We start from the raw sequence: 1,107,740 nt of genomic DNA, 5'->3' as shown, positions 1-1,107,740 counted from the left end.
ATAATGGTCACTGCTGCAGATGCCATCATGAAATCTCCAAAGAATGGATGGGAAAGATCTGGGCTGCAAATGGAAAGGTCAATGGCCAAATGAGACTCACAAGCCACACAGAAGTGTGTGGGAACACCAGTATTCAAGAGGCAAAGATTGAGCTTTGCAAGCAAGTTTTTGACAACTTTGCCACATCCAGCAGTCTTAGTTCTATCCCACAAAGGGTTGTGGGCACTGAAGTCACCATTAGGAAGAGTGTGTTACAGATAGCAGATTCTGGAGATATCTTCACACGAACAGCCACAACTTTCGTAGTCGTGTTGAGTGGTACGTGTTTGCTGCAGACGGAGTCTAAAATTTATGTGCAAACACCACCTGATGCTCTTTCAGTCAGTGTAATTCTTAAAATAACCCCAAAAGTCGCAGGGAGTAGATGTCTGCACTGCTGGGAAACAAGTTTCCTCGAGAACCATGGGGAAAAAAACAAAACAACAACAACAACAACAACAAGGAATGTGCACAAAGGATGTCATAGCTCACCCAAGTGGCGGAAAAAAACAGCTACAGTTCCGCCGGAGGGCCACACTACCAGGATCTCGTGGGTGCATGAAGAGACCAAAGAGGCAGGTCATGCCTCAATGCCACCTGCTGTGAAAATACACCAGCAATACACATTTGTTCCAAAACAAAGTGCACAGAATGGTCATAGGGCCCACCAGGAACACTGCTTCGGATACAGAGGTGGAACACACAGGGTCTGGCGACATGGGGGCCATCAGAATCTCCCCCTTTTTGGAGGACTTCAATGATTTAAACTTTTGCAAGGGCGCACCTGCCTCAGATTTTGGGACAGAGGAGGAATGTGAAGTCCTACGACCTGTAAACTGTAGCTCCTACAGGTCAGCAGAGTACTGGGAAGGGAATGCCCCAAGGAACCCCTTCCTGGTAAAGGGTGCCGGAGGGTGTTGCTTCTCTGGTTGGAGGTTGGGGACTGATGTCACTGCAGACAGGGAGTTGACATTCCCAAGAGAGCTGTGGGGGAAGAAGTTGGAAGAGGATGTGCAGGTGTAGTTGGGTAGCTCTAGGGTCAGACATAGAAGACACAGAGCAATGGCACAGTCACTAAAGTGGATGACGCCATCGTAGCGGTAGCACATGTCACTGTCATAGGTGTAATGTGTAAGTGACCATATTTCTTCTTGGCCCTTTTATACGTGGGGTTGTCAAGGGTCTTTTACTCCTCAATTTTCTTTTTGCAATTGAAAACAGTGCAGTCTGGGAACACTGAGAAAGGCATTCTCCAAGTTGACACAGATTCGAATGGTGGGGGATGGGTGGGCACAAGGAGCATTCGTGTCAACTGATGGCCACAGTCCCTACAGACTGGGCTAAAGTTGCAATGCAAAGACATGCATCTGAATCCCATGCATTTGCAACACTGCATAGGAGGAGGAATATACCGCTTTACAATCGCAGTGTTACATCATACCTCAGGCAATGAGTCACTTTCAAATGCCAATATGTAGGCTCCAGTATCCACTCTGTTGTCTTTTGGTCCTCACTGGACACAATGGATAAAATGTGCACCTTGTCGCTTCAAATTAGCAAGCAGCTCGACACCAATCTGTAATAGGAGGTCTTGATGGAAAATCATGCCCTGTATCATATTCTAACTTTTATGAGTGGTCGGAGTGACAGGAATATCATCCAGCTTGTCGCAGGCGAGTAGTGCCTGTGGAGGAGGCTGTTTAACAAAAATGGAGTCACTTTGAATTTTTGAAATAGCTGCCACTTCCCCTAACCTATCCTCGAGATGTTAAACAAAGAAAAAGGCTTTGTAGTCAAAAAGGAATCCTCTCCCACCTCAGAACAAACGAGGTATTTGATGGGAGTATTTCTCACCTTGTCTCCGAGTACTACATTTTCCCATGGCATAACCACAGGAGGGAACATTTTGTGATCATACCTCTTCGCATAGTACTACATCTGAGTTTCAGAAGAGGCTGCTGTGCAGCCATCAGCAAAAGAAAGTTTAATTTGCCTCGTGTGAATCTTCCACCATGGTACCAACTACTCTGAATGGGTGTTCTCCCCATGGGTGCCACCCACCCACAGGAGTGGCTACCTAGCCAGTAAACTGTTGCGCAGAGCCCCTGTGCGGCAGTCATGATGGGCATATACTCCTCAGCCTGAACTAGGAGTTTCCAGGTCAGGGCACCAACAGTGCAATCCCTGTATGGTCTGGGGGCTACCACTGTGCAGGTACTTGATCAACACCCCCCCCCCCCCACCCTCTCCCACAACAGAATGGCTACCGTGCTGGGTTTTGGCCATAGTACCATTGCAAGAAAGAAGCATATAAAGAGAGAATATATGCCATATATACAATATATGCCATGATGGAGGACTTTCCCTGCAAGATACACACTTTTGTAAAATTTAGAAAAGGAGTATCAATTCAGATCCAACAAGGGTACCATACAATTAATATCGAAAAGGCGCTGAAGGTAATAAAATGAGTCAGTGAAACACAAACCAGATCCAAGCACGATTGGCACAAAGAAGACCATTCAAAGGAAAGGCAAAGAGAAAAAAATAGTAGTATAAACATAGACTTGCAGCATGGAACTGAAAGTAGTGCTGCAAGGGCTGGGGCCCCATGGTGGCCAGGCGTGTACTCAAAAAACGGGATGTGAGCCCCTAGGGGGGTAACAAGAGGTAGTCAAAGCCCGGCAGAGGCTGCAGTTAAGATTTCCAAGGTCAAGGTGATACTGGGTGACCAGAGCAATGTTGGTTGATGGCTGTTTGACAGGTTTACTGCTGTCAACAGAGCAGATGGCATGGGAGATTCGTTTATGGATGAGCTAGATAGGATATTGTCTATCAGTAACGACTATGGCAAGGTTGTTGGTATCTTTCGACAATCCCTGCTTTCCACTGCAGACATGCCATCTGTGGGTGGTGAGGCTGTAAGGAAAAGATTTTTTGACACGGAATGGGTGACAGCTGTCAAAGTGGAGTTGGTGGATGATGCGCTTCATATGGGCAGACATATCTATGAAGCCATCTGAGAGGTGGGTGGCTACATACAGGAAGGTGGCTCAGTGAGTTGAGAAGGACCAGATGAAACAGCTTTGGGAAAAGGTTTGACGGAATGAAGAGTAAAGACTGTCCTTCCCATGTCGAGTTCGTGAAAATGTCATCAATGAACCTGAACCAGCGGAGATATTTCAGGTGTTGACTGGATAGGAAGGATTCCTCCTGTTCGCCCATACATAAATTGGACAGGGTGGTGCCATGCAAGTACCCATGGCAGTACCATGGATTTGTTTGTAGATTTGGGCTTCAAAAGTGAAAGAATTATGGGTCAGGATATGGTTGACTAGGTGCATTAAGAAAGAGATGGTGATTTTGGTATCAGTAGGGCATTGGGAAATCCAATGTTCCACAGCTGCAAGGCCATGCGCATGGAGGATGTTGATGTACACGGACATCACATTCACAGTGACCAACAAAGAGTCTGGTGGTAACGGGACAGGAACTGTGAAGAAAGTGAGAAATGTCTTAAATGCAGGGTGGAATGTTACAGACAATAGTTTGATGGTGTTGGTCAACAAAGGCAGAGGATTGTTCTGCGTACCAAGCCACAATGGGACAACACAGTAGGGAGATCTGAGGGGTTTTGTTTGTAAAATTGGTAAAAGGTATGAGTGCAAGAGGAGGGGAGGGGGGGGGGGGGAGTCAGGAGGGAGATGGATTCAGGTGTCAGGTTTAAGATACTGAGGAGCCACCTGAACACCTATTGGACTTTTCGGATTTGGATCACAATTGTAAGTTATGTATTAAGAGGTGCCAGAAAGTTGGTGAGGCCCTCAGCCACAGTCACTATAATTCATGATGACTATGGTGGAGCCTTTGTCTATGAGAAAAATAATAATGTCCCAATTGTTTTTCAGGTTTTATTAAAAAACTAAAAACCTGCCTCGATTGTGAAAAAAGCACCTAGTGTTAAGTGTTAACCCAGGTTTCGGTGTAGATAACTACACCTTCTTCTGAACAACAATAAAACCCACAAGTGCCTAAGAAGACCTTTGTCAATGATTAAAAGAACGCCGAAACCTGGGTTAACACTTAACACTTGGTGCTTTTTTCGTAATCGAGGTGGGGTTTTAGTTTTTCAATATGTTGAAGGGTCTTGTTTTTCAGGTTACGATCTTATCACCCACAACCTTATCATCCTTCCCACAGACAAAGGCAGCACCACAGTGGTCATATTTCTTAGTGACTTTGTGGCTGAGGCTCTATCAACTTCCTGGCACCTCTGCACACAAACCTTACAACCATGATCCCACCCCAAAAGTCCCTCAAGCAGCTCCTCAAGGCCTTACATCCAACCCAAAATGTGACACCGAACCCATCTCCTTCCTGACATCAGCAACCCCCTGCACTTCTATATTTTCCCCACTCCCTGAACTCCACAAACCCAACTACACGGATCTCCTTACTTCTTGTACCATGGTGGCAGAGTAAAATGCTCCCACAGAAAGAACCTCTGGCTTTGTTAACCAACATTTCTGAATCACTTTCCCTAACCTCGCACCCTACATTCAAGAAGTTGCTGATCTCCTTAACCACCTCTCCACAGTTCCTGCCCTGCCATAGGACTATGTGAGTTTTACAGTCTAATTGTTTCATTTTCACTTTTCATTTATACTCTAATCATTATTATTACCAGTTTGTCATATTTAAACATATTTCTTGTCTAGAAGATTTTCTATAATGAGTTATAGAAGCTTGAACAAGGCCAAAATTTTTGCTGAACATTAAGCAGATCCACATCTACATCTATATTCTGCAAACTACCATGAAGTGCATGGCAGAGAGTATGTTCCATTGTACCAGATATTAGTGTTTCTTCTTGTTCCATTCATGTATGGAACATGGGAAGAATGATTATCTGAACGCCTCTGTGCACGCTGTAATTATTCTAATCTTATTCTTACGATCACTATGTGAGTGATATGTGGAGGGGCGGGGGCTGCTGTATATTCCTGAAGTCAACATTTAAAGCTAGTTCTTGAAACTTTGTTAACAGACTATCTTCAAGAGCCTGCCAGTTTAGTTTCTTCAGTAGCTCTGAGACACACTACATGGATTAAACAAACCTGTGACCATTTGTGCTATCCTCCTCTGTATATGTTCAATATGCCCCGTTACTCCTATTTGGTATGGGTCCCCCACACTTGAGCAACATTCCAGAACTGGTCGCATGAGTGATTTGTAAGCAATCTCCTTTGTCGACCGACAGCATTTCCGCATACTCTACCAATATACCTAAATCTATCACATGCCTGCTGCAAATTATCAAAGTTCAGTGATTTCTAGTCAATCAATAAGTAGATGATGATTCAAATGGAGAAGAAATGAAGGACAATGATGACACAAATCATGCAGGTCATGCTCCAAATAAATATGTAAAAAGTTCTGGCAGAGTATCTTGCAGAAGCTCCTAGGCATTGTAAAACAGATTTTGCTAACATAGGCCGCAAACTTCAGGGAATAATTACTGCCAGGAAAATAATTCAAGAAATTTTTCACTTGTGAAATTGTTGGGGAAGTTGTCGACTATACAAATGAAGAAGATAAAAGAGAAAATGTATCTCTTACTAGTGATTCTGAAATATATGGTTTGATGTGAATTTTAATGGAGTTTACTGGGGCAACAATACTTTGCTACCTTATTTAGGGTCAAATTTATTGAGAACAGCAGTATATAGAGGAACTATGAGTTAGATACGAGCTTGTCAACTACTGAAAAATCCTCCTTTTGATGATAAGGGCACCAGGGCAGAAAGATATGTAATTGACAAATTTGTGCTGCTGTGTGAAGTATTTAGAAAACAGAAGTATTTTGGAAGGGGCATTTCATGCGAAATCAACCAATTAAAACAAAAAAAACTTAAAACTTGTTTTACAATTTTGTCATATTATTCTATCTTAAAATGGCTATATCTAAAAACTGTGACATACAGACCTGAAATTTATAGTTTTATGTAGTTTATTATAAGCTTTAGAATTAAAAATAATTAAAACACAATTTTTTCCAGACCAAACTTCCTTTAAATGCTGAAAATTTCAATATCGTTTTCTTTTTCTGTTTCGAATATCAATCTTTGGCAACGGCCTTGCCGCAGTGGATACACCAGTTCACGTCAGATCACTGAAGTTAAGCGCTGTTGGGTGTGGCCGGCACTTGGATGGGTGACTGCCCGAGTCGCCATACGCTGTTGCCCTTTTTCGGGGTGCACTCAGCCTCGTGATGCCAATTGAGGAGCTACTTGATCGAATAGTAGCGGCTCCGATCACAGAAAATCATCATAACAAGCGGGAAAGCGGTGTGCTGACCACACGTCCTTCCTATCCTCACCCTCACCTGAGGATGACATGGCGGTCAGATGGTCCCAATGTGCCACTTGTGGCCTGACGACGGAGTGTTTAATATATTAATCTTTATTACTCATACACTATTTCTGGGATTACAGACGTGTCCAATTTCACCAATCTGTTTTGACCCATGACACCAATATGGAGGAAATGACCATTTCAGCATCTACAATATGGCGCCTATGACATCACTGCATAAGCACGATAACAAAGACGAAAATACATATGGGGGTGGGGACAAGCTAAATATAAACATACAGACACATACACCAGGATCAAAAAGGACAACAAAAAAATAATGAGAAACACAAAATTCCCACATTACGCTACACCCACAAAATCCATAGGAATTGGTCACTTCCATTCAACTTCATAGCTCAACCCCAAGTGTTGATAAAAAACACCTACTAATACAAAAATTGGAATCTGGCACTTACCTTGACCAACACCTAAAACAACAAAAATTGGAACAGGACACTCCCTTAACCTATATAGGTCAACCGTAGGTGACGATACCAAACACAAACACCTACAACTGTGATAAATGAAACCAGACCCACAACACCTCAAAACCCCACAAAACATCACAACTCACAAACAACAGACCCACGAAAATGACTATTTACCAACAAATTCCAGCACTACACAATAAGTTGGGGAACACAACCCCCCCCCCCCCCCCGCCGAAAAAGCCCACAAATAAAAACCACAAAATAAACGAAACTCAATCACACATTAAAATTCAAAAACAACTGCAACAAGAAAGATCCTCTGCAACATAATCAAAACAACCCCTCAAACCCATCCACAACCAATAACCCCCCCCACATACCAAGCCCCTCAACTAACCACCCTTGGCCTTTACACCTTACTGCCCTCAGAAAAACACTAAAAATACATTAATCCTCAGGGACACACTTCCACCAGCAATACTCATCTAAATGAAATTTCATGTTAGAAGAGAGCCTCTTCTCCCTCCCTATGACTGATTTAACCGCCCCTCCCCTCCCCAGCATCTGACACTGAAGTACTCCCCTCTATACACTCTTCAATTAACCCCACAAATTCCCTCTTAGTACGCACCTCCGAAAACCTGAAAACACAATCACCATTCCCAACCCACAACATAACACCCCCCCCCCCCCCCACACACATCCATAAACCAACTGGAGGCTTATGCCTTTCATACTCCCTCTTCCCACACTGTGATTAGTATATCTCAACCACCACCCAGAGCCTGCCCAAATTACCCCTATACTTCATACTTAGAACACACTTCCTACAAAAAGATAACAATCTAACACCGTCCTTTCACTCAGGCCAGCCTCATGCACACAAAAACTAATCGAGGACCTGTAACAGAAATAGTACATCATCAAAACAATCTCTCTGATTCATAATCTAGATTTCTCGAACCAGGTACTGCATCTAAAGGAGCGCCAAAGGTTGTCCTTTCGACACCGCTACATGTACCCGTCCCTGGTTCGATACGCCAAAACTCTCGCCTACCTGGTATTTTCTCTGCAGCACTACATTTGACATTCTCTGCTATCAATCCAAACATCTGCAAAAACTTAATCATATCTGTAGTGTTGGCAGAAGAGCCAACACTGTGTTGCTAGAGGCGGCCAAAATGCACGCGTTTAATTACACGCTGACTGGCGTGAGGTCTGGAACAGTTAAGGGAATTAATAGTAGCAAATAAAGTACGTAGTTGATATAATAAACTTTAATCCACAATTGTAGAACATCTCTCATTACGGTACATGCTTATTGTTGTTGTGGTCTTCAGTCCTGAGACTGGTTCGATGCAGCTCTCCATGCTACTCTACCCTGTGCAAGCTTTTTCATCTCCCAGTACCTACTGCAACCTACATCCTTCTGAATCTGCTTAGTGTATTCATCTCTTGGTCTCCCTCTACGATTTTTACCCTCCACGCTGCCCTCCAATACTAAATTGGTGATCCCTTGATGCCTCAGAACATGTCCTACCAACCGATCCCTTCTTCTGGTCAAGTTGTGCCACAAACTTCTCTTCTCCCCAATCCTATTCAATACTTCCTCATTAGTTATGTGATCTACCCATCTAATCTTCAGCATTCTTCTGTAGCACCACATTTCGAAAGCTTCTATTCTCTTCTTGTCCAAACTATTTATCGTCCATGTTTCACTTCCATACATGGCTACACTCCATACGAATACTTTCAGAAATGACTTCCTGACACTTAAATCAATACTGGATGTTAACAAATTTCTCTTCTTCAGAAACGCTTTCCTTGCCATTGCCAGCCTACATTTTATACCCTCTCTACTTCGACCATCATCAGTTATTTTGCTCCCCAAATAGCAAAACTCCTTTACTACTTTAAGTGCCTCATTTCCTAATCTAATTCCCTCAGCATCACCCGACTTAATTAGACTACATTCCATTCGCCTTGTTTTGCTTTTGTTGATGTTCATCTTATATCCTCCTTTCAAGACACTGTCCATTCCATTCAACTGCTCTTCCAAGTCCTTTGCTGTCTCTGACAGAATTACAATGTCATCGGCGAACCTCAAAGTTTTTATTTCTTCTCCATGAATTTTAATACCTACTCCGAATTTTTCTTTTGTTTCCTTTACTGCTTGCTCAATATACAGATTGAACAACATCGGGGAGAGGCTACAACCCTGTCTTACTCCCTTCCCAACCGCTGCTTCCCTTTCATGCCCCTCGACTCTTATAACTGCCATCTGGTTTCTGTACAAATTGTAAATAGCCTTTCGCTCCCTGTATTTTATCCCTGCCACCTTTAGAATTTGAAAGAGAGTATTCCAGTCAACATTGTCAAAAGCTTTCTCTAAGTCTACAAATGCTAGAAATGTAGGTTTGCCTTTCCTTAATCTTTCTTCTAAGATAAGTCTTAAGGTCAGTATTGCCTCACGTGTTCCAGTGTTTCTACGGAATCCAAACTGATCTTCCCCAAGGTTGGCTTCTACTAGTTTTTCCATTCGTCTGTAAAGAATTCGTGTTAGTATTTTGCAGCTGTGACTTATTAAGCTGATAGTTCGGTAATTTTCACATCTGTCAACACCTGCTTTCTTTGGGATTGGAATTATTATATTCTTCTTGAAGTCTGAGGGTATTTCGCCTGTTTCATACATCTTGCTCACCAGATGGTAGAGACATGCTTCACAATATTAATTATCAAATGCTATGGCGCCTTGCTAGGTCGTAGCAAATGACGTAGCTGAAGGCTATGCTAACTATCGTCTCGGCAAATGAGAGCGTAATTGTCAGTGATCCATCTCTGGCAAACTCTGCTGTACAACTGGGGCGAGTGCTCGTAAGTCTCTCTAGAACTGCCGTGTGGTGGCGCTCGGTCTGCAATCACTGGCAGTGGCGACACGCGGGTCCGACGTATACTAACGGACCGCGGCCGATTTAAAGGCTACCACCTAGCTATAGTGTGGTGTCTGGCGGTGACACCACAATATCCTCCTCCATTTCCGCCCACAACCTTGCGTTACTGAACTACATCATATCCATACCTTACAAAAGAAGCCACACAAATTAAACGTCGTACTGCACCACAAACAACAAAGCATAACACGTATCTAAAACGCAAAAAATATAAATTTGGTAACTCACAAAAGAGTTTCAATCCTTCAGTCACAGCCACTGCCAACAACTCCACTCTGTCAACGTCAAAGCTCAAAATGAACCCAATACACACTCACAGACACACACAGTGCACCATCAAGCACAACAAGATGACATCTACAAACACAACCAACTCGTAAACTAAACTCCGGGCCATAATGACGCCACACACCACAAGACCCTTATGCCACAAGTCAAAGCAGACAGGTGGGATCAGATGCCTCTGTTGACCCCTATTTCCTAACATGTACACCAAATTTTATGATGGTATTCCGAAGGTAAAAATTCTCTTAACATTCATCACCACTGAATATAAATACCACAATCTGGCAGTAATTGTGTCAGTGGAAAGACAGTGAATGAGATACAAGTGCAAACGCGCGGAACTGCAACATTAGTGCTGTTGTGTTGGCAGAATGAAACTGCACTTACTTTCGAACATGCCTCGTACCTGGTCGTAACAACCTCTTGGAAATCCTGTAGAGGTCTAGGAAACCTCATGTAGGTCCTAGACTCTATGAGGGGAAACTTATTATCTACCTCCCTGTGGCAGAGGGACTAACATAACTATACAGTGAAGACATTAATTTATTTCTTATAAAGTTCTCAACCTATTCCTCAAAAATATTTTTATAATATAGAGCATGTTTGAGTTTAACTGAATATCCTGATAAAATTTTCATCTAAAGTGTCTATATCATTTATAATAAAAAGAAAAAAAAAAGAGAAAAAAAAAAATCTAAGGCAAGTCAGTTGCACCAGTCCTTGACATGTAAGATTTTCATGTGTCTTTTACACCCATCAATGAAAATAACGCTTCGTACAACATCCATTATAATACTATTACAATAGTAATATACAAATGTTATACATCATGTGTTAAAGAACAGCCTTAACATTTGTTGGTAAAATTCCTTCACTTAACGACCAAGAGCAAGTGTTTGTATACCTTTGTTAGTGCTAACAGACAAGCAACACTATGTGAAGTAACCACAGAAACCAATGTGGGATACCAGTAAGGACAGTGCTGCAAAATTTGGTGTTAATGGGCTATGACAGCAAACTACTGGCACAACCGCCTTTACTAACAGCACAGCATCGCCTGCAGTGCCTCTCCTGTGCTCGTGACCATATTGGTTCGACCCTACATACAACAAGAAGTAATCAAACAGCTGAAGTAATCCTTCACTGGCTTGAATTGAAAAGGGTAGTTCTCAGTTATGAGAAATCTAACACAATAAAAATAAATTAAGAAAAGCAAATGAACTGACCAACTTTGGAGATCTAGAAGTAAGAGTAGTTGAAAGTATAAGATTTTTAGGGGTAACTGTAGGCATTTGTTTTGACTGGAAAAATCATATTGCAACATAAGCAATAAACTTACTCAGACAAATTAAGCCACTAATAAGTGGAGATGATCTGCACAGGGAGTACTTTTCTCACTTCAATGCTATAATGAGCTATGGTATAGAAATCTGGGGTCACTCAATTGAAGCAGTTAAAATATTAAAATTACAAAAGAGAGCAATCAGAACAACAGAAAACATAAGAACAAGAGACTGCTGCATGCCTCTATTAAAAAAATATAAGATTCCATTTTTATACAGTTTGTATTTATACAAAATTTGATAATACAGAAGCACCCAATTCTGCCCATCTCCTTTGACGCATGACATCCCTATTCCCAGTATATACGATACCATAAAGTCACTAAATACACCCACGAACACAGATATTTAAACATAAGAATTATTTCACTTCAATAATAAAATGGAACTAATACTGATGTGAAAAGTAGAGGGTCTTGGGTGGGGTCAAGCTGAACATACAGTAAGAATGTCAACACACACCTCTCCCCCCCCCCCCAAAGGGGGGTGGGGGTGGCAGAAGGAAAAGTGGATGGTGTGAATGTCAATTTCCAAGCACTGATGATACTTCTGTTAAGCGGCTGTATAACTAGAGAATTTTAATTTTATATGCTACATTGTCACACACAGCAGCAACCAATCAATGACTAGTAAACTTCATTGTGACATCCATATACAGTAAAAAACTTTCAAACCAGCAACAACATGACAAACTAACATTTTCAAAACCAAAACTACATCGGTAGCCAATGACTAACAACACTGAAATAATACACGACCAAGACAGCAACAAACGCCAACGACATCAAATAACATGCAGTGCTAAGGTCAATACTGCATCAATATCATTCACAAATAATTTGGAAACAAACACCACACACTAGAGTGTGCCAACACTTACTCCAACATGCCATTTGCAAATAAAATCCATTTCTAACCGCTTCGCCTCAATGACGTTACACGACTGAACGCAGTTACGTCATGGGTCAAAGCAGATGGCTGGAATCGGACCTTTCCATTGACAGAAAAATTTCGCAAGTTGCTTGGGACCATAAAGATAAATTCCATGGAAATCAAGATATACACCACTACCACATCAGAAATCACACAAAATTACGATTTCCACAGAACAACAACACAACTTGAGAGAAGCAATGGTTACATGGCAGTAAAATTTTATAGCTGTTTATGAATGGACATCACTAACGCCAAATCGAGAGTCAAATTAATATATTTGATCAAACAGTTACTACTAGAAACTCCTTTATATTCATTCAGAGAATTTATCATGAAAATAACTGAAACAGGCAGAGTTTTGAAATAAAAATGTACACAGGAAGAGAGGAACATCAAAAGCAAAATGAGATGACTTCTAAAGAGCATTACTATACCTAAATGTCTTAACTTTGGTGGATTATAGTAACATTGCATTCAATTTTTTTATTAATGTAAACAAAACTGGTGTTAGAATACATACGGATTGCTTTACCATCTTATGCCTAACATCTAAAATGATGTAACCATAGTGTAGAACTATTACTATTGGATTTTCGTTTGTTTATCTTTTTTGGCTTTTTGCATCTAAATTATGTAAATTTACAGAAGTATTGTGGCTAAATTTATTAGTTATCTAAGCAAGTCTGCATTTTGGATTAGTAAAAGTAATGTTCTTTAAACTGACAAAGGAAAAATGTTTTTGGACATGCTTCACTGATACACCACAAGCTGCTTCTAAATACATAATTTCTGCAAGAAATACGTCCTACACCTCTGGCTACACGATAAATTAGACCAGTCTGTCAAAAACTTTGTATAAGTGCACAAGAAAAAATGTCAGTTATGTTCGTTTTCTGTTTATGCACATGTGACATCACACGTCATTACATTACAGGATGAATGTGACATCTGGTATTGGCACACTGAATTGATCCAAGGTTGGATCTGCGTATTACATAATGTACTCTTCCTGAATTAACATTCCTTGAAGTGTTATATAAAAACGAAAGAGCATTAATTTGGGGAGAATGTTCGATATGACGAAACTGAGTGAAATTTGTAAAAGACTGAACAAATCAATCACAAGTCAGAGCTCTTATATGCTGTCATGATGGGTGTCAAATAGGGATCAATTATTGACATGTCATGTAGGCTTCTGGCACATGAAATCTGCTGCTACTTCTACTTCACAATAAGATTTATGGGCTTTGCCATCAAATTACCAGTCATTCTATAACAATCCTGAAACAGCTAGGTACCTTAGGACATATGTTTCGTTATGCAATGGACAAAGTTTGCTCATTAGGTCCCCTACTTCGAATCTTAACATGAATGTCGTAGAAGTATATGCTCAAACCATTGTAACCGTTACAACTACAATCATCTGATGCTCCAATATGTAATTAACTCTTATTTCCGCTATCAAACAGTATTCGCCAGTATACTCTCAAACATGCTGATAAACTTTAAATACGCTCTCGAAACATCGCGGCTAAGTGCGTATTCAGAATTAGAAAATCTGACTGTATGCTTCGGTAAACAACGATTTAATTCTTATTACTGATGATAATTTGCAGATATCAACCCCATCCTCTAGCACTGCATTCAAAAACACACAAAACGGCACGATCAAATAAGTGTGCCAAGCGGTACCATACTAGACAACAATCCCAACAAGAACTCTTTGAACGTGGCAACGTAATGCAGAACAAGAAAACAATACGTAGAAAAGATTACAAAACGTACCTCGACGGGTGTTCGTTCTGCGTCTACCAATGGAGATCTCGGATCGATGAGTGAAATCCTGTCTGGTGTACCACTACTTAAGGGTGCAGCATTCTGTTTATTCTCATTCGAAGTAACTTCTTCAAATAACTCTTTGAGGCTGCTAGATGGACAATTGCCCATTTTCCTTCTCGTCCTCTTCCAAACGAAAGAGAACGTATCTTGCAGTTTCCGTTTAATTTTATCGGCACTGAAATTCTCACAACGTAAAACTGTCCTATTGCTTTAACATGCTCGTCTTCTGAAACAACAGAGTAAAAAGTAATTAAAAAGTGCCGGTGTCACTATACGCTATCACGGAAACTGCAAACGCTGTAGACTTAATTCATTTAATAAACTCACACGGCACTTCTAAATAAAACTTCTGTTCTCTTAATAATAAAAAGAAAATAGATTTCAAACTATATCACAAAATATCCACGCTCTTTTCTTTACGTTACTTAAGACACTTGTTAATTCAATGAAGCAAGAACATTCCCTTCAAATTAGACAGTCAAAATATTTTTCTTGCCCAACCGCCACGGTTTCAAATTTTACGCCAGAGACGTAACAGTCAACAACCAAAGATAGTTAACAACACCACAGTCTAACATAACAGTCGCGACACTTCGCCTCGATTTTGTTGCCTACAGCGCCAGCAGCGCCCCAAGCGGCTGGTAGGTTGAACTGTGAGTTCGGCGCGATCGTGAAACCGAATAGTGATTATTTATTTTGATTTATACAATGGTTTTTACCATCGGGAGCGTTTGTAGCGGAATAAATTGCAGCAACAACAGGAAGAAGACACCACAGCTGTCTTTTTTTAGGTTTCCTAAGGATCCTGAGAGGTATATACCATCATGTTACTAAACTGTATCGTCAGGATTCACTTGCAAACTATATGTGTATAAATGATGAATGTTTCGTTTTAGGAGCAGAAAATGGCTAGTTAATAGCAGACGAGAAGACCTTATGAAGAAAGACTCAGTTTACCTCTACAATAATATTAGGTTTTGTCCGCTACATTTCGAACAAAACCAGCAACGCAGACAATAACAAACTCGTGTGGAATGCAGTACCCACACTGTTTGACATTCCAAATAAGCCACCTCAACTGACGATGAAGAGGAAACTGCCACAAAGATTCGACAGTCAATCTAAAGCTGTAAAACAGTCCTATGACACAGAAGCAGCCAGTTCAACTCTCCATGTATCAGTGCCAGATTCGTGTGAACATCAACACAGACCTGCTTTGACGATGAAGTGGTTAGATTAAGTTCAGCTGTTCGTGTCTTACAAAAGCGTGTGAAGTGTCAGAATGTGCAGATCTAGCGAAACTATTACGGGACAAGGAAAGTGCTTACAGAGAGATTGTTTGAAAATTATTAAAATATGTGGTTTTTCGTGAAATGTAATGTAATCAGCTCATTATAATGTTTTCAGCATATTTCTCCCACTATTTGGCAGTTGCTTGTCCACTGAGAATAATATAGAGGTGAAGGTCGTACTTGTGGCAACAGGGGGCAATGACACACACAGTAGGCCTACAGAACGATAAACGAGCTGTCGATCGCTTTTGCATGTAGAGGTACATGTCTGTGCTTCTCACATGTGAATCTGTGTGCTTATATTCTTTTGATATCGACGTGGTAAGCTGCAATTCTGTCCAATGTCACAAGTGTTTCTTCACGAATGTGTTGTAGCTTGCCACTCTATTCATGGTTTTTGTCCATACTTGCGCTTATTTTAGAATCTTTTTTAGAAACATATATGCCTTCTGATGCTACACAAACTCTTGGAGGCAAGAAAATAACTCGAATAATTCGGAAATTATGTAGGAAATAGATGCAAACAAACATTATGCTTACGACGCGTCTGACGTTCACCTTACCAGCGACTTGGAGCGCTAGTGTCGCTCCATCTGTCAAACGGCAACAACTTTTACAGCAGTGAGTGTCGCGACTGTTATGTTAGATTGTGACAACACTAAGAGTGCAATACCAAAGCTGTCAAGCGGAACCATGACAGTATAAAATGATTTCTATGAATGGAACTACAAGGAACAAAGAAATATAAGCAATTTTCAGTTTGTAAAATCGAATTTCCACATGTAACAAAAGTGATGCCACAGCAAGTGACATGACGGCTGATGCGGCAAAGGTATCGTCTGCTGTCTTTTCAGGTTCGTCTGAGCAGTTGCCAGCGGGCTCGTGCGCATGCGCAGAGCTGAATTCGCGTATGAGCAGTGCCTTCCTCCCGCTTCTGGCTACTTGAAGCGTGGCTGTTTGCTGTATGAGCCGTAGCAGCAAGTAGCCAGAAGCTACCCGGAAAAAATTTTCTGGTGCGCCCAAGCTGCCAGATTCGCGCATGCGCAGAGCAAGCTGAGTTATAGTTTGGGGGAGGGGGGTCCTTCCTCATGTTCCTCACTTGACCCGTGTTCCGTGTATTTGTATATGTTTCGTGTCTTCGTTTACACTTTACAGCTCCCACGTCAAATGAACAAATGAAACAAAACAGATTTCTGTGGCCGGGAGCCATCAAGTGAATTAATATACATTCTCATAACCATGAAAGACCAAAATAAGTTAACAGTTTCCATTTTCTGATTTTATATTATTTCCACGTTATTAGCAATCAATCATTAATGTCTTAATGAAGCTAGTTCTGTCTGTTTTATAGAGAGATTTGCTTCAGTTAATTTTTTTTCTCCTGAGGCAGTTAGTTTATTTGAAAGGAAGTGCTTCGTTCCGCACTATTGACTACTTTCAACCTCGTTCAATTTAAAGTGCAAATTTTCATTTTCTGAGATGAATGACGTTATACCATAATAAAGAACCAAACATGAGTCTACAGTACTGGATCTCCAAGAAAATTGGTATCACGAAAACCACATGAAAAGCTGTATATCATGTACTTCAGAGGGCATCTGCACATAGAAATGTGCAATTAGAACGGAATGAAGCATTTTAGTATGGTTTATGAAATTCCGATGCTGCTGGAGTAGTCTCTGATGTCCTTTTATGACGCTGTAAGATCTCTTAATGCTATATACGTACGAACATACGTAAACATTGACTTGAAGCTGACTAACAAGGGAATGGTCAGACTTGTCATGCCGAAACATGTGTTGATTTTTTTAGCACTGTTATTTAACTGTGCAAAGGTTCCGTATGCAAAATTATAGCTGCTGACATGAACTGGAAGTCACCTAAAAAAAATCACGAACATGGCTGTGTTTCCTGCTGGGCGCTTGCAGTGACTTCTGGTCACCCCTGGAAATGGCGAGTCGCGAGTGTTGTGCGCATGGTCTGGAAGTTCGACCGTCTTATCGCGGCGTTCACTGAAGAGGAATATTGCTGCAGTGTTTTGGTGGGAAGGGGAAACGAATATTCGTTTCTGTGGCATGCACGTCCTTTTAATTTCTGGTACGTATTTCGAAACATACCGTCCTGAAACTGGTTAGAGATGTGAAACATGTTCTGTACAAGTTCATCTATACTCCGCAAGCCACTTTACGGTGAACATTCAATCTCCCCTCACATGTGATGGCGAACCCTGTAAATGTTTTTCTGCTTTCCATGGAGATATACCACAGACGCCAAATGAAGCAATCAACAGAAAACACGGGTGAAGATTATGTGTTGTGCGACATGGTTGTTAAACTTCTAGACGAGCATGTAAATGGCGCAGACATGTGGCTAGAAACAACTGAAACACTCGACATTGCAGACTGTGAATCTACAGACGGCGAAGACACCGACGGAAGTTGCACTCGTGAAGACTCTTGGAGTGATAGTGCCACGTACCATCATCAATTATCTCCGAACGTAACACCAGCAACTACAATTACCTTATCAGACAAAGAAAAAGCGGTGACGTATTGGTTGAACGAAAGTGGTAAGAAACGCCTACGTGTCAGCACTGTTCAAAATAAGTGTCGCTTTGTCCGCTCTGAACATGAATTGTATAGACGGAAAAAGAACGTCGCTGGACGACGTAAGAGTCGACTGGAAATTGCGACGGATATAAATGCGCGACTTACTGAGCTATTTACCGATGCCAGACAACAGTCATTTAGTGTCAGCGATACAACTTTGCGTGATTGGGCGTTAGAGATTGCCAACGCGATAGGCGCTAAAGATTTTACAGCTTCTCAAAGTTGGATTAGTCGCTTCAAAAGATCACATAAAGTTGTGGCAAGAAAAATAACAAAATTTGTATCGAGAAACAGGTCGGAAAATGAAGTGACACAAATCGAAATGATAGAAGCTTTTCTTACGAATGCAAAAAATAAGATCGCTAGTTTTAGTGAATCGTACGTGTACAGTGAAGATCAGTCAGGTTTTCAAAAAGAAATGCGTGCGAAAAGAACACTGTCATTCAAAGGGGAAAAACATATTGAGGCGATTGCGCAGTCCACGACTGCACTCACCTATTCATTCACTATAATGCCCATAATTAGTCTGGATGGTTCATTGCTGCCTAAACTATATGTGTGTCTTCAAGAACCAAGTGGACGTTTTGGACCACGTGTCAAAAGAACAATGTTCTACGCAAACAATCTTGTGGTAGACGCATCGAAGTCTGGAAAAATGGGAAATGAAAACGTTACACTTTTCATCCGTCATGCTCTTCTTCCGTTCTGCGGGAACAAATCTCTTCTCCTTCTAGATTCGTTGTCAGGTCATAAAAGGTCATTAAAAGCTGTATTTCGAGCCCACCCTGACAAAGAAGTAGAGATACTTCAGATTCCACCCGGCACGACGAATGCAATTCAACCTTTAGATAGAGAATTTTTCCGTCAGTTGAAGGTATTTCACAGAAAACTGACAGAGAAAATTATTGTGTGCAGATCACTGCAATTTCGTGTCTATAACCGTGACAATATTCTCAAGCTGCAATCAGTAGTACATTATCAATTTTCCTCCCCACGGTTTCAGAATTTGATTAAATATTCGTGGCACTCCTCGAAATATACTGTTACTAGGCGTATTCATTCCTAACACCAGCCCAGTTTTGTCTACGGACATCTAACAACGTCTGTGATTCGCAGGGCTGTCATATGTCGACTTTGCTTGCATGTTCTTGGTGCACAAAAAACCTATGTTTTGAACATTGTATCAATATTTCGCATTTTTGCGGTAATTACAAGAAATAAAATTTGGACGTGTTCTAAACCGTATATTTATTTGTGTCTATTTCATAGCTATTTGGAAAGAATGTTGTAGATAACATATCAGCCATATTTCTCAACGAATGTTTAATTATCATACGATCGCCTTCACTGGGGGAATCAGCTCTCTCGCTGCTGTAGCTAGAGAGCGGCGCGTAGCTGACGCCACCTTGTCCCTAGATGGCGATGGTATAACGTAGCGAGAGAGGTCAAGGTTGTACAAGAGGCAGCTATAAGCGCGGAAACCATGCGACAATAATGGCTTACTGCATAAAATTGTTTACAGACTTCCAGGTCATGTCAGCAGCTAAAATTTTGCATACTGACTTCTTGCAATGTTAACTCACAGTGGTAAAAAAAAAGCAACACAGGTTTCGACATGACAAGTCTGACCATTCCCTTGTAAGTAGGCAAATTTGGTCAGTAGTTTTGAATAAATATTTTGTTTAAAATATGACAGCTGCAGCAGAATTTTACAAATCTGCATTCTGTGAAAGTGTTTTTCGATCACAAGGTACTTGTCTAGTACCTCCTCTAGGCCTGAAGTTATTTCTTAATTTGTGTTTACATTTTAAATTTATAAAATGCCATTCTATGCTAAATTTTAGACTGGCAGCATACCGTGTTTTATCTTTTTTACTCCCCACATGGCTTCAAATTTATTCCTAGAGTAGAATATAAACTGTCAGTTGTACAGTTTCTTTGCCTCACAGACAACCATGTTAATTTTTTCACATTTTGAAATAGTCATGAAATTTATTGTCCTTTATTCCGGTGTGAGCTACCCAAGAAACTGTCTCTTTTTTTGTTGCAAGACATTTGTATTCCATCCAACTAGCCTTTTGCAGTGCTTTGTATATGTAAACCTGTTGGAAATGCTTCATAACAATATTGCAGAGTACGAATTAAAAAAAAAAAAAATCTGTCAAAGTCACCCCTTAGCAAAATTTTATGGTACTTCGAGCTGTGGAGTCTAATTTTAAAATGATATTTTGCCAAGAACTGCTTCCATATTTGCATCCTTTATCTGTGTGGGATATGATAAAACAGTTGCTCTAAGTACGATTCAGTATATCCTCCCAACAACATGCGGCACAGCTACACATAGTCACGTGATGCCCCACCAGAAATACGATGAAAAGGGTATGAGCAGAGCAAGCACCAAGCATGGGCTGCCTACGTCATCATAGCTGCGCATGCGCAGTACAGCCTGTTGTCTGGCGCTGTCTGGTAACTGCTCAAACGAACCTGAAACAAAATCCTCCTGTCAAAATCGCAGTTGCGCTGTTTTCAAAATGGCGTCAGCTAGGATTGTTCATAAAGACCTTGCTGTTATCACTCAGTTTATGGTATTAGAACTAAGCCTAGAATCGAAGAAGAAGAAGAAGAAGAAAAGAAAGCACAAATGTTTCATTAGAAGTTGGAATTTATGCATAAATAGCACAAAGGCACCAAACAAAGTAGCCTATGTAGCATTCAGAAACGAAGACCCATATGAAAAACAATTTCAGATAACAAAAGCTAGCCGTCCGAGGTGGATAAGCGGTTCAAGACGCTTCAGTCTGGAACCGCGCGACCGCTACGGTCGCAGGTTCGAATCCTGTCTCGGGCGTGGATATATGTGATGTCCTTAGGTTAGTTAGGCTTAAGTAGTTCTAAGTTCTAGGAGACTAACGACCTCAGATGTTTAAGTCCCGCTCAGAGCCATTTTAACCACTTTTTGAACAAAAGCTTATTTCAAGTACTTGTAGAGCCATAATTATTACTCTGTTAAAAAAAGTCTGATACATTAAAGATACATTCTTGGCTCAAGTAAAACTAGTAGTGACACTTCGATATTTGAATCTGGCGATCAATGTCCATCTTTGCAGTAATTAGGGCTCTATCAATTCTCAAAAGTACAGTTTCAAAGTTTTTGAGTGTTATGTTAGATACTATTTACTATGCCCTAAAGAATAATTTAAGAGTTAGTATATACACTCTTGCATCCCACATCAGTTAAATACTACGAAATATTAATCTTATTGAGTACCATAACGAATTTTGGAGCTACACTTTGTGCATCTGCACTAAGCGACACTGTAAAATAGTTGATTTCCTTTATCGAAACCTACACTAAGTCTGAAATAATACCGCGACCAGGAACCTTGCAACTTCATTTCTGAGCCTATTTTTCTTTCCTATATTGTTATTTTATCGCCCTTGCTCCATACACTCTTGCATCCCACATCAGTTAAATACTACGAAATATTAATCTTATTGAGTACCATAACGAATTTTGGAGCTACACTTTGTGCATCTGCACTAAGCGACACTGTAAAATAGTTGATTTCCTTTATCGAAACCTACGCTAAGTCTGAAATAATACCGCGACCAGGAACCTTGCAACTTCATTTCTGAGCCTATTTTTCTTTCCTATATTGTTATTTTATCGCCCTTGCTCCATATTGATGGGGGAGGGGTGGGAGGCCTGCCAGTGGCACAATATTCCGCTTTTCAACCAATAAAATTAAAAAAATATAGAAGGAGAAACAAAATTTGGGGCTGTTATTCTATTTTAAATTAATTTATTCTACTTAAATTAATTTATTCTATTTTATATTAACCAATGACAGACAACTTAAAAAGGAAAATATGTACATTTTAAGAACACATTGCAGAAATTTGAAATTCTTCTGATGAAAACAGTGACGCACTGCACTTTCTCTTAAAATCTGAAGGACCTGCACTGAGTGAGACGTATTGTCAGGGGAGATGTGTTCCATAGGGTTGAGTAGTGTAGATAAAGAGATAGAGATTGTTAGGTAGAGAAACGATGGAGATGATAGGTAGGAGGTGAGGCAGATAGTGGGTATACAGATGGTGGGAAAGACAGAGGGTGAGTATTAGTGTGGTGTGTGAGAGGGTAGTGGTTACAAGAGGAAAGGGATGGGGATGGATGGAGAGGGAAGTGAAGAGAGGGACCCTGATGTGGAGTGGAATATGTGGGGAAGAGTTCAAGTTTTTAGGAGGTATGAGTATTGGGATGGATGTCATTGTCTGGGTGAGGGACATGGTTGAAGTTGCATTGAGGTAGGATATGGAGCATGTGCAGATGTATTCATGAAGGCCTGGCAGCATCCCAGGGTTGGTGGTCAGAGGGGAGGCAATGGGGTTATTGGAATCTAGTTTGCAGATAGCACAGCAGATGTGGAGGTGTTTGATGTGGGTGAAGAGGTGTGGAAATTTGATAAGATGGTAGAGGATCCACTTTGGGGGAAAGTAAACAGATGTAAAAAGCGAGATGGATTGCATGGCATTCAAGGATTTGGAGGGAATTGTAGAATTTTGGTGGGGTGGAGATCCATACAACATTTACTTAGCAGAGGATGGGTTGTATCAGGCTGTGGAGATTCTGGGCTTTCTGCTGGTTTCTTAATAGATGAAGTTTGCACATAATTGCCGGTCAAGGGTTAGTACAAGATATTTTTGTATGTTAGTTGGGTAGGACGCTGATAAATAGTGAGACAGAAGTCATTGATGCAGGAGGTACAGGTAGTTCATTCTATAATTTTTGCCTATGTTTTGAAGGGTTTGATCTCGAGAAGCCATTGGTTACACCAGGAGGTAAACTGATTGAGGTGGATTTGGAGGAATCGTTGGGATTTCTAGAGTGTCAGGTAGAGGGTGTGGAAAGTGGTGTCATCAGCATATTGATGGAGGTGGACTGGTGGAGGTGATTTGGGCATATCAAAGTGTAGAGAAGATACAGCAAATGAGAAAAGATGGATCCTTGTGGTACTCCTACAGTTGAGGTGGAAGCTACAGGGATTTGTATTGCTAACAGTGACAAAATATTGGTGATTAGATAGGAAGGATACAATAAGGTGGACGTAGTAATTTGAAAGTGTGTATGTTCTATTTTATGACATGTTCCACAACCATGAGAATCATCTCATTATTGGGTCCATGGAACGAGAAATGAATCTACTCGAACATAATCTGGAGTTTGAAAAAGCGACCAGAATACCATGCACACTCGTAAGCTTACTTCAGATCGATGGAGGCAAAAATAGCGGAATTATGGAGCTGAATTCATGGGACAGGAGATGCGTGAGGTGCTGGAGCTGGTCATCAGAGGAGAAACGGGAATGGAAGCCACTCTGGTTAAAGGGAAGGAGATAGTTTTGGTTTAGGAAGTTGTGGATGTGAAGGGAGATGATGCATCTGAAGATCTTGATAAACAATTCCCTCGACAGCTTCTTCTTATATGGTGGAAGTGGTAGCAATCACGAAGACCATAAAGTTCTAGGTAACCCAGAATTACAAGAGGCAGATGAGGCACTAGGAGGAAGTATCATTAGTAGTTTCATGAGTTTTCTTTTTTCATTTATTTTACTTGGCCCTTAGGAGTATAACACTATTTAGCCATGTAGAGATGCAGTAACTATGATAAAACTGCACCTTCTACACAGCATTTTAGTAAACATAGACACTTCAGAAAGCACAGTTCACTCGTAATCCATTCTATAGGGAAAATGGTCATTACACTGTTTTTATAAATCATTGATTAAATTTTCATATCACTTCTTAAAATGAATCTTGCAAAACTGCGAAGCACCGTGCGAACTATGCATATTGTAGGCTAGAAATATTTAAAGCGAATGGAATCCCAAGATGTCCCAGCTCAGAGAGGAATTTTTCTCTATGTTGATCATACTTTTGGCAAACAAAGATACGATGATTTCTGTCCCCTATACCTCAGTTCATGCCGTCACAGGTGTCCAGAGTCCTAAAGTGAAGGTGGAATAAACGAACAGGAAAGCTTCTGTGACTGAATGTCATTGTTGTAATTGTAGAAATCACTCTTCTGTGTACAGACATATCGTGAAACTTAGATAATATTGGTAAGTGAGATTGTGTCCATTTATATTATTTGTCTTTATGTGCAGATGCTTGCCATTTCTCTTCCCACTGGGATCCGATTTCCATTTTTATGTGATGAAAAAGGTCAAAATAAGGTAGATGAATATTTAAGGTTTCAGAGGTTGCAGCTCCCTTGGCTGGTCCATAGAATCATTGTAGAACATACACTTATGAGCTTTGATTTACAGGAGAAAAATATACTTGTTACATCGAGATCTACCAAGGAGACTGCCTACACTATGCTTGTCTGTCCTCTTTTAGAATACCTTTGCACGGTATGTGATCCTTACCAGATAGGACTGACGGAGTACATCGAAAAAGTTCAAAGAAGGGCAGCACGTTTTGTATTATCGTGAAATATGGGGGAAAGTGTGACTGAAATGATAAAGGATTTGGGCTGGACATCATTAAAAGAAAGGCGTTTTTCGTTGTGACAGGACCTTCTCACGATACTCAAATCACCAACTTTCTCCTCCAAATGCGAAAATATTTTGTTGACACCGACCTACATAGGCAGAAACGATCATCACGATAAAAAAGGGAAATCAGAGCTCGTACAGAAAGATATAGGTGTTCATTCTTTCCGCGTGCTATACGAGATTGGAATAATAGAGAATTGTGAAGGTGGTTCCATGAACCCTCTTCCAGGCATGTAAATGTGATTTGCAGAGTATCCATGTAGATGTAGATGTGGAACATACCGTTATGTCGCGGGCTATGTCTATGACCATTTTGCTACTGTGCTTGTCCCAATTTATGGCAACAAGAATGCTCAATGAGTCCGAGATAGTTAGGATCCTTTTGTAATTCTGGGTTACCATGAACTTGATTGCCTTCATGATTGCTACCGCTTCCGCCAATAAGAAGAAGCTGTCGAGGGAAGCTTGTTTCTATTCATAGTGACCCGTTTGTAGACATTCTGATTCGATTCATGATCCATCAGTGTAAATTTGGAGAGCATCGCTCGAAGTTTCATGGAGGTGTGCACTTGCTATTGCTTTGTGGTTGCTGCTACAGCAATCACCAAGCTACAAGTAAAGCACTGGAGCGCGGGATGAGCACACTCAAAAAGGTTACTCATACATAGGAAGCCTTCTTGATCTTTTTCAGCGAGAAAAAACTTCTAAAAAAGTCTCGTGGGCAATATAAGAATATGTTGTTCAAAATAGTGTGTAGCCTATTACATTTATTGATTTCCAGGTGAGATTTGAGAGCCAACCTCTTCATTATATGTCTTGTTAGCGAGTCACACTAGAGCGTAAGATGTAGAGTTGATCTCATCATTCCTAAACAATTCCAGATTCAACTATACTGAAACATTTCTAACTTTTGGAGATACTTGACACTGGCATTCCCATATACTGTGCAATCATACTCAATCCTACTCCTAATTAAAGCTCGATAAATGATTAATAGAACACTGGGGTTCGCACCCCACAATACCCTAGTTAAAGATCTAAGGATGTTCATGACTGGAAGGCAAGTATCGATAATGGACTTGATTTCAGGAATGCAACTGAGTCTGGAACCAAACCACAATCCCAAGAAATTGGCTGATGGCTTAACATGAAATGAGTAGCCCTTGTGCGAATTTCGTTACACAGCACTTGGCATCTTGAAAATATAACTGAGGGTGCTGAAGAAGAGATTTCATGGCCACTAGCGCGTAAACAATCGCCCATTTCTAGAACTGCCTCTGTAAGATTGCTGAATGCAGGATCCTCCATGGATCCAGATGGGTATAGGCATATATCACCTAGATACTGCAGACTATAAACATTAGGAAGAATAATGTTTTGTTGGTTCCCAGAGTAAAGAATGTATAACAAGGGACTGAGAATAAATCCCTGGGGTAAGACTCTGGAAGGAGACATAGGTCCCAAAAAGTGGTTCTAATATTTTATATAGATTGATCTCTTCTTGAGGGAAGTATTAATGCAATATATCCAACTGATAGGAAGACCAATTATCTTCAACTTTTCGAACAGGGTGGAGACCTGAACATTATCATAAGCTGATGTCACATCTAAGAGTAACAGCATAAAAAAAATTCATGAACAGCAGGTAGACTGTCAGTGCTAAATGTTTTTAAGTTGGCCAATATTCCTCTGCCCTTGATGAAGCCAAATTGGGATCGATGTAATAATCCATTAGTTTCAAGTCAAGCCTCAAGACGGTTTTGACAAATCTTTCAAGAGATTTCCCCACACAAGAACACAAGGTAATTGGTCTGTAAGAGGTTTGATTTTTGGGATTTGCCCCAGGTTTCAATATAGGCATAAGAATTTACATAGTCCATTCCTCCATAAGCTCCCTTCTTCCCCATGTTTCATTGAATATGCAAAGAATAAGATCTAAAGTCTCCATTTTTATCATCCCATAATGAACACATTCAATTCCTGGAGCAGTATTTGTAGAATTTTTCAAATCCATCTTCAACTCATGTCTGGAGACTGAAGCTGATAGAGAATGATTGAAATCTGTTTTTTATGGATTAGCCATGGTGCCTTCAGAACAAGATGGAGGAGCTAATTTTGACACAAAGCCTTCTAACTATAGATGGGCCACTGCTGAAGATCCAACTGCATGAAGATGATTGAGAGAACGAATTGTCTTCCACACTTATCGTATATCAGAGTCCTTATTCAGTCCATTACAGTAGTTGATCCAAGCCACCTTTTTCTTTTTCCTTGAGAATATCCTGGTGTTTGCATCTGTTCTTATGAACTCCAGGAACGTATGCAGTGTCTATTCTCTACGATATTTAGTCAGTGCTAATATTCTTTTAGCCACAGCTTTGGAACATTCAGTATCCCATCAAAAGCACACGGTCTACCAGAGAAAAAATTTGTTTCCCGCTGGGGAACTGCATTACAACCTGCTAGATCAATGTCTGCCATAAGCTCCACATAGGCTTCCCATGATGTCCATGCTGGATGCAGTTTCCCGATTACTTCCTGTATAGTTTTCTCATATGTTTTCCAGCAGCATCCTTTTCTGCGTGGGCTGTTTGAGTAATATCTCCTTCTCAAAGTTATATCGGAGCCCAGCAGAATTTTAATGGCGCAAAGGTCTGATCCCATAGAATACCTTAAGCTCTCCAACTTCGAAATTTTGTGAAAATCCGGTAACACAAGACTCCAGTGCACTGCAGATGACTGTCTATAAGGGAAAGGTAACATTGTTGGGGATCCATAATTCAAAATGACCAACTCTAGATCATCAGTTGTACTGAAGAAACGACCACCTTCTGGATCGTTGACAGCATTGCCCCAAGCACTGTGGACGAAAGTTAAAATCCCCACAGACAAGGAAGGGTGCCTGAAGCTGAGTAAACAGTTGTTGCCAGATACTGATACGGGTTGTAGTCATGGAAGCAGTATATATGGACACAATACAAAAGTTACCAGGCAGTGTTTCTATTTCTGCTACTTAAAATGTTAAAGGCCACTCATTTACCATCTGGTTGTCTGACGTTACTAAATTATATCCTTTAAAATGAATTGGCGTTTGTGGTTTGAACCACATGTCATGTAGAACCACAATGGAGATATTTTGTTTACCTAGTTCTTTTTCCAGTATTTTCCTGTTCGAAACTTCTGACATAGCGTTCCACTGTAATATATTAAAGACCATCCTGAAGTAAAAAAATGCATCTTTCTGATCCTCAGCCATGTTTTATTTCTTGGATACCCATATTGTAAATTTCTTCTTGCTGTGCTTGGTCTGTATTGGAAGAGGTTAACTGAGTTACTAAATTTAAAATCTAGATATTAGCTTACCAATAAATGCATAGTTCTGTCCTCCCCTCCTAGAAGTTGTCCACATGTGTCTGGTAGCTGGGGAGCACCAGCATGATGATGTGGAGCATAAGAAGTCTCAATAATGGGGAATACAGGTAAATCTATATTAGCAAAGGGGGGGGGGGTGTGTAGGAGTTGGCATAGGTTTTATAGGCTTATGTCTGTTAGAGTGGATGATTGTCACGGATTTTTGCCATGTGTTTTGTGGGAGAGGAAATGCCCCCTCCCAATTCGGTTTACTTTTATCCTGGTTTCCTGCCACTAGGGCATACAATTTGTGGTTAACATATTCTTCAGCTTCTTTGAAAGAAATGTTGAGGGCATCTCAAGCTTTTCTAATGTCTTGCTGTTTTAGACACATTGGACAAGTTTTGTCTCTTGACTTGTGATTGCCTTTACAATGTACACAGCATGTAGTTTGGCATGAGCACATTAACTCCCCATGCTTACCTCGACATTTATTACAACACATCTCTGACTGGCGCTGATTACTTAAATGGCCATATCTTAGACATTGGCAGTGTTGTCTGACTAGAGGAATGTAAGGCCAAACTGAACATCACATACCATACAGTGGATTATATTCTAGTAAGAACTGTGATGTGAACTTGATAACACTTGTTCGTCAAGGGACATTGCTTACTGTGCCCAAGTGATTTATATTCTTTTGAACATTCTGCATACGTGAGTCATTGGGATTGAAGATTGAATTGCTGGCTTCAGCTCCAGCTCTGACAGATTAGCTTATTCATTCCTTACAACTCCCTTGTGGATAGTTCTGTCATTCAGTATATAAGCAACCTCATTTTCTTACCTAGAGGGTTATCTTCTAAAAATTTATTGGCAGCTTTCCTTGCAGCGAAATCAGTACTGACTCTTTTCTTCCCAAAAGCCTTGAGAATCGCGATTGCACTTTTAAATATGGCGTCTGAGGTGAATAATAATTTTCCCAAAGCCATGGGATGGTATTTCCAACATTACCATTGATTTCCTCGATAAACACATAGAAAGAACCATCAGTGTCTACCTATTATATGTGGTTTTTATTTTTATCATACTTAGTAGACATATTTTGCGAAATCGGAATTTATCTCTGAATGATTTACACTTCTCTCAGCACTTGTACTCTGCCTGAATTAGTCTCCAATGGCAGAGGTATCGTTTCTGATCGGGAAACGGAACTTCTCTATTTGTTTGTGGAATAAGTATCAGTCTGACCTGCATTCAGTGGTGTCTGCTTCGATATCTCGTTTGTTTGTTGATGAAGATGAGTTCGGATCGCCATTCTCTTCTCCCTCAGATCTTCATTCCAGTCCAGCGTACACTTTGGCGTTTGCTCTACCTCCGTACTCAAACTCACGAGAGCTTCTGCCCCCTGCAACTCGCGAGTGTGTATTTCAACATCGGGGAATGGACCTCCTCCCTCCCCATAAGGTCCACTGTCCATGTCTCTTGCGCCACCTGTTATCAGAAATTATGCAAAACTTGTGATCTTGATGAACAAAATAGCTCACACACTAAAAGGGCAAAGTGTAATTCGAGTTGTTTCTGTATTTATTACAAATTAACTTCGAAAAATTCGAGACAAAGATCTTATTTATTTGGTTGCCAAGCAAAGAACCATTTGAGGAAGTCTTCGCCTCAAAACCACATGATTTCTACAGTTGTGGGATGGGAAAGTTTCTCCAGCATTCGCAGACTGTTGTAAATAGTGAAGGAGAACATATTGTTGATAAATAAAGCCACTGTTATATTTGTATGTTGTGTTTATTCAAGTTATGGAAAAAATACCACACATTTTATGCTCCAACCATATTATAAACTGGATTTTCAACCTGCCAGATGTATAATTTTCTTTGACATAAGTTCCAGGACATGGACCACATTGAGATTTGTAATTCATTAAAGAGTTTTTTTTAATGACTCTGTATGAGTGGGATGCTTCTAATAATCTATCTCAGAGTATCGATTTTAATTTTCCTGCTAGTGTTGTGCTGGTGAATATCTCCTCTTACTTGATCTTTTTTTACATTCCCCTTAAAGTATAATGACAGACATGTATGTGTTATTGTTGTGGTCTTCTGTCTAAAGGCTGGTTTGATGCAGCTGCTACTCTGTACTTTGCCAGCCTCTTCATCTTGGAACAATATGTACATGCTTACAGTTGTACCTTAAGTTTTCCATACAGAGGTTGGAGCAGTTTTTCACATGCATCTATATTTGCTGCTAAATATATGAAAGTACTTATATTAACACATCGTTTACATTTATAGCGTTATTTATTTATGTATTTGTTATCACAATTTTCCCAGCATGTATGAATGTGGTTCAGTCAACTATTCCTGCAGTTTGTGATCTTGATATTCCCTGGCATTTCGCAAAGTCGTACAAACGAACCCCTGAGGGAGAATGCTGTTGTATGTGTCTACATTACATCAAATATTACAGAATATACTTCTGTTAAATTGATAAAAAAAGTCTCAGAATGTTTTAGAAATGCAAATCTGAGTAAAAAATATCTGCAAGCAGCAGAGGAAAGTCCAACCCCTTTAGACTATACAGTTCCATGGTTCCACATGCTACACATGGCACACATAACCCCTTTAGACTATACAGTTCCATGGTTCCACATGCTACACAATGGCACACATAACTTCTGGCCATGACTTTTATTTCCGGATCTCCTAACAACTTAAACTGTCAACAACATGTCGTTGACTGACATTTACTTATAACAAATCGCAACAAGAACGACTGTTTTTGATACAATTTCAATGCGCTGTTGCCTTTGAAAAGGCATACTTTCATAACAGGCAAGCTATAATATGAAGATAACAAAATGGAAAAAATTTTTAACTACCAAAGTTTAAGTGGTACTCTTTATCTATCATGTGAACTTGTGGCAAGAACTCGCAGCTCACTATACCATAAAACCAAACACAGTGAGCATCAACTTCGCATGTAACTAAACTTCTCGTATATTCTTCGGTCTGGGAGAGCCAGAAAGTATCTGCTGTCACAATTGAAGCTAGATTCGACATCATATTCACAGACCCATGTTTCATGATCTGTTATGACACACTTCGTTAGTTCTGTGTTGTTACTGACTTCATTTACAGATTCTTGAATAACTTGCACTCATCCCTATATTTACTCACAGTTCAACCATATTACAAAAACTTTAGTGTTACACATTTCGTCCAATATCCTTAGTGACTTCTCTGACTGTGATTCGGCTGTTGCTCACGTCATCTCTTTCGGTTTTTCCACAATTTCATCATCAGAAGAATTGTAGGGGTGTCCAAGACGCTTCTCATCTTCAGTGTGTTCATGGAGTTCTGCAAAACGCTTATAATACTTGTAAATTCTCAATTTATTCATAGCAGCTTTGTCAAAAGTACACATTTAACGTTTCTAAAAGTCTGTTGCACTTTATTCAATTCTTATAGCGAAATTAAAAACAATTCTATACAGATAAGTAATCTAAATGCCAATAATAGCAAAAAACATGTAAACTTTTTGACACTTGACAACAGAGCAAACGTATCGTATAGCTAATGGTCAATTAACATTGAGCGTCATGTCACTTCATATCGTGTCACATTCAACTAAATACCTGGGTATTACAATTACGAACAACTTAAATTGGAAAGAACATATAGAAAATGTTGCGGGAAGGCTAACCAAAGACTGTGTTTTATTGGCAGGACACTTAGAAAATGGAACAGACGTACTAAGGAGACTGCCTACACTACGCTCGTCCATCCTCTTTTAGAATACTGCTGCACAGTGTGGGATCCTTACCAGATAGGACTGATGGAGCACATCGAAAAAGTTCAAAGAAAGGCAGCACGTTCTGTATGAGGGAGAGTGTCACAGAAATGATACAGTATTTGGGCTGGAAATCATTAAAAGAAAGGCGCTTTTCGATGCGACGGAATCTTCTCACGAAATTCCAATCACCAATGTTCTCCTCCGGATGCGAAAATACACTCCTGGAAATTGAAATAAGAACACCGTGAATTCATTGACCCAGGAAGGGGAAACTTTATTGACACATTCCTGGGGTCAGACACATCACATGATCACACTGACAGACCCACAGGCACATAGACACAGGCAACAGAGCATGCACAATGTCGGCACTAGTACAGTGTATATCCACCTTTCGCAGCAATGCAGGCTGCTATTCTCCCATGGAGACGATCGTAGAGATGCTGGATGTAGTCCTGTGGAACGGCTTGCCATGCCATTTCCACCTGGCGCCTCAGTTGGACCAGCGTTCGTGCTGGACGTGCAGACCGCGTGAGACGACGCTTCATCCAGTCCCAAACATGCTCAATGGGGGACAGATCCGGAGATCTTGCTGGCCAGGGTAGTTGACTTACACCTTCTAGAGCACGTTGGGTGGCAAGGGATACATGCGGACGTGCATTGTCCTGTTGGAACAGCAAGTTCCCTTGCCGGTCTAGGAATGGTAGAACGATGGGTTCGATGACGGTTTGGATGTACCGTGCACTATTCAGTGTCCCCTCGACGATCACCAGTGGTGTACGGCCAGTGTAGGAGATCGCTCCCCACACCATGATGCCGGGTGTTGGCCCTGTGTGCCTCGGTCGTATGCAGTCCTGATTGTGGCGCTCACCTGCACGGCGCCAAACACGCATACGACCATCATTGGCACCAAGGCAGAAGCGACTCTCATTGCTGAAGACGACACGTCTCCATTCGTCCCTCCATTCACGCCTGTCGCGACACCACTGGAGACGGGCTGCACGATGTTGGGGCGTGAGCGGAAGACGGCCTAACGATGTGCGGGACCGTAGCCCAGCTTCATGGAGACGGTTGCGAATGGTCCTCGCCGATACCCCAGGAGCAACAGTGTCCCTAATTTGCTGGGAAGTGGCGGTGCGGTCCCCTACGGCACTGCGTAGGATCCTACGGTCTTGGCGTGCATCCGTGCGTCGCTGCGGTCCGGTCCCGGGCCGACGGGCACGTGCACCTTCCGCCGACCACTGGCGACAACATCGATGTACTGTGGAGACCTCACGCCCCACGTGTTGAGCAATTCGGCGGTACGTCCACCCGGCCTCCCGCATGCCCACTATACGCCCTCGCTCAAAGTCCGTCAACTGCACATATGGTTCACGTCCACGCTGTCGCGGCATGCTACCAGTGTTAAAGACTGCGATGGAGCTCCGTATGCCACGGCAAACTGGCTGACACTGACGGCGGCGGTGCACAAATGCTGCGCAGCTAGCGCCATTCGACGGCCAACACAGCGGTTCCTGGTGTGTCCGCTGTGCCGTGCGTGTGATCATTGCTTGTACAGCCCTCTCGCAGTGTCCGGAGCAAGTATGGTGGGTCTGACACACCGGTGTCAATGTGTTCTTTTTTCCATTTCCAGGAGTGTATGTTGTTGACACCGACCTACATAGGGAAGAATGATCACCATGATAAAATAAGGGAAGTCAGAGCTCGTACGTAAAGATATAGATGTTCATTCTTTTGGCCGCGACACGAGCTTGGAATAATAGACAATTGTGAAGGTGGTTCGACGAACCCTCTGCCAGGCACTTAAATATGATTTGCAGAGTATCAATGTAGATCTAGATGTAGATGCCAAAACATTCCAGAGTGCATTTCAAATGGCGATGTTCACACAGGCCATCAACGGACCGTTATGTCATGCCACGTGATGTCACGTGTTTCTCCAGAGGAAAGAAGTGACATAATCGTAGTTTACTAACAATGGAAATTAACCTATTTGCGTCGCATTCACTAAAGCTATAGTGGTGGTTTTTGTGCTTTTGTGACTTCTTAATTTTATTTTATTTTTGTGCTTTGTTCCCCTGGCTAATTGCAAATGTTCCGAGAATACTTGGCTATTTTTTCCATTCAGTGTTCTTGCAATAGCGAGGTCAGATATCTGAAAGCGAAAAATTATTTTGATTTTTCTATAACAGAACAGAGTTGATGAACACATTGTATATAAATAAGAACATTTGTTGTTGAAGCTATTTTCATCAAATAATATTGTAAGAGAGAAAGTTAGAGCTAGTGGAGGAGAAAAATTCGATTGTTTATGACGTTTTTAGTTGTGTAAGAAAAAGTAAATATGGTAAACAGGCTCTATTCATTATGTTGTAAATATGTTTGATGAGTTTGTGTGTATACATTCTTGCTCAAAAATAAATGTCGATGTTTTGAAATGTTGTTTGAGTTCTCAGCAGTTTATCACATAAACATGATCAACAACATACATTATAAAGCTTGCTTTGGCCATTAATAAACTATATTGTTGTTAGATGGACGATTTTAGAATCATACTCTGACTTTTTGTATCATTGATGGTAACTCATAAGCTTTCTTTCACTGGTGGTACTGGCTAAACGAATTGACATGTCATGATGTGATGGACAGTGCTGATGTTATGGTGCCATGATGTGATGTGATGTCACAGCCACTACAAATTGGCCTTAAAGCCATACAGATATTTTCATGACAGATTTACCAACACAACAACGAAAAATTGTGAAAACTGGATAAATACAACCCTCAAAATTACAATACTCCCATTACTTTTTGATGCCCCCCCCCCCCCCACATATATATCCATTGACACAATGGATTCCCTTGGCCATGAAAACAAATTATTAATTTGACTGTTATGACAGGTTTATTCGAGTGCATATTGTGACTGGTTATTAAACTATTTAGTCACTTCTGATGTTCAATGTATTGAAACATGTGTTATGTCCTGCTTATTGTCACCATAATACAGCAGAGAGGTGTCATCAGCAAAGGTGATATTTGGGAATTAGAAGGTTTTACAGTATCATTTTTGTTCACGAGAAAAATAAATGGTCCTTGTATTGACCCTTGTGGCATGTTCTGCATTACTGTTTCAAGCATAGACTGGATGACAACTTTTCTCATCCCATTTTGATAATTTGTGTTTGTGCTTGTTTATGGCGTTTTAGGTACTTAGACAGAAGTTTTTGCAAGAGAAGTGCTTGGTTGAGCAGATCGAAAGACTTTGTGAGATTTAAAAATATGACCACAATATTCTTTCCTTCACCTATATAGCTACAGACTTGGTGCAAAAATTGTGTGATAGTTGTTGGGATGCTGCGATCTTTTCGAAATCGGCATTGGGTTTGTGCTTTGGAAAACAAACTTCTCTGATGCCACAATTGATGAAATTTGTTTAACCACAACATTTGTGCATTTTTAATTACTGTGCTGGAAAGATGATCTGAACCACTTGAGGGTTTGTTTATTAGCTGCTAATCTCTTGTTCTTTTACTTCCTTGTATTCGCTTTATCTGTTGTGTGGCAGTGCCTTGAATAATGGCGATAGTTGGGAAACTAGAATGATTGTTAAGAATGTTATAAAGGGTTGTTTTGTCTTGTACCAGTTGACTGTTGAGCCTGACATTTATTGCTCTCGCTTCTGCATTCATACTTGTTTTGTGGTATTTGTGTCCTCCTGCTTAGCTGAGTGGTTACGTGTTTGCCTAACATGTCATGAACCGGGCCCGATTCCCATCTGGCTTGAACATTTTTCTCTGCTCGTGAACTGGGTGATGTGTTGTCCTCATCATCACTGATACACAAGTCGCCCAATATGGCGTCAACTGAAATAAGACTTGCAACTCGGCAGCCAAACTTCCCCAGATGGGACCTCCTGGCCATCACAATCACATAATCTTTCTTTTGTGGCATTTATTAATGAGGTTCTAGGAGGCATGACTAACATTTACTGACTATGCTCCTGATTCACTGTGGAGTTGTTTCATAGCGTTTACTAGTTCTGATTTACAAATTTGCTTGGTACTGATGTGCTTTTCTGTGAAAATTTGCAGTTGAGATGATTTCTGCAGTCTATAGCAGTCATGGATATTCTACCAGAACTTGACTAATTCAGAAGGAAGTTTTGGATTAACTCTTTTTCTCACTCATTGTTTTTGGTTTAACTGGACAACAACAGTCAAAATCACTCAACAAAATTCAACAGAAGTCATTTCATTTATCATCTGATCCTTCTATGTCATAGCCACTGTCCCAATAATTCTGTCTAGTCAGTGTGCTTTTGAATGTGATTATGTTGATACTAATAAGGCTTCGATTCTGTTGAATTATTTTTGCAATTTATGGAGGATCTACGTTTATGTACTCAATTTGCTGGTAGTAATGATCATAGAAGTGGAATTCAAAGTTACTGAACTTAACATTATCTTCATCATATTTACTAATAATGGCAAAGTCTATATGATAGTCAGTTAAGTTGTTATTCTCTTGTGTGAAGTTACAGTATATGTAAGATTGTATAAACTCATAATGTCTGATAATTTCAAATTAATAGCATTATAAAAGTTGCATTAAAATTTAGATCACCCAGTATTGTGAGGTCATTGGAGCCAACTTGGCCACTTATCTTACTGAGGCTGTTGAAGAAAAGCTCCAACTTTTCACACAGTGGGAAATAGATACAAACGACTTTGTGTTTCATTCTACTGTTCATGAAGATTTTATAATATACCACAATGCTACCAAATCCAAATGACTCTACCCCACCATAATGTTAAAGTAATAACAGTTTTTTCTTCAATATACTGATTAACATAAAGAGCTACCTCACCCCCTTTCTGATGCTGCCCATGGCAACTATGTGCTAGGGAATAGACATCTAATTTAAAGTGTATTGTTTCACTCTGGTTTTAGGCCATGTTCTATGATTTCTAGAACATGCATAGCATTCACAAAAACCCCCTGCAAGTGAAGTTCATTTCTTAGGTGTTATATGTTTAAATGAATCGGACAGAGTGGCCTTTTCTGTTCAATTTTACACTGTTTATTACAGCAGGAAGACTTATTTTTATACAGACAAAGTGAGTTCATCACATGATTAGTTTCTGATACTCTTTGCCCTAATGTGATTTGGCGATGGGACAGATGGCTTTACTTCGGGGGGCCACTCATTAAGTTCTTCTCTAATTATAATTAGGGAATTTACTTTCTGCACTTGTAGGATTCTAATGGGCTACTAATTGGGAGCTGTTATCTATGCCCACAGAAAATCCTGGCTATACACTGGAGGTTTGTGTTGTTATGTGAAAGATTTTGTAACAGCATCCAATGATGATGATCCAGACTGTAGTTGCATTTTTGTCATTGCTGTATTTTGTGCATCTTTGGATGTAGAACTTGGATAATTTGCTTTTCCCTCGTCCCTCAAATCTGCTTTCATTTCGTTGTTTGGAAGTCAGATAGAACTGTACAAGCTAAATCTAGTGCCACAATTTAAAACCGCTTTTTAAAAACTTCCAGAATTTTTTCACCTATATAAACACTGTACAAGCACTTTAATGTTACCAGTCGTCGAAAATCTGAAGAACAACATTTTGCAGCACATTGTAAGACGTCGTGGTCCCCTGACCTTCATTGCTTACATAGTCCGCCCTCACAATCATATTCTGGATATCAAGACACTTCATTTGATAAGATAATATAAAGTCAATGTTGTATGAATTCATGTAAACGATATGCAAATAACAAGTGCACACCGGGGTTGAAATACTCGAGGCTGGCGTACACACATACATTCCAGACACGATGGTCACAGGAGCTTTTAGTTCGAGAGAGGCAGACCACACACCGGGAGGCCGGTCCCTTCAGAGGATGAGTCAACCTCGGCCGCATGGGAAGCAGACAGCGTGTGCCTGAGTGAAAGGGGGAACAACCCCGTGGTCGGCTTAAAAGCAAATTCCGCTACATTGTGTGGGAGCATCCAACCTACGCATTCTTTACAGATAGCATGCAGTTTCAGAGAATTTCACAGGGAGACAGCAAGCGCCAATACTACAGATTTCCAGATAGGTCGCCTTAAACGAAACGTCATTCTCCCATTTTAGAAGACCAATTCTGATTGGCAGACGATATTTCTGACACCTTGAGCTGAAGCAGTAATGGAAGAGACTGAAAGATATACCCCTACACATCTGGTGTGGAGAGGCGCCGTTCCGTTGTCGCTCTTGGAGCGAGGAACAAGTCTCTCCTCAGTACTTCACTGGGAGAGCACCTCTGTCAAGAGCAAATCAAAGTGCGACTCTCTATATTGAGTCCTTGCGATTAAGCGTTGTTCACTGTGTTGGCCAACACAGTTATTGTGCGGTGTGAATGGACAGAGTTACAGTTAAACGCCTGCGAGCAAATTTTTGAGTGGCATTGTGGTGGACTGGTTATCTGACCGGTGTACTATGCCAATAGTTAGACTAGGGGCGAACAGGAATCCTTGACTTCATCAAGGCATAGGGAGAGTTTGATTGGCGAAGGTCAATCCAGATAGAACGAGAGTTATCTTATTTGTCAGCAGGGAGCGGCGCAGACAACAGTCATCGCAGCTTACGGTATTGTATGCTACAGCCATTGCAAGCCCCATATTTCCTCCACAACACTACAATTCGTACGTGACAGCCTCGACCATACCTAGCAACATTATAAAGGACAATTATTCAAGTTGGGTAGGTGAGCCTCTCAGCCATTCAAGTCAATAACAATCTTAAACTTTGTATAGAAATTTCATTAGCGAATCCTATCCTTGAGAGGTAACTTCACATTCGGAAAAGAACTAGGATATAACTTGTTCAATTCATAACTGAAAGAGCCATTGTGATTTCTCAGAATTTTTGCAAAATAAATAATAACTTTCGTTAGTTTCACGTTATTCTGACACTAACTAGCACTACTCCAGTACCCAAGTATCCCACTAGTTACATAAGAAATTTTGTGAATTTTTGTGTCATTTCCTTACAGCGGACGACTCCAGAAGATATTTATTGCTGAATGTTTTTCAGGCATTTCTCTTTAGAATGTTAGGAGCGTCTGTCTGACTTCTGTAGTAGTGTGGGGGTGGAAATTGCATCTTGTAGGAGCCACAGGGTAAAGGGTACATCTCAGATTAATCCGTTGCGCAGAATAACAGAATAGCAGATCAACCGCACGCTCACAACATGCATGTAGTTAGATGGTCAGTGAGGTTCTAGAAGATACCGACAGGGATGTGGAGCCATGCTGCCTCCAGTGTCACGGTCAGCTGTGCTACGTCTCTCAGTTGCAGATCCGTGACACGAAGAGTCTGATCGAGGTGATCCCACAGATTTTCGACTGGGCTTCAGTTTGGGGAGTTTGTTGGCCATGAGAGTATGATAAATTCATTCTGGTGCTCTTCGAACTGCGAGCAGTGTGGCGCACTTCATGTCCTGGGTGTTGATGTCATCATGCTGAGGAAAAACAAAACTGCCTGTAGGGCTGAACATGGTCCCCAAGGATAGACGCATACTTGTGTTGATCCATTGCGCCTTCCAGAACGATGAGATAACACAGGGAATGCAGCGAAAGCATTCCAGAGACAATCACTGTTGAAGGCGAGTTTTCTTTCAGACGTTTTACGTCGTGAACGCCTATGACCACCTGCCTGATGGAGCATAGAACGTGATTCGTCTGAAAAGGCAACCTGTCACCACCCAGTGGATGTCCAGCTGCGTGCAAATTCCAGCCTTTGTCACTGATGAACAGCAGTCAGCGTGGGTGTATGACGCAGACACCTGCTGCAGCGGCCCATATGCAGTAACATTGACCAAACGGCTGTTGAGGAGACACTGTTGACAGCCTCTTCATTTCCGCAGTCAGTTATTCAACAGTTGCACAGCTGCACTTCATTTTGCCTGTACACATCTCCACAGCCGTCATTCACACCTGTGGGTTGAGTTGTTTGGGGGAAGAGACCAAACAGTGATGTCATCGGTCTCATCGGATTAAGGAAGGATGGGGAAGGAAGTTGGCCTCATCCTTTTGGAAGGGGTTTCCTTCAATAAAATGAAGATTAGGGACCCTAGGCGGAGACCCAACCTGTTAAATAAAACTGCCCCTTCACTAATTTTCATTAATATTTAATAACTAAATAGTGTTCATGGAACTGATCACTACTAAACAAACAAGGATAGCATTGAACACATTTATTGAACACCAATCTTCCTAACATCAAACTGAACAATGACATATATTTACAAGTGATAAAATTAAAAAAATGATTCAAATGGCTCTGAGCACTATGGGACTTAACATCTGTGCTCATCAGTCCCCTAGAACTTAGAACTACTTAAACCTAACTAACCTAAGGACACCACACACATCCATGCCCGAGGCAGGATTCGAACCTGGGACTGTAGCGGCCACGCGGTTCCAGACTGAAGCGCCTAGAACCGCACAGCCACACCGGCCGGCTGATAAAATTAAGCTAGTAATGACAATGCCCTTTAAATTCCAAAACTAAATCTTAAGGTCGGATACGCATCTGTAATTGTTATTTTCTACTCTCTCCCCTTGTCAGACGGCATAAAATACGTCTGACAAACCTACTGCAGTTACCAAATTCTCAATAAGAGCGTGGCTGGAAAACTGAGCTCTGGTAATCACAGGCGTGCGTAATATCGGATTAAATGCCGAAACTGAGCATCACGTTACCAAATGCAGCATCGTGGACAGGTCAGCAACCTGCCGATGGCGTCTGCGTCGATGAGGAGCCTCAATTGCAACAAAATTAATTTACTTTCGCGAACAGGCTTCCTGTTCGTAAACTTCTATTCAAAAGCTAATTCTGCTTTCTTTCCAATCGTCTCCCACTCGTTAAGGCGGGACTCACCAGCCCAAAGGCCGAATCCAGTGACGTCTTTAATAAAGTGTGGCTCAAGGAAATTGCTCTGCTCCTGTCTGCCTCCTGTGAGACAGTATTCCCAACCGTAATTAGCGGAATCAGCCTGTCTCTAACAGTAAAACACGACAATTCCCCTAACTGAATACTAGTTTCAGTTGCAGCTGGCAGACTTATTCAATGTCCTGCACAGCACACTGAAAATAATTTACTCTCCTACAGCAGAGTCGAAAGCACGACATCCGCTCGCTACAGGAGCTAACATGCTTCTCCTCGATAACAGCTCCAAAAGCTTCCCACTGCAAAAACCAGCACCCCCACGCAATTTTTCGAGCTGGCCAATCCGGTGGCTCTAGACCAGCACAGTTCGCTCCCACTATTATTTCCTGGCTTCTTCCAGCCAATTAAAACATTCTGCGCCTAGAATGTTCTGGAACAAACTGAAAGTCCGTTCAAAATTGAACCCACCAGTCGTGTCTCTCTGTTCGCCCTCGCGCGGGAAAAGGCCATTGTACTAGCTTAACTGCGTTTCTTAGAAAGCCCCAGAAAACGTTAAGACTCGTGGGAAGGCTCCCTTAGGCGCCAGCTGATCTCGACATAGTGGCGTCGGCGTAACGCCCAGCGCCAACGAGGCGCCGTCCCTCGAAGGCCTGCCTGTGTTGTCTGCGCAGTGGGTGCCTACCTGCTCCAGCGGCGCGTCTCCCCCAGTGGGACGCTTTCGCATACCGACTCATAAAGGGCCGTCCACACGCAATGATCTGTCTGCGCACATCACATCTGCGTAGACAGATCGTTGCGTGTGGACAGAAGATTTGCACCAACCTGAGGTGTGTGCAAACCTGGAAGTTGGAGTCAGAGGTTTGCGCAAAACCTCTCAAATCTGTGGGTTCAAACCACATCTGCGCAGACAAGTTGGAGTGTGTGGACAGGAGATCGCCGCAAATCTGGCGCGAAATAGCTGTTTGCTCAGTCTAGTGTTTGTATTTGTGCGCACAGGGCATTAAATGTCTGATACTCGTCAGTGTAGTCGAGAGTTTGTTAGTAAATTCATTGGAATATACAGAAAGCTCTAACTGAAAATGCTCTAATTGAAAAATTGCGGGCAGTTGACGCCTCGGCAAACAGAGAAACAGTAATAAAAAAAAAAAATTCGTTGCGAACTGTTTACCAAAAAGAGTTATCCGAAGTTCACAAATCTAGAATATCTGGTGTAGGAGTAGATCAAGTATACCAGCCAATGTTATGGTATTTTTTTTTTCTTTATTGTGATTTCATTCCCCTGCCCCATATGGGCAGGGGAGGGCTGTCAGCGGCACAATCCGCCGATCTTCAGCCGAGTGACATGACAACTAAAACAAGAATAAAGTGATACATACATAACGAGATTAAAAAGGGGAACATAAAACAGAGTAGTGGGAGAAAATAGAGGTAAAATATACACTGACATGGAGACGTTCATGGGGGACAGTTAAAAAAGTCATCAGAAAGTTAAAAAAAAAAACACTTGGGGATTTTTAAAACACAGAGAAGACACTGGATGCGCAGGCACAGGTTAAAAGTCAGCCACAGTATTAAAAACACTCCGGAACAACACACTTAAAACCCACTTGGAGCACACACAACAAAGAATGAAACTGCCAGGCGGGACCTGCCGAGGGAAAGGGCAGAGAGGATGGAAAAGGAGGGGAGAGCAAGAGGCAGCAGGGGAAGCGGCGGGATGAACAGAGGAGGGGCATCAGTGGGTTCACGAAGAGGCAGGAGACACGTGGGGTGGGAGAGAAAGAGGGAAGACAGGGCAGGAGGGAGTGCAGAGACACTGAAAGGAAGCACAAGAGATGGAGGGGGAGTAGGAGGGGAAATCCGCTCAGAAGGAGGGAGGGGGGGGGGGAGGGAGCCCTGAGGAGGAGGCAGGAAGAGGGGGTTAGAGTTGGTAGGAAGGGTAGATGTCAGGGCAAAGCTCATCATCCGGGAGGGGTAGACGGTGGAAGTTGTGTTGGGAAAGGAGATGGAGGGTGTGGAGATGGAGAGAGGGAGGGACACAACGGTAAAGGTGCGGCAACTGGTTGGGAGTGGAGAGGAAGGGAGACACCAGGGGGTGAGGGGGATCAAGGCGGTGGACAATATATAGTGTGCGGATGTGTTCAAGGAAAAGGAGAAGGTGGGGGAAGGGGATGAGGTCATAGAGGATGTGCGTGGGGGACAGAAGGCGGATGCGGAAGGCGAGGCGGAGTGCATGGCGTTCGAGGGTTTGGAGGGCTTTATAGAACCAGGGAGGGGCGGAAATCCAAGCGATGCTGGCATAACAAAGGATGGGGCAGATCAAGGATTTGTAGGTGTGAAGGATGGTGGAAGGATGCAGACCCCACGTCCGGCCGGACAGGAGTTTCAGGAGGCGGAGGCGGTTGTGAGCTTTGTTTTGGATGGTAAGGAGATGGCGAGTCGATGTCAGGTGGTGGTCGAGTGTGAGGCCAAGGTATTTGAGGGTAGGGTGGATAGGATACTCTCACCTGCCACCGGCAATTAGAGCGACATATCTGGAACCTCCATACAGCAAAGAAACGCCGGGACTGGCGCCATGCATACTGGTCTGCTTTCCACCGCCTTACTGGTAGCCACCCCACCCCGCATTACCCCAACCTCCATGACGATCGACCCTTTCCTGACAACCTCAGTAAGGCTAACCATTTTGCTTCCCATCTATCCGAGGTCTTCTCCATTCTTGACGATCCCCATTTTGATTGCTCCTTCTTCCCCACCGTCCTTGACCGCACTGACACCTCTGTCCCCCCGCTCGCCCCTAGATTCCAGTACTTCGATCGGTTATCCCCCTCAGACATCAACACTCCCATCACCACACAAGACATCACATTCGTCCTCCACTCCAAACGCAACACCGCCCCTGGTCATGATGGCGTCACCTACCGTCACCTCAAGGAATCCCCTCCATCCTTCCTATCTGTCATTGCTACCCTATACAATGTCCTCCTCTCCACTGGATTTTACCCCGACCTGTGGAAGACTTCCCGTGTCCTGCTGTTCCTTAAACCTCACAAACCCCCCTCTGATACCTCTTCCTGTCGTCCAATCTGCCTCACCTCCGTGTTCAGTAAGGTCTTCAAGGCCATCCTCTTTCGCCGTATTCACTGCCACCTTAACCAGCACCGCTTCCTTCCTCTTACCCAATGTGGCTTCCGGCCTTCCTTCTCTGCCGACGACCAGCTCCTTAACCTTACCAATCTTCTTTCCCTCCAACTTAACTCCCGTCGCTCCACTATCTTTGTTTCCCTTGATCTCCAGAACGCCTATGACTGTGTCTGGCATCCCGGGCTCCTCTTCAAACTTCAGACCTATGCTCTCCCCATCAACTTCGTCCGTCTCGTTGCTTCCTTCCTCTCCCATTGTTCCTCCTATGTGACTATCCACAATTCCAACTCCCGTACTTTCTACCCCTCTGCCGTCGTGTCCCAAGGTTCTGTCCTTTCCCCTCTCCTCTATCTCCTGTACACTGCTGATATGCCCAAACCTCCCCCTCCTGTTCATCTTCTCCAGTTCGCTGATGACACCGCCTTCCTAGCCCTTTATCCTACCCTTCAACGGTCCCTCCAAACCCACCTTGACCAATTCACCGCTTGGTGCAACCAGTGGTTCCTCCGTGTTAATCCCTCCAAGACCCAGGCGATCATGATAGGCCGCACCACCCACTCTTTCCGCCTCCATGATTTCTACCTCACCCTCCATTTCTATATTTCAAAATAACTGAATTAAATTTTTGACGTTTACAGGAAGCGTAGTCACTTGCCACTGATATTTCTTTTCTACATGAACAGATGGCGGGCGAGTAGTAGATTGGGGTTTGTGTCGTGTGAACACACCACATTTGCAGCGATCTTTTGCATATACAGACATCTGCGCGGATGTCTGCGCAGACAGATCGTTGCGTGTGGACCGGGCTTAATGGTCGGTTGTAAACTTCCGCACCCCTCTGCCCTGCTGCTCGTCCGCTCCAGCCAAACTCCGTGAAAATATCACCTGAACCCCGACTTCATGCAACATGCGAATTTCTGAAGGTTAATAAGCGTCTTATCCTGTCTGATACTCCATACATTAATTTCAATAGGCTGATTGCCTGATATATAACATAATAAGCGATATCTAGCTCGTCTTTGCAACAGTTATTATATTACAGTAAGGTGCAAAATACTGCTACCTTACACTTTCAAAGGAACCATCCCAGCATTTGCCTGGAGTGATTTAGGGAAATTACGGAAAACGTAAATCAGGAAGGCCGTCCTCCTGAATGCGAGCCCAGTGTGCTAACCACTGCGCCACCTCGCTCGGTTCATTCACATCTTTCATCTATAGCCCATGGTGCACCGCAGCTTGTCCGCAGCTCGTGGTTGTGCGGTAGCGTTCTCGCTTCCCGCGCCCGGGTTCGATTCCCGGCGGGATCAGGGATTTTCTCCGCCTCGTGATGACTGGGTGTTGCGTGATGTCCTTAGTTTGTTTAGGTTTAAGTAGTTCTAAGTTCTAGGGGACTGATGACCATAGACGTTAAGTCCCATAGTACTCAGAGCCATTTTTTGAGCCATTTGCACCGCAGCTGCCTCAGTGCTTGTTCTGGATAGCGCCATTTTGCCATGCATTGTATACTTTAACCACAGTGGCGCATGAACAGTTAACAAACTTTGCCATTTCGGAAATGGTTACACTCTTGGCCGAAAAGCCAATGATCGCGCGCTCTGGACGTCAGACAAAACGCTCCATTTCTGCATAATGACAAGTACTGCACTCGACATAAAAGTTTTCTGGGTACAGTACCGCGTCATAATGTAAAAACTACTGCTGCTGGAGAAAAGCCAACGTTTCGGCCACGATTGCAGCGGTCTTCTACTGGGTCTAATGGAGCGTTCTAGCTGTGCAGTGTCATTTATATTTTGTTTGTTGTGTTCACTGCGCATGGCATTACGTCATAATTTTAAAAAGGTACTTAGTTTCATTGGTCACTTAACGCAGGAGGAGAGGGAACTTTATTTTAATAGGTTGTTGCGGTGCAGGGAGAATGTGACCTCTGTTGTCTATTGGCTCCTGTGTTGTGTACCATGATTGGTGGTCACCGTCGAATGAGGAGTTGGCTGCTGTTTACAAACTGCTGGACGTCGGCAGTTACTCGCCGATAGTGCTCGTGCCTCGTGTTGACAGTGCGGCCTGTTGGGCTCTGATTGCTGGCAGCCAAGGTGGGGCAAGCCTGGGTCCATCCTCCCTGTTCGTGTGTTTAAGTATTTCGATGGCCTCTCTGATTTTGCGTTTCGTCATAACAACAAAATATAAAGGACACTGCACAGCTAGAACGCTCCATTAGACCCAGAAGAAGACCGCTGCAATCGTGGCCGAAACGTTGGCTTTTCTCCAGCAGCAGTAGTTTTTTACATTATGACTCGATACCAAACCCAGAAAACTTTTATGTCGACTGACTCTGGCCGCGGAAGCCTACGCAATTATATAATTACTGCACTGTTATCTCATCACCTTGACATGCTTTATATCCTCTCCACTACTAGTGCTGCCAGCTTCCATAACGGTCATTGCATGTTGACATCTAACACAGGTGATGGACACATTAATGTGACTGGACCGCGCAGATTACCCAGATTGTTCAGATGAAGTCCACGTAATGTGTTGCAGCTACTGCATAATCTACTTACATCTACAAATAATATATTTGCATGTTTCTTACAAGTATTAAACATAACTTCATTTGCATTTCTTACTTCCAAATTGACACAGGACCACACAGTTAGATCATACTGGCGATGCAACGATAAACCTAGGGCATAAGTGTTTCTTAAATGGTGCAAGTAGATTAAAACTGAAGAAACTACAAAAAGGTGCTAATTTAAGGAGATGGGACCTGGATAAACTGAATAAACCAGAGGTTGTAGAGAGTTTCAGGGAGAGTATAAGGGAACAATTGACAGGAATGGGGGAAAGAAATACAGTAGAAGAACAATGGGTAGCTCTGAGGGATGAAGTAGTGAAGGCAGCAGACGATCAAGTAGGTAAGAGGGCTAATAGAAATCCTTGGGTAATAGAAGAAATATTGAATTTAATTGATGAAAGGAGAAAATATAAAAATGCGGTAAATGAAGCAGGCAGAAAGGAATACAAACGTCTCAAAAATGAGATCGACAGAAAGTGCAAAATGGCTAAGCAGGAATGGCTTGAGGACAAATGTAAGGATGTAGAGGCTTATCTCACTAGGGGTAAGATAGATACTGCCTACAGAAAAATCAAAGAGACCTTTGGAGACAATAGAACCACCTGCATGAATATCAAGATCTCAGATAGAATCCAGTTCTAAGCAAAGAAGGGAAAGCAGAAGGGTGGAAGGTGTATATAGAGGGTCTATACAAGGGTGATGTTCTTGAGTAGAATATTATGGAAATGGAAGAGGATGTAGATGAAGATGAAATGGGAGATATGATACTGCGTGAAGAGAGTGACAGAACACTGAAAGACCTGAGTCGAAACAAGGCTCCGGGAGTAGACAACGTTCCGTTAGAACTACTGACGGCCTTGGGAGAGCCAGTCATGACAAAACTCTACTATCTGGTGACCGAGATGTATGAGACAGGCGAAATACCCTCAGACTTCAAGAAGAATATAATAATTCCAATCCCAAAGAAAGCAGGTGTTGACAGATGTGAAAATTACCGAACTATCAGTTTAATAAGTCACAGCTGCAAAATACTAACACGAATTCTTTACAGACGAATGGAAAAACTGGTAGAAGAGGACCTCGGGGAAGATCAGTTTGGATTTCGCAGAAATTTTGGAACACGTCAGGCAATACTAACCTTACGACTTATCTTAGAAGAAAGATTAAGAAAAGGCAAACCTACGTTTCTAGCATTTGTAGACTTAGAGAAAGCTCTTGACAATGTTAACTGGAATACCCTCTTTCAAATTCTGAAGGTGGCAGGGGTAAAATACAGGGAGCGTAAGGCTGTTTACAATTTGTACAGAAACCAGATGGCAGTTATAAGAGTCAAGGGGCATGAAAGGCAAGCAGTGGTTGGGAAGGGAGTGAGACAGGGTTTGAACCCTTCACCGATGTTATTCAATCTGTATATTGAGCAAGCAGTAAAGGAGACAAAAGAAAAATTCGGAGTAGGTATTAAAATTCATGGAGAAGAAATAAAAACTTTGAGGTTCGCCGATGACATTGTAATTCTGTCACAGACAGCAAAGGACTTGGAAGAGCAGTTTAACGGAATGGACAGTGTCTTGAAAGGAGGATATAAGATGAACATCAACAAAAGCAAAACGAGGATAATGGAATGTAGTCAAATTAAATCTGGTGATGCTGAGGGAATTAGATTAGGAAATGAGACACATAAAGTAGTAAAGGAGTTTTGCTATTTAGGGAGTAAAATAACTGATGATGGTCGAAGTAGAGAGGATATAAAATGTAGACTGGCAATGGCAAGGAAATCGTTTCTGAAGAAGAGAGATTTGTTAACATCGAGTATAGATTTAAGTGTTAGGAAGTCGTTTGTGAAAGTATTTGTACGGAGTGTAGCCATGTATGGAAGTGAAACGTGGACGATAAATAGTTTGGACAAGAAGAGAATAGAAGCTTTCGAAATGTAGTGCTACAGAAGAATGCTGAAGATTAGATGGGTAGATCACATAACTAATGAAGAGGTATTGAATAGAATTGAGGAGAAGAGGAGTTTGTGGCACAACTTGACAAGAAGAAGGGACCGGTTGGTAGGACATGTTTTGAGGCATCAAGGGATCACAAATTTAGCACTGGAGGGCAGCGTGTAGGGTAAAAATCGTAGAGGGAAACCAAGAGATAAATACACTAAGCAGATTCAGAATGATGTAGGTTGCAGTAAGTACTGGGAGATGAAGAAGCTTGCACAGGATAGGGTAGCATGGAGAGCTGCATCAAACCAGTCTCAGGACTGAAGACCACAACAACAACAAATGGTGCAATGTTTCACTTAGAGAGTGCTGGAGTTTCCTTGTTTCATTTCTGTCCACATCCTGTGATGGTCAAGAAAATTGTAACACAGTTGAGACCCAGATTAGCCATAAGAGTTTCTTGCTGCCACAGCCTGGAAACAAGCTTTATCTTTCATTGTACTTGTACTTGTAATTCCCTGGAGATAGTCGTGGGGTGTTTCTCTCTTGGCTGTCTCCATACATATGCATGCACCCCTTTCTGGAATTGCGTACACCAACTGTTAACTAGTCGCTCTTGCTGGTGGTCATATTCTCTCAGATTCTTTTTCTGCCAGCAGATCTGACAAATGTCCAAAAAATCATTTAGCGTCAGAGTTTTTCAAGGAAAAACCTTTTAAAACTATTCTCTATCCGGAGTGGCCTAGTCTATTTGCGCCTGAAATAGTATTTCGCTCAGAATTGTTTATTTTGGTTGAGTGACGTGATTTCCTATAACAGTTATTAGGTTCATTTAGTTCACTTATAGAAGCATCTCTGTTGATTGTTACTATTTTATGCCTGCAAGATATCGCTTCTCCATTTTTTGTGCGTTTCCCATCGAAAGCGAAAGCGAAATAAGAGGTACATTCGAGCAGTTGCGACTTGGTTCTTCCATGCGCAGAGCTGAAGTCGACTTTGTGCAGCGCCTTCTACCAATTCTGGTTCCTTCAACTATAGCTGTTAATCGTTTGAGCTGTTAGTAGCAAACAGCCAAACCCTACCCAGAAAAATTTTTCTGGCACTCTGAGGCTGCTACATTTGCACATGTGTTTAGCTGTCTGAGTTGCAGTGGAGGGGTAGCCTCAACATGACCTGTGTTTACATTTTGTGATTTGCTCTTTTTTGATCATTGTATGTCCTTTAATTATTTTGTGTAGAACTTTTAGAACATTTTCAATATTTTTTCTTTATGTTTTTTGTTTTTTATATGTGAGAAAAATGTGGATTGATTGCTTTCATAGCGTCCCTGGTGCTCTTTAAATCAAATTCCGAAATTCCAAGTTGTTTGTCTGATATAAGATTTATTGGAATCAGAAAGTTTGATCATATCTTGCATCAAATGAAAACAACAGATTTCGAAGAACGACATATTTTAATTTTTTCATAAAGGTTTCTGGTGCACAATTGATTTATTTACTTATGGTGATCACAGGATAAGTTCGGTTCAGCGTTTTGCCATCACCAATCATGCTTGTTCAGATGGTATAATATTGCTCCTTATATCTATGTTATTCTCTCTACATAATTGTAGCACATTATGGTTACGTCTTACATGTTATGACATAGTCCGTTTGCATCTTGGAATGTAGGTACCAGTTGTCTTTTTGTTATGTTATGATCATGTAATTTCAATGTATTTTTATTTGTGTGACCATAATAAAATTATTTTTCACAGCTTTTTAACAGCTCTGGCTCCAGCGATGCTGCATGTTTACAATGGAAATTATATTTTTGCGGAAATTCAGTGATTACATTTTATTTTGGGGTAGTATTATTTGGTTCTTTAGACAATATATTCTCTAGTGTTAAGCATTTGTCATGATAATTTACCCTCTTTTATAATGCCAATAAAATTTTCCAGGTGCTTTTTGTATTTGTCCACTAATGATTTCCTCTGGGTATTTTTCTGTATGACTGTAAATTTCCATTTTGTTCCAAAATGTTCATTGTATGTCCTTTAATTATTTTGTGTAGAACTTTTAGAACATTTTTTATTTTTTTTCTTTATGTTTTTGGTTTTTTATATGTGAGAAGAATGTGGATTGATTGCTTTCATAGCGTCCCTGGTGCTCTTTAAATCAAATTCCGAAATTCCAAGTTGTTTGTCTGATATAAGATTTATTGGAATCAGAAAGTTTGAAGATACCTGTATGTGAAGATGGGAAGATATTATTTTATGTTGATTGTAATTTGGTCTTCAAGTTTTTATTCATACTAATTTCTACTCAAATTTTAGTTTCCTTGAACAAGTTGTTCAGCTTCTTCTATGTTTGGGCTATGCATGGCGTTTTGATGTAGATAGGTTTATTTGTGATGTTATAATTGAAAAGCTGAAAACCATAATGGTATAAGTGACATGTTTTGGCAATACTGTGTCCAGTGGAGCTCTGACCCTGAATGAAGGGAAACTTGTTAGTGACTGAAAGATCCAACCACCTGCTGTTAACTGCTGCCATCTAGTGGCACATAGTATAACTATGTTTGATGAATAACAACAGGTAGCCAACATTAGTATGGTACAAGATACAACATGTCTGGTGCTCCCAAGAACAACGGTTTAGGCTCTTAATTATTAACTAAACCTCGTTCAAAAATGAGTAGTTCTACCTTTCAAGATAGTCAGAAGGAGGCGAAGACTAGTATTTAACATCCCATCGACAATGAGGTCGTAAGAGACAGACACAAGCTCAGATCTGTCAAGTATGGGGACGGAAGTCGGCGGTGCCCTTTCGAAGGAACCATCCTGGCATTTGCCTGAAGAACTTTAGGGAGATCGTGGAAAATCTAGATCAGGATGGTCCGACATGGGTTTGAACCATCGTCCTCCCGAATGTGAGCCCAGTGTGCTAACCAATGCACCATCTCGCTCAGTAAGACAGTGAGTGTTATTCAGAAACAACTGACGAAAATTTATCAGATAACGATTCAGTTGCAGATTATCTTCCTGATCAAGGTAATTGTGTAAATTATTAATGTGTAAATTATTAATGACTTCTGTTGCCAACAAAAATGGCATAAAATATTATTTAGTTTACTAACACACTTTAACTAGCATAACAACGTTTTATTTCCAATAAAAATCATGCTCCTCGTGGAACAAAACTGTCACGAAAATATTTTCACTTATAATGGTATGTTACTGAAATGCTTAAGATCTTTAACGTAAACTCGCATTCATTGAACCAATTATATTCACCAAAATAACATGATTATGAAATCGCTCTGAGCACTATGGGACTTAAGTTCTAAGGTCATCAGTCCCCTAGAACTAAGAACTACTTAAACCTAACTAACCTAAAGACATCACACACATCCATGCCCGAGGCAGGATTCGAACCTGCGATCATAGCGGCCGCGCGGTTCCAGACTGCACCACCAAGAACCTCTCGGCCACTCCGTCCGGATGATTATGAAATGCTTTTTATGCATGAAACCGATTTTTATATCGATGCTTACTGGTATAATCATTTGCAGGTGAAAACGAAGGTCATAGCAAGTGAGAAACAAAACCTAACAATGACAAAATCTGAACTACAGCTGAAAAATTTTGCTTAGGAGCGCCTTGTGCAGAAACTGAAGAAAACTTTGTTTCAAGAAAAAGAAACAGAAACGTGGAGTCCTGGAAGGTGAATAAAAGAAAAACGCTAAGAAACCTTGGACAAGAATGTACACTATCTGCCAGGAAGTTTCATACCAGCGCACACTCCACTGCAGAGTGAAAATCTCATTCTGGAAACATCCCCGAGGCTGTGGCTGAGCTATGTCTCCGCAATACCCTTCTTCCAGGAGTGCTAGTCCTGCAAGGTTCGCAGAAGAGCTTCTGTGTTGTTTGGAAGGTAGGAGACGAGGTACTGGCAGATTTGAAGCTATGAGGACTGGTTGTGAGTTGTGCTTGGGCAGCCCACTTAGTAGAGCGCTTGTCTGCGAAGGGCAAAGGTCCCGAGTTCGAGTCTCGGTCCAGCACACACTTTTAATCTGTCAGGAAATTTGAAAATACACTACAGTAGGAAAAACTATGGACGCAAGAGTCATCCAACCATTTCAGCATCCCAGTCGAAATGAATACAAGACATTCTCAGAAGAAAGACGAAGAATTATGCATAATAATTATTGGAAAACTGCTTCTATGCAATAACAAACGTCTTTTATAGTAAAATGTGTTTCATCCTCCAAACCAAGATGTCAAAAACTAAATTGTAAGAAGTTTTGTGACTAACTGGAATGGTAACCGAGTGTGTAAGGAGTTATTCCTTAACACACTGACTATAACCAATTGTCGGTTTACCAGCTGCATTAACCAGACCAGAGTGGAAGGCCTATCTCCTGTTGACAAACGTGGTAAACACGTTCCAGCAATAAAACACCAGAAGACTGCCTCAGAACCATAAGGGACCACAAGAAGAGCTTTCCTTATTACACAAGTCACTATTCTTATTAACATAATCCTAACAGGAAATATCTGTCACCAGAGTTATCCATCTCAAAAATGAACAAGCTTTATACTGTTAAATGTGAAGAAGAAAAGTTTCGTCCAGTGAAGGCCTGGATTTACCGTTTGGTGTTCAATTCAAAATCTAATGTCTCCTATACAGGCTAAGTAGTGATACCTGCAATAATTATGACTGAACGCAGAGGCAGACACCATTAAAAGAAACAGTCTAATGCTTGAGAAAGATCACCACCTAAGAAGATTTGATCAAGAAAGAGCCACTAAGACAGGACATGTACAGAAATCAAAAAAAGGCTCAGCACATCCACACTACTGGCCATTAAAATTGCTACACGAAGAAGAAATGCAGATGATAAACGGGTATTCACTGGACAAATATATTATACTAGAACTGACATATGATTGCATTTTCACGCAACTTGGGTGCATAGATACTGAGAATTCAGTACCCAGAACAACCACCTCTGGCCGTAATAACGGCCTTGATACGCCTGGGCATTGAGTCAAACAGAGCTTGGATGGCGTGTACAGTTACAGCTGCCCATGCAGCTTCAACACGATACCACAGTTCATCAAGAGTAGTGACTGACGTATTGTGACAAGCCAGTTTTCAATTGGTGAGAGATCTGGAAAATGTGCTGGTCAGGGCAGCAGTCGAACATTTTCTGTATCCAGAAAGGCCCATACAGGACCTGCAACATGCGGTCGTGTATTATCCTGCTGAAATATAGGGTTTCACAGGGATCGAGTGAAGGGCAAAGCCAGGGGTCGTAACACATCTGAATTGTTACGTCCACTGTTCAAAGAGCCGTCAATGTGAACAAGAGGTGACCGAGACGTGTAACCAATGGCACCCCATACCATCACGCCGGGGGATACGCCAGTATGGTTATGACGAATACACGCTTCCAATGTGCGTTCACCGCGATGTCGCCAAACACGGATGCTACCATCGTGATGCTGTAAACAGAACCTGGATTCATCTGAACATATGACGTATTGCCATTCGTGCTCCCAGGTTCGTCGTTGAGTACACCATCACAAGCGCTCCTGCCCGCATCTCGTGGTCGTGCGGTAGCGTTCTCGCTTCCCACGCCCGGGTTCCCGGGTTCGATTCCCGGCGGGGTCAGGGATTTTCTCTGCCTCGTGATGGCTGGGTGTTGTGTGCTGTCCTTAGGTTAGTTAGGTTTAAGTAGTTCTAAGTTCTAGGGGACTTATGACCACAGCAGTTGAGTCCCATAGTGCTCAGAGCCATTTGAACCATTTGAACAGGCGCTCCTGTCTGTGATGCAGCATCAAGGGTAACCGCAGCCACGGTGTCCGAGCTGATAGTCCATGCTGCTGCAAACGTCGTCGAACTGTTCGTGCAGATGGTTGTTGTCTCGCAAACGTCCCCATCTGTTGACTCAGGGATCGAGACGTGGCTGCACGATCCGTTACAGCCGTGCGGATAAGATGCCTGTCATCTCGACTGCTAGTGATACGAGGCCGTTGGGATCCAGCACGGCGTTCCGTATTACCCTCCTGAACCCACCGATTCCATATTCTGCTAACAGTCATTGGATCTCGACCAACGCGAGCAGCAATGTCGCGATACGATAAACCGCTATCGCGATAGGCTACAAGCCGACCTTTATCAAAGTCGGAAACTTGGTGGTACGCATTTCTCCTCCTTACACGAGGCAACACAACAACGTTTCACCAGGCAACGCCAGTCAACTGCTGTTTGTGTATGAGAAATCGGTTGGAAACTTTCCTCATGTCAGCACGTTGTAGGTGTCGCCACCGGCACCAACCTTGTGTGAATGCTCTGAAAAGCTAATCATTTGCATATCACAGCGTCTTCTTCCTGTCGATTAAATTTCGCGTCTGTAGCACGTCATCTTCGTGGTGTACCAGTTTTAAAGGGCAGTAGTGTAGATAGAGCTAGAGACCTTTTTTTTTTGGTCATCAGTCTACTGACTGGTTTGATGCGGCCCGCCACGAATTCCTTTCCTGTGGTAACCTCTTCATCTCAGAGTAGCACTTGCAACCTACGTCCTCAATTATTTGCTTGACTTATTCCAATCTCTGTCTTCCTCTACAGTTTTTGCCCTCTACAGCTCCCTCTAGTACCATGGAAGTCATTCCCTCATGTCTTAGCAGATGTCCTATCATCCTGTCCCTTCTCCTTATCAGTGTTTTCCACATATTCATTTCCTCTCCGATTCTGCGTAGAACCTCCTCGTTCCTTACCTTATCAGTCCACCTAACTTTCAACATTCGTCTATAGCACCACATCTCAAATGCTTCGATTCTCTTCTGTTCCGGTTTTCCCCCAGTCCATGTTTCACTACCATACAATGCTGTACTCCAGACGTACATCCTCAGAAATTTCTTCCTCAAATTAAGGCCGGTATCTGATATTAGTAGACTTAGCTAGAGACCACTCGTCACAATTTGTAATATTGTAAGCATAAAGCGAAAATATGCATCGTCACTACTTTTGGTTCAAATATGCAATAACTGGTGACAAGGAGCCAAATATGCAAATGCACATGCAACAAGCAAATGGACATAATCCGGTCTCTAGCGATGACTGCTTCACCCAATTTCTGTAATAGCCCAATATTTCAAAACAGTGAATTTTTTCCAATAAACATGGCCATGTTAAAAACAAAGGTTTTTTTTTTTTTTTTAAACCATAATTTTTAGCACTGATGTGATGGTAAACCGATATGCCTGTTCTTTACTCAATTATCAGTTGAATATGAAAAAAATCCTGTTGTAACCGAAACCAAACAATAACCGAAAAATATTGATTCTTCAGCAGTCTAATATCGGTATCGGTTGTGTCTGGTCGTTTTTTCCCATCCCTACGTCACATGCCGAGAATCTTCTCTAGAAGGAGGGGAGGTCTAACGTAATTGAGAATTATTTCACTGAGAATGATCTGCGGAGATCTTCTGACGGCGCGAGATGCAGGATCTTCGCTCACGTTCGGCTTTAGAAAGACAGGCTGATGGTAGACCGCAGGATGTGAAACTGGGGGGAATCCCACACTCAGCCGGCTGTACGTATTGTGAAAGAGCGTCGCAAGATGGCAGGTGCTGCGAGCAGTGGCGCGGAACAGAGTCATCGTAGTACGGACCGCCACCCACAGAGGGCAGGCGCGAGCTGCAGAACGTAGAGTGCCAATGAGTCCCCACTAGGATGGACTTCCCTCGCACGTTTCTTCTGGCCGCCTGGACCCCCACAGCTCAACGCGAAGAAATCGATAAGCCTCGATGGATTTGCGATGACCCATCATCAATGGGTCTTTCATAGCTGAAAGCTGACCCGTCACACAATTCTGTTAGTACCTGTCTTCATTTTTCCCGATCTTCTGCATCTCAGAATAGCTGAGATTAGATTAGATCAGTACGTGTTCCATAGATCATGAATACGACACTTCGTAATGATGTGGAACGCATCAGGTTAACAAAACGTGTCTATGCGAGATATTACATTACACAAAATATTACGTGAGACTTAATATTTTAAATTTTTTTTTTTTTTTTTTTTTTTTTTTTTTTTTTTTGTGGGGTTTGGGGAAATTACTCACTTACTACATCCAAAAATTCATCTAATGAGTAGATGGAGTTGCCATTAAGAAATTCTTTCAATTTCCTTTTAAGTGCTATATGGCTATCTGTCAGACTTTTGATGCTATTGGGTAAGTGACCAAAGACTTTTGTGGCATCATAATTTACCCCCTTCTGAGCCAAAGTTAGGTTTAACCTTGAGTAGTGAAGATCATCCTTTCTCCTAGTGTTGTAGCTATGTACACTGCTGTTACTTCTGAATTCGTTCGGATTGTTAATAACAAATTTCATGAGTGAATATATATATTGTGAGGCTACAGTGAAGATCTCAAGTTCTTTAAATAAGTGTCTGCAGGATGATCTTGGATGAGCTCCAGCAATTATTCTGATGACACGCTTTTCTGCAATGAACACTCCTTTACTCAATGATGAGTTACCCCACAATATGATGCCATACGAAAGCAGACAATGAAAATTGGCGTGGTAAGCTAATTTACTCAGATGTATACCGTCAAAATTTGCAATGACCCTAATGGCATAAGTAGCTGAACTCAAACATTTCGGCAGATCCTCAGTGTGTTTTTTTCCAGGTCAACCCCTCATCAATGCATACACCTAGAAATTTTGAATATTCTACCTTAGCTACCGATTTCTGATCGAAGTCTATATTTATTAATGGGGTCATTCCATTTACTGTGTGGAGCTGTATGTACTGTGTTTTGTCAAAGTTTAATGAGAGCCCATTTACAGAGGACCACTTAATGATTTTCTGAAAAACATAGTTTACAATTTCACCAGTTAATTCTTGTCTGTTGGGTGTGATAGCTATACTTGTATCATCGGCCAAAAGTACCAGCATTTCATCTTCGTGAATATAGAATGTCAAGTCATTAATATATATTATGAACAGCAGAGGACCCAAGACCGAACCCTGGGGCACCCCATTCTTGATTGTCCCCCAGTTTGAGAAATCACCAGTTTTTTGCATATTATGTGAACTGTTTACTTCAACTTTCTGCTCTGATCCCATGTTAGGTGTGGCTACCTTTTCCGACATACGAAAAGTAAGAAAAGTATCTTCCTCATGCTTCCTTTCTTTTTGTCGAAGCTTTTGGTGCGCTCGCCTTCAACATTGCAAGTGTTTCAGGACTGAAACGAAAACGTGGATGTCACAAAGGATGGTTCTTTCCTTACCAGTAACAGACACGTGAAATGCTGATACAAGAAACGAAAGTAATTCACAGCCACACACACCATCACCACCTTTTGCAGTAAAACTTCTAACGGAATATTTTCTATCATATTTTCATCCCATTATTTTTATTTTAACTGTAAAAACTGTTGATATTGTAGCACCATTTAGACATAGAGCGTTGCCAAAAATGAAACGAAAGAACGAACCATCATTCGAGGAGTCAAATTAAAGAATAGGAAATAATGCTTTAAGAGGGCATAGCTACCCTTGGTTTGGCCTTAAATGGTCTTTCATACTCCTGCCTGATGCTCATGATAATGATATACAAACGCTATTTATGTATTGTTCCTACTACGGGCATTCAATAAGTAATGAAACGCATTTTTCTCTGAAAGAAGGTTGGTTTTATTGAGCATTCAAATACACCATATTACTCTTTTCTCTACAAATCACTGGAAGACTGAAGGTGCGAGATCTGGGCTGTAGGCTGGGTGAATAAGAACAGTCACAAAAGGAGTCGAAGTAAATATTCCAGAATTCGAATCGAGAACAGCTGCCAACATGAGTAACGTAGAAGTAAATATCTTCGGAGTAGCGAAGCAACTTAAATCATCTAATAAAAGAAAGGCTTCCGGTCCAGACTGTATACCAATTAGGTTCCTTTCGGAGTATGCTGATGCATTAGCTCCATGCTTAACAATCATATACAGCCGTTCGCTCGTCGAAAGATCCGTACCCAAAGACTGGAAACTTGCACAGGTCACACCAATATTCAAGAAAGCTAGTAGGAGTAATCCACTAAATTACAGGTCCATATCGTTAACGTCGATATGCAGCAGAATTTTGGAACATATATTGTGTTCAAATATTATGAATTACATCGAAGAAAACATGGGTTTAGAAAACATCGTTCCTGTGAAACACAACTAGCTCCTTATTCACTTGAAGTGTTGAGTGCTATTGACAAGGGATTTCAGATCGATCCCGTATATCTGGATTTCCGGAAGGCTTTTGACACTACGGTTGTTTGCAGATGACGCTGTCGTTTATCGACTAATAAAGTCATCAGAAGATCAAAACAGATTGCCAAACGATTTATAAGAGATATCTGAATGGTGCGAAAATTGGCAGTTGACCCTACATAACGAATGGTGTGAGGTCTTCCACATGAGTGCTAAAAGGAACTCGTTAAACTTCGGTTACACGATAAATCAGTCTAATCTAAAGGCCGTAAGTTCAATTAAATACCTAGGAATTACAATTACGAAGAACTTAAATTGGAAGGAACACATGGAAAATGTTGTGGGGAAGGCTAGCCAAAGACTGTGTTTTATTGGCAGGACACTTGGAAAATGTAACAGGTCTACTAAGGTGGCTGCCTACAATACGCTTGTCTGTCCTCTTTTATAATACTGCTGCGCGGTGTGGGTTACTTACCAGGTAGGACCGACTGAGTACATCGAAAAAGTTCAAAGAAAGGCAGCACGTTTTGTATTATCGCGAAATAATGGGAGAGAGTGTACAGAAATGATTCAGGATTTGGGCTGGGCATCATTAAAAGAAAGGCGTTTTTCGTTGCGACGGAATCTTCTCACGAAATTCCAATCACCAACGTTCTCATCCGAAAGCGAAAGTATTTTCTTGACACTGACCTGCATAGGGAGGAACGATCACCACGATAAAATAAGGGAAATCAGAGGTCGTACGGAAAGATATAGCTGTTCATTCTTTCCGCGGGCTGTACGAGATTGGAATAATAGAGAATTGTGAAGGTGGTTCGATGAAGCCTCTGCCAGGCACTTCAGTGTGATTTGCAGAGTATCCATGTAAATGTAGATGCAGATGTAGATGTAGAATGAAGTTTTGTGAACTCCTCTCGGTTGTGCAGACTTGTGTGAGGCCTTCCGTTGTCATGGAGAAGGAGAAAAAAAAATGTGTGTGAAATCTTGTGCGACTTAACTGCTAAGGTCATCAGTCCCTAAGCTTACACACTACCTAACCTAAATTATCCTAAGGACAAACACACACACCCACGCCCGAGGGAGGACTCGAACCTCCGCCGGGACCAGCCACGGAGAAGGAGAATTCCGTTTGAATTTTTTATGGTGACGAACATCCTGACGGTTCTTCAATTTTCGGAGGGTAGGGCAATACCTCAGAACTGATCGTTGCGCCATGAGGGAGGACATCAAACAGAAAACCCCTTCAGGGATTCAAAAGACGGTCGCCACAACTTTGCCGGTTGAGGGTGTAGTTATGAACTTTTTCTACTGAAGGGAGGTTGTATGTCGCCACTCCGTAGACTGCCGTTTTCTTTCGTGTTCGGAGTAATGAACGCATGTTCCATTGCCTGGAACGATGCTCGACATAACATTTTATCGGCCTCGTAACGCGCAAGCAACTCCGCACAGGTGGTCATCCACTGCTCTTTATACACTACTGGCCATTAATGTTGCTACACCAAGAAGACATCGAGATGATAAACGGGTATTCAATGGACAAATATATTATAGTAGAACTGACATGTGGTTACAGTTTCACGCAATTTGGGTGCATAGATCCTGATAAATCAGTTCCCAGAAAGACCACCTCTGGCCATAATAACGGCCTTGGTACGCCTGGGCATTGAGTCAAACAGAGCTTGGATGGCGTGTACAGGTACAGCTGCCCGTGCAGCTTCAACACGATACCACAGTTCATCAAGAGTAGTGACTGGCGTATTGTGACGAGCCCGTTGCTCGGCCACCATTGACCAGACGTTTTCAATTGGTGAGAGATCAGGAGAATTTGCTGGGCAGGGCAGCAGGCGAACATTTTCTGTATCCAGAAAGGCTCGTACAGGACCTGCAACATGCGGTCATGCATTATCCTGCTGAAATAGAGGGTTTCGCAGGGATCGAGTGAAGGGTAGAGCCACGGGTCGTAACACATCTGAAATGTAACGTCCACTGTTCAAAGTGCCGTCAATGCGAACAAGAGGTGGCCGAGACGTGTAACCAATGGGACCCCATACCATCACGCCGGGTGATACGCCAGTATGGCGATGACGAATACATGCTCCCGATGTGCGTTCACTACGATGTCGCCAAACACGGATGCGACCATCATGATGCTGTAAACAGAACCTGCATTGATCCGAAAAAATGACGTTTTCCCATTCGTGCACCCAGGTTCGTCGTCGAGTACACCATCGCAGGCGCTCCTGTCTGTGATGGAGTATCAAGGGTAACCGGAGCCACGGTCTCCGAGCTGGTAGTCCGTGCTGCTGCAATCGTCGTCGAACTGTTCGTGCAGATGGTTGTTGTCTTGCAAACGTCCCCATCTGTTAACTCAGGGATCGAGACGTGGCTGCACGATTCGTTACAGCCATGCGGATAAGATGCCTGTCATCTCAACAGCTAGTGATACGAAGCCGTTATGATCCAGCACGGCGTTCCGTATTAACCTCCTGAATTCACCAATACCATTCGATCTCGACCAACGCGAGCAGAAATGTGGCGATACGATAAACCGCAATCGCGATAGGCTACAATCCGACCTTTATCAAAGTCGGACACGTGATGGTACGCATTTCTCCTCCTTACACGAGGCATCACAACAGCGTTTCACCAGGCAACTCCGGCCAACTGCTGTTTGTGTATGAGAAATCGGTTGGAAACTTTCCTCATGTCAGCACGCTGTAGGTGTCGCCACCTGCGCCAACCTTGTGTGAATGCTCTGAAAAGCAAATCCTTTGAATATCACAGCATCTTCTTCCTGTCAGTTAAATTTCGCTACTGAGTACCCCACGCGGTGGACGAGTGTGCCGGCACTACCAACTGAGACGTCAAGCTGGGCAGCAAGGAGTTCCATTGTGATCCGTCCATCACCTCGAATGAGAGTGTCCGCACGTTCGAACGCTGCAGGAATACCTGCTGTGGGCGGCTGGCTGACACGCTGGAGATCGGACAGATTGGGATGACGACAGACGCCTCGCCCAGCGACTCACCGCGCTTTTGTTCACTGCCAGGTCTCCGTAGTCATTCCGCAAGCGCCCATGATTATTTGCGATCCTCTAGTGTTTCATCAAGAGAAAATCAGTGACAGCTCTCTGCTTGGAAGGAACGTCCATAACAGATGCTATTTTGAAGACTACACATAGCGCTGACACTTACCATCGTGAGACTATAGGGGCTGAAGCGAGTATGTTTCAAGATGTTCGACAATAAATTCCGCATTTTTTTCGACTGAAATTAGCAGAGAAAAGAAATGTCTTGCGTTACTTACTGAACGACTATCTCGCATCTGCCTCATGGTGACGGACAACTTTATTTTAAGCCTTAAATTATACAGGGTGTTACAAAAAGGTACAGCCAGACTTTCAGGAACCATTCCTCACACACAAATAAAGAAAAGATGTTATGTGGACATGTGTCCGGAAACGCTCACTTTCCATGTTAGAGCTCATTTTAGTTACGTCAGTATGCACTCCAACGTGATCAAATTGTAAATTTTCGCAATCGACATGTGTGGGCTGACGAGAATCCGCACGCAATTGTGCAATCACGTCATCGACACAGATTTTCTGTGAACGTTTGGGCAGGCATTGTTCGTCATGTCTTGATTGGGCCCCATGTTCTTCCAACTACGCTGAATGGAGCACGTTATCATGATTTCATACGGGATAATCTACCTGCGCGGCTAGGACATGTGCCTTTACAAGTACGACACAACATGTGGTTCATGCACGATGGAGCTCCTGCACATTTCAGTCGAAGTGTTCGTACGCTTCTCAACAACAGATTCGGTGACCGATGGAGTGGTAGAGGCGGACCAATTCCGTGGCCTCCACGTTCTCCTTACCTCAACCCTCTTGACTTTCATTTATGGGAGCATTTGAAAGCTCTTGTCTACACAACCCCGGTACCAAATGTACAGACTCTTCGTGCTCGTATTGTGAACGGCTGTGATGCAATACGCCATTCTCCAGGGCTGCATCAGCGCATCAGGGATTCCATGCGACGGAGGGTGGATGCATGCATCCTCCCTAACGGAGGACATTTTGAACATTTCCTGTAACAAAGTGTTTGAAGTCACGCTGGTACGTTCTGTTGCTGTGTGTTTCCATTCCATGATTAATGTGATTTGAACAGGAGTAATAAAATGAGCTCTAACATGGAAAGTAAGCGTTTCCGGACACATGTCCAAATTACAGATATGTTACAAGTTCTGTCTCATTGATACTCAGAAAGTCGAAAAAGAATTTTATAGTCACCATTGATATACAGGGTGGTCCATTGATAGTGACCGGGCCAAATATCCCACGAAACAAGCATCAAACGAAAGAACTACAAAGAACGAAACTCTTCTAGCTTGAGGGGGGAACCAGATGGCGCTATGGTTGGCCCGCTAGATGGCGCTGCCATAGGTCAAACGGATATCAGCTGCGTTTTCTTAAATAGGAACCCCCATTTTTTATTAGATATTCGTGTAGTACGTAAAGAAATATGAATACTTTACTTGGAGCACTTTTTTCGCTTTGTGACAGATGGCGCTGTAATAGTCACAAAAGTATAAGTACGTGGTATCACGTAACATTCCGCTCCCCCACCTTCTCCTTTTCCTTGAACACATCCGCACACTATATATTGTCCGCCGCCTTGATTCCCCTCACCCCCTGGTGTCTCTCTTCCTCTCCACTCCCAACCTGTTGCCGCGCCTTTACCGTTGTGTCCCTCCCTCTCTCCATCTCCACACCTTCCATCTCATCTCCTTTCCCAACACAACTTCCACCGTCTACCACTCCCGGATGATGAGCTTCGCCCTGACATCTACCCTTCCTACCAACTCTAACCCCCTCTTCCTGCCTCCTCCTCAGGGCTCCCTCTCCTCCCTCTCCCTCCTTCTGAGCGGATTTCCCCTCCTACTCCCCGCCCATCTCTTGTGCCTTCCTTCAGTGTCTCTGTGCTCCCTCCTGCCCTGTCTTCCCTTTTCCTCTCCCGCCCCATGTGTCTCCTGCCTCTTCGTGAACCCACGGTTGCCCCTCCTCTCTTCACCCCCCGCTTCCCCAGCTGCCCCATGCTCTCCCCTCCTTTTCCATCCTCTCTGACCTTTCCCTCGGCAGGTCCCGCCTGGTAGTTTTATTCTTCGTCGTGTGTGCTCCAAGTGGGTTTTAAGTGTTTTGTTTCGGAGTGTTTTTAATACTGTGGCCAACTTTTAACCTGTGCATGCGCATCCAGTGTCTTCTCTGTTTTTTCAGAATCGCCAACTGTGTTTTTTAACTTTCTGGTGACTTTTTTAACTGTCCCCAATGAACTTCTACATGTCAGTGTATTTTTACCTCCATTTTCTCCCCTTACTCTGTTTTATGTTCCCCTTTTTTACCTCCTTATGTATGTATTATTTTATTCTTGTTTTAGTTGTCATGTCACTCGGCTGAAGAGCGGCGGATTGTGCTGCTGACAGCCCTCCCCTGCCCATATGGGGCAGGGGCATGAAATCACAATAAAGAAAAAAAAAAAAATAACATTCCGCCAGTGCGGACGGTATTTGCTTCGTGATACATTACCCGTGTTAATATGGACCGTTTACCAATTGCGGAAAAGGTCGGTATCGTGTTGATGTATGGCTATTGTGATGAAAATGCCCAACGGGCGTGTGCTACGTATGCTGCTCGGTATCGTGGACGACATCATCCTAGTGTCTGGACCGTTCGCCGGATAGTTACTTTATTTAAGGAAACAGGAAGTGTTCAGCCACATGTGAAACGTCAACCACGACCTGCAACAAATGATGATGCCCAAGTAGGCGTTTTAGCTGCTGTCGCGGCTAATCCATACATCAGTAGCAGACAAATTGCGAGAGAATCGGGAATCTCAAAGACGTCGGTGTTGAGAATGCTACATCAACATCGACTGCACCCGTACCATATTTCTATGCACCAGGAATTGCATGGCGACGACTTTGAACGTCGTGTACAGTTCTGCCACAGAGCACAAGAGAAATTACAGGACGATGACAGATTTTCTGCACGCGTTCTATTTAGCGACGAAGCGTTATTCACCAACAGCGGTAACGTAAACTGGCATAATATGCACTATTGGGCAACAGAAAATCCACGATGGCTGCGACAAGTGGAGCATAAGCGACCTTGGCGGGTTAATGTATGGTGCGGCATTACGGGAGAGAGGATAAAAATGGTTCAGATGGCTCTGAGCACTATGCAACTTAACTTCTGAGGTCATCAGTCGCCTAGAACTTAGAACTAATTAAACCTAACTAACCTAAGGACATCACACACATCCATGCCCGAGGCAGGATTCGAACCTGCGACCGTAGCGGTCTCGCGGTGCCAGACTGAAGCACCAAGAACTGCTCGGCCACAATGGCCGGCCCACTAACATGGAAAGTCGTTTCGTCACTGAACACGATGCATTGTGCAAAAGTGTTATCATTGTCGATACCATCAAGAATCTCGCTACAAAATGCCACACGTTCTCGTCTGTCGTCAGGACGCAGAGCTTGTAACAGCTGTAGCTTGTACGGCTTCATAACCAACAGACGTCTCAAAAGAACGCCAAATTGTTGTTGCAGGCAGTTGTAACGACCGACAGACATGACGTGTGATTTTGAAGGACTATGTTGGAAAGCAGCTTGAATTCGTGAAACATTTTCTTCGGGAAAACGAGGGCGGCCAGGACTCTTTCCTTTACATACACATCCTGTGTCTAGAAATTATCGATACCATCCGCGAATGTTTCACCGTTTCGGAGTATCAATTTGGCACCTCAAGCTGAAATGTCTTTGCAGGGTTATCACGGAACTGCACCTCGCTAACTCGATTTCTGCTGCGGAGTAGCCACTTAAAACACATGACGGTTACCAAGCAAAACAGAAAACTGACATCTACCGGCTATTAATATAAACTACACTATGTATTCGTTTCTCCAACGGCCGAGGCGAGGCGCAGCAATCAATAGTTTGGTCAAAATACAGCACTGGCCATTAAAATTGCTACACCATGAAGATACCGTGATACAGACGCGAAATTTATCCGACAGGAAGAAGATGCTGTGGTGTGCGAATGATTAGCTTTTCAGAGGATTCACACAAGGTTGGCGCCGGGGACGACACCTACCACATCCTGACATGAGGGAAGTTTCCAACCGATTTCTCATACACAAACAGCAGTTGACCGGCGTTGCGTGGTGGAATGTTGTGATGCCTCGTGTAAGGAGGAGAAATGCGTACCATCACGTTTCCGACTTTGATAAAGGTCGGATTGTCGCCTATCGCGATTGCGGTTTATCGTATCGCGACATTGCTGCTCCCGTTGGTCGAGATCCGATGACTGTTAGCAGAATATGGAATCGGTGGGTTCAGGAGGGTAATACGGAACATCGTGTTGGATCCCAACGGCATTGTATCACTAGCAGTCGAATTGACAGGCATCTTATCCGCATGGCTGTAACGGATCGTGCAGCCACGTCTCGATCCCTGAGTCAACAGATGGGGACGTTTGCAAGACAACAACCATCTGCACGAACAGTTCGACGACGTTTGCAGCAGTACCGACTATCATCTCGCAGACCGTGGCTGCGGTTACCCTTGACGCTGCATCACAGACAGGAGCGCCTCCGATGGTGCACTCGACTATGAACCTGGGTGCACGAATGGCAATACGTCATATGTTCAGATGAATCCAGGTTCTGTTTACAGCATCATGATGGTCGCATCTGTGTTTAGCGACATCGCGGTGAACGCACATTGGAAGCGTGTATTCGTCATCGCCATACCGGCGTATCACCCAGAGTGATGGTATGGGGTGCCATTGGTTACACGTCTCGGTCACCTCTTGTTCGTACTGACACCACTTTGAACAGTGGACGTTACATTTCAGATGTGTTACGGCCCTTGGCTCTACCCTTCATTCGATCCCTGCGAAACCCTACATTTCAGCAGGATAATGCACGACCGCATGTTGCAGGGCCTGTACGGGGCTTTCTGGATACAGAAAATGTTCGACTGCTGCCCTGGCCAGCACATTCTCCAGATCTCTCACCAATTGAAAACGTCTGGTCAATGGTGGCCGAGCAACTGGCTCGTCACAATACGCCATTCACTACTCTCGATGAACTGTGATATCGTGTTGAAGCTGCATGGGCAGCTGTACCTGCACACGCCATCCAAGCTCTGTTTGACTCAATGCCCAGACGCATCAAGGCCGTTATTACGGCCAGAGGTTGTTGTTCTGGGTACTGATTTCTCAGGATCTAAGCACCCAAATTGTGTGAAAATGTAATCATATGTCAGTTCTAGTATAATATATTTGTCTAATGAATACCCGTTTATCATCTGCATTTCTTCTTGGTGTAGCAATTTTAATGGCCAGTAGTGTAATAATTTGTGATACGTATATTCTTTTTGAAATACCCTGTACGTCAAACACAGTGTATGTTTGACAAACATGTCAAGCGAAGCAGCATGCGCCTACATAATCTGTCAAACTAAGGTTAGGGAAGAAATTAGAACACCAGTAAGAAGCTGTACAATATAAACGAAAATTGGGAGGCGTGTTTCTACATCTGAAAGATGATGTTTATTCAGATTTCCCTCCAGACGGAGAAATGTGGCAAAGGAACGGCACTATGAGGATGCAAATCTGGTTTGCTTTAAATACACGCTGTGAGCGTTAGTTAGTTTTGACAATGGACATGATAATCGACTTTGGTGAAGAATGCCTTTAAGTTGACAGAAGACGCCATTATCAACACCTTGGTGACTATGAATGTGACCGTGCAATAGGGCTATGAGAAACTGGATGTGCCTTCTGCGATACTGCAGAAAGATTTGTCAGGGATGTAGCCACTGTACTTGATTTCTGGCAGCGGTGGTCGCAAGAATGTACGGTCGTAAGGGGACCAGGCTCTGGACGTGACGTGCCACTACCAAGAGGGAAGACCACTGTGGTCGGTGTACGGCTGTGGAGCATCGTACCGCACCTGCAGGAGCAATTTGAGCGCCAGCTGACACCACAGTGACACAACGAACTGTAGTGTGTTGTGGTCCTCAGTCCTGAGACTGGTTTGATGCAGCTCTCCATGCAACTCTATCCTGTGCAAGCTTCTTCATCTCCCAGTACCTACTGCAGCCTACATCCTTCTGAATCTGTTTAGTGTATTCACCTCTTGGTCTCCCTCTACGATTTTTACCGTCCACGCTGCCTTCCAATACTAAATTGGTGATCCCTTGATGCCTCAGAACATGTCCTACCAACCGATCCCTTCTTCTAGTCAAGTTTTCGGCTGTGCGTCTGAGGTATGACTTGTGAGGATCTCTTACCGAGGCTCTAATAATTATACCACAAAGGCCTATAACGGCCCTGTCTAAAATCGAAATACCTATTAGCACACCTTATACCATTAGGCATAAAAACAAATTCTCTGTATGCATCCCTAAACTGACGAATTAAATCATCAAGGTTTGGCTTATAATACCACAATTCTTCTAATACAATAACAGCTGCAGAATAATTTATTTTGTTGCCATAAAATGTAATAGCTAGTTCATCAATCCTTTGTTGATTGTTGGGAACTAGGAAAGCCAGGCGTAGGTCGTCCGGGTAATTTCGGATATGGTCCCAGCTGGCATAAAAAACCTCCAACGCAGACATTAGCTGTAAACAATAACCTTTATTCAGAACGTGTCAGTACCTTTTCTTTTACAAAAAGTCATATAAACTCTATTTCCAACAACATATGTTACGTATTTAACTTCACTCTGAACATTATCCGTTTTTTCTGGTTCATCACCAGCAATTTGTAGTCCAATATAAAACGGGTTCGTTCCTTGAAACAAACGATTCTTTGCTTTACACTGAGTCTCCAAGTCAGTCCATGATTTTACCTTGTCTACATCAGAACTTGTTTCTGGTTTAGAATACGTTACAAACTTAAATCAATTCCTACGACTATATTTACGCCATGGAATACCAGCTGAGCGCTTCTCTTCTCCCCAATTCTGTTCAATACCTCCTCATTCGTTACGTGATCTACCCATCTAATCTTCAGCATTCTTCTGTAGCACTACAATTTAACATCGGTAACAACGTCCTCCTGAGTAGTACCCCCCCCCCCCCCCCGGAAATCCGAATGGGGGACTAATTTACCTCCGGAATATTTTACCCATGAGGACGCCATCATCATTTAACCATACGGTAAAGCTGCATGCCCTCGGAAAAAATTACAGCTGTAGTTTCCCCTTGCTTTCAGCCGTTCGCAGTACCAGCACAGCAAGCCCATTTTGGTTAGTGTTACAAGGCCAGATCATGTCAGATTAAACTGTGTGCCGGACCGAGACTCGAAATCAGGACCTTTGCCTTTCACGGGCAAGTGCTCTACCAACTGAGCTACCCAAGCACGACTAACGCCCCGTCCTCACAGTTCTGCCAGTATCTCGTCTCCTACCTTCCAAACTTCACAGAAACTCTCCTGTGAACCTTGCAGAACTAGCACTCCTGAAAGAAGGGATATTGCGGAGACATGGCTTAGCCACAGCCTAGGGGATATTTCCAGAATGATATTTTCACCCTGCAGCGGAGTGTGCGCTGATATGAAACTTCCTGGCAGATTAAAACTGTGTGCCAGACCGAGACTCGAACTCGGGACCTTTGCCTTTTGCGGGCAAGTGCAATATCCTTTCTTTCAGGAGTGATAGTTCTGCAAGGTTCGCAGGAGACCTTCTGTAAAGTTTGTAAGGTAGGAGCCGAGGTACTGGCAGAAGTAAAGCTGTGAGGACCGGGCGTGAGTCGTGCTTGGGTAGCTCAGTTGGTTGAGCACTTGCCCGCAAAAGGCAAAGGTCCCGAGTTCGAGTCTCGGTCCGGCACACAGTTTTAATCTGCCAGGAAGTTTCATATCAGCGCACACTCCGCTGCAGAGTAAAAATCTCATTCAATGCCAGATCAGTCAATCATCCAGACTGTTGCCCCTGCAACTACTGAAAAGGCTGCTGCCCCTCTTCAGGAACCACACGTTTGTCTGGCCTCTCAACGGACACCCCTCCGTTGTGGTTGCAGCTACGGTACGGCTATTGTATCGTTGAGGCACGCAAGCCTCCCCATAAACGGCGGGGTCTATGGTTCATGGGGGGGGGGGTGGGGGCAACGAACTGTTACTAATAATCGATTATTTCAAGGACAGCTCCGAGCCAGAAGCCCTGGAGTGCACGTTCTACTGACCCCAGACCACCGCCATCTGGGACTTCACTAGTATCAGTCGAGAGCTCATTGGAGGACAGGGTGGCAGTCTGTTGCGTTTGATGATGAAAGCTGTTTCTGCCTCGGTGCCAGTGATGGTCGTGTGTTGGTTAGAAGGGGGCGAACCGCGGGCCTGCAGCCAACCTGTGTGTGTGTGCTGGAAACGCTGGACCTACACCTGGAATTGTGATCAGAGGTTGGATTTCGTGCCACAGCAGGAGCACTCTCGTGGTTATCCCACGCACCATGACTGCAAACCACTCAGTCCGGTGATTCGACCTGTTGTGCTGCCACTTGTGAACAACACTCCAGGGCGTATGAGTACATTAATGACCTGTCATCTGTTACATTACCAGATACCAAGTTTGTCTTATTTGCAGACGATACAGACGTTTCAATAAATAGTAAATCAAATATAAATTTAGGTAGGGCAGCTAATCAAATTTTTACTGACATTAATAAGTGGTTCATAGCCAATTCACTGTCATTAAACTTTGAAAAGGCCCACTATATGCAGTTCAGAACTTCCAAGAGATTTCCTTCTAGTGTGTGTATAAAATATGATGACATGGAAATAGGAGAAGTTGAGAGTGTAAAATTCTTGGGATACAACTTGATGATTAATTCAGTTGGGATCAACATACTAATGAACTGCTAAAGCGCCTAAACAAGTCTGTGTTTGCAACGATGTCAGACATAGGAGATATAAATATAAAAAAACTGGCATATTTTGCTTATTTTCACTCCATTATGTCATATGGTATCATATTTTGGGGTAACTCCACAAACAGAGAAAATTTGTTTAGAGTACAGAAGCGTATAATAAGAGTAATGAGTAGTGTAAATCCAAGAACATCATGTCGAAACCTATTCAAAGAATTAGGCATATTAAACACAGCTTCTCAGTATATTTATTACTTAATGAAGTTTTTTGTAAATAATACATCTCTTTTTCCAACTAACTGCTTAGTACACAGTATCAGTACTAGGAATAAGAACAATATACATAAAGATTTAAAATCAGCTACTCTTGCCCAGAAAGGAGTCCAGTATTCAGCAACGCATATTTCCAATACCTTACCAGCAAGCATTAAGAGTTTAGTTTCAGACAAGCCACAATTTAAACATAATATAAAAGAATTTTTGGTGGCGAACTCCTTCTATTGCATCCATGAGTTTCTCAACAAGTGCAGTAGACGATTTTAATGGAAATTTATTGTACTTTAATTTTTGACAAGATTTGGTTGTAACAGCGAAGTAACTACCTACTGTGTGAATGATGGATGTATGGAGAGCAGATGTAAGTCTTCAGTCTGTAAAGAGAGGAAGTTTATTTTTAAATCTTGTACATAACCTGACTGTTCTTAACTGAGGATCACTGAAATGAATAATTTACTTTAATTTTTGACAATGTTTGGTTGTAATAGCCAAGAAACAAGCAAATTTAATGAAACCTGTAAATATTAGAAGGTTAAATTTAATTCATACACCTAATTTTACTGTTTGTTGACTGAAGATCATTAAAATTAATGAAACTCAAGTTTTTCTAATTACATTTTTGTAATGTGTTTATCAGACATGTTCCACACCCAGGAGGATTCCCTCTTTTATTGGTCTATGCAATGAATAATTAATCTAATCTGATCTAATCAGGAAAGTCCGTGCAAAGTCCGAGAGATGGCACCACCGGCGCGTATCGAGGTCATGTTTAGTTAGTAGCAGCTTTGGAAAGAACGCACACCAAGTTTCAACCATATTGGTCTATTTCTTTGTGTTTGGCATTCGTGTGAATCAAGGAAGTCGTGTGATTGTCAAAAAATAGACGAAAAACAATTTCGTGTGGTGATTAAACATTACTTTATGAAAGGCAAAACGCCTGAGGAGAGTAAAGAGAAGCTTGATAGACATTACGGTGACTCTGCACCTTCGATTAGAACAGTTTGTAAGTGGCCATTTGGGCACAAGTGTCAATCAACGGATTCGTTGACCAATAATCTTTGATCCTTGCTTTTCTTACAGTTCCCATAAGGATAGCAAGCCCAAACCATGTTCGATGTTCGGGTCCTGTAACGTCGACAGATTTGGCATATTTTTTTTTTTAACCCAGTTTCCTTCTATTGAAATTTTGACTGTACTACTTGTTGGTTTCGTTGGTAATAAATTCAAATAGATCGTTCCCAATATATAATTGTACGATATCCTCGAAGCTCTGTGTATCTTTGGGAAATATGTTTAGACCCGGGGATCCTTCAAATTTGATACTGGTCCTCGGTAAATCAAAGTCTGACCACTGTGCAACGTCTTCTCCGTCTGATTCAGCCGAATCAGCTGCCAACCGTAAAGTTCGGCGAATTCTTGTTGGACGTATTTCATTATCTTCCTACGATTCTGCTTCACTTTCATTTTTTTTTTATATCCAATGTCTTCTATCCAAACGGCCGTCCGGAACGTCGGACAAGACGTCCGCGCATTCATCGTAAATAATCCTCGTGTCTCTTTCCTCCGCCATGATGAAAGGGCACAAGTACTTATAAGAACAAAACACTTGTTGACGTGTGTAACTTATTGTTACCTAAACAAAACACCAACAGAATGCAAAAGATATTAACGACGTGCTGTCGCCGGTCACTGTGCGATACTATGCTTACGACACCACTGTGGTGTCGCCAGACGGCATAGCGTTAAGCGTCCCCGTACTGAGCGACCTAAGTGCGAGAGACATGGAGATCCAACCCACAGACTGACACCTGGCACCTGTACAACACAATGCATGGACGCTTGCATTCAACATTCGAGCAGTTACGCGGGTTATTAAGTGTACCAGCATTTCACATGTGCAACGTCTTGTCTCGCGCTCTCATTAACCTGTGATCAGTTTCATATATTGCACAGACAGATGTATTCGCGAAATTTCATTTGCGATACACTCAGTAATTTTTGGGGTTATGGTTTTTTTTTCCCACCAGTGTAGCAAAGTTTGACAAACAGTTTGGAGACAGCGGTCGTAGTGCGGCATGCTACACGGTGTAAGGGAGGCCGCTACGTAATAACGCAGCTCCAGGCGGGCTGCTACGCGGGGCAGGCCGGTCCGGTATTGGACACGTGCAAACAGCGCCGCTGTTTACCCGCGGCAGATAGCGGAACCACTTGCCCGCCGCCCGTGTGTTTAATGGGGCCCGGCGATGGCTGCCCCTCTCGCTAGGTAAACGCGCCGAGCGCCCAACAGCTGCTGTGGCCGCTGCCCCGTGCCCGGAACATTCCCACAAAAGCAGCCCCCCCCCCCCCTCGCCGCCCTCTCCCAACAGCTCTGTCCCGCACGCTCGTCGCCGCCCACGCAATGGAAACGTACGCATTACGACTCGACGCGTAGTCACTAACTTCTAGTCATCACATCGAAAAACATCGAGCTTCAGCGATTAAAGTTGGTCATCGTGCTATTGTTCCTCTACATTTTTGAGCCTCCGATGCGACTGTAGTTCAATTCTTTTGTCTTGGCGGCTCGCGCATAGCCGCCCAGACGCGGGAGGTTGCTGCGTTGCCAGTTGTACGCGCCAAGAGAAGCAGCGCCATAGTATAGTCACAGTCTAACATAACAGTCGCGACACTTCGCCTCGATTTTGTTGCCTACCGCACCAGCAGCGCCCCAAGCGGCCAGTAACTTAAACTGTGAGTTCGGCGCGATCATGAAAGCGAATAGTGATTGTTTATTTTGATTTATACAATGGTTTTTTACCATCGGGAGCGTTTGTAGCTCAATAAATTGCAGCAACAACAGGAAGAAGACACAACAGCTGTCTTTTTTAGGTCTCCTGAGGATCCTGAGAGGTATATACCATCATGTTACTAAACTGTATCGTCAGGATTCACTTGCAAACTATATGCATATAAATGATGAATGTTTCGTTTTAGCAGCAGAAAATGGCTAGTTAATAGCAGACGAGAAGGCCTTATGAAGAAAGACCCAGTTTACCTGTATAATAATATTAGGTTTCGTTCGGTACATCTCGAACAAAACCAGTTCATGAACTCAGACAATAACAAATTCTTGTGGAATGCAGTACCCACACTGTTTGACATTCCAAATAAGCCACCTCAACTGACGATGAAGAGGAAAGTGCCACAAAGATTCGACAGTCAATCTAAATCTGTAAAACAGTCCTATGACACAGAAGCAGCCAGTTCAACTCTCCATATATCAGTGCCAGATTCGTGTGAATCATCAACACAGACCTGCTTTGACGATGAAGTGGTTAAATCAAGTGCAGCTGTTCATGTCTTACAAATGCGTGTGAAGTGTCAGAATGTGCAGATCGCTAGAGTTCGAGCGAAATTATTACGGGACAAGGAAAGTGCCTACAGACAGCGACAGGAACTGTATCAGAAGGATTAAGTGAACAAGGACAAACGAGTGTTGAAGACCGTAGGATCCCGATATTTAAAAAAAGATGCCCTTGACTTGTTGTTAAGCCAGATTAACATGCCATTGGAAGAGAAACGTGCTGCAAGATGGAAAGACGAAAATAAGCTGTTTGCTCTAAATTAAATGATGGTCGTACATGTGGCAACAGGCGACAATGACAAACACAGTAGGCCTACAGAACGATAAACGTAAGGTGCAATTCTGTCCAATGTCACAAGTGTTTCTTCACGAATGTGTTGTAGCTTGCCACTCTATACGTGGTTTTTGTCCATACTTGCACTTATTTTAGAATCATAGAATCATTTTTAGAAACATATATGCCTTCTGATACTACACAAATTCTTGAGAGGCAAGAAAATTACACAAATAATTCGGAAATTACGTAGGAAATGGATGTTAATAAACATTATGCTTAACACGCGTCTGATGTTCACCCTACCGGCCGCTTGGAGCGCTAGTGCCGCTCCTTCTGTCAAACGGCAACAACTTTCACAGCAGTGAGTGTCGTGAATGTTACGTTACACTGTGGTATAGTATAGTTAGCAAACTTACGTTTAGGGGGGAGCGCGCAGCTTATGAAGTAAAGCCACCACGGCCGCATTTGCTACAGACACGTGCTCCCCGCATTCCCCTCTGTGCGCGATTTTGTCATCACTGCACTGCTCGCCTGTGGAGACACACGGTGTTTCGACTGCTTTGACACACTTTATCATTGGATTTCACAAAACCTATTTAGTCCAAAAATTTGATTATTACACATCTTCTTGACTGATACCTTCCCCCATAAATGACTTAATTTTGTTTCAATGTTCAACGCAGTTATTGTGCAGCATTACATGTAGTAAACCACTGCACGAAATTTCGAAGAGTTTGCAGAGGTAAAAGTCCATAGTGTATACTTTCCGTATAGTCGATTTTAGTTGCCACTAGAAATTTCAAAAAATTACATTCAAACGAATAAATTCATGAAGTAAGAAAAATGGTTCAAATGGCTCTAAGCACTATGGGACTTAACATCTGTGGTCATAAGTCCCCTAGAACTTAAAACTACTTAAACCTAACTAACCTAAGGACATCTCACACATCCAGGCCCGAGGCACGATTCGAACCTGCGACCGTAGCAGTCGCGCGGTTCCGGACCGAGCGCCTAGAACCGCGAGACCACCGCGGCCGGCTTGAAGTAAGACACTTCGATATTGTTTGTAAATAAAGAAAATATTAGGTACCAAACAAAGTTTAAACTCATAACCTTTCGTTTAGCAGGCAAACCATTACACTAACGCAGGTCGTCATTTAACAGAATTCCAGGAGAAGTTTAAAAAAATTTCGCAAAATGCTGACAAACAATGTTGGTATGAAACTTACTGGCAGATTAAAACTGTGTGCCCGACCGAGACTCGAACTCGGGACCTTTGCCTTTCGCGGGCAAGTGCTCTACCAACTAAGCTACCGAAGCACGACTCACGCCCAGGACTCACAGCGTTACTTCTGCCAGTACCTCGTCTCCTACCTTCCAAACTTTACAGAAGCTCTCCTGCGAACCTTGCAGAACTAGCACTCCTGAAAGAAAGGATATTGCGGAGACATGGCTTAGCCACAGCCTGGGGGATGTTTCCAGAATGAGATTTTCACTCTGCAGCGGAGTGTGCGCTGATATGAAACTTCCTGGCAGATTAAAACTGTGTGCCCAACCGAGACTCGAACTCGAGACCTTTGCCTTTCGCGGGCAAGTGCTCTACCAACTGAGCTACCGAAGCACGACTCACGCCCGGTACTCACAGCGGTACTTCTGCCAGTACCTCGTCTCCTACCTTCCAAACTTTACAGAAGCTCTCCTGTGAACCTTGCAGAACTAGCACTCCTGAAAGAAAGGATATTGCGGAGACATGGCTTAGCCACAGCCTGGGGGATGTTTCCAGAATGAGATTTTCACTCTGCAGCGGAGTGTGCGCTGATATGAAACTTCCTGGCAGATTAAAACTGTGTGCCCAACCGAGACTCGAACTCGAGACCTTTGCCTTTCGCGGGCAAGTGCTCTACCAACTGAGCTACCGAAGCACGACTCACACCCGGTACTCACAGCGGTACTTCTGCCAGTACCTCGTCTCCTACCTTCCAAACTTTACAGAAGCTCTCCTGTGAACCTTGCAGAACTAGCACTCCTGAAAGAAAGGATATTGCGGAGACATGGCTTAGCCACAGCCTGGGGGATGTTTCCAGAATGAGATTTTCACTCTGCAGCGGAGTGTGCGCTGATATGAAACTTCCTGGCAGATTAAAACTGTGTGCCCAACCGAGACTCGAACTCGAGACCTTTGCCTTTCGCGGGCAAGTGCTCTACCAACTGAGCTACCGAAGCACGACTCACGCCCGGTACTCACAGCGGTACTTCTGCCAGTACCTCGTCTCCTACCTTCCAAACTTTACAGAAGCTCTCCTGCGAACCTTGCAGAACTATCCTTTCTTTCAGGAGTGCTAGTTCTGCAAGGTTCGCAGGAGAGCTTCTGTAAAGTTTGGAAGGTAGGAGACGAGGTACTGGCAGAAGTAAGGCTGTGAGGGCGGGACATGAGTCGTGCTTGGTAGAGGACTTGCCCATGAAAGGCAAAGGTCCCGAGTTCGAGTCTCGGTCCGGCACACAGTTTTAATCTGCCAGAAAGTTTCAAGAAGCAATATCATTAACATGGCTTTATGAGATTTTCTGCAATGGTATGAGCTGTGAGTACAGGGCGTCAGTCGTGCTTCGGTAGCTCAGTTGGTAGAGCACTTGCCCGCGAAAGGCAAAGGTCCCGAGTTCGAGTCTCGGTCGGGCACACAGTTTTAATCTGCCAGGAAGTTTCATATCAGCGCACACTCCGCTGCAGAGTGAAAATCTCATTCTGAATGTTGGTATGATTATGAATTACTCACGTTTCGTCGAAGTACAACAGGAAATAAACAATTACCGCTGTTCTTTATTGCGAAAAAGCGGTTAGTGAGAATGAATTTCTCTGCTTTCGCCTGAATCAGGATGCATATTGCTTGTTTGGTTTAATTAATTAATAGAATATGAAGCAATTGGTATAAAGAACGCTTTTTTTCGAACTTTCTTTTATAGAAAGTCTGCTATCAAGACATTGCTTTTTTCAATTACTTTATTTATGACTGAACGTTTCTAAAACTGAAGACACTCGTCCATCCTCTGCACTGCAGTCGAGCTCTGGCAACGTCGTTCTCTCTTCATTGGCTGACTGTGTTTTGTGATGTCAGATGCGCAGAACGAACCTAAACTCGGCAGCCGTCGTAAATGACGCGCTCTTTAGTCATTACTAGGGCATGGATTTTGATGACGAATCATATTTTTTTTCTGAAATATAGGGTGAATTTTGGAACAATTTATACACAAATCTAGGCAGTTTACTGTCGAAAAATATATTTTGATAGTGCATATGAAGTCATAATTCAACAAATTTTAGTAATAGGTCATATTGCGGCTAACTTTTAATGTGTGTTGTTGTTGCGGTCTTCAGGCCTGAGACTGGTTTGATGCAGCTGTCCATGCTACTCTATCCTGTGCAACCTGCTCCATCTCCCAGTACTTACTGCAACCTAAATCCTTCCGAATCTGCATAGTGTATTCATCTCTAGGTATCCCTCTACGATTTTTACCCTCCACGCTGCCCTCCAATACTAAATTGGTGATCCCTTGATGACTCAGAACATGTCCTACCAACTGATCCCTTCATCTAGTCAAGTTGTGCCACAAACTCCTCTTCTTCCCGATTTCATTCAATACCTCCTCATTAGTTATGTGATCTACGCATTTGATCTTCAGCATTCTTCTGTAGCACCACATTTCGAAAGCTTCTCTTCTCTTCTTGTCCAAACTATTTACCGTCCATGTTTCACTTCCATACATGGCTACACTCCGTACAAATACTTTCAGAAACGACTTCCTGACACTTAAATCTATACTCGATGTTAACAAGTTTCTCTTCTTCAGAAACGCTTTCGTTGCCATTGACAGTCTACATTTTATATCCTCTGTACTTCGACTATCATCAGTTATTTTGCTCCCCAAATAGCAAAACTCATCTACTACTTCAAGTATCTCATTTCCTAATCTAATTCCCTCAGCATCACCTGAGTTAATTCGACTACATTCCATTATCCTCGTTTTGCTTTTGTTGATGTTCATCTTATACCCTCCTTTCAAGACACTGTCCATTCCGTTCAACTGCTCTTCCAAGTCCTTTGCTGTCTTTGACAGAAACACAATGTCATCGGCGAACCTCAAGGTTTTTATTTCTTCTCCATGGATTTTAATACCTACTCCGAATTTTTCTTTTGTTTCCTTTACTGCTTGATCAATATACAGATTGACTAACACCGGGGAGAGGCTACAACCCTGTCTCTCTCCCTTCCCAACCACTGCTTACCTTTCGTGCCCCTCGACCCTTATAGGTGCCATCTGGTTTCTATACAAACTGTAAATAGCCTTTCGCTCCCTGTATTTTACCCCTGCCACCTTCAGAATTTGAAAGAGAGTATTCCAGTCAACATTGTCAAAAGCTTTCTCTAAGTCTACAAATACTAGAAACGTAGGTTTGCCTTTTCTTAATCTAGCTTCTAAGATAAGCTATAGGGTCAGTATTGCCTCACGTGTTCCAATGTTTCTACGGAATCCAAACTAATCTTCCACGAGGTTGGCTTCAGCCAGTTTTTCCATTCGTCTGTAAAGAATTCGCGTTATTATTTTCCAGCAGTGACTTATTAAGCTGATAGTTCGGTAATTTTCACATGTGTCAACACCTGCTTTCTTGGGGATTGGAATTATCATATTCTTCTTGAAGTCTGAGGGTATTTCCCCTGTCTCATACATTTTGCTCACCAGATGGTAGAGTTTTGTCAGGACTGGCTCTCCCAAGGCTGTCAGTAGTTCTAATGGAATGTTGTCTACTCCCGGGGCCTTGTTTCGACTTAGGTCTTTCAGTGTTCTGTCACTCTCTTCACGCAGTATCATATCTCCCATTTCATGTTCGTCTACATCCTCTTCCATTTCCATAATATTCTACTCAAGTACATCGCCCTTGTATAGAGACCCTCTATATACTCCTTCCAAGTTTCTGCTTTCCCTTCTTTGCTTAGAACTGGGTTTCTATCTGAGCTCTTGATATTCATTCGGGTGTTTCTGTTGTCTCCAAAATGTCTCTTTCATTTTCCTGTAGGCAAAATCTATCTTACCCCTAGTGAGATAAGTCTCTGCATCCTTAAATTTGTCCTCTAGCCATCCCTGCTTAGCCATTTTGCACTTCCTGTCGATCTCATTTTTGAGACGTTTGTATTCCTTTTTGCCTGCCTCATTTACTGCATTTTTACATTTTCGTCTTTCGTTAATTAAATTATTTTAATATAATAGGTCATATTTCCGTCAACTTTTGCCAAAAATGCGTTTACCGTTTTTCTCGTATCTTACGGGAAACACGAATAAGAAAATGAATATGTTGCTCACAAGACAATATTTAACGTGCTGTAATGAAAGATAAACAGATAAATTAGTACACAGTTTTATTTCTCAGGACTGTATCAGAAAATCGGTGTACCACAACAGTTGTTTCGCGAACAGAAAACATTGTTGCACACAGTCGACAATACGCTCTCAGAGCCAACAAAGGCGGCTTCTGTCGTAATAATAATCGCAGCCGCACAGGTGTTCCCAGTAACTAGTTCAACATACCTAAAGCAAAGTGCTCCGACTGCGTGAAGTTGCGAGGATATGTTCAAGAATTTAGAGAGAAATTCTTTAGTACTGATGGGAAAATATTATTTTGTAAGCTGTGTGAAGTTAAAGTTGGTGCAGAAAAGCGCTTTAATGTGCAACAACACTGTAATACTGCTAAACACAGCAGCTGTGTGAAACGAAGTGCTGAAAATAACAGCAGGCAAACGCCGTTATTTGAACAGACAGGTCAATCGTCAACTGTGGAATCATTCTGCAAGGATTTGTTTGAGATGATGGTGTCCTGCAACGTCCCATTGGAAAAGCTGAAGAATCCACGCTTCAGACGGTGCTTGGAGAAGTACACAACACATCCAGTTCCTGATGAATCTACACTGAGAAAGAACTATTTATCTGCATGATACAATGATGAGCTCAACAAAATACAAATTACTATTTCTGAGCAAAAGATCTAGCTGTAGATAGATGAAACTACGGATATTAGTGGGCGATGTATTGCAAATGCTGTTATTGGTGTTTCAAAAGTTGATGGCCCTGGAAATGTTCCGTGTGTAGCTCTCGATAGAGTAAGCAATTCGACGATTGCTACTTTGTTTGACAACTCTCTGAAGCTACTGTGGCCGAATGGTGTGAAAAGAGACAACGTTTTGTTGCTTGTAACAGACGGTGCTTCATATATGGTTAAAGCAGCCAAAGGGCTTCAGATTCTCTACGCCAGTATGGTGTACGCCACTTGCCTTGCACATGTGTTGCACAGAGTTGCCGAAGAGGTGCGATCAAATTACCCTGACGTGGACAAATTAACTTCCTGTGGCTAGAAAATCTATGTGAAGGCTCCTCTACGGGTGCAGAAATTCAAGGAACAAGCACATTCAACGCCCCTCCCACCTAAACCTGTTCGGGGTTCTTTGCTTAATGCTTTTGACTATTACTGCACCAACTACGCCCAAATAAAGACAATCTTCTGTGAGCTTGATAGCCTTAAATCAAGTGCTATCAAAATTGTGAAAGAAGTTTTTTACAGATACATTGTCTCTAAACTTGGCATACATCAACGCCAACTTTTCAGTGATATCAAAAGCCATCAGACGACTGGTAGCTGTTGGCTCTCAGCTGTGTGAGCCCCTGAGTATTGTGCAACATGTGCAGAATGAGTTGGGTCGAGCTCGTGGTCATGTGGCTGACAAAGTGAAAACCAAATTGCAAAGTGTTCTCCAACGGAATCCTGGATATTCTACACTGTGCAAAATTAGTGACAGTCTTTCAGGGAATGCCGCAACATTTGAAGACACTGAAACAAAGCTGAACTCCAGTGACCTGGCTGCCTTCAAATACGCTCCAGTGACGTCTTGTGAACTGGAGAGGAGCTTTTCCAGGTACCAAACTATCCTCAGTGACAACCGTAGATCTTTGACAATGGAAAACCTGAAAATGCACCTTGTGATCCAGCGCAACGTTGCAGATACTGAAGATGGAAATACGGTATTAAATAATGTGAAACGCTTTAAATACAATGTTGAAATAAAAACATTGTTTTATTGTTTCGATAGATGATCTTTTCACTGTACTTTGTGTTTAGAAAATAAAACATACAGGCATTCAAAAAATAGATGCAAATTAGCCACAAACTCTACAGAAAGAAAGAACTAACTTAACAATATTTTGAGAAGTGAATTTTGTGTTACTTTATGGTGAATAAAAAATTAAATAAATAAACAAGAATGCTTTAAATAAACTTCCATTAAGTCATATTTTATTTTTAATTTCATATTTATGTAAGTTTTAGGTCATAAATGCTTGCATATTTCACTGTGTTTTAGGTAATTAAAATCCGGGCCCTAGTCATCACGTCGAAAAAAATCGAGCTTCAACGATTAAAGTTGCATCATCCTGCTAGTCTTCCTCTACATGTTGAGGTCGGCAGGGGTGCGGCTTTAGCAGGACATTTTACGGTAGTGCCCAGCCAAGCATACAGGGGAATCACCTAAAATTTGAACTGTAAATATTGCGGATGTGCTGTTCTCTCAGAATGGATTGACTGTCAGGAGCTCATGTTGTTAGCCAGTAAACACGTCCCAATAGTAAAGGGTGTTACATTTATCTGGCGACCGCCCGTGCGGCGCAGTAGATTATTATTATTTAGCATATGATACACAACAATCAGAATAACACATAAAATACAGTAACAAAGACACATTAAAATACAGTTTACATCTTTATATACCAGGTGATCAAAAAGTCAGTATAAATTTGAAAACTGAATAAATCAAAGAATAATGTAGATTGAGAAGTACAAATTAACACACATGCTTGGAATGACATGGGGTTTTATTAACCATTAAAATACAAAAGTTCAAAAAATGCCCGACAGATGGCGGTTCATCTGATCAGAATAGCAATAATTAGCATAACAAAGTAAGACAAAGCAAAGATGATGTTCTTTGCAGGAAATGCTCAACATGTCCACCATCATTCCTCAACAATAGCTGTAGTCGAGGAATAATGTTGTGAACAGCACTGTAAAGCATGTCCAGAGTTATGGTGAGGCATTGGCATCGGATGTTCTCTTTCAGCATCCCTAGAGATGTCAGTCGATCACGATACACTTGCGACTTCAGGTAACCCCAAAACCAATAATCGCACAGACTGAGGTCTGGGGACCTGGGAGGCCAAGCGTGACGAAAGTGGCGGCTGAGCCCACGATCATCACCAAACGAAGCGCGCAAGAGATCTTTCACGTGTCTAGCAATATGGGGTGGAGAGCCATCCCGCATAAACATCACACGTTCTAGCAGATGTTTATCAGCCAGGCGGGGGATGATGCAATTCTGTAGCATATCGGCGTACCTCTCACCTGTCATGGTAGCAGTTAAAAAACCAGAATCTCGCATTTCCTTGAAGAAAAAAGGCCCAATAATGGAAGATGTGGTTCTAATAAAACCCCATGTCACTCCAAGCATGTGTGTCAATTTTTACCTCTCTATCTACATTATTGCATGGTTTATTAAGTTTTCAAATTTATACTGACTTTTTGATCACCCGGTATGTGAGCCATTCCTCCAATCTACCACTTCCGAAGCAACCAGGTTCGAACCCTCTAGATTTCCAGGGAAGGCACGGAGGGGGCAGTCCACTTCATTGTTTGTGGAACGTCAGCACAGTCACAGTATGGGGTGTCCACCCAACCCCATTTATGAAGAATCGAAGCACTTCTTCCCACACCACATCTGAAACGGTTAAGCCTGCTCCAAGTGTATCTTGGCAAGGTGAAGCCATTGAGTCTTACTGTTGGATTTTCAACTTTCAAGATGCCCTGTGGAGTAGATCTCCATTCTTTTTGCCAGCTGTCTTTGGGGTCGAAGTGGTTGCTTAACAATGCCACGGCCGTTTTACATGCCGGTTCACGGGACTTCAAACTGGATGATTCTAGCTGTCTCACAGCTTCTTGATATGGGAGTGACGAGTTATACAGTATTCTTGACCACAGATGACCGAGATGTTTTTGTGTTCTGATGTGATGAGGTGGTATGTTACACAACACCGGCAGCCACTGGACTGGAGTAGCAAGTAATGTTCCAGATATGATACGCATAGTGCCCACAAGGTGAGTATGGCAGCTATTAAGCTATACTGCCGAGCAGTACTCTGCTGAGGAATAGACGAGTGCTAGAGCAGATGTTCTCAACGGGTTGGCGTCAGCTCCCCATGATGAACCAGCTAGACGCTGAAGAAGGTTATTACGGCTCTTCACCTCGTGATAACTGAGTGTTAGGTTTAAGTAGTTCTAAGTTCTAGGGGACTGATGACCATAGATGTTAAGTCCCATAGTGCTCAGAGCCATTTGAACCATTTTTGAACGGCTCTTCAGTTTTGCAGCAGATTTACGTAACTGGCCTTTATATCTTCTGTTGAAACTTCCGGGCTGAGAGGCCGTGGTCGAGGTATAAAATTTCCACCTAACGTTTCGGCTCCATCTGCGGGAGACATCTTCTGAGGTCGTCCTAGTCAAAAAAGAGGTGTCATGAAAACCTTGGTGGACAGACCCAACATAATCTGTGGGCCGGCTTACTTACAAGATGAACTAAATCACTTACGGTCAGCCTTCATGAAAAACGGATATATCAGCAAGGAAATTGATCGAGCCCTCCATCAACGAAGAAAAGAAGCCAGAAGTCCAGAGCAACAACGGTCACATACTGGAAACGTTTTCCTACCGTTCATTAATAAAGTCACGGACCGTATCGGGAAAGTTCTGGCCAAGTATGGGATCGAAACAATCTTCCGACCCACCAAGAAGATTAAGGAATATTTAAGAACTGCAAAAGACGCCCGACACCCCCTTGCAACACCTGGGGTGTACAAAATTCTATGCAGCTGTCGACAAGTATATGTTGGAACAACAAAAAGAAGTGTAAACACCCGCTTAGCCGAACATAAAAGAAATTGTCGGTTACGACACATCGAAAAACCGGCCGTAGCTGAGCATGTTTTTCGAGATGGGAACCACGAAACTAAATTTGATGAGACAAGCGTTCTAGCACGAACATCCCATTGTCATGCGCGCATGTATAGAGAAACGATAGAGATTCACAAACACCATAACAATTTTAAAAGAAAAGAGGAAGTTTTAAAGTTAGACAAAATATGAATGTCGACGTTACGCCAGCAGAATGACAATCGATTACTCTTAGTCGAGAATGATGGCGTCTTCCAAAGACAGGCATACCGTCGGCATCACGTGACGAATGGTGCTGTCCTCTATGCGCTCTGTAAATGCGAGAGTTCCTGGAGCCTCAGTGACATCTTCTGACGACCTCAGAAGATGTCTCCCGCAGATAAAAGGGCAGTAGCCGGACGACATCAGAAGATGTCTCCCCCAGACGGAGACGAAAAGTTAGGTGGAAATTTTATACATCGACCACGGCCTCTCAGCCCGGAAGTTTCAACTGAATACAACCTACATTGTATGATGGGCTTTATATGTTAGGGTCCTTTCCAAAGTCATAACCAGATATGTAGGCATGCCATTCAACCATAATGCTTTCCCTCTAAAACTGGCTCTTGGTTGATAATCTGAGAGCCTATTGTCCAGGTGAAAAGTAGCTACCTCACTTTTGTGAGTGTTCGGTTTCAAACGCCATCTCTTAAGGTATTCATCCAGGAGTGCAAGGTCTTGGTTGAGGATATTCTCTGCTTCTGCAAAATTAGTGCGTTGAACAGTGAGGTTGATATCATCCACACATATGAATATGCGGGATAGTGTGATAGGTAGATCACGAGTGTATAAATTGAAAAGTGCTGGATAGAGAACTGAACCTTGTGGTAGACTGTTACTCAGTTTGCGGAATCGGCTTCTGCTGTTTCTGAGTAAACTAGTCTGTTACTTACCATATTTTCGATTTTTAAAGTTGATATCTTCACACAGGGGACTACCGTGGTCAGTTTTAATAAAAGCCCTTCCTTCCAAATGGTGTCGTAAGCTGCCATGAGATAAAGGAAGGCAGAGACGCTCTTCAACTTCTTCTCAAAACTAGCTTCCATAAAAGTGGTCAGTGAAAGGACTTGATCACTGCAATCACGACAGGGGCGGAATCCTGCTTGTTCAACTGGAATTAACTTTTCGATTGCTGGTGCTATTCTATTCAGTATCAGCCTCTCCAAAAACTTGTAGGTGACAGAAAGCAAGGCTACTGGCCGATAACTTTCAGGTAAGTTTGGATGTATTCCTGGCTTCAAGATAGCAATGATTTTGGTCTTCTTGAATATTGTGGGTAACTTCCCTGATTTCCAAAATGCAACTATAAAACAATGCCAACCATTTTTTTGTGGCCGGGTGCAGTTCTTCAGTCTCTCTTTTCTTTCTCTCATTGTGCGCAGGGTCGGCAGGGTTAAGTACGGATTTGGCATGGTTAATTTTAATGGGTGGCCGGATGCTCTTCCTGCCGCCACCCCATACCCCCTGGGACGGAATTACTGTACCCCAGCTGTCTGTGTCTAGTGTAAATCGTGAAACAGTGTGAATGTGTCTCAAATGTCTGCGAGTTATGTAACTGAGGCGGGATGTGGGGACCGGCCTGGTATTCACCTAGTAGAGTGTGGAAAACCGCCTAAAAACCACATCCAGGTTGGCCAGCACACCGGCCATCGTCGTTAATCTACATCTACATCTACATTTATTCTTCGCAAGCCACCCAACGGTGTGTGGCGGAGGCCACTTTACGTGCAACTGTCATTACCTCCCTTTCCTGTTCCAGTTGCGTATGGTTCGCGGGAAGAACGACTGCTAAAAGCCTCCGTGGGCGCTCGAATCTCTCTATTTTACATTCGTGATCTCCTCGAGAGGTATAAGTAGGGGGAAGCAATATATTCGATACCTCATCCAGAAACGCACCCTCTCGAAACCTGGCGAGCAAGCTACACCGCGATGCAGAGCGCCTCTCTTGCAGAGTCTGCCACTTGAGTTTGTTAAACATCTCCGTAACGCTATCACGGTTACCAAATAACCCTGTGACGAAACTAGCCGCTCTTCTTTGGATCTTCTCTATCTCCTCCGTCAACCCGATCTGGTACGGATCCCACACTGATGAGCAATACTCAAGTATAGGTCGAACGAGTGTTTTGTAAGCCACCTCCTTTGTTGATGGACTACATTTTCTAAGGACTCTCCCAATGAATCTCAACCTGGTACCCGCCTTACCAACAATTAATTTCATATGATCACTCCACTTCAAATCGTTCCGCACGCATACTCCCAGATATTTTACAGAAGTAACTGCTACCACTGTTTGTTCCGCTATCATATAATCATACGATAAAAGATCCTTCTTTCTATGTATTCGCAATACATTACATTTGTCTATGTTAAGGGTCAGTTGCCACTCCCTGCACCAAGTGCCTATCCGCTGCAGATCTTCCTGCATTTCGCTACAGTTTTCTAATGCTGCAACTTCTCTGTATACTACAGCATCATCCGCGAAAAGCCGCATGGAACTTCCGACACTATCTACTAGGTCATATATATATAGTGAAAAGCAATGGTCCCATAACACTCCCCTGTGGCACGCCAGAGGTTACTTTAACGTCTGTAGACGTCTCTCCATTGATAACAACATGCAGTGTTCTGTTTGCTAAAAACTCTTCAATACAGCCACACAGCTGGTCTGATATTCCGTAGGCTCTTACTTTGTTTATCAGGCGACAGTGCGGAACTGTATCGAACGCCTTCCGGAAGTCAAGAAAAATAGCATCTACCTAGGAGCCTGTATCTAATATTTTCTGGGTCTCATGAACAAATAAAGCGAGTTGGGTCTCACACGATCGCTGTTTCCGGAATCCATGTTGATTCCTACATAGTAGATTCTGGGTTTCCAAAAACGACATGATACTCGAGCAAAAAGCATGTTCTAAAATTCTACAACAGATCGACGTCAGAGATATAGGTCTATAGTGTTGCGCATCTGCTCGACGACCCTTCTTGAAGACTGGGACTACCTGTGCTCTTTTCCAATCATTTGGAACCTTCCGTTCCTCTAGAGACTTGCGGTACACGGCTGTTAGAAGGGGGGCAAGTTCTTTCGCGTACTCTGTGTAGAATCGAATTGGTATCGCGTCAGGTCCGTCGGGTGGATTCGATCCGGGGGCGCAGTTCTTCAGTAGTTCCGGATAAATCCCGTCTAATCCCGTCTAATCCGCAGTAGATGCCGGCTAGCTACCGCTCTATTTCCCAGCGGTCAGGTGACGTGTTGCCCGTCTACTGCTGCAGTACGACATGACTACATTCAGAACACAGGATGTTTCAGAAGTGATGGTCAATATTCAGGTATATGACAGGAATGATCATTCGAAACATAAAAGTCAAGTAACCAAGGGGTTTAAAACGCGTACCTTATGAGCTATCAGCACTTCACGATCATCGATACTTTCAAACAAATCTCTTCTACTGCAAGCTCTTTGCTTTCCATAGTTTCGAAAGCGGTAGTATTGACCAAAACAAGAAAAAAAGTCCAGTAAACATGCCGTCTCTACACTTTAAGAGCTATGAGAACTTGTTCATCTCCGCTACTTTGAAACACAACTCTTCTAATGAACAACTGCTCATAATAATTTTCTCATAGTGTTGGGCCGCAGTCATAACATATTTCTTTAAAGTCAGTACCGCCATTAGATTGTTTTTTATTTGCAGTGTTACGTTTACACGGTCATGATTTTGGCTTCAAAGTGCCATTATCGAATGTTTTAAGTGTTATACAGTGCCTAAGATGGCATACTGTCGTATTTAAAACACACTATTAGACACATCGTGTATTTTAAATAAGACAGTATGCCATCTCAGGCACTGTATAACACTTAAAACACTCGATAATTTTGTTGATGTTCATCTTATATCCTTTGATATTGACTACCACTTGTGAAACACCCTGTATAAGCAAATACACTTCGTTCTCACCCATGGTCGTCCGTCGTGACCGAGCGGTTCTAGGTACTTCAGTCTGGAACCGCGCGACCTCTACAGTCACAGGTTTGAATCCTGCCTCAGGCATGGATGTGTGTGACGTCCTTAGGTTAGTTACGTTTAAGTAGTTCTAAGTTCTAGGGGACTGATGACCTCAGATGTCAAGTCCCATAGTGGTCAGAGCCATTTGAACCATTTTTTTCCCCTTACCCATGTCATACAAGTAGACACTGGAACCACCTGCCATTATTTTCCAAGCATTTTTGAAATCTACTACAGAAATTATTAATCACATATTGAATTAACTGATTCACGAATATTATTCTCGAGTTTCTCTATCATGTGAGGATTTGTTGTGTGCACTTTGTACTCCTGTGGACCGCACAAATAAAAATAACACAGAGTTAACTCAAGACTCTATAAAGAGTCACCCTCCTTTAACATTACCTTTTTTTATATAAAGAGATAACCGATACCATGTATACTATCGCTCTTGCATAGATTAAAATTATCTCATCTGTTTCACTGAAACAATCCATATGATTTTGTATACAATGTATTATATTTCAGGCTAAAAAGTATAAAAAAGATATTAATATCTTACAATCGATATGTACTAACAGTTATAATTACTCTTCTTTTAAAAATATTAGAAATTACGAAATTTCTGGTGTACTAAAAATTTATATCATTAATTGCACAATCTACTGCTAATTATTAAATTTATTTCTAGATTGATTTACAAAATAATGATATATTTTAGCGAAGTATCTTCTTCGATAAAGAAAGTTCGTAAACTCTTTTGCTTTGCAAACTCTTTGCAATAATGTGAGTACCGCAGAATGTAGGTAGTGGTGGGCGCGCCTCAGATGGTAGTAGACGTTTTCTAAGTTTGTCACCAACAATGCAAATATCGTTTTTTTAATGTGGAAAATCTGAAAACGGCGTGATGTTGGAAGATGCGACAAAGAATAAAATTCAAGAATAATACAGGCAAATCTTCATCACTTATTTAGTCATCAAGAATCTAAAAAATCCAAACTTCATCTGCAATAATGTTCCACTACACAGGACTTGGAGCCATCGACAACAACAACGAGATAGTGAAGATAAGCAAAAAGTTATTCTTGTGTATGTCTTAACGCCTCTCGAAGCTTTCAAAATTTGTGCAAAGAATGAGAATTTTTAGTAGTCATGTGTGGGAGGATGAGATTACAACTTCTAACGGGCCAGATATTGTTACTAATCACTCTTTTGTCGAACACATAGTGAATTGCGTGCAGAGAAACATTGTCCGTATGAGTACTTGCCGAATCATATTGAATAAATGCGAAGCTTCATTCTGTTTCACTCGCTTCGTTAAGAAACGGTCGCAAAATATTTTGCGCATATCTTCCTCTTGTAGCTGTTTCACTAAAAAAAAAAAATGGGTCTTTTATTCTGTCACCACTAACTGCGCACCACACCCCTATTTTCTGATCGTTGATGATGTTTGCTTTGAGGTACGCTCAACTGCACGGTCATCAGCGCCTGTACAAAGTCCAAATTTTTATACAGCCCTGTTTGTATAGAACCAAATGGTACAAATGGCTCTGAGCACTATGCGACTTAACTTCTGAGGTCATCAGTCGCCTAGAACTTAGAACTACTTAAACCTAACTAACCTAAGGACATCACACACATCCATGCCCGAGGCAGGATTCGAACCTACGACTGTAGCGGTCGCCCGGTTCCAGACTGTAGCGCCTAGAACCGCATGGCCACTTCGGCCGGCTGTACAGAATCCAATCCAGCCACTGTCACGAATGATGATGATGATGAAATGATGAGGACAAATGAAACACGCAGTCTCCGGGCAGAGAAAATCTCCAACCCAGCTGAGAATCGAACCCAGGACCCCGTGATCCAGAGGCAGCAGTGCTAGCCACTACCCCACGAGCTGCAGATTTTTCTGATCGTCAAAGGGTTGCTCATGTATTGATAGGGGTGGGGAGTATGACATAGATGGTGACCTGGAAAAGATAGCCACTCAGGCTGGCAACACGAATGTGCATTTCGTGGAACTGTTTCAGCGTCAAATGGTTCAAATGGTTCTGAGCACTATGCGACTTAACTTCTGAGGTCATCAGTCGCCTAGAACTTAGAACTACTTAAACCTAACTAACCTAAGGACATCACACACATCCATGCCCGAGGCAGGATTCGAACCTACGACTGTAGCGGTCGCCCGGTTCCAGACTGTAGCGCCTAGAACCGCATGGCCACTTCGGCCGGCTGTACAGAATACAATCTAGCCACTGTCACGAATAATGATGATGATGAAATGATGAGGACAAGTGAAACACGCAGTTTCGGGGCAGAGAAAATCCCCAACCCAGCTGAGAATCGAACCCAGGACCCCATGATCCAGAGGCAGCAGTGCTAGCCACTACCCCACGAGCTGCAGATTTTTCTGATCGTCAAGGGGTTGCTCATGTATTGATAGGGGTGGGGAGTATGACATAGATGGTGACCTGGAAAAGATAGCCACTCAGGCTGGCAACACGAATGTGCATTTCGTGGAACTGTTTCAGCGTCAAATGGTTCAAATGGTTCTGAGCACTATGCGACTTAACTTCTGAGGTCATCAGTCGCCTAGAACTTAGAACTACTTAAACCTAACTAACCTAAGGACATCACACACATCCATGCCCGAGGCAGGATTCGAACCTACGACTGTAGCGGTCGCCCGGTTCCAGACTGTAGCGCCTAGAACCGCATGGCCACTTCGGCCGGCTGTACAGAATACAATCTAGCCACTGTCACGAATAATGATGATGATGAAATGATGAGGACAAGTGAAACACGCAGTTTCGGGGCAGAGAAAATCCCCAACCCAGCTGAGAATCGAACCCGGGACCCCATGATCCAGAGGCAGCAGTGCTAGCCACTAGCCAACGAGCTGCAGATTTTTCTGATCGTCAAGGGGTTGCTCATGTATTGATAGGGGTGGGGAGTATGACATAGATGGTGACCTGGAAAAGATAGCCACTCAGGCTGGCAACACGAATGTGCATATCGTGGAACTGTTTCAGCGTCAAATGGTTCAAATGGTTCTGAGCACAATGCGACTTAACTTCTGAGGTCATCAGTCGCCTTGAACTTAGAACTACTTAAACCTAACTAACCTAAGGACATCACACACATCCATGCCCGAGGCAGGATTCGAACCCACGACTGTAGCGGTCGCCCGGTTCCAGACTGTAGCGCCTAGAACCGCATGGCCACTTCGGCCGGCTGTACAGAATCCAATCCAGCCACTGTCACGAATGATGATGATGATGAAATGATGAGGACAAATGAAACACGCAGTCTCCGGGCAGAGAAAATCTCCAACCCAGCTGAGAATCGAACCCAGGACCCCGTGATCCAGAGGCAGCAGTGCTAGCCACTACCCCACGAGCTGCAGATTTTTCTGATCGTCAAGGGGTTGCTCATGTATTGATAGGGGTGGGGAGTATGACATAGATGGTGACCTGGAAAAGATAGCCACTCAGGCTGGCAACACGAATGTGCATTTCGTGGAACTGTTTCAGCGTCACGATCGGCCTCATCATAATACAGCCGTCAGGCGTAATAACATGAGACTTGGGGGTGCGCTGATGACAGAAGGCACGAGTCACATTTCAGTGTTGTCGGTGGAATCTACCAGCACGACGGGGTTTCACTAGATATGGTCTGCACCTCAACAGGTATGGGAAGGGGAGGTTGGCAAAGCTTATAGGTGACAGCATAGGTGGGGATGGTGGGATCACTCATGGGAAAATCCCTGCAGTAGTGGGTGTTAGAGCTGCACCTTTTTTAGACTGAAGTCAGCTGATAGGTATTCCTGCTTAAGGGAAGTCTCTCTAACAAAGAAACCACTTTCTACAAAGCTTGGGTATCCGATTAATGAGGGAATTAGTATATTTCATCAAAATATATAAGGTATTAGAGATAAAGTTAGTGAACTGCTTATAGATGTTGACTCTGAAATTATCGGTATATCTGAACACTTCTTAAATAAGGAGATAATTCAGAGGCTTCCTTTACCAGGATACAGGTTGGCTGGCAGCTTTTCTAGGAGCTCTTTGCGGTGTGGGGGAGTAGCCATGTATGTGAAAAAAAACGGTATCCCATTTGAGTCAATTGATGTTTCAAAGTACTGCACTGAAAAGGTGTTCGAATGTTGTGCAGGTGTGGTTAAATTTAGCGGAGTTAAACTTCTAACTGTTGTTATTTATAGATCCCCAGACTCTGATTTCACAACATTTTTGCTAAAACTAGAGGAGATTCTAGGTTCACTTTATAGGAAATACAAAAAGTTAGTTATATGTGGTGACTTCAATATTAATTGTTTAAGTGATTGTGCAAGGAAGAGGATGCTGGTAGACCTCGTTAATTCATATAATCTTATGCAAACCGTATTCTTTCCAGCGAGAGTGCAAGGGAACAGTAGAACAACCGTAGACAACATTTTTGTTCGTTCCTCATTACTAGAAGGGCATTTTGTTAGCAATAATGTGAATGCTCTTTCAGATCATAATGCACAAGTTTTAACTCTAAAAGATTTTTGCGCTGGAGCACATGTTAAATATAGTTATCAACTTTTTAGGAAAGCTGATCCAGTTGCTGTAGACACCATTGTAAACCTTATCAAGGAACGAGAGTGGCAAGATGTTTATAGTGCTTATACAGTAGACGATAAATATTATGCTTTCCTCAAGACTTTTCTCGTGCTCTTTGAAAGTTGCTTTCAGTTAGAACGTTCGAAACAGCGTACTAGCACAAACAGGCAGCCTGGGTGGCTGACTAGAGGGATAAGAACATCTTGTAGAACAAAGTGGCAATTATATCAAAACGTTAGAAACAGTCAAAATCTAAATGCAGCAGCCCATTACAAACAGTATTGTAAGGTGCTAAAAAAAGTTATTAGGAAGGCAAAAAGTATGTGGTATGCAGATAGAATTGCTAAGTCTAAGGATAAAATTAAAACCATATAATCAGTCGTAAAGGAAATGGCTGGTCTGCAGAGACAGGTCGAGGATATAGAATCAGTGTGTAGTGGGAATGTCCGTGTTACTGATAAGTCGCATATATGTACAGTATTTAATAATCACTTTCTGAATGTAGCAGGTGAACTAAATAGAAACCTAGTCCCAACACGGAATGATAGAGCGCTTGTAGAAAAAAATGTTCCGAGACTGTTACTTGAAACGCTCCTCCATGATACTGACAAGAGGGAGATTGAGTTAATAATTAAATCACTAAAGACCAAGAACTCTAATGGATATGACGGGGTATCTAGCAGAATACTGAAGTATTGTTCTAAGTATGTTAGCCCAGTTCTCAGCCATATCTGTAACTTTTCCTTTAGGAGTGGTCGGTTTCCTGACCGATTAAAGTACTCAGTAGTGAAGCCACTTTATAGAAAGGGAGACAGGGATAATGTTGACAATTTTAGACCTATTTCTATGCCATCGGTGTTTGATAAAGTTATCGAGAAGGTTGTATATACAAGGTTACTGGAGCATTTAAATTCACATAATTTGCTGTCAAATGTACAGTTTGGTTTTAGAAACGGTTTAACAACTGAAAACGCTATATTCTCTCTTCTCTGTGAGGTTTTGGACGCATTAAATAAAACTTTGCGAACGCTAGGTGTTTTCTTTGATTTAACACAAAAAAAAAATGGTTCAAATGGCTCTGAGCACTATGGGACTCAACATCTTAGGTCATACGTCCCCTAGAACTTAGAACTACTTAAACCTAACTAACCTAAAAACATCACACACTCCCATGCCCGAGGCAGGATTCGAACCTGCGACCGTAGCAGCCTCGCGGTTCCGGACTGCAGCGCCAGAACCGCACGGCCACCGCGGCCGCCGATTTAACACAGGCCACAAAATATTACTGCAGAAATTGGACCATTATGGAGTAAGGGGAGTAGCTTACAATTGGTTCGCCTCTTGCTTTAAGAACAGAAAGCAGAAGGTAATTCTGCGCAATATTGAGAGTGGTAGTGATGTTCAGTCCCAATGGGCCACTGTTAAGTGGGGCGTTCCCCAAGGGTCGGTATTTCTTATTTATATAAATGATATGCCTTCTAGTACTACAGGTGATTCAAAAATATTTCTGTTTGCTGATGGCACCAGCTTGGTAGTGAAGGATCTTGTGTGTAATATTGAAACATTATCAAATAATGTAGTTCATGAAATAAGTTCGTGGCTTGTGGAAAATAATTTGATGCTAAATCACAGTAAGACTCAGTTTTTACAGTTTCTAACTCACAATTCAACAAGAACCGATATTTTGATCAGACAGAATGGGCATATTATAAGCGAGACGGAACAGTTCAAGTTCCTAGGCGTTCGGATAGATAGTAAGCTGTTGTGGAAAGCCCATGTCCAGGATCTTGTTCAGAAACTAAATGCCGCTTTATTTACCATTAGAACAGTATCTGAAGTAAGTGACACTTCAACACGAAAAGTAGTCTACTTCGCATATTTTCATATGCTTATGTCGTATAGTATTATTTTTTGGGGTAATTCTTCTGGTTCAAAAAGGGTATTTTGGCTCAAAAACGGGCTGTTCGAGCTATATGTGATGTAAGTTCGAGAACCTCTTGTCGACCCCTATTCAATAGCCTGGCAATTGTGACATTGCCCTCACAGTATATATTTTCTTTAATGTCGTTTGTTGTTAGCAATATTAGCCTATTCCCAAGCTTTCACTCAGTCAATACTAGGCAGAAATCCAATCTGCATGTGGAATGCAATTCCTTGACTCTTGTGCAGAAAGGAGTGCAGTATTCTGCTGCATCCATTTTCAATAAGCTACCACAAGAACTCAAAAATCTTAGCAGTAGCCCAAACGCTTTTAAGTCCAAACTTATGGCTCACTCCTATTCTGTCGAGGAGTTCCTGGAAGAGCTGAAAAATTAAGCAAATTCCAGTGTTACATTGTTGATTTTCTTTATTTAAATTTACTTGTCACCTGAATATGTTTTTTTATATTTCATTTTATCTGTTTCTAATATCGTGTTATACGAGGTGCATTCAAGTTCTAAGGCCTCCGATTTTTTTTTCTGATTAACTACTCACCCGAAATCGATGAAACTGGCGTTACTTCTCGACGTAATCGCCCTGTAGACGTACACATTTTTCACAACGCTGACGCCATGATTCCATGGCAGCGGTGAAGGCTTCTTTAGGAGTCTGTTTTGACCACTGGAAAATCGCTGAGGCAATAGCAGCACGGCTGGTGAATGTGCGGCCACGGAGAGTGTCTTTCATTGTTGTAAAAAGCCAAAAGTCACTAGGAGCCAGGTCAGGTGTGTAGGGAGCATGAGGAATCACTTCAAAGTTGTTATCACGAAGAAACTGTTGCGTAACGTTAGCTCAATGTGCGGGTGCGTTGTCTCGGTGAAACAGCACACGTGCAGCCCTTCCCAGAAGTTTTTGTTGCAGTGCAGGAAGGAATTTGTTCTTCAAAACATTTTCGTAGGATGCACCTGTTACCGTAGTGCCCTTTGGAACGCAATGGGTAAGGATTACGCCCTCGCTGTCCCAGAACATGGACACCATCATTTTTTCAGCACTGGCGGTTACCCGAAATTTTTTTGGTGGCGGTGAATCTGTGTGCTTCCATTGAGCAGACTGGCGCTTTGTTTCTGGATTGAAAAATGGCATCCACGTTTCATCCATTGTCACAACCGACGAAAAGAAAGTCCCATTCATGCTGCCATTGCGTGTCAACATTGCTTGGCAACATGCCACACGGGCAGCCGTGTGGTCGTCTGTCAGCATTCGTAGCACCCACCTGGTCGTCATGCAGGATTGTGTGCACAGAACCCACAGAAATGCCAACTCTGGAGGCGATCTGTTCGACAGTCATTCGGCGATCCCCCAAAACAATTCTCTCCACTTTCTCGATCGTGTCGTCAGACTGGCTTGTGCGAGCCCGAGGTTGTTTCAGTTTGTTGTCACACGATGTTCTGCCTTCATTAAACTGTCACACCCACAAACACACTTTCGACACATCCATAACTCCGTCACCACATGTCTCCTTCAACTGTCGATGAATTTCGATTGGTTTCACACCACACAAATTCAGAAAACGAATGATTGCACGCTGTTCAAGTAAGGAAAACGTCGCCATTTTAAGTATTTAAAACAGTTCTCATTCTCGCCGCTGGCGGTAAAATTCCATCTGCCGTACGGTACTGCCATCTCTGGGATGTATTGACAATGAACGTGGCCTCTTTTTAAAACAGTGCGCATGTTTCTATCTCTTTCCAGTCCGGAGAAAAAAATCGGAGGCCTTAGAACTTGAATGCACCTCGTAATTTCATGTATTGACTCGTTCCATGACCATGGAGACTTCTCCTTAATTTGTTCCCATGGAACAATAAATAAATAAATAAATAAATAAAATGAATAAATAAATGAAGCACAACAGGTCTGTCTGCACTCCAATGTCGACAGTTTTGGGAATTAAAGATACCTATGTAAATGTAACCGAGCCTCGTCCAGGAACAGAATGAAGTAAGGATCCATTTCACTGTCATGCACTTGTTTTAAAACCCATTCGCAAAACGTAACACTGTGCGCAGGATCACCAGGTGGAAGTTCTTGTACTACTGGTACTCTATAGGGCCTTAGCCCAAGCAGCTTAGCACCTCTTTGTAGAGAGGTGCCCAATACTTGCGTCTGCCCCGAAAGACGTCTAAGAGACTTTTTAGGGGAGTTTTCCGGGCAGTACACAATGTCACTTAGATGACATTCTGTGAGCACTGTACATCGTCGTCTACGCTTCTTTTCTTGAACGCTTCCCATTTCACGAAATTTATTCACTAATTTGTGAACTGCATCACGATTCGGAACTCGAACATCTAGAAACTTCTGTTCAAGCAATCTCAGAAAAGTACGAGCGGACATTGTACTTACATACGAAACGTAAATAAACACTCGTTGTGCAATTAAATAATTCGCTCTTGCCATTGTTGCGTTTGCAGACTTCACTGCTACACTCGTGATGCCTGTTTCACTCCTCGAATGACTCTGGCAGACAAGGCGCGTATGTCTGAACGGCCTTCACGCTAAAACGCATAAGCGTGCCTTCCGCGGGCGACCTGGAGCCCTATTATGTATCGTTCATACCGATCAGTATAGTAGGTTAGTCTCGGATATTTATCGAAATATCCTATTCAGTAAGCTTCTGATACTTGTTACCGAAGGGTCCTCCCACCGATTTTACGACAATTGTACCGAGAGGTTTTCGATTTCGGTCTGGCCCTGTCGATCGGTGAGCTGTGGTTTATGTACACCTATAATTTGTTATTTGAAACATATTTAGCGGTTTTAGGTTTGCATTTAGTGATTGTGTTACTAAAGAATCACCAGAGGACGCATCCGGCTGGAAAGTGAGTTCATAATAGACTGTTTTCCTTAGTTAGAAATATGGTTAGGTTAGGTTGTTATTGTGAATGATTACATCAAATACAAAAAAAAAAAAGTTTTCGGTCAATATTCTCTCAAAATACGAGTTCTTTTTATACAAATAAGAGTTTAAAGATCATTAAACATCAAGACATCGGCACTCCTTACGCATGAGTGTGAACTGACGTTACTAGTGCCTTGTGTACTTTCTCCCACAAATAGGTTAGTTAGTAATTATCGAAACGTGTTTACAACTTTCAAGTAACAATGGAAAGCAATTATGTGAAGCCTGATATTGGAAACCTTCCAAACTATGACGCATTTATGACATACACAGCACCGTTTGGCAACGAAGTCAGCCTACGTTCCTCTAAACAATAATACAAGAATTGACCACTGCCTGTCTGTTGTTTGGCGTGGCCAAGTGGTTAGCACGCGGGAATGCGATACGAAATGACACGGGTCTGCGCATGGCTGGATGCAACAATTTTTTTTTCTTCTTCATATTTGCAACACTTTCTGAGACACTGTTATTCGTGTAAGCTAAGATTTTTCTGCAATATTCGTTTTTACTTACGTGTAAGTAATGATTTTGTGATTTCTGTGTGTCTAAAATGGGAAATATGAAATTATTGGAGATGAAATTGCTGTGAGTAAAACAACCGACAGTGACCTTTATATTTTTTCTTGTTAGAAATAATTCACCATTTTTTCCGAATATGTAGCGATTTCCAAGTATGCTGTTAGACAGGAATCTAAGAGCACTACTTAAATTACTGGGAATGTAACCAGTACCAGTCATCTTCATAATCTTGCTTGTCACAAGTACTTATCTGCGATTGAATACTCAACCACAGTAGACAGAGATGAAAGACCTCTGCCGTAATATTTTTAGACTGTAGCACCATATACGAAACATTTTCATTCATGAGATACATGTTATAAACTTCGCCGAACTACAGGAGCTCTCGAAAATGCGTTTTTTCTTCAGTTTTGTTTTTAAGACCTAAATCGTTGACGTATCATACAGGGAAGTGGGCTACTTAATCATCTGGATCTCTAGGAGAGAGTTATAACCACATTCTGTTTATCTTCTTATTCTTTGAAACTCTCAGATCAATTTTTCGGGTGTTTTGAGTACATTGTGGTACTACACACTATTCCTAACTCACTTTTCGAAACGTAAAATCCAAAGCACGATGTCAGTGTGAATGAGAATAATGCAGCATTTACGACAATTTGCAGAATACAGTCAAATAAGCCAGTGTTATTATGCATGCATGGAAACAAGCGGTCAGAGAAAGTGTAAAAATTTTTATGCTCATCAGCTGAGAGGAAATGGATATAGTGCGCCTGATACTGTTAAGGAGGAGGCAAGTGCGATAAAGGCGGGCACGTCAGCTCGATGGAATGCGGCGCCATGCGTTGTGGCAACGTAAACGCGGTTTTCGGTAGTTGGAAGAATAGCGCGCCTGTGTAGTCTGCTACCCGCTTTGTGTTCGTGGCGTTGCAGTGCGCATGCGCGGATCTGCGGCCGCTTGCTTTCGATTGGCTCGCGCGACGCGAACCGACAACAGCGCTTCGGTTCTCTAGCCCCGAACGGTATCGGTACCGAAATACATACTGAATAATGCACGGGCTCTAATTCGTGTACTAGACTGTTCGTTGCTCTTGAGTACCGAAAAGATCGGCACAATGGTGGAAAGATACAGAATAGGCACCCTGGAATACTCTGGGCAGGTGGCCGTCAGATAAATGGAACACCTGGTACTTAGAAAGTGTATTTTCTACACAAACATACACTTTTTCAAATGGAACAATGCTTATTCTTACTTTACTTCTTACTTTAGATGTGGCAAGGAGCACACCTGCTCTATGAGCCTCTTCCACTTCTGTCTGTCCAATGCGCTGTTCGTCCACTTGCTTGCTGTTGTTATCCCGCCATCTGATTCTGGGTCTCCCTCTTCCTCTCATTCCATCTATCGCTCTGCTGAATGCCATTCTCGGTAGTCTATTCTCTGTCATTCTTGCTATATGGCCTGCCCAATTCAACCTTCTCATCTTGAGCACTTCGACAACGACGTTACGGTGTTTGTACAGCCTTCTTTATTATTCATTTCTTCTTATTCTCCATTCCATGTTATTTTCGTCGTGTACAGGTAGAAAAATTTTCCTTAGGACTTTTCTTTCAAATATGAACAGTTTTTCTTGTAAGATGTGTATATTTCTATTGTCTATTGTCAAATCACAATTTATGAAAGATGCTTATATTTTATTAATAGGATTAAGTAGGAATAATTAATATTTGTTGTGTTGGAAATAATTGTGGTAGCAGGGAATGTCTGCACCAGAAAGCGTTGTTGGCAAGAAAGACCGCAAAGTGATATAATTTTAAAAAGGGCGGGAGGGACAGCGTATGGATACATTTTAAGAAAAGAGCGGGAAAGACTGCGCATTGATACATTTTGTAATGGTAGCAGGGACTGTCTGCACCAGAAAGCATTGTTGGCGGGAGAGACCGCACTTTAGCGTTCGTAGGAAGTCAGTGGTAAGCGAGAAGTGAAGCGAGTCGGTAGCAGGTCTGAAGCGAGAGGTTGAGAGGAGTAGTGTGCCTGCCAGCCACCAGCTGTGATTTATGAGAGAATATGAACGGATGTACAGAGACATCAGCTGACTGTTATCATAAGAGGAACTAATATCATTGAATTATTTTTTGAGAAACTCAAGACTACTGAAGGTATGATTGCGCATTGCTAGTTGTAAGATTATTGTAAAAAGTAAGTCCCATTTGAACGTTTGTAAAATCATTTCATTCAGAATATAACTAACTTTTGCCAGCAATATTGCATTTCTAATTATAATCCATCCCAAAAACCATCAACGTAAAACTTTGCAAAATTTTATTGTTGTCAAAAAAAGAGTTTAACTATGAATTACGTAACTTCAGTCAAATTAATTAAAGAATAACGTCAGATTTGCTATTAAAGTCAGTTTTGGTAATAAATACAGCCACTTATTATGACAGCCCACGAGCAGCTAACAGAGTAAAACAGTGTTAAGTATATTCATGTGGCAGTTCGGTGTAGCAGTCAGATGGCGATCCAGTAACAGTAAAAAAGGCAAGGAACAGTTTTGGGTTATTGCAGATAACGACTGCGAGCCACGACGACGACACGTTCTATGTTTCGCCGAAATAATCAGAAAATCACGTTTAATATGCAGCAATTAAATTTGTATGCGAACATTGAGAAAGAGAATAAATTTCATAGGGAAGATTGCATTTGTTATTACTAAGCAAGAGATAGAAATCCTAAGGAAAGGTTTCATAGGTTATTGTAGAAGGGAACAAAAGAGATATAGAGGAGGCGGGAAGGTTTCTTTCTTCATATTTCTTTCTAAATATTAATGTGTCGCATCCATATAACATCACAAGTATAATGGTCGATTGACATAAGCGGATTTTGGAGTTACTGCTAAGTCATCTTTTTCTTAGAATTTTGATGAAACAGTGTCTTGTTTTCTGTTCCTAAACAGGCATCTATTTCTATATCTGTTCTGTTATTATTACTAAAAAGATTTCCGAGGTACTTGAAGTGGTCAACAGTCTTGAAATTGAATCCGTCTACAGTCAAAGGTGCACTTTTCTGATTTTCTTACTTATGGGGAGGTATTCTGCCTGTTCTTCATTAACATGTTGGTAGGGTTGCTGCACTTAACGTAGGATCCAGTTAGCAACTAATAAATACACGAAACCCTCCATTGCCAAATTTACCTTTATTGTAATTTTAATTAGCGTGGAAGCCATAAAAACACCAAACATGGAGGCAAAATGTATGCATCTAAAGGCTACTTAAAAAAGGAATAAAATCACTTAAGTTTGTTTCCACAAGAGGAGAATACAACGTCCCAATTTGGACCTCGCTAACACTTACACTTTACTGACACTAAATATGATAAGATAAATAATCATACATGTGACAAGAACAATGAATAACACTATCAATCTTTACAGATGAGAATACAACTATATCCACGAAGGTTCTTAAAAGCAATTAACATGAAAAGGCACAACGCGTAACACACTAATAAAATATAAACGACTACTTCACAGAACTAGCTCCTCTTTAGGCAAATACCTCTAACCTATAACAAACTAAGGTACCGTGCAGTAGAATATCGCCTGGAGCTCATAGAATACTCAGTTTGACTTGCCTGTTTATAGGTCTTACAACTCAACTTAACAGTGTCAGCTGAAGCAAACCCGCGAATACAGAACTCGAAATATGACAGGAATAATGATTGAAGCCACTGAGAATGCTAGACTGCCACACAGAGAAGACAATAGCAATTTACAGCGGCACACGACCGAACTTACATCTCCAATTTAGTACAGTCAGAATAAACAATTTTGTGTATAATAATTACTTACAGTACCATGACAACCTCCGAATAACACTTATTACCCAAGGTAGGTGCTGGCATGGAAAGGCACCTTTAGTAATACAGAGTTCTAGTGTATTCATTTATTGGAAGGGTTTCAACTTTACATCCCTTTCCTCATAGCTCTCTGTTTACACACTTCTATAACTTCTGCAACTACAGAAGGGCAAATAAATGGACATGTAACTGACACAGAGTTAAGCACAATAAAACAATACCTTAGTATGGAACAAATGGCTTCATTTGCATTACAAGTGGGATACCTTCACCATTCAGTAATTCCGAAGTATATTCAACAACGCATGAGAGCAAGACGTCGCCGTGGTATCAGCTATTTGCTTCACATAATTTCCTGCACTTCCCCCCATGAACCACGGACCTTGCCGTTGGTGGGGAGGCTTGCGTGCCTCAGCGATACAGATAGCCGTACCGTAGGTGCAACCACAACGGAGGGGTATCTGTTGAGAGGCCAGACAAACGTGTGGTTACTGAAGAGGGGCAGCAGCCTTTTCAGTAGTCGCAGGGGCAACAGTCTGGATGATTGACTGATCTGGCCTCGTAACACTAACCAAAACGGCCTTGCTGTGCTGGTACTGCGAACGGCTGAAAGCAAGGGGAAACTACAGCCGTAATTTTTCCCGAGGGCATGCAGCTTTACTGTATGGTTAAATGATGATGGCATCCTCTTGGGTAAAATATTCCGGAGGTAAAATTGTCCCCCATTCGGATCTCCGGGCGGGGACTACTCAAGAGGATGTCGTTATCAGGAGAAAGAAAACTGGCGTTCTACGGATCGGAGCGTGGAATGTCAGATCCCTTAATCGAGCAGGTAGGTTAGAAAATTTAAAAAGGGAAATGGATAGGTTAAAGTTAGATATAGTGGGAATTAGTGAAGTTCGGTGGCAGGAGGAACAAGACTGTTGGTCGGGCGAATACAGGGTTATAAATACAAAATCAAATAGGGGCAATGCAGGAGTAGGTTTAATAACGAATGAAAAAGTAGGAATGCGGGTAAGCTACTACAAACAGCATAGTGAACGCATTGTTGTGGCCAAGATAGACACGAAGCCCACGCCTACTACAGCAGTACAAGTTTATATGCCAACTAGCTCTGCAGATGATGAAGAAATTGATGAAATGTATGATGAGGTAAAAGAAATTATTCAGATAGTGAAGGGAGACGAAAATTTAATAGTCATGGGTGACTGGAATTCGATAGTAGGAAAAGGGAGAGAAGGAAACATAGTGGGTGAACATGGATTGGGGGTGAGAAATGAAAGAGGAAGCCGCCTTGTAGAATTTTGCACAGAGCATAACTTAATCATAGCTAACACTTGGTTCAAGAATCATAAAAGAACGTTGTATACATGGAAGAATCCCAGAGGTATTAAAAGGTGTCAGATAGATTATATAATGGTAAGACAGAGATTTAGAAACCAGGTTTTAAATTTTAAGACATTTCCGGGGGCAGACGTGGACTCTGACCACAATCTATTGGTTATGAACTGCAAATTAAAGCTGAAGAAAGTGCAAAAAGGTGGGAATTTAAGGAGATGGGACCTGGATAAACTGACTAAACCAATTTCCTGCACAGACACAAGGCAGACGAAGCGTTTTCACATGCAACACCGGAGAGCATCACACATTTCCTCCGTCACGCCATAGACGTATCTCAATTTCAATGGCCAGCAGCAAGAACCTACACATGCCCTCGCAGCAGAAAATCCCCAAAACAAAACAGTGCACCACCGCGATACCAAACCCGAGGTCCCATCAAGTCAGTGCCGGGACCTCTCGCTGACCCTCCCCGTAGCGTACAGGCGTCGTCCCACAGGCCTCACAGGAAAACGTCAACAAGCCACCTCTGACCCTGTGAATATCCCACTCCGCTGTCTCTTTTCTCTCACCGTTAACCGTCCGACCACCGGCCTGACTCGCGGAAGGCCAAGATGGTGACCCTATAATCGATGGCAGCGATGTCGTCCTAAGCGCCAGAACACTGGCGCTGGCAGCGACACGGCTCACATGTAATCCTGTTTTCTCAGCAATTTTATAATAGTTTTGCATCATTCTGATTAATTCTGTTTTGGAACTACTTATTAGTGGTACATTATCTGCACAGGCAAGTCTTGTAATGTTCACATCCTGTAGGTCGACCCCTTGTGGTTTTACAAAATTCTCTATCGATCTTATTCACACTAACACACAATGCTTATTGACGCTAACAAAACAGAAGTATGGAAAATTAGAAAGTGAGTGGTGTTTGTTGTAGGATTTTAGTGCGAGTCGTTTACGAGATATTGTACCAGGTGATCAAAAAGTCAGTATAAATTTGAAAACTGAATAAATCACGGAATAATGTAGATAGAGAGGTAGAAATTGACACACATGCTTGGAATGACATGGAGTTTTCTTAGAACCAAAAAAATACAAAGGACAAAAAATTTCCGACAGATAGCGCTTCATCTGATCAGAAGAGCAAAGAGGATGTTCTTTACGGGAAATGCTCAATATGTCCACCATAATTCCTCAACAATAGCTGTAGTCGAGGAATAATATTGTGAACAGCACTGTAAAGCATGTCCGGAGTTGTGAGGCATTGGCGTCGGATGTTGTCTTTCAGCATCCCTAGAGATGTCGGTCGATCACGATACACTTGCAACTTCAGGTAACCCCAAAGCCAATAATCGCACGGACTGAGGTCTGGGGACCTGGGAGATCAAGCATGACGAAAGTGGCGGCTGAGCACACGATCATCACCAAACGACGCGCGCAAGAGATCTTTCACGCGTCTAGCAATATGGGGTGGTTCTAATAAAACCCCATGTCATTCCAAGCATGTGTGTCAACTTTGACCTCTCTATCTACATTATTCCGTGGTTTACTACGTTTTCAAATTATACTGAGATTCTGATCAGCCGGTACTTTGAAAAGTTCCCACACTGAAACTTGTTTGTGCCATTGAACCTCTGTAGTCGTCTGGTGCCTTGTTGCCACGTTCGCTTATCGTGTGCCCGTGTGTTTTGTGAACGCACTGCGACTTGCCAGTCAGTCAGCGTGTGACAACCCAGCAGTAGATCGTGAGTGAGTGATAATATCCACCAATGAAGAGAAAGCCGACGTACTCATGGTGTGTGGAGAGTTCCGGAAGAATGCACTTCGTTCTTGTATGGCGTACGCGGCAAGATAATCAGACATCAGCCATCTCGGCCATTGTTTACCAATCGGTGCAGCGAGTTACGTGAAAGTGGCAGTGTAACACCTAGAAAACGCAGCAGAAGCAAACAAGTGGCGACAGAAGAGGAGGGGAAATTAATGTTGTTGCTGCCGTTGCAGTTGATCCGCACGTTGCCTTCGGCACAGTGTCACGAGGAAGCGGCATGAGTCAGGCAACTGTCCCAACGCATTCCCCATCGACATACACTGCTGGCCATTAATATTGCTACACCACGAAGATGACGTGCGAAATTTAACCCACAGGAAGAAGATGCTGTGATATGCAAATGATTAGCTTTTCAGAGCATTCACACAAGGTTGGCGCCGGTGGCGGCACCTACAACGTGCTGACATGAGGAAAGTTTCCAACCGATTTCTCGTACACAAACAGCAGTTGACCGGCGCTGCCTGGTGAAACGTTGTTGTGATGCCTCGTGTAAGGTGGAGAAATGCGTCCCATCACGTTTCCGACTTTGATAAAAGTCACATTGTAGCCTGGCGCGATTGCGGTTTATCGTATCGCGACATTGCTGCTCGCGTTGGTCGAGATCCAATGACTGTTGGCAGAATATGGAATCGGTGGGTTCAGTAGGGTAGTACGGAACGCCGTGCTGGATCCCAATGGCCTCGTATCACTAGCAGTCGAGATGACAGGCATCTTATCCGCATGGCTGTAACGGATCGTGCAGCCACGTCTCGATCCCTGAGTCAGCAGATGGGGACGTTTGCAAAACAACAACCATCTGCACGAACAGTTCGACGACGTTTGCAGGAGCACGGACTATCAGCTCGGAGACCACGGCTGCGGTTACCCTTGACGCTGCATCACAGATAGGAGCGCCTGCGATGGTGTACTCAACGACGAAACAGCATGCACGAATGGCAAAACGTCATTTTTTCGGATGAATCCAGGTTCTGTTTACAACATCATGACGATCGCATCCGTCTTTTGCGACATCGCGGTGAACGCACATTGGAAGCGTGTATTCGTCATCGCCATACTGCCGTATCACCTGGCGTCATGGAATGGGGTGCCATTGGTTACACGTGTCAGTCACCTCTTGTTCGCATTGACCGCACTTCGAACAGTGGACGTTACATTTCAGATGTGTTACGACCCGTAGCTGTACCCTTCATTCGATCACTGTGAAACCCAACATTTCAGCTGGATAACGCACTACCCCATGTTGCAGGTCCTGTACGGGCCTTTCCGGATACACAAAATGTTCGGCTGTTGCCCTGGCCAACACATTCTCCAGATCTCTCACCAATTGGAAACGTCTGGTCAATGGTGGCCGACTAACTGGCTCGTCACAATACGCCAGTCACTACTCTTGATGAACTGTGGTATCGCGTTGAAGCTGCATGTGCAGCTGTACCTGTACACGCCATTCAAACTCTGTTTTACTTAATGCCCAGGCGTATCGAAGCCGTTATTACGGCCAGAGGTGGTTGTTCTGGATAATGATTTCTCTGGATCTATGCACCCAAATTGCGTGAAAATGTAATCACATGTCAGTTCTAGTATAATATATTTGTCCAATGAACACCCATTTATCATCTGCATTTCTTCTTGGTGTAGCAGTTTTAATGGCCAGTAGTGCACAATAGTACGTCAGCTAAAAACCGTTAACGTGTTGCGATTATCGTCTAGCCGCCTAAGGAGCGTATTGTGGGAGATTTGCAGTGTATTACCTAATTCCGCTTCAAAATCAAATTACTTTTGAAGCTCTGTTCCTCCCATTGCCCGTCTCTTTTTACGTGCTAAGTGCTGCCAGCGTCAGTGCAGGCTAGCTGTACCAGCTGACTGGCCAGTGCTCTCCAAGTTAAATGTGCCGGTAAAGCTGTTGTCCCGTATTACCGCTAGGTCGACGTGCGCGTAACGCACCGCACACAACATACCCATATTAACGTACTTGACAGTACTCGAAACAGCTTGGCTGCCGTCTCACGAGAAACGGAAATCCAATGCCGGCCACGGTGGTCTCGCGGTTCTAGGCGCTTCAGTCTGGAACCGTGCGACTGCTACGGTTCTAGGGGACTGATGACCACAGCTGTGAAGTCCCATAGTGCTAAGAGCCATTTCAACCTTTTTTTGGAAATCTAATGAGGTTGCAGCAAACACAGAAGAATACACAGTGCAATGTCTACATCAGGTATATTCCTACGGTGGACGGCTTATCGCATCAGTGGAAGATGGTCAGTTCGGAGGCTGCGATACTCGCACGCGTTCAGTGTTCCGTCTACGAAACACTGGCCTATGAGGTGATGGTTCACCATCCCTCACCACACGTTTACACTCAGTGGACGCTGATGTTTCAACTGTCGAAGCGAACAACTATTGTCAACAGATTAATAGTGCAAGTTCCGACGGTTTACCTGCTCATGATTGATAAATGTGGCTATATCACTGAACAAGGAATATCGTAAGTCGGGGGTATCCACGTACAAAATTTAACACAATTTTCACTGTCGTTTCCATGTAGCTCTTGATGGAGAGAGATGTGATAGGGATGGAAACTACATTACTGGCCATTAAAATTGCTACACCAAGCAGAAACGCAGATGATAAACGGGTATTCATTATACTAGAACTGACATGTGATTACATTTTCACGCAATTTGGGTGCATACATCCTGAGAAATCAGTGCCGGCCGCGGTGGTCTCGCGGTTCTAGGCGCGCAGTCCGGAACCATGCGACTGTTACGGTCGCAGGTTCGAATCCTGCCTCGGGCATGGATGTGTGTGATGTCCTTAGGTTAGTTAGGTTTAAGTAGTTCTAAGTTCTAGGGGACTAATGACCACAGCAGTTGAGTCCCATAGTGCTCAGAGCCATTTGAACCATTTTTTTTTTTGGGAAATCAGTACCCAGAACAACCACCTCTGGCCGTAATAACGGCCTTGATACGACTGGGCATTGAGTCAAACAGAGCTTGGATGGCGTGTACAGGTACAGCTGGCCAAGCAGCTTCAACACGATACCACAGTTCATCAAAAGTAGTGAATGGCGTATTGTGACGAGCCAGTTGCTCGGCCACCATTGACCAGACGTTTTCAGTTGGTGAGAGATCTGGAGAATGTGCTGGCCAGGGCAGCAGTCGAACATTTTCTGTATCCAGAAACGCCCGTGCAGGACCTGCAACATGCGGTCGTGCATTATCCTGCTGAAATTGAGGGTTTCGCAGGGATCGAATGAAGGGTAGAGCCACGGGTCGTAACACATCTGAAATGTAACGTCCACTGTTCAAAGTGCCGTCAATGCGAACAAGAGGTGACCGAGACGTGTAGCCGATGGCACCCCAGGTGATATGCCAGTATGGCGATGACGAATACACGCTTCTAATGTGCGATCACCGCGATGTCGACAAACACGGATGCGACCGTCATGATGCTGTAAACAACACCTGGATTCATCCGAAAAAATGACGTTTTGCCATTCGTGCACCCAGGTTCGTCTTCGAGTACACCATCACAGGCGCTCCTGTCTGTGATGCAGCATCAAGGGTAACGGCAGCGATGGTCTCCGAGGTCATAGTCCATGCTGCTGCAAACGTCGTCGAACTGTTCGAGCAGATGGTTCTTGTCTTGCAAACGTCCCCATCTGTTCAGTCAGGGATCGAGACGTGGCTGCACGATCCGTTACAGCCGTGCGGATAAGATGCCTGTCATCTCGACTGCTAGTGATACGAGGCCGTTGGAATCCAGCACGGCGTTCCGTATTACCCTCCGGAACCCATCGATTCCATATTCTGCTAACAGTCATTGCATCTCGACCAACGCGAGCAGCAATGTCGCGATACGATAAACCGCAATCGCGATAGGCTACAATCCGACCTTCATAAAACTCGGAAACGTGATGGTACGCATTTCTCCTCCTTACACGAGGCATCACATCGACGTTTCACCAGTCAACACCGGTCAACTGCTGTTTGTGTATGAGAAATCGGTTGGAAACTTTCCTCATGTCAGCACGTTGTAGGTGTTGCCACCGGCGCCAACCTTGTGTGAATGCTCTGAAAAGCTAATCATTTGCATATCACAGCATCTTCTTGCTGTCGGTTAAATTTCGCGTCTGTAGCACGTCATCTTCGTGGTGTAGCATTTTAATGGCCAGTAGTGTAATTAAAAGCAAGAACGATGAAAATTCGTGACTTAACCACATGGTAATTTTTCTGCATAAGCTGTGTGTAACGTAAGAGAGTATTGAAGGACTTCCCCGCCACTGAAGGTATTACTTAGACGCCTGGTAATCTCGCAGTTGCTTTCTCATCCGAATCCGAGAAATACATAACAGTTCTGGAAGTGTCACCTGCTACGTTTCGTAACGGGCCTATCAACAACAGTTCACTGGATCAAATGTCTCTGAGCTCTATGGGAGTTAACATCTGAGGTCATCAGTCCCCTAGAACTTAGAACTAGTTAAACCTAACTAACCTAAGGACATCACACACATCTATGCCCGAGGCAGGATTCGAACCTGCAATCGTAGCAGCAGAGGGGTTCCGGCCTGAAGGGCCTAGAACCGTATCAAGAACAAAATCCACGAAGCCACCCAGAAGCAATATTATCTCTCTTCTTTTACGACGAGCCATTCTGTAACCCGCCAGCGTTCGGCAGTGACGTTTGAAAAAGCTGCGTGCGTTAGTTCCAGTATGTCTTGTTACTTCTCGGGCCAAACCCCGCAGCTTGGCTCCAGATCAGTTCTGTTGGCTTCGTATTGTTATGGTACAGTAGAAAATATAAAAATGCAGCATTTGTAAGATGTGCTCGATGCGGTGAAAATGGTTGTTTTTCATGTTTCTACGATACTTATCTACCTCTGGGGTATAAAACGATGGACATAGTCCAAATAAAGAGGATTTAGTTTTTCATTTTTGCCTAAAAAAATTAAATTGTTGTTTTCTTAATAACAAATTTTATGAACAATCTTTCGTATAACATCGAAAATTAAGGATTTGTATTTGAAATGGAAACAGGAATTTCGCGTGTAATATGTTATTAGAAACAAGACGACGCGCATTATTCATAAAAAATTATTACGAGATGCAGGTATTTGAAACTGAACGAGGAAAAAAAAATACTGTGGTGATTTGAACCAACACAGAAAGAAACGCAATTAATTCACATTGCATTACGCTACCGACTGTGCTATACTTTCAACGAGTGAGTGTACGTCAACTGCATTATATACAACGGTGGGAAAACTTCAAAGCCGATTATCTGCGTAAATTTATGAAAAACATTAAGAACAGCCTATTTCTCGGCACTTTTTAATCGTGTTCCATGCGCGTGTTTCATTAAACCTTGCCATGGTGGATGCTCGTACGTAACTAACAGTATCACACCTGTACACCCACGCACACTGAGTAGTCCAGTTTGTTTAACGCCAAACGCACACCTTAGGTGCCGGCCGGTGTGGCCGAGCGGTTGTAGGCGCTTCAGTCTGGAACCGCGCGACCGCTACGGTCGCAGGTTCGAATCCTGCCTCGGGCATCGCTGTGTGTGATGTTCTTAGGTTAGTTAGGTTTAAGTAGTTCTAAGTTCTAGGGGTCTGATGACCCCAGATGTTAAGTCCCATATTGCTCAGAGCAATTTGAACCACACCTTAGGCATTCTTGTACGATTCATTTGTTATTTTTAGTCGACCACTATTACATTATGATGCTCACAGCGCCATCTATTGCTACATTTGCTAACTATTTATTTTTCTTCTTCTACACGTTTCCCCCCTTCTCCGATAATATTCCGTTGCAATTTGACGTCATTCTGACCAGTGGTTTGAAAGTTTCACTTCAGCTATAATCACCCTATATTTTGAAAACGAAAAATCAAATAACTTTCAAGTGGAAGGTGGCAGTGAGCACTGAATCGTACTTTGTAGAAAAGAATGTACAGCTCCGACTTATAGGACACGACGGGGTGAGCTATAGATCGTTCTGCTTTCAAACATGGTGTGAACAATCCTCTTATGTCTTTCTGAAATTTAAGTGTTCTGACAGAAAAGATTCTAAAAATGACTGCGGACACATTTAGCAGAAAAGTAACGATTATCAATATACATTATAAAAGTACAGTGTGCGTGCCGATAAAACTCAGAAAATAGCGCTGGTACGCTCTAGGGACTTACATAGTGTGGCAGCCCTCTGTCCCACATCTGTGAAGAAGGTTGTCCTCGTTTACCTGAAGGGCGTGCTTTTGAGGACATAAGATCTGGGTAGTTTCGCTCTCTAAAAATTTGTAGAACATTCCGGAAAATTCGAGAGTATTCGAGAACAATCCACTACAATCGAGGGTATCAGAGAACGTTGCACAATATTCCAGGATGTTCTGGAATATTCCACAATGATCCGGGATGTTCTGGAATGTTCGGCAATAGTTTGGAACATTCGGAAAGATTGCAGAATGTTAGGGAACATCCCAGAAAATCTCTGATCATTGTCGAACATTACAGGACACTCTCGAATGTTGTGCGATGTTCCGGAACAATGTGGATCATTGGAAGCCTTTTTGGGATATTCCACCACTGGTGGGGTTAGCCACCGGTAGGGGTATATAAAGCGAGAACCGACGTGGGTTCCAATGTCAGTTTCTTGTCAATGATGAACGGAGGAACCGAAAAGGTGGTGCCATGAGTGAATGAAATCAAACAGTGAAGTGTGAGTAGTCAAAGTGATACAGTGACTGAGTGTAAATCGAAAATAAAGTGTGTAAAATATTTAGTGTATGTGAAACTTCCTGGCAGATTAAAACCGTGTGCCTGACCGAGACTCGAACTCGGGACCTTTACCTTTCGCGGGCAAGTGCTCTACCATCTGAGCTACCGAAGCACGACTCACGGCCGGTACTCACAGCTTTACTTCTGCCAGTACCTCGTCTCCTACCTTCCAAACTTTACAGAAGCAAAGGCAAAGGTCCCGAGTTAAAGTCTCGGTCCGGCACACAGTTTTGATCTGCCAGGAAGTTTCATATCAGCACACACTCCGCTGCAGAGTGAAAATCTCATTCTGGAAACATCCCATAGGCTGTGGCTAAGCCATGTCTCCACAATATCCTTTCTTTCAGGAGTGCTAGTTCTGCAAGGTTCGCAGGAGAGCTTCTGTAAAGTGTGGAAGGTAGGAGACGAGATACTGGTAGAAGTAAGGCTGTGGGGACCGGGCGTGAGTCGTGCTTCGGTAGCTCAGATGGTAGAGCACTTGCCCGCGAAAGGCAAAGGTCCCGAGTTCGAGTCTCGGCTCGGCACAGTTTTAATCTGACAGGAAGTTTCATTGCAGGATTTGCTTCCCTGACTGTATGAGACGATCATGGAGATCGCAGCCTTTATAATTAGCGAAGAAGCTATTCCCGGTCCACTGAGGTCATACTCATTTTGTACTTTGTACTATTAAAACTAAACTAAGACCGAACAGACCTTGGAAGGCTCAATGGTACCGACCGGCCGCCGTCTCATCCTCAGACCACAGGCGTCACCGGATGCGGACATGGAGGGGCACGTGCTCAGCACACCGCCCTCCCGGCTGTATGTCAGTTTTCTAGATGGGAGCCGCTACTTCTCAGTCAAGCAGCTCCTCAGTTTGCCTCACAAGGGCTGAGTGCAGCCCGCTTGCCAGCAGCGCTCGGCAGAACGGATGGTCACCCATCCAAGTGCTAGCCCAGCCCGACAGCACTTAACTTCGGTGATCTGACGGGAACCGGTGTTACCACTCTTTTTATTGGCGTTTAGTCCGTGGAAATGTTGGAACACGTGAGGCAATACTGACCCTACGACTTATCTTAAAGAATAGATTAAGGAAAGGCAAACCTACGTTTCTAGCATTTGTAGGCTTAGAGAAAGCTTTTGACAATGTTGACTGGAATACTCTCTTTCAAATTCTGAAGGTGGCTGGGGTAAGATACAGAGAGCGAAAGGCTATTTACAATTTGTACAGAAACCAAATGGCAGTTATAAGAGTCGAGGGGTATGAAAGGGAAGCAGTGGTTGGGAAGAGAGTGAGACAGGGTTATGGCCTATCCCCGATGTTACTCAATCTGTATATTGAACAAGCAGTAAAGGAATCAAAAGAAAAATTCGGAGTAGGAATTAAAATCCATGGAGAAGAAATAGAAACTTTGAGGTTCGCCGATGACATTGTAATGCTGTCAGAGTCGGAAAAGGACCTGGAAGAGCAGCTGAACGGAATGGACAGTATCTTGAAAGGAGGATATAAGACGAACATCAACAGAAGCAAAACGAGAATAATGGAATGCAGTCGAATTAAATCGGGTGATGCTGCCGGAATTAGATTAGGAAATGCTGGGCTTAAAGTAGAAAATGAGTTTTGCTATTTGGAGAGCAAAATAACTGACATGGTCGAAGTAGAGAGGATATAAAATGTAGACTGGCAATGGCAAGGAAAGCGTTTCTGAAGAAGGGAGATTTGTTGAAGTCGAGTATAGATTTGTCAGGAAGTCGTTTCTGAAAGTACTTGTATGGAGTGTAGCCATGTACGGAAGTGAAACGTGGACGATAAATATTTTGGACAAGAAGAGAATAGAAGCTTTCGAAATGTGGTGCTACAGAAGAATGCTGAAGATTAGATGGATAGTTCATGTAACTAATGAGGTGGTATTGAATAGAAATGGAGAGGAGTTTTGGCACAACTTGACTGGAAGAAGGGATCGGTTGGTAGGGCATATTGTGAGGCATCATGGGATCACCAATTTAGTTTTTGAGGGCTGCGTGGAGGGTAAAAGTTGTAGAGGGAGACCAAGAGATGAATACACTAAGCAGATTCAGAAGGATGTAGGTTGCAGTAGGTACTGGGAGATGAAGAAGCTTGCACAGGATAGAGTAGCATGGAGAGCTGCATCAAACCAGTCTCTGGACGGAAGACCACAACAAGTAGATAAACTTCAACCCTGTTTATCTGTTCCGCGAAAATTAGTTACGAGGCAAAACTTGCAAGCTTCCACTTGTAGTAAGTGTGTGAACACTACATGCTCAGGGGATCTTAAACCGTTGCAGCTGCACAGTGCCTTGTGTGGTTCTAGTTCAGTTCCCCCCAGGGCACACCTCAAGTGGCTCCTGCTCCTGCGATACGGCTTAAGCTCAGATCGCTCACTCGAGTCGATCGCACGCCCCTCCCCCCCCCCCCCCCCCCCCCGCCTCCGCCCCCGTTTCCCCGTCCCGCCACGCTGTCTGATTAATTTCATTGCCGTGTTTGCTGGCGTCACAACGGTGTCCCCGCGATCTAATTTCCTGTAGTGGCGCAGCCAATCGGCGAGGGTCGCTTCGGCCCTTTCTCTCGCTCGCAGAGTAAACCATGGCCGCTTCCGCGCGGTCTCTCATTGTGGACTGGGCGACATTCCTGGGGGAATTTGATTCCTTGCGAGCGCTCGCTTTCAGATGAAATTCCAGTTTATCCTCCGGAAAGTCAACATCCTCAGGGCATGGAGCTGGGCGTATCGGTACCGCCGAGATGCTGGGCAATATTCGCCCCGCCCTCCCTCAGTAACAGGGGACCTTCGACAACTGCGAGCTTTTAAGTTACCCTTTATTTGCAGGTATGAGCGCATCTTACTTTATTTCCAGTTTTGCTATTGCACGTACGTGGAGTGAATATATCAGTGCTGCAGTTACGTAGGTAGTATGGGTAGAGCTGTAGGTTCCCAGGCTGGCTAGCAAAGGTGGTTGGCCATCTGGTGCTTTCAGGGCCGGTGGGATGAGGTACCAATGGTAAGGGCGCAGGGCTTCCTAACCTGCGGTCTGCCGAACCCTTAGGAGTCCGTCGGCTCTTTCCAGGGTTCCGCAGCCACCCTTCACCAAATCGTGTAAAATAATAAGTAAAATTATTGAATAAAAGTGTGAAAATCAAATTCATCACTATTGTTTTCTTCATGTGAAAAACTTGTGTACTTTTACTTCAGGTCGTATTCCCAAGCAGCCTTTGCGGTTCCTGAGTGAGAACGCAGACACAGTTTAGTGCCGGAGAATGCGGCTTCTCTGATCGGCTGTTCCGCAGTAATACGGGGGTCGTTTGTGCGCCGGCTCACGGCGCTACATGCGCTGAAACCTTTTTTACGCATGCGCGGAGCGAGCTTTGTCGACCAATCACAGCGCTCGCTGGCAAGTATGCGGCCCCAGGCATCATTAAATGTTAAACTTGCTTTGTCAGTGCACTATCTATTTCGTAAGTCGATTTTTGACCAGTTTACTACTTCCAACATGGATCGGTGGCTGAAGTCAGGATCATTGAAGAAGGCTGCAGTTTCTCCATCGCCTTCACAACAAGGGAAGTTTCCAGTTGAAATGAATGACGCGAGACGACGACCAAAGGAAAAACGATCAGAAGAAGTTCCACAGCCGGATTTATTATGTGACAATGCTGCAAGTACTCCATTGGTTGCAATATCCAGTGGAAGTGGAATAACCAACAAGAGTAAGTACAACGAAAGCTATTTTTAAATGGGTTTTATGGAGACAAAGGACGGTAAACCTCAGGGTGTAATTTGTGCGCGAGTCCTTCCGAACTGTTCAATGGTTCAAGTTAAATTGCGCCGTCATTTTAAAGGTACTCGCCAGGATTTTTTCAAAAGAAAGAGTGCCGAACTAGCTGCTTCTCAGCATTGCATGAAAACTCATGCAAAAACAGTTAATGAAAATTCATTAAAAGCTTCTTTCTTGGTTAGTTATTGAGTGGCAAAAACAGGCAAAGCTCATACCATTGCAGAAAATCTCATAAAGCCATGTGTTAATGATATTGCTTCTTGAAACTTTCTGGCAGATTAAAACTGTGTGCCGGGACGAGACTCGAAATCGGGACCTTTGCCTTCCGTGGGCAAGTGCTCTACCAACTGAGCTACCCAAGCACGACTCACGCCCGGTACTCACAGCTTTACTTCTGCCTGTCCTCGTCTCCTACCTTCCAAACTTCAAAGAAGCTCTTCTGCAAACCTTGCAGAACTAGCACTCCTGAAAGAAAGGATATTATGGAGACATGGCTTAGCCACAGCCTGAGGGATGTTTCCAGAATGAGAATTTTCACTCTGCAGCAGAGTGTGCGCTGATATGAACATTGGGAACATGGCACTTGCATTAAAAACTTTCAGTTCCCATGAGTTTCGCTCTGAGATTTAAACTTACTGTGCTCTTGACTCACTAGGGGCCCGCCATGGATTTTCGACTGAGGAAGGGGTCCGCCAGCTGAAAAGGTTGGGAAGCCCTGCTCTAGCGCGAATCAAGTAATTGTTATTAATAAATATTTGCTAACAAAAGTTGCCTTATGCCACTCTGACATTATGAGGAGTTTCAAAAATGGTTCAAATGGATCTGAGCACTATGGGACTTAACATCTGTCATCAGTCTCCTAGAACTTAGATCTACTTAAACCTAACTAACCTAAGGACATCACGCACATCCATGCCCGAGGCAGGATTCGAACCTGCGACCGTAGCGGTCGCGCGGTTCCAGACTGAAGCGCCTAGAACCGCTTGGCCACACCAGCCGGCTTAGGAGGAGTTTGCGAGTCATAAATATTGTTGTTGTTGTTGTTGTGGTCTTCAGTCCAGAGACTGGTCTGATGCAGCTCTCCCTGCTACTCTATCCTGTGCAAGCTTCTTCATCTCCCAGTACCTACTGCAGCCTACATCCTTCTGAAACTGCTTAGTGTATTAGCCGGCCGGGGTGGCCGTGCGGTTAAAGGCGCTTCAGTCTGGAACCGCGTGACCGCTACGGTCGCAGGTTCGAATCCTGCCTCGGGCATGGATGTGTGTGATGTCCTTAGGTTAGTTAGGTTTAATTAGTTCTAAGTTCTAGGCGACTGATGACCTCAGAAGTTAAGTCGCATAGTGCTCAGAACCATTTGAACCATTTTTTGCTTAGTGTATTCATCTCTTGGTCTCCATCTACGATTTTTACCCTCTAGACTTCCCTCCAATGCTAAATTAGTGATCTCTTGATGCCCGTGTCCTACCAAGTGATCCCTTCTTCTAGTCAAGTTGCGCCACAATTTCCTCTTCTCCCCAGTTCTATTCCGTACTTCCCCATTAGTTATGTGAGCTACCCATCTGATCCTCAGCATTCTTCTGTAGCACAACATTTCAAATGTTTCTATTCTCTTCTTGTCTAAGCTATTGTGGCCGAGGCGTTCTAGGCGTTACAGTCTCGAACCGCGCGACCGCTGCGGTCACAGGTTCGAATCCTGACTCGGGCATGGATGTTTTTGATGTCTGTAGGTTCTAAGTTCTAGGGGACTGATGACCTCAGAAGGTAAGTCCCATAGTGCTCAGAGTCATTTGAACCATTTCTAAGCTATTTATCGTCTATATTTCACTTCCATACATGGCTACACTCCATATCAATACTTTAAGAAACAACTTCCTGACACTTAAATCTTTACTCGATGTTAACAAATTTCTCTTCTTCAGAAACGCTTCCCTTGCCATGTCCAGTCTGCATTTTATATCCTGTCTACTTCGACCATCATCAGTTATTTTGCTTCCCAAATAGCAAAACTCATCTACTACTTTTATTAAGTCTCTCATTTCCTCAGCAACACCTGATTTAATTCGAATACATTCCACTATTCTCTTTTTCCTTTTGTTGATGTGCATCTTATATTGTCCTTTCAAGACCCTGTCCATTCCGCTGAATTGGTCTTGCAAATCTTTTGCAGTCTCTGACGGAATTACAATGTCATTGGCAAACCTAAGGTTTTTGTTCAAAAATTTCGGGCTTGCAGCCGGTCGTCGTAAACTTCATTGCATGATATTTCTGCTGGACAACTGCCAGTGAGCCGAACGAGGACTGACGAAGACATTCTCCGCTCCAGCTTACATAGTGCGCTGATGGTAATGCCGCCCATGCGTTGGAATGGCGGAGACGGAAGGACCACACCGCCCAGCGACAGCGCCCTCGCTGGTGGAACTGCACAAGGGAACCTCCCCATCGCACCCCCCTCAGATTTAGTTATAAGTTGGCACAGTGGATAGGCCTTGAAAAACTGAATCCAGATCAATCGAGAAAACAGGAAGAAGTTGTGTGGAACTATGAAAAAAATTAGCAAAATATACAAACTGAGTAGTGTGGTGTCACCGCCAGACACCACACTTGCTAGGTGGTAGCCTTTAAATCGGCCGCGGTCCGTTAGTATACGTCGGACCCGCGTGTCGCCACTATCAGTGATTGCAGACCGAGCGCCGCCACACGGCAGGTCTAGTCTAAAGAGACTCCCTAGCACTCGCCCCAGTTGTACAACCGACTTTGCTAGTGATGGTTCACTGAGATAATACGCTCTCATTTGCCGAGACGATAGTTAGCATAGCCTTCAGCTACGTCATTTGCTACGACCTAGCAAGGCGCCATTACCAGTTACTATTGATACTGTAAAATATGTACTGTCAAGAGCGACGTTCACCATTTATGGATTAAAGTTAAGTGTTCCACCAGCTACGTCCGTTTTTCTAAAGTCTAATTTCCATGTCCTGTTCCAGACCTCACGCCAGCCTGCGTGAGCTAAAACGGGTGCCTTTCGGCTTCCTCTAGTACCGGGTGTTGGCTCTCCTGCCAATCCACAACAAGTAGTCCATGCGCAAGATAGGCAACATCAAGGATAGTCTGAGCTCAGGAGCGCTGTGGCCCCGTAGTTAGCGTGAGCAGCTGCGGAACGAGAAGTCCTTGGTTCAAGTCTTGCCGTTAGTAAAACGTTTATTTTCTTTATCTTCGCAAAGTTTTGATGTGTCCGTTCGTTCACTGACGTCTCTGTTCACTGTAATACGTTTAGTGTCTGTGTTTTGCGACCGCACCGCAAAACCGTGCGATTAGTAGACGAAAGGACGTGCCTCTCCAATGGGAACCGAAAACATTTGATCAAATGTCATAGGTCAACCGATTCATCCACAGGAAAACACGTTGGTATATTCTAAACGACACTGGTGACGGCATGTGCGTCACATGACAGGAATACGTTGTCGACCCACCTAACTTGTACACTTGGCGAATGGGTGAAGAGATTCTTCTACCTTGCCCGATTTAGGTTTTCTTGTGGATGTGATAATCACTCCCAAAAAAGTGATGGAAACATAAGAGTTTGTCACATAAACAGCAACAAATGAATGCAACAGTTTCACAGTCGTACAGTTTTCCCTGTGCTCTGTCAAAACACATGTTTTTACGTTTTCAAATTTTTTCGTGTCTAGACCGCCAAATCCTGCATATGACCAAACAGATATGAACATGTCCTGGAATTTTAGAGAGCGAAGTTGATTATATAAAAAAATTAAACCTTTCACGCGAGGGAAGACTTGAACCAAGGACCTCTCATTCCGCAGCTGCTCACGCTAACAACAGGACCACGGCGTTCCTGAGCTCACGCTCTCCTTGATGTTGCCTATCTTGCGCATGGACTACTCATTTTGTATATTTTGCTTATTTTTTTCATAGTTCCACACAACTTCTTCGTGTTTTCTCGATTGATCTGTGTTCAGTGTTTCAAGGCCTATGCGCTGTGCCAACTTATAACTAAATCTGAGGGGGGTGCGATGGGGAGGTTCCCTTGTCAGCTGCCTTCGGTATTGTCGCTGACCGCAGTTATCGGAGTCTTCTGGTGTCTTCGTCTCGAGCAAATTTCGGAGATGACGGGATACCACGCGTTATTCAATTGGTAACCACTGTCTCGGTTAATTAGATTTCCCGCGAAGCGCATTTCAACGGATTCTTTGACAATGGAGTCCCAAAAAGTTGTTGCTGTAGACAACATCGAAGTTTTGTCATACTCCATTGAATGTCCGTCAGAAATACAATGTTCCGCAACTGCAGACTTAGTAGGTCGCGGTAGGCGAGTTCAACCTTGATGTTCTGCACAATGCTCTTCCACTGTACGCGTTGTCTGTCCTATGTAGGCCATACCACAGTGACATGGTATTTTGTAAATTTCCGCCTTCGGCAGTAACAAAACATCCTTCACCGATCCCAGCAAATCCGAAATCTTACAAGGCGAACGAAAAGCCACTTTCACATGAAAATTATTAAGAATCCTCGCTATTTTGAAGGAGATATTTCCAACGAAGGGAAGAAAAGCTAGGGAGGTGGTGGGCAGTGTTTAACGTCTCGTCGACAACGTGGTCATTAGAGACGGAGCGCAAGCTCGGGTTAGGGAAGGATTGGGAAGGAAATCGGCCGTGCCCTTTCAAAGGAACCATCCAGGCATTTGCCTGAAACGATTTAGGGAAATCACGGAAAACCTAAATCAGGATGGCCGGAGACGGGATTGAACCGTCGTCCTCCCGAATGCGAGTCCAGTGTGCTAACCACTGCGCCACCTCGCTCGGTGAGAAAAGCTAGGGACTTGGCTGGCGCGTTCTCCTCTTTATCCACTTCCCGGTTCCTGGCTCTAGTTGAGAAGGCCCTGTTTATTGTGGTGGTGTGTTGGGGCTTATGGGCGCTCAACATCGAGGTCATCAGCGCCCTGACGCACATTAAAAGGAACGAATGTGGACAGACCTAAGAAAACTAAAGCACACACTCAAAGAAAGCAGGAAAAGAAGGAAAATGCTACATAAGAAAGTAAAACCTAAGGCAGGGGGAAACATAGCAACAAGAATGTCACAGGAAATTGTTATTGGCTGGCCACTTACATAAAATATGGGCGAGCTTGTCACACGGTGAGCAAATTAAAATCCTCTCCCTAAAATCTTTGTAAAAACATTTGACAGGGCACAGAACTTTAAAACTTTAACCACATTCGTCCGAGTGTTGCCTAAAAGAGACGGCAGGTCCGCTGGCAAGTCAGCCGCGACCCGCTGGTCGAAAATAAAACGCAATCCAATAAAACGTGGCGCACAGTGACCTGGACGCCGCAAGCACCACACATTGGAGGGTCCTCTCGCCGGAGCAGGAAGCCGTGCGTCATAGGGCTGTGGCCTATCCGAAGCCGAGTGAGGAGAACCTCGTCCCGTCGACGGGGCTGAAAGGAAGTACACCACACACGCGTTGTGGGCTCGACTACACGGAGCTTATTGTCAGTCACTTCCAGCCACTCACCCTCCCACCGACGCATGACCCGTGAGCTCAACAGCGAGGTGAGTGCGTGCAACGGGACAGCACACTGAGATACTTGTGGGGCGAGACATGCCTCCTTGGCTGCGAGATCTGCCCTTTAATTCCCAGAAATGCCAACATGCCCCGGAACACAGCAGAAAGTCGCTGTAATCGGAGGAGGGCATCCTGGATGGTCTGGACAATTTTGTCTGCCGGATACAAACGTTGCAATGAGTGAAGGGCACTGAGTGAATCGGAACAGACAAGAAATTTAGGAGAGGAAGAATGTCTCATGTGCTCCAGTGCCCGCAAGATCGCAAACAATTTTGCATCAAAGACAGTAAAAGTCTGAGGCAGTCGGACCTTGAGGACACGATATGGAAAAACAACTGAGCAACCAACAGAATCCCCTTGTTTCGACCCATCCGTAAAAACAGTTCCATAGTCGTGGTGCTCAGATAAAATGGCAGGAGTGCAATCTCTCTTGTACTGCAATAAATCTAAAATCACTCCGGGCCCCCTGTTTATTTGCTGGGTCGAGTATCTATTGTCTCTGAAGACCGTCCTCAAATGTGCAAGTTCCTTAGGCAAATTCTCTACATCCGACACCGTATGTGCCCTGTCCACAAGGGTTTTAAGTACACTCATGGTTTGGCATGAATGACGGCAACTTGAAGAATGCAAGTACAAATCAGTGTGAGTGGGCTTACGGTAAACAGAATGTCCCACCGAGCCGTCACACTTCCGTTTAAACAAAACATCCAGGAATGTAAGGCAACCATCTTTCTCTAGTTCCATACTAAATCGAATATTCTCACGGACGAAGTTAAGATGATGAAAAAACTCCATTAACTTTTCTTCCCCGTGGGGCCACACTATGAAAGTATCATCGACATATCTCCAAAAAGCAGTTGGTTTACAGACCGCTGATTCGAGTGCTCTCTCCTCAAAATCCTCCATAAAGAGGTTAGCCACCAGAGGAGACAGAGGGCTGCCCATGGCGACACCGTCAGACTCTTCAAAATATTCCTTGTTAAACATAAAATAAGTTGAGGAAAGAGTATGTCGGAACAAAGCACTAATGTCCGATTCAAACTGTCGACCAATTAGCGTGAAGGAATCCGCAAGAGGTGCTTTTGTGAAAAGGGAAACTACATTAAAACTCACTAGAAGATGCCAACTACTTAAGTGGAGAGCCCCCAGTCTGTTGATAAAATCAGCAGAGTTATGATGTGAACATTTGCTAACAAATGGTCTCAGCAAAGACGCTAGATGTTTGGCTACATCATATCTGGGTCCGTCAATATTACTCACTATAGGCCGTGAAGGCAGACCTCCTTTATGCACTTTAGGAAGACCATACAGTGTCGGTGGTACGCTGCCGTGTGGTCTCAACCGCTTGATGGTCTCTGGAGCTAGCGAGGAAGAGTTCAAAAGTGCAAGGGAAGACGTATATAATCATACGTAGGGAATAAATGCAACTGTATTATTTTGTTTCATGTTTATAACTATTTTTATTGACGTATATTTACAATACACAAAAAAATGATTCAAATGGCTCCGAGGACCATGGGGCTTAACTGCTGTCGTCGTCAGTCCCCTAGAACTTAGAACTACTTAAACCTAACTAACCTAAGGACATCACACACATCTGGTCGTGCGGTAGCGTTCTCGCTTCCCACGCCCGGGTTCCCGGGTTCGATTCCCGGCGGGGTCAGGGATTTTCTTTGCCTCGTGATGACTGGGTGTTGTGTGCTGTCCTTAGTTAGGTTTAAGTAGTTCTAAGTTCTAGGGGAGTGATGACCATAGATATTAAGTCCCATAGTGCTCAGAACCATTCTAATTCCATCACACACATCCATGCCCGAGGCAGGATTCGAACCTGCGACCGTAGCGGTCACGCGGTTCCAGACTGTAGCGCCTAGAGCCGCACGGCCACTCCGGCCGGCTACAATACACAATCGAGCGCCACATCCTGGTTCGTGGGACAATTTATGACCCATCTCTTTCTTCATTCCAGATCACTTGGAAATCTAAGCATGCGAAAACCATTTTTGCCACCGTTAGTCCAATTAACAGCTGAGCTGTCACCCGTATTTACGGCAAATTCTTCAACACATTTAATGAAATATCCACTCTCGTCATGACTCGTATGCAGTGGCGGATGTTGTGTAGAATCACAAGAGCACGCGAACAGCCCAACTTTCGACACCTTGCCGATTTATTGGTTATTTTTCTTTGAATGCTGGGTTGAAATGGCTCTGTGCACTATGGGACTTAACTTCTGAGGTTATCAGTCCCCTAGAACTTAGAACCACTTAAACCTAACTAACCTAAGGACATCACACACATCCATGCCCGAGGCAGGATTCGAACCTGCGACCGTAGCGATCTTACGGTTCCAGACTGTAGCGCCTAGAACCGCTCGGCCACCCAGGCCGGCCTTTGAATATTGAAGCGGTACGAGTTGCTGTACAGAGAAGTCCCGGGAAATCGTGTAGAAAGGCAGCAGTGCAACTGGGAATATCCAGACGCTCCGTTCAACGCATTCTTAAAAGTGACCTCCATATGTGCCCATACAAGATGACCTGTGCACAGAAGCTCACTGAAGAAAACAAGCAGCAGAGACTACTGTTTGCTCAGTGGCCGGAGGATAGGGAAGAAACTCTCAACAACGTTTGGTTTACAGACGAGGCGCATTTTCATTTAGACGGTGTGGTTAACAAACAAAATGTACGCTTTTGGGCCACTGAAAACCCACAAGTGCTTCACGAACGACAAAATTATGCTCCGAGGATTACAGCGTGGGAGGCAATTTCCAGTCACGGACTTATTGGACCCTTTGAAGAAACTGTGAAGAACGAGTGTTATTTGAGCATGCTTCACAATAGCTTCATTCCACAGCTTCTTGCTACTGCCTTGCCCTTCAACACGCAGTGGTTCATGCAAGATGGAGCAAGGCCACATACAGCAAACACTGTGTTGGAGTTTTTACACGAGGATTTCGACATGCGGATCATTTCACTCAGGTTTCCAGGTCACTTCAATGACGGACAAAATTGGACCCCCAATAGTCCTGTCCTCGATCCATGTGACTTTTTTCTTTGGGGGTACCTAAAGGAAAAAATTTTCCCGAAAAGTGCACGTGATTTAATGGAGCTCAGAAGACTTATTCTTCAAGCTTGCAGTGGAATTACGGAAGACATGTGCCGTAGGGTAATCACTAACTTCAGTTTTCGTTTGAAGGAAGTTAGGAAACGAAATGGTGGACACATTGAGCATGTGCTGAGTTGGAACAAATCTCCACGGACGGCTCTTCATTGTAGTATACGTTCCTTTCAGATTGTATTGACAATAAAGTTTATATTCAAAAACAAAATGGTAACACATTTCATGCGCCACCCTGTATATCTGAACATTCACGAGAAGGTGTCTTACCGGTATCAATACATTCACTTAAATAAGGGGTTCGAAGGCAGTGTGCCTTTGGCCGTTATGGCTCTCAGCACCTCATTTGTATTCTAGTCAAGTGACCTTGTTGGTTGATAGTACTACCTGAATTTAACAATTTCCGCAAACAGCAGTTTATGTTTGAAGTTGGTTGTTTACTGTGCTGGAATCGGCTTTCCTGTGGAGTGTCATCATGAACTCTGTTGAACCTGTATAAAGGGCTAACAGAAAAGAAAATTACCATGAAAAGTTAGCGCAAAGGAAGTAGGGTCCCCCAGATCAGATCCGTTGTCTGAGAAAGTGACGACATCTAATAAGCTTGACTACGAGTGAACATATAATAAAGAAGTGTACAATAAGCGTAGATTCTTGTGTGGGTGTAACGAAAGAATGCCTGCTTTTCAGCCCGGAAGTTAATTCTTTAAGTAATAATTGATATATGAATTAGGGACATTGCACATTTGTCCGAAAAAAAATAAACAAGAACGAAAACACCCACTTACACAAAAATGCGAAACGGAAGTTACCGAAACCTTAAACATTATTTCGTGGTAATTATTTCGTTGTTGATATAACCTGTATTTAATTATGTACAAAACAAAAAAAATTCCTCAAGAACAATTTTTACTTTTTTCAGACAACTTATGGATATTATTAGTATTATTGCGGTTATCATTGTCATTATTATTATTATTAATATTATTATTACATACGTTACAGGCCTTTTATCAGACCATGCGAAACATTCATGGCTACTTGTCCTTCCCGTTCTTCCAGTACTCCTTCATTCGCTGACTAAAGGCTCTCTTCCTTTCTTCCGTCCAGTTTGGGCTTTAGCTGCTGTTTCCTCTGACATCACTTCCCACTTGCACACGTTGTGTCTATAGACACCTTTGTCCATGGCATCCGCTGAATCTACACTACTGGCCATTAAAATTGCTACACCAAGAAGAAATGCAGATGATAAACGGGTATTCATTGGACAAATATATTATACTAGAACTGACATGTGATTACATTTTCAGGCAATCTGGGTGCATAGACCCTGAGAAATCAGTACCCAGAACAACCTCCTGTGGCCGTAATAACGGCCTTCCATACGCCTGGGCATTGAGTCAAACAGAGCCTGGATGGAGTGTACAGGTACAGCTGTCCATGCAGCTTCAACACGATACCACAGTTCATCGAGAGTAGTGACAGCCGTATTGTGACGAGGCAGTTGCTCGGCCACCATTGATCAGACGTTTTCAGTTGGTGAGAGATCTGGAAAATGTGCTGGCCAGGGCAGCAGTCGACCATTCTCTGTATCCAGAAAGACCCGTACAGGACCTGAAACATGCGGTCGTGCATTATACTGCTGAAATGTAGGGTTCCGCAGGAATCGAATGAAGGGTAGAGCCACGGGTCGTAACAAATCTGAGGTGTAACGTCCACTGTTCAAAGTGCCGTCAACGCGAACAAGAGGTGACCAACACGTGTAACCAATGGCACCCCATACCATCACGCCGGGTGATACGCCAGTATGTCGATGACGAATACACGCTTCCAATGTGCATTCACCACAATGTCGCCAAACACGGATGAGACCATCGTGATGCTGTAAACAGAACCTAGATTCGTCCGAAAAAATGACGTTTTGCCATTCGTCCACCCAGGTTCGTCGTCGAGTACATCATCGCAGGCGCTTCTGTCTGTGACGCAGCGTCGAGGGTAACCGCAGCCACGGTCTCCCAGCTGATAGTCCATACTGATGAAAACGTCCTCGATCTGTTCGTGCAGATCGTTGTTGTCTTGCAAACGTCCCCATCTGTTGACTGAGGGATCGAGACGTAGCTGCACGATCTGTTACAGCCGTGCGGATAAGATGCCTGTCATCTCGACTGCTAGTGATACGAGGCCGTCGGGATCCAGCACGGTGTTCCGTATTACCCTCCCCTCCTGAACCCACCGATTCCATATTCTGCTAACAGTCATTGGATCTCGACCAAAGCGAGCAGCAATGTCGCGATACGATAAACCGCAATCGCGATAGGCTACAATCCGACCTTTATCAAACGTGACGGTATGCATTTCTCCTCCTTACACGAGGCATCACAACAACGTTTCATCAGGCAACGCCGGTCAACTGCTGTCTGTGTATGAGAAATCGGTTGGAAACTTTCTTTATGTCAGCACGTTGTAGGTGTCGCCACCGGCGCCAACCTTGTGTGAATGCTCTGAAAAGCTAATCATTTGCATATCACAGCATCTTCTTCCTGTCGGTAGAATTTCGCGTCTGTAGCACGTCATCTTCGTGGTGTAGGAATTTTAATGGCCAGTAGTGTATCTGAGCTCTTTCCAGATCAGTTTTTACTTATGTCATCCAGGGTGTAGTGGTCTTGAGTCCCTGGATGTACCTGAGGATTTTGTTGGTGAGTCTGGTTTGTGGGGGTCTGCTGACGTGTCCATAAAATTTTAGTCGCCTCTTTCTAATGTCTTCTGCGAACTTCGAGAACTTCTCTGTGGTGTCGCTGGAGTGAAGCCTATATCCTTCATCCGTAAGTTTTGGACCAATAATTTTCCTAATGATTACTCTTTCCTGAGTGAGAATGTTCTCAAGGTCGCCCTTTTTGTGTGTAGGTTCAGTGTCTCATTGGCGTATCGCACCTCATATTTGATTACAATGTTGTGGTGACGAATTGTGTTGCAGGTGGACAGACATTTCTTGTGTTTTGTATAAGGCTCCATTCTTCATTTTCAATGACCTAGTCTTCTGGGCAATTTTCTCCTTTCCTGTCGGTTCGAGCACTTCACCTATTATTTCTATTATTATTATTACTTTCGATTATTCCAAGTTAAAGAGAGAGTTTGAACTTGAATTCCTTTATGATGATTGTTTATGTTTTTTCTGAGCCCAAATTTTCTTCATGTGTCCACTGTGTTGTTTCTTTCGCTCCGCTGTCCATTTGCATTCTGGTCTCTTCTGTGTTGTGGTGTCAAATTTATGTTTTTTGATGAAGTTCCTGAATTCATTTCCATTTTCTGCATCGTTTACTGTTATGTGTGCTCCTCTGAAGTCCTCTTCAACTTCTTTTATCCATTTATGTTTTTCCCTTGCCTGAGTTGATGACTTTAAGAATTCGCTTTGAAATTCTGTTTTCATTCATCCTGTGGATATGTCCGTAGAACTGCATTCTTCTTTTTCTTATTGTATCCCTAATATTGTCTGTGTATACATATTGGTCTCTTCTTCCAGATTCCTTGCTCTTGTATCAGGCCAAAAATTTTCCTGAGAATTTTCCTTTCTTGTTTCTCTATTTCTTTGATTTTAGTTTGCCGACTTATTTGTGTTGTTTCAGATGCATACAGTGCCTCCGGAAGTACGACAGTGTTGTAGTGCCTCAATTTTGCGTTAGTGGATATGGACTTTTTGTTATAATAGTTCCACGTGAGTTTATATGCTTTCTGTAGTTTTTTATTCTTCCCTCATTGGCCTTTAGGTTGATCCCTGATGGTCGGATGATTTCTCGCAGGAACTAAAAACGTGGTACTTGCACGATTTTCCCATGGGTTGTCACAATAGGCAATTCGTCTTGTGGCACTCTTTCTATGTGCTGGGTTTTCTCATACGAAATTTGCAGGCCAATTCTTTGTGGAATTTCGTTTAACTTCTCTATGGCGTTAGTTGCTTGTTTTCTGTTATTTGTGAGGATTGCAAGGTCATCTGCAAAAGCTAAACATATTAGTACTACTACTATTATTATTATTATTGACACCAGCTGAAGTTGTATAAATACGTTGGTAAGCATAACTGTTATAGAGGAGATGCTATTAATTTCGCACTGTCATATTTATCTGAATTTAAAAATTCGTGAACACCCTGAATGTATACCTCCCAGTCACCACTGCTATTATGTAAATAACTATGAGTGTCCTATACTTTGGAGAAAACATGGCGGACAGTTCAGTTCAGGTTGTGGAATGTTCAAATGTGTGTGAATTCCTAAGGGACCAAGCTGCTAAGGTCATCGGTCCCTAGACTTACACACTGCTTAAACTAACTTACGCTGAGAACAACATACGCCACCATGGCCGACGGAGAACTCGAACCGACAGCTGGATGGGCCGCGCAATCCGTGACATAGCGCCTCGAACCACGATGCCACTCCGCGTGGCCATTTGTGACGTTAGACGTGGCAACACTGCACTCTGCGACATCGTTTGACGCAACAGTGTGTTTCCACTGTGGCTGGAGCTCAGTGTTCAGTGTTTAGTGACATTGTGCTGCTATTCTGTCCAAGAGCGCCTGTTTCCTGGGAACCAGTATTGGATTACTGGCTCCATTAAGACATGTCAGCGAATGTTTGTTGAACGGTTTAGTGGAGGAGACAAGTGTCTGGTCAACAACGAGGTCGTTGGGGACAGATCGCAAGCACGGATTAGGGAAGGAGGGGGAAGGAAATACACCGTGCTCCGTCAAAAGAACTATGCTGGCCCTTGGCTGAAGCGATTTAGGAAAATCGTAGAAAACCGAGATCTGGATGACCAGACATGGGTTTGAACCGTCGCCCTCCCAAATGCGAGTCCAGTGCGCCACCTCGCTCGGTGAACGGTTTGGTGACCAGCAGTCCAGCATATACGGTCTAAGTGCTGCATACAAAAGTTAGTGAACAAGATGGAGACCAGAGGAATGGCGGTGGGTCTTCACAGTAGGGGCGGTCTGAAATTACGATGAATTCTAGATCATTAGCTGCTTATGGGTGTTGATAAATGTCAATGGGGACAGTCGAAAATGTGTGCACCGACCAGGAATCGAACCCGGTATCTCCTGCTTATATGGCAAATGCTGTGTCTGACTGAGCCATTGAGGACACAGAGAATAGTGAGACTGCAGGAAGCTATCTCTGGCACGCTACTCACGAGACCCACATTACCAGCTTCCTGTCTGCACACTGCACTTATAGTGCCGTCCGCCCCCAGTAGCTGAATGGTCAGCATGACGGATTGTCAATCCTCTGGGCCCGGGTTCGATTCCCGGCTGGGTCAGGGATTTTTCTCCGCCCAGGGACTGGATATTAAGCTGTCCTCAACATCCTCATCCTATCATCCTCATCGACTGCAGGTCGCCGAAGTGGCGTCAAATTGAAAGACCGCCACCCGGCGAACGGTCTGCCCGATGAGGGGCCCTAGCCATACCATCAAATAAAATACTTACAGCAGCACAATACTCACTAGTCGCGGCAGTCAACCTACCGATTCCCATAAGAGTCTGGGCAACGTGAGTGCATCCGCACTGGAGAACATCATTGGTCGGTAAGCCTTATCTATTCAGGGCAGTCCATTGATAGTAACCGGGCCAAATATTTCACAAAATAAGCATCAAACGGAGAAACTACAAAGAACGAAACTCGTCTAGCTTGAAGGGAGAAACCAGATGGCGCTATGGTTGGCCCCTTACATGGCGCTGCCATAGGTCAAACGGATATCAACTGCGTTTTTTAAAAATAGGAACCTACAATTTTTTTATATATTCTTGTAGTACGTAAAAAATATGATTGTTTTAGTTGGACCACTTTTTTCACTTTGTGATAGATGGCCCTGTAATAGTCACAAACGTGCAAGTACGTAGTATCACGTAACATTCCAGCCGGCCGGAGTGGCCGAGCGGTTAAAGGCGCTACAGTCTGGAACCGCACGACCGCTACGGTCGCAGGTTCGAATCCTGCCTCGGGCATGGATGTGTGTGATGTCCTTAGGTTAGTTAGGTTTAAGTAGTTCTAAGTTCTAGGGGACTTATGACCACAGCAGTTGAGTCCCATAGTGCTCAGAGCCATTTGAACCGTTTTTTGAACGTAACATTCCGCCAGTGCGGACGGTATTTGCTTCGTGATACATTACCCGTGTTAATATGGACCGTTTACCAATTGCGGGAAAGGTCGATATCGTGTTGATGTATGGCTATTGTGATCAAAATGCCCAACGGGCGTGTGCTATGCATGCTCCTCGGTATTCTGGACGACATCATCCAAGTGTCCGGACCGTTCGCCGGACAGTTACGTTATTTAAGGAAACAGGAAGTGTTCAGCCACATGTGAAACGTCAACCACGACATGCAACAAATGATGATGTCCAAGTAGGTGTTTTAGCTGCTGTCGCGGCTAATCCGCACATCAGTATCAGACAAATTGCGCGAGAATCGGGAATCTCAATAACGTCGGTGTTGAGAATGCTACATCAACATCGACTGCACCCGTACCATATTTCTATGCACCAGGAATTGCATGGCGACGACTTTGGACGTCGTGTACAGTTCTGCCACTGGGCACAAGAGAAATTATTGGACGATGACAGATTTTTTGCACGCGTTCTATTTAGCGACGAAGCGTCATTCACCAAAAGCGGTAACGTAAACCGGCATAATATGCACTATTGGGCAACGGAAAATAAACGATGGCTGTGACAAGTGGAACATCAGCGACCTCGGCGCGTTAATGTATGGTGCGGCATTATGGGAGGAAGGATAACTGGGCCCCATTTTATCGATGGCAATCTAAATGGTGCAGTATATGCTGATTTCCTACGTAATGTTCAACCGATGTTACTACAAGATGTATCACTGCATGACAGAATGGCGATGTACTACATGACAGATGTTCGGCACGTAGCTCGCGTGCGGTTGAAGCGGTACTGAATAGCATATTTCATGACAGGTGGGTTGGTCGTCGAAGCACCATACCGTGGCCCGCACGTTCACCGGATCTGACGTCCCCGGATTTCCTCCTGTGGGGAAAGTTGAAGGATATTTGCCATCGTGATCCACCGACAGCGCCTGACAACATGCGTCAGCACATTGTCAATGCATGTGCGAACATTACGGAAGGCGAACAACTCGCTGTTGACAGGAATGTCGTTACACGTATTGCCAAATGCATTTAGGTTGACGGACATCATTTTGTGCATTTATTGCATTAATGTGGTATTTACAGGTAATCACGCTGTAACAGCATGCGTTCTCAGAAATGATTAGTTCATAAAGGTACATGTATCACATTGGAACAACGGAAATAAAATGTTCAAACGTACCTACGTTCTGTATTTTAATTTAGAAAACCTACCTGTTACCAACTGTTTGTCTAAAATTGTGAGCCATATGTTTGTGACTATTACAGCAGCATCTATCACAAAGAGAAAAAAGTGGTTGAAGTAAAACATTCATATTTCTTTACATACTACACGAATATGTAATAAAAAATGGGGGTCCCTATTAAAAAAAAAAACGCAGTTGATATCCGTTTGACCTATGGCAGCGCCATCTAGCGGGCCAACCATAGCGCCATATGGTATCCCCCTTCAAGCTAGACGAGTTTCGTTCTTTGTAGTTTTTTCGTTTGACGCCTATTTGATGAGATATTTGGCCCGGTCACTATCAATGGACCACCCTGTATAGGCGTTGCTGACCGCAGCGCCGTATTCTACCTGTTTACGTATCGCTGTGTTTGAATCCGCCGCTTCAATGTAACTGTAATAATAAAGTAATCTCCTCCCTCCCTCAGCCCTCCTGACGGGCGCCCTTCGCTCTGCCCCCCCCCCCCCCCTTTCCCTTTGCTCACCGACCGGTGACCAGTTCGCAAAATTTTGTTCCAATCCGGCTAGCGGCTTGGATCGCGCGGAACCGCAAATCGGGTGACCTCGGCCGTCTCCGGCGACGGCAGCGACGCGGTGCGGTCGCGCCCCGGAACCGCTCGCCGGGCTAACCTGTTGCTGCCTATGCCCGCTCAGTCGCGTCCCAGCCGCCGGCGGTCGAAGGTGGAAGGGGCCACCCGCGGTCCGCCCGTATGTGCATTTGTGTTCAGTGCCGCGCCCCGCGACGAATACGATGAGCGCTCGTAATGCGCGATCCGCGCTCTCGCGACATTCCCAGCTGCACAAATGGCACTCTCTGTAAAATCGTACACAACGGCACCCGTTCTCCGTTGAAATTGCGACTTTCTTCCCTATTGTTGTTTTGGAACCAGCGCCCCTGGCTGACCAGTAACTGACGAAAATACGTAGCTGGCTGACCGAACAGGTAAGCCAGACTGTATACACGAACTTTTTCGTCGTTTCATTTCCCTAGACAGCGGTTTCATTCACTACACAATCGTAACTAACACTTCCCAAAAGACAGGTTGACTCTTTCGTAGAGTCAGAAGCTGCGACATCATCGCGAAAAAACACAGTGACCCGTATATGTAATAAGTTTCTTTTAATTTACGTCTATGGTCACAGTCTTTTCTGTTTAACATTACAGGTTTCGGTCTTTAATGACCATCAGATCTGCACCAAAAATGGGAATATATAAATACGCTCTTAAACTGTATACAGCTTAAGAGCAATACATGGAGCATATTGAAAAGTAGTACTGACAAAATTTAGATTTGTGCGCTTTAAATATGAAGAGGCATACCTGTCTCATAAAAACAAAGTCCTAATGCACTGCAGCCATAGTGGCATAGTCAACTGTTAATGCGTACTATGCCATTATGGCTGCAGTGCATTAGGACTTTGTTTTTATGAGACAGGTATGCCTCTTCACATTTAAAGCGCACAAATTTAAATTTTGTCAGTACTACTTTTCAATATGCTCCATGTATTGTTCTTAAGCTGTATACAGTTTGCGAGTGTATTTATATCTTCCCATTTTTGCTGCAGATCTGATGATGGTCATTAAAGACCGAAACCGGTAATCTGTTAAACAGAAAAGATTGTGACCATAGACGTAAATTAAAGGAAACTTTATCTTTCGTAGAAGACAACAGCAGCCAACCACTTTTTACAATGCTGTTTATTTATTTAAATAGCGCCGTTACCGGTTTCGAACCGACAGGTTCCTTTTCAGACGTCTACTTCACGTTAAGATATATTTTACATTAGTTTTCGCTTTTTCTTTTCCCAACTGGTGAAATTTCCGTGGGAGGGTGGTGCCGATAAAAAATCCCCGCCATTACGTTCCAGCGCAGACTTTTGTGATCTTGCAGCATCGAAAACCACCACTCACACACTAAGAAGTTTCACAACAGGGAACATGGAAATAAATAAACATCATTGTAAAAAACTGGCTGGTTACTGTTGTCTGCTATGTGAGAGTCAACCTATATTTTGAACACAGCCACGGGCTCACAACGTCAGTTTCCGACAAAATGGCACTTCCCGAAAGACATTTGCATAATTGAAAAAGAAATAAAACCATTAATATGGACCAGCATCCCAACCATTTTCCGAATTTGGCTCCCGTGTTCGTCGTCTGTTAAATATTACGGAAATAGCGTAAAGTAGCACCTCTTTATTCACCGGTCGGAGACAATAACCCAGCCCCTTTTGTGCACAGGTCATTGATATGGGACGCTGTTTGAAAACTGTAGTAGAAGCACAAGCTGTACTCACAGATATTTGTTTATAGCAAGAGTTACACAATATACATTAAGAAATCTCTGTGTCAAAAATATAATATTTATGAATAATGTACATTCATGCAGAGACAGAAGCATGGCGTGTCAACTACAGTAAACTATACAAGGAATGCACAAAATAAAAGAACAATAAGCCTGAAACATTGCTTATAGTTTTGTTATAGTACGTAAAGCACAGAAACGTTGATCCATAGAGCTCATGGAAAAGGCAGAATTTTTTTCCCGTTATGCTTAAGAACCAAATGTCATTTTCAATACACAACTCGAAATGGAGAACAAAAAATATATTTAAAGTTTCTCTCGGTAGTTCTTACAAAGGTAATACTAGTCGTGAATCCCAGTTGATTAGAACTAAATTTACACATTAGCTAATTGCTGTTCATGATTGCATAGTGTATTCCATGGCTAGTTATTTGTAATTGACGCTCCATGCATCTACCTCTCCATGATGAAACGTTGTTTATAAGCATCATATTTGATATAATCTTTATATGTGTATAATTTTTGATTTTAACGAAAATCTGTTCTGGATAATGGCCTTCACTGAACAGCAGATTAAAGGGTTACATGACGCCATTTCCGCAATTTAGAAAAAATGCGGAATATATTCAACAAAAAATGTTTTGTTTGTTACTGGTGTGGATTTTAGTTACATATTATATTGCCCGAGATGATATATCCGTGGCGATTGAAAGGTTATGTGCCGAACTTTACGTTTTCCTTGTACACGTTCTACTGCCAGTGCACAAACAAACCAGACGCCTTCTCAGTATTTATTTGGGAAATTGAAAATAAATTGAAATCATTAATTAATGATCACCAGGATATTCTAATTACGTGCAGCCCATGGCGTCACTTGCGACTGTTCATAGCGTGCCGTATACAGGGTGTTCAGAAATTCCCGCTACAAGCATCTAGGATTTGTATAGGGGAGTAAGTACATATTTTCAGTAGGAACCCATGTCCGCAAACTCACCGTTTATGTTCTGTGACAGTTTCAGTTCACATGTTTAACTCATCCACCTCTGACAAACTGCGTATTGGCTTCCGTATCGGGTTGTTCGGCCGACGTTCATCTGATGGTTTTACTGACGTTTCGCCAGCACGAGTGGCTGGCATTGTCAAAGCTTCACCCTCCATTTCCGGTGGTGAACTGGAGCCGAGCTTGCGGTAGCACTGGCAATGGAGGATGAAGCTCTGACAATGCCAGCCACTCGTGCTGGCGAAACGTCAGTAAAATCATCAGATGAACGTCGGCCGAAGAACCCGATGCGGAAGCCAATAGGCAATTTGTCAACAAGTGGCCACGAAAGCCTTAACAATTTTGTGATCCGCCTCTGCTTGAGGAATTGAATTAGGCGTGATGGAGTACAATGACGAAACATCCATTTAGCACTTCAACGCGTTCGTTTGCATTAACACTTGAACATTACGTGTTTACATTATTCCGAAACATAAAAGACCCCAGCATACTGTACGTACAGAACATTACTGATGCGTTACAATAAGGGCTCGATGTGGCATACACAAACGTTGTAACAGACGTTGTACCTACGGAGCATGTTGTGGTACACACTCTCCAGCCCACCTAGTGTCTCTTCGTTTTCCAGTGCAGCGGCCGGAACTCTTGCCAGCAGATCTTCCTCTGCCTCTACAGGAGTCTCCTAGATTGAACTTTTAGTACGACCCCCCAAGAAGTAGACTCACGTATTACGCGTCATTCTCTCTACCCCATTGCATACCAGGACAAGCAGCCATGCGACATTTTCCCTCAGGAGACATGGACGCCATACACGTATGAACTGAAACCATCAAAGAACAGAAACAGTACGTTTCCGGACGTGGCTACCTATTCAAAATATTATGTACTCACTCCCCTATACAAGTCCTAGAAGCTTTTAACGAGAATTTCCGAATGATCTGTACGTATAAGAGTTTAGTAAAGTAGAGTCCTAAAGCGTTTACCTTAAGAGCTATGAGCACTTGCTCATCTTCGCTAGTGCACATTTGTTATACTGAACAAGTGGTTATAGCTCTTAAGGTGGGAATTTTTAGGATGCATGTTTCCTCTTCCCAAAATAAGTAAAGACCTTGCAGTAGAAGACAGGGAGAATCGAAGATGAACAGGTTCTCGTATTTCGTGAGGTATGCACTTTAGAGCCCTTGTTTACTAGACTTGTTTTGATGTGTGTATATATATATATATATATATATATATATATATATATAATATATATATATATATATATATATATTTGTTGTTGTGGTCTTCGGTCCTGAGACTGGTTTGATGCAGCTCTCCATGCTACTCTATCCTGTGCAAGCTTCTTCATCTCCCAGTACCTACTGCAACCTACATCCTTCAGAATCTGCTTAGTGTATTCATCTCTTGGTCTCCCTCTACGATTTTTACCCTCCACGGTGCCCTCCAATGCTAAATTTGTGATCCCTTGATGCCTCGAAACATGTCCTACCAACCGATCCCTTCTTCTAGTCAAGTTGTGCCACAAACTTCTCTTCTCCCCAATCCTACTCAATACCTCATTAGTTACGTGATCTACCCACCTTAACTTCAGCATTCTTCTGTAGCACCACATTTCGAAAGCTTCTATTCTCTTCTTGTCCAAACTAGTTATCGTCCATGTTTCACTTCCATACATGGCTACACTCCATACAAATACTTTCAGAAACGACTTCCTGACACTTAAATCTATACTCGACGTTAACAAATTTCTCTTCTTGAGAAACGCTTTCCTTGCCATTGCCAGTCTACATTTTATATCCTCTCTACTTCGACCATCAGTTATTTTACTCCCTAAATAGCAAAACTCCTTTACTACTTTAAGTGTCTCATTTCCTAATCTAATTCCCTCAGCATCACCCGACTTAATTTGACTACATTCCATTATCCTCGTTTTGTTTTTGGTGATGTTCATCTTATATCTTCCTTTCAAGACACTGTCCATTCCGTTCAACTGCTCTTCCCTTTGCTGTCTCTGACAGAATTACAATGTCATCGGCGAACCTCAAAGTTTTTACTTCTTCTCCATGAATTTTAATACCTACTCCGAATTTTTCTTTTGTTTCCTTTACTGCTTGCTCAATATACAGATTGAATAACATCGGGGAGAGGCTACAACCCTGTCTCACTCCTTTCCCAACCACTGCTTCCCTTTCATGCCCCTCGACTCTTATAACTGCCATCTGGTTTCTGTACAAATTGTAAATAGCCTTTCGCTCCCTGTATTTTACCCCTGCCACCTTCAGAATACACAACATGTGGTTCGTGCACGATGGAGCTCCTGCACATTTCAGTCGAAGTGTTCGTGCGCTTCTCGACAACAGATTCCGTGACCGATGGATTGGTAGAGGCGGACCAATTCCATGGCCTCCACGCTGACCTCAACCCTCTCGACTTTCATTTATGGGGGCATTTGAAAGCTCTCGTCTACGCAACCCCGGTACCAAATGTAGAGACTCTTCGTGCTCGTGTTGTGGACGGCTGTGATACAATACGCCATTCTCCAGGGCTGCATCAGCGCATTAGGTCTACGACTTTGCTTCCGCCTTTTCACAGTAGATAGCATTAGTGGAAAATAGTGGCGCAAGTCGTAGGCCGTGTCATACGGTAAGCTTAGGCATTTGAGAACATAACGCCATCAAAATATTAGTCGATTTTTGATTGCATCTTGAAGTTATTCTCGGCTGAGTATGCCAGCGTACGAGCCTAGTTCTCGTCATCTGCGGGAGGTTTTAATTTTCTCCTCTGATATGAAGGAATCTGGGGCTGAGGCTCAGAAAAGGCTGGGCAAGACCTATGATGAAACGCCTGTTAGTGACAGAACTTTGCAGAAAATGGCTTCCATGCTTCAAGAACGGTGATTTTGACGTTGAAGATCGGCATGGTTGTGCAAGAGAGAAAGCTTTCCATGCAACTGCAACCGACGGGAACTATCACAGGGGATCGTTATCGAAAGCAGTAGATATGTTTGGGCTGAGCACTGAAAGACAAACGGCCACACTACAGCGATAGACATGAAGAGGTGACTTTGCAGCATGACAGTGCTCGACCCCATGTCGCAAAATCCGCCAAAACATACCTTGGAACGTTGAAATGGGAATTCCCACTCCACCCGACGTATTCTACACACATTATTCCCTTTGACTGCCAAATTTTTAGTTCAGTTTTTCAATGGCACACGAACTGGCTGCCCAGCGCTTCCTGTCACATGAACAACTGCAAAATTGGATCGATGCACGGTTCTTCTCGAAAGACGCCCAGTTCTTCCGCCGCGGGATTCGTATGCTGCTCGAAAGATGGGAGAAAGTAGCGGCCAGCGATGGCCATTACTTTGAAATTTACATTTTTCGTAAGATGCTCACAATAAAGCCTCGAACTTTGTGAGGAAACGATAATATCGTGTATCTCCCCCCCCCCCCCTCTCCCGCCTCCCTCCGCGCACGCACGGAAGTGCCGCAACACGACGTGGCATGGACTCGACTAATGCCTGAAGTAATGCTGGAGGGAACTGACACCATGCATCCTGCAGGGTTGTCCATCAAACATCCGTAAGAGTACGAGGGGGTGGATATCTCTTCTGACCACCACGTTGCAAGCCATCCTAGATATGCCAATTAATGTTCATATCTGCAGAGTTTGGTGACCAGCGGATGTGTTTAAACTCAGAAGAGTGTTCCTGGAACCACTTTCAGCAATTCAGCACGTGTGGAGTGTCGCATTGTCCTGCTGGAATTGTCCAAGTCCATCGGAATGCATAATCGACATGAATGGATGCAGTTGATCACACAGGATGCTTACATACGTGTCACCTGTCGAGAGTCGTATTTAGACGTATCAGGGGTCCCATATCACCGCAACTACTCACGTCGCTCACCATTACAGAGCCTTCACCATCTTGAACAGTCCCCTGCTGACATACAGGGTCCACGGATTCATGGGTTTCTCTCCATACCCGTACTCGTCCAAACGCTCGACACAATTCGAGACGAGACTCGTCCGATCAGGCAACCTGTTTCCAGTCATCAACAACAGTCCAATGTCGGTGTTGACGGACCCAGCCGAGGCGTAGACTATAGCTTTGTGTCGTGCAGTCAAATCGTTCAAATGGCTCGGAGCACCATGGGACTTAACATCTGAGGTCGTCAGTCCGCTAGAACTTAGAACTACTTAAACCTAACTAACCTAAGGACATCACACACATCCAAGCCCGAGAAAGGATTCGAACCTGCGACCGTAGCGGTCGCGCGGTTCCAGACTGCAGCGCCTGGAACCGCTCGGCCACAGCGGCCGGCGTCGTGCAGTCACGAAAGCTTCACGAGTGGGCCTTCAGCTCCGAAAGTCCATATCGATGGTGTTTCGTTGAACGGTTCCCACGTTGACACTGGCCGATGGCCCAGCATTGAAATCTGTACCAATTTTGCGGAAGGGTTTCACTTCTGTCACGTAGAACGATTCTCTTCAATCGTCGTTGGTCCCTTACTTGCATAATCTTTTTCCGACCGCAGCGATGTCTGACCCTTATTGTTTTGCCGGATTCCCGACCTTCACGGTACACTCGTGAAATAGTCGTACGGGAGAATCCCCACTTCATCGCTACCTCGGAGATGCTGTGTCCCGTCGCTCTTGCGCCAACTGTAACACCACGTTCAAAGTCACTTTGAAACGTCCCCTTTGAACAATTATACGTGACTGTGCTTAAACTGACACACAATATTTTTGGCGCAACGCAATCTGACTTTCAGTAATCCCTACAAAACAATGGCCCTGACTAACAATAACCTATACCTTTCACAAATCACTTATCTCACAAAAATCTTCGTTACTCGAACTACTGCAATACAGCGAGCGCCACTACTGCCAGCTGAATAAAAGAGTCAAACTACGGAAGTCACTAACTACTGATAGGCATACTTAGCAAAATGAAAGATTTTGATAGAGAACAAACAATGTATTTACGTCAATAGTGTTCAAAAATGATAATATATATACAGCAGTTCATGACATCCATTCTTACAAATGTACTGTTTCTCATGGACACTCGTCCACATCATACGCTCTAAAAACTCCGCCATCTCACTTCCCCACATCCACCACTGCTGGTGGCTCACCTCCAACTGCGCAACGCTACGCCCTGTTAACAGCCAACTGCCCAACACTACAATAGCAAATTCCAACAATGCAAACCAGCCACAGACTGCACACAGCACAGCCAGTGATTTTCATACAGAGCACTACATGGCGTTACCAGCATAAAAACCTAAACAGCCTACTTACAACTTAAATTCTGATATCCTCTCATTGTAGCAGCAGTAACCGATCTAACAACTGCGCCAGACACTTGTTGAATAACACACACAGATTTTGTATATATATATATATATATATATATATATATATATATATATACTGTGTGTTTGAATGTATAGGACGCTACGATCAGTCACGGTTCCACGGTTAAGAGAAATTCCCCAATTATATCTCAGATAAGTACGAGGATAATTATTTTTGAGTTTAAGTGTGTCAGGAGTAACTGACCGGCTACATTGGCCCCCATACGAATTCCTCTCCTGTGCCAACGTCTTCATGTAAGAGTAGCACTTGCAACCTATGTGTTCAATTATTTATTGAATATATTCGAATCTCGGTCTTCCCATGCAGTGAAATATTCGTATGGCAGATATATGGGGAGATAACATCTGGATCGTTCGGCCGTCTGACGCATGTCTTTTTATTTGATGTCACTTTGGCGACTTGCAAGTCGTTGTTGATGATGATGATGATGATGATGATGATGATGATGATAGTGATGGTCATGAACTGATGACGAAGACGACAGACGCTCCAAGTCCCAAGCAGAGAAAGTCACTGACCCGCACCAAAATCGAACCCGCGGCCACGTCATCGACAGTTAGCAACACGCAATTACAAGACCACGAGCTGCCGATACCACTACAGTTTGTGCCCTCTGCCGTTCCCGTATAGCGTCATTAAACTGTTTACTGATGTCTTGACATATCTCCTATCATCCTGTCCGTTCTTCTTTTCAGTATTTTCCAAGTGTTTCTTTCTTCACTGGTTCTGCGAAGGACTCAGAAAGTTCTTCCTAAGATTAAGGCCCGTGTCCGATATTAATCCCGCTTGATCCGTCCGTCATGGGTTATTTTGCTGCCTAGGTAGCAGAATTCCTTAACTTCATCTACTTCATGATCATCAGTCCTGATCGCTGATCTCATTTCTGCTACTTCTCGTCACTTCTGTTCTTCAGTTTACTCTCAGTCGATATTCTGTATTCATTAGAGTGTTCACGCCATTCAACACATCCTGTAGTTCTTCTTCATTTTCACTCAGGATAACAATGTCATCGGCGAATCTTATCACGGATATCCTTTCACTTTGAATTTTAATCCTTCTCATAAACCTTTTTTTTATTTCCATCATAGCTTGTTCGATGTATAGACTGGACAGTGTAGGGCAAAAGACAACATTACTGTCATATGCCCTTTTCTATCTTGCTTTTCCACTCTTACTGTTCACTCTTGATTCTTGTACGTATTCTATCACTCTTGATTCTTGTACGTATTCTATATAAGGGATGGGAAAAACCGACCCATTAAAACCGATACCTGATTTTAGGTCTAAATAACTGTTATTTTTAGTTATTTGTTTGGCCTGTGTTATTATGGGTGTATTTTAATTTTTTACTAATAAACGGTTGTTGTGGTCTTCAGTCCTGGGACTGCTTTGATGCAGCCCTCCATACTACTCTATCCTGTGCAAGTTTCTTCATCTCCAAGTAACTGCTGCAAACTACATTCATCGTTCTGAATCTGCTTAGTGTATTCATCTCTTGGTCTCCCTCTACGATTTTTACCCTCCAACCTGCCCTCCAATACTAAATTGGTGACCCCTTGCTGCCTCAGAACATGTCCTACAAACGGATCCCTTGTTCTAATCAAGTTGTGCCACAAACTCCTCTTCTCCCCAATTCTATTCAATACCTCCTCATTAATTATCTGATCTACCCATCTAATCTTCAGCATTTTTCTGTAGCACCACATTTAAAAAGATTCTATTCTCTTCTCGTCTAAACTATTTGTCGTCCACGTTTCACTCCCATACATGGCTACACTCCATACAAATACTTTCAGAAATGACTGACACTTAAATCTATACTCGATGTTAACAAACTTCTCTTCTTCAGAAACGCTTTCCTTACCATTGCCAGCCTGCATTTTCTATCCACTCTGCTTCGCCTATCATTTGCTCCACAAATAGCAAAACGCACCTACTACTTTAAGTGTCTCATTTCCTAATCTAATTCCCTCAGCATCACCTGATTTAATTCGACTACATTCCATTATCCTCGTTTTGCTTATATCTATATTCATCTCATATCCTTCCTTCAAGACACTGTCCATTCCATTCAACTGCTCCTCTAGGTCATTTGCTGTCTCTGACAGAATTACAATATCGTCTGCAAACCTCAAAGGTTTTATTTCTTCTCCATGGATTTTAATTCCTACCTCAAATTTTTCTTTTGTTTCCTTTACTGCTGGCTGAATGTACAGACTGAATAATATTGGGGACAGGCTACCACCGTGTCTCACTCCCTTCTCAACAACTGCTTTCCTTTCATGCCCTACGACTCTTAACTGTCATCTGGTTCCTGTACAAATTGTAAATAGCCTTTCGCTTCCTGTATTTGAGCGCTGTCACCTTCAGAATTTGAAAGAGAGTATTACAGTCGACATTGTCAAAAGCCTTCTCTAAGTCTACAAATGGTAGAAACGTAGGTTTGTCTTTGCTTAATCTATCTTCTAAGATAAGTCGTAGGGTCAGTATAATCGTGTAAAAAACCGAAATATCAGTTGGCCATAGCAGCACTGCTAAAAACTGATGTTTAGATATATCCTTTTTTAAAAGAAGACTAATTTTTATTCGTAAAATTTCCACTGCCTTGAAATATTGCGTTGTAATAGGAAATGGGAGGATGACACGGCGGTCGGATGGTCCCGGTAGGCCACTCGTGGCCTGAAGACGGAATGCTTTAACAGGAAATGGAAAAAGTGATCAGTATTATTTTAATAAAAATGCCGACGTAATACAAATGTGTTTATTGCTCGCTTCTTATAGGTACAGCGTTGATGACACAATAGTTCGAATGGTTCAAATGGCTCTGAGCACTATGGGACTCAGCACATCACACACATCCATGCCCGAGGCAGGATTCGAACCTGCGACCATAGCGGTCGTGCGGTTCCAGACTGTAGCGCCTTTAACCGCTCGGCCGGCTGACACAATAGTGTACCATGTGCCATGGCCTGTTGCATAGTACGCGTGTACATGCGGTGTGCGAGATTTGCCTCATCTGGTCTTTATGAAAGTTTCTCCCTGTTGTAGGCAGACATCAGCTGCATTACAGAATGGCGCCATTAAAAAGTAAACTCCTCCCGAACAGGCCATGAAGGCCCAAGGGTACCGACCGGCCGCCGTGTCATCCTCAGATTATAGGCGTCACTGGACACGGATATGGAGGGGCACGTGGTCAGCACACCGCTCTCCCGGCCGTATGTCAGTTTAAGAGACCGATGGCACCATTCCAAAACTCGGAATATTTTACAAAGTGCGGTATCGATGAAGCACAAGGCTCCATTTGCTTGAAAAGATTAAAAACGGGTAGAGCCATAACCAACTTGCGACATTATATGACGAGAAGACTTAAAACTCAATAGTTTATTCATGGTTTATGGTAAAAATAGAAAGCATATGATCTGCTGCCTGTGTCTGCATAACATGCCCTTTATCTGCCTGTAGCCCTTGAAAACGGACAAATTAACTCGAAAATAGTGTTCTTCAAGCTCAAATTTCACCCTTTAGCTCTGACTATTAATAATGCCCAAATAATGGTATGATCCCCGATTACAACCTGATTTTTGAGCAGAGTTGCAAAAAATTAGGATCAATAGGAGAATACTGGTTTTTAGTTGCCAGCCACTTATCACTTGTCGAAAAAAGTAGCGAACAGTCGACGGACAAAGTTTTCCTATACTTGCCTATTTAATATTTTGATTCTATGTACTTTGGAAGTGAAGGAATCAAAATTTTTCAATCTTTGTTAGGTTCTACGTTTATTAACAACAGCAGTAAAAAACCGAAAATCGTTTTTTCAGAAATCGGTTATTTTGAGCGGTTTAGATAGTCAGGTTAAACTGGCGTTTTCAAAAACCGTTATAAGAGAAAACCGGTTGTTTCAGCGATAACTGCCATCCGTATTATACACTACTGGCCATTAAAATTGCTACACCAAGAAGACATGCAGATGATAAACGGGTATTCATTGGACAAATATATTATACTAGAACTGACATGTTATTACATTTTCACGCAATTTGGGTGCATAGATCCTGAGAAGTCATTACCCAGAAAAACCACCTCTGGCCTTAATAACGGCCTTGATACGCCTGGGCATTCAGTCAAACAGAGCTTGGATGGCATGTACAGTTACAGCTGCCCGTGCAGCAAGAGTAGTGACTGACGTATTATGACGAGCCAGTTGCTCGGCCACCATTGTCCAGACGTTTTCAGTTGGTGAGAGATCTGGAGAATTTGCTGGCCATGGCAGCAGTAGAACATTTTCTGTATCCAGAAACGCCCGTACAGGACCTGCAACATGCGGTCGTGCATTATCCTGCTGAAATGTAGGGTTTCGCAGGGATCGAATGAAGGGTAGAGCCACGGGTCGTAACACATCTGAAATGTAACGTCCACTGTTCAAAGTGCCGTCAGTGCGAACAAGAGGTGACCGAGACGTGTAACCAATGGTACCCCATACCATCACGCCGGGTGATACCCCAGTATGGCGATGATGAATACACTCTGCCCATGTGCGTTCACTGCGATGTTGCCAAACACGGATGCGACCATCATGATGCATCCGAAAAAATGACGTTTTGCAATTCGTGCACCCAGGTTCGTAGTTGAGTACACCATCGCAGGCGCCCCACTCTGTGATGCAGCGTCAAGGGTAACCGCAGCCACGGTCTGCGAGCTGATAGTCCATAGTGCTGCAAACGTCGTCGAACTGTCCGTGCAGACGGTTGTTGTCTTGCAAACGTCCCCATCTGTTGACTCAGGGATCGAGACGTGGCTGCACGATCCGTTACAGCCATGCGGATAAGATGCCTGTCATCTCGACTGCTGGTGATACGAGGCCGTTGGGATCCAACACGGCGCTCCGTATTACCTTCCTGAACCCACCGTTTCCATATTCTGTTAACAGTCATTGGATCTCGACCAACGCGAGCAGCAATGTCGCTATATGATAAACCGCAATGGCGATAGCCTACAATCCGACCTTTATCAAAGTCGGAAACGTGATGGTACGCATTTCTCCTCCTTACACGATGCATCACAACAACTTTTCACCAGACAACGCCGGTCAACTGCTGTTTGTGTACGAGAAATCGGTTGGAAACTTTCCTCGTGTCAGCACGTTGTAGGTGTCGCCACCGGCGCCAACCTTGTGTGAATGCTGTGAAAAGCTAATCATTTGCATATCACAGCATCTTCTTCCTGTCGGATAAATTTCGCGTCTGTATCACGTCATCTTCGAGATATAGCAATTTTAATGGCCAGTAGTGTATTTTCAATGTTTACGAAGTTGCTGCTGTCTTCTGATAAAACACTGAACCTATTTGTGCATACGAGACCGGTTTTGTTTGATGAATTTTGTTGAGAGAGGGTTACTTTTTTACTCGCTTTGGTAGGCAGTTCTTGAGAAACAGGGAAAAATGTTTGATCAGTATTTTCACTTTGAACTGTGTCTGAATTATTAACACGCTTCTGACAGTTGTAGGCATTATTTTCCACGATTGCACTGTGACGGTTTGTGAACCGGAGCTTCAAATCATTAGTATTTTTCCGTATTGCATTTTTAGCTGGTATTTTGCTTGATACCGTTGTTTGTAACTCGCAGTTTTCGTTTTTGAGATTAGTGAGTTCTCGGGTCAGAGTGCTTATAACTTTCTGGAGACTTCTTATACGTTAATTTATCTTCTCGATTTCCCCTTTACACTTTTCGCAGGCACCACTTTTTACAACGTAACTGTAACTTTTAGGAGCACGAATATTGTTCAAATTTGCACTTGATGCCATCTTGGAATACGCATATGATATCCTTCTTGCTTGTATCTGTACGAACGTATTGTCCACGTAAGTCTTCTCGAATAAGTAACGATAAATGTAATACATTGTATGGTGCTTGTGCATTTTAATGTCAACATTACGTCTTAATAGCTCAGCTCACGGATCAAGACGGGAGTTTTATGACCCGAATTAGCCGTCTTGGTCGCAATCTGTTTTGCCACGGCTACAGCCATTTCATTGAAATAATTGCTGTTTATATTTATTACATAGAACCTGCTTGATTTATCCTGATGAATCCCGATTTGCCGGTGCGAACAGAAATTGGCGCACTTACGATTTTAAATTTCACCGTCATAGAACTTCTAACCGAGCCAGGTAATTCCAGAGGTGTTATTATTACTTAGTCAGAGCACGAGAGAAAGCTATTTTATCTCAGAAAACATTTGTTACGAAAAACTTCAATATAGTTTTCTCTGTCAGCGATGTGGCTGACGTTTCATGTGATCTGAGAACTCGGTTCGCTAGTGAATCAATCCGGTTTTGGAAGTTATTTAATTTGAAAGATTTTTTATGTTTGCTTGCCTGCTCAAATTGCATCTAACGTGCGTTACAAGCTGTAGCGACTATTTCCGATTCTGCAGATGCTGGTTTCGCTCTGCGCGGTCCTTAGTTCGTTAATGCGACACGCTGCACCCTTTTAGTTAGATTGGGTGCGAAACAGTTACCAGCTTAATGTCTGAGACCATAACATTCAGACTTGGAAAATTTGGAAATTTGTGGTAAGATCCTATGGGACCAAACTGCTGAGGTCATCGGTCCCTAAGCTTACACACTACTTAGTCTAACTTAAACTAACTTACACTATGGACAACACACACACCCATGCCCGAGGGAGGACTCGAACCTCCGGCGGGGAGAGCGACGCGAACCGTGCCAGGGCGCCTGAGACCACGCGGCTAACCCGCGCGGCAACAAGATTTATCTTCAAGCGTACTGTGCCCCGTTAATCCAGCTGTTTCGACAAGTCAAAGTAACAACTGGCAATATTTTTCATTTGCATTGTTTAAAAGTTGACATACGATGTTTGGCCGATCGGTTCTAGGTGCTACAGCCTGGAACCGCGCGACCACTACGGTCGCAGGTTCGAATCCTGCCTCGGACATGGATGTGTGTGATGTCCTTAGGTTAGTTAGGTTTAAGTAGTTCTAAGTTCTAGGGGACTGATGACCTCAGCAGTTAAGTCCCATAGTGCCATTTGAACCATTTTGAACATAAGATGTTTATGTAAACACAATAAAAAGGGAAATAGAATTATTCGCATTTTGAAATGTTGGAATTCCCCCCTTAGTTTCGATAATCACACAAGAGAGAAATATTTCTGTTTCTGGGATATCGGACGAGCGACTGTTTGTGTTTAAGAAGCACTAGAGTGAAGCCATTACCGAACTGCGTGATACAGTTGTTGGTTGCAAACGAGGGATGTTTCTCTCCTGACAACTGGCCAAATGTGGGATTGCCAGTTGGCTTGCGTCTCACTTTGTCGGAACCTCCATCTCCACTCACTGGAATGTACCAAAAAATGGTTCAAATAAATGGATCGAGCTCTATGGGACGTAACATCAGCAGTCACTTAGAACTACTTAAACCTAACTAACCTAAGGACATCACACACATCCATGCCCGAGGCAGGAGTCGAACCTGCGACCGTAGCGGTCGCGCGGTTCCAGACTGAAGCGATGCCGGCCTGTGTGGCCGAGCGGTTCTAGGCGCTACAGTCTGGAACCGCCCCACCGTTCGGTTGTCACCGTGCCATCGAGGAATATCGCACCGATTATTCCGCGACTGGGCATCACGCACCACAGAGTCAGCCGTAGAGGGTGAAGAGACTTCTCGGTCGGGAAATGCGAGTTCTCAGTGCCCCAAATGAGCCAATTTTGCTTATTGACGAACCCATCCAATTGAAAGTGGGCTTCGTCGCGAAACCAAATTGCGCATACTGATTCCCATCATCCCCTGCGACCAAGCGTGCAGTCTGAGCGTCCTAATGCAAACTGTTCAGAAGGTATGACGATTTTATTTCATATAGTTCAATAATCGTCGCGCTGTAAGTGTACGTGTATTATGTAAAGAGGGTAAAATCTGTTAGCAAAGGTCTCGAAAAGTTCTTGATCGCGTAATTGAAAATTTTGACGATACACTAATAGATGTTTGTACGGATGTAGGCTAGATATTTTTTAATCCTATTAGTATTATTTTAGGGCGAAGCGTTGTTAGCAAATATATCGAGGGTCTTGACCGATTTACTACAAATTTTTACACGGTACACTAATAAGCGTTTGGACAGACATGAGCCTAATCATTTTTTAATATACAGTGACCCAAAAATTTGCAACACCAGAAACAATTAACGTAATCACATTTCAGGGCCGGCCGCGGTGGTCGAGCGGTTCTAGGCGCTTCAGTCCGGAACCGCGCGACTGCTACGGTCGCAGGTTCGAATCCTGCCTCGGGCATGGATGTGTGTGCTGTCCTTAGGTTTGGTTTAAGTAGTTCTAAGATCTAGGCAACTGATGATCTCAGATTTTCCATAGTGCTTAGAGCCGTTTGAACCACTTTTTTCATGTTTCAGGAATACATTTGTCTAGATTTAAGTATTAACATAGCTAGATCACAGGTCAATGTAGTTGTACTCTAAGCCATTGCAAATGTGAAATGCTGGCATGCAAACGTTCATACATTGTGTTGTACACCGGCTGGATGTCAGTTTGTGAGATGGAGTTCCACGCCTCTTGCACTTGGTCGGTCATACTGTATGTGGATGACATTGGAAGTGTAGTCCCCTGATATGCATGTGTGATAGGTCGGAGACAGATCTGGTGATCGAGCAGGCCAGGGTAACACGTCGTGATCTGTAGCGCATGTTGGGATACAACAGCGGTATGTGGGCGAGCGTTATCCTGTTGGAAAACATCCCCTGGAATGCTGTTCATGAATGACAGCACAACAGGTCGAACCACCAGACTGAAGTACAAATTTGCAGTCAGGGTGCGTCCTCTTGCTGTCACACGAAATCGCACATTAGCTCTAACTGTAGATCCAGTGTGTCTAGCATGCAGAAAGTTGGTTGCAGGCGCTCAACTGGCCTCTTTCTAATCAACACACCTCTTGCACTTGGTCGGTCACTGCAGGGACGGTTAATACTGTATGTGGATGACATTGGAAGTGTAGTCCCCTGATATCCATGTGTGATAGGTCGGAGACAGATCTGGTGATCGAGCAGGCCAGGGTAACACGTCGTGATCTGTAGCGCATGTTGGGATACAACAGCGGTATGTGGGCGAACGTTATCCTGTTGGAAAACATCCCCTGGAATGCTGTTCATGAGTGGCAGCACAACAGGTCGAACCACCAGACTGAAGTACAAATTTGCAGTCAGAGTGCGTCCTCGTGCTGTCACACGAAATCGCACATTAGCTCTAACTGTAGATCCAGTGTGTCTAGCATGAAGAAAGTTGGTTGCAGGCGCTCAACTGGCCTCTTTCTAATCAACACACGGCCATTAGTGGCACCGAGGCAGAACCAGCTTTCATCAGAAAACACAACAGATCACCACCATGCCCCCCTAGTGAGCTCTCGCTTGACAACACTGAAGTCGCAAAAAAATGGTTCAAATGGCTCTGAGCACTATGGGACTCAACATCTGAGGTCATCAGTCCCCTAGAACTTAGGACTACTTAAACCTAACTAACCTAAGGACATCACACACATCCATGTCCGAGGCAGGATTCGAACCTGCGACCGTAGTAGTCACGCGGTTCCGGACTGAAGTGCCTAGAACCGCACGGCCACCGCGGCCTAAAATCGCTAATGGCGGTGGTATGGGATGAGTGGAATGTATCTTATATGGTGTTTGGCTGAGAGTTGTCCTCGAAGTAACCGATTTGAAACAGTTCGTTGCGTCGCAGTGGTGCCAACTGCTGCTCAAATTGGACCTTCAGTACGGTGCGCAAGAGCGATACGCAGAACATCGTGGTCTCCCCTCCTGGTATTGGAGGCCAGTCTTCTTGTGACATTACGTTCTCGTGACCACTGCTGACAGCAATCATGTATATTGGCTACATTCTTGCCAAGTATTTCTGCAATATTTCAAAGGAAACATCGAGCTTCTCGTAGGCCTTTTACGCGACTTCGTTCAAACTCAATGAGGTGTTGTTAGCGGTTGTCGCCTTGAGGGCATTCTTTCCTCCCATCGACTCACCACGGCTAGTCACACAGCTAACACTCACGTTCTTACGCGAATGGCACCAACAGTGAATGGACGTCATCTCTCAGATGTAAACACAGGCCACCCAACTTTCGTTTATGCCGCACAACTCCTCATCCGTGTTGCGATTTCTTTCCGTTAGTATACCGTGTGATCAAAAAGTCAGTATAAATCTGAAAACTTAATAAACCACGGAGTAATGTAGATACAGAGGTAAAAATTGACACACATGCTTGGAATGACATTGGGTTTTATTAGAACCAAAAAAGAGAACAAAGTCCACAAAATGTCCGACAGATCTCTTGCTCGCGTCGTTTGGTGATGATCGTGTGCTCAGCCACCACTTACGTCATGCTTGGCCTCCCAGGTCCCCAGACCTCAGTCCGTGCGATTACTGTCCTTGGGGTTACCTGAAGTCGCAAGTGTATCGTGATCGACCGACATCTCTAGGGATGCTGAAAGACAACATCCGACGTCAATGCCTCACCATAACTCCGGACGTGCTTTACAGTGCTGTTCACAACATTATTCCACGACTGCAGCTACTGTTGAGGAATGATGGTGGACATATTGAGCATTGCCTGTAAAGAACATCACCTTTGCTTTGTCTTACTTTGTTATGCTAACTATTGCTATTCTGATCAGGTGAAGCGCTATCTGTTGGACATATTTTGAACTTTTGTATGTTTTTGGTTGTAATAAAACCCCATGTCATTCCAAGCATGTGTGTCAATTTGTACCTCTCTATCTACATTATTCCGTGATTTATTCAGTTTTCAAATTTATACGGAGTTTTTGATCACCCAGTATATAATTCATAAATACACTATGTGGTCGAAAGTATCCGGACACCCGCAAAAACCTAAGTTTTTTATATTAGGTGCCTTGTTCTGCCACCTGGTGCCAGGTAGTCCATACCAGCGACCTCAGTACTCATTAGACATCGTGAGAGAGCAGAATGGGGCGCTCCGCGGAACTCACGGACGTGGCCAGGTGATCGGGTCATACGTCTGCACGCGAGATTTCCACAATCCTAAAATTCCCTATTTCCGCTGTTTCTGATGTGATAGTGAAGTGGAAACGTGAAGGGACACGCAGCACAAAAGCGTACAGGCCGACCTCGTCTGTTCACTGACAGAGACTGTCGACAGTTGAAGAGGGTCGTACTGTGTAATAGGCAGACATCTATCCAGACCATCACACAGGAATTCCAAACTGCTTCAGGATCCACTGCAAGTACTATGACAGTTAGGCGGGAGGTGAGAAAACTTGGATTCCATGGTCGAACGCCTGCTCATAAGCCACACATCACGCCAGTAAATGCCAAGCGACGCCTCTCTTGGTGTAATTAACGTAAACATTGGACGATTGAACAACGGAAAAACGTTGTGTGGAGTGACGAATGAAAATACATAATGTAGCGATTCGATGGCAGGGCGTGGGTATGGAGAATGTCGGTGAACGTCATCTGCCAGCGTGAGTAGTGCCAATAGTAAAATTCGGAGGTGGTGGTGTTATGGTGTGGTCGTGTCTCTCATGGAGGGGCTTGCATCCCTTGTTGTTTTACGTGGCTGTATCACAGCACAGGCCTATATTGATGTTTTAAGCACCCTCTTGCTTCCCACGGTTGAAGAGCAATTCGGGGATGGCGATTGCATCTTTCAACACGATCGAGCACCTGTTCATAATGCACGGCCTGTGTCGGAGTGGTTACACGACAGTAACATCCCTGTAATGGACTGGCCTGCACAGAGTCATGACCTGAACACTATAGAACAGCTCTGAGATATTTTGTAACGCCGACTTTGTACCAGGCCTCACCGACCGACATCGATACCTCTCCTCAGTGCAGCACTCCGTGAAGAATGGGCTACCATTCCCCAAGAAACCTTCCAACACCTGACTGAACGTATGCCTGCGAGAGCGGAAGCTGTCATCGAGGTATTACTTGTATAATAATCTTTGTTTCTCTGGACGTTCTGGAAAACTACCGCAGATACACGCCCGGGACATTTTTTATCAGATTCATCAGAACAATATCAACAAAATAAATATAAATCGTGCTTTACTTTAACCTCGTACAGTTTTGCGGTATCTTCATATTAGCAAAATTGCTACATTTCGGCAACATCTTTTATCAGCCGTAACTCCTTATTAAACACTTGCGGACCTATGTTTATATGAACTTCTTTTCTTTAGTTTTAGTTGTAGAATAACATATCCAAACATTTGCATATCTTCGTGAATCACCCAGCATGTGAAAGGAACAGCAGAGGGCCTATTACAGTACCTTGTGGAACGACAGAAATCACTTCTATTTTACTCGCTGTCTATCCGTCAATTAATACGAACTGTCAGTTCCGTGGCAGGAAATCATGAATCCAGTCACGGAAATCACGAAGGAGGAGCAGATGGGGGGAAGAGGTTAGAGTTTAACGTCCCGTCGAGAACGAGGTCATTAGAGACGGATACAAGCTCGGATTAGGGAGCGATAGGGAAGGAAATCGACTGTGCCCTTTCAAAGAAACCATCCCGGTATTTGCCTGAACCGATTTAGGGCTCAAATGGCTCTAAGCACTACGGGACTTAACATCTGAGGTTATCAGTCCCCTAGACTTAGAACTACTTAAAGCTAACCAACCTAAGGACGTGACACACAACCGTGCCCGAGGCAGGAATCGAACCTGCGACCGTAGCAGCACTGCGGTTCCGGACTGAAGCGCCTAGAACCGATTTAGGGAAATCATGGAAGAGGTAGTTCACGATGGCCGGACTCGGATTTGGACCGTCGTCCTCCCGAATGCGAGTCCACGTGGCTCCCTGGGAATGGCGACTACTGGTACAAGACACCTCCGCCATGCCGTGTATGCGGATTTAGATGTACTTGACACGACGTGGAGTAAGAATGGAAAGTATTGCAGAACAGTAATTTCGATCTCGAAGACTGTGGGAGTAACACTGGGTACGAAAACATTTTCGGTTCCTGTCGGTAGTTGCCAGGTGAGAAAAGGTTCCAGAAATGTCCGCAGCGCGTCCTTCGTGATAAGTATTTGGGCAAATATACACACAGCTGGAGGCACACTAAGAGCCTACGACACACGCCACAAGACTGCGCGCGTCTTCGCCCTGTGCTGCTTACTGGTAGCCAGTTCAGGAGGTCGCGTTACAGCGAGTGATATGCCAAAAGGTTTATTGAAAACTGCCACTGCCTTTCTTTCCTTGTTCGCAGCTATCTCTCTCCGAACATGTGGTGGTGCTGTTCCTGCGAGGTTGTAAAGCCATTCGACTGGAGTGGATTTCGAGCAGCCTGTTACAATTCAGCAGGTTCCGTTGAGAGCTACATCCACCTGTTTGGTGGAATGGAAGTCGAAAGTTTCCACCAGGAACAATCTCCTACTGAAGCTGGCCGGATCACAGTGGCGTAGTCAACGTGAAACAATCCGAACACCTGCAATGGCACTACGCTATTCTGCAGTAGAGTATGCCTGTCCTGTTTGGTACAATTCAACTCGTGCCAAACAGATGGATGTATCTCTGCGGGAAATCTGCAGAATTACACTAATGGTCATTAAAATTGCTACACCAAGAAGAAATACAGATGAAAAACGAGTATTCATTGGACAAATGTATTATACTAGAACTGCCATGTGATTACATTTGCATGCAATTTGGCTGCATAGATCCTGAGAAATCAGTACCCAGAACAACCACCTCTGGCCGTAATAACGGCCTTGATACGCCTGCGCATTGAGTCAAACAGAGCTTGGATGGTGTGTACAGGTACAGCGGCCCATGCAGCTTCAACACGATACCACAGTTCATCAAGAGTAGTGACTGGCGTATTGTGACGAGGCAGTTGCTCGGCCACCATTGACCAGACGTTTTCAATTGGTGATAGATATGTAGAATGTGCTGGCCAGGGCAGCAGTCGAACATTTTCTGTATCCAGAAAGGCGAGTACAGGACCTGCAACATGCGGTCGTGCATTATCCTGCTGAAATGTAGGGTTTCGCAGGGATCGAATGAAGGGTAGAGCCACGGGTCGTAACACATCTGAAATGTAACGTCCACCGTTCAAAGTGCCGTCAATGCGAACAAGAGGAGACCGAGACGTGTAACCAGTGGCACCCCATACCGTCACGCCGGGTGATACGCCAGTATGGCGATGACGAATACACGCTTCCAATGTGCGTTCACCGCGATGTCGCCAAATACGGATGCGACCATCATGATGCTGTAAACAGAACTTGGATTCGTGCGAAAAAAAGACGTGTTGCCATTCGTGCAACTAGGTTCGTCGTTGAGTGCACCATCGCAGGCGTTCCTGTCTGCGATGCAGAGTCAAGTGTAACCGCAGCTACGGTGTCCGAGCTGATAGTCCACGGTCTGAAAAGCTAATCATTTGCATATCACAGCATTTTCTTCCTGTCGGCTAAATTTCGCGTCTGTAGCACGTCATCTTCGTGGTGTAGCAATTTTCATGGCCAGTAGTGTAATAAAATATTATTCAATTGTTCCATATCAGCACGTTGCAACTGTTCACGATTGGTTTAAACGACATTCTATACAATTCGAAAGAATGATTTGGCTGCGTATATTGGCCTACATGAATGCCATCGAACATTTATGGGACGCAATCGTGAGATCGGTTTGTACGTAAAATCCTCCACACTTTCGAATCATGGACGGCAATGGACCCTGTATGACTCGGTATTTTTTCCTTCTACATCTACATCTACATCCATACTCCGCAAGCAACCTCACGGTGTGTGGCGGAGGGTACCTTGAGCACCTCTATCAGTTCTCCCTTCTACTCCAGTCTCTTATTGTTCGTGGAACGAAAGATTGTCGGTATGCCTCTGTGTGGGCGCTAATCTCTCTGATTTTTATCCTCATGGGCTATTCGCGAGATATACGTAGGAGGGAGCAATATACTGCTCGACTCTTCGGTGAAGGTATGTTCTCGAAACTTTAACAAAAGCCCGTACCGAGCTACTGAGCGTCTCCCCTGCAGAGTCTTCCACTGGAGTTTATCTATCATCTCTGTAACGCTTTCGCGATTACTAAATGATCCTGTAACCAAGCGCGCTGCTCTCCATTGGATCTTCTCTATCTCTTCTATCAACCCTATCTGATCCCACACTGGTGAGCAGTATTCAAACAGTGGGCGAACAAGTGTACTGTAACCTACTTCCTTTGGATTCTTCCAATGAATCTGTCTGGCATCTGCTTTACCGGCGATTAATTTTATATGATCATTCCATTTTAGATCACTCCTATTGCCTACTCCCCGATGTTGTTGTTGTGGTCTTGAGTCCTGAGACTGGTTTGATGCAGCTCTCCATGCTACTCTATCCTGTGCAAGCTTCATCTCCCAGTAGTTACTGCAACCTACATCCTTCTGAATCTGCTTAGTCTATTCATCTCTTGGTCTCCCTCTACGATTTTTACCCTCCACGCTGCCCTCCAATGCTAAATTTGTGATCCCTTGATGCCTCAGGACATGTGCTAACAAACGTTCCCTTTTTCTTGTCAAGTTGTGCGACAAACTCCTTTTCTCCCCAATTCTATTCAATACCTACTCATTGGTTATGTGATCTACCCATCTCATCTTCAGCATTCTTCTGTAGCACGACATTTCGAAAGCTTCTATTCTCTTCTTGTCCAAACTATTTATCGACCATGTTTCACTTCCATACATGGCTGCGGCCGGGGTGGCCGAGCGGTTCTAGGCGCTACAGTCTCTAGCCGCGCGACCGCTACGGTCGCAGGTTCGAATCCTGCCTCGGGCATGGATGTGTGTGATGTGCTTAGGTTACTTAGGTTTCAGTAGTTCTAAGTTCTAGGGGACTGATGACCTTAGAAGTCCCAAGTCCCATAGTGCTCAGAGCCATTTTGAACCATACATGGCTACACTTCATACAAATACTCTCAGAAACGACTTCCTGACACTTAAAAAATATACTCGATGTTAACAAATTTCTCTTCTTCAGAAACGCTTTCCTTGCTATTGCCAGTCTACATTTTATATCCTCTCTACTTCGCCCATCATCAGTTATTTTACTCCCTAAATAGCAAAACAACTTTACTACTTTGCGTGTTTCATTTCCTAATCTAATACCCTCAGCATCACCTGCCCTGATTGGACTACATTCCATTATCCTCGTTTTGCTTTTGTTGGTGTTCATCTTATATATTCCGTTCAAGACACTGTCCATTACGTACAACTGCTCTTCCAAGTCCTTTGCTGTTCTGACAGAATTAAAATCCCCGATGGTTTATGGAATTAACTGCTTCCAGTTGCTGACCTGCTATATTGTAGCTAGCTTCCTTGCACCACGCCACACTGAGTCGGTGCACCACGGCGGGAAAAAAGGAGTTTGTGACACGATATTAGGAGGTATCCCGTTACGTCTGTCGCGTCAGTGTAGTCTGCGTGGCGCCTGGAGACCTGAACTTCAAAGACGTGTAGGCAAACTCTTAATGGGAGAGAGGTGATCCTGCTGGGATTGGTCTCTGTTACCTGCCGTCCTTCAACCACGGCCTGGAGTGTGGGTGTGGCATACCGTCGCGGAGTACCCATTTACTGGACTGGCGCATGTCAATCACGCCAACCATATGACGTCAGCGGCAATAGAAACTGGAATACCGAGCGACGTCACCTGACCAATCACGAGCTTAAACGCCACCAGAAAGGCAGACCCGTCATCTCTTGACGAAGAAGGCGATGTTAATCCTCGAAAGCTCGAGTCCAGATTTGACGCCCCCTGCGCACCGAGAAGATTTTATAACAGCGTTCCTAACCGTGTTGCAACATAATCTGGCAGCGACGCAAAGGGGTTAGAGAAACTGGTTCCCACGTGGCAGGATGGGGCATTACCTAGCGGGAGGGCTAAGCCGGGGAGAGGCGCTGATACGCACAACTGGTGTGAGCAAAGCCGATGCGCACACGCGCCGCCGAACAGGCGAATGCCGTGTTGTGGGGGAGGGGCGGGGGTGAGGTACACGCCCACGCAATTCACGCATCAGTACGCGCGGCGTGTGTACGGCGAAAGCGGCGCCCGCATCCGGTGGGCGCTGCGTCGGGCAGGTTGGAGCTCTCTCTCTCTCTCTCTCTCTCTCTCTCTCTCTGTGTGTGTGTGTGTGTGTGTGTGTGTGTGTGTGTGTGTGTGTGAGAGAGGGCGAAAGAGAGAGATCCAGACCCATCCAACAGTTACGCTCGAGAGCACAGACGGTGCGCTGCTAGAAAGGAGTGTGTGTTGTTTCCCTTTTTTTCCTTTTTTTTTGTTTGAGCCAGGAGCTTCTGCTGGCAGCGAATGCATCTGACTGCGTTTGTGTTACCAGTAGTTTTTTTTTTTTATACAGCGTGGTCCATTGATAGTGACCGGGACGAAATTAGCATGAAACGAAAAAACTACAAAGAACGAAACTCGTATAGCTTGAAGGGGGAAACCAGATAGCGCAATGGTTCTTCCGCTAGATGGCGCTGCCATAGGTCAAACAGATATCACCTGGGTTTTTTTTTTTAATAGGAACCCCTTTTTTTATTACATATTCCTGTAGCACGTAAAGAAATACGAATGTTTTAGTTGGACCACTTTTTCCGCTTTGTGATAGATGGCGCTGTAATAGTCACAAATATATGGCTAACAATTTTAGACGAACAATTGGTAACAGGTAGGGTTTTTAAATTAAAATATAGAACGTAGGTACGTTTGAACATTTTATTTCGGTTGTTCCAATGTGATACACGTACCTTTGTGGACTTATCATTCCTGGGATTGGGTTGTTTGGGGAAGGAGACCAGACAGCGAGGTCATGGGTCTCATCGGATTAGGGAAGGGAGTCGGCCCTGCCCTTTCAGAGGAACCATCCCGGCATTTGCCTGGAGTGATTTAGGGAAATCACGGAAAACCTAAATCAGGATGGCCGGACGCGGGATTGAACCGTCGTCCTCCCGAATCAGAGTCCAGTGTATCATTCCTGAAAACGCATGCTGTTACAGCGAGATTACCTGTAAATACCACATTAATGCAATAAATGCTCAAAATGATGTCCGTCAACCTCAATGCATTTGGCAATACGTGTAACGACATTCCTCTCAATAGCGAGTAGTTCGCCTTCCGTAATGTTCGCACATGCATTGACAATGCGCTGACACATGTTGTCAGTCGTTGTCGGTGGATCACAATAGCCAATATCCTTCAACTTTCCCCACAGAAACAAATCCGGGGACGTCAGATCCGGTGAACGTACGAGACACGGTACGGTGCTTCGATGACCAATCCACCTGTCTTGAAATACGCTATTCAATACCGCTTCAACCGCACGGGAGCTATGTGCCGGACATCCACCATGTTGGAAGTACATCGCCATTCTGTCATGCAGTGAAACATCTTGTTGTAACATCGGTAGAACATTACGTTGGAAATCGGCATACATTGCACCATTTAGATTGCCATCGATAAAATGTGGGCCAATTATCCTTCCCCCCTTAATGCGGCACCATACATTAACCCGCCAAGGTCGCTGATGTTCCACTTGTCGCAGCCACCGTGGATTTTCCGTTGCCCAATAGTGCATATTATGCCGGTTTACGTTACCTCTGTTGGTGAATGACGCTTCGCCGTTAAATAGAACGCGTACAAAAAATCTCTAATCGTCCCGTAATTTCTCTTGTGCCCAATGGCAGAACTGTACACGACGTTCAAAATCGTCGTCATGCAATTCCTGGAGCATAGAAATATGGTACGGGTGCAGTCGATGTTGATGTAGCATTCTCAACACCGACGTTATTGAGATTCCCGATTCTCGCGCAGTTTGTCTGCTGCTGATGTGCGGATTAGCCGCGACAGCAGCTAAAACTCCTACTTGGGCATCATCATTTGTTGCAGGTCGTGGTTGACGTTTCACATGTGGCTGAACACTTCCTGTTCCCTTAAATAACGTAACTATCCGGCGAACGGTCCGGGCACTTGGATGATGTCGTCCAGGATACCGAGCAGCATACATAGCACACGCCCGTTGGGCATTTTGATCGCAATACCTATACATCAACATGATATCGACCTTTTGCACAATTGGTAAAGGGTCCATTTTAACACGGGTTGTATCACGAAGCAAATACCGTCAGAACTGGCGGAATGTTACGTGATACCACGTACTTATACGTTTGTGACTATTACAGCGCCATCTATCTCAAAGCGAAAAAAGTGGTGCAACGAAAACATTCATATTTATTTACGTGCTACACGAAAAGTAATACAAAATTTAAAAAACTCAGTTGATATCCGTTTGACGTATGGCAGCGCCATCTAGCGGGACAACCATAGCGCCATCTGGTTTCCCCCTTCAAGCTAGACAAGTTTTGTTCTTTGTAGTTGTCCGCAGCTCGTGGTCGTGCGGTAGCGTTCTCGTTTCCCGCGCCCGGGTTCCCGAGTTCGATTCCCTGCGAGGTCAGGGATTTCCTCTGCCTCGTGATGACTGGGTGTTGTGTGATGTCCTTAGGTTAGTTAGGTTTAAGTAGTTCTAAGTTCTAGGGGACTGATGACCAATGACCATAGATGTTAAATCCCATAGTGCTCAGAGCCATTTGAACCATTTTTATTTCTTTGTAGTTTTTTCGTTTGACGCTTATTTCGTGAGATATTTGGCCTGATCGCGATCAATGGACCACCCTGTATATGTATAGCAACTGGTTCCACAGAGGAAGGAACGAGTGAGCAGTAAAGGGGAGGCTGTTGTACGTCGGAATACGTGTTGCCTCTAGCTAGCTCTGCAATAGGTTAATATGAAACTTCCTGGCAGATTAAAGCTATGTGCCGGAACGAGACCCTAACTCGGGACCTTTGCCTTTCGCGGGCAAGTTCTCGACCAACTGAGCTAGCCAAGCATGACTCACGACCCTTCCTCATAGCTTTACTTCTGCCAGTACCTCGTCTCCTACCTTCCAAAGCTCTCCTGCGCAACTTGCAGAACTAGCACTCCTGGAAGAAAGCACCGGCGGCATAGCTTTGCTACTGCCTGAGGGTTGTTTCCAGAGTTCGAGTCTCGGTCCACAATACAGTTTTAATCTGCCATTTAAGTTCCATATCAGCGCACACTCCGCTGCAGAGTGAAAATCTCACTGTGGACGTTAATGTATTTACTTATCCCATTTTTGAACGGTAGTATTCAAATCATTATACCGGCTTGTGGTGTACACAGTAGGCCGAAGATAACAGAGAAAGCGTGTGCAATGAGACAGAAGATGCAGTTACTATGGACGAACGACGAGAGTCATCTTGGGTATTAATAAACAGCTTCAGCTGCATTTAGTCCTTTATTACCTTTACTATTGGATCACTACCAGTTTCGTGACACCTGTAATCTCCCCTCTCCGTCCTCCCTTCTTCCATATATTGTCCACATTAAACAATACCCAGTCCAAGTAATTAATAAGCAAAGTCTTTTATGAAGATTTGAGAGGAGCGAAGATTACAATACAAATCAGTCCAGATACTGGCGTAAGCAGATGATATATAATAGCAAGAACCCAAAAAGCAATGGAAGAGACATTTACAGCTCTTGAACAGGATAGTAGGAAAATGGGGTTAATTATTAATGAACAAAAAACAAAATATGTGGCAGCTGGAAAAGCACATAGAGAAAGTATGCTAAATGTAATAAGAGTGGGCAGTTATACGTTTGAGAGAGTTGTGCATTTCAAGTACCTGGGCTCGACAGTTATGCATCTAAATGATACCTCCTATGAAATTAAGAATTAATACTAGCCAACAGAGCCTATTTTGCCCTAACAAGATTTCTATCCTCAAGGCTCCTGGCTCGTACCACGAAGTTAACTATGTGTAAATCACATATACGACCAGTGCTTACATATGCCTCTGGACATTAACAACTAAAGGTGTTGAAACACTGGATGCATTTGAAAGAAACGTACTCACACGAATTATCGGCCCAATCTGTGAAAGAGGAAGATGGAGGAGGAGATACAACCATGAGTTGTATACCATATACAAAGACCAACCCATCAGAAGGATAGTGAAATCATCCAGGCTGAGGTGGGCGGGACATGTGGCTCGCGTGAATGATACAGAGGTACCAAAAAGAATATTACAAGGAAAGCCAGGAGGGGGGAGGGGACGTGGTCGACAAAGAGCCAGATGGGAAGATGGAGTAATCGAACATCTCAGGAAGACGGGCTTTAGAAACTGGAGAGTATTGGCAAAGGATCGAGAGAAATGGAAGGAAATTGTGGAAGAAGCCAAGGCTCATCATTAGCTGTGGAGCCAAGAAAGAAGATGAAGAAGAAGATTACTATAAAGTTTACTTAGCTTGAAACACGTTAAGATGGCTCCTGTTCTTCTTGTCTAGGGACCTGATTCTTGAGGCTGAAAATGTAACATCAGGTCCTCACGGTTGGTTTGAACTAAATAAATCTGAAGATTGTTGTTGCAAAAGTTTTTTGACGTAAATATATTTCCACTAATTTTCTGACATTTTAGTACACCATACAGTATTTTGATATTTCACATTAACAAAGCCGAAATTGCATTGTTCGCATGTATCATACACAAGTATGTCCGATCACGTCAGAGGCAAGCCTACTACTTCCACACCCTGTGGAAATAACAATATTCAAAAGGGATTACAATTTTTCCTAACAAAATAATTTCTTCTAGTTTTCCTGACATTATTAATTTCGATTATTATTTCTTAAATGAATCCAGAAATAAACATAGTAAATAGTACCGGATTGGGCAATTAATAACAGAAATTTTAAGTTTGCATATAATTCGTAATTTCAAATGTTTCTAAAAAAAAAAAATTTTAACTGTACATTGAGAACCAGTACTTGTCGATTGTAACATGGAAGCTAAAATATAAAGTAATTCTTCTTCTTAAATTTTAGCTTGAAATATAGCATACTGTGTATAAAATTATATGAAAGTTTTCGGAAAAGCAACTGAGATAATATTCACGTGTCCCAAATTCGAAAAATAATACTGGTATCGACAACTACGGAGGATGTCCCGTTACACACTGAATGCCACATCCTCAGCTTTTAATCATATAGTTACCTGACGATGTGGCACTTAATGATCCAGTAATGAAGCGCTAAATACAGCTGAAGCGGTGTGTTAATACCCAAGATGAATACTCATAGCATTGCAAAAATAGACATAAAGTCTTATGGGATAACCGAAATCACTAGTTTTACCAATGTTATTTATAATCCGTCTTGATTGCATAAAATGTTTATTCAGATGTCCGGTTTCGGTTCCTCTAGAACCATCTTCAGATTTGCAATTTCGGTTTCAGGAGTAACCTGTCCATAGACAGCAACCTTCACATGCTACGTCACATGATGTGACTGCCCAAGTCCAAAGAAATTGGTACACCTGCCTAATATCGAGTACGCAGAACTGCTGCATCACGACGTGGCATGGACTCCATTTATGTCTGGAGTAGTGCTGGAGGGAACTGACACCATGAATCCTGCAGGTTCGAAAATGGCTCTGAGCACTATGGGACTCAACTTCTAAGGTCATCAGTCCTCTAGAACTTAGAACTACTTAAACCTAACTAACCTAACGGCATGACACACATCCCTGCCCGAGGTAGGATTCGAACCTGCGGCCGTAGCGGTCGCGCGGTTCCAGACTGTAGCGCCTAGAACCGCTCCGCCACCCCCGCCGGCCATCCTGCAGGGCTGTCCATAAATCCGTAAGAGTGGAGATCTCTTCTGAACACCACGTATAAGGCGTCCCAGATATGCTGAGTAATGATCATGTCTCGGGAGTTCGATAGCCAGTGGAAGTGCTTAAAGTCAGAAGAGCGTTCCTGGACCCACTCTGTAGCAATTCTGGTCGTGTGAGGTGTCGCATTATCCTGTTCGAATTGTCCAGCTCCGTCGAAATGCGCAATGGACATTAATGGATGCAGGTGATCAGACAGAATGCTAACGTACATGTCATCTGTCACAGACCACTGCACACGCCCAACACCATTACACTCCCCAGATAGCATGTAGGGTCCATGGATTCATGATGATGTCTCCATAACCGTACACGTCCATCCGCTCGATACAATTTGAAACGAGACTCTTCAGACCAGGCAACGTTTCCACTCATCAACAATCCAATGTCGGTGTTGACGGGCCCAGACGAGGCGTAAAGCTTTGTGTCGTTTAGTCGGCTGCGAAAGCCCATATCGATGTTGTTTCGTTGAATGGTTGACACCCTCACACTTGTTGATGGCCTAGCTCTGAAATCAGCAGCAATTTGCGAAAGGGCTGAATTTCTGTAACCTTGAATGATTCTCTAGAGTCGTCGTTTCTCCCATTCTTGCAAGATCTTTCCGCGGCCGCAGCGATGTCGGAGATTTGATGTTTTACCGGATTCCTGATATTCACGATACACTCGTGAAATGGTCGTACAGGAAAATCCTGACTACATCGCTACCTCTGAGATGCTGTGTCCATTACTCGTGCGTCGAGTATAGCAACAGGTTCAAATACACTTAAATGTTGATAATCTGCTATTGTAGCAGCAGTAACCAATCTAACAACTGCTCCAGACATTTGTTGTCCTATGTAGGCGTTGCCGAACGCTGCGCCGTATTCTGCCTCTTTACATATCTCTGTATTTCAATACGCACGCCTACACCAGTTTTTTTGGCGCTTCAGTGTACGCATTTTAGGAAAACGTCATTTTTCCAAAAAATATTGCTCTGTGATAAATCCGGCCCAGGCAGGACATGTTCTACGAGTAGAATACAGCATTTCTATACCATCCAACTGGTAAACGTCCAAGAGGTCGTCCCCGAAGGAGGTGGAGAGTCCGGAACTCAATGAACCTGAAAGAAGCAGATCCAACAGCCAGCACTGAAGATGCCCGAGACGGAAGTAAATTGGTCAAAACATGTTATAAGTTTCTTTGATGATACAACTATTTCGTCACGATTCGTGGAGGCGATCATTTCATCATGTTCTGTGTATGTTTTGTATTTGTGTATTTTTGTCTTCTGCCATGGGTCTAAATGGCTTGTATATGTTTAATAAATGGTTCAAATGGCTCTGAGCACTATGCGACTTAACTTCTGAGGTCATCAGTCGCTTAGAACTAATTAAACCTAAGTAACCAAAGGACATCACACACAACCATGCCCGAGGCAGGATTCGAACCTGCGACCGTAGCGGTCGCTCGGTTCCAGACTGTAGCGCCTAGAACCGCTCGGCCACTCCGGCCGGTGTCTAATAAATGATGACGATGGTGATCATACATCCTAGTCCTAGCAATGAGATTAGCGAAACGTTACAATAAAAAAATGGATCACGAAGTGCATGGAGTGACGGATGTCCGCTGCCTTGGATGGAAAACTTTGTGTGACGGACTGAACACGGAGGATAAGAGAATCAGTCAAACACAGGTTACCGACCAAAAGGAGTCTTCTGCTGTCAAACATCGGCCTTAATTTGAGGAAGAAATTTCTAGCAAGATACGGCTGGACCGAAGCGTTATACGAAAGTTAATTGCGGACTGTGAGGAAATTGGAACAGAAGAGAATCGGAGGGTTTGAGATGTGGCACTGTAGAAGGGTGTAAAAAAATTAGGTGGACTGATAAGGTAATGAATGGGGAGGTTCTCTGCGGAATCGGCGTTGAAAGGAAAATATGGAAAACACTGACAAAAAAGTGACAGGATGGTAGAACATGTTTTGTGACATCAGGGGATAAGCTCCATGGCATTGGAGAGACTTGTAGAGGGTAAAAACTGCAGGGGGAGGCAGAGATTGGAATAGATCAGACAAGTAATTGAGGACGTTTGCTACTTTGAGATGAAGAGCAAGTTAGATTAGGAGAGGAATTTGTGGCAGGCCGCATCGAACCAGTCAGAAGACTGGTTCTCTGGGAAAAAATTTCACTTATTTAATACGGCTGAAAGCTCGTAATGTGTGTTGGAATGAATAAAGATGGTTGGTATGTTTCTTCTAGCAAATCAAACCACACACAGGTTAGCCACTAGAAACGAGGATATGTTAGTGTGAATAGGTACAGGGAAGTGTTTTGGCTAGTGCGCATAGAAGCACATGACGGATTGTGGTCGGTACTTCAGTCTAGTGAGTAATTTTAGAATCAAATGGAGCAATGTGTGACAGACCGCCATAATCAGTTTTGTAAAGTTTCTACACTTCTTGTTGTTGCTAGTCACGAGTTTGTCTTTTACGCACAATGTGTTCTACATATCAAGTGTTGTACGATACATTGAAGATATCTGGAATATATTGATAATTATTCAACAACAAATTTACATGGCATGTGTAATTCCGTATATTTTTTCCGCTAGATACATATCCTGTGGACTGTTAAGCCACACTGCGTCGGTCGTGCCTTGAAACAACAGAAGCATGTTTCAGCAACCAAGATACACACATAAAAAAAAGTTTTGCATCACCTCGGTTCCAAGAGCTTCGGAAACTGTACAGAAATTGGGACAGAGATTAACATAACCATCATTTCCGCCCTTTTTATTGCTAATGAAAACCACATATTGCATGTTGTACCACCATACAGCGAGGCCTTCAGAGGTGGCGGTTCAGATTGCTGCGCACACCGGTATCTCTAATAGCCAGTAGCACGTCCTCCAGCATTGATGCTTGCCTGTATTCATCGTGGCACACTATCCACAAGTTCATCAAGGCGCTGTTGGTCCAGATTGTCCCACTCCCCAACGGCGATTCGGTGTAGATCCCTCAGAGTGGTCGGTGGGCCACGTCGTCCATAAACAGCCCTTTTCAGTCTATCCCAGGCATGTCCGATAGGGTTCGTGTCTGGTGAACATGCTGGCCACTCTAGTCGAGCGATGTCGTTATCCTGAAGGAAGTCATTCATAAGATGAGCACTATGGGGGCGCGAATTGTCATGCATGAAGACGAATGCGTCGCCAATATGCTGCCAATCTGGTTGCACTATCGGTCGGAGGATGACATTCACGTATCGTATAGCCATTACGGTGCCTTCCATGACCACCACTGGCGTAGTTCGGCCCCACATAACGCCACCCCAAAACAGCAGGGAACCTCTACCTTGCTGCACTCGCTGGACAGTGTGTCTAAGGCGTTCAGCCTGACCGGGTTGCCTACAAACACGTCTCCGTGGATTGTCTGGTTGGAGGCATATGCGACACTCATCGGTGAAGAGAACGTGATGCCAATCCCGAGCGGCCGGTAGCTGGTGGCCGAGCGGTTCCAGGCGCTTCAGTCTGGAACCGCGCAACCGCTACGGTCGCAGGTTCGAATGCTGCCTCGGGCATGGATGTGTGTGATGTCCTTAGTTACGTTTAAGTAGTTATAAGTTCTAGGGGGCTGATGACCCGAGATGTTAAATCCCATAGTGCTCAGAGACATTTGAACCAATCCTGAGCGGTCCATTCGGCATGTCGTTGGGTCCATCTGTACCTCGCTGCGTGGTATCGTGGTCGCAAAGGTGGACCTCACCATGGACATCGGGAGTGAAGTTGCGCATCATGCAGCCTATTGCGCACAGTCTTGAGTCGTAACAGGACCTCCTGTAGCTGCACGAAAAACATCATTCAACATGGTGGCGTTGCTGTCAGGGTTTCTCCGAGCCATAATCCGCAATTAGCGGTGATCCACAGCAGTAGCAGCCTTTGGGCGGCCTGAGTGAGGCATGTCATCGACAGTTCCTGTCTCTCTGTATCTCCTCCATATCCGAACAACATCACTTTGGTTCACTCCGAGGCACCTGGACACTTCCTTTCTTGAGAGTTCTTCGAGCAGGAAGTAACAATGCAGACGCGATCGGATCCTGGTACTGATGGTCTAGGTAGGGTTGAACTACAGACAACACGAGCCGTGTACCTCCTTCCTGGTGGAATTGCTGGAACTGATTGACTGTCGAAACCCCTCCGCCTAATAGAAGCTGCTCATGCATGGTTGTTTACATCTTTGGGCGGGTTTAGTGACATGTCTCAATAGTCAAAGGGACTGTGTGTTTGATACAATATCCATAGTCAACGTCTATCTTCAGCAGTTATGGGACTGGGGTGATATAAAACTTTTTTTGATGTGTGTAAGATATTTTCAAATTAACTGAGTTTGTATTTAACTTGTAGCTGGTTTTTGATAATACTTCTGCTTAATTCGATTTCACCCACTCACTATTGCTGTGTAGTAGCGCAATGTTGTGGCCGATGGACGATTAAATACAGTACTGACAAAATTATCACGATTAGAGCGTTTTTCATTTTCAACAGAATATTTTTTCTTACGTACATAACAATGTTGTACCGCGGAAAATGTTTTTACATTTGGAGAAAGCTTAACTTTCCGGAGTAATTTTTGCTGTTTCAGAAAAAGAAAGCAGCAAATACTGAAAGGTTACCACTTTTGCCCCTTCACTTCCGTGCACTTCAGACACAGCAGCAGGTCGTGATAGGTGCACATGGTTTCATTGTATTTGGTACAGGGGGAGCGATGTGCTATGGAGAGGGGATGGACAAACTGTGTTCTTTTATTTTTCAACACACATCCCTCACGAATCATCTCGTGTCCTCAGTGTCTCAGTGATTACGTTTATGATTTTCGTTTTTGTTTTCTTCTCGTGGATGGTTTGGCTCTTGAATGGCTTGCAGTGTGTTGTGTGCAGTCCCAACTTGAATGTTCTTTCGTGGATAGCAAAGCAGGGATGAGGGATCGAAGATTTGTACAGTTCTCCAGGTGTGGTACGACATGTTTGGTAGAAAGTCCAACCGCCTCTCCCCGACCACCACCACCACCAGCAGCACCTACCAGAAGCAGGACTGGTAGCTGCTGTCGCCATGCCGGGCAGTCGGACACAGGCACTGAATATGGGCAGCTGACTCTGGTATGTGTTACGCTAATTTTGCAGTCGATGAGAGTATTGCGTATGGAGAATGTATGTTGAAATACACACTAATCCATTATTATTTAAGAAATAATGCGAGGAAATGAGAGGGTGCTTTTTTTTTCATTTACTTGCATAGGAAAACTGGGTAGCTGATTTCGTCTTACACATAGGGCATGCTTTGCAACCAGGTTGGTGAATGTGCATGTCTTAACTCGAGATTATTTGCGTGTGGAATATAGAATCAATCTGAATTTTCTCGCATGTGAGATCATTTGAACGGTCAAACACGTATACACTAATGGCCATTAAAATTGCTACACTACGAAGATGACGTGTTACAGACGTGAAATTTAACCGACAGGAAGAAGATGCTGTGACATGCCAATGATTAGCTTTTCAGAACATTCACGCAAAGTTGGCGCCGGTGGCGACACCTGCAACGTGCAGACATGAGGAAAGTTTCCAACCGATTTCTCCTAAACAAACAGCAGTTGACCGGCGTTGCCTGGTGAAACGTTGTTGTGATGCCTCGTGTAAGGAGGAGAAATGCGTACCATCACCTTTCAGACTTTGATAAAGGTCGGATTGCAGTCCACCGCGATTGCGGTTTATCGTATCGCGACATTGTTGCTTGCGTTGGTCGAGATCCAATGACTGTTAGCAGAATATGGAATCGGTGGGTTCATGAGGGTAATACGGAACGCCGTGCTGGATCCCAACGGCCTCGTATCACTAGCAGTCGAGATGACAGGCATCTTATCCGCATGACTGTAACGGATCGTGCAGCCACGTCTCGATCCCTGAGTCAACAGATGGGGACGTTTCCAAGACAACAATCATCTGCACGAACAGTTGAAAGGTGGCTACACTGAGCCACAGCGCCAGAGATTGCGCCAAAGAGTTTTATTCCGCCGCCTCCACTCGCAGTGCTTGTCGAGATGTGGCAGTTGTCAGTGCTTGTTGAGAAATAGTAGGAGTCAAGTCGTTGTTGAGATGTCGTCGTAGTGAGTGCTTGTGCAGATCTTGCTGAGAGGATATTGATAGCTGTGCTATTTGTGGCCATGTTGTATGCAGTTGTTTGATGGGCTAGACAGCAGATGTTGTGCGAATGGAGATATTGTAATGATCAGAGTGCTTTTCGTCAATATATATGAAGGTAAAAAAAAATCCTTTTTTTTCATTACGTCTTAAACAATGCTTCGTCACAGGTTCAGTCAACAAAGCATCTGTCTCGTGTTCTTGTATTAGAGTGTAAATTCTGGTTTTCTTGCGCAATTATAGTATTTCTATTTTTTTAAATTACTTCAGTATAAATGGTATTTAAAATTTCTTGTCTTATTGATGAAGAACCGTGCCAGATGTGTACGTTGAATCACACTTCCACACACAGAACAGTTACACTTGTGCTTTGGTTTCGTACGTTTTACAGTTGCTGGGGACTTAAAAGAATACCTTCTGTAGAAATAATGTGACCAAGAAATTTCACCTGAGAACGAGCAAATTCAAATTTTTCCAAGTTCACTGTAATGCCAACTCTTGCAAAGATACGTAATAATGAATCCAAAATTTTTTTGTGCTCACTCCAAGAACGTTTAGCAACAACGACTGACTCCTACTACTTCTCAACAAGCACTGACTACTGCCACATCTCGACAAGCACCCTTGGAATTCTTCTGATTGTATAAATAGCAGACAGTAGTATAGTTGTAGTAATTCGTAGATTAGTAATTGTGACTACTGCCACATCTCGACAAGCACTGCCAGTGGAGGCGGCGGAATAAAACTCTTTGGGTGGCTACACTGAGCCACAGCGCCGGAGATTGTACTGAAGTAATTAAAAAAATAGAAATACTATAATTGCGCAAGAAAACCAGAATTACACTCTAATACAAGAACACGAGCCAGATGCTTTGTTGACTGAACCTGTGACGAAGCATTGTTTAAGACATAATGAAACAAAAGGATTTTTTTTTACCTTCATATATATTGACGAAAAGCACTCTGATCATTACAATATCTCCATTCGCACAACATCTGCTGTCTAGCCCATCAAACAACTGCATACAACATGGCCACAAATAGCACAGCTATCAATATCCTCTCAGCAAGATCTGCACAAGCACTCACTACGACGACATCTCAACAACGACTTGACTCCTACTACTTCTCAACAAGCACTGACTACTGCCACATCTCGACAAGCACTGCCAGTGGAGGCGGCGGAATAATACTCTTTGGCGCAATCTCTGGCGCTGTGGCTCAGTGTAGCCACCTTTCATATGCCCTTCCTCCACGGGCCAGAATTTGATGGTATTTTTGCCATCCTTGGTGGTGAAAATACCACCAAATTCGTCCACAAAAATATAGACAAAAATAAAAGATAATATTAACACGTAAATATCACATAATTAGATAAAATTTTGGCTTTGCACTGACCTTTCAATAACCTAATATATAAAATACAGTAAGCAATACAAATTCTTTCATACATGTGACTTTACCTACTAGTTTACACAATACACAAAAAATCAGTTTATACAAATGTTCACATAAAATGCTTTCAATGATTCAAAAAACAAGTAGTTGATAGTTCCAGCAGTAGCACCCAGCAATGGTCAACAGGTGCAAATACTAACAAGTGACATCATTTCAGTATAAGCAGTTCCACTAGTGACACCCAGTAATGTTGACAGGTGCAGACAGCAGTCCATAATATTCACTATCAGTAATCACACTGTTCATCAGAGTTTATCAGCAGAAATTAAACATGTCCTAGTGGCACCAATCATGTAGAAAAAGTGCAAGTAACAGTCCATAATATTCACTATCACTAATCACACAGTTCATCAGCAGAAATTAAACATTTCAAAGTGTCACACATCAATGTTGAACAGGTGCAGGTGTGAACAACAGTTTGAATGCACACACAATTGCTTTTACAAAATTATTATCAATGCTCTTACACTAAACATACAAATTATAATAAACACACAAATGACATCAGATAATTGTCATATTACTATTACAAATACACAAATATCAGTAAACCTATAATATTCATGGGTGTCAGTGTAAGCCACAACAAACAAGTAAAATAATATTTAGGAGATAGGTCGGTACCAATTATCTGGGATTAGGAAGGGAAAACACACAAAACACACTCACTCATCTTTCGTCCACATTAGTGCTACTGTGTAATTGAATAGTGTTAACTGTGTGAATGCAATTCTGTCAAAATTTGATGTTCATCATGTGTATCAAGTAGTAGTGGCAGCAATGTATAACAGTCAATAATAGTTAGTCAACGTCATAGTCATCATATCAAGACCAATGTTTGCCAAGCCAAATCAAAATATACGGTTGCTGAACAACTGTCAGTGTACCAAGATATTCAAATACTTCCTGTCTCCAAAAAAAAGTTAGTGATTTAACAAAGTGTGTGTGTGTAGACAATCTTCCTTCTACTTGAGTGTTCTAGTCTGCCATCTTCATCCTCCTTGTTCCATATAAACCAACGAAAAAAATATGCTCCTCACTTACTTTACCTCTTATCCACCAAAACTCCAATAATCATCAGCATCACATAATCTCAATACTTCAATAATACCTCTTACGTCGATACACATAAATCTTATCATCAGTATCATTTACCTTACCTCTTGTCCACCAAAACTCCAATAATCATCAGCTTCACACAATCTCAATACCTCAATAATACCTCTTCAATACGTCGACACATATAAACCTTAACGCCAATATCATTTCACTTCCATAACAACTCTTTCCTCTAGTCAGTCTCCTCGAACAGATAAAATCCTAGTGCAAACTTCAATTCATCATCCCATACAATCCGAAGACACAATGTCCACACACAACCTCTGTGTAATCCATCTGACCCAAATCTTCTACTCATTATGAATCATAAAATACATTTTGGTTACCTTGTCCATCATTAAATAAAAGAAATGCCTACATGACCTCTAACAGCCTTTAGTTCGAAGAACTTTCAGTAAGTAAGTACGATTACGGAGTGTGAATGATCATAATATTTCACAGTGTGTACACCACTTCAAGAATCATGGCAGAAGCAAACATGTGGAGTATTTTTTGTGTCAAGTGTCACTTGCTATTTCAATTGCTCACGAAGAATGCAGTGTAATAACTGTCAATGGTCTAAACCTAGTGTTGGTATGTCATGTCGTTAGCTTCCTTCCTATTAGCATAAATTTATACAGCTTTCATAAAACCTCCAGCTCATGTGACTTATATGAAGTTTCTTGTACTAATGTCGTTCGTCGAATTATAGCAGTTCATTTTCTTATCTTAAAAATATAAGGCACTGAGCGTAAGCAAAACATGTAATAGCGAGTAAATATACCAGTAGAGATCAGAATGTCAACGAGTGGATGCAGCACAATTCTTACAACGAGGCTCTGCCAAGCGAACAATAATTAATACCATAGCGTAACCTAAACTCTATGTTCGTACACTGTACATCAGCATTTCTATGTACCAAATTAAAGAGTAGTTATGACAACAAAACAGAAATGTGTAAATGTACAATCCATACGCAAACAGCAATTATATGTCTTACATAATAAACAGGTCATTAGCATCATATCAGCATAAGCAAATAAATGTTCATATGTAATCTTAATAAGTAAACATGAAGGCGCAAGCAGATAAATCACAAAGTATAACTTACATACATAACCAGTCAGCACAATTAATCAAGTGACAATTATAAATTAAATAAATAAGCACATCAGGCACATAATAAAAAAATATGACAACAGTGAAAAGGCACAGCAGCCAAGCGATGCATAATATATATAAGTAACAACCCTGTTCATTAATCAATCATATTCAAAATCAGTTAATGTACGCAAGGACGTCGCTTCACAAGTAAATTCATAGAACATGAAATTTACCACAAAGTCTGAATCACGTAATCGCTTACGTCTAAAGTACGTACCTAAGTGGAAATATGTTACCTGAAAAATAAACTCAATTAACAGTTACCTTTTTAGTTTATTAGTTTCTTCTTGGAAATTACATTCTTCCTGAAATTTTCTCGATAGCAAGTCCTCTTAACGTCGGACACACACAGAATTTACCTGAAGTTCTTAAATACACTCCTGGAAATTGAAATAAGAACACCGTGAATTCATTGTCCCAGGAAGGGGAAACTTTATTGACACATTCCTGGGGTCAGATACATCACATGATCACACTGACAGAACCACAGGCACATAGATACAGGCAACAGAGCATGCACAATGTCGGCACTAGTACAGTGTATATCCACCTTTCGCAGCAATGCAGGCTGCTATTCTCCCATGGAGACGATCGTAGAGATGCTGGATGTAGTCCTGTGGAACGGCTTGCCATGCCATTTCCACCTGGCGCCTCAGTTGGACCAGCGTTCGTGCTGGACGTGCAGACCGCGTGAGACGACGCTTCATCCAGTCCCAAACATGCTCAATGGGGGACAGAACCGGAGATCTTGCTGGCCGGGGTAGTTGACTTACACCTTCTAGAGCACGTTGGGTGGCACGGGATACATGCGGACGTGCATTGTCCTGTTGGAACAGCAAGTTCCCTTGCCGGTCTAGGAATGGTAGAACGATGGGTTCGATGACGGTTTGGATGTACCGTGCACTATTCAGTGTCCCCTCGACGATCACCAGTGGTGTACGGCCAGTGTAGGAGATCGCTCCCCACACCATGATGCCGGGTGTTGGCCCTGTGTGCCTCGGTCGTATGCAGTCCTGATTGTGGCGCTCACCTGCACGGCGCCAAACACGCATACGACCATCATTGGCACCAAGGCAGAAGCGACTCTCATCGCTGAAGACGACACGTCTCCATTCGTCCCTCCATTCACGCCTGTCGCGACACCACTGGAGGCGGGCTGCACGATGTTGGGGCGTGAGCGGAAGACGGCCTAACGGTGTGCGGGACCGTAGCCCAGCTTCATGGAGACGGTTGCGAATGGTCCTCGCCGATACCCCAGGAGCAACAGTGTCCCTAATTTGCTGGGAAGTGGCGGTGCGGTCCCCTACGGCACTGCGTAGGATCCTACGGTCTTGGCGTGCATCCGTGCGTCGCTGCGGTCCGGTCCCAGGTCGACGGGCACGTGCACCTTCCGCCGACCACTGGCGACAACATCGATGTACTGTGGAGACCTCACGCCCCACGTGTTGAGCAATTCGGCGGTACGTCCACCCGGCCTCCCGCATGCCCACTATACGCCTTCGCTCAAAGTCCGTCAACTGCACATACGGTTCACGTCCACGCTGTCGCGGCATGCTACCAGTGTTAAAGACTGCGATGGAGCTCCGTATGCCACGGCAAACTGGCTGACACTGACGGCGGCGGTGCACAAATGCTGCGCAGCTAGCGCCATTCGACGGCCAACACCGCGGTTCCTGGTGTGTCCGCTGTGCCGTGCGTGTGATCATTGCTTGTACAGCCCTCTCGCAGTGTCCGGAGCAAGTATGGTGGGTCTGACACACCGGTGTCAATGTGTTCTTTTTTCCATTTCCAGGAGTGTATTTTATACAAACGTATCCTGAAAAATACTGTACGTTAATAACATAATTTATCAAGTCACTATAGCTTTATACTGAATTTATTCGGAGAAATTAAACTGTGTATTTGTTTACGGCTGTCAGTGCATTCGCACTGAACGCTCTATCAGCTGTAGGTACGCGTGACGTAGGAAGTAATTGTTTGCGGTCAACGACTGCCTTGTGCGCCGCGCAGACTTGACTGTTGCTTTGTGTATGTGCCGCCGCCGGAACTCGGCGCAGTATCCTTGTACTCTCCGTGTGTTTACATGTCTGTTAGTTTCTCAAAAGTATGTCATTCCACAAAAATGTTTTACGTTCGATATATGATGTATTCCCTTAGAGCGCCGAGATTTAAGAGTTTCTACTTCGACAGTGTTATCATGAATAATTTTGCGAATTCTATATGGACCGTTATAAAGCAGAAAAAATTTGCGACACAAGCCTTTTCCTTTGTGCGACAAACGATGAGACTTAATTAACACCTTTTGACCAACTGACAAGGTTTTTAAACGACCAGGACGCTTAGCTGATTTCTCTCTTCTAGCAGCCGCAGATGCAATATTTTGTAGAGCCAGATTGACAACTTCGGAATGCCGCAGTTTCCGTGAAGGCGGAGAAGGAGCGATTTCAGAAATGCGACTTGTCGGTGCTTTATTTTTTAATATCAATATAGGCGGTAAAGAAGTTGAATCATTAGGGAGTTCATTCAGAATGTTTTGAAAAATATGAAGGTACTGATCCCATGTTCTGTGATTCTGATGACAATAAAGACGACACAATTTATTGATTTCCTTCATCCATCTCTCTGAAGCGTTAGATTGAGGGTGAAAAAGTGAAATGAAAATTGGTTTAATCTTACGACGCCGTAGAGTACGAAGCCAAATTTTAGAGCGAAACTGTGATCCATTATCTGATATAACCTTATCAACATGACCCACTTCTTTAAGAAAATGTTTGATGAAAGCATTAGATACTGAACGAGCTGTTGCTTTGCGTAAAGGTGTAAAACACTCATATTTTGATGTCAATTCCACTGCTACTAAAATGTACGCAAAACCATTAGTAGAACGAACCACTGGACTGAACAAATCGACTGCAGCCATATCCCTTAATTTCGCTGGAATGATAGGAAACAACGGTGCTCTGTGAGAAATAGTTGGCGGCTTAGCCTTTTGACATAATTGCATTTGGCAAGAACAGATCGAATACGTTTTTCCATATTACTGAAGTAGCAATTTTCTCGTAATTTATGAAAGCATTTTCTGGGATCAAAGTGTGCATAACTGAAATGTGTATACCAAATCAATTTATTAACCCACTCATCAGGAATACAAACTAACCAAACAGAGTTGTCGACCGATTTTCGTTTAAAAAGAATACTGTCTAATCGCTACACTTTCCTTTCTCCTCCACTTCTCCTTAATGTCCTTCCAGATTGGATCCTTATTTTGCTCCTTAGCGATGTCCTGGAGCGAAGACGAAATAAAATTCTCAAACGCAACACCTTGAATATACATCAAACAATAATGGTTTTCTTTGCAGTCCTCTTCAGCACTTTGTTTCAAACCCATAGGTGCACGTGATAAAGCATCAGCAATAATATTTGAAGAACCCTGTATGTAAACAATACTAAAATCAAATTACTGTAGGTACAGCGCCCATCGTGACAATCTGCCATGAGTTAATTTTGATGACATAAGAAATTCCAGAGCTCGGTGATCGGTGTAAACCTTAGTATGTCTGCCAAACAAAAATGTCCGAAATTTTGTGAAAGCCCAAACAACAGCCAAGGCTTCAAGTTCCGTAATCGAATAATTCTTTTCTGATTTAGAGAGAACACGACTTCCAAATGCAATAGTCTTCTGTACTACAACGCCGTTTTCTTCTATCTCTTGAAATAAATGTGCCCCTAGGCCTTTGTATGATGAGTCCGTCGCCAAACAAAAATCTTTAGATAAATCCGGATGTGAAAGAAGTGGAGCAGCAACTAAAGCATCACGAAGTTGTTCAAATTCTGACTGAGCTTCCTCATCCCAACACCAATTAGAATTCGTTCCCGACAGTTCACATAAGCGAGGTGTGGCCAAATTGTCCAATCTAACAAAGCGTCTAAGAAAATTAGACACCAAGGAAACTACGAACATCACGTTTTGTGGTAGGAACAGCATAATTACGAATAGCGTCTAGTTGCTCTGGATCAGGAAGAATACCTTCTGTAGAAATAATATGACCAAGAAATTTCACCTGAGAACGACCAAATTCAGATTTTTTCAAGTTCACTGTAATGCCAACTCTTGCAAAAATACGTAATAATGAATCCAAAATTTTGCTGTGCTCACTCCAAGAACGTTTAGCATTAAGAATATCGTCAACATATGAAGTAATATTGTCACGAAGATAAACAGGTAAAATATCGTTTAAACTACGAATGAATGCTGCTGAAGATACAGTTAAGTCCAAATGGTAATTTCCGAAATCACTTTTGGGTAAAATAGTCATATTCGGTTATTCTTTAACGACTCTCTAGATAGATTGATAGTTGAAGAGTTATTCTGATAGATACAAAGAATAGTAGAAGAGTAGGCAGCGGTGCAGAAAACTAAAAGGGAAATAGCACCACTACAGCTCGGGGCCCTGTGCGCGCTACGGCACATATTCACTTAGTGTAGTGAATCCCCTGAGGACTTTAATAGCCGCACATAAATTCTAGTTTGTGACTTAGTGGACAATTTAGTGGAAGTGCGTACATAACTTGATCTAACCATGAACATGGATGTATGTCATTCTTAGAATTGCGAAAGATCTTAAATTTCCGAACAGGTAAGAAGTGTTTATAGTCAAAGTTTTCTCCTCGTGGCGACAAAGACCTACCGCGTCTGTCCCAGTCCGAATGTCGATTATTGTCAAGTTCGCGCGCCTGGCGCTCTCTTGTTACATCCCGTAAATGAAACAAATTACTTTCTTCAAACCCTTCTGCTATCTATGATTCTAAATTTGTTTTGCTGTCTTTTCCTACGATTTCGCCTTCAATTTGTTTGACTTGCTTTCGTAGTGGCTCAACTTCCCTTTTAACACGTTCATTAAATTTTCCCTGATTTTCAACATGTTTATTTATGTTCTGATACTCTTCAGTTTCTGCAAATGGTAATGGAGCTGTATCATCCGAATCTCTGTCCCCATTTAAACTAAGACTTGTCAATTTATCTGCAATCTCCTCAACTCTTTCCGATAAGTCACCTATTTGTTCTTTCTGTTTATTTACGTCTTTCGTAAGTGTCGCGACTCGGATTTCAGTATTGACACATTTAGTAGTTCACTGTTCATACTGATGTGTTAGGTTATTTATTCTGTCATTTGGTACGGATTCCTTGATTCTCTCATTTTTCTTCCTTATCGTGTGCACATTGTAAATTTAACTCTGAAAATTTTTGTACTATCACGCGATCTTTTTCTTCCCGTTCTCTGTCCTGTTCCTCTTGTCTGATTTCTGTTGAAATTAAAGTATTATTGTGAGCCTTCAAAATCGGTTGTACTTCTTCTCTAATTTCTTTCTTTAATTCATCTTTCATGTTTTTGAAACATGTCGCTATTCGTGAGTCTAACCGTGTTTCCATTGTTTCCATCTCTGTTTTTAATTCAGATCCCAAATTTAATATTGCACTCATCAACTGCTCCATATCTTCTGTCGTTAACCACGTATTCTGAAAATTTTTCGATTGTGAAAAATTTTGAACTGTTTCCGGACTATTATCCCGACTTATTAAATTGTTTTCAACTTCATTATTCATCACACTGTTCTCCTGTGTTGGCGAGTTCGCCATGTTAACAATTTCGTCATTCTCACTATTCATCATTTTTGCCTTTTTCATCGATCGCGTAATCATTTACAAAACATACAAAACTCGTCACTATACGAAAATCACACACAATGACACTTTATCACCAACAATATCATTCACCCGAAATGCTTCCCTCAAACACGATTAACGAACAATTGAAATAATAGCACTAAATTGTCAAACCCGTAGACAAGACAACAAAAATTAAATTCTGCAAAAAAAATACCATTAGAAGAATGACAATTACCAAATCTACACATGCAATATAGACTACAATTACTAAACTACAAATTACTACAACAATACTACTGTCTACCATTTTTACAATCAGAAGAATTCCAAGGGACGATCCGAAGCAGCGGTCGCCACGTGCATGGGGGCTTAATTAAATAAATGAAAATAATTTTTATTTTTCGTAGCTGTATGTTCGATTACGAAGTCTCGTAAACGGTTGGCCCTGACTAGTTTTAGTACGCAATCTGACTGCATAGAATAACAACAAAGAATGAAAGAAAATTTTCGTTAACACAATTAATTAAGTCCCCAGCAACTATAAAACGTACGAAGCCAAAGCACAAGTGTAACTGTTCTGTGTGTGGAAGTGTGATTCAACGTACACATCTGGCACGGTTCTTCTTCAATAAGACAAGAAATTTTAAATACAATTTATACTGAAGTAAAAAAAAATAGAAATACTATAATTGCGCAAGAAAACCAGAATTACACTCTAATACAAGAACACGAGCCAGATGCTTTGTTGACTGAACCTGGGACGAAGCATTGTTTAAGACATAACGAAAAAAAAAGGAATTTTTTTTTTACCTTCATATACATTGACGAAAAGCACTCTGATCATTACAATATCTCCATTCGAACAACATCTGCTGTCTAGCCCATCAAACAACTGCATACAACATGGCCACAAATAGCACAGCTATCAATATCCTCTCAGCAAGATCTGCACAAGCACTCACTACGACGACATCTCAACAACGACTTGACTCCTACTACTTCTCAACAAGCACTGACTACTGCCACATCTCGACAAGCACTGCCAGTGGAGGCGGCGGAATAAAACTCTTTGGCGCAATCTCTGGCGCTGTGGCTCAGTGTAGCCACCTTTCACAGTTCGACGACGTTTGCAGCAGCACGGACTATCAGCTCGGAGACCGTGGTTGCGAATACCATTGACGCTGCATCACAGACAGGAGCGCCTGAAATGGTGTACTCAACGACGAACCTGAGTGCACGAATGGCAAAACGTAATTTTTTCGGTTGAATCCAGTTTCTGTTTACAGCATCACAATGGTCGCATCCGTGTTTGGCGACATCACGGTGAACGCACACTGGAACCGTGTATTCCTCATCGCCATGCTTAGAACTACTTAAACTTAACTAACCGAAGGGCATCACACACATCCATGCCCGATGCAGGATTCGAACCTGCGACCGTAGCAGTCGTGCGGTTCCGGACTGAGCGCCTTAACCGCGAGACCACCGCGGCCGGCTTTTGTTCGCATTGACGGCACTTCGAACAGCGGCAATATATTTCAGATGTATTACGACCCGTGGCTCTACCCTTCATTCAATCCCTGCGAAACCATACATATGCACGACCGTATGTTGCAGATCCTGTACGGGCCTTTCTGGATACAAAAAATGTTCGACTGCTGCCCTGGCCAGCACATTCTCGAGATCTCTCACCAACTGAAGACGTCTGGTCAATGGCGGCCGAGCAACTGGCTTGTCACAATGCTCCAGTCACTACTCTTGATGAACTGTGGGATCGTGCTGAAGCTGCATGGGCAGCTGTACCTGTACACGCCATCCAAGCTCTGTTTGACTCATTGCCCAGGCGTATCAAGGCCGTTATTACAGCCAGAGATGGTTGTTCTGGGTACTGATTTCTCAGGATCTACGCACCCAAATTGAGTGAAAATGTAATCACGTATAAGTTATAATATAATATAATTGTCCAATGAATACCCGTTTATCATCTGCATTTGTTCTTGTTGTAGCAATTTTAATGGCCAGTAGTGTACCACCTAGCTAGTAGCCAATATGTCCACCTTTGGCAGTGACAACGCCATGTCGCATGGAAGCAATGAGTCTTCGGTAGATAGCTGGAGGTAGAGGGCACCACATCTGCACGCACAAGTCATCTAATTGCCATAAACCTCCAGGGAGGAGGGCGATGAGGTTGGGCGTTCTATCACATCCCAGACGTGTTCGATCGGGTTCATATCTGGCGAGTTGGGGGGGGGGGGGGAGGGCAGCATATCAACTGGAACTCGTCACTGTGTTCCTCAAACCACCATCATATTGCTGGTATTGTGACATAGTGCATTATCTTGTTGAAAAATGCCACTGCTGTCGGGAAATACGATCGTCATGAAGCGGTGTACGTTGTCTGCAACCACTGTACAATGCTCCTTGGCCATTATGATGCCTTACACAGGCTGCACGGGACCCGTGGATGCCGATGTGAATCTTCCCCAGAGGATAATGGAGCCGCTGCCAGCTTGCAGCTGCCCCACAGTACAGGTGTCGAGGTGCTGTTCTCCTGGAAGACGATGGATTCGCGTCCTCCCATCCTCAGGGTGAAGAGGTTATCGGGATTCATCAAACCGTACAACAGTCTGCCACTGGGCCAGAGTCCAGTGCCGATGGTCACGTGCCCATTTCAGTTGTAGATGCTGATGTCATGGCGTTAAGATCAACACGTGCGCGGGTCGTTGGCTACAGAGGCTATGTTCGGTGCACTTGGTGTTCAGGCACGCTTGTACCCTGTATTACATTTTGATGTTAGTTCCAGTACAATTGGCCGCCTGTCCGTTCCTGTCTCACCGGTCTGCCCAGCTGACGACGTCCGACAACTGTAGTGAGGTGTGGCTGCCCAACCCCATGACATCTGGACGTGGTTTCAGTTTGGTTTTGCTACATGCTGCAGACGCTCACTAAAGCACTCCTCGAACACCCGACAAGTCGTACAGCTTCCTAAATGCTCGTGCCGCGGCTCCGTGTCAATCACAATCTGCCCTCTGTCAGACTCAGTCAGATCGCGCGCCTTTCCCATTCCACACTCGGACGGTACGCTCACTGCACCTTGCGTGTGTCTGACTAACACTCGCCAGGTGCGCTGCTATCCTCTGGACGGGTTTATATGGACACTACGTCGGTGTTCATAATTTTCTGGCTGATCAGCGTACGTGTTGAGTATAATGTATTCTTGGTGTCTGTGGCGAACCTCGTGACCGCTGGGTGCAAAGACAGTGATTACGGAGAGAGCGTGCTTTATCACAATTCAGTGGAACTTGGCGGTTGTAGTCTTAACTCTTATTACTCAACGTGTGGCATGATTAACTAGCTCATCAATTTTTAATTTGGAAGGAAGTATTATACTGAACTGCTTATTTAATTTTATTTCAGGTGGAACTGGGTATGTGTATCTGGTAGAAATTGCCCTGTTAGGGAGTGTGACAAAGTACTGGTACATAACAACCTGTTCTGGAACCGCGCGACCGCTATGGTCGCAGGTTGGAATCCTACTTCGGACACGCATGTGTGTGATGTCCTTAGGTTAGTTAGGTTTAAGTAGTTCTAAGTTCTAGGGGACTGATGACCTCAGATGTTAAGTCCCATAGTGCTCAGAGCCATTTAGAACAACCCATGTAAACTGCCAAATTAAGGGATACCGTGCTTCCGTCTCTAATGACCTCGTTGTCGACGGGACGTTAAACACTAATCTCCTCCTCCGATACCGTGCTTGAATATTACCAGTAGTCACATTCCTGCTGTGCTGTTCCTTACTTCTTCCGGCTCTATTGAAGGTAAAAGACCTTAGCGAGGTAGTGTTTGAACATGAGAGAATGTTTAATAATTGAGGGCATATGATTTCCCCTTTGCTTGTGCAGAAAGACAATGCGTAACAGATAAGTTAGTTTACGGAGAAAGTGAATAAACCTATTGTTTCGCTCCAACAGTGGGATTCGCTAAAATGACTGTCAGTAGTTTACGATACATGTATGACATCAGTAGTTCTTGTAGACGGAAAGCAGTTATGTTTCCCGCCAAGAGTGCCTTCTCCGAGTAAATAAGTATTGAAAGTGTTCAAACAAGATGGACGGACCTCCGTTTTGGTTTTCAGACAATACTTTGCACCAACTCGCGCCATTTTTTTTTTTTTTTTTTTTTTTTTTTTTTTTACCGCAATCGTCCCCACTATCAACATGGCAAGACCAGTACACGTCATGAGCGCGGAATAAGATGGAGGCGGGCACTCGAATAATACAGTGGGTGGCTCACTTTGTGTAACTTTTATTGCTGTAAATTAACTTACGCGTTATCCGTTGTGCGGCCTAGCTTTTGAACATCAATAGTAGTCTATGTGGCAGTGAATTCATTCAGGTTCGCTATTTGTACGATCTATATTTATTTCAAATTGCGAGAGGGGTATATAATAGTGAGGAGACCTCAGCATTCCATGTAGTCCCTGACACGTGTTCAAAACACGTCGAACTTGCCCACGTTTCCTATCTAAGGCATTCCTTGATACAAAAAAAGAAGGGCCTCGTTCTTGAGGGTAGTGATAAAACTTTGCCTGGGTAAAATATAGTCCCAGATCAAGTAAAAGCTTCTCAACAACCGTCTTTCAATTCAAAATGAGTGCAACATCACCATCCTCATCTTTCTTTCAAGGATTTGGCTGTCTCCTGTTCCTAACTCACAAACACAATCATTCACATCTTTTTCGAGTTCTTTCAATATCTATTTTCCCATTCGACTTGTAGTTCAGGATCTTCTGAGCAATTCTGTGACCTGGTATTCTCATGAGGTGTTGCCTCCAATCTTCACGATATTTTTGAATTTTGTCATTCATGCTGAAAATATTTAATTCTGTTCTAATAGCTTTCCTTCTAATCATGTCTCTTCTTGCTCAGCCCTTCGTCTTTATTAGGAACCTCATCTCTGCTCTTTCAATCTGATTTCCTTGCTTTTTTGTGGTAACCCAGTTTCCGCTTCCATAGGATAACACAGAATCCGTCATTATCCAATTTCGTCACGATTCCTTTTTCTACTTAGAACTTAGAACTACTTAAACCTAACTAACCTAAGGACACCACACACATCCATGCCCGAGGCAAGATTCGAACCTGCGACCGTAGCAGTCCCGCGGTTCCGGCCTGAGCGCCTGAACCGCTAGACCACCGCGGCCGGCAATATTCTAACAGAGGACGAACGAGTGTAGTGTAAGCTGTCTCTTTAGTAGACTTGTTGCATCTTCTAAGTGTCCTGCCAATGAAACGCAACCTTTGGCTCGCCTTCCCCACAATATTATCTATGTGGTCTTTCCAACTGAAGTTGTTCGTAATTTTAACACCCAGGTACTTAGTTGAATTGACAGCCTTGAGAATTGTACCATTTATCGAGTAATCGAATTCCAACGGATTTCTTTTGGAACTTGTGTGGATCACCTGACACTTTTCGTTATTTAACGTCAACTGCCACCTGCCACACCATACAGCAATCTTTTCTAAATCGCTTTGCAACTGATACTGGTCTTCGGATGACCTTATTAGACGTTAAATTACAGCATCATCTGCGAACAACCTAAGAGAACTGCTCAGATTGTCACCCAGGTCGTTTATACAGATCAGGAACAGCAGAGGTCCCAGGACGCTTCCCAGGGGAACACCTGATATCACTTCAGTTTTACTCGATGATTTGCCGTCTATGACTACGAACTGTGACCTTCCTGACAGGAAATCACGAATCCAGTCGCACAACTAAGACGATACCCCATAGGCCCGCAGCTTGATTAGAAGTCGCTTGTGAGGAACGGTGTCAAAAGCTTTCCGGAAATCCAGAAATGCGGAATCAACTTGAGATCCCCTGTCTATAGCGGCCATTAATTCGTGCGAATAAAGAGCTAGCTGCGTTGCACAAGAACGATGTTTTCTGAAACCATGCTGATTACGTATCAATAGATCGTTCCCTTCGAGGTGATTCATAAAGTTTGAATACAGTAGATGCTCCAAAACCCTACTGAAAACCGACGCCAACGATATAGGTCTGTAGTTCGATGGATTACTCTTACTATCCTTTTTAAACACTGGTGCGACCACAGACAACTTGGAATTTGTGTATTTTATTTTCAATATAACAGTCAAAATCAAAACTTACGGCGCAGTCTAAATAACAGATTTAAGACATTAGTTCTATAAATGAATTATCCAAAACAATTTTTGATCTGACGATATTTTCCTCGGAATGCCAGTATTTTTGTTTCGTTGCTAGAAATTTCAACATTGTACTTCTTGGAAATTTCGTTCAGCTGGTATCCTGATCTCTACAGCTCATCTTCGTCCTTTTCAACAACAACTATATCGTCAGCAAACAATAGTACATTCGGGTATTCCTCATTCGTTTTCTTAATTGGTTTGTTTACTTTACGTTTCCATTTGCGAAGAATGAAGTCAATGTAAAAATTAAAAATGGTAGGTGATAGTCCACACCCTTGTCGAACATCATGGTTAATAACTATTTCTTCTAATCGACTCCTACCTGTGTTTAGTACAATGCATGCGGTTTTGTAAAGACTTTTCACTACCTTTATTAGGTGGTGAAGACATCCACGTTCTGACATAATCTTCCATAACCTGTTACGGCTCACAATGTCAAAAGCCTTCTCAAGGTCGATAAAGGCAATATCGCTTTGTGTATTGAATTCACTGTGCTTTTATATGATGTTTTTAATTTCAAACACATTGCCTGTGCATGAACGACCTGATCTAAATCCATTTTGTTTTGAGAGATAATAGCTTCTGTGATATTCTTCATGCCTTCATTATCTTTGCGTATAGTTTGTAGCCAGCGTTTAGAAGCCACATGCCATGGCAGTTTTTACAGTCACTACCTTTCCCAGTTTTGAAAAGAGAGATTACTCCTGCTGTATACTAAGGGTCTGGGATCTTGCAGTTGGTCCAACATTCATTTATTAATTTTAAAAGTCTTATCTAGTGGTAACCTTCCATATTTAGTTAGCTCTGCATTCATTCAAATGGTTCAAATGCCTCTGAGCACTATGGGACTTAACATCTATGGTCACCAGTCCCATAGAACTTAGAACTACTTAAACCTAACTAACCTAAGGACATCACACACATCCATGCCCGAGACAGGATTCGAACCTGCGACCGTAGCGGTCACGCGGTTCAAGACTGAAGCGCCTAGAACCGCACGGCCACACCTGCCGGCTCTGCATTCATTCCATTTATTCGAGTAGCTCTTCTGTTCTTCGCCCCTTTCAAAGCCTCTTGTAGTTCTGCAGACAACCATGCAGTCAGGGTAACCACAGCTATGAGTATTTCCAATGTTATTTATAATTCCCCTCGCGGGGGCCCTATACGATATTAGGCAAGCGTACAAGTTTCTTTGCCTCTTCCGTGTATAGATGCTTGTTACGTACAAGCTAAATGAATTCCTGTAATTTGTAAAGTCATATTTATGAATATATGGACATTTCTCTCGTAAGCATATTTTGCTTAGTAAATGGTCATATTCATCATCTTGTAGCTCTTTGAAACAGTAAAGAACTTTTCTTATGCAGTTTCTTTCTTCTAGGTTACATGTCTCACAGGTGTGCATTTTATCTTGTTTCCTAGAAAATAGCAGATATCTACTTTTCTCCCCTGTTTCGTACACAATATGGTCTTCAACCTCGCGGAATAGTGAGTTTTAGTAGCCTATTGTCACTATCAACAGGTAGCTTCTCAAGTGTTCTGGACCCTAGACTGCACCCAAGTGTCCGAGTGTGTTATTCAGTAATGTTGCAGGCAGAAATGTGGTCAGTGTGGTTCAGAAAGAATGCCTAAAGTGAACCAAAGACTTAAAGTAAAATTGAAACAGCTCATTTCTCAATATGATGAGATAGTGTTCTCTGCTGTATGGTTAAATACTGTATTGTAAACTATGGGAGGTGGAGAAGTCATTTAACTTTCGGCAGCATGCAGCAACAGAAAAAGCACAAACTTGGACAGCAGGGAATTGGGAATGGAAAATGCTCGTAAGAGAATCCCACCAATCGTACTCACCATTCTGTGAAGGGCTTCGTACAGCTTTTCTTCGTGCTGATGCACTTCCATAAAATTCCCTAAATTCTTAGAAAAATTTACAGACAAATTTCTTCTTGATGCTTTCCCATTAAGAATGGACTACTGCCGCTAAAAGCTACGAAAGAACAATGCAACAAATCAGACAACGGGTTGCAAACAGAAAAATGTGGGTACCGATTCATAAAACCACAGACTTTGTGGGAAGATATATTGCAGAACTCATTCTGGAAAAAGATTATCCAGGCGAAAAGTTGTTAGGTCACGATTTCCGTACCAGTCATCTCCCATTTTGACAATTAGTGGTCCTATACTGATGATTGCAAATATTACTGTCTGAGCTTCAAAAACTTGAAAAAGTAATGGAGGAGAATCTTGGCGAGGAGCAGTTTGGCTGTAGACGGAATACGGGCACCAGAGATGCTATAGGGCTCCTACAAATCTTGGGAGAGAGGTTTATTGAAAAAGGAAGACACCTATATATGTGCTTCATCGATCTAGGAAAGGCATTTGACAATGTGGTTTGGGACAAGCTGGCGACTATAATGAGGGAAAAGAGAGTGGACTGGAAAACCAGAAGACTTATAAACTCATTATATCTTAATCAAAAAGTTTCAGTTATAGTGAGAGGAGAAAGTACAAACTGGATCAGACTAGGGAAAGGAGTAAGACAAGGATGCTGTTTATCATCTACTCTTTTCAACCTGTACTTGGAAAATATGATTGACCAATGCTCATTAGATGACAAAGGAGTAGAAATTGGAGGAAGAAGAGTAGGGTGTTTGAGGTTTGCTGATGACATGGTCCTACTAGCCACAGGGGAAAAAGAATTACAGGATTTGGTGGACACCATTGAAACTAACGGAAAAAATATGAAATGAAAATTGAAACAAATAAAACAAAAGTATTGGCACTAGGAGGAAATAAGGAAATAAAAATTATGCTGAACGGAGAAATACTAGAACAGGTGCAAAATTTTAAGTATCTTGGAAGCGGGATAGACACCGACTGGAAGTGCACCACAGAAAATAAAACAAGGATAGCGATGGCAAAAGAGACGTTTTATAAGAAAAGGAGAATTTTCTGTAGCGGTCTGGACAGAGAACTCAGGAAGAGACTCATAAAATGTCTTGTATGGAGTGTTCTTCTATATGGCGCTGAAACATGGACTATGAGGAAGAAAGACAGAGAAAGGCTGGAGGCTTTTGAGATCTGGACATGGCGGAGGATGGAAAGAATAAGTTGGATTGACAGAGTAAAAAATGAAGAGGTACTGAGAAGAGTGGCAGAGAAAAGACAGTTACTAGATGTAATAAAGAGAAGAGAAAGAAATTGGATTGGGCATGTATTAAGAAAGAACGACGGACTGATAAAAACAGTTTTACAAGGTTATGTAGAAGGGAAAAGGAAGTGAGGAAGGAAGAGATTCCAGATAGTGGATGACATGATGGACGGTACAACATACACCAGCCTTAAGAAGGAAGCAATGGATCGCAGAAAATGGAAAGGCAAGCGACCTGCTAATGTAGCAGAAATGGCTCTGAGCACTATGGGACTTAACTGCTGAGGCCATTAGTCCCCTAGAACTTAGAACTACTTAAACCTAACTAACCTAAGGACATCACACACATCCATGCCCGAGGTAGGATTCGAACCTGCGACCATAGCGGTCGCGCGGTTCCAGACTGTAGCACCTAGAACCGCTCGGGCACCTAGGACGGCAATGTAGCAGAAAACTGATGATCATGATGAGCTTCAACATCGTGAAGAGAATGACTGATTCATCCGATAGCACTGAAACCGCTTCAATTGGACTAGCTCAAGAATTAATATAAATGCTGCAATTTATGTAAACTGTCGTATATAAAATTAAATTTTCGCTTTATTTATGCTGCCATAACTACTCTGATACAATCAAAAGTACCACTAGTGAAGAAGCTAGAACAAATGAAAGATTGTAAATAAGTTACAAGCTAATGTTAAATACGAAGGTACTTTTCAATGTTTTGTAAAATTATATTTATTTGGTCACGGGCAGGCTTTCGGCTTCTTGGGCCATCTTTAGGTGACAACTGAACGTCGCAAACACAGATACTGATGTGCAACTTCCACAGATGTTGTATGTGCAGAAGATACAAATACGACATGTAGTGATTACGAAGGAAAACATTGCAGTTTTTTGTCACTGAAAAAATTGCATTAGCCGAACCGAGAGGCTGGGAAACAAAGTTTTTATCTGGAGATAAATTTAACAATTGATGAGAAATAAATTGAATTTACAATTTGTATCCGGCGTTTGCAACGAAAACTTCAGTCTGACAATTTGGTACTAAACTGGCATTCTGTGTCACGTCTTTCTTGATTGCCAGTATTTCAAGTACGGTGCTCTTTCTGCTTTTCTTAACTTAATGTGAAATTTGACAGTCGACATCACGTGAATGGTTTCCTGTTAAGGGCTGATCGGCAAATTTTGCATCTTCCTTCCTTAATGGCCAGCTTTTCTCGCGTTCATGTTACCTAACTGCCACAGCTCTGCGTGACTGACCAATATACACTTTTCCGCACTGTTTGCATGTCGTTTTATACAAAACCATTCTGTGTGAAAGGTTGCAGTTTGCCTTTACTACTGAACACAGATTTTGATATGCAGTTGGTATTATAAAGTGCAGGTCTGTTGTTGCAGGACTTCAAGTTTTTTTACGCGATTATCTCAAATGTTTGCAACGGCCTTGCCGCAGTGGATACACCTGTTCACGTCAGATCACCGAAGTTAAGAGCTGTCGGGCGTAGCCGGCACTTGGATGGGTGACCATCCAGGCCGCCATGAGGTGTTGCCATTTTTCGGGGTGTACTCAGCCTCGTGATGCCAATTGAGGAGCTACTCGACCGAGTAGTAGCGGCTCCAGTCAAAGACAACCATCATAACGACCGGGAGAGCGGTGTGCTGACCACACGCCCCTCCTATCCGCATCCTCAGCTGAGGATGACACGGCGGTCGGATGGTCCCTATGGGCCCTTTGGGGCTGTGGACGGAGTGAGTGATCTCAAATGTTGCCAATATGATTTTTCTCATAAATTGTTAAAAGTATCTCTACACAAAAACATTGATCTCCTCCCCTTTTTTACTTAATATAATTACATTTGTGTGGCAGAGAAATGTAATGTTTCCTATTTTTCCGAGCGAGGTGGCGCAGTTGTTAGCACATGGTCTCGCATTCGGTAGGAAGACGTTTCAAACCCGCTGGCCATCCTGATATAGGTTTTCCGTGATTTCTCTAAATTGCTTCAGACAAATGCCAGGATGGTTCCTTTGAAAGGGTACGGCCGATTTCCCTCCCAATCCTTCCCTAACCCGAGCTTGTGCTCCGTCGCTAATGACCTTGTTGTCGACGGGACGTTAAACGCTAATCTGCTCTTCCGTTTCCTATTTAAACTGTGGTGTCACCGCCAGACATCACACTTGCTAGGTGGTAGCCTTTAAATCGGCCGCGGTCCGTTAGTATACGTCGGACCCGCGTGTCGCCACTATCAGTGATTGCAGACCGAGCGCCGCCACACGGCAGGTCTAGAGAGACTCCCTAGCACTCGCCCAGTTTTACAGCCGACTTTGCTAGCGATGGTTCACTGACAAAATACGCTCTCATTTGCCGCGACGATGGTTAGCATAGCCTTCAGCTACGACCTAGCAAGGCGCCATTATCAGTTGCTGTTGATATTGTAAAGAATGTACAGACAAGAGCTACGTTCAACATTAATGGATTAAAGTTAAGTATTCCACCAAGTACCACCTTTTTTCTGAAGTCTAAATACCCTGTCATGTTCCAGACCTCACGCCAGCCTGCGTGAGCTTAAACGCGTGCCTTTCGGCTTCCTCCAAACTCCGTGGGTTGGCTCCTGCCAATCCACAACATAAACACTCCACATCATGTTTGTATCTTCTTTACAAACAATATCTGTGTAAGTCACATACCAGTTTTTATCTGTTTGCGACATTCGTTTGTCACATGACGATGGCTTAGAATTTCCTATTTAATATTACCATGTTCCGCTAATGACTGACGGGAAATCCAGTTAAATTAGAAGCTGTTTGTGGTAAAGTGGGAAAAAAGATTTTAAAAATGCAAAAATGGTTACAAAAAATGGATGAAAGCATAAGTGTATTCCATTACAGTGATTGTCGGTTAAAAAGTTGGCTCTAAATTATTTAGATTCAGATTCAAATGATACTGGCCATTTTACATATCCTCCTGTGTCAGGTGAAGTCGAAAGACGTTTTTCGAAGTATAAGGCTTTGTTGCCTGACAATAGAAAATGTTTTTTATTTGAAAATTTTCACGGCGTGTTCTTTATATATTGCTACTCACAGCTTGTAAATTGAAGTGAAAATGACGATCTGTGAAAAACCACGCCAGAGGTTATAAAAATACTATAACATCAAATTACGTAGTTTACATTGCTTCTCAAGTACATTTTATTATTGAGTAAGTAGTTCATTATCATAAACTGACTTAATAATTTATTCTAAAACAGAAATTTTACCTAATTTTAATACTTTTAGGTATTATTTGTATGTTGTTATGCATATTTTTGTAAATATTTGGCCACATATTTTATGCATATTATGGTGATTTGTAGGTCATAAAAATCGTAGCCTGACTCTACAGATACTCCTTATTACTTCCGTCTTTCTTCATTTTACTTTCAATCTATATTCTGTGGCCGCATGGGATTAGCCGAGCGGTCTAGGCGCTGCAGTCATGGACTGTGCGGCTGGTCCCGGCAGAGGTTCGAGTCCTCCCTTGGGCATGGGTGTGTGTGTTTGTCCTTAGGATAATGTAAACTAAGTAGTGTGTAAGCTTAGGGACTGATGACCTTAGCAATTAAGTCCTATAAGATTTCACACACATTTTTATATTCTGTGCTTCCATTCAAAAGGTTCTGTAAATGTTTCCCATTTTTACAGGAGATAGCACTGGTATTCTCTCACCACGAAACTTTGTCCCACTCCTTCCTATTGTTGAGCGATTTTCTATTCCGCATTGTAACTCCACCTCTTGTAGCGCCTCTTATGCAACTTTTATCATTAATCATCCAATACGTCCACCTGTTGCACCTACTATTACGACAGATTTCCTCATGTGCATTTCTTGTGTCCATCAGCCAGCATTCGTTCCATTTCATTTAGCACGCCACTGACTGAGTTCCTCTTCAATTTCCGTCACCAGTCGTACGTCATTAGCGAATCGAATCGTGCGGTTTTTTTTTTTTTTTTTGTGAAAGCTCTACAGGCGGAGCTAGCAGCAGCTGTCTAGGACGCTGGTCATACGATCGCATCGTATCGGCAATGGCGTCGCCAGATTGGGCTTATCTGCACACCGCAAGCCGGCCCCATTTGACGCAGAGTTTGCAAGTGCCCAACACCTTCGAGCCCTCCCTCGGGCATGGGTGTGAGTGTTTGTCCTTAGGATGATTTAGGTTAAGTATTGTGCAAGCTTAGGAACTGATGACCTTAGCAATTAAGTCCTATAAGATTTCACACACATTTTTATATTCTGTGCTTCCATTCAAAAGGTTCTGTGAACTTGTCCCATTTTTACAGGAGATAGCACTGTCATCATTGGTACTCTCTCACCACAAAAGTTTGTCCCGCTCCTAACTATTGTTGAGCGATTTTCTATTCCGCAGTGTAACTCCACCTCTTGTGCAACTTTTAACATTAATCTTCCAATACGCCCATCTGTTGCACCTACTATTACGACAGATTTCCCCATGTGCATTTCTTGTGTCCATCAGCCAGCATTCGTTCCATTTCATTTAGCTCGCCACTGAGTTCCTCTTCAATTTCCGTCACCAGTCGTACGTCATTAGCGAATCGTATCGTGCGGTTTTTTCGTAAAAACTCCACAGGCGGAGCTAGCAGCAGCCGTCCAGGACTCTGCTTATACGATCGTGTGTCGTATCGGCAATGTCGTCGCCAGACTGGGCTTATCTGCACAACACAAGCCGGTCCCATTTGACGCAGAGTTTGCACGTGGCTCACACCTCCTCCCCCTCTCCTGCATCGTGTCACCTCTCCTCTCCTATCCCTCCCTCCCCCGTCTCTGCCGTACCCCCCACCCCCCCCCCCCCCCACCCCTACCTACACAGATTACCACCGATCTATCCCCCTAACCCCTCCACTGAGTCGTTTGACTCGCAAATTCGCTTACATCGCAGCCTGCCCTACAAGCCACACGCTTTGCAACATATCCTGCGAGCGGGTGTGTGTGTGCGTACGCACGTCAGCCCGGGGGGTACGGGTCCTGTGTGTACGAAAATGCGCATGTGATAATGAGAGTTAGCCGCGTGTATGATGTAAATCTTGGTGGCGTGTGTCGCCGGTAGCTGATGAAGCAAACTCGCTTTCACATGATGGTGCCCTGCTGAATATGTTAGTTGGCCTTTCACTCCAGACCAGGGAAGAATGCGCCAAACGTAGTGTGTGTGTGTGTGTGTGTGTGTGTGTGTGTGTGTGTGTGTGTTTGGAGGGGAGGGGGGAAGAGGGGAAGCGAAGGGGTAGTACGGCTTGTGGCGTGATACACAACTTAACCGTGTGTGTTATCCTAAAAACACTCTGAGACAAAGGAAAAGAACGTACCACAAAGGAATTACCCAAATGGGACGGAAATCGGTAGTTGTGATTTACATGCACAGTCAAACAAATCATAACAAATTCAGAAAAACTGCATGATTTATTCGACAGATACACTACTGGCCATTAAAAATGCTACACCAAGAAGAAATTCAGATGATAAACGGGTATTCATAGGACGAATATATTATAGTGGAACTGACATGTGATTACGTTTTCACGCAATTTCGGTGCATAGGTCCTGAGAAATCAGTACCCAGAACATCCACCTCTGGCCGTAATAACGGCCTTGATACGCCTGGGCAATGAGTCAAACAGAGCTTGGATGGCGTGTACAGGTACAGCTGCCCATGCAGCTTCAACACGATACCACAGTTCATCAACAGTAGTGACTGGCGTATTGTGACGAGCCAGTTGCTCGGCCACCATTGACCAGACGTTTTCAGTTGGTGAGAGATCTGGAGAATGTGCTGGCCAGGGCAGCAGTCGGACATTTTCTGTATCCAGAAAGGCCCGTACAGCACCTGCAACATGCGGTCGTGCATTATCCTGCTGAAATGTACGGTTACACAGGGATCGAATGAAGGGTAGAGCCACAGGTCGTAACACATCTGAAATGTAACGTCCAAAGTGCCGTCAATGCGAGCAAGAGGTGACCGAGACGTGTAACTAATGGCGCCCCATACCATCACGCCGGTGATACGTCAGTCGAATACACGCTTCCAATGTGCGTTCACCAGGATGTCGCCAAACACGGATGCGACCATCATGATGCCGCGAACAGAACCTGGATTCATCCGAAAAAAATGACGTTTTGCCATTCGTGCACCCAGGCTCGCCGTCGAGTACACCATCACAGGCGCTCCTGTCTGTGATGCAGCGTCAAGGGAAACCGCAGCCACGGTCTCCGAACTGATAGTCCGTGCTGCTGCAAACGTCGTCGAACTGTTCGTGCAGATGGTTGTTGTCTTGCAAACGTTCCCATCTGTTGACTCTGGGATCGAGACGTGCGCGCACGAACAGTTACAGCCATGCGGATAAGATGCCTGTCATCTCGACTGTTAGTGATGCGAGGCCATTGGGATCCAGCACGGCGTTCCTTATTACCCTCATGAACCTACTGATTCCATATTCTGCTAACAGTCATTGGACCTCGACCAACACGAGCAGCAATGTCGCGATGAGATAAACCGCAATCGCGATAGGCTACAATCCGATCTTTATCAAAGTTGGAAACGTGATGGTACGCATTTCTCCTTCTTACACGAGGCATCACAACAATGTTTCAGCAGGCAACGCCGGTCAACTGCTGCTTGTGTACGAGAAATCGGTTTGAAGCTTTCCTCGTGTTAGCACGTTGTAGGTGTCGCCACTGGCGCCAGTCTTGTGTGAATGCTCTGAAAAGCTAATCATTTGCGTATCTCAGCATCTTCTTCCTGACGGTTAAATTTCGCGTCTGTAGCACGTCATCTTCGTCTTGTAGCAATTTTAATGGCGAGTAGTGTAGTTTCACAAATTAAGCAAGTCAATAACGCGTCGGCCCACCTCTGGCCCTTATGGAATCAGTTATTTTGCTTGGTATTGATCCATAGAGTTGTTGGATGGTCACCAAAAGGGATTCGTACCGACCCCTGCCCATAATGCTTCAAACGGTCTCAATTGCAGAGCGATCCGGCGACTTTGGTGGTCATGGTGGGATTTGGTAGGCACTAAGATAGAATCTTTCGCACTGTGCAGGTAGACATTATTTTGCTGAAATGTGTAACGTTGCGGGGGCTTTTGTTTTTGATTATTGTCGAATTGAGAATACTGTGTGAGGTGAAATGGCAAGTTTAATGTCGCAGTATTTCTCACCAAATTACAGCGTTTCACACAGTTTTCAACTCGCCAACATAAAAACAGCGCAATGGTTAACGCATCTTGCCAACATCAAAAAGTGAAATAAGTTTATACACAACAATGTTAAATATTGACTCTCTGAAAGAACATTAATCTTAAGGACAATATCATTAAAGTTTAATTAGAAGTTTCTTTACATTAATCCTAAGCAGAATAACAAGAAAGTTTAATTGGACGTTTCTTTACAAAATTGCTCCTACACACACGTTATGATGTTGGTCAGTACTACGAAAATCTTCCGATTCCGGTTCAAAGTTCGGTACTATATGGGGTGACAATCAAGTCTACGGTGGATGGTTAGTCAAGTGACAAATTTGAGCGCAAGATTACCCAAGGCCGCTCGAGTTTACAGTGGACGCAAGCTGGTGAACCAACAAAGTTTACGCCTCTGCACGCGGTATTTACCTTAAGCTGCGACGTGCTGCTGTCTGCAAGGCCGCCCTCTCACCCACTGACATTCCTACAAAACTGATCTGGCCTTTGCTGAAATTTCCAGCAGAAACTTTTCCTGTGTTCCTCGTTATGTGAGAAAACATGTAGTCAGCCCTAGTCTTATTATGTGGCAATATACACGTGGTTGAAGCAGCATGCATATTATAGTGCCCTCTCAGTTCTCGCAAGAACAATTAACTAATCTGGCTGGCTCGTTTCTCCACGGTTGGAGCTAAACGTTGCTACAGCTGATTTTAGCTGGAGTGCAGCCGATGTCAACGCAGTGCCCACACTAATTCCTTCTCTGCATCCGACGCCAGTTCAGAGAAGAGTCTTCCACAACATTTCTCTCTTGTCCTACTCTTGGCAGAACTGCCTCCCTCCACTTGTGTTCCTTTTCCACAGCACGGCTTTTTCCGACTGATAGGAGTGTTCCTCTCATTTTGCAGAAACACCCTCTACCAGTCGCAACGTCCCTTATATCAAACTGCATCGAAACTTCAGTAGTTTTCTCTTTCCTAGTGAGTTTCCGCCAATCGGCGTTTTGTGCCCGTTCCAGACTCCTTAAGTACACTGATCTTTCCGTGTGTCGCACCCGCTGGACGAAATTGCGTCACTTGGTTTTGTTTGTATCCCGTTGGAATTTCGAAACGCAGTTTTCTAAAGCTTTTTCTCTGCCCTTGTACCGATGCCCTCTCTACAGCTGGCCCTCCAGCTTGAATCACCTGGCCGGGGGTCGCTGTCCTCTTTCCTGCCACCCCTTTAAGTGGCTGCCGGCGAAACTCTCGCAGCGCGGCTTCGCTACGCCGTTTGTGGAGCTGGCGTTTCAAAACTAAAAGCGACTCGACTTGCGTTCCCTGTTCTACCTTCCGCTCAAAGACTTGCATTGTATAGGAATGGTCTGTTAATTACCATCGATTGACTGCCATCCCTTTTTGCAATACATATTGATAGGAAAATTGTTGTGTATATAGTTCCGCGTAGTCAGCGCGTACTCAACTTTCCCACTAGAGCGCGCCCCGCTAAGCACAACAGCGCAGGCGCAGCGCTCGTCCGTCTCCGCACTACGAGATGGCGCTGCCTTAGATACGGACCAAATTCTGCCTCCGCCGATCCGCGTGTTAATATGTAACACAGCCAATGGGATTGCTGCTAACGTAGAACCTTTTCTCCTCGCGGATCACACTCGCGCAGTGATACATGAATGCGCGAGGTATTATAATGAGTGTACAGACATCCGATTAGTCAGTCTGCATTTGTCTGCACCAGTCTGTACCAGTCTGCATTAGTTGGTACGAGTTCTACAGTTGTCTGTACCAGTCTATAGTCAAGTTTCAGTCTGCGCCTAATAAGATTGCCATATTCCTGTACATAGCCATGGAGTTAAATGTATATATGTGAGAATAAGATTAATGTACCAATACCAAAGGAACTTCAGATTGTCAATTGTAAATAGCGTCCAGAACCAAGTTAAGTAATTTTTATGCTTGTTGTTATTTTAATAAATGTGTGTGAAAATTAATCAAGTTCTGTTTAAAGTTGGTCACCGTCAATCTGCTACTCTAAGCGTGCAAGTGGCATTTCTATCGTCTGACCTAACGGCAGAAGATAAACACGCCACCAAAAGACCACGAGACATATTGCTGACACTCGCCTACTTCGTTAGAGTGACAAATCAAATAATCTGATGGTGTGTGTACCGAAGGTCTTACAGTATGGACACCACACAAATGTTCTCTTAACTGTCGATTTACGTTAGGTGCCATCTTCACCTTCTCATTGCGATTTGTAGAGGTCTCATATAAGGTGCGAATCTGACCATTTATTCTTCCACCTTACAAATGTAAGCCCAGGACGGCTTGACATGAATGGCAACAAAATTGGACGTAGAATATCTTTGACATACTGCTGTGCTGTAAGGGTGCCACACATGGCAACCAAATGGGTCCTCCCATGAAATGAATGGCACTCCAGACCACCACCCCTGACTGTCGACTCGTACGGCGGGTGAAAGTCAGCTTGGTATTCCACCGCTATCAGCCACGTGGTCTGGTGCGTGTTGTCACGGTCCGAACGGCTCCACCCGGCGGAGGTTCGAGTCCTCCAAATGGTTCAAATGGCTCTGAGCACTATGGGACTTAACATATATGGTCATCAGTCCCCTAGAACTCTAGTCTCTAGAGGAACGGAGGGTTCCAAATGATTGGAAAAGAGCACAGGTAGTCCCAGTCTTCAAGAAGGGTCGTCGAGCAGATGCGCAAAACTATAGACCTATATCTCTGACGTCGATCTGTTGTAGAATTTTAGAACATGTTTTTTGCTCAAGTATCATGTCGTTTTTGGAAACCCAGAATCTACTATGTAGGAATCAACATGGATTCCGGAAACAGCGATCGTGTGAGACCAACTCGCTTTATTTGTTCATGAGACCCAGAAAATATTAGATACAGGCTCCCAGGTAGATGCTATTTTTCTTGACTTCCGGAAGGCGTTCGATACAGTTCCGCACTGTCGCCTGATAAACAAAGTAAGAGCCTACGGAATATCAGACCAGCTGTGTGGCTGGATTGAAGAGTTTTTAGCAAACAGAACACAGCATGTTGTTACCAATGGAGATACGTCTACAGACGTTAAAGTAACCTCTGGCGTGCCACAGGGGAGTGTTATGGGACCATTGCTTTTCACAATATATATAAATGACCTAGTAGATAGTGTCGGAAGTTCCATGCGGCTTTTCGCGGATGATGCTGTAGTATACAGAGAAGTTGCAGCATTAGAAAATTGTAGCGAAATGTAGGAAGATCTGAAGCGGATAGGCACTTGGTGCAGGGAGTGGCAAATGACCCTTAACATAGACAAATGTAATGTATTGCGAATACATAGAAAGAAGGATCCTTTATTGTATGATTATATGATAGCGGAACAAACACTGGTAGCAGTTACTTCTGTAAAATATCTGGGAGTATGCGTGCGGAACGATTTGAAGTGGAATGATCATATAAAATTAATTGTTGGTATGGCGGGTACCAGGTTGAGATTCATTGGGAGAGTGCTTAGAAAATGTAGTCCATCAACAAAGGAGGTGGCTTACAAAACACTCGTTCGACCTATACTTGAGTATTGCTCATCAGTGTGGGATCTGTACCAGATAGGTTTGACGGACGAGATAGAGAAGATCCAAAGAAGAGCGGCGCGTTTCGTCACAGGGTTATTTGGTAAGCGTGATAGCGTTACGGAGATGTTTAATAAACTCAAGTGGCAGACTCTGCCAGAGAGGCGCTCTGCATCGCGGTGTAGCTTGCTCGCCAGGTTTCGAGAGGGTGCGTTTCTGGCTGAGGTATCGAATATATTGCTTCCCCCTACTTATACCTCCAGAGGAGATCACGAATGTAAAATTAGAGATATTAGAGCGCGCACGGAGGCTTTCAGACAGTCGTTCTTCCCGCGAACCATACGCAACTGGAACAGGAAAGAGAGGTAATGACAGTGGCACGTTAAGTGCCCTCCGCCACACACCGTTGGGTGGCTTGCGGAGTATAAATGTAGATGTAGATGTAGAACTACTTAAACCTAACTAACCTAAGGATGTCACACAACACCCAGTCATCACGAGGCAGAGAAAATCCCTGACCCCGCCGGGAATCGAACCCGAGAACCCGGGCGTGGGAAGCGAGAACGCTACCGCACGACCACGAGCTGCGGACTCGAGTCCTCCCTCGGGCATGGGTGTGTGTCGTCCTTACCATAGGTTAGTTTAAGTTAGATTAAGTAGTGTGTAAGCTTAGGGACCGGACCGATGACCTCAGCAGTTTGGTGCCATAAGACCTTACCACAAATTTTCAATTTCCCACCGCTATCTGGGCCTGGAGTCTCATTGACTGTAGTAGAATTCTCCTCAGTGACGAGACCTCCTTCCAACTGAGACCCGATGACCAGTAGAGACGTGTCTGAACAGCGGTTGGATAGCAACCTGGCTGTCATCCGCCATACGGCCTGACAACCAGCAGTCATCGTCTGGGTTCCCCATTCCTTTCATAACAGGACAGCTTTGGTTGTCATCCACGGCACTGTTACAGCACAGCGGTACCTCGACAATATACACAATGTGATCAAAAGTATCCGGACACCCCTCAAAACATACCTTTTTCATATTAGGTGCGATGTGCTCCACCTACTGCCAGGTATTCCATATCAGCGACCTCAGTAGTCATTAGACATCGTGAGAGAGCAGAATGGGGCGCTCCACGGAACTCACGGACTTCGAACGTGGTCAGGTGATTGGGTGTCACTTGTGCCATTCGTCTGTACGCGAGATTTCCACACTCTTAAACATCCCTAGGTCAACTGTTTCCGATGTGATAGTGAAGTGCAAACGTGAAGGGACACGTACAGCACAAAAGCGTACAGGCCGACCTCGTCTGTTGACTGACACAGACTGCCGACAGCTGAAGAGGGTCGTATTAGGAAATAGGCAGACATCCAGCCAGACTATCAAACAGGAATTCCAAACTGCATCAGGATCCACTGGAAGTACTATGACAGTTAGGCGGGAGGTGAGAAAATTTGGGTTTCACGGTCGAGCGGCTGCTCATAAGCCACACATCACGCCGGTAAATGCCAAACGACGCCTCGCTTGGTGTAAGGAGCGTAAACATTGGACGATTGAACAGTGGGAAAATGTTGTGTGGAATGACGTGGCGATCAGATGGCAGGGTGTGGATATGGCGAATGGCTGGAGAGCGTTATCTGCCAGCGTGTGTAGTGTCAACAGTAAAGTTCTGAGGCGATTGTGTTGTGGTGTGGTCGTGCTTTTCATGAAGGGTACTTGCACCCCTTGTTGTCTATCGTCGCACTATCACAGCATAGGTATTTATCACTTTCTTGCTTCCCACTGTTGATGAGCAATTCGGGGATGCCGATTGCAACTTTCAACACGATCGAGCACCTGTTCATAATGTACGGCCTGTGGCGTAGTGGTTACACGGCAGTAGGAGTGGCCTTCACAGAGTCCTGACCTGAATCCTATAGAACACCTTTGGGATGTTTTGGAACGCCGATTTCGTGTCACACCTCACCGACCGACATCGATACCTCTCCTCAGTGCAGCACTCCGTACGAATGGGCTGCCATTCCCCAAGAAACCTTCCAGTACCCGATTGAACGTATGCCTGCGAGAGTGGAGGCTGTCATCGAGGCTGAGTGTGGGCCAACACCAAACTGAATTCCAGGATTACGGATGCAGGGCGGCAGAAACTTGTAAGTCATTTCCAGCCAAGGGTCCGGATACTTTTGATGACATAGTGTAACACCTCTCGTTTTGTTGCCTTTCGTTTCATGCCATACCGAGCTTACTCTTCAGCAAGATAATGCCCGCCCGCTCACTAGGATACTGTCCGCTACTTATCTTCATTCTTGTCAAACCATACGTTGGTAAGCGAGGTCGCCGAATCTCTCTGCATTTGAAAAAGTTTGTAGCATTAAGGGCAGTACCCTCCAACCACTCGGTATTTTGACAGTCTAACGCGCCGATTGGACAGGATATGGTACGATATCCCTCAGGAGGACTTCCAATAGCTCTGTCAATGCCAAGCCGAATAACTGCTTCCATAAGCGACAGACGTGGACAAACGCGTTTATTGGCTTACTCAGTTTGTGATGCTCTTTGTCTTGAATAAATCATCAAATATTTCTGAAATTGTTTCAATTTGTTTGTATGTACACGAACATCACATCTACCAATTTCCGCCTCGTTCGGATAACTCCTTCGCGGTGAATCTTTTTTCCCCCTTAAAATGTGTCTTCATCAGTGCGGTTACGTTAGCATTGTACTTTCGACTCACTTGATGAGGTTCTATCTTACAAGCAGAGGACGCCTACTCGTCATCGCCGAATTCGTCCAAATTCATGGTACATGTAGGGCGTGGTGAGACAAGAAAGTGCCCCAAATGGGATCTTAAGATGGTCAAGCGTTTAGGAAATAAAAGGACTTTTGATACATATCTATCACCATGTGCACCTGTGACAGTGTGTTTAGGAAGCGGTGTTTGGCTCAGCAGTAAGGGAACGGATTCGTTTTGAAAGCGTTGCGGGTTCGACTCCACCCAGCTGCAAATATCTTCGTGCTCTGTGATCTGAGGCTTTCCCGGCGAATGTGCTGTATCCGAGGTTCTCGGGTGTCCAGCCGGGATCGTCGAAGTTCCAAGATATTTCGGCGATTAACCGTTCCGCCATCATCAGGTGGTGTTGATGGAATGATCTGTCTGCTTAATAATAATAATAAAGGATGGGGCCCCTCCACGCCCACACCAACGTGGTGACCAAACCAAAAGTTGTACTGTCACCTCCGTGTAACATGTTAGTTTTTGAGTCAGGCGTCACAGGATGCGGGCTGTGATGTTGTCCATGCGTCTGGGTAAGATTACTCATTAACATGGTCCATCAGGAGATAGAAGTGGTCGAAAACGATTGGGTTGTAAGGGCAGAGGAAAAAAAGTGCCAAGGCAAGCGCCAAGGGAAAAAAACCACTGCGACAGTAGGACGGGTAGTAAAGGCAGCAGCGGCTTGCTATCTGCGACAGTGCATGCAAGGTGTGGTTGTGTTAGTTCGAGGTATCGTGCATCGTTACCTTACGTCGTTGTTGGAGCTTGTTGCGGCGCTTGCTGCAGTTGCTGCGTCCCTGTAACAGTTCAAGGTCGTTGTACATTAGTGGGCGATCGGTCATAGGTCGGCTCACAGACAGTGTAGGGTGTGTGTGTGGCTGGTTTGCGTGCTGTGTACAGTACGGTTTCCCTGCGGTTGGCTGTTTTTCGGCTGGTCGAGCATCTGGTTCAAATGGTTCAAATGGCTCTGAGCACTATGGGACTCAACATCTTAGGTCATAAGTCCCCTAGAACTTAGAACTACTTAAACCTAACTAACCTAAGGACATCACACACGCCCCTGCCCGAGGCAGGATTCGAACCTGCGACCGTAGCAGTCCCGCGGTTCCGGACTACAGCGCCAGAACCGCTAGACCACCGTGGCCGGCCGAGCATCTGGGGTTACCAGTAGTAGCTGTGTTGCAGGGGCTCGCCGGTACTGTCGTGTTAGCGTGCTATGGACCACAGATGTTGAGTTCCTAGCCAGTAGTGTGTTTGATCTGTTATGTTTCCATCTATGGTTGTGGTCGTAGTTACCCAGAGAAAGGATAAACGGGTTGCGCGAGTGTCTCGTGTTATTGTACAGTCGTGTGGAGAGCGTGGTGTCACCGCCAGACACCACACTTGCTAGGTGGTAGCTTTAAATCGGCCGCGGTCCATTTAGTACATGTCGGACCCGCGTGTCGCCACTATCAGTGATTGCAGACCGAGCGCCACCACACGGCAGGTCTCGAGATACGGACTAGCACTCGCCCCAGTTGTACGGACGACGTAGCTAGCGACTATACTGACGAAGCCTCGCTCCTTTGCCGAGCAGATAGTTACAATAGCCTTCAGCTAAGTCAATGGCTACGACCTAGCAAGGCGCCATTAGTAACATTGCATGTATCTAAAGAGTCTCACTTGTATCGCCACAATCTCCAGATGTACCAAAAGGATGGATTAAAGTTAAGTATTACAGAAGCTACGTACTTTTCTTTATAGCATTCATTACGTACCCTGTTTCAGACCTCACGCCATCCTGCTTTAGCTTAGCGCGTGCCTTTCGGCTTCCTCTCATTGTGTCTAGGCTGTCTTGTCTAGACACAACAGAGAGTTTTTGGTATACCTGCAAGATGGTACCTAGCCGGTATTCCCGGTGAAGGTCCGCGATGCGTGTGTATCGTGGAGCATTGCTTATGATTTTGAGTACTCTGTTCTGTGTGAGCTGCAGACGGCGCAGGCGAGTTGGCGCAGCGTATCCCCAGACAGGGGCTGCGTACGTCATCAGGGGTCGGGTAAGTGTCATGTACGTGGGCCTTTTAAATAGAGGTGGAGCCCCTCCACGCCCACACCGGCATGATGGCCAACACAAAAGGTCTACTGCCATCTCTGCATAAGGGTTAGTATTCACTAAAGGGAGGTGTCGCAGGATGTGGGTACTGCGATGTTTGCGTACGTCTGGTTAGGATTAACCATTAATACGCGCTCATCTGGAGATAGATTGGTCGAAATCTGACGAAGGGTAGCGGTTTGAAGGGCAGAGGAAAAAAAGTGCCAAGGCAAGAGCCAAGGGAAAAAAAACCTCTGCGAAAGTTAGGTCGGGCGGCAATAGCAGTAGCGGTTGTCTTGCTGCCTGCGATAGGTTGTGCAAGGATAGGCTTTGTTAGTGGTGGGTCTCATGCATGTCGATACCTTGACGTTGTGCGTTTGTGCTGCTCGGCGGCTGGCGCTGGGTGCTGGTACAGAGTCCTCGTTCAGCGTCAGCAACAGTTAGGTTTATTATCGATCATGTGTCCGATAGGTCATATACCGGAAGCACAGTGTGAGGGAATGTTGGCGGTTTGTGCGTCTGTGGGCGAGCTCGTCGGTGTCCCTACTGTGGCCTGTTGGTTGGCTCTAATAGCAGCTGGTAGTTGCCAGTCAATGTTGCTGATATGCAGGGGCTTGCCGACGTTTGTCTCTTGTTTGCGTGTGTTAGTTTACCATAGGTGGTTATGCCCTAGCTAGCAGTGTCTTTGGCCGCTTGTGCTTCCACCTGTGGTTGTGATAAGTACGTGGACCTAGACACCCTCCTGTTCAGTGTGCTACGCCTGTTGAGCATAGGGTAGAGTTGTTTGAGCCTCGCGTTAGCTTTGTTCGTCACGTGTTGTATGTGGTCCCCCCCCTGAGTAGTTTCCTGTCCAGCCAGACACCGAGGTATTTGACCTTCTCGCGGAAACATATTAGGCGTGTGTGTAGTGTTATTGGGTTGCAGTGCTGATGTTTGCGCAGTTGCTTCGGTCTTCCAGTGAGCAGAACGGCCTCGCACTTGTCGACGTTTACTCTAACACGCCATTTCTGATCTGTCTGCGCTGTGTCCGTGGTATTTATGTCCGCGGGGTCCTGAGTCGTACCCCGGAGCGGACGGCCGGCGGGGCGCCGCGTTGTGGGAGGGGTGCCACGCCCGCTGGTAGGCGCAGCCCATCTCCCTCCCTCCGCCGTGGCGGAAGGATCTCGCGACCGCTCGCGCCGTACCTCCTTCATGGTGTTTAATAATGGTTTCCAGGCCTTGCTAAGTTGAAACCTGGTGTCCCTGTTGATGAGGTTATCTGTTACGCGAATTTCTATGACCTCCTTGTAGATACTGTCCCAGTAGGCACTTGTGGCCGTCAGGATTTTTGTCTCTTCGAATTTCGCTGTGTGTCCGGTTTCAATGCAGTGTTCTGCTAGGGCCGAATGGCTGGGATCGCGTAAGCGGCTGTGACGTTCGTGTTCCTTGCATCGGTCCTCGACCGTGCGAACTGTTTGGCCGATGTAGGATTTGCCACAGCCGCACGGGATTTTGTATACGCCCGCTTTCTTAAGGCCTACGTCATCTTTTGCCGTTCCTAGTAGGTCACAAATCTTTGCTGGTGGTCGGAAGACTGTGTCGTCTTAACAGTCTCCCTATTTTTGACGACACGTTGCCAGAAAACGGCAGAAACGCCCGAGCTTGCTTCTCTTCTCCGCGTTGTTCTTCATCTCGGTACTTGGTGCACTTCTGTTGTCGGAAGGCCCTTCGGATTTGGCGGTTGCCATACCCATTCTTGCGGAACACGGTCTCCAAGTGTTTGAGTTCCGTTGGCAAGTTCTGTTCATCAGAGATCGAGTGTGCTCTATGTACCAAGGTGTTGAGCATTCCATTAAGGGGAGCCGGAGGTGGTCAAATCCAAAAAATTACGATTTTTTTTTTTGCTGCCGAAATTAATTGGAACATTCCTCTTTAATGTAAACTTTGAATTATTGTTCTACTCGCCCTAGAAGTGGAGTTATTACCATTTTCCCCCACGCCTGCAGAGGAAATGGGCGGCCGCTGGATGCATCTAACACCCCCTCGTGACTTCCTGGCGAACTGCTTGGGATTTTCTCGGCCTGTTACGCATACAGCGCCTTATGTTACGCATACAGCGAGTGTGCAAGGGTTGGCTACATTGTTTTCTGTGACAAATGAATCGCTAAGAGGGATTTGGTAGTGGCATTAGATGGTTCCTGGCAAAAGAGGGGTCATAAATCCCTGAATGGGATTGTAACTTCTACTTGTGGTGATAGTGCAAAAGTGATAGACGTTGCAATATTATCAAAACATTTTAGGTGCAAAAATAAAGTCAAACGAGAGCACAGTGGAACTTGTGAGGCAAATTTTAGTGGATCAAGTGGAGCAATGGAAGTGAATGGATTGAAACTAATTTTTGAACATTCAGTTCCCAGATACAACGTTAGGTACAAATACTACCTTGGGGATGGTGACTCCAAAGCTTTCAAGACTATAGAGGAACTGAAACCATATGGAAATGAATTTGTAGTTGAAAAGTTGGAATGCATTGGGCATGTGCAAAAGCGTACGGGTGCACGGCTTCGAAGGCTCAAACAAACTTTGGGTTCGAGTAAGCTCAGTGATGGAAAGACAATAGGAGGGAGAGGCAGGCTTACTGATGAGGTGATTGAACGTCTACAGAGATACTATGGGTATGCTATAAGGCAAAATACTAGCAATGCTAGTGACATGCGAAAAGCAGTGTGGGCATTGTTCCTTCACACTGCCTCTTCCAATGAATACCCTCAACACAGCCTGTGCCCAAAAAATTCCTGGTGCAAATATAATGCAAAAAAGGACTACGGTCACAAACATGGTTTGCCAGCAGCTGTGATAAATGCAATAGAACCAATTTTTCACGACTTAGCACAGCCAGAATTATTACACAAATGTCTACACGGAAAGACGCAGAATCCTAATGAGAGCGTAAACAATCTGATTTGGAAAGTGATTCCCAAAAGGGTGTTTGTAAGCATAAAAACACTGCACTTTGGCATTTATGATGCAATAGCAACCTACACCCGAGGGAACAGTGTGAAGTGTGAAGTTCTGAAGGCATTAGGATTTACAGCTGGGGTGAAGACTGTACGAGCACTAAGAAATATTGACAGAGAAAGGATAAGAGGAGCAGAAAGAAGAGAAAGGCATATCAAGTATGATGGAACAACAGACCAGAAAAGAAGACAGAAGAGGAAGCTTTTGGAAGATGAAGAAGAAGACCCCGATAATCCATCCTATAGTGCAGGAATGTATTGAGAAACTTTGATAGCCATTTCCCGTAAATTAGAATTTTTCGAATATAAGGAACATTTAGTCAAAATCCGCTCAAGCTAGAGAGATGAAATTTTTATACAGCACTCCTAGTTGTCAAACTTACATTGTAACACAGCCATTTGGCAATATGTTCAGTAGTTTCATTTCAGTTTAATTATAAAGCAATTATTTGTAAAAAAAATTTGGGTCATTAATTAAAAAAATAATTGGAAGGAAACTAGAAAAGATACTCCAAAATCCCTCTGTCATAACTGCAATACTAAACCACTCTATATGTAAAAAATTCAAATTTTTCTATTTGGTAGTTTATTCATAAATGTTGCTCAAACTTAGTGATTTTAACATGGGCAGCATAGGCACCTCCGGCTCCCCTTATAAGCTGCGCTGGATGGTGGCAGCTGGAGGCATGTAGGTAAAGGTCAGTGTGCGTGGGCTTGCGGTACACACTGTGACCCAGTGAGCCATCAGACCTACGTTCCACTAGGACATCAAGAAAGGATAGTTTTCCATCTTTCTCAGTCTCCATGGTTGCGGAGTAATCATGTAGATGCAGCAGAGGGGTTGAGAGTGTTGGGAATCGTAAGAAATTCTCGGTTTGTTTTTTCTTGATAACACGCAAACGATAGCGTGTCACGGAGAATAGTAATAGGGTGTGATACGTGGGACATCTACGAGTGAGGTGGTTTCAAGAAGCCGAGCCCCCACCCCTCTCGCGACTTCTACTTTTTCGTATCGGCACTTCCAGTAGCAAGTCGGCGGCGTAGTTCTCTCTCAAAGAGCAGGCATCAGTTCACGGTCGGAAATTAGCGTCGACAGGGTGGGCAGAGCAAGCGGCCGTAACACGCCGGAGCTGGAGCGCTACATTGGCGTCACGCTCCGGCGCCCCTGGCCGGTTACGTGTGGCTAACTTAACGCACGCGCCGGTTTCTGCGACCTTTTTCTACCTGTCGTCGAGCGGAGGCTGCGACCGGCTCGCAAACGCCGACTCACTGCTAACTGTTATTGCCCGCCAGCCGACAAAAAGACGACCGCCGCTGCGCTAACCGGCTGTTTATGGCGCGTCGATACGCGCTGCCACGGGGCGCACTCGTTCCGGGCGAGGCATTATGAGCTACATGCACGCGCTTTAACCTCACCCACGTGTGCTGTGACGTCATCGTGAACGCGCAGTCTCCGCACTAGGGCTACTGATCTACACTTCTGGCCATCAAAACTGCTACATCAAGAAGAAATGCAGATGATAAACGGGTATTCATTGGACAAATATATTGTAGTAGAACTGAGTGATTACATTTTCACGCAATTTGGGTGCATAGATCCTGAGAAATCAGTACCCAGAACAACCACCTCTGGCCGTAATAAACGCCCTGATACGAGCTGCTCATGCAGCTTCAACACGATACCAAAGTTCATCAACAGTAGTGACTGGCGTATTGTGACGAGCCAGTTGCTCGGCCACCATTGACCACACGTTTTCAGTTGGTGAGAGATTTAGAGAATGTGCTGGCCAGGGCAGCAGTCGAACATTTTCTGTATCCAGAAAGGCCCGTACAGGATCTGCAACATGCGGTAGCGCATTATCCTGAATGAGATTTTCACTCTGCAGCAGAGTGTGCGCTGATATGAAACTTCCTGGCAGATCAAAACTGTGTGCGCGACCGAGACTCGAACTCGGGACCTTTGCCTTTCGCGGGCAAGTGCTCTACCAACTGAGCTACCGAAGCACGACTCACGCCCGGTACTCACAGCTTTACTTCTGCCTGTACCTCGTCTCCTACCTTCCAAACTTTACAGAAGCTCTCCTGCGAACCTTGCAGAACTAGCACTCCTGGAAGAAAGGGTATTGCAGAGACATGACTTAGTTTCATATCAGCGCACACTCCGCTGCAGGGTGAAAATCTCATTCTGGAAACATCCCCCCAGGCTGTGGCTAAGCCATGTCTCCGGAAGATCCTTTCTTTCAGGAGTACTAGTTCTACAAGGTTCGCAGGAGAGCTTCTGTAAAGTTTGGAAGGTAGGAGACGAGGTACAGGCAGAAGTAAAGCTGTGAGTACCGGGCGTGAGTCGTGCTTCGGTAGCTCAGTTGGTAGAGCACTTGCCCGCTAAAGGCAAAGGTCCCGAGTTCGAGTCTCGGTCGGGCACACAGTTTTAATCTGCCAGGAAGTTTCATAACAGCGCATTATCCTGCTGAAATGTAGGGTTTTCCAGGGATCGAATGAAGGGTTGAGCCACGGGTCGTAACACAGCTCAAGTGCAACCTTCACTGTCCAAAGTGCCTTCAATGCGAACAAGAGGTAACCGATGGCACCGCATACCATCACGCCGCGTGATACGCCAGTACGGCGATGACAAAGACACGCTTCCAATGTGCGTTCACCGCGATGTCGCCAAACACGGATGCGACCATCATGATGCTGTAAATGGAACCTGCATTCATCCGAAAGAATGACGTTTTGCCATTCGTGCACCCAGGTTCGTCGTCGAGCGCACCATTGCAGGCGCTCCTGTCTGTGATTCAGCGTCAAGAGTAACCGCAGCCACGGTCTACGAGCTGATAGTCCGTGGTACTACAAACGTCGTCGAACTGTTCTTGGAGATGGTTGTCGTCTTGCAAACGTACCCATCTGTTGACTCAGGGATCGAGACGTGGCTCCACGATCCGTTCCAGCCATGCGGATAAGATGCCTGTCATCTCGACTGCTAGTGGTACGGCGTTCCGTATTACCCCCCTGAACCCACCGATTCCATATTCTGCTAACAGTCATTGGATCCCGACCAACGATAGCAGTAATGTCGCGATACGATAAACCGCAATCGTGATAGGCTACAATCCGACCTTTATCAAAGTCGCAAACGTGATAATACGCATTTCTCCTTCTTACACGAGGCATCACAACAACGTTTCACCAGACAACGCCGGTCAACTGCTGTTTGTGTATGAGAAATCGGTTGGAAACTTTCCTCATGTGAGCCAACCTTGTGTGAATGCTCTGAAAAGCTAATGATTTGCATATCACAGCATCTTCTTCCTGTCGATTAAATTTCGCGTCTGTAGCATGTCATCTTAGTGGTGTAGTAATTTTAGTGGCCAGTAGTGTACTTTCGATACTTTTCCAAAACTATGTCGATATACACTGAAGCACCAAAGAAACAGGCATAGGCATGCGTATTCAAATACAGAGATATGTAAACAGGCGGTTACGGTGCTGCGGTCAGCAATGACTATATAAGACCAGAAGTGTCTGCCACAGTTGATAAGATCAGTTACTCCTGCTACAGTGGCAGGTTATCAAGATTTAAGTGCGTTTCAAAGTGGTGTTTTAGTTGGCGCACGAGCGATGGGACACAGCATCTCTGATATAGCGATGAAGTGGGGATTTTCCCGTACGACCGTTTCACAAGTGTACCGTGAATATCAGAAATGCAGTGAAACATCAGGTCTCCGACGTCGCTATCGCGCAGTGACGGTATTGACTGGTTTTTTTACCACTGGTGTACTTTACATACGACCAGAATCTCTTTGGCTTTTCTACCATATTTGAGGCAATGTTTCACTGTTGAAACTATTAAAAGCAACTCGCATTGTAACACAGCGAGACACTGTTGACCGATAACCGTGTTTCCGTCAAAGAAGAATGCGCCGTAAACAGATGATGGATATATCGCACAAAACACATTCACTTTGGGCGAACCTCGTACATGTTCAGTGGCTGCACGTGAGTTCTGCAGGCCCCAAATTCGAACATTGTGTTTGTTTACGTGGCCACTATCATGGAAAGTCGCTTCATCACTGAACACGATGCGTTGTGCGAAAGTGTTATCATTGTCAATCTCGTTTCGAAATGCCACACGTTCGCGTTTGCCATCAGGACGCTGAGCTTGTAACAGCTGTAAATTGTACGGCTTCGTAACCAACCGACGTCTCAAAAGAACGCCAAATTGTTATTGCAGGCAGTCGTAACTCCCGACTGGGACTACGAGTTGACTTTGAAGGACTACGTCGGAAACCAGTTCGAATTCGTGCAACATTTTCTTCAGGAACACGAGGGCGGCCAGGACTCTTTCCTTTAATACAGATGCTGTACCTAGAAACTGTCGGTACCGTCTGCGAATGTTCCACCCATTCGGAGGATCAATCTGGTACCTCAGCCTAAAACGTCTTTGCACTGTAATCACGGAATTGCGCTTCGCAAATTCGAGAACACAAAATGATTTCTACTGCGGAGTAGCCATTTTAAACATATGACGGTTACCAAGCAAAATAACTGATATCTAGCGGCTATTAAGATAAACCAGTTTTCAAGAAAGGTTGTCGAGCAGATGCGCAAAACTATAGACCTATATCTCTGACGTCGATCTGTTGTAGAATTTTAGAACATGTTTTTTCCTCGAGTATCATGTCGTTTTTGGAAACCCAGAATCTACTATGTACGAATCAACATGGATTCCGGAAACAGCGATCGTGTGAGACCAAACTCGTTTTATTTGTTCGTGAGACCCAGAAAATATTAGATACAGGCCCCCAGGTAGATGCCATTTTCCTTGACTTCCGGAAGGCGTTCGATACAGTTCCGCACTGTCGCCTGATAAACAAAGTAAGAGCCTACGGAATAACAGACCAGCTGTGTGGCTGGATTGAAGAGTTTTTAGCAAACAGAACACAGCATGTTGTTCTCAATGGAGAGACGTCTACAGACGTTAAAGTAACCTCTGGCGTGCCACAGGGGAGTGTTATGGGAGCATTGCTTTTCACAATACATATAAATGACCCAGTAGATAGCGTCGGAAGTTCCATGCGGCTTTTCGCGGATGATGCTGTAGTATACAGAGAAGTTGCAGCATTAGAAAATTGCAGGAAATGCAGGAAGATCTGCAGCAGATAGGCACTTGCTGCAGGGAGTGGCAACTGACCCTTAACATAGACAAATGTAATGTATTGCGAATACATAGAAAGAAGGATCATCCTTTATTGTACGATTATATGATAGCGGAACAAACACTGGTAGCAGTTACTTCTGTAAAATATCTGGGAGTATGCGTGCGGAACGATTTGAAGTGGAATGATCATATAAAATTAATTGTTGGTAAGGCGGGTACCAGGTTGAGATTCATTGGGAGAGTCCTTAGAAAATGTAGTCCACCAACAAAGGAGGTGGCTTACAAAACACTAGTTCGACCTATACTCGAGTATTGCTCATCAGTGTGGGATCCGTACCAGATCGGGTTGACGGAGGAGGTAGAGAACATGCAAAGAAGAGCGGCGCGTTTCGTCACAAGGTTATTTGGTAAGCGTGATAGCGTTACGGAGATGTTTAGCAAACTCGAGTGGCAGACTCTGCAAGAGAGGCGCTCTGCATCGCGGTGTAGCTTGCTGTCCAGGTTTCGAGAGGATGCGTTTCTGGATGAGGTATCGAATATATTTCTTCCCGCTACTACCGGCCGGAGTGGCTGAGCGGTTCTAGGCGCTACAGTCTGGAACCGCGAGACCGCTACGGTCGCAGGTACGAATGCTGCCTCGGGCATGGATGTGTGTGATGTCCTTAGGTTAGTTAGGTTTAAGTAGTTCTAAGTTCTAGGGGACTGATGACCTGAGAAGTTAAGTGCCATAGTGCTCAGAGCCATTTCAACCATTTGAACCTTCCCCCTGCTTATACCTCCAGAGGAGATCACGAATGTAAAATTAGAGAGATTCGAACGCGCACGGAGGCTTTCATGCAGTCGTTCTTCCCGAGAACCATACAGGACTGGAACAGGAAAGGGAGGTAATGACAGTGGCACGTAAAGTGCCCTCCGCCACACACCGTTGGCTTGCTGACTATAAATATAGATGTAGATTGTGTATTCGTTTCTCCAATAGCCGAGCCGAGGCGGAGCGATCGATAGTTCGGACAACTGAATATTTTGTAATCCGTATATTCTTTTTGAAACACCCTGTATTACTCCAGGCGACAATGAGCGACGCGCCATAGAGTACGACATAAAGTCACGACTGTCAGTGACCTAGGCTAAACTTGCCACACCATGTTATGCCGCGGGCATCATGTGCCGTCACGTGTTACCACCCATTCGACAGTACAGTGGTGGCATTTTGCAATAGTACAATGCTGCTCCATTCATGGTATATCCCTCTAAGAACTGTGTGCGTGATTTTGTGGTACTCCAGTGGCCAGGAACATCACGACGTGTTCCTCCAATAGAATGTGCGTTGGAGCACCTCTGTCTCAGTACCAGTATCCAGCATCAGCTAAAAGAACTGTGGACCAGCTCGCCTCAGGAGAGGGTACAGCAGCTTTCTGGCACCATTACCAGTCGATTCCGTGGACGCACGTCTTGATAGAAATAAATTATGTATATAATAAGATTAAAACTACATGGGACATACGCCTTCCTGAATGGGTTGAAAATAAATAAATCGCCAGGTCCTGATGGGATTCCAATTTGGTTCTACAGAAAGTACTCTACTGCATTGGCTCCTAACTTAGCTTGCATTTATCGCGGACCTCTAGCCCAACGTAAAGTCCCGAGCGACTGGAAAAAGCGCAGGTGACGCCTGTATATAAGAAGAGTAAGAGGACGGATCTTCAAAATTAAAGACCAATATCCTTAACATCGGTTTGTTGCAGGATTCTCGAACATATTCTCAGTTCGAATATAATGAATTTCCTTGAGACAGAGAAATTGCTCTCCATGCATCAGGACGGCTTTAGAAAGCATCGCTCCTGCGAAACGCAACTCGCCCTTTTTTCACATGATATCTTGCGAACCATGGATGAAGGGTATCAGACGGATGCCATATTCCTTGACTTCTGGAAAGCGTTTGACTCGGTGCCCCACTGCAGACTCCTAACTAAGGTACGAGCATATGGGATTGATTCCCATGTATGTGAGTGGCTCGAAGACTTCTTAAGTAATAGAACCCAGTACGTTGTTCTCGATGGTGAGTGTTCATCGGAGGTGAGGGTATCATCTGGAGTGCCCCAGGGAAGTGTGGTAGGTCCGCTGTTGTTTTCTATCTACGTAAATGATCTTTTGGATAGGGTAGATAGCAATGTGCGGCTGTTTGCTGATGATGCTGTGGTGTACGGGAAGGTGTCGTCGTTGAGTGACTGTAGGAGGATACAAGATGACTTGGACAGGATTTGTGATTGGTGTAAAGTATGGCAGCTAACTCTAAGTATAGGTAAATGTAAATTACTGCAGAAGAGTAGGAAAAAGAATCCTGTAATGTTTGAATACTCCATTAGTAGTGTAGCGCTTGACACAGTCACGTCTATTAAATATTTGGGCGTAACATTTCAGAGCGATATGAAGTGGGACAAGCATGTAATGGCAGTTGTGAGAAAGGCGGATAGTCGTCTTCGGTTCATTGGTAGAATTTTGGGAAGATGTGGTTCATATGTAAAGGAGACCGCTTATAAAACGCTAATACGACCTATTCTTGAGTACCGCTCGAGCGTTTGGGGTCCCTATTAGGTAGGACTGAGGGAGGACATAGAAGCAATTCAGAGGCGGGCTGCTAGATTTGTTACTGGTAGGTTTGATCATCACACGAGTGTTACAGGAATGCTTCAGGAACTCGGGTGGGAGTCTCTAGAGGAAAGGAGGCGTTCTTTTCGTGAATCGCTACTGAGGAAATTTAGAGAACCAGCATTTGAGGGTGACTGCAGTACAATTTTACTGCCGCCAAGTTGTATTTCGCAGAAAGATCACAAAGATAAGATAAGAGAGATTAGGGCTCGTACAGAGGCATATAGGCAGTCATTTTTCCCTCGTTCTGTTTGGGAGTGGTGGTACGAGGTACCCTCCGCCACGCACCGTATGGTGGATTGCGGAGTATGTATGTGGGTGCAGGTGTAGAAAATGACTTACAAGCTCGTGGCGTTCTCCATCGGTAATGCTGGAATTCAATATGGTGTTGGCCCACCCTTAGCTTAGCTTCCAGTCTCGCAGTCATACGTTCAATCAGGTGTAGGAATCTTTGTTAGGGAATGGCAGCCCATGCTGCACTGTATTGAGGAGAGGTATCGATGTCGGTCGGTGAGATGTTGCACGAAGTCGGCGTTCCAAAATGTCCCAAAGGTGTTCTATAGGATTCAGGTCAGGACTCCGTGCAGGCCAGTTCATCACAGGGATGTTATTGTCGTGTAACCACTCCTACACAGGCCGTGCATTTTGAACAGGTGCTCGATTGTGTTGAAAGATGCAATGGCAATCCCCGAATTGCTCATCAACAGTGGGAAGCAAGAGGGTGCTTAAAACATCAATGTAGGCCTGTGCTGTGATAGTGCCACACAAAACAACAAGGTGTGCAAGCCCCCTCCATGAAAAACAAGACCACACCATGAACACCACCGTCTCCCAATTTTACTGTTGGCACTACAAACTCTGGCAGATGACGTTCACCGGGCATTCGCCATACCTACACCCTGCTATCGGATCGCCACATTGTGTACCGTGAGTCGTCTCTCCACACACAGTTTTTCCACCAATCGCCCAATGTTTACGCTTCTTACACCGAGCGAGGTGTCGTTTACCATATACCGGCGTGATGTGTGGCTTATGAGCAGCCGCTCGACCGTGAAACTCAAATTTTCTCACCTCCCGCCTAACTGTCATAGTACTTCCAGTGGATCCTGATGCAGTTTGGAATTCCTGTTTGATAGTCTGGCTGGATGTCTGCCTATTTCCTAATACGACCCTCTTCAGCTGTCGGCAGTCTGTGTCAATCAACAGACGAGATCGGCCTGTACGCTTTTGTGCTGTACGTGTCCCTTCACGTTTGCACTTCACTATCACATCGGAAACAATGGACCTAGGGATTTTTAGGAGTGTGGAAATGTCGCGTACAGACGTATGACACAAGTGACACCCAATCACCTGACCATGTTGAAGTCCGTGAGTTCCGCAGAGCGCCCCATTCTGCTCTCTCACCATGTCTAATGGCTACTGAGGTCGCTGATATGGAGTACCTGGCAGTAGGTGGCAGCAGAATGCACGTTTTTGGGGGTGTCCGGATACTTTTGATCAAATAGTGTAGTCAGATGGCAGAGAGGACAGCCAGTCAGTCAGTGTACTAGATCCCATAACGAACTAAATGACAGTGTTGTGAATGATAATTCACAAGGTGCAAGTAGTTTTAACAATCACTTTCTAAACGTAGCAACAAATACACTGATCAGCCAGAAAATTATGACCACCTAACTAATAACCGGTGTGTCCACTTCTGGCACGGATAACAGCAGTGTTGGGCGTGCGGACATTTGCCACGATTTTACCTGCTCCGAAGGGTTGGGCCCCTTGTCTCCCCCTCCTCCTTATCGCTGTCGCGCAGTAAAGGTACTTACTCCGCTGGTTTACTTAACATAGGACCAGAATCTCTTTGGATTGTCCGCCACATTTATAGAGAGACTTTCGTTGTGGAAACTATCAAATGCATCTCGCATTGAAATCCGCACCAAATTTCGAGCCTCAGTAAAACTTCTCAAATCTTGGAGAGTTAGCGTTCGTCTAAATTATACGTGCCTTTTTCGGTGCTCCTGCAGCAGCTTTCTGCCGTTGTTTTGTGTACCATGAGGGACCAGTTCCGTCTCTTATTAATTTATTTGGTATGTACACTCCTGGAAATGGAAAAAAGAACACATTGACACCGGTGTGTCAGACCCACCATACTTGCTCCGGACACTGCGAGAGGGCTGTACCAGCAATGATCACACGCACGGCACAGCGGACACACCAGGAACCGCGGTGTTGGCCGTCGAATGGCGCTAGCTGCGCAGCATTTGTGCACCGCCGCCGTCAGTGTCAGCCAGTTTGCCGTGGCATACGGAGCTCCATCGCAGTCTTTAACACTGGTAGCATGCCGCGACAGCGTGGACGTGAACCGTATGTGCAGTTGACGGACTTTGAGCGAGGGCGTATAGTGGGCATGCGGAAGGCCGGGTGGACGTACCGCCGAATTGCTCAACACGTGGGGCGTGAGGTCTCCACAGTACATCGATGTTGTCGCCAGTGGTCGGCGGAAGGTGCACGTGCCCGTCGACCTGGGACCGGACCGCAGCGACGCACGGATGCACGCCAAGACCGTAGGATCCTACGCAGTGCCGTAGGGGACCGCACCGCCACTTCCCAGCAAATTAGGGACACTGTTGCTCCTGGGGTATCGGCGAGGACCATTCGCAACCGTCTCCATGAAGCTGGGCTACGGTCCCGCACACCGTTAGGCCGCCTTCCGCTCACGCCCCAACATCGTGCAGCCCGCCTCCAGTGGTGTCGCGACAGGCGTGAATGGAGGGACGAATGGAGACGTGTCGTCTTCAGCGATGAGAGTCGCTTCTGCCTTGGTGCCAATGATGGTCGTATGCGTGTTTGGCGCCGTGCAGGTGAGCGCCACAATCAGGACTGCATACGACAGAGGCACACAGGGCCAACACCAGGCATCATGGTGTGGGGAGCGATCTCCTACACTGGCCGTACACCACTGGTGATCGTCGAGGGGACACTGAATAGTGCACGGTACATCCAAACCGTCATCGAACCCATCGTTCTACCATTCCTAGACCGGCAAGGGAACTTGCTGTTCCAACAGGACAATGCACGTCCGCATGTATTCCGTGCCACCCAACTTGCTCTAGAAGGTGTAAGTCAACTACCCTGGCCAGCAAGATCTCCAGATCTGTCCCCCATTGAGCATGTTTGGGACTGGATGAAGCGTCGTCTCACGCGGTCTGCACGTCCAGCACGAACGCTGGTCCAACTGAGGCGCCAGGTGGAAATGGCATGGCAAGCCGTTCCACAGGACTACATCCAGCATCTCTACGATCGTCTCCATGGGAGAATAGCAGCCTGCATTGCTGCGAAAAGTGGATATACACTGTACTAGTGCCGACATTGTGCATGCTCTGTTGCCTGTGTCTATGTGCCTGTGGTTCTGCCAGTGTGATCATGTGATGTATCTGACCCCAAGAATGTGTCAATAAAGTTTCCCCTTCCTGGGACAATGAATTCACGGTGTTCTTATTTCAATTTCCAGGAGTGTATTTCTCGATTGCTGTTGACACTATTTCTTTGAACTGAAGCCACATATGATCTACACTTGCATAGTTTGGAACGATTGGAGACTGTCTCTTAGAAAGACGTCAAGCGAATTTTTAGCTGCTTTTATAAATAGATATTATTCGCATTTAGTTTTGGTGAATTTCTTTGTTACGGAAGTGCGCCTCGCTCGACTGTGGTTTCACTAATCCCTGTATCCGTCCTGATGCTCAGGAGTATTTGTGGCTAAGAGGTCAAGTGTGTTTTCGTAACCATTTACAATTTGAATGGCCTCGTGAATTAATTGTTCAAAATAATTTTTAAAAAAGCATTTAGAACAATTGCGGAAGTTGTTTTCTATCCACAATACGGTCTGAAAATGTATTTTTGTCAACATACGGACGGTAGATTGAAGTCAAGATCCATCTGCACAAACAGTTCGACGACGTTTGCAGCAGTATGGACTATCAGCTCGGAGACCGTGGCTGCGGTTACTCTTGACGCTGCATCACAGACAGGATCGCCTGCAATGGTGTACTCAACGAGGAACCTGAGTGCACGAATGGCAAAACGTCATTTTTTCGGATGAATCCAGGTTCTGTTTACAGCATCACGATGGTCGCATCCGTGTTTGGCGACATCGCGGCAAACGCACATTGGAAGCGTGTATTCGTCATCGCCATACTGGCGTATCACCTGGCGTAATGGTATGGGTTCACATGGCTCTGAGCACTATGGGACTTAACTGCAGAGGTCATCAGTCCCCTATAACATCCATGCCCGAGGGAGGATTCGAACCTGCGACCGTAGCGGTCGCGCGGATCCAGACTGAAGCGCCTAGAACCCTTTGGCCGCACCTGCCGGCGATGGTATGGGGTTGCATTGGTGACACATCTCGGTCACCACTTGTTCGTACTGACGGCACTCTGAACAGTGGACGTAACTTTTCAGATGTGTTACTACCCGTGGCACTACCCTTCATTCGATCCCTGTGAAACCCGACATTTCAGCAGGATAATGCACGACCGCATGTTGCAGGTCCTGTACCGGCCTTTCTGGATACAGAAAATGTTCGACTGCTGCCCTGGCCAGCACATTCTCCAGATCTATCACCAATTGAAAACGTCTGGTCAATAGTGGCCGAGCAACTGGCTCGTCACAATACGCCAGTCACTACTCTTGATGAACTGTGGTATCGTGTTGGAGCTGCATGGGCAGCTGTACCTGTACACGCCATCCAAGCTCAAGGCGGTTATTACGGCCAGAGGTGGTTGATCTGGGTACTGATTTCTCAGGATTTATGCACCTAGATTGCATGAAAATTTAATCACATGTCAGTTCTAGTATAATATATTTGTCCAATGAATACCCTTTTATCATCTGCATTCCTTCTTGGTGCAGCAATTTTAATGGCCAGTAGAGTAGATTCCCTTTTGTGTGATTCAGTTTAGTGTACCAGGTGGAGATTCCTTGGCGAGACAGCGAGGGGGTTGTGGGGGTGGGTAGGGAGGGAGATGGTCGGGACTTGACACGTGATGCTCCTTTGCCGGGCGGTGACCCGCTGCTCGCAGACAAGGGAAGACGTGGCCAAGGTGATCAATATTAGCCGGTCCAGCAAAATCGCGCCAGCCTTGGCATAATTAACGGCGCTACTTCAGCCTAGGGCGGTGGATGGAGTAGTGACGTAGAGGGAGGTGGCGGGGTGTGGGAGCCTGCGACGCCTGGAGGCGAGGATGACGTGGGGTGCGTGGCGCCTGCAACGCAACTTAGGCCGTAAGCTACGTAAGGCCGTCGGCGCGCGGAACGTGCTGTCGAACGTCAACGTTGTGCGTGCTGAGATCGAGCTGGTGAACGCTCAGAAGCGATGCGACTTGTGCATACGGTACGTGGGGCCCGACGTGGTCCCTTTATATGCTTCATGTGATTCAAAGGAGTTTGCCACTTCATCTAACTGGGGTGAAATTACATTAGGTGTTCCACAAGGTTCGATCGTGGGTCCCCTCCTGTTCTTGATATATGTGAATAACCTGAACTGACTCTGTTTGCTGATGATACAAGCATAATTATTAATCCAGTAAAAGAAAGTCCGATAGAAAATGGTGTGGTGTCACCGCCACACACCACACTTGCTAGGTGGTAGCTTTAAATCGGCCGCGGTCCATTAGTACATGTCGGACCCGCGTGTCGCCACTGTCAGTGATAGCAGACCGAGCGCCACCACACGGCAGGTCTAGAGAGACGTACTAGCACTCGCCCCAGTTGTACAGACGACGTAGCTAGCGATGCACACTGACGAAGCCTCGCTCATTTGCAGAGCAGATAGTTAGAATAGCCTTCAGCTAAGTCAATGGCTACGACCTAGCAAGGCGCCATTAGTAACATTGCATGTATCTAAAGAGTCTCACTTGTATCGCCACAATCTCCAGATGTACCAAAAAGGATGGATTAAAGTTAAGTATTCCAGAAGCTACGTACTTTTCTTTATAGCATTCATTACGTATCCTGTTTCAGACCTCACGCCATCCTGCGTGAGTTTCAGCGCGTGCCTTTCGGCTTCCTCTCATTGTATCTAGGCTGTCTTGCCTAGACACAACAAATGGTACAAATAAGATTTGTAGAAAAGTTACACTATTGGCCATTAAAATTGCTACACCAAGAAGAAATGCAGATGATAAACGGGTATTCATTCGACAAAAATATTATACTAGAACTGACATGTGATTACATTTTCACGCAAATTGGGTGCATAGATCCTGAGAAGTCAGTATCCAAAACAACCACCTCTGGCCGTAATAACGGCCTTGATACGCCTGGGCATTGAGTCAGACAGAGCTCGGATGGCGTGTACAGGTACAGCTGTCCATGCAGCTTCAACACGATACCACAGTTCATCAAGAGTAGTGACTGGCGTATTGTGACGAGCCAGTTGCTCGGCCGCCATTGACCAGACGTTTTCAGTTGGTGAGAGATCTGGAGAATGTGCTGCCCAGGGCAGCAGTCGGACATTTTCTGTATCCAGAAAGGCCCGTACAGAACCTGCAACATGCGGTCGTGCATTATCCTGCTGAAATGTAGGGCTTCGCAGGGATTGAATGAAGGGTAGAGCCACGGGTCGTAACACATCTGAAATATAATGTCCGCTGTTCAAAGTGCCGTCAGTGGAAACAAGAGGTGACCGAGACGTGTAACCAATGGCACCCCATAACATCACGCCGGGTGATACGCATGTATGGCGATGACGAATACACGCTTCCAGTGTGCGTTCACCGCGATGTCGCCAAACACGGATGCGACCATCGTGATGCTGTACATAGAACCTGGATTCATCCGAAAAAATTACGTTTTGCCATTCGTGCACCCAGGTTCGTCGTCGAGTACACCATCGCAGGCGCTCCCGTCTGTGATGCAGCGTCAAGGGTAACCGTAGCCACGGTCTCCGAACTGATAGTCCATGCTGCTGCAAACGTCGTCGAACTGTTCGTGCAGATGGTTGTTGTCTTGCAAAAGTCCGGATCGAGACGTGCCTGCACGATTCGTTACAGCCATGCGGATAAGATGCCTGTCATCTCGACTGCTAGTGATACGAGGCCGTTGGGATCCAGCACGGCCTTCCATATTACGCTCCTGAACCCACCGATTCCATATTCTGCTAACAGTCATTGCATCTCGACCAACGCGAGCAGCAATGTCGCGATAGGATAAACCGCAATCGCAATAGGCTACAATCCGACCTTTATCAAAGTCGGAAACGTGATGGTACGCATTTCTCCTCCTTACACGAGGCATCACAACAACGTTTCACCAGGCAACGCCGTTCAACTGCTGTTTGTGTATGAGAAATCGGTTGGAAACTTTCCTCATGTCAGCACGTTGTAGGTGTCGCCACCGGCGCCAACCATGCGTGAATGCTCTGAAAAGCTAATCATTTGCATATCACTGCATTTTCTTCCCGTCGGTTAAATTTCCCGTCTGTAGAAGGTCATCTACGTGGTGTAGCAATTTTAATGGCCAGTAGTGTATTAATTGGTTTTCTGCGAATGGGTTTGCTCTGAACTACGAAGAAACACAGTACATTCAATTTTCTGCTGCAAAAAGCATAATTCCTTCAATAAACATAACACATCAAAAGAAGTCCGTAGCCAGGGTAGAGCATACTAAATTTTTGTGTGTGCAGATAGATGAGCTTCTTAATTGGAAAATTCATATTTTGGATGTCCTGAAGCGACTAGGTTCAGCAACTTTTGCAATCAGAATAATTGCCAATTTTGAGGATGTATGTAAGCTAACATACTTTGCATACTTCCACTCTCTGATGTCATACGGAATAATATTCTGGAGCAACTCAACACTTAGGCAAAAGGTATTTACTGCTCAAAAGGAAGTAGAGTAATGTGTGGGGTTCATAGTCGCACATCTTGTAGGCATCTGTTTAAAAGGTTAGGAATTCTTACAACTGCTTCACAGTATATTTACTCAGTAATGAAATTTGTTCTCAATAACGTGGACCAGTTTAAAATCAACAGCGAAATTCATGATTACAATAGCAGAAAAAAGCAACACCTGCACTATCCTTTACTTAACCTATCTTTTTCACAGAAAGGGGTAAAATATGGTACTATAAAACTTTTTGATAAATTACCAGATGAAATAAAATATCTGACAGACAGCAGTAATAGTTTCAAAAACGAATTGAAATCATACCTCCTTGACAACTCCTGCTATACCATAGATGAATTCTTGAATACGAGTAAATAAATCTAGAGATATAATATATGTATTTTGTGCCATTTAAGGGAATGGGATAGATAATAGAGATATTTAGGTATAACACTATAATGTAAAAATAAAAAAAAACTTGTTTCCTGTGCGCATTTCTTGTGCATTTGACACGTTCCATATCATAACGGTTTTTCCGTTCAAATGGTTCAAATGGCTCTGAGCACTATGGGACTTAACTTCTCAGGTCATCAGTCCCCTAGAACTTAGAACTACTTAACACCTAAATAAGGACATCACGCACATCCATGCCCGAGGCAGGATTCGAACCTGCGACCGTAGCGGTCGCGTGGTTCCAGACTGTAGCGCCTAGAACCGCTCGGCCACTCCGGCCGGCGGTTTTTCCGTGTTATTGATCAATGGAACACGTAAGGAACTAACTAACTAACAAGCGATCACAACGCGCTCCAGCGGCAGTTGCGGGATGTTTCTAGCTCGTAAATCAGAATGTTTTACTAAAGGCGCGCACGTAAAATTTCTTACGTTAGCTCTATTAAAACGCACGTTTCCTCCACTGTCCATAGGCTAGTCACGTTTTTCTATATGCAATACACAGAAATAAAACCTTCAATATCCATGTACATGTTTTAAGACGAAAAGGAAAGTACCATGTTCAATCAATAAGGACGCAGGCTTATAAAAGTACCATTACAAACAGTGTGACACAAATTTGCAATAGTGAAACTTCCTGGCAGAATTAAACTGTGTGCCGGACCGAGACTCGAACTCGGGACCTTTGCCTTTCGCGGGCAAGTGCTCTACCAACTGAGCTACCCAAGCACGACTCACGCCCCGTCCCCACAGCTTTACTTCCGCCAGTACCTCGTCTCCTACCTTCCAAACTTTACAGAAGCTCTCCTGCGAACCTTTCAGAACTAGCAGTCCTGAAGGAAAGGATATTGCGGAGACATGGCTTAGCCACAACCTGGGGGATTTTCCAGAATGAAAGGCAAAGATCCCGAGTTCGAGTCTCGGTCCGGCACACAGTTTTAATCGGCCAGGAAGTTTCACATCAGCCCACACTCCGCTGCAGAGCGAAAATCTCATTCTGGAAATTTGCAATAGTTCTGCACATAAGAATAACATTATTTTATCATTCCAACATTTTAGTAAAACCCTAAGGCTATTCTTGCTTGATTACTGTTCCTACGCAGTAGCAGAATCTTTACAACATGTGAATTACGAAACTTAAAAGAAAAATGAACGAAATATCTTTATACGAGTAGCGCAAGCTGTCCTGTATATTAAGCCAATCGAACAAACTCACTCCTCAAGTAAAAGGTATATACTGGGTGATCAAAAAGTCAGTGCAAATTTGAATAAATCACGGAATAATGTAGATAGAGAGGTACAAATTGACACATGCTTGGAATGACATGGGGTTTTATTGGAACCAGAATAATACAAAAGTTGAAAAAATGCCCGACAGATGGCGCTTCATCTGATCAAAATAGCAATAATTAGCATAACAAAGTAATACAAAGCAAAGATGATGTTCTTTACAGGAAATTCTCAATATGTCCACCATCATTCCTCAACAATAGCTGTAGTCGTGGAATAATGTCGTGAACAGCACTGTAAAGCATGTCCGGAGTTATGGTGAGGCATTGGCGTCGGATGTTGTCTTTCAGCATCCCTAGAGATGTCGGTCGATCACGATACACTTGCGACTTCAGGTAACCCCAAAGCCAATACTCGCACGGACTGAGGTCTGGGGACCTGGGAGGCGAAGCATGACGAAAGTGGCGGCTGAGCACACGATCATCACCAAACGACGCGCGCAAGAGATCTTTCACGCGTCTAGCAATATGGGGTGGACCGCCATCCTGCATAAGCATCGTACGTTCCAGCAGGCGTTTATCAGCCAGGCTGGGGATGATGCGATTTTGTAACATATCGGCGTACCTCTCACCCGTCACGGTAGCAGTTACAAAACCAGAATCACACATTTCCTCGAAGAAAAAGGTCCATACCGTGACTTTCTCGTCGTACAATGAAGTTTCTACGACAGTTCTAGGACTTTCGGTAGCCCAAATTCTGCATTTATGGGCGTTGACAGACCCTCGGAGCGTGAAATGGGCTTCGTCAGTCCACAACACGTTACTCAACCAATCGTCATCTTCCGCCATCTTTTGAAACGCCCACACCACAAATGCCCCACGCTTCACTAAATCGCCAGGTAACAGTTCACGATGGCGATGGATTTTGTACGGATAGCATCGGAGGGTACGCCTCAGTGCCAACCAAACTGTAGTGTATGGAATGCCAGTGCGACGTGCGACTGCACGAGCGCTGACTTCCCCGTGCATAGACAAACCCGCTACAGTCTCCATTTCTTCCTGAACTGTCTCAGCAGCATTACGCCTTGTGCTCGGTCGGCCACTACGGGGTCTATCGTCTAAACAACCCGTGGCTTCGAACTTCGAAATCATTCTCGCCACAGCTGCATTTGTCAACGGACCTTTACCCGTTCGAATCCCCTTCCTATGGCGATAGGATCGTAACGCTGAACTAGCACATTCCCCATTCCGATAATACAGCTTCACTAAAAGCGCCTTTTCAGGTAACGTCAACATGCTGCGACTGCTGGCGCATCTGATTCTCTCTCTCATTACAGCTCCTTTTATACACGATTGTCATGCGCAGTCACTGACGTTTACCTGTCCAGCGCCATCTGTCTGACATTTTGTGAACTTTTTTTTTTTTTGTTCTAATAAAACCCCATGTCATTCCAAGCATATGTCATTTTTTACTTCTCTATCTACATTATTCCTAAGTTTTCAAATTTATACTGACTTTTTGATCACCTGGTATTTACATTAAATTAATAATAAAGCATCAGAACCTATTAAAAATGCGAATGTTAGGAAAAAAATATTTAGACGTAGTCAGACGCTAACGACCGCCATATCACGCTTTTCGTTGGAAATCGTTAACGCTACCCAACACGCTTTTTTCTCTGATATCATTTTGCTTGTAATTGTTCGTTAGATATGTTGGGGGAGGACGTATGACACCTGTTGAAGTTCATCGTTCTTTTCTTTTTTTTTTAATTTTAAATCTCATTTTGTTCGTTGCATCTGCTCGGGGCGGACGTCGTAAGACATCTGTTTAAGTTCGTTGGTGATCGATTATTACAGAGGGAGCTAACCCTCTGACCGAACACGCCGAGCTACCGTGCCGGCTGCTGAACTACGGTGCCGGCGTGCTAAACAGACAACTAATCATGTACGGCCAAATCTAACATATTGCCACTTGCTAAAAGCTTTAATCGTAGCTAGACGAGGTGCGGCTAGAAAAAAACCGGACTGATGCTGGAAAAAACATTTATTTACAATTATTTACAATTTCATGTTATCTCCTTCAATGTACTCTCCTCCTCGGTCTCTACACCGCTCCATACGAATTTTCCACTGTTCATAGCAATGCTGCAGATCATTCTCGGTAAGTCAATACCTTACTTCCGTCGCTTTTTCTTTTACTGCTTCAACAGTCTCAAATCTAGTTCCTTTCAAAGCTGACTTGACTTTAGGGAAAAGAAAAAAGTCACAGGGGGCCAAATCAGGTGAGTAGGGTGGATGATCTAAGATGGGAATGTTGTGTTTTGCCAAAAATGTCTTCACTGACAACGCACTGTGAGGTGGGGCATTGTCTTGGTGAAGGATCCGTGACTTTTTTCTCCACAAATCGTTCCGTTTTCTCCGTACTCGCTCACGTAGGGTAGCCAGGACGCTAATGTAGTAATGCTGATTCACTGTTTGTCCCTCTGGTACCCAATCAATGTGCACAATCCCTTTGATGTAAAAAAAAAAAAAAACAATCATCATTGCCTTGAATTTCGATTTTGACATTCGTGCTTTTTTTTTGTCGTGGAGAACCAGGAGTTTTCCAATGCATCGATTGACGTTTAGTTTCGGGATCGTAAGTAAAAAACCACGATTCATCGCAAGTAATAACGTTTTGTAAGAAGGTGGGATCACTTTCAATGTTTTCCAGGATGTCAGAACAAATCATTCTTCGGCGTTCCTTCTGTTCAATTGTGAGACACTTTGGAACCATTTTTGAACACACTTTGTTCATGTTGAAACTTTCATGAAGAATCTGCCTAACACTTTCCTTTTCAACTCCTGTTAACTCAGACACTGCTCTGATTGTTAAACGGCGATCTTGTCGAACAAGTTTACCGATTTTTTCAATGTTTGCATCAGTTTTTGCTGACAATGGTCTGCCAGTGCGAGTGTCATCACTGGTGTCTTCGCGGCCATCTTTAAATCGTTTAAACCACTCAAACACTTGTGTTCACGATAACCAATCATTGCCGTACACTTGTTGTAACATTACAAACGTTTCACTTGCAGATTTTCCTAGTTTGAAACAAAATTTGATGTTAACACGCTGTTCTTTCTGTGCACTCAACATTTTCCGACGCACAGACAAAACGTCAACTACTTAAAACAGACGCCACGGGCAGACTGAGTGCAGGAGGCAGATGAAACTCGACCAGTAGGCGGAGCGAGAGTCACGTGACAGGCCACGCGACTTTCAGCCTTATTGCATTCGTTTTATTGTTTCACCAGTACTAGACCGGTTTTTTTCCAGCCACACCTCGTATTACTAACAGAAATTTAATTTTAACAACTTGTGCTAAGAGCAATGTGTTTTTGGTGGATCCTCAGTGTGTCACTGCCCTCAAATGGCATACTCTAATAATACGCAAGTTACAATAATTCTTTTGCCACGAATATGATGTTTCTAATTATTTTATTGCAACGAATCACGCAGTTAACAACGGGTTTTCAATTGATTCTCAATTTGCTGGAGCCCAGAAACGGCATATATACGTATAAGCTTGAACAGAATGCCAATATGGCGCCTCACAGCTCTGTGCTGATGGGAAATGGAGTGCGTGTGACGTAGGTGGCGTTGTGCCATCTGATTGGTCAACAATTGGAATATCTAACAAGCTAGATATTGCTCTGCACGATCGTAAAGACGACAGAACGTGCTATTCCATCGAGGCCTACGAGAAAGATATGCCGCTGCTAGAGCTCCTAAAAACACAGGCTGGCGCATCCGCCATTATGTTTCCAAACGAATGCTAAATACAGCATGTCTCTTATGCCGACTTTGTTATTTTGTTCAATATTTCTGAAATATTTTAGAAGTGTCCTGCATAGAGCCGTAGGTCGTGCCATTTTGACCTTTCATTCCGCTCATGTTTACATCGCTTTGTGGATTAGAAACAAAAATCTCGCGTTTTATTTGCTTGTTGCTGCTTTTCATTGCTGCCCGAATGAAGAAGCAAGGTGTAAAAAACATGTATATTTCTGTGATAGAATCGCGTACTGTGTTTGTATTTTATTTTCGTCCCGGAATTCAAATTAAATATTAGATAATGACGTTCAGTAAATCATGTTCCGAGCTCCTATAAGAACGTGTTGGCGCGTCTGCATCCAACGAACGTATTTCCGCAATAACCAAGTACAAATCTGTCTACATCTACGTGGATACTCTGCAAATCACATTTAAGTACCTGGCAGAGAGTTCATCGAACCACCTTCACAATTCTCTATTATTCCAATCTCGTATTGCGCGCGGGAAGAATGAACACCTATATCTTTCCGTACGAGCTCTGATTTCCCTTATTTTATCTTGGTGATCGTTCCTCCCTATGTAAGTCGGTGTCAACAAAATATTTTCGCATTCGGAGGAGAAAGTTGGCGATTGGAATTTCGTGAGAAGATTCCGTCGCAACGAAAAACGGCTTTCTTTTAATGATGTCCATCCCAAATTCTGTATCACTTCTGTGACACTCTGTTCCGTATTTGGTGATAATACAAAACGTGCTGCCCTTCTTTGAACTTCTTCGATGTACTCCGTCATTCCTATCTGGTAAGGATGCCACACCGCGCAACAGTATTCTAAAAGTGGACGCACAAGCGTAGTGTAGGCAATCTCCTTAGTAGGGACGAAACTATCCAAACATGGCACTTCTAATCGAAAACTTGCTTCATTAAATTTCCAGGACGCACAAGAACACACTTAACACCTACACTACACAGTTCCTTCTCCAATGTAAAGCACAAGTTATGTGTAAATATGGAAAATGGCTGAAGTTGACAAAGGGTAAAATTTTATGTGTTTTTGTATGTTTGCTTTTCTTGAATGATATAAGGTACCTATCTCGGACAATACCAAATGCCCATTTCAAGGCAGAGTGCTACATACTACAGGCCTACCAACCCTACAGCGACAGCAACATACGTCACTGCAGAGGCACTGTCGGTATCGTCATTGTGACTTCTGGGAGCGATCTGATGTCGATGATATTATTGAAATACAAGCAAAATCGCTTAAAACTTTTGCTTACGAGGGTCAATCCAAAAGAAATGCACACTATTTGGAAAAATACAGTTTACATTGTGCATGTGTGAAAGTTTCACAGTGTTTAGATACATCCTACCCGCTTGTTTTCAAACTTAGTTCAACCGGTTCCCGTGAGTGGCGCCGTCACAGCTTGTCTTAAAGATGGCTGCTACACTTGACGTTCGTCAGAAGCAACGTGCTGACATAGAATTCCTGTGCTGTGAAAACGAGACAGTGGGAAACATCCACAAGCGGTTGAGAAAGGTGTACGGAGATGCTGCTGTCGATCGCAGTTCAGTTAGTCGGTGGGCGAGCAGGTTACGTGACGAAAGCGGGCACGGCAATATTGAGGATTGTCCTCGCAGCGGCGGGCCTCGTACTGCACACACTCCAGACAATGTGCAGAGAGTTAACGAACTGGTGACTGCTGACAGACAAATTGTCACGCTACGTTGGGTTAGGGGAAGGAAGTGTTTGCAGAATGCTGAAAGTGTTGGCGTTAAAAAAGGTTTGTGCCACGTGGGTTTCTAGGATCTTGACAGTTGCTCACAAAGAAACAAGAAAAACGGTATGCAGCGAACTTTTGGAACAGTACTAGAATGGTGGAGATGAATTGGTTGGAAGAATTGTGACAGGTGATGAGGCATGGCTCCATCATTTTTCAGCAGAGACGAAGAGGCAATCAATGGAGTGGAATCATGCAAATTCACCCAAGGAAAAAAAAAAATTCAAAACCACACCTTCTGCTGGAAAAGTTATGGCTACGGTGTTTTTCGATTCCGAAGAACTCTTGCTTGTGGACATCGTGCCAAGTGGAACCACCATAAATTCTGGTGCATATGTGACGACAATGAAGAAACTTCGAGCTCGATTGAGTCGTGTTCGACCACATCGGCAAAAGCAGGATGTTTTGCTGTTGCACAACAATGCACGGCCACATGTCAGTCAAAAAAACCATGGAAGCGATCACAAAACTCGGATGGACAACACTGAAACACCCGCCTTACAATCCTGACCTGGCTCCGTGTGACTATCATCTCTTTCGGAAACTGAAACACTCTCTTCGTGGAACAAGGTTTCAAGATGATGACTCCCTTGTGCACGCTGCCAAACAGTGGCTCCAACATGTTGGCACAGAATTTTACCGTGCGGGTATACAGGCGCTGGTTCCAAGATGGCGTAAGACAGTTGAGAGGGATGGAAATTATGTGGGGAAATGAAAATATTGTTTCTAAAGGATTGAATAACATCAAGGAGAGGCTACAACCCTGTCTCACTCCCTTCCCAACCACTGCTTTCCTTTCATGCCCCTCGACTCTTATAACTGCCATCTGGTTTCTGTACAAATTGTAAATAGCCTTTCGCTCCCTGTATTTTACCCCTGCCACCTTTAGAATTTGAAAGAGAGTAATCCAGTCAACATTATCAAAAGCTTTCTCTAAGTCTACAAATGCTAGAAACGTAGGTTTGCCTATTCTTTATCTTATAAGTTGTAGGGTCAGTACCGCCTCACGTGTTCCAATATTTCTGCGGAATCCAAACTGATCTTCCCCGAGGTCGGCTGCTACCAGTTTTTCCATTCGTCTGTAAAGAATTGGCGTTAGTATTTTGCAGCTGTGACTTATTAAACTGATAGTCGGTTATTTTCACATCTGTTAACACTGCTTTCTTTGGGATTGGAATTATTATATTCTTTTTGAAGTCTGATTGTATTTCGCCTGCCTCATACATCTTGCTCACCAGATGGTAGAGTTTTTTCAGGGGTGGCTCTCCCAAGGCTATCAGTAGTTCTAATGGAATGTTGTCTACTCCCGGGGCCTTGTTTCAACTGAGGTCTTTCAGTGCTGTGTCAAACTCTTCAGGCAGTATCATATCTCCCATTTCATCTTCATCTACATCCTTTTCCATTTCCATAATATTGTTCTCAAGAACATCGCTCTTGTATATACCCTCTATATACTCCTTCCACCTTTCTGCCTTCCCTTCTTTGCTTAGAACTGGGTTTCTATGTGACCTCTTGATATTCATACAAGTGGTTCTCTTTTCTCCAATTTTCCTGTTGGCAGCACCTATCTTACCCCTAGTGAGATAAGCCTCTACATCCTTACATTTGTCCTCTAGCCATCCCTGCTTAGCCATTTTGCACTTCCTTTCGATCTCATTTTTGAGACGTTTGTATTCCTTTTTGCCTGCTTCATTTACTGCATTTTTGTATTTTCTCCTTTCATCAATTAAATTCAATATTTCTTCTGGTACACAAGGATTACTACTGGGCCTCGTCCTTTTACCCACTTGATCCTCTGCTGCCTTCACTACTTCATCCCTCAAAGCTACTGATTCTTCTTCAGAAGTCCATAGAACTACTTTCAATTTGTTATGGCTGTACTGGACTGCAATAAAATTGAAATATGTCATAAGGCACCACTTCTTGTATGAAACGAGAACTGTTACGCAGAAGAGACTGCCATAAAAAAATGGTTCAAATGGCTCTGAGCACTATGGGACTTAACTTCTGAGGTCATCAGTCCCCTACAACTTAGAACTACTTAAACCTAACTAATTTAAGGACATCACACACATCCATGCCCAAGGCAGGATTCGAACCTGCGACCGTAGCGGTCGCATGGCTCCAAACAGTAGCCCCTAGAACAGCTCGGCCACCTTGGCCGGGATTCAAAGACTGACAACGTCTTATGTTTTAATGCACGCAGTTACAGTTCTATATACTAAGTTTTATGTATAATGCGCTAAATATATTTTTAAGGTCTTGCCAAAGAACTTGATCTTTAAGTGTGTACGCAACTACCCCAGTACTTCACACACATTAAGTACCTAATAAATTATAATGAACCATGAAATTTTACAGATATTTCATGTTGCGAATGTAACTCGTCAGCACTCAGTGTTAAGGCCGAGCGTTTCAACTAATCTACACTACTGGCCATTAAAATTGCTACACCACGAAGGAGACGTGCTACATACGCGAAATTTAACCGACAGGAAGATTAGGCTGTGATACGCAAATGATTGGCTTTCCAGAGCATTCACACAACGTTGGCGTTGGTGGCGACACCTACAACGTGCTGACATGAGAAACGTTTCCAACCGATTTCTCATACACAAACAGCAGTTGACCGGCGTTGCCTGGTGAAACGTTGTTGTGATGCCTCGCGTAAGGAAGAGAAATACGTACCGTCACGTTTCCTACTTCGATAAAGGTCCGATTGTAGCCTATCGCGATTGCGGTTTATCGTATCGCAACATTGCTGCTCGCGTCGGTCGAAATCCAATGACTGTTAGCAGAATATGGAATCGGTGGGTTCAGGAGGGTAATACGGAACGCCGTATCATTAGCAGTCGAGATGACAGGCATCTTATCCGCATGGCTGTAACGGATCGCGCAGCCACGTCTCTATCCTTGAGTCAACAGATGGGGACGTTTGCAAGACAAAAACCATCTGCACGAACAGTTCGACGGCGTTCGCAGCAGCATGGACTATAAGCTCGGAGACCATGGCTGCGGTTATCCTTGACGCTGCATCACAGAAAGCAGCGCCTGCGATGGTGTACTCGACGACGAACCTGGGAGCACGAATGGCAAAACGTCATTTTTTCGGACGAATCCAGGTTCTGTTTACAGTATCATGATGGTCGCATCCGTGTTTGGCGACATCGCGGTGAACGCACACTGGAAGCGTGTATTCGTCATCGCCATACTGGCGTATCACCCGGCGTGATAGTACGGGGTGCCATTGATTACACGTCTCGGTCACCTCTTGTTGGCATTGACGGCACTTTGAACTGTGGACGTTACATTTCAGATGTGTTACGATCCGTGGCTCTACCCTTCATTCGATCCCTGCGAAACCCTACATTTCAGCAGGATAATTCACGACCGTATGTTGCAGGTCCTGTACGGTCCTTTCTGGATACAGAAAATGTTCGACTGCTGCCCTGGGCAGCACATTCCCCAGATCTCTCACCAACTGAAAACGTCTGGCCAATGGTGGGCGATCAACTGGCTCGTCACAATGCGCCAGTCACTACTATTAATGAACTGTGGTATCACGTTGTAGCTGCATGGGCAGCTGTACCTGTACACGCAATCTAAGCTCTGTTAATGCCCAGACGTATTAAGGCCTCTATTACGGCCAGAGGTGGTTGTTCTGGGTACTGATTTCTTAGGATCTTTGCACCGAAATTGCGTGAAAATGTAATCACATGTCAGTTCTAGTATAATATATTTGTCCAATGGATACCCGTTTATCATCTGCATTTCTTCTTCGTGTAGCAATTTTAATGGCCAGCAGTGTTGTTGATGGATCGGGAGAAATGTGATACAACTCCTAGACAATTTATTTAGCTTCGTCGGAAACAAAGAGCCATGCCAATCGGTTCAGTAGATTTGAAGTTTCCATACCGCACGATAAATAAAAAGTCATTTCGAGAAAAACTCGTTTGAAGTTTTGACTGCATATAAATGCAATATTATCGGGGCACGTTCAATCTGCTATTCCGGGTCCATTAACTAGTCCTTCCTCTTCCTCACAGAAGTTGTTCTGGTCGATCTGGGCCATCCTGCGCTGCTCCAGAGCCGCTCGTACGGCCGGTGACAAGCGGTTTTCGGCCGCTTCAATCCGGTGGTCGTCCGAATGCTTCCCGAACTGCGCCGCCTTCATCTGTTCCATGCCGTAGGATTGCCAAGCCGTAGTGCGTCGCAAGCTCTGGCTACATCTACACCTACATCCATACTCCGCAAGCCACCTGACGGTGTTTGGCGGAGGGTACCTTGAGTGCCTCTATCGGTTCTTCCTTCTATGCCAGTCTCGTATTGTTCGTGGAAAGAAGGATTGTCGGTATGCCTCTGTGTGGGCTCTAATCTCTCTGATTTTATCCTCATGGTCTCTTCGCGAGATATACGTAGGAGGGAGCAATGTACTGCTCGACTCCTCGGTGAAGGTATGTTCTAGAAACTTCAACAAAAGCCCGTACTGAGCTACTGAGCGTCTCTCTTGCAGAGTCTTCCACTGGAGTTTATGTATCATCTCCGTAACGCTTTTGCGATTACTAAATGATCCTGTAACGAAGCGCGCTGCTCTCCGTTGGATCTTCTCTCTCTCTTCTATCAACCCTATCTGGTACGGATCCCACACTGCCGAGCAGTATTCAAGCAGTGGGCGAACAAGCGTACTGTAACCTACTTCCTTTGTTTTCGGATTGCATTTCCTTAGGATTCTTCCAATGAATCTCACTCTGGCATCTGCTTTACCGACGATCAACTTTATATGATCATTCCATTTTAAATCACTCCTAATGCGTACTCCCAGATAATTTATGGAATTAACTGCTTCCAGCTGCTGACCTGCTATATTGTAGCTAAATGATAAGGGATCTTTCTTTCTATGTATTCGCACCACGTTACACTTGTGTACATTGAGATTCAATTGCCATTCGCTGCACCATGGATCAGTTCGTTGCAGATCCTCCTGCATTTCAGTACAATTTTCCATTGTTACAACCTCTCGATACACCACAGCATCATCTGCAAAAAGCCTCAGTGAACTTCCGATGTCATCCACAAGGTCATTCATGTATATTGTGAATAGCAACGGTCCTCTGACACTCCCCTGCGGCATACCTGAAATCACTCTTACTTCGGAAGACTTGTCTCCATTGAGAATGACATGCTGCGTTCTGTTATCTAGGAACTCTTCAGTCCAATCACACAATTGGTCTGATAGTCCATATGCTTTGTTCATTAAACGACTGTGGGGAACTGTATCGAACCCCTTGCGGAAGTCGAGAAACACGGCATCTACCTGGGAACCCGTGTCTATGGCCCTCTGAGTCTCGTGGACGAATAGCGCGAGCTGGCTTTCACACGACCGTCTTTTTCGAACCCCATGCTGATTCCCACAGAGTAGATTTCTAGTCTCCAGAAAAGTCATTATACTCGAACGTAATACGTGTTCGAAAATTCTACAACCAACTGATCGACGTTAGAGATATAGGTCTATAGTTCTGCGTATCTGCTCGTCGTCCTTACAAAGTCGAAATTCCCGAAAAAAAACTGGTGTGCGAAAAAGGCTGATTTCGGGCAGGTGCATTTTTTTTGTTCAACCGCGAATAACAAGCATTTCCGTTCCGTATTAGGGAAAACCGTTTCAGTGGTGAATTCTAAACAGTGTTATGGATCCAAAAAATGCAATTAAAAAAAAAAACGATTTTTTGAGCCAAAAGATAGTAAACCTCCCCGTAAGTGCTAAGTGAAGAATGTTCTACACGGTCGTCAGGTTTACACTGTACTGGCGGGCCAACTGCATCGTATTGACACGGCGGTCACCTTCCACAATGTTAATCACATTTTTCTCAAAGTCTGGTCGCCGAACATATCGGGTATGTCCTTCATGATTTCCTGCTTCCTGAAACGACCCTGTCTCAGACGAACGGTGAAACACTATTGCAGACATTAAATGCTGTGGTTGTTGTCGGAGGGGACAGGTCTCCTGATAACAACCTTGCTTCCTGCCGCCCGTTGCCATTTGATTTCCCCAAGTAAACACGATGTCGGCAGGCTCTCGATTCAAATATGGAACCATTGCATACATCGCTGTATCACATCCACTACAAGGTGAATCAGCAAGAGAAGTGAATCCGACACAAAAATGCCAACTAGTACGGCAGGAAACGAGGATAATGGAATGTAGTCGAATTAAGTCGGGTGATGGCGAGGGAATTAGATTAGGAAATGAGACACTTAAAGTAGTAAAGGAGTTTTGCTATTTGGGGAGCAACATAACTGAAAATGGTCGAAGTAGAGAGGATATAAAATGTAGACTGGCAATGGCAAGGAAAGCGTTTCTGAAGAACAGAAATTTGTTAACATCGAGTATAGATTTAAGTGTCAGGAAGTCGTTTCTGAAAGTATTTGTATGGAGTGTAGCCATGTATGGAAGTGGAACATGGACGATAAATAGTTTGGACAAGAAGAGAATAGAAGCTTTCGAAATGTGGTGCTACAGAAGAATGCTGAAGATTAGATAGGTAGATCACATAACTAATGAGGAGGTATTGAATAAAATTGGGGAGAAGAGGAGTTTGTGGCACAACTTGACTAGAAGAAGGGACCGGTTGGTAGGACATCAAGGGCATTGGAGGGCAGCGTGGAGGGTAGTAATCGTAGAGGAAGACCAAGACATGAATACATTAAGCAGATTCAGAAGGATGTAGGTTGCAGTAGGTACTGGGAGATGAAGAAGCTTGCACAGGATAGAGTAGCATGGAGAGCTGCATCAAACCAGTCTCTTGACTAAAGACCACAACAACAACAACTACGGCAGGAAAGGGCGCTGGGGCGTGACCTATGAGGAACAGTACCACCATCTAAGAGCAAACCATACATACTGTAGCTATTGGTACATGGTACAGCGCATATTAGACCGCCGCAGTCTCTGTAACAAATTGTGATTGAATAAATGGCCTCTAGCATGGAAACCAGGTATTCCTGGACATAAGTTCATTCATGTTTTTTGTTCTGTATCCTCTCATACTTCAATCACTACAGTTTGGTTCAAATGACTCTGAGCACTATGGGACTAAACTTCTGAGGTCATCAGTCCCCTAGAACTTAGAAGTACTTAAACCTAACTAACCTAAGGACATCACACACATCCATGCCCGAGGCAGGATTCGAACCTGCGACCGTTGCGGCCGCGCGGTTCCAGACTGTAGCGCCTAGAACCGCTCGGTCAACCCGGCCGGCTACTGGAGTTTGTACATGGTGGAAAAAATCACCTTGTATAAATAAAATGCTGTTAGAATTAAGCGGTACCAATCGTTTCGCTGACGGGTAAAACATCTTCAGAAACTAAATATTATTTATCTTCCGTCATTTAAAAAAAGTGATCGAAGAAATTTATTTTTCCATTATGAAGTTCAGTTAGGCGCTAATGTTGATGATGGTAAGGACAGGGGCTAACTAGTTAATATGTGGTTACGATCAGGGTCAGTTTGGGAACCATATATATATATAATCAGTTCATGACATCCAGTCTTACAAATGTACTGTCTCTGATGGACACACGTCCAGAACATCCGCTCTCAAAACTCCGCCATCTCTCTCCCCACATCCACCACTGCTGGCGGCTCACCTCCAAAGGCGCAACCCTGCAATAGCAAATATTCCAACAATGCAAACCTGCCACAGACTGCACACAGCACAGCCAGTGATTTTCATACAGAGCGCTAGGTGACGTTACCAACAGAAAAACCTAAACAGCCTACTTACAACGTGTATATCAATGGTTCTCAAACTGACCCTGATCGTAACCACATTTTATATATATATATATATATATATATATATATATATGTAATGACTTTCGAACATTATTAAGGTAAATACATTGTTTGTTCTCTATCAAAATCTTTCGTTTGCTAACTATGCCTATCAGTAGGTAGTGGCGCTCGCTGTATTGCAGTAGTTCGAGTAACGAAGATTTTTGTGAGGTAAGTGATTCATGAAAGGTATAGTTATTGTTAGTCTGGGCCATTCTTTTGTAGGGATTATTGAAAGTCATATTGCGTTGCGCTAAAAATATTGTGTGTCAGTTTAGTGATGATCAGAATAAGTAAAGAGCGAAATGTCTGAGTACGTTCAGTTCTGGTCAGCTGTTTGAAAATCAAATAACGAAAGAGGTTTATCAGCACAGTAATTCATTAATTTTCCTAACGGGATGTCTCAACGTATAGGTGAAACAGTGGCGGCTGATGCTCATTTTTCTTGGTGGGGACAAGAAGAAATACAACATTATAACGGAATTGCTCCGATTTGTTTGTTATACACTGAAGAGCCAAAGAAACCGGTACACGTGCCTGATATAGTGTAGGGCCCCCGTGAGCACGCAGAAGTGCCGCAACACGACGTGGCATGGACTCGACTAATGTGTGAAGTAGTGCTGGAGGGAACTGACACAGTGCATCCTGCGGGGCTGTCCATAAATTCGGAAGAGTACGAGGGAGTAGAGATCTCTTCTGAGCTGGACGTTCTAATGCATCCGAGGTATGCTGAATAATGTTCATGTCTGGGGAGTTCGGTGGACAGCGGAAGTGCTTAAAGCCATGGGAGTGTTCCTGGAGCCACTCTGTAGCAATTCTGGACGTGTGGGGTGTCCCATTCTCCCGATGGAACTGCCCAAGCCCGTCGGAATGCGCAATGGACACGAATGGATGCAGATGATCAGACAGGATGCTTACATACGTGCCACCTGTCAGTCGTATCTACACGTATCAGGGGTCCCACATCACTCCAACTGCACATGCCCCAGAACAGCTTAATCATTCCCCTGCTGTCATGGATTCATGAGGTTGCCTCCATACCCGTACACGTCCATCCGCTCGATACAATTTGAAACGAGACTCGTCCGACCAGGCAACATGTTTCCAGTCGTCAGCAGTCCAATGTCGGTGTTGACGGGCACGGGCGAAGCATAAAACTTTGTGTCGTACAGTCATCAAGGGTACACGAGTGGGCCTTCGGCTCCGAAAGCCTATATCGATGATGTTTCGTTGAATGGTTCGCACGCTGACACTTGCTGATGGGCGAGCATTGAAATGTGCAGCAATTTGCAGAAGGGATGCACTTCTGAGATAGTGAACGATTCTCTTCAGTCGTCGATGGTCCCGTTCTTGCAGGATCTTTTCCGACCGCAGCGACGCAGGAGATTTGATGTTTTGCCGGATTTCTGATATGCATCGTATTGTTGTGGTCTTCAGTCCTGAGACTGGTTTGCTGCAGCTCTCCATGCTACTCTATCCTGTGCAAGCTTCTTCATCTCCCAGTACTTACTGCAACCTATATCCTTCTGATTATGCTTAGTGTATTCATCTCTAGGTATCCCTCTACGATTTTTACCCTCCACGCTGCCCTCCAATGCTAAATTTGTGATCCCTTGATGCCTCAGAACATGTCGTACCAACCGATCCCTTCTTCTAGTCAAGTTGTGCCACAAACTCCTCTTCTCCCCAATTCTGTTCAATACCTCCTTATTAGTTATGTGATCTACCCATCTAATCTTCAGCATTCACCTGTAGCACCACATTTTGAAAGCTTCTATTCTCTTCGTGTCCAAACTATTTATCGTCCATGTTTCACTTTCATACATGGCTATACTCCATACAAATACTTTCAGAAACGACTTCCTGACACTTAATTCTAAACTTGATGTTAACAAATTTCTCTTCTTCAGAAACACTTTCCTTCCCATTGCCAGTCTACACTTTACATCCTCTCTACTTCGACCATCATCAGTTATGTTGCTCCCCAAATAGCAAAACTCTTTTATTACTTTAAATGTCTCATTGCCTAATCTAATTCCCCCAGCATCACCCGACTTAATTCGACTACATCCCATTATCCTCGTTTTGCTTTTGTTGATGTTCATCTTATACCCTCCTTTCAAGACACTGTCCATTCCGTTCAACTGCTCTTCCGAGTCCTTTGCTGTCTCTGACAGAATTACAATGTCATCGGCAAACCTCAAAATTTTTATTTCTTCTCCATGGATTTTAATTCCTACTCTTAATTTTTCTTTTATTTCCTTCACTGCTTGCTCAATATACAGATTGTTAACATCGGGGATAGGCTACAACCCAGTCTCACTCCCTTCCCAACCACTGCTTCCCTTTCATGTCCCTCGAGTCTTATTATTGCCAACTGCTTTCTGTGCATATTGTAAATAGCCTTTCGCTCCCTGTATTTTACCCCTGCCAGTCAACATTGTCAAAAGCTTTCTCTAAGTCTGTAAATGCTAGAAACGTAATATTCACCGTACAGTTTTGAAATGGACGCGACTGTAACACCACGTTCAAACTGACTTAAGTCTTGATAACCTGCCATTGTAGCAGCAGTAGCCTACTTAACTGCGTCAGACGTTTGTTGCCTTATATAGGCGTTGCCGACCGCTGAGCCGTATTCTCTCTGTTTACATATCTCTGTATTTGAGAACGCATGCCTATATCACCTTCTTTGGCGCTTCAGTGTATACTGAGTTTGTCAATTCTAGGTGCATTTTCTTCCATCACGATGAAAATCGTGTGCATTCTGAACAGTGACTGAGAACAAGCAGTACAACTAGACTTTCCCTTATTTGCTTTAACTTCTTGCTGACCATAGCTTATTGTAGCAGTTGATCAACATCTTCCTTATGTTTCTCGCGTTCTCTGTTAAATTCACTCATGTCTTGTTGAGTAAAATTTTCAGATTTCGATGAGGAGCACAGATTTTGAGAGAATTCTCGGCAAGTACAACATGTGTTTCTGTTCTTCACGGTTCATTGGTTCCAGCCAGAAGTCTTTCAACCCATTCCTACCGAGTATACCACTCTATCCTGCGAAAAGGCAAAGAAAGCTGGAAAACCATTCATATAAGAATTACACGTTATTGTTAGCATAATTTATTTACGGAAGCTAAGAAATGTTGGCAACTAGTTGGAAATAAAAACAAAAAGCACTACACAAAATCTCAATTTGTTTTCGTTGCACCGGAGATAACCAGTTCTAATTACAATAGCCATCATCAGACAAAGATTTGAAGAATACATGAGGAGGCTATGCTTACGTGATCCGCAATTGCGCTCTGATCATGGTTATTGCAACTAAAACCGGTTGCCTCCGGTAGACTAGAAATAAAATCGAGGTTTACATAGTTACTTGTTATTTTGCGAAAGGTTGCTGGATTTTAATATAATTACCGCAAACAATGCCACGAAATATTTTATGTTACAAATTTGCAATAACTCATTTTGTCATACGGTATGTATGCTATTACGAAAATATAGAGATTTCGAAAGTCAGCGACATATTTGGTCCAGTAGCAAACGTAGTTGTAATTCCTGTAAAAGTTTCTTGTAGAAAATAGAAACGAACGATTTGAAAATCACAAAATTAAAACTTTGTTACCACAACCCGAATACAATTGAAACGAACTCCATATCCCTAAAAACATTAGACTATCTCAGCTCTTACGCATTATCTCTGTATAAAGTCTGCTGCTAACCTAAGCCTTATACGGCCCCTCCCGCCAGGGGTTCGAGTCCTCCCTTGGGCAGGGGTGTGTGTGCGTTGTTCTTAGCATACGTTAGTTTAAGTGGTGTGTAAGTCTAGGGACCGATGTCATTAGCTGTTTGGTCCCTTAGGAATTCACACGCATTTGAACACTTTTTTTAACCAGTCTATCTTCTCCTCCTTACCCTTATCTCCTTCATCTATCCTCTTTGCTTCATCCTTTTGTATCTGCTTTTTCTTTTACTCTTTGCTCCATACTGTATCCTCGTCCAATCTTCTAGTCCTTGTTATTGTCCCTTTCCCTTCTTCTTTTGATCGTACCTTCTTGTGCTTCTTGTATCTTTCTCTTCTGTTTCTTCTTCTTCTCATCACTTCTTCTCGTTCTTAGTCCTCTGTTCGTCTCTTAGTCCTTATCTGTTTTCCTGCCTCGTCAGTACCTCGTCTGTTGTCCAATAACCTCTTCTCCTGTCATCTCTTCCTCGCCTTTCTTCTCTATCCTCACCTGTATCCTCTTTGCTCTAGAGTATATCTGCTCTATCGTTTACTTTTTTCTGTATCCTGTAGCTTCTGTATCGAATTACTAACTGGAGAAAGAGACTAAGCCCGCCATAAAAAAGTTGATATATATATGTGTGTGTGTGTATGTATTAAACACTGGCAGAAAATAAATGCATGTACTTAAGCATTCTCTTTATTGTCGTATATGTCAAAATTTCATTTCAAAATTGTATCTTTTCTTACTGAATGAAAATTAAACTTTTTAAAATATCATCCGTTTTTAAGATGTTTATGGATAGCTTGCCTTTGTAGACAGGTTTTGAAAGCTTTACATTTGTTGGAGTATTCCTTAAATGAAAGCTGTTACCTTGTAGACCATTGATATTTATATTTCATTGAACTGTCTGTGGTGTAACTTAGCTGAAACTAAATTCATGATACATTCATAATGCAAAAGATGTTTTGCTCCTTTGAAACAACTTTTCCATAAGAATCATTACCAAGATTTTTTGCAGAATTTTGGCCACTAAGTTTTCTAATCTGTGAAGTCTTCTGTTTTCACGAGAACAACACGTTTCTCAGTTTTCTCTTGATACCAGAAACCTTGTCATCCCTCCTCCTTCTGAGGTAACTGGTGAACTGTACCTGTTCCTGGAGGGGCTTTATTGACTGTGGAGAAGTTCCACTTAGGCAGTAAACGATGGACTTCTTTGATGCAATAAAACGAATTTTGAAAATTTTGTACACATTACCTTTCTGCAGTTAATAATTCCCTTCTCCTTCTCGTTCCTCCTCCTCCTCCTCCTCCTCCTCCTCCTCCTCCTCCTCCTTACTCCTCTTCTTTTCATTATACATTGTTCTTCTCATCCCTCCTCCTTCTTCCCTTGATCAATCTTACTCCCTGTTCTTCTCATCGCTTCATCTTTTTATTTGCATCATTTCCTCTACTTGTTCTTCTCATTCCTTCTTCTTTCTTTCATCATTCCTTCTCCTTCTCTTACTTTTTTTATCCTCTCATTTCTTCCTCTCCTCTCATTTCTTTTTCTCTCTATCTTCTTCTTCTTCTTCTTCTTCTCACTCCTTTTTCTTCTTCTCATCCCTTATCCTTCTTCTTTTGATCACCCTATTTTTGTTCTTCTCATCCCTCCATCTTCTTCCTTTGATCAGTCCTACTCCTTGTTTCTCATCCCTTCATCTTTTTATTTTCATCATTCCTTCTCCTTCTCTTACTTTTATCCTCTCATTTCTTCTTCTCCACTCATTTCTTTTTCTCTCCATCTTCTTCTCCTTCTCACCCCTTCTTCTTCTTCTCATCCCTTATTCTTATTGTTTTGATCACCCCATTTTTGTTCTTCTCCTTCTTCTTCCTTTGATCAATCGTACTCCTTGTTTCTCATCCCTTCATCTTTTTATTTTCATCATTTCTTCTCCTTCTCTTACTTTTCTTACCCTCTCATTTCTTCTTCTCCTCTCATTTCTTTTTCTCTCCTCCTCCTCCTCCTCCTCCTTCTCATCCCTTCTTCTTCTTCTTCTTCTTCCTCTTCTTCTTCTCATCCCTTCTTCTTCTTCTTCTCATCCTTTCTTCTTCTTCTTCTTCTCATCCCTCCTCCTCCTCCTTCTTCTTCTTCTTCTTCTTCTTCTTCTTCTTCTTCTCATCCTTTCTTCTTCTTCTCATCCCTTCTTCTTCTCATCCCTTATTCATCTCCTTATTCTTTTGATCACCCCATTTTTGTTCTTGTTATCTCTCCTCCTCCTCCTCCTTCTTCTTTTCAGCATCTATTTCTTGTTCTTCTTATCTCTTCTTCTTCTTCTTCTTCTTCATCTTCTTCTTCTTCTTCTTCTACTTCTCCTCCTCCTTCTTTCTCTTCTTATCATTCATTTTTTTTGTTCTTCACATACCTCCTTTTCATAACTCCTCCTTCTTGTTCTTCTCATCCCTTCCTTTCTTCCTCCTCCTCTTCTTCCTCTCGTCCTACTTCTCGCTTCATCTCTCCCCCTGTTCCTCCTGTCTCTTCCCCTCCTCCACTCCTCTTCCAGCCTGCTCTTCGCTCGTATCCTCGTGGGCGGATATAACGGCTGCATTTCCTCGTCGCCTCGACACCTGCCGCAGCTCCCCCAGACGCGCCGAGGTAAGCAGCGCAGCGAGCAAGCCCCGCGCCCACGCGCCGCCTGCTGACGTCCTGAGACGGGGGCACCGCCCGTCGCTGCCGGCACCTCTGCTGACGCACGGCCGTGTGACGACAAAGAAGGCGGCGCCTCCTGGATCTTCCGCCACCCGCGGCGTGGCTCCAGCCGGGGGCTGCACCGGCGTGGCCCCAGTCACCGACAGCGCGTATTATTCACACGCCCTAGTTCAGTGGTTCCAAACCTGGGCTGCAATTCTCCACGAGGCATAGAACCTAATTTTCTGGGAGGTAGAAAACAAAAAGATTCAATTATATCGGACAATAAACTAAATTATTTTCAAAAGGTCGATATCGTTGTTACTATCTCGTATGGGCGGCGTCCATTAATTACGTCAGTCCAAAACAGAGGGGGCGCGTCCAACAAAATTTCACCAAATCTCATTTATAGGTCGGATCGCAATGAAATTATCACCAAAGCTATTAAATTGAGAGAACACTGTAGCAATGTGCACGTCAACGCTATTATTGCCAAATATTGCCGTAAAATATGGCTTGTAAACGGACGTCAAGTATACACTCTTCTGTGATCAACACACACCGCGCACGACAGCGTACTGTGTCTTATACACTACCGGCCATTAAGATTGCTACACCACGAAGATGACGTGCTACAGACGCAAAATTTAACCGACAGGAAAAAGATGCTGTGATATGCAAATGATTAGCTTTTCAGAGCATCCACACAAGGTTGGCGCCGGTGGGGACACCTACAACGTGCTGATATGAGGAAGGTTTCCAACCGATTTCTCATTCACAAACAGCAGTTGACCGGCGTTGCCTGGTGAAACGTTGTTGTGATATGGTTCAAATGGCTCTCTGAGCACTATGGGACTTAACAGCTGTGGTCATTAGTCCCCTAGAACTTAGAACTACTTAAACCTAACTAACCTAAGGACATCACACACATCCATGCCCGAGGCAGGATTCGAACCTGCGACCGTAGTAAGGAGGAGAAATGCGTTCCATCACGTTTCCGACGTTGATAAAGTTCGGATTGTAGCCTGTCGCGATTGCGGTTTATCCTATCGCGACATTACTGCTCGCGTCGGTCGAGATCCAATGACTGTTAGCAGAATACGGAATCTGAACGGCCTCGTATCACTAACAGTCGAGATGACAGGCATCTTATCCACATGGCTGTAACGGATCGTGCAGCCACGTCTCGATCCCTGAGTCAACAGATGGGGACGTTTGCAAGACAACAACCATCTGCACGAACAGTTCGACGACGTTTGCAGCAGCGTGGACTATCAGCTCGGAGACCGTGGCTGCGGTTACCCTTGACGCTGCATCACAGACAGGAGGGCCTGCGACGGTGTACTCGACGACGAACCTGGGTGCACGAATGACAAAACGTCATTTTTTTCGGATGAACCCAGGTTCTGTTTACAACATCACGATGGTATCATCCGTGTTTGGTGACATCGCGGTGAACGCACATTGGAAGCGTGTATTCGTCATAACTAGAGGTCTGCGCGGATAAGAAAAGTGCAAGCCGGAACCGCATCCCCAGCCGCAAGTTCCTTATGCGCATCCGCATATATTTAAGTTTTGAATGAGTAATTAATAGTAATAGACAGTAGTACTTAGAATTATGGTATGTAATGACATAGTTATTGTTAGGGTGCCATTTTTGCGACAACTTAACTACTTTTGACTTCTTAAATAACAGGAAATGCTCTATACCTACTCTAAAGCAGACCATTCCAGACACGAAAGCATCGGCGCTCCGGAGCACCCACAGTAGCGGCTCGGATCTCGTGAGATTGGAAACGCTATTTAAAAAAATAAAATTCAATGTAATAGTATTAAATGATGAAAATACGTGTATAGAAACAATTATATTTCGCTGCTCTTGTGCCAAGGCAGCTGTAAATGACGATAGTTTTAAACTGTTACTAGCACATTGCATCATTTACCGACAGTTTTTTTGTACTCACTGCTTGGGTGTGTCAAATTTTGAAGCCATTCATGTCAGCTGATGATTATATTATAGCTTACGGGTTCAGTCCTCGTCATTTCCAGGAGAAAATATTTACAGTATTAGGCCTACACTGCAAAACGCTGGAGCACCTGTGAAAAAGTTAAACTGCCAGCAATAATTGACGTTGTCTGGAAGAAATAACTCGTCTTCCGAAGAGTGTCAACAAAATCAGCGGTTACAGAAATTAGGAGTGGTTGGATGGGGCAGCAGTTGCTTAGCACTCACTGCACCGTACTTGGCCCCCACATCAATAAGAAACTGTGCCGTCTCGAGAAACCCAGATCCACACGCAACTTCGAATGGTAAAATGTCTTTGTTGACAAGATTGATACGTTTTTCTGTCGCGGCTATCTTCAAATTTGGCGGAACTTCAGGAACTTTCACGCCTCTCTCGGTATTTAAATAAGTAATTATGCTACTTTGTCGAGCCTCACACGAATCTTTTACCACATTTGAAGTTCCACTTTTGTGTCCAGTGTAGGAATATACTTTTTTACATGCAAAACAAGCCACTATATCTTTCATCTTTTCGTTGCCATCAAATACGTATGCGAATGTTTTCCAAATTGGCGATTTCAATTTGTTTTCCTTCACTAATGTAAAATCACCTTTTTTTCACCTTACACGAAATTGTATCCATTGATATGGTGTTCATTTGAAGAAAGAACTCTAACTGATATTTGCTACGATGCACGTTGTCACTCGGTCACTACAAAGCGCTAACTGAAGGCAGCGGAGAATTGCAACGGGCACCTGTCTGGTAGGCAGTGGGCAGGTTTTCCACCCAGAGAGCACTTCACAGGCCACACAAAAGACACGGTCGGGGGAACGGATTAGGCGCAGGTCTCTCGGGTTCAGCTACATCGGTCGTAGCCAGGGGCTGAGGGCAACAGACATCCGCTCTAACCGGGCCCTGCAAGATTCCAAGAATGTCAACAGACTTGAAGTTTTCAACTAACATTGCAACATACGTACTGGGCAGATGCCTTGCTCATTATCCGCACATGACCTGCGGATATCCGCGCCGGTCGCGATTTTATCCGCCAAGCAACAAATACCACGGATATCCGCGGATATATCCGCGGATATCCGCATCCGCGCAGACCTCTAGCCATAACCATACTGCCGTATCACCCGGCGTGATGGTATGGGGTGCCATTGGTTACACGTCTCAGTCACCTCTTGTTCGCAATGACGGCACTTTGGACAGTGGACGTTACATTTCAGATGTGTTACGACCCATGGCTCTACCCTTCATTCGATCCTTGCGAAACCCTACATTTCAGCAGGATAATGCACGACTGCATGTTGCAGGTCCTGTACGGGCCTTTCTGGATACAGAAAATGTTCGACTGCTGCCCTGCCCAGCACATTCTCCAGATCTCTCAGCAACTGAAAACGTCTGGTCAATGGTGGCCGAGCAACTGGCTCGTCACAATACGCCAGTCACTACTCCTGATGAACTGTGGTATCGTGTTGAAGCTGCACGGGCAGCTGTACCTGTACACGCCATCCAAGCTCTGTTTGACTCAATGCCCAGGCGTATCAGGGCCGTTATTACGGCCAGAGGTGGTTGTTCTGCGTACTGATTTCTCAGGATGTATGCACCCAAATTGCGTGAAAATGTAATCACATGCCAGTTATAATACAATATATTTGTCCAATGAATACCCGTTTATCATCCGCATTTCTTCTTGGTGTAGCAATTTTAATGGCCAGTAGTGTATGTATTGGACATTTTTTTTTTTACAAACATTCGGTATGCGAAGCTTGAGTGACCCTGCAGACGTCATAACGGTAACCGAAATCTTGCCAACCCGTCCCAGCACGGCAACGTGTTCCCTACTGTAACACGGCCGGTTCGTCGATGCTGCAGCTCCGTGTTCAGGTACCGACGAATGCTTCAGTCGTAGGACTTTACAGGCCGGCCCGTGTAGCCGAGCGGTTCTAGGCGCTTCAGTCTGGAACCGCTCGACCACTACAGTCGCAGGTTCGAATCCTGCCTCAGGCATGGATTTGTGTGATGTCCTTACGTTAGTACGTTCTAGGGGACTGATGACCTCAGATGTTAAGTCCCATACTGCTCAGAGCCATTTGAACCAGCACTTTCCACTCCGTCATTGGAACCATTTCGAGTTCACAGAATCCGACGCATCGATTTCTTTGCACTGCTTATGAATCTTTCTCTTACGCGCTCCACATTCACTCACACTGGGACGTCCGCTTCTCTTTGCCGGGCACAATCAATCCGACGTAACGAATTTGTTGTGCCAGTAGTAAATGGGCTTCCTTGTTGGTGGCTTCTTACCGTACTTGGTTCTAAACATCCGTTGAACAGCTGTAGCACACTTGTTTTTGCCGAACAACACACAGAAAGCTGGCTCTGCAACTGAACTCGCCGTGTGTGCGGCTAGCGCTGACTATCGGCAGATTACCAAACAACGATGTGGCGGTATACATGCATAAAAATTGACATAGTTTGATATTTGTACAATGTTTGCTTCTTGGGCAATATGTAATTGAAAGTCTTCCCGGACTTTATGTACACCCTTTAAAAGCTCCTGGCAATGACCATACTTGACTATCAAATTACACTACTGGCCATTAAAATTGCTACACCAAGAAGAAATGCGGATGATAAACGGGTATTCATTCGTCAAATATATTGTACTAAAACTGACATGTGATTACATTCTCACGCGATTTAGGTGCATAGATCCTGAGAAATCAGTTCAAAAAAAATGGCTCTGAGCACTATGGGACTCAACTGCTGAGGTCATTAGTCCCCTAGAACTTAGAACTAGTTAAACCTAACTAACCTAAGGACATCACAAACATCTATGCCCGAGGCAGGATTCGAACCTGCGACCGTAGCGGTCTTGCGGTTCCAGACTGCAGCGCCTTTAACCGCACGGCCACTTCGGCCGGCTGAGAAATCAGTACCCAGAACAACCACCTCTGGCCGTAATAACGGCCTCGATACGCGTGGGCATCAAGAGTAGTGACTGGCGTATTGTGACGAGCCAGTTGCTCGGCCACCATTGACCAGACGTTTTCAATTGGTGAGAGATCTGGAGAATGTGCTGGCCAGGGCAGCAGTCGAACATTTACTGTATCCAGAAAGGCCCGTGCAGGACACGCAACATGCGGTTGTGCATTAACCTGCTGAAATGTAGGGTTTCCCAGGGATGGGATGAAGGGTAGAGCCACGGGTCGTAACACATATGAAATGTAACGCCCACTGTTCAAAGTACCGTCAGTGCGAACGAAAGGTGACAGAGACGTATAACCGATGGCACCCCATACCATCACGCCGGGTGATATGCCAGTATGGCGATGACGAATACACGCTTCCAATGTGCGTTCACCACGATGTGGACAAAAACGGATGCGACCATTGCGATGCTGTAAACAGAACTTGGATTCGTGCGAAAGAAAGACGTTTTGCCATTCGTGCACCCAGGTTCGGAGCTGAGTACACCATCGCAGGCGCTCCTGTCTGTGATGCAGCGTTAGTGGTAAGCGCAGCGACGGTCTCTGAGCTGATAGTCCGTACTGGTGCAAACGTCGTCGAACTGTTCGTGCAGATGGTTGTTTTGGTAACGTTGACTCAGGGATCGAGACGTGGCTGCACGATCCGTTACAGCGATGCGGATAAGATACCTGTCAACTCGACTGCTAGTGATACGAGGCCGTTGGGATCCAGCACGGTGTTCCCTATTACCCTCCTGAATCCACCGATTCCATATTCTTCCAACAGTCAATGGATCTCGACCAACGCTAGCAGCAATGTCGCGATACGATAAACCGCAAGCGCTATAGGCTACAATCCGACCTTTATCAATGCCGGAAACGTGATGGTAGGCGTTTATGCTCCTTACACGAGGTATCACAACAACGCTTCACCATGCAACGCCTGTCAACTGCTGTTTGTGTATGAGCAGTCGGTTGGATACTTTCCTCATGTCAGCACGTTGTAGGTGTCGCCACCGGCGCCAACCTTGTGTGAATGCTCTGAAAAGCTAATCATTTGCATATCACAGCATCTTCTTCCTGTGGTTAAATTTCGCGTCTGTAGCACGTCACCTGCGTGGTGTAGCAATTTTAATGGCCAGTAGTGTAGTATCTTTGGTAGGGCAAATGTGTCTGTGAGCGAGAGAGAGTTTTGCAGTCCTCATCTGTCGCACTGGGCCAAACTGCATGCCCTTTCTCCCTTACCCTGTCAGTTTCTCTTTTCTGGCGTGCTGAAATAAAGTAAGAGATGCAATCAAATCAAAAATGAACTTTCGTAAACTAAGCCATTACGATACAAATCGGAAATCACCGTCTAAGGTGTCCGCATCTCGTGGTCTAGTGGCTCCCTCTGGATCACGGGGTCCCGGGTTCGATTCCCGGCCGGGTTGGGGATTTTTCTCTGCCTCGGGTCTGGGTGTTTGTGTTTTCCTCATAATTTCATCATCATTATTCGGGACTGTGGCTAGATTGGACTGTGCAAAAAAAAATTGGACTGTGTAAAAATTGGGACTTCGTATGGGCGCTGATGAACGTATAACGTAATATGCATATTACTCAGAAAGAAACGGTTGGCGACATACCGTAATATGATACACCGGATCATACATACACCTTTCCTCGCTGTATGCCTGAATTTAGACGCTTAACGCCGCTTTGCTCCATTTCATTTCTAGAATACGAAGCAATCAATAGAAAAAAATGCTTCTAGATCTACATCTAAGTCAATATTCTGCTGTTCACTATGAAGTGCCTGGCAGAGGGTTCAATGAACCACGTTCAAGCTGTCTCTCTAATGTTCCACTCTCGAACAGCGCGCGGGAAAAACGAGCACTTAAATTTTTCTGTGCGGAGCCCTAATTGCTCTTACTTTATCGTGATGATAATTTCTCCCTGCGTAGGTGGAGGGCCAAAAGAATGTTTTCGCAATCGGAGGAGAAAAACAGTGATTGAAATTTCATGAGAAAATCCCGTCGCAACAAAAAACGCATTTGGTTTCATGATTGCCACTCCAATTCACGTGTCGCGTCTGTGGCACTGTCTCCCTTATTTCGCGATAATACAAAAATGGTTTCAGAAACAGCTAGTATAAAATAGAGTCTACTGCAAAAGAAAGTTTTTTTCTGCATTTATGGAGCCTACTTACTGAAAAAAATGCGAAAAATCCCCAACACGAAAATCCTAAATTAGCCACTAGCCACGTAACAATAACCAAATTACGAACAGAAAGCACTGCGGTACCATCTTCCGCGCATGCGCGAGTTATCGCAGCGTAGTGCGCATGCGTGGATTGACGGCTGTCTAGTCTGGCGCGCAGATGATGTGTCTGTTAATTTCCGTAGTTTCACCCGTTTTGCCGCTAGATGGCTGTCGTGATAGAGCAGTACTAGAGAACCTGTATACAGACTGGCCATAGGTGGTGGTGTCCGTGATCGGTTTATTAACTTTGGCGCCATTTTTCTGGCAAACGTCTCTCGCGCTTCCTATGTTTGCCGTGCTTTTGAGTTGAATAGAAGTTCAGAGGACTTTTGGAAACGATTTAAAGGTATTTGAATTATTGAGATACTTGTTACGCGTTGTGGATGCATGTTCGATTTAGTTGTATATCGTTTTTAGTACGTAATTAGCGTTTGCGTGCATACTGGTAGCATCACAAGCTTTTCTGAAGCCAATATCTGACAGTCCTTGCTGGAAACGGGAAGTTCCTTTGAGTGTTGGGCCATGCTCATTCGACTTTATAGCGTCAAACTTCATTTCGTTCCGAATCAGAACACTAGGCATTATTTTGGTTTCAGTGTTATTGCCTGACTGTTGACGCAGGCAAGTCGTAAGCACGTTTTCCGCTGTTGTCGTGGTTGCTGCAACATTATTCGTAGTAAATAATCGTAGGTACGCTTGAAGACAGTTTCTAATAGGCCTACTTACTGTGGGGTAGAAGGGATACGGTAGTTTTCTTGTTATATTTGGTCGTTATTACAGTAGCCTACATTTAACATTGCCTGATTTTTGTAATCTTTTTCGTTTGTTATCCACGAGAGGTGTTCAGAAAGTCGTAAGCAGTTGTTTGCTTGTGACATGCAAAAACTTTGAAGACGTGACAAGAAGTACTAGTACGTCTCACACTTTTTGCATGTCACAAGTAAACAACTGCTTACGACTTTCGTTCATCTGACGTAATACAGGTACGTTAAATCTTTAGCGTTATGCACTTCCGATACAAAATAAATGCTATACACTATATTTATTTATTTTTTACGTTACTTTCATTACAATATGTCTAGTAAACGAACTTTAAAGGAGTAACGAATAATTTTTACAGCCACTGTATCAAATTTTCCTGTGCTGTACGTAGTAGGCTACTATGAGTATGTTTGTTGTTGTTGATGTGGTCTTCAGTCCTGAGACTGGTTTGATGCAGCTCTCCATGCTACTCTATCCTGTGCAAGCTTCTTCATCTCCCAGTACCTACTGCAACCTACATCCTTCTGAATCTGCTTGGTGTATTCATCTCTTGGTCTCCCCCTACGACTTTTACCCTCCACGCTGCCCTCCAATACTAAATTGGTGATCCCTTGATGCCTCAGAACATGTCCTACCAACCGGTCCCTTCTTCTTGTCAAGTTGTGCCACAAACTCCTCTTCTCTCCAATTCTATTCAATACCTCCTCATTAGTTATGTGATCTACCCATCTAATCTTCAGCTTTCTTCTGTAGCACCAAATTTCGAAAGCTTCTATTCTTTTCTTGTCTAAACTATTTATCGTCCATGTTTCACTTCCACACATGGCTACACTCCATACAAATACTTTCAGAAATGACTTCCTGACACTTAAATCTATACTCGATGTTAACAAATTTTTCTTCTTCAGAAACGCTTTCCTTGCCATTGCCAGTCTACATTTTATATCCTCTGTACTTCGACTATCATCAGTTATTTTGCTATCCAAATAGCAAAACTCGTTTACTACTTTAAGTGTTTCATTTCCTAATTTAAATCCCGCACCATCACCCGATTTAATTCGACTACATTCCATTATGCTCGTTTTGCTTTTGTTGATGTTCATCTTATACCCTCCTTTCAAGACACTATCCATTCCATTCAACTGCTCTTCCAAGTCCTTTGCTGTCTCTGACAGAATTACAATGTCATCGGCGAACCTCAGCGTTTTTATTTCTTCTCCTTGGACTTTAATACCTACTCCGAATTTTTCTTTTGTTTCCTTTACTGCTTGCTCAATATACAGATTGAATAACATCGGGGAGAGGCTACAACCCTGTCTCACTCCCTTCCCAACCACTCCTTCCCTTTCATGCCCCTCGACTCTTATAACTGCCATCTGGTTTCTGTAGAAATTGTAAATTACCTTTCTCTCCCTGTATTTTATCTCTGCCACCTTTAGAATTTGAAAGGGAGCATTCCAGTCAACATTGTCAAAAGCTTTCTTTAAGTCTACAAATGCTAGAAATGTAGGTTTGCCATTCCTTAATCTATTTTCTAAGATAAGTCGTAAGGTAAGTATTGCCTCACGTGTTCCACCATTTCTGCGGAATCCAAACTGATCTTCGCCGAGGTTGGCTTCTACCAGTTTTTCCATTCGTCTGTAAAGAATTCGCGTTAGTATTTTGCAGCTATGAGTATATTATAGTTGTAAAGAAAGGCATTTAACGAATGATTTCGCCTTATTGTCTTGTGGTTTTCATTCGGTGAGTGTGTACTCCACTACTCCACTACTGGCCATTCAAAAGTCCCGCCCGCGGTTTGGCAGAAAAATGGCCGCCGTATCGTCCTGTTGACCACTCTCTCCCTATACAGGCTCTCCAGCCAGTACCGTTCGTGGCGGTCCGTCGTGTAGTACCCGCTTAAGTCGGTGGACATGATGCTGTAGCTGATCGGTGTACACCTATGTACAAAATGAGCACGGACTTTCGAGTTCTCAGTTTTGACCAGAAACACGCTCGTACGTCGCATGCTCCGGAGGACATGGGTTAGGCCGGTATTACACTATCAAATTTCTTTGTCAAAGATTTGATCAAAGATGTGATCAAATATTTCCGTCAGATATATTTGACAAAGATCTTTGACGTAGCGCTAGAAGGGGTATTACACTGTCATCAAATTTTTCGTCAAAGTTCAAGATGGCTGACAACAACTTGTTATTAACCGCAGCAGTTGCACGTACCGCAATTGCATTGTGTGCACATGCGGAAAAGAAGTGGGGGGGAAAAAGAGGAACCATACATACAAGGTTGTCAGTCTTTAATTCCTGGGATTACAACTTGATAATAAATTCACTTGGGAGGAGCACACCACAGAACTGCAGAAGCGCCTTAACAAATCTGTATTTGCAATTCGCGTGTTAGCAGACATAGGCAACATAATAATGAAAAAGCTTGCATACTTAGCCTACTTTTATTCCATAATGTCGTATGGTATAATATTTTGGGGTAAATCGTAAAGTCAAACAAATGTTTTCAGAGTCCAAAAGCGTGTAATACGTATTATTAGTTGTGGAGTGAATTCACAGGCGTCCTGCAGAAACCTCTTCAAAGAACTGGGTATACTAACTACTGCCTCTCAGTATATTTACTCATTAATGAAATTTGTCCTAAATAATATATCTCTTTTTCCAACAAACAACTCAGTTCATACATACAATACCGGGAACAAAAATGATCTGCACAAGGACTTAAAAGCACTTACTTTAGTTCAAAAAGGTGTGCACTACTCAGGAACACTCATCTTCAATAATTTGCCAGCAAACATAAAAAATTTAGTTAGAAATAAAGATCAGTTTAAAAGGAGCCTGAAAGACTTACTAGTGGCCAACTCTTTCTACTCCATTGACGAATTTTTTAATAGAAACATAATGATGTATTGTATATATATTCATACTATTAGTATTGTTATTTCAGCTTTAAAAAAATCGACATGTTCCACATCCACGAGGATCTCCTCAGCACGGATCTATGGAACGAAAAACTAATCTAATCTGGGTGAAGCCGTGGGTTTTACGACGACACGATAAAAGCATTCAACAAAACTTGTTACGTGAGCTTACAGTGGAAGATGTCAAGTCGTACATTAATTACTTAAGAATGGATGAGCATACATTTCTGTATGTGCTCAATGAAGTGTAGCCTCATATCACAAAGCACAATATTGACTCAAGAACTGCTACATCTTCAGAAGACAGGTTCACTATAACACTCCGATTCCTTGCTACAGGAGAGGGTTAGGTTACGTTAGGTTACGTCAGGTCAGGTCTGGTCTCCAATCTTCTTAATCTATTTTTGTATTCAGAGTGCCTAACTTTGTAAAGCGCCTCTTGAGCTTCATACATCTCTATTAAATTTGTAGTTGTCGGCACACACCAATTGTATTTACCGGCAATGTTTATAAAAACACTACAGACGACAGAAAGCTGCTGCGATGCTAGCGCTCCAAGTGGTAACATGCCACATTGCAGTGAACAGAAGACAAGCGATTTCTTTGATCCAATCTACAGCGAGGCCCTAGATTTGATCAAATATTGGACGACATTTGACAAAGTTCCCTATTACACCATCAAATATCTTTGACAAAGATATTGGAGAAAGATACCGGATGATCAAAAAGTCAGCATAAATTTGAAAACTTAATAAACCACGGAATAATGTAGATAGAGAGGTAAAAATTGACACACATGCTTGGTATGACATGGGGTTTTACTAGAACAAAACAAAAAGTTCACAAAATGTCCTACAGATGGCGCTGGACGGCAAAACGTCAGTGACTGCGCATGACAATCGTGTATAAAAGGAGCTGTAATGAGAGAGAGAATCAGATGGCCAGCAGTCGCAGCATGCTGACGTTACCTGAAAAGGCGTTTTTAGTGAAGCTGTATTATCAGAATGGGGAATGTGCTAGTTCAGCGTTACGATCCTATCGCCATAGGAAGGGGATTCGAACGGGTAAAGGCCCGTTGACAAATGCAGCTGTGGCGAGAATGATTTCGAAGTCCGAAGCCACGGGTTGTTTGGACGATAGACCCCATAGTGGCCGACCGAGCACAAGGCGTAATGCTGCTGAGACACTTCAGTTCAGGAAGAAATGGAGACTGAAGCGGGTTCGTCTGTACACGGGGAAGTCAGCGCTCGTGCAGTCGCACGTCGCACCGGCATTCCATACACTACTGTTTGGTTGGCACTTGAGCGTACCCTCCGATGCTATCCGTACAAAATCCATCGGCATCGCGAACTGTTACCTGGCGACTTTGTGAAGCGGAGGGCATTTTCGGTGTGGGCGTTTCAAAAGATGGCGGAAGGTGACGATTGGTTGAGTAACGTGTTGTGGACCGACGAAGCCCATTTCACGCTCCGAGGGTCTGTCAATGCCCACAACTGCAGAATTTGGGCTACCGAAAATCCTAGAACTGTCGTGGTCACTCCATTGCACGACGAGAAAGTCACGGTATGGGTTGGATTTACCACATCTACGATTATCGGGCCTTTTTTCTTCGAGGAAATGCGTGATTCTGGTTTTGTAACTGCTACCGTGACGGGTGAGAGGTATGCCGATATGCTGGAGAATCGCATCATCCCCAGCCTGGCTGATAAACACCTGCTGGAACGTACGATGTTTATGCAGGATGGCGCTCCACCCCATATTGCTAGACGCGTGAAAGATCTCTTGCGCGCGTCGTTTGGTGATGATCGTGTGCTCAGCCGCCACTTTCGTCACGCATGGCCTCCCACATCCCCAGACGTCAGTCCGTGCGAGTATTGGCTTTGGGGTTACCTGAAGTCGCAAGTGTATCGTGATCGACCGACATCTCTAGGGATGGCGAAAGACAACATCCGACGCCAATGCCTCACCGTAACTCCGGACATGCTTTACAGTGCTGTTCACAACATTATTCCTCGACTACAGCTACTGTTGAGGATTGATGGTGGACATATTGAGCATTGCCTGTAATGAACATAATCTTTGCTTTGTCTTACTTTGTTATGCTAATTATTGCTATTCTGATCAGATGAAGCGCCATCTGTCGGACATTTTTTGAACGTTTGTATTTTTTTGGTTCTAATAAAACCCCATGTCATTCCAAGCATGTGTGTCGATTTGTACCTCTCTATCTACATTATTCCGTGATTTATTCAGTTTTCTAATTTATACTGACTTTTTGATCACCCGGTATTTGACAAATAAATTTGATGGTGTAATACCGGCCTTAGCGGCGGGCCTCAAAGCGGTTTGATTGTACTGCGTGCACACAGCGACAGGATGGCAGCCGGTGCCCCGTTGGACTCGGCAAGTGGCTTTTAACAGCCGGTGCGTGCGTGCGCCGGTGGCTGCTGCGCGGTTACGCAATGCACACACACACACACACACACACACACACACACACTGGCGCATGCGTCTCCGGCGCTGTCACCGCAGCCGGTAGCGAACAGGTTGTGCTGCCGTCCTTGTCTTCTCGCGACCGCCTTTTGCGAGTCTGCCTGCCTCCTGCGTAAGCCACGTCACACACACGCACACGCACACACACACGCACGCACGCACAAACACACACTTGTGCGCGCCTGACGTCAGCACCAGCTGCTCCGCCACCAACCGGACACACCTGCGTGTCGTCACCCAATAACACGCAGCGAAGAAGAATAGGCGCTGCCACGGAAAATACTCTGAATGACGAAAACAGTGGAGCCCGCAGAAGACGTGGTCGGGCGCCGTAATCTCACCATCCCACACATCGCCATCTCATTCTCTGCACAAATTTTGAAAACTTCGGGAGGAGTAAGATTACAAAAGAAGAACTTTCTTACTTACCTTCAATATCTCGTTGTTGTTGTTGATGGCTCAAACTCTTGTCTAGGACTACATTCTTGCAGCCGAAATTTCGATGAAAAAGTGGTTCAAATGGCTCTGAGCACTATGGGACTCAACTTCTGAGGTCATTAGTCCCCTAGAACTTAGAACTAGTTAAACCTGACTAAACTAAGGACATCACACACATCCATGCCCGAGGCAGGATTCGAACCTGCGAACGTAGCGGTGTCGCGGTTCCAGACTGCAGCGCCTAGAACCGCACGGCCACTACGGCAGGCTTTTGCTGTTGAAGATGGCTCAAAGTCTTGTCTAGGAGTACTTTCTTGCAGCTGAAATTTCGATAAATAGTTGCCTGTTTCCAGAATGAGATTTTCACTCTGCAGCGCAGTGTGCGCTGATATGAAACTCCATGGCAGATTCACACTGTGCGCCTGACCGAGACTCGAACTGGCGACCTTTGCCTTTCGAGGGCAAGTGCTCTTCCAAAGCTGTGAGGATGGGGCGTGAGTCGTGCTTGGGTAGCTCAGTTGGTGTGGCGGCACGGTAGCTTAGCGTGTTCGGTCAGAGAGTTAGCCGCCTTCTGTAATAAAAAAACTGAGTTAATCGATCAACAACGAACTTAAATGGATGTCTTACGACGTCCGCCCCGAGCAGGTGCAACGAACAAATGCGAACAAAATGAGATAAAAAAAAAGGTAGAGGTCCGCGAAAGGCAAAGGTCCCGAATTCGAGTCTCGGTCCGGCACACAGTTTTAATGTGCTTGGAAGTTTGATATCAGCGCACACTCCGCTGCAGAGGGAAAATTCATTCTGGACTGTTCATATTTCTAAAAATACCGGGCATTCGATATATCGATGTTTTTGAGAAAGTAATCATAATAATTACGTTCTCGAGGTATCGATATCTCGACCGAAAAAATATCGTGTCAAGTGCCTATTAAAATATCGGCTGCACTGCTGGTTTTAGAGCTGTATATTTAAGTATTAATTTATTATTAGATATGCTCTACATCAACGAGCTAGCAGCCTGCCTACCCCCGTTCGTCGTCGTCGTCGGCTGATACTCGTATCCGAGTTTTCATTTCTCTCCTGAGATTTCCTTTGTCACGGTTCAGGCGTGGAAGTGTCGTTGATGGCTTAGCAATCCAATCCTAGCGTGGAACAGGCGGCCACAGACATTACAGCTGATGGAAGGTGGAGGACGTGGCTGAGCCTGGAGGAGTTTACATCTCCGGCTTTTGTCATCCTCCATTCTTCGACGTTCCAGCTCAAAGTTTTGAAGAGCATTTGAGGTAACTGAGCGCCAGCGACTTCGGTCTTCTGCTGTTGTGGACCAGTTACTCGGATGGATGTTCAAGTTTTTCAGATTTTTCTTGTACTGATCCTTATAACGTTTGAGAGGGGCACCTCGTGGCCTTTTACCTGTGCTCACTTCGCTGTACAGCATTTGGCGTGGAAGTCTGTCATTTTTCATCCGCTGGACATGTCCGACCCATCTGAGTTGATGCCCAATGATAAGAGCTTCCATGCTATGCATTTTTGCTTTCTCTAGAACAGCCGTGTTGGATATGAAGTCATCCCATTTCAGGTTCATGATATATCTTAGCTTCTGTTGGTTGAAGCGTTCTAGTTCCTTCAGATCGCAGCGATATAACGTCCAGGTTTCGCAACCATATAGCAGGGTGGAAATGACTACAGCTTTGTACACCATCAGTTTGGTGTACAGTGTTACGTCTTTATTCAGGAAGACACGCTTTGTAAGACGACCAAATGCTACATGTGCAGCACGTAATCTATTCTCCACATCTTTTCCAGATGAGCAGTTGGATGACAGTATGCTTCCCAGGTAGAGGAAATGGTCCACTTGTTCCAAGAGTGTGTCATAGATGGATATGCTGAAGTCAGGAACGGAGGAGCCAGGAGTTGGCTGCGCCATCACCTTTGTCTTTGGAATATTGATGGAGAGACCAAATCGTTCGTACGCCCTGCTGAAGGAATCAACTGACAGCTGCAACTCTGCAGGTGAATGAGCTGGAGAGGCATTGTCACCCCCGTTAGGGCAATAATGAAAGGAAAACGGTGCGCGTTCACGCATGGCCATAAGGACTTTGCTAACAATGGTAACTGCATGTACAGGGAATAGGCAAAATAATGTGAACAGTGGCAGGAATGGGATGTTTGTGTTTGACGGTCAACGACCTGGTAAGGAAGGTGTCGTGCTGGACTAGGCATCAGCACAGGTTGTGTACAACTATTCCACACTTTGTATTCGCATTGACAGGCCGAGGTCGACGTGCAATGAAAGACCTAACAGAGTTAGAAAGAGGGAGGCTTGTGGGCGCCCGAGGCCCGATTAACTGGATCATCAGTAAACAAGAGAGCCCGCTTATTGAATGTTCCAAGCTGTTTCAATAGCCATGACAGCCTACACAAAACACGGCAAGAGATAATCGTGTAAACATGATAGTGGACGCAAATCAAAACTAAATGACAGAGGTCGTCGTACGCTAACATGAATTTTGTCAAAACGACACAAAACTACGGCGGCTAAAGTGACTGCAGAGCCATCTACGAGACCCCGTATATATCGACACTGTCTTCCGAGGACTCTATGCAGCGAATATTCGTGGACGAGCTGCTACACCGAAACTATTAGTGACGACACCCGGCGCACAGAAGAGTAAAACATGGTGTTAGGAGCACAAATCCTGGACGGCAGATCAGTGGAAACACGCCTCATGGTCCCACGAGTCAACGTTTTCTACACCTACCTCTGCGTGGTTACTCTGCTATTCACAATAAAGTGCCTGGCAGAGGGTTCAATGAACCACGTTCAAGCTGACTCCCTACTGTTCCACTCTCGAACGGAACGCGGGAAAAACTCGCACTTAAATTTTTCTGTGCGAGCCGTGATTTCTCTTATGTATGTGTGTGCCAACAGAATGTTTTCGCAATCGGAGGAGAAAACTGGTGATTGAAATTTCATGAGAAGACCACTAACAGGAGCAATTGGAGCAATAGTCCTAGTATCAGGGTTAGCAAAATGATTCCACCTATTTAACATCAATTTATTTATAATTGGATTTGGGATTACCTTATTAACTATAATTCAATGATGACGAGATGTAGTACGGGAAGGAACCTATCAAGGATTACATACAGGATTTGTATCAATTGGATTACGACGAGGAATAATCCTATTTATTGCATCAGAAGTATTGTTCTTTGTATCATTCTTCTGAGCCTTCTTTAGAAGAAGACTAGCACCAATTGAGCTAGGAATATTGTGACCTGCAATAGGAATTCAACCTTTTAATCCTATACAAATTCCATTACTTAATACAGCTATTCTTTTAGCCTCAGGAGTAACCGTAACATGAGCACATCATAGTTTAATAGAATCTAACCACACTCAAGCATTACAAGGATTATTCTTCACAGTACTATTGGGATTATATTTCACAATACTTCAAGAATATGAGTATTGAGAAGCACCTTTCACTATTGTAGACGCAGTATATGGATCAACATTCTTCGTTGCCACTCCAATTCACGTATAATGTCTGTGGCACTATCTCCCCAATTTCGCGATAATACAAAACGAGCTGCCCTTCTTTGTACTTTTTCGATGTCATCCGTCAGTCCCACCTGATGCGGATCCCACACCGCACAGCAATACTCCAGAGTAGGGCGGACAAGCGTAGTATAAGCAGTCTCTTTAGTAGACCTGTTGCACCTTCTAAGTGTTCAGATGGGTCAAATGGCTCTGAGCACTATGCGACTTAACTTCTGAGGTCATCAGTCGCCTAGAACTTAGAACTAATTAAACCTAACTAACCTAAGGACATCACACACATGCATGCCGGAGGCAAGATTGGAACCTCCGACCGTAGCGGTCGCTCGGCTCCAGACTGAAGCGCCTAGAACCGCACGGCCACTCCGGCCGGCCTCCTAAGTGTTCCGCCAATGAATCGCAGTATTTGGTTTGCTCTACCCACAATATTATCTATCTGATCGTTCCAATTGAGGTTATTTGTAATTGTAATCCGTAAGTATTTAGTTGAACTATTATTTCCAACTCTGGCCCGAGTTTACGTGCGGAGAGTCGGCAGCTCGTGGTCGTGCGGTAGCGTTCTCGCTTCGCACGCCCGGGTTCCCGGTTTCGATTCCCGGCGGGGTCAGGGATTTTCTCTGCCTCGTGATGACTGGGTGGTGTGATGTCCTTAGGTTAGTTAGTTTTAAGTAGTTCTAAGTTCTAGGGGACTGGTGACCATAGATGTTAAGTCCCATAGTGCTCAGAGCCATTTTTTTTTTACGTGTGGAGAACGCCAGAAGAAGTCTGAAAACCTGATTGCTTCATTCCAGCATGGAGGTGGTAGTGTGATGGTGTGGGCAGCCATATCACGGAATGCTGCTGGTCCTATCATTAGTCTGAAACGCCGTGCTACAGTCAACGATTACGTGAACATTTGAAGTCGTCAGATGCACCTCATTATTCAAATGTTGTTCCCCAACAATGATCCCATATTTCGGGACGATAATGCACGAATTCACACAGTCAGGAGAGTACAGCCGTGGTATGAGGGGCATGCAACTGAATTACAGCGTCTTCCCTGGCCAGCACACTCCCCGGACTCGAACATTATGGAACCCCTGTGGGCCGTATTGGAGCAGATTTCCACCTCCCTCGTAGTTACAGGAGTTTGAAGAGGTTCTGATCGGAGAGCGACCTAACACTCCACTGGAGACTATAGAATCGTTATACGCCAGTATTCCGAGAAGAATCGTAGCTGCATTACGCGAAAATGGTGGTCCAATCCCTTATAATCAAACCATTCCCAAGCAAGTACAGATGCTCACATTCTTTTGCCTATCCCCAGGCTAGAGGACAAATGTAAGGATGTAGAGGCTTATCTCACGAGGGGTAAGATAGATACTGCCTACAGGGAAATTAAAGATACCTTTGGAGAAAAGAGAACCACTTGCATGAATATCAAGAGCTCAGATGGAAACCAAGTTCTAAGCAACGATGGAAAAGCAGAAAGGTGGAAGGAGTATATGCAAGGGCGATGTTCTTGAGGACAATATTATGGAAATGGAAGAGGATGAAGATGAAATGGGAGATATGATACTGCGTGAAGAGTTTGACAGAGAACTGAAAGACCTGAGTCGAAACAAGGCCCCCGGAGTAGACAACATTCTATTACAACTACTGACAGCCTTGGGACAGCCAGTCCTGACAAAACTCTACCATCCGGTGAGCAAGATGTATGTGACAGGTGAAATACCCTCAGACTTCAAGAAGAATATAATAATTCCAATCCCAAAGAAAGCAGGTGTTGAGAGATGTGAAAATTAACGAACTATCGGTTTAATAAGTCACAGCTGCAAAATACTAACGCGAATTCTTTACAGACGAATGGAAAAACTGGTAGAAGCCGACCTCGGGGAAGATCAGTTTGGATTCCGTAGAAATGTTGGAACACGTGAGGCAATACTGACCCTACGACTTATCTTAGAAGAAAGGTTAAGGAAAGGCAAACCTACGTTTCTAGCATTTGCAGACTTAGACAAAGCTTTTGGCAATGTTGACTGGAATACTCTCTTTCAAATTCTGAAGGTGGCAGGGGTAAAACACAGGGAGCGAAAGGCTATTTACAATTTGTACAGAAACCAGGTGGCAGTTACAAGAGTCGAGGGGCATGAAAGGGAAGCAGTGGTTGGGAAGCGAGTGAGACAGGGTTGTTGCCTATCCCCGATGTTATTCAGTCTGTATATTGAGCAAGCAGTAAAGGAAACAAAAGAAAAGTTCGGAGTAGGTATTAAAGTCCATGGAGAAGAAATAAAAACTTTGAGGTTCGACGATGACATTGTAATTCTGTCACAGACAGCAAAGGACCTGGAAGAGCAGTTCAACGGAATTGATAGCGTCTTGATAGGAGGATATAAGATGAACATCAGTAAAAGCAAAACGAGGATAATGGAATGTAGTCGAATAAAGTCGGGTGATGCTGAGGGAATTAGATTAGGAAATGAGACACTTAAAGTAGTAAAGGAGTTTTGCTATTTGGGGAGCAAAATAACTGATGATGGTCGAAATAGAGAGGATATGAAATGCAGACTGGCAATGGCAAGGAAAGCGTTTCTGAAGAAGAGAAATTTGTTAATATCGAGTATAGATTTAAGTGTCAGGAAGTCATTTCTCAAAGTATTTGTATGGAGTGTAGCCATGTATGGAAGTGAAACGTGGACGATAAATAGTTTGGACAAGAGGAGAACAGAAGCTTTCGAAATGTGGTGCTACAGAAGAATGCTGAAGATTAGATGGGTAGATTACATAACTAATGAAGAGGTATTGAATAGAATTGGGGAGGAGTTTGTGGCACAACTTGACTAGAAGAAGGGATCGGTTGGTAGGACATGTTCTGACGCATCAAGGGATCAGCAATTTAGTATTGGAGGGTAGCGTGGAGGGTAAAAATCGTAGAGGGAGACGAAGAGGTGAATACACTAAGCAGATTCAGCAGAAGGATGTGGGTTGCAGTAGGTACTGGGAGATGAAGCGTGAACAGGATAGAGTAGCATGGAGAGCTGCATCAAACCAGTCTCAGAACTTTAGACCATAACAACAACAACAACATTTTGTGGAAGTTGCTTTTGGCTTTGTGTGTCGATTCTGTGCCACGTGTTTGGTAATCAATGACCCTTTTGGTCCCCAACGACACCGCAATAGGCTTTCTTTTAACAGTTTGCTTGTTTAATGAGCTATAATTTCTGCAAAAATACCTGTTCTTTCGAGTGCTTTGTACAAAGCAGCACAACAGCTTGATTCGGAATGCACCACGTGCTCCATTTCGGCCGTTTGCAAGCAGCAGACGCAGTTAGTATGTTTAATAATTATCGCACAACATCGTGCATTGGTTAAACCTCTGTTTAGTATAGTGCATGCATAGAATCGTAACGCGAATCTCACTAAGATATTTTTATGGTATGAATGCAAAGGAGATTATCGTTGTCTCCCACTCCCGTTTTCTGTGTTTCTTCTTGCTGTGGTTAAATTGTGCTCTGTTACATTCTCACGTAATTCTTACTTAAATATTTCTAGTCAGGCACCAGTTATGTGTAGTTAGGATGTGCAACCAAATATTTAGGTACAGTAAATAATCTACATGGTGTTGATCTTTTGTGGTCTTCAAATGGTTCAAGTGGCTCTGAGCACTATGTGACTTAACATCTTAGGTCATCAGTCCCCTAGAACATAGAACTACTTTAACCTAACTAACCTAAGGACATCACACACATCCATGCCCGAGGCAGGATTCGAACCTGCGACCGTAGCAGTCCCGCGGTTCCGGACTGAAGCGCCTAGAACCGGACGCCCACCTGGGCCGGCTTTCTGTGGTGTTGATCTTACCCACTTACTCCGATTTCTAATCCTGAATTAATCAAGTTTCTTCATGCACGACATGGAGTGCTATTTATCTGGCTGCTTAAAGAAATTTTGAATACTTGTAGTTAAATTATTAAAGTAATTAAACTAATAGTTTTCCAGCTCCGTTTTTTTCCCTAAATGGTTAGGAAGGGCTTGGGCTGGTGGCGACCCTGAATTTCTGAATTTTTATCATTATTTGTGTGAGAGAAGCAGCGAGAAGAGCGAGATAACGTATATGGCTCGATGAGAAACGTCGTAAAAATACACTCCTGGAAATGGAAAAAAGAACACATTGACACCGGTGTGTCAGACCCACCATACTTGCTCCGGACACTGCGAGAGGGCTGTACAAGCAATGATCACACGCACGGTACAGCGGACACACCAGGAACCGCGGTGTTGGCCGTCGAATGGCGGTAGCTGCGCAGCATTTGTGCACCGCCGCCGTCAGTGTCAGCCAGTTTGCCGTGGCATACGGAGCTCCATCGCAGTCTTTAACACTGGTAGCATGCCGCGACAGCGTGGACGTGATCCGTATGTGCAGTTGACGGACTTTGAGCGAGGGCGTATAGTGGGCATGCGGAAGGCCGGGTGGACGGACCGCCGAATTGCTCAACACGTGGGGCGTGAGGTCTCCACAGTACATCGATGTTGTCGCCAGTGGTCGGCGGAAGGTGCACGTGCCCGTCGACCTGGGACCGGACCGCAGCGACGCACGGATGCACGCCAAGACCGTAGGATCCTACGCAGTGCCGTAGGGGACCACACCGCCACTTCCCAGCAAATTAGGGACACTGTTGCTCCTGGGGTATCGGCGAGGACCATTCGCAACCGTCTCCATGAAGCTGGGCTACGGTCCCGCACACCGTTAGGCCGTCTTCCGCTCACGCCCCAACATCGTGCAGCCCGCCTCCAGTGGTGTCGCGACAGGCGTGAATGGAGGGACGAATGGAGACGTTGAAACGTCCCCTTTGAACAATTCTTACAGGACTGTGCTTAACCTGACACACAATATTTTTAGCGCAACGCAATCTGACTTTCAAAATTTCCTACTAAAGAATGGCCCTGACAAACATTAAACTATACCTTTCACAAATCACTTACCTCACAAAAATCTTCGCTGCTCAAGCTACTGCAATACAGCGAGCGCCACTACTGCCAGCTAAATAAAAGATTCAAACTATGGAAGGCACTAACTACTGATAGGGATGGTTAGCAAATGAAAGATATTAATAGAGAACAAACAATGTATTTACCTTGATATCATCATATATAAATATAGCAGTTCATGACAAATTACAAACCTCCGCCATCTCTCTGCCCACATCCACCACTGCTGGCGGCTCACCTCCAACTGCGCAACGCTACGCGCTGTTCACAGCCAGCTGCCTAACACTACAATGGCGAGTATTACAACAACGCAAAGCAGCCACAGACTGCACACAGCACAGCCAGTGATTGTCATACGGAGGTGGCGTTACCAATAAAAAACCTAAACAGCCTACTTACATAGAGAAAACATAAACAGCCTACTTACATAGAGAAAACATAAAAGAAAACATAAACAGCCTACTTACATAGCCCCCATGCTCCCCACAAAAAAATTTTACAAAATATTTTTGGGGCAGTGGCCAATAATGATTTGATAAAATTTTTCATAATTACAATAACAAAGAAATCAAATGCACACACTTATTTATACAACGTTGGTCAAAAGCTAAAATTTTGTCACAGTCCATAAAGACAGTCCTGATTATTCATTACGGTAAAATATAGTGTTTTTCTCAAAGTCTGAGCAGTAAAAGAAAATGCACACAGAAGTAGTGGATTTCCATGCAGTCTTGAAGAAGTAGTGTTGTCCTTCCAACGGAAAGACAGTGCTGACTCTTGACATGCTGACAAGTATTGGTCCACAACAGAGCAAACCCACAGCAGAGTCAGTCGAAGTTTTGATGAATATTGGTAGGTAGGTCATCACAGAGCAGACCCACTGTAGTCCTGGTAGAGATTACGGTATTGGTGGGCCACCAGAGGTGCAGACCCACTGCAGTCCTTGTAGAAATAATGGTATTGGTGGGTCATCAAAGATGCAGACCCACTGTAGTCCTTGTAGAAATAATGGCGTTGGTGGGTCATCATAGATGCAGACCCACTGTAGTCCTTGTAGAGATAGCCAGCAGCCATCTGTTGTGACTGTGCAGGTGCACAATCACCACTGAAGAGTCTTGCGGAGAATATAGCAAGTCCATAAACCACCACTTGTGCACTCACAAAGTTTTTGGAATTGTCCTTAGAACCAGCAATGCTGTTATCCAGTCCCTTGCTGAATTATTAACACACTTGCAAACACTAACAGTCCCTACTTCTCACATATTGTCCATGTACTATGACCAACAGAAACGTGTGCAGTGAAATGTTACTTAATTTGAAGAACTGGTAACAATTACAATTTTATAACATGAGAATACAATAACAAAGGTACACAATACATCATTAAAAACATAACAATATAGATAACATTTGTAGTAATAGGGGCTTTACAAAAGAATAGAAATAGACATACACGTCAGTGTTACAAAAATAGTGACATAAGTACATACATAAAATAATGAGAATAGTTTTCGAAACAATAATTTCACACATGAACATTGAAACAGAACAGAATTGCAAACAACTTTACAAAGAAAATAACATATTATTAATGCAACTTATATTTGAGGATAACAGTATTCCTCATCATAGTGAATATAGCTTAGTATTAGAAGAGAAAAAAATTCTATGAAACAGTACACAGAGACAGGAAGAAAACAAATACACAAGGGTACACACACACATAGTGGGATAACACCAATAGGAAAGGACAGGGTTCGTTTTCAGTGTAACATTTGGTACTGCAGTCCAACCCAAAACTTCATATATCTTTCCTCTTATTTCATCCTTTGTTTCCACCAAAAAAAATTCTATCTAAGCATGCTTTCTGTATTTGTATGTTCACACATTTCTTACCTCAACATTTATTTCCAAGAAAATCCTACCTAAACCTGTTTTCTGTACTTTTTTTTCGTATAACTTCTCTATGCATTTCTTCCAATTCATCGAAACTCATTCTCTTAGAGGCTACCCCCTCTTAAGCTAACTTAAATCTACTGAGCTCAGATGCTAAACTAAGGGACGAGGCAATGCAGCAGCACAAAACATGTAACACAAACAGCAATGCAAAAAATGCAAATTGGCAAAGCTAACAGCATAAATGAGCAAAAGTCAAATTCAATAACACTATGCCTGGCAAACAGCAGCAACTTATACCTAAACATGACATAGCGCAAGCAGAAAAAAATATTACACTAAAATGGCCATGTCTAATACCTATGTCACATCTTAACATTAGAGTGATGCATCACAATGTATTCTACAAAAGAAATTACCAAGTACTTGAAAAGAAAATTATGTGTTACTGTTATTAGTTCCTTCTTATTGTTCTTTCCTTTCCAAGTGCTCCTTTTTGAAAGAATGTGGATCATAAAATAATTATTTAATAGATCTGTTGACAGAAAGTGTTCACATTAGCAAATGCATTTCATTTTATAAAAGCAATGCTGCAACACAGCTGAAAAACAGATGTCAAATGAAATAAGCAACTATGAAAAGCAAAGCATAAAAATATCATTCAATAGTCATGTGACATTTCATAAGTTAGTAGAAATTCTCTCAACTCTCGTAGAAAGACGCTTGTCGTAATCAGGTGTGCAGATGTACGAATATTTCCCATCAATTCATAAGCATTTCAGTAATTAGCACAAAGTGCGAGTAATCATATGTTTTCAAGTAACGAGGGTGTCGCATTAGCGATGAAAGGTACACCCTAATGGCTTGTTCTCCAGGTGTTTTCCTGGGCTCTGAAAGACACGCGCTAATGGCTTTTTCTCCAGGCGTCTGACACAGCTGGGTGCCCACGACGCATTATGTGTAGGTGGTCCGTTAACTTTCTTACGGAAATATTTACGACAGCAGTTTCCGCTACAGAGACAGTCGCATATAAAAATATTTCACAGGTCAAGAATTTGCGTTACAAATCTGTAGAAACAAAATGCTATTGATATAACAGTGTCCAAAAAAATTTTCAGTGGCATTGTGATACATTCATGCATATACACACACATTTCATAACTCTTAAAGTACGATTCTTGGTTTCCAACAACCTTTTCATAAATCAGAGTCCCTAACCCCTACTCCTTATTCCTTACCTTATTACACATATACATATTCATATTCATCAACACGTCTTCAATATTTCATCATAATAGCTACATAGCATAATCAGATTCCTCATATAGCATCAGCTTATTTATCATAAACATACCTCAACAGCATAGTACACATCGTCATCGTAATAATAACATCATAACACTTCAGTCAAATCTTAAAATCTTCGTAACTTCCTCCAATAATTTCAAAACGTAAAAAAAATTCTCTGCTCATTTCAATAGTGTCATCTACCTCAAACGTACTTTAAAATCATGCTCCCTTACCAAATATATCATTCAAATCTCTCATAGTATCACAATGGTTCCGAAAAAATGTGAAGAGTTCACACAGTACAGACAAAATACAATTTCGTAAGTGTGAAGTAATCCAACTCTGTAATTGCGTAAACATGAAGTTATCCAACGGTGTAGTTACGTAAACATCTGTCACTGACGTAGTAAAAAACATGTTTATCTCTCAGTTAAATGATCAGATAGCTGTGTAATTTGTGTGTTAGAGAAATATGGTACCGATGTGTAAAGTTGTATAAGCAAATACCATATTAGCTAGGGTTCCTTGTGGTTGCCACACACATGGTACACAAAGTAGGCGTGTACCCCCCTGAGGATTAATGTAATTATACCCTCAGGTGTTACAGATTACAGCAATGAAATGAAATGTATCACTGAAAACTTTCTTTGTAATTCAAAAATCTTTAAAAATAAATGTTTTAAGTACAAAATTAATCACTGAAATGCGTGTCCTGTAGCGCTAAATGTGCATATTGTCGCAACATAATCTCTGTGGAAGTGTCGTAGTTATCGTCCTCCGAAAGCTAAGTTCTGCAGAAGTCAATGTACTTACCTCATGATAAACAAAAGTGAAATGCTTTGCGTAGAGATATCTTAGTTATTACGCTTATTGTTGTGATGATGAAAGTACTGTACAGTAACGTAATGTTGTGCCACGAAAAAGGCTGTCTCATTGTTGCTATACCACAAAAGTTACTACTAAAACATGTTTTTCTTTCCAGAAGAATTCAGAAAACTGTGCAGATATAAAACAGATACACCGCAAAAGCAACATTGTAAATTGTCGCTCATTAGTAGCGTCGTGATAAAAATCGTGTAGCTGTCACATAAACTAACCTCTGTGTCATCTGGTATCTCTCAGAAAGCACTTTAAATTCAGAATGTATTTTCAAATAAACCAAAATGTTGCATTAAAATCTCATTAGCCGTACTGGTATGTGTACTAAGTACGTAAGCCTGATAGTCGTTACGTAATCGTGCAACTAAGAAGCAAGAATGTACACACAATAACACTGTGACGTCTGTTCACTATAACAATGCATTCGTCATTTCTGTTTAAAAATGTTCCCTAGGTTCTAGACTGGATATTTAACTTCAAACATTGTTGCATGTAAACAGTTTCTTAAGTCTTTCAAAGCATACTAGTAATGTAAAGTGAAAAGTTTTATGACAAAGACTAAGTTAAAAAGCAGATTATCTTTCAATAAACGGTTTTACATGTGAAATGTGGTGTAAACCTTTACTCTTCCTAGTACGCAGAATTTCAGCTTCAAAGCAATTATCATGTTGTTTACATCGGTAAAGAATGCTAAATCTTTTCTCAAGGCTAGCGTCTTTGTTATTTTTCCCTGAGCCAGCCGGCGCACGTGGGTGCCTGCGGCGCGAGTCATTGTCTGCTACCTCTTTGTTGGCGCGTGCCGTTATTGGGATTTGGAGACCTAACTTCTACAAATTCATCGTGACGAGAGTGCTCTGCTCTGTTTAAATCTCGCCAGTTCTGATGCAATTCAGGTCTGTCGTTACGATCATATCGTCTGTCGTCATTTCGGTAGAATCCGTAGTTTCTTCCTTGTCGGTCACATGGTGGAGAATTTCTCCCTGAATCGTAACTGCGCGCTGAGCTGTTGCGTCTGAAATTATTCTGTCTCCCTTGATAATAATAGTTCTGATTACCATATTGTCTGTTTCTATGGTTATCTCTGTCATATTCATTACTACGGAAATGCGATCTTTCTCTGTAACTATTACTCTGCCAATGGTTGTCATACGGGTGGTGTCTATTTTGGTCACGATTTGTGTTGTGAGAATAGCCTTGTCGTGTCCAGTTATTACTTCTTTCATCGCGGAATTGCAACGGATGTGACCTGTAATTGTTGTGTTCCTGGTTTCGCGTTCCGCGATTGTCAGTGTCAATTTCTAATTCTTGTAAGAGTCCCTGAAATGCTTCAATGTCGTCTTTGCAACGTCCTGCCAAAATAATATGTCGTAAATGTTCAGGCAGTTTGATTAAGCAAATGCGGATGAGTTCTGAGGGGCTGTATGGGTTTGAAAGATACTGATTCTTATGCAACATGTCTTCAAAATATTTCATAAGACTGGAAAATTCAGATTGTTCGAAACGTTTCATCATTATGATGCTATGTTTTACACGGTCTTGTGTGGCTTGAGACCAATATGCTGAGAGGAAGGCATGGTAAAACTCTCCTTCACTGTGGCAATCGTGAATTACCGATCGCATTCTTACAGCTGGTTCATTCTCTAAGTAGCCACACATAAATTCTAATCTGTGTTCCAACGACCAGTTGGGAGGAAAACAATGAGAGAATTGATGGAGCCATGCTTGTGGATGAATGTCTTTGCCAGAATTCTTAAATGTTTTGAATTTACGTGTAGTAATGAACAGCTTATAGTCAAAATCATCATGTCGGCGAGTCGCATATCGGTCATTGTTAGGTCGTGTCGGCCGTTCCATCTCAAAATTCGGTGCACATTGCCAATTTCTTTCATAACTTTCGAAATGCCCTGTGTTATTATTTTGTGTCTGTTCCGTATTTGTATGTCCCTCTTCTCGTATTGGGGCGCGAGTGTCCTCTGAAATACGTAATTCTTGTACTACTTGTGCCAACTGATCTTGCACTTCCCGGATTTCTCTTTTGTACTGTGTATTGATTTGATTTTGATTTTGTTTGAATTTTTTAATTTGTTCATACTCTTCAGTGTCCATGAAAGCTACAGGTGTTGTGTCATTCAGATCATCATCTACCTTTGTAGATAAGTTAGTGAACTGATCTGAAAGTTCGGCTACTTTATCCGATAGTGAAATCATTTCCTCTCTATGTTTTTCTGAACCAAGTTTCAGAGTGTCCATTTGTGTTGCAATCGTGTCTACTGTGACCTTTAAGTTTTCCTGAGTTTTTGCAAGTTGCATAACCGTATCGGTAGATGCAACTGAGTCAAATTTTGCTTGCAAGGTCTCATGATTTTCATGAACAATAGTTTGCAGTTCTTTTATAGCTGCTTCGTGATTCTGTAGTGCATTTTCATGACGCGAAAAAATAGGTTGGAAATGCTCACAAATTTGTGTTTTTACGTCATTACAGACTTTTTGACATTTCGATTCAATGTGATGTAACTCAGTAGTTAAATCTTCACGTGTTTTTTCAAGTGTGGTGTCTAACTTTTGAAGCTTTTGCTGTGTTTGTCTCTGATTTTGTTCCATTGTGTCTAACTTTTGAAGATTTTGTCCCATTTGTTTCTGATTTTGTTCAAGTGTTGTGTCTAACTTTTGTAGCTGTTGTTCCATTTGTTGCATTAACTGTAATAACAATGCACTGGTGTCTGAAACATGTTCCTCAGTGCTTTTCGGCAGTGAATTTGCACCGGCAACATTCACATTTTGACAAGCGGAAAACGTGTCTTGACTCATTTGGGAAAACGGTGAGGACGCAAAACCTGAATCTACAGTATTTGCAAAATTGTGTCCTGTCATTTCGGATTCCTGAGGCGAGCTGTTGCCGACCGATCGATCGATAATGCTTCCCTCTTCACTAATTGTTTCACTGTCCACGCCATTGTTTGCCGCCCGCTCCATTTCCCCATGCGCAATTACCAAATTACTACTTTGAACATCAGTTAATTCATTACTCGGTGGCGCTAACACACTGCTTTCATTTTCACTGTCATTTCTTAGTTTACTTTGGAGCCTAGTATTACGTTTTTCACACGCCATTATTGTCACAGTATTTCACACGACAACACAGAAAAACACAATTTGAAGATCAAAAATAAGAGAACACATTAACATAGCACTGAAAATAATATCTAGTTAATTGCAGCTGCGAAATACTTGGTGCAAATCTACATGCATGCCACAACTGTTTTACTGTACAACAATGAAAACTACAACTACAAAGGAGATTCTCTCTACAATTACGCGCTAGCAATAAACAAAATCTATACTAATTACACAAACTACAAGAAAAAATCAGAAGATTCCAGTGAGGTATCCTAGGCTAAGGGTCGACATATGAAACGTCCCCTTTGAACAATTATACACGACTGTCCTTAACCTGACACACAATATTTTTAGCGCAACGCAATCTGACTTTCAAAATCCCCTACTAAAGAATGGCCCTGACAAACATTAAACTATACCTTTCACAAATCACTTACCTCACAAAAATCTTCGCTGCTCAAGCTACTGCAATACAGCGAGCGCCACTACTGCCAGCTAAATAAAAGATTCAAACTATGGAAGGCACTAACTACTGATAGGGATGGTTAGCAAATGAAAGATATTAATAGAGAACAAACAATGTATTTACCTTGATATCATCATATATAAATATAGCAGTTCATGACAAATTACAAACCTCCGCCATCTCTCTGCCCACATCCACCACTGCTGGCGGCTCACCTCCAACTGCGCAACGCTACGCGCTGTTCACAGCCAGCTGCCTAACACTACAATGGCGAGTATTACAACAACGCAAAGCAGCCACAGACTGCACACAGCACAGCCAGTGATTGTCATACAGAGGTGGCGTTACCAATAAAAAACCTAAACAGCCTACTTACATAGAGAAAACATAAACAGCCTACTTACATAGAGAAAACATAAAAGAAAACATAAACAGCCTACTTACAACGTGTCGTCCTCAGCGATGAGAGTCGCTTCTGCCTTGGTGCCAATGATGGTCGTATGCGTGTTTGGCGCCGTGCAGGTGAGCGCCACAATCAGGACTGCATACGACCGAGGCACACAGGGCCAACACCCGGCATCATGGTGTGGGGAGCGATCTCCTACACTGGCCGTACACCACTGGTGATCGTCGAGGGGACACTGAATAGTGCACGGTACATCCAAACCGTCATCGAACCCATCGTTCTACCATTCCTAGACCGGCAAGGGAACTTGCTGTTCCAACAGGACAATGCACGTCCGCATGTATCCCGTGCCACCCAACGTGCTCTAGAAGGTGTAAGTCAACTACCCCGGCCAGCAAGATCTCCGGATCTGTCCCCCATTGAGCATGTTTGGGACTGGATGAAGCGTCGTCTCACGCGGTCTGCACGTCCAGCACGAACGCTGGTCCAACTGAGGCGCCAGGTGGAAATGGCATGGCAAGCCGTTCCACAGGACTACATCCAGCATCTCTACGATCGTCTCCATGGGAGAATAGCAGCCTGCATTGCTGCGAAAGGTGGATATACACTGTACTAGTGCCGACATTGTGCATGCTCTGTTGCCTGTGTCTATGTGCCTGTGGTTCTGTCAGTGTGATCATGTGATGTGTCTGACCCCAGGAATGTGTCAATAAAGTTTCCCGTTCCTGGGACAATGAATTCACGGTGTTCTTATTTCAATTTCCAGGAGTGTAGTAACACTTTACACAGCGTGAAAATTCCGTCTACATACGACTCACATTAGACGCTGCGCGCTGTTCTTGAATTCTTGTGTGCAGAAAAAGAAATCGTGGTAAACATCCATAAGCGTTTGTATGGAATGTATGGGGATGCTGCAGTTGATAGAAGTACAGTTGGGAGATGGGTAAGGAAAGTTACAGCCTCAGGGAATGGAGAAACAGGGCTCCACGATCAGCCGCACTCGGGCCGTCCTGTCACAGCCACAGCTCCAGACATGCTGGATCATGCGAATGCCGTTATTCGTGCCGACCGGCGCATCACAGCTCGACAATTGGCTCTACAGTTGTCGTTCAGGATTTGAGGTGCGACTGCTACGGTCGCAGGTTCGAATCCTGCCTCGGGCATGGATGTGTGTGCTGTCCTTAGGTTAGTTAGGTTTAAGTAGTTCTAAGTTCTAGGGGACTTATCACCACAGATGTTCATAGTGCTCAGAGCCATTTGAACCATTTGAGGTGCAACGATCGAGACTCTGGGATATTCAAAGAGGTGCTCACGATGGTTTCCACGAATGCTCACAGCGGACCACAGGATTCAAATTCTTCGAGCATTTTGAGACTGACGGAGAGGCCTATCTTGTCACGGATCTTTGCGGTGGACGAAAGCTGGGTGCACCACTTTGCGCCGAAAACATAAAGCCGGTCCACGGAGTGGGATCATCCTCATTGACCACAAAAGAAGAAATTCGAGACAACTCCCTCTTCCCGAGGAGACATGCGGACAGTCTTCCGGGACTGTGACGGCATCATTCTCGTCGATGTTATGCCAAGGTCGTGAACCATCAATTCCGAGGCTTACATGAAGGCCCTGAATAAACTGAAGAACCGTTTCCGACGTGTGTCATCGGACAACAGCAGAAGTCTCGCTCCAACACGATAATGCACGCCCACACACGTCTGATAATCCGGGAACACATCGCCAAATTGGTTGGGCATCATTGTGTCATCCACACTACAGTCGAGACCTGGCACCCTCGCACTTCCGTCTGTTTGGGCCGCTTAAAGATTCTCTACGGGGAACAAACTCGACGAGAGTGTCAGTGTCTTACGATAAGAAGCGCCTAGAACCGCTCGGCCACAACGGCCGGCAGCTTCATACACGCTTACGCCAATCGGAGGAGTCGGCAACTGCAGAACACTGTCTGAATAAAGGACATCGCATGATTTATGAAAAGACGGAAGTTTTATCCTCGACATCATCCTTCAGGGATTCCGTCATTCTTCGCGTGCGTGCTAGACAACGGGTGAAGTTGTGCATAGCGAGTTAAAAATTATGTCTTCGCGTTTACGATGTGGTCCTGTTCCTGCACTTAGGAAAACGCTAAACGCGGACGGATGTGAACACATTCGGCAGTACTGAGTACCGCGTATAGTAGAGGAGTGGTTCGCCGATGATGACTGCTTGTGTTAGCATGACAATGCACCCTGTCTCGAAGCAGCACCTCCGAGGCATTTGTGGAGAATAGGATTCCGGAATTGGACGGACCTGCCCAGAGTCCGAAGCCAACACGACACATTTGACGTCGATCTGCCGAGCGGTCCTAGGCGCTTCTGTCCGGAACCGCGCGACTCCGACGGTCGCAGGTTCGAATCCTGCCTCGGGAATGGATGTGTGTGCTGTCTTCAGGTTAGTTAGGTTTAACTAGTTCTAGGGGACTGATGACCTCAGATGTTAAGTCCCATAGTGCTCACAACCATCTGAACCATTTGAAACGTCCCCTTAGAAAAATTAATGAATTACTGTGCTGATAAACCTCTTACGTTTTTTGCTTTTCAAACAGCTGAGCAAAACTGAACGTTCTCAGACATTACTCTCTTTACTTATTCTGATCAACACTAAACTGACACACAATATTTTTAGCGCAACGCAATTTGACTTTTAATAATCCCTACAAAAGAATGGCCCTGACTAACATTAACCTATACGTTTCACAAATCACTTACCTCACAAAAATCTTCGTTACTCGAACTACTGCAATACAGCGAGCGCCACTACTGCCAGCTAAATAAAAGATTCAAACTACTGAAGGCACTAACAACTGATAGGCATAGTTGGCAAATGAAAGATTTTGATAGAGAACAAACAATGTATTTACCTTAATAATATTGAAAAGACATCATATATATATCACAAATTTACTCTTTCTGATGGACATGCGTCCAGATCGTCCGCACTCAAAACTGACCATCTCTCTCCCCACATCCACCACTGTTGGCGGCTCACCTCCAACTGCGCAACGCTACGCGCTATTCACATCTAGCTGCACAACACTACAATGGCGAATATTACAACAATGTCGACCAGCCACAGACTGCACAGAGCACGGTCAGTGATTTTCATACAGAGCGCTACGTGGCGTTACCAACATAAAAACCTAAACAGCCTACTTACACATTTTTGAAAAACGTCGACTTCGCTTCCGACGCTAGCGTATGACATTGGAACCTCCTGTGGTTTCGACTCTTGACGAAAAATTGCCGACACTTCTTCTATAGACATTCAGACGAGCCATTCAAAGTCTCCCCAGCAGGGTTCAAACCACCACCGGGGGTAAGGGAGGGTATACTCCGTATTTATTTTCAGTAACAGCTTTATGATACTTGTTAAGGTTTCACCAACTGCGACATAATCGCGTAAACGAACAGCGATCCAATACTGTCAAATGTTTTTTATTCCAGTCTTTGATCACAATATCGATTCTTTAGACGATGACCGGTTTCAATCTGTAATGACCATCTTTTTTACACCATGTCCTAAAGTGATAAGGCCATAAGGGCAAATTCTGAGGAAAGTAGAGGTAAACAATAGGGGGAGACGGGTAATACACGATATGCATTAGAGCCGAGAGGGAATAATAAAGAGTGGACGACTAAGAACGAAGTGCTCGGATTGAAAGAGTGTAAGACACGGATGTAGTTTTTCGACCCTATTGTTCAATCTGTACACTGAGAAAGCAATGAGGGAAACAAAAGAAAGGTTCAGGAGTGGAATTAAAATTCAGGGTGAAAAGCTATCAATGATAAGATTCGCTGATGACATTGCTATGAGTGAAAGTGAAGAAGAATTACATGATGTGCTGAATGGAATGAACAGTCTAATGAGTACAGAATATGGATTGCGAGTAAATCGAAGAAAGACGATAGTAATGAGAAGCTGTAGAAATAGCGAGACACTTAGCATCAGGATTGATGGTCACGAAGTAGATTAAGTTAAGAAATACAGCTGCCTAGGCAGAAAAATAACCAATAACGGAGGGAGCAAGGATGACATCAGAAGCGGAATAGCAAGGCAGAAAGGGCATTTCTGGCCAAGAGACGTGTATTAGTATCAAACATAGGCCTTAACTTGAGGAAGAAATTTCTGAGAATGTACATCTGGAGAACCGCATTGTATGCAAGTGAAACATAGACTGCGGGAAAACCGGAACAGCATAGGATGGAAGAATTTGAGATTTGGTGCTACAGACGAATGTTGAAAATTTGGTGCACTGATAAGGTAAGGACTGAGGAGGTTCCGCGCAGAATCGTAGAGAAATGGAGTATATGGGAAACACTGACATGGAAGGGACATCTGTTAAGACGTCAGCGAATAACTTCCTTGATATGAAACTTCCTGGCAGATTAAAACTGTGTGCCGGACCGAGACACGAGCTCGGGACCTTTGCCTCTCGCGGGCAAGTGCTCTACCATCTCAGCTACCCAAGCACGACTCACGACCCGCCCTTACAGCTGCAATTCTGCCAGTACCTCGTCCCCTACCTTCCAAACTTTACAGAAGCTCTTCGCATCTCTCCGCTGCAGAGTGAAAATCTCATTCTGGAAGCTTCCTTGGTACTAGAGGAAGCTGTAGAGGATAAAAACTATAACGCAGATTGGAATACATCCAGCAAATAATTGAGGACGTAGGTTGAAAGTGCCACTCAAGAGGAAAAAGTTGGCACAGGAGAAAAATTTCCTTCTTTTAGATTCCTAGCTCTTCCCAGGACATACTTGCCTTTTTTCGCTATCGTAGGCGTATTTTTCATTTTGGGTCTACTTATTTTCAAATTTTAAGTTAGTAACATTACAAGTAAACTGAAAGTGAACAAGGTAACCCACTCGTATGTAGCACAGTACGCTGAATCCCTTCCTGGGAAATTCCTGGCGACAGTCTAAGAAAAATTACAGGAGAGAACTGGCTCTTTTTGATCGAAGTTTCAAAAAATGGTGGATGAGTATACTGCAAAATACAGGAATGTCGTCACTACACAACTAAAATCTGGGAAACTTAAAATACCCTTACACAAAAATTTTTTGACTGATGTGATGAAATCCTAGGTACAGGAGAACAAAGTTTTTTCATCTAATTTCTTCATGAGGAAGATAAAGAAGTCCATAGTCATACAGCGAGAGTATTCAATATGAAGCATTGCTATCGTGCAGTATTGAAGGGATTTCTCCACAAATGCATTCCGTTAGTACAACTCTGCTCTCTCTATTTTTATGGTCAGGTAAAGTAGTTCATCAAAAAGCTTCAAAACTGCTGCTACCCCATCGTGAGACAAAAATCACACCGACGGGACGCTGCACTAAAACACATTCCATTTTATGTCATAACCTACACTCGCCAACATTTGTTGAAAGTGTGTGTTACGCGTGGTGTGCTGCCATATTGTGCGGTGAGAGCGAACCATTTACGAGTGCAAACAAAATTTGTTTTTCTATAGAAACTTTAAAGTAAACGCACAACTGTAAAAATACGGCGTATGTAATTTGTGCAAGGTGTCGAGAAAAATACTGCTTCCCCAGTCTTCACGATGAGTATCACTCCAGCATGCGTCAAACATCGACTATACGATAATAGAAGTGCCTAATTTTATATACGGAGACCTCGAGTACGCCTTTAATGCATCCCTGGAAGTTGGTTTCGAGACCCCAATTTCCCTTTGCTTATTCTTGTCATGCCTTTTATGAAACTACTAATAAATATTTCGACATATTTTCAGTGTAAGTAGCGTAATAATAAAACAATAAAAAAGGTTTTCAGCGCAGGGAGTCGACCTCATGACCGCCGGATTTTCGTTCTAGTCTATGTTGAAGCGCCAAAGAAACTGGTGTAGACATACGTATTCAAATACAGAGATATGTAAACATGCAGAATACGACGCTGCGCTCGGCAACTCCTATATAAGAGAAAAAGTACCTGGCGCAGTTGTTAAATGGGTTACAGGTGCTACAACGGCAGGTTATCAAGATTTAAGTGAGTTTGAACGTGGTGTTACAGTCGGTGCACGAGCGATGGGACACAGCATCTCCGAGGTAGTGATGAAGTGGGGATTTTCCAGCACGACCATTTCACGAGTGTACCGTGAGCATCAGGAATAGAGTTAAATATCAAATCTCAGACACAGCTGCGGCCGAAAAAATATCCTGCGATAACGGTATCAAACAGGACTGAAGAGAATCGTTCACTATCTCAGAAGTGCATCCATTCTGCAAATTGCTGCAGATTTCAATGCTCGCCCATCAACAAGTGTCAGCGTGCGAACCATTCAACGAAACATCATCGATATGGGCTTTCGGAGCCGAAGGCCCTTTTTTGTACCCTTGATGACTGCATGACACAAAGCTTTACACCTCGCCCAGGCCCTTCAAAACAGGCATTGGACTATTGATGACTGGAAACATGTTGCCTGGTCGGACGAGTCTTGTTTAAAATTGTATCGTTGGATGGACGTATACGGGTATGGAAACAACTTCATGAATCCATGGGCCCTGCATATCAGCAGGGGACTGTTCAAGCTGGTGGAGGCTCTGTAATCATTTGGGGCGTGTCCAGTTGGAGTGATATGGGACACCTGTTACGTCTAGATACTATTCTGACAGATGTCACATACGTAAGCATCCCTTCTGATGACCTGCTTCCACTCATATCCATCGTGCATTCCGACAGACTTGGGCATTTCTAGTAGGACAGTTGCGACATCCCACACGTCCAGAATTGCTACAGAATGGCTCAACGAACACACTTCTGGGTTAAAACACTTCCGCTGTCCAGCAAACTCCCTAGGCATGAACATTATCGAGCATATCTGGGATGCCTCGCAATGTGCTGTTCAGAAGGGATCACCACCCCCTCGTACTCTTACGGATTTATGGACAGGCCTGCAGCATTCATGGTGTCAGTTCCCTCCAGCACTACTTGAGACACCAGTCGAGTCCATGCTACGTCATGTTGTGGCACTTCAGCATGCTCGCGGGAGCCCTACACAATATTAGGCAGGTGCATCAGTTTCTTTGGCTCTTCAGTGTATTTCCGCAGCTCCAACCGCTGCCTGGAAACTTCGCTAAAATAAATGGCCGGTGATTCGCCCGACCCTCGCCGAAAACGCTATTTTTCCCAAACACTATTTTTTCTAAACATTCGGCCACCTGCAGTTCCCATTTATGTCGCTTCCTTTTCCGGCACTGCATCTACCATGCATTTGGACGACGAATAGACAAGTTTTTAAATGGGCTGCTCAGGTGACTTCTTAAAAAAAAATGGTTCAAATGACTCTGAGCACTATGGGACTTAACTTCTAAGGTCATCAGTCCCCTAGAACTTAGAACTACTTAAACCTAACTAACCTAAGGACATCACACACATCCATGCCCGAGGCAGGATTCGAACCTGCGACCGTAGCGGCCACACGGTTCCAGACTGTAGCGCCTTTAACCGCGTGGCCACACCGGTCGGCGCAACCTCTTAAATCATTTATACGTACTGAATAGTAACGTTCCCGAATTTTGTATGTCGAAACTCTTAAAGCTTTTTAAATAAAGCAGGATTTATTAATTTCGTACAACTTTATTCCTCAACACTACATATTTTTTTCTCAATATAGTCACCCTGGCGACTAACACGTTTCTTCTAAGGACACACCTGTTTGTTGATACTCTCACTGTGGAATATTTGTCTTTGTTGACGGAGCCACAACCTCAACTCTGCTTGCACCGCCCCCGGTAGCTCAGTGGTCAGCGCGACATAATGTCAATCCTAAGGGCCCGGGTTCGATTCCCGGCTGGGTCGGAGATTTTCTCCGCTCAGGGACTGGGTGTTGTGTTGTCCTAATCATCATCATTTCGCAAGTCGCCGAAGTGGCGTCAAATCGAAAGACTTGCACCAGACGAACGGTCTACCCGACGGGAGGCCCTAGTCACACGACCATCAAAGTGGTCCTCGAAGATGTTCTTTAAGTTCTGGAAACAGGTGAAAATGGGATGGGGCCAAGTGTGGACTGTGTGGAGAATGATCGATGACTGGGAACTCAAGGCGTCGGTTTGTTGCATATGTCGCAGCGCTCGAGTGTGGTCTAGCATTGTCATACTGAAGCAGACGTTGCTCCATGCCCGGACGAATTCTTCAGTTTGCGCTTTCAGTTTCCTGCAGTACTCGTCTACTTCTACATCTACGTAATTACTCTGCTATTCACAATAAAGTGCTGTCCCTCTACCGTTCCACTGTCTGACGGTGCGCAGGAAAAATGAGCCCTGATTTCTGTTATTTTATCGTGATGATCATTTTTCCCTATGTAGGTGGGTGACAACACAATGTTTTCGCAATCGGAGGAGAAAACTGGTGCCTGAAATTTCATGAGAAGATACCGTCGCAACGAAAAACGCCTTTGTTTTAATGATTGCCACTCCAATTCACGTATCGTGTCTGTGGCTTTATCTCCCATATTTCGCGATAATACAAAACGAGCTGCCCTTCTTTGTACTTTTTCGATGTCATCCGTGAGTCACACGTGATGCGGAACCCACACCGCACAGCAATACTCCAGAATCGGGCGGACAAGCGTGGTGTAAGCAGTCTCTTTGGTAGGTGAAAATGGGATGCTCTTTTCAAGTGTTCTGCCGATGAATCGCAGTCTTCCGTTTGCTCTACCCACAGCACCATCTATGTGATCGTTCCAATTTAGGTTATTTGTAATTCTAATTCGTAAGTATTTGGTTGAATTTACAGCCTTCAGATTTGTGCGTCTGATCGCGTAATAGAAATTTAGCGACTTTCTTTTAGTACTCATGTAAATAATTTCACACTTTTCTTTATTCACGGTCAATTGCCACTTTTTGCACCATACAGATATCTTATCTAAATCATTTGGCAATTCGTTTTCGTCATCTCATGACTTCACAACACGGTAAATGACACCATCGTCTGCAGACAATCTAAGAGGGCTACTCAGATTATCTCCTATGTCGTTAATATAGACCAGGAACAATAGAAGACCTGTAACACTTCCTTGGGGAACGCCGGATATTACTTCTGTTTTACACGATGACTTTCCGTCTGTTACTACGAACTGTGATCTTTCTGACAGGAAATCACGAATTCAGTCTTATAACTGAGGCGACGTTCCATAGGCACGCAGTTTGGTTAGAAGACGCTTGTGAGGAACGGTGTCGAAAGCCTTCTGGAAATCTAAAAATGTGGAATCAATTTGACATCCCCTGTCGATAGCACTCGTTAGTTCATGAGTATAAAGAGCTAGCTGTGTTTCGCAAGAACGATATTTTCTGAATCCGTGCTGTCGGTGTGTCAATAAATCGTTTTCTCCGAGGTAATTCATAATGTTCGATCACAGTATATGTTCGAAAACCCTACTGGAAATCGATCTGTAATTCAGCAGATTACTCCTACTTCCCTTCTTGGGTGTTGGTGTGACTTGAGCAATTTTCCAGCCTTTAGGTGCGGATCTTTCTGTGAGTGAGTGCTTGCTACATATGGAGCTATTGTGTCAGCATACTGTGAGAGGAACCTGACTGGTATACAGTCTGGACCGGAGGCCTTGCGTTTATTAAGTGATTTAAGCTGCTTTGTTACACCGAGGATATCTACTTCTATGTTTCTCATCATGGCAGTTGTTCTTCATTGGAACTGAGGAATATTTACTTCGTCTTCTTTCGCGAAGGTGTTTCGGAAAAACGTGTTTAATAACTCTGATTTAGTGGCACTGTCATTAGTGTCTTCATCAGTTACTTCACACTGACTCCAACACACACCACCGGAAAAAAAAATCGGAACAACAAGAAATAGTTATTGCAGAGCAACGAAATTTCGGGAATAAATTTTTGTAGGTAACATACAAATGTGAATTGCTGCTACGTTTGTAACAGGCGTTACCGACAGAATGCTGAATGCGAGCACGCAAATGTGCATGCATTGTGTTGTACAGGTGTCGGATGTAAGCGTGTGGGTCGGAGTTGCATGCTGTTGCACTTGGTCGGTCAGTACAGGGATGGTTAATGCTGGTTGTCCATGGAGCTGGAGTCATTATCCAATGATGTCCGAGATCTGGTGATCGAGCAGGCCAAGGCAACATGTTGTGATCTCCCCCCCTCCTTCCCTCTCGAGTTATTGTCCTCAGTAAGCAAAGACTTTTATGAAAACTTGAAAGGATCGAATTTTACAATAAACTTTATAGTTTACTCAACTTTTCGTGTAGTTGGCTCCAGTTCTTCTTGGCTAGGGGTCTGATTCCACGATGCTGCTGCGGTCGCAGGTTCGAATCCTGCCTCGGGCATGGTTGTGTGTGATGACCTTAGGTTAGTTAGGTTTAAGTAGTACTAAGTCTAGCGGACTGATGACCTCAGCAGTTAAGTCCCATAGTGCTCAGAGCCATTTGAACCATTTAAATATATATAAATAAATTTGAAGATTGTTGTTGCAGAATTTTTGTTGTTGCGTTAATATATTTTGTCACATTTTAGTATATCATACAATCTTTTGAATTTTGACATTAACAAAGTCGAAATTACGTATATATTATTACAGGATTAATGAATACGAAGATTAATTAATAACAACATCTAGTTGTATTTCTGTTATCCTCCGCCAAGCCGCTTTACTCAGCACATCTTCCTTGTCGAAGCTGCGATGTTCTATTACTCCATTTATGTGGTCTGTCCAAGAATGTCGTGGTCTTCCGCGGTTACGCCTGCCAGGTGGTTTTCCTTCATAGACCTTCTCTGGCCATTGATAATCTGGCATTCTCATCATGTGTCCGTACCATTTTAATGATTGTCCTTCAATTCTATCTATGACTATCATTTTCCTTCATTCTAGCACTTACTTCATCATTAGTTTTCCTTTCGATTCTTGATATTCTGGCACTCCTACGCAAATAATCCATTTCCACAGCTATTAGTCTTCTTTTGACATCCGCATTTAAGATCCATTGTTCTGATCCATAGCATAGCACTGATTCAACCATTATCTTACCTACTCTTTTCTTATTGCTGATGGAAATATACGTATCCCACCAAAAAGAATTCATACACCCTAACACTTCTCTGCTTTGCCGAATTCTATATTGTCACATAGAGGAAGGTGTAAGCAGCTGAATGACGAACACTTCATACACTTAACGATGGTTTATTCAGCACTTGCACATACTAGAGTGCGCAGCGAACTGTCTCAGGCCAGAACACATACGGTATATGTACAGATGTTGACAGATGTGAAAATTACCGAGCTATCAGTTTAATAAGTCACGGATGCAAAATACTAATGCGAATTCTTTACAGACGAATGGAAAAACTGGTGGAAGCCGACCTCGGGGAAGATCAGTTTGGGTTCCATACAAATGTTGGAACACGTGAGGCAATACTGACCTGACGACTTATCTTAGAGGAAAGATTAAGGAAAGGCAAACTTACGTTTCTAGCATTTGTAGACCTAGAGAAAGCTTTTGACAATGTAGATTGGAACACACTCTTTCAAATTCTAAAGCTAAAAGGGATAAAATACAGTGAGCGAAAGGCTATTTACAATTTGTACAGAAAGCAGATGGCAGTTATAAGAAGCGAGGGGTATGCAAGGGAAGCAGTGGTTGGAAAGGAAGTGACACAGGGTTGTAGCCTCTCCCCAATGTTATTCAATCTGTATATTGAGCAAGCAGTAAAGGAAACAAAAGAAAAATTCGGAGTAGGTATTAAAATTCATGGACAAGAAGTAAAAACTTTGAGGTTCGCCGATGACATTGTAATTCTGTCAGAGACAGCAAAGGACTTGGAAGAGCAGTTGAACGGAATGGACAGTGTCTTGAAAGGAGGATATAAGATGAACATCAACAAAAGCAAAACGAGGCTAATGGAATGTAGTCAAATTAAATCGGGTGATGCTGAGGGAATTAGATTAGGAAATGAGGCACTTAAAGTAGTAAATGAGTTTTGCTATTTGGGGAGCAAAATAACTGATGATGGTCGAAGTAGAGAGGATATAAAATGTAGACTGGCAATGGCAAGGAAAGCGTTTCTCAAGAAGAGAAATTTGTTAACATCGAGTATAGATTTAAATGCCAGGAAGTCGTTTCTGAAAGTATTTGTATGGAGTGTAGCCATGTATGGAAGTGAAACATGGACCATAACCAGTTTGGACAAGAAAAGAATAGAAGCTTTCGAAATGTGGTGCTACAGAAGAATGCTGAAGATAAGGTGGATATATCACGTAACTAATGAGGAGGTATTGAATAGGATTGGGGAGAAGAGAAGTTTGTGGCACAACTTGACTAGAAGAAGGGATGGGTTGGTAGGACATGTTTTGAGGCATCAAGGAATCACAAATTTAGCATTGGAGGGCAGCGTGGAGGGTAAAAATCGTAGAGGAAGACCAAGAGATGAATACACTAAGCAGATTCAGAAGGATGTAGGTTGCAGTAGGTACTGGGAGATGAAGAATCTTGCACAGGATAGAGTAGCATGGAGAGCTGCATCAAACCAGTCTCAGGACTGAAGACCACAACAACAACAACAACAACAACAACAGGACATTCCAGTAGAATGATTGTTGACATTTGTGTACACTTCTGGAATGTACTCGGACCGAATAAATAAATTGAAATTATCATTTTAGGTGTATTTAGAACTCTCGCCCCTCCGTGCAACAATGTAGTATCACAACCACTACACTACGGCGACTGCGCTGCCCTGCTTCTTCTGCGACAATATTTTACCTTTGTATGGTCCAATCCGTTTTTATCAATATGTGCCCCGAGATATTTAAATTTCTCTACCTGTCTCATAACTGCTCTGTCATTGACGTGTACTCCAAATTCCCCAAAATACAGAAATAGGTCCGATCACATCAGAGGCATGCTTATTACTGCGTCACTCTGCAGTAATAACCATATTCCATAGGCTTTACAGTTTTTCTTGACAAATGAAGTTCTATAGATTTCGATTATTATTTCATAATTAATCCAGAAATAAACATAGTAAACAGCGTGCCAGATAATTCGTAATTTCAAATGCTTCTAAAAAAAAAAAAAAAAAAAAAAAAGATTTTAACTGTACATTCAGAGATACTACTTATCGATTGTAACATCGGAAATAAAGTAATTCCTTGTGATAAATTTTAGCTTGAAATACTGTGCATAAAGTTATATGAAAGTTTTCAGAAAAGGAGCTGAGATAGTACTGACCTGTCCAAAATTCTAAAAATAATACTGGTATCGAGAACTACTGTTGAGGAAAAGTAGTGGTAGAGGAGGATGTCTTGTTACAATGCGACACACTGTAGCGCATGTTGGGTTGTTGTTGTTGTCTTCAGTCCTGAGACTGGTTTGATGCAGCTCTCCACGCTACTCTATCCTGTGCAAGCTTCTTCATCTCCCAGTACCTACTGCAGCCTACATCCTTCTGAATCTGCTTTGTGTGTTCATCTCTTGGTCTGCCTCTTCGATTTTTACCCTCCACGTTGCCCTCCAATGCTAAATTTGTGATCCATTGATGCCTTAGAACATGTCCTACTAACTGGTCCCTTCTTTTTGTCAAGTTGTGCCATAAACTCTTCTCCCCAATTCTATTAAATAGATCCTCTTTAGTTATGTGATCTACCCATCTAATCTTCAGCATTCTTCTGTAGCACCACATTTCGAAATCTTCTATTCTCTTCTTGTCCAAACTATTTATCGTCCATGCTTCACTTCCATACATGGCTACACTCCATACAAATACTTTCAGAAACGACTTCCTGACACGTAAATCTATACTCGATGTTAACAAATTTCTCTTCTTCAGAAACGCTTTCCTTGCCATTGCCAGTCTACATTTTATATCCTCTCTACTTCGACCATCAGTTATTTTGCTCCCCAAATAGTTAAACTCCTTTACTAATTTAAGTGTCTCATTTCCTAATCTAATTCACTCAGCATCACTCGACTTACTTCGACTACATTCCATTATCCTCGTTTTGCTTTTGTTGATGTTCATCTTATATCCTCCTTTCAAGACACTGTCCATTCCGTTCAACAGCTCTTCCAAGTCTTTTGCTGCCTCTGATAGAATTACAATGTCATCGGTGAACCGAAGTTTTTATTTCTACTCCATGGATTTTAATACCCACTCCGAATTTTTGTTTTGTTTCCTTTACTGCTTGCTCAATATACAGAGTCAATAACATCGGGGAGAGGCTACAACCCTGTCTCACTCCCTTCCCAACCACTGCTTCCCTTTCATGTCCCTCGACTCTTATAACTGCCATATGGTTTCTGTACAAATTGTAAATAGGCTTTCACTCCCTGTATTTTACCCCTTTTACCTTTAGAATTTGAAAGAGTGTGTTCCAATCTACATTATCAAAAGCTTTCTCTAGGTCTACAAATGCTAGAAAGGTAGGTTTGCCTTTCCTTAATCTTTCTTCTAAGATAAGTCGTCAGGTCAGTATTGCCTCACGTGTTCCAACATTTATATGGAATCCATACCGATCTTCCCTGAGGTCGGCTTCTACCAGTTTTTCCATTCGTCTCTAAAGAATTCGTGTTAGTATTTTGCAGCTGTGACTTACTAAACTTCGGTAATTTTCGCATCTGTCAACACCTGCTTTCTTTGGGATTGGAATTATTATATTCTTCTTGAAGTCTGAGGGTATTTCGCCTGTTTCATAGATCTTGCTCACCAGATGGTAGAGTTTTGTCAGGACTGGCTCTTCCAAGGCCGTCAGTAGTTCCAATGGAATGTTGTCTACTCTCGGGGCCTTGTTTCGACAGGTTGGGTTACGACAGTGGTATGTGAGCGAGCGTTATCCTATTGAAAAATCCCCCCCCCCCCCCCCCGCCGGAATGCTATTCATGAACAGCAGCACAGCAGGTCAAAACAACAGAGTGACGTACAACTTTGCAGTTAAGGTGTGTGTGATAACCATGAGAGTGCTTCCGCTGTCAGCACCCCAGACCATAACTCCAGGTGTGGATCCAGCGTGTCTAGCATGCACACACCTTGGTTACGAGCCCTCAGTTGACTGCAGTCCAACCAACTCACGGCCTTCACTGGCACCGAGGCAGAACCAGCCTTCATCAGAAAACAGAACAGACCTCCACTCTGCCCTCCAGTGAGATATCGCCTGCTTCCACTAAAACATGTGGTTTAGGGTTGGTGGAATACGTGCTATAGCTCGGAGCTGTCCTTGAAGTAACCGATTTGTAACAGTTCATTGTATCAGTGCGGTGCCAACTGTTGCTCAGATTGCTGCTGCAGATGCAGCTCGATGCGCCAGATCCATACGCCGAACACTGTGGTCTCCCCTCTCGGCAGTACCACGTGGCCGTCCGCTGCCCGGTATTCTTGCGACCGTACATTCTTGTGACCATTACTGCCAGCAATAACGTGCAGTGGCTACATTCCTGGCAAACCTTCCTGCTGTATTACAGAAGGAACATCCAGCTTTTGTCCTTTAACACGACCTTTTTCTACCCCGTGAGGTGTCACGTCTTTGTCGCCTTAAGGGCACTTGTCAGGGAGTGTCGAAAAATCCAAAATAGCCCAGATCTTCCTATCCACACCCTGAGTAATGGAATTGAGCAAAATAGATTGAAATCCAGACACCCCCCTCTCGCAAGTGCCAAAGATCTGGTAAAGAACGCTTTTATTCTTGAGGACCGCTGGAGAGAAGAATGGGAGGAAAAGACACCGCCTCAGGTTAACACCTTATTGGGAACATCTAACAGACCTCGAAGCTTTGACTTGCCCCGCAAAATCTGGTCTACCCGTAACAGGATCAGGACGAGCCACGGCCGTTGTGCGGACTCCTTGTACAAATGGAGCATAGTGCCATCACCACAGTGCGACTGCGGCGCTGACAGGCAGACAATTCACCATATGGTGGTAGAATGCCCTCTGAGGGCCTACCCTGTGCCAACAAGGGACTTCATGGATGCGACTAACAGTGCAATCGATTATATTTCTAACCTAGATGTTTGTTTGTGATATTGTAACTGTTTTGTGTGTTATGTACATTTAGATTTTTCATACGTGATTTGTACTTGCCATACGCTAAATAAATGAATAAGGGCATTCTTGACTAACATCAACTCATCGCGTCAAGTCTCAAACGTAACTAACGGTCACGATCGTTACACTTACGGGTCTGTCGCGAAATGTGAATAGACACCATATTTGATTTGTAGAAAGACAGCAATTGAGATATATAGCATTTGTAGACTTAGAGAGAGCTTTTGAGTTGAATACTCTCTTTCAAATGTGACAGGGGTAAAATACAGAAAGCGAAAGGCTATTGACAATTTTTACAGAAACTAGATGGCAGTTATAAGAGTCGAGGAGCATGAAAGGGAAGCAGTGGTTGGGAAAGGAGTGAGACAGGGTTGTAGCCTCTTCCCGATGTTATTCAATCTGTATGTTGAGCAAGCAGTAAAGGAAACAAAAGAAAAATTCGGAGTAGGTATTAAAATTCATGGAGAAGAAGTAAAAACTTTGAGGTTCGCCGATGCCATTCTAATTCTGTCAGCAAAGGACCTGGAAGAACAGTGGAACGAAATGGACAGTGTCTTCAAAGCAGGGCATAAGATGAACATCAACAAAAGCAAAACGAGGATAATGGAATGTAGTCGAATTAAGTCGGGTGATGCTGAGGGAATTACATTAGGTTCAAATGGTTCAAATGGCTCTGAGCACTATGGGACTCAACTGCTGAGGTCATTAGTCCCCTAGAACTTAGAACTAGTTAAACCTAACTAACCTAAGGACATCACAAACATCCATGCCCGAGACAGGATTCGAACCTGCGACCGTAGCGGTCTACATTAGGAAATGAGACGCTTAAAGTAGTAAAGGAGTTTTGCTATTTGGGGAGCAAAATAACTGATGATGGTCGAAGTAGAGAAGATATAAAATGTATACTGGCAATGGCAAGGAAAGCGTTTCTGAAGAAGAGAAATTTGTTTACATCGAGGTTAGATTTAAATGCCAGGAAATCGTTTCTGAAAGTATTTGTATGGAGTGTAGCCATGTATGGAAGTGAATCGTGGATGATAAATAGTTCAGACAAGAAGAGAGTAGAAGCTTTCGAAATGTTGTGCTACAGAAGAATGCTAAAGATTGGATGGGTAGATCACATAACTAATGAGGAGGTATTGAACAGAATTGGGGAGAAGAGAAATTTGTGGCACAACTTCATTAGAAGAAGGGATCGGTTGGTAGGACATATTCTGAGGCATCAAGGGATCACCAATTTAGTATTGAAGGGCAGCGTGGAGGGTAAAAATCGTAGAGCGAGACCAAGAGATGAGTACACTAAACAGATTCAGAAGGATGTTGGTTGTAGGTTGCAGTAAGTACTGGGAGATGAAGAAGCTTGCACGGGATAGATTAGCATAGAGAGCTGCATGAAACCAGTCTCTGGACTGAGGTCCACAACAACAACAACAACATGCCACATAAATTAATGTGATAGTACTGGTCCCCCATGGTCACAAAAACGGGCCAGATCGCTGTCGCAGGAGCCACGAAAAAAGCATGCCTAATTTCTTCCAATCCATATGTGGTATAGAGCAAACCAGTGTTTAACAGTATTGTTTAAAAACAGTCTTGGTTGCAGTTGTAGTTTTTTTTATTTTTCAACGACCCGTTTCGCATTTTACTCGCTCCTGTGAACGGGAACGCGTTATGCAGATCTTGGTGCCTCTCGCGTCCATCTAGAAAAGATAACCTGAAGATGCCAAAATAAGGCGAAACGCGTCGTTGAAAAATAAAAAACTAAAATTGCAACCAAGACTGTTTTTAACCAATACGAGCCAAATTTAAAAGAACGCAAAGTTCCCAAGATTCGCAACGTTTTGCAGAAGTTCAAAAGATAGCTCGTACTTCAGTGCGAGATGTCTATAATATTTTCCACTACGAAATTCTGTCTCGAAATCTGGCAGAAAACCCAAAGAGATTCTGGTCATACATAAAGCTAACCAGTGGCAAGACACAATCAATTACCTTCACTGCTCGATAACAACGGTGAAGTCACTGATGACAGTGCCACTAAAGCGGAGTTATTAAATACGGTTTTCCGAAAATCCTTCACCAGAGAGGACGAAGTAAATACTCCTGAATTCCTATCAAGAACAAGTGCCAAGCTGAGAAACATAGAAGTAGATATCCTCGGTCTAGCAAAGCGGCTTAAATAAGGAAAGGCCTCTGGTCCAGATTTTATACCGATCAGGTTCCTTTCAGAGTATGCTGATAAAATAGCTCCATATTTAGCAATCATATACAGCCACTCGCTCACAGAAAGATCCGTATCTGAAGATTCGAAAATTGCTCAAGTCACACCAATACCCAAAAATGGAAGTAGGAGTATATCACTAACGTCGATTTGCAGTAGGGTTTTGGAACATGTACTGTATTCGAACATTATGAAGTAGGGCCTACCTCGAAGAAAACTGTTTATGGACAAATAGTCAGCACGGATTTAGAAAATATCGTCCTTGGGAAAAACAACTAGCTGTTTATACTCATGAAGTAATAAGTGCTATCGACAGGGGATGTCAAATTGATTCCATATTTTTAGATTTCCAGAAGGCTTTCGACTCCGTTGCTCACAAGAGTCTTCTAACCAGACTGTGTGCCTATGGAGTATCGCCTCAGTTGTGCGACTGGATTCGTGATTCCCTGTCAGAAAGGTCACAGTTCGTAGTAATAAACGGAAATTTGTCGAGTAAAACAGAAGTAATATCCGGCATTCCCCAAGGAAATGTTAAAGGCCCTATATTGTTCCTGATCTATATTAACGACATAGGAGACAATCTCAGTAGCCGTCTTATATTGTTTGCAGATGATCGTGTCATTTCCAGTCTTGTAAAGTCATCAGATGATCAAAACGAATTGCAAAATGCTTTAGATAAGATATCTGTATGGTCCAAAAAGTGTCAATTGACCCTGAATAAAGGAAAATGTGAATTTATTCACATGAGTACTAAAAGAAATCCGCTAAATTTTGATTACGCGTGAAGGCCGTAAATTCAACTAAATACTTAGGGATTACGATTACAAATAACCTAAATTGGAACGAGCACATAGATAATGTTGTGGATGGAGCAGACCAAAGACCGCGATTGATTAGCAGAACACATGGAAGTGCAACAGGTCTACTAAAGAGACTGCTTACACCATACTTGTCCGCCCTATTATGGAGTATTGCTGTGCAGTGTGGGATCTGCATCAGGTGGGGCTGACGGATGACATCGAAAAAGTACAAAGAAGGGCAGGTCGTTTTGTATTATCGCGAAATAGGGGAGATAGTGTCACACACATGATACGTGAATTGTAGTGGAAATCATTAAAACAAGGGCGTTTTTCGTTGCGACTGAATCTTCTCATGAAATTTGAATCACCAGTTTTCTCCTCCGATTGCGAAAACATTCTGTTGGCACCCACCTACATAGGGAGAAATGATCATCACGCTAAAATAAGAGAAATCAGGGCTCGCACAGAAAAATTTAAGTGCTCGTTTTCCCGTGCGCCGTTCGTGATTGGAACGGTAGGGAGACAGCCTGAAGGTGGTTCATTGAATCCTCTGCCAGGCACTTTATTGTGAATATCAGAGTGATCACGTAGATTTAGATGTGGAAACACGGCTACCAACTTTTGTTTAAGTCGCACAACTCCTTGGTGTTGCGAATTTTGTCCGTTAGTGTAGGGCCGTTACACACCAACACGTTGGACGCTATAGTTGAGGGCCGTCTAACGGCAGAGGTTTGTAATTGGCGTCAGGGAAGCGAGGAAGTCGGCCCAATAATATGCAAGACACGTAACTCCTCAGACGAACTTGAGAACAGAATAAAAGGAATTGGAGGCATTGCTGTTTTCCACATCCTCTTAGCTTACGAATGACAAAGGACCTTTAACACTTCCTTGGCGAAAAAGAGATGACATTTGTTTTTCACCCTACAACTTCTCGTCAGTTACTAAGAACGTACAGCCCCGTTTCTTCGACAGTAGTGGAAATCAGTACAAAGGCATTGATATCAGTAGGAAAAATAACGTTGTCGCTTGGAATAGCTCTGCACAGTGTATATGCAATAGTATGAAATCCAGTATACCGACAAATGCAGTCCAATAATATCGCATTTAATGTCAGTAGTACAGCATATAAGAAGACATGGACAATGCAAGTGGGTATAAAGGCAGTCGGCTCTGTGTTGGTGCGTTCGTACGTGGCTCTGCAGCAGATACGAAACAGAAACCATTGGTGACAATGCGCGTCATGCACATAAACCACCATCGTGACAATGCCCCGCAGAAAACAGTTACCATGTGGTGAAAAAGCAAAAATCGGTGCATGCGTAGAAATGGGACACACTAATCGCCAAGAGGTTGAAGTACAGTGATTGATAATATCGGTAGGTTGGGCTCACGGCGTGGACACGATGGAGAGTATGGTCAAAGTAGAAAATTATCTGAGGCACAGAAAGGATTACTTTTGCGCAAAGCAAGGGCCACAACCCTCTATTCTTCTCAACCTGCTGCTGATTTGACAGTTGCCAATAACTGCCAGACATGTAAGACGATCTTTTCAGATGAGAAACATCTTGCATTCACGAAACGACACATCTTGCATTCACGAAACGACTGGGAAATTCACACAGTGGGATAGAGTGACCTTCAGTGAGGAGAAGAAGTTTAATTTAGGTGGGCTGGATGGATTTCAGTACTATTGGCATGATCTGAGAACAGAGCAGCAGGTAAGAATGAGAAGAAATTTTGGTGCTGGAGGTGTTACGATTTGAACCGCCTTCTGCACTAAATGTACGTCACACGTTTGTCGTCTGAATACTTGAAGCCCGTCATATACTCTGAGACACAGAAAAAATTAGTATGAGGACTGCGGGGACGAAAGTCTAAAGTTTCAAAGTATAACATACCTATGCATGTTCCTGCTACAGCCAAAAAGTGGTTTGAAGATAAAGTTATCGATGTCTAGCCCTGACCGGCACGTAGCCCGAATTTTAACCCCCATTGAAAACCTTTGTGGAGTACTTGCTGCAAGGCACGTTTATCATAGTGGAAGGCGATCTGAAGCTGTATTTGATATGAGGAGTGCGGTGCTACAAGAGTGGGTGACAATTTCATTGCTAGAACTATAAATAACCAGTCATCGTCCAAAGAGACCTCGAAAGTCCGACGGTACCGACCGGCCGCCGTGTCATCCTCATCCTTAGATGTCACCCGATGCAAATGCGAAGGGTCCTGTGGCCGGCACACCAATCCCCCAGCCGTCGTCAGTTCCAGTGACCGGAGTCGGTACTTGTCAACCCAGTAGCTCTTCATTGCCTCACAAGGGCCAAGTGCTCCTCCCCACTGGCCAACAGCACTCGGCAGACCCGGACGGCGACCCACCCGAGCGATAGCTGAGCCCGATGGCGCTTTACTTCAGTGATGTCACGGGAACCTGTATTACCACTGCGGCAAGGACTTTGGCGCAAGAACGACAAACGCTAACAAAACCATTGCTGAAGAGAATTTTTAGGATTATTACGTACAACAGAGTTTTCACAAACTAATAGCAATGCAATAACACTGTGGGACAGTGAGTGCCTGTATACTAGTTTCCACCCAGGCAATCGCCTTATTTTGTTACATAGTTTATGAAAGAAACTACATAACTCCATCATGTTTGCTTATATCTTGTACATCTCTACTACTTTCAAAATAAATTCGGTATCAGGGGGTCCAGGGCTCGATTCCTGGCCGGGTTGGGGATTTTCTCTGTCCAGGGACTGGGTGTTTGTGTTGTCCCCATCATTTCATCATCATCATTCATGACAGTGGCTATATTGGATTGTGTAAAACTTGGACTGTGTAAAAAAAGGGGGCTTGGCCGGGCAATGATGGCTGCACAGTTGAATGCCCCACAAACCAAACATCGTCATCGTCATAATACACTACTGGCCACTAAAATTGCTACATCAAGAAGAAATGCAGATGATAAACGGGTATTCATTGGACAAATATATTATACTAGAACTGACATGTGAGCACATTTTCACGCAATTTTGGTCCATAGATCCTGAGAAACCAGTACCCAGAACAACCACCTCTGGCCGTAATAACGGCATTGATACGCCTGGGCATTAAGTCAAACAGAGCTCGGATGGCATATACAGGTACATCTGCCCATGCAGCTTCAACACGATACCACAGTTCATCAAGAGTAGTGACTGGCGTATTGTGACGAGCCAGTTGCTCGGCCACCATGGACCAGACGAATTGGTGAGAGATCTGGAGAATGTCCTGGCCAGGGCAGCAGTCCAACATTTTCTGTATCCAGAAAGGACCGTACAGGACCTGCAACGTGCGATCGTGCATTATCCTGCTGTAATGTAGGGTTTCGGAGGGATCGAATGAGGGGTAGAGCCACGGGTCGTAACACATCTGAAATGTAACGTCCACTGTTCAAAGTGCCGTCAATGCGAACAAGAGGTGAACGAGACGTGTAACCAATGGCACCCCATACCATCACGCCGGGTGATATGCCAGTATGGCGATGACGAATACACGCTTCTAATGTGCGTTCACCACGATGTCGTCAAACACGAATGCGACCGTCATGATGCTGTAAACAGAACCTCGATTCATCCGAATAAATGCCGTTTTGGTATTCGTGCACCCGGGTTCCTCATTGAGTACACCATCGCAGGCGCTCCTGTCTGTGATGCAGCGTCAAGGGTAACCGTAGCCACGATCTCCGAGCTGATAATCCGTGCTCCTGGAAACGTCTTGGAACTGTTCGTGCAGGTGGTCGTTGTCTTGCAAACGTCCCCATCTGTTGACTCAGGGATGGAGACGTGGCTGCACGATCCGTTACAGCCGTGCGGATAAGATGCCTGTCATCTCGACTGCTAGTGTTACGAGGCCGTTGGGATCCAGCACGGCGTTCCGTATTACCTTCCTGGACCCACCGATTCCATATTCTGCTAACAGTCATTGGATGTCGACCGACGCGAGCAGCAATGTCGCGATACGATAAACCGCAATCGCGATAGGCTACAATCCGACCTTTATCAAAGTCGGAAACGTGATGGTATGCATTTCTCCTCCTTACACGAGGCATCACAACAATGTTTCACCGGTCAACTGCTGTTAGTTTATGAGAAATCGGTTGGAAGCTTTCCTCATCTCAGCACGTTGCAGGTGTCGCCACCGGCGCCAACCTTGTGTGAATGCTCTGAAAAGCTAATCATTTGATTATGACAGCAACTTCTTCCTTTATGTTAAATTTGGCTTTTGTAGCACGCCATCTTCGTGGTGTAGCCATTTTAATGGCCTGTAGTGTAAATTCGGTATATGTATACTTCGGACGTACTATTAGTTTTACTCGACTTCTGTGTTTCTACTGGTTCCCACTACTGTAGTAACCGGCGGTTTGCCTCTAATGCAGCGCGCGTGGTGCTTAGCACTTACGGGAGCAGTGTTCGAGGTCCATGCCATGTGGGCTCCCACTGAACATCAGTGGCGATGGGACCGAAAGAGCTTTCACCTGCAAATCCACCTGGTCCGATACTGCAGGGGGAAGAGAAAGGCCTGGGGTGTGTCTTGAAGTCTGTCTGAGCCTGCTGACGACAGCGGGGGCGTAAATGCATGGAGGGGAAGCGCAAGCGGGAACGGTAAGAAGGCAGCAGGATTACGGGCGGAAGCTGCGGGCGAGATTTATTCTGCTTTAATGCCGGACGCAGGAGGAGATTTCGCGGTCTTGTCTCGGAGGGTAGAGTGACGCGGAAAGGCGAAACACACGCCGGGCTAAGCTGTTAAAGTCACGTCCCGCAGACTTCAAAAGCACCTCGTGCTCAACCGGTTTCACCACGAGGGTCACCCCAAAAGAAATTCAGGATATTTTTTTTCTCGTCTCGCGCTCTGAGGTTTTCCGTACAAACTTATTTATGTATATAGACAGCTCATCGTATCGAATCTGTTCAACTGGGACCTCTGTTTAATAGTAGATTCCGATACATATTCTGATTAACGAAATTTAGGATTCCATTCATTTTTTCAACTATTTTTTTCTGAAACTTGCATATCTTTTGTTAAAAAGAGAGGGCGTTTGGGATTTTTATATTACGCTACTAGCCATTAAAATTACTACACAACGAAGATGACGTGTTACAGACGGGAAATTTAACCGATAGGAAGAAGATGCTATGATATGCAAATGATTCGCTTTACATTCACACAAGGTTGGCGCCGGTGGCGACACCTACAACGTGCTGACATGAGGAAAGTTTCCAACCGATTTCTCATACACAAACAGCAGTTGACCGGCGTTGCCTGGTGGAACGTTGTTGTGATGCCTCGTGTAAGGAGGAGAAATGCGTACCATCACGTTTCCGACTTTGGTAAAGGTCGGATTGTAGCGTATCACGACATTGCTAATCGCGTTGGTCGAGATCCAATGACTGTTAGCAGAATATGGAAGCGGTGGCTTCAGGAGGGTAATACGAACGCCGTGCTGGATCCCAAGGGCCTCGTATCACTAGCAGTCGAGATGACAGGCATCTTATCCGCACGGCTGTAACGGATAGTGCAGCCACGTCTCGATCCCTGAGTCAACAGATGGGGACGGTTGCAAGACGACAACCATCTGCACGAACAGTTCGAGGACTGTTGTCTTTCTCTAAGTCTACAAATGCTAGAAACGTAGGTTTGCCTATTCTTTATCTTATAACATAAGTTGTAGGGTATCGCCTCACGTGTTCAAATATTTCTGCGGAATCCAAATTGATCTTCCCCGAGGTCGGCTGCTACCAGTTTTTCCATTCGTCTGTAAAGAATTCGCGTTAGTATTTTCAGCTGTGACTTATTAAACTGATAGTTCAGTAATTTTCACATCTGTCAACACTTGCTTTCTTTGGGATTGGAATTATTATATTCTTCTTGAAGCCTGATTGTATTTCGCCTGCCTCATACATCTTGCTCACCAGATGGTAGAGTTTTTTCAGGGCTGGCTCTCCCAACGCTATCAGTAGTTCTCATGGAATGTTGTCTACTCTGGGGGCCTTGTTTCGACTCAGGTCTTTCACTGCTCTATCAAACTCTTCACGCAGTATCGTATCTCCCATTTCATCTTCATCTACATCCTCTTCCATTTCCATAATATTGTCCTCAAGTACATCGCCCTTGTATAGACCCTCTTCATACTCCTTCCACCTTTCTGATTTCCCTTCTTTGCTTAGAACTGGGTTTCCATCTGAGCTCTTGATGTTCATACAAGTCGTTCTCTTATCTCCAAAGGTCTCTTTAATTTTCCTGTAGGCACTATCTACCTTACCCCTAGTGAGACAAGCCTCTACATCCTTAAATTTGTCCTCTAGCCATGCCTGCTTAGCCATTTTGTACTTCCTGTCGATCTCATTTTTAAGACGTTTTTATTCCTTTTTGCGTGCTTCATTTACTGCATTTTTTATTTACTCCTTTCATCAATTAAATTCAATATTTCTTCTGTTACCCAAGGATTTCTACTAGCCCTCGTCTTTTTACCTACTTGATCCTCTGCTGCCTTCACTACTTCATCTCTCAGAGCTACCCATTCTTCTTCTACTGTATTTCCTTCCCCCATTCCTGTCAATTGTTCCCTTATGCTCTCCCTGAAACTCTGTACAACCTCTGGTTCTTTCAGTTTATCCAGGTCCCATCTCCTCAAGTTCCCACCTTTTTGCAGTTTCTTCAGTTTTAATCTACAGGTCATAAACAATAGATTGTGGTCAGAGTCCACATCTGCCCCTGGAAATGTCTTACAATTTAAAACCTGGTTCCTAAATCTCTGTCTTACCATTATATAATCTATCTGATACCTTTTAGTATCTCCAGGGTTCTTCCATGTATGCAAGCTTCTTTCATGATTCTTGAACCAAGTGTTAGTTATGATTAAGTTGTGCTCTGTGCAGAATTCTACCAGGCGGCTACCTCTTTCATTTCTTAGCCCCAATCCATATTCATCTACTACGTTTCATTCTCTTCCTTTTCCTACTACCGAATTCCAGTCACCCACGACTATTAAATTTTCGGCGCCCTTCACTATCTGAATAATTTTTTTTATTTCATCATACTTTTCTTCAATTTCTTCGTCATCTGCAGAGCTAGTTGGCATATAAACTTTTACTACTGTAGTAGGTGTGGGCTTCGTGTCTATCTTGGCCACAATAATGCGTTTACTATGCTGTTTGTAGTAGCTTACCCGCATTCCTATTTTCCTATTCATTATTAAACCTACTCCTGCATTACCCCTATTTGATTTTGTATTTATAACCCTGTAGTCACCTGACCAGAAGTCTTGTTCCTCCTGCCACCCAACTTCACTAATTCCCACTATATCTAACTTTAACCTATCCATTTCCCTTTTTAAATTTTCTAACCTACCTGCCCGATTAAGGGATCTGACATTCCACGCTCCGATCCGTAGAACGCCAGTTTTCTTTCTTCTGATAACGACGTCCACCTGAGTAGTCCCCGCCTGGAGATCCGAATGGGGGACTATTTTACCTCCGGAATATTTTACCCAAGAGGACGCCATCATCATTTAACCATACAGTAAAGCTGCATGCCCTTGGGAAAAATTACGGCTGTAGTTTCCCCTTGCTTTCAGCCGTTCGCAGTACCAGCACAGCAAGGCCGTTTTGGTTATTGTTACAAGGCCAGATCAGTCAATCATCCAGACTGATGCCCCTGCAACTACTGAAAAGGCTGCTGCCCCTTTTCTGGAACCACACGTTTGTCTGGCCTCTCAACAGATACCCCTCCGTTGTGGTTGCACCTACGGTACGGCTATCTATATCGCTGAGGCACGCAAGCCTCCCCACCAACGACAAGGTCCATGGTTCATGGGGGGAGGAGGTGTTCCATAGCGCAAGCTTTATCTGTTTGACACTAGGGCGCAGGTAAATTGTTTCTATATTTTCTATTTTACATAAATGTTTTTAAATGGTCTGATATGTTTTATTTATTAAGACAGAAAGGTTGAATTAACACAACTTTTAATAATTTTTGATGCGCTTATGTATGTATTCATGGATTTTAAAATGCGCGAGTGTCTGGCACATACAAGGGCCCTCTCTCGGCGAAACCATGTGCCCTAGTGCTTTCACACTCTTGTCTCGATAGTTCATAGGCGAAGTAATGGTGCTAAACTGTTCGCTTTGACCCTGTGCCCATAGTCATGTTGTACAAATGGAGAAGATGTCTTAATTACTGACGACGGCTTTGGCACAATTGTTTTATTAATCTCCATTGCATGATGTAATTTTAGTAAGTTGCCGGCCGCGGTGGTCTAGCGCTTCTAGGCTCGCAGTCTGGAGCCGCGCGACTGCTACGGCCGCAGGTCCGAATCCTGCCTCGGGCATGGGTGTGTGTGATATCGTTAGGTTAGTTAGGTTTAAGTAGTTCCAGGTTCTAGGGGACTGATGACCACAGATGTTAAGCCCCATAGTGCTCAGAACCATTTGAACCATTTTCTTTAAGTAAGTAACTAAAGATTTTATGCCTGTATTACTCTGGTAATTTCACTATTACTTAAGCTTTTGTGTTTCTCACTTCCGATGCTAAGGCTTTTCTAATGAAAGTGTCTTCCTTTTCAGGATTTTTTACTTCTGATGAAGGTATATTTATATGTACCGAAACCTTGGTCAAGAATTTTAATAAATTTTTATCCTGCAACTGTTTTTGGCTGTCATCCTTTATCGTCTCTAATTTTACATTCGTGATCTCCTCGGGAGGTATAAGTAGGAGGAAGCAATGTATTCGATACCTCATCCAGAAACGCACACTCTCGAAACCTGGACAGCAAGCTACACCGCGATGCAGAGCGCCTCTCTTGCAGAGTCTGCCACTCGAGTTTGCTAAACATCTCCGTAACGCTATCAACCCTGTGACGAAACGAACCGCTCTTCTTTGGATCTTCTCTATCTCCCCTGTCAACCCGACCTGGTATGGATCCCACACCGATGAGCAATACTCAAGTATAGGTCGAACGAGTGTTTTGTAAACCACCTCCTTTGCTGATGGACTACATTCTCTAAGGACTCTCCCAATAAATCTCAACCTGGCACCCTCCTTACCAACAATTAATTTTGTATGATCATTCCACTTCAAATCGTTCCGCACGTATACTCCCAGATATTTTACAGAAGTAACTGCTACCAGTGTTCGTTCCGCTATCATATAATCATACAATAAAGGATCCTTCTTTCTATGTATTCGCAATACATTACATTTGTCTATGTTAAGGGTCAGTTGCCACTCCCTGCACCAAGTGCCTATCCGCTGCAGATCTTCCTGCATTTCGCTGCAATTTTCGAATGCTGCAACTTCGCTGTATACTGCAGCATCCTCCGCGAAAAGCCGAGTTTCTTTGGATCTTCAGTGTACATTTGAAATTAATACGTCTATCCGCTGTTGAGAAAAAGGGTCTTGGACCAGGTGGAAAGACTGGTTCTGAGGCAGAGAGACAGACGGATGGCAAAGTGATCGGACAAGATATCCGTTTTTACCGTTTGAGATACGGAATCGCAAAACGTAAGGAAAGTGTTTAATATTTAAGAAGTAATCGCAATAACTATTAGTCCATTTATCGCACTGTGAGACAAAACGGCCAGTACTATCATGGAGAAGTGTTTGCGGTTGCCTACTGCACTATGATTGTATCCAACGGTGCACATCTTCGTCCGAAGCAAATCGATGGGCAGGCATGTTCACGGCTCCACAAATATGGAGACCGCATGGGACAGAGTACGGGATTGAATGGAAGATGTGTAAGGGCTTTCCAGGGTTACCAAGTCCAATCGCCCAGCAAACGGACAGCATCATTTTCTAGGAGGATAATGGCTGCCCATATGTGGCCAACGCTGTTTCCAGTACGTTGCAGAAGTTTTGCTGGGAAGCCGTCACACAGCCTCTGCCAGTACGGATTCCATGTTTTTGGAGCCCTGAAGAAAGAGATCGGTGGGCGTTGATTTGCTTCGAGCGGGTGTACACCTGGGTACAATTGTAGTTCCGTAGTATACTCTTACCCTCCCACACATCACTATTAAAATTGTCATTCTTTGCACAGATTTTGAAAGCTTCGAGAGGCGTAAGATATACAGGGTGATCAAAAAGTCGGTATAAATTTGAGTGAATAAATCACGGAATAATGTAGATAGACAGGTACAAATTGACACCCATGCTTGAAATGTCATGGGATTTTATTAGAACCAAAAAAATACAAAAGTTAAAAAAATGTCTGACAGATGGCGCTTCATCTGATCAGTATAGCAATAATTATCATAACAAAGTAAGACAAAGCAAAGATGATGTTCTTTACAGGAAATGCTCAATATGTCCACCATCATTCCTCAACAATAGCTGTAGTCGAGGAATAATGTTGTGAACAGCACTGTAAAGCATGTCCGGAGTTATGGTGAGGCATTGGCGTCGGATGTTGTCTTTCATCATCCCTAGAGATGTCGGTCGATCACGATACACTTGCGACTTCTGGTAACCCCAAAGACAGTAATCGCACGGACTGAGGTCTGGGGATCTGGGAGGCCATGCGTGACGAAAGTGGCGGCTGAGCACACGATCATCACCAAACGACGCGCGCAAGAGATCTTTCACGCGTCTAGCAATATGGGGTGGAGCGCCATCCTCCATAAACATCGTACGTTCCAGCAGGTGTTTATCAGTCAGGATGGGGCTGATGCGATTCTGTAACATATCGGCATACCTCTCACCCGTCACGGTAGCAGTTACAACACCAGAATCACGCATTTCCTCGAAGAAAAAAGGCCCGATAATCGTAGATGTGGTAAATCCAACCCATACCGTGACTTTCTCGTCGTGCAATGGAGTTTCCAAGACAGTTCTAGGATTTTCGGTAGCCCGAATTCGTTTTACTGTCCAGCGCCATCTGTCGGACATTTTATGAACTCTGTTTTTTTGGTTCTAATAAAACCCCATGCCATTCCAAGCATATGTGTCAATTATTCCGTGGTTTACTAAGTTTTCAAATTTATACTGACTTTTTGGTCACCCGGTACAAAAGAATAGCCGGCCGGAGTGCCCGACCGGTTCTTGGCGCTACAGTCTGGAGCCGCGCGACCGCTACGGTCGCAGGTTCAAATCCTGCCTCGGGCGTGTGTGATGTTCTTGGGTTAGTTAGGTTTAAGTAGTTCTAAGTTCTAGGGGACTCACGACCTCAGATGTTAAGTCCCATAGTGCTCAGAGTCATTTGAACCATTTTTTATACAAAAGAATAACTTTTTACTTACCCTTATTATCTCGTCGTTGTTGTCAATGGCTCAGCGTCTTGTCTAGGGGTACATTCTTGCAGCTGAAATTTCGATTTTGTCGGTTCTTGATGACTACATAACATCACACCGTTGTTACATTTTCCACATTAAAAAAAAAAACAGTAATTACATTGTTGGTGACAAACTTAGAAAACGTCTACTTCCATCGGAGGCATGCTCACCATTCCTTACATTCTGCCGTACATTTACAAAGAGTTTACAAAGCATTAGAGTTTACAAACTTTCTTTGCCAAAGAAGAATCTTCGCTAAAATATATCATTATTTTGTAAATAAATCTAGAAATAAATTTAATAATTACCGATAGATTGTGCTATTAATAATATTAATTTTAAGTATACCAGAAATTTCCCAATTTCAAACAATTTTAAAAGAGGAGTAATTTTAACTGTTAGTCATATCCAGTGTAAGACATTAATTTCTTTTTATACACTTTAGCTTGAAATATAATACATTGTATACAAAATCATATGAATTATTTTAATGAAACAGCTGAGATAATTTTAACTTATGCAAGAATCGATACTATACATGATACCGGTTATCTCTACAAATAAATAAATAAAAAGAAACTAAAAAAAACGCTAATGTTAGAGGAGAAAGCTGTGAGGACGGGACGTGAGTCGTGCTTGGGTAGCTCAGTTGGTAGAGCACTTGCCCGCGAAAGGCAAAGGTCCCGAGTTCGAGTCTCGGTCTGGCACACAGTTTTAAACTGCCAGGAAATTTCATATCAGCGCACACGCCGCTGCAGAGTGAAAATCTCATTCTGGAATGTTACAGGAGGATGACTTATTATAGTAGGCAACCGAAAACGTTTTTCCATGAAGGCATTCACCGTCTTGTGTTACAGTGGGATAAATATATTAACAGTTATGGCCGTCACTTTTTAAGAAATATACAGTTTACATCTAAGTCGCCATAAAGCACACTTTAAAAAAAATTCAGTCTACCCTGTAAGAAAAAGAGGAAAACGATACCTCGCTTTTGTTATACTAGGATCTAGCGCGATGAAAACCACAAAAATATGCCAATTTCGTTCAAAAAAAGTATTTTCGCCGATGCCCTCTGTATCGGTATCTATTTACGAAAAACGGGCCACAATGGAGTAACTGTTTTAGAACAACAAATTATCTCCACTCTGCGGATAACACAACAGCTGCCGGACGTTCTCGCGTTGAAACTGTTTTTCGATGCGCACAATATCCCTTATTCACAAAAAAAGCTGAAATGGAAATTCCGGCATTGTTCTGCGGAATAGACGGGCATGACAATAACACGCGATGAAACGTTGCAGATGCAAATTGCCTCGTAATCTCAATTGTTTCGGAGCGTTTTCAGTGATCCATTGCGAATCGCTAGGGCCTCACTCTAACAAATGAAACATTGGGAAACAATGGGTTTATTTAATAACGCCAATCAGTCTGCTGTAGTTCACGAAATTACATTTAACGTGTCGGGAGCGGAAAAAACATGGCCGTCAGTCCGTAACGCCCGCTGGATTTGTTTAATTAAATACAGACTGGTAGCCGAGAATAAATGCATTTCCATCTACACATGCATTCTCCACGATCTACTGTAGCACTATAGCCCAATGGAGCAGGTGATCTTATTCTCCTTGCAGCACCTGATTTAATTCGAATTAAAAAAAAAAAAAAAAGACTGAACTCCTCCCTAACACGCCATGAAGGCCCAACCGAACCAACCGACCGCCGTCTCATCCTTAGCCCAAAGGCGTTACTGGATGCGGATGTGTGGTCAGCACACCGTTCTCCAGGTCGTATGTCAGTTTCCGAGACCGGAGCCGCTACTTCTCAATCAAGTTCAATTCGAATACATTCTATCAAATTTTGGTGTTTATAACGAATAAATTATGGACAGAACCCACATTTGCACCTAAAGATGTTTAAAATTTGGTTTCGAAATCAGTGCCCTGCATGTGGAAAAGTTGAAACAGTGCTGTGTGAAAAATAGATGCCGCACGTAGGAAAATGAGGGAAACGTTTGGAGAGAAAAGAAAAGAGCAGCATGAATATCTTGAGCTCAGATGTTAAGTCAGTACTAAACGAAGAGTGGAAAGTTGAAAGGTGGAAGGGATAATTGGAGGGTCTAAGTAGGGGAAACAAACCTGAAGACAACACTAAAACGGACAAGAGAAAATAGAAGATGAGATGGGAGATACGACATTGAGAGAAGAATTTGACGGAGTACTGTAGTGGGTGCGAGGCTACTGTAGTAGACGTCGCTTCATCAGCATGACTGACATACCCTCAGACTTAAAGAGGAACGTAATAATTCCAATTCCAAAGAAAGCATCTGCTGATAGGTCACAGTTAGTAAATATTGGCACAAATTATTTGCAGAATAACAAAAAAACTTTTGAAGTCTACATTGAGGAAGATCAGTTTGTGTTCCAGAGAAACTTAGGAAGACACGAGACAGTACAGACCTTATTACTTATCCTAGACTAAGGTTTGAAGAATTAAAAATGTATATTTATAGCATTTGCTATAATATTAATTTTATAGAAATTTTTTATCGTGTGGTTGGAATACTCTCTTTGAAATGATAGAGCACTCTGTCTTCAGGCCACAAGCGGCCCATAGGGACCATCCGACCGCCGTGTCATCCTCAGTTAAGGGTGCAGATAGGAGGGGCGTGTGGTCAGCACACCTCACTCCCGGTCGTTATGATGGTTTTCTTTGACCGGAGCCGCTACTATTCGGTCGAGTAGCTCCTCAATTGGCATCACGAGGCTGCGTGCACCCCGAAAAATGGCAACAACGCATCCAAGTGCCGGCCACGCCCGACATCTCTTAACTTCGGTGATCTCACGGGAACCGGTGTATGCAATGCGGCAAGGCCGTTGCCTTGAAGTGATAGAGGTGGCAATATAAAGTTCAGGGAGCGAAAAGTTATCTGCAGTTTATACAGAAACCAGGCTGCTTTTACAAAAATTGAAACACATGAAAGACACTCTCTCTCTCTCTCTCTGTCTCTCTCTCTCTCTCTCTCTCTCTCTCTCTCTCTCTCTCTGTCTCTCTCTCTCTCTCTCTCGCGCGCGCGCGCGCACACACAACAGGGAGGGAGAGAGAGAGAGAGAGAGAGAGAGAGAGAGAGAGAGAGCCATGAATGCTTATTATTCCATTTCGTAAAGGAAGCCACAATCATTTAACTGTTTTGTTGTTTATTTAAGTATAACCCAAGTTTCTCCCCCTTATTCCATTTTCAAGTATTTGATTTTTTGTCTGTAACATATATTTCAGGACACTTAACATGTTGCCAAGCTCAAAGTTGCGAAATTTTGAGCCTGACAACATGTTAAGTCTCTTGCAAACAAAACAGCCAAAATTATTACACTAAATGATGGAACCATGTTAAGCACCGTAGGTAGTCAGTTTTGTGCATTTAAATTATTGAAACTCTGCACTAGCCATTTACTTTGACGCTGGACATTCTGAAAAATATTAAAAATGATTTTCACGTCATGCACAAGGCAACGGCCTTGCTGCAGTGGATACACCGGTTACCGTGAGATCATCGAAGTTAAGCGCTGCTGGGCGTGGCCAGCACTTGGATGGGTGACCATCCAGCCGCCATGCGCTGTTGCCATTTTTCGGGGTGCACGCAGCCTCGTGATGCCAATTGAGGAGCTACTCGACTGAATAGTAGTGGCTTCGGTCAAGAAAACCATCATAACGACCGGGAGAGCAGTGTGCTGACCACACGTCCCTCCTATCCGCATCCTCCTCTGAGGATGACACGGCGGTCGGATGGCCCGGTAGGCCACTCGTGGCCTGAAGACGGAGTGCTTTACGTCATCCACAAAGTGGACAACAGATACCAAACTGATTTATATAAACTACTTGAAATTATTTCAAATTTCACAAAGAATGGAAGCAAGTTGTTGAATGGCAAGTTAGAAAGCTAAATTATGAACTTTTTTCGTAAAATTCCCCATGATACATCAGTTGATAATTTCATGAGCTTCTTCTGTTTTAATAATTTTACTGTGGTTTTTGTAAGACAATATAACATTCTAATGATTTGTGATGTAATTTTGTCAACTGCAGCAATGTCCTATACGGTCCACAAGTAATATACGAGTATCAGCAGTATAAACTTATTCCACAGTTACAACTGCTCCATTACCAATAAAGCTCTACGTGGCTTGCGGCTGTAAACCATGTTGTTTTGAAATAATTTTCGCGCACTACCTGAAACTCCCCACCGCCGACTCTTTAAAGAATCGAAACGCCTTGGTTAAAACGGCTCCGTTTTAAGAAAGGCTAGTTTATCACGCATCGCAATGTTTGTGAGGTAATACAATGATGTATGGTTCAAATGGCTCTGAGAACTATGGGACTTAACTTCTGAGGTCATCAGTCCCCTAGAACTTAGAACTACTTAAACCTAACTAACCTAAGGACATCACACACATCCGTGCCCGAGGCAGGATTCGAACCTGCGTTCGTAGCGGCCGCGCGGTTCCAGACTGTAGCGCCTAGAACGGCTTGGCCACCCTGGCCGGCACAATGATGTAATTTTGCAGGTACCTTCAGCAATAAAAAGTTTCGTAACGGATTGAAATTATGTGGAAGTTTTGTTGCAAGTCTCTAAGTGCTCTCATTCTGAAACATTGGATGATTATAGTTTGGTTAATTTCCCCTATGTGAGCAATGCTCCAAGGTATACATACACACTCATTGACTTTACCACGTGACTTACTGTGTTAAACGTAAAATCATACTTCTTAATGAGTAGATTACGACAGCATCTTAAATATTTAAATTCGGTCTATAATTATATGAAATACAGAAAATGAATTCTCTTTGTCGCTCTCAGCCGTCAGATAGGCAGCCAGAAACTGAGACTAGGTAATATTCACACATCAAAAATGTTTTGCATCAGCCTGGTTCCCAAAACTCCTGAAGATAGACCTTGACTCTGGATATGGTATCGTAGACACAGTTCCTTTGACTGTTCAGAGATGTCGCTAAATCCGCCCAAACCGTGCGTGAGCAGCACCGATCAGTTCCAGTCATTGCACCAGGAAGGAGGTACACGGCTCGTATCGTCTGAAGTTCAACCATGCCTAGACGGTCAATACCGCGGTTCGATCCTGTCCGAATTGTTACTTTATGCCAGGAAGGGCTCTCAACAAGGGAAGTGTCCAGGCGTCTCTGAGTGAACCAAAGCGATGTTGTTCGGACATGGAGGAGATACAGAGAGACAGGAACTGTCGATGGCATGCCTCGCTCAGGCCGCCCAAGGGCTGCTTCTGCAGTGGATGACCGCTACCTACGGATTATAGCTCGGAGGAACTCTGACAGCAACGCCACCATGTTGAATAATACTTTTCGTGCAGCCACAGGACGTCGTGTTACGACTCAAACTGTGCGCAATAGGCTGCATGATGCGCAACTTCACTCCCGACGTCCGTGGTGAGGTCCATCTTTGCAACCACGACACCGTGCAGCGCGGTACAGATGGGCCCAACAACATGCCGAATGGACCGCTCAGGATTGGCATCACGTTCTCTTCACGGATGATTATCGCATATGCCGTCAACGGGACAATCGTCGGATACGTGTTTGGAGGCAACCCGCTCAGGCTGAACGCCTTACACACACTGTCCAGCGAGTGCACCAAGGCGGAGGTTCCCTGCTGTTTTGGGGTGGCATTACGTGGGGCCGACGTACGCCGCTGGTGGTCATGGAAGGAGCTGTAACGGCTGTACGATACGTGAATGCCATCCTGCGACTGATAGCGCAACAATATCGGCAGCATATTGGGGAGTTATTCGAATTCATGGACGACAATTGGCGCCCTCATCATGCATGTCTTCCTTCAGGATAACGACACCGCTCGACTAGCTCTCCAGACATGAACCCTATCAAACATGCCTGGAATACATTGAAAATAATTGTTTATGGACGACTTGACCCACCAACCACTCTGAGGGATCTACGCCGAATCGCCGGTGAGGAGTGGGACAATCTGGACCAACAGTGCCTTGATGAACTCGTGCATAGTATGCCACGACGAATCAATGCAAGGGGACGTAGTAGTGGGCGTTAGGGGTACCGGTGTGTACAGCAGTCTGGACCACCACCTCTGAAGGTCTTGCCGTATAGTAGTACAACATGCAATGTGTGGTTATCATGAGCAGTAAAAAGGGGGAAATGATGTTTATGTAGATCTATTCCAATTTCCTGTACAGATTCTGGAACTACCGGAACCGAGGTGATGTAAAACTTTTTTTGATGTGTGTAGATATGCCGCAAAAGCAGTTGAAGAAATCGGAGCAGTAACCAGATGTGTCAGCGTTTCGCAGGAAACAAGATTTTACTACCATTCCGTAGTTTGAAAGCTGCTCGATCGTAGTTGCGTGTTCCATTGATAAATAGCACGGAAAACCCGTTATGATGTGGAACGTGTCAACTGCACAAGAAATGCGCACAGGAAACAAGTTTTGTTTGTTTGTTTACATTATAGTGTTATACCTAAATATTTCTGTTATCTATCCCATTCCCTTAAATAGCACAAAATGCATATATTATATCTCCAGATTTATTTACTCATATTCAAGAGATGTAACAGATGGCTCTAAGTACTATGGGACTTAACATCTGAGGTCATCAGTCCCCTAGACTTAAACGTAACTAACCTAAGGACAGCACACACATCCATGCCCGAGGCAGGATTCGAACCTGCGACCGTAGCAGCCGCGTGGTTCCGGACTGAAGCGCCTAGAACCGCTCGGCCACATTGGCCGGCCCTGCAGGACAGGACAGATAGTACAAATAGTGGATAGGAGCCAAAATAAGGGGCTGTCAGTTACACTCGACCATACAACTTCATTATTTGATCAAACATTACAAGAGCCAAAAAAAATGTTTTTTTTTCTTTTTAAATCACACAGCTTTAATCTTTGGGACTTGATTACTAGCTGAAAGCCACTTCAATTTAAAAATGGCTCAAGGCCAATATCTTAAACACAAGCATAATCAGAAATTTAAAAGGCAAGACGTATCTTACAACAGTTCTTTAGTTAGGCTGAAGTAAACAAATTCAAATCGGCTGAAGGTGTAACACTTAAAACCCCATAACATTAATTATTCTTAAATACCAAGGGCCTTACGTGAATCAGTTGTTTAATTTAGGCTGAAGCCCTTAAGAGCAACAACTCAAACTCAAAATCGGCTGAAGACCCAATACTTCAAAATTCAACAACATTAAAATTTTTAAAATGCCAAAGGGCTTACGTGAAACAATACTTTAAACTAGGCTGAAGGCCTTAAGAGTAAAACACCTCTAATTAAAAAGAAATCGGCTAGAAGCCATACAAGTATAAACAACAAGAATAAATTTAAAAAATAGGGAAGTACACCCAAGGGGGCTCAGATGTTCGAGGGTCGGCCTGGAATTCAAACACTAACGCTCGCTTAGGGTAGACAGGCAGTCGGGCCAACCATTCACGATCCAACAAAAGCCCAATTGACCGACAGTCATTAGACCAACTGACAAGATAACTTTCACTTCACCCGACCAGGGCACAACAGGGAGTTCAACTGAACAACGTAGAAGATATTGGCGCCCACAACCATTCATACATGGAGCTGTCAAACTACACACCGTGCTGGACAGCAACAACACGATGAGGAAACTACACTGCCTGAAATTTGCGTCAACGCCCAGGGCAGTTAACCGGAACGTTAACGGCCACAAGGCAGAAGATTCCGCTGGTGCACTTCAATTCAAACAACCAAATACAGTGAACCACCACTGGAGGGTGGCTAGAATTTTCCATCTTCAAAACCACATTGTTGCTCGCCGGAATATCCCAACAGCCAACAACGAACTCCAAATGACACAATGTGAACAGTCTTGACGCGCTGGCAGGTTAAATCAAAACTGAACTTTCGTGTCCAGGGTCGGTGAGCCAAGAACCTCATAGCAATGGGAACAGCGCCACACACGCCGACACTGTGTAGAGAGCGCCAGCAGGCCCAGCCAAACCACACACCGCCGAGCATTCCTCGCTGCTCCACGCCAAATGACCGACCGGTCGCACACTGCCCAGCCGGAAAGGTGCGAATACCAATACACACCGCTGATGCCACCCACGGAAGGAGAGGATAACATCGCTTAAACGGCGAGAGAATAAACACAGAATCGCAACGAAGGTTTAATCCAGAGCATAGCATGAGTCAGCCACGGCTCACAGATCAACATAAACATCATTTCCGCCCTTTTCGTTGCTCATGAAAACCTCACATTGCATGTCGTACCACCATACAGCGAGGCTTTCAGAGTGGGTGGTCCAGATTACTCTACACACCAGTACATCTAATTCCCAGTAGCACGTCCTCTTGCATTGATGCATGCCTGTATTCGTCATGGAATACTATCCACAATTTCATCAAGGCCCTGTCGGTCCAGATTGTCCCAGTCCTCAACTGCGATTCGGCGTAGATCCCTCAGAGTGGTTGATAGGTCACGTCGTCCATAAACAGCCCATTTCAATCTGCCCTAGGCATGTTCGATAGGGTTCATGTCTGGAGAACATGCTGGCTGCTCTAGTCGAGCGATGTCCTTATCCTGAAGGAAGTCATTCACAAGATGTGCACGATGGGTGCGCGAATCGTCGTCCATGAAGACGAATGCCTCGCCAATATGCTGCCGATATGGTTGCACTATAGGTCGGAGGATGGCATTCACGTATCGTACAGCCATTATGGCGCCTTCCATGACCCCCAGCGGCGTACATCTGCCCCACGGCTTCCTCTGTCGGAGGTTCGAGTCCTCCCTCGGGTGCGTGTGTTGTCCCCAGCTGAAGTTTAAGTTAGATGAAGTAGTGGGTAGGACTAGAGACCAATGACCTCAACAGTTTGGCCCCATAGAAACTTACCACCACGAAAGAGTCCGCCCCCGGTATCTGAGTGGTCAGCGCGACAGGATGTCAATCCTAAGGGCCCGGGTTCGATTCTCGTTTGGGTCGGAGATTTTCTCCGCTCAAGGACTGGGTGTTGTAGAAATAAACAATTTTTACAGCCTTCAGTTGCAAGGTAATTTTTACTCGTTTACCTAGATTTAGATGCCAGTAATGGAATCTTCTTCAGAACAAAAATTAAATTATTTTGAGAGCCAAACACTGGCCATGTCACAGATTAAAAATTAAAACAATAAAGACGCATAATCATAAGGTTATGTCTGCCAAAATTAAAACCATTAAGGCGAACGTAGACGAAGCTACGCCGGCCAGAAATAAGGACTAACGTGCTGCAATATGTTAAAGATTTGTAAACTGGGTGTTGTGTTGTCCTAATCATCATCATTTCATTCCTATCGACGCGCAAGTCGCCGAAGTGGCGTCAAATCGAAAGACTTGCACCAGGCGAACGGTCTACCCAAGGGGAGGCCCTAGTCACACCACCAAAGAGCCTAGAATGAACCAGTCGGAAGACTGATGACAAAAATTGTTGAAGTGTGACTGAGATCTTATGCTTATTCCTGTTCACCACCAGCAGGTTTTATCTAGATTACGTCGCAGGAATCTAGAGCAATCCGCTATACTAAACAGATCAGTATCAGGGGAGTTCCGTAATGATACTGGTACAGTCATAAACCATGCAGTATCCTGCGCCCACACCATTCATAACATGCTAAAGCAGATTTAAATACCGCGTTTTAATAACAGATTCGAAATATTGCTGTTTCGCTTAATTCACTTATTTATTCATTACATATATTGAAAGCACGCATTTTAATTCCTTTATCTCTGTTGCACACCATGGGTACTGCAATTTCAATTAAACTTGATTAGTTTTTTAAAACAAAAAATACTGAAGCGGTTTATTTATCAAGTATTAAAAATCACCATGTTTGATAGAATGCAGTGTGTTTAAACTGTGACGGCATCAAATTCAGGCTCCGGGAGGTACCTGTTCCGACCCCACTAAGACGTTTTCAGTATGTTTGCTTCCACATATTCAGTGGAGTTTCTGTTTCTGTAACAGACTGACAAATAGAACGAGACAGATCGAAAAAAAAGCCAGCTGTTCATTATTTGTACATCTACATCTACATTTATACTCCGCAAGCCACCCAACGGTGTGTGGCGGAGGGCACTTTACGTGCCAGTATCATTACCTCCCTTTTCTGTTCCAGTCGCGTATGGTTCGCGGGAAGAACGACTGCCGGAAAGCCTCCGTGCATGATCGAATCTCTCTAATTTTACATTCGTGATCTCCTCGGGAGGTATAAGTAGGGGGAAGTAATATATTCGATACCTCATCCAGAAACGAACCCTCTCGAAACCTGGCGAGCAAGCTACACCGCGATGCAGAGCGCCTCTCTTGCAGAGTCTGCCAATTGAGTTAGTTAAACATCTCCGTAACGCTATCACGGTTACCAAATAACCCTGTGACGAAACGCGACGCTCTTCTTTGGATCTTCTCTATCTCCTCCGTCAACCCGATCTGGTACGGATCCCACACTGATGAGCAATACTCAAGTATAGGTCGAACGAGTGTTTTGTAAGCCACCTCCTTTGTTGATGGACTACATTTTCTGAGGACTCTCCCAATGAATCTCAACCTGGTACCCGCCTTACTAACAATTAATTTTATATGATCATTTCACTTCAAATCGTTTCGCACGCATACTCCCAGATATTTTACAGAAGTTACTGCTACCAGTGTTTGTACCGCTATCATATACTCATACAATAAAGGATCCTTCTTTCTATGTATTCGCAATACATAACATTTGTCTATGTTAAGGGTCAGTTGCCACTCCCTGCACCAAGTGCCTATCCGCTGCAGATCTTCCTGCATTTCGCTACAATTTTCTAATGCTGCAACTTCTCTGTATACTACAGCATCATCCGCGAAATGCCGCATGGGACTTCCAACACTATCTACTAGGTCATTTATATATATTGTGAAAAGCAATTGTCCCATAACACTCCCCTGTGGCACGCCAGAGGTTACTTAACGTCTGTAGACGTCTCTCCATTGATAACAACATGCTGTGTTCTGTTTGCTAAAAATTCTTCAATCCAGCCAGACAGCTGGTCTGATATTCCGTAGGCTCTTACTTTGTTTATCAGGCGACAGTGCGGAACTGTATCGAACGCCTTCCGGAAGTCAAGGAAAATAGCATCTACCTGGGAGCCTGTATCTAATATTTTCTGGGTCTCATGAACAAATAAAGCGAGTTGGGTCTCACACGATCGCTGTTTCCGGAATCCATGTTGATTCCTACAGAGTAGATTCTGGGTTTCCAAAAACGACATGATACTCGAGCAAAAAACATGTTCTAAAATTCTACAACAGATCGATGTCAGAGATATAGGTCTATAGTTTTGCGCATCTGCTCGACGACCCTTCTTGAAGTCTGGGACTACCTGTGCTCTTTTCCAATCATTTGGAACCTTCTGCTCCTCTAGGGACTTGCAGTACACGGCTGTTAGAATGGGGGCAAGTTCTTTCGCGTACTCTGTGTAGAATCGAATTGGTATCCCGTCAGGTCCAGTGGACTTTGCTCTGTTGAGTGATTCCAGTTGCTTTTCTATTCCTTGGACACTTATTTCGATGTCAGCCATTTTTTCGTTTGTGCGAGTATTTAGAGAAGGAACTGCAGTGCGTTCTTCCTCTGTGAAACAGCTTTGGAAAAAGGTGTTTAGTACTTCAGCTTTACGCGTGTCATCCTCTGTTTCAATGCCATCATCATCCCGGAGTGTCTGGATATGCTGTTTCGAGCGACTTACTGATTTAACGCAAGACCAGAACTTCCTAGGATTTTCTGTCAAGTCGGTACATAGAATTTTACTTTCGAATTCACTGAACGCTTCACGCATAGCCCTCCTTACGGTAACTGACATCGTTTAGCGTCTGTTTGTCTGAGAGGTTTTGGCTGCGTTGAAACTTGCAGTGAAGCTCTCTTTGCTTTGCCTGTGGAACCATCATTGTACCTGTGAGTGCACTTCTTCAGGCAAAGCAAAATGTATGTGTAAGGGCTTCCCAGCGAAACTTGGGTAGTGTAGTGCAAACGCCGAGGAATGTTGACGGAAGGCATCGTTCTGTTGCAGGACAACACCCGCCCCTCATGTTCGCAAGTGTTGCTGGGAAGGCCTTACACATCCTCTTCAGACTCCATTTTTTGAGCCCTGAAGAAAGACATTCGTGGATGTCGAGTAGCTCTGAACGAACAGGTGCCTGCTATGTGTGCAACCATGGTTCCATAGACAACTGCAGACGTTTTTTCATGAAGGCATTGGCCGTTATGTCTCAGAGTCAGATAAATGCATCAACAGCTATGGCGGTTATTTTTGACATAATAAACAATCTACATTATCAAATCACAAAGAAGGAAGTTCGTACAATGGATGGACCACCCCAGCTGGTAACTCTGTTGAGATACCCATTGTTGCTTGTAATGCATTGGAACCTAGGATTCTGGGGACTCCCAACTTTAGCGGTGAAGAAGAGATGGATGAAACGCTTCGTTAAACCCGCAGGACAGGACAGTTAGTTGGAATTGTGAAAAAGGGGCCAAAAAATGAGCGGCTGTCTGTTACACTGGAACACATACAGAGTATTTCAAAAAGGTACGGCGAAACTTTTAGGAAACATTCCTGACACACAAAAAGATGTTATGTGGACATGTGTACGGAAACGCTTAATTTCCATGTTAGAGCTCATTTTAGTTTCGTCCACCTACGCTCAATGGAACACGTTATCATGATTTCATACGGGATACTCTACCTGTGCTGCTAGAACATGTGCCTTTACAAGTACGACACAACATGTGGTTCATGCGTGATGCAGCTCCTGCACATTTGAGTCGAAGTGTTCGTACGCTTCTCAACAACAGATTCGGTGACCGATGGATTGGTAAAGGCGGACCAATTCCGTGGCCTCCACGCTCTCCTGACCTCAACCCTCTTGACTTTCATTTATGAGGGCATTTGAAAGCTCTCGTCTACGCAACCCCGGTACCACATGTAGACACTCTTCGTGCTCGTATTGTGGACGGCTGTGATACAATACGCCATTCTCCAGGGCTGCATCAGCGCATCAGGGATTCCGTGCGATGGAGGGTGGATGCACGTATCCTCGCTAACGGAGGACATTTTGAACATTTTCTGTAAGAAAGTGTTTGAAGCCACGCTGGTACGTTCTGTTGCTGTGTGTTTCCAGTCCGTGATTAATGTGATTTGAATAGAAGTAATAAAATGAGCTCTAACATGAAAAGTAAGCGTTTCCGGACACATGTCCAAATAACATATTTTCTTTCTTTGTGTGTGACGAATGTTTCCTGAAAGTTTGGCCGCACCTTTTTGTAACACCCTGTATAACTTTCTTTACCTGCCCAAACATTACAGCACAAATTTTCGAGCTTAACTATCGACTGAATATGTCACACAATCTTATTATGGCTGAAGGGCACAACCTCTTTAATTTTAAAACGGCTGAAGGCTCATGATATAAAATACAACTGCAATAAATTTTCAAAATGCAGAAAGCGCAAGGTTTTATCCTTAAATAATATCTCAGGCTGAAGACCCAAACAATCTGAGGCTTGACAAGTAAGGACTTTAAATTTTAACACGGCCGAAGGCCCATGATTGAAAAACACAAGTACAATAAATTTCCAAAAGGGATGAAGGCGGAATACTTTATCCAGAAAAATGATATTTTAAATTAGGCTGGGGGCCCAAACAATCTAAGACTTAGCAAGTAAGCAATTTTCAATTTTAAAGCGGCTGAAGGCCCATTATTTAAAACCCAACTAAAAGCATACAAATTCAAACCATCGGCTATGAGACATTAAAAAACACAGTCAAACACCAATAAGAAAAGGCAGTACAGCCAGCGGGGCTCAGCAGTTTCTGGGGGTCGGTCTGCACTTGAAATATTAACGTTAGCTTTGGCGAGAGAGGTAGTCGGCCCGACTATATCCGATCTGCCGGCAACCCAACCAAGAGAGAGTCAACGGACCCACAGACAAGACGACTTGACTTCCACCCGACGAGTACACAACGGACTCCAAAGCCAAAACGTAAAAGGCGTAGCCGCCCACAACCAAGTATGCAACCCGCACCACGCAAGTAACGAGCAGCCCTTAGCGGCTCGCCATCACAGTTTTCTTTATCATAAATACAGGGTGTTTCAAAATTGACCGGTATATTTGAAACGGCAATAAAAACTAAACGAGCAGCGATAGAAATACACCGTTTGTTGCAATATGCTTGGGACAACAGTACATTTTCAGGCGGACAAACTTTCGAAATTACAGTAGTTACAATTTTCAACAACTGATGGCGCTGCGGTCTGGGAAACTCTATAGTACGATATTTTCCACATATCCACCATGCGTAGCAATAATATGGCGTAGTCTCTGAATGAAATTACCCGAAACCTTTGACAACGTGTCTGGCGGAATGGCTTCACATGCAGATGAGATGTACTGCTTCAGCTGTTCAATTGTTTCTGGATTCTGGCGGTACACCTGGTCTTTCAAGTGTCCCCACAGAAAGAAGTCACAGGTGTTCATGTCTGGCGAATAGGGAGGCCAATCCACGCCGCCTCCTGTATGTTTCGGATAGCCCAAAGCAATCACACGATCATCGAAATATTCATTCAGGAAATTAAAGACGTCGGCCGTGCGATGTGGCCGGGCACCATCTTGCATAAACCACGAGGTGTTCGCAGTGTCGTCTAAGGCAGTTTGTACCGCCACAAATTCACGAAGAATGTCCAGATAGCGTGATGCAGTAACCGTTTCGGATCTGAAAAATGGGCCAATGATTCCTTTGGAAGAAATGGCGGCCCAGACCAGTACTTTTTGAGGATGCAGGGACGATGGGACTGCAACATGGGGCTTTTCGGTTCCCCATATGCGCCAGTTCTGTTTATTGACGAAGCCGTCCAGGTAAAAATAAGCTTCGTCAGTAAACCAAATGCTGCCCACATGCATATCGCCGTCATCAATCCTGTGCATTATATCGTTAGCGAATGTCTCTCGTGCAGCAATGGTAGCGGCGCTGAGGGCTTGCCGCATTTGAATTTTGTACGGATAGAGGTGTAAACACTGGTGCATGAGACGATACGTGGACGTTGGCGTCATTTGGACCGCAGCTGCAACACGGCGAACGGAAACCCGAGGCCGCTGTCGGATCACCTGCTGCACTAGCTGCGCGTTGCCCTCTGTGGTTGCCGTACGTGGTCGCCCTACCTTTCCAGCACGTTCATCCATCACGTTCCCAGTCCGTTGAAATTTTTCAAAAAGATCCTTTATTGTGTCGCTTTTCGGTCCTTTGGTTACATTAAACCTCCGTTGAAAACTTCGTCTTGTTGCAACAACACTGTGTTCTAGGCGGTGGAATTCCAACACCAGAAAAATCCTCTGTTCTAAGGAATAAACCATGTTGTCTACAGCACGCTTGCACGTTGTGAACAGCACACGCTTACAGCAGAAAGACGACGTACAGAATGGCGCACCCACAGACTGCGTTGTCTTCTATATCTTTCACATCACTTACAGTGCCATCTGTTGTTGAAAATTGTAACTACTGTAATTTCGAAAGTTTGTCCGCCTGAAAATGTACTGTTGTCCCAAGCATATTGCAACAAACGGTGTATTTCTATCGCTGCTCATTTAGTTTTTATTGCCGTTTCAAATATACCGGTCATTTTTGAAACACCCTGTATCTTTGTGACTAACGCCCTTTTCGCATGTTTGTTATTTTATAAATGACATAAGTACTACCAGTCATTCACGATGTTTCCGTACTTATGCTCTGTATCGTACGTTTTTAGTCGTAATTCTATGACCATGTTATAGACCATTCTTTGATTTAAATTCTGAGGAAGACACTCCGAACAGTGTTGAAACACGGTTATTTCGTTAAAAGTAGTGACCGAAGGCCGTTTTCTTTCAATGGTTTGCGATATCCGTTGCGAATATGATGAGTAACAAAGACGTAATAAGTTAAAACGCCATGCATGGTGCGACTGTTTTCCTCGCGTCTCAGTGTTCATCACGTCATGCACTCAAACTACAAAGAGACTGGTATAGGGATGCGTATCGAAATACAATATCAACAGGCAGAACAGGTCGCTGCGGTCGGCAATGCCTATACAGGGTGTTACAAAAAGGTACGGCCAAACTTTCAGGAAACATTCCTCACACACAAAAAAAGAAAATTTGTTATGTCGACGTGTGTCCGGAAACGCTTACTTTAAATGTTAGAGCTCATTTTATTACTTCTCTTCAAATCACATTAATCATGGAATGGAAACACACAGCAACAGAACGTTCCAGCGTGACTTCAAACACTTTGTTACAGGAAATATTCAAGATGTCCTCCGTTAGCGAGGATACATGCATCCACCCTCCGTCGTATGGAATCCCTGATGCGCTGATGCAGCCCTGCACAATGGCGTATTGTATCACAGCCGTCCACATTACGAGCGTGAAGAGTGTCTACATTTGGTACCGGGGTTGCGTAGACAAGAGCTTCCAAATGCCCCCATAAATAAAAGTCAAGAGGGCTGAGGTCAGGAGAGCGTGGAGGCCATGGAATTGGTCCGCCTCTACCAATCCGTCGGTCACCGAATCTGTTGTTGAGAAGCGTACGAACACTTCGACTGAAATGTGCAGGAGCTCCATCGTACATGAACCACATGTTGTGTCGTACTTGTAAAGGCACATGTTCTAGCAGCGCAGTTAGAGTATCCCGTATGAAATCATGATAACGTGCTCCATTGAGCGTAGGTGGACAAAACTAAAATGAGCTCTAACATGGAAATTAAGCGTTTCCGGACACATGCCCACATAACATCTTTTCTTTATTTGTGTGTGAGGAATGTTTCCTAAAAGTTTGGCCGTACCTTTTTGTAACACCCTGTATAACACAACAAGTATCTGGCGCAGTTGCCAGATCGGTTACTGCTGCTACAAAAGTTATCAATCTTTAAGTGAGTTTGGACGTGGCGTTAAAGTCGACTCACGAGCGATGGGACACAGCATCTCCGAGGTAGCGATGAACTGGGGATTCTCCCGTATGATCATTTCACGCGTGTACCGTGAATATCAGGAATCCGGTAAAACATCAGATCTCCGACATCGCTGCGGCAGGAGGAATATCTTGCAAGAACGGGAGCAGTGACGACTGAAGGGAATTGTTGAACGTGACGGAAGTGCAACACTTACGCAAACTGCTGCAGATTTCAATGCTGGGCCATCAACAAGTGTCAGTGTGTGAACCATCCCAGGAAACATGATCGATATGGGCTTTTGGAGCCGAAGGCCCACCCGTGTACCCTTGGTGACTGCACGACACAAAGCTTTACGCCTCACCTGGGCCCGTCAACACCGACATTAGACTGTTGATGGCTGGAAGCATGGAGCCTGATCGGACGAGTCTCGTCTCGAATTCTATTGAGCGGATGGACGTGTACGATTACGGAGACAACCTCATTAACCCATGGGTCTTACATGTCAGCAGGGACCTGTTCAAGCTGGTGGAAGCTCTGTAATGGTGTGGGGCGTGCGTAGTTGGATTGATATGGGACCCCTGATACGTCTAGATACGTCTCTGACAGGTCACACGTACATAAGCATCCTGTGTGATCAGCTGCAACCATTCCTGTCCATTGTGCATTCCCACGGTCTTGGGCAATTCCAGCAGGACAATGCGACACCTGACACTTCCAGAATTGCTACAGAGTGGCTGCAGGAACATCCTTCTGAGTTTAAACACTTCCACTGGCCACCAAACTCCGCAGACATGTAGATTATTGAGAATATCTGGGATTCGTTGCAACGTGCTGTTGAGAAGAAATCTCCACCCCTCTTACTCTTACAAATCTATGGACAGCTCTGTGGGATTCACCGTGTCAACTGCCTCCAGCACTACTTCAGACATTAGTGGAGTCCAGAATGAGAGCCGGCTGGGGTGGCCGTGCGGTTCTAGGTGCTACAGTCTGGAACCGAGTGACCGCTACGGTCGCAGGTTCGAATCCTGCCTCGGGCATGGATGTGTGTGATGTCCTTAGGTTAGTTAGGTTTAATTAGTTCCAAGTTCTAGGCGACTGATGAGCTCAGAAGTTAAGTCGCATAGTGCTCAGAGCCATTTGAACCATTTGAACAATCCAGAATGAGATTTTCACTTTGCAGCGGAGTGTGCGCTGATATAAAACTTCGTGGCAGATTAAAACTGTGTGCCGGGCCGAGACTCATTCTGGAAACATCCCCCAGGCTGTGGCTGAGCCATGTCTCCGCAATATCCTTTCTTTCAGGAGTGCTAGTTCTGCAAGATTCGCAGGAGAGCTTTTGTAAAGTTTGGAAGGTAGGAGACGAGGTACTGGCAGAAGTGAAGCTGTGAGGACGGGGCGTGTGTCGTGCTTGGGTAGCTCAGTTGGTAGAGCACTTGCCCACGGAAGGCAAAGGTCCCGAGTTCGAGTCTCGGCCCGGCACACAGTTTTAATCTGCCAGGAAGTTTCATTAGTGGAGTCCATGCCATGTCGTGCTGCGGCACTTCTACCTTCTCGCGTGGGCCCTACACATTGTTAGGAAGATGTACCAGTTTCTTTGGCTCATCAGTGCATATCCTGAACTATATCTCGTAGACTGATGTGATCTTGCAGGTGTATTTAGTGGTAAATGTGAACACTGTCTCCAGAATGTGTCGCGAATGCATTGGTAGTAAACAAGTATTAACGCGTCGTGCTGATGCGGTATTTTTACAGCAGGAACGGTGAAAATGTAGTAAGCGGTGAACTTTTTCCTGTTCATCATTGCAAGTCATAAAGTGCTCTCCTTCTAAAATACTGGACGAATAATGCTTCTGACCGTTTTGGCATAAACTTCATTTCACCCTTACCCTACCCGTTTGATAGGTGCTTGGTTCACATACTCAGAGCTATTCTTTCCAGACAGTAAGTGATGTGTGTGCCAAGTGGTCTCAGAGGAGATGTGACCGGCCGCTGTAGCCGAGCGGTTCTAGGCGCTTCAGTCCGGAACAGCGCTGCTGCTACGGTCCCAGGTTCGAATCCTCCTCAGGCATGGATGTGTATGATGTCCTTAGCTTACATCTACATCCATCTACATCCATACTCCGCATGCGACCTGACGGTGTGTGGCGGAGGGTACTTTGAGTACCTCTATCGGTTCTCCCTTCTATTCCAGTCTCGTATTGTTCGTGGAAAGGAGGATTGTCGGTATGCCTCTGTGTGGGCTCTAATCTCTCTGATTTTATCCTCACGGTCTCTTCGCGATATGTACGTAGGAGGGAGCAATATACTGCTTGACTCCTCGGTGAAGGTATGTTCTCGAAACTTCAACGAAAGCCCGTACCGAGCTACTGAGCGTCTCTCCTGCAGAGTCTTCCACTGGAGTTTATCTGCCATCTCCGTAACGCTTTCGCGATTACTAGATGATTCTGTAACGAAGTGTGCTGCTCTCCGTTGGATCTTCTCTATCTCTTCTACCAACCCTATCTGGTACGGATCCCACACTGCTGAGCAGTATTCAATCAGTGGGCGAACAAGTGTACTGTAACCTACTTCCTTTGTTTTCGGTTTGCATTTCGTTAGGATGTGATGTCGTTAGGTTACATCTACATCCATACTCCGCAAGCCACCTGACGATGTGTGGCGGAGGGTTAGTTAGGTTTAAGCAGTTTCTAAGCCTAGGGGACTGATGACCTCAGATGTTAAGTCCCATAGTGATTAGAGCCATTTTTGGAACATGTGAATATACATTTTTATAAAATGCAGGCATTTCTTTTTTTTTCATCCTATTTCGATGAAATAAAGTCTATACCGCGTCCTACGCTATGCTCAAGTTACCTATGAAAATGTAGTTAAAATTAGTCTACTGATTTTGGAGAAGCGTGTTCAGACAGACAGACACATAGACAGATAAAGCAGTTTTACAGTTTTGTTGTTACTATAAGTGTACATCGAGTTAGTGGTATGTGTTTTTTGGGGTTTCACCAAAGTGTATATCCAAGCATGTAGTATATTTCGTTCCAGTTTTTACGTTTGCTGCATTCCGTTTCCTTTATGCTGCAGTTTTAGTGGTTAGTGTCACACATTTATGCGGCATGTGGAATGACACGTCTCCGGCTGAATCGTAAACTGTTGCTCTTGGCTTACCCCCTCCGAGGTCGAGATGTGGTTTCCTGACCGTCGGCTTTTGTTGCCTGTGCCGCGTGTTGGGGTTAACTTTTTAACGAGGTTCTGAGTCCCCGTTTGTGGAGCAGCGCCGTCCGAAGTTTTAATGAGCCGCGGTTCACCTGCTGTGCGGCGCTGAGGAATGCGGCTGGGGGCTGCTTGCTCCTAGATCTGGGGCGCCATCTGCTCCACCTAGACCTTCACCTGCACTCTGTAGCCATGGTTGTAAAGGCGATTTAGAAGGACGCATTGCTCTGGCATATTGACGCAGTTATACCGGTTGGGAGAAATTTCAGGAAGAGTTGGCCATCCATCAAGAAGTTAGTTAACAAAAGCCTCCTTCAGGAATATCCTTGTCTGGAGCTCTGACGAAGTCTGGGTACAACATTTTAGAGTTGTGAAAGAGAGAGGCTGTGTGAAAGTCCTCAACCAGACATTCTAATGTGGGAATCACTCTTCTACTCATCGTCCATGTTGTTTGTGCCATAAGTGTAGCAGATAAGTGATGTAGCGGCTGACTGAAGTGCATGTCATATGTGGATGTTTGGTAGCCGCAGGGCTATTTAAAGTCAGTATCTGGATCTGTCATCTCTAGCATAGCAGATAATTAGTAGAGGAAGATGTGTCACTAAATATGGTCGGTTGAAGCAGGAATAAATGAATAATTGACTGAATTGAAGGAGGGGCGAATGATTGGGAGCTGTGAATTGGTCTGAACGAGTAAAAGGGGCAAATGAGTGGAACCAGATTGAATCAGTGTATGGAAGGAGGAATGTATGAGTTCAAGGAAGGATGTATAAAATGTTCCTTTTTCACTTCCCCTTTTTCCCTCCAGCATTCCTTCTATTCCTTTCTTCAATAAATAGTCCCTCCTCAAACAATGTCCAATCCAGTTCCGATTTCTCTTTCTGATAACTTTCAGCATGTTTCTCTCTTCTCCAACTCTTCTTAATACTTCTTCATTCCTTCCTCGGTCTTCCCATTTCACTTTTTCCATTCTTCTCCATATCTTCATCTCTAGTGCCTCCAATCTTCTTTCATCTTCCTCCCTCAATATCCAGGTCTCCACACCATATAGTGCAACGCTCCAGGTGTAACATTTGGCAGTTTTTTTCCTCAGATCTTTGTTTAGTGGTCCAAACATGAAATTCTTTTCCTAATTTCTGTTGAGCAATACATATTATCCATTATTACACTTCCCAAGTAACTGAAGTTATTCTCAAGTAATTGAAATATATGAATAGGAGAAGGAGTGAATAAATTATTAACTACGAGAATAATAAATAGAAATGATGATTGGATGGATAGACAGGAGAGTGTAAATGAGGGATGAATGATTCCATAGGTAGAAGAATGAATAAGAGGGATGATTAGATGTAGGGTATCAAGAATGAACAAGCGATGTATGCCATTGGAATGAGCAGCAGCAAATGGATGGCTGGTACAAGGGATGAATACAGGGAGTAATGAATGAATGTAAGGAGAAACAAGTGAAGTAATGAGACATCAGGGGTAAATGGATGGTTGGATGAATGTTTGGATGGAGATGTGGTGAGCGAGAGGAGCAGCTTAATGAAGGGATCAGTAGATGATGGGACGATGACTGGGTGGATGAAGAGTTGGAGAAGAAAAATAATGAACTAATGGACAGATGGGTGAATGGATGAGAAGAGGAATGCATTGATAGATGGGTGAATGAGTGGAAGGGAAGATGAGTGAATCGGAAGAGCAATGGGTCTACATATCCGTAAACTGAAGAAGGAAGAGTGGCAGATAATACAGTGAATAATTCACTATGGGAGTTCACTCACTTCACTTCATCTCTAGCATGCCACTCTGGAATCAACGTCGTCATGTGTTAAACTGCCAATTCCTTCGACGTATCACAATCTCACATCGAAACTAGAAAACCCTCTGCCACCTACTGATAATGTGTCTGATCACAGCTCAAGTATGAAACTAGTAGATCCTTTAGATTCCCTTGCATTTCAAGAGTCAGTTCGGCTGCATATTAAGATTAGCCAGTAGTGTCCTCTCTGGCAGGAGAATGACAGGTCCTCCTCACAACATAAATTCTGTCCCTGCTCCTTAAAGTCCTCCAACTATCCATGATTACAATTACGAACTTCGTCACCGAGTGAGGTGGCGCAGTGGCTACCACACTGGACTCGCATTCGGGAGGACAACGGTTCAATCCCGCGTCCGGCCGTCCTAATTTAGGTTTTCCGTTATTTCCCTAAATCGCTCCAGGCAAATGCCGGGATGGTTCCTTTGAAAGAGCACGGTCGACTTTCTTTCCCATCCTTCCCTAATACGATGAGACAGATGACCTCCCTGTTTGGTCTCCTCCCCCAAACAACCCAACCAACAAACTTCGTTGTGATTAGCTGCGATAATACTTAATTGCGTTTGTCTGTTCTCACCCTTTCATCTCTCTATACTGCCTTTGTCACTCTATTCTGTCTTTGTGTGTGTCACTGTTCTGTCTTTTTAACTGTCCATCCGTTCTCTTCTTCAGCTATTCCTTCACACTTCTTTTCAGCTGCCCCTTCATCATTACCTCTACTTATTAATTCTTCCACCCACTAAGTTCTCTGTTGTTCAGTTCATGTAGTTCTGTTTTAGTGATTGTAGATTGATGTTGTGGACTGGCAAGACAGCCAATCCACAGTGACGGGTAGCCGAAAGGCACGCGTGTAAACTCACGCAGGATGGCGTGAGGTCTGGAACAGGTCAGGGATATGAGACTAGCAAAAATAGTACGTATCTGTTGGAATACTTAACTTTAATCCATAATTGGTGAACATCGGTCTGACGGGACATGCATCACAAGATAAATAGCAAATGATAATGGCGCCTTGCTAGGTCGTAGCAAATGACGTAAGTGAAAGCTATGCTAACTATCGTCTCGGCAAATGAGAGCGTAATTTGTCAGTTAACCATCGCTAGCAAAGTCGGCTGTACAACTGGGGCGAGTGCTAGGAAGTGTCTCTAGACCTGCCGTGTGGCGGCGCTCGGTCTGCAATCACTGACAGTGGCGACACGCGGGTCCGACGTATACTAACGGACCGCGGCCGATTTAAAGGCTACAACCTAGCAAGTGTGGTTTCTGGCGGTGACACCACAACTGATAATTCATTAATTTTTTTGTGCATCTATCCAATGGTCCATCCATCCATTCATCATTGCTCACTGCTATTCGTGGTGTTGTATCTTGTGTGCCGATTATTAGCGGAAAAAAATGTTTCAAATGGCTCTGAGCACTATGGGACTTAACATCTGAACTTAGAACTACTTAAAGCTAACTAACCTAAGGACATCACACACATCCATGCCCGAGGCAGGATTCGAACCTGCGACTGTAGCGGTCACGCGGTTCCAGACAGAAGCTCCTAGAACCGCATGGCCACACCGGCCGGCAGCGGAAAAAATAATAATGCAGCGTTCAAAAGCTATGCTAGTTCTCTTTCTCTTTTTTTTTCTTTTCTTCTTTTTTTTTCCCCTCTACTGTAAAGGCATGTTCGAAGATGGTGTGTTTGCTTCCATTCCCTGCGGTGTACACCAGACTGGATACGTTATCAGTAGGTACAACATAGTCGCTAGCGGCTGGATAAGATGGAGTCTTTGTAGTGTGTGTGTGCGTGTGCGTGCATGAGCGACTCGGTTTTCTCTTTTATGACGGCCTGCGACGGCAGCGGGGCAATTTTCCGGTGACAGGCCATCTAAGAAGGAGACGAGGGGCAGGTGGGGGGTCTCGTTAGACTTGGGCGCCTGTTAGACCTGCGAGTAATGACGTGGTGGCAGACAAACGACAGCTGGTGCGCCTGCTGGAGCAGCACTGGAGTCTCCAGGGCCGGATTAACGGCTCCAGCAGGCGGCGCCAGGCCCTCGGCGGTCGTTAGTCCCACTTCCAGCAGCCCGAGTACTTCGCTGGCAGACCCGGGAGAGCTCCCACGCCAAGACGTACGGATGGCGTCTCCTCTTGGACTTAAGATTTACTCCAAGATGTATCTTCATCCGTGTGGATGATAGACGCTGATGAGCCAAGACGTTATGATCGCCTGCTTAGAAGTGTGTTGGAACGCAGTACAACAGCGGTGTGTCTCATGGATCTGGAAAGTCCTTCTTAGGTTTCCCGGTACGTGTGGCACCAGATGCTCTGCGCGCAGGTCACCGAATTCCCATCTACACTACTGGCCGTTAAAATTGCTACTCCAAGAAGAAATGCAGATGATAAACGGGTATTGATTGGACAAACATATTCTACTAGAACTGACATGTGAGCACATTTTCACGCAATTTGGGTGCATAGATCCTGAGAAATCAGTATCCAGAACAACCACCTCTGGCCGTAATAACGGCCTTGATACGCCTGGGCATTAACAGAGCGTGGATGGCGTGTACAGGTACAGCTGCCCATGCAGCTTCAACACGGTACCACAGTTCATCAAGAGTAGTGACTGGCGTATTGTGACGAGCCAGTTGCTCGGCCACCATGGACCAGATGAATTGGCGAGAGATCTGGAGAATGTGCTGGCCAGGGCAGCAGTCGAACATTTTCTGTATCCAGAAAGGCCCGTACAGGACCTGCAACATGCGATCGTGCATTATCCTGCTGGAATGTAGGGTTTCGCATGGATCGAATGAAGGGTAGAGCCACGGGTCGTAACATACTTGAAATGTAACGTCCACTGTTCAAAGTGCCGTCAATGCGAACAAGAGGTGACCGAGACGTGTAACCAATGGCACCCCACACCATCACGCCGGGTGATACGCCAGTATGGCGATGACGAATACACGCTTCCATTGTGCGTTCACAGCGATGTCGCCAAACACGGATGCGACCATCACGATGCAGTAAACAGAACGTGGATTCATCCGAGAAAATGACGTTTTGCCATTCGTGCACCCAGGTTCGTCGTCGAGTACACCATCGCTGCGGTCTCCGAGCTGATAGTCCGTGCTGCTGCAAACGTCGTCGAACTGTTCGTGCAGATGGTAGTTGTGTTGCAAACGTCCCCATCTGTTGACTCAGGGATCGAGACGTGGCTGCACGATCCGTTACAGCCATGCGGATAAGATGCCTGTCATCTCGACTGCTAGTGATACGAGGCCGTTGGGATCCAACACGGCGTTCCGTATTACCCTACTGAACCCACCGAATTCCATACTCTGCTAACAGTCATTGGATCTCGACCGACGCGAGCAGCAATGTCGCGATACGATAAACCGCAATCGCTATATGCTACAATTCGATTTTTGTTAAAGTCGGAAACGTGATGGTACGCATTTCTCCTCCTTACACGAGGCATCACAACAACGTTTCACCAGGCAACGCCGGTCAATTGCTGTTTGTGTACGAGAAATCAGTTGGAAACTTGCCTCGTGTCAGCACTTTGGAGGTGTCACCACCGGCGCCAACCTTGTGTGAATGCTCTGAAAAGCTAATCATTTGCATATCACAGCATCTTCTTCCTGTCGGTTAAATTTCACATCTGTAGCACATTATCTTCGTGGCCTAGCAATTTTAATGGCCAGTAGCGTCTTAGTACTCTTCATGGGTATTAATAAACCACTTCAGCTGTGTTAGATCACGTAGCATTTCGACTGCCTAAGTTAGCAGACGTAATACTCTGTACTTTCTCTCCTGAGCATTTCGATTTCTCAGTCTCACTTTCCACCTCTGCAACTCACCTCCCCAACTCCAATGAATTGTCGTTCTTATCTTAGGTTTACCGTCTCTTCCTGCCAGTATGTTTTAAAACTATTATAAATTGTCATAAGTTTTATCTACTCTTAATAAGTACCAATATTCACTACAGTCTTTGATCCGTTTAACTGTCTAAGTGAATAATTTTTTAAAACATTTTTACGAAAGAATAATTTTTACAATTTTTAAAGTTTTTTAAAAGTTATAATGTTTATTCAGTGCACACTGCCGGCAGATCTGTTTTGTTCTGATTTAGGTTTTCCGTGATTTCCCTAGATCACTCCAGGCAAATGCCGGGATGGTTCCTTTTAAAGGGCACGGCCGATTTCCTTCCCCATCCTTCCCTCACCCGAGCTTGCGCTCCGTCTCTAATGACCTGGTTGTCGACGGGACGTTAAACACTAACCACCACCACCATCTGTTTTGTTGCCATAATGCACTGCAGTCCGAAAGAGACTGGTACAGGCACCGCATTCAAATCCAGACATGTAAAGAGGCAGAATACGGCACTTAGGTCGGCAACGCCTGTATAAGACAAGTGTCTGCCGCAGTTGCTACAATGGCAGGTTATCAAGATTTAAGTGAGTTTGAACGTGGTGTTGTAGTCGGTGCACGAGCGATGGGATACAGTATCTCCGATGGAGCGATGAAGTGGGGATTTTCCAGGACGACCATTTCACGAGTGTACCGTAAATATCAGGAATCCGGTAAAACATCGACATCGCTGCGGACAGAAAAAGATCCAGTAAGAACGAGACCAACGTCGACTGAAGAGAATCGTTCAGCGTGACTGAAATGCAACCCTTCTGTAAATTGCTGCAGATTTCCGTGCTGGGCCATCAACAAGTGTCAACGTGCGAACATCATCGATATGGGCTTTCCGAGCTGAAGGCCCACTCGTGTATCCTTGAAGACTACACGAAACAAAGCTTTATGTCTCGCATGGTTCCGACAACACCGACGTTGGACTGTTGACGACTGGAAACATGTCGCGTGTTTCAAACTGTGTAAAGCGGATACGCGTATACAGGTATGGAGACAACCTCATGACTCCATGGACCCTGCATGTCAGCAGGAGACTGTCCAACCTGGTGGAGGCTCTGTAAGGGTGGAGTGATACGGGACCCCTGAAATGAAATGATCGTACCCCATGCGGGGCGTTCGGCCGCCGTAATCGCAAGTCCATTTTAGCTGACGCCACTTCGGCGACTTGCGAGTCAATGATGATGAAATGATGATGAAAGACACACAACACCCAGTCATCTCGAGGCAGAGAAAGTTCCTGACCCCACCGGGAATCGAACCCGGGACCCCGTGCGCGGGAAGCGAGAACGCTACCGCAAGACCACGAGCTGCGGACACGGGACCCCTGATACGTCCAGATATTACTATGACAGGTGAAACGTCCGTAAGCACACTGTGTGATCATCTGCCTCCATTCACGTCCGTTGTGCATCGGGCCGTTCCAGCAGGACAATGCGACACCTCACACGCCCAGAATAGCTACACAGTGGCGCTAGGTACACTCTTCTGAGTTCAAACACTTCCCCTGGCCACCAAATTCCCCAGACAAGAACATTGTTGATCATATCGGGGATACCTTGCAAAGTACTGTTCAGAAGAGATATCCACCCCCTCGTACTGTGACGTGTTTATGGAGAGCCCTGCAGGATTCATGGTGTCAGTTCCCTCTAGCACTACTTGAGACATCAGTCGAGTCCATGCCACATCGTGCTGCGGGTGGGGTGCAATACGTGGGGCCGGTAGACGGTCTTAGGTGTACCAGTTTCTTCGGATCTTCGGGGTAAATCCAAGTGGGAAGAGGGTTTAGAAAGAATGGTCAGTACAGGTATTCCGAATGTGACATCTTCCGAGTGATCTCTTTCCTGAACAGACCCAGGAGGACGAAGCTATAGGTGGTCTGAGGCTGGAACAGTCTTGTTCCTGAAAGGATGATGATGAAGTTGGTGGTAATGGGGATGACAACTCGGCAGGACACTCGGTCGCAGATCCTTAATCAGTCAGTCGGAGTAAACATGGGGGACCAATTAAACACTTTAGGTAATTTTTTTGGTTCAGTGTGGGTGGTGGACTAGTGACGAAGCCTCTCTGCGCCGGCTGGAGTGGCCGACCGGTTCTAGGCGCTACGGTCGCAGGTTCGAATCTTGCCTCGGGCATGGTTGTGTGTGATGTCCTTAGGTTAGTTAGGTTTAAGTAGTTCTAAGTTCTAGGCGACAGAGCCATTTGAAGCCCCTCTGCCACGACCCGGCGCCCAGTACGCCCGCCTGGAAGACGGACGTTCAGCCAGGTGTCTGCTGTGACGTCACTAACACTGGCCTGACGAGCGCCGGCGCCGGGCGTCGGTTTTACGACATGACGTCAGGACGAGGAGCGCCTGATCGCCTCTGCTCTCCACGTGATCTCAGCTGATGGCCGTTAACGGCGAGCGGTAAATCTGGCGGAAGGGCCGTTACCTGGAAGAGCCGCACCTGGCGCAACAAGAGAGAGGCGGGGGTGGATTACCTGTCCGCTGGCGGCAAACTTTATAGCCCGCGGCGGAGAGCCACGTGGGCGTTGTCTTTACCACTCTCCTCAAGCTCGCCTGAGGTCTTATGCGCGACACACGTAGCTAGACCGTACCCCCCTGTCTACCAGCTGACAATTACACTGAGATGACATGGGACAGCTAAATGCACGTATAGATGTGGTGGTAGTATCGCGTACGCAACGTATAGAACCGACCTACCATTCATACTCAGGTGATTCAAGTGAAAAACTTTCCGATGAGATTATGGCCGCACGAAGGAAATTAACAGTGACTAGTAGTAGTTGGAGCTAGACGCAAGGACATTCCATGTCGAACATCGATAAGGAATTCAGTATTCCGTTATCCGAGATTCGCAGTGTCCATAGTCTGCCGAGATTATAATACACTACAGGCCATTAAAATTACTACACCACGACGATGGCGTGCTACAGACGCGAAATTTAACCGGGAGGAACAAGATGTTGTGATATGCAAATGATTAGCTATTCAGAGAATTCACACAAGGTTGCCGCCGGTGGCGACACCTACAACGTGCTGACATGAGGAAAGTTTCCAACCGATTTCACATACACAAACAGCAGTTGACCGGCGTAGCCTGGTGAAACGTTGTTGTGATGCCTCGTGTAAGGAGGAGAAATGCGTACCATCACTTTGATAAAGGCCGGATTGTAGCCTATCGGGACTGCGGTTTATCGTATGGCGGCATAGCTGCTCGCGTCGGTCGAGATCCAATGACTGTTACCAGAATATGGAATCGGTGGGTTCAGGAGGGTAATACGGAACGCCGTGCTGGATCCCAACGGCCTCGTATCACTAGCAGTCGAGATGAGAGGCATCTTAGCTACATAGCTCTAACGGATCGTGCAGCCACGTCTCGATCCCTGAGTCAAGAGATGGGGACGTTTGCAAGACATCAACCATCTGCACGAACAGTTCAACGACGTTTGCAGCAGCATGGACTATCAGCTCGGACACCGTGGCTGCGGTTACCCTTGATGCTGCATCACAGACAGGAGCGCCTGCGATGGTGTACTCGACGTCGAACCCAGGTGCACGAATGGGAAAACGTCATTTTTTCGGATGAATCCACGTTCTGTTTACTGCATCGTGATGGTCGCATCAGTGTTTAGCGACATCGCGATGTGCGCACGTTGGAAGCGTGTATTCGCCATCGCCATACTGGTGTATCGGCGTGGTGGTATGGGGTGCCATTGGTTACACGTCTCGGTCACCTCCTGTTCGCATTGACGGCACTTTGAACAGTGGACGTTACATTTCAGATATGTTACGACCCGTGGCTCTACCCTTCATTCGATTCCTGTGAAACCCTACATTTCAGCATGATAATGCACTACCGCATGTTGCAGGTCCTGTGCGGACCTTTCTAGATACAGAAAATGTTCGACTGCTGCCCTGCCCAGCACATTCTCCAGACCTCTCACCGATTGAAAACGTCTGGTCAATGGTGGCCGAGGAACTGGCTGGTCACAGTACGCCAGTGACTACTCTTGATGAACTGTGGTATCGTGTTGAAGCTGTATGGGCAGCTCTACCTGTACACGCCATCGAAGCTCTGTTTGGCTCAATGCCCAGGTGTATCAGGGCCGTAATTATGGACAGAGGTGGTTGTTATGGGTACTGATTTCTCAGGATCTATGCACCCAAATAGCGTGAAAATGTAATGACATGTCAGTTCTAGTATTGTCCAATGAATACCCGTTTATCATCTGCATTTTATTCTTGGTGTAGCAATTCTAATGGCCAGTAGTGTATATCAGGCATTACCTCTCAGAACGGACAACACAGTGACCGGCGGCCTTCACTTAACGACCGAAAGTTGCGGCGTTTGTGTAGAGCTGTCAGTGCTAACAGACAAGCGACGCAGCTTAAAATAACCGCTGAAATGAATGTAAGACGAATGTATCCGTTAGGACAGTGCAGTGTAATTTGGCGTGAGTGGGCTATGTCTTTGCTACCAGCATGAGACCGCCTGCAGGGCCTCTCCGGAACTCGTGATCATATCGGTTGTACCGACTGGAAAACCGTGGTCTGGTTAGATTGGTCCCGATTACAGTTGGTAAGGGCTGACAGTAGGATTCGGGTGTGGCGCAGATCCTACGAAGCCATGGACCCGTCAACAAGGCACTGTGCAAGTTGTTGGTGGCTCCATAATGGTGTGGGCTGTGTTCACATGGAATGGAATAGGTAGTCTGGTCGAAATGGGCCGATCATTGAATGGAAATCGTTACTTTCAGCTACTTCGAGATCATTTGCAACCATTCATGCACTTCATGTTTCCAAACAACGATGTCATGTCGCCGTTCAAATGGTCCAAATGGCTCTGAGCACTATGGGACTTAACTACTGAGGTCATCAGTCCCCTAGAACTTAGAACTACTTAAACCTAACTACCCTAAGGACCTCACACAGATCCATGCCCGAGGCAGGATTCGAACCTGCGACCGTAGCGGTCACGCGGTTCCAAACTGACGCGCTTAGAACCGCACGGCCACACCGGCCGGCCATGTCGCCGTGCCACAATTGTTTGCTACTGGTTTAAAGAACATTCTGCAGAATTCGGCCGAATGTTTTGGCTACCCAGATCGTCCGACATGAATAACATCCAACACTAATGCGACATAATCGAAAGGTCAGTTCGTGCACACAATCCTGCTGTAGCAACGCCTTCGTAACCGTGGGCGGCTATAGAGACAGAATGGCTCAATATTTCTTCAAGGGAAACGACTTCTTAGTGTATGTCACGCCGAGTTGGAGCACTACGCCTGGCGAAAGGAGGTCCGACATGGAATTAGAAGGTATCCCGTGACTTCTGTCACTTCAGTGTCATATGAAGAGTGTGAAACCCTCCCTCCCAGTCACTTCTATAAAAAAATCGAATCCCACCTATAAAGCGGAGTCAGAAGTCGAATTTTTTTCTTTGCCGTCAGTTTATCTGTCTTCTGACTGGTTTGATGCCTCCGGCCACGAATTCCTCTCATCTCAGAGTAGCACTCGCAACCTGCGTCCTCAGTCATTTGCTGAATGTATTCCGATCTCTGTCTTCCTGTATATTTCTTACACTCTGCAGCTCCCTCTTGTACCATGGAAGCCATCCCCTGATGTCTTAATACAAAGCCCTAATATCCCGTCCCTTTTCGTTGTCAGTGTTTGCCTCTCCAATTTCACGGAGAACCACCTCATTCCTTATTAGGGCACCTGATTCTTCAACTTTCATCTACATCACCACGTCTCAAATGGTTCCACTTATCCTCAGTTTCAGTTGTCCCACAATCCATGTTTCACTACCATACAATACTGTGCTCCAAACGTACACTGTCAGCAATTTCTCCTTCAAATTTAGGCATGTGTTTGATACTAGTAGACTTGTCCTGGTAAGAAATGCCCTCTTTGGTTGTGCTAGTCTGGTTTTTATGTCGTCCTCGCTTCGTGCATCATGACTTATTTAGCTCGTAAGGTAGAACAATTCCTTAAGAACCAATGATGCAACTAACAGAGAAGTTAAAGAGTGGGATTAAAATTCAAGGTGAAAGCATTTCAATGATAAGATTCGTTGAAGACATAGCTATCCTCAGTGAAAGTGAAGGAGAATTACAGGACGTGATGAATCTAATAAATAATCTGATATATACACAATTGGAAAGAGGAAAGTAGTGAGGAATAGTAGAAATGAGATTAACGATAAAATTAACATCCAAATTGGAGACGACGAAACAGACGAAGTTAAGGACTTCTGCTACCTTGGAAGCAACAAAACCCATGACGGGTAACCAGGGAGGACATCAAAAGCACACTAGCACAGCGAAAGGGCGCCTTTCCGGACAACAGAATTTTGTTAGTATCAAACGTTGGCACAAATCTGAGGAAGAAATTTCTGAGAATTTACGTTTGTATTACAACATTGTACGGTAGTGAGACGTGGACTGTGGGAAGGAAAACCGAAACTGAGAAGACGCCGAAGCGTTTGAACTGCGATGCTCCAGAAAAATGTTCGACATTAGATGGGTTGATGAGGTAAGGAATAACGAGCAAAACTGGGAAGGAAAGGAGTATATCGAAATTACTGGCGAGATGGACGGACAGTATGGTAGGACATTTGTCAAGACATCACGGTATAACTTCCACGGAACTAGAGGGAGCTGTAGAGGCTAAAAAAAAACTGTAGGGCAAGACAAAGATAGGAATGCATACGGCAGATAATTGAGGATGTCGGTTGTGGTTGATGCTCGTGGATGAAGAGGCTGGAACAGGAGAGCAATTCGTGGTGGGCCGCACCGAAACAGCCAAGACGACTGGCGATCCAAAGAAAATGTCCGGTGGCGAAGGTTAGATTTGTATGTGTGTCTCTATCTGGCAACTTCTTGCTGTACATGTTCTTACTTTGCTAGACTGCTTCTTATCTCTTTGTCGCGCGTGAGCAAGATCACTGTGCACTGTAATAAAAGTCTGTTTAACGCTGCGAAATCTTGCCACGAATTGACACAGTGTTTAAATGCTTTACGTGTGTGTGTTTGTGTGTCTGTGTGTGGGGGGGGGGGGGGGAGGGGGAGGTTGGACAGGTGGAGAGGTGTAACATCCAGACCTACCTCCGCGTCATCTCTCGAGTGTAAAGGTAAGAGCTGTCACAGTCTTGCCTTGTGCAAACTATCTACTTCTTGATCACCGGTCTGATGATTTATGAACATCCAGCTTCATTCAGTTCCGTTGCCAGCTGCTGCTTTCGACACTCGTGTCAACTGTTCCCATATGGAGCTTTTCCGTATCGGTGTAATGCAGGTTGGGAAACAAAAGGAGAAATTTGGACAAACAATTCACGTGTATGGAGTAGAAAAGAAACATTCTACGATATTGCAGTGCCTGTCTTGTTCTGATTACGATACAGAGTTCCTTTGGACATGCATGTACGAGGGTGAGCCAAATGAGAACCTTAAATTTGTAATAACAAATCGAAATTTCGCGCCATTATCCTGTAAGTTGGTAAGCGTGCAGAATGGCCTATAGATGGCAGCATAGTGCAGATGCACACATACCGTCGCAGTATCAGTATAAATATGGCCGCCCCACTTGCGACTTGCACCAGGGAAGAACAGCGTTCTGTTATTCGGTTTTTGCGTAGTGAAGGTGTGAAACCTGCTGAAATTCATCGACGAGTGAAGGTTCACTACTGCGATGCATGTTTGTCCCTGCAGCAAGTCTGCGAATGGAGTAGGAAGTTGGCACATGTTGTGACTTCAGTGGAAGATGCTCCTCGTCCAGGTCAGGCACAACGAGTTGTGACTCCATAGAACATTGCAGCAGTTGAAGCCATAGTGAAGGAAAACCGCCGACTGACACTGAATGACACTGCAGCATGTATACAGATTAGTCACGGGTCAGCACACCACACTGTGCATGATGTGCTCCAGTTTCACGAAGTGTCTGCAAGATGGGTGCCACAGCAGCTGACTCCTGAAATGAGAGAACGACGTGTTGATGCTTGTGAAGAACTTCTTCGGCCCTTTGAACGAGGAAGTGATGGCTTCCTTGCAAGAATCGTTACTGGGAACGAAACATGGGTTCACTTCCACCAACCGCAAACGAAGAGAGCGAGCAAAGAATGTCGCCATTCCCCTCATCACCAAAACCAAAGAAGTTTCGAACAGAACTATCAGCAGGGAAGGTTATGCTGACTCTCTTTTGGGACGTAAAAGGCGTCATTTTGTAGCATTATATGCGTAGAGGGATCACTGTCACCAGTGCATCATACACAGATCTCCTAAAAAATCATCTGCGGCCTGCAATCAAATGAAAGCGACGTGGATTGCTGTCAGCAGGTGTCCCTTTGGCAACATGACAATGCAAGGCCCCACACTGCCCGTACAACAGTTGCAACAATCACAGACCTGCATTTCGTCTTCCTGATCCACCATACTCACCAGACTTTGCCCCAAGTGATTACCATATGTCTTATCCACTCAAGGCCGCAATGGGAGGAAAGTGCTAATGCAGCAATGCGACTGCCATACACGGCATCGTTGCTGTATAACCTGGAAATATTGGTGGTAGAGCAGGCTGTAGCAAGTATATGCCAATGTTGGCCTCCAAGGCCTGAGAATGTTTGGTGCAGCTGGCCCATATATGCCTCCGTCCGTGTCTGTATACGAGGAGCATTCAGTAAGTAATGTAATCTGCCCCACGGGTTAATGCCAAGGTCCGGTGTGCTGGCCAGCCTGTGGATGGTTTTTCAGGCGGTTTTCCATCTGGCTTGGCGAATGCGGGTTGGTTCCCCTTATTCCGCCTCAGTTACACTATGTCAGGAATTGCTGTGCAAACACTGTCTCCACGTACGTATACACTATAATTACTCTACCACGCAAACATTTGGGGTAACACTCACCTAGTTTGAGTCGTTCCTGGGTTCAGAGTGCGGCGGCGGTGGAGTGGGTGGACTGCTGTGGCCGGTTGTGGGTTGTGGACCACTGAGGGCTATGGTGGGATGAAGCCTCTTCGTCGTTTCTAGGGCCCCAGTTCAACACACAATACACACATAATAGAACACATTTTACTGTCGCCGAATTTCGATAGAAAAAATGCGGGATTTGTTGTGGATCATCTTGGAATATTCCCGCTTCCGCATCTACAGTTTCATTAAGTTCCGATAGGTGGCGACGCCATACGTACATCTACATCTACATGATTACTCTGCAATTCACATTTAAGTGCTTGGCAGAGGGTTCATCGAACCACAATCATACTATCTCCCTACCATTCCACTCCTGAACAGCGCGTGGGAAAAACGAACACCTAAACCTTTCTGTTCGAGCTCTGATTTCTCTTATTTTATATTGATGATCATTCCTACCTATGTAGGTTGGGCTCAACAAAATAGTTTCGCATTCCGAAAACAAAGTTGGTGACTGAAATTTCGTAGATAGATCTCGCCGCGACGAAAAACGTCTTTGCTCTAATGACTTCCATCCCAACTCGCGTATCGTATCTGCCACACTCTCTCCCCTATTACGTGATAATACAAAACGAGCTGCCCTTTTTTGCACCCTTTCGACGTCCTCCGTCAATCCCACCTGGTAAGCATCCCACACCACGCAGCAATATTCTAACAGAGGACGAACGAGTGTAGTGTAAGCTGTCTCTTTAGTGGACTTGTTGCATCTTCTGTCCTGCCAATGAAACGCAACCTTTGGCTCGCCTTCCCCACAATATTATCTATGTGGTCTTTCCAACTCAAGTTGTTCGCAATTTTAACACCCAGGTACTTAGTTGAATTGACAGCCTTGAGAATTGTACTATTTATCGAGTAATCGAATTCCGACGGATTTCTTTTGGAACTCATGTGGATCACCTCACACTTTTCGTTATTTAACGTCAACTGCCACCTGCCATACCGTACAGCAATCTTTTCTAAATCGCTTTGCAACTGATACTGGTCTTCGGATGACCTTACTAGACGGTAAATTACAGCATCATCTGCGAACAACCTAAGAGAACTGCTCAAATTTTTACCCAGGTCATTTATATAGATCAGGAACAGCAGAGGTCCCAGGACGCTTCCCAGGGGAACACCTGATATCACTTCAGTTTTACTCGATGATTTGCCGTCTATTACTACGAACTGCGACCTTCCTGACAGGAAATCACGAATCCAGTCGCACAACTGAGACGATACCCCATAGGCCCGCAGCTGGATTAGAAGTCGCTTGTGAGGAACGGTGTCAAAAGCTTTCCGGAAATCTAGAAATACGGAATCAACTTGCGATCCCCTGTCGATAGCGGCCATTACTTCGTGCGAATAAAGAGCTAGCTGCGTTGCACAAGAACGATGTTTCCTGAAACCATGCTGACTACGTAACGTAGCCGTTAAAATAGCGTCTGTAACGGAGGTGCGACCCAAATAGGGAGCTGTCATTGAGTTTATTTTGGCGAAAATCCAGAACATCGCACACATTCATAGCCGCTTGCAGAATGTCTGTGGAGACCTAGCAGTGAAGGAAAGCGCGGTGAGTCGTTGGGCGAGGCGTCTGTCATAACCGCAACAAGGTCGCGCGAACCTGTCCGGTCCCTCGCGCGCCGATGGGCCGCACACAGCTGTTCTTGCAAAGTTGGAACGTGCGGACACTCTCAGCTGAGGCGATCGACGAATCGCAATGAAGCGCTTTGCTGCTCAACTGGACAACTCTGTTGGTAGTGCTCACACACTCGTCCACTAGTTGGGCTACTCAAAGGTGAATGCCCGGTCGGTTCCTCGCCGCCTAACAGGACAACACAAAGGCCAACGAGAGACCCTCTGTGCCGAATTGCTTGCGTGTTACGAGTCCGATCGTGACAATTTTTTGGTCGAATTGCGCCACAGGCGAAGAAACCTTGGTTCATAAGATGAAACCTTGGTTCATAAATTAGAACCGGAAACAAAACGGCAGTCCACGCAGCCGTGCCACACCACCTCAGCTCATACGAAAGCCGCAGCTTCAGTCGACGCGACGCTCTTTTGGGACTCTTACGGGATCATCTGTCATCAAAAGTGCAGGGACGAACCTCCTGTAGGCAGACAAAGAAGTGAGGAATGCTGTGCAAAGCTAGAGATGAAACTTATTGCCGTTCTGTGGGCAACAACTGCCGAGCACAGCAACATCTCGAGCAAGCCTCTCCCTTCACCAGCCTCCACCATCCCCCCCCCCCCTTCCACCGCCCTACCACAAGGCTTCCAGGAGCGAGTCCTCAACAACCCTCTAGAAAACTAATTCGTTGGCGGGCCGGGGTGGCCGAGCGGTTCTAGGTGCTACAGTCTGGAACCGCGCGTCCGCTACGGTCGCAGGTTCGAATCCTGCCTAGGTCATGAGTATGTGTGATGTCCTTAGGTTAGTTAGGTTTGAGTAGTTCCACGTTCTAGGGGACTGACAACCAAAGAAGCCCCATAGTGCTCAGAGCAATTTGAACCATTTTTGAACTAATTCATTGTCTACGACATTGAACTACATCCTTCCTTAAGTACACTGGTTTCATGATTAGAAAATAAGTTTCCCATTGTGAAGTCTGTTGTATCATTTACGCTAGAGAATCACTCGAAAATTAAAAGTCGTGGGTGACTGGAATTCGATAGTAGGTTAAGGAAGAGAAAGAAACGTAGTACGTCGATATGGAATGGGGATAAGAAATGAAAGAGGAAGCCGCCTGGTAGAATTTTGCACAGAGCATAACTTAATCATAGCTAACACTTGGCTCAAGAATCATAAAAGAAGGTTGTATACATACAAGAAACCGGGAGATACTGACAGGTTTCAGATAGATTATATAATGGTAAGACAGAGATTTAGGAACCAGGTTTTAAATTGTAAGACATTTCCAGGGGCAGATGTGGACTCTGACCACAATCTGTTGGTTATGAACTGTAGATTAAAACTGAAGAAACTGCAAAAAGGTGGGAATTTAAGGAGATGCTGTCTGGATAAACTGACTAAACCAGAAGTTGTACAGAGTTTCAGGGAGAGCATACGGGAACAATTGATAGGAATGGGGGAAAGAAATACAGTAAAAGAAGAATGGGTAGCTCTGAGGGATGAAGTAGTGAAGGCAGCAGAGGATCAAGTAGGTAAAAAGACGAGAACTAGTAGAAATCCTTCGGTAACAGAAGAAATATTATTAATGAAAGAAGAAAATATAAAAACGCAGTAAATGAAGCAGGCAAAAAGGAATACAAACCTCTCATAAATGAGATCGACAGGAAGCGCAAAATGGCTAAGCAGGGATCGCTAGAGGACAAATGTAAGGATGTAGAGGCTTATCTCACTAGGGGTAAGATAGATACTGCCTACGGAAAAATTAAATAAAAGAGAACCACTTGCATGAATATAAAGAGCTCAGATTGAAACCCAGTTCTAGGCAAAGAAGGCAAAGCAGAAAGGTGGAAGGAGTATATAGAGGGTCTATACAAGGGCGATGTACTTGAGGGCAATATTATGGAAATGGAAGAGGATGTGGATGAAGATGATATGGGAGATATGATACTGCGTGAAGAGTTTGACAGAGCACTGAAAGACTTCAGTCGAAACAAGGCCCTAGGATTAGACAATATTCCATTAGAGCTACTGACGGCCTTGGAAGAGCCAGGCCTAACAAAACTCTACCACCTGGTGAGCAAGATGTATGAGACAGGCGAACTACCCTCAGACTTCAAGAAGAATATAATAATTCCAATCCCAAAGAAAGCAGGTGTTGACAGATGTGAAAATTACCGAACTATCAGTTTAATAAGTCACAGCTGCAAAATACTAACGCGAATTCTTTACAGACGAATGGAAAAACTGGTAGAAGCGAGCCTCGGGGAAGATCAGTTTAGATTCCGTAGAAATGTTGGAACACGTGAGGCAATACTAACCTTACGACGTATCTTAGAAGAAAGATTAAGAAAAGGCAAACCTACGTTTCTAGCATTTGTAGACTTAGAGAAAGCTTTTGACAACGTTAACTGGAATACACTCTTTCAAATTCTGAAGGTGGCAGGGGTAAAATACAGGGAGCGAAAGGCTATTTACAATTTGTACAGAAACCAGATGGCAGTTATAAGAGTCGAGGGGCATGAAAGGGAAGCAGTGGTCGGGAAAGGAGTGAGACAGGGTTGTAGCCTCTCCCCGATGTTATTCAATCTGTATATTGAGCAAGCAGTAAAGGAAACAAAAGAAAAATTCGGAGTAGGTATTAAAATCCATGGAGAAGAAAAGTAAAATTTTGAGGTTCGCCGATGACATTGTAATTCTGTCGGAGACACCAAAGGATTTGGAAGAGCAGTGTCTTGAAAGGAGGATATAAGATGAACATCAACAAAAGCAAAACGAGGATAATGGAATGTAGTCAAATTAAATCGGGTGATGCTGAGGGAATTAGATTAGGAAATGAGACTCTTAAAGTAGTAAAGGAGTTTTGCTATTTGGAGAGCAAAATAACTGATGATGGTCGAAGTAGAGAGGATATAAAATGTAGACTGGCAATGGCAAGGAAATCGTTTCTGAAGAAGAGAAAGTTGTTAACATCGAGTATAGATTTAAATGTCAGGAAGTCGTTTCTGAAAGTATTTGTATGGAGTGTAGCCATGTATGGAAGTGAAACATGGACGATAACTAGTTTGGACAAGAAGAGAATAGCAGCTTTCGAAATGTGGTGCTACAGAAGAATGCTGAAGATAAGGTGGGTATATCGCGTAACTAATGAGGAGGTATTGAATAGGATTGGGGAGAAGAGAAGTTTGTGGCACAACTTGACTAGAAGAAGGGATGGGTTGGTAGGACATGTTTTGAGGCATCAAGGGATCACAAATTTAGCATTGGAGGGCAGCGTGGAGGGTAAAAATCGTAGAGGGAGACCAAGAGATGAATACACTAAGCAGATTCATAAGGATGTAGGCTGCAGTAGGTACTGGGAGATGAAGAAGCTTGCACAGGATAGAGTAGCATGGAGAGCTGCATCAAACCAGTCTCAGGACTGAAGACCACAACAACAACAACAACATGAAGGGAATAGAAGCTTTGGAAATGTGGTGCTACAGAAGAATGCTGAAGATAAGGTGAGTAGACCACATAACTAATGAGGAGGTATTGAATGGAATTGGGGAGAAGAGGAGTTTGTGGCACAACTTGACTAGAAGAAGGGGTCGGTTGGTAGGGCATGTTCTGAGGAATCAAGGGATCACCAATTTAGTATTGGAGGGCAGCGTGGAGGGCAAAAATCGTAGAGGGTGACCAAGAGATGAATACACTAAGCAGATTCATAAGGATGAAGGTTGGAGTAGGTACTGGGAGAAGAAGAATCTTGCACAGTATAGAGTAGCATGGAGAGCTGCATAAAACCAGTCTCAGGAGTGAAGACCACCACAACAACAACAACAACAACAAGGGATTAACCTGTTTGATGTCCTTCCTCATGGTGCAACTGTTAACTCTGAACTGCATTGCACAACACTCAGGAAATTGAAGAATGGGCTTGTGCGTGTTCGTCACCATAAAAATGCGAATGGAGTGCTTCATCCTTCCTACAGCCTGGACTCGCACTTTCCAACTTCACCTTCTGACTTCCACCTGCTTGTCTGAATGAAGGTCGCACTCTGCGGAAGCAGTACGTGGGTGTTGAGAAGGTAATTGATGCAGCAATACGCTGGCTCCGACGTCGATCTATGGAGTACTGCTTTGCGGGCATATAGGACTTCCCAGGTTGCGTAGCCCGCCCGGCTGGCCGCGCGGTCTAACCCGCCGCTTCCCGAGCGGGAAGGCGTGCCGGTCGCCAGCACGAACCCGCGCCCGACGGATTAGCTTCGAGGTCCGGTGTGCCGGCCAGCCTGTGGATGGCTTTTAAGGCGGTTTTCCATCTGCCTCGGCGAATGTCGGCTGGTTCCCCTTATTCCGCCTCAGTTACACTATGTCGGCGATTGCTGCGCAAACACTGTCTCCACGTACGCGTGCACCATAATTACTCTACCACACAAACATTTGGGGTTACTCTCGTCTCGTATGAGATGTACCTTGGGGGGGGGGGGGGAGGGGGGGGGGGTCCACTGCCGGCGAAGCGCGCAATAAGCCTGGGTTCGGTGTGGGGCGTTGGTGGGGTGGCTGGACTGTTGCGGCCTGTTGTGAACCACTGAGGGCTACAGACCGATGAAGCCTCTCTGTCGTTTCTAATTCCCCAGGTCCAATACACAAAAAGGTGGCGTAGAGCCGTCGCATACAACGGAGATTATGTAGAAAATTACAGTGTTGTAGCCACAGGATGGGGGTGTAATATTGTGTGTTGGCATCCTCAATAAAACCAACCTGCTTTCAAAAAAAAAAAAAAAGAATAAACGTATATAGCATTATCCCATTTAGGCTTTCACGGCCGGCGTCTTCATCAGTAAACACTTCCGGGTCGATCTGTAGAACTTCTTCTCCCTGACGTTTCGTTCTCAACTACGGAGAACATCTTCCGAAGTGAGTCGACGACTGGCTGCTAGGAGCTGGGGCCGCCGCTTATATGGAGATCATAAGGGGCGCCACCGCACGTCACGTGGCGACGATGTGCAGCTATCTCTCGCTACCGTCTGTTCTCTCGATTGCAGGCAATCGATTGTCACGTGATCGATGCAACGTCGACCGCCATATCTTGTCCAATTTTAATCCTTCTTCTTTACGATTAAAATTGCATTGATGTTCGTGGATTTCAATTGCCTCTCTATACATACGTGTATAATAATGCGACGTCCTCGCTAGCACGCTTGTCTCACCAAATTTTATTTCGTGATCTCCATCCTTAAAAACATGTTCCGCTACTGCCGATTTGTCGATATGTCCCAAGCGACAGTTTCTTTTGTGCTCCGTCAACCGTGTAAACCCAGCCACAACTACACGGAATTTTATATACCCCTGGGGTGGCTGGGGGGGGGGGGGGGTGACGAGCATCTTTTGTTGATCTTAGGCATCCACTAATTTTCTTAGTAGGTCTGAAAATAGTCTCCACCTGCAACTTGGCTAGTACTTTCCCAATGCGATCCGTGATGTTATGGATGACGGAAGAAATACTTTTCCAGCTGATGGTTGTTGCTGTCTCCTATTTTTAGGCATTTTTCTACTTGGGTGAAGTGCTCGGTTAATCTCGTTTTTCGTATAACCATTTTTCGCAAAAGCCATTCGTAGATGATTTAGTTCTTCTTGTAAGTAGCCAGGTTCACAAATACTTAGCATTACTTATTGAACACTTCTCTTATATGCTGCTCCCACACTGTCAGCGCGCCGGCCGCTGTGGCCGAGCAGTTCTTGGCGCTTCAGTCCGAAACCGCGCTGCTGCTACAGTCGGAGGTTCGAATCCTGCCTCGGGCATGGATGTATGTGATGTTCCTTAGGTTAGTTAGGTTTAAGTAGTTCTAAGTTCTAGGGGACTGATGACCTCAGAAGTCAAGTCCCATAGTGCTCAGAGCCATCTGAACAATCTGAAACGCACACGCACACACACCAGCGAACGTTACAGAGAAAAAGAGAGAGAGAGAGAGAGAGAGAGTTAGAGGGAGTATGTACTAAAGTAAGTGCTGGTTCAAATTCAAATGGCTCTAAGCACTGTGGGACTTAACATCTGAGGTCATCAGTCCCCTAGAACTTAGAACTACTTAAACCTAACTAACCTAAGGACATCACACACGTCCATGCCCGAAGCAGGATTCGAAACTGCGCCCGTAGTAGCAGCGCGGTTCCGTACTGAAGCGCCTAGAACCGCTCGGCCACAACGACCGGCAAAGTAAGTACTACTCACTAAAACAAGTAACATGTCGTTTATCGGAAGCTGACTGAATGGGTCATGTAGGACGGCAGCAAATACAGGAAAATTATTTCTGAGCGTATCTGTAAGCGACACAAGTGCGAAAATAACGATACGAGATGCTGTCTGGACCTTTTATTCGCACAGAAGACGTTCACGCTTGCTCTCATCTCGTTAGACCGTGAGTGGGTGTCCTCGAGACCCCGTTATCTGCGGAGCAGTATGCCCCGAGCTAACTGGCAAATATTGTCCCACTTGCGTCATGCGGCCTGCTGCGAAATGAGGCGCTCACGTTGACTCTGCTTCTCGCAGCTACCTCGATGTCACAGGGAGACTTGTCCAAAACTTCTGTGCTACCACCAGCCGACAGGCAGCAAAGAGACGAACACGCTCTAGGAGTTTGTGCCATCATCAATGTTAGAGCCGCTCTAGCACGGATTAACGTGGTGTATCCGTACTGGAAAACGTATGGGAGGCCGCCGGGGCGCGGGCAGAGGGGGTGCAGGTGCTAATTTTAGCCCCAGGTGTACTTTCTGGAAGTATGTTCCACATGCATTTCTTTCCACGAAAGTGCACTCCTTGTTTTGAGTCGAGGAGCGCAGATCGCACCAAATTAAGTTCGCTGTGTATCGTGTATGGTTTGTACTACTTGTCTGCTAGTATCAAACGTGGACCTGAATTTGACATTTGATGAAGAAATTTCTTAGAACGTACATGGTGGGGCAAATCAAAGTGGCCCAGAGAACACAGTTCCAGGGAATAAAGAGAGACAACAGAGGAATGGAAATACACTGGTCAGTTGGTTGCTGAAGGCGGATAGAAGGTGGATTACTGGAATTGGTCCAGTCTCATCCTAAATGTGTTGCTGCAGTTCTTGAAGGCTATATAGATCTACATCTACATGATTACTTTGCTATTGACAATAAGGTGCCAGGTACAGGGTTCAGTGAACCAGCTTCAAGCTGTCTCTCTACCGTTCCAATCTAGGACAGCGCGCAGGAAAAACGAACACTTAAATTTCTCTGTGCGACCCCTGGTTTGTCTTATTTTATCGTGATGTTCATCTCTCCCTATGTAGGTGGGTGCCAACAGAATGTTTTCGCAATCGGAGGAGAAAACTGAAATTTCATGAGAGGATCCCGTCACAACGAAATACGCCTTCTATTTTTTTTTTTTAATGAGTACCACTCCAACTCACGTATCATGTCTATGGCATTATTTCCCCTACTTCGCGATAATACAAAACGAGCTGCTCTTCTTTGTACTTTTTCGATGTCATCCGTCAGTCACACCTGATGCGGATCCCACACCGCACAGCAGTACTCCAGAATAGGGCGGACAAGCGTGGTGTAAGCAGTCTCTTTGGTAGACCTATTGCACCTTCTAAGTGTTCTGCCAATGAATCGCAGTCTGTTTTGCTCTACCCACGAGATTATCTATGTGATTGTTCTAATTACAGTTATTTGTAATCGTAATCCCTAAGTATTTAGTTGAATTTACAGCCTTCAGATTTGTGTGACTTATCGCATAATCGAAATTTAGCGGATTTCTTTTGGTACTCATGTAGATAACTTCACACATTTCTTTACTCTGTGTCTATTTCCACTTTTCGCACCATGCAAATATCTTATCTAAATCATTTTCCAATTCGTATTGGTCATCCGATGAGTTTACAAGACGGTAAATGACAGCATCATCTGCAAACAATCTAAAAGGTCTACTCAGATACTCTCCTACGTCCTTAGTATAGTTTAGGAACAATAGACGGCCTATAACAATTCCTTGGGGAACACCGGATATTACTTCTGTTTTACTCGATGATTTTCCGTCAGTTACTATATACTGTACCCTTTCTGACAGGAAATCACGAATCCAGTCGCACAGTGCAGGCCATATTCCACAGGCACACAGAGGACGCTTGTGAGGGACGGTGTCGAAAGCCTTCTGGAAATCTAAAAATGTGGAATCAATTTGACATCATCTGTCGATAGCACTCATTACTTCATGAGTATAAAAGGCTAGTTGTGTTTCATAAGAACGATATTTTCTTAATCCGTGCTGACTGTGTGTCAGTAAATCGTTTTCTTCGACGTAATTCATAGCTTTCGAACACAGTGTATGTTCCAAAAAGCCTACTGCAAATTGACGTTAGTGAAATTGACCTGTAATTCAGCGGATTACCCCTTTTCCCCTTTTTGGGTATTAGTGTCACTTAAGCAATTTTCCAATCTTTATGCACGGAAGTGTGTGTGAGCGAGTGGTTGTGTATAATTGCTAAATATGGATCTACTTTATCAGCATACTCTGAGAGGAACCTGGCTGGTATAGAATCTGACCCGGAGGCTTTACGTTTATTAAGTGATTTTAGCTGCTTTGCTACACCGCGGATATCTACTTCTATGTTTATATATGGCGGTAGTATCTGTTCCCGAAAGAACAGTTACCATGGGTGACCATGCAGCTTTGCTAGTAATGAAATGATAATTAAATGGAGACCCTAGCTGCAAACAGGCGTTGATGTACTTCATTGGGGACATGTTGAAAATATGTGCCCCGACCGGGACTCGAACCCGGGATCTCCTGCTTAGATGGATGGATAGAGCGTCTGCCATGTAAGCAGGTGATCCCGGGTTCGAGTCCCGGTCTGGGCACACATTTTCAACATGTCCCCAATGAAGTACATCAACGCCTGTTTGCAGCTAGGGTGTCCATTTAATTATCACTTCTATGTTTGTCATCTTGGCAGTTGTTCTTGACTGGAGTTCAGCAATATTTACTTCGTTTTCTTTGGTGAAAGAGTTTCGGAAAACCGTGTTTAATAACTCTGCTTTACTGGCACTGTCGTTACTGGCCTTACCGGTGTTATCACGCAGTGATAGTATTGGTTGTGTCTTCTCACTGGTGTGCTGTATGTATGGCCAGAATCTTTTTGGGTTTTCTGCCAGATTCCGAGACAGAGTATCATTGTTGGAAATTATTAAAAGCATCTCGCATTGAAGTACGGGGTATATTGCGTTCTGCAAAACTTTGCAAACTATGAGGGTCGTTGCGACACACCATAGACTTGAGGATTCCCCACATAAGTAACCGCACACTGACAGATTGGTTGACCTGGGTGGCCAGCTAGGGCCGCAACCGGACTGACCTCTGCTAACATTTCTGTCAGGTGTGAAGATTGTGTAAACGTGCTCCAAGAATCGGCCGGCTGTATGTGGAGCTTCTCCATCATGTCGAAAGTAACTGTAGGTCTTATCCTCCTCCGTTAATGTCACCACAAATGCCGGCCGCAGTGGCCGAGCGGTTCTAGGCGCTACAGTCTGGAACCTCGCGACCGCTACGGTCGCAGGTTCGAATCCTGCCTCGGGCATGGATGTGTGTGATGTCCTTAGGTTAGTTAGGTTTAAGTAGTTCCAAGTTCTAGGGGACTGATGACCTCAGAAGTTAAGTGCCATAGTGCTCAGAGCCATTTGAACCATTTCACCACAAATGGTTTCAAAATATTGGCACTGGAACGCGACGAAGTCAGCGTCTGATGAAAGAAGACGGGACCAATAATGCGGCGTACAGAGACTGCACACCAAACGCCAACCTTCTGATCGTGCAGTGGTGTTTCGTGGAAGTTATGCGGATTCTCTGCTGCCCAGGACCTGCGATTCTGAGAGCTGACACAACCATTCAGTAGAATCAGATCCTTCTCAAAGGCACTCATTGTTATTGAGCCGTGTGCGGCTCGCGTTCATGCCGTTTGTTCTCTGGCATTTTGTCACATCGAGTGGTGTCTTGTTTCTTCCTTACTTACTTGCGTAACAAAGTTGTTGGCTTGCCTCCTTGAGTGGCAGCAGCAGCAGCGCTTATCGATACTAGTACTGTCGTACTATCTTTGGTGTGACCGTGTGGTGGTGGTGTGTGCGTGGTGGTCAGTCGGTGGGGACGGAGCAGCGGGGAAGTCTCCGTGGTGTAACGCACGGCCGCCTGTATTAGAGGCCGCAGTCGTCAAGCTGACAACGTCGTAGCCTGTGACGTCAGTGGGCCGGCTAGCGTGACCAGCTAGGCCCAGACTGGAGTTTAGATTTCGTCGAATGCAGACGACGTGTCAGATATAAATACGCAATCACTTTCTTTTGTTGTAGATTTCGTCCCCATAAGTAACACAGTAACCTAGAGAAGCTAATTTCTCGCAGTATTACGCCGACTTTATGTCGGAATTATGCATTTTATTCTCGTTTCCTTGCAACGATGAACTTTTCAATAACTCACATGTGCTTCATAGCAGTATATTATGACGTTTCTTACCCGAGATTTGGAGGTACAAGTTCAGCAAACAATTTTGTGAGGTGTCTACTAACATTATTTGCAGATTTACAATTATTTCAGTCTGTTATTTGAAATGTATTATCATGTTCCTTCCTATATAAATGACAAACTAATATAAAAGTTTCTCACAGCTGCAACATACCTTTCACACCTTTATATATGAGGTTGGCATAATAGCAATAATTTTTAACGAACGTTTTTTGTGTATTGTTCATTAGTATGTTAGATTTTTTTTTTAAATCACAGGTCATGCACAATCTACACATCTTTCGGAGTCAGAATGAACTGGGGACCTTGCTGTAGGATTTGCATTAAAGTTTATTTCATAGTGGTCATCTCCTCCTTGCCAGTACTAATCAGAGCATTTAAGGACTGAGGTTATGGGTAAGAAAGAAGTTTCATAAATTTGTGTCAAAAGTTATGTAATGTTTTTAATTTTCTATTAACTGCCTCCTTCTTGGAACATATTAAATGATCATTTTGGAGTTTGGTATAATTATTTAACAATATGTTACACATAATGGAAACCAGCTTTTTGTAGATATCAGTAAGCGGCCTTCAACAGAGACATGAATCTGCTAGGGAATCAGAAGGGAATTTGAACACTGAGATGTAACCCCCCTTCCTTGCTGGATTTGTAGTTGCTGTTGCAACCAGGAACGCATTTTTCTGGCATCTGCAAATAGAATGATGCATTAATTGCTAACATCAAAATACTAATATGTAAAAATGGCAAATGAGAATTTGAGTGGACTGGTTTTTTCTACTGCTTGAACATCAGGAAACACAAGTCTACAAATAGAATCAAATGTGTAGAAATAGTCATAATATTAACACAAATTCTGATACTAAACTTATGAATTCAAAACTTTATTTTCGAATTATATCTAGAATATAGTAGAACTTTTGTTGCAATTGTGTAGACGAAAGTCGATCACGTAGCACCCTTGCACATATACAGGGTGTTTCAAAAATGACCGGTATATTTGAAACGGCAATAAAAACTAAACGAGCAGCGATAGAAATACACCGTTTGTTGCAATATGCTTGGGACAACAGTACATTTTCAGGCGGACAAACTTTCGAAATTACAGTAGTTACAATTTTCAACAACAGATGGCGCTGCAAGTGATGTGAAAGATACAGAAGACAACGCAGTCTGTGGGTGCGCCATTCTGTATGTCGTCTTTCTGCTGTAAGCGTGTGCTGTTCACAACGTGCAAGTGTGCTGTGGACAACATGGTTTATTCCTTAGAACAGAGGATTTTTCTGGTGTTGGAATTCCACCGCCTAGAACACAGTGTTGTTGCAACAAGACGAAGTTTTCAGCGGAGGTTTAATGTAACCAAAGGACCGAAAAGCGATACAATAAAGGATCTGTTTGAAAAATTTCAATGGACTGGGAATGTGACGGATGAACGTGCTGGAAAGGTAGGGCGACTGTGTACGGCAACCGCAGAGGGCAACGCGCAGCTAGTGCAGCAGGTAATCCGACAGCAGCCTCGGGTTTCCGTTCGCCGTGTTGCAGCTGCGGTCCAAATGACGCCAACGTCCACGTATCGTCTCATGCGCCAGAGTTTACACCTCTATCCGTACAAAATTCAAACGCGGCAACCCCTCAGTGCCGCTACCATTGCTGCACGAGAGACATTCGCTAACGATATAGTGCACAGGATTGATGACGGCGATATGCATGTGGGCAGCATTTGGTTTACTGACGAAGCTTATTTTTACGTGGACGGCTTCGTCAATAAACACAACTGGCGCATATGGGGAACCGAAAAGCCCCATGTTGCAGTCCCATCGTCCCTGCATCCTCAAAAAGTACTGGTCTGGGCCGCCATTTCTTCCAAAGGAATCATTGGCCCATTTTTCAGATCCGAAACGATTACTGCATCACGCTATCTGGACATTCTTCGTGAATTTGTGGCGGTACAAACTGCCTTCGACGACACTGCGAACACCTCGTGGTTTATGCAAGATGGTGCCCGGCCACATCGCACAGCCGACGTCTTTAATTTCCTGAATGAATATTTCGATGATCGTTTGATTGCTTTGGGCTATCCGAAACATACAGGAGGCGGCGTGGATTGACCTCCCTATTCGCCAGACATGAACCCCTGTGACTTCTTTCTGTGGGGACACTTGAAAGACCAGGTGTACCGCCAGAATCCAGAAACAATTGAACAGCTGAAGCAGTACATCTCATCTGCATGTGAAGCCATTCCGCCAGATGCGTTGTCAAAGGTTTCGGGTAATTTCATTCAGAGACTACGCCATATTATTGCTACGCATGATGGATATGTGGAAAATATCGTACTATAGAGTTTCCCAGACCGCAGCGCCATCTGTTGTTGACAATTGTAACTACTGTAATTTCGAAAGTTTGTCTGCCTGAAAGTGTACTGTTGTCCCAAGCATATTGCAACACACGGTGTATTTCTATCGCTGCTCGTTTAGTTTTTATTGCCGTTTCAAATATACCGGTCATTTTTGAAACACCCTGTACATGTAACATTACAAACTTCACAGAATTGTATACTTAAATTGTGTTATATCTTCGACAGTAGTCACGACTACTTGCTATAATTTTTGCAGAGTCCAGTATAGCATAATTACAGTGTAATGTCGGATAAAACAGGCACCGCGAAAGTACGTAAACAACTGCTTCCGTTCGCTACCTCATAGCCACAGCCATGCGGTAGGCCTTAACGTAACGTTGCCACATTTCAGTCCTCCGGCCTCTAATACAGGTGGCCGTGTGTAACACCAGGCCGGGACCGCTGCCGGCCTGCACGCGCTGTCGGATCGTGAGGCGCTAGCTGCGAGAGCGACAAAGTTCGTTGCCCACCGAACCTGGACGCTGGAGTTGAGTGATCAGTTACCTGTTGTCAAACCTCGACTAGTGTGACATCCCTTCGTTTATTTTCGGGTCGTTGCTCCCTGGGCCGTTCGGGCTGGCAGCAATGTACGATGTGTTAGAGTTGGCGAAATCTTGCAGCCGTCTTCCTTTATTGTGATTAACTATTAAATTGACTGTTACTTGCCAGTGGAGTGCACCAGCGGTGTTTTCCGCCCTGCGCCCGTTAGCGCCCCAGTTACCTGCCCTGGTCGTTAGCCTAGTTTTCCGGCAGTGTGCCTTTCCTCGTCGCGTTGATGCTCTCTGGCACGACGTGTATTTCGACAGCCTTTTAAGTTGTTTGGTTCATAGTTTGCCTAGAGTGGTTATTGTTCCCTTGGCTGTTTTTAGACACCAATTTCTGGAGACGTAGTGCTGGTCGTATCCTCGTCCTGGGCCGTTGGGCCCGCATCTCGTGGTCGTGCGGTAGCGTTCTCGCTTCCCACGCCCGGGTTCCCGGGTTCGATTCCCGGCGGGGTCAGGGATTTTCTCTGCCTCGTGATGGCTGGGTGTTGTGTGCTGTCCTTAGGTTAGTTAGGTTTAAGTAGTTCTAAGTTCTAGGGGACTGATGACCACAGCAGTTGAGTCCCATAGTGCTCAGAGCCATTTGAACAATTTTTGGGCCGTTGGTCGGACGGAAGGGCATTGGTTAAATTGTTGGCCGGTCCTTGGGCAGTCCCTAGTTTGGCTTACAATCCGATTATTTAACTTCAACTCTTGGCTGCCTGTCTCACCTCACCTTACATTAGAGCTACCTTCGCACGCCGACCTTTGGAACACTTCTGAGCACCATTTGTTCTGTTTCTTTCAGATTGTGATTTTCGTTTTAGTTTGACATACTGTGCAAGGCCTCCGTGTATTACTTCAGTTCTTTCTAAATTTTACATTAAGTCCTTCAGCCATGTGAAATTAAAATTTTGAAGATCGATTATATTTAAAAAAAATTTTTTCTTAAAATTTGTACTATCTGAAATTGTTTGTAATCTAGGCCTTAAGCCATTAGTTGCTCGATGTGTTGTGTGTGGCCTTCAGCTGAGAATTTACGTGAACCCCGTCTAATAAGGCCTTCAGCCGTGTGTAATCTTTAGAGGAAATTTGTTTATAAGAAGGAAGGGGTTTATGTTAAATTGTTTGTCTGGCTTGTTGTTCAGCCCTTCAGCCGTTGTTTCAAATTTGTTTGTGGCCTTCAGCCGTGCAATGAGTTAATATTTCTTTAATTAGGCTTTTGGCCATTCTCTTGTAACTTTAAAAAGAAATTTCTTGGTTAGAAAAAAATGTTTATTAATGTGTTTCAATTATAGTTGTCTTTCAGACGTGTAGTGTAGACCTTCAGCCGCTAATTGTTTTCAATTGCATGTTTTTTTTAAAAAAAATTGCCTTCTATTTTTAATTGCTTTTGATTTCTAAGCCAGGCCTTCAGCCGTTCTCGTTTTTGATGTGGTTTTGGGCCTCCAGCCCAGAAAGCATCTCGAGTTTTATTTAACTAGTCCTTCAGCCGTATTGTCTAATTGTGATCTTTTAAAGCAATGTCTAAACAAGTGGTTCTTAGAAAAATAAAGTTGTGTGTTTGATTGCGCAACTGAGAGTAACTGTTTACGTCCCCATTCACAATAGTAACTTTATCCTGTGCGCTCTCTGAGTACCTACCAACCAGGTTTCAGTTATCTCAGTGAACAGCCACACACAAAACCGGAAGCGGTGAGGAGGATCTGCTGTTTGTGATACACGAACAACGGGCACTCCGAAGCGATGCACGTGCAGGTCCAGGTGGAGTATTCGTCAGCACGATCGATGTGATATGCCGGTCACTTACTGTTGTGTACATAGTTGTGCGTAGTCAGCGTGTACACAACTTTCCCATTAGAGCGCGCCCCAACAGCGCGTTTCCGCACTATGAGATGGCGCTGCCTTAGAGACGGACCAAATTCTGCTTCCGCCGATCTGCGTGTTAATACGTCACGCAGCCAATGAGATTGCTGCTAACGTAGAACCTTTTCTCCTCCCAGATCACACTCGCACAGTGATACCTGAACGCACGAGGTATTATAACGTGCGTACAGACCTCCGATTAGTCAGTCTGCATTAGTCTGTAGTCAAGTTTCAGTCTGCGCCTAATAAGATTATCATATTCCTGTACATAGCCATGAAGCTAAATGTATAGACACTTTGTCAAGTATCAGAGATATGTGAGAATAAGACTAACGTACCAAGACCAAAGGAACTTCAGATTGTCAATTGTAAACAGTGTCCAGAATCAAGTTATGTAATACGCTTTTTATTATTTTAATAAATGTGTGTGAAAATTAATCAAGTTCTGTTTAAAGCTGGTTACCGTCAATCTGCTACTCTAAGCGTGCAAGTGGCATTTCTATTGTCTGACCTAATGGCAGAAAAACACGCCACGATAAGACCACGAGACATATTGGACACTCGCCTTGAAAGGTCTCTGTTGGATTCCTTTCATGTTAATTTCTTAAATCTGTTGTCATTTACGGCATAAATTCCTCTTCTAAATTTACTGTGGCGTTTCTGACTATCTGGTAGGAGACTGAGTAGTGGAATGTGTTACTATTACACATAAACAAGAACGATCTGTCACACTACTACACTTTAAAACACAGTTTATATGTAATTCATGTTACACAGTCTCATACGGATTCTTAAGTTCAGCCTAACTGAAAATTTAATCGCCTTTACTTCAGGTTTAGCTCTAAAATATCTTATGTTATCTTAAATTGCAACACAGTGTAATTCGAGTGTGATGCTCAGAATATATTCCAGTAGTTGCTTTGTCACTACTTTATGAGTAAAGTGGAACCACGTGTTGATCAGTAACTCTAACTAGCATCATCAATCTTCAATGTGAATGTGCGTGAGGTTATAACGTCTCGTCTTGACAATATTTTTCAATATAGCAACTTTTCTTTATGTTCAACCCACGTGGGGTGTACTTTGTCAGACCAGTACCACGCGCTTATATAATTGTTTGACCCATCAGGTTAATAGTAAGACGATAGTAACCAGTTCGAGGTTTTTCTTTTGTAAATTGCTTTTCGATCTAATTTATTTTAATTATAAAAAATTATTGTGGAGTTACACGCTTTGTGTAAACCAAGTTGACCACGTGAAGCATGTGGTGTAATCATCAAAGTAGCCCTCAGCTATTCTTTTCGGGAACATTTCACAGAGAGTTAGTATGAATTTAGTATACCAGTGTGTGGTAATTTCATGACGGAAAGGATTGTGCTACGAACGTAACTTCTTTGGGTGAAAATTGAATCGGTTGGTTGTGGTTAATTTCCTCTTGCATATGTTTCAACGTTCTTCGTGTGTTATTTTACGAATGCAGTGTTGTATGCTGTCTCCCAATCTTGGCTCCATATTTGATGTGTTCCGTAAGATTACAATCTCACATTTTCACAATCCTAAATAAGGCACCAGCTTAGTTACGACTCAAGTTTAATATGCTGAAATTTCAATGATCAATGTTAAAATAAATTTCCAAATATAAACTGATTTATTTCTTTTTATTTAAATTCTCTTTTATATATATATAATCACCGGTTGTCGTATGACTATTAAAAGATTATAATTAATGTTAGTGTGGTTGGGAATTTGGTAAGCTAGACTGGATACCTGGTGAAACAGCTGCGCAGTAATGCAAGGTTAACTTCCCCACGTAGCTCACAGCTTTTAACCCGCTTTTATTGTCTGTCAGCACCGCTTACACCACAAAATAAAGCAACAACGTTACAACCTACTTCGTTAGAGCGACAAGTCAGATAATCTGATGGTGTGTGTACCGAAGGTCTTACAGTACGCACGCCACACTGACGAAAGGCATCGAGTTGATTTGGTCGGACACTGAAGCATTCTCTGGTTAACTGCAGCCTCATTTTCTGGTTTGCAGGCACGTTTCGGAATGTTTTTTGACTTATTCAAAACAGGTCCGGGCTGACACAATTTTAGGACTAAGCGTTGCCGGCGCTTTGACACGACTAAACTTCTCAGGGAACAACTAACCTCACCTTTGTCGTCACGCAACTTTCCACAACGAACCCCCGCTGCTCCACTGTGAATACTCTCTTCCGTTCCCTTTGCGCTGCTCCACTCACACTGACGCAGCCCGCAGCACGCTCTGAACTGGTGTGGGTCACGTGGTGTGCGCGACACGGGGTGTGGTTATATGCATACATTCACGTCCAGTCGTATCCATTCGTCTGGGCCACTTTTCTTTGCCCCCATCATGTACGCCTGGAGCACAGCACTCTTTGGCATTGGAACATGGACTGTGGGAAAACCGGAAAAGAAGATAATCGAAGCGTCTGAGGTGTGGTGCAAATGTTGAAATTTAAGTGGACTGATCAGATAAGAAATACGAAACTTGAGCACAGGATTGGTGAGATTAAAAATATGTGCGAGATATTGACAAGAAGGAAGGTCAGGATCATAGGTCATGTGTTAACGCACGAGGAAAAAAGTTCCAATGAATTAGAGGCAAGTGTAGAGGATAAAGACTGTAGAGAAAGGCAGAGATTGGAATTAAGTACGTAGGGGCGCATGTGCTACCCAGAGATGGAGAGTTTAGCATTAGAGAGGAATTTATGACCGGCCGCAACAAAGCAGTCAGAAGACGGAAATCGTACGCCCCCCACTATCTGTCTGAGTCAAATGAAAACCTTAAATATTTTTTAAATATTATTTAGTGTGCAGAAGTGGTACAAAGCTGTATCGGTTTTGATCATAATCTCCCCCACGCTCAATGCAAGTCCTCTAGCGCTTACAAAGTGCACAAATTATTTTATAAAAAAATTCTTTTAGTAGTCCGTGCAACCACTCATGCACCGCGTGGCGTACCTCTTCATCAGAACGGAACTTCTTTCCTCCCATTGCGTCTTTGAGTGGTCCAAACATATGGAAATCACTTGGGGCAAGGTCTGGTGAGTATGGTGGATGACGAAGACATTGAAAATGCAGGTCTGTGGTTGTTGCAACTGTCGTACGGGCAGTGTGGGGCCTTGCATTGTCGTGTTGCAAAAGGACACCTGCTGACGGCAATCCACGTCGCTTTGATTTGATTGCAGGCCACAGATGATTTTTTTAGGAGATGTGTGTATGATGCACTGGTGACAGTGGTCCCTCTAGGCATGTAATGCTCCAAAGTGACGCCTTTTACGTCCCAAAAGAGAGTCAGCATAACCTTCCCAACTGATAGTTCTGTTCGAAACTTCTTTGGTTTTGGTGATGACGGGAATGGCGACATTCTTTGCTCGCTCTCTTCGTTTGCGGTTGGTGGAAGTGAAGCCATGTTTCGTTCCCAGTAACGATTCTTGCAAGGAAGCCATCACTTCCTCGTTCAAAGCGCCGAAGAAGTTCTTCATAAGCATCAACACGTCGTTCTCTCATTTCAGGAGTCAGCTGCCGTGGCACCCATCTTGCAGACACTTTTTGGAACTGGAGCACATCATGCACAATGTGGTGTGCTGACCCTGACTGATCTGTAAACATGCTACAATTTCATTGAGTGTCATTCGGCGGTTTTCCTTCACTATGGCTTCAACTGCTGCAATGTTCTGTGGAGTCACAACTCGTTGTGCCTGACCTGGACGAGGAGCATCTTCCACTGAAGGCACACCATTTGCGAACTTCCTACTCCATTGCCGGCCTGAGTGGCCGAGCGGTTCTAGGCGCTTCAGTCCGGAACCGCGCGACCGCTATGGTCGCAGGTTCGAATCCTGCGTCGGGCATGGATGTGTGTGGTGTCCTTAGGTTAGTTAGGTTTAAGTAGTTCTAAGTTCTAGGGGACTGATGACCTCAGAAGTTAAGTCCCATAGTGCTCAGAGCCATTTGAGCCTACTCCATTCGTAGTCTTGTTGCTGTGACAAACATGAATCACCGTACTGAACCTTCATCCGTCGATGAATTTCAATCGTTTTCACACCTTCACTACGCAAAAACCGAATAACAGTACGGTGTTGTTCCATGGTGCAGGTCTCAAGTGTGTCGACCATCTTTATACTGATACTGCGACGGTATGTGTGCATCTGCACTGTGCTGCCACCTACAGGCCATTCTGCACGCTGTTTGTAGCACACTTACCAACTTACAGGATAACGGCGCGAAATTTCGATTTGCTATTACAAATTTAAGGTTTTCATTTGACTCATCCTCGTAAATTCGTATGCTAATCTGTGCCGAAACGGAACCTAATTTGACTGAACTATAACTGGTATGAATACAGCTTCTCTTTATATTAAATGCGCATTTGAAGTGAAACAATTATCTGGCCCTAATCAAAACTTGCACTTACCTCGCGTTTTGCAAAATTGTTGCAGATTTCTCGAAAGCACAACAGGAAACAGCAAGCAGGCTAAGCTAGATTTCTGTTTTTTAAATAAACCTTCCAAACAATATTCAAACTGAAACTTTCTGGCAGATTAAAACTGTGTGCCCGACCGAGACTCGAACTCGGGACCTTTGCCTTTCGCGTGCAAGTGCTCTACCATCTGAGCTACCGAAGCACGACTCACGCCCCGTCCTCACAGCTTTACTTCTGCCAGTACCTCGTCTCCTACCTTCCAAACTTTACAGAAGCTCTCCTGCGAACCTTGCAGAACTAGCACTCCTGGGAGAAAGGATATCAGCGCACACTACGCTGCAGAGAGAAAATTTCATTCTAGAAATATCCTCCATGCTGTGACTAAGCCATGTCTCCGCAATATCCTTTCTTCCAGGAGTGCTAGTTCTGCAAGATTTCGCAGATCTTCTGTGAAGTTTGGAAAGTAGCAGACGAGGTAATGGCGGAAGTAAAGCTGTAAGGACGGAGCGTGAGTCGTGCTTGGGTAGCTCAGTTGCTAGAGTACATGCCCACGAAAGGCAAAGGTCCCGAGTTCGAGTCTCGGCCCGGCACACAGTTCTAATCTGCCAGGAAGTTTCATAACAGCGCACACTCCGCTGCAGAGTGAAAATTTCATTCTGGAATATTCAAACTGTTGCACACCATATGGTGCGATATAATAATATGAAACGATAAATCTTCTTTAAACAGTGGGACTGGGTGAGTAACTATTTATATAAAATGATATTCCAAAACAACTATTTTAGAATGAAGTATGTGTTCAGAAAGGCCTAGCAAAATTTCACCTGATCTTCACACATAACATTAGTCTTAACAATACTGGCTTAACAAAGGGAACAATCATTTAAAAAGGGTAGAATCTTAACAGAGATTTTTTATAAAAACCAAACAGCTTACTGAGTTGATATGTTAATGCTTGACGTAGGGAAGTGCGGTGGTCTTTCTCTCAGCTCTGAGCAGGTGAACAAAGGTAACTAGCTGACAATAATCATTCTGACAAACTAGCTGTACAGAGCTGCAGTCTTACCTCAACCTTCTTCTCTTAAAAAACAATAACATTATTCGAAATTTATATTCTTTTCGCATTTCAACATATACATCATAATCGTCCTTGCTGTCTTAGGCACCACCAATACGGCCAAGGAGTCTCGTACACTGGTTCCAAACCACGTACAGCCCCTTTGTTGCGATTATGTTTCTGGACGGCAGTGGCATTTTTCAACAAGACAATGTGCCATATCACAAAGCCAGGAGTGTGATGGAGTGATTCGAGGAACACAGTGGCGAGTTCCAATTGATGTGCTGGTTCGTCGACTCGTCACAACTGAAGCCGATCGGACACATCTGGGACGCGATTGAATGTCGTGTCAACACTTTATCGCCCCTCTCCCCGGAATTGGGGGTGACTTACGAGGGTCACTCCAAAAGAAATGCACACTATTTTTGTGAAAATACAGTTTTCATTCTGCATGTGTGAAAGTTTTACAGTGTGTGGGTACATCCTTCCCGCTTGTTTTCAAACTTAGTTCAACCTGTTCCCGTGAGTGGCGCCGTCACATCATGCCTTCAAAATGGCTGCTACACTTGACGTTCGTCAGAAGCAACGTGCTATCATAGAATTCCTGTGCTGTGAAAACGAGACAGTGGTAAACATCCACAAGAGGTTGAAAAAGGTGTTCGGAGATGCTGCTGTCGATCGCAGTACAGTTAGTCGGTGGGCGAGCAGGTTACGTGACGAAAGCGGGCACGGCAATATTGAGGATTGTCCTCGCAGCGGCAGGCCTCGTACTGCACACACTCCACACAATGTGCAGAGAGTTAACGAATTGGTGACTGCTGACAGACGCATCACAGTGAACGAATTGTCACGCGACGTTGGTTTAGGGGAAGGAAGTGTTTGCAGAATACTGAAAGTGTTGGCGTTAAATGTTTGTGTCAGGTTGGTTCCCAGGATGTTGACAGTGGCTCACAAAGAAACAAGAAAAACGGTATGCAGCGAACTTTTGGAACAGTACAAGAATGGTGGAGATGAACTTCTTGGAAGAATTGTGACAGGTGATGAAACATGGCTCCATCATTTCTCACCAGAGACGAAGAGGCAATCAGTGGAGTGGTATCATGCAAATTCATCCAAGGAAAAAAAAAATTCAAAACCACACCTTCTGTTAGAAAAGTTACGGCTACGGTGTTTTTCGATTCCAAAGAACCCTTGCTTGTGGACATCGTGCCAAGTGGAACCACCATAAATTCTGATGCATATGTGACGACACTGAAGAAACTTCAAGCTCGACTGAGTCGTGTTCGACCACATCGGCAAAAGCAGGATGTTTTGCTGTTGCACGACAATGCACGGCCACATGTCAGTAAAAAAAACCGTGGAAGCGATCACAAAACTCGGGTGGACAACACTGAAACACCCGCCTTACAGTCCTGACCTGGCTCCGTGTGACTATCATCTCTTTGGGAAACTGAAAGACTCTCTTCGTGGAACGAGGTTTGAAGATGATGACTCCCTTGTGCACGCTGCCAAACAGTGGCTCCAACAGGTTGGTCCAGAATTTTACCGTGCGGGTATACAGGCGCTAGTTCCAAGATGGCGTAAGGCAGTTGTGGGGGATGAAAATTATGTGGAGAAATGAAAATATTGTTCCTAAAGGATGTATCTACACACTGTAAAACTTTCAAACAGGTGGGATAAACGATGGATTTAAAAAAAAAATAGTGTGCATTTCTTTCGGAGTGACCCTAGTATGTGTACAGATGGGGTGGCAACTCCCTCCAGAGATCTACCTAGGCCTCATAGCTACCATTCCACGAAACGTTGCCGCTGTTATCCATGCGAAAGCTAGACACTCTGGCTGTTGGCTAGATAGATGGTCATAATGTGCCTGCTGAGCTGAGAAATATTATTTAAAGATTTTCAATGTCGCCATAGTAATTTCGTTACAGCAAACTTTCCTCCAATGTGAGTTCCGTTTGTTACAGGAGAGACTGCATCACAGTGTTAGTCGCTACTTCTTGCTATGCTATAGAACACAACTCCGCGTGGTATTTATTGTAGAAGCTATCGAAACTCACATTCGTCGAGCACGACGCACATCTAATGAAGGGTACAACCTTGATGGCACGCTGATTTTTCAGAAACGGTACTCGAAAACAGTATTCGTTTGCGTTCAAAAAGTCTCGATCAACTTCGATGCGATCTGCGCGTATTTCATCACTGCTGAAAAGCAGGTGCACTAAAGTATTGCAGTATTAAAGAATGTCTTTTTATGATACCTTCCCTCGAGGCAGTTTCTGTTTTAGTCTTTAGCAAGTTGGGGGTTTTTCGAATTCTCTTAGTGCAAATTTGAACAGGGTTGGCATAGTGGAGCACATTTAGCTGAGATCATTTTTACGCTGTAGATTCTTCTTTTTCATTCATTTACAAAAATTTGATTCTAACGTGTCTGATCACTCACGAATCGAGCGAATGTTGTCCAAATCGAGCATTTTAACCATGAACTAATAGCAGAAAATATATTAGAATATGTTTTGCTGTAATGATAGGTATACTAATGCGATTACTACACCGAAAATGACAGTTTTTGAATAATTTTGCAAGAGATGTATTATTTATTGATATTCTGTACTGTTGTTGTGGTGGTCTTCAGTCCAGAGACTGGTCTGTTGTAGCTCTCCATGCTACTCTATCCTGTGCAAGCCTCTTCATCTCCCAGTACCTACTGGAGCTTACATCCTTCTGAATCTGTTTAGTGTATTCATCTCTTAGTCTCCCTCTACGATTTTTACCCTCCACACTTCCCTCCAATACTAAATTTGTGATCCCTTGATGCCTCAGAACATGTCCTGCGAACCGATCCATTCTTCTTGTCACGTTGTGCCACAAACTTCTCTACTCTCCAATTCTATTCAATATCTCCTCATTAGTTATGTGATCTACCCATCTAATCTTCAGCATTCTTCTGTAGCACCACATTTCGAAAGCTTCTATTCTCTTCTTGTCCAAAATATTTATCGTCCAAGTTTCGCTTCCATACATGGCTACGCTCCATACAAATACTTTTTAGAAACGACTTCCTGGGACTTAAATCTATACTCAATGTTAACAAATTTTTCTTCAGAAACGCTTTCCTTGCCATTGCCAGTCTACATTTTATATCCTCTCTACTTCGACCATCATCAATTATTTTGCTCCCCAAATAGCAAAACTCCTTTACTACTTTAAGTGTCTCATTTCCTAATCTAATTCCCTCAGCATCAGCCGATTTAATTAGACTATATTCCATTATTCTCGTTTTGCTTTTGTTGATGTTCATGTTATACCCTCCTTTCAAGACACTGTCCATTCCGTTCAACTGCTCTTCCAGGTCCATTGCTGTCTCTGACAGAATTACAATGTCATCAGCAAGCCTCAAAGTTTTTATTTCTTCTCCATGGATTTTAATACCTACTCCGAATTTTTCTTTTGTTTCCTTTACTGCTTGCTCAATATACAAAATGAATAACATCGGGGATAGGCTACAACCCTGTCTTACTCCCTTCCCAACCACTGCTTCCCTTTCATACCCCTCGACTCTTATAACTGCCATCTGATTTCGTACAAATTGTAAATAGCCTTTCGCTCCCTGTATTTTACCCCTGCCACCTTCAGAATTTGAAAGAGAGTTTTCCAGTCAACATTGTGAAAAGCTTTCTCTAAGTCTACAAATGCTAGAGACGTAGGTTTACCTTTCCTTAATCTATTATCTTAGGTAAGTCGTAGGGTCAGTATTGCCTCACGTGTTCCAGCATTTCTACGGAATATATACGAAGACAGTAACTTATGCTCGAGAGAACAGTTACTGTTGATGACCGTGCAGCTTTTCCCGGGAATAAATTATGACTAACTGAAAACCTCAGCTGGCGACAGGTGTTGTTGATATACCTCGATGTGGACAGCTGAAAATGTGTGCCCCGACCGGGACTCGAATCCACGATCTCCTGCTTACATGGCAGACGCTCTATCCATCTGAGACACAGATGAATATCGCGACTGCAGGGACTTATCCCTTGCATGCCTCCCGTGAGACTCAAACTGTCCACAATTCTACATGTGTAATGTACCTTATAGAAATTTGCCCATTCACTCATTACTCGCGCACGCTTTGGCGATTTCCGTAAGAGTTTGGGCAACCTGTGCGCATTCGTACAGACGAAGGGTAATGGCTGGGTAGCCTTTAACTAACAGCTGTCCACAGCGAGGTACATCAACAACAGCTGTCGGCAGGTGAGGTTTTCAGTTAATCATCTATTTCTACGGAATCCAAACTGATCTTCCCCGAGGTCGGCTTGTACCAGTTTTTCCATTCGTCTGTAAAGAATTCTCGTTAGTATTTTGCAGCTGTGACTTATTAAACTGATAGTTCGGTAATTTTCACATCTGTCAACACCTGCTTTCTTTGGGATTGGAATTATTATATTCGCTCAGCATCACCCGACTTAATTCGACTACATTCCATTATCCTCGTTTTGCTTTTGTTGATGTTCATCTTATACCCTCCTTTCAAGACACTGTCCACTCCATTCAACTGCTCTTGCACGTCCTTTGCTGTCTCTGACAGAATTACAATGTCATCGCCGAACCTCAAAGTTTTTATTTCTCTTCCATGGATTTTAATGCCTACTCCGAACTTCTTTTTTGTTTCCTTTACTGCTTGCTCAATATACAGATTGAATAACATCTGGACAGGCTACACCCCTGTCTCACTCCCTTCCCAATTACTGCTTCCCTTTCATGTCCCTCGACCCTTATAACTGCCATCTGGTTTCTGTACGAATTGTAAATAGCCTTTCGCTCCCTCTATTTACCCCTACCATCTTCAGAATATGAAAGAGAGTATTCCAGTCAACAGTGTCAAAAGCTTTCTCTAAGTCTACAAATGCTAGAAACGTAGGTTTGCCTTTCCTTGATCTTTTTTCTAAGATAAGTCGTAGGGTCAGTATTGCCTCACGTGTTCCAACATTTCTACAGAATCCTAACTGATCTTCCCCGAGGTCGGCTTCTACCCGTTTTTCCATTCGTCTGTAAAGAATTTGCGTTACTATTTTGCAGCTGTGACTTATTAAAATGATAGTTCGGTAATTTTCACATCTGTCAACACCTGCTTTCTTTGGGATTGGAATTATTATATTCTTCTTGAAGTCTGAGGGTAGTTCGCCTGTCTCATACATCTTGCTCACCAGGTGGTAGAGTTTTGTTAGGCCTGGCTCTCCCAAGGCTGTCAGTAGTTCTAATGGAATTTTGTCTACTCCCGGGGCCTTGTTTCGACTCAGGTCTTTCAGTGCTCTGTCACTCTCTTCACGCAGTATCGTATCTCCCATTTCATCTTCATCTACATCCTCTTCCATTTCCATAATATTGTCCTCAAGTACATCGCCCTTGTATAGACCCTCTATATACTCCTTCCACCTTTCTGCTGTCCCTTCTTTGCTTAGAACTGGGTTTCCATCTGAGCTCTTGAAATTCATGCAAGTGGTTCTCTTTTATTTAATTTTCCTGTAGGCAGTATCTATCTTACCCCTAGTGGTATGCGCCTCTACAGCCTTGCATTTGTCCTCTAGCCATCCCTGCTTAGCCATTTTGCATTTCCTGTCGATCTCATTTGTGAGACGTTTGTATTCCTTTTTGCCTGCTTCATTTACTGCATTTTTGTATTTCCTCCTTTCATTTATTAAATTCAATACCTCTTCTGCTACCCAAGGATTTCTAGTAGCTCTCGTCTTTTTACCTACTTGATCCTCTGCTGCCTTCACTATTTCATTCCTCAAAGCTACCCATTCTTCTTCTACTGTATTTCTTTCGCCCATTCCTGTCTATTGTTCCCTTATGCTCTCCCTGAAACTCTGTACAACCTCTGGTTCTTTCAGTTTATCGAGGCCCCATCTCCTTAAATTCCCACCCTTTTGCAGTTTCTTCAAAAATGGCTCTGAGCATTATGGGACTTAACATCTTAGGTCATCAGTCCTCTAGAACTTAGAACTAGTTAAACCTAACTAACCTAAGGACATCACACACATCCATGCCCGAGGCAGGATTCGAACCTGCGACCGTAGCAGTCGCGCGGTTTCGGACTGCGCGCCTAGAACCGCGAGACCACCGCGGCCGGCCAGTTTCTTCAGTTTTAATCTACAGTTCATAACCAATAGATTGTGGTCAGAGTCCACATTTGGCCCTGGAAATGTCTTACAATTTAAAACCTGGTTCCTGAATCTCTGGCTTGATTCTTGAACCAATTGTTAACTATAATTAAGTTATGCTCTGTGCAAAATTCTACCAGGCGGCTTCCTATTTCATTCCTTACTCCCATCCCATATTCACCTACTACTTTTCCTTCTCTTCCTTTTCCTACTGTCGAGTTCCAGTCACCCATGAGTATTAAATTTTCATCTGCCTTCACTACCTGAATAATTTCTTTTATCTTATCATACTTTTCATCAATCTCTTCGTCATCTGCGGAGCTAGTTGGCATATAAAGTTGTACTACTGTGGAAGGAAACTGAAAAAGTACTCGAGCTGGATATACATCCGTACCGTCAGTATGATAGCTGCAAAACTTACGCTGGTGAGCTTAAACATTATGGCCACGTGCTTAATAGTTTGTGCGTCTTTGGAATGAAATACATCACTGATTCTGCGTATCAGGTATTCGAGAGTTTGTCGGTAGGGTTGTGCAGGAATGTGGCAGTAGTTGTGTAGGTCATGTAATTCGCGTAGGCGTACGCTGTGTTGGCGCCCGATAACGACCCAGATGGGTGCCACAGGATTTGCATCAGGCGATTTTGGTCGCCGAGACATCAACGTGAGTTCACTGTAATGCTCGTGAAACCACTGTTGAATGGTTCTGGCGCCGAGACACGGACAGTTATACTGCTGAAACATGACATCGCCGTCGGGGAAGACATCAAGTATGAAGGTATGCAGGTAGTTCGCAGCTGTCCACATGTCTTCGATTAGTACCGCAGGTCCCAAGCACGCGCAAGAGAATGCCGTCTCCCATAGCATAATACTGCTCACACCAGCCTGCCTGCGTGGCGCGCTGCACGTTTCGAGTCGCCATTGATCTCGATGACGGCGTTTGTATAGACGACCGTCAACCAAATGTAGTAAAACTGTAAATGAACGTTAAGATACAAATGTGTCGATAGGGAACATTTGTTGTGAACGAGCCTTAATTTTTTTTTGTTTGGTTGGTATGACATCTGTCAAAGATATTTAGTATACATCAAGTCATGGAACGAACAACATCGTATGTTTTCATCGTGTTAACAATGTCGAATTTTGTACCAGAAAATGAGGATTTGCGGAAAGCATTAATTTTTTCGTTTTCATTTGAAAAAAAAGTGCTGCAGTCGCATCGAATGCTTGTCGAGGCATATGGTGATCGTGCTCTATCACAAGCAACATGCAAAAGATGGTTTCAACGGTTTAGAAATAATGATTTTGATGTCAGAGATGAAGAACGTGGAAGACCTCCAAAAAAGTCCGAAGACGCCAAATTGCAAGCAATATTGGATGAAGATGATAGTTTGAGTCAGAGGCAAAAGGCAGGAATGCTAAATGTTGCACAACAAACAGTTTCTGACCGTTTGAAAGCTATGGGAAAGATCCAAAAGTGTGCAAAATGGGTGCCACAGGAATTGAATGAAAGACAGATGGAAAACCGAAAAACCATTTGTCAAATCTTGCTTCAAAGACATGAAAGAAAATCAGTTTTACATCGAATTGTTACTGACGATGAAAAATGGATTATTTTAAGAAACCTAAACGGGAAAAATCATAGGTTATCCGGGACAACCATCAACATCGACTGCAAAACCAGATCGATTCGGCAAGAAGACAATGCTCTGTGTTTGGTGGGATCAGATAGGTGTGTATCATGAGCTTTTAAAAAAAAATGGTTCAAATGGCTCTGAGCACTATGGGACTCAACTGCTGTGGTCGGCAGTCCCCTAGAACTTAGAACTACGTAAACCTAACTAACCTAAGGACATCACACACATCCATGCCCGAGGCAGGATTCGAAACTGCGACCGCAGCAGAGCTTCTAAAACCCGGTGAAACTGTGAATACTAAGATGTGAACGATGGAGGCGTGAATTGTCGTCCATGAAGACCAATGCGTTGCCAACATGCTGCTAATAGGGTCGCAATATTGGTCGGAGGATGGTATTCACGTGCCGTACAGCCGTTACGGCGCCTTCCATGACCACCAGCGAAGTATGTCGGCCCCACATGATGCCCGCCTAAAACAGCAGAGAATATCCACCTTGCTGCACTCGCTGGACAGTGTGTCTAAGGCGTACAGCCTGACAGGGTTCCCTCCAGACACGTCTCCGACGATTGTGTGGTTGAACGCATGTGCGACACTCATCGGTGAAGAGAACGTGATACCAATCCTGAGCGGTCCATTCGGCATGTTGTCGGGCCCATCTGTACCGCGCTACACAGTGTCGTGGTTGCAAAGATGGACCTCGCCATGGACGTTGGGAGTGAAGTTGTGCATCATGCATCCTATTGCGCACAGTTTGAGTCGTAACACGACGTCCTGTGGCTGCACGAAAAGCATCATTCAACATGGTGGCGTTGCTGTCAGAGTTCCTCCGAGCCACAATCCGTAGGTAGCGGTCATCCACTGCAGTAGTAGCCCTTGGGCGGCCTGTGTGAGGCATGTCATCGACAGTACCTGTCTCTCTGCGTCTCCTCCGAACAACATCCCTTTGGTTCACTCCGAGATGCCTGGACACTTCCCTTGTTGAGAGCCCTTCCTGGCACAAAGTAATAATGCGGACACGATCGAACCGCGGTATTGACAGTCGAGGCCCGGTTGAACTACAGACAACACGAGCCGTGTACCTCCTTCCTGGTAGAATCTGGAACTGATAGGCCGTTGAACCCTCTCCGTCTAATAGGCGCTGCTCATGCATGGTTGTTTACATGTTTGGGCGGGTTTAGTTACATCTCTGTAGAGTCAAAGAGACTGTGTCTGTGATACAATATTCACAGTCAACTTCTATCTTCTGGAGTTATGGGAACCGAAGTCATACAAAACTTCTTTTGATGTGTGTACTACCATTCCCTACGTATCACTCCCGAAAGGATCGTGAGAACTAGTGTCGAATAATACAGGAAGCACAGATGCTATGAAACTCATTCTTTTCACACTCCATACTTGAGTGGAACCGGAGGAAATCATGATAACTGGACCAATGGGAGTTACCCTCTACCATGCACGTCGCTTTGGTTTGCATAATATGGATGTAGGCAGAGAAGTAAGTCAAAGTCCTCTACTTTTCTCCCTCTTCGGGCTCAAAATTCCGTCGACGAGTCTTCAGTCCCGGTGTTGCCTTTCTGTGCCGCGTTGTATGAGCGGCGTGGATCACACTTTATTGCTCCATAAAGTGCTTCAGTGTAGCTTATCGCGGCCGCGCATCCAAGTGTTCCGCCCGCGATAAAAGAAAAAAATGAGGATTAGTTGTCTAATAAAGAATGGCCGACGTCTCATAAACAGGACGTAACAGTCGACCGTAATTATGGCGATATTACACGACCCTAAAGGCAGTAATTTGAGTTTAGGGTCCAATGGCTGGAAATCGGTATTTAGCTTTTTGTTGCCATCAACAACTTATACCTTCCAGCAATAGGTTAACCTCGTACTGGTGTTTACTTGAAATGGCATCAAAACGTCCTATGTTAGTGTTGAATCCCGAATCCATACGCCATGTGGATGCATTTATGTTGGGCATTCGCACTTTTCCTCCACGGATGCTTACTTTTACTCTTCAGTCGATTGTTTTATATTGCAACTAAATACATATTCTAAGCGCCTAATGCCTTGTCAATGCAACCACGCCCCACTGTCATTGGCTGTTCGTTTCAGTTCCACCTAACTGTCGAAATCTAACCTCTCCTCGATAGCTTGCAAATACTTCTACTTAACCTGTCTTATTCCTCTCTTTCTCAGCACTTTCCAATTGAGAATAGAAATGAAGAAAGTGTTGTGTGATGACGTATCAACAAATTTTATTTTCATGCTTAACAAACTCGCAAATATTGTACAGTATGTCTTACATGACAGGAATGTATACAGGGTGGTCCATTGATAGCGACCGGGCCAAATATCTCGCGAAATAAGCGTCAAACGAACAAACTACAAAGAGCGAAACTCGTCTAAAAAATGGTTCAAATGGCTCTGAGCACTATAGGACTTAACATCTGAGATCATCAGTCCCCTAGAACCTAGAACTACTTAAACCTAACTAACCTAAGGACATCAGACACATCCATACCCGAGGCACGATTCGAACCTGCGAACGTAGCGGTCGCGCGGTTCCAGACTGAAGCGCCTACAACCGTTCGGCCATTTCGGCCGGCGAAACTCGTCTAGCTTGAAGGTGGAAACCAGATGGCGTTATAGCTGGCCCGCTACATGGGGCTGCCATAGGTCAAATGGATATCAACAGCGTTTTTTAAAATAGGAACCCCAATTTTATTACATATTCGTGTAGTACGTTAAGAAATATGAATGTTTTAGTTGGGCAACTTTTTTTGCTTTGTGATAGATGGCGCTGTAATAGGCACAAACGTATAAGTACGTAACGTCCCGCCAGCGCGGACGGTATTTGCTTCGCGGTACATTACCCGTGTTAAAATGGACCGTTTACCAATTGCGGAAAAAGGTCGATATCGTGTTGCTGTATGGCTATTGTGATCAATAGGGCGTGTGCTATGTATGCTGCTCGGTATCCTGGACGACATCATCAAAGTGTCCGGACCGTTCGCCGGATAGTTACGTTATTTAAGGAAACAGAAAGTGTTCAGCCACATGTGAAACGTCAGCCACGACCTGCAACAAATGATGATGTCCATGTATGTGTTTTAGCTGCTATCGCGGCTAATCCGCACATCAGTAGCAGACAAACTGCGCGAGAATCGGGTATCTCAGAAACGTCGGTGTTGAAAATGCTACATCAACACCGATTGCACCCGTACCAACCGTATTTCTGTGCACCAGGAATTGCATGGCGACGGCTTTGAACATCGTGTACAGTTCTGCCACTGGGCACAAGAGAAATAACGAGACGATGACAGATTTTTTGGACGCGTTCTATTTAGCGACGAAGCGTCATTCACCAAAATCGGTAACGTTAACCGGCATAATATGCACTACTGGGGAATGGAAAATACACGATGGCTAAGACAAGTGGAACATCAGGGACTTTGGAGGGTTAATGTATGGTGCGGCATTATGGGAGGAAGGATAATTGATCCCCATTTTGTCGATGGCAATCTAAATGGTGCAATGTATGCTGATTTCCTACGTAATGTTCTACCGATGTTACTACAAGATGTTTCACTGAATGACAGAATGGCGATGTACTTCCAAGGTGATGGATATCCGGCACATAGCTCGCTTGCTGTTGAAGCGGTATTGAATAGCATATTTCATGACAGGTGGATTGGTCGTCGAAGCACCATACCATGGCCCGCACGTTCACCGGATCTGACGTCCCCGGATTTCTTTCTGTGGGGAAAGTTGAAGGATATTTGCCATCGTGATCCACTGACAACGCCTGACAACATGCGTCAGCGCTTTCTGAATGCATGTGCGAACATTACGGAAGACGAACTACTCGCTGTTGAGAGGAATGTCGTTACACGTATTGCCAAATGCATTGAGGTTGACGGACATCATTTTGAGCATTTAATGCATTAATGTGGTATTTGCAGGTAATCACGCTGTAACAGCATGCGTTCTCAGAAATGATAAGTTCACAAAGGTACATGTATCACATTGGAACAACCGAAATAAAATATTCAAACGTACCTACGTTCTGTATTTTAATTTAAAAAAACCTACCTTTTACCAACTGTTTGCCTAAAATTGTGAGCCATATGTTTGTGACTGTTACAGCGCCGTGTATCACAAAGCGAAAAAAGTCTTCCAACTAAGACATTCGTATTTCTTTACTTACTACACGAATATGTAATAAAAAAATGGGGTTTCCTATTTAAAAAAACGCAGTTGATATCCGTTTGACCTATGGCAGCGCCATCTAGCGGGCCAACCATAGCGCCATCTGGTTTCCCCCTTCAAGATAGACAAGTTTCGTTCTTTGTAGTTTTTTCGTTTGACGCTTATTTCGTGAGATATTTGGCCCGGTCACGACCAATGGAACACCCTGTATACATTTCCACGGTTTCAAGGTCTTAGCCCCATCATCAGCTGTATCGGAAATCTAAACTAAAACAACAATTGCAATATACTCCATTAGAAAATTGAAAAATTAAAGATTGACATTTAGAAACTGAAAGTTCGGTACATACAGGGCGACAATTATTGAACTATATGAAATAAACGTACAATGAAGGCTTTCACGACCGTATGTTTCTTCCGGGTTGTATGGTCGTGGTCCATGGAACTCTTCTATCCCAGACGTTCCGTCCAAACCTACGTTGGACATCTTCGGAGGTGCTCCTGGTTGTGTTGAGTGTTGCCGACTCTTCACTAGTAGGACGTCATGTCCCTGCCCAAACAACTTGAAGGCAAACATCTTTTTTAAGTCATTTCATCCGATTTTGTAGATTCTAAATGTTACTCTTTAATTTAAAAAAAAAGCACTACGTCTTCAGGCTACAAGTGACCCATCAGGGCCATCCGACCGCCGTGTCATCCTCAGATGAGGATGCGGATAGGACGGGCGTGTGGTCAGCACACCACTCTCCCAGTCGTTATGATGGTTGTCTTTGACCGGAGCGGCTACTATTCGGTCGAGTAGCTCCTCAATTGGCCTCACGAGGCTGAGTGCACCCCGAAAAATGGCAACAGCGCGTGGCAGCCCGGATGGTCACCCATCCAAGTGCCGGCCACGCCCGACAGCGCTTAACTTCGGCGATCTCACGGGAACCGGTGTAGCCACTGCGGCAAGGCCGTTGCCTATTCCTTAATTAAATCTAAGAATTCCAAAATAAAAATCATTCACAAGGTTGTTCTGATGTATATCAAACAGCCCAGTTTCATTAGAACGTTAGGAAACAAATACAATTTCGTCTAGACACGGTATTACAAGAGTTTCTAATAGATATTATCGATATTTTATGTGATGGCAAAGGAAAGAGTCACAGTGCGTTAGGTCAGGCGATAGGAAGAGCCAAAGGAACATAACCATGTCGTCTTCACGGCTACACCAGTCCAATACGGAAGTTCGTCGTTTAGGTAGCGCAAGCATCGATGCTCCTATGAGGGGCGCCCCGTGTTATTGGAAGATGAGATTGTTGGGAATGATATAATATTTATTGAGACAGATATTCAAATTATTTTGAAATGCATTTGGTTGAGATTTTCTTTGTTTGACGTAGAATTGTACAGTTAAGGCCTTAGGCAAGTTTCAAGTATCTAAAACGAACGCATCATGCACTGGATGCATTAATATCACAGCCTTCTATATGTATCCCATGCAAGTTAGCTTGCAAGTAATCCACAGAATCGTTGTTCACTGAGCTAGCCGTTTAAGTGTGTAACTGCTCCTCGTAAGATGTATTGGAAATGTTCGTTGGTGAAATTCGTGCTCCAACTAGCGGTAGAATGTACATATATATTATGAGGAACATTACATAAAAAAATCTGTGCTACTGCACTGTATTCACGCCGAGTGCGTATCGATCATACCGACCAGTACAAATAATTATATGCTCCCCGACATGTATGAGCACAGCTTCCCGTAGTTACACACCAGTGGATATCCTTGTACTAATTATGGCACAGTCCATGTACGGCAGTAGTTTGTCCCCTAAAGTTTCCAAATTACGTAAGCTTAGTAGTTCCAATCGGTACAACAACTGTCTCACTCGGCAAAGAATATACACTACTGCCATTGAAATTGTTACACCAAGAAGAAATGCAGATGATAAACGAGTATTCATTGGACAAATATATTATATTACAACTGACATGTGATTACATTTTCACGCAATTTAGGTGCATAGATCCTGAGAAATCAGTACCCAGAACAACCACCTCTGGCCGCAATAACGGCCTCGATACGCCTGGGCATTGAGTCAAACAGAGCTTGGATGGCGTGTACAGGTACAGCTGCCAATGCAGCTTCAGCAAGATACCACAGTTCATCAAGAATAGTGACTGACGTATTGTGACGAGCCAGTTGCTCGGCCACCATTGACCAGACGTTTTGATTTGGTGAGAGATCTGGAGAATGTGCTGGCCAGGGCAGCAGTCGAACATTTTCTGTATCCAGAAAGGCCCGTACAGGACCTGGAACATACGGTCGTGCATTATCCTGCTGAAATGTAGGGTTTCCCAGGTATCGAATGAAGAGTAGAGCCATGGGTCGTAACACATCTGAAATGTCCACTGTTCAAAGTGCCGTCAATGCGAACAAGAGGTGACCGAGACGTGTAACCAATGGCACCCCGTACCATCACGACGGGTGATATGCCAATATGGCGATGACGAATACACGCTTCCAATGTGCGTTCACCGCGATGTCGCCAAACACGGATGCGACCATCACCATGCCGTGAACAGAAACTGGCTTCTTCCGAAAAAATGACGTTTTGCCATTCGTGCACCCACGTTCGTCGTCGAGTACACCATCGCAGGCGCTCCTGTCTGTGATGCAGCGTCAAGGGCAACCGCAGCCGCGGGCTCCGAGCTGATAGTCCGTGCTGCTGCAAACGTCGTCGAACTGTTCGTGCAGATGATTGTCGTCTGTCAAACGTCCCCATCTGTTGACTCAGGGATCGAGACGTGGCTGCACGATCCGTTACAGCCGTGCGGATAAGATGCCTGTCATCTCGACTGCTAGTGATAAGAGGCTGTTGGGATCCAGCACGGCGTTCCGTATTACCCTCCTGAACCCACCGATTCCAGATTCTGGTAACAGTCATTGGATCTCGACTAACACGAGTAACAGTGTCGCGATACGATAAACCGCAATTGCGATAGGCTACAATCCGACCTTTATCAAAGTCGGAAACGTGATGGTACGCATTTCTCCTCGTTACACGAGGCATCACAACAACGTTCCACCAGGCAACGCCGGTCAACTGCTGTTTGTGTGTGAGAAATCGGTTGGAAACTTTCCTCATGTGAGCACGTTGTAGGTGTCGCCACCGGCGCCAGCCTTGTGTGAATGCTCTGAAAAAATAATAATTTGCATATCACAGCACCTTCTTCCTGTCGGTTAAATTTCGCGTCTGTTGCACGTCATCTTCGTGGTGTAGCAATTTTAATGGCCAGTAGTGTAAACGCATGCTGCGCCCCGTTATTAGTCTATGTCGCCGCACAAATAAATATTTCATAAACACACAATATTAAATGCTTTGAAAGAGATGTCACACAGTAAATCCACTTCATAACGCTTTATTCTATACCATTCACGTCCTATCATTGTATTAAGGAAGTAACTTGTGCCTAAGCTGGGGGGAATTAGTTAAGTAAGTTTCAGTCAAAGAGTTTGTAAGATCCAGATTTCATTTGCTACTTTAACGAAGCTTCAGCACTTTTTCACAGTTCAGTACCAATTCCTATGTCAGTAAATTGCTAATAGTCTATTAGACTACTGGCCATTAAAATTGGTACACCACGAAGATAACGTGCTACAGACGCGAAATTTAACCGACAGGAAGAAGATGCTGTGATATGCAAATGATTAGCTTTTCAGAGCATTCACACAAGGCTGGCGCTGGTGGCGACATCTACAAAGTGCTGACATGAGGAAAGTTTCCAACTGATTTCTCGTACACAAACAGCAGTTGACCAGCGTTGCCTGGTGAAACGTTGTTGTGATGCCAGCACATTCTCCAGATCTCTCACCAACTAAAAACGTCTGGTCAATGGTTGCCGAGCAACTGGCTCGTCACAATACGCCAGTCACTACTCTTGATGAACTGTTTCCAGAGATGTGAGGCACACATCGCGAAATTCGCGAAAATTACAGATCAATGCTTTGTCTGTGCAGTGCTGGCGTCCAACTGCATCCCAGATATGTTGTGTTGGGTTCAAATGAGGCGAATTTGGTGCCCACGATATCACACTGCGTTCACTATTTCCTTTTTCAGACCATTGTAGATGACTCTAGCGTTGTGACACGGGTAGTTATCATGTTGGAAGACGCCATCGCTATCAGGGAAGACATCTAGCTTGAAGGAATACAGGTCGTCTGTAGAAATGTTCCCGTACTTCACAGCTGACATACTGTCTTTCAGTAGTATCACAAACACCGTGGAAGCCGCAGGTCAATGTCCCCAATAGCATAATACAGGCCTACTAAACTGACTGATGTATGAGACAGGAGAAACACCCCCAAACTTCAAGAAGAATATAATAATTCCAATCCCAAACAAAGGAGATGTTGACAGATGTGAAAATTACCGAACTATCAGTTTAATAAGTCAAAGCTGCAAAGTACTAACGCGAATTCTTTACACACGAATGGAAAAACTGATAGAAGCGGACTTCGGGGAAGATCAGTTTGGATTCCGTAGAAATGTTGGAACACGTGAGGCAATACTGACCTTACGACTTATTTTAGAAGATAGCTTAAGGCAAGGCAAACCTACGTTTCTAGCATTTGTAGACTTAGAGAAAGCTTTTGACAATGTTGACTGGAATACTCTCTTTCAAATTATGAAGGTGGCAGGGGTAAAATACAGGGAGCGAAAGGCTATTTACAATTTGTACAGGAACCAGATGGCAGTTATAAGAGTCGAGGGACATGAAATAGAAGCAGTGGTTGGGAAGGGAGTAAAACTGGGTTGTAGCCTCTCCCCGATGTTGTTCAATCTGTATATTGAGCAAGCAGTAAAGGAAACAAAAGAAAAATTCGGAGTAGGTATTAAAATTCATGGAGAAGAAATAAAAACTTTGAGGTTCGCCGATGACATTGTAATTCTGTCAGAGACAGCAAAGGACTTGGAAGAGCAGTTGAACGGAATGGACAGTGTCTTGAAAGGAGGATATAAGGTGAACATCAACAAAACAAAACGAGGATAATGGAATGTAGTCGAATTAAGTCGGGTGATGCTGAGGGAATTAGATTAGGAAATGAGACACTTAAAGTAGTAAAGGAGTTCCGCTATTTGAGCAGCAAAATAACTGATGATGGTCGAAGTAGAGAGGATATAAAGTGTAGACTGGCAATGGCAAGGAAAGCGTTTCTGAAGAAGAGAAATTTGTTGACGTTGAGTATAGATTTAAGTGTCAGGAAGTCTTTTCTGAAAGTATTTGTATGGAGTGTAGCCATGTATGGAAGTGAAACGTGGACCATAAATAGTTTAGACAAGAATAGAATAGAAGCTTTCGAAATGTGGTGCTACAGAAGAATGCTGAAGATTAGATGGGTAGATCACATAACTAATGAGGAGGTATTGAATAGAATTTGGGAGAAGAGGTGTTTGTGGCACAACTTGACCAGAAGAAGGGATCGGTTGGTAGGACATGTTCTGTGGCATCAAGGGATCACCAATTTAGTATTGGAGGGCAGCGTGGAGGGTAAAAATCGTAGAGGGAGACCAAGAGATGAATACACTAAGGAGATTCAGTAGGACGTAGGCTGCAGTAGGTACTGGGAGAAGAAGAAACTTGCACAGGATAGAGTAGTATGGAGAGCTGCATCAAACCAGTCTCAGGACTGAAGACCATAACAACAACAACACTAAACTGAGACGACGAAAGTCATGGGATATCTCCTAACATAGCGTCGCACCTCCTTCTGCCTGCCACAGTGGATCAACTCTACATAGCATGGACGCAACAAGTCGCTGAAAGGGGCTTGTACAAATATTGACCATGCTGCGTCCATTGCTGTCCATAACTGCGAAAGTGCCACCGGCGCGGAATTTTGTGCACGAGCTGACCTCTCGATTACGTTCGATAAATGTTCAACAGGATCCATAATCGGTGATCTGTGTGGGCAAATCATTCGCTCGAATTGCCCTCACTGTTTATCAAACCACTCACGAACAACTGTGGACCGGTGAGACGGCGCATTGTCATCCGTAAAAATTCCATTCATGAACGGTTGCGAATGCTCTCCAAGTAGCCGAACATAACTACACTGAGGAGCCGAAGAAACTGGTACACCTTGTAATGGTTCATTATTTACGCGACCATTACGGCATTCCAATCCCAGTTCTCGATACCAGTAATATCGTACTACTTTTCTGCGAAGTAACAGACATATTTTTGTGACAATATTCGCATTTTGTTTTATCAATGTGTAGGTACTCCGATGTAACGATATATTACAGTGATATGGTTCTTGTGTGTATTTATTTCTGTGAGACTGTCATAATCTTTGACTTACCTGTAACCGTTTTGGCGCGAATGCGCACAGAGCATTCTTTGTTTCACTTTGCAGAAGTTAAATTGTTATTTCGCTTTGTAAAAGAACAGTCAACTCTTGTGTTTGGTTAAAGTGGAAATTAAATATATGAAGATTGATACAAAACTGTTTTCTTGATGATGTGGCAAAAAAATGGTTCATATGGCTCTGAGCACTATGGGACTTAACTTCTGAGGTCATCAGTCCTCTAGAACTTAGAACTACTTAAACCTAACTAACCTAAGGACATCACACACATCCATGCCCGAGGCAGGATTCGAACCTGCGACCGCAGCGGTCGCGCGTTCCAGACTGTAGCGCTTAGAACCGCTCGGCCACCCCGGCCGACGATGATGTGACAATTAAGAAGTAGTACATGTGAATTTACAAGAAGTTTAATAAAAATGTGGATGGTGAACACCAAGTCAAAAATTATTTCTACCATACGATTGTTCTGATCTGGGCTTGGTTGATCATTAAGAATTTCCTGAAAAACGCATTTGTTAAGTCTTCAAATATTGCTGAAATACAGATCTGGACCTTCTAGCATTCAAAGTGGAATCACCCTAGAATCAACAAGGTGAGCCATAAGAACTTCGACGAAATCTACGTGGGAATCCATTCAAGATAAGTGCCAAAATTAATGACTTTGTTACAGTGGCTTCATTATTTCCACTCTGACGATACCATCCGCAGTCAATAACTTTGTTGTTGCCCGATAAAGCGAACATATGCTGCGTGAGCAACATTATTAATCTGATTTCTAACCTACTTTGCAAGTGGTGGTATTGTCAGAACCTGCCTCATATCGTCTATGGCCCCTACGAGCACGCAGAAGTGCCGCAACACGAAATGGCGTGGACTAGCTAACGTCTGAAGTAGTAATGGAGGGAACTGACACCATCAATCCTCCAGGGCTGTCTATAAATCCGTAAGAGTACGAGGGGGTGGAGATCTCTTCTGAACTGCACGTGGCATAGCATCCCAGATATGCTCAATAATGTTCATGTCTGGGGAGTTTGGTGGCCAGTGCATATGTTAAAACTCAGAAGCATGTTCCTGTAGCCACTGTGTAGTAATTCTGGTCGTGTGGGGTGTCGCATTGTCCTGCTGGAACTGCCGAAGTCCGCCGGAATGAAGAATGGACATGAATGGATGCAGGTGACCAGACAAGATGCTTACGTATGTGTCAGCTGTCATAGTCGTATCTAGGCGTATCAGGGTCCCATATAACTCCAACTGCTCATGATCCACACACCACTAAGAGCCTGTACCAGCTTGAACAGTCCCATGCTGACATGCTGTGTATATGGATTCATGAGGTTGTCTCCACACCCGTACACGTCCATCCGCTCGATACAATTTGAAACGAGACTCGTTCGACCAGGCAACACGTTTCCAACCATCAAGCCGCCCGGGATTACCCGAGCGGTCTCAGGCGCTGCAGTCATGGACTGTGCGGCTGGTCCCGGCGGAGGTTCGAGTCCTCCCTCGGGCATGGGTGTGTGTGTTTGTCCTTAGGATAATTCAGGTTAAGTAGTATGTAAGCTTAGGGACTGATGACCTTAGCAGTTAAGTCCCATAAGATTTGACACACATTTGAACATTTTTTTTTTCAGCCATCAGCATTCCAATTTAGGAGTTGACATGCTTAGGCGAGGCATAAAGCTTTGTGTCGTGCAGTCATCAAGGGTACACGAGTGTACCTTCGGCTCCGAAAGCCCATATCGATGATGTTTGCGTGAATGGTTCTCACGCTGCACTTGTTGATGGCCCAGCATTGAAATCTGCAGCAATTTGCGGAGGGGTTGCACTTCTGTCACGTTGAAAGATTCTCTTCTGTCTTAGTTGGTTCCGTTCTTGTAGGATCTTTCCTGGCCACAACGATGTCGGAGATTTGATGTTTTACCGGATGCCTGATGTTCACGGTACACTCGTGGAATGGTCGTACACAAAAATCTCCACTTCATCGCTACATCGGAGATGCTGTGTCCCATCGCTCGTGCGCCAGCAGTAGCACCATGTTGAGACTCACTCAAATCCTGATAACCTGCCATTGTAGGAGCAGTAGCCGATCTGACAACTGCGCCAGACACTTGTTGTCATACATAGGCGTTGCCGACCGCAGCGCCGTGTTCCGCCTGTTTACATATCCCTGTATTTGAATACACATGCCTGTACCAGTTTCTTTTGGGCTTCAGTGTGTTTCCAGTCAGTGATCGGATGACACCACACCATTATGGGGCCACTACCAACCTCCACAGTGCCTTCTTGACAACTGAGGTTCATGGCTTTGGGGGCCTGCACCACAGTCGAACCTTAGCATCAGACCTTAGGAACTGAAATCGAGAGTCATCAGACCAGGCCTCGGTTTACCAGTGGATGGGTCCAATTGAGATGGTGAGGAGCGCAGCAGAGTCTCTGCCGGTGATGTCGTGCTTTTAGCAGAGGTACTCAAATCGGTCGTGTGCTGCTGTAGCCTATAAACACCACCTTATCCAGCACTGTCGTGACGCATACGTCCTATATTGATTTCTGCGGTTATTTCAAGGCCTATTGCGTGTCTGTTAGCACCGACAACCCTGCGCAAACGCCGCTGCTCTCGGCCACAGTGTTGTCTGTGGTGAGAAGTAACGCCTGAAATTTGGTATTCTCGACACAGATTCCAGAATGTGGATCTCAGAATAATGAATCCCCTAACGATTTCCGAAATGGAATGTACCATGCATCTAGCTCCGAGTGCCATTGCGTGTTCGGAGTCTGTTGATTCCCGCCATGCGGGCATAATGTCGAAGACCTTTTTACCTGAACGACCTGAGTACAAATGACTGCTCCTCCAATGTACTGTCCTTTTATACCTTTCCTACTTGACACTACCGCCATCTGTACATGTGCATATCGCTATGCCATCAACTTTTGTCACCTCAGTGTATACAGGGTGTTTCAAAAATGACCGGTATATTTGAAACGGCAATAAAAACTAAACGAGCAGCGATAGAAATACACCGTTTGTTGCAGTATGCTTGGGACAACAGTACATTTTCAGGCAGACAAACTTTCGAAATTACAGTAGTTACAATTTTCAACAACAGTCTGTGGGTGCGCCATTCTGTATGTCGTCTTTCTGCTGTAAGCGTGTGCTGTTCACAACGTGCAAGTGTGCTGTAGACAACATGGTTTATTCCTTACAACAGAGGATTTTTCTGGTGTTGGAATTCCACCGCCTAGAACACAGTGTTGTTGCAACAAGACGAAGTTTTCAACGGAGGTTTAATTGTAACCAAAGGACCGAAAAGCGATACAATAAAGGATCTGTTTGAAAAATTTCAACGGACTGGGAACGTAACGGATGAATGTGCTGGAAAGGTAGGGCGACTGCGTACGGCAACCACAGAGGGCAACGCGCAGCTAGTGCAGCAGGTGATCCGACAGCGGCCTCGGGTTTCCGTTCACCGTGTTGCAGCTGCGGTCCAAATGACGCCAACGTCCACGTATCGTCTCATGCGCCAGAGTTTACACCTCTATCCGTACAAAATTCAAACGCGGCAACCCCTCAGCGCCGCTACCATTGCTGTACGAGAGACATTCGCTAACGATATAGTGCACAGGGTTGATGACGGCGATATGCATGTGGGCAGCATTTGGTTTACTGACGAAGCTTATTTTTACGTGGACGGCTTCGTCAATAAACACAACTGGCGCATATGGGGAACCGAAAAGCCCCATGTTGCAGTCCCATCGTCCCTGCATCCTCAAAAAGTACTGGTCTGGGCCGCCATTTCTTCCAAAGGAATCATTGGCCCATTTTTCAGATCCGAAACGATTACTGCATCACGCTATCTGGACATTCTTCGTGAATTTGTGGCGGTACAAACTGCCTTAGACGACACTGCGAACACCTCGTGGTTTATGCAAGATGGTACCCGGCCACATCGCACGGCCGACGTCTTTAATTTCCTGAATGAATATTTCGATGATCGTGTGATTGCTTTGGGCTATCCGAAACATACAGGAGGCGGCGTGGATTGGCCTCTTTATTCGCCAGACATGAACCCCTGTGACTTCTTTCTGTGGGGACACTTGAAAGACCAGGTGTACCGCCAGAATCCAGAAACAATTGAACAGCTGAAGCAGTACATCTCATCTTCATGTGAAGCCATTCCGCCAGACACGTTGTCAAAGGTTTCGGGTAATTTCATTGAGAGACTACGCCATATTATTGCTATGCATGGTGGATATGTGGAAAATATCGTACTATAGAGTTTCCCAGACCGCAGCGCCATCTGTTGTTGAAAATTGTAACTACTGTAATTTCGAAAGTTTGTCTGCCTGAAAATGTACTGTTGTCCCAAGCATATTGCAACAAACGGTGTATTTCTATCGCTGCTCGTTTAGTTTTTATTGTCGTTTCAAATATACCGGTCATTTTTGAAACACCCTGTAAGTACTTCATTTGTTTTCAAAGATGTATATTTTCCAATATATTAGATGTACAAAAATGACTCATGCGTTAATAAATAAATGGTGTGAAATCTTATGGGACTTAACTGCTAAGGTCATTAGTCCCTAAGCTTACACACTACTCAACTTAAATTATCCTAAGGAGAAACACACACACCCATGCCCGAGGGAGGACTCGAACCTCCGCCGGGATCAACCGCACAGTCCAGCGCCCTAGACCGCTCGGCTAACCCCGTGCGGCGATGCGTTAATAGAACCGCAGTCTAACCAAGCTTGCATTCCGCATTCAGTAAACGTTCTATGAGGCGCCTCTGGTTATACAGCACAGTGAACTTTGTTCCACTCTGAGCTGTTCTGGTGTTCTTGATTGTGGGGCATAAGTATACGCAGTCCCTAAGGTACCCGGAAAGGAAAAAGTCACAAGGCGTTAGGTGAGGCGATACGGAGAGCCAAAGGAACATAGCAATATCGTCTTCACCGGTGCTCTGAGTCCAGCGATAGGGAAGCTTGTCATGTAGGTAGCGTCCTACATTGATACTCCAATGAGTGGGTGCCTCGCGTGTTTGGAAAATGAAAGTCTTTGAAATCCAACCACGAAAGCGACATACCAAGGTGAGAGGCAAGCGTCACAATCTCCTCACACGAGAAAAACGACCCAGACAGCTTTGTACGTGGCACTGCACAGAAAAAACTAACTTTCGGCGACTCTGTTACATGCACCACATTTTCATGAAGATTTTTAGCGCTCCGATTAGTGTTTCCAGGTAAATGGGTGGTTGGTTCGTCGCTGTATAACAGCTTGGAGGAAAAAATCTTCATCCTGAAGTACTTCCTGCACTGTGATGTAAAACTGAAGCACGAGGCATTGTCGTCCGGTTTTAATTGTTACAGGAGGAGTTTTGAGTCATCTAAGCCTCGTATCCACTCACTTTTGTACGTGATCTGCGCACTCCAGCTTAGTGACAGTTATATTATCTCCATATGGCTTATCTTTCTCAACTGCTTTGAAAGCTTTTAAATCTCCATCTCCTAAATAATTGCCCATGATGGTGGGTGACTAAAAAAATCAAATTTCAGTTTGAGAATTGTCAAATGTAAATAGTCATGCGCATACATTGTTTTGTTTAAATGAATGAATAAACCAGAAATAAGACGACAATGTCATTAGGAAGGGCAAATTCCGTAGATGATGATCAATGAAAAAGCAGAAATTGAAAATTGGAATATTTCAGCCTATCCACAGCCCCTTAAGGCAAATGGAGAGACGGTTCCCTAATCTCAGTTCTAATGACCTCGATGTTGCTGGAATGATAAGCAGTAATCTCGCCCCCTCCCCCTTCCCCCCCCCCCCTCCCCCAAATGAATGATTTAAGCTAAGTGTGTACTTTCCTTACCATGTCATGTGCCCATGTATGTAATGTGTTTTTGGCCTGATACGCTGTATTAATTTTTTCCATATGATTTGATCTGGTGATGGCAGTCTCCCAAAACTCGGATTCCATGTAGATAAATAATACTCCAGGCCATTAATTAAGTGTTAGTGCTATATGGATCGGGCACCTGCACATCATTGAAACTTTGTCGGCAGATAATGAGAATGACACTCATCGAAACGTCGCGCGAATTCGGACACAGCCAACCAATTGTAAACCTGAGAATATTTCATCATATGAGGTGTGTTCAACAAGAAACCGGACTTCAGAAGTAAAATGCCAATTCGCAGAGGTTGCATGCTGTGACCACTGAGTGCAGGTAGCAGCAGGTTTAAACAACAAATTGGCCTAAACCTCGTTTCAGTGTGGACTTCAGTGGGCGAGCTACAGCCCGAGAAGTGAGTATAGCCACAAGCTGTTTGTCGGGTTAGTGAGGAAGTGGCAATGGAACATCTTGAAGAGCAACACGTTTGGGTGAAATTGTGCTACAAACTTGGCAAAACTTTTATAGAGACATTGGATTGCTTACACAGTGAGTATGTAAAGGGCCTCATGGTCCTGAAAAAGCATACATGAGTTGGTCAAAGATCAAGATATGGTTGGTTGGTTGTATTACGGTATATTGATAATTTTTACTTATGGACCGTCTGACAGCAACTGAATAAAACACAATTTTCGTGCCATACGCGTTTCGCCTTTATTTTCTGCAAGGCATCATCAGTGGCCTGGAATATGTACAAATGTTTGCTGTTTAATTTACATTTTTTGTCACTATACCTATAGGTTATAAACAGTTCTGGTGGTTTGGTATTTCCTATTAAGTAGTAATGTTTTGAACTGTACTTACAGGTTGTGTGGACAATTTCTTACATATTACGCTCCTGTTGCATTTTTGGTGATGTTACTCTTCTTATGAATGCCAATTTGTGGTTTTTTTCCCACATTCCACAGCACTATGAACTGAACGCTTGTTTCAATGCAATGTTTTGGTTTCTGTTGCCGACTGTTAAATGTTTTTGCCAAGGATCGAATGTTATTGCCAAACTTTCGAGTGTAATTATTGAAGTACCTGTGATCTGTTCGTGTACGCATTTGTGTGTGCGATTGTGTGTGTGTGTGTGTGTTTGTGTGTGTGTGTGTGTGTGTGTGTGTGTGTGTGTGTGTGTGTGTGTGTTCGTGTGTTCGTGTGTAAGGTAGTAAGATTTTGCTACCATACATTTAATAATTTAATATTCTGTAAACTCTTCAATTTATTTTTGTATTAGGAAACTGTTTATGATGCACAATGAGGTTATTAGTCATTTCACTGATACTGGCTAACACCGTGCACTAACAATTTTTGTCATACAGCATGTCTGAGAGATACAGTGAAACCCCGCTTTTACACTTTTCAAGGGACTTAAAAAAAAAAAGGATGAAAAATGCAAGAAAACGCACAAATTGGGAAACAATGTTTTAAGCTGTAAAATTATGTATAGGATAGCCCCTTGCATTTTCGCACTTTATGTATATGCACATAATAGGCATCAAAATACTCATGTCAGTGACTTGTTTATTAACTGATAATGGTTTATCATCTAATGAAAACCGCTGATATAGTGGGAACTGATAATTCGAAAGCAGATACATTTGACTAAAGTTCATACATCATTATCAATGTTTTTGGAATGCCTGCAGCTGTCATTCATTATTTAAATAATAAAACGCTTCGCCAGGTACATATTTTTTTCATGCTTAGCACAGTGCGTTTCAGGATGAACAGCGATCGTGTGAGACCCAACTCGCTTTATTTGTTCATGAGACCCAGAAAATATTAGATACAGGCTCCCAGGTAGATGCTATTTTCCTTGACTTCCGGAAGGCGTTCGATACAGTTCCGCACTCTCGCCTGATAAACAAAGTAAGAGCCTACGGAATATCAGACCAGCTGTGTGGCTGGATTGCAGAGTTTTTAGCAAGCAGAACAAAGCATGTTGTTCTCAATGGAGAGACGTCTACAGACGTTAAAGTAACATCTGGCGTGCCACAGGGGAGTGTTATGGGACCATTACTTTTCACAATATACACTCCTGGAAATGGAAAAAAGAACACATTGACACCGGTGTGTCAGACCCACCATACTTGCTCTGGACACTGCGAGAGGGCTGTACAAGCAATGATCACACGCACGGCACAGCGGACACACCAGGAACCGCGGTGTTGGCCGTCGAATGGCGCTAGCTGCGCAGCATTTGTGCACCGCCGCCGTCAGTGTCAGCCAGTTTGCCATGGCATACGGAGCTCCATCGCAGTCTTTAACACTGGTAGCATGCCGCGACAGTGTGGACGTGAACCGTATGTGCGGTTGACGGACTTTGAGCGAGGGCGTATAGTGGGCATGCGGGAGGCCGGGTGGAAGTACCGCCGAATTGCTCAACACGTGGGGCGTGAGGTCTCCACAGTACATCGATGTTGTCGCCAGTGGTCGGCGGAAGGTGCACGTGCCCGTCGACCTGGGACCGGACCGCAGCGACGCACGGATGCACGCCAAGGCCGTAGGATCCTACGCAGTGCCGTAGGGGACCGCACCGCCACTTCCCAGCAAATTAGGGACACTGTTGCTCCTGGGGTATCGGCGAGGACCATTCGCAACCGTCTCCATGAAGCTGGGCTACGGTCCCGCACACCATTAGGCCGTCTTCACAGGGCCAACACCCGGCATCATGGTGTGGGGAGCGATCTTCTACACTGGCCGTACACCACTGGTGATCGTCGAGGGGACACTGAATAGTGCACGGTACATCCAAACCGTCATCGAACCCATCGTTCTACCATTCCTAGACCGGCAAGGGAACTTGCTGTTCCAACAGGACAATGCACGTCCGCATGTATCCCGTGCCACCCAACGTGCTCTAGAAGGTGTAAGTCAACTACCCTGGCCAGCAAGATCTCCGGATCTGTCCCCCATTGAGCATGTTTGGGACTGGATGAAGCGTCGTCTCACGCGGTCTGCACGTCCAGCACGAACGCTGGTCCAACTGAGGCGCCAGGTGGAAATGGCATGGCAAGCCGTTCCACAGGACTGCATCCAGCATCTCTACGATCGTCTCCATGGGAGAATAGCAGCCTGCATTGCTGGGAAAGGTGGATATACACTGTACTAGTGCCGACATTGTGCATGCTCTGTTGCCTGTGTCTATGTGCCTGTGGTTCTGTCAGTGTGATCATGTGATGTATCTGACCCCAGGAATGTGTCAATAAAGTTTCCCCTTCCTGGGAGAATGAATTCACGGTGTTCTTATTTCAATTTCCAGGAGTGTATATAAATGACCTAGTCGATAGTGTCGGAAGTTCCATGCGGCTTTTCGCGAATGATGCTGTAGTATACAGAGAAGTTGCAGCATAAGAAAATTGCAGCGTGTAACCTTCCCACCGCAATTTTAAAAGAAAGAAAATAGACAATACTTAATACAAATGGGAGCCGAGTGTAACCTCCCCACAAAATCTTTAAAGAAAGGACGATACTAATTAGAAATGCTGATGGACATTGGTCTAAGCGTAACCTGCCCACAATCAAATGTACTGACAATGGCAACAAAAATGTGAAATACGCAATCTGACTCAAATATAAATTCCTGATGAAAAATTAAAGTCCATTTAGTGATAAGAAAATTCAATTAAACCGAAATATCGGTCTTTGGCCCTGTGTAAAACAATCAGAATTAAAGTCTTACCTCAGAATAAATGGATGTCACATATCTGCTCTTGTTGTTGCGCACCGCTTGGAGGAACTGCATTGCAAATAATAATATTCTCTTTTTTTTTGTGATTTTAGTGGAATTTTTCTTCAAAAGAAGTGGAATGAAATGGGAAGTGCAACGAAATCTTGAGTTCAATAAAAAATTAAATTTTTGAGAAAATGCTTTTGAAATAAAAAAATTATTATTGGGAGACTTGTTGGAGAATAATTACAATAAATAAAATTTTTCATTATCTAATGATTATATTAATTAACAGTATACCTTATTCCTCATCTTGACCATTGTTGCCGACCGCCTACATCACACAACCGCACTGGGCTGCTACTACTGACCGACCGCTCTGCATGACGACTACAGACTGAGTACTGCTCTCAACTAGACGGAGCTACAGACTCGCAACGACTGAACTGACAGACTCGCAACGACAGACTGACTGCTACTCTGCATAGCGACAACTAACTCGCAAAGACTACTACTGACTGAGAACCGCTCGCAACACTCGCGCGGTCAAGCGCATACTCTCTGGTCACAGATGCTACAATGCCTCGCCATCGCTGCTGCGTTACATACGTGTTTCATAACCCTCCACTCGGGGGGCAAAAATTTGGCAGCGATGGTGAGTCATTTGGACTTGCCAAGCGCGGCAAAATTTTTCTTTAATTAACAAAATCCTACCACTTACAGAATATTTAAATGTTGTGCACACGCACTAAGTACAAAATATATCAGACAAGGACAAAATGTGAATACTAAACATAGTAGCAAATCAGAAAAAAGTATATACAAACTTTTTGACAGATAAAGTGCACAGGCACTGAAAAAATTCTTTAGCATATTCAGAACAAATAAACAGACTGGCAAAAAATATTATGTTGACAAGTGTACATGCACTGAAAAATGTCTTTAGCATTTTCACAACAAATAAACATAATGGCAAAAAAAAAATTCATGTCCAAAGTGCACATGCACTGAAAAATGTCTTTAGTATTTTCACAACAAATAAACATAATGGCAAACATCATGTCGACCAGTGACATAAGTGTACTCACACTGGAGTTTAGCGAATCGAAAAATGTATAACCTATGAACATAAATGATGTTACCAAAAAAATTTTTTCTTTATGTGACAAGAATCAGGATAGGAAAGGGAAGGATTGCATCATGGTTGTAGCACTTTAGATTGCACACAGCTGCTCTGAAAGTCCATATCTTTCCACAGTAGTACAACACCAAGTGACACAACTTGAAGTTCTTTTCCCATCAGAATTTATCAGTGTAGCCAAGACACTGAACTGTCGTAGTAATGTTCCATGTTTTCATTTTGGCAGTACATTAGGTACACCAAACAGTGGGACCATAATAATGTCTTCATCGCTCATGGTGGTGGACAGCATGTCGTGTCAACACCACACTCTTACAAGGCACACCAACGTAGAATTAGTGCAAAACCAAATATAGTGCTCCATGATCACTGGGATAAACAGGACAAATGGACATTGCAGTAATTCAGGGTAGTCAGCTTATGAGGTGAAGGACATCAAGTCACATAATATTGACAATTACAGTCTTCATTGATAGTTCGTGGCATTCATAGCCCAGTTATTGAACATTTCTGTACCATGTATGTAGTATTACAGAAAAATGTTCATTAATTGTTTTACATAGAATCAGTAATCTTCTTTTCCTAGTTACAAAGCATTATTAAATAATCGCATTCTTTTCAGTTACAGAGTATAATCAAGAATCATTAACCTTCTCCTAATTACAGTTAATTAATCATTTGTCATTAATTAATCATTTGTCTAATTACAGTTAATTAATCATTTGTATAATTATAGTTAATTAATCATTTGTCGTTAATTAATCATTTGTCTAATTACAGTTAATTAATCATTTGTCGTTAATTAATCATTTGTCTAATTACAGTTAATTAATTAATCATTTGTCATTTCAATATACTAAGAATTATTAGCCTTAATTAATTACAAAGCATTATTAAACAGTACCATAGTTAATTAATTATGTGTCATTCCAATCTATTAAGAATCATTAGTCTTTTCCTAATTACAAAGCATTATGAAACAGTCACATTCATTTCCAACAACAAAGTATCAACATTGAAAACAAGAGTTAATTAATGGCATAATTAATAACAATTTCGTTGATTGACATTAATTATTGGCACTCAGTGGCCATCAAGTATTGAATAGAATAAAACATAGTTCATTATTCAGTATTATTCAGATCATTACAAAGTCATTATTAAAAATCAGTTAATTACAGTCAAATCATTAGTAATCACAGGCATTACAATAAACAGTGGCAGTTATTAGCTAGTGACAAAGCATTATTTTGAATATAGTTTCATTAAGAGGTCATAACTCGAGTGACATGCTATTCAGAGTTGATCAGTATTATTCAGAATTATCATAAACTAGTGACATTATGTGGGACTGGTAATACATTTTTTTGGTAGCAATGCATTGCATTGGGATCGATAATTAATTGCTGAGGCATAATACTTTTTGCTTTTGACCTATTGCTGCAAATGAGGATAGGTAACGTCATTCGTCATGAGTCAGCTGTAGCAAGATTATGTAACAAGGCAGTACATGTGATCACATTTATAAATGATAAACACAAATGGGTAAAAAATATAAAAATGCAAGTACTAGAACAGGTATAATAAGTAACAGGTTTAGTAAGTGTCATGAAAAACTTCTCCTGGAAAAAATACAAAAACGGATTATTGACCTGAAAGAAGAAACGCACACTATGCTGAAAAGTAGTGAACTTCGAATTAACAAGTAGTGAAATGTGTATAAAATGTGTTCCATAGCTGTCCTTTCCAAAACTTTCCGTCATCCTACTATGCAATGTAACACCTGCTGTCAAAGCAAACCGCAACAAATACTTAAATAACTACGTGGCATAAAAAAAAAAAAAACTTCATTATCCATATCATCATAACTTCACCATTATCATCACCTGTAAAGAAAAACTTCATTATTCATAATACCATTTCCTTCATCATTATTCATCAGTATTATCATCTGCAAAAAATCACTTCATTACTCATTACCTAACTATTCCTTATCTCTAGCATATTTCATCACTAAAAATAAGATGTGTAGTTCTCTCTGACAGCCTGCATCAATCACCTTGTATTCTGAAAGAAAAAATTAGTTAAGACTGCTATTCTGTGATGAGTATAGTATAGTCTTGTTAATGCTTGTTAATCCTGATCCCTTTACTCTTCCTCATAAAGTTATTGCATCTCCTTTCGTTTATTCCGTAGGTGAAATTCCCATTTATGTTAAATTTATTTCTTAGAATCATCATTCCTTTCTGAAATTGATGAACAAAGATTAATGTCTTGCATTTAAATCCTATACCCACTAAATAATGACTGGTTTATGATGACACAATTAACCATACAGCATAACATGACAGAAAACGTAATATGTCCAAGACATTGACAGTGTTCGGATGCGAAAAAATGTACACAGAATAATACAATGCAGTAGCAAAAAAAATGTGAAACAGTCACGATGTTGAGATGTCATAAGGCAAAAAAAAAATGTCAAAGTCGACTGGTGTGTGTTATATCTTAACTATTTCATAGTGCATACAAACAAAACTGGAGTACAGTCATATACACAAAAAAATGGAAAATGTGCACGGTCTGATGTGTAACGACAAGAAGAGCGACCTGCTAACCTTACCTTGCCGGGCACTTGCCAAGAAAAAAATACGATAATCATCAATAAGTAGTCACATAAATATAATTGCAGAAATAGTCGTAAATGTGTAAATTCATCTGGAAAAATATGCACGGTCTGATGTGTGACGACAAGAAAAGCGACCTGCTAACCTTACCTTGCCGGGCACTTGCCAAGAAAAAAAATACGATAATCATCAATAATTAGTCAGGTGAATTAATTGCATTAGTAAATGGCATCATAGTGTGTTGAATCATACAGTGGTTTCACTCAATAAACGGTTTAATGTTTGAGATATGGTGATTGCCTTTCGATTTTCTGGTTCTCAAAGTTTCGACGTGTACAACATTGGGGTGAGGGATACTGCGAATCCGATACGGACCTGCGTATAGAAGTTCAAATTTACTGCACTTACCTTTTAATTTGCTGGATAAATAGTGTGTACGTACTAATATCTTCTGTCCAACGTGAAAGTCGCGGCGTGTACAAACCTGTTTTTGCTGTCTTCTCCGGCGCTCTGCGGCACGTTTGATGTTGTTCAGCGCAATGTCAATTATTTCGTGTTGTCGTAGGCGACGATTTTTGGGGAATTCTATTAATTCTTTAATTTTGTTCGGTGGTTCAACGTTTTTCAGTATAACAGTCGGAGATAGCATAGTGGATTCATTTGGAATGCAATTAATTACATCTTGGAATGAGAGTATGTGTGTATCCCAATCAATATGTCTTTTGTGGCAGTATATTCTGCACAGTCGGAGTGAAAGTAACAAATTTTGAAGTGAGCTCAACAGCGACAAAGATGTAGCAAAGACCTCTGTTAGTTCTGGGAATCGGACCAAAAATATCTACTGCGGCCATGTGTCTTAATTTAACAGGTATAATGGGATATAAAGGAGGAATATGTGAAGTGGTGTGTGATTTAGCTTTCTGGCAAATTTTACAAGACGCTAAAACTCGTCGTATACGTTTTTCCATGTTGGTAAAATAACAGTTCTGTCTCAGTATAAGAAAACATTTTCGTGCTCCGTAATGTGCGTAACTTAAATGAGTGTACCAAATTAGTTTGTTAACCAGTTCGTCAGGAATGCATAATAACCAAATGTTGCTGTCAGGATGAGAGCGGCGAAACAGAATGTCATTGCGTACAGTGTAGTGGTTCCTAATCGTAACATTTTTCCTATCTTGCCAAAGGTGTTTAATTTCTTTCCACACATTGTCCTTATTTTGTTCTTGTGCTATGTCCTGTAATGACGATGAAATAAAATTTTCAAATGCAACCTGCTGAATGTACATGACACTGAAATTTGCTTTGCAGAAGTTGGTTGCTACGTCTTGCTGATTGTTACTGAGAGAACGCGATAGTGCGTCTGCTATAACATTTTGCGTACCCGGAATGTGAACTATTGTAAAATTAAATTCCTGTAAATATAGTTTCCATCTGCTTAATCTGTCGTGCGTGAATTTGGCCGAAAGTAAAAATTGTATCGCTCTGTGATCTGTGTAAACTGTGGTATGTCTGCCATAAAGAAAGTGCCTAAATCTCGTAAAAGCCCATACAACACATAATGTTTCCAATTCTGTAACAGAATAATTTCGTTCAGCAGGTGACAGAATGCGGCTTGCAAATGCGATGTTTTTAATTACTGTAGAACCATCTTCTTCTATTTCCTGGAAAATGTGTACGCCTAAGGCGGTGTTGGAACTGTCGGTAGCAATGGAAAAATTTCTAGTAAGATCGGGGTGCGATAACAGTGGAGCATTCAACAGAGCATGTTTCAGGTTCATGAATTCAAAATGTGCTTGCTTATCCCAAGACCAAATAGTGTTTTTACCCGTTAATTGGCATAGTCTAGGCGTGTCTAAAGCAGAATGGTGAATAAATTTACGAAAAAAGTTAATTAAGCCCAAAAAACTGCGTAATTGCTTTTTTGTTGTAGGAACAGTAATGTCACGTAGAGCTTGAAGTTTTTCCGGATCAGGTGCAATGCCTTCTGCTGAAATTACGTGTCCAAGAAATTTTATAGAAGTTTTGCCAAAGTGCGATTTACTGAGGTTAACTGTGAGTCCTTGTGCATGAAAAGTTTGTAACAGTTGTTCAAGAATCATATTGTGTTCAGACCAGTTAGCTTCTGCGATAAGAATATCGTCTACATACGTCGTAATTCTGTCTTTAAGTTCTGTCGGAAGTATTGTGTTCAAACCGCGAATAAAAGCTGCAGAAGAAATAGTTAAGCCGAACGGTAGTTTGCAAAATTGATAACAGTCGCCGAAACAGAGAAAAGCTGTATATTTTCTACAATTTGGATGAAGTTGAATTTGCCAAAATCCCGATTTCAAATCTAATGTGGAATAAATAGCTGTACCGTGAAATTTCTGTAAAAGTTCCTCTAATGTCTGTGGTCGATCTGTTTCATTAATAATAATGTCATTAATGTGACGTGAATCAAGTACAAGGCGAAGTGAGCCATCTTTTTTCTTAACAATATGTAGCGGGTTTATGTACGGACTAACTGCTGGTTCAATAATTCCCTGATCAAGCATATCTTGCAGCTCCTTTTTAACCTGTTCTCTGTGAATATATGGAATGGGATAATGCTTTGCTTTAAATGTGTCGTGCGGTTTGACTTGAAATTCATACATAAAGCCGGACATAGTACCAGGAATGTTGTCAAAAACTGGCGCTTGCTGTAAAAGAATTTTGTGTAATTGCGTTCGTTCGTCGTCTGTAGTTGCACTGCTCTCTTTAACCTTATCAGAAATTAACTGCATAACGTCGTAGTCAGCTTCGTCTGGAGTATTATAGTTGTGTACGTACGTATCCGTGAACAATGTGGGATTACAGTCTATGTTACGTGTTGCGGAAATCACCTCTGTGCGGTTAATTGTTTGTTCTTCCGCAGATAGTGAGTGCTGAAATTCTAAAGCAAGTTGTACATTTTCATCCTTTAACATTAAATAAGAATTCTGAAAGTCGATAACTGCGTCGTGTTGTACCAGAAAATTCGTGCCTAAAATTATGTCTGTTGTCAATAAAGGAACAATCCAAAAATTAGAGTGGAAAGTATGACCTCCAATACAAAATGATAAATGCGTCTGCAATTTAACGTCTACACCTTTACTCGATACTGCTCCTTTCACTTTTGTTTTGCCTAAAGGTAACGTCGGATAAGTATTCTCTTTGTTGCACTCATTAAAAGTCTCCTCATTTATTACTGATATAGGTGAGCCGGAATCAATTACTGCTGAGAATTTTGATGAACCAATTTTAATTTCGATAACAGGATGTGAAATGGTTTTCTGAATAACTGGTCTTTCCTGTAAAAGAGTGTCTCTGATGTCGTCAAAAGTAATTACATTTTCGTGAACAACATTTTGCGTGTCTAAGGTAGTGCTTGTGTTATTAGAAGATGCGTCCTGTGCAGTATTTAGTCAGATTCTATCTGACGTGTTATTATTATTAGGAGGATTCTGTGGCATTTCGACTATTTGAACTGTCCTATTACTTCTTCCAGGCGTGTTACGCTCTGGATGGTACCTACTGTCGGGTTCATTCATGAGAATATGTTCTTGCGTATGATTTTGCTGTTGGTATGACCGACTGTTGTTAGATGTTCGCTGAAAATTGTCTTCATTATTTTTACGTCTGTCGTAATAGTCATTCCTATACGGTGCATTACGATAGGAATTGAAATACTGTCTTCTTTGTACGTAGTTGTTTCCTTGCTGACGTACGTTACTATTTGTTGGACCAGGGGCTATACGTCCACGCGGCGAAACATTAAAGCCTGGTTGACCTTGTGTATTCCATTGTTGGTTAGGTATGTTAACCGGCTGGTTTTGATGTTGTTGTTGTGAAACACCTCTATTGTTACCAAAGTGTTGTTCCTGTTGCTGAAAATTTTGACGGTATTGATAATTAGAATTTTGCCTGTTATTAAAGTTTTGGTAGTTGTCGTTCCTAAAGCGTCTGTTATCTTTCCGATTGAAATTACGTCCCTGATCATAATTGTAGTACTGTTGTTGACCTTGGTTGTTACACGAAAAGTTTTTGTTTACAAAAGAATAATCGGATTGCTGTACCTCCAAGAGCTGTAAAAGATCTCTGAATGCTGAAATGTTTTCTTTTTGCTGGCCCGTTAGAAGTGACACTCGTAATGACCGTGGTAATTTAGAGATGCATAGTTGTATAAGTGCGGATTCACTGTACGGTTCACTTAGGTACTGGTTTTGTTGTACCATGTGCTCAAAAAATTGCGTTACACTGGGAAAATTTGAGTTTTCATAGTTTGGCAAACTAATTAGTTGATCTTTAATTCCGCGCTGTGTCGTCTTCGACCAGTACGCTGACAGAAAAGCATTCTGAAATTCCTCTACCGAGTAACACTGTCTCGCGATCGGTCTCATACGAGTTGCCGGTTCGCCTTCCAAAAAACTGCAAATAAATTCAAGTTTATGTGTTACAGGCCAAGTCGGTGGAAGAGCAAAACTAAACTGTTGAATCCAATCCAGTGGGTGAATCTGCGTTCTATCGTTTTTAAATATTTTGAACTTTCTTACTGACAGAAAATGTTTATAGTCAAAATTATCATCTCTGTGTAATGAAACAGGTTCAGGATCGTAAGAGTATCTATTGAACTGTGGTTGTTCGGAATCTAAGTCCCGTACTCTCTGCAGATTACCCAAATTATACGCGCTGCGTGAGTCTGACACATGTTCATAAAGTGGCGTCTGTTGTGTATTATTAACAGAAGTGTTTTTCATTTCTGTTACTTCTTGTTGTAAATTTGATAATTTCCTACGTAACGTGTTGTTAGATGAATCGATCTCATTAATAGTCTGCTGTAAATTTTGAAATTCAGGCGTTTGGATAAATGAAACCGGTGCAGTATCGTCTGATTTATTGTCATTAGCATTTTCGATAACATCAATACGACTGGCCAATTCATCACATTTTTCAGTCAATATCTTAACCTGATCATCGGTTTTAGAATCAGACGCATTAATCTGTTTTTGCAACTTGCGCGTAGTTTCGCTCAGTTTTTTAACATCAGCTTTGATGACATCACAATCCTGTGTTAGATCTAACTGTTCGAATCTATCTGTCACTGTTTGAATATTTACTGTGTGTGTATCTGTTTTTGATTTAAGGTCAGAAATTTCATCCCGTAATTCCGCGTTCAATTGTTCTATGGTATTAATTTTGTCGGACACTGTGGTAATATTATTGTCTACATACGTCTTCGCTTTCGCGAATATTTTACGTTTGTCCTCTTGTCTTTGTGCAGTGATTGTTTCCATGACTTGTCGTTTTACTTTGTTTTGATCCTGAATAAATCTGCGGAAACGCGTATCACTGTTCTGTATGTGCTGATTAAAGCGCTCGTTAATCTGAGTGTTCTGCTGTTCGAATTTCGTGTCTATCTTTGCGTCCATAGTGCGCGAAAGTTCTACCGTCATTGCTTTAAACTCGTCCCGTAATTGTGTAGCTTTTTCAGAGCACTGTTTGGCGACTCCGCTAATTTCGTCTCTGAGTGTATCTGTTGCGGCTGTTTGCATTTCCCTTAATTCTTGTGCAACAGACTTTATTTCTTCGCTATTTTTTCGTGAACAAGCCTCAATTTCCACGCGCAACTGTTCCTTAGTGTCATGGCACTGCGCGGCAACGTCTCTAATTTGTTCACTAAGCTGTCTGTTCTGTTCCCTAAGTTGTTTGAAATTTTCACTCTGTTGTCGGACCTGTTCACTAAGTTTGTCTTGTTTTTTGTCATTATTGTCAAGTTTTTCATTTAAGTGTTTGTTATCTTCCCTAAGTTGTCTGAAATTTTCATCATTTTTATTAAATTTTTTGTCCTGTTCACTAAATTGTTGTTTGATATCTTCACTCTGTTGTTGTAGCAATCTTGTCATAATTCGTACCAAGTCAAAATTAGCGTTTATATTCTCTGTGCTGTTTAGTGGTGGATCTAGAACTCTCTCGCTTTCCGTGACCATTTGGTCATTCTGTAATTTCGAAAAAGGTTTGTCAGTCGGATGTACATTGTCAGACACTGTTCCGGAATTAAATAAATCCGCCCTACTTTGTGTGATCTGTTCATTTTCATTAGACAGATTTGTCTGTACATTACTTGAGTTTTCCGAATCGGGTGTGTTAAGCTGGGCAGCGCTCATTACCATAGAGCATTCTGCGTCATCAATTGTCGTCAAGTTAACAGACGAGACAATTGAGTTCGTTTGTTCATCATTAAGGTGAAAGTCATCATTAGTGGTTGGAATGCACTGATTGTTAGTGAACGCAGGATTGTCATCATTACGTTGCGTATCACAATTACTATCGGTCACGTTGTTTAAGTCGGTAATTTCATTCACAATACTTCGCGATACACTATTCACAGTCTTTCGCGGCATTTTTGCAATAGTCACAATTATTCACAAAACAAATAAGCACAATGCAAAAGCAACACACAAATACAACAAAGCAGCAAATTGCCGTTGACCTGTAGAAAGAAAGTCACAATATTATTAAAAGCGTTGCGCCAAATCCTAATTATCTAAGCAAATAAGAGCAGATATCTGACTGTCGCTCAAAAGACTCTCAACGAAATTCGATCCTGGCAGGGTCGCCAAGTGTAACCTTCCCACCGCAATTTTAAAAGAAAGAAAATAGACAATACTTAATACAAATGGGAGCCGAGTGTAACCTCCCCACAAAATCTTTAAAGAAAGGACGATACTAATTAGAAATGCTGATGGACATTGGTCTAAGCGTAACCTGCCCACAATCAAATGTACTGACAATGGCAACAAAAATGTGAAATACGCAATCTGACTCAAATATAAATTCCTGATGAAAAATTAAAGTCCATTTAGTGATAAGAAAATTCAATTAAACCGAAATATCGGTCTTTGGCCCTGTGTAAAACAATCAGAATTAAAGTCTTACCTCAGAATAAATGGATGTCACATATCTGCTCTTGTTGTTGTGCACCGCTTGGAGGAACTGCATTGCAAATAATAATATTCTCTTTTTTTTTTGTGATTTTAGTGGAATTTTTCTTCAAAAGAAGTGGAATGAAATGGGAAGTGCAACGAAATCTTGAGTTCAATAAAAAATTAAATTTTTGAGAAAATGCTTTTGAAATAAAAAAATTATTATTGGGAGACTTGTTGGAGAATAATTACAATAAATAAAATTTTTCATTATCTAATGATTATATTAATTAACAGTATACCTTATTCCTCATCTTGACCATTGTTGCCGACCGCCTACATCACACAACCGCACTGGGCTGCTACTACTGACCGACCGCTCTGCATGACGACTACAGACTGAGTACTGCTCTCAACTAGACGGAGCTACAGACTCGCAACGACTGAACTGACAGACTCGCAACGACAGACTGACTGCTACTCTGCATAGCGACAACTAACTCGCAAAGACTACTACTGACTGAGAACCGCTCGCAACACTCGCGCGGTCAAGCGCATACTCTCTGGTCACAGATGCTACAATGCCTCGCCATCGCTGCTGCGTTACATACGTGTTTCAAGCGAAATGCAGGAAGATCTGCAGCGGATAGGCACTTGGTGCAGGGAGTGTAAAATGACCGTTAACATAGACAAATATAATGTACTGCGAATACATAGAAAGAAGGATCCTCCTTTATTGTACGATTATATGATAGCGGAACAAACACTGGTAGCAGTTACTTCTGTAAAATATCTGGGAGTATGCGTACGGAACGAACTGAAGTGGAATGATCATATAAAATTAATTGTTGGTTAGGCGGGTGCCAGGTTGAGATTCATTGGGAGAGTCCTTAGAAAATGTAGTCCATCAGCAAAGGAGGTGGCTTACAACACACTCGTTCGGCCTATACTTGAGTATTGCTCAGCACTGTGGGATCCGTATCAGGTCGGCTCTACAGAGGAGATACAGAAGGTCCAAAGAAGAGCGGCGCGTTTCGTCACAGGGTTATTTGGTAAGCGAGATAGCGTTACGGAGATGTTTAGCAAACTCGAGTCGCAGACTGTGCAAGAGAGGTGCTCTGCATTGCGGTGTAGCTTGATGTCCAGGTTTCGAGAGGGTGCGTTTCTGGATGAGGTATCGAATATATTGCTTCCCCCTACTTATACCTCCAGAGGAGATCACGAATGTAAGATTAGAGGGATTCGAGCGCGCACGGAGGCTTTCCGGCAGTCGTTCTTCCCGCGAACCATACGCGACTGGAACAGGAAAGGGAGGAAATCACAGTGGCACGTAAAGTGCCCTCCGCCACCCACCGTTGGGTGGCTTGCGGAGTATAAATGTAGAAGTAGAAGAAATTTTCTCGATATCATGTGCAAATATTTACATAAGTATATTATGTGGTGTTTGCATATGTGTTGTTGTGCATCTCTTGAGCTGTAGTCATCTTTTTGAGGTTATCTGGTAATGTGCTTCCTCAGTTACGTGGAAAACCACACACGCGCAAACTATCACTCACATTTCTTTTTTGTGTAACATCACAAAAAATATATACGTAAATATTGCACTTAACAACGAGAATAAATCGTTGAAATACGTTTGGACCAGCATGACAATATACGTAATTCGTGCTGTGTTTAAACGAAAATCATTTGAGAAACGCAAAGTGAATGAAGCTGTCAACTAGCGCTAAAAGCGGCCAAAAGATGAAACACAATAACTATGATTCGACAGAGGTGTGACGACGATTACAATTACAAAACTGCCCATGCACTGTAGAGGCTGCTTGGAAATGGCCGTGATTGGTCATGATATCTTTATTCGTATCAACCTAGTCACTCCTATTAGCTACCGTTCACAGTAGTTTGGCAGCGGCTGGAGCTATGGCACGAATTTTTCCAACTTTTACACGTTTACCAATTTAAATGCGGTAAGTAGTGCACCCTGGTGTCAAGAAACTTCACCACATAATGTTTGTAAACTCCACTTGATGGTCAGTATCATTCCAGGGTCATGTTACATCAGTTTTTTTCCCACGAACATTTTTTTATAAAGCGTAAATTGCGGGAAAATTATAAATATGTTGACTCAAAATCGGGTGTGAAATATGAGGGTCACTCCAAAAGAAATGCACACTATTTTTGTAAAAATACAGTTTTCATTCTGCATGTGTGAAAGTTTTACAGTGTGTGGATACATCCTTCCCGCTTGTTTTCAAACTTAGTTCAACCTGTTCCCGTGAGTGGCGCCGTCACATCATGCCTTCAAAATGGCTGCTGCACTTGACGTTCGTCAAAGCAACGTGCTGTCATAGAATTCCTGTGCTGTGAAAACGAGACAGTGGGAAACATCCACAAGAGGTTGAAAAAGGTGAATGGAGATGCTGCTGTCGATCGCAGTACAGTTAGTCGGTGGGCAAGCAGGTTACGTGACGAAAGCGGGCACGGCAATATTGAGGATTGTCCTCGCAGCGGCAGGCCTCGTACTGCACACACTCCAGACAATGTGCAGAGAGTTAACGAATTGGTGACTGCTGACAGACGCATCACAGTGAACGAATTGTCACGCTACGTTGGGATAGGGGAAGGAAGTGTTTGCAGAATACTGAAAGTGTTGGCGTTAAAAAAGGATTGTGCCAGGTTGGTTCCTAGGATGTTGACAGTGGCTCAGAAGGAACAAAAAAACGGTATGCAGCGAACTTTTGGAACAGTACAAGAATGGTGGAAATGAACTTCTTGGAAGAACTGTGACAGGTGATGAAACATGGCTCCATCGTTGTTCACCAGAGACGAAGAGGCAATCAGTGGAGTGTATCATGCAAATTCACCCAAGAAAACAAAAAAAAATCAAAAGCACACCTTCTGTTGGAAAAGTTATGGCTACGGTATTTTTCGATTCCGAAGGACTCTTGCTTGTGGACATCGTCCCAAGTGAAACCACCTTAAATTCTGATGCAGATGTGACGACACTGAAGAAACGTCGAGCTCGACTGAGTCGTGTTCGACCACATCGGCAAAAGCAGGATGTTTTGCTGTTGCACGACAATGCACGGCCACATGTCAGTCAAAAAAACCGTGGAAGTGATCACAAAACTCGGGTGGGCAACACTGAAACACCCGCCTTATAGTCCTGACCTGGCTCCATATGAGTATCATCACTTTGAGAAACTGAAAGACTCTCTTCTTGGAACAAGGTTTGAAGCTGATGACTCCCTTGCGCACGCTGCCAAACAGTGGCTCCCACACGTTGGTCCAGAATCTTACCGTGCGGGTATACAGGCGCTGGTTCCAAGATGGCGTACGGCAGTTGAGAGGGATGGAAATTATGTGGAGAAATGAAAATATTGTTCCTAAAGAATGTATCTACACACTGTAAAACTTTCAAACATGTAGAATAAAAGATGGATTTAAAAAAAATAGTGTGCATTTCTTTCGGAGTGACCCTCGTAACATTGTGGACGTAGGATATTTGACAGGAGCGATAAAAATGTCGTAAACGGCAGGAAAATGTTAATTCCAGGGAGCGTAAACGGAGCTATGCCTCAAGTAGAGCTGCACACTGACAGGAAGGGCAATATGCGCTACACGTTCCTCAGAATACACTATTAGCTAAAGAGGGGCTGGGAAGAGAGTGGTCGCGTTCTGGTGAGAAGGATATTTACTGCCCTGAGGGAGAACAGAGCGAGGAGGTAGCGCTTTACAACGCTGTAGAACCCCCGTAGCATGGACAGTGCGGGTGGGAGGTTGCACTCTGGTGGAACAAAAAAAATTCAGAGTAGCATACCTGGAAAAAGGCATTTGGGATGCAACAAGGCGAAAAGACGTCCTTTTAGTGTAAAGGAACATGCTGTGTCACAAATGTTGGTTGCGGGCTGACCTCCAAATAGTCTTCTGAAGGGAAGCCCTGGGCTATGCAGAGACAAGTATTTGATTGGCAGAGTTTAAAGGCTGCAGGAGGGACAGTGGGAACTTCCAGAAAATCTTCTGAAAGGAGTATGAGCTCCAGGTGATTGCCTGTGAGATTTATGACCTATGTAGGGGAGGTAATATTTTTTGTAACAGCCACTTTGATTCATCGCCTGAGTGCAAATGTAGATGCCGTGAGGAGACAAAGCCTCCTGGGGACCCATTGAAGACTTGCCTCAGGGAATCGATCGATGACACTTCCCTGCCAGGGAAGACACTTGCCTTTGGGGAGTGACGTAGACAATCGGCTGGCGAGAGCGACAGAGGAGTATCTGGTGCTTGGTTGGGAAGGGAGTGAGACAGGGTTGTAGCCTCTGCCCGATGCTATTCAATCTGTGTATTGAGCAAGCAGTAAAGGAAACAAAAGAAACATTTGGAGTAGGAATTAAAATCCATGGAGAAGAAATAAAAACTTAGAGGTTTGCCGACGATATTGTAATTCTGTCAGAGACAGCAAAGCACTTGGAAGAGCAGTTGAACACAATGCATAGTGTCTTGAAAGGAGAGTGCAAGATGAACATCAACAGAAGCAAAACAAGGATAATGGAATGTAGTCGAATTAAATCGGGTGTTGCTGAGGGAATTAGATTAGGAAATGGGACACTTAAAGTAGTAAAGGAGTTTTGCTATTTGGGGAGCAAAATAACTGATGATGGTCGAAGTAGAGAGGATATAAAATGTAGACTGGCTATGGCAAGGAAAGCGTTTCTGAAGAAGAGGAATTTGTTAACATCGAGTATAGATTTAAGTGTCAGGAAGTCGTTTCTGAAAGTATTTGTATGAAGTGTAGCCATGTATGGAAATGAAACATTGACGATAAATAGTTTAGACAAGATGAGAATAGAAGCTTTCGAAATGTGGTGCTACAGAAGAATGCTGAAGATTAGATGGGTAGATAACATAACTAATGAGGAGGTATTGCATAGAGTTGGGGAGAAGAGGTGTTTGTGGCACAACTTGATTAGAAGAAGGGATCGGTTGGTAGGACATGTTCTGAGGCATCAGGGGATCACAAATTTAGCATTGGAGGGTAGCGTGGAGGGTAAAAATCGCAGAGGGAGACCAAGAGATGAATACACTAAGCAGATTCAGAAGGATGTAGGTTGCAGTAAGTACGGGGAGATGAAGAAGCTTGCACATAATGTAGTATGGAGAGCTGCATCAAACCAGTCTGTGGACTGAAGAACACAACAAACAAACAAGATTCTGGGAAGTTTTTCTTCGACACAAAAAAAATGGTTCAAATGGCTCTGAGCACTATGGGACTCAACTGCTGAGGTCATTAGTCCCCTAGAACTTAGAACTAGTTAAACCTAACTAACCTAAGGACATCACAAACATCCATGCCCGAGGCAGGATTCGAACCTGCGACCGTAGCGGTCCTGCGGTTCCAGACTGCAGCGCCTTTAACCGCACGGCCACTTCGGCCGCCTCTTCGACACACAGAGCACGTTAAGTCGTTTCTCTGTGAACACAGTTGTTATTCAGTTTACTTGCGTGATGATTCTTTGCTTTCTGTGGAGTCTGACACACATTGAAGTGCTTCTTTACGGGAGAATACTTGAGTCGAATTTCTGTTCCTGGCTAGTGAGCAGACAGATATCTTACCTCGTGTTATGTCCTGTACTGAGGCAGTTTCAGTCCTAGCAGTTTGCGGGCGGCGTGTCGCGTCCACTGTGTAGGCAAGGAACTGCATCATCAACTCAGCGGCTAGTGCCCCAACGAAGAGATCCTTCATTGGTGCAGTACAATCGCTGACGGAATTTCCATTGGCGTCATACACACTCTGGTTCGATGGGTAGGGAAACAGTCACTGTAAATGTGTTGAGTTCCATTTCCTTGTCCAGTGAGCTATTTTCTGAAACTGCCACTCAGAGTGTAGGCATTATGTTTCTCACCGGTAAACAGTGTCTGCCAACTTTGTTTCTGTGTAATAATGGAGGGAGGGGTGGAACGGGGGGTGCTATCTAAACAAAGCGAAAAACTTCATAAGTGGGCTGCTTCTGTGTTGGCAGCGCTGTGTAGCTCTTTGCATTGGATCTCTGACTGCGCTTACTTTGTAACAGACTCTGTGGTTGGTCGGACTGGTTGTTGGGAAGTTAATCGCCAGTAGTGTTGGGCAGTTGGAAGTTAGTCGCCAGCAGTGAGGGAAGTACTGTTGGGCAGTTGGAGGCGAACAGCCAGCAGTGATGGGTGTTAGGTGAGGGAAGTTAGTATTGATGGAGGGTAGAGGTCTGAAGTGTTAGCGTAGGCTAACGATCTGGCAGTATCCGACTTGGAGACTGAAAATTATTCATGATCTTATATCTTTGTACGGGATGTCAATGACGATTTATATTCGTGTTTGAACTGGCTGTCACATTATTAAGATAAAAAATACATTATTTGGTTTGAAACAAAATCTCTCCTTTGCTAACCACATGCCTATTAGTAGTAGTGGCTATAGTAGTTAGACTCTTTTATTTAGCTGCCGGCCGCGTTGGCCGAGCGGTTCTAGGCGCTTCAGTCCGGAACCGCGCGACTGCTACGGTCGCAGGTTCGAATCTTGCCTCGGGCATGGATGTGTGTGATGTCCTTAGGTTAGTTAGGTTTAAGTAGTTCTAAGTTCTAGGGGACTTATGACCACAGCAGTTGAGTCCCATAGTGCTCAGAGCCATTTGAACCATTTTTTTTTTGTGCAAACTGAGTACCTCACGCCCAAGACAGGCAACATCAAGGCTGATGTGAGCTCAGGAGCGCCGTGGTCCCGTGGTTAGCGTGAGCAGCTACGGAACCGGAGATCCTTGGTTCAAGTCTTCTCTCGAGTGAAAAGTTCACCTTCTTTATTTTCGCAAGGTTATGATCTGTCCGTTCGTTCATTGACGTCTCTGTTCACTGTAATAAGTTTAGTGTCTGTGATTTGCGACCGGACCGCAAAACAGTGCGATTAGTAGACGAAAGGACGTGCCTCTCCAATGGGAACCGAAAACATTTGATCGCAAGGTCATAGGTCAACCGATTCCTCCACAGGAAAACACGTCTGATATATTCTATACGACACTGGTGACGGCTTGTGCGTCATGACAGGAATATGTTGTCGACCCACCTAACCTGTACACTTGGCGAATGGGTAAAAAGATTCTTCTACCTTGCCCGATTTACGTTTTCTTGTGGATGTGATGATCACTCCCATAAAAGTCATGACGGGCAGATAATAATTGTCTGAAAATAAAATTTAAAATTTTCCCTCGAGCGAGAAGTTGAACCAAGGACTTCTCGTTCCGCAACTGCTCACGCTAACCACGGGACCACGGCGCTCCTGAGGTCACACTATCCTTGATGTTGCCTATCTTGCGCACGGACTACTCAGTTTGTATATTTTGCTAATTTTGTTCGTATTTCCACACAACTTCTTACTGTTTTCTCGAGTGATCTGTGTTCAGTATTTTCAACGCCTATCCACTGTGCCAACTTATAACTAAATCTGAGGGGGGTGCGAAGGGAAGGTTCCCTTGTGAGCAAAATTCATCGAAGAATCTCTCTTACTTATGAAGCAAAGTGTACCTATAGCAACAAATGCTGCCATTAGTACGAGGGCAGTTCAATAAATAATGCAACACTTTTTTTTCTGAAACAGGGGTTGTTCTATTCAGCATTGAAGTACACCAGGTTATTCCCAATCTTTTAGCTACACAACACTATTTTTCAACGTAATATCCATTCAATGCTACGGCCTTACGCCACCTTGAAATGAGGGCCTGTATGCCTGCAGGGTACCATTCCACCGGTCGATGTCGGAGCCAACGTCGTACTGCATCAATAACTTCTTCATCATCCGCGTAGTGCCTCCCACGGATTGCGCCCTTCATTGGGCCAAACATATGGAAATCCGACGGTGCGAGATCGGGGCTGTAGGGTGCTTGAGGAAGAACAGTCCACTGAAGTTTTGTGAGCTCCTCTCGGGTGCGAAGACTTGTATGAGGTCTTGCGTTGTCATGAAGAAGGAGAAGTTCGTTCTGATTTTTGTGCCTACGAACACGCTGAAGTCGTTTCATCAATTTCTGAAGAGTAGCACAATACACTTCAGAGTTGATCGTTTGACCATGGGGAAGGACATCGAACAGAATGACCCCTTCAGCGACCCAGAAGACTGTAACCATGACTTTACCGGCTGAGGGTATGGCTTTACACTTTTTCTTGGTAGGGGAGTGGGTGTGGCGCCACTCCATTGATTGCCGCTTTGTTTCAGGTTCGAAGTGATGAACCCATGTTTCATCGCCTGTAACAATCTTTGACAAGAAATTGTCACCCTCAGCCACATGACGAGCAAGCAATTCCGCACAGATGGTTCTCCTTTGCTCTTTATGGTGTTCGGTTAGACAACGAGGAACCCAGCGGGAACAAACCTTTGAATATCCCAACTGGTGAACAATTGTGACAGCACTACCAACAGAGATGTCAAGTTGAGCACTGAGTTGTTTGATGGTGATCCGTCGATCATCTCGAACGAGTGTGTTCGCACGCTCCGCCATTGCAGGAGTCACAGCTGTGCACGGCCGGCCCGCACGCGGGAGATCAGACAGTCTTGCTTGACCTTGCGGCGATGATGACACACGCTTCGCCCAACGACTCACCGTGCTTTTGTCCACTGCCAGATCACCGCAGACATTCTGCAAGCGCCTATGAATATCTGAGATGCCCTGGTTTTCCGCCAAAAGAAACTCGATCACTGCCCGTTGTTTGCAACGCACATCCGTTACAGACGCCATTTTAACAGCTCCGTACAGCGCTGCCACCTGTCGGAAGTCAATGAAACTATACGAGACGAAGCGGGAATGTCTGAAAATATTCCACAAGAAATTTCCGGTTTTTTCAACCAAAATTGGCGGAGATAAAAAATGTGTTGCATTACTTATTGAACTGCCCTCGTAAGTGAAAAAAATGATGAAATTTCACATGTAAAAAAGAGATTATTTTGTTATGTTTTCGAACTTCCACTGCCGTGAGTGTAAATTCTGAATCCTTCCTGGTCATGCTGACAAAGTTTTGTGAATATATTTGTAAAAGTATAGACAGTGGAAATTAAAATGTCCTGTGGTGCCTCTCCCGCTCCAAGTCGGCCCGTTTGACGTCCTACCCCGCTTAAAGAAGTGGTATAAAAGCCGCTACGCATCCGTTAAAAACCGCATACCGCGACTGAGAAGCACGTTGGCCGGCGCATCGTAATCCTGGGTGACGAGTGTTTGACAGACAGGGTGCGGGCAGCGTGCGGGGTTCCGCTGGGCCCGTCCCGCGACGCGGAAGCTCCATCATTGTCAGCGGCAGGCGTGCGCGACGGCTGCAGCTGTCAGATGGACCGGGGCCTGCCCCATTTGACTGACGCACCTGCGTTCCCGCTTACGCAATTACGTGCGTGACGCACGCGGGCCACTCTGTCACCACGCCTGCACTCGGAGCTACCACAGCGGAAGGCTGAAAATCGAGTTTGGGGAATAAAAATTTCGCCGCCGCGTTCACACGATTAGCCCCGAATCGATTTGGCCGCGCCTATCAGAGACCGGTTTTTTGCAAACGTTAGTTGTTTCGTACGGAGGGTGCCTGTACATCAGGTGTTGCGGTTTAATCAGCACGGCGAAGTGAGGTTAGCAGACATCACCATCAGAGACCTTTCATCTGTAATTTCTTTTGTGTTTGATATCTCAAGGTGGCAGGCATAAAATACAGGGAGCGAAAGGCTATTTACAATTTGTACAGAAATCAGATGGCAGTTATAAGAGTCGACGGGCATGAAAGGGAAGCAGTGGTTGGGAAAGGAGTGAGACAGGGTTGTAGCCTCTCCCCGATGTTGTTCAATCTGTATATTGAGCAAGCAGTAAAGGAAACAAAAGAAAAATTCGGAGTAGGTATTAAAATTCATGGAGAAGAAGTAAAAACTTTGAGGTTCGCCGATGACATTGTAATTCTGTCAGAGACAGCAAAGGACTTGGAAGAGCAGTTGAACGGAATGGACAGTGTCTTGAAAGGAGGATATAAGATGAACATCAACAAAAGCAAAACGAGGATAATGGAATGTAGTCAAATTAAATCGGGTGATGCTGAGGGGCTTAGATTAGAAAATGAGACACTTAAATTAGTAAAGGAGTTTTGGTATTTGGGGAGCAAAATAACTGATGGTCGAAGTAGAGAGGATATAAAATGTAGACTGGCAAGGAAAGCGTTTCTGAAGAAGAGAAATTTGTTAACATCGAGTATAGATTTAAGTGTCAGGAAGTCGTTTCTGAAAGTATTTGTATGGAGTGTAGCCATGTATGGAAGTGAAACATGGACGATAACTAGTTTGGACAAGAAGAGAATAGAAGCTTTCGAAATGTGGTGCTACAGAAGAATGCTGAAGATAAGGTGGGTAGATCACGTAACTAATGAGGAGGTATTGAATAGGATTGGGGAGAAGAGAAGTTTGTGGCACAACTTGACTAGAAGAAGGGATCGGTTGGTAGGACATGTTTTGAGGCATCAAGGGATCACAAATTTAGCATTGGAGGGCAGCATGGAGGGTAAAAATCGTAGAGGGAGACCAAGAGATGAATACACTAAGCAGATTCAGAAGGATGTAGGTTGCAGTAGGTACTGGGAGATGAAGAAGCTTGCACAGGATAGAGTAGCATGGAGAGCTGCATCAAGCCAGTCTCAGGACTGAAGACCACAGCAACAACATCTGACGTCAAACGTGAAATTAAAACAATCAGTAGTTCTGCATTCCAGCTGACTGGGTAGCAATGGCAAAATCAAATGACAGGCAATGAATGACTTTCGATGGTAGGGAATGAAAAACTCAGAACTCCACCCATCTGTGAAAAATTGTGATTCCAGTAGGCAGTAACTCTACAATCAATCAAAGAGTCGATTTGAAATTGCTTGGATTTCTGTAATCTGTCAATAATTAGGCTTCTACCATGCAGTTACACACAGTGATGAATACAGCCACTTTCCTCCGGGGGAGTTGGGGAGGGGGAGAGGACAAAGTTGTTGTTGTTGTTGTTGTTGTTGTTGTTGTGGTCTTCAGTCCTGAGACTGGTTTGATGCAGCTCTCGACGCCACTCTATCCCGCGCAAGCCTCTTCATCTCCCAGTACCTACTGCAGCCTACATCCTTCTGAATCTGCTTACTGTATTCATCTCTTGGTCTCCCTCTACGATTTTTACCCTCCACGCTGCCCTCCAATACTAAATTGGTGATCCCTCGATGCCTCAGAACATGTCCTACCAACCGATCCCTTCTTCTAGTCAAGTTGTGCCACAAACTCCTCCTCTCCCCAATTCTATCCAATACCTCCTCATTAGTTATGTGATCTACCCATCTAATCTTCAGCATTTTACTGTAGCACCACATTTTCAAAGCTTCTATTCTCTTCTTGTCTAAACTATTTATCGTCCACGTTTCACTTTCATATATGGCTACACTCCACACAAATACTTTCAGAAAGGACTTCCTGACACTTAATTCTACACTTTTCTTCTTCAGAAACGCTTTCCTTGCCGTTGCCAGTCTACATTTTATATCCTCTCTACTTCGACCATCATCAGTTATTTTACTCCCCAAATAGCAAACCTCCTTTACTACTTTAAGTGTCTCATTTCCTAATCTAATTCTCCCAGCATCACCCGACTTAATTAGGCTACATTCCATTATCCTTGTTTTGCTTTTGTTGATGTTCATCTTATACCCTCCTTTCCAGATACTGCCCATTCCGTTCAACTGCTCTTCCTAGTCCTTTGCTGTACCTGACAGAATTACAATGTCATTGGCGAACCTCAAAGTTTTTATTTCTTCTCCATGGATTTTAATACCTACTCCGAAGTTTTCTTTTGTTTCCTTTACTGCTTGCTCAATATACATATTGAATAACATCGGGGATAGGCTACAACCCTGTCTCACTCCCTTCCTAACCACTGCTTCCCTTTCATGTCCCTCGACTCTTATAACTGCCATATGGTTTCTGTACAAATTGTAAATAGCCTTTCACTCCCTGTATTTTACCCCTGCCACCTTCAGAATTTGAAAGAGAGTAATCCAATCAACATTGTCAAAAGCTTTCTCTAAGTCTACAAATGCTAGAAACGTAGGTTTGCCTTTCCTTAATCTTCCTTCTAAGATAAGTTGTAAGGTCAGTATTGCCACACGTGTTCCAACATTTCTACAGAATCCAAACTGATCTTCCCCGAGGTCGGCTTCTATCAGTTTTTCCATTCGTCTGTAAAGAATTCGTGTTAGTATTTTGCAGCTGTGACTTATTAAACTGATAGTTCGGTAATTTTCACATTTGTCAACACCTGCTTTCTTTGGGATTTGAATTATTATATTCTTCTTGAAGTCTGATGGTATTTCGCCTGTCTCATACATCTTGCTGACAAGATGGTAGAATTTTGTCAGGACTGGCTCTCCCAAGGCTGTCAGTAGTTCTAATGGAATGTTGTCTACTCTGGGGGCCTTGTTTCGACTCTGGTCTTTCAGTGCTCTGTCAAACTCTTCACACAGTATCATATCTCCCATTTCATCTTCATCTGCATCCTCTTCCATTTCTATAATATTGTCGTCAAGTACATCGCCCTTGTATAGACCCTCTATATACTCCTTCCACCTTTCTGCTTTCTCTTCTTTGCTTAGAACTGGGTTTCCATCTGAGCTCTTGATATTCATACGTTTTCTTTTCTCCAAAGGTCTCTTTATTTTCCTGTAGGCAGTATCTATCTTACCCCTAGTGAGATAAGCTTCTACATCCTTACATTTGTCCTCTGGCCATCCCTGCTTAGCAATTTTGCACTTCCTGTCGATCTCATTTTTGAGACGTTTGTATTCCTTTTTGCCTGTTTCACTTACTGCATTTTTATATTTTCTCCTTTCATCAATTAAATTCAATATTTCTTCTGTTACCCAAGGGTTTGTACTAGCCCTCGTTTTTTTACCTATTTGATCCTCTGCTGCCTTCACTATTTTATCCCTCAAAGTTACCCATTCTTCTTCTACTGTATTTCTTTCCCCCATTCCTGTCAGTTGTTCCCTTATGCTCTCCCTGAAACTCTGCACAGCCTCTGGTTCTTTCAGTTTATCCAGGTCCCATCTCCTTAAATTCCCACCTTTTTACAGGTTCTTCAGTTTTAATCTACAGTTCATAACCAATAGATTGTGGTCAGAGTCCACATCTGCCCCTGGAAATGTCTTACAGTTTAAAACCTGGTTCCTAAATCTCTGTCTTACCATTATATAATCTATCTGATACCTTTTAGTATCTCCAGGGTTCTTCCATGTATACAACCTTCTTTCATGATTCTTAAACCAAGTGTTAGCTATGATTAAGTTGTGCTCAGTGCAAAATTCTACCAGGCGGCTTCCTCTTTCATGTCTTAGCACCAATCCATATCCACCTACTACGTTTCCTTCTCTCCCTTTTTCTACACTCGAATTCCAGTCACCAGTGACTATTACATTTTTGTCTCCCTTCACTATCTGAATAATTTCTTTTATTTCACCATACATTTCTTCAATTTCTTCGTCATCTGCAGAGCTAGTTGGCATATAAACTTGTACTACTGTAGTAGGTGTGGGCTTGGTATCTATCTTGGCCACAATAATGCGTTCACTATGCTGTTTGTAGTAGCTAACCTGCACTCCTATTTTTGTTTTCATTATTAAACCTACTCCTGCATTACCCCTATTTGATTTTGTATTTATAACCCTGTATTCACCTGACCAAAAGTCTTGTTCCTCCTGCCACCGAACTTCACTAATTCCCACTATATCTAACTTTAACCTATCCATTCCCCTTTTTAAATTTTCTGACCTACCTGCTCGATTAAGGGATATGACATTCCACGCTCCGATCCGTAGAACGCCAGTTTTCTTTCTCCTGATAACGACGTCCTCCTGAGTAGTTCCCGCCCGGAGATCCGAATGGGGGACTATTTTACCTCCGGAATATTTTACCCAAGAGAACGCCATCATCATTTAACCATACAGTAAAGCTGCATGCCCTCGGGAAAAATTACGGCCGTAGTTTCCCCTTGCTTTCAGCCGTTCGCAGTACCAGCACAGCAAGGCCGTTTTGGTTATTGTTACAAGGCCAGATCAGTCAATCATCCAGACTGTTGCCCCTGCAACTACTGAAAAGGCTGCTGCCCCTCTTCAGGAACCACACGTTTGTCTGGCCTCTCAACAGATACCCCTCCGTTGTGGTTGCACCTACGGTACGGCTATCTATCTGTATGGCTGAGGCACCCAAGCCTCCCCACCAACGCCAAGGTCCATGGTTCATGGGGGGGGGGGGGGGGGGAGGAGGAGGACAAAGTTATAGGCTTAAAATTTAAGCGATAGCGTTCTAAAGACGTAGCAGCGCTATTAATATTTAAAATTTTTCAAGAATAGCTAATATACAATTAAATAATATATAGGTTAAGTACTAAGCCGTTAGGCTAAGCCTAAGTTAATTATATTACATAATAAAATAAATTTATTGCATGCAAAAAACTCATATTTACATCAAACAAATACGTCGAGGCTTTTTTATGGCATATCTCTTGATGATCTCATCAATAAAACTTTTTGTTGGCTCGTCGTCCCCTTCAGCTGAAATCTTCACACAAGCTTGGAGCGTTTCCTGACCAATGCTACTCTTTAATTCTGTCATCAGCCTGTTCATTGTACTAAATGACCTTTCCACACTGCAAGTCGAAACGGGACTGCACAGTACACACTCTGCGAGTGCCCGTAGTGCTTCGCAGCCGATGTCGGCTCTCAGAAGCAACATCAGAAGATGTATCGACTAATTTATTACTTACAACGTACGTAAAAGAATGCAAGTCTGCAATAACAGCGTCGACGTTTGTAAGTCCCAAAATCAGGCACAGTTCTTTACAAACATTATCACTAAACTTGAGAAATTTTTTAAAACTTTCAAAATATGCACTTAGTTCTATCACTTTTACTGCCTTCTCATCAAACCGTTGCACAATTTCATCAATCATACTTGTAACAAATTTCCTTGCGCTTTTCATAGCTTGAATCTCCTCCTTTACGTTCGTGAATAGCACACCTTTAACTTCCATTGCGTCCTCCTGCAGTTTTTTAATTTTATTAAGAGTTTCATTTTCTGTACTATGTCCATCGCAGTCACAAAGACAGTCGATGTGTCTTAAATGTTCCAGAGTTCCAGAAACAAGCAGAGGGATTTGCGGAATTTTAAGTGATTGTCTCTGCAAAACTTTACGTAAGTTTGAGACCGCATTTAACGTATCGTCTAAAATCACTAAACCTACAATGAAATTGGAATTCATCATTTCTAACAAGATTCCTCTAGCTGAACTTGTTAAATCCGCGCCGTCCTTGTGTATATGTTCAGATGCCATTATAATGGACTTGTAGGTTAGGAAAATAGCATGAACTGTGCGATAGGTACTTAACCATCGGATGTCAACAGCTTCGGGTACTTTTAAAACAGGTTGCTCTAAAGCACACTGAATTTCATGCAAAACACTTTCTCGTTTGGAAGAACCATGAAAAAGTTTGTAAATGTCTTTAACAACATGTAATGTGCGTTTTATAATGGGGTGTTTATTCCTACAGATGGAGGCAGCAATTGACAAAAACATGTGCTCTACAGTGAATGTATGGCAGCTTATGGCCCTTCCTCTCTGACAACCGAGCGTTGACTCCTGAGATAGAAACACTAAAATTAGCAGCACCTTCAAAAGAACAAGATAATAATCTGACGTAAAAAAGTTTTCTTTTCTTTAGTTCACTATCAATTGCTGTAAATATGGATTCAGCTGATGTGTTTTTCAACTCAACGAGACATAAAAACCTTTCCTTCACTTCAAACGATGGAGACGGTGCAACATATCGAACTACTAAAGACAGTTCACTTTGGTTGGAAACATTTGTAGATTCGTCTGCCATTAATGAAAAATACACTCCTGGAAACTGAAATAAGAACACCGTGAATTCATTGTCCCATTAAGGGGAAACTTTATTGACACATTCCTGGGGTCAGATACATCACATGATCACACTGACAGAACCACAGGCACATAGACACAGGCAACAGAGCATGCACAATGTCGGCACTAGTACAGTGTATATCCACCTTTCGCAGCAATGCAGGCTGCTATTCTCCCATGGAGACGATCGTAGAGATGCTGGATGTAGTCCTGTGGAACGGCTTGCCATGCCATTTCCACCTGGCGCCTCAGTTGGACCAGCGTTCGTGCTGGACGTGCAGACCGCGTGAGCCGACGCTTCATCCAGTCCCAAACATGCTCAATGGGGGACAGATCTGGAGATCTTGCTGGCCAGGGTAGTTGACTTACACCTTCTAGAGCACGTTGGGTGGCACAGGATACATGCGGACGTGCATTGTCCTGTTGGAACAGCAAGTTCCCTTGCCGGTCTAGGAATGGTAGAACGATGGGTTCGATGACGGTTTGGATGTACCGTGCACTATTCAGTGTCCCCTCGACGATCACCAGTGGTGTACGGCCAGTGTAGGAGATCGCTCCCCACATCATGATGCCGGGTGTTGGCCCTGTGTGCCTCGGTCGTATGCAGTCCTGATTATGGCGCTCACCTGCACGGTGCCAAACACGCATACGACCATCATTGGCACAAAGGCAGAAGCGACTCTCATCGCTGAAGACGACACGTCTCCATTCGTCCCTCCATTCACGCCTGTCGCGACACCACTGGAGGCGGGCTGCACGATGTTGGGGCGTGAGCGGAAGACGGCCTAACGGTGTGCGGGACCGTAGCCCAGCTTCATGGAGACGGTTGCGAATGGTCCTCGCCGATACCCCAGGAGCAACAGTGTCCCTAATTTGCTGGGAAGTGGCGGTGCGGTCCCCTACGGCACTGCGTAGGATCCTACGGTCTTGGCGTGCATCCGTGCGTCGCTGCGGTCCGGTCCCAGGTCGACGGGCACGTGCACCTTCCGCCGACCACTGGCGACAACATCGATGTACTGTGGAGACCTCACGCCCCACGTGTTGAGCAATTCGGCGGTACGTCCACCCGGCCTCCCGCATGCCCACTATACGCCCTCGCTCAAAGTCCGTCAACTGCACATACGGTTCACGTCCACGCTGTCGCGGCATGCTACCAGTGTTAAAGACTGCGATGGAGCTCCGTATGCCACGGCAAACTGGCTGACACTGACGGCGGCGGTGCACAAATGCTGCGCAGCTAGCGCCATTCGACGGCCAACACCGCGGTTCCTGGTGTGTCCGCTGTGCCGTGCGTGTGATCATTGCTTGTACAGCCCTCTCGCAGTGTCCGGAGCAAGTATGGTGGGTCTGACACACCGGTGTCAATGTGTTCTTTTTTCCATTTCCAGGAGTGTATTTGTCATGGAGAAGTGTTTCATATTGAAAGTCTAAAGACTCTCCCAAACAAGTCAACAATTCAGACGCAGTATACTTACCAAGATATGTGGACCTTTCGCTCTGAAATTTTAACCACTTTTCAAGATTAACGTCGCTTTTCACTTCTACCTTACGAATTATAGGTTCATATTTTGTTGTGTGGGGTATTTCTTCCTTACTAAGGAAATACAGACTTCGAATTAACGATGACAGTGCTTGGCGGTTTAGAGCTTTTTCATTTTCATTTTGTTAAAATATCTGTGTATGAACTGGAGCGTTTAATCCCTGTAATCTACAATTTTCAACTACAACGGCTCTTGCATGTTTTTTCGAGTTGGCGTGCTTTTCTAGTTTTCCCGTGCTTCCGGTAGCTTTTCTAAATTTAGTGAAAGGTACAGAAATGCACACTCCTCCTGTTTTCTGTAGAGCTTCGATATCGTTTTTTTTTAATGCATTTCACACAATTTGCAGAAAGCCCCACCCCGCTCGTGATCAGAGTACAACCAATTGTACTTACACTCCCATTTTTGCTGATACTTAATCTCGCGTTCAATACTTTGTTTAGAATTACAATTTGCGGATGGGCCAGAAATAGCAGTTTTCAAACGATAAAAACTGTGGAAGGGAAACTGAAGAGTTGTTAGACCTAAGCAATTCATCGTCACAATTACTAGCACTTCTTGCAGTAGACTCACACTCGTCTTTGTCTTTTGCAATAGACTGTCTTTTATTGTAAAAGAAAGAAATTAAAGTTTGTTGTTTCGACATTGTATTTTGACACTAACACTTCTTTTTATGTTATAAACTGACGAAGACTGCACGTAGTACACAACATAAATACATCACACTCCCATAGTAACCTGTCGACTGACTGTTACAACCTTATAACAGTTTCAACAATGCATTCGAAAAGTGTTGCGAACAACTGTGAAATTGTACCCTAGCGCGGTGCCAGGCTGTCGTCGATTCAGGTGGTTCCACGCTGCGTGACGTCTGTGACCTGGAATGTAAACACTACAAGGAGTCAGTACTTACTGACGTCAATAAGGAGATCTTAAAGTAAAGAAGAGTAACACAAAAAAACATTAGAGATAAACGGAAAAAAATTCTTTCCTCAACTTCGTGCCTTTCGTGATATGAAGTTTATCGCTACGCTTTACGAAGTACTGGGTCAATTAAGAACATGGTAAATCACACTTTCTTGCCACCTGTTACATTCTCTATCTATTTCTCCGTCACAGCACCAAAACTGACAAAGATATTCTGTGTAATGGCACCATAAAGCAAGCATATCTCTGGAGTCAGCACGGAGTACTGCTCACGTCTTCAACATCAAACCAGAATGGTCACATGTTTCTAAGATGACAGTGCTTGTCTACATTTTGCGGTAATAGCAAAACTTGAATATATCCCATATTCGCCCTATTCTTTGTTGTGCCTGCTCTGTCTTCTCTTACTATTTTCCTTCTTTCTTTCTCAGTTCGTCACTTTCCCTCTCTCTCTCTTTCACACACATACACACACACAACTTTCCTCTCACTGTCTTTCACCTCCTTCCCTGTTTTCCTCTTCTGTCTTTACTTCTTTCATTCACTCTTTCAACTATCACATTCATTTTCTTACCCCCTCTATCCTTCTATCACTCCTTCATTCTCTCTCTGAATCCTCCTCCTCCTACCCTCCTCTCTATCCTCGTGATGACTGGGTGTTGTGTGATGTCCTTAGGTTAGTTAGGTTTAAGTAGTTCTAAGTTCTAGGGGACTGATGACTTCAGAAGTTAAGTCCCAAAGTGCTCAGAGCCATTTGAACCATTTGAACCTCCTCTCTCTCTCTCTCTCTCTCTCTCTCTCTCTCTCTCCCCTTTTTCCTCTGCCCATCTTTGTCTTTCTTTTCCTTTTTTCTTCCCCTCTCCCTTTCCATCTTTGCTTCTAATTCTTCTCCCCCCCCCCCCTCTCTCTCTAACCTTCCCCCTATCGTTTATTCCTCCCTCCCTCACTTTTTGCCTCTCATTCTTTTCTGTTTTCCGTCCCATCATCCTGCACATCACTTCTTCTACATCTTATTCTTCTTCCTCTCTCTCTTTCTGTCCACTGTTATATCTATTTCTTCTTCCAGTCCTCTTTGTGATTCATCTTCTTCATATACCCCCATTTTCTCTCTCTCTCTTCTTAACTGTGTCATCCTTCTCTTCTCCATTCTTCCACCCTGTCTGTGTCTCTATACATCAATGTCATCCTCTGTAAACCACAATCAAGTGCATGGAAGAGGGTATGTACCATAATACCACATGTTAGGCCCTACTACGAGGGGTGCCCAGAAAGTAATTCACCACATTTATTTTTTCTTCAACAATTCTTTGCCGGCCGTGAGTGACCGTGCGGTTCTAGGCGCTACAGTCTGGAGCCGAGCGACCGCTACAGTCGCAGGTTCGAATCCTGCCTCGGGCATGGATGTGTGTGTGTCAGAGACAGCAAAGGACTTGGAAGAGCAGTTGAACGGAACGGATAGTGTCTTGAAAGGAGGGTATAAGATGAACATCAACAAAAGCAAAACGATGATAACGGAATGTAGTGGAATTAAGTCGGGTGATGCTGAGGGAATTAGATTAGGAAATGAGACACTTAAAGTAGTAAAGGAGTTTTGCTATTTGGGGAGCAAAATAACTGATGACGGTCGAAGTAGAGAGGATATAAAATGTAGACTGGCAATGGCAAGGAAAGCGTTTCTGAAGAAGAAAAATTTGTTAATATCGAGTATTGACTTAAGTGTCAGGATGTCGTTTCTCAAAGTATTTGTATGGAGTGTAGCCATGTATGGAAGTGAAACATGGACGATAAATAGTTTAGACAAGAAGAGATTAGAAGCATTTGAAATGTGGTGCTACAGAAGAATGCTGAAGATTAGATATGTAGATCACATAACTAATGAGGAAGTATTGAATAGGATTGGGGAGAAGAGAAGTTTGTGGCACAACTTGACTAGAAGAAGGGACCGGTTGGTAGGACATGTTCTGAGGCATCAAGCGATTACCAATTTAGTACTGGAGGGCAGCGTGGAGGGTAAAAATCGTACAGGGAGACCAAGAAATCTACATCTACATCTACATCTACATCGATACTCCGCAAGCCACCCAACGGTGTGTGGCGGAGGGCACTTTACGTGCCACTGTCATTACCTCCCTTTCCTGTTCCAGTCGCGTATGGTTCGCGGGAAGAACGACTGTCTGAAAGCCTCCGTGCGCGCTCTAATCTCTCTAATTTTACATTCGTGATCTCCTCGGGAAGTATAAGTAGGGGGAAGCAATATTTTCGATACCTCATCCAGAAACGCACCCTCTCGAAACCTGGCGAGCAAGCTACACCGCGATGCAGAGCGCCTCTCTTGCAGAGTCTGCCACTTGAGTTTATTAAACATCTCCGTAACGCTATCACGGTTACCAAATAACCCAGTGACGAAACGCGCCGCTCTTCTTTGGATCTTCTCTATCTCCTCCGTCAACCCGACCTGGTACGGATCCCACACTGATGAGCAATACTCAAGTATAGGTCGAACGAGTGTTTTGTAAGCCATCTCCTTTGTTGATGGACTACATTTTCTAAGCACTCTCCCAATGAATCTCAACCTGGTACCCGCCTTACCAACAATTAGTTTTATATGATCATTCCACTTCAAATCGTTCCGTACGCATACTCCCAGATATTTTACAGAAGTAACTGCTACCAGTGTTTGTTCCGCTATCATATAATCATACAATAAGGGATCCTTCTTTCTATGTATTCGCAATACATTACATTTGTCTATGTTAAGGGTCAGTTGCCACTCCCTGCACCAAGTGCCTATCCGCTGCAGATCTTCCTGTATTTCGCTACAATTTTCTAATGCAGCAACTTCTCTGTATACTACAGCATCATCCGCGAAAAGCCGCATGGAACTTCCGACACTATCTACTAAGTCATTTATATATATTGTGAAAAGCAATGGTCCCATAACACTCCCCTGTGGCACGCCAGAGGTTACTTTAACGTCTGTAGACGTCTCTCCATTGATAACAACATGCTGTGTTCTGTTTGCTAAAAACCCTTCAATCCAGCCACACAGCTGGTCTGATATTCCGTAGGCTCTTACTTTGTTTATCAGGCGACAGTGCGGAACTGTATCGAACGCCTTCCGGAAGTCAAGAAAAATAGCATCTACCTGGGAGCCTGTATCTAATATTTTCTGGGTCTCATGAACAAATAAGGCGAGTTGGGTCTCACACGATCGCTGTTTCCGGAATCCATGTTGATTCCTACATAGTAGATTCTGGGTTTCCAGAAATGACATGATACGCGAGCAAAAAACATGTTCTAAAATTCTACAAGAGATCGACGTAAGAGATATAGGTCTATAGTTTTGCCGGAGGTAAAATAGTCCCCCATTCGGATCTCCGGGCGGGGACTACTCAAGAGGATGTCGTTATCAGGAGAAAGAAAACTGGCGTTCTACGGATCGGAGCGTGGAATGTCAGATCCCTTAATCGGGCACGTAGGTTAGAAAATTTAAAAAGGGAAATGGATAGGTTGAAGTTAGATATAGTGGGAATTAGTGAAGTTCTGTGGCAGGAGGAACAAGACTTCTGGTCAGGTGACTACAGGGTTATAAACACAAAATCAAATAGGGGTAATGCAGGAGTAGGTTTAATAATGAATAGGAAAATAGGAATGCGGGTAAGCTACTACAAACAGCATAGTGAACGCATTATTGTGGCCAAGATAGATACGAAGCCCACGCCTACTACAGTAGTACAAGTTTATATGCCAACTAGCTCTGCAGATGACGAAGAAATTGAAGAAATGTATGATGAAATAAAAGAAATTATTCAGATTGTGAAGGGAGACGAAAATTTAATAGTCATGGGTGACTGGAATTCGAGTGTAGGAAAAGGGAGAGAAGGAAACATAGTAGGTGAATATGGATTGGGGGACAGAAATGAAAGAGGAAGCCGCCTGGTCGAATTTTGCACAGAGCACAACATAATCATAACTAACACTTGGTTTAAGAATCATGAAAGAAGGTTGTATACATGGAAGAACCCTGGAGATACTAAAAGGTATCAGATAGATTATATAATGGTAAGACAGAGATTTAGGAACCAGGTTTTAAATTGTAAGACATTTCCAGGGGCAGATGTGGACTCTGACCACAATCTATTGGTTATGACCTGTAGATTAAAACTGAAGAAACTGCAAAAAGGTGGGAATTTAAGGAGATGGGACCTGGATAAACTAAAAGAACCAGAGGTTGTACAGAGATTCAGGGAGAGCATAAGGGAGCAATTGACAGGAATGGGGGAAATAAATACAGTAGAAGAAGAATGGGTAGCTTTGAGGGATGAAGTAGTGAAGGCAGCAGAGGATCAAGTAGGTATAAAGACGAGGGCTAGTAGAAATCCTTGGGTAACAGAAGAAATATTGAATTTAATTGATGAAAGGAGAAAATATAAAAATGCAGTAAGTGAAACAGGCAAAAAGGAATACAAACGTCTCAAAAATGAGATCGACAGGAAGTGCAAAATGGCTAAGCAGGGATGGCTAGAGGACAAATGTAAGGATGTAGAGGCCTATCTCACTAGGGGTAAGATAGATACCGCCTACAGGAAAATTAAAGAGACCTTTGGAGATAAGAGAACGACTTGTATGAATATCAAGAGCTCAGATGGAAACCCAGTTCTAAGCAAAGAAGGGAAAGCAGAAAGGTGGAAGGAGTATATAGAGGGTCTATACAAGGGCGATGTACTTGAGGACAATATTATGGAAATGGAAGAGGATGTAGATGAAGATGAAATGGGAGATATGATACTGCGTGAAGAGTTTGACAGAGCACTGAAAGACCTGAGTCGAAACAAGGCTCCCGGAGTAGACAATATTCCATTGGAACTACTGACGGCCGTGGGAGAGCCAGTCCTGACAAAACTCTACCATCTGGTGAGCAGGATGTATGAAACAGGCGAAATACCCTCAGACTTCAAGAAGAATATAATAATTCCAATCCCAAAGAAAGCAGGTGTTGACAGATGTGAAAATTACCGAACTATCAGCTTAATAAGTCACAGCTGCAAAATACTAACACGAATTCTTTACAGACGAATGGAAAAACTAGTAGAAGCCAACCTCGGGGAAGATCAGTTTGGATTCCGTAGAAACACTGGAACACGTGAGGCAATACTGACCTTACGACTTATCTTAGAAGAAAGAGTAAGGAAAGGCAAATCTACGTTTCTAGCATTTGTAGACTTAGAGAAAGCTTTTGACAATGTTGACTGGAATACTCTCTTTCAAATTCTGAAGGTGGCAGGGGTAAACTACAGGGAGCGAAAGGCTATTTACAATTTGTACAGAAACCAGATGGCAGTTATAAGAGTCGAGGGACATGAAAGGGAAGCAGTGGTTGGGAAGGGAGTAAGACAGGGTTGTAGCCTCTCCCCGATGTTGTTCAATCTGTATATTGAGCAAGCAGTAAAGGAAACAAAAGAAAAATTCGGAGTAGGTATTAAAATTCATGGAGAAGAAATAAAAACTTTGAGGATCGCCGATGACATTGTAATTCTGTCAGAGACAGCAAAGGACTTGGAAGAGCAGTTGAATGGAATGGACAGTGTCTTGAAAGGATGATATAAGATGAACATCAACAAAAGCAAAACAAGGATAATGGAATGTAGTCTAATTAATTCGGGTGATGCTGAGGGAATTAGATTAGGAAATGAGGCACTTAAAGTAGTAAAGGAGTTTTGCTATTTGGGGAGCAAAATAACTGATGATGGTCGAAGTAGAGAGGATATAAAATGTAGGCTGGCAATGGCAAGGAAAGCGTTTCTGAAGAAGAGAAATTTGTTAACATCCAGTATAGATTTAAGTGTCAGGAAGTCATTTCTGAAAGTATTCGTATGGAGTGTAGCCATGTATGGAAGTGAAACATGGACGATAAATAGTTTGGACAAGAAGAGAATAGAAGCTTTCGAAATGTGGTGCTACAGAAGAATGCTGAAGATTAGATGGGTAGATCACATAACTAATGAGGAAGTATTGAATAGGATTGGGGAGAAGAGAAGTTTGTGGCACAACTTGACCAGAAGAAGGGATCGGTTGGTAGGACATGTTCTGAGGCATCAAGGGATCACCAATTTAGTATTGGAGGGCAGCGTGGAGGGTAAAAATCGTAGAGGGAGACCAAGAGATGAATACACTAAGCAGATTCAGAATGATGTAGGTTGCAGTAGGTACTGGGAGATGAAAAAGCTTGCACAGGATAGAGTAGCATGGAGAGCTGCATCAAACCAGTCTCAGGACTGAAGACTACAACAACAACAACAGTTTTGCGCATCTGCTCGACGACCCTTCTTGAAGACTGGGACTATCTGTGCTCTTTTCCAATCATTTGGAACCCTCCGTTCCTCTAGAGACTTGCGGTACACGGCTGTTAGAAGGGGGGCAAGTTCTTTCGCGTACTCTGTGTAGAATCGAATTGGTATCCCGTCAGGTCCAGTGGACTTTCCTCTATTGAGTGATTCCAGTTGCTTTTCTATTCCTTGGACACTTATTTCGATGTCAGCCATTTTTTCGTTTGTGCGAGGATTTAGAGAAGGAACTGCAGTGCGGTCTTCCTCTGTGAAACAGCTTTGGAAAAAGGTGTTTAGTATTTCAGCTTTACGCGTGTCATCCTCTGTTTCAATGCCATCATCATCCCGTAGTGTCTGCATATGCTGTTTCGAGCCACTTACTGATTTAACGTAAGACCAGAACCTCCTAGGATTTTCTGTCAAGTCGGTACATAGAATTTTACTTTCGAATTCAATGAACGCTTCACGCATAGCCCTCCTTACGCTAACTTTGACATCGTTTAGCTTCTGTTTGTCTGAGAGGTTTTGGCTGCGTTTAAACTTGGAGTGGAGCTCTCTTTGCTTTCGCAGTAGTTTCCTAACTTTGTTGTTGTACCACGGTGGGTTTTTCCCGTCCCTCACAGTTTTACTCGGCACGTACCTGTCTAAAACGCATTTTACGATTGCCTTGAACTTTTTCCATAAACACTCAACATTGTCAGTGTCGGAACAGAAATTTTCGATTTGATCTGTTATGTAGTCTGAAATCTGCTTTCTATTACTCTTGCTAAACAGATAAACCTTCCTCCCTTTTTTTATATTCCTATTAACTTCCATATTCAGGGATGCTGCAACGGCCTTATGATCACTGATTCCCTGTTCTGTACATACAGAGTCGAAAAGTTCGGGTCTGTTTGTTATCAGTAGGTCCAATATGTTATCTCCACGAGTCGGTTCTCTGTTTAATTGCTCGAGGTAATTTTCGGATAGTGCACTCAGTATAATGTCACTCGATGCTCTGTCCCTACCACCCGTCCTAAACATCTGAGTGTCCCAGTCTATATCTGGTAAATTGAAATCTCCACCTAAGACTATAACATGCTGAGAAAATTTATGTGAAATGTATTCCAAATTTTCTCTCAGTTGTTCTGCCACTAATGCTGCTGAGTCGGGAGGTCGGTAAAAGGAGCCAATTATTAACCTAGTTCGGTTGTTTAGTGTAACCTCCACCCATAATAATTCACAGGAACTATCCACTTCTACTTCACTACAGGATAAACTACTACTAACAGCGATGAACACTCCACCACCGGTTGCATGCAATCTATCCTTTCTAAACACCGTCTGTACCTTTGTAAAAATTTCGGCAGAATTTATCTCTGGCTTAAGCCAGCTTTCCGTACCTATAACGATTTCAGCTTCGGTGCTTTCCATCAGCGCTTGAAGTTCCGGTACTTTACCAACGCAGCTTCGACAGTTGACAATTACAATACCGATTGCTGCTTGGTCCCCGCATGTCCTGACTTTGCCCCGCACCCGTTGAGGCTGTTGCCCTTTCTGTACTTGCCCAAGGCCATCTAACCTAAAAAACCGCCCAGCCCACGCCACACAACCCCTGCTACCCGTGTAGCCGCTTGTTGCGTGTAGTGGACTCCCGACCTATCCAGCGGAACCCGAAACCCCACCACCCTATGGCGCAAGTCGAGGAATCTGCAGCCCACACGGCCGCAGAGCCGTCTCAGCCTCTGATTCAGACCCTCCACTCGGCTCTGTACCAAAGGTCCGCAGTCAGTCCTGTCGACGATGCTGCAGATGGTGAGCTCTGCTTTCATCCTGCTAGCGAGACTGGCAGTCTTCACCAAATCAGATAGCCGCCGGAAGCCAGAGAGGATTTCCCCCGATCCATAGCGACACACATCATTGGTGCCGACATGAGCGACCACCTGCAGATGGGTGCACCCTGTACCCTTCATGGCATCCGGAAGGACCCTTTCCACATCTGGAATGACTCCCCCCGGTATGCACACGGAGTGCACATTGGTTTTCTTCCCCTCTCTTGCTGCCATTTCCCTAAGGGGCCCCATTACGCGCCTGACGTTGGAGCTTCCAACTACCAGTAAGCCCACCCTCTGCGACTGCCCGGATCTTGCAGACTGAGGGGCAACCTCTGGAACAGGACAAGCAGCCATGTCAGGCCGAAGATCAGTATCAGCCTGAGACAGAGCCTGAATACACTAAGCAGATTCAGAAGGACGTAGGCTGCAGTAGGTACTGGGAGATGAAGAAGCTTGCACAGGATAGAGTAGCATGGAGAGGTGCATCAAACCAGTCTCAGACTGAAGACCACAACTACAACAACAACAACAACATGAATCAACGCATTGTTGTCTATCACTTCCGTTATTACTTCAAAATCCGACCGCTGATCTTGGGTTTTCTAATTTCTGTAATGTGATTGTTTTACTTTTCTTGTCAGGTGGTAAAGCCGCTATAGGCATGTGTATTCAAATACCGAATTGGTAAGGTCTTATGGGACCATCACACTACTCAAACTAATTTACGCTAAAAACACACACACACGTCCGTGTCCGAGGGAGGACTCGAGCCTGCGACGGGGGAAGCCGCTCGAACCGTGACAAGCCGCCTCGGATCGCTCGTCTACCCCGGGCGGCTATTCAAATACCGAGATACGTAAACAGGCAGAACACGGCGCGGCGGTCGGCAACACATGTATGAGACAACAAGTGTCAGTCGCCGTTGTTAGATCGGTTACTGCTGCTACAATGGCAGGTTATCAAGATGTAAGTTAGTTTGAACGTGGTGTTACAGTCGGCGCACGAGCGAAGGGGCACAGCATATCCGAGGTAGCGATGAAGTGGGGGATTGTTCCGTGCGACCATTTCACGAATATACTGTGAATATCGGGAATCCGATGAAACATCAGATCTCCGACATCGCCGCGACCGGAGAAAGATCCTGCACGAACGGGACCAGCGACGTCTGAAGAGAATCGTGCAACGTGAAAGAAATGCATCCCTTCAGCAAATTGCTGCAGAATTCAATGCTGGGACATCAAGAAGTGTCAGCGTGCGAACCATTCAACGGAACATCTTCATACGGGCTTTCGGAGTCGAAGGCACACTCGTATACCCATGATGACGGCACGACACAAAGGATTACACTTCGCCTGGAGCCATCACAACCGACATTGCACTGTTGGTGAGTGGAAGCATGATTCATGCTCGAACGAGTCTCGTTTCAAATTGTATCGAGCGGATGGACGTGTACGGGTATGGAGACAACCTCATGAATCCATGGACCTTCCATGTCAGCAGGGGACTGTTCAAGCTGGTGGAGGCTCTGTAATGGTGTGGAGTGCTTGCAGTTTCAGTGATATGGGACCCCTGATACGTCTAGATACGACTCTGACAGGCGGCACGTACGTAAGCATTTTGTCTGATCACCTGCATCGACTCATGTCCACTGTGCATTCCGACGAACTTGGGCAATTCCAGCAGGACAACGTGACACCCCACGCGTCCAGAATTGCTACAGAGTGGCTCCAGGAACAAACAGTCTTCTGCTGGCCACCACACTCCCCAGATATGAACATTATTGAGCATATCTGGGATGCCTTGCAATGTGGTGTTCAGCAAAGATTTCCACATCCTCCTACGCTTAAGGATTTGCGGACAGCCCTGCAGGATTCCTGGTGTCATTTCCCTCCACCACTACTTTATACATTACTCGAGTCCATGCCACGCCTACACGATATTACGCGGGTGTACCAGTTTCTTTGGCTCTTCAGTGTATTTCCAACTTTCAGCTTCGCCTCCTTTTCTTAGTACTGGTTTTCCATCTGAACCCTTGATATTCTCGCATCTGATTCACTATTCCCCAACGTCTATTCCTATACGCAGCATTTTCACTACTGGCCATTGAAATTGCTACACCACGAAGATGACGTGCTACAGACGTGAAATGTAACCGACAGGAAGAAGATGCTGTGATATGCAAATGATTAGCTTTTCAGAGCATTCACACAAGGTTGGCGCCGATGGCGACACCTACAACGTGCTGACATGAGGAAAGTTTCCAACCGATTTCTCATACACAAACAGCAGTTGACCGGCGTTGCCTGGTGAAACGTTGGTGTGATGCCTCGTGTAAGGAGGAGAAATGCATACCATCACGTTTCCGACTTTGATAAAAGTCGGATTGTAGCCTATCGCGAATTCGGTTTATCGTCCCCTATGACTTAGAACTACTTAACCCTAACTAACCTAAGAACATTACACACATCCATGTCCAAGGCAGGATTCGAGGCTGCAACCGTAGCAGCTGCGTGGTTCCGGATTGAAGCGCCTAGAACCGCTCGGCCACCACGGCCGACCCACCATTTCTGCCTAATCTATCTTTCCTGAACACCGTCTGAGACTTCGTAAAAATTTCTGCAGAACTTATTTCAGGCTTTAGCCAGCTTTCTGTACCTATAACGATTTCAGCTTCTGTGCTTTCTATTAGCGCTTGAAGCTCAGGGACTTTCCCAACACAACTACAACAATTTACAACTACAATTCCGACTGTTCCTTGATCCAAGCACGTCCTGTATTTGCCATGCACCCTTTGAGATTGCAGCCCACCCCGTACTTTCCCGAGGCCTTCTAACCTAAAAATCCGCCCAGTCCACGCCACACAGCCTCCGCTACCCCCGTAGCCGCCAGTTGAGTGTAGTGAACTCCTGACCTATTCAGCGGAACCCGAAACCCCACCACCCTATGGCGCAAGTCAAGGAATCTGCAGCCAACACGGTCGCAAAACCGTCCGAGCCTCTGATTCAGACCCTCCACCCAGCTCTGCACTATAGGTCCGCAGTCGGCTCTGTGAACGATGCTGCAGGTGGTGAGCTCTGCCTTCATCTCGTAAGCAAGACCGGCAGCCTTCACCAAATCAGATAGCCGCTGGAATCCAGAGAGAATTTCCTCAGATCCAAAGCGACACAAGCCATTAGTGCCGACATGTGCCAGCACCTGCAGCTGGCTGCACCCTGTGCTCTTCATGGCATCCGGAAGGACCCTTTCCACATCAGGAATAACTCCACCCGGAATGCACACGGAGTGCACACTGGATTTCTTCCCCTCCTTGGCCGCCATATCCCTAAGGGCCCCCATTATGCGCCTAACATTGGAGCTCCCAACTACCAATAAGCCCACCCTCTGCGATTGCCCGGACCTTGAAGGCTGAGAATCATCCTCTGAAACATGGCAGGCAGCTGCATCTGGCTCAGCCAGAGACAGTGCCTGAAACCTGTTTGTCAGACGCACTGGGGAGGCTTTCTGATCAGCCTCCGGGGACGTCTTTCGCTGCCTGCCACGCCTCGGAACGACCTCCCAATCAACCACAGGCGAGGGCTCAGCCCCACTGCTGGCAGCAACCGGGGCAATCACAGCGGCAGACCGATCTGGGGACAGACGGGACGAGGTTGATATCCCCGTGATACCCAAGCCTGGCTCCCCACAGTGGTGCCCATTGGCAACAGCCTCAAGGTGTGCAACCGAAGTCAGTGCCGCCTGCAGCTGTGAGCGAAGGGATGCCAACTCAGCCCTCATCCGAACACAGCAACCACAGTCCCTGTCCATTCTAATCGATGTTGAACAACAGTTACTGAAACACGAGTCCGTGCCTAGATAACGCAAGGGAAACACGCAAAGAACGTATGAACTAAGCTGTACAAATGCCTAATGACTGCGCTACAATCTGGCTGAATTTACGATTACAGTAACTAAAATTCGAAATTACACCTCCTATACGAAACTTACATGCAATTTAAGTTAGAATCTACGAAGTAAACACTAAAGCGCGATGCTACAACTCTCAAATACTGTAATACACCCGAAATTAATGAATGAAACAATGAAAGTACCCAAAAACACTCAAAGAAATTAAGAATTAAACTATGTAACAAGTAAGTAAGCTAAGGGTATACGACTTGCTGCTGGAAGCTGCTTATCCAACGGCGGCAGGGGTTGAAGCTGCACGGGCAGCTGTACCTGTACACGACATCCAAGCTCTGTTTGACTCAATGCCCAGGCGTATAAAGGCCGTTATTACGGCCAGAGGTGGTTGTTCTGGGTACTGATTTCTCAGGATCTATGCACCCAAATTGCGTGAAAATGTAACCAATGAATACCCGTTTATCATCTGAATTTCTTCTTGATGTAGCAATTTTAATGGCCAGTAGTGTATTTTCCTCCTAGTTATATATTGTTCTATATCCTTAGATTTGTCCTCATTTCTGCTTTGCAATTTTGCGGTTCCTGTCAGTCTCATTCTTTAGCCCCTTGTATACTCTTTCGCCTGCTTCACTTGCTGCATTTTTGTATTCTCCCCCGTCAACAGCTAAATTCAGTACCTTACTATATTCAATACGTTAATAACTTAACGACTAGCGGCTGCAGATTGCAGTTCTCGTGGAGCACGCCAGTGTGGAGGGGATAATGCCCCGTTGTGGCGAGCTTTTGCCGATAGTGGGTGTCCTTTGAGCAGCCGGTCTGCTTTGACAACACGCCAGAGCCGACACAGCTCGGCAAACCCTGTGGCCCCGCGGCTTGTTTAGCTTCAAAGCGGCGAGCAAAGACAGCTGAGCTTCCGCCAGGCAGGCAACACGACAGGCACAAATTCCCCGCCGTGCGCTGTACCTTCCGTAACGGCGTACGCTTGTTGCCGTGACTCTGGTCATAATGTAGCCATCCTTCTCTCTTTTTTAATAGTCTTTTTCACGTACGGATTCTCTTTCGTTTTAAACTCCGTGAAGGAAGCCATTTTACTACCAAGGTTATTTTTATTTTGTTGTTTTTATTTCTTCTATTGCGTCCATCTGTGGGCCACGTAAAGTAACTTCATCATCATTTCGTCTTCTTTTCTGATTTTAGATCTTCCCATTTTTTTCGTCCTTCCATTGCTTCGTTTTCTTTTGTCATCTGTCCAGACAGTGATGAGTTTTCCGTCCTTTTTGTTAAAAATCTCCACAAGGCTTTTCACACTATTCATTACAACAGAATTTCAATCAAATTGCGTTCCTATGGACTATCGTCTCAGTTATGCGTCAGGATTTGTGATTTCCTGTCAGGAATTTCACAGTTCGTAGTAATCGACGGAAGGTCATAAAGTGCGTGAGGGCTTAATTAAAAAGAATAATGAATAAATGCAATAACTTTAGTAGCTGTGTGTCCGGTTATGAAGTCTCGTAACCGGTTGGCCCTGACTATTATTAGCACGCAATCTGACTGCATAAAATAAAAATAAAGAATGACAAGGAATTTCCATTAACACAATTGATTAATTAAGTCCCCTGCAACTATAAAAGCTAAGAAACAACAATGCACAAGTTTAACGGTTCTGTGTGTGGTAGTGTGACTCAACGTACACATCTGGCTCGGTTCTTTCTCAATACGACAAAATATTTTAAACACCATTTACAATGATGTAATTGAATAACCAGAAATAGTATAATTGCACATAGAAACCAGTGCGATGCTCTGTTGATTGTACCTGTGAGCAAGAGGGATTGTTATTAAAGAAAACTGTAATATCTTTTTACCTCATTATATATTGACGAAAATATTCCATTACACCAGCATCATAAATCAAAGGCCCATCTCCTTTCTCAAATATATTCTGACAATTGCATCTTCTTCCATCTATACATTACACCAAGAGAACAGTACAACATTTCAGTCAACACTCAGATCGTCTACTCTTTCGCCCAACAGAACAACGACTGCCCAGTGGAGGCGGCGGAATAATAACCTTTGGCGCAATCTCTGGCGCTGTGACTCAGTGTAGCCACCTTTCACAAATAACACGGAATTGATGTCTGGCGTTTCTCGAGAAAGTGTTATAGGTCCTCATCTGTTCCTGAACTACACTCCTGGAAATGGAAAAAAGAACACATTGACACCGGTGTGTCAGACCCACCATACTTGCTCCGGACACTGCGAGAGGGCTGTACAAGCAATGATCACACGCACGGCACAGCGGACACACCAGGAACCGCGGTGTTGGCCGTCGAATGGCGCTAGCTGCGCAGCATTTGTGCACCGCCGCCGTCAGTGTCAGCCAGTTTGCCGTGGCATACGGAGCTCCATCGCAGTCTTTAACACTGGTAGCATGCCGCGACAGCGTGGACGTGAACCGTATGTACAGTTGACGGACTTTGAGCGAGGGCGTATAGTGGGCATGCGGGAGGCCGGGTGGACGTACCGCCGAATTGCTCAACACGTGGGGCGTGAGGTCTCCACAGTACATCGATGTTGTCGCCAGTGGTCGGCGGAAGGTGCACGTGCCCGTCGACCTGGGACCGGACCGCAGCGACGCACGGATGCACGCCAAGACCGTAGGATCCTACGCAGTGCCGTAGGGGACCGCACCGCCACTTCCCAGCAAATTAGGGACACTGTTGCTCCTGGGGTATCGGCGAGGACCATTCGCAACCGTCTCCATGAAGCTGGGCTACGGTCCCGCACACCGTTAGGCCGTCTTCCGCTCACGCCCCAACATCGTGCAGCCCGCCTCCAGTGGTGTCGCGACAGGCGTGAATGGAGGGACGAATGGAGACGTGTCGTCTTCAGCGATGAGAGTCGCTTCTGCCTTGGTGCCAATGATGGTCGTATGCGTGTTTGGCGCCGTGCAGGTGAGCGCCACAATCAGGACTGCATACGACCGAGGCACACAGGGCCAACACTCGGCATCATGGTGTGGGGAGCGATCTCCTACACTGGCCGTACACCACTGGTGATCGTCGAGGGGACACTGAATAGTGCACGGTACATCCAAACCGTCATCGAACCCATCGTTCTACCATTCCTAGACCGGCAAGGGAACTTGCTGTTCCAACAGGACAATGCACGTCCGCATGTATCCCGTGCCACCCAACGTGCTCTAGAAGGTGTAAGTCAACTACCCTGGCCAGCAAGATCTCCGGATCTGTCCCCCATTGAGCATGTTTGGGACTGGATGAAGCGTCGTCTCACGCGGTCTGCACGTCCAGCACGAACGCTGGTCCAACTGAGGCGCCAGGTGGAAATGGCATGGCAAGCCGTTCCACGGGACTACATCCAGCATCTCTACGATCGTCTCCATGGGAGAATAGCAGCCTGCATTGCTGCGAAAGGTGGATATACACTGTACTAGTGCCGACATTGTGCATGCTCTGTTGCCTGTGTCTATGTGCCTGTGGTTCTGTCAGTGTGATCATGTGATGTATCTGACCCCAGGAATGTGTCAATAAAGTTTCCCCTTCCTGGGACAATGAATTCACGGTGTTCTTATTTCAATTTCCAGGAGTGTATATAAACGATTTGGGAGACAATTAGAGCAGATCTCTTAGATTATTTGCGGACAATACTGCCACTTGCCGTCTAGTTTAGAGAAAGCCTTTGACATTGTTGACTGGAACACTCTCTTTCAAGTTCTGAAGGTGGCAGGGGTAAAATACAGGCAGCGAAAGGCTATTTACTATTTGTACAGAAACCAGATGGTAGTTATAAGAATCGAGGGACATGAAATGGAGGCATTGGTTGAGAAGGGAGTGAGACAGGGTTGTAGCCTATCCCCGATGTTATTCAATCTGTATATTGAGCAAGCAGTGAAGGAAACAAAAGAAAAATTTGGAGTAGGAATTAAAATCCATGGGGAAGCAATAAAAACTTTGAGATGTACCATTGACATTCTGTCAGACACAGCAGAGGACTTGGAAGAGCTGTTGAACGGAATGGGCAGTGTCTTGAAAGGAGGATATAAGATGAAGGTCAACAAAAGCAAACGAAGGTAATGGAATGTAGTCGAATTAAATCAGGTGATGCTGAAGGAATTAGATTAGAAAATCAGACACTTGAAGTAGTACATGAGTTTTGATATTTGGGGGGGGCAAAATAACTCATGATGGTCAAAGTAGAGAGGATATAAAAAGTAGACTTGCTATGGCAAGGAAAGCTGTCAGGAAATCTTTTCTGAAAGTATTTATATGGAGTGTAGCGGTGTATGGAAGTGAATTATGAGCAATAAAAAGTTTAGACAAACTTTCAAAATGTGGCGCTACAGAGGAATGCCGAAGATTAGATGGATACATCACATAACTAATGAGGAGGTATTGAATAGAATTTGGGAGAAGAGGAGTTTGTGGCACAACTTGACTAGAAGAAGGGACCGGTTGGTAGGACATATTCTGAGGCATCAAGCGATCACCAATTTAGTATTGGAGGGCAGCGTGGAGGGTAAAAATCGTAGAGGGAGACCAAGAGATGAATACACTAAGCAGATTTAGGAGGATGTAGGTTGCAGTAGGTACTGGGAGATGAAGAAGCTTGCACAGGATAGGGTAGCATGGAGAGCTGCATCAAACCAGTCTCAGGACTGAAGAACGCGAAACACAAATCCATCTGAAGATCGAAACGAATTGTGAAATGACTTAGACAAGATATCTGTGTGGTTAGAAAATTGGCAATTGACTCTAGATAGTAAAATGTGTTTGGTTCACGTCCGTAGTAAAAAGAATCCGTTAAACTTCAGTTACACGATAAATCACATAAATCTAAAGGCTGTCTAGCTACATACATAGGGATTAGAATTATGAACAACTTGAGTTGGAACTATCACATAGCTAATCTTGTAGGTGAGGCAAACCAGTGACTGCGTTTTATTGGCAGAGTACTTACAAGGGAACCTCCCCATCGCACCCCCCTCAGATTTAGTTATAAGTTGGCACAGTGGATAGGCCTTCAAAAACTGAACACAGATCAATCGAGAAAACAGGAAGAAGTTGTGTGGAACTATGAAAAAAATTAGTAAAATATACAAACTGAGTAGTTCAAGGGAAGATAGGCAACATTAAGGACGATGAGAACGCAGGAGCGCCGGGTCTCGTGGTAACGTGAGCAGCTGCGGAACGAAAAGTCCTTGCTTCAAATCTTCCATCGAGTGAAAACTTTAATTTTTTATTTTCAGTTTATGTGACAAACTTTTTTCGGAGTGATTATCACATCCACAAGAAAATCTAAATCGGGCAAGGTAGAAGAATCTGTTTACCCATTCGCCAAGTGCACAAGTTAGTGGGTCGACAACATATTCCTGTCATGTGACGCACATGCCGTCACCAGTGTCGTATAGAATATATCAGATGTGTTTTCCTGTGGAGGAATCGGTTGACCTATGACCTTGCGATCAAATGTTTTCGGTTCCGATTGGAGAGGCACGTCCTTTCGTCTACTAATCGCACGGTTTTGCGATGCGGTCGCAAAACACAGACACTAAACTGATTACAGTGAACAGAGACGTCAATGAACGAACGGACAGATAATAACTATGCAAAAATAAAGAAAGTAAAATTTTCACTTGTGGGAAGACTTGAACCAAGGACCTCTCCTTCTGCAGCTGCTCACGCTACCACGGGACCACGGCGCTCCTAAGCTCACGTTCTCCTTGATGTTGCCTATCTTGCGCATGGACTACTCAGTTTGTATATTTTGCTTATTTTTTCACAGCTCCACACAACTTCTTCCTGTTTTCTCAATTGATCTGTGTTCAGTTTATCAAGGCCTATCCACTGTTCCAAGTAATAACTAAATCTGAGGGGGGTGCGATGGGGTGGTTCCCTTGTTAGTAGATGCGACATATGTACCGAAGAGACTGCCTACACTACGTTTGTCCGTCCTCTGCTAGGATATTGCTTTGTGCCCTCGCGATATAGGATTGACGGAGGACGTTGGAAGAGTTCGAAGAAGGGTAGCTCCTTTTGCATTATCGCCAAATAGGAGAGAATGTGCCACGGATATGATAAGCGGTATGGGGTTTTGAATCATTAAAACAAATTCGATTTTGCCGGCCGCTGTGGCCGAACGGTTGTAGGCGCTTCAGTCCGGAACCACGCTGCTGCTACGGTCGCAGGTTCGAATCCTGCCTCGGGCATGGATGTGTGTGATGTCCTTAGGTTAGTTAGCTTTAAGTAGTTCTAAGTTCTAGGGGACTAATGACCTCAGATGTTGAGTCCCATAGTGCTCAGAGCCACTTACTGCAACTGCAACAGCAATTTGAGCAGCAGTTGTTACCACAGTGACACACACCACTGTTACAGATCGGTTACTTCAGGGACTGCTCCGAGCCAGACGCCATTTAACGTCCACTCATCCCAAACCACCGCCGTTTGCGACTTCAGTGTTGTCAAGCGAGAGCTCACTGCAGGGCAGGGTGGAGGTCTGTTGTGTTTTCTGGTGAAAGCTGGTCCCGGCTCACTGCCAGTGATGGCCGTGAGTTGGTTACGAACAGGGCGGTTGAGAGCTTGCAGACGACGTGCACGCTGGACCTTCTACCAATACCACCACTTGCAAAGTAGGTTAGAAGTCAGATTAATAATGTTGCCCACGCAGCATATGTTTCCTTTATCTGACTGTGGATGGTATCGTCAGAGTGGAAATAATGAAGTCACTGTGAAAAAGTCATTAATTTTGGCACTTACCTTGAATGGATTCCCACGTAGATCTCGTCGAAGTTGTTATGGCTCACCTTGTTGATTCTATGGTGATTCCACTTTGACTGCTAGAAGGTCCGGATCTCTATTTTAGCAATATTTCAAGACCTAACAAATGCGTTTTTCTACATCTACATCCATACTCCGCAAGCCACCTGACGGTGTATGGTGGAGCGTACCTTGAGCACCTCTGTCGGTTTCCCCTTCTATTCCAGTCTCGTATTGTTCGTGGAAAGAAGGGTTGTCGGTATGCTTCTGTGTGGGCTCTAATCTCTCTGATTTTATCTTTATGGTCTCTTCGCGAGATATACGTAGGAGGGAGCAATATACTGCTTGACTCCCCGGTGAAGGTATGTTCTCGAAACTTCAACAAAAGCTCGTACCGAGCTACTGAGCGTCTCTCCTGGAGTTTGTCTATAATCTCCGTAAAGCTTTCGCGATCACTAAATGATCCTGTAACGAAGCGCGCTGCTCTCCGTTGGATTTTCTCTACCTCTTCTATCAACCCTATCTGGTACGGATCCCACACTGCTGAGCAGTATTCAAGCTGTGGCTGAACAAGCGTACTGTAACCTACTTCCTTTGTTTTTGGGCTGCATTTCCTTAGAATTCTTCCAATGAATCTCAGTCTGCCATCTGCTTTATCGACGATCAACTTTATATGATCATTCCACTTTAAATCAATCCTAATGCGTACTCCCAGATAATTTGTGGAATTAACTGCTTCCAGTTGCTGACCTGCTATATTGTAGCTGAATGATAAAGGATCTTTCTTTCTACGTACTCGCAGCACATTACACTTGTCTACATTGAGATTCAATTGCCATTCCCTGCACCATGCGTCAATTCTCTGCAGATCCTCCTGCATTTCAGTACAAATTTCCATTGTTACAACCTCTCGATATACCACAGCATCATCCGCAAAAAGCCTCAGTGAACTTCCGATGTCATCCACAAGGTCATTTATGTATATTGTGAATAGCAACGGTCCTACGACACTCCCCTGCGGCACACGTGAAATCACTCTTACTTTGGAAGACTTCTCTCCATTGAGAATGACATGCTGCGTTCTGTTATCTAGGAACTCTTCAACCCAATCACACAGTTGGTCTGATAGTCCATATGCTCTTACTTTGTTCATTAAACGACTGTGGGGAACTATATCAAACGCCTTGCGGAAGTCAAGAAACACGGCATCTACCTGGGAACCCGTGTCTATGGCCCTCTGAGTCTCGTGGACGAATAGCGCGAGCTGGGTTTCACACGATTGTCTGTTTCGAACCCCATGCTGATTCCTACAGTGTAGATTTCCAGTCTCCAGAAAAGTCATCATACTCGAACACAATACGTGTTCCAAAATTCCACAACTGATCGACGTAGAGATATAGGTCTATAGTTCTGCACATCTGTTCGACGTCCCTTCTTGAAAACGGGGATGACCTGTGCCCTTTTCCAATCCTTTGGAACGCTACGCTCTTCTAGAGACCTACGGTACACCGCTGCACGAAGGGAGGCAAGTTGCTTCGCGTACTCTATGTAAAATCGAACTGGTATCCCATCAGGTCCAGCGGCCTTTCCTCTTTTGAGCGATTTTAATTGTTTCTCTATCCCTCTGTCGTCTATTTCGATATCTACCATTTTGTCATCTGTGCGACAATCTAGAGAAGGAACTACAGTGCAGTCTTCGTCTGTGAAAGAGCTTTGGAAAAAGACATTTAGTATTTCGGCCTTTAGTCTGTCATCCTCTGTTTCAGTACCATTTTCGTCAGAGAGTGTCTGGACAGTTTGTTTTGATCCACCTACCGCTTTGACATAAGACCAAAATTTCTTATTATTTTCTGCCAAGTCAGTACGTAGAAATTTACTTTCGAATTCATTGAGCGCCTCACGCATTGCCCTCCTCTTACTACATTTCGCTTCGCGTAATTTTTGTTTGTCTGAAAGGCTTCGGCTAAGTTTATGTTTGCTGAGAAGTTCCCTTCGCTTCCGCAGCAGTTTTCTGACTCGGTTGCTGTACCATGGTGGCTCTTTTCCATCCCTTACGATCTTGCTTGGCACATACTCATCTAACGCATATTGTACGATGGTTTTGGACTTTGTCCACTGAGTCTCAACACTACCTGTACTTGAGACAAAACTTTTGTGTTGAGGCGTCAGGAAATTCTTAATGATCAAACAATCCCAGATCAGAACAGTGGTATGGTAGAAATAATTTTTGACTTGGTGTTCACGATCCACATTTTTATTAAACTTCTTGTAAATTCACATATGCTTCTTAATTGCACATCATCAAGAAAACAGCTTTGTATCAATCTTCATATATTTACTTTCCACTTTAACCAAACACAAGACTTGACTGTTCTTTTACAAAGCGAAATAACAACTTAACTTCTGCAAAGTGAAACAAAGACTGCTCTGTGCGCATTCGCGCCAAAACGGTTACAATTAAGTCAAAGATTATGACAGTCTCACAGAAATGAATACACACAAGAACCATATCACTGTAATATATCGCTACATCGGAGTACCTATACATTAATAAAACCAAATGTGAATATTGTCACAAAAATATGTCTGTTACTTCGCAGAAAAGTAGTACGATATTACTGGTATCGAGAACTGGGGTTGGAGTGCCGTAACTGTCACGTAAATAGAGAACCATTACAACCTACACCTGGAGTTGTGGTCTGGGTTACGATTTTGTACGAAAACAGAAGCACTCTCGTGAATAGCCCACGCACCATGACTGCCAATTTGTATGTCAGTTCGCCAGCTTAGCTGAATGGTTACGTTCTCGCCTCCGATGCAAGCGTAGTCGGGTTCGATTCCCGATCGGGTTGGAGGTTTTCTCCACTCGGGGACTTGGTGTTGTGTTGTCCTCATCATCAGTTCGTTCCCATCCCGGTGCGCAAGTCGTCCAGTGTGGTGTCGAATGAAATAAGACTTGCACTTGGCCTCCCGGCCAACGATGCCATACTCTCATTTCCATGTTTTGTTCGTCAGACTGGTAATTCGACCTGCTGTGTTGTTATTCATGAACAGCATTCGAGGAGCGGTTTTTCAACAGGATAACGATCGCCAGCATACCGCTGTTGTAACCCAACATGCTTCACAGAGTATCAACATGTTGCCTTGGACTGCTTGACCACCAGACCTGTCCCCAAACGAGCACGTATTGGATATATTCGGACGTCAACTCCGGCATTCATGAGTATCATTCAAGGGCCGTTTTCCAACAGGATAACGATCGCCAGCATACCGCTGTTGTAACCCAACATGCTTTCCAGAGTATCAACATGTTGCCTTGGACTGCTTGACCACTAGACCTGTACCCAAACGAGCACTTATTGGATATCTTCGGACGTCAACTCCTGCATTCATGAATGTCAGTCAAGGGCCGTTTTCCAACAGGATAACGATCGCCAGCATACCGCTGTTGTAACCCAACATGCTTCACAGAGTATCAACATGCTGCCTTGGACTGCTCGACCACCAGACCTGTCCCCAAACGAGCACATATTGAATATCTTCGGACGACCACTCCGGCATTATCCACAGACAGCATTGTCCCTATACTGACTGAAGAAGGATGACAGGTATGGAACTCCATCCCACAAACTGACATCCGGCAACTTACAACACAATGCTTGCATGTTTGCACGCTTTCATTCATGCTTGCTGTGACAAATATTCCCCAATGCCATTGCAAGATGAAACAAATAAAAGACTTTTTTTGAATGAGATGAAATTCAAATCTCAAAGGGTATGCAGCTTTTTCGTAGAGTAAGCATACTGTACAATCAAATTAATGTGACCACCTACGTGCAGGGAGAGTCAGTGAGGTTCTGTAAGATACCGACAGGGATGTGGGGTCATGACGACTCCAGGCTGTGGCCGGCTGAGCTACACTACCGGCAATTAAAATTTCTACACCAAGAACAAATGCAGCCGATAAACGGGTATTCATTGGACAAATATATTATACTAGAACTGCCGTGTGATTACATTTTCACGCAATTTGGGTGCATAGATCCTGAGAAATCAGTACCCAGAACAACCACCTCTGGCCGTAATAACGGCCTCTATACGCCTGGGCATTGAGTCAAACAGAGCTTGGATGGCGTGTACAGGTACAGCTGCCCATGCAGATTCAACACGATACCACAGTTCATCAAGAGTAGTGACTGGCGTATTGTGACGAGCCAGTTGCTCGGCCACCATTGACCAGACGTTTTCAATTGGTGAGAGATCTGGAGAATGAGCTGGCCAGAACAGCAGTCGAACATTTTCTGTATCCAGAGAGGCCCGTACAGGACCTGCAACGTGCGGTCTTGCATTATCCTACTGAAATGTAGTGTTTCGCAGGGATCTAATGAAGAGTAGAGCCACGGGTCGTAACACATCTGAAATGTAACGTCCACAGTTCAAAGTGCCGTCAATGCGAACAAGAGGTGACCGAGACGTGTAACCAATGGAACCCCATAGCATCACGCCGGGTGATACGCCAGTATGGTGATGACGAATACACGCTTTCAATGTGCGTTCACCGCAATGTCGCCAAACACGGATGCGACCATCAGGATGCTGTAAACAGAACCTGGATTCATCCGAAAAATAAAGTTTTGCCATTCGTCCACCCAGGTTCGTCGTCGAGTACACCATCGCAGGCGCTCCTGTTTGTGATGCAGCGTCAAGGGTAACGGCAGACATGGTCTCCGAGCTGATAGTCCGTGCTGCTGCAAACGTAGTCGAACTGTTCGTGCAGATGGTTCTCGTCTTGCAAACGTCCCCATCTGTTGACTCAGGGATCGAGACGTGGCTGCACGATCCGTTACAGTCATGCGGATAAGATCCCTGTCATCTCGACTGCTAGTGATACGGGGCCGTTGGGATCCAGCACGGCGTTCCGTATTAGGATCTCGACCAACGCGAGCAGCAATGTCGCGATACGATAAACCGCAATCACGATAGGCTACAATCCGACCTTTATCAAACTCGGAAACGTGATGGTACGCATTTCTTCTTGTTACACGAGGCATCACAACAACGTTTCACCAGGCAACGCCGGTCAACTGCTGTTTGTGTATCAGAAATCGGTTGGAAACTTTCCTCATGTCAGCACGTTGTAGGTGTCGCCACCGGCGCCAACCTTTTGTGAATGCTCTGAAGAGCTACTCATTTGCATATCACAGCATCTTCTTCCTGTCGGTTAAATTTCGCGTCTGTAGCACGTCATCTTCGAGGTGTAGCAATTTTAATGACCAGTAGTATATAAGAGGCATTCAAAAGGAAACGGGCCAGAGGCATCATTACAGAAACCAGTACCTCTATGTTAGAAGTATTGTCCCTAACTGTGGAGACAGTTGTCGCACTATGACACAAGGCTGTGTTATAAAATTCCCAGAGCTGGGATGTGAACCAGTTCCGCACGTACAGCTGGACGTCGTCCGAGGTGAATTGTTTGCCCCTCAGAGCCTTTTTAAGGCGACCTAAAATGGCGTAATCACAGGGAGAGAGGTCCGGACTGTGTGGGGGGGGGGGGGGGTGACCGAGAACTTATGCAGGAGTGCTCGATTGTGTTGGCCGTATGAGGCTTTGCATTGTCGTGGAGCAGAATGACGCCACGGGTGAGGGTCTGGTCGTTTTGATTTGGCGAAGGGTGGTCAAGGTTTGCTAGGCATTCACTGTTGTGCTGTGATGCAGGAAGGGGCCCATCTCGGTCAAAGAAGAACGTCAGCATAACCTTTCCTGCACTCGTGTGGACGACGACGCCCAGCTGTTCGCGTGGAACTGGTTAACATCGCAGCCCCGGGAATTTTATGAGACACCCATTCACCGCCTTGTGTCACAGTGGGACAAGTGACTCAACAGCCGGGGTGAATACATCTAACATACAGGTAATGGTTTCTGTAATCATCCCTCCGGCTCGTTTCTTTTTGGACGCCCCTTATAGGCTTGTCAGCTGAGGACCGAAGGCGTGAACAGCCCGATCGAGGTTGTCCCACAGATTGTCAATTTTAAATGTGAGGAGTTTGGTATCAAGGAGAGCACTGTAAGCTGCTGCTCTTAGAGTCACACATGTTCACCGCGAACTGTGTATCACGTTGCGTTGTCCTGCTGGTAGATGACATGGTGCCGAGGAAAACCTGACTGAATGTACGGATGGACATGGTTCAAAAATGGTTCAAATGGCTCTGAGCACTATGGGACTGAACATCTGAGGTCATCAGTCCCCTAGAAATTAGAACTACTGAAACCTAACTAACCTAAGGACATCACAAACATCCATGCCTCCGGATGGAGATGGTCCCTAAGGATAGATGCATACTTACACTTATGGGTTGTGCTTTCCAGAATGGCGAGATCACCCTGGGAGGACCACTAAAACATTCCCCAGACAATGACTGTTTGCAGGTTTTTTTCCTTTCAGATATTCCACGCGGTTCACGACAACGGCCACTTGTTCGATGAGATATAAAACGTGATCCATCTGAAATGGTCTCCTGTCTGCACTCAGTGGATGCCCAGTTGCGGTACTGGCGAGTAAATTGCAGCCCTCGTCACCGCTGAACAGCAGTCATCATGGGTGCCTGAACCAGAGGCCCACAAACGCCAAAGTTCGCTGAACGGTCATTGAGGAGTCACTGTTGGTAGCTTAGCTGGATGGTAACGTCGTCGCCTCCCATGCAAGCGGGCCCGGGTTCGATTCCCGGCCGAGTTGGGGATTTTCTCCGGTCGGGGACTGGGTGTTGTGTCGTCCTTATCACCATTTCATCCCCATCCCGGCGCAGAAGTCGCCCAATGTGGCGTCGAATGAAATAAGACTTGGATTTGGCGGCCGAACTTCCCCGACCAACGATGCCATAAGCTCATTTCCATTTTTTGTTCGTCAGACTGGTAATTCGACCTGCTGTGTTGTTATTCATGAACGGCATTCGAGGGGCGGTTTTCCAACAGGATAACGATCGCCAGCATACGGCTGTTGTAACCCAACATGCTTCACAGAGTATCAACATGTTGCCTTGGAGTGCTTGACCACCAGACCTGTCCCCAAACGAGCACGTATTGGATATCTTCGGACGTCAACTCCGGCATTCATGAGTATCATTCAAGGGCCGTTTTCCAACAGGATAACGATCGCCAGCATACTGCTGTTGTAACCTAACATGCTTTCCAGAGTATCAACATGTTGCCTTGGACTGCTTGACCACTAGACCTGTCGCCAAACGAGCACATATTGGATATCTTCGGACGTCAACTCCAGCATTCATGAATATCATTCAAGGGCCGTTTTCCAACAGGATAACGATCGTCAGCATACCGCTGTTGTAACCCAACATGCTTTACAGAGTATCAACATGCTGCCTTGGACTGCTTGACCACTAGACCTGTCGCCAAACGAGCACATATTGGATATCTTCGGGCATCAACTCCAGCATTCATGAATATCATTCAAGGGCCGTTTTCCAACAGGATAACGATCGCCAGCATACCGCTGTTGTAACATAACACGCTTTACAGAGTATCGACATGTTGCCTTGGCCTGCTCGGCCACCAGATATGTCTCCAAACGAGCACATATTGGATATCTTCAGACGACAACCCCGGCATTATCGAGAGACAGCATGAACAGTCTCTATACTGTCCGACGAAGTACAACAGGTATGGAACTCCGTCCCACAAACTGACATCCGGCAACTTACAACACAATGCTTGCACTTCTGCATACTTTCATTCATGACGTAAATATTCCCCAATGCCGTTGCAAGATGAAACAGTTAAAAGCATTTTCGTAAATGAGATGAAGTTCAAAAGTCAAAGCGCACCCGGCTGTTTAACACTGTCCAATCAAATTCAGGGAGAGTGAGTGAGGTTCTGGAAGACACCGACAGGGCTGTGCAGCCAGGCCGACTCCAGTGTTTTGGCCAACGGAGCTAGTGGGTTTGTCGGCTGATGATCAATGGCGTGAACATCCCGTTTGAAGTGGTCCCCTAGAGTGCCAGTTAGTTTTAAATGCGAGGAGTTTCATGACAAGGGAAGTACTGTAAAGTAATCGTGGTCCTCTTAGAACCACACACGTACACTGCCAACTGTGTAACACGTTGCATTGTCCTGCTGGTAAATGGCATCATGCCAAGGAAAACCTGATTGCATGTAGTGATGGACATGGTCCCCAAGGGTAAGTGCATAATTATACTGATGCATTGTGCTTTCCAGAATGACGAAATCGCCCAGGCAAGTCGACGAAAACAGTCCCAATACCACAACTGTTACAGGGTTTTTCCTTTCATATGTTTCACGCCGTACACGACAATGAACACTTGTCCGATGGAACAAAAAACGTGATCCATCTGGAAAGGTCACCTGTCATCAGCCAATGGACAACCATTTGCGGTACTGGCCGTGCGAATTCCAGCCTTCGACGCTGATGAACAGCAGTCGTCATTGGGCACGAACCAGGCGCGTGCCCTGGAGTCCTGTGCATAGTAACGTTCGCCGAACAGTCGTTCAGGCGACGCTGTTGGTAGCCCCTAGATTGATCTGGATGGTCACCTCCTGAACAGTTGCACACCAATTCGCCCATACACGTCTCTGCAGCCATCATTCACCCCTGTCATCTATGGCCCATCATACGCCAGTCTAGCCACGGCGCCAGTTTCAAAACGTGCCATTTTGCGATGCATGGTATACTTTAATCATGGCGACCGTTATCGCTTTGAAAACTTCGCCGTTTTGGAGAAGCTTTCACCTTTGGCACGAAAGCTGATTATCACGCCCATTTGGACGTCAAATTCCCACGTTACTATAACGATTGCACGGTTTTCTGCATTTCCCTGACAAGCTTTACACAACCTTCATTGCTAGTTCTGCCAACTAGGTGGTGTCCATAATACTGTGACTGCACCATCTATATTTCCCAAATTCGAAATAAATTCTTCAGTTCGATATATAACACTCGTCAACAGTGATTTTCTTGCCAATTAATTGACAGTGAATTTTGGGTAACTTTATTGAATTCGAATATCTCACTCGTTTTGATAGGTTGGCTGTATTTATTGTAGTAATATATAATATGTAGATAAACACACATACAAAAATTGAAAATATTATTTGAGGTACATTGTGTGCATAGTCAAATGAAAATGAGAAAAACGTATGAAAAAGATCACAAAATTGCAGTTTCATTGTTGATTCAGCATGTAATGGAAGAAGAAAGGAAAAAAAACAGACAGTCTCATAAAAACATTACAATTAGCATATGGAAAAACTCTGCGTGTGTGTTTTTCTCTTCTGTTGATCATCAGGACAGTCACTTTGAAGATTCCAGCAGCAGCAGCAGTTTGCCATCATGTGCTTTTCCCATCTACCTTCATATCGTTCTTCCATCACCTGAAAGCCGCGCGGGATTAGCCGAGCGGTCTGAGGCGCTGCACTCATGGGCTGTGCGGCTGGTCCCGGCGGATGTTCGAGTCCACCCTCGGGAATGGGTGTGTGTGTTCGTCCTTAAGGATAATTTAGGTTAAGTAGTGTGCAAGCTTAGGGACTGATGACCTTAACAGTTAAGTCCCACAAGATTTCACACACATTTAAACATTTTTTCACCTGAAAATAGTGATGGAATGTTTGACCTCGTTCCTCGCTGTAGTCACAAAGATTGTCTTGAAATCTTTCAACATGGCTGTGGAGATAGTGAATCTTAATGCTCATATTAGCTCCCAAGCTTTTGAAGTTTCTGGGCATGTTTAGCACCAGTTCCTCATAATTATATGCTTTGTGGTTACCCAAAAGTTTCTTGACAACACAGACAAAACTGCTTCAGGCAAATGCTTCAATGCAATTCATATCCTTAATGAATTCCAAATCATGTATAACCTTCTGAATTTGGAGACCATCAAACACACTACTTTTAATTTTTCATTACTGAATCCAGGGAATGGTTTGCATGCATATTTGAAACAGTCACTATTTTTGCCCAATGCTTTCACAGATTGTTTCATTAGACCAAGCTTGATACGAAGTAATGGAAGATTCTAGAATAAAATTTTCACTCTACAGCGGAGTGTGCGCTGATATGAAACTTCCTGGTAGATTAAAACTGTGTGCCGGACCGAGGCTCGAACTCGGGACTTTTGCCTTTCGCGGGCAAGTGCTCTACCAACTGAGCTACCCAAGGACGACAAAGATTGATTCTGTCCCTGTCAACTAATGGTTCCTTTAGGATATTAGCTACTTCTACACTGAAGCTCTCTCTTGATGGCCATGAAACTTTTTCCCAGTGATCATGCTTTGCTCTGCTGTCCCTCATGCAAATAAAGCAAGGGAATTTTGAGTATCCACTATGCTGTCCAAGTGAAAAGTTAGCCATTTTTAAATCAACACAGATAGGCCATTCGTAATGACTATAATCAAGTTTCTGGTGAATTATCTGGATATTTTCGTTTTCCTCACGAAGTTACATCGAGTGGATAATTGGAATGGATATATAACAATTACCATTATGCAGCAACATACATTTTAGGCTTGTGGTTGATCAAGCGATAAAAAGCCTCCAGTCTTGAGGTTGATACTTTGGTAGCCCCACTCTTAGAAGTAAACCAGGATTGTCACTGCAGTAAACAAGTGCCTCATCTTGAGTCAAGTGTGGAAGTAAATCTTCTTCTCTCGTCCAGTAAGCTGTTGTTTTAGTTCCTGGTGGTAGATAATTCTTCTCAGAAGACTGTTTAGAAATAAGTGAGGTCTCTTATCAAATCGTTAAACACTTCCTGAATGAAGAGCTAATGTCTTGTGGAACTTCGTTCGTATTCAGATTCACTACTATTAGTGTTCAATCATCATCATCATCATCTGAAGGCAGTAGTTTTGGCAGAGTGGTAAACACTGGTATGAAAATGTCATCGCTATGTGGCAGAAGTCGCCTTGCTGATTCTAAATGGGGATATCCCCACTTGCGGTTCTTGCAGCGACTGAAACCTTTTACACTAACAATGCAACAATAACAATCATTATGGTGGTTTTTTGGCTCTCACCACCCCACTGGCACTGCAGAGTTTAAACCGCTTCGTTTACCATTAGTCCACAGTCGTTAAGACTCGACACAGCTTTTGCAAACTCTATGAGGAGCCCAATGGTTATCTTCGTCTCCCAGTTTAATCCCAAAATACGCAAGATAGGCCTGTTTCATAAAGTCAGTGATGAATTTTATTCATAGAACTCCGTGAATGTGCCTTTATATGGTGTAGAAAAATTTCCGCTACCAGTCACAATAAAAGTGTATTTATTTGTCACATGACCAGTTTCGGACTCATCTTCAGGTGTTTATACATTCATGTACATGTTTGTATTGCTGGAGATAACTGTATAAGTACAAAAAATTACAAGTGGAACAATTGTATGTGGCAAGGGCGCATTTGTCGAAAATATATCTGTACTTACATAAAGATGTGGAAAAACTGTCACGACAGAGTAACTATAATAATGATGCATCATCTTTATGTAAGTACGAATATCTTTTTGGACAAAGGTTGCCTTGCCACTTACAATTGTCCCACTTGTATCTGTTTAGTCACCAGCAAATAACTTTTTGTATTTATACAGTGATCTCCACTAATATAAACATGCACATGAATGTATAGACACCTGAAGATGGGCGCAAGTCCGAAAACGATCGTGTGACAAATAAATAACCTTTTATTGTGAGTGGTAGCGGAAGTTTTTCTACACCCTATTAAGTCAGCGATGCTCTTCCATTGTTCTTGCAGAGTGTATTCTCCATAAATATAGCAGAACACATCAGGAGAGTTGAAGAACTCATATTTATCTATGAAAAGAATAAAATAAAATGAAAATTATATTTGCAACAATTGCATGGGGGCTTAATTAATATTAATTTTGGAAATAATTTTTATTTTCGGTGGCTGTATGCCCGATTACGCTGTGTCTCGTAAACGGTTGGCCCTGACTAGAATTATTACGCAATCTGACTGCATAGAATAACAACAAAGAATGAAATAAAATTCTCGTTAACACAGTTAATTAATTAAGTCCCCAGCAACTATAAAACCAACGCAACCAAAGCACAAGTATAACTGTTCTGTATGTGGAAGTATGACTCAACGCACATCTGGCACGGCTCTTCTTCAACAACACAAGAATTTTTAAATACCAATTATACCGACGTGATTAAAAAATAGAAATACTATAATTGCGTAACGAAAGCAGAATTACACTCTAATACAAGAACACAAGCCAGATGCTTTGTTGACTGAACCTGTAATGACGCATTATTCAGGACATCGAAATAATGAGAAAAAAAGAAAAGTAGTTTGTTACCTTAATTTATATTGATTAAAAGCACTCTAAACATTACAATCTCTCCACACAGACTCGCTACTACCACATCTCAACCAGAACTCTCCAATAGCACATCTCAACAAACACTCTCTGCTACGAGCTCTTAACAAGCACTGACTACCACGAGTCCTCGACAGGCACTGACTACTACGACACTGTGGAGGCGGCTTAATAATACTCTTTGGCGCAATCTCTGGCACAGTGGCTCAGTGTAGCCACCTTTCGCAATATACTATTATAAATATGGTAAGGTGGAACTAATAAGACAATATATGTATATTACAATATGATCTATAACTTACATTTGACTAACAATAATGTAATAACTAATCGTGTCATAGCTTTCTCTTGATACAATGAACGAGAAATTGTTAACTAACAAAAACTTTGAACAGCTGTTACACAAATCGCGTCCTCTCACAAGCTCATATCCTCACTCGGCGGTTGGCTGCCAATGCAGCAGTGTTACCAACTGACTCTCCTTGACATTGTGAGACCCAAGAGGGTGTCCCAAATTACTGCCACGTCCCATAATCTCACGTTATCCTCTATAACATGTAACATATAAGATATTAAATTTGTACTTACGCAGTCACAAAATATAAAACGAATACAGCGATACAGAATTACGGAATTCAATACCCATTTACTGATAATTGAACCATTAAAGGCTACACATCAGAGATAGCCTGTATCTAAGAAACGAGAGCCAATTAGGGCAATCCGTTTTCAGATTCAGCATGCCAAATATACCCAGTATACATTCAAATATTCCTGGCGACAAGAATTTTTTTTTTTTTTTTTTCGCAGAGCTGTGTAATTTGTACTACATAGTTTCTAAAGTAGCCTATGTTCTTCCTCAGCATTCAGATATATTCCCTTACAAAATTTTATCGAAATCGGTTCACCAGTGTAGAGATGAAAACGCAACAGAGATACACACTTCCTCATTCATATTAGTGTGGATAAGAAGATCAATGGTGAAGTTTGACACTAACGGTTTTTAAAAATTGTCCTCCAGTTTATTAACAAATGTCGTACTTTAAAAAAATTCCATCTGATTATCCTACGAGGGTAACCCCAAAAGTAAGGTCTCCTATTTTTTTTCATAAATACATAGACCTGTTTATTTCTACAATGGTTTACATCAGTTTACAGCTTGAACATTTAGCTATTTTTCGACTTAATCACCATTTCTGTGGATGCTTTTTTTTTTTTGTAGACGCTGTGGCAGTTTTTGTATGCCCATGTCATATCAGCTCGCCGCCATGCTGTTCATAAAGTTATGAACCTCTTCTTTCACCTCGTCGTCGGAGCTGAATCGCTGGGACCACAATTAAAGCTGACAGGTACTGTGAGGCTCTGAAAAAACTGGAACGGGCAATTCAGGACCGGAGAAGAGGAATGTTGAGCAAGGGCGTACACATTGTCCATGACAACGCTCGCCCACACATCGCTCGGCAAAAGTCCTGACTTCGCGCTCAGTGACTATCACCTGTTCCCTAGGTGAAAAGGACATTTGGCCGGAAAGCGATTCATCTCCGACGACGAGGTGAAAGAAGAGGTTCATAACTTTCTGAACACCAGGGCGGCGAGCTGGTATGACATGGACATACAAAAACTGCTACAGTGACTACAGAAATGCATCGACAGAAATGGTGATTATGTCGAAAAATAGCTAAATTTTCAAGCTGTAAACTGATGTAAACCATTGTAGAAATAAACAGATATAAGTACTTACAAGAAAAATAGGAGACCTTACTTTTGGGTTTACCCTCGTAATTTGGAATGACCCTTGTGTCTTGATGAACTGCAGATGTTTCACGCTGTGTTGATGAAATTATATTCTGTGTGTCTCAACTGTTTTACAGATACCCACCCCGGTAAATGAGCAACGGCCTTGCCGCAGTGGATACACCGTTTCCCGTGAGATCACCGAAATTAAGCGCTATCGGGAGTGGTCGGCACTTGGATGGGTGACCATCCAGGTCGTCATGCGCTGTTGCCATTTTTCGGGGTGCACTCGGCGTCTTGATGCCAGTTGAGGAGCTACTCGACCGATTAGTAGCGGCTCCGGTCAAGAATACCACCATAACGACGCCCCTCCTATCCGAATCCTCCACTGAGGATGACACGGCGGTCAGATGGTCCCGGTAAACCACTCTTGGCCTGACGACGGACTGCATTTTACCTCGGTAAATGCATGTGTTGACACAACTGCTTCTAGGTTGGGAGGATAGCTATCCCCAGACGGAATCCCCCCCAGCAAATTAACGACAAGGGGTCAGTGTGTCGGCGAGCCTGTATGTGGCTTTTAAGCAGTTTCCCACATCCCACAAGGTGAATACCGAGCTGGTTACTCTGTTCTGCCTCAGGTACATGCTACGTAACTATTAGAACACTTTCTTTCACTTGCACGCAGCATCTGCTATATACACAGACAGACTGGGTACACTATCTCTGTGCTTGGGAGAGTATAGGAGATCCATGGCCCGAGCTGTGTGGGTTCAATAAACACTTAACCAGCACAGAAGCTTATAGTAAAATTATGCTCCTAAATTTTAATTGTTCTTGTTCTTCAAGTGCTAGGCATTTGCCTGTCATGTCTACTTGCTCAGTGCCTTTATTTTACTTGATAACTCCACCTCTTTTGGTCTATCAGCTGATCTTTTCGCTGCTATTGGACAATTCACTACCATTTCAGGCATTTGTTCTTATTACATGCTGTCTTCATTTATTTCTATGCTTCTTGATCTATTCATTCATGCTTTTCAAGCTAGGTTGTGTCTAATTATTGTGATCCTTATACTATATTACTTTATAGCCATATGCTCTTCTCAAAAACATCATTTCCTCAGATTATATTTTACCTCCATTTTCAGCCGCTATTGTCCAAGTCTCATTACCATAAAGTATAAACATTCATCTCATTGCTTTGTAGAACTTCATTTGGGTTTACTCAATTCAGTGTTCTGTACGTTGTCACTTTTATTTTTAGTATGTCCATTTCTTTTGTAACTGAACTGGTATTTATTCTTGTTGTGCTGACATTTTCTCGTCTGATTTTTCTGTTCCAGATTTCGCTGTTGATGACTCTTCCTGGTGTTAGTGCGTGGCCTGTGGAATTGGATGAATAACATACAGGAGACAAAAAAATCTCTGTCTTAGTAGATGTAGAACCAGTGGAAGGTTAAAAGTGCTAAGCCAGTCTTGAATAACAGAAAATATAAAATTGGTCAGATTGAAAGCTTTCACCCAGTATTTCCTTCATAATGGCATCTGTTCACTGTAGTGAAGTTTGTACTGCACACGTACAGAGCATTGCGTGTGAGTTTCCACGCATCATGTAACCCGTCGTTACTTTGTGCTCGAGTGTTCTGGGATTACCGGCCTTGCTATACAATAAGTGAGTCTAAAGTTCTCGCCACAGATTATAACCCGAATTCTCTCACTTTTTTTTTTCAAGTGCAGTGATCATCAGATCAGACAGTGATTGTTGTGGTCATCAGTGCGTGTCGAAGTTTCGCGAAGTAAGGCGCCAGCGATGTTACACAGCCAGGAGTCGGCGTGCAGCTCACGATAAAGAATGTCTCTGGTGCCACAGCGTACACCGCCATCTGGCGGCGGCGCGACGGAGTCGGCGCCTACCAGCCGGGAGTGGAAGCAGAGGTTCAGCTTCCGAGCGTCCGGCAGGAGGGCAACCATAGACGAGGTGAGTGATAACACGTTTGTTTGTGTGGCCATCCTCCGCAGCAAGCATATAAATACTTGTTTTGCAAATCAGACTGCCGTTTCCTGCTGCTATTTATTTTATTTAACCCATACGCGTTTCGCCTTCTACTGTTCTAAGGCATCATCAGTGGGACCTATAATGGTACAGTTTTGTTAGTTGTAGATTATCAAACAGTTCACTTGGCGATTTTTTGTAAAAATGTAATTACTTACGATTTGCTGATTCGCGTTTCCTCACATCTGGTCTGGAGGTCGCACTACCACTTTTATCACTGTTCTATATTCACCTCTTCTTGTTTTCGCCATGCACACACTGTTCAGCATGTTTGTCACTCTTTTTTTGTGGTGGACTATCGTTCTTCTGTCACTCGATACAACTATTTCGTCGTACACTCCTTTTCACAGCGTAAATATTGCGACTCCATTACGTGTTTCATCGTCTTTGGTATGTTTACCTATGTGTCGCCAACCTAACGAAGTATATGTTCGTTCAGACGGTTCAAATGGTTCTAACCACTATGGGACTTAACATCTGAGGTCATCAGTCCCCTAGACTTAGAGCTACTTAAAACTAATTAACCTAAGGATATCACACGCATCCACGCCCGAGGCAGGATTCGAACCTGCGACCGTAGCAGCAGCGCGGTTCCGGACTGAAGCGCCTACAACCGCTCGGTCACAGCGGCCGGCTATATGCGCGTTACTAACTTCTGTTTATGCTGTTTATACCGTGTGTGTGCGTATGAGTGACAGAGAGAGAGGGGTGGGGGGAATAGAGCTGATAATTTTTTTTTTTTTTTGAATGGGCGGGGTGTGGGGGGGGGGGGGGGCGTCGGTTGTACTAGCTGTCAGCGAGTGGCTGAAACTTTGGTGAAAGCTGTTTTGACTTTCCGTTTCAATCATGGATGAGTGAGTGTAAAGATGTTGGGTTCTATTATTATTACATTCAACCCAACATCTTTACACTCACTCATCCATAACCCCACCCTACCATATTGAAATGGAAAGTCAAAACAGCTGTCACCATTCAGCCACTCGCTAACAGCTAGTACAAGCCCCCCTCTCCCCCCCCAAAAAAGGCTCTATCTCCCCCCCTCTCTCTCTCTCTCTCTCTCACTCATACGCACACAAACGGCATAAACGGCATAAACAGAATGCAGTAACGAACCTGTACTTCGTTAGGTTGGCGACACATAGGTAAACATACCAAAGACGATGAAACACGTAATGGAGTCGCGATATTTACGCTGTGAAAAGCAGTGTACGACGAAATAGTTGTATCGAGTGACAGAAGAACGATAGTCCACCACAAAAAAAGAGTGACAAACATGCTGAACAGTGTGTGGGTGGCGAAAACAAGAAGAGGTGAATACAGAGCAGTGATAAAAGTGGCAGTGCGACCTCCAGACCAGATGTGAGGAAACGCGAATCAGCAAATCGTAAGTAATTACATTTTTACAAAATATCTCCAAGTGAACTGTTTGATAATCTACAACTAACAAAACTGTACCATTATAGGTCCCACTGATGATGCCTTAGAACAGTAGAAGGCGAAACGCGTATGGGTTAAATAAAATAAATAGCAGCAGGAAACGGCAGTCTGATTTGCAAAACAAGAGGTGAGTGATGTCCGCTCTCTGCATCCCACGCTATTGGAATTGCCACCTGTCTGGAAAATCCTGCCATTTTAATACAACCGTTTGTGTCTAGCAGACACTCTCCAGCATTTTTAGGCTATTAGTATTTTTTTTACACTGAATTGCAGAACAATTACTGATAAAAAAGCCACATTCAAAACTTAGATCCCAGTGGCTAAGAAGAGGACCCTACAGACAGACTGGACCTCTTCGTTTTTCTCCAAACCTGTAAGATTCCAAGATCACCGCGCAGGCATTCATTTCCTATAGCTGTATCATGCAGTTGTCAAAAAGAACTTCAGAATATCGCCTATATAGGATAGGAAATTATTGAGTGCTGTTGACTATGAAGCATTTGTACTAATTAAAATATTCGCTGGTAGCTGAGTGCATAGCACAGAAGCGCAGTAATTATGAAGCCGCTGCTTCGGATCTTGCTGCTAGTAATTTCATCATTTTTCATTCGAATGTAAAACAAGAATATTGAAGCATAGTTTTTTTAATGAAAATCTTTTAGCTTTAATTACTAATTAAGTTTCTAGCATTTGTAGACTTTAGAGAAAGCTTTTGACAATGTTGATTGGAATACTCTCTTTCAAATTCTCAAGGTGGCAGTGGTAAAATACAGAGAGCGAAAGGCTATTTACAATTTGTACAGAAAGCAGATGGCAGTTATAAGGGTCGAGGGGCATGAAAGGGAAGCAGTGGTTCGGAAGGGAGTGAGACAGGGGTGTAGCCTCTCCCTGATGTTATTCAATCTGTATATTGAGCAAGTAGTAAAGGAAACACAAGAAAAATTCGGAGTAGATATTAAAACCCGTGGAGAAGAAATAAAAGCTTTGAGGTTCGCCGATGACATTGTAATTCTGTCAGAGATAGGAACGGACTTGGAAGAGCAGTTGAACGGAATGGACAGTGTCTTGAAAGGAGGGTATAAGATGAACATCAACAAAAGCAAAACGAGGATAATGGAATGTAGTCGAATTAAGTCGGGTGATGCTGAGGGAATTAGATGAGGAAATGAGACACTTAAAGTAGTAAATGAGTTCCGCTATTTGGGCAGCAAAATAACTGATGATGGTCGAAGTAGAGAGGATATAAAATGTAGACTGGCAATGGAAAGGAAAGCGTCTCTGAAGAAGAGAAATTTGGTAACATTGAGTATAGATTTAAGTGTCAGGAAGTCTTTTCTGAAAGTATTTGTATGGAGTGTATCCATGTATGGAAGTGAAACGTGGACGATAAATAGCTTGGACAAAAAGAGAATAGAAGCTTTCGAAATGTGGTGCTACAGAAGTATGCTGAAGATTAGATGGGTGGATCACATAACTAATGAGGAGGTATGGAACAGAATTGGGGAGAAGAGGAGCTTGTGGCACAACTTGACAAGGAGGAGGGATCGGTTGGTAGGACATGTTTCGAGGCATCAAGAGATCACCAATTTAGTATTGGAGGGCAGCGTGGAGGGTAAAAGTCGTAGAGGGAGACCAAGAGATGAATACACTAATCAGATTCAGAAGGATGTAGGCTGCAGTAGGTACTGGGAGATGAAGAAGCTTGCGCAGGATAGAGTAGCATGGAGAGCTGCATCAAATGAGGCTCAGGACTGAAGACCACAACAACAACAACAATTAATACTGGTCATGAAAATAAATTAAAATTTGATCTCCTTGTTCTTGTTACTGTCCCTGTGCTTTTTCAGTTCATCTGTCTTACGACAGATTTCAACTGGAGTCTGTGCATTGTGCCCTGTTCTCAGAATCTTCCTCTGTTCGTAAGTTCGACCAGTTCTGGTGTCGTTCGTCATTCCACTTCCTGTTTCTTTCTCTCGTTCCTTCCACTTATTAGTTGGAGAAAATTCCTTTGCAGTATATGTCCCTGTGTAAATTTGTTCATCTGCTGACCATTTCCAATACTCTTCTTTCCTTGCCTTATTTTTTCATTACTGCTTCATTCTCAAGTCTGTACACTTCAGCTCGTAGTGTACTATACCCAAGTAAAGCACTCCGTCTTCAGGCCACAAGTGGCCCATCGGGACCATCCGACCGCCGTGTCATCCTCAACTGAGATGCGAATAGGAGGGGCGTGAATTAATTGACCATTGTACCGACATTTGTTACTATCCTGGGTGGAGTTGCATATAAGGGTACATTCACCTTAGTAGACTGCAGTTTTTACTTAGTTGATTGTTTTGAAACTGGCTTCGTTATCTTCTTATAGAGGTATGATAATGCTGCAGTCCTGCTGCATATGAAGAACATCCTCTCATCTTAGGATTCTGAAAGTCTGGACAACCACTGTCTAAGAAATAAATAAATTTTTGCACTTTGAAGATTTCTGTTCTAGCTGTTCAAACAACAGAACAACAAAATGCAACATTGATTCGCTTTGTTGAGGTATAAGATCAAAGTACAATGTCTGGCTTCTACCACAACACAAAAGGCGACTTGTCTCCAATACCACGCACAACTTCCCGCCAAGTATTCACAAAGAAGGTGTACAAAGACGAAATTTGAAGAAAAGTGGTTCACGTCTGTCCTAAAGACATTACCTGATAACATGTTGCAAAACTGGGTAAATTTAAATTTGCAGATTTTGACGTTAATTCTTTAGAATTTCTTCTAAACATATAGACTGTTATGTACGAAGTAGTGTAGTTTTATATGAACATACAAATTTATGAAATAAAATTGTTGACACCTACTGCTATCTAAGAATTCTGATTATGTCGCAGACTTGACTAGATTATATGTTCTATTGGAATTCCACTTCTTTGTAACTTCTTCACCTTTTAAAATGAGCCCCTTGTCATTGATATCCTCTTTTTTTATTTCTTCTCTACAGGTTCCGTTTTGTGTCATTAAAATCTCCATGCAGAGAAAGGATTTTACTTATTCTGTCGATTCCTAATTCAACTCAAAGGCGTTTTCCATGTCTGAATCAAATTTTTAATTTCAATAGGTTGTGCTACATGCCTTTCAGATACATGAAAAAAAAAAAGGTGAACCTCTATATATATGGCCAATTCCTTTTTCTGCCTTCCTTGCTGTCCAAACTTCCCTCATTCGCTCGCTGTGTTTCTGTTTACGGTCCTCTGTCCATGCTTCATGCCGCCTTCGTGTCTTCGGCTTCATCTTGGTTGCCTTTTTGGTTGCCCATATTTCTTTTATCTTCCGGCTGTGATCTTGTTTGCGTTCTTCGGTCTAATTTACGCCTGCTCGTTTGTCACTGTGTATCTCATGTAGTTTACATTTCTTAATGATGTTTCTGAAGTTTTTTCTGTCGTTTATTGTGTCTTGTGTGATGTTGAGTTGGTTCAGGTCGTTTTTTTTACCTCTGCCACCCATTTGTTGTTTCTACTGGTTACCAAGCCAAAGATCTATTTGGTCAGTCAGTGTGATGGCATTCTATATAGGTGTCCATAGAATTGTAGTTGCGTTTTTTAATGTTTTCTGTGATTGTCTCCGTATGTTTGTATAGTTCCTATGTAGGTTTCTTGATCCATATTCCATTGTTTCTAGTTGCGCCAAATATTTTCGTAAGTATTTTCCGTTCTACGTTTCCTAGTTGTTGATACGTGTATGCCCTAGGATTAGTGTGGTCTCTGCTGGATATAGTGCCTCGGGGAACATCACCGTGTCGTAGTGGCGTAATTTGGCTTTTTGTGAGATAAACACTTCTCGTCGTAATGATTCCACACTACTTTGTATGCCTTGTCCAGTTTGGTTTTTCTTTCTTCGTTTGAGTCTCTCTTATGTCCGCGTGTTTCTCCGAGGTATCTGAAGTCTGCCGTTTTGTAAATCGTGCCGTACTTCGTGTTCAGAGATGAGAGTTTCTTTGTGCTCATAAACTGTGTCTTCTCGTAAGAGATCTGTAGTCCAATTTTGGAAGCGATTTCGCGTATATTTTCAGTAGCGTCTTTTGTTTCGTTTATACCTTCCGTGACAATTGCCAAATCGTCTGCAAAAGCCAGGCCTTTAATCTGTAGGTTTCCTAAGGTTATCCCCTGTTGTGATGTTTCCCATTCTTTTATTACCTTATCTACCACTAGATTTAAAAATAGAGGTGAGACGCCATCGCCTTGTCGGACACCTGTGCGAATTTCAAAGGGCTCTGATAGTTCCCAACAGAACTTTACTTTGGAGGTCGTGTTGGTCAAGGTTTGCTCTATGGTAGTGCCTGTTTTGTTGTCTACTTTATATTCAGCTATTGAGTTTTCCTGTCGATACAGTCGTACACCTTTCTGAAGTCGACAAAGCTAATGATCAGGTTCTGTTTGTGTTGTAAAATCATTTTCAGGTTCCAAATTTGTTACGCACAAGACCGCCCTCTACGGAAGCCTGCTTGGTATTCCCCAATCAAGTAGTCGGTCAGGCTTTCTAGTCTGTTTAGGAAAGCTTTAGAGAGGATCTTGTATGTGACCGGTAGTAGGGATATTCCTCTGTAGTTGTTCGGGTCAGTCTTGTCACCTTTTTTGTGCAGTGGGTGTGTCATGACAGTTTTCCAGTCGTCGGGAATTTTTATGGTCTCCCAGATACCTTCCAAGATCCTGTGGCTGTCTTTGGTGAGTCCTGCGTCTTGTAACTTCCAGATTTCCGCGATGATACCGTCTTCTCCTGGTGCTCTACGATTCTTGAGTAACTTATTTCTTTAACTTCTTCTAGAGTTGGAGGTTCGCTGTCTGGATTGTACGTGCTCGTTTCTGTCATCAGTTCTTCCATAGGGGGGTCTATGTTGAGGAGTTTTGTTGTTGTTGTTATGGTCTTCAGTCCTGACACTGGTTTGATGCAGCTCTCCATGATATTCTATCCTGTGCAAGCTTCTTCCTCTCCCAGTACCTACTACAGCCTACATCCTTCTCAATCTGCTTAGTGTATTCATCTCTTGGTCTCCTTCTACCATTTTTACCCTCCACGCTGCCCTCCAATTCTAAATTGGTGATCCCTTGATGCCTCAGAAGATGTCCTACCAACCGATCCCTTCGTCTAGTCAAACTCCTCCCCAATTCTATTCAATTCCTCCTCATTAGTTATGCAATCTACCCATCTAATCGTCAGCGTTCTTTTGTAGCACCACATTTTGAAAGCTTCTATTCTCTTCTTGTCCAAACTATTTATCGTCCATGTTTCATTTCCATACATGGTTACACTACATACAAATACTTTCAGAAACGACTTCCTGACACTTAAATCAATACTCAATGTTAACAAATTTCTCTCCTTCAGAAATGCTTTCCTTGCCATTGACAGTCTACATTTTATGTCCTCTCTACTGCGACCATCATGAGTTATTTTGCTCCCCAAATAGCAAAACTCCTTTACTACTTTAAGTGTGTCATTTCATAATGGAATTCCCTCAGCATCACCCAAATTAATTCGAATACATTCTATTATCCTTGTTTTGCTTTTGTTGGTGTTCATCCTATATCCTCCTTTCAAGATACTCTCCATTCCGTTCAGCTGCTCTTCCAGGTCCTTTGCTGTCTGTGACAGAACTACAATGTCACCGGTGAAGCTCAAAGTTTTTATTTCTTCTTCATGGATTTTGATACCTTCTCCGAATATTTCTTTTGTTTCCTTTACTGCTTGCTCAATATACAGATTCAATAACATCGGGGAGAGGCTACAACCCTGTCTCACTCCCTTCCCAACCACTGCTTCCCTTTTATGCCCCTCTACTCTTATAACTGCCATCTGGTTTCTGTACAAATTGTAAATAGCCTTTCGCTCCCTGTATTCTACCCCTGCCACCTTCAGAATTTGAAAGAGAGTATTCCAGTCAAGATTGTCAAAAGCTTTCTCTAAGTCTACAAATGCTAGAAACGTAGGTTCGCCTTTCCTTAGTCTGTCTTCTAAGATAAGTCGAAGTGTTAGTATTGCCTCACGTGTTCCAATATGTCTACGAAATCCAAATTGATCTCTATACATACCGGTACTACTTGGTTTCTCATTTTGTACCACCTTCCAGTTTATTGTGGGTACTCATATTTTCATATGACCAGTAATTAAAGTTAAAAAGACGTTACTTTCAATTCAAAATTATGATTGAACATTTGTTTACAAGTTCCAATTTCTTAATAAATATGCAGTTTAAGCAAATGTTTAAGTACCAATGATGCTAAGATAATGATTCATTTACAATATTCAGCTACCAGTGAATGCGTCAAGAAGCAGGAAATGGCTTGTCCTTAAAGAGCGTTCGGTATTTTCTTGTCGTCGGAGGCAGTTTCTTCCATATTTTTCAAAGACTGGGTCGCGGTGTGTGAGGAAGAAAGTTGAAGGTAGGCTGTCTTTAATGTCCCCTTGTAACTGTCGAAACAATAATTACGTGTCATTAATCAACATGAAAATGTTATCTATATTGACATTGTTGCTAGCTGTTAGCGCCGTCATAGTTTCGTAATGCAAGTTGGTGCTTCAGTGGCTTTGATGAAACACTGAAGCAGCGAAACGTCGTGACAACTTATTTTTATTTAACTTGTAGTCTGTAAGTATCGGAGTTACTACGTCGCTTAGTCCAAGAACAAATTAACAGTAGAGAATGCAGATACGTAGTGTTTGATGAATTACAATAGAAATAGAAGTGTTTTCAGAATTGATGGAATGAAAGTGAAGTAAAACACACAATTTGTGGTACTTACATTAAACGAAGGTAGACAGTTGTTTTTGTCACTTGTATTCGATTTAGATTTATTGCCATTAATTTATATTCTTCTTATCGTTTATAAATGTTAGACATCGTGTGTCCCCGTTAAGTTAAACGTGAATTAGTTAATGAAAGCTTAATATTGTACTTCTGTACCTCTTGTTTTGCTCTATCGTTTGCTCTGAATGCGGGGATGGAAGTTTCCGTTTAGCTTACATCTTGCTGTAAGGGAATGTAGTGCAACTTTTTCTTTTCGTGGATAACTATGTGGACTGAATTCTTGCAGCCGAGATGTGGCTTTAATTCAAAATTACGATCCGTCCTATTTTGCAGAGCAGACAAGCCTCCGAACCCCACGTTGTGTGAAGAGTCGTGGACGTCCAACCATTTAGCGCCTAGTGTTGGTTTCACTGCGCTTCTACCTCTTTCCATAGACACTCACGACAGTAGCACGTCAACATTCGACCAGTTTTCCCGTTTTCGAGACACTCGCTCACAGGCTCTGCGTAATAATAATCCGCCCTTTGTCAAAGTCGTTTATCTCAATGGATTTCCCCATTTCCAGTCCATGTCTCTGCTAGCATGTGAGACTTGTTAATTAAGGAAGGCAGGATATGGTTACGATTATGGACGGGGATCAAATCAATTATCATTGGTTTGCTTTGCAGTTTCACTCATTTGTTTTAATAAATAATTTTTGAAAACAAGCCAATGTGGTCGCAACCATAATTTTAAGGCAAGTAACCACCATCACGGCTGAAGGCCTTTAACGCCAAAAATGGGAATTATTCAAAAAATTTAACAAACGTACATGAAATACAGACAACAAATAATTTTTGAAAACGCGCCAATGTGGTCGCAACCAGAATTTTAAACCAAGTAACGAAAATCACGGCTGAAGGCCTTTAACGCCAGATTGGCAATTATTAGAAAAAATTAACAAATATACTGTCAAATGGCGAATGGCATGGCAAAAGTTAATTAAAAAAAACAGATGACAAAACAGGTGAGACAAATGATGGTAACTTAATAATACAATGATAAAATCAAACACAAGGGCTGCAGGAATCAACCTCTGAGTAGGTCACACTAAAAACACTTTTGCGAGCAAAGAAAAAGGCAGCCAAGACTTGCAATCAGATCACAAGATGGTAACTGGGACTAGTGGCAGTCTAACGAGCGACTAATGATAATCTTGGTGAGGCTGCCTGACATCCAGCAAAACAAATGGAAGATGTAAAATTACGCCAAAGCCGGACCCAGCGGTCTGGGCTACGCCCGCAGAATGCTGTGCTTAGAGCGCCCGGAACAAGAAGCAATCACCAGCACCAGAGTAGAAGAATCACCAACCAACCTACAATCGAGAAAGCTGTCAAACTTGCACTGCTCACAAGACAGCGGCGGCAAGGCGAGGAAATCTACACTAACCCCCAGGGCAGGTAACTGGGGCTTTAGCGGCCACAAGGCAGGACAGAAAAATACCGCTGGTTGAACTTAACAATGTAAGAAGTTGAAAACAGTAAGTAGTAATTAGAAGCTCAGGAAGGCTAACCAGATCCGCCTTACGCAGGTACTCCACTCGCTGCTCTTCGCCTCGGCGACACTACGAGCAGCAACACGAACCCAGGTCTCTGGAGAATCGTGGGATTTCACAATGGTGGAGGTTCCTCTATGCGAATTGCAATGCACTCAAACTTGCAGGATCCGTTTTCGACGAGGTCGTGCACCCTCGTGACCCCTGCCCTTCGACCCGGCAGTCCACACACACGCCGCCAGCGCTCCCGGCGTGTTGTCGCTCTGCGCGGACCTCGCTGCTCCTGCATCCCCAACCGAACTCCACACTCACACCACACGGAAAAGGCACGAGGTCGCTCCAAAGATAGGGCAGCAGAACTACATATCCATAAGCTCAAATGGTTCATATGCCTCTGAGCACTAAGGGACTCAACTTCTGAGGTCATCACTCCCCTAGAACTTGGAACTACTGAAATCTAACTAACCTGCCCGAGGCAGGATTCGAACCTGCGACCGTACCGGTCTCGCGGTTCCAGACTGTAGGGCGTAGAACCGCACGATCACTCCGGCCGGCTATCGATAAGCACCGGTGCTGCCACTAGCGGGCAGGCAACGCTTACGAAACCGAGTGGCGCCAGTGAACATGAGAAGATGCGAAACAACTCAAGCATGCCAGCTAAACGATACCGTCTGGCAGAAACCTGCACACGGCACCAACGCTTCGGTTACAGCGTCACACGCCTACAACGCCACCATGCGGCATCCAGCGTCTCTGTGGTCAGTGTCACAATGTTTTGGTCTGTCAGTGCATACGGGGGGGTGGCTGTATCTAAACTTTCGCAACTTCAGTCTTTACAGTGTGGGTACCCATGTTTATGGAACTGATGTTAAGACTTTGCGTTTGGGCCGTGCTGTTTTGAAGAGCGCGCCGCAGCGCGTTGTGTGAAACAGTCGCCCTCCGTTTCTGGCGGTGGCGCCGCTGTGGCAATCGCAGCTTTGGTGTCTCCCTCTGGTGGAAAAGCGTAAAGGTTGCCTGTTCACGTGCATTTAAAGGGCGCTATGAGCTCGCCAGTAGTCCCCCACCTTCTCCTTTTCCTTGAACACATCCGCACACTATATATTGTCCGCCGCCTTGATCCCCCTCACCCCCTGGTGTCTCCCTTCCTCTCCACTCCCACCCAGTTGCCGCGCCTTTACCGTTGTGTCCCTCCCTCTCTCCATCTCCACACCCTCCATCTCCTTTCCCAACACAACTTCCACCATCTACGCCTCCCAGATGATGAGCTTCGCCCTGACATCTACCCTTCCTACCAACTCTAACCCTGCCTCCTCCTCAGGGCTCCCTCTCCTCCCCCTCCCTCCTTCTGAGCGGATTTCCCCTCCTACTCCCCCTCCCTCTCTTGTGCTTCCTTTCAGTGTCTCTGCACTCCCTCCTGCCCTGTCTTCCCTTTTCCTCTCCCGCCCCAAGTGTCTCCTGCCTCTTCGTGAACCCACTGAAGCCCCTCCTCTCTTCATCCCGCCGCTTCCCCAGCTGCCCCATGCTCTCCCCTCCTTTTCCATGCTCTCTGACCTTTCCCTCGGCAGGTCCCACCTGGTAGTTTTATTCTTCGTCGTGTGTGCTCCAAATGGGTTTTACGTGTGTTGTTTCAGAGTGTTTTTCATACAGTGGCCAACTTTTAACCTGTGCATACGCATCCAGTGTCTTCTCTGTGTTTTAAGAATCGCCAACTGTGTTTTTTAACTTTCTGGTGACTTTTTTAACTGTCCCCAATGAACTTCTACATGTCAGTGTATTTTTACCTCCATTTTCTCCCCTTACTCTGTTTTATGTTCCCCTTTTTTATCTCCTTATGTATGTACTATTTTATTCTTGTTTTAGTTGTCGTGTCATTCGGCTGAAGAGCGGCGAATTGTGCCGCTGACAGCCCCATATGGGCAGGGGCATGAAATCACAATAAAGAAAAAAAAAAAACAACTCGCCAGTAGGTCAGTCTCTCGTCCCCAGCTTGCTAGTCTGTCTCTCGTCCGCATTTATTAGGCAGTGAGTGTCTGTCTGTCGTTCGGAGTGCTAGTATGTCTCTCGTTCGGATCAACATTTGAAGCTGGCAAAATGAGAGTCTTTCCACTCCGCCAGTAAGAGAACTCAGCGAGTGGTCGCCCGGTCGGGGCTGAGTTCCTGCATCTGGGTCTGCGCGTTAGGTCGCCAGTCTGCTCGAGTTTGCTCAGGCAATCGTCATTGGCGGTTGGATCGATCGGTTGGTCGGTCGCGCACTGAGACACGAGATGACTTGTCCGCCTTGAGCGTCGGCGCATGTGAGGTCGCCACGTGAGTCCAGTGGGCCGCGCCGTATAGCGAGGGGTAGTGGCTTCGCGGCCGACACGAGAGCAACAGGAGTCAAACCACGACGTCGGTCTGGCCGGCGCGAGCTGCTACGCCGTGAGACGGGAGATCGGCGCGCCTTCCTGCGTCCGTTGAAGCGGCTGGCAGCGGACGGTTCGGGAGAGCGTTTTGGGGGTGCTGCGCCAGGTCTTCGCCAGAAATCGCAGTTCATTAGAAGTTAAGTGACTGGTGATATGTTGTTTCATTTACTTGTTAAACTCTACCTGTTTTCTTGGTCAGTCTCTCCTCCCCAGCTTGCTCGTTTGTCTCTCATCCGCATTTGTTAGGCAGGTAGTGTCTGTCTGTCGGTCTGCCGTACGTTAATAGCTGCCTCTGTCATGTTTGTCGTATTCGGTCTTAACGATTTTATTTCTTGAAATGAAACAGCCGAATTCCTGAAATATGTTTTTATTTTGCCTATCATCTTGAGAGGCGGTATATGTGTAATGTAGAGCATGTTTGGCCAACCTTGTATATTTTATGTAAGACGGCATTTCATGGGTTTTATTTAAATGGTCATTTTAGTATACAAATTGCCACCCTTCCACCGTAAGAGATTTTTTTTTTTTTTAATCAAGTTGCACATTCGATGGCAAGTTAATCTTTTAATGTTAGTGTTTTGTACCATTTCCATCCCTCCTACGGGGGGTGCATAGTTTGTGTGCTTGTGTAAATTGTTAAAAATTTTTAGTTCAAAGTAATCTGGTGTGTTGCAGATTTGCACCAGTGTAGTGTTTGAGAGGCTGTTGTGAGCGGTCGTAACTACGGCCGTGTCAAAACGGAGCGGCAAGGTTCTCAGCCCGAAAGCTGATAGTCAGAAATTTGATCTTTCTGCCTCTGAATAAATTGTAACTTGATATTTAGAGAGTGCTTTCTGATTATAATTTTAAATCTGTTTCTAAAAAAGAAAAGGCTTTTAGGAATTTCCATTTGTTGAAAGAAATTTGATTTGTTTTCATCAGTCACCCACTGGCAACTACTTCCACGCTCACATAGTGTGATGAAATGTGTTAATGTTCTTGATGAATCGCTAGTAAATGAAGCAAATTCTTAAGCAAAGGTTTTGAAAGTAAATTCACGGTTCAGCGTTGTTAGTAGTGCCTTTGGCGTCACGACTTGCTGTTAGCCGCCGATACTAGTACTTCGACGCAGGGTTCAAACTCAAGCATGCAGTGCATTACAGTTGCACGCAGTCAACGTGGGTCTGCACAAGGAGAGCAGGGCTTTACTCGTAAAGTTGTTTTATCGAAACAAGAGAAACAATACCGATGCCCTTCGGGAGTACTGACGTATTAAAGGAATACGAAGAGATCCCCTTTCTGAACCTGGGATGGAGAACACGATTCGTAATCTCTAATTAACTTTAGGTTTGGGAACTGCTCCCGGGAGAGGCCGATGGCCAATTGCGTCACATGTCAGTGGAGAAGTTAGTGTTGCCATCACCGAGAATGCTGGACAGAATGTGGGTATTCACGAACTGCGCCACGAGGGGTGAACGTCCCAAACATTCTAAAAGAGCCGCTCGTGTCCTTACAAATGTTTCCACAAAGTGTCATAGTCATACGATTGGCATGTGACCGCTTCCCCACAGGGAAAGTTTAAATACAACCACCCTCTATTATTCGCACCCTAGCCAGGTAGTCATTCCGCGAAGTTACTGCGATCGCCGACAGGCATCGTCCCTTGTAATGATTCTTCATGTGCAGGTAAAATAACAAGTATGCACGATATTTGTGGCCTCCTCTGTGATAACTTGCTTTAGCGTCTTCATTCGCGAGTTATACATCGCTCCTACTGAGTGTATGTACGGGGGTGAGCCAAATGAAAACCTTAAATTTGCAATAACAAATCGAAATTTAGCGCCGTTATCCTGTAAGTTGGTAAGCGTGCTACAAACAGCGTGCAGAATGGCCTGTAGGTGGCAGCATAGTGCAGGATGCACACATACCGTCGCAGTGTCAGTATAAAGATGGTCGCCCCACTTGCGACTTGCACCAGGGAAGAACAGCATTCTGTTATTCCGTTTATGCTTAGTGAAGGTTTGTGACATACTGAAATTCATCGACGAATGAATGTTCAGTACGGTCATGCATGTTTGTCACAGCAGCAAATCTACGAATGGAGTAGGAAGTTGGCAAATGGTGTGACTTCAGTGGAAGACGCTCCTCGTCCAGGTCAGGCACAACGAGTTGTGACTCCACAGAACATTGCAGCAGTTGAAGCCATAGTGAAGGAAAACCGCCGAGTGACACTGAATGACACTGCAGCATGTTTACAGATTAGTCACGGGTCAGCACACAACATTGTGCCATGATGTGCTCCAGTTTCACAAAGTGTCTGCAAGATGGGTGCCATGGCAGCTGACTCCTGAAATGAGAGAACGACGTGTTGACGCTTGTGAAGAACTTCTTCGGCGCTTTGAACGAGAAGGTGATGGCTTCCTTGTAGGAATTGTTACTGGGGACGAAACCTGGAGCCGGCCGGAGTGGCCGAGCGGTTCTAGGCGCTACAGTCTGGAGCCGCGCGACCGCTACGGTCGCAGGTTCGAATCCTGCCTCGGACATGAATGTGTGTGATGTCCTTAGGTTAGTTAGGTTTAAGTAGTTCTAAGTTCTAGGGGACTGATGACCTAAGATGTTGTCCCATAGTGCTCAGAGCCATTTGAACCATTTGAACGAAACCTGGGTTCACTTCCACCAACCGGAAACGAAGAGAGCGAGCAAGGAATGGCGCCATTGCTCATCACCAAAACCAAAGAAGTTTCGAACAGAACCATCAGCAGGGAAGGTTATGCTGACTCCCTTTTGGGACGAAAAAGGCGTCACTTTGGAGCATTACATGCCTAGAGGGACCACTGTCACCAGTGCATCATACACAGATCTCCTAAAGAATCATCTGCGGCCTGCAATCAAATCAAAGCGACGTGGATTGCTGTCAGCAGGTGTCCTTTTGCAACATGACAATGCAAGGCCCCATACTGCCCGTACGACAGTTGCAACCACCACAGACCTGCATTTTGAGTGTCTTCCTCATCCACCATACTCACCACACCTTGCCCCAAGTGATTTCCATATAATTGGACCACTGAAAGACACAAAGGGAGGAAAGAAGTTCCGTTCTGATAAAGAGGTACGCCACGCGGTGCATGAGTGGTTGCGCGGACTACCAAAGAATTTTTTTCTAAAGGAATTTATGCACTTTGTAAGCGCTGGAGGACTTGCATTGAGCGTGGGGGAGATTATGTTGAAAAGTGATACAGCTTTGTACCATTTCTGCGCAATACATAATATTGAAAAAAATATTTAAAGTTTTCATTTGACTCACCCTCGTATAACCATAGCCTATACCGTGTGCTACGCACTATAAGAAGCACTTTTTTTCTTGGAAAAATTGCCTCCAAAATTCAGATGCGTGTTATAATCGAAATTCATGGAAAAACCTCCGGTGTTTCACTTAAAGTTCCCTCCAGTCTTAAAAATGGCCGTATATTTCATGCCGCTGGAAACTTATCTGTGTGTGGCAACACTGGATTCAACTGGCAGAAGCAGTGCTCCGATGCGACGAACACGAGTTGTGGGGAGTCACTAGCTTGCTAACACTGACTCCCTGCTGCCCCACCATCACAAACCCAGAACACTGTCTAGCCTATGACGTGTCAATGCAGTCTACGGTGCCAGTGAACTTGAAAGTGATTTGTATTATATTTCCGGTAGCAGCTGGTTTCATAATGGAAAAAAATTAAAGACATCCTTATGATGGATATGTTGGAGGCCTTTAAGATTAAAACCGGGGCGAGACAGGGAGACGGACTCTCCCCTTCGCTCTTTAATTGTGCCCTCGATAAGGTGATCAGAGCGTGGCGACAAGGAATGAAAAGACTGGGTGGAATACGACTGAGATTGAAGCATAAAGGAGTACGGGTAGATTGTCCAGCATTCGCAGATGACATTGTGATCTTCTCCAAATCACTAGAAGAGGCAGTTAACCAAACTGCAATGAAACGTCCTGCTAAACCTGCAGGACGGGACAGGTAGTTTAAGTTGTCGAAAGAGGCCAAAATAGGGGGCTGTCAGTCACACTCGAACATACAACCTTATTATTTGATCAAACATTACAAGAACCCAAAAAGATATTTTTTTAATCACACAGCTTTAATCTTTGGGACTTAATCACTGGCTGAAAGCCACTTTAATTTAAAAAAGGGCTGAAGGCCAATAACTTAAAATGAAAGCATAATCCGAAATTTAAAAGGAAAGCCTTATAACAGTTCTTTATTTGGGCTGAAGGCCCAAAGAATCTGCGATTTTCAGAGCAAGCAATTTGAATTCAAAATCGGCTGGGAGCCCAACACTTCAGGCTAAACAACACAATTGAAAAAAAAGTAAAGGGCTTACGTAAAACAGTTTATAATGAGGAAAAACTCAACCAAAACAGAAATTTAAAAGGCAAAGCCTTATATTAAAACAGTTCTTTAGTTAGGCGGAAGGCCCAAAGAATCAGACACTTCAAGAGCAAAGAACTGATATTCAAATCGTCTGAAGGCCTAACAGTTAAAACTACGTAACATTAATTTTTTGATAATACCAAAGGCCTTACGTGAAAGAGTTCTTTAATTTAGGCTGAAGGCCTTAATAGCAAAACAACTCAAACTCAAAATCAGCTGAAGGCCCAAGACTTAAAATTCAACAACATTAAAACCTTTAAAATGCCAAAGGTCTTACGTGAAGCAGTTCTTTAAATTATGCCAAAGGCCCAAAGAATCTTACTCCTTAAGGGCAAAACAACCGTAATTTTAAAAAAAATCGACTAGATGCCATACAAGTACAAACAACAAGAACAAATAAAAAAGGGCAGTCCACAGAAGGGCGCCCAGATGTTCGGGGGTCGGGCTGGAACAATGACGCTCGCTTAGGTGAGACAGGCAGTCGATCCAATCAGTCACGATCCGACGACAACCCAACTGACTGACAGTCAATGCATACACCGACAAGATAACTTCCTCTTCACCTGACCAGGGCAGAGCAGGAAGTTCAACGGAACATTGCAGAAGATATTGGCACCCACAACCAATCATACATGGAGCAGTCAAACTACACACCGTGCTGGACAGCAACAACACGATGAGGAAACTACACTGCCTGAAATTTGCGTCAACGCCCAGGGCAGTTAACCGGAACGTTAACGGCCACAAGGCAGAAGATTCCGCTGTTGCACTTCAGTTCAAACAACCAAATACAGTGAAACTGCCACCGGAGGGTGGCTAGAATTTGCCAACTTGAGAACCACGTTCTTGCTCGCGGGAATATCCCAACAGCCGACAACGACCTCCAAACGACACAATGTGAACAGTCGTGACTTGCTGGTAGATTAAATCAAAACTCAACTTTCGTGTCCAGGGTCGGTGAGCCACGGACCTGGCAACAGCCCCACACACTCCGGCATCGCATAGAGACCGCCAGCGGCCCTGGCCAAACCACGCCCCGCCGAGATTTCCTCGCTGCTCCACGCCAACCGACCGACTCCCAGCCCGCATCTCGTGGTCGTGCGGTAGCGTTCTCGCTTCCCACGCCCGGGTTCCCGGGTTCCCGGGTTCGATTCCCGGCGGGGTCAGGGATTTTCTCTGCCTCGTGATGGCTGAGTGTTGTGTGCTGTCCTTAGGTTAATTAGGTTTAAGTAGTTCTAAGTTCTAGGGGACTTATGACCACAGCAGTTGAGTCCCATAGTGCTCAGAGCCAGCCACCGACTCCCAGGCCCAGAAACGGTGACACGACCAAATATACGTCGGCCGATGAGACGACCAACCGAACGACCAACCGACGGTCGTCCCGCTCCAACCTCCCTCCGTCGGACAGTTCACGTGTGTCGCCAGCGGTCGGCGAGCACTGGCTGTCGACGCCTCATCGGCGCTCCGTCCCCGACTTCACTGCTGCTGCATCCCGACTGCACTGCTGGTCCGTCTCTCACTGACTCCCAGACACACAACGACCCGGAAATACTGTAGGCCACTCCAGAGATGGCACAGGCTGCTGCTGCCGATCACGCGCAAGTAAGGCAGGAAGTTAGTGACGCCAGTAAATGGAATAAGAAATCGACGCGGCAGTACCGTAATAAAAGATTACAAACAATAAATGGGATAAACGCGAGCCGTGCTAGGCTCACACAGAATTGCCGAGGCAGGCAGCGAAAGCAGACTTACAGTTCTCTATCGAGAAGACACAATATACGAGAAACATCACGACAGCTGCTAGGTGGATGACAATAGAAGGAGGGAAAATTCAGAGGGTGGAGAGATTCAAATACCTTGAAGAATGGATAGACATTGGACTGACCGAAAAAGAAGCAATGGGAGCTCGAATCGCCGACCGGTGTGGCCGAGCGGTTTCAGGCGTTTCAGTCTGGAACCGCGCAACCGCTACGGTCTCAGGTTCGAATCCTGCCGCGGGCATGGATGTGTGTGACGTCCTTAGGTTAGTTAGGTTTAAGTAGTTGTAAGTTCTAGGGGACTGATCACCTCAGATGTTAAGTCTTATAGTGCTCAGAGCCATTTGAACCGTTTGGAGCACGAATCAACAAAATGAATTTAGCATATAAAGTAACTATCAACTCGTACAATTAGAAGAATATTTCGATAAGTGAAAAATTGCGACATTACCAAACAGTGATCCACCCTGAAGTTCTATATGCAGCAGAAACTCTCGACTTGGCAAGAGCCGATCAAGAGGCTAGAACTGATAGAACGGAAGATTCTCAGGAGAATATTAGGAACACCAACTGCGACATGGTCGCGTATACAAACAGTGATCCAATACTGTCAAATGTTTTTTCTTCCAGCCTTTGATCATAATATCAGTTCTTTAGACGATGACCGGTTTCAGTCCGTAATGACCATCCTCAGATCTTTTTCACACCATGTCCTAAAGTGATAAGGCCACAATGGCATCGTCAAAACAGATAAATATAATGTGACGATGCTGTGCTGGTTATGTTTATATGTTTTGGTTGAAATGGCTCTGAGCACTATCGGACTTAACATCTGAGGTCATCAGTCCCCTAGAACTGAGAACTACTTAAACCTAACTAACCCAAGGACATCACACACATCCATGCCCGAGGCAGGATTCGAACCTCCGACCGTAGCGGTCGCTCGGTTCCAGACTGCAGTGCCCAAAACCGCACGGTCACTCCGGCCGTCTATATGTTTTGAGGATGGCATTGTGGCCTTATCACTTTAGGACATGGTGTAAAAAAGATCTGAGGATGGTCATTGCGGACTGAAACCGGTCATCGTCTAAAGAACTGATATTGTGATCAAACACTGGAATAAAAAATAAAAAAAAACATTTGAATATTAGGAACTCGAACAACAGAATATGGTCAATTTAGAAACCGAGGCCGGCCGGAGTGGCCGTACGATTCTAGGCGCTACAGTCTGGATCCGAGCGACCGCTACGATCGTAGGTTCGTATCCTGCCTCGGGCATGGATGTGTGTGATGCCCTTAGGTTAGTTAGGTTTAATTAGTTCTAAGTTCTAGGGGACTGATGACCTCAGCAATTAAGTCCCATACTGCTCAGAGCCATTTTTCTTCGGTCACATCTTCAGAATGGACCAGGGGAGGTTAACACGGGAAATCACACAATTTCTGATGAACAAGAAAACCAAAGCACGGTGGCACCAAGAGATACAAAGAGATCTGGAAGAAATGAGAATACAGGCACCAGGGATGTACAGCGGGGTGATCTTTAAATAAAAAATTAAGGTCTTCAAATCTTTCGAGGAGAGAATGAGAGCCATAACAAAATTGTCTTGGGCAGAAGAACGAAGGAGGTTGCAAAGTATGAGAATGAAAGAATATTGGGAATGAAGGAAGACCAGAAGAAACGAAGCTGAAGCGAATTAACGTTGTCGTTAAGATGGCCAAAACGAAAGAAGAAGAAAAAGAATGCGGGATATAAATTGAAAGTAATAGGACATGAGGAAGAACGAAGAAACAGAGCAGCTGAGTCGCATTTTGGCCGTCCACCAACATAAAAAAACCATTCGCGAATGGCGGGCGAGTAAAGAAGAAACTGAAAAAAAAATAAGGGATACTAAATGCGCAAACACAGGACCGAATGGAAAATGGTCAAAACTAGAAAGTGACGTACTGAAATTTATTCAAGGACACTGTCGATATGGCACTGGCATTAATCCAAGAATGATCCAAGTACACGCTCGTAAACTAGCACTACAGTGACACCTTAATTGACTTTAGGGGTGGAGCTGGTTGGTGTTAGGCCTACAGCTTTATGAATCGTGATGGACTTGGCATGCGAAACAAAACGAAAATATTTCACAAAATTGCACAAGAGTATGAAGAGAAAATAGTATCTTTGAGTCGCTTTATTATTCTACGTGAAAAGAAAACCAGTGTGAATCTGAGCGGAATAGCGAATATGGACGAAACTCCTCTGGCATTTGATGTGCCGAGTAACAGAACTGTTGCCATGAAAGGTGCTGAAACTGTAACTATAAAAACAAGTGGACGTGAAAAATAGCACTACACTGTTGTCTTTTCATTTTGTGCTGACGGTACTAAACTTAATCCAGTGATGATTTTTAAGCGCAAAACAACGCCATAACCTCCTGATATACTGTCAGATGGTGTTGTTCATGTGCATGAGAAGGGTTGGGTGGACGAGGTGTGGGAGAGAACGAATGGAGCTTTATTGAAGAACGGGTGTCTTCTTGTGTTGCATCAGATTAGCAGTCATTTGAAGAAGTCTGTGAAAGAGAAACTGAGACAGGGAAATACAGAATTTGTTGTTATTCCGGGAGGACTTACTTCACAATAGCAATTTCTTGATGTCTCGATAAATAAACCATTTAATGCGTATATGAGAGAGGAATGGAACAAATGGATGATGGATAAAAACCAATACCAATTCATGACGAAGGGAGCTTTGAAACTACCTACAACCAAATAACTGTGTCAGTGGATAAAACAGTCGTGGTCTAGACGTTATTATTAACTTGTAAGAAGTGCGGCAGAAGCAATGCTCTCAATGGCAGTGAAGACCATCTTATATATAAAAAGCACAACGATCACTACGACGACGACGAAGAAGGAAAAGGAGAACCAGAAGAAGAAAGTTCAGATGACGATATTCAGGGATTCTGAAGGTCAGTTCGGTTTTGTAACCTAAGAATTTCTTTTAGTCTCGCTTTGCAGTCTAATAATAAAAATGGTAAAAATGTTATTTAAAAAATGCTTAAAAGTTAAGGTGCGTCTTCTAGTCCGTAGCGTCTTAAAGTCCCTAAAATACGATAGTACCAACACATTACGGTAACATTTTCACGAATAGGCAAAATGTCAGACGTTGTATTTCAAACTCAGGCGATTCTGTAGCCCCGTCTTGCGTTCTGAAACGTGTTGATTTGCAACGCTTCATAGCACGGCACACTCCGCGACTCATGTCTGGCAACTCTCTCATGTTGGAATCATAATTCCTTTCTGTCCCCACGCAAAATCGCCGGCCGAAGTGGCCGTGCGGTTAAAGGCGCTGCAGTCTGGAACCGCAAGACCGCTACGGTCGCAGGTTCGAATCCTGCCTCGGGCATGGATGTTTGTGATGTCCTTAGGTTAGTTAGGTTTAACTAGTTCTAAGTTCTAGGGGACTAATGACCTCAGCAGTTGAGTCCCATAGTGCTCAGAGCCGTTTGAACCATTTTGAACCCACGCAACATCACATGGAGTTCAAAATGGTTCAAATGGCTCTGAGCACTATAGGACTTAACTTCTGAGGTCATCTGTCCCCCAGAACTTAAAACTACTTAAACCTAGCTAACATAAGGATATCACACACATCCATGCCCGAGGCTGGATTCGAACTTGCGACTGTAGCGGTCGCGCGGTTCCAGACTGAAGCGCCTAGAACTGCTCGGCCACAACGGCCGGCCATTGCAGAACTGACTTCCTTGCTTCTCACAGGTAAGAACTGTTCTGTTATTTCTCTTCTGATTTTTTTTTCCATTGTTCCCACATACCTTAATCCTCTTTATTTGAGACATGTTGCTAACTAGATTGAGCTAAACCAGTCGTCTGCAGTAATATTGTGGTTAGTCTGTTCAGTAGCTTTAGCTATACGTTTAGTGACTATTACAGCGCCATCTATCACAAAGCGAAAAAAGTGGTCCAACTAAAACATTCATATTTCTTTACGTACTACACGTATATGTAATAAAAAATGGGGGTTCCTATTTAAAAAAACGGAGTTGATATCCTTTGGACCCATGGCAGCGCCATCTATCGGGCCAACCATAGTGCCATCTGGTTTCCCCCTTCAAGCTAGACGAGTTTCGTTCTTTGTAGTTTTTTCGTTTGATGTTTATTTCGTGAGATATTTGGCCCGGTCACTATCAATGGACCACCCTGTATGTATACACGACGGTTGAAACATTAATAGTGGAAACTATGTATTTACAGCTCGCACAAGATGGCTACGTGTTTCAAAGTTCTACTGACCTCCAAACTAGTCACCAGCATTGTGTATAACTGTTGCCAGCGATGTGGAAGTCGTAGGACACTCCTAGCAGTGACAGTTGTGTTGACAGATCGAGCGGCGCGGTCTGTTGCCCGACGAATTAGCAGTATATAATGTTGCTACCATTTGGTGAGCAAGATGTATGAGACAGGCGAAATACCCACATATTTCAAGAAGAATATAATAATTCCAATCCCAAAGAAAGCAGGTGTTGACAGATGTGAAAATTACCGAACTATCAGTTTAATAAGCCACAGCTGCAAAATACTAACGCGAATTCTTTACAGACGAATGGAAAAACTGTTAGAAGCGGACCTCGGGGAAGATCAGTTTGGATTCCGTAGAAATGTTGGAACACGTGAGGCAGTACTAACCTTACGACTTATCTTAGAAGAAAGGTTAAGAAAAGGCAAACCTACGTTTCTAGCATTTGTAGACTTAGAGAAAGCTTTTGACAATGTTGACTGGAATACTCTCTTTCAAATTCTGAAGGTGGCAGGCGTAAAATACAGGGAGCGAAAGGCTATTTACAATTTGTACAGAAACCAGATGGCAGTTATAAGAGTCGAGGGACATGAAAGGGAAGCAGTGGTTGGGAAAGGAGTGAGACAGGGTTGTAGCCTATCCCCGATGTTATTCAATCTGTATATTGAGCAAGCAGTAAAGGAAACAAAAGAAAAATTCGGAGTAGGTATTAAAATTTATGGAGAAGAAGTAAAAACTTTGACGTTCGCCGATGACATTGTAATTCTGTCATAGACAGCAAAGGACCTGGAAGAGCAGTTGAACGGAATGGACAGTGTCTTGAAAGGAGGGTATAAGATGAACATCAACAAAAGCAAAACGAGGATAATGGAATGTAGTCAAATTAAATCGGGTGATGCTGAGGGGATTAGATTAGGAAATGAGACACTTAAAGTAGTAAAGGAGTTTTGCTATTTAGGGAGCAAAATAACTGATGATGGTCGAAGTAGAGAGAATATAAAATGTAGACTGGCAATGGCAAAGAAATCGTTTCTGAAGAATAGAAATTTGTTAACATCGAGTATAGATTTAAGTGTCAGGAAGTCGTTTCTGAAAGTATTTGTATGGAGTGTAGCCATGTATGTGTAACATGGAGGATAGCCATTTTGGACAAGAAGAGAATACAAGCTTTCGAAATGTGGTGCTACAGAAGAATGCTGAAGATAAGGTGGGTAGATCACGTAACTAATGAGGAGGTATTGAATAGGATTGGGGAGAAGAGAAGTTTGTGGCACAACTTGACTAGAAGAAGGGGTCTGTTGGTAGGACATGTTTTTAGGCATCAAGGGATCACAAATTTAGCATTGGAGGGCAGCGTGGAGGGTAAAAATCGTAGAGGGAGACCAAGAGATGAATATACTAAGCAGATTCAGAAGGATGTAGGGTGTAGTGGGTACTGGGAGATGAAGAAGCTTGCACAGGATAGAGTAGCATGGAGAGCTGCATCAAACCAGGCTCAGGACTGAAGGCCACAACAACAACAACAACAATGTTGTGTCTGTGTGTGTGTGTGTGTGTGTGTGTGTGTGTAATATACCCAAAAACCGGTTTGATGTTCTCCTAACATGCTTGGGATTCGCTGACGCTACAATCCCTTTTGAACGCAAGCAAAACGATCCTTTGGCTCCCGTTTCACATATTTTTGAAAAAATTATCGAGAACTGTCAAATACTGTACGATATTTGAGAATGTGCATATAATATTGTAATGTTGATATCATTTCGTCGCAAATCCAGATTTAAAATGTACATTCTCAACAAATGGTGCAAGTACGGCTTGAAAGTCACACGCCTTACTGGTAGTCGAACTGGTTGGCTGTTTAATGCACAGGAAGAGGGATTAAGACGGACAAAGTCTAAGCCCAATAGAAAAGAGTTCCATAAACCAACTTAGGCTCTGATTAGACTAGCTTTAAGCAACTGAACAGACTAACCACAATATTACTGCAGACGACTGGTTTAGCTCAATCTAGTTAGCAACATGTCTCAAATAAAGAGGAGTAAGGTATGTGGGAACAATCGAAAAAAAATCAGAAGAGGAAATAACAGAACAGTTCTTACCTGTGAGAAGCAAGGAAGTCAGTTCTGCAATGGCCGGCCGCTGTGGCTGAGCGGTTCGCAAGCTCGTATCCTGCCTCGGGCATGGATGTGTGTGATGTCCTTAGGTTAGTTAGGTTTAAGTACTTCTAAGTTCTAGGAGACTGATGACCAAAGAAGTTGAGTCCCAAGGTGCTCAGAGCCATTTGAACCATTTTTTTTGTATTTGAATAATCATGCCTATACGAGCTTCTTTGGCGCTTCAGTGTTTTTTTAGAACACAGGTAATATGAAACTTCCTGGCAGATTAAAACTGTGTGCCGCACCGAGACTCGAAGTCGGGACCTTTGCCTTTCGCGGGCAAGTGCTCTACCAACTGAGCTTCTGTGAAGTTTGGAAGGTAGGAGACGAGGACAGGCAGAAGTAAAGCTGTGAGTACCGGGCGTGAGTCGTGCTTCGGTAGCTCAGTTGGTAGAGCACCTGCCCGCGAAAGGCAAAGCTCCCGACTTCGAGTCTCGGTCCGGCACACAGTTTTAATCTGCCAGGAAGCTTCATATCAGCGCACACTCCGCTGTAGAGTGAAAATTTCATTCTAGAGACAAGTAATATTGTATTGCGGTTGCACATACAATATGATGATTTTATGATCCTACAGACGCTATTTGAATGTTCTTGCTCATTGCTCGCTCTACCGATCACACTTGAATGGCGGGTGGAGGTTTCTCTTTATATCTGCCAGCATCAGCATTCCAGACAGTAGATGTGGACTGGTGGCTCTCAGCACATACACATATTAAATTTTGTAACTTAAAATGTTGATTACTTAATACGAGGGCAGTTCAATAAGTAATGCAACACATTTTTTTTCTCGGCCAATTTTGGTTGAAAAAACCGGAAATTTCTTGTGGAATATTTTCAAACATTCCTGCTTCGTCTCGTATAGTTTCATTGACTTCCGACAGGTGGCAGCGCTGTACGGAGCTGTTAAAATGGCGTCTGTAACGGATGTGCGTTGCAAACAACGGGCAGTGATCGAGTTTCTTTTGGCGGAAAACCAGGGCATCTCAGATATTCATAGGCGCTTGCAGAATGTCTACGGTGATCTGGCAGTGGACAAAAGCACGGTGAGTCGTTGGGCAAAGCGTGTGTCATCATCGCCGCAAGGTCAAGCAAGACTGTCTGATCTCCCGCGTGCGGGCCGGCCGTGCACAGCTGTGACTCCTGCAATGGCGGAGCGTGCGAACACACTCGTTCGAGATGATCGACGGATCACCATCAAACAACTCAGTGCTCAACTTGACATCTCTGCTGGTAGTGCTGTCACAATTGTTCACCAGTTGGGATATTCAAAGGTTTGTTCCCGCTGGGTCCCTCGTTGTCTAACCGAACACCATAAAGAGCAAAGGAGAACCATCTGTGCGGAATTGCTTGCTCGTCATGTGGCTGAGGGTGACAATTTCTTGTCAAAGATTGTTACAGGCGATGAAACATGGGTTCATCACTTCGAACCTGAAACAAAACGGCAATCAATGGAGTGGCGCCACACCCACTCCCCTACCGAGAAAAAGTTTAAAGCCATACTCTCAGCCGGTAAAGTCACGGTTACAGTCTTCTGGGACGCTGAAGGGGTTATTCTGTTCGATGTCCTTCCCCACGGTCAAACGATCAACTCTGAAGTGTATTGTGCTACTCTTCAGAAATTGAAGAAACGACTTCAGCGTGTTCGTAGGCACAAAAATCTGAACGAACTTCTCCTTCTTCATGACAACGCAAGACCTCACACAAGTCTTCGCACCCGAGAGTAGCTCACAAAACTTCAGTGGACTGTTCTTCCTCATGCACCCTACAGCCCCGACCTCGCACCGTCGGATTTCCATATGTTTGGCCCAATGAAGGACGCAATCCGTGGGAGGCACTACGCGGATGATGAAGAAGTTATTGATGCAGTACGACGTTGGCTCCGACATCGACCAGTGGAATGGTACCGTGCAGGCATACAGGCCCTCATTTCAAGGTGGCGTAAGGCCGTAGCATTGAATGGAGATTACGTTGAAAAATAGTGTTGTGTAGCTAAAAGATTGGGGAATATCCTGGTGTATTTCAATGCTGAATAAAACAACCCCTGTTCCAGAAAAAAATGTGTTGCATTACTTATTGAACTGCCCTCGTACTTTATAAGATGAGTAGCTGCATTGTTCTTGGCCTAATGTCTTAATTTCAGAGCCACTTACTGGTCTGCAGACGGTTTTTGTACGACTGAAGCCAGTTAACAGGGAAATTAACATTGATGCCGTGTAGACTGCTTGTTTTTGGGTTATGACAGAAGAGCATTGTGGTTCCAGCTATGATTTCAGCCTATGTTAGAAAATGGCTTCCATCAACAAATATCGAAGGGATAAATGTGAGGAAGACGAAGGCAATGGCTTCCAGAAGGCAGTCAAGAAACACAGAAGTAAACATTTGTGATGAGTTAGTGCAGGGATGGGCTGACGGCGGTTCGCCATTGATGTGATGGCTGGCCGCCGCTCGCCGTTCGTTCTTGTAATTTATTTTTTTATTTTTTATTCGCCTTTCATTTCCTCCCGGAAATGAGAGGTCGGGCCCTTGTAGAAATTAGTTCTTTGAGCGACGCCGGTCTCGCTGTCACTTGGGCATAGCGGGGCGGATCCCGATTCGGAATGATAACTCATCTCTCGGCCCGTTACTTCTGAACTTGCGCAAAGTAGCAGCCACGACAACGAGAGATGCAGGGAACGACATTGTTTGGTCGCGACTGGTTCATTTCTGTGCGATAAAACCACGAGCCAAACATCGCAGTAATTTTGAAATGAGTTGACCGTCATGTTTCAAACTATAGATTTTTCTCTTTTGTAAGTGTGTTTGAACAATGAAAACCACTAAATTTATTACCCACATTGTGTAATACTGTACTTTATTACTTCATGATGACAACATATTGCCGGCCGAAGTGGCCGTGCGGTTAAAGGCGCTGCAGTCTGGAACCGCAAGACCGCTACGGTCGCAGGTTCGAATCCTGCCTCGGGCATGGATGTTTGTGATGTCCTTAGGTTAGTTAGGTTTAACTAGTTCTAAGTTCTAGGGGACTGATGACCTCAGCAGTTGAGTCCCATAGTGCTCAGAGCCATTTTTTTTTTTTTTTTTGACAACATATTTTTGTGTGTTATTCACGGGTTTTGTTACGAAATACGGATGAATTTTAATGCATGAGCGATCATAATCACCTTGGACGAAGCCTCCTTAGCCGCCATTACGGTTATTTTACGGACTAAGGAAACTGCTATCCCGCAACCCCTCAGATTTAGTGATAAAGTGGTGCAGTGCATAGCCTATCAAAAGCAAGAAAATAGGAGTAGCTGTACTGAACCGCGAGAAAAAAAAGCAAAATAGAAACCATGAACGTCCCAAGATCAACCTCTAGCGAATTCGAGTGGTTATTTGGTCGCGGTGTTGGACTGCGAAGGGAGATATCTGTGTTCAGATTCCCCCCCGTCATACTCCATGTTTCTCTGTCACACATTATGAAGTTTGCGTCCGTTCATTGGCGTGCCTGTTCTCCCGTAGTGCTATACATCTATATATAAAAAAGTCGTGTTAGTTACACTATTTATAATTCAACAACGGCTGGACCGATTTGGCTGAAATTTGGTGGAGAGGTAGCTTAGAACCAGAAGACGGATATAGGATACTTTTTATCCCGTTCGACCTCTATGAAACGTGGCATAACAAAAACACACCCGCCATGGAATAACAAAATGCAAGTGCCAGGTAAACGTCACTATAAAACGTGGTATAACAAAAACGCATCTGACTTGGAATAACAAAACGCAAATGACAGCTGAACGTCTATGGTTAAGTATCAGTGTTGTTGCTGTTGTGGTCTTCAGTCATGAGACTGGTTTGATGCAGCTCTCCATGCTACTCTATCCTGTGCAAGCTTCTTCATCACCCAGCACCTACTGCAACCTACTTCCTTCTGAATCTGCTTGGTGTATTCATCTCTTGGTCTCCCTCTACGATTTTTACCCTCCACGCTGCCCTCCAATGCTAAATTTGTGATCCCTTGATGCCTCAAAACATGTCCTACCAACCGATCCCTTCTTCTAGTCAAGTTGTGCCACAGACTTCTCTTCTCCCCAATCCTATTCAATACATCCGCATTAGTTACGTGATCTACCCACCTTATCTCCAGCATTCTTCTGTAGCACCACATTTCGAAAGCTTCTATTCTCTTCTTGTCCAAACTATTTATCGTCCATGTTTCACTCCATACAAGTATTTTCACAAACGACTTCCTGACACTTAAATCTATACTCGATGTTAACAAATTTCTCTTCTTCAGAAACGATTTCCTTGCCATTGCCAGTCTACATTTTATATCCTCTCTACTTCGACCATCATCAGTTATTTTATTCCCTAAATAGCAAAACTCCTTTACTACTTTAAGTGTCTCATTTCCTAATCTAATCCCCTCAGCATCACCCGATTTAATTTGACTACATTCCATTATCCTCGTTTTGCTTTTGTTGATGTTCATCTTATATCCTCCTTTCAAGACACTGTCCATTCCGTTCAACTGCTCTTCCAAGTCCTTTGCTGTATCAGTATATATCATTAATTAAAAATTTAAAGAAATAATTGGTATTTTCTGTGAGTCATCATTAACAATGCCGCGACCAAGACGATCGAATATTTCTCGACAAAGCCGTAATACAAGAAGGATACAAAACATTGCGAATGAAAGGACTGAAGAAGAACAACAAACTGCCCGCGAAGAGCGCCGCCTTAGTATGGCTCGACTTCGTGCTTCTCAGTCACAGAGCAAAGTGGGACAGCCCGTGAAGCGGCTCGGTTGGCAATGCGAAATCGTCGAGCGAACAACACAGATCAACACGAAGATAATTTTCGGCGCACCAGAAGAGATTTGTCACGTGATGATTTGAATCGAGCAGCGTTTAGATACGATTGCAGCACTGATTACTGCTTGCATCCTTGCGTTTGCATTGGGCCGATGGACGTTGTTTGCGAGTATTGAGGCGCATTGAAGCTTTCAGGAGAAACTCACGGATTGTGCTGCCTTACTGGGAAAGTACGGCTCATTCAGCATTAAAATTACCGTTAAATCTTCAAGCTATTGAGGAACCAACATGTAATATTACAAAAAACTCAGCAATGGCCAAAGTTTTATCAGCATCCAAGATCATCCTCAAAGACGAATGCACAATGGCATATAAACGTGCATTACAGGCACTTAACCGAACATTGAAAGTGTGGTGTCACCGCCAGACACCACACTTGCTAGGTGGTAGCCTTTAAATCGGCCGCGGTCCGTTAGTATACGTCGGACCCGCGTGTCGCCACTGTCAGTGATTGCAGACCGAGCGCCGCCACACGGCAGGTCTAGAGAGACGTACTAGCACTCGCCCCAGTTGTACAGCCGACTTTGTTAGGAAAGGTTCACTGACAAATTACGCTCTCATTTGCCGAGACGATAGTTAGCATATCCTTCAGCTACGTCATTTGCTACGACCTAGCAAGGCGCCATTATCAATAGATACTTAACTTGTGATGCCTGTACCGTCAGACCGATGTACACCACTTCTGGATTAAAATTAAGTATTACAGCAACTGCGTCCGTTTTTCTAAGTTCTCATTTCCTTGTAATGTTCCAGACCTCACGCCAATCTGCGTGAGCTTAAAAGCGTGCATTTCGGCCTCCTCTAGCAACACGGTGTTGGCTCTTCTGCCAACACTTCAGAAAGATCTACGCAATGACTCGAGATGTTTTGGAGGACCAATGATTTCACTGTCAGGCGATTTCCGCGAAACACTGCCAGTACTTCCAAGAACAACGGCTGCAGACGAACTAAATGCTTGCCTCAAATCATCGAATCAATGGCGCTATGTGAAGAAACTTCAGCTGACAACAAACATGACTGTTGCATTGCTCCCGGCCGCGGTGGTCGAGCGGTTCTAGGCGCTTCAGTCCTGAACCACGCGACTGCTACGGTCCCAGGTTCGAATCTTGCCTCGGGCATGGATGTGTGTGATGTCCTTAGGTTAGTGAGGTTTAAGTAGTTCTAAGTTCTAGGGGACTGATGATCTCAGGCGTTAAAGTCCCATAGTGCTCAGAGCCATTTGAACCATTTGAACGACTGGAAAGTTGCACAAGTCTCACCAACAGCCAAGAAAGGAAATTGGAGTAATCCGATGAATTACAGACTGACATCGGTAATGACGATTTACAATAGGATTTTGGTACATATGCTGTGCTCGAACATTACGAATCGCCTCGAATAAAACGATCTATTGACAGATTCTCAGAGATTCAGGGAATATCGTTCTTGTGAAACACAACTAACTCTTTATTGTCACGAAGTAATGAGTGCTATTGACAGGGGGGTCTCAAATTGATTCCATATTTCTAGGTTTACAGATGGATTTTGACACCGTTCATCATAAGCGACTTCTAATCAAATTGCGTGCCTATGGACTATCGTCTCAGTTGTTCCACTGGATTCGTGATTTCTTGTCTGGAAAGTCACAGTTGGTAATAACTGACGGAAAGTAATAGAATAAAGAAGAAGTAATATCCAACGTTCCCCAAGGAAGTGTTACAGGCTCTGTGCTGCTCCTGAACTACAGAAGGCAACCTAACAACTGCGGCAGACACTTGTTGCCTTATATAGGCGTTGCCGACCACAGCGCCGTATTCTGCCTGTTTACATACCTCTGTATTTGAGTAAGCATGCCTATACCAGCTTCTTTGGCGGTGGAGTGTAGATACTGAGATGTTAGTGAGTAGCCAGTAGGCCTATGCATCTCTTCAAGTTAGTTCTCAGTGCCAAGATTGGTGGCTACACCCCTCTATATAGACCATAAAATTTAAGAGAAATCTGTAGATATGAAACCACAGCAGACATGTGTTGTTAGTATGTTTCACTAACTCAGGGACGCATAGACTTAGTAGCACTGTGGACTGCAAAGCCCTCACTTTGATTACGTAAGGGTCGCAAAAGTAAATAAAAATTGTGTTTTATTCAGTTGCTGTCAGACGGTCCGTAAGTAAAAATTATCAATATATCGTAATACCTTTGAGTTACACTACTGGCCATTAAAAATGCTACACCAAGAAGAAATGCAGAAGATAAACGGGTATTCATTGGACAAATATATTATACTAGAACTGACATGTGATTAAATTTTCACGCAATTTGGGTGCATAGATCCTGAGAAATCAGTACCCACCACAACCACCTCCGGCCACAATAACGGCCTTGACACGCCTGGGCATTGAGTCAAACAGAGCTTGGGTGGCGTGTACAGGTACAGCTGCCCATGCAGCTTCAACACGATACCACAGTTCATCAAGAGTAGTGACTGGCGTATTGTGACGAGCCAGTTGCTCGGCCACCATTGACCAGACGTTTTCAGTTGGTGAGAGATCTGGAGAATGTGCTGGCCAGGGCAGCAGTCGAACATTTTCTGTATCCAGAAAGGCCCGTAAAGGACCTGCAACATGCGGTCGTGCATTATCATGCTGAAATGTAGGGTTTCGCAGGGATCGAATGAAGGGTAGAGCCACGGGTAGTAACACATCGGAAACGTAACGTCCACTGTTCAAAGTGCCGTCAGTGCGAACAAGACGTGACCGAGGCGTGTAACCAATGGCACCCCATACCATCACGTCGCGTGATACGCCAGTATGGCGATGACGAATTTGCTGTTCCAATGTGCGTTCACCGCGATGTCGCCAAACACGGATGCGACCATCGTGATGCTGTAAACAGAACCTGGATTCATCCGAAAAAATTACGTTTTGCCATTCGTGCAGGCAGGTTTGTCGTCGACTACACCATCGCAGGCGCTCCTCTCTGTGATGCAGCGCCAAGGGTAACAGCAGCCACGGTCTCCGAGCTGATAGTCCCTGCTGCTGCAAACGTCGTCGAACTGTTCGTGCAGATGGTTGTTGTCTTGCAAACGTCCCCATCTGTTGACTCGGGGATCGAGGCGTGGCTGCACGATCCGTTACAGCCGTGCGGATAAGATGCCTGTCATCTCGACTGCTAGTGATACGGAGTCATTGGGATCCAGCACGGCGTTCCGTAGTACCCTCCTGAACAAACCGATTCCATGTTCTGCTAACAGTCACTGGATCTCGACCAACGCGAGCAGCAATGTCGCGATACGATAAAGCGCAATTACCATAGGCTATAATCCGACCTTTATCAAAGTCGGAAACGTGATGGTACGCATTTCTCCTCCTTACACGAGGCATCACAAAAACGTTTCACGAGGCAACGACAGTCAATTGCTGTCTGTGTACGAGAAATCGGTTGGAAACTTTTTTCATTTCAGCACGTTGTAGGTGTCGCCTCCGGCGCCAACCTTGTGTGAATGTTCTGAAAAGCTAATCATTGAATATCACAGCATGTTGTTCCTGTCGGTTAAATTTCGCGTCTGTAGCACGTCATCTTCGTGGTGTAGCAATTTTAATGGCCAGTAGTGTATTTGTTACATAATAGGCCACCAGCGATGACGTTTTCATCCAAAATTCCATTTTGGGATCTTCGTCCCAAGATGTTATTCACACGTGCGGAGGAAAGACGAAATGCGGAAATATACTCGCCATCGGACCCCAACGGCCGCGCGCCATTAGCCGCGCGGTCTGAGGCGCTGCAGTCACGGACTGTGCAGCTGGTCCTGGTGGAGGTTCGAGTCCTCCCTCGGGCATGGGTGTGTGTGTGTTTCTCCTTAGGATAATTTGGGTTAAGTAGTCTGTAAGCTTAGGGACTGGTGGCCCTAGCAGTTAAGTCCCATACGATTTCACACACATTTGAACATTTTTTGGACCCCAACGCCTTGCCTCTCTGACGTTACTGAAGACAGGGAAGAGGGGAGATACGTAAAACATTTATTCAGCGGAGAGCAGCAGCGAAGCAGCGGCGGAAAGCAAAGCGCAAGCGCGGTCTTCAGAGCGGTCACAGCAGGGACAAAAGTTGCCGCGGACGACGGCAGAACGGCTGCTCACAGGAACACGAGGTCCGCTGCTGCTGAGATCGTAACGGCAGGCAAGTTTCTTTCCGGGAGGGAAAGTTTGGTCCGCTGAGTAATCAGGCGGAGAACTCGGCGCTTCTTTGCCGCCGCTCCTGCGAAGTCGCCAACCAAGTATCCAGGGAGCTCGGCGTGGTCGCGCGTGCGTAATGGTGGGGGGGTGGGAGGGGGGGGGGGGAGTCGTGGTCCCGTGGGGAACCAGTGGCAGAGGTTCGTTCCGCCATCGGGGGCGGATCACACTTCTTATTATTTCCAAAATCGCCTTTTGTGTTTCGCCAGACCGCTATTTTCAAAGGCTATAAAATAAAAAGACGAGGGCTAATAGAAATCCTTGGGTAACAGAAGGTTTCAGATACATGGAAGAATCCTGGAGATACTAGAAGGTATCTCATAGATTATATAATGGTAAGACAGAGATTTAGGAACCAGGTTTTAAGTTGTAAGACATTTCCAGGGGCAGATGTGGAATCGTGACCACAATCTATTGGTTATGAACTGTAGATTAAAACTGAAGAATATGCAAAAAAGTGGGAATTTGAAAAGATGAGACTAAACCAGACGTTGTACAGAGTTTCAGGGCGAGCATAAGGGAACAATTGACTGGAATGGGGGAAAAAATACAGTAGAAGAAGAATGGGTAGCTTTGATGACTGAAATAGTGAAGGCAGCAGAGGATCAAGTAGGTAAAAAGACGAGGCCTGGTAGAAATCCTTGGCTATTGAATTTAATTGATGAAAGGAGAAAATATAAAAATCCAGTAAATGAAGCAGGCAAAAAGGAGTACAAACGTCTCAAAAATCAGATCGACAGGAAGTGCAAAATGGCTAAGCAGGGATGGCTAGAGGACAAATGTAAAGATGTAGAGGCTTATCTCACTAGGGGTAAGATAGATACTGCCTACAGGAAAATTAAAGAGATCTTTGGAGAAAAGAGAACCACTTGTATCAATATCAAGAACTCAGATGGAAACCCAGTTCTGAGCAAAGAGGGGAAAGCAGAAAGGTGGAAGGAGTATATAGAGGGCCTATACAAGGGTGATGTACTTGAGGGCAATGTTATGTAAATGGAAGAGGATGTAGATGAAGATGAAATGAGATATATGATACTGCGTGAAGAGTTTGACCTAAGTCGAAATAAGGCCCCGGGAGAAGATAGAGATGATCCAAAGAAGAGCGGTGCGTTTCGTCACAGGGTTATTTGGTAGGCGTGATAGCGTTACGGAGATGTTTAGCAAACTCAAGTGGCAGACTCTGCAAGAGAGGCGCTCTGCATCGCGGTGTAGCTTGCTGTGCAGCTTTCGAGAGGGTGCGTTTCTGGATGAGGTATCGAATATATTGCTTCTCCCTACTTATACCTCCCGAGGAGGTCACGAATGTAAAATTAGAGAGATTAGAGCGCGCACGGAGGCTTTCAGACAGTCGTTCTTCCCGCGAACCATACGCGACTGGAACAGGAAAGGGAAGTAATGACAGTGGCACGTAAAGTGCCCTCCGCCACACACTGTTGGGTGGCTTGCGGAGTATAAATGTAGATGTAGATGTAGATATAGAGTAGACAACGTTCCAGTAGAACTACTGACAGCCTTGGGAGAGCCAGTCCTGACAAAACTCTACCATCTGGTGAGCAAGATGTATGATACAGGCGAAATACCCTCAGACGTCAAGAAGAATATAGTAATTCCAACCCCAAAGAAAGCAGGTGTTAACAAATGTGAAAATTACCGAACTATCAGCTTAATAAGTCACAGCTGCAAATACTAACGCGAATTCTTTACAAGGAATGGAAAAACTGGTAGAAGACGACCTCGGGGAAGATCAGTTTGGATTCCGCAGAAATATTGGAACACGTGAGGCAATACTGACCCTACGACATATCTTAGATTAAGGAAAGGCAAACCTACGTTTCTAGCATTTGTGGATTTAGAGAAAGCTTTTGACAATGTTGACTGGAATACTCAGATTCAAATTCTGAAGGTGGCAGGGATAAAATACAGGGAGCGAAAGGCTATTTACAATTTGTACAGAAAGCAGATGGCAGTTATAAGAGTCGAGGGACATGAAAGGGAAGCAGTAATTGGGAAGGGAGTGAGACAGGGCTTTAGCCTATCCCTGATGTTATTCAATCTGTATGTTGAGCAAGCAGTAAAGGAAACAAAATAAAAATTCGGAGTAGGTCTTAAAATCCATGGAGAAGAAATAAAAACTTTGAGGTTCGCCGATGACATTTTAATTCTGTCAGAGACAGCAAAGGACTTGGAACAGCAGCTGAACGGAATGGACACTGTTTTGAAGGGAGGATATAAGATGAACATCAACAAAAGCAAAACGAGGATAATGGAATGTAGTCGAATTAAATCGGGTGATGCTGAGGGAATTAGATTAAGAAATGAGACTCTTAGATGAGTTTTGCTATTTGGGGAGCAAAATAACTGATGATAGTCGAAGTACAGAGGATATAAAATGTAGACTGGCAATGGCAAGAAAAACGTTTCTGAAGAAGAGAAATTTGCCAACATCGAGTATAGATTTAAGTGTAAGGAAGTCGTTTCTGATAGTACTTGTATGGAGTGTAGCCATGTATGGAAGTGAAACATGGACGATAAATTGTTTGGACAAGAAGAGAATAGATGGGTAGATCACGTAACTAATGAGGAGGTATTGAAGAGAATTGGGGAGAACAGGAGTTTGCGGCACAACTTGAGTAGAAGAAGGGATCGGTTGGTAGGACATGTTCTGAGGCACCAAGGGATCACCAGTTTAGTATTGGAGGGCAGCGTGGAGGGTAAAAATCGTAGAGCGAGACCAAGAGATGAATACACTAAGCAGATTCAGAAGGGTGTAGGTTGCAGTAGGTACTGGGAGATGAAGAAGCTTGCACAGGATCGAGTAGCATGGAGAGCTGCATCTAACCATTCTCTGGACTGAAGACCACAACAACAACAACAGTTTTTATTATGTTTCGACCACATTTTTTAGTTTTTCCAAAATCACCTTTTGCGTTTTGACAGTCCGTAATTTTCAAAGGCTACAAAATAAAACATAAAACTGGTATCAGATGATATCAAAACGTTACACTAGCTTACTGCCCACTGCTTCGCTTGCGTATACTACATGGCCTGGAGCGATTTTTCTATTATTTTTATTACGACGGTGGTTTGAAAAGATCTCGGAACGGAATAGAAAATAAGTACTTAAATCACTGAAACTTTTCTTATCTTTCAGTGTAGTCTCCTTGTAGATTAATGCACTTGCTCCAACGATGATCCAGTGCCTTGATCCCATCTCGAAAATGATTTTCCTCCAGGCCTGCGAAATAGTTCTCAACTCCGGCTAGCTGTTCTTCGTTTAAAGTGAATCTTCGTCCACCAAGAAAAGTTTTTAATCTTGGGAAGAGATGGGAATGTGACGGAGGCATATCAAGTGAATAAGGCAGGTGTGGCAACAATTCATACCTTTTTCCTTGTAATTTCGCCACGGTGACGGCACACGCATGCGGGCGCGCATTGCCTTGATGGAAGATGACTTTATTCCTTGCTAAACCCGGCCTTTTTTCGCGTATTTCTTGTTGCAACTTTCTCCAGGAGGTTAGCGTAGTATTCTCCAGTAGTTGTTGGCCTAGTGGGGAGATAATCTACAAACAGAATCGCCTTCGCATCCCAGAACACTGATGCCACGACCTTTCCCGCAGAAAGAAGGGTCTTTGCTTTCTTTGGTGGCGGAGAATCAGCATGTTGAAACGTCCCCTTAGAAAAATTATGAATGACAGTGGTGGTAAAACACTTACGTTATTTGATTTTCAAACAGCTGAGCAAAACTGAACGTACTCATACATTTCTCTCTTTACCTATTCTGATCAACACTAAACTGACACACAATATTTTTAGCGAAACGCAATCTTTCAATAATCCCTACAAAAGAATGGCCCTGACTAACAATAACTATACCTTTCATGAATCACTTACCTCACAAAAATCTTCGTTACTCGAACTACTGTAATACAGCGAGCGCCAATACTACCAGCTAAATAAAAGATTCTAACTACTGAAGTCACTAACTACTTATAGGCATAGTTAGCAAATGAAAGATTTTGATAAAGAACAAACAATGTATTTAATGTATTTACCTTAATAGTGTTCAAAAGTCATTAATCAGTTCATGATATCCAGTATTACAAATTTCCTGTCTCTGATGGACACACGTCCAGATCATCCGCTCTCAGAACTCCGCCATCTCTCTCCCCACATCCACCAGTGCTGGCGGCTCACCTCCAACTGCGCAACGCTACGCGCTGTTCCCATCCAACTGCCCAACACTACAATAGCGAATATTCCAACAATGCCAACCACCCACAGATTGCACACAGCACAGTCAGTGATTTTCATACAGAGCGCTACGTGGTGATACCAACATAAAAGCCTAAACAGCCCACTTACAATGGTTCCACTGCTTTGACTCTTGTTTTGTTTCTGGGGTATAGCAGTGCACCCAACATTCATCTGTGGTCACAAACCAGCGAAAAAAAACTTGTCCGTTTCTCCTAAGACTGGCAAACATTGTTCCGATATGTCCATTCTGGTGCGTTTTTGATCCATCTTCAAGAGTAGCGGCACCCATCTTGCAGATTATTTTTTTCATTTCTAATTCTTCAGTTAAAATGTGGTATACCCTTTTAGATGACATCTGGCAGGCGTGAGCAGTTTCACGCACTTTCAGTCGGCGATCCTCCGTAACCATTTTGTGCTCTTTTGCAATGATTTCTGGAGTAGTGACACATCTTGGCCGCCCACTGCGTGGATCGCCATGTAATCTCTTCCGACCAAATTTAGATTCATTTATTCACTTGGCAGCAGTTGAATGTGAAGGAGTCTCCCAGCGCATTTTGGAAACCAGCACGAATGTCCTTTGCTCTCATACCTTTCTTAATCACTAGTCGAATCTCGACTTTTCCACCTTCGCAAATCACTACGTGGGAACAACAACAGAGCCACATCCCCGCCACACCTCTCTTCCAAGAGCACTACGTGGCATGTATATACAGGCAACAGTCCGATGAATATCACGTGAACAGCTCGTTGCGTTAGCGCTGACCTCTCGTGGTGATTCCGAGAACTTTTCAAACCACCCTCGTATTTAACCGAGTTTTTATGTTGTTCACAAACTGCAACATCCTCTTAAGATTTTCACGCTAACTAAGGCCATATAAGCACGGTCTTTTCCGAGTGTACGTCTGACCCAAAAGCGATTCTGGTAGCTGCAGTTCAAAGTTTCTGCAGAGGTATTTCCACAGCAACTTTCATCCCCTAACAAACATTTCTTTATATCCAACCGAGAAGTAAAATACCAATATTCGTCAATTTTGCTTCAAAATTTTTTTAATGCAACGTAACATTTTCTTATAAGTTTTCATCCCCTATTGCGCTCCCTTAGGGGTTCAATTTCCAGAAACACTGAAACAGGTATTTTTTAATTTCTAACATAGAAATCAAATACCATCCTAGACAACTTGTCTAAGATGTAGGCTTAAAACTCCTTTACTTGTTCTTTGGTAATTACTCATTAAAAAAACGTTTACCCAATATTTTACCCCCTTAGTGGGTGAATCTCCAGAAACATTGAAACATGTATTTTTTATGTTCTGACTGAGAAACCAAATACCGGTTTCTGTAGTTCTAGCTTCAACATTACCCCGATAGCGACTTACTTCCAAAATGCGTTTGATGTTCAGTTTCACCTCCTTAGGACTGGAATTTCGGGCAATCAGTTCTTAAACGACACCTAGAGTATAAGATATCCAAACTTCAAGTTTCTATCCTTAGCGCTTTCGGTAGGGCGATGATGAGTCAGTAAATCAGACTCGCCCTGAAACTTCCTGGCAGATTAAAACTGTGTGCCGGATCGAGACTCGAACTCGGTCCCGAGTTCGAGTCTCGGTCGGGCACACAGTTTTAATCTGCCAGGACGTTTCATATCAGCGCACACTACGCTGCAGAGTGCAAATTTCATTCTAGAAACAACCCCCAGGCTGTGGCTAAGGCCATGTCTCCGCCATATCCTTTCTTCCAGGGGTGCTAGTTCTGCAAGGTTCGCAGGAGAGCTTCTGTGAAGTTTGGAAGGTAGGAGACGAGGTACTGGCGGAATTACAGCTGTGAGGACGGGAAGTTAGTCGTGCTTGGGTAGCTCAGATGGTAGAGCACTTGCCCGCGAAAGGCAAAGGTCCCGAGTTCGAGTCTCGGTCCGGCACACAGTTTTAATCTGCCAGGAAGTTTCATATCAGCGCACACTACGCTGTAGAGTGAAAATTTCATTCTACAGACTCGCCCTGTTTCACTCCCTAGGGGGTTGAATTTCCAAAAACAGTGAAACACTTTTAATTTCTAACAGAGAAGCCAAATTTAAATTTTCATAGATTTAACTTTAAAAATGCTTCCATAAAAACATTTTCATAAAAAAACTCACCCAGATTTCACCCCGTTCGAGGTTCAGTCTCCAAAAACAGTGAAGTACGTATTTTCTATTTGTAGCCGTGAAGTCGAACACCAATTTTCACAGAATCACGTTTAAAAATACTTTAGTTCTTTAATAATCACGTATTTTCGAAAAAAGCCTTCAGCCACTAATTCACCCCCACAGAGTTAAATTTCCAAAAATGCTGAAAAATGTATTTCTTTATTTCTGACCGACGAAATAAGAAACAATTTTCGTAGGTCCAGCTTCAGAATTCGCGTAATAGCGACATATTTGAAAAAAAAAAAAAAAACGCTTGATCCACTATTTCAGCTCCTTAGGATTTTTTATTCCTCGTCCGTCGCGCTCGTTTTAACATCGTGATGGCCGGGTCCCAGTCTGTGCTGAGCTGCAGCCCGCCGTCCTTGTTGATGGTGTTTTCAGAGGTTTTTATTTCAGTAGCTTCTTTTATGAAGCTATCCCAAAATCCCTTCGTCTTCGTTGCGGCAGGTGTTTCGTCGAATAGAATTCGATGTCCATTTTCTAAGGCGTGTTTTACCACGGCCAGCAGTGCGCTTATATAAGGACGCGACCACGGCGACACAGCAGTCAGTCTCACCACTTGACAATGACCGGGGAGAGCTCGGTCGAAAGCTCGTGGGATTTTATCCACCTGACGCAGCTGGAAGCCGGAGAAAATTTTATTAACATGAAACTATTTTCGTTACTTTGAAACAAAACTCATTAATTTACCATTAAACAAATGTGAATTACTTTATTATGTTCAACGTCTCATCATTAGAGGGTATGGAAAAGATTATCTTTTTCAGGTCCAAAAAATTTATTTTACCGTTTACCTTACAACTTTACGAGTAAAACTGAGTCATTCAAGTCTTTGTATACAGAGAGAAGGAAGAACATATTAAGAGAATGATTTAATGTTTCAGACAGTTAACGGGAAGTATCCTACAGGTTCTAGAGAGTGAGTATGTAAGTATCAAAGTATATGACATAAATGACCCTATGTTTTGATTACATTCAGTCGGAAGCTTGCATTTATTACACCACCAGCAGATTGGATACCTTAGAATGTGCCATAAATTTCAACTTGAAAACAGAAAAATGGTTTTTAACAGTTAGATAGACAGAGAAATCGACAACAAAGTCATCACACAATGGTTCCCTATTTACCGATTGAGTTATGGAATCCAGAAAATCTAGACGCGGAACCGAATTCTAGAACACGGAATTTGCACCACAAAATTCTGCCCGCTTTTCTAATTTGGCAACATAGCAGAGTGCACATGTGATTACAAAAAAAAAAAAAAAAAAAAAAACGGTTCAAATGGCTCTGAGCACTATGCGACTTAACAGCTGTGGTCATCAGTCCCCTAGAACTTAGAACTATTTAAACCTAACTAACCTAAGCACATCACATACATACATGCCCGAGGCAGGATTCGAACCTGCGACCGTAGCGTCCAGACTGAAGCGCCTAGACCCACTCGGCCACACCGGCCGGCGCATGTGATTACAAGTGTTATTAAATTGCCTTTCTTTGACATCCATTACCTGATGAAAATATGCATGGAACGAAATTTTGTTACAGAAGTTTTTGTGCTGTAACCACACCACGCATTATGCAAACTGGAGGAGGAAGTGGGAGAAAGGAACGGAAAGGGATTATTGGTATCGGGTGCAACAGGACTTTGTGCGGCATCAGCCAAAATGTGTGCCGGACTGGGATTCGAACGTCAGACCTCCTGCTTACTTTTTTTTTCATTTTGTTCGATATTGCTAGTTGGATATGGTCTGGGTGGACGTCATATGACATCTGTTCAAGTCGATCACTCATTCCTTTTGTCAGTTCTTTGATTTAACTAAGGCGTTTGAATGCGGTGGTCACAAAATATTATTCCATAAAATGGACCATTACGGAATACGGGGAGTAGCTCACAATTGGTTCACGTCTTACTTTAGCAAAAAAGGTCATTATTCACAATGTGGAGAATGGCTGTGATGTGGGGTCTGAGTGAGGTATCGTCAAGTGGGGGTGCAGGGTGCCCCAGGGATCATTGTTGGGGCCACTCCTGTTCCTTATGTATATAAATGATATACCCCTGGTATTACGGGTAACTCTAAAATATTTCTGTTTGCTGATGACACTAGCTTGGTAATAAAGGAAGTTGTGCAGAACATTGGCTCGGTTTCAGTTAGTGCAGTTCGTGACCTAAGTTTGTGGCTTGTAGAAAATAAACTAATGCTAAATCACAGTAAGACTCAGTTTTTAGACTTTCTAACACACAATTCAACAAAGCCTGACTTTTTAATTGCGCAGAATGGGCATATGATTAGTGGAACTGAACAGTTCAAATTTCTAGGTGTTCAGAAAGACAGTAAAATGTCGTGGAAAGCCCACGTTCAGGTTCTTGTTCAAAGACGTAATGCTGCCATTTTCACTATTCGAACGGTATGAAAAGTGAGTGATCGTCTGACACGAAAATTATTCTACTTTGCTCATTTTCATTCGCTAATGTCATATGGTATTATATGTTGGGGTAACTCTTTCCACTGTAAAAGGATATTTTTGACTCAGAAACGGGCTGTTCGGACAATAAGTGGTGTAAGTTCATGAACCTTTTCTCGACTCCTGTTCACGAGTTTGGGTGTTTTGAGATTGGGCTCTCAATATATATATTCCCTACTGTCATTTCTTGTTAACAGTATTATCTTATTCCCAATGTAATGGTTCTTTATTTAAGTGACCACTACGGCACTCCAACCCCAGTTCTCGATACCAGTAATATCGTACTACTTTTCTGCGAAGTAACAGACATATTTTTGTGACAATATTCACATTTGGTTTTATCAATGTGTAGGTACTCCGATGTAACGATATATTACAGTGATATGGTTCTTGTGTGTATTCATTCCTTTGAGACTGTCATAATCTTTGACTTACTTGTAGCCGTTTTGGCGCGAATGCGCACAGAGCAGTCTTTGTTTCACTTTGCAGAAGTTAAGTTGTTATTTCGCTTTGTAAAAGAACATTCAAGTCTTGTGTTTGGTTAAAGTGGAAATTAAATATATGAAGATTGATACAAAGCTCTTTTCTTGATGATGTGACAATTAAGAAGAAGTATATGTGAATTTACAAGAAGTTTAATAAAAATATGGATCGTGAACACCAAGTCAAAAATTATTTCTTCCATACCATTGTTCTGATCTGAGCTTGGTTGATAATTAAGAATTCCCCGAAAAATGCATTTGTTAGTTCTTCAAATATTTCTAAAATACAAATCTGGACTTTCTAGCAGTCAAAGTGGAATCACCCTAGAATCAACAAGATGAACCATAACAACTTCGACGAAATCTACGTGGCAATCGATTCAAGATAAGTGCCAAAATTAATGACTTTGTTACAGTGACCTCATTATTTCCATTCTGACGATACCCTCCACAGTCAATAACTTTGTTGTTGCCCGATAAAGCTAACATATACTGCGTTAGCAACGTTATTAATCTGATTTTTAACCTACTTTGCAGGTGGTGGTATTGTTAGACAAAGAATACACACTCAGTAAATACTCGTCAGAAATCAAACCTGCATTTGGATGGGACTTCCTTAACTCTTGTGCAGAGGATTGATGAACTTGCTATAACATTTTATGGCAACGAGATTAATTATTCTGCAGCTGTTATTGTGTTAGAAGAATTGTGGTATTATAAGCCTAATTTGGATGATTTGATACGTCAATTTAGGGATACTTATGGAGAATATGTATTTATGCGAAACGGTATAAGCTGTGCAAACAGGTATTTTGACTTTAGGCAAGGTCGTTATAGGCCACTTTGGTACAATTGTTATAACCTCGCCGGCCGCGGTGGTCTCGCGGTTCTAGGCGCTCAGTCCGGAACCGCGCGACTGCTACGGACGCAGGTTCGAATCATGCCTCGGGCATGGATGTGTGTGATGTCCTTAGGTTAATTAGGTTTAAGTAGTTCTAAGTTCTAGGGGACTGATGACCTAAGATGTTAAGTCCCATAGTGCTCAGAGCCATTAGAACCTCAATAAAATAACCTCAAAAGTCATACCTCAGACGCACAGCCGAAGGCAATCCTAGAAAATGGCCTCACGGATAGTGAGGTCTCCTGGTCAGGGTAGACATAAATATAGGCTTGTACACAAGTTATGCAAGGAGAAAGAACATTAGCATTGTAAATGTTCATATGAATTCTGTTTACACCTTAGGTGGGTATTGTTATCACGCTTGTATTATTTGTTGGACATTGCAGGATGGCGTACAATCTCCGTTCCGCTGTGGGATTCAGAAGAGCGAACTATGAAAGCCTTACCTCCCTGTACACCGCTCAGAGGTTCCCGCAGGAGGTCAGACCACTGAAAGTGGTGGATCCCTTGCCCGTCGAGCCAAATCGGTTATAAAAAAAAATGTTGTGTGCATTCTGTCAGATATGTCCGAATGAACAGACACGAGCGCGTCCGTATCGTATGACGGGAATCGCGCTGCGGTTCACCCCGCATAGGTTGCCGATAACGTTGACGGCTACGCTGGCTGAAAAAAAAACTATTATGAGGCACCGGCGAATAGCGGTGAATCGCTGGAACGAAAATGGCGCGCGCCGCGCTGGATATTCGCGCTGCGGCCCGGTATCGCGCGCGCACTGGGTTTATTGAATTGGAAACGACGTCGGCGCGCGTATTAGCGGCGCTGATCTGTGACGTTTAGCCGGCGGGAAATAGCGTTACGCGGCTCTCGGCCGGCCGTAGTGAGATTCATTAGCGTAATGGCGGCGGTCACGGCAGGCTGCTGCCGGCGCGTTGTGGCCAGCCGGGAATCGAATTCCGACCGCCGCCGGCCGGAGCCAATACGCTGCACTGCCCTCAGTGGCTGCGCGGGCGCGCGAAAAGGCAGCGGCAGTAGAACGCGTCTCACTCATTCAAAGTGGCATCCGCATGGGAATCCTGCCGAGTGCCGCTCTTCGATTTTTGAGTCCCTAGAAATTACACAATGTACGACTGGCGTTCTGTAAGTAACGCAATGCGAGGGGCGTTTGAAAAGTCCCTGCAAAAATAAAAACTACTTACGTGTTTGGGGTAACCACTTTATTTTGTGACATAGTCTCCTTTTAGACTTTTTGTTGATCCCTTCCAAATAATAGCAATTTTCCGTCTGCAAAATATCTACATCTACAGCAGCATCTACATACACACTCCGCAATCCACCATGCGGTGCGTACCTCGTACCACAACTAGCATCTTCTCTCCCTGTTCCACTCCCAAACAGAACGAGGCAAAATGACTGGCTATATGCCTCTGTACGAGCCCTAATCTCTCTTATCTTATCTTTGTGGTCTTTCCGCGAAATTGAAATTGGCGGCAGTAAAATTGTACTGCCGTCAGCCTAAAATGCTGGTTCTCTAAATTTCCTCAGTAGCGATTCACGAAAAGAACGCCTCCTTTCCTCCAGAGACTCCCACCCGAGTTCCTGAAGCATTTCCGTGACACTCGCGTGATGATCAAACCTAGCACTAACAAATCTAGCAGCCCGCCTCTTCTATGTCCTCCCTCAATCCGACCTGATAGGGATCCCAAACGCTCGAGCAGTACTCAAGAATAGGTCGTATTAGTGTTTTATAAGCGGTCTCCTTTGCAGATGAACCACATCTTCCCAAAATTCTACCAATGAACCGAAGACGACTATCCGCCTTCCCCACAACTGCCATTACATGCTTGTCCCACTTCATATCGCTCTGAAATGTTACGCCCAAGTATTTAATCGACGTGACTGTGTCAAGCGCTACACTACTAATGGAGTATTCAAACATTACGGGATTCTTTTTCCTATTCATCTGCATTAATTTACATTTATCTATTTTAGAGTTAGCTGCCATTCTTTACACCAATCACAAATCCTGTTCAAGTCATCTTGTATCCTTCTACAGTCACTCAACGACGACACCTTCCCGTACACCACAGCATCATCAGCAAACAGCCGCACATTGCTATCCACCCTATCCAAAAGATCATTTACGTAGATAGAAAACAACAGCGGACCTACCACACTTCCCTGGGGCACTCCAGATGGTACCCTCACCTCTGATGAACACTCAAATAGCTATTAGTTGCTGCAATCACCTCCTCGTTTGAATAAAATCTTTGTCTCGCCAGCCATTTCTTGAAATTGGGAAACAAATAGTCCGAGGGAGCCAAGTCTGGAGAATAGGGGGATGTGAAACGAACTGGAATCCTATTTACATTGATTTTGCAACCACAACTGGTGAGGTGTGTGCTGGTGCTTTGTCGTAATGGAGAAGGACAGTTTTGCTGTCCAATCGCCGGCGTTTTTCTTGCTGTTCGGTTTTCAAACGGTCCAATAACGATGAATAATAAGCACCTGTGATAGTTTTACCCTTTTCCAGATAGTTGACGGGGATTATCCCTAGCGAATCCCGAAAGACAGTCGCCATAACCTTTTCGGCCGAAGGAATGGTCTTCGCCTTTATTTGGTGCAGATTGTCCCTTGGTAACCCAATATTTAGATTGTCCTTTGGTCTCAGAAGTACAGTAATGTATCCATGTTTCATCCACAGTGACGAAACGACGCTTAAAGTCCTGCGGATTCTTCCTGAACAGCTGAAAACCATTCTTGCAACACTTCACACGATTCCGTTTTTGGTCAAGCGTAAGGAATCGCGGAACCCATCTTGTGGATAGCTTTCTCATGTCCAAATGCTTATGCAAAATGTTATGTACCCTCTCATGCGAGATGCCCACAGCACTAGCAATCTCACACACCTTAACTCTTCTGCCATCCATCACCACATCATATGATTTGCCACTCTGAAAATTTTGAAACCACTTATCAACTGTTCTAATCGAAGGTGCAGTCACCATAATGTTTATCAAGCTTCTCTTTAGTCTCCTGAGGCGTTTTGCCTTTCATAAAGTAATGTTTAATCACCACACGAAATTCTTTTTCGTCCATTTTTTTGACAATCACTCGACTTCCTTGATTCACACCAATGCCAAACAGAAAGAAATAGACCAGTATGGCTGAAACTTGGTGTGCGTTCTTTCCAAAGATGCAACTAACCACAGTCTAACACAACAGTCACGACACCTTGCCTCGATTTTGTTGCCTACCGCGCCAGCAGCGCCCCAAGCGGCCAGTAACTTAAACTGTGAGTTCGGCGCGATCGTGAAAGCGAATAGTGATTGTTTATTTTGATTTATACAATGGTTTTTACCATCTGGAGCGTTTGTAGTGCAATAAATTGGAGCAACAACTGGAAGAAGACACCACAGCTGTCTTTTTTTAGGTTTCCTAAGGATCCTGAGAGGTATATACCATCATGTTACTAAACTGTATCGTCAGGATTCACTTGCAAACTATATGTGTATAAATGATGAATGTTTCGTTTTAGCAGCAGAAAATGGCTAGTTAATAGCAGACGAGCAGGCCTTATGAAGAAAGACCCAGTTTACCTGTATAATAATATTAGGTTTTGTCCGCTACATTTCGAACAAAACTAGTTCATGAACTCAGACAATAACAAATTCTTGTGGAATGCAGTACCCACACTGTTTGACATTCCAAATAAGCCCCCTCAACTGACGATGAACAAGAAACTGGTACAAAGTTTCGACGGTCAATCTAAATCTGTAAAATAATCCTATGACACAGAAGCAGCCAGTTCAACTCTCCATGTATCAGTGCCAGATTTGTGTGAATCATCAACCTGCTTTGGAAATGGTTAGATTAGGTGCAGCTGTTCGTGTCTCACAAAAGCGTGTGATGTGTCAGAATGTGCAGATCGAGCGAAACTTTTATGGGACAAGGAAAGTGCCTACAGATAGATTGTGTGAAAATTATTCAAATATTTGGTTTGTCGTGAAATGAAATGTAATCAGCTCATTATAATGTTTTCAGGATATTTCTCCCACTATTTGGCAGTTGCTTGTCCCACTTAGAATAATACAAAGATGAGGGTCGTACTTGTGGCAACAGGCGGCAATGACAAACACAGTAGGCCTACAGAACGGTAGATTAGCTGTCGATCGCTTTTGCATGTAGAGGTACATGTCTGTGCTTCTTACATGTCAATCTGTGTGTTTATATTCTTTTGATATCAGCGTGGTAAGCTGTTATTCTGTCCAATGTCACAGGTGTTATTTCGCGAATGTGTTGTAGCTTGCCACTCTATTCATGGTTTTTGTCCTTACTTGCGATTATTTTAAAATCATTTTTAGAAACATATATGCCTTCTGACACTACACAATCTCTTGGAGGCAAGAAAATAACTCGAAAAATTCGGGAATTACGTAGGAAATGGATGTCAAACAAATATTATTCTTACGACGCGTCTGACGTTCACCTTACCTGCCGCTTGGAGCGCTAGTGCCGCTCCTTCTGTCAAACGGCAACAACTTTTACAGCAGTGAGTGTCGCGACTGTTATGTTACACTGTGCTACCAACTAAATATGACCTCGATAGGCGCCGGTGGTGCCATCTCTCGGACTTTGCACGGACCTTTCAAACGCCCCTCGTACATTTCTTCCTCGACGTTTGGGTCGAAAGAATGCGGTATTTGTCGTGGGAGATGCTAGAATATTCCTGCTTCAGCCCCTATAGTTTCAGCAAGTTCCGATAGGTGTCGCCACTATACGTACCCTTCAAAATGGCGTCTGTACCAGAGGTGCGACCCAGAAAGAGAATCGTCACTGAGTTTCTCATGAGCAAAACCAGAGCGTTGTAGATATTCATAGGCGCTGCAAAATGTCTACGGAGACGCGGCAGTGAACAAAAGAGCGATGAGTCGTTGAGCGAGGCGTCTGCCATGTAACCACCTTGTTAAATTGTTAGAAACTTAGTCAGTTGGTGTCATAATTTTGAAATGAGAAAAATGTTCAAATGTGTGTGAATTGCTAAGAGACCAAACTGCTGAGGTCATCAGTCCCTAGTCTTACACACCGGGACTAATGACCTCAGCAGTTGAGTCCCATCGTGCTCAGAGCCATTTGAACCATTCTTACACACTACTTAAACTAACTTATGCTAAGGACAACTCACACACCCATGCCCGAAGGAGGACTCGAACGTCTGGTGGGAGGGATCGCGCAATCCGTGACATGGCGCCTCAAACCGTGCGGCTACTAGGCCCGGTTTGAAATGAGAGTTAATATGAATGTTGCGTAATAAATATTTCACGTGAAGCGCTGTTGCGACACATGCAAAGGTCAGTTGTTGAAATTGAGCTACTGAATATTATAAGTAACGTTATTAAGGAATACATCCGACTGACTACACAAAATAAGAGGGCATGTACATTGGTTCAAATGGCTCTGAGCACTATGGAACTTAACTTCTGAGGTCATCAGTCCCCTAGAACTTAGAACTATTTAAACCTAACTAACCTAAGGACATCACACACATCCATTCCCGAGGCAGGATTCGAACCTGCGACCGTACTGGTCACGCGGTTCCAGACTGTAGCGCCTAGAACCGCTCGGTCTTCGAGGCCGGCGGCATGTACATTCACGAGTGAGTGGTTCAAAATATGAATTAACACTGTAAAGGAAATGGGTCATAAGTAAAGTTATGTCGGTATACATTGAGTTGTGTGCGAACGTACGATCGGGATAGAGGTACCTACATTCTAAGTATTATCATTCCCTGTGGCCTAGGTAGTTGTAGTTAAAATGCATTTATTCGCCTTAAAAGGAAAATAATCGGACTTCGTAATAAAATGGCAAGAAAGATTGCAGGTTCGGAATCTCGCAGCGGATATGGCCTAAATATTGAAACTGACATTGATGGTCACAATGGGAAAGAGATGAACACATTCACGTACATCAATTGTTGAGAAGCGCTTTCATGAAGATCGTCGCCTCAATCTCAGTTCTCCAACAAATTTAAAACACTAATAATCTTTCAGGGTTAAAGGAGCTGGGATCCATGGTATCGTAAATGAGATCGTGAAGATCGTCGCCTCCGCCTCAATTCTCCATAGAAAATTAAAACAGAAGTTGCTTTCATTATTTCGCACAATTTCACTTGAATTTGGCAAGCACTTCATTTATACATCGAATCACCAGGACACGAGAACAACGAAACGTAACTGTTACTAAAACTAATAAACGAAGAGCATCAATCTTCTTTTGTTCGTCAGTGTTAAATACTTTTCCAGTTAATCTTTGGTATGAGAGTCGAATAATAATCTATATTTCTTCTTCTTCTTCGCGGACGGATCACTTAGGACCACGCGTAATCAACGTTTGTGGGACTTCCTTTTTGTCCAGTATTCCTTCACAAGCAACGCATGGGCTAGCTTTCGTTGCGCAGACAACGTATGTCGGTTAGTTTTTCTCTCTTCCTCCTCTAAACACCGTGTGTTTGTGATTTTTCTGATTTAATTTCTGCCGTGTAGATTTGGAGACCCTAATTGTCTTAGGTCTTTTTCCGTCTGTTTGTACCACATCGGTCTTGTGTTTTGTTCTTTAAAAATGTATGGATTTTGTGAGTTAACCTGTTTTGAGTCCATTCTTTCTAGAATTTGAAGCAAATTTGACTATTTTTTGACCTTGACTGTCTCAATAAATATGTAGAGGTTTTATTAAATTACCGCTACCAGTCACAAACTTTGTCAACTATTGTATTATTTATTTAGCGACATGTTTCGAGGGTTAAGCCTTATCTTCAGGCTAAATGGCATTAACAAAAATAACTTTACACTAAGGTCATACTGATGTTACATAGTCTTTTCGTAAATGCTGTGGTCATCCTGTGGAAGAAGAGAAACCTTAGTAAGAGGCGATGTCACTTTGGAAGCTGGACTGATGTTTGCAAGAAAATGTTTTGTAACGGTCACTCACTTTGTGCTTCTGGCGTGGCAGTCTGGTTGTGACTTTGTAAATGTCCCATGAATTGGATTTTTCTCTTGCGCATTGTGTCTGTTATTTTTGAGATATTTTTATATATTTTTGCATTGGGTTTGGACAATGCACACCATCTTTCGTTCTTGGTCCTAGAATCTTCCTCATTATTTTACGTACTTACACTTCTAATTCCCCTGCTAGTGTTCTGTGTTGAAGATGTAGTGTCTAAGCTGCGTAGACAAGTTCGGGTTTAATTACAGTTGTGTAGTGTCGTATTTTGTAGTTCCACTAGAGACTCTTTTTGTTGTAAACGTTTTTTGTTGACTGAGACGCCGTCTCCATTTTCTGTACTCTTGATCTGACAGATTCGTTTTCATTACAATTTTCTGCAATCCATTCACCTAAATACTTAAATTCTGTTACTCGAGAGATGTAGTTATTAGCAATTTTGAGATCAGAAGATGCATCTTTGATGTCAGTCATAATTTTTTTTAATGAAATTTCTAATCCTACTTTTGCTTCTAACATTTCTTTGCATTTATCAATAAGAAAAATTAATAATTTCCTTTATAGTTATCACCACAAGGAGGTGGTGCAAAGCTTTCTGATCTCTCATAGTCAATTAATAAAAAGTAGCTTCAGTTGTCAAATGTTTTTGAAAAGACAAACTTTACTTATAATTTTGCTAAAAAATTATCACATTTACTAATTGATTCACGAACAATGAGATCTGTACAGCAAGTAGTATCTAATCTCACCGAAGCACCAGAAATGCAAATCATGAATTTACATATAGCTCGGTTAACAAATCATAGAGACATTACAAAATGGAAATATCTAACCAGCCGTTTCATCAAAACGTTTTACACACATTCTGGGGTTACTGAACAATTACAAATTATCAGCCAACTCATCTTCACTAACGCGCTGGCAAAAACAGAAATCAGTATTATTTAACATCTTTACCTTGCTTTGATGGAGACTTCTGCTTCCATGTTCAACAACATTGACATACCTACGTTCATCTAATCCTTGGTGGCTTCACACAGCACACCACACAAACAGCCTGCTCCATCCTCTTTCGCCTACAACTGTGTTCCAAGCGCTCTCTTATTCCAACACTACAATCCCAGACCAGAAGCAGTACAGCGGCGCCCGCAGGGGCGGGGGAGGGGGGGGGCGGCAGTTGAGGCAGTTTCCCCTTGTGAGAATTCATTCAGTTCACGAATATGAAAAATACCTGTAACTTTAGGGCTCAGTTATGTATCATTTAAAATACCTGTAAAATTACCACTAAAATAACCGGAAAATATGGATAAAAATGACGTAAAAATGATATAAAACATATGTAAACAGATTTACAGGAAGAACTAGAGCAATGAAAAACTTTAAAGGAGAATCGAACTAAAATTAAAAAATGATGATAAATTTAAAAATTGTGTGTTTTTCTTTAAGAAATCTAGTTGGTTGAAGATGTGCAAAACTGTTATACATCCGTCTTACAGCTATTGCCTACGAAGTATCTTTATTTTTATTTCTACACACACACGTGGTAGAAATTAACAACAGCAAGTGAGGCAACAATGGGAAAATCAGATAAACCAGCAGTTTATTGTTAACTTTTACAAATGCATTCTTGAGCAACATTTAAGCGTTTTTCCTGAAGGCACGTCCAATGTTCGTTCTTTACGTGTTAAAAGAATCAATTGTGTCATAAAAGGACGTTAAACACAAACGTAAAAAAATGATATCTTCCTTGAAAAATAATCTACGATACAGAGTCTATATGAAGAAAAATACAAAATTAAAGATAGATATCCTTCAGTTACTTCCGAATGTAGATTTTTAATAGAAGGAAAACAAGTAGTTCAGAGAGAAAAAGCGTAGGATAGGACCACACGAAAATGGCGGCAAAATGTACAGTCTGATAATGTAAGAACAGGTTTTACTATAGTTATAATGTTAGTTTTTTATGTTCACAGCTTCGGCATGGTACTAAAAGTGCATCAGTATTTCTAAATTGCTTATAAGGGGAAAACATCTGGCTTACCATGAAACGACAAATGCTCTTCAGAGAACAATAGTAATTCAGTAAGCATATTAGAATACGTAGGCCTATTCGAAAATAGAGCTGTATCACATGAAAGAATCGTTCTTAGTTAGTATACTACGCAGCTGCAGAACACTATTCTTAAGTGCATAAAAGAAGCGTTCACATTAATGTAAGTGAATTTGACCAGATTTACACAGCTGAGCGTAGTGAACCGTTTTTTTCCGGACTGTTAATTTAAATCCAACTGCGTTCGCTGGATGAGCAGTGTTTTTAACCGCTTAAGCGATTATAAGTGTTAAGAAAACAGAATACGATTCAGAAACATAAAATCTGGGAATTATGCAGGGTGTTACAAAAAAGTACGGCCAAAGTTTCACGAAACATTCCTCACACAGAAAGAAAGAAAATATGTTTTGTGGACATGTGTCCGGAAACGCTTACTTTCCATGTTTGAGCTCATTTTATTACGTCTCTTCAAATCACATTAATCATGGAATGGAAACACACAGCAACAGAACGTACCAGCGTGACTTCAAACACTTTGCTACAGGAAATGTTCAAAATGTCCTCCGTTAGCGAGGATAAGTGCATCCACCCTCCATCGCATGGAATCCCTGATGCGCTGATGCAGCCCTAGAGAATGGCGTATTGTATCACAGCCGTCCACAATACGAGCACGAAGAGTCTCTACATTTGGTACTCGGGTTGCGTAGACGAGAGCTTTCAAATGCCCCCATAAATGAAACTCGAGAGGGTTGAGGTCAGGAAAGCGTGGAGGCCACGGAATTGGTCCTCCTCTACCAATCCGTCGGTCACCGAATCTGTTGTTGACAAGCGTACGAACACTTCGACTGAAATGTGCAGGAGCTCCATCGTGCATGAACCACATGTTGTGTCGTACTTGTAAAGGCACATGTTCTAGCAGCACAGGTAGAGTATCCCGTATGAAATCGTGATAACGTGCTCCATTGAGCGTAGGTGGAAGAACGTGGGGCCCAATCGAGACATCACCAACAATGCCTGCCCAAACGTTCACAGAAAGTCTGTGTTGATGACGTGATTGCACAATTCCGTGCGGATACTCTTCAGCCCACACATGTTGATTGTGAAAATTTACAATTTGATCACGTTGGAATGAAGCCTCATCCGTAAAGAGAACATTTGCACTGAAATGAGGATTGACACATTGTCGGATGAACCATTCGCAGAAGTGTACCCGTGGAGGCCAATCAGCTGCTGATAGTGCCTGCACACGCTGTACACGGTACGGAAACAACTGGTTTTCCCGTAGCACTCTCCATACAGTGACGTGGTCAACGTTACCTTGTACAGCAGCAACTTCTCTGACGCTGACATTAGGGTTATCGTCAACTGCACGAAGAATTGCCTCGTCCATTGCAGGTGTCCTCGTCGTTCTAGGTCTTCCCCAGTAGCGAGTCATAGGCTGGAATGTTCCGTGCTCTGTAAGACGCCGATCAATTGCTTCGAACGTTTTCCTGTCGGGAGGCCTTGGAAATCTGTGTCGATACAAACGTACCGCGCCACGGCTATTGCCCCGTGCTAATCCGTACATCAAATGGGCGTCTGCCAACTCCGCATTTGTAAACATTGCGCTGACTGCAAAACCACGTTCGTGATGAACACTAACCTGTTGATGCTACGTACTGATGTGCTTGATGCTAGTACTGTAGAGCAATGAGTCGCATGTCATCACAAGCATCGAAGTCAACATTACCTTTCTTCAGTTGGGCCAACTGGCTGTGAATCAAGGAAGTACAGTACATACTGACGAAACTAAAATGAGCTCTAACATGGAAATTAAGCGTTTCCGGACACATGTCCACATAACATCTTTTCTTTATTTGTGTGTGAGGAATGTTCCCTGAAAGCTTAGCCGTACCTTTTTGTAACACCCCGTATATGTGTGTGTGTGTGTGTGTGTGTGTGTGTGTGTGTGTGCGGTGAAAATTTTTTGTCCCTACTGAGACAAAAACCTGCGGGCGCCCCTGAAGCAGTATCTTTGCTTCTGCGGTCGTGCGTAGTCAGCGCTCCCCTTTATAAAGCTTATCAGAGATGTACATCATTTATAATATCGTAGTTTCAGTTTACTTTGCATTAATATTGTTATCAAATCCAAGTGTGCCACAGTGAACTCCTTTCAAGATTTATGTAGTAACACGCCTACCAACTTTTGTTTATGTCGCACGGCTGCTCCTTGATGTTGCGATTTTTTACCGTCTGTGTAATTTATGTGACGTTAAAAACTGCACGATCATTGGCTTTCGAGGTAACGGTGTGCCGACCGGTGTGGCCGAGCGGTTCTAGGCGCTTCAGTCGGGAACCGCGCGACCGCTACGGTCGCAGGTTCGAATCCTGCCTCGGGCATGGATGTGTGTGATGTCCTTAGGTTAGTTAGGTTTAAGTAGTTCTAAGTTCTAGGGGACTGATGAGCTCAGAAGTTGAGTCCCATAGTGCTCAGAGCCATTTGAACCATTTTTTGAACAGATGTGCACGAGCGAATAGATGTGCAGCTGTTGAACAACTAAGCACCCAGGTGTACCAAAGGGCAGCCGATATTATCTCCTCAACAACCGTTCAGTAAATGTTGCTTTATATGGGCCTCCACAGCAGGCACCTGTTTCACGCACCCATGTTGACTGCTGCACTGCGCGGTGTGGCTGCGCGGTCTTAGGCATCTTGCCACGGTTCGCGCTACTCCACCCCCGTCAGAGGTTCGAGTCCTGATTCAGGCATGTGTGTGGTGTGGTGTGGTGTGGTGTGTGTGTGTGTGTGTGTGTTGTCAGCATAACTTAGCTTGAGTTAGATTAAGTAGTGCGTAAGACTAGGCACCGATGATCTCAGCAGTTTGGTCCCACAGGAACTTACAACAAATTTCCAGATTTTACTGCTGTTCATCAGCGACCGAGGCTGGAACTTGTACGCCAATAGCGCGACAGGAGGTTCACTGAATGGCGACATTTGGTCTTTTCAGATGTATCACATTTTGTGCTCCATCAGACGGATGGCCTTTGGTGTTTCCGGAGTGAGAAGTCTCAAAGCAAACACACTGCAACAATCGTCGAAAGGCTTCAGGCATGAGGGCATTCCATAGGCGATCTTTTCATCCTGAAAGGCACAGGAGATCAACGTCAGCATGCATCTGCGCTTGGAGACCATGTTCACCCCTCTATGCAGTTCGATTTTCCTCAGCACAGTGGCATCTACCAGCAGGACAGTCCAACGTGTCACAAAGCTGTGTAATTGGAAGAGCACATGGATGAGTTTACCGGACTCACTGGCCACCTCTGGATTTAAACCCACTTGGGAATCAGTCGGACCTCCTCAATCGGACTGTTCGAGACGTGGACTCTCAATTGAGAAATGTAGAGCAGCTGGGTCCCTATTCTGTATCGTTCATACTGATCGGTGCAGTTGGTTAGCATCGGTAGTGACGTCATTTTCGGTTCTTCGTCTGAAGTTCTTATTCGGTAAGCTTCTGAGACCTGTTACCGACCGGTCCTCCTGCCGATTTTTCGACAAGTGTACAAGTGTACCGAGAGGTTTTGGATTTTGGTATGGCCGTTTCATTCGGTTTGGTGTGATTTATTTACACCTAGAGTTGTTATTTTAAACATATTGAGCGGTTTTATCTTCAGATTAAGTGATTGTGTTACTGAAGAATCATCAGGAGAGGTCTGGATGGAAAGTGAGTTCGTATTAGACTTAAATTACAATTAAATCAATAAAATATAATGAATACCCTTAGCTGCATACAGGGGTTGATATACGTCAACGGGGTCACCTAAAAACGTGTGCCCTGATCGGGACTCGAACCCGGGATCTTCTGCTTACATTGGAGATGCTCTATCCATCTTTTTTTTTTTTTTTAATCTGCTCTGGGCCGACATCGAAAGACACCCGTTTCAGTTCGTTGTTAATCCATTAACTCAGTTTATTTATTAGAGAGGGCAGCTGACCCTCTGACCGAACACACTGAGCTACTGTGCCGGCTTCCATCTGAGCCACCGAGGACACAGAGGATAGTGCGACTGCAGGGACTTATCTCTGGCACGCCTCCTGTGAGACTCACATTTCCAACTTATTTTCCCACACTACATTCGTAGTACCCCTGTCCCTACTCACCGCTTTACCGATTCCCGTAAGAGTTCGGGCAATGTGTGTGCATCCGCACAAAAGATGGTCAAATGGCTGGTGAGCCTTAACTATATATATGAAGAGGCATCCGTTCTTTCGGACATCTTCATGTACATCATATTAGTCTATTTGTCTTTGTTAGAAATTTCATTTGTATTGTTGTTAATGTGAGTGATTATAACATAAGAAAACAGTTTTGGTGAATATTCTTACAAAATATCTGTTATTTTTACGTAAGAGTTTAAAATATCATTAAATTTCAAAATTTTGGCTCTACTTACATGTATCACATGAATGTTGGCTGAAATTACTAGAGACTTTTTTCCGCAAACGGTTTACTTATTAATTGTCTAAATGCGTTTAAAACTTTTAAGTAACAATGAAAAGGAATTTTGTGAAGCCTGATAGAAGAAACCTGCCAAAATTTCATGCATTTACGGCTTACGCCCGCATCATTTGGCAACGAAGTCAGCCTGCATCTCTCTCGACTGGAATTATACGTAATAAAGCGCTGCCCGTAAGGGAATTATAGTAGCAGAATGGGTAAGCCATCGAACCGCCGTGTCAAAGGTCGCAGGTTCACATACCGCTGTGTACCACAATTTTTTCTCACGTTTTTGTGTTTGTAGTATGATCTGAGAATTCGTTAATCATCAAAGTTAAGCATTTTTCTGATATATTTTTTGTTATTTACATGCAACAGCGCGCTTTCTCAGTAATTGGGATCTTCGATTTCGTGACTTCCATATGTTTAAGATATGAAATGTGAAATTGTTGTGGGTGAAATAACCGGCAGTGACATTTATACTTTTTCTTGTCACAAATCATTCACAATTTTTTTCTGAATACGTAGCGATTTCCCAGTGTGTGGTCAGACAGGAATCTAAGAGCACAACTTAAATTACTGCGAATGAAACTAGCAGCAATCGTCTTTATACACTATCTTGTCCCAAGTTATGTATCTGCGATCGAATCCTTAACAACAGTACACAGAGATGAGAGATTCCCGCCACAGTTTTCTCAGACTATACCACCATATATGAAATATTTTGATTCATCAGATGCGTGTTATAAACTACAACAAACTTCTATTGCTGCACTCGCCACACATTCTGGAAACGACTTTTTTCTTTATTTTGTTTTTGTGAACCAAATCGTTGATCTATCATGTAGGCTACTTCATCATTTGGACCTCTAGGAGCTAGCTACAACCGCATTCTATGCATCTTCTTATTCTTTGACGCTCTCTTAAGCAATTTTTCGAGTTCGTGGAGATGTGTCCCGTCCATGCAACTAACTGAAGGCAGTTTTTTTTACTGCTATACACGTTTCGCTTCTTGTATTTGCGTAGCATCTTCACGAGTAAAAGGAGCGAAACGCGTATGGAAATAAAAGAAACTGCCTTCAAATTAGTTGCATAGACGGATCGTACCTCCATGAATTTTGAAGCAACTAAGGAATGACGGAGAACAGAAAAAAATGACGAATTTTTCTGGTGTTTCTATACATGTATTTTTACAATATCGTACCACCCTCCATTCCAAACTCTTATCCCGAAGCGTAAAATCCAAAACAGGACGTTGATGCGAATGAGAATAAAACGACATAATGTGACATTTATGACAATTTGCAGAAGACAGTCAATATGGTATCGTTGTCGTGCATTCATGGAAGGACGTGGTCGGCGAAATTTGAACAGTATTACGTACTCTAACCACACTTTTCGGTACTGTGAAGAATAGCGTGCCTGTGTCGGCTGCTAGCGCTTCGGGTTTGTGCCGCTGTGGCGCTGCAGTGCGCATGCGCAGATCTGAGGCCGATTGCGTTTGATTGGTTGCTCGCGAGGAGCACGGAAACCAGCATTTCGGTTAGCTAGGACCGTTCGGCATCGCTTCCGAAATGCTTACAAAATAATTTTGGGGCTCTGCTTCGAAAACAAGACCGTTCTGCGTGCTACAGTACCGAAACGATCGGCAAAATGGCGGGAAGATACAGAAAATGGCCCCTGCCCAGGCCGCTGGAGTCAGCGTGGCTCCATGTCCCTCTCGGTACCTTCCACATCTGCTAGAAGACAATAAAAATAAAAAAAGGAAAGAAAAACCTTCCAAACCCTCACTGGCTCACTTCCTGCACATCTAGCAGTGGTGTGCACTGTGAAAGGTGGTTATCGATTAAACAACCGGTTTTGTTTGTATTGGTATTATTCCACACCATTTTAACCTGGTTGTTAAAACAGCTCAAAATGATCGGTTTCGGAAATAAACGATTTTCAGCTTTTCATTCCTCTTACTTCCTGTAATAAACTTAGAAATCGGACAAAGATTGAAAAATTTTGACTTCCGCTCTTGCAAGATAAAATCAGAATATTAAATTTTAAGTAGCCTGATTGTATGATGGCCGGGCTATAGACTGTGTTAATATCGCAGACAGCACTCCATGCCCTGGGGAAGAGATTCTGGGGTTGGACGGACTAGCAATTAGCGAGGGGATAGGGAAGTGTATGGACATGATACTCTTACTGGGGATTCTGGACAGGAGGGCATGCATTGTAAAGTAAGATGAAACGATGTGTTTATAAGAAAATACGCAAGGAAATGTATGAGGATGGGTGTATGACTGATAATGTTTGGGTAGTGGAATTATTAACAACTATATAATTTTTGCGGACTGAATGTTACATGAATAAGGTAAAATTTTCTAAATACACTGTTTTCTCTTCAACAAAATATTTCTTTGTGCTAACCATATGCCCCCTAGCAGTTAGAATCTATAGTAGTTAGAATATTTTTATTTAGTTGACCGTTGTTGTTGCTTGCTTTAATTTCTGTAGTTCGTGTTATGAAGATTTTCTGTGAGGTAAGTAAGAAATGAATGGGGTTTCCGCTATCAGGATTCGTGACTGAAATGAGTTGGAGGTTGTTTCACATTTCTTTAATTTCATATTTTGTGGATTTGTATTAGTGTTAGGATTTCATGCAATTCAGGGCCTTTCTTTATTATTGGAAGTCATGTTGTCAATGTATAGCAGTCAGATTGCGTTGGTCTTGTATACTGTGGGTAATAAATGAGTAGGTTATGTTTGAGTTTTCTCTGCCAGGGAAAAGTCTGTAGGTCAATGTTTAGTAAAAAAATAATTAAAGGAGGAGTTTCAAAATTAAATAAGCAAAATAAAGGAAAACTCACTCTTTCCACCGACGCTGCTTTTCCCTACAAGTGGTAAGTGACTCGTTACTACAAAAGATCAACACTATCCTCATATTGTTTTTAATGTTCTTCAAATTGTGCTTAAAAACCATGTTGTAATGTGAAATCATGACACTTCGAATAGTCCGCACTACAAGGTGAAAACAGAGGTCGAAGAAGCAGATAAAGGCATATTATGTAGAGACAGGGAGCAAACCGGCTACTTTCTATTTTTATTGTATAGTCTGAATGAACTGTAATTAAGTTTTTAATTTATTGCTGTTACGATAATTTCCTCCCACTTTTATGTTCTCATAGAAATGGCAGAGAAACTTTCAATATTTTAAGGTGGGTAGGACGTCAAACGGACCGACTTGGAGCAGGAGAGGCACCACAGGACATTTTATTTTCTACTGTCTATACGTTTACAAATAAATTCCTAAAACTTTGTCACCATGACCAGGAGGGATTTAGCATTCACGCTCATAGCAGTGGACGTTCAAAAACATAGCAAAATAAAGTTTTTTACATGTGAAATTTCATAATTTTTTCACTTACTATTGGCTGCATTTGTTGCTATAGGTACATTTTTCTTCATAAGTAAGAGAGATTCTTCGATGAATTTTGTACAGCATACAACTCATACTTACAGGTGAATGAAACTCTATAATTTATTTAAATTATGAAAATATGAATGACCTGTTACATTTTAAACTTTACGTTTAGAAAAACTCAACTTTTGTAGTTAATTATCTCATTTTTTACCGCTGTTTGTAATATATTTGGAAAATTCTAAAGTTTTGCATTAAGGTGTTTGTGTTTCATAAGTATACCAAGTTTGAAAGTAATAAGATATTTACTTTCGATGTTACATGTACCTAAGTAAAGAAATTTGTTTTTTGTGGAAATGGCCATTTAAGTTTCTACTTGTATTTGGCATTCTTTTAGAACTGTACAGCACCATGAGCAGGTTATGTTTCATTTCCTAAATCAATTTTCTTCCTTTTCGTATTCCTATGACTCACTTTCCTTGATTTTATCACCTCCAAAGGTGATTTATCTGCTTTCACTACACGCTCTCTGTCTATCGCATACAAAGCTATGTTGCAGTTCGCTCCAGCAATTCCCATTTTCTCTAAAACATATTTTCTGCTTTGCACGCCATCATTAAAACATGAAACTGCATCATAAACACCGATAGCGAGTGCTTTTCTTCCCACAAAAATGGTTTTTCCGCAATCTTTCCCATAGATATTGGTTAAAGCGTTCATTTGGCTTTTGGTCAATGCCATGAATACATTTATTCATTAAGTTTTCATTTACGACGTCCCTGTATATACTCTTGGTTTGATGGCTTCCATCAATAGCAGAATTCTACAGAGCTAAATACACTTACATATAACAGAAGAAAGCTATGCTAAGGGGGGTGGTGCTGCATCTTGGTAGACGTAAGGCCAAATGACGTGCCTTATAATCTCTCAAACATATATGTTTTGTACATCAAACTATTCAGCAAGATGTGCGCTACAAATTTGACATATTTTTGAATAATCGAATTTTTAAAAATTTTTGATGTTCTCCTCCCTTAAAGCAAATGGAACATTGTACTTCACTCCAACGTCATTTGGTAAAAATATTTTCGAACTACGCATTGCGCCATTCTGCAGTACGATGGATGACCGGCAAAGACAGCCAGAATGTATCGTACAGATCAAATTTCATACACAGCACGTATTTGTACACACATACCGTAAGATGAGGACGGAATTTTAATATTCCCGAATGTAGCTTCGCGAAGAATATTAAATTCACTCGACAAAATGCTCGAGGTATTTGGGATGACGTTGAAGAACAATATGATCAAAGGACATGAAACGGAAATATTATTTACATAACCAGTAAGTAACGAGAAACTACCCGATGTCACCACGCATGATGGATTAATTTCGGAAGCTCGTTGACTTCCCATCCAATGTTCCACAGTTCCCTGTAATAGGGTAGTTTCATGCACAAACTATATTTTTAAAAAATACACATGCTTTGTTACATGTTTAGGAAAAGTTTTATGCATGGTTACAAAATATTTTACGCGTTTTCAGAAAACATTTCATATGTGTTTAGACATTCTGGAAATACGACTCCACTGTCTCGTAAGTGACTTCAGCACGTCGCTGTTTAATGTTCTCAGATAGCCGGATGCAGACTATACGGGGTATTCAGGAAGGTATCCAAATATTGTAATATATTATTCTACAAGTAAAACCAAAGAAAAAAGTTCATATAAACATAGGTCCGCAAATGTTTAGTTATGGAATTTCGGCTACTAAAAGATTTTCCGTGAAATTTAGCAACTTTGCTAATATGAAGCCATCGCAAAACTGTACGAGGTTAAAATAAAGCACGATTTTCATTTATTTTGTTGTTATTGGTCTGGTGAATATAATAAAACATGTTCCAGACGTGTATCTGCAGTAGTTTTCCAGAACATCCGGAGAAGCAAAAACTATTTTAGTAGTAAATTTGTGTACTTTCCATTAAGAATCTAGGAACGTTGTTTCAGTCGTTTCCTAACCTTGAAACGAGTTAGTTTTCTGTATTGTTCAGTGAAAGAACATAATAACAACAGTGTATTTAAGTGAAACCACATAGCAGCTGTCTTCCAGTTTAACATGAATTCACGTGCACTATGCTATTAATAAAAGCAGATTATCTGACTCATTCATACAGTTCCACTTAAGGCTATTACCATCATTTTTCTAAAATTAAATTCTCTACAACTTCTGTCGAAAATTTTCTGCAATTGTCTGGAATTTAAAAACAAATTGGGCCAAGTAGTTAATAAATTAAAAATGTTACGAAACTAAATCATTGCTTCTCTGGATGATCTGTAAAACCACTGCAGATACACGTCTGGGACATGTTTTATTAGATTCAGCAGACCAATAACAACAAAATAATAGGAAATCGTGCTTTACTTTGACCTCGTACGGCTTTGCAATGGCTTCATATTAGAGAAGTTGCTAAATTGAGGGAAAATCTTTTATTAGCCGTAACCCCATAACTAGATATTTGCGGACCTATGTTTATATGAACTTTTTTCTTTGGTTTTACTTGTAGAATAACATATTACGATATTTGGATATCTTTGTGGAACACCTTGTATGTGAGTGACGCTGTAACAATGACCACAAACACTCTATTCTTGGCATATTATAAGAAAATTGCTTTTCTCTTCATCCATGTTTATCGAGATATCTTTTCACTATGTACATAAGGTAAAAGGAAAATCAAAATACACAGCCCCTTAAAATATCGTGGAATACTGTCGGGCTGTCGGGCGTGGCCGGCACTTGGATGGGTGACCATCCAGACAGACATGCGCTGTTGCCATTTTTCAGGGTGCACTCAGCCTCGTGATGTCAACTGAAGAGCTACTCGACCGAATAGTAGCGACTCCGGTGACAGAAAACCATGATAACGACCGGGAGAGCGATGTGCTGAGCACATGCCCCTCCTATTCGCATCCTCACCTGAGGATGACACGGCGGTCGGATGGTCCGGATGGGTTACTTGTGGCCTGAAGACGGAGTGCAAAAGGGCGTTATATTAACTGCAAAATTACAGCTGGATTTCACAATAAGTTACACACATTTACTACATAATACAGAGTGGCACAGATAAGTAAGTTTAAATGAGATGCAGTGAATTTACAAAAACGAAGAGCTGAGACGGACTACCCATTTATTTACACTGAAAAATACAGTGAATAATACATTGATAGAAGATGTTGAAAGTGACCCCCTGCAACTTCAATACACAGCCATACACATCTAGGCGTATTTAGTTACACCCGTCCTAAATTTCGGATATCGATTGTGGCAACTTCACATTTTGTGGATATTCCTGGGTGAGCGAATTCTGTATTCTTCACTTTGTTTGTAGTCTTCTATCCGGATAATTTATACTGAAAAACTCGCGAGTTTTGTTAAAAATGGCTCTGAGCACTATCGGACGTAACTTCTGAGGTCATCAGTCCGCTAGAACTTAGAACTACTTAAACCTAACCAACCTAAGGACGTCACACACATCCATGCCCGAGGCAGGATTCGAACCAGCGACCGTGGCGGTCGCGGGGTTCCAGACTGTAGCTCCTAGAACCGCTCGGCCACTCCGGCCGGGCGAGTTTTGTTTTCACATGATGCTTCCACAATTTCTGTCAAGAAAGTCATATTGCAGGTCACAAAGAGAACCGTCTAACTCCACTGATGAGATAAACGGAAATAACGACAGCAGAATGCTAACAATCGGTTTTTGTATAAAGCTTGTCTATTGTTCTAGCTGTTTACTATATTTCAGAAGTCGAAATATTGCATTCGCATTCAGAGGGGAGACGGGCTACTTCTAACTAACTGCAGTGCACTGTACATGTGTGTACGGTACTTTGAGCGGTTGCAGTCATTTTAAATTCTCCTACCCTGGTATTGCACTCTCGTATCGATTCTTATATTAATTCTTATATTTTATTCATATGTTTATTCTTCGGGAAGTTTTTGTGCATCCCCTTGGATAATACCGATCGTAGAAACATCCAAAACATAGATACTCTGATGGGTTGACGCTGTGGTGTATATTTTTTTTAAAATATTTATATTTTGATCAAATTATTATTCTCTTGTGAAGATTCAGAAATCTGTTGTGAGTTTTGCACCACTTCTTGGCGAGAAGAACAAAGACTTTTCAAAAAACTTAAGTACTGTAAGTTATAGTTTATCCATATTTCATCTGAAATCGTTTGCAGAAGGCGTAGCGTTCTCAAGATTAAGAACAGAGTTCGCATTGCCACCTAATTTATTTGTGTCGTGATCATGTTCGACCACGACTGGATATGAGACATAGCAGCTACCAACAGAAAAACCTAAGGGACCAGACAGAGCTGGAAATTTTCTTTGCTATACTACACCACACGTTGAAAGAAGTTGGATTTAAATCACAAACAAGGTAAATAGCAATGCGCCTTCTGCCTTAACTACGCCGTTTGCCGACATGTGGTCGGTCCCTGGTAGCTGTATGAAAACTATAAAAACTCCGTGATTTCTGTTACCATTAATAGGAAATGGATAGCATAGAAATACTTTAAGTAATAAGCAGGCACTACAGCATTTGAGAGCACAATAACCAGTTTAAGTACATTAGTCAGTATTTCTAACAATACGATCCGTACATTTCTTTTTTATACCTTGCTGGCTCTTTCTTTAAATAAAGTCCTTTGACATTTTCGACATTTCATCTTAGCTGCACACATAAATTCTTACATAGCACTCCACAGTAGTAATATTTTATAATAACTAATTAGTGATTGCGGACCACGCCATATACGAGTCCGCCGTGTTTAAAAAAATATCGCGGCTGAACAGAAGAGGATTGCAATTCTTCAGCTGTCAAAAAATAAGAAACACAAAATATCTCTATCGATACAAATTATGAACAATTCGTATTCCGCGCTGTGGCGCGTAGGGTATTCTTTGAAATATCAGGTGGGCGCTGCTCAGAGACGATCTAAGAAATTTCTACACACATTGGTTTTATGAACCTGCATGGTTAGATTATCGAATGTAAGTTTATTTAAGCTATCGAAACAGATACTAATATTACAATGCCTAGAACTCCCATGCAGTGATGTGGTGGATGACAGCTCGTAGAATGAAGATAGCGGTCCGTATGTGTGGGCTTACGAGGCGGAATCCAAAATTTTCGGGACTGGTGCTGCCATCTGGAAAGTAGGAGTAGTATATCTTTGCACCGCCAGGTGGTGAGAGACGCATATCTGATGAGTCAGTGTGCGGAGTGGCCGGGAGGATGTGTTGCGTGTGATTTCCGTAATTCTCTGTGTTTGATGTGTGGCGATTTTACGATGGATCTTCGAACAGAAGAGCGCGTTTGTATCAAATTCTGTGTGAATCTCAGGATAAGTGCTATGGAGACCCTTGCAATGATTCATCAAGTGTTTGGGGGACAGAGGACGAACCGTACGCGTTTGAAAGTGGCATGCTCGGATCAGGGCCAGTCGTACAGACGTCGAAGATGATGCTCACTCTGCAAGGCTCCCGTTAGCCACACAACGCCAGACATTGTTTCCAAACTTCAACAATTGGTTCCTGCAGATCGACGTCGAACCATTCAACCATATTCTCACTTCGAATATAATGAATTTCCTTGAGACAGAGAAGTTGCTGTCTATGCATCAACTCGGCTTTAGAAAGCATCGCTCCTGCGAAACGCAACTCGCCCTTTTTTCACATGATATCTTGCGAACCATGGATGAAGGGTATCAGACGGATGCCATATTCCCTGACTTCCGGAAAGCGTTTGACTCGGTGCCCCACTGCAGACTCCTAACTGAGGTACGGCATATGGGATTGGTTCCCAAGTATGTGAGTGGCTCGAAGACTTCCTAAGTAATAGAACCCAGTACGTTGTCCTCGATGGCGAGTGTTCATCGGAGGTGAGGGTACCATCTGGAGTGCCCCAGGGAAGTGTGGTAGGTCCGCTGTTGTTTCCTATCTACATAAATGATCTTTTGGATAGGGTGGATAGCAATGTACGACTGTTTGCTGATGATGCTGTGGTGTACGGGAAGGTGTCGTCGTTGAGTGACTGTAGGAGGATTCAAGATGACTTGGACAGGATTTGTGATCGGTGTAAAGAATGGCAGCTAACTCTAAATATAGATAAATGTAAATTAATGCAGATGAATAGGAAAAAGAATCTTGTAATGTTTCAATACTCCATTAGTAGTGTAGCGCTTGACACAGTCACGTCGATTAAATATTTGGGCGTAACATTGCAGAGCGATATGAAGTGGGACAAGCATGTAATGGCAGTTGTGGGGAAGGCGGATAGTCGTCTTCGGTTCATTGGTAGAATTTTGGGAAGATGTGGTTCATGTGTAAAGGAGGCCGCTTATAAAACGCTAATACGACCTATTCTTGAGTACTGCTCGAGCGTTTGGGATCCCTATCAGGTCGGATTGAGGGAGGACATAGAAGCAATTCAGAGGCGGGTTGCTAGATTTGTTACTGGTAGGTTTGATCATAATGCGAGTGTTACGGAAATGCTTCAGGAACTGGGATGGGAGTCTCTGCAGGAAAGGAGGCGTTCTTTTCATGAATCGCTACTGAGCAAATTTTCAGAACCACCATTTGAGGCTGACTGCAGTACAATTTTACTGCCGCCAAGTTACATTTCGCGGAAAGACCACAAAAAAGATAAGAGAGATTAGGGCTTGTACAGAGGCATATAGGCAGTCATTTTTCTCTCGTTCTGTTTGGGAGTGGAACAGTGAGAGAAGATGCTAGTTGTGGTACGAAGCACCCTCCGCCACGCACTGTATGGGTGGATTGCGGCGTACGTATGTAGATGTAGATGTAGACCTTGCGGATGAAGTGGGTATTGGTTATGGGACACGTCAACGAATGTTAACTGATGAATTGGGCATGCATCGTGTCGCAGCAAATTTGTGCCCAGGATCTTGATTGCCAATCAGAAGGCACAGTGTGCTGAAGTGTGCACAGACCTTCGTCAGACTGCATCTGATGGCCCAACCTTCTTGTCACGGGTTATCGCCGGCGATGAGAGCTGGATTTACGGTTATGTCCCAGAGACAAAGCAATAATCGTCTCAGCAGAAGAGCCTGGGCTCTCTGACACCCAAAAAAGCGAGACAGGTGAAGAGCATGATCATCGTTTTCTTTGATATCTAGGGAATTGTGCACAAAGAATTCGTCCCACCCAACCATACAATGAATTCCGCATACTGCCGTAACGTTTTGCGATATCTCCGTGAAAACGTGCGGCGGCGACGGCCCGGACTTTGGCGTCAAGGGCACTGGCTGCTGCATGACGACAACGAGCCCTGTCAAACGCCCTTGCTCACCAGGACCTTTTCCGCAAAAAAACAACAGGCGGTTGTACCCCACCCACTGTACTGGCCAGATCTGGCACCTTGCGACTTTGCGCTATTCCCAAAACTGAAATTCGAGTTGAAAGACCGTCGGTTGGACACTCTAGAGAGGATTCGAGAAGCATCGCTGGTACCCTCAAAGAACAGGTCTTGCAGAAAACGTTGGCCAGAGGCAGAAGCGCTGGGACCAGTGTGGGCATGCGGATGGGAACTACTGCGAGGGTGATGGTGGCCATTAGTCCTTTGGTTTTCATCAGATGGCAGCACCAGTCCCGAAAATTTTGGTTATCACCTCGTATATTATACGCCATGTCCCAAGGTACCGTTTTCTTTTTTGTGTACTAGAACATGCAGAAGGGGTAATTTCCATCGAAAACTTGCTTGTGGATGAAGACAGTTAACATGATCTGGATACTGATTAAGAGCTTCTGTTCCATGTGGCCAAACAATGAAAATATCGTCCACGTATCTCCAAAATTTTCGATGGAAATTGCAAAAAATGGCAAATTACCTTTTTTGGATGTTCTGGTACACAAAAAAGAAGATGGTACCTTGGGACATGGCGTATACTATAAACCCACACATACGGACCGCTATCTTCATTCTACGAGCTGCCATCCACCACGTCAGCACATGGGAGTTCTGCGTACATTGGTCATGAGAGCTTATGTCATTTCTGATTCGGAAAATTTGACACAGGAACTGGGTCATCTTCAGGCTGTCTTCAAACTCAACAGATATACCGGTCATCAAATTAATCGTGCTTTTCAGTTTGGACCATCAAGTGAACCAGACCCGAATACCAGTAAATCAGTTGCCTTTCGACCCTTTGCTGGAAGTATTTCTTCAATAATTTCTATAATTATAAGGAAATATAATGTCAAAAGTGTTCTTTTGCCCTTGGCCAAGACTGGATCTGTGAAAGATGATTCGGGATTGAGAAAGCCTGGAGTTTATAAAATTCCCTGTCATTGTGGAAAGGCCTGTATTGGACAGACTATTCGCACTGTTCATGACCGATGTGTGGAACGTCAGCGCCACACACGTTTGCTCCAGCCAGAAAAATCTCCCGTCGCCGAACAATGTCTCAATCAAGGGAATAACATGTCGTTTAAAGAGACGCAAATTATACCTCTGGTTTCTCGTTACAGGGAATGTGTGCTTAAGGAATCCATCGAAATACGATTATCTGATGACATTATTGCCGGCCGTTGTGACCGAGCGGTTCTAGGCAGTTCAGTTCGGGACCGCGCTGCTGCTATTTTCGCAGGTTGGAATCCTGTCTCGCGCATGGATGTGTGTGATGTCCTTACGTTAGTTAGGTTAAAGTAGTTCTAAGTTCTAGGGGACAGATGGCCTCAGATGTTAAGTCCCATAGTGCTCAGAGCCGTTTGAACCATTTATTGATGACATTATTAATAGAGATAAGCTTCACATGGGGCGGCTCTTCCGCTTTCCGCGCAGGCGCAGTGGCCTGGACGCGGGATATAAAGTGAAACGTCCCTTTTGAAAATTATGAATTACTGTGCTGGTAAACCCCTTACGTTATTTGATTTTCAAACAGCTGAGCAAAACTGAACGTACTCGGACATTTCTCTCTTTACTTATTCTGATCATCACTAAACTGACACACAATATTTTAGCGCAACGCAATCTGACTTTCAATAATCCCTATAAAAGAATGGCCGTGACTAACAATAACCTATACCTTTCATGAATCACTTACCTCACAAAAATCATCGTTACTCGAACTACTACAATACAGCGAGCGCCAATACTGCCAGCTAAATAAAAGATTCTAACTACTGAAGGCACTAACTACTGATAGGCATAGTTAGCAAATGAAAGATTTGACCAGAGAACAAACAATGTATTTACCTTAATAGTGATCAAAAGTCATCATATATCGGGTGATCAAAAAGTCAGTATAATTTGAGGTAAAAATTGACACACATGCTTGGAATGAGGTGGGGTTTTTGTAGAACCACCCCGTATTGTTAAACGCAAGTTCTCAAGCGCGCGTCTTTTGGTGATGATCGTGTGCTCAGCCGCCACTTTCGTCACGCTTGGCCTCCCAGGTCCCCAGACCTCAGTCCGTGCGATTACTGTCTTTGGGGTTACCTGAAGTCGCAAGTGTATCGTGATCGACCGACATCTCTAGGGATGGCGAAAGACAACATCCGACGCCGATGCCTCACCATAACTCCGGACATGCTTTACAGTGCTGTTCACAACATTATTCCTCGACTACAGCTATTGTTGAGGAATGATGGTGGACATATTGAGCATTTCCTGTAAAGAACATCATCTTTGCTTTGTCTTACTTTGTTATGCTAATTATTGCCATTCTGATCAGATGAAGCGCCATCTGTCGGACATTTCTTGAACTTTTGTATTTTTTTGGTTCTAATAAAACCCCATGTCATTCCAAGCATGTGTGTCAGTTTGTACCTCTCTATCTACATTATTCCGTGATTTATTCAGTTTTCAAATTTATACTGACTTTTTGATCACCTGGTATGTATCAGTCGATGACTTCCAGTCTTACAAATTTCGTTTTTCTGACGGACACAAGTCCAGATCGTCCGCTCATAGCAACCTCTCAAAACTCTGCCATCTCTCTCCCCACATCCACCACTGCTGGCGGCTCACCTCCAACTGCACAACGCTACGCGCTGTTCACATCCAGCTGCCCAACACTACAATAGCGAATATTCCAACAATGCCAACCAGCCACAGACTGCACACAGCACAGCCAGTGATTTTCATACAGAGCGGTACGTGACGTTATCAACATAAAAATCTAAACAGCCTACTTACAAAAGGAGCCGCCATTTCTGATATTCATTCAGTTCTGGCGTGACTGCGTACTCAGCGATCGCACCTGAAGATGGCGGCCAGATGGACTGCCGAAACAGCAGACGAGAAAGCAAGTTAAAAAACAAAAAAATTACTGCGTGGTCATCCAGTTCTGAGCTATGTCAAAAGGTTCAAGTCCCTCTCTGGTCGCAAAGTCGGTTTAAAATCAACTGCACAATTTATACCGTTAAGACAAACAGTGAAACAAAGCACCCTCCGCTACACGCCGGATGCGAATGAGACTTAATATTGCACCGCCGTCCAGATCTGAGCTATGTCAAAGGTTTCAAGCCTCTAGCTCACTGGGAGTTTAGTTGAAAATCGACTGCAAAATTTTTACTGAACCAACAGACAGGAAAACAAAGTAGCCTCAACCACACACTGGCCAACAAGGCAAGTTAATATCGCATTCTCATACAACTGCGAGCTTATAGTAAGTTTCAAGTCTCTAGTTCAGCGGAATTTTCTTTGAAATTTGCACCCGTGAAGAGCATAAATCATCTCGACTTGTCCCCGACACGAATATCGGACCAGTCTGCTGCTTACAGTACGCTCCGTCAATCACACAGCCAGCAACACACAAGGAACACAACGGCACGTCGTCAGAGAAACTGCCAATCGCCAGCGCCATCTATCGTGGCTTCGATGCATTTCCGGACACATGTTTGTAGGACCTTTCTTCCTCTATTTACAGTCTGCAATCAGTCCCTGCAGTTAGTCGCTTTTATTATTCACCAGTGCTGTTTCTCTGGGGGAACGCTGGGGGACGCGCACCCCTAAACTTTTTCGTCGACAAAGTAATTTTTTTACGATGTTGAGAACTTATAAAGAGTGGCAAAGATTTATTTCGCGGACGTAAATTTTTTATTTCATTTTTTCGTGTTGGTAATTGCAATACGGAAACGATACCAGTGCAGTTTTTGGTGGGAAAAGCGATGTCATTGACTGTTTCGAGCATTTCGAAGCTGCGGCAACTGTACTCGACAGCTGAATAGCTGGCAGCCAGTTCGACAAGCGTGTAGTGCTCTCGCCCACTAATAGTGGGCGATGGTAGTGCTAAACAAATACGCGTACGCTCAAACGCCGAGCTACCGATAGATGTCCTACGGTACCGCTACCATGATCCTGAAGATGATCCAGTTTCTGTGACAAATTTTCCGAATCAGAAATGACATAAGCCATCTTGACCAATGTACGTAGAACTCCCATGCGCTGATGTGGTGGATCGCAGCTCGTAGAATGTAGATAGCGGTCCGTATGTGTGGGTTTATAGTATACGCCACGTCCCAAGGTACGATCTTCTTTTTTGTTTACTAGAACATCCAAAAAACGTAATTTGCCATCGTTATCAATACCCATCGAAAATTTTGGAGATACGTGGATGATATTTTAATTGTTTTGCCACATGAAATGGAAGCTCTAAATCAGTTTGCAGATCATGTTAACTGTCTTCATCCACAATCAAATTTTCGATGGAAATTGAGAAAGATGTCATATTACCCGTTCTGGATGTTCTAGTACACAAAAAAGAAAATGGTACTTTGGGACATGGCGTATAATATACGGGGTCCTATCCAAAATTTTCATTGCGTATCCAACGTTTTCTCAGTCCTGTTCTTTCAGGGGGTTCATCACCATCAGCGATGCTTCTCAAATCCTCTCTAGAGTGTCGAACCGACGGCCTTCCAACTTGTTGTTGTTGTTGTTGTTGTGGCCTTCAGTCCTGAGACTGGTTTGATGCAGCTCTCCATGCTCCTCTATCCTGTACAAGGTTCTTCATCTCCCAGTATCTACTGCAACCTACATCCTTTTGAATCTGCTTAGTGTATTCATTGCCGTCTTTGTTTTGTTGTTCTTTATTCGTTTGCGCTTGCTATTCCGTTCTTGTCGGTTGTGCGAAGTTTTATACTGTGTATCACGGGCGTACCCAGCGAGGGGCAGGGGGGGGGGGGGTGCCCGCCTTAGATGATTTCGAACTCGTTCGCGCAGATCCTGGAGTAATTTTTTCGTCTTCGGCACGTTACTGTCGGCAGGGAAGTTTATAGAAATAATAAATTTAGCGATAAGCAATCCGCTCTGCTACTCGCAGGCATGTTACGTCGCCAAGGAACAGCATGTTCACTTGTAGGCAGTAAGGGATCATGAATATGTGAAGTTTCTAACGAACAACATCGTTTCTCCTACCATATTTTAAATGTAAAATGCTTTTCTGCTCCTAAACAATTATCAGATTTACTAAACTTAAGAATCGATTCTGGCGACGACGAGTTAAGGAGTCATCCGGAAAAGTGTCGCCGCAATGCTGTTTACACATCGCCAAAAATACAAAATGAATTCGTAAATTTGTGTGGCGATGTTATTAAGGAGAATATAATGGCTGACATTAAGAAAGCGACGTTTTATGCAGTCTTGGCGGATGAAACAGCTGACATAGCTGGGAAGGAACAGCTATCAATAGGCGTGCGGTTCTACGACGAAAGAAAAGTGAAAATCCGGGAAGAATTTGTAGGTTCTATAGAACTGAAGTCGCAAAATGCCTCTTCAATCGCCGAAGCAATTGACAGTTTCTTGATCAGTAATAATCTTCCAGCAGAAGACTGTGTAGGATTTGGCTTCGATGGCTGTTCTGCAATGGCAGGTAGAGAGAGTGGTGTACAAGCTATTTTAATAAAGAAATATTATCGAGCATCATACGTTCATTGCTCAAGCCACAAACTCAACCTTATGGTGGACGATGCAAGCGCAGTGCCGGAAATTAGGAATGCTGTTGCCACTGTGAAAGACACTATAAACTTTTTTAGAGAATCGAGTACACGTCGGAAATACGCTCCCAATTTAACAATAAGGTGTGAGACGAGATGGTCTGAAAAATATAAATCCATCAGACTATTTTCTCAAAATTTCCCAGAGGTTGTGAGAGCTGTAGAAAAATTGTCTACTGAGGGAAATTATGCAACGAGGAAATCTGCGTATCACTTGGATTCAGCCATTAGCAAACCAGTGTTCATCTTATCTTTACGAACAATAGCCAGATACTCAGCAGTTTTGGAACCAGTAGCTAATGTCCTGCAGTCTGAATCTGTAGATGTGATCGCCGTGAGAGAACACATCAGAGGCATCCTTGACGTGCTCGGTAATGATCGAAAGGAAGCAGACAGAGTAACTAGCGAATTACTTGCAAAAGCACAAGTTATAGCAGAGGAAATGGAAATAGAAATTACTGTTCCACGTTTTGCTTGCAAGCAAAAATTCAGAAACAAACCACCATCCCAAAATGACAACGAACACTGGCGACGTTCGCTGGTAATACCATACATCGAATCATTCATGTCATCATTAAATATACGATTTTCACCAGAAAATACACCAGATTTTGCTCTAAATAAGCTACATCCCTTGAATATGAGCAATTCTAGTGTAACAGACTTCCTTAAAAGTGCACAATTGTTTAAAACATTTTATGGATTGGATGATATTGCCGGAGAACTGGAACTATGGTACAATTTGTGGAGGAAAAAGAATATAACTGAAGCTAAATTAAAGGATATGGAAGTCGTTGACCTGTTTAATGAGACCAGTATTTCTTTTGAAACTTCCAGAATGAGATTTTCACTCTGCAGCGGAGTGTGCGCTGATATGAATCTTCCTGGCAGATTAAAACCTTGTGCCGGACCGAGACTCGAACTCGGGACCTTTGCCTTTCGCGGGTAAGTGCTCTACCAACTGAGCTACCCAAGCACGACTCACGTCCCGTCCTCACAGCTGTACTTCTGCCAGTATTTCTTTTCCCTAGCATGAAAAAAGGACTAAAATTTTGAGCACTATTCCATGCACAACAGCGACTGTGGAACGATCCTTCAGCACACTTCTAAGAGTGAAGTCGTGGCTCAGAAGCACTATGGGAGAAGAAAGGCTCACAGGATTGTGCCTGTGCAGTTATGTAAAAGAAAACTGCGAGATGTTAGAGGAGAAAGTAATTGAGAAATTTGCGGCAAATTCTAGAAGATTATTACTGAATTAAAAAGTTGTATTTTTAAACAAGTGCATTCTTATATTTAAAATGTTTATTGAAAGTAGTTTTTCAGTAGTTTACTGTTTTATTTAATGAGAAGTGCTGTATGTTGTCTCGAGTCCTTGTTTCCTGAGACTAATATGACCTGCCCCTCCCCCCCCCCCCACCCCCCCCACCCCGCCGCTAGTTCAGATCCTGGGTACGCCCTTGGTGTGTACTGTCTTTCGTTGCAACTTATAAGTTGTTGGATGTGAGAGATCAGAAAACTAACAAACTGTGCTTCATTTGAGGTGATGTAAACTGAAGTGTTCGATACCACGTTCTCTTGTATGTTTGGGTGTTTCTCGATATCGTCTGCTTCATTTGAACTAAGTCAACTGAAGAGTTCGATACTTTTTTTTTTTTTTAGTTCGACATGATAACTTCATGGCTAAAAGCAGACGGGTGGTATCTCATGCTTCAGTTATAAGTAATTTTCTCTGCATTATATGCATTGTCGGAGTACCCTCAAACTTTTTTTTTTAGAAAAAAAGCACTGCTATTCACCCCTAGTCTTGGGCTTGAATTTTCGACGGAACTATATCAAAACTGACAGTTTAGCATTACAGCGCCCTGTGGGAAAAATTCCTGTGGGCGGCAGAGTTTCAAGTAATGGCAGTTGTCTTGTGACAGCCAGAGCGAGAGCACCAGCAGCAGCGAGTACTGTTTGTATAAAGCGTTTATTTTGCATTTTGTTTACGACCTTCCACTAAGGAAGGGATTCTATTTGTGTTTATCTGCTCTGCATAGTAACTAACAGTTCTTGATAAAACTTTACGTAGTTTTCGTGTTAGATTTCTTAGTGTTTTCTTGATCGTTTAGAACAGAAAGCGCCCTAAAACCGTCTTTTGTTTGTTTCGCGGCCGTTAGCCACTAGTCACCTGAATCAGCAGTTGTCTTGTGACAGCCAGAGCGAGAACACCAGCAGCAGCGAGTACTGTTTGTATAAAGCGTTTTTGTACTTATTTGCTGCGCTTAGCTTTTAAATAGTTTTTCTGGGAAAACCTAGCGTAGTTTTCGCGTCTCGTATTTCAGTGAGTGTTTCTTGATTATCAGAGTAGCTCATCAGAAGATTATCTTGGGAATTTGTCACCGTATAGAGTAGGGTAAACATAGTCATGTGTAGGGACTGTGGTTGTTGTGAGCGGACGCAAGGAGAATTGGCCACTCTTCGGGGGCAGGTGGAGGCTTTGTCTGTTAGGCTCATCGAGCTCGAGGCGCAGGCGTCGGCTCGTAGTGGCGTTGGGGCAACTGTGGTGAGACCTATGCCTACTTCGGTGGCCTTGGAATCACATGGAACCCCTGATGTCGCTGCGTCTTCCGGCAGTGAGCATCTTACCGGTCAGCCATCACTCCAGGGTGAATGGCGGACGGTGGTGGGCTCGCGCGTGCCTGGCCGAAAGGCGAAGGTGGGATCTGGCCGCGTGGCAGCTGCCTTACCCCTTTCCAACAGGTACGGGGTGCTTCCTAGTGGTGATGACATCGTTTCCGAGCCACCACAGGATGCCTCGCCTGTTGGGCCAGTGGCCGATTCTCCGGCGAGGTCCCGACAGTCACAGAGGGCGGGCCTATTAGTTATAGGGAGCTCCAACGTTAGGCGGGTTATGGAGCCCCTCAGGAAAATAGCGGGTAGGTCGGGGAAGAATGCCAGTGTGCACTCGGTGTGCTTGCCGGGGGGTCTCGTCCGTAATGTGGAGGAGGCCCTTCCGGCAGCTATTGAACGCACTGGGTGTGACCGGCTGCAGATAGTAGCACATGTCGGAACGAATGACGCCTGCCGCTTGGGTTCTGAGGCCATCCTTGGTTCCTTCCGGCGGCTGGCTGATTTGGTGAAGACAACCAGCATCGCACGCGGAGTGCAAGCTGAGCTTAATATCTGCAGCATAGTGCCCAGAGTCGATCGCGGTCCTCTGGTTTGGAGCCGTGTGGAGGGTCTAAACCAGAGGTTCAGACGACTCTGCGACTATAATGGTTGCAAATTCATCGACCTCCGTTATTGGGTGGAGAACTGTAGGGCCCCCCTAGACGGGTCAGGCGTGCACTACACACCGGAAGCAGCTACTAGGGTAGCAGAGTACGTGTGGCGTGCACACGAGGGTTTTTTAGGTTAGAGGGACCCCCCCTTGGGCGAAACGATAAAATACCTGACGGCTTACCAGAGAGGACATTATCATCGTTGATAAAGAACGTCCGTCCTCAGAGACCAAAAACAGGAAAAGTTAACGTAATATTGGTAAACTGCAGGAGTATCCAGGGCAAGGTTCCTGAATTAGTATCTCTTATCGAAGGAAATAGTGCGCATATAGTATTAGGAACGGAAAGTTGGTTAAAACCGGAAGTGAACAGTAACGAAATCCTAGACACAGAATGGAATATATACCGCAAGGATAGGATAAACGCCAATGGTGGAGGAGTATTTATAGCAGTAAAGAATTCAATAATATCCAGTGAAGTTATTAGCGAATGCGAATGTGAAATAATCTGGGTTAAGTTAAGTATCAAAGGTGGGTCAGATATGATAGTCGGATGCTTCTATAGACCACCTGCATCAGCAACCGTAGTAGTTGAGCGCCTCAGAGAGAACCTGCAGAACGTCGTGAAGAAGTTTCGTGATCATACTATTGTAATAGGGGGAGACTTCAATCTACCAGGTATAGAATGGGATAGTCACACAATCAGAACTGGAGCCAGGGACAGAGACTCTTGTGACATTATCCTGACTGCCTTGTCCGAGAATTACTTCGAGCAGATAGTTAGAGAACCAACTCGTGAAGCTAACGTTTTAGACCTCATAGCAACAAATAGACCGGAACTTTTCGACTCCGTGAATGTAGAAGAGGGTATCAGTGATCATAAGTCAGTGGTTGCATCAATGACTACAAGTGTAATAAGAAATGCCAAGAAAGGAAGGAAAATATATTTGCTTAACAAGAGTGATAGGGCACAAATCGCAGAATATCTGAGTGACCACCATCAAACGTTCATTTCTGAGGAAGAGGATGTGGAACAAAAATGGAAAAAATTCAGAAACATCGTCCAGTACGCCTTAGATAAGTTCGTACCGACTAAGGTCCAAAGCGAGGGGAAAGATCCACCGTGGTATAACAATCATGTACGAAAGGTACTACGGAAACAAAGAAAGCTTCATCATAGGTTTAAGAGTAGTCGAATCATAGCTGATAAGGAAAAGCTGAACGAAGCGAAAAAGAGCGTAAAGAGAGCAATGAGAGAAGCGTTCAACGAATTCGAACATAAAACATTGGCAAACAATCTAAACAAGAACCCTAAAAAGTTTTGGTCATATGTAAAATCGGTAAGCGGATCTAAATCCCCTATTCAGTCACTCGTTGACCACGATGGCACCGAAACAGAGGACGACCGAAGAAAGGCAGAAATACTGAATTCAGTGTTCCGAAACTGTTTCACTGCGGAAAATCGTAACACGGTCCCTGACTTCAGCCGTCGCACGGACGCCAAAATGGAAAATATTGAAATAAACGATATCGGAATTGAAAAACAACTGCTATCACTTAGTAGCGGAAAAGCATCCGGACCAGACGAGATACCCTTAAGATTCTACAGTGATTATGCTAAAGAACTTGCCCCCTTTCTATCAGCAATTTATCGTAGATCGCTGGAAGAACGTAAAGTACCTAGCGACTGGAAGAAAGCGCAGGTCGTTCCCATTTTCAAGAAGGGTCATAAATCAGATGCGAATAATTATAGGCCTATTTCGCTTACGTCAATCTGTTGTAGAATAATGGAACATGTTTTGTGTTCTCGTATTATGACGTTCTTAGATAATACAAATCTCCTTCATCATAACCAACATGGATTCCGCAAACAGAGATCATGTGAAACTCAGCTCGCCCTATTTGCCCAAGAAATTCACAGTGCCGTAGACACTGGCGAGCAGATTGATGCCGTATTCCTGGACTTCAGGAAGGCATTTGATACGGTTCCGCACTTACGTTTAGTGAAAAAAATACGAGCTTACGGAATATCGGACCAGGTTTGTGATTGGATTCAGGATTTCCTAGAAGAAAGAACACAACATGTCATTCTTAACGGTTCAAAATCTGCAGATGTAGAGGTAATTTCGGGAGTACCGCAGGGAAGCGTGATAGGACCTTTATTGTTTACAATATACATAAATGACTTAGTTGACAACATCGGTAGCTCCGTGAGGCTATTTGCAGATGACACGGTTGTCTACAAGAAAGTAGCAACATCAGAAGACTCGTACGTACTCCAGGAGGACCTGCAGAGGATTAATGCATGGTGCGACAGCTGGCAGCTTTCCCTAAACGTAGATAAATGTAATATAATGCGCATACATAGGGGCAGAAATCCATTCCAGTACGATTATGCCATAGGTGGTAAATCATTGGAAGCGGTAACGACCGTAAAATACTTAGGAGTTACTATCCGGAGCGATCTGAAGTGGAATGATCACATAAAACAAATAGTGGGAAAAGCAGGCGCCAGGTTGAGATTCATAGGAAGAATTCTAAGAAAATGTGACTCATCGACGAAAGAAGTAGCTTACAAAACGCTTGTTCGTCCGATTCTTGAGTATTGCTCATCAGTATGGGACCCTTACCAGGTTGGATTAATAGAAGAGATAGACATGATCCAGCGAAAAGCAGCGCGATTCGTCATGGGGACATTTAGTCAGCGCGAGAGCGTTACGGAGATGCTGAACAAGCTCCAGTGGCGGACACTTCAAGAAAGGCGTTACGCAATACGGAGAGGTTTATTATCGAAATTACGAGAGAGCACATTCCGGGAAGAGATGGGCAACATATTACTACCGCCCACATATATCTCGCGTAATGATCACAACGAAAAGATCCGAGAAATTAGAGCAAATACGGAGACTTACAAGCAGTCGTTCTTCCCACGCACAATTCGTGAATGGAACAGGGAAGGGGGGATCAGATAGTGGTACAATAAGTACCCTCCGCCACACACCGTAAGGTGGCTCGCGGAGTATAGATGTAGATGTAGATGTAGATGGCCATTTTGTGCTTCGCTGCTCTCGGAAGAGCCATCGTTCCTTGTGACAGACACCTCGCGTCGCAGAGCAGATGGCGACTGGAGGCAGAGTAACCGCCAAGAGGCAATGCATGGCAAGAAGGCGCACGTTAAGAGCTCTCGTCTCCAAGGGTGGCGGCCCATCACACATTTCCGGACCACCAGCTCCGTCTATAGCGTTCAGCGTTTCTGCCAAATTGTCTGCGCGCACCTTCAGGCGAGGGTGTTCCCTCGTAAAGCCGAACGATACGGTCGGAGAGGCTCTGGCAGAAACCGCATAGCCTGTCTCCACCACGACAACACCCACGCTCCATTCACGTGAAGTAAAGCCAGATGTTGACAGGTTCTGTTTTTTAACACGTTTGTTTCATTCGGTGACTTTCCGTTCCGTTCCGTTCGGTACAAATTTCAAAGAAAATTCCGCTGAACTAGAGACTTGAAACTAACAATATAGCTCGCAGTTGTATGAGAATGCGATATTAACTTGCCTTGTTGACCGGTGTCTGTCTGAGCCTACTTTGTTTTCCTGTCTGTTGGTTCAGTAAAAATTTTGCAGTCGATTTTCAACTAAATTCCCAGTGAGCTAGAGGCTTGAAACCTTTGACATAGCTCAGATCTGGACGGTGGTGCAATATTAAGTCTCATTCGTATCCGGCGTGTAGCGGAGGGTGCTTTGTTCCACTGTCTGTTTGTCTTAACGGTATAAATTGTGCAGTTGATTTTAAACCGACTTCGCCACCAGATAGGGACTTGAACCTTTTGACATAGCTCAGAACTGGATGACAACGCAGTAATTTCTTTTTTTAACTTGCTCTCTCGTCTGCTGTTTGGCTGAGGATACTTGGCTTTTCTGACTGTTTTTTCGGTACAATGTTTGCAGTTAAACTAAACTAACTTCCCCATGAGCTAGAGACTTGAAACTTTCATCATAGCTCAGAACTGGGTGACAATGCAGTATTAACTCGCTTTCGTGCGAACGGCCAACACTGTTTAACACCACAGCACCTGACACAAATATCATCCTGATACCTCTACCTGATCCTGAGAATAAAAGGTCTTAAAAGCCGGGTGCGGATGCACATAAAAGACAGACACGGGCGGACAACTGAGTGATGTTATAAGGGTTCGCTTATTAGCGTTTGAGGTAAGAAATCCTAAAAAGTAAGTAAACTATTGTTTCAGGGTGTATACGATCCGGGACAACCGGTAGATCCGGGATAGACCCGGGAATTTATTCATCCGGGAGATAACCGGGAAGAACCCGGGAATTGTTTTGAATTCCGGGAATTTTTCTTTGTTTTAGTTTTCAGTTAAATTTTTGTGAATTTGATTGGTAAGAACCAATACTCTAACAAAGGATATTCCTGTATCCCGCTACTGCAGAATAATACTGCAGCAACAAAACATGGACGAGAAAAAACGAAAATAAAACTTAAGTTCCAAAGGAAATGTGCCACATACAAAACAGTGCTCATATGAGCGTTTGGCAGCAGCAAAGTTTGTCAAAGGCTTTAGGAAGACTGTGCAATGCTTCATAACAACAAATTGCTTCCGATGGCAGTGACGTGACAACTGTTGAAATTAGATTTGTTTGAGCTCTTGCGCATTCGCAGTTGAGTCGCTTATGAGTAGTGCCTTCTGCCGCTTCTGGCTACAGAAGTGTGCTGGGTACTACTATCTATGATTGGCGCGCTTCGGAAATATCGTAGATCCGGGGCTGATGCACAGAGCAGTCCGAGTTGTGGTGGGGAGGTGGGTCTTCTCCGCGTGACCTGTGTTTACGTTCAGTGATTTTGTTGTTTCCTCTTCATTTATGGCTCTCACGTTAAATGAAAACAAAACGGATTTTTGTGACCGGGAGCTATCAAATGAATTAAAATACGTTCGCATAATTACGGAAGGCTAAAATATGTTATTAGATTCAGATTTTATTTCCACCTTTCTGACAGTCAAGCATTAATCGCCCTGCAGAACAATGAAGTTGTTTTTGAAGCTTTGCTAAAGAAATTTGGCTTTTATTAATCTTTTCTGCTGAGGCAGTCAATTTATTTGAAACGAAGTGTTTAGTTTCACACTATTGGCTAGCTTCAACTGTTCGCTGTATTTCAGGTACACTTAGGCATTATGCGATAATAAAGGACCGAACCTGAGGTAATACAGTATTTTGTGCTCCAAGGAAATTTACATCCGAATGTGGACAAACAAACGCGCACTTCGACCCGAATTATGCATTTTAGTATGGTGCACGAAACTCCGACGCTCTTAGAGTATGCTCTGATGTCTTGTTTCTTTTATGACATAATGTAAGATCTTTTAATGTTTTACACGTACGAACATATGCGCTTCCTACGTCATCGTAGCTGCGCAAGCGCGGTAATCCTTGTTACCTGGCGCTGACTTGCAACTGCTCAAACGAACCTATTTCTAACAGGTCGCGGGAAAATATTGCGAATGGTGGTTTGAAAAGCGTTACATTCAAACAAAATTTCCTTTTACGCAAGATGAACTATGTGCGAGAATGTACGATGAATTTTTTAAATCACAAAGCGTTTGACTCTGATTTAAAAATGAACTCTTTGAGGAGGACCATTTGGAAGAATTTCGAGCCCAGAAAATCAGACATTTAGGTCGTTAATAAAAATTTTACTGGCACATTTGTGTAATGTGTCTCGAAGTGTAACACGCGCAGAGAAGACCAACACTATATGTGCAGGCTTAGCTTCTCTTGCAGCTTATTAATCTTCGAGACCATGCTATGTATGTTAATTTAAACCATAAACTTTTCTTATTTGTGTGTTCGCGCTACTTAACAGTGATGTTCCTTTTGGCTGACTCCATCACGTGTCGTGTGCTGTCATCAGCTGGCGAGATCAGGAGATCACGTGACAAGAGCTATGACTGGTTTACAAAAGCACAGCATAATCTCGATTTCAATGCTTCGGAAAGTAACATGCAAGTATTTGGTGGAATCCGAATTTATAACTTCGTAATACGAAACATAAGCAAAGCACATGTTGCTGCACATCAAAGGTATTTCAAAACTTTTTTTTTCCCCTGAGTTTCGTTTTCTAAAGGGCCAGGAAATTCTGCTTCGGTATATGAAACCATAAACAATCAAAGGACTGAAGAGTTTTACAGTGGCAAGAAAGAGTATACTGTGACCTAACACGGAAAACGTGTATTTTCACCCTGGAGAAACGGTATTTTTAATCGGGAAATCCGGGAAAAATGCAGCATTTTTTTTCCTTGTCCACATGTGTGTTTCAAAAGCAGTCGCCGTAACTGTTAGTACGTTTATCGCACTGTGTAACAAGGCGGTCATTGCATTGCCTACGCAACGGCGAGTGTACCCCGACGCGCATCTCTTCGTCCAAAGCAAACCAACGGCCAGAAATGTTTTTCTTCAGGGCTACAAAAATCGCATGGGGGCAGATGGAGACAGTAGGGTGCATGCGTAAGGGCTTCCCAGCAAAACTTCTGCGGCGTTGCGGAAGTGGCATTGGCAACATGTGGGCGGACGTTATCCTGCAGATGCCGTACGTCAACATTCCAGGGCGTTTGGACTTGATGGCGCGCTTCAATTTTTCCAAAGTGTCCACGTACCGCTATGCGTTACCCATTACTTCGTGTTCCACAAAGACAATGACCAGCTGCCCCTTACAGGCAAAGAAGACGGTCTTCATCACTTCTTCCCGGAGTTGGCGTGCCCGTTCTTTCGACTGCGCTTCAAAAGATGCGCTGGGAATCCGTCTCTCTCTCCCTCTCTCTCTCTCTCTCTCTCTCTCTCTCTCTGACTCTCGCTTTCTCTCTGTCTCTCTCTCTCTCAATGTCTAGATTGTTGTCTGATGACTGAAACATACACTACATCATCAAAAGTATCCTGGCTGAAAATTACTTACAAGTTCGTGGCACCCTCCATCGGTAATGCTGGAATTCAGTATGACAGCTTCCATTCTCGCAGCCATACTTTCAATCAGGTGCTGGCAGCCCATTCTTCACGGAGTGCTGCACTGAGAAGAGGTACCGATGTAGGTCGGTGAGGCCTGGTAAAAAGTCGGCGTTCCAAAACATCCCACAGGTGTTCTATAGGATTCAGGTCAGGACTCTGCACACGCCAGTCCATTAGAAGGATGTTACTGTCGTGCAACCACTCCGACACAGGCCGTGCGTTATGAACAGGTGCTATACCGTGGTGAAAGACGCAGTCGCCATCCGCGAATTGCTCTTCAACAGCGGGAAGCAAGAAGGTGCTGTGATAGTGCCACTCAAAACAACAAGGAGTGCAAGCCCCCTCCATGAAAAACACGACCACACCACAACACAATCGCCTCAGAACTTTACTGTTGGCACTACACACGCTGGCAGATAACGCTCTCCAGCCATTCGCCATAACCACACCCTGCCATCGGATCGCCACATTGTGTACCGTGATTCGTCACTCCACATAACGTTTTTCCACTGTTTAATAGTCCAATATTTACGCTCCTTACACCGAGCGAGGCGTCGTTTAGCATTTACCGGCGTGATGTGTGGCTTATGAGCAGCCGCTCGACCGTGAAATCCAAGTTTTCTCACCTGCCGGCTAACTCTCACAGTACTTGCAGTGCATTCTGATGCAGTTTGGCATTTCTATGTGATGGTCTGGATAGATGTCTGCCTATTACACATTACGACCCTCTTCAACTGTCGACGGTCTCTGTCAGTCAACAGACGAAGTCGGCCTGTGCGCGTTTGTGCTCTACGTGTCCCTTCACATTTCCACTTCACTACCGCATCGGAAACAGTGGACCTAGGGATGTTTGGAAATCTCGTGTACAGGCGTATGGCACAAGTGATACCCAACCACCTGACCACGTTAGAGTCCGTCAGATCCGCGGAGCGCCCCATTCTGTTCTCTCACGGTGTCTAATGACTACTGAGGTCGCTGATATGGAGTACCTAATATGCACCTAATAACAGAAACGAGTGTTTCTGGGAGGTCGCCACATACTTTTGATCTCATAATGTGCTTTGTAGGTTTCGTACTTTTATTATATTTCTTTAGATACAATGTATTTAATAAAAATACGACACTATTACGATCAGGATATTCATAACTAAATAAAGAATAAACTAGATATCGGTCACTAAACTCAGAATAGGCCATTAAAGTGCAACGGTACCGACCGGCCGCCGTGTCATCCTCAGTCCACAGGCGTCACTGGATATGGAGGGGCATGTGGTCAGCACACCGCTCTCCCGGCCGTATGACAGTTTCCGAGACCGGAGCCGCTACTTCTCAGTCAAGTAGCTCCTCAGTGTGCCTCACGAGGGCTGAGTGCACCCCACTTGCCAACAGCGCTCGGCAGACCGGATGGTCACCCATCCAAGTGCTAGCCCAGCCCGACAGCACTTAACTTGGTGATCTGACGAGAAACGGTGTTACCTCTGCGGCAAGGCCGTGTGCTACCAAGTTCAGAATAATAAGTTTAAAGTGAAAGACATTTAATAAAATTTCTAGGATTTCTGGAAGATATTGATCAAACATTAACTTTTTACTAGACAGAGTAACAGAAATATGAAGTGATATTTGCATCATTATTCCCCACTTTTGGTTTTTATTACGTCTTTTAGTTTTAGATAAATGATATGATAACTCACTTTTATTGCCGTATGTTAAACATATGTGTTGTATTTGAATATAACTCAGAACGAATGTGTGTATTAATTACCACACACGCTGAAAGCTATGACACAGCTATAAGTGATGGGAAACCTCACAGTTAGGATTACAAGAGTATACTAATTCAAACTTTATTTAGTTTTACGACAGAATATTCTATAGTGGTAAAGCATTTATCGTCAGTAACTTTGTAAGCAAATTATTTTTGGAAGAAACAAACTGTTGTTTAAAAAGTAGAGCAAATGGGCTCTCAATTGAGGTATGTCATAGGTAATAGAAGAAACGGACAATAGCCAGTGTAAACCAATCACTACCTGAGTTTCCCATGGCTGCATCCAGAGTGAAATTAACTCTGTAGCAACTGAAGAAGATAGGTCCGTTTAGAATTACAGTTTGAGCTGTGCCATTACTTCCCCGCGCTGTATACTCGGTTGGAGCGAGAAGCCATCACGACATGCAGTACGACGCTAGGTACCCTCTGCCATGCACTTCACAGGGGTTTGCAGAGTACATAGATGTAGACGCAAATTTTTCTCGCAGGGCACGTTTAGGAGGCGTGCGTTGTCTCGGGGAGGACTGTAAACGGTCGGTGCGTCGAGCGCACGTGGATTTGGGCGCGTGGCTGATTCATACGCAGTTGCGTAACGCAGCTTTAGCCGGGCGACAGCAATGAAAGCCGAGTCCGCACGCACAACCAGAACCGGAGGCACGGGTTGCAGCTCCGCCACGCGCCGTGTCGTAGAAAGTCGACCCGCCAGCGTCGGCAGCGGTGACGCAACCGTCGACTACCGTCTGCTCTCTCACTCACCTTTTATATTATTCGTCCCAGACAACGGTCATTCCACCAGATACCATTAGGTCACATAAAAAGACAAAACGAACATTTGTCAGATATCAGTGGCAATACAGAAAACTAGTGTTTAACAAAAATGGGAATTATAATAAAAATTACTTCAATGTGAAAGATAGACACTACGAAACAGTTGCAAAACTACAAGCTCTCTGTACAGCGAAGTGTATTGCCACACTTACGGTGGAAAAGTAGAAAAAATTGCGAAAAAATGTGGGAGATACATTTGACAACTTCTCGAAGAACCACAGAGACGAATGCGGGAGCTGAAATCAAATTGGTGACGGGGAATAGTAAATATCCATTTACTGTAGTAGTCGATACCAATGTTTACAAAATCTCACGCTACTAACTTTTTTTCTTTAAATCTGCATTATCAGGTATACAGGGAGTTCGGAAATTACCGTTGCACAGTTGTAGGACTTGTAGAGGGGAGGGAGCACGCACTATTTTGAACAGGAAACAGGAGCCTATGCCCAGAACCTATGTTACTGCTCTACACGTCCACGTCTGCTGAGTCAGTTTTACGAGACCGGAGCCGCTGCTTCTCCGTCGTGCAGCTCCTCAGTTTGCCGCACAAGGGCTGACTGCACCCCGTTTGACAACATCGCTCGGCAGAGCGGATGGTCACCCATCCAAGTGCTAGCCCAGCCCGACAGCCCTTAACTTTAGTGATCGGACGGGAACAGGTGTTGCCACTGGGGCAAGGCCGTTGTCTACTAAATATAGAATAAAATGTTTAAAGTGAAAGACATATAATAAAATTTCTAGAATTTCTGGAGCATATTGATCAAACATTAACTATTTAATAGACAGTATAAGAGAAAAATAAAGTGTTATTTGCAGCATTACTACCAACCTTAGGTTTTTAATTACATCTTTTATTTTCAGATAAACCATGTGATAACTCAGTTTTATTACTGTATGTCAAATATATGTGTTGAATATATCTCGGAAGGAGTGTTTTAATTAGTTACAATCCTATGACACAGTTAAGTCTTTGGAAACCTCGCACTAAGGGTTACAACAGTAATCTATCTGTTATTCACACCTTATTCACTTTTACAACAGAATCTCATAGAGTGGTAAAATATGTATCATCAACAAATTTTTCAACAAATTATTTTTGGAAGAAACAAATTGTTGTTTAGAAAGTAGAGAAAATGGGGTGTCAATTATATGTAAAAGCTAATAGAACTAATTCTCACCTGCATAGAAATTTTAAGCAATACATACTTTGTAGGTTTCGTACTTTTATTATACAGGGTCACTTACTAAGATGTGCAGATATTTTAATATGTTATTCTACAAGTAACGAGTATAATGACTTTCCTGGAGACTAGAAATCTACTCTGTAGGAATCAGCATGGGGTTCGAAAAAGACGGTCGTGTGAAAGCCAGCTCGCGCTATTCGTCCACGAGACTCAGAGGGCCATAGACACGGGTTCCCAGGTAGATGCCGTGTTTCTAGACTTCCGCAAGGCGTTCGATACAGTTCCCCACAGTCGTTTAATGAACAAAGTAAGAGCGTATGGACTATCAGACCAATTGTGTGATTGGATTGACGAGTTCCTAGATAACAGAACGCAGCGTGTCATTCTCAATGGAGAGAAGTCTTACGAAGTAAGAGTGATTTCAGGTGTGCCGCAGGGGAATGTCGTAGGACCGTTGCTATTCACAATATACATAAATGACCTTGTGGATGACATCGGAAGTTCACTGAGGGTTTTTGCAGATGATGCTGTGGTGTATCGAGAGGTTGTAACAATGGAAAATTGTACTAAAATGCAAGAGGATATGCAGCAAATTGACGCATGGTGCAGGGAATGGCAATTGAATCTTAATGTAGAAAAGTGTAATGTGCTGCAAATACATAGAAAGATAGATCCTTATCATTTAGCTACAAAATAGCAGGTCAGGAACTGGAAGCAGTTAATTCCATAAATTATCTGGGAGTAGGCATTAGGAGTGACTTAAAATGGAATGATCATATAAACTTAATCGTTGGTAAAGCAAATGCCAGACTGATATTCATTGGAAGAATCCTGAGGAAGCGCAATGCGAAAACAAAGGAAGTAGGTTACAGTACGCTTGTTCGCGCACTGCTTGAATTATGCTCACCAGTGTGGGAACCGTACCAGATAGGGTTGATAGAAGAGATAGAGAAGATCCAACGCAGAGCAGCGCGCTTCGTTACAGGATCATTTAGTAACCGCGAAAGAGTTACCGAGATGACAGATAAACTCCAGTGGAAGACTCTACAGGAGAGACGCTCATAGCTCGGTACGGTCTTTTGTTAAAGTTTCGAGAACATACCTTCACCGAAGATTCAAGCAGTATATTGCTCCCTCCTACGTATATCTCGCGAAGAGACCGTGAGGATAAAATCAGAGAGATTAGAGCCCACACAGAAGCATACCGACAATCCTTCTTTCCACGAACAATACGAGACTGGAATAGAAGGGAGAACCGATAGAGGTACTCAAGGTACCCTTCGCCACACACCGTCAGGTGGCTTGCGGAGTATGGATGTAGATGTAGAAAGAAAAAAGTTCATTTAAGCATACGTCCGCAAATGTTTAGTTACGGAATTACGGCTAGTAAAAGATTTTGCCTGAAATGTAGCAACTTGGCTGATATGAAGCCATCACAAAACTGTACGAGGTTAAAGTAAAGCAGCGTTTAAAGACCTGTGTGGGCAATGTTATTAATCTAATATTGTCTTCGCGGTCGCTACGGGAACGATACGTAGGGGGATAATACTTCAAACTCCGGAAGTCGACTGACGGTACTTTTTCAGTACCCTGTCACTCTCTATACCTAGGACCGACCGTGTGATCGTTCATTTGACACGACTACAAATTGTTACACCCAGGTATGCGCAGGGGCAGAGCGACTCCAGTTGAGACTCAATGTTAATGTATTGGTCTTTGAACATATCGAACTAGCTGACAATCTTTGCACCACGTTCAAATCATGTCAAGATCTGACTGAATATTTTTGGAGTTTCGTTTCGCAGAGTAGTACACTATACACGATCCATTCGAATTGATGGGTTCGACATCAACAGACGGTATGTGGCAGTACTAACAGCGGAGGGTATATTAAACGCGTAGAGCGGACGCGGAAAACAGTGCAGTCGTTGTTCTAATGTGGAAACCGGAGCGATTTATCTGACGTCCTGAAGGGCTAGATCATTGGGCCAAGGGTGGAAACATTTCCGAAACGGCTAAGTTTGTAAGCTGTTCGCGTGCCGCCGTGGTCAAAGTATACTGTGAGGGGGAAAATGGCGGTATCCAAAAGTGGCGCCGAGGCAACAGTGGTGCACCATGGGCCATAAATACAGCGTTGACCGACGGCTGCAGAGATATGTACGATCGAATAGACGTGCAAACTGTTGAGCATCTTCTAATAATTTCCGGGTATGCAGCCGGATCCGGTCGACATTCTGCCACGATATTTCGGCCCAGAGACGTCCGGCCATCATCAGGTGAGTACACAACTACTGAAGAGCCCAGGTGCAGTCTCGGTATTTATGCCGAATCTCGCGCATGTGAAATGTACTGGCATCCTACAGCGCATGCGTCAGGTGTTGACATGCGCAGGCATAGCCGAGTTGTACGTGCTGCCCTCGGTGGTGAAAATAAAAGATCATCTAGTCATTGAGTATCGAATGACGCTGTCGATTCCGCTGTGATTGTATAATTTTAATAACAGGATTCCAATTTTTATCCAGCTGAAAGCCATTGTCACGATTTATAAGATTATCGGCAAGACGTATTTCCACTGATTCCTTGATTACGGAATCCCAAAATCCGGAAGCCGGAGCTAAAATTTTTGTTCCTTTGTATACCATCGAATGTCCCAGTGAAATACAGTGCTCTGCTACTGCCGATTTTGACGGTTGCCGCAGACGGGTGTATCTTTCATGTTCTGTACATCGTTCATGGACAGTTCGTGTCGTCTGGCCAATGTATGCAGAGCCACATTCACAGGGAATTTTGTAGATGCCTGCTTTCTTCAGTTGTAAATCGTCTTCAACAGATCTAACCAGGGCCCGGTTCTTTGCTGGTGGACGGAAGATAACCTGGATTTTATTTTTCTTCAGTAATCGGCCTATTTTCGACGACACTTTCCCGGCGTATGGAGGGAACGCAGTTGATTTAAAGTCGTCATCAGCGTCCTCAGTGCGTTGCTTCTTGTCATGTTAGTTGCGCATGGCCTTCCTTATTTGGCGTGAAGTGTAGCCATTCTCTTTAAAAACCTTCTCCAAGTGTTCTAATTCTGCGTGGAGGTTCTCATCATCCGATATTATATGCGCTCGATGTATTAAGGTACTGAGAACACCGGCTGTTTGTGCTGGGTGATGGCAGCTTGACGCCTGGAGATACAGATCTGTGTGAGTCGGTTTCCCGTACACAGAATGTCCTAATGACCCATCATTTTTACGGCGTACTAGCACGTCTAGAAATGGCAAAGTGCCCTCTTTTTCAATCTCCAATTTGATGTTCTCATGTAATGAGTTTCAGTGATGAAGGAATTTCTCCATGTTCCTGTCTGCCATGAGGCCATACAACAAAAGTATCATCTACGTACCGCCAGAAGACCGTAGGCTTTAAAACAGCAGACTCAAGTGCTTTCTCCTCAAACTCCTCCATAAAGAGATTAGCTGCCACAGGGGACAAAGGGCTCCCCATGGCGACACCGTGTGTTTGTTCAAAGAATTCGTCATTGAATAAAAAGTACGTTGAGGAGAGTATATGTTCAAACAAGGCCGCAATTTCTGCACTGAATAAGTTACCAATAAGATGCAACGATCCCATTAAAGGCACTTTGGTAAAAAGTGAGACCACATCAAAGCTGACTAATAAATCCGAGCTGCTGAGCTTAACTTCCTTCAAGCGACTTTAAATCAACTGCGTTCCTTCCATACGCCGGGAATGTGTCGTCGAAAATAGGCTGATTACTGAAGAAAAATAAAATCAAGCTTGTCTTCCGTCCACCAGCAAAGAACCGGGCCCTGGTTAGATCTGTTGAAGACGATTTACAACTGAAGAAAGCAGGCGTCTACAAAATTTTCTGGCAATGTGGCTCTGCATACATTGGCCAGACGACACGAACTGTCCATGGACGATGTATAGAACATGAAAGATACACCCGTCTGCGGCAACCGTCAAAATCGGCAGTAGCAGGGCACTGTATTTCTCTGGGACATTCAATGGAATACAATGGAACAAAAATTTTAGCTCCGGTTTGCGGTTTTTGGGATTCCGTAATCAAGGAATCAGTGGAAATACGTCTTGCCGATAATCTTATAAATCGTGACAATGGCTTTCAGCTGGATAAAAATTGGAATCCTCTTATTAAAATTATACAATCACAGCGGAATCGACAGCGTCATTCGATACTCAATGACTAGATGATCTTTTATTTTCACCACCGAGGGCAGCACGTACAACTCGGCTATGCCTGCGCATGCCAGCACCTGACGCATGCGCTGTAGGATGCCAGTACATTTCGAATGCGCGAGATTCGGCATAAATACCGCGACTGCACCTGGGCTCTCCAGTAGTTGTGTACTCACCTGATGATGGCCGGACGTCTCTGGGCCGAAATATCGTGGCAGAATGTCGACCGAATCCGGCTGCATACCCGGAAATTATCAGAAGAACAAATACGCCGGGAAAATTTCAGAAATGTTGAGCATCTGACCGTCCTGATGAACCAAGGGGCTATCAACAGTGTCTCTTCGACTACGCCACGCGGAGTAGCTGAGCGGTCTTGGGTGTCTTGTCACGGTCCGCGCGGCTCCCCCCGTCGGAGGTTCGAGTTCTCCCTCGGGCGTGTGTGTGTGTGTGTCGTCCTTAGGATGATTTAGATTAAGTAGTGTGTAAGCTTAGGGACTGATGACCTCAGCAGGTTGGTCCCATAAATTTCCAATTTCTTCGACTGCCGTTCAGCCAACATTGCCGTGAATGGGCCTCTGCGGCAGGGGCCTGCTCCGTGCACCCGTGATGGCTGCTGTTCATCACCGACGAAGGCTCGAATTTGTACACCAGCACCGCAACTGGGCGCATAGTGAGTTGCGACGGGTGGCCTTTCAGGTGCAACAGATGGCCATTGGCCTAGCCTGCCTGAAAAACCTCAAAGCAAACACCCAGCCACAATTGTCGGAAGGCTGCAGGTGAGAGGGTATCCCATAGGTGGGAGGGTATCCTGAATGGAACAATGGATCAACACAAGTGCGCATCTATCCTTGAGGACCATGTGCCCCTCTGCACAGGTGCTTTCCGTCAGAATGGTGACCCCTACCAGCAGGACAACGCATCGTGTCACACAGCTCGTAGTGCACAAGCGCGGTCCGAAGAGCACCAGTATGAGTCTACTGCAGTGCCCTGGCCACCGAACTCCCCAGACTGAAATCCAGTCTAGAATCTGTGGGACTGTCTCAGGTGGGCTGTCTGAGCCATGGATCCTCAACCAAGAAAACTGGCACAGTTGGGCACAGTTCTAGAGTCGGCATAGCTCCATATCCCTGTCAACAGGTTTTATCCTCCATCTGCCATTAGCCTATCCCGCGTAAGAAGGCTCAAAGCCAATAACCTCCCACAATCGTCGGAGGGCTCCTGCACGAGATGGTAACGCACAGGAGATCTCGTCATCCTGAATGGCACTATGGATCGGCACAAGTGCGCATCTATCCTTGAGGACCATGTGCTCCTCTGCACAGGTGCTGTTTTCCGTCAGAATGGTGACCCCTACCAGCAGGACAACGCATCGTGTCACACAGCTCGCAGTGCACGTGCGCGGTCCGAAGGGCACCAGTATGAGTCTACTGCAGTGCCCTGGCCACCGAACTCCCCAGACAGAAATCCAGTCTAGAATCTGTGGGACTGTCTCAGGTGGGCTGTCTGAGCCATGGATCCTCAACCAAGAAAACTGGCACAGTTGGGCACAGTTCTAGAGTCGGCATAGCTCCATATCCCTGTCAACAGGTTTTATCCTCCATCTGCCATTAGCCTATCCCGCGTAAGAAGGCTCAAAGCCAATAACCTCCCACAATCGTCGGAGGGCTCCTGCACGAGATGGTAACGCACAGGAGATCTCGTCATCCTGAATGGCACTATGGATCGACACAAGTGCGCATCTATCCTTGAGGACCATGTGCTCCTCTGCACAGGTGCTGTTTTCCGTCGGAATGGTGACCCCTACCAGCAGGACAACGCATCGTGTCACACAGCTCGCATTGCACGTGCGCGGTCCGAAGAGCACCAGTATGAGTCTACTGCAGTGCCCTGGCTACCGAACTCCCCAGACTGAAATCCAGTCTAGAATCTGTGGGACTGTCTCAGGTGGGCTGTCTGAGCCATGGATCCTCAACCAAGAAAACTGGCACAGTTGGGCACAGTTCTAGAGTCGGCATAGCTCCATATCCCTGTCAACAGGTTTTATCCTCCATCTGCCATTAGCCTATCCCGCGTAAGAAGGCTCAAAGCCAATAACCTCCCACAATCGTCGGAGGGCTCCTGCACGAGATGGTAACGCACAGGAGATCTCGTCATCCTGAATGGCACTATGGATCGACACAAGTGCGCATCTATCCTTGAGGACCATGTGCTCCTCTGCACAGGTGCTGTTTTCCGTCGGAATGGTGACCCCTACCAGCAGGACAATGCATCGTGTCACACAGCTCGCATTGCACGTGCGCGGTCCGAAGAGCACCAGTATGAGTCTACTGCAGTGCCCTGGCCACCGAACTCCCCAACTGAAATCCAGTCTAGAATCTGTGGGACTGTCTCAGGTGGGCTGTCTGAGCCATGGATCCTCAACCAAGAAAACTGGCACAGTTGGGCACAGTTCTAGAGTCGGCATAGCTCCATATCCCTGTCAACAGGTTTTATCCTCCATCTGCCATTAGCCTATCCCGCGTAAGAAGGCTCAAAGCCAATAACCTCCCACAATCGTCGGAGGGCTCCTGCACGAGATGGTAACGCACAGGAGATCTCGTCATCCTGAATGGCACTATGGATCGACACAAGTGCGCATCTATCCTTGAGGACCATGTGCTCCTCTGCACAGGTGCTGTTTTCCGTCGGAATGGTGACCCCTACCAGCAGGACAACGCATCGTGTCACACAGCTCGCAGTGCACGTGCGCGGTCCGAAGAGCACCAGTATGAGTCTACTGCAGTGCCCTGGCCACCGAACTCCCCAACTGAAATCCAGTCTAGAATCTGTGGGACTGTCTCAGGTGGGCTGTCTGAGCCATGGATCCTCAACCAAGAAAACTGGCACAGTTGGGCACAGTTCTAGAGTCGGCATAGCTCCATATCCCTGTCAACAGGTTTTATCCTCCATCTGCCATTAGCCTATCCCGCGTAAGAAGGCTCAAAGCCAATAACCTCCCACAATCGTCGGAGGGCTCCTGCACGAGATGGTAACGCACAGGAGATCTCGTCATCCTGAATGGCACTATGGATCGACACAAGTGCGCATCTATCCTTGAGGACCATGTGCTCCTCTGCACAGGTGCTGTTTTCCGTCGGAATGGTGACCCCTACCAGCAGGACAACGCATCGTGTCACACAGCTCGCAGTGCACGTGCGCGGTCCGAAGAGCACCAGTATGAGTCTACTGCAGTGCCCTGGCCACCGAACTCCCCAACTGAAATCCAGTCTAGAATCTGTGGGACTGTCTCAGGTGGGCTGTCTGAGCCATGGATCCTCAACCAAGAAAACTGGCACAGTTGGGCACAGTTCTAGAGTCAACAGGTTTTATCCTCCATCTGCCATTACCCTGTCCCGCGTAAGAAGGCTCAAAGCCAATAACCTCCCACAATCGTCGGAGGGCTCCTGCACGAGATGGTAACGCACAGGAGATCTCGTCATCCTGAATGGCACTATGGATCGACACAAGTGCGCATCTATCCTTGAGGACCATGTGCTCCTCTGCACAGGTGCTGTTTTCCGTCTGAATGGTTGCCCCTACCAGCAGGACAACACATCGTGTCACACAGCTCGTAGTGCACGAGCGCGGTCCGAAGAGCACCAGTATGAGTCTACTGCAGTGCCCTGGCCACCGAACTCCCCAGACTGAAATCCAGTCTAGAATCTATGGGACTGTCTCAGATGGGCTGTCTGAGCCATGGATCCTCAACCAAGAAAACTGGCACAGTTGGGCACAGTTCTAGAGTCAACAGGTTTTATCCTCCATCTGCCATTAGCCTGTCCCGCGTAAGAAGGCTCAAAGCCAATAACCTCCCACAATCGTCGGAGGGCTCCTGCACGAGATGGTAACGCACAGGAGATCTCGTCATCCTGAATGGCACTATGGATCGACACAAGTGCGCATCTATCCTTGAGGACCATGTGCTCCTCTGCACAGGTGCTGTTTTCCGTCTGAATGGTGACCCCTACCAGCAGGACAACACATCGTGTCACACAGCTCGTAGTGCACGAGCGCGGTCCGAAGAGCACCAGTATGAGTCTACTGCAGTGCCCTGGCCACCGAACTCCCCAGACTGAAATCCAGTCTAGAATCTATGGGACTGTCTCAGATGGGCTGTCTGAGCCATGGATCCTCAACCAAGAAAACTGGCACAGTTGGGCACAGTTCTAGAGTCAACAGGTTTTATCCTCCATCTGCCATTAGCCTGTCCCGCGTAAGAAGGCTCAAAGCCAATAACCTCCCACAATCGTCGGAGGGCTCCTGCACGAGATGGTAACGCACAGGAGATCTCGTCATCCTGAATGGCACTATGGATCGACACAAGTGCGCATCTATCCTTGAGGACCATGTGCTCCTCTGCACAGGTGCTGTTTTCCGTCTGAATGGTGACCCCTACCAGCAGGACAACACATCGTGTCACACAGCTCGTAGTGCACGAGCGCGGTCCGAAGAGCACCAGTATGAGTCTACTGCAGTGCCCTGGCCACCGAACTCCCCAACTGAAATCCAGTCTAGAATCTGTGGGACTGTCTCAGGTGGGCTGTCTGAGCCATGGATCCTCAACCAAGAAAACTGGCACAGTTGGGCACAGTTCTAGAGTCGGCATAGCTCCATATCCCTGTCAACAGGTTTTATCCTCCATCTGCCATTAGCCTATCCCGCGTAAGAAGGCTCAAAGCCAATAACCTCCCACAATCGTCGGAGGGCTCCTGCACGAGATGGTAACGCACAGGAGATCTCGTCATCCTGAATGGCACTATGGATCGACACAAGTGCGCATCTATCCTTGAGGACCATGTGCTCCTCTGCACAGGTGCTGTTTTCCGTCGGAATGGTGACCCCTACCAGCAGGACAACGCATCGTGTCACACAGCTCGCAGTGCACGTGCGCGGTCCGAAGAGCACCAGTATGAGTCTACTGCAGTGCCCTGGCCACCGAACTCCCCAACTGAAATCCAGTCTAGAATCTGTGGGACTGTCTCAGATGGGCTGTCTGAGCCATGGATCCTCAACCAAGAAAACTGGCGCAGTTGGGCACAGTTCTAGAGTCAACAGGTTTTATCCTCCATCTGCCATTAGCCTGTCCCGCGTAAGAAGGCTCAAAGCCAATAACCTCCCACAATCGTCGGAGGGCTCCTGCACGAGATGGTAACGCACAGGAGATCTCGTCATCCTGAATGGCACTATGGATCGACACAAGTGCGCATCTATCCTTGAGGACCATGTGCTCCTCTGCACAGGTGCTGTTTTCCGTCTGAATGGTGACCCCTACCAGCAGGACAACACATCGTGTCACACAGCTCGTAGTGCACGAGCGCGGTCCGAAGAGCACCAGTATGAGTCTACTGCAGTGCCCTGGCCACCGAACTCCCCAGACTGAAATCCAGTCTAGAATCTATGGGACTGTCTCAGATGGGCTGTCTGAGCCATGGATCCTCTACCAAGAAAACTGGCACAGTTGGGCACAGTTCTAGAGTCAACAGGTTTTATCCTCCATCTGCCATTAGCCTGTCCCGCGTAAGAAGGCTCAAAGCCAATAACCTCCCACAATCGTCGGAGGGCTCCTGCACGAGATGGTAACGCACAGGAGATCTCGTCATCCTGAATGGCACTATGGATCGACACAAGTGCGCATCTATCCTTGAGGACCATGTGCTCCTCTGCACAGGTGCTGTTTTCCGTCTGAATGGTGACCCCTACCAGCAGGACAACACATCGTGTCACACAGCTCGTAGTGCACGAGCGCGGTCCGAAGAGCACCAGTATGAGTCTACTGCAGTGCCCTGGCCACCGAACTCCCCAGACTGAAATCCAGTCTAGAATCTATGGGACTGTCTCAGATGGGCTGTCTGAGCCATGGATCCTCAACCAAGAAAACTGGCACAGTTGGGCACAGTTCTAGAGTCAACAGGTTTTATCCTCCATCTGCCATTAGCCTGTCCCGCGTAAGAAGGCTCAAAGCCAATAACCTCCCACAATCGTCGGAGGGCTCCTGCACGAGATGGTAACGCACAGGAGATCTCGTCATCCTGAATGGCACTATGGATCGACACAAGTGCGCATCTATCCTTGAGGACCATGTGCTCCTCTGCACAGGTGCTGTTTTCCGTCTGAATGGTGACCCCTACCAGCAGGACAACACATCGTGTCACACAGCTCGTAGTGCACGAGCGCGGTCCGAAGAGCACCAGTATGAGTCTACTGCAGTGCCCTGGCCACCGAACTCCCCAGACTGAAATCCAGTCTAGAATCTATGGGACTGTCTCAGATGGGCTGTCTGAGCCATGGATCCTCAACCAAGAAAACTGGCACAGTTGGGCACAGTTCTAGAGTCAACAGGTTTTATCCTCCATCTGCCATTAGCCTGTCCCGCGTAAGAAGGCTCAAAGCCAATAACCTCCCACAATCGTCGGAGGGCTCCTGCACGAGATGGTAACGCACAGGAGATCTCGTCATCCTGAATGGCACTATGGATCGACACAAGTGCGCATCTATCCTTGAGGACCATGTGCTCCTCTGCACAGGTGCTGTTTTCCGTCTGAATGGTGACCCCTACCAGCAGGACAACACATCGTGTCACACAGCTCGTAGTGCACGAGCGCGGTCCGAAGAGCACCAGTATGAGTCTACTGCAGTGCCCTGGCCACCGAACTCCCCAGACTGAAATCCAGTCTAGAATCTGTGGGACTGTCTCAGATGGGCTGTCTGAGCCATGGATCCTCAACCAAGAAAACTGGCACAGTTGGGCACAGTTCTAGAGTCAACAGGTTTTATCCTCCATCTGCCATTAGCCTGTCCCGCGTAAGAAGGCTCAAAGCCAATAACCTCCCACAATCGTCGGAGGGCTCCTGCACGAGATGGTAACGCACAGGAGATCTCGTCATCCTGAATGGCACTATGGATCGACACAAGTGCGCATCTATCCTTGAGGACCATGTGCTCCTCTGCACAGGTGCTGTTTTCCGTCTGAATGGTGACCCCTACCAGCAGGACAACACATCGTGTCACACAGCTCGTAGTGCACGAGCGCGGTCCGAAGAGCACCAGTATGAGTCTACTGCAGTGCCCTGGCCACCGAACTCCCCAGACTGAAATCCAGTCTAGAATCTGTGGGACTGTCTCAGATGGGCTGTCTGAGCCATGGATCCTCAACCAAGAAAACTGGCACAGTTGGGCACAGTTCTAGAGTCAACAGGTTTTATCCTCCATCTGCCATTAGCCTGTCCCGCGTAAGAAGGCTCAAAGCCAATAACCTCCCACAATCGTCGGAGGGCTCCTGCACGAGATGGTAACGCACAGGAGATCTCGTCATCCTGAATGGCACTATGGATCGACACAAGTGCGCATCTATCCTTGAGGACCATGTGCTCCTCTGCACAGGTGCTGTTTTCCGTCTGAATGGTGACCCCTACCAGCAGGACAACACATCGTGTCACACAGCTCGTAGTGCACGAGCGCGGTCCGAAGAGCACCAGTATGAGTCTACTGCAGTGCCCTGGCCACCGAACTCCCCAGACTGAAATCCAGTCTAGAATCTGTGGGACTGTCTCAGATGGGCTGTCTGAGCCATGGATCCTCAACCAAGAAAACTGGCACAGTTGGGCACAGTTCTAGAGTCAACAGGTTTTATCCTCCATCTGCCATTAGCCTGTCCCGCGTAAGAAGGCTCAAAGCCAATAACCTCCCACAATCGTCGGAGGGCTCCTGCACGAGATGGTAACGCACAGGAGATCTCGTCATCCTGAATGGCACTATGGATCGACACAAGTGCGCATCTATCCTTGAGGACCATGTGCTCCTCTGCACAGGTGCTGTTTTCCGTCTGAATGGTGACCCCTACCAGCAGGACAACACATCGTGTCACACAGCTCGTAGTGCACGAGCGCGGTCCGAAGAGCACCAGTATGAGTCTACTGCAGTGCCCTGGCCACCGAACTCCCCAGACTGAAATCCAGTCTAGAATCTGTGGGACTGTCTCAGATGGGCTGTCTGAGCCATGGATCCTCAACCAAGAAAACTGGCACAGTTGGGCACAGTTCTAGAGTCAACAGGTTTTATCCTCCATCTGCCATTAGCCTGTCCCGCGTAAGAAGGCTCAAAGCCAATAACCTCCCACAATCGTCGGAGGGCTCCTGCACGAGATGGTAACGCACAGGAGATCTCGTCATCCTGAATGGCACTATGGATCGACACAAGTGCGCATCTATCCTTGAGGACCATGTGCTCCTCTGCACAGGTGCTGTTTTCCGTCTGAATGGTGACCCCTACCAGCAGGACAACACATCGTGTCACACAGCTCGTAGTGCACGAGCGCGGTCCGAAGAGCACCAGTATGAGTCTACTGCAGTGCCCTGGCCACCGAACTCCCCAGACTGAAATCCAGTCTAGAATCTGTGGGACTGTCTCAGATGGGCTGTCTGAGCCATGGATCCTCAACCAAGAAAACTGGCACAGTTGGGCACAGTTCTAGAGTCAACAGGTTTTATCCTCCATCTGCCATTAGCCTGTCCCGCGTAAGAAGGCTCAAAGCCAATAACCTCCCACAATCGTCGGAGGGCTCCTGCACGAGATGGTAACGCACAGGAGATCTCGTCATCCTGAATGGCACTATGGATCGACACAAGTGCGCATCTATCCTTGAGGACCATGTGCTCCTCTGCACAGGTGCTATTTTCCGTCTGAATGGTGACCCCTAGCAGCAGGACAACACATCGTGTCACACAGCTCGTAGTGCACGAGCGCGGTCCGAAGAGCACCAGTATGAGTCTACTGCAGTGCCCTGGCCACCGAACTCCCCAGACTGAAATCCAGTCTAGAATCTGTGGGACTGTCTCAGATGGGCTGTCTGAGCCATGGATCCTCAACCAAGAAAACTGGCACAGTTGGGCACAGTTCTAGAGTCAACAGGTTTTATCCTCCATCTGCCATTAGCCTGTCCCGCGTAAGAAGGCTCAAAGCCAATAACCTCCCACAATCGTCGGAGGGCTCCTGCACGAGATGGTAACGCACAGGAGATCTCGTCATCCTGAATGGCACTATGGATCGACACAAGTGCGCATCTATCCTTGAGGACCATGTGCTCCTCTGCACAGGTGCTGTTTTCCGTCTGAATGGTGACCCCTACCAGCAGGACAACACATCGTGTCACACAGCTCGTAGTGCACGAGCGCGGTCCGAAGAGCACCAGTATGAGTCTACTGCAGTGCCCTGGCCACCGAACTCCCCAGACTGAAATCCAGTCTAGAATCTGTGGGACTGTCTCAGATGGGCTGTCTGAGCCATGGATCCTCAACCAAGAAAACTGGCACAGTTGGGCACAGTTCTAGAGTCAACAGGTTTTATCCTCCATCTGCCATTAGCCTGTCCCGCGTAAGAAGGCTCAAAGCCAATAACCTCCCACAATCGTCGGAGGGCTCCTGCACGAGATGGTAACGCACAGGAGATCTCGTCATCCTGAATGGCACTATGGATCGACACAAGTGCGCATCTATCCTTGAGGACCATGTGCTCCTCTGCACAGGTGCTGTTTTCCGTCTGAATGGTGACCCCTACCAGCAGGACAACACATCGTGTCACACAGCTCGTAGTGCACGAGCGCGGTCCGAAGAGCACCAGTATGAGTCTACTGCAGTGCCCTGGCCACCGAACTCCCCAGACTGAAATCCAGTCTAGAATCTGTGGGACTGTCTCAGATGGGCTGTCTGAGCCATGGATCCTCAACCAAGAAAACTGGCACAGTTGGGCACAGTTCTAGAGTCAACAGGTTTTATCCTCCATCTGCCATTAGCCTGTCCCGCGTAAGAAGGCTCAAAGCCAATAACCTCCCACAATCGTCGGAGGGCTCCTGCACGAGATGGTAACGCACAGGAGATCTCGTCATCCTGAATGGCACTATGGATCGACACAAGTGCGCATCTATCCTTGAGGACCATGTGCTCCTCTGCACAGGTGCTGTTTTCCGTCTGAATGGTGACCCCTACCAGCAGGACAACACATCGTGTCACACAGCTCGTAGTGCACGAGCGCGGTCCGAAGAGCACCAGTATGAGTCTACTGCAGTGCCCTGGCCACCGAACTCCCCAGACTGAAATCCAGTCTAGAATCTGTGGGACTGTCTCAGATGGGCTGTCTGAGCCATGGATCCTCAACCAAGAAAACTGGCACAGTTGGGCACAGTTCTAGAGCCAACAGGTTTTATCCTCCATCTGCCATTAACCTGTCCCGCGTAAGAAGGCTCAAAGCCAATAACCTCCCACAATCGTCGGAGGGCTCCTGCACGAGATGGTAACGCACAGGAGATCTCGTCATCCTGAATGGCACTATGGATCGACACAAGTGCGCATCTATCCTTGAGGACCATGTGCTCCTCTGCACAGGTGCTGTTTTCCGTCTGAATGGTGACCCCTACCAGCAGGACAACACATCGTGTCACACAGCTCGTAGTGCACGAGCGCGGTCCGAAGAGCACCAGTATGAGTCTACTGCAGTGCCCTGGCCACCGAACTCCCCAGACTGAAATCCAGTCTAGAATCTGTGGGACTGTCTCAGATGGGCTGTCTGAGCCATGGATCCTCAACCAAGAAAACTGGCACAGTTGGGCACAGTTCTAGAGTCAACAGGTTTTATCCTCCATCTGCCATTAGCCTGTCCCGCGTAAGAAGGCTCAAAGCCAATAACCTCCCACAATCGTCGGAGGGCTCCTGCACGAGATGGTAACGCACAGGAGATCTCGTCATCCTGAATGGCACTATGGATCGACACAAGTGCGCATCTATCCTTGAGGACCATGTGCTCCTCTGCACAGGTGCTGTTTTCCGTCTGAATGGTGACCCCTACCAGCAGGACAACGCATCGTGGCACACAGCTCACAGTGGTTGAGTATGAGTCTACTGAAGTGCCCTGGCCACCAAATTCCCCAGATTGAAACCCAATCGATTAGCATGTTTTTAATTTTGGGCAATAACACAACGTCCTACAAAATAAACCAATTGCAGCTGTTAGACGACAATGCGTATTGTACCGCGGAGTTATTTTTCATGTTGAGCCACGATTTCACTACGTTGCAGAGCATTGTTTTTGGAACGTCATTATTAAGATGTTGGATGTTTCACAATATTCTGGTTCAGTCCAGGAGTTGAAAGTCGAAGAAAAACGAGTTGTCAGGGTAAAAAGAGTATCATGTGCATGAATGGACCCTCAAATGAATATGTGAATATAGACTGCAACAGTATTAAAACAACAAAGGAAACAACATGCAAAGCACTATGTTCGTGTTTCAGTGATGTTATTCATTTTAAAGATAGCCTGCATGTGAGTGCTTTTTTGGACATAGATATTTAGGGTGTATCATTTTAATCTGTAATGGCTCGGGATGAAGGAGAAAGACAGCAAAATGTTGTAGATAAAATTTATAGATTGCTAACGGCGTTGCGCATTACTAATGGACATGATATTGAATGTGATTTGCAAGTTTGTTTGTTATTGTTTTTATGGGAATATTAATATTTGAATCAAGATTTGGAAAGAGTGGCGAAATTCACGTATAAAATGACACGTTATTAAAAGTCATGGCTAGCTCAATGAAGGCCAAATAAGCAAATATATTTTTAGTTCTAGTAGGGTTTAACTTAGAATAGAGGAGAGATACAGCAAAATACAACATTAGATACATATTGGAAGGGGAATTCCGAAGAGTGAGAGGCGAGAAGGTTCATTCAACAACTTGTAAACCAATGATCTACGTTTAATTTATTTTTGTTCCGTTTTGACAATTCCACAGTAACATTTATACGCTGTGATGTATTTATTTTTACCAAGAAATACACTTAAAGTTCTAATTTCCATGTTCTCTTTCCAAATTAGGCGTCACAAACAGGGATTTCCATGAAACAAAATTCAACCTTCGAACTACCTTCAATAATTATATTTAAAGCCATGGTTATTATGCCCCATCCAATCTGCATCTAACACTGTGTTTTGCTGTATTCCTCCTCTATTCTGAGTAAAAAAAAAAAAAAAAATGGTTCTGAGCACTATGGGACTCAACTGCTGAGGTCATTAGTCCCCTAGAACTTAGAACTAGTTAAACCTAACTAACCTAAGGACATCACAAACATCCATGCCCGAGGCAGGATTCGAACCTGCGACCGTAGCGGTCTTGCGGTTCCAGACTGCAGCGCCTTTAACCGCACGGCCACTTCGGCCGGCTTATTCTGAGTCAATCGCTGCTAGAAATAAGAACATATTTGCTTATTTGACCCTGACTGCACCTTGCCGTGACCTTGAGTATTGCCTCATTTTATACATTAAATTTGCCGCTCTTTTCAAGCAATGAATCAAATATTAGGGTTCCCTTTTTAAATAATCACTCTTACTTCCAAACCATCAACATCTACATCTACATGGATACTCTGCAAATCACATTCAAATGCCTGGCAGAGGGTTCTTCGAACCACCTTCACAATTCTCTATTACTCCAATCTCGTATAGCGCACGGAGAGAATGAACACCTATATCTTTCGGTAACGAGCTCTGATTTCCCTTATTTTATTTTGGTGATCGTTCCGCGCTATGTAGGACGGTGTTAACAACATATTTTCGCATTTGGAGCAGAAAGTTGGTGAGTGGAATTTCGTGAGAAGATTCTGTCGCAACGAAAAACGCTTTTCTTTTAATGATGTCCAGCCCAATTACTCTATCATTTCTGTGACACTCTCTCCCATATTTCGCGATAATACAAAAGGTACTGCGTTTCTTTGAAATTTTTTTCGATGTACTCCGTCAGCCCTATGTGGTAAGGATCCCACACTGTGCAGCAGTATTCTAAAAGAGGACGGACAAGCGTGGTGTAGGCAGTCTCCTTAGTAGATCTGTTACATTTTCTAAGTGTCCTGCCAATAAAACGCAGTCTTTCGTTAGCCTTCCCCACAACATTTTCTATGTGTTCCTCCCAATTTAAGTTGTTCGTAATTGTAATTTCTAGGTATTTAGTTGAATTTATGGCTTTTAGATTAGACTGATTTATCGTGTAACCGTAGATCAACGAGTTCCTTTTTTGCACTCATGTGTATAACCTCACACTTCTCGTTATTTGGGTTCAACTGTTACTTTTGGCACCATTCAGATATCTTTTCTAAATCGTTTTGCAGTTTGTTTTGATCTTCTGATGACTTTTTTAGTCGATAAACGACAGCGTCATCTGCAAACAACCTAGGACGGCTGCTCAGATTGTCTCCCAAATCGTTTATATAGGTAAGAAACAGCAAAGGGCCTATAACACTAGCTTGAGGAACGCCTGAAATCACAATCTTGAAAATCTCCTTTTTGGACACGGCAGTAAGTAGCAACGTGTGACGCTCTTTGCCACCTGGAACTTTTATCTAAAACATTTCGCTGTAACTCGTTTCCATCTCGATTTGTTACCCATTACACACTGACGCGCCAAAGAAAGTGGTATACGCAGGCGTATTCAAACACATAAAGGTGTAAGCAGGCAGAATACGGTACTGCGGTCGGCAACGCCTATACAGGGTGTTACAAAAAGGTACGGCCAAACTTTCAGGAAACATTCCTCACACACAAATAAAGAAAATATGTTATGTGGACATGTGACCGGAAACGCTTACTTTCCATGTTAGAGCTCATTCTATTACCTCTCTACAAATCACATTAATCGTGGAATGGAAACACACAGCAACAGAACGTACCAGCGTGACTTCAAACACTTTGTTACAGGAAATGTTCAAAATGTCCTCCGTCAGCGAGGATACGTGCATCCACCCTCCGTCGCACGGAATCCCTGATGCGCTGATGCAGCCCTGGAGAATGGCGTATTGTATCACAGCCGTCCACAATACGAGCACGAAGAGTCTCTACATTTGGTACCGGGGTTGCGTAGACGAGAGCTTTCAAATGCCCCCATAAATGAAAGTCGAGAGGGTTGAGGTCAGGAGAGCGTGGAGACCACGGAATTGGTACGCCTCTATCAATCCATCGGTCACCGAATCTGTTGTTGAGAAGCGTAAGAGCACTTCGACTGAAATGTGCAGGAGCTCCATCGTGCATGAACCACATGTAAAGGCACATGTTCTAGCAGCACAGGTAGAGTATCCCGTATGAAATCATGATAACGTGCTCCATTGAGCGTAGGTGCAAGAACATGGGGCCCAATCGAGACATCACCAACAATGCCTGCCCAAACGTTCACAGAAAATCTGTGTTGATGACGTGATTGCACAATTGCGTGCGGATTCTCATCAGCCCACACTTGTTGATTGTGAAAATTTACAATTTGATCACGTTGGAATGAAGCCTCATCCGTAAAGAGAACATTTGCACTGAAATGAGGATTGACACATTGTCGGATGAACCATTCGCAGAAGTGTACCCGTGGAGGCTAATCAGCTGCTGATAGTGCCTGCACACGCTGTACACGGTACGGAAACAACTGGTTCTCCCGTAGCACTCTCCATACAGTGACGTGGTCAACGTTACCATGTGCAGCAGCAACTTCTCTGACGCTGACATTAGGGTTATCGTCAGCTGCACGAAGAATTGCCTCGTCCATTGCAGGTGTCCTCGTCGTTCTAGGTCTTCCCCAGTCGCGAGTCATAGGCTGGAATGTTCCGTGCTCCCTAAGACGTCGATCAATTGCTTCGAACGTCTTCCTGTCGGGAGACCTTCGTTCTGGAAATCTGTCTCGATACAAACGTACCGCGCCACGGCTATTGCCCCGTGCTAATCCGTACATCAAATGGGCATCTGCCAACTCCGCATTTGTAAACATTGCACTGACTGCAAAACCACGTTCGTGATGAACACTAACCTGTCGATGCTACGTACTGATGTGCTCGATGCTAGTACTGTAGAGCAATGAGTCGCATGTCAACACAAGCACCGAAGTCAACATTACCTTCCTTCAATTGGGCTAACCGGCGGTGAATCGAGGAAGTACAGTACATACTGCCGAAACTAAAATGAGCTCTAACATGGAAATTAAGCGTTTCCGGACACATGTCCACGTAACATATTTTCTTTATTTGTGTGTGAGGAATGTTTCCTGGAAGTTTGGCGGTACATTGTTGTAACACCCTGTATAAGACAAGTGTCTGGCGCAGATTTTAGATCGGTAAATGATGCTACAGTGGCAGGTTATCAAGATGTAAGTGAGTTTGAACGTGGCGCTATAGCCGGCGCAGTGGTGGTGTGACACAGCGTCTCCAAGTTAGCGATGAAGATGGGGATTTTCCCGTACGACCATTTCACGAGTGTACCTCGAATATCACCAAATACGGTAAAACATCAAATCTCCGACACCGCTGCGGCCGGAAAAAGATCCTGCAAGAACGGGACCGACGAGACTGAAGAGAATCGTTCAACGTGACAGAAGTGCAACCTTTCCGCAAATTGCTGGAGATTTCAGTGCTGTGCCATCGACAAGTGAGGACCATTCAACGAAACATTATCAATATGGGCTTTAAGAGGTGAAGGCCCACTCGTGTACATGACTTCAGTTACCTATTCATCAATTCCTATCTACATGATTGAGCAGTATTATTTCTTCGAAATTTTTTGATACAAATATACTGAGTACAACTAAGAAATACGCCTCTTATAAGAATTCATACGTAGTTTTTTTTACCACCACTCACATCGCTTCGTTACGAAACTGATGCCCCACACTGTGCCCTTTCAACCGATCCCTTTTCTTTGGGTAGGTTGTGGCATAAATTTCAGTTCTCCCGAATTCGATTGTTTGCACCCTTCAGTACTGATATGCTCTGCCTGTCCTGTAGCGGGACTTTGAATTTCGCCGCGTTACACTCGTTCCCTCAGATATAAATTATACCGTCGCAGCTGTATGAGCACTCGACGGCAGAGAAAATATATAAGAAAACGAGGATACAAGAATTGTAACTCTTATTGTTTTCTACCCGCTATTGTCTCTTGAGAGCGGAAGCTTAACTTAATTATTAGCTAGTCTTGGTCGGATTAAGACGAAAAAACTTATCGATGTGCAGACGTATTGTGGAAGTTTGTATGAAATAAGGAGGATGGAAGCAGCAACGTAAAATGCATTGCATTCAATATGAAGATGGTTTTAATTTGTATCCATTAGTAATTCCTGCAGAATGAAATTTATTGCAAGATTTCGGAGCAGCTACGACTTTTCACGCAGAAATGAAGCAGGAGATTTTTGGAGAACGAGATCTGGAGGCGGCACGAGAGAAGACGTGTTAACATGGTAAAGGATGAACTCTTATCTACGCTACTTCCCCCTATTAATAACATTTTGTTATTCTCCTTTCTCTTTCAAATAATTTTTGTAGTGGAAATTGGTTTGACGTTTGCTCAGTAAGGCCACAAGGACCACCTCAACAATAGCTTTTCCGAATCACGAAGTCCGATAACTTCTCTGTAATACGAAGTCCTATTTGCATTTCATTCTTTCCCTTTTTCACGGTCATTAACGATTTTTAAAACCCCCATTTATTCACCATTTCTTCCCACAATTTCAACCTTTTATTTTCTTTTCTTTTTTTTTTCCTTTTTTATTAACCACTACAGTCCGATGTCCAACATCTTCCTGCAGCAGCATGCTTGTAATAGAGTCTGTTCTGTTCTTTTCTCAACTGTTTAACATCCGCCTTTCTGTTCCGTACAACGCTACACGGCAGACCATTGGCTTCAGGAAATTACAACGAACGAAAAGAGAAACCATGTAACTCAACTGTTAATGACACAAATAGTTAACGGTGTGACCTATTTGGTCCACACGCCAAGTGAAACTGGACGACAATTTCTTTCTCCCTACCTCCATCTCTCTGTCACTCTTTCTCCTTCTCCATCCCCCCCCCCCCCCCCCTCACACACACAATTTACCAGGTGAATCTAAACTTAGTGATTACTCCGAAGAACTTTTCCTAACCAAAGAAGGTGCGGGACGAAGTTTAAAGCCTATTTCCAGTGCGATCACGTGCCAGTCGCACGTAAGCAATTTGTACGTGTTGCGCGTCCTAATTGCGGCGTCAACCCGGGAGAAGGCGCCACACGCACGTACGCTATTCACGCACGAAATTGTCCGCACTTTCGACAACTTCCTAGTCGGAACCAAGGGACACGAATTCCCAACAGTACATGCCGTCGCCAACAGACTTTCGTTTTAGCCCTGCATCTTCCATTCTGCTTTCTTTCCCCTTTACATTGACCTAGTAGATAGTGTCGGAAGTTCCATGCGGCTTTTCGCGGATGATACTGTAGTATACAGAGAAGTTGCAGCATTAGAAAATTGTAGCGTAATGCAGGAAGATCTGCAGCGGATAGGCACTTGGTGCAGGGAGTGGCAACTGACCCTTAACATAGACAAATGTAATGTATTGCAAATACATAGAAAGTAGGATCCTTTATTATATGATTATATGATAGCGGAACAAACACTCGTAGCAGTTACTTTTGTAAAATATCTGAGAGTATGTGTGCGGAACGATTTGAAGTGGAATGATCATATAAAATTATTGTTGGAAGGCGGGTACCAGCTTGAAATTCATTGAGAGAGTCCTTAGAAAATGTAGTGCACCAACAAAGGAGGCGGCTTACAAAACTCTCGTTCGACCTATACTCGAGTATTGCTCATCAGTGTGGCACCCGTACCAGGTCGGGTTGACGGAGGAGATAGAGAAGGTCCAAAGAAGAGCGGCGCGTTTCGTCACAGGGTTATTTGGTAACCGTGATAGTGTTACGGAGATGTTTAACAAACTCAAGTGGCAGACTCTGCAAGAGAAGCGCTCTGCATCGCGGTGTAGATTGCTCGCCAGGTTTCGAGAGGGTGCGTTTCTGGATGAGGTATCGAATATATTGCTCCCCCCTACTTATACCTCCAGAGGAGATCACGAATGTAAAATTAGAGCGCGCACGGAGGCTTTCAGACAGTCGTTCTTCCCGCGAACCATACGCGACTGGAACAGGAAAGGGAGGTAATGATAGTGGCACGTAAAGTGCCCTCTGCCACACACCGTTGGGTGGCTTGCGGTGTATAAATGTAGATGTACATCGTAAAAAATACACCGAGGCGAGAAAAGTCAGAGGATAGTGATACGCACATATAGATAAGAAAATAATGTCGCCTACATATGGTATAATTCCAATCCCAAAGAAAACAAGTTCTGACAGGTGTGAAAATTACCGAAATATCAGTTTAACAATTCACGGCTGCATAATGGTTCAAATGGCTCTGAGCACCATGAGACTTTCCAGCAGAGGTCATCAGTCGCCTTAGAACTACTTAAACCTAACTAACCCAACGACATCAGACACATCCATGCCCGAGGCAGGATTCGAACCTGCGACCGTAGCGGTCGCCTGGTTCCAGACTGAAGCGCCTAAAACCTCTCGGCCACATCGATCGGCGGCTGCAAAATACTAACTCGAATTCTATACAGACGAATGGAAAAACTGGTAGAAGCCGACCTCGGGGAAGATCAGATTGGATTCCATAGAAATGATGGAACACGTGAGGCAAAACTGACCATACGACCTATCTTACAAGATAGATTAACGAAAGGGAAACCTACGTTTCTAGCATTTTTAGACAGTGAAGGCTTTTGACAATGTTGACTGGAATACTCTTTTTCAAATTCTGAAAGTGGCGGTGGTAAAATACAGGGAGCGAAAGGGTATTTACAATTTGTACAGAAACCAGATGGCAGTTATACGAGTCGAGGGGCATGAAAGGGAAGCAGTGGTAGGGAAGGGAGTGAGACAGGGTTGTAGCCTCTCCCCGATGTTATATAACCTGTATATTGAGAAATCAGTTAAGGACACAAAAGAAAAATTTGGAGTAGGAGCTAAAATCCATGGAGAAGAAATAAAAATTTGAGGTTCGTCGACGACATTGTAATTCTGTGCCGGCCGGGGTGGCCGAGCGATTCTAGGCGCTACAGGCTGGAACCGTGCGACCGCTACGGTCGCAGGTTCGAATCCTGCCTCGGGCATGGATGTGTGTGATGTCCTTAGGTTAGTTAGGTTTAAGTAGTTCTAAGGTCTTGGGACTGATGACCTCAGAAGTTAAGTACCATAGTGCTCAGAGCCATTTGAACTACACTCCTGGAAATTGAAATAAGAACACCGTGAATTCATTGTCCCAGGAAGGGGAAACTTTATTGACACATTCCTGGGGTCAGATACATCACATGATCACACTGACAGAACCACAGGCACATAGACACAGGCAACAGAGCATGCACAATGTCGGCACTAGTACAGTGTATATCCACCTTTCGCAGCAATGCAGGCTGCTATTCTCCCATGGAGACGATCGTAGAGATGCTGGATGTAGTCCTGTGGAACGGCTTGCCATGCCATTTCCACCTGGCGCCTCAGTTGGACCAGCGTTCGTGCTGGACGTGCAGACCGCGTGAGACGACGCTTCATCCAGTCCCAAACATGCTCAATGGGGGACAGATCCGGAGATCTTACTGGCCAGGGTAGTTGACTTACACCTTCTAGAGCACGTTGGGTGGCACGGGATACATGCGGACGTGCATTGTCCTGTTGGAACAGCAAGTTCCCTTGCCGGTCTAGGAATGGTAGAACGATGGGTTCGATGACGGTTTGGATGTACCGTGCACTATTCAGTGTCCCCTCGACGATCACCAGTGGTGTACGGCCAGTGTAGGAGATCGCTCCCCACACCATGATGCCGGGTGTTGGCCCTGTGTGCCTCGGTCGTATGCAGTCCTGATTGTGGCGCTCACCTGCACGGCGCCAAACACGCATACGACCATCATTGGCACCAAGACAGAAGCGACTCTCATCGCTGAAGACGACACGTCTCCATTCGTCCCTCCATTCACGCCTGTCGCGACACCACTGGAGGCGGGCTGCACGATGTTGGGGCGTGAGCGGAAGACGGCCTAACGGTGTGCGGGACCGTAGCCCAGCTTCATGGAGACGGTTGCGAATGGTCCTCGCCGATACCCCAGGAGCAACAGTGTCCCTAATTTGCTGGGAAGTGGCGGTGCGGTCCCCTACGGCACTGCGTAGGATCCTACGGTCTTGGCGTGCATCCGTGCGTCGCTGCGGTCCGGTCCCAGGTCGACGGGCACGTGCACCTTCCGCCGACCACTGGCGACGACATCGATGTACTGTGGAGACCTCACGCCCCACGTGTTGAGCAATTCGGCGGTACGTCCACCCGGCCTCCCGCATGCCCACTATACGCCCTCGCTCAAAGTCCGTCAACTGCACATACGGTTCACGTCCACGCTGTCGCGGCATGCTACCAGTGTTAAAGACTGCGATGGAGCTCCGTATGCCACGGCAAACTGGCTAACACTGACGGCGGCGGTGCACAAATGCTGCGCAGCTAGCGCCATTCGACGGCCAACACCGCGGTTCCTGGTGTGTCCACTGTGCCGTGCGTGTGATCATTGCTTGTACAGCCCTCTCGCAGTGTCCGGAGCAAGTATGGTGGGTCTGACACACCGGTGTCAATGTGTTCTTTTTTCCATTTCCAGGAGTGTATTTGTAATTCCGTCAGAGACAGCAAAACACCCGGGAGGGCAGTCGAACGGAATGGAGAGTGTTTTGAAAGGTGGATATAAAATGAACATGAACAAAAGCAAAACGAGCATAATGCAACTTAGTTTAATTAAATCGGTTGATGCTGAGGGAATTAGATTCGGAAATGGCACACTTAAAGTAGTAAATGAGTTTCGCTATTTGGGGAGCAAAATAACTCATGATGGACGAAGTAGAGAGGATATAAAATGTAGACTGGCAATGGCAAGGAAAGCGTTTCTGAAGAAGAGAAATTTGTTAACATCGAGTATAGATTTAAGTGTCAGGAAGTCGTTTCTGAAAGTATTTGTATGGAGTGTAGCCATGTATGGAAGTGACACATGATTGATAAATAGTTTGGACAAGAAGAGAATAGAAGCTTTCGAAATGTGGTGCTACAGAAGAAAGCTGTAGATGGGTAGATCACATAACTAATGAGGAGGTATTGAATAGAATTGGGGAGAAGAGGAATTTGTGGCACAACTTGTCTAGAAGAAGGGATCGGTTGGTAGGACATGTTCTGAGGCATCAAGGCATCACTAGTTTCGTATTGGAGGGGAGCGTGGAGGGTAAAAATGCTAGAGGGAGACCAAGGCATGAATACACCAAGCAGATTCAGAAGGATGTAGGTTGCAGTAAGTACTGGGAGATGAAGAAGCTTGCACAGGATAGAGTAACATGGAGAGCTGCATCAAACCAGTCTCAGGACTGAAGACCATAACAACAAGGTATATAAGGCAGTGCATTGCCAGAGCTGTTATGTGTACTCAGGTGATTCAGATGAAAAGGTTTCCCATGTAACTATGGCCGCACGATGGAAATTAACAGACTTTTCACGCGGAATGGTACTTGGAGTTAGAAGGATGGGACACTCCATCTCGGACACAGTTAGCGAATTCAGTATTCCGATAATACCAAATTTCAGTCATTACCTCTCACCACGGGCAACACAGCCGCCGACAGCCTTCACTTAACGACCCAGAGCAGCGCCGTTTGCTTGGGGTTGTCGGTGCTAACAGACAAGCAACGCTGCGTGAAATAACGACAGAAATCAATGTCAGACCTGCGACAAACGTATTGGTTAGGACACTGCAGCGGAGTTTGCTGTTAATGGGCTATGGCAGTAGACAATCGACGCGAGTGCCTTTGTTGACAGCACAACATCGCCTGTAGCTCCTCTCCTGGGTTACTAACCATATCGGGTGGACCCTAGGCGAAAACAGTGGCCTGGTCAAATGGTTCATATGGCTCTCAGCACTATGGGACTTAACTTCTGAGGTCATCAGTCCCCTAGAACTTAGAACTACTTAAACCTAACTAACCTAAGGACACCAAACACATCCATGCCCGAGGCAGGATTCGAACCTGCGACCGTAGCGGTCTCGCAGTTCCAGACTGCAGCGCCTAGAACCGCACGGCCACAGCGGCCGGCAGAGGCCTGGTCAGATGAGTCCCAATGTCAGTAGTTAAGGGCTGGTGGTAGGGTTCCAGTGTGTCCATGTAATTTACGTATGTTGTCAACAAGACACTGTGCCAGCTGGTGGTTGCTCCATAATGGTATGCGTCGTGTTTACATGGATTGGACAGGGCCGCCTCGTCCAACGGGACAGATCATTTTCAGAAAACAGTAATGTTCGGCCACTTTGAGCCCCTTCGCAGCCATTTACTGGCTTCGTGTTTTAACGACGATGAAATTTTTATGAATGACAATTTACCTTCTCACTGGTGCAAAATTGTTCACAGTTGGTTCCAAGAAAACTCTGGACAATTAGACTGATTTGGCCATCTAGATCGTTCGTCATCAATGCTATTTCACGAGAAATACCCAGCGGCAGTACATCAAGCTGGAAGATTTGGAGAACGCTGAACCGCATCAGAACAGGCGTAGCACCAGTTAAAGCAAACCTAGTCAAATGGGGCTTTAAGGACGAAGAAGACAACAAATGCGACTGTGGTGAAGTTCAGGATATGGAACACCTTCTACAGTGATCCATCTGCCCCACAAGGTGCACCCTTGACGAACTATGGCTTGAGAAGAGAGAAACATCGGACTTGGCCCGACATTGGGCTGAAAGGCTTTGAAACAAATCTCCGGACACGAAAAAGTAAAGTAAGTACGGCATATAATCCTGCACCGGTAACAGTTTCGCAATTGTGGTCGGCTACAGAGGCAGCATGGCCCAGTCCGCGTGACTGAAGGTCCGACACGATATTAGGCGGTATCCCATGACTTTTGTCACTTCAGTGTCTTGTTTTGGACATGTTAATTCCCTCCTGCGACGCTATTAGAACGTCAGCACATTCTTCTTGCGTTTTTTTTTCCTTCTGAAATGAAACTGTCTTTTGAATACGATCAGTATGTTTCTTTCAGTTAATTACGGTAGACATTTCATATTAAACGAATTTCTAACAACGACACTTGTAAAGCAAATGCGGGAAGGCGGATAGTCGTCTTCGGTTCATTTGTAGCATTTTGGGAAGATGTGGTTCATCATAAAACACTAATACGACCTATTCTTGAGTACTACTCGAGCGTTTGGGATCCCTATCAGGTCGGTTTGAGGGAGGACATAGAAGCAATTCAGAGGCGGGCTGCTAGATTTGTTACTGGTAGGTTTTATCATCACGCGAGTGTTACGGAAATGCTTCAGGGACTCGGGTGGGAGTCTCTAGAGGAAAGGAGGCGTTCTTTTCGTGAATCGCTACAGAGGAAATTTAGAGAACCAGCATTTGAGGCTGATGGCAGTACAATTTTACTGCCGCCAACTTATATTTCGCGGAAAGACCACAAACATAAGAGAGATTAGGGATCGTACAGAGGCATATAGGCAGTCATTTTTCCTTCGTTCTGTTCGGGAGTGGAACAGGGAGAGAAGATGCTAGTTGTGGTACGAGGTACCCTCCGCCACGCGTGGTGGATTGCAGAGTATGTATGTAGATGTAGATGTATTAGGATGTTCATTTTGAAAGAAATGGTTCAAATCGCTCTAAGCACTATGGGACTTGACATCTGAGGTCATCAGTCCCCTAGGCTGAGAACTAATTAAACCTAACTAACCTAAGGACATCACACACATCCATGCCCGAGGCAGGATTCGAACCTGCGACCGTAACATCATCGTGGTTCCCGACTGGAACCGCTCGGCCACAGCGGCCGGATCTTCATTTTGATATCATGAGTATGGACTGAGAGTAACGCAAAAAAGAGACGAAAAGACGTGAGATTAATGAGGAATTCGGCATCAGAATTGAGGACCACAAAATAGATGAAATTAAGGAATTGTTCTAGCTTGGAAGCGAGAAAAAAAACGAATGAAAAACGAAGGAAGGAGAGCATAAGAAGCAGACGAACACAGGCAAGGAGGGATTGCAAGACGATGAGAGATCTGCTGTCATCGAACATGCGTCTTAATCTGAGAAAGAAATTTGTGAGAAACCGTGTTTGCATTGTACGGTTGTGAATCATGGACTGTGTGAACAGAAGAGAAACGAAGTGTTTGAATGTGGTGGTACAGGAGGAGGTTGAAAATTAAGTGAACTATTAGGATAAGGGACGAGGAGGTTCACCGCAGAATCGACGAAGAAAGGGATGTATGGAAAACAGTGGTAACAAGAAGGGACCGTATTATTGGATTTATGTTTTAAGACATCTGTTGCCGCATGGAGACCCACTTGCCGGACTGTTTCCGATGTCGTACTCACGGTGCGCCGCTTATTAACGTCGTGTATGTTGCAAGCTGGTACGGCAGAAGCTTTTGATCTGCCGTCAGTTTTGGGCGATGACGAAACAACATCACGAAAATTGTTCACATTACGTGTGGGGGTCGGGACTCCCGCCCAATTTCAGTGGCCGAAGATATTAATGTGTTTTTGGGTAGCCGCGTCATCCTACCATCTGCGCGATGAACCAGTCATTTAATGACATCCACTGGTTTATTCACAATACAGTGAAGAGCCAAAGGAACTGGTACACCTCCCGTTAGGTTCCCCGCGAGCACGCCGAATGCTGCAGCATGGCGTGCCATGGACTCGACTAATGTCTGAAGCAGTGCTGGAGGGAACTGACACCATGAATCCTGCAGGGCTGTCCGTAAGTCCGTAACAGTACGAGGGGGCGGAGATCTCTTCCCAACGGCACGCTGCAAGGCATCCCAGATATGTTCAACAATGTTCATGCCTGGGGAGTTTAGTGGCCAGCGAAAGTGTTTAAACTCAGAACTGTGTTCCTGGAGACACTCTGTAGCAATTCTGGACGTGTGTAGTTTCGCATTGTCCTGCTGGAACTGCCCAAGTCCGTCGGAATGAAAATTGGACATGAACCAATGCTGGTGATCAGACAGGATGCTTATGTACTTGTCACATGGCAGCGTCGTATATATATATGTATCATGGGTCCAATATCACTCCAACTGCTCACGCCCCACACCATCACAGAGCCTCCAGCACCTTGAACAACCCCTGGCTAACATGCAAGGTCCATGAATTGATGAGGTTGTCTCCATACCCGTACACGTGCATCCGCTCGATACAGTTTGAAACGAGACCAGCCCGACCAGGCAACATGTTTCCAGTCATCAACAATGTCGGTGTCTGACGGGGCCAGGCGAGGTATAAAGTTTTCTGCCGTGCAGTCATCAAGGGTACACGAGTAGGCCTTCGGCTCCCAAAGTCCATATCGTTAATGTTTCGTTGAATGGTTCGCACGCTGACACTTGATGACCCAGCACTGAAATCTGCAGCAATTTGCGGAAGGGTTCGACTTACGATGAACGATTCTCTTCGATCGTCATTGGTCGCGTTCTTGCAGGATCTTTTTCTGGCAGCAGCGATGTCGGAGATTTGATACTTTACCGGATTCCAAATATTCGCGGTACACACCCGTGAAATAATAGTGCCGGAATTAACCCCACTTCATCGCTATCTCGGAGATGCTGTGTCACATCGCTCGTGCGCCGACTGTTCAAACTCACTTAAATCTTGATAACCTGCCGTTGTACCAATCTAACAACTGCGCCAGGCAATTCTTGTATTATACGGGGTGTAAATTTTAAGTTGACAAACCAGAATAATTCGAAAAATAAGCTTCACACGAAAAAATGTGTAGAATCCAAAGTTGATTATTTTCGAGCGGCACATCTGCTGGTGCTAAAGTAGCCCACCACCCTGGGGGTGGGGCGGGAGGCAACTTCATAATTTCAAGCGGGAAACCCCATTTTTTTGCAGAATCAGATTCTACATTAAAAACTATCTACATTCTGCCTTAAACATTTGTTTTGATTCTTGGTAGTTGGCACTAAAAAGGGCCATCACAGAAGTTGGGAAGAAAAACATAGGTACAAAGAAGGTAGCTGCGAAGAAACCATGGGTAACAGAAGAAATACTTCAGTTGATTGATGAAAGGAGGAAGTACAAACATGTTCCGGGAAAAATCAGGAATACAGAAATACAAGTCGCTGAGGAATGAAATAAATAGGAAGTGCAGGGAAGCTAAGACGAAATGGCTGCAGGAAAAATGTGAAGACATCGAAAAAGATATGATTGTCGGAAGGACAGACTCAGCATACAGAAAAGTTAAAACAACCTTTCGTGACATTAAAAGCAACGGTGGTGACATTAAGAGTGCAACGGGAATTCCACTGTTAAATGCAGAGGAGAGAGCAGATAGGTGGAAAGAATACATTGAAAGCCTCTATGAGGGAGAAGATTTGTCTGATGTGATAGAAGAAGAAACAGGAGTCGATTTAGAAGAGATAGGGCATCCAGTATTACAATCGGAATTTAAAAGAGCTTTGGAGGAGTTACGGTAAAATAAGGCAGAAGGATAGATAACATTCCATCAGAATTTCTAAAATCATTGGGGGAAGTGGCAACAAAACGACTATTCACGTTGGTGTGTAGAATATATGACTCTGGCGACATACCATCTGACTTTCGGAAAAGCCTCATCCACACAATTCCGAAGATGGCAAAAGCTGACAAGTGCGAGAATTATCGCACAATCAGCTTAACAGCTCATGCATCGAAGCTGCTTACAAGGATAATATACAGAAGAATGGGAAAGAAAATTGAGAATGCGCTGGGTGACGATCAGTTTGGCTTTAGGAAAAGTAAAGTGACGAGAGAGGCAATTCTGACGTTACGGCTTATAATGGAAGCAAGGCTAAAGAAAAATCAAGACACTTTCATAGGATTTGTCGACCTGGAAAAAGCGTTCGACAATATAAAATGGTGCAAGCTGTTCGAGATTCTGAAAAAAAGTAGGGGTAAGCTATAGGGAGAGATGGGTCATATAGAATATGTACAACAACCAAGAGGGAATAATAAGAGTGGACGATCAAGAACGAAGTGCTCGTATTAAGAAGGGTGTAAGACAAGGCTGTAGCCTTTCGCCCCTACTCTTCAATCTGTACATCGAGGAAGCAATGATGGAAATAAAAGAAAGTTTCAGGAGTGGAATAAAAATACAAGGTGAAAGGATATCAATGATATGATTCGTTGATGACATTGCTATCCTGAGTGAAAGTGAAGAAGAATTAAATGATCTGCTGAAACGGAATGAACAGTCTAATGAGTACACAGTATGGTTTGAGAGTAAATCGGAGAAAGACGAAGGTAATGAGAAGTAGTAGAAATGAGAACAGCGAGAAAGTTAACGTCAGGATTGATGGTCACGAAGTCAATGAAGTTAAGGAATTCTGCTATCTAGGCAGTAAAATAACCAATGACGGGCGGAGCAAGGAGGACATGAAAAGCAGACTCGCTATGGCAAAAAAGGCATTTCTGGCCAAGAGAAGTCTACTAATATCAAATACCGGCCTTAATTTGAGGAAGAAATTTCTGAGGATGTACGTCTGGAGTACAGCATTGTATGGTAGTGAAACATGGACTGTGGGAAAACCAGAACAGAATCGAAGCATTTGAGATGTGGTGCTATAGACGAATGTTGAAAATTAGGTGGACTGATAAGGTAAGAAATGAGGAGGTTCTACGCAGAATCGGAGAGGAAAGGAATATGTGGAAAACACTGATAAGGAGAAGGGACAGGATGATAGGACATCTGCTAAGACATGAGGGAATGACTTCCATGGTACTAGAGGGAGCTGTAGAGGGCAAAAACTGTAGAGGAAGACAGAGATTGGAATGCGTGAAGCAAATAATTGAGGACGTAGGTTGCATGTGCTACTCTGAGATGAAGAGGTTACCACAGGAAAGGAATTCGTGGCGGGCCGCATCAAACCAGTCAGTAGACTGATGAAAAAAAAAAAAAAAAAAAAAAAAAAAAAAAAAAAAAAAAAAGTTGGCACTGTAGTTCAAGGAAATCCATGTTCTCACTTTTGCGTGGAAATGGTTACGGATAAATAAAAAATATTTATTTACTTTGTTTGGTTAGTTAGTTAGTCAGATGATTTGTTTGATAACTAAACGTTGTGTGGCCTCATGACGACGAAACAAACAAAATTCATCCGAATCTGCGGAAGAAAATTAATATTTGGGTCAACATTTGTAAAACTTTAATTCCTCTTTCTCAAACCCTACCCTATGGGGAGAAAGGGAGAGTTTTAGTTTCAGCGATTCAAAATTTACGAAGTAAATAAGTGTTTTTTATTTATCAGTAACCATTTTCCACGCAAAAATGAGAACATAGATTTTCTTGAATTACAGCCGAAACTACCAAGAATCAAAACAAATGTTTAAGACAAAATGTACGTAGTTTTTCTTATGTAGAAACTGATGCTGCAATAAAGAAATGGGGGTTCCCATGTGACTGGGGTGGAGGGCTAATTTTAGCATCAGCAACTTTGGATTCTACACCGTTTTGTCGTGTGAAGCTTATTTTTCGAGTTATTCTGGTTTGTCAACTTAAACTTTACACCATGTATAGACGTTGCCGACCGCAACGCCTTATTCTGCCTGTTCACAGACCTCTGTATTTGAATACGCTACACATATACCAGTTTATTTGGTTTCAAGACCCTCTATAAACTCCTTCCACCTTTCAGTTTTCCATTGTTCGCTTAGGACTAGTTTGCCATTTGAGCTGTTGATAATCATACAGCTGTTTCTGTTTTGTGCAGAGGCCTCTTTAATTCCTTATAGGCAGTATCTGTTTTTCCCCTAGTGAAATATCCTTGGTTTCTCCTCCCACCATTCGTGCTTAAGCAATACCTAAATCATAGGAAAATAGTGTGTTAAACGATTGAAAATTATTGACACAAGATGTGGGAGCTACGCATTATTAATATTGTGGGTCGTAAACTTAAATGTATAGCAGTGGAGGAGTAGGTATGAATACAGCAGGTGGTAAATGGTTAGGAAAATGAGGCAGCAACGAAGTAGTTTGACAGTGATAGTGGAGTGCAGGGTAGTGGACACAGACTGGAATATGTGGCTCGCGATGCGGAGGTAATGAACTGAAACGCATCGATGAGGAGATTAATTGACAAGGATTGGCAGAGAGACTTTCGAGGACTTAACGAGAGGACTCTTCGTGTTCGCTTTCTGAGCAGCCGATAGTATCAGCCGCATTAGGGATCGACAGTATCGGGTACAGGTAAGGGCCTGTAAACAGCCTGGGGAGGTGACACCTACCTGTTTGGCGAAACGAGAGCCAAACCCGGCACCTGTTGTTTGTCAATCGAGGCCACGCAGAGCCGCGTCGGTCTGCCCTGTGTGCGTAGCGCGGCGTTAATTTGCATCGTAATTGAGTGTGCCGAAGGTAGATGCATGATGCCCGGTTGTATGCCGGACCTCCAATAGCACTCCCCCCCCCCCCTTCTCTCTCCTCTCCTCCCCTCCTCTATGTCTCCTTGTGAATATGTATGTATGTACGTGTGTGTGTGTGTTGTGGTGGCAAACCTACGCATAGCTCAGTATTACCCTAGTTCGACTGCTACTAGTCTCTGCCTATTGGTGTGAGATGGTACAGAATGATGTAGGGAGTCCATTAATTGCTCTCGAATGGCAGACGCATACCGCTGTTGATCGCGCACTATATGGCGAACCTAGCATGTGGCGGTCAGATGTGATGGACTGGAACCGTGGCGAAGAAAATGCGTGTCTGAACGTTCCCAGGCGGTCCAACACTGGGGCACGGTCATATCTGACTGTCACAGAAAGGTGGGTATTGCACGATTCGACTGGCCATCCAAATGGAGACCCACAGCGAAGCTCACTTCAAACTGTGTCATGTGCTGACAACACCGTCTCACACGAGTACGCGCCATCTCCATGTGATCACTCACTGTTTGACGCTGTTCAAGCCAGTTATATCAGACCTGGTAACAACGCTAATGCAAACTACTGGCCACTCTGCAACTCTAAAGGGTAGAGGATTGCATTATTGTGAATGGACGCCACGTTGAACACTACCTATAAACACGTGTTTATCGCAGAAACTATGCATTTCCGGACCCATGTTTACCGGTCTTACCTTAGGAGTATGCCTTGCCCGACCCATGTTTACTGGAGATATTTTTCTTGTTTCGATGAGTTCTGCCACCTCTTAAAGCATTGGACACTTCTTTTATCTGGCCTACTCCTTGTCTCTCATATACGTACTACAGTGTGAGTCGCGTAATACGTACACCCCCTTTATTCCGGGGGCGATTGCACGTATCGACAAGCGGAGTTCGGCGGATCATAGCGGACTATGGGGCACATACGTTGGTACATGCACAATAATCACAACGTTTATATTGACCGAGATAATGAGGCAAGTACTTTGCTTAAAAGAGGGCGCATGAGGATTTACCTATGTAGGGTAGGCCGTGCATGCTGCAGAGAGCACGGCAACTCGGCCTGTGGGACGCGCGAGGCGTGTTCACAGTCGCCAGCCGCTTCCAACCGCCTCGACCTCCAATCCTACAATATTTCCCAGCTTCTTTTAAGCAAAGTTTGAATCACAATAGCAACATGCGTTACATCACTATACGCGTCTTTTCCTGAGCTTTCGAATGACGGCGAAAAAAGTATAGCGTCCCATTTTAAAAACATGTACTTGCCTCATTATCTCGGTCAGTATAAACGTTGTGATTATTGTGCATGTAGCAACGTATGTGCCCCATAGTCCGCTATGATCCGCCGAACTCCGATTGCCGATACGTGCAATCGCCCCCGGAATGAAGGGGGTGTTACGTCTTACGCGACTCACCCTATATACGAGGGCAGTTCAATAAGTAATGCAACACATTTTTTTTCTGAAACAGGGGTTGTTTTATTCAGCATTGAAATACACCAGGTTATTCCCCAATCTTTTAGCTATACAACACTATTTTTCAACGTAATCTCCATTCAATGTTACGGCCTTACGCCACCTTGAAATGAAGGCCTGTATGCCTGCACGGTACCATTCCACTGGTCGATGTCGGAGCCAACGTCGTACTGCATCAATAACTTCTTCATCATCCGCGTAGTGCCTCCCACGGATTGCGTCCTTCATTGGGCCAAACATATGGAAATCCGACGGTGCGAGATCGGGGCTGTAGGGTGCATGAGGAAGTTTTGTGAGCTCCTCTCGGGTGCGAAGACTTGTGTGAGGTCTTGCGTTGTCATGAAGAAGGAGAAGTTCGTTCACATTTTTGTGCCTACGAACACGCTGAAGTCGTTTCTTCAATTTCTGAAGAGTAGCACAATACACTTCAGAGTTGATCGTTTGACCATGGGGAAGGACATCGAACAGAATAACCCCTTCAGCGTCCCAGAAGACTGTAACCGTGACTTTACCGGCTGAGGGTATGGCTTTAAACTTTTTCTTGGTAGGGGAGTGGGTGTGGCGCCACTCCATTGATTGCCGTTTTGTTTCAGGTTCGAAGTGATGAACCCATGTTTCATCGCCTGTAACAATCTTTGACAAGTAATTGTCACCCTCAGCCACATGACGAGCAAGCAATTCCGTACAGATGGTTCTCCTTTGCTCTTTATGGTGTTCGGTTAGACAACGAGGGACCCAGCGGGAACAAACCTTTGAATATCCCAACTGGTGAACAATTGTGACAGCACTACCAACAGAGATGTCAATTTGAGCACTGAGTTGTTTGATGGTGATCCGTCGATCATCTCGAACGAGTGTGTTCGCACGCTCCGCCATTGCAGGAGTCACAGCTGTGCACGGCCGGCCCGCACGCGGGAGATCAGACAGTCTTGCTTGACCTTGCGGCGATGATGACACACGCTTTGCCCAACGACTCACCGTGCTTTTGTCCACTGCCAGATCACCATAGACATTCTGCAAGCGCCTATGAATATCTGAGATGCCCTGGTTTTCCGCCAAAAGAAACTCGATCACTGCCCGTTGTTTGCAACGCACATCCGTTACAGACGCCATTTTAACAGCTCCGTACAGCGCTGCCACCTGTCGGAAGTCAATGAAACTATACGAGACGAAGCGGGAATGTTTGAAAATATTCCTCAAGAAACTTCCGGTTTTTTCAACCAAAATTGGCCGAGAAAAAAATGTGTTGCATTACTTATTGAACTGCCCTCGTATAAGAGGTGGCGGAACTCATCGAAACAAGAAAAATATTTACAGTAAAAACGGGTCGGGCAAGGCATACTCCTAAGGTAAGACCGGTAAACATGGGTCCAGGAATGCATAATTTGTGCGATAAACACGTGTTTATAGGTGGTGTTCAACGTGGCGTCCATTCACAATAATGCAACCCTCTACCCTGCAGCGTAATGAATGACGCACTCTTTAAAGTATACCTGGTTGTTGTTGTAACTGCCGGCACGCATTAAAAACGCGACCCTGTAGTCTCTGCACATCGTTGATTGGCGTGGCGTAGACCATTTCCTTCAAGTACCTCAACCAACATTCTAGGGGATTGAAGTCTAGGAAACGAGTAGATCAAGGTGTAAGCTTCACCGCTCCGACCAATCCAGCTGTCCTGAAATCTCTGCTTCAGACGTGGCACAGCCTCGAGCAAGGTAGGCAATACATTAATGAGAAACAGTATTGGTTAAATACAGTCTTGGTTGCAGTTTTAGTTTTTTGTTTTTCAACGACGCGTTTCGCCTTATTTAGGCATCTTCAGGTTATCTACATAGAAAACAGAGAACGAATACATCTATTTAAGAATCGCGACCGCGTTGTGGAGACTTGGATAAACTATATGCATGTGTAAACAGATCACCTATTGAAAGAGCAAATACCTTAATTTGGTATTTCTTAGAAGAATCCTTTAGTCAGTGTAGCCAAAGGGCATCGTCAAATACACTCCTGGAAATTGAAATAAGAACACCGTGAATTCATTGTCCCAGGAAGGGGAAACTTTATTGACACATTCCTGGGGTCAGATACATCACATGATCACACTGACAGAACCACAGGCACATAGACACAGGCAACAGAGCATGCACAATGTCGGCACTAGTACAGTGTATATCCACCTTTCGCAGCAATGCAGGCTGCTATTCTCCCATGGAGACGATCGTAGAGATGCTGGATGTAGTCCTGTGGAACGGCTTGCCATGCCATTTCCACCTGGCGCCTCAGTTGGACCAGCGTTCGTGCTGGACGTGCAGACCGCGTGAGACGACGCTTCATCCAGTCCCAAACATGCTCAATGGGGGACAGATCCGGAGATCTTGCTGGCCAGGGTAGTTGACTTACACCTTCTAGAGCACGTTGGGTGGCACGGGATACATTCGGACGTGCATTGTCCTGTTGGAACAGCAAGTTCCCTTGCCGGTCTAGGAATGGTAGAACGATGGGTTCGATGACGGTTTGGATGTACCGTGCACTATTCAGTGTCCCCTCGACGATCACCAGTGGTGTACGGCCAGTGTAGGAGATCGCTCCCCACACCATGATGCCGGGTGTTGGCCCTGTGTGCCTCGGTCGTATGCAGTCCTGATTGTGGCGCTCACCTGCACGGCGCCAAACACGCATACGACCATCATTGGCACCAAGGCAGAAGCGACTCGTCTCCATTCGTCCCTCCATTCACGCCTGTCGCGACACCACTGGAGGCGGGCTGCACGATGTTGGGGCGTGAGCGGAAGACGGTGTGCGGGACCGTAGCCCAGCTTCATGGAGACGGTTGCGAATGGTCCTCGCCGATACCCCAGGAGCAACAGTGTCCCTAATTTGCTGGGAAGTGGCGGTGCGGTCCCCTACGGCACTGCGTAGGATCCTACGGTCTTGGCGTGCATCCGTGCGTCGCTGCGGTCCGGTCCCAGGTCGACGGGCACGTGCACCTTCCGCCGACCACTGGCGACGACATCGATGTACTGTGGAGACCTCACGCCCCACGTGTTGAGCAATTCGGCGGTACGTCCACCCGGCCTCCCGCATGCCCACTATACGCCCTCGCTCAAAGTCCGTCAACTGCACATACGGTTCACGTCCACGCTGTCGCGGCATGCTACCAGTGTTAAAGACTGCGATGGAGCTCCGTATGCCACGGCAAACTGGCTGACACTGACGGCGGCGGTGCACAAATGCTGCGCAGCTAGCGCCATTCGACCGCGGTTCCTGGTGTGTCCGCTGTGCCGTGCGTGTGATCATTGCTTGTACAGCCCTCTCGCAGTGTCCGGAGCAAGTATGGTGGGTCTGACACACCGGTGTCAATGTGTTCTTTTTTCCATTTCCAGGAGTGTATATCAGACCAACATCGCCTTCGTTAAACGCAGTAAAAGCTAGAAATATAAAACAGTAAAATTATTACCTTTTCTAGATAGACGCGAGAGGCACCAAGATCTGCGTAACTCGTTCCCGTTCACAGGAGCGAGTAACAGTAAGATGGGGGCTCAGGTAGTAAGCATAATGCGCCCCAGCGTCGTGTGCCAGTACTGAAGCCTAATACAGAATCACCTCAAGAGGTGGCGCTGCGACGCAGCAGTGATAAAAAATGAGAGATCGTAAACTGGATATACTAAAACATTATAAATGTAATGCACATAAAACATTGATAAGATGGCATTACTAGGGGCAACATCTGTGCATAACTTAGCTAACCGAGCGAGGTGGCGCAGTGGTTAGCACACTGGACTCGCATTCGGGAGGACGACGGTTCAATCCCGCCTCCGGCCATCCTGATTTAGGTTTTCCGTGATTTCCCTAAATCGTTTCAGGCAAATGCCGGGATGGTTCCTTTGAAAGGGCACGGCCGATTTCCTTCCCCATCCTTCCATAATCCGAGCTTGCGCTCCGTCTCTAATGACCTCGTTGTCGACGGGACGTTAAACAACACTAACCTAACCTAACTTACGCTAAAATTTTGACGATGTAAAATATAAATGAAGACGGTACATTTAAAATGAGAAAACAAGGTGTATAATACAACACACAGATGCAGTACATAAACAGATTTTTCGTATCATCTATCACTAGAAGGAGAACATTAAAAAACACAGGACCGTAATTTCAGATAAAGAGGCCGCTTATGTAACACTCAATACTGCGTCATTCGGAGCTAGAACTTCTAGCAACAAAACTTTTTTTATAAACTACAAGTAAAATTATTAGGCTTAAAAGATACACACCAACGTGCAAGACGGACGTTATGCGGGTAAACTTTCCCCCCCTCCCACCCCACTTTTTTTAATAGCTGGATTGGAAGAATTTCTATTAATGAGAAAGTCCATATAATGCACCCCAGTTAACATCTATAGTAGCATGTATGGCCATACATTGATTGAAAATCGGTTTTGATCCCACTTTCCTGAACTGGTTGGGGATTTACGTTTGTCCTTACATAATGGTTGTAGGAATTCACAGCAACATCCCATGTGAACCCTGCCTCATCGGTAAACGAAGTCTTGGATGTGAACAGTGGATCTGTGGCACATTTCTTCAAGAGCCATTGACAGAACCGCCATCCGTCATAATGATCCTGTTGCCTTAGGGTCTGAATGCGCTGTAGATGACATGGGAACAGCAATTGTTCGTGAAATATCCGACCCATTCGCTCCCCTTCCCCCCCCCCCCCCCCCCCCCGATAAGAGAGTGGGACACGCCTTGTGCTACTGCTAATTGACGCACACTTGTCGAAGGGTCTCTTCCACCGAACCCGCATCCATGTCAGGTGTACAGGCTGTGCTGAGCCTACCACTGTCAGCCTTAACGAGGTGCAACGGTGCCCTTGTCCCTCAGGCGCTAGGAAAGTCTGCCAAACATCTTATCAGAGGGCACACTGCGCAGTGGATATTTTTCAGCAGTATTTCGCATGAGTGTCTGTCCCTTCCCCCCCCCCCCCCCCCCTCCTCCACAAAGTATCGATAGACATCCCAGTCGTAACAATATGAATGAGTAAGGAAATCAAACCTGTAATGTTCCGATACAATATTACTACATCTACATTTATACTCCGCAAGCCACCCGACGGTGTGTGGCGGAGGGCACATTACGTGCCACTGTCATTACCTCCCTTTCCTGTTCCAGTCGCGTATGGTTCGCGGGAAGAACGACTGCCGGAAAGCCTCCGTCCGCGCTCGAATCTCTCTAATTTTACATTCGTGATCTCCTCGGGAGGTATAAGTAGGAAGAAGCAATATATTCGATACCTCATCTAGAAACGCACCCTCTCGAAAGCTGGAGAGCAAGCTACACCGCGATGCAGAGCGCCTCTCTTGCAGAGTCTGCCACTTCAGTTTGCTAAGCATCTCCGTATCGCTATCACGCTTACCAAATAACCCTGTGACGAAACGCGCCGCTCTTCTTTGGACCTTCTGTATCTCCTCTGTCAACCCGACCTGGTACGGATCCCACACTGATGAGCAATACTCAAGTATAGGTCGAACGATTGTTTTGTAAGCCACCTCCTTTGGTGATGGACTACGTTTTCTAAGGACTCTCCCAGTGAATCTCAACCTGGAGCCCGCCTTACCAAAAATTAATTTTATGTGATCATTCCACTACAAATCGTTCAGTACGCATACTCTCAGATATTTTACAAAAGTAACTGCTACTAGTGTTTGTTCCGCTATCATATAATCATACAGTAAAGGATCCTTCTTTGTATGTATTCGCAATACATTACATTTGTCTATGTTAAGGGTCAGTTGCCACTCCCTGCACCAAGTGCCTATCCGCTGCAGATCTTCCTGCATTTCGCTGCAATTTTCTAATGCTGCAACTTCTCTGTATACTACAGCATCATCCGCGAAAAGCCGCACGGAACTTCCGACACTATCTACTAGGTCATTTATATATATTGTGAAAAGCAATGGTCCCATAACACTCCCCTGTGGCACGCCAGAGGTTACTTTAACGTCTGTAGACGTCTCTCCATTGATAACAACATGCTGTGTTCTGTTTGCTAAAAACTCTTCAATCCAACCACACAGCTGATATTCCGTAGGCTCTTACTTTGTTTATCGGGCGACAGTGCGGAACTGTATCGAACGCCTTCCGGAAGTCAAGAAAAATGGCATCTACCTGGGAGCCTGTATCTAATATTTTCTGGGTCTCATGAACAAATAAAGCGAATTGGGTCTCACACGATAGTTGTTTCCGGAATCCATGCTGACTCCTGTAGAGTAGATTCTGGGTTTCCAGAAATGGCATGATACGCGAGCAAAAAACATGTTTTAAAATTCTACAACAGATCGATGTCAGAGATATATGTCTATAGTTTTGCGCATCTGCTCGACGACCCTTCTTGAAGACTGGGACTACCTGTGCTCTTTTCCAATCATTTGGAACCTTCCGTTCCTCTAGAGACTTGCGGTACACGGCTGCTAGATGGGGGGCAAGTTCTTTCGCGTACTCTGTGTAGAATCGAATTGATATCCCGTCATGTCCAGTGGACTTTCCTCTGTTGAGTTATTTCAGTTGCTTTTCTATTCCTTGGACACTTATTTCGATGTCAGACATTTTTTCGTTCGTGCGATGATTCAGAGAAGGAACTGCATTGCGGTCTTCCTCTGTGAAACAGCTTTGGAAAAAGGTGTTTAGTATTGCGGCTTTACGCGCGTCATTCTAGTTTCCTGATTGACTTAACAGTCTTGCAAAGTGATGTGAAATGGAAATAGCATGTGAGAACTGTGGCAGGGGAGGCGGATAGTCGACTTCGGTTTATTGGTAGAATTTTAGGAAAGAATGGTTCACCTGTAAAGGAGACTGCTTAGAGAACACTGGTGCGACCAGTTCCTGAGTGTTGCTCGAGTGTCTGGGAACCGTACCAGGTCGCCAATGTACAGGCAGGCTGCTAGTTTCTTTCCGATCGGTTCGAAAACCACGTTAAGTGTTACGGAGGTGCTTCGGGAATTCAAAGGGGAATTTCTGAAGGGAAGGTGACATTCTTTTCGAGAAACCCTCCTGAGAAAATTTAGAGAACCGGCATTTGAAGCTGACTGCTGGGCAATACTATTGTCGCCAACATACGATGTGTGAAAGGACCACGAGGATAAAAGACGAGAAATCAGGGCCATACGGAAGCATATAAACAGTTGTTTTTTCCTCGCTCTATTTGCGAGTGAAACAGGAGAGGATATGACAAGTAGTGGTATGGGTTCACTCCGACACGGACAGAACGGTCCCTTGCGCAGTATCTACACTGAAGAGCCAAAGAAACTGGTACACCTGCTTAATATTGTGTAGGGTCCCTGCGACTGCGCAGAAGTGCCCCAACAAAAAAATTGTTCAAATGGCTCTGAGCACTATGCGACTTAACTTCTGAGGTCGTCTGTCGCCTAGAACTTAGAACTACTTAAACCTAACTAAGCTAAGGACATCACACACATCCATGCCCGAGGCAGGATTCGAACTTGCGAGCGTAGCGGTCGCTCGGCTCCAGACTGTAGCGCCTAGAACCGCTCGGTCACTCGGGCCGGCAGTGCCCCAACAGGACGTTGCATGGACTAATATCTGAAGTAGTGGTGGAGAGAACTGACACCATGAATCCTACGGGGCTGTCCATAAATCCGTAAGAGTACGACGGGGTGGAGATCTCTTCTGAACAGCACGTTGCAAGGCATTCCAGATATGCTCAATAATGTTCATGTCTGGGGAGTTTCTTAGCCAGCGATTGTGATTAAATTCAGAAGAGTGTTCCTGGAACCATTCTGTACCAATTCTGGACGTGTGGTGTGTCGCATTGTCCTGCTGGAATTGTCCAAGTTCGTCGGAATGCGCAGTGGACATGAATGGATGTAGGTGATCAGACGGGACGCTTACATACGTGTCACCTGTCAGAGTCGTATCTAGACGTGTCAGGAGTCCCATATCACTCCAACTGGACACGCCCCACATCATTACATAGCCTCCACCAGCTCGAACAATTCCCTGCTGACATTCAGGACTCATCACGTTGTCTCCATATCTGTACTAGTTTATCTGCTCGACGCAATTTGAAGCAAGACTTGTCCAACCAGGCAACGAGTTTCCGGTTATAAACAGTCCGGTATCGGTGTTGACGGACGCAGGCGAAGCGTAAAGCTTTGTGTCGTACAGTCATCAAGGATACACGAGTGGGCCTTCGGCTTCGAAGCCCGTATCGATGATTGTTCGTTGAATGGTTCGTACGCTGACACATGTTGGTGGCCGAGCATTGAAATCTGCAGCAATTTGTGGAAAGGCTGCACCTCTGTCACGTTGAACGATTCTCTTCAGTCGTCATTGGTCCCGTTCTTGCAGGATCTTTTTCCGGCCGCAGCGATGTCGGAGACTTGATGTTTTACCAGATTCCTCATATTCACGGTACACTCGTGAAATGGTCGTACGGGAAAATCTCCATTTCGTCACCACCTTGGAGATGCTGTGTCCCACCGCCCGTGCGCCTGCTATAACACGACGTTCAAACTCACTCAGATCTTTATAACCTGCCATTGCAGCAGCAGTAACCGATCAACAACTGCGACAGTCACTTGTTGTCTTAGATAGGCGTTGCCGACTGCAGCGTCGTATTCTGCCTGTTTCTTCGACCATAAATATAATAGACTGGCCCTGACGTCATTTTCGTGGCTCCAGCATCTCTGGGCTGAAGTCACGTGAATGTTGGCAGAACATGGTTGTTTCGTGTTGCGCTTATGGCTGTACTCGGCGTTTTGTCGGGGGAAATGGCATTACATTTCACGTGTGAGTGTTTCTATGATAGTGCAGATGCGTTTATTGAAACCTGCTGAAGTGACTTTTATATGTTTTTTACACTTGAAAGAGAGTATCATGTAAATTAAAGTGTTGAAAGTGATGCCTGTAAAGTCAGACTCATATTACATTTTGGAAAGTATCTGTGATATTTCGGTTACAGAGGTAAGTAGAACTGTTTCTCGTCCCTACTCATAGGTTCCCTAAGGATTAAAACCGAAGGAAGCTTTCGATACAGGCCCTGAAACGGAAAAACTGTAAGACATCTGCACATACGCGCCTTTTTGTTTATACAAGTGAGATTATAGTAAGGTAAGACCACCTATAGTCGACAAATGAAGAGAATTTTTTTCTACCTTCTACTACTATTAAATAAATGTAGGCTCCAAAATTATTTTCTGAAACTTCAAAGTCTCACCTTTCATCTAAAATATATATATTTTTTAAACTGATAGTTTAAACTTTTGTAAAAATAGTAGGAACTGAATCATTGAAGTGCACCTAAAACTGATACTCTAAAATGGACCTGCTCCTAAAGTCGACAATTTTGGCACCTATAGTTGACATAATTCCCACATCCTTTTTTCTTTTATAAGTGACTAGAGCTCAGAACGCCGCGAATCCAATGTTTAAATTTTTGACACGAGCCCCCTCTTACTGTTTAAAGGAATTTTAACGACATTTTACTTTAATTGACAGTTTACAGTAATTTCGTCCCGCTGCCCACCAAAGTGGCGTTCGATGTATTTGTTAGATTTTATAAATGGTACTGTGAACAAATCCAGGTCAAATGTAGTTCTGACATTATTTTTTCGCAAATAAAAAAGTAATTTTTGTTGGAAGCGTGTGGTAGTCAATTGAGAAATGTGGGGAAAATACGATACAAACATAGGATGGCAGACCGCTGATTTGAAATCCCGCCACGTTTTGCCAACAGTCTCGTGGTTTATGTTGGAACCACACCAGCCCTATAGCTTCTGCACAGCAAGACCAGTCCACTAGTATCTATGGCCGAAGGCCTGTTTACATATCTCTGAGCTTGAATATTCATGCCCATGCCAGTTTCTTTGTAGCTTTATGTAGATGCGGCTGTAGAATTGACGATGTTGTTGGGTCAACATGGAAATGTGTACAGGTAATTGTCTTCCGAAGCGCCGTGCTTCAAGTGGACCGGTTGTGCAGCGCCTCGTCAAAGGTTCCACGCCCACTTACATAACGCTGGTAATCCAAATATTACAACTGAATGAACCACTTACCTTAAAGGAAAGGCAAACCTACGTTTCTAGCATTTGTAGACTTAGAGAAAGCTTTTGACAATGTTGACCGCAATACTCTCTTTCAAATTCTGAGGGTGGCAGGGGTAAAATACAGGGAGCGAAAGGCTATTTACAATTTGTACAGAAACCAGATGGCTGTTATAAGAGTCGAGGGTCATGAAAGGGAAGCAGTGGTTGGGAAGGGAGTGAGACAGGGTTGTAGCCTATCCCCAATGTTATTCAATCTGTATATTGAGCAAGCAGTAAAGGAAACGAAAAATTCGGAGTAGGTATTAAAATCCACGGAGAAGAAATAAAAACTTTAAGTTCGCCGATGACATTGTAATTCTGTCAGAGACAGCAGAGGACTTGGAAGAGCAGTTTAACGGAATGGATAGTGTCTTGAAAGTAGGGTATAAGATGAACATCAACAAAAGCAAAACGAGGATAATGGAATGTAATCGAATTAAGTCGGGTGATGCTGAGGGAATTAGATTAGCAAATGAGAAAGTAGTAAAGGAGTTTTGCTATTTGGGGAGCAAAATAACTGATGATAGTCGAAGTAGAGAGGATATAATATGTAGAGTGGCAATGGCAAGGAAAGCGTTTCTGAAGAAGAGAAATTTATTAACATCTAGGATAGATTTAAGTGTCAGGAAGACGTTTCTGAAAGTATTTGTATGGAGTGTAGCCATGTATGGAACAGAAACGTGGACGATAAATAGTTTGGACAAGAAGAGAATAGAAGCTTTCGAAATGTGATGCTACAGAAGAATGCTGAAGATTAGATGGGGAGGTATTGAACAGAATTGGGGAGAAGAGAAGTGTGTGGCGCAACTTGACTAGAAGAAGGAATCGGTTGGTAGGACATATGTTGAGGCTTCAAGGGATCACCAATGTAGTATTGGAGGGCAGCGTGGAGAGTAAAAATCGTAAAGGGAGACCAAGAGATGAATACACTAAGTAGATTCAGAAGGATGTAGGTTGCAGTAGTTACTGGGAGATGAAGAAGCCTGCACAGGATAGAGTAGCATGGAGAGCTGCATCAAACCAGTCTCAGGACTGAAGACCACAACAACGACAACAATGAATTCAGTTTGCGTAAATGTTTTAAATTTTCCAGTTAACCTTGACCTAAAAAAGTAACTTTTAATAATGAATGTCATACACAGTGCTGTCAGATTCAAGACCTAGCTTCTACATAAAAATCTCTTTAAAAAGTATGTACTTTTAAAATTCAACAAACTTTAACGCAAACTGCAATATTTGAAGTATTTTCGTGGTGCTCGTAAGGAACCCCAGCTTGTCAGTACACGCTATTAAAATCGTTGATGTGGCTAACCATGGCCGCGCGGAATTAGCCGAGCGGTGTGAGGCGCTGCAGTCATGGACTGTGCGGCTGGTTCCGGCGGAGGTCTGAGTCCTCCCTCGGGCATAGGTGTGTGTGTTTGTCCTTGGAATAATTTAGGTTAAGTAGTGTGTAGGCTTATGGACTGATAACCTTAGCAGTTAAGTCGCGTAAGATTTCACACGCATTTGGCTAACCATGTCCTGAAAGACATTGATCGCTAATGGACCTTATCTGCTCATCAGTTTTGCCGCATTTCAAATGATGTTAAAACTTTGACAGTCGTTTTCTCAGAAACGGTCGAGTATCTACGTATAAGTCGAGACCTATATTCTCTTATGTTGGTTCCGCTTCCACCAAGTTTTTGTGAAACCAGGTTATGGCACATGTCATGTTCTCCTCGTGGTTACGATATGAGTGGCTTAATCATTATGGAACTTCTCTTCCATATCTGTGTAAAAGAAATATCCCAGCTTACAAAAAGTAGAGCCGGCCGGTTTGGCCGTGCGGTTCTAGGCGCTACAGTCTGGACCCGCGCGACCGCTATGCTCACAGGTTCAAATCCTGCCTCGGGCATGGATGTGTGTGTTGTCCTTAGGTTAGTTGGGTTTAAGTGGTTCTAAGTTCTAGGGGACTGATGACCTTAGAAGTTAAGTCCCATAGTGCTCAGAGTCATTTGAACCATTACACAAAAAGGAGAGTGGAATCTATTATTTGAGTTTACTGTCGTAGTTGTTAATTTTATATGTTGGAAGACTTGAAAGAATAATTGTAAAATTTCAAGCGACACTGGTGTCAATCATACGGAAACTGGTTCTATTGGTAGCATGAAAGAAAATTGAAATGAAGTAATGTCAAGTTTTTCACACTAACCGATAGCTTAGTTAAGGGAGGTGAAAAAAAAAAACCTTTGGGAGCGGACCCCACGCTTTTACATTTATAGTCTGGCGCTCACTTAATTGCTGCGTGAACAGATAACCGGAATGTTTATGCTGCATAACACAGAGTATAGATGAAGGATCAAGAAAACAAAAACCAAACATAACTGACAGAACATAGATGTTATAACTATCCTTTTTCTTTCTCACATTGCTATTGTCTATTTATGAAGCATAACCACTGTGTACTATCGGTCAGTATTTCTTTTCCATCTCGTTCTCATTGCCATAGCCTCCCACAAGATAAAAAAGCACGAATACTTTCGCATACAAAAAATTTGTGTAAAATTTTAAAGATGCTGAAGACGATAGAACATGGTCGCTAGTGCCCCACTTTTCAGTCAGAGTATTTTAAACAGGAGGACATTTGCCTTCTTTGTGCTGCAATAGGAGGATTTTCTCTGTGGTTTCCTTATTGTCCCTTCGACAGCAGGGGACGCCAATCACATGAAAAGAAAATGTTCAAATGTGTGTGAAATCTTATGGGGCTTAACTGCTAAGCTCATCAGTCCCTAAGGTTACACACTACTTAACCTAAATTATCCTAAGGACAAACACACACACACACACACACACACACACACACACACACACACACATGCCCCAGGGAGGACTCGAACCTCCGTCGGGACCAGCCGCACAGTCCATGACTGCAGCGCCTAAGACCGCTCGGCTAATCCCGCACGGCATGAAAATAAGTTTATGGGTCAGTAAAATTCTGATAGGTTACTAACGTGAAACAAAAATAACCTAGAAGGAATTTTACCCCTCATACCAGATTTTATGTGCGCAGTAATTTTGTGTGTGTTTCGGTTCTACTAAATGGAGTTCCCCAGAACCCTCCTGATGATAATGGAGACGATTCACAGGGTGTTTCTCCGTGCTGTGTCACCTCACAAACTACGTTTATGCCTGAAACCGGATATTATTTTTGTATTTTACGCATGTAGGTAGGGTAACTTTGAACCGCTGTATCTCGGAAACGGATCTACATTTACATCCATACTCCGCACGTCACCTGACGGTGTGTGGCGGAGGGTACTCTGAGTACCTCTATCGGTTCTCCCTTCTATTCCAGTCTCGTATTGTTCGTGGAAAGAAGGATTTGCGGTATGTCTCTGCGTGGGCTCTAATCTCTCTGATTTTATCCTCACGGTCTCTTCGCGAGATATACGTAGGAGGGAGCAATAAACTGCTCGACTCCACGGTGAAGGTATGTTCTCGAAACTTCAACAAAAGCCCGTACTGAGCTGCTGAGCGTCTCTCCTGCAGAGTCTTCCACTGGAGTTTATCTATCATCTCCGTAATGCTTTCGTGATTACTAAATGATCCTGTAAGGAAGCGCGCTGCTCTCCGTTGGATCTTCTCTGTCTCTTCTATCAACTCTTTCTGGATACGGATCCCACACTGCTGAGCAGTATTCAAAAAATGGTTCAAATGGCTCTGGGCACTTTGGGACTGAACATCTATGGTCATCCGTCCCCTAGAACTTAGAACTACTTAAACCTAACTAACCTAAGGACAGCACACAACACCCAGTCATCACGAGGCAGAGAAAATCCCTGACCCCGCCGGGAATCGAACCCGGGAACCCGGGCGTGGGAACCGAGAACGCTACCGCACGACCACGAGCTGCGGACGAGAAGTATTCAAGCAGTGGGCGAACAAGCGTACTGTAACCTACTACCTTGTTTTCGGATTGCATTTCCTTAGGATTCTTCCAATGAATCTCAGTCTGGCATCTGCTTTACCGACGATCAACTTTATATGATCATTCCATTTTAAATCACTCCTAATGCGTACTCCCAGATAATTTATGGAATTAACTGCTTCCAGTTGCTGACCTGCTATATTGTAGCTAAATGATAAGGGATCATTCTTTCTATGTATTCGCAGCACATTATACTTGTCTACATTGAGATTCAATTGCCATTCCCCGCACAATGCGTCAATTCGCTGCAGATCCTCCTGCATTTCAGTGCAATTTTCCATTGTTACAACTTCTCGATATACCACAGAATCATCCGCAAAAAGCCTCAGTGAAGTTCCGATGTCATCCACAAGGTCATTTATGTATATTGTGAATAGCAACGGTCCTACGGCACTCCCCTGCGGCACACCTGAAATCACTCTTACTTCGGAAGACTTCTCTCCATTGCGAATGACATAAATATATAGCGAAAATTTTTAGGCTGGTCGAGATGGTTGTCTTAAGGATGTATCGTACAAATTATAGTCATTTCCTGTGCATAGCCGTCTTGAAATCCACGGTTCGGGTTTGGTACCCAAGAAATGTTTCTTGGATTTTCTCAGGAAGGAACCGTCCATTATCTAGATCACGGCTAATGGCTAAGTCCGTTATTGTTTGACTTTAACTAGTCAAATATTTTGACCAGTTTTTAGGTACCGTGACATTTTGACCCATGCAGATAGTTTCCGACTCAATAAGGTCATTAGACCGCATATGATGACACTGTATGATGTACATAAGATCCGGATAGTCATCTCATACGGCCTTAATGCAACCTAAGAATGATTTGACATGGTTATACGTGATACCCTTAGCCTTAGGGATGGTATACATTTTGAGATTTATGTTCAGACATATAGGCGGCCTCCTATATTTCTCTTTTGCTTTCTTTCCTTTTTATTCAATCGATTACACTTGGTATAATTCTGCATAATTGTATAGGACTTATATGTAGAGAGAGAGACATTTTTTGATACACAGATATTGAGAATCTTCTTTGTAACCATGTCTATATGAGCCAGCTACTGGCGTTGCATTAATCCACTCAGCACAATGTGGGGTTGTCCTACATAAGGGTCCTAATGAAGTGTCTACGCTGACCAGGTGTTTGATGATTTTATAGTACGATTGCATTGGTTTACTTCTCGAATGCAGTTGGGTTTTAAGACAAAATCTTTCATGCTTTTTATCGTTAATACTGGGGCAGCTGTTTGTCGTACCACACAGAATACGACCTAGACCACACGTAAGTAACTGTGTATTCTGACATGGTTGTCACATTTTGTTGTATTTTAATTTATTTTATTATTTATATTAGTTAATTATTGTTAAAAAAATTATTCCACTGTTCCACTGGACATACGAATGTATGCAGTACATCTTATGTGTTGCATGGCCTATTACAACTGTGTGTTACGGTTTTATGAATAACAGCGTATACATATGTTCATATATCATGCTTTATTCGAGTAAAACAGTGAAAACTATTAAGAACAGCATGACATAGGCAGAAGCATAAGTGCCCTAATGTTACATGTAGTTTTAATGATATACAATATATCTCTTTGAGCCACTTACATAGTTAACATGATACCTGTCAATTGTTAACGTATGTTCTATATATTTTTTATAATTTTTTATAACAGTACATTTCTTGTACTCATTGTACAGGGGCCTGAAGATGGCATCAATGTAATGCCGAAACTGGTAACACATAGAAGTTCATAAAATAAAAGAAATTTCTACAGTACATACGGCTGTTGGTAAATTATTGCACCAAGAAACATTATCTAGATGGTGTCTCCATAAGTCCCTTAAGGCGCACCATAGACAACATCTAGTGCAAAAAGAACCGACCGACTTGCTCCATTTCCCTAAGCTGCAGGAAGTGTAATATTCAAACTTTGACCCTGCACTGGAGGATAGTTACAGTAAAACGAACCTTATGTTAGCAATAAAACTGGTCCCAAGCCTAAGGGGCATCCAAAGCACTTGCTCCTTCTTTTCTGTCACCAATATAACCCGAGATGTGAGCTCCGGGAAGGTGCCATTATTATGCGCGGCGTTTTGAAACATACTGGGTAGCACATGTAACGCACATGCTGTCTGTCGCATGTGTACCGAAGTCAAAAGATGCGGATAGAGCACCGATGTTGCATGGAGCAAAATTTTCCGTGTTACAGGAGTGTTGCATAATGAAGTGGCATGTAAGACCGTGGGACGCTGCGCTCGAGATAAAGGAGGATTTCGTGAAGATTAAATGTTGGGTCGTGTTACAAAGGGAAATGCGGCCAGCTAGTGAGGATTATCTACGACTGGCTGTGTGGGAATTGAGGTGAATTTTGCAAGGACTCCCGTTGGTTTTGTATAGAGAACGGCGTTCCATCCGTAACATGTGCGGTGTAGGTTTTCTCTCTGATCAAGTTTCCTCTTCGGTGATGCCGAGGGCCCAGTGTAAGGATACTGCAGAAATAAATTGGACCGCACGGAATAAGCGTTTCCAAGTTAGCACGAAATGGACACGCTATTTTGTTAAGTATAAGACGTATTGAAAATCGTGACTGTAATATAGTTATAAGGTTTTCAGTTTAAACAACAATCACACACATAGACGCTTTACGAAAATTGATTTAAAACAAAGCATTACTGATTCGGATTTATTACAGCTTGTAATGAAACTGATCAGTAGCTCGTCTGTCGTTACGTATTGTGTTTGTATACATTAAAATAAATGGCTTATTCGATGCACTACATAAATCCACTGTGTTAAACAGACAACTACATAATTACAATTACGCATTTTGTATAGATTTAACGCCAGTAAAATAAGTTTGTACACTTATGTACAGAATGTGTGTAAAAACGTCACTCTAGCACAAATAATTTTGATTTTATTATTTTTCACAAAATTAATTAATTTTCATGTACTGAATTTGTTTCGAAATTTACTTATTCGCTTTCATTTTCATTTGAGATCTCTGACATTAAAAGTGTAAACATCTACATCTACATGGATACTCTGCAAATCACATTCAAGTGCCTGGCAGAGGGTTCATCGAACCACCTTCACAATTCTCTATTATTCCAATCTCGTATAGCGCGCGGAAAGAACGAACACCTATATCTTTCCGTAAGAGCTGTGATTTCCCTCATTTTATCTCTGTGATCGTTCCTCCCTATGTACATCGGCGTCAACAAAATATTTTCGCATTCGGAGGAGAAACTTGGTGATTGTAATTTCGTGAGAAGACCCGGGCGCAACGAAAAACGCCTTTCTTTTAATGATTTCCAGCCCAGATCCTGTATCATTCCTGAGACACACTCTCCCATTTCTCGCGATGATACAGAACGTGCTGCCCTTCTTAGAACTTTTTCGATGTACTCGGTCAGTCCTACCTGGTAAGGATCCCACACCACGCAGCAGTATTCTAAAAGAGGACGCACAAGGGTAGTATAGACAGTCTGCTTAGTAGATCTGTTACATTTTCTAAGTGTCCTGCCAATAAAACGCAGTGTTTGGTTCGCCTTCTCCACAACATTCTCTACGAGTCCCTTCCAATTTAAGTTGATCGTTATTGTAATACCTAGTTATTTAGTTGAATTTACGGCTTTTAGATTAGACTGATTTATCGTGTAACCGAAGTTTAACGAATTCCTTTTAGCACTCATGTGGATGACCTGACACTTTTCGTTATTTAGGGTCAACTACCAATTTTCGCGCCATTCAGATATTTTTTCTAATTCGTTTTGTAGTTTGTTTTGATCTTCTGATGACTTTATTAGTCGATAACCGACAGCGTTATCTGCAAACAACCGAAGACGGCTGCTCAGATTGTCTCCTAAATCGTTTATCTAGATAAGGAACAGCAAAGGGCCTAAAACAGTACCTTGGGGAACGCCAGGAATTACTTCTGTTTTACTCGATGACTTTCCGTCAGTTACTACGAATTGGGACCTCTTTTACACGAAATCACAAATCCAATCACATAACTGAGACGATATTCCATAAGCACGCAATCTCACTACGAGCCGCTTCTGTGGTACAGTGTCAAAAGCCTTCCGGAAATCCAGAAATACGGAATCGATCTGAAATCACTTGTCAATAGCACTGAGCACTTCATGTGAGTAAAGAGCTAGTTGTGTTTCACAGGAACGATGTTTTCTAAACCCATGCTGACTGCGTGTCAATAGACCGTTTTCTTCGAGGTAATTCATAATGTTCGAACACAATATATGTTCTAAAATCGTGCTGCATATCGACGTTAACGATATAGGCCTGTAATTTAGTGGATTACTCATACAACCTTTCTTGAATATTGGTGCGACCTCTTCAACTTTCCAGTGTTTGTGCAAAGTATAAACGTTTAAAATATCTAGAAAGAAAAAATCGATAAGAAACTCATTTGTTATGTAAAATAATTTCTTTGGTACGTGTATAATCTTTGCTCTTCTGATGAGTTGTGATAGGTGGTTGTCGCAATGAATTTGACGGTAATTTGTCGTACTGTGTACGTCATGTCATATTCGGAGTTTCAAGCATATTTGTATGTTGAAATTGTGATGTCTCACAGTGAAGAGAATTAAATGCTCTACGTGAAAGGTAAAGTGTGTACAACAAGCTTTTTAAACGTTCGTTATTTTAAACGAAAACCTAAATATCCTCCTGCGAGCAGAAATATGCCTATAGTTGTTGAGCCAACAAAGATGTCGAAATACATCAAATGAAGGCAATAAGTTCTGTAATGAAAGTTACTAAATTATGAGCAGTTATTATCACAGTCTTTATTTTACTGATAACTTGCTACCAAACCCGGCATTGCCCGGGTATTCATGTTGACAAATTTCTGTAGGAAATGAAAACAAAACATCAACTGTGTTCGTAGGGTAATATCGAAAAAAATTTGTTTCCACGTATTCGTGAAAACACCATTGAAATTATGAAACAGTCGTAGAGTCGTACAGTTTCTATACTCGAGTGTACGTTGCGCGATTTTCTAAAGGTTTCCATGGTGACGCCTCTTCGTAGCTCCACAGACCGCTATTATTTTTGCCTACAGCGTCTTGCGCTTCGCAGCTGAAAGCTGTCAAAAGCGCTGACAGTTGTCAGTGATGTCTCTAAGTTGACTCCCCGTGGGAGTGCCTTAGTAGTAGTAAGAAATAAATGTATTAAAACTTCTTGCCTCGTGTGGCATTTTTTCACGCATCTCAGTGTTTGTTATGTTATATCTCCTGAATTGTGTGTGACATCATGACATAATTATGTAGGTACAATTTGCGGCGTACGTGGATATTGTTTGCGAGTGAGAAGCACAGAAGTAATAAATTTAAATGTCATGCTTGCTGCGGCAGCTTTTGACGCATATAATTGTTGTTGACGTCATATATCCTGATCTATATGTCATACAATCACATAATTTGTAGCTGCATTCAACGGTATACGTGAATGTTGTCTGCAAAATGTATTGCGAAAAGAATCAGTAGCAAAGAACTAACAGATTTAAAAGTGATGCAGAATGCGGCAGTTTTTCACAGCTCTTCTTGTTTATGATGTCGTGTGCGATTCCGTGATATAATTTTGCACGAGAGTAATCTCAAAAGTAAGGCCTCCTATTTTCTTATAAATACCTGTTTATTTCTACAATGGGTTACATATAAATACTAACGCGAATTCTTTACAGACGAATGGAAGAACTGGTAGAAGCCGACCTCGGGGAAGATCAGTTTGGATTCCGCGGAAATGTTGGAACACGTGAGGCAATACTGACCCTACGACTTATCTTAGAAAATAGATTAAGGAAAGGCAAACCTACATTTCTAGGATTTGTAGACTTAGACAAAGTTTTTGACAATGTTGACTGGAATACTCTCTTTCAAATTCTAAAGGTCGCAGGGGTAAAATACAGGGAGCGAAAGGCTATTTACAATTTGTACAGAAACCAGATGGCTGTCGAGGGGCATGAAAGGGAAGCAGCGGTTGGGAAGGGAGTGAGACAGGGTTGTAGCCTCTCCCCGACGTTACTCAATCTGTATATTGAGAAAGCAGTAAAGGAAACAAAAGGAAAATTCGGAGTAGGTATTAAAATCCATGGAGAAGAAGTAAAAACGTTGAGGTTCGCCGATGACATTGTAATTCTGTCAGAGACAGCAAAGGACTTGGAAGAGCAGTTGAACGGAATGGACAGTGTCTTGAAAGGAGGATATAAGATGAACATCAGCAAAAGCAAAATGAGGATAATGGAATGTAGTCGAATTAAATCGGGTGATGCTGAGGGAATTCAATTTAGAAATGAGACACTTAAAGTAGTAAAGGAGTTTTGCTATTTGGGGAGCAAAATAACTGATGATGGTCGAAGTAGAGAGGATATAAAATGTAGAATGGCAATGGCAAGGAAAGCGTTTCTGAAGAAGAGAAATTTGTTAACATCGAGTATAGATTTAAGTGTTAGGAAGTCGTTTCTGAAAGTATTTGTATAGAGTGTAGCCATATATGGAAGTGAAAGATGGACGATAAATAGTTTAGACCAGAAGAGAATAGAAACTTTCGAAATGTGGTGCTACAGAAGAATTCTGAAGATTATATGGGTAGATCACATAAATAATGAGGAACTATTGAATAGAATTGGGGAGAAGAGGAGTTTGTGGCACTACTTGACAGGAAGAAGGGACCGGTTGGTAGGTCATGTTATTACGCATCAAGGGATCAACAATTTAGTACTGGAGGGTAGCGTGGAGGGTAAAAATGGTAGAGGGAGACGTAGAGATGAATACACTAAGCAGATTCAGAAGGATGTAGGTTGCAGTAGGTACTGGGAGATGAAGAAGCTTGCACAGGACAGAGTAGCTTTGAGAGCTGCATCAAACCAGTCTCAGGACGGAAGACAACAACAACAACATTACATTAGTTTACAGCTTGAACATTTAGCTATTTTTCGACATAATCACCATTTCTGTCGATGTATTTCTGTAGACTGTCTTGCAGTTTTTGTATGCCCATATCATACCAGCTGTTCAGAAAGTTATGAACCTCTTCTTTCATCTCGTCGTCGGACCTGAATCATTTTCCGGCCAAATGTTCTTTTAACCTAGGGAACAGGTGATAGTCACTGGGCACCAAGTGAGGACTATAGGGTGGCTGGGTGATTATGTTCCACTGAAACTGTTGCAGGAGAGCCACGGTTTGCCGAGCGATGTGTGGGCGAGCGTTGTCATCGAGAATGTGTACGCCCATGCTCAACATTCCTCTTCTCCGGTTCTGAATTGCCCATTTGAGTTTTTTCAGAGTTTCACAGTACCTGTCAAGAGTTAATTGTGGTACTAGTGGGCATAAAGTCGACCAACAATACCTCTTTCCTATCCCAGAAGACGGTAGTCATGACTTTACCGGCAGACTGTGTTTGTTTGAATTTCCGCGGCTTTGGCGAAGAAGGATGCCGCCACTGGCGTGATTGTTCAAAAAATGGCTTTGAGCACTATGGAACTTAACATCTGAGGTCATTAGTCCCCTAGAACTTAGAACTACTTAAACCTAACTAACCTAAGGACATCACACACACCCATGCCCGAGGCAGGATTCGAACCTGTGACCGTAGCGGTCGCGCGGTTCCAGACTGTAGCGCCTAGAACCGCTCGGCCACACCGGCCGGCTGGCGTGATTGTTGCTTGGTCTCAGGTGTAAAGTGGCATGGCCAGGTTTCGTCACCCGTGACAACTGAGTCCAGAAAGTTGTCCTGTTCGGCTGCAAGGCGGAGAAAAAATGGGTGGGAATCATCAACTCGTTGCCGCATGTTGTCCTCAGTCAGCATCGTGGCACCTATCTTGCGCACACCTACCGGTAGTTCAGTGTTTCCGTTAAAATTCTGTGAGCGGTGCTTCGGGAAACCTCAGGAACCAACGTGCAGAGATCATCCAGGGTGATCCGCCGTTCTTCTTCACGCTTTGCTCAACCTTCAACACTGTCTCCTCGGAAACTGGCGGTCTCCCGCTCCATTGTTCGTCGTGAATTTCGGTCCGACCAGCTGCAAACTCTCTACACCACTTACGAACATTTTAGACATCCATGCACGACTCAGCATACACTTCCATCAATTGGCGATGGATTTCAATCGGCGCAGTGCCCTTTTCGTTCAAAAACCGAATAACTGCGCGCAATTCGCACTTGGCGGTAACGTCCAACGGGGGCTCCATTCTCTACGGCTGCCAAGCCAAGACTGAGCGCCTCAGCGCGGCGGCCGCATGTTCACACACAGCACGTGAAGCACTCTTCATAACAGTGTGACCAACTGCCACACAGACAGGGTTCTGTACTCATAAAAAAATAGGAGCCCCTACTTTTGGGATTACCCTCGTAGGTGTATTTAGTGGCGTATATGGATACTGTCTGTGAAATTTCTTGGCGGTAGAATTATTAGCACTGAAGCAATAAATTTAAACGTCATGCATGCTGGGGCAGTTTTTCATGCATCTCGTTGTTTATTACGACGAATCTCCTGGCTATGATAGATCGATGGTTCTTATCCCCACAGCGATTCCTTCCTGACAATGAGGGATATGTGTACCAAGTTTGCTTGAAATCGGTCCGGTAGTTTAGGACGAGATGTGACACACACACACACACACACACACACACACACACACACACACGTACGTTTTTGTACGACGTATGGATTCAAGCCCTGCCCGCATTTGTTCACAGTGGCATAACATTTCACGCAAACATGGAAAAAACATAATTTGCGTGGTTTGTAATACAAGATCAAGTAGTTTATACGAGTAAAGAGGTTTAAAATCCATCTTCAGATTGCCGTTTCAGATTCATTTGTTTTACTACCGATTAGAAAACGAAGGACGACACTGCTGCGAGTGAAACGTATTTGCGTTCTTGCTTGTCACAAATATCTGACTGCTCCGAATATGTCACGATTTCCAATGGTGCTCTTAGGCGAGAAACTAAGAGAACAGCTTAAATTTTTGTTGCAATTGTATGTACTGAGAACAAGGTCGTGTCTCAGTAACTCCGCATCAGGTCGTAAAATGATTAATTTACCAAAATCATCCGCCTTCCTGGGTGGAAGAAAATATGTCGCTGGACAAAACTGAGTTTCAGCCGGTTGTAGTACTGTGGGTGAAAGCAACAACAAACATCATTGTCCAGAAAGATTTTGCTGCTTTATAAATAAGCGTACGTGGAAGTTACAAGGTGGGCGGAAGGCAGTATATTATTCTTAATATTTTTTCCCCTCCCAAAATATTATGCGTATACTCAGTTTTTTACATTCATGTAATGTATTATACAGGGTGAGTCACTAACTGTTGCCACATAGATTAACTCCGAAAGTATGATGGGAATTGAAAAGTTCGTGGGACAAAAGTTTCATGGGACTATGGGGGCCATAATATGATATTTTTTTTTATGGGTGTGGTCGCATCAGAGATATGGTCAACTTTGTTTTTTAAATGGGATGGTATAGTTTGGTGCGTATTTCTTGATAGCAGCTATCGAGACGAATCCAATGATGTGTAATGTCATTGAATGTCAACGTAGGTCAAAAAGGTGGGATGAATGTCCATTTAGAGAAGGTGTTCAGAGTGGTGAGCACTGGTATCAATGCAGTGCTGCAATCTCCTTACCATGGACTGAGTGGTATTGCTTATCACTTCGGCACTTACCAAAGCACATGCTCACAATTCTCTCTCGCGTATTTTCAGGTGTAGTTGGAACGTGTTTATAAACAAAGTTTTTTACGAATCCCCAAAAGAAAAAAATCCAGAGGTGTCAAGTCTGGCGAACGAGCCGGCCACGACACATCTCCTCCGCGTCCAACCGAACAACTTGGGAATTGCCTTTGCAACTGATTTCTATCCATCAGGGAAAATGTGCCGGACACACATCATGTTGATACCACGTTCTGTTCCTTGTTCCTAACGCTATTTCTCCCAATAACAGACGTAATGTTTCTTCCAGGAATGTGGTGTACTTCCTTCGATGAAATAGGGCCCGTTAATTCTGTCCTCCAAAATCCCACACCATACATTCACCAGCACGGTTTTTGGTGCGCAACTTGCCGCAGCCAACATGGATTTTCAGTTGCCCAATAATGCATGTTATGCAAATTAACATTTCCATGGTTCGTAAATATAGCCTCGTCAGTAATTAAAATGAAATTAATAAATGTGTCATCCTTCTGAATCTGAAGTTGAGCCCATCGGCAGAATTCAATGCGTCGCATACAATCCGTACCAGTTAATTCTTGGTGGAGACTGACACGGTGAGGATGGTACTTACGGCGATGCAGAACATGAACAACACTACTCTGGCTCGTGCGAGGTTCCCTTGTGATTTGACGTGAACTAACACAAGGATTTCGAACCACAGTGGCAACAGTACCAATTTCCGTTTCGTCGTTAGTAACTTTCCTTTAGAGTACATGTTTCCGATGCGTTAAAGATCCAGCTGTTCTCAATTTATCATACACATATTTAAAATGTACGACGTGTAAGGTCAGTACGTTGAGGATATGTTTCAGCGTATAAGTCTCTAGCTCTCACTGAATTCCGTTGGCATTCTCCGTAAATGAGAAGCATATCGAGTTGTTCTTCGAAGGAATACATCATTCACGTTCGTTTGATTCGACAATACTAGTCTTACCGTTCCCATTACTGCTGTATTGCGAAACCGTCGAAAGGTGGTATCAAAGTCCATTTAGAGAAGGTGTTCGAAATGATGACCGTTGGGACGGCCGGAGTGGCTGAGCGGTTCTGGGCGCTACAGTCTGGAACCGCGTGACCGCTACGGTCGCAGGTTCCAATCCTGCCTCCGGCATGGATTTGTGTGATGTCGTTAGGTTAGTTAGGTTTAAGTAGCTCTAAGTTCTAGGGGACTGATGACCTCAGAAGTTAAGTCCCAGAGTGCTCAGAGCCATATGAACCATTTTTGATGACTGTTGGTATCAATGCAGTGCTGAATTCTTCTTATCATGGATTTCGGCACTTAGCGAAGCACAACTCTGCCCAAACAGGCCATGAAGGCACAACGGTACCGACCAGCCGCCGTGTCATCCTCAGCCCAAAGAGGACACTGGATGTGGATATGGAGGGCCACACACCGCTCTCCTAGCCATATGTCAGTTTACAAGACTGGAACTGCTACTCCTCAGTCAAGTAGCTCCTTATTTTGCCTCACAAGCGCTGAGTGCAGCCCATTTGCCTACTGTGGTGTTACCGCCAGACACCACACTTGCTGGGTGGTAGCCTTTAAATCGGCCGCGGTCCATTAGTACATGTCGGACCCGCGTGTCGCCACTGTTAGTGATCGCAGACCGAGCGCCACCACACGGCAGGTCTAGAGAGACTTACTAGCACTCGCCCCAGTTGTACGGACGACGTAGCTAGCGATGCACACTGACGAAGCCTCGCTCATTTGCAGAGCAGATAGTTAGAATAGCCTTCAGCTAAGTCAATGGCTACGACCTAGCAAGGCGCCATTAGTATCTATACTCACTTGTATCGTCAATAGCGGATGCGAAAAAGACGGATTAAAGTTAAGTATTCCAGCAGCTGCGTACTTTTCTTTATAGCATTCATTACGTATCCTGTTTCAGACCTATCTCTAGCCTGCGTGAGTTAGCGCGTGCCTTTCGGCTACTTCAGAGTGGCGTGGCTGTCTTGTTACGCCACAACACCAACAGTGCCTGCCAGACTGGGTGGTCACCCCATCCAAATGTTAGCCCTGCCTGGCAGCGCTTAATTTCGGTGATCTAATGGGAACCGGTGTTACCACTGCAGCAAAGCTGTTGGCTGGTTAATGTCCATGATATTCTCATTAATTTTACTTTGCAATTTTGAATTGTTTTTGGACCCCAAAAAACTTGCCTCCCATGTTGACCTCTCCACCACCATTGGACATGAATCACAGAATGCCACGTCTCACTTCTTTCTGCTCAGTACTGACTCTCACCTCAACGCTTAATCGTCCTGGCATCTCTGTCGCTTCATAGGAACATCAGCAGCTTCACAGGATCTAGAAAAAAATATCAAAAAATGGCATACTTTAGTCTAAAAAACAAGATAACTTTCATAAAATGTAACCTTTCACGACCGGTGTCATTAATTAAAACTTCCGGGCTGAATTGCCGTGGTCCATATATAAAACTTCTTCTCCCTCCTGACGTTTCGTTGCCTACTGCGGGCAACATCTTCTGAGGTGAGTCGGCGACTGGCTGCTATGCGTTGCTGGTCCCGCTTATATAGAGCGCTTAGGTGGCGCCACCACTCGTCACGTGCTTTCCACTTTAAAACTATCTCTGGCTAGCGCCATCTCTCTCGATTACAGGTAATTGATAGTCACTTCATTGGTACAAAGTTGACCGCCATATTTTGTGTAGTTTTAATGCTTCTTTTTTATTAAAATTATTTTCGTGCTTGTAGATCTCTATAGCTTCTCTATACATACGGGTAAAATAATGTGAGGTCCTAGCTATCACGTTTGTCTCACTAAATTTTATTACTTCATCACCGTCTTTGAAAACGTGTTCCGCTACAGCTGATTTGTCAGTCTGTCCCAATCTACAGTTCCTTTTGTGTTCCGTTAGGCGGGTATTAACACTCCTTTTAGTTGTTCCAATATAAACCATGCAACAGCTGCACGGAATTTTATACTCACCTGGGGTAGCTAAGGGGTGTCGTGCGACTTTCACCGATCTTAAACTTTCACTAATGTTGTTGGTAGATCGAAAGATTGTCTCCACTTGAAACTTGGTCAAAACTTTCCCAGTACGGTCCGTGATGTTATGAATAAATGGAAGAAAAACTTTTCCAGCCGACGGTTGTTGTTGTCGTGTATTTTCAGACACTGTTCTTCTAGGGTGCAGTGTTCAGATGGGACTTTAGGGCACAAGGGATATAGGAAAGACACACACACACACCGATCGTTACCTACATAAGGATTCGAATCATCATCCTAGCCAGAAGAGAGGATCATAAAAACTTTAGTGGACAGGGTTAGTAACATTTGTCAGCCAATTTATTTGCAGGATGAATTAAGCCATTTGCGAACGGCTTTCAAGAGAAGTGGGTACACTGACAACGAAACAGATCAAGACGTACGCGTACACCATCATTACTCTACCACGCAAACATTGCAGTTACACTCGTCTTGTGTGAGACGTTCCCGGGGAGGATCCACTGCGGACCGAATTGCACAACAACCCTGCGTTCCGGGTGGGGTGGTCTTAGTAGCAAAAGAGTAAATGTATACAGGGTGTTACAAAAAGGTACGGCCAAACTTTCAGGAAACATTCCTCACACACAAATAAAGAAAAGATGTTATGTGGACATGTGTCCGGAAACGCTTATTTTCCATGTTACAGCTCATTTTAGTTTCGTCAGCATATACTGTACTTCCTCGATTCGCCGCCAGTTGGCTCGATTGAAGGAAGGTAATGTTGACTTCGGTGCTTGTGTTGTCGTGCGACTCATTGCTCTACAGTACTAGCATCAAGCACATCAGTACGTAGCATCAACAGGTTAGTGTTCATCACGAACGTGGGTTTTCAGTCAGTGCAATGTTTACAAATGCGGAGTTGGCAGATGCCCATTTGATGTATGGATTAGCACGAGGCAATAGCCGTGGCGCCGTAAGTTTGTATCGCGACATTCCAAAACGAAGGTGTCCCGATAGGAAGATGTTCGAAGCAACTGATCGGCGTCTTAGGGAGCACGGAACATTCCAGCCTATGACTCAGACCTAGAACGACGAGGACACCTGAAATGGACGAGGCAATTCTTCGTGCAGTTGACGATAACCCTAATGTCAGCGTCAGAGAAGTTGCTGCTGTACAAGGTAACGTTGACCACATCACTGTACGGAGAGTGCTAAGGGAGAACCAGTTGTTTCCGTACCATGTACAGCGTGTGCAGGCACTATCGGCAGCTGACTGGCCTCCACGGGCACACTTCTGCGAATGGTTCATCCGACAATGTGTCAATCCTCATTTCAGTGCAAATGTTCTCTTTACGGATGAGGCTTCATTCCAACGTGATCAAATTGTAAATTTTCACAATCAACATGTGTGGGCTGACGAGAATCGCACGCAATTGTGCAATCACGTCATCGACACAGATTTTCTGTGAACCTTTGGGCAGGCATTGTTGGTGATGTCTCGATTGGGCCCCATGTTCTTCCACCTACGCTCAATGGAGCACGTTATCATGATTTCATACGGGATACTCTACCTGTGCTGCTAGAACATGTGCCTTTACAAGTACGACACAACATGTGATTCGTGCACGATGGAGCTCCTGCACATTTCAGTCGAAGTGTTCGTACGCTTCTCGACAACAGATTCGGTGACAGACGGATTGGTAGCGGCGGACCAATTCCGTGGCCTCCACGCTCTCCTGACCTCAACCCCCTTGACTTTCATTTATGGGGGCATTTGAAAGCTCTTGTCTACGCAACCCCGGTACCAAATGTAGAGACTCTTCGTGCTCGTATTGTGGACGGCTGTGATACAATACGCCATTCTCCAGGGCCGCATCAGCGCATCAGGGATTCCATGCGACGGAGGGTGGATGCACGTATCCTCGCTAACGGCGGACATTTTGAACATTTCCTGTAACAAAGTGTTTGAAGTCACGCTGGTACGTTCTGTTGCTGTGTGTTTCCATTCCATGATTAATGTGATTTGAAGAGAAGTAATAAAATGAGCTCTAACATGGAAAGTAAGCGTTTGCGGACACATGTCCACATAACATATTTTCTTTCTTTGTGTGTGAGGAATGTTTCCTGATAGTTTGGCCGTACCTTTTTGTAACACCCTGTATAAGCGGGACCTCCACCGCCTAGCAGCCAGTCGCCGACTTACCTCAGATGATGTTGCCCGCAGTAGGCAACGAAACGTCAGGAAGGAGAAGCAGTTTTATATATGGACCACGGCAATTCAGCCCGGAAGTTTTAATTAATGAAGATAATTTTCATTGCTTTCTGCACATCGCATCTAGAATTTCAAAATAGGGAGTTACTTTCTGTCCAGTCTGTAGAGCTAGCGGCGACCGGGACTGGAAACGCACAGTGAATGCATTGTCTTGCAAGGCGGTAGCGGTGTTCCTCGGTGTACGCCAGAGGACGTCCCCCAAAGCGAAAGAGGATGACGGCCGCTGCTCCTGCTGCTCCTGGTGGTGGGTAATTGTCCTCATTAGGGCTCCTTGAGGCTCGCCTTGACGCATCCTCCCTCCCCCACCCACCCCCGAGCCAGCACCAATTTTCGCGCAGAGCCTGTCCCAAATTACCGCCCCTCTTCCTCCTTCCAGAATTCCGCTCCTGGGAGCGGCAGCTCTCGCCTTACACGAATTAATGGCGCCCATTCTTCTCTCCGAGCTCATCCTTACATCCCCCCGACACCCACTCCCACCCTCGCTGCTTCAGAGGAAATTAGCTTTTGCCTCAAAGCCCTCCAGCCGCTTTCCCCTTTTGAGAAACTTTTGACGTGACTGACACTTACAAACTCATCTTACGTCACGTTATCATCTCAGCTGTGCATAAACCTTTGCCACCCGTTAATACTCCCCTATACGGAGTGGAGAGGAGGACCAAGTCCGAAGTGAGACAGTGATGTATTCTTCCACCCCTGCTATTCAATCTATAAAGGAGCTATGACGGAAATAAAAGAAAGTTCCACGTGCGGGCTAAAATTCCGGGGGAGAGGAGATTAGCGAAAAGATTCGCTGGTGCCTTTGCGATCCTCAGTATAGCTGAAGAAGAACAGTCTGAAACTGAATGGACAATCTAGTGAGTATACAAGGCACCCCTCACTCACGTTATCTCTGGTGAGCCAGTAGATCCATGAAATTTCATTTTTACATTGTGCAGATGTAGTAATGGCACTAGAGAGGCACCTCTGACGTTGTAGTTGATAATGGCACCAACACTAACGAAAAATAAGGACACGTTCATAGGATTTGTCGACCTGGAAAAAGTGTTCGACAATGTGAAATATTGCAAGGTGTTCGAAATTCTGAGGAAAGTAGGGGTAAGCTGCACGGAAAAATGGGTAATACACAATATGTACGGCAGCCGAGGGGGAACAATAAGAATGGAAGACCAAAAACGAAATGTACCAGATCAAACAGGGTGTAAGACACTCTTTTTCCCTGCTGTTGAATCTGTAAATCGAAGAATCAATGATGGAAAAAAATAAAGGTTCAAGAGAGGAATTAAAATTCGAGGGGAAGCATATCAATGATACAATTCTGTAATGACATTGCTATCTTCAGTGAAAATGAAGAATTACATTATCTGCTGAATGGAAGGAACAGTCTAATGAGTACAGAATATGGATTGAGAATGAATCGAAGAAAGATGAAAGTAATGAGAAGTAGTAGAAATGAGAAGAGAGAGGAACTTGACATCAGGACTGATGGTCAGGAAGTAGATGAAGTTCAAGAATTCTGCTACCTAGGCAGTAAAATAAACCAATGACGGACGGAGCAAGCAGACTAGTAATGGCAAAAAGGGCATTCCTGGCCAAGAGAAGTCTACTAGTATCAAACATAGGCCTTAATTAGAGGAAGAGATTTCTGAGAATGTACGTGGAGCACAGCATTGAATCGTAGTGAAACGTGAACTGTGAGAAAACCGGAACGGAAGAGACTCAGAGAATTTGAGATTTGGTGTTACAGATGAATGTTGAAAATTAGATGGACTGATAAGGTAAGAAATGAGGAGGTTTTGCGCAGATTCGTGGAGGAAAGGGCTACGTCTAAAGCACCGACAAGGAGAACACACATGATGGTAGGACAACCTGTTAAGACTTCCGTGGTACCAGAGGGAGCTGTAGAGGCAAAAAACCGTAGAGGAAGTCAGAGATTGGAATACATACAGGAAATAATTGAGTACATAGGTTGCAAGTGCTAGTCTGAGATGACGAATTTGGCACAGGAGAGGAATTTGTCGTTGGCTGCATCAAACCACTCAGAACACAGATGGCTCAAAAAAAGATGAAGCAGTCCATACAAATAGTGCTCATCACATCCATCATGCGATGCCTGTGTAGACGGGAAGTGTCGCTTTGTTTCTCATTACAAGCAAAATGATTTTTAAATCGGAATTTTTCGCGCCCATTCGAAAAAGCGGTCCCATATTAGTCCAGTGCAATATTAGTACTGACATGCGTATTCAAATACAGAGATATGTAAACGGGGTGCGGTCGGGAACACCTAAATAAGACAACGAGTCTCTGGCGCAGTTGTTATTATCGAGTTTCAAGTGAGTTTGGACGTGGTGTTATAGTGGGCGCACGAGCGATGGGACACAGCAGCTCCGAGAAAGCCGTGAAGTGGGTTTCTCCCGTGTGACCATTTCACGAGTGTACCGTCAACATCAGGAATCCGGTAAAACATCAAATCACCGACAGCGCTGCGGCCGGAGAAACATCCTGCAAGAACGGCACCAACGACGACTGGAGACAATCGCTCAACATTAAAGAAGTGTAACCCTTCCGCAAATTGCTGCAGATTTCAATGCTGGGCCATCAACAGGTGTCAGCGTGAGAACCATTCAACGAAACATCATCAGTATGGGCCCACTCGTGTACCCTTGATGACGGCACGAGACAAAGCTTTACGCCTTACCTGGGCCCGTCAACACCGACTGGACTGTTGATGACTGTAAACATGTCGCCTGGTCGGGCAAGTCTCGTTTAAAATTGTATCGAGGGGATGGGTGTGTACGGGTATGGAGACAACTTCATGAATCCATGGACCCTGCATGTCAGTAGGGGACTCATCAAGCTGTTGGAGGCTCAGTAATGATGTGGGGGGTGTGCAGTTGGAGTGATATGAGACCCATGGTACGTCTAGATGCGACTCTGACAGGTGATACGAACGTAAGCATCCTGTCTGAGCACCTGCATCTCCACCCCCTCGTACTCTTACTGATTTATGGACAGCCCACCAGGACTTACGTTGTCAGTTCCGTCCAGCACTACGTCAGACATTAGTCGAGTCCACGGCATGTCGTGTTGCAGCAGTGGCCCTACACGATATTAGGCATGTGTTTCTTTGTCTCTTCAGTGTAAAATATACAAAAGTTGACATACCTTATGGAACCTGTAATAAAACTTCCATGTTACATTACATGAAGTCAAAGCATAAAATGTACTCCCCATTTATACAAGTCCTGACATATGACCGAATTGATAAAATGCTCACAGATGATAAAAAGCAGCCGGCCGGAGAGTGGCCGAGCGGTTCTAGGCGCTACCTCTACGGTCGCAGGTTCGAATCCTGCCTCGGGCTTGGATGTGTGTGATGTCCGTAGGTTAGTTAGGTTTAAGTAGTTCTAAGTTCCAGGGGACTCATGGCCTCGGGTGTTAAGTGCTCGGAGCCATTTGATAAAAACCACAATTGATAAAATTTAAACAGATGATAAAATCCTCCTATCATCCACGCATGTTGGTGGCGAACATGATGCTCACTAGCCTGCCGCACGGCACTATGCTGCCTGTGGAGAGTTAACATAGAAGCGTCAGACCCACTATGAAGTTACCTACGTCGGCACTGGATGGCGTGTGTATTACCTGCTTACACCAGAAAGGAAAGTGTAATTTCAAACTGCTGGAATAACAAATAGTAATGCTACTTGGTCATACATGTACACTGAAGAGCCAAATAAACTGGTTAGGGATCTTGCGAGCATGCAGAAATGCAGCAGCACGACGTGGCATGGACTCGACTAACGTCTGAAGTCGTGCTGGGGGGAACTGACACCGTGAATCCTGCGGGGCTGTCCATAAATCCGTGAGAGTACGACGGGGTGGAGATCTCTTCTGAACAGCACGTGGCATAGCATCCCAGATATGTTAAATAATGTTCATGTCTGGGGAGTTTGGTGGCCAGCAGTAGTGTTTAAACTCAAAAGGAGTGTTCCTCGAATCATTCTGTAGCAATTCTGGACGTGTGGGGTGTCGCATTGTCCTGCTGGAATTGCCCAAGTCCGTCGGAATGCACGATGGACATGAATGGATGCAGGTGATCAGACAGGATGCTTACGTGCGTGTCACATGTCGGAGTCGTATCTAGACGTATCAGGGGTCCCAATCACTCCAACTGCACCCCCCCCCCCCCCATACCATTACGTAGCTTGAATAGTCCCTTGCTGACATGCAGGGTCCATGGATTCATTCGGTTCTCTCCATACCGGTACACCCCCGTCCGCTCGATACAATTTCAAACGAGACCCGACCGACTAGGCAACGTGTTTCATCAACAGTTCCCCCCTATCTGTGTTGACGACCGAAGGCGAGGCGTAAAGCTTTGCCTCGTGCAGTCGTCAAGGGCGCGCGATTGGGCCTTCGGCTTCGGAAGCCCATATCGATGATGTTTCGTTGAGTGGTTCGCACGGCGACTCTTGTTGATGGCCCAGCACTGAAATCTGCACCAATCTGCGGAAGTGTTGCATTTCCGTCACGTTGAGCGATTCTCTACAGTCGTTGTTGATCCCGTTCTTGCAAGATCTTTTTCCGCCCGGAGCGATGTTGGATATTTCATGTTTTACCGCATTCCTGGTGTTCTCACTACTCTCGTGCAGCGGTCGTGCGTGAAAATCTCCATCGCTGCCTCGGAGATGCTGTGCCCCATCGCTCGTGCGCCGAATATGACACTACGTCAGAACTCTCTTAAATCCCGATAACCTGCCGGTTTAGCTGCAGTAGCCGATCTAACAACTGCGCCAGACGTCATATATAGGCGTCGCTAACCGCAGAGGCGTGTTCTGCTTGCTCACATGCCTCTGTAGATTAAATTAGATTAGATTAATTATTCATTCCGTAGACCCATAAAAGAGGGAATCCTCCTGGGTGTGGAACATGTCAGATAAACACATTACAAAAATGTAATTAGAAAAACTTGAAGCCAGCCAGGGTGGCCGTGCGGTTCTACAGGCTGCAGTCCGGAACCGTGGGACCGCTATGGTCGCAGGTTCGAATCCTGCCTCGGGCATGGATGTGTGTGATGTCCTTAGGTTAGTTAGGTTTAAGTAGTTTTAAGTTCTAGGGGACTGATGAACTCAGCAGTCAAGTCCCATAGTGCTCAGAGCCATTTGAACCATTTTTCGAAAAGCTTGAGTTTCATTAATTTTAATGATCCTCAGTCAATAAACAGTAAAATTATGTACATGAATTAAATTTAAACTTCTAATATTTACAGGTTTAATACTTACATCTGCTTTCATTAAATCTATCATTCAGACATTTGCTAATTTCTTCGCTATTATAACCAAGTATTGTCAAAAATTAAAGTAAATTATTCATTTCAGTGATCCTTAGTTAAGAACAGTCAGATTATGTACAAGATTTAAAATTAAATTTCCACTATTTACAGACCTAAGACTTACATCTGCTTTCCATACATCCATCATTCACACAGTAGGTATTTACTTGGCTGTTACAACCAAGTATTGTCAAAAATTAAAGTATAATAAATTTTCATTAAAATGTTCTACTGCACTTGTTGAGAAACTCATGGATGCAATAGAAAAAGTTGGTCACCAAAAATTCTTTTAAATTATGTTTAAATTGCGCCTTGTCTGAAACTAAACTCTTCATTGGTTGCTGGTAACTTATTGAAAATATGCATTGCTGAATACTGGACTCCTTTCTTGGCAATAGTAAGTGATTGTAGATCTTTATGTATATTGTTCTTATTCCTAGTATTGATACTGTGTACTAAGCAGTTGGTTGGAAAAAGAGATGTATTATTTACAACAAACTTCATTAAGGAATAAATATACTGAGAAGGTGTGGTTAATATGCCCAATTGTTTGAATAAGTTTCGACATGATGTTCTTGGATTTACACTACTCATTACTCTTATTATACGCTTCTGTACTCTAAAAAATTTTTTTCTCTGTTTGTGGAGTTACCCCAAAATATGACACCATATGACATAATGGAGTGAAAATAAGCAAAATATGCCAGTTTTTTATATTTATATCTCCTATGTCTGACATCATTCGCATTGCAAACACAGACTTGTTTAGGCGCTTTAACAGTTCGTTACTATGTTGGTCCCAACTGAATTTATCAAGTTGTAATGCCAAGAATTTTACACTCTCAATTCCTCCTATTTCCATGTCATCATATTTTATACGCACGCCAGAAGGAAATCTCTTGGAAGTTCTGAACTGCATATAGTGGGTCAGTGAATTGGCTATGAACCGCTTATTAATGTCAGTAAAAATTTGATTAGTTGCCCGTTTTAAATTTATATTTGATTTACTATATATTGCAATGTTTTTATCATCTGGAAATAAGACAAACATCTGGTAATGTAACAGATGACAGGTCATTAATATACACAAGAAAAAGTAGTGGATCTAGTATTGAACCTTGGGGAACACCACATGTAATTTCTTCCCAGTCAGATGATGTCTGATTGCCTACTGCTGAAGTGTTACGTAATGACTCCCTTTGTTTTCTATTGGTAAGATATGACTGAAACCACTTTGCAGCACTACCAGTGACGCCAAAATATTTTAATTTAGTTAAAAGAATGCTGTGATTCACACAGTATTCGAATATGCATGCCTATACTAGTTTCTATGGCGCTTCAGTGTATGTAATCTATGATATGTAGTCTGCCTCCATCGCTCCCGCGTCTCACTATCTTTGTGTTTCCGTCCTACACCAAATGTTGGCAGCATAAAAACTTTTGGAACTTATCGTCTTGGAATATTAAAAGTGTCCACACATAATCTCGACGTACGAAGTGTAGATATTGCCGACTGAATTTACGTTTCTCAGCATTGTGGACATGGAGAACGCAATTTGATATGGACTTGCTGTCACAGTGGCCTCCTTAGTGGCTACGAGAAGGGTTGAACGATGACGTAACGACAGACGTAGCGTCCTGGCTGGGAAGAAGGGGTGCCAGAAGGAAAGTATTCCAGTCACTGTGTGGAGAGGGGAAAATGCTGACGTGTCTGTTACGTAGCGCTCCACGTGTCCATGACCTGCTGCCTCCTAAGGTACAAGATCCCCACGAACGTAAGCATTATCGCTACACCTTGTTAGACAGAAATTCTTAAATCTCGCTGTGACCAACTTTCCTGGAAAGGATGACACGCGTAAAGCTGAAATACTAAACACCTTTTTCCAAAGCTGTTTTACACAGGAAGACCGCACTGCAGTTCCTCCTCTAAATCCTCGCACGAACGAAAAAATGGCTTACATCGAAATAAGTGTCCAAGGAATAGAAAAGCAACTGAAATCAATCAACAGAGGAAAGTCCACTGGATTTGACGGGATAGCAATTCGATTCTACACAGAGTACGCGAAAGAACTTGCCCCCCCCCCCCTTCTAACAGCCGTGTACCGCAAGCGTCTAGACGAACGGAAGGTTCCAAATGATTGGAAAAGAGCACAGGTAGTCCCAGTCGTCAAGAAGGGTCATCGAGCAGATGCGCGAAACTATAGACCTATATCGATCTGTTGTAGAATTTTAGAACATGTTTTTTGTCGCGTATCATTTCGTTTCTGAAGTAAAGTAAAGGTAAGTTCCATGCGGCTTTTTGCTGATGATGCTGTAGTATACAGAGAAGTTGCAGCATTAGAAAATTGTAGCGAAATGCAGGAAGATCTGCAGCGGATAGGCACTTGGTGCAGGAAGTGGCAACTGACCCTTAACATAGACAAATGTAATGTATTGTGAATACATAGAAAGAAGGCTCCTTTATTGTATGATTATATGGCAGCGGAACAAACACTGGTAGCAATTACTTCTGTAAAATATCTGGGAGTATGCGTGCGGAACGATTTGAAGAGGAATGATCATATAAAATTAATTGTTGGTATGGCGGGCTCCAGGTTGAGATTCATTGGCAGAGTCCTTAGAAAATGTAGTCCATCAACAAAGGAGGTGGCTTACAAAACACTCGTTCGACCTATACTTGAGTATTGCTCATCGGTGTGGGATCCGTACAAGGTCGGGTTGACGGGGGAGATGGAGAAGATCCAAAGAAGAGCGGCGCGTTTCGTCACAGGGTTATTTGGTAAGCGTAATAGCGTTACGGAGATGTTTAGCAAACTCTGCAAGAGAGGCGCTCTGAATCGCGGTGTAGCTTGCTGTACAGATATCGAGAGGGTGCGTTTTTGGATGAGGTATCGAATATATTGCTTCCCCCTACTTATACCTCCCGAGGAGATCACGAATGTAACATTAGAGAGATTTGAGCGCGCACGGAGGCTTTCCGGCGGTCGTTCTTCCCGCGAAGCATACGCGACTGGAACAGGAAAGGGAGGCAATGACAATGGCACGTAAAGTGCCCTCCGCCACACACCGTTGGGTGGCTTGCGGAGTATAAATGTAGATGTAGAAATATGGAACCAAAACGTCGACGTGATTTCGTATTTCTCGTGCTTCTGCTGTTTTGATACTATTTTAGCCAGAGTCGTCTTGTGCAGCTTTTCATCGGAATAAGCCCAGCGCAAATTGCCGCACAAAGTAATAGATGCACAGCAGACCGCTTGGACAACGAGGCAACGTCTGTTCACGAGAACGTGCATGCCTACGTGCGTTCCCTCTGCTAATTTTTGTGCACACGCCCTTTTGTCACCGTGCGTCAGCGACTGCGCGCGAAAAAAGACACATTCTGTGGACATGCTTTTGCGATGTTCAGTGATTTCACCACGATCTGTACGTTACGGAGGTGGGCAAGATAAGTATTGGCTTCCGGACCCGCTGGTGTGAAAAAATAGAATAGCCTAAAAAAGGCAGCTGTTGCATTCTTACTTACCGCACGTAATGAGTCCAATGGGTTGCCACAGATGTGCGTGAACGTCTTTGTAACGAGCTGTCATGAAACAGTAGAATAAAAATAAAAAATTAGTGATTCCTTTTCAGACACCTCCAATGCAAGATAAATGGAAACAGCGGGTCATTTGTAAAAGAAAGGCTCCATTTACCTGCGTCTCGTGGCGCATTTAGTAGGAAGCACAAAATGATGTACTCCCGCACGTGGCGTAATACGTGATTAACTTTTTGTTTTCGTCAGTGTACATTTTTTTGCGTCAGCAGGGGCTTTGCAAGAGAACGTAGGGTCTTTTCACATGTCGTGTGGGGACATCGTCGAAGATGAGTTGGCAACACTGGACACAACTGGTCTGACGCTTCTGGCTGCTCCTTTCCGTCGTGCTGAAACAATACAAAAGAGGCGTTATTTTCACCAATAACGGTGGTATGTACACATATCGAAAGTAAAATTATATCGACATGTACGTAAAATATATGAAGTCAGAGTTAAACATTTGTTGACGTATCTTGTTGAGGCATGACGTATGGGGGGGGATCTTTCTTTCCTATATGCCCGAATAAGCACGTTTATACTTTCTTTGCTTCATTTCATTTCTACAGTAAGGAGCTTTCGTTACAGATACAGTGTTTCGCAACGGCAATACAAAAAGAGGATTTTCATTTGTTTTAATACCATATTTATAAAAATTACGCCGGCCGCGGTGGCCGAGCGATTCTACGCGCTTTTTTATAACAATTACTCACTGAAAAATCTGAAGATTATCTTGCGCAATAGCGAAAAGAGTCCTCAAGAGCCACTGGCGATGGCTAATGGAGGGAGGGGGGAGGGGAGAAGGTGTTAGGGGGAATGGAATATCATTTGATTTGCTTAAAGTAGTTTTTGGTAACTGTTTTGGATTTCGGGATGAAAACGTGTCTACAGAATGTGGGTGCCCGGGAAAACAATACGATTTGACCCAAATGCCCGGCGATTTCGAAGTTTTTGTCTGGGGTCATCAATTTCAGTGTTTGTTGTCTTAGCCGGCATATTTAGCTTTCTTGATTATTGTAAGTTGTACATTAATATACATCCAGTGTACATTAATAAATAGTAATATGCGCATTTGAAGTTAAATAATATTTATTGGTTTAGATAGTAAGCTGTTTGGCGCCCTTATGCTTTTGTTAAAATGTGTTTGAAATACATTTGCAACCTATATTGCTACATAATTATAAAGAAAATGATTGAATCTGTTGAAGTAATATATTCGCTTATATTTCTGAAATCATTTTATCCAGTCTACTCGAACATTATGAAGTAACTCGAAGAAAACGATTTATTAACATATAGTCGGCACGGATTCAGAAAATATCGTTCTTGTGAAACTAGCTTTCTATACTCATGAAGTAATAAGTGCTATCGACAGGGGATGTCAAATGGATTCCATATTCTTAGATTTCCAGAAGGCTTTCGACACCGTTCCTCGCAAGTGTCTTCTAACCGAACTGCGTGCCTATGGAACGTCGCCTCAGTTGTACGACTAGATTCGTGATTTCCTGTCAAACAGGTCACAGTGCGTAGTAATAGACGGAAAGTCATCGTGTAAAACAGAAGTAATATCCGGCGTTCTCCAAGGAAGTGTTATAGGCCTTTTGATGTTCCTTATCTATATAAACGACATAGGAGACAATCTGAGTAGCCGTCTTAGATTGTTTGCAGATGATACTATCATTTACCATCTTGTAAAGTCAGAAGATGAACAAAACGACTTGCAAAATGATTTAGATAAGGTATCTGTATGGTCCGAAAAGTGGCAATTGACGCTGAATAAGGAAAAGTGTGAAGTTATTCACATGAGGACTAAAAGAAATCAGCTAAATTTCGATTACGCGATAAGTCACACAAATCTGAGGGCTGTAAATTCAACTAAATACCTGGGGATTACAATTACAAATAACCTAAATTGGAACGATCACATAGATAGTATTGTGGGTAGAGCACACCAAAGACTGCGATTCATTGGCAGATCACTTGGAAGGTGCAACAGTTCCACTAAAGAGACGGCTTACACCACGCTTGTCCGCCCTATTCTGGAGTATTGCTGTGCGGTGTGGGATCCGCATCAGGTGGGACTGACGGATGACATCGAAAAAGTACAAAGAAGGGCAGCTCGTTTTGTATTATCTCGAAGTAGGGGAGATAGTGCCAGAGACATGATACGTGAATTGGAGTGGAAATCATTAAAACAAAGGAGTTTTTCGTTGAGACTGAATCTTCTCATGAAATTTGAATCACCAGTTTTCTCCTCCGATTGCGAAAATATTCTGTTGGCACCCACCTACATGGGGAGAAATGATCATTACGATAAAATAAGAGAAATCAGGGCTCGCACAGAAGAACTTAAGTGCTGGTTTTTCCCGCACGCCGTTCGAGAGTGGAACGGTAGGGAGATACAGTACTGGCCATTAAAATTGCTACACCACGAAGATGACGTGCTACAGAAGCGAAATTTAACCGACAGGAAGAAGATGCTGCGATATGCAAATGATTAGCTTTTCACAGCATTCACACAAGGTTGGCGCCGGTGGCGACACCTACAACGTGCTGACATGAGGAAAGTTTCCAACCGATTTCTCATACACAAACAGCAGTTGACCGGCGTTGCCTGGTGAAACGTTGTTGTGATGCCTCGTGTAAGGAGCAGAAATGCGTACCTTCACGTTTCCGACTTTGATAAAGGTCGGATTGTAGCCTATCGCGATTGCGGTTTATCGTATCGCGACATTGCTGCTCGCGTTGGTCGAGATCCAATCAGTGTTGGCAGAATATGGAATCGGTGAGTTCAGGAGGGTAATACGGAACGCCGAGCTGCATCCCAACGGCCTCGTATCACTAGCAGTCGAGATGACAGGCATCTTATCCTCACGGCTGTAACGGATCGTGCAGCCACGTCTCGATTCCTGAGTCAACAGATGGGCACGTTTGCAAGACAACAACCATCTGCACGAACAGTTCGACGACGTTTGCAGCAGCACGGACTATCAGCTCGGAGACCGTGGCTGCGTTTACCCTTGACGTTGCATCACAGACACAAGCGCCTGCGGTGGTGTACTCAACGACGAACCTGGCTGCACGAATGGCAAAACGTCATTCTTTCGGATGAATCCATGTTCTGTTTACAGCATCATGATGGTCGCATCCGTGTTTGGCGACATCGCTCTGAATGCACATTGGAAGCGTGTATTCGTCATCGCCATACTGGCGTATCACCTGTCCTGATGGTATGGGGTGCCATTGGTTACACGTCTCGGTCGCCTCTTGTTCGCATTGACGGCACTTTGAACAGTGGACGTTACATTTCAGATGTGTTACGACCCGTCGTTCTACCCTTCATTCGATCCGTGCGAAACCCTACATTTCAGCAGGATAATGCACGACCGCATGTTGCAGATCCTGTACGGGCCTTTCTGCATACAGAAAATGTTTGACTGCTGCCGTGGCCAGAACATTCTCCAGATCTCTCACCAATTGAAAACATTTGGTCAATGGTGCCCGAGCAACTGGCTTGTCACAATACGCCAGTCACTACTCCTGATGAACTGTGGTATCGTGTTGAAGCTGTATGGGCAGCTGTACCTGTACACGCCATCCAAGCTCTGTTCGACTCAATGCCCAGGCGTATCAAGGCTGTTATTACGGCCAGAGGTGGTTGTTATGGGTACTGATTTCTCAGGATCTATGCACCCAAATTTTGAGAAAATGTAATCACATGTCAGTTCTAGTATAATATATTTGTCCAATGAGTACCCGTTTATGATCTGCATTTCTTCTTGATGTAGCAATTTTAATGGCCAGTAGTGTAGCTTGAAGGTGGTTCATTGAACCCTCTGCCAGGCAGTTTATTGTGAATAGCAGAGTAATCACGTAGATGTAGAAGTGGTACATTAATATACATCCAGGCTATATTCATAAGTAATAAGACACCCATTTTAGTTATATGATATTTATTGGTTTAAATAGTAGGCTGTTTGTCCCTTTAATTTTTTTGTTAAAATATGTTTGAAACACATTGCGAGCTATATTGCTACATAATTATATAAAATGATTGAATCTGTTGAATTAATCTATTCGCTGATTTCTGAAATAATTTTATCCAGAGTAATAAGATACTCCATTAGGGGGGGTGGGGGGTGGAGGCTATAGCCTCCATAGCCCCCCACCATCCCCCACTACCCTGTCAAGAGCTGACGTATTCCTCATCTGCTGCCAATGCGACCGAAAAAAAAAAAAAAAAAAAAAAATCCGCACCAAATGCTGCATTCTGCACAAGCGTGCACACATCTCTTCTACTGCGCACGCGCGGCATCACGGCAGGAAAGCACGGCCGTTATTTCTCCGCGGCAGATAAACCGTCTACTGAAATCGCAGTTTCACCCGTTCTGCCGCTAGGTGGCAGGCAGTCTGTACCCGACCAAGGTTGTCCCTTGTAGAGAGCCTTTATACAGAGAGAGTGGCCATAGGTGAAGTTGCCCGTGATTGGTTGATTAGCTTTGGCAGAAAAATGGCGCCAAACGTCTCTCGCGCTTCCTATGTTTGCCGTGCTTTTGAGTTGAATTGATGTTCAGAGGACTTTTGGAAACGAGTAAAGGGTATTTGAATTATTGAGAGACTTGTTATGTGTTGTGCATGCATGTTCGATTTAGTTGTGTATCGTTTTTAGTACGTAATTAGCGTTTGCGATCGTAAAAACGAGTTGAAATAATGAAGCGTTTTGTTGAAATGGCTCTGAGCACTATGCGACAACTTCTGAGGTCATCAGTGGCCTCGAACTTAGAACTAATTAAACCTAACTAACCTAGGGACTTCACACACATCCATGCCCGAGGCAGGATTCGAACCTGCGACCGTAGCGGTCGCTCGGTTCCAGACTGTAGCGCCTAGAACCGCACGGCCACCCCGGCCGGCGAAGCGTTCTGTGATGAAGTCGGTAGGCCTACATGTTTGAAGTAAACACGTCAGTAATTGTGCAGTACTGTTTTTGACATCCGTAATTCGTTCTGCAGACGTTCGTAAACGATGCCAGATTGTGCTGCATTTGGTTGTTCCAATAGAGGCGAAGGTGGATTTCGCATGTCAGCATTTCCACGCAATGAAAAAAGACGAAAGCAGTGGGCAGGCACAGTCAACAGGGCTGACATAAAGCAAACAGGAGCCTTGTGGAAGCCAACCAAGTACTCTTATCTATGCGAAGGAAGTCTATTTTACTTTTTACTACATCTAAAACAACTTGCAATATACATAGCTAAATTTGAAAACAGACCTGTAAATTGGCTGTGTGAAAATCATTATAACAGATTAACAAAGGCATTTAACGAATGATTTCGCCATATCGTCTTGAGCTTTTGGTTCGGTGAGTGTGTACTCCACTACTCCACTACTGGCCACTCAAAAGTCCCGCCCGCAGTTTGGCAGAAAAATGGCCGCCGTATCGTCCGGTTGGCCACTCTCTCCCTATACAGGCTCTCTAGTCCCCTGACACTTTTGCTCTGCACTTCGGACTTGACGCGGAGACAACATACGGGCGTGTTTCGTTTCTCCCCCTGCCCTGTGCCTGAGTGTGACGTCATCGCGGCGCCGCTAATCGCACCCCGTCGGCCCACCCCCACGTCCACCCCCACCCCCGTGCGTGGCCTTGACACAGCGCCGGGAGAGGCCACAGTCCTGTTTCCACCACCTCGCTGTCTCATCTCCGTGTTTCTATTGTCTCTCGAGAGCATTAACGAACAAGGAGAAGGGTTATTCTCGAGAGTAGCGGCCTGCTTTGCCTCTGCTCCGGTTTCGCTTCCTCCTCTCTCGTGGTTAATGTGCGGGACGAACGTTAATGGCCGAAGACAGGCCTGCCAACTTCAGCGAGTTGCTTTCCGGCCCTCTGGGGGGGAGCTTGTCGCAAACTGTGGGCTATAGATACGTACCAGTAGCCCTCTCAAGTTGTACCCCTTAGAAAAATCGTACTCCCATAACTTGTGTGTAATAAGTTCTTCTACATCTACATTTACATTTATACTCCGCAAGCCACCCAAAGGTGTGTGGCGGAGGGCACTTTACGTGCCACTGTCATTACCTCCCTTTCCTGTTCCAGTCGCGTATGGTTCGCGGGAAGAACGACTGTCTGAAAGCCTCCGTGCGCGCTCTAATCTCTCTAATTTTACATTCGTGATCTCCTCGGGAGGTATAAGTAGGGGGAAGCAATATATTCGATACCTCATCCAGAAACGCACCCTCTCGAAACCTGGCGAGCAATCTACACCGCGATGCAGAGCGCCTCTCTTGCAGAGTCTGCCACTTGAGTTTGCTAAACATCTCCGTAACGCTATCACGGTTACCAAATAACCCTGTGACGAAACGCGCCGCTGTTCTTTGGATCTTCTCTATCTCCTCCGTCAAACTGATCTGGTACGGATCCCACACTGATGAGCAATACTCAAGTATAGGTCGAACGAGAGTTTTGCAAGCCACCTCCTTTGTTGATGGACTACATTTTCTAAGCACTCTCCCAATGAATCTCAACCTGGTACCCGCCTTACCAACAATTAATTTTATATGATCATTCCACTTCAAATCGCTCCGCACGCATACTCCCAGATATTTTACAGAAGTAACTGCTACCAGTGTTTGTTCCGCTATCATATAATCATACAATAAATGATCCTTCTTTCTATGTATTCGCAATACATTACATTTGTCTATGTTAAGGGACAGTTGCCACTCCCTGCACCAAGTGCCTATCCGCTGCAGATCTTCCTGCATTTCGCTACAATTTTCTAATGCTGCAACTTCTCTGTATACTACAGCATCATCCGCGAAAAGCCGCATGGAACTTCCGACACTATCTACTAGGTCATTGATATATATTGTGAAAAGCAATGGTCCCATAACACTCCCCTGTGGTTTCCCAGAGGTTACTTTAACGTCTGTAGACGTCTCTCCATTGAGAACAACATGCTGTGTTCTGTTTGCTAAAAACTCTTCAATCCAGCCACACAGCTGGTCTGATATTCCGTAGGCTCTTACTTTGTTTATTAGGCGATAGTGCGGAACTGAATCGAACGCCTTCTGGAGGTCAAGGAAAATAACATCTACCTGGGAGCCTGTATCTAATATTTTCTGGGTCTCATGAACAAATGAAGCGAGTTGGGTCTCACACGATCGCTGTTTCCGGAATCCATGTTGATTCCTACATAGTAGATTCTGGGTTTCCAGAAACGACATGATACTCGAGCAAAAAACATGTTGTAAAATTCTACAACAGATCGACGTCAGAGATATAGGTCTATAGTTTTGCGCAACTGCTCGACGACCCTTCACGTTAAGCATGTAAGCCAGAAAAAGTTTCGGAAATGTGTGAAATTGTTTCTAAAGCTCTTGGGCAGTCACCAAGTGCTCTCTTTCTGAAATATGGATCAGCAAAGAAGCTGTTACCAACTGTAATCCTCGCATGTATTTCTTCTCTCATACCATTATTCTCAGTTACCTGTTACCCAAGATATTTAAAGCTGTCACAGTGTTCAAATCCTTTCCCGTTCAAAGTAATGCTTCTTTATACATATTTACTAAGATTGTATCTGTTCTTTCGGACAGCCGGCCGCTGGTGGCCGTGCTGTTCTAGGCGCTTCAGTCTGCAATCGCGCGACCGCTACGGTCGCAGGTTCGAATCTTGCCTCGGGCATGGATGTGTGTGATGTCCTTCGGTTAGTTAGGTTTAAGTAGTTCTAAGTTCTAGGGGACTGATAACCTCAGATGTTAAGTCCCATAGTGCTCAGAGCCATTTTTTCTTTCTGACATATGTGCCCCGACCAGGACTCGAACCCGGGATCTCCTGCTTACGCTGAGAATGTGAGTTTCGCGGCAGCCGTGCCAGAGATAAATCCCTGCAGTCGCGCTATCCTCTGTGTCCTCGGTGGCTCAGATTGTGGAAAATGCAGTCTGGTGGATACACTCATCCAGAGATTCACCTGTGGCGGCGATGTGAATAACTGGAATTGGATCAGGCAACAAAGCGCCTTTCTCACCAGATCCTCGACGGAATATATAACGCCATCGCTCCTCCTGAGACCAGACATGACATACTTTCCGAAATTAAAAACCAACGCCATTCGCTGGTTACTGGGAAAATATGTTAGTTACGTCATCAACAAACTTGGGTCGGACAACGAGATAGAATTCCGCGTTTACATGAAGCGTGAATACGCAAAAATCAGCACGTATCGCAACCACAAGAAGCACTGCGGCAACATGCTGGAGATCATTTTTGAAGGAATGGGTGTCGGTCAAATATGTGGCACCACTACAACACCTTGAACGAGAACGAACAGAAGAAAATTAAAAGTCACTTGTGTTCTTATTGTTATTTACTTCTATTTTACACGAAGAGTTTTTTCAAAATTTTCAGAATTACTCGTGTTCGACTTCCAAAGTATTTGTGTGATTCAAGAAGAATTGTTAAGTTTCTGTGATCAGTTTCTACTCAGAGAAGAGGTTTCTTTGTCTTTCTTACATCGGAGAATGGGAATTTTGTGTTAAGATTTCTGCACACTTAGTGCTATGACCCAACTGGGGACATGAAAAAAGGGGTGGGAGGGGTTTGGGCCTCGACGCACCGGCAGTGCAGTGAACAGATCCCGCTGCTAGTGCAGCCTGTACCACGCCCTGACATCCCTTAAAAAAAAAAAAAAAAAAAAAAAAAAAAAAAAAAAAAAAAAAAAAGAGAGAGAGAGAGGAGGATAGAGCATCTGCCATGCTGCCATGTAAGCAGGAGGAGATCCCGGTCGGGGCACACATTTTCATCTGTCCCCGTTGACGTATGCCAACGCCTGTAAGCAGCTAAGGGTGTTCATTTCACTGTAATGTAATGCTTCTTTCTGCTTCACTATACCTTTCACATATACTTCGTCTTTGATTGATTAATTGTCAGCCTCATTTCCACTCCATGTCTTTCTAATTTTTCAAGCTTTTCTTTCAGGTCCTGTTTCCTCCTGGATAACAAACCAATATCATCTGCATATACAAGATCCTGCATCACTACCAACCCCAAGGGTTACCGCTTTGTGTCTTTCACATCAACAATTCCGAGGCGACAGTAAACAGAATACTGTAGAGCACATCACCCTGCCGCAGTCTTTGGTTACCTTCAAATGCCTTTGATAAAGTGCCGTCAAACTTTACTTTACACACTGCTCTTCTCAGAGTCACTGGGACCAGTGTTACTGGTTTGCTGGGTACTCCTGCGTGTTGCATTGCCTTCCAGAGTTTACCCCTTCTGATGCTATCATAATCTTCCGACATAAAAGTTTTCTGGGTTTGGTACCGCGTCATAATGTAAAAAAACTACTGCTGCTATAGAAAACGTTTCGGCCACGATTGCAGACCCACAAGAAGGCCGCTGCAATCGTGGCTGAAACGTTGGTTTTTCTATAGCAGCAGTAGTTTTTTACATTATGACGCGGTACCAAACCCAGAAAACTTTTATGTCGACTGACTCTGGCCGCGGAAGCCTACGCAATTATATTATCATAATCTTCTTTGAAATCAATGGATAGCCGGTGGACGTCGATGTTATAACATTTTTCAAGGCTCTGTCTGATGGCAAAAATCTGACCTGTAGTGAATCTACTAGTTCTGAAACCACACTGGTAGTCTCCTAGATACTACATATGTGCTGAGTCGCCTTGCCATGATTTTTCATGATGTACTATACAGAGCAGCACAGTGCCTGTATAATTCGCACATTCAGCTCTGTCACGTTTCTTATGTGTAGGGTAGAGTATAGCTATATTCCACTGTTCCAGCATATTTTCTTTCCATCGTAGTTCCACTATAATCTCAAGTCGAATTAAATCGGGTGATGCTGCCGGATTTCGATTAGGAAATGAGACACTTAAAGTAGTAAAGACTTTTGCTATTTGGGGAGCAAAATAACTGATGATGGTCGAAGTAGAGAGGATATAAAATCTAGACTGGCAATGAGGATATAAAATCTAGACTGGCAATGGCAAGGAAAGCTTTTCTGAAGAAGAGAAATTAGTTAACAACGAGTATAGATTTAAGTGTCAGGAAGTCGTTTCTGAAAGTATTTGAATGGAGTTTGGCCATGTATGGAAGTGAAACGTAGACGATAAATAGTTTGGACAAGAAGAGAATAGACGCTTTAGAAATGTGGTGCTACAGAAGAATGCTGAAGATTAGATGGGTAGATCACATAACTAATGACGAGGTATAGAATAGAATTGGAGAGAAGAGAAATTTGTGGCACAACTAGACTAGAAGAAGGGATCGGTTGCTAGGGCATATTATGAGGCATCAAGGGATCACCAATTTAGTATTGGAGGGCAGTGTGGAGGGTAAAAATCGTAGAGGGAGACCAAGAGATGAATACATTAAGCAGATTCAGAAGGATGTAGGTTGCAGTAGGTACTGGGAAATGAAGAAGCTTGCACAGGATAGAGTAGCATCGAGAGCTGCATCAAACCAGACTCTGGACTGAAGACCACAACAACAACAACAATCTGAAGCAAGACCCTTATTAATTTTTTTTCCACCATATTTTATCATTTCTGTTCTAATATTGTCCTCCTCCGAAGCTTTATTGTTTTTAATAGTCTTGATACTAGCTTTAACTTCTTCCAGTACAGCCGGCCGCTGTGGCTGAGTGGTCGTAGACACTTCAGTCAGGATCCGCGCTGCTGCTACGGTCGCAGGTTCGAATCCTGCCTCAGGCATGGGTGTGTGTGCTGTCCTTAGGTTAGTTAGGTTTAAGTAGTTCTAAGTTCTAGGGGACTGATGACCACAGATGTTAAGTCCCATAGTGCTTAGAGCCACTTCGGTACAGGCTCCTCAGCATTTTCCTGGTTCTCTTCTCTGTTTACTTCCTGCTCCACCTGTTCTACGATAGTATCATCTACTTCTTCGTTTTCCGACTCTGCATTCTGTAGTTCTCTGAAATACTCCACCCATCTGTCAAAAATTTGATCTTTTCCTCCAATCAGAGTTCCCTTCGTATCTGTACAGTAAACTGCTCTGGGCTGGAATCCTTTCTTTACATCTTTGATCCGGATATAGAATTTCCCTGTTTCCTGAACAGTCTTTGTCTCTTGTAATTCACCAGTCCACCGTTTTTCAAATTCTCTCTTTTTCCTCCTATATTCCTTATCCGGCTCCTTTCTCTTTTCCTGCTATTCTTCCACAGTAATTCTTGTTCTCCTCTACAGCATTCTTTTTCTTGTCTAATTCCTTTCTTCTGTCTTCCTCCTACAATCTTCATCACACCACACTTGGGTTCTCAATTGTTTCTTTCTACCCAGCACAGTTCAGCTGTCTCCTATGTTTTACGTTTGATTGTTTCCCATCTTTCTTCAATACCCTCTCCTGCCCGATGTTCAGATCCATTACGTTTGTCAAAATAACTTCACACTGTTGTACTCTATTTTCGGCATTTCTTAACTTATCATCATCAAACCTTGCCACAGTAGTTTTCTCAGCCTGTCTGTAATGGCTATCCTATGTATTTGATTCTTACCAAATAGTGATCACTATCTCCATCTGCACAACGACAACTATCTGAAGCTTGTGGTCTATAAGAGCGTGATTTCTTATGATCCCATCTGATCAGCACCATGTAACGTCCCTTATATCCTTCCTTAGCATTCATGTGCCTTTAATAATCGTTATTGCCCATGGCAAAATCAATTAGACAGTCTGCCCTGGCAACGGAAGACAGCAAAACGAAAGTTGAAATTTTAAATTTAGCATTTGAGAAATCTTTCACGCAGGAGGATCGTACAAACATACCGCCGTTTGAGTGTCGTACAGATTCCCGTATGGAGGGCATAGTGATAGACATCCCTGGGGTTGTGAAGCAGCTGAATGGGTTGAAAATAAATAAATCGCCAGGTCCTGATGGGATTCCAATTCGGTTTATCGCGAATCTCTTGCCCAACGTGAAGTCCCGAGCGACCGGAAAAAAGCGCAGGTGACGCCTGTATATAAGGAGGGTAGAAGGACGGATCCTCAAAATTACAGACCAATATCCTTAAAAAAGGGAAATGGATAGGTTAAAGTTAGATATAGTGGGAATTAGTGAAGTTCGGTGGCAGGAGGAACAAGACTTCTGGTCAGGTGACTACAGGGTTATAAACACAAAGTCAAATAGGGGTAATGCAGGAGTAGGTTTAATAATGAATAGGAAAATAGGAATGCGGGTAAGCTGCTACAAACAGCATAGTGAACGAATTATTGTGGCTAAGATAGACACGAAGCCCATGCCTACGACAGTAGTACAAGTTTATATGCCAACTAGCTCTGCAGATGACGAAGAAATTGAAGAAATGTATGATGAAAGAAAAGAAATTATTCAGATAGTGAAGGGAGACGAAAATTTAATAGTCATGGGTGACTGGAATTCGAGTGTAGGAAAAGGGAGAGAAGGAAACGTAGTAGGTGAATATGGATTGGGGCTAAGAAATGAAAGAGGAAGCCACCTGGTAGAATTTTGCACAGAGCACAACATAATCATAGCTAACACTTGGTTTAAGAATCGTGATAGAAGCTTGCATACATGGAAGAACCCTGGAGATACTAAAAGGTATCAGATAGATTATATAATGGTAAGACAGAGATTTAGGAACCAGGTTTTAAATTGTAAGACATTTTCAGGGGCAGATGTGGACTCTGACCACAATCTTTTGGTTATGACCTGTAGATTAAAACTGAAGAAACTGCAAAAAGGTGGGAATTTAAGGAGATGGCACCTGGATAAACTGACTATACCAGAGGTTGTACAGAGTTTAAGGGAGAGCATAAGGGAACAATTGTCAGGAATGGGGGAAAGAAACACAGTAGAAGAAGAATGGGTAGCTTTGAGGGATGAAGTAGTGAAGGCAGCAGAGGATCAAGTAGGTAAAAAGACGAGGGCTAGTAGAAATCCTTGGGTAACAGAAGAAATATTGAATTTAATTGATGAAAGGAGAAAATATAAAAATGCAGTAAATGAAGCAGGCAAAAAGGAGTACAAGCGTCTCAAAAATGAGATCGACAGGAAGTGCAAAATGGCTAAGCAGCGATGGCTAGAGGACAAATGTAAGGATGTAGAGGCTTATCTCACTAGGGGTAAGATAGATACTACCTACAGGAAAATTAAAGAGACCTTTGGAGATAAGAGAACCACTTGTATGAACATCAAGAGCTCAGATGGAAACCCAGTTCTAAGCAAAGAAGGGAAAGCAGAAAGGTGGAAGGAGTATATAGAGGACGATATTATGGAAATCGAAGAGGATGTAGATGAAGATGAAATGGGAGATACGATACTGCGTGAAGAGTTTGACAGAGCACTGAAAGACCTGAGTCGAAACAAGGCCCCCGGAGTAGACAGCATTCCATTGGAACTACTGATGGCCTTGGGAGAGCCAGTCCTGACAAAACTCCACCATCTGGTGAACAAGATGTATGAGACTGGCGAAATACCCTCAGACTTCAAGAAGAATATAATAATTCCAATCCCAGAGAAAGCAGGTGTTGACAGATTGAAAATTACCGAACAATCAGTTTAATAAGCCACAGCTGCAAAATACTAACACGAATTCTTTATAGACGAATGGAAAAACTAGTAGAAGCCGACCTCGGGGAAGATCAGTTTGGATTCCGTAGAAATACTGGAACACGTGAGGCAATACTGACCGTACGACTTATCTTAGAAGAAAGATTAAGGAAAGGCAAACCTACGTTTCTAGCATTTGTCGACTTAGAGAAAGCTTTTGACAATGTTGACTGGAACACTCTCCTTCAAATTCTAAAGGTGGCAGGGTAAAATACAGGGAGCGAAAGGCTGTTTACAATTTGTACAGAAACCAGATGACAGTTATAAGAGTCGAGGGACTTGAAAGGGAAGTAGTGGTTGGGAAGGGAGTGAGACAGGGTTGAAGCCTCTCCCTGATGTTGTTCAATCTGCATATTGAGCAAGCAGTAAAGGAAACAAAAGAAAAATTCGGAGTAGGTATTAAAATTCGTGGAGAAGAAATAAAAACTTTGAGGTTCGCCGATGACATTGTAATTCTGTCAGAGACAGCAAAGGACTTGGAAGAGCAGTTGAATGGAATGGACAGTGTCTTGAGAGGAGGATATAAGATGAACATCAACAAAAGCAAAAGAAGGATAATGCAATGAAGTCGAATTAAGTAGGGTGATGTTGAGGGTATTAGATTAGGAAATGAGACACTTAAAGTAGTAAAGGAGTTTTGCTATTTGGGGAGCAAAATAACTGATGATGGTCGAAGTAGAGAGGATATCAATTGTAGACTGGCAATGGCAAGAAAAGCATTTCTGAAGAAGAGAAATTTGTTAACATCGAGTATAGATTTAAGTGTCAGGAAGTCATTTCTGAAAGTATTTGTATGGAGTGTAGCCATGTATGGAAGTGAAACATGGACGGTAAATAGTTTGGACAAGAAGAGAATAGAAGCTTTCGAAATGTGGTGCCAGAGAAGAATTCTGAAGATTATATGGGTAGATCACATAACTAATGAGGAAGTATTGGATAGGATTGGTGAGAAGAGAAGTTTGTGGCACAACTTGACCAGAAGAAGGGATCGGTTGGTAGGGCATGTTCTGAGTTATCAAGGGATCACAAATTTAGTATTGGAGGGAAGTGTGGAGAGTAAAAATCGTAGGGGGAGACCAAGAGATGAATACACTAAGCAGATTCAGAAGGATGTAAGTTGCAGTAGGTACTGGGAGATGAAGAAGCTTGCACAGGATAGAGTAGCATGGAGAGCTGCATCAAACCAGTCTCAGGACTGAAGACCACAACAACAACAAGAACAACAACATCCTTAACATCGGTTTGTTGCAGGATTCTCGAACATATTCTCAGTTCGAATATAATGAATTTCCTTGAGACAGAGAAATTGCTGTCCATGCATCAGCACGGCTTTAGAAATCATCGCTCCTGCGAAACGCAACGCGCCCTTTTTTCACATGATATCTTGCGAACCATGGATGAAGGGTATCAGACGGATGCCATATTCCTTGACTTCCGGAAAGCGTTTGACTCGGTGCCCCACTGCAGACTCCTAACTAAGGTACGAGCATATGGGATTGGTTCCCAAGTATGTGAGTGGCTCGAAGACTTCTTAAGAAATAGAACCCAGTACGTTGTCCTCGATGGTGAGTGTTCATCGGAGGTGAGGGTATCATCTGGAGTGCCCCAGGGATGTGTGGTAGGTCTGCTGTTGTTTTCTATCTGCATAAATGATCTTTTGGACAGGGTGGATAGGAATGTGCGGCTGTTTGCTGATGATGCTGTGGTGTACGGGAAGGTGTCGTCGTCGAGTGACTGTAGGAGGATACAAGATGACTCGGACAGGATTTGTGATTGGTGTAAAGAATGGCAGCCAACTCTAAATATAGATAAATGTAAATTAATGCAGATGAATAGGAAAAGGAATCCCGTAATGTTTGAATACTCCTTTAGTAGTGTACTGCTTGACACAGTCACGTCGATTAAATATTTGGGCGTAACATTTCAGAGCGATATGAAGTGGGACAAGCATGTAATGGCAGTTGTGGGGAAGGCGGATAGTCGTCTTCGGTTCATTGGTAGAATTTTGGGAGGATGTGGTTCATCTGTAAAGGAGACCGCTTATAAAACGCTAATACGACCTATTCTTGAGTACTGCTCGAGCGTTTGGGATCCCTATCAGGTCGATTTGAGGGAGGACATAGAAGCAATTCAGGGGCGGGCTGTTAGATTTGTTACTGGCAGGTTTGATCATCACGCGAGTGTTACGGAAATGCTTCAGGAACTCGGGTGGGAGTCTCTGCAGGAAAGTTGGCGTTCTTTTCGTGAATCGCTACTGAGGAAATTTAGAGAACCAGTATTTGAGGCTGACTGCAGTACAACTTTACTGCCGCCAAGTTACATTTCGCGGAAAGAGCACAAAGATAAGATAAGAGAGATTAGAGCTCATTTTCCCCTCGTTCTGTTTGGGAGTGGAACAGGGAGAGAAGATGATAGTTGTGGTACGAGGTACCCTCCGCCACGCACCGAATGGTGGATTCCGGAGTATGTATGTAGATGTAGATGTAGATGTAGTCTGATACCACTGTCATTAGAAGCTTCATGCAGACTCGCCTTACCAGCTGCTTTCCTATATGCAATTTCTCTTCCTATTTAAGCACTGAAGTCCCCCATAACAACCTTAACGTCAACCTGTTCGAGTTGCTCATAGAATATATCTATCGTAGCACAAAAAAGGGCGGATACGTCTCTGGACGGAGTTACGGATGTAAAGGAAGGGAACTAGCTTTTCGACTTATCTGTCAGCTCCAAAGACATTTAAATCGAAGCATCTTGAAGTATTCGCGCTTTTTTAAGATTTATCCCCACTTCCCCAGAGCAATGAGCTCTCTTACCTGCAAGGTGTTGGCACACCTGCACCCTGCAATTTATCGACTGAAAACCTCTACCCCGTGTCGGAAATACACAAGATTCACCAGCCTCAGTATATGATATCATTTGGCTGAAGAGCATACGTGGTAACTGTTGAATCCATCCTTGGCATCATCAAATATGTGGGATCTGCTTTCTCGGATCGCTAGTCAACATTCAATCAAATCGTATTAATGCGTTTTATTGCAAAAGGAGAGCAGTACAATACTTTGTGATGACACAGATGTGTCGCAAGGAAAACTCCGTCGGAACTGGCCATGAAGGCCCAACGGTACCGACCGACCGCCGAGTCATCCTCAACCCACAGGCATCACCGGATGCGAATATGGAGGGGCATGTGGTCAGCACACTGTTCTCCCGGCCATTGTCAGTTTCCGTGACCGCAGCCGGTACTTCTCAGTCAAGTAGCTCCTCAGTTTGCCTCACAAGGGCTGAGTGCACCCCATTTGCCAACAGCGCTGGGCAGACCGGATGGTCACCCATCCAAGTGCTAGCCCAGCCCAGCAGCGCTTAAATTTGGTGATCTGATAGGAACCGGTGTTACAACTGTGGCAAGGCCGTTGGCGTAACGCAAGGAAAGGGCGACAGCATAAAAAATCTCTTCAGCATAACAATTCCCAAGTCCGTGTTTCATAGATTGTACAAGCAATTGATTAGAGTTGACGCTTCTATACAAGCTGCTAGTCTTGTAGCTGCTGTAGAACTCGGTAATCTTGGAGCTACTCTTCGGCTGGGCCATGACCAGTCGGTCAGGGCGCTTATGTCCTCAGCACATAGGGGCCACTGCTGTTGCGTTGTCGTCCTGGAGAGGAGTCAGTCAGCGTGCGATTGGCTGACGTCTTCTCACGGCTCCGTGTGCTCTACCGTTCCCGACTGGCGTGCCGGGGCTTGACTTTACATCGTAACAGTTACAGCTAAAACAGTTCCTCTGAGGAAAAAATTGCTAGGGGTGAATTTGTTCCTCAGGAGACGGTAAAACAATTTTTTGACTTGTGGGTGGGGGAGATGAATTTTTCTCCAAGGAGACCATTTCTCCCATAAAACTAGGCCTTGTTGCACGTGAAATTTATATGCTTCTAGACAGAGGAATGCATCTATAATGGGAAGTATCTGTGGGTGGGAGAGTATGTACACTACTGGCCATTAAAATTGCTACACCAAGAAGAAATACAGATAATAAACAGGTATTCATTGGTCAAATATATTATACTAGAACTGACATGTGATTACATTGTCACGCAATTTGGGTGCATAGATCCTGAGAAATCAGTACCCAGAACAACCACCTCTGGCCGTAATAACGGCCTTGATACGCCTGGGCATGGAGTCAAAGAGAGCTTGGATGGCGTGTACAGGTACAGCTGCCCATGCAGCTTCAACACGATACCACAGTTCATCAGGAGTAGTGACTGGCGTATTGTGACGAGCCAGTTGCTCGGCCACCATTGACCAGACGTATTCAATTGGGGAGAGACCTGGAAAATGTGCTGGCCAGGGCAGCAGTCGAACATTTTCTGTATCCAGAAAGGCCGGTACAGGACCTGCAACATGCGGTCGTGCATCATCCTGCTGAAATGTAAGGTTTCACACGGATCGAAGAGAAGTGTAGAGCCACGGGTCGCAACAAATCTGAGATGTAACGTCCACTGTTCAAAGTGCCGTCAATGCGAACAAGAGGTGACCGAGACGTGTAACCAATGGCACCCCATACCATCACGCCCGGTGATACGCCAGTATGGCGATGACGAATACACGCTTCCAATGTGCCTTCACCGCGATGTCGCCAAACACAGATGCCACCATTATGATGCAGTAAACGGAACCTGGATTCATCCGAAAAAATGACGTTTTGCCATTGGTGCACCCAGGTTCGTCGTCGAGTACAGGTGCTCCTGTCTGTGACGCAGCGCCAAGGGTAACCGCAGCCACGGTCTCCGAGCTGATAGTCCATGCTGCTGCAAACGTCGTCGAACTGTTCGTGCAGATGGTTGTCGTCTTCCAAACGTCCCCATCTGTTGACTCAGGGACGAGGCCGTTGCCGTTCCGTATTACCCTCCTGAACCCACCGATTCCATATTCTGGTAAGTAATTGGATCCCGACCAACGCGAGCAGCAATGTTGCGATACGATAAACCGCAATCGCGATAGGCTACAATCCGACCTTTATCAAAGTCGGATACGTGATGGTACGCATTCCTCCTCCTTACACGAGGCATCACAACAACGTTTCACCAGGCAACTGCTGTTTGTGTATGAGAAATCGGTTGGAAACTTTCCTCATTGCAGTACGTTGTAGGTGTCGCCACCGGCGCCAACCTTGTGTTAATGCTGTGAAAAGCTAACCATTTGCATATCAGAGCATCTTCTTCTTGTCTGTTATATTTCGCGGCTCTAGCACGTCATGGTGTAGCAATTTTAGTGGTCTGTAGTGTATTTTGAATCTAATACAGATACAGAGATGAATAGGGTGAAAAATCAAACGAAATGTACGAGGGTTGAATGAAAATTAATGTCTCACCTTCGTTAATGGGATTTGGACGGGAATATTTTAATAAATGAAACGCAGAAATAATCCTTACAATGTAATCTTTAGTTATCAATATTCATTTCTCCACATAATCACCAGCCAGTTGGATATAATATTGTCAACGATGAACAAGTTTTCTGAAACCGTCACGGAAGGTGTCGACACTGTGTTTCCGCGACCACAGTCTCACAGTTCTCTCAACGTCTCCATCAGAAGCGTAATGACGTCGCCGCTGATCGTCTTCCATTATCGGGAACAGATGCAAGTCAGACAGTGCTAAATGTGGACTGTATGGAGGATGCCGTACGGTGGTGAGATTCAGTCTCTGAAGTCCTGCTGTGGTGGCACGTGAAGTGTGATGTTTGGCATTGTCCTGCTGCAGGAAAACATTTCCCTTTTCCTTTCGGACCCTTCTTAGCCGTCGTTTCGGATTTCCCAGCGTTGTGGTGTAACGCTCTGAATTAATTGTTGTTCCACGATCGAGGAAATAAACACGGATAACACCGTGAGCGTCCCAGAACACTGTGGCCATGATTTGTCCAGCTGAGAGCTGCGTCTTGAATTTCTTCTTCTGGGGAGAGTCTTTGTGTCGATATTGCATAGACTGACGTAGTGGTGTACGTCGCCTTCATTCTCGTAACGCGAGAGGAGTCGCTGGCAAATTTGGAGTCTGTGCGCTTTGATTTCAGGAGTCAGCATCCGGGGTAGCCATCGCCCACAGATCTTCCGATACCGGAGCAAAGCAATAATGTGACACACACGCTCTGGTGAAATGCCGATTGTGCTTGCAGTTTCTCTCTGACTGATACGACGATCGTCCTGAATAAATCTGTCGACATTTTGCTTGTGAAACTCGGTGGTTTCTGTCACAGGACGTCCAACTCTTTGTTTGTCACGCAGGTCAGATGTTTCCGCCTCAACATCTTTAAACTTACTCGCCCAACGACGCACAGTACTCACATCAACACAATCACCATAAACTGCTTCCATTCTCTGATGAATCTCCTTTTGGGTGAGACCTTCTGATGTCAAGAATTCAATGCATGCACGTTGCTTAGATCGCGTTGGCCGACCGTCTGTTCAGACTGTAACAACACAATCGCTCAATGCTAAGGCTTCCCGCCAACTGGAGCTGTAGAGAAGAGGCTACGGAACAAGCCAGTACCTGCCGCATACTAATGGTGCCAACTGTTGAAGAGTTACGAAGGTGGACGGATTACTTTTCCGTGAACTCTCGTATTTACTATGTTACGAGCTACCAGAGACCACGGTTCCCCCATACCAAAATACTCATCAAATACACTTCCGAAAAAAAAGTACGACCTTTTAGATCTTTCCAATTCGTTAAGAATTTATTGTTGCAACACTGCATATAAAGTAGGTGAAATGACCATGTTAACAGATAAATAGCTCAAGCGGTTTTTTGGTGTTGATACGTCCCCTTAGAAAAATTTATGAGTTACTGTGCTGGAAAACCTCTACATTATTTGATTTTCAAACAGCTGAGCACAACTGAACGTACTCTGACATTTCTCTCTTTATTTATTCTCATCAACACTAAACTCACACACAATATTTTTAGCGCAACGCAATCTGACTTTCAATAATCCCTACAAAAGAATACCTTTGATGAATCACTTACCTCACAAAAATCTTCGTTACTCGAACTACTGCAATACAGCTGCGCCAATACTGCCAGCTGAATAAAAGATTCAAACTACTGAAGGCACTAACTACTGATAGGCATAGTTAGCAAATGAAAGATTTTGATACAGAACAAACAATGTATTTACCTTAATCATATTCAAAAGTCATCATATATATATATATATATATATATATATATATATATATATATATATATATATATATATATATACAGGGTGCGTCACCTAACATTACCGCTGGATATATTTCGTAAACCACATCAAATACTGACGAATCGATTCCACAGACCGAACGTGAAGAGAGGGGCTAGTGTAATTGGTTAATACAAACCATAAAAAAATGTACGGAAGTATGTTTTTTAACACAAACCTACGCTTTTTTAAATGGAACCCCGGTAGTTTTGTTAGCACATCTGAATATATAAACAAATACGTAATCAGTGCCGTTTGTTGCATTGTAAAATGTTAATTACATCCGGAGATATTGTAACCTAAAGTTGACGCTTGAGTACCACTCCTCCGCTGTTCGATCGTGTGTATCGGAGAGCACCGAATTACGTATGGATCCGAAGGGAACGGTGATGGACCTTAGGTACAGAAGAGACTGGAACAGGACATTACGTCCACATGCTAACACCTTTTTATTGGTCTTTTTCACTGACGCACATGTACATTACCATGAGGGGTGAGGTACACGTACACACGTGGTTTCCGTTTTCAATTACGGAGTGGAACAGAGTGTGTCCCGACATGTCAGGCCAATAGATGTTCAATGTGGTGGCCATCATTTGCTGCACACAATTGCAATCTCTGGCGTAATGAATGTCGTACACGCCGCAGTACATCTGGTGTAATGTCGCCGCAGGCTGCCACAATACGTTGTTTCATATCCTCTGGGGTTTCGGTCTGTGGAATCGGTTCGTCAGTATTTGATGTGGTTTACGAAATATATCCAGCGGTAACGTTAGGTGACTCACCCTGTATATATATATCAGTTCATGATATCCAGTATTACAAATTTCCTGTCTCTGATGGACACACGTCCAGATCATCCGCTCTCAAAACTCCGCCATCTCTCTCCCCACATCCACCACTGCTGGCGGCTCACCTCCAACTGCGCAACGCTACGCGCTGTTAACATCCAACTGCCCAACACTACAATAGCCAACAACAATGCAAACCAGCCACAGACTGCACACAGCACAGTCAGTTATTTTCATACAGAACATTACGTGGCGTTACCAACATAAAAACCTAAACAGCCTACTTACATAGCCCCCATGCTCCCCACAAAAAAAAAAATTACAAATTGTTTTGGGCAGTGGCCAATAATGATTCGATTAAATTTTTCATAATTACAATCATAAAGATATCAAATGCACACACTTATTGGTACACTGTTGGTCAAAAGCAAAAATTGTTCTCATAAAGACGGTCCTGATCATTCATCACAATAGTAATTACAGTTTTTTTTTCTCAAAGTCTGATCAGTAAAAGAAAATGCACACGGAAGTAGTGGATTTACAACGGAAAGACCATGCTGACTCTTGACATGCAGACAGGTAATGGGCCACAACAGAGCAAACCCACAGCGGAGTCAGTCGAAGTTTTGAGGAGTATTGGTAGGTAGGTCATCACAGAGCAGACCCACTGTAGTCCTGGTAGAGATTGCGGTATTGGTGGGCCAGAACCACTGCAGTGTCAGGTATCGACCCATGTTGAAACACCCGTATTAGTACGTCGTGTAGCCTGCACGGACGGCAATCCAGGGGCTGACTCTGCCATCCAGTGCAGGTGGCGAATAGTGTCCTGGGATAGGTTATGCCACGCCTGCCCGACCTGTTCGCGTAGTTCTGTCAGACAAGTCGCTTGACGAGTCTCAAGAACCACTTCCGGTCCCATCGTGTCCCACCCGTGCTCAATAGGAGACAAATCTGGCGATCGTGCTGGCTAGGGAAGTCGCTGCACGTCGCACACAGCACGTTGCATGGGCGGGCTGTGGACGAGCATTATGCTGTTGTGAACAACGCAACACCAGCCATTTGCAACAGGGGCTCTAACAACGTTCTGCACGTACTGCGTGCTGATTAGCGTCCTCTCCAGAAACACCAAAGGTGAACAAGAGTTGTAGCTTATCCCGCCGCAGACCATAAGACCTGGACTGTGGCCAGTGTGTATCGGAAGAATGCACTCTACAGGACAGTCCGCACTATGTCTACATTGTATGGGCAAACAACCACCACTTGTGTGCGGACAGAATCTGCTTTCGTTGCTGAAGACCACAGCGCCATTCCATCTTCCCGGTACACTCATGCTCATAAATTAAGGATAATTGCAGAGTGTGGTGTCACAGAACATGGCACTAAATGAAACTGGCGGTAATTACATAGGCACATAGGGAACACAGACGACACAGATGTGTAAGTCCACGGTATTGGTGGTAAATTGAGAAAACTGTCCCCAAACTACAAAACTCCACTGTTTCCTGTGCAGGTACTCCGACACCAATATGGGACATCATCACCATGCACACGTACACAACCCGCAAAACGGGTTGGCATACTCTGGATCAGGTGGTCGAGCAGCTGCCTCCAATTCTTGCACCACTGCCTGTCGGAGCTCCTGAAGTGTCTCAGGGGTTTGAAGACGTGTAGCAATACCTCGACCGAGAGCATCACAGAGGTGCTCGATGGGGTTTAGATCTGGAGAACAGGCAGGCCATTCGCCTGATACTTTCTATTTCAAGGTACCCCTCCACGATGGCAGCTCGGTGGGGCCGTGCCTTATCATCCATCAGGAGGGAGGTGGGACTCACTACACCCCTGAAAAGGCCGACATACTGGTGCAAAATGACCTCCCAATACACCTGACTTGTTACAGTTCCTGTGTCAAAGACATGCAGGGCTGTACGTGCACGAATCATAATCCCACCCCACACCATCAAACCACGGCCTCCATACCAGTCCCTTTCAAGGACATTAAGGGGTTGGTATCTAGTTCCTGGTTCACGCCAGATGACAGCCCGGTGGGAATCACTGTTCAGACTATACCTGGACTCGTCCGTCGATATAATCTGGGACCACTGTTCCAATGATCATGTACTGCATTCTTGACACCAGGCTTTAAGGGCTCTGCTGTGACCACGGTCCATGGAATGCACCTTGCAGGTGTCCAGGCGAATAAGCCTAGTCTGTTTAGTCGTCTGTAGACTGTGTGTCTGGAGACAACTGTTCCAGTGGCTGTGGTAAGGTCCCGAGCTACCTGCAGCACTTTGAGACGAACTGTGTTTCAGCATTATCCTTAATTTATGAGCATGGGTCTAAATCCTCTCACAGCAGCAGTCAAGCTGGGTATCAGCATTATCCTTAATTTATGAGCATGGGTCTAGATCCTCTGACAGCAGCAGTCAAGCTGTGTATCAGCATGATCCTTCATTTATGAGCATGGGTGTAGATCCTCTGACAGCAGCAGTCGAGCCGTGTGTCAGCATTATCCTTAATTTATGAGCATGGGTGTAGATCCCCTAACACCAGCAGTCGAGCCGTGTATCAGCATTAATTTATGAGTAAAGGTGTAGATCCCCTGACAGCAGCAGTCAAGCTGGGTATCAGCATTATCCTTAATTTATGAGCATGGGTCTAGATCCTCTGACAGCAGCAGTCAAGCTGTGTATCAGCATGATCCTTAATTTATGAGCATGGGTGTAGACCCCCTGACAGCAGCAGTCGAGCCGTGTGTCAGCATTATCCTTAATTTATGAGAATGAGTGTAGATCTTCTGACAGGAGTCGTCGAGCTGTGCACGTCGATGCTGTGGCGTAAGTGGAAAATGGGCTAGAACTGTACGTGTCCGTAGTCTCACTGCTAATAACTGGTTAGCAACAGTTCGTCTTGCACACCTGGGCTCACAAGCCGTCTGTTCTGTGCGGTGGTACGATCTGTCACAACTGCTGTTACAATGCGACGATTCTGGCGGGCGTCTGTTTTGCGTGGGCGTCCAGAACCCCATCTACTGGTGTGAGAATGTTCCAAGTGACCACTGGTACCAGCACCATTGATCAGCTGACGCAGCACGTCCAACTTGTGCGGCAGTTCTCCAAGAGGACCGTTCAACCACTCGAAAGGCCACATTTTGACCCCTTTCAAATTCGCTCAGTTGGTTGTAGCAAGTACGAATACCGGCCAGTGTGGCCGAGCGGTTCTAGGCGCTTCAGTGTGGAACCGCGCGACCGCTACGGTCTCAGGTTCGAATCCTGTCTTGGGCATGGATGTATGTGATATCCCATAGTGCTCAGAGCCATTTGAACCATTTCTGGAAGTACGAATGCATCTCCATGGCAAGGTTGGCCTGCTTGCTTCACACATTTGCACCACACTCAGCCTTATGGCAGTGAGTATTCCCTGTTTACGGGCAGTGACTGATGGCGCTCGGTAACTATGGCAGTATGCTGTCTGTCGGCGGACGACGTTGAAACCATTATCAGTACGTGCCAGATTAAAACTGTGTGCCGGACCGAGACTCGAACTCGGGACCTTTGCCTTCGCGGGAGAGTGCTCAACCAACTGAGCTACCCAAGCACGACTCACGCCCCGTCCTCACAGCTTTACTTCTGCCATTACCTCGTCTCCTACCGTCAAAACTTTACAGAAGCTCTCCCGAGTTAGAGTCTCGGTCCGGCACACAGTTTTAGTCTGCCACGAAATTTCATATCAGCGCACACTCCGCTGCAGAGTGAAAATCTCATTCTGGAAACATCCCCCCAGGCTGTGGCTAAGCCATGTCTCCGCAATATCGTTTCTTTCAGAAGTGCTAGTTCTGCAAGGTTCTGTAAAGTTTGGAAGGTAGGAGACGAGGTAATGGCAGAAATAAAGCTGTGACGACGGGGCGTGAGTCGTGGTTGGGTATCTCAGTTGGTAGAGCACTTGCCCATGAAGGGCAAAGATCCCGAGTTCGAATCTCGGTCCGGCACACAGTTTTAATCAGCCACGAAGTTTCATATCAGCGCACACTCCGCTGCAGAGTGAAAATCTCATCCGTCATCAGTATATCTACTACCTGCAGGTAGCATAAGCCATCATTGGATCAATGTCGACGTCGTTTTTCCTGGTGTACTAGGCTTTTTTTCCGGCAGTGTATCCTGGAAAAGCCTTTAACCTTTCGCCGGTGTACTTCGCCCTGTATGCAGATGTGGGCGTGGACTTGTGTGCCCAGTGCAGTGCAGCGAGGAGCCAGTACTCCTCGTCGGAGGACGCGACTCCATTAGCGCCCTCTCCGTGAAAGCCAGACACTGTATTCCTTGGAGAAGCCTCGAAAGCCTCTTACCCTCTCCCTCTCCCCCCCCCCCCCCGCTTCCACCCTCGCTCTGCCCCCCTCCCCCCCCCCCCCTCGCGCTTCCATCTTACTCTCCCTGACGTCCCTTTACCAACCTGACACTCTAGGGGTAATCATAAACTTCTAATTATGTCCTCGAAAAAATGATGCCAGGAGTGTAATATTTTTGTTACTTCCCAGCCGGCCGCTGTGGCCGAGCGGTTCTAGGCGCTTCAGTCCAGAACCGCGCTGCAGCTACGGTCGCAGGTTCGAATCCTGCCTGGGGCATGGACGTATATGATGTCCTCAGGTTAGTTAAGTTTAAGTAGTTCTAAGTTCGAGGGGACTGATGACCTCAGATGTTAAGTCCCATAGTGCTCAGAGCCGTTTGAACCATTTTGTTACTGCCCAGGTACATGCCTGCATTCCTAGTTAAGACACCTTCCCTGTGAACCTGCTTCAAAAATCTATTTTTTTTTGTTATTCGCCTTAAATAAATGTTCACAGTCTTTTGAACAAGTAGATAGTTCAAAGAACTGAACTGGACATCAGGAAGTTCTGTAAAAATCAGCTGAAGAATCTCTTGATCTGCGTCCACACCCATGTTACCACTGGCAAAGCATTTCATTGTTGTGGACTCCTGTTCGAGAAACGTGTACCATGCAACTTACTCTGTAAATTGAAGGTGGAGGGGGGTGGGGGGGAAAGGTGAAATGTTCAAATGGTTCAAATGGCTCTGAGCACTATGGGACTTAACTTCTGTGGTCATCAGTTCCTAGAACTTAGAACTACTTAAACCTAACTAACCTAAGGACATCACACACATCCATGCCCGAGGCAAGATTCGAACCTACTACCGTAGTGGTCGCGCGGTTCCAGACTGTAGCGCCTAGAACCGCTCGACCACTCCGGCTGGCTCTTCTTCTTCTTCTTTCGTTTTGGCCATCTTGGGACCACGTTAATTCGCTTCAACTTCGTTTCTTTTGGTCTTTCTCCTTTCCCAATGTTCTTTCATTCTCATGCCTTACAAACTTCTTCGTTCCTCTGTCAATGATGATTTTGTTCTGGGTCTCTTTCTGTCCTCGAAAGCTTTGAAGGTCTTAGTTTTTGATTTAAAAATCTGTTATATATGTATGGTTCCTGTATTATCATTTCTTCCAAATCTCTTTGTATCTCTTGGATCCATCGTACTTCGGTTTTCTTGTTCATCAGAAATTGTGTGATTCGCCGTGTTAACCTCCCTGGTCCATTCTGAGGAAGTGTCCGAAGAACATGCTCCTTCTTTTCCTGATGACGTCAGAAATTTTTTCTACCTTGTTATACAGTTCCTGGTTGGCTCGGTTTCTAAGTTGACCATCTTCTGTTCTTCGAGGTCCTAACATTCTCCTGAGAATCTTTCGTTCTGTCAGTTCTAGCCGCTTGACCACTCCTGCTCTTGCTAAGTTGAGAGTTTCTGCTGCATATAGAGCTTCAAGACGGATCGCAGTTTGGTAATGTTTCAGTTTTGCATTTATCGAACTGTTCATTACAGGCGGTGATATTTTATATGCTAAGTTAATTTTGTTTATTCGTGCACTCATCGCTTCTTTTCGGTCAGTCCAATATCTATACATTCTCCAAGGTATCTGAATTTCTCCACCTTCTGAATTTTCCTTCTTTCTATTGTCATCCATGTAGGACCTGTTGCAATGTTTCTCATATAATTTGTCTTCTCGATAGAGATCTGTAAGCCTGTGATAATATATTAGAGAAGATAAACTTTTTTCTGCTAGTATCACTAATACACTACTGGCAATTAAAATTGCTACGCCATGAAGATGACGTGCTACAGACGCGAAATTTAACCGACACGAAAAAGATGCTGTGATTTGCAAATGATTAGCTTTTCAGAGCATTCACACAAGGTTGGCGCCGGTGTCGACACCTACAACGTGAGGAAAGTTTCCAACCGATTTCTCATACACAAACAACAGTTGACCGGCGTTGCCTGGTGAAACGTTGTTGTGATGCCTCGTGTAAGGAGCAGAAATGCGTACCATCACGTTTCCCACTTTGATAAAGGTCGGGTTGTAGCCTATCGCGATTGCGGTTTGTCGGATCGCGACATTGCTGGTCGCGTTGCCCGAGATCCAATGACTGTTAGCAGAATATGGAATCGGTGGGTTCAGGAGGGAATCTGGGTGCACAAACGGCAAAACGTCATTTTTTCGGATGAATCCAGGTTCTGTTTACAGCATCACGATGGTCGCATCCGTATTTTGCGACATCGCGATGAGCGCACATTGGAAGCGTGTATTCGTCATCTCCATACTGGCGTATCACCCGGCGTGATGGTATGGAATGCCATTGGTTACACGTCTCGGTCACCTCTTGCTCGCATTGATGGCACTTTGAACAGTGGACGTTACATTTCAGATGTGCTACGACCCGTGGCTCTACCCTTCATTCGATCCCTGCGAAACCCTACATTTCAGCAGGATAATGCACGACCGCATGTTGCGGGTACTGTACGGGCCTTTATGGATACAGAAAATGTTCGACTGCTGCCCTGGCCAGCACATTCTCCAGATCTCTCACCAATTGAAAACGTCTGGTCAATGGTGGCCGAGCAACTGGCTCGTCACAATACGCGAGTCACTACTCTTGATGAGCTGTGGTACCGTGTTGAAGCTGCATGGGCAGCTGTACCTGTTCATGCCATCCGAGCTCTGTTTGACTCATGCCCAGGCATATCAAGGCCGTTATTACGGCCAGAGGTGGTTGTTCTGGGTACTGATTTCTCAGTATTTATGCACCCAAATTGCGTGAAAATGTGATCACAATGAATACCCGTTTATCATCTGCATTTCTTCTTGGTGTAGTGTAGTGTACTGTAATAACCTTTACTCTCGATAACAGGTTTCGGTAATCAGTGTTCGTAGATTAAGATCTCAACGGACAGGCCATTGCGTATTTCTTAAAAAAGCAGTAAAAGTACTCACGAGAAGGAGTACCTTTACTGGTGTTTTTAGAAATACACAGTAACCTGTCTGTTGAGATGTGAAGATGAAAAAACTGACTACCCAAATCGGTTATCTAGAGTAACGGTTATTATTAGCGATCTTGGCAGGAAAAAAAGTTTACCTTCTCTGTTGCAGATTATCCACTCGGTAGAAAAGAATGAACGTTCAGAAGCATATTGCCTGAGGTCCCCGGTTATACACAGAAAGTAGCGTCAAACGGGGTTGGACGAGCAACGCGAGGCAGTTGGGGGAACGGGAAGAGAGACTGTGTGTCTGTGTGTGGTTATGGTGCACTGTGGTAGTGTCATGCACTACAGCATGATGATGGAAAATGGAAATGTCGTGTGGCTAGGTCCTCCCGTTAGGTAGACCGTTCGCCTGGTGCAGGTCTTTCGATTGGACGCCACTTCGGCGACCTGCGCGAGGATGAAATGATGATGGTTAGGACAACACAACACCCAGTCCCTGAGCGGAGAAAATTTCCGACCCAGCCGGGAATCGAACCCGGGCCCTTAGGATTGACAGTCTGTCACGCTGACCACTCAGCTACCGGGCCGGCCAGCATGATGATGATGATGATGATGATGATGATGATGATGGGTGATGGGTGATGATGATGATGATGATGATGATGATGATGTTTGGTTTGTTGGGCGCTCAACTGCGTGGTTATCAGCGCCCGTACAAATTCCCAACCTTTGCTCAGTCCAATGACGCCACTTTCATGAATGATGTTGGAATGATGAGGACAACACACAGTCCCCGGGCGGAGAAAATCCCAAACCCGGCAGGGAATCGAACCCGGGACCCCGTGATCCAGAGGCAGTAACGCTAGCTACTAGACCACGAGCTGCGAACTTCTTCGTTACAGCATGGCCCATAGACATCATCCAGATGCCTTATACGGGGAAGAATCATAGGGAATCTGGGAGGCGGACAAATTGTGTCCAACGTAGTCGAGAAGTTTGACGTTGGTCGTAGTATTGTTTCACGTGCATGGTGATTGTTTGTGGTCGACAAGGGTCGAATACAACAGCAGATGACCGGTGCAACAGCGGCACCCACATTTCACCAGAAGCTAATGTCTGAGAGCAGCTATCATGGCGAACACCAGCTTGAAGTCTGTGACGTCACGACAGCTCCCCTTATTACACGTCAGTGGATTTGGCGATTGGTTGGGGGAAGAGACCAAACAGCGAGGTCATCGGTCTTATTGGATTAGGGAATGACGGGGAAGGAAGTTGGCCGTGCCCTTTCAAGGGAACCATCCCGGCATTTGCCTGGAGTGATTTAGGGAAATCACGGTAAACCTAAATCAGGATGGCCGGACGCGGGATTGAACCGTCATCCTCCCGATTGCGAGTGTAGTGTGCTAAACACCGCACCACCTCGCTCGGTATATACGTCAGTGGACTTCAGTTAATAATGTTCCGCTGATCCGCGCTCCGCTAGGCTCCGAAGAACACAAAATGAGAAAACAAAGGAAAGAAAAGTGCTTGTCTCAGTTCCACGAAGCAATTAACAAAACTAAGCACTGCGTCGATCGACTGAAAATGAGCAACAACACTGTCATACATATTCACTCGGTAAAATTAACGATCCATCACTGAACAAAAAATGTGAATATATCCTGCAGAAAATAACGCATGCACGACGGTTCGCTGTAATCGTTTGGTAACTGTCTTTAAAAAGAAATGAATTAATAACAGCTGCAGTAGCCGTGGCGTGCTGCAAACGTGAAGACGTCAATGAGCAAGGAACACAAAGCAAACACTGCCTTTCACAAAGAGGCGCCGGCCTTCATTTTTTCGTCACAGTGACGGGTCGCGAGTGCCTCCTTCTAGACAACTGTTTCGCGTGTGCACGGCGTACACGTCAGTCTTCGAGGTACTGCCTTCCTCAGACATCGGAAGGTGGGTGGTGGCTCCGAAGTTCTTCGTCGACTACACGTAAAAAACCTTCCGGCAATTTTGTCGTACTTCTCGGCATCACTCAGCAATAATTTCAAATTAATATTTTCGTAACTTACATTTGAAGTTAGTTCACTGGTGTTCGAAACTTACGGACGAAAGTAACTTTCGTATCATGTGTTACTAGTAAGTAACATAGCTTACGTAACTTCGACAATGTTGTTGCTGTCGCGGTGTTCAATCCGAAGAGTGTGTTCAGGCAGCTTTCGATGCTACTCTATCCTGTACCCGCCTCTTCGTCTCCGAATAACTACTCCAACCAACGCCTTGCGGAATTTTCCCTCCGATACTAAATTGGTGATTCCTTGATGATGTCTCAGAATCAACGGATCCCTCCTTTTGCTCGAATTCAGCGACAAGTTTCTTGTCTCCCCAATTCTGTTCAGTTCTCCTCATCAGTTACGCGAACGACCCGCGTAATCTTCATCATTCTACTCTCCAGACAAATACCTACAGAAGAGACTTCCTAACACTTAAATCTGTATTTGATGTTAACAAATTTCTCTTCTTCAAAAATGCTTCTCTTGCCATTGCCATTCTACACTTTACATCCTCCCTATTTCGACCATCAAAAGTTACTTTGCTGCCCAAATAGCAAAAGTCATCTACTGCATTAAGTGTCTAGTTTCCTAATCAGATTCCCTCAGCATCACCTAATTTATTTGACTACATTCCATTATCCTTGTTTTTCTTGATGTTCATCTCTTATCAACCTTTCAAAGCACTGTCCCTTCTGTTGAACTGCTCTTTCAAGTCCTTTGCTGTCTCTGACAGAATTACAACGTCATCGGCAAACCACAGAGTTTTTATTTATTCTCTATTGATTTTAATTCCTACTCCAAATTTTTCTTTTGTTTCCTTCACTGCTTGTCTAGCGGTCTGATTCTTGAAGCTTAAATTCTCTGATTTTAGATCCTCGCAGTTTAATTGAACTAAATAAATTTGAAGATCGTTCTTGCAGAATTTTTTTTTTTTTATGTAAATATATTTAATCACATTTTAGTATATCATACAGTCTTTTTATTTTTCACGTTAACGAAGTTCAAATTTCATTGCTTGCACAAAAATGTAAAAATACGTCCGATCACATCAGACGCATGCTTACGACTCTCGCACTCAGCGGAAATGACAATATTCGCAAAGGTTTACAATTTTTCTTGTAAATGAATTTCTGTTAATTTCGATTGTTATTTCATAAATGAATCCAGAAATAAATATAGAAACCAGTACAGGATTGTGTAATTAATAATAGAAATTTCAATTTTAACTGTACATTCAGAACTAGTCTTACCGATTGAAATGTCGTGTGGCTAGGGCCTCCCGTCGGGTACACCGTTCGCCTGGTGCAGGTCTTTCGATTTGACGCCACTTCGGCGACTTACGTGTCGATGGCGATGAAATGATGATGATTAGGACAACACAACACCCAGTCCCTGAGCGGAGAAAATTTCCGATCCAGCCGGGAATCGAACCCGGGCCCTTACGATTGACAGCCTGTCACGCTGACCACTGAGCTACTGGGGGCGGACGTCTTATCGATTATTACATCGAAACTAGAATATCTTATAAAGTAATTCCTTTTTACAAATTTTAGCTTGAAATATGACATAGTGTGTATAAAACTATGTGAAAGTTTGCAGCAAAGCAACTGAGATAGTACTGATCTGTCGAAAACTCGAAAAATAATACTGGTATCGAAAACTGCTGTTGAGGAAAAGTAATGTTGGAGGGGAATGTCTCTTTGCACAGTAACTTAAGTGTAATTATTATGCTTGAATAAAAGTGCCGTTTCCGTCCACCTCATTGCTTAGTTCTTTCAATTACGGTCTGTAGTATACTGTAGCAGACCTCTCTGTATGTGGTGCGAGTTTAATCGAGCTGTGTTACTTTTCAGTAACACGTTGTGGGCACTACTCATCGAAGTTTGAATAGTTTGGCTCGAGCCCCCACGCGCTATGGCTGGAATGCTTAACTAAGTGGCCCAGATGTGTGGTTGGTCTCAATGTTGGCTGCATTTTTCCTCATAGGGTGCCAGCTACTCAATGTTTAAGCTGAAATAAAATATGACAAACAATTGTAAGTAGCGTGAATAAAAGGACGCTATGTGCAAGAAGCATGAAGCGCCCTTTGAATGTATCCTGATAGCTAAAAGAGCCACGCGCACTTTGAATAAGAAAATGCTACTTGACACTGAAATCAATATAAAAGATAGGGTCGCCACCAACTCTTGTCACACGACAAAGAAGAAGTAGCACTGAGTCGGAAAATTACTTAATTTATTAATAAGAAAAACTCACAAAAGAACATTCATTGTAAAGTCATTGATAAAGAATGGGATGTAGTTATTAATATGATCCAGGCATTCTTCCCGTGAATCAAATATTGAGTAAAGTAAATAGGTCGTGAATACCATGCGTAAGTGCAGCCTGCAGCAAGGTTCGTGAAAACACGATCTATTCCAGAGCATTTGTTTCAGATAAAAAAAGGGACACTAATCACTGCACTTGTGCACATGGAAACGCTGTAGGTGGGCCAACAAGGAAAACTACAAGGTAAATGGCGAAGGTAACGGCGACGTAACATCGGTACACAAGATAAGATTGAAGGCAAAATTATTTATTCCTTAAAACATTGATGTAGTGCATCTATAGACTGCTGTTGCATGCTAACTATGTACAATTGCTTGTGAAATACTATACGTTTCATAACAGACTCGCGTGCCCACTCGGTCCGCGGAGACAATTTCTATGGACCGTGGCCAAATTTTAATCACATGAGACAAAGAAAATCCACAAATACACAAAAATTACCAAGATCCGGAAAAGATTAGAAGCATACACACACAGTTGTAGGCACATAAACACTCACACTGAACCGAGGGCACTACAACATATGCAACTCCCTTGTGCTGCGTTCCTCTCACGGATCAAAGTCAAGACTGCATTGGGAATCAAACTGAAAGTCTACAAAAGCCTTGCATTCCCTGCTGCAACCCAGCAAGTAAATCTTTATAAGACGAAATTCGTGACCAAAAGCTAAAAGCTCCCCTCTCTATGTGACAACGCGCCACACGGTCAGTCCAACTCACCCTTCTTCGACTGGAGCACAGCTGTGTACGCTTCCCGTACCGGCGGCAGACTGCCTCCCGCTTCTCCAGCCTCTTCCACGCTCCGCGTGGACCGGAAAACCCCAGGATGCCATTTCCGCCACCAACCTAACGCAGGTGGATTTCTCACAAGTAGCGGAAACCTCTTTGCCGACTTGACCACTACGAGAGTTGGCAATGAAAGGTGGCTACAGGACCCTTTCACAATGCAGTCAGATATTGCGGTGAACTTTAAAATATTGAGTCACTCACGTTAATTTATAATTTGAACAAGTATTTTTCTTCAATGTATTCACTAAACACTTAAAATGCAGTCTCTTACACAAGGGCGGCCGTTAATAACTGATGCTACAACACTTCATTGTAAAATATGTCGCGATCACGTCACTCGACAGTCTATTAACAATTCACAAAATACAACTCTTGACTGCTGTCCTAAACGACTATACTGCGCTCCACTTGATCGCTTTCGAACGTCGCTACATACATACTTGTTCCCGAACGTGTCTACCAGCCCGCTACTACCCCCACATGCGCGGCACGTACGTCTCTTTGCATCGCTCAAACCCAAGTGTCCTGTCATCAAGATGGCCGCCGTTTGCACCCTCGAAACGACTGCCTAACTCAAAACAATATTTGACAAAATAATTACGAATATTCTAAAACTAAACACAAAGACACATATGATACATTGGAAAATATTGGAAATTTCCGGGAAATAACAATTTAAAGTCCAGTTTTCTGTATCTGCCACTGTTTCTTCACAAATAATGTTCTTGTGGCGTGATTTTGCTTTTTTTGGTTTTGATACTAAACGTAAATAAACAAATAAAAATACATTGTTAATTACTCACCTACTTCTTTAAACTTTAGAATGCTGCCGCTAGTTTCTTCTCTTCAAATATATTTATTGCCAAAAACACAGTTTCTCTCTGTCGCATTCCATATTCTGACCTCTCATTTAAAACTGGTAGGCTGCATATTCAGCTACATCGCCTGTGATTGCTCGATGCAGCTCTACTAGCCGCACCTCTAAACACTTTGTTCATATTAATCTGCCAAAGCATTGCCGAGATATTAGCAGTTGAACTTTCATAAATTTACAAGTTCTAAGACAACAATAACTTTTAAACTATTACATATTTTTGTGGCGCGTCTAGATAATGTAGCTTTACGTATATTTCTGCCCTGCCGGCCTGTGTGGCCGAGCGGTTCTAGGCGCTTCAGTGTGGAACCGCCCGACCGCTACGGTCGCAGGTTCGAATGCTGCCTCGGGCATGAACGTGTGTGATGTCCTTAGGTTAGTTAGGTTTAAGTAGTTCTAAGTTCTAGGGGACTGATGACCTCAGATGTTAAGTCCCATAGTGCTCAGAGCCATTTGAACCATTTGTACTGCTTTCGAAATTTTAATTTATTATAGCGCAAACAGTAAGTTACCAAATTTCCGTCATGGTTTTTTGGTTCAAATGGCTCTGTGCACTACGTGACTTAACATCTGAGATCACCAGTCCCCTAGAACTTAGAACTACTTAAACCTAACTAACCTAAGGACGTGACGCACATCCATGCCCGAGGCAGGATTCGAACCTGCGACCGTAGCAGCAGCGGGACATCTTCAATCCATTTTCTCCCGCCCATGGCGGATCAACGTGTATGGGCACCACGTCTGTGGAGAAACCACCATTGTAGAACCATGCGTCAGGGGTTGCTGCTGCTTCGTGATGACGCTCGGCCGCATATCAAAAAATGGTTCAAATGGTTCTGAGCACTATGGGACTCGACTGCTGAGGTCATTAGTCCCCTAGAACTTAGAACTAGTTAAACCAAACTAACCTAAGGACATCACAAACATCCATGCCCGAGGCAGGATTCGAACCTGGGACCGTAGCGGTTTTGCGGTTCCAGACTGCAGCGCCTTTAACCGCACGGCCACTTCGGCCGGCTGGCCGCATATCGCAAATGTGGTAACCAGAAGTTACGCAAATTCAAGTGGGAAGCACTGGAGCACGTGCCCTATAGCCTTGATCTCTCCCAATGCGGTTATGACGCCTTTGGTCCCTTAAAAATGACCTAGAAAGGTCGGCTGCAGCAAGTAGTTAAGGATTTCTCCACACAGCAGGACACGGTGTTTCTAAGTGTTGCGTCAATGGGACGATGGCGTCGATGTTCACCGGGATTTTACCCGATTCATCTACATGGATACTCTGCAAATCACGCTTGAAGCGCCTGGCAGAGGGTTCATCGAACCGCCTTCACAATAATTCTCTATTATTTCACTCCCGAACAGCGCGCGAAAAAGACGAATACATATCTTTCCGTGCGTGCTCTGATTTCCCTTATTTTATTATGATGATCGTTTCTCCCTACGTAGGCCGGCGCCAACAAAATATTTTCGCATTCGCAGAGGGAAGTTGGTGATTGAAATTTCTTGAGATGATCCCGCAGGAAAAAAATGCTTTTGTTTTAACGATGTCCTCCCCAAATCTTGTATCATGTCTGTGACACTCTCTCACCTATATCTCGATGATAGGCGCTGCTCGTCTCCGAACTTTCTCGATATACTCTGTTAATCCTATGTGGTAAAGATCCCACAGTGTGCAGCAGTACTCCTAAAGAGGGTAGGCAAGCGTAGTGTAGACAATCGCTTTATCAGATTTTCCTTCCAAGATATTTTGATTTGTCTTCTAAACAAAAAAAAAAAAAACACAAAAAACAAATGAAAAAAAGGAAAATAAATGCTGAATCCTGTCATATATTTCATCCGCTACTCCATACAATCGTAAGAGAGGCGTTGAAGCAGTAACGCAGTGATTTTTTGCTGATGGCTGGTTGGTTTTATTCAGGATTCAAAACCGTGTTTTTCAACATAATCTTCGTTCAGTGTGGTGGTCTTACGCCACCTTACTGGCAAGACGTGGATGCCCGCATGGTACCAGTCTACTGGTCGACGTCGAAGCCAACGTCTTACTGGATCAGTAACATCCCCAAAACCCGTGTACTGCTTCCTGTGGAGTGAACCATTCATTGTACGTAACAGTTGGAAGCCTTAAGATGCGAGATCGAGGCTGTAGGATGGATGAGGACGAAGAGTTCATCGACCTTTTGTGACCTCCTTTCAGATGTGCAGACTTGTTGAGGCCTTGTGTTGTCATGGAGAAGGAGAAGTTAGTTTGCAATTTTTTGTGGGGGACCAATATGCCGAATTCGTTTGTTCAGTTTCCTGAGAGTGGCACAATACACTTCAGAGACGATAGTTGCAACATGAGGCAGGACATCAAAGGGAATAACCGCTTAAGATTCCCAGAAGACCGTCGCCATTGTTTAACCGAATGAGGGTGGGGCTTCGAACTTTTCCTTCTTAGGAGAGGTGGTGTCGCACCGCTCCATGGATTGCCGCTTTGTTTCCGGTTCGAAGTGTTGAATCCACATTTCGTTGCCTGGTACAATGTCGGACAAAAAGTAATGAAGATCAGCGTTGTAACGTGCAAGCAATTCCGCACAGATGGTCCTTGTTTGCTCTTTTTGGTCTTCTGTCAGGCGGCGAGGAAAGCAGCGGCTACACGACTTTGACTACCCCAACTGGTGGACGAGTGTGTCAGTACCATTAACGGAGAAGTCGAACTGAGCAGAGAGGTGTTTCACTGTGATCCATCGATCACTTTGAATGAGAGTGTCCGGGCGTTCTAACATTGTAGAAGTGACAGCTGTGTGCGGCCGGCTGGCACACGAGAGACAGGAAAGGTTTACGAGACACCTCGCCCGACGACTCACCCTGCTTTTGAAACTTCCTGGCAGATTAAAACTGTGTGCCGGACACGAGCCCTGAACTCGGGACCTTGGCGTCTCGCGGGCAAGCTGTGAGGACGGGTGCATGGGTAGCTCAGATGGTAGAGAACTTGCCCGCGAAAGGCAGAGCTCCCGAGTTCGAGTCTCAGTCCGGCAAACAGTTTTAATCTGCCACAGAGTTCCACGTCAGCGCACACTCCACTGCAGAATGAAAAATCTCATTCTCACTGTGCTTTTGTGCTCTGCCTGGTCTCCGCAGACGTTCTGCAAATGGCTACGAATATCTGCGATGCTCTGTTTTCTGCCAAAAGAAACGCAATGACTGCTCTGTGGTTTGAACGCACCTCATTAAAGGCGCCATTTTGAAGGCTATGACAGCGGCGCCACCTTATTGGAACTTAATGGAGCTATAGGGGCTGAAGCGGGATTACTTGACGATGCCCTGCGAGAAGTTCCGCATGTTTTTCAAGCGAAACGGAGGGAGAAGAAAAAATAATGCATTACTTATTGGATGTCCAGCAGCCAGGTTGCTTGCTGCTCGCCGGCTTGGGTAGGCGCGCCGGCCCCAGATCGAATCCGTTGGGCGGCTTACCGAGGAAGGCCTGGATGTGGTTTTCAGGTGGTTTTCCACATCCCGCAAAAAAAAAAAATTGTTCAAATGGCTCGGAGCACTATAGGACTTAACATCTGAAGTCATCAGTCTCCTAGAACTTAGAACTACTTAAACCTAACTAACCTAAGGACATCCACACATCCATGACCGAGGAAGGATTCGAACCTGCGACGTTGCGGTCGCGCGGAACCAGAGTGTAGCGCCTAGAACCGCTCGGCCACACCGGCCGGCTGTTTTACTGCAGCTCGATTTACAAAAACAAGGAGGCGTGTGCGGATGTGTCGCGGTGTGAGCGGTGCTGTGACGGCGCGCGCCGTGATTGGGTGAGGGGGCGCGTGCCACAGACAGGTGCGGCGCCTCCCACGCCGGCTGCGCCGCTGTGGACACATGCAGATACGGGGAAGCTGCCCTGGCGGGCTGCGCAAACAGCCGGCGTGCGGCGACCGCTACCTGCGGCTTCGGCCGCACTCTGCACACGGCGCCCGGCACGTGTTCGGCGGGAGGCCGTTTCCGCTAAACACAGTGTTTTCCCTGCAACTTAAAAAGTAATAAATGAAGAGCATATTTCCCAGAATAAAATTCAATCATCAATTGCAAACACATTTTTATTGCGCCTTACCGGTTTCAACAAATTACACTACTGGCCATTAAAATTGCTACACCACGAAGATGACGTGCTACAGACGCGAAATTTAACCGACAGGAAGAAGATGCTGTGATATGCAAACGATTAGCTTTTCAGAGCATTCACACAAGGTTGGCGCCGGGGGCGACACCTACAACGTGCCGACATGAGGAAACTTTCCAACCGATTTCTCATACACAAACAGCAGTTGACCGGCGTTGCCTAGTGAAACGTTGTTGTGATGCCTCGTATAAGGAGGAGAAATGCGTAACATCACGTTTCCGACTTTGATAAAGGTCGGATTGTACCCTATCGCGATTGCGGTTTATCGTATCGCGACATTGCTGCTCGCGTTGGTCGAGATCCAATGACTGTTAGCAGAATATGGAATCGGTGGGTTCAGGAGGGTAATACGGAACGCCGTAACGCGACTGGCCGGCAAGACTCACCGGAGGAGAAACACCCCTCTGAAGATGTCCAGCGCAGCTCTGGACGAAACGTTAGGAGCTGAAGAGTTTTATGGACCACGACCTTACAAATGGCTCTGAGCACTATGGGACTTAACATCTATGGTCATCAGTCCCCTAGAACTTAGAACTACTTAAACCTAACTAACCTAGGGACATAACACAACACCCAGCCATCACGAGGCAGAGAAAATCCCTGACCCCGCCGGGAATCGAACCCGGGAACCCTGCCGTGGGAAGCGAGATTGCTACCGCACGACGACCTTACATCCCGGAAGGTTTACCAGAAGATATGTCATCCGGTCGTGAAAGCCTTCATACTATGATCAATAAAAATGGCCTTACTGTTAAGAGATACACTAAGTCCCATTTGCGGTTAACATTTCATATCGTAGAGCTAATTTATTTAGAAAAATATGACATCACTATGTCGTTTACCACAAATAATGCCACCAAATAGCTCTATATACATCAAATTTACTTCCTCAAATCTGGAGTATATAAAATGCAAGGTAGTACATGTCCGAGTTCTTATATAGCACAGACAGGGAAGGCATGTAAGACCCGCTTTTGTGAGCACTAGCTCAACAAAGGCGGCGACAATTCGTGTAAGTAAACTATTGCAGAACACCTTAAAGTAGAGAAACTCCGTCATCGTCTTCCATTTTTGATTAATATGAAAATTTTGCATATAGTTGGCAAGGGCAACAAAATGAATCTCTTAGAAGAATCCCACCTAAATTCAAACCATCTGGTGAATGACCGATTTGCATTAAAAGACAGACACTATTTTGCTTCCATATTATCTCTTATAAAATGAGAAAATTACCACATCGCTTTTATACACGGTGACTTACTATTTCCACCGAGAATAACTTCGAAAGTATGATAGGAGCTGAAAAGTTTGTGGGACAAATGTTCCATGGGACAACGGCGGCCATAACATGACATTGGTTTTTTGTTGCTAGGTCGGGTCGCGTCAGAGATACGAAAGACAACTTTGTTTTGTTAAATGGGATCCTATAATTTAGTAATTATTTTCTGATAGTGGCTATCGAGACGAATCCAATGATGTGTAACGTTAAGGTCTTTGAAGGTTAGCCGGCCGGGGTGGCCGAGCGGTTCTAGGCACTACAGTCAGGAACCGCGCGACCGCTACGATCGCAGGTTCGAATCCTGCTTCGGGCATGTATGTGTGTGATGTCCTTAGGTTAGTTAGGTTTAAGTAGTTCTAAGTTCTAGGGAACTGATGACCTCAAATGTTGAGTCCCATAGTGCTCAGAGCCATTTGAACCCATTTCTTTGAAGGTCAATGAAGTTCACAAAAGCGGCATGACCGTCCATTAACAGAAGATCTTCGAAGCGATGATCACTGGTATCAATGCAGTGCTGCAATCTTCTTATCATGGATTGAATGGTATTCCCTATCACATCGGCACTTATCGGAGCACATGCTCTGACAACTGTCTCTCGTACATCGTGCAAATAGTAAATATTCGCCGAATACGGCGTATCCATCTAACGTACCACTGACATGTAAAAACCATTCGATGGTTTCGCAATACAACATTAAGAGGAACGGTAAGACTAGTATCCTCGAATCAAGCGAATGTGAATGATGTGTTGCTTCAAAGAACAGGTCGATATGCTTCTCATTTACGGAGAATGCCGACAAAAATTCAGTGAGAGCTAGAGACTTCAACGCTGAAAGATATCCTCAATGTACTGACCCTACATGTTGTACATTTAACTATGTGTATGATAAAATGAGAACAACTGGATCTTTAACGCATCGGAAACATATCCGGCAAAGGAAAGCTACTAACGAGGAAACAGAAATCGGTACTCTTGCCACTGTGTTTTGAGATCCTTGTGTGAGTTCGAATAAAATCGCAAGGCGATCTTGCATCATCCAGAGTAGTGTTGTTCGTGTTCTGCATCGCCATAAATATCATCCTCACCGTATCAGTCTCCACCAAGAATTAACTGGTACGGATTGTATGCGCCGCAATGAATTCTGCCGATGGGCTCAACTTCAGATTCAGAGGGATGACACATTTATTAATTTGATTTCATTTACTGACGAGGCTACATTCACGAACCATGGAAATGTTAATTTGCATAACATGCATTACTGGGCAACTGGAAATTCATGTTGGCTGCGGTAAGTTGCACACCAAAAACCGTGGTGGTGAATGTATGATGTGGCATTTTGGAGGACAGAATTATAGGCCCCTATTTCATCGAACGAAGTCTTAATGGTAGGAAGTACACCACATTTCTGCAAGAAAAATTAGGTCTGTTATTGGAAGAAATAACTTTAGGAACAAGGAACAGAATGTGGTATCAACACGATGGGTGTCCGGCACATTTTTCCCTGATGGATAGAAATGAATTGCAGACACAATTCCCAAACCGTTGGATTGGACGCGGAGGAGATGTGTCGTGGCCGGCTCGTTCGCCAGACTTGACGCCTCTGCATTTTTTCGTTTAGTGATTCACAAAAGACATTGTTTATAAAGACATTCCAACTACACTCGAAGCCACGCGAGAGAGAATTGTCAGAGCATGTGCTTCGATAAGTACCGAAGTGATAAGGAATACAACTCAGTCCAGTATAAGAAGATTGCAGCACTCCTTTGAGACCAATGGTTATCACTTCGAACACCTTCTGTAAATGGACGTTCATGCCACTATTTTGACCTTCGTTGACCTTCAAACACTTTAATGTTGCACGTCATTGGATTCATCTCGATAGCCACTATCGGAAAATAAGAACTAAACTACTGCATTCCATTAAAAAAAAGTTGACTTCTTATCTCTGAAGCGACCCCATCTACCAACAAAAAGGCAACGTTGTATTAGGGTCCCCGTTGTCCCATGCAACTTAAGTCCCACAAACCTTTCTTCTGTATCATAATTTTGGTGTTATTATTGGTGGCAATAGTTAGTGACTCACCCTGTATAATAGAACTATGTGCCATGATTTTTTTTTCGAAATGTGTTATACATAACTTCTTTATATACCTTGGTTATATTATTATATCTTTTTATAGCCGGCCGCTGCGGTCGAGCGGTTCTAGGCGCTTCAGTCTGGAACCGCCCGACCGCTACGGGCGCAGGTTCGAACCCTGCCTCGGGCATGGATGTGTGTGGTGTCCTTAGGTTAGTTACGTTTAAGTAGTTCTAAGTTCTAGGGGACTGATGACGTCAGATGTTAAGTCCCATAGTGCTCAGAGCCATTTGAACCGTATCTTTTTATACAGAGTGTTCGGAAACTCCCGTTAAAAACTTCTAAGACTTGTAGAGTGGAGTGAGTACGTAATATTTTGAATAGGTACCCATGTCCAGAACTTGCCATTTCCGTTCTACGACTGTTTCAGTTCAGATGTTTAACTCGTCCACTTCTGCTTGAGGAACCGAATTATGCGAGACCTTGTGCAATTATTAGGCAACAATTCAAAAGGAAACAAACGAAACATCCGTTTATCACATGAGCACATTTGTTCGTATTAACACTTAAACATTACGTTGCGTACATAGAGTATGCTGGGTTCTTTTTTGTTTTGGAACAATGCATACAAGTAATGTTTAAGTGTGAATAAAAACAAATGTGCTTAAGCGATAAATGGATGTTTCGTTATGTTTCCTTTCCAATTGTTACCTAATAACATGGGTTCCACATCAAAATATTACGTACTTACTTCTCTCTACAAGTAATAGAAGTTTTTGACGGGAATTCCCGAACACCCTGTATAAGTTTCTAGCTGTTTACGTAACATTTTTTTAAATATACATAAATGTGACTCAGTTACTGTAAACTGTTAATCCGTGTTTACAAGGACTACCTACAATGTGTACCTTTCTGGTCATATCATGGCATTATGCTTCCATGGAGAACAAATGCTAAGTAAGTTTCTGTAATATACCCCCTGTGCTACAGATGAATGTATAGCTAAGGACTAAATATTTATAATATACCCAATTTTGTAGGTTTCTGGAGGTATGAATTAATTTGTCGGAACTTCGAAGGCGTAATAAAAATATATTTGCAACTAATGACTGGGTTTTATTTAACAAAATATATTACAGCTGCCTAAGATTATATATAGGAATAAAATAAGAAAGCCATATGTCTCTAGATGGGGCAAAGCCTAGTTTACATGGAGACACCGAGCTGCGAAACTTTTTTTTTTTAAACTAGTGTTGCGAAATCACACTCCCTGGGGCTCTATTCTGTATCGTTGATATCGATTGGTGCAGTAGGTTAGTCTCGGTAGTGACGTCATTTTCGGTTCTTTATCCGAAGTTCCTATTCGGTAAGCTCCTGAGACCTGTTATCGAATGGCCCTCCAGCCGATTTTTCGACGAGTGTACTGAGAGGTTTGGGAGTTTGTTATGGCCTTGTCGTTCAGTTAGCTGTGGTTTCTTTACACCTGTAATTTGTTATTTTAAAGATACTGTGCGGTTTTACCTTTAGATTTGGTGAGTTCATAATAGACTATTTTCTTTTGTTAGATATATGGTTAGGGTAGATTCTTACTGTGAATAACAAAATAAAAAATACGACGTTTTCAGTCAATATTCTTTCAAAACATCTGCTATTTTTATGCAACTAAGAGTTTAAAGATTATTAAATATCAAGACATCGGCTCTGCTTATTCATCGCGCAAACAAAGATGACACTCGGCGCGGTGGCTGATGGGAGCGACAGTGAAGGCATTTCCCATTCACAGACTTTCCCATCAGCCATCGCGCCGAGTGTAGACTTTGTTTGCGCGAGTAATACGTGTATTACATGAGTGTTAGCTGAAATTACTAGTGACTTCGCAAACTCTTTTTCGCAAATAGCTTACTTATTAATTATCAAAACGCGTTATTATCGAAACGTGTTTAAAAGTTTTAACTAACAATGCATAGGAATTTTGTGAAGTCAGAGGTAACCTTCCCAAAATTTCATGCAATTTCGGCTTACGCCCGCATCACTTGGCAACGAAGTCAGCCTGCGTCTCTCTCGATTGGAATTACATAGAATGAAACACCTGTTGTTCACATCCCCGGTCTGGACTCCTCTGTGTTCATTAGATGATGTCTCTCGCATTACCTGCCGTAGCGCAGTTTTCAGTCATTTCCAATTTTTTCCTTTGCTGTAATGTCCACCAGGCAGGTCTTCGTGAGGCTTACTGGTTTCTTGGCAAAACCGAACTCTTCCAGACACCTCAGCACACTTTCTCGATGAATGCAATCATATGCTTTTCTGAAGTCGACTAACAGAATGTGTCGCTCTTGTCCAAACTCCCACCTTTTTTCTACGATCTAGCGTAAGACAAAGATTTGGTCGATAGTAGATCACCCGTGACGAAATCCTCCTTGGTATCCTCCAATAACGCTTCAAACATTCTCAATTGGGTAGAAATCCGGCGATCTTGCTGGCCGAGGTACGGTTTGGCAAGCACGAAGACTAGCAGTAGAAGTTCTCGCCGTCGGGGGGCGGGCATTGTTTTGCCGAAATGTAAGGCCATGATAGTTTGCCATGGAGGGCCATAGACACGAGTTCCCAGGTAGATGCCGTGTTTCTTGACTTCCGCTAGGCGTTTGATGCAGTTTCCCACAGTCGTTTAATGAACAAAGTAAGAGCATATGGACTATCAGATCAATTGTGTGATTGGATTGAAGAGTTGCTACATAACAGAAAGCAGCATGTCATTCGCAATGGAGACAAGTCTTCCGAAGTAAGAGTGATTTCATGCGTGTCGCAGAGGAGTGTCGTAGGACCGTTGCTATTCACAATATATACATAAATGGCCTTGTGGATAAGATCGGAAGTTCACTGAGGCTTTTTGCGGATGATGCTGTAGTATATCGAAAGGTTGTAACAATGGAAAATTGTACTGAAATGCAAGAGGATCTGCAACGAATTGACGCATGGTGCAGGGAATGGCAATTGAATCTCAATGTAGACAAGTGTAATGTGCTGCGAATACACAGAAAGAAAGATCCCTTATCATTTGGCTAGACTATAGCAGGTCAGCAACTGGAAGCAGTTAATTCCATAAATTCCCTGGGAGTAGGCATTAGGAGTGATTTAAAATGGAATGACCATATAAAGTTGATCGTCGTTAAAGCAGAAGCCAAACTTTCATTGGAAGAATCCCAAGGAAATGAAGTCCGAAAACAAAGGAAGTTGCTTACAGTACACTTGTTCGCCCACTGCTTGAATACTGCTTACCGGTGTGGGATCCGTTCCAGATAGGGTTGATACAAGAGATACAGAAGATCCAACGGAGAGCAGCGCGCTTCGTCACAGGATCATTTAGTAATCGCGAAAGCGTTACGGAGATGATAGATAAACTCCTATGCAAGACTCTGCAAGAGAGACGCTCAGTAGCTCGGTACAGGCTTTTGTTGAAGTTTCGAGAACATATCTTCACCGAGGCGTCAAGCAGTATATTTCTCCTACGTATATCTCGCGAAGAGACCGTGAGGATAAAATCAGAGAGATTAGAGCCCACACAGTGCCATACCGACGATCTTTCTTTCCACGAACGATACGAGACTGGAATAGAAGGGAGAACCGATAGAGGTACTCAGGGTACCCTTTGCCACACACCGTCAGGTGGCTTGCGGAGTATGGATGTAGATGTAGAAAACGGGACGTACAATATCGTCGACGAGCCGCCGGTGACAACCAGAGGAGTTCCTCTATGAAAAGAAATGGCACCCCAAACCACCACTCTCGACTATCGGTCCGTATGGCGCACAATGCAGATATGTCTTGGGTCTACAATCTCATTCACTGGAGTAGAACTGTCTTCATCATTGAGTCCAACTTCGAATTTTACCCCCGATGAACAGCAAAGACGTGTCTGGAGACACTCCGCCCAGCAGCGGGATACTGACCTGAATGTCACTCCGCCATACGGTCCAGCAACCAAGACTGATGGATTGTTGGAGTGGCATTTCTTTTCACACCAGGAGACCATTTGGTTGCCATCCGCAGCACACATACACCGCAGCTGTATGTCGACGATATTGTACCCCCCCCCCTTTTGTTGCCATTCATGGAAGCCGCCCTGAGCTTGCATTTCAGCAAAATAATGCCTGGCCGCACATGGCGAGAGCTTCTGTTGCTTGTCTTCGTGCTTGCTGCCAGGTCGCCGGATCTTTCCTTCATTGAAAACATTACGGGCAGGGCCCTTCAACCAGGTCGGATTTTGACGATCTAACGTGCCAGTTCTATACAAATTTGGAACAATAAACCTCAGGAGGACATTCAGCAACTCCACCAGTCAACGCCAAACCGAATAATGCATTACATACACTATTTGGTCAAAAGTATCCGGTCGCCTGGCTGAAATGTCTTACAAGTTTTTGGCGCCCTCCGACGGTAACGCTGGAATTCAATATGGTGTTGGCCCACCCATACCCTTGATGACAGCTTCCACTCTGGCAGGCTTACGTTCAATCAGGTGCTGGAAAGTTTCTTGAGAAAATGGCAGCCCATTCTTCACAGAGTGCTGCACTGAGGAGAGGTATCGATGTCGGCCGGTGAGGCCTGGCAAAAAGTCGGCGTTCCAAAACATCCCAAAGGTGTTCTGTAGGATTCAGGTCAGGACTCTGTGCAGGCCAGTCCATTACAGGGATGTTATTGTCGTGTAAGCACTCCACCACAGGTCGTGTATTATGAAGAGGTGCTTGTTCGTGTTGAAAGATGTAATCGCCATCCCCAAATTTCTCTTCAACAGTGGTAAGCAAGAAGGTGCTTAAAACATCAGTGTAGGCCTGTGCTGTGATACTGCCACGCAAAACAACAAGGGGTGCAATCCCCCTCCATGAAAAACACTACCACACCGTAACACCATCACCTCCGAATTTTACTTTTGGCACTACACACGCTGACAGATGACGTTCACCGGGCTTCCACCATACCCACACCCTGCCATCGAATCACCACATTGTGTACCGTGATTGCCCACTCCAAAAAACTTTTTTGCCCTTTTCAATCGTGCAACGTTTACGCTCGTTACACCGAGTGAGGCATCGTTTGGCATTTACCGGCGTGATGTGATGTTTATGAGCAGCTGCTCGACCGTGAAATCAAAGTTTTCTCACCTCCCGGCTGTCATAGTACTGTCAGTAGATCTTGATGGAGATTGCAATTCCTGTGTGATGGTCTGGATAGATGCCTGCCTATTACACATTACGACCGTCTTCAACTGTCGGCGGTCTCTGTCAGCCAATAGACGAGGTCGGCCGATACAGTTTTGCGCTGTACTTGTCCCTTCACGTTTGCTCTTCACTATCACATCGGAAACAGTGGACCTGGGGATGTTTTGGAGTGTGAAAATCTCGCCTACAGACGTATGACACAAGTGACACCCCGTCACCTGACCACGTTCGAAGTCAGTGAGTTTAGCGGAGGGCCCCATTTTGCTCTCTCACGGTGTCTGATGACTACCGAGGTCGCTGATATGGAGTACCTGGCAGTAGGTGGCAGCACAATGCACCTAATATGAAAAACGTACGTTCTTCGGGGTGTCCAGATACTTTTGGTCACATACTGTGTGCCAGTTGTGGACCAACAAATTATAGGCTTGCCCAACTTGTGAAGCTCTTTCCCTTGAAAAAAAGAAAAAAAGGAAAAAGAACGAATTTTTCTGAAATTGTAATCATTGATTCGTTGTGAGTCGCTTTTTTTCCCTTAAAGTGTATATCACACTTTTTTTTTCATTCAATGCTGCTCGTGTAAATACAGGGTATTTATAAATGAATATCGGGGTTTTAACGCTTTATAATATTTATTATATTAAACTTAGAGTTATAAATGATATGTCAAATGAAAGAGCAACTCAAACAGTTTTACCAAGAATCTCATAAATGTTCAATGCGAGCACCATTTGTCGCACGGCACACATCAAATCTACAGCCGAGTTCTCCCCAAACGTTGATAAGTGTGTCTTCAGTGATTGTATCAACAGCTGCTTCAATCCGGTTTCTTAATTCAGAGAGGTCTGCTGGTAGCGGAGGCTCGTATACACTATCCTTGATGAAGCCCCAAAGGAAAAAATCGCATGGCGTTAGGTCGGGTGAACGTGGAGGCCATGCAAAGCAAGCCCTGTTATTGGGCCCCTTGCGGCCTATCCAGCAATTGGGTGCAGTGAAGTTCAACCAATCGCGTACTTCGTTATGCCAGTGAATAGTTATAAGGTTCTTGGTAAAACTTAGTTGCTCTTTCATTTGACATACAGGGTGATTCAAAAAGAATACCACAACTTTAAAAATGTGTATTTAATGAAAGAAACATAATATAACCTTCTGTTATACATCATTACAAAGAGTATTTAAAAAGGTTTTTTTTTTTCACTCAAAAACAAGTTCAGAGATGTTCAATATGGCCCCCTCCAGACACTCGAGCAATATCAACCCGATACTCCAACTCGTTCCACACTCTCTGTAGCATATCAGGCGTAACAGTTTGGATAGCTGCTGTTATTTTTCGTTTCAAATCATCAATGGTGGCTGGGAGAGGTGGCCGAAACACCATATCCTTAACATACCCCCATAAGAAAAAATCGCAGGGGGTAAGATCAGGGCTTCTTGGAGGCCAGTGATGAAGTGCTCTGTCACGGGCTGCCTGGCGGCCGATCCATTCTCTGTAAACTGTTTATACCAACGTTTAATACACCACCTATCAGGAGGTTTAACACCATACTTCGTACGAAATGCACGCTGACCAACTGTCGTCGATTCACTTCTGCCGTACTCAGTAACACAAAAAGCTTTCTGTTGAGCGGTCGCCATCTTAGCATCAACTGACGCTGACGCCTAGTCAACAGCGCCTCAAGCGAACAAATGTACAACTAAATGAAACTTTATAGCTCCCTTAATTCGCCGACAGATAGTGCTTAGCTCTGCCTTTTGTCGTTGCAGAGTTTTAAATTCCTAAAGTTGTGGTATTCTTTTTGAATCACCCTGTATAATTTATAACTGTAAGTTTAATATAATAAATATTATAAAGCGCTAAATACCCCGACATTCATTTATAAACATCCTGTGTTGTTGTCGTCCTATTGAATTCACTGTAGCTATGGAAACGAACAGAGATACTCTGACTTCTCGGCTCCAAAGGTACATCACAAAACGAGCTGTCCTCCTTCGAACTTTATCGATGTCCTCCGTCAGTCCTACACGGTAGGGATCCCATAAGCACAGCAATACTGTAGCAGAGAAGGCATATGCGTAGTGTGGGCACTCTCTCTGGCAGATCTGTTGCGTCTTCTGTGTTCTGCCAGTAGTTTTTGGTTTTCTGCTATTTGCCCTGCAACTGAAATTTAACAGACTCCTTTTAGCACTCGCGTTGATCACGTCACAGTTAGGGCCAGGTGATTCTCGATTTTGCTGTACACCCTTAAGACGGTGTTATGTAGTGCTTTTCCTGTTTTTTTATTTTAAAGAAAAACTTGCGTCGAGAGGAAGACTCTACTCGACATCGCGTAAAGGCCTTCGAATAGTTCGGGGCGGTTGGTGGCAGATTTGAACGCCACAGTTTTCAACCTAGAACAAATTTCAAAAGCTGTTTCCAAAATCATGATATTGTCTAACGTAGTAAGTCGGGATATTTAAGGAAAATGATTTTTAACAAAATGGCTGCTCTCTGAAGTAAGTCAGTATTGACGAAACAATACTAGCCATAAAAACGTGCATAAAAAAGCGAAATTGAAATATATCGTAAAATATCCTGCGTACTAGGTTAGACGAATCGCCGACTCACAAGTTACAATAAATAAATAAATAAATAAATAAATAAAATAATCGCCGACTCACAATTTAAAAAAAAATGTTCAAACGGCTGTGAGCACTATGGGACTTAACATCTGAGGTCATCAGTCCCCTAGAACTGAGAACTACTTAAACCTAATTAACCTAATGACACCACACACATCCATGCCAGAGGCAGGTTTCGAACCTGCGGCGCACACTGAAGCGCCTAGAACCGCTCGGGCACACCGGCAGGCCAAGTTACAAAAAGGTATAATGTAGTTGCAGGTATATTGGGTGAGTTATAGCTTCAGTCAACTTTAAAATTGTTGTTTTGAAAATAAATAAATAAATAAAAGCAAGCGTTTAAAGGTTCAAATTGTGGTTTTTAACTTTTAATCGGCAATACCAGCACCGGACAGTTGGCTTTTTTCACTGATATCGAAACACTCTTATTTTGACGAAATTGTATCGATTAACTGGCTTCTGCTTACCAATCGAAGTGTTTTTTGCATGTCCGGGATTACTGTTCGAAACTTTTCTGTCCGTGTAAATACATCTGTTTGTCATTCTCAAGCATTCAACCATTTATTTCATATTAAAAACAAGTGATGAAGTAACATGTTCAGCAGGCGTGAGAAAACCACGTGATTTCAGACTGTGTACGCTTTCGAAGAAAAATCTTGTTGAGAATAGTATTTTAGTTGACATAAATGTCCTCTGTGACACTATTATGATCTATCCCGCTGGTAACTATTATATTACAACTTCGGTCAAATTTCAGCGCTCTGATGTGTTGTAAATCGCAAATTTAACATATTTTTACACTTATGGCACACTGAACATGTATGAATCTTGGAAACGAACTCTCTAATGAACATTTCAAGCACATAAAAATCAGGCTAAAATATTTCTACCTCACCTACCCCGGTGAAGTCAACTTCAACTTTTAGATCCATACAGATATCTAGTCTAAATATTTCACAGTGGATTTGATATTCTGCTAACGATACTACACTGTAAATGACAGTGTTGTCTCCAAACAATCGAAGAGGACTGTTCAGATTGTGTGCTAAACCGTGTATACAGGGTGTTACAAAAAGGTACGGCCAAACTTTCAGGAAACATTCCTCACACACAAAGAAAGAAAATATGTTATGTGGACATGTGTCCAGAAACGCTTACTTTCCATGTTAGAGCTCATTTTATTACTTTTCTTCAAATCACATTAATCATGGAATGGAAACACACAGCAACAGAACGTACCAGCGTGACTTCAAACACTTTGTTACAGGAAATGTTCAAAATGTCCTCCGTTGGCGAGGATACATGCATCCACCCTCCGTTGCACGGAATCCCTGATGCGCTGATGCAGCCCTGGTGAATGGCGTATTGTATCACAGCCGTCCACAATACGAGCACGAAGAGTCTCTATATTTGGTACCGGGGTTGCGTAGACGAGAGCTTTCAAATGCTCCCATAAATGAAAGTCAAGAGGGTTGAGGTCAGGAAAGCGTGGAGGCCACGGAATTGGTCCGCCTCTGTCAATCCATCGGTCACCGAATCTGTTGTTGAGAAGCGTACGAACACTTCGACTGAAATGTGTAGGAGCTCCATCGTGCATGAACCACATGTTGTGTCGTACTTGTAAAGGCACATGTTCTAGCAGCACAGGTAGAGTATCCCGTTTGAAATCATGATAACGTGCTCCATTGAGCGTAGGTGGACGAAACTAAAATGAGCTCTAACATGGAAATTAAGCGTTTCCGGACACATGTCCACATAACATCTTTTCTTTATTTGTGTGTGAGGAATGCTTCCTGAAAGTTGGGCCGTACCTTTTTGTAACAGCCTGTATACATTATAATCAACAAAGACCTACGTCACTTACTTCGGGAACACCAGATATAATCTGTTTCACTAGATGACTTTGTATCGGTTACTAAGAACTGTGACCTTCCTGACAGGAACTCACGAATTGCAGTATAATAAAAATTTTAGCAGCTCTGTGAACGTACACATGCAAATTTCTGTTTATGTGAGCATGTTCCTGTGTTAGTTTCGTTGGTATTATCGGAAAATTGTCTGTGTGAGCAGTTTATCCAGCTCTGTTCCTTCTCCAACCCCCACCCTCTCTGGAATTTTTACGTTTTGCTTTTATTTATTTAATTATTTTTGACGGAGAGAAACGGCGCAGTTTAGCGGGGTCTCGTGTACTCGACAGCCCTTTAGGCTAAGCTTAGCGGGCTCAGGCCGCCCTCAGAGGCCCTTAAGGGCTGTAAGGGCCTCGTTATGTGGCCACGCGGAGCCGACATTCTAGTGGCGAGCGAGGTTGAGGTGGGAGGGGGGGGGGGGGTTGTTGAAGTTGTTTTGTCGTGTTGTTTGCTGGCAGCGGCGGCTATGTTGACCCTGCCCTGCTCCACTGAATACTTCGTGTCAGCTAGCCCAGCATGGCTTTGAGCTATTACGCGGTCGCCTGGTCGTCGTCACCGCAGCTGTTACCTAAGCGAAGGGAACGCGTATGAGGAACTTTCAAAAACAATCTATGAAACTGGAAGAGTATGCCATCCATGGTCGGCTGTAGGATTCATTCAGCATGTAGAAAAGTCAAATTAAACTTCGGTGAAATAGCCGCGCTGGATTAGCCGTGCGTTCTTCGGCGCTGCAGTCATGGACTGTGTGACTGGTCCCGGCGGAGGTTCGAGTACTTCCTTGAGCATGGGTGTGTGTGTGTGTTTGTCCTTAGGATAATTTAGGTGAAGCAGTGAGTAAGCTTTTTTGAACATTCGGTGAAATGAAAAGTAACGACATTAACATTAAGCGTGAAATGGGATTTCCACTGTTATGCAAAGAGCAGAGAACGCGACAGGTGAAAAGAAAATATAGAAGGATCCTAAGAGGCGAAGACTTTTGTGATAACGTGATTGGGTAAGAAATGGGAGTCAATAAGAAAGATATAGGCGATCCGGTATTAAGGTCAGAGTACGACAGAGCATTGGAAAGCTTACGATTAGATAAGGTAGATGGGATGGATAACACTGTTTTGGATTCATTGGCGGAAGTGGAAAAAAATGGTTCAAATGGCTCTGAGTACTATGGGACTTAACAACTGAGGTAATCAGTCCCCTAGAACTTAGAACTACTTAAACCAAACTAACCTAAGGACATCACACACATCCGTGCCCGAGGCAGGATTCGAACCTGCGACCGTAGCGGTCAAGCGGTTCCAGACTGAAGCGCCTAGAACCGCTCGGCCACACCGGCCAGCGAAACGTATAGCATAATCAGCTTAATTGAGTGAAACAGTAACTTTACTGTTACCAGTCACTGTTTATTTATCACCACGACGCTTTTCTAAGGTTTAAACCTCCATCATCAGGTGTTAGTATGACATTTGTGTGTGTGTGTCTGTGTGTGTGTGTGTGTGTGTGTGTGTGTGTGTGTGTTACATTACGATTATTACGATTTCTGGAGGAACGGGTGGCACTGTTTAGTGTCTCTCCACTAGACAGTACCACAAGTTTTCCCAAAAATCGTTACACAGACATGTCATACCAATAAATATGAATCCACCTGATGATGGAGGTTTAAACCTTTGAAAGGCGTCGTGGAGATAAATAAACAGTGACTGGTGATGGTAAACTTTTTGTTTCATTTAACGCCAGGAACCGCGGTGCTGCTTCGGTCGCAGGTTCGAGTCCTGCCTCGGGCATGGATGTGTGTGATGTCCTTAGGTTAGGTAGGTTTAAGTAGTTCTAAGTTCTAGGGGACTGATGACCTCAGATGTTAAGTCCCGTAGTGCTCAGAACCGTTAGAACCATTTTTCATTTAACGTCAACAACAGTGACGGTAACACGTAATCTAACATGTTCGCATGTAAAATCCGCTTAATGCTTGCCGCATCCAAGTTAGTTGGATAGTTGGTTAGCTGATTTCGGGGAGGTTACCAAACAGCGAGGTCATCGGTCCCAACGCATTAGGATGGGGAAAGAAGTCGGCCGTGCCCTTTCAAAGAAACCATCCCGGCATTTGCCTAAAGCAATTTTAGGAAAATCACGGAAAAGCTAAATTAGGTTGGGCGGACGTGGGTTTAAACCGCCGTCCTCCCGAATGCGAGTTCAGTGTGCTAGCCACTGTGCCACCTCTCTCGGTCATGAATCCAAGTTGCAGACAAGAGTAATATACTAGAAGACTGGAAAAGACGAGTGAGCAGCTGTTACTGATGATAGTTTGGTTTTAGGTAGGGTAAAGGCATCCGAGAGGCAGTTACGACATTGCGCTTCATAATGTAAGCAAGGCTGAAAAAAACTGAAGATTCATCGACATGGAAAAAGCGTTCGACAGTGGTAAACGGTGCAGGATGTTCGGCATTCTGAGAAGAACAGGAGTAACATATGTATACAATCACGAAGAGGGAAAAACAAGACTTGAAGACCAAGAACGAAGTGTTAGCATTAAAAAGCGTCTAAAACAGGGATGCCGTCTTTCGCTGCTGGGATTAAAATTCAAGTTGAAATCATATCAGTGATAAGATTCGCTGACAACATTGCTATCATCAAATGTTCAGATGTGTGTGAAATCTTATGCGACTTAACTGCTAAGGTCATCAGTCCCTAAGCTTACACACTACTTAACCTAAATTATCCTAAGGACAAACACACACACCCATGCCCGAGGGAGGACTCGAAGCTCTGCCGGGACCAGCCGCACAGTTCATGACTGCAGCACCTGAGACCGCTCGGCTAATCCCGCGCGGCTGCTATCCTCAGCGAAAGTAAAAAAGGATTACAACGTCTGCTGAAGGAAATGAAAAGTGCAATGAGTACAGAATGTGGACTGAGAGTAAATCGAAGACGGACGGTTGTAATGAAGAGTAGCAGAAATGATATTATGGATTAAATGGTTCAAATGACTCTGAGCACTATGGGACTTAACATCTATGGTCATCAGTCCCCTAGAACTTAGAACTACTTAAACCTAACTAACCTAAGGACATTACACAACACCCAGCCATCACTTATGGATTAACTTAATATCAAAACTATTAATCACGGAGTAGATGAACTTCAAGAATTCTGCTACCTTCGAAGCAACGTAACACTTGATGGATGGAGGAAGGACGATATGAAAAGCAGACTAGCAAGCCAAAGACAGTATTCTTCCCTACCAAAAGCCCGTTGTTGTCAAACGTCGACCTTAATCTGAGAATGTACGTTTGGAATACGGCATTGTATACAGATGAAACCTGGACTATGGGGAAACCAAAACAGTAGAGAAGCGAAACATTTGGGTTCTGGTGTTACAGACGAATGTTTAAAATTAGACTGATAAAGTAAACAATGAGGAGGTTACGCGCAGAACTGGAGAGGAAAAGAGTAAGTGGAAAATACTGACAAGGAGAAGAGACAGGATGGTCAAACACACATCATGAAACAACGTCCATGGTACTGCATGGAGCGCCGACCGGAGTGGCCGAGCGGTTCTAGGCGCTACAGTCTGGAACCGCGCGACCGCTACGGTTAGTTAGGTTTAAGTAGTTTTAAGTTCTAGGGGATTGATGACCTCAGAAGTTAAGTCCCATAGTGCTCAGAGCCATTTGAACCATTTGAACGATTTAAACTACATGGAGCTGTGGAGGGTGAAAAGTGTAGCTGAAGCCACAGATGGCAATACATCCAGGACATAGGTTGCAAGTGATACTGTGGGATGAAGAGGTTGAAAAAGGTGAGGATTTCGTGGCGGGCCGCATCAGACCAGTCAAAAGACTGATGACTCAAAAAATTGACTATTTAGGACCCGTCGTGCTGCTTCTCCTACACTGACCGATACAGTGTATTTAGCTGTCCCCATTACAGAAGCATGCCCAACATCTACATCTACATCTACATATCTACATCTACATATATAATCCGCTAGCCACCAAGCGGTGTGTGGCGGAGGGCAGAATTCGCGGCAAAGTCATATCACCCCGCCCCCCCTCTCTGTTCCACTCGCGGATCGCGCGAGGGAAAAACGACTGTCTGAACGCCTCAGTGCGACCTCTAATTTCCCTTACCTTTGAATGGTGATCATTGCGCGATTTGAAAGTTGGTGGTGATAATATATGCTCATCATCCTCGGTGGAGATTGGATTTCGGAAATTAGTGAGCAGCCCCTTCCGTTTAGCACGCTGTCTCGCTGTATATCTGCAAGTGTGTCCCACTTCAAACTTTCATAGATGTCGGAAAGGTACAGTGAAAACTGACTGTCTGAAATCCTCGGGAACCGAAAATGCAAGTAGACGGTGCCGCAAATTAACTTTTATAACGAGAAGAAACCTCAGTTCCCGTGCTGCTGTCATTTGTTGACAGTGATAGCAACAGATATCGCTGCCATCGTTATGAGAGCGAAATGAAGTAGCTAATTAGTTAGTTTCATGTTCCACAGACCATTTTGCACGATAAGTGATAAAATTAATTTGAAATACAGCTATATGCTGAATATTTATAAGTTTTTTAATTTTTTGATGCATATAAATACCACACACCAGGTTAGGCGAGAGCGCTAATGCGCTGCTTCCTGGACTCAGGTAGTTGCACCAGCCCCGGTTCGAATTCGCCCGGCGGCTTAACGACGAGAGCTGGTGTGCCGGCCAGCTTGAATCTGGTTTTTATGCGGTTTTCCACATACCACGAGGTGAATACCGGGCTGGTCCCCACGTCCCGCCTCAGTAACACGCCTCGCAGACATTTGCAACACGTTCGCACTATTTCACGATTTACACTAGATGCAGACATGTGGGGTACACTGACTGTGTCCCGGGGCCTACACGGTGGCGGCAGGAAGCGCACACTGCCGCCCCTTCAAACTAACTGTTGCGTCTAGACAAGACAGCCTAGACACAATGAGAGGAAGCCGAAAGGCACGCACTTAAACTCACGCAGGCTGGCGTGAGGTCTGAAACAGGATACGTAATGAATGCTATAAAGAAAAGTACGTAGCTTCTGGAATACTTAACTTTAATCCACATTTGTAGAACATCGCTCTTGATGAAACATGCTTCACACTATTAATTATTAAAGCTATGGCGCCTTGCTAGGTCGTAGCAAATGTAGCTGAAGGCTATGCTAACTATCGTCTCGGCAAATGAGAGCGTATTTGTCAGTGAACCGTTCCTTGCAAACTCGGCTGTACAACTGGGGCGAGTGCCAGTACGTCTCTCTAGACCTGCCGTGTGGTGGCGCTCGGTCTGCTATCACTGACAGTGGCGACACGCGGGTCCGGCGTATACTAATGGACCGCGGCCGATTTAAAGGCTGCCACCTAGCAAGTGTGGTGTCTGGCGGTGACACCACACTAACCATGCCAAATCTGATTGTAAGATTGGCGACCCTGCGCAAACTACGGGAATAGGCGCAAGTAAAAGAAGAAGAATATGTATACGAGGGTTGGAACTTATATAGTGGCAACTACTTATTCACAACTGATACAAAAGAGTTACATGTTTGCCCCTGTTACTATCCTTCAAAGTAGTCACCAGCGTAGTGTAGAAGCCGTTGCCAGCGATGTGGAAGGCGTAGTATACAGTTAGCACAGCCTGTTCTGTTGACGGTGCGAATGGAGCGGTCTAAAGTTATGGTGGTTCTCGTGTACGACTGTGATGGTGTTATCCTAACGCATTGTCTTCCATCACGGTAGATCTCCAGTGCACAGTATTACTGTTCGTTTTTGGAGCATCACCTGCGACCAGCTTTGCAAAGAAGCGGCGACACTTTCTGCTCAACCCACCCATCATTTTGTACGACAATGCGCGGGCGCATACAGCGCAAGCTGTGGCTGCTCTGTTCGGTCGATGGGACTGGGAAGTACTGTGCCGTCCACCGTACTCCCCAGACTTGAGTCCTTGCGACTTTCATTTGATTCCGAAGATGAAGGAACCACTTGGTGGCATTCGCTTCAGAACTGTTGCAGAGATTCGTCAGGCAGTAGACTGCTCCACTCGCACCATCAACAGAACAGGCTCTGCTAACTGTATACTACGCCTTCCACATCGCCTGCAACGGATTCTGCACAACGCTGGTGACTACTTTGAAGGATAGTAACAGGTGCTAACACGTGACTCTTTTGGATCAGTTGTGAATAAATAGTTGCCACTATATAAGTTCCAACCCTCGTAATTAGAAATATACAGAGGTGATTTAGCAATTCCTACTGCCACCTTTATACACATTACAATAACAGAAATCCTTCTACAGAAGTAGTTATCAAGGTGAAACTTTCCCGGTTTGTTTCTAAATTTTACTTTGCTACCTACCACGTACATTGAAGAGCCAAAGAAACTGCGTAACATCGTGTAGGGCCCCCGCGAGAACACAGAAGTGCTGCAGCACGACGTGGCGTGGACTGAACTAATGTATGAATTAGTGCTGGAAGGAATTGACGCCATGAATCCTGTAGGGCTGTCCGTAAATCCGTGAGAGTACGATGGAGTGGAGATCTCTTCCGAACAGCTCGTTGCGAGTCATCCCAGATCAACAATGTTCATGCCTGGGGAGTTGGCTGGCCAGTGCAAGTGTTTAAACTCAGATGAGTGTTCCTGGAGACACTCTGTAGCAATCCTGGATGTGTGTGGTGTCGCATTGTCCTGCTGGAATTCCCCAAGTCCGTCAGACTGCACAATGGAATGAATTCATGCTGGCGATCAGACAGGATGCTTACGTACGTGTCACCTGTCAGAGTTGTATCTAGTCGTATCACCGGTCCCGTATCACTCCAGCTGCACACGCCCCACACCATTACAGAGCCTCCACCAACTTAAACAGTCCCCTCCTGACATGCAAGGTCCATGGATTCATGAGGCTGTCTGCGTACCTTTACACGCCTTTCCGGTCGATGCATTTTTCCAGTCATCAACAGTCCAATGTTGGTGTTGCCGGACCCAGGCGATACGTAAAGCTTCGTGTCGTGAAGTCATTAAGCGTACACGAGTGGGTCTTCAGCTCCAAAGGCCCATATTGATGATGTTTTGGGGAATGGTTCGCATCCTGACACTTGTTGATGACCCAGCATCGAAATGTGCAGCAATCTGTGACGTTGAACGATTCTCTCCAGTGGTCGTTGGTCCCGTTCTTGCAGGATCTTTTTTTGGCCGGACCGATGTCGGAGATCTAATGTTTTATCGGATTCCTGATATTCACGGTACACTCGTGAAATGGTTTAGCGGGAAAATCCCCACTTCATTGCTGACTCGAAGATGCTGTGTCCCATCGCTCGTGCGCCGGTGGTAACATCAAGTTCAAACTCATTTAAATCTTGATGACCTGCCACTGTAGCAGCAGTAATCGATCTACCAACTGCGCCAGGTACTTGTGGTCTTACATAGCCGTTGCCAATCCTACGACCCCATTCTGCCTGTTTACATACCTCTGTATTTGAATACACATGCCTAAAACAGTTTCTTTCGCGGCTTACTGCATGTCGCCGTTATACTGCTCGACAATGGCGGTCGAGAGTAGTGCAGATACGGGATTCATCACTGAAGAGAATGCGACGCCATTCATCGGCATTCCTCGTTATCCAGACCTGGCACCACTTCTTACACAGCCGTTTGTTTCGCGGTGTTAACGGCAGCCTGCCATGGTAAGGTATTTCCCCAGCCCGGCTGCTGTGCTGCTAGTCTCCGACCAATGGTGCGAAATGACAGAGAGCTGAACCGTGAATTTACTTTCAAAATCTTTTCTTAAAGAATTTACTTTATTTACTAGCGACTCATCAAGAATATTAACACATTTAATCAGACTGGGTGAGCGTGGAAATAGTTGCCAGGGAGTAACTGATGAAAATGAAATTACCTTTAACAAATGGGAATTTTATTCAGAAAAGCCTTTTCAAAAACAGCTTTATAATTTATAAGCAGAAAAGCACCCTGGAAATATCAAGTTACAACTTCATTTAGAGGCAGAAAGAACAATATCGACAGTATGAGCCTTCGGGCTGAGAAGCTTGCCGCTCCCTTTCAACACGGCCGTAGTCACGACCGCTCACAACAACCTCTGAAAGACTACACTGGTGCAAATCTGCAACAGCCCGCATCTCGTGGTCGTGCGGTAGCGTTCTCGCTTCCCACGCCCGGGTTCCCGGGTTCGATTCCCGGCGGGGTCAGGGATTTTCTCTGCCTCGTGATGGCTGGGTGTTGTGTGCTGTCCTTAGGTTAGTTAGGTTTAATTAGTTCTAAGTTCTAGGCGACTGATGACCTCAGCAGTTGAGTCGCATAGTGCTCAGAGCCATTTGAACCATTTTGAAATCTGCAACACACCAGACTACTTTAAATTAAAAATGTTAACAACTCGCACAAACACATTAACTATGCACCCCGTAAGAGGGATGGAAATGGTACAAACACTCACACTAAGAACTTATTTGCCGCCGAAAGTGCAATTTGTTTTTAAAAGGACTCTCACGGTGGAAGGGTGGCAACTTTATAAAAATGACTAAACAAAACCCAGGAAATTCAGACTTGCTTAAAATGTACAACATGCTCTACATTACATATATACCGCCTCGCAAGATGATAGGCAAGATAAAAACATATTTCAGGAATTCGGCCTTTACACCTTAATTCTATAAATTCGTTAACACCGAATCAGACATACATGACAGAGGCAGCTATTAACGTACGGCAGACAGACAGACAGACACTAACTGCCTAACAAATGCGGACGAGAGACAGGCGAGCCAGTTGGGGACGAAAGACTGACCAACCACACAAGTAGAATTTAACAAATCAATGAAAGAGCATATCACCAATCACTTAACTTCTAATAAACTGCGAAGTCTGGCGAAGACCTGGCGCAGCACCCCCAAAACGCTCTCCCGAACCGTCCGCTGCCAGCCGCTTCAACGGACGCAGGAAGGCGCGCCGATCTCCCGTCTCACGGCGTCGCAGCTCGCACCGGCCAGACCGATGTCGTGGGTTGACTCCTGTTGCTCTCGTGTCGACCGCGAAGCCACTACCCCTCGCTATACGGCGCGGCCCACTGGACTCACGTGGCGACCTGACCTCAAGACGGACAAGTCATCTTGTGTCATAGTGCGCGACCGACCAACCGATCGATCCAACCGCCAATGTCCATTGCCTAAACAGACTGCCGGCATAACACATACTAGCACTCCGGACGACAGACAGACACTGACTGCCCCACACCAGGGTGACCAACAGAGTAGACTCGCCCCTAGCGTGCTCATAGCGCCCCTTAAATGCACGTGAACAGGCAACCTTTCCCCTTTCCCACCAGAGGGAGACACCAAAGCTGCGACTGCCACAGCGGCGCCACCGCCAGAAACGGAGGGCGACTGCTTCACACTACGCGCTGCGGCGCGCTCTTCAAAACAGCAAATTTTACCACGGCTCAAGAGCGTTGCAGGGAGTTGATTGCTTCTTCTCAGATGGGAGTCACTGATGTGAAGAGGTTAGGTTGTGCAGGAGCCATCTCTCTTGCGGAGATTAGAACTGGTAGACCAGAACCTTGACGACAAGTATACCTGCTCTCATGTTTCCATGCAGTCCAACATCGGGCCACTGTTGCAGCTGGATGTCTCCCATTTCTGGATACTGAACGATTCGACCAGCTGGCCAAATGGACACCCATAATGATATGAGTTTCAAACTGCCAGGTGTTGACAACGCTATGTGACAGGTTCAAAATGGTTCAAATGGCTCTAACCCCTATGGGACTTAACATCTGAGGTCATCAGTCCCCTAGACTTAGAACTACTTAAAACTAACTAACCTAAGGACATCACACACATCCATGTCCGAGGCAGGATTCGAACCCGCGACTGTAGTAGCCACATAGTTCCGGACTGAAGCGCCTACAACCGCTCGGCCACCACGGCCGGCTCTGAGTTCATAGCAAAACTAATTATTTTATACTGAATTCTTTATGCATATGCTACTGTAGAAATCCCAGTGAAATTTAAAATTGTATTTATATAATTTTAATTGGCAAATATGAGCCATGAAAGACAATTAACCTTTTTCTATGTCTTCTTTGGGCCACTTTCCCCTATTTTATATTGATATATTCTTCACCTAACATTTCTGCTTGTAGAGTGAGTTGGTTTGCACTCAAATGTAGACCACATACTTTGTATCCCTGTTCGATAAATTCAGTTTCTTTTTACCTAAGAATGCCGTATAGATGTACTTCACCATTTGCATTTCATTTAGTTTATCTGTGTTTCTTTCTCTGAGTACTTCCTTTCTCCGCCAACGGCCTTCCCGCTGTGGTAACACCGGTTCCCGTTATATCACCTAAGTTAAGCGCTGTCGGGCTGGGGTAGCATTCGGATGGGTGATCATCTGGTGCACTCAGCCCTTATGAGGTGAACTGAGGAGCTACTTGACTGAGAAGTAACGGCTCCGGACTCGTAAACTGATACACGTCCTGCAAAGCGGTGTGCTGACCACGTGCTCATCCATATCCGCATCCAGTGACGCCCGTGGGCTGAGGATGACACGGCGGCCGGTCGGTACCGTTGGCTCTTCATGGCCTGTTCAGGCGGAGTTTAGTTCGATTTTACTTCCTTCTTCTGGTTTTACGATGTACACTTTAGGCAATTGTACCAATGTTTTTTTCACTGCTACACTTTCACATATTTCTCTTGTAAGGCCGAAACGCGTAAAGCAGCATAAAATTAATAAATGGATGGGGCAATACTAATAATAGTTTTTGGGTTATTTTGATATGACAGTAGTACCATTTTGTCTGCAGTTTACATTGTCATGTGTACTTGAAGCCTAAACATTTATAATATTGTTTGGTTTCAGGTAAGCGCCAGAAATTGCAGCAGCTTCTGTGAGCGGTCCCAATACAAGTGAGTGATAACACTTTACTGAATGCTTACTTCTATATGAGCTTAGAGTTGAGCATGTGTGCAAATTTACTTTCCTTACACGACTTGTTCGGCGAAGGAGTGATTTTCGTCCTCATTGCTGGAATTAGAAAGAACTGTACTGAGTACATTACATTGGATTCCTATTTTCTTGCATAAAAACTTTTAACATTCGCTAATGACGGCCTCATTCTTCCACAGACGAGAAGGGGCGATGAGTTGAACGGCAGGGTACTGTCTTCAAACCAGTTTATAACACCACAAAGGCGTGATCGAGCCCAGTTGAATCAAATACTGTGTCTAAAACAATTTCCCGAAAGTATTACTTATGCATCTAATCATATATGCGACTAGCGAACCATGCAATGCCTCGCAAAGGCTAAGTACGTACGGGAACTGGATATACATCCTAATCACATCTCGTTCTCTCTCTCCCACCCCCCCCCCTCCCTCCCTCCGTCACACTTACTTTCTCCATCTTCTCCTCCTTCGCCTCCTAGCTCTCTCTCTCTACCCATCTCCTCCTATCTCCTCCCGCTCCACCTTCTCCTACGATATGTCCAATCCCTACTCCTTCATTATCCATTTACTCTCCCCCTGTTTGACCTTGAGCCTTGCCTATTGTCATTTCAAACGTAACGCCGATTGACAACCGAAGTCGCTTAAAACGAATGAGAAGATCGACATCGAGCATTGGTGTATGGGGTGTGAGAGAACTTTCGTCCTGCCGGATCTGTGAGGGTAGTAGCTACTACGACAGTATTTGGGTTCAATTTTAATCTGCAAACGGATAGGATTACGAAGTTTCGGATGATTCTGTGGTATCACCGCCAGACACCACACTTACTAGGTGGTAGCCTTTAAATCGGCCGCGGTCCGTTAGTATACGTCGGACCCGCTTGTCGCCGCTATCAGTGATTGCAGACCGAGCGCCGCCACACAGCAGGTCTAGTCTAGAGAGACTCCCTAGCACTCGCCCCAGTTGTACAGCCGACTTTGCTAGCGATGGTTCACTGAAAAAATACGCTCTCATTTGCAGACACGACAGTTTAGCATATCCTCCAGCTACGTCATTTGCTACGACCTAGCAAGGCGCCATATTCAGTTACTATGAATGTATTCTGAACGGATACTATTGTGACTCATGTACCGTCAAGAGCGACGTTCATCATTAATGGATTAAAGTTAATAATCAAACTAATTCCGTCCACTTTCTGAATTCTAATTCCTTGTCATGTTCCAGACATCACGTCAGTATAGTTCTTCCCTCCTCACGCCAGCCTGCATGAGATAAAACGCGTGCATTTCGGCCTCCACTCGTAACACGGTGTTGGCTCTTCTGCTAACACAAAAGATCACCATCCATAGTAGTATTGTAATCATAAGGCGATAAGCCACAAATACAATTTTCATATTTTCCTTTCAGACTGAGTACGAGGAAGGAATCAAACATTATTTTGTATGCAACTTACATATACGCAAAGAAAGAATATATGTATCAGGAAGAAACAGTTTGCTTAGTGGTATAAATGCTCTGCTATTGCAGTTAAAACTGAAAGTGCAAAAAAAAAAAAAAAAAATCCATAGTATATGTATTTAAAAATATGTAGGCTGTGTCAACCCGAATGTTTATTACAGTATTGCGTAAAAATCTGAAGTAAACTTGTGAAGAACTTTACGAGAGTTTTGCTTACAACGTATCCTCTTTACAGAGTGAACATTAATAAAACCGAAAATCTGCAGGGACGGATTCCTGCCTGTAAATTGAGGTAAAAATATGAAAATTTGTCTGGAAATTCCCTCACCATTGTCTGACCATCTCCTGCTCTCCCTCTCCGTCCCCCATATTTCCCCGGTCACGTGTCGTAAAGTGATATACAGTGAACCGCCAAAGAAACTGGTACAGGCATGCATATTCAAATAAAAAAAATAGGTAAACAGAGAGAATACGGCGCTGTGGTCCACAACAAGTGTCTGGCGCAGTTTTTAGACCGGCTGCTGGTGCTACAATGGCAGGTTAGAAAGATGTGAGTGAGTCTGAACGTGGTCGTACAGCTGGCGCAAAGCGATGGAACACAGCGTCTCTGAGATAGCGATGATGTGGGGATTTTGCCGTACGACCACTTCACGAATGGGCCGTATCAGGCATCCGGTAAAACATCAACTCTCCTAACATCGCTGCGACCACAAAAAAATCATGCAAGAACGCAACCAACGACGACTGTAGAGGATCGTTCAACGTGACTGAAGTGCAACCCTTCCGCGAATTGCTGCACATTTCAATGTTGGGCCATCAACGAGTGTGAGCGTGCGAACCATTCGACGAAACATCATCGATATGGGCTTTCGGAGTCGACGACCTTCTCCTGTATCCTTGATGACTGCAGGACACAAAGCTTTACGCCTGGACTGGGCCCGCGAGTATTTACTTAGGTCTGTCGATGACTGGAAACATGTTGGCTGGTCGGACGAGTCTCGTTTCTAATTGTATTGAACAGATGGACGTGTACAGGTATGGAGAGAACCTCATGAATCCATGGACCGTGCGTGTCAGCAAGGGACTGTTCAAGTTGGTAGAGGCTTTGTAACGGCGCGTGCAGTTGGAGTGATATGGGACCCCTGATACGTCTAGATACGATTCTGACAGGTGACACGTACATTAGCGTCCTGTCTGATCACTTACATCCGTTCCTGTGCATCGTTCATTCCGACAGACTTGGGCAATTCCAGCAGGACAATGCGACACCCCAGAGTGGCTCCAGGAACACTCTTCTCAGTTTAAACACTTCCGCTGGGCAGGAAACTCTCCAGACGTGGAAATTACTGAGCATTTGTGGGATCACTTGCTACGTGCTTTTCAGAAGAGACCTCCACCCCTAGTATTCGTACTGATTAATGGATAGCCCTTGCAGCATTCATGGTGTTAATTCCCTACAGGACTACTTCAGACATCTGTCGCCTGCAACGCCGTGTTGTGGCACTTCTGCGTGCTCGCGGGGGCGCTACACGATATGGGGCAGGTGTACCAGCTTCTTTCGCTCTTCAGTGTTATTTTGTAGTTACAGCAGTATTCGTGGGTAGTGTCTGATAAATGTGATGCGAGTAGGGCTAGTAGCAAACAAAAGGTAAATGTGAGCGTCATGGCGGCATGCCTGACGTAGTACCACTGTGTTTGTTGTTGTTGTTGTTGTGGTCTTCAGTCCTGAGACTGGTTCGATGCAGCTCTCCATGCTGCTCTATCCTGTGCAAGCTTCTTCATCTCCCAGTATGTACTGCAGCCTACATCCTTCTGAATCTGCTTAGTGTATTCACCTCTTGGTCTCCCTCTACGATATTTAGCGTCCACGCTGCCCTCCAATGCTAAATTTGTGATCCCTTGATGCCTCAGAACATGTCCCTACCAACCGATCCCTTCTTCTAGTCAAGTTATGCCACAAACTTCTCTTCTCCCCAATCCTATTCAATACCTCCTCATTAGTTATGTGATCTACCGATCTAATCTTCAACATTCTTCTGTAGCACCACATCTTGAAAGCTTCTATTCTCTTCTTGTCCAAACTAGTTATCGTCCATGTTTCACTTCCATACATGGCTACACTCCATACAAATACTTTCAGAAACGACTTCCTGACACTTAAATCTATACTCGATGTTAACAAATTTCTCTTCTTCAGAAACGCTTTCCTTGCCATTGCCAGTCTACATTTTATATCCTCTCTACTTCGTCCATCATGAGTTATTTTGCTCCCCAAATAGCAAAACTCATTTACTACTTTAAGCGTCTCATTTCCTAATCTAGTTCCCTCAGCATCACCCGACTTAATTCGACTACATTCCATGATCCTCGTTTTGCTTTTGTTGATATTCATCTTATATCCTCCTTTCAAGACACTGTCCATTCCGTTCAACTGCTCTTCCAAGTCCTTTGCTGTCTCTGACAGAATCACAATGTCCTCGGCGAACCTCAACGTTTTTATTTCTTCTCCATGGATTTTAATACCTACTCCGAAGTTTTCTTTTGTTTCCTTTACTGCTTGCTCAATATACATATTGAATAACATTGGGGAGAGGCTACAACCCTGTCTCACTCCCTTCCCAACCACTCCTTTCCTTTCATGCCCCTCAACTCTTTATAACTGGCATCTAGTTTCTGTACAAATTGTAAATAGCCTTTCGCTCCCTGTATTTTACCCCTGCCACCTTCAAAATTTTAAAGAGAGTATTGCAGTGAACATTGTCAAAAGCTTTCTCTACGTCAACAAATGCTAGAAATGTAGGTTTATCTTTGCTTAATCTTTCTTGTAAGATAAGTCGTAAGGTCAGTATTGCCTCACGTGTTCCAACATTTCTACGGAATCCAAACTGATCTTCCCCGAGGTCGGCTTCTACCAGTTTTTCCATTCGTCTGTAAATAATTCGCGTTAGTATTTTGCAGCTGTGACTTATGAAACTGATAGTTCGATAATTTTTCACATCTGTCAACACCTGCTTTCTTTGGGATTGGAATAATTATATTCTTCTTGAAGTCTGAGGGTATTTCTATCGATACTGCCGGAGCCAGCGCCTTGAAGATTCCGGCGGTTGCAGGGCGTGGCGTTTGCAACTCCGCCACAAATAAAGAACCTCCAGGCCGGCGACCAGTAAAGACTCCAGGACGGTGTTATATGCGGCAGCCACTTGTGCACCAGTTTTCAAATCGATTGATCTTCGTAGCCGCTACTTGGTGCGGAACTTTACACGTCTTTGGGGACAAAAGGTAAATTACCAAGCTGAGCCGCACACAAGAATTACGAGATACAGTTATTTAATGTTTTGGAACGCGTCTATGCCAGTGCGCGTTTCTGGATACACAAACTTTTTGGTGCTGCTACCCGGTAATTGATGGATATACATCTCTCATCAACCAATATAAGCAACATCACAGTGAAAAAATATCTTTTGTGACAACTTCACTTGTCTTGTTGTGTGCATCGCAACAGATATTTTTCTACTGTGAAGACTGTCCCTGATGAAAACCGGTTGTGAATACTTATATTTAAGACAGCACAGTGTGTGCCATGCATTTCTGCAAGTACATCGATGCTGTTGACAGTCCCACGAAAAACATTTCAGATCCCTTAGATTACCTTCCACTCATCTATCATTGGCAGCGAGGACTTAAGATTTGGCTCCTACGGACATAGCGGCTGGGCTCCTACGGACATAGCGGCTGGCAACACAACACGTGATCCGAGAGTTTTACTGCATGAACACCACAGTTGTAGTAAGCGTTAAACTTTTTTCCTGCCATCATTATGTGCGGGATGACAGCGAAAAAAAGTTTCGCAAAGTTTTGGAATTATGTGTAAAGTTTGGGGCAAGGCACTGACAAGGGGAGGCCGCCAATTGTGAAATTCAGACTCGATTCATACTGCGCATAATAAAAGCTCATGGCCAGAGGTGTAATGTGGCAAAGCACCAAGATGCACTTCTCAGCCGTTGTCGAGAAAATCGACAGTTAAAAGAAACCGTTGCGGTGAAATACTCTCGACGATTAATGATTTTCTACAGCGTCGTGGCGCAGTGGTAAGCCCCCACCACCACCCCTTGTATCGATAGGACCTTCTTACTCCCACAACGATTCTTTTCTGACAGTAAGTAAACTGTGTATCACGTCTGGTTGAAACACACGATGATTATAGTTAAATTTAAACTTTGGAGCCGCTGTAGAAATGACAGCACTGGTCAGAATGACGTCAAATTGCAACCTAATATTATCGGAAGAGGGGGGAAAACGTACGGCAGAAGTAATAAAATAGTGTGAAAATTGATCAATAGATCGCGCTGTATGTGCCAGAATACATACGAGGTGCATTCAAGTTCTAAGGCCTCCGATTTTTTTTCTCCGGACTGGAAAGAGATAGAAACATGCGCATTGTTTTAAAATGAGGCCGCGTTCATTGTCAATATGTCCCAGAGATGGCAGCACCGTACGGCAGAAGGAATTTTACTGCCAGCGGGGAGAATAAGAACTGTTTTAAATACTTAAAATAGCGACGTTTTCCTTACTTGAACAGCGTGCAGTCATTCGTTTTCTGAATTTGCGTGGTGTGAAACCAATTGAAATTCATCGACAGTTGAAGGAGACATGTGGTGATGGAGTTATGGATGTGTCGAAAGTGCGTTCGTGGGTGTGACAGTTTAATGAAGGCAGAACATCGTGTGACAACAAACCGAAACAACTTCGAGCTCGCACAAGCCGGTCTGACGACACGATCGAGAAAGTGGAGAGAATTGTTTTGGGGGATCGCCGAATGACTGTTGAACAGATCGCCTCCAGAGTTGGCATTTCTGTGGGTTCTGTGCACACAATCCTGCATGACGACCTGAAAATGCGAAAAGTGTCATCCAGGTGGGTGCCACGAATGCTGACGGACGACCACACGGCTGCCCGTGTGGCACGTTGCCGAGCAATGTTGACGCCCAACGACAGCACGAATGGGACTTTCTTTTCGTCAGTTGTGACAATGGATGAGACGTGGATGCCATTTTTCAATCCAGAAACAAAGCGCCAGTCAGATAAATGGAAGCACACAAATTCACCGCCACCAAAAAAATTTCGGGTAACCACTAGTGCAAAAAAAATGATGGTGTCCATGTTCTGGGACAGTGAGGGCGTTACTCTTACCCATTGCGTTCCAAAGGGCACTACGGTAACAGGTGCAGCCTACGAAAATGTTTTGAAGAACAAATTCCTTGCTGCACTGCAACAAAAACGTCCGGGAAGGGCTGCGCGTGTGCCGTTTCACCGAGACAACGCACCCGCACATCGAGCTAACGTTACGCAACAGTTTCTTCGTGATAACAACTTTGAAGTGATTCCTCGTGCTCCCTACTCACCTGACCTGGCTCCTAGTGACTTTTGGCTTTTTCCAACAATGAAAGACACTCTCCGTGGCCGCACATTCACCAGCCGTGCTGCTATTGCCTCAGCGATTTTCCAGTGGTGAAAACAGACTCCTAAAGAAGCCTTCGCCACTGCCATGCAATCATGGCGTCAGCGTTGTGAAAAATGTGTACGTCTGCAGGGCGATTACGTCGAGAGGTAACGCCAGTTTCGTCGATTTCGGGTGAGTAGTTAATTAGAAAAAAAATCGGAGGCCTTAGAACTTGAATGCACCTCGTAGATGAAAACACCTGTCATGACCACGACCAATTGAAGTCGGTATAAACACTCCCGGTACGCGGCTTTCCCTCCTTTCGCGTCTGCGACGTTCGCCCTGACTGTCTCAATGCAGGATCGTACTGTTTGTAAGGCCAGCCGCGGTGGCCGAGCGGTTCTAGGCGCTCAGTCCGGAACCGCGCGACTGCTACGGTCGCAGGATGGAATCCTGCCTCGGGCATGGATGTGGGTGATGTCCTTAGGTTTAAGTAGTTCTAAGTTCTGGGGGACTGATGACCTCAGATGTTAAGTCCCGTAGTGCTGTGAGCCATTTGAACCATTGTTTGTAAGACTGTATTACAAGAATGATGACTGTGCACACGTCGTTCTGCAGAAGTTCCCGAAACTGAAGGGTTTGAAAAAAGGCGTTGGTGCGATGACTGCCGTGGGTCTGGAGAAAATGATTCTGAAATTCGAAAAGACGGGTTCTTCCGGTGTGCAACCTGGTAGAGGGAGGAAACGAATTGATTCGACGTCAGTGGAAGCAGTGGCCACAGCAGTGCAATTGGACGCCATTCTGACCAGTGGTGTTATTTTTACAACGTTTTGAAGTTTAACTTTAATTATAGTGACCGTGTTGGTGTAGCGGTTCCAGAGGAGATGTGGAACGTGTATACGTGCATACATTTTTATAATATGTATGAATACCTCTTATTTCCATGATCGATGAAACATAGCCTATACAGTGCCCACAACCAAGCTGAAGTTAGCAGTGAAAACCTCATAAACATCCGTGTAGTAGTGCTGCAGATTGGCCTGTTCAGAGAGAGAGACACAGATAGGCAATAATATTGTACTAAAACTTAAAATCATTATATCTTTGTTTCCATGACCCGATTTTGGTGGACTAAACCCCGTACAGTGGCCCAAACTGCGCTGAAGTTACCTGCGGAAACGAATGAAAATTCGTCTTCTAGTTCTTTTGGAGATTAGCGTGTTCAAACCAAACAGGGAGACACGACTGTTTTACAGATTCATTATGAGTATAGATTGTCGATGTCGGGACATACGGTCCGTTTATCTGACGTACGCAGAAACTCATCAATCCAGAATAGGGGATGTCTACTGTGTGAATACCTATCTACATGTCTACTTTGCAATTCACAGTTAAGTTCACAGTTAAGTGCTTGGCGAAGGCTTCATTGAACCACATACAGCCTACTCCTCTAATGTTTCACTCTCGAATACCCGGCTGCAAAAACCAAGTTCTAAACATTCCCCTTATTTTAATGCGATAGTCATTTCCTCCGACGTATATACGCTATGTGATCAAAAGTATTCGGACACCTGGCTGAAAATGACTTACAAGTTCGTGGCGCCCAACATCGGAAATGCTGGAATTCAATCTGGTGTTGGCCCACCCTTAGCCTTGGCGACAGTTTCCCCTCTCGCAGGCACCCGTTCAATCAGGCGCTGGAAGGTTTCTTGGGGAATGGCAGCCCGTTCTTCACGGAGTGCTGCACTGACGAGAGGTATCGATGTCGGTCGGTGATGCACGAAGTCGGCGTTCCAAAACATCCCAAAGGTGTTCTGCAGGATTCAGGTCAGGACTTTGTGCAGGCCAGTCCATTACAGGGATGTTATTGTCCTGTAACCACTACGCCACACGCCGAGCAGTACGAACAGGTGCTCGATCGTGTTGGAAGGTGTATTCGCCATCCCCGAATTGCTTTGCAACAGTGGGAAGCAAGAAGGTGCTTAAAACATCAATGTAGGCCTGTGCTGTGATAGTGCCACACAAAACAACAAGGGGCGCAAACCCCCTCCATGGAAAACACGACCACACCATAACACCACAGCCTCCGAATTATACTGTTGGCGCTACACACGGTGCCAGATGACGTTCACCGGGCATTCGCGATAACCACGCGCAGCCATCGGATCACCAAGTTGTGTACCGTGATTCGTTACTCCACACAACGTTTTTCCACTGTTCGTCCAATGTTTACGCTCCTTAGTCCAAGCGAGGCGTCGTTTGGCATTTACCGGCGTGATGTGTGGCTTATGAGCAGCAGCTCACGTCCTGTCTAACTGTCATCTTGCAGTGGATCATGATGCAGTTTGGATCCTATGTGATGGTCTGGACAGATGTCTGCCTATTACACATTACGACCCTCTTCAACTGTCGGCGGTCTCTGTCAGTCAACAGACGACGTCAGCCTGTAGTCTTTTCTGTTGCAAGTGTCTCTTCACGTTTCCACTTCACTATCACATCGGAAACAATGGACCTAGGGATGTTAATGGGAGAGTGGAAATCTCGCGTACAGACGTATGTCACAAGTGACACCCAAGTCGGTGACTTGCGCGGAGCGCGTATTCTGGTCTCTCACGATGTCTAATGACTACTGAGGTCGCTGATATGGAGTACCTGGCAGTAGTTGGCAGCACAATTCACCTAATATGAAAAACGTATGTTTTTGGGGGTGTCCGGATACTTTTGATCACATAGTCTAATTATATCTCTACCCGTAGAACAAATACTTATGCATTCAGAGGAGAACGTTGTTGATTGGAAATCCTTGAGAAAATCTCGCCTTAACGAAAAGCGACTTTGTTTTAATGGCCTCCGCCCCAACAGACGTATCACATGCGTGATAAAAAACGAACTGCTTCTCTTTGGACTTTTTCGATGCCATCCGTCAAATCTGCCAGGCAAGCATGGCATACCACGCAAAACAGCACTCTAGAACAGGACGGAGAGGTGTCGCGTGCGTTGTCTCTTTGGTGGATTTGTAGCATCTTTTATCAGACAAAATTTCCCTAAATATTTTCTGTGTGTTGATTCAATTGAAAGACACTCATAATTGTAGTCTCAAGGTGCTTAGTGGAGTCGGCTACCTTTAAATTGGTATGATTTATCGTGTTATTGAAATTCAACGGATTTTTTCAGGCCGTACTTCTTATTGTTGACAGTCAGTGGTCGCTTTTAGCAGCGACATGCGTCTAAATAATTTGGAAATTGTTATGACCTTCCGATGCGTTTACTAGATGATAAAGGGTACCATCATATGCAAAAAATATAACAAGGCTGCTCAGAATGTTTTCTACATCCTTTATATGGATTAGGAACAGCAGAGGGCCTATAATACATTATATTGATTTAAGCCCACTAAGGAGCGCTTGTGAGTAGCTGTTCTTCGGTGCTCCCTTCTGTTCCCAATATCTATTGAGTCTTGCTGAGAATTTCTGCGTCGTCTCCTGTGAAAGGGGCTTCCAAAGTTTAGGGACTCTAGATGGTGGGGTCCAAGTCTCTACCGTTGCACAAAATTTGCAACGATCTTCTACCTCAAGATCAGAGATCCCAGCCGAATGTAAGTCCTTTAGTACTTCATTAAGCCTCAGGCTTCGGGTCTTGTAGCTTTTAACCCATAAGAAGATCTTGGTAAGCCTACTGTTGTTCGTGAGCCTCCTACGTGGCGTACTGGTGTTGGCTCATTCTGACTGTTGCTACAGCCTATAATATTTCCTTAGGCAAGGCCAGATATCAGTTCGATTTCGCGTGATGATTTTCCGTCAGCTACCAACTGTGACTTCTCCGACAGGAAATCGCGAATCCAGTCGCACGAGTTAGAGTTTGTTTAGAAGTAGCTCGTGAGGAATGGTGTCTAAAGCTTTCTACAGATCAGTTTGACATCCGACGTCGATAGCAGTCGTTACTTTCCGTGAATAAAGGGAAAGTTGTTTCCCAATAGAACGATATTTCCTGAATTCGCCGAGTGTGTCAGTAAATACGACTACTTCTATTCGTCATAGTTCGTAACGTTCGAACGCAGTATACTTTATGACTCCTGCTGGAAGAAATCGACGTAAGTGACGTGGTGGGTCTGTAGTTCTGCGGATTAGTTTAGTTTCCTTTCTTGAGTATTCGTGTGACCTGCGAAACTTTCCGGTCCTTAGGTACTGCTCTTTCGTCGAGCGATCAGTTACGTATGATCGGCTAAGTATGGGCGTATTACATCAGCTTACTCGGAAAGGAACCCGGTTGGTATAGAAACCGGTCTGTAAGACTTGCCTTTATTAAGTGACTTTAGTTATTGCAGTCGAACGTGGCTGTTTACTTCCAAGTTATTCATGTCGCAGTTATCGATTGGAATTTCCGAATATCTACGTCGTTTTCTTTGGTGAAGGAATGTCGGAAAACCGTGTTTAGTAAGTCCGCCCTAGTGGTTATCTCATCGGTACATTAATATTACTATCTGGCGGTGAACGCATTGGTTGTGTCTTGCCGCAGGTATACAGTGTAATTTTTTCCGCCGTGTACAAGTCTTGGGATTGATCGATGAAAGAATACGGAAAAAAATGATCTTATGTCCGAAAATGCTACAGGCCGTTTATTCAGTGATACTTTACCACAGAGAGTACGGTCTAATATGCGCTGTACCATGCAGCCAGTCACAGTATGCGTGGTTTCTACCTAGAGGGCGGTACTGTTACTCATATGTCATGCCCTAGCGCCCTCTGCTACCACAGAAATGGTAATGTTGTGTCCGATTCACTTCTCTTGATGACTCACCTTGTAGTGAATTTCATACAGCGTTGTACACGATGGTTTCGTATTCGATCCAGAGCTTGCCGACGTGGTGGTTACTAACGGAAAGGCAAATGGCAACGAGCGGCAAGGTTGTATCAGGACACCTATCCCCTCCAACAACTACAGCATTCAGTGTCTGCAACTCTGTTTCGCCGTTTGTCTGATAAAATACCATGATATAATTTTGTAGATACCTTTAGCGACACATGTAGATCCTGGCTGCTTAATTTATACTGAAGAACCAAAGAAACTGGCGCACCTTGTGGGGCGGCGGGTTGAATGAATATAGTTATATAATGTTTGGTTTGTTATGTAATGTAGATGCAGAAAAGATGCATTTCCCGGCCGATTAACCATATATGGGGCGGCGGGTGGAACTAATTGTTTTATAAATGTTCTTATTATTTATGCTGTTGTTTTGCCGTTCTCAACACTGGCTCTCTAACTACAATATTGGAAACCAGAAAGTGATTAGCAAAACGTGAAGCCTGTAATTAGAATTCCTAGTGACCACTTCATCTGAGAAATACACTTATAGCTACAGCTTATAGCTCTGAGGAATTAGGAGATTGTTTGGGATTCATAATCAAAAACGATTCTGTAAAAACGTTCGCTATATTCTGAAAGTCACAGATAAAAAAAAAGAATCCACACAATCCAGCTACCAGAGCAGTTCAGAGTCTAATGCGCTGATGCAACTATAACTGTCCAAAGTAAATGTTTAAGTGAATGCTCGCCATAATTTGATGAATATGCTCATCAAACGCCACGCTAAATAATGGTAGAATGTCTGTCCCGCGACGGCACGTGAAAATACGACATACGCAAACTGAAGATAGATCATTAAAGTCATCTCACAATTAACACTTCACTCGAAAATGATTTCATGGTTACACGTATCCCGAGTAACTTATTACGGCATCCGAGGCTGTTTATAGCAATGATACACAGGTGGTGTGCTATTCAGCGTCTGGAGAGAACTGGGGCCTTCCTCTCTCGCGCAGCGTTCTTACGTATAAAACCTCGGTGCGGACGGCTAAGGGAACGCCTGATCAATTGCGTTCTCCCGACTAGCCGCTGGGCTAGTAATGCACCACTTCAAGTTATTCAATAAATCATCGCTTCCTTTGCTGATGGCCGATGAAGCTCACAATTTAAATGTGCAATCAGCACACAGGTAAGTAATCATAATAAAAGTCTGACGTGGCTAAGTCAAATATTTTGGGCGAGAGAATTAATTTAATTACACTACACGCAGTAGACGAGCTCTGAACTTGCCCTTTGGAGATACGCTATCGCTATAGTTTTATAGTTATTCAATTGAAACTTCTCACATCTTTATGATTATAGCGGATCTCCCTTCTACTTAAATTTAAACATCCTAGCCTTATTTATTAGCCTACTTAATCTATCTTGCTTCCTTAATTTCTAAGACAAAACCCAGAAAATCATGAATTTCAACAAAAATTTTACTTTGTGAGATCCAAAGCACTGTTTCTATTAAATTATTATGAAAAAGGAATCTAAACATAAATTTTTAAGTCTCTAGCTCTTTTCTGTTGCACCACTGATTTTTACAGGAAAACGTCCAAATTTCGAAAATGGTTACAGTTATCGAACTGATATCATCATCATCATCATCATCATTTAAGACTGATTATGCCTTTCAGCGTTCAGTCTGGAGCATAGCCCCCCCTTATACAGTTCCTCCATGATCCCCTATTCAGTGCTAACATTGGTGCCTCTTCTGATGTTAAGCCTATTACTTCAAAGTCATTCTTAACCGAATCCCGGTACCTTCTCCTCGGTCTGCCCCGACTCCTCCTACCCTCTACTGCTGAATCCATGAGTCTCTTGGGTAACCTTGCTTCTCCCATGCGTGTAACATGACCCCACCATCTAAGCCTGTTCGCCCTGACTGCTACATCTATAGAGTTCATTCGCAGTTTTTCTTTGATTTCCTCATTTTGGACACCCTCCTGCCATTGTTCCCATCTACTAGTATCTGCAACCATCCTAGCTACTTTCATGTCCGTAACCTCAACCTTGTTGATAAGGTAACCTGAATCCACCCAGCTTTCGCTCCCATACAACAAAGTTGGTCGAAAGATCGAACGGTGCACAGATAACTTAGTCTTGGTACTGACTTCCTTCTTCCAGAAGAGAGTAGATCGTAGCTGAGCGCTCACTGCATTAGCTTTGCTACACCTCGCTTCCAGTTCTTTCACTATGTTGCCATCCTGTGAGAATATGCATCCTAAGTACTTGAAACCGTCCACCTGTTCTAAGTTTGTTCCTCCTATTTGGCACTCAATCCGTTTATATTTCTTTCCCACTGCCATTATTTCGTTTTGGAGACGTTAATCTTCATACCATAGTCCTTACATTTCTGATCTAGCTCTGAAATATTACTTTGCAAACTTTCAATCGAATCTCCCAACCAAGTCATCCGCATATGCAAGACTGCTTATTTTGTGTTCACACATCTTAATCTCACCCAGCCAGTCTATTGTTTTCAACATATGATCCATAAACAATATGAACAACAGTGGAGACAGGTTGCAGCCTTGTCTTACCCCTGAAACTACCCTGAACCATGAACGCAATTTACCGTCAACTCTAACTGCCGCCTGACTATCCATGTAAAGACCTTTAATTGCTTGTAAAAGTTTGCCTCCTATTCCATAATCTTGTAGAACAGACAATAACTTCCTCCTAGGAACCCGGTCATATGCCTTTTCTAGATCTATAAAGCATAGATACAATTCCCTGTTCCACTCGTAACACTTCTCCATTATTTGCCGTAAGCTAAAGATCTGGTCCTGACAACCTCTAAGAGGCCTAAACCCACACTGACTTTCATCCGATTTGTCATCAACTAATACTCGCACTTTCCTTTCAACAATACCTGAGAAGATTTTACCCACAACGCTGATTAAAGAGATACCTCTGTAGTTGTTACACTCTTTTGTGTTTCCATGTTTAAAGATTGGTGTGATTACTGCTTTTGTCCAGTCTGATGGAACCTGTCCCAACTCCCAGGCCATTTCAATTATCCTGTGTAGCCATTTAAGGCCTGACATTTCACTGTATTTGATGAGTTCCGACTTAATTTCATCCACCCCAGCCGCTTTATTGCACTGCAATCTATTTACCATTTTTTCCACTTCCTCAAATGTGATCCTATTTCCATCATCATTCCTATCCCATTCCACCTCGAAGTCTGAAACATTACTGATCGCATTTTCACCTACATTGAGCAACTCTTCAAAATATTCCCTCCATCTGCCCAAGGCATCCACAGGATTCACCAGCAGTTTTCCTGACTTGTCCAAAATACTTGTCATTTCCTTCTTACCTCCCTTTCGAAGACTGCTAATTACACTCCAGAATGGTTTTCCGGCAGCTTGACCCATAGTCTCCAACCTGTTTCCAAAGTCTTCCCACGATTTCTTCTTGGATGCTGCAATTATCTGTTTGGCTTTGTTTCTTTCTTCAACATAACTTTCTCTGTCTACCTGGGTTCTGGTATGTAGCCATTTTTGATACGCCTGCCTTTTCCTGTTACAGGCTGCCTTGACTGTATCATTCCACCAAGCTGTTTGCTTCATCCTACTTTTACACACTACTGTTCCAAGACATTCTTTAGCCACTTCTAGTACTGTGTCCCTGTACCTTGTCCATTCCTTTTCCAATGACTGTAATTGACTACACTCAACTAACTGGTACCTTTCTGAGATCGCTGTTATGTACTTGTGCCTGATTTCCTTATCCTGAAGTTTCTCCACTCTTATGCTCCTGCATATGGACCTGACCTCCTGCACTTTCGGCCTCACAATCCCAATTTCACTGCAGATTAAATAATGATCAGTCTCATCAAAGAATCCCCTGAATACACGTGTGTCCCTCGCAGCCTTCCTGAATTCCTGATCTGTTATTATATAGCCAATGACAGATCTGGTTCCCCTGCCTTCCCAAGTATACCGGTGAATGTTCTTATGTTTCAAAAAGGAGTTTGTGATTACTAAGCCCATACTGGCACAGAAATCCAAGAGTTGTTTCCCGTTCCTGTTGGCCTCCGTATCTTCTCCAAATTTACCCATAACCTTTTCATACCCTTCTGTTCGATTTCCAATCCTGGCGTTAAAATCACCCATGAGCAGAACACTGTCCTTGTCCTTTACTCTAACAACTACATCACTGAGTGCCTCATAAAAACTATCCATCTTATCTTGATCTGTCCCTTCACAATGCGAATATACTGACACAATCCTAATTTTCTTGCTAGACACTGTCAAATCTATCCACATCAGTCGTTCGTTTACATACCTTATTGCAACTACGCTGGGTTCCATTTCTTTCCTGATGTAAAGCCCTACACCCCATTGTGCTATTCCTGCTTTGATATTCAACACATATTGATTTAGTATTACTCCTGACATGCCAGAACCGTTTCAGGTTATTTACTTGATTTTTAAAGTATTGCGCAACATTTATGACGTCAGAGCAAGTTACAGCGGACTAGCTGGCACACAATGGAAAGACTGATGTGAATTTACTACGGCGTGAGTAGGCTGCTTCCCAACAACCTGCCTAATATAATGCAGGATCCCCGCAGAAATGCCACAAGAAGACGTGGCATGGACTCGACTAATGTCTGAAGTAATGCTGGAGGGAATTGACACCATGAATCCTGGAAGCCTTCCCATAAATCCGTAGGAGTACGAGGGGATGGAGACGTCTCCTGAACAGCACATTGAAAGGCGTCACAGATATTCTCAATAACGTTCATGCGTGGAGTGTCGCTTTCACCTGCTGGAATTGCCCAAGACCATCGGAATGCACAGTGGACGTGAACCGATGCGGGTCATCAGGTAGGATGCTTACGTGTGTGTCACCAGTCAGAGTCGTATCTAGACGTATCAGGGGTGCCGTATCACTCCGACTGCGCACGATCCACACCATTAAGAGCCTCAACAGCTTGAACAGTCCCCTGCTGGCATGCAGGGTTCATGGATTCATGATGATGTCTCCATACCTGTAGACGTCCATCCCATCCGCTCGATACAATTTGAAAAGAGACTCGTCCGATCAGGCAACATGTTTCCAGTCATCGCGACATTTCCACAAGCAAGATTCCCACGCGAGATTTGCCCAGTAGTAAACATCCTCAGGTCCACTGTTTCGGATGTGACAGTGAAGTGGAAACGTGAAGCGACACGTCCAGCGCAAAAGCATACAGGCGCACCTCGTCTGTTGACTGACAGAGACCGCCGACAGTTGAAGAGGGCCGTAATGTGTAATAGGCAGACATCTATCCAGACCATCACACAGGAATTCCAAACTGCATCAGGATCCACTGCAAGTACTACGACAGTTAGGCGGGAGGTGAGAAAATTGGATTCCACTGTGCAGCGGCTGCTCATAAGCCACAAATGACACTGGTAAATGCCAAACGACGCAGCGAGCGAGATGGCGCAGTGGTTAGACACTGGACTCGCATTCGGGAGGACGGCGCTTCAACCCCTCGTCCGGCCGTCCTGATTTAGGTTTTCCGTGATTTCCCTAAATCGCTCCAGGCAAATGCCGGGATGGTTCCTTTGAAAGGGCACAGCCGACTTCCTCCTCCGTCCTTCCCTAAGCCGGTGAGACCGATGACCTCGCTGTCTGGTCTCTTCCCCCAAACAACCCACCCAACACAAACGACGCCTCGCTCGGTGTAAGCAGCGTAAACATTGGACGATTGAACAGTGGAATAACGTTGTGTTGGCTGACGAGACACGGTACACAATGTGGTGTTCCGATGGCAGGCTGTGGGTATGGCGAATGCCCGGTGAACATCACCTGCCAGCGTGTGTTGTTTCGCTTGGCACTGTCATAGCACACGCCTACATTTATCTTTTAAGCATCTTCTTGCTTCTCACTGTTGAAGACCATTTCGCGGATGGCGATTGCTCTACTCAGTGCAGCACTCTGTGAAGAATAGGCTGCCATTCCCCAAGAAACCTTCCAGCACCTAATTGAACGTATGCCTCCGAGAGTGGAAGCTGTCACCAAGGCTAAGGGTGGGCCAACACCATATTGACTTCCAGCATTACAGGGCGCCACGAACTAGTAAGACATTTTCAACCAGGTGTCCGGATACTTTTGATCACATAGTGTATGCCTCGCGAGGTGATCCTGACCAGAAGATTAAAGAAATTAGATGACATATTGAGATCTACCGAAAATCGTTCTTGCCAAGGGCCATTCCTGACTGGAACCAGAAAAGGTTGGTCAGACAGTTGTGCCAGAGGTAACTCTGCCACACACTGAAAGGTTGTTTGCAGAATATAAATGAAGATTCAGCTGCAGATGTGACTGAAGGCGAAATTTAAACTTACAGTACCTACTCAAAACTATACGGATACCTATCAGAGGACACCAACATGGCCGGCCGCGGTGGCCGTGCGGTTCTGGCGCCGCAGTCCGGATCCGCGGGACTGCTACGGTCGCAGGTTCGAATCCTGCCTCGGGCATGGGTGTGTGTGATGTCGTTAGGTTAGTTAGGTTTAACTAGTTCTAAGTTGTAGGGGACTTATGACATAAGATGTTGAGTCCCATAGTGCTCAGAGCCATTTGAACCATTTGACACCAACACGGCAAGTGTCTACCCTTTGCCTTTATGACGACTTGTACTCTACTGAAGACAGTTTCACTTATCCATCTAAATATACACTCCTGGAAATTGAAATAAGAACACCGTGAATTCATTGTCCCAGGAAGGGGAAACTTTATTGACACATTCCTGGGGTCAGATACATCACATGATCACACTGACAGAACCACAGGCACATAGACACAGGCAACAGAGCATGCACAATGTCGGCACTAGTACAGTGTATATCCACCTTTCGCAGCAATGCAGGCTGCTATTCCCCCATGGAGACGATCGTAGAGATGCTGGATGTAGTCCTGTGGAACGGCTTGCCATGCCATTTCCACCTGGCGCCTCAGTTGGACCAGCGTTCGTGCTGGACGTGCAGACCGCGTGAGACGACGCTTCATCCAGTCCCAAACATGCTCAATGGGGGACATATCCGGAGATCTTGCTGGCCAGGGTAGTTGACTTACACCTTCTAGAGCACGTTGGGTGGCACGGGATACATGCGGACGTGCATTGTCCTGTTGGAACAGCAAGTTCCCTTGCCGGTCTAGGAATGGTAGAACGATGGGTTCGATGACGGTTTGGATGTACCGTGCACTATTCAGTGTCCCCTCGACGATCACCAGTGGTGTACGGCCAGTGTAGGAGATCGCACCCCACACCATGATGCCGGGTGTTGGCCCTGTGTGCCTCGGTCGTATGCAGTCCTGATTGTGGCGCTCACCTGCACGGCGCCAAACACGCATACGACCATCATTGGCACCAAGGCAGAAGCGACTCTCATCGCTGAAGACGACACGTCTCCATTCGTCCCTCCATTCACGCCTGTCGCGACACCACTGGAGGCGGGCTGCACGATGTTGGGGCGTGAGCGGAAGACGGCCTAACGGTGTGCGGGACCGTAGCCCAGCTTCATGACGGTTGCGAATGGTCCTCGCCGATACCCCAGGAGCAACAGTGTCCCTAATTTGCTGGGAAGTGGCGGTGCGGTCCCCTACGGCACAGCGTAGGATCCTACGGTCTTGGCGTGCATCCGTGCGTCGCTGCGGTCCGGTCCCAGGTCGACGGGCACGTGCACCTTCCGCCGACCACTGGCGACAACATCGATGTACTGTGGAGACCTCACGCCCCACGTGTTGAGCAATTCGGCGGTACGTCCACCCGGCCTCCCGCATGCCCACTATACGCCCTCGCTCAAAGTCCGTCAACTGCACATACGGTTCACGTCCACGCTGTCGCGGCATGCTATCAGTGTTAAAGACTGCGATGGAGCTCCGTATGCCACGGCAAACTGGCTGACACTGACGGCGGCGGTGCACAAATGCCGCGCAGCTAGCGCCATTCGACGGCCAACACCGCGGTTCCTGGTGTGTCCGCTGTGCCGTGCGTGTGATCATTGCTTGTACAGCCCTCTCGCAGTGTCCGGAGCAAGTATGGTGGGTCTGACACACCGGTGTCAATGTGTTCTTTTTCCATTTCCAGGAGTGTATTTAGAGGCACTTGATTCCTCAAAAGCTGGAACCTGAGAAGTTAGTGGTGTTGCATGCTGCGGTGTGAAGAGAAGTCTATGTTGTAACATCTCAAATGCGTTCCATTTGCTTAGGGTCGGGACCCTGTACAGGCCCATTCATTTCAGCAATGTTACTTTTCACAGACCATTGCCGCTCAGACGGTGGTTTATGACAGAGTGCATTATCACGCTGACACAAATGGCCGTTTGGTCTGAACTGTTTCTCTACTTTACACTGTACACAATATTTTAAAACGTATCCATACCCTTCCACATTTAGAGTTGTTTTACATCCAGTGAGGGAACCACGCCCTAACGAAAGCCTAACGGAGTATCGCGGTATATGACATATGGCCTATTTAGTTACAACCTAAATGACGACTGTTTGACACCTGCTCCACCACAAAGTTTTAATCTGCTTGGAAGCATCAGCCTTAATGAACACTGAGACAGGACAAGTCACTCTCTGACTTTTTCAAGGCTACTTTTTAATGTTGTTATTACATCCCAGACACCATTTTGCATGAGACGACAGGAAGTTGCCGAATGAGTAGGTGTTGCGAGAATGTAGATTGTTAATGCAGTCGGGGTCTTCATAATAGCTATCCTTCCAATAGTAAGTTACAGAGTTGAGAACAAGCATGGGGTTTTGGTTATTTATCACTAAATCCTACATTGGACATTTGGGGATTGGAAGCCAGGTGCAGCTGTTGGGGAGAGGAATACCCCAAAGCACTTGTCACAAGAGTTCCTCCCACTGGTGTGCAGACAAGGCTTTCGGCCAAAGAGGAGAAAAACTGCCCACCTGGAGCTACCTGTTAGGCATTTCTGGCCACGGCAGGAGGTAGAGTAGGCTGCCTGGCCAAGGTGTTTCGGCAATTGTGTACAGTGCTGGCGTCCAAAAAACCGCGTGTTTTCAAGTCCGCCTTGGACCGGACGTTACATACAGAGCGATCAGTTGCGTCGTACCTCTTCCTGCCGAGTTTTTAGGGGACGCCTGAGGCCTTTGGAAGAGTTTTAGGACGGAACGCAACATTTATGGTGGCTCTGAAATGGTCCGTCTTCAGGACACAAAACCACTTCTCACAGTTTAGCTGAGGCGTCTGGTTGGACATGCTGTTAACTTTTGGCCTATCAAGATAATGATCTCTGTTATAAATGTGTTGTTTTCTTTAGGCCTAAAGGAAAGGAAAACTATCAAAACACGCTGCCTGAAGTGGCTGTGGGGAAACACAGTTCGGGAGCGTAACGTCTTCTCCTGTCTGCGCGGAGATTTACGAGACGGGGATTGGCTGTTACTCCAGCAGGGAAAAAAAATTGTTAACTTTGGTCACGATTGGTCCATAGAATAAGCAGACTCGCTAGAGGGAACACGTGGCGATTGTGGAGCCTTGAGATTGGCACAAAACTATGTCGGTGTCGTTGCCTTGGCGTACTGTTCGAGTTTACCGAGTCTCGATGGAATGGGACGAGGGGAGAAATCATTCTTCTGATTCAGAGAGGAGATTTTGGACTTCATTCTTGTGCTGAATGGGTTGCACTTCGGGCACTTCGCACTGGCACTCGTGTTGACTGGGGAGCCTGTGGTGAAGTCTGGACCTCAATCATCTGGGACAACTCACTGTGCCGAGGACAATCTTATTCATGTCTGCCGCCTTGCCATTTGATTCCCTAGTGCGCACTGCCCTATAAGTTAGTCAAACTGGTCCATTGTATAACCGGCGAATGGGAGTGTCACATGCTGGAATCTGCCGAGATTTCAAGGCTCCGTAACTGCGATACATCTGACAGACCGCCTGCCTGCGATTTTGGATATTTCCTGCTGGAGATAACGAATTACAAGCGCCGCACATCGCAGATCTGCTGACGCTTGTCCCACGATAATGAACTGAGACATCGCTACGCATCGATGAAGGGGTATAGTTGTACTTCTGTGGCTTGTTAGGCCAAACAGAATCACAGTTTTGTCATTTGTTCTCTGCTGTACCAACGTAGTGTAACTTCTCTGTAGAAGATTCATCAAATGTTCAAAAATGGTGCAAATGGCTCTGAGCACTATGGGACTTAACATCTGGGGTCATCAGTCCCCTAGAACTACTTAAATCTAACTAACCTAAGAACATCACACACATCCATGCCCGAGGCAGGATTCGAACCTGCGACCGCAGCGGTTGCGCGGTTCCAGACTAAAGCGCCTAGAACCGCTCAGCCACACCGGCCGGCAAAGTCCGTTCAGCGTTTGATAATTTCAGATTGCTTTATCTATCCAGAATGAGATTTTCACTCTGCAGCGGAGTGTGCGCTGATATGAAACTTCCTGGCAGATTAAAACTGTGTGCCCGACCGAGACTCGAACTCGGGACCTTTGCCTTTCGCGGGCAAGTGCTCTACCATCTGAGCTAATTGCCCGCGAAAGGCAAAGGCCCCGAGTTCGAGTGTCGGTCGGGCACACAGTTTTAATCTGCCAGGAAGTTTCATATCAGCGCACACTCCGCTGCAGAGTGAAAATCTCATTCTGGAAACATCCCCCAGGCTGTGGCAAAGCCATGTCTCCGCAGTATCCTTTCCTTCAGGAGTGCTAGTTCTGCAAGTTTCGCAGGAGAGCTTCTGTAAAGTTTGGATGGTAGGAGACGAGATACTGGCAGAAATAAAGCTGTGAGGACCGAGCGTGAGTCGTGGTTCGGTAGCTCAGTTGGTAGAGCACTTGCCCGCGAAAGGCAAAGGTCCAGAGTTCGAGTCTCGGTCGGGCACACAGTTTTAATCTGCCAGGAAGTTTCATATCAGCGCACACTCCGCTGCAGAGTGAAAATCTCATTCTGGAAACATCCCCCAGGCTGTGGCAAAGCCATGTCTCCGCAGTATCCTTTCCTTCAGGAGTGCTAGTTCTGCAAGTTTCGCAGGAGAGCTTCTGTAAAGTTTGGATGGTAGGAGACGAGCTACTGGCAGAAATAAAGCTGTGAGGACCGAGCGTGAGTCGTGGTTCGGTAGCTCAGTTGGTAGAGCACTTGCCCGCGAAAGGCAAAGGTCCAGAGTTCGAGTCTCGGTCGGGCACACAGTTTTAATCTGCCAGGAAGTTTCATATCAGCGCACACTCCGCTGCAGAGTGAAAATCTCATTCTGGAAACATCCCCCAGGCAGTGGCTAAGCCATGTGTCCGCAGTATCCTTTTCTTCAGGAGTGCTAGTTCTGCAAGTTTCGCAGGAGAGCTTCTGTAAAGTTTGGATGGTAGGAGACGAGATACTGGCAGAAATAAAGCTGTGAGGACCGAGCGTGAGTCGTGGTTCGGTAGCTCAGATGGTAGAGCACTTGCCCGCGAAAGGCAAAGGCCCCGAGTTCGAGTCTCGGTCGGGCACACAGTTTTAATCTGCCAGGAAGTTTCATATCAGCGCACACTCCGCTGCAGAGTGAAAATCTCATTCTGGAAACATCCCCCAGGCTGTGGCAAAGCCATGTCTCCGCAGTATCCTTTCCTTCAGGAGTGCTAGTTCTGCAAGTTTCGCAGGAGAGCTTCTGTAAAGTTTGGATGGTAGGAGACGAGATACTGGCAGAAATAAAGCTGTGAGGACCGAGCGTGAGTCGTGGTTCGGTAGCTCAGATGGTAGAGCACTTGCCCGCGAAAGGCAAAGGCCCCGAGTTCGAGTCTCGGTCGGGCACACAGTTTTAATCTGCCAGGAAGTTTCATATCAGCGCACACTCCGCTGCAGAGTGAAAATCTCATTCTGGAAACATCCCCCACGCTGTGGCAAAGCCATGTCTCCGCAGTATCCTTTCCTTCAGGAGTGCTAGTTCTGCAAGTTTCGCAGGAGAGCTTCTGTAAAGTTTGGATGGTAGGAGACGAGATACTGGCAGAAATAAAGCTGTGAGGACCGAGCGTGAGTCGTGCTTCGGTAGCTCAGATGGTAGAGCACTTGCCCGCGAAAGGCAAAGGCCCCGAGTTCGAGTCTCGGTCGGGCACACAGTTTTAATCTGCCAGGAAGTTTCATATCAGCGCACACTCCGCTGCAGAGTGAAAATCTCATTCTGGAAACATCCCCCACGCTGTGGCAAAGCCATGTCTCCGCAGTATCCTTTCCTTCAGGAGTGCTAGTTCTGCAAGTTTCGCAGGAGAGCTTCTGTAAAGTTTGGATGGTAGGAGACGAGATACTGGCAGAAATAAAGCTGTGAGGACCGAGCGTGAGTCGTGGTTCGGTAGCTCAGATGGTAGAGCACTTGCCCGCGAAAGGCAAAGGCCCCGAGTTCGAGTCTCGGTCGGGCACACAGTTTTAATCTGCCAGGAAGTTTCATATCAGCGCACACTCCGCTGCAGAGTGAAAATCTCATTCTGGAAACATCCCCCACGCTGTGGCAAAGCCATGTCTCCGCAGTATCCTTTCCTTCAGGAGTGCTAGTTCTGCAAGTTTCGCAGGAGAGCTTCTGTAAAGTTTGGATGGTAGGAGACGAGATACTGGCAGAAATAAAGCTGTGAGGACCGAGCGTGAGTCGTGCTTCGGTAGCTCAGATGGTAGAGCACTTGCCCGCGAAAGGCAAAGGCCCCGAGTTCGAGTCTCGGTCGGGCACACAGTTTTAATCTGCCAGGAAGTTTCATATCAGCGCACACTCCGCTGCAGAGTGAAAATCTCATTCTGGAAACATCCCCCACGCTGTGGCAAAGCCATGTCTCCGCAGTATCCTTTCCTTCAGGAGTGCTAGTTCTGCAAGTTTCGCAGGAGAGCTTCTGTAAAGTTTGGATGGTAGGAGACGAGATACTGGCAGAAATAAAGCTGTGAGGACCGAGCGTGAGTCGTGCTTCGGTAGCTCAGATGGTAGAGCACTTGCCCGCGAAAGGCAAAGGCCCCGAGTTCGAGTCTCGGTCGGGCACACAGTTTTAATCTGCCAGGAAGTTTCATATCAGCGCACACTCCGCTGCAGAGTGAAAATCTCATTCTGGAAACATCCCCCACGCTGTGGCAAAGCCATGTCTCCGCAGTATCCTTTCCTTCAGGAGTGCTAGTTCTGCAAGTTTCGCAGGAGAGCTTCTGTAAAGTTTGGATGGTAGGAGACGAGATACTGGCAGAAATAAAGCTGTGAGGACCGAGCGTGAGTCGTGCTTCGGTAGCTCAGATGGTAGAGCACTTGCCCGCGAAAGGCAAAGGCCCCGAGTTCGAGTCTCGGTCGGGCACACAGTTTTAATCTGCCAGGAAGTTTCATATCAGCGCACACTCTCTCATTGTGGCACAATGGACTTATGGATGCAGGTGATCTGACGGGTTGCTTACATACGTGTCACTTGTCAGAGTCGTATCTAGACGTATCAGGGGTCCCATATCACTCCACCTGCACACGCCCCACACCATTACAGAGCCTCCAGCAGATTGAACAGTCCCGTACTGACATGCAGGGTCCATGGATTCATGCGTTTGTCTTCCTATCCGTACTCGTCCATCCCCTTCATACAGTTTGAAACGAGACTCGTCCGACCAGGCAACACGTTTCCAGTCATCAACAGTCCACTGTCGGTGTTGACGGGCCCACCCGTTTCCTAAAGCTTTGTGTTGTGCAGTCATCAAGGGTACACCAGTGGGCCTTCGACTCCGAAAGCCCACATCGACAATGTTTCGTTGAATGGTTTGCACGCTGATACTTGTTGATGGCCCAGCATTGGAATCTGCACCAGTTTGTGGAATGGTCGGACTTCTGTCGCGCTGAACGATTCTGTTCAGTCGTCGTTGGTCCCATTCCTGCAGGATCTTTTTTCGGCCGCAGCGAAGTCGGAGATTAATGTTTTACCGGATTCCTTATATTTGCAGTACAGTCGTGAAATGGTCGTACGAGAAAATGCCCACTCGGAGATGTCGTGTCCCATCGCTCGTGCGCCGACTATAACACCAAGTTCAAACTCACTTACATCTCGATAACCTGCCATTGTAGCAGCAGTAACCGATCTAACAACTGCCCCCGACACTTGTTGTCTTAAGTAAGCGTTGCGAACCGCAGCACCGTATTCTGCCTATTTACATATTTTGTATTTAAATACTCGCACTTTTACCAGTTTCTTTGGCGTTTCAGTGTAGTCTGCACTGATAAATATTAGGCTTTGCCCACCAAACGCCACCCAGTAAGGTGCTTATTATTTGTTGTTTCTACACTCCTGGAAATGGAAAAAAGAACACATTGACACCGGTGTGTCAGACCCACCATACTTGCTCCGGACGCTGCGAGAGGGCTGTATAAGCAATGATCACACGCACGGCACAGCGGACACACCAGGAACCGCGGTGTTGGCCGTCGAATGGCGCTAGCTGCGCAGCATTTGTGCACCGCCGCCGTCAGTGTCAGCCAGTTTGCCGTGGCATACGGAGCTCCATCGCAGTCTTTAACACTGGTAGCATGCCGCGACAGCGTGGACGTGAACCGTATGTGCAGTTGACGGACTTTGAGCGAGGGCGTATAGTGGGCATGCGGGAGGCCGGGTGGACGTACCGCCGAATTGCTCAACACGTGGGGCGTGAGGTCTCCACAGTACATCGATGTTGTCGCCAGTGGTCGGCGGAAGGTGCACGTGCCCGTCGACCTGGGACCGCACCGCAGCGACGCACGGATGCACGCCAAGACCGTAGGATCCTACGCAGTGCCGTAGGGGACCGCACCGCCACTTCCCAGCAAATTAGGGATACTGTTGCTCCTGGGGTGTCGGCGAGGACCATTCGCAACCGTCTCCATGAAGCTGGGCTACGGTCCGGCACACCGTTAGGCCGTCTTCCGCTCACGCCCCAACATCGTGCAGCCCGCCTCCAGTGGTGTCGCGACAGGCGTGAATGGAGGGACGAATGGAGACGTGTCGTCTTCAGCGATGAGAGTCGCTTCTGCCTTGGTGCCAATGATGGTCGTATGCGTGTTTGGCGCCGTGCAGGTGAGCGCCACAATCAGGACTGCATACGACCGAGGCACACAGGGCCAACACCCGGCATCATGGTGTGGGGAGCGATCTCCTACACTGGCCGTACACCACTGGTGATCGTCGAGGGGACACTGAATAGTGCACGGTACATCCAAACCGTCATCGAACCCATCGTTCTACCATTCCTAGACCGGCAAGGGAACTTGCTGTTCCAACAGGACAATGCACGTCCGCATGTATCCCGTGCCACCCAACGTGCTCTAGAAGGTGTAAGTCAACTACCCTGGCCAGCAAGATCCCCGGATCTGTCCCCCATTGAGCATGTTTGGGACTGGATGAAGCGTCGTCTCACGCGGTCTGCACGTCCAGCACGAACGCTGGTCCAACTGAGGCGCCAGGTGGAAATGGCATGGCAAGCCGTTCCACAGGCCTACATCCAGCATCTCTACGATCGTCTCCATGGGAGAATAGCAGCCTGCATTGCTGCGAAAGGTGGATATACACTGTACTAGTGCCGACATTGTGCATGCTCTGTTGCCTGTGTCTATGTGCCTGTGGTTCTGTCAGTGTGATCATGTGATGTATCTGACCCCAGGAATGTGTCAATAAAGTTTCCCCTTCCTGGGACAATGAATTCACGGTGTTCTTATTTCAATTTCCAGGAGTGTATTTGTGTCGCCAGCAGTTCATGATTTACTGTCATGCCGCTTAACTTGTGTTGTTCGTTCTATTTTATGATTAATATGCTCTTCCCATTTTTATAAACGTTTGATCCATTGTTGGTATATTAATCACCTTGAATAATTGATCTTCGTACATCCGTAGTTGAAATGGATGACAGTGGGACGTCAGCTGGTATAAATTTATATTAAAAATGAAGAAATTCCTCGAGCTGTATTTAAGGTGTCGATTTTATTTTGGCAACTAGTTTCAACGTTGTAACAACGTCATCTTCAGGCCGAGCACTTGTTGACATCCACTGCGTGCGGCTAATATTAGAAGTCAGTGGTGAGACATGGTCATGCTGCTTGTGAAAGGTGGGTAGTAACTACCCACCTTCCACACGGAGCACGTCCATATATCACCACTGACTTCTAGTATCAGCCACATGCAGTTGACGTCAACAAGTGTTGGGCCTGAAGATGACGTAGTAACTACCCACCTTCCACACGGAGCATGTCCATATCTCAGCACTGACTTCTAGTATCAGCCGTATGCAGTTGGCGTTAACAAGTGTTGGGGCTGAAGAAAACATAGTAACTAGCCACCTTCGAAATGGAGCACATCCATATCTCACCACTGACTTTTAGTAACAGCCACACATTGTTGACGTCAACATGTGTTGGGCCTGAAGATGACATGGTAACCACCCACCTTCCACACGGAGCACGTCCATATCTCACCATCTGCTTCTAGTATCAGCCATATGCAGTTGATGTCAACAAGCGTTGGGCCTGAATATGACGCTGTTACAACGTTGAAACTAGTTGCCAAAATAAAATCGGCACCTTACATGCCGCTGGAGGAATTTCCACATTTTTAATATAAATTGAATAATTGAGTTCAATAATGACAGGACCACCATTTTATAAGTTTTTCTCAACATTCAGTTTTTGTATAAGATTCTGGTAATAGTGATCATCCAGAATGCAGGCTAGCAATAACAGTCACTCTCAGAGGACCGACTTAATTTAGCAGAGACAGGCCAGGTAGGGAAGTGGACGGCTTGCAAATTAAAGCGATTGCTGTCAGCTTGTAAACTTGCCTTCCTGTCTGCTCTTTCAAATCACGCCGCATAACCAGTGTAGTGTTGCAAGTAACAATGATCGAGACTAATATGTGTTGAAATGGGAAGCACCCTCTGCTGTGTACTCCACAGTGGCTTTGCACACTACGAAGTCGGATAGCTACGAGTATCAGCTGCAGACAGCGGACAGGCGTGAATCGTGTGGTACATCAGTGAAGAAGGCTCTTTCTGTGTACACTTTCTCTCTCCCCCCACCCCTCTCCTCGTCCAAGTACCCCTGTGTCCCTACCCTACTCTGAAGGTAAGCCCCCTGTTCCCGGAGACAATCTTCTCAGCGAGCGCGGGCCCATCTCGAGAGCAAACACCGACCGGAATGGATGCCGAGGGGGAACCACCGAGATGACGTCACGGCCCGCTGAGGCGAGAAAGCGGTCGCTAGCGAGGGAAGGCAACAGGCGAACAGGCGGTGGTGGAGAGTTTGGTGTGTGACGGGGGGGGGGGGGGGGGGGGGGGGGAGGCGTCAGGCTACAGGTGATGCAGCCATACTGAAGGAAAGATGGGTCGCGTATTTAGACCTAGCTGGAGAAGGCAGCTGACTAGGGCGGCGGATCTTTAGGGATGGCTTATACAAAGTTAGCTTTTTTATAAACAGTTCGTTGACAACTGTTCACCAGACCAATAACAAAAAATAAGAAAATGGAAATCGTGCTTTACTTTAAACCTGTACAGTTTTGCGATAGCTTCATATTAGCGAAGTTCTTAATTTCAGCTAAAATCTTTTATTGGCCTTAACTCTGTAACTAAAGATTTTCGGACCTATGTTTGTATGAACTTTTTACTTTAGTTTTACTTGCAGAATAACATATTAAAATATTTGCATATGTTCGTGAATCGCCCTGTATTTCGTTAACTTTGCGAGGTGCGAGAACCTTATGAAAAGGTGTATTGTTGTTACGGTTCAGTGAAGCATGGTTATAATTGGAGTCTTGTTGTTGTCATTTAACAGTCGTTAAGATTAGTTCGCCATTTGCATTTACTTTCATGACTTTATTTGCACACTAACATTACAAACCGCCAGTCCTTTGCCGAGAAGCATTTCTGTATAAAACTTGGTAAGATACCGTCGTCCATAGCACATCGAAAGAACGGGAAGCGAAATTTGATTTTCGACACTCGCGTGATTATTCGTTACATCAAAAAGTTTCAGAGCAGACGCGCATTCCGTGCGCCAGGTAGCCCGAGAAATTTAATCACCATCAAAATTGACGTCCACTGTAAGGCACAGTGATTGGCGCAGTGCATTTTTGAAAATAATACCAGTAGCAGTTCAAAGGGTTAATATCAGTAAAAGAATTCACTAATGTGCTATCTTGTGAAATTTCGAGGGGTTTTATCGGAAAGTCAGATGCGTTAATTTTTATGTTGATTTGCTCTGTGATTACAGCGACAGTTATGGTAAAGTGATTGTTTAGAAGACTAAGATGAATATTAGCAATATTCGGAGCCAACATTTTAATCTCTCGTTTTGTTTTGCAATCAGATGGCGCTCGTATGTAAATTTCATTGAAAACTCACTGCTTTCATCGTTTGATGTACTGGCTATACTGGAGCTCCACATATTTGCGTTGAAAATTAAATTTTTACGTAATTGTTTTACCCTGCGCAGAAATTTACGCGTTTTGATATCAAAACAACTTCTTTATGTTTTTCAGATACCAACTTGAGACTTACAAACACGAGTTCAGAAATACGAGGGTGATTTGAAAAGTTCTCGGAATCACAAGGAGACGTAAGCGCCAGAGCAACGCGTTGTTCGTATGATATTCATTTTGTGCACATGATATTCATTGGACTGTTGCCTGTACACACGTGGCACGTCAGTACTCTTGTAAGAGTGCTGTGTCGGTCACGTGGCTCTGTTGTTCCCGAGTAGTGATTTGCGAAGATGGAAAAAAATCGAGATTCGAGCAGTGATTACGTACTTCGTAAAGAAAGGTATGGAAGCAAAGGACATTCGTGCCGATTTCCAGAATACACTGGGGGACTCTGCTCCTTCATATTCAACTGTTGCCAAGTGGACAAATGAATTTAAATTTGGTTGGGGAGCTTAAATTGTGATCCACGCAATAGTCGGCCAAGATGCGTCACTACTCCAGGAATCATTGCAAAACTGCAGAAAATAGTCACGCAGGACTGCCGATTGAAAAGGCGTGAAATTGCTCATACTTGCCAGATGTCATCTGAATGGTGTATATCGCATTTTAACTGAAGAATTAGAAATGAAAAAGTTACGAGGTGCATTCAAGTTCTAAGGCCTCCGATTTCTTTTATTTCTAATTACTACCAACCCGAAATCGATGAAACTGGCGTTACTTCTCGACGTAATCGCCCTGCAGACGTACAAATTTTTCACAACGCTGACGCCAAGATTCCATGGCAGCGGCGAAGGCTTCTTTAGGAGTCTGTTTTGACCACTGGAAAATCGCTGAGGCAATAGCAGCACGGCTGGTGAATGTGCGGTCACGGAGAGTGTCTTTCATTGTTGGAATAAGCCAAAAGTCACTAGGAGCCAGGTCAGGTGAGAAGGGAGCACGAGGAATCACTTAAAAGTTGTTATCACGAAGAAACTGTTGCGTAACATTAGCTCGATGTGCGGGTGCGTTGTCTCGGTGAAACGGCACACGCGCAGCCCTTCCCGGACGTTTTTGTTGCAGTGCAGGAAGGAATTTGTTCTTCAAAACATTTTCGTAGGATACACCTGTTACCGTAGTGCCCTTTGGAACGCAATGGGTAAGGATTACGCCCTCGCTGTCCCAGAACATGGACACCATCATTTTTTCAGCACTGGCGGTTACCCGAAATTGTTTTGGCGGCGATGAATCTGTGTGCTTCCATTGAGCTGACTGGCGCTTTGTTTCTGGTTTGAAAATTGTCATCCACGTCTCATCCATTGTCACAACCGACGAAAAGAAAGTCCCATTCGTGCTGGCATTGCGAGTCAACATTGCTCGGCAACATGCCACACGGGCAGCCGTGTGGTCGTCCGTCAGCATTTGTGGCACCCACCTGGATGACACTTTTCGCATTTTCAGGTCGTCATGCAGGATTGTGTGCACAGAACCCACAGAAATGCCAACTCTGCAGGCGATCTGTTCAACAGTCATTCGGCGATCCCCCAAAACAATTCTCTCCACCTTCTCGATCGTGTCGTCAGACCGGCTTGTGCAAGCCCGAGGTTGTTTCGGTTTGTTGTCACACGATGTTCTGCCTTCATTAAATTGCCGCACCCACGAACGCACTTTCGACACATCCATAACTCCATCACCACATGTCTCCTTCAACTGTCGATGAATTTCAATTGGTTTCACACCACGCAAATTCAGAAAACGAATGATTGCACGCTGTTCAAGTAAGGAAAACGTCGCCATTTTAAGTATTTAAAACAGTTCTCATTCTCGCCGCTGGCGGTAAAATTCCATCTGCCGTACGGTGCTGCCATCTCTGGAATGTATTGACAATGAACGCGGCCTCATTTTAAAACAATGCACATGTTTCTATTTTTTCCAGGCCTTAGAACTTCAATGCACCTCGTATCTGCAACGTGGGTGCCGCGACTCTTCACGCTGGATCAAAAAGGCACGAGAATGCACATATCGGAACAATGTTTAGCCAGTTTTAGGAGAAACGAACAAGACTTTTTGCGCCGGTTTGTTACCACAGATGAAACGTGGGTGCACTGCTATAACCGAGAGACAAGACAAAAGTAGACAAGAGTCAAAGCAGTGGAAACATGCTGATTCTCTGCCACCAAAGAAAGCATTGACAATTCCTACGGCTGGAAAGGTCATGACATCAGTGTTCTGGCATGCGAAGGGGATTCTGTTTGTAGTTTATCTCCCCACTGGGCAAACAATTACTGGAGAATACTATGCTATCCTCTTGGGCAAATTGCAACAAAAGATATGAGAAAAAAGGCCAGGTTCAGCAAGGAAGAACGTCATCTTCCATTCAGACAATTCGCGCCCGCACACATGTTCCGTCGCCATGGCAAAATTACACCAACTAAGGTATGAATAGTTGCCACACCCGCACTGTTACACTTCCATCTCTTCCTAAAACTGAAAATTTGTCTTGGTGGACGAAGATTCACTCCAAACGTACAACTGATAGCTGGAGTTGACAACTATTTTGCATGCCTGGAGGAAACTCATTTTCGAGATGGGATCAAGGCACTGGAACATCGTTGGACCAAGTGCATTAATCTACAAGGAGACTACACCGAAAAAAAAAGTTTCACTGATGTAAGTACTTTTTTCTGTTGCATTTCGAGAACTTTTCAAACCACCTTCGTACACTGAAGAGCCAAACAAAATGGTACACCTGCCTAATATCGCGTAGGGCCTCTGCGAGCATACAGAAGTGCCGCAGCACTACGTGGCATCGACTCGACTAATGTCTGAAGCAGTGACACCGTGAATCCTGCTAGCTTCGCTCCTACCCCTCTGGGTCATGGTGGTGCAGCCAGGAGTGCCCCGTGTTGGCCAAGTGACTGAAGCTATCACGGGGATCGGCCTGACTCGGCTGCGACGTTCCCACTGCTGTTTCAGGTAGGCGACGGGCTGTGAGCAGTCGCTGGACACAGAGGGCGGCGACTTTCGTCACGCTCAAAGTGACGTGCAAGATACTGGAAACTGGACCGTGACTCATATCCTCTTTCTACACTATCGACTAGACCGTGGTACGCAGTTATTCTCATACCAGGGCACCACTTCTGTAGCGATTTTCGGCTGTTCACGGAGGGATCGTCTACCACTCGGTAATTCGCACACTCAGACTTGTTCTAAAATATAGACTTTCACGGCCGGAAATACCATGTCCATTATAATTATCCGGTCTGTTATGCCGTGGTCGGTTGATGAATTCTGTGTCGATTCCCAACGTTTCGTCTCCGACTGCTGGAGACATCTCGAAGGTGGTCCGTAGCTTGATGGAAGGTCCAACACACACACTGGCTCGCTAGTGACTACCGCTAAATTCCGTGTGCGGGCGCTCCCGCGCCGCGGCGTGACGTCACGTGTTTTGAAAACGTCGGTGCAATTGGCCGCTGTCCGTCGCCATCGGTCGCCGTTGCCATCACCCAGTAGTGGACGGGTGGTACACATGTTCTTTAACACCGGCATTCATATACCGTTTAATTTCACATCCTCCTCCTTTCGGTTGAAGTTATTTGTGTGTTTAGCGATTTCGATTGCCTCCCTGTAGAGCCTTTCGTAGTATCCGCTCGTGGCCGCTAGTACTTGCGTCTCCTCGAAACGAATATGGTGGTTCCCTGGCTGGAAAGCATGCTCCGCAACAGCTGATCGTTCCGTTTCTCCTCTTCTACAGTTTCCCTTGGGCTCTTCCAAACGTTTAGAAACAGTTCTTTTGGTGGTACCCACATAAACATCACCACAGCTGCATGGGATCCTATACATTCACCGACCACCGTTTTAGGTGTGCAACTTTCCGCAGCCAAAATGGATTTTCAGTTGCCAAATAATGCATGTTATGCAAATTACCATTTCTATGGTTAGTGAATGTAGCCTGGTCAATAAATAAACTCAAATTAATAAAATTGTCATCCCTCTGAATCTGAAGTTGAACACATCGCCAGAATTCAATGCGACGCATACAATCCGTACCAGTTAATTCTTGGTGGAAAAAATGGAAATATCGTGTGGCTAGGGCCTCCCGTCGGGTAGACCGTTCGCCGGGTGCAGGTCTTTCGACTTGACGCCACTTCGGCGACCTGCGCGTCGATGGGGATGAAATGATGATGATTAGAACAACACGACACCCAGTCCCTGAGCGGAGAAAAATCTCCGACCCAGCCGGGAATCGAACCCGGGCCCTTAGGATTGACAGTCTGTCACGCTGACCACTTTTTTTAAATTTTTTATTTTATTTTTTTTGTAAATCTCATTTTATTCGCTTTTGATCATTGCATCTGCTCACGGCTGACGTCGTAAAACATCCATTGAAGTTCGTTGTTAATCGAGTAAAATCGTAACACGGTCCCTGACTTCAGCCGTCGCACGGACGCCAAAATGGAAAATATTGAAATAAACGATATCGGAATTGAAAAACAACTGCTATCACTTAGTAGCGGAAAAGCATCCGGACCAGACGAGATACCCTTAAGATTCTACAGTGATTATGCTAAAGAACTTGCCCCCTTTCTATCAGCAATTTATCGTAGATCGCTGGAAGAACGTAAAGTACCTAGCGACTGGAAGAAAGCGCAGGTCGTTCCCATTTTCAAGAAGGGTCATAAATCAGATGCGAATAATTATAGGCCTATTTCGCTTACGTCAATCTGTTGTAGAATAATGGAACATGTTTTGTGTTCTCGTATTATGACGTTCTTAGATAATACAAATCTCCTTCATCATAACCAACATGGATTCCGCAAACAGAGATCATGTGAAACTCAGCTCGCCCTATTTGCCCAAGAAATTCACAGTGCCGTAGACACTGGCGAGCAGATTGATGCCGTATTCCTGGACTTCAGGAAGGCATTTGATACGGTTCCGCACTTACGTTTAGTGAAAAAAATACGAGCTTGCGGAATATCGGACCAGATTTGTGATTGGACTCAGGATTTCCTAGAAGAAAGAACACAACATGTCATTCTTAACGGTTCAAAATCTGCCGATGTAGAGGTAATTTCGGGAGTACCGCAGGGAAGCGTGATAGGACCTTTATTGTTTACAATATACATAAATGACTTAGTTGACAACATCGGTAGCTCCGTGAGGCTATTTGCAGATGACACGGTTGTCTGCAAGAAAGTAGCAACATCAGAAGACTCGTACGTACTCCAGGAGGACCTGCAGAGGATTAATGCATGGTGCGACAGCTGGCAGCTTTCCCTAAACGTAGATAAATGTAATATAATGCGCATACATAGGGGCAGAAATCCATTCCAGTACGATTATGCCATAGGTGGTAAATCATTGGAAGCGGTAACGACCGTAAAATACTTAGGAGTTACTATCCGTAGCGATCTGAAGTGGAATGATCACATAAAACAAATAGTGGGAAAAGCAGGCGCCAGGTTGAGATTCATAGGAAGAATTCTAAGAAAATGTGACTCATCGACGAAAGAAGTAGCTTACAAAACGCTTGTTCGTCCGATTCTTGAGTATTGCTCATCAGTATGGGACCCTTACCAGGTTGGATTAATAGAAGAGATAGACATGATCCAGCGAAAAGCAGCGCGATTCGTCATGGGGACATTTAGTCAGCGCGAGAGCGTTACGGAGATGCTGAACAAGCTCCAGTGGCGGACACTTCAAGAAAGGCGTTACGCAATACGGAGAGGTTTATTATCGAAATTACGAGAGAGCACATTCCGGGAAGAGATGGGCAACATATTACTACCGCCCACATATATCTCGCGTAATGATCACAACGAAAAGATCCGAGAAATTAGAGCAAATACGGAGACTTACAAGCAGTCGTTCTTTCCACGCACAATTCGTGAATGGAACAGGGAAGGGGGGATCAGATAGTGGTACAATAAGTACCCTCCGCCACACACCGTAAGGTGGCTCGCGGAGTATAGATGTAGATGTAGATGTAACTCAGTTATATATTACAGAGGCCAACCGGCACTCTGACCGAACACGCTGAGCTACCGGTTTTTTTTTTTTTTTTTTTTTTTTTTTCGTTGAATCTGATGGGAGCGGATGTCCTAAGATACCCTTTTAAGTTCGGTGTTGATCTATTAACTCAGAGGGCATCTAACATTTGCCCCACAAACTTTCCAGCTACTATCATACTTTCGGAGTTATTCTTGGTGGCAACAGTTAGTGACTCACCCTGTAGATCCTTCTATAATTGCGAAGGCGTTGCCGGTGCAAGATTTTGTGCAGCAACTGACCTCTCGATTATGTGCCATAAATGTTCATTGGGATTAATTGAGGGGGGGGGGGAGGGTTATCTGGGTGGCCGAATCATTCACTCGAAATGTCCAGAATGTCGTTAGAACCAATTTCGGACAATTATGACCATGTGACATGGCGCAGTGTCATCCACAAAAATTCCATCGTTTTTTGGGGTATATGACGTCCATAAATTGCTGCAAATGGTCTCCAAGTAGTCGAATATAATCACGACCCAGACCATTCCATGTAAACACTGCGCACACCATTAGGGAAACAACACCAGCTTGCGCAGTGCGTTGTCGACAACTGGGGTCCATGGCTTTGTGTGGTCTGCGTGGCACTCGAACCCTGCCATCAGATCTTACAAACTCAAATCGGAACTCACTTGACCAGCCTAATGTTGTCCCGTCGTGTACGGTCCAACTGGTACGGTCACAACTCAGCAGAGGCGCTGAAGGCGAGGTCCACCTGTTAGCAAAGGCAGTGGCGTCGGTCGTCTTCTGCCACAGCTCATTAACGCTAACTTTGGCCGCACAGTCATAACGGACACGTTTGTCGTACGTCCCACAAAGATTTCGCGGACTTCCGTGACACATCGTAGAAAGTTCCTACACCCTAGTGGACAGATGCATAAAACAAACTGATTAAGGTGCCGCCAGAGCTAATAATCAGTTCTACGAAGATAGACATGTTTTTTGCGAATCTTCAGTGTTCTGTAACGTTAAAACAGTGTTCTTTGACAACACGCGAAATATAACGCACCAACAACGACGCGTTTTCGAGAGACCCTTAGCGTGCTAGTGTTTAGAAACTGCTTATATTCATAGATGGAAGTTATTATATAAGACTCACCTAGTACGGGCTACAGCTACATCTTAGAAGTAGATATCCTCGGAGTAGTGAAGCAACTCACTCACTGAAAGCAAGACTTCCAGTCCTCAATATATATCAATCACGGCCCTTTCATAGTATGCTCATGCAATAGTCCCTTACTTAACAATCATATACAGCTGCTGGCTCGCCGAAAGACTGGAAAGTTGCACGTTGCACAGGTCACACCAATATTCAATAAAGGTTATATATATATATATATATGTATATATATATATATATATATATATATACATATACACTCCTGGAATTTGAAATAAGAACACCGTGAATTCATTGTCCCAGGAAGGGGAAACTTTATTGACACATTCCTGGGGTCAGATACATCACATGATCACACTGACAGAACCACAGGCACATAGACACAGGCAACAGAGCATGCACAATGTCGGCACTAGTACAGTGTATATCCACCTTTCGCAGCAATGCAGGCTGCTATTCTCCCATGGAGACGATCGTAGAGATGCTGGATGTAGTCCTGTGGAACGGCTTGCCATGCCATTTCCACCTGGCGCCTCAGTTGGACCAGCGTTCGTGCTGGACGTGCAGACCGCGTGAGACGACGCTTCATCCAGTCCCAAACATGCTCAATGGGGGACAGATCCGGAGATCTTGCTGGCCAGGGTAGTTGACTTACACCTTCTAGAGCACGTTGGGTGGCACGGGATACACGCGGACGTGCATTGTCCTGTTGGAATAGCAAGTTCCCTTGCCGGTCTAGGAATGGTAGAACGATGGGTTCGATGACGGTTTGGATGTACCGTGCACTATTCAGTGTCCCCTCGACGATCACCAGTGGTGTACGGCCAGTGTAGGAGATCGCTCCCCACACCATGATACCGGGTGTTGGCCCTGTGTGCCTCGGTCGTATGCAGTCCTGATTGTGGCGCTCACCTGCACGGCGCCAAACACGCATACGACCATGATTGGCACCAAGGCAGAAGCGACTCTCATCGCTGAAGACGACACGTCTCCATTCGTCCCTCCATTCACGCCTGTCGCGACACCACTGGAGGCGGGCTGCACGATGTTGGGGCGTGAGCGGAAGACGGCCTAACGGTGTGCGGGACCGTAGCCCAGCTTCATGGAGACGGTTGCGAATGGTCCTCGCCGATACCCCAGGAGCAACAGTGTCCCTAATTTGCTGGGAAGTGGCGGTGCGGTCCCCTACGGCACTGCGTAGGATCCTACGGTCTTGGCGTGCATCCGTGCGTCGCTGCGGTCCGGTCCCAGGTCGACGGGCACGTGCACCTTCCGCCGACCACTGGCGACAACATCGATGTACTGTGGAGACGTCACGCCCCACGTGTTGAGCAATTCGGCGGTACGTCCACCCGGCCTCCCGCATGCCCACTATACGCCCTCGCTCAAAGTCCGTCAACTGCACATACGGTTCACGTCCACGCTGTCGCGGCATGCTACCAGTGTTAAAGACTGCGATGGAGCTCCGTATGCCACGGCAAACTGGCTGACACTGACGGCGGCGGTGCACAACTGCTGCGCAGCTAGCGCCATTCGACGGCCAACACCGCGGTTCCTGGTGTGTCCGCTGTGCCGTGCGTGTGATCATTGCTTGTACAGCCCTCTCGCAGTGTCCGGAGCAAGTATGGTGGGTCTGACACACCGGTGTCAATGTGTTCTTTTTTCCGTTTCCAGGAGTGTATATATATATATATATATATATATATATATATGTGTGTGTGTGTGTGTGTGTGTGTGTGTGTGTGTTCAAACATTATGAAGAGAATGGTATGTTGACACACAACCAGCACTGAGTTCGTAAACATCGTTGTTCTGAAACACAACTAGTTCATTACTCACACGAAGTGTTGAGGTGTACTGACGAGGGATTTACAATCGATTCCGCATTTCTAGGTTTTCAGAAGGCTTTCGATTCTGTGCCTCACAAGCGGGTTGTACTGAAATTGTGTGCTTACAGAATATCCTCTCAGTTATGTGACTGGCCGGCCGGAGTAGCCGAACGGTTTTAGGAGCTACAGTCTGGAACCGCGCGACCGCTACGGCCGCAGATTCGAAACCTGCGTTGGGCATAGGTATGTGTGATGTCCTTAGGTTAGTTAGGTTTAAGTAGTTCTAAGTTCTAGCGGACTGACGACCACAGAAGTTAAGTCCCATAGTGCTCAGAGCCATTTGAACCATTTGAACAGTCTAATGTCGGTGTTGACGAGTCCAGGCGGGGCGTGGAGCTTTGTGTCGTGCAGTCATCAAGGTTACACGAGATAGCCGGTGGCTGTGGAAGCCCATATCGATGATGGTTTTTTGAATCGTTCGCACGCTGACGCTTGTTGACGGCCCAGCATTGACATTTGCGGCGGGGTTGCACTTGTGTCACGTTGAACGATTTCATTCGTCGTTGGTCCCGATCTTACTGTGTCTTTTGCCGGCCGCAGCGATGTCGGAGATTTGATGTTTTACCGTATTTCTGATATTCACGATACACTCGTAAGATAGACGTATGGGAAAATTCCCACTTCATCATTATCTCGGAGATGAAGTGTCCCATCGCTCGAACGCCGACTGTAACACCACTTCAAACTCACTTGTTGATGACCTGCCATTGTGACAGCGGTAACCGATCTAACAACTGCGCCAGACAGTTTTTGTGTTATATACACTCCTGGAAATTGAAATAAGAACACCGAGAATTCATTGTCCCAGGAAGGGGAAACTTTATTGACACATTCCTGGGGTCAGATACATCACATGATCACACTGACAGAACCACAGGCACATAGACACAGGCAACAGAGCATGCACAATGTCGGCACTAGTACAGTGTATATCCACCTTTCGCAGCAATGCAGGCTGCTATTCTCCCATGGAGACGATCGTAGAGATGCTGGATGTAGTCCTGTGGAACGGCTTGCCATGCCATTTCCACCTGGCGCCTCAGTTGGACCAGCGTTCGTGCTGGACGTGCAGACCGCGTGAGACGACGCTTCATCCAGTCCCAAACATGCTCAATGGGGGACAGATCCGGAGATCTTGCTGGCCAGGGTAGTTGACTTACACCTTCTAGAGCACGTTGGGTGGCACGGGATACATGCGGACGTGCATTGTCCTGTTGGAACAGCAAGTTCCCTTGCCGGTCTAGGAATGGTAGAACGATGGGTTCGATGACGGTTTGGATGTACCGTGCACTATTCAGTGTCCCCTCGACGATCACCAGTGGTGTACGGCCAGTGTAGGAGATCGCTCCCCACACCATGATGCCGGGTGTTGGCCCTGTGTGCCTCGGTCGTATGCAGTCCTGATTGTGGCGCTCACCTGCACGGCGCCAAACACGCATACGACCATCATTGGCACCAAGGCAGAAGCGACTCTCATCGCTGAAGACGACACGTCTCCATTCGTCCCTCCATTCACGCCTGTCGCGACACCACTGGAGGCGGGCTGCACGATGTTGGGGCGTGAGCGGAAGACGGCCTAACGGTGTGCGGCACCGTAGCCCAGCTTCATGGAGACGGTTGCGAATGGTCCTCGCCGATACCGCAGGAGCAACAGTGTCCCTAATTTGCTGGGAAGTGGCGGTGCGGTCCCCTACGGCACTGCGTAGGATCCTACGGTCTTGGCGTGCATCCGTGCGTCGCTGCGGTCCGGTCCCAGGTCGACGGGCACGTGCACCTTCCGCCGACCACTGGCGACAACATCGATGTACTGTGGAGACCTCACGCCCCACGTGTTGAGCAATTCGGCGGTACGTCCACCCGGCCTCCCGTATGCCCACTATACGCCCTTTCTCAAAGTCCGTCAACTGCACATACGGTTCACGTCCACGCTGTCGCGGCATGCTAGCAGTGTTAAAGACTGCGATGGAGCTCCGTATGCCACGGCAAACTGGCTGACACTGACGGCGGCGGTGCACAAATGCTGCGCAGCTAGCGCCATTCGACGGCCAACACCGCGGTTCCTGGTGTGTCCGCTGTGCCGTGCGTGTGATCATTGCTTGTACAGCCCTCTCGCAGTGTCCGGAGCAAGTATGGTGGGTCTGACACACCGGTGTCAATGTGTTCTTTTTTCCATTTCCAGGAGTGTAAGTCTCGTCGACCGTAGCGCCGCATTCTCACTGCTTACATACAGGGTGTTTCAAAAATGACCGGTATATTTGAAACGGCAATAAAAACTAAACGAGCAGCGATAGAAATACAGCGTTTGTTGCAATATGCTTGGGACAACAGTACATTTTCAGGCGGACAAACTTGCGAAATTACAGTAGTTACAATTTTCAACAACAGATGGCGCTGCAAGTGATGTGAAAGATATAGAAGACAACGCAGTCTGTGGGTGCGCCATTCTGTACGTCGTCTTTCTGCTGTAAGCGTGTGCTGTTCACAACGTGCAAGTGTGCTGTGGACAACATGGTTTATTCCTTAGGACAGAGGATTTTTCTGGTGTTGGAATTCCACCGCCTAGAACACAGTGTTGTTGCAACAAGACGAAGTTTTCAACGGAGGTTTAATGTAACCAAAGGACCGAAAAGCGATACAATAAAGGATCTGTTTGAAAAATTTCAACGGACTGGGAACGTGACGGATGAACGTGCTGGAAAGGTAGGGCGACCGCGTACGGCAACCACAGAGGGCAACGCGCAGCTAGTGCAGCAGGTGATCCGACAGCGGCCTCGGGTTTCCGTTCGCCGTGTTGCAGCTGCGGTCCAAATGACGCCAACGTCCACGTATCGTCTCATGCGCCAGAGTTTACACCTCTATCCGTACAAAATTCAAACGCGGCAACCCCTCAGCGCCGCTACCATTGCTGCACGAGAGACATTCGCTAACGATATAGTGCACAGGATTGATGACGGCGATATGCATGTGGGCAGCATTTGGTTTACTGACGAAGCTTATTTTTACCTGGACGGCTTCGTCAATAAACAGAACTGGCGCATATGGGGAATCGAAAAGCCCCATGTTGCAGTCCCATCGTCCCTGCATCCTCAAAAAGTACTGGTCTGGGCCGCCATTTCTTCCAAAGGAATCATTGGCCCATTTTTCAGATCCGAAACGAGTACTGCATCACGCTATCTGGACATTCTTCGTAAATTTGTGGCGGTACAAACTGCCTTAGACGACACTGCGAACACCTCGTGGTTTATGCAAGATGGTGCCCGGCCACATCGCACGGCCGACGTCTTTAATTTCCTGAATGAATATTTCGATGATCGTGTGATTGCGTTGGGCTATCCGAAACATACAGGAGGCGGCGTGGATTGGCCTCCCTATTCGCCAGACATGAACCCCTGTGACTTCTTTCTGTGGGGACACTTGAATGACCAGGTGTACCGCCAGAATCCAGAAACAATTGAACAGCTGAAGCAGTACATCTCATCTGCATGTGAAGCCATTCCGCCAGACACGTTGTCAAAGGTTTCGGGTAATTTCATTCAGAGACTACGCCATATTATTGCTACACATGGTGGATATGTGGAAAATATCGTACTATAGAGTTTCCCAGACCGCAGCGCCGTCTGTTGTTGAAAATTGTAACTACTGTAATTTCGAAAGTTTGTCCGCCTGAAAATGTACTGTTGTCCCAAGCATATTGCAACAAATGGTGTATTTCTATCGCTGCTCGTTTAGTTTTTATTGCCGTTTCAAATACACCGGTCATTTTTGAAACACCCTATATGTATGTATTTGAACGCGCATGTACCGAGTGATCAAAAAGTCAGTATAAATTTGAAAACTGAATAAATCACGGAATAATGTAGATAGACAGGTACAAATTGACACACATGCTTGGAATGACATGGGGTTTTATTAGAACTAAAAAAAATATAAAAGTTAAAAAATGTCTGATCAGAATAGCAATAATTAGCATAACAAAGTAAGACAAAGCAAAGATGATGTTCTTTACAGGAAATGCTCAATATGTCCACCATCATTCCGCAACAATAGCTGTAGAATAATGTTGTGATCAGCACTGTAAAGCATGTCCGGAGTTACAGTGGGGCATTGGCGTCGGATGTTGTCTTTCAGTATCCCTAGAGATGTCGGTCGATCACGATACACTTGCGACTTCAGGTAACCCCAAAGCCAATAATCGCACGGACTGAGGTCTGGGGACCTGGGAGGCCAAGCACGACGAAAGTGGCGGCTGAGCACACGATCATCACCAAACTACGCGCTCAAGACATCTTTCACGTGTCTAGCAATATGGGGTGGAGCGCCATCCTGCATAAACATCCTACGTTCCAGCAGGTGTTTATCAGCCAGGCTGGGGATGATGCGATTCTGCAACATATCGAGGTACCTTTCACCCGTCACGATAGAAGTTACTGACGTTTTGCTGTCCAGCACCATCTGTCGGACATTTTGTGAACTTTGTTTTTTTTGGTTCTAATAAAACCCCATGTCATTCCAAGCATGTGTGCCAATTTGTACCCCTCTATCTACATTATTCCGTGATTTATTCAGTTTTGAAATTTATACTGACTTTTTGATCACCCGGTGTATTAATCACAGGACCGCCTTCTGCCGTCCTAGTGTTGGAAAGAATTTATTTGTGGCTGGAGTTCTTCCATCGTCGCAGACGAGTACGAGAACCATCACTTCGACGCACTGGACGCAGTACATACGGTGATATCGCAAATTGCTTCGGCTTATTGGGACTGTAAAAGCTAAACAGCTGTGATCAATTTAGTTTATTTCCACTTAGGTTCTACACCACCGAAGATCATCTTTGAAAGTAGTGTCTCCTAGTGTTTGGTACGTAGATGATGTCACTCATTTCGCGTTATTGATATTAGACCGCGCAGTCATAATAAGGGGCAGAGTTTGGCAACTGATTAGTAATTTTACTCAGGACATGTAAACTTTGTAATACAAAGCTTTTTGTTTAATCTACAATAAATATATAAACAGGAACAACGTTTATCATTTAGTAGTATCAGTTGCCTTTTTCATTTATGTTTAGGTTGTAATTTATATGTTACAGAGCATTAAGAGATCCTAAGATCTGCTTCAGGGGCCAAATCTTCATTTTAGCGTTTATTATTTTCCGTTACACACATTCGTTTCAAACCCGCCTGGAGTACCATCTTGGACTTGTTATTAGCTCTGACGGCATCAATCAGTTGGTTTATGCAGCAGTCCACCAGTCCAACGTGTCACGGAAGTCTGCGAAATCTTTGTGGGACGTAGGACAACATCCGACGCCATAACTCCAGACATGCTTTAGAGTGCTGTTCACAACATTATTCCTCGACTACAGGTATTATTGAGGAATGATGGTTGACATATTGAGAATTTCCTTTAAAGAACAGCATCTATGCTTTGCCTTACTTTGTTATGCTAATTATTGCTATTCTGATTTGATGAAACGCCATCTGTCGGACTTTTTCGAACTTTTGTATTTTTGGTTCTAATAAAACCCCATGTCATTCCAAGCATGTGTGTCAATTTGTACCCCTCTATCTATATTATTCTGTAGTTTATTAAGTTTTCAAATTTATAGTGACTTTTGGATCACCCAGTACATACCAGTTTCTTTGGAGGTTCGGTGTGGAGCGTGGGTTGAAGAATCGCGACTTACATGTGCACCTGCACGCTACTACACGTTCCGTTTCTCTAGCTTTCCGACATTTACTTCTTCCACAACTGATCACTTGTCGTATGCTCCATGCGGGCGTTGCAGTCCATTCCTGAGTTACTAAACACATACGAGGAGTCGGAACTGGGGCACGTAGCGAGTGAGTAACGATAGCCGTGCCACCAGCAGTTCGGTGTAAACGCCACCGAGCAGCAAGTCAAACACTCACTCGCAGTCGGCCTGTTTGCTGACGTAATGCTGATCCAGCCCTCGCGCAGTTTGGCAGACTATAAACCTTTCCGCGCGCGGTCGGTTCCGCAGAGCATAGAAGGATCCTTCTATGCTGTGTGGTCGGTTCCCGCCCGAAGCGTCCTACAGTGGGGCCGAATCCCAAGAAGCGTTATAAATTCGGCTGAAAGTCAGTACTCGGGGGTTTTCGGGGTCCCTGATTATGAATTCGTAGTCAAAATTTGAAATAAAAACAAAATGGCGGATTTAACATTAATCACTTTCATGTTGGAAAGTGCAAAATATATCCGTATGCTGTATAACACAATAAAGCGTTCAGTCGGTTGATTCAAAATTCATAGATCGTCATCCGAAGAATGAGTTGGTTCACGATCAGTTGATTCAACTTTTGAATCGCTGGAGCTAACTGTACTTGCTGGTATACGTGACGCAACCCACAATGAAACTGCTTCTGCAAGCAACGACTTCGTGGTTTTTCGGGAAAGTTGGCGCCGACTTGAAATAAATGGATAGGATACTAATACACTACTGGCCATTAAAATTGCTACACCACGAAGATGAGATGCTACAGACGAGAAATTTAACCGACAGGAAGAAGATGCTGTGATATGCAAATGATTAGCTTTACAGGGCATTCACACAAGGTTGGCGGCGGTGGCGACACCTACAACGTGCTCACATGAGGAAAGTTTCCAACCGATTTCTCATACACAAGCAGCAGTTGACCGGCGTTGCCTGGTGAAACGTTGTTGTGATGCCTCGTGTAAGGAGGAGAAATGCGTACCATCACGTTTCCGACTTTGATAAAGGTCGGATTGTAGCCTATGGCGATTGCGGTTTATCGTATCGTGACATTGCTGCTCGCGTTAGTCGAGATCCAATGACTGTTACCAGAATATGGAATCGAAGGGTTCAGGAGGGTAATACGGAACACCGTGCTGGATCCCGACGGCCTCGTATCACTAGCAGTCGAGATGAGAGGCATCTTATCCGCACGGCTGTAACGGATCGTGCAGCCACGTCTCGATCCCTGAATCAACAGATGGGGACGTTTGCAAGACAACAACCATCTGCACGAACACTTCGCCGACGTTTGCAGCAGCATGGACTATCAGCTCGGACACCGTGGCTGCGGTTACCCTTGACGCTGCATCACAGACAGGAGCGCCTGCGATGGTGTACTCGACGACGAACCTGGATGCACGAATGGCAAAACGTCATTTTTTCGGATGAATCCAGGTTCTGTTTACAGCATCGTGATGGTGGCATCCGTGTTTGGCGACATCGCGGTGAACGCACATTGCAAGCGTGTATTCGTCATCGCCATACTGGCGTATCACCCGGCGTGATACGTGTGCCATTGGTTACACATCTCGGTCACCTCTTGTTCGCACTGACGGCACTATGAACAGTGGACGTTACATTTCAGATGTGTTACGACCCGTGGCTCTACCCTTCACGCGATCCCTGCGAAACGCTACATTTCAGCAGGATAATGTACACCCGCATGTTGCAGGTCCTGTACGGGCGTTTCTGGGTACAGAAAATCGACTGCTGCCATGGTGAGCACATTCTCCAGATCTCTCACCAATTGAAAACGTCTGGTCAATGGTGGCCGAGCAACTGGCTCGTCACAACATACCAGTCACTACTCTTGATGAACTGTGGTATCGTGTTGAAGCTGCATGGGCAGCTGTACCTGTATACGCCATCCGAGCTCTGTTTGACTCAATGCCCAGGCGTATCAAGGCCGTTATTACGGCCAGAGGTGGTTGTTCTGGGTACTGATTTCTCAGGATCTATGCACCCAAATTGCGTGAACATGTAATCACATGTCAGTTCGAGTACAATATATGTGTCCAACGAATACCTGTTTATCATCTGCATTTCTTCTTGGTGTAGCAGTTTTAATAGCCAGTAGTGTAATAAACATAAAAAAATGTCTTCCATTGTTTTGGCTTGAGAACATTTTCTTGCAAAATCTTCACTAAATTATTTTTAATGTTCTTATTAGTAGACTCTTAGGCGTCTTCTAACAGCTGCCTTATCGGCAATACAGTCGAGTTTATCACTTCTGCGCCATGAATCAATACCTTATGTACCGACGTTGGCATGTAGAGCCATGGATATCACTGCACGAAGTAGCGAGCTGTCTGTAAGGCATAATCTTGGAATTGTATGAAATCGATTTGGTGGTCACTCGAGATTGTTTGCAGTAAGACTTGCAAACGCTTAATCAAGTCCTCATCTACCCCTGATCTTTCTCCTTCCTGCGGGCCTTAGCCCCACGTGACGTAGGGCTGACCGTTTTATTACTCATGTGGCAATGTTAGAGGCATAGGGTGGCCGGATGCCCTTCCTATCGCCAACCCGAACCCCCTGGGACAGAAGAAGTGTACCCCAGCTGTCTGTGTTAAGTGTAAATCATGCATTAGTGCGAATGTGTTCAAATCTCTGCGAGCCGTGTAACTGAGGCGGAACGTGGGGACCAGCCCAGTATTCACTTAGTGGGATGTGGAAAACCGCCTAAAAATCACATCCAGGCTGGGGCAGACCGGCCCTTGTTAATCCGCCAGACGGATTCGATCCGGGGCCAGCACGCCTACCAAATCTCATTTTGTTCGCTTTTGTTCGTTGCATCTGCTCGAGGCAGACGTCGTAAGACATCTGTTTAAGTTCGTTGTTGATCGATTAACTCAGTTTTTTTATTACAGAGGGCAGCTAACCCTCTCACCAAACACGCTGAGCTACTGTTCCAGCATGACATCCGTTCAAGTTGATCGTTGATTCCATTACTCAGTTTTTTTATTAAAGAGGTCAAGCAGCTCTCTGACTGAATACGCTGAGCTACCGTGCTGACGGACATTGAATAGTGCGAATGTGTTCAAATGTCTGCGAGCCGTGCAACTGCGGCGGAATGTGGGGACCAGCCCGGTATTCACCTAGTGGGATGTGGAAAACCGCCTAAAAACCACATCCAGGCTTGGCGTCAGACCGGCCCTTGTCGTTAATCCGCCGGGCGCATTCGATCCGGGGCCGGTACACCTGCCCGAGTCCAAGAAGCAGCGCATTAGCGTTCTCGGCTACCCTGGCGGGCCCCCATCTACCCCTGATATAGCAGCAGAAATGCCTGAGTTTACGAAAAATCTTCGAACGGTGTTCCCATCATTCGAACTACCGAAACCAGGCTTTGCTTGATCAGACCTAATTCCATACGGAAACCCTTCTGTATACTGGTTTTTCGGATCGTTACATGTTCCTTTTCTTTATCACTACGTGCTTGTCAGTTTTGAATTCCAAGCTTATATGAGACATGGAAGCAGCGTTCGATAAACCGTATCCACGCATGCAAAGTTGACGATTTGAACTGTAAATGATTTTCAGAGATTCAAAAATGGTTCAAATGGCTCTGAGCACTATGGGACTTACCAGCTGAGGTCATCAGTCCCCTAGAACTTAGAACTACTTAAACCTAACTAACCTAAAGGCATCACAAACATCCATGCCCTTCATAGATTCCGTTTCTAAACTTGTGTCGATGGTGTTAAATTCTTTTGAAGTTGCATTGAATAAATAGCATCGTTGAGCAGATATATTATGCGTGGTAGCATTACAAACTATCGTCTGTCTTGGTGAAAGCAAGTCGGAAAGAAACTCTTAATTCTTTTCCATCTACTGTCTTTTCGGAAGGGACAAGATTTTCTCTTGCTGATCAATGTGTTCCATATCGTTAAGAGTAGTTTAAGGACTCTCGTGAAACTATTTGATTCTAATTGGTCTGCAAAAACGAGGAGATGACGGCCTAAGATTTTTCCATACAACTATCCTTGGGTTTGTTTCTTGGTTGTCTGATCCAGGCTGCAGTGTAACGATTGAGGTAAAAAGAATACTAGCATCTTACTTGCTTCCATCATTATTGGTGAACTTTTTTTTGTACGTACTTTGGCCAGAAGTGTCATCGCAGCCCCCACTTACAAATTAAATTCAGGTTGCGCATCTTTTCAGCAGACAAACTTTTGACAATTTTCATTCGTGTTAATTATGTCCTACCAGCTGACTAAGCAAAGGCTGCAGTTTTACCTCAGCACTACATTCAGTAACAGAAATATCTGACTATTTGAGCTTAGCTTTATATGGCAATTTATACCGCGGAAATAAATCACAGCTGTTCTCTTTGCTTGACATTGCGATTTCGATAATTTTATTTCTGCTATGAGTTCATGGGGTCACGACGCTCAGCAATGAGCACGACGACTTATGGTGATGATGAGCGACAGAGCAACATCGGCAGATAAAGTCGATTCTCGAATCGTATGTATGACCTCCTTATACTCATTCGCCTTAGACGAGCTCCCCAATCCCACGTCACGGACAGCTTTTGCAGCATCTCATTTCCCAGACGTTTGGAGGCTCATTTGAGTGGCATTAATTCTTCCTTACTATTTCTTGCCCGTAATTCTCCTTCGTTATGTCCGGTCACTAGGCCCTGAAAATTCTGAGCAAGGCCGACCTAAATTACAAGATTTTTTGAAGGTTGTTTTCTTCGAAAGAAACTAACTCGCCCAACCATTCAGAATACTTTCGCAGAAATTTGCCTTCTCGATACTTGATGCCACTTTTTATGAACGTCATGCAACTACTTGGGAAGGACAGGTTTTACATTGGCTAATATAGCGAACGGGCGTTGCAGTTTAGCAGACATGAAATTTCCGATCACTGCATGCACTTCAGTCTCTCTCTCATTCAAATAACCTTTCAATATCCAAAAAATTTCTCCTCTTGTCAGGCCACATGCTTCACCTTCATCAGCGACAGATTATGAAATTGAAAAATATAATATCTGTATAGGTGGATGCACCCCTCCATGAACCATGGACCTTGCCGTTGGTGGGGAGGCTTTTGTGCCTCAGAGATACAGATGGCCGTACCGTAGGTGCAACCACAACGGAGGGGTATCTGTTGAGAGGCCAGACAAACGTGTGGTTCCTGAAGAGGGGCACCAGCCTTTTCAGTAGTCGCAGGGGCAACAGTCTGGATGACTGACTGATCTGGCCTTCGGCCTTGCTGTGCTGGTACTGCGAACAGCTGAAAGCAAGGGGAAACTACAGCCTTAATTTTTCCTGACGGCATGCAGCTTTACTGTATGATTAAATGATGATGACGTCTTCTTGGGTAAAATATTCCGGGGGTAAAATAGTCCCCCATTCGGATCTCCGAAATGGGACTACGCAGGAGGACGTCGTTATCAGGCGAAAGAAAACTGACGTTCTACGGATCGGAGCGTGGAATGCCCGATTCCTTAATCGGGCACATAGTTTAGAAAATTTAAAAAGAGAAATGGGTAGGTTAAAGTTAGTTATGGTGGGGATTAGTGAAGTTCGGTGGCAGAAGGAACAAGACTTCTGGTCAGGTGAATACAGGGTTATAAATACAAAATCAAATAGGGGTAATGCAGGGGTAGGTTTAATGATGAATAAAAAATAGGAGCGGGGATAAGCTACTACGAACAGCAAAGTGATCGCATTATTGCAGCCAAAATAGACACGAAGCTCACGACTACCACAGTTGTACACGTTTATATATCAACTAGCTCCGCAGCTGATGAAGAGATTGAAGAAATGTATGATGCGATAAAAGAAATTATTCATATAGTTAAGGGAGAGAAAAATTTAATAGTCATGGGGGAATGGAATTCGATAGAAGGAAAAGGAAGAGAAGGAATAGTAGCAGGTGAATTTGGACTGGGGGTAAGGAATGAAACAGGAAGCCATCTGGTAGAATTTTGCACAGAGCGTAACTTAATCATAGCTAACACTTGGTTTAAGAATAATGAAAGAAGGTTTTATACGTGGAAGAGGACTGGAGACACTGGAAAGTTTCAGATAGATTATATAATGTCAAGACAGAGATTTAGGAACCAGGTTTTAAACTGTAAGACATTTATAGAGGCAGTGTGGACTTTGACCACAATCTATTGGTTATGAATTGGAGATTAAAACTGAAGAAACTGCAAAAAGCTAGGAATGGGACCTGGGTAATCTGAAAGAACCAGAGGTTGTAGAGAGTTTCAGAGAAACCATTAACGAACGATTGACAAGAATGGGGAAAATAAATACAGTAGAAGAACAATGCGTAACTTTAAGAGATGAATTAGCGAAGGCAGCAGAGTATCAAGTAGATAAAAAGACGAGGGGTAGTAGAAATCCTTAGGAAACAATTGAATTTAATTGATGAAAGGAAAAAATATAAAAGTGCAGTAAATGAAGCAGGCAAAAAGGAATACAAGCGTCTCAAAAATGAGATCGACAGGAAGTGCAAAATGGTTAAGCAGGGATGGCTAGAAGACAAATGTAAGGATGTAGAGCCATATATCATTAGGGGTAAGATAGACACTACCTACAGGAAAATTAAAAAGATCTTTGGAGAAAGGAGAACCATTTTCATGAATATTAAGAGCTTAGATGGAAAACCAGTTCCAAGCAAAGAAAGGAAAGCAGGAAGATAGGAGTATATATAGGGTCTATATAAGGGCGATGTACTTCAGGGCAATAGTTTGGAAATGGAAGAGGACGTAGATGAAGATGGAGTGGGAGATACGATACTGTGTGAAGAATTTGACAGGGCACTGAAAGACCTAAGTCGAAACAAAGCCCAGGGAGTATAAAAAATTCCATTAGTACTGATAGCCTTGGGAGAGCCAACCCTGACAATATCCTACCAGAGACAGGCGAAATACCTTCAGATGTTAAGAAGAATATAATAATTCCAATCCCAAAGAAAGGAGGTGTCGACAGGTGTGAAAATTACCGAACTACCAGTTTACTAAGTCTCGGCTCCAAAATACTTTACACGAATTCTTTACAGACGAATGGAAGAACTCTTAGAAGCCGATCTCTGGGAAGATAAGTTTGGATTACGTAGAAATGTAGGAATACGTGAGGCAATACTGACCCTACGACTTATCTTACAAAGTAGATTAAGGGGGGTAGGAGCAGGAGAGACACCACAGGACATTTTAATTTCCACTGTCTATACTTTTACGAATAAATTCATAAAACTTTGTCAACATGACCAGGAAGGATTAAGGATTCACAATCAAAGCAGTGGAAGTTCCAAAAAAATAGACAAATAACTTTTTTACATGTGAAAGTTCACCATTTTTTTTCACTTCTATTGGGTGCGTTTGTTGCTATAAGTACACATTTCTTCATAAGTAAGAGAGATTCTTCGATGAATTTTGCACAGAATACAAACCATACAGGTGTATGAAGCTCTAGAAATTATTTAATTTATGAAAATATGAGTGTGCTGTTATATTTCAAACTTCATGTTTAGAAAAAACTCAAATTTTTTAGTTAATTGTCTCAATTTTTACTACAGTTTTTAATAGATTTGGAAAATTCTAGAGTTTCATACACCTGTAAGTATGGGTTGTATGTTGTGCAATATTCATCGAAGAATCTCCCTTACTTATGAAGAAAAGTGTACCTATAGCAACAAACGCACCCAATAGAAGTGAAAAAAAGGTGAAATACAAATGTCAGAAAATAAAAAATTATTTTCTTATATTTTTGAACTTCCACCACTATAAGTGTAAATTCTGAATCCCTTCTGGTCATTCTGACAAAGTTTTATGGTTCAAATGGCTCTGAGCACTATGCGACTTAACTTCTGAGGTCATCAGTCGCCTAGAACTTAGAACTAATTAAACCTAACTAACCTAAGGACATCACACACATCCATGCCCGAGGCAGGATTCGAACCTGCGACCGTAGCGGTCGCTTGGTTCCAGACTGTAGCGCCCAGAACCGCACGGCCACTCCGGCCGGCCAAAGTTTTATGAATTTATTTTTAGATGTGTAGACAGTGGAAATTAAAATGTCCTGTGGTGTCTATCCTGCTCCAAGTCGTCCCGTTTGACGTCCTACACCCCTTAAGGAAAGGCAAACCTACGTTTCTAGCATTTGTGGACTTAGAGAAGGCTTTTGACAATGTTGACTGGAATACTCTCTTTCAAATACTGAATGTGTAAGGAGTCCAATACAGGGAGCGAAAGGCTATTTACAATTTGTATAAGAACGAGGTGGCAGTTCTCATGCGCAACACAGGGCTAACCAACAGTTTGTTTTGCTTACAAGGGAACCTCCCCATCGCACCCACCTCAAATTTGGTTATAAGTTGGCACAGTGGATAGGCCTTGAAAACTGAACACAGATCAATCGAGGAAACAGGAAGAAGTTGTGTGGAACTATGAAAAAAATAAGCAAAATATACAAACTGAGTAGTCCATGCGCAAGATAGCCAATATGAAGAACAGTCTGAGGTAAGGAGCGTCGTGGTCCCGTGGTTAGCGTGAGCAGCTGCGGAACGAGAGGTCCTTGGTTCAAGTCCTTGAAAAGTTTAATTTTTTATTTGCAGACAATTATTATCTGTCCGTCAATCCGTCCGATGCGAGGTAACTGCGCCGTAGTATGGGGACGCTACACCTAAACAAACATCGGAACACACGACGTCAGTCGACTACAGAGCACGAAAGAGAGAGTATTCCTGCTAACGAGGCTCCCTGGCTGTCAGTTGACTGTTCACTACTTTGGACGAGTGTGCATTAAATACGTGAGATGTATTCCGTGGGCAATATGAATCCAGCAAATACAGCTCGCGACTTCAATAACAATCGCACGGTTTTGCGGTGCGGTCGCAAAACACAGACACTAAACTTATTACAGTGAACAGAGACGTCAATGAACAGACGGACAGATCATAACTTTGCGAAAAATAAAGAAAGTAAACTTTTCACTTTAGGGAAGACTTGAACCAAGGACCTCTCGTTCCAGAGCTGCTCACGCTAACCACGGGACCACGGCGCTCCTGAGGTCATACAATCCTTGATGTTGCCTATCTTGCGCATGGACTGCTCAGTTTGTATATTTTACTTATTTTTTCATGGTTCCACACAACTTCTTCCTGTTTTCTCGATAGGTCTGTGTTCAGTTTTTCAAGGCCTATCCACTGTGCCAACTTATAACCAAATTTGAGGTGGGTGCGATGGGGGGGTTCCCTTGTTAGGAACTGAACACAATACCTAAGGTTCACATTACACGAGGAGGAAATTTTCGAAATAAGTATATTCACTTTTCTTAGATACAGACTTTTTTTTAATTTTTGTAGAAAGTTTACATTATATGACTCCTTCATGATGTTTGTCTACTTTTTCTGTGTGACTGTGTACTGCTAAAGAAGGAAGCAGCACCTGGCAATCAGTGGACTTTCATGTTACTCTGATGACGCATTCACATATGTGGTCCGTCCGTTTTTCTCCAGTCTCCGGAGGTAAGGAAAAAAAGAGTGCACGAACGTAAACTGGCTTTCGTTTCTCGCCACTACGCGATTTCGCTGGGAAGGTGGGGCTATTTCGCCGCCTCGCTTTGTGAAGGGAGACTTTTTCCTCAAGTTGTCCGGTGTGCGGCGGTGGGTGCTTCTGCCACCCCTCCTGAGGAGGCGTGGCGCCGCTAAAGGTAGCAACTCCGCGCGCCGAGATCAAAGAGCTCAGCGAGGCGGCAGCCTGGAAGAGGCATCTCTGCGCGGAATCTCTTTGAACTCCCGCGTCTGAGTCGAGCTCCCCCCCCCCCCCGCCCTCCCCCACTTCCGCAGCAAAAGTTCTTAGCTCCAACTACATATCTGCCACCGCTCGGCGGTAAAGAAACGCGATTGCCCGTGATGTCTCTATCTCCAATCTTTTAAGCGCTTAATACACCGCGGAGAAACAGAAATTTACGTTCCAAGACTGCTGACACATACTGGCGGAGATGGAATCTATTGCACCATGATATACTAAAGCTTTAACTAAGGTATTTTATAAATATGGGTGGATCTGATTATGGAATTATGGAAATTTGTGCCTCGGCTAGCATAAATTGTAATGGATGTAAAATAAGCTTAAGTATATTCATATATTTGTAATAATTCAGTATCTGAATAAAATTTTAACCCAATTATGTCTCGAAATAGCATATTGACGAAATATCAAGTTCTTATCATAATTCTGATTTTTGTGATTACTAAGCGGAATTTCTTCAACTTAATATATCCCAATTATTATTGATTTTTTTTTTATTTTTAAATATGAGCATGACACTGGTTATTTTTATTGCTTAAATATCACACACAACTACTAGTATGTGGATTAATTAGCGCTGTCACTTGTTATCACTAACTAAAAGTAAATGAATTAAGTATTTCACACTTGCCACTTTTTAGGTTTTAGAACAAAAATTTTTTTTAATCAGAAAACGCACACAATACTGTCGAATGCATAAGATGATCACTTCACTTCTTAATTTATGCTACTCTTTCTCACCTTTTATTGCTTGAAGTGAAGGTCAGTAGACTTGTAGCGTGCCGAAAAGCGTTTAATTTGTGTTTTTGTAATCTCAAGGAAATTTCTAACTAGCTTCTCGCCTCGCGAGAGATTCAGAATGATTTAATTTAATCTAGTGTGTATCGCGTTGGCATCGTAAGAAAAATGCAGTAAAACAAACATCTATAACATTTATAAATTGGGAATTTGTGATTGCTACTACAAAATGAAAGTAGAAAGTTAAATTAAACAATTGTTATTTAATAAAATAAGTTTTTGTACTCAAATCTAACATTTAGTGAATTCAGTTTTGAACATAACAAAGAACTGTGCCGTATTTCGGCGAAATACTTGGAAATTACAATAATCCTAGCTCAACTCTGGAGTGAAACAATAAAAGTATTCATAATAAGATCCTATCAGTAGTCGCAATTGCCGATAATAATGGAATGATTAAATAAATTCCTAACAAGATTACAAGTTTAGTTCATATGAACAAAAGGGAAGAAAATAGGAGCCTGATAGTGTAAGATGCTGTCGGAAAGTTGCGCAATTAAAGTAGAAGAAGAGAAAGACGGGCGCGCATTCTTACATAGAACAAAACACAGATAATAATGATACGCCGCTCACATTATTCTGGGCGCGCATATTCGCTGACTTCCAGCACAGTTCATTGACTTAGCGCTTAAATCATATCGTTAAATCTTAGTACTTCGATAGAAAAGAAAATAGTATGTTATTACATCGCGGGCAGACAACAATATTGTAATGAGCACCTTGGCCGAACACTGTCAAACTGACATTTTTGTGTTCCTATGCAGGTGGGATATGATGAGTAAATTTTTGACCATCGTGGGTGACTATTTTCTGAACAGATGTAAACTGTTTAGTGTTCTGTCTATATGTCCAAGAAGCAATGACCGAAATAAAAGGAAGGTTCGAGAGTGGGATTAAAATGCATGATGAAAGGGTATCATCGATAAAGTTCACTGATGACATTCCTAGCCTTAGTGAAAGTGAAGGAGAATTACAGAGCTTGTTCAATGGAACGGACAATCTAATGACTACAGAATATTCTTTGAGAGTAAATCGAAGAAAGATGAAAGTAATAAGAAGTAGCAGAAATGAGAACGACGAGAAATGTAACACCATAATTGGCGATCACGAAGTAGGTAAAGTTAAGGTATTCTGCTACCTAGGCAGCAAAATAACGCATGTCGGATGGAGGAAGGAAGACGTAAGACCAGACTAGCACTGGCAAAAAGGGTATTGCTCGTCAAGAGAAGTCTACTAGTATCAAACATACTCCTTAATTTGGGGAAGAAATTTCTGAGAATGTATGTTTTGGAGCACAGCCTTGTATGACAGTGAGGCATGGACTGTGGGAAAAGCGAAACAGAAGAGAATCAAGGCATTTGAGATGTGGTGCTACAGAAAAATGTTGAAATTGGGTGGACTAATAAGGTAAGGAATGAGGAGGTTGTCTCCAGAATCGGCGAGGAGAGAGATATGTGGAAAACGCTGACAAGAAGAAGCTACTGGCTGATACGACATCTGTTAATATATTAGGAAATGGCTTCAATTGTACTAGAGGGAACTATGGAAGGTAACAACTGTAGTGGAAGACGGAGGGTGAGATACAAGCAGCAACCAACTGAGGACATAGGCTGCAATTGCTACTCTGAGATGAAGAGATTGGCACAGAAGAGGAATTCGTGGTGGGCCACATGAAACCAGTCAGAAGACTGATGATTCAACGTTTAATATTTATAGATATTATACAATTATATTTTACGTGAGACACATGAGTGTTAACTTTACCTATGATAATGATGGAAGCTGAAGAAAGAAAGGTCATTTTTGTTGTTTCAAAGCACGATATGTTTCAACTCGACGTTCCTTTCATTGTCAGTCAGAACCCAAGGAACAAACTTGGCAGCAACGGTTTTCATTCCAAAATCTCCCGTTAAAATACGCTGAACCGAACTCCAAGATAACCTACTAGACTCTGAGAGTTGATCAATTGTCTTTCGACGATCTTTGAGCTCAAGCTCTCGAATTTTTTCAATATTGTCGTCGATTCGGGCGGTTGATGGACTTCCAGAAACACGTTCGTCATAAGTCGACATGTCGCCAATTTTTAATTCGTGCAAACCACTTGTACTGTTGAGTATTTCCCCACAATTTCAGCAGCATTTTTACCGAGTAGAAAACAAAATGTCACAGCTGAAAATTGTTCATTTAAACTTGCCATCATAAAAAACGGAACAAGAACAAAACAGCGCTAGCAAGAAGAATGAATGCAGATGAACAGATCACACCAGATCGACAACACAGGCGACACTGAAGTGGCAATGAGTTGCGCTATACTCACCTAGCGGCAGAAATCCGTACTACACAAGCTCCGCCCACGGAAATGTTATTCCTCTTCTTTTTATGTGGGTACCCCCTGATACAGCGATTAGGGAAATGACCCAAACCCCCAAGAAAGGTTCAAAGATGGGTTAGAGGTGAAGCAGCTAGCCTGGTATTGATATACAATGCAATTGACAGATGACAAAAGTCCAAATAAGATTTTGATGTACCATCCTCAGGGAAGAAGGAGAAGAGGAGGAGGGTCGAAGGTTACCTGGTTAGAGAGCAGAAAAGAGACCACGAGAAAGAAAAGGAATAGAAGAAGACGAGGAAGTAGAGATGGGCAAAACTGTTCTTTTCAGGGCTGGATCAGAACCGTTCACTGGCTGGAATGAGCTAGCTCCTTTCTAAGACTTACCACTCTCCAATTACTTACTGAAATAAATTAAAGAAACGGGCCTTCCAGTTTCGATTCAAAGTCACGCTACCTGTATTTTTGAAATAACACAGGAAGAGGGCTAATAATTTTCCATTACATTCCTTGTAGGTCTAATACAGAGGGGCCCAGAAAAATGTAGACACTCTTTGAAAGTGAATATCTCTGGAACAAAATAAAATATTGTTGCAACTGTCTTCTCAACAGATCTTGGCGCGCGCGTTTTCAAACAGATGACAGTGCAGCAATGAGTGACGCAATATTGTCGTCTGAGCAACGCAAGGCCGTACTGAAGTGGAGCTGGAGGTACGAAAACGTGTGGGAGGTACAACGGCAATGGCGTAATGTGTACGGAACTCAGCCACCAACACGTACAACAATTTGTCGTATTCAGGATAAATTTAAAGACGACGGTACAGTTCAGGGTATAGACAAGGAAAGGTCTGGCCGACCAAACATATCAAGTCCAGCTTCCAGTTCTGCTGTGTTGCAACATTTTACTGGGTCACCTCAAAAATCTGTGAAGCAGGATGCACGTGAAATTGGGGTAAGCTGAACAAGCGTTCGACGAATTCTCAAGGCCACAAAGTGGAAAGTGTACCTTACACTTCTGCAAGGTTCGCAAGAGAGCTTCTGTAAAGTTTGGAAGGTAGGAGACGAGGTACTGGCAGAAGTAAAGCTGTGAGCACCGGGTTTGAGTCGTGCTTCGGTAGCTCAGATGGTAGAGCACTTGCCCGCGAAAGGCAAAGGTCCCGAGTTCGAGTCTCGGTCGGGCACACAGTTTTAATCTGCCAGGAAGTTTCATATCAGCGGACACTCCGCTGCAGAGTGAAAATCTCATTCTGGGTACATTACAGGATCGCTGCACACTATGAGGACAATCTGGATCGAAGGATGGAGAACTGCGAGTGGTTTGAAGGCACGCTTCGCGATGATGAACGGTTTGTAGGGATGGTTATCCGGTCGGACGACGCTCAATTCAAACTGAACAGTAGTGTAAACTGGCGAAACTGCGTGTACTGGGCTCCTGAAAATCCTCAAGCTCACTTGGACCAGCTTGTTAATCTGCCGGGTGTTAATGCGTGATGTGGTCTGTCATTTCACGGTCTGATTGGCCCATTCCTCTTTGAAGATACCGTAACTGGTGAGGTGTATCTTCATATGCTGCGAACATCGATTTTATTTGGCAACCGACAGGTGTTTCGAAATGAAAGATTTTGCCTGCAACAAGATGGCGCTCTGCCTCATTAGCACAGAGATGCCAGAGGCTACCTGGATGAAAATGTACCTGGACGATGGATAGGTCAAAGGGAAGTTGCAGTGTGTCCAGCACAGTCTCCAGACCTTACACTTCTGCCTACGGGGGACCTTGAGAAATAAAGTTTATAGGCACAAGCCAGCTACGGGCTACGAGAAACCATCGATGCCTTCTGTGCGGTTATCACACCGACAACACTAACAGTAGTTCAGTGAACAGTTCAGAGACATCGACCTTGTTTGGCTGCTAATGGGGTTCACTTTGAACACATAAAGTAACTTCCATCTCCATCCCCTTTCAAGAACTGTAACGACATGTCATTTTGTTCGATTAATATTGACTATCAGAGAGTGTCTACATTTCTCTGGACCCTCTGTATTTTCGAAAAGTCCTACATTTCTTCTTCGCTAAAAATTAAAAATATCACAACAAAATTCTGAATAAAGATTTGGGAAACTACAAAAATAATACAGCCTAGTTACATTTTCATAATTTTATTGAAAGCTAAGTCTCTTATAAAACCTTAAATACAGCCGAAATTAAGTTTCCACTTCGTGAAATAATCTGCGGTTGTCATTTATGAACAATGTAACAATAAATGGCTAGAATGAATTTTCACTCTGCGGCGGAGTTTGCGCTGATACGAAACTTTCTGGCAAATTAAAATCATTTGCCGGACCGAGACTCGAACTCGGGACCTTTGCCTTTCGCGGGCATTTCGAGTCTCGCTCCGTCACACAGTTTTAATCTGCCAGGAAGTTTCATATCAGCGCACACTCCGCTGCAAAGTGAAAAGTAATTCTGCATACAATCCCCCAGACTGTGGATAAGCCGTATCTCTGAAGTATCCTTTCTTCCAGGAGTGCTAGTCTTGCAAGGTTCACAGAAGAGCTTCTGTGAAGTTTGGAAAGTAGGAGACAAGATACTGGCAGAATTGAAGCTGTGAGGGCGGGTCGTGAGCCGTGCTTGGGTAGCTCAGATGGTAGAGCACTTGTCCGCGAAGGGCAAAGGTCCCGGGTTCGAGTCTCGGTCTGGTACTAGGTTTCAATGTCATAGGAAGTTCCAGTAACTGCCTAGTTTGACAACTGTTACAGCTCCCAGGTTCCAGGTCCTGGATACTGATGGTATCATTGAACACCTTCTAAACTGAACGATCCCTATCCTTTATGGCGACAATTGGTTGCTGGTTGGACTTTCTTTTAATTTTGTTGTACTGTATTCCATCAAGTTTTTAAGGCAGGAGGACTCTTACTGAATAACATAACTACTCTTTTGATCTTACCATCAGTTTACTTTAGTGACTTTTGTACTGACTGTAGCACAGTATGATGTTGTTGTTGTTGTTGTGGTCTTCAGCCCTGAGACTGGTTAGATGCAGCTCTCCATGCTACTCTATCCTGTGCAAGCTTTTTCATCTCCCAGTACCTACTGCAACCTACATCCTTCTGAATCTGCTTAGTGTATTCATCTCTTGGTCTCCCTCTACAATTTTTACCCTCCACGCTGCCCTCCAATGCTAAATTGGTGATCCCTTGATGCCTCAGAACATGTTCTACCAACCCATCCCTTCTTCTGGTCAAGTTGTGCCACAAACTTCTCTTCTCCCCAATCCTATTCAATACTTCCTGATTAGTTGTGTGATCTACCCATCTAATCTTCAGCATTCTTCTGTAGCACCACATTTCGAAAGCTTCTATTCTCTTCTTGTCCAAACTATTTATCGTCCATGTTTCACTTCCATACATGGCTACACTCCATACGAATACCTTCAGAAATGACTTCCTGACACTTAAATCTATACTGGATGTTAACAAATTTCTCTTCTTCAGAAACGCTTTCCTTGCCATTGCCAGTCTACATTTTATATCCTCTCTACTTCGACCATCATCAGTTATTTTGCTCCCCAAATAGCAAAACTCCTTTACTACTTTAAGTGCCTCATTTCCTAATCTAATTCCCTCAGCATCACCCGACTTAATTAGACTACATTCCATTATCCTTGTTTTGCTTTTGTTGATGTTCATCTTATATCCTCCTTTCAAGACACTGTCCATTCCATTCAACTGCTCTTCCAAGTCCTTTGCTGTCTCTGACAGAATTACAATGTCATCGGCGAACCTCAAAGTTTTTATTTCTTCTCCATCAATTTTAATACCTACTCCGAATTTTTCTTTTGTTTCCTTTACTGCTTGCTCAATATACAGATTGAACAACATCGGGGAGAGGCTACAACCCTGTCTTACTCCCTTCCCAACCACTGCTTCCCTTTCATGTCCCTCGACTCTTATAACTGCCATCTGGTTTCTGTACAAATTGTAAATAGCCTTTCGCTCCCTGTATTTTACCCCTGCCACGTTTAGAATTTGAAAGAGAGTATTCCAGTCAACATTGTCAAAAGCTTTCTCTAAGTCTACAAATGCAAGAAACGTAGGTTTGCCTTTCCTTAATCTTTCTTCTAAGATAAGTCGTAAGGTCAGTATTGCCTCACGTCTTCCAGTGTTTCTACGGAATCCAAACTGATCTTCCCCGAGGTTGGCTTCTACTAGTTTTTCCATTCGTCTGTAAAGAATTCGTGTTAGTATTTTGCAGCTGTGACTTATTAAACTGACTGTTCGATAATTTTCACATCTGTCAACACCTGCTGCTATGATGTAACGAATACGAAATACGCAGGATATACAGAAGGTTCCAAAGCATGACAACTGACTTCATGCCTGAAGTACTGTCCGTTATTATGGCAGAGATGTTGAACTTGACACTGTATATGATCATAACAGACTTCACCCAGTTTGAAATATTTTCTCAAGTGTGTCTTTCATCAGATTAGATGCACTGTAGAACATACAACTTTAGTTGAGTCTTCTCATGCTGTGCGTCCATACAAGCTAATATTACACTTAAAAGCAAAAAAAGATGTAGCACAAATGAATTATTCGAATGGCACGGAAATCATTACGTGTAATGTACATATAGAGACAAACAAATGATTATAATTTCAGAAAAAATGGATAGTTTGAAAGAGATTCACAAACTGTGCAAGTCAATAATGCGTTGGTGCATCTCTGGCCCTTATGCAGGCACCTCATAATTGACATTTGATTGATAGAGTTGTGGGATGTACTCCTATTGAATATAGTTCCAAATTCTGACCAACTGGTGCGTTTGATCGTCAGAGACCCGAGGTGCTTGGACGGCCCTGCCCGTAATGATCCAAACGTTATTGAATTGGGACATGTCCGACGACCTTTCTGGCCAAGGTACTGCTGGCAGGCCAGCAGTAGAAACTCTCACTGTGTGCAGACAGGCGTTATCTTGCTAAAATGTAAGTCCAGAATGGCTTACTGCCAAGGCCAACAAAACGAGGCGTGGAATATCGTCGGCGTACCGCGTATCACAACCAAAGGAGCCCTGCTATGAAGTAAAATGCCAGCCCAGATGTGGCCCTCGAGCCATATGGCGGGTGACAGTCGGCTTGGTATCTCACCAAGTGCCTCGTCTATCTTCAGGGCGTCTCCAGGCACTTCTTCGCTTGTCAGCTAGGATCAGTTGGAAGTGGCACTCATCGCTGAAGACAATTCTACCCAGTGAACGACATTCCAAGCCGAAGAAGCGTCTGGAGGCGGCCGGGAGCATCGCAGATATTCGAAGGCGCGTGCAGAATGTCTACGGAGACCTGGCAGTGAACAGAAGTACGGTGAGTCGTTGGGCATGCATGTGCAAAGGAAGAGGCACTGCGGCGACTGAAAGTGGTATGAATCACATTACTTGCTTTCGCATTTGCTAATATGGACTCCCATCAGCTGTAGAATGGAATGACAACATTGAAAATTTGTGCCGCACTGGGACTCGAACACGGGTATCCAACTTCTCGCGAGTGACTGTATGACATCTGGGCTATCCGTGCACGACTTACGGCCATACGGAAACTTCCATTTGTCGTCAACAATGCGTCGCATGACCTGTAGGCGTACATCCATATGTACACTACTCGACATTAAAATTGCTACACCAAAAAGAAATGCAAATGATAAATGGGTATTCATTGGACAAATATATTACACTAGAACTGACATGTGATTACATTTTCACGCAATTTGGGTGCATAGATCCTGAGAAATCAGTACCCAGAACAACCAGCTCTGGCCGTAATAACGACCTAGATACGTCTGGGCGTTGAGTCAAACAGAGCTTGGATGGCGTGTACAGGTACAGCTGCCCATGCAGCTTCAACACGATACCACAGTTCATCAAGAGTAGTGACTGGCGTATTGTGACGAGCCAGTTGCTCGGCCACCATTGACCAGAACTTTTCAGTTGGTTATAGGTCTCGAGAATGTGCTGGCCAGGGTAGCAGTCGAACATTTTCTGTATCCACAAAGGCCCGTACAGGACCTGCAACATGCGGTCGTGCATTATCCTGCTGAAATGTAGGGTTTCGCAGGAATCGAATGGAGGGTAAAGCCAAGGGTCGTAACACATCTGAAATGTAACGTCCACTGTTCAAAGTGCCGTCAATGCGAACAAGAGGTGACCGAGACATGTAACCAATGGCACCCCATACCATCACGCCGGGTGATACGCCAGTATGGCGATGAGAACAGCGTAAAGCTCCGCAGTATAAACCGAACACTGGTCGGGAAGCCGAAATCGATTAGGGGTGTCGCCATCAATATAGGCACTCCCAACACCAAATGTTTTTGAGCCATCAGTGTAAATAAATGTGGCATCCTTCATTTGTGCGCATAGTCCGACGATAAACTAGAGGAGGGGTACCATCCTTGGGAAACTGAGACAGGTCACAGAGCAGGCAGGTCCGGGGCCGGAGCCAAGGCAGTGCTGTACCCCAAGTTGTCAAGAAAGTTTTAGGAAAGTGGAAGGAAAGAGAATGGAGCTGTTGACTGAAGCGTACTCCCGGTGGTAGTGCAGAGGAAGGGCGGCGCGCATACCCTACATCCAAGGAGGCGTCGAAAAAAATGTAATGGGCCGTATTAGCTGGCATAGAAGACAGATGGCTAGCATAACGACTCAGGACAGCTCGCCGATTGGACAGCGGAGGTTCAGCAGTCTCATCATAAAGGCTTTCCACAGGGCTGGTGTAAAAAGCTCCAGACGCTAAACGTAATCCACGGTAGTAGAGACGCCGAAGAATAGACGGCCGAACAGAGGAGTAAACTATGCTTCCATAGTCCAATTTCGAGCGCACTAACGCGCGATAGAGGCGCAGAAGGACCACTAGGTCCGCTCCCCAGGAGGTACTATTCAGGACACGGAGGGTGTTGAGGGATCGCAGACAGCGAGCCGAAAGATAGGAAACGTGGGAGGATCAGCACAATTTTTTGTCAAACATAGAATTTAGCGACGTCTGCGAACGGAATGTTGACTGGGCCTAGATGTAAGGAAGGCGGGCCGGCCGCGGTGGCCGTGCGGTTCTAGACGCTCCAGTCCGGAGCCGCGCTGCTGCTACGGTCGCAGGTTCGAATCCTGCCTCGGGCATGGATGTGTGTGATGTCCTTAGGTTAGTTAGGTTTAAGTAGTTCTAAGTTTTAGGGGACTGATGGCCACAGCAGTTGAGTCCCATAGTGCTCAGAGCCATTTGAACCATTTAAGGAAGGCGGAAGAAACTCCGTACGACGCCAAAAATTCTTTCTGTCTTACTGATAGAAACGCGGAAGCCGGTTTCGATGCTCCAAGACTGGAGGCGATCGAGACATCCTTGAAGACGTCGTTCAAGACGGCTGGTCCGTTGAAAGCTGTAGTAGATCGCAAAATCGTCCACAAAGAGTGAGCCGGAGACATCAGGAAGGAGACAATCCATAATTGGATTTATGGCGATGGCAAACAGTACAACACTCAGCACGGAGCCCTGGGGTACCCCGTTTTCTTGGGAGAAAGTAGTGTTCACCCGCACTTTAAAAGTGCGCTCTCCCATAAATTCACGAAGAAAAAGGGGCAGCGGGCCTCGAAAGCCCCAAGTGAACAGCGTGCGGAGGATGCCTGTCCTCCAACAGTTATCGTATGCTCTCTCCAGATCAAAAAATATTGCTAGTGTTTGGCGTCTCCTGAGAAAATTGTTCATGATATAAGTGGAGAGAGCAACAAGATGGTCAACGGCAGAACGATGCTTTCGGAAACCGCATTGGGCAGCTGTTAAAAGACTGCGGGACTCCAGCCACCAAGCTAAACGGCAATTCCTTGGTGATGTTACGAACCTTCATGGATGATGTTTTTGTTGTTGTTGTTGTTGTTGTTGTTGTGGTCTTCAGTCCTGAGATTGGTTTAATGCAGCTCTCCATGCTACTCTATCCTGTGCAAGCTTCTTCATCTCCTAGTACGCACTACAACCTACATCCTTCTGAATCTGCTTAGTGTATTCATCTCTTCGTCTCCCCCTACGATTTTTACCCTCCACGCTGCCCTCCAATACTAAATTGGTGATCCCTTGATGTCTCAGAACATGTCCTACTAACCGATCCCTTCTTCTGGTCAAGTTGTGCCACAAACTTCTCTTCTCCCCAATCCTATTCAATACATCCCCATTAGTTATGTGATCTACCCATCTAATCTTCAGCATTCTTCTGTAGCACCACATTTCGAAAGCTTCTATTCTCTTCTTGTCCAAACTATTTACCGTCCATGTTTCACTTCCATACATGGCTACACTCCATACAAATACTTTCAGAAACGACTTCCTGACACTTAAATCTATACTCGATGTTAACAAATTTCTCTTCTTCAGAAACGCTTTCCATGCCATTGCCAGTCTACATTTTATATCCTCTCTACTTCGACCATCATCAGTTATTTTGCTCGCCAAATTGCAAAACTCCTTTAAGTGTCTCATTTCCTAATCTAATACCCTCAACATCACCCGACTTAATTGGACTACATTCCATTATGGATGATGGACAGAGGTAAATGTATCAGTCTGACACGGGGGACTCTCATCCAGAAATGCCAAAGTTGAAAGTTTGTAAGACTGCTAGCTAAATTTTGGAATTCAGTGAAGATCATCTGAGCTCCCTTTTTATTCGATGTGTCGTACTTCATATCTGTACACTTTTTTTTCAGATACTGGTCTTCAATAGTCGATATGTTATGCTACTAAAGTTCTCAGTGCAAGCAGTGTGATATTTCGTTGTTAGTAGCATTGTCGTTGCCAGTGGGGGGAGAGAGAGAGAGAGAGAGAGAGAGAGAGAGAGAGAGAGAGAGAGAGAGTCACGTGACAGTCACGCTACAGTCTGGAAATAACTAGCAGAACACAGAGGTACAAATGCACAGTATGTCGCTCTTGTGGACATTTTAATAAAACCATTTTGGTCATTTCAAACAATGGGAAATCCAGGATGGAATGTGACAATATTATGAAATGGACAGTTGCTACTCGGCATACAGCGAAGACGATGAGTAGCAGACAGCCACACCAAAAAGTTTGTCAGGAACTAAGCTTTCGGCCAACAAGGCCTTCATCAGAAACAGGCACACACTAATGTAGTTTCCTGCTTCCCTGCTAGCCAGCGCAGTGCAGTAACTCGATGTGGTATGGACCCAACAAGTAGTTGGAAGTCTTCTGCAGAAATATTGAGTCATGCTACCGCTACAGCGGTCCATTACAAAAGTGTTGCCGTTGAAGGATTTTGTGCACGGACTGACCTCTCGATGAAGTCCCGTAAATGTTCGGTGGGATTAATGTCGGGCGATCGGGGTTGCCAAATCATTCGCTCGAATTGTCCAGAATGTTCTCTGAACGCGTCGCAAACAGTTGTGACCTTGTTTGGGAACGTGAAGTCCACGAATGGCTGGAAGCGGTCTCCAAGTCAATTATGGGTTCAGTTTGGGCTAGAGGACCCGGTCGATTTCATGTAAACACAGCACACATCATTATGGAGCCATCACCAGCTTGCAGAGTGACTTGTTGGTAACATGGACTTCGTGCGGTCTGCGCCACACTTCAGCCCAACCATCAGCTGTCACCAACTGAAATCTGGACTCATCCAAACAGGCTACAGTTTTCCAGTCGTCTACGGTCCAGCTGATGTGATCACGAGCCCAGAAGAGGCACTGCAGTTGGAGTCGCGCTGTTGGCAAAGGTACTCGCATCGGTCGTCTGCTGCCATACACCATTAATGACAAATTTCGCCGCAGTGTCCTAACGGGTACTTTCGTCCCACGTCCCACATGGATTTGTGGGATTTCTTCATGCAGTGTTGCTTGTCTGTTAGCACTGACATCTCTGGGGCCGATGGCCTTGGTTGTCTGGTCCCTTCAACCCCTACAAACAAGTCAACTGGCTTGTTTGTAGGGGTACCTGGCAGTAGGTGGCAGCACAATGCACCTAATATGAAAAAAAAGTATGTTTTTGGGGGTGTCCGCATACTTTTGATGACATGGTGTATGTAGATACCGCTGTCCCATTTGTCACTTTAGTTTAGTTAACTAGTGAAAGTTGTTGACAAAAACAATGAAATATTGTAACAACACTTCTGGACCTTTACATCAAGCACTTCAGTCTTTACTTGCTATTCTTATCTCCTGTACCTAATAGCTGCATGTATTGTACATGACTTGCGTTCCCTTAGAGGGCAACCCTAACGGTCACAATACAGGGTGATTCAAAAAGAATACCACACCTTAAAAAATGTGTATTTAATGAAAGAAACATAATATAACCTTCTGTTATACATCATTACAAAGAGTATTTAAAAAGGTTTTTTTTCACTCAAAAACGAGTTCAGAGATGTTCAATATGGCCCCCTCCAGACACTCGAGCAATATCAACCCGATACTACAACTCGTTCCACACTCTCTGTAGCATATCAGGCGTAACAGTTTGGATAGCTGCTGTTATTTCTCGTTTCAAATCATCAATGGTGGCTGGGAGAGGTGGCCGAAACACCATATCCTTAACATACCCCCATAAGAAAAATTGCAGGGGGTAAGATCAGGGCTTCTTGGAGGCCAGTGATGAAGTGCTCTGTCACGGGCTGCCTGGCGGCCGATCCATCGCCTCGGGTAGTTGACGTTCAGGTAGTTACGGACAGATAAGTGCCAATGTGGTGGCGCTCCATTCTGCTGAAATATGAATTGTTGTGCTTCTTGTTCGAGCTGAGGGAACAGCCAATTCTCTAACATCTCCAGATACTGTAGTCCAGTTACAGTAGCACCTTCGAAGAAAAAGGGACCAAAAACTTTATTGGTTGAAATGGCACAGAAAACGTTCACGTTAGGCGAGTCACGTTCATACTGAGTTGTTTCCCGTGGATTCTCAGTGCCCCATATACAGACATTGTGACGGTTGACTTTCCCGTTAGTGTGGAAAGTTGCTTCATCACTAAACACAACCTTTGAAACGAAAGATTCATCTGTTTCCATTTGAGCAATGATAAAATCACAGAAATCGATTCTTTTAATCTTATCAGCTGCAGACAGTGCTTGAACCAATTTCAGACGATAAGGTTTCATAACTAACCTTTTTCGTAGGACTCTCCGTACAGTTGATTGTGGAATTTGCAGCTCTCTGCTAGCTCTGCGAGTCGATTTTCCTGGGCTGCGAACAAATGCTTGCTGGATGCGTGCTACATTTTCATCACTCGTTCTCGACCGTCCAGAACTTTTCCCTTTGCACAAACACCCATTCTCTGTAAACTGTTTATACCAACGTTTAATACGCCACCTATCAGGAGGTTTAACACCATACTTCGTTCAAAATGCACGCTGAACAACTGTCGTCGATTCACTTCTGCCATACTCAATAACACAAAAAGCTTTTTCTGTTGAGCGGTCGCCATCTTAGCATCAACTGACGCCGACGCCTAGTCAACAGCGCCTCAAGCGAACAAATGTACAACTAAATGAAACTTTATAGCTCCCTTAATTCGCCGACAGATAGTGCTTAGCGCTGCCTTTTGTCGTTGCAGAGTTTTAAATTCCTAAAGTTGTGGTATTCTTTTTGAATCACCCTGTATATTAGCAAACAACCAGTAAGCCCACCTACTCCCACCATCTGTACTCCCGATCCTTTAAAGAATCGAATCCCTTTGTATGAAACATTCAGGCGTCTGATTACGTTACAAATGACTTGTTAAATATATGACGTTAACCTTGTAAAACGTTTGTGGTTGGAGACGCAGAACGATGCTTTTAACAGTCTTCGATTATTTGCGAATAACTGCACGTCTACCATTTCCTTGGCTTTAATACACGCTGTTCACAAAAGATGCTTCTGCGTGGAACTAAACACTTACAAGGAGAGGTTCCCAGTGGTGGAACCGACTTTTCGAAAGCTTGTATACAGTGATGTACGTCAAGATCCCTGGTATCACACCCTACACCTATTCATCCCGGTGGGTCCTCGTTTGCGAGTAATCGAAGAAAAAAAAATCGGAAAATAGACTGGTTGCATGGTGTAAAGGCTAACGGAAGGGCTTTATATCCTGAAGATCGTGGGTTTGAATCCCATCAAGTGCTTTAAATTTGTTTTAATTTGTAAATCTTCACCGAAAGACGTTGGTTAGTATTTTTATACAATTAATTGATTTCAATGTAGTTTTTTTTCTGTTTCTTTGTCGCACGATAATATGAATTTTTTTTCATTTGTTCTCATTTTTTCTTTATGTCATTCTTTTTCCGCTTGAACTTTTTGTGAACGTGAATGTAATTCTATTTATCTGTTACAGTATTTAAATACTTCAAATGATCGGTTAAAAAACAAAACACGAAATAATCTATTTGTATTGTCTGTGCTATAGCGTCAAAAATGTATTTTTCATAACAAGATGTACATATTTTTTATGGTAATCGTCGTAAGAAGACCTAAAACATAATTTCATTCTGGAAACATCTCCGAGGCTGTGGCAAAGCCATGTCTTCCAATATCCTTTCTTCCAGGAGTGCTAGTTCTGCAAGCTTCGCAGGAGAGCTTCTGTAAAGTTTGGAAAGTAGGAGACGAGATACTGGCAGAAGTAAAGCTGTGAGGACGGGGCGTGAGTCGTGCTTGGGTAGCTCAGTTGGTAGAGCACTTGCCCGCGAATGGCAAAGGTCCTGAGTTCGAGTCTCGGTCCGGCACACAGTTTTAATCTGCCATGAAGTTTCACCTAAAACATAGCCTAAATTCCTATTGCACTACAGACAAAATAAAGGCGACGAAGATTGAAACGAAAGAAGGGACTATACGTAAAACGAAAATCTAGAAAAATGAGGAATAGAAATAATGACTACAGTAGCATGGAAGAAGGAAATGGATGATAAAATGAAACAAATTAAATCGATAATAGTACATAAAGTTAATTAAAATCGTACTAAAAGAAGATTTCAAGTGGAATGACAGGAAGAAAAATGGGAGGAATGAAGAGGCTGGTATAATGAAATGATGTGCCAAAGGAAGAGATATATAAAATTATATTTAAACTTGTTAACCGAGTAAAAATAATGATGAAAGTAATTTCGATAAAAATTTAAAAAGAGGAAAAGAAAATTCGAACCCATGACTTTCTCTATGTCAGTGCCGTACCACAGCTATTACAACACACAATTAGTCAATATGACGGTACTAAATTAATGGTAGTGACCGTCACCAATTCTGAATTTTTTTCGCGAATAACTCGGAAATGTGGGCCTACTAGGGTGAATGGCTGGGATATTAACTTACATCATGGTATCGACGGTTTCATAATATCACTTCCCATTCTGGGGACCTCTCGTTGTTAAATAAACGTTTATCGTATTTACAATTTGTACAGAAACCAGATGGCAGTTACAAGAGTCGAGGGGCATGAAAGGGAAGCAGCGCTTGGGAAGGGAGTGAGACAGGGTTGTAGCCTCCCCCGATGTTATTCAATCTGTATATTGAGCAAGCAGTAAAGGAAACAAAAGAAAAATTCGGAGTAGATCTTAAAGTCCATGGAGAAGAAATAAAAACGTTGAGGTTCGCCGATGACATTGTGATTCTGTCAGCGACAGCAAAGGACTTGGAAGAGCAGTTGAACGGAATGGACAGTGTCTTGAAAGGAGGATATAAGATGAACATCAACAAAAGCAAAACGAGGATAATGGAATGTAGTCGAATTAAGTCAGGTGATGCTGAGGGAATTAGATTAGGAAATGAGACACTTAAAGTAGTTTTGCTATTTGGGGAGCAAAATAACTCATGATGGTCCAAGTAGAGAGGATATAAAATGTAGACTGGCAATGGCAAGGAAAGCGTTTCTGAAGAAGAGAAATTTGTTAACATCGAATATAGATTTAAGTGTCAGGAAGTCGTTTCTGAAAGTATTTGTATGGAGTGTAGTCATGTATGGAAGTGAAACATGGGCGATAAATAGTTTAGACAAGAAGAGAATAGAAGCTTTACGATAAATAGTTTAGACAAGAAGAGAATAGAAGCTTTCGAAATGTGGTGCTACAGAAGAATGCTGAAGATTAGATGGGTGGATCTCATAACTAATGAGGAGGTACTGAATAGAATTGGGAAGAAGAGGAGTTTGTGGCACAACTTGACAAGAAGAAGGGACCGGTTGGTAGGACATGTTCTGAGGCATCAGGGGATCATAAATTTAGCATTGGAGGGCAGCGTGGAGGGTAAAAATCGTAGAGGGAGACCAAGAGATGAATACACTAGGCAGATTCAGAAGGATGTAGGTTGCAGTAAGTACTGGGAGATGAAAAAGGCTGCACAGGATAGAGTAGCATGGAGAGCTGCATCAAACCAGTCTCAGGACGGAAGACCACAACAACAACAATAACACCGTATTTGAAGTCAAACTGTCAGTGGTCCGTGAGACAACAATCGAATGGCACTGATGATCCAGTGAAATCTCGCCTATCCTTCGACTGTATTGTGACGTCATATCCCTTGATCTATGTGTGGTATATGTTGTATATCAGTTGTACGTGTGGATGCCGTCTGAGAAATGTGTTGCGAATACAGTCAGTGGCAAAGCAGTAATAAATTAAAACATCATGCCGGATGCTGATGTTTTACTGCGTGATCAGCGAAAATGTAATGTAGTAAGCGTTAAACGTTTTTTTCTTTTCATTATTTTGTGGGGGGGGATGCGGGGGTGTCAGAGAGGAATAGCTTAGAAAAGATTTGAAACTGTTGGTAAAGATCGTCGAAAGTACCTAAGCGCTACGGTTCCCAAAAACTGGATGAATAAAGTGTAGTGAGCTAATCTGTGTCGAGGCATATGCATAGTCTCTAATTATAATACTTGACTAATTACGTTAAGGGAAGATTGTACTTTATGTACTAACAATGTTAAATTTCTCAATATTTGGTCCATTTACCACGTGAACGGTTCATGATGATGTTACAAAATTTTAATGTTGGTGGGGGAAGTCTCTCTCCATTGACCTATTTTTGTGTATAACTCGCTTGCATAATTTATTTTTTAGAGTATGTTTTGCAAGTTTAAAATTTTTTTCCATATATTTATGCTTTATTAGTTCATAATTTGTGCAATATTAAACTGAACTTCTTTTAAGAATTCATCATTGATGCTCAGCCCAGTTTCTCTAAGTTTCACTGTTGTATGATGGTTAGTTCCTGAAAAAATCATTAAATCATTAAAAAAATTTTCACTGAATCAGGCTTTAAAGATGAACATTGATGCTGACCTCAGAAGATCCCTGCACCACATACTGGGTCATCCGCATTTTCTTCATCCCCCCCCCCCCCCCCCCCTTGTTCTCTCAGCATTCCTTGAGTGCATTCTTGCATTCCTAGATATCATAGTCACTTCATAATCCGCATTCTTCACACGGACAGCATCCAATTCGGAACATACCAGCACCATATTTTCCCCAGGCTGTATGCCTAACTTTATATATATATTGCCCCCTACGAAGGTACAATCTCCCCTTAAGTCTTCAGCGTAAAATTTTCTGGCGAACAGATTATGAAAGCATTTCTATTTTTTTAATTCGGCCAATAATCACGTGAAACACTGAAAATCAAATTTTTGTTGCCCCTTGGAGCCGTTAATAGGGAATCTGCAACTGCGAGTAGCTGACCATTTTACCCGTAAGTTACGCAGATCAGATATACGCAATATCGAAAACTAGTATCGCCTGTCGTCCAAATTCGACCAACTGAGTCAGTGGACCTGATACGTGATAGAAAAGAAAAAAATGTCGTCTATCTTAACGTGATACACTCCAAGCAAAACTGAAATTTTATGACCCACAGCAAATGCTGCACTGTAGCTATGAGTGTTCTTGAACCAAGTCTCTGATTTCTTTAATTTCTCATTTAAAGTGAGTCCTTGATACAGTGCATTGAAGAATAAATTTTCTGTTAATGGCGGCGAAACAACTTACGACAGCATAATGTGAATGCCGTTGTATATCGTGAAGTAACGTCAGATCCGAAATGATTTGTATTGCTAAATCTGGACTGGAAATTTGTCAAACAGCAATTATAAGTGTCATAATTATTTGAAATTAAGTTCAGTGCAAATATAAATGTATCTTTAAAAACAACTATAGGATTATCGTTCATTGTCAACTTCCGCAATATTCCTGTTATTATGTCTGCACAAAATTGTTTCTCTCTACGAGGTGTGGCTAGAAAAAAACCGGACTAGTACTGGTGAAACAATAAAACGAATGCAATAAGGCTGAAAGTCGCGTGGCCTGTCACGTGACTCTCGCTCCGCCTACTGCTCGAGTTTCATCTGCCTCCTGCACTCAGTCTGCCCGTGGCGTCTGTTTTAAGTAGTTGACGTTTTGTCTGTGCGTCGGAAAATGTTGAGTGTACAGAAAGAACAGCGTGTTAACATCAAATTTTGTTTCAAACTAGGAAAATCTGCAAGTGAAACGTTTGTAATGTTACAACAAGTGTACGGCGATGATTGTTTATCGCGAACACAAGTGTTTGAGTGGTTTAAACGATTTAAAGATGGCCGCGAAGACACCAGTGATGACACTCGCACTGGCAGACCACTGTCAGCAAAAACTGATGCAAACATTGAAAAAATCGGTAAACTTGTTCGACAAGATCGCCGTTTAACAATCAGAGCAGTGTCTGAGTTAACAGGAGTTGACAAGGAAAGTGTTGGGCAGATTCTTCATGAAAGTTTCAACATGAACAAAGTGTGTTCAAAAATGGTTCCAAAGTGTCTCACAATTGAACAGAAGGAACGCCGAAGAATGATTTGTTCTGACATCCTGGAAAACATTGAAAGTGATCCCACCTTCTTACAAAATGTTATTACTTGCGATGAATCGTGGTTTTTTACTTACGATCCCGAAACTAAACGCCAATCGATGCATTGGAAAACTCCTGGTTCTCCACGACAAAAAAAGCACGAATGTCAAAATCGAAATTCAAGGCAATGATGATTGTTTTTTTTTTTTTTTTTAAATCAAAGGGATTGTGCACATTGATTGGGTACCAGAGGGACAAACAGTAAATCAGCATTACTACATTAGCGTCCTGGCTACCCTACGTGAGCGAGTACGGAGAAAACGGAACGATTTGTGGAGAAAAAAGTCATGGATCCTTCACCAAGACAATGCCCCAGCTCACAGTGCGTTGTCAGTGAAGACGTTTTTGGCAAAACACAACATTCCCATCTTAGATCATCCACCCTACTCACCTGATTTGGCCCCCTGTGACTTTTTTCTTTTCCCTAAAGTCAAGTCAGCTTTGAAAGGAACTAGATTTGAGACTGTTGAAGCAGTAAAAGAAAAAGCGACGGAAGTAATGTATGGACTTACCGAAAATGATCTGCAGCATTGCTATGAACAGTGGAAAATTCGTATGGAGCGGTGTAGAGACCGAGGAGGAGAGTACATTGAAGGAGATAACATGAAATTGTAAATAATTGTAAATAAATGTTTTTTCCAGCATCAGTCCGGTTTCTTTCTAGCCGCACCTCGTATGTCTTTGTTTTTCAGTCCGGCTCGTTGGTATTCTTCTTCGAGGCGTAGCGGTAGCTTAAGACAAATATCATTTCCGTATAATAAGGAAAGTCGTAGCTAGTCAAAATGAAGAAACTGAAAATAAGAAAAATTTATAATTTTGTGTGTGATGAGGGCATCCGAACACAAAGTTAGTTCTGATTACTCTTGGACGAAAGTAAGGGAAAAAAACGACGCCGATAAACAAAGTCTGTTCCCCTCAACGACGTCTTCACTAAATTTTGTTTTCCACTGCTGACAACATAACGCAGCAGTTCTGGCGTCGTAACTGCCCATTCTGCATGTGTTACTGCAAATGAAATCTGTGCAACATTTATAACACGAACGTCCCTAGAATGCGATTTCACGAAACGTTGTTACTTTCGTGCGACGTTTGTATCGTAGCACCAGATTGGTTCGCGTTGTATAAGTTGATAGCAATGTGAGAGATAGAGGAAATAGTTCCTCTTCTCATGTGTGTATTACCTGGCAATGTGCACACACGACGTTTTGTGCACATCTATGGCAAAGTGCCTTTAGAATTACATAAATTTTATTCACCTCCTAGTACAATTGATATTAAAATCAGTACTTAAGTTTTCGCGTTCACGTATTAATATTATAATACCGTGCATCAATCGGCTTTTGCACCAAAACAAATTTCGTAGTTATTTCGTACTAACAGAAACGATTTGCATTAGCCTCGAAATGAGTTCGGAAACTGCATCCGCAAGTGCTGTTGCTATGACGTCACTGATCGGCCAGTTCGTGCGAGGTTTAATTAGCTGTCCACAGTGCGAATGCGGACACACAGCAAAAGCCACTTTAATTGGCTGTAATGAATGGATCGTATACCAACAAATTCAATTTGCAACGAGTCATTGCTTCTACATTAAACATATTACATACATGGTACACACAGAATACTGTGCAACACGTGTCGTAAGGGGCCATCATAAATGTTTTATTATCAACTCGAAGTAATTTAGCCTGAGACTTGGTAATGTGTTGGTAATTGTCTGCAAAATCACTCTTCAACGTGAAATTTTTTCCAGTGGTGTGCAATTTGTAATTGCAGGTAGAAGTTACTAATTTCAGTTTTTACAAATGGTATTTTCACAACACTCCTGCTGTGAAACTCGTTCCATTTGCCATTTACAGAGTTCGTTAAGGACAACTTTTAAATTTTCTTTATTATTAATTCTGATGCGTTCGTACATGGATAAATGCTAGGGAGGGACCCCCACACTTACTATAATTATTAAGTAATTTCTTAAATAAATAATTTTAATTAGTTCATTTCCCTTGTTTTGTGCGCTTGGCACTGGCTTTGTGTGTAAATTCTCTTCCGATTCTTTTATTCGACCGTGAATAACTCTTCACTGGACCTGACGGGATACCAATTCGATTCTACACAGAGTACGCGAAAGAACTTGCCCCCCTTCTAACAGCCGTGTACCGCAAGTCTCTAGAGGAACGGAAGGTTCCAAATGATGGGAAAAGAGCACAGGTAGTGCCAGTTTTCAAGAAGGGTCGTCGAGCAGATGCGCAAAACTATAGACCTATATCTCTGACGTCGATCACTTGTAGAATTTTAGAACATGTTTTTTGCTCGCGTATCATGTCGTTTTTGGAAACCCAGAATATACGCTGTAGGAATCAACATGGATTTCGGAAACAGCGATCGTGTGGGACCCAACTCGTTTTTTTGTTCATGAGACCCAGAAAATATTAGATACAGGCTCCCAGGTAGATGTTATTTATCTTGACTTCTGGAAGGCGTTCGATACAGTTCCGCACTGTCGCCTGATAAACAAAGTACGAGCCTACGGAATATCAGACCAGCTGTGTGGCTGGACGGAAGAGCTTTTAGCAAACAGAACACAGCATGTTGTTATCAATGGAGAGGCGTCTACAGACGTTAGGTTGACCTCTGGCGTGCCACAGGGGAGTGTTATGGGACCGTTGCTTTTCACAATATATATAAATGACCTAGTAGATAGTGTCGAAAGTTCCATGCGGCTTTTCGCGGATGATGCTGTAGTATACAGAGAAGTTGCAGCATTAGAAAACTATAGCGAAATGCAGGAAGATCTGCAGCGGATAGGCACTTGGTGTAGGGAGTGGCAACTGACCCTTAACGTAGACAAATGTAATGTATTGCGAATACATAGAAAGGTGGATCCTTTATTGTATGATTACATGATAGCTGAACAAACACTGGTAGCAGTTACTTCTGTAAAATATCTGGAAGTATGCGTGCGGAACGATTTGAAGTGGAATGATCATATAAAATTAATTGTTGGTAAGGCGGGTACCAGGTTGAGATTCATTCGGAGAGTCCTTAGAAAATGCAGTCCATTAACAAAGGAGGTGGCTTACAAAACACTCGTTCGACCTATACTTGAGTATTGCTCATCAGTGTGGGATCCGTACCAGATCGGGTTGACGGAGGAGATAGAGAAGATCCAAAGAAGAGCGGCGCGTTTCGTCACAGGGTTATTTGGTAAGCGTGATAGCGTTACGGAGATGTTTAGCAAACTCAAGTGGCAGACTCTGCAAGAGAGGCGCTCTACATCGCGGTGTAGCTTGCTCGCCGGGTTTCGAGAGGGTGCGTTTGTGGATGAGGTATCGAATATATTGCTTCCCCCTACTTATACCTCCCGAGGAGATCACGAATGTAAAATTAGAGAGATTCGAGCGCGCACGGAGGCTTTCAGACAGTCGTTCTTCCCGCGAACCATACACGACTGCAACAGAAAAGGGAGTTAATGACAGTGGCACGTAAAGTGCCCTCCGCCACACACCGTTGGGTGGCTTGCGGAGTATAAATGTAGATGTAGGTGTATCTATCGGACTTCGAAAACATTTACTCATCGAAGAAATGGTTCGTAAAGGACTATTGATGTGCGTTTAATGAACTTCTCGCCACATCGAGACGCAATATACACTATGTGATCAAAGTATCCGGACACCCCCCAAAACGTACGTTTTTCATAACAGGTACATTGTGGTGCCACCTACTGCCATGTACTCCATATCAGCGACCTCAGTAGTCATTAGACATCGTGAGAGAGCAGAATGGGGCGCTCTGCAGAACGTGGTGGCTGGGTGTCACTTGTGTTACACGTCTGTACGCGAGATCTCCACACCCCTAAACATCCCTAGGTCCATTGTTTCCGAGGTGATAGTGAAGTGGAAACGTGAAGGGAGACGTAGAGCACAAAAGCGTACAGGCCCATTACTTATTTTTTATTCATATTCGTTTGTCATGTACTACCTTTTCCTTTAGAATTTTGTGTCTCGATTTCTCCACATTTTATGCTACTGTTTCGTATTTGTTGGCATCCGTTTAATTTTCCCGTTTTTCTGATACACTTTAGTTTCTCCCCTCCCAAAACCCCCATTTTCCGGCACTCCTACCGTTAGAGTCAATAATTAACGTAAAATTAACGCTATTCTATAGCAATGCGTCTTCACCATGCGTATTACTTTAATGAAATGTAAAGGTACTCCGTGCTTTTCTAGTCGCATAAATTACGAAAATACTTCTTACCAGACATGATTTGTTTTTAATTCTTGTCCCTACTTTTCGTTATCTTCAGCTCGTTTCGACACAATTCATGGCTAGGTAAATAAGTGCGTGAATGTGACTGTAATTTTATCGTATGCTACATTCGTTTGTTTACGAGTATACTCTTTCATAGATAGCCTATACGTAGCGTCTTTGCCTTAGCTATGACGTCATTGCTCAAAGCCGACGAGCGGAATCCAACACTAGAATTTATCCCTATATGTCGGTCGTACCTAGAACTAATTCGTCGTACCTACAACCAATATTGCTTATGTTCGTCTGTGAACTCGATAAGCAACCTGAGCTATCAGTAAAGGGAATCTAGCCTGCATAACAGTCAACGGCCTTGCCGCAGTGGATACACCGGTTCCCCTGAGATCACCGAAGTTAAAGGCTATTGGGCGTGGCTGGCGCTTGGATGGGTGACCATCCAGCCGCCATGCGCTGTTGCCATTTTTCGGGGTGCACTCGGCCTCGTGATACCAATTGAGGAGCTACTCGACCGAATAGTAGCGGCTCCGGTCAAGAATACCATCACAACGGCCGGGAGAGCCGTTTGCTGACCCCACGCCCCTCCTACCCGCATCGTTCCTGAGGATGACACGGCGGTCGGATGGTTCCGGTAGGCCACTCGTGGTTTGGAGACGGCGTGCTTAACCTGCATAACACTGTATGGATATTGTATGAGTGACAGTTTCATTGTCATTTAACCCCTCAACAGATCGTTACATGAAAAACTCAAAAAGTAACATTTGGATAAGCTATCTGACTGCGCATTTGAACAAGAATTTATAAGTGATTCAGAATCTTACTTGTGCAACGGAATTTACTGGATCAGAGTACGTGACATGTTGTGGTGTGTCAGTGTCTCCGTTTTGCCCCAAAGTATTGCACTCACCTCTTTAGATGACTGCCTTTTTCCATGTGGTGTACAGCAATTTGCAGCAGCTGCGGCTAAAGATTGTTGTTACTAAGAATGAATTTAATAAAAAGAAGTTTCCTTGGGTCATGTTAGCTACTAAATAACTTGAGAGAAGGGATTTCATAAATTAAGTCTATTTAAAACTTCAGAATCAACATGATCAACAATAGACAATGACAATTACAGTGACATAGATATCAATAATAGCTGAGTGCGAGATTAACAAATTATTTCAATTTCAAAATTATTTATTAATTAGGTGTGGAGAATAATTATTATTATTGAGGATAGGGAGGCATGTGTAACTGGCAAGCATTATTGCAAACTCGGACTAACAATCACGTTTGTAGCCCAGCAATTGCTTTTACGCTGCTAGCATTTGTAGACTTAGAGAAAGCTTTTGACAACGTTAACTGGAATACTCTCTTTCAAAAGCTGAAGGTGGCAGGGGTAAAATACAGGGAGCGAAAGGCTATTTACAATTTGTACAGAAACCAGATGGCAGTTATAAGAGTCGAGGGGCATGAAAGGGAAGCAGTGGTTGGGAAAGGAGTGAGACAGGGTTGTAGCCTCTCCCCGATGTTATTCAATCTGTATATTGCGCAAACAGTAAAGGAAACAAAAGAAAAATTCGGAGTAGGTATTAAAATTCATGGAGAAGAAGTAAAAACATTGAGGTTTGCCGATGACATTGTAATTCTGTCAGAGACAGCAAAGGACTTGGAAGAGCAGTTGAACGGAATGGACAGTGTCTTGAAAGGAGGATATAAGATGAACATCAACAAAAGCAAATCGAGGATAATGGAATGTAGTCAAATTAAATCGGGTGATGCTGAGGGGATTAGATTAGGAAATGAGACACTTAAAGTAGTAAAGGAGTTTTGCTATTTAGGGAGTAAAATAACTGATGATGGTCGAAGTAGAGAGAATATAAAATGTAGACTGGCAATGGCAAGGAAATCGTTTCTTAAGAAGAGAAATTTGTTAACATCGAGTATAGATTTAAGTGTCAGGAAGTCGTTTCTGAAAGTATTTGTATGGAGTGTAGCCATGTATGGAAGTGAAACATGGACGATAACCAGTTTGGACAAGAAGAGAATAGAAGCTTTCGAAATGTGGTGCTACAGAGGAATGCTGAAGATAAGGTGGGTAGATCACGTAACTAATGAGGAGGTATTGAATAGGATTGGGGAGAAGAGAAGTTTGTGGCACAACTTGACTAGAAGAAGGGATCGGTTGGTAGGACATGTTTTGAGGCATCAAGGGATCACAAATTTAGCATTGGAGGGCAGCGTGGAGGGTAAAAATCGTAGAGGGAGACCAAGAGATGAATACACTAAGCAGATTCAGATGGATGTAGGTTGCAGTAGGTACTGGGAGATGAAGAAGCTTGCACAGGATAGAGTAGCATGGAGAGCTGCATCAAACCAGTCTCAGGACTGAAGACCACAACAACAACAGCGAATTTTACCTCGAATTCCATCTTCAAGCGCAGTTAAGCCATCTAGATCCCTCCTGCCCATATAAATGGAATCAGGCCCTGAGTGTGGTAAGATATGCTAGCACCGACGTGAGGGCAGCGTGACACGTCGTCTGTCTCCGAGCTCTCGACCGACACTGCTACTTCCAATCTTGCAGACAAAAAAAAAAAAAAAAAAAAAAATGGTTCAAATGGCTCTGAGCACTATGGGACTTCTTCACATTTGTGGTCATCAGTCCCCTAGAACTTGGAACTACTTAAACCTAACTAACCTAAGGACATCACACACATCCATGCCCGAGGCAGGATTCGAACCTGCGACCTTGGCGGTCACGCGGTTCCAGACTGAAGCGCCTAGAACCGCACGGCCACACCGGCCAGCTCTTGCAGACAAACCTCGTCTCAGAACTATGCTTAGAATTGCGCTCCCATGTTTCGCCCTCAGATTGTTACTACCGACATCTCAGTGCGTACGTACATAATGCAAAGAATAGCGTTAAGTTGGCTATAATGTTTTCAATGTCATGGAGAGTTCTGACATACTCCTTACACTGGAGACGTTGATCAGTTGTCTGGTACAGTAAGGTCTTTGCGATGCAGCGGGGCAGAAATAATTCTCATCTGACGGGAACGAATGTTTTTCCTGCGTCGTTCAGAAAACATACACTACTGGCCATTAAAATTGCTGCACCAAGAAGAAATGCAGATCATAAACAGATATTCATTGGACAAATATATCGTACTAGAACTAACATGTGATTACGTTTTCACACAATTTCGGTGCATAGATCCTGAGAAATCAGTACCCAGAACAACCACCTCTGGCCACAATAACGGCCTTGATACCCCTGGGCATTAAGCCAAACAGAGCTTGGATGGCGTGTACAGGTACAGCTGCCCATGCAGGTTCAACATGATACCACAGTTAATCAAGAGTAGTGACTTGCGTATTGTGACGAGCCAGTTACTCGGCCACCATTGACCAGACGTTTTCAATTGGTGAGACATCTGGAGAATGTGCTGGCCAGGGCAGCAGTCGAACATTTTCTGTATCCTGAAAGGCCCGTACAGGATCTGCAACATGCGGTCGTGCATTATCCTGATGAAATGTCATCTGCGTATGTTATGGGACGATTGCTTTTTACAATATATATAAATGATCTAGTTGATAGTGTCGGAAGCTCCATGTGGCTTTTCGCGGGTGATGCTGTAGTATACAGAGAAGTTGCAGCATTAGAAAATTGCAGCGAAATGCAGGAAGATCTGCAGCGGATAGGCACTTGGTGCAGGGAGTGGCGTCTGACCCTTAACATAGACAAATGTAATGTATTGCGAATGCATAGAAAGAAGGATCCTTTATTGTATGATTATATGATAGCGGAACAAACTCTGGTAGCAGTTACTTCTGTAAAATATCTGGGAGTATGCGTGTGGAACGATTTGAAGTGGAGCGATCATATAAGGCGGGTGCCAGGTTGAGATTCACTGGGGAGAGTCCTTAGAAAATGTAGTCCATCAACAAAAGAGGTGGCTTACAGAACACTCCTTCGACCTATACTTGAGTATTGCTCATCAGTGTGGGATCCGTACCAGGTCGGGTTGATAGAGGAGATAGAGAAGATCCAAAGAAGAGCGGCGCGTTTCGTCACAAGGTTATTTGGTAAGCGTGATAGCGTTACGGAGATGTTTAGCAAACTCGAGTGGCAGACTCTGCAAGAGAGGCGCTCTGCATCGCGGTGTAGTTTGCTGTCCAGGTTTCGAGAGGGTGCGTTTCTGGGTGAGGTACCGAATATATTGCTTCCCCCTACTTATACCTCCCGAGGAGATCACGAATGTAAAATTAGAGAGATTCGGGCGCGCACGGAGGCTTTCCGGCAGTCGTTCTTCCCGCGAACCGTACGCGACTGGAACAGGAAAGGGAGGTAATGACAGTGGCACGTAAAGTTCCCTCCGTCACACACTGTTGGGTGGCTTGCGGAGTATAAATGTAGATGTAGATTGTGAGTGCACCAGCAATGATCGTCAATCTGGCAACCAGTATCGACCCATGTCTGGCTGATCTTCCTGCCTCACAAGGTAGCGTACGGGCCGTTATACTGAATGAGCAAGTCATTTTCAGGAAGAGTCGTTTATGGAAACTCACAAGACGAATCTCGCACGAGCTGGTTGTCACCCCAGAACGTTTATTGATCGTCCCCGCAGTTGGAGCCGGACAAGTAGCCGGCTCTGGGCGGCCCCGTATTCCATATTCAAGACGCCGCGCCAAAACAACTCATCGAAGCCAGAAGAGGGGGGGGGGGGGGAGGGAAGGGAAGGGAAGCTGCCAAACGCAGCAGTCTCGCTCGGATGTCCGCGCCTGGCCGCCGGCCCAGATGGGCGGAAATTCCCGCATCGCCGCACTCTTGGGAGGGATTATTTTTCTCTCCCCGCCTCCCTGCAACCCTTTTATTTTTTCTGCATCCTCCGCAACCAGTGCCGCAGTAGACAGTTCGCCAAGTTGGCGCGGAATATTCTGGCCGCCTAGCCAAGCGGGGTCTTTCTGCTGCTGATGGAACCTCAAGTCGGCGCCCAGTGTCTGCATCTAGATTACCAGACGCACGCTCCAGGCCGTCAACGGTAGTGCAGAGTCTCTAGATTCTAGAGTAGACATCTCTAGGTACCAGGATAGGCGTCGTGCCACTCTCGCCCTGCCACTAGCTACCAGCTATGGTCTAGGCAGCGACTGGTGGCACCATGAGTCTTAATTATGCCCTCGTTCTGGCTACACTCTAGGTACTAGGATAGGCGTCGTGCTACTCTCGCCCTGCCACTAGCTACCAGCTATGGTCTAGGCAGCGACTGGTGGCACCATGAGTCTTAATTATGCCCTCGTTCTGGCTACACTCTAGGTACTAGGATAGGCGTCGTGCTACTCTCGCCCTGCCACTAGCTACCAGCTATGGTCTAGGCAGCGACTGGTGGCACCATGAGTCTTAATTATGCCCTCGTTCTGGCTACACTCTAGGTACTAGGATAGGCGTCGTGCTACTCTCGCCCTGCCACTAGCTACCAGCTATGGTCTAGGCAGCGACTGGTGGCACCATGAGTCTTAATTATGCCCTCGTTCTGGCTACACTCTAGGTACTAGGATAGGCGTCGTGCTACTCTCGCCCTGCCACTAGCTACCAGCTATGGTCTAGGCAGCGACTGGTGGCACCATGAGTCTTAATTATGGCCTCGTTCTGGCTACAACGATGAAAGCTGATGTGGGTCCTCCTCTCTCCATATTAACACATCAATGCTAAGAGGTATTCATAGCGATGCATGGCTTGTTGAAGACCTTGGTTGCATTCTGTCTGCTCAGGAAACGTCTGATCTCTAAAACCACGTCGTTGTCAACCTAGGAATGACTGTGAAAATCATCATGGTCGGTGCAGTGGGAATGTGTGTGCCGGGATAACTGGTGACTGTGTTTTGGGACCTGTCTTCCCGCTACGTCGCCTAACGGGCCGGAACTATCGGCGTTTCTTGTGGTGACTTTGCCGCTCCTGCTGGAAGGAGTGCCACTGATGATTCGAAGCGTTATGTGGCTGCTGGACTATCCAGCCAACTTGGCCATTAACATGCGGACACATCTCAGTTGTGTCTTCCCTGGTCGATAAATAAGACGAGGGGGATCCAGTTGCATGGCCTGCTCGTTCACCAGACCTCAACCTGTGCCACTTCTAGTTATGGGCCCGTCTCAAAAGCATTCTGTATGGAGAGGCCATTCCAGACGTGGAGACACTGGAGCAGCTGCCTTTGACACTGTCCGGATGCAGCCTGGACATCTGAAGGTGTGGCACAGAACATGCTACGGCGCGTACTGAGATATACTTACAAGGGAACCTCCCCATCGCACCCCCCTCAGATTTAGTTATAAGTTGGCACAGTGGATAGACCTTGAAAAACTGAACATAGATCTAGATCTACATCTACATCCATACTCCGCAAGCCACCTGACGGTGTGTGGCGGAGGGTACCATGAGTACCTCTATCGGTTCTCCCTTCTATTCCAGTCTCGTATTGTTCGTGGAAAGAAGGATTGTCGGTATGCCTCTGTGCGGGCTCTAATCTCTCTGATTTTATCGTCACGGTCTCTTCGCGAGATATACATAGGAGGGAGCAATATACAGCTTGACTCTTCGGTGAAGGTATGTTCTCGAAACTTTGACAAAAGCCCGTACCGAGCTACTGAGCGTCTCTCCTGCAGAGTCTTCCACTGGAGTTTATCCATCATTTCCGTAACGCTTTCGCGATTGCTAAATGATCCTGTAACGAAGCGCGCTGCTCTCCGTTGCATCTTCTCTATATCTTCTATCAACCCTATCTGGTACGGATCCCACACTGCTGAGCAGTATTCAAGCAGTGGGCGAACAAGCGTACTGTAACCTACTTCCTTTGTTTTCGGATTGCATTTCCGCAGGATTCTTCCAATGAATCTCAGTCTGGCATCTGCTTTACCGACGATCAACATTATATGATCATTCCATTTTAAATCACTCCTAATGCGTACTCCCAGATAATTTATGGTATTAACTGCTTCCAGTTGCTGACCTGCTATATTGTAGCTAAATGATAAAGGATCTATCTTTCTGTGTATTCGCAGCACATTACACTTGTCTACATTGAGATTCAATTGACATTCCCTGCACCATGCGTCAATTCGCTGCAGATCCTCCTGCATTTCAGTACAATTTTCCATTGTTACAACCTCTCGATACACCACAGCATCATCTGCAAAAAGCCTCAGTGAACTTCCGATGTTATCCATCAAGTCATTTATGTATATTGTGAATAGCAACGGTCCTATGACACTCCCCTGCGGCACATCTGAAATCACTCTTACTTCGGAAGACTTCTCTCCATTGAGAATGACATGCTGCGTCCTGTTATCTAGGAACTCCTCAATCCAATCACACAATTGGTCTGATAGTCCATATGCTCTTACTTTGTTCATTAAACGACTGTGGGGAACTGTATCGAACGCCTTGCGGAAGTCAAGAAACACGACATCTACCTGTGAACCCGCGTCTATGGCCCTCTGAGTGTCGTGGACGAATAGCGCGAGCTGGATTTCACACGACCGTCTTTTTCGAAACCCATGCTGATTCCTACAGAGTAGATTTCTAGTCTCCAGAAAAGTCATTATACTCGAACACAAGACGTGTTCCAAAATTCTACAACTGATCGACGTTAGAGATATAGGTCTATAGTTCTGCACATCTGTTCGACGTCCCTTCTTGAAAACGGGGATGACCTGTGCCCTTTTCCAATTCTTTGGAACGCTACACTCTTCTAGAGACCTACGGTACACCGCTGCAAGAAGGGGGGCAAGTTCCTTCGCGTACTCTGTGTAAAATCGAACTGGTATCCCATCAGGTCCAGAGGCCTTTCCTCTTTTGAGCGATTTTAATTGTTTCTCTATCCCTCTGTTGTCTATTTCGATATCTACCATTTTGTCATCTGTGCGACAATCTAGAGAAGGAACTACAGTGCAGTCTTCCTCTGTGAAACAACTTTGGAAAAAGACATTTAGTATTTCGGCCTTTAGTCTGTCATCCTGTGTTTCAGTACCATTTTAGTCACAGAGTGTCTGGACATTTTGTTTTGATCGACCTACCGCTTTGACGTAAGACCAAAATTTCTTAGGGTTTTCTGCCAAGTCAGTACATAGAACGTTACTTTCGAATTCATTGAAAGCCTCTCGCATAGCCCTCCTCACACTACATTTCGCTTCGCGTAATTTTTGTTTGTCTGCAAGGCTTTGGCTATGTTTATGTTTGCTGTGAAGTTCCCTTTGCTTCCGCAGCAGTTTTCTAACTCGGTTGTTGTACCACGGTGGCTCTTTTCCATCTCTTACGATCTTGCTTGGCACATACTCATCTAACGCATAATGTACGATGTACGATCAATCGAGAAAACAGGAAGAGGTTGTGTGGAACTAAGAAAAAAATAAGCAAAATATACAAACTGAATAGTCCATGTGCAAGATAGGCAACATCAAGGAGCGTGTGAGCTCAGGAGCGCCGTGGTCCTGTGGTTAGCGTGAGAACCTGCGAAACGAGAGGTCGTTGGTTCAAGTCTTCCCTCGAGTGAAAAGTTTACTTTCTCTGTTTTCGCAAAGTTATGATCTGTCCGTTCGTTCATTGTCGTCTCTGTTCACTGTAATAAGTTTAGTGTCTGTGTTTTGCGACGTCACCGCAAAACCGTGCGATTAGTTGACGAAAGGACCTGCTTCTCCAATGGGAACCGAAAACATTTGATTGCAAGGTCGTAGGTCAACCGATTCCTGCACAGGAAAACACGTCTGATATATTCTATACGACACTGGTGACGGCTTGTGCGTCATGACAGGAATATGTTGTCGACCCACCTAACCTGTACACTTGGCGAATGGGTAAAAAGATTCTTCTACCTTGCCCGATTTAGGTTTTCTTGTGGATGTGATAATCCTCCGAAAAAAGTGATGAAAACATAAGAGTTTGTCACATAAACTGCAACAAATGACTGCAACAAGATAAGGCCTTCAGCGGTCTTAAATTAAAGCCGGCCGCGGTGGTCTAGCGGTTCAGGCGCTCAGTCCGGAACCGCGCGACTACTACGGTCGCAGGTTCGAATCCTGCCTCGGGCATGGAAGTGTCTGATGTCCTTAGGTTAGTCAGGTTCAAGTAGTTCTAAGTTCTAGGGGACTGATGACCACAGATGTTAAATCGCATAGTGCTCAGAGCCATCTTAAATTAAAATTTGAAGGTTCATTTGTTTAAAACGATTTTTTTTAAATGTTGGTCTATCTGAAATTCTTGTTATCCAGGCCATAAGCCCTTCAATGTCTTGAGTGTGGCCTTTAGCCGAGTATTTACGTGAAATATTTTTTTCTAGTGTGACTTTCAGCCGCATGTATTCTTTAAAGCAATTTTTTATGTGTTCAGCCCTCTTCAGCCGTTCTTGTTTGTGGTGTGGTTTTGGGCCTTCAGCCCAGGAGGTAAGAAAACTTGAGATACCTAGGCTTTTAGCCATATTGTTTTATTTTGATCCATTTAAGGCAATGTGTATTTAAGTGGTTTAGGAAAATAAAAGTTTGTGTGCTTTGTGCAACTGACAGTAACTGATTACCGCCCCCTCCACAACCACAACCTGATACGCTCTAACCTGCGAAACCAGATTTCACACACACTGCAGTGCTCCATGCGTACATTCTCGGAAATTCCTTCCACATGTTAAGACCTATGTTTGATACTATTTAACTTCTCTTGGCCACGTATGTCGTCTTTCCCTGTGCTAGGCTTCCATTTGTACCCTCCTTGCTCCGTGCGTCATGTGTTATTTTGCCTCGAAGGTAGCAGAATTCCCTAACTTCGTCTACTTCGTGGTTCCCTATTTTTACTGTTATGTTTATCGATAATCATTTCCGCTACATCTAATTACTTTCACCTTTCTACGGATCGCTCTCAATCCTCATTGAATACTCATTAGACTGTTCATTCCATTTAACTGCTTGCAGTTATTATTTCCGTTGTCTGAGGGAAGGCATTAGCGAACCTTTTCATTGCCACTCTTTCATCCTGAATTTTAATCACACTCTTAGAATGTTTCTTAGATCACCCTCAATACTTCTTCGATGCATAGATTGAAGAGTACGGGCTAAACACCTCATCCCTGTCTTACATCCTTTTGAATCCGAACACTTGTGCACCTAAATCTTTCTCCGACGGCCAAGTTCGGTGTGTGGTGGAGCATCATTTGTGTGCTGCTATCACTCGCCTGCTTCACCTGTGGCAGTCCTGAATGTTTTCACTTTACCTTGGTGGTCTTCTCGCTAAATATACGTAGGAGGCAGGAATTGTTAAACTGGTCTAGAAACGCACGCTGGCCGGCCGGAGTGGCCGTGCGGTTCTAGGCGCTACAGTCTGGAGCCGAGCAACCGCTACGGTCGCAGGTTCGAATCCTGCCTCAGGCATGGATGTGTGTGATGTCCTTTAGGTTAGTTAGGTCTAAGTAGTTCTAAGTTCTAGGGGACTGATGAATTCAGAAGTTAAGTCCCATACTGCTCAGAGCCGTTTGAACCAATGGAGCCAAACGCACGCTCACGGAAGTTCAACAGTAAACATTACCGTGATGAACAAGGCATTTCCTGCGGCGTCCGCCACTTGATTATCCTCAGTGTCCGCGTGAAGCTTGCTACATGAAGGTGTAAAGAATCGCGCTGCTATTCTTTGGATCTCCTGCATTTCCCCTGTGAATCCTGTCCGATACTGGTGCCAGAGTGAGCAGCAGTATTCACGTGTTGTTCGAACTAGGGTTTTATAAAGCATCTTCTTCTATGGTTGTAGTATATTTCCTGAGGAGTTTTGGAAGGAATCTCAGTTTCGCATCTGCCTTCTGTGAGTAGTTTTAGTTGGTTGTTCCACTTTAAATCGCTCATAGGACTATTCCAACATATTTAATGGAACTGATGGCTCCAGGGACTGCCATAAAATATTGATTCTTTCTATCTATCTATTCGCAATACGTTACGCTTGTTTATGTTCTTGGTTAATTTCCAGTCCCTGCACCAAAGGTCGATTCTCTCTGGGCCTTCCTGCGTTGCGCAGCAATTTTGTAGCGCTTCTCGGTATATAAGATCACATTTTAGCGAAAAGCCTCATGGAAAGTTCACCGTTATAAACTATGCGATTGTTATATCTTGTGAAAAGTAGTTCTCCTACAACAGTACGCCCGAAGTTAGTTTTAGGTCTCAATATTTATCTCCGTTGAAAATCAGAAGCTATGTCCTATTTGCTAGACACTCTTCAGTCCAATCACACGGCTTCGTTCTTGGTCCACACTACTGGCCATAAAAATTGCTACACCAAGAAGAAATGCAGATGATAAACGGGTATTCATATATTATACTAGAAATGACATGTGAGCACATTTTCACGCAATTTGGGTGCATAGATCCTGATAAATCAGTACACAGAACAACCACCTCTAGCTTAATAACGGCCTTGATACGCATGGGCATCGTGTAAAACAGAGCTTGCATGGCGTGTACAGGTACAGCTGCCCATGCAGCTTCAACACAATACCACAGTTCATCAAGAGTAGTGACGAGCCAGTTGCTCGGCCACCATTGACCAGACGTTTTCAGTTGGTGAGAGATCTGGAGAAAGTGATGGCCAGGGCAGCAGTCGAACATTTTCTGTATCCAGAAAGGCTTGTACAGGACCTGCAACATGCGGTCGTGCATTATCCTGCTGAAATGTAGGGTTTAGCAGGGATCGAATGAAGGGTAGAGCCACAAGTCGTAAGACATGTGAAATGTAACGTCCACTGTTCAAAGTGCTGCAAGAGGTGACCGAGACGTGTAACCAATGGCACGCCATACCATCACGCCGGGTGATACGCCAGTATGGCGATGACGAATACATGCTTCCAATGTGCCTTCACCGCGATGTCGCCAAACACGGATGCTACCATCATGATGGTGTAAACAGAACTTGGATTCATCCGAAAAAATGACGTTTTGCCATTCATGCACCTAGGTTCGTCGTCGAGTACACCATCGCAGGCAGTCCTGTCCGTGATGCAGCGTCAAAGGTAACCGCAGCCACGGTCTCCGAGCCGATAGTCCGTGCTGCTGGAAACGTCGTCGAACTGTTCGTGCAGATGGTTGTTGTCTTGCAACCCATTTGTTGACTAGGGATCGAGACGTGGCTGCATGATCAGTTACAGCCATCTCGACTGCTAGTGATACGAGGCCGTTGGGATCCAGCACGGCGTTCCGTATTACCCTCCTGAACCCACCAATTCTATATTCTGGTAACAGTCATTGGATCTCGAGCAACGCGAGCAGCAATGTCGCGATACGATAAACCGCAATCGCGATAGGATACAATCGGACGTTTATCAAAGTCGGAAAGGTGATGGTACGTATTTCTCTTCCTTACACGAGGCATCACAACAACGTTTCACCAGGCAACGCCGGTCAACTGCTGTTTGTGTATGAGAAATCGGTTGGAAACTTTCCTCATGTCAGCACGTTGTAGGTGTCGCCACCGGCGCCAACCTTGTGTGAATGCTCTGAAAAGCTAATTATTTGCATATCACAGCATCTTCTTCCTGTCAGTTAAATTTCGCGTCTGTAGCACGTCATCTTCGTGGTGTAGCAATTTTAATGGGCAGTAGTGTATTTTTATTGTTCATTGTTGGTTGTGAAATATATCGTACTTAACTCGTCTCTCCCTATATCTTGCATCTGCATCTACTTACTTACTCCACAAGCCACCTTACCGTATGGTGCATGGCACAGAATACCTTGTACCACTAATAGACGTTTCGTTCTATTCCACTCGTAAATAGAACGCGGGGAAAACGACTGTCTTTATGCGTCTGTGCGAGCCAGCCGTTACGCGAAATTTACGCAGGCGGCAGCAGAAGCGTTCCACAGTCAACCTCAAATGTCCATTTTCTAAATACCGTTTCGCGACAGGAACATATTCCCTCCAGGAATTCCCATTTGAATTGACGAAGAATTTCCGTAATGCCTGCATGCCGATCGAATCCAGCGGTAACAAATCTAGCAGAAAGGCTGTATGAGTTGCTTCGATGTCTTTCTTTAATGAGGCCTGGTCAGGATCCCATAAACTCCAGGAGTACTGAAGTATCGGTTACACTAGCGTTCTATACGCGTCTTCCTTTACAGGTGAACGACGCATTCCTAAAATTCTCCCAATAAACTGAAGGCGACCTTTCGCCGTCCCTACCACAGTCCTCACATACATGTACCATTTCATACCGCCTTGCGACATTACTCTCCCATATTTAACCGAAGTCAGTGTGTCAAGGAGGACACTACTAATCCTGCATCCTACGGTTATAGGATTGTTTTTGCTACTCATCTGCATTAAGTGACATTTTGGTACATTTAAACCAAGATGAACATCACATCAACTGGAAATTTTGTCTACTCATGTTGTATTCTCGTACAGTCACTAAACTTCGACACCCTCCCGTAGACCTCAGTGTGATAGTGCTGCTCAACATGTCTGCCAGACTATTTTTATATGTAGGGCATAATAGCGGTCATGCCGACTGCCTTGTCTCAGACGAATTCTCGCCATCGAAGACAACGTACTGGCTTCTATAACTTACGAATTTTTAGAGCCTCACGTATCTGCGAAACCTATACCGACTGCTCGTACCTTCATTAACAGTCGACAGTGTGGCATTAGGTCAAATGCTTTACGGAAATAGATAGTATGGAATCTGCCGGTTGCCCTTCATCGATGTTTCGCAGCATATTGTGCGGGAAAAGGGTGAGCAGAGTTTCGCACGAACGATGACTTTTACATCCGTGCGGATTTGTAGGCAGAAATTTTTGTTGTGGGGTGGTCTTCAGTCCTGAGACTGGTTTGATGCAGCTCTCCATGCTACTCTATCCTGTGCAAGCTTCTTCATCTCCCAGTACCTACTGCAACCTACATCCTTCTGAATCTGCTTAGTGTATTCATCTCTTGGTCTCCCTCTACGATTTTTACCCTCCACGCTGCCCTCCAATACTAAATTGGTGATCCCTTGATGCCTCAGAACATGTCCTACCAACCGATCCCTTCTTCTGGTCAAGTTGTGCCACAAACTTCTCTTCTCCCCAATCCTATTCAATACTTCCTCATTAGTTATGTGATCTACCCATCTAATCTTCAGCATTCTTCTGTAGCACCACATTTCAAAAGCTTCTATTCTCTTCTTGTCCAAACTATTTACCGTCCATGTTTCACTTCCATACATGGCTACACTCCATACAAATACTTTCAGAAATAACTTCCTGACACTTAAATCTATACTCGATGTTAACAAATTTCTCTTCTTCAGAAGCGCTTTCCTTGCCATTGCCAGTCTACATTTTATATCCTCTCTACTTCGTCCATCATCAGTTATTTTGCTCCCCAAATAGCAAAACTCCTTTACTACTTTAAGTGTCTCATTTCCTAATCTAATACCCTCAGCATCACCCGACTTAACTCGACTACATTCCATTATCCTCGTTTTACTTTTGTTGATGTTCATCTTATATCCTCCCTTCAAGACACCATCCATTCCGTTCAACTGCTCTTCCAAGTCCTTTGCTGTCTCTGACAGAATTACAATGTCATCGGCGAACCTCAAAGTTTTTATTTCTTCTGCGTGGATTTTAATACCTACTCCAAATTTTTCTTTTGTTTCCTTTACCGCTTGCTCAATATAGAGATTGAATAACATCGGGGAGAGGCTACAACCCTGTCTTACTCCCTTCCCAACCACTGCTTCCCTTTCATGTCCCTCGACTCTTATAACTGCCATCTGGTTTCTGTACAAATTGTAAATAGCCTTTCGCTCTCTGTATTTTACCCCTGCCACCTTTAGAATTTGAAAGAGAGTATTCCAGTCAACATTGTCAAAAGCTTTCTCTAAGTCTACAAATGCTAGAAACGTAGGTTTGCCTTTCCTTAATCTTTCTTCTAAGATAAGTCGTAAGGTCAGTATTGCCTCACGTGTTCCAGTATTTCTACGGAATCCAAACTGATCTTCCCCGAGGTCAGCTTCTACTAGTTTTTCCATTCGTCTGTAAAGAATTCGTGTTAGTACTTTGCAGCTGTGGCTTATTAAACTGATAGTTCGGTAATTTTCACATCTGTCAACACCTGCTTTCTTTGGGATTGGAATTATTATATTCTTCTTGAAGTCTGAGGGTATTTCGCCTGTTTCATACATCTTGCTCACCAGATGGTAGAGTTTTGTCAGGACTGGCTCTCCCAAGGCCGTCAGTAGTTCCAATGGAATGTTGTCTACTCCGGGGGCCTTGTTTCGACTCAGGTCCTTCAGTGCTCTGTCAAACTCTTCACGCAGTATCGTATCTCCCATTTCATCTTCATCTACATCCTCTTCCATTTCAATAATATTGTCCTCAAGTGCATCGCCCTTGTATAGACCCTCTATATACTCCTTCCACCTTTCTGCTTTCCCTTCTTTGCTTAGAACTGGGTTTCCATCTGAGCTCTTGATGTTCATACATGTGGTTCTCTTATCTCCAAAGGTCTCTTTAATTTTCCTGTAGGCAGTATCTGTCTTACCCCTAGTGAGAGAAGCCTCTACATCCTTACATTTGTCCTCTAGCCATCCCTGCTTAGCCATTTTGCACTTCCTGTCGATCTCATTTTTGAGACGTTTGTATTCCTTTCTGCCTGCTTCATTTACTGCATTTTTATATTTTCTCCTTTCATCAATTAAATTCAATATTTCTTCTGTTACCCAAGGATTTCTACTAACCCTCTTCTTTTTACCTACTTGATCGTCTGCTGCCTTCACTACTTCATCCCTCAGAGCTACCCATTCTTCTTATACTGTATTTCTTTCCCCCATTCCTTTCAATTGTTCCCTTATGCTCTCCCTGAAACTCTGTACAACCTCTGGTTTAATCAGTTTATCCAGGTCCCATGTCCTTAAATTCCCACCTTTTTGCAGTTTCTTCAGTTTTAATCTACAGGTCATAACCAATAGATTGTGGTCAGAGTCCACATCTGCCCCTGGAAATGTCTTACAATTTAAAACCTGGTTCCTAAATCTCTGTCTTACCATTATATAATCTATCTGATACCTTTTAGTATCTCCAGGGTTCTTCCATGTATACAACCTTCTATCATGATTCTTAAACCAAGTGTTAACTATGATTAAGTTGTGCTCTGTGCAAAATTCTATCAGGCGGCTTCCTCTTTCATTTCTTAGCCCCAATCCATATTCACCTACTACGTTTCCTTCTCTCCCTTTTCCTACACTCGAATTCCAGTCACCCATGACTATTAAATTTTCGTCTCCCTTCACTATCTGAATAATTTCTTTTATTTCATCATACATTTCTTCAATTTCTTCGTCATCTGCAGAGCTAGTTGGCATATAAACTTGTATTTTAAGCAAATATATTATACTCGAACTCAGATCTACATCTACATCCATACTCCACAAGCCACCTGACAGTGTGTGGCAGAGGGTACCTTGAGTACCTTTATCAATATGTTAAAGAATTCTGCAGCAGACCGATGTTGACAATGAAATGAAATGAAATGTGGTGTGGCTAGGGCCTCCAGTCGGGCAGACCGTTCCCCTGGTGCAAGTATTTCGATTTGACGCCACTTCGGCGACTTGCGCGTCTATGGGGAGGAAATGATGATGATATGGGCACTTTTTTTCCACTAGCTGCTTATTTCTTATGACCCACCGTATAATTTCTTATGGTGGGTCGTATGTTGCCACTTAGCCGCTGTGACTGGGTCCGGGGTCCGGAGTGACTGCAAGTAGCACCACCCCGGCTCCCGTCCCCACTCACACCGCTGCCCGTGTCCCGCCACGTGGAGGCGGGCTCTATTTGATACCTTTTTTTTGTGTAGCATCAGAAAAACTTATAACTAATACAAAATCAAGTGAGATATTAAAACTAAATTAAATATTTAGAAAGAAGGAAGGAAGAGAATTGAATACAGAAGAGATAGGTATTTTATTGCCCGTCACCTGGTTGTGGGCAGTGGCCCGGGTCTTGGAATGACCCTCGAGACGCTGGCCATCGTTCACCGTGCCTTTAACATCTACCATCCTAAAAACTAACTTAACTAGAAGAGATGAGGGTACGTTAAAGCTAGAAACTAAAACTAAGACCTCCATGTCCAGCGTGCTAAACTGTTTACGAAATACAATAGAGAGGTAACTGATTTTGTGCTTGGTTCAAAGTTGCTAAAGAAAGGGGTCTTGTGGTAATAGCGCTAACGGTTTGTGTTGAGCCTACAAGGCTCCTAGTAGAGTACATCAGGCGCAAGCACCTCCCGGCCCCGCCGACAACGACCTGAACGGTGGTTTTCCGCCATTACCATAGGTATCCGGCGGGTTGGGACCAAAAGAGAGGAACCACAATTAAGATCCCCCCATCCAGCCCGTGCGCCGCCTCTAACCAGGGGCGTAGGTCCCTTGAAGAGGTGCCTAACTTTAAGCTTCAGATCAGAAGTAATTAGTGTAGTGGAGGTTGAGGTATAGGCTGTGATTAGGACAACGCAACACCCAGTCCCAGAGCGGAGAAAATGTCCGACCCAGCCGGGAATCGAACCCGAGCCGTTAGGATTGACATTGTGTTGCGCTGACCACTTAGCTACCCTAGGCGGACGTTGACAATAATGGTCTGTAATTTTCTGGCAAAAATTATGGCTCACTTCAATTTTCTTCAAAATTTCGAACATCTGTTCCTCACATGTTCCCTAATTAAATAATAAATAACAGAGCCAGATTCAGGACAGAGACACACACACAGAGAGAGAGAGAGAGAGAGCGAGAGAGAGAGAGAAAGAGAGAGAGAGAGGGAGAGAGAGAGAGAGATTGTACGAGGTGTGGCTAGAAAAAAACCGGACTAGTACTGGTGAAACAATAAAACGAATGCAATAAGGCTGAAAGTCGCGTGGCCTGTCACGTGACTCTCGCCCCGCCTACTGCTCGAGTTTCATCTGCCTCCTGCACTCAGTCTGCCCGTGGCGTCTGTTTTAAGTAGTTGACGTTTTGTCTGTGCGTCGGAAAATGTTGAGTGTACAGAAAGAACAGCGTGTTAACATCAAATTTTGTTTCAAACTAGGAAAATCTGCAAGTGAAACGTTTGTAATGTTACAACAAGTGTACGGCGATGATTGTTTATCGCGAACACAAGTGTTTGAGTGGTTTAAACGATTTAAAGATGGCCGCGAAGACACCAGTGATGACACTCGCACTGGCAGACCATTGTCAGCAAAAACTGATGCAAACATTGAAAAAATCGGTAAACTTGTTCGACAAGATCGCCGTTTAACAATCAGAGGGACAAACAGTGAATCAGCATTACTACATTAACGTCCTGGCTACCCTACGTGAGCGAGTACGGAGAAAACGGAACGATTTGTGGAGAAAAAAGTCATGGATCCTTCACCAAGACAATGCCCCAGCTTACAGTGCGTTGTCAGTGAAGACGTTTTTGGCAAAACACAACATTCCCATCTTAGATCATCCACCCTACTCACCTGATTTGGCCCCCTGTGACTTTTTTCTTTTCCCTAAAGTCAAGTCAGCTTTGAAAGGAACTAGATTTGAGACTGTTGAAGCAGTAAAAGAAAAAGCGACGGAAGTAATGTATGGACTTACCGAAAATGATCTGCAGCATTGCTATGAACAGTGGAAAATTGGTATGGAGCGGTGTAGAGACCGAGGAGGAGAGTACATTGAAGGAGATAACATGAAATTGTAAATAATTGTAAGTAAATGATTTTTCCAGCATCAGTCCGGTTTTTTTCTAGCCGCACATCGTATGCAGAAACAGCCCGTGCTGTGGTGTTGGCGGCGCCGGTAACCGAACCCGCGCGCCCTTGGATACCGCCGCGGCTGCTGTGTTTGCCGCCGCTGTTGCGGTCGGCGTGACACGGCGACTGCCGTTGCCGTGGCAACCCGACACCCGCGCCCCCGGCTCAGGTTGGTTGGTCGACACCGGAAGAGTAGAGGAGAGGCAGCCAGCAGGGCAGGGCAGGGCAGCGCGCAGGCCGCGTCGTGTCGCAACCACTACTACTACTACTACACACACACACACGTTACATACTACACGGAAGCGCTACAGAAACTGCTACAGTAGTGCGTATTCAAACACATACAGGCAGAATACGGCGCTGCGGTCGGCGACGAGTATAAAAGACAACAAGTGTCTGGCGCAGGTGTTAGACCGCTAACTGCTGCTACAACGGCAAGTTATCAAGATATGAGTGAGTTTGAACGTGGTGTTGGCGCACAAGCGATGGGACACACTGTCTCCGACATAGCGACGAGGTGGGGATTTTCCCGTACGACCATTTCACGAGCGTACCGTGAATATCAAGAGTCCGGTAAAAACATCAAATTCCCGACATCGCGACGGCCGCAAAAAGATCCTGCAAGAACGGGACCGGCGACGACTGAAGAGAATCGTTCATAGCATAGAAGCGCTACCCTTCCGAATATTGCTGCAGCGCGACTGCTACGGTCGCAGGTTCGAATCCTGCCTCGGGCATGGATGTGTGTGATGTCCTTAGGTTAGTTAGGTTTAAGTAGTTCTAAGTTCTAGGGGACTGATCACCACAGATGTTAAGCCCCATAGTGCTCAGAGCCATTTGAACCAAATTGCTGCAGATTTCAGTGCTGGGTCATCAACAAGTGTCAGCGTGCGAACCATTCAACGAAACATCATCGATATGGGCTCTCGGAGCCGAAGGCCCACTCGTGTACCCTTGATGACTGCACGATATAACGCTTTGTGCATTGCCTGTGTAACCTCCCCCTCACTTATCGACCTTAATGACAGTGAAAAATTAAACCGCGTGTACCTAATGGAAATTTGGGAAAAGCAATCGTCACCGAAGTTAATCTGTCGGTAAAGAGGGAGGAAAGGGTTACATCTAAATGAAAGGAAAAATGCAAATGAAACTGGTGGAAATTAATTTTGGAAACGGGTAAAGTTAATGAAGAAAGTAAATGTGCGGCCGTTACGTTAACAATTAACTAGCGGTAATTAGATATTTGAGATTAGGGGGAAATTACGGTCGCCAGTCCTAAGGACAATTACTATAGTAACTGAAAAAGAAAGGTAATTACACATATAATTAGCACTAGAAGCGTGGCAACTGAAGGTTGACACGTGTAGTGTGAAAACTGAAAGTTTGTCAGAAGCAATAACTTTCGCTGCACTCTGACTTAATTTAGCAAAAGAATTAATAAAACCAGAAAACTGAAAGTTAATTTAGTGACTGAAATTAATAAGAAGCTTTCTTTCTTAAGCACATCGAAATTCAGTAAAATACGGTTAGTCTTGCACTACCTCAACAATCATTTCAAAAGCAACTTGACTCTGCGCAATTTAGAAATAAGAGATTTAACTTTGAACTTGAATTAAATGATTCTGAACAATTAACAATAGTAAAATTTTGTACGTATCAAGCTGAGCTGCAGTCACAGGTAAGCTAAAATATGGTAACAAAACTCGCACTCTTAATTTGTGCTTGTGTAATCTAAATATTGTAGCCAGCTATGAATACTTTAACTGAATTTTGAAATTAAGGCAGTGAAATTGAATGATGCTGGCGTTTGAATTTCAACGACACTCGGGTTCATTCCGGAAAAGGAAGGGACCCTGCTTGGTAATGCAATTGGGACAATGAGCAACAAAGGTTCATGCTAAGTTGCTGTAATTTTGCGAGGCAAATGGAACAATTTGAAAAGCTGAGGTCTGCCATACAGTTCTGAAACTTTACGTGCTTTTAGTCTTCCTTGTTGGTTGATTGAAGGTTTGAAGTCGTCGATCGAGGAGGTGGCGACAGTCACTCATTGTCGGCCGTCGCTGTTGCAGAAGCTGGATGTTGGCGCGCCTTCTTCTCGACACGGTCACCAGACGAAACGGGCTCTTGATGTGCGCCAGCTAATGCTTCCCGTCCGCGACACGATGTCAGAAACTATCATCGCAAGTCGAGCGCAATTACATGCTGCCAAACCCCGAAAGCGCGGCAACTCGCGGGAGCGTCACACAACACCTGCTCCACTGCACTACACCAGCCAGACTCCCTCTCTGCCCGCGCTCCACGCGACCGAGTTAACACTACCAAAGATCCTACACACTTTGATTCTTCACACGACCTATCGATGTAATCGTTCGATAGCAGTTTTCCCTAGGCAAGACCCAGCGTAAAAGTACAAATAATCTTTACACAACAAACCAATTATACATCGACATAAATGCATAAATATATATATATATACAAATAGTAAAACAATTACAATGTGTAAAGACACAGAAATATCATATATTCAGGTAGCAAAAATAAAGAAAACAAACTATAGTACAATAGATGGAAATAGGAGGATATGCATTTCCGGCGTTACACCTGGACCCGTCAACACCGACACTCGACTGTTGATGACTGGAAACATGTCGCCTGGACGGACGAGCCTCGTTTCAAATTGTATCGAGTGGATGGACGTGGACGGGTGTGGAGACAACCTCATGAATCCATGGACCCTGCATATCAGCAGGAGACGTGTGCAGATGGAGTGATATGGGTCCCCTGATACGTCTAGATACCACTCTGACTGGTGACACGTACGTAAGCATCCTCTCTGATCACCTGTATCCGTTCACGCCCATTGTGCATTCTGGCGCACTTGGGAAATTCCAGCAGGACAGTGCGACACCACACGCGTCGAGAATTGCTATACGATGGCTGCAGGAACACACTTCTGAGTTTAAACACTTCCGCCGGCCACCAAACTCCCCAGACATGAACATTATTAACCATATGTGGGATGCCTTGCAACGTGCTGTACAGAAGAGACCTCCATCCCCTCGTACTTTTACCGATTTATGGACAGCCCTGCAGGATTCATGGTGTCAGTTCTCTCCAGCCCTGCTTCAGACATTAGTCGAGTCCATGAGGAACTTCTGCGTGCTCGGTTTCATGCGACCCACCACGAATTTCTGTCCTGTACCAAGTAACGTCTTCATCTCAGAGGAGCACTTGCAACGTACGTCCTCAATTCTTTGCTCCATGCTTTCCACCCTCTGTCTTCCTCTGCAGTTTTTACACTCCACAGCTCCCTCTAGTACCATAGAAATCATTCACTGATGTCTTAACAGACGTCCTACCATCCTGTCCCTTCTGTTGCCAGGTTTTTCATATATTCCTTTCCTCGCCGATTCTGCGCAGAACCTCTCCATTCCTTAATCAGTGCACCTAATTTTCCATGTCTGTAGTTGCGCATCTCAAATGCTTCGATTTTCTTTTGTTCCGGTTTCCCACAGACCAAGTTTTATTACCATACAACGCTGTGTTCCAAATATACATTCGCAGCAATTTCTTCCTCAAATTAAGGCCTATGGTTAGTACGATTAGACTTCTCCCTCTTGGCAGGAATGACCTTTTTACCAGTGCTAGTCTGCTTTTGATGTCGTCCCCGCGCCGTCCATCATTCGTTACTTTGCTGCGTAGGTAGTAGAATTTCTTCATCTACCTCGTGAACATCGATTCTGATGTTAAGTTTCTCGCTGTCCTTATTTCTGCTACTTTTCATTACTAACTTCGATTCACTCATTAGGCTGTTTATTCCATTCAGCAAAACATGTAATTCTTCTTCACTTTCTCTCAGGATAGCAATTTCATATAGGAATCTTATCAAAGACAGCCGGCCGGAATGGCCGTGCGGTTCTAGGCGCTTCAGTCTGGAACCGCGTGACCGCTACATTCGCGGGTTCGAATCCTGCCTCGGGCACGAATGTGTGTGATGTCCTTAGGTTAGTTAGGTTTAAGTAGTTCTACGTTCTAGGGGACTGATGACCTCAGATGTTAAGTCCCATAGTGCTCAGAGCCACTTCAACTTTTTTTTGAACAGTAGGAGTGAAAGACTACATCCCGATCGTAGACCCTTTTTAATCCGAACCCTTCTTTCTTGGTCATCCACTCTTATTATTCCCTCTTGGCTCGTGTACATATTGTATATTACATCAGAATTTCGAACATCTTGCACCATTTTACGTTGTCGAACGCTTTTTCCAGGTCGACTAATTCTATGAATATGTCTTGATTTTTCGTTAGTCTTTCTTCCATTATCAACCGCAGCGTCAGAATTGCCTCTCTGGTGACTTCACATTTCAGAAAGCCAAACTGATACTCATGTAAGACATCCTTTCCCTATATGCAGTATAAATCTTCGATACGGCGCCTCTTGTAAACGCCGAACACTTGGATTAGCATGGGTACGGAAACACCCAACATACGAGAACCAACAATTTTACTTTTGAATGCATTGTGCGAGAGAACAGTGATCAATGTGTTACAAATATTCACTATCAAAAACAGTCTTGAATGAAATTTTCACTCTGCAGCGGAGTGTGCGCTGATGTGAAACTTCCTGGCAGGTTAAAACCGTGTGCCCGACCGAGACTCGAACTCGGGACCTTCGCCTTTCGCGGGCAAGTGCTCTATCGACTGAGCTACCCAACTACGACTCACCCCCCCGTCCTCACAGCTTTACTTCTGCCAGTATCTCGTTCGAGTCTCGGTCGGGCACACAGTTTTAATCTGCCAGGAAGTTTCACATCAGTGCACACTCTGCTGCAGAGTGAAAATCTCATTCTGGAAACATCCCCCAGGCTGTGGCTAAGGCATGTTTCCGCCATATCCTTTCTTTCAGGAGTGCTAGTTCTGCAAGGTTCGCATGAGAGCTTCTGTAAAGCTTAGAAGGTAGGAGACGAGGTACTGGCAGAAGTAAAGCTGTGAGTACCGGGCGTGAGTCGTGCTTGGATAGCTCAGTTGGTAGAGCACTTGCCCGCGAAAGGTAAAGGTCCCGAGTTCGAGTCTCAGTCGGGCACACAGTTTTAATCTGCCAGGAAGTTTCAAAAACAGTCTTGATCACAATTTATTTATTACGGTGACCGGTGTCGTCCGCTACTGAGAATGACTCAGTAGTGATTCTCCAGCAGAAGGAGGTTCTTACTCATCGGTCTGAAGATGACAACATTAGTGGTCAAAACCGGTAACCGTAATAAATAAATTGTGATCAAGACTGTTTTTGATAGTGAACCAACAATTTTGCCCACGTTCGAATTAACTTCGCTGCGACATAGTCCACTTCACAGCTACACAGAAAACTGTTCTGACGCTCGGAACGTACTGGGAACACTGCGCAGGTGCCGTTTGTGGTCAAACAAACCTGCAGACTTAGGTTGTACCTGCATTAATGCTGGAGCATTTATTTCTGGCCTTTCCATATTTTTGATCAACACCTGTATGTGATGGCAGGGACACAGCTACCGCGTGAGGTTGTGTAGGAGAGCGAGTACTAGGCTCAAGTAAGGGTTGATCACCATTCGTGACCGGAATATTTATTTAACATTTTGTGCCTAAAGGATCAATGAAACCAACAACAAAAAAATTGTAAGCTTATAACAATTAATTAAAAAAACACGTCAAGAACAGTCTTTTCAAGAGAATTTCGTAAATATGTACTCCCCCAACATGTGCTGCAGTGTTTACTTTGCGTACAAGTAACAGTTTCATACACTGTCACATCGATCCGCATTATACTGTTGAAAACATAGGAAACCCGAAACGTTGTATATGGATATGAAAATATCCATGTTCAAAGGCAACAGATAAGATTTGCACTTAGCTATGGAAGACAGTATTTTCGACAACGCACGTCACAGAGGCAAGAAAATTGGTTTCAATTGATTGGGAATTAACTGCTTATCACTAAGTTTCAATTCCTGTAGTGAGACACCATGTAATTATTAGAACACCAATAAAAATTTAGCGCAGGGTATGTGTCAGAAGAACGATGCAAAAATTTTATACAGTACCTATGTTCCAACACAACTACAACGTGAAGAATTTGTCTGAAAAACAATTTAACAAATGGTTCAAATGGCTCTGAGCACTATGGGACTTAACATCTTAGGTCATCAGTCCCCTAGAACTTAGAACTACTTAAACCTAACTAACCTAAAGACATCACACACATCCATGCCCGAGGCAGGATTCGAACCTGCGACCGCAGCAGTCCCGCGGTTCCGGACTGCAGCGCCTAGAACCGCACGGCCACCGCGGCCGGCAACAATTTAACAGTTCAGCATTTAGTGACAGCCAGTTCACTGATTTACAATTTGCTTGGTACGACAGAATGTTCCACAACACCACTCACCAAAGAAATGAAAACTAACTAACACAATGACCTTAAAATTTACGTTCAGTTCCCCAAAAGGCAACATTTATACATTTCAGAAATACATAATTGTGAAGGAAAGCCAAGACAGGTTCAATGTTAATTGCATACAGCAGTTTTTTTTTGCGTATTGTTGATAAATAGACAGCGCAACCTACGACCTCAGAATCGAACCGTTTGTGGGCGTAAATCAGATTTAAATACTCCCCGTGTAATCAAGGCAATTCTGCACATGGCGCTAGTACCTGCTAGTACTACCTAGCAAGAACAAAGTTCTTTAAATTGAACAAATAATTAAATCACAAATGATGTTTAACTCCTCACTCACGCAGCAAAACACAATATGGCTAAGAGCGTAATTACACACCCACATACCAATAAAGAGGCAGAAACCGAGCCCTCCAATATTAATAGCAATAAAACAATCGGGCCTTACTACTGAACGCATACCAAAGTCTCACCGAGGAGATAAGACGATTGGTCTGGGAATGGCAATTCACTTCCAAAATAACGCCCGATGACGTAACGGTAGTAAAGCACCGCCACGCGACACGGAAAATCAGCAAGATTTGAATGGATGCACGTGGTTGGCCAACGATCTTCGATTACGTCAGCTGACAGTATGTTAAATACCAGTTAATTGGCACTAATCCTTTACTCCCAGAATTGACAAATTAAGTAGCAAGCATCGAAGCCGTTCATAGCAATAAATGAGGTAACTTAAACCAAAGTCCTCAAAGCTATCGAATGCAGAGGGGTCCGAAAAAATGTATCCACTGTTTAAAAGTCCGTAACTGGCAAACTAATTGACGGAGTTGTCTCATCTTTGGTAGTGTAATAGTTTGTAGTTCCGGCAATCGCCACACAAGCGTTTTATTGCGTTGTTTTGTTTTGTCAGATGACAGTCGCCAGATAGTGTTTTGTTCTCAGTTGCACCTAGCTACTCGAGTAAACATGGCTGGCGCAAGGCTTACATTCGATGAAAGGAAGTCAGTTTTGAAGTGGTATTTTAAGTACGAAAACATTAATGAGTTTCAGCGGCAATGGCGAAATGTGTATCAAACAGAGCCACCGACACGTTTAACGATATGTCGCATTCGAGACAAATTTGAAGCCGAAGGTTGTATTAAAGATGTACAACGATCTGGACCACCTGTAACAGTAACGAGTCCAGCTAACTCCCGTCATGAGACAGTGTGTTCGTGAAACTGGAGTGAGTCGCTCAAGTGTTCGGCGAATTTTAAAGACAGCAAAGTGGAAGTGCCACATCCCACGACCGCTACACGCAATGAACGAGGGCGACCCAGATCGTAGAATGGAGTTCTGCGAGTGGTTTACTAACATGGTGCGCAACGATGAAGAGTTTGCAGAGATGATTGTGTGGTCTGGTGAGGCACAGTTCAGACTCAATGCTACAGTAAATCGCCACAATTGCATCTACTGCGCCGCCGAAAATCCGAACGCCCATGTAAACAAAAAATGGTTCAAATGGCTCTGAGCACTATGGGACTTAACATCTGAGGTCATCAGTCCCCTATAACTTAGAACTACTTAAACCTAACTAACCTAAGGACATCACACATATCCATGCCCGAGGCAGGATTCGAGCCTGCGACCGTAGCTGTCGCGCGGTTCGAGACTGTAGCGCCTAGAACCGCTCGCCCACCCCGGCCGGCGTCCATGTAAACAAAGCCGTGAATTTGCCAGGAGTAAATGTGTGGTGTGGGTTGTCTTAGCGGGGCTCGATTGGGCCATTCTTCTTTGACGGCACAGTTACCGGTGAAGTGTAGCTTCAGACAACCATTTTACATGCTATCCGAGACTTGTATGGAGACGGAAGAGTTTACTTTCAACAAGATGGTGCCCCGGCGCACTACCAAAATCGTGTTAGGGCGTATCTCGACGAAAATCTACCAGTAAGATGGATAGGCCGTAGAGGTGCTGTGGAGTATCCACCACGTTCCCCAGACCTAACTCCTCTGGACTTTTACCTGTGGGGAACACTAAAGGACGTCGTTTATCGACAAAAGGCACGCACATTGGATGAACTTCGAGAATCCGTCTTACATTCATGTGCAAATATCCAACTGAACACGTTGCAGTCAGTAGTTAGTGCTGCAGTTCGGCGGCATCGTTTGTGCGTGGATGCTAATGGTGACCATTTCGAACACCTACAGTGATATCTTTAAATTGGAATTTAAGCTACACTTTCACCAAAAATGAGACAAGTCAATTACTTTCCAAGTTATGGACTTTTAAACAGTGGACACACTTTTTTGGGCCCCTCTGTATAAGAAGGTAAAAACGCAGTACAGTGTGTGTTGATTACAGGAAATAGCAAATTTACTGGATACGCTAAGCAGGTGGTACAATGAAGTGCAGGCCTCTTGGATGTACCCACGAAGGGGGCTTAAGCAAGCGCGAAGACTGAGCCGGTATTTGTAGAGTTCTAACAGGCGTGGAGGCGGGTAAGACGCATAAGCAGACGCAGTGGGAAGGACAAAAGGAACGAACACTTTGCGAACCTCATGCTATCCCCAGATTCATTCAAGTAGGGTGCCTCACCATAGTTCTAAGCTGCACGCTTCCCTCTAAACCGAGGCGTTTCAACCACGGACTTCCGCAGTAGGAAAGACTTCAGCCTCCTCGTGTCCTCCGGAACGGCCAGGATGAAGAATTACTCTCGGACACTCGGTCCCAGGCAGAATACTGAAGTACCGTCGTCCGATAGAGAAATCGCAAGGCTTAATTCACAACACGCCATGCCTTAAGAGCGCTTTCTGCTCCACTCCCTGCATTCCTCCGAATCACTTCTCAGGCTGCCCATGGTTCACGTCAAAACGGCGCGCCATCCGCTACACACAAAGACGGCATGCGCGACACGTAATGCGTGGTATTGGCAAGGTCAGGTTCAATGAGTAAAATACAACTGGCACGCAAGATATTTCATCCACCTTAAGATAGCGAGAGGAGACGGCGGACAAATGAAAAGAGCCTCTGCGGCGGAGAAGTCATGTCTGATGAAGTGATAGAAAGGGAGTCGATGTACACTGAAGAGCCAAAGAAACTGGTACACGTGCCTAATATCGTGTAGCGCCGCCGCGTGCACGCACAACTGCCGGAGCACGATGTGGCATGAACTCGACTAATCTCTGAAGTAGTTCAAATGGCTCCGAGCACTATGGGACTTAACATCTGAGGTCATCAGTCACCTAGAACTTAGAACTACTCAAACCTAACTAACCTAAGGACATCACAGACAGCCATGCCCGAGGCAGGATTCGAACCTGCGACCGTAGCGGTCACGCGGTTCCAGGCTGAAGCGCCTAGAACCGCACGGCCACACCGCACGGCATCTGAAGTAGTGCTGGAGGGAACTGACACCATGAATCCTGCAGGGCTGTCCATAAATCCGTAAGACGACGAGGGGCTGGAGATCTCTTCTGAACAGCACGTTGCAAGCATCCCAGATATGCTCAATGTTGTTCACATCTGGAGAGTTTGGTGGCCAGCGGAAGTGTTTAAACTCACAAGAGTGTTCCTGGAGTTACTTTGTAGCCATTCTGGACGCGTGGGGTGCCGCATTGTCCTGCTGGAATTGCCCAAGTCCGACGGAATGCACATCTACATCTACATTTACACTCCGCAAGCCACCCAACGGTGTGTGGCGGAGGGCACTTTACGCGCCACTGTCATTACCTCCCTTTCCTGTTCCAGTCGCGTATGGTTCGTTGGAAGAACGACTGCCGGAAAGCCTGCGTGCGCGCTCGAATCTCTCTAATTTTACATTCGTGATCTCCTCGGGAGGTATAAGTAGGGGGAAGCAATATATTCGATACCTCATCCAGAAACGCACCCTCTAGAAACCTGGACATAGAGCTACACCGCGATGCAGAGCGCCTCTCTTGCAGAGTCTGCCACTTGAGTTTGCTAAACATCTCCGTAACGCTATCACGCTTACCAAATAACCCTGTGACGAAACGCGCCGCTCTTCTTTGGATCTTCTCTATCTCCTCTGTCAACCCCACCTGGTACGGATCCCACACTGATGAGCAATACTCAAGTATAGGTCGAACGAGTCATCAAGGGTACACGAGTGGACCTTCAGCTCCGACAGCCCATATGGATGATGTTTCGTTGAATGGTTCGCACACTGACACTTGTTGTAGGCCCATCCTTGAAATCTGCAGCAATTTGCGGAAGGGTTGCACTTCTGTCACGTTAAACGGTTTTCCTTAGTCGTCATTCGTCCCGTTCTTACAGGATCTTTTTCCGACCCCAGCGATATTGACGGTAGACTCATGAAATGGTCGTACGGGAAAATCCCCCCTTCATCGCTACCTCGGAGATGCTGTCTCCCATTGCTCGTGCGCCGACTATAACACCACATTAAAACTCACTTAAATCTTGATATCCTGCCATTGTAGTAGCAGTAACCGATCTAACAACTGCGCCAGACACTTTTTGTCTTATATAGGCGTGACAGACCGCAGCATCGTATTTTGCCTGTTTACAATCTCTGTATCTGAATACGCCTGCCTATACCAGTTTATTTGCCGATTCATTGTAGAAGAGATTGGGGTTTAGTATTAGAACCAGAATTGAAAAGAGTATTGGAAAACTTAAAATCAAATGAAGCAGCAGGGGTCGATAGCATTCCATGAGAATTTAAAAAATCGTTGAGGGAAGTGGCGAAACGACTATTCACAAAAGACCTCTATGATGGGAAAGATCTGTCTAATGGAGTGACAGAAGGAAGAGGAGTCGATGCCAGAGATTTTTAAGATTTTTGGAAAAATTAAAATAAAATAAGGTAGCAGGTAGTGATAGCATTCCACGACAAGTTGTAGTATAATTTTATGAAGTGGCAACAAAATGACTGGAATGTATGACTCAGGCGTCATACCATCTCGCCGGCCAGGGTGGCCGAGCGGTTCTAGGCGCTACAGTCTGGAACCGCGCGACCGCTACGGTCGCAGGTTCGAATCCTGCCTCGGGCATGGACGTGTGTGATGTCCCTTGGTTAGTAAGGTTTAAGTATTTCTTAGGGGACTGATGATCGCAGAAGTTAAGTCCCATAGTGCTCAGAGCCATTTGAACCATCATACCATCTCACTTTCGGAAAAATATCATCCACATAGTTCTGAAGATTCCAAGAGCCGGCATGTCCGACAATCCCTGCACAATCAGCTCGTGGATCCAAGTTAGTGACATACAGAAGAATGGAAAGAAAATTTGTGGATGCCTTAGATGATATCAGTTTGGCTTTAGGAAAGATGAACACACCAGAGCGGCAGTTCCGATGTTTTGGTTATTAATGGAAACAAGATTAAAGAAAAATCAAGACACGTTCATAGGATTTGCCTACCTGGAAGGAGCGTTCGACAATGTAAAATAATGCAAGATCTTCAACATTCAAAGAAAACCTGGCGTAAGCTATAGGAAGAGATGGGTAACATATGTACAAGAGGCAAGACGGACAGTAAGAGTTGAAGACTAAGAAGAAAGTGCTCTGATCAAAGAGGGTGTAAGACAGGAATGTAGTCTTTCGCTCCTACTGTTCAATCTGTACATTGAAGAACCAATGGATGAAATAAAAGAAGAGTTAAAGGGTGAAATTAAAATTCAAGGTGAAGGGATATCGATGATACGATTCGCCAATGACATTGCTACCCTCAATGAAAGAGAAGATGAATTACAGGATCTGTTGAATGGAATGGACAGTGTAATAAGAGTAAATCGAAGGAAGACGAATGTAATGAGAAGTAGCAGAAATCAGAACAACGAGAAACTTAACATCTAAGGATTGCTGGTCACGAATTAGATGAAGTTAAGAACGGGACGATTGTGAATAGCAGACAAATCATGTAGATATACACTACTGGCCATTAAAACTGCTACACCGCGAAGATGACGGCCTAGAGACGCGAAATTTAACCGACAGGAAGAAGATGCCGTGATATGCATATGATTAGCTTTTCAGAACATTCACACAAGGTTGGCGCCGGTAGCGACACCTACAACGTGCTGACAAGGGGAAAGTTCACAACCGATTTGTCATACACATACAGCAGTTGACCGGCGTTGCCTGGTGAAACGTTGTTGTGATGCCTCGTGTAAGGAGGAGAAATGCGTACCATCACGTTTCCGACTTCGATAAAGGTCGGATTGTAGCCTATCGCCACTGCGGTTTATCGTATCGCGGCATTGCTGATAGAGTTGGTCGAGATCCAATGACTGTTAGCAGAATATGGAATCGATGGGTTCAGTAAGGTAATACGGAACGCTGTGCTGGATCCCAACGGCCTCGTATCACTAGCAGTCGAGATGAGAGGCATGTTGTCCGCATGGTTGTAACGGATCGTGCAGCCACGTCTCGATCCCTGAATCAACAGATGGGGACGTCTGCCAGACAACAACGATCTGCAACAACAGTTCGAAGACGTTTGCGGCAGCTCGAACTATCAGCTCGGAGACCGTGGCTGCGGTTACCCTTGACGCTGCATCGCAGACAGGAGAGCCTGCGATGGTGTACTCGACGACTAACCTGGGTGCACGAATGCCAAACGTCATATTTTGGGATGAATCCAGGTTCTGTTTACAGCATCACGATGGTCGCATCCGTGTTTTGCTTCATCGCGGTGAACGCACTTTGGAAACGTGTATTCGTCATCGCCATACTGGCGTATCACCTGGCGTGATGGTATGGGGTGCCATTAGTTACACGTCTCGGTCACCTATTGTTCGCACTGACGGCACTTTGAACAGTGGACGTTACATTTCAGATGTGTTGCGACCCGTGGCTCTACCCTTCATTCGATCCCTGCAAAACCCTAAATTTCAGCAGGATAATGCACGACCGCATGTTGCAGGTCCTGTACGGGCCTTTCTGGATACAGAAAATGTTCGACTGCTGCCCTGGCCAGCACATTCTCCGGATCTGTCACGAACTGAAAACGTCTGGTCAATGGTGGCCGAGCAACTGGCTCGTCACAATACGCCAGTCACTACTCTTGATGAACCGTGGTATCGTGTTGAAGCTGCATGGGCAGCTGTACCTGTACACACCATCCAAGCTCTGACTCAATGGCCAGGCGTATCAAGGCCGTTATTATGGCCAGAGGTGGTTCTTCTGGGTACTGATTTCTCAGGATTTATGCACCCAAATTGCGTGAAAACGTAATCACATGTCAGTTCTAGTATATTTGTCCAATGAATACCCGTTTATCATCTGCATTTCTTCTTGCTGTAGCAATTTTAATGGCGAGTGGTGTAACATGAAGTGGACGTAATGTAACCGGCAGATGCAAATTGTCAGGTACGACACTATTTCAACTGTAACCCATTCTCGACAAAAGCGTTGGTTAAAACGTCGTTCGGGCTAATGATGAAAATTATCAAATGTTATACGATATTCAGCTAATGATTATGCTACCATATGTGCGTTTGTGTGTTGCAGATTGCCGACAGCACAGGGGGTGGAACGGGATCTAGTAACCATTAGCTGTGACGGTTCTCGAACTGCAGCCGTAGCTAATGGAGGGCAGTAATTGTGGCCCTTACCACTGGAGACAGGCAAAGGGTCCTCTGACCTGCGTGTTAGTGCTTCAGAGCGCCGTGTAAATGGACGCCGTACGCCCTCAGTGACGGTAATTGGGGGAGTAGCGCTTGGGGGAAGTGTGGGTGGGCGGTAGGGCAGGAGGGGGGGGGGATGATGGACTATGAGAGAGAAAAGGAGGGGTGGAGGAGGGTGAGGAAGGGGAGTAGAATATGCCTGTGGTAAGGCACTGACATCTTTTGCACTAATACGTTCACCTGCGAAACGTTTTGCACTGTAGGCCTATAACGAAAATTCGTAATAGTCCCACAGAATAAAACAGGAAAAATTACAAAGCTTCTTAAAACACGTATACATATCGCTTTGGGACAGCAAGGATAAACCGTGAGGGACAGTAAATTTATTTAATTATGTTTTTATGTCACAAATACGAGGGTGAGTCAAATGAAAACCTTAAATTTGTAATAACAAATCGAAATTTCGCGCCGTTATCCTGTAAGTTGGTAAGCGTGCTACAAACAGCGTGCAGAATGGCCTATAGATGGCAGCATAGTGCAGATGCACACATACCGCCGCAGTATCAGTATAAAGATGGCCGCCCCACTTGCGACTTATACGAGGGAAGAACAGCGTTCTGTTGTTCGGTTTTTGCGTAGTGAAAGTGTGAAAACTATTGAAGTTCATCGACGAATGAAGGTTCAGTACGGTGATGCATGTTTGTCACAGCAGCAAGTCTACGAATGGTGTAGGAAGTTCGCAAATGGTGTGACTTCAGTGGAAGATGCTCCTCGTCCAGGTCAGGCACAACCAGTTGTGACTCCACAGAACATTGCAGCAGTTGAAGCCATAGTGAAGGAAAACCGCCGAGTAACACTGAATGACATTGCAGCATGTTTACAGATTAGTCATGGGTCAGCACACCACACTGTGCGTGATGTGCTCCAGTTTGACAAAGTGTCTGCAAGATGGGTGCCACAGCAGCTGACTCCTGAAATGAGAGAACGACGTGTTGATGCTTGTGAAGAACTTCTTCGGCCCTTTGAACGAGGAAGTGATGGCTTCCTTGCAAGAATCGTTACTGGGAACGAAACATGGGTTCACTTCCACCAACCGCAAACGAAGAGAGCGAGCAAAGAATGTCGCCATTCCCCTCATCACCAAAACCAAAGAAGTTTCGAACAGAACCATCAGCAGGGAAGGTCATGCTGACTCTTTTGGGACAAAAAAGGCGTCATTTTGGAGCATTACATGCCTAGAGGGACCACTGTCACCAGTGCATCATACACAAATCTCCTAAAGAATCATCTGCGGCCTGCAATCAAATCAAAGCGACGTGGATTGCTGTCAGCAGGTGTCCTTTTGCAACATGACAATGCAAGGCCCCACACTGCCCGTACAACAGTTGCAACAATCACAGACCTGGATTTTGGCCGGCAGCGGTGGTCTAGCGGTTCTAGGCGCTCACTCCGGAGCCGCGCGACTGCTACGGTCGCAGGTTCGAATCCTGCCTCGGGCATGGATGTGTGTAATGTCCTTAGGTTAGTTAGGTTTAAGTAGTTCTGAGTTCTAGAGGACTTATGACCTAAGATGTTGAGTCCCATAGTGCTCAGAGCCATTTGAACCATTTTGAGTGTCTTCCTCATCCACCATACTAACCAGACCTTGCCCCAAGTGATTTCCATATGTTTCGACCGCTCAAAGACGCAACGGGAGGAAAGAAGTTCCGTTCCGATGAAGAGGTGCACCACGCGGTGCATGAGTGGTTGCGCAATCCACCGAAAGAATTCTTTTCTAAAGGATTTATACACTTTCTAAGCGCTGGAGGACTCGCATTGAGCGTGGGGGAGATTATGTTGAAAAGTGATACAGCTTTGTACCACTTCTGCAGAATAAATAATATTTAAAAAAATATTTACGGTTTTCATTTGACTCACGCACGTTCTAAGATAAACTAAAGAGGAGAAGACATTAACTCTTTCAGATCTGAATTTTTTCTGGAGGAAGTAAATCTTTTATGTGGTAATGCTCTTGGGTGATTCTCTTAATGATTTTAGATGCAAGGTTTATACAAAAAAAAAAAAAAAATGGCTCTGAGCACTACGGGACTCAACATCTGAGGTCATCAGTCCCCTAGAACTTAGAACTACTTAAACCTAACTAACCTAAGGACAGCACACAACACCCAGTCATCACGAGGCAGAGAAAATCCCTGACCCCGCCGGGAATCGAACCCGGGAACCCGGGCGTGGGAAGCGAGAACGCTACCGCACGACCACGAGATGCGGACATTTGTACAAAAATATGTACACATTTTCAAAACATACTTTGCACACTTCGCTCATTTTATGGACTAAAATAACTAATTACGAAATATTCGCTATTATAGTAACAGTAAAATGATTATTCGATAGTTACCGTGCAAAATGGAACTAACAGTATTAGAAATTCTTCCCACTGATCAAGGTGAAGATGCCTAAATAAGGCGAAACGCGTAGTTGAAAAATTAAAAAAAAAATAAAATTGCAACCAAGACTGTTTCTAACCAATACTAACAGCGTTCAATTATACAGTAGAATACAGCGAGTCAACCATTTTGGTGGTCAAGAAGGGCTGCGCGCTACTGCACTTACTTGCTGGTATTTCCACAGTGATTCCCAACAGTTGGCAGCACTTGCGCGTTATGAAAAGGTTGAAGATTCGTAAATGGGTACCTCACGTTTCCATTGCGGAAAAATAATTTTGCTCCAGCTAAGCCACAGTATAAGGTAATGTACATAGTTGTAGCCAGAGGGTGTGAAAGGGTTAACAGCGTAGTGGGAAGAAAAACCGAGTTAATTGGACATCTAAAGCGATACAACAGGTTCATAAAATAATCATCTTACGAGGAATCCCTTGAGTGCGAGCTCGCAAATTCAATCTTTAGTAAGGCTCATTTGAAAGAGTTGTCTTAACAGTAGTGACTGGAAAGGTACTAGCTGGTAATGACTCATCGTGTGCATGAGGAGGGTGGCAGAGATTGAGTGTCCGGGAGGGGCAGAGATCGACCTTCTATGCGATGCACGTATTACACTTCACAAAATCGTCATTCAAGAAATGTTCGAAACAAACCATTTTAACTTGCAGCACGAACACTGAATGAAAAATGGTGCGCCACGGTGATTACAAAATTTCTCACCATCAACATCGAAGGCGAACTCCTTGCGAGTTGCCAACCGTACAGTACGTTCAGCTACGTATCCACTCGCGAGGGGTGCACATAGAACCATTTGCTGTAACGGGGTAACGAGAACTGATGGAATGTGATGGCATGCAACCGAACGTGAAACAGCCTGTTTTGAAGCATATCGTGAAACTGGCTATAATTTAAGGCGTAGCTGCAGATAGAGCGAAAATACACTGAGGCGCCAAAGAAACTTCTGTAGGCATGCGCGTTCACATACAGAGATATGTAAACAGGCTGAATACGGTCTGCGGTCGGCAGCGTGTAGCAAATGGTTCAAATGGCTCTAAGCACTATGGGACTTAACATCTGAGGTCATCAGTCCCCTAGGACTACTTAAACCTAACTAACCTAAGAACAGCACACACATCCATTCCCCGAGGTCGGATTCGAACCCACGACCGTTGCAGCAGCGCGGTTCCGCACTAAAGCGGCCGGTAGCGACGAGTATAAAAGACAACAAGTGTCAGGCGTAGTTGTTAGACCGGTTACTGCTGCTACAATGGCAGGTTATCAACATTCAAGTGAGTTTGAACGTGGTGTAGTAGTCGGACACAGCGTATCCGAAGTAGTGATGAAGTGGGGATTTTCACGTACGAACGTTTCACGAGTGTAACATTAATATCAGGAATCCGGTAAAACATTACACCTTCGACATCGCTGCGGCCCGAAAAAGATCCTGCAAGAACGGCAAAACGATGATTGAAGTGAATCGTTCAACATGACAGAAGCGCAATCCTTTCGCAAATTGCTGCACATTTCAATGCAGGGCCATCAGCAAGTGTCAGCGTGCCAACAATTCAAAGAAACATCATCAATATGGGCATTCGGAGCCGAAGGCCGACTCGTATACCCTTAATGACTGCACGATATAAAGCTTTGTGCTTTGCCTGGGCCCGTCAACACCGACATTGGACTGTTGATGAATTGAAACGTGCTGCCTGGTCGGACGAGTCTCGTCTCGAATTGTATTGAGTGGATGGACGTGTACAGGTATGGAGGCAACCTCATGAATCCATGGACCCTGCATGTCAGCAGGAGACTGTTCAAGCTGGTGGATGCTCTGTACTGGTGTCAGGTGTGTGCAGTTGGAGTGATATGGGACCCCTGACACGTCTAGATACGATTCTGACAGGTGACACGTACGTAAACATCCTGTCTGATCACCTGCACGGATTCATGTCCATTGTGGGCAATTCCAGCAGGACAATGCGACACCGCACACGTGCAGAATTGCTACAGAGTGGGTCCAGGAACACTCTTCTGAGTTTAGACACTTCCGCTGGCCACCAAAGTCCCCAGACGTGAACATTATTGAGCATATGTGTGATGCCTTGCGACCTACTGTTCAGAAGATGTCTCCAGCTCCATCGTTCTGTTACGGATACCAGTTTCTTTGGCTCTTCAGGATGTATATGCTGCAGATGGTCTTCCATGTACGTAATTATTTGTTATACTCGCTCCTTGCACAACGATGGTCCCTTACTACGCTTCACTGGGGACCGGATGTGTGGCTCCCTGACGTTAGTGTTCTGTAGTGGATGGATATAGTCTGGGTAATTTGCGCGCTTTCAATTATTTTACCTCGCGACATATATACACCGCTACAAAATAATGCTTGTCTCAATGTATGAAATCTTTAACTTTATATCGCGTAGTCAGTAGATAGTGAAAAATATGTTAAATTTTAAAAACCGGTGTATAATTATATGGACCACTGAGAAACTGTTATTTTTGACCCAGAAAGATCACTAGATAGGCAACATGTTCCTGGGAATGTGCATCGTTTTGGCTTTTCAGAAATATACACTCCTGGAAATGGAAAAAAGAACACATTGACACCGGTGTGTCAGACCCACCACACTTGCTCCGGACACTGCGAGAGGGCTGTACAAGGAATGATCACACGCACGGCACAGCGGACACACCAGGAACCGCGGTGTTGGCCGTCGAATGGCGCTAGCTGCGCAGCATTTGTGCACCGCCGCCGTCAGTGTCAGCCAGTTTGCCGTGGCATACGGAGCTCCATCGCAGTCTTTAACACTGGTAGCATGCCGCGACAGCGTGGACGTGAACCGTATGTGCAGTTGACGGACTTTGAGCGAGGGCGTATAGTGGGCATGCGGGAGGCCGGGTGGACGTACCGCCGAATTGCTCAACACGTGGGGCGTGAGATCTCCACAGTACATCGATGTTGTCGCCAGTGGTCGGCGGAAGGTGCACGTGCCCGTCGACCTGGGACCGGACCGCAGCGACGCACGGATGCACGCCAAGACCGTAGGATCCTACGCAGTGCCGTAGGGGACCGCACCGCCACTTCCCAGCAAATTAGGGACACTGTTGCTCCTGGGGTATCGGCGAGGACCATTCGCAACCGTCTCCACGAAGCTGGGCTACGGTCCCGCACACCGTTAGGCCGTCTTCCGCTCACGCCCCAACATCGTGCAGCCCGCCTCCAGTGGTGTCGCGACAGGCGTGAATGGAGGGACGAATGGAGACGTGTCGTCTTCAGCGATGAGAGTCGCTTCTGCCTCGGTGCCAATGATGGTCGTGTGCGTGTTTGGCGCCGTGCAGGTGAGCGCCACAGTCAGGACTGCATACGACCGAGGCACACAGGGCCAACACCCGGCATCATGGTGTGGGGAGCGATCTCCTACACTGGCCGTACACCACTGGTGATCGTCGAGGGGACACTGAATAGTGCACGGTACATCCAAACCGTCATCGAACCCATCGTTCTACCATTCCTAGACCGGCAAGGGAACTTGCTGTTCCAACAGGACAATGCACGTCCGCATGTATCCCGTGCCACCCAACGTGCTCTAGAAGGTGTAAGTCAACTACCCTGGCCAGCAAGATCTCCGGATCTGTCCCCCATTGAGCATGTTTGGGACTGGCTGAAGCGTCGTCTCACGCGGTCTGCACGTCCAGCACGAACGCTGGTCCAACTGAGGCGCCAGGTGGAAATGGCATGGCAAGCCGTTCCACAGGACTACATCCAGCATCTCTACGATCGTCTCCATGGGAGAATAGCAGCCTGCATTGCTACGAAAGGTGGATATACACTGTACGAGTGCCGACATTGTGCATGCTCTGTTGCCTGGGTCTATGTGCCTGTGGTTCTGTCAGTGTGATCATGTGATGTATCTGACCCCAGGAATGTGTCAATAAAGTTTCCCCTTCCTGGGACAATGAATTCACGGTGTTCTTATTTCAATTTCCAGGAGTGTAGTTTACACTGTTTGATTCACGAATTTCAAAATTTAACATCTATCCTTCTGACAACAAGAGCCTGTATTTCGCATCACGTCTCCCAGGTGCAGAACTAAACGATGTATTAGTACGACTGGCGCCTCTTGACGGACTCACAGGGCCAGAAATGTATCGTGAGATTTACTAAATGACCTAAATATGTGACTGTAGATGTTCCGGTAGGGTAACGACTCCATACTGTACAGCAGTACCCTAGCAGAGGACGGATAAGTGTAGCGTGCAGACCGACCTGTTGCATCTTCTGAGCGTTGTGCCAATACAGTAAAATGCAGTCTTATGGTCCCCCCCAACATTAACTGAAATCCCCAGGCATCATGTAGTTGTAATTGAAATGGCAACAGAGAAGCTTTAAATTTGTGAGAGTTGTCGTATAACAGAAGTTTAACGGATTACTTTCCGTACTCATTTGGATGACCTCACGCGTTTCCTTATTCAGAGTGAATTGTCACTTTTTGCACCATAGAGATATCGTGTCCAAATCATTATGCAATTGATTTTGATCATCTGATGACTTTACCAGACTATAAATGACAGCATCATCTGTCTGAGGGTTGCCCAGATTGTCTCCCTAATCGTTTATGTAGGTTAGGACATGCAGAGAGCCTATAACATTTCCTTGAGGAATACCAAATATCACTTTGGATTTACCCGATGACTTTCCGCCGGTTCCTACGAACTGTGACCTTTCTGACAGCAAGTCACTAATCCAGTCGCACAACTGAATAATACTCCATAGGGACGCAGTTTCATTAGAAGTCTCTTGTGAGTAATGGTGCCAAAAGCCTACTGCAGGTTTTAGATACACTTCAGAAAGATGGTCAAGGCATCGACGAATTAAAGAGGAAAACAACGCGAGAGAAGAATGAAAAAACTGGAAAGACCTGACATCAGACAAGAAGAAAAATGATGAGAAAGTTACTTCACGCGGCCCATATATCTACATCTACATCAGAACTCCGCAAACCGCCGTACGGTGCGTGGCGGAGGGTACAATGTACTACTATTACTAGTCATTCCCTCCCCTGTTCAATTAGCAAACAGAGCGAGAGAAAAACGGCTGCCTATAAACCTCCGCTTTTCTCCTAATTTCTCACCGTGTCAAATACTTACCAGAAATCTAGAAATATGGAATCAGCCTGTTGCATATCATTCACAGTTCGCAGTATATCATGCTAGACAAAGGCAAGCTGAGTTTCGCAGAAACGGTGCTTTCTAAAACTGCTCACTCGTGGACGTAAAGTTCTCAGTATCAAGAAAGTTCATTCTATTGGATCTGAGAATACGTTCAAGGATTCTGCAGCAAACCGTAATTAGGGATATCGGTCTGTAATTTTCCGTTCTTTTACCCTTCTTGTATAATGGAGTCACTTGCGCATCTTTCCACTCGTTTGGAAATTCATGGTGGGCGAAATGGTTTCTCTAAGCGCTATGGGACTTAACATCTGAGGTCATCAGTCCCATAGACTTAAAACTACTTAAACCTAACTAACCTAAGGACATAACACACATCCATGCCCGAGGCAGGATTCAAAGTTGCGACCGTAGCAGTAGCGCGGTTCCAACTCGCTTTATTTGTTCATGAGACCCAGAAAATATTAGATACAGGCTCGCAGGTAGATGCCATTTTCCTTGACTTCCGGAAGGCGTTCGATACAGTTCCGCACTGTCGCCTGATAAACAAAGTAAGAGCCTACGGAATATCAGACCAGCTGTGTGGCTGGATTGAAGAGTTTTTAGGAAACAGAACACAGCATGTTGTTCTCAATGGAGAGACGTCTACAGACGTTAAAGTAACCTCTGGCGTGCCACAGGGGAGTGTTATGGGACCGTTGCTTTTGACAATATATATAAATGATCTAGTAGATAGTGTCGGAAGTTCCATGCGGCTTTTCGCGGATGATGCTGTAATATACAGAGAAGTTGCAGCATTCGAAAATTGTAGCGAAATGCAGGAAGATCTGCAGCGGATAGGCACTTGGTGCAGGGAGTGGCAACTGACCCTTAACATAGACAAATGTAATGTATTGCGAATACATAGAAAGTAGGATCCTTTATTGTATGATTATATGATAGCGGAAAAAACACTGGTTGCAGTTACTACTACTACGTGATCAGGCCCAGTGGACCACACGCATCTACAAGTTTCCTCCTCCACTGTATTCTGTCCATTGCTGCTATCCGCCATTCGTCCACATCTATTGACATTTGTTTTAAATCTTCATGGAGTCCATGCCTCCAACGCTTCTTGGGTCTCCCTGGGGGTGTGTTTCCTGTAGGTGTGAAATCCAGGAGCTTCCGAGGCCGTCTGTGATCCTCCATCCGGGCCACATGGCCGGCCCACTGCATTCGTTTGGCTTTGACAGCTCCTGCTATGTTGGGCTGCTGGTATAGTTCCTCAAGCTCTTGGTTGTATCTGATCCTCCATTCCCCTGTATCTGCATCCAGAACCGGACCGAAGATCTTCCGAAGCACTTTTCTCTCAAAGACAAGGAGCTTATGGAAGTCCTGTTTCCGGATACTCCATGTCTCACAGCCATATAGAACAACAGGCTGGATCAGGGTTTTGTACAGTCGAATCTTGAACTGTCTGGAGAGAGATTTGGACCGAAGCAGTTGTGCTAGGCTGTGGTAAGATCGGTTTCCTGCTTGTATTCTGGCATTGATCTCTGCTTCACATGACGAGTTCTCAGTGAAAAGTGCCCCTAGGTATTTGAATTCTTGCACTCTCTTGTAGGACTGGTCCCCAACCTGCAGTGATTGTAGATGATCAGCAGTCTGACAATGACCACGCGTTATAACGAGGTACTCTGTCTTAGCTTCGTTTATGTTTAGCCCAAATTTGCTGGCAGCCTCCTTTAGTGCTTTGGTCATTTGCTCCAACTCCTCTTCCGACCTAGAGAGTAAACAGATGTCGTCTGCATAGGCTAAGTATGCCAGTCTCTTTCCTTCGATTTCAGTCCCTTCGTTCTCTTGGAAGGTCTCGCGTATGATCTTCTTGAGGGCAAAGTTGAACAAGATAGGGGACAACCCATCTCCTTGCCTGAGTCCTGTCACATTTTGTAACAGGACTGGTTGCAGTTACTTCTGTAAAATATCTGGGAATATGCGTACGGAACGATTTGAAGTGTAATGATCATATAAAATTAATTGTTGGTAAGGCGGGTGCCAGGTTGAGATTCATTGGGAGAGTCCTTAGAAAATGTAGTCCATCAACAAAGGAGGTGCCTTACAAAACACTCGTTCGACCTATACTTGAGTATTGCTCATCAATGTGGGATCCTTACCAGGTCGGGTTGACGGAGGAGATAGAGAAGATCCAAAGAAGAGAGGCGCGTTTCGTCACAGGGTTATTTGGTAACCGTGATAGCGTTACGGAGATGTTTAGCAAACTCAAGTGGCAGACTCTGCAAGAGAGGCGCTCTGCATCGCGGAGTAGCTTGCTGTCCAGGTTTCGAGAGGGTGCGTTTCTGGATGAGGTATCGAATATATTGCTTCCCCCTACTTATACCTCCCGAGGAGATCACTAATTTTACATTAGAGAGATTCGAGCGCGCACGGAGGCTTTCCGGCAGTCGTTCTTCCCGCGAACCATACGCGACTGGAACAGGAAAAGGAGGTAATGACAGTGGCATTTAAAGTGCTCTCTGCCACACACCGTTGGGTGGCTTGCAGAGTATAAAGGTAGATGTAGATGTAGATGTAGAAGTGCTTGGAACTACTCAGCCACAGCGGCCGGCCCTGGTGGGCGAGAGATTCACGATAAATGCAGGCCAGTTAAGGGGCAAATGCTGTAGAGAGCTCTTCGTGAAACCTAATTGGAATTCCAACTGCACATGGTGATTTATTTGCTTTCAAATCTGTCAGTTATTTTTCTACGCTATGGAAGCTTATTACCATGTGGTCGATACGGGAGTCTATCTGATGGCCAGATGACGGTATGTTTGCACGATTCTCCTGCGTGAGCGATTTTTTGAGCGTGGAATTTACAACTTCAGCTTTCGTTTTGGTGTCTTCAACAGCGACACCAGACAGGTCAACAAGTGACGGAACGGACGCCTTGCACCCGCTTAGCGATTTTACGTAGGAGCAGAATTTTCTCGGCTTGTCTGCCATGTCTTTTGCTAAGGAGTGACGACGCTAGTCGTTGTATACGTGGCGCATAGATCTTTCCACAGACGCACGAATCTTTGCTAACCCTCGCTTGTCGTCATTTGTACGTTCCCTTTTGGACCGATAACGCAACAGACTCTGCTTCCTCAGCATCCTGAGCAATTTCGTTATTAAATCGTGGTAAGTCTTTTCCATGCTTCATCCACTTACGAGGCACATAACTTTCTAGACCACGATTTACAATCTGCTTAAACTTTGTCCATAATTCCTCTACGTCCATCTTAGTGGAAGAAAGTGGTGTGTGTATTCACTGTACGAGTGAGATGCTAACAACTACACTACTGGCCATTAAAATTGCTGCACCACGAAGATGACGTGCTACAGACGCGAAATTTAACTGACAGGAAGAAGATGCTGTGATATGCAAATGATTAGCTTTTCAGAGCATTCACACCACGTCGCCAAACACGGATGCGACCATCATGATGCTGTAAACAGAACCTGGATTCATCCGAAAAAATGACGTTTTGCCATTCGTGCACCCAGGTTCGTCGTTGAGTACACCATCGCAGGCGCTCCTGTCTGTGATACAGCGTCAAGGGAAACAGCAGCCACGGTCTCCGAGCTGGTAGTCCATGCTGCTGCAAACGTCGTCAGACTGTTCGTGCATATGGTTGTCGTCTTGCAAACGTCCCCATCTGTTGACTCAGGGATCGAGACGTGGCTGCACGAACCGTTACAGTCATGCGGATAAGATGCCTGTCATCTCGACTGCTAGTGATACGAGGCCGTTGGGATCCAGCACGGCGTTCCGTATTACCTTACTGAACCCATCGATTCCATATTCTGCTAACAGTCATTGGATCTCGACCAACACGAGCAGCAATGTCGCGATACGGCAAACCGCAATCGCGATAGGCTACAATCCGACCTTTATCAAAGTCGGAAACGTGATGGTATGCATTTCTCCTCCTTACACGAGGCATCAGAACAACGTTTCACGAGGCAACGCCGGTCAACTGCTGTTTGTGTATCATAAATCGGTTGAAAACTTTCCTCAAAAAAATGGTTCAAATGGCTCTGAGCACTATGGGACTTAACATCTATGGTCATCAGTCCCCTAGAACTTAGAACTACTTAAACCTAACTAACCTAAGGACATCACACAACACCCAAACTTTCCTCATGTCAGCACGTTGTAGGTGAATGCTCTGAAAAGCTAATCATTTGCGTATCATAGCATCTTCTTCCTGTCGGTTAAATTTCGCGTCTGTAGCACGTCATCATCGTGGTGTAGCAGTTTTAATGGCCAGTAGTGAACTTATCTGCTCTATGTAGCAGAAACACTCTCTTAGACTTGTTTACTGATTTATTAACTTTCGTAATCATAGTTGCTTTAATGACATCATGATCGCTTATCCCCGAAATCGAAGAAAGGAGAAAAGAAAAAAAAAAGCAACCTACGCAGTAAAATAGCTTCTTGTACGGAGTTTAGATAAAAAAGACTTAAAAAAGAAGAATAGTTACATTACGACCGGAGTTACGGAATCAAGAATGGAGATTCGCTGTTGTCCTCTAGACTCCATGCAACCAGCGTGATCAGGACCAGTGAATGAACCTTGCTCCAAGTATAACTCCTAACACACTACGGCACTTTCTTACAGCAGGGAGTCGGATATGTTTGTTTTCACGACTGCTGACGTGTTAGACGGGAAGCGAGAACCACCCAACCGAATGCCGGTGAGCCAGCGTCCGGCCGCATTGTTATTGGAACGGCGCCCACTGGGAATCGCTCTCCCCGCCACGAGTGGAGCAAACAGTTTGCTTCTGCGTAAAGCTCTCAGCGTTCTCGAGACTCGGGGCGCGCGCCTGTAGAGCCAGGCAGGGGCTTTTCCTCGTCCATAAATACCTCTCCTGTCGAGCGTACACCGTGGGGTTCTACATACTGGGATGCCGCTACTAAAGAGGTTGTAGGAAATAGAGCGTGTACGAGAATAACTTGAAACGGGACAGCGCTTCTGACATTAACGGAGTGTGGAAGAGGTGCCTCGACGCAGACAATAAACAGGGAAAATATTCTTCGGATTGTGTGCGCTGTTACGGTAGCAGTGGTGCCAATAGCGCAGATGTTAACGGAAGTAAGCCGACCATGCAGAAGCCATACATGTACTGCACGGGGTGTCCCAAGAGGAAAGGCCAATATTCAGGGGTACTGACAGCCTTGGGAGAGCCAATCCCGATAAAACTCTACCATCTGGTGAGAAAAATGTATGAAACAGGCGAAATACCCTCAGACTTCAAGAAGAGTACAATAATTCCAATCCCAAAGAAAGCAGGTGTTGACAGATGTGAAAATTACCGAACTGTCAGTTTAATAAGTCACGGATGCAAAATACTTACACGAATTTTTTACAGACGAATGGAAAAACTGGTAGAAGCCGACCTCGGTGAAGCTCAGTTTGGATTCCGTAGAAATGTTGGGACACGTGAGGCAATACTGACCCTACGACTTATCTTAGAAAACAGATTAAGGAACGGCAAACCAACGTTTCTAGCATTTGTAGACTTAGAGAAAGCTTTTGACAATGTTGACTGGAATACTCTCTTTCGAATTCTAAAGGCGGCAAAGATAAAATACAGGGAGCGAAAGGCTATTTACAATTTGTACAGAAACCAGATGGCAGTTATAAGAGTCGAGGGGTATGAAAGGGAAGCAGTGGTTGGGAAGGGAGTGAGACAGGGTTGTAGCCTCTCCCCCATGTTATTCAATCTCTATATTGAGCAAGCAGTGGAGCGAAAAAAAAATTCGGAGTAGATATTAAAATCCATGGAGAAGAAATAAAAACTTTGAGGTACGCCGATGACATTGTAATTCTATCAGAGACAGCAAAGGACTTGGAAGAGCAGCTGAACGGAATGGACAGTGTCTTGAAAGGGGGATATAAGATGAACATCAACAAACGCAAAACGAGGATAATGGAATGTAGTCGAATTAAATCGGGTGATGCTGAGGGAATTAGATTAGGAAAAGGAGTTTTGCTATTTGGGGAGCAAAATAACTGATGATGGTCGAAGTAGAGAAGATTTAAAATGTAGACTGGCAATGGAAAGGGAAGCGTTTCTGAAGAAGAGAAATTTGTTAACATCAGGTATAGATTTAAGTGTCAGGAAGTCGTTTCTGAAAGTATTTGCATGGAGTGTAGCCATGTATGGAAGTGAAACATGGACGATAAATAGTTTGGACAAGAGGAGAATAGAAGCTTTCGAAATGTGGTGCTACAGAAGAATGCTGAAGATTAGATGGGTAGATCACATAACTAATGAGGAGGTATTGAATAGTATTGGGGAGAAGAGGAGTTTGTGGCACAACTTGACTAGATGAAGGGATCGGTTGTTAGGACATGTTCTGAGGCACCAGAGGATCACAAATTTAGCATTGGAGGGCAGCGTGGAGGGTAAAAATAGTAGAGGGAGACCAAGAGATGAATAAACTTAGCAGATTCAGAAGGATGTAGGCTGCAGTAGGTACTGGGAGATGAAGAAGCTTTCACAGGATAGAGTAGCATGGGGAGCTGCATCAAACCAGTCTCAGGACTGAAGACAACAACAACAACAACAACAACAACAACATGACGGTTACATTCGGAGCAAAGAAAAGACCGTGCGAACAAGGCCCGAATGTCCAACGATACGGACGGTACCGACCGGCTGCCGTGTCATCCTGCGGCCTTAGGCGTCACCGGATGCGGATATGGGGAGTCACGTGGTCAGCACATCGCTCTCCTGGCCGTCGTTGTCAGTTTTTGTGAGCGTAGCCGCTATTTCTCAGTCGAGTTGATCCTCAGTCGGCCTCACAAGGGCTGAGTACACCCCGCTTGCCAACAGCACTCGGGAAGACCGGAACGGTGACCCATCCGACGGCCAGCCAAGCCCGATAGTGCTTAACTTTGATGATCTGACGGCAACCGTTGTTACCACTGCGGTTCTAGGCGCTACAGTCTAGAACATTTTATGTATCCAGAAAGGCCAATACAGGACCTGCAACGTGCGGTCGTGAATTATCCTGCTGAAGTGTAGGGTTTCGCAGGGATCGAATGAAGGGTAGAGCCGCGGGTCGTAACACATCTGAAATGTAACGTCCACTGTTCAAAGTGCCGTCAATGCGAACAAGAGGTGACCGAGACGTGTAACCAATGGCACCCCAAACCATCACGCCGAGTGATATGCCAGTATGGCGATGACGTAAACACGCTTCCAATGTGCGTTCACCGCGATGTCGCCAAACACGGATGCGACCATCATGATGCTGTAAACAGAACTTGGATTCATCCGAAAATATGACGTTTTGCCATTCCTGCACTCAGGTTCGTCGTCGAGTACACCATCGCAGGGGCTCCTGTCTGTGATGCAGCGTCAAGGGTAATCGCAGCCACGGTCTCCGAGCTGATAGTCCGTGCTGCTGCAAACGTCGTCGAAATGTTCGTGCAGATGGTTGTTGTCTTGCAAACGTCCCCATCTGTTGACTCAGGGATCGAGACGTGGCTGCACGATCCGTTACAGCCATGCGGATAAGATGCCTGTCATCTCGACTGCTAGTGTTACGAGGGGATCCAGCACGGCGTTCCGTATTACCCTCCTGAACCCACCGATTCCATATTCTGCTAACAGTCATTGCATCTCGACCAACGCGAGCAGCAATGTCGCGATACGATAAACCGCAGTCGCGATAGGCTACAATCCGACCTTTATCAGAGTGGGAAACGTGATGGTACGCAATTCTCCTCCTTACACGAGGCATCACAACAACGTTTCACCAGGTAAAGCCGGTCAACTGCTGTTTGTGTTTGATAAATCGGTTGGAAACTTTCCTCATGTCAGCACGTTGTAGGTGTCGCCTCCGGGCCAACCATGTGTGAATGCTCTGAAAAGCTAATCAATTGCATACCACAGCATCTTCTTCCTGTCGGTTAAATTTCGCGTCTGTAGCACGTCATCTTCTTGGTGTAACAATTTTAATGGGCAGTAGTGTACAAGTCCTTTGAAATGCCGGAAAGACAGGAACTGCGCCACTCCATCCGTTTAATCCTACCTTCCCCAATTTTCATCCGGTACCATCTCATCCACTTCCCACACATTCTTCTCTACCTAGCGCACGCACAGATCCGACTCATTAATCGCAAAAGAGCAGCCAATATCCCACGTATTGATCACGAATCTAGCTACCTTCTGTACCACTACACCTATATGGCACCTTCAATGCTTCTACATGTCTTATTGCTCCCCCCCCCCCCTCCCCCCCCATTCCATCCAGTATTTCAACCAGCTCCCACACTCATACGATGAAATATAGCCCGATATACACCCATCTTTCCAACTCTACTCTCAACACTTCCCGTCACAACGCCCTTCCATTTTCCTTCCTGTCACTTACTGTATCTCGCTGACTTTTAGTTGCTACCTCTGGAACGTGGATCCACAGCACCTCATAGTCATGCTCATCGTTCCACCTCCGTCATGGTCATTAATCACTTTTATACATCACTAGTATCACTATTATACCATAACATCCATGGAGGAACAGAGGGAGCTGAGTTTCGTAGGATCCCTGTTTGTGGAATCCATGTTGATTTTTAATGAGGACCTGTTCATTTTCCAAAAAAACGTGATAATTCTTGAGCATAAAGCATGTTCCATAATGCTACAACATATTGACGTCAACGATATAGGTCTATAATTGTGTGGATCTGTCTTACGGCCTTCCTTAAAAATGGGAGTGACGTGCGCTTTTGTGCAGTCGTTAGGTACGTTTCGTTGCTCTAGCGATCTGCTAGACGGGGAGCAAGTTCTTTGGCATAATCCTTATAGAATCTTCTAGGTATCTCATCTCTTCCCGACGCCTTTCCACTACTAAGGGATAGTAACTGATTTTCAATTCCGCTGTCGGTTTTCTCAGCATCTGCATTTACATACATACTCCGCAATCAACCATACGGTGCGTGGCGGAGGGTAACTCGTACCACAACTAGCATCTACTCTCCCTGTTCCACTCCCAAACAGAACGAGGGAAAAATGACTGCCTATATGCCTCTGTAAGAGCCCTAATCTCTCTTATCCTATATTTGTGCTCTTTCCGTGAAATATACGTTGGCGGCAGTAAAATTGTACTGCAGTCAGCCTCAAATGCTGGTTCTCTAATTTTCCTCAGTAGTGATTCACGAAAAGAACGCCTCCTTTCCTCTAGAGACTCCCACCCGAGTTCCTGAAGCATTTCCGTAACACTCGCGTGATGATCAAACCTGCCAGTAACAAATCTAGCAGCATGCCTCTGAATTGCTTCTATGTCCTCCCTCAATCCCATCTGATAGGGATCCCAAACGATCGAGCAATACTCAAGAATAGGTCGTATTAGTGTTTTACATGCGGTCTCCTTTACATATGAACCACATCTTCCCAAAATTCTACCAATGAACCGAAGACGACTATCCGCCTTCCCCACAACTGCCATTACATGCTTGTCCCACTTCATATCGCTCTGCAATGGTACGCCCAAATACACTCCTGGAAATGGAAAAAAGAACACATTGACACCGGTGTGTCAGACCCACCATACTTGCTCCGGACACTGCGAGAGGGCTGTACAAGCAATGATCACACGCACGGCACAGCGGACACACCAGGAACCGCGGTGTTGGCCGTCGAATGGCGCTAGCTGCGCAGCATTTGTGCACCGCCGCCGTCAGTGTCAGCCAGTTTGCCGTGGCATACGGAGCTCCATCGCAGTCTGTAACACTGGTAGCATGCCGCGACAGCGTGGACGTGAACCGTATGTGCAGTTGACGGACTTTGAGCGAGGGCGTATAGTGGGCATGCGGGAGGCCGGGTGGACGTACCGCCGAATTGCTCAACACGTGGGGCGTGAGGTCTCCACAGTACATCGATGTTGTCGCCAGTGGTCGGCGGAAGGTGCACGTGCCCGTCGACCTGGGACCGGACCGCAGCGACGCACGGATGCACGCCAAGACCGTAGGATCCTACGCAGTGCCGTAGGGGACCGCACCGCCACTTCCCAGCAAATTAGGGACACTTTTGCTCCTGGGGTATCGGCGAGGACCATTCGCAACCGTCTCCATGAAGCTGGGCTACGGTCCCGCACACCTTTAGGCCGTCTTCTGCTCACGCCCCAACATCGTGCAGCCCGCCTCCAGTGGTGTCGCGACAGGCGTGAATGGAGGGGCGAATGGAGACGTGTCGTCTTCAGCGATGAGAGTCGCTTCTGCCTTGGTGCCAATGATGGTCGTATGCGTGTTTGGCGCCGTGCAGGTGAGCGCCACAATCAGGACTGCATACGACCGAGGCACACAGGGCCAACACCCGGCATCATGGTGTGGGGAGCGATCTCCTACACTGGCCGTACACCACTGGTGATCGTCGAGGGGACACTGAATAGTGCACGGTACATCCAAACCGTCATCGAACCCATCGTTCTACCATTCCTAGACCGGCAAGGGAACTTGCTGTTCCAACAGGACAATGCACGTCCGCATGTATCCCGTGGCACCCAACGTGCTCTAGAAGGTGTAAGTCAACTACCCTGGCCAGCAAGATCTCCGGATCTGTCCCCCATTGAGCATGTTTGGGACTGGATGAAGCGTCGTCTCACGCGGTCTGCACGTCCAGCACGAACGCTGGTCCAACTGAGGCGCCAGGTGGAAATGGCATGGCAAGCCGTTCCACAGGACTACATCCAGCATCTCTACGATCGTCTCCATGGGAGAATAGCAGCCTGCATTGCTGCGAAAGGTGGATATACACTGTACTAGTGCCGACATTGTGCATGCTCTGTTGCCTGTGTCTATGTGCCTGTGGTTCTGTCAGTGTGATCATGTGATGTATCTGACCCCAGGAATGTGTCAATAAAGTTTCCCCTTCCTGGGACAATGAATTCACGGTGTTCTTATTTCAATTTCCAGGAGGGTATTTAATCGACATGACTGTGTCAAGCGCTACACTACTAGTGGAGTATTCAAACATTACGGGATTCTTTTTCCTATTCATTTGCATTGATTTACATTTATCTATATCTAGAGTTAGCTTCCATTATTTACACCAATCAGAAATCCTCTCCAAGTCATCTTGTATCCTCCTACAGTCACTCAACGACGACACCTTCCCGTACACCACAGCATCATCAGCAAACAGCCGCACATTGCTATCCACCCTATCCAAAAGATCATTTGTCTAGATAGAAAACAACAGCGGACCTACCACATCTGCCATTTCGACGTTTCCACGACGATTGAAAGGTTGGACAGTCTTACGATCTTCCGCGAACAACTTCGGGACACCGAATTCCGTATTTCGGCATTCTCTCTGTTATCTTCCGTTTTGGTGCCGGTATTGTCGCTGAGAGAATGAATAGATGATTTTGACCCACTTACTGATTCTACATACGACGAAAATCGCTTAGTGTTTTTCCTCAGGTCAGTTGACAAAGTCTTACTTTCGAAATCACTGAACGCTTTTCTCATTGCCCTCCTTACGCTCATGTTCGCTTCCTTCAGCTTTTGCTTGTCAACTAGGATTTTACTTCTTTTGAACATCCCTAAAGAATTTTCTCCGTCTGAGGAACATTTTGAAATGTGAAATAATTCAAACTTGTATAAAAGTTGCCGGCTACTACTTTATCGCTGCACTTTCCCAAGCAGAAGATGGAACATACCGCTGTGTGCCCCTCCTGAAGTTTACAGATAAAACTTTTGCGTCACTCTGTTTTTCTCGTACCTCTGTATTATAGATTCTTCTTTACCTACAGTCACTTTCGCGTTTTATTTTTCTGTCGCCTCTCCATCATCATACTCGCAGCACAAGCTCCTAAGGGGGTTCTTAGCAGACATCTTGTGCAGTGAGGCAACACGTGGATTTGGACTGTTGATATAAAGATATCGGGAACCCGGTATATCGATACATCAATAGTTGTTGTAAATCGCTCTCGATATATCGACAAGTAATATCGATCGAACGAAGTAAAAAGAAATTGTTCGAATGGCTCTGAGCACTATGGGACTTAACATCTGAGGTCATCAGTCCCCTAGAACTTAGAACAACTTAAACCTAACTAATCTAAGGACATGACACACATCCATGCCCGAGGCAGGATTCGAACCCTCGACCGTAGCGGTCGCGCGGTTCCAGACTGTAGTGCCTAGAACCGCTCGGCCACCGCGGCCGGCGATCGACGTAAAGAATATCGGCTGCGCATTGTTAATATACTACCGGTTTTAGTTTTGTATTTAAGTACTGATTTATTATAAGATATTCTGTACATCAACAACGTATCAGCCTGATTTATCCCCCTTAGAGCAAGCTCTGTAATCTGTTAAGTAACAACTGTGTACATGGTTCACTGTCACGCAATATTTCATTGCAGTTAATCTCTCATACCTTATTCTCTTAATTTGTTGTTGGCTACATGTCGAAATAAACCTTTTTCACGGTGATGTAGCAAAACTGCGTGCTGAAGCTAAACGTTGCAGTTTCTTTCACAAGCTGCGGCATCCTCGCGAAAAAACAGTGACCCGTATATGTAGTAAGTTTCATTTAATTTACGTCTATGGTCTCAAACTTTTTGTTAACAAATTACCGGTTTCGGTCTTTAATAACCATCATCAGATCTGTTTCATAAAAACAAAGTCCTAATGTCAGCCTTTCCGCTCACACGTCTCCACCCGCCGCAAAGACCAGTCTTGTCATATAGGTTTTTCTTCATCAATTTCAGCAACTGCTTCTGCAGACTGCCCATAAGTAAAAATAGCCCACAAGTTGCGTTAAAAATTGATTTTTTTAAGTCAACTGGTTGGCTGTTTCATCGGAAATCTTGTTATTCCATTGACACCGCAACCAACCCAGTGCAATCGAAGTTCTTGCTTGTCCCATCTATGCTTACTCCACACAGCCAGAGAGAAAGACTGGACGTGATGAAAGCCCAAAAAAATAGTAAGCTATCTTCACAAAGTCAAAGAAAAATTATGTTCTACCACAATTTTAAACGAACAATTTCAAATACAGTTGTATCAAAAAGAATCATCCGATTTGAAAAAAAAAAAATCGTAACTTTTATGTTATCTGAGATATGTGCGTGAACAAGATACTGTTTGGAGGAGGAAACTCTCGAGTTTTACATGATTCCCGCTAGGTAGCAGCAGTGTGCGCCCACTTCAGTTCCAGTAGAAATGGTGTCGGGACAACAGACAGCATTTTGTGTTCTACGTTTTGCGCAGTGCGGGTCAGTAATAACTGTTCAGCGTGACTTTCCTACTAAGTACGGTGCGGATCCTCGTACACCGCAGAGCATTAGACGATGGCATGAAGAAGTGCGAGAAACAGGTAGTTTGTGTAAAGGCAAAATCGCCGGGCCGTCCCCGAGTGTCTGACACAGACGTCGAACGCTTCCGCCATAGTTTCAAAAGGAGTCAGCGGAAATCCGTTTCACCGTGCAGCTCGACAGCTCAACATGTCCCCGATGTCCGTCTGGCGTGTGTTGTATAGACGTTTACACACGAAACCGTACAAAATTCAGCCACTGCCAGCTCTTCCTGAAGGTGACAAACAACAACGTGTGGAGTTCTGTAATTTCGTTCTGGGCAAAATGGAGGATGGCAGTTTTCTTCCACGCTTAGTGTTTAGTGACGAGGCGACATTGGATTTACACGGAAAGGTGAACCGTCACAGTGTGAGAATATGGGGTCGGCAAGACTCACCGGAGGAGAAACACCCCTCTGAAGATGTCCAGCGCAGCTCTGGAGGAAACGTTAGGAGCTGAAGAGTTTCATGGACCACGACCTTACATCCCGGAAGGTTTACCAGAAGATATGAGAGGGACTCTCCAGAAGTTAATGTGTTTTGTGCAGTTTCACAGTCGGCAAGGCTCACCGGAGGAGAAACACCCCTCTGAAGATGTCCAGCGCAGCTCTGGAGGAAACGTTAGGAGCTGAAGAGTTTCATGGACCACGACCTTACATCCCGGAAGGTTTACCAGAAGATATGAGAGGGACTCTCCAGAAGTTAATGTGTTTTGTGCAGTTTCACAGTCGGCAAGGCTCACCGGAGGAGAAACACCCCTCTGAAGATGTCCAGCGCAGCTCTGGAGGAAACGTTAGGAGCTGAAGCGTTTCATGGACCACGGCCTTACATCCCGGAAGGTTTACCAGAAGATATGAGAGGGACTCTCCAAAAGTTAATGTGTTTTGTGCAGTTTCACGGGAAAAGGTGTATGGTCCATTTTTCTTCGCCGAGAAAGGAAGCACATACCTCGATATGTTTGAGAATGTTCTCATCCCACAGTTGGAGACTGATTCGAACGACTTCATTTCCCAACAGGATGGGGCACCGCCACACTGGCATTTGGAAGTGCGGGAATTTTTAAATCACAGGATTACTGAACGATGGACAGGTCGCACTGGGCCAAATGATTCAGCCTTGCATTACTGACTTCCGAGATCACCGGACCTCACTATTTATGATTATTTGTTATGGGGTTTATAAAAGACTCTGTTTATGTGCCTCTGTTACCAACAACTATGAAATAACTGACAAATCGCTAACAGCAGCTGTGGAATTTGTAACTCAAGACATGCTCGCTGCAAGGTGGGAATAATTCTAATGCCATGGTGAAATATGATGTGCATCTCAAGGGGGACATATTGAACACCCATGAAAAGTTATGGAAAAAAAACTTTTTCACTGTCCCTCTCCTAAAAACCAAAATTTATTGTACATGTTTATTAGTTTCAGAAATATAGACATGCCATTCGGAAGATCCTTTTTGATGCTCCCTGTGTTTACCGAAAATTGCGAAAAAAATAGAATATAAAAAATATCGGCACTCGATATTGCAATTTTGATATCGACACGTCGATAGACGGGGAAAAGAATATCACCGATATGTACAGGGTGACACAGAATAACGGGAATGTTTGAAATGAGTAGTGGCAGCCATGGGGAGGTGGCAGCACTGTAGGTTCGTGACAGCGAGTAAGCAGCCCGCCATTTCAGTAATCATGGATCAGTGGAACGGACAATAGCGTGCGTTAGCCATGAAAATGTTTTATAAAAACAATGATATTTTGGTAGCGGCGCAGAGGGAGTTTCGACGTTTTTATAACTTAAGACGTGATGATGCTGTTCCGTCGAAACGCGCGTTAAAATGTTGCATTAATAACTTTGGAGAGACTGGATCTGCTCTGAAGAAGAAACGAACAGGACGACCACAAAGTGTGCCCTCTCCGGCGAACATTGATGTTGCACGCGAGGCTGGCCTACGGAGCCAACGGCGTTCAATTCGTAAAGCCTAGTTTACACGACGACACTGGGTTGCGCCACTTGTTGCGTGGAATGAGTTGCACGCAACTGGTTTCATACACACGGCGCCACTAGTGTACACTTCAGTTTCGTCGTGTTGAGGGTTCCTGAGTCGTGTCAGAAATGAAACTTTTGGCAGTTGCAGGTCGCACGAGTCGTGGTGGAGTTAAAGCTTCTACAGGACTATTACAAATGATTGAAGCGATTTCATAAATTCACTGTAGTTCCATTCATTGACATATGGTCACGACACACTACATACATAGAAAAACTCATAAAGTTTTGTTCGGCTGAAGCCGCACTTCAGGTTTCTGCCGCCAGAGCGCTCGAGAGCGCAGTGAGACAAAATGGCGACAGAAGCCGAGAAGGCGTATATCGTGCTTGAAATGCACTCACATCAGTCAGTCATAACAGTGCAACGACACTTCAGGACGAAGTTCAACAAAGATCCACCAACTGCTAACTCCATTCGGCGATGGTATGCGCAGTTTAAAGCTTCTGGATGCCTCTGTAAGGGGAAATCAACGGGTCGGCCTGCAGTGAGCGAAGAAACGGTTGAACGCGTGCGGGCAAGTTTCACGCATAGTGATGTGAAAGATTGAGTGTTTAAACCTCCTCTACCAAGAAACGTGCCAGAACTGCGAGCTCGCATCAACAATGCTTTCGAACTCATTGATGCGCCAAGGGTGGGAGGAACTTGATTATCGGCTTGATGTCTGTCGAATCACTAAAGGGGCACATATTGAACATTTTTGAATGCCTAAAAAAACTTTTTGAGTTTTTGTATGTGTGTGCAAAGCATTGTGAAAATATCTCAAATAATAAAGTTATTGTAGAGCTGTGAAATCGTTTCAGTCATCTGTAATAACCCTGTATCGTGGAAACGCTGCGTAAGAAAAAAAAATAAGAAACGTGTTTCGTTCGATTCGTGACTGGATAAAGAAAAGACGTCAGCTCGGTTGCTCAGTATCTTTGCTGAAATAATTCATAAAGAAAAATCCAAGAACTTCTTTTAATTATCTTAGAATTTTACCAGAACTGTTCACGTTTCTTCTAAGTAGAGTTAGTTATGCGATAAGGAGTAAAGGTGCTGTAATGTAGCCGAGCGGTCTAAGGCGCTGCAGTCATGGACTGTGCGGCTGGTCCCGGCGGAGGTTCGAGTGCTCCCTCGGGCATAGGTGTGTGTGTGTTTGTCCTCAGGATAATTTAGGTTCAGTACTGTGTAAGCTTAGGGACTGATGACCTTAGCAGTTAAGACCCATAGGATTTCACACACATTTGAACATTTCTGAACTGTAATGCATGAAGTACTGTCGCCAGAACAGAAATTACGTACTATATTACGTGCATTACACTCGAGAACTGTCGGCAGGTTATAACATACAGTTTCAGTTGGTGATGACACTTTTTCATTAACATCAATAATTATTAACAGTAACAACTATTAACATTAACAGCAGTCGCATTAAGAGGAGAAGGGTTTGCAAACTACTCTCTTCAAGATAGATCTGTAACAATGGCAATATTTCAAAATTCTAACACATGTGAATGGGAATCACTGCTGCGACGTTTTAAATAGATGAATACTGAATAAAGAATGCAGCTTCTTAATTTGTCTAGCCTTCTCTCCTGTCAACAATATTCTTCAACAAAGAGTTGGCCAACTCGAACGATGGGATTTTAGTCTCGTAGACAAGAGCATTGCCACGTCTAGAATTAAACTTGCTTGAATTTTTCTTAATTCAGTTGTATATGTGCTCGTAACTCAATAAATTTTTCCCTGCAGCTCAGATACTGTCAAACCATCAGTGTTCTGATCCCACGTGACGGTCACACCAGCAGCAATATGTTGCTTCTTTTTGTAATCAGCATCACTGAAATACACTACTGGCCATTAAAATTGCCACACCACGAAGATGACGTGCAACAAACGCGAAATTTAACCGACAGGAAGAAGATGCTGTGATATGCCAATGATTAGCTTTTCAGAGCATTCACACAAGGTTGGCGCCGGTGGCGACACCTACAACGTGCTGACATGAGGAAAGTTTCCAACCGATTTCTCATACACAAACAGCAGTAGACCGGCGTTGCCTGGTGAAACGTTGTTGTGATCCCTCGTGTAAGGACGAGAAATGCGTACCATCACATTTCCGACTTTGATAAAGGTCGGATTGTAGCCTATCGCGACTGCGGTCTATCGTATCGCGACATTGCTGCTCGCGTTGGTCGAGATCCGATGACTGTTAGCAGAATGTGGAATCGGTGGGTTCAGAAGGGTAATACGGAACGCCGTGCTGGATCCCAACGGCCTCGTATCACTAGCAGTCGAGATGACAGGCATCTTATCCACACGGCTGTAACGGACCGTGCAGCCACGTCTCGATCCCTGAGTCAACAGATGGGGACGTTTGGAAGACAACAACCATCTGTACGAACATTTCGACGACGTTTCCAGCAGCACGGAGTATGTTCTCGGAGACCACAGCTGCTGTTACCCTTGACGCTGCATCACAGACAGGAGCGCCTGCGATGGTGTTCTCAAGGACGAACTTGGGTGCACGAATGGCAAAACTTCATTTTTTCTGATGAACCCAGGTTCTGTTTACAGCATCATGAAGGTCGCATCTGTGTTTGGCGACATTGCGGTGAACGCACATTGGAAGCGTGTATTCGTCAACGCCATACTGGCGTATCACCCGGCGTGATGGTATGGGGTGCCATTGGTTACACGTCTCGGTCACGTCTTATTCGCATTGACGGCACTTTGAACAGTGGACGTTACATTTCAGATGTGTTACGACCCGTGGCTCTACCCTTCATTCGATCCCTGCGAAACTCTACATTTCAGCAGGATAATGCATGACCGCATGTTGCTGGTCCTGTACGGGCCGTTCTGGATAGAGAAAATGTCCGATTGTGCCCTGGCGAGCGCATTCTCCAGATCTCTCACTAATTGAAAACGTCTGGTCAATGGTGGCCGAGCATCTGGCTCGTCACAATTCGCCAGTCACTACTCTTGATGAACTGTGGTATCGTGTTGAAGCTGCATGGGCAGCTGTATCTGTACACGCCATCAAAGCTCTGTTTGACTCAATGCCCAGGCGTATCAAGGCTGTTATTACGGCCAGAGGTGGTTGTTCTGGGTACTGATTTCTCAGGATCTATGGACACAAATTGCGTGAAAGTGCAATCACATGTCAGTTCTAGGATAATATATTTGTCCAATGAATACCCGTTTGTGATCTGCATTTATTCTTGGTGTAGCAGTTTTACTGGCCAGTAGTGTAGATATCCAAAAAGCGAACATTATTCTCCGTTTCCCACTTCATGTTTCAGTTTGTTTACACTGTACGAACACACATAACGTCAGAAGCCATGCACCTAGTGTCGCCAAAATACGAACACGCCGGAAGTGTTCAAATGGCCCTGAGCACTATGGGACTTAACTTCTGAGGTCATCAGTCCCCTAGAACTTAGAACTACTTGAAAATAACTAATGAGGACATCAGACACATTCATGAGGGAGGCAGGATTCGAACCTCCGACCGTAGCGGTCTCGCGGTTCCAGACTGAACCGCCGGAAGTGTTTAGTTTCACCAACGAGTTGCGCAAACGCGCCGGGCGCGTGCAGAGTTGCCGGTAGGACAGTGGCCCACACCCTAGTGTAGTCGTGTAAACTGGGTTTAAGCAAGCAGCAGTGGTTGGAATGTGTTCGCAGAATTCTTCATCTCGATTTGAAATTTCGCCCGTACAAACTACAGATGGTGCAACAACAGAAGGACAACGAATACCGGTTACGATTTGGATTCTGTCAACAAATAACAAAAATAAACAAGTACGATGAATTTCTAAACAAATTGTTGATGTCAGATGGGGCACATTTTCACCTCACAGACCGGCCGGGATGGCCGAGCGGTTCTAGGCGCTACAGTCTGGATCCGCGCGACTGCTACGGTCGCAGGTTCGAATCCTACCTCGGGCATGGATGTGTGTGATGTCCTTAGTTTAGTCAAGTTTAAGTAGTTCTAAGTTCTAGCGGACTGATGACCTCAGAAGTTGAGTCCCAAAGTGCTCAGGGCCATTTGAACCATTTTTCATCTCACTGGTTATGTGAATAAACAGAACTACCGTTACTGGGGAAACACAAATCCTAATGACGTTCAAGAGCGCCCGTCAAACGCTAGTAAAGTGACCGTACGGTGTGGTGTTTCATCATATGGGATTATCGGACCGTATTTTTTCGCAAATGAAGGCGGAAATACAAATAACTGTCAATGCCGATCGTTAGGTGGAGTTGTTACACCTACAGTGAGCAACTTTCCAAACGTTCAAGAAGCCTGGTTTCAGCAGGACGTAGCGACCTCACACACTGCACGGCAGTCAATGGCATATGTGCGAGAATTGTCTGGCAACGTGTGATCTCACGATTGGGTAACATTCTCTGGGCCCCTAGATCGCCCGATTTATCCGTTTGTGGTTTTTTTCTTGTGTGGCTACCTGAAGAGCAAAGTTGCACGACTCGATAAAGAGTTCTGGACGAGTAAAAACAGAGAATTCGGGTTGCAATACCCAGTATCCCAGCTGAAATATTTCAGTGGTCAATGAGGACTCCAAATGAGGTTCCAAATGATTGGAAAAGAGCACAGGTAGTCCCAGTCTTCAAGAAGGGTCGTCGAGCAGGTGTGAAAATCTATAGACCTATATCGATCTGTTGTAGAATTTTAGAACATGTTTTTTGCTCGCGTATCATTTCGTTTCTGAAAACCCAGAATCTACTCTGTAGGAATCAACATGGATTCCGGAAACAGCGATCGTGTGAGACCCAACTCGCTTTATTTGTTCATGAGACCCAGAAAATATTAGATACAGGCTCCCAGGTAGATGCTATTTTCCTTGACTTCCGGAAGGCGTTCGATACAGTTCCGCACTGTCGCCTCATAAACAAAGTAAGAGCCTACGGAATATCAGACCAGCTGTGTGGCTCGATTGAAGAGTTTTTAGCAAACAGAACACAGCATGTTGTTATCAATGGAGAGACGTCTACAGACGTTAAAGTAACCTCTGGCGTGCTACAGGGGTATGGGACCATTGCTTTTCACTAATATATATATATATATATATATATATATATATATATATATATATATATATATATATATATGACCTAGTAGATAGTGTCGGAAGTTCCATCGGCTTTTAGCGGATGGTGCTGTAGTATACAGAGAAGTTGCAGCATTAGAAAATTGTAGCGAAATGCAGGAAGATCTGCAGCGGATAGGCATTTGGTACAGGGAGTGGCAATTCACCCTTAACATAGATAAATGTAATGTATTGCGAATACATAGAAAGAAGGATCCTTTATTGTATGATTATATGATAGCGGAACAAACACTGGTAGCAGTTACTTCTGTAAAACATCTGGGAGTGTGCGTACGGAATGATTTGAAGTGTAATGATCATATAAAATTAATTGTTGGTAAGGCGGGTACCAGGTTGAGATTCACTGGGAGACTCCTTAGAAAATGTAGTCCATCAACAAAGGAGGTGGCTTACAAAACACTCGTTCGACCTATACTTGAGTATTGCTCATCAGTGTGGGATCCGAACCAGGTCGGGTTGACGGAGGAGATAGAGAAGATCCAAAGAAGAGCGGCGCGTTTCGTCACAGGGTTAATTGGTAAGCGTGATAGCGTTACGGAGATGTTTAACAAACTCAAGTGGCAGACTCTGCAAGAGAGGCGCTCTGCATCGCGGTGTAGCTTGCTGTCCAGGTTTCGAGAGGGTGCGTTTCTGGATGAGGCATCGAATATATTGCTTCCCCTACTTATACCTCCCGAGGAGATCACGAATGTAAAATTAGAGAGTTTCGAGCATGCACGGAGGTTTTCTGGCAGTCGTTCTTCCCGCGAACCATACGCGAATGGAACAGAAAAGGGAGGAAATGACAGTGGCACGTAAAGTGCCCTCCGCCACACACCTTTGGGTGGCTTGCGGAGTATAAATGTAGATGTAGATGTAGATGTAGACTCTCAACGGCAGATTTCACGAATGTATCCGTACAGGTTCAAATCGCTCAAATGGCTGTGAGCACTATGGGACAACTTCTGAGGTCATCAGTCCCCTAGAACTTGGAACTACCTAAACCTAACTAACGTAAGGACATCACACACATCCGCGCCCGAGGCAGGATTCGAACCTGCCACCGTAACTTTCACGCGGTTGCGGACTGAAGCGCCTAGAACCGCTCGGCCGCCGCGGCCGAACATTCGTACAGGAGGACGCCATGTAAAGGACGCAATTTTTAAAAAATTTAAAAACCGCCAACACAGTTGCTGTGCGGTACATTCTGTAGTAGAGATGGGCAAACTGAAACACGTAACTGTTCCGAAACAAATGAAACAGTACGATGTAGTGTTTCGATGCCTTGTTTCGAAACAGTGAAGCAGTTTGTGTTATGTAATCTAATAAACCTACACATTTTATCGTCTTGAATGAATGTCTACTGTATAAGTATGTCCATATAAACACAAATGAGGTGCGAGAGCGCTAATCGTGACGCAGAAAGTATGAAACTATCACTCAGGCGTCTTGGCAGTTTCTTATTTCTGCAGCAAATGCGCTGCTTTCGTGTCGTGTGACTTTCACACTTTTCAATTGGCTGAGGACAGCCATAGCTGGAGACAGAAGAACCACCACGAACGGAACTGGAGGTGGGAGCGAACTGCAGAAACTACGGATATGCTACTGGGATTCCCACATTCCGTTAGTATGGGTAACATACCCATCCTGCTAATTTCCATGCACACAAAGGGAATCATTGTGGATAATAGGAGCCGGCCGGAGTGGCCGAGCGGTTCTAGGCTCTACAGTCCGGAGCCGCACGACCGCTACGGTCGCAGGTTCGAATCCTGCCTCGGGCATGGATGTGTGTGATGTCCTTATGTTAGTTCGGTTTAAGTAGTTCTAAGTTCTAGGGGACTGATGACCTCAGATGTTAAGTCCCATAGTGCTCAGAGCCATTTGAACCATTTTTGTGGATAATAGGCACAGTGACTATAGACTCACAAATAAAGCCAAATAATTCGAACAAATAACAAAATATAACAAAAAAATTTTGTCTTTCAAGATGTTTCGGCCAAACTTTCAGGAAACATTCCTCACACACAAATAAAGAAAAGATGTTATGTGGAGACGTCTCCGGAAACGCTTAATTTCCACGTTAGAGCTCATTTTAATTTCCTCAGTATGTACTGTACTTCCTCGATTCACTTTGGTGCTTGTGTTGACATGCGACTCATTGCTCTACAGTACTAGCATCAAGCACATCAGTACGTAGCGTCAACAGGTTAGTGTTCATCACGAACATGGTTTTGCAGTCGGTGCAATGTTTACAAATGCGGAGTTGGCAGATGCCCATTTAATGTACGGATTAGCACGAGGCAATAGCCGTGGCGCGGTACGTTTGTATCGAGACAGATTTCCAGAACGAAGGTGTCCCGACAGGAAGACGTTCGAAGCAATTGATCGGCGTCTTACGGAGCACGGAACATTCCAGCCTATGACTCGCGACTGGGGAAGACCTACAGTAGAACGACGAGGATACCTGCAATGGACGAGGCAATTGTTCGTGCAGTTGACGATAACCCTAATGTCAGCGTCAGAGAAGTTGCTGCTGTACAAGGTAACGTTGACCACGTCACTGTATGGAGAGTGCTACGGGAGAACCAGTTGTTTCCGTACCATGTGCAGCGTGTGCAGGCACTATCAGCAGCTGATTGACCTCCACGGGTACACTTCTGCGAATGGTTCATCCAACAATGTGTCAATCCTCATTTCAGTGCAAATGTTCTCTTTACGGATGCGGCTTCATTCCAACGTGATCAAATTGTAAATTTTCACGATGAACATGTGTGGGCTGACGAGAATCCGCACGCAATTGTGCAATCACGTCATCAACACAGATTTTCTGTGAACGTTTGGGCAGGCATTGTTGGTGATGTCTCGATTGGGCCCCACGTTCTTCCACCTACGCTCAATGGAGCACGTTATCACGATTTCATACGGGATACTCTACCTGTGCTGCTAGAACATGTGCCTTTACAAGTACGACACAACATGTGGTTCATGCACGATGGAGCTCCTGCGCATTTCAGTCGAAGTGTTCGTACGCTTCTCAACAACAGATTCGGTGACCGATGGATTGGTAGAGGCGGACCAATTCCGCGGCCTCCACGCTCTCCTGACCTCAACCCTCTTGACTTTCATTTATGGGGGCATTTGAAAGGTCTCGTCTACGCAACCCCAGTACCAAATGTAGAGACTCTTCGTGCTCGTATTGTGTACGGCTGTGATACAATACGCCATTCTCCAGGGCCGCATCAGCGTATCAGCGATTCCATGCGACGGAGGGTGGATGGACGTATCCTCGCTAACGGAGGACGTTTTGAACATTTCCTGTAACAAAGTGTTTGATGTCACGCTGGTACGTTCTGTTGCTGTGTGTTTCCATTCCATGATTAATGTAATTTGAAGAGAAGTAACAAAATGAGCTTAACATGGAAATTAAGCGTTTCCGGACACATGTCAACATAACATATTTTCTTGCTTTGTGTGTGAGGAATGTTTCCTGAAAGTTTGGCCGTACCTTTTTGTAACACCCTGTATACACGGTCGAATGTCCCCAGCACGAGGCGACTTTCGAAGCTGCTTCTTTAGACGCTGAGCGTCCAGCTCCAAAAAGCGCAAGTGTGGCCGTCGCCAAAGGGTTGGCAGTAATAGCCGCCCGGACCGTATGGTGCATATCGGCAACCCGATACGGGCACCGGCAAATCGTGAGAAGCGCCTATCGTCCTTCGGCTTTGCCGGTATTCCGCTGTATCTTGGCAGCGAGACTGCCTCGGTGCCGGTGTATTGTAAGGAAAGCAGGGGAAGCCGCAGTGAATGGGCTTGTCTGGTGTGAGCGTGGGCGGAAGTCGTACACAAGCGAACGTCTGACGATCGAATGCGCCCGCCACCGGATGTCTCTCCAGCACCAGATAGGCGTGACTTAATGCGGAGAACGACACCGAGCAGGTGGCTGTTGGCGGTCCACTGTCTGTGTGTGTGTGTGTGCCCAGAAGCTGCGGCTGCGTGGGCGAAGAGCCCAGATACCAACCGGTTGGTGCGTCTGTTTTCCGCGACGGTGGGCTGTTGTGCTGACGTCACGAGCGGATCGGAATGCCGCTATGCGGGGGATGGATGGAGGGGGGCGGGGGGGGGGGGGGCGAATGCCCGTTTTGAGCGGTGCGACAGTACCGACGTCCGATACTAGAGTATGAATTTGTAACGTTCCTGGCTCCTGGGGCCGTAATTTAATGTCCACATTTCGTATCTCGCCGGGGGATCGCACATACTGGTCATCATCACCCATTTACAGTATACGAGGTGTGATAAAAAAGGAATGAGAATTTTTCGTTTTCTTAAACTACGAGGGCCGTTCAGAAAGTAACCTCCGATTGATTTAAAAAAATACACCAAGTTAAATAAAAATATTTTAATATATACATCTTACAACTACATCTTTGCACTATTTTTCTACATAGTCTCCATAGCGATTGAGGCACTTATCGTATCTCTTCACAAGCTTTGAAATTCCTTCTGCATAAAAATCACCCGCTTGTGCCTGGAGCCAGCCTGTGACCGCATCTTTGAGCTCTTCGTCGTCATCAAACCGCTGTGACCCGAGCTATTTCTTCAAATGCATGAAGATCTGATAATCACTTGGCGCCAGGTCTGGGCTGTAAGGTGGATGGTTGATAACGTCCCACTTGAAGGACTCAAGAAGGGCCGTTGTTCTGCGAGCAGAGTGAGGACGGGCGTTATCGTGCAAAAAAACCATACCGGAAGTCAGCATACCACGGCGTTTGTTCTGTATAGCCCGTCGTAACTTTTTTATTGTTTCACAGTACACGTCTTGATTAATGGTCGTACCACGTTCCATGAATTCAACCAACAACACCCCATTGGCATCCCAAAACACCGTTGCCATCAGTTTTCTGGCAGAAAAATGTTGCGAGGCTTTTCTTGGTTTGGTAGGCGAATTTGAATGTGCCCACATCTTTGATTGTTCTTTTGTCTCAGGGTTCACGTACTTAATGCAGGTTTCGTCACCGGTCACGATTCTGTTTAACAATGGTTCTCCTTCGTCTTCATAACGTGACAGAAAGTCTAATGCAGAGGCCATTCTTTGAGTTTTGTGGTGGTCGGTAAGAATTTTGGGCACCCATCGTGCACAGAACTTACGGTAACCCAATCCTGCTGTCACTATCTCGTACAAGAGAGTCTTAGAAATCTGTGGAAAACCAGTAGACAACTCCGACATTGAGAAACGTCGATTTTCACGAACTTTGCATCAACTGTCTGAACGAGTTCGTCAGTCACCAATGATGGTCTACCACTCCTCTCTTCATCATGAACGTTTTCTCGTCCACTTTTAAATAAACGTACCCATTCACGGACAACTCCTTCACTCATAACTCTTGGTCCGTACACGGCACAAAGCTCACGATGAATAGCTGCTGCAGAATATCCTTTGGCTGTAAAAAACCTTATGACAGCACGCACTTCACATTTGGCGGGGTTTTCTATTGCAGCACACATTTCAAACTGCCACAGAAACTAAACTAGCGCAGGTACGACGTTCACTCGACCACGGCTTGATGCCGACTGACCTGTTGAGTGCGTGAACGCACAGATGGCGTCGCTACTCCCCCCACAACCCGCACTGTGACCAATCGGAGGTTACTTTCTGAACCGCCCTCGTATATTAACTCATAGATCAACATCAACTTTGTCACTTCAAAGTAGTCCCCCTCAGATATATAAAAAATATGGCTTGCAGCAACCACGAAGTTTCGGTTATTTTAGCGCCACAGCAGCACACACAACACCTGCTCACGTACTGACTCCTGATGATACAGCGTATCGTGCGACCAATAGAAACGCGACAAACTGGTTAAAATGACACGCAGTGTTCTGCGTTTTAACAAGAGACGACTGAACTAAGCATGACTTCGTGCAATGTTTAACACCACAATTTCACTTGCTCGGATTGAAAACTGAAAAACAGAACTTCGCGATCTTTTAGACAGAACAGCATTGTTTTAACTGTACAGGTGCAAAGACAAGGGAACTCCAAGCTTCGTGACAGCATAGAAGTTCTACTTTTAATTCTGTTATATTTACTTTATGTTTTAACATTGCAGTCCTCCAGGTTATAGTATTTTCACACAATTCTCTCCATCAAAAAGACGATTTACTAGTAGTTTGACGCAAGTCACAGCATGTCTTCCGGCTGAAGAGAAGACGCCGCATTTGATTCAGGTGTTTCCAGCGCAAACGAACATTTTTTAGTTTGGTCACACATGTTTTTTAAACTATTTAATTTGGCAGAAGACACCGATTACGTTGTATTACTTTCAACTACAAAATACGATACAAATGTCCGTGCATTTCAGAAGAAAGATGTAATTAATTCTCAAAAATGAGATAGACCTGAAATTCAGGCTAAGCAGGGATGGCTAGGGGACAAATGTAAGGATGTAGAGGCGTATATCACTGGGGGTAAGATAGATACTGCCTACAGGAAAATTAAAAAGACCTTTGTAGAAAAGAGAACCACTTGTATGAATACCAAGAGCTCAGATGGAAACCCAGTTCTTAACAAAGAAGGGAAAGCAGAAAGGTGGAAGGAGTATATAGAGGGTCTCTACAAGGGAGATGTTCTTAAGGACAATATTATGGAAATGGAAGAGGATGTAGATGATGAGGAAATGGGAGATATGGTACTGCGTGAAGAGTGACAGAGCACTGAAAGACCTAAGCCGAAACAAGGCCCCAGGAGTAGACAACATTCCATTAGAACTACTGACAGCCTTGTGGGAGGCGGTCCTGACAAAACTCTACCATCTGGTGAGCAAGATGTATGAGACAGGCGAAATACCCTCAGACTTCAAGAAGAATACAATAATTCCAATCCCAAAGAAAGCAGGTGTTGACAGATGTGAAAATTACTGAACTATCGGTTTAATAAGTCACGGCTGCAAAATACTAACACGAATTTTTTACAGACGAATGGAAAAACTGGTAGAAGCCGACCTCGGTGAAGATCAGTTTGGATTCCGTAGAAATTTTGGAAAACGTGAGGCAATACTGACCCTACGACTTATCTTACAAGAAAGATTAAAGAAACGCAAACCTACGTTTCTAGCATTTGTAGACTCAGAAAAAGCTTTTGACAATGTTGACTGGAATACTCTCTTTCAAGTTCTGAAGGTGGGAGGAGTAAAATACAGGAAGCGAAAGGCTATTTACCATTTGTGCAGAAACAGCAGTTATAAGAGTCGAGGGGCATGAAAGGGAAGCAGTGGTTGGGAAGGGAGTGAGTCAGGGTTGTAGCGTCTCCCCGATGTTGTTCAATCTGTATATTGAGCAAGCAGTAAAGGAAACAAAAGAAAAATTCGGAGTAGGAATTAAAATCCATGGAGAAGAAATAAAAACTTTGAGGTTCGCCGATGACATTGTAATTCTGTCAGAGACAGCAAAGGACTTGGAAGAGCAGCTGAACGGAATGGACAGTGTCTTGAAAGGAGGATATAAGATGAACATCAATAAAAGCAAAACGAGGGTAATGGAATGTAGTCGAATTAATTCGGGTGATGCTGAGGTAATTAGATTAGGAAATCAGACGCTTAAAGTAGTAAAGCAGTTTTGGTATTTAGGGAGCAAAATAACTGATGATGGTGGAAGTAGAGAGGATATCATATGTAGACTGGCAATGGCAAGGAAAGCGTTTCTGAAGAAGAGAAATTTGTTGAAATCGGGTATAGATTTGGGTGTCAGGAAGTCGTTTCTGAAAGTATTTGTATGGAGTTTAGCCATGTATGGAAGTGAAACGTGGACGATAAATAGTTTAGACAAGAAGAGAATAGAAGCTTTCGAAATGTGGTGCTATGGAAGAATGCTGAAGGTAGATCACATAACTAATGAGGGGGTATTGAATAGAATTGGGGAGAAGAGGAGCTTGTGGCGCAACTTGATTAGAAGAAGGGATCGGTTGGTAGGACATATTCTGAGGCATCAAGGGATCACCAATTTAGCTTTGGAGGGTAGCGTGGAGGTTAAAAATCGTAGAGGGAGCCGTAGAAATGGCTCTGAGCACTATGGGACTTAACATCTGTGGTCATCAGTCCCCCAGAACTTAGGGATACTGAAACCTAACTAACCTAAGGACATCACACAACACCCAGTCATCACGAGGCAAATCCCTGACCCCGCCGGGAATCGAACCCGGGAACCCGGGCGTGGGAAGCGAGAACGGGAGACGTAGAGATGAATACACTGAGCAGATTCAGAAGGATGTAGGTTGCAGTAAGTACTGGGAGATGAAGAAGCTTGCACAGGATAGAGTAGCATGGAGAGCTGCATCAAACCGTCTCTGGACTGAAGACCACAACAACGACAACAAGGGGGTGAAATATGGGATGAAAATTTTTAAGAAAATATTTCGTTCTATAAAAAAATAATTCTAAATCTACAAATATTACTTTTCGGTTAGAAGTAGAGAAATATGTCTTACCTGTTGAAAGTTTCCATGGAAATACCACCACGAGAACGTAAAATGCCCTATTAACAAAAACCTTGGACTCCGGGTGGCAGACTCGCTTTATGGTCAGAAGTACATTTAGGAAAATATCATGCTTCTATGGCCTTAAATAGCGTGAAAAGTTTAGAAGGTGTTGCAGTTTGTGAACAACACAAAAAATCGATTGAAGACAGAAAAAGAAAAAATCTGTGCAGGCCATAGAGCCCACAGGAGTGAAACAGCGAGCGCAGTATATTGAGGATCATTTCGGTTTATCTGCAGTGTAAGTAATGTAAAAATTAAAAATAAAAGAGACCAGAAACAACGTTTCTTTGAAGGGACTCGAACGCGCGACCTTCGGTTTACCGCTCTGCACAATTTGCGCTACGTGACCACTGCCTGCAATCTATGTTAACGCCTCAGCCGCGCTACAAATGTCATTCTTTTTTTCTGAAAGCTTGGCCAGAGTTTCCCCGCACTTTCATTTCGGACCGTCGCCTGCATCCATTGTAAATTTGACGAAATAGGTGATCAGAAGTAAGCGCGGTCTCCTTGTCAGTTGAGTGAAAATGCAGCAGCAGACGCATGCCGTCAGGAAGTGGAATGGAATAGCAACGACAGATGCTAATACTCAGTTCTACCAGTGGTGGGGAGACTGCGTTAACTCAATCAATCGTCTGCTGTTCTTATTGGCTGCTGTTACACGGTATGGGTTACCCTCCAACCTGCGTTACAAAACCCTTAGGCCGGTATTACTTTGTCAAAGTTGATATGTCGGATATTTATCTCAAAGAAATTTTACAGTGTAATAGGAAACTTTGTCAAATCTTGTCTTTCGTGAAAGAAATATGATCAAATCTAGAGGATCGCCGTAGATTTGATCATAAAAGTCGCTCGTCTCGTGTAAAACTGAGAGGAGCGGAAAACTTGCAAAATGCAGAGGAGAGAGCAGATAGGTGGAAAGAGTGCACTGAAGACCTCTACGAGAGGGAAGACTTTTCTGATGTGATAGAAGAAGAAACAGGAGTTGATTTAGAATAGATAAGGGATCTAGTATTAGAATTTAAGAGAGCTTTGGAGGGCTTAAGATCAAATAAGGCACAAGGGGTAGGTAACACTCCAGCAGCATTTCTAAAATCATTGGGGGAAGTGGCAACCAAACGACCATTCACACTGGTGCGTAGAATGTATGAGTCTGGCGACATACCATCTGACTTCGGAAAAGCATCATCCACACAATTCCGAAGACTGCAAGAGCTGACAAGTGCGAGAATTACCGCACAGTTAGCTGGGCAGCTCCTGCATCCAAGTTGCTGACAAGAATAATACATGGAAAAATGGAAAAGAAAATTGAGGATTTGTTAGCTGACGATCAGTTAGGTTTTTGGAAAGGTAAAGGCACCAGAGAGGCAGTTCTAACGTAGCGGTTCATAATGGAAGCAAGCCTAAAGAAAAATAAGGACACGTTTATAGAATTTGTCGACCTGGAAAAAGCGTTCGAAAATGTAAAATGGAGGTGGATGTTCAAAATTCTGAGAAAAAAAGGGTAAGCTATAGGGAGAGACGGATAATGTACAATATGAGCAAGAGCCAAGAGGGAATAATAAGAGCGGACGACCAAGAACGAAGTCCTCGGACTAAAAAGGTGTAAGACAGGAGTCTTTCGCCCCTCCTGTTCAGTCTGTAGATCGAAGAAGGAATGATGGAAATGAAAGAAAGATTTAGAAGTGGAATTAATTCAACGTGAAAGGATATCAGTGATATGATTCTCTGATGACATTGCTGTCCTGAGTGAAACTGAGCCGGCCGCTGTGGCCGAGCGGTCCTAGGCGCTTCAGTCCGGAACCGCGCTGCTGCTACGGTCGCAAGTTCGAATCCTGCCTCGGGCATGGATGTGCGTGATGTCCGTAGGTTAGTTAGGTTTAAGTAGTTCTAAGTCTAGGGGACTGATGACCTCAGATGTCGAGTCCCATAGTGCTTACAGCCATCTGAACCATCTGAGAGAAAGTGAAGAAGAATTAAATGATCTGCTGAATGGAATGAACGGTCTAATGAGTGCAGAATATGGACTGAAAGTAAATCAAAGGAAGACGAAACTATTGGGAAGTAGCAGAAATGAGAACAGCAAGAAACTTGATGTCAGGATTGATGGTCACAAAGTAGATGAAGATAATAAATTTTGCTACCGAGTCAGCAAAATAACCAATGACGGGCGGAGCAAGGAGGACATCAAAAGAAGACTACCACTCGTAGAAAGAGCATTCCTGGCCAAGAGAAGGCCACTAGTATTGGACATATTTGAGAGGGAAATTTCTGAGAAAGTACATTTGGAGCACAGCATCGCGTGGTAGTGATGAAACATGGACTGTGGGAAAACCCGGAAAGCAGAGAATCGAAACGTTTGAGATGTGATGCTGCAGGCGAATGTTGAAAATTAGGTGGACTGATAAGGAATTAAGGGCTTTTTTGCCGCATTGCCGAAGGAAAAAATGGTCCAACCGCAACAACTTGCGTACTGTCTTAGACTACATACACAAAGATTCTGCAGTAAAAATTAGAGAAATAACAGATTGGACGGAGACAAAACTACTTCCATTCGTCTGACGACTGCAGGGCAACCGGAAAGGAGCGGAATTGGTGGTGCAGTCACAGTACCCTCCACCACACACCTCATTCTCATTCTCAGAACGCTGCATAGGACGTAGATCCGTCATACAGGATATAAGATACGACTGTAAGAGGAGCAGAAATGATTTTTGTTTCCTTAAATAGCAGCAGAAATTACCGCTAGCGTATTTCCCTAAGACGTGTCCCGCCTGTGTCTTGCACGCCCGCGGTGGGAATCGCACGACAGGGATGATACGTGAGCGAATTGAGATGGAAAGAAAACAGACATTCCGTATTCTATCGGCGCACTAGAACGTGCGAGGAAAGATATGTGACGAGTGAAGCGTACGAGATATTAAATTTCGCGACTGCGCGTTCCTCGTGGCGTCGGGATACCAAGGGTTCCTGATTTCTACCGAGAACTCCGAGGGAAATTCTCTCCGCAGTTGAGTCGCCGCGGAATTGCGCCGACTACCAACCAGCGAACTGGAAGTAACTCTACTCGCTGCCTTGTTCAGCGGAGAACATTTTGTATGCCGCTCCCGTACATAACAAGGGTAAAAGAACGGACGCGCAAAATTACAGACTTTAACATCGGTTTTGCTGCAGAGCTCTCGAGCATACAGAAAGTTCGAATATAATAAATCTGCTAGAGACAGAAAAAGTTGTGTCTACAAATGAGCACAGTCTTAGGAAGTCAGCTTTCCATTTTCTCGCACAGTATCCTGTGACCTGCAAATGAAGGGAAAAGGCAGATTCCATATACCTGTATTTACGGGTAGCATTCATCTCACGCTAGGTGAGGAAAGCTCTACGTCATAGTGACGTAACGCTACGTCATCATGGCATAAATAAACCTAAATCCGACCGCTACGGTCGCAGGTTCGAATCCTGCCTCGGGCGTCGATGTGTGTGATGTCCTTAGGTTAGTTAGGTTTAAATAGGTCTAAGTTCTAGGCCATGGACAGTGTCTTGAAAGGAGGATATAAGATGTCCGTCAACAAAAGCAAAACGAGGATAATGGAATGTAGTCGAATTAAGTCAGGTGATGCTTAGGAAATTACGTTGTAAGTAGGCTGTTTATGTTTTCTCTATGTAAGTAGGCTGTTTATGTTTTCTTATTGGTAACGCCACCTCTGTATGAAAATCACTGGCTGTGCTGTGTGCAGTCTGTGGCTAGTTTGCATTGTTGTCTGCCATTGTAGTGTTGGGCAGCGGCAGCTGGATGTGAACAGCGCGTAGCGTTGCGCAGTTGGAGGTGAGCCGCCAGCAGTGGTGGATGTGGGGAGAGAGATGGCGGAGATTTGTAATTTGTCATGAACTGCTGTATTTATACATGATGATATCAAGGTAAATACATTGTTTGTTCTCTATTAATATCTTTCATTTGCTAACTATCCCTATCAGTAGTTAGTGCCTTCAGTAGTTTGAATCTTTTATTTAGCTGGCAGTAGTGGCGCTCGCTGTATTGCAGTAGCTTGAGCAGCGAAGATTTTTGTGAGGTAAGTGATTTGTGAAAGGTATAGTTTAATGTTAGTCAGGGCCATTCTTTTGTAGGGAATTTTGAAAGTCAGATTGCGTTGTGCTAACAAAATATTGTGTGTCAGTTTAAGCACAGTCCTGTATAAATGTTCAAAGGGGATGTTTCATATGTCGACCCTTAGCCGAGGATACCTCACTGGAATCTTCTGATTTTTTCTTGTAGTTTGTGTAATTGGTGTAGCTATTGTTTATTGGTAGCGCGTAATCATAGAGAGAATTTCCTTTGTAGTTGTAGTTTTTCATTGTTGTACAGTAAAACAGTTGTGGCATGCATGTAGATTTGCACCAAGTATTTCGCAGCTGCAATTAACTAGATATTATTTTCAGTGTTATGTTAATGTGTTCTCTTATTTTTGATCTTCAAATTGTGTTTTTCTATGTTATCGTGAAATATTGTGACAATAATGGCGTGTGAAAAACGTAATACTAGGCTCCAATGTAAATTGAGAAATGACAGTGAAGACGAAAGCAGTGTGTTAGCGCCGCAGAGTAATGAATTAACTAATGTTCAAAGTAGTAATTTGGTAATTGTGCATAGGGAAATGGAGCGGACGGCGAACAATGGTGTAGACAGTGAAACAATTAGAGAACAGGGAAGCATTATCGATCGATCGGTCGGCAATAGCTCGCCTCAGGAAGCCGAAATGACAGAACACAATATTGCAAATACTGCAGACTCAGGTTTTGGGTTCTCACCGTTTTCTCAAATGAGTCAAGACACATTTTCCGCTTTTCAAAATGTGTATGTTGCCGGTGCAACTTCACTGCCGAAAAGCACTGAGGAACATGTTTCAGACACCAGTGCATTGTTATTACAATTAATGCAACAAATGGGACAAAAGCTTGAAAAGTTAGACACAATGGAACAACACCAGAGACAAACACAGCAACAGTTAGACACAGTGGAACAAAATCTCAAAAAGTTAGACACAATGGAACAAAATCAGAGACAAACACAGCAAAAGCTTCAAAAGTTAGACACAATGGAACAAAATCTTAAAAAGTTAGACTCATTGGAGCAAACTCTTGAACGAACACGTGAGGATTTAACTGCTGAGTTACATCACATTGAATCGAAATGTCAAAAAGTCTGTAATGACGTAAAAACACAAATTTGTGAGCATTTCCAACCTATTTTTTCGCGTCATGAAAATGCACTACAGAATCACGAAGCAGCCATAAAAGAACTGCAAACTATTGTTCATGAAAATCATGAGACCTTGCAAGCAAAATTTGACTCAGTTGCATCTACCGATACGGTTATGCAACTTGCAAAAACTCAGGAAAACTTAAAGGTCACAGTAGACACGATTGCAACACAAATGGACACTCTGAAACTTGGTTCAGAAAAACATAGAGAGGAAATGATTTCACTATCGGATAAAGTAGCCGAACTTTCAGATCAGTTCACTAACTTATCTACAAAGGTAGATGATGATCTGAATGACACAACGCCTGTAGCCTTCATGGACACTGAAGAGTATGAACAAATTAGAAAATTCAAACAAAATCAAAATCAAATCAATACACAGTACAAAAGAGAAATCCGGGAAGTGCAAGATCAGTTGGCACAAGTAGTACAAGAATTACGTATTTCAGAGGACACTCGCGCCCCAATACGGGAAGAGGGACATACAAATACGGAACAGACACAAAATAACAACACAGGGCACTTCGGAAATTGTGAAAGAAGTTGGCAAGGTACGCCGAATTTTGAGATGGAACCGCCGAAACGACGTAACAATGACCGACATGCGACTTGCCGACATGATGATTTTGACTATAAGCTGTTCATTACTACACGTAAATTCAAAACATTTAAGAATTCTGGCAACGACATTCATCCACAAGCATGGCTCCATCAATTCTCTCATTGTTTTCCTCCCAACTGGTCGTTAGAACACAGATTAGAATTCATGTGTGGCTATTTAGAGAATGAACCAGCTGTAAGAATGCGATCGGTCATTCACGATTGCCACAGTGAAGGAGAATTTTACCATGCCTTCCTCTCAGCATATTGGTCTCAAGCTACACAAGACCGTGTTAAACATAACATCATAATGATGAAACACTTCGAACAATCTGAATTTTCCAGTCTTGTGAAATATTTTGAAGACATGTTGCACAAGAATCAATACCTGTCAAACCCATACAGCCCCTCAGAACTCATCCGCATTTGCTTAATCAAACTGCCTAAACATTTACGACATATTATTTTAGCAGGACGTTGCAAAGACGACATTGAAGCTTTTCAGGGACTGTTACAAGAATTAGAAATTGACACTGACAATCGCGGAACGCGAAACCAGGAACACAACAATTACAGGTGACATCCGTCGCAAATCCGCGGTGAAAGAAGTAATAACTGGACACGACAAGGCTATTCTCACAACACAAATCGTGACCAAAATAGACACCACCCGTATGACAACCGTTGGCAGAGTAGTAATAACTACAGGGAAAGATCACCTCTCCGTGGTAATGACTATCACAGAGACAATCAGAGAAACAGACAATATGGGAACCAAAATAAATATTATCAGGGGAGACAGAATAACTTTAGACGCAACGGTCCAGCGCGCAGTTTCGATTCAGGGAGAAATTCTCCACCACGTGACCGACAAGAAAGAAACTATGGCATCTACCGACATGACGACAGACGATATGATCGTAACGATAGACCTGAACTGCATCAGAACTGGCGGGATTCAAACAGAGCAGGGCCCTCTCGTCACGGTGAATTTGTAGAAGTTAGGTCTCCAAATCCCAATAACGACGCGCGCCAACAAAGAGACAATAGGCAATGACTCACACCGATGGCAGCCACAAAACGTTCTTATGACACTAACGACGCAGCCGCCGTAGCTAGTAATTACGTAAAAATGGAAGACATTAGGGACATCTTACTCCAGGAACACGACATAAAACATAACAATATTGCATATCCTGTGATTCACATTACAGTAAATGACGTAAAATTTACCGCAGTACTTGACTCTGGCAGTCCCATCTCAGTAATTAGTGAAACAGCCTTTAGCAAATGTAACAAATCGAACGATTGCCCTACACTTCCGTTACGTAAGATTAAATTACAAGGTGCAATCTTTGGAAAAAGTGTAGATGTACGCCAACAAACCAACTTAGAATTCTTTTGTCAAAGCCACAGCTTCTCTACGAACTTTCTTATTGTTCCATTATTGTCGACGGAAATTATATTGGGAGTAGACTTTTTGAATGAATTCAAAGCAATCTTAAACTTTCACGATGCTGAAATAAGTTTAGAGAAAGAAGGTAAGTCAATAGCTTTGAAATTTGAAGACTGGCTCTCAAACAATGATGAGGAAATTAATCGGCTTTACGTTCTGTTAGACAACAGTTCGGAATTTTCTACGGAACTAGACACTAACAATCACTCTGCAAGAACTGACAGGGATGACATCGATGGCATATTTGAAATTAATGAGTTAATTCAGAATAAAATTCAAACAATTGAGAATTGTAATGACACTGATAGGCAGGACCTTTTTGAGATTTTACAAGCACATTCCACAGTTTTTACTCATAAAACAGGAACAATCAAGGGATTTCAATACCAATTTCGTGTTCGTGAGCATACTAAATTTTGTGTTAGACCATATGGAATTCCAGCACATTATAGGGACCGTGTTAGAACAGAAATACAATCTATGCTTGACGAGGGCATTATTGAGCCTGCAGTAAGCTCATACAACAATCCATTACATGTTGTTGAAAAGAAAAATGGATCGATCAGACTTGTCTTAGATTCGAGACAAATCAATACTATCATTATTCCTGAAACAGACAGGCCGCAGACGATGGACGAACTTCTTCAAAATTTTAATGGTGTAAAAGTGTTGTCTTCCATTGATCTCAGATCCAGCTTTTATCAGATCGAACTTCATCCAGAATGCAGAAAATACACAGCTTTCCTTTGTTTCGGCGTTTGTTATCAGTTTCGGAAACTTCCCTTTGGTTTGAACATTTCTTCAGCAGCATTTATTCGCGGGCTAAATTCCATATTACCTGAATTCTTAAAACGTCACATCACCTTATATGTAGACGATATTCTGATAGCAGAAGCTTCATGGGAACAACATAATTGCATCCTCAACAGTTTGTTACGTAATTTTGCAGAATCTGGAATTACAGTTAACTTGGAAAAGTCTGAATTCGGTAGGACAAAGGTGAAGTTTTTGGGACATATTATTTCTTCTGAAGGCATTCAGCCGGATCCTGAAAAGTTAGAAGCAATCAGAGCCATTCCAGTTCCATCCACAAAAAGACAAGTCCGCAGTTTTCTAGGTCTCGTAAATTTTTACCGTCGTTTTCTGAATATGCAAATTCTTGTTACACCAAAACTTTGTTCTCTCACTGGAAAAAATACTATTTGGAACTGGGACGAACAAGCACAGTTGGAATTCAATTCTTTGAAAGAAGCGTTACTTCATGCGCCAATCTTAGCTCATCCAGATCTGTCACAAGATTTCTGCCTTAGCACGGATTCTTCTAAAGTCGGTCTTGGTGCCCATTTATTTCAAGAAGCCATAGAAAATGACACTACCGTTCAGAAAACCATTACTTTTGCTAGCCGAGTGCTAACAAAATCTGAAAAAAATTATTCCGTTACTGAATTAGAAGCTTTAGCTATCGTTTGGGCATTTAACAAATTCCGTTTCTTTCTTTCTGGTAAGCACGTAAAAGTATACAGTGATCATCGTGCATTACAATTTCTTATGTCTTCAAAATTAAATCATGACAGGTTAAAACGTTGGGCATTGTTTCTGCAAGAATTCCGCTTCACAATAGTCTACATTCCCGGCAAGGAGAACATTGTTGCGGACGCACTGTCACGCGCACCGACTGGGCTTGAGAAAAGTAACACAGAAGGCAACCTCGAGAAAAATTTCAGTATTCTTTACATTCAGAAAGTCGCCTTTGAAAACTTCATCACCACATCTTTAAAGGACATTGCTCATGAACAAGATAAAGATCCGATTTGGAAAGACATCAAGAGCAAATGGCATGAAAAGACACACACACAGATTCGGCATTATTATCTGGTTAGAAACAACATACTGTTCAAACGCTGCACTGTTGATGACAAGCTATGGGTACTTTGCATTCCTGACGATTTTGTTAATAAGCTCATTTGGTACATTCATTTCAGCTACGCACATTTTGGTCCACGAAAATGTTATCATATTCTTCGAACGACTTGTTATGTTAACAATATGGAAAAAAGAATTCGAAGAGTCTTGTCTATTTGTAAACTTTGTCAAAAGGCGAAACCATCTACTGTCTCACATCGTGCTCCATTGTTTCCTATTATTCCTTCTAAATTAAAAGAATTTGCTGCTGTTGATCTCTTGGGACCGCTTGTCAGAACATCCAATGGATTTTCGTACGTTCTAGTCGCTGTTGAACTTACTTCAAAATTTGTTTCTTTCACTCCGTTACGTAAAGCCACTGGACGGTCTGTATCCAACGCCTTTGTTAAAAATTTCTTACGTGAAGTTGGACACGTTAGTAAAGTCATTTCAGATAACGGACCGCAATTCAAATCTGCTGTTTGGTCACGCATGCTTCGCAACCATAAAATCAAACCTGTTTTTATTTCATTGTACTCACCACATTGCAACCCGTCTGAACGGATTATGAAAGAAATCAATAAGCTTTGCAGACTTTATTGTCACAGAAAGCATCAGCATTGGGACAGATATTTACACTTATTTCAAAACGTGCTGAATGAAATGCCTCATGACTCCACTGCTTTACCACCTACTCTTGTACTGAAGAATGAAGAACCACCGAACAGAATCAGAGAGCTTGTACCTTTCCCGAATACACGTAAACTTCGACACAAAGACATAATTGATTTGGCTCTTAAAAATATAAAATCTGCAGCAGACAAAAGGAGAAAACTACGCGGTAAAGCAAATGCAAAGAAATTGTATATTGGTCAGAAAGTTCTCATTAAAGCTCATTCATTGTCACATAAGAAGAAACACTTGAGTCACAAATTCTTTCTAGTTTACAATGGACCTTACAGAATCCAACGTATACCACATGATAATTGCGTTGAAGTTGAAACTCTGCGTACTAGGAAGAGTAAAGGTTTACACCACATTTCTCATGTAAAACCATTTATTGACAGATAATCTGCCTTTTAACTTTGTCTTTGCCATAAAACGTTTCACTTCACGTTACTAGTATGCTTTAGAAACTGTTACCATGCAACAATGTTTGAAGTTAAATATCCAATCAAGAACCAAGAGAACTTATTTAAACAGAAATGACGAATGCATTGTTATAGTAAACAGACGACCCAGTGTTATTGTGTGTGTACATTCTTGCTTGTTTGTTGCACGATTACGTAACGACTATAAGGCTCACATACTTAGAACATTTACCAGTACTGCTAATGAGATTTTAATGCAACATTTTGGTTTATTTGAAAATACATTCTGAATTTAAAGTGCTTTCTGAGAGATACCAGATGACACAGAGGTTAGTTTATGTGACAGCTACACGATTTTTATCACGACGCTACTAATGAGTGACAATTTACAATGTTGCTTTTGCGGTGTATCTGTTTTATATCTGCACAGTTTTCTGAATTCTTCTGGAAAGAAAAACATGTTTTAGTAGTAACTTTTGTGGTATAGCAACAATGAGACAGCCTTTTTCGTGGCACAACATTACGTTACTGTACAGTACTTTCTTCATCACGCCAATAAGCATAATAACTGCGATATTTATACGCAAAGCATTTCACTTTTGTTTATCATGAGGTAAGTACATTGGCTTCTGCAGAACTTAGCTTTTGGAGGAAAATAACTACGACACTTCCACAGAGATTATCTTACAACAAGATGCACATTTAGCGCTACAGGACACGCATTTCAGTGATCAATTTTATACTTAAAACATTTATTTTTAAAGATTTTTGAATTACAAAGAAAGTTTTCCGTGATATATTTCATTCCATTGGTGTAATCTGTAACATCTGAGGGTATAATTACATTAATCCTCAGGGGGGTACACGCTTACTTTGTGTACCATGTGTGTGGCAACCACAAGGAACCCTAGCTAATATGGTATTTGCTTATATAACTTTACACATCGGTACCATATTTCTCTAACACACAAATTACACAGCTATCTGATCATGTAACTGAGAGATAAACTTTTTTTATTACATCAGTGACACATGTTTACGCAATTACACAGTTGGGTAACTTCACACTTATGAAACTGTATTTTGTCTGTACTTTGTAAACTGATCATATTTTTTTCGGACACATTGTGATGCTATGAGAGCTTTGAATGATGTATTTGGTATGAGATCATGATTTTTAAAGTACGTTTGAGGCAGCTGACACTTTTGACATGAGCAGAGAATTTTTTTAGGCTTAGAAATTATTGGAGGAAGTTACGACGATTTTGAGATTTGACTGAAGTGTTATGATGTTATTATTACGACGACGATGTGTACTATGCTGTTGAGGTATGTTTATGATAAATAAGCTGATGCTATATGAGGAATCTGATTATGCTATGTAGCTATTATGATGAAATATTGAAGACGTGTTGATGAATATGAATATGTATATGTGTAATAAGGTAAGGAATAAGGAGTAGGGGTTAGGGACTCTGATTTATGAAAAGGTTGTTGGAAACCAAGAATCGTACTTTAAGAGTTATGAAATGTGTGTGTATATGCATGAATGTATTACAATGCAGACGAAAATTTTTTGGACACTGTTATATCAATAGCATTTTGTTTCTACAGATTTGCAACGCTAATTCTTGACCTGTGAAATATTTCTATGTGAGACTGTCACTGTAGCGGAAACTGCTGTCGTAAATATTTCCGTACGAAAGTTAAGTGACCACCTGCACGTAATGCGTTGTGGCGCCCAGCTGGGCCAGCCGCCCGGAGAAAAAGCCATTAGGTAGAAAAAAAAAAAAAGAGGCCATTAACCTCGCTTCTGACATTCCTTTGTAGAAAGCTTCGCAAAAACGACACGGTCGATCTTGAAAACATATGATTACACTAGCTCTTAATTTACGATATTTACTGAAATGCCTACTAAAATGACAAGAAATATTTTTACATCTGCACACCTGATTATGACAAGCGTCTTTCTATGAGCGTTGAGAGAATTTCTACTAACTTATGAAATGTCACATGACTACTGAATGATATTTTTATGCTTTGCTTTTCATAGTTGCTTATTTCATTTGACATCTGTTTTCCAGCTGTGTTGCAGCATTGCTTTTATAAAATAAAATGCATTTGCTAATGTGAACACTTTCTGTCAACAGATCTATTAAATAATTATTTTATGATCCATATTCTTTAAAAAAAGGAGCACTTGGAAAGGAAAGAACAATAAGAAGGAACTAGTAACTGCATTCATAATTTTCTTTTCAAGTAATTGGTAACTTTTTGGTAGAATAACTTCTTGTGGTGCACCACTTTAATTACTTAGACATTAAGATGTGATTATACATTTCCCTTATCTGCATTGTTATCTTTACTGTAATATTTTTTCTGCTTGCGCTATGTCATGTTTAGGTATAAGTTGCTGCTGTTTGCCAGGCATAGTGTTATTGAATTTGACTTTTGCTCATTTATGCTGCTAGCTTTGCCAATTTGCATTTTTTTGCATTGCTGTTTGTGATAATTTGTTATGTGATGCTGCATTGCCTCGTCCCTTAGTTTAGCATCTGAGCTCAGTAGATTTAAGTTAGCTTAAGAGGGGGTAGCCTCTAAGAGAATGAGTTGCGATGAATTGGAAGAAATGCATTGAGAAAACAGGTTTAGGTAGGATTTTCTTGGAAATAAATGTTGAGGTAAGAAATGTGTGAACATATAAATACAGAAAGCATGCTTAGATAGAATTTTTTTGGTGGAAACAAAGGATGAAATAAGAGGAAAGATATATGAAGTTTTGGGTTGGACTGCGGTACCAAATGTTACACTGAAAACGAACCCTGTCCTTTCCTATTGGTGTTATCCCACTATGTGTTTGTGTACCCTTGAGTATTTGTTTTCTTCCTGTCTCTGTGTAGTTTCATAGAATTTTTTCTTCTTTTAATATTAAGCTACATTCACTATGATGAGGAATACTGTTATCCTCGAATATAATTGGCATTAATAATATGTTATTTACTTTGTAAAGATGTTAGACATTATTAATTCTGTTCTGTTCAATGCTCATGTGTGAAGTTAATGTTTCAAAAGTTATTGTGATCTTTTATGTATGTACTCATGTCATAATTCCACTGATGTATATGTTAGTTCGATTCTTTTGTAAAGCCTGTACTACAGATGTTATCTGTATTGTTATGTTTTTAATGATGTATTTTGTACCTTTGTTATTGTATTCTTATGTTATATAATTGTAATTGTCACCAGTTCATGACATTATTAACTTGTTAGTTACATTTCACTGCACACGTTTCTGTTGGTCATAGTATGTGGACAATATGTGAGAAGTAGGGACTGTTAGTGTTTGCACGTGTGTTAATAACTCAGCAAGGGACTGTATAACAGCATTGCTGGTTCTAAGGACAATTTCAAAAACTTTGTGAGTGCACAAGTGGTGGTTTATGGACTTGCTATATTATCCGCAAGACTTTTCAATGGTGATTGTGCACCTGCACAGTCACAACAGATGGCTGCTGGCTATCTCTACAAGGACTACAGTGGGTCTGCATCTTTGATGACCCACCATGCCATTATTTCTACAAGGACTGCAGTGGGTCTGCACCTCTGGTGGCCCACCAATACCATACTCTCTACCAGGACTACAGTGGGTCTGCTCTGTGATGACCTACCTACCAATACTCTCCAAATTTCCACTGACTCTGCTGTGGGTTTGCTCTGTTGTGGCCCATTACCTGTATGCATGTCAAGAGTCAGCACTGTCTTTCCGCTGGAAGGCCAACGCTACTTCTTCAAGACTGCATGGAAATCCACTACTTCTGTGTGCATTTTCTTTTACTGCTCAGACTTTGAGAAAAACACTGCTATTCTCCTGTTATGTACGATTAGGACTGTCTTTATGGACTGTGAGAAAATTTGAGCTTTTGACCAACATAATATCAATAAGTGTGTGCATTTGATTTCTTTGTTATTGTAATTATGAAAAATTTTATCAAATCATTATTGGCCACTGCCCAAAAAAAATTTGTAAAATTTTTTGTGGGGAGCATGGGGGCTATGTAAGTAGGCTGTTTATGTTTTCTCTATGTAAGTAGGCTGTTTATGTTTTCTTATTGGTAACGCCACCTCTGTATGAAAATCACTGGCTGTGCTGTGTGCAGTCTGTGGCTAGTTTGCATTGTTGTCTGCCATTGTAGTGTTGGGCAGCGGCAGCTGGATGTGAACAGCGCGTAGCGTTGCGCAGTTGGAGGTGAGCCGCCAGCAGTGGTGGATGTGGGGAGAGAGATGGCGGAGATTTGTAATTTGTCATGAACTGCTGTATTTATACATGATGATATCAAGGTAAATACATTGTTTGTTCTCTATTAATATCTTTCATTTGCTAACTATCCCTATCAGTAGTTAGTGCCTTCAGTAGTTTGAATCTTTTATTTAGCTGGCAGTAGTGGCGCTCGCTGTATTGCAGTAGCTTGAACAGCGAAGATTTTTGTGAGGTAAGTGATTTGTGAAAGGTATAGTTTAATGTTAGTCAGGGCCATTCTTTTGTAGGGAATTTTGAAAGTCAGATTGCGTTGTGCTAACAAAATATTGTGTGTCAGTTTAAGCACAGTCCTGTATAAATGTTCAAAGGGGTTTCAACGTTAGGAAATGAGACACTTAAAGTAGTAAAGGAGTTTTGCTATTTGGGGAGCAAAATAACTGATGTTGGTCGAAGTAGAGAGGATATAAAATGTAGACTGGCAATGGCAAGGAAAGCGTTTCTGAATAAGAGAAATTTGTTAACATCGAGTATAGATTTAAGTGTCAGGAAGTCGTTTCTGAAAGTATTTGTATGGAGTGTAGCCATGTGTGGAAGTGAAACATGGACGATAAATAGTTTAGAGAAGAAGAGAATAGAAGCTTTCGAAATGTGGTGCTATAGAAGAATGCTGAAGGTAGATCACATAACTAATGAGGAGGTATTGAATAGAATTGGGGAGAAGAGGAGTTTGTGGCACAACTTGACAAGAAGAAGCGATCTGTTGGTAGGGCATATTCTGAGGCATCAAGGGATCACCAATTTAGTATTGGAAGGTAGCGTGGAGAGTAAAAATCGTAGAGGGAGACGTAGAGATGAACACACTAGGCAGATTCAGAAGGATGTAGGTTGCAGTAGGTACTGGGAGATGAAGAAACTTGCACAGGATAGAGTAGCATGGAGAGCTGCATCAAACCAGTCTCCGGACTGGAGACCACAACAACACAACAACAAGTTCTAGGCGACTGATGACCTGAGAAGTTAAGTCGCGTAGTGCTCAGAACCATTTTTTTGAAACCTAAATCGACTTCATGAGTACGTATATCTATCTCTGCAGTTGTACCACAGAGGTTGCAAGGTAACGTGAAAGCTAAATGTAAATACACGGGTACAAACGAAGTGACAGCGGTTGTGTGGTAAGCTCATCCCAGTTGAATTACTTATTAAGCTGTAATCTCAAACAGTTTTCGATGTTATTGTGTGTTTCTTAATGTAATGAATGTCTGAACGAAGGAACCAAAACAATAACAAAAGTCAAAAATAGCGTCTAGTCATTTTTTTAAAAATCCAATTAATTGTGCATAAATTATGTGGATAGAAACGTGAAATAGAGAAAAATTAAAGTGCTTCGTATTTTTATAAAAGCCAATGGATTGTACATAAGTCTTCTGGACAGAAACGTTAAACTGAGAAATTAATGTGGTTCCAAAGATAACTCCGAATGTTGCTGGAATTTTAATTTTGCCTTCATGCTTTAGATCAGCACAGACACTTTTGCGCTTCAGATATAACTTATTGCTGATGGTTATAAGGTACTGACCTGTTATAACACATGTCATTATTTTTCTTCATATGTTGTATACTGTGGAAAAACGACGACATGCAAGTCACATTTACCAGAATTTTAAGCAACTGAAAGCAGTGAGTGCTTTTGCCATTTTCAGCTACTTTTTGTATGACTGTTAGGCAATATGGAAACAGCTATAGTAATCTACATCTACATCTACATGATTACTCTGCAATTCACATTTAAGCGCTTGGCAGAGTGTTCATCGAACCACAACCATACTATCTCTCTACCATTCCACTCCCGAACAGCGCGCGGGAAAAACACCTAAACCTTTCTGTTCGAGCTCTGATTTCTCTTATTTTATTTGGATGATCATTCCTACCTATGTAGGTTGGGATCAACAAAATATTTTCGCATTCAGAAGAGAAAGTTCGTGACTGAAATTTCGTACATAGATCTCGCCGCGACGAAGAACGTCTTTGCTGTAATGGCTTCCATCCCAACTCGCGTATCATATCTGCCGCACTTTCTCCCCTATTACGTGATAATACAAAACAAGCTGCCCTTTTTTGCACCCTTTCGATGTCCTCCGTCAATCCCACCTGGTAAGGATCCCACAACGCGCAGCAATATTCTAACAGAGGACGAACGAGTGTTGTGTACGCTGTCTCTTTAGAGGACTTGTTGCATCTTCTAAGTGTCCTGCCAATGAAACGCAACCTTTGGCTCGCCTTCCCCACAATATTATCTATGTGGTCTTTCCAACTAAAGTTGTTAGTAATTTTAACACCCAGGTACTTAGTTGAATTGACAGCCTTGAGAATTGCACTATTTATCGAGTAATCGAATTCCAACGCATTTCTTTTGGAACTCGTGTGGATCACCTCACACTTTTCGTTATTTAGCGTCAACTGCCACCTGCCACACCATACAGCAATCTTTTCTAAATCGCTTTGCAACTGATACTGGTCTTCGGATGACCTTACTAGACGGTAAATTAGAGCATCATCTGCGAACAACCTAAGAGAACTGCTCAGATTGTCACCCAGGTCACTTGTATAGGTCAGCAACAGCAGAGGTCCCAGGACGCTTCCCTTGGGAACACCTGATATCACTTTAGTTTTACTCGATGATTTGCCCTCTATTACTACGAATCATGCCAAACACCCCCAAAATTAATACCAAGTCTATTGAGAGAACAAACAAACACAGTATTCCACCATCGCATATGACACATCGCTTAGTGCATCTAAAACTGTGGGCTGTTGTGGCTATTTTGTCAAGTAGCTCACCCATTGCGACAGCGAGTGTTCCAACATCATTTGGCAACTACTAGGAGACTTACTTTTTTATAGTTGATACTGCTTACATATTAAAATGTGAGTAACAATTATAGACGAAATATCATTGTTTTTTCACAGTATACAGCGTATAAAAGGTGAAGGCAAAATTAAAACTCCAGCAATATTCCGAATTATCTTTGGAACCAAATTAATTTCTCGGTTTAACGTTTCTGCCAAGAAGAGTTATGTACACTCCATTGGCTTATATAAAAATACGAAACACTTTAATTTCTCTCTATTTCACGTGTCTGTACACATGATTTATGCAGAATTAATTGAATTTTTTTGAATGACTACTCGCTTTTTTTGACTTTCGTTCTGGTTATGGTTCCTTTGTTCAGATATTCGCTATATTCATGTAACACACAATAACATCCCACATAGTTGGGATTAGAGCTTAATAATTAATTATTTCAAGTTTCTATCGACACAATTATGCACGATTCATGGGCTTTTTCAAAAATGACTAAAAGCTTTTTTTGACTTTCGTTATATTCATGAAATACCCAATAACATCTAAAATTCTATGGATTACAGCTTAATAATTAATTATTTCACGTTTCTTCCACATGATTTCTGGACGATTCATCAGATTAAAAAAAAATGACTGCAAGCGATTCTTTTTTTCTTTCGTTATGGTTCCTTCGTTCAGGCATTAATTATATACAAGAAACACACAATAACATCCAACACTGTTGGGATTCCAGCTTCATAAGTAATTCAACTGGGCTGAACATATCACATTTAGCTTTCACGTTACCGTGCAATCTCTGTGGTACAACTGCAAAGATCGATACACGTACTCACTAAGTCGATTTAGGTGTATTTACGTCACGATGACGTAGCGTTACGTCACTATGACGTAGGGCTCTCCTCAGCTAGCGTGAGATGAATGCTACCCTGTATTTACGGGAAGCGTTTGACGTCGTGCGTCACTGAATAATGTTAACGAAGGTACAAGCATAAGGAACAGGCTTCCCAGAAACGTCCCCGACGGGGAGTGTTCATCAGAGACTACGGTATCGTCAGCAGTGCCTCAGGGAGAAAGGACCGCCATATCACTTTGTAAAGACAAGTCGTAATTTAACGTTCTTCCCCGTTTTACTTCAGACTTTTACGCGATACTGTAGTGAACATACGAACGGACATAGCCTATACGAGTTGCGACAATAATGACACAGATGTGAAAAAAATGTTGCTTACCGTTCTAGTCAAGTCTAGTGTTGTCTCCTTCAAAGTAGTTCCCTTCTGATTGCACACACTTTTTCCAGCGCTTCTGCCATTAATGGTAACATTTCTGCAACTCATCTTCTGTAATATCCTCTAAGACCCTCGTCACAGCTTTTTGGACATCTTTTGTTGTTTGAAAATGGTATTCCTTGACCACCGTTTTGACTCTTGGAAATAGAAAAAAGTGGCACGGAGCGATGCCTGGTGAATAAGGTGGGTGCGGCAGTACTGAAATTTGTTTTGGTTAAAAATTGCTGTACTGACAGAGCAGTATGGGATGGCGCATTATCGTGATGCAGGTTCCAATTACCAGTAATGTTGGCACAGTCACGAAGAACTCTCTTACGAAGTCTTTCTAAAATTTCTTTGTAGTAATATTGGTTAACTGTTTCTCCAGGAGGCACCCACTCTTTGTGAACAATTCCTTTGGAATCAAAGAAGCACACATGCATGCATTTCACTTATATATATATGAAGATGGTATCTGTTCCTTCGGAGATATGTACACTACTGGCCATTAAAATTGCTACACCAAGAAGAAATGCAGATGATAAACGGGTATTCATTGCACAGATATATTATAGTAGAACTAACATGTGATTACATTCTCACGCAATTTGGGTCCATATATCCTGAGATATCAGTACCCAGAACAACCACCTCTGACCGTAATAACGGCCTTGATACGCCAGGGCATTGAGTCAAACAGAGCTTGGATGGCATGTACAGGTACAGCTGCCCATGCAGCTTCAACACGATACCACAGTTCATCAAGAGTAGTGACTGGCGTATTGTGACGAGTCAGTTGCTCGGCCACCATTGACCAGACGTTTTCATTTGGTGAGGAATAAGGAGAATGTGCTGGCCAGGGCAGCAGCCGAACATTTTCTGTATCCAGAAACGCCCGTACACGACCTGCAACATGTGGTCATGCATTATCCTGCTGAAATGTAGGGTTTCGCAAGGATCGAATGAAGGATAGAGCCACGGGTCGTAACACATCTGAAATTTAACGTCCACTGTTCAAAGTGCCGTCAGTGCGAACAAGAGGTGACCGAGACGTGTAAGTAATGGCACCCCATACCACCACGACGATACACCAGCATGGCGATGACGAATACACGCTTCCAATGTGCGTTCACCGCGGTGTCGCCAAACACGGATGCGACCATCATGATGCTGTAAACAGAACCTGGATTCATCCGAAGAAATGACGTTTCGCCATCCGTGCACCCATGTTCGTCGTCGAATACAGCATCGCAGACGCTACTGTCTGTGATGCAGCGTCAAGGGTAACCGCAGCCATGGTCTCCGAGCTGATAGTCCACGCTGCTCCAAACGTCGTCGAACTGTTCGCGCAGGTGGTTGTTGTCTTCCAAACGTCCTCATCTGTCGACTCAGGGATCGAGACGTGGCTGCACGATCCGTTGCAGCCATGCGGATAAGATGCCTGTCATCTCGACTGCTAGTGATACGAGGACGTTGGGATCCAGCACGGCGTTCCGTATTACCCTCCTCAATCCACCGATTCCATATTCTGCTAACAGTCATTGGATCTCGATCAACGCGAGCAGCAATGTCCGGATACGATAAACCGCAACCGCGATAGGCTACAATCCGACCTTTATCGAAGTCGAAAAGTGATGGTACGCATTTCTCCTCCTTACACGAGGCATCACAACAGCGTTTCACCAGGCAACGCCGGTCTACTGGTGTTTCTGCTACGAGAAATCGGTTGGAAACTCTCCTCACGTTAGCACGTTGTTGGTGTCTCCACCGACGCCAGCCTTGTGTGAATGCTCTGAAAAGCTAATCATTTGCATATCACAGCATCTTCTTCCTGTCGGTTAAATTTCGCGTCTGTAGCTCGTCATCTTCATGGTGTAGCAATTAAGGCTCACCGGCCATTTGACCATCTTATTTTGTGGGGATACAGAAACTGTGCCCGAATTCTTACGGGAATCGGCAGTAAATCCATGGGTATAATGGGCAGGGGCACTATGGGACAACAAGTTGCGACTGTGAGTCTCACGGGAGGCGTGCCAGAGATAAGTCCGTGCAGTCGGACTCTCCTCTGTGTCCTCGGTGTAAGCAGGAGATCCCAGGTTCGAGTGCTGGTTGGGGCACACGTTTTCAACTGTCCCCGTTGATTTATATCAACGCCTATATGCAGCTAAGGGTATTCGTTTAATTGTAATTTCATTTCACTTCTGACTTTGACATACGAGATTTTTCTGGTCTGGGTGATCCCTTTGAGCACCATTGCGAACTTTGGCGTTTCGTCTCTGGATCGCACTGAAAAAACCAACTTTCATCACCAGTGATAACACTACTCAACAGTTCTGGATTGATTTCTGTTTGCTCTAACAGATCGGCTGCCACATTTATCCGTGTTTCTCGCAGTTGTGCTGTGAGATTTTTGCGGACAATTTTGCACAAATCTTCCTCATATCAAGATCTTCAGTTATTACTAGACAGACCGTTTCTGGATTGATGTTCAGTTCTTCTGCAATCATTTTCACGGATAACCTTCGATCAGATCGTACGAGTTCACGCACCCTCGCCAAGTCGACATCCGTCCGTGAGGTTGATTGTTGTCCACTGCGGTCTTCACCTTCAACATTCGTTCTGCCTTCACTAAACATTTTATGCCAACGAAAAACTTGAGCTGTTGACATAACCTCCTCTCCAAAAGCCTTTTGAAGCTTACCGTAAGTTGTCGTCGCGTTTACACCCAGTTTAACGCAAAATGGCATACTGTTGGGCAATATTATCCGGTTCCATTTCCGTGCTGAGAGATACAAACACGTGTTAACACGTGCTCACGACTGAGTAGTTGCATCGATGTGCCGCTTGGACTAGAAGCCGCTTATAGACCAAGATATTGTGCCTACGCAATCGTGCAGGGTAGCCACATCTTGCAAAGAAAATCAGTCTCATTATCTTATTGTCGCACCTCGTATATACTTTTAATGCATGAATATGTATGTAACACGTAAAAGGGTCATGTTATAAGCAAAATTCTCCAAAAGTTGTAGGTGGTTTTACTTTACACTTTTAGAAGATACTGTAATAGATGTTTCGCTGCACATAGGGGTACAATTTTTTTTAAGAACAATTTGCAGGTTTTCTGTTACAACTGATGGTGATAAAAAAAATCTTGTGCTGTGCTTTCTTGGCCGGCCGGAGTGGCCGAGCGGTTCTAGGCGCTTCAGTCTGGAGCAGCGCGACCGCTACAGTCGCAGGTTCGAATCCTGTCTCGGGCATGGATGTGTGTGATGTCCTTAGGATAATTAGGTTAAAGTAGTTCTAAGTTCTGGGGGACTGATGACGTCAGGAGTTAAGTCCCATAGTGGTCAGACCCATTTGGCTTTCCTGTCGAAACGTGCGCTTTTGTTTTCTTTCAGATAGTCAGACAAATTCAGTCGAGTGTTCGATTTAAAATTCTCGCCAGTCTTAAAGATAACCATGTTTTCGATGGAGTTAAGTCCCATAGTGGTCAGACCCATTTGGCTTTCCTGTCGAAACGTGCGCTTTTGTTTTCTTTCAGATAGTCAGACAAATTCAGTGGAGCGTTCGATTTAAAATTCTCGCCAGTATTAAAGATAACCATGTTTTCGATGCCACGGGAACCCATGTCTGTCTGGCAACACTGGATTTGGCTGGCAGCAGCAGCGCACCGATGCGACGAACACGAGTTGCGCGAATTCACAAGCTTGCTAACAGTCTCTTTCTCTCGCCCCGCCATCGCAAACCCAGAACACTGTCTAGCATATAACGCAACATTGAAGGCGCCACTGAACTTGAACTGAAAGTAATTTGTGTTATCGCTAATACTGCAACATTTTTGTTAGTAGCTGATATTTTAATGAGGAAACATGAAAGGTCCTCACATGACGCGGGCTATAAATAGAAAGTAATAGGATATGCAGAGTAACATAGCAACAGAGCAGCCGAGCGGCATTTCGGCCCTCCACCAACAGAAAAGATGATTCTTGGTTGGCAAGCTGGTTAAGAAGAACTGAAAAAAAACGAGGAAGAGTAAATGTGCAAATAGAGGACTGAATGCAAAATGGTCAGAACTACAAGATGCCGATTTTCAGGGATTTTAATGGGTATTTAGGTTTTGTAAATTATTTTTTTCTTTTTGTATGGCTTTGCACTCTAATAATGAAAATCGTAAAAATGTTATTTTTTAATAAATGCTTAGAAATTAAGGTGCGTCTTATATTCCGCAGTGCCTTATAGTCCATAAAATACAACAGAATTCGGACTTGCGTCCATAGCGGTCGCGCGGTTCCAGACTGTAGCGGCTAGAACCGCTCGGCCACTCCGGCCGGCGGGATTCTTGCTGTTTATGCCGTATATTAATGACCTTGCAGACAATATTAATACTAACCTCGGACTGTTTGCAGCTGATGGAGTTATCGCTAACGAAATGTTCAAATGTGTGTGAGTTCCTAAGGGACCAAACAGCTGACGTCATCGGTCTCTAGACTTACACACTACTTAAACTGACTTATACTTAGAACAATACACACATCCATACCCGAGGGCGGATTCGAACCTCCGGCGAGAGCGGGCGCGCAGTCCGTGACATTGCGCCTCAAACCGCGCGGCCATTCCGCGCGGCTATCGCTAATGAAGTACAGTCTGAAAGAAGGTACATAAACATTCAGTCAGATCTTGATAAGATTTCAAAGTGGTGCAAAGATTGGCAACTTGCTTTAAATATTCTGAAATTTAAAATTGTGCCCTTTACAAAACGAAAAACCATATTGTGCCATGACTGAAATATCAAGGAGTCACAGTTGGTATCGGCCAACACCTGAGTGTAACACTTAGTAGGGATATGAAATGGAGTGATCACATAGTGTATAGCAGTTGGTAGACTTTGGTATATTGGTAGAATACTGGAGAAATGCAATCGGTCTACAAAGGAGATTTCTTACAAATTTATCGTCTAAGGTATTCAAGAAAACTGCTCACTTTTGTGGGACGCATACCAAACAGGACTAACTGGGGATATTGAACCTATACAGAGAAGGGGGCACGAATGGTCACCGGTTTGTTTGATCCGTACGAGAGTGTCGCAGAGATGCTGAAGAAACTGAACTGAAAAGCTTTCGAAGATAGATGTAAACTTATCCCGAGAAAGCCTAGTTACAAATATTCGAGAGCAGGCTTTAAAAGACGACTCAGGGAATGAGCTACAACCCTCTACGTATCGCTCACATAGGGACCGTTAGGATAAAAAAAATGTCTCTGAGCACTATGGGACTTAACATCTGTGGTCATCAGTCCCCTATCGCAATCTGGGGGATAAAGGGAAATGTGAAAATCAGTGACGAATCAGTTTTTTATTATCTTGCGCCAGATTCTGAATGTGATCAAAGGTCGCCGCGGCTGCTCACCGAACCGAGACGTCAGGGAAAGTATTGCAGCTGTGTCGGTACCCAGAGTTATCTGTCATCTTGCGGTGTGCCTTGTACGTACTTTTCGCGCAGTCACCTTCCGAAAGCTCGCAGATACTTAAGAATAATCTTGTAGATGGAAACGTGGTTACAGAGGACCAGTTGTGCCGGACTACAAGAACCCACAGTGCTACAGGCCCGGTGTAGAGACGAGTCGTCGATACAGCTGATACAATGCGTGGGCCAAACAATGGCGCGAGGTGCGTTGTTGTGGTAGGAGGAGGGGGGGGGGGGAGGGGATGACACGCAGGCCTGTTACGTTGCCGTTATACGTTCCAGAGGCGACAACACCGCTGAGAAGGGGCGCGGCGTTCCGCGCTGGTATCTCTGCACACCTGATGTGCTTTGTTCGTACGTCGCAGAGGGCCAACCAATAGCGTTCCCAAGAGGCACCCCATGCCTTACATGACAGGGTAGAAATATTTATGCAGACTCAACCTGCAAAGCTTAGAACACAAAGACGCAAAATCCAGGTTGGAACATCAACAATATTACGAGGTGCATTCAAGTTCTAAGGCCTCCATTTTTTTTTTATAATTAACAACTCATCGGAAATCGATGAAACTGGCGTTACTTCTCGACGTAATCACCCTGCAGACGTATACATTTTTCATAACGCTGACGCCATGATTCCATGGCAGCGGCGAAGGCTTCTTTAGGAGTCTGTTTTGACCACTGGAAAATCGCTGAGGCAATAGCAGCACGGCTGGTGAATGTGCAGCCACACAGAGTGTCTTTCATTGTTGTAAAAAGCCAAAAGTCACTAGGAGCCAGGTCAGGTGAGTAGGGAGCATGAGGAATCACTTCAAAGTTGTTATCACGAAGAAACTGTTGCGTAACGTTAGCTCGATGTGCGGGTGCGTTGTCTTGGTGAAACAGCACACACGCAGCCCTTCCCGAACGTTTTTGTTGCAGTGCAGGAAGGAATTTGTTCTTCAAAACATTGTCGAAGGATGCACAAGTTACCGTAGTGCCCTTTGGAACGCAATGGGTAAGGATTACGCCCTCGCTGTCCCAGAACGTGGACACCATCATTTTTTCAGCACTGGCGGTTACCCGAAATTTTTTTGGTGACGGTGAATCTGTGTGCTTCCGTTGAGCTGACTGGCGCTTTGTTTCTGGATTGAAAAATGGCATCCACGTCTCATCCATTGTCACAACCGACGAAAATAAAGTCCCATTCGTGCTGTCGTTGCGCGTCAACATCGCTTGGCAACGTGCCACACGGGCAGCCGTGTGGTCGTCCGTCAGCATTCGTGGCACGCACCTGGATGACACTTTTCGCATTTTCAGGTCGTCATGCAGGATTGTGTGCACAGAACCCACAGAAATGCCAACTCTGGAGGCGATCTGTTCAACAGTCATTCGGCGATCCCCCAAAACAATTCTCTCCACTTTCTCGATCGTGTCGTCAGACCGGCTTGTGCGAGCCCGAGGTTGTTTCAGTGTGTTGTCACACGATGTTTTGCCTTCATTAAACTGTCGCACCCATGAACGCAGTTTCGACACATCCGTAATTCCATCAGCACATGTCTCCTTCAACTGTCAATGAATTTCAATTGGTTTCACACCACGCAAATTCAGAAAACGAACGATTGCACGCTGATCAAGTAAGGAAAACGTCGCCATTTTAAGTATTTAAAACAGTTCTCATTCTCGCCACTGGCGGTAAAATTCCATCTGCCATACAGTGCTGCCATCTCTGGGACGTATTGACAATAAACGCGGCCTGATTTTAAAACAATGCACATGTTCTATCCCTTTCCAGTCCGGAGAAAAAAAAAATTGGAGGCCTTAGAACTTGAATGCACGTCGTAGGAAAATAATAAATGGCTGCTCACGTTAAATATGACCCGTTGAGCTGCAGACAAACACAACGAAAAGACTGTTGCTTTCGGACAAAGGTTTCGTAAGCAAAGACACACATGCTTTCACAGAGGCAAGCACACCTCCATAGAGTGTCCCTTATTTTCCGACTTCTCTGTTTCTGGTCGCTCCTCATCCACTATTGTTTGAATGACTCTAAAACGTAAAACAAACACCGTCCGAGCAGGCCTTCAAGGCTGAAGGGTGCCGACCGGCCGCTGTGTCATCCTCAGACCTTGGGCGTCACCAGATGCGGATACGGAGCGGCATGTAGTCAGCAAACTGCTCTGTCGGCCGTTTCCAGTTTTCGTGACCGAAGCCTCACAAGGGCTGAGTGCACCCCGCTTGCCAACAGTACTCGGAAGACCAGACAGTCACCCATCCAAGTACTGGCGAAGCCCGACAGTGCTTAACTTCCGTGATCTAATGGGCAACTGATGTTACCACTGCGGCGAGGCCATCGGCGATTCTGTCTTGCCTCTACAAAATTTTGTTTCAATCAAAGTGAGGTGTGCCGACTTGTCCCCGAACGCAAGGGAATATGATTTTTCACGTTGTTCCCAGATGTTGCACTAATGTTATTTTAACTTGTCAGTACTTGCAGGTGCAATGCAGTCAGTTCTTGTTAGTGATCGTGTTGCGCCCTCTTCATCTGGGCCTCTGTTTCTTAAAAGATCTGAAATCATATTAAAAGGGGGGATTCCGCAATTTCAAAAGGAAATTGAGTCAGCATTTGTGGTATTTATCACAACAGATGCCTCTCATATCGCTCTTAGATGATGAAGTAGCTGCACAAACAAAAGTCAGAATGGTTGGCAATCTTCACAGAGAGAACCTGAAAAATTATTGTGGTTACAATTTATTTTTTTTTAATTCGTTAATTTACGTCAACTAATTCAATCTCATCTTCTGTTGAGAGAAAACATTAGCCGAGTTTGTGTCAAGAAAGAGCTGAGAGCTAATCTCTTGCTTGTGGGCACTAGTTTCATTCAAAAATGCTGTTCCACATTATTGAAACACTAAAAGGATAGTTATGAAGACTGAAGCTGTTAATGACTCTGCTGAAAGGTGTGTTAAATGAATGCAAAATTTTCACGGTCTGTTGACCACAAATGAGAAGCATCAGGCAGAACATTATGATCACCTACCTAATAGCCGTTTTACCTATCTTCAGCACGGTTGACAGGGGCGATGCGTCGTGACATGGAGGCGTTGGCAGGTGGCTTGTCACCACATCTGCACACCAAGTCACGTAATTTCCGCACTTTTTGACGTAACATTGCATTTCAAAAGCTCTTGTTCCCTTCATGTCTAGACTGTTTATTGTCTTCATTTCACTTCCTTACAAGGTCACACTCTCGATAAATACCTCCAGAAAAATCTTCCTGACACTTAAATTTATATTTGATGGAAACAAATTTCTCTTCTTTACAGATGCTTTTCTTGCTGTTGCCAGTCTGTGTTGTGTATTCTCTCTACTTTGGCCATTGTCTCATCTACAACTTTTAGAATACAATTTTCTAATCTAATTTCCTCAGAACCGCCTGCTTTAATTCAGTTATATTCGATTATGATTGTTTTACTTGTGTCTCATTTCATCTTATAGCCTGTTTTCAAGACACTATCCGTTGCCTTCAACTATTCTTCAGAGTCCTTTGTTATCTTGACAGAATTACAATGTCCACAGCAAACCTCAAAGCTTTTACTTCTTACCCCTGAGCTTTAATTCTCTTTTCCAATTTCTAAATGATTTCCTGTAGTGTACCTTGGTGTACAGTCTGAATAACATTAGGGGTAGGCTACAACCCTCTTTCACTGATTTTTCAACTGATGCTTATCTGTTTTTGGATCTGCAGCTCTTGTCCTTGCTTTCTGCATTTACAGTTTAATTATAGGATATGGGTTGTGTTTTTCTCCAAACACTCTGTTTTTTTTTCTTTTTACCCAAAAATGTTTCAGCACCTCCGTGCCATCATCAGTGGGTTTTGTTTGTTGAAAAATTCTAAAAATTGAAAATATTTTAGGTTATAAGTCAACGAAGTGAGGCCTCAAGAATAATGTAAAATCATGGTAAGAAGCAAAAGTTTTCTCTCACTTTTTACAGTTTTCTATAAACAAAAATCCACTGATGTTGCCACAGAGGTGCTGAAACATGTTTGGGTAAAAATAAAAACTAGTGTGTTTCAAAAAGGTGGAACCCATACCCTTTAATGCTGCTCGCCTTTCATGTCCTAGGACTTACAACTCTGCAGTCTGGTTTCTTCATAACTTGCAGATAATCTTTTGACCCCACTTTTTTTATTCTTGGGCCTTTAGCATTTCAAATAGCCTATTCCAGTAACGATTGTCAAAAGCTTTCTCTGAACCTACAAATCCTATAAATGTTAGGTTGCCTTTCTTTTACGCGATGAGCTCTGATGTCACATTCAATCACACCCCAGATGGGTCGATTGGGTTCAGATCTGGAGAGCGGGGAGGAGGGGGGGGGGGGACTGACACCAATTCCAACCCGCCACTGTGTTCTTCCAACCTCTCCATCACACGTCTGCCCTTTCGATGTGGCGCATTATCTAGCTGAATGATGATTGCCGTCGGGAAACATGACCATCACGTCTGCAACTGTGCCGCCTTGGCCGTTATGGTATGTTGTACGAGCTCCATTGGACCCACAGATGCCTACTTGAATGTTCTCCAGAGCATAATGGAGCCGCCGCCAGCTTGTCTCTGTCCTGCAGTACAGATATCAAGGTGCTGTTCTCCTGGAAGACGACAGATTCGCGCCCTCCCTTCGGCAAGATGAAGGAGTATCGGAAATGTGCAGATGGTACAATACTCTGCCACTGCGCCAATGTCCAGAACCGATGCCCCCATGGCCACTTCAGTAGCAGTTGCCAGTGTCGTGGTGTTAAGATTGGCGCATGCACGGGTATTTGGCTGCGGAGGCCCATCGTTAGGAGTGTTCAGTGCAGTGTGTGTTCAGACACACTTGTACTCTGGCCAGTATTAAAGTCTGATATTAGCCCCGCCTCAGGTCACTGGGTGTCCTGTTTTACCAGTCTGCCCAGCCTACGAAGTCCAACATCTGTGATGAGGGGGGCGACCCAACCCCACGACGTTTGGGCATTGTTTCACCTTCATTTTGCTACTTGTTGAAGACACTCACCACAGCATTCCTCCAACGTCCAACAAGTCGTGTAGTTTCTGAAACGTCCGTGCCGAGCCTCCGGGCCGTCACAATCTGCCCACGGTCAAAGGTAGATCACGTTCCTTCCCCAGTCCACACATGGACATTACACTCACTTACACTACATGCACCGTGCATGTGTCTGACCAACAGTCATTCCTCGTAAGGTGACACAGGTATCGCCTGGATGGGTTTATATCGATAGTAGGTCGGCAGTTATAATGTTCTGGCTGATCAGTCTGTATGGGAGAAACAGTTTTAATATTGGAGGCAGTTTTTCGAAGAAAAAAGTGCGTCCTCTAGTCCGCAAAATATGATAGGTGGGCGCCAAGAAATTATTTTCCCTCACTGCGGAGAAGATCCAGCCGCAGCGAAAAACGCCTTTGGTTTAATGTCTGCCATCCTAAATTCTGTGCCATGTCCGTGGCACTCTCACCCGTATCTCAGGATAATAGAAAATGTGCTGCCCTTCTTCTTCAAGAAAACGTGTGTGAAATCTTACGGGACTTAACTGCTAAGGTCATCAGTCCCTAAGCTTACACACTGCTTAACCTAAACTATCCTAAGGACAGACACACACACCCATGCCTAAGCGAGGACTCGAACCTCCGCCGGGACCAGCCGCACAGTCCATGACTGCAGCGCCTAAGTCCGCTCGGCCTTTCTTCTTCTTTGAACTAGCCGGCTGCTGTTGCTGAGCGGTTCTAGGCGCTTCAGTCCGTAACCGCGCTGTCGCTACGATCTCAGGTTCGAACCCTGCCTCAGGCGTGGATGTGTGTGATGTCCTTAGGGTAGTTAGGTTTAGGTAGCTGTAAGTCTAGGGGACTGATGACCGCAGACGTTGTCCCATAGTCTTTAGAGCCATCTTTGAAGCTTTTCCATGTTCTCTGTCGATCCTAACTGATGCGGATCCCACATCGCGGAGCAGCACTCCAGAAGAGGGCGGCCAAACGTAGTGTAAGGAGTCTCTTCAGTAGACCTGTTGCACCTTCTAAGTGTTCTGCCAATAAAATACAGTCTTTGGTTTGCTTTACGATCTTGCCTCAGTGGATACACCAGTTCCCGTGACATCACCGAAGTCAAGCGATGTCGGGCGTGGTCAGCACTTGGATGGGTGACCATCCAGGCCGCCATGCGCTGCTGCCATTTTTCGGGGTGCCTTCAGCCTCGTGAAGTAAACTGAGAAGCTACTTGACCGAATAGTAGGGGCTTCGGTCAAGAATACCATGTCACGACCTGGAGAGCGGTGTGCTGACCCCACGCCCCTCCTATCCGCATCCTCCTCTGAGGATGACACGACGGTCGGATGGTCCCGGTAGGCCACTCGTGGCCTGACGGCGGAGTGATTTGGTTTGCTTTCCCCACAAAATTATCTATGTGATTGTTACAATTTAAGTTATTCGTAACTGTAATTCCTAAATATTCAGTTGAGTATACTCCTTTTTGACACGACAGATGTAAATGTAAACAAAAAAAATTGACTACGGTATACGTAACGTTATGTCGAGGGGCATGAAGTAATTCTTGAGAAGGGAGTGAGACAAGGTTGTATAAAAATGTTAAAAATTAATTCTCTGATGTTATTCAGTCTGTACATCCAACGGCAGTAAAGGAAACCAAAGAAAAATTTGGAAAAGAAATTAAAGTACAGGTAGAAGAGATAAAAACTTTGAGGTTTGCCGACGACATTGTAATTTTGTCAGAGACACGAAAAGGCCTGGAAGAGCAGCTGAACGGAATCGGCAATATCTTGAAAGGGTAAAAGATGAATATCAGCGAAAGCAAAACAGGGATAATGAAATGCAGTCGAATTAAATTAGGTGATTCTGAAGAAATTAGGTTACGAAACGAGGCGTTTAAAGTACTAGATGAGTTTTGCCATTTGGGGAAAAAAATAACTGATGTCTGGAGTTTAGCCTTGTGGGGAAGTGAAGCATTGATGATAATTTAGTCAAGAAGGAAATGGAAGCTTTCGACATGTGGTGCTATAGAAGAATGTTGTAGAGTAGAGGCGTAGATCACGTAAACTACGAGGTGGTACTGAATGGAATTGGGAGAAAAGAAATTTGTGGCACAGTTTGAGTAGAGGAAGGAATCGATTGATAGCACGCAATCTGAGAAATGAACGGATCACCAGTGTAGTACTGAAGAGTGTGTGTGTGTGTGTGTGTGTGTGTGTGTGTGTGTGGAGGGGGGCTGAGGGAGACGAAGAGAGGAATACAGTAGGCAGATTCAGAATGATACAGGCTGTAGTAGTTATTCGGAGATGAAGAAGCTTGCACAGGATAGAGTAGCATGAAGAGCTGCATCAAACCAAAGACCACAACAACAATAACACAAAAACCTTGATTTTTTTCAACTGATACTTAAAACTTTATGACTGTGATCCTTATAGAGGAAGTAGGGTGTCCTACTTACGTAAAGATCGAAAGTATGTCACAGGAGCAGATGGAGAAATGCAGAAACCCAGTCGAAAAGCTTGAGCAAACTTTAACTGTCGTCGATGTTCCCAGTTCATTCGTTATTATTTCACTATATCTGCAGTTTTTTTCCAGTTTATACTGAAGGAAGGTTTACCCAAGAGGCAAAGTAGTGTTGATGGACAAGTCTTATAACAAGACTGGAGTCCAATCTGCCGTCGGCATTGCGGTCATTAGAGACAGAGCCCAAGCTCGCTTTACGAAAGGATGTGGAAGGAAATCTATCGTGCCCTTCTAAAGGAACCAGGAGCGATTTAGGGAAATCACGGAAAACCTCAATCTGCATAGCTGGGCGCGCATTTGAACTCTCGTCCCGCTGAATGCGTGTTCAGTGTGGTAACCACTCAGCCACTTCCCTCGGTGTACATCTACATCGATTCTCTGCAAATTACACTTGAGTGCCTGGCAGAGGTTTCATGAAACCACCTTCACTCATTATCACTCTCTCGAACAGCGCGCGGAAAAAAAGAACACCTATATCTTTCCGTGCGACATCTGATTTCCCTTATTTTATTACGCTGATCGTTTTTCCGTATGTAGGTTTACGTTAGCAAAATATTTTCGCATTCGGAGGAGAAAGTTGGTGATGCAAATGTCGTGGGGAGATCCTACCGCAACAAGAAATGCGTTTGTTTTAATTATGTCCACACCAAATCCTGTATCATGTCCGTGACACTTTCTCTATTTGTCAATAATACAAAACATGCTGCGGTCCTTTGAACTTCGTCGATGTATTCTGCTAGTCCTGTCTGGTAAGGATCCCACACCGTGGAACAATGCTCGAAAGGAGTACGAACAAGCGTAGTGTAGGCAGTATCTTTACTAGATCTGCTAGTTCTGCCAGTAAAAGTCTTTGGTTCGCCTTCTCCAGAACATTATCTATGTGTTTTTATCCCATTTTAAGTGGTTATTCCTAGGTATTTTGTTGCATTTAGGGCCTTTAAGTTTGATTGATTTATCATGTCTAATGGGTTCCTGTTAGCATGCTTGTGGGTGACGACACACTTTTAATTATTTAGGATCTTTACACACGAATGCAAAAACTGGTAGAAACCGACATCGAGGAAGATGAATTAGGATTCCGGAGAAATGCAGGAACACGCGGGCCAATACTGACCTTACGACTTATCTTTAGAGTAACGAAAGGCAGACGTACGTTTATAGCATTTGTAGACTTAGAAAAAGTTTTGACAATACTTTCTTTCAAGGGAAGGGAAGCAATGGTTCGGAAGGGAGTGAGAGAGGGTTGTATCCTATCCCCAATGTTATTCAATCTGTGTACTGAGCCAGCAGTAGAAGAAACAAAAGAAAAATTTGAAGTAGGAATTAAAATCCACGGAGAAGAAATAAAAACCTTGAGGTTTGCCAGTGATATTGTAACTCTGTCAGAGACAGCAAAGGACCTGGAAGAGCAGTTGAACGGAATGGACAGTGTCTTGAAAGGAGGATATAAGATGAACATGAACAAAAGCAGAAAACAGGATAATGGAATGTAGTCGAATTGAATCAGGTGAGGCTGAGGGAATTAGATTAGGAAATAAGATACATAAAGTAGTAGATAAATATTGCTATTTGGGGAGCAAAATAACTGATGATGGTCGAAGTAGAGAGGATATAAAATGTAGACTGACAATGGCAACGAAAGCTTTTCTGAAGAAGAGAATTTTGTTAACACTGAGTATAGATTTAAATGTCAAGAAGTCTTTTCTGAAAGTATTTGTATGGAGTGTAACCACGTATGGAAGTGAAACATGGACGGTAAACAGTTTCGACAAGAAGAGAATAGAAGCCTTCGAAATGTGATGCTACAGAAGAATGCTAAAGATTGGATGGGTAGATCACGTAACTAATGAGGAGGTACTGAATAGAATTGGGGAGAAGAGAAATTTGTGGCACAACCTGACTACAAGAAGGGATCGGTTGGTAGGACATGTTCTAAGGCATCAAGGGATCACCAATTTAGTATTGGAGGGCAGCGTGGAGGTTAAAAAACGTAGAGGCAGACCAAGAGATGAATAAGGTAAGCAGATTCAGAAGGATGTAGGATGCAGTAGTTACTTGGAGATGAAGAATGTTGCACAGGATACAGTAGCATGGACAGGTGTATCATCTCTGGACAAAAGACCACAACTACAACCGGGTCAACATACAAAAGTAATCGATCCTAGGACCTCCAATAGACGTGGCACGTACTTCAGCTGCCTAGAGCTATCTGCTGACACGGTGTAACGATCGAGTCGCCCCCGCAGGCCTATGGGAGCGCATATTCTCGTCCAACCGCCGCAGCTGATATTCGCTGAGCTCCGCAAAGGTCAGCAACAGGCTTGCATAGTGCGGGAGCAGAGAGATTTATCATAGTTAGAAACACGCCCGTGTTCCTGTACACAGTACAAGCAGCGCATTCTAGTGCCGGCGTGCTAAATTACACTGCCTGACGCGGCAAATACGTCAGGCTGTGGGGGCGGGGTTTTGTGACGTGCGACATGTTACTTCTGCAGAAATACAAGGGTGGCACATCGTGACAGCTACAACATCGCTGCTTCCGTGACGCTGTCAAAAGACTGCACTTCAATTATTTCTTGTTTACAATCTCCCTAGACAGATCCACACAGACAGATCACATGATTTGTATGTAATTACTATGTAAGTAGGCTGTTTAGGTTTTTATATTGGTAACGCCACGTAGCGCTCTGTATGAAAATCACTAGCTTTGCTGTGTACAGTCTGTGGCTGGTGTTACATTGTGTCTAACTTTTGAAGATTTTGTTCCATTGTGTCTAACTGTTGCTGTGTTTGTCTCTGATTTTGTTTCATTTGTTACATTAATTGCAATAATAATATTATTATTATTAGTGTCAAGAATCTGTTCCTCTATGCTTTTCGGCAGTGCATTTGCACCGGCAACATTCACATTTTGACGAGCAGAAAATGTGTCTTGACTTATTTGAGAAAATGGTGAAGATGCAAAACCTGAATCTACAGTTTTTGCGAGATTGTGTCCTGTCATTTCGGATTCCTGAGGCGAACTGTTGCCGACCGATCGATCGATAATGCTTCCCTGTTCACTAATTGTTTAAAAAAAATGGTTCAAATGGCTCTGAGATCTATGGGACTTAACATCTGTGGTCATCAGTCCCCTAGCACTTAGAACTACTTAAACCTAACTAGCATAAGGACATCACGCACACCCATGCCCGAGGCAGGATTCGAACCTGCGACCGTAGCAGTCGCGCGGTTCCGGACTGATCGCCTGAACCGCTAGACCACACCGGGCGGCACTAATTGTTTCACTGTCTACACCATTATTTGCAGCCCGCTCCATTTACCTATGCACAATTACCAAATTACTACTTTGAACATTAGTTAATTCATTACCCGGCGGCGCTAACACACTGCTTTCGTCTTCACTGCCATTTCTCAGTTACTTTGGAGCCTAGTATTACGTTTTTCACACGCCATTATTGTCACAATATTTCACACGACAACACAGAAAAGCACAATTTGAAGAGCAAAATAAGAAAAGACATTAACATAGCATTGAAAATAATATCTCGTTAACTGCAAGCGCAGCTGCGAAATACTTGGTGCAAATCTACATGCATGTCACAACTGTTTTAATGTATAAGAATGAAAAACTACAACTACAAAGGAAATTCTCTCTACAATTACGCGCTAGCAATAAACAATAGCTACACTAATTATACAAACTACAAGAAAAAAATCAGAAGATTCCAGTGAGGTATCCTCGGCTAAGGGTCGACATATGAAACGTCCCCTTTGAAAAATTATACATGACTGTGCTTAAACTGACACACAATATTTTTTAGCGCAACGCAATCTGACTTTCAAAAATCCCTACAAAAGAATGGCCCTGACTAACATTAACCTATACGTTTCACAAATCACTTACCTCACAAAAATCTTCGTTCGTCGAACTACTGCAATACAGCGAGCGCCACTACTGCCAGCTAAATAAAAGATTCAAACTACTGAAGGCTCTAACTACTGATAGGCATAGTTAGCAAATGAAAGATTTTAATAGAGAACAAAAAATGTATTTACCTTAATAGTCATAATATATATAGCAGTTCATGACATCCATTCTTAAAAATCTACTGTTTCTGATGGACACACCTCCAGATTATCCATTCTGAAAACTCCGCCATCTCACTTCTCCACATCCACCACTGCTGGCGGCTCACCTCCAACTGCGCCAACTGCCCAACACTACAATGGCCAACAACAATGCAAACCAGCCAGAGACTCCACACAGCACAGCCAGTGATTTTCATACAGAGCGCTACGTGGCGTTACCAATATAAAAACCTAAACAGCCTACTTACAACTAGACCGGAAGTTTCTCAAGCGAGTACCCATACTACATGGGAGATGACAAGTTGGAGGGTTATTCGGAAAGTAAGGAACGATCGGTCGCGAGATGGAAAATACAGTGCAAATCTGATGAAGCTTTGCACAGATGCGTTGGGCACTGTGTCTAGTACACCCGTAGATCGCATGATGTCGCTCTTTTCATTTCTGAGCTCACAGTGAGAACGTAAAGATGGCTAGAAATTAGCGTCTCCCGCCAAGTATTAGGGAGTGGCGAAAGATTTCCCCTGAAGCTATGCGATCCACATAACGTAACTGTCATGCGGTTAGTTCTAGACGACAGTTCCGGGCCACACTCTGGATGGCCAATGAAGATGCTCTTGCAGCGTTTTCGATGGGAAGTGTTGTGAGCGTGTGGGTGCTATTCTGTCATTCTGCACAACGGATTAATCTGAGATGTACCCTTTACCATGTGGCTCCTGCAAGATGCAATTTCCACCCCCACACTACTACAGAACTCAGACAGACACTCCTAACGTTCCAAATAGAAATGCCTGAAAAACATTCAGCAATAAATATATTCTAAACATTCAGCAATAAATATATTCTGGAGTCGTCCACTGTAAGGAAATGACACAAAAATTCACAAAATATCTTACTTAACTAGTAGGATACTTCGGTACTGGAGTAGAGCTAGTTAGTGTAAGAAAAATATGAAACGAAAATTATTATATATTTTTTTTTTTTTTGCAAAAATTCTGAGAAATCACAATGGGACTTTTACTTATGAACTGAACAAGTTATTTCGGGGTTCTTTTCGGAATGTGAATTGGATTTGCTAATGAAATTTCTATACAAAGTTGGCAGAATGGCTGAGAGCCGCACCTACTCAACTTGAATAATTATCCATTAGAATGTTGCTAGGTACAGTCGAGGCTGTCGCGTGTGAAATGCAGTGAAGTGTACTGTTGTGGAGGAAATATGGGGCTCGCAAGAGCTGTAGCGCACAATGCCGTAAGCTGCGAAGACTACTGCCTGCGCCACTCGCTGCTGACAAATAACATAACTCTCGTTCTGTCTGGATTTACCTTCGCCCGTCAAACTCTCTTTACACCTTGATGAAGTCAAGGACTCCTATTCGCCCCTAGTCTAACTATTGGTGTGGTACACTGGTCAGATAACCAGTCCACCACGATGCCACGCAAAAATTCGCTTGCAGGCGTTTAACTATAACTCTGTCCGTTCACACCGCACAATAAGTGTGGCGGCCAACACAGTGAACGACGTTTAATCGCAAGGACTCAATATAGAGTCGCACTCCGATTCGCTCTTGACAGAGGTGCTCTCCCAGTGAAGTACTGAGGAGAGACTTGTTCCTCGCCCTTTGAGTACACACGAGTGCACACGCTCTCGTTGTGTGTTCTCGCTCCAAGAGCGACAACGGAACAGCCCCTCTCCACTCCAGACAGAACTCCGGAAAAATTGGTGTTTTGTGCAGATGTTAACCTTGATGGGTGGCCTGGGATGAGCTAAATAGCACAAGTTGAGAGGAAGGGAAATTTTGTGGGAATTTGTTCACTTCCCAGAGCAGGCATTGGTCGGCGCTGGGAAGCGACGCATAAAGAACGCTACTTGTGCTGCAATTGGCGTAAGTGATTTTGCTGGAGGGGAAACCGAGATGAAGAGTGGACTGGCAGAAGTCTCCGTAGAGGTCTTCCGTTCCCAGTTTGCCTAGCGTACGGACGTGGCGTTCTTTACTCAGCTTGCCTGAGAGATAGAAAGTTTTCGTTCAGCTATGTACTGAGCAAGATACCTAGGAGTGAATAGACGAGCGCAGCCTTGCAGCACCACGAGGCCGGCCGACTTCCACACAACGACAACGCCCCCCCCCCCCCCCCACGCTGAATTTGGTGATAGAGCTTGAGTTAGGCCACCGATTAATTTGTCGGATCACGTTGGCAAAGTTTCCACGAGGGTTTCATGGGCCGTGTATTGTAGAATTCTTCTCGCACCTGCATTACGCCTGGGTCAGTCGATGGGAATTACTTTTGATTTATCGCGCTTTACTCCACGCAAACGCAATTTATTCCCACTGCCTGTTAGGAGAGTGATGTTATGTGATGATTGCAGGTCGTGAATTAAAATAAATTTGTGCTAATCGACTTTATCTGTTTTCAATCAAGTCACTTTCTTAATTAATTTTATGTTCAACATTTGGATCTGGTGTTCAATAGCTCAATATAACATCAATGTGCACCCCTTTTTAATGAAAAGGGATCAGTTCTGGATCAATTGATGTCAACACTGCCACCGCAGTTCAATCAGGAGTCACAGGGCCTTATTACTTTCTTTGCGTTATCCGATATTACGGCAGTTTGCACTCTCTGTTGATCTGTTAGTCAATTAGCTGGGGTGAACACACGCCAAAACGAGGTAAGTGACGGGTGGGGTGTTACAGTGGAGACAACCAGCAACGTAGTGTAGCAAAAATGTGAATCACCCAAAGAGCTGACACGTTTCCATTGATCGACGGTCGAACCCCGATAGTCCTGGGCGCACTGCAGTCGTAACTGACGATGTCGTCGGGTCAAGATGTGAACGCGTTGGCGTGGTCTGCTGCGGAGCTTCACGTTCGACAATGTATGATCAACACAGTGCTCTGAAACACTTGTGAGTGACTGCCATTGTGCTCTTTCGGCAGAGATGCCACATGTCTCCCGCAGTCCCACGTTCTGTGAAGAGCCTAGTGGTAGTTCCACTGTCCTCCTGCATCTTTCCGTAGACGTTCACGACAGTAGCACGTGAACATTCGACTAGGTTCGCCGTTTTCGAGATACTCGTTCACAGGCTCTGCATAATAGTAATCTGCTCTTTGTCAAAGTCCCTTATCTCAGTGGATTTCCCCATCCGCAGCCCATATCTTCGCTAGGGTAATCCCCCCTCCCCTCCCCGGTGTCTGCTCCGCATCCCCCGCTAGCTGAGTGGTGAGCGCGGCAGAATGTCAATGCTAAGGGCCCGGGTTCGATTCCCGGCTGGGTCGGAGATTTTCTCCACTCAGGGACTGGGTGTTGTGTTGTCCTAATCATCACCATTTCATCTCCATCGACGCGCAAGTCGCCGAAGTGGCGTCAACTTGAGAGACTCGCACCCAGCGAACGGTCTACCCGGCGGGAGGACCTAGCCACACGACATTTAAATTTTCACATACTTTTTACCGCGTCACGTGGCTGCATCGTCACCAGGCGCCATCCTGCGTCCCGCTGGCCAGTGGTCATAATGTTTTGGCTCAGCAGTGTACGTTAGTTACAATGTTTATCTCATTCGTTGTCGGAGCCATTAGTTTTTTCACTGGTTCGAAGCGGCCCACCACGAATTCCTCTCCTGTGACAACCTCTGCACCTCAGAGTAGCACTTGCACCCTACGTCCTCCATTATTCGCTGGATGTATTCCAATCTTAGTCTCCCCCTACCGTTTCTACCCTCTACAGCTCCCTCTGTTGTTGTTGTGGTCTTCAGTCCTGAGACTGGTTTGATGCAGCTCTCCATGCTACCCTATCCTGTGCAAGCTTCTTCATCTCCCAGTACCTACTGCAACCTAAATCCTTCTGAATCTGCTTAGTGTATTCATCTCTTGGTCTCCCTCTACGATTTTTACCCTCCACGCTGCCCTCCAATGCTAAATTTGTGATCCCTTGATGCCTCAGGACATGTCCTACGAACCAATCCCTTCTTCTAGTCAAGTTGTGCCACAAACTTCTCTTCTCCCCAATCCTATTCAATACCTCCTCATTAGTTACGTGATCTACCCACCTAATCTTCAACATTCTTCTGTAGCACCACATTTCGAAAATGGAAGTCATTCCCTGGTGTCTTAACAGATGTGGTACCATCCTGTTGCGTCTTCTTGTCGATGATTTCCGTGTATTTCTTTCCTCGCCGATTCATCTGGTATCTCAACAGTCCCACAGAGTTTTCAAGATCCTTCCATAACGCCACAAATGAAACGCTGTGATTGTCTTCTTTTCTCGTTTTCCCACAGTTCTTGATCCCATGTTACACAGTAGCACGGTCATTCCTTGAAGACGTTACAAACATTCAGAGATGATCGAGAAGGGTAACGTGTCGGTCTGAGGTAATGAACCCCAGTTCGGAAACGTCGGAAATGTCCGAAAGAACAGATACTATCGCTGACCATGCACCTCCTTAGAATGAAATTGCAGTGAAATGAATACCCTTAGCTGCATACAGGCGTTGATAAAAGTCAATGGAGACAGTTGAAAATGTGTGCTCCGACTGGGACTCGAACCCGGGATCCCCTGCTTATATGGCAGACGCTCTATCGATCTGAGCCACCGAGGACACAGAGGATAGTGCGACTGCAGGGAATTATCTCTGACACGCCTCCCGTGGGACCCACATTCGCAGCTTATTGTCCCGCATTATATTCTTAGTGCCCCTGCCCATTATATTACTCGCGGCTTTACTGCCGATTCCCGTAAGAGTTCGGGCACTGCCTCAAATTGATACACATACCCTTCATCATCATCCCTCAGGTTCGTAACGTCATCAAGGAACCAACCAGGAATGTACTCTCCGCCTCTGGTAGCCTGGTTTTTATGTCCTTCTTAGTTTGTCCATCACCTGCTATTTTGCCGTACACCCAGGTATGAATTGCACAGTAATCATACATGTAGATTTAGGTGGTCTATGTGATGTTTTGAGTGCTGGACCGTAGGCGTCGTTTAACTTGAAATCTCCATCCCAAGTAATAATGATTTTTGGATATCTTTTTTTCTGTAAACTCCTTAATTTTTAACCCCCTCCATCCTTCGGTATTTTTGTAATCGACAGTGATTACGTTCAATGGCTCTAAGCACTAAAGGACTTAACACCTGAGGACATCAGTCCCCTAGAATTAGAAGTGGTTAAACCTAACCAACCTAAGGACATCACACACATTCATGCCCGAGGCAGGATTCGAACCTGCGGCCGCAGCAGCAGCGCGGTTCCAGACTGAAGCGCCTAGAACCGCTCGGTCACAGCGGCCGGCAGTGATTAAGTGTATCTAATTGTCAGAAGAGGCGTCAGTGCCGAAGAAGATAAACCGAAATGAAGTGCGAGACTTTACTATGACACGTGGATATATTCCCCTATTAATGACTGTGTGCTAACATGCATAATCATATAAAGTAATTTTTGATCAGTTAATCGAATTTGTTACTAATTACGAAAGTGCACTTAAGTGAAAATTTAATTACATTAGTATAATGAAATAATACTGTTGCCAATCGTGAAATGGACAATAGATTTTTTTTATAATGGTTGGATGACACTGAATTTGAACGTACATGACAAGGCCGTTAACGGTCGTTACATCTATGGGATCTTAACAGAATGTGCAAGATATCGCAAAGATTTGTTAATCAGTTACTCTTATATACGACACGTTAGAATTATTTAAAATCAAAAGTGACTGACTGTCTCACGCGACCTGTTAATAATTACATATAGTGATCTCAAAGCGATGTTAATTGTCACTAGGTTTAACTAACCGCCGTTTCCTAACGGTAAAATTTCATTGTCGAAAATATGATAATTACGTATAAATGGCACCAGAAATAGCAGCACCGCCAAAATACGGAAGCCAAGAAATCGATACTAATAACACAAGAAAGTGAACAGTATATCTGCGTCAACTTACAAATACCGCTACAGTTTTCCAGATGCAATGGTTTCAAAATTTAATGAACCTCATTTTTAAGAAAGCAGTTAATACTGTCATGATAAGATGTGGACCCTACTTACAGTAATAATGACGAGCCTAAATAATTATAATCGCATTAGGATTAGTTTTTAAGCACTCGTTATATTGTCCGAAGAATAATTCTGCAACAGTGGATAGCCTTTTAAAGTACTGATTGTCTGAAATGGTACTTAAGATGAAATTCCTTGCGCAACGTAATAGTTCGACGACAACAATTACTTAGACCAAGGCCCGTCCTCCGGCCGTGGATACCTTTAAAGATGTTTAAGCCACACAGTGCTCCCCCCCCCCCCCCCACCTTAATAATTATCTTGAAGCCTGTCATTGATTAACAGTGTACTTCGGTCGAAAACGTTGCACGCCGATCACATTCACAAAACCTTCCTACATATAGTGCCACCACTCCGTAGACACACATATACATACGCTTGCGCTTTTCCGCAGCTTCATAGCGTCCGATCGCTTTCACCGCTAACGTACGACTCTCTCTCCCTCCCCCCCCCTCCTCCCTCCCTCCCTCTCTCTCTCTCTCTCTCTCTCTCTCTCTCTCTCTGTGTGTGTGTGCGTGTGTGTGTGTGTGTCTGTGTGTGTGTGTCGTACGCCATAAATTTATGTAATACAGCGTCTCTGTCATTGCAGGAGTATCTACCTCACCAAATCTATAGAAATCACTTTCAACAGTTTATCCGAAAATATTAACACGGTATTGCACTTGATCACATTTTTTTTTTGGTCATCAGTCTACTGACTGGTTTGATGCGGCCCGCTACGAATTCCTTTCCTGTGCTAACCTCTTCATCTCAGAGTAGCACTTGCAACCTACGTCCTTAATTATTTGCTGTATGTATTCCAATCTCTGTCTTCCTCTACAGTTTTTGCCCTCTACAGCCCCCTCTAGTACCATGGATGTCATTCCCTCATGTCTTAGCAGATGTCCTATCATCCTGTCCCTTCTCCTTATCAGTCTTTACCACATATTCCTTTCCTCTCCGATTCTGCGTAGAACCTCCTCATTCCTTACCTTATCAGTCCACCTAATTTTCAACATTCGTCTATAGCACCACATCTCAAATGCTTCGATTCTCTTCTGTTCCGGTTTTCCCACAGTTCATGTCTCACTACCATACAATGCTGTACTCCAGACGTACATCCTCAGAAATTTCTTCCTAAAATTAAGGCCGGTATTTGATATTAGCAGACTTCTCTTGGCCAGAAATGCCTTTTTTCCCATAGCGAGTCTGCTTTAGATGTCCTCCTTGCTCCGTCCGTCATTGGTTATTTTACTGCCTAGGTAGCAGAATTCCTTAACTTCATTGACTTCGTGACCATCAGTCCTGATGTTAAGTTTCTCGCTGTTCTCATTTCTACTACTTCTCATCACCTTCGTCTTTCTCCGATTTACTCTCAAACCATACTGTGTACTCATTAGACTGTTCATTCCGTTCAGCAGATCATTTAATTCTTCTTCTCTTTCACTCAGGATAGCAATGTCATCAGCGAATCGTATCATTGATATCCTTTCTCCTTGTATTTTAATTCCACTCCTTAACCTTTCTTTTATTTCCATCATTGCTTCCTCGATGTACAGATTGAAGAGTAGGGGCGAAAGGCTACAGCCTTGTCTTACACCCTTCTTAATACGAACACTTCGTTCTTGATCGTCCACTCTTATTATTCCCTCTTGGTTGTTGTACTTATTGTATATGACCCGTCTCTCCCTATAGCTTACCCCTACTTTTTTCAGAATCTCGAACAGCTTGCACCATTTTATATAGGCGAACGCTTTTTCCAGGTCTACAAATCCATGAAAGTGTCTTGATTTTTCTTTAGCCTTGCTTCCATTATTAGCCGTAACGTCAGAATTGCCTCTCTCGTCCCTTTACTTTTCCTTAAGCCAAACTGATCGTCACCTAGCGCATTCTCAATTTTCTTTTCCATTCTTCTGTGTATTATTCATGTAAGCAGCTTCGATGCATGAGCTGTTAAGCTGATTGTGCGATAATTCTCGCACTTGTCAGCTCTTGCCGTCTTCGGAATTGTGTGGATGATGCTTTTCCGAAAGTCACATGGTACGTCGCCAGACTCATATATTCTACACACCAACGTGAATAGTCGTTTTGTTGCCACTTCCCCCAATGATTTTAGAAATTCTGATGGAATGTTATCTATCCCTTCTGCCTTATTGGACCGTAAGTCCTCCAAAGTTCTTTTAAATTCCGATTCTAATACTGGATCCCCTATCTCTTCTAAATCGACTCCTGTTTCTTCTTCTATCACATCAGACAAGTCTTCACCCTCATACAGGCTTTCAATGTATTCTTTCCACCTATCTGCTCTCTCCTCTGCATTTAACAGTGGAATTCCCGTTGCACTCTTAATGTTACCACCGTTGCTTTTAATGACACCAAAGGTTGTTTTGACTTTCCTGTATGCTGAGTCTGTCCTTCCGACAATCATATCTTTTTCGATGTCTTCACATTTTTCCTGCAGTCATTTCATCTTAGCTTCCATGCACTTCCTATTTATTTCATTCTTCAGCGACTTGTATTTCTGTATTCCTGGTTTTCCCGGAACATGTTTGTACTTCCTCCTTTCATCAGTCAACTGAAGTATTTCTTCTGTTACCCATGGTTTCTTCGCAGCTACCTTCTTTGTACCTATGGTTTCCGTCTCAACTTCTGTGATGGCCCTTTTTAAAGATGTCCATTCCTCTTCAGCTGTACTGCCTACTGCGCTATTCCTTATTGCTGTATCTATAGCGTTAGAGAACTTCAAACGTATCTCGTCATTCCTTAGTACTTCCGTATCCCACTTCTTTGCGTATTGATTCTTCCTGACTAATGTCTTGAACTTCAGCCTACTCTTCATCACTACTATATTATGATCTGAGTCTATATCTGCTCCTGGATACGCCTTACAATCCAGTATCTGATTTCAGAATCTCTGTCTGACCATGATGTAATCTAATTGAAATCTTCCCGTATCTCCTCCTCTTGTGATTCTTGAACAGGGCATTCGCTATTACTAGCTGAAACTTGTTACAGAACTCAATTAGTCTTTCTCCTCTTTCATTCCTTGTCCCAAGCCCATACTCTCCTGTAACCTTTCCTTCTACTCCTTCCCCTACAACTGCATTCCAGTCGCCCATGACTATTAGATTTTCGTCCCCCTTTACATACTGCATTACCCTTTCAATATCCTCATACACTTTCTCCATCTGTTCATCTTCAGCTTGCGACGTCGGCACATATACCTGGACTATCGTTGTCGGTGTTGGTCTGCTGTCGATTCTGATTAGAACAACCCGGTCACTGAACTGTTCACAGTAACACACCCTCTGCCCTACATTCCTATTCATAACGAATCCTACACCTGTTATATCATTTTCTGCTGCTGTCGATATTACGCGATACTCATCTGACCAGAAATCCTTGTCTTCCTTCCACTTCACTTCACTGACCCCTACTATATCTAGATTGAGTCTTTGCATTTCCCTTTTCAGATTTTCTAGTTTCCCTACCACGTTCAAGCTTCTGACATTCCTCGCCCCGACTCGTAGAACGTTATCCTTTCGTTGATTATTCAATCTTTTTCTCATGGTAACCTCCCCCTTGGCAGTCCCCTCCCGGAGATCCGAATGGACTATTCCGGAATCTTTTGCCAACGGAGAGATCATCATGACACTTCTTCAATTACAGGCCACGTGTCCTGTGGATACACGTTACGTGTCTTTAATGCAGTGGTTTCCATTGCCTTCTGCATCCTCATGTCGTTGATCATTGGTGATTCTTCCGCCTTTAGGGGCAATTTCCCACCCCTAGGACAAGAGAGTGCCCTGAACCTCTATCTGCTCCTCCACCCTCTTTGACAAGGCCGTTGGCAGAATGAGGCTGACTCCTTATGCCGGAAGTCTTCGGCCACCAATGCTGATTATTTATCAAAATTTGGGCAGTGGTGGGGATCAAACCCGGGACCGAAGACGTTTTGATTATGAATCAAAGACGCTACCCCTAGACCACAGGTACCCTTTTTTGATCACATATAAAGGAAGACTAAAAATGTTTCCTTGGGAATATGGGAATATCAAAAGCACAACACATACGGTGTAGGAAACCCGATGGCACTCAAAACAGCTTCCAGTCAACCCGGAATTGATAAATGCAGATCCTATGTGTGAGACCTGAGTTTCTCCTGGCGTATACAACTCTCAAATAACTTCCGGGAATTCAGCCAGGTAACACTTTCAGCGACCGCCGACATTTCGGCGGGAGAACACACCCCGCCATTTTCAAGGCAGACCGCAACGGACAGGTGGTGTACATGCAAATTTAAAACCTCGGTTCTCAGACTGAAGCAGGAAAGATAACACATACACTGAACATTAGTGCCACCAAAGAGCTATCGATAGTGAGACTATGAATTCGCAGGTGAGGTAGCATCGACTCTGTCCCTCTGTTTCTTGACAAGGCAGAGAGCCGGATTCCACACAGAGTTTTAACAAAAACCTCCATCGCTGTTGTTGTGTATGTAGTTCTGCGTAGTCAGCGCGTACACAACTTTCCCACTAGAGCGCGCCTCGCTAAGCACAACAGCGCAGGAGCAGCGCTCGTCCATCTCCGCACTACGAGATGGCGCTGCCTTAGAGACGGACCAAATTCTGCTTCCGCCGATCCGCGTATTAACATTTAACACAGCCAATGAGATTGCTGCTAACGTAGAACCTTTTCTCCTTGCAGATCACACTCGTGCAGTGATACCTGAAAGCGCGAGGTATTATAATGAGTGTACAGACCTCCTATTAGTCAGTCTGCGTTTGTCTGCATCAGTCTGCATTAGTCTGTAGTCAAGTTTCAGTCTGCGCCTAATAAGATTCCTGTACATAGCCATGAAGAGAAATGTATAGATACTTTGTAAAGTATCAGAGATATATGAGAATAAGATTAACATACCATAGACCAAAGGAACTTCAGATTGTCAATTGTAAATAGCATCCAGAATCAACTTAAGTTATTTTTATGCTTGTTATTATTTTAATAAATGTGTGTGAAAATTAATCGAGTTCTGTTTAAAGTTGGCCACCGTCAATCTGCTACTCTAAGCGTGCAAGTGGCATTTCTATCGTCTGATCTAACGGCAGAAGATAAACACGCCACGATAAGACCACGACACATATTGTTGACACTCGCCTACTTCGTTAGAGCGACAAGCCAAGTAATCTGATGGTGTGTGTACCGAAGATCTTACAGTATGCAAACCACACCTGTTAAGGAGGTTGCTCGCTAATTTAATCTCATCTGCCTCCGTTGCAGTTTACCTTGAAAATGGCGGGGAGTTCTCCCGCCGAAATATCGGCGTCGCTGAAAGTGTTACCTGGCTGAATTCCCGGAAGTTATTTGAATGTTGCATACGCCAGGAGAAAGTCAGGTCTCACATTGTTTACCTCTACGGGGATGAAATGTATCGGTGTTTACGTAAGTTGGATAAACGTTGTAGCTGTCGAGTTAGACTGCAATGTGCTTTGTCGCTTTCATTGAGGTGTGATGAAAATCATGTCCCAACATTTGCCAAGGTTGTGCACCACATTAATTCTCCTGCCGCCAATCGTATCAAGCAACGTGCCGGCTCGGCTCTTGTTCGCGAATGGATTCGTTATACTCGTCGACGTTTGGATTCTGTTTCCAAAGAATTGTATCGTTTTCATTTAATGGTTGCATCTGAAGTGTCTGATTTCACTTTGGATTGGTTGGACGGTGCCTCATGGACTCAAGTATGGTTGCATCTGAAGTGTCTGATTTCACTTGGGATTGGTTGGACGGTGCCTCATGGACTCAAGCTGACTGGGAATACAACTCCGTCACTGCTCGACATTCGGCAAAGTTTGAACGTTTTCATCGCACGGAGTCGGATGTTATATCTCGACGTTCTGTGATAAATCTCACAGAGAAATCTCTTGACGACGCAACCTTATCCGTGCTAGGGAAGGGTTTAAATTTTGCACCCACTCCGAAGAATTTGCCGGTAGTTGATTTTATTAGTTCAATTGAACAGGCAGTTTGCAAACTACCTCCTGACGCTGCAGAGGAGGTTAGGAGGGAGGCATGCCGTGTTTTGACTGGGGCTCGTCCACCCAAGAGTAATGTAACAGCAGCAGACAGGGCTGCTTTCGCCCTCTCAAAGTTGATCCTAGTTATTTTACCTGCTGACAAGGGCAATGCCACCGTTGTTTTAAATAAACATGATTATGTACAAAAGACGCAACCTTTACTATCTGATTCAGCGTATCGCAGAATCGATGCTGACCGCACAAAAACTGTTGAGAGAAAGACCAACAGCCTCATGAAGAAACGTGGTTTATCACAGGACACTATCAAGAGTCTTAACACTTAGTGCTGTTTCCCCTAGGTTATATGGCATTCCGAAGGCTCGCAAGGAAGGGGTTCCTTTCCGGCCTATAGTACGAGGCGCATTCAAGTTCTAGGGCCTCCGATTTTTTTCTCCGGACTGGAAAGAGATAGAAACATGCGCATTGTTTTAAAATGAGGCCGCGTTCATTGTCAATACATCCCAGAGATGGCAGCACCGTATGGCAGATGGAATTTTACCGCCAGCGGCGAGAATGAGAGCTGTTTTAAATACTTAAAATGGCGACGTTTCCCTTACTTGAACAGCGTGCAATCATTGGTTTTCTGAATTTGCGTGGTGTGAAACCAATTGAAATTCATCGACAGTTGAAGGAGACATGTGGTGATGGAGTTACTCATGTGTCGAAAGTGCGTTCGTGGGTGCGACAGTTTAATGAAGGCAGAACATCGTGTGACAATAAATCGAAACAACCTCGGGCTCGCACAAGCCGGTCTGACGACACGATCGAGAAAGTGGAGAGAATTGTTTTGGGGGATCGCCGAATGACTGTTGAACAGATCGCCTCCAGAGTTGGCATTTCTGTGGGTTCTGTGCACACAATCCTGCATGACGAGCTGAAAATGCGAAAAGTGTCATCCAGGTGGGTGCCACGAATGCTGACGGACGACCACACGGCTGCCCGTGTGGCACGTTGCCAAGCAATGTTGACACGCAACGACAGCACGAATGGGACTTTCTTTTTGTCGGTTGTGACAATGGATGAGACGTGGATGCCATTTTTCAATCCAGAAACAAAGCGCCAGTCAGCTCAATGGAAGCACACAGATTCACCGCCACCAAAAGAATTTCGGGTAACCGCCAGTGCTGAAAAAATGATGGTGTCCATGTTCTGGGACAGCGAGGGCGTAATCCTTACCCATTGCGTTCCAAAGGGCACTACGGTAACAGGTGCATCCTACGAAAATGTTTTGAAGAACAAATTCCTTCCTGCACTGCAACAAAAACGTCCGGGAATGGCTGCGCATGTGCTGTTTCATCGAGACAACGCACCCGCACATCGAGCTAACGTTACGCAACAGTTTCTTCGTGATAACAACTTTTTAGTGATTCCTCATGCTCCCTACTCACCTGACCTGGCTCCTAGTGACTTTTGGCTTTTTCCAACAATGAAAGACACTCTCCGTGGCCGCACATTCACCAGCCGTGCTGCTATTGCCTCAGCGATTTTCCAGTAGTCAAAGCAGACTCCTAAAGAAGCCTTCGCCGCAGCCATGGAATCATGGCGCCAGCGTTGTGAAAAATGTGTACGTCTGCAGGGCGATTACGTCGAGAAGTAACGCCAGTTTCATCGATTTCGGGTGAGTAGTTAATTAAAAAATAAAATCGGATGCCTTAGAACTTGAATGCACCTCGTAACATCGGCGCTCCGACATATCGTGTAGCCAAGCGTTTTGCTTCTCTGTTGAGTCCACAAGTAGGTCGGTGTGAACATCATATCAGGAACTCAGCTGATTTTTTTACGTCGTTTGGAGGGACTGAGGTTGAATGACTCTGATACTTTAGTGAGTTTCGATGTGATCTCTCTCTTGACTCGTCTTCCTCTGTCTGATTCGTTGCAGTTAATTGAGGCTAGGTTTAGTGCTGAATTAACTAAACTCTTTCGCCATGTGTTGGTATCCACTTACTTTTTATTCACTGACCAGTATTACGAGCAGGCAGATGGAATTGCGATGGGTAGTCCGTTGTCTCCTGTGATAGCAAATTTGTTTACAGAAGACTTCGAGGAACGTGTATTGGAGTCGGCGCCTTTGAAACCCGCCTGTTTCTTCAGATACGTTGACGATACCTTCGTTGTTTGGCCTCGTGGTTGGGAGAATTTGAATGCCTTTCTGGAACATCTGAACTCGATCCACCCGAACATTCGTTTTACGATGGAGGTGGAAGAGGATGGTTGCCTTCCCTCTCTCGACGTGTTGGTTAGGAGGAAGGATGATGGATCATTGGGACATGCGAATTCATAGTCTCACTATCGATAGCTCTGACTTTGGTCATCTTTGGTGGCACTAGTGTTGAGTGTGTGTGTTATCTTTCCTGCTTCAGTCCGTGAACCGAGGTTTTAAATTCCCATGTACGCCGCCTGTCCGTTGCAGTTTGCCTTGAAAATGCCGGGGTGTTCTCCCGCCGAAATATCGGTGGTCGCTGAAAGTGTTACCTGGCTGAATTCCCGGAAGTTATTTGAAAGGTGCTATGTGGTTGTCAAGGGTACCTCATACCATTCTTCCTGCAAACTAATGGCAAGCTGAGGTAAAGATCACACACAGTTTCCTCCATAGTAGACGACGAACACTCAGTAATATTGAGATCTTGTGATCGTGGTGGCCAAGGGAAATGCGAAAATTCACCCCTGCACTCGCAAAAACCCGTCCTTGGCATCGTCAAGAGCTCTGTGAACACGGCCCCTGTCATGTTGGAAGACACAAAAAGTGTACTATGTGTAAGTTCCCCACTACTTGTTTCTGTATGACATTTAGCCCAAAATACCTCTCACTCCATAAAAAGTCTACGTATTACCGAAACTATGTACCCACAAACTGTTATCCAACACTTTTACTCGTATACTAACCTTTGATAAAACACCAACAGCTTGTACCCGCTGTCAGCTTGAAACTATACGTATATCAACTACTGACACAAATTTTACATCCATCTGCATATTTTAAAGCATTAACCAATGTATTACTCCAACCCTAAGGCAGCTAATATATGTAACAGATATCGGTCGGAGGATGGCATTCACTTACCGTACAGCCGTTACTGCGCCTCCCATGACCACCAGCGGCGTACGTCGGCCCCACATAATGCCACCCCAAAACAGCAGGGAACCTCCACCTTGCTGCACTCGCTGGACATTGTGTCTGAGGCGTTCAGCCTGACCGGGTTGCCTCCGACGATTGTGTGGTTGAAGGCATGTGCGACACTCATCGGTGAAGAGAACGTGATGCCAATCCTTAGCGGTCCATTCGGCATGTTGTTGGGCCCATCTGTACCGCTCTGCTTGGTGCCGTAGCTGCAAAGATGGACCTCACCATGGACGTCGGGAGTGAAGTTGCGCATCATGCAGACTGTTTTTTACAGTTTGAGTCGTAACACGACGTCCTGTGGCTGCACGAAAAGCATTATTCTACATGGTGTTGTTGCTGACAGGGTTGCTCCGAGCCATAATCCGTAGGTAGCGGTCATCCACTGCAGTAGTAGCGCTTGGGCGGCCTGAGCGAGGCATGTCATCGACAGTTCCTGTCTCTCTATCTCCTCCATGCCGGACAACATCTCTTTGGTTCACTCCGAGACGCATGGACACTTCCCTTGTTGAGAGCCCTTCCTGGCACTAAGTAACAATGCGGACGCGATCAAACCGCGGTATTGTCCGTCTAGGCATGGTAGAACTACAGACAACACGAGCCGTGTACCTCCTTCCTGGTGGAATGACTGCAACTGATTGGCTGTCGGACCCCCTCCGTCTAATGGGCGTTCCTCATGCATGATTGTTCATATCTTTGGGTTGGTTTAGTGACATCTCTGAACAGTCAGAGCGACTGTGTCTGTGATACAATATCCACAGTCAACGTCTATCTCCAAGAGTTCTGGGAACCGAGGTGATGCAAAACTTTTTTTGATGTGTGTAGTATCTCCGATCTGATCTTCGTCTGTTTCTTCTTCGCTTGCTGTAACGCAGTCTTCAATTTCGTCTTCCTTGTATAAATGCCCTCCACCTTTCTACCCTCCCTTCTCTGCTTAGCATCGAAGCTCATAACGTCCATACATACGCTTGTCTTTTCTAATATGTACGCGATCTAAACTAACGTACTTTTTAGTAATCTGTATGTGGACAACTTGTAGGATTTCTCACGAAGCAAGTCGTTCTTGCATTGCTGAAGTTTGTTAGGTCCGTCTACGCAACTACTAAAAATGAACCTTTATTTTACCAATACGCATTTCATTGCATTTCTTTGCTGAAACAAATTAGACTTTTTGTTTGGCTCCATATCAAAACGTCCCGTATAAATTGTCCAGATCGTCATTATTTCAGTAAATATCGTGCAATTACATAAAAAACATATAACTCTTTAACTAAATAACTAATGAACTTACTGTGAGGAACTAAATTACGACACGTACGGGTAAAGACAACTCGTCGAAAGTTACTGGGCTACTGAGAGCAACGAACAACTCAAGACATTCTCCAGCCGAATATTGTGTCCCGTGTTTTCGTTACATCGATCTGTTTTCCTTCCATCCCTCGCAAATGCGGAACGGAAGAATAACAACGTCGCTCCGTGGAAAGCGGACGCAGGAAACTGCCTTCGCGCAAAGACGAACCGCAGGAAAATATATTCCCCTCTCGTCCTTCCCCCCTCTGTCCACCCCCTCCCGTTCTACCACACCCCTCCGCACGAGTTTCTTCCTCCAGGCCGCTGCGATTGTGTCTGCTATCCCGGAAGTTTCCTACACTGCCCGAGGGCCGGGAGTCTGCAAGGGAAATGGGCAGTGAGCGGGAGCGCTGACCTCAAGAAGAAAAAAAAAAAAAACCAATATCGGGGCTTCTACTGACCGTGCAGGGCCATTGCACTACATCTGGACCCCACTGTTATGGAAAACTGTCGTCCCCTCTTGTGCCTGTGAAGTATTATTTAACTTTCTATTTATTTCAGTATCGATATGTGTATGGCGACGGCCTTGCCGCAGTGGATACACCGGTTCGCGAGGCCGGCACTTGGATGGGTGACCATCCAGCCGCCATGCGCTGTTGCCATTTTTCGGGGTGCACTCAGCCTCGTGATGCCAATTGAGGAGCTACTCGACCGAATAGTAGCGGCTTCGGTCAAGAATACCATCATAACGACCGGGAGAGTGGTGTGCTGACCCCATGCCCATCCTATCCGCATCCTCCTCTGAGGACGACACGGCGGTCGGATGGTCCCGATAGGCCACTCGTGGCCTGAAGACGGATTATGATTCATCTTTAGGCAGAAATGTGGAATGCGGATATGCACAAAAGGATACATAAAGCCAATAATGTAAACATCAGGAGAGTACTAATTGTGTCCAAGTCGTACATAATTACATAAAACTACACTAAAGAGCCAAAGAAAGTGGTACACTTGCCTAACACCGTGTACAGCCTCCACAAGCACGCAGAAGTGGCGCAACACGACATGACGTGCACTCGACTACCGTCTCAAGCAGTGCTGGAGGGAACTGACACCATTAATCCTGCAGGGTTGTCGATAGATCCGTAAGAGTACGAGGGGTTAGAGATCTCTTCTGAACAGCGCCTTGCACGGCATCCCACATGTCCTCAATAATATTCATGTCTGGGGAGTTTGGCGGCTAGTGGAAGTGTTGAAGCTGAGAATAGTGTTCCTGGAGCAAGTCTGTAGCGATTCTGGACATGTGAGATGTCGGTCGCATTGTCCTGCTGGAATTGCCCAAGTCCGTCGGAATGCACAATGGACATGAACGGATGCAGGTGATCAGACAGGAAACTTACGAAAGTGTCACCTGTCAGAGTCGTATCTAGACGTATCAGAGGTCCCATATCACTCCAGCTGCACACGCCCCACACCATTACAGAGCCTCCACCAGCTTGGGCAGGTCCATGGATTCACGAGCTTGTCTCCATACCCGTACACGTGCATCCGCTCGATAAAATCTGAAACGCGACTCGTCCGACCAGGCAACATGTTTCCAGTCATCAACAGCCCATTGTCGGTGTTGATGGACCCAGGCGAGGCGTAAACCTTTATGCCGTGAAGTCATCAAGGGTACACGAGTGGGCCTTCGGCTCCCGAAAGCCCATACCGATGAGGTTTCATTAAATGTTTCGCACGCTGACACTTGTTGATGGCCCAGCATTGAAATCTGCAGCAGTTTGCGGAAGGGCTGCACTTCTGTCACGTTGAACGATTCTGTTCGGTCGTCGTTGCTCCCGTTCTTGCAGGATCTTTTTCCGGTCGCACCGATGTCGGATATATGATTTACCGGATCCCTCATATTCACGGTACACTCGTGAAATGGTCGTACAGGAAAATCCCCACTTAAGATACCTCGGAGATGCTGTGTCCCATCGCTCTTGCGCTGACTATAACACTACGTTCGAACCAACTTAAATCTTGATAAGCTACCATTGTAGCAGCAGTAACTGATAACAACTGCGTCAGACACTTGTCGTCTTATATAATTTCTTTGACGCTTCCCACCCCCTCTCCTCGCATCCCCCCCCCTCCCCGCGGGTGTTCCCTCGATTACCAAATTGACGGTTCCTGGATGCCTGAAGACATCTCATACCAACCGATTCCACCTTTTCTTCAAGGCGTACCGTAAGTTCCTTTTTTTCCCAATTCAGTTTAGTACCTCTTCACTAATTATTAGATCTGTCCATCTAACCTTCAGCACCCTTCTGTACCACCACATTTCAAAAGCTTCCATTATTCTCTTGTCTGAACTCCTTATCGTCCATATTTCAGTTCAGTGAAAGGCTAAAATCCATATATATGACTTCAGAAAAAGACTTCCTAACGCTCACATTTATGACACAATTAAATAAAATTCTCTTTTTCTGCAATTATTTTCATGGTACAGCCAGTCTACATTTTATATGGATACTACTACAGCCGTGTTCAGTTATTTTGCTGCCCAAACAGGAAAACTCTTTAGCTACTTTTAGTGATTCATTTCCTCATATAATTCACTCAGCATTGCGTGGTTTAATTTGATACAGTCCGTCATCCCTGTTTTACATGACTCTTCAACTACTTTTAGTGCATCATTTTCTAAATAATTCACTCAGAATCACGCGATTTAATTCGACTACAGTCCGTTACCGTTGTTTTACTTTTGGTGATCTTCTTATTATAACCTCTTTTCAATACTTTATCCATTATATTCAACTGATGCCCCAAGTCCTTTGCTGTCTCTGATAGAAATACAATATTATCTTCGTTAACTTTAATACCTTTCCCAAATTTCTCTTTAGTGTCCACAGATCTGATAAGTACAGATTAAATAAGATCAGAGGGAGAATACAACCCTGTCTCACTTCCTTCTCGACTACTATTTCTATTTAATGTTCTTGGACTGTAGTAATTGCGATTGGTTTCTGTACAAGTTATAGATAACCTTTCGCTCCTTGTGTTTTATCATTACTGCCTTCAGAATTTCGAAGAACATGTGGCAGTTAACACTATCAAAAGCTTTCCGAAAATCTATGTTTGCATTTCTTCTCCAAGCTAAGTTATGCAGTCAGTACTGTCTCGCGCGTTCCCACATTTCTCCAAAACCTGAACCACTCTTTTTCGAGGTTGATTTCACCCAGTCGAACCTTCTGTCTTAATTTAGCACAACTTTTAATAATTTTGATGCGCTTATGTAGGTATCGATGGATTTTGATATGTGCGAGTGTCTGGCACATACAAGTGCCCTCTCTCGGCGAAACCATCTGCCCTAGTGCTTTCACACTCTCGTCTCGATAGTTTATAGGCGAAGTACTGGTGCTAAACTGTTCGCATTGACCCTGTGCTCATAATCATGTTTGTACAAATGGAGAAGATGTCTTAATTATTGACGACGCCTTTGGCACAATTGTTTTATTAATCTCCATTGCATGATGTAATTTTAGTAAGTAACTAAAAGATTTTGTGCCTGTATTACTCTGGTAATTCTATTGTTACTTAAGCTTTAGAGTTTCTCATTTCCCATGCTAAGGTTTTGCTAATGAAAGTGTCTTCGTGTTCAGGATTTTTTACTTCTGATGAAGGTATGTTTATATATACCGCAACCTTGGTCAAGAATTTTAATAAATCTTTATCCTGCAACTGTTTTGGCTGTCATCTTTTATCGTGAAGAATTTCAACAGTTGCTGTTTCAGCCATGTTTAAACTCTTGAAATATATACCTGCCCAGGTTTCAAAGGCTGTTTCGAAATACATGGACATCTCATTTAAAATCCTGAAAACAGGTATGGCTATTGACTTCACTAAACAGTCTGAGAGACGCCATTTGACACCGAATTACGTGAAGGCTTTTATGAATGTGAAACAGTGTAACAAGGTTCCGTCTACTAAAGCAAAACTGGTGAAACAAATTATGAGTGACAGAATCAGTTACCTTTATAAGAAGAAAGATAAACTAAATGAAGAACCTTACTCTCTGTATCTCTTGATTACTAGAACTTTTAAAGATTATTTTAACTTTCATGTACACAGTTTTTGGCATGGTGTTAATGAGCGGCTACAGAATAGTAGGGTTGAAATTCAGCGTAGGCACGATTTTAAACTTGAGAAGCTAGAAAATGTTATGCCTAAAACTAATGTTGTTCATGCACAAAGAACTGTCTACTGCGAACACAAATTTTTTGACAGAGTACTAAATAAATCTTCCAAAAGCTTTACTCCTCAAGAAAGCGCCACGCTAGCGAGAGGTTTTAAGTACAATTTCATGCCTAGTCTTAACGACCCTAAACTGGTGGATAATTTTATTGTTGACCTTAAAGTTGGTCTTGACTCTGTAAAAACAGAAAAATCCCAACAAAATAGGATTGCTCATGAATGTAGCGCAATTTTAGAAAGAGAGGTCAATTAGAAAAAACAATGACTGAAAACAGAGAGAGGATAGCATTATTACTAGTATTAACCGTAAATTATAAAATAAAATAATGAGGCTCTTATCACTAAATCTGATAAAGGAAATTCGCTTGTTGTAGCCTGTAAAAGCGAATATATTCCTAAAAGTTTGGCTTTTTTTCGATGAAAATGAGATATTCGAAATTGAGCAGGATCCTACCCTTACATTACAAAAGCAAATTAGGGATATTTTAGGAAAAACTAAACATATTATGAAAGAGTTTCAAAAGAAAACTTTAATTAATGTGAACCCTTAGTTTAAGGTACACAAAAGTCAACACCCAACTCGTCCGATCGTTAACGCAATAAAGAGTACACATCATAAATCAGCGAGATTCTTACACACTAAATTTAAAGAAGCCTTTGTTTTTGGAAACAATTACTCTGTTAAAAATAATGCTGCGGTAATAAACAAGCTAAAAGCGGTAGAGATCACTTCCTCCTCTCGTTTGGTTTCTTTTGACGTCGTAAGTTTATACACTAATGTTCCAGTGGATATCACTCTTAAGATTATTGAAGATAACATTCGACAACTTAGAACTCTAAGTGAGTGGCAATTGTCGGAACTTATGTCACTACTGCAGGTTGCACTAGATTACAATTACTTTCAGTTCAATGGCAAAATGTATGAGCAACCATTCGGCTTAGCCATGGGTTGCCCGTTAGCTGGTATCTTAGCTGACATCTTTGTGAATGCGTTAGAAGAAAATTTCTTCAAAAATAATCCTGTGTTGGGTAATATGACTTCTTTCTATGCTCGTTATGTTGACGATATAATATTTCAAGGGAGTGACCAAGATCTACAACAACTGTTTCATGTTTTTAACGGCTTTCACGAGAAAATGAATTTCACAAAAGAGATACAAAACAATGAGAGAGAACTCCATTTCCTTGACTTGAAACTTAAGTTATCTGATAACACTATTAGCTTCGACATTTTTCGTAAAGAAACTTTTTCTGATAATACTATCCCAGTAGATTCTTGTCATCCTCAAACTCACAAATTCGCCTTCTTTCATTCTGCAGTTCATTGTGCTGTGAGCACACCTTTAGAACAGAATTGTTTTGAAAAAGAAATATCTTTATTAAAATCAATGGCTACTAACAATGGATACGACCAAAAAAAACAGCTGTAAAATGTTTAACCTTAGGAGATAACAGGGCGAAAAAGAATGAGGGTAATAACTTTATTTCTGTTCCATTTTTGGGGAACGTATCAATAAGATAATAAGACTTTTGCAGAAACAATACGGTTACAGAGCTGCCTTTTCCGTAAATAATAGCCTGAAACAAAGAGTAATTCATACTATTGGAGCACGGGAAGAACTTGGCACTAAATCCGGTGTATACAAAATTACTTGTAACGACTGCCCAAACTATTGCATTGGACAGACAGGTAGACCCATTAAAGTAAGGTATAAAGAACACATTCTAGGTAAAAATGGGGAAAACGTACATAATTCCACGTTTGCCGAACATCTATGGCTCTTACAGCATACGCCACGTAAACTGGATGACGTAGAATTGCTTCATGAAGCGAATAAGTGTTACAAACTGGACATGCTGTGAGAATTAGAAATTTTCAAGCATCTGTCTCTAAAAGATGGCTTTGTTCTTAATGAACAGGTGCAGCTTATAAAAAAAATTTTTTTAGACAGTTTCAAACCCCTCCTTGCTTAATGTAATATAGTCCGGCTGACTAGAAGTTAGTTTTCTTGCTTGTTGATGCCGGTGAAATGCGCTTTCCTGTCTTGTTGGGATTTCACGTATTTTTGATGTTTGCTGTTTGTGATTTTCGATGTGTATGTGTGGTTAATTGACTAGTATTTTTTTGTTCACAACGACAGATGGTTTAGTTTTAATGTAACATTTTTGTTGTTTTCGCTAGTATGTATTTCACCGCCTACGTTACGCGAGATTCTCGCGCATTACACTAGTGCCCTCTCCCGTTAGATGTGTTCCATAGCGCAAGCGTCATCTGTTTGACACTAGGACACAAGTAAATTGGTTCCACATTTTCTATTTTACATAGATGTTTTTCAATGGTCTGATATGTTTTATTTATTAAGACAGAAGGTTAGATTTAGCACAACTTTTAATAATTTTGATGCGCTTGTGTAGGTATCGATGGATTTTAATATGCGCGAGTGTCTGGTACATACGACAAGTGCCTTCTCTCGGCGAAACCATCTGCCCTAGTGCTTTGACACTCTCGTCACGATAGTTCATAGGCGAAGTACTGGTGCTAAACTGTTCGCATTGACCCTGTGCTCATAATCATGTTGTACAAATGGAGAAGATGTCTTAATTATTGACGACGCCTTTGGCACAATTGTTTTATTAATCTCCACTGCATGATGTAATTTTAGTAAGTAACTAAAAGATTTTGTGCCTGTATTACTCTGGTAATTTTATTGTTACTTAAGCTTTAGAGTTTCTCATTTCCCATGCTGCCTCCGACTCCTCAAACTCCTCTCTGGCCAGACATGGGGGTTGCACCCCTCCACCATCCTCCACAACTACAAATCCGTAATCCATCCCATCCTCTGTTATGCCAGTCCTGCCTGGATATCTGCCCCCCCCCACCCCCAAATTCTATAAGTCCCTCCAGATTCTTGAGCGTCATGCACTCCGCCTCGCCTTCCATATACGCCTCCCGTCCCCCACGCGGGTCCTCTATGACCTCATTCCTTTCCCCCATCTGCTCCTATTCCTCGAACATATCCGCATCCTCTACACCTCCCGCCGCCTTGAGCCCCCTCACCCCCTGGTTGCTCCTCTCCTCTCCCATCTCCGCCCCCCTGCCACGTCTTCACTGTTGTATCGCCCCTACCCTCCATCTCTACACCCTACATCTCCTTTCCCAAGGTGGCTTCCATCAACTCCCCCTCCTGGATGGTGCCCTCTCTCCCTCCATTTATCCCTCCTATCAACTCTGATCCTCACCCCCCTCCTTTCCTCCATCCTTTCCCTGGGATCCCTCTTCCCCCCTTCCATCCTGTGTTTTCTCCCCACCTACCCTCTCCCTATCTCCTTTCTCCCCCCCCCCCCCCCGAGTCCTTTTCTACTCCCCTCCTCTGCCTTCCCCACTCCCTGGCACGTCTGCTCAGCACCCCCCACCCCTCTTATGGATCCTCGTCTTCCATTGGCTCCTTTTACCCCTCCCCCTTCACTTTTCCTCTCCTTCCCCCCTTTTTTTCCCGTCATCTGACCAGTTTCGCCCCACCTGCTCTCGGGTGTGGTATGTCATATTTGTGCCAACTTTTTAGTGCAGTGTTAACGTGAGTGTTCAGTGTTGTGCGTCTTTCCACAGTGTTGCGAACAGAAATCATGCTGTCGCTGGGTGTGCATTTTATATCTCTTGCGAACAGAACCCAGACTGTCGCCGTGTTTTTTAATTGTCTGTCTATTATTTTTCTGCTTCCTGTGTATTTTATTAGCATCATCAACTCTGTGTTTTATGTTTTAAGCGCCAGAATTTTCTGCCATTTTACCTTTAAGTCACCAGTTTCATAGCCAACTGTTATTATTTTTTATTATCTTCATCTTTTTAAACCAAATTCTGTAGGCTGAAGAGCGGCGTAATACGCTGCTGCCAGCCCGCCCCCTTTAGGGGGAATCGAAACTCAATAAAGACAGACACTCATTTCCCATGCTAAGGTTTCGCTAATGAAAGTGTCTTCATGTTCAGGATTTTTTACTTCTGATGAAGGTATATTTATATATACCGAAACCTTGGTCAAGAATTTTAATAAATCTTTATCCTGCAACTGTTTTGCCCGTCATCTTTTATCGTGAAGTGTACCAAAAAGAAATATGCGATTAAAAAAAATTATAACTGTTATGTTATTTGAGATATGTGCGTCAACAACGTTGGAAAGAGTAAACTCTCGAGTTTTAAATGGCTCCCGCTAGGAAGCAGCAGTGTGCGTCCAATTCAGTTCTAATAAATATGGTGTCGGGGCAACAGAAAGCGCTTTGTGTTCTAAGTTTCGCGCAGTGCGCGTCAGTAATAACTGTTCAGAGTGACTTTCGCACTAGGTATGCTGTGGAACCTTCTACAGTACAGAGCATGAGACGGTCGCATGAACAAGTCCGAGGAACAGGTTGTTTGTGTAAAGGCAAATTGTCGGGCCATCCCCAAGTGTCTGACACAGACGTCCAACGCATCCGCCATAGTTCCACAAGGAGTCCGCAGAAATGCGTTCTCCGTGCAGCTCGACAGCTCAGCATGACCCCGATGTCCGTCTGGCGTGTGTTGCGTAGACGTTTACACACGAAACCGTACAAAACTCAGCTACTGCCAGCTCTTCGTGAAGGTGACAAACAACAACGTGTGGAGTTCTGTAATTTCGTTCTTGGCAAGGAGGAGAATGGCAGTTCTGTTCGACACTTGGTGTTTAGTGACGAAGCAAAACATTCAATTTAAATGGAAAGGTGAACCGTCATAATGTGAGAGTATGGGGTACGGAACAACCATATGAAGTTGTGCAAACATAAGATAGACTCTCCTAAATTTAATGTGCTTTGTGCAGTTTCACAGGAAAAGGTGTACGGTCCATTTTTGTTTGTCGAGAACACTGCTACAGGAAGCACATATCTCGATATGGTGGAAAACGTTCTTTCACACAGTTGGAGACTCGGACGACTTCATTTACCAACAGGATGGGACACCGCCACACTGTCATCTGCAAGTCCGGGAATTTTTAAATCAAAGAACTGCTGATTGATAGATTGGTCGCACTGGAGCAAATGATTGAGCCTTACATAACTGGCCTCCAAGGTCACCTTACCTGTCTGTATGTGATTATTTCTTGGGGGCGTTTATAAAAGAGTCTGTCTATGTGCCTCTGTTACCAACAACCGTGAATAAACTGAGAAAGCAGCTGTCTGAAGCTGTAACTCAAGACATGCTCGCTGCAGTGTGGGAACAACTTGAAAACGGGATTGATATATGCCGTGCATCTTAAGAGGGACATATTGAACACCTGCGAACAGGTACGAAAAAAAAAACTCTTTGAGTTTCCCGTTCATCAAAACAAAATTTATTCTATATGTTCATTAGTTTCAGAAATATAGACGTGCCACAGGTGATCATTCCTTTTGATAGACCCTGTATTTCACGCGACTCCTCTCGGAAGGTACATTCAGCGTTGTCGCGCAGTGGTCAGCACACTGGGTTCACATTCGAGAGGACGGCGGTTCAAACCCGCGTAGGTTTCCCGCGATTTATCTAAATTGCTTCAAATGCCAGGATGATACCTTTGAAAGGGCACGGCTGACTTCTTTTCCTGTTCTTCCCTAATCCGATGGGACCGATGACGTCACTGTTTGGTCCCCTTCCCCAAATCAACCAACCAACCAACGTACACTCTCGGAATTTGGCGATGCTCAAAGTCTGTCTTGCAGACGCTGCTACTGGACTCTGTTGAGCATGCCTGCGAGAGTGGTAGCTGTCATCAAGGCTGAGGGTGGGCCAAACCATTCCAGCATTACCGATGGATGGCGCCATGAACGTATAATTCATTTTCAGCTAGGAGTCCGGATACTTTTGATAACATAGTTTATGAGCACTTTTTCATCTTCGCTGGTGTGAAACAGACCTCCTCTATTGAAGCTCTTAAGGTAGGCATTTTAGAGACCATGTTCACTGGATATTTTTTCTTGTTTTGGTCCGTACCTCTGAATGCTGCATAGCCTACACTGTCAGCAAAAACATTACTATGCTCCGTTCATCGTAAGAATAAACCTCATGTAAATATTACACTATGTATCCTTCCGCGTTTGCTGCAACCTCAATGGCTTTTGTTTCACGTGGAGTGGAAGCCAAGCTGTCTCGAATACAGTCAAGTACGATAATGGGGATACGTTTTATGCTGTGCGTTATGCGTACATCGAGTCAGCGACAATACGGGACAACTGCTTTAACCGGCACATCTAACTTTGGCAGCACTGGCTAGCAACCTGGTGTAACTAACCTGCAGTTAGATAAACAGTTGTAGTAAAGACCTAAAAAGGGAGGAGCAGAGAATAATATAGCCTTGAATGTCATTTAATTTTTGAACAGAAGTAAATAATGATAAAACTAAGGCTATACGGTTCTTAGGTGATCTGATGGAAAACATAACGTGCTCCCGATGGTAGCGAACATAATACTGTAATTAAAAACAAGAGTAATGAAAATTCCTGAATTTAACAAGGGTAATTTTTCTGCACGAGCTATGTGCAACGTAAGAGCGCACTGCTGGGATTTCACCATGCAGTTAAATATAGAAGCCGCTGAAGGTATTACAGTATGACGTCTGGTGAAACTTCGCTTTACACAATTAAGAATGACAGTGCTGGAAAAACTTTTACGTTATTTGATACAGATACAGCTGAGTAAAACTCAACATACTCAGACAGTTTTCTCTTTACTTATTCTGATCATCACTAAACTGACACACAACATTTTTAGCGCAACGCAATCTGAGTTTCAAAAAGCCGTACAAAAGAATGGCCCTGACTAAGAATAACCTATACCTTTCACGAATCACTTACCTCACAAAAATCTTGGTTACTCGAACTACTGCAATACAGCGAGCGCCACTACTGCCAGCTAAATAAAAGATTCTAACTACTGAAGGCACTAACTACTGATAGGCACAGTTAGCAAAAGAAAGATTTTGATAGAGAACAAACAATGTATTTACCTTAATATTGTTCAAAAGTCATATTATATATATCAGTTCATGACATCCAGTCTTACAAATTTCAAAACTCCGCCATCTCTCTCTCCCCACATCCACCACTGCTGGCGGCTCACCTCCAACTGCGCAACGCTACGTGCTGTTCACATCCAGCTGCCCAACGCTATAATGGCAGACAACAATGCAAACCAGCCACAGACTGCACACAGCACAGCCAGTGATTTTCATACAGAGCGCTATGTGGCGTTACCAATATAAAAACCTAAACAGCCTACTTACATAGCCCCCATGCTCCCCACAAAAAATTTTACAAATTTTTTGGGCAGTGGCCAATACAGATTTGAAAAAGTTTTCATAATCACAATAACAAAGAAATCTAATGATCACTCTTATTGATACAATGTTGGTCAAAAGCTAAAATTTTCTCACAGTCCATAAAGACAGTCCTGATCATTTATCAGAGTAAAAGTGCAGTGCTTTTTTTTCTAAGTCTGAGCCGTTAAAAGAGAATGCACATGGAAGTAGTGGATTTGCATGCAGTCTTGGGGAAGTAGTGTTGTCCTTCCAACGGAAAGACAGTGCTGACTCTCGACATGCCGACAGGTAATGGGCCACAACAGAGCAAACCCACAGCGGAGTCAGTCGAAGTTTTGAGGAATATTGGTAGGCAGGTCATCACAGAGCAGACCCACTGTAGTCTTGCTAGAGAGTATGGTATTGGTGGGCCACCAGAGGTGCAGACCCACTGCAGTCCTTGTAGAAATAATGGTATTGATGGATCATCAAAGGTGTAGACCCACTGCAGTCCTGGTAGAGATGGCCAGCAGCCATCTGCTGCGACTGTGCAGGTGCACAGTCACCATCGAACAGTCTTGCAGACAATATAGCAAGTCCATAAACCACCACTTGTGCACTCACAAAGTTTCTGGAATTGTTCTTAGAACTCTTGCAGACAATATAGCAAGTCCATAAACCACCACTTGTGCACTCACAAAGTTTCTGGAATTGTCCTTAGAACTAGCAGTGCTGTTAACCAGTCCCTTGCTGAATTATTAACACATGTGCAAACACTAACAGTCCCCCTTTATTTTCTCGCATATTCTGTGTGTACTATGACCAACAGAAACGTGTGCAGTGAAATGTAACTTACAAGTTACTTAACTTGATGAACTGGTGTCAATTACAATTTTATAACATAAGAATACAATAACAAAGATACAAAATACATCATTAAAGAACATAAGAATACAGATAACATTTGTAGTAAAACAGGCTTTAAAAAAGAATAGAAATAAACATATACATCAGTGTTACAGGAATTATCACATAAGTGAATATATAAAATAATGAGAATAGTTTTCGAAACATTAATTTCACACATGAGCATTGAAACAGAACAGAATAAATAATGTTTAAACATCTTTACAAAGAAACTAACATAGTATTTGAAGAATTCTACAACATAAATCTTATTAGCTAAACACATAAAGACAGGAAAAAGACAAATACACAAGGATACATAAACACATAGTGGAATAATACAAAAGGAAAGACAGGGTTGGTTTTCAGGGTAACATTTGGTACTGCAGTCCAACCCAAAACTTCATTCCATAGATCTTTCGTCTTATTTCAACATTTGTTTCCACCAAAAAAATCCTATCCAAGCATGCTTTCTGTATGTATATGTTCACATATTTCTTACCTCATTATTTATTTTCCATTATCTTCCTTCATCATTTATTTCCAAGAAAATCCTACCTAAACCTGTTGTCCCTAAACCCAAATTTTTTGTTCATATCCTCTTTCAAAATACTTTTTGGCCAAACCATTTTCTTATAGCTTCTCAATGGATTTCTTCCAATTCATCACAACTCGTTCTCTTATATAGCCTACTCCATCTTAAGATAACTTAAATCTACTCAGCTCAGATGCAAAACTAAGGGATGAGGCAATGCAGCAACACAAAACAATTAACACAAACAGCAATGACAAAAAATTCAAATTAGCAAAGCAAGCAGCAATATTATATGTATATATATATATATATATATATATATATATATATATATATATATATATATAAAGTTAGCATAGCAAATGCAACATTATCACTAATATGAGCCAATCTGCAGCAACAAGAAAAATAAATCAGTAGTAAAACTGGCTTAACAGAGTAATACAAACTGAAATTTAGTAGCACAATGCCTGGCAAACAGCAGCAGCAAATGCAATAACTTATACCTAAACATGACAGAGCTCAAGCAGAAAAAATATTACAGTAAAAACAACAATACAGATAAGGGAAATGTCTATTCACATCTTAATGTCTCTGTAATTAAAGTGGTGCACCACAAGAACTTATTGTAAAAAAAGTATTACTATGTACTTGAAAAGAAAATTATGTATGCAGTTACTGTTACTAGTCCCTTCTTATTGTTCTTTCCTAGGCAAGTGCTCCTTTTTTGAAGAATGTGGATCATAAAATTATTATTTAACAGATCTGTTGACAGAAAGTTTTCACATTAGCAAATGCATTTAATTTTATTTTATAAAACCAATGTTGTAACACAGCAGGAAACCAGATATCAAATGAAATAAGCAACTATCTAAAGCGAAGCACAAAAATGTCATTCAATAATCATGTGGCATTTCATAAGTTAGTAGAAATTCTCTCAACTCTCGTAGAAAGACACTTGTCATAATCAGGTGTGCAGGTGTTAGAATATTACCCATCAGATCATAAGCATTTCAGTAAGTAGCACAAAGTACAATATGTTTCCAAGTAATGAGCGTGTCGTACTTGCAATGCCTTCTACAAAGGAATGTCAATAGCGAGGATAATGGCCTCCTTTTTTTTCCACCTGTGCCTCTGAAAGGGAAACACTAATGGCTTTTTTTCAGGCGACTGTCGCGCAGCTGGGTGCCCACAACACATTACGTGAAGGTGGTCACTTAACTTTCTGACCGAAATATTTACGACAGCAGTGACAGTCTCATATAAAAATTTCTCAGATCTAGAATTTGCGTTACAAATGTGTAGAAACAAAATCCTATCAATATAACAGAGTCCAAAAAATTTTTGGCGGCATTGTGATACATTCACGCATTTATATACATTTCATAACTCTTAAAGTACGATTCTTGGTTTCCAACATCCTTTTTCACAAGCCAGAGTCCCTGACCACTACTCATTATTTCTTACCTTATTACACATATACATATTCGTCGACACTTCTTCAATATTTCATCATAATAAATACGTAGCATAATCAAATTCCTCATATATAATTAGCTTATTGATCATAAACACACCTCAACAGCACAATACACATGGTCGTCGTAATAATAACATCATAACACCTCAGTCAAATCTCAAAATCGTCGTATCTTCCTCCAATAATATCAAAACCTAAAGAAAATTCTCTTCTCATTTAATAGTGTCATCTACCTCAAACATACTTTGAAAATCACGATCCCGTACCAAATACATCATTCAAAGCTCTCATAGTATCACAATGGTTCCGAAAAAATATGAACAGTTGACAAAGTACAGACAAAATACAGTTTCATAAGTGTGAAGTTATCCAACTGTGTAATTTCGTAAACATCTGTCACTGATGTAGTTAAAAATGTTTGTCTCTCTCAGTTAAATGATCAGATAGCTGTGTAATTCTGTGTTACAGAAATATGGTACCGATGTGTCAAGGTATATAAGCAAATACCATATTAGCTAGGGCTCCTTGTGCTTGCCAAACACATGGTGCACCCCTGAGGATTAATGCAATTATACCCTCAGGTGTTACAGATTACAGCAATGGAATGAAATGTATCACAGAAAACCTTTGTATCATTGTACTTCAAATCTTTAAAAATAAATGTTTTAAGTACAAAATTAATCACTGAAATACGTGTACTGTAGCGCTAAACTGTGCGTCTTGTTGTAAGATAATCTCTGTGGAAGTGTCGTAGTTGTCGTCCTCTGAAAGCTAAGTTCTGCAAAAGTCAATGTACTTACCTCATGATAAACAAAAGTGAAATGCTTTGCGTATAGATATCGTAGTTATTACATACCTTACCGTGATCAAGAAAGTACTATAATGTAACATATTGTTGTGCTACGAAAAAGGCTGTCTCATTGTAGATATACCACAAAAGTTACTACTAAAACATGTTTTACTTTCCAGAAGAATTCAGAAAAACTGTGCAGATATAAAGCAGATACAGCACAAAAGCAACAATGTAAATTTTCACACATTAGTAGCGTCGTGATATAATTGTGTAGCCGTCAAGGAAACCAAATGCTAAGTCATCTTTAATCTCACAGAAAGTACTTCAAATAAAGAATGTCTTTTCAAGTAAACCAAAATGCTGCATTAAAATCTCATTAGCAGTACCAGTATATGTTCTAAGTATGTGAGCCTTATAGTCGTTATGTAATCGTGCAACTAACAAGCAAGACTGTACAAATAACAACACTGTGTCATCTGTTCAACATAACAATGCATTCGTAATTTCTGTTTAAATAAGTTTTCTTGGTTCTTGACTGGATATTTAACTTCAAACATTTTTGCATGTTAACAGGTTCTAAGTCTACAAAGCATACTAGTAATGTAAAGTGAAAAATTTTATAGGAAAGACTAAGTTAAAAGGCAAATTATCTCTCAATAAATGGTTTTACATGTGAAATGTGGTGAAATGCTTTACTCTTCCTAGTGGACAGAGTTTAAACTTCACAGCAATTATCATGTTGTATACGTCGGTAAGGAATGCTAAAATTTTTCTCAAGGTTAGCATCTATGTTATTTTTATCTGAGCCAGCTGGCGCACGGGGCTGCCTGCGGTGCAAGTCATTGTCTGTCTCTTTGTTGGCGTGCGTCGTTATTGGGATTAGGAGACCTAACTTCTACAAATTCACCTTGTCGAGAGGGCCCTGCTCTGTTTGAATCCCGCCAGTTCTGACGAAATTAGGGTCTGTCGCTATACCGTCTGTCGTCATGTCGGTAGTTCCTGTAGTTTCTTTCTTGTCGGTTAAGTGGTGGAGAATTCCTCCCTGAATTAACACTGCATGGTGGACCATCACGTCTGAAGTTATTCTGTCTCCCGTGATAATAATAGTCCTGTTTGCCATATTGTCTGTTTCTATGGTTGTCTCTATTACATTCATTACTATGGAAATGCGATCTTTCTCTGTAACTATTACTCTGCCAGTGGTTGTCATATGGGTGGTGTCTGTTTTGGTCACGATTTACGTTGTAAGAATAGCCTTGTCGTGTCCAGTTATTATTTCCTTCCTCGCGGGAATGTGACTGATGTGACCTGTAATTCTTGTGTTCCTGTTTTCGCGTTCCGCGATTGTCAGTGTCAATTTCTAATTCTTGTAAGAGTCCCTGAAAAGCTTCAATGTCATCTTTGCAACGTCCTGCCAAAATAATATGTCGTAAATGTTCAGATAATTTGATTAAGCAAATGCGGATGAGTTCTGAGGGGCTGTATGGATTTGACAGGTACTGATTCTTGTGCAACATGTCTTCAAAATGTTTCACAAGACTGGAAAATTCAGAGTGTTCGAAATGTTTCATCATTATGATACTATGTTTTACTCGGTCTTGTGTAGCTTGAGACCAATATGCTGAGAGGAAGGCATAATAAAATTCTCCTTCACTGTGACAATCGTGAATGACCGATCGCATTCTTTCAGCTGGTTCATTCTCTAAGTAGCTACACACAAATTCTAATCGGTGCTCTAATGACCAGTTGGGAGGAAAACAATGAGAGAATTGATGGAGCCACGCTTGTAGATGAATGTCGTTGCCAGAATTCTTAAATGTTTTGAATTTATGTGTAGTAATGAACAGCTTATACTCAAAATCATCGTGTCGGCGGGTAGCATATCGGTCATTGTTACGTCGTGTCGGCGGTTCCATCTCAAAATTCGGTGCACATTGCCAATTTCTTTCATAACTTCCGAAATGCCCTGTGTTATTATTTTGTGGCTTTTCCGTATTTCTAAGTCTCTCTTCCCGTGTTGGAGCGCGAGTGTCCTCTGAAATATGTAATTCTTGTATTACCTGTGCCAGCTGATCTTGTACTTCCCGGATTTCTGTTTTGTGTTGTGTATTAATTTGATTCTGATTTTGTTTGAATTTCTTAATTTGTTCGCACTCTTCTGTGTTAGTGATGGCTACAGGTCTTGTGTCATTCAGATCATCATCTCCCTTTGCAGATAAGTTAGTGAACTGATCCGAAAGTTCGGCTACTTTCTCTGATAGTGTACTTATTTCCTCAGTGTGTTTTTCTGGACCAAATTTCAGTGTGTCTATTTTTGGTGAAATCGTATCTACTGTGTCCTTTAAGTTTTCCTGAGTTTTGCAAGTTGCGTAACCGAATCGGTAGATGCAACTGAGTCAATTTTAGCTTGCAAGGTCTCATGATTTTCATGAACAATAGTTTGCAGTTCTTTTATGGCTAATTCGTGATTCTGTAATGTATTTTCATGCCGCGAAAAAATAGGTTGGAAATGCTCACAAATTTGTGTTTTTACATTACAGACTTTTTGACATTTTGATTCGATTTTATGTAACTCAGTAGTTAAATCTTCACGTGTTTGTTCAAGCGTATGTTCCACTGAGTCTAACTTTAGAAGCTTTTGTTCCATTGTGTCTAACTTTTGAAGCTTTTGCTGTGTTTGTCTCTGATTTTGTTCCATTTGTTGCATTAATTGCAATAATAATGTATTAGTGTCTGGAATCTGTTCCTCTACGCTTTTCGGCAGTGGATTTGCACCGGCAACATTCACATTTTGACAAGCAGAAAATGTGTCTGGACTTATTTGAGAAATCGGTGAGGACGCAAAACGTGAATCTACAGTATTTGCAAGATTGTGTCCTGTCATTTCGGATTCCTGAGGCGAGCTGTTGCCTACCGATCGATCGACAATGCTTCCCTGTTCACTAATTGTTTCGCTGCCTACACCATTATTTGCAGCCCGCTCCATTTCCCTATCCACAATTACCGAATTAATACTTTGAACATTAGTTAATTCATTACTCGGCGGCGCTAACACACTGCTTTCGTCTTCACTGTCATTTCTCAGTTTACTTTGGAGCCTAATATTACGTTTTTCACACGCCATTATTGTCACAATATTTCACACGACAACACAGAAAAGCACAATTTGAAGAGCAAAATAAGAAAACAAAATAACGTAGCATTGAAAATAATATCTCGTTAATTGCAAGCGCAGCTGCGACATACTTGGTGCAAATCTACATGCATGCCACAACTGTTTTACTGTACAAGAATGAAAAACTAAAACTACAAAGGAAATTCTCTCTACAATTACGCGCTAGCAATAAACAAAGGCTGCACTAATTGCACAAACTACGAGAAAAAATCAGAAGATTCCAGTGAGGTATCCTCGGCTAAGGGTCGACATATGAAACGTCCCCTTAGAAAAATTAATGAATTACTGTGCTGATAAACCTCTTACATTATTTAATTTTCAAACAGGTGAGCAGAACTGAACGTACTCAGACATTACTCTCTTTACTTATTCTGATCAACACTAAACTGACACACAATATTTTTAGCGCACCGCAATCTGAGTTTCAATAATCCCTACAGAAGAATGGCCCTGACTAACATTAACCTATACCTTTCACAAATCACTTACCTCACCAAAAATCTTCGTTACTCGAACTACTGCAATACAGCGAGCGCCACTGCTGCCAGCTAAATAAAAGATTCAAACTACGGAAGGCACTAACTACTGATAGGCATAGTTAGCAAATGAAAGATTTTGATAGAGAACAAACAATGTATTTACCTTAATATTGTTCAAAAGTCATATTATATATATCAGTTCATGATATCCATTCTTACAAATGTACTGTTTCTGATGGACACACCTCCAGATTATCCATTCTCAAAAATCCGCCATCTCACTTCCCCACATCCACCTCTGCTGGCAGCCCGCCTCCATCTGCGCAATGCTACGCGCTGTTCACATCCAGCTGCCCAACACTACAATGGCAGACAACAATGCAAACTAGCCACAGACTGCACACAGCACAGCCAGTGATTTTCATACAGAGCGCTACGTGGCGTTACCAATAAGAAAACCTAAACAGCCTACTTACACGTGTTTCACTCCGAAGCAGCAATTAGTGTCATCCATTTTGACGGTACGTATGAACAGCTAGGCAACCAGAGCACAACTAGCGCTTACAGAGACTGTACAAGATTTTTGAAATAAAAACTACGTAGCGAAAGTATGATTCAGAAAAGCGTTGATGGCTATTAATACATGAGATTGTCTTACATTTTCATTTACAGCCCATAGCAATAAGACATCTAATACATAATTGGATCTACTTCCAAGAGCGGAACAACACGTACAAGAGCTGCGGCTACTGACCAATCATCGCGCTTGTGTTTCTTCACATCAGGTTTATTCTTATAGAGGAGTATAGTATATGTCTTCCACTGTCAGAGGTATTGCAATGATTTTCGCTTGTAACTTTCGACTCGTTCGCTACCGTATCACAGATCCTTACTTCAAACTGATACATTTATCCATCTCCATTATCTTCGGAAGTTTGTTAGATCGCCACGGAATCTATATATATATACATACGTTTTCAGGGTCGATGCCTGTAACTTTGGCGCTCTGCAGAGTCTTTGGATGACGTTTCCAGACATAGGTTCCTATGTAAACATTCACCTTCGAACGTGCCTTTACCGTCTCTAGAACTGTGTAACAGGAATTGTGAAACACCCTCTACATATGCGCAGCCACCTCAAAAACCAGAGTACATGAAGTGTGTTATATGTCGGAAACCATTCCGAATAGTCTATATGTTGATAAGAGGTTTGTCGCTTCAAATAGTAGTTTTTCTGATATCCCCTAATACTGATCACTCCTTATTTATATATATATATATATATATATATATATATATATATATATATATATGTGTGTGTGTGTGTGTGTGTGTGTGTGTGTGTGTGTCAGGCGAAATACCCTCAGGCTTTAAAAGAAGATTATAATAATTCCAATCCCAAAGAAAGCAGGCGTTGACAGACGTGAAAATTACAGATCAGTGTGGATTGCGTAGAAATGTTGGAACACGCGAGGCAATACTGACCCTACGACTTATCTTAGAAGCTAGATTAAGAAAAGGCAAATCTACGTTTCTAGCATTTGTAGACTTAGAGAAAGCTTCCGACAATGTTGACTGCAATACCCTCTTTCAAATTCTAAAGGTGGCAGGGGTAAAATACAGGCAGCGAAAGGCTATTTACAATTTGTACAGAAACCAGATGGCAGTTACAAGAGTCGAGGGGCATGAAAGGGAAGCAGTGGTTGGGAAGGGAGTGAGACAGGGTTGTAGCCTATCCCCGATGTTATTCAATCTGTATATTGAGCAAGCAGTAAAGGAAACAAAATTTGGAGTAGGAATTAAAATCGATGGAGAAGGAATAAAATCTTTGAGGTTTGCCGACGACATTGTAATTCTGTTAGAGACAGAAAAGGTCCTGGAAGAGCAGTTGAACGAATGGAGACTGTCATGGATGGAGGATATAAGATGAACATCAACAAAAGCAAAACTAGGATAATGGAATGTAGCCGAATTAAATGAGGTTACGTTGAAGGAATGAGATTAGGAAATGAGACACATGAAGTACTAGATGAGCATTGCTAGTTGGAGAGCTAAATAACTGATGACGGTCGAAGTAGGATATAAAATGTAGAGTGGCAGTGGCAAGATAAGCACTTCTGAAGAAGAGAAATTTGTAAACATCGAGTATAGATTTAAGCGTCAGGAAATCCTTTCTGAAACTATTTGCATGGAATGTAGCTATGTATGGAAGTGAAACATGTACGGTAAATGGTTTAGACTAGAAGAGAATAGAGGGAATAGAAGTTTTTGAAACGTGGTGCTACAGAAGAAAGCTGAAGATTAGATGGGTAGATCACGTAATTAATGAGGAGGTACTAATTGGGGAGAAGAGGAATTTTTGACATAACTTCACTTGAAGAAGGGACTGGTGGTAGTTCATATTATCAGGCATCAACGGATCACAAATTTAGTACTGGAGGGCAGCGTGGAGGGTAAAATTGGTAGAGGAAGATCAAGAGATGACTAAGGTAAGCAGATTCAGATGGATGTAAGTTACAGTAGTCACTCGGAGATAAAGAGGCTTGCACAGGATAGAGTAGCATGGAAAGCTGCCTTAAACCAGACCACATCAACGACAACATAGTTCTACAGAACGAGATTTTCACTCTGCAGCGGAGTGTGCGCTGATATGAAACTATCTGGCAGATTAAAACTGTGTGCAGGACCGAGACTCGAACTCGGTAACTTTGCCTTTGCTCTACCAACTGAGCTACCCAAGCACGACTCACGCCCCGTCCTCACAGCTTTACTTCTGCCAGTATCTCGTCTCCTACCTTCCAAACTTTACAGAAGCTCTCCTGCGAACCTTGCAGAACTAGCACTCCTGAAAGAAAGGATATTGCGGAGACATGGCTTAGCCACAGCCTGGGGGATGTTTCCAGAATGAGATTTTCAGCACGACTCACGCCACGTCCTCACAGCTTTACTTCTGCCAGTACCCCGTCTCGTACCTTCCAGACTTTACAGAAGCTCTCCTGCGAACCTTGCAGAACTAGCACGCTTGAAAGAAAGGATATTGCGGAGACATGGATTACCCACAGCCTGGGGTATGTTTCCAGAATGAGATTTTCACTCTGCAGCGGAGTGTGCACTGAGATGAAACTTCCTGGCAGATTAAAACTGTGTGCCGGACCGAGGCTCGAACTCGGGACCTATGCCTTTCGCGGGCAAGTGCTCTACCTGGCAGAAGTAAAGCTGTGAGGACGGGGCGTGAGTCGCGCTTGGGTAGCTCAGGTGGTAGAGCACTTGCCCGCTAAAGGCAAAGGTCCCGAGTTCGAGTCTCGGTCCGGCACACAGTTTTAATCTGCCAGGAAGTAACATAATTCTATCTGTTTCTTTTTCTGCAGTATGTTTCTATGTTTCTCTTACGTCAGGTATCGCACCACTTTTTCTTTTCCAGAACCTCTTCCTCCACCCATTGCTAACTTATATGTGTGGTACTCGCGCGCGAGTGTGTGTGTGTGTGTGTGTGTGTGTGTGTGTGTGTGTGTGTATGCCATTTTTTTTTTCATTAGATACAGATCTGGTATGTGGCTCCGCAGTATTCCTACGCGTGCAGCTGTTGCATTAACGAGTCTTGTAGCTGTCACAGCACCCACGCCACTTGATGGTAATGTGATCCAGAAGGCAGCGGACAGTCAGTCAGGCCTGTCAGAGGGGTCGCCGGCACTAGAGCGTGCGGCTACTCCCTCTGCCGGTCTCGTGTGGCAACCGGTCTGCGAGTTGTCCCTGCTGAATCAGCTTCATATATTCCACTGGCTCCCGACACGCCTGCTGTCCTCTGTCAATGCGGTCGTGGGCTGGAGGTTGCGCCTACCACATTCCCTACATTCCGCCCGTAACATTCCTTCCTTACTCTATATCTGTCCTACGACTGGTCTCGCTCCACTTTTCTTTTACTGAACCACTTCTTCAACCAGTTGCAACTTTCGTACATAATCATGCAAGTATTAGGTTGCTGCATATGTTCTTAGTGGGTTTGGTTTCCCATGCTGGTATTCCGGTTGCTATGGGTTTATTTATCAATTGCTATTTCCTATTTCTAGTTCACTGGGTAACAGAAGAGATAATGAATTTAATTGATGAATTGAGAAAATACAAAAATGCAGCTAGTGAAGCACGTAAAAAGGAATACAAACGCCTCAAAAATGAGTTCGATTGGAAGTGCAAAATGGCTAAGCAGGGATGGCTACAGGACAAATGTAACGATGTAGAGGCTTATCTCACTAGGGGTAAGATAGATACTGCCTACAGGAAAATTAAAGAGACCTTTGGAGAGAAGAGGACCACTTGTATGAATATCAAGAGCTCAGATGGAAACCCAGTTCTAAGCAAAGAAGGGAAAGCAGAAAGGTGGAAGGAGTATATAGAGGGTCTATACAAGGGCGATGTACTTGAGGACAATATTATGGAAATGGAAGAGGATGTAGATGAAGATGAAATGGCAGGTATGATACTGCGTGAAGAGTTCGACAGAGCACTACACGACCATTAGAACTACTGACGGTCTTGGGAGAGCCAGACCTGACAAAACTGTACCATCTGGTGAGCAATATGTATGAGACAGGCGAAATACCCTCATACTTCAAGAAGAATATAATAATCCCAATCCCAAAGAAAGCAGGTGTTGACAGATGTGAAAATTACCGAACTATCAGTTTAATAAGTCACGGATGCAAAATACTAACGCGAATTCTTTACAAACGAATGGAAAAACTAGTAGAAGCCGACCTTGGGGAAGATCAGTTTGGATTCCGTAGAAATAATGGAACACGTGAGGCAATACTAACCCTGTGGCTTATCTTAGAAGCTAGATTAAGGAAAGGCAAACCTACGTTTCTAGCATTTGTAGACTTAGATAAAGCTTTTGGCAATGTGGACTGGAATACTCTCTTTCAAATTCTGAAAGTGGCAGGGGTAAAATACAGGGAGCGAAAGGTTATTTACAATTTGTACAGGAACCAGATGGCAGTTATAAGAGTCGAGGGACATGAAAGGGAAGCAGTGGTTGGGAAGGGAGGGAGACAGGGTTGTAGCCTCTCCCCAACGCTCTTCAATCTGTATATTGAGCAAGCAGTAAAGGAAACGAAAGAAAACTTCGGAGTAGGTATTAAAATCTATGGAGAAGATATAAAAACCTTGAGGTTCGCCGATGACATTGTAATTCTGTCAGAGACAGCAAAGGACTTGGAAGAGCAGTTGAACGGTATGGACAGTGTCTTGAAAGGAGGGTATAAGATGAACATCAACAAAAGCAAAACGAGGATAATGGAATGTAGTCGAATTAAGTCGGGTGATGCTGAGGGAATTAGATTAGGAAATGAGACACTGAAAGTAGTAAAGGAGTTTTGCCATTTGGGGAGCAAAATAACTGATGATAGTCGAAGTAGAGAGGATATAAAATGTAGACCGGCAATGGCAAGGAAAGCGTTGCTGAAGAAGAAAAATTTGTTAACATCGAGTATAGATTTAAATGTCAGGAAGTCTGTTTCTGAAAGTATTTGTATGGACTGTAGCCATATATGGAAGTGAAACATGGACGATAAACAGTTTGGACAAGAAGAGAATAGAAGCTTTCGAAATGTGGTGCTATAGAAGAATGCTGAAGATTAGATCGGTAGATCACATAACTAATGAGGAGGTATTGAATAGAATTGGAGAGAAGAGGAGCTTGTGGCACAACTGGACTAGAAGAAGGGATCGGTTTGTAGGACATATTCTGAGACATCGAGGGATCACTACTTTAGTATTGGAGGGCAGCGTGGCGGGTAAAAATCGTAGAGGGAGACCAAGAGATGAATACACTGAGCAGATTCAGAAGGATGTAGGCTGCAGTAGGTACTGGGAGATGAAGCAGCTTGCACAGGATAGAGTAGCATGGAGAGCTGCAACAAACCAGTCTGAGGAGTGAAGACCACATCAACAACAACATCACCAAAGAAGTTAAATGGTAGCATACAACATTGGAAGAGAAGTAACACATGTAGACTGAAGTAGAAACAGAGTAAGTAACATCTGTGCAAAGAAAAAATAAAAACTAAGCAGTACATAAATAACAATGGAGTAGACAGGGAAACCTTTAGCACAAAATAGGAATAGTGTGCCTACGTAACAGTTTCTATTAATAAACAAAACTAATAAAATAAAATTAGTACTAGGCAAGGCTGCATCAGGAGGTATGAAACATGGAGTGTGATACACAACCAATTAAAAGAAGAGACAGTTATCAATGTAAATACAGAGTACATAAGGAACTTAAGCAATATCAGTAAGATAAACAGAAATTAATAAATGCAGGAAAATGGAGGTGTTTGAGGGAACCTACAGTTTGAGAGTGTGGTGGTACTGCATTTTAACATTAACATTATAATCAGAGCAGTGGCTGTGTACCAGTTTTCATTAAATAAATGAGCAAAGTAAAATATGAACAGTATTTGATGAGACAACTACAAGGGCTGTTAAACATGGACAATAATAAGTACCAGTTAAAAGAAAGCCTTAACTATTGAAACTACAGTCTATGTGGAACACAAAGACATCTTAAACCAACAAAACAACTTAATGAATACAGGAAAATGGGGATATGTAGGAAGAGAGAGTATGGAAAGTAATGAACAACAAAGATGGTTATATGAAGTTTAGGAGAGGGGAAGTGTTGATCAGTGCCTGGTCATTTAGGATGAGACCTGGACTGTGAGCAAGATGTTTGTTAATTTCCAGGGCTTCCAGCAGGTTGAGTTTATGGTCTTTGTTAGCTAAGTCAAGTAAATGGGACACTGGCTGGTAGTTGTGACCCTCACTCAGTACACGCAGAGTCTGAACTCTGCAACCTCCAGCTGCGTTCATGTTCAGCCAGGCTAGTTGATATGTGTCTGCCTGACTGATCAATGTAAAATTTGCCACAATCATAACAGGTGATTACTGGATCTTGTCTTTGTTATTAAGAACACACTGGGCTGTCGTGTTCCTGACATAGTAGGAAAGCCTATACTTGCAGGATTTCAGTGCTTTGGCTACAATCTGTGATACCTGACCTAGAAATGGTAGTGTACACCATTTCTCGCAGACAGTGGATGGGGAAGGTGGTCGGGCATAGAGGAGGGGTATAATTTTCCGTTTTTGTTTCCTGTGCAAGATGTGGTCAATAAGAACTGGAATGTAACCATGTCTGAAGATGGCCTTGTAAGCCGAAAACCGGTTAACAATAAAAGTAATATTGTAGAACAAAAGCAAACTGGTGCTTTTCATTTATTTGTCTATTTTGTATGTAATATCTTTGACGTCGGTTTGCAGTAGGGTTTTAGAGCATATACTGTATTCAAACATTATGAATCACCTCGAAGAGAACGATCTATGGATAGGGAATCAGCATGGTTTCAGAAAACATCGTTCTTGTGCAACGCACGAAGTAATGGCTGCTATCGACAGGGGATCTCAAGTAGATTCCGTATTTCTAGATTTCTGGAAAGCTTTTGACACCGTTCCTCACAAGCGACTTCTAATCAAGCTGCGGGCCGATGGGGTATTGTCTTAGTTGTGCGACTAGATTCGTGATTTCCTGTCAGGAAGGTCGCAAGTTCGTAGTAATAGACGGCAAATCATCGAGTAAAACTGAAGTGATATCAGATGTTCTCCAGGGACGCGTCCTGAGACCTCTGCTGTTCCTGATCTATATAAATGACCTGGATGACAATCTGAGCAGTTCTCTTAGGTTGTTCTCAGATGATGCTGTAATTTACCGTCTAGTAAGGTCATCCGAAGACCAGTATCAGTTGCAAAGCGATTTAAAAAAGATTGCTGTATGGTGTGGGGGTTGGCAGTTGACGCTAAATAACGAAAAGTGTGATGTGATCCACATGAATTCCAAAAGAAATCCGTTGGAATTCAATTACTCGATAAATAGTACAATTCTCAAGGCAGTCAATTCAACTAAGTACCTGGGTGTTAAAATTACCAACAACTTCAGTTGGAAAGACCACATAGATAGCATTGTGGGGAAGGCGAGCCAAAGGTTGCGTTTCATTGGCAGGACACTTAGAAGATGCAACAAGTCCACTAAAGAGACACATTACACTACACTCGTTCGTCCTCTGCTAGAATATTGCTGCGCGGTGTGGGATCCTTACCAGGTGGGATTGACGGAGGACATCGAAAGGGTGCAAAAAAGGGCAGCTCGTTTTGTACTATCACGTAATAGGGGAGAGAGTGTGGCAGATATGATACGCGAGTTGGGATGGAAGTCATTAAAGCAAAGACGTTTTTCGTCGCGGCGAGATCTATTTACGAAATTTCAGTGACCAACTTTCTCTTCCGAATGCCAAAATATTTTGTTGAGCCCAACCTACATAGGTAGGAATGATCATCAAAATAAAATAAGAGAAATCAGAGCTCGAACAGAAAGGTTGAGGCGTTCGTTTTTCCCGCGCGCTGTTCGGGAGTGGAATGGTAGGGAGATAGTATGATTGTGGTTCGATGAACCCTCTGCCAAGCACTTAAATGTGAATTGCAGAGTGATCATGTAAATGTAGACGGTCGCAGGTTCGAATCCTGCCTCGGGCATGGATGTGTGTGATGTCCTTAGGGTAGTTAGGTTTAAGTAGTTTTGAGTTCTAGGGGACTGATGACCTTAGAAGTTAAGTCCCATAGTGCTCGGAGCCATTTGAACCATTTTTTTTTGCATTCCGACGGACTTCGGCAATTCCAGCAAGACAATGCTACACCCCACACGTCCACAATTGCTACAGAGTGGCTCCAGGAAGACTCTTCTGAGTTTAAATACCAATATCCCTTTATTACATGTGTATGTACACTGAAGAGCCAAAGAAGTTGGTATTTAAACTCAGAAGAGTCTTCCTGGAGCCACTCTGTAGCAATTGTGGACGTGTGGGGTGTAGCATTGTCTTGCTGGAATTGCCGAAGTCCGTCGGAATGCAAAAAAAAAATGGTTCAAATGGCTCTCAGCACTATGGGACTCAACTTCTGAGGTCATCAATCCCCTAGACTTAGAACTACTTAAACCTAACTAACCTAAGGACATCACACACATCCATGCCCGAGGCAGGATTCGAACCTGTGACCATAGCGGTCACGCGGTTCCAGAGTGTATCGCCTAGAACCGCTCGGCCACTCCGGCCGGCGAACAAAAAGTAATCGCGGAAGATGATAGATACGGAGATGATAGATAATCTCCAGTGGAAGACTTTGCAGGAGAGACGCTCAGTAGCTCGGTACGGGATTTTGTTGAAGTTTCGAGAACATACCTTCACCGAGGAGTCAAGCAGTACATTCCTCCCTCCTACGTACATCTCGCGAAGAGACCGTCAGGAGAAAATCAGAGAGATTAGAGCCCACACACAGGCTTACCGACAATCTCTTTCCACGAACAATACGAGACTGGAATAGAAGGGAGAACCGATAGAGGTACTGAAAGTACCCTCCGCCACACACCGTCAGGTGGCTTGTGGAGTATGGATGTAGATGTAGATGTATTTAAATGAGCGTGTCTGTACTTAAATTGCAGAATGACTGAGAAGATGAAACTTCCACGTTATTTGATTCTGAAACAGCTGAGTAAAACTGAATGAATGTACTGAGGCTATCTTCTCTTTACTTTTTCTTATCATGCCAGCAGTGGCCCACAGTATTCTAGCGCAACACAATCTGACCGCTCAAAAAATTACAACCTGATTACAAGTAAGTAATTCAAAAAAATGGTCCTGACTAAAAAGAAATCATAACAATAACCTATACATTTCATCAAGCACTTTCCTCACAAATATCGTCATTATGCGAACTACTGCAATACAGCGAGCGTCAATATAGCCAGCTAAATAAAAGATTTACTAACTACTGAAGCCACTAACTATTAATAGTCATGTGGTTAGCAAAGGAAATATTTTGTTGCCAACCAAAGAATGTATTTTTTACCTTAATAATGTGACATCCAGTTCAGACACTAATATAAATCGTCATTGATACCTAGTACAAAGGTATATAATCATGAATAATATTCAAAGTCAGACACGTCCAGATTGTCAGCCCATGCTATAGTGCGCGTCATTTACGACGGCGGCCGAGTTTAGGTTCGTTCTTCGCATCTGACGTCACAAAACACAGCCAGCCAATGAACAGAGAACGACGTTGCCAGAGCTCGACTGCAGTGCAGAGCACGGACGAGTGTCTTCAGTTTTAGAAACGTTCAGTTACAAATAAAGTAATTGAACAAAAGCAATGTCTTGATAGCAAATATTCTTTTATAGAAAATTTGGAAAAAGCAATCTTTATACCAGTTGCTTCATATTCTATTAATTAATTAAACCAAACAAGCCTCCTAATTCAGGCGATAGCAAGGAAGGGAGTTTGTATCATTCTCACCAACCGCTTTTACGCAATAAAGAAGAGCGGTAGTTGTTTCTTTCCTATTGTACTTTGACAAAATTTGAGTAATTCATAGTCACACCAACAGTGTTTGTCGGTATTTTGCGTTATATTTTAGAGTCCTCCGGGAGGTCTGTCGAATGACGAGCTGTGTTAGTGTAAGGGTTAAGGTGTTTGGCTGCTGAGCAAAAGGTTCTGAGTTCAAACTTTCTTTGGTGCGGTATATTTTCTTCATTTAAAAACAATATCGAAGTGTCTTACTTCACGAATTTTATTCGTTTGACTGTAATTTTTGAAATTTCTAGTTCTTTCTCTCTTCCTTATAATCAGAATAAGTTTTCGGTTTTTCTAATTTTGTCCTCCAATATTTCTTTTCACAGCAATTAAAAACAATGAAAAGGCGCACATACAATATTCATGTTATCTGTTTTGTTCGTATATCTTCTCTTCCGCAGTCGCTGTTTTACTATTCATATTGAGATATATTCTTATGCGACAGTATTAAAAGTATTATTTAGAGCAGAATTTCGGCTCGTACGTTGCCGAGCTACTTGATTGTCTGGCGCAATTCTTTGCTTCGCTGCTTTGGCGACATCATATTCAATGTTTTCGTCGCCTGATCTATGATTTAGCAAGTATTTGCTGCCCGTTGTGACAAACACACACAATAATACTCATGTTCACTTTCTTGTTTTTGTTCCACAGTGGCAATGGTATTGAAATATGTTCCTCTTCTGCAACTGTAATAAGCGTCTTATTTAGACCAGACGCGTTTTTCTCTTCTGAAGCATCTTCAGTAGACAGTATTCTGTCTCCTCCATTGCCAAGTCACCTTTCGAAGTTTTCTGCTACGGTAACACAATATTCAACGTTTGTGTCGGCTGATCAGTGTGTTAGCAAATAAATGGTGTTTGTGTGTGCCACACACAAAAATTATATTTGACATACCTCAGAGCACTTCACTGATACACAGTATATTCAAGTCATAATGTTTTTGTAAGTCCACAGTTTTGTTTAATGTACATTCCTGGAAATGGAAAAAAGAACACATTGACACCGGTGTGTCAGACCCACCATACTTGCTCCGGACACTGCGAGAGGGCTGTACAAGCAATGATCACACGCACGGCACAGCGGACACACCAGGAACCGCGGTGTTGGCCGTCGAATGGCGCTAGCTGCGCAGCATTTGTGCACCGCCGCCGTCAGTGTCAGCTAGTTTGCCGTGGCATACGGAGCTCCATCGCAGTCTTTAACACTGGTAGCATGCCGCGACAGCGTGGACGTGAACCGTATGTGCAGTTGACGGACTTTGAGCGAGGGCGTATAGTGGGCATGCGGCAGGCCGGGTGGACGTACCGCCGAATTGCTCAACACGTGGGGCGTGAGGTCTCCACAGTACATCGATGTTGTCGCCAGTGGTCGGCGGAAGGTGCACTTGCCCGTCGACCTGGGACCGGACCGCAGCGACGCACGGATGCACGCCAAGACCGTAGGATCCTACGCAGTGCCGTAGGGGACCACACCGCCACTTCCCAGCAAATTAGGGACACTGTTGCTCCTGGGGTATCGGCGAGGACCATTCGCATCCGTCTCCATGAAGCTGGGCTACGGTCCCGCACACCGTTAGGCCGTCTTCCGCTCACGCCCCAACATCGTGCAGCCCGCCTCCAGTGGTGTCGCGACAGGCGTGAATGGAGGGACGAATGGAGACGTGTCGTCTTCAGCGATGAGAGTCGCTTCTGCCTTGGTGCCAATGATGGTCGTATGCGTGTTTGGCGCCGTGCAGGTGAGCGCCACAATCAGGACTGCATACGACCGAGGCACACAGGGCCAACACCCAGCATCATGGTGTGGGGAGCGATCTCCTACACTGGCCGTACGCCACTGGTGATCGTCGAGGGGACACTGAATAGTGCACGGTACATCCAAACCGTCATCGAACCCATCGTTCTACCATTCCTAGACCGGCAAGGGAACTTGCTGTTCCAACAGGACAATGCACGTCCGCATGTATCCCGTGCCACCCAACGTGCTCTAGAAGGTGTAAGTCAACTACCCTGGCCAGCAAGATCTCCGGATCTGTCCCCCATTGAGCATGTTTGGGACTGGATGAAGCGTCGTCTCACGCGGTCTGCACGTCCAGCACGATCGCTGGTCCAACTGAGGCGCCAGGTGGAAATGGCATGGCAAGCCGTTCCACAGGACTACATCCAGCATCTCTACGATCGTCTGCATGGGAGAATAGCAGCCTGCATTGCTGCGAAAGGTGGATATACACTGTACTAGTACCGACATTGTGCATGCTCTGTTGCCTGTGTCTATGTGCCTGTGGTTCTGTCAGTGTGATCATGTGATGTATCTGACCCCAGGAATGTGTCAATAAAGTTTCCCCTTCCTGGGACAATGAATACACGGTGTTCTTATTTCAATTTCCAGGAGTGTATTTTGTCTACTTTCTTTTGATTGATTGAAGTGCTTTAGGATAAAGCGAAACGCGCCCAGTGTAAATAAAACTTTTATTACAGTCGCGAAAGACGGAATATTTCTCATTATTACGTACGACACCTATGTGGTACTTAAAGTAAATGAGATATTATTATACAGTAAATTTTATATGAAATTTAAGTATCTTCTTCACATTTCATTCCAAACACTGTGGCAACTAAAATCGACCATACGGACTTTACCTCTGCAAACTCTTCACAATTTCGTGCAATGGTTTATTACATTTAATGCTGCACAATAACTGCGTTGAATATCGAAACAAAATTAAGTCATTTATGGGGGGAAGGTATCAGTCAAGTAGATGTATAAAAAGCAAGTTTTTGTGAAATCGAATGATCGGTGTGTCAAAGCAATGGGAACACCATGTGTCTGCACAGGCGAGCAGTGCAGTGATGACAAAATCGCGCACAGCGCGGAATGCGGGGAGCACGTCTCTGTAGCAGCGAAAGGGTTAATGCGGCCGTGGCGGCTTTACTTCATAAACTGCGCGCTCCCCCCCCCCCTCCCCCCTAAACGTAAGTTTGCGAACTATACTATACTATGGCGCTACTTCTCTTGGCGCGTGCGTCGTTCGCAACTGGCAACGCAGCAATCTCCAGCGTCTGGGCGGGCATGCACGAGCCGCCAAGATAAAAGAATTGAACTATAACACTTCAGACCTCTAACCTCCATCTATGCTAACTACCCTCACCTAACACCCATCACTGCTGGCTGTTCTCCTCCAACTGCCCAACAGTACTTCCCTCACTGCTGGCGACTAACTTCCAACTGCCCAACACTACTTGCGAATAACTTCCAACAACGAGTCTGACCAACCACAGAGTCTGTTACAAAGTAAGAGCAGTCAGAGATCCAATGCAAAGCGCTACACAGCGCTGCCAACACAGAAGCAGCCCACTTACAGGGTGTTTCATAAATGACCGGTATATTTGAAACGGCAATAAAAACTAAACGAGCAGCGATAGAAACACACCGTTTGTTGCAATATGCTTGGGACAACAGTACATTTTCAGGCGGACAAACTTTCCAAATTACAGTAGTTACAATTTTCAACAACAGATGGCGCTGCAAGTGATGTGAAAGATATAGAAGACAATGCAGTGTGTGGGTGCGCCATTCTGTACGTCGTCCTTCTGCTGTAAGCGTGTGCTGTTCACAACGTGCAAGTGTGCTGTGGACAACATGGTTTATTCCTTAGAACAGAGGATTTTTCTGGTGTTGGAATTCCACCGCCTAGAACGCAATGTTGTTGCAACAAGACGAAGTTTCCAACGGAGGTTTAATGTAACCAAAGGACCGAAAAGCGATACAATAAAGGATCTGTTTGAAAAATTTCAACGGACTGGGAACGTGATGGATGAACGTGCTGGAAAGGTAGGGCGACCGCGTACGGCAACCACAGAGGGCAACGCGCAGCTAGTGCAGCAGGTGATCCGACAGCGGCCTCGGGTTTCCGTTCGCCGTGTTGCAGCTGCGGTCCATATGATGCCAACGTTCACGTATCGTCTCATGCGCCAGAGTTTACACCTCTATCCATACGAAATTCAAACGCGGCAACCCCTCAGCGCCGCTACCATTGCTGCACGAGAGACATTCGCTAACGATATAGTGCACAGGATTGATGACGGCGATATGCATGTGGGCAGCATTTGGTTTACTGACGAAGCTTATTTTTACCTGGACGGCTTCGTCAGTAAACAAAACTGGCGCATTTGGGGAACCGAAAAGCCCCATGTTGCAGTCCCATCGTCCCTGCATCCTCAAAAAGTACTGGTCTGGGCCGCCATTTCTTCCAAAGGAATCATTGGCCCATTTTTCAGATTCGAAACGATTACTGCATCACGCTATCTGGACATTCTTCGTGAATTTGTCGCGGTACAAACTGCCTTAGACGACACTGCGAACACCTCGTGGTTTATGCAAGATGGTGCCCGGCCACATCGCACGGCCAACGTCTTTAATTTCCTGAATGAATATTTCGATGATCGTGTGATTGCTTTTGGGCTATCCGAAACATACAGGAGGCGGCGTGGATTGGCCTCCCTATTCGCCAGACATGAACCCTGTGACTTCTTTCTGTGGGGACACTTGAAAGACCAGGTGTACCGCCAGAATCCAGAAACAATTGAACAGCTGAAGCAGTACATCTCATCTGCATGTGAAGCCATTTCGCCAGACACGTTGTCAGAGGTTTCGGGTAATTTCATTCAGAGACTACGCCATATTATTGCTACGCATGGTGGATATGTGGAAAATATCGTACTATAGTGTTTCCCAGACCGCAGCGCCATCTGTTGTTGACAATTGTAACTACTGTAATTTCGAAAGTTTGTCTGCCTGAAAATGTACTGTTGTCCCAAGCATATTGCAACAAACGGTGTATTTCTATCGCTGCTCGTTTAGTTTTTATTACCGTTTCAAATATACCGGTCATTTTTGAAACACCCTGTATAAGCGGAGGCAAACAGAAAGGTTTACCCATGTATGGGGATAATGCCATTAGACAGAAAACGGCAAGAAAATGGTTTAAATCGTTTTAAGGAGGATTGTTTTGACATTAGTGACTCTCGACGTTCAAGAAGACCTTCGGGATTTGACGAATACCGTTTAAACGCAGAGATCCAGAATTGTCCACGTCACTGTATTCGAGAACTGGTAAATGTCTTGCACTACACTTACCGCATCGTCGGGCAACATTTGCTTGTAATGGGGAAGCATCAAAAATCGGGTATACGGGTACCGCATGCTCTAATCCAAAATCACAGAAATTCACAGAATCACAGAAATTCGCTCACGTTCATATCTGGTACTGGTTTATAATAACGAATACGAACTTTATTTAAACCTGTTGAAGAGCTGAAATACGCAAACACTTGGAGCAGTGAGAACCAACACGATGTCTACCGATCTCTTCCCACTTCTGCGGGGTGGAACCAGGGTGGCGAGAGTCACTAAGACTTGTACGGATTGTATTGTCTTCTTAGAGGTGTGCAGAGAGAGGGAAAGGACCACATGAACTTCCGGGCTGCAGTCACAGCGTCATGTGTATTACTGACAACTTACTTTACGTGCCAATCATCTGCTGTGATAAAAATACCACACGGAAGGAGAACAATTTATGAAAGCGAATTTAAAAAATGCTCGCATTGAAATGTGATGAAAATGGCTGCAAGAACACGCACACAGCTCACGTGCAAGATTTGGCACAACGGTTACTAGAATGCATTTCAGTAAGAAGCTTCGAACCAAACAACAGATCGCTCAGAGCGAATAACGAAGACAATAATGGCGTCCGTACTTGCTGGCATATTTGAACAACTCATTGCAATGACCGAAAACGCGCGACTGTTCCTCCGCTGACCCCTTCACATTCCCACATCTCTACCGCGCCAAAGAATATACACTATGTGATCAAAAGTATCCGGACACCTGGCTGAAGAGATTTACAAGTTCGTGGTGCCCTCCATAGGTAATACTGGAATTCAGTCTGGTGTTGGCCCACCCTTAGCCTTGATGACAGCTTCCACTCTTGCAACCATACGTTCCATCAGGTGCTGGAAGGTTTCTTGGGGAATGGCAGCCCATTCTTCACGGAGTGCTGCACTGAGGAGAGGTATCGATGTCGGTCGGTGAGGCCTGGCACGAAGTCGGCGTTCCAAAATATGCCAAAAGTGTTCTATAGGATTCAGGTCAGGACTCTGTGCAGGCCAGTCCATTACAGGGATGTTACTGTCGTGTAAGCACTCCGCCACAGGCCGTGCGTTGTGAACAGGTGCTCGATCGTGTCGAAAGGTGCTGTCGGCATCCCCGAATTGGTCTTCAACAGTGGAAAGCAAGAAGGTGCTTAAAACATGAACGTAGGGCTTTGCTGTGTTAGTGCCAAGCAAAACAACAAGGGCTGCAAGCTCCCCCCGTGCAAAACACTACCACACCGTAACCCCACCGCCACAGAATTTTACTGTTGGCACAACACACGCTGGCTGATGACGTTCACCGCGCATTCAGCATACCCACACCCCGCCAACGGATCGCCACATTGTGTACCGTGATTCGTCACTCCACACAGCGTGTTTCCACTGTTCGATCGTCCAATGTTTACGCTTCTTACACCAAGCGAGGCGTCGTTTCGCATTTATCGGCGTGATGTGTGGCCTATGAGCAGCCGCTCGACCATGAAATCCAAGTTTTCTCACCTCCCACCTAACTTTCATAGTACTTGCAGTGGATCCTGATGCAGTTTGGAATTCCTCTGGATAGATGTCTGCTTATTACACATTACGACCTTCTTCAAATGTCGGTAGTCAACAGCCTGTACGCTTTTAGGTTTTACGTGTCCCTTCACGATGATGATGATGATGATGTTGGGGTTGTGGGGCGCTCAACGGCGTGGTTATCAGCGCCCGTACAATTATCCAATCTTTGCTCAGTCCAATTTCGCCACTTTCCTGGATGATGATGAAATGATGAGGACAACACAAACACCCAGTCATCTCGAGGCAGGTGAAAATCCCTGACCCCGCCGGGAATCGTCCCTTCACGGTTCCACTTCACTATCGCATCGGAAACAGCGCACCTAGGTATGTTCAGGAGTGTGGAATTCTCGCGTACAGACGTATGACACAAGTGACACCCAATCAGGTGACCACGTTCAAAGTCCGTGAGTTCCACGGACCGCCCCATTCTGCTCTCTCGCGATGTCTAATGACTACTGAGGTCGCTGATATGGAGTACCTGGCAGTAGGTGGCAACACAATGCACCTAATATGAAAAACGTATTTTTTGGGGCTGTCCGGATACTTTTGATCACATAGTATAATTACATCTTTGTCCGCAGAGCACTGCGATCTCTTTTCACATTGCACTTGATTTATCGATCAGTATAGTATCAATAGAACGAAAATTAAGTAAGTAGCCTTTGAAATCGCTGACATGCTTTTATTATGGTTCTAGGAGGTCGCCAAAATATTTTCACTTGGACAGGGTCGCGTATTCAAAAAGGTTCAAAAACACTGTGCTAGACTGACAAAAAACACCGTACAGGATTTGGGTTGGAAAGTCGTCCCGCGCCCACCTTACTCATCTGATCTTTAGCCCTCAGACTTTCACCTTTTCCGCTCTGTGTCCAACAACCTTCAAAGAGCTTCCTTTCCGGATGAAAATGCGCTCCGAAGTTGCCGCAACGTTGTCAGACAGGTGTAAATTGTGAAGGAGAATATATTACTAATGAATCGAAAAGATGTCCCTGCGTTCTCAGACTGTTGCAAATGGTGTAACTTATGACTAAATGGTTCAAATGGCTCTGAGCACTATGGCACTTAACTTCTGTAGTCATCAGTCCCCTAGAACTTAGAACTACTTAAACCTAACTAACCTAAGGACATCACACACATCCATGCCCGAGGCAGGATTCGAACCTGCGACCGTAGCAGTCGCGCGGTTCCGGACTGAGCGCCTTAACCGCGAGACCACCGCGGCCGGCTGACTAAAGCAAAACGAGGATAATGGAGAGTAGTCGAATTAAATCGGCTGATGCTGCGGGAATCAGATTAGGAAATGAGTTGCTTAAAGTAGTAAATGGGTTTTGCTATTTGGGGAGCAAAATAACTGATGATGGTCGAAGTAGAGAGGATATAAAATGTAGACTGGCAATGGCAAGGAAAGCGTTTCTGAAGAAGAGAAATTTGTTAACATCGAGTATAGATTTTAGTGTCAGGAAGTCGTTTCTCAAAGTATTCCATGTATGGAAGTGAAACGTGGACGATAAATAGCTTACACAAGAAGAGAATAGAAGCTTTCGAAATGTGGTGCTACAGAAGAATGCCGAAGATTAGATGGGTAGATCTCATAACTAATGAGGAGGTTTTTTTTTGATCATCAGTCTACTGACTGGTTTGATGCGGCCCGCCACGAATTCCTTTCCTGTGCTAACCTCTTCATCTCAGAGTAGCACTTGCAATCTACGTCCTCAATTATTTGCTTGACGTATTCCAATCTCTGTCTTCCTCTACAGTTTTTGCCCTCTACAGCTCCCTCTGGTACCATGGAAGTCATTCCCTCATGTCTTAGCAGATGTCCTATCATCCTGTCCCTTCTCCTTATCAGTGTTTTCCACATATTCCTTTCCTCTCCGATTCTGCATCGAACCTCATCATTCCTTACCTTATCAGTCCACCTAATTTTCAACATTCGTCTGTAGCACCACATCTCAAATGCTTCGATTCTCTTCTGTTCCGGTTTTCCCACAGTCCATGTTTCACTACCATACAATGCTGTACTCCAGACGTACATCCTCAGAAATTTCTTCCTCAAATTAAGGCCGGTATTTGATATTAGTAGACTTCTCTTGGCCAGAAATGCCTTTTTAGCCATAGCGAGTCTGCTTTTGAAGTCCTCCTTGCTCCGTCCGTCATTGGTTATTTTACTGCCTAGGTAGCAGAATTCCTTAACTTCATTGACTTCGTGACCATCAATCCTGATGTTAAGTTTCTCGCTGTTCTCATTTCTACTACTTCTCATTACCTTCGTCTTTCTCCGATTCACCCTCAAACCATACTGTGTATTCATTAGACTTCATTCCGTTAAGCAGGTCATTTAATTCTTCTTCACTTTCACTCAGGATAGCAATGTCATCAGCGAATCGTATCATTGATATCCTTTCACGTTGTATTTTAATTCCACTCCTGAACCTGTCTTTTATTTCCATCATTGCTTTCGATGTACAGATTGAAGAGTGGGGGCGAAAGGCTACAGCCTTGTCTTACACCCTTCTTATTACGAGCACTTCGTTCTTGATCGTTCACTCCTATTATTCCCTCTTGGTTGTTGTACATATTGTATATGACCCGTCTCTCCCTATAGCTTACCCCTACTTTTTTCAGAATCTCGAACAGCTTGCACTATTTTATATTGTCGAACGCTTTTTCCAGGTCGACAAATCCTATGAAAGTGCTCTGATTTTTCTGTAGCCTTGCTTCCATTATAAGCTGTAACGTCAGAATTGCCTCTCTCGTCCGTTTACTTTTCCTAAAGCCAAACTGATCGTCACCTAGCGAATTCTCAATTTTCTTTTCAGTTCTTCTGTATATTACTCTTGTAAGCAGCTTCGATGCATGAGCTGTTAAGCTGATTGTGCGATAATTCTCGCACTTGTCAGCTCTTGCAGTCTTCGGAATTGTGTGGATGATGCTTTTCCGAAAGCCAGATGGTATATCGCCAGACTCATATATTCTACACACCAACGTGAATAGTCGTTTTGTTGCCACTTCCCCCAATGATTTTAGAAATTCTGATGGAATGTTATCTATCGCTTCTGCCTTATTTGACCGCAAGTCCTACAAGGCTCTTTTAAATTCCGATTCTAATACTGGATCCCCTATCTCTTCTAAATCGACTCCTGTTTCTTCTTCTATCACATCAGACAAATCTTCTCCCTCATAGAGGCTTTCAATGTATTCTTTCGACCTATCTGCTCTCTCCTCTGCATTTAACAGTGGAATTCCCGTTGCACTCTTAATGTTACCACCGTTGCTTTTAATGTCACCAAAGGTTGTTTTGACCTTCCTGTATGCTGAGTCTGTCCTTCCGACAATCATATCTTTTTCGATGTCTTCACATTTTTCCTGCAGCCATTTCGTCTTAGCTTCCCTGCACTTCCTATTTATTTCATTCCTCAGCGACTTGTATTTCTGTATTCCTGATTTTCCCGGAACATGTTTGTACTTCCTCCTTTCATCAATCAAGTGAAGTATTTCTTCTGTTATCCGTGGTTTCTTCGCAGCTACCTTCTTTGTACCTATGTTTTCCTTCCCAACTTCTGTGATGGCCCTTCTTAGAGATGTCCACTCCTCTTCAACTGTACTGCCTACTGCGCTATTCCTTATTGCTGTATCTATAGCGTTAGAGAACTTCAAACGTATCTCGTCATTCCTTAGTACTTCCGTATCCCACTTTTTTGCATATTGATTCTTCCTGACTAATGTCTAGAACTTCAGCCTACTCTTCATCACTACTATATTGTAAGAGGTATTGAATAGGATTGGCGAGAAGAGAAGTTTGTGGCACAACTTGACAAGAAGAAGGGATCGGTTGGTAGGACATGTTCTGAGGCATCGAGGGATCGTCACTTTAGTACACGAGGGAAGCGTGGAGAGTAAAAATCGTGAGGGAGACCAAGAGATGAATACACTAAACAGATTCAGAAGGATGTAGGCTGCAGTAGGTAATGGGAGATGAAGAAGCTTGCACAGGATAGAGTAGCATGGAGAGGTGCATCAAACCAGTCTCAGGACTGAAGACCACAACAACATCATACAGTATCGTAACAGCTGCACCACCTAAACGATCGTGTTTGACAACCCTGGACAAAGCCTCTTATGTTGGACAGGGGACCTGTAATGTACCCACGAACACTGTTGAACACGTTCCTTTGGCAAGAGCCTTTCAAAAAAAATGGTTGAAATGGCTGTGAGCACTATGCGACTTAACTTCTGAGGTCATCAGTCGCCTAGAACGTAGAAATAAATAAACCTAACTAACCTAGAGACGTCACACACATCCATACCCGAGGCAGGATTCGAACCTGCGACCGTAGCGGTAGCTCGACTCCAGACTGTAGCGCCTAGAACCGCACGGCCACTCCGGCCGGCCATTTCAAACGAGAGGACTAGTCGTCTCGCGAGCTAAATCCTATCGTGCACGTACGCTATGGCCTGGGGAGACATATCGCAGCATGTCCGCGACTACCAACTGGCATCCAATAGTCGTTAGTTGCGCTGGTGGGGGAATGAAACGCCTCACCACACGAACTCCTTACAAACCTCGTGGCCAGCATCGGAACACTTTGCAGAACATGCATTGCCGTTCATCAGGTACCAACACCTCTCTTATATTATGCCCAGGAATATATCATAAATCGCGGTGATTACAGTGTAATTATTGCCTTTGAATGACAGTGTCAGTTCTGTCCGTATCACTGCGTATTTTTCCCGGACACAAAGGACTTAAAGACGTTATCTGCCAGTGGGCGTGGACTTCTATCAATACGACAAGTTCAAAACTTGTGCCGAGCGGCGATCCGAACCCAGGCTCGTGCTTACTAGGCAGATGTGCTGACCAGTACGCTATGCGGACAAAGTGCCCACTACAAGCGCCTCGACTACCCTAGCACACTTCCCGTCAGACACAAAAAAAGTACGATTATAGCATCTGTAGACTTAGAGAAAGCTTTTGACAGTGTTGAAGGTGTTGCGAAGGTAGCAGGGGTAAAATACAGGGAGGGAAAGGCTATTTACAAGTTGTGTAGAAAGCTGACAGCAGTTGTAGGAATCGAGGGGCATGAAAGGGAAGCAGAGGTTGAGAAGGGAGTGAGACAGGGTTGCAGCCTATCCCCGATGTTATTCAATCTGTATATTGAGTAATTATGTAATTATTTCAGAGACAGTAAAAGACTTGGAAGAGTAGCTGAACGGAATGGACTGTGTTTTTAAAGGAGGATATAAGATCAACATCAACAAAAGCAAAACAGAGGTAACGAAATATAATCACAATAAATCAGATGATGCTGACGGAATTAGATTAGTAAACCAGACGCTTGAGGTAGCAGATAAGTTTTTCTGTTTGTGCAACAAAATAACTGATTACAGCCGAAGTAGACAGAATATAAAATGTAGACTGGCAATGGCAAGAAAAGCGTTCAGGAGGAATTTGTTAACATCGAATATAAGTCTTAGGAACTCTTTTTGACTGTATTTGTCTGGAGTGTAGCCAATTTGGAAGTGAAACATGCACGGTAAACAGTTTAGGCAAGAAGAGAATGGCAGCGTTTGAAATGTTGTGGTACAGAAGATTGCTGAAGATTAAGCTTGTAGATCACGAATGTAATTAGGAGGTACTTATATAATTGGAGAGACAAGAAATTTGTGACCAAACTCGACTAGAAGAAGGTTTCGGTTGATAGGGCACATTCTGAGACATCAACTGATCGCCACTTTAATACTGTAGGGAAGTGTGAGGGGTAATAATCGTAGAGGGAGAGCAAGAGATGAATACACTAAGCGGATTCAGAAGGATGTAGGTTGCAGTAGGTTCTGGGAGATGAAGAAGGTTGTACAGGATAGAGTAGCATGGAGAGCTGCATCAAATCAGTCTCAGGACTGAAGACCACAACAACAACAACAACAACAACACATTACTGATGTAGGGCCCCTGGTCCTTAGCCTCATTAGTCGTGGCATATCGCCGATTCCCGTAAGATTTCGACCTTTGCTGTACATCTGTGCTGAAAGAAACACTAACCATTACCACCTCAGTTATACGAATGTGTTCTTTCGGACTGTTCTACTAGATACACAGGGTGTTACAAAATGGTACGGCCAAACTTTCAGGAAACATTCCTCACACACAAATAAAGAAAAGATGTTATGTGGACGTGTGTCCGGAAACGCTTAATTTCGATGTTAGAGCTCATTTTAGTTTCGTCAGTATGTACTGTACTTCCTCGATTCATCGCCAGTTGGCCCAATTGAAGGAAGGTAATGTTGACTTCGGTGCTTGTGTTGACATGCGACTCATTTCTCTACAGTACTAGCATCAAGCACATCAGTACGTAGCATCAACAGGTTAGTGTTCATCACGAACGTGGTTTTGCAGTCAGTGCAATGTTTACAAATGCGGAATTGGCAGATGCCCATTTCATTTATGGATTAGCACGGGGCAATAGCCGTGGCGCGGTACGTTTGTATCGAGATAGATTTCCAGAACGAAGTTGTCCCGACAGGAAGACGTTCGAAGCAATTGATCGGCGTCTTAGGGAGCACCGGAACATTCCAGCCTATGACTCGCGACTGGGGAAGACCCAGAACGACGAGGACACCTGCAATGGACGACGCAATTCTTCATGCAGTTGACGATAACCCTAATGTCAGCGTCAGAGAAGTTGCTGCTGTACAAGGTAACGTTGACCACGTCACTGTATGGAGAGTGCTACTGGAGAACCAGTTGTTTCCGTACCGTGCACAGCGTGTGCAGGCACTATCAGCAGCTGATTGGCCTCCACGGGCACACTACTGCAAATGGTTCATCCAACAATGTGTCAATCCTCATTTCAGTGCAAATGTTCTCTTTACGGATGAGTCTTCATTCCAACGTGATCAAATTGTAAATTTTAACAATCAGCATGTGCGGGCTGACGAGAATCCGCACGCAATTGTGCAATCACGTCATCGACACAGATTTTCTGTGAACTTTTGGGCAGGCATTGTTGGTGATGTCTCGATTGGGCCCCATGTTCTTCCACCTACGCTCAATGGAGCACGTTGTTATGATTTCATACGGGCTACTCTACCTGTGCTGCTAGAACATGTGCCTTTACAAGTACGACACAACATGTGGTTCATGCACGATGGAGCTCCTGCACATTTCAGTCGAAGCGTTCGTACGCTTCTCAACAACAGATTCGGTGACCGATGGATTGGTAGAGGCGGACCAATTCCATGTCCTCCACGCTCTCCTGACCTCAACCCTCTTGACTTTCGTCTATGGGGGCATTTGAAAGCTCTTGTGTACGCAACCCCAGTACCAAATGTAGAGATTCTTCGTGCTCGTATTGTGGACGGCTGTGATACAATACGCCGTTCTCCAGGGCTGAATCAGCGCATCAAGGATTCCGTGCGACGGAGGGTGGATGCACGTATCCTCGCTAACGAAGGACGTTTTGAACATTTCCTGTAACAAAGTGTTTGAAGTCACGCTGGTATGTTCTGTTGCTGTGTTTTTCCATTCCATGATTAATATGATTTGAAGAGAAGTAATAAAATGAGCTCTAACATGGAAAGTAAGCGTTTCCGGACACATGTCCACATAACATATTTTCTTTCTTTGTGTGTGAGGAATGTTTCCTGAAAGTTCGGCCGTACCTTTTTGTAACACCCTGTATATAATATTCTGTAGCAGTTTTCTCTGTGTGTGGCCCTAGTTTCATTGCGCTATGTTACTTTGCAGCACCACACTATGCGAAAGCTGCTTTCGTTCATAAATTGAAAGTAGTGTGTAAAACTTTTGTTTGTAATCCTGAAGTTGGTATCCGAGAAATGTATAAAACATTTTGTTATTGAAATGTGGAAAACTCAGTGCAGGGCAACAGAAGTATGAGATTCTGATCATACATAAAGCACACCAGTGGCAAGAGACAATCAATACCTCCACTGCGCGATAACAACGGTGCAGTCACTGATGACAGTGCCACTAAAGCAGAGTTGTTAAACACGGTTTTCCGAAACTCCTTCACCATAGAAGACGAAGTAAATATTCCTGAATTCCAGTCAAGAACAACAGCGAAGGTGAGAAACATAGAAGTAGATATCCTCGGTGTAACAAAGCAGCTTAAGGGGATACGGAATCGGATTTTGGGTTAAAAAATCGAATTTTTTTTTATTGGCGTATTATATTCTGCCATGTTTCCTCTTTAAAATGACGTATCATACATAGCTCTACTACAATTATAACTATTTTATTTTTATATATTTGTGAGATCGGGTATTGCGCTTTAGTTATACACGTCTCTCGTGGCTGACCATGAACTTTTTGGCAGTACCTTTAAAGTGACATGAATTCAAATATCCCGGTTTCCAGCGACTATTTATACACTAGTTGCCCGAAAATGTTTCTCTCTGGTTTCCTCAAGTTACTCTTTGACTTTGTGGCGGGACTGTTTTGTAAACAGTGTGATATAAGAAAGTAGTTGTTGTTGAGTTATTTCGTATTTAGTGCTTCATTTTTCGCAGTGAAAATGCCTAGAGCTAAAGCAAAAGTATTTAAAAAGCGTGTGAACTGGCAAAAGAAAAGAAATAATGATTCATTAGCAAAGCAAAGCAGTTCATCATCATCACTGTTGGAAAATGTGAATCCACTTATTACTGATTTGCCGAACGAACTTACACCAAATGAAAACAGTGCTTCTCATAAAAAACTAAGAGATTTGGAAGAGAAATATAATTTACTTGATAGAGGGAATGAAGTTTTTGAACTCATTGATACGAATATATTGTGTGAAGCTCTTGAAAACAGTTTGTGCTGCAAAAAATGTCATGGAAACGTTTCTCTGAAAGTAGAATCCCATGTTGGCCTGGCTGCCCAGTTTAATTTAATATGCAGTGTTTGTAAATACAGCTGTAAGTTTCCAAGTTCGGTTTCAGTAACTGTAAATAATGGATACAAGAAAACTGAACTTTATAGTGTAAATATTAGGTTAGTTTATGGATTGCGAGCAATTGGTAAGGGCAAAGCAGCTGGTGATATGCTATGTGGTGTTCTAAATCTTCCAAGTGCACCTTCAAAGTTTGAAGCTTACAATTATGTACTAGGATCTGCAGTTGAAGATGTAGCACAGAAGTCAATGCAGGTTGCTGTGGAAGAAGCAGTGGAAGAAAATGACGGCAGTCGTGACCTCACAGTGGCGTTTGATGGCACGTGGCAGAAAAGGGGCCACACCTCCAACAATGGTGTTGTAACAGCAACTACTGGCAAGGTTATTGATGTTGCAATAATGTCTAAATACTGTAGGTGCACAGGCAGGCTGAAAAATGAACACAGTGATGACTGTATTGCTAATTATTATGGTAGTAGTGGTGGCATGGAGGTTGCTGGGGTGAAGAAAATTTTTCATCGCTCTTCACAGTGGTATAATGTTCGCTATGTCAAATATCTGGGAGATGGTGACTCTAAAGCATTCAAAGAAGTTTTGGAAAGCAAACCATATGGGAACAGTGTAAATATAAGCAAACTTGAATGTATAGGACATGTGCAGAAGAGAATGGGTGCCAGGCTGAGAAGGTTAAAATCAGTTATGAAAGGGAAAAAACTAGATGATGGGAAAACCTTGGATGGCAGAGGAAGATTGACTGATTCCATAATAGACCACATTCAGAACTGCTATGGCCTTGCAATCAGGCAAAATACAGGCAATCTTGAAGAAATGAGGAGAGCTATATGGGCTTTATATTTCCACACCGCATCCACGGATGAGCATCCACAACATGGTTTGTGCCCCAAAGGTGAAAACAGCTGGTGTAAATACAATAGGGGACTAACAACAGGAGAGAAATACATTCACCACCACAGTCTACCATCAGCCATCATGGCAGAAATAAAGCCCATTTTCAGAGATCTGGCTGACAGAAGTCTTCTGATGAAATGTCTTCACGGAAAAACGCAGAACCCCAACGAGTGCTTGAATAGTGTGATATGGCATCGTCTCCCAAAAACAGTGTTTGTCGGAATTAATACACTACATTTTGGTGTGTATGATGCTGTGGCAACCTTTAATCTTGGAAATATAACTAAATGCCAGGTCCTTCAAAAGTTGGGTATGTGTATTGGTTCCCGTACGGTACGTGCTATGTTATTTTTAGATCAGCACAGACTAAGGCATGCTGATAATATAATCAAGACATTAGTGAAAAAAGCAAGACAGGTGCAGAGGGGTGCCAAAAGAAGACTTGAAGATGATTATGAAGACTGTGAAGGGGGTATTAGCTACGGATCAGGAATGTTTTAATCTTCTTTCTCCGTTTCCCGTAAGTTTACTTTTTACTTCATCTAGGAACATTATCTCAGGTACTGGTCAACCTAGAAGTCTGAAATTTTTATGACGTAGTGACATAGGTCCCTATTACATACTGAAACAACGATTTTTTAATTACTTGATTTACAAAAGACTTAGGGGTGATAGTCTAGTAAAAAGCGACGGAAAAAATTTACTTAAAAATAAATGTACAATACGTCTGTAAGAAAATACTTTGACAATAAACTGTTGTTTCAGTATTGTTGTAACATATGAATGCACATACAGTAAAATTTTTACCTCTCTGTCTCCAGTAGTTTGTGAGAAAATGTTCCCTATAGTAGGCATATATTAACATTGCGGGGATAGGTGATTCCGTATCCCCTTAAATCACTTAATAAAGGCAACGGCTCTGGTCCAGATTGTATACCAGTCAGGTTCCTCTCAAGAGTATGCTGATACAATAGCTCCATATTTAGTAATTATGTACGACCAGTCGCTCACAGAAAGATCCGTACCTAAAGACCGGAAAATTGCTCAAGTCACACCAATACCCAAAACGGAAGTAGGAGTAATCCGTTGAATTACAGGCCTATATCACTAACGGCGATTTGCAGTAGGGTTTTAGAACATATACTGTATTCGAACATTATGAAGTACCTCGAAGAAAACGATTGATTGACATATAGTCAGAAAATATCGTTCTTGTGAAACACAACTAGCTCTTTATACTCATGAAGTAATAAGTGTTGTCGACAGGGGATGTCAAATTGATTCCATATTTTTAGATTTCCAGAGGACTTTCGACACCGTCCCTCACAAGAGTCTTCTAACCAGACTATGTGCCTATGGAGTATCGCCTCAGTTGTGCGACTGGATTCGTGATTTCGTGTCAGAAAAGTCACAGTTCGTAGTAATAAACGGAAAGTCCTCGAGTAAAACAGAAGTAATTATCCGGCGTTCCCCAAGGAAGTGTTATAGGTTCTGTATTGTTCCTGATCTATATTAACGACATAGGAGACAATCTGAGTAGCCGTCATACATTGTATGCAGATGATGCTGTCATCAGATGACCAAAACGAATTGCAAAATGATTTATATAAGGTATCTGTATGATGCTAAAAGTGGCAATTGACCCTGATTAAGGAAAAGTGTGAAGTCATATTCACATGATTACTAAAAGAAATAAGCTTAATTTCGATTACACGATAAGTCACACAAATCTGAAGGCTGTAAATTCAGCTAAATACTTAGGGATTACAATTACAAATAACCTAAATTGGGACGATCACATAGATAATATTGTGGGTAGAGGAAACCAAAGACTGCGATTCACTGGCAGAACATTTGGAAGGTGCAACAGGTCCACTAAAGAGACTGCTTAGACCATGATTGTGCGACCTATTATGGAGTATTGCTGTGTGGTGTGGGATCCGCATCATGTGGGACTGACGGATGACATCGAAAAAGTACAAAGAAGGGCAGCTCGTTTTGTATTATCGCGAAATAGGGGAGATAGTGTCACAGACATGATACGTGAATTGGAGTGGCAAACATTAAAACGAAGGCGTTTTTCGTTGCGACGGGATCGCCCTCATGAAATTTCAATCACCAGTTTTCTCCTCCGATTGCGAAAACATTCCGTTGTTACCCACCTACATAGGGAGAAATGATCATCACGATAAAATAAGAGAAATCAGGGCTCGCACGGAAAAATTCAAGTGCTCGTTATTCCCGCGTGGCGTTCGAGAATATTGTCAATAGCAGAGTAATCACGTAGATGTATGTGAAAATTAAATTTTTAACGGAAATATGTGGAGCACACACTATACGATGCGAAATCCAGGCCAGCCCGTACATCAAAAAATTCGTCTGTGAGAGCGCAGTCCTTTTTTTTTTTCTCAATTAAATTTACATACGAGTGTCTTTTGTATGCGAAACGTAACGACTCAGAATAAAATATTGATCCTGAATATCGCTAATCTTTATTATTAGCCTTTCAATCAATGACGTTAGCAGAACTCTTATTGTAATTGTACAGTAAATGAACATGGAATATCATGCATCTAAGTTTCTGATAAAACTTCTTCAAAATTCACAAGATAGCCCTTTATAATGAAAAGTTTTAGTGTTAGTTTTAGTGTTATTAAGCGTCACAGATGAAACTGATATTTTTACAAGCACTCTGACAGTCATTGTGCTACAATGGACATGAGCTATGCGGGTAGTTAAAGTTGTAAGTAGGCTGTTTAGGTTTTTAGGTTGGTAACGCCACGTAGCGCTCTGTATGAAAATCACTGACCGTGCTGTGTGCAGTCTGTGGCTGGTTGGACTCATTGTTGGAATATATTCGCTTGTGTAGCGTTGGGCAGTTGGATGTGAACAGCGCGTAGCGTTGTGCAGTTGGAGGTGAGCCGCCAGGTAAGAGGTTTATCAGCACAGTCATTCATTAATATTTCTAAGGGGATGTTTCAACCTCTGCGCATGGAACGCTCTTTTATGCAACTTGTTACTACTAAGATAGTATAAGTTGTTTATGCAATCTAATTATGTGTAACTATGAACTGGTTGTTCTTTACTAGTTAAGATCTTTGAATTGTCAGAGGGAAATGGAAGTTTGTAATATTTGTACCGTAAAGATTTAATAATGTTTAAAAATAATGAAACTTTATAAAATATGTGTGCTCGTAAAAGTGAAATTGTACTTTGAATAGTGGTTCATACTTAGGAAAGTAAATGAAGCAGGCAAAAAGGAATACAAACGCCTCAAAAATGAGATCGACAGGATGTGCAAAATGGCTAAGCAGGGATGGCTAGAGGATAAATGTAAGGATGTAGAGGCTTCTCTCACTAGGGGTAAGATAGATACTGCCTACAGGAAAATTAAAGAGACCTTTGGAGAAAAGAGAACCACTTGTATGAATATCAAGAGCTCAGATGGAAACTCAGTTCTAAGCAAACAAGGGAAAGCAGAAAGGTGGAAGGAGTATATAGAGTGTCTATACAAGGGCGATGTACTTGAGGACAATATTATGGAAATGGAAGAGGGTGTAGATGAAGATGAAATGAGAGATATGATACTGCGTGAAGAGTTCGACAAAGCACTAAACGACCATTAGAACTACTGACGGCCTTGGAAGAGCCAGTACTGACAAAACTCTACCATCTGGTGAGCAAGATATATGAGACAGGCGAAATACCATCAGACTTCAAGAAGAATATAATAATTCCAATCCCAAAGAAAGCAGGTGTTGACAGATGTGAAAAGTACCGAACTGTCAGTTTAATAAGTCACGGATGCAAAATACTAACGCGAATTCTTTACAGACGAATGGAAAAACTGGTAGAAGCCGACCTTGGGGAAGATCAGTTTGGATTCCGTAGAAATATTGGAACACGTGAGGCAATACTAACCATGCGGCTCATCTTAGAAGCTAGATTAAGGAAAGGCAAACCTACGTTTCTAGCATTTGTAGACTTAGATAAAGCTTTTGACAATGTTGACTGGAATACTCTCTTTCAAATTCTGAAGGTGGCAGGGGTAAAATATAGGGAGCGAAATGATATTTACAATTTGTATAGAAACCAAATTGCAATTATAAGAGTTGAGGGGCATGAAAGGGAAGCAGTGGTTGGGAAGGGAGTGAGGCAGGGTTGTAGCCTATCCCCAATGTTATTTAATCTGTATATTGAGCAAGCAGTAAAGGAAACAAAAATTCGGAGTAGGTATTAAAATCCAGGGAGAAGAAATAAAAACATTGAAGTTCGACGATGACATTGTAATTCTGTCAGAGACAGCAAAGGACTTGGAAGAGCAGTTGAAAGGAATGGATGGTGTCTTGAAGGGAGGATATAAGATGAACATCAACAAAAGCAAAACGAGGATAATGGAATGTAGTCGAGCTAAGTCGGGTGATGTTGAGGGTATTAGATTAGGAAATGAGACACTTAAAGTAATAAAGGAGTTTTGTTATTTGGGGAGCAAAATAACAGATGATGGTCGAAGTAGAGAGGATATAAAATGTAGACTGGCAATGGGAAGGAAAGCGTTTCTGAAGAAGAGAAATTTTTCAACGTGGAGTACAGATTTAAGTGTAAGAAAGTCGTTTCTGAAAGTACTTGTATCGAGTGTAGCCATGTATGGAAGTGAAACATGGACGATAAATAGTTTAGACAAGAAGAGAATAGAAGCTTTCGAAATGTGGTGGTACAGAAAAATGCTGAAGATTAGATGGGTAGATCACATAACTAATGAGGAGGTATTGAATAGAATTCGGAAGAAGAGGAGTTTGTGGCACAACTCGACAAGAAGAAGGGACCGGTTGGTAGGACATGTTCTGTGGCATCAAGGGATCACAAATTTAGTATTGGAGGGCAGCGTGGAGGGTAAAAATCGTAGAGGGAGACCGACAGACGAATACACCAAGCAGATTCAGAAGGATGTAGGTTGCAGTAGGTACTGGGAGAGGAAGAAGCTTGCACAGGATAGGGTAACATGGAGAGCTGCATCAAACCAGTCTCTGGACTGAAGACCACAACAACAACAACTTAAGAAATTTGAATTATATAATGGAAAAAATGTAGGGTACCCCTTCCGCTATGGAAGAGGCTCGGTGCGCGTTAAAAGATGGATTTGGCGGTCAATCTTGGCGGCCAGAGAGAGAACACGTTAGTCAGTCGGTGACCGGCAGTTGTACAGTCAATACCGTGGGTGCCTAGTGAGGCATTGGGAAGCCGTTTTATGTTTAAAGTGCCTCGGATATGGTTTCGGCTGTAATATGGTGCTCTTTTTTTATGGAGTGTCTCTAAAATGATTAACACGTCGCCAAGAAGAAGTTTGAAAAGAGCCATAAACTGCAGGAGGTGAGACCAGATAGTCACCACGTGCTTGCCACCACTGTTGCGCCACTGCTCCGTCACCTTTAGGAAATCAGATATACAGGGTGGTCCATTGATCGTCACTGGGACAAATATCTCACGAAATAAGCGTCAAACGAAAAAAACTACAAAGAACTAAACTCGTCTAGCTTGAAGGGGGGAAACCAGATGGCGCTATGGTTGGCTCACTAGATGGGTCTGCCATAGGTCAAGCGGATATCAACTGCTTTTTTTTAAAAATAGGAACCCCCATTTTTTATTACATATTCGTGTAGTACGTAAAGAAATATGAATGTTTTAGTTGGACCACTTTTTTCGCTTTGTGATAGATGGCTCTGTAATAGTCACAAACGTATAAGTACGTGGTATCACGTAAGATTCCGCCAGTGCGGACGGTATTTGCTTCGTGATACATTACCCGTGTTAAAATGGACCGTTTACCAATTGCGGAAAAGGTCGATATCGTGTTGATGTATGGCTATCGTGATCAAAATGCCCAACGGGCGTGTGCTATGTGTGCTGCTCGGTATCCTGGATGACATAACCCAAGTGTCCGGACCGTTCGCCGGATAGTTACGTTATTTAAGGAAACAGGAAGTGTGCAGCCACATGTGAAACGTCAACCACGACGTCCAACAAATGATGATGCCCAAGTAGGTGTTTTAGCTGCTGTCGCGGCTAATACGCACATTAGTAGCAGACAAATTGCGTGAGAATCGAGAATCTCAAAAACATCGGTGTTGAGAATGCTACATCAACACCGATTGCACCGGTATCATATTCCTATGCACCAGGAATTGCATGGCGACGAATTTGTAATTCGTGTACAGTTCTGCCACCGGGCACAAGAGAAATTACGGGTCGATGACAGATTTTTAGCACGCGTTCTATTTAGCAATGAAGCGTCATTCACCACTAGCGGTAACGTAAACCGGCATAACATGCACTATTGGGCAACGGAAAATCCACGATGGCTGCGACAAGTGGAACATCAGCAACCTTGGCGGGTTAATGTATGGTGCAGCATTATGGGAGGAAGGATAATTGGCCTCCATTTTATCGATGGCAATCTAAATGGTGCAATTTATTCTGATTTCCTACGTAATGTTCTACCGTTATTACTACAAGATGTTTCACTGCATGACAGAAGGACGATGTACTCCAACATGATGGATGTCCGGCACATAACTCGCGTGCGGTTGAAGCGGTATTGAATAGCATATTTAGTGACAGGTGGATTGGTCGTTGAAGCACCACACCATGGCCCGCACGTTCACCGGATCTGACGTCCCCGGATTTCTTTCTGTGGGGAAAGTTGAAGGATATTTGCTATCGTGATCCACCGACAACGCCTGACAACATGCGTCAGGGTATTGTCAATGCATGTGCGAACATTACGGAAGGCGAACTACTCGCTATTGAGAGGAATGTCGTTACACGTATTGCCAAATGCATTGAGGTTGACGGACATCATTTTGAGCATTTATTGCATTAATGTGGTAATTGCAGGTAATCACGCTGTAACAACATACGTTCTCAGAAATGATAAGTTCACAAAGCTACATGTATCACATCAGATCAACCGAAATAAAATGTTCAAACATACCTACGTTCTGTATTTTAATTTAAAAAACCTACCTGTTACCAACTGTTCGTCTAAAATTGTGAGCCATATGTTCGTGACTATTACAGCGCCATCTGTCACAAAGCGAAAACAGTGGTCCAAATAAAACATTCATATTTATTTACGTACTACACGGATATGTAATAAAAAATGGGGGTTTCTATTTTTAAAGACGCACTTGACTTATGGCAGCGCCATCTAGCGGGCCAACCATAGCGCCATCTGGTTTTCCCCTTCAAGCTAGACAAGTTTAGTTCTTTGTAGTTTCTTTCGTTTGACGCTTATTTCGTGAGATATTTGGCCCCGTCACGATCAATGGACCACCGTGTATACATCTTAGTATGGACCAGTATTTTTGTGTGTGTGCTATTTCAATAATAGTTCAAGTGATCAAAACATGTGTGTGAACTTTGAAATTGTCCTGATCATAAATCCGTTTTAGGGTCCTATCCTAAACGTGCAAAAGACCGAGTATCTTGTTTCTGAGTAATCATTGAATTGTTTCTACTTTGAATGTGCCAAAGTTTCAATGACAGTGTATAAATGATGCCAGTTAAACCACCTGCTTCACAGGTAATAATAGAGGCACAAAATTTGAACATTCATGAAACTTAACTTTGTTGTGACTATTACTAGGAATTAATTTCTGAAGTGTTATTAGAAAATATTAATTGAGTAAATTGCCATATAATATTGAAATACAAACAAATTCAAGTGGAGTTATAAATCCACATTCGTGTAATACAATTTGTCTTTAAATCGTTACAGAATTTTCTTATAGAGTAAATGACACTTTATGGGCCCCCAATATAATCTTTTCCAGTGTGAGAAAGCTCAAGGAATATGAAGCATTTCCATAAATGATAGAGTGTAAAAAAGTGTTTTTACAGTAATATTTATCTGCATTTATGTGTCGTGTGTGTGTGTGTGTGTGGGTGTGGTAGTTTAACTAGGACCCTGGTTATGCTTCATTTCAGTCTCGTGATGGTTTTGGCAACATTTTGGTGCTGAATTAATTAAGGATTGAGATATCAATAAGAGTGAAGTGCCATTTATCTTTTTTTGTCAATGGCAATTTTATGCATATAATTGCTGCTACCCCTTACTCTGTTCGTCCAGTAGTAGTGTGTATTCATTGCACTGTTTAAAAAGAATCATTAACGAAAGTCACTTCAACAATCCAAGTTCATTTTTCTTTCAACTTAATGTTTCAAATTATTATGCCTAATTAGTCTGGCGAGCGCTTATTATTTCAGTCACGGGAACTTCATTACTTTCTCAGCATCCAAAATTAAATTCTTTCTACTAATTGCCATTTATATGAAATTCATTTTCGATACCCTCTGTCCATTAGGTAAACGCACTGTCAAGCTTCAAAATTCCTCCCAGACGGTAACACTTAATGTCTGTTAACGTCATATTTGATACAACGTACGCATAGGTCTTATAGACTGTCAAAAATCAAATTTCATTACCGTACTTGCGATGTGCAATGCAAGACGGTATTTTGGCAATTTTCACAAAATGCTTCTCAGTGAACAAATCGCGATGTGCAATGAGAGTTGCAGACACTTTCGTGAAAGTAAATGAAACTGAGGACCTAATCTCAACGACTGATAAACGAGAAGAAAACTCCAAGTTAAACTATGCTTCATTAGCTCATAGCAACAATACACTTTTTCATAATGTTCTCGCAACAAGACAAGTAACATATTTTTAAATATTTTTCTTGTGTATAATTGCTTTCCATTACTCTTATTTCAAGTATCAAGCAAATCCATATGCTCCTTTGTAAAATTTCTACGGCAGACTTTTATCATAAACAATGTTATGTTGTTGTTGTTGTTGTTGTTTTGGTCTTCAGTCCTGAGACTGGTTTGATGCAGCTCTCCTTGCTACCCTATCTTGTGCAAGCTTCTTCATCTCCCAGTACTTACTGCAATCCACATCCTTCTGAATCTGCTTAGTGTATTCATCTCTTGGTCTCCCTCTACGATTTTTACCCTCCACGCTGCCCTCCAAAGCTAAATTGGTGATCCCTTGATGCCTCAGAACATGTCCTACTAACCGGTCCCTTCTTTTTGTCAAGTTGTGCCACATACTCCTCTTCCCCACCAATTCTATTCAATACTTCATCATTAGTTATGTGATCTACCCATCTAATCTTCAGCATTCATCTGTAGCACCACATTTTGAAAGCTTCTATTCTCTTCTTGTCCAAACTATTTATCGTCCATGTTTCACTTCCATACAAATACTTTCAGAAACGACTTCCTGACACTTAAATCTATACTCGATGTTAACAAATTTCTCTTCTTCAGAAAGGCTTTCCTTGCCATTGCCAGGCTACATTTTATACCTTCTCTACTTCGACCATCATCAGTTATTATGCTCCCCAAATAGCAAAACTCCTTTACTACTTTAAGTGCCTCATTTCCTAACCTAATTCCCTCAGCATCACCCGACTCAATTCGACTACATTCCATTATCCTCGTTTTGCTTTTGTTGATGTTCATCTTATACCCTCCTTTCAAGACATTGTCCATTCCGTTCAACTGCTCTACCAGGTCCTTTGCTGTCTCTGACGGAATTACAGTGTCATCGGCGAACCGCAAATTTTTTGTTTCTTCTCCAATCATTTTAATACCTACTCCGAATTTTTCTTTTGTTTCCTTTACTGCTTGCTCAATATGTTGTTGTTGTTGTGGTCTTCAGTCCTGAGACTGGTTTGATGCAGCTCTCCATGCTACTCTATCCTGTGCAAGCTTCTTCATCTCCCAGTACCTACTGCAACCTACATCCCTCTCAATTTGCGTAGTGTATTCATCTCTTGGTCTCCCTCTACGATTTTTACCCTCCACGCTGCCCTCCAATGCTAAATTTGTGACCCCTTGATGCCTCAAAACATGTCCTACCAACCGATCCCTTCTTCTAGTCAAATTGTGCCACAAACTTCTCTTCTCCCCAATCCCATTCAATACCTCCTCATTAGTTATGTGATCTACCCACCTTATCTTCAGCATTCTTCTGTAGCACCACATTTCGAAAGCTTCTATTCTCTTCTTGTCCAAACTGGTTATCGTCCATGTTTCACTTCCATACATGGCTACACTCCATACAAATACTTTCAGAAACGACTTCCTGACACTTAAATCTATACTCGATGTTAACAAATTTCTCTTCTTCAGAAACGATTTCCTTGCCATTGCCAGTCTACATTTTATATCCTCTCTACTTCGACCATCATCAGTTATTTTACTCCCTAAATTGCAAAACTCCTTTACTACTTCAAGTGTCTCATTTCCTAATCTAATCCCCTCAGCATCACCCGATTTAATTTGACTACATTCCATTATATTCGTTTTGCTTTTGTTGATGTTCATCTTATACCCTCCTTTCAAGACACTGTCCATTCCGTTCAACTGCTCTTCCAAGTCCTTTGCTGTCTCTGACAGAATTACGATGTCATCGGCGAACCTCAATGTTTTTATTTCTTCTCCATGGATTTTAATACCTACTCCGAATTTTTCTTTTGTTTCCTTTACTGCTTGCTCAATATACAGATTGAATAACATCGGGGAGAGGCTACAACCCTGTCTCACTCCTTTCTCAACCACTGCTTCCCTTTCATGCCCCTCGACTCTTATAACTGCCATCTGGTTTCTGTACAAATTGTAAATAGCCTTTCGCTCCCTGTGTTTTACCCCTGCCACCTTCAGAATTTGAAAGAGAGTATTCCAGTTAACGTTGTCAAAAGCTTTCTCTAAGTCTACAAATGCTAGAAACGTAGGTTTGTCTTTTCTTAATCTTTCTTCTAAGATAAGTCGTAAGGTTAGTATTGCCTCACGTGTTCCAACATTTCTACGGAATCCAAACTGATATTCCCCGAGGTCCGCTTCTACCAGTTTTTCCATTCGTCTGTAAAGAATTCGCGTTAGTATTTTGCAGCTGTGACTTATTAAACTGATAGTTCGGTAATTTTCACATCTGTCAACACCGGCTTTCTTTGGAATTGGAATTATTATATTCTTCTTGAAGTCTGTGGGTATTTCGCCTGTCTCATACATCTTGCTCATCAGATAGTATAGTTTTGTCATGACTGACTCTCCTAAGGCCATCAGTAGTTCTAATGGAATTTTGTCTACTCCCGGGGCCTTGTTTCGACTCAGGTCTTTCAGTGCTCTGTCAAACTCTTCACGCAGTATCTTATCTCCCATTTCATTTTCATTTACATCCTCTTCCATTTCCATAATATTGTCCTCAAGTACATCGCCGTTGTATAGACACTCTATATACTCCTTCCACCTTTCTGCCTTCCCTTCTTTGCTTAGAACTGGGTTGCCATCTGAGCTCTTGATATTCATACAAGTGGTCCTCTTCTCTCCAAAGGTCTCTTTAATTTTCCTGTAGGCAGTATCTATCTTACCGCTAGTGAGACAAGCCTCTACATCCTTACATTTGTCCTCTAGCTATCCCTGCTTAGCCATTTTGCACTTCCTGTCGATCTCATTTTTGAGACGTTTGTATTCCTTTTTGCCTGCTTCATTTACTGCATTTTTATATTTTCTCCTTTCATCAATTAAATTCAATATTTCTTCTGTTACCCAAGGATTTCTACTAGCCCTCGCCTTTTTACCTACTTGATCCTCTGCTGCCTTCACTACTTCATCCCTCAGAGCTACCCATTCTTCCTCTACTGTATTTCTTTCCCCCATTCCTGTCAATTGCTCCCTTATGCTCTCCCTGAAACTCTGTACAATCTCTGGTTCTTTTAGTTTATCCAGGTCCCATCTCCTTAAACTCCCACCTTTTTGCAGTTTCTTCAGTTTTAATCTACAGGTCATAACCAATAGATTGTGGTCAGAGTCCACATCTGCCCCTGGAAATGTCTTACAATTTAAAACCTGGTTCCTAAATCTCTGTCTTACCATTATGTAATCTATCTGATACTTTTTAGTATCTCCAGGATTCTTCCAGGTATACAACCTTATTTCATGATTCTTGATCCAAGTGTTAGCTATGATTAAGTTATGCTCTGTGCAAAATTCTACAAGGCGGCTTCCTCTTTCATTTCTTCCCCCCAATCCATATTCACCAACTATGTTTCCTTCTCTCCCTTTTCCTACTGACGAATTCCAGTCACCCATGACTATTAAATTTTCGTCTCCCTTCACTACCTGAATAATTTCTTTTATCTCGTCATACATTTCATCAATTTCTTCATCATCTGCAGAGCTAGTTGGCATATAAACTTGTACTACTGTAGTAGGCATGGGCTTTGTGTCTATCTTGGCCACAATAATGCGTTCACTATGCTGTTTGTAGTAGCTAACCCGCACTCCTATATTTTTATTCATTATTAAACCTACTCCTGCATTACCCCTATTTGATTTTGTATTTATAACCCTGTAATCACCGGACCAAAAGTCTTGTTCCTCCTGCCACCGAACTTCACTAATTCCCACAATATCTAACTTTAACCTATCCATTTCCCTTTTTAAATTTTCTAACCTACCTGCCCGATTAAGGTATCTGACATTCCACGCTCCGATCCGTAGAATGCCAGTTTTCTTTCCCTGATAACGACGTCCTCTTGAGTAGTCCCCGCCCGGAGATCCGAATGGGGGACTATTTTACCTCCGGAATATTTTACCCAAGAGGACGCCATCATCATTTAATCATACAGTAAAGCTGCATGTCCTCGGGAAAAATTACGGCTGTAGTTTCCCCTTGCTTTCAGCCGTTCGCAGTACCAGCACAGCAAGGCCGTTTTGGTTAATGTTACAAGGCCAGATCAGTCAATCATCCAGACTGTTGCCCCTGCAACTACTGAAAAGGCTGCTGCCCCTCTTCAGGAACCACACGTTTGTCTGGCCTTTCAACAGATACCCCTCCGTTGTGGTTGCACCTACGGTACGACTATCTGTATCGCTGAGGCACGCAAGCCTCCCCACCAATGGCAAGGTCCATGGTTCATGGGGGGTTGCTCAATATACAGATAATAATAATGTTATAACAATAAGAAATAACACAGTCACAAATATAAAAAGACTTGATTTTTTGTTAGAAAATTGTTTATGATTAAAATATGCCTGAGAAATTTTATAAAAAAGCCTCTTAAATATTGCATTCATATAACCTCATTTCTTCAACATTTTTTTTTCAAAACGTATTATTTACAATGTCCCTTTTAAATAATGCTGCCTCCACTACATGGCACGCTTCCTTTTCAAACTAAGTACGTACCCAGACTGTCCAGGACACACAGTTAGTCTCTTGAAAAGAAGTAACCTCTCTGACCAACATCTGTGATTCCAAGGACAGACTTACAGAGAATATTATTAAATATCGATACTTCAGAGGTTCAGTACACTTGTCAAATTAAATTTGCAACTACATTCACATTTATGGACAACCTACCTGGAAATCTTCATGGTAAATAGGACGGTCCCCTATCAAAGTTTTTCACACTAGTAAATCTCACTTGCCTTCAAGCTTTATTTCACTGACTCTTCGTTTGAGGTAGTTACGTCGTAACCGCACTACTGTGAAGTACAAGGCAGAGGGTACTATCTACACTACTGGCCATTAAAATTGCTACACCACGAAGATGACGTGCTACAGACGCGAAATTCGACCGATAGGAAGAAGATGCTGTAATATGCAAATGATTAGCTTTTCAGAGCATTCACGCAAAGTTGGCGCCGGTGGCTACACCTACAACGTGCAGACATGAGGAAAGTTTCCAACCGATTTCTCCTAAACAAACAGCAGTTGACCGGCGTTGCCTGGTGAAACGTTGTTGTGATGCCTCGTGTAAGGAGGAGAAATGCTTACCATCGCGTTTCCGACTTTGATAAAGGTCGGATTGTAGCCTATCGCAATTGCGGTTTACCGGATCGCGACTTTGCTGCTCGCTTTGGTCGAGATCAAATGACTGTTAGCAGAATATGGGATCGGTGGGTTCAGGAGGGTAATACGGAACGCCGTGCTGGATCCCAACGGCCTCGTATCACTAGCAGTCGAGATGACAGGCATCTTATCCGCAAGACAACAATCATCTGCACTAACAGTTCGACGACGTTTGCAGCAGCATGGACTATCAGCTCGGAGACCGTGGCTGCGGTTACCCTTGACGCTGCGTCACAGACAGGAGCGTCTGCGATGGTGTACTCGACGACGAACCTGGGTGCACGAGTGGGAAAACGTCGTTTTTTCGGATGAATCCAGGTTCTGTTTACAGCATCATGATAGTCGAATCCGTGTTTGGCGACATCGCGGTGAACGCACATTGGAAGCCCTGGCGTGTTGGTAAGGGGTGCCATTGGTTACACGTATCGGTCACCTCTTGTTCACAATGACTGCAGGTTGAACAGTGGACGTTACATTTCCGTGGCTCTATACTTCATTCGGTTCCTGCGAAACCCTACATTTGAGCAGGATAATGCACGGCCGTATGTTGCAGGTCCTTTCTGGATACAGAAAATGTTCGACTGGTGCTCTGGCCAGCACATTCTCGAGATCTCTCACCAATTGAAAACGTCTGGTCAATGGTGGCAGGGCAACTGGCTCGTCACAATACGCCAGTCACTACTCTTGATAAACTGTGGTATCGTGTTCAAGCTGCATGGGCAGCTGTACCTGCACACGCCATCCAAGCTCTTTTGGACTCAATGCCCAGGCGTAACAAGGCCGTTATTGCGGCCAGAGGTTGTTGTTCTGGGTACTGATTTCTCAGGATCTATGGACACAAATTGCGTGAAAATGTAATCACGCGGCAGTTCTAGTATAATATATTTGTCCAATGAATACCCGTTTATCATCTGCATTTCTTCTTGGTGTAGCAATTTTAATGGCCAGTAGTGTAATTGCAATCATTCATTTATAAACGTCTTTGTTACGTTCTAAATTCGCATTTGCCGAGTGATAGGAACTTTCGACCATTCGATTCATGTGTATATGCATATTCTATGCTGTAGACTCAGCAGTATTTGGCTTCTAATGCGGCAGCTACGTATCCCAGCCCCTAGGCAACGAAACCAGCCAAAAAGTTAATGTTTCAACTGTACGAGGACACGTAGTTGACGGCAACACCACGCATCATCTCATAGTTTTTATTTGAAAGCCCGCACTGTGAATGATTCTAATGCCTTGAACACATTGCGCGCAATGAACACGACGATAAGATAAGGGAGATTATGCCTCATACGGAGGGGTATAGACAGGCGTTTTTGCCTAGTTCTATTGGCGCGTGGACGAGGAAAGAAAATGACTGGTAGTGGTACAGTATACCCTCCACCACTTGCTGTCAGGTGGACTGCGGAGTACCTGTATAGGTGCAGATAGTTAGAGCCACTAAGCAAGACTCTAGCTTGCAAGGCTCTAGTATTCATAGAGAAATGTTTTACATGTCGAGCCCGCTGTTTTTGACGAATAAAGAGAAATGGCGAGGCTGCAAGACAAGAATTTAGAATGGTTCAAATGGCTCTGAGCACTGTGGGACTTAACTTCTGAGGTCATCATTCCCCTAGAACTTAGAACTGCTTAAACCTAACTAACATAAGGACATCACACACATCCATGCCCGAGACAGGATTCGAACCTGCGACCGTAGAGGTCACGCGGTTCCAGACTGTAGTGCCTAGAACCGCTCGGTCGCTCCGGCCGTCAAGAATTTAGAAGTTTCAATTTGTACGAAAGGGTGAAGTGCGTGTAGCTCTTGTAAGTAACGTTGAATTGCCGCTGCAGAATCCCTGAGAATTATTCCCAAGGCTTTGTGAGTATCGTAACGCGGCAAAAAAATTGTCGCAAGTGAACGAACGGCAGTTTTTAGTTTCGGTCACTGGGAAATCGTTTGGAGTGCCGCGTCACACGTCTGTCTCGCAGTTTGTCCACTACGGCCCGTTTGAGTCAGTTGTGTTATAGACTACGTCACGATTCGCCACGCCAAGAACAGCCTCGCTTCAGCGTTGGTAGCGGCAGCCGTCCATCATGGGACATTCAAGGAGAGCGGCTCATTTTTAGTTGCGACGCTTTTCATATATGTGTATGTGCAGTGTCTGTTGTGTCGGACATGTTTCAGGTATGTTGAATGTTACTTTTAATATCAGTGATTTATTTCAATTTCTGTCTTTATAAAGTGTTGGTTGGTTTGGGGGGAGGGGACCAAAACAGCGACGTCGTCGGTCGCACCGGATTAAGGAAGGATGGGGAAGGAAGTTGGCCGTCCCCTTTCAAAGAAACCATCCCGACATTTGCCTGAAGCTGTTTAGGGAAATCACGGATAACCCAAATCTGGATGGCCGGACGTGGGGTTGAACCGTAGTCCTTCTGAATACGCGTCCAGTGTGGTAACCACTGTGCCACCTCGCTCGATATCAAGTGCCTGTGTCTTAAATTACAATGTCCTTGAAACTTGCATGCATGTCTGAAGGAACAGACACTGTTTTGACGACTACAGGTATTGTAAATATTACGAAATTTCTTGCGTTGTAGCGTAAAAGAAAAAAAATGGTAATTTCTGCCATAAAGCAAGTTTATACTGAATCCGTGGTGGTGGTGGTTAGTGTTTAACGTCCCGTCGACAACGAGGTCATTAGAGACGGAGCGCAAGCTCGGGTTAGGGAAGGATTGGGAAGGAAATCGGCCGTGCCCTTTCAAAGGAACCATCCCGGCATTTGCCTGAAACGATTTAGGGAAATCACGGAAAACCTAAATCAGGATGGCTGGAGACGGGATTGAACCGTCGTCCTCCCCCCCCCCCCCCCCCACTACTGAATCCGTTCCTATATGATGTAAATGCACGCATGATTCAATATTTTCGTAAGGGTCTTCCTGTAATTATACATATTTGATATTGTCTATTAAATTGCATTAATTTTCACAAATAACAGTTTTGTATTTTGTGTTTTACTAATACAATGGTTCCAACTTGTTTTTAAATTTTTTTAGCTTAATTTAGGGTGGAAAAGTGACAAAAATATTCTTTGAGGCGTTATTCCGTAACAGAAAAGTGACACAACAAAAAGTAGTTAATAATTTCCGGGCAGCACATCATATTCGACGAGTACAGAACTACATGTCCATGTTACTGTTATAGAGACTATAATGGAATCTGCTTTCAAAATTATTTACGTGAAGTTTAAAGAACGCTCGTAGTATTTCAATACAACTTTTATATAATTTTTGTAAGCCGAATATTCTCTATTTCTATATTTTTGAGTCGTGTCACTGTTCTGCGAAATGTAGGATAACGCTTTCCGCTGGTTTCTCATAACAGCCGAGGAGAAAATTGAATAGCGGAATATTTATCAGTAACTGGTCTTGGGTAATTAGACCAACATAAGCTGAAGTAAAATTATTACTAACTACAGAAAAATGGTTCAAGTGGCTCTGAGCTCCGACCGGCCGCCGTGTCCTCCTCACCCACAGCCGTCACCGGATGCGGATATGGAGGGGCATGTGGTCAGCACACCGCTCTCCCGACCGTTTGTCAGTTTACGAGACTGGAGCCGCTACTTCTCAATCAAGTAGCTCCTCAGTTTGCCTCACAAGGGCTGAGTGCACCCCGCTTGCCAACAGCGCTCGGCAGCCCGGATGGTCACCCATCCGAGTGCTAACCCAGCCTGACAGCGCTTAACTTCTGTGATCTTACGGGAACCGGTGCTACCACTACTGACTGGTTTGATGCGGCCCGCCACGAATTCCTTTCCTGTGCTAACCTCTTCATCTCAGTGTAGCACTTGCAACCTACGTCCTCAATTATTTGCTTGACGTATTCCAATCTCTGTCTTTCTCTACAGTTTTTGCCCTCTACAGCTGACTCTAGTACCATGGAAGTCATTAGCAGATGTCCTATCATCCTGTCCCTTCTCCTTATCAGTGTTTTCCACATATTCCTTTCCTCTCCGATTCTGCGTAGAACCTCCTCATTCCTTACCTTATCAGTCCACTTCATTGACTTCGTGACCATCAATCCTGATGTTAAGTTTCTCGCTGTTCTCATTTCTACTACTTCTCATTACCTTCATCTTTCTCCGATTTACTCTCAAACCATACTGTGTACTCATTAGACTGTTCATTCCGTTCAGCAGATCATTTAATTCTTCTTAACTTTCACTCAGGGTAGCAATGTCATCAGCGAATCGTATCATTGATATCCTTTTCCTTGTATTTTAATTCCACTCCTGAACCTTTCTTTTATTTCCATCATTGCTTCCTCGATGTACAGATTGAAGAGTAGGGGCGAAAGGCTACAGCCTTGTCTTACACCCTTCTTAATACGAGCACTTCGTTCTTGATCGTCCACTCTTCCCTCTTGGTTGTTGTAGATATTGTATATGACCCGTCTCTCCCTATAGCTTACCCCTACTTTTTTCAGAAACTCGAACAGCTTGCACCATTTTATATTGTCGAACGCTTTTTCCAGGTCGACAAATCGTATGAAAGTGTCTTGATTTTTCTTTAGCCTTGCTTCCATTATTAGCCGTAAGGTCAGAATTGCCTCTCTCGTCCCTTTACTTTTCCTAAAGCCAAACTGATCGTCACCTAGCGCATTCTCAATTTTATTTCCCATTCTTCCGTATATTATTCTTGTAAGCAGCTTCCATGCATGAGCTGTTAAGCTGATTGTGCGATAATTGTCGCACTTGTCAGCCCTTGCCGCCTTCGGAATTGTGTGGATGATGCTTTTCCGAAAGTCAGATGGTATGTCGCCAGACTCATATATTCTACACACCAATGTGAATAGTCGTTTTGTTGCCACCTCCCCCAATGATTTTAGAAATTCTGATGGAATGTTATCTATCCCTTCTGCCTTATTTGACCCTAAGTCCTCCAAAGCTCTTTTAAATTCCGATTCTAATACTGGATACCCTATCTCTTCTAAATCGACTCCTGTTTCTTCTTCTATCACATCAGACAAATCTTCACCCTCATAGAGGCTTTCAATGTATTCTTTCCACCAACGTCTTGCTGCATCAATAACCTCCCCATCATCCACGTACTGCTGCCCACAGGGTGCAACGTCCGTAAGGCCAAACAGATTGAAGGTGCCAGATCTGGGCTGTAGGCTGGATGAGGAAGAACAGTCCAGTGACGTTTTGTGAGCACCGCTCGGGAGCGCAGACTAGTTTGAGGCCTTGCGATGCCATGGAGCATTTCGTTTGTATATTTATGACGACGAACACGCCTAAGTCGTCTAATTTCCCGAGGGTAGCACAGTACAATCCAGAGTTCATCGTTGCACCATGAGAGAGGACGTCAAACAGAATAACACCTTCAACAGCCCCACCCAGAAGACCGCTATCATTACTTTACCGGCTGAGGGTACAGGCCGGCCGAGGTGGCAGGGCGGTTCTAGGGGCTATAGTCTAGAACCGCTCGACCGCTACGGTCGCAGGTTCGAATCCTGCCTCGGGCATGGATGTGAGTGATGTCCTTAGTTTAGTAAGGTTTAAGTAGTTCTACGTTCTAGGGGACTGGCGCCCTCAGAAGTTCCATAGTGCTCAGAGCCATTTGAAGGTGCAGCTGCAAGCATTGTCTGCGGAGGAGAGATGGTGTGACACCACTCGTTGGATTGCCGTCTTGTCTCCGTTTCGAAGTGATGAACGCGTATTTCACCGCTAGTGGCAATGTTCGATAAAAAATTGTAACGGCTAGCCTCGTAATGCAAAATGAATTCTGCACAGATGCTGCTTATGATCTTTGTTACGCTGCAAGGAATCCGGCAGGCACACACCGCTCAGTACCATAACTGGTGGACGAGTGTGTCAGCACTACCAATGGAGACGTCCAGTTGAGCAGTGGGGTGTTTGTGATCCGTCGATGACCTAGAATGAGAGTGTCCGCACGTGCCAACATTACAGGACTCAACGCTGTGTGCGGCCAGCCAGCACACGGGGTGACTGGACAGGTTTGCGCCACCTTGTTGCGATTATGACAGACGCCGCGCTCAACGACTCGTCTTGCTTTTGTTCGCTGACAGGTCTCCGTAGACATTCTACAAGCGCCTGTAGTATCTGTGATACTCGGGTTTTCCAGCAAAAGAAACTCTGCCATCAGTTTTGAATCCACCTTCGTTACAGACGCCATTTTGAAGGCAAAAATTGTCACGACTAGCCTCTTAACGCAAAAGCAATTCTACACAGATGCTCTTTATGGTCTTTGTTACGCTGCAAGGAACTCAGCAGGAACACACCTTTCAGTACCATAAGTGGTGAGCGAGTGTGTCGGCACTGCCAATGGAGACGTCCAGTTGAGCGGTGGGGTGTTTCACTGTGAGCCGTCGATCTCCTAGACTGAGAGTGTCCGCACGTTCCAGCTCTGCTGTGTGCTGCCAGCCGACACGCAGGAAGATTGGACAAGTTAGCGCCACCTTGTTGCGAGGATGACAGAGGCCTCGCTCAATGACTCACCGTGCTTTTGTTCACTGCCAGGACTCCGCATTCCTTCTCCGCCTGTAATATCTGCGATACTCTGGTATTTGACAGAAAGAAACTCTACCATCTGTTTCAGATCAACCTTCGTTGCTGATCGGAACATCATGAAACTATACGGGTTGAAGCGGGAACACTCTACTGTCTACGGTGTCCCGAAACAAATTTCATATTTTTCGACCGAAATTGGTCGAGGAAAAAAAAAAACGTGTTGCCTTAGGTATTGAACGCCCGTTGTATGTTTCCAGACTCCTCAATTAATACTGGATCATAAACGTTTGTAAATATGCAATGGTGTGCAATTAAACGCTTTAGTTAACAGTTGGAGATGAAATATTTTCTACTGCAAGAACTGCGACTGAACTACGACTACAGCAAAGCGTTTTCTGAATTTATTTACTCCTCTGTGGCGTCAGTATTTGTACGCCTCAGGTAATGCGGCTATACAGGGGACTGCACGATCAACAGCTGCGTGTACGTCTATATACACACCCTACAAGCTGCCGCACGGTGTTTGGCGGAGGGAACGTTACACCAGTACCAGCGATTTCCTTTCCTGTTTCACTCACAAGTAGAGCGAGGGAAAAATGACTACCTGTATGCCTCCGTACAGGCCTTGATTTGTCTTCGTAGTCTTTAGGCGAAATGTATGTTAGTCAGTAGAATCGATCTGCAGTCAACTTTGAGTGCTGGATCTCTAAATTTTATCAAGAGTTTATGAAATACAAAGTTTTTATTGAAAAAAATTATATGCATATGAAGATGGTATCCGTTCTTTGGGACATGTCCCAAAGAACAGATACCATCGGTGACCATACAGCTCGCTAAACAGAAATTACAATGAAATGAATACCCTTAACTGCATACAGGAGTTGATATAAGTCAACAGGGACAGTTGAAAATGTGTGCCCCGACCGGGACTCGAACACGGGATCTCCTGCTTACATGGCAGACGCTCTATCCATCTTTTTTTTTTATTAATCTCATTTTATTCGTTTTTGTTCTTTGTATCTGGGCGGGGCGGACGTCGCAAGAGACCTGTTTCAGTCGTCGTTGACCCATTAACTCAGTTTTTTTTTATTACAGAAGGCAGCTAAGCCTCTGACCGAACATGCTGAGTTACCGTGCCGGCATCCATCAGAGCCACAAAGGATAGTGCGACTGCAGGGACTTATCTCTGGCATGCCTCCCGTGAGACCCCCACTCCCAATTTATTGTCCCGCACAGTATTCATAGTGTCCCTGCCCAACATTACTCGCGGCTTTACCGTTGATTCCCGTAAGAGTTCGGGCACTGTTTGTGCATCCGCACATAAGAAGATAGATGGTCAAAGGACTGGTGAGCCTTGGTGATCAAAAGTCAGTATAAATTTGAAAATTGTAAAAATCACGGAATAATGTATATACAGAGGCAAAAATTGACACACATGCTTGGAATGACATGGGGTTTTATGCAGGATGTCGCTCCACCCCATATTGCTAGACGCGTGAAAGATCTCTTGCGCTCGTCGTTTGGTGATGATGGTGTGCTCAGCCGCCACTTTCGTCACGCTTGGCCTCCCAGGTCCCCAGACCTCAGTCCGTGCGATTATTGGCTTTGGGGTTACCTGAAGTCACAAGTGTATCGTGATCGACCGACATCTCTAGGGATGCTGAAAGACAACATCCGACGCCAATGCCTCACCATAACTCCGGACATGCTTTACAGTGCTGTTCACAACATTATTCCTCGACTACAGCTATTGTTGAGGAGGCCGGCCGGAGTGGCCGAGCGGTTCTAGGCGCTACAGTCTGGAACCACGCGACCGCTACGGTCGCAGGTTAGTTAGGTTTAATTAGTTCTAAGTTCTAGGGGGACTGATGACCTCAGATGTAAAGTCCCATAGTGCTCAGAGCCATTTCATGAACAAATAAAGCGAGTTGGGTCTCACACGATCGCTGTTTCCGGAATCCATGTGGATTCCTACAGAGTAGAGTCTGGGTTTCCAGAAATGACATGATATGCGAGCAAAAAACATGTTCTAAAATTCTACAACAGATCGTTGTCAGAGACATGGAGGTATGGACAATTGCACTTTCCTTCTGATGGTCTTTTCAAATGCTTCGGCCTGGAATCTCATTCACTGGAGTAGCTCCAGCGATTACTCCCGCTTCAAATTGAGCCTTGGTGACCAGCAAGGACTTGCCAGGACAAGAACCGGACAGTGGTAGGATACCAGCATGACAACAACCAGGGGCGTCGCACAGGTCACCCGCACCACCGTACATATTTCCGTATGTCGATGATATTCTACACTCTGTTGTGCTGCCTTTAATAACAAGCCATTCTGGGCTTACATTTCAGCAATATAATGCCCGCCCGCGACGGCGAGAGATTCTGCTGCACTGAAGAGCCAAAAAAACACCTGTCTAATATCGTGTAGGGCCCCCTGCGAGCACCGTACATCGCAAGGACAACTAATGTCTGAAGTAGTGAAGGAGGGAATGGACACCACGAATCCGTAAGAGTACGAGGGAGTGGAGATCTCTTCTCAACAGAACGGTGCAAGGCATCCCACATATGTTCCACAGTGTTGTTGTCTGCGGGGTTTGGGGACCAGAGCAAGTGTTGAAGCTCAGAAGAGCGTCCTCGTAGCCACTCTGTAGCAATTCTGGACGTGTGAGGTGTAACATTGTCCTTTTGTAAATGCCCAACAAGTCCGTCGGAATCCACAATGGACATGAATGGATGCAGGTGATCAGACAGGATGCTTGCGTACGTGTCACCCGTCCGAGTCGTATCTAGACGTATCAGGGGTCCCATATCACTCCAACTGCACTCGCCTCGCACCATTACAGGGCCATCGACAACTTGAACAATCCTCTGCAGACATGCAGAGCCCATGGATTCATGACGTTACCCGTACACATCCACCCACTCGATACATCTGCATCCACATCTACGTGATTACTCTGCTATTCACAATAAAGCGCCTGGCAGAGGGTTCAATGAACCACCTTCAAGCTGTCTATCTACCGTTCCACTCTCGAACGGCACGCGGGAAAAACGAGCACTTAAATTTTTCTGTGCGAGCCTTTATTTCTTTTATTTTATCGTGATGATCATTTCTCCCCATGTAGGTGGGTGTCAACAGAATGTTTTAACAATCGGAGGAGAAAACTGGTGATTGAAATTTCATGAGAAGATCCCGTCGCAACGAAAAACGCCTTGTTTTAATTATTGCCACTCCAATTCACGTATCATCTCTGTGACACTATCTCCCCTATTTCGCGATAATACAAAACGAGCTGCCCTTCTTTGTACTTTTTCGATGTCATCCGTCAGTCCCACCAGATGCGGATCCCACACCACCAGCAATACTCCAGAATGGGTCGGACAAGCGTGGTTTAAGCAGTCTCTTTAGTAGACCTGTTGCACCTTCTAAGTGTTCTGCCAATTAAACGCAGTCTTTGGTTTGCTCTACCCACAATATTATCTATCTGATCGTTCCAATTAAGGTTATTTGTAATCGTAATCCCTAAGTATTTGGATGAATATACAGCCTTCAGATTTGTGTGACTTATCGCGTAATCGAAATGTAACTTATTTCAAATGGTTCAAATGGCTCTGAGCACTATGGGACTCAACTGCTGTGGTCATAAGTCCCCTAGAACTTAGAACTACTTAAACCTAACTAACCTAAGGACAGCACACAACACCCAGCCATCACGAGGCAGAGAAAATCCCTGACCCCGCCGGGAATCGAACCCGGGAACCCGGGCGTGGGAAGCGAGAACGCTACCGCACGACCACGTGTAACTTATTTCTTTTAGTACTCACGCAGGGTCAGTTGCCACTTTTCGCACCATACCGATATCTTATCTAAATGATTTTGCAAGTCGTTTGATCATCTGATGCCTTTACAAGACGGTAAATGACACCATCATCTGCAAAAAATCTAAGACGGCTACTCAGATTGTCTCCTATGTCGTTAATATAGATCAGGAACAACAGAGGGCCTATAACACTTCCTCGGGGAACGCCGGATATTACTTCTGTTTTACTCGATGACTTTCCGTCTATTACTACGAACTGTGACCTTTCTGACAGGAAATCACGAATCCACTCGCACAACTTGTAACGTTCTACACTCGGGCGTACGTTAACTCTTTAAAGCCTGTACTATGGTAAGTTGACGGGCTTCACCTTATAAGAAAGGATTTTAGTAAATATGTTGACCGCGTGTACCTGAATGGAAGCAAAATCAGACTTTCACCCACTCAGTAACAACAATGATACGTCAAGCAAGTATAAAGTGCAGCTTCACGTTAGGACGGACAAGAAACATACACTGCAGATGCACCAATTGTTAATAATACGGTCGCCAGCCTAATTAGGCAGTAAGTGAGTTTTTCCTTGTACAAGTGGATGTACGTACAAGCATAACAACACGTAGTAATACTGCATTATATGGTAAATTTTAGAACCAGAAAAATCTACTGACCTAATACTTTCATTTTCTGTACTAATTCGGACAAGCTATAAATACACAACATTACACTACAGTGATTACTACAAACTGTGTTTTGTCTATTAATCCGACTGAAATCGGGCATAGGTTACCCTAGTAATAGCACTTTTGAAACACACATACAATGTCAATTTTAAGAAGGGTAAAACACTGATAAATTTAGGTTTTATATTGACTTTAACTTTGCTGGTCAAATCAGTTCAGTACACTTCAAAATTTAAATGAATAGAAAAGAAAAGAGTGAAAGGGGGGGGACCCTGAAACTGTTATGATCACTATGTTGAAACTATTAACTATTGGAAAAATTAAGCACTCAAGATTTACAAAATATGAGTTACTACTCTTTTTGTCTTATTACTTCCTCATTTGACTACCATTAATTTTGTCTCAAATTAATTAAGCTTCATTACTAAACCAATTCCAAAATTATCTTCCAACTTTGTCAGACCTTTGTTCTTTGCTTATATTTTCATTAACAATAAAACTCCTTAAACATCTTTTTAGCATAGATAGGTCTGCAGGTAATTCTTATTAACATAAACTTTAAATCTTCATTTCGGGACACTCGGATTGCACAACATGTGGAAAGGACCCTGTCTAGGTTAGTGATAAGGATAATTAATTGCTAGGACAATTCTGGTAAAAGTTAAGTTGTTATTGAACAGTCAGGAACAAAATTAACACTGGTCCACACGAATACAATTCTAAAGATTCAACCTGTTCGTGTCGATGCGGCGGTTGGCGGGCGGCGAGATGGCGAGGCGCACAGCCCACATACAATCACAGCTATGGCTCTTGCTGTATCGGCACTTTGCTTCTTCTTAGCGTCGCAATCCTTTTCAATTCAGTGCCTATAAAATATAGCCATGCTGTATTGTCGTCGGAAACGGCACATCCGAGGCTCAATGAACCCACTGTTTCCAGGATAGCCTCCTCGATCCGGAACGTGTTCCTCAGACCGATGCCCAACTCCGACTGTATTGCTGAGCCCGTTATGCCGTGCCGCGCCCGTGTGCATTTTCCCGCGCTCGCCTGCCATCCACCTTTTACCGCTCCCCTCCAGACAGGGTATTCACCAAAGGTTTTACATTCCACATATCCTAATACATTGCCTACTTATGGACCAGGCGCACAATTACAATTTTTAAACATGTTACAATAGATTAAACATAAGTTACACTTCAATTCTGTTACAGCATTGCTTGAAATTTGACATAAATATTAATATTCACTTCAAAAGTTGCTTACAGTTTCTTCAACATAATGTCACGAAAAGAAAAAGAAATGAAATCAAAACGTTGCTTACACTAATTTATCGAAAATCAGAAAAAAAATCATTATATGTACAGTTGTTGTTGTTACAAACTGAGGCGATGCTCCGTGGCACGCAGTTTGGTTAGAAGACTCTTGTGAGGGACGGTGTCGAAAGCCTTCTGGAAATCTAAAAATATGGAATGAATTTGACATGCCTTGTCGATAGCACTTATTACTTCATGAGTATAAAGAGCTAGTTGTGTTTCACAAGAACGATATTTTCTGTAAACGTACTGACTATGTGTCAATAAATAGTTTTCTTCGAGGTACTTCATAACGTTCGAATACAGTACATGTTCGAAAACCCTCCCCCAAATTGACGTTAGTCGTATAGGCCTGTAATTCAGCGGATTTACGCATCTTTCTCTGAGCGACTGGTTGTATATAATTGCTAAATATGGAGCTATTTTATCACCATACAATTTGAAACGAGACTCGTCCGACCAGGCAACATGTTTCCAGTCATCAACAGTACAATGACGGTACTGACGGGCCCAGGCGAGGCGTAAAGCTCTGTAAAGCCTCGTGTCGTGCAGTCATCAAAGGTACACGAGTGGGCCTTCGACTCCGAAAGCCCATATCGATGTGGTTTCATTAAATGGTGGCGGCGGTAACACTTGTTGATGGCCCAGCATTGATATCTGCAGCACTTTGCGGCAGTGTTGGACTTCTGTCTCGTTGAACGGTTCTCTTCAGTCGTCGTTGGCCCTGTTCTTGGTGGATCTTTTTCCGGCCACAGCGGTGTCAGAAAGTTGATGTTTTACCGGCTTCTGGTATTTACGGTACACTCGTGAAATGATTGTACAGGAATATCCTCACTTCATCGCTACCTCGGAGATGCTGTATACCGTCACTCGTGTCAAGACTATAACACCACGTTGAAACTCACTTAAATCTTCACAACCTGCCATCGTAGCAGCAGTAAACGACCTAACACCTGCAGCAGACACTTGATGTCTTATGTAGGCGTTGCCGACCGCTTCACCGTATTCTGCCTGTTTGCATATCTCTGTATCTGAATACGCGTGCCTATATCAGTTTCTCTGACGCTTCACTGCACTCGTCTTCGTTCTTGCCAAAATATAGCCTAGCCAGCAAGTTTGCTGGATCTCTCCCCCAGTTGAGAACGTGTGGATCATCACGGGTAGGCCCCTCCAACCAGGTCGGTAGTTTTGTGATGTGTCCCACCAGTTGGACACAATTTGCCTCTGTACCCGTCATGAGGACACCCAGCCACTCCATCAGTCAACGTCAAGCCGAATAACTGGTTGCATAAAGGCCAGAGGTGCACCAAGGCCTTACTGATTTGCTCTGTTTGTGAGTGTCTCTCTTCTGAATGGATCATATAAGTTTTCTGAAAGCGTACGCATATGTTTGACTGCACATGTGGACCACACCTCCCAAGTTCCGCCCCAATCGGATAATTCATTCGCGGTGCTCCGTTTATTTTCTTAGAGGGTAATGATCGATTAATACTACACTACTGACCATTAAAATTGCTACACCACGAAGATGACGTGCTACAGACGCGGAATTTAACCGACAGGAAGATGATGCTGTGATATCCAAATGGTTCGCTTTTCAGAGCATTCACACAAGGTTGGCGCCGGTGGCGACACCTACAACGTGCTGACATGAGGAAAGTTTACAACCGATTTCTCATACACAAACAGCAGTTGACCGGCGTTGCCTGGTGAAACGTTGTTGTGATGCCTCGTGTAAGGAGGAGAAATGCGTACCATCACGTTTCCGACTTTGATAAAGGTCGGATTGTACCCTATCGCGATTGCAGTTTATCGTATCGCGACATTGCTGCTCGCGTCGGTCGAGATCCAATGACTGTTAGCAGAGTATGGAATCGGTGGGTTCAGGAGGGTAATACGGAACGCGGTGCTGGATCCCAACGGCCTCGTATCACTAGCAGTCATCTTATCCGCACGGCTGTAACGGATCGTGCAGCCACGTCTTGATCCCTGAGTCAACAGATGGGGACGTTTGCAAGACAACAACCATCTGCACGAACACTTCGACGACGTTTGCAGCAGCACGGACTATCAGCTCGTAGACCGTGGCTGCGGTTACTCTTGACGCTGCATCACAGACAGGACCGCCTGTGACGGTGTACTCGACGACGAACCTGGGTGCACGAATGGCAAAACGTCATTTTTTGGGATGAATCCAGGTTCTGTTTACAGCATCATGATGGTCGCATCCGTGTTTGACGACATCGCGGTGAACGCACATTGGAAGCGTGTATTCGTCATCGCCATACTTGCGTATCAGCCGGCGTGATGGTATGGGGTGCCATTCTTTACACGTGCCAGTCCCTTACGTTTTTACTACAACAAGCCATTTAACATTAACATTTGCAATCGCTCTGCCTATATGATTAAGATTTATATTATTTGGATGAATCAATCATAGTAACAACATATTTACAGACTCTTGTTCGCACTGACGGCACTTTGAACAGTGGACGTTACATTTCAGATGTGTTACGACCCGTGGCTCTACCCTTCATTCCATCCCTGCAAAACCCTACATTTCAGCAGGATAATGCACGACCGCATGTTGCAGGTCCTGTACGGGCCTTTCTGGATACAGAAAATGTTCGACTGCTGCCCTGGCCGGCACATTCTCCAGATCTATGACCAACTGAAAACGTATGGTCAACGGTGGCCGAGCATCTGGCTCGTCACAATACGCCAGTCACTGCTCTTGATGAATTGTGGTATCGTGTTGAAGCTGCATGGGCAGCTGTACCTGTACACGCCATCCAAGCTCTGTTTGACTCAATGCCCAGGCGTGTCAAGGCCGTTATTACGGCGAGAGGTGGTTGTTCTGGGTAATGATCTCTCAGGATGTATGCACCCAAACTGCGTGGAAATGTAATCACATGTCAGTTCTACTATAATATGTTTGTCCAATGAATACCCGTTTATCGTCTGCATTTGTCGTTGGTGTAGCCATTTTAATGGCCAGTAGTGTATGCATAGCTTTCTTCGTTAAGGTGTTCGTGCTGCGATACCACGCTAGGCCCATGACTTATCATAATGACGTAATCGTGCTCACGCCAGGAATGCTTCCCGTTCCTTCCAGAGTTGAGCGAGTTGGCGGTTCCCTCGCAAGCAGCGGCAACTTGGGCAGGCTGCTGCCCCTAGCGCCTGGCCCCTAGCGCGCCCCTCCACTTACGGTTGGGGGGGGGGGGGAGGAGGGTGATCGACAGCGGCGCCACAAATTGCCCTCCGCCCCCGCAGGCCAACTTACTGGGGCGGGTGGTCTGCAGCGCAGCCGGTGTCCGGAATTCTGGTGGCCGCCCAACTTTGGCGACTCACCTGTTCCGGTCTGTTCTGGTCCGGAGATCGCGTGTCGGAATCCCCATTACGTGCCGGCCAGCCAGCGAGGAATTCCAGCACCACCACCACCTCCAGCCGCTGCGCACTCCTGTGCCCCGACTGCTCATACATAGAAGCGGATTCCAGGCAAATTACCGAGGTTAGCGCGCTCTTTGTGGCTGGAATTCAACACCCTCCCAGCTACCCAACGTGCCTCAGCTATCGAGTGTCGCAACCTTTACGTCCAGCAGTCCAGAATGTGAAACCAGTCGAATCAATGAGCCGTGTAAGCTTCCCTTATGACGCATTTAACCTCCCAGTACAAATGTTCAAATGTGTGTCAACTCTTATGGGACTTAACTGCTGAGGTCATCAGTCTCTAAGCTTACACACTGCTCCGGCGGGAGGATCCTCCAATGTGTGGCGCTTCTGGCGTCCAGGTCACTGTGCGCCACGTTTTATTGGATTGCGTTTTATTTTCTGACCAGCGGGTCGCGGCTGACTTGCCAGCTGACCTGCCCTCTCTTTCAGTCAACTCTCGGACGAATGTGGTTAAAGTGTTAAAGTTCTGTGCCATGTCAAATGTTTTTACAAAGATTAGTGGGAGAGGATCTTAATTTGCTGACTATGTGACAAGCTCGCCCATATTTTATGTAAGTGGCCAGCCAATGACAATTAACTGTGGCATTCTTGTTGCTACGTTTTCCCTTTCCTTACGTTCTACTTTCTTATGTAGCATTTTCCTTCTTTGCCTGGTTTCTTTGCGTGTGTGTTTCAGTTTTCTTAGGCCTGTCCACATTCGTTCCCTTTAAGGTGTGTCAGGGCGCTGATGACCTCGACGTTGAGGGCCCATAAGCCCCAACACACACACACTAATTATCCTAAGCGCAAACACACACACCCATGCCCGAGGGAGGACTCGAACCTCCGCCAGGACCAGCCGCACAGTCCATGACTGCAGCGTTCTAAGACCGCTCGGCTAATCCCGCGCGGCAGGCCCAGTACATGCGAGATGCGCCCAGACGATGACAGTATTGAACCTCGGACCCTTGAAGGTCTTTTTTTTCTTCTCGAGAAAGTAGGCAGGAAATCAAGACGTTTTCGTGGGATTTGTGGACCTATGAAAGGTTTCGACAACATAAAATGGTGCAGGATGTTTAAATTCTGACAGAAATAGGAGTAATCCCTAACCAGCCAAACTATTATTTGCACTTACCTCATAGCCAGTATGGCCGCGTTTTGGATCGATAACAGTGGCCACGCATCATGACAGGATGCAATGAGGCTTTGATAGGTCGCCGGAGGTAGTTCGCACCACACCTGCACACACAACTCATCTAATTCCGTAAATGCCGGGGAGAGGGCAGATGACTTCTGACGCTCCATTCAAGCCCATCCCAGATCTGACGAGTTGGGTGACCAGCACATCAAATGGAACTCGCCACTGCGTCCTTCTGGCCGAGCGGTTCTAGGCGCTTCAGTCTGGAACCGCGCGACTGCTACAGTCGCAGATACGAATCATCCCTCGGGCATGGATGCATGTGATGTCCTTAGGTTAGCTAGGTTGAAGTAGTTCTAAGTCTAGGGGACTGATGACCTCAGATGTCAAGTCCCATGGTGCTTAGAGCTATTTGAACCGTTTTTGCGTTCTCTATACCAGCCCATGAGACTCCTGGGCCTATCACATGACGCACTATCTTGTTGGAAGATGTTACTGCCATTGATAAACATGATCATCATAAAGAAGTGTATGGTCTGCAAGCAGTGTATGATACACCTTGGCTGTCATGGCGCCTTGCACGAGCTCCACTGGACCCACAGATGCCTTCGTCACTGTTCCCTGGAGCATAACGGACCCACCGCCAGCCCTCATCGCACAGTACAAGTCTCGTGGAGGTGTTGGCCTGGAAGACGACGGATTCGCGCACTCCCCTCGGCACGATCAAGAAGATATCAGGATTCATCATGCCCTGCAACGCTCTGGCACTGCGCCAGAGTCTAGTGTCTATGGTCACATGCCTATTTCAGTCCTAGACATCGTGGTGTTGGAGCCGTTTATTGTTTGTCATCTTCTCATTACGGCACTGCCGCCTCGTTTTCTTCGTCGGTTTACTAGCGTCAATAAGTTCCTGTCTTACCTGCCCATTAGTGGCAGCAGCAGCGCTTATCGATAAGGGCACTTGTACTATCTCTGCAGTGACCGCTAGTATTTTCCGGGTCGTCATCTGTCGGAGTTGGGACGGAGCGCCAGTGAGGTGCCGACGGCCAGTGCTCGCCGACCGCTGGCTACACACATGTACTGTCCGACCAACGGAGGCTGGAGTGGGAATGACAGTTGGTTCGTCGTTCGGTTGGTCATCTGAATCGGGTGACGGGTATTCGGTCTTTTGGCCATTTCTGGGCCTCGTCAGATGGTCATCGTGCTGGACGTGGGTCGGTTCCTTCCTTGTGCAGAGAGGTCAGTGGCCAAGTGTTCCCTCTGGATGGTGGGGTCTGAGCCAGTGTGTCTGGGTCGTCATGTCTCCGAGTTCCGAATGGACATCAAGGAGTCCAGATGGAGCTGCAGTGATGTCTAGACAGCCAGTACTCTCCGACTGCTGGTGACACCCATGTACTGTACGACCAAAGGAGGCTGGAGTGGGAATGACAGTTGGTTCGTCGTTCGGTTGGTCATCTCATCGGGTGATGGGTATTCTGTCTTTTGGCCATTTCTGGGCCTCGTCAGATGGTCATCGTGCTGGACGTGGGTCGGTTCTTTCCTTGTGCAGAGAGGTCAGTGGCCAAGTGTTCCCTCTGGATGGTGGGGTCTGAGCCAGTGTGTCTGGGTCGTCATGTCTCCGAGTTCCGAATGGACATCAAGGAGTCCAGATGGAGCTGCAGTGATGTCTAGACAGCCAGTACTCTCCGACTGCTGGCGACACCCATGTACTGTACGACCAAAGGAGGCTGGAGTGGGAATGACAGTTGGTTCGTCGTTCGGTTGGTCATCTCATTGGGTGATGTGTATTTGGTCTTGTGACCATTTCTGGGCCTCGTCAATTGGTCATTGTGCTGGACGTGGGTCGGTTCCTTCCTTGTGCAGAGATGTCAGTGGCCAATGGGCAAGTGGGCCCGGGTCGCCGTGTCTCCGAGTTCCGAACGCACAGCGAGGAGTCGAGATAGAGTTGTAGTGAGGTCCAGACAGCCGAGATGCGCCCGACCGTTGCCGATGCACATGACTTAAGTGGGGACGACGTTGGTTGGTCGTTCGGTCGGTCGTCTCATCAGACGGCAAGTATGTGGTAGCCAACTGCTTACGGGTTCTCTGTGTTTCTCGACTTGTCATTAATCCTTGTTCCACAGTGGTTGCTTTTAGGATTGTTCGAGTTGTTGTTGAAGTGTTTTTGTGGAACTGTGTCTAGCTTGTGTGATGTCGACTCAGCAGTTATGTTAATGCTCAAATGTTTTTTATTTCAGTCTCTGATCACAATATGAGTTCTTTAGACGATGACCGGTTTCAGTCCATAATGACCGTCCTCAGATCTAAAATATATAAATATATACTGTGGTGTCACCGCCAGACACCACACTTGCTAGGTGGTAGCCTTTAAATCGGCCGCGGTCCGTTAGTATACGGCGGACCCGCGTGTCGCCACTGTCAGTGATAGCAGACCGAGCGCCACCACACGGCAGGTCTAGAGAGACGTCCTGGCACTCGCCCCAGTTGTACAGCCGACTTTGCTCACGAAGCTACACTGACCGATACGCTCTCATTTGCCGAGACGATAGTTAGCATAGCCTTCAGCTACATTTGCTACGACCTAGCAAGGCGCCGTATTCAATTGATATTTATTATGTGAAGCATGTATCATCAAGAGAGATGTTCTACAATTGTGGATTAAAGTTAAGTATTACTTCATCTACGTACTTTATTTGCAATTCTCAAGATATTGTCCTGTTCCAGACCTCACGCCAGTCAGCGTGTAATTAAACGCGTGCATTTCGGCCTCCTCTAGAAACACAGTGTTGGCTCTTCTGCCAACACTACATATACATCTAGTGAGCAGTGTGTCTTTCTACATAAAACAGCAATATGTATCACAATATACTGTCATATAACCAGGGAAATGTACAGATAAAATACGGTAAAACGTGAAACTTCCTGGCAGATTAAAACTGTGTGACCGACCGAGACTCGAACTCGGAACCCTTGCCTTCGCGGGCAAGTGCTCTACCAACTGAGCTACCGAAGCACGACTCACGCCCGGTACTCACAGCGTTGCTTCTGCCAGTACCTCGTCTCCTACCTTCCAAACTTTACAGAAGCTAAGCCATGTCTCCGCAATATCCTTTCATTCAGGTGTGCTAGTTCTGCAAGGTTCGCAGGAGAGCTTCTTTAAAGTTTGGAACGTAGGAGATGAGGTAATGGCAGAAGTAAAGCTGTGAGGATGGGGCGTGAGTCGTGCTTGGATAGCTGAGATGGTAGAGCACTTGCCCGCGAAGGCAAAGATCACGAGTTCGAGTGTCGATCCGGCACACAGTTTTAATGTGCCAGGAAGTTTCATCTATTAATATAGTTTGTTTCAATGTTACGATAAGGCATCAGCCGTGTTAAATTAATGCTTGCATAATTGGGTAGCTCAGCTGGTGTACAAATTGAATGCATTTTACTGAGTGAACATTGTATATGATGGCAGCAAGGCATCTAGAACTATTTAATACGAAAATTACGTCCGAATCAGTTTTGTCGTCTACATTATTCTACAGACACTTCAACCTATTGTGTTTCCATACTTACAAGAGAACCAGGCTTCCAGAAAAGAAAGTTGGTTGAGCACTTTCCCGTGAAAGCCAAAGGTCCCGATTTCGAGTCTCGGACCGGCACACAGGAAGTTTCAACTTAAAAACATATTAATCGCAATAGCTATAATTATTGGTGTGTAACTGAAGTAAGTAATGATGTAATGTTGTTGAATACATTGTCCTAAGTGATCAAATTTCTGCATGCATTAAACATCTGTAAGTGTGCATACGGAGCGATTTGAAGTATGGCTGATTGGCTCTGAGCACTATGCGACTTAACTTCTGAGGTCATCAGTCGCCTAGAACTTAGAACTATTTAAACCTAACTAACCTAAGGACGTCACATACATCCATGCCTGAAGCAGGATTCGAACCTGCGACCGTAGTGGTCACTCGGTTCCAGACTGTAGCGCCTAGAACCGCACGGCCACTCCGGCCGGCTTTGAAGTATGACGATCACGTAAAAGTAGCATTTATGATTATAAATAAAAAGTGTCAGTGAAATTCTCCTACACAGTCACATGACAGGTGGGGGAACGGAGATGCACTGCCAATAGCTTCAAAAATACAGGGTGTCCGAAAAGTCTTTCCCTGATTACATAAATTGATAACTCAGGCTAGAAGTAAGGTACAAATATGAAACTGGTGTCTAATTGTTTACAAACTATTAAAATTTTTTTCAGACATCTGTAAACTTCCACGTCAGCACCCATGGTAGCACGTAGCACATCTAGGCGATATTCAGTTTCCGTCCACACATTAGCCAACATCACTGGATTCAACGACTTTGGTTATCTGTTGCCGCAGACTTTGAACATCTGGTACACATGTTCGGTAGACCTCGTCCTTGACATAACCCCGTAAAAAGAAGTCTAATGGGGTTTGTCAGGAGAACGTGGAGGCCAAACCGTTGGCCCATCACGACCAATCCATCGCCCAGGAAAGGTCATATCGTGATAGGCACGGACGTCCAAACCCCAATGAGGCGGTGCACCGACTTGCCGAAACAAGACATCGGGGTGATTCTGAAGCAGCTGAGGAACAGCATACAGTTGCAACATGTCCAGATACACTGCAGATGCGACGGTAGCCTCAGCGAAGAAGAATGGCCCGATAATTCGATCGTGCAATAGCGCGCACCAAACATTCACCTTTGGACTGCCTCTGTTACACTCCATGACCTCGCCAGGGGGTTGTGAACCCCAAATTCGCACATTATGGCGATTCACTACTCCACTGACAAAAAAGGTCACTTCGTCGGAAAAGGCAATTCGTCTAACCATCATCGTCCACAATACGTAATAGCATTTCGCATTTCGACCGCAAAGTCATATCGACGTGTACTGCCATTGGGCAACAAGGCCTGAACGATTTGCAACTTTGTATGCACGAAACAATAAACGTTTGTGTAAAATGTCACGGAGAGAGCTTTTTGGCATCTGTAATTCACGTGAGGCCCTGCGCACCGATTTCTTCGGACTTCGCAGAAAAGACTGCCTTACAGCTTCCACCCTGTCTGCTGAGGTTCTTGGTCGACCAGACCTCGGAAGGTCAGCAACCGATCCTGTGTTCTTGAACTTCTCATACCAGGCTTTAATGCTCTTGACGTCAGGTGGATTCCTTCCAAATGTTGTCTGGAAGTGTCTCTGCACTGTGGTTGGTGATCGTGTCTCATGGTACCACAGGACACACTGTGCCTTCTCCTGATTGGTTAACATGGCTTCCTGGGCACTGCACTTCATCCACTACTTACGTACTGCGAACCTAAAACAGAAAAAAAACTTTGATAGTTGTAAAGAATTCGACACAAGTTTCATTTTTGTACCTTACTTCTAGCCTGTAATCAGGGAAAGACTTTTCTGACACCCTGCGTTATGGCAGTACAGTCGAAGAATTAAACTCAAACAAAAATCAAGACACTTTCATAGGATTTGTCGGCCTGGAAAAAGCGTTCGACAATACAAAATGGTGCAAGCTGTTCGAAATTCTGAAAAAAGTAGGGGTAAGCTATAGGGAGAGACGGGTCATATACAATATGTACAACATCCATGAGGGAGTAATAAGAGTGGACGATCAAGAACGAAGTGCTCGTATTAAGAAGGGTGTAAGACAAAGCTGTAGCCTTTCGCCCCTACTCTTCAATCTGTACATCGAGGAAGCAATGATGGAAATAAAAGTAAGGTTCAGGAGTGGAATTAAAATACAACGTGAAAGGATATCAATGATACGATTCGCTGATGACATTGCTATCCTGAGTGAAAGTGAAGAAGAATTAAATGATCTGCTGAACGGAATGAACAGTCTAATGAGTGCACAGTATGGTTTGAGAGTAAATCGGAGAAAGACGAAGGTAATGAGAAGTAGTAGAAATGAGAACAGCGAGAAACTTAACATCAGGATTGATGGTCACGAAGTCAATGAAGGAATTCTGCTACCTAGGCAGTAAAATAACCAATGACGGACGGAGCAAGGAGGACATCTAAAGCAGACTTGCTATGGCAAAGAAGGCATTTCTGGCCAAGAGAAGTCTACTAATATCAAATACCGGCCTTAATTTGAGGAAGAAATTTCTGAGAATGTACGTCTTGTGGGGCGGCGGGTAGAAACTTTACTGTTGCATAAATGTTTGAATGTTGAAACACTTCCCGGCCGATGCTCCATATGTGAGGCGGCGGGTAGAAAATTTTTACTGTTGTATAAAATGTTCCTGTTATTTATGCTGTTGTTTTGCCGTTCTCAACACTGGCTCTCTAACTACAATTTTGGCAACGCGAAAGTGAATAGCAAAACGTGAAGCCTGTAATTAGAATTCCTAGTGCCCACTTCACCAGAGAAATACACTTATAGCTACAGCTTATAGCTCTGAGGAATTAGGAGATTGTCTGGGATTCATAATCAAAAACGATCGTGAAAAAAAATGTTCTCTGTATTCTGAAAGTCACAGATGAAAAAAAAAAAAAAGAACCCACACAACCTGACTAACAGAGCAGTTCAGAGTCTAATGCGCTGATGCAGCTATAACTGTGCAAATTAAACGTTTAAGTGAATGCTCGCCATAATTTGATGATAATGTACATCAAACGCCACGCTAAATGATGGTAGAATGTCTGTCCCGCGACGGCACGTGAAAATACGACATACGTAAACTGAAGATGATAATTAAAGTCATCCCGGAATTAACACTTCACTCGAAAATGATTTCATGGTTACGCGTATCCCGATTAACTTAATACGGCATCCGAGGCTGTTTATAGCAATGATACCGACGCGATGCGACCTCCGACACAGATGGAGTGCTATTCAGCGTCTGGAGAGAACTGGGGCCTTGCTTCCTCGCGCAGCGTTCTTATATATAAAGCCGCGGTGCGGACGGCTAAGGGAACGCCTGATCAAATCGGTTCTCCCGACTAGCCGCTGGGCTAGTAATGCACCACATTAAGTTATTGAATAAATCATAGCTTCTTTTGCTGATGGCAAATGAAGCTCTCAATTTAAATGTGCATTCAGCACACAGGTAAGTAATCATAATAAAAGTTTGACGTGGCTAAATTAATTATTTTGGGCGAGAGAATTAATTTAATTACACTGCACGCAGTAGACGAGCTCTGAACTTGCCCTTTGGAAATTCCCTATCGCTCATAGTTTTATAGTTATTCAATTGAAATTTTTCACATCTTTATGATTATAGCGGATCTCCATTCTACTTAAATATAAACATCCTAGCCTTATTTATTAGCCTACTTAATCTATCTTGCTTCCTTAATTTCTAAGACAAAACCCAGAAAATATTGAATTTCAACAAAAATTTCAATTTGTGAGATCCAAAGTACTGTTTCTATTAAATTATTATGAAAAAGGAATCTAAATTTAAATTTTTAAGTCTCTAGCTCTTTTCTGTTGCGCCAATGATTTTTACAGAAAAACGTCCAAATTTCGAAAATGGTTAAAGTTATCGAACTGACAATCAACACATATTAATTTAGTATTACTCCTGACATGCTAGAACCGTTTTAGGTTATTTACTTAATTTTTAAAGTATTGCACAACATTCATGTCGTCAAAGCTAGTTACAGCGGACTAGGCTGGCACACAATGGAAAGACTGATGAGAATTTTATACGGCGTGTGTAGGCTGCTTCCCTACAGTCTGGAGTACAGCATTGTATGGTTGTGAAACATGGACTGTGGGAAAACCGGAACAGAAGAGAATCGAAGCATTTGAGATGTGGTGCTATAGACGAATGTTGAAAATTAGGTGGACTGATAAGGTAAGGAATGAGGAGGTTCTATGCAGAATCGGAGAGGAAAGAAATATGTGGAATACACTGATAAGGAGAAGGGACAGGATGATAGGACATCTGCTAAGACATGAGGGAATGACTTCCATGGTACTACAGGGAGCTGTAGAGGACAAAAACTGTTGAGGAAGACAGAGTTGGAATACGTCAAGCAAATAATTGAGGACGTAGGTTGCAAGTGCTACTCTGAGATGAAGAGGTTAGCACAGGAAAGGAATTCATGGCGGGCCGCATCAAACCAGTCAGTAGACTGATGACCAAAAAAAAAAGCCGATACCACGAAGGTTATAATAGATACAACACGCGGCTTAAACTGTTACGTTAAAATTAGTAGCATGAGCATTCATCTAAAATTTCATGACTTTGTTGTAAAACATATGGTTTTAAGTTTTTGCAAAATAAATAATAACGAGGTTTAAAAGACCTACAGCGCTCAGACCGAAGCACACTGCAGGTCGACGCAACGCGTACAAAAGATCAAAGGGGCCGTCTTTGTGTGTGTGTGTGTGTGTGTGTGTGTGTGTGTGCGTGCGTGCGTGCGTGCGTGTGTGTTGGTGCGCGGGGAAGGGGGGTGGTGGTAAGGGGGGGGGGGGGGCGAGTCTCGCCGAACAACAAAGCAATCGGCTACAGCAGTGGACCGCGTATCGCAGACTGAATCACTGCCGCCACTGGTAGACGGCTACCGGATATCACAAAGTGGACGAACCAAACACCCCGTAGTCTCACCGCACGAAATACGCTTTGTGGCCAATTGAATACGTTCTGTGCAACGTTAGTTTATAGGAGTCGGGCGTTAACGTGGAGTTATCGCGTTGCTGTTGAAACGAATCTTCCGGAAAGACGGAGGAGGGCATATATTTCAATCTCGGATAGGAGTCAATGATTTGGAAAAACGGCCGAGTAAAAAGTGGCGAAGACGTGCGTTGTGTTGGCTGACGTTGCCAGTGAAATACTGTTTAATAGACTCATGTACTGCGGGCTGAAATTGTCGGAGAGGGTGGGAGGGCGGTAGAAAAATAAAAAAAGATTATGTTACTGCAGTTGCCGATATAAGTGTTTATCAAGACTCTCGATACTCTGTTTTATATGAATTCTGTGATACAAGTGATCGCAAATAATTATTAATTTCAATCAGTATTTGTTGTCATCAAAACCTTTTGTATTGTGAAGTACAACATGGACGTTTACCATATGATAATATACATGGTGGTCCACTGATCGTGACCGGGCCAAATATCTCACGAAATAAGTATTAAACGAAGAGCTACAAAGAATGAAACTTGTCTAGCTTGAAGTGGGAAACCAGATGGCGCAATGGTTGGCACGCAAGATGGCGCTGCCATAGATCAAACGGGTATCAACTGCGTTTTTTTTAAATAGGAACCCTCATTTTTTATTGCATATTCGTATAGTACGCAAGGAAATATGAATGTTTTAGTTGGATCAGTTTTTTCACTTTGTGATACATGGCGCTGTAATAGTCACAAACGTATAAGTACGTGGTATCACGTAACATTCCGCCAGTGCGGACGGTATTTTCTCCGTGATACATTACCCGTGTTAAAATCGACCGTTTGATGATCCGTCAGTCTTCTCTGTCCTTGTTGTGGTAGGCTGGGATGTGGCTCGCGAATCCGAATTTCGCTTTGAATATCCTGTTGCATGAAGCACAGTGAAGTTGACCAGCAGAGTTCTAAGTATACGCGTAGACAGGCTTCAGCTGAGATTTTCGGAGCTCTCTTTTAGCATCCAGGTTCATTAGACGCTTTTGCTCGAATTGTTCGATGCTCTTATGTACAGTTGATCGCCACTCCGATCGGCGCAATGCTAGCTCCTCCCAGCGGTTGCTCGGAATGCCACAGGCTGCAAGGTGGCGTTTAACGGTGTCTTTACATCGCAGGTGTTGACCATCTTTCCTCCTCTTCCCGCACGAGAGCTGCGAGTGGAACACCGCTTTATATAGCCTACTGTCATCCGTGCGTACTATGTGACCACTCCATCTCAGTTGATGTTTCATTATTAAAGCTTCAATACCAGCCAGTTTCACGCGGCGCAAAATCTCCGTGTTTGGGACACGGTCTTCCCATTTGATGCGCAGAATTGATCTCAGACATCGAAGATGAAATTTATCTAGCTTCTTAATGTCAGCTTTGTAACAGCACCAGGTTTCCGAGGCATAGAGTAAGGTGGATAGTACTACTGCTTTGTAGACTGCAATTTTTGTTTGTAGTTTGAGATCATGTGATTTCCGTACTCGGTCATTAAGCTTACCGAAGGCTGAGGCTGCGCTGGCTACACGCGCTGCGATTTCCGTTGTCAGGCTGTTGTCACTTCTAATTTGGCATCCCAGGTATTTGAAATTTGACACATTTTGCAACGGTTTGTTATTTATCTCAATACTGGAGTCATCTGCATTAAGACCTCTAAGTGGCTGTTTGAGAACTTGCGTCTTAGTGATGCTAATGGCTAAGCCAAATCTTCTGCAGGGGGCATTTAGCAGATTTATGTAAGTCTGAAGAGTTTCGCAAGAATTAGCCATCATGCATACATCATCCGCGTAGAGAATCTCTAAGATGCATAGTTTGGTTACGCGACTTTTTGTTCTGAGGCGAGAGATGTTGAAGACACTTTTGTCTGTCCTTGTGTCGAGACTAATTTGATTACTACAGGCTTTGGTCGCGTCTGTCATAACAACTGCGAAGTAAAGTGAGAAGAGTGTGGGAGCCAGAACACAGCCTTGTTTTACACCACATGCCACGGGAAACTGTTCTGAGAGCTTGTCCTCATGGCGGATTTTTGCCATCATGTTTTCATGAAACTGCCGAATCAAACTGACAATTTTGTCAGGGCACCCAGTTTTCTTTAGTATGATCCAGAGAGCTTCCCGTGGGACACGATCAAAAGCTTTTTCCAGGTCTACAAAGCACATGAACAAAGGCCGATGTTGCTCTAAGCTTTTCTCTTGCATTTGTTTGACAGCAAATATGGCATCCACTGCGCCTCTGTTTGGGCGAAAGCCACACTGGGTCTCTGGTAGCAGTTTTTCTGCAAAGTGTGTTAACCGGGTGTTAATTATGTGGGCAAGGACTTTTCCCGCTGCTGAGAGAAGAGAAATGCCCCTGTGGGAGCTGCAGTCTGATATGTCACCCTTGCCTTTATAGATCTTGGAAATACAAGCATCTTTCCAGTCTTGTGGAATCATTTCATACTCCCAAATCCTTAAGATCAGAGCAAACAACGGTTTCTTGATGTTTGGCCCCCCATATTTATATAGCTCTGATGGCAAGTTATCTAATCCTGCTGTTTTGTCATTTTCAGCTTAGCCAGTGCTGAAATGAATTCATCGTAGGAAGGGGCATCCGCAAGTTGTTCCTCAACTGGCAGGTCTTCAAGTGCTTCTATGTATGGAATATCGGTTGTCTGATGGTCGGAATTAAGAACGTCATTAAAATGTTCCGCCCACCGAGACAGGATGTCACTCTGTTGCGTCAGCCGACAACTTTTATCTTTGTTATAAACTGGTGCTATCTTCCCAACTCTTGGACCAAAGATAGTTTTCAGGGACTCAAAGAATCTGCCCGTTTGGTGTGTGTCGGCATATAACTGTATTTCATTTGCTTTATTTGCCCACCAACAGTCTTTGAGAGAACGTACCTTCACTTTCAGACTGTAATGCGCTGCTCTACGCTTGTTAACATCAGGGGTGCGAAGGGAGGTTCTGAAATCATTAATTAGCTTTCTGATCTCTGGATCTGAGTCGTCAAACCAGTCCTGGTGCTTCTTCTGAGGCTTTCCCAAGACTTCCGAAGCACAGCCACGCAGTCTGCTAGCGTATGCACTCCACTGTTCATCTACAGCGGCAGATTCAGATATCAAAAGGCCATCGACACCAAATTTTTCATCCAGTTTTGCTCTCATAGTCTGATCATTGGCCAAGATTTTGCAGGACAATTTTGTTGGTATTTTGTGTAAAGCTCGGCGTGGTGCCTTCAAAGTTATCTTTAATTTGGACCTCACGAGTCGATGGTCTGTCCATCCCTGAGCGCCTCTCATTGCACGTGCGACCAGTACGTCACCAAGATCTTTTTTCCGTACTATCACATAATCCAGGAGGTGCCAGTGTTTAGATCGCGGATGCATCCATGTCGTTTTATATTTTTCAGGCAGACGAAAATATGTATTTGTCAGACAGAGTTCAAACTCGGCACATAGAGTTAGAAGATCCAAACCATTCGAGTTGCATTTTCCAATCCCATGGCGACCGAGGACTCCATTCCAAGCACTGAAATCATTCCCAACACGAGCATTAAAATCACCAAGTAACAGAAGTTTATCTGCAGAAGGAATATCCCTAAGGACATGTCGGAGGTCTTGGTAGAACTTGTTCTTCTCTTCATCCGGAGATGGCAATGTAGGTGCGTATACATTGATCAAGTGAAGATATTTCTTGGATGCCAGGTGAAGGCTGAGTGTTATTATTCTGTCACTGATACCTTTTGGGAGTTCTGTTACTGAACATGCCAATTTATTGCGTATGGCAAAGCCTACCCCACTTTCCGCCCTTTCAGTGGATGATTTTCCACTCCAGTAGTAGGTATAACCTCCGAGCGGTTCACATAACTGTCCAGAGTCACTAAGATGTGTTTCACTTATGGCGGTAATGTCGATGTTATATCTAGCCAATTCCCTTGCGATAAGTCCTGTCTTTCTCTCTGGACACTGATTATGGTCGTTATCCGGTAAAGTACGGACGTTCCAGACTCCAATCATTAGATATTTAAGGTAACTGTTTATTTTATTATTTTTTTGACCGCATATGGTAGTGAACAAGTGACCGCATTTTGCCACTTGTGCTGGGTTGAGACGGGCTATGTTTAGGCCACCTTTTCTAGGCCCCTCCCTGGATTAGGGAAAGCAGAGCGATCCTAAATAGGGCTGCTTTGTCGTCTGACGAGCTGCCGAACCAGTCCTCCCGTCTCTCACGAGTACCAGAACGACCATCGCCGTCTGACCGCCTAACGTGCAGAGCACCAACTAAGGTTCAGGTACACCAAACCCTTGCCTCACCATCAGTACTCCATCGCCGCAGGCCTTTCAAAGCTCATAGTCCATTGTAACTTTGCCGGAGTCATCTGCGCGTGAAGTTATTTCAAGTGGACAAGCAGTTGCGCAGATGCAGATCCACTCTCTCGTCCTCTGCCTCTGGTTGGCAGTGGATCGTAGGGCCGATACGACTGGCAAGAGGCAGGGGATGCAGTGAATGGCCATATGCCACTGGAAATATCCTGACATACGCCCTTAAGGCACATCACAGGTGCCTTCCTTCGTCGGTACAGAAGTCGTGAGTGTTTACCTATCGATATTACCCGCCTCCTACACCGATGAAGAGACTGACAGAAGGGAAGAAGGAAAGGGAAGGGACTGGAAGGGAAAGGGAGGAAAGGACGGTAGGTCGTTGTGAGGCACACTTCGTCTGGCTCCTCTGCTGAGACCTGACCGGATAGGTTGAACCTGCCAGTAGCTACGCTACCACCGGTATAGCTCTCAGCATCACAGGAACACGCAAACCCTCCCACCCGCACGGACAGTGCTACGATAAGGTGGTGCCTCCAGGGGGAGAAATCGACCGTTTACCAATTGCGGAAAAGGTCGATATCGTGTTGCTGTATGGCTATTGTGATGAAAATGCCCAACGGGCGTGTGCTATGTATGCTGCTCGGTATGCTGGACGACATCATCCAAGTGTCCGGACCGTTCGCCGGATAGTTACGTTATTTAAGGAAACAGGAAGTGTTCAGCCACATGTGAAACGTCAACCACGACCTGCAACAAATGGTGATGCCCAAGTAGGTGTTTCAGCTGCTGTCGCGGCTAATCCACACCTCAATAGCGCACAAACTGCGCGAGAATCGGGAATCTCAAAATCGTCGGTGTTGAGAATGCTACATCAACATCGATTGCACCCGTACCATATTTCTATGCAATAAGTTTCCTTTAATTTACGTCTATGGTCATAATCTTTTCCGTTTGACAGATTACCGGTTTCGGTCTTTAATGACCATCATCAGATCTGTCTCATAAAATCAAAGTCCTTTTAAGAGACAGATCTGATGATGATCATTAAAGACCGAAACCGGTAATCTGTCAAACAGAAAAGATTGTGACCATAGACGTAAATTAAAGGAAACTTATTACATATACGGGTCACCGTGTTTTTTCGCGACGATGTCGCAGCTTGTGATATTTCTATGCAGCAGGAATTGCATGTCGACGACTTTGAACGTCGTGTACAGTTCTGCCACTGGGCACAAGAGAAATTATGCGAAGATGACAGATTTTTTGCACGCGTTCTATTTAGCGACGAAGCGTCATTCATCAACAGCGGTAACGTAAACCGGCATAATGTGCACTATTGGGCAACGGAAAATTCACGATCGCTGCGACAAGTGAAACATCAGCAACCTTGGCGGGTTAATGTATGGTGCGGCATTATGGGAGGAAGGATAATTGGCCCCCATTTTATCGATGGCAATCTAAATGGTGCAATGTATGCTGATTTCCTACGCAATATTCTACCGATGTTACTTCAAGATGTTTCACTGCATGACAGGATGGCGATGTACTTCCAACATGATGGATGTCCGGCACATAGCTAGCCTGCGGTTGAAGCGGTATTGAATAGCATATTTCATGACAGGTGGATAGGTCGCCGAAGCACCATACCGTGGCCCATACGTTCACCGGGTCTGACGTCTGTGGGGAAAGTTGAAGGATATTTGCTATCGTGATCCACCAACAACGCCTGACAACATGCGTCAGCTCATTGTCAATGCGTGTGCGAACATTACGGAAGGCGAACTACTCGCTGTTGAGAGGAATGTCGTTACACGTATTGCCAAATGTATTGAGGTTGACGGACATCATTTTGAGCATTTATTGCATTAATGTGGTATTTACAGGTAATCACGCTGTAACAGCATGCGTTCTCAGTAATGATAAGATCTCAAAGGTACATGTAACACATTGGAACAGCCGAAATAAAATGTTGAAACGTTCCTACGTTCTGTATTTTAATTTAAAAAACCCTACCTGTTACCATCTGTTCGTCTAAAATTGAGAGCGATATGTCTGTGACTATTACAGCGCGATCAATCACAAAGCGAAAAAAGTGGTCCAACTAAAACATTCATATTTCTTTACGTACTACACGAATATGCAATAGAAAATGTGGGTTCCTATATAAAAAACCGTAGTTCATATCCGTTTGACCTATGGCAGCGCCATCTAGCGGGCCAACCATTGCGCCATCTGGTTTCCCCCTTCAAGCTAGACAAGTTTCATTCTTTGTAGTTTTTTCGTTTGACGCTTATTTCGTGAGATATTTGGCCCGGTCACGATCAATGGACCACTCCGTATAGACGTTGCCGTCAGCAGCGCCGAATTCTGCCTGTTTACGTATCTCTGTATTTGAATACGCATGCCTGTACCACTTTCTTTACCACTTCAGTGTATGACGTGTTTTGGGTGACCATTTTCTTACCGGTCTATGCAACGAAACGGAACAAAAACGAATGCGCCTGCCACAAGGTCGGCAGGGAACGAAGCACGTGTGGAATCCTCACGACGAAACATATGCTTTATAAATGAATCCAGCAGCTATTGAAGCACTCCGCCGGACAAATTTCCAGCTTTCGGAGCTAATATGGATAGACAAATATTTTGGGACGCGCGGCTATGTTTTCGGAGTCTGTGGAGCGGACCGTGATGGAGACAGCTGGTTCCCTCTACGGGACTCACCCCACGGCCCACGGCAGGCCGGCACGGAACAAACAGTTGCGAGCCGCTATTACTTTGCTATCCCTTCCGCGCCGCGGTGCGTCGCTTCCGCAGAGCACACAAAGACCTGTTGACGCTCGCTCTCCCACGTAATTGCTTTCGCGACTCCTGTAGCGTCAGTATATTTTCCACTCTATGAATTCTGCTTTCCATCAGGTTTCCCGGGAACTGTTTGCGCACTAGCTCTACACAAAGCCATCTACGTCCATATTCTGCAAACCACTGTGGACTGCATGGCAGAAAGTACATCCCACTGTACCAGTTATCAGGGTTTCTTCGTGTTCCATTCACGGGAAGAATGATTATTTAAATCCTTCCGTGGGTGCTGTAATTAATCTTGTCCTCACGATCCTTACAATAGAGTTCTATTACACACACATAAAAAAGTAATGCATTACCTCGGTTCCGAGAGCTCCTGAACCTATAAAGAAAACTGAAATAGAGAAGAACATCATTTCCGCCCTTTTTATTGCTCGTGAAAACCACACATTGTATGTTGTACCACCATACAGGGAGACCTTCAAGAGATGCTGGTCCAGATTGCTGTACACAGCGATACCTCTAATACCCAATAGCACGTCCTCTTGCACCCTATGGACACCTGTTTTCGTCGTGACATACTATTCACAAGTTTATCAAGGCACTGTTGGTCCAGATTGTCCCACTCCTCAACGGCGATTCGGCGAAGATCCCTCAGAGTGATTTGTGGGTCACGTCGTCCATAGACAGCCCTTATCAATGCATCCCATGCATGTCCGATACGGTTCATGTCTGGAGAACATGCTGACCATTCTAGTCGAGCGATGTCGTTATCCCGAAGGAAGTCGTTCACAAGATGTGCACGATGGGGGCGCGAATTGTCGTCCATGAAGACGATTGCCTCGCCAGTATGCTGCCGATTTGGTTCCACTGTCGGTCGGAGGACGGCATTCACGTATCGCACAGTGCCTTCCGTGACCACCAGCGGCGTACGTCAGCCCCACATAATGCCACCCCAAAACAGCAGGACACCTCCACCTTGCTGCACTCTCTGGACAGTGTATTCAGACTGACCAGGTTGCCTCCAAACACGTCTCCGACGACTGTCTGGTTGAAGGCATATGCGACACTCATCGGTGAAGAGAACGTGATGCCAGTCCTGAGCGGTCCATTCGGCACGTTGTTGGGCCCATCTGTACCGCGCTGCATGGTGTCGTGGTTGCAAAGATGGACCTCGCCACGGAATGAAGTTGCGCATCATGCAGTCTACAGCGCACAGTTTGAGTCGTAACACGACGTCTTGTGGCTGCACGAAAAGCACTATTCAACATGGTGGCGTTGCTGTCAGGGTTCCTCTGAGCCATAATCCGTAGGTGGCGGACATCGACTGCACTAGTAGCCATTGGACGGCCTGAGCGAGCCATGTCATCGACAGTTCCTGTCTCTCTGTGTCTCCTCCGCGTCCGAACAACATCGCCTTGGGTCTCGCCTGGAAACCACCCCTGTTGAGGGACATTCCCGGCACAAAGTAACAATGCGGACGCGATCGAACCGCGGCACGGTTGAACTACAGACAACACGAGTCGCGTACTTCCTTCCTGGTGGAATGACTGGAACTGTTCGGCTATCAGACCCTCTCCGTCTAATAGGTGTTGCTCATGCATCGTTGTTTACAACGGTGGGCGGGTTTAGTGACATCTCTGAACAGTCAAAGGGACTGTGTCTGTGATACAATATTCACAATTAACGTCTATCTTCAGGAGTTCTGGGAACTGGGCTGATGTAATGCCCCAACAACATGTATAAGTTATACCTGACCTTTCGCTCACATTTTCTTCACAGAAAAACAAGGACTTGCGCTCGTCCTTCTTCCACGGAAACATCCAGTGACCTCGCATCAACAGCTGATTGGGATGTCTCAGGTCTCCAATGCAGCGTCTGCCAAATACCACCAATTCCAGGAGTTGCTTTGCACTAGTCTCTGGTGATAACTCTCTCGTCCCCTAATAAGGCACGTATTATTACGCGCTCAATTAGAGAACGCTTGGAGAGCGCGCTAGTCTAATGGTTACAGGACCTCTCCACACAGGCAGTGTGTGGGACGAGCGTATAGGATTGCCAGTTAACAGGGGAGGGCGTAGCGTTTCTGGGTAGCGAGCTCAGCGCAATAAACCTCTCTCTATGCAGCATTATTATCTGAAATCTACGCTGTGCACTCGTGTATAACGTACCGTCGACATCTGCGTCTACCTATACACTGCAAACAGCTATAGGATGGTGGAGGGTACTTCAGACCAATATTATATTTTTCTGTCACAATCCATTCAAGTACTGCTCCATGGAAAGAATGATTGTCTACATGCCTCCAAACCTACCCTAATCTCTCTTTAGCCCTCGTAACTATCCAGTTATACAGGGTGGTCCACTGATCGAGACCGGGCCAAATATCTCACGAAATAAGCGTCAAACGAAAAAACTACAAAGAACGAAACTTGTCTAACTTGAAGGGGGAAACCAGATGGCGCTACGGTTGGCCCGCTAGATGGCGCTGCCATAGGTCAAACGGATATCAAATGCGTTTTTTAAAATAGGAAACCCCATTTTTATTACATATTCATGTAGTACGTAAACAAATATGAATGTATTAGTTGGACGACTTTTTTCGCTTTGTGCTAGATGGCGCTGTAATAGTCACAAACATATGGCTCACAATTTTACGCGAACAGTTGGTAACAGGTAGGTTTTTTTAAATTAAAATACGCAACGTAGGTACGTTTGAACATTTTATTTCGGTTGTTCCAGTGTGATACATGTACCTTCGTGAACTTATCATTTTGAGAACGCATGCTGTTATACCGTGATTACCTGTAAATACCACATTAATGCATTAAATGCTCAAAATGATGTCCGTCATCCTCAATGCATTTGGCAATATGTGTAACGACATTCCTCTCAACAGCGAGTAGTTCGCCTTCCGTAATGTTCGCACATGCATTGACAATGCGCTGACGCATGTTGTCAGGCGTTGTCGGTGGATCACGATAGCAAATATCCTTCAACTTTCCCCACACAAAGAAATCCGGGGACGTCAGATCCGGTAAACGTGCGGGCCACGATATGGTGCTTCGACGACCAATCCATCTGTCATGAAATATGCTATTCAATACCACTTCAACCGCACGCGAGCTATGTGCCGGACATCCATCATGTTTGAAGTACATGGCCGTTCTGTCATGCAGTGAAACATCTTGTAGTAACATCGGTAGAATATTGCGTAGGAAATCAGCATACATTGCACCATTTAGATTGCCATCGACAAAATGGGGACCAATTATCCTTCCTCCCATAATGCCGCACCATGCATTAACCCGCCAAGGTTGCTGATGTTCCACTTGTCGCAGCCATCGTGTATTTTCCATTCCCCAGTAGTGCATATTATGCCGGTTTACATTACCGCTGTTGGTGAATGACGCTTCGTCGCTAAATAGAACGCGTGCAAAAAAATCTGTCATCGTCCCGTAATTTCTCTTGTGCCCAGTGGCAGAACTGTACACGACATTCAGAGTCGTCGCCATGCAATTCCTGGTGCACAGAAATATGGTACGGGCGCAATCGATGTTGATGTAGCATTCTCAACAACGACGTTTTTGAGACTACGAATTATCGCGCAATTCGTCTCCTACTGATGTGCGGATTAACCGCGACAGCAGCTAAAACACCTACTTGGGTATCACCATTTGTTGCAGGTCGTGGTTGACGTTTCACATGTGGCTGAACACTTTCTGTTTCCTTAAATGACGTCACTATCCGGCGAACGGTTTGGACACTTGTTGTCCAGGATACCGAGCAGCATACATAGCACACGACCGTTGGGGATTTTGACCACGATAGCCGTACATCAACACGATATCGACCTTTTCCGCGATTGGTAAACAGTCCATTTTAACACGGGTGATGTATCACGAAGCAAATACCGTCCGCACTGGACGAATGTGACTATTACAGCGCCATCTATCACAAAGCGAAGAAAGTGGTCCACATAAAACATTCATATTTCTTTACCTACTATACGAATATGTAATATAAATTGGGGTTCCTATTTTTAAAATCGCAGTTGATATCTGATGACCTATGGCAGTGCCATCTAGCGGGCGAACCATAGCGCCATCTGGTTTCCCCTTTCCAGCTAGACGAGTTTCGTTCTTTGTTGTTTTTTCGTCTGACGTTTATTTCGTGAGATATTTGCCCCGGTCTCTATCAATGAACCACCCTATATATATATATATATATATATATATATATATATATATATATATATATATAATATACGTGAGCAAAAGTATGTCGACACCCGGCTGAATGTGACTTACAAGTTCGTGGTGCCCTCTATCGGTAATGCTGGAATTCGATATGGTGTTGGCCCACCCTTAGCCTTGATGACAGCTTCCACTCTCGGAAGCATAAGTTCAATCAGGTGCTGGAAGGTTTCTTGGGGAATGGGAGCAGATTCTTCACGGAGTGATGCGCCGAGTACAGGTATCGATGTCGGTCGGTGGGGCCTGACACGAAGTAGGCGTTCTATACGATTCCGGTCAGGGCTCCTCGAATGGCTCTGAGCACTATGGGACTTAACATCTGAGGACATCAGTCCCCTAGAACTTAGAACTACTTAAACCTAACTAACCTAAGGACATCACACACATCCATGCCCGAGGCAGAATTCGAACCTGCGTCCGTAGCGGTCACGCGGTTCCAGACTGAAGCGCCTAGAACAGTTCGGCCGCTCCGGCCGGCCTCAGGGCTCTGTGCAGGCCAGTCCATTACAGGGATGTTATTTTAGTGTAGCCACTCCGCCACAGACCGCGCATTATGAACATGTGCTCCCCGTGTCGAAAGATGGAATCGCCATCCTCGAATTACTCGTCAACATTGGGAAGCAAGGAGGTCCATAAAACATCAATGTAGGCTTGTGCTGTGATAGTGCCACGCAAAACAACGACCAGTGTATAGCCCCTCCATCAAAAACCCGACCACACCATAGCAGCACCGCCTCCGTATTTTAGTTTTGGCATCACACATGCTGGCAGGTGGCGTTCACTGGGCATTGGCCATACCCACACCCTGCCATCGGATCGCCACGTGCACCGTGATTCGTCACTCCACACAACGTTTTTTCACTGTTCAATCGTCGAATGTTAACGCTCCTTACACCAAGCGAGGCGTCGTTTGGCATTTACCGGCGTGATGTGTGGCTTATGAGCAGCCGCTCGACCGTGAAATCCGAATTTTCTCACCTCCCGCCTAACTTTCATAGTACTTTCAGTGGATCCTGATGCAGTTTGGAATTCCTGTGTGATGGTCTGGATAGATGTCTGCCTATTACACACTACGACCCTCTTCAACGGTCGGTGGTCTCTGTGAGTCAACAGACGAGGTCAGCCTGCATGCTTTTGTGCTGTACGTGTCCCTTCACGCTTCCACTTCACTGTCACATCGGAAACAGTGGACCTAGGGAAGTTTAGGAGTGTGGAAATCTCGCGTACAGACGTATGACTCATGTGACACCCAATCAATCACCTTGACCACGTTCGAAGTGCGTGAGTTCCGTGGAGTGCCCCATTCCGCTCTCTCACGATGTCTAATGACTGCTGGGGTCGCTGATATGGAGTACCTGGCAGCAGGTGGCAGCACAATGCACCTAATATGAAAGACGCATGTTCGTGGGGGTGTTATTATCGCTGCTCATTTGTTCATCGTTAGTCTTGTGTTTGTTGTGTCGCTAATTTTGAACGTTTCGCCAGAACTAGTGTTATGTGGCTTCTGGGAATATATATATATATATATATATATATATATATATATATATATATGTGTGTGTGTGTGTGTGTGTGTGTGAAATGAGAGAGAGAGAGAGAGAGAAAGCTGGACAGATGGCTGGGGAGGGAACCGAGGAAACAGAAGTTTGTTGCGTTATTTGTCGAACGCCTATAGTATGTACGAAAGGAGCGAGCGCTTTCGCTAAAGTTTTCTGTTAGATCATGAGGTGAATGCGGTGGTCGATAGAAGGATTACGAGCTAGAATGGAAAGCAACCTCCGCCACGCACTTCACGGTGTTTTTGTGAGTTTGGTTGTAGTTTTACAACAAGGTATTTGATTTTACACCATGGTCGTTACTGGCTAGCATAAAAAGCGCTGCAGAATTCCGCTGTACTGGACCGCCCATATAAGCGCACCTGTTGAACCGCCTCCTTTCCCCGAAGCACTGCGTGACGAAAGAAAAGAAAAGGTTCCTGCTTCTACCGTCCCCGCTTTCTTCCCCTTTTCGGCGGCTAGGGCTGCACTGGACGTGCAGTGAGGCAGGGCGGAAAGGGCTCTGCGGCCGGTAAGAAAATGGATGTTCCGATCCGTCGCAGGAGCCTCGCTCATCGACAGCTGTCACTGACCCCACACCCACTCCAGCCCTCTCTCGCCGCCGCAGATCTCACCGCTGTGCGGCACTCGGGAATTGTCGCGAAGCAATCTGCAGCCGGAATCTTTCCTTCGAGGGCAAGTGAGCATTTTTCACCGTCTCGAACGATTTGCGTCCTCATCAGTCTCTCTCTCTCTCTCTCTCTCTCTCGATCTCTCTTCTCTATAAACAAAAAGCTCAATACCGTGTACACTGCACAATTTATTTTGTTCGCCGGTTTTCGGGTGCACGTCCTAAATCACACTTTTAACTCACTGTCTATATTAATTACAGTACAATAATCAAGGACAAAATTTAAAAAAAGTACGTATCTTCTTTGGCAAAACAATAGTAATGCAATTCAATGCGTTGAACGTAAACAGCAAGTAAACACATTGAGAAGAAGTTAGAACTATATCTCATGAGTGATTCACGAAGATATGCAAAGATTTTAATACACTACTGGCCATTAAAATTGATACACCAAGAAGAAATGCAAATGATAAATGGGTATTCATTAGACAAATATATTATTCTAGAACTTAAAGGTGATTATAGTTTCACGCAATTTGGGTGCATACATCCTGAGAAATCAGTACGCAGAACAACCACCTGTGGCCGTAACAACGGCCTTGATTCGCCTGGGCATTGAGTCTAACAGAGCTCGGATGGCGTGCACAGGTACAGCTGCCCATGCAGCTTCAACACGATACCACAGTTAATCAAGAGTAGTGACTGGCGTATTGTGACGAGCCAGTTGCTCGGCCACCATTGACCAGACATTTTCACTTGGAGAGATCTTAAGAATGTGCTGGCCAGGGCAGGAGTCGAACATTTTCTGTAACCAGAAAGGTCCGTACAGGACCTACAACATGAGGTCGTGCATTATCTTGCTGAAATGTAGGGTTTCGAAGGGATCGAATGAACAGTACAGCCACGGGTCGTGCTGGCCGGAGTGGCCGTGCGGTTCTAGGCGCTGCAGTCTGGAGCCGAGCGACCGCTACAGTCGCAGGTTCGAATCCTGCCTCGGGTATGGATGTGTGTGATGTCCTTAGGTTAGTTAGGTTTAATTAGTTCTACGTTCTAGGCGACTGATGACCTCAGAAGTTAAGTCGCATAGTGCTCAGATCGATTTTTGAGCCACGGGTCGTAACACATCTGAAATGAAACGTCCACTGTTCAAAGTGCCCTCAAAGCGAACAAGAGCTGACCGAGATGTGTAACCAGTGGCACCCCATACCATCACGCCGGGTGATACGCCAGTATGGCGATGACGAATACACGCTTCCAATGTGCGTTCACCGCGATGTCGCCAAACACGGATGCCACCATCATGATGCTGTAAACAGAACCTGGATTCGTCCGAAAAAATGACGTTTTGCCATCGTGCTCCCAGGTTCGTCGTCGAGTACAGCATCGCAGGCGCTCCTGTCTGTGATGTAGCGTCGAGGGTAACCGCAGCCACGGTCTCCGAGCCCGCAGCCACGGTCTCCGAGCCGATAGTCCATGCTGCTGCAAACGTCGTCGAACTGTTCGTGCAGATGGTTGTTGTCTTGCAAACGTCCCCATCTGTTGACTCAGGGATCGAGACGTGGCTGCACGATCCGTTACAGCTATGCAGATAAAATGACTGTCATCTCGACTGCTAGTGATACGAGGCCGTTGGGATCCAGCAGGACGTTCCATATTACCCTCCAGAACCCACCGATTCCATATTCTGCTGACAGTCATTGGATCTCGACCAACGCGAGCAGCAATGTCGCGATACGATAAACCGCAATCGCGATAGGCTACAATCCGACCTTCATCAAAGTCGGAAACGTGATGGTACGCATTTCTCCTCGTTACACAAGGCACCACAACAACGCTGTATATGAGAAATCGGTTGGAAACTTCCCTAATGTCAGCACGTTGTAGGTGTTGCCACCGTCGCCAACCTTGTGTGAATGCTCTGGAAAGCTAATCATTTGCGTATCACAGCATCTTCTTGGTGTCGGTTAAATTTCACGTCTGTAGCACGTCATCTTCGTGGTGTAGCAATTTTAATGGCCAATAGTGTATGTTACAAGTGACTAAAGAAAAAAGTTCCTATAAACGTAGGTCCGCAAGTGTTTAGTTACGGAGTTACGGCTAATAAAAGATTCTGCCTGGAATTTAGCAACTTCACTAGCATGAAACTGTCGCATAGCTGTCTGAGGTTAAAGTAAACCACGGTTTCCATTTATTTTGTTGTTATTGGTTTGGTGAATGTACACTCCTGGAAATTGAAATAAGAACACCGTGAATTCATTGTCCCAGGAAGGGGAAACTTTATTGACACATTCCTGGGGTCAGATACATCACATGATCACACTGACAGAACCACAGGCACATAGACACAGGCAACAGAGCATGCACAATGTCGGCACTAGTACAGTGTATATCCACCTTTCGCAGCAATGCAGGCTGCTATTCTCCCATGGAGACGATCGTAGAGATGCTGGATGTAGTCCTGTGGAACGGCTTGCCATGCCATTTCCACCTGGCGCCTCAGTTGGACCAGCGTTCGTGCTGGACGTGCAGACCGCGTGAGACGACGCTTCATCCAGTCCCAAACATGCTCAATGGGGGACAGATCCGGAGATCTTGCTGGCCAGGGTAGTTGACTTACACCTTCTAGAGCACGTTGGGTGGCACGGGATACATGCGGACGTGCATTGTCCTGTTGGAACAGCAAGTTCCCTTGCCGGTCTAGGAATGGTAGAACGATGGGTTCGATGACGGTTTGGATGTACCGTGCACTATTCAGTGTCCCCTCGACGATCACCAGTGGTGTACGGCCAGTGTAGGAGATCGCTCCCCACACCATGATGCCGGGTGTTGGCCCTGTGTGCCTCGGTCGTATGCAGTCCTGATTGTGGCGCTCACCTGCACGACGCCAAACACGCATACGACCATCATTGGCACCAAGGCAGAAGCGACTCTCATCGCTGAAGACGACACGTCTCCATTCGTCCCTCCATTCACGCCTGTCGCGACACCACTGGAGGCGGGCTGCACGATGTTGGGGCGTGAGCGGAAGACGGCCTAACGGTGTGCGGGACCGTAGCCCAGCTTCATGGAGACGGTTGCGAATGGTCCTCGCCGATACCCCAGGAGCAACAGTGTCCCTAATTTGCTGGGAAGTGGCGGTGCGGTCCCCTACGGCACTGCGTAGGATCCTACGGTCTTGGCGTGCATCCGTGCGTCGCTGCGGTCCGGTCCCAGGTCGACGGGCACGTGCACCTTCCGCCGACCACTGGCGACAGCATCGATGTACTGTGGAGACCTCACGCCCCACGTGTTGAGCAATTCGGCGGTACGTCCACCCGGCCTTCCGCATGCCCACTATACGCCCTCGCTCAAAGTCCGTCAACTGCACATACGGTTCACGTCCACGCTGTCGCGGCATGCTACCAGTGTTAAAGACTGCGATGGAGCTCCGTATGCCACGGCAAACTGGCTGACACTGACGGCGGCGGTGCACAAATGCTGCGCAGCTAGCGCCATTCGACGGCCAACACCGCGGTTCCTGGTGTGTCCGCTGTGCCGTGCGTGTGATCATTGCTTGTACAGCCCTCTCGCAGTGTCCGGAGCAAGTATGGTGGGTCTGACACACCGGTGTCAATGTGTTCTTTTTTCCGTTTCCAGGAGTGTAATAAAACATGTCCCAGAGGTGTATCTTCAGTATTCAAGGAATCAAAGATTATTATACAAGTAAATTTGTTTACTTTCCATTAACAATGTAGACACGTTTATGTCATTGTTGCCAACTGTTAGTGAGTTGTTCCGATATGTGAAATTGCATCAACACTGTACAACTTCCTTAATACTGAGTTTTATTTTTTCTGTGGTTTAGCATGAATTAACGTGTGCTGTATTATTAATAAAAGCAGATTATCTGACTCATCCACACAGTTTCAGTTAACGTTTTTACCATCATTCTTTTCAAAGTTAATTTCTCTATAACTTCTGTTGAAAATTGTGTGGAATTTAATAAAACAAACTGGGCCAAGTAGTTAATAATTTAAAATTTTTACGAAATTACATCTTTACTTATCTGGATGTTCTGGAAAACCGCTGCAGATATACGTGAGCGACATGTTTTATTGGATTCACCAGATCAATAACAACAAAGTAAATGGAAATCGTGCTTTGCTTTAACCTAGTACAGTTTTGCAATGGCTTCATGTAGCGACGTTTCTAAATTTCACGCAAAATCTTTTACTAGCCGTAACTCCGTAACTAAATATATGCGGACCTAGGTTTATATCGACTTTTTTCTTTAGTTTTACTTGTAGAATAACATATTAAAATTTTTGCATATCTTGGTTCAGAAATGTTCAAATGTGTGTGAAATCTCATGGGACTTAACTGCTAAGGTCATCAGTCGCTAAGCTTACACATTACTTAACCTAAATTATCCTAGGGACAAACACACACTCATGCCCGAGGGAGGACTCGAACCTCCGCCGGGATCAGCCGCACAGTCCAGGACTGGAGCGCCAGAGATCGCTCGGCTAATCCCGCGCAGCCATATCTTGGTGAATCACCTCGTACATACGGGGTGAATCACCTAACACTTGCACCGCAAATAGTGCGAAAATGGGAACTGGCATTGATGTGCGGATTTCACAGACTGAATTGGTAGTTTGGGACCCGTATTGTTAGCCAATAATCAGAATGCAATAATACTTAGAAAGCGTATTTTTCTACCAATATACGCTTCTTAAACCGAACAATGTCTATTAACATTTGAAAAACCAAACTAAATTTCGCCGGAACAGGCCATGAAGGCCCAACACACCGACCGGCCGCCGTGTCATCCTCAGCCCACAGGCGTCACTGGATGCTGATATGGAGGGGCATGTGGTCAGCACGCCACTCTCCAAGCCGTATGTCCGTTTCTGTGACCGGAGCCGATACTTCTCAAACAAGTACCTCCTCAGTTTGCCTCACAAGGGCTGAGTGCACCCCGCTTGCCAACAGCGCTCGGCAGACCGGATGGTCACCCATCCAAGTGCTAGCCCAGCTCGACAGCGCTTAACTTCTGTGTTCTGACGGGACCCGGTGTTACCACTGCGACAAGGATGTTGGACGATTGACATTTAACATACTAATATTAGGGTAAATTAGAATGTCAGTAGTGTTAGTAGGAAGACTATAGTGCTAATGGTATTTTCAGAGGTTTCCACACTTACACTTGTTTGTGCCATTAGACCTTTGTAGCTGCTAGGTATGATGTTGTTGTGTTCGCTTACACTGTGTCTACATGTTCTTTGGGTGCACTGTGACTTGCTAGTTGGTTAGTTACTGTGTGCCAGTCAAAGCAGTAGGTCGTGAGAGGACGGCGGGCAGAAAAACCCAGCATCCTCATGGTACGTGGAGAGTGTGCGAAGGATGCAGTTCGTTCTTGTACAGTGTATGCAGCAAGATGTCCCAATAGATGTCAACCATCTCGGCAATTATTTAATAGCCTCTTCAATTACTTACGTGAAAATGGTACTGTAACACCTACACAACGTAACAGAAGGAAACAAGGAAAGATAGAAGAGGAGGGGAATTTATGCTCTTGCTGCTGTTGCAGTTGATACGCACATTAGCTACTGCGCCCTCGCATGAGGAATTGGCCATACATTCTTCGTCGACGTGAGTTCCATCTCTGTCACATGTCTCCATCAAGACGTGCATGGAAACGATTGTGAGAATCGTGTTAACTTCTGTACATGGGCACTAAGACAGGACACTCAAGGTGCACACTATGTGGTCAAAAGTATTCGCACACCCTCAAAAACACACGTTTTTCATATTACGTGTATTGTGCTGACACCTACTGCCAGGTACTCCATATCAGCGACCTCAGTAGTCATTAGACACCGTGAGAGAGTGGCATGGGCGCTCCGTGGAACTCACGCACTTCGAATGTGGTCAGGTGATTGAGTGTCACTTGCGTTATACGTCGGTACGCGAGATTTCCACACTCCTTAACGTTCCTAGGTCCACTGTTTCCGATGTGATAGTGAAGTAGAAACGTGAAGGGACACGCAAAGCACAAAAACGTACAGGCCGACCTCGTGTGTTGACTGACAGAGACCGTCGACAGTTGAAGAGGGTCGTAAAGTGTAATAGGCAGACATTGTAGTGGACTGGCCAGACAGCCAATCCACTATGACCGGTAGCCGAAAGGCACGCGTTTAAGCTCACGCAGGCTGGCGTGAGGTCTGGAACAGGTCCGAGAAATAAGACTAGCAAAACAGGAGGTAACTGGTAGAATACTTAACTTTAATCCATAATTGGAGAACATCGGTCTGACGGTACATGCGTCACAAGATAAATAGCAAATGATAATGGCGCCTTGCTAGGTCGTAGCAAATGACGTAGCTGAAGGCTATGCTAACTATCGTCTCGGCAAATGAGAGCGTATTTGTCAGTGTAGCATCGCTAGCAAAGTCGGCTGTACAAGTAGGGCGAGTGCTAGTCCGTCTCTCTAGACCTGCCGTGTGGTGGCGCTCGGTCTGCAATCACTGACAGTGGCGACACGCGGGTCCGACGTATACTAACGGACCGCGGCCGATTTAAAGGCTACCACCTAGCAAGTGTGGTGTCTAGCGGTGACACCACAGACATCTATCCAGGCCATCAAACAGGAATTCCAGACTGCATCTGAATCCACTGCAAGAACTATGACAGTTAGGTTGGAGGTGAGAACCGGCTGCTGATAAGCCACACATCACGCCGGTAAATGCCAAACGACGCCTGTCTCGGTGCAAGGAGCGTAAACACTGGACGACTGAACAGTGGAAAAACGTTGTGTGGCGATCCGATGGCAGGGTGTGGGTATGGCGAACGCCCGGTGAACGTCATCTGCCAGCGCGTGTAGTGCTAACATTAAAATTCCAAGGCGGTGGTGTTATGGTGTGGTCGTGTTTTTCATGGAGGGGGCTTGCACCCCATTTTTGGCTGGCACTATCACAGCACAGATGTTTTAAGCACCTTCTTGCTTCCCACTGTTGAAGATCAATTCGGGGATGGCGATTTCATTTCTCAATACGATCGAGCATCTCTTCATAATGTACGGCCTGTGGCGGAGTGCTTACACGACAACAACATCACTGTAATGGACTGGCCTCCACAGAGTCCTGACCTGAATCCTCTAGAACACCTCTGGGATGTTTTGGAACGCCGACTTCGTGCCAGACCTCACTGACCGACATCGATACCTCTCCTCAGTGCAGCACTCCGTGAAGAGTGGACTGCCATTCCCCAAAAAACCTTCCAGCACCTGATTGAGCGTAGGTGTGCCCGAGTGGAAGCTATCATCAGGGCTAAGTGTGGGCCAACATAATATTTAATTCCAGCATTACCGATGTAGGGCGCCACGAACCTGTAAGTCATTTTCAGCCAGGTGTCCAGATACCTTTGATCACATACTGTATCATCTGTTTAATGATGGAGCCACATTTAGCAAACAAGGCCAAGTAAACAGCCGAAACAGGCACTATTGGTCTGTTGAGAAACCTCATTGGCTTCGTCAGGTGTAGCGTCTGCGCCCATGGAGTGTAAACGTGTGGCCTAGGATAGAGAATCGTCAGCTCATAGTCCCGTTTTTCGTAGAAGAAATACATGCACAAGTATCGCGGCCTCTGAATAGACTACTTTCCTTGGATGACAGAAGACGTTCCTCTGAAGTTCCTGTCACCAGTATGACTGCCGTCCAGCCTGTAGTGCACGATGTACCACAGCATGTCTTCACGTATTGTTTCCAAATCGTTGGATCGGGCGACAAGGACTTGCACCTTGGCCGACCTGTTCACTGGATTTCACACCTGTAGACTTTTCCTGTGGGGAAAGCTGAAAGATGCCGTCCACAAGGACATACCGGCTACATCCGATGAAATGCAACCACGTATTACTGCAGCGTGCTCGAACATTCTCCGCTGAAACTCTAGTACGTGTGTAGCAGTCGTTCCATACCAGACTGCAAGCGTGTACTGTTGCTGCCGGTGGTCATTTTTAACACAATCTGTCATGGTGAGTTGTCTCGTTACTGCTCAGAATCCACATGACTACTGTATGCACTTGCGATCTTCTTTAGTGTCTGCTACCGCAGGTATTGTACAAGTGTCGGTATAGGAACTATTGCAAATACGATATGTCCTACATAACTTGCACCAGAATCCTCCAATAAACGTCACTGACATTCTAATTTACCTTACTTTCGGTTTATCAATAGGCATTGATTTAAAAATTTACGAGGGTCATTCAATAATTAAAGAGACAAACTGGTCTGGAGAAATAAGCATTTATTTTTACAGTAATTTTTCTACTTTTCAACATAACCCCCTTCAACATTTATGCACCTGTTCCAACGGGCTACAAGCTTTCTTTATTCCAGGTGCAAAGAACTCTTTATCTTGATGTTTGAACCAATTTCCCACAAACTTTTTCACGTCCTCGTTGTCCTGGAACCTCTTCACACGTAATGCTTCCTTCAGTGCAGGCCGGCCGAAGTGGCCGTGCGGTTAAAGGCGCTGCAGTCTGGAACCGCAAGACCGCTACGGTCGCAGGTTCGAATCCTGCCTCGGGCATGGATGTTTGTGATGTCCTTAGGTTAGTTAGGTTTAACTAGTTCTAAGTTCTAGGGGACTAATGACCTCAGCAGTTGAGTCCCATAGTGCTCAGAGCCATTTGAACCATTTGAACCTTCAGTGCACCAGAAAAATGGAGGTCACTAGGTGCTAAGTCAGCTCTGTAAGGGGGGTGAGGCAGTATTTTCTAGCCCATTTTCTTGATGGTTTCACGGATTAGTTGAGCAATATGAGGACCTGCGTTGTCTTGCTGGAGAATCACACCTCTCCTCTGAGATCCACGGCCTTGTTTAAAAGCAGATCCGAGTAGTGTTGGCTGTTCATTGTACGCTGCTCTTCGAGATAGTCACAATAAATTGGACCATCAGCATCCCAAAAAACCGTCAACATGGCTCTGAGCACTATGGGACTAGCTTCTGAGGTCATCAGTCCCCTAGAAGAACTACTTAAACGTAACTAACCCAAGGACATCACACACATCCACGCCTGAGGCAGGATTCGAACCTGCGACCGTAGCGGTAGCGTGGTTCCAGACTGTAGCGCCTAGAACCGCTCGGCTACTCCGGCCGGCCCGTCAACATGACTTTTCCTGCTGATGTTTGGGGTTTGGATTTTTTCTTGACGGGTGAGTTGGTGTGCTTCCACTCCGTGCTTTGTCTTTTTGATTCTGGCTCATAATAGTGAACCCAAGTTTGATCACAAGTTAAAATTTTGCTGAGAAAGTCCTCATATTCTCTTTCATAACGTTCCTTTAGCTCTGTGCACACTATCAACCTCGTTTCCTTGTGTAGCCGCGTCAACTCCTTTGGGACCCATCTTGCACATGTTTTGCGGTACTTCAGCTTTTTACAGATAAAGTTATAGACTGTAACAATACTAACTTGAACCTTATCAACATTCATTTCCACAGTCACAAGGCGGTCGGCAGGAATAATGTCATCAATTCGACTTTCAAGGGCCGGCCGCGGTGGCCGAGCGGTTCTAGGCGCTTCAGTCCGGTACCGCGCGACTGCTACGGCCGCAGGTTCGAATCCTGCCTCGGGTGTGGATGTCTAATGTCCTTAGATTAGTTAGGTTTAAGTAGTTCTAAGTTCTAGGGGACTGATGACTTCAGATGTTAAGTACCACAGTGCTCAGAGCCATTTGAACCATTTTTCGACTTTCGAGTGAGGGAGCTGAAAATGTAACTGGTCGGCCAGAACGGTGTTCGTCAGTCACTGAATCGCAACCATTTTTGGACTCCTCTACTCGCGTGTAAAAATTTGCACTACTCATACAACCTTCACCATAAACTTTAGACACTGTACAGTATACATTCACTGGTTTCTGGCCTTCAGCAAGTAAAAAATTAATACCAGAACGTTGTTCAACTAACGTGGACGTTTCGTCGGTTTGGGCATATTGAAACGTATTCCTGAGGTTATAAGCACAACAACGTTGACACAGCAGCTGATCAGGGCTCCTACCAGTGATGCCAACTTAAAGCCATAAAAGTACCAAACTTGCCCTACTAACAGTATTTTCCGCAGACTAATTTGTCTCTTTAATTATTGAACGACTCTCGTACTGTGTCATCTCTTTGCCTTGGTCTTACAGACAGGAATGAGCTTGCACATATTTTGCAGACACAAAGGAGTATTACGTTGGTTGGTTGATTCGGCGAAGGGGGCCAAACAGCGAGGTCATCGGTCTCATAGGATTAGGGGAGGATGGAGAACGTAAGCGGCATTGGCCTTTCAAAGAAACCATCCCAGCATTTTCCTGAACCGATTTAGGAAAATTACGGAAAACCTAAATCAGGATAGCCGGACGCGGGTTTGAACCATCGTCCTCCCCAATCCGAGTCCAGTGTGCTAACCACTGCGCCACCTCTCTCGGTCCAAGACTGCCTCCTGTGTGTTTGGCTGAAGGGCAGTAGAAGGCTTGACAGTGCCCCTTCCTGGTCTCGTGTGACAGCCTGCCCTCTCGTGTGTTCCAGGACCCCGGCGCGGTGAAGACGACACGTGTGAGGGTGAGCCGGAGATGTGCCAGCCTGCGGCACCACGTGGGCGCCAGCACCGCCACCCTCACCGTGGTGCCGCCCTGGAGGGCCGGACGTGGTAAGTACCACCATGACATCCCACATACCAGGTTTAATCAAAAAGTAACGGGAATTATTTACCAGAAGTTGAAAATACTACAGTCGTATGCATGCTTTGCGCTCGTTGGTAGCACACCGCGTCTTCTACTCATCCACTGTGGCGCTCCACGCGGCGCTCGGGGTCACAGCATCAAGTTACGACGCCTGAAGATGGGAGTAGAAGAGCCCTAAACCGATCGTGTGCTGTACAAAAGAACTTTACAGGATTGTTTGTGCGAATTTTTTAATTCCGCGGCTTATATACGTCTGATTTTCAAACGTATTTCTATCTTGTATATATGGTTTTCGGTCGAGACGTCGGATGTCATAGTGAAAGCTCCACAATATTTCATCAGCGCAGCTGGCCGACATCTTCAGGTGCGACGAACACACTGCGAAGGCATGATTTTTTTTTATTGTTGGGGGGGGGGGGGATGGGATGTTTAAGGGGGGGGGACTAAACAGCTAAGGTCATCAGTCCGTTTTCATTGTTATTTAACACCATACATAAGGTGGGCTGGCAGCAGCACACTACGCTGCTCTTCAGCCACAGGTTTTACAAAAGAAAAACAATTGAGTCACAGAATATACAGAACAAAGTGGGGGGGGGGGGCAATAAACAGTAGACACAGAGAACAAATAACACGTAGCCGTTCACACGCAAAGACACCTAAAGAAACTGATGGCACTGCACACGGACACTGATGACGGAGACGACACGTGAACGATGGAGCGTGGGCGGCGAAAAACACTGACGCACAAACACGACGGCACACACACTAAAACGATGGCAATGATCTCCGGCGCGGGAATGTCCACTTAATGTGTGCGAGTCTGGGGACCTGCCAAGAGGGTAAGCAGGTGGTGACGGAGGGAGAGGGGAGAGCAGAGATGCCAAGGGCAGAGGAGATGGCGGGAGGAATGAAGGTATGGGGGTAGGGGAAGCCTGGGGGAGGAGGGGTGAGAAAGGGAGGAGGAAGGGAAGGGGGAGAGAAGGGAGAGAGGGTGCCCATAGGAACAAACACAGGAAGAGGGAGGAGGATCAAAGTTGGTAGGAGGGGTAGGTGGAGGGGAGGAGGGCATCATCAGGGAGGGGGAGCTGGCGGAAGCCACATTGTGAGAGGGTATGGAGAGTGGAGAGATGGAGAGCAGGTGGGACGTGGAAGTACAGGCGTGGCAGCGGACGGGGGCGGGAGAGGATGGGAGACCAGCGGGTGAGGAAGATCGAGTTTATGGGAGGTGTAGTGGATCTGTATCGGTTCGAGGAAAAGGAGGAGGTGGGGCAACAGAGAGAGGTCATGCAGGATCCACGTGGGGGAGGGGAGACGGATGTGATAGGCGAGGCGAAGAGCATGGCGTTGGAGGATCTGAAGGGAGTTGTAAAAGGTAGGAGGGGCGGAGATCCAGGCAGAGTGGGCGTAGCAGAGGATAGGGTGGATGAGGGATTCATAGGTGTGGAGGAGGGAGGACAGCTCCAGACCCCATGTACAGCCAGAAGGGAGCTCGAGGAGACGGAGTCGGGAGCGTGCCTCAGCTTGGATCATCCGGAGGTGGGGGGTCCAGGAGAGGAGACGGTCCAGGGTGACGTCAAGATACTTAAGGGCGGGGGTGAGGGCAATAGGACGGCCATAGACGGTGACATAGTAGTCGAGGAGGCGGAAGGAAGGGATGGGTTTGCCTACAATGATCGCCTGGATTATGGAAGCATTGACATAAGCAACCACTGGTTGCACCAAGTGGTGAATCGGTCAAGATGGGACTGCAGAAGGTGTTAGGAGCGTTGCAGGGTGGGGGCGAGGGCAAACAAGGCGGTCTCATCGGCAAACTGGAGATGGTGGATGGGGGGTGAAGGTGGCGGCATGTCCGCCGAATACAAGAGGTACAGAAGAGGGGAGAGGACGGAACCCTGGGGCACACCGGTGAAGGGGAAGAAGGTGTAGGAATCCGTGTTACGGATGGAAAGGCATGACTAAGAGCCCCCTATTTATGCAAGTCTTAGGCAGGAAGTGCGCATGCGTGGAGGCGCCAAATTCGATGGCTAATAGCGACGATAACAGCCGATAGCTGGAAGGACAGCAACGCCACCTACAGGATGAAGAACCAAAGACGTCGGCGCATGCGCGGAGGCTGCCGTTGATGCTCTGCGCTTCCATCGGCCGCCCCAGTGACCTCTGTCGGAAGCCGCAGGCAAAGATGCGCGTCCGCGTACGCGCGTGACTATCCTCCCGTTGCCAACAGAATATTTATGTTTTGGCGAATCGTCATCCGTCGTATGACCAATAGCACTCCTCACTGCTCGATGCGACTTCAATGTGGCCAATGCTGGATCTTAAGCCGTACTGAACTGAAAATCCGTGCCTCTGTTTACAAGATTCGTCGAGCTACGTATTACCACTGCTTCCTTAATAATACTGTCCCAGTAGAACTCGTCGACGCGAGAATTTTGGTTTGTTGATAATTCAGGTGGAAGGTGGAAGGAGTATATAGAGGGTCTATGCAAGGGCGATGTACTTGAGGACAATATTATGGAAGTGGAAGAGGATGTAGATGAAGATGAAATGGGAGATATGATTCTGCGTGAAGAGTTTGACAGAGCACTGAAAGACCTGAGTCGAAACAAGGCCCCGGGAGTAGACAACATTCCATTAGAACTACTGACAGCCTTGGGAGAACCAGTCCTGACAAAACTCTACCATATGGTGAGCAAGATGTATGAGACAGGCGAAATACCCTCAGACTTCAAGAAGAATGTAATAATTCCAATCCCAAAGAAAGCAGGTGTTGACAGATGTGAAAACTACCGAACTGTCAGTTTAATAAGTCACTGCTGCAAAATACTAGCGCGTATTCTTTACAGACGAATGGAAAAACTAGTAGAAGCCGACCTCGGGGAAGATCAGTTTGGATTCCGTAAAAATATTGGAACACGTGAGGCAATACTGACCCTACGACTTATCTTAGAAACTAGATTAAGGAAAGGCAAACCTACGTTTCTACCATTTGTAGACTTAGAGAAAGCTTTCGACAATGTTGAATGGAATACTCTCTTTCAAAATCTGAAGGCGGCAGGGGTAAAATACTGGAAGCGAAAAGCTATTTACAAATTGTACAGAAACTAGATAGCAGTTGTAAGAGAGGAGGGGCATGAAAGCGAAGCAGTGGTTGGGAAGGGAGTGAGACAGGGTTGTAGCCCCTCCCCAATGTTATTCAATCTGCACATTGAGCAAGCAGTGAAGGAAACAAAAGAAAAATTCGGAGTAGGAATTAAAATCCATGGAGAAGAAATAAAAACTTTGAGGTTCGCCGATGACATTGTAATTCTGTCAGAGACAGCAAAGGACTTGGAAGAGCAGTTGAACGGTATGGACAGTGTCTTGAAAGGAGGATATAAGATGAACATCAACAAAAGCAAAATGAGGATGATGGAATGTAGTCGAATTAAGTCAGGTGATGCTAAAGGAATTAGATTAGGAAATTAGACGCTTAAAGTAGTAAAGAGTTTTGCTATTTGGGGAGCAAAATAACTGATGATGGACGAAGTAGAGAGGGTATAAAATGTAGACTGGCAATGGCAAGGAAAGTGTTTCCAAAGAGGAGAAATTTGTTAACATCGAGTATAGATTTAAGTGTCAGGAAGTCGTTTCTGAAAGTATTTGTATGGAGTTCAGCGATGTATGGTAGTGAAACGTGGACGGTAAATAGTTTAGACAAGAAGAGAATAGAAGCTTTCGAAATGTGGTGCTACAGAAGAATGCTGAAGTTTAGATGGGTAGATCACATAACTATGAGGAGGGTTGGGGAGAAGTTTGTGGCACAACTTGACTAGAAGAAGGGATCGGTTGGTGGAATATGTTCTGAGGCATCAAGGGATCACCAATTTAGTATTGGAGGGCAGCGTGGAGGGTAAAAATCGTAGAGGGAGAGGAAGAGATGAATACACCAAGCAGATTCAGAAGGATGTAGGTTGCAGTAGGTACTGGGAGATGAAGAAGCTTGCACAGGATAGAGTAGCATGGAGAGCTGCATCAAACCAGTCTCAGGACTGAAGGCCACAACAACAACGATAATTCAATAGAATGGCCAGTACTGAGACAATGCTCGGCCACTGCAGACTTCTCTGGTTGCTCCAGACGAGTGTAGCGTCGGTGTCCAGTACATCTCTCTTTTACAGTGCGACAAGTTTGTCCGATGTAAGACATGCGACAGCTACAAGGAATCTCGTAAACACCGGGTCTTCGTAGGCCAAGGCTGTCCTTAGATGAGCCCAAGAAAGACACATTTAACTTTATGCCTCTTCAATAATCTTCCTATTTTTGAAGAGACACCGCCGATGTATGGCAAGGTGACCATTCCCCTTTGTTCTTCGTCTTCTTTTACTTCCTCACGTTGGGTAACCCGCTTCGGGTGTAAGGCACAGCGAATCTCCCGTTCGGAGTATCCATTTTGTTGAAAAGTGGTACGCAGATGGAGTAGCTCATTGGATAAGCTGTCTGAGTCTGATGTGGCTCGTGCTCTGCGAACCAACGTCCTCAGTACGCCACTTTGTTGCGAAAGATGGTGACAGCTGGTGGCCTGTAAGTATAAGTCCGTGTGCGTTGGTTTACGGTACACTGCGTGACCTAATGTGCCATCTTCTTTTCTCCGTACCAAGACATCCAGGAATGGAGGGTCGCCGTTTTTCTCCATCTCCATAGTGAACTTGATGTTGGGATGAAGAAATACATTCAGGGGGCTCTAGTCATGCCTTAGCAGTGTGTTCGTCGCACCTGAAGATGTCGGCCAGTTATGCTCATGAAATATTGTGGAGTTTTCACTATGACATCCGACGTCTGTTGTGCTTATGAAATATTGTGGAATTTTCACTATGACATCCGACGTCTCGCCCGAGAACCATATATACAACAGGTCTGTCGGCAAAGCCTCAAGCAACATATTTTTATCTTGTTCGTATATATGTTCCTCATGTATGTTTGCATTTTCAGGTTTTTTGCATGTATACTTTATTGTTGAAAGTCCAAGAGGTAATACGTGTATTCGAGTGCTCGGCGAATTTTTACCTACGAAACAGATGGACCAAATAATTTACATTAAATTTCGCTGGAAAAATGGAATAAAGAGCAGCACATTATTCAAAGTGTTGAGGCTTTTGGCGAATATACAGGGCAGAAAGATCGCCTGCTGGCTGTCGAGATGGATTTCTGGAGACGCGGTTGTGGATATTCCAGGCTCGATCATGTTAGAAATGATAGGATCAGAGATGTCGAAAGCACAACCCTAGGCTAACATAGAAAGGAAGCGCCTAGTCTGGTATGGTCACTTACAGCGTATGCCAGACACAAGATGGGCAAAACGTGTACGAAAAAGAACTCCACATTAAAGAAGAAAGCACGGTGGACCTGCAAGATGCTGGGAAGACGATGTCAACAAAGCAATGGCGGCGAGGGGTCTTAACGAAGGATACTCAAATGACCTTGAAAGATGGAGATTGGGATGCGAGAGGCGGCGGCAGCCGTAGAAACCTCGCTCATGTGCATATACGGGGTGACACAGAATGACGGGAATGTTTGAAATGAGTAGTGGCAGCCATAGGAACGTGAAAGCACTGTGGTTTCGTGACAGTTAACGAGTAAACAGTTCGCCATTTCCGTAATCATGGATCTGTGGAACGGACAACAGCGTGCGTTAGGCACAAAAATGTTTTATAAAAACAGTGATAGTTCGGTAGCGGCGCAGAGGGAGTATCGACGTTTTTATAAATTAGTGCGTCATGATGACGCTCCGTCGAGACACGCGAAAAATGTTGGATTAATAGCGTTTTAGACGCTGGACCTGTCCCCCAAAAGAAACCAACAGTACGACTAAGAAGTGTGCGTTGTCCAGCGAACGTAGAAGTTGTACACGAGTCTGTCTTACAGAGCCCACAGCGTTCAATTCGTAAGCAAGCAGCAGTGGTTGGAATGTCCCGAGAGAGTGTTTGCAGAATTCTTCATCTCGATTTAAAATTTCATCTGTACAAACTACAGATGGTGTAACAATTGAAGGACAACGATTACCGGCTACGATTAGGATTCTGTCAACAAATGATAAGAAAAATAAACAATGACGATAAATTTCGAAAGAAGTTGTGGACGCCAGATGAGGCTCATTTTCACCTCACAGGTTATGCGAATAAACAGAACTAAGGGTACTGGGCAAACACAAATCCTGATGACGTTCATGAGCGCCCTTTACACGCTAGTAAAGTGACAGTATGGTGTAGTGTTTCATGACATTCGATTACCGTGACCGTATTTTTTTTGCAAATGAACAGGGAAACACAATAGCTGTCAATGCCGATCGTTAGGTGGGGATGTTACGAACTTTCGTTACACCTGCATTGGACAACTTTCGAAACGTTCAAGAAGCCTGGTTTCAACAGGACGGAGCGACGTCATACACTGCACGGCAATCAATGACATACGTGCAAGAATTGTTTGGCAATCGTGTGATGTCACGATTCGGTAACATTCCCTGGCCTCCTAGATCGCCAGATCTATTTGTGATATTTTCTTGTGGGGCTACCTCAAGAGCAAAGTCTACACGACTCGATCAAGAACTCTGGACGAGTTGGAACAAAGCATTCGGGATGCAATTCACAGTATCCCAAGCTGAGACGTTTCAGCGATCAATGAGGAATCTCAACAGCGGTTTTCACGAATGTATTCGTAAAGGAGGACGCTATCTAAAGGACGTAATTTTTTAAAAATGATAAATGCCATCAATGTTTCGTAAATGGCAACGTTGTAGGGTTTTAATTATTATGTATGCAATTTCTTTCCTTCATCACTTCTAGTTGTATTGCTTTGTGGAAATGTTCCCGTTTTTATGTGTCACCCTGTACTATGAGTAAGAGTGCACAAGTGGTATCACCGTTTCAAAGAGGATCGAGAAAGAAGACATTGAAGACGACAACTGGCCTGGACGTACTCAATTGCTGACGAGAATGTGGAATAAGTAAATAAAATTGTTGTGGAAAGTCGCCGATCTCCGTCAGAGAGGTTGCTAATGATGTTGGCACTGTCTCATGCCAAGAAATGTTTTCTGATATTTTGGGTATGAAACGTGTAGCAGCAAAGTTTGTTCCGAAATTGTTGAATTTCACTAAAAAAGATATGGTAGACATCGCCTAGCGATTGCTGAATGAAATCGACGGCGGTCCAAAACTTCTGAATCAATTTACATCAGGTGACGAAACATTGGCATATGGGTATCATGTCCAAAACGACGGCCAGTTGTCCCAATGGAAACTGCCGGAAGAGGCAAAACAGAAAAAAATCGACAAACTCGATCACATGTGAAGGTTCTTCTCGGTGTTTTCTTCGATTACATTGTCATAGCACATCATGAGTTCCTCCCTTACGGTCGTGCAGTCAACAAGGAGTACTTCCTGTAAGCTAGGCGGCATTTGCGTGAAGCAATCCGAAGAAGACGACCACAATTGTGGCAAAACCACGCGTGGAAACTGCATCACGACAATGCTACCGCTCACTCATCGTTGCTTGTTCGTGGTTTTTTTGGCAAAAAAACAAAACCGTTACGTTGCCTCAGCCACGTATTCGACGAAAATCACCCCCTACGACTTGTTTCTAATCCTTAGTCTGAAGAGAATCATGAACCGAATTTGTTTTGCCAACATTGATGAGGTAGAAAAAAATCGATGAAGGCACTGAAGTTTACCGTAGTTTACGGGCTATAAGTCGCAAGTTTTTCTTCGAAAAATTGCCTCAAATATTCAGACTGCGTCTAATACTCGAAATGAATATAAAAATGTCCCGTGTTTGATTTAAATTTCCCGAGAGTCTTAGAAATGGCCATTTATTCGATGTCGCAGGAAACCTATCCCTGTCTGGCAACAATGGAAACAACTGGCAGCAGCAGTGCTCCAGTGCGACGAACACAAGTTACGGAGATTCACGAGCTTACTAACACTGTCTGCCCCGCACTGCCGCCATCAGAAAGCCATAACACTGTCTAGCCAATGATACATTGCACTTTACAGTGCCAGTGAACTTGAGCTGAAAGTGGTTTGAGTAATCGGTAACGGTAAAATAATTTTCTTAGTAGTTGGTTTCGTAATGGAAAAAATGAAGGTATTCATATAATGTGGGCTATAAATTGAAAGCGATACCATATGCAGAGGAACATGAAAACAGAGAAGCTGAGCGGTATTTCGGCCATCCGCCAACAGAAAAAACCATTCGCAATTGGCAGGCTACTTAAGAAGAAGTGAGGAAGACTAAATGTGCAAATAGAGGACTGAATACTAGGTGGTCACAAAACTAAATGATGACGATTTTCAGGGATTTTAAGGTCAGGTCGTTTTATAAACAGAATCTTTTTAGTCCAGCTTGGCAATCTAATAATAAAAATGGCATACATGTTATTTATTGAAAAAAATTGCTTAGAAATTAAGGTGCGTCTAATAGTCCGTAAAATACGGTATAACGAAAAGTGAGCTTCCTAGTTTGGAAAAAGCGCTGGCACAAGTTTAGTACATCCGAGAGGAATTACTCTGAAGTTGATGTTGATGAGTAAATAAAGATTCTTTAAGAAACATAAGAAATCCCGTTGCTCTCTGATCTGAATGTCGCAGGGGTCAAATACAGGGAGCGAAAGACTGTTTGCAATTTATACAGAAACCAGTCGAGGGCACGAAAGAGAAACAGTGGTTGGGAAGGGAGTGAGACAGGGATGTAGCCTATACCCGTCGTCTGTATATCGAGCAAATAGTAAAAGAAACACAAGAAAAATTTGGAATTAAAATCCATGGCGAAGAAATAAAAACATTGAGTTTTTCCGATAACATTGTAATTCTATCAGAGACAGAAAAGGACCTGGGAGAGCAGTTGAACGGAATGGACAGTGTCTTGAAAGGATAATATAAGATGAACATCAACAAAAGAAAAACGAAGATGAGGGAATGTAGTCGAATTAAGTCAGGTGATGCTGAGGGAATTAGATTAGGAAATGAGACGCTTAAAGTAGTAAAGAGTTTTGCTATTTGGGGAGCAAAATAACTGATGATGGACGGAGTAGAGAGGATATAAAATGAATACTGGCAATGGCAAGGGAAGAGTTTCTGAAGAAGAGAAATTTGTTAACATCGAGTGTAGATTTAAGTGTCAGGAAGTCTTTTCTGAAAGTATTTGTATGGCGTGCAGCCATGTATGGAACTAAAACGTGGACGATGAGCAGTTTAAGATTACAGCTTACATTGCTGCGAGAGAAACTACTTTTCATCTTAGCCTTGTTAACTGATTCTTCGAGTTTCTTGTGAATGTAATGCAAGTATGTTGTGCAATATTTGATGTTTGTATTTCCGTGTGATTAGGAAACCAAGAGTGAAAGTAATATTTGGCTGTTTATTTCTGAGTATGTTGCGGTTGGAACAGATTTGTGTTGTACGTTTAACGTCTTGTCTCACTCTGGTGCCACGTCAAAGGCAAGCAAAAATAATGGCCACCTTGCATGACCCTCCGTGGTGGGCGAGACGTCGTCGCACTCTCCACGTTGATACTTGTCTATCTGGAAACGAGCCCGTTTCCAGCGTATGTGATGTGTGATCCCGCACGGCCGAGTGTACAAGATAGTTGTCCTCTCGGGCGCTAGTCACGTGGCGCCATTGAAATACTCCAGGCTTTGAGTATGGCCCTTCTGAATTCTTGAATTCCATATTTTGCGTGACAGACTTTGGATCCTCCCCAAGACGGACAGCGAAGTTACTGAAGGACAAGCCTCAGTCTGGGTACAACATGTTCCTGCTGCTGTCGAATAGTGACATGTGCTGGTAGGTGTTTCTCCTTCTCACACGTGGCGTAGCACCACCTTCTTACAAATGCATTTTCTGAATGAGTAACTTGCTGTGTAACATTTCCTTATATGTGGTGATTCCATGATGATGTTACAAACCTTCAGGGACGATGGAGAAGGACAAATGTATCAATTTGAGGTAAGACTCTGGTATAGAAACGACCGATTCCGAAGTTATAAGCGGAAATAATTCTGATACCTCTACATCTGCTGGTACTGATGTTGCGACGATTGTAGGATAGACACTTTTCGGAGGTGGTAGTGTGGACCAACAAACGAAAAAAATGTCTAGTAAACATGTGCTCTTAAATACGTAAATTATGAGCTATTAGCACTCGTTAATTTTCGGAAGTGTGATGGAGATGTTTGGTTTGTGGGGCGCTCACCTGCACTGTCACCAGCACCTGTACGAAGTCCCAATTTCTCCACAGTCCCATTTTTTACACAGTCCAATCCAGCCACTGTCACGGATGATCTTGTTGTTGTCTTCAGTCCAGAGACTGGTTTGATGCATCTCTCCATGCTACTCTGTCCTCTGCAGGCTTCTTCATCTCCAAGTAACTACTGCACACTACATCCTTCTGTTAGTGTATTCATCTTTTGGTCTCCCTCTACGATTTTTACCCCCCACACTGCCTTCCAGTTCCAACTTGGTGATCCCTTGATGCCTCAGAACATGTCTTACCAATCAATCCCTTCTTCTAGTCAAGTTGTGCTACAAATTCCTTTTCTCCCCATTCTGTTTAGTACCTTCTCATTATTTACATGATCTACCACTCTAATCTTCAGTATTCTTCCGTAGAAATTCTTCCAATCCATATGTGGCATACAGCAAACCAGTGCTTAACACTACTGGTTAAAAACAGTCCTGGTTGCGATTTTAGTTTTTTTATTTTTCAATGACGCGTTTCGCCTTATTTCGGCATCTTCAGGTTATCTTTTCTGGATGGACGCGAGAGGCACCAAGATCTGCATAACACGTTCCCGTTCATGCATTATGCTTATTACCTGAGACCCCATCTTACTCTGTTACTCACTCCTGTGAACGGGAACGCGTTGCGCAGATCTTGGTGCCTCTCGTGTCCATCTAGGAAAGATAATCAGAAACGCATCGTTGAAAAATAAAAAAAAATTAAAATTCCAACCAAGACAGTTTTTAACCAATATTCTTCTGTAGCACTACAATTTGAAAGTTCTATTCTCTTCTTGTCTAAACTACTTCCCGTCCATGTTTCACATCCATATATGGCTACACTCCATACAAATACCCTCAGAAAAGATTTCCTGACACTTAAATCTATAATCGATGTTAATAAAATTCTCTTCTTCAGAAACGCTTTTCTTGTCATTGCCAGTCTACATTTTACATCCTCTCTACCTCGACCATAGTCAGTTCAATTGCTCCCTAAATAGCAAAACTCCTTTACTACTATTTCTCATTTCCTAATCTAATTCCCTCAGCATCACCTGACTTAATTTGACTACATTCCATTATCCTCGTTTTGCTTTTGTTGATGTTCGTCTTATATCCTCCTTTCAAGACACTGTCCATTCTGTTCAACTGCTCTTCCAGGTCCTTTGCTGTCTCTGACAGAATTACAGTGTCGTCACCAAACCTCAAAGATTTTATTTTTTCTCCGTGGATTTTAATTCCTCCTCCAAATTTTTCTTTTGTTTCCTTTACTGCTTGCTCAATATACAGATTGAATAACATTGGAGATAGGCTACAACCCTGTCTCATTCCCAACCGCTGCTTCCCTTTCCTGCCCCTCGACTCTTCTAACATTCTGCGTGGTGTCTGTTTGTTCTAAGTCGTGTCTCCCTACCACTTTCGCGCAACGACGCTCTGAGCGTATTTTTTAGGGAATTGCCTAGTTTGAACCTGAGACCTGTTGCTGGTAAGGAGAAGCCAGACCACACATGACATGTAGAGTTCAGTGAGACTAGCGATATAATCAAATACTTAATGATTTCAGCGTCAGCTCCACTGAACTCCCTGTAAAAGAATCTTAATACTAGCTAAATTTAGTGGGGATTCAAGGCTTTCCTATTTTTAGTTAGCTGGTAAAATAACGTCGAAAAAACAGTTAAGTTTACCATTGGAAATTTTATTCTACTCACAAAACATTGTTTATAAATTGCACTATTGATAAAAGGAAATATTTTAATACAGGATGACAAAAACCAACTGCATTCAACAAAAATGTGAACGAATATTCCCTGAATGGGTTTCCAAGTTCTACAAGGGATCGAAGGATGGCCTATGCCATATCACATCTGTAATCTAGGTTTAAATTAAGTTTCACAAGAGAGAAAACTATCAAAATGGTCTACAGTGACCCTCAATTATCTTTAATTACTTATCTGACTTGTCGTAAATTACAGTGGCTGATGTGGCTTCTCAATAACTACACTCCTGGAAATGGAAAAAAGAACACATTGACACCGGTGTGTCAGACCCACCATACTTGCTCCGGACACTGCGAGAGGGCTGTACAAGCAATGATCACACGCACGGCACAGCGGACACACCAGGAACCGCGGTGTTGGCCGTCGAATGGCGCTAGCTGCGCTGCATTTGTGCACCGCCGCCGTCAGTGTCAGCCAGTTTGCCGTGGCATACGGAGCTCCATCGCAGTCTTTAACACTGGTAGCATGCCGCGACAGCGTGGACGTGAGCCGTATGTGCAGTTGACGGACTTTGAGCGAGGGCGTATAGTGGGCATGCGGGAGGCCGGGTGGACGTACCGCCGAATTGCTCAACACGTGGGGCGTGAGGTCTCCACAGTACATCGATGTTGTCGCCAGTGGTCGGCGGAAGGTGCACGTGCCCGTCGACCTGGGACCGGACCGCAGCGACGCACGGATGCACGCCAAGACCGTAGGATCCTACGCAGTGCCGTAGGGGACCGCACCGCCACTTCCCAGCAAATTAGGGACACTGTTGCTCCTGGGGTATCGGCGAGGACCATTCGCGACCGTCTCCATGAAGCTGGGCTACGGTCCCGCACACCGTTAGGCCGTCTTCCGCTCACGCCCCAACATCGTGCAGCCCGCCTCCAGTGGTGTCGCGACAGGCGTGAATGGAGGGACGAATGGAGACGTGTCGTCTTCAGCGATGAGAGTCGCTTCTGCCTTGGTGCCAATGATGGTCGTATGCGTGATTGGCGCCGTGCAGGTGAGCGCCACAATCAGGACTGCATACGACCGAGGCACACAGGGCCAACACCCGGCATCATGGTGTGGGGAGCGATCTCCTACACTGGCCGTACACCACTGGTGATGGTCGAGGAGACACTGAATTGTGCACGGTACATCCAAACCGTCATCGAACCCATCGTTCTACCATTCCTAGACCGGCAAGGGAACTTGCTCTTCCAACAGGACAATGCACGTCCGCATGTATCCCGTGCCACCCAACGTGCTCTAGAAGGTGTAAGTCAACTACCCTGGCCAGCAAGATCTCCGGATCTGTCCGCCATTGAGCATGTTTGGGACTGGATGAAGCGTCGTCTCACGCGGTCTGCACGTCCAGCACGAACGCTGGTCCAACTGAGGCGCCAGGTGGAAATGGCATGGCAAGCCGTTCCACAGGACTACATCCAGCATCTCTACGATCGTCTCCATGGGAGAATAGCAGCCTGCATTGCTGCGAAAGGTGGATATACACTGTACTAGTGCCGACATTGTGCATGCTCTGTTGCCTGTGTCTATGTGCCTGTGGTTCTGTCAGTGTGATCATGTGATGTATCTGACCCCAGGAATGTGTCAATAAAGTTTCCCCTTCCTGGGACAATGAATTCACGGTGTTCTTATTTCAATTTCCAGGAGTGTATATAACAGAAAAATCATCGCGTTTCAGATTTTTACTTCAAGTGGCAAGTGTGAACACCATGAGATTTAATTGACGATCGACACTAGTATTATGTAAAAAGGGGATGTAACAGATGAGACTTCTGCAGTTCTGAGTGCTCAAAATTACTGAGTGCGCTCAAAAATGCGGCATCGCGTGCGTTCATTACCTTGTCGGTGTTTGTCAGTGGGCGGCGGGCAGCACAGCTCCACGTACCTCGCCATCTCGGAAGCAACCCTCTCCTAACATCCCCTTACTACAATTTACCGAAGTTGGTTTAAAAAAAAGGGTATCTGGCTGTGTTTTCAACTGACCAATCAGCGCCTCAATGTTAACTTAAAGCTCTGCCTACAAAACTTCTTTCTATCCAATGACAAACGTTATACTTTTCGTGGTGGGTCAATGTTTTTAACGTTTGCAACGTGACAGAGACGCTAAAAAGTCTCACGCTAAAACTTGCAGCTGGTGTGGCCCTTTTAGTGTTATCGTAAGATCTATACTGTTCTTCTGGAGGGCTCTATCTTTTAACATAGGCTGGGGGTTGGTATTGGCGGTCGGCTGGCGAAGTGGGTGGCCGTCCTTTATCGTAAGGCCTTCTAGCTTAACACGGTTCTGCTCTCGGCTTTTGTTCTCGTTTCTTCCCTCAGAACTGCGTTTGTTTGACGGTGGGAAGGGTGGGATGGTATGACATTCATTTAGGTGTTCCTGTGTTAGTCTGTGGTATTCCATTTGCTCACTCGTTACTCGTATTACTTTGGTTAATTTAATGTCAGGATTTATTCGGAGCTATGTGACTTACTGCCGGATTTGCTATCATGTCAGGGTTTTCATGGAAGGTGTTGGATTTGCCTGACACCTTACACTCCTATAACCTCCAGCTGGTTTCTGTACAAATTGTAAATAGCCTTTCGCCCGCCCCCTCCCCCCCCCCCCCCTGTATTTTACCCCTGCCACCTTCACAATTAGAAAGAGAGTATTCAAGTCTCTATGTCAATAAATGCTAGAAACGTAGGTTTGCCTTCCTCAGCCTATTTTTTAAGTTACGTCATAGTCTCTTTACTGCCTTACGCGATCCAACATTTCTATAGAGTCGAAACTGATCTTTCCGAACGTCGGCATCTACCAGTTTTGCCATTCGTCTGTAAAGAATTCGTGTCAGTATATTGCAGCTGTGGCTTATTAAACTGATAGTTCGGTAATTTTCACATCTGTCAACACCTCCTTTCTCTGGGACTGGAATTATTATATTCTTCTTGAAGTTTGAGGGTATTTCACTTGTCTCATACATCTTGCTCACCAGATGGTAGAGTTTTTTCGTGGCTGTCTCACCAAAGGGTATCAGTAGTTCTAATGGAATGTAATCTACTCCTGGGGCCTTGTTTCGACTTAGGTCTTTCAGTGCTGTTTCAAATTCTTGACACAGTATCGTATCTCTCATTTCATCTTCATCTACGTCCTCTTTCAATTCCATAATGTTGCCCTCGAGTACATCGCCCTTGTACAGATCGTCTATATACGCTTTCCACCTTTCTGGTTCCCTTCTTTGCTTAGAACTGGTTTTCCACCTGAGCTCCCGATATTCATACAAGTGGTTCTCGTTGCTCCAAAGGTCTATCTTACCCCTAGTAGTATATGGCTCTACATCCTTACATTTGTCCTCTAGCCATCTCTATTTAGCCATTTTGCACTTTCATATCGATCTGATTTTTGAAACGTTTGGATTTCCTTTTTGCCGCTTCATTTACTGCATTTTTATATTTTCTCCTTTTATCACTTTAATTCATTATCTTTTCTATCACCCAAAGGTTTCTACTAGCCCTCGTCTTTGTACCTACTTGATCCTTTGTTGGTTTCACTATTTCATGTCTTCTTCCACTGTATTCCTTCCCCTGTTTTTGTCAATCGTTCCCTAATGCTCTTTCTGAAACTCTCTACAACCTCTGGTTCTTCCACTTTATCTAGATCCCATCTCCTTCAATTCTCACTCTTTTTGCAGCTTCTTTAGCTGTAATCTACAGTTTGTAATCAATAGATTGTGGTCAAAGTCCACATGTGTTCCTGGAAATGTCTTACAATTTAAAATCTGGTTTCTAAATCTCTGTCTTATCATTACATAATCTATCTGAAACCTGTCAGTATCTCCAGGCTTCCTCCATGTATATCACCTTCTTTTATGATTTATAAACCAAGTGTTAACTATGATTAAGTTATGCTCTGTGCAAAATTCCACCAAACGGCTTCCTCTTTCACTCCTTATCCACATTCCATTTTCACCTACTAGTTTTCCTTCTCTTCCTTTTCCTACTATCGAATTCCAGTCCCCCATGACTATTAAAATTTCGTCTCCCTTCATTGTCTGAATAATTTCTTTTATCTCATCATACATTTGCGGAGCTAGTTGGCATATAGACTTCTGCGTTGCCCCTATTTGATTTTGTATTTTTAACCCTGTACTCACCTGACCAGAAGTCTTGTTCCTCCTGCCACCGAACTTCACTAATTAGCACTACAATTAACTTTAACCTATCCATTTCATTTTTAAAATTTTCTAAGCTATCCGCCCAATTACGGGAACTGACATTCCACGCTCCTATTCGTTGAACACCATCACGAATGATGGTGGTGATGAAATGAATAGGACAACCCCAGGCAGAGAAAATCCCCAACCCAGCTGGGAATCGAACCCAGGACCCCGTGATCCAGAGGCAGCAATGCTAGTCACTAGACCACCAGTTGCGGACTTCGGAACTGTGAAACCATCTCTTCTACTGAGCAAGGACCCATAATTCTTAAGGTATACATTTTGGAGTCCATATTTACTTGACATATCGTTGTTTTGTTTTGGTCCATACTATCCCCACCGAAAATATGGATACGGAAGCACTTGCAGTAGAAGAGATATGTTTCAATGTATCGAAGACGGACAAGTGCTCATAAGTCTTAAGATGTGCGTTTTAGACCCTACTTTTACCAGAATTGTTTTTTCCTCTGGAAGTTGCCTTCCTTACAATCTTAACAACAGTTCTCGTACACACAGTGTTTCCCATGAGGAATGGTCAGTATTCAGAAATAATATTATCATTACCTACATGTCCTTCCAGTTAGCAGGATAGGGTGTTTATCAACAATTTGCCTCCATTTTGCTTTCGTCATATACTTCTTGACTTGTTACTGTTTCTCGGTTTTCTCTTTTAGTGTTAAGATCTTCCTTATCCTGATCGATGCATCTTGCCCTGGGTAATACTATAGCTCTTTCACCTAAACATTTGTATCCAAGTATCGTTTTGGCAGGCGGATATCCTTCAGCCTCTTCATATGTCGAAACCACCTGAGCTGTACAGTATTCTGTCTTTCAGTGACTGAGAGATTCTCATCCATCTCTAAACTGATGTCTTCATTCCAAATTTTGTACCACCTATTCTTCTGCAAGGCTGAACGAACAAATTACAGTTCATATGCTTGTAGCTTGCTTAAATCTGCCTTACTAATTACACAGTACTGCATACTGAATGTCAAAATCGGCAGGAGACAGGTTTTAAACAGGGTCTCTTTGCGTCTCACAGAAAGACTCTGTCCCACATCAGGTTCCACGACTGATGACAACAAGTATTCATCGAAGCAAAAAAGTCTAGTAAACATCGCATCTACAATGCATAGCCCTATAAACACTTCTTCCCCTTCGATACCGTGAAACAAATCTCTTTTACTGCAAGCTCTTTGCTTTCGTATTTTGAGAGTGGTAGTATGGACATAAATAACAAAAACGAGTCCAGCAAACATTACCGCTAAACAGGCTACCTTAAGAAATATGAACACTTGTTGTTCTTAGCTGCTTTGAAGCAAATGGTACCTATGAAACGGGCGTAGCTCTTAAGGTATGCGTTTTAGAACCCATGTTTGGTAGACGTATTTGCTGCAAATGATTGTTCCATCCATATTCTGCTCATTCCAGTTACCCCACTGTCGGAGGTATCCGAAAAATGAAAATCTTCTGTCGACTTAGTCGTTTCGGGACCTGGGCCTTTACCTCACGTTGATACATTTGCGCTTCTCTGTCGTCCCTGCAAGTTTGTAAAATCATCACTGCATCACCTTATGCGCAGGTAAGGAATGTACACTGAGGTAACGAGACTCATGAGATATCTCTTAATGTAGTGTCGGACCTCCTTTTGCTCGGCGTATGCAGTAGCTCGATGTGGCACGACCGAGCGAGGTGGTGGAGTGGTCAGCACACTGGCTCGCATTCGGGAGGACGACGGTTCAATCCCGTGTCCGCTCATCCAAATTTAGGTTCCCCGTGATTTCCTTAAATAGCTCCTGGCAGATGCCGGCACGGTTCCTTTAAAGCAGCACGTCTGATTTCCCTCTCCATCCTGGACACAATGCGAGGTTGTGATTAATCTCCAATGACCTCAATGTCGACGGGAAGCTAAAATCAGTCTTCCTATGTTTTCGACATGGCATGCACTCAACAAGTCGTTAGATGTCCCCAGTGTTCTAACACTGTTCTAGCAGTAGTGGACACCAGAAGATCCTGAGGAAGAACCCAGCAGAGGGGTCGAAAGGTCGATCATTTTAGAAGAAATATGACGCGGCGTAATATCCCAGAAGATTTTAACTTCATACTGAACCATGCTGCCTCTATAGCCATCCATACCTGGGAAAGTGTTTCCAATGCAACAATTTGTGCACGAACTGACCTGTCAATTATGTGCCATAGATGTTCGGTGGGGTTCATTTCGGGCGATCTGGATGGTAAAATCATTCGCTCGAATTGTCCAGAATGTTTTTCAAACCAATCATTAACAGCTGTGGCCTGGTGACATGGCGCACTGTCATACATAAAAATTCCATCTCTGTTTCAAACGTGGAGTCCATGAATGGCTGCAAATGGTATCCAAGCTTGGGTAGCTCAGTAGGTTGAGCACTTGCCCACGAAAGGCAAAGGTCCCGAGCTCGACTCTCGGTCCAGCACACAGTTTTAATGTACGAGGAAGTTTCATAATCATTTCCAGTCGATGATCGGTTCAGTTGGACCGGAGAACCCTGTCCAGTCCATGTAAACAGCCCACACCATTATAGGCTTTGCATAGTGCCTTGATAGGCGACCGCTGTAGCCGAGCGCTTCTTGGCGCTTCAGTCTGGAACCGCGCTGCTGCTACGGTCGCAGGTACGAATCCTGCCTCGGGCATGGATGTGTGTGATGTCCTTAGGTTAGTTAAGTTTGAGTAGTTCTTAGTGGACTGATGACCTCAGATGTTAAGTTCCATAGTGCTCAGAGCCATTTGAACCATTTTTGAAAAACGAGCACTTAAATTTTTCTGTGCGAGCCCTGATTTCTCTTATTTTATCGTGATGATCATTTCTCCCTATGTAGGTGGGTGCCAACAGACTGGTTTCGCAATCGGGGGAGAAAACTGGTGATTGAAATTTCATGAGAAGATCGCGTCGCAACGAGAAACGCCTTTGTTTCAATGGTTGCCACTCCAATTCACGTACCATGTCTGTGGCACTATCTGCTCTATTTCAAGATAATACAAAACGAGCTGCCCTTCTTTGTACTTCTTCGATATCACCCGTCAGTCTCACCTGATGCGGATCCCACACCGCACAACAGTTCTCCAGAATAGGGCGGACAAGCGTAGTGTAAGCAGTCTCTTTAGTAGACCTGTTGCACCTTCTAAGTGTTCTGCCAATTAATCGCAGTCTTTGCTTTGTTCTACCCACGACGTTATCTATGTGATCGTTCCATTTCAGTTCATTTGTACTTGTAGTCCCTAAGTATTTAGCTGGATTTACAGGCTTCAGATTTGTTTGACTCATCGCGTAATCGAAATTTAGCTGATTTGTTTTAGTACTCATGTGAATAATTTCGCATTTTTCTTTATTCACAGTCAATTGCCACTTTTCGCACCATACAGATATCTTATCTAAATCATTTTGCAAGTCGTTTTGATCATCTGATGAGTTTACAAGACGGTAAATGACAGCGTCATCAGCAAACAGTCTAATAGGGCTACTCTGATTGTCTCCTATGTCGTTAATATACAGGGTGAACACAAAGTCTTGACCTCATTATTACAATTTATTGGAGAATAACCGTTTGACCTAATAATTTACATTTGATGCCGTTACATAGGTTAGCGTTACTGGTTTTTTTTAAGACCACTTACGTTAGTAATGTCTGGAGAGGGGAGTAATGTCCGGATCGATGAATTGTAAGGAACAGTCCAACACCCTGGCTACCCCGCTCTCTAGACATTACGCCCTTGACTTTTTTTTCTGGGGCTATATCAAGGACATTGTCTTCGTCACACCATTTGCTGACGTCGACGAACTGAAGGCTAGGGTACAAGCTGCTGTGGGCCCTGTGACAGAACACATGTTACAAAACACTTGGCGGGAACTGGAATACCGCCTCGACATTATCCAAACTACCAAGGGAGCACACATTGAGATTCACTAACGTAAGTGGTCTTAAAAAAACTTGTAAGACTAACCTATGTAACGGCATCAAATGTAACTTATTATGTCAAACGGTTATTCTGTTATAAATTTTTACAATCAGGGTAAGACTTTGTGCTCACCTTGTAGATCAGAACCAGCAGAGGGCCTATAACACTTCCTTGGGGAACGCCGGATATTACTTCTGTTTCACAAGATGACTTTCCGTGTATTAGAACGAACTACGACCTTCCTGACAGGAAATCACGAATCCAGTCGCACAACTGAGGCGATATTCCATAGGCACGCAGTTTGGTTAGAAGACGCATGTGAGGAACGTGTGAAGAGCTGAGTTGTGTTTCACAAGAACGATGCTTTCTGAATCCGTGCTGATTATCTGTCAATAAATCGTTTTCTTAGAGGTTCAAATGGCTCTGAGCACTATGGGACTCAACTGCTGAGGTCATTAGTCCCCTAGAACTTAGAACTAGTTAAACCTAACTAACCTAAGGACATCACAAACATCCATGCCCGAGGCAGGATTCGAACCTGCGACCGTAGCGGTCTTGCGGTTCCAGACTGCAGCGCCTTTAACCGCACGGCTTTCTTAGAGGTAATTCATAATGTTCGAACACAGTATATGTTCCAAAACCCTACTGCAAATCGACGTTAGTGATACGGGCCTGTAATTCAGCGGGTTACTCCTGTTTTCTTTTCTGGATATTGGTGTGGCTTGAGAAATTTTGCAGTCTTTAGGTACGAAAATTTCCACTTTGCCCGGTCTTCAGTACACATCGAGCCAAACGATATTTGTTGCATGCCGCCATCGTGGCGTTGCAACTTTAATGCCCAGCACTGTACGCAGTGGGACCCTGTTGATTAGTATTCCTTTCCGGACCGCTGCGGCAGAGTGCGGGCTGCGGTGTTTTGGCCACCTTTTGCGTCGCAGTGGTCGTAGCCCGATTGGAAAAGCTGTCCGGTCGCATCCATCAATTACGTGCCATCGGTGAGTCCACTATGATTCCATTAGCTGCAACGTGCGCCGCTGTTCGTCCGCGCCCACTGTCAAACTTGGCTGACACTGACGTATGCGGGTTTAATGACTTAGTGACATTCCCGATACGTCCATCACCCGCTGATTAGTCAATCGATCAATTATGCAGACTTTCCGTAACACCATGTGGGTCACCAGGATGGTCAGTTCAGGGAATTAACGTTGCTAGAACACTGCGCAGTAGTAATAATACGAATTACCGGCCAATTTCACTCCAAAAGAGATGCACACTATTTTTTTTAAAATCCATCTTTTATTCCAAATGTTTGAAAGTTTTACAGTGTGTAGATACGTCCTTTAGGAACAATATTTTCATTTCTCCGCATAATTTCCATCCCTCTCAACTGCCTTACGCCATCTTGAAACCAACGCTTGAATACCCGGACGGTAAATTTCTGGAGCAACAACCTGTTGGAGCCACTGTTTGGCAGCGTGCACAAGGGAGTCATCAGCTTCAAACTTTGTCCCAAGAAGAGAGTCTTTCAGTTTCCCAAAGAGATGATACATGGAGCCAGGTCAGGACTGTAAGGTCGGTGTTTCAGTGTTGTCCATCCGAGTTTTGTGATCACTTCCACGGTTTTTTGACTGACATATGGCCGTGCATTGTCATGCAACAGCAAAATATCCTGCTTTTGCCGATGTGGTCGAACACGTCTCAGTCGAGCTTGAAGTTTCTTCAGTGTCTTCACATATGCATCAGAATTTATGGAGGTTCCACTTGGCACGATATCCACAAGCAAGAGTCCTTCGGAATGGAAATACACCTTAGCCATAACTTTTCCAGCAGAAGGTGTCGTTTTGAATTTTGTTTTCTTGGGTGAATTAGCATGATGCCTCTCCTTTGATTGCCTCTTCGTCTCTGGTGAACAACGATGGAGCCATGTTTCATCACATGTCACAATTCTTCCAAGAAATTCATCTCCACCATTCTCTTACTTTTCCAAAATTTCGCTGCATACCGTTTTTCTTGTTTCTTTGTGAGCCACTGTCAACATCCTGGGAACCCACCTGGCACAATTATTTTTGACGCCAACACTTTCTGTATTCTGCAAACACTTCCTTCCCCTAACCCAACGTAGCGTGACAATTTGTCTGTCAGCAGTCACCAATTCGTTAACTCTCTGCACATTATCTGGAGTGTGTGCAGTACGAGGCCTGCCGCTGCGAGGACAACCCTCAATATTGCCGTGCCCGCTTTCATCACGTAACCTGCTTGCCCACCGACTAACTGTACTGTGATCGACAGCAGCATCTCCGTACACCTTTTTCAACCTCTTGTGGATGTTTCCCACTGCCTCGTTTTCACAGCACAGACATTCTATGACAGCACGTTGTTTCTGACTAACGACAAGTGTAGCAGCCGTCTTGAAGACATGCTGTGACAGCTCCACTCACGGGAACAGGTTGAACTAAGTTTGAAAACAAGCGGGAAGGATGTATCTACACACTGTAAAACTTTCACACATCCAGAATGAAAACTGTATTTTTACAAAAATAGTATGCATTTCTTTTGGAGTGACCCTCGTATCAGTAAATAGTAATAAGAATAATTATGATGACGACATCAGATCAGTCTTTCAGATATTTAAATAGCGAATTTAGGGCCTGAAAATTACAATAACGAAGCAGACACAAACCGACAAGAAGTCCAAAATTCTGTTTATAGGGATATCACACATTCTTTCGGAATCAAAACGGGAGAAAGACAAGGAAAAGGGCTGTCTCCATTACTTTCCAACTGTGTCCTTGAGCGAGAGACACAAGAATGGCGCAAACCAGCCAATAACTTTAGGCAGAGATATCTACAGATTGCCTAGCATTTGCAGGCGCTTTAGCAATGTTAATGTTTCATCAGCGTAAAATCAAGGAAACTGCAGAAAAAGTCACTCTCCAGTATCTTTTTGAAAAGACAGAATACGAGACCTGCGACAAACAAGCACCTTAACTCATAGAGACGAGTAACAGCAAAATTACACGAGTTTTACAGTTAAAATGTGCCGGTGAAACCATTCAGGGAAATGGAATCGTAAAAAAATTCTAAGGAAATTAGATGCTAAAAGATGGGAACTGCATACCAACGTACACAAAAGATCTACAACAAGACCTATATCTCCAAGCTCATAAACTTAAACATGAATGACTCTGTGGATCAGAAACAGTAATTCTGAACACGAAAACAGACATTTAAGCATTGAGAAAAGGAACGCAAAGCTGTAAGAAAAATTCTAGTCAAAAAACTTGTATACGAACAATACCGTTCAGAGGCATTCAGGAAATCAAACAAAACACAAATATCCATAGTGTCTTTAGAAGACGCAGCTCATGATTCTATGGGCACTTTTGAAAGAACGAATCCAGAAAGATTTATAAAACAAATAATCGAATTCTTCGACACTAAGAGTAAAGCCAGAACGGACATGATGAAGTGGGTGGCGATGTCAGTGCTAATGTGATATCGGTAGATATTACTCCAGAAAATATAACAAACCGCATAATGTTCTGGACTAAAATTCACAAATGGAAAACTGAGTAAGAGGAAAAATCCACGAAGAAAAGATGGAAAGAAAATCCACAGGAAAGGAAAGAAAGAAATATGGGCAGAAAGGAAGATAAATGGTCACCTCTAAGTACTCTGCGCAGTCCTAATGGGGTTATTCGCAAATAATAATAACAGTAATAGCACTGACAATAACAATAATATTTCTTAGACACATGTATAGAATGTGCAGAATAGAGAAATAATCATTTGATTACCTTTGGAAGAAGAGAACCACTTGGATTACAGACCCTCGCAAACACGTTGAGATGTCTAATGCCCAAGAAACCCTCATGTTAGAATGGGATATCTTTCGAAACATAATACAAATTTTGGAAGCCGTTCAAGTCGGGAAAAGAGCGACAAATACTGGAAGAACTAAAGTAACAGCCTAGCGACTGTGTGAAGCAATATGGGGAAAAGAGAAAATTCTGGACAAAGAGGACAAAAGTAAGTGGTCAGTTCGCCAATTAAAAAACAAGTAAAAGTAATAACAATGTATCTTCATTATAATTAACTGCTTCTTCAATGCAAATGTTGCGATTCCCCACAACCTTATCTCCCAATGCATTACAAGCTGCAATGGTGGATTCCAACAGAAATTGGTAAAATAGAATGAATTCGTAATTTTATATCTCTTGGAGAACGTCTACACCAGAATAGACTAAAACAATTTGCGTATTTTACCCACATTTAGTTTTGGCTTTTCTTGGGAACTGCTACGTGGTCACATTGCCTCACCTGTAGGTTCCCTATCTAACAGCGTCCAGGAACGACAAATATGTTATTTTCAGCACTTCATATAATTATTGGCCGAATTTGAGATTTTAAGATGCTGCCGTAATCTACTAATATACAGGTATAATATTATGGCACAGGCATCGCTGTTAGAGGCTGTGTGTATATCTCGAGATAGCCTCACTCGCTACGTGCATATTGCCCACACTATTTCATCCAGTATTTGAGAATAAAAGCGCGTAGTGACCTTCAACAAACTTTACTTATAATTTCAAATAGTTATGAAACTTTTACTGACATCGCAGCAAAATAATGGAGGGTAAAAAGTTTATCACTTACTATATTCTTCTGTTCATGCTGCATCAGACATGATGTTTTGATTTACTACTTCTTTACTACTAACTCTCTTTCCAACTTATTTTGCAGACAGAATCCACATATACCAATGAAGGTCTTCGCAAAATTATTGTAAGACACATATTTCAGGAGGTATGACATCATAAACATTGAGATGCAAGGAAAACTAGCTTTTGCTTAAGAAGGAGGGCTAATTAAAATTTTTTAAAGAATAATTGATTGGGGGGGGGGGGGAGGAAGGGGCGAGATAACTGGTTAGATAAAAAAAGGAAACGAGAGACATTTTAACGTTTTCGAAACAGACGTCCCATCCGCTTATTTGCGTGGGGTTCATTTATTTTACTTTCAATTTCTTGTGGGACAAAACAGCTGAGGTTATTAGTACCCAACTGTGTATGTGTGTTTGTGTTTCTGAAAGGCACACTTTCTTTGTGAGTAATTAACTGGCGGCTTCGATTTGCAAGATGACATCAGCTCGACAGCTAGACCATTAAACTTCATTTACTTCCTTTCTCGACAGAGGCGTCTGCGGCGAATTTAACTTTTATATTCAGGGATTATGGCTGTAATTAGATCTGTAAGAAAGCAATTAAGAAATCCTGCCACACCGCCAGCCAACTTTTCCTGTATGAAACAGGTCGATGGGAAAATGTATTTTGATTACTTCCTGCTAGGCAACAAGTTATTCTCATAATTTACTGAACACTCAAACCATTCCCTCTTACATCAGGCTTCTCTGTCACTTACAATTTTGTCTAAATACGAATTGTTGATAAAGTAGAAGTCAAGCATAACACATGTAATAGGAATAAATATGATTTCATATTTCAGTAACGTTTCACCTATATTTGTTATAGATGTAAAGCAGAGTATATGCATATGTGTCTGAGATCTCTTCCTAAACAGCTGAATCGAAGTCAACCAAATTTGGCACAGAAAGAACAGGCCTCACGAGTATCAACAGTGTGGTGCTCATAACTTCCTAGCTCCAATAAGAGCAAAGATATAGGGAAATACGTGTTTTCTGCAGCGCCTGGCATATAGGCTACCCTGTGATGCATGCATGTTGCATGGGATCAGTATCTGCCTGTCGATCAACCTGGTTTGGAGACCAGCTGTGTCAGGAAGAATAGTTTTCCAGACGTGTGTGATAGGCGTGTTGTGTTGTAATGGTATCAACCTGCTTTATCGACCTGCTTGGCATGGTGGTCTGCATGTCAGGGGCAAGTAAATGATTTTCAAGCCCCTGATGTGGAGCCTGCCCTATGTGATAGGTGTGTTGTGGGAATAGTATCAGCTTGCAATATTGAACTCTAAAGTTCAGTAAATATTGAAATTTATTGTACGAGATGTCCATAAAATTATGTTCAAGTTTCAATGGTCTATTATGAATGTTTATGAAAACTAAACTCCGTCTGAGCAGACCATGAAGGCCCAATGGTATCGACAGGCCTCTGTGTGGTCCTCAGCCCATAGGCATCACTGGATGCGAATATGGAGAAGCATGTGGTCAGCACACCACTCTCCCAGATGTATGTCAGTTTACAAGACCGGAAGACTATTTATGAGGGGCATTCAATAAGTAATGCAACACTTCTTTTTCACAGCAAGTTGCAAAAATGCAGACTCTATTATGGACTTAATGCAGTATTCCCATCTCAGTCTCTACTGTTTCATGAAGTTTTGCTAGGTGGTGGAGCAATGTGAAACCTTCAAAATGATGTCTGTAATGGAGTTGCTTTCCAAACAGTGGCCAACCGGAGTGGCCGAGCGGTTCTAGGCACTATAGTCTGGAACCGAGCGACCGCTACAGTCGCAGGTTCGAATCCTGCCTCGGGCATGGATGTGTGTGATGTCCTTAGGTTAGTTAGGTTTAATTAAAGCTCTAGGCGCCTGATGACCTCAGAAGTTAAGTCCCATAGTGCTCAGAGCCATTTGAACCATCCAAACAGTGGGCTGTCATTGAGTTTCTTTTGGCGGAAGAAAAAGCACTGCAGATAAACATAGGTGCTTGTAGAATTTCTACAGTGACATGGCAGATAACAAAAGCATGCTGAATGATTGTGTGAGGTGTTTATCATCATCAGAACAAGGTCGCGCAACTTTTCCAATCTCCTATGTGCCACCTGGCCGCACACAGCTGTTACTCCTGTAATGTTAGACTTTGTGGATACTCCCATTCAAGGTGATCGATGGATCGCAGTCAAACATGTCACTGCACAACTGGATGTCTCTGTTGGTCTGACATACTAATCCACCAATTGGGGTTATCCAAGGTGCGTCCCCATTGGGTTTCTCTATGCCTAAGATAAGACAACAAAGAGCAATGAAGAGCCATGTGAGCAGAATTGCTGGCACGTTACAAGGCTGATCATGACTTTTTTGTCAGACATCATCACAGGCGATGATATATGAGTTCTTCACTTTGAACATCCTTTCAACTTCCGGAAGTGTTTGGCCCAATGGGGGATGCACTCCATAGCGAATGTTACATTAATGATGGAGAGGTTAGTGATGCAGCAAGATGTTGGCTCTGGTTCAAATGGCTCTGAGCACTATGGGACTTAACTTCTGAGGTCATCAGTCCCCTAGAACTTAGAACTACTTAAACCTAACTAACCTAAGGACATCACACACATCCGTGCCTGAGACAGGATTCGAACCTGTGACTGTAGCAGTAGCGCGGTTCCAGACTGTAGTGCCTAGAACCGATCGGCTACCCCGGCCGGCGTGTTGGCTCTGACGTAGACCAGCAGATCGGGACCACGCCAGGATATACAGGCCCTCCCAGTGAAATGGCGTCACATTGAACGGATATTACGTTGCAAAATAGGGTTTTCTTGACAGAAGAGTGGGGCATAATTATAGTGTATTGGAATCCTCAATAAACCCAAACTGCTTCCAGAAAAATTATGTTGCATTGCTTATTGAAATCCACCTGTACAAGAAACTATACATCAGACTGAAGGTAAACTAATGTAGTTTTGCTTACAAATGTAAAGTATGTGCGCCGTTTGGTTACAAGGCTGATGTCCAATCTGAGAGCCAATTCTTGCTACACTATGCTTCACAAGTTAGGAGTAATGGAAGCAATAGGTTATTCAGTTCTGTGTCTCAACTTTGGCAAAGTGTTAAGTAGTCTGAGGTGTGGGGTTGATCTGTTATTCTGTTATTCTGCGCAATGGACTAATCTGAGATGTACCGTTTACCCCGTGGCTCCTGCAAGATGCAATTTTCACCCCCACGCTACTACAGAAGTCAGACAGACGCTCCTAACGTTCTAAAGAGAAATGCCTGAAAAACTTTCAGCAATAAATATCTTCTGGAGTTGTCCACTGTAAGAAAATGACACAAAAATTCACAAAATTTCTTACGTAACTAGTGGGATACTTGGGTACTGGAGTAGTGCTAGTTAGTGTAAGAAAAACATGAAACTAACGAAAGTTATTATTTTATTTTGCAAAAATTCTGAGAAATCACAATGACACTTTTAGTTATGAATTGAACAAATTATATCATGGTTCTTTTCGGAATGTGAAGTTATCTTTCAAGGATAGGATTCACTAATGAAATTTCTACACAAAGTTAAAGATGGTAGTTAACTTGGAAGAATGGCTGAGAGGCACGCCTACTCAACTTGAATAATTATCCTTTAGAATGTTGCTAGGTACGATCGAGGCTGTCGCGTGTGAAATGCAATGAAGTGTACTGTTGTGGAGGAAATACGGGGCTCGCAAGAGCTGTAGCGTACAATACCGTAAGCTGCGATGACTGTTGTCTGCACCGCTCGCTGCTGACAAATAAGATAACTCTCGTTCTATCTGTACTGACCTTCGCCCATCAAACTCTCCCTACGCCTTGATGAAGTCAAGGATTCCTATTCGCCCCTAATTTAACTATTGGCGTGGTACACTGGTCTGATAACCGTGGTGCCACTCAAAAACTCGCTCACAGGCGTGTAACTATAACTCTGTTCACACCGCACAATAAGTGTGTCGGCCAACACAGTGAACAATGCTTAATCTCAAGGACTCAATATAGATTAGCACTCCGATTCGCTCTCGACAGAGGTGCTCTCCCAGTGAAGTACTGAGGAGAGACTTGTTCCTCACTCTTTGAGTACACGTATGAGCGCGCACACTCTCGTTACGTGTTCTCGCTCCAAGAGCGACAACGGAACGGCCCCTCTCCACGCCAGACGTGAAGGGTATATCTTTTGGTCTCTTCCATTATTCCTTCAGCTCAAGGCGTCAGAAATATCGTCTACCGATCAGCATTGCTCTTCTAAAACGGGAGAATGACGTTTCGTTTAAGGCGACCAATCCGGAAAATTGTAGCTTTGGCGTTTGCTGTCTCCCTGTGAAAATCTCTGAAACTGCGTGCTATGTGTAAAGAATGCGTAGGCTGGCCGCTCCCACACAGTGTAGCGGAATTTGCTTTTAAGCCGAACATGGGGTCGTTCCCCCCTTTCCACTCGGGTCCACACTGTCCGCTACATGGGCGGTCACCTGCTGACACGGGATGGGTCGTCCTCTGAAGGGCCTGGCATCCTGTTGTGCGGTCTCTCTCCGGAACTGAAAGCTTCTGTGACCGTCGTGTCTGGAATGTATGTGTATTTCAACCACGGTGCGTTCACTTGTCAATTGCCTATCGTTTGCATAAATTTATACTAGATTGACTTTATCTTATCGAGTTTGGGTTCGAATGAAGCGTCTTGATGTGCGGAACATGTTTGTGAGGTCAGAATATGTAAGCAATGAAGGTCAGGAGACCGCGACGTCTTATAGTAGTGGCGGAATACAGACACTATCTTCTGTGCTGGCCGCAGTGGTCGTGCGGTTCTAGGCGCTCAGTCCAGAACCGCACGACTGCTATGGTCGCAGGTTCGAATCCTGCCTTGGGTATGGATGTGTGTGATGTCCTTAGGTTAGTTAGGTTTAAGTAGTTCTAAGTTCTAGGGGTCTGATGACCTCAGATGTTACGTCCCATAGTGCTCAGAGCCATTTGAACCATCTTTTGCAAAGCCCCACAGGGAGAAAATGTTATTATGGAAGGTCAGGTGAATGTGGAGGCCAGCAGAAAAGATCTCTGCTGTACTCACCATTACGCGAGTCCAGTGGTCAGGGACTTTGACATTCAACCATCTTCGTACAAAGAGATGACAATGGGTAGGGACTCCATCTTGTTGCCAAATAAAGTCTTTCTGTTCACCTTCTAATTGAGAAAAGAACCATTCTTGTTGTATCATATCCAGATAAGCCACCCATGATATATAAGCTACCCCTGTTGGAGAAGCCACCTGTGTTCAGTGAAAAAAAGTTTAATCTTGAGGAATCTCTTTGATATTGCACATGTTCATACTTCCCTATTTCCATCATAAACTGGATGTTCTTGTGGATTAAATTCAGATGTTGCAAGAAGCGTGACAGTTTTTCTTCATCATGGGGCCACACTACAAAAGTGCCATCATGAGAATGGTTCTGTCCATCATATACAAACATTAGCTGAAAACTGAAATGACGAATAGAAATTTGTACCAAAGCCAGGATTCGAATACGTGTCTTGTGCTCTCTAGACAGATGCACTAACCACTACATTGCCTTGGCACAGTGGTTTTGCGCTATTGCGCAGACAGCCCTAGCCCTCCTCCCTGCTCAATCTAAATTCCCTGTCAAACCTTAGCCACCTTGGTATTCCCTTTCATGTAAAACAGCACGGAAGGGGCTCTCCAGCCGTATTGGAATAGCATCTAAGCATCCCTTCATTGGTACAAACTTTCATTCGTCAGTTCAATCTGTCCATACCAAACAGCCAAAGAAACTGCTACACTTGGCTAATATCGTGTAGGACCCCTCGAGCAGGCAGAAGTGTCGCAAAGCAATGTGGCATGGACTCGACTAACGTCTGAAGTAGTCATGGAGAGAAATGAAACCATGAATCGTGCAGGGCTATCCACAAATACGTAATAGTACAGGGGGTGGAGATCTCATCCCAGCAGCATGTTCCAAGGCATCCCAGATATGCTCAATAATGTTCACTGGGGAGTTTGGTGGCCAGCGCAAATGTCTAAACTCAGGAGAGTGTTCCTGGAACCACTCTGTAGAAATTATGGACGTGTGGGGTGTCGCATTGTCCTGCCGGAGTTGTTCAAGCCCGTCGGAATGCGCAGTGAACATGAATGGATGCAGGTGGTCAGACAGAATGCTGAAGTGCTTGTCACGTGCCAGATTCGTATCTAGACATATCAGGGGTCCCATATCACTCCAACTGCACACACACACACACACACACACACACCATTACAGAGCCTCCAAAAGCTTGAGCAGTCCGCTGTTGACATGCAGCGTCCATGGATTCATAAGATTGTTTCCCTACCCACACACGTCCATCCACCCGATATAACTCGAAACGACCAGGAAACATGTGTCCAGTCATCAACAGTCCAATGTCGGTGTTGACAGGCCTACATGAGGCGTGAGACTTTGTGTTGTGCAGTCATCAAGGCTACACGCATGGGCCTTTGGCTCCAAAAGCCTATATCTACGATGTTTCGTTTAATAGTTTGCATGCTGACACTTGTTGATGGTCCAGCGCTGAGATCTGCAGCAATCTGCGTAACGATTGCACTTCTGTCACACTCAACGATTTTCTTCAGTTGTCGTTGGTCCCGTTCTTGCAGCAACTTTTCCGGCAGCAGCGATGTGGGAGATTTGATGTTATATGGTATTCCTGATATTCACAGTACACTCGTCAAATGGTCGTACAGGAAAATTCCAACTTTATCGCTACCTCAGACATGCTGTGTCTCATCGCTTGTGAGCTGACTACAACACTGCGTTCAAACTCACTTAAATCTCGAAAATCTGCTATTGTAGCAGCAGTAACCAATCTAACAACTGCACCAGACACTAGTTGTCACATATAGATGCTGTGACTGCAGCGCCGTGTTCTGTCTGTTTACATACCTATGTATTTGAACATGCATAGCTATACTACTTCTTTCGCAGTTCAATGTGTATACATCATACTTGTTTGAGACTTGAAAAGGTGTCTGGAACTATGTAGTTTCATTTGATTAGTTGGAAACGCCACAGGATCAAGAAAGTGACCTTTCCATTACAAAACTTCACTTGCAAAGTTATAACATAGACCATAGTCATCCGGCTGTAAAGCATGTAACATGTATGGACATACAAGGTGCGACAATAAAGTAATGAGACTGATTTTCTTTTCAAGGTGTGGCAACCCTGCAGGCTTGTGTAGGCACAATATCTTTGACCTTGGTCTATAAGCTGCTTCTAGTCCAAGCGGCACTTCGATGCAACTGCTCAGTCGTGAGTTGTGCTGTAATAAGTTAACACGTGTTTGTCTCACTCGTCACGGAAAAGGAACCACATAATATTGCGCAGCGGTGTGCCATTCCTTTTTGCGTTAAATTGGATGAAAACGCGACGACAACTTATGGTAAGTTTCAGAAGGTTTTTGGAGGGGATGTGCGGTTCTAGGTGCTACAGTCTGGAGCGGAGCGACCGCTACGGTCGCAGGTTCGAATCCTGCCTCGGGTATGGATATGTGTGATGTCCTTAGGTTGGTTAGGTTTAATTAGTTCTAAGTTCTAGGCGACTGATGACCTCAGAAGTTAAGTCGCATAGTGCTCAGAACCATTTGAACCATTTTTCTCGAGAGGAGATCATGTCAAGAGCTCAAGTTGCTCGTTGGCATAAAATGTTTAGTGAAGGCAGAACGAATGCTGAAGATGAAGACCGCAGTGGACGACCATCAATCTCACGGACCGATGTCAACTTGGCGAGGGTGCGTGAACTCGTACGATCTGATCGAAGATTGTCTGTGAAAATGATTGCAGAAGAACTGAACATCAGTCGAGAAACGGTTCGTTTAATAATGACTGAAGATCTTGGTATGAGAAAGATTTGTGCAGAAATGGTCCCCAGAAATCTCACACCACAACAGCGAGAAACACGGAAAAATGTGGCAGCCAATCTGTTAGAGCAAACGGAAATAAATCCATAATTGTTGAGCCGTGTTATCACTGGTGATGAAAGTTGGTTTTTTCAGTACGATCCAGAGACAAAAAGCCAAAGTTCGCAATGGTGCTCAAAGCGATAAGCCAACCAAAAGAAGCTTGCATGTCAAAGTCAAAAGTGAAACACATGCTTGTGGGCTTCTTTGAGTCCAAGAGAATTGTTCATAAGGAGTGGGAGCCTCCTGGACAAACAGTTAACCAATATTAGTACAAAGAAATTTTAGAAAGACTTCGTAAAATAGTTCGTGTCCGTGCCAACATTGCTGATAACTGGATTCTGCATCACGACAATGCGCCATTCCATACTGCTCTACCAGTACAGCAATTTTTAACCTCAAAACAAATTTCAGTACTATCGCAACCACCTTATTCACCAGATATCGCTCCGCGCGACTTTTTTCTGTTTCCGAGAGTCAAAACGGCGGTCAAGGGACACCATTTTAAAACAACACAAGATGTCCAAAAAGCTGTGACGAGGGTCTCGGAGGATATTACAGAAGATGAGTTGCAGAAATGTTATCATCAATGGCAGAAGCGCTGGAAAGAGTGTGTGCAATCAGAAGGGAATCACTTTGAAGGAGACAACACTAAACTTGACTAAAACGGTAAGCAAAATTTTTTTCACGTTAGTCTCATTACTTTATTGTCGTACCTCGTATGTGTAATCGTTTTCTTAAAACCTTCCACTCTTTTGTGCTTGGTAACTGACGTAGTTTCCCCAAACAGACTTCTTAGAACTCCAGAGGTAAGGTGCTACGACATGCTAAACTTGCTCTTCAGACTCTTTTTGTTGCCCTGAGCGTTACCCTTTGCATACACATTTGGTCGTTCCGAAATGACGACACCATTGTTGGATGTTTTTACTCCATAGTGGATCATAAACTTTAAATGAAACGCACATTGAACTGAATTTATTGATTCACTCCTAACAAACTGCTCAACATAAAACGATTTACACTCAGGGATGGCCATTTTGCGTAATTGGCGCTACAAGTGGGGAAACAGAAAAGCAGTTCCCGTGCATGCGCTTATCTAAAACTGTTTCGAGTTCCTCTTTAATTGTGACCTTGAACCAAGTCTCTACAACTCTTACAGTTGGTATTGTGACAATTTATAACTTCCACATTCTTTCAAGGACACCTTGTAGTTTGTTTCGGGTGAACCATCGGTATAAGAGGCCAAAATAGGAGGATGGTTTGAAAAGCTTTCGGGACAGAATAGATAAAAGTATATACATCACTGAAACTTTTTTTAGTTTTTAACGTAGTCTCCTTGTAGATTAATGCACTTGGTACCACCTCGAAAATGAGTTTCCTCCAGGCCTGCAAAATAGTTGTCAACTCCGGCTATCAGTTCTTCGTTTGAATTGAATCTTCGTCCACCAAGAAAAATTTTCAGTTTTGGGAAGAGACGCAAGTGTGACGGAGCCATAACAGGTGAATAAGGCGTGTGTGGCAACAATTCATACCTTAGTTCGGCGACAGCACATGTGTGTGAGCGCGCATTGTCTTGATGGAAGATGACTTTATTCCTTGCTGAACCTGGCCTTTTTTCGCGTATCTTTTGTTGCATATTGTCCACGAGGTTAGCACAGTATTCTCCAGTAATTGTTTGTCCAGTGTGGAGATAATCTACGATCAGAATCCTCTTCGCATCCCGCAACACTGATGCCACGACCTTTCCCGCCGAAGGAATTGTCTTTGCTGACTTCTCGTCGTGATTACGAGAACTTTTCAAACAACTATCGTAAGAAACTTCTTTTAAAAATTTCGGTTAGCAGCAGTATAAGATGCAGGACAGTATGCATCTCATTGCTTCCAGTAGTGCCTCACCGCTCCAGGTGCCTCTAATGAAAACAAAGAAAGGGTACATTATTGTCTCAACTTCAGACAGTACTTAAAGAGAACTGGAGGCTGCACTAAATTTCCGGAAACAAAATTAGAATGTCTTCGTTCCAGTACGCGTTGTAAGGTAAACGACTTCCTGCTGAGAAAAAAATAAAAAATGAAAGAGGAACTATATATTCTGCAAATGATGCTACAGCCAATGCGCCTCGTAGTATTAACACCCTAATAGTCTTTAAAAGAAATCGATCTGGCGCAGATACACACCGGATAGTCCAGAACGAATACAAAGCCATTTCATTGTTTGCTTTCCTGTGCAATACGATGGTGTCTGAGGATTCCGTGCCTCGTAAGACCCTCATAAACGGCTGACTTGATTTTCAAACCAAACCGTACATGTACCAACGGATTTCCTCAAATTAACATCAATTTTTGAAGCAGATGCTGTTCCTGTATGCCGTATTCTGAGACTAGTTGGAGTAACTACAAATGCCGATAAAGCATTTCTATCATTGACTCCCGCACTGTACTTAAAGAAGAAGAAATCAAGACGCCGGTCCACGGAAAGGATAAAAATCACATAAATACACATGAAAACCTGTTAAAGGAAATTTCCAATCACAACCTAATGATTACATCTAGTTTTCGCCGATTGGTGGTGAAACTTGTAATAGCTTGTTTAGAGTTACTTCGCACTCACATTGAAAAACAAGACGCAAGGATAGGAAAATTTTTTCTTTTCTGCTCGGTCATCTAATGATATTAATTACATATCCACAGTGTTGGAATATGGCCGGCCGGAGTGGCAGTGCGGTTGTAGGCGCTACAGTCTGGAGCCGAGCGACCGCTACGGTCGCAGGTTCGAATCCTGCCTCGGGCATGGATGTCTGTGATGTCCTTAGGATAGTTAGGTTCAATTAGTTGTAAGTTCTAGGCGACTGATGACCACAGAAGTTAGGTCGCATAGTGCTCAGAGCCATTTGAACCACATTTTGTTGGAATATGTACCCTGAATCGTCCGTGAAAGAACCAGAGTGTTTCAGTTCTTTTTCTATTTATTTCACTCCTTATACAGCGTGATTTTATCCACAGTGTACAAACTCTAAGGATTGATCGATGAGAGGATACGGAACAAAAAAAAGGTCTAATGAACGTATGTCCGTATATGTATGGTGTCCATGGTAGAGGCCGTTTAGTCAATCGTACATTATTACAGAGACTGCGGTCTCATACGCGCTATACTACGCATGCACAGTTACATAGAAGGTGCGTGAACGCATGTGTGTACGCGCCGTAGCACGTTCTGTCCGCCGGCCGGTGTGGCCGTGCGGTTAAAGGCGCTTCAGTCTGGAACCGCGTGACCGCTACGGTCGCAGGTTCGAATCCTGCCTCGGGCATGGATGTGTGTGATGTCCTTAGGTTAGTTAGGTTTAAGTAGTTCTAAGTTCTAGGGGACTGATGACCACAGCAGTTAAGTCCCATAGTGCTCAGAGCCATTTGAACGTTCTGTCCCACACGTCCACGTCGGCCAGGCTGCATCCCAACAGTGTCAAAGGCAGCAGGAATACTCTGCTCCAGAGTCTCCACATCTGGAATGGGCTCTGCATACACGATAATTTTGAGATGGGCCCATAACCAGAAATCGGATGGGTTGAGATCTAGTGATCGAGCAGGCAATGAAACTGGACACCCTCGTTCGATACATCAACCAGGGAAGACGCGATTGGGATGCCTCCAGATGCTAACGACGAAGTGGGCTGGAGCACCGTCATGTAGCAGACTCTTAACCCTTCGAATTATTAGTAGCACGTCATTCAGCAGGGGACGCAAAGTCAACCGCAAGAAACGCCGATAGTTCCGGCCTGTTAGCCAACGTGGAAGGAAGACTCACCCCAAAATACATCCCCAATTATCACGGCCCACACATTCCAGCTCTACAGATCTGACAATTCGGTGTCATCATACCTTGGGTATTCTACATACTATCCCACAGATGACTGTTATGAAAGTTGGAAATACCATTCCGCGTAAAGGGAGCTCCATCTGTGAATAGGATGGGTGGCGCAAATCCCGGAATCGTGGTTGCCTGGTGAAGAAATCAGTAACAATACTGCTCCCGATGTGGAAAGTCTGTCGCTAGTAAACCCTGCGCACTCTGTAAGTGGTAAGGATAGTAACAGTTGTCATGGAGAATGTTCCACACGGTCGTCTGGCTTACCCTGTACTGGCGGGCCAATTGGCTGGTACTGACACGGCGGTCGCCTTCCACGGTGTTAACCACGTTTTCTTCCAAGTCTGGGGTCCGAACATTTGGGTTGGTTGGTTTGTGGGATGGAAGGGTCCAGATTGCTACGGCCATCGGTCCCAACATTTGGGGTACGTCCTTCACGATTTTCTGCTTCCTGAAACGATCTTGTCTCACACAAACGGCGAAACACTGTTGCAAAAATTGAATGCTGTTTTTGTTGTTGTCGTCGTCGTGGGGGTGGGTCTCCTGATACAACCTTGCTGCCCGCCGCCCGTAACCATTTGCCCTTCTGTAAGACTGACACCATCTGGGGATGCTCCCGATTCGAATGTGGGACCATTGTGTACAACGCTGTATCACTTCCGCTACAAGGTGACTCAGCAAGAGAAGTGAATCGGGAACCCACGCACTTCCAGATGTAAGTTCGTTAGATCTGTTTTGTTCTGTATCCTTTCACCGATCAATCCCTAAGTGCGTGCACGGTGGAAAAAAAATCACCATTTATATTGTGTATGGAGTATCGATTATCTTGTGAAGCTATTCCAGTCTAAGTAACGTCTGAGAAGGAAGCGATACAGCTAAAAAATTGGTTCATAATGGTTCAAATGGCTCTAACCGCTGTGGGACTTAACATCTCAGGTCATCAGTCCCTTAGACTTAGAACTACACTACTGTCCATTAAAATTGCTCCATCAAGAAGAAATGCAGCTGATAAAACGAGTATTCTTTGGACAAATATATTATACTAGAAGTGACATGTGATTACATTTTCACGCAATTTTGGTGCATAGATCCTCAGAAATCAGTACCCACAACAACCACCTCTGGCCGTAATAACGGCCCTGATACGCCTGGGCATTGAGTCAAACAGCTTGGATGGCGTGTACAGGTACAGCTGCCCATGCAGCTTCAACACGATACCACAGTTCATCAAGAGCAGTGACTGTCGTATTGTGACGAGCCAGTTGCTCGGCCACCACTGACCATACGATTTCAATTGGTGAGAGATCTGGAGGATGTGCTGGCCAGGACAGCAGTCGAACATTTTCTGTATCCAGAAAGGCCCGTACAGGACCTGCAACATGCGGTCGTGCATTATCCTGCTGAAATGTAATGTTTCTCAGGGATCGAATGAAGGGTAGAGCCATGGGTCGTAACACATCTGAAATGTAACGTCCACTGTTCAAAGTGCCGTCAATTCGAACAAGAGGTGACCGAGACGTGTAACCGATGGCACCCCATACCATCACGCAGGGTGATACGCCAGTATGGCGATGACGAATACATGCTTACAATGTGCGTTCTCCGCGATGTCGCCAAACACGGATGCGACCATCATGATGCTCTAAACAGAACCTGGATATATCCGAGAATAAGACTTTTTGCCATTTGTGCACGTAGGTTCGTCGTTGAGTACACCATCGCAGGCACTCCTATCTGTGATGCAGCGTCAAGGGTAACCGCAGCCACGGTCTCCAAGCTGATAGTCCATGCTGCTGCAAACGTCGTCGAACTGTTCGTGCAAACGTCCCCATCTGTTGACTCACGGATCGAGATGTGGCTGCACGATCCGTTACAGCCATGCTGATATGATGCTTGTTGACTGCTAGTGATACGAGGCCGTTGGGATCCAGCACGGCGTTCCGTATTACCCTCCTGAACCCACCGATTCTATATTCTGCTAGCAGTCATTGGATCTCGATCAACTCGAGCAGCAATGTCGCGGTACGATAAACCGCAATCGCGATAGGGTGCAATCCGACCTTCATCAAAGTCGGAAATGTGATGGTACGCATTTCTCCTCCTTACACGAGGCATCACAACAACGTTTCACCAGGCAACGCCGGTCAACTGCTGTTTGTGTATGAGAAATCGGCTCCAAACTTTCTCATGTGAGCACGTTGAAGGTGTCGCCACCGGCGCCACCCTTGTGTGAATGGTCTGAAAAGCTGATCATTTGCATATCACAGCATCTTCTTCCTGTCGGTTAAATTCCGCGTCTCTAGCACGTCATCTTTGTGGTGTAGCAATTTTAATGGCCAGTAGTGTACGTAAACCTAAGCAACCTGAGGACGTCACACACATCGAAGCCCGAGGCAGGATTCGAACCTGCGATCTTAGCTGCAGCGCGGTTCCGGACTGAAGCGCCTAGAACCGCTTGGCCACACCGGCCGGCACAAATTTGGTGACAGTGTTGTTTTGTTATTATCCTTGATCGCAGTTTCTCCAGTTGTGTAAACTCACGATACTGTGAGGTAAATTGCAATAAAACTAGCTTTCATTCAACATACGCGGTGCATCATTTTGTAAAACTTTCCGTCAGTTAAAATTTCTGGCAGACAGGTCAGACGCGCACCACGTTAGACTAGCACGTCAAACAGCACCGTAGAGCTGAAATATTTGGCGAACGTAGTAAAATTTGACTGTTTGATCGTTTCAAATCGCTCTGAGCACTATGGGACTTAACTTCTGAGGCCATCAGTCCCCTAGAACTTAGAACTACTTAAACCTAACTAACCTAAGGACATCACACACATCCATGCCCGAGGCAGGATTCGAACCTGCGACACTGTAGCGGTCGCGCGGTTCCAGACTGTAGCGCCTGAACCGCTCGGCCACTCCGGCCAGCCTTTGATATTTTCTTGACGTCAACTGTTTAGTGCTTGCATGGCATGCACACACACACACACACACACACACACACACACACACACACACACACACACGCACTCACGCACTAGTTCTCGAGAAACTACATTCTCCAGAACTCACAGGCGGGTGGCGGCTCGCGTATTCATTTTTCTGTTTACATGAAACAAAATTTTTCCAAAAATCGTGAATAAAACGATTTTTTTCCCAGTTGTCCCCCTAGTCCCGTCACTTGGCAAGAGTTCGAAATTAATATTTCAGCAGAGAATGAAAAATCGTATATAACTGGACAGTTACGAGGGCTGAAGAGAGATTAGGGTAGGTTTGGAGGCATGTAGACAGTCATTCTTTCCATGGAGCAGTACTCGAATGGATTGTGACAGAAAAATATAATATTGGTCTGAAGTACCCTCCACCATCCTATAGCTGTTTGCAGTGTATAGGTAGACGCAGATGTCGACGGTACGTTATACACGAGTGCACAGCGTAGATTTCAGATAATAATGCTGCATAGAGAGAGGTTTATTGCGCTGAGCTCGCTACCCAGAAACGCTACGCCCTCCCCTGTTAACTGGCAATCCTATACGCTCATTGCACACACTGCCTGTGTGGAGAGGTCCTGTAACCATTAGACTAGCGCGCTCTCCAAGCGTTCCCTAATTGAGCGCGTAATAATACGTGCCTTATTAGGGGACGAGAGAGTTATCACCAGAGACTAGTGCAAAGCAACTCCTGGAATTGGTGGTAATTGGCAGACGCTGCACTGGAGACCTGAGACATCCCAATCAGGTGTTGCCGCGAAGTCACTGGATGCTTCCGTGGAACAAGGACGAGCGCAAGGCTGTCTTCCCTGTGAAGAAAATGTGAGATAGAGTTAAGGTATGTATATTGTTGGGGTGATCTCTCTCTCTCTCTTTAAAAAGTTTTGCACCACCTCGTTTCCGAGAGTTCCGGCGGCTGTACAGAAAATAAGAATGGAGTTGAACATAAACAACATTTGCGCTCTTTTTATTGCTCATGAAAACCACACATTGCCTGTTGTACCATGATAGCGGAACGCCGGCCGATGTGGCCGAGCGGTTCTAGGCGCTTCAGTCTGGAACCACGCGACCACTACGGTCGCAGGTTCGAATCCTGCCTCGGGCATGTATGTGTGTGATGTCCTTAGGTTAGTTAGGTTCAAGTAGTTCTAAGTGCTCAGAGCCATTTGAACCATTTGATAGCGAGATCTACAGAGCTGGTGGACCAGATTTCTGTACACACCGGTACCTCTACTTACCAGTAGCATGTCCTCTTGCATTGATGCATGCCTGTATTCGTCATGGCACTGTTGGTCCAGATTGTCCCACTCCTCAACGGCGATTAGGCGTAGATCCCTCAGAGTGGTTGGTCGGTCACGTCGTCCGTAAACAGTTCTTTTCAGTCTATCCCAGGCACGTTCGACAGGGTTCATGTCAGGAGAACATGCTGGTCACTCTGATCGAGCGATGTCGTTATCCTGAAGGAAGTCATTCATTAACTGTGCACGATAGGGACACGAATTGTCCTCCGTGAAGACAAATGCCTCGCCAGTATGCTGCCTTTATGTTTGCGCTATCGATCGGAGGATGACACTGACGTATCGTTCAGTCGTTATACAAAGCTGTCATCCAGCACCATTGGCATGTATAGCTACCGGACTCAGACGTAGTTGAGAATCTCTGGCAAGTTGACCACCTCTCTCTCAACCAGCAGGGGTTCTGAAGACATCCACATGAAACCCAACTCGCACTTTTGATCAAGGCAGCCAAGTAGATGCAGTGTTTCTTGATTTTCAAAAAGCGTTTGATTCAGAACCACACCTACTCTTACTATCGAAAACACGGTCGAATGGGGTACCAAGCGAAGTTTGTCATAGGGTTGAGGATCTAGTAGTACAGAGTATGCAGCATGTTACCTTCGTAGGAGATTAGTCGCTGGATGTCGAAAAAACTTCAGGTGTGGCCCAGGGAAATGAGTTCGGATCACTGCTGTTCATCTTGTAGCTTGATGACTTCTCAGAAGATATTATTTTCAGCCTTAGATGTTTTACAGATGACAGAGTAATGCACAATATAGGGTACGTGTGGCTGAAAGTAAGCCTGGGGTAAGACTACGCATAGAGTTTTCAAGAGAAGTTCACCATTCTCCCGCTAGGCAGCGCATTGGTCACCATCTGCTCAGTTCTGTTCTTGAACCTTGAGGCAGTCGGACGCTTACTGCTGGAGAAAATGGCGTAAGTCGCTTTTGTACTTTTTCGACGTAAAATTTGTGCCGCTTTCATTGAGTATTATATCAACTCTACTCAAGAAGTTGATAAACTCGGTACCGCAACTGGCAGTTAGTTATGAGCTTCGAATATCCTCCTTGTCTTCCACGACTTAACTTGAGTATGTCATCTGTGGACTGCCGAAAACAAAAATAGCGGGTTGGGTAAAAGTGCGCAGGTCTATTGGGGTAGACGTACAGAGACACTAGAGTGAAGCGCCAAAGAAACTGATATGGTCATGCGTATTCAAATACAGAGACATTTAAACAAGGAGAATACTGGGCTGTGATGGGCATCCCCTATATAAGAGAAGTGTCTCGCGCAGTTGTTAGATATGTTACTGCCCCTACAATGGCAGATTGTCATGATTTCAGTGAGTTCGAACATTGTGTTATAGTCGGCACACGAAAGATAGGACACAGCATCTCAGAGGTAGCGATGAAGTGAGGATTTTCCCGTACGACCATTTAACGACTTTTCTGTGTCAGGAGTCCAGCAAAACATCAAATCTCAGACATCGCTGCGGCCAGAAAAAGACCCCTTAAAGAACGGGACCAACGACGACTGAAGAGAATCGTTCAACGTGACAGAAGTGCAACCCTTCTGCTAATTGCTGCAGATTTCAATGCTGTACCATCAATAAGTGTCAGCGTGCGAAACATTCACCGAAACATCACCGAAATGGGCTTTCGGAGCCGAAGATACCGTCGTGCACCGTTGATGACCGCGTGACACAAAGCTTCACCGCTCGCCTGGGCCCATCAACACCGAAAAAATGGTTCAAATGGCTCTGAGCACTATGGGACTTAACTGCTGTGGTCATGAGTCCCCTAGAACTTAGAACCACTTAAAGCTAACCAACCTAAGGACATCACACACATCCATGCCCGAGGCAGGATTCGAACCTGCGACCGTAGCAGTCACGCGGTTCCAGACTGTAGCGCCTAGAACCGCTCGGCCACTCTGGCCGGCACATCAACACCGACACTGGATTGTTGAAGACTGCAAGCATGTCGTGTAGTCGGACGAGTCTCGTTTCAAATTGTAGCGCCCAGATGGATGTTTACGGGAATGGAGACATCCTCATGAATGCATGGACCCTGCATGTCCACAGCGGACTGTTCAAGCTGATGGAGGCTCTGTGACGGTGTGGGGCGTGTGGAGTTAGTTATATGCGGCCCCTGATACGTCTAGGTACGACTCTGCCAGGTGACACGTACGTGAGCATCATCTCTGATCACCTGCGTCCATTCATGTCCATCGAGCATTCCGACGGACTTGGGCAATTCCTGCAAGAGAACGTGACAGCCCACACGTCCAGAATTGCTACAGAGTGGGTCCAGGAACACTCTTCTGACAAGGGAACCTCCCCGTCGCACCCCCCTCAGACTTTGTTATAATTTGGCACAGTGGATAGGCCTTGAAAAACTGAACACATATCAATCGAGAAAACAGGAAGAAGTTGTGTGGAAGTATGGAAAAATAAGCAAAGCATACAAACTGAGTAGTTTATGGGCAACGTAGGCAACATCAATGATGATGTGAGCACAGGAGCGCCGTGGTCCCGTGGTTAGCGTGAGCAGCTGCGGAGCGTCAGGTCCTTGGTTCATGTCTTCCCTCGAGCGAAAAGTTTACTTACTTTACTTTTGCTAAGTTATGATCTGTCCGTTCGTTCATTGACGTCTCTGTTCACTGTAATAAGTTTAGTGTCTGTGTTTTGCGACCGCACCGCAAAACCGTGCGATTAGTAGACGAAAGGCTGTGCCTCTCCAATGGGAACCGAAAACATTTGATCCAGGAAAACACGTCTGATATATTCTATACGACACTGGTGACGGCATGTGCGTCACATGACAGGAATGTGTTGTCGACCCACCTAACTTACACACTTGGCTAATAGGTAAAAAGATTCTTCTACCTTGCCCGATTTAGGTTTTCTTGTGGATGTGATAATTACTCCCAAAAAAGTGATGGAAACATAAGAGTGTGTCACATAAACTGCAACAAATGAATGAAACAGTTTCACAGTCCCACAGTTTTCTCTGTGCTCTGTGAAAACATATGTTTTTAACGGTTTCAAATTTTTCCGCGTGTAGATCGTCAAATCCTGCATATGTCCAAGCAAATCTGAACATGTCCTGGAATTTTGGAGAGCGAAGTTGATTATGTGTGAGTGCCTGAACTTTGATAATTGTCTGAAAATAAAAAAAAATTAAACTTTTCACTCGAGAGTAGACTTGAACCAAGGACCTCTTTCCGCAGCTGCTCACGTTAACCACGGGACCACGGCGCTCTTGAGCTCACATCACCCTTGATGTGGCCTGTATTTCCCATGGACTACTCAGTTTGTATATTTTGCTTATTTTTTCATAGTTCCACACAACTTCTTCCTGTTTTCTCGATTGATCTGTGTTCATTTTTTCAAGGCCTATCCAGTGTGCCAACTTGTAACTAAATCTGAGGGGGGTGCGATGGGGAGGTTCCCTTGTGAGTTTAAACGCTTCCGCTGGCCACCAAACTCCCCTGACGTGAACATTATTGAACATATTTGGGATGCCTTGCAACGCGCTGTTCAAAAGAGATTCCCACGCCGTCGTACTCTTACGTATTTCTGGACAGCCCTGCAGGATCCATGGTGTCAGTTCCCTCCCGATGATGGTTCAAATGGCTCTGAGCACTATGGGATTTAAAACATCTCAGGTCATCAGTCCTCTAGAACTTAGAACTACTTAAACCTAACTAAGGACATCACACACATCCATGCCCGAGGCAGGATTCGAACCTGCGACCGTAGCGGTCGCGAAGTTCCAGACTACAGCGCCTAGAAACGCTCGGCCATTACACGGTGACATGTTGTTGTTGTGGTCTTCAGTCCTGAGACTGGTTTGATGCAGCTCTCCATGCTAATCTATCCTGTGCAAGGTTCTTCATCTCCCAGTACCTTCTGCAACCTACATCCTTCTGAATCTGCTTAGTGTATTCATCTCTTGGTCTCCCTCTACGATTTGTACCCTCCACGCTGCCCTCCAATGCTAAATCTGTGATCCCTTGATGCCTCAGGACATCTCCTTCCAACCGATCCCTTCTTCTAGTCAAGTTGTGCCACAAACTTCTCTTCTCCCCAATCCTATTCAATACCTCCTCATTAGTTACGTGATCTACCCACCAAATCTTCAACATTCTTCTGTAACACCACATTTCGAAAGCTTCTATTCTCTTCTTGTCCAAACTATTTATTGTCGATGTTTCACTTCCATACATGGCTACACCCCATACAAATACTTTCAGAAATCACTTCCTGACAGTTAAATCTATACTCGATGTTAACAAATTTCTCTTCTTCAGAAACGCTTTCCTTGCCATTCCTAGTCTACATTTTATATCCACTCTACTTCGACCATCATCAGTTATTTTGCTCCCCAAATACCAGAACTCCTTTACTACTTTAAGTGTCTCATTTCCTAATCTAATCCCCTCAGCATCATCCGATTTAATTTGATTACATTCCATTATCCTCGTTTTGCTTTTGTTGATGTTCATCTTATATCCTCCTTTCAAGACACTGTCCACTCCGTTCAGCTGCTCTTCCAAGTCCTTTGTTGTCTCTGACAGAATTACAATCTCATCGGCGAACCTCAACGTTTTTATTTCTTCTCCATGGACTAATACCTACTCCGAATTTTTCTTTTGTTTCCTTTACTGCTTTCTCAATATACAGATTGAATAACATCGGGGACAGGCTACAACCCTGTCTCACTCCCTTCCCAACCGCTGCTTACCTTTCATGTCCCTCGACTCTTATAACTGCCATCTGGTTTCTGTACTGGTTTCTGTACTAATTATAAATAACCTTTCGCTCCCTGTATTTTACCCCTGCCACCTTTAAAACAGAGTATTCTAGTCAACATTGTCAAAAGCTTTCTCTAAGTCTACAAATGCAAGAAACGTAGGTTTGCCTTTCCTTAATCTTTCTTCTAAGATAAGTCGTAAGGTCAGTATTGCCTTACGTGTTCCAACATTTCTACGGAATCCAAACTGATCTTCCCCGAGGTCGGCTTCTACCAGTTTTTCCATTCGTCTGTAAAGAATTCGCGTTAGTATTTTGCAGCTGTGACTTATTAAACTGATATTTCGGTAATTTTCACATCTGTCAACACCTACTTTCTTTGTTATTGGAATTATTATATTCTTCTTGAAGTCTGAGGGTATTTCGCCTGTCTCGTAGATCTTGCTCACCAGATGGTAGAGTTTTGTCAGGACTGGCTCTCCCAAGGCCGTCAGTAGTTCTAATGGAATTTTGTCTACTCCCGGGCCTTGTTTCGACTCAGGTCTTTCAGTGCTCTGTCAAACTCTTCATGCAGTATCGTATCTCCCATTTCATCTTCATCTGCATCCTCTTCCATTTCCATAATATGGTCCTCAAGTATATCGCCCTTGTATAAATCCTCTATATACCACCTTTCTGCTTTCCCCTCTTTGCTTAGAACTGGGTTTCCATCTGAGCTCGTGATATTCATACAAGTGGCTCTCTTTTCTCCAAAGATCTCTTTAATTTTCCTGTACGCTGTATCTATCTTACCCCTAGTGAGATAAGCCTCTACATTCTTACATTTGTCCTTTAGGCATGCCTACTTAGCCATTTTGCACTTCCTGTCGATCTCATTTTTGAGACGTTTGTATTCCTTTTTGCCTGCTTCATTTACTGCATTTTTATATTTTCTCCTTTCATCAGTTAAATTCAATATTTCTTCTGTTATCGAAGGATTTCTACTAGCCCTCGTCTTTTTACCTAGTTGTTCCTCTTGTGCTTTCATTACTTCATCCCTCAGAGCTACCCATTCGTCCTCTACTGTATGTCTTTCCCCCATTCCTGTCAATTGTTCCCTTATGCTGTCCCTGAAACTCTGTACAACCTCTGGTTTAGTCAGTTTATCCAGCTCCCATCTCCTTAAATTCCCACCTTTTTGCAATTTCTTCGGTTTTAATCTACAGTTCATAACCAATAGATTGTGGTCAGAGTTCACATCTGCCCCTGGAAATGTCCTACAATTTAAAACCTGGTTCCTAAATCTTTGTCTTACCATTATATAATCTATCTGATACCTTTTAGTATCTCCAGGATTCTTCCATGTATACAACCTTCTTTTATGATTCTTGAACCAAGTGTTAGCTATGATTAAGTTATGCTGTGTGCAAAATTCTACCAGGCGGCTTCCACTTTCATTTCTTAGCCCCAATCCATATTCACCTACCATGTTTCCTTCTCTCCCTTTTCCTACTCTCGAATTCCAGTCACCCATGACTATTAAATTTTCGTCTCCCTTCACTTCCTGAATAATTTCTTTTATCTCATCATACATTTCTTCAATTTCTTCGTCATCTGCAGAGCTAGTTGGCATATAAACTTGTACTACTGTAGTAGGCATGGGCTTCGTGTCTATCTTGGCCACTATAATACGTTCACTATGCTGTTTGTAGTAGCTTACCCGCACTCCTATTTTTTATTCATTATTAAACCTACTCCTTCCTGCATTACCCCTATTTGATTTTGTATTTATAACCCTGTATTCACCTGACCAGAAGTCTTGGTCCTCCTGCCACCGAACTTCACTAATTCCCACTATATCTAACTTTAACCTATCCATTTCCCTTTTAAATTTTGTAACCTACCTGCCCGATTAAGGGATCTGACATTCCACGCTCCGATCCGTAGAATGCCAGTTTTCTTTCTCCTGATGACGACGTCCTCTTGAGTTGTCCCCCTCCCGGAGATCCGAATGGGGGACTATTTTACCTCCGGAATATTGTACCCAAGAGGACGCCATCATCATTTAGTCAAAAAGCTGCATGTCCTCGGGAAAAATTACGGCTGTAGTTTCCCCTTGCTTTCAGCCGTTCGCAGTACCACAACAGCAAGGCCGTTTTGGTTAATGTTACAAGGCCAGATCAGTCAATCATCCAGTCTGTTGCCCCTGCAACTACTGAAAATGCTGCTGCCCCTCTTCAGGAACCACAAGTTTGTCTGGCCTTTCAACTGATACCCCTCCGTTGTGGTTGCAGCTATGGTACGGCTATCTGTATCGCTGAGGCACGCAAGCCTCCCCACCAACGGCATAGGGAACGTAATTCCATAAAAATTCCATCGGTATATTTTAACTGAAGTTCAGTCTTGATCACAACACTTACGTCTCAATAACATAGGTGACCGGTTTCGGTTATATTTATAAAATGAACTTCAGACCCATGGCTTCCTTGGAGGATGGTAGGCGGAGCTCACCTCAGCTGCTACGAAGTCAACTGATCAATTAAATATAATAATCTATTGATCACTGTATTCCAAAAATGTTTACCAAAATTCCATCGGTGTTTCAAAACGTGAAGTCCATTACTGTCTGCAAACGGTATCCCAGTAGGCACGCAGTCCAGTCCATTTAAACACAGCCCACCCACGCCATCATGGAGCCACCGCCGGCTTGCACAGTGCCTTCTTGACAGCTTTGGATGAATGACTTCGTGCGGTCTGCGCCACACTTGAAAAACTGAAATATGGACTCTTCTGATCAGGCCACCGTTTTCCAGTTGTCTTCGGTCCAACCGACATGTTCACGCACCCGCGCGAGGCGTTGCAGGCGATGTCGGGCTGATAGCAAAGGCGGCACTCGCGTCGGTCGTCTGCTGCCACAGCTCATTTACGCCACATTTCGCCGCACTGTCGTAACGTATACGTTCGTCGTACGTCCCACACGTTTTTTCACGCAGTGTTGCTTGTCTGTTAGCACTGACAAGTCGAATTAAACGCCGCTACTTTCGCTCGTTAAGTGATAGCCGCCGGCCACTGCGCTGTCCGTGGTGAGGTGTAATGCCAGAAACTTGGTATCATCGACGTATTCTTGACACTGTTCATCTCTGAATGCTGAATTCTATAACGGTTTGCGAAACTGAATGCCCATGCATATAGGTTCAACTACTATTCCGCATTCAGAGTCTGTTAATTCCCGTCGCATGGCAACAATCATGTCGGAAACCTTGTCACGAGAATCACCTGAGAACAAATGACAGCTTCGCCAATGCAGTGCCCTTTTATTCCTCGTGTACGCGGTGTTACCGCCATCTGTATATGTGCATCTCGCTAAGCCTTGAATCTTGTAACCTCAGCTTTTTTCTTAATATTTTGTAAACCAAAAATCCGTTCTTTTACTCCTACCTACCCTAGTACTGTGTGAAAACACATTACGGGCCATTAAAATTCCTACACTAAGAATAAATGCACATGATAAACGGGTATTCCATTGCACATATACAGGGTGCTACAAAAAGGTACGGCCAAACTTTCAGGAAACATTCCTCACACACAAAGAAAGAAAATATGTTATGTGGACATGTGTCCGGAAACGCTTACTTTCCATGTTAGAGCTCATTTTATTACTTCTCTTCAAATCACATTAATCATGGAATCGAAACACACAGCAACAGAACGTACCAGCGTGACTTCAAACACTTTGTTACAGGAAATGTTCAAAATGTCCTCCGTTAGCGAGGATACGTGCATCCAGCCTCCGTCGCATGGAATCCCTGATGCAGCCGTGGAGAATGGCGTATTGTATCACAGCCGTCCACAATATGAGCACGAAGAGTCTCTACATTTGGTACCGGGGTTGCGTAGACAAGAGCTTTCAAATGCCCCCATAAATGAAAGTCAAGAGGGTTGAGGTCAGGAGAGCGTGGAGGCCACGGAATTGGTCCGCCTGTACCAATCCATCGGTCACCGAATCTGTTGTTGAGAAGCGTACGAGCATTTCGACTGAAATGTGCAGGAGCTCCATCGTGCATGAACCACATGTTGTGTCGTACTTGTAAAGGCACATTTTCTAGCAGCACAGGTAGAGTATCCCGTATGAAATATGATAACGTGCTCCATTCAGCGTAGGTGGAAGAACGTGGGACCCAATCAAAACATGCCTGCCCAAACGTTCACAGAAAATCTGTGTCGATGACGTGATTGCACATTTGCGTGCGGATTCTCGTCTGCCCACACATGTTGATTGTGAAAAATTACAATTTGATCACGTTGGAATGAAGCCTCATCCGTAAAGAGAACATTTGCACTGAAATGAGGATTGGCACATTGTCGGCTGAACCATTCGCAGAAGTGTACCCGTGGAGGCCAATCAGCTGCTGATAGTGCCTGCACACGCTGCACATGGTACGGAAACAACTGGTTCTCCCGTAGCACTCTCCATACAGTGACGTGGTCAACGTTACCTTGTACAGCAGCAACTTCTCTGACGCTGACGTTAGGGTTATCGTCAACTGCACGAAGAATTGCCTCGTCCGTTGCAGGTGTCCTCGTCGTTCTAGGTCTTCCCCAGTCGCGAGTCATAGGCTGGAATGTTCCGTGCTCCCTAAGACGCCGATCAATTACTTCGTACTGGAAATATGTCTCGATACAAGGGTAACCGCAGCCATGGTCTCCGAGCTGACAGTCCATGCTGCTGCAAACGTCGTCGAACTGTTCGTGCAGATGGTTGTTGTCTTGCAAACGTCCCCATCTGTTGACTCAGGGATCGAGACGTGGCTGCACGATCCGTTACAGCCGTGCGGATAAGATGCCTGTCATCTCGACTGCTAGTGATACGAGGCCGTTGGGATCCAGTACTATGTTCCGTATTACCCTCCTATACCCACCGATTCCATATTCTGCTAACAGTCATTGGATCTCGACCAACGCGAGAAGAAATGTCGCGATAAGATAAACCGACATCGCGATAGGCTACAATCCGACCTTTATCAAAGTCGGAATCATGACGGTACGCATTTTCCTGCTTACACGAGGCATCACAACAACGTTTCACCAGGCAACGCCGGTCAGCTGCTGTTTGTGTACGAGAAATCGGTTGGAAACTTTCCTCATGTCAGCTCGTTGTAGGTGTCGCCACCGGTGCCAACCTTGTGAGAATGCTCTGAAAAGCTAACCATTTGCATATCACAGCATCGTCTTCCTGTCGGTAAAATATCCCGTCTCTAGCACCTCATCTTCGTGGTGTAGCAGTTTTAATGGCCAGTAGTGTAGCTCCCCAGATATTCAGTGAGATCTTTTTTGGAGGTGGTTCAAAGGTAACTAACAACCTTTTAATGATTACAATCGCAAAACGGAAAACTGAAAAATGGAGTGTTCTATGACTACAATATAAATGAGTCACAGTTGCAGTCGGCTATCTCTCACAAGAACCTAGATCACAGAATGTGTAGAGTTGCCATATGGATTGCTCAGATAGGCTGAGTCGTCGGTAACGGAAACGTTCATTGTTACTTTGGTGGGATACCAGGAAAATAAAGACAGGCTTCATAAGCGTACTCCTCGAAGTTTTCAACAATCAGTGTTCACAATGGGCGTCAATATTCTACGTTTTCAGGAAACTGTGCGCTTTTGGATGTATTATTTGATTGGAAAAGAGCTTGGCTTTGACACCTAAAAGGTCTACGAACAAAGGGCTTACAGTCACTGAATATTTTGATATGCCTCAGCGGAAAAAAATGGGGAGCTGACAGGTTCCGCCTCCTGCACTTTTATAGGGCATTTGTTCAATCACGCTTAGATTATGGCAGCGTGGTCAACGGATCAGCCCGTTCTTCCTACCTCAAGACAGATTCTGTCCAATAATTGGCAGCCAATGCTGTACAATCGCAATAAAGTCATGAGATGTTCAATTGACTCTTTTATTAGAAAATGTTACGCGTTTCGGGATTACACCCATCATCAGACATCACATGGGTGTAATTTCGGAACACGTAACATTTTCTAATAAAAGAGTCAATTGAACATATCATGACTCTATTGCGATTATACAGCAATGGTTGCCAAATACTAACATAAAAATGATCGCAGGCCTCAGACGGGATTTTATGTCCTGTATATCACAGATGCTGTCCACAATGAGGGCATTCGGATATCGACTGCAGCCTTTCGCACCAGCCAGTTTCCGAGTCTGTGTGCAGAGGCTGGTAAACCACCATTCCGGATTGAGCGACGTATTCTTTTGGCTCGACAGGCGGTGAAAATCTCAGCTTCACCTCAGTCATTGACATTTAGTTCAGTGGTCTAATCCACCTTTGAACGACTGTTCAGGGATCGGCCCCATACGACCAAGCCATTTGGGATACGTGCTGCAGACTGTCTCAAGGATCTGGATCTATCAGGGATCAAAATACACAGCCAGTGGTGAAACGCATTGCCGCCTTGGCGTCTTCAGAGGCCTGAAGTGACTTTAAGCTTGACAACTAACAAGAAAACTTGTACTCGAGATTATGTTTTTAGGACTTTGTTTTCGTCCATTTTAGGTACGTACGACACTTTTATTGTTGTTTATACAGATGGATCCCAGCAAGTGAATGTCCGTGGCTGTTCTGCTGTTTTCCCTGATGGGTTTTTTAAAGTGCGTCTGCCAGAACAATTTACAAATTATGATGCAGAGTTCTATGGCATTCTGATGGCACTGGAGAGTGGTCACAGACATAACCGTACAAGTTTTCTTGTCTGTTCAGACTCGCTTGGTGCACTGCAAGCACTTCAGCAAATGCACTCAGTATACCAGCTGATGCAGCTCATCCATGACTCCTTACAGTCCGCAGCTCGTGGTCGTGCGGTAGCGTTCTCGCTTCCCGTGCCCGGGTACCCGGGTTCGATTCCCGGCTGGGTCAGGGATTTTCTCTGCCTCGTAATGACTGGGTGTTGTGTGATGTCCTTAGGTTAGTTAGGTTTACGTAGTTCTAAGTTCTAGGGGACTGATGACGATAGATGTTAAGCCCATAGTTCTCAGAGCCATTTGAACCATTTGACTCCTTACAGCGTCTGGAACACCGCGGCAAGGAACTGATCTTCCGCTGGGTAGCTGGCCACATCGGGATGCAGGGCAACGACACAGCCCACAAAGTCACCAAGGAAGCATGTCGGGATCGTGCTGTCCATCAATGTTCCATCCCGTTGCACGCCATTATCTCATTTTCTGACAGATGCATCATGCATCATGCGTCAGCGGGACACTGAATCGTTGCAGGTGCAGACAGCTAACTGCAGTCGCTCAAAGCGACCACAAAGGCATGATGGACTTCATGTCAGTCTCGCCGGTGGAAGGAGATTCTGCTTACCAGGCTGCTCATTGGGCATAGCGCTTTAACATATGGCTTCCTCCTCTAGCGAGAGGATCCATCACTCTGCGAAGTTTGTGGCGTGCCAGTTATGTTCAGCGTATTGTGGCTACATGCGCCCTATATACTGATCTTAGGGAAGCCCTCTGTCTCGATGGAGATCTGCCCACCATCCGCGCAGATACTGATTTCAGCGTTACAAGGGTGGTGAAATTTTGTGAACCATCAGTCCTCTTTCCTCAATTGGTGGGGAAGGGAGGCAGACTTTAATACATTATAAACTGCTCCACATGTGGGGACAGAATTCGTCCTCACCCACGAGATTTGCATGCTGATTTTTCGTCAGGGCGCTGATGACCATGATGTCGAGCACCCCTCACCTCATACACGAAAATATAAAATTTACTATGGAGTTAGAGGAGGAGGGTTGCTTGCCGTTTCTAGACGTATTGGTGCGACGTAAGAGCGATGGCACACTCGGTCATTCGGTACATAGAAAGCCCACTCACACAGACCTTCACTTTGCAAGCCGCTAGTCGCCACCATCCGGCACAAACGATGGGTGTTTTGAAGACGTTGATTCACCGAGTCCACCTTATCTCCGACACCGATAGTTTGCGAACGGAACTGGAGTACCTGCAGACTGTATTTCTGAAGAATGGGTACTCGTCCCAGCTAGTGGGGAGAGCGCTGCAGACCTGTAAACGACGGAACAAAGAAGAGGAAGAGGCTTTTAAAACGACTGCCTGTTTACCATATATTGGTAATATTTCAGCGCAAATAGGCAGAATAATAAGAAAATATAAAGTGAAAGCAATCTTTCACCCTCCCGCAAAAATTTCGTCGGTGTTGGGATCTGTCAAAGACGACCTAGAGCTGCGCAAGGCAGGTGTTTACAGAATTCCGTGTGAATGCGACAGATCTTATATAGGGCAAACGACGCGACGGTGCAGGATCGCATCAGCGGCATACTCGCCTTCTTCAGCCTTGTGAGTCTGCCATCACCGAACACTATATTTCCACTGGCCATGCCATGAATTACATACAATGAGACAAAAATTGTGGCCCATACGTATAATTTTTGGAGTTCTATTATTAATGAATCCGTGGAAATACGGCTGTCTGACAATGTCTCTTATTAATCGTGACGGCGGTCACCAATTGAATTCGGCATGGAATCCAACTGTCGAAAACCTTCGTGTCCTCTGTAGCTGGCGTAGGTCTGTGATGGAACCGCAGGAAGACAATCGAATTGACATCGATGCGGCGAGAATTCACAACGGAGGGCGCGTGTCACAGCCGAATCGAACGCGCTCAAGTAGCACAGCCGCAACGACAAGTGAATCCACCACGCATGTGCCGGAGCTCAGGGAGTGTTCGCCAGTATCACGTGAAGATGGCCAGAAGACTCTGCGCCGAAATATTGTGGCAGGAAATTGCAAACATCCGGCACTTCGCCCCAAATTTTGTGGAACAATATGTACCCTGGGAAAGTTTTAAATCTATCATCATCATCATTAAAATACAGGGAGCGAAAGGCTATTGACAATTTGTACAGAAACCAGATGGCAGTTATAAGAGTCGAGGGACATGAAAGGGAAGCAGTGGTTGGGAAGGGAGTAAGACAGGGTTGTAGCCTCTCCCCGATGTTGTTCAATCTGTATATTGAGCAAGCAGTAAAGGAAACAAAAGCAAAACTCGGAGTAGGTATTAAAATCCATGGAGAAGAAATAAAAGTGTTGAGGTTCGCCGATGGCATTAATATTCTGTCAGAAGCAGCAAAGGACTTGGAAGAGCAGTTGAACGGAATGGACAGTGTTTAAAGGAGGATATAATATGAACATCAACAAATGCAAAACGAGGATAATAGAATGTAGTCCAATTAAATCGGGTGATGCTGAGGGAATTAGATTAGGAAATGAGACACTTAAAGTAGTAAAGGAGTTTTGCTGTTTGGGGAGCAAAATAACTGATGATCGTCGAAGTAGAGAGGATATAAAATGTAGACTGGCAATGGCAAGCAAAGCGTTTCTGAAGGAGAGAAATTTGTTAACATCGAGTATAGATTTAAATGTCAGGAAGTCTTTTCTGAAAGAATTTGTATGGAGTGTAGCCATATATGGAAGTGAAACATGGACGATAAATAGTTTGGAAAAGAAGAGAATAGAAGCTTTCGAAATGTGGTGTTACAGAAGAATGCTGAAGAGTAGATGGGTAGATCACATAACTAATGAGGAGGTATTGAATAGAATTGGGGAGAAGAGGAGTTTTTGGCACAACTTGACTAGAAGAAGGGATCGGTTGGTAAGACATGTTCTGAGGCATCAAGGGATCACCAATTTAGTATTGGAGGGCAGCGTTGAGGGTAAAAATCATAGAGGGAGACCAAGAGATGAATACACTAAGCAGATTCAGAAGGATGTAGGTTGCAGTAGGTACTGGGAGATGAAGAAGCTTGCACAGGATAGAGTAGCATAGAGAGCTGCATCAAACCAGTCTCAGGACTGAAGACCACATCAACAACAACGTCATTAATTGGCGTTCGGTATTAATGTTTTGATAGTGCTATAGACAGATTTCGTTTACGTCATTGGCAGTTGTACCCGCTGTATAAATAAGTTTGTAAACTTCTCGCTAGAGAGCACTGAAATACTGTGGTATTAAATGTCACCACTAACGGAGAGCTTCGCGAATGAACACAGGAGGAAATACGCACGCGAAAAATGTTCAGTTACCGTTATTACCTTGTTTCTTTCTGTCAATGTATTGTGCTTGACTTCTAGTGAGTTTTACTTTCTTCCAAATAACTGCGGCGAATCGCGAGTCTGTAAACATCAAAACATGAAATCAGCCGACAATTTATTAGGCAAAAATTTGAAACTTGTGCTTGGAAAGGAGCTATTGAATCGTTCGAATTTTAATTAAATGGTCAGAGACCAATTTGCAGCCTAGAGGTGGAGATGAACTGACTTCGGCTATAAACAAATGAATAAAGGTAAGTAATAAGCGATAACAAGCGTTTACTTTGCTGTAACTACCCATTTAAACTATTAAATGAAGTGCTTGCAAATGGGTGGTAAAATGTTTATACACGACACAAGAAACTGGTGTAAAAGTACTGCATTTTGGTGAGATCTTTAATGCACTTCATCATTGAAACTACATATTTTCTTAAAGCACAAGTATAAGTTCGAGAACCAACAAATACAATACGCTAGCTTCGGTTAGCTTCTGTCAGCCAATCACAACGCAAGACCCGCCAGCTCACGGAAGCATCACTGTTTCATCTTGGGAGTTCATAAACGCTACGGATTGGACATTCACGAAACATTAAACGTCTCAAGCTTAGATTTGAAAACACGGTTACGGTTATGCATACATACACTCCTCATTGGACTGCTTCAGTCTATCATTTTCTGGTCATCTTCCTTAACAGATTTTCTTTCACAACTGCCCAGTTTCTTTTTATTTGTTTTCATCTTTTTTGTTGTTCCTCATCTGATCCCTTTCATCGCTAGTCGTTTTTCTATGTTTTGCTTAAGTGTAATCTTAACGTTTTTCAGTTTCTTTAAATTTACTGTTTTGTTTTGCAAATTGTCGTGGATTAAGTCTAGCTCTTCCATATCCACCCTGATTTACTTTATCCGTCTTACTTGTTGCTTTCTGCTCAACGTTTCTCTCTAATTTTTCTTCGTTATCTTGTTTCTGGTGTCTTCACAATGTGACAAAAAAAGAAACCTTTTTTTCCTTATGGCACCTGTAATGGGTTGGTTGGTTTAAAGGGGGGAGGGACCAAACTGCTTGATCGTAGTTCCATCTCTAGTGGTCTCCAGTTTTTGCACACCACTTCATTTGGTCCTATTAACCATTGTCCATCTCTTTGAAACTTTTTTATTTATGCATGTCCTAACTATCTTTCTCTCTGCTTTTAGAATTTTGTCGATTCTGCTTTTCTAGGTGACTTTTCAGAGTTTAACTTTCGTTTGTTGTCACCTAGGGTTGAACCACCATCTTGTAAGGTTTTGATTTGTTTTCGATAGACAATTCTTATTGTATGTAGGATATGTAAATTTCTGAGGTTTTATCATTTTGGTAATTCTCTCTTTCGCTGCAGGTTTCCTAAATTGTATGTTATAATTTTGCCCAGGTATTTAAAGTGTTTCACTGTTTTTACTTTCCTCTTATTTTCTATTATGTGGTTAATTACTATTGGATCGGCTACTATTATCTGGGTATTTTCGGATGATATATGCAGCTCTTTTTTTTCCTATATTTTTTGGGCTTGTTGTCTGATTTCTGACTTCTTGAATTTTAGTAGCTACTAGCTATACGCGGCAAACTTCGTTCCGCCTCTGAAAATCTTTATATGTTATAGCTGACCCGGCAAACGTTGTTTTGCCATATAAATTATCCCTAGTCTATAAGAATAATGTATACGTGTAACACAATGTATATGTGTAACAAATGGTTCAAATGGCTCTGAGCACTATGGGACTCAACTGCTGTGGTCATCAGTCCCCTAGAACTTAGAACTACTTAAACCTAACTAACCTAAGGACATCACACACATCCATGCCCGAGGCAGGATTCGAACCTGCGACCGTAGCAGTCGCACGGTTCCGGACTGCGTGCCTAGATATGTGTAACACAATAGCCGTTGTTGGCGAGAGCTCGTGACACAAACAATAATAATGGCCGAAAACTGTGTAGGGGGTGAGAAAAGGGTTAGGGGGAAGTCCGGCACTATCGGCCACTATTGGTTCTCGCGTTTCTACGGTAGATAGCGCGGATTTAACAATTGCAGCTTATACATAGCTCGCCCATGAGCACACAAACATGGCGGCAATTTCGTGTCGAAACGTGTTCGCCAGCATTACGAATAAGGCCAAGCGCACACGCATCGTTTTATATCGTACGTAAAAATATTGTACGATTAAATTCTATTAGACGAACAAAGGAGAGCATAGGAACTTCTTTGTTCCACTGAAAGAATTTGATCGTTCGATGTATTTCCGTACGATAAAAATCGATGCGTGTGCTCTGGACCTAAATGTCGGTTTGGCGAATGACGCGTGCTACCTAGTTTAACTTCTCGGTCTAGTTACGTCGACTCAAAGAGGGATATTCGAGTTGTTCCTTTTGGTACGTTTTCTTCAATTACCAATCTATCGAATAGTGAAAGACTATCACCGGTAGACACGTGGCGGGGGTAACTGATCAAGTGATAATTGATCAGTTATCGACCGGAGTTGAAAATTATTAAATTACTAAAATCGCTATTAAAAATATGGGTTGGTGGTAGAAGGGTGAAAATTTAGGGTTGCGTGTATTTTGTAATGCCAAATCATAAAAAAATAAGTTTTGTCCAAAAATTAGAAAAAACTTTTTAGGATGGACCACTCTAATCAGTTAGGGGTATGAAGAATAGATTACGACCGATTCTCAGACGTACCGAATATACATGTAATATTTCATCAGAATCGATCCAACCGTTTCGGAAGAGTATGGCAACTAGCACTGTGACACGAGAATTTTATATATAAGGACAAGGATTAACGCTAAGTCAACTGCGAATGCCAAGCAATTTGAGTTTATTTGATGCCTGAAGTTTCTTGGTTCCAATTCTTATGTTTCTTGGATCTTTCTTGTACCATTCCATTAAAAATCTTCCTCGAATTCGCACCCTTTAGCACAGACTATCTGGATATATACGCTACGTATAGATCTTATCTTGATTATGAAACCGGAAGAATATACAGCATGTAAACTTGTTGCTAGAGAGTCATACTGTTCTCCCGCCTGCCCACTTGAAATGATGCTTGTGGTGACAGACGGACTTGTATCGTAGCAAGAGGCCTAGGTTACTTCAGACCGTTAAGTGCCGCAGGCTTCCCCAGTATGGCAACTGCGAGAAACGTGTGGTCCTAGATAACGCTTCCATAGGGGACACGGAGGAAAAATGAGGCTAATTGTAACATGCACAGAGGCAGTTAACCAATGATTCTTCTCGCATTCCACACGCTTATGGAACAGGGGTAAACTCTTAGGTGTGGTATAGCGAGGGGTGCCCTTTGCAAATCACTTCACAACCATTTGCGGAGTGTAGATGTAGATGCAGATTCCTGTCATCGTGTCACTTCTTGCAGTCACTATCTTTCACGTAGCTCCTACCCACCCCATCGATTCTACAAAAGTCCTCTTAATTTCTTATCACAATACTCCACCTACAGTTTCAACATCCTTCCATGGCAACACGTATCAAACGCTACGACTGTCTTCTTTTCCGGTTTTGCCCACAGTCCATTATTCTCTTCTGTCTAGTGCTGTGCTCCAAAACGTACGTTCTATGAAATTTCGTCCTCAAATTAAAGCTAATTTTGGGAAGTAGCGGACTTGTTTCGACGAGAATGCCCACTTCGACCATGCTACCCCCTTTCTTATGTCCTGCTCGCGTTGTACATCATGTGAGATTTTACTTCAAAACTAGCAGAATTCCTTGAATTTCTCTACTAATTCCTTCCCAGCTTTCACGGTATGTTCATGGCTAATCTTAATTCTGTCACTCCTTATTAGTTTCGTGTCTGTCTGGTTTACTCTCGGCCGACATTCTTCGCCCAACAGACTCGTCACTCCTTTCAATCTGTTCTATACATCCTCCTCACTTTCATTGAGGATAGCAATGTCAACAGCGAATATTTTCATTGATATTTTGCCGCCTTCAATGTCAGTCTGAACCTACAGTTTATTTCCTTCATTGCTTACGGGTTCAGCACTAGAGTAGAAAAACTGCAGTCCTGCCTCAATAGCTTTACAAACAGAGCAGTCCTCTCTGGATTTACATTCTTAGTGCCCTCCCTTCCTCTTCTTGTACATATTGTGTGTTATCTGTCTTTCGGTACAGTGTACCGTATGTCTACGAGTTATCTGTATTACTGAACTTCTAAATCGGTCACCCCGTCATGCAATTCCAGCTTCAAGTTGGCTGTCTGACAGTTACTAAGGGCGAAAAATATTGATTTCCAGTATTTCTCGTATAATTATTGACTGAATTTGAAAATTAAGAATGCTGTCGTAATCTACTCAGTAAGAGATACAATCGCACGTTAAAGGTTTAACACAATAAGTCAAGTGTCAAGTTTAGAAACTATGTATATGTGTTGAAATAGGCAAACACATATCGTGCAAATTACCGCGACTATATTAGTCAAAAATTGTCCGCCCCTGGCAGCTGAGTGGTCAGTGCGACGGAATGTCATACCTGACGGCCCGGGTCGGAGATTTTCTCCGCTCAGGGACTAGTTGTTGTGTTGTCCTTCTCATCATCATTTCATCCTCATCGACACGCAAGTCATCGAAGTTGCGTCAACTCCAAAGACTTGCACCCGGCGAAGTTTTATGAAATTTTATCTCGCTTAAACACTCCCCCTCCCGTCCCCTCCAAGAAAATAATGAAGGGAGAAAGGTTTATGACTTACTACATTCTCGCTATGCGTGCAGTAAATATTCAGCATCCGGCACGACGTTTTTAATTTGTTGCCTATTTCATATTAACTGTATTCGCAACAAATTTTGCAGCCTGTATCCACACATAATATTGAACCCACCTGCAAAATGATACGACTGTCAGAAACTTAATTCAGACGATATCACGTCATAAACGTCGAGTTGCGGGGAAAACTAGTTTTCCTTTAAACGTTTGAAGCTATTTTGTACATGGGACTTCGATTTCTTGCACATTCGTGGGCGGGAGGGGGGAGTCTTTACAAGTATGTCTCTCTCTACTTAAATTACCATAACCGTATGTCTGCTATTAAGAAGTGAGTTTCGTGATGCTTCGCAGCAGTCCCAGCTACTGCAGGTTGCGAAAACGACACCCCTACGATGCCGTGGCTATTTATATCTCCACTGGTAGCCTCGGAATTCCTTTGTCTAGAAAGCCGATAATGAGTTCGCGTGGCTTTTGAACATCAAACAACGCGCTGAGCTGAGATATTACTGTGAAATCTGGAAGCCAGTCACATGGACGCTTCTTCTGAATCTACTGACAGCTCATTGAGTAGCCGCTGTTATTCGGCGAGGGCGTAATAGCCCGAAATATGCTAGTACGTGTGGCTTCTGTAATCCTGGTATGCGTTATTAATGGTATTCCGGTTGACTCGGGTAAAATTTCTGATAATGTGCGTAATAGTAATATTGAACGGGGGACACTTTTCTAATGTTGTGCAAAAGTTGTTTCTATTTAGGCAGCAATCGGGTTTCCGCTCCGTAGACCATCGGTAGGAGACAACTGATTGTCGCAAATACACACAAAATTATGTGCGAATTATATACATACGTACTGCCTCTACATGTTTTATGCATAGGTACGAGAAGATTAGGAGGACCTTCTGGTACCAACATGATTTCTGTACAGCCTACAGTGCGCAAAGTACTACAGCATGTCTTCACGAATTGCTTCCAAATCCTTGTTTTGTAAATAACACTGCCTCTTCCTGCTTCTACTTAATTTGTGTGTCCCATACGCGTTTCGTCCTATCTTGATTTTGTCTAAGGTATGATCAGTGGGATCTACGAGTATAACGATGCAGTTTTGTTAGTCTTAGATTATTAAACAGTTCACGTAACGATTCTTTTGTACAAAAGTAATTACTTACGATTTTCTGATCTGCGTTAACGAAGTACGAAGCATATGTTCAACACTAACTTCTATTCATGATGTTTGTACCGTGTGTGTGTATGAGAGGGGAGAGAGAGGGAGAGAGAGAGAGAGAGAGAGAGAGAGAGAGAGAGAGAGAGAGAGAGAGAGAGACGAACAGTGTTTTTTTTTTGGGAGGTTGGTGGTTTGAATTGTATGGTGTTTTCAACTACTCGCTAACAGCTACAATTCAAACCACCAACCTTCCCAAAAAAAAAGCACTGTTCGTCTCTCTCTCTCTCTCTCTCTCTCTCTCTCTCTCTCTCTCTCTCTCTCTCTCTCCCTCCTTAGTTGGCAACAAGTAGGTAAACATGCCAGAGGAGGAAACCAGCAATGGAGTCGCAATATTTACGCTGTGAAAAGCAGTGTCCGGCGAAATAGTTATATCGAGTGGCAAAAGAACAACAGTATACCACAAAAAAGAATGAGAAACATGGTGAACAGTGTGAAGAAGGTCAGAACTCAAAGTTGTGCTTGTATGGCAGTAATAAAAGTGGTAGTGCGGCCTCCAGACCAGATGTGAGGAAACGCAGATCAGCGAATCGTAAGTAATTACTATTTTACAAAAAAAAATCGCAACATGAACTGTTCAATAATCTCAAACTAACAAAACTGCATCGTTATACTGGTAGATCCCAGTGATGATGCCTTAGAACAAGTTAAGGCGAAACGAGTCTGGGATAAATAAATTAAGTAGAAGCAGGAAAAGGCAGTTTTATTTACAAAACAAGTATTTATATGCTTGCTGCGGAAGACGGCTGCATAAACAAACTTGCCACACAAACAAACTTGTGCTTTCAAATTGTTCGATTAGACGCAGAAGGACCTTCGCCTGCCTGTTCCCCGTATTTGACGCCTGTATATTTTTCCGTGGGGCCGGCCGCTGTGGTCGAGCGGTTCTAGGTGCTTCAGTCCGGAGCCGCGCTGCTGCTACGGTCGCAGGTTCGAATCCTGACTCGTGCATGGACGTATGTGGTGTCCTTACGTTAGTTAGGTTTAAGTAGCTCTAATCTAGGGGACTGATGACCTCAGATGTTAACTCCCATAGTGCTTACAGCCATTTGAACCATTTTTTCCCGTGGGGAAAGCTGAAAGACGCTGTCTACAAGAACATAGAAACAAGACCCGATGATATGCAACGACGTATTACTGCAACCTGCTGGGACATCTCTGCTGCAATGCTAGCACGTGTGCAGCAGTCGTTCCATACAGACTGGAAGCGTGTATTTCCGCTGTCGGCGGTAATTTTGAACTCAACCTATGATGGAAAATTGTCTCGTTACTGGTCAAAATCGACATCACTAGTGCACCAACTCGCGATGTTCTTCAGTGTCTGCAACCACAGATATTGTACAGGAGTCGCCGTGGGAACTTTTCAAAATACAATGTCTCGTAAACGACTCGCACTAAAACCCTGCAGCCACCACCACTGCCATTCTAATTTACCCCGCTTTTAGTCTTTTGATGTCATTTGGCGTTATCCCATTTAGGTGTACGTTTGCAGAAAAAATACTTTGAAAGTATTATTGCAGTCTCTTTATTCGGTAACAATACGACCCATCACTACCAATCCATTCTGTGAATCAGTAGCACTTTTCATTTTCGCAATATTTGCGGTGATTCGTCCTGTTTAAACAAGCGTTTTCTAATATATTCAGAGAGTTCATTCAGGCGTGCGTTGCCTCTGTCCGTTGTTTAAATGAATCAGTTTATCTGTTTGCAGTGTAAAGTATTCTGTGAACTCACATCAGTCACACACTGCGGGCAGCGGCAGTGTGCTTGACTGATGTAGCGTTGCTCTTGGGGGACAAAAATAAAAGAATTGTTACTCTTATTTAATGTCGAAAAGGTGAATATTTTTGGTGGGCCACTTGGCAACAGAATCAGGGATTTATTACGCTATTATAATAACATACGTTGAGCATTAAATACCTGAATAAGAGCAGCATATTGATATATATATATTTGAGATCGCTCGGAAGAAACATTATCATTTCTGTGCATTTTTTATAGTCGCGATGTAGTCATACCCGGATCAACACTAAGGGACCAGAAGATTTATAGACTTTAAAAGAAATGCAACACTACACGAAAAAGTTGGCTCAGAAATAATAGGAAAACGATAATGTTCCTTCTGCCTCATGCTGCGTTCGGCCCATCAGCGTGATCGTAATTTCTGATGATGAAGTAACACAAAAATAATTATCATTCAGTTAAATAAGGAGATGGAATCATCAAGGTTAATTTACGAAAATAAGCACACTTATCTTTAACACACGTTTTTTTTAATGCTACGTACCTTTTCATATTAAATTACAATAGATGACCATTGTGGTTAAATACTTTATACATAACAGTCAAAATGTCCTCTTGATGCTGTCTGTTCGTAATCAGTTACCAGAAACTACATGCTTTCTGATTGTAAAAGAAATAACATTTAGCATTTTCACTCAATATTTACACATAGAATATAAAATACAGTTGCGGAACGCAGCAAGTCCGCGTCCGCCTCTCATGGAATACAAACAGTAGAAGGTGAGGCGCCAAAAGCCTCATTTGTCTTGAAACAACAGAATTCTTTTTTACACCATTAATCGATACATGTACATAGAGATTTTACTGGCACCGCGCAAGAACGGCAAAGATAAAGAATAATAGATTCTGTCGCTGCTATGCGATGGTTCATTTCTTTTACTTTACAATTGTTCGATAACTTTAGGCCATCAGGCGTTTACTATTGAGCGTACATTAATGTTTGTGAGGCGAAAATTACTAATATTACACTGAGCTATCACTATAATGATTTCCTGTAGATCTGGCTTGTACAGTCGATAACACACTTCTGCTGTAACTAAATCCCTAAATAGTATCAGCCTCCTTTGCGTATGATCACTGCCTTATTAATTTTCTTAACGAATTAGAACATATATTTATTGTAGTTTGATATACATGCAGAAAGCGACATGGGATACTTCAAATTTACTTTCTTGGTACCGCATTTACTTTTATCTGCAGTATTATTTACCCCTTAAAAGGTGCTCTTAGACGTAAGCAGGCCGGCCTTTGTGATCGAGCGGTTCTAGGCGCTTCAGTACGGAGCCGTGCTGCTGCTACGGTCGCAGGTTCGAATCCTGCCTCGGGCATGGATGTGTGTGATGTCCTTTGCTTAGTTAGGTTTAAGTAGCTCTAAGTCTAGGGGACTGATGACCTAAGATGTTAAGTCCGACTTGAACCTTTTTTTTTTTTTTTTTTTTTTTAAATGTTCAAATGTGTCTGAAATCTTATGGGACTTAACTCCTAAGGTCATAAGTCCCTAAGCTTACACACTACTTAACCTAAATTATCCGAAGGACAAACGCATATACCCATGCCCGAGGGAGGACTCGAACCTCCGCCGGGATCAGCTGAACCATTTTTTGAGCGTAAACAATGCGCAGAGTAAGTGTAACTCTAGCATATTTCACACAGATGTGTGCATGTGTAACTGTACTTTTTCTACATGTTAATTATAATTAACACAAACGTTCTTACAACACACGTATTTTGCTGTTGCGTACAATATATCCTATCCTAATATGATATGGGTGTCACATACGAGTATACTTACTGTATACTTACACATACAGGTGTTCGTTTTTTCCGCGCCTTGTTCGAGAGTGGAATACCAAAGAATTGTTGTGAAGTTGGTTCGATGAACCCTCTGTCAGGCAGTTAAGTGCCATTTTCAAAGTAGGCATGTAGATGTAGATATAGACAGTGCTCGGAAATCTTGAAAGTCGATTTTTTGTGTTTTATGTATTCTAAGAAGTGTTTCGTACTGCTTGAGGAAATTAACGTCACAAAAAAACTTCAAATTCTTTAGATATGAAAAACATTACGGAGATCCAGTCTATGATGTCCCTATAATAGTATGTATCTAAATATTCTGAAGTTTGTTACAACTAGTCGACTGATACTCCGCTACCTGACGATCAGTTTTATGCTGAGTTTTTCTTTTTTTTTTTTTTAGTTTCATTCTCGATGTCTGTCACCAACTAAGCTTCAGTACAACGGGGCAAAAATTCCGCACACGTAAAAAGCAGCTGTCAGTAAAATTTAAAATACAGGAAAACGAAATAAAAATAAATGAAACAGGAGGAGAAAATTCTGGGAAAAATTGCAGTTCCGCTGTCCGCAGAGTCACGTTTCGCGAAGTAATTTCGTGCTCAGAATTGTCAAGTTACTCAAAGAGAAGGGTGGGAGAGAGAGGGAGAGAGAGAGAGAGAGAGAGAGAGAGAGAGAGAGAGAGAGAGAGGCAGACAGAGAAAGAGAGAGAGAGAGAGAGAGAGATCACAGAAGCTTCCGGACGATTAAAAATGTACTGCGTTTAGCTCTCGTGGAAAGTCCGGAAAAGCCTTCGGTGGCTTCTAAATTCCAGCCGATTGAATTTGTGGTAAATGGAAGCTACTTCCTGCAGCGGGCTCATGCCAAGTTCCTGTTTCTTCCCCCTTCTTCCTTGCATGGAAAATGAGATTGGTCTAAGGGTGGGCGGAGTAAAACCAGTTTCCTTAGACTTCACTCGTATCGCCAACGACACTGTGCGTTATCTTCCTTTCATAGCGTTGAGGCGAATTTATCAGATGAAGCTGATAGAAAAATAAGGGAAGCTTGTGCACGTCGCTTAATTTCGTTCCACCGCCTCATACCGATTACTTTTCGGAGAAAATCATCGACCAGGCTAAAGTTTTCCAACTCCAAAAGCGTGCAGTGTGTATTACTTACGGTATACAGTTAAGAACGTCCTGCAGATGGGCTGTTGCAGCTACTAAGCATACTATCTACTGCTTGGCGTTGTACCACTACGTGATGAAAAATACCCGGTCACCTGTTTTGTTTATTTTTTTCTTATCTTTGCGTCACGGGTTTTCTGGCTGGCTTGATGCTCCCCGCCACGAATTCCTCTCGTGTATCAACCTCTTCATCTCAGAGTAGCACTTGCAACCTACGTCCTTAATTGTTCGCCGGGTGTGTTCCAACCTCTGTTCTCCTCTACAGTTTTTGCCCTCTACAGCTCCCTCTAGTAGCCTTGGAAGTTATTCCCCTAATATCTTAACAAATGTCCTACCGTTGCGTCCCTTCTTCTTGTCAGCGTTTTCCACGTATGCCGTTTCTCACCGATTCTACGGAGAATCTGTGGTGTCACCGCCAGACACCGACACCTGCTAGGTGGTAGCCTTTAAATCGGCCGCGGTCCGTTAGTATACGTCGGACCCGCGTGTCGCCACTATCAGTGATTGCAGACCGAGCGCCGCCACACGGCAGGTCTAGAGAGACTTCCTAGCACTCGCCCCAGTTGTGCAGCCGACTTTGCTAGCGATGCTACACTGACTACATACGCTGTCATTTGCCGAGACGACAGTTTAGCATAGCCTTCAGCTACGTCATTTGCTACGACCTAGCAAGGCGCCATATTCAGTTACTATTCTAAACAGATAATATTGTGACTCATGTACCGTCAAGAGCGACGTTCATTATTAATGGATTAAAGTTAAGTATCAAACTAATTACGTCCGCTTTCTGAATTCTAATTCCTTGTCATGTTCCAGACCTCACGTCAGTATAGTTCTTCCCTCCTCACGCCAGCCTGCGTGAGCTAAAACGCGTGCATTTTGGCCTCCTCTAGTAACACGGTGTTGGCTCTTCTGCCAACACAACAGAATCTCCTCATTCCTTGCCTTAAGAGTCTACCTAATTTTCAGTATTCTTTTGTAAGACCACATCTTAAATGCTTCGATTCTCTTCTTTTCTGGTTTTCCTATAGATTATGTTTCCCTACCATTCAATACTGTGCTCCAAACGTACATTTTCAGAAATTTGGTCCTCAAATTAAGGCGTATGTTTGATAATACTAGACTACTCTTGGTCAGGAATGCTGTACTAGTCTGCTTTTGATGTCCTCCTTGCTCCGACCGTCATGGTTTATTCTGCTATCTAGGCATTAGAATTCCTTAACTTGACCTACTTCGTGGTCACCTATCCTGATATTAAGTTTCTCGCTGTTCTCATTTTTGCTACTTTCCATTGCTTTCAAAAATGGCGCTGAGCACTATAGGACTTAACATCTGAGGTCATCAGTCCCCTAGAACGTAGAACTACTTAAACCTAACCAACCTAAGGACATCACACACATCTATGCCCGAGGCAGGATTCGAACCTGCGACCGTAGCGGTCCCATTGCTTTCGCCTTCTTCGCTTTACTGAGGTCTGTGTTCTGTACTAATTAGACTGTTCATTCCATTCAGCGGATACTGTAATTCTTCTTCACCTCCACTGAGGATACCATCGGCAGATCTTATCACTGATATCCTTTCACCTTGAACTTTGATTCCATTCTTTGACCTTTTATTTCTGTGACTCCTCCTTCTTCTACATTCCTTACCCCCATTCCGTATTCACTTACTACTTTTCCTTCTCTTCCTTTTCCTACTATCGAATTCCAGTCCCACATGATTATAAAATTTTCGTATCACCTCACTATCTGAATGATTTCTTTTATCTGATCATACATTTCTTCAGTCTCTTAAACTTGTACTACTGTGGTAGGCGAGGGCTTCGTGTCTATCTTGGCTACATTGATGCGTTCCCTATGCTGTTCGTAGTAGCTTACCCGCCTCCTATTTTTTATTCATTATTAAACCTACTCCTGCATTACCCCTGTATTCACCTGACCAAAAGTCTTGTTCCTCCTGCCACCGAACTCCACTAATTCCCACTACATCTATCTTTAATCTGTCCATTTCCCTTTTTAAATTTTCTAACCTACCTGACCGATTAAGGGGTCTGACATTCCACGTTCCGATCCTTAGACCGCCATTTCTGTTTCTCCTGACAAGGGAACCTCCCCATCGCACTCCCCTCAGATTTAGTTATAAGTTGGCACAGTGGATAGGCCTTGAAAAACTGAATCCAGATCAATCGAGGAAACAGGAAGAAGTTGTGTGGAACTATGAAAAAAATAAGCAAAATATACAAAATGAGTAGTCCATGCGCAAGATAGGCAACATCAAGGATAGCCTGAGCTCAGGAGCGCCGTGGTCTCGTGGTTAGCGTGAGCAGCTGCGGAACGAGAGGTACTTTGTTCAAGTCTTCCCTTAAGTGAAAAGTTTAATTTTTTATTTTCAGACAATTATTATCTGTCCGTCCGATGCGAGGTAACTGCGCCGTAGTTTGGGGACGCTACAGCTAAACAAGCATCGAAAGGTATAAGAATCTTTTTACCCATTCGCCCGCCAGGTGTACAAGTTAGGTGGGCCGAAAACATATGCCTGTCATGTGACGCACATGCCGTCACCAGTGTTGTATAGAATATATCAGACGTGTTTTCCTGTGGAGGAACCGGTTGCGATCAAATGTTTTCGGTTCCCATTGGAGAAGCACGTCGTTTCGTCTACTAATCGCACGGTTTTTCGGTGCGGTCGCAAAACACAGACACTAAACTTATTACAGTGAACAGAGACGTCAATAAACGAACGGACAGATAACTTTGCGAAAATGAAGAAAGTAAACTTTTCACTCGAGGGAAGACTTGAACCAAGGACCTCTCGTTTCGCTGCTGCTCACGCTAACAACAGGACCACGGCGCTCCTGAGCTCACACTATCCTTGATGTTGCCTATCTTGTGCATGGACTACTCAGTTTGCATATTTTGCTTGTTTTTTTTCATAGTTCCACACAACTTCTTTCTGTTTTCTCGATTGATCTGTGTTCAGTTTTTCAAGGCCTATCCACTGTGCCAACTTATAACTAAATCGGAGGGGGGTGCGATGGGGAGGTTCCCTTGTGAGTAGTCCCTCCCGGTGATCCGATTGGGGGACTATTTTACCTCCGGAATATTTTGCCCCTAGAGGACGCCATCATCATTTAACCATACAGTAAAGCTGCAAGCTCTCTGGAAAAATTACAACTGTAGTTTCCCCTTGCTTTCAGCCGTTCGCAGCAACAGCACAGCAAGGCCGTTTTGGTTAGTGTGACAAGGCCAGATCAGTCAATCATCCAGACTGTTGCCCCTGCAACTACTGAAAAGGCTGCTGCCCCTCTTCAGGAACCACACGTTTGTCTGGCCTCTCAACAGATACCCCTCCGTTATGGTTGCACCTACGGTACGTCTATCTGTATCGCTGAGGCACACAAGCCTCCCCACCGACGACAAGGTCCATGGTTCATGGGTGGGGGGGACCAAGAGATGAATACACTAAGCAGATTCAAAAGGATGTAGGTTGCAGTAGGTACTGGGAGATGAAGAAGCTTGCACAGGATAGAGTAGGATGGAGAGCTGTATCAAACCAGTCTCTGGACTGAAGACCACAACAGCAACAACTCCTTCTGAGAATTGAGCTGTAGGGGCGAAAAAACTACGTTTATCTCTTACACCCTTTCTAATCCGACAACTTCGTTCTTCGTCTCCCACTTTTATTATACCCTCTTGGTTCTTTTACATATGTATATTACCCGCCTTTCCCTATAGATTGGTCGCGCGGGATTAGCCGAGCGGTCTAGAGCGCTGCAGTCATGGACTGTGCGGCTGGTCCCGGCGGAGGTTCGAGTCCTCCCTCAGGCATGGGTGTGTGTGTGTTTGTCCTTAGGATAATTTAGGTTGAGTAGTGTGTAAGCTTAGGGTCTGATGACCTATAAGATTTCACACACATTTACCATTTACCTATAGCTTGCACCTATTAGTAGATAGTAATATATGGTGCGTTCACATGTTACCATTATGGAGGCTTGATTTTTCTGGGGCGTTTCCAGTGTGGTATTTGAGTGTCTGTGGAGGAATGCAAGCCCATTCTTCATCAAGAACAGGAACCAGAAATTATTCAACACTGATATCTGGAGCGAAGTCGTCGTCCTAACTCATCCCAAATACGTTACCATGGGTTCAGGTCACGATTTTGTGCAGGTCAGTCCGTTTCAGGAATGTTCTCGTGCCTGGGATATACTGCCTTATGACAGGGTGATACAGAGAGTTATCTATCGTCTCGGAACTGTTCCTCTGCTGTACTCAGCACACAATACTGTAAAAATTTTTCATGTCATTCCGCATTTAGCGTTTTGTTATGCACAATATGGGGAGCACACCCTAAACGCGAAAACCACCCCTATACCGTAACGCTGTTTCGTCCGCAGTTCAATGTTGGCACTACATTTAGTGGCAGGTAACATTCTCCAGACAGTCACCAAACCAACCATCTTCCACTGAACTGCCAAAGGCCATAACGTGATTCGTCACTTCAAATCATTCCTTTCGAGCCATCCACTCTCCAGTGTCGTCCCTCCTTACTCCACCTCAAGCGTACTGAGTACGGAAATGCTGGCTACAGTAAAATTTAAGAGACCTTCGGGGAAAAGAGGAGCAGCTGTATAAATATCAAGAGCTCAGACGGGAAATAGGTCCAGAGGAATGAAGGGAGAGCTGAAAGGTGGGACCAGTATGTAGAGGATCCATACAAGGGAGATGGAGTGGAAAACAGTATTATAGAACTGGAAGAGGACGAAGATGAAGATGAGGCGGGAGATGTGATACTGCGAGAAGAATTTGACAGAGTTCTGAAAGAGTAAGGCCAAAACAAGGCTCCAGGAGCAGACGATATTCCATCAGAACTACCGATAGCCTTGGGAGAGCCAGCCATAACAAAGCTCTTCCATCTGGTATGCAAGATGTATGACACAGGACTTCAAAAAGAATGTAGTAATTTCAATTCCGAAGAAGGCAGATATTGACAGGTGCAAAAATTTCCGTTCTATCAGTCTAATAAGTCGTGGTTGCGAAATATTGAGACAAATTCTTTACAGGAGATGGAAGAAGCCGACGTCTGGGAAGATCAGTTTGGATTCTGTAGAAGTGCAGGAACACACGAGGCATTACTGACACTATGACTATCTTAGAAGATAAGTCAAAGTAAGGCAAGCGCACGTTTATAGCATTTGTAGACTTAGAAAAAGCTTTTGACTGTGTTGACCGGAATACTCTCTTTGAAATTCTAAAGGTAACAGGGATAAAATACAGGGAGCGGAAGTCTATCTACAGCGTGAGAGAAACCTAACGGTAGTAGTAAGAGTTGAGGGGCATGTGAAGGGAGTCAGACAGGGTTGCATCCAATACCAGATGCAATTCAATCTCTACACTGAACAAGCAGTAAAGGAAACAAAGAAGAATTTGGAGTAGAATTAAAGTTCAGGGAAAAGAAATAAATATTTGAGGTTTGCTGATGACATTGGAATTCTGTCTTCGGTTTCACGGTTCACGTGGCTCCCCCCCCCCCCCCCTCCCCCCGACCCCCCGCCGACCCCCGTCGGAGATTCGAGTCCTCCCTCGGGCATGGGTGTGTGTGTGTTATCCTTACAGTAAGTTCGTTTAAGTTAGATTAAGTAGTGTATAAGCTTAGGGACCAATGACCTCAACAGTTAGGTCCCATTGGATCTTACCACAAATTAATTCTGTCAGAGACAGCAAATGGTTCAAATGGCTCTGAGCACTATGGGACTTAACATCTGAGGTAATCAGTCCCCTCCCCTAGACTTAGAACTACTTAAACCTAACTAACCTGAGGACATCACACACATCCATGCCTGAGGCAGGATTCGAACCTGTGACCGTAGCAGCAGTGTGGTTCCTGACTGAATCAGAGACAGCAAAGGGCTTGGAAGAGCATTGTAATGGAATGGACTGTGTCTTGAATGGAGAATGTGACCATAACAAAAGCAAAATGAGCATAACGGAGGGTAGTCGAATTAAATCAGGTGATCAGGAAATGAGGCATTTGAAAGTAGTAGAGAAGTTTTGATATTTGGGTAGAAAAATAACTGCTGATGGCCGAAGTAGAGAGGATATAAAATTTACAGTGGCAATAGCAAGAAAAGCGTTTCTCAGGAAGAGAAATTTGTTAACATCGAGTGTAGATTTAAGTGTTAGGATTGTAGCCATGTATGGAACTGAAACATCGACGATAAACAGTTTAGACAAGAAGAGAATGGAAGCTTTCGAAATGGTGTGCTTAAGAAGAATGTTGAAGATTAGATGGGTTGATCATGTAACTAAAACGGAGGTACTGAACAGACCTGGAAAGACAAGAAATTTGTGGCGCAACTTGAATAGAAGAAGGAATCGGTTGATATGACACATACTGAGACATTCAGGTATCACCGTTTCAGTGTTGGAAAGAAGTGTGTGTGCGGATGGGGGTGGTGTTAAAAATCATAAAGGGAGACCAAGAGATGAATACAGTTAGCAGATTCAGAAGGAAGAAAGACGCAGTAGTTACTCGGAGATGAAGCGGTCTGGCGGATAGACGTCAAAATCTTCGTACATCCATATTTAAACTGGATGAAGGTGGGACACAGCTTGTATAATTTTTATTGAAAATGAAATTCCTCCAGCTGTACTCAAGATTTTATATTTACTTTCAGTCACATGTTGGTCTCACCTCGGACTTCTAGACTGAGCCACAAACAACTGATTTCATCAAAGTGTGCGGGTCTGAAGATGGCGTTGACGCAACATCGAAACTTGTTGTTGTTGTTGTGGTCTTCAGTCCTGAGACTGGTTTGATGCAGCTCTCCATGCTACTCTATCCTGTGCAAGCTTTTTCATCTCCCAGTACCTACTGTAACCTACATCCTTCTGAATCTGCTTAGTGTATTCATCTCGTGGTCTCCCTCTACGATTTTTACCCTCCATGCTGCCCTCCAATACTAAATTGGTGATCCCTTGATGCCTCAGAACATGCCCTACCAACCGATCCCTTCTTCTGGTCAACTTGTGCCACAAACTTCTCTTCTCCCCAATCCTATTCAATACTTCCTCATTAGTTACATGATCTACCCATCTAATCTTCAGCATTCTTCTGTAGCACCACATTTCGAAAGCTTCTATTCTCTTCTTGTCTAAACTATTTATCGTCCATGTTTCACTTCCATACATGGCTACACTCCATACGAATACTTTCAGAAATGACTTCCTGACACTTAAATCAATACTGGATGTTAACAAATTTCTCTTCTTCAGAAACGCTTTCCTTGCCATTGCCAGTCTACATTTTATATCCTCTCTACTTCGACCATCATCAGTTATTTTGCTCCCCAAATAGCAAAACTCCTTTACTACTTTAAGTGCCTCATTTCCTAATCTGATTCCCTCAGCATCACCCGACTTAATTAGGCTACATTCCATTATCCTTGTTTTGCTTTTGTTGATGTTCATCTTATATCCTCCTTTCAAGACACTGTCCATTCCATTCAACTGCTCTTCCAAGTCCTTTGCTGTCTCTGACAGAATTACAATGTCATCGGCGAACCTCAAAGTTTTTATTTCTTCTCCATGAATTTTAATACCTACTCCGAATTTTTCTTTTGTTTCCTTTACTGCTTGCTCAATATACAGATTGAACAACATCGGGGAGAGGCTACAACCCTGTCTTACTCCCTTCCCAACCACTGCTTCCCTTTCATGTCCCTCGACTCTTATAACCGCCATCTGGTTTCTGTACAAATTGTAAATAGCCTTTCGCTCCCTGTATTTTACCCCTGCCACCTTTAGAATTTGAAAGAGAGTATTCCAGTCAACATTGTCAAAAACTTTCTCTAAGTCTACAAATGCTAGAAACGTAGGTTTGCCTTTCCTTAATCTTTCTTCTAAGATAAGTCGTAAGGTCAGTATTGCCTCACGTGCTCCAGTGTTTCTACGGAATCCAAACTGATCTTCCCCGAGGTTGGCTTCTACTAGTTTTTCCATTCGTCTGTAAAGAATTCGTGTTAGTATTTTGCAGCTGTGACTTATTAAGCTGATAGTTCGGTAATTTTCACATCTGTCAACACCTGCTTTCTTTGGGATTGGAATTATTATATTCTTCTTGAAGTCTGAGGGTATTTCGCCTGTTTCATACATCTTGCTCACCAGATGGTAGAGTTTTGTCAGGACTGGCTCTCCCACGGCCGTCAGTAGTTCCAATGGAATATTGTCTACTCCGGGGGCCTTGTTTCGACTCAGGTCTTTCAGTGCTCTGTCAAACTCTTCACGCAGTATCGTATCTCCCATTTCATCTTCATCTATATCCTCTTCCATTTCCATAATATTGTCCTCAAGTACATCGCCCTTGTATAGACTCTCTATATACTCCTTCCACCTTTCTGCTTTCCCTTCTTTGCTTAGCACTGGGTTTCCATCTGAGCTCTTGATATTCATACAAGTCGTTCTCTTATCTCCAAAGGTCTCTTTAATTTTCCTGTAGGCGGTATCTATCTTACCCCTAGTGAGATAGGCCTCTACATCCTTACATTTGTCCTCTAGCCATGTCTGCTTAGCCATTTTGCACTTCCTGTCGATCTCATTTTTGAGACGTTTGTATTCCTTTTTGCCTGTTTCACTTACTGCATTTTTATATTTTCTCCTTTCATCAATTAAATTCAATATTTCTTCTGTTACCCAAGGATTTCTACTAGCCCTCGTCTTTTTACCTACTTGATCCTCTGCTGCCTTCACTACTTCATCCCTCAAAGCTACCCATTCTTCTTCTACTGTATTTATTTCCCCCATTCCTGTCAATTGCTCCCTTATGCTCTCCCTGAATCTCTGTACAACCTCTGGTTCTTTTAGTTTATCCAGGTCCCATCTCCTTAAATTCCCACCTTTTTGCAGTTTCTTCAGTTTTAATCTACAGGTCATAACCAATAGATTGTGGTCAGAGTCCACATCTGCTCCTGGAAATGTCTTACAATTTAAAACCTGGTTCCTAAATCTCTGTCTTACCATTATATAATCTATCTGATACCTTTTAGTATCTCCAGGGTTCTTCCATGTATACAACCTTCTTTCATGATTCTTAAACCAAGTGTTAGTTATGATTATGTTGTGCTCTGTGCAAAATTCTACCAGGCGGCTTCCTCTTTCATTTCTGTCCCCCAATCCATATTCACCTACTATGTTTCCTTCTCTCCCTTTTCCTACACTCGAATTCCAGTCACCCATGACTATTAAATTTTCGTCTCCCTTCACAATCTGAATAATTTCTTTTATTTCATCATACATTTCTTCGATTTCTTCGTCATCTGCAGAGCTAGTTGGCATATAAACTTGTACTACTGTAGTAGGTGTGGGCTTCGTATCTATCTTGGCCACAATAATGCGTTCACTATGCTGTTTGTAGTAGCTTACCCGCATTCCTATTTTCCTATTCATTATTAAACCTACTCCTGCATTCCCCCTATTTGATTTTGTGTTTATAACCCTGTAGTCACCTGACCAGAAGTCTTGTTCCTCCTGCCACCGAACTTCACTAATTCCCACTATATCTAACTTCAACCTATCCATTTCCCTTTTTAAATTTTCTAACCTACCTGCCCGATTAAGGGATCTGACATTCCACGCTCCGATCCGTAGAAACTAGCAGCGAAATAAATATAAAATCTTAAGTACAGCCGGGGGAATTTCATTTTTAATAAAAAAGACTTCAAAACGGTTCAAATGGCTCTGAGCACTATGGGACTTAACATCTGAGGTCATCAGTCCCCTACAACTTAGAACTATTTAAACTTAACTAACCTAAGGACATCACATACATCCATGCCCGAGGCAGGATTCGAACCTGTGACCATAGCAGTAGCTACCTACCCAGAGGTCGAGCCCTGGAGCACCGTCTGTGACTAGCCCTTGTGTTTTATTATTGCACAGGGTTATTACAAATGATTGAAGCGACTTCACGGCTCTACAATAACTTTATTATTTGAGATATTTTCACAATGCTTTCCACACACATACAAAAACTCAAAAAGTTTTTTTAGGCATTCACAAATGTTCGATATGCGCCCCTTCAGTGATTCGGTAGACATCAAGCCGATAATCAAGTTCCTCCCACCCTCGGCGCAGCATGTCCCCATCAATGAGTTCGAAAGCATCGTTGATGCGAGCTCGCAGTTCTGGCACGTTTCTTGGTAGAGGACGTTTAAACACTGAATCTTTCACATAACCCCACAGAAAGAAATCGCGTGGGGTTAAGTCGGGAGAGCGTGGAGGCCATGACATGAATTGCTGATCGTGATCTCCGCCACGACCGATCCATCGGTTTTCCAGTCTCCTGTTTAAGAAATGCCGAACATCGTGATGGAAGTGCGGTGGAGCACCATCCTGTTGAAAGATGGAGTCGGCGCTGTCGGTCTCCAGTTGTGGCATGAGCCAATTTTCCAGCATGTCCAGATACACGTGTCCTGTAACGTTTCTTTCGCAGAAGAAAAAGGGGCTGTAAACTTTAAACCGTCAGATTGCACAAAACACGTTATCTTTTGGTGAATTGCGAATTTTCTGCACGAATGCGTGAGGATTCTCTACCGCCCAGATTCGCACATTGTGCCTGTTCACTTCACCATTAAGAAAAAATGTTGCTTCATCACTGAAAACAAGTTTCGCACTGAACGTATCTTCTTCCATGAGCTATTGCAACCGCGGCCAAAATTCAAAGCGTTTGACTTTGTCATCGGGTGTCAGGGCTTGTAGCAATTGTAAACGGTAAGGCTTCTGCTTTAGCCTTTTCCGCAAGATTTTCCAAACCGTCGGCTGTGGTACGTTTAGCTCCCTGCTTGCTTTATTCGTCGACTTCCGCGGGCTACGCGTGAAACTTGCCCGCACGCGTTCAACCGTTTCTTCGCTCACTGCAGGCCGACCCGTTGATTTCCCCTTACAGAGGCATCCAGAAGCTTCAAACTGCGCATACCAACGCAGAATGGAGTTAGCAGTTGGTGGATCTTTGTTGAACTTCGTCCTGAAGTGTCGTTGCACTGCTATGACTGACTGATGTGAGTGCATTTCAAGCACGACATACGCTTTCTCGGCTCCTGTCGCCATTTTGTCTCACTGCGCTCTCGAGCGCTCTGGCGGCAGAAACCGGAAGTGCGGCTTCAGCCAAACAAAACTTAATGTTTTTCTACGTATCTGTAGTGTGTCGTGACCATATGTCAATGAATGGAGCTACAGTGAATTTATGAAATCGCTTCAATCATTTGTAATAGCCCTGTATTTGCCGTTTTATTGTATTTTACTAAATTTTTGATATAATTGCCATTCTTGGCGTTACAGCAGGATTAAATGGTTGTGCTACCAAGTTTCTCATCATTTTGTCTCACCCGTTTGGCGATGAGTTGCCTGTTTTTTGAAATTAACCTTTGTTACTGCATTGCTGTTTTACAGTGTGTTTGTTAATTTTTTTATAATTGCCGTTCTTCGAGTTAAAGGCCTTCAGCCATGACTGTGGTTACTTCCCTTAAAATTCTAATTGGGATCACATTGGCTTGTTCTTAAAACATTATTTTGCTGTGTCTGTATTTTATGCTCATTTGGTAAATTGGAACGCACTGAAAGCACTGTTAATTACGCAGTTGTTTATTCCATAAATAATAACGTGTGATATCTTGATTTATTGCTGAGTTTGGAATTACCGTTTTAAAATAAATGTGTGTAATTGCAATAGAGAACCAATAGTAGCTGATTACGGCCCTGTCCACAATCGTAACCAAATCTTGCCTTCCTTGACTACTAGGCTTCACTAGTTTTCACTGGTTAAGTCTGAATAGTTGATGTATAACATTTTTAGTGACATTGGCACGGGATTGTTAAGTCTACTTTCATCACTAAGTACAGTAGCCCTCCGAAACTTACACAATGACTTGGGGCCTTTGGAACAGAAAAATTGACAGAGGTCCTCTCGTACCTTTAAACTTATTCCTGTTGTCAAACTTCCTTATTCTGCCCATATTTACGATCTGCACGGAAGAAACGTAAATATAAACACTATAAGATTACCTCCGAAAATCAAGGGCTGTTTTAAATCACTACGATCGGTAAAACTAAAATAAAACGTTGAACCGATGTTCAGCTCTTACCTACACTCGCTTAACTCTTCATCTGCATCTACATCTACATGTATACTTTGGAAATCACATTTAAGTGTGTAGCAGACGGTTCATCGAACCATCTGCAAAATTATCTGTTATTCCGATCCCGTTTAACGCGCGGGAAAAACGAACACCTATATCTTTCTGTGCGAGCTCTTATTTCCCTTATTTTATCACGGCGATCGTTTCTCCCTCTGTAAATCAGAGTCCACAAAATATTTTTGCCTTCGGAGGAGAAAGTTGGTGAATGGAATTTCGTCAGAAGATTCCGTCGCAACGAAAAACGCCTTTCTTTTAATGATTTCCAGTCCAAATCCTGTATCATTTCTGTGACACTCTCTCCCATATTTCGCGATAATACAAAACGTGCTGCCTTTCTTTGAACTTTTTCGATGTGCTCCGTCACTCCTATCTGGTAAGGATCCCACACCGCGCAGCAGTATTATAAACGAGGACGGACAAGCGTAGTGTAGGCAGTCTCCTTAGTAGGTCTGTTACATTTTCTAAGTGTCCTGCCAAAAAGACACAGTCATTGGTTAGCCTTCATCGCAAAATTTTCTGTGTGTTCCTTCCAGTTTAAGCTCCTCATAATTGTAATTGCTAGGTATTTCGTTGAATTTGCAACATTTACATTTGATTGATTTATCGTGTAACTAGAGAGTAACTGATTTATTTTAGCACTCACGCGGATGACCTCACGCTTTTCGTTATTTAGGGTCAATTACCAATTTTCGCACCAAACAGATATTTTTTCTAAATCGTTTTGCGATTTTTTTGATCTTCTGACGACTTTACTAGTCGATAAACGACAGCGTCATCTGAAAACAAGATGGCTGCTCGGATTGTCTCCCAAATCGTTTATACAGACAAGGAACAGCAAACGGCCTGTAACACTACCTTGGGGAACGCCAGAAATCACTCCTGTTTTACTCGATGGCTTTCCATCAATTAATACGAACTGTGACCTCTCTGACAGGAATATATAACACCCACACATCCAACTGGATTTCTTTCTTAGTATCAGAATTATTAAATTATTCATGAAGTCTAATGGCATTTTGAAACATTCAGTAGTTTTTACTGCGTACCCTCCTGTGGTGATGTATCGTGAAAAATGCATTCCACTCCTAGAAGTTCAGAAAAAATTATTCAGGATGTGTGGTTGCCTGGGACATGCAGTGGCGGTGCATTTCCAACGGTCTGTCTGGACTTCTATTGTTCATATTTTCGGCCCTTTCTCCCTCCTGACGCTGAAATCCCATGAGCTAGCTTCAACCACATTTCCGTTATTCCGCGCCGGAAAAGAAGAAGGGAGGGAAAGAGGGAGAGAGAAATAAAGAGAGAGGGAGAGAGAGAGAGAGAGAGAGAGAGAGAGAACTGGAGACGTGTACAATCCGTCTCGCAGGCTCTTTTTAATTAAAAACTGTGGAATTCTTTGCGTTCCCAAATTACGTTCATTTTTCAATTTAATCCCCTCTCATCGATTCACTTCACAGAATCAGACATGGAAGACTTCACGTCAGTGCATTTCATCAAGATTTCCACACAAAACCTAGGAGAGCAACAGTCTTCTAGGAATTTTATTTTTAAGTCCTTACTGATAATAGAGAAGCAATCTTTTTCTAGTGCAGGACAGCTCTCAGATTTTTATTTCTCAGTGCTAGAAACGAAAACAAAACTCAACAGCTGAATGTAAAGAGCTTAATATAGAACAATAACGAGCCCTCAGAAAGTAGAGTGATGCAGTATTGAAAAGTACTTGTCGAGGCGGTTTCCCAACTAGATGTGTTCTTTCGTCTCTCCTTCATTCGTTTTAATTTCCCCACTACAGCGACGTAATTAGCAAAGCTCCCCTATGGCTATGGTACAGCAAACTCAAATGTTTACCAGCGCCTGAGGCAGCAAGATGAGCAAAACTGTGGGCGAGGATTACTGGATGCGACTTTACTATCCAGTCAGCCACTCTCAGGTGTACAGTGGTTTTCCTGAATGGACTGCAACCAATCTTAGCTTACCACCTGAAAATACTGGTCCATTCCTTCTGTTAGCCTAAAACATACACACACACACACACACACACACACACACATCCATTTAGCTTCCACTCCTCCTAAGCTCCATCTCTCTTATCCTCTCGTTCACCTCTTACTTAATCTATAAGTATTTCCTAACGTCTCTTCCTCCTAACCTCACAGCTGTCTTACTTCCCTCCCCACTAACTTCCCTTCTTACATCACTTGTACCTAAATTTCCTCTCCTAACTTTATTCCCTCCTAACCTCCCATGCACATTATTTTCTTCCTTCCTGAAACCCATTTTAATCTCCTACTCATCTTATTTATGTCACTCCTAACTTATCGCCCATCTCTCTTCCCACGTGCCTAACTTCCCACTCACCACACTTCCCACCCAGTTAACTTCCACCCACCTAACTTCTCACTTACCTAACTTCTCACTCACCAAACTTCTCACCTGCCAAAGTTCCTACCCGCCAAACTTCCCACGCGCCAAACTTCTCATCCACCAAACTCCCCACCTGCCTAACTCCCCACCTGCCTAACTCCCCACATGCCTAATTCGCCACATGCCTAATTCCCCACCCACCTAACTACCCACCCACCTAACTCCCCACCCACCTAACTCCCTACCCACCTAACTTCTCACCTGTCTAACTTCTTACTCATCTAAATTCCGACCATCTAATTCCCACCCATTTAATTTCCTACCAACCTGACTTCATTACTTTCGTAAGTCCCTCTTTCCTGTCATCCCATGCACATGTTACTAACCTCTTCCCCAACATTCTTCCACCAAAACCTACCAGCTGTCTCACTTCCCTCCCCCCTGATCTCCCTCTCTACAAATATACCAGTCACCTTACTTCTCTCCCTCATAATCTCTGATTCATCTTACATCCATCCCTCTTAAACCCCATTTCACCTAAAGTTTCACCCAACTTGCTTACCTCCATCGTAATCTCCCTCAATACTAGCCTCCAAGCTGAATTACTTCGTTGATGTGACTGCTTTCTCTCCTCTAAACCACATAAATTGCAACTCTCCACTCACATAACTTGTATCCCTCCTGGACACAATCTCTTCTAACTTTCAACCTACCTCTTATTTAGCCTACTTTCCTATCACCCTTCCTTCCTAACCTCCCTCCCACTTTACTTACCCTCCTCCACAAATCCCAAATTCCTTACTTTTCTCTCTGTTAACTTTACTCTTTCCTAACCCTCTACCAAACTAACTTCGCTTCCTTCTAGCCTCATACCCGCCTAAGTTCCATTCCTCTTAACTTCCCTATTAGCAACTTTCTCTTTTTATAACAAATCTGTGAAACAGTAGCTTAGGAGTCTAGTGACCATTCTACTAAATGTGCGTAGATCTGTCATTAAGCTGGTCGTATACTAAATCATACACCAAGTGAAGAATGACTTTATTTATCACAAAGTATGCACACTTTGTGAGCAGTAAAGTCATTGTTCACTTGCTGTATGTCTTTCGTACCACCTAGCTAGTTTAACCACAGATCTTCCCGTATTTCCTCTCTCTTAATATTCCTTGATTCTTTCCTCCCTTCTGGCATTTCTTTCCTCCCTCTCTTCTTGATGAAAAGCATCCTCTCCTCCTCACATATCCCCTTCTAGTCTATAACTTACCATTGGTAACCGTCTCTTGCCAACTCCTCTTTTCCTCCTTTCCTACTTTCCCCCATAGCCCTTCTTTCTCGCTCCATCCTGGCATTGAACTATGCTAATCTTATTCCTAATTAAATATCTGTTGTTCTTCAGTCCTCCTCTTTTTGTCAGCCTTCCATCTAACCTTCCACCCACCATAATATTCCTCTCATCCAATCTTTCGTTCTACCACCTAATTTCTTTCCCCTTTTCGAACATTCTTCCTCATGTCAAATTGGCTAGATAACACAGTTGTGATATCAGAGGAGTACTAGGGCATACTACTTTCTAGCCGGCCGAAGTGGCCGTGCTGTTAAAGGCGCTGCAGTCTGGAACCGCAAGACCGCTACGGTCGCAGGTTCGAATCCTGCCTCGGGCATGGATGTTTGTGATGTCCTTAGGTTAGTTAGGTTTAACTAGTTCTAAGTTCTAGGGGACTAATGACCTCAGCAGTTGAGTCCCATAGTGCTCAGAGCCATTTGAACCATTTTGAACTACTTTCTATGGGACAACCTAGCAAAGCACTGTATACCCATCTTCCAGGTGAGAGCAGGTTTACTTCTTTCGACTTCATTTCCATTGCCACTATCTAGCATATCTGAGAGAATATGAGGGAATTTGAGAGAATATAACACACACTGGGCTGCTTAAAACATGTCATATTTCATAATATCTTACTATATTTAAGTTGGTATGCCAACTATGCTACATCTTTGCAGATTTGGAAGTAGCTCAAACGAGGAAATAATCATATTCATCATCGTCGCAATAATCATCGTCGACCATCTTCTACCATCATCAATCATTCGCATAAGCTACGAATTTTACAGTCCAGCTGAGGCCAGTAACAGTCCTGTATATTAGGTCACATGATACAGTTATCTATATCTGTTTCTGTCGTGTACTACTACAAATATCTTGGATGACAGGTAGCAATTAACGGTTTTGTTTCTATTTATTCTACTTTGTATCTGAAGATGACCAATTATACCGAATCTGTGACATTCACTTGAAATTAAATTTAGTCTAGATTGTTCTTTATAAAATTACTAAAGGTTATCACTATTGTCTCCAGAGACATTGTGACAGCATATTGTAATTATTATTATATACCAGTAGTTCATGTATTAAGCAGACTGTGTTACCAAGAAATATAGAGATGAGAAGAGTGGAAGCAATAGAGAGAAAGCAGTATGAGGCAATATACAAATGGTTAGACAGGCAGAGACGTAGGTTGTTCGATAGGCAGATACTCTATCTAGGTAGGGAGGTAGGTAAGTTGGTTAGACGGATGGATATCTGTCCATCTGCCTACCACCTAAGCTATCTACCCGCCCGTCTGCCCATCCGTGTCTTGCCCCATACTGCCTCTTTCTATTGCTATGGAGGAGGGAGGGAGGGAGAGAGAGAGAGAGAGAGAGAGAGAGAGAGAGAGAGAGAGAGAACCAACTAGTACATGTTCCGAAAACATTATTCAAGCAAAACCTAACTCGAGCAGTGTTTCTTGTCGTCCGAAAACAGGTTAACTTGGTACTTCGTGAATGTTTATTAACAATAGTACGCCGCTAAACAAACAAATTTCATGATTGAATTCAGGACTTCTTCGTAGGGAGGCCACAGGATGTTATCTTGGAGGTAGAGTCATCGTATGATGTAAAAATAACTTCATGCGTGCCCAGTGAAGTGCGTCCATGTTTTATATTGTAGTACTGTCTGAAGAAATCTGCAAAAATATCGAGTCAGATCTTGACAAGTCTTAAAAGTGGTGCAAAGATTGGCGACTTACTTTATATGAACATAAATGTAAAACTACACACCCCACAAAGAAACAGAAAAATGGTATGCTAAGGATACATCATTTGTGAGCCACAAATGGAATCAGTCAACACATATAGCTGTGTGTATTAATTCTGGGGATATCAGATGGAATGATCACATTGGATCTGTCGTAGGTAAGGCGAGTGGCAAACCGTGAATCATTGGTAGGATACTGGGGAAATGGGGAAATGTAATTTAGACCAGAGATCGTTTACCTTCCTCTTTTTTTGAATCATCAGTCTTCTGACTAGTTTGATGCGGCCCGCCACAAATTCCTATTCCGGGGCAACCTCTTCATCTCAGAGTAGCGCTTTCAACCTACGTCCTCAGTTATTGCTGGGTGTATTCCAATCTCTTGCCTTCTTCCACAGTTTTTGCCCTCCATAGATCCCTGTAATACTATGAAAATCATTCCCTAATGTCTACAAACGTAGAACTTTGTGAAGTAAGAGTAACAGGGTTGGTTGGTTGATTCGTGGGAGGAAACCAAACAGCGAGATCATTGGTCCCGGCATTTGCCTGAAGCGATTTTGGGAAATCGCGGATTACCTAAATCAAAATGGTCGTTCGCGGGTTTGAACCGTCGTCCTCTCGAATGCGGATCCAGTGTGCTAACCAGTGCGCCATCTGACTCGGTGAGTAACAGGGTATATTGAACATACACAAAAGAAGAGCAACGTGAGAGCTGACATGTATGTTTGGCACATGACAGATCATGGTGGACATACTGAAAAATCTGAACTACGAGACCCTTGACGACAGACACAAGTAACTTGTGAAAGGCTAATTATAAAGATTCAGCTGCTAGTTTTGTGCGAAGAATCTATATATATACACTATGTGATCAGAAGTATCCGGACACCTGACTCAAAATCACTTACAAGTTAGTGGCGCACTCCATCGGTAATGTTGGAATTCAGTATGGTGTTGGCCCACCCTTAGCCTTCATGACAGCTTCCACTCTCGCAGGCATACGTTCAGTCAGGTGCTGGAAGGTGTCTTGGGGAATGGCAACCCATTCTTCACGGAGTTGCGCATTGTCGGTCGGTGAGGCCTGTCACAAAGTCGGCATTCCAAAACATCCGAAAGATGTCTTAAAGCATTCAGGTTTGGACACTGTGCAGGTCAATCCATTGCAGGGATGTTATTATCGTGTAACCACTCCGCCACAGGCCGTGCATTATGAACAGGTGCTCGATCGTGTTGAAAGGTGCAATCATCATGCCCGAGTTGCTCTTCAACAGTAGGAAGCAAGAAGGTGCTTAAAACATCGGTGTAGCAGTGTAGGCCTGTACTGTGATAATGCCACGCAAACCAAAAGGGGTGCAAGCCCCCTCCATGAAAAACACGACCACATCATAACACCACCGCCTCCGAATTTTGCTATTGGGACCACACACGCACTCAGATGACGTTCACCGGGCATACGCCATATTCACACCCTGTCATCGGATCGCCCGATTGTGTACCGTGATTCGTCACTCCACACAACGTTTTTCCACTGTTCAACCGTCCAATGTTTACGCTCCTTACACCAAGCAAGGCGTCGTTTGGCGTTTACCGAAGTGATGTGTGGCTTATGAGCAGCCTCACGACCATGAAATCCAAGTTTTCTCAACTCCCGAATAACTGTCATAGTCTTGCAGTGGATGCTGATGGAGTTTGTAATTCCTGTGTGATGGTCTAGATTAATGTCTCCCTATTACATATTACGACCCTGTTCAACTGTCGGCGGTCTCTGTCAGTCATCATACGAGGTCGTCCTTTACACTTTTGTGCTGTATGAGTCCCTTCACGTTTCCACTTCACTACCACATAGGAAACCGTAGACCTCGGTATGTTTAGGAGTGTGGAAATTTCGCATATAGACGTATGACACAAGTGACAGCCAATCACCTTACCAAGTTCAATGTCTGTGAGTTCCACGGAGGGCCCCATTCTGCTCTCTCACGATGTCTGATGACTACTGAGGTCGATGATGTGGACTACCTGGCAGTAGGTGGCAGCACAACGCAGCTAATATGAAAACCGTGTGTTTTGGGGTGTCCAGAAACTTTTAATCACATATTGTATACTCCAGGTCGGTATTATTATTGTAAGTAGGCTCTTTAGGTTTTCTTATTGGTAACGCCACGTAGCGCTCTGTATGAAAAATGACTGGCTGGGCTGTGTGCAGTCTGTGGCTAGTTTGCATTGTCGTCTGCCACTGTAGTGTTGGGCAGTTGGCTGTTAACAGCGCGTAGCGTTGCGCAGTTGGAGGTGAGCCGCCAGCAGTGGTGGATGTGGCGAGAGAAATGGCGGAGTTTTGAAATTTATAAGACTAGATGTCATGAACTGCTATGTATATTATGATTTTTCAACACTATTAAGGTAAATACATTGGTTGTTCTCTATTAAAATCTTTCATTTGCTAACTGTGCCTATCAGTAGTTAGTGCCTTCCGTAGTTTGAATCTTTTATTTAGGTGGCAGTAGTGGCGCTCGCTGTATTACAGTAGTTCGAGTAACGAAGATTTTTGTGAGGTAAGTGATTCATGAAAGGTATAGGTTAATGTTAGTCAGGGCCATTCTTTTGTAGGGATTATTGAAAGTCAGATTGCGTTGCGCTAAAAATATTGTGTGTCAGTTTAAGGACAGTCATGTATAATTGTTCAAAGGGGACGTTTCATTATCACATGGGGGCCACCTCTGCTAACTCACAGCACCAGCGGAACAAGAGAAATCCGGACCACATATGCCAAGCGCCCCCAGATGCAGACGTCGGAACCACTCTGTAACCACACAGAGATAGGCCGGGGAATGCCCTTATTTAAGAATAGCCACCTACGAAGAGTCTATAAGACAGTGAGAGGCCTCCCTAAGTTCTCGCTAATTCAATACTGTAAGTGGGATGAGGCAGTACTTCCCAGCCCGTTTTGTCGGTGTTTTTACGGGTGCGTTGTCTTGCTGGAGAATCACCTCTCCTCTGAGATCCACGACGTCTCTCTCTCTCACGGCTGGCTTCTTGTTTAAAAACAAATCCGAGCAATATTGGTTGTTCATAGTACGCTGCTCTTCAAGATGATCATAAAAACTGGACCTTCTGCATCCCAACATGACTTTTCCTGCTGATGCTTGGATTTTGAATTTTTTCTTGACAGATAAGTTGGTGTGCTTCCACTCTGTGGTTTTTTTCATTCTGGCTCATAATAGTGAACCCAAGTTTCATCACAAGCTGAAATTTTGTTGAGGACGTGTTCACCTTTTCTTTCGTAACCTTCTTTTAGCTCTGTGCACACTCTCAACCTTGTTTCCTTGTGTAGCCTCGTCAGCTCCTTTGTGGCTCATCTTGCACATGTTTTGCGGTACTTCAGCTTGTTACAGATAATGTTATGACCTGTAACCTGACCCTTATCAACTATCATTTCCACAGTCACACGGCGGTCGGAACGAATAATGTGATCAATTTGACTTTCAAGTGAGGGAGTTGAAACTGCAACTGGTCGGCCAGAACGGTGTTCGTCAGTCACTGCGTCGCGACTATTTTTGAACGTTCTACCCACTTATAAAAATTTGCATGATTCATACAACCTTCACTGGATTCTCGCCTTCAGCAAGTAAAAAACGAATAACAGAACATTGTTCAACTAATGTGGGAGTTTCAAGTGGACTCACCATCTTGAAATGTATTTTTGAGGTTATATCCAAAACAATGTTGATCCATCAGCTGATCAAAGCTCATCCCAGTGATGCCAACTTAAGCCTTAAAAGTACCAAACTTGCCTTACTAACAGTTTTTTCCCCAGACCTATTTGTCTCTGTAATTATTTAATGGCCCTGAACATTAATGATTTGGTGGACAGGTTGGGCAGCAATCTATTGTTTTTTGCTGATGCCGTAATGTACGGTAAGATGTCGAAGTTGTGTGATTGTAGGAACATACAAGACGACTTAAACTAAGTTTTTAATCGCTGACGTGAATGGTAGCTATCTATAAATGTGGAAAAATGTGATGCAGATAAGTAGGAAGAGCAAACCTGTAATTTTCTGGTACGGTATTATTAGTAGCGTCCTGGTTGACACAGTCAAGTCGTTAAAATATCTGGGCGTAACGTTTCAAAGCGGTATGAAATCGAATGAGCATGTGAGAACTATGGTAGGGAAGGCGAAATGATGGACCAGTTAATTGGGAGAATTTCAGGAAGGACAAAGCAGCCTGCCTATTGGACGCTGGTGCGACCTATTCTAGAATACTTCTTGAATGTTTGGAATCTGTACCAAGTGGGAATGAAGGGTGATATCGAAGAAATTCAGAGGCGGGCTGCAAGATCTGTTACCGGTAAGTTTGAACAACGCGTAAGTGTTACGAAGATGCTTCGGGAAATGGGAATCCCTAGAGGGACGGCGACTTTCATTCCGAGAAAAGTTATAGAAAACCGTGATTTGAAGCTGACTGCTGAACGATGCCACTGCCGCTGGCCACTGCCACTGGCCATTGAAATTGCTACACCACGAACATGACGTGCTACAGACGCGAAATTTAACCGACATGAAGAATATTCTGTGACATACAAATGATTAGCTTTTCAGAGCATTCACACAAGGTTGGCGCCGGTGGCGACACCTACAACGTGCTGACATGAGGAAAGTTTCCAACTGATTTCTCATACACAGACAGCAGCTGACCGGCGTTGCCTGGTGAGACGTTGTTGTCATGTCTCGTGTAAGGAGGAGAAATGCGTACCATCACGTTTTCGACTTTGACAAAAGTCGGATTGTAGCCTATCGCGATTGCGGTTTATCGTATCGCGACATTGCTGCTCGCGTTGGTCGAGATCCAATGACTGTTAGCAGAATATGGAATAGGTGGGTTCAGGAGGGTAATACGGAACGCCGTGCTGGATCCCAACGGCCTCGTATCGCTAGCAGTCGAGATGAGAGGCATCTTAGCCACATAGCTCTAACGGATCGTGCAGCCACGTCTCGATGGGGACGTTTGCAAGACATCAACCATCTGCACGAAAAGTTCGACGACCTTTGGAACAGCATGGATTATCAGCTCGGAGACCATGGCTGCAGTTACCCTTGACGCTGCATCACAGAGAAGAGCGCCTGCGATGGTGTACTCAACGACGAAACTGGGTGCACGAATGGCAAAACGTCATTTTTTCGGATGAATCCAGGTTCTGTTTACAGCATCATGATGGTCGCATCCGTGTTTGGCGACATCGCGGTGAACGCACATTGCAAGCGTGTATTCGTGATCGCCATACTGGCGTATCACCCGGCGTGATGGTATGGGGTGCCACTGGTTACACGTCTCGGTCACCTCTTGTTCGCATTGACGGCACTTTGAACAGTGGACGCAACATTTCAGATGTGTTACGACCCGTGGCTCTACCCTTCACTCGGTCCCTGCGAAACCCTACATTTCAGCAGGATAATGCACGACCGCATGTTGCAGGGCCTGTACGGGCCTTTCTGGATACAGAAAATGTTCGACTACTGCCCTGGCCAGCACATTCTCCAGATCTCTCACCAACTGAAAACGTCTGGTCAGTAGTGGCCGAGTAACTGGCTCGTCACAATACGCCAGTCCCTACTCTTCATAAACTGTGGTATCGTGTTGAAGCTGCATGGGCATCTGTATCTGTACACTCCATCCAAGCTCTGTTTGACTCAATGCCCAGGCGTATCAAGGCCGTTATTACGGTCAGAGGTTGTTGTTCTGGGTACTGATTTCTCACGATCTATGCACCCAAATTGCGTAAAAATGTCACATGTCAGTCCTAGTGTAATATGTTAGTCCACGCAATACCCGTTCATTATCTGCATTTCGTCTTGGTGTAGCAATTTTAATGGCCAGTAGTGTACATTGCGCCTGTGGACCGAAAAGGTAAGACACGATAAATTAATTGCTCATGCGGACACATATAGATAGTCGTTTTTCCCATGCTCTTTTTGCTAGTGGAACAGTGAAGGGAATGATTCGTAATGGTACATGGTATCCCCCGTCACGCATCTTACGGTGGCTTGCGAAGTATCTGTGTAAATGGAGATGTGCATCCTACACTCACAAAAGCAGAGTAGATACAAAGAACCAAGAATTCGCACAGGGAAGCGTGCAAAACTAACGACTTATGTAACAAGTTTGCCTGGTTGCAAAAGATGTATTCTGGGAAAGAAGGATGTTGCTTATAAATTACGAACGCCAACAGATTTGTAGATAAAACACAAGAATGAGACTGTCCAGGCCCCACGCAGAGAGAGCCATTACAAACAAGTGTTGTGTGGCTGCTTTCACAGCAACTAAGGGAATACAAAAGAACATCTAAACCACGTGCAAAAAAAAAAAAAAAAAAAAAAAAACGCTGGGAATAGCCTAGAGACTGAAATCGAGTCTTATCTAATTTTCGAGTCTTCTCTAACTAACAGGAAACAAAGGAATACCTGTGCAGTAAGCTCTCAGTCTTCATCTGATTGGTAATAATTTACGTGTGGTGTTCCTCAAGGTTCCATCTTGGGTTTGTTGCTTTTTCTTGTATAAATTAATGACCTCTCGTCTGGTACATTGCCAGATGCTAAGTTTGTTTTATTTGCAGATGATACAAACATTGCAATAAGTAGCAAGTCAAGTACACATTTAGAAATAACTGCTAATCAAATTTTCTGTTACATTATAATAAGTGGTTTAAAGCTAATTCATTCTCGTTAATCTTTAAAAAGACCCACTATATGCAGTTCACAATCTGTAAGAGATTTGCTCCGAGCATGTGCGTAATATGTGAAGACATGCAGATTGAAGAGGTTGACAATGTTAAACTTCTGGGATCACAACTCGATAATACATTCGGTTGCAAAGGGCATAGCCGGCCGGAGTGGCCGAGCGGTTGTAGGCGCTACAGTTTGGAACCGCGCGAGCGCTACGGTCGCAGGTTCGAATCCTGCCTCGGGCATGGATGTGTGTGATGTCTTTAGGTTAGTTAGGTTTAAGTAGTTCTAGGGGACTGATGACCTCAGAAGTTAAGTCCCATAGTGCTCAGAGCCATTTGGACCTTTTTTTTTTTTTTGAAGGGCATACCACAGAATTGCTGAAGCGTCGGTACTTGCAAGAGAACGATGTCAGATGTAGGAAATATAAATATAAAAAATCTTGCATACTTTGCTTACTTTCATTCTATTATGTCATTCAAGATCTTATGATCTTATTCTGGGATGACTCATCAAACTGAGAAAAAGTTTTTATCGTGCAAAAGTGTGTAATGAGACTTATTTGTGGTGTAAGTTCAGGAACATCATGTAGAAATCTGTTCAAGAGACTTTGTATTCTAGCTACTTATTCTCAGTATAATTATTCCGTAATGAATTTTGTTGCAAGCCATATATCTCTGTTCCCAACCAATAGCTAAATACATAATATCAATAGTAGGAATAAAAACACTCTGCTTAAGGACCTAAAATGACTTACGTTGGTCCAGAAAGGGGTCCAATATTCAGGAATGGACATTTTCAATAATTTGCCAGCAATCATTAAAAATTTTATTTAAGTAAAGCGCAGTTTAAACAGAGTTTGAAACCCTTTTTGATAGGTAACCCCTTCTGCTCTATAAATGAATATCTTCACACTAACTGTTTGACCAGCTTAAGTAGAAATGTCTGCTAGTTTTCAGTTTTGACGGCGCTTGGTCAAAACGTGAAGGTTATGTACTTTGTGTATGATAAATTTATTAAATTTCCATAACTGTACTTCATTCTGACAGTGTATTAACTCTGCTGTAAATATTAGCAGTTCCAGTTTATAGTAATGTATTCATTGGTTCTGACAGTCTCCTGACAAATGATCAGCGTAGTGAGTATCATATTCCAGAATGAGATTTTCACTCTGCAGCGGAGTGTGCGCTGATATGAAACTTCCTGGCAGATTAAAACTGTGTGCTGGACCGAGACTCGAACTCGGGACCTTTGCCTTTCGCGGGCAAGTGCTCTACCATCTGAGCTACCCAAGCACGACTCACGCCCCGTCCTTACAGCTTTACTTCTGCCATTACCTCGTCTCGTACCTTCCAAACTTTACAGAAGCTCTCCTGCGAAGGTAGGAGACGAGATACTGGCAGAAGTAAAGCTGTGAGGACCGGACGTGAGTCGTGCTTCGGTAGCTCAGATGGTACAGCACTTGCCCGCGAAAGGCAAAGGTCCCGAGTTCGAGTCTCGGTCGGGCACACAGTTTTAATCTGCCAGGAAGTTTCAGTATCATATTCATTGGTTCTATGTTTTTATGCCACTCTTTCTCCTTGTTCCACACATACGGTAATCATATCTGTTTTGGATCTATGGAACGAAAGCTGAGTGTAATTTAATCCAGTCCAATCTAAAGATGGCAATCGCCGAGTCACACAACAGACCACACGACAGAAAATTTCGATTCTGCATGGAGAGGTATGGTCATGGAACGGCGATCAGTCATTGGGGAGCGTTGCAAATTTCGTCCGCCAATGGCAGCTTCGACAGGAGGAAAAATTTCGAGGGGTCGTTGCGCTTAGATATGGATGAGGAGTGAAGAGGACAGTCCTTTAGACAGCTGGGGCTCTTCCATCCATCACCAACACCCATCTTCTGACAGTTCCATTCGCTTATCAACCCCTAGATCTCATAACTCACTTAATTATTGGTTCCAGTGTAGGCTGACAACATTAGAAATATGTATACAATGTTACATCACAGGGAATTTTGTGATATTCACTACATTTTTGCCGCCCAATGTGGGGCAATATAATGTCATGAATCATCTACATTTCGTTTTATGTCAGAGGGAAGAATTATCGATCCCATAACGTGTTCTAACAATACCACCACTTGCAAAGTAAGTTAGAAATCAGATTAATTATGTTACTCACGCAGCTTATGTTCGCTTTATTAGGCAACAACAAAGTTATTGACTGTGGATGGTATCGTCAGAATGGAAATAATAAGGTCACTGTAAAAAAGTCATTAATTTGGCACATATCTTGAATGGATTCTCACGTAGATTTGGTCGAAGTTGTTATGGCTCATCTTGTTGATTCTAGGGTGATTCCACTTTGACTGCTGGAAGGTCCAGATTTGTATTTTAGCAATATTTGAATACCTAACAAATGCGTTTTTCAGGAAATTCTTAATGATCAAACAATCCCGGATCTGAACAATGGTATGGTAGAAATAATTTTTGACTTGGTTTTCACGATCCACATTTTTATTAAACTTCTTGTAAATTCACATATAGTTCTTCTTAATTGTCACATCATCAAGAAAACAGTTTTGTATTAATCTTCATATATTTAATTTCCACTTTAACCAAACACAAGACTTGACTGTCCTTTCCAAAGCGAAATAACAACTTCTGCCAAATTGAAATAAAGACTGCTCTGTGCGCATTCGCGTCAAAACGGGTACAAGTAAGTCAAAGATTATGACAGTCTCACAGAAATGAATACACACAAGAACCATATCACTGTAATATATCGATACATCGGAGTACCTATACATTAATAAAACCAAATGTGAATATTGTCACAAAAATATGTCTGTTACTTCGCAGAAAAGTAGCACTATATTACTGGTATCGAGAACTGGGGGGAGGACGACGGTTCAATCCCGTCTCCGGCCACCCTGATTTAGATTTTCCGTGATTTCCCTAAATCGCTTCAGGAAAATGCCAGGATGGTTCCTTTGAAAGGGCACGGCCGATTTCCTTCCCCATCCTTCCCTCACCCGAGCTTGCGCTCCGTCTCTAATGACCTCGTTGTCGACGGGACGTTAAACACTAATATCCTCTTCCTCCTCCTCGAGAACTGGGGTTGGAGTGCCGTAATGGTCACGTAAATAGAGAACCATTACAGTGTGATCCCTTGTTTAGGAAACTAAAGACAAGATCAGACTAATTACAGTCCAAATATATTTTTTAAACAGTGTTTCTTCTCCTGTTCTATACACAATAGGAATGACCCAAACATTTGGTATTACAGGACATACGCTCCGCCGTGCACTTGATTGTGGTTTACATGGTGTGCACATAGACGAATATGGACAGAAGTAGGGAGGAAGATTGGACAAGAGACGAAATTAATGACAGATGTAAGAAGAGAGAGAGAGAGAGAGAGAGAGAGAGAGAGAGAGAGAGAGAGAGAGAAATGCAGAGAGAGAGGGGGGGAAGACAGAGAGAGAGAAGGAAGTGTACAAAGAAGAGAGGAATGACATAAAGGACTGAGTGAAGAAATAAAGACAGATATAACAGTATACAGATAGAGTGAGGGGGAGGAGAAGAAGAAAACATAGAGGAAGTGATGGATAGGAAGAGGGGAGAGGAAAGAGGAAGGAAGGACGAAATGAATGAGATAGACAAAGAGGGAGGGAGGGAAGAATATAGGAGAGAGGGGGGGAGAGAGTAAGAGGGAGGGGGTGGCAAGAAGTGGAGAGAGAGAGAGGAAGAGGGAAAGAGAAAAGAGAAAAGAATGAGAGAAACAAAGAGGGTCAGAGGAAAAAAGAGAGAGAGGAGGGGAGGAGGAGGAGGATTCGGAGAGGGAAAGAAGGGGTGATAGGAAGATGGTGGGAGTAAGAGGATGAGAATGATAGCTGAAAGAGAGAGTGAAAGAAGCAAAGAAAGAAGGGGAAAACAAAGAGAGAGTGGGAGAGGAAAATTGTTTGTATGCGTATGTAAGAGACGGAAAGTGACAAACTGTGAAAGAAAGAAGAAAAATGTTAAGGGACGACAGAGCAGGAAGAGGAAAGAAGAGAGCAAAAGATGAAGAAGACTGAAAGAATAAACGGACGATGACTGATAGAACAGCGGATAGAGAGGTAGAAGAGATAGAGAAGCAGAGGGAACGAGAGAGAGAGAGAGAGAGAGAGAGAGAGACAGAAGATTTCAGTTTTTAACGGCAGTGCGGAGTGAACCCTGAAGGCTCAAGTGCAACGCGATATTTACTGCTCGTGTTGCTCCTACATACGCCGTAAATGGCACAAAGTCCCGGAGGCTTTGTTTGGAAACGTGAGCGCAGCCTTCCTCAGGGAGTTGCAGCTGAACTCGCCATAACGAGCCCTTAATCCCCGCGGGCATTAACCGAGCTCGCCGTCAACTGCCGTGAAACTTTAAAACCGTTTCCGGAGCGCTACAATACCGTCGCTGTCACGACGCGAGAAAATCGCCTTTTGCCGAGCAAAACGTATACTCCGCTCCTATACCCACCGGACACCCGTGTAATGCGCCAGTACCACAAAGATTAAAAAATAAAATAAAAAAAAAATTGATAAAAAAGTGTGAAAGGCCGGAGTGAGAGTTTATGCGATTTACGACTGACGCCAGGGTTTACCGGCGGCTGTAAATGCACGTTGAATCACATAGCTTACGTTTACCGAGAGTCTGCCACCTAGCAAACAGTCCCGCGTGACTGAAAAAAACCTGCGCGTCACTGCTATTTACAAAAAGGATAAAACAACAAATCCGCACCATAGCGGATCAATGTTGCTATAACGGTATATTTATAATTTTTACTCATGGACAATCCGACAGCAACTGAATAAAATACAATTTTACTGCCATGCGCGTTTTGCCTTTATTTTCTGGCCTGGAATATGTACATATGTTTGCTATTTAATTTACATTTTTGTCACCGTACGTATAGGTTATAAACAGTTCTGGTGGTTGGTATTTCCTATTAAGTAGTAATGTTTTGAACTGTACTTACAGGTTTCGTGGACAATTGCTTACATATTACGCTCCTGTTGTATTTTTGGTGTTGTTCTCCTGCTTATGAATGCCAATTTGCGTTTTTTTCCCACATTCCACAGCACTATGAACTGAACGCTTGCTTCAATGGAATGTTTTGGTTTCTGTTGCCTGTGATCTGTTCGTGTATGCATTTGTGTGTGCGTTTGTATATATGTGTGTGTGTGTGTGTGTCTGTTTTGGTGTGATACAATTTTTTTGTGCTGTGTGTGTTTTGCTGTGGTATATACATAATTTTTTTTTCGGTGGGCTCTGTGTGTGTGTGTGTGTGATACATTTATTTTTGTGGGATGTGTGTGTGTCTCCAGAATGTGATGGGGGTAGAGTTTTTTTGTTTGTCAGACGGTCCATAAGTAAAAATTATCAATATACCGTAATATTACACATAAATGAGGAAGACAGGACCACAAAAGTTGAAGATGTCAACGTTGCTATCATTTGTGCGCTGCATGATCCTATACATCGTTCAAACTTCGAACATTATGACGTACCTAGAGGAAATAAGGTATCTCTAAAAGAATCAGCAGGAATTGGTACCAAAACACTAGTGTGACACACAACTTTTTTCATTCATCCACGTCTTGTGAAGAGGAGATGAATGTGATCAAATAGATTCTGTCTTCCTAGATTTACGACTGGTGTTCTGTACTGTCTATTAACAACCAAGATACGAGCATCTCGGTAGGACACACTACGTTGAACTAGACGGAAATGATCACCAGAAAATGGCCCTTGTTTTTTGGTTATCAGTTTTCTGATTGGTTTTATGCAACCCACCTCGAATTCCTCGCCTTCGACACCTCTCCATCTCAGAGTACCCTAAAAGCCTGAATTATTTACAATGAAATGAACACCCTTAGCTGCTTACAGGCGTTGACATACGTCAACGGGGACAGATGAAAATGTGTGCCCTGATCAGGACTCGAACCTGCTTACATGGCAGACGCTGTATCCATCTGAGCCACCGAGGACACAGAGGATAGCGCGACTGCAGGGATTTATCTCTGGCACGCCTCCGGCGAAAACCACATTTTCAAAATATTGTCCCGCACTACATTCATAGTGCCCCCGCCCATTATACTCATTACTCGCGGCGCGTTGCCGCTTCCCGTAAGAGTTCGGGCTCTGTTTGTGCATTCGCACAGAAGAAGAAGATGGTCTAGTTGCCGGTGAGCCTTAACTATGTAACTGAATTATTTGTTGGATATATTCCAATCTCTGTCTTCCGCTACAGTTTCTACCCTCTACAGCTTCCTGTCGTCTTAACAGATGTCCTACCATCCTATCCCTTCTGGTTCCCAGTGTTTTCCATAAATTCCTTTCCTCGCTGATTCTCTGAAGGACTTCCTCAATCCTTACCTTATCAGTCAACCTAATTTTCAACATTCTTATGTAGCACTACATCTCAAATGCTTCGATTCTCTAAAGTTCTGGTTTTCCCACAGTCCGTATTTCACTACCACACAATGCTGTGCTCCAAACGTACATTCTCAGACATTTCTTCCCCAAATTAAGGCCTAAGTTTGATACTGATACACTTCTTTTGCCCCGGAGTGCTCTTTTTGCCAGTGCTACAGGGTGGCGCACGAAATGTGTTACCATTTTCTTTTTCAATATAAACTTTATTGTCAATACAATCTTGAAGGAACATATACTATAATGAAGAGCCGTCCATGGAGATTTGTTCTACCTCAGCGCATGCTCAATGTGTCCACCATTTCGTTTCCTAACTTCCTTCAAACGGACGCTGAAGTTAGCGATTACCCTACGGCACATGTCTTCCTTAATTTCACTGCAAGCTTGAAGATTAAGTCTTCTGAGCTCCATTAAATCACGTGGACGCTTCGGGAAAATTATTCCCTTTAGGTACCCCCAAAGAAAAAAGTCACATGGATTGAGGTCTGGACTATTGGGGGGCCAATTTTGTCCGTCATTGAAGCGACCTGGAAACCTGAGTGAAATGATCCGCATGCCGAAATGCTCGTGCAAAACCTCCAACACAGTGTTTGCAGTATGTGTCCTTGCTCCATCTTGCATGAACCACTGCGTGTTGAAGGTCAAGGCAGTATCAAGAAGCTGTGGAATGAAGCTATTGTGAAGCATGCTCAAATAACACTCGCTCTTCACAGTTTCTTCAAAGAGGAAGGGTCCAATAAGTCCGTGATTGGAAATTGCCTCCCACGCTGTAACCCTCGGAACATAATGTTGTCGTTCGTGAAGCACTTGTGGGTTTTCAGTGGGCCAAAAGTGTACATTTTGTTTGTTAACCACACCGTCTAAATGAAAATGCGCCTCGTCTGAAAACCAAACGTTGTTGAGAGTTTCTTCCCTATCCTCCGCCCACTGCTGCTTGTGTTCTTCAGTGAGCTTCTGTGCGCAGGTCATCTTGTCTGGGTACATATGGAGGTCACTTTTAAGAATGCGTTGAACGGAGCGTCTGGATATTCCCAGTTGCACTGCTGCCTTTCAACGCGATTTCCCGGGAATTCTCTGTACAGCAACTCGTACTGCTTCAATATTCTCCGGCGAACAAACAGGTTTAGGCCGAGATCGTTTCGCTTCCAATACTGTTCCTTCTTGTACAAATTTCTCGTACAACCTGTGGAAGGTGTTATTGTAAGGGACCCATCGTGTGTTAAACTGTTCCCGAAAACGCCTCTGAGTCGCAACAAGGCTTTTCATTTCATGAAAAAGTAACACAATTGCCGATCGTTGCTGTGTCGTCAGTCTTCCATTGTCAGCCATTGCTGCTTACTAGTCTCCTAGCGGCAGTATCGTGAATTAAACGTCATTTCGTAACTCATTTGTTTTTTCCAAGCTCTGCTGGTACTGCTGTAGAGATCCCAGCGGGATATCTTAATGTGCGTCGTAAATTGTGAAAGAAACAATTGGTAACACATTTCGTGCGCCACCCTGTAGTTTGCGTTTTATGCCCTCCTTGCTCGTCCATCATCACTAATACACTTTCTCTCTGAATTTTAATTTCGCTCTTGAACCTTCCTTTTATTTCCGTCATTGCTTTCTCCGTGTATACACTGAACGACAGTGGTGAAAGACGACACACCTGCCTTACACTATTTTTAAAGAGAGTGCTTCGTTCTTAGTCTCCCAGACTTACTGCTCCCCTTTGCTTCCTGTACATTTTGTGTATTACACATCTCTCCCTATACTTTACCCCTATTTTCCTCACAATTTCGCACATCTTGTGCCCTTTTACATTGTCAAACGCTTTCTCCAGGCTGCCAGATCCAATGGAGGTGTCTTCTTCAGTCTTGCTTCCATTATCAACTGCAACGTGAGAACTGCCTCTCTGGTGCGTTTGCCTTTCCTAAAGCCTAACACAGCCTCAAATTTGTTTTCCATTCACCCATATACACTACTGGCCATTAAAATTGCTACACCAAGATGCAGATGATAAACGGGTATTCGTTGGACAAATATACTACAACTGACGTTTTCACACACTTTGGCTGCATAGATCCTGAGAAATCAGTACCCAGAACAACCACTTCTGGCCTTAATCACATCCTTGATACGCCTGGGCATTGAGTCAAACAGAGCTTGGATGGCTTGTACAGGTACAGCTGCCCATGCAGTTTCAACATGATACCACAGTGCATTGTCCTCCTGAAATGTAGGGTTTCGCATAGATCGAATGAAGGGTACAGCCATGGGTCGTAATAGATCTGAAATGTAACGTCCACTGTTCAAAGTGCCGTCAATACGAACAAGGGGTGACCGAGACGTGTAACCAATGGCACCCCATACTATCACGCCGGATGACGAACACACGCTTCCAATGTGCGTTCACCGCGATGTCGCCAAACACGGATGTGACCATCATGATGCTGTAAACAGAACTTGTATTCATCCGAAAAAATGACGTTTTACCATTCGTGCACCCAGGTTCGTCATTGAGTACACCATCGCAGGCGCTCCTGTCTGTGATGCACCGTCAAGGGTAACCGCAACCACGGTCTCCGAGCTGATAGTTCATGCTGCTGCAAACGTCGTCGAACTGTTGGTGCAGATGGTTGTTGTCTTGCAAACGTCCCCGTCTGTTGACTCAGGCCGGCCGGAGTGGCCGTGCGGTTCTAGGCGTTACAGTCTGGCGTTACAGTCTGGGCGTTACAGTCTGGAACCGAGCGACCGATACGGTCGCAGGTTCGAATCCTGCCTCGGGCATGGATGTGTGTGATGTCCTTAGGTTAGGCGACTGATGACCTCAGAAGTTGAGTCGCATAATGCTCAGAGCCATTTGAACCATTTGTTGACTCAGGGATCGAGACGTGGCTGCACGATCCGTTACAGCCGTGCGGATAAGATGCCTGTCATCTCGACTGCTAGTGATACGAGGCCGTTGGGATCCAGCACGGTGTTCCGTATTACCCTACTGAACCCACCGATTCCATATTCTGCCAACAGTCATTGGATCTCGACAAACACGAGCAGCAATGTCGCGATACGATAAACAGCAATCGCGATAGGCTACATTCCGACCTTTATCAAAGTCGGAAACGTGATGGTACGCATTTCTCCTCCTTACACGAGGCATCACAACAACGTTTCACCAGGCAAAGCCGGTCAACTGCTGTTTGTGTATGGGAAATCGGTTGGAAACTTTCCTCATGTCAGTACGTTGTAGGTGTCGCCACCGGCGCCAACCTTGTGTGAATGCCCTGAAAAGCTAACCATTTGCATATCACAGCATTTTCTTCCTGTCGGTTAAATTTCGCGTCTGTAGCACGTCATCTTCGTGGTGTAGCAATTTCAATGGCTAGTAGTGTATTATTCTTATCAGTAATTTGGACACATGAGATCTTAAGCTGATTGTGCAATAATTCTTGTACTTGTCAGCTCTTGCAGTCTTCGTAATTCTGTGGATGATATTTTTCCGAAACTCAGGTGATATATCGCCAGACTCGTACATTCAACACACCAACGTGAATAATAGTTTTGGTGTCGCTTCCCCCAGTTATTTAGAAATTCCAATGGAAAGTAATCTGTCCTTATTGATCTTAAGTAGTCCAAAGTTCTTTGAAATTCTAATTCTAATACCGGATCCCTCGAAGATGTTTGGTTTGTGGGGCGCTAAACTGCGAGGTCGTCAGCGCACGAACAGAGTCCCAATTTTTACACAGTCCAATTTTTTTACCCAATCCAATCTAGCCACTGTCACGAATGATGATGATGAAATGATGAGGTCAACACAAAACCACCCAGTTGCTGTTCAGAGAAAAGCTCCAACCCAGCCGGGAATCGAACCGGGGACCGCGTGATCTAGAGGCAGCAACGCTAGCCCCTATACCGCCAGCTGCGCACTGGCTCCCTTGTCTTTTCCCAGTCGACTTCTGTTTCTTGTTTTATCACGTCGTCTGACAAATCTTCCCTGTCCTAGAGGCCTTCAGTTTACTATTTACATTCATCCGCTCTCTGCTCTGCAGTTAACAGTGAAATTGCCACTGCACTCTTAGCATTACCCACCTTGCTTTTAATTTCACCGAAGGTTGTTTTGACTTTTCTATCTGATGAGTCTCTCCTCCAGACAATCATTTATTTTTCCATTTCTTTACATTCTTCATGCACCCATTTTGTCAGAGCTTCCATGCACTTCCTATTTATTTCATCTGTAAGTGGCTTGTCTTCCTCAATTCATGAATTTCCCTGAACGTTTTTTAATTCCATCTGTAGTCTATCAACTGAAGTATTACTTCTATTACCCGTGGTTTCTTTGCAATTAGCTTCTTTGTATCTACGTTTGTCTGTCCAACTTCTGTGATTGCCCTTTTTAGAGACGTCCATTCCTCTTCAACTGAAATGCCTGCTGAGCAATTCATTATCGCAGTATCTGAAGCCTCAGAGAACTTCATTCGTGTCTCTATATCCTCAATTATATGTTGAATGCATTCCAATCTTTATATTCCACTATGAAATGATAATTAAATCATGACACTAAGGCAAGCTGTCCACAGGCGTTGTTATACACCAAGAGGGACAGTTGAAAATGTGTGCCTCGACCGGGACTCGAACTCGGGATCTCCTGCTTACATGGCAGACGCTCTATCCAGCTGAGCCACCGAGGGCACAGAGGATAGTGCGACAGCAGGGATTTATCCCTTGCACGCTCCCCGTGAGACCCACATTCCCAACTTAATGTTCACACACTACATTCGTAGTGTAATGGACGGGGGCACTACGAATGCCGTGTGGGTAATGGACAGTGTAATGGGCAGGGACACTACCAATGTAGTGTATATTATTTTGTTTCCTAGATAGCGTTACTGTCATGATCCCCAATTTCGATGTTAAGCTTATCCGTATTCCCATTTCTTCTACTGCTCATTACTTTTTCTTTTGTTTAATCTCAATCGGTAGTTTGTGATCGTTAGATCCTACCCATTCACTGAGCATAACAATATAGAATCCTATAACTCATTTCCTTTCACCCCTAATATTAATCCCCCCATGGAAACTTCTATTTCCGTCATCGTTTTTTCAAAATATAGACTGAACAATACGGTCATAAGACTGCAGCCCTGTCTTACACTCTTTTTAATTCGTTGTTGGTCTTCCAATCTTTTTGTTTCCTCTTGGTCCTTCTAAAGCTGCATGTTACTCACATTTCCTCACATCTTACTCCTATTTTCTGGAGAATGTGGAACACCTTGCATCACATTCCATTTTGGAACACTTTTTTTAGTTTTCCTTCAGCACCTACGAGATAATAAATATAACGTGTCTCTGTATAGTATTTAGCCGAACTCAATCTGTTTTTTACTGATTTTCCTGATTACTATGCAGGTGACGTATGGTCGCACATTGTCCAGAGGAAAGTGGTTATACTGTATGTAGGAAACCTTCTGTCCAGTTAACGTGGCCTTCGTCCATGTTGAAATGTGACGTGGAAAACTGTGACATAAAATGTAAATTAAAACAAAAGTCACATTTATTTTTTCCTAAGACGCACGTCAAGGGATTACAGTCTCATGATTCTGAATGCATCAAGTTTTTTTTCATTTTCATTTCGCTACGAATAAGGTATAATTTGTACTTTTTATCATAATATGGCACTGGAACTACGAATCTGAACATTTTATAAACAATTTTACATACATGACTACTCTGCAGTTCACAATCAAGTGCTTGGCAGAGGTTTCATCAAACCACCTTGAAGTTACTGTTATGCTCTTTCACTCTTGAATTGTGCGCGAGAACACCAACATCTTAATTCTTCCGTGTGAATTGTGGTTCCTGTTATTTTATTACCTTCCTATGTAGGTGAGTGTCCACAAAGTACACTACTGGCCATTAATATTGCTACACCAAAAAGAAATGCAGATGATAAACGGGTATTCATTGGACAAATATATTATACTACAACTGACATGTGATTATATTTTCACGCCATTTGGGTGCATCGATCCTGAGAAATCAGTGCCCAGAACAACCATCTCTGGCCGTAATAACGACCTTGATACGCCTAGGCATTGAGTCGTACAGAGCTTGAATGGCGTCTACAAGTACAACTGCCCATGCAGCTTCAACACGATACCACAGTTAATCAAGAGTAGTGACTGGCGTATTGTGACGAGCCAGTTGATGGGCCACCATTCTGTATCTAGAAAGGCCCGTACAGAACCCACAACATGCGGTCGTGCATTATCCTGCTGAAATTCGGGTTTCGGAGGGATCGAATGAGGGGTAGAGCCACGGGCCGTAACACATCTGAAATGTAACGTCCACTGTTCAAAGTGCCGTCAATGCGAACAAGAGGTGACCTAGACGTGTAACCAGTGGCACCCCATACCATCACGCCGGGTGATACGCCAGTATGGCGATGACGAATACACGCTTCCAATGTGCGTTCACCGCGATGTCGCCAAACACGGATGCGACCATCATGATGCTGTAAGCAAAACCTGGATTCATCCGAAACAATGACGTTTTGCCATTCGTGCACCAAGGTTCGTCATTGAGTACACCATCGCAGGCGATCTTGTCTGTGACGCAGCGTCAAGAGTAACCGCAGCCACGGTCTCCGAGCTGATAGTCCATGCTGCTGCAAACGTCGTCGAACTGTTGGTGCAGATGGTTGTTGTCATGCAAACGTCCGCATCTGTTGACTCAGGGATCGAGACGTGGCTGCACGATCCGTTACAGCCATGCCGATAAGATGCCTGTCATCTCGACTGGTAGTGATACGAGGCCGTTCGGATCCAGCACGGCGTTCCGTATTACCCTCCTGAACCCACCTATTCCATATTCTGCTAACAGTCGTTGGATCTCGAACAACGCGAGCAGCAATGTCGCGATACGATAAACCGGAATCGCTATAGGCTACAATCCGACCTCTATCAAAGTCAGAAACGTGATGGTACGCATTTCTCCTCCTTACACGCGGCATCACAACAACGCTTCACAAGGCAACGCCGGCCAACGATTGTTTGTGTATGAGAAACCGGTTGGAAACTTTCCTCATGTCAGCACGTTGTAGGTGTCGCCACCGGCGGCAGCCTCGTGTGAATGCTCTGAAAAGCTAATCATTTGCATATCACAGCATCTTCTTCCTATCGGTTAAATTTCGCGTCTGTAGCCCGTCATCTTCGTGGTGTAGCAATTTTAATGGCCAGTAGTGTAGTTTCGCGTTCGGCGAAGAAAGTCGGAGATTGAAATTTCGTGACTAAATCTCGCCACAACGAAAAACACCTTTATTTCAATGATTGCCACCCCAACTCGTTTATCATATTCGCACTGTCTCTCCCCTGTTTCGCAATATTACAAATCGAGCTGCCCTTCTTTGAACGATGTTCTCCGTCAATGCTGTGTGGTAAGAATCGCGCACCGCACAGCAATACTCGTTAGCACAGTGGTTCCCAATCTGGGGGTAATTTCCCCCATGAAGGGTAAAATGAAATTTTCTAAGGGATAAAACTAAACGATTTTATTCTGTTTCAAATTATTTTCTAATGATTATTACTCTTACCAAAATTTTGTAAGACTCTAATACTGATTACGTAAGTAATCAATAATTACTTTTTCTCAGCAGCATTCATGCGATGGAGGTTACAGGTTTCCCAGATAGTCCACCCACCACACACATAGGTTGCGCTTTGTCCCGTACATCGCTGGTGATAAAAATGAGACAATACGCAACAAATGCTTAAATATGCCCAGAAAATGTGTTCCCCAAGTTGTAGATTGTACCTGCAGAGGTCAAATAGATTGCTTCATTACTCACTTCGAAAGACATAAATTAGCTAAGTGAAAGGGTGACACAGCAGTAATTACATAAGGGCTACTATAGTGCTTAGTCAGTATTATTATTATTATTATTACTATCACTCTTATTGTTAGTCGTTGTGATCAGAAACAAAGCATTAGCAATCTGAAGTCATCCAATTTCTGTTAGTTGAAAAGTGAGTAACGCAGCAATCGAGTCATTAACGAACACTAAGTATAGTGCACACATCTGAACTTGTTTGATTTTAAATGGGGTTGCAGTGAGTAGGTCAAGTAAATGCCGCAATGGCAAGTAGTCGTGCAGGGGAAGTACAGGGTGTTTGAAAAAGAACTCCCTAGCTTTAATGTGTCCTGGAATCTGTACAGAGTGGCACACGCTATTCTAGTTTGGGGTGTTTGGTTCATAAAGTTTGGCGCCCCAACAGTTGGCAGGTCTGCATGACCTTGAGGCAGCGCCAGTGCTGTTTCTTTTCCTCTGTTCCCTCAGTTCAGTCCAGGCGTGCGTGCAGTGCAGTGCAGAGCAACTCAGCAACAATGTGTACTCCGCAACAGAAAGCGCAGCGTGTTATTTGGCTTGTGAAAACTGAGTCAGTTATAACAGTGCAACGTAATTTTAGACGTCGGTATGATGGTGATTCACCTACAGCAAAAACTATCCGTCATTGGCTAAAGTCCTTCAAGGAAGCAGGTAGTGTTTTAAAAGCAAAATCACGAGATAGACCGAGAATGTTGTTGAGCAAATCCGTGTTTCGTGTGTTCGGAGCCTGAAGAAGTCATTGGCGTGACGTAGTCTACAAATAGGAGTGCCTAAAGGTACTGTGTATCATGTTTAAGTTTCACACCAACAAATTGCAACTGTTACATGAAATAAAACCTACTGATAAAATCTAAAGGTATGAGCTTGCTGTTGACATTCTACACAGAAATGATGATGATGTCAAATTTTTTAAAAAATTCTCTTTTCTGATGAGGCTACATTACATGTCAGTGCAACAGTTAATCGTCATAACTGTAGAATTTTGGGGGCAGACCATCCACATGAAGTTATTCAACATCGACATGACTCCCCCAAAGTCTGGTGCAGTTTGATGGAAGATCGTATGATTGGTCCTTTCACTTTTGTAGAAAAAACAATAAACGGGAGCGTTTATGGTGCCATGTTGACAGAGTACGTCTTTCTCAAAATGGACGATATAGAGGCGGAAAAGGGACGTGTGTTTCTCCAACAAGATGGCGCCCCACCCCATTACAGTGACTACGTGTGTGCGGATCTTGACAATCGCTTTCCAGGAAGGTGGATAGTCAGGGCTGGCCGAATACGTTGGCCGCTGCGAAGCCCAGACTTAACCACACTGGACTCTTTCTTTTGGGGCCACATAAAAAATGTTCTGTACAGTGTAAAGATCAGAGACATCAATCAATTACAGGCAAGAAACCCCGCGGTGGCTGGCACCTGAAATGTTGGTGACTTCGTGGCGAGAAATGGAATATCGTCTACATCTACGTTATTACTCTGCTATTCACAATAAAGTGCCTGGCAGAGGGTTCAATGAACCACCTTCATACTGCCTCTCTACCGTTCCACTCTCGAACGGCACGCGGGAAAAACAAGCCCTTATATTTTTCTGTGCGAACCCTCATTTCTCTTAGTTTGTCGTGACGATCATTTCTCCCTATGTACGTGGGTGCCAACAGAAAGTTTTCGCAGCCAGAGGAGAAAATTGGTGATTGAAATTTCATGATAAGATCTCGTCGCAACGAAAAACACCTTTGTTTTAATGATTGCCACTGCAATTCACGTATCATGTCTGTGACACTATCTCCCCTATTTCGCGATACTACAAAACGAGCTGCCCTTCTTTGTACTTTTTCGATGTCATCCGTCAGTCCCACCTGATGCGGATCCCACACAGCAATACTCCATAATAGGGCGGACAAGCGTGGTGTAATCAGTCTCTTTAGTGGACCTGTTGCACCTTCCAAATGTTCTGCCAGTGAATCGCAGTCTTTGGTTTCCTCTACCCACAATATTATCTATGTGATCGTTCCAATTTAGGTTATTTGTAATTGTAATCCCTAAGTATTTAGCTGAATTTACAGCCTTCAGATTTGTGTGACTTATCGTGTAATCGAAATTTAGCTGATATTTTTTTTGGACTCATGTGAATAACCTCACACTTTCCTTTATTCAGGACCAATTCCCATTTTTCGCGCCATACAGATATCTTATCTAAATCATTTTGCAAGTCGTTTTGATCATCTGATGACTTTACAAGACGGTAAATGACAGCACCATCAGCAATCAATCTAACAAGGGAACCTCCCCATCGCACCCCCCTCAGATTTAGTTACAAGTTGGCACAGTGGATAGGCCTTGAAAAACTGAACACAGATCAATCAAGAAAACAGGAAGAAGTTGTGTGGAACTACGAAAAAAATAAGCAAAATATACAAACTGAGTAGTCTATGTGCAACATATGCAACATCAAGGACAAAGTGAGATGAGCAGCGCCGTGGTCCCGTGGTTAGCGTGAGCAGCAGTCGAACGAGAGATCCTTGGTTCAAGTCCCCTCCCTCGAGTGAAAAATTTTATTTCTTTATTTTCGCAGTTATGATCTGTCCGTTCGTTCATTGACGTCTTTGTTCACTGTAATAAGTTTAGTGTCTGTGTTTTGCGACCGCACCGCAAAACCGTGCGATTAGTAGACGAAAGGACGTGCCTCTCCAATGGGAACCGAAAACATTTGATCGCAAGGTCATAAGTCAACCGATTCCTCCACAGGAAACCACGTCTGATATATTCTATACGACACTGGTGACGGCATGTGCGTCACATGACAGGAATATGTTGTCGACCCACCTAACTTGTACACTTGTCGAATAGGTAAAAAGATTCTTCTACCTTGCCCGATTCAGGTTTTCTTGTGGATGTGATAATCACTCCCAAAAAAGTGATGAAAACATAAGAGTTTGTCACATAAACTGCAACAGTCGCACAGTTTTCCCTGTGCTCTGTCAGAACATACGTTTTTAACGTTTTCAGCTTTTTCCGTGTGTAGACCGTCAAATCCTGCATATGTCCAAGCAAATCTGAACATGTCCTGGAATTTTGGAGAACGAAGTTGATTGTGTGTATGTGTGCCTGAACTTTGATAATTGTCTGAAAATAAAAAATTAAAATTTTCACTTGCGGGAAGATTTGAACCAAGGACCTCTGACTCCACAGCTGCTCACGCTAACCACAGGACCACGGCGCTACTCAGGAAGTTCTGTCCATAATGTTACATATGTTGAGCATGGACTACTCAGTTTGTATATTTTGCTTATTTTTTTTATAGTTCCACACAACTTCTTCCTGTTTTCTCGATTGATCTGTGTTCAGTTTTTCAAGGCATATCCACTGTGCCAACTTATAACTAAATCTGAGGGGGGTGCGATGGGGAGGTTGCTTCGTAAGACGTGTACTAAGATTGTCTCCTATGTCGTTAATATAGATCACGTCTCGACGAGTGCAAATGGATCCCACGTTGACGTCTACTGACATTAAACAAAACTTGAAGGAACTCTCTTTTATGACATGTGCTCACCTATATAACTTCTCATTAATTTCCCCATTAAGTTTATACTTAAAACTAGGGAGTTGTTTTTCAAACACCGTGTATATTTTGTAACAAGCGTCCACCGTCACTGTCGATGGTTAACTTTCTTATCTGAGAAGGAGTTGTTCACAGCACTTCATCATCCAGTCTGCAACACACACACACACACATACACTTACACACAGAACACTATCATCCATCTTTCATCACAGTAAAAATAAAAGTGTTCCAAAGACAATCTCTCATTCTACAATTCTGTTCGGTTCTAAATTTGGTGATAATGTGGTGGAGGCATGGGGGTGGGGGTGCAGCAGATGGTATGGTGGGGGGCGGGGTGAGGGCGGGGGTACTAGCTGATTGATTGTACCAAGGGGTAATGGTCTAAGAAAAGTTCGGAATCACTGCAGTCTAGCAGAAGACGGACGAGTGTAGTGCAGGCGACCTCTTTGGTAGATCTGTTTGCATCTTGGAGGTGTTGTGCCAGTAAAACACAGTATTTCGGTTGCCCTCCTCATGATATTATCTACGCGATGGTTTCGATTTAAGGGGGGTAGGACGTCAAACGGGCCGACTCGGAGCGGGAGAGGCCCCACAGGACATTTCAATTTCCAGTGTCTATACGTTTACAAATAAATTCATAAAACTTTGTCAGCATCACCAGGAAGGATTCAGGATTCACACTCATAGTAGTGGAACTTCAAAAACATAACTAAATAATTTTTTTTTTACATGTGAAATTTCATCATTTTCCTCTTACAACCGGTTGCATTTGTTGCTATAGGTACACGTTTCTTCACAGCTAAGAGAGATAAATTTTGCACAGCTTACAAACCATACTTACAGGTCCAGAATGAGATTTTCACTCTGCAGCGGAGTGTGCGCTGATATGAAACTGGCAGATTAAAGCTGTGTGCCGGACCGAGACTCAAACCCGAGTGGTGTATGAAACTCTAGAATTTATTTAATTTACGAAAAAATGAATGTGCGGTTACATTTAAAACTTCATGTTTAGAAATAAATTCAATTTTTACCACAGTTTTTAATGGATTTGGAAAATTCTAGAGTTCAGCATTAAGCGGTTTGTGTTAAATAAGCATACCAAGTTCGAAAATAATAGGATATTTACTTTGGATGTTAAATGTACCTAAGTACAGAAATTTGTGTTTTGCGGAAAATGGCTGTTAAAGTTTCATTCTCTCTGAACTGTTCAGCACCATAATAAGGTTGTTTTAAATTTTCTAAATCAGTTTTCTTCCTTATCACATTCTTATAATGCACTCTTCTTGATTTTTAGCACCTCCAAAAATTATTTATCTCCTTTTACTACACGCACTCTGTCTATCACATACAAACCTTTGATGCAGTTCACTCAGGGATTAATTCCTATTTTCTCTAAAGCATATTTCCTGCTTTGCACGCCATCATTAAAACATGAAACTGCATCATAAACACCAATAGCAAGTGCATTTCTTCCGAAAAAAATGGAAAAATTGAAAATTTGTGGTAAGGTCTTATGGGACCAAACTGCTGAGGTCATCGGTCCCTAAGCTTACACGCTACTTAACCTACCTTAAACTAACCTATGCTAAGGACGACAAACACACCCATGCCCGAGGGAGGACTCGAACCTCTGACGGGGGCAGCTGTGCGGACCGTGATAAGGCGCTTGACCGCAGCTACATGCCGCGCCACACAAAAATGGTTTTTGGCAATATTTCTCAAAAACATTGGTTACAGCTTTCATTTGCGTTTTGGGTACCGCCATGAAGACATTTCTTCAATAAGTTTTCGTTTGCAAGGTCCTGTATTTCACGTATGATCATCTCTGGTGCAAATACCAACATTCGAACCCTACAGAGCGAAATACACTTACATATGACAGAAGAAAGCTGTGAAAAGGGTGGTGGCGCTGCATCTTGGTACACTTAAGATGTTTTATACATCAAACTTTTCAGGAAGATGCGCGCTAAGAAATAGGCATATTTTTGAAAAATTGAACTTTTTAAAATTTTTGACGTTCTACCCCCCTCAAGATATTCGTAATTATAATTCCTAGGTATTTAGTTTTCAGTTTCTCTAGTTTTTAGATTTGCCTGATTTATCGTGTAACCAAAGATCAGTGTATGTCTTTTAGTACTCATATGTTGACTGGAATACTCTCTTTCAAATTCTGAAGGTGGCAGCGGTAAAATACAGGGAGCGAGAGGCTATTTACAATTTGTACAGAAATCAGATGGCAGTTATAAGAGTCGAGGGGTAGGAAAGGGAAGCATTGGATGGGAAGGGAGTTATTCAATCTGTATATTGAGCAAGCAGTAAAGGAAACAAAAGAAAAATTCGGAGTAGGTATTAAAATCTGTGGAGAAAAAATAAAAACTTTGAGGTTTGCTGATGACATTGTAATTCTGTCAGAGACAGAAAAGGTCTTGGAAGAGCATTTGAAGAGGAATGAACAGTGTCTTGAAAGGAGGTTATAAGATTAACATCAACAAACGCAAAACGAGGCTAATGGAATGTAGTCGAATTAATTCGGGTGATGCTGAGGGAATTAGATTAGGAAAGGAGACACTTACAGTAGTAAAGAAGTTTTGCTATTTGGGGAGCAAAATAAGTGATGGTGGTCGAAGTAGAGAGGATATAAAATATAGACTGGCAATGGCAAGGAAAGCGTTTCTGAGGAAGAGAAATTTGTTAACATCGAGTATTGATTTAAGTGCCAGGAAGTCGTTTCTGAAAGTATTTGTATGGAGTGTAGCCATGTATTGAAGTGAAATATGGACGATAAATAGTTTGGACAAGAAGAGAATAGAAGCTTTCGAAATGTGGTGTTACAGAAGAATGCTGAAGATTAGATGGGTAGATCATATAACTTATGAGGAGGTAGTGAATAGAATTGGGGAGAAGAGAAGTTAGTGACACAACTTGACCAGAAGAAGGGATCGGTTGGTAGGAGATGTTCTGAGACATCAAGGGATCACAAATTAAGCATTGGAGGGCAGCGTGGAGGGTAAAAATCGTAGAGGGAGACCAAGAGATGAATACACTAAGCAGATTCGGAAGGCTGTAGGCTGCAGTAGGTACTGGGAGATGAAGAAGCTTGCGCAGGATAGAGTAGCATGGAAAGCTGCATCAAACCAGCCTCTGGACTGAAGACAACAACAACAACTACTACTACTACTACAAACCCTGCCATCTGTGGTATCACAACAACACACATGGATGACCTTGCACGTTTTCTTATTCAGACGCAACTGGCACTTTCCGCAACGTATAGTTATTGTGTCTAAGTCGTTTTTGAATTGGTTCTGAGATTTCGTGTGAGTAAGCAACTAGTTTTGTTTTAGAAGACCTATATTGTCTGAGTCCGTGTTGACTGCGAGATAACAGATTGTTTTCTTTGGGGTAATTCATGACTTTCGTAGACAGTATATGGTGCAATATCTTGCTTTCTATATTTGGTGTTTATGTATGTATGTGTGTGTACTGCTTGGGGCAAGCCGCATTGCTGTGGTGGTGGTACACGAAACCAGCGCGAACCACTGCAAATGACGCACAGAGTTTCAACCTCAGTTTGTACAGAGGACATGCGACGGAAAGTTGGCTAAGAAGGGAGGAAAATTTGGGAGAGGGGACACCCCCTCCCCTCACCGCACATACCCGCTAACCGCTACGCCCCGGCTTGGAACAACCGCACGCGCCGGCGAACTTTGGCAATGTAAATTTTCCTTCACTCCTGGGAATCGCAACTTCGCGCAGCAAACCGATGGCCAGGGTAGTTTTACAGCGGTAGCGAACTCCCTCCGGCGCTCTGCTGCTGCGAACCGCAATGAAGTTTTAATCATTTCCGGCGTTTCTTGTAGCGCTTTGCCGATATGTCTCCGCCACAAGGGAAAAAGAGAGAGGGGAAAGAGAGAGAGGAAAAAAAAAAAACCAGATTGATTCGGGAGAAGTGAATTTCATCGCTAGCTGGATGGAAAACTCACTATATTTGAGTCTGTCGCACACGTTTACCGGAATCCACTCGTTCAGTGTGCGTCATTATACAGAGTGTGTCACGGTCAATACCAAAACTTGTCACAGCTCAAAGCGTATTTATTTATTTACTGTATTTAAAGCTGTTACCTATAATTTAAAGCCGGGTGCTGTGGCCGAGCGGTTCTAGGCGCTTCAGTCCGGAACAGCGCTGCTGCTACGGTCGCAGGTTCGAATCCTACCTATGATAAACCGCAATCGCGATAGGCTACAATCCGACCTTTATCAAAGTCGGAAACGTGATGGTACGCATTTCTCCTCCTTACACGAGGCATCACAACAACGTTTCACCAGGCAACGCCGGTCAACTGCTGTTTGTGTATGGGAAATCGGTTAGAAGCTTTCCTCATGTCAGCACGTTGTAGGTGTCGCCACCGGCGCCAACCTTGTGTGAATGACCTGAAAAGCTAATCATTTGCATATCACAGCATGTTCTTCCTGTCGGTTAAATTTCGCGACTGTAGCACATCTTCGTGGTGTAGCAATTTTAATGGCCAGTAGCATATCAGCTGTGAGAAGCACCTGGGAGGCCAAGCATGACGAAAGTGGCGGCTGAGCACACGATCATCAGCAAACGACGCGCGCAACAGATCTTTCACGCTTCTAGCAATATGGGGTGTTTTTTTCGGTTCTAATAAAACCCCATATCATTCCAAGCGTGTGTGTCAATTTTTACCTCTCTATCTTCATTATTCCATGGCTTCTTAAGTTTTCAAATTTATACTGACTTTTTGATCACCCGGTATATACTAAGATGGTATCTGGTATTTCGGACATGTCCGAAAGAACAGAACCATGTTAGTATATAGACACAAGTAACTTGCGAAAGGCTAATTATAAAGATTCAACTACCAGTTTTGAGTGAAGAATATATATGTACACTATGTAATCAGAAGTATCCGGACAGCTGACTGAAAATGACTTACAAGTTCGTGGTAATGCTGGAAGTCTATATGGTTTTGCCCCACCCTTAGCCATGGCGACAGCTTCCACTCTCGCAGTCATACTTTCAATCAGGTGCTGGAAGGCTTCTTGGGGTATGGCAACCCATTCCTCACGGAGTGCTGCACTGAGGAGGGGTATCGATGTCGCTCGGTAAGGCCTGGAACGAAGTCGGCGTTCCAAAACATCCCAAAGGTGTTCTATAGGATTCAGGTCAGGACTCTGTGCAGGCCAGTCCGTTACAGGGGTGTTATTGTCGTGTAACCACTCCGCCACAGGCCGTGCATTATAAGCAGGTGCTCGATCGAGTTGACAGATGCAATCCCGAACTGCTCTTCAACAGCGGGAAGCAAGAAGGTGCTGAAAACATCAGTGTAGGCTTCTTCTGTGATACTGTCACGCAAAACAACAAGGGGTGTAAGCCCTCTCCATGAAAAACACGACCACACCATAACACCACCGCCTCCGAATTTAACTTTTGGCACCACACAGGCTGGCAGATGACGTTCACCGAGCATTCGCCATACCCACACCCTGCCATCGGATCGCCACATTGTGTACCGTGATTCGTCACTCCACACAACGTTTTTCCACTGTTCAGTCGTCCAATGTTAACGCTCCTTACACCAAGCGAAGCGTCGTTCGGCATTTACCGGCGTGATGTGTGGCTTATGAGCAGCCGCTCGACCATTAAATCCAAGTTTTCTCACCTCCCACCTAACTGTCACAGTACCTGTAGTCGATGCTGATGCAGTTTCGAATTTCCACCAGTGAATCGTCTTAAAAGAAACTGATTTTGTTTTCGTTCAGGAATCCATTCGCTACCCGAAATGTGGGAAAAAGTTGTAACTATCGAAGGGTGCTGCTTTCAGTAAGTATATGGGAGAAGAAGTCGGTTCAAAAAATTCCGCAACTAAGTCGACAAAATGTTTCTCCGCTTACCTTTTACTTACTGTGCTTCGTCTCCCTCAAAATACTCTCCTACATTACTGATATAGCCGGCCGGAGTGGCGGAGCGGTTCTACGTGCTTCAGTCTGGAACCGCGCGACCGCTACGGTTGCAGGTTCGAATCCTGCCTCGGGCATGGATGTGTGTGACGTCCTTAGGTTAGTTAGGTTTAAGTAGTTCTAAGTTCTAGGGGACTGATGACGTCAGATGTTAAGTCCCATAGTGCTCAGAGCCATTTGAACCATAACTGATACACCGCTCCCAGCGCCATTTCCACTCCTCAGAATCAGTCTCGGTACGTCTCTTGCTGAATCGCGAGAAGCGCCGTCTGAGAATTTTCTTTCGTCTCTATCGTTGCAAATCTTCACCCCTTAAACGGCGTTTTCAATTTCGGGAATAAAAAAATGTCCACAGGGGCCTGCTCTGGGGAGTACGGAGTATGACGTCACAGTGATTTCGCTTTTTGTGCAGTAGTCACACAGCAACGCGGATGAATGTGTAGGTGCGGTATCGTGATGGAAGAGCCACGAATTGTCTCACCACATTTCAGGCCGTTTCCCTCTTACATTTTCTCGCAAATGTTGCATCACCTTCCGATAGAAGCATTGATCACCGGTTTGTCACTGTGGCACGAATTCATGATGAAATAATCCCTCACAGTCAAAGAAAACTAACAGCATGGTTTTGACATTTGTCCTGACCTGGCTAGGTTTTCTTGGTCTGGGAGAAACTTTCTCGGCCCATGATGAGGACTGAACCTCGGTTTCAATATCATAATCGTAGAGGCATGTCTCACCACCCGTTATGATTCTCTTAAGGAACACCTCATTCTCATTTGGGCGATCAAAAAGCTGTTCAGAGATTGCGAGGCGAAGGTCTTTCTGGTGTTGACTCGTGAGCAGCGGGACGAACTTTCCGGCAACACGATGTATTCATCTACATCTACTTCTACATACATACTCCGCAATCCACCATACGGTGCGTGGAGGAGGGTACCTCGTACCACAACTAGCATCTACTCTCCCTGTTCTACTCCCAAACAGAACGAGGGAAAAATGACGGCCTATATGCCTCTGTACGAGACCTAATCTCTCTTATCTTTGTGGTCTTTCCGCGAAATGTAAGTTAGCGGCAGTAAAACAGTACTGCAGTCAGCCTCAAATGCTGGTTCTCTAAATGTCCCCAGTAGCGATTCACGAAAAGAACGCCTCCTTTTCTCTAGATACTCCCACCCGAGTTCCTGAAGCATTTCCGTAACACTCGCGTGATGATCAGACCTACCAGTAACAAATCTAGCAGCCCGCCTCTGAATTGCTTCTATGTCCTCCCTCAATCCGACCTGATAGGGATCCCAAACGCTCGAGCAGTACTCAAGAATAGTTAGTATTAGTGTTTTATAAGCGGTCTCCTTTACAGATGAACCACGTCTTCCCAAAATTCTACCAATGAACCGGAGACGACTATCCGCCTTCTCCACAACTGCTATTACATGCTTGTCCCACTTCATATCGCTCTGCAATGTTACGCCCAAATATTTAATCGACGTGACTGTGTCAAGCGCTACACTACTAATGGAGTATTCAAACATTACGGGATTCTTTTTCCTATTCATCTGCATTAATTTACATTTTTCTGTATTTAGAGTTAGCTGCCATTCTTTACACCAAGCACAAATCCTGTCCAGGTCATCTTGAATCCTCCTACAGTCACTCAACGACGACACCTTCCCGTACACCACAGCATCATCAGCAAACAGCCGCATATTGCTATCCACCCTATCCAAAAGATCATTTACGTAGATAGAAAACAACAGCGGACCTACCACACTTCCCTGGGGCACTCCAGATGGTACCCTCTCCTCCGATGAACACTCAAGGCGCTGTTCAAATGGTTCAAATGGCTCTGAGCACTATGGGACTCAACTGCTGAGGTCATTAGTCCCCTAGAACTTAGAACTAGTTAAACCTAACTAACCTAAGGACATCACAAACATCCATGCCCGAGGCAGGATTCGAACCTGCGACCGTAGCGGTCTTGCGGTTCCAGACTGCAGCGCCTTTAACCGCACGGCCACTTCGGCCGGCAAGGCGCTGTATCAAGGTTCCATGACATGATCCAACTCAAATGTCACATTCTTCTCCAATTTGTCGGACAGACAGTCTCCGATTGACACGCTCAGTTTCGTTGATGTTCCTGACAGGAGCGTCGTTGGAAGATGTCTAAGGGCATTCTGAACGAGGGTCATATTTAGCTTCCATCCGGCCAGTTTTAAACCGTGTGAACCACTCGTAACACGGAGTACCGCCTAAGCACTCATCACCGAAGGCTTACTGCATCTTTTGGTGGGTCTCTGTAAAGGTTTTCCTGAGTTTTGAGCAGAATTTAATGCAGACATCTTGCTCCTTTAACTCTGCCATCTCGAAATTCGCAAACTTTGAGACACAAAGATCTACTCAGTACAGCACTGAACGATAATTAACAGACCTTCTGAGGTCATCAGTCCACTAGAACTTAGAACTACTTCAACCTAACTAACCTAAAGACATCACACACATCCATGCCCCAGGCAGGATTCGAACCTGCGACCGTAGCGGTCGCGCGGGTCCAGATTGTAGCGCCTAGAACCGCTCGGCTACTCCGGCCGGCTCTAAGTAACTATTGGAACCTACATCCTTCTGAATTTGCTTAGTGTATTCATCTCTTGGTCTCCCCTCCACGCTTCCCACCAGTATTAAATATTAAATTGGTGATCCCTTGATGCCTCAGAACCTGTCCTACCAACCGATCCCTTCTTGTAGTCAAGTTGTGCCATAAATTACTCTTCTCCCCAATTGCATTCAGTACCTCCACATTATTTACGTCATCTACCCACCTAATCTTCACCATTCTTCTGTAGCACCACACTTCAAAAGCCTCTATTCTCCTCTTGTCTAAACTATTTATCGGCCACGTTCACTTCCATACGTGGCTACACTCCATACAAATACTTTCAGAAAGGACTTCCTGACACTTAAATCTATACTCGATGTTAATTTGTCTTCTTCAGAAACGCTTTCCTTGCCATTGCCAGTCTACATTTTATATCCTCTCTACTTCGACCATTATCAGTTATTTTGCTCCCCAAATAGAAAAACTTCTTTATTACTTTTAAGTGCATCATTTCCTAATCTAATTCCCTCAGCATCACCTGATTTAATTCGACTACAATCCATTATTCTCATTTTGCTTTTGTTGGTGTTCATCTTATACCCTCCTTTGAAGACACTGTCCATTCCTTTGCTGTCTCTGGTATAATTACGATGTCATCGGCAAACCTCAAAGTTTTTATTTCTTCTCCATGGATTTTAATTCCTACTGCAAACTTTTCTTTTGTTTCCTTTACTGCAAGCTCAATATACAGATTGCATAACATAGGGGAGAGGCTACAACCCTGTCTCACTCCCTTCCCAATTACTGCTTCCCTTTCATGTCCCTCGACTCTTATAACTGTCATGTGGTTTCTGTACAAATTGTAAATAGCCTTTCGCTCCCTGTATTTGACCCCTGCCGCCTTCAGAATTTGAAAGAGTACTCCAGTCCACATTGTCAAATGTTTTCTCCAAGTTTACAAATGCTAGAAACGTCAGTTTGCCTTTGCATAATCTATGTTCTAAGATAAGTTATAGGGTCAGTATTGCTTCACGTGCCCCAACATTTCTATTGAATCCAAAGTGGTCTTCACCGAGTTCGGCTTCTACCTGCTTTCCCATTCGTCTGTAAAGAATTCGCGTTAGTATTTTGCAGCCGTGACTTACTAAACTGATACTTCGGTAATTTTCACCCCTCTCAACACCTGAATTCTTTGGAATTGGAAAATAGAAATAAACATGTGTGCGAGGTGGGTGCCGAAAGTGTTGACAGAGGAACACAAAACAGAGCGAATAGGACATTCTTTGTATGTTTTGCAGTGCTATCTCAAGGATGGTGGCGTGTCCTTGTGTCACACTGTGACTGGCGATGAAA

The 1,107,740-nt window shown here is 44.2% G+C and overlaps 1 protein-coding gene, 1 long non-coding RNA gene, 2 other non-coding genes and 3 pseudogenes across 5 annotated transcripts in view; 3 read left to right on the top strand and 4 right to left on the bottom strand.

Moving 5' to 3' along the window:
* LOC126426811 (uncharacterized) overlaps positions 1 to 14,767 on the bottom strand; it is a 47,737-nt gene extending 32,970 nt beyond the window's left edge. The window contains exons 1-2 of one of the 2 annotated variants that reach the window (XM_050088814.1): positions 14,569 to 14,767; positions 14,188 to 14,467 (exon numbers count right to left, since the gene is read on the bottom strand). In XM_050088814.1, the coding sequence (XP_049944771.1) occupies positions 14,188 to 14,349 (162 nt within the window). In that variant the 5' untranslated portion in view covers positions 14,350 to 14,467; positions 14,569 to 14,767. The remainder of the gene's footprint in view (positions 1 to 14,187; positions 14,468 to 14,568) is intronic. The other variant, XM_050088815.1, reaches the window with a different exon arrangement.
* LOC126427481 (5S ribosomal RNA) lies at positions 6,167 to 6,284 on the top strand (annotated as a pseudogene).
* Positions 14,768 to 132,916: 118,149 nt separating the features above from the next.
* On the top strand, positions 132,917 to 679,133 carry LOC126427067 (uncharacterized). Its single transcript, XR_007576518.1, has 3 exons — positions 132,917 to 133,184; positions 453,973 to 454,607; positions 678,850 to 679,133. It is a non-coding gene; the product is annotated as an uncharacterized LOC126427067 (long non-coding RNA).
* Trnap-cgg (transfer RNA proline (anticodon CGG)) lies at positions 323,729 to 323,803 on the top strand. Its single transcript has one exon. It is a non-coding gene; the product is annotated as a tRNA-Pro (tRNA).
* LOC126427468 (5S ribosomal RNA) lies at positions 375,474 to 375,591 on the bottom strand (annotated as a pseudogene).
* LOC126427562 (5S ribosomal RNA) lies at positions 632,658 to 632,775 on the bottom strand (annotated as a pseudogene).
* A 411,852-nt stretch (positions 679,134 to 1,090,985) lies between the features above and the next one.
* Positions 1,090,986 to 1,091,060, bottom strand: Trnat-ugu (transfer RNA threonine (anticodon UGU)). Its single transcript has one exon. It is a non-coding gene; the product is annotated as a tRNA-Thr (tRNA).
* Between the last annotated feature and the right edge of the window lie 16,680 nt (positions 1,091,061 to 1,107,740).

This window comes from Schistocerca serialis, chromosome 11 (assembly GCF_023864345.2).
Source record: "Schistocerca serialis cubense isolate TAMUIC-IGC-003099 chromosome 11, iqSchSeri2.2, whole genome shotgun sequence".
Taxonomy (NCBI): domain Eukaryota; kingdom Metazoa; phylum Arthropoda; class Insecta; order Orthoptera; family Acrididae; genus Schistocerca; species Schistocerca serialis.
Note: the sequence above shows the minus strand (reverse complement) of the source record. Positions and strands in the feature narration are given on the sequence as shown.